Here is a 1,153,433-nt window from a genome sequence, read left to right on the forward strand (position 1 = left end):
CTGTGTGTGGTGTGGGTGAGAGACTCAGCTCAGGGAACTTGGCTGCTGTTTGTTTTCGTCTTCTCCAGAAAGCCACATAATCCTCTGATCACCATCCCACCACTGGAGCCCAGAGTGAGTGGCTGGCTGCGAACGAGATTTTATGCACTGGCTCTTTAAGAGAGTGCCTGGGTGTCTAGCAGATTCCTCTCTCTTTCTGGCAGATTGATCATTGAAAATCCTACTGATTTTCACAGCTAGATGTCCATGAGCTCCTCTTCTAGGCTCTGGTGCCCTGGGTGCCTCTGGCTTGGGGTTGAGACTCCTCACTCCTCAGGGAGAACTTTGTAGCTGAGATAGCCTTTGGATTCTCACGTGGGTGTGGGGCTAGCCCTTTATGTGTCTCCACCCTTCCTATGACTCTCGATTTGGCTTCTTCTGTAAATCCTTGGTGATAAGCCTTCAGTTGTTTTTTGAGGTTGATTGCTCTGTATTTCAGCTGTGATTCCAGCTTGGCTCTGGGAGGAGGAAGATATCAAAATTTTGTATGTGTTATTGCAGTTAGCAGCCTTCGGATTGAGACTCCTGGATTAGTTTTGGTGAAATAACATTATCAATTATTTAAATTACTGTTTCTAATTAATTATATTTTATTGGCTTAGTGAGTTTTTGAATTTTAACTTGGTTTTATTGTTGAATGATAACAATAGTTATAATTCATTTATATTGAGATTTTTGTGTACAGGTAACATAATTAATGTCAACACTGAATATAGATTTTACATAAATATAAATATAAATCACATTTTCTTTCTTTAACTGGAGTTATGAAGAGAAGTATATACAATCTTCTAAAGGTATTCTGGTTTAATGCAGATGCAATTCCATTTGTAAAATTTTAGACTCTCGAGAGGGAAACTGTAAAACTCACATCAGTTAATTGTATTCACTCAACCTGATAACTACTTTATGGGTCAAGTACTAAGGCAAATATTGCCAATATTTCTTTCTGTATCTGTTTCTCTTATAAGTTCTTGACTTTTCTTATCAGATATATATAGAGGGTTTGGTGATAAATTGTTGTCTCTCTTCCCAAACATTTATGATTGACTTTACTGAGGCCTTTTATACAACTAAGTATAATGTATGTATCAGAAGATAATAATTTTTTCCTTCATACATTCTCAGTTCCTAAACATTGAAAGGAAGTAAACTTCCTTCCAAACCTGGTCTAGTTTGCAGAAAGCCTGAATGAAAGGATCTTGTTGTCATGAAACCCTTTCTGAATTAACAATACTGAGACCTAACCCTGTACCAAGACTTAACCCTGTACAATTCCTCCAATTCTTCTATTATGTTGAAATCCTAAGTTTTATTGATGTATAAGCTATATTTATCTCCTTTCTTTCTTCAGGGATTTTTTTTCCTTGCAGCAGAATGTCAAGTTTCTGTCTTTTATTAACCAAAGTTAAAAGACAACAGAAATTGCAACAATTAAATATTTAAGGATGACATTAAGATAACATATAAATTTATGTTTATCTTTCTGCAGCTGAAAGTTTCAGCTGAGGAATCAAGATATAACAGATGGAAATTTCTAAAGTGAGTGGCAAAACCAAGGTGTAAACTTTCAAAGGATATAAATTAAAAAGTTTTCATAGTGCTAAGATACTTTCATCAAAAAAGGGGTAATACAAGAGTTAGGTTTTTGGAGGTTTTTCAGGATTTGGTGCAAAGGATTTCTTTGGTGGGAGCCGTGCTTGGATTTCTGCCCATGACCGGAGTTTGGAAACACATTTAGTGAAAAGCACTTCATCAGGACCATGGAGACTTCGGGATGGGATTCCTGTTGTTACTGTGAGAGGACTGGCATCTAATCACAGCTGCGTCGCCAGTGGAGTTTTTATGACTAGGTTTGTGTTGGTCTGAGTTTCTCTGGGTAAAGGGTGAATGAGCCTTATCTTTGGATCAGAGGATGGCCAAATGAGAGATCCCTTCTGGAGCCATTTGAAAGTCAGCCAAAAAGTCCTCCTGAAAGTTCTGTGGGCTCTCCAAGGAGAGTCTGTATGTGGTGAATGGCTAAATGTCGATGGGCTCAGTGGGAGCAGCAGGAAGAATGATCCCTTGGGTCTTGGGAAAGAACAGCAGAATGTTCCCAGTGGAGACGTCTCTGAAGAAGGCACAAAATTACTTACAGTGAATAAACAACTTTAAACATCTGCCAGGCTCAGAGCATGCAAAACTAGCTTAAAATGAGGCTAATTAAGTAAGAACATGCCTATTTCTCTTTTTTCCCCACTACCTAGACCCCCTCATTTGCAGAAACAGTGATGAGAGTCCAGGAAGTGGGCCTGTAGGAAGGGCTAGCTTAAGGAGAGGAGACAGGACAGCTGCGTCTGGATTATGATATGTGGTTGGACCTTTTTGCTGTGGAGTTGAGAGAATGCTTGGGACCCGAAGTGACCGAGGCTTTCATTTTCTCCAGGAGAAATCAAGGGTAAACTACACCAGCAGGTTGAAAGAACTGAAGAGTAGCTCCTATGGGCTTCCACCTGTGGGACGTGTTTGTTCAGTTTACTGGATATGTCCACGAAGGCTCACGTTTGAGTAAAGAATACAGCCTTCCTAGTCTCCCAGTGATGCTTTTCATTACTATATTTATTCGATTCTAAGTTTCACTAACTTTTCACAAATTTAAAATTGATGTGGATATTTAATGTGAAAATTTGTTTTCTAAAAATTTTTCCACAATAGTGATGCATCTTAGAATTGTGGGTCCTAGAATTTAGGAATTACATTATTGTAAAGAGACTATGTGCTATTTTATATAATAGTGTATATAGTTTTACATTAAATATTGTTTTGAGTCACTGAAGGAGACTAAAATATAAATTTGTGCAGCATCAATATAGATTACTTATCATTTAAACACTAGGATTTTGATTTGGGATTTCTGTATAATAATTGGCATAGTATTTTTTGAATGGTGCAATCATTAAGGAATTTGCTTTAAAAGAAAGGCCAACTGGTAATTTAAAACACTAAATTCTTTTGTTAATTGCAACTGTTATGATCTAAAATATTACCTACATTTCAAAGACCTTAAAGGTCATTTTATTTTCAACTTTGCTTACGTGTAAAATGAAGGGTCATTGTATGTGTTTTATATCACAAGAAATAAAAGTCCTGATATTGAGGCTAAGTTCTTGGCTTTAGATGTGAGTAGTTGAGGAGAGTGTCAAACTGAAATGCTACTCTTTTCAATTCCAGTCTAGTGTTGTTTTCTTTGTGTTGCTTAGAGAGACGTAAGATGCATCCAAAAAGTATAATAATGTTAGTGGTAAAAACTACATCCACACTAAATGCCCATGTCAGTTATAAGATACATTCATTTCCAGATGTGTAAAAAGTAATATTACTTAGAATCAAGAGAAGATAATACTTTATGCTGAAAGATATGAATAATTTAATAACAAGTGAGTCATGTTTGTTGAACCCTGCTCTCATTAAGGAAATCTTTGGTGTAGAGAGGAGTACACGAAAAAATATAAGATGCAATTGCTACTGTCCGGGAAATGAACGTTTTATCTGAAGAGAGAGAGGTCTGTGGAGTATGCGATGCACAGGGGAGCACACAGTCAGAGTGCAAGAGAGGCACAGGGGAGAAGTCTCATCCTTTCTCACAGCTACACGTACCACCTAGAGAGGGCTGATTCCTAAACCACTGTTTCCAGCCTTGAGTTCCTTAGTAAGTTTTGTTTTCATCTTTTCCATATTTTCAGTCACCACAGACATTTTTGTCTCACATCCTCGGGATGACTCTCATAAAGCATCATCTTGCCCCAGCATCCTTGCTCCTGCTTCCAAATGGGGTCTGGCAGAGGTAACGCCTGCTTCAGGGTGGTTGGTAGGGTGTTATTACATGGGTGTAATAATTTATAGTTTTAATTTGAACATTTCTCCTAAAATGTCATATGGTGTGCTTGAGTGTGATATTGTTATGTTACAGAATTACATGCTTATAATTTTGTAATAGAAAAGGGACATTATTTGTGCTGGACCCTGTGTTTCTATTTTGTAAGGTCTTTGCAGTTTCTCAACAGTGAAGAAAATGCTGGAAATCTCAGTTGTTTTAGAGGGACTGTTTGTCTTCACACCTCCACATCATCCAATGTATTTATCATAAAGACCGCTGGTTTTTGCTCTACATGTTTTCAAAAAGCTTAACACCTCTTTTTATCGTGTACTTCATTACTGGTTCGGGCTCCCATCAATTTTTGCCTTTGTTATTTATAGAACAACCTCTTAATTGGCTTTCTTCATCCATTTCTACTGCTCTGGCATCAAAATTATCCTTTTATAATGCAGAATTGCTCCTTTGAGTCTCTAATGAATTGTTCTTACTGAGTTTTCAAGTTTGACCACTGCAAATTGTTGACATGTGATTTTATATTTTCCCCCACCCTTAAACGGCACGGTACTGTAAAGATCCTGTTACAGTGGACACCACTTAGCAAGGCTTCCTGGCTTCACTCATATATTCAGTAGTTCATGGATTCACAAGTGAGCAACTACTGCATTCTCCGCAGAGAACTTAGCTTCTAGCAATAGTGCAAAAACCAATACAAAGTCCCTTAACTCAGAGGCTTACATTCTGTTGGAGAGAAAGAGACAATACATTTAAAAATAATTCTGTGTCAGAAGATATCTACACATATGTGTGCATGTGTATATGTAATCGCAGATATAATAAATGTTACAGAGAAAATGAAGGGGTAGGTTTAGGGGCTCTGCTCTAGTGCTGAAATAACATTTGAGACAAGAACGGAAGGAAATGAATAAGTCACATGGGATAGAGGAGTAGAACATTCTGGACATAGGGAAGCACGAGTGCAGAAGCCCAAGTTCACACATCACTTTTTCTGCTGTGTCAAACCTGCAGATAAGCCCATGGGATTGTTAATCCATGATGGCATATTTCTCATTTCTGAATCATGCTTTTTATAATTTTCTCTGCTGAAATTCTGCACTTGTTTATGCCCAGCGGTCATCTTTTCCGTTGTGTCCTCTAATGTACTCATCCTGGGTCAACCTGAGGGCTGCTTCTGTTGATCGTTTCCTGTCTTGGCCATGGGTCACATTACATTGCTTCGTCACATGTTTCGTACCTTTTTAAATTGGATGCTGCATATCTTGTGTAAAGTACAGCAGAGAACAAAATAAATGTTACCACTGCAAAAGGGCATACCTCCCTTGTCTTGTTTCTGACATGCTGAGTTAGTCTAATCTGTAGCTGATTTGGTGTTGAGCTTTATTTGAAATTTGGATGAGACGTAGCTCATCATCAATTTAATTGTTGTTCAAGTAGAGTCAGGATTTCCCCTCAGTAAGTTTTCAGATCTGAGCCCCAGTGAAACCCTGGAAATATTTGTGCTTTATAGCCAGGCTTGTGGGTTTGGGGAAAAGCTATTGCTCTCCATTCCCACTGTCAACTTTTGAAGCTTAAAAAAACCCCTCTGCCCTGGTGCTCTGCTGCACAACTTCAGAGGGATGCGCAGTGCCTCGGTGGAACCTCTTAGATTTCCTGCCTCAGCCCTAGCTGTTGGCTGCTGTTGCCTGACTCTTGTGTAATCCTGTTGTGCTCAGAGATTTGTCTCAACGCTCCTGCCAAGTCTTTAGCAGGCCTTTCTCTGCCTTGCACTTGGAGAAGGCCCTGTACACCTCAGAAGGATCTCTCGGCAATTCTACCCTTGTCCTTGGCATACCTACCCCAGTGTACTTGGTGATGAGCCAAGACAAAGAATGGCTGGATGGACGAGATTTACTCTGCTGCAGGGTTTCTGAAGCTCTGCCGTGCCGGTCCACACACAGCCTTTAAAACTTCCACTGGTTTCTTCTTACTCCTACCTCTGGTAGATTCCTTCTCCTCCTATTCCTCTATTGATAAAGGCAGTTGTGGCTCCCTTCTCTCCTCAGAAGGAATTTTTCTTTTCTTTTCTTTTTTTTTATTGTTGTTCAGGTACAGTTGTCTCCATTTCCCCTCCACCCCAGACATCCCCACCCTCAATCTTACCCCCATTGGCTTTGTCCATGTGTCCTTTATACATGTTCCTTGATGACCCTTCCCCCCTTTTCCCTTGTTATCTCCTCTCAACTCCCCTCTGGTTACTGTCAGTTTGTTCTTTATTTCAATGTCTCTGGTTCTATTTTGCTTGCTTGCTTGTTGATTAGGTTCCTCTTATGGTGAGATCATATGGTATGGAAAAATATATTTGCAAATGATACCTTGGGCAAGGGTTTGATTTCCAAAATATATAAAGAACTCACATGAGTCCACTCTAGGAAGACAAAGGACCCAATTAAAAAATGGGCAAAGGACCTGAACAGACACTTCTCCAAGGAGGACAGACAGAGGGCCCAGAGACATATGAAAAGAAGGAATTTTCCACTTCCTTAAATTTAGTTCCCTTTTGATTCTCTGGATCCTCAGTTCTTGGAAACTATGTTTTTGTAGGTTTTCTGGTTTGTTGTTGTTAGAATAGGGAGACTCTCTTGTCATTGTCTACATCCTAACTGGAAGTAGAAGACTTGCATCCAAATTTCTGAGACATCCAAAACTCTGACAAATTTTTCTAACTGGTAGGGAAAGGCTTAGGTGAATTTGGATTAAAGCCAAGAGGAAGCTAAATTATTCATCATTCTTTTTTCATTCTAGAAATAGTTTTGCACTTTCCTAGTATGTATCAGGGATTGTTCTAAGCATTGGGAAATATAGGGATGAACAAAATAAATGTTCCGAACTCATGAAACTTGCATATTTTAGGGAATGTTGACGAGAAGAAAATATGCTTAAACACTGAGTTCTAAATAATAGTAAATACATTGAACAAAATGAAGCAGGATAAATGGATATATTAGACCAAGTGTATGCACCATCTTGGATCTGCCTAGGCTTACCTACTTGTATAGTTACCCTGGGTGTTGATTTTATTGGCTGGATTGAGTCTAGTGATCACTTACATCATTTTTAGAGTCATAAAGCTACCATAGCTGCCACCACAGTCTTAGGAGATCCTGTGTATGGTGCCAACTGGGAAGCAGAGACCCCTGTCTGTAACTGAACACAGGTCTGGTTGCCTGTCACTACAAAAGCTGATACTTGAGAGGCAGGTGCTGATGCAAAGGAAAGTGGTTTATTTTCAGATGCTGGTCACCTGGAAGATGGGGGATTCATGACTCAAAGCCCATCTCCTGGGAAAATGGGGGACTCTTGTCTCAAACTAATCTCAGTGGAGGCAGAAGTTTTTGAGGAGGGAGAGGAGAACAGAACAGAACAAAGATGAAGGGAAGGGGGTTGAAAGTTCTCTATGTGCAGATGAGCACAGTCCATTCCCATGAGGTGAGTGATGGTCTGGTGCGCATCCTCCCAGCTCCACAGCATCCTGGCTCTATGGCTGAGTGTCAGCAAATCTCCCGCAGCTGGGATGCGTGAAGCTTGGGGTCTGTATCTTTTGAAATTAGTTCCGAGGATTCTTCTACAAATATGCTGTTGTTCCTCTATAAGCTACCTATTAGTAATAGTCAGCAGTTACAGAAACAATGTGAAAAGAATGGTGGGGTGGGCCACAATTTCCCACTATTATGATTTTCCACTGTTACACGTCCATTCAGGGCTTGGGATGGATGCTTGAAGTGTATGGCTTGTTCAGTGGCTTCCTGGAAGAGCCACTTTACATAATAGAGAAGTCAAACCCTTGTTGAACTTCATACCCTTTGGGATGGCTACTGTAAAATAAAAAACAAAACAGAAAATAAGTATTGGTGAAGATGCTGAAAAACCAGAAGCCCAATGTGTGGTTGGTGGGAATATAAGATGGTGGGAATATAAGATGGTGCAGCTGCTGAGTAAGCAGTGTGTCAGTTCCTTAAAAAATTAAAGCTAGAACTAGCATATGATTCCAGCTCTTCCACTTTTGGGTTTATACCCAAAAGAACTGAAAACAGGGTCCTGAAGAGGTGTTTGCACACCCATGTTATAGCAGCATTAATCACAATAGCTAAGAGATGGAAGCAACGTAAGGGTCCACAGATGAGTGGCTCAATACAATGTGGCTGTACACAGAACAGTATTGAGCGTTAAGAGGGAAAGAAATACTGTAACATGTACAACATGTACACAAAAGGGCAAGTACTATATGATTCCACTTATGTGAGGTACCTAGATAGTCAAATTCATGGAGACAGAAAGTAGAACGATAGGACCTAGAAACTGGGTGGCAGGAGAAATGGATTTAATGGCTACAGAGTTTCAGTTTTGCAAGAAGACAGGAGTGCTGGAGATTGGCTGTGCAACAGTGCAAATGTACTTACCACTGCAGAACCTTACGTCATTAAAAAAAATGGTTACCTTTTTTTAGGTTAACCTGGTTAACCTAACCAGGTTAACAAAATGGTTAACAAAAATGGTTAACAAACAAGCAAGCAAAATATAACTAAAGACACTGAAATTGAGAACAGGTTGACAGTGACCAGGGGGGACAGGGGAGGGAGTTTCAGGGGAAAAAGGGAAGGGTTTTCAGAAACAAGTATAAAGGACACATGGACAAAACCAAGTGTGGGGAGGGGCGTGGAAATGGGAGGGAGGAGGGGAGGGCTGGAAGGATAGGCTGGGATGGGAGTAAAAGGCAGAAAATTGTATTTGAACAACAATTAAAATAAAAACAAGGTTATGATGTTAAATTTTATTATGCATATTATCACTAAAAAGAAAAAGGAAAACAAAACCTTGCTAGGTAGACTTTCAATAATGACAGAAAGCTGGAAGATTAGAAGATAAATTCTGTACTCTTTGTCTCCCTGTTCCCTATGGTGGCAGACTGTTAGGTGACTCAGTGATTTCAAATAGCCCTTCTGGGGACTCTGTGAGACCGTGTTTTTTTTCTCCCCCTAGAGAAACTGAGCCAATTAAACAATGCACCCTTTGGCACACACTGTCTTTTATTCCACTATCTCACTTTCCTTTCATGCTCATTTTTATTTCTCTAAGATTTCAAAAACACCCACACTTCCCAATACATATTAGCACTCTTGAATCAAATCTTACTTCCTTGAGAACCCCCACTCAGGCAGTGGTTTTGTGCTGCTTTAGACGGCTGGTTCAGGGCAAACATTTTAGGAGAGATCCCATTGGAGCTGAGTCTTGAGTAAGGGAGTAGGATGTGCGTGCTGGAGGCAACGACAGGTGCAAAGACCCTGAGGTGGGAGCAAGCTTGGTGCTTTTGAGGTCTGATAAGAAAGATAAGAGAGAAGACAAGGGGTAGGAGATGGAATGAGGTGAGAGAGGGAGCCTCAGTCAGTTAGGGCTTGGAGGCATTGTACAGATTCTGAATTATAACCTAATGATGGAAGCCAGTGGAGGAGATTCCCATCATTTGACCTACAGCTATAAGATCTCTCTGGCTATAATAAAAAAAAAACAACACATACTGGCGAGAATGTGGAGACATTGGTACTCTTATTACTGATGGGAATGTAAAATGGTGCAGTTGCTGTGGAAAAGAGTTTGGCAGTTGCTCAGAAATTAAACCATATGACCCAGAAATTCCACTTCTGGGTCTATACCCAGAAGGCTTGGTATACACAATTCTAACAAAAAATGTTTCACAAATGTTTCTAGCCTTACTATTCATAATTACCAAGGGTGCAAATAACCTAGATGTCCATCCACTGAAGGATGGATGAGAAAAATGTGGTATATGCATACAATTATTCAGCCATATGAATGAAGTTCTGATACATACGGCAACATGGATGAACTTTGGTAACATGTAATGAAAGAAACGAGATACAAAAGGTAACACATTCTGTGATTCATTTATGTGAAATATGCAGACCAGGCCCATAGAGGCAGAAGGCATTAGTGGTGTCAGGGACTAGGGGAGGCGGAATGTGGGGTGATTGCTAATGGGTGCAGTTTCCTCTTGAGGTGAGGAGAGCGTTTAGGGAACTGATGGTTGTACAACATACAAATACTCTAAATGCCACTGAATTATACACTAAAATGGTTAATTTTTGTTTTACATACATCTCACCCCAATTTAAAAACAAAAGATCTTTCTGGCTTACCTGCAGAGAAAAGAGGACACAGTAAGGAGACTGTTTTTGCATTAGTGCAGGCAAGAGCTAATGGTGGCTTGGGCTCAGGTGCTAGAAATACAGATGTCATTTCTTAGGGACAAAAGGAATGTGGGAGGAGGCAGTTGAGGAGCCAGGTGGAAGCCAATGAGTGGCACCATTTCTCAACGGGAGCTTAAGAACATCAGAAACCCACTTAGCAACTTTTTTGTGCATCCTGGTACATTCCACCGGACTCAGGGCCACTTGGTTGGTCAGAATTTTGAATGACCTAAAAATAGACAGCTTTGGTTTCTTCTCCACTTTGAAAGTTGCCTATTTTGTTGCAAATTTATTTTCAGTGTGACTGTTAGAGGAAGAGGAAACCCAGGGCATGTAATAGTTCCATCACTTCTCCTGCTCTTTATGCATACAGTGGAAACAGTGGTTTAATCATCAGATGTTTCATTGCTGTCTGAAATGGGTAATACCCTTCTGAAATGTATCCTCTGATTTAGAAATTCACAAGGGGGGCATTGACTCTTTTGCAATGTCAAGATAATTCTGTTGACTTTTTTTCTTGTGCCTAGGGTTTTGCTAGAGGAGTCCTTACCTGTTGCCATCACTAACCACTTTACTTTTGATCTTGAACTAGCGCAGGACAGGTTATAGAATTCATTTTGGGCTTCTGGAAAGTGAAGTGTGGTTAAAACCTCAAGGAAACCTTCCTTGACTTTTTCATCATTTCTTTGATTCTTTTATAGCATAGAAGAAGTGTATACGCCCTGGCCTTTTCAAGACATCACATAATTTTGTGTAAAGGAACCAATACCAGAGAATTTGAATTCACTAGCTTTCCATTTTGATCACCTCATTTTTGTTACATGAGATCAATCTTACTCTCTTACCTCGGTCAGGATTGTAGAGCTTTTAGGCAGGGCACGATAAATGTGAGTGAGCTGGAGTAATAACTAGGACACTTAAAAAGAGCTGGAGTAATAATTGGAACACTTAAGAAGCCTGCTGGCCTCCTTTTCCTTAATATCTGAATGGGTAGTCTTGAATGGAATGCAGTGGGTGAATCACGCCCTGGAAAGGAGCGAAGGAAACAGTTCCTACAATAAGGCATTGAAAATGGTCCGCTCGCTCTTTCCTGAGCACTAAGGTTAGTAGCTTTGTTCAGTGTGTTTTGTTTTTTATAACTGACAAAATACTCTTCCCAAAAAAGAGAAAAAGTTAAGATCAGAGACCACGCACACACTGTAAGTAATTTCCAAGGGGACAGAATTTAAGGATCACTTCTGGGCTACAACGCCTGGGACTTTTTCCATCTCCACTTTCTGAAGATCAATCAGTTCCTTTGGACAGTGGAAACGATCCCATAAAAAGGAGACTGGGATGGAAATTTACTTGTAAAATGTATTTTATTGGAAAAGAACACACTCTGGCTCTTAAGTTAGCTGTTGAACTTTTCAGTGCTGAAATATAAAAATAGGTCAAGAGACGTATTAAAATAGATCATGGTGAGATGGTTTCCAGTGACTGTGGCAGATAAGCCAGCAGCAGCATAATGTAGATAATACGAGTTTTCTTCCTAGAAAGTTTCAGCTGTAACTCGATAGGCTCAAAGTGGCTGTCATTCATGAGCCCATAGGTGGTAATGGAGCTTTTTCTCTTTTTTAAATTCCAGTTCTTTTCTTGCTCTATCTAGTCTGCCACCCTCTTTATAGACCATTTTATTTAATAATCAACACTTGAGAGAAAGGTGATCACTCCTCTTAACTACCTGTACCGTTGCTTCCTGGGCAGAGTGCTGGCTACAAAAGCTTCTTTTCTATAGCTACTTTCCCGGCTGTGTTGAAGATTCTGGTATGAAACTAAGTACATACAGTCAAGTGGAGTGAACCTTAAAAGGTTAAATTAGAAACAGTGCATCCTCTATCCAGTGCACTATTTTTTAAAAATTACATCAATTACCAGTATTTTAAAACAGGAAGATTACACACACACACACACACACACACACACACACACACACACACAGACACACACACAGACACACACACAGACACACACACACAGACACACACACACACACACACACCCGGGTTTCAAACTCCCCTTTAAGAATTGGAACATTGTAATTTTGAAGTTGTGATCTCACATGACCAAACCCAGAGGGGCTAAATCTAGACATGGGCAAAATTTCCCCATAGTTGTTTGTTTCTTAGGCAAAGCAGAGCAGAAATGCTGATTATCTAGATTGTATTAGATACTTGAGTTGAGAACCCCAGATTAATGAATGCCTTTTTTTTGTAAAGTAGAAACAGCTGGTCAGAATTTGGTTACTGCTTTTCTAGCCCAGACGCCCTGAATATGCAGAGCCAAGCTCTCCAGGAGCTCTTCCTACACACCCAGCTCTGTTCTGTTTGCTTCTTTTAACGCTTGCTGCCACAGAGCGGTAATTCGGCTCACTCGAGAGGGGAGACGTGGAGAAGAGAACCGTGGGGAAGTATGTTTCCTGTGGCGTCTGTCCTGGGACATCTCTTAGGTGAAAGGTGACCCCATCAGAAGCAGAAGCCTGAGGCAGGAAAAAGTAATTATCCTGCTCTTCCAAACTGCTACAGCCTTTTGGGAGGGTAGCGTAGTAAGAAGTTTATAAAAAGTCTTAAAAGCTTGTATATCCTTTAGCCCAGTAATTTCATCCTTAGAAATATATTTTGAAGAAATAAGCAGACATGATCTCAAACATTTATTGCAATAATATTTATAATCACCAAAATATAGATATAAACTAAATACTTCTCATTAGAATAAATTCTGGTATATGCTTATGAACAGAAGTGATGCAGCCACTGGAAATAATGTTTAAAAGGATATTCATCATTGGTGTAAATGTACATGATTTATTATAAAACTTACTATAAAATTTGTAAGATTCCAATTCTCTGAAATGCACATTGTTTGCAGATATACAGAAAAAAAGGGAAGGCTCTCATAACAAAATATTAATAGTAATTATCTAGAATAGTGACATTTTCTCTATTCCATAATTTGAAATTTTTGTAATAAATGATTTTTATAATTGGGAAAGTATGCTTAATTTAAAATCATTTTCTCCTGTTACCCTTCTGGTTTTCCCTCCAGATATCACCCCCTCCCAACCTTCAGCAACTAGAGTCAAAAGAATGACTAAAAATGTCAGAATACCATCACCAAGTGACTGACATTAGAGAATCTTTATCAATATCTGGGATGCATGAGTTCAAATTTCAAATCAGAAATTTTTGGCTATATGAGTTCAGGCAAGTACTTAGCCTTTCCGTGCCTCAGTTTCCTCATCTGTAAACTGAGCGTATGATCATATTTACATCATAGGGTTGTTATGAAGATTGAGTAAGCTAATATTTTAAAGTTTAAAATAGAACCTCATATATTTTTTGTGCTTATTGAATAGATCAAGTATAGTCTGAGAGATTTAGGCCAGAGATGGCAATTGAACCTTTTAAAATGTAGGCTGTAAAAATTTTGAGGGAACCTTAGTTTCCTTTGGATTTTTGAAGTGACCCAAGATAATTTGTAGCCCATTGTGCTTTCTGAGTCAGGTCAGAATTATTGGTGAATGTGTATCAAAGATTCTAGAATCTTCTGGAGCTCCTCAAGGATGGCATGGGGCTCATGAGCATTGCTGGAACTTGTTTGACTTTTATAGTGAAGCTTTGACTAAGAATAATGTAACTTAATGGGCCATTAAAGAAAAGGAGGCCATAAGTACAGGTCAGACTGCTAGGATGCATATTTTGCCTGTCTCAGAAGAATCTGGAGACATTAGAATGTGGAAACCTTAGTTTAACAGTCAAGTGGCCGTGTACTGGGGCCAAAGTTAAAAAATTATCCTTAGAGGGTTTCTTAACCACACACTAAATAGAGATGAGATTGACTCATTCGCTTTAGTCTAGGGACTGTAGGAACAGGGACATTTTTATTTCACTGGAAAGTGTGCACTTTCTCACTTGGAAATGTCCATGGTTTGGAGGCTTCCTGCCTTTAAGGAGCCTCTGAGAGCCACCGTCCCTAGACTTTGCTGCTGGAGAGTGTTGTAAACATTCAGGGGTCATTGTTGTAAAATAGGAGAGATGAAGCAACTCGAGTTGATATTTTAGGTAAATACACAATCTGCATTTTAGAAATTCCAAGCCTAGAAGCTCTAGTTTCAGCATGTTGGGCCTTGTCTGATCTGCAAGCTTGGGACCATTTGACCAGCATCCCCTCCCTCCTAAACCTAGGCATGATTCTAACTTGAGGCAAATATGTCCTCCTATGTGCATACACACACACTCTCAATCACATAGGCACTGGTTTTATCTTGAACCTGTCTGTTTTCCTCTATAGCCTTTAAAATTTTCTAAAATGTTAAATGTTTACCTGTTCAGGTGTTTATTTTTAATCCCTTCCCATAGGAAGGAAAGCCTGATGAAGACAAGGACATCATCTGATTTGTGTTTTGCCAGAACTCAGTTCAGTGCCTGGGCACAAAGTGAGCACCAATTAATATTTGACAGTAAGTGGATGACCATTTATTGAGACACTCATGTGTCTTAGTGTGTTGTAATTATTGGGTTGGCCAAAAAGTCTGTTAATGTTTTTCTGTAATGTATAAAAGACAACATTTTTCATTTTCACCAATAACTATTGATTTGGATATTTTGAGTATGTCAGCTATCTCCCACTATTGGTTTCTAGTGGGTTAGAGGCCAGAGGTGCTAAACACCTTCCAATGCATAAGATAGCCCACAGCAAAGAATTATTTGGCCAAAATGTCAATAGTACCAAGAAACTTCGCAAACCATTTTTTACATGTTCTATCAGCCACAGCACCTTCTCCATACACTGCATAAATCTTTTTCTGTGTTTTAGTTGTGTTTTTACCTTTCTTGAAATAATAAAGCATAATATGCTAAAAATGTGTATTTTCTTCCATCTTTAATATTAAAATGGCTGCACACAAATTCAGCAATTGATTTTTTTTTTAAATGCACACTGGTATGACAGCTGTCACAATACAATCTAACAAAATTGTTCCAAATGAAGTTAAAAACAACTAAGCACTACTAGAGCCATCATATGGAAAAACAGATTCTTTGGCCAACCCAATATATATGAAACATTACCTCAGGTTATCTTCTAAATAGCCCTAATAGGTGAGAACTATTATTTCAGGTTTTTAGAGTTGAAACAGACCCAGACAGATGCAGCAATTTCCCAAGTTCACATAGCCAGTAAGCACTGAAGCTCTGGCTCTAGTCCACATCCAAGGGATGGCAAAGGCTATGCTAGTGCGGTTTGCTGGGCCCTGTTCTGGCTCAGTTCTCACGTTAGCCTCTGTCTTTGTCCTCTCAGCTGGAATCTCTGCCTTGGGAATTATTTAGCATCCTGATCTCTTTATGACTAGAACCATATTTTTGCTTCCACCAGTTACCCTTCTGAAGGGCTTGAGTCTCGTTCCTGCACCCTGTCTAGTGGGAGGGTCCTTTCTGTCTGAGCGGTTTCGCTATGTTGTCCTCACTAGACTTGAAGCATGCCTGCTCCAAGGAGAATCCTGTTGAAATTTCTACCACTGCAAGTCAGACCCCAAGTCAAAGAGAGGGCTCAACTGACTTACCTAAGGATCAGTTATTGGGAGTCCCTGTGATCCAAGATCCGGACTTAGAACTGGACGGTCAGTGGAAATAAGACAGACACAATCCCTACCCACAAGGACTCCACAGATCACTGTTTCACTGAGTGAATGATAAGCGTGATGAATGTTCTTCTTCTGGTTCTATTGCAGTCAACAAATTTGTTCTTGAAAGAGCCAGAAAGTAAATAGTTTAGGCTTTGAGGGCATTAAGGCCTAATTGCAGCTACTCAACTCTGCCAGTGTTAGGCAAAACAAGCCAAAGAACACACAGAAGTGAGAATGACTGTGTTTTAGTAAACTTAATTTTTACACAGATAGGCAGTGGAGTGGGCTGGATTTAGCCTGCAGGTCATACTTTGCTGACCTCTTTTGTGATCTATGCGGCTTTAGTGAGAACTACGTTTCTCACCACCCAGTCCCTGGATTGCGTCAGGCTAGGATTGGCGTGAGACTTTAGGAAACTGGATGAAACTCTGAAGGGCCTTGGTGGTTAGAGATGGTAAAAGATGGAGAGAATGCAGGTGGCTCCCATGGCACCCGGCTGGTGCCAGCTCTTCTCCTTACTACAGCCAGCTCTCTGTCTAGCCATGACCTTGGCCCACTTGGAGACACGTTGCTGGGAATTCACAGAAAACTGACTTTCTACAGAACAAGGCCCACTTACTTTCCCATTACAGCATGTAGACATGCCAAGCTTTCAAGTATCTCTGAAAACCAAACATTTAAAAATAAAGCCCAGAAGGATTCGAGGTTTTCTTACACTAGCCCTCAGCATTTGCTACTAAGCATTTCTCCCATCGAGTGCCTTTCTCTTTCTCCCTGTCTCCTCTAGCTTATTATTGCTTACTCTAACTCTGACCTTTATTTTAATTTACACTATTACTTTATAATTGATCTAAAGCTGAAGATGGGTAGGATATTTCAGATGAGCGACTTATATGTGGCTATTCATCAAGTAAGACAGGCACACTGTTGCAAGCAGCCACCCTGCGTTTGCATTTTTACTTCTCTTGTTGTGAGTCCCGAGGGAGGCCCTGGCTCGGGTGAGGTGCAAGCCTTGGGAACTGGTGGCACCTGATCTTGATTCAAATCCTTTTATTCTCTATGTAGGCCTGGGAAAGTTATTTATCATATTAGAATCATCATCAGCTGAAACCTTGTGAGGAAAACAATGCGAACTTGGCAAGCTGCTGGATGCTCAACTGCTGCGAGATTTTCTTTCACTACTCTTTGAACCCCCTTCTCCGCCATGGCCTCTTCAGCTTCATTCATTTCTCTGCTTGGTCCATTTTGTGTATTGTGACAGCAAGGTGTCCGCTCCTCTCAGGCCCAGCACACCTGGACATTTCTATCAACAATAGTAACTCAGTGTGTCGTGTGATTCTCAATGGGATGTTGTCCAGGCAGGAGAGAAGATGTGAAAGAATGGCCCCCAATTTATAAATGAACATCCAAAGTATAGATGGTTCTGATCCATACCCCTCAGAGAAAATGATGGCAATTTCTGTACCAGCGGAACATTTCTAAAGACACAGGCTGATATAATTGCTTCACCTGATGAATGATTTGAAGCCTCTTGTTCAAAGAATCAAAGCTTACCAGGATTACACACTCTTTTATCCTTGAATTATTTTCTGATCCTTTCAACTGAAAATTTCTCTTTTCTCTAAACTCACATGATGCTTGATTGTCCTCTGATGGTACAAATTATTGACACTGACATACTGTTTTTCCCTAGATGTAAAAACTTGGGAACAATTATTTCTTAGTCCTAGTTTCCTCATCTTTAAAATGAGGATAATAATAGTACCTACTTGCTTGACATTAGAAGCACTCACTATCCATTAGTCATTCTTGTTATATGCTTGGCTGTGTCCTTTCTTATATGTGAATTCTCTAGGACAAAGTCTGTATTTGATGTATCATACTGCTGGCTTTGATCTACATTGTAGATTCCTTGTTTGCTGAATGGATAAATATATGAATTTTCTTAGTGGATCAGATAAAAAGGATTCATCAGGGAAATAAAAATAGATCAGTATGCCGGGACATACTTACTTCCTATAGACATGTACAATATTTAGGGTTGAAAACACCTTAGTGTTTTCAATCCATATACCTTTAAATATTTAAGGCCCTAAATTGACCTCTTGCTGTGCTTTCTGCCTCCTGCTTCAGAACTTATTTTTTACCCATTGTGAGCTAACCCCTGCTGGCATCAGTCCCATAAAAGAAAATGAATGTACTTATTCCTAAATAAATAATGACACTGTTGCTAGTTTGCCCACAAAGGTTTTTCCCTATGTCTTACTGGAGCAGTGAGACACACATAGAAAGGACTTCTATACTCCTTTCTTGAAATGGAATGAGACATTTCAAAAGCAAGTATTTCACATTTGTTTGGGGTGCTACTGACACATGTCTCAATTTGCAGTTATGAGGGGAGCTCTAGGTCACAAAACTGATGTCTGAAGAAGATGCCTGCAATGGGAAAATTTGACAATCTGTCTTTTTCCATAACCCCGTGGATGATGGATAATTTCATAGCAATGACAGCTTGGGACATAGTTCTGGAAATCTATATGCATATATGTATTTTAATATTTTTTTCTCCTCTTTTTCTCTAAGTGTTAAAAAGAATCACTCTTCTCTGTTGGTATCTTGACATCTGTAAGACAGTTGGACCGTAGAAGAGCAATTTTCTCTTCAATTTAAGTCTGCACGAAAGAATACCTAGAGCTGGAGAGGGGGCGTAGATGTGAATTCTGTATCCATGACTGAGTTTTTTTCCTTACTCCTCTACTTTCTCCTCCTGTTGCTCACTGCCCTCCTTATTTTTATCCAGATTTTGTGGTCAGTTAATGAAAAAGAAATTGTGTAGCATACTAGCTCCTTTCAGTGAATAATCCATCTCGAGAGATTTTTAGTTATTATTAAAGTTTACTTGATTCTGACTTTCAGCTACTCACTGACAGCTTTCAGTAATTCTTCCTGGAAATCTCTCCAGTCTTACTTCTCTATTTAATCATAGTGTGCTCCATTAGGATGACAAAGTGGCATCTGATTCTAAGAGTGTAAATGCCACGCTGAACTTCACTACGTTTCATCCTTCACTTGTAGACTACAGCTTTATGGCTCATAAATAAAGCTCAGCACGGATAGTTAAAATCTAGGAAATATATGTACAGTGCATCACACAAAAGGTTCCCGTTTCCTAAGACAGCAAGCTTTCTATTAATACAATATATCTTTCATAGTATTCTTGTATATGGTCAAAACTGTATTTTAGCATCATGATTCATCAACATAGACTTACCACACTGATCCTTGATGACACAGAGTCATAGTGTGTGAGAGGTAAGGGGAGCTTTGGAGACGGTCTAGCAATTTTTGTTATTTTACACAGGGGGCTATCTAGGCTCAGCACCTGTGTCCTGGCCTGGGGTAGATTGATTACCAGTAGAAGCAGAAGAAAAATTCAAGTTAGCTTTTACTAGTAAGTACAAGTAATATCATTTTAAAAATAATTTTATTTTTCATATGGCTTATTTCTAGTGAAGGCTGTCAGAGCATCAAGAAGGTGTGGATTGCTAAATTGTGATGACTGCAAAATGGCAAAATGATAAATACGAGTGTGGGCTGAATTGTCAGATAGATTCATGTTCTAATTCCACACTTTCTAGCTGGGAATCTTGGGCACGTTGCTTCAGTGTCTCTGGGCTTTGACTTCTCCAACCATAAGAGAAAGGAATAAACAGATGGGGGTGGGGTGGACTGGAAGAGATTAGCCAAAGAAATATATGCATAGCCCATGGACACAGACAGCAATGTGGTGAAGGTGGGGGCAGGGAAAGGGGCAAAGACAGGGGAAAAGGGGGACATCTGTAATAGTGTCAACAATTTTAAAAAAGAATGAGAAAGTATAAAATGTTTTCCTAAGAAAAGGAATTAGGAAGTTCACTGTCAGATATTAAGTATGCAGTAAGTTTTAGTCGCACATTGTTATTATTTTCATTAGTAGTATCATTATTAGTGTTAGCATTATATTTGTTATTATGTTCTTACTGTAATAACTCTATTATTAATGTTATACTTCTTGTACCTAGACTAAGTGTTCCTGTGGTATTTAGGGCATGTGATATTCTGCACTGGAGTTTGTTTCCATTGAAGGTTAAGATTCAGTGGGTCCTTAAGACCCTGATGAAAATTCATGGACATGTGGGAGAGTATGGACACTACGGATTCAGCCCTGAGAAAGATCTTTGCTACCTCAAATGATTTTTAAATACTTTTAGGCTATTTACATGTCCATCCATTTATACATCCATCCATTCAGTAAGTTGTCACTGAGTTCTATGTGCCAAGCCCCAAATTCATGACAGAAAGAACTCTTTTAAAAGCTACAGAAATGCTTGTTACTTTCATCAGCATTTTTCATTGCTTGTTTGTCCCTCAAAGTGATGAAAAGGGTTATTGTTAGATATAGGAGGGTCCATGGAAGGACGTGTATTTGGGTTGAAGGTGAAGGGTTGTAACACTAGGCCTAGGGTAGGAAGAAGTATTTGGTCCTGTGACTTTCCACAATGCAGCCATGCCTCAATAGCACTATGCCACGGTCATTACCAACCAATGCAATCTGGCAGAAAATGGACAACATATTTGTATACATCTCGAAGGCATTCACCCTGACTTTGACGCTATCCAGAGTGGGGTTGTGGAGAATGCGGGCAAACATCTGCCATAGCCCTATAGAATGGTAAATTTTCATGAAGTGCAGCTTTATTTTTATTCCACTTCTCCTCCACCCCACCCTCCTTCCCTCCCTCCAAAATACATATACGTACTGTACCCCAAGGAAGAAACAAGGATCAGAATCTTCTCTTGTAAAAATCTGTCATTTATGGAACATCTGCTATGTGTCAGACACTATTCTGAGCTCCTTGCATGTCTCATCACCCATGGGGTAGACACTGCGATAGGAAACCATAATCGAGAGACGTTAAATAGAAAAGGGGAATTTGATCTTGAATCTACATCTGTGATGGTATTCACTATTTAAGAAGAAATGAAAGAGAAAAGTCAAAGAAGATGTATGGATGATTGCCCACATTATGGCCGAATAGTATTTCTTGAAAAAAGAGTGAATATTTTTGCACCCTGGGTCTGTTATAAGACTGTCTGAGGTTGTAGTTATCTTAAGTTTTGTTTTCTGATGAGAAAATATGTTACAGAAATGAGAGAGGGCCACTCAGTGGAGGCAGCAGTTTGTAGCATTCTGCCCATAAACCTGAAAGACGTGTTTTCTGTAGGACCCTGCAGACCCAGAAACTGGTTAAGGAGGCTTCCCGTGAGAAGAAAGTGGGAGGACATTTTAGAATATAAATTGCCAAAAGGCATTCCCCTTTGAAACAGTCGCCAGCATCCAAGTTACAGTCCCTGGTGTGCAGTGTCAGTTCACGAGAGTGATAACTCTGAGCGGGAGGTAAGGAAAAGAGAATAAAACTTGCAAGCACACTGTTCAAGTCCCCGGTGAGAGGTGTATCATGGAAAGGGATGTCTGTGATAGCGCCCATACTCGTTCAATCACTAGAGCATAGCAAAGTTGGTGAAGATTTTTGTTGTGTGAGAGGAAGAATAGTTTCTCTTATTCTTAAGTGAATAGTACATGAGTCAAATTTATGTTTGAGTTGAACGTGTAGACCTCAACTGAAAAATAAATAAGTAGAAAAGTGACACATGTTTCTCTGTATACCGTGTTGATGGAAGTTTTGTCAGACACCGTTTGGCCTTTGGAAAGGGATGTACATCTCCCCTTTAACATGCAGTGGACAGAGCCTTTATCAGCACCTGTTTTGACTCTCATCTACCTGAAGAGTGGCCCCTGGTCTGCACCTGTGCTGGATGCAAGCTACTGAGGGGAGTGAGCTATGACCATGTATTGGTACAGCCCTTCCAGGAGAGCATTTCCTGCAAGTGCCAAGCCCACAACCCTAGGCTCCACCTCAGGGTTTTCTATCTTTGGAGACTGTGTTCTTGAGAATATGCAAGAGCATAACGGCTGGTTGCAGGCTCAGAACTTGAGTATGTTTGTGTTGGAATGTAAACATGGACATCTATGCAGGGCCAATCTAAATTTTGTTTTTCTGTTTACTGCAGGCTTTTTTTAAAGTGGAGATAGCATCGAGTCTATAATTTTGGAGTTTGAACCTATACCTCCTAATATTGTAAAGATCATAAAAGATTAAAATATGGAAACAATATTTAGAAACATGAAGAAAAGGGCGGTATTCTGGGTAGATGGCATCTCCCTTCCTTTCAATCCTATTCCCAGTTTTTCTCAGGTGAACCAAATGCCCAGTGGGGCTGGGAGAAAGCTGGCTGCAAGGGAGACTGATTCTGTAGGAGTTAGGGCAGGTCAGAGGGGTATGGGGTTTTTGTTCCTTTATTAGTGGATGAGATTCTAAAGGTCAGTTTCAGAGGGGATTGCAGGGAGGATCAGAAATGTCATGTCTTGGGGAAACCATGGACCTCACTTATGTGTGGATCTCCTGATAGAAGGTCAACATTGGTCATATGTGTGTGATTTCTGTGGTGCCCATAAGGGGGTGGGGGAAGAAGAGAGAGAGAGAGATTGAGAGAGAGATTGAGATTGAGTGTATGAAATCCTCCTTGCCCCTGAAGCTGAGAGAGTGAAAGCAGGTCAGAGATCAGGCCAAGGATTCAGTGTGATGCCGTCAGAGACTTCTCAAGTACTCCAATCATCAAATCTTAGACTCCATGGAAAAACAGAATTTAAAGGCACCCAGAAGCTAGAAAATGAGGATCAGTCAGAAAAAACCAGAATCCAAATCCAGTGAAATAGAAACTGGAAGAGCCAAATGCCAACCTGAAAAACATAATGAGCATTCAAGGCAATGAGTAGATTTTTCTGGAGTTAAAAACAATTTCAGTGCAACAATCTTGGGTTTAATTAAAGAAGAGGTTGGTCAGAGTCGAGGCTACTGAATTTGTTTAGGAAATCAATTGAGATCAGTATCTTAAAGCATAAATCAAAAACATAAGGATAAATTAAGGAAAATATAAGAGACATGGAGGTCAGACCCTGGACATCAAAATGTACACACAACTTAAGGAAATTTCTCTGAGAAGACTGAGCCACAGAGTGAAAAGGCATAATGAGGGAATGCTGATGAGAAAAAGACGTGTGCATCAGCATACCTGAAAAATTCCCCACTCTAAGGATCATACATTCTGACATCTTTCCTGTTGGAAAGATCAAGTTACAGGTAGGGGGAAAGAGCCTGCCAGTCTGTTTCTCATCTGCAGTTCTGCAATCCAGGAAACAGAGTAGCTCCTAGAGACAACAGACCATCCAGTACTTCAGCCTGAGAATCTCTTACCCAGAAAACTATAGTTCACCTGGAAAGCCAAACAATTCAATTAAGGTTTTATGATAATTCAGAGAAGATATCTCTTAGGACCACATATGCAAAAAGAAAGTCTAAATGAACAAGTGAAAAAGAAGTAATGAAGCTAGGGAAATGTGAAATGCAGTGCAAATTGTAACAAATTTGAGGATAGATGAATTCTTGTTTGTGTGTTTACTTAGATCTAAATGGATAATGATAGACTGAAGATATGAGATATAAATGTAAAATCAATGTTAAGTATGATAAAATATAAATAAAAAGAAGAGACACAAAGCAATGGAAATGGAATTAATAGTTTAGAACTAAATTTACTAAAGTGTTAGTGAACCTTGGGATTTGAGCTGAGGCGAGGGAAGAGATAGGTAAAATCGTTCTTCCTCAGTTTTGATGGGAAGAGTTGGAGAGAAACGCATGCATGCTAAATGTATAATCTTAAGAGAAAATGACAGGAAATAGAATTTTATTTGGAAATTTTTTTTAAATTTCAAATAATTATGGAGACATAGGTTTCTGATGAACAAAAAAAAAGAAGCTGATCATTAGGAATTGAGAAAAAATCTATCGGTAAAATTTTCAAGCAAACATAGGAAAAAACAAGTGGCAATGATCAAACCAGAGAAATATGGCAGAAAAAATAATGTAAAATAATGGTGAATCTAAAGGATATGGAATAAAATGTGTCAATGATTTTACTACACATGAAATAATTATTTAGTTAAAGTTATCAAACTGGCTTAAAAATACAGCATCTGCTATTTATAAGGAAAACGCTTAAAATAGTTAAAGATAATGAATGATATGAAGAAAGCATAAGAGGCAAGAGGAACATCAGACAACATAGAATTCAAGGTTAAACACTAAGTCACGAGGGGCAGCATTCAAAGGCACAGTTTCTGTAAGACATATTCCAACTAGGAGCTGGCATGCATTGAACAACTCAATAGCTTTTAATAGAGATGAAGCAAAACTTAATGAGGAAAACTTGATAAAAAATACAAATGCAGTAGATTACTTCAATGCACCTCTTTTTGAATTGTGTGTATCTTGAATACACACAAAAGCAACAGTATGCACTTTTTTCTCTATATTCCTAAAATATTTACAAAAATTGATCATGTACTTGGCCCAAAGAAATTTTGCACATAAAGTATAAATTTTACAGTCCATCTTTTCTATCACTAGAAATTGATGTTTAAAATTGAGTGAAGTATTAGAAATCAGGAATAAATGATATGAAGGCAATCCCAAAATATTAAAAGTACAGGAACTAAGAATGCATTTCTGGATAACTAGTAAATGAAACTGGCAATCAAAAGAAAAGAGCAAACTATAGAAACCAATGCAAACTGAAAACTCTGAGACAGCCAAGCCATAGTCAAAGCAAATACACCTTTTTTATTAAAGAGGAAAGATGAAAGTTACATGGATTTAACTTACTACCAATTTTAAAAGATTAGAAAAAAATGAAAATATAAATCAGAAGGAAGAGGATATTAATAAAAGTAAAAAAAAGTAGAGGGGAAAAAGACTATGAAAAAGAATAAACAAATCAAATTTGTTTAGGTAAACAAACTAGCTAAACCAGTTAAGACTCCACAGAAAAAGATGGGAAGACAAAATTATAAAAATATGGAATGGAAAGGAATAACCATGCATAGAGCAACAGATAAAACCCTAAGAGATGACTACAAGAGGGGTCCCTGTAACAATTTTGAAAAACTAGACATTTTTTTCTAGAAAATTACAGATTACCAAATTATTCCAAGAAAAAGCAGACAACTGCATAATTGATTTAAAATGACAGGATGTGCTAGATTTAGCCTTTAAAAAGGGACATGCTCAAGGATAGCAACACATACAGACATACACTAAAGTATGCAATGATGTATACAAAGTATGCATATATGCAAACACACATAGACATAATTATACACATATATATTATACATAATATAATATGTATATGTATATATAATATGTAATATGTATAGTATATATAATATATGTAGGTGTATAATATACATATATAATATATATTATATATTAGTACATACACCAGATATACCAATAAGAAGGTAAACTATTTTGGCTACCAAGATATTAAAACATGCTATGAATTCACATTGATAGGATACTGGCTTAGGAATGGAAAGTAGATGACATGGAATAAAACAGAGATTCCAGAAATAGAACTTAGAGATTAAATACATGACAGAAGCAATATTTTAATTTAGAGGGAAAGGATGAATTATTTAACAAACTGTGTTGACCCTAGATCCTATGCGTATGGAAGAAATAATGACTTCCATCTGACATCATGTACAAAAATAAATTCCAGATGGATTAAAGATCTTTTTCCCCCCGAACCATTTGAGAGAAAGTTGCAGACATAATGTCCTCTTACTCCTAAACACTTCAGTATGTATTCTCTGAAACAATTATAGTACAATGAAAATCTGCCAAAACTAGGAAATTACAATTGATAGAATCTTATTATCTTATCTACAGTATTAGATAACCACCAGTTGGACTAACGTCTTTTTAAGCTAGATGGGAACAGTAATTTCCTTTTCTGGTCCAGTGTCCATTTCAGATATCATGTTGCACTTGGTGGTCATGTCCTGCTGGTCTCCTTTAGTCTGGGAGAGTTCTTCAGTCTTTGATATGTGAACCTTAACGTTTTTGAAGAGGATGGTCCAGTTTTCTTGTAGATCCTCAATTTGGCGTGCTTGATATCACTGGAAACATCCTTCACCGGGTTTTTGATTGCTTTATTTCTCTCTTTCCTTTCTAACAGTGGCCTATACCACTGATTTGAGGCTACTCAGTAGCAGAAAATGGATGGACCCCTGGTTCAGCCTCCCTTTCAGGCTAGTTGCTGACAACCAGGAGACCTGATATTAGCTACTGCCCATGGAAGAACACCTAGTATTTCCTTATTACCTGGAAATCTTAGATTCCCCATACTCCTCTTAGATTCACATTAGTTATGAATGAGTAGGAAAAATTTTGCCTGCTTGTTTGCCATAAAGGTAATTATTGTTGAGGCAACACCCTGGTGTAAACCTTAGTCAATCATGTAATCAAATTTCACATCCAGTTAAATCAAGACAAGTCTACCCAGAAAGGAAAAGTAATTTGCTTTATAATTCTACTTAATTTTGATCATTTTTCTTGAATTGGTGGGCAGTGATTGTCTTTGCTGTGAATATAAATAATTTCTGGCAGCTGCCAACAACATTTTATTTTACATAAATTCTATTGACTTTCTTCCCCTCTTTCAGTACCGCAGAGACTTAGGGGATCAGATCCTCAATGGCTCTAAACCAACCTTTCTTTTAATAGGTGCAATTGAATCTCTGTGCCTGTTTTTTTGCACAGATGCTGATGTTGTAACATTTATCAAAAGGCTTGGAAACTGGCTGCCTGGTGCTGTGGACTGGCTAAGTAAACTAAACAGTGCCCTAGGAAACCAGAGCCTGAGTTTTCCCAACTTTTAATTGGTGCACTTAGAGACCAGGACTTGATGCTTCTTGGGTGAGACCTTGGTTCCACTTCTTTACCACCCACCAGAGCTTGGGCAATTTAAATAACATTGCTATGTCTAAACTTTCTCAACCTATGAACAGTGACAATGATGCCATTTCATAGGTTTTAATGTAAGGAAGAAATTCAGTAAAGAAATTAAATGTGATACATGGTCCAGAGCATGCATATAACATCTGGTAAATGTTGTCTTTTGTTTTAACCAGTTATGTCACTTTGATAAGTCATGTAAATGAAGGTTCTGGGTCTCTATTGATGTGTAACAGACTACCCCAAACCATTTTATTCTCACAAAGTAAACCAAGATTTTGGGTGGGGCTTAGCTGGTTGTGGCATCCCCTGGTGTCACTTAATCATTTATCAGGCTCCACTAGTTTGGGTCTCCATTTTCTTGTGGTTTGGGGAAGGATAGCTGGAAGACTTGTCTCCATGGGATCTATCCCCTTATCCATATGCATCCAGGCCTTCCCATAGTCAGACCACTTGCATAGCAGCTCAGAACTCGAGAGTGAGAGTTCTAACAGACCAAAGAAGAGTGGCAAAGCTCCTTATAGCATAGTTCCAGATATTGCAAAGTGTCACATGTGCTGCATTCTTTTAATTTTACAGGACTAGCTCATATTCAGTGCGGAAAGGGGCTACATGGGTGCATGAATACTGGGAAGCATTGTTCATTGGGGGGCTATCTACCACATTGGGAAGCAAGCTACCACAATGAATAATTATGTTCCCCCTTCAAGGGTACTCATTTATACCTGTGCAAAGTAATGGTCATGTACTACTTGAGCATATGTCCAAGGTGTTTTATTGCAAGAATGTTTTTTAAAAAGGCCTATAGGCTCATGACATAAAGAGGCTCAAAATTTTCTGAGATTGCATTTTGAGAATGAGTTTGGCCTGGGAGATCCCAGAAAACTATAACTAGAACCATACTTCTCTTTAGACTTTATTTCCTACTGTTTTATTGCTCTGCACTATATTACATAAAATATCAGTGGCTTATGATAAACAGTTTTTTCCTATTCTCTGTAAGTCAGCGGTGGCTTTGCTGGGGTTACTTGGGATCATTTAAGGTCACATGGGCCACTAGGCTTTAGGCTGTGGGTGGGTCCAGGAATGTTTACATGTCCCCTAATTCTGGAACCATCCAGTTCCATTCTGAATGTAGGATGGAATTCAGGAGCTCTAGAAGCTAAAGCAAAACATCCAAGTACACACTTAAGACCTCTGCTCATGCCGATTCCATTAGCCAGATCAAACTATATGCGCAAACCCAAAGTCAGTAGATCTGGGAAGTCTATTCTACTTATAGGGAGGCCATGAGGGAAAGGAATAATTATGAACAAATAATATTCTCTGCCATAGACACAGTGGAATGAGAAGCCAGTTTTTGGCACTGGCCAGATAGCTCAGTTGGTTAGAGCACTGTGCCGATACACCAAGGTTGCAGGTTGGATCCCAAGTCAGGGAAAATGCAAGAATCAACCAATGAATGCATGAATAAGTGGAACAACATATTGATGTTTTTCTCTTTCTCTCGAAAAGTTAATACAAATATAAAGAAGTCAGTTTTTTTGGACACTCATATCATGTTCAATGGATCTGCAGTTCTCCATTTGTAAAACTATATTTCCTACAGAGTAGAATAGAGCAGCTACCTTCTGATAAAATTTTCAGGGAACCTCAGGGTTTAATTCAAAGCATATGATTTTAATTGTATAATATACAGAAATTACTGTCCTATTTTTAGGCTTTGTTATTTATATTCACACGGTGTTTATGAAGCACCAATGCTATATTCAGCTATTGACAATGCATAAGAAATTGGTCTTGTCCCTGAGGAGTTTATTTCAGAGCAATTTAAGCTGTTTAAATCAGTGTCAGGCTCTCAACTTTGAACAGGCAGCTGTGGAGAGGAGATAAGCTTTTGAAGATGCAGCAGAAATGGTGTTTATAGAAGAAATGAAAGTGGGAAAAATGATAGGCAACCAAGAAAGGGAGAGTTTATCCAAACCGGCAAAGCAAAGGGTCGGAGAGGGAAAATATAACAGTTCAGGTGATGAAACAGACAAAGGTGAGACTCCGGCTCAACTTTATCCTCAGCATTTTCAGAAATCCTAAGAAATTTAGACATCCTTAGCTGTGGTAAATTCCTCTCAGTCCCTGTGCGTATGTTATTAATAGAAAGATTGATACACCTTAGTGATTCTCCAACATAAGTTACCCCTGATCATAGGCTAAAACAGTAACTTCCTAGGATGTTGTAATTTGAGGCTTCCCATAGGCATCTATGACTTGAAAATATTTTCTACAGCTAAACTCGTCCTGTGCTTGATGATCCTATGGAAGTTACTCTGCACTATAGGGATTAAACAAGGAAGACTATGGCACCTCATAGACAGAGTGGCTCATTTGGATAGACACATGACAAGGGGATTTGATAGGCAGATTCAGGCTGGTGGAAGAGCCCCTTTGCCATCAGGAACTGTCCACTTCCTCTGTGCAATGCAGCCTCTGTAGGGGCATTTGCTTGTGCTGCCCAGAATCCACAGACTCTCCCTAGTCTCCTCCCGTCACTGTCCTTGCTGAGTCAATTCTCCCACATTGTGGTGACATCCGGTGAGTCTGTAAACCCAGATGCCCCATCCTGTTCATCTTCTGGGATGCTTTTTTGGTGTGTCAACTTGGCTACCCTACTGTCTTTAGTTATTTAATCAAATGCTAATCTAGGTACTGTGAATATATTTTGTTGATGTTATTAAAGCCCATAATCCATTGGATTTAAGAAGGAGATCTTCAATAATCTGGGTGCAGCTGAGTCAGTCAATACAAGGACTTGATTAGCAAAGATTAGGCTTCCCTCAGGAAGAAGAAATTCTACCTGTGGGCAGCAGCTTCAGGTCGTGAGAGAGTTTCATGCTGACCTCCTGATGCTCTTAGGAGTGAGGACTTACCCAGCCAGCCCCCTTGAGCATTTAAGTCAATTCTTTGCAATCAGTATCTTCATATACTTCTCTTATTGGTTCTATTACTCTAATTGAACCCTGGCTGGCACACCTTTCCACCTCTGCTTTCTCACAAACCAAGAAACTGAAGGGATTGCCTGCTAATCCTTAGTTTCCTCATCACCACGTCCCTCCCTTCACAGCCTCAGTAGAGCCAAGGGTGGACGTGAAGCTGAACTTGGCCAGCTGGTGACTTACACAGTCTTTCCCTTGAGAACAACATAAGAAATAAAAACAAAAACAAACAAAAACCCTGGCATTTTGCAGTTTTTCTTTCCAATACGTGTCCTCTAATAGTTCTTTCTTCTCTTGTTTTTGCTGTCTTCCCAATCCTGTTTCATAGTTCTAGTATTTTATTAGTAAATTTTTCCTGGTTCATAGCTATTGTATTCTTTCAGTGAATTTTCCTTACTTTTGCCTGGCCACAGCAAAACAAACAAAAACAATCCCTCCCTCCACACAAAACCACAACTACCAAGCCCATTTTTGTCACTTGCAACAGAACAAAAAACATTAACTGATGGAGCCCCTGAGCATTCTAACAGACTGAAACAAAACGTGTATCTCACTCAAATCTGATCTCCCAGAGGATGTTCACACAAATTGAGAAGCCCCTGAAAGGGGCTGCAATTAGATTGAATCTACTTATTTTGCATTGAGGCTTAGGGTGAGAACTCTAATAAAATGTCAGTGTTATCTGACAGGATTAATATGTTAAGCTATTATCCATCACATACATTTTAGTTCAACATAGTCTTTCCATTGAGCCAGGAGTATGTGGAAGTCCAAATGAATAAGGTCACCAACATGTGAAATGTGATGAATAAATCTATGAACTGTGTCAAAAGGCAGAATTTAACAGAGGATGAGGGTAAAGGAGTGATGCAGATCCCAGCTCATGGGGTCCGCCACATTGTGGATGAGATACAAGACATTCACACAGACTGAGTCCTGTGGAGGAAAAGGGTAAGCATGGCTTTTCTCTCAAGGAGAGCAAAAGCCATGGCCCTTGCTGTGACTGACCTTATTGGGTATCTCAGCACATTACATGCTGGTCCTCATTTACTATGCACAGGCTGGCTTTATGTGGTTACCTTATACAAAAAAACAAAGGAGCCCATGCTGCTAATCACATCACAAAAGAAGGATATTTGCAAATGAAAAGGGAAAAGTAGTTGAACCTGTTACACTCCATACTGCAGAGTTTTAGCTTGGATTTTAGGAAGTTACAGTAAGCACTTGCTGCCTCAATTCAAGGTGAGGGAGTTTTAGAAAAAGCAAGTCTCAAAGCAGCCTAGGTACATTGCAGACCTGATTCCCCATGGGAGAACCTATCCGTGGGTGTGGGTCCTGTACATCTCTGAGTGGGAACTGGGCCCACTCCACACAGAATGGTCTCCTACAAAGGAGTAGGTAGGATAAGGGATGGAGAGATAAAGAGGGATGCAGGAGGGGAGTTGGGATTGCCTGAATAGTGACTAGCCATGTTCACTTGTCATAGTATACTGGATAATGGCCCCCTACATTCTGATCCCAATAAACTTTGAATACATTATCTCAATGACCAGGAGAAATTCAGTATCAGATAGCATCAAGCTTGCTAATTGCTGACTTTAATATAGGGAGATTAGCGTATTGTCCAGGTCACTTAATGTAATAAATGGGCCTTTCAAAGTGGAAGAGGGAGGTGGAAGAGGAGCCGGTGTCAGAGGGCTGTGATGTGAGAGAGACTTGAGCCATCCCTGCCCGGTGTCTAAGATGAAAAGAGCCCCTAAGCAAAGGAACACAGTGCATTCTCTAGAAGCTGAAAAGCGAAGGAAACAGATTCTCCTTTAGAGGCTCCAGTGGAATGCAGCCATATGGACAGTTTGATTAAGCCCAGTGATACGGGCAGCAGATTTCTGACCTCCAGAACTATACGATAAAAATTTGTGGTGTGCTAAACAAGAGGCCTGTGGACAATTTGTTACAGTGGTAATAGAAAACTATTAGACCCTACACAGTGGAAAGAATAAAGGAGTTTCAGACCTGAAGGAGGTCTGTACAGTAGAACGGTGCAGATAATATCTTATCTCCGTCATTTATTGGCAAGGAAACCCTTAATCTGTCTAAACTTGAATATTATCATATCTGAAATAGGCAGAAAACACCTACCTGTTTTTCCTTGTAAATTAGAGTTAATACAGTGCTTAGCTCTAAATATCTGAACTCTCTTCTGGCTGTGGTTCAGAGGTGGCATTGGGAACCACCAAGGAACAAGGCAGTGGTTCTAGCAGGCTGGGGAAGGTAGAACAACGAGGAAACTGGTTGTCTGTAGGATGCCAGCCCAATAGGGGCTCGGAAGGACAATAGGTGATGAAATGCCCAAAATGGCTTTGAGCAGAGGGCTAGCAGCCTGGCGTGTTGGGACTGTAAGGATGCGTTCAGGAGTGTAGATGCTGGAGAGTCCCAGAGACCAGGGTAGCAGCAAGCCTCCAACAATCACCGAGGCTCCCTAAGGAGACCTGGATAGTTTAGACCCCTATGGTGGCTTGATGAGTGTAAATTACTAGCTTTCTTACATTGAATTTTGAGAGATTGCAGCCATTATTTCTTTGAATAAATTTTTTCTCCTTTGTCTTCTCTTACTCATTGTACTTCAGTTGGTTTGTACACATGGTATTCCATATACATAGTTTTGGAGATTCTGTTCTTTTTTTCTTTATACTTTTTTCTTTATTCTTCAGATAACATAATCACTATTTATCTTCAAGTTTATGGATTTGTTCTTTTGCCAGCTGATAGGCATTGCCAAGTTCCTCCAGAGAATTTTTAATTTTGGTTTTAGACTTTTCCATCTCCTCTATTTGGTTCTTTTTAATAATTTTTACTTTTTATTTTTATTTGAGGAGACATTGCTGTGATACCTTTATTTCCTTAACTCACAACTTCATTTAGTTATTTTTATTTAAGATAATATTAATTTTCTATTACAGCCGTCCAATTTTTCCCCTTTGCCCTCCTCCATCTGTCCACCCCGCCTCCTGCTCTCACAGTCAATTTCCACCCTGTTACCTATGTTCATGGGTTATTCATACATGCTCTTTAACTAGTCCCTTCCCCTTCTTTTCTCTATTATCCCCCTTACTCCTTCCCTCTGGTCACTGTCAGTCTGTTCCTTGTTTCCACGTCTCTGGTTCTATTTTATTGTTTATTTTGTTCATTAGATTCTTCTTATAGGTGAGATCATATGGTATTTGTCTTTTACTGACTGGCTTATTTCACTTAGTACAATATTCTCTAGTTTCATCCATGCTGTTGTAAGTGGTGGGAGTTCTTTCTTTCTACTGTGTAGTATTCTGCTGTGTAAATGTACCACAGTGTTTTTAATCCACTCATCTACTGATGGGCACTTAAGCTGTTTCTAGCACTTGGCTGTTGTAAATATCACTGCTATGAACATAAGGTACTGTTGAACTGGTGATTTGGGATTCATAAGGTATATTCCTAGCAGGAGAATTGCCAGGCCAAAAGGCAGTTCCATTTTTGTTTTTTTTGTTTTTTTTTTAGGAAATTCCATACTGTTTTCCACAGTGGCTGCATTAGTCTGCATTCTCACCAACAGTACACTAGGGTTCCCTTTTCTTTGCATCCTCACCAGCACTTATTGCTGGTATAAATGATGGCCATTCTGCCTGGTGTGAGTTGATATCTCATTGTGGTTTGAATTTGTATCTCTCTGATGATTAATGATGTTGAGCATCTTTTCATGTGTCTATGGTCCATCTGTATGTCCTCCTTGCAGAAGTGTCTATTCAGGCTAAAATCCTCAACAAAATATTGGCAATCTGGATTCACCAATACATTAAAAAGATCATACACCAGGTCAAGTGGGATTTATTCTAGGGATGCCAGAATGGTACAATATTTGCAAATCAATAAACATAATATACCACGTAAACAAAATGAAGGGCAAAAATCACATGATCATATCACTAGATGCTACAAAAGCATTTGATAAAATCCAGCACCCATTTATGATAAAAACATTCAGCAAAGTGGGAATAGAGTGAGCATACCTCAACATAACAAAGGCCATACACCAGAAACTTACAATCAAGATCATAGTCAATGGGTAAAAACTACAAGCTTTTCCTTTAAGATCAGTAACAAGACATGGGTACCTGTTTTCACCACTCTTTTTCTACATAGTACTGGAAATTCTGGTCACATTGATCACACAAGAAAAAAATAAAAGGCATCCAAATTGCAAAGGAGGAAGTAAAACTCATTGTTCACAGATGACATGAAAACCCTACAGTCTCCACCAAATAACTACTCAATCTAATAAGTGAATTTGGAAAAATAGTGGTATACAAAGTTAATATGCAGAAATTGATGGCATTTCTGTACACCAACAATGAAATATCAGAAATAGAAAATGGGAAAAAATCCCATTAGTATAGCAACAAGAAAAATAAAGTACTTAGGAATAAATTTAAGCAAGAAGGTGAAAGACCTGTAGTTGGAAAGCTATAGAACACTGAAGAAAGAAATTAAGGAAGATGCATCTGTGTTCATGGATTAGAAGAATTAACATCACTAAAATGTCCATATTACCCAAAGTAGGCTATAGATTCAGTGCAATTCCTATTAAAATACTAATGGCATATTTCACAGATGTAGAACAAATACTTTAAAAATTTATGTGAAACTGGAAAAAAACCCCCAGTAACTTCAGCAACCTTGAGAAAGAAGAACAAAGTATGTGGGATCACAATACCTGATGTATACCTATACTGCAAGGCTACTGTAATCAAAACAGTCTGGTACTGGCATAAGAACAGACATGTAGATCAATGGAACAGAACAGAGAGCCCAGAAATAAACCCATGTCTCTATAGTCAATTAATATTTGACAAGGGGACACAGGCATGCAATGGAGTAAAAAAAGCCTCTACAATAAATGGTGCTGGGAAAGATGGAATGGAACATGCAAAAAAATGAAATTAGACCACCAATTTACACCATACATCAGAATAAACTCAAAATGGATAAAAGCCTTAAATATAAGTCATGATACCATAAAAGTCCTAGAGGAAAACATAGGCAGTTAACTTTCAAATATCCCATGCAGCAATATTTTTTGCCAGTGTATCTCCTAGGGCAAGGAAAATAAAGGAAAAAATAAACAAATGGGACTACATCAAATTAAAAAGCTTCTGTATAGCAAAAAAACAAAACAAAACAATCATCAAAATGAAAAGGGAACCGACTATATGGGAGAACATATTTGCCTACATCTGACAAAGATTTGATCCCCCAAATATATAAAGGATTCATATAATTCAACACTAGGAAGACAAATAATCCAATTTAAAAGTGGTCATTTAGTCCTTTGAACATCTTTTAAACAGCTCCTTTGAAATCTTTGGCTGCTAATTTTACTATCTGGGCTTCTCTGAAGGCAGTTCTTATTGCTTGTTTTGTTTTGTTGGTTTTTTTTTCTATGTGCAGATCACAGTTTTCTGTTTCTTTGTATGTCTTAGAACTTTTGATTAAAAACTGAACATTTTAGATAGTGTAGCAATTCTGGATACAGATCCCCCTAGGAATTATTGTTTTGTTTGTTTGGTCATCTGTTTGTATAGTGACTTGGTTGAACTCACTCACCGATACCTCGGTTGTACCTGCCTGGACGGGAGTGTGGGGGGAGAGGGTTGCAGCTGGACAGGGAGGGGATGTGAGGGAGTGAGCGAGTGGTGACTGAAGTTCCACAGACTCTCACTATTCTTACTGAGACTTAGTAGATTATGAGTGAGTGTTTCATTTCTTTAGGACAATTTACAGACTTTAAAATGATTAAAAATAATCATCTTCGGCAGTTACATTTTTGTTTTGCTGGGATGAGTCTCCATTGAACTCCTTGTTAGGTCATTGTGGAAGTCCTGCCTCTCTTGTTTAATTATTTTTAGTCTGTTAATTTGAAGATATCCTATTGCCCTTTAGATAAATGAATGAAAATTATTTCTGTGACACTATTTAGCCTTGACTTTGATAAATGAGAAGTTCTGAAATGTGCCCCACTTGTGTATTGGGATCACTGACATCAACTCTGTTTATCTTCCAGCAAGAGTCCGTAGTATCTGAGAAGCAGCAGTTCCAAAGCTGGGCAGCTTCTATCTGAAGCGCTGATATCAATACAGTGATTGATTGTGGCTCAAGTGAGGTTATCTCTGGAAAAGTCTGACTGTAGAGCTGGAGATAGGCATGGTCGGCCCTCTCAGAAGTATCTGCAGGCACTTAGTAGAATTGCTTTTCATCTAGTAAGAAAAAAAGATAAATGAGCTAACAAATTGAACTTTCAGTTTTAAAGTAAAAGGCTTAAATGTCAACTACAGAAGCACAGATAAAGATCAGAGTACAATTGTAGTTAATAGTGTATACTAGTGAGTATGCTGAAAAAAATAGCTTGGCCCTGCAATACCTTGATTTTAGAGTTCCTGCATCCAGAACTATCAGAACTTATAACAACAATTACTGTTGTTATAAGCCTTAGTGTCTGGTAATTTGTTGTGGAAGCCTGAGGAAGCAAACATTTACTTTGACTCACACTCCCACTTTAGTGTGTTTAACGTGCATTTTTCCAATTCAGCGCCCATATGCTTCATGTGCATGTGGACATCCTTGATACATATCTAGGCTTATTAGCATTAAGAGGATTTAAGTTTCCAATGGCAGTAAAGCAATAAAATCTACCAGCCAAATGCCCTGAATGTGCCAGACCAATTCTGAGGGCAAATAATCTGTCCTAATTATCTCAGAATCTACTTGCAAATTACAACTCTGAGATTCCATGATGGCTGCAAAGTAGATGGAAGTTGTGTCCACTTGGTTCTGGCCCCAAACTGGATATATAGCTAAAACACGTCAAGGGGTATTGCAATCTAAGTATAGTCAATGTTAGGACCGGACTCACTCGGGTAAAGCTGCAGAAATGTAGTCAGTGTCAAGTGTGGTGAGCAGAGTCAATATAGCTGTTGGAACTGATGGATGGTGAGAGCTCTGGTGAGCCAGCCACTCTGTGGCTGGGCTTATCTATGAGATGTGCTTCTCTCCATGGCAACCAAATGATGCAGTGAGGGGAAGGGCTGGGGTCCTACAAGTTAACAATTAGAACCAAATATTAAAGTAAATGTCTTAGGACCTACAAGTTGCAGAGTTCAAAAGGACATTTTGGTCACGTATTTCATGTTGAGTAGAAATAAATAATTATGGTGTTACATTTTCCATATTATGGGAATAAATTATTCATTGCTCCCATTTCTTTTGATTATCGTTGTACATACGGACAGAACTTGTACGTCAGGGACTATGATCACAATTTCCAAGACAAAAGCTAAAAACTTCTCTGACAACAGTGTTGTGTCACTTTGGGCAGTGAATAGTAGTCAGGGAGATATCCTTTGGATGACAAAAGGCTGGAAATTTCAAATCATAGTGGGAATGGGCAATTCAACATAGTACATAAAATTGGCATTTCTTTCCAGAAAACCTAGACGGTAGAGGCAAGGAATTAGCAGCTTTATTTTCTTAGCTTTGGATAACTGAGACTAAAAAAATAATCAACAATGTATTTGTTTTTACCAAAATATAATTCTAGTCACAAAGGGTGCTATTAATTAAGTCTAATTAATGATACTCAGCTATACATTTCTGAGAAAGCACTGAGAAGGCACTGAGAAAGATTAAAGATGGCACACTAACCACACATGTTACATGGACGCACAGAGCATGATGAAGCTTAACAGAGCTTCGAGGGCCATATCATTGAATGCCTTCATTATGCAGATATGGAAATTGAGGCAGGAGAAGTTTTACTCTCTTACACAAGTCACCCTAGGAATGGGTGCCAGAGGCTGGAACAGAACCAGGACTGTTGAATTGCAGTCGGTGGCGCTTTTCACCCTGCCATAGTCATCCAGGATACTTATCTGAATACTGACTTCTCTCAGCTGACAGCATTGTCCTTGGCTACTTTTTGTAGCTTCTGGCTGCTTATCGTCGCCTTCAGCTTTTTCTAGCTGCTTATCAGAAGCTAAGCTTTAATTGCCTCCTTAACACACAGTCAATTCTACTTGAAAGACTAAGCTTGGCAGGGTACTCAATTTCTCAGTTTTCTCAGACATCGTGAGTTCTCTTCCTTAGAGCATCTCCAATTCAGCATGAGTCCCTTTAATTACAAACTTTTATTCCCTTAGACTCATGTATCTCAGACTTCATTTAAACACATTCTGGCAAAACAGATGAACAAACAAAACATGAATAAGGCTTTAAATAAAAGCCCACTTGTTCTTCTCACATACGACTAATATGCTTGCTACTAGGTAGGATCTACGTGAGTTTTCAGATACGTTGTGGAAGAAAGCATGGCACACATGGGGTATATAAGATTTTGAAAGCAAGATGTTAATTCAGATCCCAGATGGACCACTCAGTCTGAGCTCTGGGCCGCAGTGTCAGTAACCTGGGAAATGTTTTTTCCCTACAACAATGTAACCTGATGGAACTATTTATGGTGTTCATTTTCTGTGGATTCATCAAGACAGAATGAGAGGATGAGAGGAAGGCATGTTGGGTAGGAAAAAAACGTTGACCTGAAACTTCGGTTTCCATCTTTTTTCCTTCCCTGAAACTCCTAGGGTCATTAGGAACAGCAGAAATGCTAGTAGCCAGTGTGAAAAACTGGGGGGTGTTCGTCAAGATGACAATGGTCATAAACCAATGGTCTCTGGAATCCTGCTGCTTCATCTTTGGGGATGTATCATATTCTTCACTGCTCTGATTGGGCCAGATGCAGAAACTCGGTCCCAATGACTGCTCTAGGAAAGTAAATTTGGAACCAGAAGGGGTTACCAGTAGGTGCTAGATTCATAGACAATATTGAGCATTATAGTTACTGGAAAAATACAGCTGAAAAGAGAATGTTATGGGAGCCTACTTTGCACGATCAGAAGGATCTCATACTTTCCAGCATATACACAACTGTATCCATCTGGAAAAAGGATACAGTTGAAAGAGAGTGGCTGCAACAGCTAATAGCTGCTATTATCTTCCTTTCAAATTTTTCATGATCTTATATGAAGTCTATAAATGCTCCAAGTGGTTTATATTTTGGAATGCAGGTCATAGTTTCATCCTCCACTTCCTACCTATTAGTAATTTATTAAAAGTATATTTAATAGATACCTATGACATTCCAGGACATCCATACCATTCACATAGCTGACAGTGGTGTTTCTAATTACTGTCATGTTTCCTTACACGCTTTTGTCATCATCTTCTAACCTCTGCCCTGTATGTTCAGTTCCACTGATGAACACTTTTTTGGTTTCAGACTATGATTTTGTTCTCGACTCTGGGTCTCACTCCCTTGTCCAGCTTTACCTAGAGGTCTCGATTTCAGCTGGAGCCTGAACTGTCTCTATTTAATCGGTGAAGGAGCGATTTTATTATAACTCTGTATAGAGACATGCACCAAATACGTTAGATATTTCTGTGACCATTGGCTCTGACATGTATTCAGAGCAACTCAGGAATATTGCTTTCTCCTTCCCCATCATAAAACAAGCCTCAGCCCTCTAAATTTTCTCTTAATATCTTATTCCAGAACCCCCACCACTGCTCATAAGCAGGACATAGAGCAAGAACAACTACCACAGTGGGAACAACTATGCATTTACAAATTGTTTATTAAGGAATAACTTGTCTAAAAAGGTAAAACTATCTTTCCAGTCTAAAATAATTCCCTTTGGATAAGCTGCTTCTTCCAGTTTAGGAGCCATAATTTGGTAAGTGCAATTTCTTTTAACATCAGTCTTTCAAGAGCTTTCTCTCTCTCCCTTTTCTTACGTCATCAGAGTATAGGGGAAACTACCTGACTTCACATTGTTGGTGGTAGGGGGAGGCCCTGGATACCTGTGTTGACACTGTTGATGGCTTTTGGTTGAGCCATAGCATATTCCAACTCAGTGCTTGGGTGTTGATGTCTGTGACAAGGTTACACTCACCATGACGGCTGCCTGGCTCCTTAACCCAACCTCATCAGATGCTACTGGCCCTATGTGACTCAGGGACCCCACTTCTGTCCTGGTTTTGAGCTGTCCAGTCCTCGGCCTGCACTGTAGGAGACCCTTGCCCTATGCCACAGTGATCCTTCCGTAGGCACATAGGTTCTCAAATTTTCCGCTACCTTTGGCATCCTTTAAACAGTCATGTGAGGATTTCTGAATCTTTTCCATGCTATGAGCAGTAGGGAAAGAGGGAAACAACAATTCTGGATGGACATCTAGACACCTCACTCTAGAAATAATGCTCTACTGTTCTTGCAACACATTGGACACGATGGAGGGCAAGTGGAACGACAGCTTAGATGCTCTTGGATTCTCCTTCAAGCTGCATGGGATTGTTGTTGAGTTTCGATCAGCTTGCGGTTTCTATCGTCTAGTATCTATTGTCCTTCTGGGCCCAAGTTCAAGGAACAAGGGCACTGAGTTCCAGAGAATCAACAACCTTATCCTGATCTAATCACCTTGGAATTTCTTTCTAAAATCATATTGTCCTTCTGGGGGCAAGAGGGATTTTTCTTCCTTTGTGACATGATCTGCCCCTTCATCAAATTCTCTTTTTTATAGACTTGCACTCTGTGCTCTGACTTCCAAACATTCCTCTTGAAACAGAAAAGTAAGGCTTCAAAATTTAGTAAAACATTTTGTCTCTAAACAAAGTTTGGGCTTTCAAGATTATTATACTACAGACTCAAGAAAATATTTTTTGAAGTTTACAGCTGAACAATGACTTCTGGATTCTAGGCAGTATCTGACTTTCCTCAGAAATGAAGAAGCCATTGAATCAGAAGCCAGAGGCAACATGATTTATGGGGATGGAAGAATCATTGTTTCAAACATCTCAAAATAGAATGCTCTTTACAAGAGCAAGGATCTTGTTTCATTTCTGCATACTTAGTGCCTAGCTCAGCATGTGCTACACAGTATGCACTCAATAAGTGTGTCTTGGATGAAATGGTAGTCTCATTAGCTCTTATTGAGATCACACTTTATAGCATGCCCCTGGGTATTCTGGTTCATACAAAATCAACTGGAGGGTGTCTATGAGTGAATGAAGCATGTTTGTGCTGGATCTGATGGATGTGTCTCCCCATATTTACTCAGTTCTACCCCACCTAACCCCATGGGCCTAGGCTGCTGTCACCTCACTCCTAACACAATGATTCTTTCATTTGGATAAACAGTGTTAGCATCACCTGAGAGTCTGTAATAAATGCAAAATGTTATGCTTTACTCCAGACCTGCTGAATCGAAAACTCTGAACTGAGGCCCAGCAATATTTGTTTAAACAAGCCCTCTAGGTGACTTCTTTGTGTGCTAAAATTTGAGAACTACTTCTCTAACACCTCTGCCTAGCCCAGCCTTCCCCAGGGATGAGGGCCAGGATGCATTATGGCCTTCACTAGCCTATCTGAAAGAAGCCCCAGCTCTCCCACACCCAGATTCTGTTGGACCAGATGCTTAGAGAGTCCAGCTTTCCAGAAAGAACAGGTAACACAAACCAAGTGCCCACAGAGTTAATGCCTCATACAAACATACTGAGGTGAGGATGAACCTTTGTGAAAACTCAAGCCAATAAGCTTGATCTTCTTGTGTTTGCCGTTGAGATGAATTGAAGGCTATAAAAGGGTGAACGTATGGCTTGAGACCTACATCACAGTTTAGATCCCAATAAGACATCATTTTCTAATGGGGTCTGTGTATCTGGCCTTCTACCCTTGATGACTGAGTCTTATTGCTTTTGTCAGTGAAGTGAATAAAATTCTAAAATACATCATTAACATCTTAAATCAAGACTTTCTAAAGACAATAAGAGGGCTTTGAATATCTAAAATTTTATATAAAAGGTGTAAGGGAAAGTTCTCTTAGCAGTTCAAGGAAGCGTGATTGTAAATTACATACAATAAATCTCCCCCTCCCCCACCAAACAGTACGGTTCTAGTGTTAAATGTTTAGTGCATTTTCATTAAAGAACTGGTGAAAACCTTAGGGAAATATCTTTGCCCTGCCACTGTTTCTCTCTTGTTCTGGTTTTTAGTCATTCAATGAGTCCCTTCTAAGTCCCATCTGTTCCAAGTCCCACGATGTCCATGTTTGAATGGTTTCCTTCCTCATCCTAATTGCAGAGATGTTCCAGTGCTTTGTCAGTGGTGTTCAGAGTTCATGCCAACAATATGTTGCAGCTTCATCAACTGTATGTGCATAGCTTTCTCCTCTGATTAATATCTACTGTAAGTTTCAACTCACTTCTGGAACTTAAGGAAATTTGCTTTTCTAATGATTGCTCTCTGTTCCTCTGAGGCCTTTTCTCTCTGAGGGTTTTGTCATAGCTTGCTCACTCTCTTTGTTCTGAATGCTTGCATCTCTGAAACCTGTCCCTTTGTGTTATAAATAACAATGGTTATTCCTCTGAGAGAAAATGTTTTTTAATCTGACATGATTTGGAAAGGGCTCCTCTCTGCCTCCCACTCCCCAATAGAAATCATGTTCTGATCATTCATATGTTATCGTCAAATATCTCCCACCTCATGTCACCATATAAAGTATTTTTGTCTAACTCTGCTTATGTATGATGATTAAAATCACCAGGGGAGTAATTTCATAGGTAATACAGGAAGACATCTGCTGAAAGAGAACTGTGAAGAGGATTATGGACCTTTAGTGAGAAAAATAGTAGGTTTGGGTAGCAAGTCAAGGAGTCAGTGTGCACTTGCCTGGAAGATCTTTAGGAATTAAGACCAAGACAGGGGAGATCAGATGGTCTGGAGGACGACATAGAGACTGCTGAAGGTCATAGTGATGGAGTGGGTGCTGTTGGAACCAGGATTTTGCAGAAGTAAGAATAGTGAAGAGGAGATTTGTTGGGTAAAAGAGCTTATGTAGCAGAGGCCAAGTGAGGACTAAGAGTGAGTTCATATTACCATAAACATCTTCAAAACCCTTTGATGTCACTTTTGTGCTAAGTATAGGTTCTCAAACTTTAGAAAATCACTTTTGTTTAAAGTTCCTAGTCTGTGCCACAGAGATTCTGATTATTTCTAGGGTCAGGCCCAGGAATCTTATCTTTAGTAGCCCAAAGTGATTTCCCACATTTTCAGAACATTGCCCTCTAGGACAAAGTCTCAATTCCTGACCATATAAATGAGTGTTCTTTAAGATTTTTCAAGGCTGTTTAAGCATTTGTTATGCTCTGCCATAATTTTTAATACCACTGAGAGTGAACATTTCTTTTATATAACATTGTATTCCACAACATTATTATAGAGTTTTAAGAACATAAGAACAGCCACTTATGTTTTTGTCTTTTTACAGACAGTGAGCAATTTAAAGATAGGAACTGTCGGTTGTCTCTGATCTCCCAATGCTTAGCACAGTGGTTGGTAATGAACAAGTACTCAAAAATCAGTTCTGGTGTATCTATGAATGCAAACAAGTAAAAGTTATTTCCATCTCCTTGGTGGAATAGGTATTGCTAACTGATATTAAAAGATCAATTTCTCCCCCTTCCATCAAATTACACTATATTGTCACCACTGCTTTCTGTTCTTGTGATGTTGTCTGGCTTTAGTATTAGGATAATACTAGCCTCATAAATTGTGAGATTCTCATTCCTCCTCTCTTAGGTATTATTTTTCAGTTAAATGTTTGATGCAATTTAACAGTAAAGCCATCTAGACCTTGAGTTTTATTTTACTTTTTTTGTGGGGAGACTTTTCATTACTAATTCGTTTTCTTAATATATAGTTCCATTTAAATATTCTAGGTCTTCTTGAGTCAGTGTTAGTAATTCGTCTCTTTCTAGGATGGGCCATGAGGTATGTCAACTTGGCTAGGCTATGGTAGTCAAACACTAATGTAGGTATTGCTGTGAAGGTATTTTGTAGATGTGATTATTATCTATGGTCAGTTCATTTTTTAAAATCTTCATCCAAGGGTATGCTTATTGATTTTAGAGAGAATGGAAGTGGGGGGGAGAGAGAGAGAAATTGATCAGTTGCCTCAAAGCCCTGACCAGGGATTGAATTTACAACATTTTGGTGTATAGGATGATATTCCAATCAACTGAGCCACCCAGCCAGAGCTGCAGCTTGAAAGTTTTGATGAAACATAGTTAAAACTTTTTATAAGATAAAAGCATCTGATAAGGGGTTAATATCCAAAACTGAAAAAGAACTTACAAAACTCACAAGAAAAAACAACCCACTTGAAAAATGGGCAAAAGACCTGAACAGGGACTTTTCCAAAGAGGACAACAGATGGCCAATAGACATATGAAAAGATGATCAATGTCACCAATCACCAGAGAAATGCAAATTAAAACCACAATGATTTATCATCTCACACCTGTCACACTGGTTATCATCAATAAATCAACAACCAACAGTGCTGTCAAGGATGTGGAAAAAGGGGAACCCTTTTGCACTGTCGGTGGGAATGGAGATTGGTGCAGCCACCGTGGAAAGCAGTATGGAGATACCTCAAAAATTTAAAAATGGATCTGTATTTTGACTCAGTGATATCACTTCTGGGAATATATCCAAAGGAACTCAAAACACTAATTTGAAAGAACATAAGCACCCCTATGTTGATTGCAGCATTATTTACAATTGCCAAGATATGGAAGCAGCTTAAGTGTCCATCAGTAGATGAGTGGATAGAACAACTATGGGGCATTTACACAATGGAATACTACTTGGCCATAAGAAAGAAGAAAATTTTACCCTTTGCTACAGCATGGATGGACCTGGAGAATATTATGTTAAGTGAAATAAGCCAGTCAGACAAAGAAAAATACCATATGATTTCTCTCATGTAGAAACTAATGAACAAACCAAACTAACAAGAAAAGTAGAGACAGACTCATAGATGGGGAGCAGATGACAGCCAAGGTGTGGGAGGTTAAAGGGTAAAGGGTTTAAGCAATAAGGAAAAAGGACTCATGGACATGGACAACAGTGTTGTGATTGCAGGAAAGGGTAGGGGGTGTAAAGGGACTAAATGGTAATGGAAAAATACAATTAAAACAGAAATATTTACTAAACACTGAAAGTAAATTTTTTGGAAATTCATCTCTTAATCAGGCAGGATGTGGCTATTTAAAAAAATCAGTTAATGAATATTTCTTAGTTTTAGGCTGAGGTAGCATTTGACATCTATTTTATGTAATTTTTTATTTTTATTTTTATAGGTGCAGGTAATTAAAAACCTTGGGAATGGAAGGAGTTTTGTTACAATAATGTCACCCAATTCCTTAAATTCTTCCAAATTGACTGTTAAAAATCACACCGTTGTCTTTATTCCGAATGATCAATCAGCTGATGATTCCATTAGATTCTCCTAGAATTTTGTTTAAATGTCAGTTCACTGCACATAAAGGAGGTTGCCCTTGGTAGTGTGAGTGGCCCTCCTCCAATCAGTGGAAGGCCTTCAGGTCAGAGACTGGGGTTTCCCAGAGAACAAGGAATTTTACCTCAAGGCTGCAGCATCCACTTCTGCCTGAGTTGCTAGAATGCCAGCCTGCCCCACACATTTTAAACATGCTCACACCCACAACTGTGCGGGCCCACTTCTTAAAATAAATCTCTTTATATTAATGTATGTATTATATATAACATATGCTATGTGCATATATACACTCATATATAATCAATTCTGTTTCTCTGGAGAATCCTGACTGGTACATCTGGTCACTTTTTAATGCTTCAGTCCCATGGTGTTCTACCCGACCCTTAAAACAAATCTTGCCCTGGCTGGCGTAGCTCTGTGGATTGAGCACGGGCTGCGAACCAAAGTGTCACAGGTTTGATTCCCAGTCAGGCTACATACCTGGGATGTAGGCTATGGCCCCCAGCAACCACACATTGATGTTTCTCTCTCTCTCTCTTTCTCCCTCCCTTCCCTCTCTAAAAATAAATAGATAAAATCTTAAAAAAACACATCTTTATTGAGGTATAATTGTATTCAATGCACACATTTTAAGTGTGCAGGTCAGTGAATTTTTGATAAATTATATACCTGTGTAATTATACCTCAGTCAAGAAATGCATGCTTTATTCTTGAATGTGGCAGATCATTAAAATAATAAGAACACAGCATACCTGAATTTATGGGATGCAACTAAAACAGTGCTGATGGTGTGATACAGCAGTGCAAAGAGCAGTGCCACTCCTCCAGTTAACTGAGAAGAGTTTTTAGTCTATCATTTTCAGTCTAGGCTGGTCTTGAGTAGAGATGATACAAAAAAAAAAAGAAGTGATGAAAGTGATGTGTGACTTCTGAAGCATTTTACAACTTCTGCCTTCACACACTTGAAATCCTGAGACTATCATTTTCTGAGGAAGCCCAGTCTAGCCTATGAAAGGCCAAGGAGAAGAAAAGGGAGGCAGCCCAACCGATCACCAGACGACTGCCAGGCATGAGTGAAGCCATGTTGGACCTTTAGCCTAGCCAATGCTTTAATGCAAAGGTTGGCAAACTTTTTCTCTAAATTGACTAACAAATATTTTAGGTTAATGGTTCCTCCACCAAACCTAATACTACAATGTACACTAAGGGCCCCTCCTAGGTGCTCCTATAGACCCTGCACATATCAGTTTCCACTATGCGATGTAGGTACCCAGGAACTTTTTATATTTCCTAATTGGCTATGGGGTCCATGGGGTCAGTGATGACAGTTCTTGGGTTTATAGTTGAACTTGAGTGTCTAGCATACTTCCTGGTACATAGTAAACAAACAATAAATGTTTGTGAGTGTATGCATGAGTGCATGAATGAATCTTTCTTTAAAAAGCTAAAGATGCAGTACAGGGAGATTAATAATTTATATACTCACTTATTTCATGAGATATTTAGATGGCAATTTGAAAAGCTGGATACTTAACTTGGTCTCTTGTTAGCTTATATGATACAAACCCAAACCATTTCTGCCTTTCAGAATGTGAAAAAGTAGAAGACAGAGCTAGAAGCAGATATTGCTACTATTATTAGCAGTGACAGGAATAATAGGGACAACTGTCACAGTAATAATTGCTGAAATTGGTTTATTGAACAAATTTTGAATTAATGCAGATCCTGGCCAGCAGGGTCTGTGTGTTGTGGTTGCTATGAACAAATACACATGGATTACATAAGTCCTGTGGAGAAAAAGGGATGGCACGACCACTCTCTGAGAGAGAGAGAGAGATAAGCGACAAGAGAGAAGAGAGACCGCCCCAGTCCCTGCCTAGACAGGCTTTTATTGCTTCTCTGAGTACATTACATTGAGGATGGTCCTCATTTACTGTGCACAGGTTCACTGCAGATGATTACCTTTTACAGATAACAAAGGAAAGAATGTTGCTAATTACTTCAAAAAGAAGGATGTTGCAGACAAAGGGGAAAAGTGGTTGAACCTGTTACACTCCATATTTGGGAGGTTTAACACAGACTGTAGGAAGTTAGAGTAAGCACTTGCTGCCTCAATTCAGGGTGAGGGAGTTTTAGCAAAAGCAAGTCACATAGTAGCTTATGTACAATGCAGGCCTGATTCCCCACAGAAAAACCTCTCCCCGACTGGTTTTCCACATGGAGGCTGAGCTACATTTCCACGCCACGTGAAATGGCTCCCTATAGAATTTGAAATGACACAAGTAGAAAATGGCTTTGTTTTTCTCCAAAAAGGCCTTCAAACACATTTTGTTAAGTCATACATGCTGGTTCCTGGGTGATTTAATTTTTGGTAGGCCCCATAAATATTAAAAAGTGGAAGCCAGTCAGAATGAAGACCAATAGGGATTTAAACTGCTAGATGGGAGATTCTGACTATATTTTGTACTAGATGTCGATATTTCTAAAGTTTATTTTAACATAAATCTATTAGGCAATTAACGAGGGTATGAGTAAAAATAGAAGATGAATATGCTAACCTGTGGTCCAGAAAGTGAGAGTGCTACAGTATACACGTGTGTACATGTTGTTATGACAACAGACGAGAGATCACCCATCTGGACCTGGGGGTGTGGTTAGTTAGAAGGAATGCCTGTCTTAAGTCTTGAAGGTTATGAGGGGAGAAGTTTGGAGGAGACATTTCTAGTGTGAAAACAAAGGTGAAAGGATTGAAATGTGAAACATCAACTTCATGTATTGCTGCATTAGATTTTCATTATTTAAGAAAGTAGGAGAGAGTATCATGAAACTGTAGACTTGGGAGAGATCCTGGAGTTCATTTAGTATAATTTTCCCATTCAGTTCAAGAATTCTGACTCTGGACGCCCTAGCATATTACTCCATTCAGTGTTCTCCCTGTTATTTTTCTATGTGTAACTAAGTGTTACTGACATTCTAAAAACAAAAGAGAATCAAATATGAAAAGAGAAACTCCATTCCCAGAACATATTGCTCAGGGACAGTGCCTTCCTTTTTTGGATTACCCATGGTACACAGAACTCTCCCTGGGGTGTCGAATATATAGGAGCTTGCTGCAAAACTGGCACCCTGGAGCAGTTTAATATGAAAAGCAATCATTTCAGGGATGACATGGAAATCTTGCCTTCCTCATTTTTCTGACAATCGTTGAAGCTGAGGGACATGCTAGCTGAATACACAAGCAAGTTGAAGCCGTCAGGACCTTTCCAGCTTGTGCAACGTGAGGGAAAGCTGTAGAGTTTTTGTAAGGGTGGCTGCAGAATGACTGGCTTTTAGTGGAAATTACTTGTCAGTCCTTATTTATATCAGGGTAAAGAAAGGGTAATCTCAAAAGTTAGTAAATGATGAAGGGACAAGACACATTAGCCAATTACATAAAGAATCTTATTTTATATACACAGAAATGCTAGCAAGTAGCTTAGAAGTATGGAAATTTTAGAGCTAAAGGATCTTCATAAAGTACTTACTTCAATTCCTTTTTTATTGCCGGTGAGAAAACTATATCTCAATGTTTTTTTCTTCCCCGAAGTTGGCTTAACTGTTGGTCTACTTCATTAATTTTGGCAGAAAATCCTTCCAATGTGACTAAGCAAATAGGCCTAGCCAGTAACAGACTTATTTCTCAGCAAGTACTTCCGTACATGTGGAAAAGCCCATTTTCCTTTGTGAAAACCACAGAAAATGAATAAACTTTGAAGGGATTATTTTATCTGCTTTTTGAATATATGCCTGTATAATTTGTCTGCTTTACCTAAGAGATTTTATTGGTTTAACTCAAACTTTATATTTCATACTAAGAGGACTTAGGTATTTTGAAAATGGCACTAACATGTTTATAGAAAGATAAATGAAATAATGGAGGCATTATTGGTAGTTCCATAAAGAAGGATTTAATGTAAAGCTTTTTTCATTTTTGTTCCCTCATGAATCCATACCTCAAACTCAACAAAAAATGTTATTACCACATATGTTTGAATACAATGATATCCTGAGCATAAGGAAATTCATTCTTTTCCAGTGAGAGGATTAAAAGAGAGTTTTAAGCCAACTATGTGCATTCAATAAATAGTTATTGACTGCCTACCACGTGCCAATCAATGTCTGAGGCACATGTGATCCAACAGGAAATACAACACAAATATTTCTGCTTTTGTAGATATGTACCCTGTAAGTAGTGCAGATGGAATCATCACATTAGTGTAATATCTAATATACTTACTCACGTGTGCATATTTAATATTACATATACCAATAGCATCAGTTCTGAATATTTACTTTTTTAATTTCACATTTCAAGAACAATCTTATTTGAACTTTTATGTGCAATTTTTATAGCAATTTTATAGTTGTTATAATTTTTTGATTTACCTAGCAGTTATACAGAGTAAGAATATAATGTTCACCCTTAATCTAAATTGAGACAATGATGCCATGCTACAAGAATCCATATGTACAACAGTAGTAGTATTGTTTTGTCATTCTTCCCATGGATAGACAAAATGGTTTCTGCAAGGTAACTACTTATTATAATGGCTGCCTTTTTAAGTGATTGTTTGAAGGCTTCTTCACAATTCAATGATGCAATAGTGATATCTTATCTCTAGGAATAATTACCATATTTTTTGGACTATAAGATGCTCTAGGTTTTAGAGGAGGAAAATAGGAAAAAAATTTTTGAAGCAAAAAATGAGGAAAAATATTTAATAACATAAATAACATAATATTTCACCAATGTAAATACAAACAGAACTCAGCAGCAGCATTAACAACCATTATTCCTCCCAAATCTGTCGGGGGGTGGGGAGTACATTTTATAGTCTAAAAAATACAGTACTAAGTTAATGCGAAATTTTTAAATCTCTTTGAGATTCTGTCATGTGACCTCTGCAAACATTAAAACTCCCATTGGTGTTATGGTAATGTCTTTTCCCCAGACAGTTATGTTCTTTAAAAATAAAGCAATTACATGAGCCCTGACAGGTGTGGCTCAGTGGGTTGGCATTGTCCCACACACCAAAAGGTGGCTGGTTCCATTCCTGGTCAGGGCACATACCCGGGTTGCGGGTCAGGTCTCCTGTTGTGGGCCTGCGTGTGGGAGGCATCCTATCTGTGTATCTCTCCCTCTCTGTCTCCCTCCCTGCTCCCTCTCTAAAAATAAATAAAGCCACTGAGAAAGTTTCACCAAATATTACAACTTCATAAAGCCTTAAAAAATAACTCCTTTGCCAGGGGAGAATTTTTGAGAAAAAATAATTCGTTCTATCTTTAGGCTTATATGGTAGAACTACCTATACTCACGAGTGTACCTTCTCTGTAAGTTTCTATTTCTCCCAAACTCTTCCTTTGGGACCCCCTTTTCAGAGGCAATTAAAAAGGTAATGCCTTGTTGGTTTCTGTTTTTATAGTAATTTCATCTTTTCCTGGGGAAGTCCGAGGTTGTCTTTATCCCCGCATGGTGGGTAGTACCTTTAGAGGCCAATCACTGCTCATGTGCAGAGAGCTGGAGGGGTTTCTGCCTCACTACGCTTCCTTGTGCACTTGGCTGGGAGAAGGCCAGAGTCAGTGAGCCATGCATCAGAGTGAGGACCTGGCTTAGGTAAAGTTGCTGGAGGGACTGTTTGTTGCATAAAGTGTCTTGGGGCTGATTCACCCACAGATGTTTGTTGAGCATCTTCTGGGAATGACTAGAAGAATTTCTGAGTACATTAACCAGTGTGTTCTGAGCCTGAGTTTGCCCTCCTTTATGCTCCTCAACATTGGCAGGAGTTTTTGCCATATTTTTTTTAAGGATGTCAAAGCCATGTAAATTGTCTCTCACAATGATAAGCTGTCCTACGACTTAACTCCAAAGTCAGAGTATGAATGACATTGTTTGCAAACCCTCAGTATGATGGTTTATCCATCATAGTGTGAATGTGATGGAATCAGTTTTCACACTGTTATTTTTTTGACAGGGGACTTTGCTTGATTAACACATAGTTGTAGAAAAACCCCATGATTAACACTGTCAAAAATCAAACATAATTACCTGTCCATGATTTGGAACACTAAAGACGATGAATTTGCAAAGGGAATGGGACGTTGTTTTTAAAAAGGTGTGCCTTCCCTTTTGTCTCAGTGCACAGGTGAGCCACAAAGAACCATTGTCAAAATGTACCGTCATGTTGTCGAGAGGCCATGACACCTTTGTCTCAATACAAATTTTGCACACATTTTCTTTTGCAAATACATGTTGCTTCATGTACCAAGATATACACTTCTGCATTTCATAGAACTTTTAATGGCCCATTTTTAGAATTAGGCAAATTTAGGTGCATAATAGAGAATAAAACTGACATTTTTTTCCCTCCAAGTCATATAACTAGTATACTGTTTTATTATTTGTTCTTGCTATAATCGCTTCTTTTAAACTGATAGCCTATTTTCAAGGCCTATTCTGAAAGTAAAAACAGAAGTCAAAATGTTTTGCACAAACTAGATTTGTTTGGAATATTTTGAATTATGCTACAAATAATGTGATATTCTTTTCTCATCTTCTTTTGTTATAGAATCAAACATAATAATGCCATAATTCAGTAAAGCCATACAACGTGGCTGCAGCCCTCACGACTCTCTCACATCAATTTGCTAAACACAGGACTAAAAAAAACTTTAAAAGGCTTTAGGATTATAAAATATGTAATTAAAAATTGTATTTCTTGGTGAGGTGATGTCAACAGATGAAGACTGCATAGCAGAGAAGTGAATGTTAACAAACTGAAATCATATTCAGTCAATAACAATTCCCTCAGGGCATGTCTTAAAAGACATGCTTCTTAGCCTCAGGAGAAACTTAAGGTTTGTTTCCTAAACTCACAGCTGGGGCCGTGATTGCTAGGCTTAAACAAAACCTTTGCTGGCATCTCAGTTACCGGAGGACAAGGCCAGTGGCCTGTGGCTTTGACCATCCGGCCCCATTGCCTTCTCCAACGTGGTGATGATGAGTCAGGCACACCTGGGTTGAAGTCTCGTGACCTGCTCTGACCCTGCCATCAGAAAAAAATTTTCTCTTCTTTGATTTCTCATAGCCACTGTGCTGGAGTTTCAGTTACCCTGGTATAACATCCTACCTTGAATCAAGGTGTTCCAGTTCACATGTAGTTTCTCCTATTAGACTGCATCATCACTGAGGGGGAATAAGGGTTGTGCCTTGGTTTTTGCTGTGACTCCCAGCACTGTTCAGTCCAAGACCTTCCACATAGTAGGTACTCCATACACGTGGACTGAAGGAATCTAAAAAATAGAAAGTGCCCTTTGAGAATTGAACAGAAAGAACAAGAGAACCCAGCAATCAACCAGAGAAAACTACAAGGTTATATAGAAGATAAGAAGTGAAGTTATGGAAGGTTGAGTTAGAAAGAGGCTGGTCAGATTTTACTCACTTCTGCCATGACTGCCAAGGTGTATGAGGCAGCAACACAACAGGTTAAGAGACTCCTTCCTGCTGAGTCATGTTTTTTTTTTTTTTTAACACAACTCCTATACCTTGAATCCAAAGCGTTCAATCAAGCTCATGTCTGATGTTTTGTGAACCCATCCCTAGCCACTACTTCCCAGCCCTGTCTGGTAGTACAGTCGGCTGCGTGGTCCTTTCACCAGTAGCTTTGATGTGCCCTGGGAGCTCGCTAGAAATGCACACTTTCTGGTGCGACGACGTCACATCTGCTCAGCCACAATCTGCATTTCAACAGGTTCCCCACGTGATGAGTTTGTGTATTGTGAAGTATAGACCTCAGACATTTATTGAAAATACTGATTCATAGGCCCTTTGCAATAAATTCTGATGCACAAGAATGTTTCTGCAAATCTCATATTTTTTCAGCTGCAGTAATTTTTTTAAAATCATAAAGCAAACAGACTAAGTACCACAATACTTCAAGTAAGGACCGAATGTTTTAAATGATGGCCTAACTTTTCCTTAGGCATTGTCAGATGTTCTATAGGTAGAAGGGAAGGAAGCCAGAAAAGGGACAAATATTTGTCATGGGACTCTTGGGCCCACACTGACAATCTGCAATTGGGGTGCTCCGTGTTTCTAAACAGCAAGCAAACCTGTGCTTAGGAGAAACACTTTTTAATGAACCTTCAGCTCTTTTTGATGGAAATACTCTAACACTGCATTTCATGCTTCCTTCTCCTGGCAACATAATTCATTCTTTAAGGAGGATGTTATCAGCTGGATGTATACATTTGTTGTAGGGTGTTCCAATATGATGGAGCATCCTGGGATTCCCAGGTGTGTACTCAGGGCCATGCATGCAGGGAGTGGTCCACACAAGTAGGAAGTAGCTTGTATGTATAAAGTATGTGTGGAAATTAGTATATGCACATATGTTTTATTATATGCATATATTCATAAACCAAAATTCACATGCACACTTGCCTCGTGCGTCTGAATGTTTATCAATACAAAACAATATACTAAAGTGATTGTTTTATCTGGAGCCTTGGAGGAAAGAATGGCTTTAAAGTCAGATTCCTTTCTTTCAGATTCTACAATAAAATTATTTCAAAGCTACAATGATAGATTTATTTAGTGAGACCCATTGCCAAAACAATAAAGGATAGATCTGAATCTAATACATTATAAATGTTCTTTCAGCATGTGCTACAGTGAGAACAATTTGTTTCTAACCTATTCAGTGGCCCTGAGATAAATAGAGAGTTCTGGTGAATTGGAGACCTTCTTGGGAAGGATGTTTGGAACTAACATCAGTTGGCACAGAGAATATACTAGAAGATTTGCTTGTATAAAAATAATGACCTGACAAAAACACTTTGTGCTGAGAATGAATGCTGTTCAGCCCAGCAAGAAAAGCCAAATAGTGAAACAATAAGACAAATAGTGACAAATAAGAAACAGTGTCAAAAGTGACTGCAGACTAAGTATTCTCCTTCACAGCCTGTCCTGCACTTGTCCTACTACCAGAGCACCCTTCCTGTGATTTTAAGAGTGTTCTGTTTGAGTTTATAGTTTTGAATACTGATGATTTGAGGCTGTCACGGAATGCCTCAAACTATCTTGTCTCCTATAAAACACTTCCATGTTTAAAAAAATGTACATGCAGTAGCACTTGTTTAACATATTCTCTGCTTATATGCATGCTTTCATTATTCTGTAATTGTCATTTATATATAAATCTCAATACTTCAATTCCTTTAGGCAGGGGCAATATTTAAATATGTATAGTACTTACAGAGTATTTGGTGCTCAATACCCTTTCTCTAGATATAATGAGATGGAAATATACCATTTGACAGTTTAAAATTCATTCCACAAATATTTATTCAGTATCTACCATATGATGTGAAATGACTTAAGTGGTAGAGATTTAAGATAGATGTGATCCCTTCTATTAGAGAGCTGAATTTTAATGGTGGGGTAGCGAAGTAAATAGACTACAGAGATAAACATTCTGATGGAAGAAAAGGGCATCTTGGCAACCAGCCCAGAGCGTGGAATAAAGGGAAAATTTCCCAAAGAAGTGCTCTCTAACCAAGTGTTTCCAGGACAGCAGGAGTCGGAGACTAGAAGGTAGTGGAGATGCAGAGTCCCAGGCAAGGGAAAAAGCATGCACAGGTCTGTGCACTAGAGACAGGGCATGCTTAAAGGCCTGGCTGAAGTTCAATAAGCTGGAGTGTATGTCCTAGAGTAGCAACACCTGACCCTGCATTGCTCTTTAAATTTTACTAAGTGCTTTCTCATGCATACCTAGCTTATTACTTACAATAACCTCAGCTGACACATGGGTAAGTACGGTCAATAGGGATGAAGTAAGTTCCTGGCTCAAAATTACAATTGGGCCTCAACCTTCTTGGGCTGAGTTCACTTTCCCTTCTATCATTAATTTTATGCACTCCAGCACATTGACATTTAGGATACACACTTATTAGACCATCCTCAGAGTTTGGAGAAATCTAGTTCTTTCTTCAACAGATAGCTATTTAATCTGAAAGAAAAAAAATAAACACCTTTTCATTCATTTGTGTGTGTGTGTGTCAGAGACAGTTTCCAGGGATTTGGAGACACTGAAACCTCCAGGGAGGCTCCTAGAGAGGTTAATTAACTCAGATTTGACAATAATTAAAATCTAAATGATAAAAGGAATGCTTGACAGGCCCACGAATCTCACAAAAAAGTACAAATTCAATAGCATAAAAGCAGCTTCTTAGCAATTATTTAAGGGGGCACTCTCACCCTAATTATAATTTTAAAGAACTATAAATTATAGAGTTTTATTTAAATGCTTTTCAACTATGTTTCATGTTTTAAAAAAAATCATAGATTGACACTTAAACTATAAACAAATTTTAAATGAAAAACTTAATTCTCATGTTTAGAAAAATAATAGCTTAAGACTGAAGTCTAGTGGGAAAAACACGGGTGCTGAAACCTTGCTGCTCACTTGCCACAAGGAGATTACCTTCGTTGGGCCTCAGTTTCCTGGTCTGTAACAAAAAATCTATCTTCTAAGGTTTTTGTGGGGATTAAATAAAGGGTAATCATTTTCTATTCATATAAATCCAGTTACTGAATAATAATTTTTTTAATTTGGTCAATTCTTATAAAATTACCTTTTATCACCTTAAATACTAAAGAAAACTGAGATTACTGCTGTCAAGACACTCTGTGAAGTATGAACTGTCATTCACATGCATGGAGAATACAGCCTGGCCAATGGAAGATGCTGGAATATATTAGGTGAACAAGTTCATCGTTAATATAAGGGCAGAGTAAAGGTGCAGAAATTTAGCACATGGATTGGGAAAAAAAAATCTGGGCAATGAGTAATATTGGGTACCTGGAGGTTTCCCACCTAACTGTGATAAGAAAAATCACCAAACACTTGCAAATAAAAAAAAAAGATTGTATGTGGTCTCAATGTCATAACTGAACATTGACGACCCCACCCAAGGATTATTTCACTTTCTAGGATAATGTAGCTTTCTTTTACTATGTACTATTGGACATGGCTTAGACTCTGAAATTACATGTGAATGTGTGGATTTTTTATCCCAAAGAGAAGCAAGTGACTGACTTCCGGTACAGATGCAAACGCTTAGAAAACCCCAGTGGCTGTGGTGGTGTTGGGCGGCAGAAGGGTACCCCGCCTTTTCTCTTAGCAAAGCTATCTCCACAGATTTTCTCTGACAGGCAATACAGCCTAGTCAACCTCTGTTCCTCGAATGCTATTTGAAGCAGATTATCATCCTGCTGGTTCCCTCACTTGTGAAATAAATAAACCTTTGACATATCTATTATACAGTTGTAGAATGCTTTTAACATTTTGAAAATTAAGCTTGTCAATTTTAAAGAAAATCCACTTACACTTGTGGGTTTCTAAGGACAATGTGGGACGAAGAGAAAAGGATCTATTTAAAGGTTCAATTATTAGTCACTCTTTCTTCACAAACAGGGCGAGTAAAGACATAAGAGCGTCACCTTATTTGTGAGATGACTTTGGCCTTATACACCTAAATGAATAATGAAATAAAAATCTATTAAAAGAAAACAGGAAACAAACCCACAATTTGGAATAATAGCACAAATTAGGCAATTGGGGGGATATACGAGTTGGTGTTTAACACATGACCGTTCTTGTTGTTATGTGTAATGAGATACACTCTGGAGATTTACCTTCTGCTTTAATTTGACCATTTGTTTTCCTTTTTTCTAGGGACTGGGGCCAGAAAGTTCCTATCTGAAGGGAGTCGGGGAAGAGTGCAGAATCTTGGAAACATTTAGAATTCCTACTGTTAGAAGGTGGCCCAGAAATCGTTGTTTAGGAAGGATTATACGGTTTGAAGGAAACAGCCTCACTCTTTTAGGAGGAGATTGAGGGAAGGCATATGTGGTTCTAAGATCTGGTTTTGTGGCTACACCACTACTTAGCGCACTCTGGCTGAGTTCTGTAGGAGGCTGTAGCCGAGACTGGGTGGTGCGTGCAAGAGCTTCCAACATGCCGGACCTGGGTGAGTGGTGGTGTGTCGGAGCCCACCGTCCTAACAGGTGTCTCAGAACCAAAGCTCAGAACCACTTTGCTCCTAACTCCCTTTTAAAACAAGCACTATTCTGCAGATAGTTTTCCCCCTTGTGGTTGCATCAGGAGATGCGTTCTAATTCTTGTAATAGCCTTATTTTGTAATCTGGGGCCAGGAACTCATTCTCGGGTCAAACTCAGTACGACAAGAACTGGGGACGTGACAATGGGGAGGGGTGGGGAGGTTAGAAAAATGTACTTGCTGAATTTATTCTGTAAGAGTTCAGAATCCTGGGAATAAATGGAAACAGAATAATTTGTTCGAAAGATGAACAAATGATAAATGAAAGCTGTGTGTGCGTGCATACCATAGCTTTTCAGGTAAAATAACATTGGATAAAACAAAGGCTAACTCCTTTATCCAAGATACTGTTTTATGCTTGTATTTATGACGATAATGTACCAGGATTAATTAAAGAAAGAGCAAGTCCTTTACATTTAACTTTGAAATCATATGACCACATTAAGACCTATATTAGTTCTCAATTGCTACAAATTACTACCAATTTGGTGGCTTAAAATAGCACAAATTTATTTAAAATCTTACAGTGCTTGAGATAGGAAGTAGACCAAAATATGGTTCTAACATATAGAGATCATTCCAGTTGCATTTCCTTCGGAATATCCTTCTAGGTATTTTGATAAGCCTAAAAACAGATAGCAATATCTGTTTGTATACATAAATGGGATTATCCTTTTTCTATATCAATAAATATAGGTCTGCATCATGACATTTAATTGCTTTTTAGAATTCTTTTGTATAATGTATCATTTAAATCTTATTGATGGATACCTCAATGATTCCCATTTTTTAAAATATTGCAATTTAGAAGAAAAAATACTTCAATATTTCTGTACATAATCCTGTTGATTTCCTTAGGATATATTCTAGAAGTATATTAAATCAAAATAGGTATCAATTTATATTAGGTTTTTCCCCTGGAGGATATAAATAAATAAGAGTCAACACTCCTGGAGATGAGAGATCTTATTGTGATAACAGTAGTTAATTTAAAATATACTGTATTGAAAAAGAGTAAGAATGACTTTTGCACATAAAGTTTAAATTTTTATTATTTGCATAGTTGCAACCTACTATAGTACAAATTGATTTTATTAATATGTTTAAATCTCCTTTCATTCTCCTTGGGAGTTAATGGATCCTGAGACTAACAGGCAGTGGGATCCTGGCACAGGAAATAAAGATGAGCCACACAAGACAACTCCACTCTATTCCGAAACAGAAAAGACAGAACTCTAGCTAAGGCCCAGTTATACGGCTCAGTCATACAGGGCACCCCTCTGCGACTTGCTTGTCAAAGGCTGGGACTGGTGATTGTCTTCTTTCTGGCTGTAAAATTCTACCAATCTTCAGCTCTCAGCGCTAAATGACATTTTGATGTTGAAATTACTTACTGGTTTCCATTATTTATTTAAGTATCCTCTTTATTTCCAAAAAGGCTTGTAGCATCTTACCATAAAAACTTGAATATAGCAAGGCAAAGAATCACCATATAAAAAAAGCCAAGTTACTGAAATGCTGTGCATCGGTTTTATTGGTAGAAAAGGACACCAGACAGCTATATTACACAGCTGTTGAGCAGATTATATGGAATAAAGGATATAAAATTCCCTGCCCAGCTTATGGTTTATAGCTCCCATCCCTGTCCTCTCAAGCAAAAGAGGAAAAGCAGGGAAATATTGTAACAAAACTCTGGCTGATGAATACTGCATGAAAATAAGCTCATACTCCCTATCATCTAGGGCAAAGTGTGAAATACGGTGGCAGATAATTCAGACTCTGCCTGGTACCAAAATTCAGACAGCGCTTGCTGAGTTCTCATGCTCAGCTAAAAACTTGGCAGTGCCCATGGTACCAAGCCTGTTTGAATTGTCTTCTTTAGAGGAATATTAGTTCACATCATCTGATTATAATAAAAAGAAATAGAAATTTCCCATCAGTGAAACAGCTTTCTTATCAACACTGATAATACTGGCCTGGCACTCAACTTGCTTCACGTGTCTTTTTCCTTTCTTGCAGGAGGTGCTCACTCTGCAATAGGACAGTTTAATTTCAGAGAGCCGCAGAGGGTGGACAGGAAGAATCACTGTCTTTCGTTGATCCACATTGGCTCAAATCGTCAGGCATTAATTAAGAAATAAAAGATTTTATTGATTTTGGGGGGCAGTTTTAATTTTATGAGCCAAGCATTGTATTACCTAGTTCAAGTATAGTTAAGTGCAAAAGAAATTTGAACATTAAAGAAGACCTACGCCCTGGCTGGTGTGGCTCAGTGGATTGAGCACTGGCCTGCAAACCAAAGGGTCACCAGTTCGGTTCCCAGGCAGGGCATATGCTTGGCTTGCAAGCCAAGTTGTGCTCCCAGTAGGGGTGCATGAGAGGCAACCACACATTGATGTTTCTCTCCCTCTCTTTCTCCTTCCCTTCCCCTCTATCCAAAAATAAATAAATAAAAATATTTTTTAAAAAGACCTACAAAAGTAAGAGTAAATTATGAAACAAGTGTTTTCATGTTTGTATGTATGTACTGTAGAGAGGGGTCCCCGACCTCCGGGCTGTGGGCTGGTACCGGTCCAGGCCTATTAGGAACTGGGCTGCACAGCAAGAGGTGAGCTTAAATCACCCCAAAACCATCCCCCAACCCTGGTCAATGGGAAAATTGTCTTCCATAAAACTAGTCCCTGGTGCCAAAAAGTTGGGGACCACTGCCATGGATGAGCTTCTTATATCCTGATAATGGAACGTTGCTTAAGTAGCAATGTCTCAGCAATGGTAAATGTGAGCGTTGGTTGCCATTGCAATTTTAAGTTTAATTTAAAAAAGCTATAAATATAGAGTCACAAATCAAGCTGTCATAAAGCAGATACTCTGCATATTATATGTTATAAACATCGGTTTAAAAATATGTACACATAAAATATTTATAGTCTCAGATTCCTAATTGAAAAAGTGATATATTTTGGTTCTCCTCCAAACCAACATTGCTTCTTAAAGAAAACGCCTACCTCCTCATTTAAAAATTAAGAGCCATAAAGTAGCACAATTAGGAGGTGCAAATTAGAAATAAATATCCTTAGGTTCTAAATTATGTGGAAGTAGATTAAGAACATTATTGGAAAAACTAGTAACAGGGAGAAGGGACAATTTATCTGTTTCAAATTGAATACATGTTTTACCTTCATTGAAAGGAGAAAATATCAAGTTTTTTTTCTCCTGTGATTTTCTGCAGGTTGTAAAAAAAAAAACCAAACTACTAGAATATTGGAATTGAAAGGAACTATAGAGCCCATCTTCAAATTTCTCATTTCATAGATGGGAACATAGAGATTCCACCGTGAAATGACTTACCCAGGGTCACACGGCCAGCCTGACTTTCAGTTCGGAGTTCTTCTCCGGCCTACCCTTGCGGTCTGTGGGCTCACTTTTCCGCTGTGGGGCAGAGTTCAGCCTGGGCAGAGAGGGACTCATTCTTCCACTTTACAGCCCATTATGAGGAGGGTGGCGGTGGACATGGCTGTCTTTTTGGTGCCCTTTAGAACAGCTGTTTTCATTTGTTCTAAATGTCCTTTATTTTAAGGTAAAATGAATGGACACTTTTTAGCCTCTCTTACATGTTGGTTTTATATTATGTTTCTGCTAGTATACACAAATTATAATTATTCTCAATGAACCTGAAGCTGTCCTACTACAAAAATAAAAGCTGAGAGACAGTTTCGATATGTTTCTCTTTTTTTCTTTTTCCTTTTTGAACAACTTATTGCATTATAGTTCAATTGTCAGGAATATTTATTTACCTGAGGTTGTCTTTCTGAGTTGAGACAAAAAAAAAAAGGTTGATTGAAAAGTCAGTGCACGTGAATCCATCACTCTGCAATCAACGGGTTGATCAAAGTGTTTTTTTCCAGATCCAGGCTGTACTGCATTATGTCTGCGCACGTGATTGTCAGCTTTTGTAGTTTAAATGCTAGGGCTAAAAGGCCACATAAACATTACCTGAGCCTTGATTGCCACCAAATTGAAAGCAAAACAGCATGTCTAATGATTTGAGAGTCAGCCTTGACAGTTTTTTGTGGCTTCGAAGATTTTTAGAAGGTTTATGAGTGTTATTTATAAAACTTGGGACTCTCATTCAAAATCTTTTGAATGAATGAATATACATATACTGCTATACACATTTTATGGAAAAACTGGCTATGTCTTAATCTTAGAGAGCATAGCAGGTAAAACACAGGTGCATTGCAAGCCATAACTGAAGTCCAGGAACAGACTGTAATTCACTTTCTTACCTTTTCTGACCTTTTAGTTGAAGCGGGTTGATTGAGGTTGTTGGCCTGTGCACAGGCTTGCTTCCTCAGGCTACAGGACAGTAAAACTCAGTCATTGTCACCACCAAGATCTCCACTGCCACCCTGCCACCAAACAGGTGTTCGAGAACCTACTAAACTTGGGCAGAGCATAAGCAGCATGACTTGGTAGAAAGAGCTTATCTTTCATTAGATTCTACTGCCTGCACAACTGGCTAAATTACAATAGTCTGGTAACATGTTCCCATTAAACGACAGAACTCAACCCTCCCCCCAGGCTCCCTCAGCACACATGCTTATCATTTAACAAGAAAAATGTTTGAACACCTATTCATTGTCAAGTGCTTATGGGCACTGGGCCTATGTGCTGTTGAATGTTGTTATGATGGTCCCTGTTCTCACGGAGCTCAGAGGCTGTAAAGTAATGACATGACTTTAAAGTGAGAAGCACTTTGAGTTAGTGCAGTCTGGAAAAATGTCACCCAGGAGACGACATTTGAACTAAGTCTGCAGGGTCTAGGGAGCCATAATGTGAGTATTTGGGGGAAGTCTTGCCAGGCAAATGGAAGAGGAAGGGAAAAGCTCTATATGGGAATATGCTTGAAGTGTTTGAGAAACGTGAAGGCCAGAGTGGTGTGACTATTGGAAGCAAGGGCGTGGATGGAAGAAACTGAAGCCAGAAATGGAAGGGCATGGCGGGATGGGGCTGTGTAGAGCACAGTGGTGCTGGGACATCCCGGGGTTGCTGGGGGTGTGGTTCTGCAGGGGTTGAGACCAGATTTGTGTCTTGGAGAGATAAGGAATAGATTGATTATAAAGGGAGGGAGAGTGAGTGTTTCACAAGGGCAGATATTTGTGTGTTCCTCACCATATCCCTGCCTCTGAAAGAGTGCTTAGAAATAACAGGCACTCAATGTATATCGTTACGTACACAGATAGTTGTATGCATGCATGCTCCCACGCCTGGTAGATTTTGTTAAGTATCCTTTTGTCCCTTAGAGTTCCTTCATCTAATTATTAATTTTATCCCAAGAAGATAGATTTATATATTGGAAGTTTAATTTTTCACAGGGAAATTGATCATTTGATTTTTGGTAATTCATTTCCATATTTTATACGTGGAAATTGGACATCTCTGAAATACCAGGCTAGAGCCAGTACTGATTACACTCTTCATTCTGCTGTAAATTATTTTTATACCTGTATTTTTTTAAGTAAACTGTCTACCAAGTGACTTTTCCTTTATAAAATAAAGCTTGATTTTTCTTTTTTTAAATTTAATACTCTAGCCACTAGAAACTTCCTTATCAGTTCTTTACACATACAATTCTATTTTATTTGCTCATGTTCTCTTTTATTGTCTGAACTTGATTTTGTATTGGGATGTTTAAATTATGCTTCTTTGCCTTGTCTCACCTCTGGAGATGAATTTTAGATTTCTAAGGAGGGCTTTTTCTTCCTTTATTTATCTAACAAAGGTGCTTATTGCTTGAACTGCACGTTGTATGCCTGCCTGGGGCCATGACTACACACCTAATGGCGCAAATTAAACATTTATAGAGATGCCACCTGAGAACATTCCTAAATGCATGCCCTCGTCATGTTCCCTGGGAGTATTTATGTAGCTTTTCAACTGACCGCATTGTCTATAGTTTTCTCATTCCAACATCCTCCAGTTAATGTTTTGATTTCCTAAAACACTGGCTTGTCAATGTCCTTTCCTCATTTGAAAGCCTTTTCTAGTTCTGCTTTATCTGCAGAGTAAGTTCCCATCCCAATAACACACAATTTGAAGTCCCTCACCATGTGACACCCCCTACCATGTGACACCCCCTTCCATATCAGCTTCGTTCCTTGTTCCCCGAGACCCACGCCCCACCCAGGGTTTGCCCTTCCTCAGCTACGCCCCCTTTCCCGGCAGGCGCCATGCGGCCTCCCCACTGTGTTTGCATCTCTCTCTATTCACTGCTTTCTCATCTCCTCAGAGTCCTAATCCTACTTTAAATGTCTCTTCAACGCCACTCCCAAACTTCCTTGACAAAACTGATGCTCGTGGAACTTCTTCATGCTGCTCGTTTTGTTTTTAACCATCTCTATCACACTTCATTGGCTCCATGTCTATCCTTACTGGCCTATGAGCTGACGAAGGCTGAGGAAGAACCAGATTGTCATTTTATTATCAGCATTTAACCAACTAAGGTTAGAATTTAACCAACTAAGTGCTCAGCCAGTACTGGATGAACAAGTGACAGAGTGACCGAATGAATGATTGTATTGGTAAGCACGAGTTGAAGCTGGCCAGCATCACCTTTAAAGTGGCAAGACTTTTGTGTCATGTCAGGAACTCAGAGACACGACCGACTCTTGGTGAGACAAGCAGTGACAAATCAGGTCACCCTGCAACTTCAGCCAGAATAGCTGGGGGAGTGGTTTTGGTCTTCAGTGTAAAGCATCTCAGTTTTTATTCTTTTTTCTGGAATGGCACCATCTTCATTGCTCATATGTTTCCTATGAATGGTATTGAAGTAAACTTTTTAATTAAGGTGTAGCATATGTGCATAAGGAGCGCACGATGGGTTTTCACAGAAACAGCAATCCAGGCTGTAGCAGACAGATCACTGGTGCTCTGCATTCTCCCCTCCAGACCGTCTGGGTTCACCTGTGTGTAGGGGACACAGTGCTTCACATGCTGACAGTTGCTCTTGCACTGTGGGAGCTGGTCTGTGACAGAGGTGGTGGGTGGTTGCTGCCCCTGGGACAGCCCTAAGCAACGGGTGTGGGGGCTCTGCATGGTGCAGCCTCCCCATTGTCCAGTGGGAAAGTTCTGAGATGTGTTCACATGCGTTCTCACACTCTGGTTAGGTCATTCTACCTAACATATTTAGAACATAGTTCAAGGATTTTCCCACATGAAATTTTGTTACAGACATTGTGTTGAGTTTATGAACACAACTATAATTTTTATTCGATAGAAACATCACATAAAATCATTGTATTGAAAGTACAAATTTTGGATATTAAAAAAGATGAAATATGACAATGAGAAAATATCAGCTTTGGAAACAATTTATTGGTCTGCCTTATATACTGTAGGGGCCAAGCTACAACATCTATTTGGAGGCAGGGTCAAGGCCAGATATAGCAGTAGTGCTATAAAGGTAAAAGAATTAGATTTACCTGTTAAAACAATAGGAGTTTATATAAATTTAAAAAGAGCCAGCTAAATGCACTTAATAAGACTGACACCTAAAATCTAAGGCTGGAGTAATTTAGAAAATAAAGGACTAAAATATAAAGTACATATGAACCCAAAATGTAAAAGTGATTTAGAAGAAAAAAAAATCAGTTCATGTGAAAATAGTCTACTAAGAATATATAACTCTCAAGACTTTTATGCATTTAACAACCTAGGCAAGATTCATGAGCTATAAAATGAAAATAATTACACATGGAGGGAATTCAGCACAGTTCTTTCAGAAGTACAGGTAAAGGATGAAAATGTAGACAACAGTATTTGTAAGAATATAGCATGGTGGAAACACAGAATTAATAAGCTTAAACTAATACATGTCTACAAAAGATACTGCCATTTGGAAAATAGCCTCCCATTCCCAGCTGCCGTAAACTGCGTTCCCCCAACTCTGGGCTCTGAGAGTGGCAGGAGGCAGCTGCTGTTTGGGCTCCAGCTCAGGGACAGCCTTTTGTCTGTCCTTGTGTAGCTGTGGACCTGGGAGGTGATAGAAAGTGCCAAAGGCCTGAGAATGAATGGCTGCAATTTTCAGTGTTGTTCCTTGCAGGCACTTTGTTCCTGTAAGTTGCAGGAGCCAGGCCAGCTTGATACAGCTGCCTGATTTTTAATGTCCTTTTGCCTCTGCGTGGGCGGCTGCCTGCGAGTGTGGAAGGTGAAGCATTTGTGTTCAAATACAGGTGTAAGGGAATCAAATGTGTTGATCTCATAGAAGGGGCAAAGAGAATGTTTGAAAGGAGAGAAACTGAACCCCCACCCCATGGCCCACAGATGAAAAAGGCGTTGACTAACAACTAGCAAAGTTGGGGTAGACCAGAGAAAGAGAGGACAGTAGTAAAATACTATGTGTTATCTAGGCAGAGTGGGCATGCTGGATTGCTCTAGAACTTTTGGAAGAACAGGCTTTTTGGTAGGGATTTGGAAGTTTGTAACTTACCTAGGCAGATGCCAGTCAGCTATAAATAATGTCCATTTAAAATGTGGTGCAAGAAAGTGTGATTAAAATTCCAAGTGCAAGATCACAGTGCGAAGCACAGGTCTATAATTTATCTGAATCTCCTGGCTTGTTTTTAAGGGTTGGTGGTCACTGGTTTTGCTCCTTCCGCTAAAGCGATCAGTGTGTCTGGGCTTCCAAGGTTACAGTAGGAGATAGAGGCTGCCTGGGAGATGAAGGCTCTACTGAGGGAAAACAAATTTGTTTTGCTTGCCTCCCCCTCAGGTGCAAAAGTGCCCCAGCCCACCCACCAGGGGGCTGGCTTCAGTATTTTGTGCTCAAAGTGACACCTTCAGCTCTCGGTGAAACAAAGCATTCGTATTCTTCACAGCCCATACCTGCTGCATTTCTTTGTATTGATTTATTTTCTTTTATCCTCAGTATCACCTTTGCTAGGTAGATAAGAAAGCTGAGCCTTTAGTAGGTTAAGAGATTTACCCAAAGTCACAAATCTAGTAAGTGGCAGCTCATACATGGTTGTGTGCGTGCGTGTGTGTGTGTGTGTGTGTGTGTGTTGAGAAGATGCATCTATAGGGGTTAGTACACAGTATTTCCAAGAAATGATTAGAATTTATATTTTACTAATTGATTTGCATGAACTTGTGTGTGTGTTGACAGGATGTATTATTTTAGATCATTTTTCTTTAGACAGGTATGGTGCATATTTACAATCAGCTCATAGGAATTGTAGTGATCTCAGTATAAAGATTGTATAGGTGTTTGCACGAGGCTTTGATACTCTTTCATGTACTTTGTTATGATAGTTTGATTTTTAAGCCACAAGACGCTATTAGCACTCAGTTTTGGCTCCTTATTACCACTGGGTTTTGCTACACATCAGATAATGACCAAAAGATTAAAAATCTTTTAAAAATTCAAGGCTTCTATTATGTATTTACCAGCACACATATTTAAGTAACAGTTGTATGTTCAAATTACAGAGGATGCTTGGTGTCTTTTGCTTTCATTGTTTTTCTCTATGTTTTTAATTACACCAAGCATATTTATTTATTTATTTATTTATTTATTTATTTATTTATTTATTTATTTATTTCAGAGAGAGAGAGGAAGGGAGGGTGAAAGAGAGGGAGAGAAACATCAATGTGAGAGAGAAACATCAGTTGGCTGCCTCTTATATACCCCCAACCAGGGATCTGGCCCACAACCCAGGCTTGTGCACTGACTGGGGATTGAACCAGCAACCTTTCAGTTCACAGGCCAGCACTCAATCCACTCAGTCACACCAGCAAGGGTGCCCCAATATATCTTTAATAATACCTTTTAAAAGGTTGTTGCAAAGGCACAGAGAGCAGAATGGTAGAAAAGATAGGTAGAGAAAGGCACAGAGAGCAGAATGGTACAGAAGAATGGTAGAGAATGGTAGAGAAATAATGGCATTAATTTCAGTGTCCTTTTCATATGGCTCGTAACAGTTGCCAGGTTTAATCACAGCTTCCTATCTCCAAGGAACCATTGGTTTGAAACTGTTTTAGACATGAAAGTTCCTTGACCTGAATGCTTGGCAGCCTGGAATGGAGAAAAATGAGGGTTATAGGTAGAAATGGTGTCATCATATTTTTTCAATGAAAAAATGCGTATCTTGTGAAGCCACTAAAGAGCACATTCCTAAAGATTTAAATTTAGAGAGAGGGAGAGAGAGAGTGTGTAGGGATCTCTGTTGCTCTTTTTTCCCCTGAACAAGCGTGAAGACCATGCTTGGCCACTGGGAGCCTGGGCGATTCATTAATTTCTTCTCACTTCATGCAAGGGAGCTTTGTCTAACACCTGAGGTGCTCACACTCTGACCCATTCTAGCCTTATCTAGGCCCAGTGGAGCCATCCTCAAATAGCCAAAAAGAATATGGATAGATATTTCCCCTGGTGGGTTACGTGACTTCTAGCACTTCCATGTGTCAAAGGGCTAGATGCATTAAAAAGATCAGGGATTTATGTCCACACAAAGCTCCATGTGAGTCACAGGTCTACCCCTTAGTAGTTATGTTAAATTGGGAAAGGTATTTAACTAGCCAGTCTCATCTAGAAAATATGGTTCATACCGTGACATACACGGTATTTCCATGAAAGTCCACTCAATCTGAACTGTGGATGTCTCTTCACGGGAGGTGGAGCAAATAGCATCCAACTTGCTGGGGAATGTTGCTTCCAGAAGGAAAGCAGTGCATCTACTGCAGCACTTATATGAAACTATTTCGTTCTTCTTACCTTATCAAAAGAACCAAAGTTGTTTTTTGAGGTATAATGTATATAGAGTAAATAGCACACATCTTGAACATACAGCTCAGTCAATGTTTACATATGTCTGTGCCTCTGTAATTACCAGGTGATCAAAATATAGAGCATCCTGGAAAGATCCCTCATGCTTTTTTTTCCTAGTCAATGTCTTCTACCTGCTCAGAGGTAATCACTATTCTGACTTTTATAACCACAGATTAATTTTGTCTGTCCTTGGACATCACATGAAGAGAACCATGCAGTATGTCTTTCAGGTGGAACTTCTTTTGCTTAACATTGTGTTTTTCTTTCACTCATATGTTAGTACCTCATTTCTTTCACCTCTTAAAAGATATTTGGGTTCCTCCCAGTGCTTGACTGTTAGGAAAAAGTCTGTCAACAGTCCTTCAAGTCTTTTTGTGGATGTATCCTTTTGTTTCCCTTGGTTTATACCTAGAATTGCATGTTTAAAAGCATGTGTTTAAAACTATTAGAAACTACCAAACTGTTTTCTAAAGTGAGTGCTCCAGCTTCTGCCCCAACCAACAGTGCCCAGTCATCCTCCCTAAAACTTGCATTCTCAGTGTTTCTAATTTTAACCATTTTTTAAAATTTTGTGGTATGCTCTTACTGTGTATTCAATTTGCATCTCCCTGAGTACTCAGGAAGTTGAGGATCTTTTCACAGGCTTATCGGTCATTCAGGTGTCTTCTTTTGTGAGCCTATGGATAGAACCCAAGACTTGTTGGCCAATGGCACTTTTGGGGAGAGTCCTCATGTATTGAGGACAGGTAAGTGCTTCCCACAGAAGTCATTGATTTAAGAAAATCAAATCAATAAGAAATATACTTTCATTTCCTGGATCAAGGCTGATTTGGCTGGAAAGAACCGTGGCTTCCTTAATAAGACAAAATACATAGGAGTGTCCTTTAGCTGGTTTTCAAAAGATACTGTAATAAGCTGTGTCTACTGCTCCCAGCATGTTGGAACACAGACTTCACTGGAAAATGCTTTGAGCCTGGGGCTGGATGGCTGCTTGCATGTGGCAGATACGATCAGGTGTCTGTGCTCGGAAGGGAGCTCTCTGACAGCTTCCCTTGCATCTGCGGTTCCATGGAGATGTTCAGAGGCCTCGGGATGACAACCAGTGACAGGAGTGATTTAGGCAGAAGGTGTCTGGATGGCTATCATTTGGTGGCTGTTACTGAAAATGTACTTCAGGGAACAAAGTCATGAGCAGAAATAAACATGTAGCTCATAGAATTGTAGGATTTTAAAGTTAGAAGGAGCCCTAGAGATAAGCCAAACAAATATCTCATTGTATGAGTGAGGAGATCGAGGCTCAGTGACTTTCTGAAGTTTTCGGTGCTAATTAATGGAGGAGGTAGATCTTGAATGTTCTTGGTAAGAATTAGGTTAACTGGTGAGTAAAATTAAAGTGCAGGGGGATGGGGACATAGACTTTGCCTCATTTAAAAGGTGTTGATAACTCTAGTGAGTTCTGTTTATACACAAGTCAAAACAGGATTGTCTGTATGCCCCTGAGCTCCCTCAGATAGGAGTTTTTCTCGTTCTTCTTCTCTCCACCCCTCCACCCCTCAACACACATAAAGCCTGGTATGGGGCTGGAAGGAAACTGCAGAAAGCAGGCAGCATCTCTTAGTCTCAGCAGTACAATAGAAGAGAAAGTCATACATAGACTTCGGCCCAAAGAAAGAGTTCAGAGTCAGGCTTAAGTTTGTTTCCAAATCTGCAAAAGTTAAGAGCCTAGACATGAATTTCAACGTATAGAGTAATACCCTGCCTGCTGCACGTAATGACAATTTTAACAAAGTGTGACCCTGTGTGATCTCATCCCACAATAAGTCTAAAGGCAGGGACTTGCCAGGACTGGTTAACTGAGTGGGCCAATGGCATCAACAAGGATCTAGACATCTTCCACCATTCTGCACGAACCCCTCAGCCGACTGCTCCTACCCAGACCTCGCTTCAAGGAAGCTCTTGCTGTGAGGGGTGAAGTCAACAGGCAGCTTCCAATGGTCAGTTCCTTTGGAAACATTGTGCCTCAGCTAAAGAGAGCCGCCTCAGACCCTGCCTCAGATCTAGCCTGAGATGTCTGAGTGAAGTGGGGGTAAAGCTGCAGCCTTTTCAGCCTGAAGCAGGACAGCTTATATAGGTGGTATGGTTCAGAGCCCCCTGTAGGGTTGTTTGAAGACTTGCTGGGCCCTTGTACCAACCCTGGTTATAAGGTTATAATTAATATAAAATGAGTAAGTTCTAGAGATCTGCTATGCACCATATACCTATAGTTAACACAGTGATACATGTGTTAAGATTTGTTAAAAGGGTGAATCTCATGTTGACTGTGCTAACCACACACACACACACACACACACACACACAAACACACACACAGAGTAAGCTCAGGGACACAAGGAATATTTTGAGAGTGATGGATGTGTTTACTACCACAACTGTGGTGATGGTATCACAAGTGTATGCTTTTGTCCAAACTCATCAAAATGTGTGTATGTGTAATTTTATATATATATCAATTCTCAATAAAACTGTAAAAACAAAAAGAGCATTAAAATGGCATGCTCTTAAACCCAGTAATTTTACGTATGAAAATCTGTCCTAAGAAAATGATTAGTTCATAGAGACCCACAGGTACCGGAGAGACAGAGGTTGGAGTGCCATGCGTTCACCAGAGGTCCACTGTGGTGGAAACGTGGAGGCGTCAGTGCTGATTAGAGGAGTAACAAGTAGCAAGTTAGACCGAAATCTGTGTGCCATCCTCAAATAAATGACTATTTTATTCTTTTGTGCTATGGCCTTACAAAGTGGCTCACCCATAGTTTAGGCTGCCAATAATGCCTGCTCAGGTGTCTCAGTCACATCGGCTAGTCGTCACGGACCCAGCTTTTGAAGTGCGGTGATGACGATCGTTGGAAGAGGACAGGGATCATCCATCAGGACTGCTTGTCTTCTCTCGTCTGTGGCAGACATTCCTATAAGCGCACTAGTACTATTGGGAGGGAATCGTAGGTGTACCATGCGGTCAAGTCTCTCAGAGAGTTTCTGTTTATGTTGTGTTTTTATTCACACACAGTATAAATTTACTTGGAGCTCTGATCTCTGTTAAGTTCAAATGCTAGCCTTCCTGTGTTACATTTATTTAAAATCCTTGCAGTAAACCAAAGAAATATTTAAAAAATACTTGTGCATTTTCTGAAAAATTGACAATTACTCTGTGAAAAATGAGTGAAAAATGTAATTGGTTTGAAATCTTCACCAATTTAAGCTGAATACTAGAACACTCAAAATTTATCTTAAGAAAATGCAAGAGGAGAAGATTCTTCCAAAGATTCAAAACATTGACGACAAAGAAAATGACTTAAAATTTGAGGAAATAATTTTTAAAATAAAAAACCCATAAACTTTTATAAAACTAGGCAGAATAAACAAAGTGAAAAATATATGAGAATCAAGCATCCATTTAAAAAATTACACATGCTGGCTGGCGTAGCTCAGTGGATTGAGCTTGGGCTGCGAACCAAAGTGTTGCAGGTTCTATTCCCAGTCAAGGTACATGCCTGCATTGCAGACCATGACTCCCAGCAACCGCACATTGATGTTTCTCTCTCTCTCTCTCTCTATCTCCCTCCCTTCCCTCTCTAAAAATAAATAAAATCTTAAAAAAAATTACACATGAATGTGTAAATTGAAAGCTACCTGATATAAAATAGGCCCCGGCAGGAATAGGTATCTCACCCAAAAGGAAAAGATTTAATAAGCACAAGAAGCTCCAGATCACTAATAAACAAAGACATGCAAATCTAATCCAGAATAAGATAATTAGCACCATTTCAAACTGGTGGAATTGAAAAAGACTGAAATGTCAAATGTTGGAGAAGTAGGGAAATGTTAACTCTGATAGATGCTATGAGTTGTAATATAAGGTAGTTTAATCATGTCAGAAATCAATTTGACAATATCAAATATATTTAAATAGTTACATGCTCAGTTATTATTCTTGTGGCTATAATTCAGATAAGTAGAATACCGATCAACAGGAAACATACAAAAGCATGTGCATTCCAGAACTGGGAGCAACATCAATATCACAGAAAGAACTTAAATGTCAATCATGTGAGAGATGATAATATTCTGCTTCTAATTGTAGGGGAGATCGGGTACAAAGGGATTTCTGCTGAAATGATATTAGATAGATTATAATAAACACATCAGGGGAAGGACTTAGAGGAAAAAGTGGTCCAAATATTTATTATAGCCATAAATACTAATTAAACTGTTCAAGTAAAGCATAGTTATTACTAATTTGTATTTTAAAAAGTAGAGAAAGAAAACAAAATTATAAAATAAGTCAAATTCAGTTTTGTGCTATTTGTATGAACAATACTTTAAACGTAAAGATGTAGGAAGGTAGAAAATAATTTTTGGAAATTTTTATTTTGGGGGGTAGTGCTTACAGGATATCTTTTTCTATTTTTTTTTTACTTTCTACTTTTTAAAAAAAGTTAATTAGCAAGGGACAGATGGAAGAACATATTCTAGATTAACGATTTTTGACCCTTTTCATCTCATGGCACACGTAAATAATTACTAAAATTCTGAAGCACACCAAAATATATAATTTTTGCCAATCTGACAAAAACTAGGTATAATTCTGATTCATTCACACCAGATAGCTATTGTTGTGTTGGCTGTTGTCATTTTTTTAACAAACAATCTAGGGGAAAAGAGGTCAGTGCCCCTGACTAAATAGTCAGGTATTGCATGTTTTAGAAATTCCTCTGCATACCAGTTGAAAATCTCTGCCCTAGATACATATAGATCACAATGTACTTGTATCCAGAATATGTAAACAACTCTTACAAATGAATAAGAAAAAGAACTCAATAGAACAATAGGCAAGAGTCTTGAACTAACACTTCACAAAAGAGTACGTCCAAATAACCAACAAATACATGATGTTCAGTTAAAGCCACGCAAGAGCCCACTGAACACTTGCCAAAATGAAGAAAAAAATTCCACTATTACATATTGACAAGAATGTGATAGAACCAGTATTCTTATACATTATTTGTTGATGTAAAAATTGACACTACTATTTTGGAAAAACTATTGGGCAGTGTCTTCTAAGGCTTGACATAGGCCCATCCTGTGACCCAGCAATCCCACTTCCATAGACCCAAGAGAAATGTGCACATGTGTTCACCACAGAATGTGCACAAGAACATTCTGTGTGGTGTTATTCATAGCAGTTTACTGGACATAATTCAATGTACATTAACAGGACAATGAATAAAAGACTGTTACATTCATAACATGGAATAAGACATGGAAAAGAAAATAACCTATTGCTGTAGACAAGTATTCACTACTTGGACAAATTTCATTTATGCAATTTTGAGCAAGATAATCTAGGTCCCAAAACATGTATGATTTTCTTAATACAAATTTTAAAAACAAATCTATGCTATGAGAAGTCAGGGTAGGGACAGCCCTGGTGAAGGAATGGGTGGAAGTGAGTAATGGGTGGCTAGGGAGTACTTCTGGGTCAATGTGCTGTTTCTTGAGTTTGGAGGTGGTTACATGGGTATGTCCATTTTATGGGATGTCAACTACCTGTATGTTTTTTCTATCAAATATATTGGAGTGACCTCGGTCTGCAAAACCATCTAGGTGTCAAGTGCACAACTCAGTAAAACATCATGTGCACACCGCATCTTGTCCCCATCTCGCCAAGCAGTGTCTTTCTGTCCCCACTCACCTTTGCCCACCTCCCCCTGCCCCGCACCCACTTTTCCTCTGGTTATCACCACACTGTTGCCAGTGTCTATGTGTGTATATATATATATATATGTGTGTGTGTGTGTGTGTGTGTGTGTGTGTGTGTGTAAATATGTTAACATATATGCTGTTCTCTGTGTCTGTGTTTTATACAGATAAATATATATGCTTTTATTTTTGCTTAGTCCCTTCACCTTCTTCCATCCAGTCCTCCAACACCCTCCGCTATGACAGCTGTCTAATGCAATCTTCATTTTGTATGCTATGCTTCAGTAAAAGACTGTCTTAAATATGGTTAATTATGTTAACATTTGTTAAATATGTGTGCCTGATATATGGGTAGGTTGTATGCTTTTTTATTCTCTGCCATTTATCTCTAAAATAATTCTTAATATAAAAATCATTTAAAGAGTAAAGTAAAACCATTAATAAGCAATTACTCTCTTGAAAGGATGAAGCCTTAAAGCAAAGATAGTATTATCCTAGGTGTCAGTGATCAATTAATTTATGAAACCAATGAGTTAATTTAATAGTTTAACCTAATTCTCCATTTCCCGCCCTGCTCGCTCACTCTCTCTTGCCCTCTCCTCTGTTAAAAATATCCATCCCATTATTTTTTTAGTCTCTCTCTTTCTCTTTCCATTTCCCTCATAAAACGATAGTCTTTGTAATGCGTTTATGTTCGGTACTTTCTGGGAAATGTTCTCAGAGGTAAAGGAGAGTCAAAGCCTCTTAACCCCTGCCCCCACCCCCAGGAAGCTATCTATTAATGGGCTAAGAATTAAAAAGATAATGTCAGGCTGCAGGAAGATAACATTTATTGCTTCTCTTGAAGATCATAAAGGGTTTATATCCTTATTATATAAAAAGATAATCAGTCATCCATATTCCCAGATACTCTACCAACCCTGTTCACTTATATGCTACAATTTTTTAAAAAAGAAATATATAAATATCTAATTATAAAATACAGGGATATGTAAATAGTTGTATAACCTACTCTTTTCACTTAACATAGCATGGACATTTTCATAGAATTAAGTTATATGTGAAGATATTCCTCAACCCTAAAATGTTTAGGATTTTTAGAAATTATGATGGCTGTATAGAATACAAAGGGAATGTCATATTGGAATTCTTCTGTTGGAATTATTTACCTCACACTCACGAGCATTTGCCTGCTTCAGTAGCAATGTAGAGTGACTCCTGATAAACTCTGTATTTTTATTTTTCTTGTAAAATAGGCCCATCTTTACAGCAAAACTTGGGATGTCTGCTCCATTTTAAAGAAAAGCACTGTAACCTCTGAGACAGGGTGTGGACCTACTCATTCCAGAGTCCTGTGTCACTGCCAGGGTTGTCCCCATTTCTGTTTCCAAAACTTCCTTCTTTTCCTCCCGTCTCCTGAACTCAGAGTAGTATCCCTCTCCACCAGACTTTAACCCTTCAGTACATAACAGCATGATCAGATTTACTCTAAGATTTACTTACATGGGCTTGGGAAAACTAGGCTTATGTTCCAGATCTTACCATGAGAACAAACAGGATTCCAAAGTCATCCTTTGGCTGTCTTTCATTTAGCTTCTCTATTTACAATTGCAGTTTAATTTTAGAATTCTTTAGAAATGCTGATTACATTCTTTATGCTTAGCTTGGCAGAAGAATGGATAAACTGGTTTATTAATACCACATTATTTTACGGTTATAATAAACACATTTAAATTGTAATTTTAAGCCAGTTCATGAGTCAACCCAAAGATCTTAATGTGCTGCTTTAAAGTCTGTCATCTGCTTCAAATTAAACAATAATTTGGCAGTGCTCTCTGGTAAGTACACAAAAAATGCTAGTAGAGGGACTGTAACCAAGAAAATTTACAATGATTCAGCCACAAAGAAAATTATATATTGGCTTACGCTCTCCACTGATTTGATTCTTGATAGATTGAGTCCATAGGACCTCAACATGAAAATAATCAGAAATTAAATACATGTAGAGAAACTTCTGACCCAATGTATAGAATCTGTGGTAAGTCACTAGAGTTTACATATTAAATACTGTACACTGTTCTCTAGTTTATAGTATTTTTGTTGGAAATGACACGTTTCTAAGAAACTGGAAATTCACAATGGTCTATAAGGCCACTCTTCCTTCTTGGCAGGCATGAGACGTCTCAGTGAATTCTGCCAGTCGGCTTTGGAGACTTCAAAGCTTCATGTTGTCTGTGAAGCGCTTCACTATCAATTCCCTGTTACAGCTTGCAATGTTTAGTCTAATTGGGCTGAAATGGCTTATTGTAGAAAATTCTCATTTAAGGTTACTTTTGATAATGTGATTTGTTGAGAATTTCCAGAGAATCTTTGCCAGGAGACAAACATTTTCAGCAGAATAGCTGCATCTCATCATTATGTTTATGATTGGATAAATTAATCTAGTAACTTTATTAATAATAATGATCTTAATTTTCCCTAAGTATATACACATCAGAGAGACCTGGTTCACATTAGTTGTCCTGATGTAAGACGACATGTTAGCCTTGGGGTGGCAGTGGAGGGAAAGCCCTTTTAGGGCTGTTAGGAAGTTTACCTCTCTCGCTCTGGACAAGAAATCTCAATATCCTGGATCTTACCCCGCTGAGGCAAACAGAGAGGCGACTGCGGGAAAGCTTCGTATGATCAGGGCAGGATCACAGGGCTCCATAGCTCACCACTGTTCCTTACAAGGAGAAGTGAATGACTTCTGTCTAGGTCTGTCTGTCTGTCTATCCATCTATCTTGCGTGGAGTCACACTAGGAGCTAATCACAGTTTGAAGTCCTTGGACGTGTTCATTCTTGGATGAGAAAGGAGCATTTATAATGGGGTAAACTCTGTTTTTTATTTATGGCTTTAAAAAAGACCAGTGCTAATGTCATAAAACTAAACAAAACTTAACTGTAGTCACAGCAGCATGAGTTATGACAGGCAGGGAGACAAGGAAGTTCAGACATAGGGACAGAGTCCCTTCAGCTACTCTCAAAATAATTGGAAGATCTGGCTTTCTGCTGTGAGCATGATACATTGTTTGTATCTGCCCAAAGACAGCCTCTGGGAATAGCTGATCACCAACAACTAGAAAAGACAAAGGAATACATCAAACCCAAATTCTGCTATTTTGCTTTATGAATCAAAGCATCTAATAAGGGTACTGAGATTCATTGGTTACTTTGAACATTTCCTCTGGTGCTCAACAAAAGTCTACAGACTATCCATCCTTCACTTTTTAAAGAGAACACTATGGGTCCCAGTTTCAAAGAGGCCCTGAACTTACAGTCGGAATCAGTGATTATTTTATTGTCCCCAGATTTTTTTCCTCTCCAACCCTCTGACATGGTTTCATTTTCCTCCCTAATGGTCTGTCTTGATTGCCACCTCACAAGTCAATGAAGAGATGAGTCCTTTTAAACATTATGACACAGAGTTGAAGTGACTTCGGTGCGATGGCCAGTGATCATCTCTGAGACTAGGATGACGTCAGGCAGAACCTGGGGTTTTCCTTATGGACATCAATCCTGAAAGCTATCAGGTTTGGGGAAAACAATCTCATTAACAAATAATTATAATACTCATGACCAGAAATACTGGTTTTCTGCATTTTTATGAGATTTTATAAGTAATAGTAAAGATATAAAGAAAATAATTTTAAATGAATAAACAATAACTTATTTACAAAAAACATAAACATTACAAAAGGAAGAATGAATCCCAAAGTAGAACTATCTCATGAACCTGAAGACGTAATGTTAGTGCTGTCCCACAGGGCTTCCTGTGACGGTGGACATGTTCTGTTATCTCCAACATCATAGCCACTGGCCACAGGCGGCCCATCTTAGAGCACTTGATGTGTGGCTAATGAAGTGAAAAAACCTGAATTTTTAAATTTATTTAATATTGATCAACGTAAATGTAAGTATGAACGCCACATGTGCCAAGTACTTACTGTATTAGGGCAGTTCTACTAATTCCTCGTATGAAATTTTAACTCATAATTCATTTTATATCAATGATAAGAAAATATGGCATATTATAGATCATCATCATGATTTAAATATCACATATACATTTTCATATATTATAACAACTATAGGAAGAAAATGTTTGGTTAGATACACGCAATTCCAAAACTATATTTGACACTATGCCTTGGTATTTCAAATGCATTTCCCATTGACACTGAATTTTTAATTTCTTAAAAAAGAGTTTATTTATTTGTTTTTAGAAAGAGGGGAAGGGAGGGAGAGAGCAAAACATCGATGTGCCAGAGAGACATCCATCGGTAGCCTCTCACACGCCCCCAACCAGGGACCTGGCCTGCAACCCAGGCATGTGCCCTGACTGGGAATCCAACTGGTGACCTTTGGGTTTGCAGTACAACACCCATCCCACTGAACCACACCAGTTAGGGATTTAAAATTTTTTTTAAAGTTTAATTGTGATTTTTGCTAAAAATATGATAAATGTCATGATGGCAATTTCAAAACATTTTTAACTTGAAGTTTTGTTTACTTACTGAAAAGGGCCTATTTAAAAATAGTTTTATTAAGAGATTTACCTACCATAAAGTTAACCTACTTAGTATCTACTTTATTGTTTTTTAGTATATGTGTAGAGTTGTACAACCATCACAAAATCTATTAGAACACTTGCATCATCTGCAACAAAAAAGAAAGAAAGAAAACTTCTTCCCATTTGCAGTGACTTTCCATTTCCTCCCCAACCCCTGGCAACTCCCTGCTGTTTATAGATCTGGTGATTCAACGTATTTGATGCGAATGGCATTATACCTTATGTAGTAATTTGTGACTTTCACTAAGAGGCTAATTTCTACACCCCCAAAAAACTACCTGCAGCAAAGTAAGTAAATGTGGTAAAAAATGATAAATTTCACTGATAGGAATGTCCTGGAGAATAGTGTAGTAATTTGTAAAGCATCTATGAAACCAGTATCTAGAAATCTAGTCCATGAAATACTTACTCTTTCTTCTACCCAAAGTCACTGTACGTGTAAGATTCATGGTGCCGATGCCATGACATAAGAAATTGTCCCGGGAAACTGTGGTCTCTTTTCATATGGTTTCCTTCTCTCTTGGTTGCCCTGTGGAGTCTGTCCTGGTTTTAAGGTGCTGACTGTTCTGTCACGGGGGTTCAGAAAGATGGCGTGGAGCATTCAGTGTTCTGCTGTTGTTTCGGGAGAGGAGTCCCTACCTTTCTGGTGGCATTTACTCTTTGAGAGGACTACCAAGGCAGATCTGCTTCTGTCTCGGCACTTTGCAGAGTTTAAACTAGGTAACTTCTTTGAGCGTCTGTCTACTGCTTCCTTGAACCCTCTGGCTTTCCTTCCTCTTGCATTAATCTAGGTGTACATTAAGGGGCACTGGAGGACAAACACCTTCCCCAGAAATTATGACCTAATTGGAATTTCTCCTTTACTCTGAGGAATGAGGCCAGGCTACTGGGTCCATCTGGCTTATTGAGTCAGATTCTTTCTTTCCCATGATGAGCTTCTTTCTAGAAGTCGTGTCAGTCCCTCATGAAAAGTGGTTCTCAGCAGGTCAGATCCCCCCAGTATGTCCGACATGTACAGACATTTCGATACACCAGACACCCTTGTGGGTGTGCCAGAAGACCACTCAATGGAGAACAGGGAGTGGAAATATGTAAGTGGAGCCATCTGGTGGTAGGCCCATCTACATACACCTTCCCGCACACCAGATTTTGGTTACTATGGAATTACTATGGAATTATTGTATTACATAATTAGCTTTGTCCTTATCCTTACATGTAAGATGATAGTTCCCAATTTCCCAGTAATGCCAAAAAAGCCCCATTTTTTTCTCCAATAAGTTGACTTCTTAAAAATCTAGTTGACAAATGGCACTAAATATAGTCAAATGCTTATCTAGAAAGTTTATCTTGAAAGGGCCTGTTTGTCAGTGGTGGCAAGAAAACTAGTTGAAAAATTAAGCATTTCGTTATTTGGTCCTATGTGATCCCAAAAGAGGGTCAGGTTAACTGGTTTCTGCTTCCAAAAATCACTGAGTTCTCTCAAATGAGATACTTAGCTGTGTTAACAACACTATGAACTGAGTAAAACCCACTCGTTCCATCACTGATACCATAAAACAAGAGAAAGCTAAAGAGTTTGGAATTTCAAGGAAGCTATTTAAGTCAGTATTAAAAAACATTTTAAAGGTTCCATATAAATCCACATTTATGAAGGAAAACAAAAATCTCTTCTTTCAATGTGTATGGAAGATAGCAGAAACCATTTCTGACTTAAGGGTATTTTTAGACTTTTGGAATGTTAGATGTTAGATTTTAATCCATAATCCTTCAACTATAGGGCCTCTAACCCCGGTATATGGACAGGTAGGAGCATCATGCCCAAGGTGACCCTGTTCTGGAGGGAGGGCAGAGCAGAGTGAAGGCAGCTCTGGGCCGTGCCTCCATGGTGGGGGTGGGGGCGGGTAGCATGCTTATGGCAGGGCGGACGTGCTTATATGAAATTTAGTATTGCACAGACAAGTGTGTTACAAACACTATTCTTCTTGTTACTTCTTTTACTTCCTTTGTCCGCTAACTGTAAAGACTATACCAGGAGCAGAATTTACACAGATATTTTCTAACTACATACTCTCAAGATGCCCTGAGACTTAAGTCTTCCTGAGGTTTTTTTATTTGATTACTTATGTTTTCATTCTATGAAAATGTACCGAGTTTAGAAATTATTGCAAATAGAAGAAGAGTTAGTAAAACAGGTGAGAATAATAATGGATAATTTGACACTGAGGGAAAGAGAAGCAAAATGCTTCCAGATCTTGGAATCTTACACCTTGATCTTAGAGGGGAGACTTCAGATGTATTTACTCTTTTCTTTACAATAAAGCTTTTATTTACTTCTTTTTAGAGAGAGGGGAAGAGAGGCAGAAAGAGAGGGAGAGAAACATTAATGTGAGAGACAAACACTGATTGGTTGCCTGTCACACACACCTAGAGCAGGTCTGGACCTGCAACCCAGGTGTGTGTCCTGAGCGGGAATCAAACCAGCGACCTTTCGCTTTGTAGGATGATGCCCAACTAACTGAGCCATGCTGGTCAGGGCTTCACATGTTTTCAAGAGAAACATGCTGCTCTTGCAGGATGTGTGGGCTGGTATGCTGCCTAAGTCTCTGTTATAGTCTGTGACGTCGAAGCCACATTGTTTAACTTGGTGAATATGCTCTTCTCCCTGAGGCCCAGAGTGAATTTCATCTTCAAGCAAGACTGCATCAACTCTTAGTTTATTATTACTGATTTGGGAGCCCACATGGTATGCTGACAGGCCCTGGAGATGAAATAAGACACTCTCAGTGTTCTAAAGGGGGATCTTTCAGGTAGATAATCAAAACATAGTGTTATATGTTTCAATTGAGGAATGTGGATCCTGAAAGCAGCTTAGTGAAGAATGCTAGTAATTCAGTTTTGGGAGAACGAAAGGCATAATTCAACAGGTGACATCTGACTTGGATATGGAAAAGTGAGTAGGACTTTTCCAGGTAGCAGGAAGCAAAATGGGAATAAAATTGTTGAAATAACACCTTGGGAGAAAAGTTTGCCCATAGGCAAAAAGAGCTTTGCATTTTCATAATCCCGGGCTCCATTAGACCTTCAAACGTGAGTAAACGCCCTCGCTGGTTTCCTATTTTCTTTATGCTATTCTGGAAGTTGATGGATGTGCAGTGCTAAATGGAGTTTGTGCTCAAAATTTCCTAATCCATTCATCTTCAGGTGTTTTTCGCATTTTCCATTTGAGTGACTCCAGGAGACCCACTGACCTCTCAAAAGGTTGGTAAGCCAAAGAGAAAACAGCAGCAGACTCCCTAAATGGTATTTGTAGAAAAGACAGTCCACTTAGAGTAATTACTCAGAGAAATTAGGGGGAAAGGATGGCCTGAATGACCATCGTTTATTAGTTTAAAATAAAACCGAGTATAACCTATGGCAAATAGATAAAGATGACCTTTTAAATTTAAAGGAAAACCTTTCATCCCCGGGATGCAAACCTCTGCCACCAAGGCCTGCTCGTGGGCTGCATCCCTCACGCTGTGGCTCGATGCCCACCGCTCGATTTTCATTGTTCCGGGTCCCTTAACGCCTGTTCTCTTCGAGGCTCGGTCTGTGATGGGGGAACTTAGCCGTATTGAATTTTGCTTGATTCGTTCTTTCTATTGGGCCTGTTCTTTTCAGCATTTACTTCTTTCTGCTTTAAGAGAAGAGCTTCCTTAGTCCTCTTGGTTTGATTCCCCCCGTGGGGTTTTTTTCAGCGTGTTTCTGTATCCCAGAAGCCAGGTAGAATCACAGCCTCCTGAGTGGGTAACGGCAACCCTTGTTAACTAGCTGATGCTCCTAACCCTCATGCAGCCCTCACTGGTTGCCAGGCACTGTTCTAAATGCTTCTTACGAATTAGTTCAGTCATCTTTACAGGAATTAAGGCGTCGAGTATTACTGTTATTTCCACATTGTAGATAAGGAGAGGGAGGCACGGAGAGACTAAGGGGCTTACCAAGGCTCATGGACAAAACTCTCAGGTCTGTGTTTTATTAAAAGCCAGGGAGTTTATATAAGCACTATTAAAGATATACTTTCAATTTTCGTTTACATTTGGTATCATTTTGTATTAGTTTCAGATGTACAGTATAGTGGATAGACAATTGTATGCTTCATAAAGTACCTCCCTGATAAGTCTAGTACCCACCCGGTACCATGCATAGTTACTACAATGACATTGATTATATTCTTTATACTGTACATTACATCCCCACGACTAGTTTTGTAACTGCCAATCTTCTTAATCCCTTCGCCTTTTTACCCAGTCCCTGAAGTCTCCTCACCTCCAGCAACCATTAGTCTCTTCTCTGTATCTTTGAGTCTGTTTCAATTTTATTTATTTATTTTGTTGTTTAGATTCCATGTACAAGTGAAATCACATGGCATTTGTCTTTCTCGGACTGACTTGTTTTGTGTAATACTATCTAGGTCCATCCACGCTGTCACAAATAGTAAAATTCATTATTTTTTTATGGTCTAGTAAAATTTCATTGTTATATGTACCACAGCTTTTTAATTCACTTGTTTATTGGTGGAAACTTGGGTTGCTTCCATATGTTGGCTGTTGTAAATAATGCTGCAATGACATAGGGGTGCATATATTCTTTCAAATTAGTGGTTTTGTTTTCTTTGGATATAGTATGCCCAGAGGTGGAATTGTTGGGTCATAAGGCAGTTCCACTTTTTAATTTTTTTGAGGACCCTTCATAATCTTTTCCATAGTGTCTGTACTAATCTTCATTCCCACAGACAGTACAAAGAAAGGTTCCTTGTTTTCACATCCTTGTCAACCTTATTGTTTGTTGATTTATTGATGATAGCCATTCTGACAGATTTGAGGTGATATTTCATTGGGGTATTGACATACATTTCTCTGATTATTAGTGACATTGAGACTCTTGTCATATGACTGTTACCCATCTGTATGTTCTTTATGGAGAAGTGTCTGTCTATTCAGGTATTCTGCCCATTTTTTTATTGGATTTTTTTTTTGGTGTTGAGTTATAAGAGTTCTTCATAAATTTTGGACATTAACCCCTTATCATTGGTGAATTGAATGAACACTCATATTGTCCATGCCCCCCATGAAAGGCAGGTACTTTAATCTTAATTCATATATGAGAAAGCTGAAGTTCATAAAGTGTCTGTAACTAGCCCAAGTTACACACAACTCACAACTGGCCGAATGTGTTTCAGTTGCTCGTACTGCCAATGTCGAAGTCCTGGCTCTTCACTGCTGCCCTGAGCATCATTTTTCAAAGAAGCTGTGTTTCCCAGCTCTGACGTCTTCCCTGAGTTTCACATTCATGTATTTGGTGGTGGGTGTTGGGGGGACCAGGTCAGGAAATGCTTTCTATAAAGACTCAGCTAGTGAATATTTTAAGGTTGTGGTCCATGAGGTGTGTCTCCTATGGTACGAACAACTTGAGGGCAGAAATCGGGCTTTGTTCATCCTGCCACTCCAGGTGACTAGGACAGCAGCTGATGAATACATTCTCAGAATTCTTCATTAGATGAATTAATGAATGGATATAAACCATTGTCCTTGAAAGGATGAGGATGAAAATCCAATTTATAGAAACTTTTCCCTGATGAACTCCCAATGCACATGAACTGCTCAGTGCAAGGGATACATTTTTCTCAAAATCTTGATATCTCTGAAGGAAATGGGTTCTCTCTCCACATTCCTAAATATAATACTTTAAAACAATATAAAATTACAGGTGGGCATCCCTATTGTTGGTATTAATTTTGATGCACATAGTTCATTAGCATAGTATTTGGATCCAGACAAAGCTGGGATTAAATAACGACACTGTCCCTTACTGGTTTTATGAAAATATGTAAAGCGCTCAAATCCCCTCAGCCTCGGTTATAAAAGATGATGTAAAGTTAAAGTTTTACAGCACATGTGAAAGATGCATTGCATCATACATTATATAACATTGTGAAGATTAAAGAATATATTCAAAATAATGTAGTGTGGCACACTACTAGTTGCTTAATGGTAGCTATTGTTGTTGTTCTCTTGTTTAATTCACTAATTCATCATCTAGGTACAAGGAATCATAAACACCATACCAAGACATTGTCACTGGCCTCATAGTGTCTGTTCAAGTGGTCGCTTTGAATAGAATGTCTAACAGCAGGGTGGTCAATATTGACTCAGGCCAAAGGCAGGTTCCCAGCCCTCTTTCAAAGAGAAGCCAGTTCAGATCATCAATCAAAGGCACTTAGATGCTGCTGTACTAGCAACTAGGGCAAAGGCAGAGGGAGCCTCTGCTGTAAGGAGCATAGAGTCTAGTTAACAAGACAATATACCCAAAGTGGCTGTAAATTCTATGCCAGTTGCTCAGTTAAAAATACGTGGCCTAACATTTCAAAGGGCAAAAATAACCCAACTAGTAATGGGATCTTCAGAGGATCCCCTTTTTTGTGTTATAGTCCTCTTCCTAGAAAGCTGTCTATTGTTTTTTATATTAAACAGGGAAGGATGTCAGATGGTGCTGAGGAAAATACCCCTCCTATGTTCCCAGTTCCTAGCACAGTGCCTGACATGTGCTACATTTTGAGTAAAATAGGTTGAATGGATGCATGAATGCATAAGACAAATATTCAGTACAGAACCTGAAAGGGATACAGGATTGTGGTAATACTCTCTTCTGTCCTTTATATTATATATTCAACTTCATTATTTGCAACTAATCCAGGGGAAAGGAAAATCAACCACATCAGCATCACTTCTATCGTTATCATCACAGCATTAATCCCAAAGAGATATTGATGAGAGCTTAAGTAGATTACCTTGCCAACCTCACCCAGGAGCATAAGGGTAACTTACACATGTATCTTGTTAGAGACATCAACTCTTACTTGGACCCAAGTTTCATTTGGAAGCAGCATGATTTCTTTGTGGCCCTAATCCTAAAGGCTTATTCTGTATACCTGAACGCTGCTCAAATTTTAATGTACAAAAGAATCGCTTGGGAATCTTTTATTTATTTATTTATTATTTGTTAATTTTTCAACTGCAGTTGACATTCAATATTATATTAATTTCAGGTGTACAGCATAGGTGTCACATATTTACGTAGCTTACAAAGTGATGCCCCTGATAAATCCTCATCTCCACCTGACACCATACATAGTTATTACAATATTATTGACTGTATACCCTGTGCAATACTTGAAATCCACTTGGGGATTCTTTTAAAAAGCAAAGTCTGCTCCTGGAGCTCAGGGGTGGTATCCAAGATTATGCATTAATTACAAGCTCCCAGGTGATGTTGGTCCTGCTATTTCACCACATTTTGACATCGAGGGCTTGGCCACTTGCCAACCTATTTCAGAAACTTCTCTTTATAAAACTCACTGCTAGTATCACTATCCTCATCTCTTCTAATCTCAGAACGAACCCAGACTGAAGTTCATGTACATGTCACATATTAATTTCTCATGATGTCTAAGTCTGTGGAACTCAGTCTTTTTTTTTAATTTGGAAAGCACTGTGAAATGAATGCAACCCTCTGAGATTTCTGTGTCTGAGAAGGCTTTTGTGCCCTCCTCTGTAATATACACATATGCACAGGGTTTGACCACATAGATATCATGATTACTCATGACACCTCATAATCCTTATGGGGACCAAGAGGGATCACTTGAAAACAATAGTCTCAGAATTCTTACTGGAACTTACACAGCCAACGTAGCCAGAAAGAGGTCAAATATAATCCTTTAACATTCTCACATTACTTCAAGAATAAATGTTACATAAATAAATGAATGAGTGTTATAAAGAGATGACTGTTAAGTCAGTTCTGAGTTCATGCTTATTTACAACGCAATTTTCATAGAATGTATTTGGACAAATAGATCTATAGCTGTAAACTAAAAGACCTTTCTCCAAAGTTTTCTGTGAGTCTTAGAATATAAGTTAAAATGGATATATATTTAAAACATTAGCAAATCACAAAACTCAACATGCATTTTTAATGAAAAGAAATTCTATGTTGCATTTTTCTCAGTTTTATTCCAATATTTCACTTGGCATTTGCCTCACCATTGCAGATACACTGTGTTATTATTTTGACCATTTCATCAGTTGACAATGTGTTGATATTTTCTAGAAAATAATTCTAATGCACAACGCCAAACATTTTCTAGTGTTCGAAATAGCTAGTGAAATGAAGCACCTGAATATGGTTTAACTGTTACCTAAAGAGAAACGGGAAGTATTTGGGGGAATACATGGTCATGATGCTTTGAAGAGGATGAATATGGATCTTTGTGCCCGTGTCCACAGGCTATTTTACTGTCTAACAATAATGTGTTTTTTCCAAATGAGAATTTTAACATTTGTTGCCAGATTTAACTAGGACAATTAGCCTTAGAAAAAAATCTGAAACTTTGGCTTCTTTCAAACCCCGAAGATCTCAGGTCACTAATTGACCAAGGGAAAGACAAAAGCTGTTAAAAAAGCTACCAGGCCAAGCTTTGGACTTTAGTTTAAGGAAATTTGAAAAGAACCCATGAAAATAAGCTCTGTTTTTCTCTATTTCTCAGGTGTTAGTAGGTCAGATCCTGATCCTGGAAATATTTAACACTGTTCTCTGTCAGAAATGAGAGCTGTATAAAGAAAAATAGGGAAACACACTATATAGTGTTAAAAGCTTCATTGTTTGTAAAGATTTATCTAGGGCACTGCGAATGTGTGTGTTTATATACATATATGCATATATAATATACATGTGGACAGGTGTATATATAGACACACATATATTATCTACATATAATATACATTTGTGTGTATATTATATATGCACATATGCATATAACATACACACATTATACATGTGTACCTAATATATACATATATGTATATAATATGCACACTCATATGATATGTGTGTGTACACACATATACATACATACAGGGTCTGACACAAATAACCCTTTTTATTATAAAATATTTTATTATAAAATTATAAGCATGTAACTGTCATATAAGAATATCATACTCAAGCACACCATATGACATTTTAGGTAAAAGGTTCAAATTAAAACTACAGATTATTACACCCATATTATTACCCTACCAACCACACTCAAGCAGAAGTTACTTCTGCCAGACTCTGAACGTGTGTGTGTGTGTGTGTGTGTGTATCCAAGTTCCTGAGAAGAAACAGTCAATGACTGAGCAAATGAGAGAGAAGCTGGTGGTGGAGGGGGGTGTTGCTTATATTCCAGGTTATACTTTGCCAAGAAATACAATATTTTTTATAAAATTTGCATTAGACAGGTTAGGCTAGGTTATGCTGCAGAAACCATCCCTTTCCCTTAGCTCTCTCTTCCCCCAAAGGGTCTTAGACAGCATGTGATGTTCGATGTGATGCCTCTCCACAGGGCTTCTAATGGAAAGCGTTTCAGTGTTTCAGACTGCTGCAAACAATACCCACCTCAGAGGTTGGTGAGGGCAGAGAGGACATGGCAAACCTCTTGCCAGCTCTGAATGGTTTAAACTGGAACTAAAAAAAAATCATTTCCCCCCTCTCTTATTTAGTCGAAGCAGATCCTATGGCACATTTGCCTTCACAGGGTATTAAGTAAAACCATCTCGTGAGCCAGGAAGTAATGTCTATCACAATGTTTTCTGTATTCTTATCTCCTGATGAATGTATTCTCCCCCAATATGTCACTTTACTGGTTAAGCCTTTTTTACCCAGTCACCTAGACCACTGTTTTAACCTCATTGATAGACATTTTCTTCTTGTCTGCCAGAGTCACAAAATAAGTTTCTTTAAAACAAAAAGGCTCTTATGTAACCTCTGCCCCAATCATTCTGCCCCAGCTGGCTCACGTCCTAATGTGTCATGACACTGAAGGGTTATATGTGGTTGGGACCACATAGACATGCCACACAGGTGGGAAGTAGGCATCGCAAACACACCTCACCCATTTCTCCTGAGAGAACACTGGGGAGAGAGGTCCGGGAACAAGTTCAACCTATGCACGACCTGAGAGAGCGTAACGATAAAGCAGAACGTGTCACTCATCCAGGTAAGCAGTTAACATTGCAAAGCCCCATCCAAGAGAGAGATGGACCTCACTTCATTCAGACTGACCACGGGCATAGGAATTGAGGAGCACTGACTATGTACAGACTGACGCGGGCAGATAGCAGCAGGAAGCCAAGTCTCATAGAAAACTGGGCTCTAGGAATAGACTGCAGTCACTGAGCAATGCTACAGGGTAAGTGTCCATGTTGGATGGAGCATAGGTTATGGAGGCAGGCATTTATGCTTGCAAAGAAAGCTAGGACTCAAAGACACTGGCTTTTAAATCTTGTATTGCCGTTTCAAATGAAATATTCAAAACTCTCTCTCTGTCTAATATATATATATATGACATCAGATGACAGCAGAGCTAATGTAGTTGAAATCATCAAGGCCTCCACCTCTTTTCCCTGCAGAGTAGCAACCCCCAAAGTACTTTCTTAATATCTCTAAGGTAGCATATAAAGTCTTAGTTTAAAGGAACATGGCAGATGTACAGGTGCCAAAGCTGGGGTGGGTGGGGAAGAAGGGGGAGAGGCAGAAGGTCAGAGGACTGCTAGGGGCAAGAGGGTTGTGCTGAGACCCCTGTATGGTGATGCAGATCAGTCCCATCTTTTTAGTCCCATCTGCCTGATGCAGGTTGATCTTAGGTCTAGGAGCAGAGCGAGCCTCCAGAGAAGTGCTGAGTGACCATGAATGTGTCTTCCTCTTCCCATGCAAGAAGTGTCCCTGTTCTAATGAGGGACATTTGTTCTCTGGATCCCAGACCCTCACACGTTTTCAGAAACTTTGCTCCTGAAGTTCTCCCTCTCTCTTATCATGAACGTCTTTCTTGACATAGGACTATTTTCTGCAGTACAAATACATACTGGAGGCCAGAAGTTCTCAAAGTGTGGTCCCTGGATCAACAGTCTTGGTATTTCTTGGGAACTTGTTAGAAATGCAAATTCTCACATTCCACCCCAGCCCTGGTCAATCTCTGAGGCCCAGCAATTTTTTTTTTTAATGAGCCCACCAGGTAATTCTGATCAAGGCAAAGTCTGAGAACTACTGCTTTAGCACATCCCACTCAAGAAACAAAACAAAAAGCCAGAAACTCGACCTTAGCACCCCATTCTCCTATAACAACTGCCCATTTCCCCATTCTCATCCATGAGAAACCTCCTCAAACATGCTGTCTACGCTTGTCCTGATCTCCTGCACAGCTGTATGTGTGTGATTGATTGTAGATTTATGAGAATTCTTTGCATCCAAGGACAATGGGAATGACTCAAATTTCATTTTTACTACAAACTTTTTTAATGTGTGGCTGAATTAGCCCAAATGATCTTTATGCTTTGGAAGTGAAGCCTCATAGGAAGGAAACCAAATGTAACAGCCACACTGCTTCTTTGCCAAACCAATAAGTAAACAAAAAATCCAAATGAAGCATTACAACACTTCAACTTACATGAGAGAGAACCTCTGCAGAGTTAAAGCAGAAAATGGATATTTTCACCAAGGCTATCTTAACCGAAGCAGCTATTTCTTAAAAAATAAAATTAATGTAATTCTGGCTTAATTTAGTTTTGTTTTTATCAAGTCATCAGAGTTAATTCTATGTCAATAAAAAAAAGAAACTCAAGCTGTGCAAATCATTTTACACTTGCCGTGAATTTCTGGAGGAAATACTGAAAACGTTTAAATTGCACCACAGGAACTGTGAGTACATTTAATCTTACAAAAAAAAAGTGTCATCTATATTTCTTTGAGAATAAAAATGATCCAAACAAAACAAACCATTTCATAAATCAGTGTTTGGGACACACTGGGGTACCAATTGAAGAAATTCCCTCCCCGGCTGAAAAACAAACCCTGCCTAACATATTGTTCTCCACATCAATGCTAAACTTCGCAAGGCTGGGGCCCTGACAGCCACGCTGTCCCTCAGTTTTAAAGTGAGTATGCTCACTGTTTTATGAATGAAGAAGACTCGCTTCCTGGTGGGCCGGTAGCACAGAAGTTACTGTGCACAACTCAAAGTGGTATTTTTGATCCCCTGAGCAATGAATGTTATCTAGTCTCAGAGTTGAAGACATTCACCGTGAGCTTGTCCCTGTCGTTACATAGTAGCTGTTTCCAGAAGCCGTGAAAGAAAACAAATAAATCGGTTAAGCGATCTGCATACAGCTCTACTTCACCTCTTCACCTCTAAAAAGAAGAAAAAGCAATTAATGTTTATATGCTACACGCTTTAAGAAGCTAAAAGGAAAGCCAGTCATTTGCTTTATGAATGGTGTTTAACTGATTAAAATTTATTCTGGACTGTATGTCTGAGGAGCTCATGTGGCATGAGATTTAAAGACTGTTTACTCTGCCCATGGGAGCCCAGGTTTCCCCCTTATTTTGAGAAGAAACAGAATTGACCTTAGCCTTTCCAAGAAAGATACCTTCCTTGTTTTCTCCAAGATGAAAGATAGAACTGGTATAAAGCATCATTTTTGTCAGCAGAGGGGACTGCAACCTTGGCAGAAAAGTCTGTGTGAGTGCGTGTGTGTGTTCCTCAACACAGAGGCATGCCTGAGGCTTCACAAACATGGCTGACACTTCAGGACAGGTGCCACCTGACTGTGGGCAAGGAAAACAATCCTTCACATGCTCCTTCCTTGGGGTGTTTCTGTGTGTGGCACTTGTTCCTACAGCTTCAGAGGTCTTGTCATCTGATAGCACCTATTTTAAAGTCGTTTCCTCTGAAAGTATACGATTTGTTTGCTTAATTGAGGGTTACACAATGTCTTTGATATTAATTTTGCATTTTGAGTTTATTATCCATTCATGCATTGCATTTGTTAGGCATTTATTAAAGGACTACTATATCTAACAAAGTTAATATCTGATTTTTTGAATACTACCCAATTCTCCCTGTATTTCAACATCACTTTCACTAATAAAGGTGAAGTAAAACAAATATACATATATAACTGAATTTTTCACCTACCAAGCAAAAATATTATACCTTGTAGCTTAAATTCTGCTTTCTTTTTAAAACCTTAAGCATAAATAGAAACTTTAAGTGGTCGTGTGGAATGATAGCATTGAAGTTCCATTTCCTTGTCTTCAAAATCACTATGCTATTGTTGTTAATTTCGAATCTAGAGTTTAGATAAAGAAATCTGAGTGGAAGAAATGCACTATATCTGAAGTGTGTTTGGATGAATCCTAACTGCCAGGACTTACTCTTACAATGAACAAACGTAATTCAACCCACTTATGTTGGAAGCTATCTGAGATTTGTCCCAATTAACTTCCATGTCAAATGCAAGCCTTATTTAAAGATAATTTAAAACTGTGCTAATTTGAAGTATACATGCATATATATTTATATGTTATATAAATGTAATTACTACATAATTATATGTATGCTTTTATACAAACATCTATCCATCTATGTATCATCTAACTACTTAAATCTCAACAGTAATTGCAGCAAATTTTTAGATTGTTTTTATTTATTTTCAGTTGTCTTAACATTACTTGCAGAGTTGAACAGTATATTTCCTCCAGCATTCTGGGTTGTAAAGATATTCAAAGTCTTGGGATTTATCAGATCTAAGAATCCCAGGCAGTCACGATGATTTTCAATATTCTCAGTAGTCTCGACAGACAGTTATAATATTGCAGCAGGCTTTTAAACTTTGTACAAGGAAAGATTTTGGTTGGATGGAATATTTGCTGACATTTTTAAACTAGCTGGAGTGTGGTGATAATAAAAATAGCATTTTTCTTCTTTATCATGGCAAAATATGCATAAGAAAATTTACTGCCTTTACCATTTTAAGATTATAGTTCAGTGGTGCTAAGTGCGCCCACATTGTTATGCAGCTAACGCCATTACCCATTTCCAGACCTTGTTCCTCACCCTAAATGAGAACTCTGTTCCCATTAGACAATAACTTCCCGTGTCTTCCTTCCCCTATCCACTGGCAACCGCTCTCGGTATCTCAGATGAGTGGAACCATACAATAATTGTCATTTTGTGTCTGTCTTATTTCACTTAGCATAGTGTCTTTAAGTTGTATCCACATCATATATGTATGTATTAGCATTTAACTTCTTTTTAAGGCTAAGTAATATATTCTATTATATGTATATACCACAACTTGTTTATTCATCCAACCATTGATGAACATTTGGATTGTTTGTACCTTTGGCTGTTGGGAAAAAAAATGCTGAGAATATTGTTGTAGGAGCCATAAAGCAGACCAATTTTTAGTTGGCTTTGCTACCTTTAAGTCTCCACATGTCTCTTCTTTATCATCCTCACCTGCCCAGCTCCCTACCTTCGGTACCCCACTGTGCAGAGGGAAGAGGTCTGCTGTGGTAGGTAGGAGACTGAGTTTCTGCAGCAACTCCATGGCTGTGTGATCGAGGATGGCACAGCTGGGTCTCTATTTTCTTACCACTGGAATGAGGTTGTTTGACAAAATCTTATCCATTCCAGCTTACGATTCCATGAGTGCAGGCAGCAGCAGTAGAACACAGCTCTGTTTATAAAGTACTTTTTCCTTTAAGCATCTCTCAGTCTTCACTGCAATGCCATGAGGTAGGGTTTATGGCCATTCCCATTCTCAGAGGACAGCAATTCTTTTTCCATTTTTGTTTATTAATGCCTCCTAAGACTCTAGAACACTGACTGGCTCTTAGAAGGCTCATAATAAATGTTTGTTAAATGAGTGTATTCTTCAGCTGGAGTTTTGAGAAGCTGAATTACTTGCCTTCAATCCTTTACCCTGTTCTGGAACCTAGTCTTCCAATTCCAATTTCTATATAATTTTCACCACCCCATTTTGACATATTGTGCTTCCAGTTCTAGCATCAAGCCTTTATTAGTGATGTGCCTTGCTGAGGACTTCCATATTCATTACGTCATTAATCTTTACAACCCCATCTGAATTACATAAAATCATCAGTTTTATAGATGAAGAAACTGAGCTCAGAGAGTTGAAGTGACTTGTTGAAACTGACAAGTGACAAAGTTGGGATTTTGACCTCAGCCTTCCAGCTCCAGAGTGAGATCCTATAAACAAATAATCAGAATTAGCAGACTCTGCTACTTGAATAAAATAAATGTCAACTTAGCCACCAATGAATTGCAGGATAACTGTAGCCAAGTGATGAAAACAAAGAAGTAAGCAAGATTTGGGTAGGAAATGAATGAATCTTGCTGTGTGGTGAGGGGGATTCTCGGGAAATAGTAAGAGAGCAGACTAGAGCTTCTCCCAAAGTACAGACAGGGCTGACGCAGGGCTGAGAGAAGGGGATCAGGGTGAGAGTTTTTTTTTTCTTTATTGTATCGCTGTTTAGTTTTGCTGTCTTTTACTCAGATTACAGAATAAAGCTTCCAACTCTAGAAATTTGTGAAGACAGTCTCTGGCAAGCTGATTCATACTAGCCAAATCACAAGGGAATGACTCACAAGTCAGAGTTATTTTACAATAGGAAACTCACTTCACTTGGGACCTAGTAGGACCTGGTAGGCGATGAGAGTCCAGTGGGGTTGCGGTAAAGGTGTTGGCAAGCATCAACGCCAGAAGTTATTTTTGCTCAGGAGATAAAGTAAAGCAAAGGGTTTCTTCTCACACATTAAGTCTCATCCAAGAAAACTGATGTTTTTTTTTCTTGCTAAAGCAAGCTGATGAAGTGCTATCTGAACTATCTGTTAAAGATCTAAAATGAGTCAGTAAGAAAATACCTCTTATAGCAGCTATGGGAAAACACTCATCCTTACCCTCTGTTATCCTTTTAAATACCAGGATGACACTCTCATTGGAACATATTTTCTCACATTACAGTCTTGAAGTTTATGGTTGCAAAGAGCATCAGGTTTTGGGAGTCCAGGGGACCATGTGTAAATATCAGTTTTGTCAGTGGTTACAGAGCAGACTTGAGCAAGACACTTCCGTAGAGAGGCCTAAATATCCTCTCCTCCATACACAAGTATTGGAGTAGATGATAACACGTATCCTATTCTGCTCCACTGGGCTATAATATATTTAATACTGTTAATAGTACATATTTAAAGTATGTTTCCCATGGTGGATATCTGCTGCTTGTTCCCTGCTCAATGTCTATTCATCTTGTTTCATGGCTTAGTTGGGAGGAGAGGAGGGGAGACTTAGAAGAGTATATTGTGAATGTCTTTGTTGTGGACTGAATTTTTGTATCACCCATTCCTCCAAATTCATATGTTGAAATCCTAACCTCCCATTGTGAGGGTACTGGGAGGTGAGGCCTTTGGGAGGTGATTAGGTTATGAGAATGGAACCTTCATCAATGGGATTTGTGCCCTTATTAAAAGAGACCCCTAGAGAGCTGCTCTCTTGCCCATTCTAGCATTTCAGGACACAGGGAGAAGATAGTCATCTGTGCACTAGGAAGTGGGCCCTCACTGGACACAGAATCTGCCGCCTTGATCTTGGACTTCCCAGTCTCTAGCACTGTGAGAAATAAATGATGTTTAGGCTACTCCATCTATGGTATCTTTATTGTAGCGGCTCAGACTAAGAGTCCTCTTGTTTTCAACCCAATCACTCTTCTCTGTATTTTCCCTCTTCTTTGTGTTTCAAGTAAGGAAGCCTTTCTGGGATTCGGACTGGCACCTGTCTTTCACAGCCCTTGTGCTCACATTCAGTGCTCTGTCGTCAGATGCTGCCCAGCCTGCCCACACTGGAAGACATCTCTCCCTGGCCGTTTTTCTCCTCTTGTTCATTGTCCTTGCTAGTTACAGACTTTAAAATGTCTTTACTGTCATTTTTAATGGGGTTTCAGGAAGTAACAGAGGTAAACATGTGTATTCAATTTGCCAGGTTTAACCAGAGAAATCACCTCTGTAATATTTGATTAAAGAAATGAAATGGAAAATGTTGGGGGAAATTATTTTGGCAGCTCTGTGTGAATAATGGAGTGGAATAGGTCAGAAACCAGTGACAGGGAATCAAAGAAGGCAGTTTCTGTAAGTATAATGTAAGGAGATGAAATAAGGGCTTCCTGATGAGAATAGCTTGAATCAGAAAGTTATATTAGGAGGAAGAATAAAGTAGAGTTTAATAATTTTTAAGGTGCTGAAAAACCATGGTCAAAGGGGAGGGAAATTGAAGTAAACTGCGATTCAGGCTGGGTGAGTGCTGCTGATTGGAGTCTGGAGACCGAGTGAGCGATACAATGAAGCCAAGCTCACAAAACTTGCTGAAAAGTTTAACTCAGAAAGGAAAATGCCCTAAGGCAGGTTTAACGGCTTACAAATTTAGAGAAGGAGTTTGCTTTTATTTTCAGGTGGTTGACACCTGAACTGAGCAGGAAACCAATAAGGAGATAGTCATTTTCTCCCACATACCAAAATCTGTTTGGTAGGAGGTTGGTCTCCTGGTTAGACAACTCAGAGCTCTTCCCAAAGCATGGACTTTGGTGCCATGAGGGCATGTTTGCCTACAGGATGCTTTCTGATTCCAATGGCTGTATCCTAAAAAGGACCTCATTCGACACAAAGCTATTATAAATGCTTGGGGTCCTCTCACTTCTTTCTGCCTAGTCACCTTTGCGTTTGCCACAATTCCCTATTGTTAAAATGAGCAGAGCTACCCAATTAGTTGCCTACAAAAACTAGTTTACACATCATCTAACTTACATTTTCTTGCACATGGGCTCTACTCCCCTATGTATACTCTTGAGGGAACACTTATTGGTTGTCCGTAATTCTTCATGAACCCGAATTCAGTAACTGTGTAGTAGTATGCAGCATCTGCTAACTCCTCCCCAAACACATGGATTCCATGGGTAGGAGCTCCACCTGAGTCCCAGGTGCCCCCTCTCACCTTCTGGGGAGTTGACTGATTGCTCTCACAATCCCTGCTAGGTTTTTATGATTTAGGATCTATATACTTTTGACGCTTCTTTTTGTCTTTAGTTGTCATTCATATCTCAGGTCTTGCTTTATCATTTTGAAATGCACTTGAAAAGTTTTTCATAATGTTATAGAGTTTTCAATATGGTTATAGTTACCTTCTGGCTCCTTCCAGCTTCTGGAATTAATGCGTTTCCTGACGTCTGTGAAAGAATATCTTTCTCTTGACATCGACGTATCTAACTTGAGAGGTGAATTTTGTTTTCCTGTCTGTGTCTCACATGTTTCAGTGAGAATGAAGTGTTTCTGGTAGTGTCATTCTTATTATTTTAGGATTCTTCACACTGCAGAATCCTGCTTTGTCAGCTGCCACTATGTAGATATTCACAAGGGCAATGTATAAGCAGGGTCAGAAAATCGGCATAAAAATTAAGATATTCTAACTTCTGAGGTGACATTTGGGGGAAGTTGGTGCATACAAATAAGAAGTTACTTCTTATTGTGTTACTTCTTTTAAGAATAAAGACATACTATTAATTTTAGAGAGAAGAAATGAGTTCCAAGCACAGATTAGCAAAAGGTATTTATGCTGTTGATGGGCAAAACATCTATAGTTTGTGCTGAAGTGTTTGGAAAGAAGGACAGAAATGAAAGTACATTTCAGCCAAGGAACTGAATAGGAACAATAAATAAATAAAATGCAAGAAAATGTGTCTTGTGGTTGGAATGAAATAGAGTATTAATACACATAGGAACCAAGGAAGTAGCTGAGTCAGAGTACAACAGAATGGGGTGAAATAGCTTATTGATTCATGTACTGTTATTGTTGTTTTTTTCCTGGACTTTTTAAGAAGTGAATTTGTTTTTATTGATGGGTAGTCACAGCTGGGGGAATATTGAACTTTAGACTGTTTGCATAAGGGATAGAAAAAAGAGGTATTAATATATTAAAATCTTCTGAGTTTGAGGGAAAACTACCAATGGTATGGTTGGGAGCGAATCAAGAGACTTCTGGAACATGGTTTATACATATATAATTAAAGAATTTCAAAGTAGAGTTAAATGACCAACCCTAGGGGATTCATCATTTTCTAGGTTTTCTATTCGTGAAGAAGTCTTCAATTATGTATTTCGGAATGGACATGATATGTTGAGAATTAGTGCCCATGAAACAAAAAAAGTGTTATAAAGTAATAATTCATTTCTCTCCTCTGTGTTAAATCCACTGCTACATAAAATAGCATTCAGAGGTTCTAACGACCACAGGAAACTGAATAACTGCCCGGGGTTAAATTATACCATGTGGCAGTTGTAGTTAGTCTGTCCATCTTCAGTTTGGAAAAAGAACTGAGCTTTCCTTAAGTTCTCTGAAATATTAAAAATAAATTCTTAGACACCTCAGCTTTCTTTTAGAAGCATCTGGATATCTGAGCAGCCAGGCTTGGGTTCCCAGACTTTGCATGTTGCACTGGGTAAGGAAGGTGCTTTGAAAATGACATGGAGTTTAAAGATGAGAATGGAGAAACTGTCCTTCTGCATTTCTGCTCAGAAGTAGGTAGAGTTTCAAGTCTTTCAAACAGAAGATTGGAAGAAATTTGAGTTCTTGGCCGTATTGTTACCAAGACACAGTAGGTTTTATCATTTTCCTCTTAACCTAATTTTAAGAGTGTATCTACTCTGACAAGGTGTTTTGGAGCCCCTGGCTCTCCTTGAGACATTCATTTCTATAAAGTACCCTGCCATTTAAACTAGAAGTACCAAAGAAAAGAGGTGGAGAAATATTACTTTTGACTGATAATAAAATGCCGCTGTCGGATATATATTGAGTTGAAAAAAGTTATAGGAAACCTAGTGGATCATAGAAGAGAGACACGTGGAGAAACCAAGGGAAGGGAACTATCAAATGTAATTTTAAAGGAAATCAGATTTCCTATAAAAGTAAATACCCAGAAAGGATGTGACTAAAAAAAGACTTTCTGGTATAAGTAGATCCCTGGAATATCTTATTCTAGTCTTGCCATGACACTGTGAGTGTATAGGTGTGTGTGTGTGTGTGTGTGTGTGTGTGTGCTTAAAGTTGTAAAATAAATGGCTTAATTATATCCAAAGAAAATAAAATAGTAATAAATAATATCCTTCAAAGTGAAAAGTTATTTAAATTAGCAAATGGATAAAATAAATGCGCAAAAATTAGGCTTAATGTAAGAATTCCAAAAGAAAACTTGAAACACAATTGATTACATATCAGGAATGTAGAATGTCATGGTTCTTTTTAAGCTAAATTTTAATAGATAGTGTGAGCCAGTTAACACAATTGCTTATAACTTCCTCTTTCTAAAAATTGATATATAATTGACATAACATTATGTTATTTTCAGGTATACAACATCATGATTTGTTATTTGTATACTTTGGGAAATGATTATCACAGTCAGTTAACAACTGTCACCATGCATGGTTACAAAACATTTTTTTCTTGTGATGAGAACTTTTAAGATCTACTCTCTTAGCAACTTTGAAGTACATAATGCACTATTAACCATAGTCACCATGCTGTAGATCACATCCCCGTGACCTATTTATTTTATAATTGGGAGTTTGTATATTTTGACTCCCTCTACCCATTGCTCTCACCCTCCACCCCTCACCCTGGCAACTATTAACCTGTTCTCTGTATCTGTGAGCTTGTTGTATTATTTTTGTTTGTTTGGGTTTTAGATTCCACATGTAAGTGAGATTACCCATCATTTGTCTTTCTCTGTCTGACTTATTTTACTTAGCATAATGCCTTCAAGGTCCATCCGTGTTGTTATAAATGGCAAGATTTCATTCTTTTTATGTAGTTGAACCTCATATATATGTATATATATATTATTTTTTCTTTATCCATTCATCTGTCCATGAGCACTTAGGTTGTTTCTATTTCTTAGCTGCTGTAAATAATCCTGCAATGAACATGGGGTTCATATACCTTTTGGAATTACTGTTTTCATTTTCCTCAGATAAATACCCAGAAGTGGAAATTGTTGGGTCATATGGTCGTTCCATGTTTAATGTTTTCAGGAACCTCCATACTGTTTTCATATTGAATGCACTGATTTACTTTCCCACCAACAGTGTACAAGGAACCACTTCCTGCGCTGATGCGAAGGCTATAGGTTTCATTTCCTCCCTGGGACAGATAGCTACCACATAACGGGCTACTTAGTTAACAGTTTTGTATCATGGCTCCAAACCGTAGCCAGTAGTGAGCTCTGAATAACCAAGATGTAACTACCCTTTGCACAAGCAGCCTAGAATATCTGCCCTGCTGGTGTATCTTAGCACCACAATTGAAGGTGCAGAGTATAGAAAATGACCCTGCCATAAAGCAAAGAGCATAAGGTCCTGTCTTTAGATAGTGATGCAGCTAAAATTGCATTGCAATCTGTATATTGTTTTGTCAAGAAATTCTGTTCCACAGCGCATATATAACTTAAAGCAGAAGTAGACAGTGCTAACCCTCCTTAAAACCCTGTCCTGTAAGTGGTGCCGCTTGCTTATGCTTGCTTATCTGACTAGTCTGTTATTTCTATTTGTCAGCTGGAGTCCGAGTTATCCCCCTGTCTCTCTCTGTATCTCTCAACAACTCATGGTTTTATAAGGAGTCACTTCACTAAGGATCAAGGGCTATAGAAACTTCCCGTACATTCTGTGTAAACATGTACCAAGATGCTTTTCATCTGTACCAAAGAATCGTCAGTCTCTGAAAAGGCAAGTGTGAAATATGGAGTCCTCCCCAGTGGCATCTTTCCTGTTTCAGCTTACTGTGGAGGTATATATCGATAGAGTTTAAGGTTTTGCCCTCAACGTGCTTTCAACACGCCTGCCACAGTTGCCAACATCTTTATGAAAAGCCTCACTATTTGTGTGGCTCCTTAGTCCTTTGACCCTCTCGACTCCTGACAATATGTGTACTGTAATTCTCTGCTTTGAGGTAGGGAATAGTTTTGGAAAGCTTGGATGTGATGTAAGAAAAAAAAGCCTCAGATTAAACAAGATGAGAGACCTGATACCTCCCATCAACTGCTTGCCCATCCTCTTTCCCGAATGGAGTCCCGGGCCTGCATTCTCAGCCTGGAGTTCTAGGTGCCTTAGTCGACAATTGCACCCTGGGTGGCCTCCAGGTCTGTCAGGGCCATTCATTCAGTTGCCGTTGTCTTTTCGGCAGCAAGGGTGTCTCAGAGTCTTATGATGAAGCATCTTTATTTCTGGAAAAAAAAAAAAGGAAGGGGACAGAGGTAAAAAAATAACCATCTCTCATGTTTGTAGTATTATTACTTATATGTTTTACTTTGTGTGGTTCTCTTCACAGTCCTATGAACCAAACAGACAAAATAAAAATAAGCATTATTTATTGATAAAAGAACTAAGGCCCAGAGACTTGCCTGCATTACTAAGGAATGAAGGCGAGAATGTAAAAGTCACTTTCTCCTTCCACTCTATCCCTATAAATCATGTTTCCAGACGTTGCTTTCCTGGGAACCTTTTCCTGTGACTTTAAAAAGAACATCTGCCAGCACCAGTGATGGGAAAGTGTAATCACTTTGAAAGGGGAGAGGAGAATGGGTCCAGCAGCAGCCATTGCCCAGAATCTCCTGTTAGGGATCGTGCAAGGCTGCAAAGGTGAGGGCTGCAATTACACCTCTGCAGGGACTGTAACATTTCCAAGTGTTAATTACCTCAGGATTCCTGAGGCCCTGCGTTACTGCTCCACACAACCCGAGCTTGAGAGTGTGGAAAATAACGCTGCCAAAAATATAAGAGCATAGGATCCTATCTTTGGACAGTGGTACAAATAAAACCCCAGAGCAATTTGTACATTATTTAGGGTGCTAAGAAATTACTGTCTACCTAGTATAATCTTCTGTTTGTCTATTAGCAGCAGCAGAAAAATATCTATGATAACATCTTCGGCTCCCAACAGGGATGTGGTTTGGGTGAATGTAGGAGGGGTGTGGCAAGGAGGTATATGTTTAAGCAACTATATTAAATGAGTGCCTAGTAATAAATAAGACCTCGAATACAGGCAATGACAAAATGTCTCAGACTCAGTTTGCACTTGGATGTGACCCAGCATGTTAAATTTAAAATATTTCTGACTCTGTACTTGGCCTTCCAAGTACAGAGCTATCACATTAGTTGGGACATAAACATAGGCCCTTCCAATGAGACTTAGTGCAGCAGAGTGAAGCTTCCACTGACCTAGGGACAGATCACATAGAACAAAGATTTTCAACCTTTGTCATCTCATGGCACACATAAACTAATTACTAAAATTCTGTGGCACACCAAAAAACATGTATTATTTAGCCTGCCAATCGGACCAAAAACAAAAACAAAAACAAAAAAACACAGGTACAATATTGATTCTTTCACACTGGAAGGCTTTGTTGACACTTTTTAAAAATCTGACCATCTAAAAGAAAATAAGTCAACGCCCCTGACTCAATAGTCAGGTATGGCACATTTTAAAAATTCCAGTGGCACACGGGTTGAAAATCACTGATAAGAATGTATCCTAGGGAGAGGCCTATCCAGAGACACGGCGCTCATCAGGAACCTTAAAGTCCAGAGAACTTCACACTTCTCATTGCACTCTTTGATTTTTTTAATATTATGATCTTCCGTACTGAGTTTGTGTCCACCCCATATATTTAAGGTAAATCCTACTGCCCAATGTGATACTGTCAGGACACATGGGCTTTAGGAAGTAATTCGACAATTAGAGTGAAACCCTCATGAATGGGATTAGGGCCCTTGTGACGGAGAGTCCAGGGAGCTGCTTGCCCCTTCCATAATGTAAGCACACAGCCAGGAGGCGGTCACCTGCGAACCAGAAACAGGCCTTCACCAGGTGCTGGATCTGCTGGTGTCTTAATTGCATGCTTCCCAGCCTTCAGACTTATGAGGAATGAGTTTCTGCTCTTTGTAAGCCACCCATCTTCGGTCGTTTGTTAAAGCAGCCCAGATGGATTAATAGTATGGACTGAAGGCTCATCTCAGCCACATGAGCTTAGTATCCAAATAAGAAAAAAAAAGTCACTGAAACTATGATAAATGCACACTCAAAGAAGGTGCAATGCTAAAATAATACATTGGCCATATTTAGACATCAGCCATAATAATTATTTTCCATTTGTGGTGTTATGTCACAATTCTCCTCTAACTCCTCCTCCCTTATCTGGTACGTTTGGGTATAGTCAGTTAAACGAAGAGAGCATTCACAGGATGCAAAATGGACTTTAGGCAATTACGCCAGGTGCACACACATTGTCAGCAGGGTTATTAGCATTAGCAGAGTGAGTGCAACATTTAAATCAAATTGATTTTTTTGAAATCCCGAGTTATTCATTGGAAAATGGGAAAGGAAGATAACCAAAATGTTTATCTTTTATTGAGGTAGATAGCATGATTCTTTCCTAGAAATGGTTTGTTTGAAGATAACAACCCTGTCGTGGCTTAAAAACTATCTATTGGTTAGACAAACAGGTGGTAGCATCTTTATTATTGTTATCTCAGTAAAAGTAATTATTTGTGTTTGGCATGAGTGCTTTTTCTCCTCTGTTACTACTTTGCTTACACTTATATAACACTTAATGCTTTTCAAAATACTTCCTCTATGGTATTTTATTTGATCCAAAGGTATGTTTTGCAGCTGTCAAAAGAACAGCAACGGCAACAGAACCTTTTATAATAAAAAGATACATAAATAAATAGAACACTGTGGAAATTAAAGCATTCCTAATTGTAGCTGAAATGATTCAGGAATAAGGGCCATAAGTGCTCTGGTTCAGTTCTGCGATAAATTTACAACTAATGCTGTTTTAGGCACTAATTAAAACTGTTTTTAAGTCATTTAATCATCAAAACAATCACCAATTTTAAATCATTTTACGATCCCAACAACCCTAGGCAATATATGTTATTTTACGGATGAGGAACCTGAAGCACAGAGACGTTAAGGAATCTGCTCAGGTTGCATAGCTGGTAAGCTAGAATTCGAACTCAGGGAACCTGTCACTAGGGGCGGCATTTTTATGCAGAGTTAATCAACAGAATGTGGTTTGGTTAGAGGAAAAATCCTTCCTTTGAAAAGTCAACTCAAATACTGAAAATGTACTTGTTCTCATCTAACTTGAATCTTTCCTTCCTGTCTTCTCTGAGCAGCGCTGTTTAATGTTAATGAGCCTATGTTTTATTCAGCCTCATCCAGTCACTTGGGTGTAATTAATCTGAGTTTTACATATCCAGCCACTCTCTTAATGAATAAACTTTGAGTAAAGCGCGCTTCCACCACTGACTGGGTATTTGTCCCAGCAAATGAACAGCATGTATTGGGTTTCCGTGTTGCTGTCCTTGTTATTGAATTCGGTAGCAAAGGGAAATGGGGACATCGTTAATCAGAGTGTAACCATTCATTTAAGCAATGGGAACTCTAACACACACAGACGCCTGAATCCGTCAACGCAGGAGAAACAGGGCCTGCAGCACATAGGCACCGGTCACTCTACGACACGGTCAAGGTGCTCCAGCAGAAAACCGTCCTTAAGTCACATTTGCTCTTTCAGAAATGACCGATGTATTAAATATAAAAACAGAATGTGGTTGCTCTCCCCACCTCCATGAATTTTGCTCCCCTTGTTTCTTTTACCATCCTCCAGGATTTGGGGTATCCTTGAGTATTGTCTCATAATGTATCTGGTCATAGTCCCCCCAGATTCTGCAAGTCCCTGGGAGAGTTTCAAACTCTTGACGATCTTTAAAGGAGATGAATGTAGGGGGAATACACTGATCCAGAGTACAGAACCTAAAAAACTTGAGGCGCAGGGTTGTCTAAGGCTCCCCTATGACTTACGGGGCAACCCTTTGACTAAGCCTTCAGGGAAATTTACACGGGAGGGCTCAGCGTCTCCAACCCCTTTCGTGATACACTGTGTTTTGAGTCAGGGCGAACATTTCACGATACTCGAGAAGTTAATGTGTGTATGATACATACGTGGGCTGTGTGTGTGTGTACGCACTCAGCTCTGCCTCCAGCTTTCCTTGTTCAGCCTGCTCTTGGGGATGCCGCGGAAGGGCTGTGGGGAAGCGCTGAGGGAGCGGAGGGGCCGATTTGCCGTGACGCAGGCTTTTACATTCTTGCAATCTTTGCACATTACCCGTGAAGGAGTGTGACATGTTAGGAAGAAAGTGGCAAAAACTCTGGAGCCAGATCGCCAAGAGTGTCAGCCACAGCTCAGCTGTTCATTCTTTGTCTGTCATTGGGCCAGCTTTTCTTCCTGTTTGTGTCTCAGTTACTCTTTCGTGACATGGGAATAGCACCACACAACTTGCTCTACTGTTGTGGGGACTTAATCACATTGTGTATGTAAAGGGCCTAGTGAGTGGAAATACGTAGGAGAAATTTTTAACTAGACCTATTAAATATAAAAGCTTTACCAAATTGATTGCTTTGACAGGATTAACTTTATAATTAAGTCACAAGACTGAAACGTATTGATTTTTGACCAAATTTAGCTTATTTATCTCACCAAAGATTTAAATTGTATATTTGATTGGTGGTGACTTCTTTGGTTCCTTATTGTCTCAGCCTTAATAACGTGCAAATATCCTGACAGTCACCCAGTCACGGTGATTTGTCCTGGGCAGTATGTGAGTCGCTGTCAACAGCTAAAGACAGGGTGGACTCCGTTCCTCCCCATTGTTTATCCCTTCCAAAACAAACCAGCACAGGAGAATTGGAAAACATGATAGAGTGAAATGATTAGAAAAGGAGGATGAGTGGGCTTTTCTCCCCCGGGATTATTTGGAAATATTAACTGTGGTTCTCATTTGCAGCACGCATGCATTTTTTAATTATAAAGTAAATATAGAAGCATATGAAACACTCCAAGGAGCTAGTTTATGAGTAATTCAAAAGGATCAAACGGGATAGTGTATGAGTTACATGTAATTCACAGCACACGGAACGATCTCACTTAGTGTCAGCCCATTAAGAAACATCTGCCATTGCAACTGCCACCAGGCAAAATTATGTTTGTGCCTTAGAGGACAACTTCAGTGTAGATAAACTGTATATGTTAAGAAACTTTTATGGATTAACTTAAAATATGTTATTTTCCTCGAGTCTGTTGGAAATATTCATTGCTCAAGAGGATTTGATTCAATTTCAGTGTATTACAATTATCCTGTTTCTGATTTTCAATTCCCATTCATAAAACCGCTGAAGACCATTTTTATCGGCATGTCCTAAAAGTAATTATTTAAAAATAATAATATTCAACTTCCTCTAACTACATTTTTTCACAGCCTTTTAAAAGTCTCTACCCAAGGGTCTTTGAGAGCCATTTTTAATCTAAAGTTAGTGTGTTACTTATCAAAATTTGTAAAATACTTAGGGGAAGCATTTCCAAAAACCTGCTAGTTTATTGGTTGTGACTAGTGGGGGGTCCAAATTAACATTAAAATAGTGTTTTGTGAACAAGGCAAAATATTTTCTTTTATTCTTTTCTCCAAAAACTAATACATCTACAAATGAAGGAGATTATTTTAACTTCACTACATTTGTCTGTAACAGCAATTTTCAACTGGTGTGCTGCAAGATTTTTAAGAACCTGTAATACCTGACTATTTATTTAGTCAAGGGCATTATTCTCTTTTCCCTTAGATTGTCAAAATAAAAAATGGCAATGGCCAACACAACAATAGCCATATGGTGTGAATTAATCAAAATTTTATCTATTTTTTTTGTCAGATGGGCAAAACATATTTTTTGGTGTGCTGTAGAATTTTAGTGATTAGTGCCATGAAATGAAAAAGGATGAAGAATCACTGGCCTGTCACTTTGTTGCTGGTGGTACAAGTCGTGTTGAAACAAATGGATTTATTAAAAGCACACGAATATGTGTATTAGGATATCATATATTATTAATAACAGCTACAGTTATTTCAGTGATAAAAGAAAAAAAATGTATCTTTTGGAGAAATTCCTAAATGGAAATTTTATAAAGAAATGCCAGAGAAAAGACCTGCCTGGGCTCAGGCAGAGGGAGCTTGTGGGGGGTTGGAGTGAAACCGTGAGAAGACTCGAGAAGAGCTGGTTTTGAGTGGGGCTGTGTCTCTTGTTTGTTGTATGGCCATAGGCAAGTATTGGTGATTTCGTTTTACTGGCTTTAAGTTCCCTTATCAATAGAGCAAGAAGATCTGATATAATGATCTGCAATGCCTTATTCTGTGCTACAGTTGATATGATATTTTTCCAGTATCCACGCTATACCTGACTCTACCTCATTGTTCCTTAGGACAAAACCTGGGATTGTTTTTCAGGGCAACCTCTTTTTCAGTTGCAGTTGGCCATGCTGCCACTCTAGTTATTTGTTTCACACTACTACTGCTTTGCATAATTTATGAACCATTATTTTCAAGGGAAATTTTGGCATTTAAATGACCTTATTTCCCAGAAAATGTATTACCCAGATATTACCATTATCAAAATTAGGCAATCATGGAATACAAAAGTGTAAAAGGCCCTTAAAGGAAACTGTTGTTTAAGGGGATTTTATTTTTTAATTTTTGATCAACACTTATTTACTGTGATGAATGCTCCAGAATAGAAATAGCTACATAAACAATCACTGAGTTAAAATGGAAGTATCAATTTAGATACAATCTACTAATTAGGCTGATTGTTAGTGGAGAGTAACTAGTCACAATTGTCAGCAGTTCTTTTAACATACAAGATGCCCTACACAATTAGAGAACATAATTTAAGGAAGCAATTTCTATATATGTTTAAGATTGACTTTATCAAACCCAAACAGCAAAATTCATGTTTCTATCCCCCCTTCAGGTTCTAAACCATTATCATCATCAAAGCTAATATCGACTGAGCCTTTTCCAGGTAACGGTGTCGTGGGTCAGCTTTCCCCAGAAGAGACTCTAAGGTGGAAATTCCTGGGCCGGACGTTTATTGGGAAATGGCCTTGTGATTGACACTCGTAAGAGAATAAGGAACACAGGATTAGACAGAAGTTGGGCTTCAGTGTAGTCAGAGGTCTCTACCATACCTGTGTGCAGATCTGGACTTGGTCTTTCAGAAATTGTATTGAAATGACACACGGGGGCTGTGACTCTATACCATCTATCTCATTGACCAAGCATTAGATGTAGAACCCCTGCCCTTCCGGCTTCCTGAGCAGACAACTGTCTGGGGGAGGGTCATTCCCAGAGATCAACTACACGGAGTCATCGACTACCAGTATCAGTGGAGGAGAATTCTGTGCCTCAGTCCAGAAGAGGGGATCCCCATAATCAGACACTGGAATATGCCCTTACATGGTGTACCTTATACTATAATCATAGTAGTATCTCTCTAGTTAGCTAGTGTGATGATCCCATTATTACCATGGAGATGAGGCTTAGAGAATTAACTTGCTCAAGGTCACGCAGCAGTAAGTGGGCATGGCCAGATACTCAGCTCTCTCTGACCGAAGCCTGGCTCTACCTCCTCTGTTTGTTCTAAGGATTTGACCACCCAGATAATGTACACGTGAAATTATCATGTTACCTTGAACTTGGTAATGGCTTTGTAGTTTTGTTCCAAATGGAGGATCACACCATAGCAGATTGTACTAATATCAGATAAAATTCAATCCTCTTAAACTACTTCTTTCTATCCGTATCAGGGATCTGAAATAATATAGCACATTATTTACATTAAGTAGTTGTCTCGTCTTACAAGGTAAACTAGTCCACATGTAATATTTGGTTTGTGCTCACATTTTGCTAAACTATCCTATTGAACTCCATGCCCCTGGGATATCCAGGGGCATGGAGTTCAGGGATATCATTGACTGCAGTTACAGAATTTGGGAAGTTGTGCTTGGATGGAAGGGGGGTGGGGTTTGATATGGAGTAGAGGTAATATCCTTCTTCTATTTTTTTTAAAAAATAAATCTTAAAATAGTATATGTAAACATCTTGATAAGTACTAACTGGCCATGAGATGCATTATATTATTACCAAGTAAAAAAGGAATAATTACGAGAGAGCCAGTATTCAGAAAGCTGACACTAGCCCAAACTTTCTTTTGATTGTGGGTAAAATCTTTAAATAAAATGATATTTTGTAAGTTGTAATTTTTCTCTGAAGATGCTTTCATATGGTCTGTGTTGATGTGACTTCCACACAATTTGTTTTGATAACTCATATGTGTATATCTAACTGACACCACATAAATTAGCTTGCCTTTTAAATAAGTAATTAAAAAGACCTTTGGCTCAGAGATAAAAATTGTCAAAAGGAATAATATTTCAATGTAATTACATTACTTTCCATGTTCTCTACAGGTTGGTAATGGAGGATTTTGCCTAGGTTTTGTACATTACGGGAAGAAGTATATTTCTTGTGAATGCTCAGTCTCCCCATTCTAGTCTCATTTAACATACCACTTTGGTTAGTATTCATCCTGGTTATCTGTGGCAGACAACCCAACTCAAGCTGGCTTAAGCTAAAATGGAGTTTATTGATCTGGGGAATTAAAAAACCTGCAGTAGGGCATGCCTCAGGCCAGGAGCTCAGGCAACTCTCTTACTCCCTCTCCCCCTCTCACTTTTGCTTTCTCTGTCTCAGTTGAATTTTCAGATTTGCCTTTCCTCCTGATGACAGGCCATGCACTAAAGCAGCTCTAGCTTATATCCTCTCACGTTCAAGATCAGGAAAGAATACCTGCCTCTCTCCTTGGAGTCCTGCAGAAATTTCATAATTTTTTCTCAATGGTTTTTGGACCAAACACTATGGTCGGGTCAAGCAAGCCTGAACCAAATGTATGTTGGGGACCATTCAGTGTGGTTTCCAAGATTGTAGCCCCAGTAGAGCAAGCCCTGAAAGGGGCTTGTAAGTCTCCCTGGAAAAGCAGGTAAAAACACAAGTGGCAGACGTGACCCAACTCTAACACCCAGGGTTCCCATGGGAATCAGACCTGATAAATACATTGTATCCTTTGAAGCTTGCTCTGCTTTGTTTTGTATAGCCCTGGTGATATAAACCAGATGTTTAAATTCAAGGCCTAAGGAGTAATCTCCTTATCTCAGAACACACATTTTAAAGACCCTCTGGCATCAGCACTGACTAACAGACCCTTACTTATGACAAGTCTCTGTGTTCCTTCAAGTGTTATCTATAGATAATACCTGTTTTTGTATTGACTATATAGCTTTTTGACGCTGATTGATGATTTATGCATGTATGCTGTAGACACCTACACATACCATTCCCAATAAAAGCCATTTGGGAGAAGGGCTTGAGGCACTCCCCCACGAGAGGGAATTGCCACCCCCTTTCCCACTGGAACAGCAAGATTGTGTCCGGATGACTGACTTACCATCCGAGGTGGATGGGAGGATTCTGTGGGCCGGAGTTCCTCAAATGCAGAAGGCAGAAGGGTCAGCAGCAGCTGGGCTTCAAGAATGACACCATGGACAGGTGCAGAGGCAGCCCTTTCTCAGAGTGTAATTGGAATATTTTTTCCCCCAAAGAAGATAAGAAAATGAAAGCCGGCCAGCTAAAAGTGGTGAATATTTATCACGACTACTTAAATCTATAAAGTTTACTTCTTAGAAAGAACTTGCCAACAATCTTATGGCCTGGATTATGTATTTTGTGTTCCCTGAGGGTCTGAAATAAAAGTAAGGCAAGGAGAAAAACTAAGAAATAAACGCTAACAGTAAAATGAAGCTGCATGACAGGGAAAAAATACGCACAGAAGTCCTAAGTGCAGGTGTGAGTTCTATACAAAACACTGTAACTATTCATGAATGTTGAGTTTACAGGAACCTTAAGAGCTTCAGTTTCTGTTAGGATGGAAAACTTCCCTTCAAGTTCCATGTGAGTTGACACTTTTGCAAACTGCCCTCTCATGTTACAGGAGAGATGTGGAATACCCCACCAGTTTAGAAAGCACTGATGGGTGGCGGCTTGTCAAGGTTACCTCTGTCAAGTAGAAGAGTCATGTTTAAACAAGAGTGCTTTATTTTCAATGTTTGATGTTGTTGTGATTTTAATGGCTTTTGTGATTGTTCCTGGGGGGATGGAAAATCTATATATATAGCAGATGACTCTTTCCATTAACCTTGCCAAAATATAATCTTATAATCTAACTACAGTGAACAGAGCTGATGGGCTTTTTCCTAGCAAATTTTCAGAATTTATTCATCTAGCTCACTGGAAGTTACAAGGGTGATTATAATTGGTGGATTAGAAAAATAATCCTAAACCTTGTTCTACAGTTCTGCATAAAGTACTTTATGTCAGTTTCATCTTCATACATTGAAGACGGCTTTGAGGTAAGTCACCTGCTTAAGAATAAACGTATTACTGAATGTAGTATATGTACCTTGAATGGGGTTAAGTCTCTTCTTTCTCTTTTAATATTGAAATGGCTTCTCTTGCCACAGGTAGGTGTGAAGAGTGTTGGTGGGGAGGGACTCCAGGGAAGGGTATGGTGTGAAATTAACCACTGGGGCTGAGAAACACTGACGGGACAAACCCAGATGCAGGCAATTGGAAGGTGTCCCACTGGGCAGGTTCACACCATGCCAAGAGAGGACCAGAGCTGCTCCAAGTAAGCATTTGGACCCCAAATCTGCCTAAGGAAGGAGAGGAGCAGGTGGGGAGAACAAGGCAGGGGCAACACAGTAGAAGTGGATTTAGAAGCATGAATCCCTCAGGGATCCACAAAGTAAATCAGAGTCTGGGGCGTTGTTGCCGGAGAGATAACTTTCATTTCTAAGCTTATGACAAGATTTCAGATTCTGAGAGTAATTGTATCCCGGACCACAGTATTGGAAGAGTTAGAATTTTGGAGGAATTGTCTAGCCAGGGACTCAGAGCAAGAGAAAAAGGCAGAAATCTAACAATTGGAAGAGGGTACAATGGAAACTTAGTCTCAGAAAGAAAGCAGAGGTCAAGGCTCCCTTCACACCATGGAACGTGTGGCCCAGCAGGTGTAGCTGGAAGCTCGTTAGAAACGTAGCATCCTGGGCCTCTTCAAGAGCGTCTGAATTAGAATCTGCATTTTAACTAGGTCTTCTGGTGTTTTATGTGCTCTTTCAGGTCAGAGAAATTCTAGGACCTCAGGCCGAGGCTAGAGGATCAAAAGGCTGGTCTTCGGGCTGGGTCATCTGCAAAGGTCGGACTTCAGTGGCACTGCTGTCCATAGTGCGCCCTCCTCAACCTGACCCCGTGCCCAGTTCTTCTCCTCTGTCTTTTCTTTTAATCTTGGGAGGTGGGCTTTTCACTCATTTTAAATCAAGAAATTGGGATTCAGAATAGTTAAATAATTTACCCAAGATTAAACTATTTTTAAGTGATAGAACTGGATTTCTAAAAATCTTTTTATTTGGGAATTTTTCAAGGATCTACAGAAATAAAAAAAAATATCTAACCACTCTATGTCCCCATCACTCATCTTCAATAAATATTAACATTTTATGACTTTTATTTCATCTTAACCCTATCACAACACATATATACTTTATTTTCTTTTTTTCTCCTTAAAGCCTGGATTGATAGGGTCCTGGTTGACTCCAGAGACTGTTGTATCCACTATACCATACTAGTCACCTACTTGAATTGCTCTGATTATTAAAGGTATCGTCACGGATACTTGATATGGAACATAGCCCAGAGCCAGTATAAATGGAGCAAGTGGGAAACAGGGAGGGAGGGAGCTTATTGAGTCTGTGAATCAGACAAACCCAAAGACAATTACTGAAAAGAAGTTCTTTAACCAATGTATCTATGTGAGTAACAGGTCTCTTGCCTCCAGAAGTAGTTCATTCTTCAGTCGATAAACATGTGTGAGCACCTACAGTATGTTAGTTAGGCACTGTGCCAAGCAACCTGGTCTGCAAGGCCCGTGTGACATGCTGGCCTCTCCAGCTCCCCTCCCCCACTGTCCTCCCCATGGACCATGTCTCATTCACACTGACACTCAGTTATCTGAAGGCCATATGAAACATAAGCTAATTGCATACGGTGTTTCCTCTCTGGAGCAGTTTGCACCTTACTATCCAGTCCGAACTCTCTCTGTGATCCCAACATAAGTCTTACTCAGGACAGCTTTTCTTAGGCACATTCCTCATGCTCTTCCACCACCACACTCAAACATGGGCTAAACTATGTTTCATGCTATAAACTCACCATACCCAGTAATTATCATAGCCTGGAATCTAAGCTGTGATGGTTAGTGGCTGGGTTTGTCTTGGTTGGACCAGTCTCCCTGGCTTACGTAAGACCAGACTTCACAGGGCTATGACAGATAAAATGTATGGGTGCTTGGGCTCCCATTCTTTCCTTCATCCCTCTGCAAAAGAGGATCCTGGCATTGCTGGCTCTCTTTCTTCTTCTCCCTTGCTCTTCAAGAATGGGGCACTGCTATTGCCAGAGCAGCTCCTTGGACTGTTGTAATGTAGAATTTTGGGATAAATGGTGGTTCCACAGGGAAATGGAAGGAACTTTCACCTCATGTATGATTATCTTATGTAAATGTGCATGGGTAGAGATTTGTGGAGACCCTATAAGTTACTGCTGGTTTTGGTGAGTTTTTGAGACTTCTGAAAATTCTGAATAAATATTCCTATGTATGGAGCAGAGGGAACAAGCTTCAGTGTGACTTGAGAGACTCCATTCATTCCATTTAGACTGAAGTCTGCTTTAGAGATGGAGGAGGTGTAGCACAGAGCGAGTTACTGAATGCATCTTTTTGACTTTGGAGTCTATTATGCTCAAGTTGGCTGTACGCTTTACCCAGCTTCTCCAATCTCTCAGGAACATATTGGCATAAACTACATGGTAATACAGGCATGTAGTAATTAATGTCCTAGGATATTCTTAGTAACCAAATATGACCTTATCTTCTGGTATAATATACATTGCCATTCTGTCTTACAATTTTTAACAGAGAAAACTGTATATTGTTTGTTAATGATAGAAAGTCCTCACTTCCTTGGTCTTTTGCCCACCATACTAAAATTTTCCAACAGATTACTTTCAGGGCATTGTCTTTCTAACATGTGTATTTCTCAGACATGGATCATTTTTATGGGTTTCTAAACCATCTCCAAGTTTCCTCTTTCTTACTTCAAGTGGGAGCTCCCAGAACAGAGTATAATCTTCTTTCTAGGGATAATGATTCCTGAGTAAGAGCTATCATTGCTCACTGGAATTGGGATGTCTATGTGGAAGAGGTCTGGGTTTGGAGTTATATAATATGGTTTCCAGGGATAGTTCCCCTGTTGATTTGCTTGGCCTTGAGCCAATCCCTTAATAATCTCCATTGGAAGCAGTTTCCTCAATGTCCAATGGGAATTGTCATTCCCTCCATGGCCACCTAACAGGAACGGTACAAAGATACAATTAAGGGAGAGTTATAAAAATGCTCTGAAAAAGTTAAAAGGGCTACACAAATGGGAGCCATTATTAATGAAAAGAAGCTTTAAACACTCAGATCATTTGACCCACCTTCATTTCTCTAGGGTTAAGAATGCATTTTTAAATTACATTTGTACTTCATTTCATAGGATCTTTTTAATCATCACATTAAAGGATTTTATCAGGGCTGTCTCTATTCATTTTGTAACAGTCTGCTGGACCAGGTCAGCCTTTAAAATTTTGATTGCCTCCTTTGGACCAAAGGCTGGCAGAGAAGTTTACAGTTTCTTCTCCATATTTGTAAAGCGTAGACCAAAGCGTGTCAAGAAGATGCACACTTCATTAAAGACTGATGCTGGATCTAACATGTTCTTATTTAATTACTAGAAGAAATTATGTATGCATATTTTATTTGAGGAGTTATGCTTTTGTACATGTACTAAGTCTAGGTCATAGAGTCAAATAGTTGAAGATTTAAGATTCTTTGTCACTCAAAAATTTTAGTAAATAATTTGTGCCGACAAAAGTCTGTTATTATTATTATTTTAATATAAAAGACACATAATTTTAAACTATTTTCTCATGAACCCTTAACATAGATGGCTGATACCTTCTAACAGGTAACATTTTGGACAGAGGTACCAGATATTTTGGGATTTTAAGTACCAATTAGCTATGGAGATAATTAAGAGGTTTTTTTAATAAATAGGATAAAGAATACATTTTGAAAGTATAAATAAACTTGAAAATCTATATATTTTCATAATTTTCACTAAACATTTTTTTCTTAAGATTTTATTTATTTATTTTTAGAGAGGGAAGGAAGGGAGATAGAGAGAGAGAGAAATACCAATGTGCGGTTGCTGGGGGTCATGGCCTGCAACCCAGGCATGTACCCTGACTGGGAATCAAACCTGTGACACTTTGGTTCACAGCTCGCGCTCAATCCACTGAGCTACGCCAGCCAGGGCTCACTAAACATAATTAAGGCAGTGTTCTATATCATGAAGTTGAGAGCTCAAATTAGGTATAATGAAAAGGTATAAGAATAGCCATAGCAACCTTGAGAAAGAACAAAGTTGGAGAAATCAAGCTACCTGATAACAAACAATGCTATAAGGCCATAGTAATTGAAATGACCTGGAGATTATTATGCTAAGTGAAACAGACTCATAGATACAGAGAACAGACTGACATCTGCCAGAGGGGAAAGGGTTGGGGGCTGGGTGGAAAAGGTGAAGGGATTAAACAAAGGGGAAAAAACCCTCATAGACACAGACAACAGTGTGGTGATAACCAGAGGGAAAGGGGGGTAAGGGAAGGAAGAAGAAGATAAAGAGGGATAAATAGTGATGGAAGGAGACTGGACTTGGGGTGGTGAACACACAATACGATATACAGATGATGTACTAAGGATGTGTACACTTAAAACCTATTAAATTTTATTAACCTATGACACTGGAATAAATTCAGTAAAAATTTAAAAAATTAAAAAGAATTAAAAAATAATGCAATCTTCAAGAAAAGAAGAAAAAGCATGAGTTTTATTAGAATAATCTAATTTATTCTTCAGTGTCTTATAATTTTTCAAGTATAGGTCTTTTACATCCTTTGTTAAATTTATTCCTAGGTATTTTATTCTTTTTGAGGCAATCCTGAATGGTATTATTTCCTCAGTTTCCCTTTCTGCTGTTCATTATTGGTGTATAAACTGATTTCTGGATATTTATTTTGTATCTTGCTACTTTACTGGAATTCATTTATCAGTCTAGTAGTTTTTCGGTGAAATCTCTAGGGCTGTCCATACATGGTATCATTTCATCTGCAAACAATGACAGTTTTACTTCTTCCTTTTCAATTTGGAGGTTTTTTTATTTCTTCTTATCTAATTGCTGTAGCTAAAAATATGCTATGTCAAATAAGAGTAGTGAGAGAATACATCCCTGTCTTGTTCTTAATCTGAAGGGAAATGCTTGTAGTTGTTACCCACCATCATTCGACCCTATGTTCATTGCAGCGTTATTTACAATAGTCAAAATTTGAAAGCAGCTCAAGTCTCCATCAGTAGATGAGTGGATTAAAAAAGCTGTAGTACATTTACACAATGGATTAAATCTTGGCCATAAAAAAGAAGGAAATCTTACCCTTCATGACAACATGGATGGACCTGGAGACTATTAAGCTATGTGAAATCAGCCAATCAGAAAAAGAAAACTACCATATGATTTTTTGTTGTATGTGCAATCTAATGAACAAAATAAACTAACAATCAAAATAGAGACAGACTTATTGATAGAGAGCAGGCTGACAGCTGTTTGGGGAGCTTGGTACTAGGGGATAAGTGGAAGAATTGGACAAAAAAGAATTGTCTAATTCACATACCAAATATTTACATAAAGATAGATACTACAAAATTACAAAATACATTTGTTTTTTTCCTCTAAATTATTAACTTTAGAAAATTGCTTACTGGAATAATTATAAAATATAATTGCCAATTCTGAATTTTAATAAGGAAATACATATAGGAGCAATATGAGAAATTTAATCTGTCCTTCTAAGAAGCAATGGAATAGCATAACTGCCCCCTGGGGATTGTCGTAGTTTTCCTAGAACTCCTGCGGAGAAGGTACTTTTGTAAAACAGTGAGAATTAAAATGCATCCCTTCATCAGCACACAATTCTGTGAAAAGCTTTCTTTTCCAAACCTACAGATGCTCAGAACTCTTCACCTGTAGGTCACTGAACTGTTCTTAAATGTTCCCGTTCTCCATTTCCCCAAAAAGTCAGTGATGTTTTAAATTCCATTACGGCATGTATTCTTCTGATAACTAGCATTTACTTTATCTTAAGTTCCATCAAGCTTGCTTATGTGTCAAATGATTATTTCTTTAAACTCATGATAAAAATTTCATTCCAGTTGTCCTGGTGAAAAAAGTTACAATGGATTTTTTTTTCCTTTGGGACTGGTAGTAGTATTAAAATATTTCCCCTAATTTTTTTCTTTATCCACGCCCTTTCCTTAGCCTTTTTACCTATACATGAATGCAGTCAGATTCCTACTTCCTAGTGTCCAACCAATGAGCTGTTTCTCTACTTTTTATTGTGCATTTCACTGCCAATCATGGCTCTACCACAAAGAACCAGGAAGCAAACCCTGGGCTACTGTTTTGTCTCTTCCCTAGTGCAACCTCAAGAAAGGGGATTGATTTTCTATTCACTTACAGTTGGTTCCGATTAGTTCTTGACCTTCAGCAAAGATTTTAAACAGAATTAAACAGAATTGGTGCGGTTGTGGCATCTGTCTTTAACTGAATGAAACAATGTCAGAGGGTGGAGTTAGAGAGATGATCTATATTCTTGGCCATTTACAGAAATAGATTCTTTATCTCATATGTTCTGCTTCAAAACTATTCAGAGCTGAGAACTCGGAAGACTTGCTCTGATCTGTGCTATCCTAATATTTTCCTGAAGACTTTCTACTTTAAAATGCTTCATTCCCTAGCCATCACCAAGATCCCATAAGAGGCTTTAAAATAAGTCATTTAAATGAAAATGGTTAAGGCTCTCCATCCACCAGGATTCCTTATATTATGCTCTGGTCACCATCGACCCCAATATCTTAGCAGCCAAACATCAAAAATAAGGAAGCTTCTTTCTCACTTGTGCTATGTATCTGTGGTTGGTGATCTGCTCATTTTTATGTGCAGGAGCTGAGGGTGATGGAGTAGTCATCTCACCCGTGCCTCCATGATCACTGTGAAGGTTCAAGGGACCAAGACAATTCTATGCTGGCCTTTAACTTCTCAAAAATGACATGTTACTTTCACTTATATTTCATTGACCAAAAAGTCCCAGGGCCATGCCTAACCTCAAGGGGGTCAAGAAAATATATTCTCCATCATGTGTCTGGAAAGAAGATAAACTAGAAAAAAAATGTATAAAGAGCTCTCTTAGGAGGCATGATAAAAAATTAAGAATTAAAAAATATGCAGATAAATCATCAGCTTAAAATGTTAGCCACACATAATTATATGTTCATTGAATAATTCTCATATTTCAAAAATATAATAAAAATTACAGCCTTGTGTTTGGACAAGAAATACAATTGTCAAGTGATGCCAAGTACTATAGCGACTTTTTTCATGTTTTTCCTTGTCACATACTTTGCTTAGCCAAGAGTTTTTCTTGCCCTGTCCATATCGTTTCCTTTTAATTATGTGATGATGAAGCTACTTGTACTCTTAAGTTTTAGTTATTATTAGGTATGTTACACAGCTGTGTCTAGACTATGAAAGTGACAGACTGTTCTTAACTTACTTAACATATCTTTATTTTCTGATAGACTCGCTGGCAGCAGTGAGCCAGTAATAGCAATAGCAACGATAAGGACCATGGAGGTCCATCTGGAAGTGGCTCACATACACACACGGAATCACAAGGCAGCATCTTGAATGGAGAGGCAAAAAGACACCCTGGGCCCATTTGCCAGGGAGAGTGGGAGAAAGAACAATTATACAGAGAGCAGTATTTCATTATTCACAAAGTCCTGCTTTATTTAAAAGTATTAGAATGAGCTCTGGCCAGGTAGCTCAGCTGATTAGAGCATCGTCCTGATATGCCAAGGTTGTGGGTTTGATCCTGGGTCAGGGAACATACAAGAATCAGCCAATGAATGAGTAAGTAAGTGGAACAACAAACTTCTCTCTCTCTCTCTATTCCTCTTTCCCCTCTTTCCTCTCTCTTTTTCTCTAAAATCAATCAATGAAAAATATAATGAGCAATAGCTGGTGTTCATACAAACCTTTTCATCTCCAACAACTTCACCAAGCAGGTTAATGCCCTATGGCATCATGGAACCTAACCTTGGTGCAAGGAGAAGCTTTGGCTAGGACCGAGCATCATATTTCATTTCCTTTTGTTGACAGTTACAGGGCAAGTTTATATCTAGACACTGCAGCAAAGGAGCCCCTTTTGAAGTCTTATTTTAGAGACTTCCTTAAAGAGCCACTGTCATCCCAGAGAAGATGAGCAGACTCTCAAAGTCTAATCCTCTTTTATCTGCAGAGAACAAACTTCAGCTATTTATCAGGAAAATGCTTTCCTGTCAAATCTATTATAGTCACAATCTTTACCGACTCATTTTTGGGAGACATTTATTGAGCATCTACCTTGCATAATCAAACCTTATACCTCAATTTGTTTTATCAGTTTGTTAAATATTTATTAGACAGTTTTTATTTTACTGATTAAGAAATCTGGAGCCCTGATTTAGGGTTGCAGTGTATAAGCCTTCTATCTTTTATTAATCCAGGATTCCTATTGCTAGGTTCTGCTGCAGGATGTATGGCTCTGTCTCAGGAACCCTCTGGATCCACAAGAAGAGGAAAAGACAGGTAGACAAGTACTTATGAATGCAGAGTCCCATGTATGCAGAAGGCAATATTATTTACCATTTATTTATTTCTTAATGTAGCTAGGTATTACTTTATGTGCCATTTGAAAATGTTTTCCCTACTGCTCATAAAACCCATAAAATACTGATAAAAATTAAGGTTTGGGGATGTTAAATAACTTGCTTAGTTTATTAGGTCACAGCTAATAAATAGTGGGCCAAGGATTGGATCTTAGGTTTGACACCAAATTCAGGTGCTTAACTATTTGGTTAAACCACCTCAATAAAAATTTTAATAGAGAAATAAAAGAAGTAGGTACAAATCAGAACTGCAGGGTGCTGTGCGTTCCAGGGAAAGATGGGTCCATACAATCTGTGACAGTCTTTTAGGGTTCTTCTCCACTCTCCACTCCCCTGGTTATCCTGGTCATATACTGCATTATTTATTGATTTATCATTTCTACTGATTATACTTTTCCTCTGCCACTCTCCATTTTCATTCTCCCTAAATAGAAGATAAGCTCCATGCTGGGAAGGACCTTAGTTTTATCCATTGTGAACACCAAGTGTCTAGAATAATGCCTGGCACATAGCAAGAGCTCTATCAATCTTTGTCAAGTTTAATACATCAGTAACCTTAATTGGCAGAATGTTTCCTAGAGGCATGTTAGAATGTCCAGATAGTCGTGGGATTTTTATGTTCAAAATGGGGATGGTAGTTTTAAAAGTATGAGTACTCTGTCCAAGATAAATAATCTTCACAATCTGGGCACAGCCAAGAATGTTTGAAAAAATGGATGTTACTTACCTGTTGCTAGTGTTGAGAGATAGCTGGCAAAGGTATCCTTATGTGATGGAAGAGAACAGCTGTTCGACTTATGTTTTCTTTTAAATAACTTAGATTTTGAATAGCATTTTCTTTTTTAGGGAAAGCTGAAAGGCAATTTGAAAAGTTTTTGCTTTGCCCTTGATTCCCCAATCTGTCTTTCGAGCCACCTGGATCTGTTGACACATAATTGCCTCTGTCTTTATTTCCTGTTAACGGCAGAGTCCCCGGTGTCACTGTTGGTGACTGGATACTGTCAGTGAACTTCCTTCGCTGAATAAGTTTGGGCAAGGCGTTGTGGCTTTTCACCTGGCTTTCTGTGCAGATCAGCAAAGAAATTGGAGATTGGCCATAACCCTGCTTAGACTTCAGCAGCCTTGAACCAAAACGGCAGTGGAATTGTAAAAGAAGCGAATACAGACACCACCTGGGTCTACCAGTGGTAACAGATAAACCAGCTATGTGTTTCCTTTGGGCTGGAAACGGAAGTGTGGGGAGCCTCCTAGGCTTATGTGGATATGGTATTGAATCTCATGACTGTCAAAAGTTTCTAGTAGGTTTCCATTCTTTGTCTTATTTCTTTGTTTAAGATACTAGGAGGGAGGTTTAGATGGTTACTTTTTAGCTTGGGTTTTGGAAACTTTGTGCTTTGAGCTGTGAGAGAAGAAGAGGAATAATTTCCTGAAGGATGACAGTTGAAGTCAAAGTAGACAGCCCCAAACCAGATCATAATATCAAAGAGCTAGACAAGAAGTGGCAACCTAAGCACAGAGCCAAAACTAGGTGAACATTTAGTAAGCCAAGTATCAGTGAGGCTGGGTTAGGCAAACACGTTGGGCCAGGGAAGGAATGGCTGATACGGAGTTCTGAGGCAAAAGCAAAACACTTTTATGTGTTTCCTATATAATCCCTGTGTACACATCAAGCGCATATAAATTGACCTAAACAGAATAAATAGTATCTTGAGTAACAGAAAAAAAACTATTGTGATCACTGAAATGACAACCAAAACAAACATCCTTTTTGTCACTCCCCTTGGAAAAAACTCCAGGATGTCATATTTGAGCAAAGCCCAAATTTTTTCATTCACCCTCTTCTGTCTCTTTTCACTATTGACAGTAAAATTTGCATTGATGGGCTTGTGAGTTTAGACATGTAGGAAAAGAAATCCTAGCTCCTGTCCACCAAAGCTACATGTCTTAGTATCAGTAAATTTTTGTTAAATGCCAGTGAATCTACTAATAGGCTTTTCCCAGGATGATTTGGATGATAAGCACCTTCACAGAACCTAAAGAGTCTTTGCAATATTTAGGTTTTTGTACATAAAGCTCTACTTTTAGAAAAGGCCCTATTTAGCGGTGCCTAGTGGGTGTTAGTTGGTTCAACATAGAAGGAGCACACACTAATAGTTGGACACCATGGGAACCCAGGTGGCACAGGGGACTCCCTGAGGAAGTAGAGTCACTCTTCACTGGATGACGGGATAGATGGCGTAATATCGGGCTTCTCCAGTGTCTCATCCCAGGTCACTGACCTGGCGGGTAGAAGAGTTGATACGGTAGTCAAAGTCACATTCCTACATGCTCCCTGGCATAATCTTTGCTTGCAGCATTAAGCACCATGCTTGGCAAAGTGTGTCCACAGGCCATCTGCTTCCTCTGGAATGCCTGACCAATTTATTTGTAGTCTGGAGCTCTGTTCGCTTGGGGGAATGTGCTATGGTGGATGAGCAAGATTTGCCAAGGAGGTGGGTTGGCACGTAAGTATTCAGGAGCCCCCAAATTAACCCCTAAAGTTAAAGGACCACAGCAAAACATTCCCCTGAGCCTCGAACATAGTCTATTTGGCGCCTATCATTAATGAAGTTGCAAAACATTTCATGGAAAGAAAATGCAGAATTACAGATTTCTCAGCTATAGTATTGAATGCAATTTTAATAATTGACCATTAATGTTTTTTTAATTAAGTATTTAAAAGTGGTCTATAAACCAACTAACCTTGTGACTTCATGTTGCAGAGTGTAATATGTTCCCTATTTTAGAGGAAGCATTTGTTGTTTGTTTAGTGAAATTCCCTTTGAGTGTCAAGAGGATACACCTTTGTAATGCAGTGAAATATAACTAAGTCCATGCTGTTCTTACCCTCTCTCTTCAGAATCATAGAGACATATCAGTGGCCTCTTGGCCTCACTAATCCTTGGCTGGAATTAGGGCCACATTGACAGCTAGACTGACTGCTGTTTCCACAGGACAAATATGGCTATAGCTCCTGGATTCTGTTCCAGAATGGCACCTCTTAGCTTTCAGACTCTCCGTCTTTAAGTACAGTTTAGACTGTTGACCTAACTTATGGATCAGCAAACTATCACCTATGAGCCAAATTCTGCCCACTGCCCATCTTTGTATGGCCAAAAGCTAAGAGTGATCTTTGTGTTTTGATGATAGGAAATACTAAATTTGGATACAAACTAATTGATACTGTGTTTTGGCTCACAAAAATGAAAATATTTACACTCTGACCCTTTACATAAGAAGTTTACAAACTCTTCATTGAAATGAATGCTGAATTAAATAATATTTTTGTAATTTAAGGCACACCTAATTACTATTTTTATTCCCCATATAGCTAGCTCATGAGACTTAATGCATGTGAGAGGATTTTCTTTGTTTTGTTTTGTTTTTTAATAAATTAAGTCAGAGAATATCAAAGTCAAAATCAGGCTGGATAATTAATTGGCAGAGTAATTCTAAGAATTTCATACATAAAAAGTCATTTTTGTTTTAGATTATATCTGAGAGATTAATTCATCAATACAAACAGCACAGTTAAAACAACTTAGGATTCAGGTTGGTAGGGATCATCCTTGAGGTCCACCTGTAGCTTAGATCTGTTGGTATATATTATACACTTCAGGAAAACCTCTCTAATATGCTTTTCAAATTTTGTTTTTCTATTTTTTAAATTGTTCAAGTACAATTGTCTCCATTTTTACCCCACCACTCCTCCCAGCCCCACCCATCTGCACCTCCCACCCTCAATCCTACCCCCCTTTGGCTTTGTCCATGTGTCCTTTATACATATTCCTTGATGACCCTTCCCCTTTTCCTCCCTGTTACCCTCTTCCCCTCCCCTCTGGTTACTATCAGTCAGTTCTTTATTTCAATGTATCTGGTTCTGTTTTGCTTGCTTGTTTGTTTTGTTGATTAGGTTCCACTTATAGGTGAGATCATATGGTATTTTTCTTTCACCGTCTGGCTTATTTCACTTAGCATAATGCTCCCCAGATCCATCCATGCTGTCGTGAAGGGTGGGAACTCCTTCTTTCTTTCTGCCCTGTAATATTCCATTGTGTAAATGGACCACAGTTTTTTGATCCACTCATTCACCGATGGGCACTTAGGTTGCTTCCAACACTTGGCAATGGTAAATTGTGCTGCCATTCAAATTTTAAAGTGTGATACACCAGAATCCAGCAGGGGGGCATGGCTGTTGCTCTGTAGTTCATTAGTTGAGAAGGCTGTGGTTCTTGCCTATTGAGACTTCACCACTTTTCCCTTGAGCTATAATGAAGTCTGACTGCAAAACTAGTACTTTGCTCTTGAAATTCAAGATTAAGAAAAATCACAAAATGCCTGGGCCAAGTTTTTGTTTTACTGACAATGCTTTATAGTGTTGACATTCCATCTATCAAAGTTGGTATGTAAATGATAAACAACAATTGCCTCAAACTGTGTATGTCTATCTGGAGGCCAAAGTGACAGGCTGTACCTTTGAAATACAATGCCGTATATTAATCAGGCCACGCAAGCAGCAGACAAATGCTGATGAAGAAAAACAAAGAGCAATTCACAACAACTATAGGGAACTCACATTCCATAAGGTAAGCTAACCATTATTGGGGTTATACTAAAATCCACTCCATCGGTGCCTATAAGCACTGCAGTTCATTGACTTTCCATGGTGAGAGATTATGCAAAATCATAAGGCTCTGGGCTCTAATATTATTCTGACTTCTGATGTTTGCATGATTAGTAATAGAAATAATTTGTAATAAGCTAACAGATTGAATTAGTCACTTCCTGTTTTTGAGAATTAAGTCTTTGATGTACTTGCTTCTAATATCTCTTTTATAGATTTAGCTTTCTTTTTATAGAGGGTCTCTCTCCCTTTTCTCTCTCTCCCTCTCTTCTTTCCTTCCACTTTTTCTTTTATTTTTGGAATAGATTTCCTGGTATTTAAGACAAAAAGGCCTTGCTGTATAATATATTTATGTAATTCACAGTGACAGAGGGGAAAAATCAGTCTTCTTCAGTCATCGTCACTTTTTTTTCAGATCCACAGTCATATAAAGAAATGATTTGCAGAACCAAGAATATGTCTATAAAGCAAACCAAAAAAAAATTTGATGTTATTATTAATGAAGCAGGTGGCACATCTTTTCAAAGCCTCATTTTAGCTGGGCAGTGATTTGCAATGAAAGCTGACATGTTCATTTTTACCAGGCAAACAGATCCAAGGCCTACTGAAAGTCAGTGTGGGAAAAAGAAAGAAAGAAAAAAAAAGGATAAAAATTCTCTTTAATAGGTCAAAGTTATTGTTACAGAATTTTTGTCGCTTCCCTTTAGAAAGCTAATTTTCATCTCTGTCTGTTGCCATGAGCTTGCTAGTGTGATGGAGATCAAACAGACTATAGTTGTAAGAATCTCTACAATTAATGGCTAGTAATTACTCATCCAAGTGTGGGAAAGTTTGAGGCACTCTTCTCTCTATGCTTATTCTGTTTGACTTATTTTTTAGACAAAAATGTAATTGCTTGGAGTACTCTGTTTTCAAGATTTCTGGGTGAAGCTGTAAAATATTTAGCTGTCATAAAAATGCTGAACATATTTAGTCAATTAATTCTAAGTGTCCTATTACCTGGTCTCTCTACATTGATTAAACCACACAGCTAATCGAGGGAAAAGAGGAGGTAACTGACCTTTCAAAGTAGTCTCACAGTAGATCTGTCTGGGCTGTAATTCTTCCTCATTTTAACAGAACAGATTTTAAGACTTATGAATATTTTAGAGTTCTTAGACTTTTTTCCTCCTTCAGTGAGGGGCTGTCTTGACAGTGAATTTTTGTTTTTCTGTTGTAACAAGTATGGCCCATGCACCTGCTCGACTTTCTTTTCCTGCTAGAGACAGTTTGCTCAGTAACTAATCCTAATTCGCCTGTGGGTTGGAATTTTTATGGCATTAGATTCGTCAAGAGCATCCGAGGAATAAGGATTTCTGTCTAATTTTGGGCTAAGATGTTGAAACCTCATTTAACAGAACAATTTCTTCGAATAGTTCCCAAAAGTGAGGCTGATAGTTAAGTAGTATTCTGGTTTCCAAAGAAATGCCTAATTCTGTAAGGGAAATTGCTTCAGATCCATGTTTTAGAAAAAACTAAACAGCACTCTAGACCTTTATCAGTTCTTTTAAACTATATTAAAAAACTTGAGGCCTGGAATATACCAAGCACAAGAGTGTTAGCATCAGTTTGTGTCAATTTACCCTGCAGGGGTATCCAACCTGTGGCCCACGGGCTCCGTGTGGCCCAGGATGGCTATGAATGCAGCCCAACATAAAATTGTAAATTTACTTAAAACCTTTTTTTTTTCTCATCTCAACTTGTTTTTGTTAGTGTTTGTGTATTTAATGTGTGGCCCAAGACAACTCTTCTTTCAGTGTGGTCCAGAGACACCAAAAGGTTGGACACTGCTGTGTGTGTTTGACTCAAATAAAAGTCTGTTACCAAAATGAGCCAGTAAAATAGTTCTAGTAGTTTCTTTCTTTGTCATGGGGTTGTTTAGTTAGGTCAGCATGTTTGCTCCCATTTATATTTTTTATTTATCTTTCTGGACACTGAGAAGAAAGTAGAAAATTCAGATGGGCAAATAGATTTTTTCCCATGCTAAATTTTAATTTGGTCTCAAATGTAGAAAAGGAAGGTGACTGGAAGGCTGCAATAAAAAAGAGGAGGAGCCTTGGCTGGTGTGGCTCAATGGATTGAGGGCTGGTCTGTGAACCAAAGAGTTGCAGATTCAATTCCCAGTCAGGGTGCATGTGTGTGTTCGGGCCAGGTTCCCAGTAGAGGGCGCATGAGAGACGACTACACATTGATGTTTCTCTCCTCTTTCACTCTCCCTTCCCCTCTCTCTAAAAATAAATAAAATGTTAAACAAAACAGAGAGAGAGAAGGAGGGTTTTCAACTCTTAGCTGTCCAGGAGCTTGGAAGTCACAGTTAAGTCCCAAATGGCAAAATGAAATTTAGAGTGAGTAAAGGGTATACTCTTATTCAAACCAGGCAAAGCCAGAATTAGGTTAAAGCTGGAGAAGCATAGCCAGCCACTCAGTAGTATGTCACTTATAACTGGTAGATTTTCATTTTAAAAGGGAAAGTGTAACTAAGGATTCATATGTTAGAATATTTAAGTTAATACCTGGGTGGTGCCTATCTTGTTGGATTGCAAAACCATGTCCCCGGTGATGCTATCAACTGATGTCATTTGCATGAATTGCAAGGTATCTGAGTTCAGAAGCCTTGCAGAGCCCAACTCATAAAGTGAGAGCAAATTTAGGAGGTAAGTGGTTTCATCGTATCAATCATATGCCACCCTGTTTTCATCTTTAATGCCTTTTCTAGAAATGTTTCCATTCTCTACTTTGTTCTCTATTCTATTTGTTTTTCAGAAACAAATCTCCTTTGAAAAGGAAATTATGTGGCTGATACAAAATGCATAGACAGGACATTCATTTAAGGTTATATGTCTGGTAGTTCTAAGACCTACTTATTTAAACTTAAGGGTCATGGATTCGTCTGCTCATGAATGTACACATGGGCCTCAGCTTGTAGATCTCGGGTTCCAGACGAAATCTACAAGCTGAGATCTCATATGGTGCAAGGTGAATACCCAGTAGGCAAAAGTAGGTGTACAGTTGTGAGCATGCAAAACAGATTATACTTGTATTACTATGTATTAGCTATTATGTTATTTTCTATATGAACAACTATAAATCTAATTTTGACCCTCCATATTTGTGTAACTCCTAATGTGTCAGATTCTTGCCTGGTCTTTGATATTATCATCACATGTCCTCTCTATATTGTCACCTCCTGATTCTCTGTGAAAGGGTGGGAATAGTAGCGTTTTTGTAGTCTTAACTATATAGCTCTGAGCTTTGGCACAGATTGTTTCTCATGTTCTCGTAACTGTTTCTAAAAGTTAGCCCTGTCTCTTTAACTTAATCCTAAATTCCCCAAGGGTCTGACTTGCCTTATGCTCCTCTGTTTTCCTTATGTCACCCTAAAATATTTGCTAGATCATGTGGAATTATCCATGAATTTGTGTGCATCTTCTATCATGTCCCTCTCTCTCCTGAATACAACTGCTCCCAAATTACAGTAGTGTACAGAACAATCTAAAATTTGCATAGCAGATAGATTTGGCTCTAGTTGATTTCAACTCTATTATTTGCCATTTAGTTTTTTTGTGTGTGGAGTGAGTTTTTTTCAGTTTTCCCGATTTTGGCTTTATGGTATGTTATAGATGTTACCTCCTGAATATGAATCCTTGTAGACTTCTGGAATTTTGGCTGGTGAGTTTCACAGGTAACTATTATAAAGCGAATTCAATGCTTCAGAAGATAAATTGACTCTGGAATCAGAGTAGGCAAAGGGCTGCCATGTAGGGTCATCAGTTGCTCATTGGTTATCATAGCAAAGTTCTAATTAAAATCTACTCTTTATTAAAATATTAACACTGATTTAATAGAGTCATAATGCCTGAGGAAAATTAATTCACCTGTAGGGAACATTACTGACCCCTCGGCTCTTTCAGTGATTTAAAGGGCAGTAGTTGGAGAAATGTTGAGAAAACCTCATCTCCACTAAAAGAGCAATGGCCTGTGCCAATATTGTACCCTCATATTATCTTAGCATATTATAATTCCTAATACTGCATTAAGTATACTTTATCTAATTATGTTTTGAATCTAAAGATGGAATACTACTTATTCTTAATATCTATACAAACACCAAAAAGATATGCTACTCAACACATAAATCTTTTTTTTCTTTTTGCATTTGATGTGAAATGTGATGATTGTAATTCATAGTCTGGCAAAGTGCCATATTATTTTCTCCCAAAGATAGTCTTTTCTTTTTCTTCCAGTTCATGAAACTGATGTTTAAAAGAGTCAGTTTTGAAGTCCATTACTTTTGTAGCTTGTACTTACAGAGCTCATAAATTAAGCTTTTTTCTAGTTTGTATTCCTCTCGGGGCCGACCTCCACACACCTAAAGGAGTGTCATTCAATCCTGTGGCTCCGTGAACAAGTTTTCCCCCACTTGCTTGATGCTCAGAATAATAACAACATCTCTGTTAGAAAACTATCAGCAGTGTTTAAGATGCTATTAAATTGCAGGCACGTTGTCTATTGCAACTGAATGAAGAGAACTTCTAACTACAGACTAAACGTGAAGTGTATAAACAGTATTAAGCACCCAAACCCTGATGTTACAGAAAAGAAATAATTGTTTGAAAAACAAAGTAGTTCACACAAAATGTGAATGTGAGTGTGGCAATTACAGCAAGGAGGGGGGTATAAGGGGGCTAAATGGTAATGGAAAAATACAATAAAAACTAATAAAAATAGACTCTATATTGATGTAAAATATAGACAATGATACAAATGCATATGAACTGTTTCTCTGGACAATTCTCAAAGAAGAAAAATATTCCACTGCTAGCATTATATCCTAAGAACCCTGAAACACCAATCCAAAAGAATCTATGCACCCCAATGTTCATAGCAACACAATTTACAATAGCCAAGTGCTGGAAGCAACCCAAGTGTCCATCAGTAAATGAATGGATCAGAAGACTATGGTACATTTGCACAATGGAATTCTACACAGCAGAAAGAAAGAAGGAGCGCCTTTGCAACAGCATGGATGGAGCTGGAGAGCATTATGCTAAGTTAAATAAGCCAGGCAGTGAAAGACAAACATCATATGATCTCACCATTAACGGGAACCTAATCAACAAAACAAACAAGCAAGCAAAGTATAGCCAAAGACATTGAAATTGAGAACAGGGTGACAGTGACCAGAGGGGAGAGGGGAGGGGATAATGGGGCAAAAGGGCAAAGGGTTTATAGGAACAATTACAAAGGACATATGGACAATAACAAAGGGGCAGGTGGAAATGGGGGAGAGAGGCAGGGAGGGCTGAGGTGGAGAGGCGTAGGGGGAAAAGGCAGAAAACTGTACTTGAACAACAATTTAAAAAAAGAATAATTATGAATAGGTAATGAATTGGATAACTTGTGATCTATGAGTTTGCTTATTCTAGTTAAAAACTACAATTTCCATGTTCCTGTTTGGGTGGGAAAACTTTTTTCCCCCAAGGAAGGGTCCAACATCTTATGCTACATGACAGTTGCATTAGGATTCATGGTACAGTTCTTTGTCCACCAGCTGTTCTGAGAATAATGGACTCTTGTTTTAATGGATTGGTTTTGAATATTTCCAAGCCCTTGCCAATCAAGAATCATAATAGTGCCGCCAGCATGTCTTGCTTTGTCTGCCCTCTTCACCGAGTCTTCTCTCTGAGATATGTGTTTGTCTTCTGCATGTAGCCTTGTGATGCCACATGTGTTTGTCAGAATGAATTCTGGTAGAACCTCAACATTGTAATTTTTTTTTTGGCTGACCAGTACCTGAAACCTTTTCCTACATTTGGAGAAGCTACAGTAAGGTGTAGTATGGTGGGAAACAGAACTCTACCTCCCACTACCAGAGAGATAAAAAAGGCCAGATGCCTGCCCTCCCTGCCCTCTGAGATCTGTAGCTCAAACAGGTGCTCCTGCCTGGAATTTAACTCATGAGCAAGAACATAAAAAGTGGGATGGTCTAGAGCAGCAGTGCTCAAGTGTTGTCCACAGCCCTCTGTGGGTCCCTGGAACCCTGTCAGAGGGTTCACAATCAAAATGAATTTCACAATGACACTAGCAAATAATTTCCTGTTTCCCACTCCTTTTATCATGGGTGCACAGTAGAGTTTTCTAGAAGCCTCATGACACGGTATTTTGACAGATTGAATGTTGCAGAAGCTAGGAGCACCCAATGTTTTCACTGAGGTCAGACACTGAAGAGATTTTGCAAAAACAAAATAATAATATTCTCATTAAATTGTTTAATTTTAGAAAATACAATTATTTATTAAAATATTTATGTTAGCATACAATCATTATTTTTAAAGAAATAATGAGTTTTAAAATATTCTGTTTTAATATCTAATGCATTAAATATTGATAGACTTTGCCTGTAGTTTTGTCAGTATAAGCTCTCTTAGCTTTTATTCATTTTAGTTTGAATACAGTTTTCTTCCTTCACAGTTATACATACACATAGTTTAAAATGTCAAAGAGCCTACAAAACTTATTGCAAGCAGTGATCTCTTGCTTCTCCTCTGATTTTCAAAGGCAATTGTTCCCAATCTCTTATTAGCTTTTTCTTTTGATATTTACCTCTACATCTCTCCAATAAAACTCTCATTTTGCCATTTCTTCATGTAAGAGTTTTAGGCATACTTGCTTCCCACTGTGGGAAATAAAGACTTAGTCCTCTTTTATTTCCTGCCCCAAACAGCAAATGGGCACACTTCCTGTATCCCCATTTTCCAAATACAGTCATATTGTAATTTGCTTAGATTCATAATTTGTGTTGTTTGTGATGATGATTTTTTCTTTCTTGCTCAACTTGTCTCCTTTGTTGGTTACAGTTGCTTAATTTTCTTCTTTGCTTAAGTGTGTAAGTACTTAGTCCTAGACTCTTGCTCACTTGTGCAAACTCATCTCCATATTTCAGGTATTCTAATAATTGCCTTTCCTTAGAATCATCTCTTACTGGAATATTTTGAACATCTCCAATGCAGATTGTTTCTTTCTGTACTGATGCACAACGTCATCTTGGGGTCTCCCTTACCATCTTCCTAGAGTTTGTCTTCTTTTCTTTTTTGAGTTAAACTTCCCGTGTCTTATATCTTTCTCTTCTTTGAATTATCTCTGATCTTGCTAAAACATCTCTAATTTTTTTTTCTAAGAGGCATGCCTGGGATGGAAATTTCTTAAGAAGTTTTGATTGTCTGAAAATGTCTTTCAATTACCTGTACATTTGTGATAGTTTGGTTCAATTGAAAACAATTTTCATTTAGTATTTTGAAGTTATGTATCCACTCTTTTTCAGGTTTTAGTGTGTTGAACCAATATTTGTAATCTCTGTGTCTGATTTCCTACTGTTACTTCTTTAGTACAAAATATCTCCAGTTCTTTACTGGATTGTTACAATAGATTTCTGAATAGTTTTTCTCTTTGGTCTATTTTTTCATCTATGTAAATCCTCAGTCTAATGTTGTAGTGTCCATACTTACACTAGAGGTGGTTGGAGTTGGGGTTGGGAAAGCAGAGTCCAAGAGAAAAAGGTGGAGTTCACCTGTGGAGGGAGAAAAGAGATACTGCAAAGAACCCACGTGGAAAATGTACAGATCCAGAATTTTATTACTGCTCCAGAAATATGTAGTAAGCCCTCCTTTCCCCTGTACCGACAGATGCCATTAAGAAAAGGATAATGGACTGACTGGTGGAGCCTTGAGAATTGAAAGCATTTTCCTTAGTGATTTTTTTTTAAGCTAGGAGGACACTATTTAAGTGGAGTGAGATAGAGATATTGTTAATTGTCAGATTTGTTTCCCAAAGTCATAGTTAAGAAGAAAATAAAATTAGCTAAGAAAATGCAAAGAAACACACTTTATCTTCATTTTTAATATATTATGTATAAATTTGTAACCCCTAAATACAGACTTAAAGTGGTATCTCCTGGAATTAGTGTTCTTCTATTTTCTAGACAGTGGAACTTTAGTAAAAATCTCTTCTGGCCTATTGTTACTTCTTGGTAATCCTAACCTTTTACTCACTGTCCTATGAAAAATACATTATTTATAAATTTGGAGTATAGAAGCAAGACAAGTGTTTTTCCCTAATACTAGATACAAAATTTCATAAAAATATCCCATTAGAAAACAGAAATCTCTCTGGCCTTCATCTTCTCCAAACAAGAAGATAGTGATAAAATGCCTTCAAAATCCTTAAGGAAATGAAGTATGATATGTTGTAGAGCAGGGATGTCAAACTCACTTTCACCAGGGGCCACATCAGCCTCGTGGTTGCCTTCAAAGGGCCACATGTGATTTTTAGGACTGTATAAATGTAACTACTCCTTAACTGTTAAGTGAGAGTTTGGCGCTGCCGCCAGGGAGAAACAAGGTGCTGGGCCAGATAAAAAAAAGTGGAGGGCCGGATTCGGCCTGCAGGCCTTGTGTTTGCCACCTGTGATCTAGAGTTTCTAGTTAACCAAATGGAACTCAAGGATGAAGGCAACAGTTTTGATCGTGCAAAACCATCTCAAAGAAACTACCAGATATTAACTTCTTCCCAGCTTGAAAATGAATGAAGAAACATAACTAAATGACATGCTATGGCCAGTGGATCCATGTTATTAATGGTCAGAGATTAAATACAATGTGGGGCTTATGATAGGAGAAAAGAAGTGTAAGTGTTATAAAGTTGGCCCTGGCTTTAGCTCTCTTTCCTCCCTCTTCCTCATCACACTCAAGGCAGTTTTCATGCTAGAATTATTGAAATCCATTGTAATACTATTCCTGGAGCCTTTACAAACTCTTGGGACAAGCTCTCCCAAGGCTCATTATTTATCCAACCCTACCCAGTCTACACTCTTCTCTTCCCTTGCCCAATATCCTTCCTACTAAGGACTCAGCTTCTCATCATTTCCTTTAAGAAAGCTTTCCCATTACTTTCCTCATTTGTGCTCTGATACTCTGTCACTCCCTGCACTCAACCAAACTACATTAGGAATGTCCTGATTCTATGCACCCTTCCCAGTCCGTGTACTCTCTCAAAGACTGTTAGTTTTGTGTGTCCAGAAACAGGATCTGTTACGTTCATTTGTTTTCAAATCCCCAGCATTTTTCATGGGCCTAATAAATGGTAGACACTCAATAAATTAATGCACATCAAGGTGGGGGCATATCTGTAAGTTTTTCTTTTTGCTTCTTTTTATCTTGTAATTATACACACACACACATAAACATTATTGACATATTCTGAAAAATATTTTCATTGAAAACAACCTAGATTATTTTTTTAATGTCAGTAGCACAATTCACAATCTATTTTGAGTTGCCTACATCAAAATTTTAGGAAAAACTAATAAATACTTTTTGGTCATTAAACTATGTTACTTCAAGTGATGGTTTTATACCATTGAAAGATTGATTTTATCACTTACATTTGCAAAGTAAACCATTAACTTGATTTATTATAAAACAGCAAACTTACTTAATTTGACCAGACACCATGCTGTCAGTAATTTGACAGGAATGGTACTGTTTTCCCCCAGTGACTGAGATTAACAACACCAATTTGCTAAGTTAATGCTTGTCTGGATATTGTCAATAAATAATTGAGTAACTTGAATAAATTAAAAAGCAAATTCTGATACCAAGAATACTGAACTGAAGAAACCAGTTTGGTCAAATAAGCTATATTTCCAAACTACATGTGTGTGAAATATAGTTACTGATAGTGTTGTTAAAGTATATTTTATTGAATATTGAAAACACTACATATAAACAATCACATAGAAGAATAAAAGATGAAATCAAATGATAGAATATCATTATCTACATGACTCCTTCAGGAAACAGTAATTCTTTGTCTGTAGCAGTTGTTACAAAAGTTTTCACCTTAAACTCCTGGCATCATTATAACATCTTGATTTATTAAAATTTACATTACCAAGTTCTTTCTGAAACATGAAGTGATGGAATTAAACAAATGTTACATCTTTTGAAGCCTAGAGATATGATACAATTATTAGGAAACTAATATGTCTTTCAAGGGCACTTTATTGTCATTTTACTTCCTTTAAAATTAAAGATGAATTTAGAGATATGACTTATCTTTTCTACCTCTCCTGTCCAATTTTTCTCCTTTTAAAGATTTTATTTATTTATTTTTAGAGAGGGGAAGGGAGGGAGAGAGGGAGAGAAACATGTGTGGTTGCCTCTCAAACACCCCCTACTGGAGACCTGGCTGGCAAACCAGGCATGTGCCCTCACTGGGAATTGAACCAGCAACACTGTGGTTTGCAGGCCAGCTCCCAGGCCACTGAGTCACATGAGCCAGGGCCAATTTTTGTGTCTGTCTATCTATCTATCTATCTATCTATCTATCTATCTATCTATCTATCTATCTATAAGCTTAAATGTCATGTTAAAACTGAATAGATAACAATTCACTTCATATTAGAAGTATTATTTTTCAACTCAGTGCTCTTATAAATACCAACTGCTCTCAGATTTTGGACAAGAGCTTGTCTTTCTTCTTGGGGTTGTTTCTTTGTTGTATTTGGAAAGGGCCATTAGACAATCAGATATATTAGTCATTTAGTCAATATTTCCATAAAAGCAACATGTTATTAATTTAGTTTCATTTTGAGAAAAGGATACTGAAGATTGAAGAAATATTTCAACAGCAAAATGTATAGTTTTTTAAATTAAATATCCCCAGACTTTTCTCTCTTCTTTTGCAATTTGAACTGAGAATCAGAGGCTCCATCCATACTGAGAGCTATGTGAATCAAGATCCAAAAGGATACCCATCCTGGAAAGTAGCTCTCCCAGGGGGAGTACGGGTAGTGCAGAGACATTTGAGGCAGTACATAAAACTCCCATAAATCACACTCACTCAAAAATAGACTTTCTTTTAAGGAGAAAGAGGGACCCCATTGATCAGGGGGCTTCTGTTTTACAGATGGTATAAATGTAGTGTGGATGTGTAGGAGCAATTTGAGACCCAGAACACTAGAATGGCAGAAGAGTACTTCAGGTGGCAGAGTGTGGAAGAAGAAAACTCTGAGTGCCCGCCTTAGCTGATGATGACTACTGACGTGGGGGTGGTGTGGGGTGTGCTCTGTCTCAGTAAACTTTCTCCTATGTTTCCCTGTGAATCACTGATATCTTCTCTATTAGTAATGATTTTTTTAGTGGACTATCTGGAGGATTTGTGGAGAACCTCTTTAAGGTTGGTGATAAATGACAATAGAATACGAATGAAGAGTGTTGGGTATCGGGGTCTAATGTGTGAAGATTCTCTCCTTCGGCAACAAGATTGTTATTCATACAACTTATCTTAGAGGTGACTTGTTCTTGGGAAATAATTTTTCATCAGTAAGTCTATTTTGGGGGTATACTCTATTTTTATCTATTCTTGCTACTTGTGTGTTTGCCTAAATTGCTACAGAACACACATATGTATCGCACCTTGATTCTCTCATCTTTGACTAACATCACCCAAGGTCTGTGCAAGAAAAACCCATCCTTTAAGTCCTTCAGACTCATTCCTTTGGGTGGGCAAAGGAAGAAGAAACATAGCCCTCCTCTCTGCTTAGCATCTGAAAAACACATGCCCCATGGAACCAGGGTTTACACCATACAAATTCCAGACTTCACCTACATACTGTGGGCTTTTATTTTGTATTTTTTAAAAAGCATGTGCTGTGATTTTGATTGTGATTTCATCAAGTCTAAGGGTAGTTCAAGGACAACAGATTTCTTAACAAGACTGAGTCTTCTGACCCAGAACAGGTAAACTCTTTTATTACTTTGCCTATAAAGTCTCTCAGTAATGTTTGCCAGTTTTCAGCACATTGGTCTATCACATATTTTACCAGATTTATCCTTAAGTACTTCATATTTTTGAGGCTATTATAAGTGATATTGTTTCTGACTTCCTTTTTATTGTAGCATATTAAAAATACAGTTGACTTGTTTATATGTTGATCCTGTCCCTACTAGTTTTTATGTTAATACCATCAGTGTTCTATATAAATGATCTTGCTATCTGTGAAGAAGACTGGTTTACTTCTTTTCTAATCTTGATGACTACTCTTTTTTCTTTTTTTCTTCCCTTATTTTTTCACTTGCCTAAATAATGGCTAAAAAAACCTGTAGTACAATGTTGAATAGAAGCAGTGAGAACAGAAATTATTTTTTTGTGCCTAATCTTAGGGGGAAACCATACAATTGTGTAGAATTCATTTTCAAATTGAGAACGCTCTCTCCTATTTCTAGTTTTCTGAGAGTTCTTTTTTTTTCTCTAAATCATGAAGGAATTAATTTTTTTATTGTTGTTCAAGTACAGTTGTCTCCATTTTCTCCTCATAACTCCCTCCAACCCCACACATCACCGCCTCCCACCCTTGATCCTACTACCCTGCTTTGGCTTTGTCCATGGGTCCTTTATACCTGTTCCTTGATGACTCTTCCCCTTCTTTCCTCTGTTATCCTATCCTCTTCCCGTCTGGTTGCTATCAGCTTGTTCTTTATTTCAATGTTCCTGGTATATTTTGCTTGCTTGTTTGTTTTGTTGATTAGGTTCCACTTATAGGTGAGATCAATGGAACAAAGGAATTAGATTTTTGTCAAGTGCATTTTTCTATGTCTGTAGAGATGGTCATATGTTCATTTTGTTTTGATGCTTTGTTGTTTTTAAAATGGTTAATTACAGACATTGATTTCCAAATTTTGAACAATGTGCATTCTTGGAATAAGTACCACTGGGTTATGATATGTCATACTTTTTTGTATATTGTTGCATTCAACTTGTTAAGATTTTGTTTAGGATATTTTTGTCTATGTAATATTCATAATGTCTTTGATATTAGGACATGCTGGACTTATAGAATATATTTGGAATTTTTCTCTTTAATTTTCTGGAAGAATTTGCATAGACTTGGTAGTATTTTCTCATTAAAAATTTGGTAGACTATGTAAATAAGGACATAGAGGCCTGGAGTTCTCTTTTAGGAAAGGTTTTTAAAACTACAGACTGAATTTCTTTAGTAGATATAGGGCAATTCCAGTTATCTATTTCTCCTTGAGAGATCATTGGTACTGTGTGTCCTTCAAAGAATATATTTGTTTAGTCTAAGTTGTCAGATTTATAGGCATGGAGTTGATACTACTACATACTCACTTATTCTTTCAATGTCTTTGGAATTTGGTCTTGGTTCTCATTCCTGATAGTGGCAGTTTGCATCTTATCTTTTATTTTTTCCCCTAATTAATCTGTCCAGATGTTTGTCAATTTCACTGATCTTCTTAAAGAACCAGCTTTTGATTTCATTGATTTTGTTTATTTTTTTCTATTTTATTGATTTCCACTTTGATATTTATTAATACTATTCTTCTTACTTTGGGAAGCATTTGCTTTCTTAAAAATAGTATATTAAGATATAAAATGAAATCTCTGGTCTTAGATTTTTCTTCTTTACAAATATAAGTATTTATGGCTGTAAAATTTCCTCTACATATAGCTTTAGTGAGCTTCCACAAAGAGCTACATATTGTGATTTATTTCTATTCAATGCAAAATATTTTCTTTTTGTATTTGTTTTTGACCTATTGATTAATTATAAGTTACTTTGTTTTAAAATATTTGAATATTTTCCTGACATCTTTCAGTTATAAATACCTATTTTGTTCCATTTTTGTCAAAATATATGTTTGTATGACTTGAGTCATTTAAAATTTATTGAGATTTGCTCTATGATTCAGAATATGCTGGTAAATGATTCACGTCCACTTGAGGAGAATATGCATTCTACAGTTGTTGGGTAGAAAATGTATTTAAAGTCAATTAGGTTAAGTTGATTGATAATATTGTTTAAGTCTTGTCTATTCTGATTTTTTTTCTACTTGTTCTGTGATTATTGGGTAGGGGTATAGAAATACCAGACCATAATTGTGGATTTGTCTAATTTCTTCTTGCTGTTCAATTAATTTTGCTTTTGTATTTTAGGTACATAAGTATTCAGAATTGTTAAGACCTTTTGATGAATTGAACTTCTAATATCCCTAATAATATTGTCTGTTGCAAAATCTACTTTGACTGATACTAATATAGCAGTCTAGCTTTCTTTTGGTGAGTGTTAGCTTGGTGTTACAGGTTTATTATTTTTTTTTATTTTCATACTTGAAAGTTTCACCACTGCCATCTTACTTGCCTTGTTTCTGTCTACAAATCTGCTGTCATCTTTTTGTCTCTTTGTACATATCATCATTTTACTCTGGCAAGTTTGAGTGTTTCTCTTTCTCACTGATCTTGAGTAATTTGATTATGTGCTAGTTTAACATTTATTTTCCTTGGGATTTGTCAAGATCCTTAGACTTCATATCAATAATTTTTATAAATTTTAGAAAACTTTTATCCATTATTTTCTCTAATATTTCTTTCTGTCCTTCTGTAATGGGATACAGGACTGGCTGCTGGCTGTAATGAAAGCCAAACTTGTGAGACAGGGGCTGGTGAGAAGGAAAGTGGTTTGTTCAGATGCCTATGATCTGAGAAGGTGGGGAACTCATGTCTCAAAGTGCCTCTTAACATCTGAGTGCAGGAGGAGGTTTTTATAAAGAGGGAGAGGGAAAGCAGAACAAAGAGGTTAAGGGGCAGGGGTGGTAAAGCTCTCTGTGTACAGACCAGCATAGTCCATTCTGACAGGGAGCTCAAAACTGGTCAATCAGTGTGTTATCCTGATCTTCAATATCCTGGTTTTAGGGTTGAGGGTCAGCAGATCTTCCAAAACTGGGAGGACTGAAGTTGGAGTCTGTATCATTTGAAGTTATATGCTAGGATTCCCCTTATACAAACATGCTATTTATCGACAAGCTACATATTATTCAGAGTTAGCACTTACAGAAACAATGCCAAAAGAATGGTAGGGTGGGTTACAATTTCCTACTGTTACATTTCCATTTCTCTTCTCCTTTGAGGATTTTCAATTACACCCACATTAGCTTGCTTAGAGTTGTCCTATAGCTCACTGAAGTTGTGTTATTTTTTTAATTCTCTTATTTTTCCTCTAATCTATTAATAGATAGTTTTTATTATTACTTTTCAAGTTCACTATTGTTTTCTTCTGGAATGTTTAATCTGCTGTTAATTCTATCTAGCATATTTTTCACTCAAATATTACACCTTGAAAAGTTCAATCTGATTTTAAAAGGTATCTCCCATTTAACTATTTAATACTTTGTACATATGAAACACAATGAAATCTCATCTGTCAATTATAATATTTGTGATGATACTGAGCCATTTTTCTCGATTATTTTTTCACAATGGATCTTGTTTTTCTGCTTTTCATTTTTAGTATTCTTTTACTGAATGGCAGATATTGTGAGTTTTTACCTTGTTGAGTATTAAATATTTTTATAATCCTACAAGTATTCTTGTGCTTTTTCTGGGGTAAATTAAATTACATGGAAACAGTGTTATCCTTTTAGGTCGTGTATCTATGCCTTCTTATGTTAATCTGAAGAAATGCTCACTCTAGGGCTAGCTATTGCCCACCCCTGGGGCAACCCCTTCCTGAGTACCCTTCCAATGAATGACACATCCTTCCAATCCGCCTGGTGAGGCAGGCACTGTCCTTAGTTCTATGTGAGTAGCAGGCACTATTTCACTTAATGCTTTCAGGTAATTCTGTCCGAGGCTTTGGTAAATTTCCTCATATGCTTGTGTTGACAAGTACTCTGATCAATAGTCAAGACTCAGTGCAGTTCTCCAGAGCTCGTTTTCTGTGCTACTCCCTCCTCTCTGGAAGTCTGGTTGCCTTGGTTTCCTTAGACTCTCACTTCCATTTCCTTTACTTTGTGAGTCACCAGTGTCTGCCTGGTTTCCCTTGTGTGTGCCACTGCTTTGAAACTTCCTCAGGTTGGACATTACAGAACTCATCCTGTTTGTTTTTCATTTCTCAAGGATCATCTTCCTTTGCTGGAAGCAGAAGCCCACATTGATTTTATATTTCAGAACTTTTATAGGGGTAGCAATTGTCTACAAAGTAGACTTTACAGGATTGGCCAGGTGACATGAGGGCTCCTTACATTAATGGGAGCTAAGATTATAATTGGTTTTCCTACTAATCTTGAAAATCGGCTCTCTCCCTCTGAAATCACTATTACTTTGGATTATACCCAAACCCACCTGAGATTACCTGTGACATGATTTACTGATACCTTCAAAGGGATTAGAGTGGGGAGTTTTCTTTCTTAGTCTATGGCTTTAAAAGGTAGTTTAACTCCCTTAGTTTTTCCTGGGTAAATATTAGATACAATGCATTTCAATACTCCTTCATAATATACCACAAAGAATCTTGTGTAGATCAAATACACGTAAGGCTGGGTGGCTTCTCTTAGTTAAGTCCATTTCATCTTTCGGGTAGCTTTCATTTTCCTATTTGCCCTTGCTCCCTGGGGAAACAAGTGATAGATTGTTGATCTTTCCTTTTTGTGTAGCTGAGATGGTCCCATTCTAAGTATCCAGGCTTTAGTCATTAATAACTTAATGAACAGGAATTTATTAAGTGTTCTTCCTAAAATCAATGTCCTAATCTTCTCTCTTCCAGGTTTTACTCTTCACCATTACAGACAACGAAAAATAACACTGTGAAAAAAATTTTAACAGTTGTATCTGCATTACTTTGCAGGCCATTTCTAACCATGGTATTTTCTTGGTTATTCTTATTTCAGCAATGCATCTGTCCACTCTCGCCGAATGCATGTGCATGCCTAGGGAGCCAGGCCATTCGATACCCTCTGTCACCTGGTTCTCTATTGTCCCATTAAAATAATTTGGAGGATTTCCTACTTTTAAAATATAAAAGCCTTCCCATTATATGTTATAACCTAAATGTTTGAAACCTAATTTTCATGAATATTTTAATTTTCATTTTTTCCTAAGAGTAATTTAGGCTGCATAAAACTTTATTTCTTAGTATTTCAACTATTTGGGTTTATATCTTATCTGTGTGAAGAAAGCTATTTGCACAAGTTTAAATTACATTTTCTCAGTCTGGCTGGCGTAGCTCAGTGGATTGAGAGCGGGCTGGGAACCAAAGTGTCCCAGGTTCGATTCCCAGCCAGGGTACATGCCTGGGTTGCAGGCCATAACCCCCAGCAACCGCACAATTGATGTTTCTCTCTCTCTATCTCCCTTCCTTCCCTCTCTAAAAATAAATAAATAAAATCTTTAAAAAATTACACTTACTCTTCTATGTATCTAATTTAACAACCCCCAAACATTTATGCCACATTCAATAACCATATATTAGCTGTACTCTTAAAATGTATTTCATATTTTCATTGCTTTTTAATGTGTCCTATTTGCCTGTCAGTTTTATTCTGAATAAGTTGTGATTAAGCAATATATGTGTACAGTTTTTTCCTATAAATGTTAGTCAATTTAAAAAATGAGCTTATCATTGAGATTTTTAATATAATTACAAATCTTATATCAATAATAGGTATCTAAAAACATCTGTTCTTTATTTCATCAACATCATCTCTCCTTTAGAGCTTTTTATTTTCTCCCACAAAATCAAGTTCCCAGGAAGGCTACCAAAGACTTTTTAAAGAGAGGGAAGATTCAGATATTCTCAAAGGGGCAATGCAAGGCAGTTTTCACTGTTAGAAGATAATATCAACAAAAGCACAGTGCAGAACCTGGAAAATGGATCAATTAGGAATCTATTGTATCCTTGGGAGCAGGAGTACTTCAATTAAAAAATTGAGACCATGGCTATTAATACTATTAAATGAAGAAAACAAAAGCTGTGGTACATTTTCATGTACTATTGTAATATCCAAGAGCCAGTTGTAGCTGGTATACAAGGAAAAATATTCATTTTTGCATGACTACATGAATTCTGTAAAAGTAGCTTTGGTCACAAAAGAACTTCTCCTTTTGAAGAGTTTTCTTGATCTGTTTAAACTTTGACCTCCTTCCTGCATGGTATAGAGTATTTATTGATAATTTGCTGGAGAAGAATAGAGCAATCACTTCTAAATATCATAATTAGGATGTGATATCAGTGTATATATAATCAATATATATGTATGATGTATATGTGCATTTATACTTTTTCTAAGCCATTATTAGCTTACAATGAGACATTGTTGATATTTGACATCAGAAAATTCTGTTTTCCATCACATAGTACTGTTAATTCTATTTTCTAAGTAATGGGTAACCTGACCCCTTTTTAAATCAGATCTAATACCATACCAGTCTCAGCCCTTGCCATTTCTTCCCTGGATTACCCGAGTAGCATTCCAGCTGGTCTCCTTGCTTTGTCCCCTAATGCTTCACAGTCTATTCTCAATAAAGAAGCTGAGTGAGTCTTTAAAGATGTGTCCAGTAATGTTTTTCTTTGCTGAAACCCACAGTAGTGATCCATTTTAACCCAAGTAAAAGCTGAAGTTACTTACGACCTATAAGCCTTTACCTGACCTGGTCTTCTATTACACTTCTGGCTGCATCTAAACTCTCCTTCCCACGTGCATTTGGCACCAGCCACGCTGCTTCCTTGCTCTTCTTTAACAGACCATCATGCTCCATTTTTTGAGCCCTTGGCTCTGACTTTTCCTTCTTCCTGGAACACTCTTTTCCCAGGGATCCTCATGACTACCACCCTCACCTTTTGCATTTAAATCTTCGCTCAAATTCCCACCTTCAAAATGAGATTTTCTTTGTCACCGTATTTAAAATTGCCTCTGTCACAGAACTTTAAATTATGTCTCCTGTACAACCTTTTCTTAAAAATTTATCATTGCAAGTAATAGGTACTTGATTCATATTTATTAAATGAAGGAAGTAAATGAAATTATTTATCTCAGTGACATTTCAAATCAATGCTTAGTATATAAGAGAAGGACAAAATATTTACTTTGTAGTTACAGGACAGACATTTCTTTCTATAAGTCTAATTAACATAAATAGAAACTCCTTTATTTTCTTTCATTTGAATTGTTTTAACCAAATATATTTATAAATAATGAACATTTTGTTGTATATCTTAGCTCAGCTCATATATATACAGTATTGGTACTGGGTAAGTAATTTATTGAATTAACTGAGGTAGGTGTGGAGAAACTGACAAAAAAGTATATTCACACAGCTTGCAGCTGGTTCTAATTACTTATCTCCCCTAGGTGTGTACTCCAGTTCAGTATGCTTGAGTGATCTGTTCTTCCAGTTTGGATGAGCCATACAAATGCTTTATATTGTTAAGCATCAATAGCAACTGCATTGGGGTAGAAATGTTGGATACAGTACCTCTGAAAAAAAAAAGATGACATAAAGGTCTAGTACTAACATGTCTCCTTTAGCTTCCATGACCATGTTTTAATTGGACTGGAAACCAATATTAGGAACACATTTAAAGTTTAGTTTGAATATTATTGAATTGAATTGAATTTTCATTGCTCAAAATGAATTATTCCTAAAATGCTCTTTGATGTATGATGAAGCCAATGACTACATTTCCTTAAAAACAATGTTAAGTTTAATGCTATTTTCTTTGCATAAAATAATTTTTAAAAGAGAACAGTGTTTACTATAACACTCATGATATTTACCTAATCACCGAAGGTGAGTAAATTCTTAAAGTTTGTCTTTAAGGTCATTAATGCTCATGTTTATCTTTCATTGCCCTTATAAGGGAAGGAAAATAGGAAGAGCTGGAAGGCATTGCCAAGATGTTCCGGAAGACTATTTTGGAACTGCTTTATTTTTTTGTTCATTACAAAGTGTAATGGTGATTGCACTATGCAGTCATACACAATAAGAAAGCTATACATACGAGCAATTAAAAAAATCAAAGCGTAGTGGCATCTAATTCTAGCAATGGAAATGCAACTGTGTGTGAACAAATATAGTTTTACGCTGCCGTCACCATTATTGGTACTAGAACATCTGGATGTCATTACAGATGTAAGTCGGAACACTCCGGGCGTATACTTTCAGGGGCACCTCATCAGTAACAGTTCAATGCCTCACACTTCTTGTTTCCATTTGTTTGAACAGTGGGAATTCTGGTATTTTTGATGCCTTCTCCTCTTTCATTAATTCAACAATTATTTATTTAACACACACTCAATTTAGGCTTAAAACTCTTACATATTTAATGCAAGTGTTCTCTAGGCAGTAGTTTCTTGATTATCAGTAAGGTCCTTTCTAGATCAGTGCAGCTCAATAGAACTTTGGTGGTGATGGGTCTGTTCTACAGCTGCATTGCTCCACATGGTATTGGCCACTCATCACATGTGGCTATCAAGTATTTGATATGTGGCTGAACTTTTGTTTAAATGTAAATTATATCAAAATAGCCATAAATAGTGAGTTCCTACCATATTAAACATTTCAGTCCAGTACATTATTATTTCTCTAGGGTTAGAAGAACCTATAAGGAATTTGGACAAGAATGGCTGTTTTCTCTCCCCGTCAGCTCTTGACCTTGGTGGGATTTGGGCCATGTTCTGTCTCCTTTTAAGCTTCTGTACCACTGATCTCTGTGCTTTGGAGCATTGCTTACCCCATCATCAGTCAGCTCCTGAATCTCCTGGACTGCATGCACATTGTTGTTAATGTCCTTTTGACCCCTAGAGTAACCTTGGAGAATTTCAAGTCTGAATTCCCCTCCTCCATGACTTAGTATTTATTGATGTCTCCCCTAAACTGCAAGTTGATTTCGGTCCGCCTGGACCACTCAGTCTCCTACCACTGAGGCCAATTACATGGGCGTTTTAAAAGGCATCTGCCATTCCACCACTACGTCCGTAAAACCAATAGGAAAACCAGTTGGATGAGTTACATGCTGGGTTTATTTAAAAAAAAAGTCACAAAATTTATTGAAAAAACTCAGTATTGCCTGAAGCTTGCAGCCTTCCATGCTAATTCCTCAGCACTGGGCCACTCCCTTGCTGCAGGAGGGTGTGGTGTCTTTACCCCACTGGAGTCGGGTCTGGATGGAGGCCTGTCTCGACGGTGCATTTAAACACTCCTTGTTTACTTCCCCCTTTCCTCTGTCTTGCTTTAGGGATAACAATTACGTGTAGGGATAGAACATACATATATAGGTTTTGTGAGAGAGAAACTCACTAGATTTATGGTCTTGCGGACCTTAATTGTCTAGATAAACTTGGGCTTTCATGTCAAAACTTTTCAGGAGAGAATCAGTTCATGAAGCCTAAGTGTTTACCCCTTTTTCTAGACAATAAGAAAAATAAACAACAAAAAAGATAATTAAAAAAATATTTCCTTTCCTTGTGTCAACTTTCCATGGGTGGGTGGTACTGCTGTGCTCTTCTGTTGTTTCTGCCACAGTTTTTTCCTTTTCCAGGGTGCATGGGCATTCCGTGGTAAACGCCAGCTGCAGGCCTGGTAACACATACCCTCACAATGGAATCACTTCCCTCAAAAATGCCACAGAGTTGTCCTGTCAGATTTCTTCCTTGCTTGCCCACAGGGATCTACCTCTTCAAGGCCCCTTTTTTGCTCTTAGTAGCTGACATTGGTAATTAAACTTCCCAAATCCCCCATCAGTCTGCTTATGTGTTTCTGAATCTACGTTGTAGACAAAGTTCAAGATCTTTCTCACAGGACTTGTGGGCCCCTATAAATCATTATGTGTTAATGAGGGTTTAAAAATCCCTGAATAGGTACAGAGCCCTGTCTGCCTAATGTGTCCCTATAACTCTGATTGAAGTGTACTTAACTCTGCATGGTGGGTGACAGGCTCATTTGAGTCTCACATTGGACTGAGCCGAGATACTCTATCCTAAAAAAAATTTGCATAAAAAATGGAAGTCACACCGGATACTTGAAGTGAACCAGAAAAATGCATGTGGTATTCTGATTACATAAATATTCTATGAAGAAAGAGTATTTCTTCATATGATTGTGCACCTAATATATTTGCACTCTTTCCCAAAAAAGCAGTAAAGTGAAAGCTAAAGCATGTATATTTACAAGATGCTTTTACATACCTTGACTTATTTAATTCAAATGAAAACTGATTGAGGTACATAGGAATGAGGGAATTGGGATCCAGAGAGGTTAGGTAACTTGCTCAGTTAAATTATGTTAAAAATAAGTTTTCCTAATGCAGAGTATTCAAAAATTATTCACAAGAAAGGATACAACTTGAGATTTAGGGAACCCTTATTAACTTTTTACCCTGAACTTAAACTACATAATTGGATTTCTTTGCTATGCTATTGTTTAGTGTGTTCCTTCATTTGTCTCTAAGACCTCTTAGGAAACTTCTGATAATTTAGCTGGAAGTTTAGTTTTCTTTCAAAGAAATATTTTTTCCTTCATTTTATTGAGAATTTAAAATAAAAGTAACATTAAAGAGGTAACCCAATTCAACAATGTCACAGCTCAAATTATTAGTCAGAAAATGTGCCTAACAGTCCCTACCTCTATGGCATTAGAATGTCATTGTCACATTTGTTCTGCCACTTATTTTTAAAAAGATTTTATTTATTTTTGAGATAGGAAGGGAGGAAGAGAGAGAGAGAAATATCTATTGGTTGCCTCTCGCATGCCTCCAACTGGGAAGCTGGCTCACAACCCAGGCATGTGCCCGGACCTGGAATTGAACTGGTGACCCTTCAGTTTGTGGGATGACACCCAACCCACTGAGCCACAGCAGTCAGGACTACTTATTTCTTTGGGAGATATTAGTCTGACAGGACTGCAAGGGGCAAATCTAAATGTAGTTCTGTTAAATTGTCTTTGTTTATTTCCCTTTATAATCATTGTTAACATGAGTGTAATATGTGTCTGTGCTAGAGGCAGAGCTTTGCTCACCATTCTTGTCTAATTCTTCCCTGTTACACTTCTGAAGGACAATGATTCTTCCCCCTCTGCTCATTTACAAGCATGGTGGCTGATTGGAGCTATGCTGATTTGTTTTCTCACGCCCTAAAGTATATGTAATGGGGTGGAGAAAAGAGGTAATGAAGAGTGTCCTTACAACTGGCAGAAGAGTTCCTTTCCCTCCTCCCACTATTTCCATCACCCGGTCCAGCTGGGCATCATTAAATGCATATTTACCTTGGGAAAGTTGCTGCTGCAGTAGAAGAAATATATGCAGTAGAAGCAGGTGGTTTGTCTTGCCATAATTAGAGAGTTTGAAAACAACAACATTCCATTATCCTATGGCTAAACTATGTGTGAGGATGTAGGCTCATGTAGAGTATATAAAATCACAAAAAACTTTGATGGGAGAAAGGTATAGTGGGGTGTTGGAAATAGCACTGGGTTGGGTGCCAGATATGCCTTTGATTAGTGATGTGACCTTAATAAAATCTCTTGATTCCTCCACATCACTATTTTTACAGTGTCAGATAAAGTAAAAAAAATGCTGAGTCTGCTTGGCTCACAGTACCTGTCTGTAGAGCAAGTGTGGAACTACTTTAAAAATTGTAAATCAGCCCTGTAGTGTGGCTCAGTGGGTTGAGTGCTGGCCTGTGAACCAAAGGGTCGCCAGTTCAATTCCCAGTTCTTCGATTTAGTAAATTCAATTTAGGGCACATGCCTGGGTTGTGGGCCAGGTCCCTAGTAGGGGGCACGTGAAAGGCAACCACATATTAATGTTTCTCTCCCTCTCGTTCTCCCTTCCTTCTCCTCTCTCTAAAAATAAATGCATGAAATCTTAAAAGAAATAAAAATTGTAAATCACTGCAGAAAAAATATGAAACTAATTGTCACAATTGGGGTATCTTGTCTGAAGAACAAAGAGATATTGAGTGCACAACATCCTGTATTTTAAAACATTCTTTTAACTTGAAGGAACATAAACTTAGTAAGATAGATTATTTCAGGGAATAGATTCCATCCTGAGAATTAATCGGGCATTTTGGAGGCAACATAAATTTGAACAGTTATTTCCTAGATGAGATTCTGTTGTCCTACTCTACTTGCTGCAGCTCATGAACTGGTCAACTTACCAGCAAGCCGTAATTTATGGATGAGAAGATCTGATACAACAATTCAAACACACAGTCAGCCAAATGAATACAGTGCATTTTAGGTTTTGAAGACTATTAAGCACTAATGGGGCACAAAAGGGTAGAGTTTCTGTCTAATGGAAAAGACATTCTCTCAAGAGAAAGGCTTAAGTCATTAAAAAGTTTCAGAGAAGGAAAAGTCGACTAATTTAGTGTTGAGGATGTAGGAAAATACAGTAAAAATCAAGGTGAGCTGAGGCCTGTCCAAGAAAGCTTTAGAAGTGTGGCTTTTAAAAAATATATTATATCCTTTGATCTGTAGTATTACCAAAGAGCAAGTTTACTTGTACAGGAGAACTTTTTATAATTTATGTGATTTTTGAACCTCTATCCATTTTCAAACTATAAAATTGTTGAAAATAATCTAAGTCTGAAGTATATTAATTATGGATTCCTCAGTGAAATTTTTTTCCTCTGTTTTTTCCTTCCTCGATTAAAGGAGGTCCTGAATGGGTAATGTAAGTTGTATAAACTCCTTCCACAACAGAACCTGAGGGTCATATGCATAACACAAAAAGTGAGGTAGAAAAATACAACATTCCCAGTATAAAGTTACTCCCTAAAAGTAAGGTATTCTCTTTGAGCTCTAGTATACTTTAGTAATCCTGAGTATATGCATGTTGCCTACGCAGCTTTTATCTGAACTGAAGTATTGTTTTGTAGGAACTACCAAGGGCAGTGAGGCAGTCTGTCTGTCTTGCAGGCCTGGAGGAGTGCTGACTGTCCAGAGCATGAAACCCTGAGCATTAAGAAGGTAGCCAGGGTGTCAGGTCCCTTGGTCCATGATGGTAATTCTCTTGGTATCTTGTGTCTGATGTTAGCTGAGACCGAGTGCAAATCCTCACTCTCCTTGAGTCCCTCCACTCTGTAAAAGGGTTCACGATGACATTAACATGGACATTTTTGAAACTTACTGAGTTTTGCCGTATTCTAAATGTGTGTTGTAGTTGGTGTTTTAGAAATCTAAAATAACATAGAAGCTAGATAAAAAACTTTTTTAGGACTAAGTTTTGGGACAATTTGTTATGCAGCAATAGATAACTAATACTGATTTCAAGGAGCATCTCAAAATACCTCATTTTTTGCTTATAGGAGTGATAAAATTCAGGGTGAATTCTTGACTATTATTTTAGATGCCTTTCATGACTTATGCCAGATACATAAGGAGTGTGCTCTGCTCCTTGATAATCTTATCAATATCCAAATCAGGCACAACTTGAAGAGAATAATTTTATTTAATGATTTCTGAATGTGCTCTATAGAGTACAGCTAACGTGCAATAAATGCTCCCTTGAAAAACATCCAATTTTTTAAAATCATTTTTGAACAGATACCTTATATTGATTTTGTAAATAATTTTTACTGTGCCACCTGCTTCTGCATAGTATATACTTTATTTCCTCCAACCATGCTACCAAGCATGCTTACTTAGAAAATGATGTCCTGAGACTTAAGACTCTCAGCTAGTACAACTCATGTTACCATTAAAACAGCCCAAGTGAAGGACACCATCAATAGATTTCTTAAATTATTCTAAAAACAAAAACAAAAACAAAAACAAAAACTGAGGACTTCAGTTAGACAAGGAACCCAGGGTGATTCTATTTGGATCCAGCCTTTGTGCTAATTTATTTGAACTCTAATAATATGTGTGATGCTTGAAGGAATATAACTGAGGACTGCTTTGAACCTCTAATCCAAGAAGGAGGCCTTGAATCATCAGTTACATGGGGAAGTTCACTAGCATGACTTCTAAGATTCTCTGCACCTTGAATGCTTTATCTTTGAATGTTTTGCTAAGGTGGGCTTCGGGAAGGCCACTAACGTCTTTGAGCAGCATAGATAGTTTAGTAGGCTTTTTAGAACTAGTCATATCTGGGTTCAGATACTTACTCTGCTAAACACTAGTTAGGTGTGTGAATTTAAAGTGGCACTCATTTGTATACCACTTGCCAGGATGAGCGAAATCTTCCCTGTGAAAAGTTCTGCTTCCTGTTCGTATGACAACTCGCAGTGGTAGCATCATCTTGATCATGGGCACGCTCAAGAACACACAGGATGTCCTGTCCTTTTGGTAAGGGCCTTTTTTGAGAAAATATAGAAGTCGTGTTAAACACAGCATGGACAAATAACCATGTTATTTGTTAGATCTTAAATAACCATGTTGTTTGTTAGATCTTATATACTCTACAGTCTTTTATGTTCAGAATTTATAAATCTTCTGTTGCCATGTGAATGATCATATCATATGATGTGATGCAAATAACTTCTTTCCAATAATTTTGAATTAAGTTTCAAAGGGTTAGTATCTGAAATTATCCCTTCCTTCTACAGAATATATATACATATATACACACATATATATACAGAATACACACACACACACACACACATATATGTTTATATTTATAATTTGCCTCTTAGAAAGTGTAAGGGAGGTATGGGGCTGACATATCCAGTAGATTCTATAGAGGGCACATTGCCCATATTTTGATCTTGACTTCCCTCCCTTCAAATATAAGGCACATGTTAGATGATCTGTTTGTAAGCTTGTTTATTGTATGAGTGAAGTAGAAGCTATTTTTAAAATTTGTCTGGCATATAAAGACACAGCCTACTGCCTGCTACTTTTTATGGACCATTATAAATGTTTATATTCACTTTGGTCAATATGTATCACTGCAGTGCTACACTGTAAATTTCACGTGCCAGATGAGCCTGCAGCTTATCACTTATGGAGCCCCTAAATTTCATGGTTTATACAGATGGTATGATTAAGTAGTTGTGAGTTAAGATGAGCATTATGGGCACAGAACCCTAATCCTAAGGAGATCTTTATATTCAAACATAACTGAAAATCTGGAATGAACTGGAATAGACAGAGAGCTTAAGTCCACCCCTCCCCCATTCCATGATATTTTTTTGAAACAAAAGACTCTTTCTTACAAAATGAACTTTCTTACTTTTGTCTATAAGATAACCACTTTAAAATATGTGTTACTAACGTGACTATCCACTGATGTCTCATGAGGCAGATAAGAGAACTCTGTGTAATTTGGGTGAGGAGTTAAAAAATTCTAAGTAAACATGTTGTACATCTTTTTATTTTGGTATAAAATTTATAAAAGTATTTAGCTTTTTAAGATTTATATTAGAAATAGCAATATGACTTTATCACCATTAATATATTTTTTAGCTGTATTACTAAACCAGCCCACAAGAGGTGTCACTTTTTTAAAACTGTCATTAATCAAGTGAAACAACTTATTTTCATTCAGATGTTGGTTTTTAATACTGTCCTTTACCCAAAAGGAACCAGAATTCCTTGTCACAGGAATCTCACAATGATCCAGGACCTTCTTGTTGTTTCTAGACTAACACAGTATTTTTTTAAAGGAAAAAATTGTGTGTTGGAGGTGTGGTGGGTGAAAGGGATTTGTTGTTAACTTGACGGAGCTCGGTTAAAGTGGCAGTGGCTTCCACAGGTATAGATATCACACTTTCAACATCACAAAGAAAATAACAGCTCCTCAAAGATATGGGCAAATAATATGAGGTCTTTTTAAGGGAAGGGAGCCATAATTTCCAATAAGTTATCATGAAAAGGGTTTATATTAAGCAACTTGAACTGTGTGCATACCACATTTCAGTATTGCTAAATGTCTGAACTTAAAATCTTTTTGCAATTTTCCATAGCTTTCCATTGCACCTCATTGTTAAAAAAAAAAAAAAAATCTCATGTAAAAGACCATCCAGAGATACCATAAACTTCAATAGCCATGTCACCCAGGACCCTGTTCCTTTCCATGTGTTCACTTCCCTACAAGGTTGGTTATCCAGTGATCAGAAGGGATCATAGACGGCTCCCAGCAGTACGCAGGAGAACCTCTCAGCCATTTCTCCCTTTCAATATGCTGCAGACGACTTTATCCTCACACTTGCCTCTAGTTGGTCAATAAGAGCTTCCAGGTATATCTGTCTTCACTGTGATGGACTTAGATTCTTTTGGAAAAGCTCTTGAATCCAGGCATGGTGTCTGATTCCTCTGATTATGTGGAATGAATTCCTGAACAAAATCAGATTCTGTGAGGAATGAGGATGAGTGTAATGGATAGTTGATAGGCAACTAACTGTGCCCACTACCTGCTATAGAACGTAAACCAGGTGTGGAGTACAAAAGCCTTGGGAAGTCAGGATAAGAAACATTAAGTTGGGATAGAGGCTATACAATAAAGTTGTAAAATGGATCATAATAGATAGAGTAATGTTATTACAAAATGAAAAACTAAGAACATCCATAATATGTGATTAGAGGGAAAAACATGGTCTTGAAAAAACCTGTTATAAGGGAACTAGCCCTTATGTGGCATTCGTGCTCACATTATCCTGGGAAGCACCCAGGCTGCTGTGTCGGGGTTAGAGGTTCAGATTTAGAGCCCAAATCTGTCAATGTTTCCCAGTCTTGGATTTTCTACTGATAAGGCTTGGTTAAAATTGGTACCGTTGATTTCACTCTTCATGAGTGTGAAATTATTTTACAATCCCAGGGAAAGTGTGAAAGTAAGGATAAAGATGATGACTAAATGAGCCAAACAAATTCAATTCAATTACAATTATACCAACAGTATTTGTAAACATTTTATACTCTATGTGGATTATTTTCTTCCTTTTAAGGTATTTTTAATCCTTAGGAAAAGCCTGGTTTAGTTTGTAGGTGTTTTAATTGCTTAGGAAAGTTATGCTTAGTTTAAATTATTTAATGGAATTTAATAAACTAAATATGTTAATGGTTACAAAGCTTTAGGGAACACAAAACTGTCAGATTTATAAACTGATCAAAGGAAAATCTGAAAATTAGTGTTTTTAATTTTAATTATCTCAAATCACTAGATTTATAAGTAAAACACAAGATTTGTAAGTTGAACTAAGGAGATTTAAAAGAAAAAATCAGATTTATAATTTTAATAGAAAGCAAGCATAATGATTATAAAGATTACCATTTTCCACACACAAATTTCCCTTCGATTGTACCAAGGATCCACTTTGTTGTGCCGTGAGAAAGGATATGACTAGAAGGTGAAGAATATGTGCTCCCCCCAGCTGGTATATATAATGCCAAATATGTAACTAAGGACTTTGAATTTATGACCTGAGGTGATAAGGATTCTCGCTATGACTCCTTGGTGGTATAAATTATGGAAATCAAAGGACAAGATAAGGCCCATGAGTAAGATAAATATCTGAAACATCCCTTCTTCCCTCTTTGTTATGCATGTGGTGATAAGGTCAGAAAGAAGGAAGTGGGAGGGGCCTGAAGACTCTCTCAGAAAAATGGAGCTTAGGAAATCTTTAGTCTTCTTTCCTTTGCTTTGGACCAGGTTTGTGTTTAAGTTCACAGTGTTGGTAGATAATGTGTGGTGGAAAAATGAATCAAGTATCTGTGAGTCGCCTGACCTCTCTTTGTTCTAAATTGCCCCCTGAATCCTAAAGGACTCCAAGTCTGATTAGTGAGTACAGGGGGCTACAGTGGTCAGTCCTGATACAAATTTTTGATGACTTGTCTCTTTGTTATAAGCACCTATGTTCATAGCAGGTTATGGGTTTTCCTTGTGGCATTTAAAACTTACTCATAGCTGATGCTATAGGTTAGCAAATTATGTAGAATTTCACTAGTCTGCAAGACATCTTGTTTGCAGGTGAAATGTGGATGGCAAATATATTTTGAGGTTGATATGGCGGACAGAGATTTGAAGGATGTTCTCTAATTAAGGACGACCCTCTAAGCAACTCACGTGAACTTAGAGTGGTTCAAAGGCCTTGAAGTGGTACTTATAAAGGTTTTCTTATAGAGCTTGAGAAGGCTTTATACCACCTCCACCTACTTTTAGTTTAAATAGGATCCTTTTTTCTGTAGATGTGGATCATACTGCTAACCAGATTAACATGGGTTATTCAACCTTTCATTAAAACAGTGTTTTCTTGCTATAACAGCACCCTAGAATTAATTCCTTCCCCTGTCCCCAACCCCACCAACCATGACAAGACAATTTTCATTATTGAAAGAAAAAGAGACATTATCTACAAGAATGACAAAATTCAGAAAGGTTCAGTATGAGTCACTCTGGTTCTTAGTAAATCTGTCAGTGAGAAGACTCAGTATACTAAAGACAAATAAAAGTAGAATTTGAGGAGTAGACTCATTAGAACAGTACTTCTCAAAGTTGAATGTATGTACACAGCACCTGAGGAATCATCTCAAAATGCAGATACTGATGCAGTAGGCCTTGGAATCTGCATTTCCACCAAGCTCACAGGTGTTGCCAATATACAGTGTCTAAAGGATGTGGTGAATTAGAACTTGGCTGAGGCCATAAAGGACATGATTAGATGTTACCTTGCGAGTGGGTCATTGTAGCAGGAGACTGCAGGTATTGACATCAAGTGGGCTGACAGCTGGTTCAAGACATGGAATCTGGTCCCCTGATGGCATGGGCAGGTGTGGGCTGGACATGACACTGGGAATCACTTTTGGACATGGGACTAGAGGAGAAGATAAATTTAGTTAATGCACCTTATTTTAGACCTAATGTGGGGGTGGGGTAGGAGCCTAATGTCACCTTCTACCAGTCTATCTTTGCAAATGTGTTTCCAAAGCCCTTCTCCAAATTCAAGAATTCAAGATTAGTCACTTGTGAGTCATACCTGATAAATGCAGAGACTATTTCTTTATCTATTATTCATTTCTCTATTTAGGTACCCATCCACCCATCTGTCCATCCACCATCTGTCAGGAATTTTACACACGCTACTTTCTTTGGTTAGAATGCCCTGTCTTTCACTTTTTCCATAGCAGACTTCTGTAGCATTTAACCCTCACTTTAGATTTATTTCTCTGTTGTTTTTTCTCATAATGTCCTTTTAGTCTCCTTCTCAGTGCTTTGCCCCTTTCTGTGTTGCATGTTACTCAATCAATAAATATTTATTGCACTCCTACAAGATGCCAGGCCTATCCTCTGTGCTAAAAATACAGCAATGAAACAGAAACATGTTTGTTTTTGATTCCAGCAATTTTTGTCTTCATAGCTTTAAAGTTTTCATCAACTTATTTTGATTATTTAGTTGTTAACAGATTGTAAATGCCTTGAGTCTAAAAATCACGAATGTCCTAGTTACCCATGTATGTGCAACATTTGTTAAATAATTTATTGATGCAAGTGGAGTAATAGTAAACAATGAAGCTAAAATTTTTCTATGTGAGACAAATAATTACGCAAAGAAAAATGAGAAAGAATAAGGTCTTAAATAGATTTGTGATGGGCTAGAAGTAGTATTTCAGAGTCAAGACTAATTGATAACAGAAATCTTATGTAAACATAGCTCTGAAAAATAAGAGGATAAAGGAAGTTAAGAAGAAAAAGAATAGTGATCTAGATCTAGGGAACAGTGTGTTGAAAAGCATGTAGTAAAAAGAATGCATGGTGCGTTTGTCATTCTGGAAGAAAAAAAATCAATGTGGCTGGTGCATAGAGTCCAAGGAAGGGATCAGCACGGGATAAGCCTGGAAGGTAAAGAGGAGCTAAACGTTATAAATCATAGAGAAACTGAGGATTTACCCTAAGGTCAAGGGAGAGTGACTGCATACTTCTACATGGGGGCACTATAAATTCAGACATATTTTTTTTAAGCTCAGTGGATACTCTCTGAACAATAAATTGTACAGAAACAAAACTATAGAGTAGATCGAAAACTTATTGCAATAATCTATAGACCTTCTAAAATCTATGAGAACTAATAAATGAGTTTAGCAAAGTCGTAAGATATGTAATCAATACACAAAAATTAAGTGTATTTCTGTACACTAGCAATGGACACTTCAAAAGTGAAATTAAAATAATTCCATTCACAACAGCAATTTGGGGAGATAAAGATTTGAGCAACTTGAGAAAAATGATCAAACAGGTGATGACTGCAGGTGATGTGAGTACTATGACATTGACAAGCCCAGGACTAGGGTAGTGCAAGAATCCCCGGGGAGATGGGTCCTGAGCTTGAAGGAAATGAAGAGGTTGGTTAGGCAAAGATGGAGAAGCAAAGGCGCTCTAAACAGAAGCATCGTGCTCTGTGAAGCTGGGCAGGCAGCAGGGCACTGTGCTTCCAAGTCACTCTTAGTGATTTCTTCTGGTGGACGTGCATGTGGGAAGGTAGACAGAAGTGACACTGGAGAAGCAGGTGGTGCCAGGCTGCAGAGGGCTTCTAGTATGTTGCTAGGGTTTGGATTTGGAGTGATTACAGGTAGAAGCATGAAAAAGCATATGCACTTGAGAAGATTGCACTCGCATCGGTGTGGACATAGGTGTTACTGTGGGAAGCCAAAAAGGAACACCCTTAAGGGCCCAGGATTGCCAAAGATGATGATTAAAAAAACAAACTAAAACCTCTGTGAATCTGTATTTTTATGGGAATTCCCTAATTATGAAATTATGGCAAATAATTCAAATTAAAGTCACATACTCTTTCATTGGGAGTAGGGGGGCAATTTTCTCTGCCTTTCTCAATATGTCTTCTGACGGGATAAATCTGTACCTTGTCCCTCGCAGCCCCTGGAACCAGAAGCATTGCTAATGCTCTTGCTGTGATGGGAATTTGGCACCAACTCACTTTGTTTAAAACCCTCTTCATGAACAGAGTTAAATGTTACCCAATACGCTTTTCCCTCTTCTCTTCCTACCTCCCAGCAATCTACATGTTCACCTCCCCCTCAAGGATCATTTCACTGCAGGAATGCCTTTTTCTGAATTTCTGTTCCTTGCGTCTCCTACTACAGGGTTTGATGTATGCTTACGATTCTTCTGCTTCTAGTTGTCTTTCCATCTTCACTGTCTCTGGGACTCCTGATCTTTCACCTTACCACCTTTGCTACTTCTAGCCCTGCCCCTGCTTCAGCCTGTGCCTCTAACTTCTCCCATCTCGTGCTTTCATTTCTCTTTCCTCCTAGTCTCCCGAGTATCTGAGTTTCCATATTGAATACTCTGCAATGGGCAATGGCGATTGTTCAGAAACTGCCACAATTTCTACTTGGTGAATTAACCACTCATGTCATTTAATGAGATAATCTTCATATTTTATCAATCCACTTTTGTTTTGCAGGGATTAGAACATAGTGATTAAGAGCACACTCTTTGAAGTTAGATGGCTTAAATTCAAATTCCATATCTACCACATTCTAATTACTTAATTTGTACATTTTTGTTTAAATCCTCAAAGTGTCTACTTTCTTCATTTGCAGAACTAGGGATATTAATAATAATGACCTCATAGAGTTATGGTGAGGACCAAGGAGATTAATCTAAATAAAGTATATATTAAAATCCCTGGAATCAGGTCAAGATTCAATAGATGCCAGTTTGTGTTTTCATTATTAAATATTTTCTTCTTTTCTTCCAATTATTCTAGTGTCTTTTCTTCTTTTCTCATTGTCTACTTTATAGATTTAGAACCAATCCAGAAGTTTCAAGACACTAGAAAACTCTTTAGAATAAATACGATGTTCTTGCTCTATGTTTTTTTTTTTATTCTTTATGGGAAGGATGTTGGTGGGATTAATTTTACATAATATCTGTATGCATTTAATAGCAAGCTGTGTTATAAACAGGTTTCCAGGTAAAAACTGTAAGTAGAATCCGTAATTGCTGAATTGTAGCCACAAATCGAAATCTGTTAGGGTAAGGTGTGGTATAAAAGACAGAAAGAGGCTGAGAGTAAAGAAACAGAGAGCTTGTTTTAGAGTCACGCTTGTATCGTTGCTGGCTTTGGCTAAGTTCAACCTCACCCAGCTTGACCTGAGTAGAAATCAGACCAAATCAATGCCTTTTGCTAAGGGAATCCATATTCCAGAATTTGCAGTGCTGTGACGGCAAGAGTTTAAACAAATTCATAGCATTAGTATGTGCACACCTTCTAGAGCACATTTTTACTGAAAGATTTGGGAAAGACACCTTATCTGACTAATAAGAGTAAAATTAGTATGTTATCAGGTTTTACAACAAAAAATGTAACTTAAAGGAAATTTAGAATTAGTGTCTTGGCTCCTTTGGATTAGTTCCTCCGATATGCTGGAGTACGTGTGAAACCTTTAGATATAATTTGCTGGAAAAAATTTGAGAAGTCACCAACATCTAGGGCTGAACTTCATTGATGTGGCAATGCTTGTTTTTATTACTATCTGTCTTTATACATTCTCAGCAATGTCTTTTACTTAAGATTCTTGGTTATCAACAAATGAATGTGGTATTAGTTATTATCATTTATAAACTATAGTCTTTTAAAGTAGTTTAGTTTAAATTATAGAGTTTTAAAATAAAATATATATTTAGGATATATTTTATTTACCTGCCTTTGACATTCCAGGGCATTAAACATTGTATGTGTTGTGTCCTTTCTTAAAACCTTTTGTATTAGATTTTTTTAAAAAATGCAACTAAATAAAATATACCATTAAGGCATTAATTACCTTGAATATAGCATTATACACTTTTAATGATGAACTAGCATTCAATTTTAGTAATACTTGAGGGAAATGCTAGTATCACTATTTTTTTGTAATTGCAGCTTGAATTGTCGACTTTTGCTTAAAGCTATTAACAAGCCAAGATAGGTGAACAATTATAATTTTCTTTTTCATGGAATATTTAAATGTTTGTAGTCAGTTCTCATGAAAACTCATGCAGGTAAAATTCTGAGCTCTGACCTATCATCTGCATGGTTTTAATTATTATTGGGATCAAAAGAAATGTTTTCACAAACTCCCATACAATGAGTAACATTTTATATTACGTTATGTGTGAATGGCCACACTGAATTGAATCTGTGGTAAAGGGTTCAATGGTGGTGAGACATTAGTAAGAGATTAAACTTTTCCAGCAATGTTTACTCTGAAAATTTGCTTCCTTTTCAAGTAGAAAATATCAGGATAATGATGCTATTATTTAAAAAAAAAGCGAACAACAAAAAACCAACTATGCAAAAGTTGTTCAGATAACTCACTTGTTTTCAAACAGATAAATCTTTAGCCTGACTTATTTGGTTTATGAAAAAATATACAAATATAGAAAGATCAAAAATTTAAGTTCTTAAATTTGAGTTATATAACAGTAGTTACTTTTAATTTGGGAAAATGTTATTTTCTGACCACAAAACTTGTTAAACAATCATATAATTCTGTAAGTCATTTCCTTTCATTATTATTATACTAATGATATTTTGTACTCTGAAATACCATATGATACTTGGATTTTCATATGCAAAATGCAATTGAGATAATTATTAATACTTCAGTTCTAAGAAAATATCTTCTTAAATATGTGACTTATTGCTGCAATTTTTATTATGTTATTGCTGCAATTTTAACTGTTTGTTCTCTAGATTGACACCTACCAAAATATAATATATACCACTTAATATGTAAAGATGAGATGAAAAAATATATGTTAAGTAATTTTTAACTTTTTTTGAGAAAGAATATGGTTATCACTGTCATAACTTAGCCCTAGGTCTGTGGTCTTGCAGACTTAAACATCCAATTCCTAGAAATATTTTCTATAAAGCACATCAGTTTTATCTTTACAACATGCATGCTTAATTGCTAAAGAAATAGTGTATATCACAAAAGCTTTTCATGTAGAGAGTGTCTTCCTTTTCTGGTTAACAATTATATGCTTTATTTTAGAATGAGGATAATAAATGTTTTTAGCAATGGTACATTTTTCCGTGTGAACCGGACCATTAAAAATTGTTTTTCCTAAGTTGATATTCGAATGATTTGCCCATTTGTCTGCTAAATGTACCAGAGCATTTTATGGTTTTGCAAATATACTCATTCTTTTATATTTCCAACTAGGCTTTTTGATTGTTAAAAATGTCAAAGAGCTAATTTTCTGAACTGGAATTCATGGGAAAATATATGCATGCATGTCAACCTTTTAATAATTATGTTGATTACTGATAGGCTCTTGAATCAACTGTTCCAATCTAAAAAATATTGGAAGGTAAGAAGAACTAATTTTTACAAATAAGATAATATGCAGGCAGGCAGAACTTGATTGGAGATAAAGGTCAGTAGCCATCTGTTCTTCAGTCTTACTCAGAAGAGCAGAAGGTGCGGTGTGTCGAGCCCAAGCTGTTTTCAAATGCAGGATAACAAAAATGTGAAGTCACTTGGAAGGTAAATGTTACAAAATTTCACCTTGAAACAAAGTGCTTTCTAAAATAAACAAAATAATGTGTTAAGCTCCTGCTAAGAATTCTTTCTACAGAATTTGAACAACAGTTAAGCAGCACCCTAAGCTAAGTGAATGCACCCCTAGACTTAGGCTTGTGAAACAAATTACAGTAAACACAAATATTAGGGAATGGAGGTATGAACTGTGCACAGTGAACATTACATAGATTTTTTTTTCAATATTGACTGCTTTCTCCCATAGCAATTTTATCTACCTGTTCTTTAAATGGCTTAATCATTTCATCATCTTCATTTTCTTCTTCATCATCATCATCATCATCACCACATTTACTTACTCATTTACTGTAGGTATACATGCATCTTTATGGGATTTCTGTGATGACCCACATGGGCAATACTGTTGAGCTCTTATGTAAGCAGAGATGCCCAAGGTTCTAGGTGGGTGTGAGCCCTTAAGCAATAAAGTATGTAAACATGACAATTCCTTTTAGCTGCATCAACTCCTTTTGGTATTTCCACAGCCCATTTCAATTTTCTCTTTTTATAACAACTCAGTGAGGGGTTTTACCAGAGCAGACAAGCATGAAATTAATTTTCCATAGAAGTTTACTGATGCTGGGAAACTTGCTGGTCAGTAATATTGGTATAAGTCCTAATGCTGGCTTGGCCTTTCATTTTCTTCTCAAATTGTGGTGAATTTTATCAGCATCAATTCTACCAAGTACATACTATGCAAAATCTCAATTCTGAGCAAGGTTTATAGTAGCACAACACTCTGGTTTTTCTTGTTAATAGCAAGATCATTTAATGTTTGTCTTGGCACTTGCTGCATCTGACGTGTAGAGTGTCAGAAGGAAGAAGATGCCCCAGTGCTCCACAGAGTAAATAAAGACTGAGAACTCATTCTATGCTCCAGCAATGACAGGATTCTTTCTTAGAACTAGAAGAACTTGGGTATGTTAACTTTGATTCAGATAATTTTTGTTTTAAAGCCTAAAACACCTATGGTGTCTTGGCCAACTAATGGATATTTCTGTGATAATTGTTGCTTCAAATTCTTTAGGACTTATGTAGTATCTATTTTAAGATTACAGATTTTTGATGAATAGAAGTGATCATGCCTAATTTTATGGGACTAAGAATTTTCAGTGATTAGCTTTTCTCTGCTTTAAAAGGGAATGTTATGTGATCTGGGGTTTTAGGCTGAGAGAAGCTTGATAATTACCAGATCTGTCTTGGGTAGAAGTTTTTAAAGGCTGGTGGTCATCTGGATTACTCTTGCAGTGACTTGCTTTCCAGGTGACCTTCCTTATATAACCTTTGCTAAGTGCATCCCTTTTTTTTTTGGTCTTGAAAAGCTCATTTGGTTCTCCCTTTCATACTGGGCTCACCACCAGGGATACAAGCTTCTGCTGAGTTTCTCACTCCCTGCTGATAGCATTTAAGGGGGGGAAATGCTCCCTGAGTTTGAGACTAGTGTGTGCTTTGTAAATGGTGTTACTTTGTATATTCTGGAGAGTGAAGATTTTGCAGATGTACAAGATTTACTGCTTCTCTCTCCCCTGAGAGGTAAAAGGAGTATATTATTAGGGGTTTTTTTTTTGTCTATTTAAATGTATTTAGGAGCTGAGAGACTGGGTGTACAAGAATAGAAAGGTTCACTCTCCAAAATGTGACAGGTAGAAGGCGAGGTGAGAAGGCAGTGCTTCTTGACCTCCAACCTCCCTGGTTTATTCTGTCCAAGGGTTGGAATAGGTCTATACCTTTTAACAAAGATTTATAGAACATTTATTAGATGGAAGCAAAGTGTTAAATTAAAGGGCTGCTAAACAAAACAACAAAACAACACAATGATGATAAAAAAAAGCTTCAGCATCTATCCTCAAGGAGTTCAAGGACATACTAATGAAAACCTGCAGAGGTGGTTAAGCTAAAAATGTGAGTCAATATGCAGTTATACTCACAGATAGCGACTTATTATTGAATGCTTCATATGCATTAACTCCTTGAATACTGGCAACCATGAGGGAGAATGAAGTTTAGGGATGCTGAGTAACTTGCTCAAGGCTCAGAGGCCTGTTTTTGAACCAGTGAAAACCTGGCTCAATCATTAATATGCTTAAATGTCGCGCTGTACAACTGCTATTCCTCCCTGTATAATGAATGCAGAGCAGAAACTCTTATGTGTTCTTCAAGAAGATGCATTGATTAATTCTGTCTGATTGAGAGGTGGAAATGGATTCACAGTAGAGTGGGCAGTGCTTTGAAGAGGGAATATGAGAAGAAGATGAGAAAAACAAAGGTGGTGGTGGCAGTAGTGGTGGCGGCAGTGGTGGTGATGGTGGTGGTGGCATCTTCCAGGTAGAGAAGCAAAGGGATAAAAAAAGGAAGCAAATGAAGTTTGTCTTTTCTATATTACAAACTTTAAGGAAAATATCAGGGATAAAAATCAAACAAGAGAACAGGACTGAACTCTGAAGGGTAGACGATGTGAGAAAATTAGAATGTGGACTATGGGAAGAGCAACACTTGGGGCTGAAGCCAAGGAAATAGAATAGACTTCCAAGTATTTTTGTCAGGAGAATGTTAATCTGGACATTGGCCACACTGGTAGTGCAGGAGTTGAAAGCCAAATAAGAGATAATGAGTTAGTCTGGATGGTAACCACCATAGGAAGCCATGAGGCTCCTAGGTCAAAGGCACACACAAAAAAAAAAAATAAAAAGGCAGTGGCTTTGCTGGACCCCACAATCCAGAATTACTAATGGAAGTGGGATCCATTTGAGCCTGACCTCTCTGGGGAAATAATGTAGCTGTTGCCAGAAATGCTGCTGAGTCATTAGGACCAGGTTTGGGAGGTGGGAAACAGTCCTTCATTCTAGGGTCATTGTCTCCCAGTGGACAAACAACAGATGCCTGAGAAATGCTTATGAGGAGTCAGCCCCCACCCCTTACCAAACAGATCAAGCAGGGAAGGGAAGGCATGAATCTGAGGGAGCAAAGACCGAGGATCAGCAAGGTGGGAAGAGTTTCCACTGCAGGATTGCAACATGTTAGACATGCAGCTGGCTGCAATTTGGAATATAGATTTAGGAATAGAGAGTAATGGAGTGGCAGAGGTCAGTTGGAAAGCTGTTGCATTTGGTAGGGCTTAATAAAAGCTAGAATGAAATTAGGGTCTAGAAGAATGGATCAGTCCCTCTTCCTTGTGACTTCATTGTAGAGAAAGATTTCATAAATAAGACATAAAGTTCACTAAACATAAATGAAAACATGATAAATATGATTATATTAAAATTGAACATTTCATTTGTCAAAAGACTGCAAACAAACAAACCCTGCAACTGAAAGTTATAACCAAGAAGATATTCACAAGCAATGAATCATTAATTTTAAGCATAATATTTCTAAAAATCAGTAAAAAGAATGAAAAACAATAGAAAAATGGTCAAAAGGAATGCACTTGTATTTCGCAGAAGAGAAAAACTGAAAGGCCAATAAACATAAAAAGCTGCTCAATATCAGTAAACAGCAAAATGCAAATTAAAACCACACTGTGATACAATTCCAACTAACCAGATTGGTAACATTTAAAAAGACAGAATATATCAAGTGCATTGAGGATACTGAGAAATGGGAACTTGCTCTTATGGATTCTGAGAGCATTCATGGGTACAATCACTTAGGAAAGCATCGTGGTGTAATGCCTTGCACATGCCCAAAAGATAGTCTTATATAGGTGCAATAATAGGACCATTGTTTCTAATAGTAAAATTAAAAGCAGTAAAACAACAAAACTACTTAAAGACCTATTCTTAGGCAAATAAATTCATTGTGTCATATTCATAAAATGTAATTATATACCACAGAGAATATGAATGAGTTCTAAATCATTTGCAAGCATGGTTGAATTTTGAAAATGTAAAGTTGAATAAATATGCTAATCATAGAAGCACATGTATAGTATTGTACCATTTATAACGCCTACAATATATAAAATTTAACATACCATGCACATATATGTGCATATACATGTATAACTATGACAAAAAGTTATTCAAAGTCATGGGAAGGAAATGGAAGGGACTTTAAGCTTTGCTTACTCAAGGTGCATGGTGAAACCATCTTTGTTGTATGATTAATCGTTCCTTATTTTTAATTTATTACAATATTTTATAACAAAAGCAAGTTAAAAATAAAAAAAGTTAAAGAAGGAGATACAGTAAAATCAATGTCATAGAAGGCTATGAAAATGAGAGGAGACAATATTTTAGAGTATTCCACGTTGGCAACATTTTCCTTCCACCAAATTGTAAACTCCTCAATTAAAATTATACCTTTTACTCTGGCTGGCATAGCTCAGTGCATTGAGCACCGGCTGTGAACCAAAGTGTCGCAGGTTCAATTCCCAGTCAGGGTACATGCCTGGGTTGCAGGCCACGACCCCCAGCAACCGCACATTGATGCCTCTCTCTCTCTCTCTCTCTCCCCCCCTTCCCTCTCTAAAAATAAATAAATAAATAAAATCTAAAAAATAAAAAAAAGAAAAAAGAAAAACCCACCATCCAAATGTTAAAAACAATTATACCTTTTATCTTTTTATGTCCCCTGTGCTAGCAGAGCTCTAGTACGTGTGTATGGGTTAGAATGATGGTGGTGCTGAAGGAAAATTAATTAGTTCCTCTTCAACCTGCCTCTCTTCCCATTCTGTGATTGGGGAAAAAATATCCCTAATGGATAGGAAGCACATACTAGATGAATTGAACTGGAGCTCATTCTAACTTTGTCATTAATCAGATGGAGAAACTTAAATACTTTCACTTAGCTTCTCTGGATAGCCAGTTTTCTTAATGGCTGAATGAAGAGGTTGGACAGAAGGTCTCTTCTAGCTTTAGAATTCTAAGCTCGATGATGTCACTGTCGAGATGGATTTATTATTTTCAGACCTTTCCATTTTAAAAAATGGTTGTTTTATGTCTGAAATTCCCTAGTTACAACCTGTCTTTTTTGCATAAGCGACAGCAGAGAGTTTTTATTCTAAGTGCAACACTTTATTTCTGATTGCTGTGCATCAGAATGATGGGTCTGCCATAATTTCTCAACTGTTAACCTGAATGTTTTGGAGATGAGACCTGTTCTTGAAGTGCTTCATGTATGTTTGTGGTATTGCACACAGAATACAGCACATGGTTTTTGCTTAAGAGTTGAGGGCATTTGATTTTGGTTGGCATTTCAGCATCACCTTTTAAACCCCATCATCAGCTGGCAAATTTACTGTTTAAATGCAATTTGTTGAAGTTTTGCACAAATAACTGAAAAATACAGTGCATTGTCTGTTTCTGTCTGATGCTAAAAAGCAGAAGGATCCAACATTTTTATGACTTCACATTGGTATTTATTTCTAAATAACACTAACCATAATTTTTACTCTACCTATTTTAGGGACTTGAGTTTAACATCTATAATTGTCACTTGTAAGTCATGAGAATAATAGTCTTCTTGGAGAAATATATTTCTTTTCCAGCATATTTATTTTCAGAAATATTCCGATTTAATAGTGAAATATATGGTCCTAATTGGGACTTCAGCCGTAGTGTTAGAAGAGAGACATCTTTAGCACCAAATACAGATGAATTCAAGAGACTGATTGGGATGTTTTTGTTGTTTCTTCTTGTGGGAAGATGTCTCTTCTACATTTTGGTCCTGACAATCGGCTCCTCTCTTTTTTTAAGTTTAGGGGTTCTGTTCTTCATTGTCTTCATTTTAACCTTTACCATGTATTTAGGAATTGGTAAAACTATGTTCAGTTCTTAGTTTCTGAACATGGAGTTTCTTTTATGTTTGTAGCTGTGGTTCTGGAAGATTGGTTCTGATTTTCAGGTCAGTGTCGGTTTTCAGGTGTGCATGCTCACATAATCCCTGTAAGGTAATGCTGGTGTCATGTATTCCCTATTGATAGAATTAACCCTACTGTATGAAAACAAATAATGTTGTTTCTTTTTTATCAAACATGTCCAAATCATCTGCCATTACTTCTAGGTTAGCATACAGCATGAAAAAATAATCAGAAGATTTTATATGTGTGAGGCTGTATATTGTTTCAAAAAAGCTGTTGTGAGTTAAGATTTATAACTCCACTCCTTTATTCAACAAATCTTCAGTTAATATTTACCTTATGGGATTTGAAACTGGGAGTGGGAATAGACAAATTGCCAAATTATTCTCAGATTAGACTAGGAATAGGAAGTAAACATGCATTCTTCCCTGAAAGTATTTTAGCAGTCGGAATTTTTATGCCAAAATAAGTACACAGAAATAGTGAGGGACAATCACTCCCATGGGACAGTTTTCTAAAAGAAAAATATTTAGAAGCCAAGTCAGTTCAGCAAGACAGATTTTCTCATTGTTTGAACTGGGTTCTAGAAGAGCAATAATTTAAGCGGGGGCTTTGAAAATAAGGACATAGGAATATTAGCTTGCCATAATGGAGTTTTCAAAGACTTGACTTTGAGTAACTAGAGCGGAGTGAGATAAAAATACTGTACCTATAGTTAGATAAGGAATTCGCATTTGATTTCTTAAATTTTCCAAATTGTGGGATTGCTTTAAATCCAAGAAATAGTTGCAAGAATAAAGAGATGACTTCTGAAGCCATAATACTTTTCTATGTCTCAGTTTTTTCGAATGGGAATAATAAGAGCGCTTATCTCATGAGATTGTTATGATAAAAAATCAAGTAATGCATGTAAAGTGTTTAATACAGCATGGAGAATAAATATGTACCAAGTGTTAATAATTATCATCATCATAACATACTTTAATTTTAGTCAGTTAAAGCAATCTTAGACTTGGAAAAGAGTGTTGCAGGAATTTTCTCCAGTACATTTTTGAGAAATTGTTACAGAGTAATAGGTTGCTCACTACTGCATAAGCCTTCTATTTCCTTTCAAATATTTCTAATCATTAGAAAATTTTCTTGTTGAGCCAACATCTGCGATCTCTAGCTTCTGCCTATTGTTTCTGGTTTGTGGAGATGCATATAACATTGAACTTTCTTCCACATGTCAGCCTTTCAAACACAGTATTAAAAGAGATGTCTATCTCATTTTCTATGTTTTCTCATTTCTAGGTGATGCCTTCTAGATTGTTGGATTTATGTTATAAGCCTCCATTTATTTGAGGACATGGTTGGCTGGCTAACTCTATACCTACTCTCAAGTCCGTTCTTCTTTACCTGCCTCCAAAATAAAGTTTGAAAATCAACTAAGGGTAATGATGAGACTGATTTCTCACCAATGAGATGTAAGAACTTAGCTTGAGACTTCCTGGGAAAGAACTGAGTTTCTTAGTAAAAGTGATCTTCTCCATGGGCATTGCCCCTTCTCCTTTTATCTCTTTTCTTCCTATCTTGAGTGAGAGAACATGACTGCTGAGCATACAACAGCCATATTGCAACCTTGAGAGGATGAATTTGAGGGCAAAAAGTCAGCAAGCTAAGGCCACAATAGTGGAACAATCAAGAAGAGCCTGAGACTTATTGGCCATATTCAGCAACTGAACAAGTGCTAGCAACCAATTCTCTCAATCTTTTTGTAGATCAGATCATAAGTGTTTATATCATTGAAGCCAGTGATTCTCAACTTGAGCATGCATCAGAATTACCTGTAGGATTATTAAAACACAGGTTGCTGGACCCTAACTCTGATTTCTGATTCTGTAGGTCTGGAGAGGGGCTTGAGAATTTGCATTTCTACCAAATTGCCAGTTGACACTGATGTCGCGATACTAGTGGGAACACACTCTGAAAACTTCTAGTTTAAACCATTGTTAATCTAACTTTTTGCAGCTTATAACATTCTTTAATTAATATAAGCAAGCAGCTTTATTATTTTATTTTGAATTGCTCTTTTAAAGTATTTCATCAACATTCGAAAAAGGATTCTTAAAACTCTTCTTCCAAGGTACAGGGACTCTCACGCTAGAGAGTCCCTGTATCAGAGCATCTATACTTCTATACCAGCAGCTTTAGTATCTGAGTTGCTCTTTAGCAAGTCAATCTGTATCAGATATTATCGTTTCCAAAGAGTTTTCCAATATAGTAGCATAGTCAATATTTACGATAAAGTGAAGTAGACACATTACCACATATTTGCAGAAAAACTAAGGTCCAGTTGTTTAAATAATAAATTTAAAGAAAGCCAAAACTAATAGTAAAATCAGATCAAAGAATTTCAACTCCTAACTCAATGCATAACACATCAGACAAATATTTGTGTAACATTTATCATTTCCATCTTCACACTTTTCAAAACAATATAAAAATAAAATTAGCTTTGCTATTTTATTAATACTTTGCATTCATAAGTTGTCTCTCAATCAGCCTGAACAAAAAGAGACTATTTGAAAATTATGTCTAACAACCTATTTTTAAAAGTAATTCTTTCAGCTGATGAGATATGTTCAGGGCTGCTGTGTACCATTGTAATGTGCACAAAGGTTGCCAGCTTAGGTGACAAATAGGGACTGAAATCCAAGCCAGGTCCCCTGACATAGTGGTACCTTTATCTAGAAGGAGGGCATTTTTCATCAACTTCAGGGCAGAGGGAGTCAGTACCCACTATTTACTCATCTTTCACAGAACTGTGAAAATATCTAACTTTTCCTTGGAGGCAGATGCCACTTTGGAAGGAGTATGGAGAAAGGAAAAATTTTCAGAGGGGAAAGTCCTTTTAAAAAATTGATTATTGGGTTGACTGAATATCTACTTAAAAGACATTATTTGAAACTAGAAGAGACTGAGTTAATTTTGATTATAGATGTAAATCTGTCCTCTTTTGTTCTGTCTTCCCCAGCATCTTATCAGTAGGGATGGGGACACAATCGGAACTTGTTGTGTTTTTCCTTTTACAAGCTTAATTGTATATTGGATTTCGACCTTACCACATGTGTAAAATTTGTCACCTATTTGAAAAGGTAAGATTTAATCCTAATGGGAATTTCTATACAATACCACAGAACATATACACAATAAAGTGCAACTTCTTGGCCTGAAATTGCTTACAGTCTAAAACATAGAATACTAACAGTGGTATAAACATATCTGAATATAAGTAGAACACTTCTGAGTTCATCACACAAGCAGTGAATATTTTTCATTTGCACAGTAAAATTGTATGCAATCTTTTTCTTTTTTTTTAAAGATTTTATTTGTTTATTTTTAGAGAGGAAAGGGAGGGAGAGAGAGAGAGAGAGAAACATCAATGTGTGGTTGCTGCGGGCTGTGGCCTGCAACCCAGGCATATGCCCTGACTGGGAGTCAAATCTGCGACACTTTGGTTCGCAGCCCGCACTCAATCCACTGAGCTACGCCAGCCAGGGCTTGCAATCTTTTTCTTAATTCTCTTTGTCTATTTTAGGCATTTTAAAATTTCTGAGCTATAACCATAAATACAATAAAAACTTTCTGTTGCTGTTGAGAATGGCACCAGGTGTTAGATGGGTAGGATCAGATCGGACTTTGTTTCAGTAACCTTGGTACTTGGGTTGTAGCTAAGGAAGAATTTAGAGTCGAGACTCAAACTATGAAAGAAAGTTTATTTAGAAAGTCACAGAGTTAGAAGAAATGGGCTCAGGAAACAAAATACAGAGGCAAAGAAAGTACCTTTGGAGCTTAGGGGGAAGAGAGAGACAAGGAAAATGTGCCTGGGGGCAGGGGTGGGGAAAGGCACAGGAGTGCTCCATAGAGAGAGCCACACTGGCTCCTCCATCTTGAGGTATTTTTCTGGAGGATCCCAATAGAATATTCATCAGCTTTCCAGTTATGTCCTCTGGGGGCCATGGTCTCCACTGATTGGTCAGCACAAGGGGCTTCGTTTAGCTTCTTGGAGAGGGTGAATTGCTGTTTTCTTTAAACTGACCTATTGGGCCTATCCTGTCTGTCATCTCCTATTTCTGTATGGAGGTCAGATGGGGCTTTTCTCCATCAACTCTGTTCTTTTCTAAAGGTCAGGGGGTCTACCACATGACTGGCTATGTGCTAGGGGAGAAAAGATCAGGAAGCATCTGACCTACATGATCGGAGAAGATCTCGGGGAGGAAAGGGTACCTCACTGGCAAGGTTCTTATTAACAATATTGATTTCTTTTGTTGTTAGTATTTTTTAAATTGTTTTTCAAGTAGAGTTGTCTCCATCTTCCTTCCACTGCTCTCCCCAACTTCACCGACCCCCACCTCCCACCTCCCACCTCCTACCCTCAATCCTATCCCCCTTTGGTTTGTCCATGGGTCTTTTATACATGTTCCTTGACAAACCCTACCCTTCTTTCCCCCATTATCACACTCCCCTCTCGTTACTGTCAGTTTGTTCTTTATTTCAATGTCTCTGCTTCTATTTTGCTTGCTTGTTTGTTTTGTTGATTAGGTTCCACTTATAGGTGAGATCATACGGTGTTTGTCTTCTACTACCTGGTTTATTTCACTTAGCATAATGTTCTCCAGTTCCATCCATGCTGTTGCAAAGGAGCCCCTTCTTTCTTTCTGCTGCATAATATCCCTTTGTGTAAATGTACCATAGTTTTTGATCCACTCACTTACTGATGGGCACTTAGGTTGCTTCCAACACTTGGCTATTGTAAATTGTGCTGCTATGAGCATTGGGGTGCATAGGTTCTTTTGAATTGGTGTTTCAGGGTTCTTAAGGTGTAAGCCCAGTCATGGAAATGCTGGGTCAAAAGGCAGTTCCATTTTTAGTTTTCTGAGGAAATTCTATACTATCTTCTACAGTGGCTGCCTCAGTCTGCATTCTCACTAACAGTGTAGTCAGGATCCTTTTCCTCCACAACCTCATCAGCAGTTGTTGTTTGTTGATTTGGTTATGATGGACATTCTGACGGGTGTGAAGTGGTATCTCATTGTGGTTTTAATTTTCATCTCTCTGATGGCTAGTGATGCTGAGCATCCTTTCATATGTCTCTGAGACCTTTGTATGTCCTCCTTGGAGAAGTATCTGATCAGATCCTTTGCCCATTTTTTAATTGGGTTGTTTGTCTTCCTGGGGTGGAGTCGTGTGTGTTCTTTATATATTTTGCAGATCAGACCCTTTTCTGAAGTATCATTTGCAAATATATTTCCCCATATGATTGGTTCCCTTTTAATTTTGCTGTTTTCTTTAGTAGCCAAGCAGAAGATTTTTATTTTGATGAAGTCCTATTTGTTTTTATTTTCTTTATGTCCCTTGGTCTGGGGACATATCAGTGAAAATATTGCTGCAGGGGATATCTGAGATTTTCCTGCCTATGTTCTCCTCTAGGACTTTTATGGTGTCATGATTTATGTTTAAGTCTTTTATCCATCTTGAGTTTATTTTTGTGTATGATGTAAGTTGGTGGTCAAGTTTCACTTTTTGCATGTAGCTGTCCTGGTCTCCCAACACCATTTGTTGAAGAGGCTATTTTTACTCCATTTTATGCTTCTACCATCTTTGTTGAATATTAATTGACTATAGAGACTTGGGTTTATTTCTAGGCTTGCTATTTTATTCCACTGATCTATGTCTGTTTTATGCCAGTCCCAGAGTGTTTTGATTACAGTGGCCTTGTAATACAGTTTGATGTCAGGTATTGTGATCCCTCCTACTTTGTTCTTTTTTCTCAGAATTGCTGTGACTATTCTGGGTCATTCATTGTTCCATACAAATTTTCAAAATGTTTGTTCTGTATCTGTGAAATATTTCATTGGTATTCTAATAGGGATTGCATCGAATCTATAAATTGTCCTGGGTAGTATGGACATTTTGATGATGTTAATTTTTCTGATCCATGAACATGGTATATGATCCCATTTGTTTGTGTCTTCTTTAATTTCTTTCTTCAGTGTTTTGTAGTTTTCTGAGTACAGGTCTTTTACCTACTTGGCTACATTTATTCCTAGGTACTTTATTTTTCCTATTGCTATAGCAGATGGGATTTTTTTCCTGATTTGTGTTTCTGATATTTCATTTTTGGTGTATTAAAATGCCTTCAATTTCTGAATGTTGATTTTATATCCCACTGTTTTGCCAAATTCACATACTAAGTTGAGTAGTTTTTGGTGGAATCTATAGGATTTTTTCTATGTACACTATCATATCATCTGCAAACAATCACAATTTTACCTCCTTCTTTCCAATTTGGATGCCTTTTATTTTTTTTATCTTGTCTGATCACTGTGGCCAGAACCTCAAATACTATGTTGAGTGGAAGTACTAAGAGCAGACATCCTTGTCTTGTTCCTGATCTTAGTGGGAAAGCTTTTAATTTTTGCCCATTGAGTATGATGTTGGTTGTAAGTTTCTGGTATATGGCCTTTATTATGTTGAGGTATGCTCTTCCTACTTCCACTTTGCTGAGTGCTTTTATCATTAATGGGTGCTATACTTTATCAAATGCTTTTTTTGCATCTATTGATATGATCATATAGTTTTTATTTTTCCTTTAGTTTATGTGATATATTATGTTTATTGATTTGCAAATATTGTACCTTCCTTGCATCCCTGGGATGAATCCCACTTGAACATGGTATATGGTCTTTTTAGTGTGTTGCTGGATGAGGTTTGCCAATATTTTGTTGAGGATTTTAGCATCTATGTTCATCAGTGATGTGTAGTTTTCTTTCTTTGTTATGTCTTTATCTTGTCTTGGGATTAGGATGGTCTCATAAAAAGTTTTAGAGTCTTCCTTCTTCTTGGATTTTTTGGAATAGTCTGAGAAGGATTGGGGTTATCTCTTCCTGAAATGTTTTGTAAAATTCTCCTGTGAAGCCATCCAGTTCAGGGCTTTTGTGGTCAGGCTCTCTGCTTTTTCTTCATTCAGTTTTGGAAGATCATAATTTTCTAGAAATTTGTTCATTTCACCCAGGTTTTCAAAATTTTTGGCATATAGTTGTTCATAGTAATTTCTTACAGTCCTTTGTATTTCTGTGGCATCGCAATACTGATTTCTAATACTTGCTCTCCCAGTTCTGCCCTTTTCTAGGTATCTGTGCTAGGGCCTGGGACTTTCTGCTTGGTGGCATTCTGTACCAGTCTTGTTGTCCTACTCTGCACATGCCTGTCTGACTCTACTGTATTTCCAGTTGAAATAATTTTAGTTAGTATGCTATAGATAAGCATGGATTAAGAACCCTGCGGAGAAAGAAATGTAAATAGAAAATCTGCCTTTTTTTTTAGTATTTATTTTAGAAAAATAATTAAAATGTAAACTTAATTTCTGTTCAGGGCTGGAATTCTAATTAAAGTAGGCTATTGCTGTATGGTATAATTTGCATAGTAATTTTTTTCTCTATCTGATTATTGAAATTCAACCATTAGTGATTTATTCTCTAGGTGCAAGCATAGTGGTCTTTCTATAAGCCTTTTAAAATGCAAATGAACATGAAAGAGTGCAACCAAATTAAGTTCTTTATAATTTAGAGATGTTGCAAATATCAGATGGATTCTTTTCTTTCATAGCAACATAAATGTTTTTAAGTGTTTGGAATGAAGTACACCAAGAATGAACTTAAAAATTCTCAGAAAAGAGAGAAGAGACATATGCTGAAAACTAGTATCCTATATTTCACAATTATGGCTATAGCCATTCCTATTCTATTATCCTCTACATGTGTACTGACCACATCATCTCATGATCTTAACAAAAAACAACACATTTCCACAGGATGATGACTCTTGCAGACCCATGGAACTTGCAGTCCTTCATTGTTCTTCTGTTTCAAATCTACAGATGACAAGGGGAGAAAGAATGAGTGAACAGGTATCTAAGCAAAACTCCCAGGGAATTTGGGGGGCTAAGACAGTGCCAATGTTTTTTGTTGACATTCAGCCATAACTTATCATAAGGATTCTTCTAGGTGCCCAGCCAGTGGGAAAAAGTACTTTTTCCATGTTCCTAGCAAGGAAAGTAGATGGTTTGGTGAATGTACAGCACTTTTTGCCACTATTACTTTTCAAAACTATTAATAGGAATAATATTTTTTTTCCTTTCCATCATTATGCCCCTCCTCCCTTCCTTCTGGCCTTTGTTGGTCTGCCCCATGTTTCCATGTCTCTGGTTCTATTTTGCTCATTAGTTTATTTTTTTTTAAGTTAGATTCCTCTTATAGGTGAGATCATATGGTATTTGATTTCACCAACTGGCTTATTTCACTGAGCATAATATTCTCCAGTTCCGTCCATGCTGTTGCAAAAGATAGGTGTTCCTTCTTTCTTTCTGCTGCATAGTATTCCTTTGTGTAAATGTACCTCAGCTTTATCATCCACTCATTTATTGATGGGCACTTAGTCTGTTTCCAGTATTTGGCTATTGTGAATAGCACTACTATGAACATAGGGATGCATAAGGCCTTTTGAATTGGTGATTCAGGATTCTTGGGTTATATTCTCAGCAGTGGAGTTGCTGGGTCAAAAGGCAGTTCCATTTTTAGTTTTCTGAGGAAATTCCATACTGTTTTCCACAGTGGCTGTACCAGTCTGCATTCCTACCAACAGTGCACTAGGGTTCGTTTTTCTTTACATCCTCACCAGCACTTGTTGTTTTTTGATGGCCTTTTTCTCTGGTATGGGATGATATCTCAATGTGGTTTTAATTTTCATCTCTTTGATGGCTAGTGATGCTGAGCATCCTTTCATATGTCTGGACCCTCAGTGTGTCCTCCTTGCAGAAGTGTCTGTTCAGGTCCTTTGCCCATTTTTAATTGGATTGTTTGACTTCCTGGTGTTGAGTCACATGTGTTCATTATATATTTTGGAGATCAAACCCTTGTCTGAGGTATCACTGGCATATATGTTCTCCCATATGGTTGGTTCCTTTTTGATTTTGATAATAGTTTCTTTGACCATGCAGAAGCTTTTTAATTTGCTGTAGTCCCATTTTAAATGTTTTCTCTTATTTCCCTTGTCCTAGGAGATATCTCAACAAAAATATTGCTACATGGGATATCTAAAATTTTACTGCTTGTGTTTTCTGCTAGGACTTTTATGGTATCATGACTTACATTTAAGTCTTTTTATCCATTTTTGAGTTTATTCTGATGTGTGGTGTAAGTTGGTGGTCTAGTTTCATTTTATCATATACCAGTCCAGTTCTCCCAACACTATTTATTGGAGAGACTATTTTTATTCCATTGTATGCTCATGCCCACTGTGTCAAATATTAATTGACCACAGGGACATCAGATTATTTCTGGAGTCTCTATTGTATTTCATTGATCTTTATGTCTGTTAGGCCAGTACCAGGCTGTTTTCATTACAGTGGCCTTGTAGAATAGTTTTATTTCAGGTATTTGTGATCCCTCTAACTTTATTATTCTTTCTCAGGATTGGTGAGCTAATCAGGGTCATTTTTGGCTCCATATAAATTTTTGGAGTATTTGTTCTAGATCAGTGAAATATGGCATTGGTATTTTAATAGGGATTGCATTGAATCTATATATTGCTTTGGTTAGTATGGACATTTTAATGATGTTATTTCTTCCAATCCATGAACATGACATATGCTTTCATTTATTTATATCTTCCTTCATTTCTTTCTTCAGTGTTATATAGTTTTTTGAGTACAGGTCTTTTACTTTGTTGCTTAAATTTATTCTTGGTACTTTATTATTCTTGTTGCTAAAGTAAGTGGGATTTTCCCCCCAGTTTCTCTTTCTGATAGTTCATTGTTGGTGTACAAAAACGGCACTGATTTCTGAATATTGGCTTTGTATGCTGCTGCTTTCCAAATTCACTATTTAGGTTGAGTAGCTTTTAGGTAGAGACTAACAAGGGTGTCCAACCTGTGGCCTTTGGGCCTCATGCAGCTCAGGATGGCTATGAATGTGGTCCAATACAAAATAGTAAATTTACTTAAAACCTTTTTTTGCTCATCAGTTTTTGTTAGTGTTGGTGTATTTAATGTGTGACCCAAGACAACTCTTCTTCCAGTGTGTCCCAGAGACATCAAAAGTTTGGACACCCCTGTGAGTTCTCTATGTACACATTACGTTCTCTGTGCATAATGACAGTTTTACTTCCTCCTTTCTAGTTTGGATGCCTTTTATTTCTTTTTCAGTCAGATCACTGTTTCTAGAACTTCCAGGACTATATTGAATATGAGTGGTGAAAGTGAACATCCTTGTCTTGTTCCTGATCATAAGGGAAAAGCTTTTAGTTTTTGCCCATTGAGAATGATATTGGCAGTAGGTTTCCTGTATATTCCCTTTATTATATTGAGGTATTTGCTCTCTATTCCCACTTTGCTGAGTGTTTTTACCATAAATATGTGCTGGATTTTATCAAATGCTTTTTCAGCATCTATTGATATGATCATGTGAATTTTGCCCTTTGTTTTGTTTATGTGGTGTATTACACTTATTGATTTGAGAATATTGTACCATCCTTGCATCCATGGGAGAAATCCCACTTGATTGTGGTGTATAAACTTTTTAAACATATTGCTGGATCCAGATTGCCAGTTTTGTTGAGGATTTTAGCATCTATGTTCATCAGGGATATTGGCTTGTTGTGTCTTTACCTAGTTTTGGAATTAGGATAGTACTGGTCTCATAAAAAGAGTTTGGGAGTCTTCCTTCTTTTTGAATTTTTTAGAATAGTTTGAAAAGAATAGGAGTTAGTTCTTTGAATGTTTGGTAAAATTCAACTTGAAGCCATCCAGTCTACAGCTTTTGTGTGCTGGATGTTTTTTGATTACTTCTTTGATTTTGCTAGCTGTTATTGTCCTAGTCCAGTTTTCTGTTTCTTCTTGATTCAGTTTTGGAAGATGGTATATTTCCAGAAACTTATCGATTTTGCTCAGGTTGTCCAATTTTTTGACATATAGTTTTTCATAGTTATTTCTTACAATCCTCTTTATATCTGTGGTATTGGTTGTTGCTTCTCTTATTTCAGTTCTGATTATATTTATTTGGGTCCTCTCTCTGTTTTACTTGATGAATCTGTTTAAAGATTTGTCAATTTTGTTTATCTTTTCAAAGAACTAGCTCCTAGAATCATTGAGCCTTTGAGTTGTTTTTTTCTTTTTCTTTTAGTCTCTGTGTCATTTAATTCTGCTCTAATCTTGATTAGTTCCTTCCTTCTACTTGCTCTGGGCTTTCTTTGTTGTTGTTCCTCTTATTCTTTTAGATGTAAGGTTAGGTTGTTTATTTTAGATTTTTCTGCTTTCTTTAGGTAGGCATGTATTGCTATGAATTTCCCTTTCAGGACTATCTTCTCTCTGTCCCATAGGTTTTGGATTGTGTGTGTTCATTTTTGTTTGTTTCCAGGTACTTTTTGATTTCTTCCTTGATCTCATTGTTAACCCATTCATTATTTAATAGCATGTTATTCAGTTTCCATGTATTTGAATGTTTATGAGTTTTTTCCTTGAAGTTCATTTCTAGTTTCAAGCAATTGTGATCTGAGAAGATGCTTGATATAATTTTAATTTTCTTGAATTTGTTGAGGCTTGTTTTGTTTCCTACCATGTGGTATATCTGTGAAATTATCCATGCAAATTTAAAAGGAATGTATATTTAGCTTCTTTGGGATGAAATGTTCTGTAAATATCAATTAAGTTAATTTGATCTAGAGTGTCATTCAGTGCCACACTATCCTTGTTGATTTTTCAGTTGGACAATCTATCCATTGTTGATGGTGGGATGTTAAAATTCTCTACAATGACTGTATTGCTGTCCATCTCTTTTTTTAAAGTCCTCAAAGATTTCCCTTATGTATTTAGGTGCTCCTGTGTTGGGTGCACATATGTTTACAAGGTTTATATTGTCTTGTTGAACAACTGCCTTAAGTATTATGTACTGACTTTCCTTGTCTCTTGCTTTGGCCTTTGCTTTGAAATCTATTTTGTCTGATACAAGTACTGCAGCTGCAGCTTTTTTTCATGTCCATTTGCTTGTAATATTTTTTTTCTCTTCACTTTCAGCCTGTGTAGATCTATTGTTCTAAGGTGGGTCTCCTGTAGACAGCATATATGTGGGTCATGTTTTTTCATCCATTCAGCTATCCTATGTATTTAATTGGAGCATTTAGTCCATTCACACTTAAGGTTATTATTGGTAGATATTTATTGCCATTTTTCCCTTGTGCCTGTGTTCCTTTCTCTCTCTCTATCTCTCTATCTTCCTATCTCTCTATCTCTATCTCTTTTTCACTCTTTTTCTTCATCTTAATGCAGTCCCTTTAGCATCTCTTGCAATGCTGGTTTGGTGGAGATGTGTTCTTTTAGTTTTTTTTTTTTTTTTCTGGGAAGCTCCTTATTTGGCCTTCATTTTAAATGAGAGTCTTACTGGGTAAAGTAGTCTTGGTTGTAGACCTTTGCTTTTCATTACTGGGAATATTTCTTGCTAATCCCTTATGGTGTGTAGTGTTTCTGTTGAGTAATCAGATGATATCCTTAGTAGGGCTCCATTGTATGTTACTAGCTGTTTCTCCCTTGGTGCCTTTAAGATTCTCTCTTTGCCTTAAATTTTGCCATTTTAATTATGATGTGTGTTAAAGGGGGCCTGTTTGGGTTCATCTTGATTGGAGTCCTCTGTGCTTCCTGTACTTTCATGACTTTTCCCTCAAGTTAAAGAAGTTTTCTGTCATTAGTTTTTCAGATAGATTTTCTCTTCCTTGCTCCTTTTCTTCTCCTTCTGGAATGGTTACTATGTGAATATTGTTATGTTTCATGTTGTTCTTCAGCTCCCTTAAACTACCTTTATTCTTTTTGAGTCTTTTTTTATTTTGTTGCTCTATGTGGGTGTCTTTTCCTACTTTGTCTCCCAACTCACTGATTCTATCTTCTGCTTCATCTGGCCTGATTTTAATTCCTTCTAGGGTATTCTTCATAGCAGATATTGTATTCTTCATTTCTTCCTGGTTCTTATTCATAGTTTCTATGTCCTTTTTCATGCTGATGTAGTTCCCTCTAAATTCTTTGTAGTTCTCACTGAGTTCCTTTAGCATCCTTGTAACCATTACTTTGAACTCTATGTCTGAGAGATTACTTGCCTCAATTTTATATAGCACTTTTTCTGAAGATTCCTCCTTCCCTTTCAATGGGGGTGGTTTCTTTGTCTTCTCATTTTAGATGGCACTGGTTTTTTTTGTTTGTTTGTTTCCACATATTAGATTGATCTTCTTTGATTCCCTGTATTCTCAGGGTGGCCTTCTATGGTAGGAGTCCTGTGGGACTCAGTGGTACAATGTTCTTGAACTCCTGAGCTGTATCCTCTAGGGATGCCCTTTATGCAATTTATGTGGGCTTTCTTGTTGTAACTGGTTTTGGGTGGTTGTTGGCTTGTTCATTGGTGGGTTCTCCCCTCGAGCTGGTTGGCTGAATATCACAATCCCCACCACATCTTGTATGCTGTTGTACAGGAGCTGCCAGCAGAAAACAAAACAACCCAGCAAACAAAACCCACACCAACAAAAATATTCCTCAACCACTACTGTGTTATCAAAAAAATTAGATAGATTAATAAAGGTGGAAAAAGAATAAGAATATTATACAAAAGGAAAAAAGAACATGAGATGACTAATGGAAAGAAAAATGATTTTGAAAGGGTAGGGGGAGGAGAAATAATATGAGCAAGCAATAGAAATTAGGTGTAGAAAATTTACTACATAAATAAAATAGGAAGGGGATGGGTAAAATGGAGTAAGAAAAGGGAAAAGTACTGAAAAAATAGGAACCAAATTGAAGAAAAACAATCACTGCAGTGATATCCATGACAAATGAGCAAAGATTAATAAAGGTGGAAAGAGAATAATAATATATGAAAGAAAAAAGAAATAAAAGAAGAAAATTATGAGATGTCTAAAGAAAAGAAAAAATAACTTTGAGAGGATAGAGGGAGGAGAAATAATAAGTGTAACAGTTAGAAACTAGGCTAAAAAAGGGAGAAATACAATTTAAAATTAAAATAAGACAAGGCAGGAGCAAGGCAAAATGGAGTAGGACAGGGAAACAGTAAAATATGAAATTAAAGTAAAAAAAAGAGTGAACAGCTAGGGATAAATTGAAGAAATGCAACAACAACCCCAATATCAATGACAACTGAGCAAATATTAATTAAGATGAAATAACAATAAAAATGTTATGAGAGGGAAAAAGAACGTGAGGTTACTAATGTAAAGAAAGTTGTTTTTAGAGGATGGAGGGAGGATATATTAAGGGTGAGGGAGAGAATAAAGTGTAGAAAGGGAAAAAATTTAAACAAAAATAGAGAATAGAAGGATGAAGGCAAAATGGAGTAAGAGAAGGGGAAAGTCAAATATGAGATTTGAATTAAAACTAAATAAATATAATAATAAAAATAAATATGTATAAGTAAAATAAAATTAAAAATAGTGAAATAGGAACAAAATTGAAGACAAAGAAACATAGTTAGATAGTTAAAAAGCTATGCAGGAGAAAAAATAGTGCAAATATGAAAAAGAATGAGTTGGAATTCATCTCAGCAGAGTCTACTGTTTGTTGGCCTACTGTCTTCTCCTGTGGGATCTATCCCTGATGTCAGCTGGTGTGCCAGTCTAGCTTTAGGCAGCCTGTTTGAGGCTACAAGCAATCCACAGTCTGTGGCTGTCTCTTTCAGGCTTGGCTTGTCCTCACTGTTCTGCCCTGCTTGCTTTTTATCAGAACTAGGCCCAGGAGTTGGTAACCTAATGTCCAAAAGCACTTGCATGTACCACCTCCACCTTCCTCCAGGGGGGGCCTGTGGTGTGATCAGGAGGGTGAGTTCCCTGGATCACCCCCTGGGAGGCACTGTTCAGTCTTCAGAGAAAATAGTGGGTGTGTTCCCCTGTCCCTGCACCACTTATCATGGTGTGTCCCAGATTATTTACAACAATGTATAATTTCTGATGAATTAGCTCTCTATTTCAAGTGAAGGGCCAATCTGTATAAAAGGGTCAACTCTTTTTTTGCTTGGCACTGACGGCAGCTCTGTGTGAGAGCTGAGGCTGGGTGGGGCCCTGAATACCTCTTGCTGTGACAATTTCTAGCCTCTCTGGTCTGCTATTTTCAATGGCATAGGGACTGAGGAGGAGCCAGCATAAGATCTGATAAAAGTTCATTAAGGGCTTCTTAGTAGATTCTCTTTCTTTCCCCTGTGGAATGCACCCAGCAGGGGGTTCTTGAGCCTGGCCTTACTGTTATGTGGAGTTTAAAATGCTGCAAGAGGAAGATGGGCATGCCTTCCACTTCCCAGAGGTTTGTACTCCACAGTTTGAGTGGCCCTGCCTGGTGACAAAGAATCTCAGGCACTCTGCTCTTGCCAATTGTGTTCCTAGCTCCCTACTCTTGTAGGAGGCTCAAACCCAAGCTCCGCTCTGCATGCAGTCCTCTACTCACCAGCCATGCTGGTTGGGGCCCCACAATCCCTTCACCATGCAGCCTTCTGCTGTTCCTGGCCATCTGGGTTCAGTGAGTATGAACCTTGCTTTGAATGTGACCTCTTTGCTGGCAGCGCAGCTGTGCAAATGCATAAGGTCACTCCCAGCCACACCTCTGCTCCTCTCTTTAAAAGAGTCTCTATGTGGCAACCACACAGCAGCTCCAAGCCACTGCCTTGCTCTCTGTGCACTCAATCTCCCCAAAAGGCAAAAAGTCTTTCTTGGTCAAGGCTGGCTGCAGCTTGCCAGTTCCCCTGACAGTTTTAGGAGATAGAACTTCTCTCCTGCAATCTCCTAGTTGGCACTGCAGCTATGGACATGTGTTCACTGTATGTGTGCTGCTGAATTTCCCAGACTCTGTATATCCTCCCAAGTCCCTCCTGATTAGTGTTGGGGGTTCTCTTTGCAGGACTGGGACTGCCCACTCCAGAATTAGGACAACTACTAAGCCGCATTTTCTCTACTCTGTTCTCTCCTCTGCTGCAGACACCTCATGTAGGGTATTTCCCCTTCAACTCACAAAATCTCTTACCGGACAATGCAAATTTTCCTCTGTACTCCTTGGCTTCAAAAATTCATATCAGCTAAGATTCTGTTGATTGCTCAGATTACTTGTCAGAAAATCAGTGGAAAAATCCAAGCAGGGGGCATGAGCAAGTAGGCTCAGCTTCCACCTACTCAGCCACCATCTTCTCTCTGGAATAATCATCTTAAAGGCAGAAGTCTTAACATTTGAAGAACAGACATTTGCCTGACACTAGATATGGTTTCCCAGGTAGGGGCAAGCCACTTAATAGTCATATGTAACATTCCCTGCGGTGATAAATCAATAGGCATTGACTGAGTTCCTGTAGGACCAACTATGTAAAATCAACACTGTTGTTAACATCTATTGACTATGTAGTATGCTCTGTGCTACCTACTCAAAAATTAATGATGAAGTACAGTATGTATATTAGGAACTGATTCATCTGGTATGATCAGAATCAGCACAGCAGTAAAAATTAGTTAAAACCGGGCATACATAACTTAAACATTTTTAATACAAAGGAATGACTTAATACAAAGGAATGTGCATTCATTCACCAATTTTTTTAATGTAGGGCCTTTTAGTATGGGTGTTCACTGTCATCTTTTCTGATTAACCTGTGATAGATGATCTACGTGGAGCATGTTATCAGTTTCCTGTCCAACAGCTACTCCCCTCTTCCATGTTGCCAAGAACTTTTCTTTTTTCCTGATGTCCTCTACTTTCCCAAATGAACTTGGTGATTGTCTACTTGTTAGCAAATGCTGTTAGCTACCATTTTCTTGTTCCTGGCCAATGTGGCACAAAAGAATCGTGTGTAGTATCTTTAAAAATATGTCTTTGCTCTTAAAAGGCAATGCATGGTGGGGCCAAAGTTTCCATTTCAGCCTTCAGTTTTGATTTAGGAGGATAAAATGCCTTGAGCTGCTAAAGCCATCTTGGTTCTGTGAAAGGGGGTTTGTCAATAAACTGTGAATGGTTGGACAGAAAGGTAGAAATGAAGTAGATGACTTGATTAAGTTGGTGCATTAAACAACCCTGGAGCATTTCTTTCTTTATTTCTTTTTTTCTTAAGATTTATTTATAGAGAGAGGGCAAGGGAGGGAGAGAAACATCAATGTGCGTTTGCCTCTTGTGTACCTCCTATTGTGGACCTGGCCTGCAACCCAGGCATGTGCCCTGATTGGGAATCGAACCAGTGACCCTTTGGTTCACAGGCCAACACTCCATCCCCTGAGCCACACCAGCCAGGGCAAACCTAGAGCTTTTCTAGCTCAGGACTTTCAGATAACTGGAATGGTAATTCCATTTTCCTTTTGCCTTTCAAGTAGAATTTCTGTTATTTCCAGTCAAAAATATTGAGATTAAACACTACAATTCCTCCTCTTTTCTTTCCTGCTTCTCCCATTGTGTGGCTGGACTCTCCTAGAGAATGCCCTTAAAAAGTAACTTGCACAAAGTCTGTAACTTAAGGTGTGTTTCTGGGAACTATATGTATTGGAGGTTTTCAGAGGTAAGGGCTATCTCTTCCAACTGCAGTGACTGGAAAAGGCTTCAGCATATAGCAGAAACTGTTTTGTGGATATTTATTTTTTCAATAAATAATAATGGAGTGATGACAGTGTGCCAATTAAGAGTGATGGCAATGAAGGAGCCTGCTAGGCCAGTGGTCCTCACATTGTGAGCTCTGGATCAGCAGCATCATCATCACCTATGAATTTGTTAGAAATGCAAGTTCCCAGGTCCCACCCCAGACTTCTTCAGAAACTCTGGGGCCAAGCTCCAGTAGTCTGTGTTTTCACCACTCTGCCAGGCAAAGATCTGGTTTCAACCTTTGTTCTGCCAATCTGTAACTGTGAGCTCAAGAAACTCATTAATATTTATTTCTCTGATGTTCAGTATATGACATGTGTGGTGACAAATGTGATGATGCCTACCATTTGGGGGCCAAATATGTGTTCATATTTTGCCTTCATTTTCCTCTGTGTTGCTTTTCTTTCCTCCTATTTTCCCATCTATCTTTCTCTTCTTCCTTCTTTATCTCCTCCCACCTCATACACTTTCTTTACACCCTTCCTACCTGACTGCCTGATGTTTGTAACCTGGTTATGAAAGTTTGATTGAATAAAAAAGTACTCACAAAAATAGAAAGTTGGGTTGCATTTTACAAGGTGGGAAGGAGGACTACACTTCCCTGGCAGCAGCAACAGCTTTTGAAAGCATACCTGACTCACGGTGAGGTTTGGCTACAGGGGAGTCACGAGTGGCAGGATGGGAATGGCAAGTTGTAATGAAGACAATGGGAGCTTCCGATGCCAACTTGTGGTTTCAGCGAGGATCTGAAGACAGTGGTGAGGCATGTGATATGGAGGCCTCAGAGTAACACCATACAGAGAATGATTTGGGCAGGCTTTCCTGACACCGATCTACTTCAAGTAGGGGGAAAGATCAAGGTTTCAGGCTGGGGACTTGGTTAGTCAAGACTTACACTTGAATCCAAAGGAAAGCTGGAATCAGGGAACTGCTATTCTAATTATAAGGGAGAAGTAAAAAGAACCTGAGAACTTTTGAGAGGTGGAAATTCACTTGGCTGGAGGTTATGGTGGAAGACAGAAAGTGATTGTAAGTGGCTTTGAGATTTTAAGTGTGACCGCATGGGGATACCACTGTCAGCAAAGGGGAGTCAGTGGGAGGAGGTGTTGCTGAAGGAGGCACGCACAGTTTGAGGTGAGGTGGGATTTATTGGTTATCATATTATTCCCTCTAGACACCCAGAATAGCACTGTTCTGAAAAATCCTAAAATGAAAATTTCCATAAATCTCCCTGGGAAGACAGCTAGATGGGAGAGCTGAAATATGCTCACATATTTCAGACAAACTTTAGTCTCTGCTAACACATCTGACTACATAGCAATTAATACATTTAGTTTTGGGAGAGGTTTCCACTTGAATTGCAGAATAAAAATGTTTTGAAGCATGAATGGGTTATATATATAACACATTGTGCTTGTACGTGATTTTTGTGTGTGTCTGCAAAATGTGCAGTTTATTGTGAATTCATTGCAGCCGCACCACTGTGTGAGGTTGCTCTGTGTGGTTCAAATCATCCCTCCTATCCAGGCTGGATATGCCAAGTGCTGAATTGTTTGTTCACAACCTTGGGACTTCCCTGTGGTGAAATCTGAAGCTCCCCGCCCCATAGACAGAAGGCAAGAAGAAACCAAAGCAAGATGCAGAACACTCCAGGTTGGTAGGTGGCAGTTATAACAAGCAAGGGAACTCAGGAGGTTTGTCTGAGGCAGAGCTGCCAGACGAGCAGATCACTGCACCCACCTGCCAGAATGCTGAGTTTATACATAGGCCTGTACTGGGTTCAGTCACAGATATGATCCAGCTTTCTTCAACAACATATTATTCTCTTAAGGCTGCATCCTTGATGTGGTTCCCAGTGCAGAGAAAGTGGGCAGAACATACATTCTAAGGACAGGGGTGGGGGTGAGTAGCCTCCAATTGCCAGGGCCCAGCTTGGGGGTCAACAAGTGGTCACTGTCTTCCAACATAAGTTCACTCTTTTCCAGTTCATTTCCTTTTTTTTTTCCATCTCACTGATCCAAAAAGATCCAGGATCCCCAGAGACTCACATATATGTTCTATATTTAGCCATTATTGATCATTTTTATTTACCATGTACTCAGAAATTTTCTATCAACAATAGTCCCCTCCTCAATACCAAAGTTCTGATTATTTTGAACCATTCTTTTTTGCTGTACTTTTAAATATCTTTTCATTAGCCATTTCATAGCTTTACTAGTAATGGGAAAGAACTTTAGAATTTATTTGTTTGTTTTCATGAAAAAATATATTAATCAGTGGCTGGCCTGTTTCTGATGCCTGTGAGGTTGTTCTGTTTTGTTTTCCCTCATCATTTTCCCTTGTGTCTTACCTAGTAGAACAGACACACTTGTGCAGAGGTAGATTATATTCAAAACAAACAGAAGAAACTTTGTATTAAACATTTATTCTGAAAAACTGTTTAAAACCAATCTGGTCCATATATTAACATAGCATAGTTCAGTGCTGAGTCATTTGGTCAGAGACTGTCTGGAAAGATGTTAGTAAGACAGCAGTCATACTCTTTAGAGAGTTAGAGGAGAAAATTGCTTCAGGATATTCCAGAAGGTATTTGCTCCAGGAAAAAAATGTATTATAGGCACATTGCAGACCTGATTTTCAGACTTGAACATGTATCGGAATCACCTGAGGGCTTGTTAAAACAAAGATTGCTGAGACTCACACCCAGAGATTCTGCTTTGGATGGAGCCGAGGACCTGCATTTCTATTTGTCCCAGGCGATGCTCATGCTGGTCCAGTGACCACACTTTGAGAACCCCTGTCTTGGCAATAGCATCCTCCAGAAAGGGTAATGTTAGGTAGGAAAAAGAAACAGATTTTTTTTTGCTTTTAATTTCTTTCCATTTTAACGGTGCACAGGTTCATTTTCATCTAACACCACTTTGTTGTTCATACTTTTAATTTTCTCAAAATTGGCACTCTTCATTTTCTTTTAAGTAAAGCTACAATAATTCACCAGAAATTGAAAGTCATGAGCAGTATCCCTAACTTTTCACCTGTATTGTTCACATGCCAGTCCATTTGCTGGCCCTCAAACAACAACAACAACAACAACAACCAACAACAACAATAAAAACCCAACCAACCAACCGAACAAAAAAACCTTCTAAGCCTTAATGCCCTATATATTTTTCATTCCATTTATTCTCCCCAGAACACTGTCTTATCCTCACCACTGTGTTTGTCTTTTGAAGACAAGCACAATTCATTCTTGAAGACTCAACTAATTTTCCCTCTGTTAAATTTTCTCAGATAAAGGGAAAACATATTTTGAACTTGTTACATACCTGTGTGTACTCCATTATTCTTATTTTACAAAACCTTTCATTTCAACCTATTGTAGTGAGGGGGAAAAATCAAATACTTTTATAGCATTTATTTTTTGGCAGTTTTTTAATCCTCGGATCTACCCAGTGAAATAGATGCTATTCTTGTGTCCATTTTACAGACAATTTATTTCTGTATAGTTCATTTTACTTCTAAATTTAAGTTATATGACATCAAACATGTGATTTAAATACGTCATGTCTATGATGGATGAATTATCCATCATAGTGCCTTGCAAGTAATGATGCTTATTAAAATAATAGCTGCATTTGAAATAGCCATCATTGGGTTGCTATAAGGCAGTGAGTATAAAGTACTTAAGCAGGTTTGCTCCACAGGCTTCTCTGAAAACTAAACTTTGGCTATTCACACTAACATGTTGACACAAGGAGACAAAGATCTGGTTCTCCGTCCTCAGTTCAGGGTAAGTCTGATGGGCTAATTCAGCTCAGAGCTCTGGTGGGATTGGCTGCGGCTGTTTTGAGACTGTGCTGAAGTTCTGCATCTCCCTGCCCAGTCTCGATGCCTTTATTTGCTCATAGATATTGATCTCGAGGGCTCCCTCAAAAAACTTCCTGCACACAGATTTCCATGTGTACAGAGTCTGCTTCCTGGAGAACCCAATCTAAGACAAAAGGAGTATGGACTGAGCACATTGATTAACTTTATTTTACTTTTTTGCAGGCAGTACTTCAGAATGGAAATGTACTATGCTTTATAACTGGAGGATTTTGCTTATTAGGAATGATCTCAGGAAAGTTACTCCATCTCTCTGAGCTGGTTTCCTCATCTCAGAAGAGGGATCTTGCCGAGATTAAAGAAAGTCCACACAAAACACCTGCCACAGGTTTTGACACAGTACAGGTGCTCAGCACGAGGCATGTGAATAGGTAAAGTAGAATCCCTAGAAGGCAAAATATCCAGAGCATATCTTCTTAACCCCTCCCAGACATGCTTTTTGATTCATGTTGTAATACTATGCCTTGATGTGTGTTGAAAATTCCTCCTTAAAGAAGCCACATGAATTCCATCTTATGTTATGCAACAGAGGTGAGGTTTTTCTCTGAGTTGAGAGTAGGAAGTTTTTTTTTTTTTCCAGCGGGATACTGGGATTTACAAATCTTCCCTTCAGACAGTGACAGTTATGTAATGTCACCTGACTCCTGCTTTGCCGTGGCTTCTCAGGCCGAGAGCCTGGCTATGTGCTCAGTCACAGCAGTGGTGTTGGGTCACTTTTTTTCTCTCTTTTTGACAGGTTTGCTGTTTTCCCTTGACCCAGTTTCCTTTTTCTATGATCTGATTTTATTTTTATGGCCTTGGTTTTTATTATAAACCAACCCTTTTAGAAAGTGTTGGGCTAAACATAAATTGATCTCCCAGATTCTGAACTCTTGAATTCTCTTCCTGGCCAAAACCTCCTGATCTCAAGTCTTTCTCATCACTTCCCTTACACTAAATATGGTCTTCATTTTTATGACCTTCCATTCTCAGTCTCTCCTAATTGTCCCTGTCTGCCACTCACCTTCATTTATAACCTTTCTACCTTGAACTCTACCTTTAGCTGTCATATCATGAGTTGGCCACCAAACTAAACACTAGTCACCATATATTTAGTACTTATTATGTCCCAGGCATTATGTTAAATGATTTACAATGAGGGGCAGGGGATAAAGGGTGTTTGCAAAGTATGGTCCTCCTGAACAGCAGCATCAGCATTACCAGGAAACTTGCTAGAAACTCAGATTTCTGAGACCCATTCAAGACCTAATAGATCAACAGTTCTATGACCAGCAATCTATGGTTGCACAGGTCCTCCAGGTGATTCTGATGAAGGCTCTAATTTGGGAACACCTGTTTTATCAATATTACCTTATTTCATTATAAAAGCCTAATCTCACACACTAAATAGTCTTATCCCAGTTTTACAGATGAGGAAACTGAGACTCAGAGACGTTAAATCAATCATGTAAGATCTCAGAAACTACAAATGGCAGCATTACAAACTAACTCTGGGTCTGAAAGATTTTTTTGTCTTTTAACATATATTTAATATTTTTTCAATTTTTAAAAACCTTAAAAATTGTAGTTGACATAATAATATATTAGATTCAGGTGTATAACATAGTGATTAGACATTTCTATGACTTACAAAGAGATCACCCTGATAAGTCTAGTGCTTGCCTGACACTATGACAATATTATTGACTGTATTCCCTAGGCTGTACTTTGCATCTCAAAGCTCTTATTATAGGTGTGAGAGTTCATCCTCTCGAGTTCTCCATGAAATCCCTCACTTGTTTGTTCTCCCATAATTTCTACTTTGTTGATGACTAAACTTGGGAAGACCATGCTGAACGCTTTGTTTCTGCACTTAGGTCTTTGAACACTGCTGGGAGAATAACATAAAAATGCTGATTGTCTTCATGATAATAAATGTATCCTTTTTACCCCTAAGGTAGGTTCCCATCTGATGGGGTCACATGGTGATCTTTCTTCCCCTCTCTTATATTCACTGTATTAAAACTTGCTCCAAGTTTTCTCCCCATTTTTCTAGCCCACAACGGTATTTCCAGATCACAGGGTACCAGTAGAAGACCCGTCTTCCTGGCGATGCAGGGGAAAGACAATGTGAGCCTTTCTCACTTCCTGCCATTCCACTTCAGAATCTCAGCACATTTCCTTGTTCCTGCTCCTTTGTTCTTGCTTCTAAGGAGCGGGTGACCCTTTTCTCTGCTCAGATTGATTACTCACACTCTTGGCTCACTGGTTCCGTTTCTTTTTCCAGATATTGCTCAATCAATTCTGCCTTTCTCACCTGGAACTTCTCTTCCACACTTTTGGCCCCTTAACTTTATCAATAAACTATGTGTGGGCTTTCTGTTTACTAAAGAGAAATAACCTTCCACAGTTGTGCTACCAGCCCTCAAACCCCAATCTCTCTTTTTATCTTCAGTTCACTGTCAAATTTCTTTAAAAATAATCTAACATTCTTCCATAAATTCCTCTGTGACATAATAGTGGTTCCTTTTTGTGCAACAGTTGTCTTGACTGTAATCAATTAAATTTTCAACTAGATCTTTCTCCAAAACAAAACCAAATGCTTTCCCAATATATATTGATGTTTCCTTTTAATCTCTTAGTTCCATCTGTTACAAGTGTCCATCTCTGTAACAAAACAATTTTCCTGACTCGGTTTCCATGGCATTGGAATCACAGAACCCACTTAGCCATTTCTTGCCATCTTTTTGGTTATGCTTTGGTGTTTCTCCTTCCTCCCAAATCATTCATTTCATTCAGTGAACATTTTTAGAGCTTACTATGAGCTGAATACTAAGTTAGATGTTGGGGCTCCAACAGTGAATGTGATACATGTGTTTCCATCCTCTCAGGTAGACCCTATAAGTTAGTGCAAAGAATATAGATGAAAAAACAGAATATTATGCCACTTAATCCTCACAACTGTTGTATGCAGAAGATGTTGTTACTCATATTTTACAGATGCGGAGACTAAAGATCAGGGAGGTCACAAAGCTCCAATCTTCTTTGCAAAGCACTTTGCGTTTTTTGCTCTATTCGGCCTCACTGACCTCACCCTCTTCCAACCCTTTAACTCCATATATATGCCCAGGACTCTCAAACATGAGAGCAAACACGGGCTCTAACCCGAAAACCCATTTCCTCAAAGCAAGACTTGAATTGCTAACCATGTAAACATCCCTATCTGAACATCTCCCTTCAACTGCCTAAAATGTCTGAAAAGAACTCATTATCTAATAGCCAAATAAACATAAAAATAAACCTCAACCAATTATAAATTCTTGACTTCTCAGTTCGTAATGGTGTCAACATTTTTCTTGTCCTCCAAGCACGGAAACCTAGAGATATACTGAATAAATCCCTCTCCTCCACCTAAGTGTTGCATACTGTTATTTAGGTATGTCTCAGCAATGTCTCCTTTTAAACATCTTTATATTTCATTTCCTACAACTACCATTATTTTCACCTTTATGGTCCCTTACATACAGTTTCCACTGCCTCCATTATTTTCTGGTTCTAGGTCATCCTACTAACTTCTTATGTCAGATCAATCTTCTTGTTAGGTTCGTGATCATAGTGGTCCCCTGCTGAAGAGAAGTACACACTGCTGAAAGGAAGGACCAGCTGCTCAGGATAGCAATCACAGCCCCTGCCAGTTTTCTAAGCCACTTCTCCCACCTCCTTCCATATACTTTATTATCTGGGCGAAGGGGTCTAGTATTCCTCATGCTTTTCTGCCTTCACTGTTTCACCTTAAGTGTCTATCCTTCTTACCTCTGTCTGATGAAATCATATCACGTTTAAGGTTTATGTTAAATGATCTCCCTTCCATGAAGTCTCCCCAGGTCCCGCTGCCTTTTGAACTCTCTGTGGTAACGCAGAAGGTCTGACAGAAGCACCGCTGTTGAGTGTGGTTGGTAGGGTACATGAATGTCTTGCATAACATGGATAGCTATTTGAACATTTCACCTAAAATGTCATATGGTATGCTTGAGTGTGATATGGTTACGTTACACAATTACATGCTTATGATTTTGTAATAAAAGATTTTTATGTAATAATAAAGGGATGTTATTTGTGCTGGACCCTGCATTTGGTACTGGAGGTAGCACCAGTGGTTGCATAATATGGTGTTTATTGTCAAATTGCTCTTTCAAAGCAGGAACCATATTAGATGCTGTTCACTCCCAGGAAAGGCCTTTACCATGGTGAAAGCTTATTAACACTTGCTCATTTACAATAGCGGGATGAGTGTTTAAGTCCAGATGAAACCATGTAAAGAGAGAATTAAATCAAGCTAACATAGTCCTGTAAGCTGTGATACAACATACCTTTTGGTACATTGATTATATTTCTTTTTTATTTCTTTGTTCCTGGCATTTGCTTTTCTTGGCTTGCTTTATCTATTAGCCTGATAAGCAATTTAACTACTTGATATAATACACACTTGAACAGCGCTGCATATCAGCAAAAGTCAACAACTGGCTCACAGGAGGAATAGACTGCCCCTTAGAGGATGTTACTTTGCATCTCCTGTCTAAACAACGGTGTGTTGGTGGGCTGGTCACCCTGGATTATTTTTTTGATCTTCCCTTGAGATCACATACAGTGGCAAATTATCAATCTCTCTCTACATGTTCATCAGCATTAGCATTTCTTATGATTTTCTCAATAGTAATACTCAATGAAAATGATGATAGTCTAGTACCTGTAGGGTATTTTATCCTTTTGCCTTGTGTTTATAATTTATTTGGCTTCTGAAACTTCTTGTAAAACAGTCGCTTAGCCACTTGTTTTTTCAGATCATCTTACAAATAGGTAGTATCTCAGCTGGTCGTAGAAAGCAGGTTTATTTTCTTTGTTTGCAATTCAAAATGTGGCCCTTAGATCAGTGGCCATTAGAAATATTGATGATCTCAGTCTCTACTCCAGAACTATTGAATCAGAATCTAAACTTTAACAAGATCCCTAGGTCATTTTCTGTGCCCAGTGAAGTGTGAGACATGCCCCTTAAAGTCTAGAATGGGGCAACAGTGGGTATCATTTTCTTTGACTTTAATTTGTTGATGAGAGAGAGAGAGAGAGAGAGAGAGAGAGAGAGAGAGAGAGAGAGAGAGAGGAATGGGGAACAAGAGAGAGACATTGATTTGTTGTTCCACTCATTTATGCTTCCATTGGCTGATTCTTGTATGTGCCCTGTATAGGAAGATGTTCCAACCAACTGAGCTACCTGGCCAGGGTGAGGATATCTCTTTCATTCCCAGGGTACAGAGTACTGTACTGAGTGTGAGTGTGTGTGAGAGGAATGATGGAGGGAGGGAGGGACAGAGGGAGAGAGAGAATGGATGGATGAATCATATGAGAAAAGAAAAATCTCAGTAGGATATGGGTCCCTCAAAAGGGGTGAGCACTTTGGTTTTGTGGAGGAGGGACTTTGCATTCGCAATAGCACTTTGTATCTGTTCTCCAAGGTTATGAAGATGAACTGTTATTAAAAAAAAAAAAGGAGGGAGGTGGTTTTGTCAGGTGTTGTACTCAAACAAGGAGGATAAAGGACCTGAGCACCAAAGAAAAGCCCCTTTCCTGAGTCCTTTGAGGCAGCTCACTGGAACACATTTCCACTATTTCTAGTTTCTGGATGTATTATTTCTCCTCCTCGCGGTTTCCCTTAACACCCATGATCCATTTGCTCCAGTAAAGCTAGTTCCTCGCCTCCCGGTTTCTTTCCTCCTCAGCTCTCTGCCTCTCTCGTTGCACCCCTGAGCCCGGCCCCTCCCTCCCTGGCGAGGCTTGCACCGCTCCCCGGCGTTGCACCTGAGGCTGGCGCGGGGCTCTGGACGCGTGCGGAGCGCCATGGGCGCGGAGGAGGCAGAGGCGCACTGACTGCCAACTCCAGCCCGCCAAGAGACAGTGTGAGCAACGCCTCAGGGACCATTCTGGGCGGCCACAGCTCACGACTTGCTGTGACCACCGCCGCGGAAGCTGCGAGTGGGCAACTGTGTGCCCCCAGGGACAGCCAGTCCGGGCTGCAGCTCCTCCTGGATGCCAGGGCCAGGGCGCCAGGCGGCAGCCAGCAGGAGGATGAAGGGCTCGGTGGGAGGAAAGAAAGAAAAGCTACTGGGGGCACCGAAAGCTCAGCCCAGCCAAGGTAAGTTGAGTGCAAAATTGGTGTCTAGGCTCCGGCTAAGGCTGAGGGATTGGCTAGGGTGCTGGATAAGACTCTGGGGTTGCGCCTCTGTGGGATGGGAGGCGCGCGTGGAGCGGGCATTTGCACCATCCAGATCCGGGACCACCCCGACCCCTATACCCGCACCATCCGTCTGCACCCCTGCCCCTGTTGCTCAGGGAGAGAAGAGATGTGAGTGCTGGGGCCAGAGTACAGAGTGCAGAGCTTAGGTTCTCCGGATGCCAGACGCTGCAGAGGACCAACGGGGCAGCTGAGGCAGCAGCGGGGGAAGGCAGGCAGGCGACAGGGTCAGCCTGTCTCTGGCTGGAGTTGAGGGCTGGGCCACCGAGGACGGACGCCCTGCCGCCTGTTTCCTATTGGGTGTGTGCATGGTGCGCTCTTTCCTTGGGAAACCTGACGAAGTTATAGGGCTAAGAAAGCACAGTGGGCTAGCTCCTTCCCTCTTCTTATTTTCTTATTTAAAAAAATTTTTCGTAGGGGTGTACACAGTCAGAGGGCAGTGTGAGAAGCTACTGAGTTATAGGAAGCCTAGCTCCAGGAATCACACTGATATTTAGGGTGGGTTTGGGAGGCTGAGGATGAACCAGTGCCCCTGAATCCAGTTGCCCTCCAGGTCCGGAGACCCATTAACAGAGGGTGCAGAGGGTCTGCGTACCTTGTGACGTCTTGGATTTGGGGAGAAAAGTTTTATTGTAGGTGAGAACTGCAGTTACAGGAAACCCACTACTCCTAATATGGTGTCACCCCTCATGAAATGTCCAGTTCCCAGTCTGTCTCTCTTATAACTCAGACCTACAGCACCATGCATTTCTGGTGGCTTGCGTTTATGTGTGTTCTAGCCTGAGCTGTGGCTAAAATAACGCGTGATGTGGCATTCTGGGTGTTTGTGTCCAAATTCTGAAACCTTGAACTAAGAAAGAAGACTGCCCTACATTCTCTAGGTGTAACTAAGAACCCGTGAGCTGATGCTTTTCTGTGACATTCCCTGGTGCTTCTGGGATGTGATGGGGAAATTTCTCTCTCTTGTCTTGAGGCTGTTTGCTAGTTAGCCTGTTAAATGTGTCTTTCACGTGTCCACTCAGTTCTGGTTCACCATGTTCCCTGAAATAAACTGGAAAGGTGAATCTCCCTATGGGGTCCACACCGCCCTTGCCCTGCACTGAGTAATTCAGTGACTTCACTGAGGTCCCTAAGCATGAAAGGCAGATATGGGTCATTTCAAATTATGTAGATTGATGCAGCACAGCATGTCTGGGGTTTGCTGCAATTTCTTCCTATTTCCTCCAGATGTTCCTCCGAAAATTAACTTGAGCACTCTATTCATGGAGCTTACATATAGACTGGGGGAATGGGCAAGCATTTTGAGTAAATGTGTTACCCAAGATTAAAGTAAATGAAGTGTTGGAAGCACTCTGAGATAGGATAAAGAGGCCTATGCCGACATTTAGGGCTTCTGGACTATTTTAGCTCTATTACAGAGTGGCTCAAGGACTTTTGGGGTCATTTAATAATAATAGTAGTAATGGTAGTAGTAGTAATAATAATATCTAGCATTCATTTCCCTTTTGCTGTATATCATTCAGTGTGTTAATGGCTTTACGGCCCCTGCAAATGCCAAACAACCCCATGAAGGCAGCAACTTTACCATCTCCATTTAATGGATAAGGAAAAGGGAGCCTTAGAGATGTTAAATTAGAAAAAAAGTTGCAGAGTTAGAGTCCAAGATTGCTGGACTCCAAGGCAATTTCTTGAGCCACTATACAGCCTCTATGAGCCTCATTTGAAAAGTGAGAGGATGACCTCCCTAAGTTCTAAGTCTCATAAAAAATTAGTACAGAGATGATAATATACGCTGATTCCTCCACAACTATTTCAGATGTTTAATTTCACAGAAATGTAGAGCTTGAGACTTGAATTCAAATAAATTTGCATGGCATTCATGCAGTTTGGCTTGCTGGCTCTAGAGAGGGCTAGATGCTAAGCAAGGTCTTGGTGTTCCCCTTGACAGTGTCCCTTCCTTGAGCTTCTTTATTGTAAATCAATAGTATTATATTAGAGCCATGCTTTTAACAATGTGTGATTTATGACATCAAATATACCTGGTGCTAACATCACATTTGCATGACCCCAAAGAGTTCTCCTGAGGTCTACCTGGACACTTTCCTGTTTCAGTTAGCTAATAATTAATGCTCAGATCCTAAGATGTTGGATTTCTAGTAAAAGATACCAGCAGATTGTTTTAAAAGGTCCTTTCCATTTCAACAGCATTTTCAAAACAATTACACCCCCTGTTGTGATTTGCTATTTACTAGGTGTATCAAAAGTTCAATAATAAAAAATGTTTGCAATTCAACAAAATATAATGTTTCACCTATAATAACAACTCCAGCTAAAAGATTCATATCTAATTTAGGACTTATTTTATTCAAAATTTAATTAAGATGTTTCATATCTTTTTGTCAAGTGCATGTAGGTAGCTGAGTACACATCTTCCATTATTTCTTGTATTCTCCAACTCTATAAATCCATAACTTATTATTCTTGAGATAAGGTATAGTCATGCCTTTCTAAATACTTTGAGGTTTTTAAAACTAATAGCAAAAATGGAGAATAAGGTACACTTGTCATATTTCTTCACAAGCCATAATTGTGCTTGTTTTGGGAAGAGTGCTATACTTTAAGTCACAGATCTGGTTTGCCTGCGCATGAACGGAATTACCAAATAAAAGCATAGGCATTGACTGGGACACTAACAATATTAATATCTAAGATGTGGGAGCAGCTTTGGGAATACAGAGATACTTTGAGAAGTTAAAGGTATTTTACTAGGTTTCATTACAGTTACATACTGCCTTATTGTTTTCAAATCAAAGTACATTTTTTTGTTCCATTAAACTAGTATTGTTTGCCATGATTTCCCTTTTGTTTTAGGGTTAAATTGTGTTTTCTAGTAGTAACTTAGCATTGCATGAAGTAGAAATTTTGTGTCTTCTGTTGATATAGCTGAAGTGTTTTAAAAAATCATATTTTTGCCTAACTACCAGAAACAATACATTTTTGAATATGTAACGATTTCAGCAAAAATGTAAAAATAGCATAGTAATGACTTGCCTAGACATTTTGTTTATTTTTAGAAGTAGATAATTAAGTTTTTCTAGTGGCTAACCTTTCATTTTATTACTAAATTATTAAACTAATTGTAAACTTAAATTTTTGAAAAATGTTTTATGGCAGTAGGAGTCTTATAAGTGAGTTAACCTTATAATCATATGAAAATATTTTCTATGTTTTAGAAATTTTCTAAATTCCATATAATAATAATAATACTTTTTTTTGGATATCACTTGGTGATTTGAACAACCAGATTTTTGAAAAACAATTTAAATTTAATGTCTGGGTCACATTTACATCATAGATTGAAAAAATTGATATTGAAAAAGGATTTGTAATTTTGAATGTTTCAAGAGCTTAAAGTCAAGGTGGGTAACACTTCTTAGTTTTTTGACAAAGTTTACAAAATGAAAGTTCGAATAAATTAAAGCCTGTGGGTTGAAAATGAAGCAAGCACTTAAATAGCCTCTTAGGAAATGAATATCAGCTCAAATAGAGTACATGCCTAAAATTCATTAGTGGACTTTATCTTTGGAACAAGTGGTTAACACATTGTAGATTATTTTTACAAAGTTATGCTACATTAAAAATGTATTAATTTATATTTTCTAGGGCCTGTTAAAATTAGCAATAACTCCCCTTTCTGGAACAACCCAGCCTTAATTCTTTTTTTTTAAAATTGCAAAGAGAGGCGGAGATGATTCAAATTCCTTCACAATGACTTTATCCCATTGTAAATGTGATCCTAATCGTATCCAGACAGTTCTGTACCACTTGTAGTGTTTTGTCCAGATTAAGGATGGGTTTCCAAGAAACCAAACCAACTGACGAGCCTGTAGAAAATAACAGAATGCAGTTCTAGATTGGGAGAGGGACCTCTAGACTGTTTAATGACTTTATTACTCTGCCTATAGTGTCATACAACATGTATTTAATTTTTTGCCTATTAGGAACATAAACGGGTAGTTCTCCATGATCTATTTAAGAGACTATCTACCAAAACAAGCAAGCATGCATGCTTCCTAAATAGGTCTTTAAGTGAAAAGTTTGCAATAAAGGAGAATGTGTGCTTTTCTTCCATGCAATTATGTAGCCCATCTTCAAGCAAACAGTACTGATTTTGGCATATTTTGATTACCCATTAAACCTGTCTGTCTCTATGAGAGGAAAAAAAACATTACAATGAAGTTTTAGGTAGATCCATTTGAGGATTTTCCTAAGGGTTTTTCATAATGTGGGGTCACATGTTCTTTGTTTAGTTTTTTTTGTGTGTGTGTGTGTGTGTATGATCTTGTCATGTGTTCTGTTTTTATATCTAAGAAATTATTTGCTACTTTTATAATGTATTATTAAAAATTATTAGAGATCTTGTTTTCCTTTAACAATGCCTCATCTACCCTCAAATGAAATGAAAGAAAAATTAATGAAATGTATTTTACTCTATTTTTACTTAAACACATGAAACTCCAGAACACATTTTGAAAAATCTAGCTTTTAAAACTGCATTTGAGAACAACTTCTAGAAGTTAGTCTTAGTGTACTAAATCTAACGAGATCACTTAGAGTTTAAAGCATAAAGGTTACAGGTACTGGATTGATAACTCAGGTGGTTTCAGTTTTACATGCATTGTAAAATTTGACATTAAAGTCACAGAGACAAATAGTCATTTAACATGGGGTAGTGTTTAAGAGTGTGAACTAAGGAACTAGAATGCCTGGGTTTGAATCCTTGCTCTGTTCCTTATATGCTGTGAGGATTTAGTGAGCTTTTTGTATGTCTCTTTGCCTCAGTGTCCTCATCCATAAAATGGTGTTAATAAATAACCTCTCATGAGTTGATTGAAGACTCATGAAGATAATATCTATAAAGTGCTTCAAAAAGTGTCCAGTACAAAGTCAATATGCCTTAGATGTTAGCTATGCTTAATCATCATCATGTAGTACTTTCCTGTGACTACTGAGCCAAATTATCTCAAACTTGGTGTCTTAAAATCACAGAGATGTATTCTGACACAGGGCTGGAGATCAGAATTCTGGAGTCAGTGTCACTGGGCTAAAGCCAAGGTATCAGCAAGGCTGTGCTCCCTCAGGAGGTTCTGGGGGAGAATCTGTGCCCTGCTCTTGTTGTTTTGGGGGCTGTGGGCATTTTTTGGTGTGTAGTCACATCCCTCCAGTCTCTGCCTTTGTCTTTCCATTGTCTTCTCCTCTGTGAGTCTAATCTCCCTCTGCTTTTCTCTTATAAGGACATTTGTGATTACAGTGAGGTCCTACCCTGAAAATCCAGGGTGGTCTTCAATTTTAAGATCCTTAACTTAATTACATCTACAAACACTCTTTTCTCAAATAAGGTCACATTTATAGGTTCCAGGGATTAACATCTGATGTATGGGGGGCTGGGAGTGAGGGGAAAGGATGGGAAGGCTATGCAAATTATTTTGCCAACCACAATCATTATAATCATATTTTTAAACTCTGCTAGATGTATGAAAAGATAGAAAAACCAACATAAATAAATTGTGTAAAATGAAGAAAGGGCCAGAAATTTCACATATTTTTAAATTACATTGCCTTAGGTTCAACTTTTAACTGTATTTTGGATCAATGATATCAGCAGAATTAATTATTTTCCTTTCACTTTAACATAATTCGGTCAGTAAATATTTGAGGCGTGATTACTATGTGCTTAGAGAATGATAGTGCTAAGTATGTCAATGTTGTCAGGCAAAGTAAGGCCCTGGGCTCATGCAATGTTTGCATGCAAGTAACTGTACTACCCTAGACAACTACTTCCTTTTAACAAGTAGCTTTGTTGAGTATAGTTAGTTCTTTATGCATAACCTCAAAATTTTTGGAGCAAAGAATTGCTATTAAATTAACTTTAAAGATAAGAAACTGAATCAACTAATATGCATATACGTAGGAAGAGACCACTTTTGAACTCTGTTCCTTCTGGTTATATGTCATAAGCCTTGAAAGAAAACAAAGATTCAGGAGCAAATTTAACAAAATAAGTAAAAATTAATTTTCAGAAAGATAAACCACATGAAGTAATTAACTAGAAATATTAACTCATGAGATGTCCTGGTTAACTGGACTTTTGATTTAACAGATAAATTAAGAAACTTTCTTTGGAATTGTTAATTTTTATATATTTTTTTCTAAAATAGAATAAGTCAATTATTGGCTTTAAGGAATAGATTTTATGTTTTTATTTATTTTGAACTTATGTTCTCCAACTTTTAAATTGTAGTAAAATACACATAACATAAAATTTATCATCTTAACAGTTCAAAGTGTACAGTTCAGTAGCATTAAGTAAATTCATATAGTTGAGCAACCACCACCACCACATATCTCCAGGTGTTTTTTCTTATAGCCAAAGTAAAACTCTACCCTCATTAAATCACTCCCATTCCACTCCCCCAGCCGCTGGCAACCACCATTTTACCTTCTGTCTCTATGATGGACTATCTAGTGCCTTATCTAAGTGGATTCATACAGTATTTGCTTCCATATGACTGGCTTATTTCGCTTAGCATAGTATCCTCAAGGCTCATCCATTTGTAGCATATATCAGAATTCCCTTCCTTTCATGGAAGGAAACACTCAATTGCTTGTCTGTACTATATTTTGCTTATTAATTCATTCATCAATGGACACTTAGGTTGCTTTCCTTTTTTGGGTTTTTTTCCTGTTGCCAGTAATGCTGGTATGAACATGCATGTACAAATATCTCTTCGAGGCTACATTCAGTCCTTTTGGAATATATCCAGAAGTGAAATTGCTGGATCCTATGCTCATTCTATTTTCAGGTTTTTGAGGAACCACTGTGATGGTTTTCTCATGGCTGCACCATTTTCCATTCCCAAGCCACAAGGGCTCCTTTCTTCAGTGCACACCAACAGTTATTTTCCACTCATTGTTTTAAATAGTTTTCACTGTGAGAGGTAGTATCTCACAGTGATTTTGTTTTGTGTTTCCCTAGTGATTAGTGTGTTGAATATCTCTTAATGTGCTTATTGACCATTTATTTGTATCTTCTTTGTTCAAGTCCTTTGCTCATTTTTGAATTGGGTTGTTTGTTTATGTTGTTATTGTTGAGTTTCAGACATTCCCTGAATAGATTTGTAATTTGTGAGCATTTCCCCTCCTGTGGGTTGCCTTTTTACTCTGTTGAGGGTATCTTTTGATGTAGAAATTTAAAAATATTTTGAAATGTTTTATTTACCTATTTTATTCTTTTGTTGCCTGTCACATCTAAGAAATCATTGCCTTTTCTTTACCTTTTTTTGGTAACTGGTTTAAGATCTTTTAAAAACAATATCAAATATGCTAAATTAAATAAAGCACAAAGGACTAAAGAATGAATAAACTACAATTATAGATGAAAATATGAATAATTTCACAAATGTAATATTGACCAGAAAAGGCCAAAAAGTCCAAATAGCTTGATTCTGGTCAAATGGAATTCATAATTAAGCACAGCTATCTTATGAATACATCAGTTATTGGTAAGGAAGGAGGCAAGTTACAGGAAAATATCCTGTTTACTGATGCTGATGTCAATTACATTATCCGGTCACTTGTAAAAGTTTTTCAAGTTGTACATTTGATGTATTCACTTCTCTGTATTCGAATTATACTTCAAAAAAAATTTAAGACAAAGCAATTAGTCATTGAGAGCATATGACAAATAGAAATTTCTGGAAGAGTAAGAAAGGTAAATAAAGATGTAATTCAACATATGTTCTAAGGGAGTAGAAACATGAAAACTTGGTCCATAAATTTGGCCCTTGGTTTTTAAATAACCATCAGTACTTTCTTGTACACGAAAAAATAAAAACATTCCTTGTGCTGAGACTAAAGAGAATTTTCCCCATGAATCTTCATGATGAGGGAACTGAACGGTGCAGTGAGATATCCTTGTTAATGTAGCAGGGACTGTACAGGAATCATTTTTACAAAGGATAGAGCAGTTTACTTATTGGGATGACTTCTGGCCTGGTTAAATTCAAACATTTTGAAGTTTTTAGAAGGATGGGAGGGCTACATACCCCTTAGACCAGGGGTGTCAAACTTGTTTTCACCTGGAGCCACATCAACCTCAAGGTTGCCTTCAAAGGGCCGAAATAATTTTAGGACTGTATAAAAGTAATTACTCCTTATCTGTTAAGGAGTTGAAATTACATTCGGCCCTTGGAAAGCAACCGTGAGGTTGATATGGCCCCTGGTGAAAATGAATTTGACACCCCTGCGTCAGACAAAGCTTCATAAATATTACTCCCTTTAATGATACTTTTAGCCATGATTTTATGGCAGCTGGAGCCCACTCACTTTGACAAAGTCAGAGTGCCAATATTCTTTGTGATAAGTTAAAAGTTGGAGCCAGCTTGACTCTGGGGAATCTAAGAAAATGGATACCTTGTAGGAATGGTAGGGGTATCTCTGAGATGAGAACAGTGGGCATGTCCAGATTTGCCTTAAGAATTAATGAGTTGCATACAGTGACCCAACTTGGATTTCACTTGATATTTTAATTTCTCACAGGTCTCTCTGAGCATCGATGATCTAGAGGATAATAAGATATAATCCAAAGTAATAATCTCATTATAACAGGGATTGTAATTCATTCATCTTTCTACCTCCTGCAATGCTTGTCATTGCTTTGAACAATGTAAATGTCCCTAAACATTTGTTGAATGAATACGGGATTGAATTCTGCCATGTGGTAGACAACACTAGTAGAAAATTAAGCAAAATTGTTATCAGATTCTAAAGATACTCTGAAAATGGCCTTAAAAATAGTGTGATAATCTGTCAGATTTTGTTATACCTTTTCATTTGCCCTCCTAAGTAAAGTAGACACAGTTTAACTTACTGATTAATTTATGGCTTCTAGTAAGTTGAGTAAAAAATGTTAGCATGTTATAAAAAAGAATTTGACTTTAGGAAGTTGCTTTTAAAATACTATTTTCATTTCTTATAGATTTTGGTGAGCACTTTGTATTTGTAAAAATTCCTTTTTTAACATTACTGGTATAATTCTTAATTGTTTATTAATCATAAATCATAAATATAAATTGTCTGATGCCAATGCATTGTTCTCTGACTCTTCATAAATAAAATAACCAGAACAACTTAACCTGGTCACATGATACAGGGAAAAATAAAAATGTTTTCTTTTTTTAGATCATAAATTAGAATGTCGTTTCAATTTAAATTTTCAAAAGTTGAAGAGAAACCACTCAGGACTCTAGGGAAGTCGAACAAAGAATCTTTTATTGAAAGATTGCCTTTAACAAGTGTAAAAGTTTCGTTAATAAGGATTATTTTTAGCACGCATAAGAATTTGAGAAAAACCAAGTGATATTTAGGATAGAAAAGATTGCCATTACAGATGATGATATGCACATTTCTATGTCCATTTAGAACAAAACAATTTTTTTATCTTTTCCTTTTAATGCACTTACTTAAACCTTACATTGAAGTAGTTGTTCACAGAATTTTGAGAAATTATGTAATTTCTCATTTCTTCCCACTGATTAGGTGGGTAGGTGTTACTATTAGCCACATTTACTTTTTATTTATTTTTTTAAGATGAGGGAACAAAACTAAAAAAGGTCAAGTGATTTTGCAAAGCCAAGTAACTTTGAGGTGACACAGTTGGATCGTGAAGTAACCATGTCTGACTCAAAGCCTCAGCTTCTCTGTGCTACCCTGAATGGTTTCTGTTTTCTTTCCATGTACACAGGGAAATAGCTTCTGTTAAGTTTATAAGACACTGAAGTGATTTACCAGAGGGAAATGATAGTCTATGAATGGAATGGAGATGAGAACCATCAATAAACAACATTATTAAGGGACCACTGATGAGACATTCATCTGAAAATTACTCCAAACACTACTGTAATATAGGCTTTATAGCCATATTCAGATTTGCTGTGAAGATAAACTAATTTTATGCAAATACTAAAGTGACTGTAACAGGTATTTTGTATACCTTGCTGTGGTCCTTAAGGAAAATTGTTAGGACCATTAATAAGTTTCTAAACTGATTAAGCTAATTTGATGATCCAAAAGGAATCTTCCTATAAATTAATGCTGCCTATTACATGCTGATTATAGCACATTGCTTGCTTTCCATGCCCAAGTTTAAGTTTCCAGCCCCTGCATTTTTGTGCTTTCCCACTTGTTGGCTTTCCATTTGGTCTTGCCACATCAAAACAATGAATCATCTTGTCCATTAGCTGAATTTGGAAACTCTGTGCTATTCGATGAATTTGTTTCCCCCTCGTTCCTTTGATTATTTGAAACTTGACAACTTAACTACTTTCCCAAATGTGTTTGTGATGCAACATCAACTGGTTATATTTTGAGCAGCAAAAGGTGGCAGTGTGTTTTTTCATCCTTTTAAATCAAATGGAATATTTTAATAACCGCCATTTTGTATTTCAAAATAATAAAAGGCTTAAGGTAATAACAGTCAGTAATCTCTAGAGGGACAGCATAATCAAATAGTATTAGAAGGCTCTCAATTTTTATAACCTGAAGGAAACAAATATGTGTCAGCTGAATGATCACCTTGATTATCAGAGTCTCAGAGGAATACAAAGCTATTCATTTTTATTTCATGAATTCCCACTAAAGAAGACCCAAAACACTGAAGTTGAATTGTAGTTTCTTTGTTTCTAACAGCTAAAGCATGTGGTGAACAGAGGGACACACGGTGCGACAATGTAGGCCAGCTCAGTGTCTTTCCTGCTCCCTACAGCGAACAGGGGCATGCAAGAGCATTGGCATTTGTCCCATTTTGAAAGAATTTTTAAGACTTTATGTCATTGCTTTGTCATTTAAAATAAACATCAATAAGCCTTGGTGTTGGTTCACTTGGTTGGAGTGTCATCCCGTATACCAAAACTTGCGGGTTCAACTCCCTGTCAGGGCACACACTTAGGTTGCAGGTGACATCCAAGGTCAGGGCATGTATGGTAGGCAACCAATTGATTTTTCTCTCTCAGATTGTTATCTCTCTCTCTCTATTTCTCCCTCTCTCTCTCCCCCTATCTCTTCCCCTTCCCCTCTTCCCATCCCCGCTCTCTAAAATCAAACTTATCCTTGGGTGAGGATTTAAATAAACAGCAATGAATCTTGGAAGTTGGCTCTTACTTAAGTGTCAATAAATAATCTAATAAATGATGATAGTAATGAATCATTGAAATCTGGTTGAGTGTCATGTGTATAGACAACATGGGGAAGTATGTCCTTTAGGGAACTCCCATGCACCATGCAATACTTGCATTGCCTGGAATTACAACTATGGTGTTAGTTCCATGAGTATGGCTGTGTGTGTCTGGGAGTGTAATGTGTGTCTACAAACTAAAGTACTTTGGAAGTCATTGAGAAGTTAGTTTGAGGAAGGCTTGGCATACTTTTGTGGAAAATCATAAAAGTGGTCTAGTCTGTAAGAATAAAATTACCAGGCTTTTAGTCTAGTGAAGGCATATTTAGTTCTTGCTTTATTAGTTCCTGAATTTTTTTAGAAAATGAAAGAATTTCAACTGTGAATACTTTCCAAGATAACACTGGAAATGTCACCAAAGAGGATCTTCTTAAAGCCAGTTAAGTGGCTGTGACTCTTAACAATCACAGGAACCCCAACCTCATCGTGTCCTGTGGCTCACAACTCTGTTCTTCTTGCCATTCAAGTAAGAATGTTGCCCCACAAAGAAGTTTGAAAGCTTAGCTCATCATTATAATTACTTTTTTATTGAATATTATGCTAACACATATACCTAATTTTGTCTTATAACCTCTGTAAAATATTATTCGTATGTCCAAGCCATGTAAATGATATTACACAGGACATTTGTTCACTTGCATACAATTTGTAACTAGTTTCCTTGCCAATGAGACACTTATTCTCTCCATAGGCATCATTTCCTAGCATTGCTGCTGGTATTCCCATTGTCATCTTAGACTGGGTTCATCATTTTGTCCTAAATTCAGTGCTTCCTGACTAGATGCTTTCTTTCCACACCAGTGCTGTTTTAACTATTTCTGTACATTTCCACACAGCAGAAACTTACCTTGGACTTACCATATTTTGCAATGAATGCCTTGTTATCATTCAGACATTTCTAATCAATGGGAATTTAAAAGAGGTGCTGTGCTTAGTATCATGACATTTCATTTTCAGGTTTTACCATGGCTGGGAGACCATCTGGGGGACCGATACTAACTCCCATCAATATACACAAGTCAGCCCAGCATCTGCAAATAGCCAAGGAAGATTGAGCCACATTTCTGGCCAAGTGCAAAGCTGCCTATTTTGATTTTTAAAGGATAATACCCACTCATTTCAAAGGGGGTATTAGATCTATGAGACATAAAGATCTCTTAGAATTTGTACCATATATATATATAGTGTCTTCTAACACTATCCAATGATAGTAGATCTAAAATGGCCACTGGTAGAAGTCATTCACAACAATGTTTATACTTTGTTCTCAATAATTAAGTCAAAATGGTCAACCATAGTTTTATATATTTTTTTGTTGTAGGGAGTTAAGCATCACACTTTTTACTGGGTATCAGAAAGAGGTCATCTGCTTGCATTTTCTAGGTTCCTGACCTGGATAGGTTGCCAGATGGTTTGTGGGCTCATGATATTGCATCACAAAGTCATATAGATGGTTCTGATAACTGGGAATGAGTGTATTCTTTTGCCATTTAAAATTTCAGTTCCAAATGGACATCCATTCTCAATGCTTCTCAGTCATTCTTCTAATCCTCGGTAATGCCCTTCCTCTAGAGGCATTCTAAATTTTGTCATGCATTTCAAGTCTTTGTTCAATGCCTGCTCCTACATTCAGAATATTTTCTGGCTTCTGCTCTGCAGATGAAATAAGGACTGCTAGGCAGGCACATCTTCAGCTTTTCCTTCTTCCATTATCCGTCACAGCTTTATTTATAACCATCATAATTCACATCTCTATCTCTAAAGGATTGCTGTCCAAAATCCCACATCTATTTTATGATCCCATTCCTGGTGCCTCCTAAACATTTCATCAATTACTCATCCCCTGTCTTAAAACTTCACTCTTTCCTGCCATCTGTTTTCTCTCCAGACTTGCTGTACTCTCCTTCCTCTATAGAATAACTTAAGCTGCTGTCCTAAATCTCTCCCTAGAATCATTGTCAGTCTTTTGGAAAGGGCATTGTCCATACACGTCCTTCACTTTATCACCTCGATTTGCTGTATTTCTGAAATACTTTTGAGTGATTACACATAAACGTTATGTAAACTTCAAAAGTCTCTTTTCAGTATTTCCTCTTCTTGAACAGGCTAAAATATGTTATGCTGCTATATGTCCTTGCTACTCATTCAACAAATAATTACTGAGTTCCCAGTGTAAATTCTGAAAATACAGATAAGATTCAACATTTTCTTTCCAGGAACTCAAAGTGAACTGAGAAAGAAGGAAATAAATAACTTAAAATAGAACATATCAAATCCTTGTTGTGATTAAATCTGTTTATAATATTTCTTCTTTCCCTATTCTCAATTACTTGGAAAGATTGAAGTACTCTCTAGCCATCCCCCCAGCCCCCTGCTGACCCTGCCAAAGTAAGGTTATAACATGTTATTCACTGTGGTCATGAAAATGAGAAACTAAGTGCTGTGTCTTAGGTGATGGAGGCTCTGATAACTTGAGACCATGAGTGAGGAGGACTTAGAATGGAGGATCGCTGACCTGAATGAACATGTAGCATGAGTAAGGAGTAAGTCATTATTTAAGTCACTTACATTTTAGGATTTTGTTACTGCAGCAAAACCTAGCATATCCTGACTGACACAGTGCCAGAGGAAATGTAAATAAAGTATTTTGAAAATATAACTCTTCACTTTGAAGCATTTATATCCACATCTTCAAACTTTCTACTACAAATGTCACCTTAAATTTACCATATTAAAAACCTTAAAAATATGGAAGTAATTGCTAAACAATAAGTAATGTCTTGCATGTAACTGGTAAGCAGTACAGGATGTGTGAGAAAATCATTTCACAACCAACTATAATACATTTCTTTATGTACTTGATATTGTAATTCATGGCTACTCTGAAGTTTGTATTTTCTTTTCTACAAACTTCTGGAAACTTAAAAGCATTTCAAATTCGCATAGAGATTTGTGGATAATGGTATGCTTTGGTCTATTTTTCTTCCTATTTGAAGGCTTTATTGTGTTAAGTCTGGAAAAGTACTATGTAATTATGTGTATGAACTCCTTGATAATCTCAGTGATGGAATTTTCTTTTTATGTGCTAATGCTTATTCCTGCACTTCTCATATAATTAATATGCTCACAATAACATCAGTTCTATTATAACTTGCTCTCTAATTTCCTATACATATTGAAGGGAAGGCATTGTCTGGATAGTAAATGTTTTACTCACTTAATAATAGTCTGACTTTGTTACCACTCTTACCTCTCACTTTTGCTATTTTATATCATATTTTCCTCTCTTAAATATTTCACCAAAGACTTAGTTGGCAATATATTCAATTACACATCATTCAGGATAACTTTGAATGGACTAAACTCAGAAATATCCAAATAGAATGGCCTTATCTCTGTTATGTGCTCCTGGGTGTTGTATGTTCTTCTCTCTTCATCTCTTATAAGATTAAATTGTAACAATCCTGTTTATGTGTCTAATGTATCTAATTTTCATACTTAAAACCATATACTTACATTTCCTTGAGATCTTAGCTAAAAGGACAATCAGTTGAGAAACAGAATTCTAGCATAGAAAGTGTACTAGAATCTCGTAAAAATGGAATTTCTGTGGTCATGAGGAAAGGACCACGCTGTGTTTGGCCCCTTTGTTCCTCAGGCCCTCCCTCCCTGCCTGTGGCCCTGCCCCTGAAGCCTCCATTTAAAACTCTTTCCTTAGGAATGAATGTGATACTGAAAGAAAAATCACAGAAAGATAACACTCAAAACAACAGTGTACCAAAAATTTTACATTCCGTATGCATCAAGATATATCTCTTTTACAATTTGCTGTTTCTGGTGAGGACCATTTTACAAATGCTCAATAATAATGCAAATCAGGGTATGTGTGAGGTCTAAATGCAGATGTTTTCATTATATACCATTTGTGTGGTTTGGCGTCTTGATTTCCATCTCCAGCTACTATTGGAACCCAAAGTAATTGAATCCCAAGCTGCTTAAGACATGCATATGTGCTTACACAGACTCATATGCACATATGACTGGTTATTATTCCATGTGCTTCCTACATGTTTGTTTTTTGGAAGGAACTCAAAAGTATTTGTAACATACACAGAAAACAGAAATACTGCTTAAAGGATAACACAAGAATGTACTAATTATGTAACTGTTTTAATACAGTTTTTATGTGTTGTAGTTTCTCTATTTCATGATTCAAAAATATGTTGTTCTTTGTCAACAGATCTCCTTTTAAATTTGTGACATGGTTGCATACTGTGTGTGCTAAAAAATCCTTTATTTGTTCCTTGGGGCAAGGACAAATCAATATTCTTTTCCTACACTCTACAGATGAATCAAAGTCATAATACATTTTAACTCACTTCATATTTGATTATGATATTCTTGTGGGTTTAATATTGTTTTCCTGATAATCTTCTGTTTTTTTTCAAAGATTTTTTTTAAGATTTTATTTATTTATTTTTAGAGAGGGAAGGGAGAGAGAAAGAGAGAGGGAGAGAAACATCAAATTGCGGTTGCTGGGGGCCATGGCCTGCAACCCAGGTATGTGGCCTGACTGGGAATCGAACCTGTGACACTTTGGTTCGCAGCCCATGCTCAATCCACTGAGCTACACCAGCCAGGGCTTTTTTTTTCTTTTTAATAGGGGATCTTTGGTTCATCATCTTGCTAACATTGTTCAGCTTCTCCTTAATTTTGGGGGATCCATTAAAATTCTTTAAGTGTTCATAGAGTTCACTGGCTTCTTAGTCTCCACTGATTTCTAGACTTTTTTTCTTCCCTCTCTTTTTATTGTTGTTCAAGTACAGTTGTCTCCATTTTCCCCTCACCACTCCCACCCACCCCAGCCATCCCCACCTCCCACTCTCAATCTTACCCCACCTTTGGCTTTGTCTATGTGTCCTTTATACCTGTTCCTTGATGACCTTTCCCACCTCCCCTCCCTGTTATCCTTTCTTACCTTCCCTCTGGTCACTGTCAGTTTTCTCTTTATTTCAATGTCTCTGCTTCTATTTGGCTTGTTTGTTTGTTTTGTTGATTAGATTCCAAGTATAGGTGAGATCATATGGTATTTGTTTTTCACAGCCTGGCTTATTTCACTTAGCATAATGCTCTCCAGCTCCATCCATGCTGTTGCAAAAGGTAGGAGCTCTCTTTCTTTCTGCTGCATAGTATTCCATTGTGTAAATGTACCATAGTTTTTTGATCCACTTATTTACTGATGGGCACTTAGGTTGCTTCCAGCACTTGGCTATTGTAAATTGTGCTGCTATGAACATTGGGGTGCATAGGTTTGTTTTGAATTGGTGTTTCAGGCTTCTTAGGGTATAATCCCAGCAGTGGAATTGCCAGGTCAAAAGGCAGTTTCATTTTTAGTTTTCTGAGGAAATTCTATACTGTTTTCCACAGTGGTTGCACCAGCCTGCATTCCCATCAACAGTGCACTGGGATTACATTTTCTCTACAAATTCGCCAGCACTTGTTTGTTGATTTGATTATGATGACCATTCTGACCAGTGTGAAGCAGTATCTCATTGTGGTTGTAATTTGAATCTCTCTAATGGCTAGTGATGCTGAGCATCCTTTCATATGTCTTTGGGCCCTTCTTAAATAGCTGCCACTCTGAGATTTTATTTCACTTTTGTATGCTCCTATTTTCTATTTCTGATAGATACCATGGTTTTCCTATATCTTACTGTTATTTTACTGGAATATATAACAAGCAGCTATGTTAGAAGGGATATGAATTATGTAAAATATGTCTGAGTCTTTGTAAAAGGTGACAACATATGTCCAAATCTTTAAAAATATGTATACCATTTGATATAACAAACAAATGAGAATTTCTTCTAATATGCATTTATTTTATTATAATGTTACAACACCAATAAAGACTTAATGATATTTCATAGTTGCAACTTTTTTGCAAGACAATAGAGACTATATACATGAGATAGCCTAAATTACAGGTGGCAAACACAAGGCCCACGGGCCGAATCTGGCCCTCCACCTTGTTTTATCCAGCCTGACACCTTGTTTCTACCCAGTGGCAGCCCCGAGCTCCCACTTAACTGTTTAGGAGTGGTTATATTTATATAGTCCTAAAATCACATTCAGCCCTTTGAAGGCAACCTTAATACTGATGTGGTCCCTGGTGTAAATAAATTTGACACCCCTGACCTAAATACATCTATTGACATTGAATTATACTCACTGTATGTAAGTACATAAAAGGAGTTACAATCAAATATTGAATCAAATTTCTATTCAATTTTAAATTTATATGAATGTAATAAAGCTTATAGATGGTGCTGTTCAGTAGAACTTTCTGTGATGAGGGTAATGTTATTTACCTGTTTCCTCAGGTGAGGCTCCATGACCCTCCACATAGAACTCCAGAGCTTTAACCAAATATAAGTCTGAAGTTATACAACACAGATAAATGACTCCTAATAATACAAAAGGATTTGCAGATTATGGAATTAGACTGAAATGTTTCTAGGGGAGCCTATTACCTAATGGAAAAGGAACTTTCATAGAAAATATTCAGTAGCAGTTTCTAGAACTATGTATACCCCCCAATTTTTACTGACAATATTTGTGAAGTAGATGAAAAGCTCAAACTGTATTACACTTCAATATTGCATACTTAACACTTGAGGCAGTCATATAGAAATCGTTAGTGACAGGAAATTTTGGAGACCTGTATAGTGACTGCATCCTTATCGGGTCAAGATGAAGCCACTCCTCTAAAAATAGGTTAGGCAGCAAGTACATTGCAGGAATCAAAGATCCAAAGAAGTCTCTTAATTTGGAATCCAAGAATCTAAAGACAACTCTCCCATCTGGGCTGCGAATTACATTTCTCACCTCAGAAGGTACAAACCTCAGACACACCATGTCCTCCACAGGAATAGGGTCAAATGGGTTGTGAAAATGGGGCTCTGCTCTCCTCAGTGGACATAAACTTGACCACAAACCCTTTGCAATATACTTTGGTGAACTCTGCTCATGTCTGTATTTGAATATGTTTATCAGCTTATTAGATGAGGAATGGAAGGGACTCCATAGATTTCAAGCAGGAAATTGGTAACTTCTGTCTTTTTTCTTCTTCAGGTTTTATTTCATATGTGCCTAGAGAAGTAAGGGTGGTCAACTCCCTCCGATGGGAAGTCGTTACAGACTTAGCCTTGCAGGGAGGAAGAAAGCTGTGGAGTCCATTGTGCTGTGATGTCTTTTCTTTCTTGCCTCCTGGAAAGGTCTGTGGCCGAGCTCAGATAAGGAAACACCCACATATTCCTTTTATTTGGCTCCTGTGAAAAACACAAGATAATCATACAAAATATCTATGAAAGAAAACCCCACTTCAGGGTCAGTGAGAAGAGCAGGAGCGATTCTTTTCTTTTTCTTCAAGTTGGCACCATTTTCATTCCATATTTGGGAGGAAAATTAGCTTAAATCTCTCAAATCTCTCACACTTAACCTGATTTTTGAATTGCATTTTTTGGAGGAGGAACTTAAACCTTGAGGGTATGAATTCTGTGAACCCTACAATAGTACCATTACTTGAGACCTCTGTTGAAGATACAAACTAATCTTAAATGTGGTTTGTATTGATGGGTATTTATTTAGAATTAAACTAGTACAATTTTTTACTGTTGCTTTGTTTGCATTGGATTTTCAGCTTACTTTCATTATATAGAGTTTTTGGATGTATTTGTATTTGAAGCAGCTTAATTATGACAAGCATATAACTTACATTGCAGCTTGGCATATAAAAAGTCTGATTAAATTTTTCAAATGCAATATCCAGGAAATGACCCTTGTAGTATATTTAAGCCAGTTTGGCCAAATGAGTTAGCAATTATACTTGCTAATGTTTAGTAATTATATCTCTTGTGTCTTTGAAAAAGCTGCTCATTTCTGAAATATGGAGTCTTCCAGAATGTTCCAGAAAAGAGTGGTCTAAAGATAAACAATAGGTGAACATTTTGTGACTATGTTTTTTGTGGAAGAGTTTTGATAGAATCTCAGTGACTTTGGAATACAGTGTATTCATCTTGCTAAACTGAAGTTATTTTTGTGACAAACAGTTTTGGCTACTTTGTTGCCTATTTTATAAGCTGGGCAGTAATTTTATCAGATTAATTATTTTTTTAATTAAGCTTTTAATTTAAGATAATTGTAGATACACCTGCAGTTGTAAGAAATAATGCTAATTACTTTTTAAATGATAAGGTAGCATTGTGAATAAGAGTACTATGTAAGAGTCAAGGAGGAGCAGGTTTGTTTATTGAAACTGGTCTGACATGTCCTGTGAAGCTTCACTGAGGTCAAGTTTCTTCGTCAGTGAAATGCGTCCAGTAATTTAGACCTTTCAGGATGATGTTAGATGCACTCCGTGTACAGTAAGCTGGACAGTCATTAAGCAGTGGTTATTATTAACAGTTTCTTTAAAGTGTTGTGATGAATTTTAGCTATTTTTAATTAAAAAAATAGAAAAACATATTTCCCATATAACAAAACATGATGGAAACTACCCAATATTTTATACATTCAAATGAGGACTCTCTCCAGACATGGAACCATTGCATGATGGATGCTGCGGTTGTGTGTAGAAAACTCACAATGTTTATTTTATCTATAAGATGTGCTATGCCTTGGACTATTGTTATAGAAGTATACATGTCCTTTCTTTACAAAATGATAAGTTCTGTGGAGATAATGGCTACATAGTTTTCTGCATGCATTGTGACCTCAGCAGATGTTAGTTGAATTAAGGTCTTGCCAAGGGCTGCCACACCCCACATCAACAGCTTACTCAACTTGTCTTGTTTTGGGCTGGTGCTTGGAATACTCATAGTTTGGACCTTGATTTTTTATGAGAAATATTTTTCATAGTTAACATTTTATTGATATCATCCATACTTAGGTTCAAGGGTGAATACTTAAACACAAAATAATGCCAATCTAAAGCTATAGGTGTTCAAAGAAAATTGTACTGAGTTATTTCCCATGTATATACCTTTCTTTCCATTAAAAAAATATAATGCTGAATTTTCAGTGAAAAGACAAAGGAATGTGAAGTGGAGACAATTACAAATAACCATGTATATAACATCTTAGAGTTGTTTCCTCAGTCTAAACCATGAGTAAGGAAAATAATTTGCATATGAACAGCTTGGCCTAGAGCCACTGGAAGCAGTAAAGATGGTTTGGACAGCCAGACCCTTGAGCATTGTGACCTCTCCAGACAGGAAAGAATTTTATTAAATTCTGCTGTAAATTTTGTAGTTATAAACTGAGTAATTGAACTTACTTTAAATTTAATTAATTAAGTAACTGAATGTAAGTGTACACTTATACTGATAACCTAGCCAAGTTTTAGTTCACGCTCTATGTAATTGCATTATTACTTTTTTTGCTTCTGTTTGATAATCGTTTGCTTACATCTTATAATATGCATGGTTACAGCTTACATTGTTAATTGGTTTATACCTTACTCTCTACTATGTGCAGAAAATTAGGAGACAAATAATAGTGATGCAAGGAATTTGTAGAATTAATCATTCTCAGTGTACTTTAGAATCTTCTTCATTTTATTCTGACAATAAGTGTGCTTGGGCCCAGATTATAAATTTTATATTGAAAACAACATGAGAACTCAGGTGTCTTCTGATATATGGTCCCATGCATTTACTATCTTTCACTAATCCTTGATCATATATGGCTTCCATTTTTCAAAATGAGGGATGCCAGAAACAGTAAAACATTGGGTTTGGTCCCAGATATGTCAGAGCTCATAAAAGATGTTTTACAAAATATGTTCAGGTATATTATCTTGTTTATTTCTTCACCCTGGAGGAGTAAATGCACAGTGTGTGTGAGACAAGAAAGGCGTACATCACCAGTGTGCTGCCCAAGAAATGAGGAAGGTAAATGATTTACTCAGGGTAGGACACTGCCACTGGAACTCATAACTTCTAGCTTCACTTTGAGCAGTTTTTCTATTAAATCATTTTTGTTTTCAAAACAGGCCCCTTGTACCACTATTTATTTGCTCTGTGACAGTGAATATGGTGAATGGGCATCTCATGTTGTAATTATCTAGGTTCAAATTGATGTTCTGCTGCTGCTGTTGTTCAGTGAAAGAAGCATTTGTTCATTCACTACATCATGGACTTATTTCATTCCAAAAGCATTGAATGTGTATTAGGCTTGGTTCTAAGCACTTTGCCTATTAAGATTAAGAAATACTATTTTTTCTTTGAGAAATACACACTAACTTGGAATGTTAGGTAAATATTAACCAAGAAGATGACTAACTGGGTAAGTGAGATAGTAAGATGCATTAATTGCTTGAGTCATGAATGTAACAATTTGAGTATTTGCTCTGGTTATAATCATTGGCTGTCAGATACCTACAAGCATGAATAATTTTATATAGTTATGCCATTTGATAACTTGCTTTATCTGTATGCCTATAATAGTTTTCTAGGGCTACCATAGCAATGTACTGTGGACTGAGTGACTAAAACCAGAGAAACTAATTTTCTCACGGTGCTGGACACCAGAAGTCTGAGATCAGGGTGTTGGCAGGGTCACTTTCTATGAGGCCTCCTTCCCTGGTAGATGTCAGTATTCTCCCTGCCTTCACACGGTCTTCTTTCTGTCTGTCTTATTTCCTCTTCTTAAATATTGGGTTTAATATTGGGTTTGGATCGACCCTAATTACCCCAGTTTAACTTAATTACCTCCTCAAAGGTATATTTCTAATATAGTCACATTTTGAGGCATTGGAGTCAGGACTTCAACATAGGAATTTTGGGGAGACATAACCCATAACAATGGCTTTGTAATAATGCATTTATTTTATAAAAAGTTCATTAAACAACTAGTTGCCAAACCATTTTCTCCTACTGATGTAGGCTCCATGGCAGATATGAAGCAGGTAAAGAACAGATCATATTGTTAATGCACTAGGCATAAACCTTATTTAGATTTCATACATGTTGCAATTATCACTGAATTACAGAAGTGGATGTACTACAATTTCCTTTGGAATTTATCCATAGATCAGGTGACAGGCAACAAAGCCATCACACTGACACTGAAGACGAGATCTAGATTTGTAGATTCCATTTTATCCCATCTAGTTGAGTGGTGAGTGAATTCATAAAAATAAGAAAATTAGAATTTTCTTTATATGCAGAATTTAAGTTTATTATTTGACAGACTATGGACTCTGATATGAATGTGGTTTTATACAATTTTGTTTCTAAGATTTCATGATTGAGCATTTTCTTCATTCTCCTCCTTTTTTGAATTCTGTATTATTACCGCACACATAGATCTTATCATCATTTTATAAACTTACCGACCATTTAACCTAATCTTTCTAATGATACTACCAAATTGAAGAACCTATTTCCATCCCACTTCCAACTCAGATTTTGATCATGATGAGCAGTGAAGGGCCTGGGCTTCTGCTGCTTTGTCTGACTGGTGTGAAACTGGGCAGTTTTTCTGATGTTAACCAGTCTTTCCTAAATTGACTCGGCATCCACTCAGCTCTGTCTTCTTTAGTTTACTTTTATGATTCTAAAACTTTTTGACTTCAGTTCAGAGCCGTGTAGATCAAAACTCAGAGAGATACACTTTTCTTCCCTGCAGTGATTTGACCTGAAATGACTGTGTCCCAGTGCTACCAGTGATCCTACTTTCCTGCAGCACGCAGCTTTTTTCAAACCTATTTTTAAAAAGAATATCCATCATCAATGTAGTTAAATGCATTGTTTAATTATGAATGATTGAAATATGAATAGATATGTTGTGGATCAAACCATGTGATTAATCTCTAGGTCAAAATGAAATAGGGTTTGGAAAGGGTAATGAAAAAGCCTGTACAATACACAATGTACCCTGTCTCTCTTCCTTATGTCACTTCTCATTTATACTGTCTTACCCTGATACTTGAAAGTTTTATTCCTTGTTTCAACCCCATACTAGGTGGGATTAAAAGTCTCAAATGGTCCTTGCCTCACTTGGGTACTTGGTAAAGCATTGTCCCACTAGCATATTAATATAGGACTGATCATAAACCAGAACAACATGAAAGTGATCATCGTGATAGTGGAATATATCACTCTGGAGAAGAAAATAATTTTTTTTCTTTTTAAAGCAGGAAAAAAGGTCAGGTTATGTTTGAAATGTGCACATTTGAGTACTACCTGGTTGTCTTTATTTTCATGATTAGTGTAAAATGTACTGGGTTCCTTTTGGGATGTGGACAGAGAAGGGGGATTTCCAGCTGAGCACATGGAGTGGCACCTGACCCGAGGGGAGTTCCTCGGCGCTACGGAAGGCAACAGCAGGTGGTGGCTGAGGGTCAGATGTCCGGTGCCTGGCTTTAACTGAAAAAATGTATCACCTTTTGGATTTGGTCCACTAGATACATTTATTTACACCAATTAAACCCCAGTTTTTTTCTCAGTATAATGAGATAATAATAATTCATAACTCATAAAGATTTCCTTGGGCAAAATGAGATAATGAATATAAAAGCCCTTCCCGTATTTGATGCATAGAAAACGTTCTATAAATGTAACTTGCTGTGATTGTTTTTAAGACACTTGAAAATAGCACGTACATTTCCCAGTAGAGTGCTTCAAGTATTCCAGATTTTCTTTCTTCAAATAGATAATTCATTACTTGTATTTCAGATAAATATTTTTTGAGAAAGTAATGAGTTTCTCCTTGAGGCAAAAAGCCAATTTTATTTTTTTTTTAATTTTGAGCTGAAGAAATGGTAGACATGAATTTATAGAGAGTCTGGCTTATAAATTAAGTCATTATATGAGTGTAAAGGCTAATGGGAGCAGGAAATTTTCTATGTATTCTGGTATGCACGGGGTTGCCAAGAGAGTCAAGCAGACATTCCGTTTCCATTTCCAGCCCAGTGCAGTGTGGCTCCATGGGAAGCAGACTCTGGGAGGAGACTAGTGTGCAAGGCATTTATTGGGGATCAACATGTATGGGGGAAAGGAAGAGAGCAACACTGGACAAGGAGAAGTGGAGCAAACAGGGATGTAGTCACAAAAAGGATTCGGTCAAACGATGAGCTCTAGAACAGGGATGGTCCCTTAGAGTGGACCCAAGTTGGTGGAAGAGTTCAGCTTCTATATCCTCTTACTGGGCCAGGAGTTTCTCTATCTGAGTGACATTATTGGAGAGGTACGACAGGTGGGCGTCAGCCAACAGCATTCCTGGAGGCTGGGAGACTAAGCCCCTTCATCCTGCAGGCGCACCTGAGTAGTGCAGCACAGAACCAGCAGCGCAGCCACCGTCCCGTACCTGAATGGTTCATCTCCTCTATATGGATGTTCTACTAAGTATCTGTTTGTTTATCTGGTTATCATACATCTTTCCACCAGAATGAAAGCCCCACGGCAACAGGGACATGCCTGTCTTGTGTATCTCTATTGCCTAACATGGTGCTTGGGATATTGTGGTCACTTTTCATAAAAAGCAATTTAAAATGTTCAACCAACAAAAGAAGTTAAAGCCTCGGTGTTGTGAAAATAAGAATTCCCTTTCATGTGTAATGAGGTGAGTAATTACATGGGTTTTAGTCATTGGACAAGTAGCTGCATTTACTTTTGAAGTCCAAACCAAGAAATGTATTATTATAAGGCAAACTGAGAAATTGGGAACTTTCTATTCTGTTTCTATTGTGAGCTAGTAATGGAATAAAATAATTAGGTTAATAGAGAACTACCATAAATGCAATTCATAATAAGAACAATAAAGCAATTCATAATAAAACAATAAACCATTAATCATTATAAATATAGTTTGCATTTATTACTGTTATTATTGTTGTTATTAGTATAGCTAATACTATATCACATAGCTTGTATCTTTTGCATACCAATATGTGGGAAACATTATAGCTGGACCCATGGTGACCGTAAACAATCACTCCTTGTAGAAAGTCAGAGCTAATGCTTCTCGCAATAAGGTGCCCACACCATCGTGACTGAATCACACAGGAATTGTATACAAGCAGGGGTCATGGGCCCCACGCATCTCATCAGTACAGGGCTGGGCAGCTGCCTTTTTCAAACTCTCCCCAGGTCCCTCTCATGCACACTAACATTTTAGATCAATTGTTAGCAGAGAATTGATGCATAGACCAAGCAAGGAAAATATAAACAGCATTTGTTCATCACCTGCTTTGTACCAGGACTTCGTTAGGTGTTCTCTTCATTCATTTCATTTAATCCTAACCAGAAAAAGGATGAAAGGTAGATACTGTAATTTTTGCTTTCAAAATGAGGCTGAGCTCGGAGGTATTAGTAAGTACTGTAGTTCACAGTGAGTGGAGATTGGATTTTAAACCAGCGCTGACTCCAATGACCATTTCCTTTCTACTGGGGCTGCAAGGCTTCCCCATCCTCTCACTTAACAACATGCCCCACCCCCCACCACACTTGCATATAAACATTCAGCAAAACTCAATAGACAAAACAGAAGTTTGTGATTCATCTGGCAGGAATAATATTCAGTACACACAACAAGGTCACTGAGAAGAGAATTCTCTACCTTTTTGGAAGAGGTCACGAGGAAGGAAGATTGAGTTGGATATTAAATACGAGGTGGAAAGTGAACAAGAAGAGAGAAGAAAGAAGAATTTTCTCAGTTCAGCTTTAAAAAAAATTGAGGTTGTAAAATGTTACAAATGCCCGAAGTTTTGCTACTTAACATTGGGGTCCAGAGACCAGCAATATGAGTATCTCCTGTGAGCTGGTGAAGATGCAGACTCTCAGGTCCTGCCCCAGATCCGCTGAGTCCCATGATCTGCTTTTCTACAAGATCCTGGGTGAGTGGATGCACATGGAGAAGCACAGCTCGGAAGGGCCGTAGTGAACTGTTGTTGCTGGAACCAGGAGAGTCAGTGATTGAGTCAGCAATTACATATCTGAGCAGGATTATGAAATAACTCTGCTTCATCATGAAGGCCTTATGATTTCAACTGTCTGATGCCATATAAGAATTTCAATACATATAAGTTCAACAGAAAAGTGGGAAGTAAAATGACATTTATTGAGAAAACCATTAAAGGAAGCGACAGGAATAGTGATGACTAGGTCCCTGATTCTCCAAGTGTGATCCCAGGACCAGCAGCAGCAGCAGCAGCAGCAGCAGCAGCAGCAGCAGCGTCACCCTAGAGTTTGTTAAAATGAAGATTCCTGGACCTCACTCTGACTTATTGAGCCAGAACCTGTAGGGGTGGGACCCAGCCCTCTGTATTTTAACAAGTCCCCCAGGTGATCTTGGTCTACATTCAAGTGTGTGAGACCCACTGTACTAGGGGCAATGGGGGTGACATTGTTTTCCAATGAAAAGAAAAACAGTAAAGTGTCCTAGGTGCATTACTTAATATTTTTAAATGCAAGCATAGGAACTGACTTTAGCTGACCCAAGCAAGATGGGAATTTACTGGAAGAATATTAGGTAACTCGCAGAATCAATGAGAGAATGATATGGACAGTAGTGAGCTACACCAATAAAACCAAGAGTGGTTTCCAAACATTCTAGCTATGCACTTTGGCAATCTTAATTTCTTTAATTGTTCTGTTGTATCAAGCTTTTATAGTATTTAGTTATGGTGCTTCAGCAAAATCTACTGGACCTTATAAATGACCACAGAAGAAAATGGGGAGGGGAAGTTTCAAAGCAAAGCTACATACAGGACCACAGTTTAAAACATATATACATATATAACATGCCTGAATCTATGTAATGTTTAAACATCAACAATGTTTTCTTAAAAAAAAAGCCCAGGAAACATTGTTTTCCTGTATTACATTTTTTACCTTTACATTCCTTTTGTATTGCTTCAGAATGAATTTCAGGACCAAAAGTCTCGCTACATTGTATCCTCTGAAAATACCCTTCCAAGTAGAAGGGTCTGATGGCTACATTCACTTATATTAAACTTTTTTCCTTCGTCAACATTGATTTCCATCCATTCTACATTGGTAATTCTGTAATTTCTGTGTTTATTCTATATAAAAATCACACTTCTTGCCATATAGTAAAAGTGCAACCTATATCTATGCTGATCTTGAATTATCAAACTGGTGTGAAATTCTGGTATCAAAACTAAGATATTTTCTCTTATTTATTGATGCCCCTGAATTACTGATTTAGAAATTTATATAGAAATCATATATGAAATAAAGTTTCCCTCAGCAAATACTATTATTTGCTTGAATCAAATTTTATGCTGTATGTAAAATTAAGGATGACCTAAATAATAATTACTTAAGAAACTACTTAAAAGACACCTGGTGCCAATCTCTTTTTTATTGTCACCGGACTCCCATCTCTTCATATTTCTCAACTTATTAAAAATATCTCAAGCAAATTATAGTAAGTCAGGAGTTTCTATTCTTTCAACATTTTATTAGAGGCTCTGAGACAAATGTGGGAATGAGACTGAAAATCCTTACCCTGCAGTAAATAACTTCAACTCCAGGTAGGAACTAGGCACCATTTTTTCTTTCCCATCAGCACAGCGTGCAGAGAGTTAGGTGATGGGAAGTCAGAGGGTCCACTCTCTGCTGTCCATGAGGTTAGGGTATCTTCCCATCAACTCATGGCCAGATGCGAAAACAGTGATAGCTCTGGTCATTTTTAAGTCTTTCTGTCACCTTGGGGCTATAAAGCTAATGTGATGCCATTCCTCACTTGCTCTTTTTAAATTTTATGAATCCATAAAAATATAAATGGGAAAGAGGGGGGAGTAGAGAAAATAAAAGTATTAATTATTTAGGCTGCTTAATTTTTTTAAGTCTCATAATTTAAAAAAATTTATTTATTTTTAGAGAGAGGGGAAGAAAAGGAGAATGAGAGGGAGAGAAACATCAATGTGTGGTTTCCTCTCATGCAGCCCCTATTGGGGACCTGGCCAGCAACCCAGGGATGTGCCCTGACTGGGAATCGAACCAACGACCCTTTGGTTCACAAGCTGGCACTCAATCCACTGAGTCACACCAGCCAGGGCTGCTTAATTTTTAATGTATAATATGTGTTTATTATGTTTTAAGCTCCATGCTATGGACTTTTTATGCATTATCTCATTCATTTTTTATTTTTATTTTTGGTTTTATTTTAGTTTTTTTTTTAATTAAGGTTCTGCTGCTTGATTCTATTAGCATCAGTGTTGTCTTAAAATCAACAAGCATTTCTAAAGTCCATGTCAAGTTTGACTATCTTTCTGTGACCATTGAGCTAATTGGTCATTGGGTAGGTTGTAATTGCAAGTGAGTGTCTTTATTTGTTTTGATAAAATGTGGAACTATCCACTTGTATAATGAGCAGAGCATATGAGAAAGAAATGTCATGAACTAGTTAAGATTTTGCCCAAATGTTGAAGTTATTCATAAACTGTCAATAGAACGATTTACAGAAATTTACTAAATATATAATTCTTAATGACTTCCCACTCTTTAATGGCATATAAATGAATGGGCTTTTACAACGCATTAGTTGGATAGTTGTCAGTAAGGAACGCTGCTAGAGGTGTTCATTAAAGGTTCATAAAAAACGTCCTCCCTACTAACACTGAAGAATTTTTTCCATTGGGAAAAGGAAAGTGCTGTTTGCACTTGGGTCCCAGGGTATCACTCATGCCATTAAGTCTATAATAAACCATTTGAAGCTTAGGTTAGGTAGCATTCCCTGCAGCACTTTGGCCCTACACATTAAAACGTAGGGTTTCAAGAGTACTGTACTAAAATTTGGAGTCAAACATGGCTCTGCTTTTGGGAATGTTATAATAACAATATTGTTTTTTTTTCTATAATAGAAATTATACAGAAACAATTCAGTCTAGATAGGTATTTAATCTTGCCATTTATACATATGAGCATTTGATATGTAGTGAAATATTTTATAATGTAGAAAATGGTGATTGTATATGACAAGATAGAAATACATAATTTCCTCTGTAGGTGAACAGCTTAACTTTTGAAAATGATGACTTGATTTTTTTTTCAGTAAAAGTCACGTGGTATGAGTGTGTGTACATTAAGACAAAAAATGTAAAAAATCAGAATGTGTACAGTAATTTAGAGTTACTGCTGAATAAGTCAGTTCCATAAAACTATTTCTGATACAGTTGAATGGTTTTAGTGTTCCAGCAAATAAAAACACAATTAGTATTGAAAGTTGCATAACACCAAAACCTATTTCAATTACTCTAGGAGAACAGCTGTAGTCTAGATATTTTACTAAAGTTCCATACTACATTATAAAGTACAAAGACAGTATCTTTGCTTATATGTTTAAAATATCAGTATTATATAAATGTTAAAGGGTCTTCTTTAAGAAGAGGATAAAAGCATGAAAAATAAAATGGCAATAAATATGTATTTATCAATAATTGAATCTAAAAAAAAACAAAATAAACAAGCAGAACAGAAACCAACTCATAGATACAGAGAACATTTTGATGGTTGCCAGATGGAGGAGGGATTGGAGGGATGGGCAGAAGAGGTGAATGGATTAAGAAGTACAAGTTGATTGTTACAGAATAGTCATAGTGGTGTAAAGGACAGTGTAGGGAACATAGTAGCTGAAAGATATATATATGTGTGACCCATGGACATGGACAACAGTGTGAGGATTGCCTGAGGGAGTAGGGGGTGCTAAGTGGAGGGGGGGTAAAGGGGGAAAAATTGGGACAACTATACTATACACAAGAAAATATAATTAAATATAATTATTGAAACAAATACAATAAATATTATATTTATTATATTTTAATAAATATTTATTAAAATTTAATAAAACATAATTAAAATTTTTAAAATCTTGATTTTATCTTACTGTTGAATTCTGCCATTGCATTTTTTGGTTCCCTCATAATTTGTTCTTCTCTATTACTCTTCAGTTTTGAAATCTCACCCTCTTGTCTTTTAATATAAGCCTATTACCCCTGATTGTTTTCAACTCATAATCCACAGCAGCCATGCCTCTTCCTTTGACCAAGACTGAATAGTCTTCAACATATTTATATCTATAGAAATGATTTTCACACAGCATTTTTTATTAAATCTTCAGACAATATTTTCTGTGTGCAGAAAAAGTTCACTTCAGTTTATAATGCCATACTAGATGGAAATCTTTCAGTCTCTTGGAACTGAAATACCAGCCTCACAATCCAACTGCAGTTGTCCCTGTAGCTCTGAAATGGAACATGCCTTGTCCTCAGGTGGACTATAGTCATGAAGGCAGATGTCGGGGAGCGGGGTGAAAATACTCTACATACTCTGCATTTTGATATAACTATGTGTTGATGGATCTTCTTCATCAATAATGAATACATAGAATATTAAAGTTTTAGAGCAGGTGTATTTTACAAGTAGTGGATGGGACTTTTAGCCTGATGACAAGTAAAATGTTAACAACTGGCTCAAATTAGGTGAAGGTTTCATGAGTATTCATTGTACTATGGATTTATCTACAAGTTAAAATATTTCAAACTAATAAGTCAAATAAAAATCTAATAAGTGGTATTTAGAATGAGATAAAAATTTTAAAATCAATTTCATGTACCAGGAAGCTACATAAAAGGCTTTTTATAAATTTACTATAGAAGTTATCTAAACCCAATTGATATGAGTTTTGGATATGATAATGCACATTGAACCACTACATCATTATATTAATGATGCTCCCTTCTTTGTAGAATTTTGGAAAACTTAAGTGGATCAACAATGCTTCTCAAGTACCTCCTAGCAAATATATGGTCAAGATAATTTGATAGTCTATACCTGGTATAAATCTTATTATGGCTAAAATTACCCTGTGCGAAGTTTATTCATTATACATAAGTTCTGCAGTGTGTAGGACATCTTCTATTCTGGTTTGGAAATAATGTTGTCTGTTTTTTTTGTGACAACACTATGAGTATTAATGACAAAATTGTTGCTTTACAAGTATGTTTTAGATAATTTCATGAAATAATAGCAGTAAGCTGTCATTAACATTATAGTTATGTGTAGCTATTAAAGTAAATATCTAGGAAATCACGTAGAGGGGATGGTAGAGAAGAAATGGTTGAAGAGATTTTAGTGAAATTTTTCTACAGTTGGAGAAAAGAATAGTTATACTCACATCAAAATGGTACATTAGGTAATGTTTAGGAAAATAAAAACATACTTTTTAAAAGAAACTTTACAGTGAAACTGAATAAACTCAGACATAAAGAGAACAATTTTAAAATTATTGGACTGTACCAACTGGTTAGCTATAAAAAACTGACAGTGGTCTTCTCTAAAGGCTAAAGCTGATGGAGTAATATATTTAAATTGGCAAGCAAAAATGGCCTCAATAGAAATATGTTGTACCAAACTAAGTATTCAAGTATAAGGGGAAAATATGAAAAAATATGTTTCAAATAAACAACCTCTAGTTCATTTACCATCCATAGATCCTCATCAGGGATGTAGAACAGCAAGAAGAGTGGACCAGAGGTAGGCCTGGGGTATCAGAAACAGCAGTAAGGGAGCAAAGAGAGAAAAAAACTCATGGATGCAGATAAGAGTGTGGTGGTTTGGGTGGGGAGGTGAATGGGGAAAATGGAGGAGGGTAAAGGGGGATAAATGGTGATGGAGACTTGACTTTGGGTGGTGAACACGCTATTACAGTGTGCAGATGATGTGTTGTGGAATTGTGCACCTGAAACCTGTATAATTTTGTCAACCTGTATCACCCCAATAAATTCAATAAACAGAAAAAATAAAAAAGAAAAGGAAAAATTAAAAAAGAAACTGGCAATGAATCTAGAAAATGGTAAAATATTAATAACTTTCTCTTTTTCCATTTCAGAACAGTTGGGGAAAAGTAATAAAATGGGTCAGGCAGGTGTTCAATGTAGAAGTAGTTAGAGTACGCCAGTGCCAGGAGTACAGAAATACCCACTGGGAATCAAGATTGTGAGTTATGAAATTAATGATAATCTCTAAAAGAATGGAAATGTAATATATTTTCCAAAATAGAAAAGAAAAAGAAAGGACTCCATAAAGATGAATTAGTCCAACAGAAACATGAAGGCAGGGAGGGCAAATACAGAAGTAGGGAAAATAGATAGTAACCAAGAAACAGGAAATAAGATTTTTTAAAAGTCCAAATGGATCAGTAATCATATCATATGTTAAGTGGTTTGAATATTCTAATTAAAAGCCAGAAATTATTAGATGAAAAGAAATATAACCTAAATAAAAGGCATTTGTAAAAGACTCAGATAATGCAAAACAACGCCCCCAAAAGAGAAAAATATATCTGCTTAGAAGATGCTTACTACACACTAGAAATCAATAAAGATTACTTATCATTTCACAGTTTTCTTCCAGATGATATATGTTTTTATATTATAATAATTAGCTTTACTATTATATAACTCAGTGTTGAAACAGAGACAAAATCAGAGAAACAGCTGTAGAAATAGTCACCTTCTTTCACGTACAAGGTCAGCCTTTATAAAGCATAGGGACAAAGGTGATAAAGCACATCTACTCAGCATCACTTCATTATTGATAGACAGCTGCTTTACGCTGGCCTGGTGCAGGGTATATACACCTCAAGCTATTATCTGCCTAGCGCGTGCAATCTGCCATTGGGTGAGTGAAGTAAGACAATGCGGCACTACCTGCTCTGTGGAGATCGCAGTCTGGAGAAGAAATTCTTAGCTGGGTAGATGGGTGTAGATGGAGGTTCATGTGAGGCTTCAGGAAATCCTTTGGCTCTCTGAATTACTAGGCAAAAGTGTAACTACCTGCATTTTTTTCAGTGTGATAGGTCAATAACTCTCATTGCATCCTCAAGGGTTGGTGTCTTCCTCAAACTTTAATACCACGCCCCCAGGATGGGTTAGCTAACGTATGCCCATGGAAATTACTAGAGGAAATGAAACGTTGCTTTTCCATTTCCCCTACTTTTAATTTAACTGGGGAAATTAGACTTCTCATCCTACAACACTTGTTATCTGAAAGACACCGCCCCCCCCCCACACACACACTTTCTCTCTTTCCTGGTAAAGCTGTCCTTGCATTCATTATTCAACTTGTAAGGTTTACTGCTGCTGACAACCCGTTTTCAAATTGACTTTTGTGGCCCATTCTCGCTTATACTTGCAAATGAGTAAGGGTGATTGAGTGATAAAAAGAAACCTTCAGGAAATTTCCAAACCTCATTTGAGCCAATAATTTCTGCACTTATATGTTTTTTTTTTTCACAAGGACCTTAAATAGGTTTCAAAAATAAGTCATTTGAATTTCACTTCCATCTACTGTCCTTCTCTCCCCTGTAGTGAAGGTGTTAATGACCCGAAGAAAAAGACCTGGAACCTTGTAAATGGCTTAAGGAGTTTAAACATGAGGTAATTTCCTATTTTCTGGCACCCCAGCTGCTTTTATCAACTTGCTTTCAGTCTTTTAATAAATGTAGACACAGGTGTGAATAAATAACATGAAATACTTCATGTGTTTTGTTCTCATTATCTGGTTTATTTTCTCAGGCAAAATCAGAGTAAAAGTTCACATAATAAAAAACAAATATGTAATGTTTCATTAGAATTTTACCCTGTTATTTTTTCTGCAACGTGTCTGTGGTTGTCTTTATAATAAGCCAAAATCTCGAGTTAAGGAGGTCCTGTCGTATTTAGTAATCAAGCCACCCTAGATAGGGCTCAGAGATCAACCTACCCAATCAAGTTTAACTTTCGGTAACAATTTTATGTAATGTTTTAGAGTATAATACATTTTATTATGAGCAGAATATCTTTTAGTGAGGACTCTAAAAATGGGTTACCCCAATTTAAATCTCAGCTCTAATGTTACAGTCTGCAGCTCGCTAGGCTAGTTAGGCATTAGGAATGAGAAGAGAGCCAGACATCTACTTAAACCAGATTACCTAGGAAGGCATAGCTTCCCAGACACCGCAGGGAACACCCCCTTCCAAACTCAGGGAGATATAATCAACACTTAATAAAGGCCCTGGGTGCGCTCTCTCTCTGTAGAAGCCGTGGGGGCTGAAGCTCAGCGTGCCAAAAGCAGGCCCAACTAAGTCGTTCAGATGAGAACAGAAACTGTGCTGGACTATTGCAGCCTTGGATGCCAGGCTTATGCCATGGCAGCCATGGGCCCCGGCCCTCCTCCTGGACTTGCTGAGGACTCAGGTCTACTCCAAAGTCAGCATAAAGAGCACAGACAGGATTTCTGAACACAATGGGCATGCCTTCTTACATAAGACAGGGACACGATCAATGATTGAAGTGTGAGTAAGTCACGGCCTTTCCCCTTGTCACAAAATGAATGGAAATACAGGCTCAATCCAAATTCAAAGAGGCAAAACAGCCTGTACTTTAGGAAGTGACTGGAGGGGAAAACAGAAGAGAGGGAGAGGAGAATTGGCCTACCTGTGCAGCTGAGAAATGGAGAGTGAGAAGAAAGGGAGCCAACTGCCTATGAGGAAGGGGAGGCTGTAAAACTCTGAGGAATGGGGCTTACGGGAAAGAGATGGGTAACAATGATTGTTAGGAAATTTTGCTGTCCATTGTGTAGTGAAGTTCCTCTGTGTCACCCTTCAAGAGCATTTTCATCTAAAAACTATTAGCCTTTTAGAGAAGAAAATGTAATTCTTTTTGGCTCCCTCATGATACTGGGACTGGCATTAAAAGAGTGCAAGATGATGCAGCTTCATCACGCTGCATTACATGGAATGTATACATATGTAAAGATTTATAGTGCGGTTTCCCATAAACTGTCATTTAGGATTTTTTTATTTTTTTATAACTAAATGAGCAATTCAAGGGCTTCTCCTACCTGTTCCCTCTCCCCACTATAAGACGCTTTCAACAACCCCAATGCTTCTAACCACATTTAAAAGTGCTAAAGCTGGAATTTTCTAACTAGTTTATTTTTCATCACAAACTTTAAAAATTCCTGGGACAATTTACTAATACAACTGAAGGCCAGGACATGTGGCCTTTCTTTCCTTCAGTATTAATTATAATTAATAATTAGATAGCCCTCTATGGCATGTACTATATGAAGAACTTTACATTTTCATTTATGCTTCACAGCAAAACTACAAAGGGGGTACTATTCTTATAATTCTCATTTCTGTTTTACCAAAGAAGAAACTGATGCACAGAGAGTTTAAATGATGGGCTTAAGGTCACACAGCTGATAGGTGGTACAGCTCAGATTCAACCTCCAGCAGATCACCTGGTCCTGAATCTCTGCTTTCAATCACTGTGTGTGTTATTATCTCTGAAAGGCCACTTCAGCCACTTCATCAGTCCCCCGCCTTGTGCAGGTCATGGTGGTGATAAGTCGAAGGGGATGTTACAGAACAGACAAGGGGGGCCTGGGACGATATACTATTATTGAAAGAAGGCCCCGGGTCCGTTATGTCCGCCGCCCTAGGAAAGACGTCTCTCAATGCCAGAGATTGGTGAAAAGGAAAGGAAATGTTTATTTAATGCTATACTAACTTAAAGTAGTGACCTAATGTCTTTATCAAAAATCCTAAAGTCCCTAAAAACACCCACAAGCACACACAGTCCTTCTGTCTTTCCCCCCTTGCCCAGTCCAGAGTACCGTATCTCAGGAAAGGAAATAGAAGTCCATGGGTCAGGCAGTCCTCTGGTTCTTAGTTAGTCCTCCATCTTGACTGGGAGACCTCCCTGGGTTCCCAGCACCCTCGGCTGAGTTGCCAGGATCTCTGCTAAACTCAGGTGGTAGTTCCCCCTTCTAAAGCTGTGGGGGTCCCCACTCTGGCACAGGCACGTGGTCCTCTCTCCCAGGGCTACGGGAGTCTCCACTCTGTCAAGGCCGTGTGGTTCTCCCTCTCTGGGATGTGGAAAGGGAGAGTCCCCACTCTACCAAAGCCGCGTGGTTCCCCCTCCTCAGGGCTGTGGGAAGGGAGAGCCCTCACTCTGTCGAAAGCCGCGTGGCTCCCCCTCAATGGCTGCCGTGTCTGGGTTTAAATCCCCCACGCCAATCTTCTTCTGCAGCCCCATTTCTGACTCCTCCTCCACTTGGGCACACTTGCCCTCAATCTGCTGTCTTCTCCAGCTTTTCTGGTTGCCATCGTGGGTCTGGGCAGGTGTCACCCCATGTCATGGAGCCGATCTTCTCCCAGCTCCCACGCAGGTACTGTAACTCGGGGGACCTGCTGCCCAGTCACATCTTGAGGGGGGAGATCCCCTTTCCATCCCCCTGGCCTTGAGCATGGCCATAGCTATTTAGCATATCTAAGTGACCAGCCAAAGGCTATAGGTATGCTAAATGACCATGCCATGGATTAGCTGCAAAGCTGCCCTGCATGTTCTTGCTCTGTGTGCCCCTTCCCCCAACTCACACCTGTGGGGGAAGGGGTGAAGACACCTTAAAATCTCCTGGACACCTTGAGTTCTGGACCCCATTTCAAATGCCTATTTGGGGTCCCCCCTCTTGGCTGCACCCTGTAAGAGGGAGGCAGGATTGAGGAGGAAGCCCTTGTGGAGAGTGCAGGTCAAGGTGTGTAGGGGCAGTAAAAGTTCTCTTTCTCCAATGCTCTTGCTATATTTTCTCTTTCCTTTTCAAAGTGAACTTCAGAAATAGTGTGTAAAATTCCATTAAAAGTTCAGCTGGGATTTGGACAGGGGTTGCACTGACTATATAGATAATGTGATGAGAACTGAAGTTTCTAGAATACCAAAACTGCTCCTAGGATCATGAAATGATTTTTCCATTTCATTTTCTTATTTTGTATTAACAAATTTGCATATTTTTCCATCCAAATTGTACACATTTCTATTATTCATTTCTACTTTTATTTGCATTCTACTGTAAATGGAGTTCCATTATATTATAAATCCTATTATTGGTGTACAGAAGAGTCATTAAATTTGGTGTATTTATTTCACAAATGGATATCTTACAGAAACATCATTTTAGTGCTACATAGTTGGGGTCTGATTCATACTCATCATTGAGCCCATTGCCTTACTCATTGTAAATAATGAAGGTTTTCTATTACTTTTATTAACAAACAGATTTAATTATTTTTGTGTGGTTTTTACATCAGTACCATAAGTAAGATTATTGTGTAAACTTTTTGTTAGCTTTGTTTCTTCATATCTATTTTTAATCATCTTTAAGAATGAAATAGTATTCAGTACTCTCTCCCTTAAAAATAAGAAATTTAACCATCTTTTGCCTAAATCCAACACTCAATCTTCTTATTCCTCCTCTTAGTTTTATACTTTTGGGGTTTCACATCTGATGGTGATCAGAAGCCACGGAAGGCAGAAGAACCTTATGACCAAGCACTCTTCCCACTTTCCGCTCCATTCCCCACTCTCATTTACCTTTTGTCTTGAACCCTGTGGAGCCATATGAGAATCAGACACAATGGGAGATGTTTTCTCAGTTTTGAGCTAGACATATTCCTGTTAACCAGCAATCTAGAGCTCTGGGTAAGGACCAGAAAAGGATACATTCTAGGGAGAGCTTGACCCATAGAAACCTGTGGGCCCGGGGCATGGGATGATTGATATGGCGCAAACATTTGAGTTACTACCTTTCTGTGAGCCACAGAGAGTCTGGGCAAGTCCTTCCTTTCCCTCTAAGAGTTCAGGAAGACCAAAACTAAGAGGATCCCTCTGCAGAGGTCTTTTACACAGTTCCTGGCCGTGAGGGTGGAGACTGAGCACTTTCCACTGTCTTTAGGACCACAGTCACCTACAGTCCTGCAGATCCCAGGGAGAGAAAACAGAACATTAGAAGTCCATTTAAGGTGCCCTAGCAACAAGAAAGAAGGACAGAACAGAACAAAACAAAGAGAACATCTGGCCAGGCCTGACAGCAGAGAGAGGTGACAGCCTGATAAAGCATGATAAAAAGTACTATGCAAAGAATAGCAGCTTAGAACTTAACATATACTTTGGATCTTAATAATTTAGGAGAAGACTTGAAGGAGGAGAAAATCACTGAATGATTGGGCAAATGGAAAGGCAAAACATGAAGATGGATAGCATGTGAGGAAGTGTTTGTAAGAGAGTTGGGGAATATAGCCAATAGGTATTAATGCAAGTAACTGTATTTCTGTGAGATAGAACATACCAGATGTAGGAAGGACAAAAGTTAAATACTAGACTAATATATCCCAGAAATGAAAAAAAAATAGCAGATTGAGCAGATTGAAATGGAGAGTGGAAATAGCTAGAATAGACCAAAAACCTCCTAATGTTTAATGTTTAAGGGAAAACTTCTTCAAAACCCAGTCAAGTTTCCCAAAAAATAAAGTGAGACTTATTGTGCTTTTCCTTTGTAGTGCTGGGTGTATAATAGTGTCTAGATTTCAAAGAGAAAAGTACTGCAATGTAATATACATATGCTCAGTCAAGATATCCTTCCTCTGTTACATGAAACAAAAATAATTGAGAATATAAATAATTCGGAGTATATCCTATGTCCCTATCTGAAGAAAGCATTTAGAACAAAAGCCTGTTGTTTTTCCTCATAAGAAGGAAAGTGTGAATTATGGAAAGATGCAGAGGAGATAACATAGTGATGAAAAGTGATGTATGTGATACAGGTAAAGAAATATTGCCCAGGAATGCACAGCGTAGTAAGTGTGAACAAAGAACTCCAGAAAATACACACGCTAACCAAATTTAGTAATAGCTCAGACACAAATGAGCTAAACAATCTCAGGGGGAAAATGAGTTAGGGAAGGAAGGTTTTCTAAAGATTTGACTCTATTAGGGGACGTCAGGGGAATAGAAGTAGGGAAGTGAGGTGACGAGCAACAATGGGATGAGCAGTTTGCATAAGTAGGGCATATAATAATCTTAATAAATTTAATGTTAGTAGTGTTAAGACACTCAATCAGAGGAGTGTACCCAGTAGCAGAACATAGACCATTAAAGAAAGGAAAGCACAATAGACTCATAGTTAGCAGAGAGAAGAATGAAAAGAATATTCAATTGTTCAGCAAATGAAAGAAAAAGGAAAAAAAATTAGGATACAGCACTTGAAATAAGTAATAAAGCAAGTTAAAAGAAGTACAATAAAGAATGTCAGTCACTATACTAAATATGAATACCTGAATTCCTGCATTAAAATGTAAGAACTTATAAAAAGCATTAAAAGGGGGTATATATTATTTATATGGAACACACTTAAAATGATAATGAAAGGTTGATAATAAAGTAAAAAATATATACCAGAGAGTGGCAAAAAGTGAAGGAAGACCATCAGTGTTAGTATCAGAGAAGGTGAAATTTTGGGTTAAGAAATCCAAACAGGATGAAATGTGACATTAAATAATGAAAAAAAATACAATTTGTAAATAAAAACTAATTTACATAAGATCATTGCAGTTACTTTTCTTTAAAAGTATTTAAAGTTCCTCTATTAAAATTAAAGGGAAAAATAATATTCTTTAATGAAAACTGACACCTTAAAATGAATTTTTGAAAACTTAATTTCATTCTATTAAATGTTTTAGTAAACATAAAATTTCCTCCTTCTAGTGTTGTCTACTATTCTGTGAGTACTAGGGAAATGTTCCTTCAGGCAAGAATTTATTGTATTCATAACTGAAAGGAAGGATTTGGGACAAGTTAATTTGTCTTTTCCTTTCCAAGTACTAATCCCATTTAAATCCTCTTTGAGCTGTAAAGCAATGTTTATCTCTGGTCTGTGGCATTAGCTGCAGAACAACCCATAAACCTTGATGATGTTTGGAAAGAGTCACTTTTAGTTTTAAGGACATAGGTTAGGAGACACAAAGAGGTGTTTTCCTTGAGGCCTCATTAGTGTAAGTAACAAGAGTGGGTGCTGAGGATAAGCGAACCATCAGACTCCACGAGAAGCACACATACAATCTTCCAAAAAAAGTTGTGTGCTTATATTTTGTGATACAAAGCATCCACGGGCCGCTTTTTCCTGGGTCAAAGGCAGCTCCGATTATAAAATATCTTGGAATAATAAACATATGTTTCATATTAAAATCTGTGTGAAAGCAACAGCTGCTGTCAAAGAAAAATGCCTAGCTACAATGAAACCATTTAAAAAAAATGTGTCAGGTAATAAAATAATTTCAAGACTAACTCCTTTATGTCCAAATTCAGGAAAGTTGTCTAGAATATCAGGTTGGTGTTTATTTTTAGACTTTGGGTTCCCAATCTTCCCTTGTTCTTCTGAATTAGATAATTTTCTTGATATTTCCACAGGGTGTCATCCAGGTGTTTCCTGGGAGCGTAACTTTCCCCTGGAGGAGATTGTGTGTGCGCGTTCAGGATTTCGCAGACTAGAGCCAGTGAACTGTGGGAAGTCTGCAGGTTCCCCGGTATTGCAGGCATACATTTGCACTTGTTCTCATTGCATTTTCTACGTGAATTGGATCACCTGTGGCTTGTATCATCTTCTCAGAGATGGATGTGGTGAAATGCTGTGAATCTGTCTGCATTTTATTGAGACATCCCTTCTTCCTGGCACTCGAAAAACATCATTCCTAGTGTTCAGTACAGTCATTTTACAGCTCAGCCTGAAGGTTTTCAGTATTGGGTCCTTTATAAAAATTGATGTGTATTAAATTTGTCTGAATTTTAGAATGTGTGGCAAGTCTCTTCCATAGAAAGACTATTTTAATATTGCATATTATTTTATGTATTCTTTGTTGTGACATTTTCCAATATGACTATTCATTCAAAAGAAGTTTTGGAATTAAATAATGCTTATGAAACTATGTTAATTTAATTAATGTTTCAGATAATATTTGCCATAAGTTTGTAAAGGTCTTTGTATATAGTAAAGATTAGGCTAAAACTGGAATTTGGTCTTTTTTTCCTCCATATGCTTTTATGAACTATTTGCCATCTCTTGTTCTCTGTGGTGTTTATATTAAGCAGCTGCATGCTAGTTATAAATTTAGCTTTCCTTTTTGCTAATTTTTGGCCTATTTTTGGAAATAGAACACTTTCTAAAAGCAAGTGCTATAGTCATTTATGGTAAGCTCTTTGGTCATTTATAAGGAAAAGGTATATGTTTTTATAAAGCAAAGTTATTTAATTAAAAAAATATACTTTCTATCCTGGGAGTCCAGAGGTTGGGGCTATTGCGCCCCCCGCCCCCGCTGATGCCATATGAAGGGAAATGCCCCACCCCAGAAAGATGGTGGCTGTGATGTGGGAGAGGGACTCAGCCTAGGGATCCTGGCCGCTGTTCCGCCGCTGTTCCTTCAGCTCTCCCCCCAGAGCCACAAACCCCAGTCTCACCAGTCTCCTCAGGTGACTCTGGTCCCCTCTGCCCTCCCTCCGCTGGATCCCAGGGTGAGTGGCTGCAAACAATTTCTCATGTTGGCGGCACTCTAAGGGGCACCCATACCTCCAACAGATTCTCGTCTCCCCCTGGAGGACAGACTCCTCGCTGAATTTCACAGCCAGTTATAAGTTTCAGAACATTTATAATTTTTATTAAATCAGCCCTGGCTGGCGTAGCTCAGTGGATTGAGTGCGGGCTGGGAACCAAAGTGTCCCAGGTTCGATTCCCAGCCAGGGCACATGCCTGGGTTGCAGGCCATAACCCCCAGCAACCGCACATTGATGTTTCTCTCTCTCTCTATCTCCCTCCCTCCCCTCTCTAAAAATAAATAAATAAAATCTTTAAAAAAATTTTTATTAAATCATTATCACCCAAATAATTTAATTTTCAAAGGCAAAAAAGTACTTTCTAGAGAACGTAACCTTTGAATATTTATTCTCTGGCTAGAGCTACCAAACTTCCATTTTCCTAGTTTCTAATGATACTTGTATTTTTCCTCATCATGGCCTCCAGCTCCGTAACTGTGGTGTTTTTCATTGTTCATCTTCATTTCATACACAGTACGGCACTATTTCTACAGCGTTTGGTCCAATAGGCTTGCTTCCTTTCTCTCAAAAAATTTGAGATTTTCAGGGATTTAGAGGCCTTTTTTTTCTTTTCTTTTTTTTTTTTTTGTCTTATGTTGCTGTTACTCAGTCTTGGATAATCTTGCTACTTTGTAACTGTTTCCATGCTTGCTGCTTTCAGACTATTGCTGAAAAATGTCAGGCAGCTGGCCAGTTTGTTCGACCACCAGCTCACTTAGTGCTAATTCATCTTGGCTCCTCTTTCAATCAGACACACTTACGCTCATCTTTAAATCATCTCCCGGTTTATTATCCACATCTCTAGCTCCATGATTTTCCACTTAACCTCCAGCCTCTGCCCTAACTCTGTTCACTCTGGAGACAAACTTTCCTGATGCTTTATTGATTTATCAAGGTTTTCTGATGTTTGCGCTCTTCACGGTTTTCCTTTCCACATCAAATTTCCCCTGCATGCTCATCAGTTTTCTCAGTCTTGCCTTTTATCTTTGATAAGGAATCTTTTTTCATCCTACTTCAAGCTTGCAGTCCACTTGGGCACTCAGCGTAATCTTTGTCTGCTTCCGTGTGTGCCTTGCTGTGTCAGTTATGTGTTACCATTACCATTTTCAATATTGTAATATTCTCAAAATTCTTCCTTGCAGTTAAAAAATAAAAAATAATAGCCAAACCAAAATTCCATGGTATGTTTTAGATTAATTATTGCATTTGATCATTGAGATAATCCTGTGTAGCAAATATGATTGTTGTTCACATAAATAGATGAGCAAACTGAGTAGTCTTAGAGAATCTGAATAAATGTTAAAAATGGGACTGAAATCTAAGCATGTGTAACTCCCAAACAAATATTCTTTTTTATTTTATGTTCTAAAAATATATTTTATTGATTTTGTTATTCCATTTGTCCCATTTCCCACTTTATTCCCCTCTGCCCTATACACCCCCTCTCACCCACATTCCCCCCCCCCCCTTTAGTTCATGTCCATGGGTCATACGTATAAGTTCTTTGGCTTCTCCATTTCCTATACTATACTTAACCTCCCCCTGTCTATTTTGTACCTACCAATTATGCCTCTTATTCCCTGTACCTTTTCCCCCATTCTCCCCCTCCCCCTTCCTGCTGATAATGGTCCAAATAATCTCCATTTCTGTGATTTTATTACTGTTCTAGTTGTTTGCTTAGTTTGTTCTTTTTTTTTAGGTTCAGTTGTGGATAGTTGTGAGTTCATTGTCATTTTACTGTTCATGGTTTTAATCTTCTTTTTCTTAGATAAGTCCTTTTAACATTTCCTATAATGAGGGCTTGGTGATGATGAATTCCTTTAACTTTACCTTATCCGGGAAGCCCTTTATCTGCCCTTTCATTCTAAATGAAGCTTTGCTGGAGAGAGTAATCTTGGATGTAGGTCCATGACTTGGAATACTTCTTTCCAGCCCCTTCTTGCCTGTAAGATTTTTTTTTTTTAAATCAGCTGATAGTCTTATGGGAGCTCCTTTGTTGGTAACTGTCTCCTCTTTTTGCTGCTTTTAAGATTCTCTCCTTATCTTTCATCTTGGGTAATGTAATTATGATGTGCCTTGGTGTGTGCTTCCTTGAGTCCAACTTCTTTGGGACTCGCTGAGCTTCCTGGACTTCCTGGAAGTCTATTTTCTTTGCCAGATTGGGGAAGTTCTCCTTCATTATTTTTTCACATAAGTTTTCAATTTCTTGCTCTTCCTCTTTTCCTTATGGCACCCATATAATTCAGATGTTAGAATGTTTAAAGTTGTCCTGGAGGTTCCTAAGCTTCTCCTCATTTTTTTTCCTGAATTCTTGTTTCTTCATTCTGTTCTGATTGAATATTTATTTTTTACTTCTGGTCCAAATCATTTTTAGTCCCAGTTTTCTTCCCTTCACTATTGGTTCCCTGTACATTTTCCTTTATTTCACTTTGCATAGCCTTTACTTTTTCCTGTATTTTGTGACCATACTCAACCAATTCTGTGAGCATTCAATCCTGTGAGTAATCAATTCTGCTTACCATTGTTTGGAACTGTGCATCTGATAGGTTGGCTATCTCCTCGTTGTTTAGTTGTGTTTTTTTCTGGAGTTTTGATGTGTTCTTTCATTTGGGCCATTTTTTTTTTCTCAGTACAGCTGTTATGTAGTAAGGGGCGGAGACTTACATTCACCAGGGTGGGGCAACCCTTGTTACTGGGTTGTGATGCTGTTTGTGGGGGAGGGGTCAGAGAAGGAACAGTGCTGCTTGCTCTGCTCTCTGCCAGTTTTCAGTCACTTTCCCCGCAACCCACAATCAAATTGGGCCCTTCTGGTGCTGATTCCCAGGTTGGTGGGTTTGTGTACATTCTAGGACCCTGTGGGTCTCTCCAATGCACTCTCTTGTGAGACTGAGAGTTTCTCCCACTGCCACAACCCCCATGGATATTTTCACTCAGAGGCTTTGAGGTTTTATTTTCCTGTATTGGAACTCTGGGCTGTGCAATTTGTCTCACTCCCCATTTGTTCCTCTCAGTTTATCCGCACACAAATATGGGACTCTCGTTCCATCAGCTGTTGCCTTGCTTGCCCTGACCCTCCAGCCGCCACCTTGCTGGGAGTCCTCTCTGCTCTGACTGCTCATCTCTGTACCCCCCTACCAGTCTGGATGAATGTTTCTTCTTTAACTCCTTGGTTGTCGGACTTCCATGCAGTTTAATTTTCTGTCATTTCTGGTTGTTTTTATTTTTGAGTTTGTTGTTGTCCTTCCTTTGGTTGTGCGAGGAGGCACAGTGTATCTACCTATGCCTCAATCTTGGTTGGAAGAAAACAAATGTTCTTAAGCATCTAGTTTCAATACTGCTACTCTCCTTCCTTTTTAAATTATTAAATTCATTAGTGGGGAAATATACCTTTGGTTTTGTAAGGGTTTCATTCTTAGTTTACTACTTAATCAAGTTGATGTGCCCAGCACATTGACATAGGCCTGCTTCCTTAAAACCCTGCCATAGTTCACACTTCTGTGGTGTTGGACGTTGTTCTCAGTGAGACAGCTTCTTTCATTTTAAATCATTCTTCCCCTTGGAATCCTCTCATATTGCTGATACCACTCTTCTCATTCATCTGCCCTTAATCTCTCCCCAGATAGTGTTTTTCCCTAAGGTTCTGTCTTTGGATGTGTATGCTATGGAATCTATCTTCTGGGTATCTCATCTTCTTCCAAGGATTCAAATACCATTTACATAGGTCAGTGTCTCCCTAACGTAAACATTAACTTTGAAGTCTCTCTTACTAGCCAGACCTGAATTTCCAACTGCCTCATGGCTATCTCTTCTCAAAAGTCCTCATGGGAATCAAAATATCCAGAAAACAAGTCATTGTTTCCCTAGAACCTTCATTCCCTCTAACTGACTTGTCTTCATGAAAGGCATTGCCGTCCACTCAGTTGGCTGAGGTGTTTTGTCTTCTACTTTCCCTTTATGAATTTCAGTTCAAATTTTCTAGTATCAATCCCCTTTATCAGTAGTCAGTTTGCCACCACATCCAATTGATTCTGCTTTAGCCAGGTGCTGCTTCCTTTTTATCCTTTTGTTTTCTCTTGTCCGTACCCCTGATTTTTATCATCTCTCTTTGTTAATACCACCTATCACAAAAACCTAGTTGCTTGTCTCTAGTCATTCCCTTATTCAATTCATCTTTGCCATGGTGCCTTTGCCTAAACAGGTATTTCTTCAAAACCTAGATGTGATGATGGACCTGTATGTTTTCTTCTTGTGTTGAACTTTTACTCTATATCAGTTCACTTTCCTCTTGATCATAATACTATAGATTTCTTTTTATTGCATGATTCTTCCAACACCTGTTTTGTTCGTGTGGGGTTGGCTGTGTGTTCACCTTCAGAGTACCATGATCCAGGCCTGGCTGCTCAGCAACTGGCCGTGATGATTGGTTTGGAGTTAGAGCCACTCAGCTGTAGAGCCACTGCGATGTCAACTTGTCAACTGGAGTGTGCATTCTCAGTGGGGGCATATTTCCCCAAAAAGGGTAAAAATTAGTTCTGGTTCTTAGGGTAAGGGGATGGTAAAATCTTAAATATTACAGTGGCTACATGGCCCTCTGAAGCTCAACCCTACTGGTCAACCCTTCCTGACAAAATCCTATCCCATAATTTCCTGGGAGCAGGGCGATTAAGAAAAATTGTTTTGAAGTCTTTTTAGGGGAATGACAATGAGAAAGATTTGAGAAATACTGAGCTAGAGTGATTGAGAGAGAAGAATACTATTGTTTTCTGCAGAAGTAGAATCTGAAAAAGTCCAGGTTTGGACTTCTGCAACCCAAATGATAGTACGTCTGGGAGTACAGCCATAAAGAGAAAGCATACTCAAGGATGCATGGGAGGGGGTGAGTGCTTTGACATCCTCTGCAACTCTGAATCCAGCTATTTCTGAAGTGAGAACTAATGCTGGACTTTGTAATTACATAGGCAAAATCCTATTTTTGCTTAAGCCATTTTGGGTTATTATTTTTTAATCACCTTCCACAATAATAGCCCTTAAGGATATTCTGACACTGCCCATGTTTATATATACTTCCCTGCTATTCATCTTCTCTTTCAATTTTGTCATAAATTATACATTCATACCTCTTTGTCTTAGCTTAAGCTTTTTTCCTTAGTCATAATGTTCTTGAGTTTCAACCTTGTAAACTTCTCTTTTTAAGACATATGAAATAAAATATCTATGCCATAGTCTTCAGTGACTTTCTCCCACATGATACTATAATAGAAAATTTTCTATTAGTTAACTTTTGAATTCTTCATGTTGTACTTTTTTATTGTTATTTTTAATCCTCATCTGAGGATCTGTTCTCATTAATTTTAGAGAAAAAAGAAGGGAGAGAAAGAAGACCATTGATGTGAGACATTGATCAGTTGCCTCCTGTATGTGCCCCGACCTAGTATCAAACCCACTGCCTAGGTATGTGCCCTGACCAGGGGTTGAACCCACAACCTTCTGTTGTATGGATGATGCTTGAACCAGCTGAGCCACCTGGCCAGGGCCCATGTTATATATTTTTAAAATTATATATATATATATATATATATATATATATATATATATATCCCCTAATGAGAATGTGATTTATGTAAGTTTTTTTGTGGTGAAGACTTTTGATTTTTATATCTCCAGTTCTAGTAGAGTGCTTTAAAAAATCAGAGCTGCTCATGAAAATTGATTTAATTGCATTTTCACCAGCAAATTACTGTACATGTCTAATTTTTTCTCATTGTTTCTGAAGAGAAGAAGGAAGTTCATTATCAGAATATTATCTACACTAGTCAAAGAAACAAAACCTACCCGAAAGGAAAGAGACATAACATTTCATAAATGATGAATTAACTGGATCGCTACATACTTAGGCCACTTTGCCACATTCACTGAGCATAGTGTGAGTGCGTAGTGGAAGGACTTCCTGCACGGTGGTTGAAAGTGGTGGCTGGTACTGAGGAAAGGATAATTATAGAGCTCCAGTGTCCCCAAGTGATGTTGCATAATGTATAAATGGGGGATAATTTGCATCGGCATTAACATCCCTCATCAGACTGAAGACAAGTATGCCACTTGACAAAACCATGGGAGTGTGGCTGTGCTGTTGCTGGATATACTAATTTCATAGCCTGAGGGGGTTATAATAGTAAAAATGGGCACACTTGGTTGTAGCAATGTTGACTTTCTGAAGCTATAAAAAATACTAAACTTGTATCATATGATGAGACAGGAAAGCATCAATACTGATGTGTTTTCTTTTACTTATTTTGGCTCTTGTAATGTCTGTTCCTGCTGGGGATGTAAAATTCCACCTTTTTAGTAACTTTTCCTCTTGGATAGCAAGACTGGTTCTGAATAAAGTGCTAAGTAGGAAGAGTGGAAAGCTGATGTATGAAAAGAATTTTAAAAGACTAACAGATGAGTTGATTACAGAGAAGAGAAGAACAATGCTCTTTCTAAAAGAGAGAAATCTTTGGATTTAACAAAAACAGGCCATAATTCCAGAGTGAGTGTGGTCAGATAACTGTCACCAATGATACATAATTATTTTAAAGCACAAGAAAGCTATCTAGATGCATTTTATTTTTTTAATTTAATCTTTATTGTATTGTTTCCATTACCATTTAGTCCCCTCTTCCCCTCTTCCTCCCAGCACTCACCACAGTGTTGCCCACGTCCATGAGTCCTTTATCCTTTCTGCTCATTCCCTCCACCTCCTCACCTTCCTCCCCCACAAGCTGTCATCCTGCTCTCCATCTATGAGTCTGTCCCCATTTTCCTTGTTAGTGCAGTTAGTTCATTAGATTCCACACATTAGTGAAGTCATATGGTGTTTGTCTTTCTCTGACTGGCTTATTGCACTTAGCATAATGCTCTCCAGGTCCATCCATACTGTTTCAAAGGGTAAACTTTTCTTCTTTTTTATGACCAAGTAGTATTCCATTGTGTAAATGTCCCATAGTTGTTTTATCCACTCATCTACTGATGGACATGTGGGCTGCTTCCATATCTTGGTGATTGTAAATGACACATTTTAGTTTATTTTCTACCTGGACATGATTTATCCAGGAGCCTGTCTTTTAATTCTTGAACAGAATATATTTTTTGACTTTATAAGTATATGGATACTCTCTCTGTATTATATAACCTAGACCAAATAGTTCGATGTCTTAATTTTGACCTTTAAAAGTGAAAACCTGGGACGAAGTCATGTCCTCTTAAACCCAAGAAGTGTTTTATTTGTACTTGCTTCTCCCCTTTCCTGAATGCTATTTTATGAAAAGGATTACCACATGAATAATTAAAGTTTCAAATGTACAGGGCAAAGATAAGTAAATAATTACAAGCAAACTCTCATTTTTATTTAGAGTAAAAGCAGCTGCAGAGGAGAATTAAGATGGTGGGGACTTTCTTCAGAAAGGACAGGCACTTTCTTCCCCACCCCCACCCCCTCCCCACGCCCACCCCATTTTGGTGCACTTATTTGAAACCGTGAAAACTCTGAGATTAACACAAGGTCTGCTGATTTCTTTTTAGTTTCAGATCCATCAGTGGAATAACTTGTCACCCTTAGAGCTGCACAGTGTGACTTTCTGGGTTATTATTTCTTTTCTGGCAGTATTTTAATACAAATACAGAAAATGGAAAAATTATCTTTATAGCCTCCCATGTTATTGCAGGAGTGATGTAAGGATCAATTGGTTTGCAGTTAGAAAATATACTCTAAATTATTAAGCAAACATTGGAATATATTACTTTCTATTCTTCAGAAGGATTTTTGGCTGTATTCGTTTTCTCTGTTGCTCAGAGAAAATTGAAACCTTACATGAAAAATGTTTTGACTGCATGCTCAAAATCTGCATGGTAATATTTTTGTTAAGCCCTTGCTAAAATCTCCATGTTTTGATTCTCCAAAAGAGCGTCTTTTGGCCACTTTTTTCTCTTTTTGGGATATTTCAAGTCTGTCATGCGTTCTGTCAGTGAATTCGAATACCCATGCAGTCCAGTCTCCATGATGCCTTTCCCATGCTGCCGCTGGTGGGGCTCTTCGCCCATCTCTCTGCCACACCTGAACATGGCCCAGCGAGTGAGGATCACGTGATCGTTCCATCAGTAGGGAACTTTCTGCCTCTTCCATCAGTCAGTTTTTTCATTTTTTTACTGAAAATCATTTAACATAATTCAGGGAAATAATGCCATTTTCCTCTCTTAAAACGTAAAAGGCAAGTTGTAGTGTTCTTATCATTCTTTGTTATAAAACTATGGTTTTTTAAAAGTTTATTTAGCTCAGATGGTAAATGATGCTGTTAATGTTTTAGAATTGATAGGAAGAAGGTATGGAATTTATATAAAGGAAAGAAAAAATAATGATTTCTTTTTTAAATTATAAAATCTATTCAGACCCATGAGTAAATGATATGAAAGAATAAAATGTAATTGGAAGTGAATTATTTCTCAATATAGTAACTGGTTCACCGTTTTTGGCACCTAATAGTAGATTTTGTTTGTACTTTAAATAACGTGCACTCTTTTGAAAGGCGCAGTAACTCCTCAGATCACGGGAGGGCTCTTCAATGACTGTTTCAGTGCCTTCAACCGTGCTGCCTCCTGCTGTGTTCTCCTGACCTGAAAGTACATGGAGCTTTCCAGAGGCCTAAAATATACTATGGGGTTTGATTATACGTTCAAAAAAATCTGATTCAACTAGTTAAAAATTAAAGGTAATTTCAATTTTATTTGGCTTTAAAGAGCCTCATTGATCTTTTATCATTTCCCCTTAGAAACATATTTTGATTTCAGCGATGTTATTAACCTTCCCTGAAAATAAACAGCATTGTTTCTTTGCCTATGTGTGTCATGTATTTGCCTTAGATCTTGCCTAGTTTAAATTACCTTAAGAGAAGTTTTTTTAAAAAAAATAAAAACAAGGAAAATAAATTTTAGGTTGTGTTGAAAATATAATTTTTAAATAACAAACAAATGAATAAACCCCTACTTCTTACTGCTAGGGCAGCGCATGTGCACCCCCCCCCCCACATACACACTCTCCCCCACCACACACCCCTATTCCAGGGAGAGTTCATCACAGTCCATTTGTGTGCTATGAGTTCTCCCAAATACCACATGTTACATGCATGTGTTTGGATGAATGGAGTGCATATGCATGCACAGGGGTACACACACAGTACTTATATGTTCTCTACACAACCACATCTTTTCCCATACCTGTAATTCTCATTTCCAGATGGATGGCTTTCAGGTATTGCTATCAAAAAGGTTTCCAAAATCTACATCCTCAGTCCAATTGCACTCCCAAACTTCAGATCTGTGATCAAAACCTCTTTATTACCAGCATTATTGAGTTTAATATCTTCATTGTGGCATTGAAGGCTTTCTACATTATGACCCCAATCTATCATTACAGACTAATTTTTATTAATTTTCCTTCTCACTGTTTGATTTAAACTATCTTCTTCTCAAATACAACTCTGCAATGTAAGAGAACTTTTCACAGATAACTACTTTTGTCTGCCACTCACTTTCCTGTTCCTGCCACTATTCAAGATTTCACTCCCACGCTCAGAAACCGTAGGTCTATCCCCACAGTTTAAATCCTAGGTTTTAGAGGGAAAAGCGGCTTCATGTTATTTATAGGACTTTCAAATTAATTCCCTGCTGCAGAGCCACCAATGGGAGATCATCTTTACCTCCTGGGAGCACATTTATACAGAACCTCTGCAAACACTTCTAACTGCCTTGAGTTTATTTCTCGAGTTGTGTTTTCCCCTTGTCAAAGTGAAGAGGCCCTGAAGACATAGATAGTTCTTCTAAAATATAATTTCTAACATTTAGCTAATTATACCTATATCTTCTCTTTTCCATTTCTAAAATCAAGCAGGGCTAGCCTAGAAAGCTGAAATTCCTTCTCCCCTCATCAGTAAAACCAGTTAATCAGCAAATCCCATCTCTGATTATCTGAAATATCTCAGGCCCCTTCAGCTTACCAGTCTGCACTCACACCAGACTGAGGAGCATACTAAGGATTTCTCTCTTGCTAGAGCACCTTTCTGATCAACCCCAACATCAATGTCCTCCTCCTTCTTTCTCCATATAGACAACTCCTATTTCACTTGGTTAGGAAGACAGTTATTTACCCTAACCATATGCTCCTCCCCATCATCTTACAAATATTCATGGACGGACAAAACAAAATATGTGAAGGCAGACCAGCCTTGGTAAATATCAACTTAATAATTTGTCATTCCCCTGGAAGAAGTTTTACATATAGAGTGTGCTCCAGGCACAGAAACAGGACAACAGTTGCTGAAGAAAGACAGCACTTTCTTAACCACAAGAAGGAGAAAAGATTATCCCACTTTGTATTCATAGGTACAAGATTTAGAAGTGTCAGTTGCCAAAAACTGGAAAAGAAGACTTCTCTCTACCATCCCTATCAAATTCACTGTACATGACAATTGCTTTATGATTTCTAGATACAACACCAAAGGCACAATCTCTGAAAGAAATAATTAATAAACTGGGAGAATATATATGCAAAGGATGGTTATCCCAAAATGAAAAGTACTCTTCAAATCAACAATAAGGAAGAACAAACCTATTACAAAAAGAACCAAAGGCCTCAACAGACATCTCAAGAAAATACACAGATGGCAAATAACAATACAAAAAGAGATTTCACATCCTATGTCATCAGGGAAATGTATATTAAAACAGCAATGGGATACCACCTATTAGAAATTCAGACTATTAGAAATCCACCTATTAGAAATACCACCTATTCATAATCCAGAACACTGACACCACCCAATGCTTGGGAGGATGTGGAGCAACAGGAACTCTCATTTCTCGTGGGAAGACAAAATGGTGCATATCCTTTGGAAGGCAGTTTGACAGTGTCTCACAAAACTTAGCATGCTCATACCATATTATCTAGCAGTGATGCCCCTTGCTATCTGCCCAAAGGAGTTGAAAACTTAGTTTTTCACAAAGCCTGTGCACAGATGTTTATAGCAGTTTTATTTATAATTGCCCAAACTTCGAGGCAATCAAGACATCTTTTAGTAAGTTAATGGAGACACACACACACACACACACACACACACACACACACACTGTGGTGCATCTAGACAATGGGATATTATTCAGTGCTAAAAAGAAACAAGTCATTAAACCATGAAAATACATGAAGGAACCTTAAATGCATATTACTAAGTGAAAGAATATCTTAAAGGGTTATGTAATATATCATTTCAACTATATGCATGCTGAAAAAGATAAAACTAAAAACTATGAACACAGTGAAAAGGTCAGTGGTTGCTAGGTGTTCAAAGGGAGGAATGAGCAGGCAGAGCATGGAGGACTTTCCAGACAGTCACCATCCTGCAGGTGACACCATAATAATGGACACATGTCATTATGCATTTGTACAGCCCCACAGAATGCACAACCCCAAAATGAACCCTAAGGAAAACTTTGAACTTTGGGTAATTATGAAGTATTAATGTAGGTACATCAATTATAATAAGTGTATCATTCTGGTGGGAGTGGAGGGATCAAGCAAAAAGGAAAAAGGGCTCATGGACATGGACATGGACAACAGTGTGGCTATTGCTGGGGCGTGGGGGGAATAAGGAAGATAATTGGTAATGCAAAAATACAATTAAAATTTTTTAAAGTAGATGAAAAATTACACATCAATGTCAGCTTAAATATATGTTGAGCAAAGTACATAAAGGAATGAATAAACAAATGGGATCTCATCAAAATAAAAAGCTTTTGCACAGCTAAAGAAAACAGCATTAAAACGAAAAGAGAACCAACCATATGGGAAAACATATTTGCCAATGATACCTCAGACAAGGGTTTGATCTCCAAAATATACAAAGAACTCACACAACTCCACTCTAAAAAGACAAGCAACCCAATTAAAAAATGGGCAAAGGACTCGAACAGACACTTCTCCAAGGAGGACATACAGAGGGCCTATAGACATGTGAAAGGATGCTCAGCATCACTAGCCATCAGAGAGATGCAAATTAAAACCACAATGAGATGCCACTTCACACAGGTCAGTCAGAATGGCCATCATAAACAAATCAACAAACAACAAGTGACTTCCATTGGATGCAAAGATGAGGCTTGAGTTGAGGTTGAGGATTCAGCTCTATTTTTTACATTTCATTTCTTAAGCTTATTGGTAAATACATAGGATTTTTTTGTATGTCTAAACTTTTTTACACCAAACAATAATTTCTTTTTAATAGCATTTTTATAGAATGTTTTACCTCTGCTGTTTTTCAAATTTAGAATTGTTTAATATTACTCATGTATTCTATTGTCTGTCTGTAGTATAATCCTCCGCTGGGTAGCAAATGTTCCCGGGATCTGAGTTCTATAGTGACTTAAAGAGTTATTTTCAGAGTGGGCTTCTTAAATTTTGTTTTTCTTTTCTTTGTCAGTTATTGTAGATATATTCTAAATTATAATTGTCATACCAATATAGTCTTAAGAGAACAGTCATTTCTACAGCAAACCTGTGTGGATATTAGTCATTGTATTGGTTATGGGAGTCACCATTAGCCTCTTTAATTTCCATAGACCCAGTAAGCGATTTGAACCCTGAACCCATAGAACCCTGAAAGCGATTTGAGAAGAGATCCCAGTTCATTATTGATAGAAGCCTGTTCTCCTTCTGACACAAGCTCCCAGAATTTGAGTTATGGTGGAACCTGGTCTATGATGTTTTAATCATAGAAGAGCCTTGACTCTGACTTTGTCTCCTCCACCAAGTCATGTTTCCTTAGAATTAAGTAGAATCAGAAAAATGTTGCATGTTTTTTTCCTTTTCTAACAGAATACAGCTATAATTGCATGAGTTTGGTGGAAAAACAAAATGAAAGATCATAAACCCCTGCCCAAGTATGTTTAGGAAAGTTTTAAATAGAGTTAAAATTTATTTACTGTTTTTCAGAGCTATGTATTATTGTGATGCCATGGAAATTAAATCCCCCAAATTGAAATTAGATCATTTTCAATGTTTTGTTTTGTTTTGTAGTCATTTTTATTTTAAACATGCCCATTAACATTATTCATAGACACTGGCTTGAGAAGCACCCAGGAGGGTGATGGGTGGTAATAGTGTTCGTTTTGCTCACAATCTGCTTGCGTTTTAAGTCTGTCAACTTTCCACCTCCACCGCTCTGTTTAAATGACATTGTGCAGTGACCTTTGAGTCACTAAATCTGATGACCTTTCCTACGTTTTTATTCTCTTTAACTAGTGTGTGTCTTTTAGACACATCTTAGCAAACCCTTAACATTTTCCATCTTTAATAGCTTTCGTATTCTTTAAATTATTTGACTTAATTTTTGAGGCATGGCAAAGAATGCCTACTTTAATAAGTGAAGTTATAGATGTACATGTGAGAAGAAGCTCAGAAACTGCCTCTTTCCAGTCCTGCACCCTCTGCTGCTCCACGTCACCAACGTAGTGGCCAATGCTGATAGGCTGGTGACTGTCACTGCTGGATTCCCTCTCTGCTCAAGGGTATAGAAATGTATCCACAGATGCACAGATTATTTTTTGTTATTTTTCATATCTATGAATATACATTGCACATTTAAACATGCTTTTGAAATGCAACTCTATAGTGTGCTTCTACATCAATAGACATGTCCTGGCTATTCATTTCATCTTAATAGTTATATTTTTATATAGTTTATATATAAACTTTTCTGTATTGTGTAAGAAAGTGCCCAGTTGATCCCTCTCCTACATGCATTTCCTTGACTTGTTATGATGTTTCAATGAAGGATGTAAAAAGGGAAGGGGAATATCAAGTCTCACAGTACTCCACCCCTCTTAACAATTCCTTGTTTATTGGTCAGTGTTTCACGGATCAGGGAAACTTCTGTTCTGAGCTTTACACTTTGCAAAACCCTCCTCTGGCCCTGCCTCCAACCTCTCTGAGGCAAAAAAGTTTGCACTTCATGAAGCTTGCCCTTTCATAACTCATATCTGCCCTTCGGGTCTTTGCTCTAGGTACAGAGATCCTGGAATCCCTCTAAGATCTGCGTGAGCCTGTTCCCCAGGCCATCCTCCCTAGCAGACTGTGTCAGAAGTCTGGTCAGAAGACAGCATGGTTTTTTGTTTGTCTTGTTTTTTTGTTTTTGTTTTTGTTTTTTTAATGAAGGAAAGGTGCAGGGGATGAATGAGTCTGGGGTATGCTCTCTGGGGTGTGCAGACATATGTGTGATAGGACCTCTGGATGGGGCTGGGGCCGAGAATAAAGATGGATGAGTCCAGTGTGGGAGCCCAGGACTAGAAACCAGTTAGTCTTCCTATACTATGATAGTCTATTGTGAAAACCTGAGAAACATAAGAATTCTAAATTTGAACTTGGTCCTTCAGGTCTTTAGGAGATTACATTTGTCAAGATAGAAGAATACAATATATTTTATTAGTTTACTAGTTCAATATATAACATAAATACAGTCTATAACATAAGTAATTAGAGGGGATGGCTACCCAAATTAATGCTAATGCCTCAGAACCTGCAAAGGTGAGGATGGACCTGTTAGTGTTTCCAGTGTAAATGGTTACTTTATAGACCCTCAATGAACTGTGTGTTCTGCTATTTAGATCCTTGTGTAATCTCTTCCCCCTAAATCTGGGCTGGTCCTTTGACTTGCTCTTACCAACAGAAGGTAGGAGAAGTAGCACTTGGGAGAAGGCCATCACCTTGTCTGAGATGACTGTTCTGAGAAGAAGCTCAAGCTACCTCCCCTCAGGGGGCTACACAGAGGCTCCTGTGACAGCCCTAGGGGTAGGGGCACATCCTTTGAGAGGAACTTCCCATTCAGTCGGGAGGCAGGTAGCTGACAGCCACTAGCTGAAGCTTCTCCCTCAGTGTTCAAGGTGAGTCCATGATTATTGCAGTCAGCCCCCAGCCCGTGACTGAGCAGGGTGGGGATACAAGGGTCTGGCCATTTCTGCCCCACATGACAGTCTTTTCTGGGGAGTCCCGCACTGGGTTGATTGAGACTTGGGCCTGCATTGAATTCCTAACTCTGCCTGCCCAGTTCAGTTTCCTACCTTCTCTGTTTAACTTTCACAGGAATTTCCCTCTCCCCTTCCCCCTACAGATAGTCCCCAATTGAAAGTGGTCTGACTTAATGATTTTCAAGTTTATGATGTGCAAAAGCACTACACTTTTAGTGGAAGTTGTACTTTGAGTTTTGATCTTTTCCTTGGCTTTGTGATATGCGGCACAGTGCTCGAGATGCTGGGCAGCCAACTGATATTCATCAGCATGTTCATGGTGTTAGGTAGTTTTGGTCAACTGTAGGCTTATGTGAGTGTTCTGAACATGTTTAACGTAGGCTGGGCTAAGCTGTGATGGTTGGTAGTTTAGGTGCATTGAAAGCATTTCTGACTTAGGATGGGTTTATTGGGAAGTGACCCCATCGTAAGTCAAGGAGCATCTGTACTTGCAATCCTAACTCCTTCTCACCATCTTCTTCCTGGAGGACCCAGCTGACAAAGAATCTGAGGCACCAGCCGGCAGCAAAAACCTAGGACTCAAGTCAGTGTCACTAGTTGAGTAACTTCCTCAGCCATTCAAACCGCCCCAGCTGAAGCAATGGCAGGCTGTGTCCACCAATCCCAGCGCAAACTGCAAAAAACTTGGGCAAATAATAAACACAATGTTTTAAGGTCCCTAAGTTTCAGGAGTAGTTTGTAGCTGGAAATAACTAAATTGTTACCCAGAATTGGTGATATCATAAAAAAAGCCTAAAACATATGGCGGGGGCTTTATATGGAATTGTTGAATGTGTAGATATTTAAATATCTGATATGTGGAACTCAACTTGTATTTTCCCCCTAGGTCTGCAAATGTTGTAGCTGGGCCAGCCATTGGTTCCCATGAAACTTTGCTTTTTTTGAAACTTCTCCTCTCTGTAGCCTTGAGTATTCTTATGTACCTTGCCCTGTTTTGTTTTCCAGTTTCATCTTTGTGCCCCTTACTCAGAAACTCAATTGGGAGGGACCGTGGGACAGCAGATAGTAGGTTTCTCTGACCATATGGCTTTTGGTGGCTTCTGAGAGGGTGATGGAAAATGTTGCATGAAAAACTGTTAGAAATGAGCCCAACACATTAGAGGTCAGACTGTGTGATGTACAAAGTAATCAAAAAAGTGATTATTTTTCTTTTATGTTCATGTTTTTCTACAAAACAAAGGTTGAGTTCCACTTTCTTCACCTAGTTCAGCCCAGGATTTGGGTGGGGGGTTCATTCCACTGATGATAGAAATGTCCTTCATTAAGTTTAAGTGCTTTCTTATGAATGTTTTTACTATGACTTTTTGCTAATTGGTGACATACATGAATATATTTCCAATTTTACTTTGCAAAGATTTATTTATATTTTACTTATTTTATTTTATTTGAGGAATTTCTCTAATGAATCCTAGATAGCCTTTGGACACATGTAAGGTAGACTCGTTGCTTCCTCTTCTCAGTGTGTGAACACTGCTTAGCCTACTCTGTTTTTCATGTGTTTGTATTAAAATTCAAACTTTTTTACTAGAATATCACCTTCCTTTGTGCAAACATTATACCCAAATATATTGGGAATATTTTAAGTTCCATTTTTTACTATAATTTACCCAGCCTCTGAAAGACTGCTAAGTTTGCTTTAGGAATTTTTATGGTTTATTATTCAAGGGTAGAGAAAGAATTTATTGTTATCTATGGTATGTAATCCCAAACACATGTTATTGTTATTATCAGCATGATGACTTTTCCATTAATAGGAGCATTGGAGTTTTCCCACTAATAATAGGAGGAGTTAATATGCAAACATTTGGAAACCAGTCATTGTCCTGTAGTGAAAAACGTGTGTGTGTGTGTGTGTGTGTGTGTGTGTGTGTGTATAAGTAGATAAACAGGAGAAGACAGTTATTCCTCTGGTCCTATAATGGAAACCAAGTGTCTAATTTCTCACTTCTTTGGAATAATATGTTAAATGCTCCTTTTGATAATTAAAATCCTGTTCTATCTGACCCTGAATTTCATGTTTCCTCTTATTTGATTTATTTTAGCTTTCAAATTCAAAAAGAAATTCAATATACCTATTTAGCTAGTCACTCCAGGTCATAAAGGAATGGAAAAACATATATACAAACACTCTATAACAGAAATGAGGGACAGCACTGTGGACACAATTTTCCTATCAGGAGAGATCCTGGTGGAAAGTATAATAAAAGCATCACTTAATAATGGAGGCTTATCAATCATACAAAGAGGGACTAAAGGAGTGTTGAGTTATGGGGAAGCTAAACTGTGTTGACCTCCTACTAGAACCACTTTTCTGGGGTTTCCTGCCATTCTTTTGTTTCGTATACTACACACTAGAATTACACAATGTAGCATCAAGCTTATCCTCAGGGTGACCACAAGGGATCTTGAGTGCATGACTTCGACACTCATCCTCCAAATACCCAAGAGAATATAATAAATTGAGGGGCAAAGTATCAACAAGTGCTATAGTCTAGGAAAGGCAAGAATTACCAATGTCTAGGAAAAAAATTCATTGACCCAAATTTAACATCAGTGAAATGACAAATATGTAGAGAACTCAACCAAACCATTAGACCAGTGTTTGCAAACTCTAGTTTTCATCCTGTCATCTGGAACAGATTGCTGGGCCCCACCTCCGGGGTTTCTGATTTAGTAGTTCTGGTGTGGGGCTTGTCAATTTTCATTTGCAGAGAGGCCCCAGGTGATGCTGGCACAAGTTGCTTCTGCTGCTCCAGGGACCACATTCTGAGAATCACATCCAACATGAGGAAGTGAGGCTGTGGTACACTTGGGGAAAATCTCCCGGTAGCATTCATTTGGCAGAAAAGATAATGCATGGCATCAAAAACACACAGACCACTGTGGAACCTATTTCCAGCTTACCCAGAGCCTGGGTGTTGTTGTGCTGGGGACGTAACTGCAGACACTGCCGCAATTAGCTTGTCAGAACAACACTGAGAGGGCAGCACTGACCAAAGGGAAATCTATCATATCAGCTTAGGAAAAGGATTAGGTTTAGTTACTAAAAAGAGAATGTCTGAACTCTACATTAAAAGGAATATGGATAATTTTTAAAGTCTTGTCAAGAAAGAGGAATACTAAATTAGGAATTTATGTGACCACTAATTGAGGTGAGCCAAGGACATAATTGGAGTTTAATCAAAAGTAGAAAAGCGTTCAATATATTTCTAATGCCTGGTGGCCCAAACAATGGGGCCTGCTCCCCAAGGTAATGGAATTATAATGACAGATGCAAATGAAGACCATAATAACTAGGATCAGATTTGGAGGATTTCTGTAGAGACTTTTTGGATGGATTTATAATGTAAAAGGGATGATGAAATGATATTTGAGTTGTATATAAAAGAGTAAAGTTTAGCATACACATTTGAGAGACTTCCTTGGTACCACTAATTGTTTATCCACATAACTTCGAATCAATGAAGATAATAAATTATGTAATTGTATATATACATTATTCAATTCACTGGCATCATGTCTTGAAGAGAACAAAAACTGGAACTGGGGATACAGAAAGCACAAAAATAGAGAGCAGGTTGACAGCTCTGGGGGGTGAGGTTAAGAGGTGGAGGGATTGAGCAAAAGGAAAAAGGACTCAGGGACATGGGGACATGGACAGCAGTGTTGGGGGAAGGGGTATAAGGCGGATAAATGGAAATGGAAAAAATTAGTTTTCTTGGAGACCTGGAACTGGAGTAATTACAAGAGCTGTGACTTAGAATCATCTTTCAATTCTACTATTACTACAGAATTTTGACCCCAGATTGTAATGGAAGTAGAACAGGGAGACAACAGAAAAAAATCAAAACCTTCAAAAATGGGGCCTTAGCCCATCCTTTATAATTTCTAACCATCATTACAGAAAATAATGTTGGTTATGGAAGTAAAACTCTATGCAAATATTATAGTTGTATCTGACCCCTTATCTCTTCAAGCCTTTAGATCTTTACATTGGCCATAGGAAACTGCAGACAAATCTAAATTTTTCATTCTGGCCATTGTGTGGGCATGTCACTTTCAATTACAGCTCTACAGTATCTCTTGTGGAGTTCCTCATAATAGTCCCAGATAACAGTCCCAGTACTGGGCAATCAAATGCTATTCTCTATAAGAATAAACTTAAAAAAACAACAACAACCAACCAACCAACAAAAATGAAAGTATAGAATCTATTCAACCATAAAAATAAAATAGACATAAAACCTTTGACTTTTTTACAATACTTAATTCCAGACTACGTTGGAAAATATTTAAAGGAGTGTGAGATTAAAATACCACTATCTAAATATACAGCACTTTATATGTTGAAGCAACGATGACCAAAAATTCTACATATATGCCAGGTTTCAGAAGAGAGTCTCCATATTCCATTCTTGAAAAAGAGGGAAAAACTTCAAAGCATATGGTACATCACCAAGAGATAAAGTGAGAAAATAATGGAGGTGAGGGAAAGTATGTTAGATATTATAGAATTAGTCAATTAGAAATTGTCCTAATTGAGCTGCCATAACAGAAATATTGGGTAGCTTAAGAACAAATATTTATTTCTCAGTTCTGGAGACTGGGAAGCCCAAGATCAAGGCACTGTCCTATCTGGAGGCTAGCAGGAGCCATATTCCTGGGTTACAGATGGCTGCCTCTCCCTGTGACCTCACGTGGCTGAAGGGGCCAGAGGCTCTCTGAGTCCTTTGCGTAAGGGCATTAGTCTCATTCATAAGGACTTCATCCTCCTGACCTAATCACTTCCCCAAAACTCCACCTCCTAATACAACCATATTGGGGGTTAAAATTTCAACGTATGAATTTTGGAGGGACACAGATATTATAGCAGAAACCAACATTAGGAATTCATCTAATTCTTAAGAAAAAAATATAGAGATGGAAATTAAAATAAGAGAAGCTTCAAAATCCAATATCAAGGCAATTACAGAGCACATAGTACATGATTATTCTTTGCAAAAATTAACCACTTCACAATCAATTTTATGAATATAGTATGATACCAAAATCTGTGAAATATAATGAAGGAAAAAAAATTCCTGGTTAATTTCACATATGGAAATTGAAATAAATATGTAATTAAAGTGGGATTTTTACATATTGAAAGAGAAATAATGCATAAATAAGTGGGGTTAATACTAAGAAGGCAAAAATTTTTCAGTATTATAAAATCTGTTATAAAATATCACATCATTTAATAGAAAGCGTTCATAATGAAGTGAAAAAAAGAGCAAAGAGACCCATCATCCCAAACTCCACAATATTTAAAATAATGGAAGACGTTGTTTGTAATGCAATATGATAGTGAAGAGGTATAATAATTTTAACTATCATAATGAATAGTATAAAACTATCATTTTGTGAATAATATACTAATCAACTAAAATCTATTGGAAATGAAGTTCAGTAGAATACTCAATTATAAAAGCTATTAATGTTTACATATCATAGTATATAAAATTGAATAGAAAATTATTTGATTTAATAATTTACTATTCAGGTAATGTTTCTTGAAATAAGATTATCAATAAATACCATATTTTGCCATGTATAATGTATACTTTTTCCCAAAGTGTTTTAGGGAAAAATAAGGATGCACATTATACATGGGCAGTACTACTTCTGTGTCTGTATAAATGTTTTTAATTGTTTTATTTATGGTTATGCATTAAAAGTGTAATTCTAGAAAGCAATAGCAATATCTCTATGCAATGTAATACCCTGGAATATATAATCAATTTTGTTTCAAAATACAAATAAATAAAACATTGAGTTAAAAATTAAAAGAGTATTTTTTTCCTGAAAGTTTGGGCCCAAAATGTGGGTACATACACAGCAAAATATAGCGATTAAGCCTCAGGTGATTAAAAAAAATAAACAAAAAATTCAAAAGGGCAGAAAAAAATCCTTGATGATTATTTGTTGTGTAATAGCATGTGTAACCAAACCTTTTATCCTATCAATGTACATTTTTAGCATAATGACAATAAGTATTCAATTATTTTTTTTGAGGAGACATTGCAAAATTTAAGTTCAGTTAAAAAAGGAAATCATGCCCTGGCTGTTGTAGCTCAGTGGATTGAGCACAGGCTGCGAACCAAAGCATCTCAGGTTCTATTCCCAGTCAGGGCACATGCCTGGTTTGCAGGCCACAGCCCCCAGTAACCGCACATTGATGTTTCCCTCTCTCTCTCTTTCTCCTCCCCTTCCCTCTTTAAAAAATAAATAAATAAAATCTTTAAAAATTTTATTTTAAAAAAAAGGAAATCAGAAAATAGTAAAGACCATTTTGACAGAGTACGAATAAATAGGAGGGTAGTGTAAGTAAGGATTACATTAACAAATAATGTTTCTTTAAAGCTAAAATCATCAAAACACTGATAACCCTAAATTCAGTAACTAAGTATCTATTGAGTGTATAAAGAAGGTTAGATGGCAGAATTCATGCAACTTGTCATGGGTGTATATTTAATATGAGTGGATCCTTGTCACTAACAATCTTGTTTCCATTCTGCTTTTGTCCTTCTCCCCTTCCAAACTATTTTCTTCCATTAGGATTGATATGGGATCTTCAGTTTGGTGTAGCTGTCAGATGTGGTTCACGAGGCAGCAAAAGTCAATGTGCTTTGCCCAGATCTAGAACCTAAGGAGGAACACCAGGAACAACACCCAGAGTTACTAGCAGGTTTCTGGCAGAAATGTCAGAGGGGGAATAAAAGAAGGAGAAGAAAGATACAGTTGGGAAAGGAAAGCTCACAAAAAGTAAAGAAATGGAGAAGAGAAAAGGGGAAAAGGGAGGAAGGGAAAGAGGGAAGGGAGGGAGAAAGAGAAAAAAGCAGACAGATGGAAGGAAGAAAGGAGGATACGAAGAAAGAAAGGGAGGGAAGAAGGAGGAAAATGTAAAATGAACTATCAATATAGAGAGAACTGTGCAGATTCATCATAGAAAAACAGATCCTAGAAACTATTAGACTTTAGAATATTATAGAAAAGCTAGTTTGAAAAGGTCTTTAGAAAATGGAATATGGACAATTAATTAATATTGGAAGGGTAGAGTTGGCCCCCTATTCAAGTAACATAGTCAACACATAAAAACAAAAATTTTGCAAAAAATCAGAACAGTCAATGGAAAAAGTGGTCAACAGCCATTAGTGTTTGATTTATAAGGACAAATATTGTCAATATTCACATATATGAACAATATTTAGACTCAGTGATAAAGAAATGTAATGAAGTATGAGTCAGTGATTATTTATCAACTTAGATTTCAGTAGACATACACAAACATGACATTTTTGTGGAGATACTAGAAATAGGCTTTCATGCACTTTTACTCTTGATGTATTTTTCTGTAAGGCAATTGGGAAATAAGTGTGTATACTTTGACTTGATGTTCTTTCTATTTTCCTTTAGCCAAAGGACAAAATTCAAGGGCATATATTGGTTAGTGGAAAAATCTTAGCAAATCTCGGGAAATCCATGCTCTGGAATGCTATGTAATCATTAGAAACTATCAAAGATTTCAAGATATGAAATGCCCAGGACATATTGTAAAGCAGGGGTGTCAAACTCATTTTCATCGGGGGTCACATCAGCCTCATGGTTGCCTCCAAAGGTCGGAATGTAATTTTAGGGCTGTATAAATGTAACTACTCCTTAAATGGGGACAAGGAGCTTGGTGCTGCTGGGTAGAAATAAGGTGCTGGACCGGATAAAACAAGGTGGAGGGCCAGATTCAGCCCACGGGCCTTGTAGTTGTCACCTGTATTGTAAAGAAACTGGAAGTCGATTTTAAAACAGCATACATTGTTATGCAACATTTTCTTTACTTTTATTGTTGACACTACTGCAGATGTTTCCATCCCCCTTTTTGTCCCTCTCCTTCCAGTTCCCAGGCCCCCTCCCCCTTCCTTGTGTCCATCCCCGCACTGGTGTCTGTCCATGGGTTGTGCATATATGTTCTTTGGCTAATTCTGCATGTTGCTATTTGCTTTTAAGAATATACAGGGGTGGGCAAAAGTAGTTTACGATTGTGAGTAGTTTAGTCTTGTATTTTTATTCATTAATTATTGTATTATTTTCCATAGGAACAATTGCAAACTTACTTTTACCCCACCCCTGTATTTTAAAAGATTCATCATTAATGAAATGTTAACTAACTTTTCTTTTTAGTTTGATGCATCTTTGAACTCTCTTCTAAAAGCCAGTGTAGGCATTTGTCATGTGGGGCATATGGGGCCTACTGGTGACTGTGTGAGGCGAATAGAGGGATGTAGAAGGTGTGTGCAGGTTATGTAATTATATCATGTGGTAAAATGTAGTTAAATAAGTGTTTCTGCAAGGCTCCTGGTGACAAATTCTGTGTTTCTCTTCTATCTTGTTTTCACCTCTTCATTCCATACCAGTCCTCCTTTTTTTTAATCCTCACCCAAGAAGGATATGTAAATATGTTTATTGCTTTTGAGAGAGAGAGAGAGACTGACATGAGAGAAGAGAGAGGAACATCGATTGGTTATCTCCTGTATACATCCCAACCTCTGTCAGGGGTCAAACCTACAACCCAGGTATGTGTCCTGGCCAGGAATCAAACCCATAACCTTTTGGTGTACAAGATGACACTCCTGAACCACTTGGCTGGGGCTCTACCAGTCCTTCTTGCATTTATTGTAGCACTGAGAAGTGGTGCTTCGTCTGCTCTTGCACCTGGTAACAACTATGTGCTGATGAGACGCATGTCTTCCCTGAGCATCTGATTAGCTGTGTTACTTCTGGCCTTTCACAACTATCTGGGTGTGATTCCTGTTACACTTACTTTGCTAAGAATCTATAGGTTTGTAAAACTGCTTTCATTAGAGTCTTAGAACATAGTTCCAAAATTAGGAAGCCACTGTTGGGAATAGTTGGAAAGTTGTGAAATGCAATTTCAGGGCCAAACAAATGTATGCCATTAAGCATGAAAATTCTAAACAAGTGATTTTTAAAGATTTCTTAAAGAATTTTATTCAAATCCTAAAACTAGAAGCAACAAATATTCAAATTTTTAAAAAATTAATAAGAGTACATATTACCATTTTACAATTGCATGCTTTGCTTATGTGATGCAAACTGTATATTGTGTCAGAGATCATAATATGTTTGAAAAATATTTTCTGTGAATTGTTGAATAAATCATACTGTCAGAAAATGAAATAAAATGAAGGTCTCTCCCTTTTTAATTCCCTTAGATTAGAAGTTTGTCAGATATATTAGCCAGATGATTTCATTGTATATCTAAGTGTGAAAATTGTGCAACAGATATGCCTCTTAATCCTTCCTTCTAAGCTGCATTGCACTACTGAAAATTCAGTCGTGTTCCTGATGAAATTCCAAAGTTTTTGGAACCTCTAGTTAGTAAGAATTTTTCCACTCTTCCCTTTTACGAAAGAGGAAAATTATAAAAAATTAAGCACATGTTTAGGGTCACAGGCACTTGTACCTCCAAATATTTGCACGTGGGTGAGTATGCATGTGTGTGTGTGTACATGTAAAAATGAGCTTTCCAGGCATAGTTCTGGGATAGCAATTTGGTACAAAATTTCTATACATGTTACACCCACACTTCCGATGACCCTTGATGTTTACTGTTACGATACTGAGGGCGCTCAGACAATTTCGATCAACAGAACAATAACACTGACAGCAAACTTCATTTAGAGTCAATATACTCTTTTGGGGCATGATAATCTACCATTATGCTTTTAAATGACATTGATGGAGATGATTCAAACAAAATGATTATTTTCAGGAAATTCAATAATTCAGAGCTGCCCTTCCTATGACTATTTCTTTAGAAAACTGTTTATTCATTGTGCTTTGTGTAAGAGCCCACTCTTTATAAGACTTAAAACATTAGGTGTCTTGATGAGTATGTTCAGGATGTTATTAATAATGAATAATTTTTATAATTTTTATACCTGATTTTACATTGATTAATGTAATTATTATTACCTAAGGAAATATATTTTCCTTGCATTGAATCATTGTTTTTAAACATTCCACCTGATAACATATAATGGGATTCTTTCAAAAAAAATAAAAGAGTACATTACACATTACAGAAGAATTAGGAAAACGTCAATTAGCTGATCTTAAAGTAAACCTAAAACATGCTTGCCAGAATTTATATATAAGTTGATAAATAATAATGCTGAAAGTACCCTACCCATTATTTAAAAATCAATACATTGAATCAAGAGATGTTATAGTAAGTGCTATCCATACTTCACTGTAGTTTCTTATTTCAACCCTTCCCAGCTGAGTCCTTATTTCATCTGTTTACAAAGGAAATGCATTAAAAAATAAAGGCCCTGGGGAGGTAGGTATTAAGATCTGGTTGGTTCCTAGCTGATGACCAGACCACCTGAGTGCATGTGTAGCTTCTGTTTTCTTAGACTTTGGTTTGGCATAAGATTTCCAGCAAATGTTCTTCAAGAATTGTATGATAGCATTAATACTAGATATGCACTTTAAGGACCCTTTGTTGCTTGGATGAAAGCAGATTCCCAGATCACCAACTCTATCTCTGCATGAAAGTAAAACAAACTATCACTTTCCAATTAGAAAAGTTCCTCCTAATTCAGAGTCAATTCCTCAGTGCAGGGAAAATGATATTAAAAAAAAAACATTCAACTGTAAAATGCATGCAATGTTTTGAACCAAGTAAGTGAAAAATACGTATCAGGTGGTACTCTCAGAGATGAATACATAAAGAGTATGTTGGAGGGTGACAGTTGGGAGCCTCTTATCCCCCCAAGCAGTAGCATATTTAGAACACTTACAAGGTAATCTACTTAAAGATACCTTATCTAAAGATGCTAATCTTACTTTGTAACCAAATTAATAATTCAGCTCCTCTGTCAGGGAAACATCACCTTTAATCACTGTTGAGAAATTTCTTTTTCTCTTTTCAGTTGGTGCAAGGCCAGTTTCCAGTGGATTATTCAGCAACATCTATCTCATTATTCAGCAACCCAAACATATCTTGTAACTTTTTCTCTCCTCTTTGCTTACTTTCCTGTGCATCTCATTCCTTCCACATTTACTTCTTTGTGCCATTTTTGTCTACCTTTTTAAATGTAGTGAAATATATTTTTTAATATTTTATTTATTTATTTTTAGAGAGAGAGTAAGAGAGAAAGAAAGAGGGAGAGAAACATCAATGGGTGGTTGCCTCTCGTACACCCCCTGCTGGGGACCTGGCCTGCAACTCAGGCATGTGCCCCGACTGGGAATTGAACCAGCAACTTTTTGGTTTGCAGGTTAGCACTCAATCCACTACGCCACACCAGCCAAGGCTGAAAAAAAAATTTTTTTAACAAATGATTTTGGTCTGTTAGATAGAATAAACTCTCTCAAATAAGGATTTACTTTTTAAAGCATATCGGATTCATATTCTTCTCCTCTCCCCTAGCATTATTAAATTATGGCTTTGAATTTTCTTATTTCTTTCCACAAGAATGAATGATTCATGGAGTAAGAATGCTGACGTGGGAAGTAGCTGTGTTTGGATAGTGAGATTGGTTCACACTTGCTGTTTCTTCATTTCACATGCAATGGAAAGGTTTTTGAATTTTAGCTGTGCCTTTGAAATTAGCTGTAGTGTCTAATGGCTCTTGAAGCATCACTTTTCTCTGTGGTCAGCCATGCAATTTAGAATTGATATGTGACATGCAAAAGGTGCAGGGCATTTAAAATATATTTATACTTATAGATAATACTTAAGTTTTTAGAGAAAAGAATTCCTTCTCATTGGTAGGTATAGACTGGCAGCTGTATCTTATCACAAGAAAGTATAAAAGGACATTGGATGTTAATTTATCTGTTTTGGAATGATAGCCAAGTATCTATTTATAAGAAAGAGAGTCACCAGACACATTAAGGAGCATCTAATCCTGTAATGGGAGCCTGACCATCACTCCTCACCCTCTTTGTAAAGAACTAGAATAATTTGAATGTCAGAGGTCACTAGAAATTATTCCTGTTAAGAGATTGCTCTCTTTTTTTCTTGTGGGGTAAATGGATGGAAGATTATGCCTTCCCACTAATTATAGAGAACCCAAGAGAATAATAGTAGCTAACATTTATTATTTCCTCTGTGCCAGGGAGTGGGCCAATCATACCACTTACGATTAACTCCTCTGCTTCTCACAGCTGCTCTATGAAGTAGGAGCTGCTAGTACCCTGAATCTACAGATGAGAAAACTGAGGTAAAGACAAATGTCTTCTCAAAGTTACATACAACTATTACTTGTCAGAATCTGACTTAAAACCATATTTCCTGGATCTAGGTGCTTTCCTCATTAAACGTTATATCACTTCACACTGGGAGGCATTTTTGGATAATGGCAAGAAGGGTAGATTAGGATTATGTTCCCTGATTGGACATCTGCTTACACATGCGCCTTGCAAATCCAGGCTCTGTGTCTATTCAAAAATGGGGGAAAAAAGCATTTAGAAAGGAATTCAGAGTGGCTGGAGATAGCACTGTATTTCCCCTGTTTGCTTGGCAGGATGCACAGTGCTTTTGTATGTTCAGTGGGCACCAAAGAAAGTAGAAGGTCTATGTATTTCCAATAATCCACCCACAAGAGCTGCCTGTCAGGCACGGGGGCACAAAGAGTAAGAGCTGTAGGGATGCCAGAGCAGGAGGGAACCGTTGGAAAATCTGGGAGAGGTTGCACCACACCAATCTCATTTCCCATGCCTGCGGGAAGGCCAGCACCCAACAAGGCTCCCCAAAGGACCCAGGTTCCACAAGAGAGTCGGCATTTGGATTCCTGGTCAAGGGAGGGGATTATTGACCCAGAGAAGAGAACGATTATATCTTGAACTGAAAACAGATTTTGACGTTTTTCTCTGATCCTTTCCCAGCCCTCAACCCTGAAAGAACTGGAAGAGAAGCAGGAGGTCAGGGAGGAAAAATAAAAAGCACAGATTGGACTTCTCAAGGCTCTGCTCTTAGGCAGAGAATTGGCTGATGCAGAAGTACCAGGAGAGAGTTAGATACGAGATCTCATTTTAAACTGGATGAACTGAATTGTTCACTACTTCAATTATTGGGAAGTCATGGGACCTGCCTAAGGTAGTTTTAAGGTACAGAAAAAGGGAGAGAGTGAATAAAACATAATTACAGCAAGAAAAATATACTTTAAAAATAGGTAAATGCTTTCATATATCCCTAAGTTCAGATTGTTAAATAAATTAGCCACCTAAGCCTCTGATGAAACAATAATTGAGACAACTATTGATGAAACAATAGATGAAACAATACTGGTTTCAGGTTAGAAATATACTCACATGGTCACAATAATGATGTATACTCAGGACAGTGCAAAATGGGAAGTTTATTAATTCCCATGTGCCCATTTCTGTGACCATGTGCCCTTTGAATTCAACTGTTATAGTTATAACAGTTGACTACTGTTATAACTATATATCTTGATCTATTTAATAATAATTTATTAAGAGTCTATCTTCTTGAAATGGTTGTAGACCACATTGTATATGAACCAGAATAAGACATGTTCTCTACTTTCTAAGTAATTCAGCAATACCATGAAGAAAGCATAATTTAAGTAGATAATTATCTAGTAAGTAGTGGAGAAACATAAAACTTTAGAGCACAAAGAAGTCTCCACCCAACCAAGTCAGAAGAAATCAGGAAGGCTTCTTAGAGGAGGGCTGAATTAAGATATTAAGCCTATTTTAGAAATAATACTCCTCAGTTTTTTTTAACCTTCCCAAAGCTTTGAATATTCTCTATTTTCCAGCATTGATGCTTAGCTGTTTTTTAAGACTCAGCTGAAATGCCATTTTTTTCAAGGAAAGAGATTCATAACCTAATCTATAAATTTAAAATTTACTATTCTGTTTTTTTGACAGAGCTTGCTGTTTTCTTTCATATCCCTTCATAAGTAAAATCTGTGTTAACATCACTAATTCCCTTATATGTGAGGAAGTTATAGGCTTTGTGAGACTGAGAATCCTGTTTTCTTCATTCTTGTATTTCTAGCATCTTGTAGGTGCACAGTAAATATTTTCTGCATTAACTTGGCTACCATTATTTAGGAATAATTAATCAGTGTGTGAATACCTTGGCTTTAGGCACTCCCTTCTTCCCCCTGCTGTCTTGAATTTGATGATTTTATTGTTCATGAGCTAACTAGAGCAAGTCTGAATGCGCCTGTTGCCTTTAACTATAATTTTTAGGCTGTGGCACAGATCCTGGCTCTCTGTAAAAAGACTGCTTCCCCTGTATGGATCACATCCTGGGATTCTTCTAGGCTCAGCATCTGGAAACTACCTAAACCCTCTGCCCTCAGTCCTCGTCTTTACAGTCATTTATTTCCCCTCTGACCGCCTTGGGCCCACAGCCCTCTGTCCAGTCTCGCCGCTGCTCACATTGCTGTCTTCACACGCTGCCTTTCCTATTCTTCATCTTTATTGTATATTTTACTTCTTTTGGGAAAGTTTGAAGATAGTTTTGATGTGGAAAGAGTTAAATCTGTTGCTCAGAATTGGAATTTTGAGCTGTCTCATGCTTTGGAAGGATAGAAAGAAGTAAGCCCAAATAAATGTAGTGGAAGGAAATATGGTGTTATATTTAAATTATTCATGCTTACATTTTCCAGTTTTCATTACCAACCGTGTAAAGTAAGGTATTAACGTGTGCTTGAGATGGCTGGTCTCTTGTTATTTCTGATTGTTTTATTCGTATGATCTGATTTTAGGTGCGATCGTGTTAGAACAGAACGGAGGCTTACCCTCTGTTGTCTGGGTCCATCCTGTATTTCTTTCCCCTGACACCTTCAGACTGATAGCGTTTGGGTCCGTGGGAGTGCTGTCTGCAAAGAGCAAAGGCCAGTTCTCTGGCTTGATAAGCAAAAACATGAAGATGCAAATAAGCCGTGGCCACCTGTGTCACCAATAGTGAAATACATGGTAATGATTAGTAAAATCACATATTTTTACTGTGATTTTTGCCAACATTTCCTAAATGCATTTTTCCATTTAATCCACAAAGTAACACTATGATATAAATAGGGAGTGTATCATCATGATCAACCGTGAAATATAAAATTTGTCTTAGTGCCTTTAAGTACCTCGCCTGAGCTTCCGTGGTTAAAGAGTTGGTAGAACCAGATCTCTGATGTGGGTCTCTTGACTCTGGGCCCATGTCTCTGTGTGCTGAACTCTTTCACCTCTTCATGAGATTCCTAGGCTAAGAAGAACACTGCTGAAGCATTTACTGAGTATGTAAATAGAAGAGTGGCTATCAAAAGTTATACTGTTTAGTGGCAATTAAAGCATGTACATATGGGACCACGAGTCTTCCTAATTTAAATTCTAAACTCTCATGCAAAGGACTGGATCCAACTGCTTTCCCCACCAACATCCTGGAAGTATCGAAATGCACACGACAAGCAAAATTGAATTCATTCATGATAAAGAAGCAGTTTTCATTTTTGTGTCTGTGTCCTTCATGACTGCCATCATTTCAATTCTTGAAAGAACACAGATGTGCTAATTTATTAAAAGTTGTCCATTTTGGAGTGTGACATCACTGCATATAAGCCTGTGGGTTTTCTGTCATTTTTAAGGTGGCAAATAATGTCATGATTGCCTTTTCCCAGTTCCAAGCATTCCTGCTATCAAAGGTGAAATATAGTTTTTCACATAAGAAAATTAATCTGGCTTTTAACTCTTTGAAATGGAAAGCAAAGTCTGTAACCCCAGGATTAGTAATGACATGTATTTTTTAATCTTGGCGGCATAAGTAAACTCTGTCTTAAAAATACCTCTCTTACCTTGATAAATACAATATAACCCTTGAAGAACCATTGTACTTTGTAATTACCTTGATTAAAGAAGAATTAAGAAACTGTTTCACAGCAATCAAAGAGCTCTCAAACTCTCATGTGTTAAGATCCATTATCTCCCCACTCCCAGCGGGCACGTGTTGGTCAAAGTAGGGGACCAGCTCTGTCCTACTGACAGCCTTTGATTAATATATTTTTTCTCTTTCTGCAGAGAGCTAATCAGATTTTTAATTTGCTAATCAGGATTTCTTTTGATTAATGCCACAGTAGTCTTATGAGGAGGTAGGAGACAACAGAAATATGTCCCTCACTGAAAATATGCTCTCACTAGTGTAGCAAAAGCATTTATCTTTACTATCTATTGCCACTAGGTACTGTGAGATACAATATTCTTAAATAATTGAAAAATGACAATAGAATAATAACAGAGCCCAGCTGACAAATAGGGCACATTTGATTCTAATTTTCAAATTAGTGATGGATTAGTCTGAGTTCTGGCTCAGTAAAAGCACCTCTCATAAGCATGGTAGCTGTCAGTTGGGTTTGTCTTATCCTCTAATCAACTGACCTATGGTATACTTACTCTCCATTTACTCAGTCAAATTCAGAACGTAATTTAGTGTGTTGATCTTAGTTTTTATACACGTAATTGTTTTTTAAAATTTTGATTACAGTTTTGGTTGCATTGTCATTCTGAAGGCTAGTTAAAATATTCTTGAAGATTCCAATACTGTAATTAAAGAGAATAAGAAAGAAGACTTTTAATAAAATGAAGATTAACTTTGTTTGAATCCCAGGCACAATTTTTATTTCCACTATATAATTAAATAGAATAGATTATCTTAGGTGCAAAGTTTTAGACATCCATATTTTACTTTCATTTCCTTTTCAAATTTAGTGAAATGAAGGCATTTGATATCATTGACCGAAGACATTATTTTCATGTTCAATCAACCAAACTGTTAGAAAGCCAAAAGAATTTAACATCTTGCTTGCAATGCACTCTTGGCCAACCTTGGTAAAAACAATTCACACATAAATGAAGATGGCGAGCCACCATAAATCATAAGTGACTTACATGAAGATGAATTATCTATCCATGCTTCCTTAGGGGCCTATACTGGACATTCTAACTAGTCTCATTTAAACTTATTGTCTCAATCGTTATTTCCAGGCCTATGCTTTCCTATGAATCATTAATTTGTCCTTCATATAGGTTATTATGAGATATTATACTGTCTACATGGTTATATTAAAATGAAAAATGATATCTTTTTCCATAAGGTTCATTTAAGAAGACAAAACATTTGATTCTAGTTTTAGTAGCTAGGCCATAAAGAAAGTACAATATCACATATTCTTTTTTCTTTCTCATAATATGCTATATTCTGATGGAACTTAAGTTTTGTTAATGTGGAGGTGGAGAGTATAACATCTGATTAAAAATCCACTTTACATGTACACCTTCCAGGAGAAGGGGATACATCATTTTTGGCTTCCTCAAATGATGAAAAGGGGGCCAACTTGGGAAGATCTGGAGGAAGTCTTTTAGGTTGAAAGGACAAGAACATAATTTTGAGTTGTGAAGGAAGTTGTGTCTCAGAAAACACAAACCTAGAGTGTGGCTGGGATGACTGACACGTGGATGTGGACAGTGGCGGTGACTTTGGAGAAGAAGGCTGGGGCCAGAGGCAGTGGGGACCAGTAAGCCATGGTAAGAAATTTGAAGGGTAATTTCTTTTTCTCTATGCCATCAGGTTAGTTATTCTCATTCTGATCTTTAAATTATTTGAGATATGCATTGTAAAGTTTGTAGAGAATGAACCCAGATTCGTCTTTTATAAGATTTTTTTACTTCTTGCATTTTTCTTTTCATTTTTCCTCTCCCAGGGAGGCTGTTACTGTTTTTTCCTTTCTATAATAGCGCAAAAGACAATGTCCAATGTCTTACCAAGTGTGTTTCTAACACTTGATATTAATTGATATAAAGAAATGAAGGAACGGATGACTGAATAGATGGATGGGTGGCAGGATCTTTGGTTCAAGGCAAAATGTGCCCCCAAAATGTTTGCAGAGATGTGGTACTTGGGTAAATATAGCAAAGAGTGTTACATAAACAATATGAAGAATGAAGACTGTCAAGAGGCAGAACCAACAAAGGAAACACTTGGAGATTAACTGGGAAATGGGTCCAAGGTAAACACAGATGGTTTTGTGATATGAATTCTTGACTTCAGAATTTCAAAGAGCATTTCAGACTAGAGACAGAAAACAGAAAAATTTTGAGTGAAATTCAATAGATTTCTTAAAGGTGGATATATTTAAAATAATTTAAATCTTGGAAATATTGTACGTACTTAATTCAAGAGATATAATATATTATTGTACAATTCTATTAGTGAAAAATGAACAGTGTAGACTATTACCACAAATAATAAGTAATAAATGTAATTTTTATGTCATGTAGCTTTTTGTTTCTATATGCTTCCTTAAGAGAGGAATAGAAAATGCAAATTTTATTATATCTAGATAGATATTTATATCATGGTTGTTTACTCTATGTAATAATATAATTTAAAATGATAAATAGGCACTGCTTTTTAATTTACATATGGTTATATCCAACAAGGGATAAGCTCATGTAAATATTTTCAAGTGTCTTCAAAGAAAAAAGGGTAAGGAAAAATGTTGTGTGGTAGATTTTAACAGAGGAGAACCAAAACAGACTTCTCTGTGTCAAAATGAGGATCAAAGGCTGAGTATGAAAGCCCTGTTGGATAGCCTCCATTTCTGAAAACTCTAAGATCTCGTCCTAAATCCCTAACTGCAAAATCCATTCAGGCAATTGTGGGAAATTATAGATACATTCACAAAGTGAAGGCAGAAAGAGTAAGTGACCACTAATGTTCCATTTGTGCTGTGAACCAGAGAGGAATAAGCCTTTTTCCAGGGAAAAAAGAGCAACCTGATAATAGACACAAATGAGAATTAAGTGTTCTCTACACCTTTGCCCCTCAGAGTGGGGCTCATGAATAGCAGCTTGTTAGAGATACAGACTCTCAGGCTCCATCCCAGACCTCCTGAGTCAGCATCTGCAGTGACCAGGTGCCTAGATGTACCACGTGCACCTTCAGGTCTGAGGATCTCTACCACTCACTACTCAAGAGCATCCAAGGAAATATGGGTTGTCAGGACAGTATAAAATGGCCGAGCACCAGGTCTGAAGAAAGCGATACAAGTGAGAACAAGCTCAGATTTGCCACAGAAGGTTCATTTGGGTCTGGGGTTAGCATTGAAATTTAGACCCAAAGCAGGACTTAAGAACATGGAAAGATGACTGCAGCATGATGTTGGAGATCACACTGACAGTTTTATACCTCCCAAAAAAATGAAAGAAAGAAAGAAAAGAAAATATTCAACTGTATTTTCTTTTTGGAGATGTTGAAGAGCTGGGAAAACCTTTTTCCCCATGCTGTCATTTAATTCTGCTTTAACCTTGTTTCACCTTTTCTTGGAATACCCTTTATGTTTTGAATTGCTAGCTCTGTCTCCCTGTCACTCAAACTGCTCCTGACTTTCCATGCCCTCCAGACGGTCCTTCCAAAGATATTGCTGGGAACCTGAACTCCCCTGGCTATATTCTAGCTTTGACATTGAATTCCTTAGAAGACATGTATCTGTGCTTGCCCTCAAGACCTGTAATTGCTCTAATTTCTAAGATGTGTCTGATCTTAGCACCTCACTGTCTAAGTCAGGCCTTTGGACTTTAGCTAACTCTCAGAGGCCTGGTTATCTTCATAATCACTAGCCACCAGGGATATGTCTTTTAGTTCTTATATTCATAAATGTATTCAGAAACTTCTTCCCTCATTCATGTCACATTTTCCAATTGTGTGTTACAGTAGCTTAGTTCTGGGGATACAGGGATAAACAAGCCTTAGGCATGGCCCTTGGGTAGCTCAGAATGATTTCACACATGCAGACCTCTTATATCTTATATACTTGCAGTGCTCATGCATCTATTTGTTTTTTATTTATTTTCTGACAACAGGGAAATGCTGCAAAATATAAATGGGCCTCTTTATTTTCTGATAGGCTGTGGTGTTTGAAAATGAACTTTTATGATAACAAATAATATTACTTAGTTCTTGTTCTTTACAACCCCGTTCCTCACCCTAAACCCCCTTTTTTTCCCAGACAAGGAAGGTGGAAAGACAGAGTTAAGTAATGGGCGAGGGCCATAGAGCTGGCTAGTGAAAGAGGTAGAGATTCAAGTGGAGGTGGTCTGGCTCCAGAGTCCTCACCTTCTAAGACTTACTGTGAAGCACACTGTCACCTTAAAGTGCCTTTCAGTACCTTTTTGATAAATGAAAGTAACATCTTCCTCATTTTACATGTTAATACCTCTCTTCTATGCAAGAGGTCTATAAGCGATGGCCCATGCATGATTTATTTCGTATATAAAATGTTTTGGGACACAGCTATGCCCATTTGTTTACATCTTACCCATGAGATTTTGTGCTAAAAAGACGTGCAGTGAGTCACTGTGGAAGAGACCTTCTGGCCTGAAAACCCTACAAATGTCATTATCTGGCTCTTCAAAGTAAAATGTGCCAGCCCCTGTTCAAACAGAAGCACAAAATCAGTGTAGCTTGCATATTACATAAAAAAAGTAGGCAATATTGCTTTTATATACTGAATATAATATTTGTCACAAAATAGAAGAAAATAAACTACATATATTTCAGTCGTAGAATTTTCATGTGGTCTCTGTAAGAATCATCTGTGCCATTGCCAAGTGCCCCAGAAAATGACATTAGTGATGCGTATGCTGGGAACCTGGGGTTCCCATCCACAAAGCAGCAAGACTTACTGTTTCCTTTTATTGTTTCACAAGCTAAAAAAAATTTTTGTTGGTGATTATTTAGAACAATCCAAAACTGCAAAATAAATTTACATAACAATTTGTCTCTTGTAGTATATAATTATAGTGTAATTGGAAAAGAGGAAAAAGAGTATTTGCCTTATTTTAGTTACTGGAATGCTAAGAGTTGGAAAAAAAATACCCAAAATATTAACAAGTTAGGTTTTTATTTTTGGTATAAATGGGAATACATTCAATATTTATCCTGTTTCATTAATACTTTTATCACCTTTTATTTTACATAAAATAATGAAAAGTATTCTTTGAGTATACATTTTACTCTAACTTCTTAGAGCTTAATTTGTTTTAAATAATTTAATTGATGAAATGAAATAAAAAAGCATTTGATTGAATATGCATCATTCTAATCTGGGAGTGCATTTAGGGAAAGCAGTTAATCATTTGTGCAATTTTTTTAACATGACAAATAAATTAAAATGCAATTTAAATAAAAATATTTTAATAAAGTTAAAAGGATTTTTCTTAATCATTCTGTTATTGTGAATTTGTATTTTTTTACAGAGAAATATTGATTTGACTATTGATCTTATTTTCACTGAAACTATAATTTTTGGAAAGTAGGACACTCAAAACTTTTCAAAATAAAAAAGAATTATAATTAGTAACATATACAGACTATTCTTTACCTTCTGTTTCTTAAAAGAAAAGTCAGTATCTAAATATGCAGTTTTTAAAATCATATTCTTTGGCAAAATATAATGATAAACAGATTTTGGTTCAAATTAGGAATTAAGAGATTGATTCTTTTAAATTATCACAAGGAGTGAATCTGCAGTTTTAAATACATGTACATTTTATTTAGAGTTGTTTAGAACCCTCTATCCTTTGAAGTTTAACTGTATAGTTAATTTAGGCACATAGATAGCAGCTAGTTCTCAGTTTATTTTTTCTCATGGATAGTTGAGTTCTTCTTTCCAGAAAGCCATGACTTAGCACAATTCATTTATGAAAGTAAATTCATATGGAAGTAGTTTATTTGCATAAGTAAATTGATTTTTTTAAGGTTTTACAAATACTACTCAGAAGAGAATACATTAATTTATTTATGTTTTGCTTTAAATAATGCAGGTAAGCTTGGATATTGACAATAATGTGTCCAAGCACTGGTTACTCTGAGAATTGTCATTACATATCCTTGGTGGGAAGGTTTGTTTTGGTTTGCTCAATTTCGTGAATGGAATGAAAAAGATGGATGACGCTCCATTCCCAGAAGGAGAACCTGACTCCACTTGGGTATCTGTCCATCATCATATACTCAAAACTTACTCCCGATAATATTTGCAGCCTTATCAAATAATGGTAAAGTTGAAAGCAGTGGCCAAGGAATGTGCAGTTTGGGGGACATTAAATATAAATATACCGTATATCAAACTGTAGAAATAATAACTTGGCAGCCAGAATAGAAAATTTTCATTGCATACTCCTTATCTGCCCTTACTGTTCAATCTAGTCCTTCACTGGAAAACTTTCCTAAGACTGGAGCTCTTAAAATGACCTGTCCTTCTTCTAGATGTGCTTTTTCATGCTTCTCAGTTATTTTCCCAGGTATTATTAGTAATTAGAAGCATCTTAGTAGCCTCTTCAAGGTCATATAAGACAGCAGCCAGCCAGCCAATGTATGTGAACAAGAATTCTAATCCATCTACCTCTTCTTGCTGGTTTTAATTTAAACTCTACTTCTCAGGGAAAAAAGGAGTTAATTTTGCTTCCATGTTCTAATCAATAGGAGTGCATTAAGAAGTATTGTGAGCCTGAGTGAAAATGAGTGTCTTGCTTTTATTATTGTTTTTTTTTCCTATGGGCACCGTTTTTGGAGAAATGAGAATGTTAGTGGCAGTGTGTCTGCTATAAATTTCCAGGCCCAGTTCTCTTTCGAATAAGAGAAACTTTAAAATTGATTAGGAACCAAATTGACAGAGTATTTTTTAAATTGTACAATTATGAAGGTATCATAGTTGAGTGCAAACTCAGCCACTCACAGAAATCAGCGCTGTAAGAGCTGAGTGAATCTAAACTAGCACACTAATTTTATATGTGAAAAAGTGTATGCCAAGATGGGCTGCAGAGTAAGCTTGTTGTGGAACAGAGGAGACGGCTTATTAAAATCAGAAGATACAAGCTTTGGAGCTGCATAGAATGGGGTTCAAGTCATAACTTACTCATTGGTGATCTAATATCCAGGTGAACGGATTAACCTCTGTATCACTCTATTTCCACACCTGTAAAAATGGTGCCCACCACACACATGCCTAAATTGAGAAAGCAAAATGTTAAAACAGTGAGTTGCCCAACACATAGTAGGCATTGGATTAGTAACACTTTCTCTTCTTGGAACCACCCCTAGAACATTGATGATATTCAAGCCAGTCCTTGTTGATTGCACCTTTCTCTCCTGTCCCTGATTCTATCACTCAGTGAGTTTAGACAGCTGACTCACAGGCTCTGTGTCATCATCCTCCCGTGACAAAAATTGATTTGATAGCGTGTGTTAGGTTGATGGCAGGGAGGTCAGTTGAGTTCGATTTGCTTTTGTCTCCAAGTAATCAACTTTGTTCCTCTGGCCTGTGGAGATCTTAAAAGGTCTGGAGAGTTTTAAATGTTCCTACTCAACAAATGTTTGTTATTTAGACACAAAAGAGTTCATTTAACCTCATTAGCCAATAATGTTTCACAAAAACACTTTCTGATTTCATGATGAAAGCTTTTAGTGTTTTTATTCATTTAGAAATGATTCCAGTACTGGCTTTGTAATCCTTAAATAGTCTTCACTTAAAAATCGCCTCTTTTGAGAGGTTTTTGCTAATCACACTAACTGAGTAGACTGCCTTGTAATTCTCTCTTTCACTGTAGGTTTTGTTTATTTTTTTCATGGCTCCTACGACAATTTACAAATATATTTGTTCATATTTTCTTCTTTCACTAGTTATTGAATTCCATGAGAACTGGGACCAGGTCTGCTTTGCTTAGCATTCTGTCCCAAACAGCAAGTTCTAGTCACGGCACATAGAAGCTGTTTCATAAAATATATATTGAATAAGAAAAAAATTGTCCATTATCTGAGGAGTTCAGAGTACAAGATGACAAGGAAATCCTGAACCTATTATTACCAAACCTGACTTGGAAGGGGATTAATTTTGAATCCTTTTGTCTTATGTTGGGATGCAGAGTTGAACGTTAGAGACCCGAACATTTATTTTTCTTGTTTGTTTTGTTTTGCTTTTTTATTTAATCTTTATTATATTTTTCCCATTACCAGTTAGTCTCCTTATACCCCACCTTGCAATCACCACACAGCTGTCCATGTCCATGAGTCCTTTTTCCTTTTCGCTTAATCCCTCCACCCCTTGACCTTCATTTCCCTACTAGCTGTTATCCGGCTCTTCATCTATGAGTCTGTCCCCATTTTCCTTGTTAGTTCAGTTTGTTCATTAGATTCCACATGTTAGTGAAATCATATGGTATTTGTCTTTCTCTAACTGGCTTATTGCACTTAGCATAATGTTCTCCAGGTCCATCCATACTGTTGCAAAGGGTAAACGTTTCTTCTTTTTTATGACTGAGTAGTATTCCATTGTATAAATGCCCCATAGTTGTTTTATGCAGTCATCTGTGAATTTTTTTAATTGCAGTGTTGTTCATTGCTGGGTGTACTTTTGTTCATTAGTTCATCCAGCAAATATTCATCAGGCAGACCCTGTGTTCAAGCAGCACACAGATAGAGCTCTTTCTCCTATAGACTTTAGAATGAAATGGGGAGACCCACTTTAATCAAGTAAACATAAACATGAATATATCACTATATAGTAGAAAAGCTAATTTAAACAATGGGGAGAAAAGCCTCTCATATTCTTTCTAAGGAAGAGACATAAAGATCTTTGGCCCTACCATGTTACTGCAATTAACCACTCTGCTCTGACACTAGTGGTCTCGGCACTCTCTACCCATGCATTACTGGGTTCAGAGGAACCCCAGTCTTTGTCCTGTGAACACAGATCCATCACAGACAGATTGTCCTGGGTCCTAGTAAGCATTCACCTCTATCAGTGGGATTGGTGACCTGCCCTGAGAACTACCCCTTTTGCCTGGGACCCTGCCACCTTCCTCTATGCCAATCCTTTATACAGGGAGAAGCACGTTGTTTCCTGTATAGTAGCTGCTGGTTCATTTCCTGTTCTGGATGAACTGATGAGTACTTTAACTCTAATACTAGCCTCATGCTGTCACACACTTCCTGGACATGTCAGAACTTAGCCCAAATTCACCTTACATGCCACTTGGAATTTGATCAGAATCAAATTCTCCTAGTCTTCTCTTACTTCAAGTCTATTTTCTTTTATCTCTGCCTTCCTTACTCCATCCCATGGCCCTCTGGGTTCAATATTCATGTATTCACCTTGCTGATGACTGTAAACTATGGCAGCTGGACATATTTATTATATATTTTAAGCTTTTAATAAGACTTTCTCATCCTCAACACTATTGATATTTTATGTCAGATCATTCTGCATTGTGAGGGCTGGCCCTGTGCATTCTAGGCTGTTTAGCAGCACCCCTGGCCTATACCCACTGGATGCCAAAAGCGCCCCTCTTTCTGTTGCAACAACCAAATATATGTCCAGACATTGCCACATATCCCTGAAGTCAAAATTTCCCCATTTGAGAACAAAGTATGCTATCCAATAACCAAGGCATGTTTTACTCACTTATTTAGTCATTCCAGCACTCATTCGACAACTATTTATTGAGGACCAGCATGGAGTCAGAAACTATTCAAGGCATTGGAAATACAACTGTAATAAATACCGACAAAACCTTTGCCCTTTTAAAGGGCTTACATTTTTGTAGAAGGAAAATATGATAAGTAAAAAAGGAATGTAATGTCAGTTCATAAAAAGTACAATAAATTGAAAGCAAGGAGGCAGAACATATTTTAGACATATATTCAAAGACAGTGTCTCTGAGGAGATAATTTTTGAACAGGGGCATAAAGGAAGGAAAGTTGGGAGGGTTTTTTTTTTGTTTTTTTTTCTTTTGCAATGATCTTGGACAAAAGCATTGCAGAAAGAAGGAAGTAGAAAGTTGAAAATCCCTGAGTGGAAACAAATTTAATGTGATTGACACACAGCATGAGGGACAGCATGGCTGCAGTGAGGGAAGGACAACTGGGTCAAGGTGATAGGTCCTGGCTGTTGTGGGGAGTCATGGGAGAGCTTTGAGCTGGGTAGCAATGAAATCTGACTTTTAATCGACAAGGGGCATTCCAACTGCTCTGGATAGAATCGACAATAGTGAGAGAGCCAAGAATGGGATTGAAGAGACCCATTAGGAAGTCACTGTGAGAAAGTAAGCGAGGGAAGATGGTGGCTGGAACTAGGGCAATGATACTGCAGATGATGAGATGTTGAACTAAGAGATGCCATTTGAAGGAAGGCCTGGCTGTACCTGCTGATGGATTGGGTGTCAGATGTGAATAAAAGAAAGACCCTAGGTTGATCCGTAGGCATGAGGATGTAGGTGACTATTGATGTATTGCCTGAGATGGACAAGACTGGAGGAAGAACAGTCTGGGTGGCATTTAAGAGCTCAGGTTTTAATATTTTAAGTATTAAATGGTAATTGGTGAGGATATTAAGTATTAGCCTTTAGTTTTACTTCAATTACCTGTTTTGCTCAAGACAAAGTGTATAGGGGTATATGGTATGACTATGAGGAAACTACAGTGCAAATCTTGAGTGAACTGGGACTTGTACTCAAAGATTCAGGCTCTGAATTGAGACTCTGAAATAGTGCCCCAGTTATAGCTACCAAATAATGTTCTGATGTTTTCATGTTAAAACTCTGGAACAGAAAGCATTTGCTATTATACTTTGCAGCAAATAGAAAGTAAGTGTAAGTCCAAGCTTGCATGATTAGGTTTACCATGACATAATCAGATCAGCTTCCTTCAGAGACTGTTCTGGGGCCCTGGTCTTTTTTCTTACCCATTTATCAGTGCAAATTAACTCCATAAACCACTTGGAGGATTTCCCTAAATGTTCTCCTTATGGTTAATGCCTGCAGGTCTGGAGGCCTCAAGTAATGCAACGATTATTTGCATAATAGCAAAGATCTCTTTCCTCAAAGCACTGAATTATATTGCTGCTAAGTTCCAATGTTTTCTGCTTTTACAGGATCTCTAGGGGGAAAAAACGATGATCACATTGAGAAACAATATTTAGAAGATTTTTAACACTGAATAATCCAACATTTATGAAATGATTTCATAATCTTACTTTTCAATAATTTATATGATAATATTAGATTTTTTAATATAAAGTATATTAATGGATCAGTCAGTGTTCTTGTAGAAAACAGGTAATACAGTCAAATAGGAGAGTTTGTTGAGAGGAAACAGGTTAAGATAAATCAAGAGCGGGTGAAAGGCAACACAAGGCTAGAAGCAAATTGCCACATTTAGGCCTAATGGGGAGGTGGGGGGATGAGTTTCAGAAACAGAGAGAACCCCTGTTGAAATAGACGGACATATGGGAACTGTGGCCTCTGGTAGATATTCACAGCAAACTTGAGGCCACACGGCAGGGGCCCTGGCATAGTGTGGGCAAAGGTAAAGACTGGTTCTGGAGGGATAAATCTAGCACACTTACTGACGTCCTTTTTATTTTATTTTTTACATATATTACCTCCCGGAACACCTTTGATCAGACAACGTCAGCTGTTCCTCTGAAATTGTTCTTCATGCTCACTGCACAGGCTTTACCAAGCTAATTCAAACACCTCTTCCCAAACCAAATGCCACTCATTTCATTTGCATACCGCTTTGCATTGTAAATGCATGTCCTGAATTGTTTCCATGTTATTATACTGCACTATTTTTTACTTAGTCTTTATGATATGGCAGTCCCTCTGGCATGTTCTCTCTCTCTCTTCTTCAACTACTTAAATATATCCCAAGGTCTGGTCTTGCCCTTTACTGTACTCTGCAATTGGAGGGGTGTGGAAGAGCAGGGAGTCGGGGGCAACACAGGTATATGAATAGGAAGGTAAGTAGGTAGATAGACAGATGAATAAATAGATAATTCTGGAAGAAATACTGTTGGTTAAATTAATTTCAGTTTATTTCTTGTACATATTAGTCAAATAATTACATTTAAATAATAGTAAAACACTGCTTTTAATTTTTTCAAGCTTCTGAAAGATTCCATGATACATGTTTTAATGTAACTTTAAAATACTAACATAATAGCCAGGTTTATTAACATATTGCTTCCTAAAAATTATTTCCATTGAAAAATTGGTAAAAATACATTGCTTCAGAAGTGAAAATATGGTTATAATTTTTTAGTTTGATAAATAGTACGAATATCACATTTGATATTAAAATTAAAGCCATAACCAAAAATTTATAGTAGAATTCACATTTTTATATACAGTAAATAAGAAGATATTTATTATGTTAGGTAAAAATGCTCCCTTTTATGAGATCAGGCAGATTAAACCCATTTTACTAATGAAAACTTATTCTGTATTAAATAGAATTCCTAAAATATCTATCAAATATATACTTACTGTATTCTCCTTATGAAATTACAGAATGACTTATAACCTATCAAAATCAATTCTTAAGTAATTTTCATTTTTTGGATACAATAATCACAACTTTTAATTGGACTATAATTTTTATTTTTTCATTTTAAAAGATTTTATTTATTTTTAGGGGAATGGAGGGAGAAGAAGAGGGAAAGAAACATTGATGTGTGAGAGATACATCAATTGGTTGACTCTTGCATGCCCCCAACCGGACTCATGGCCCACAACCCAGGCATATGCTACTACTGGGAATCAAACCGGCAACCTTTCAGTTTGCAGGTTGGCACTCAATCCACTGAGTGACACCAGCCAGAGCTAATTTAATTTTTGTTTAAAGTCTAACCAGCATAGCAAGCCTGAAGTATATGAAGGAGATACATTTGAATAACTTAATACCTAGAGTGGAGCACATTGAAAATGTAATTAATTGTGTTTTTACATTATTAATTGTACATACATTGAATTTCTATGTTTTCTTTATTACATTTTCATGTCTCAACAACCCTTTTACATGTGGATTTTGGGGTCCTTGAAAGTAGAAAAGCACAAGGGTGATAAATATCTTTCAGAGAACCGGAGAAAGGAAAATTATTTTTATAGTAAAACCATTATTTTTATTTGCTTTTCTCCACTGCATTGATTGTCATATCCAGTCACAGGGAACAAAACAATGACAGTAAAAATGCCAGCGCTTCGCACAAAACAAGGCAGTGCCACCAATGGTACCTAATGGTCATTGAGTTCTGCACTCCACGTGAAAACAATTTTTAAAAAAATTATTAAGACTTCATTTTTTGAGCATTTCCAGGTTACCAGTAAAATTGAGAAGATACAGAAATTTCCAACATACCTCCTGACCCCCCCCCCATGCATCGCTTCCCTCATTATCAACATCTTCCTCCAGAGCTGTGCACTTGATAAGACTGGTGAACCTACACTGACACGTCATAACTACCCAAAGTCCGTATTTTTCATTCTGATTCACTCTTGGTGTTGCACATGTCTTGGATTCGGATAAATGTATAGTGACATGTATATATGCGACTACTATGGTAACATACAGGGTATTTTTACTGCTCTAAAATTCCCCCAGCTTTATTTAAGAATTTCTCCTACAAAGCAGTTAAACTTACTACTTTTATTAAATCTCCAACCTTAAGTATCCACAACTTTTTAAATAATCGAGTGACAAAAACAGAAAGCACATATAAAGTACCACTGCCACATACCAACACATGACAGCCCCCTGACAGTCCTCTCCAGGGAAAGCACCCGTGTGACTGTTTGAATTGCAGGCTAAACGGACAGCTTTTATCATGAAATGTCTGACAAACTCTGGTTTCTCAGACATTGGTAATTGGCAGAGTGAAGCAAGCTTAGCATTTCAAGGAAATCAAGTTTTAGTATTTTTTTTGCCAATGATAAAATGCAAGCTTTCAAGGAAAAACTAGAAGTTTGGAAACTTAAATTTGCCATCATGAGTTAGCTAGCTTCCCAATTTTTAATGACTTTTCAGATTAGCTCAGTGATCATTTCTACTCTATCTATCTACCTATCATCTATCATCTATCTATTTGAACTATTTATAAAACAATGGTTCACTGAGTTATACCGATCTTTCAAATGTGGATATATTTATATGTATATGAGTCTGAGGCAACATTTTTCAGAACTTCTGCGGTAAGTCAAAGTAGGCCAGATCTGTGCTTAGAGGCTTTTTAAGGGGAATATTTTCAGTTCAGGCAGGTTTTTATTGTCATTCTTTAAAAGACTAAATTTGGTTCCAAAACCCAAATATTTTTATGATACTACATGGGCAATGTGTGTCTCTTCCAAAATAACAAAAATTTTATTTGTTTTTTAGAATTTACTTTTGAATTAAGCTCCATTTAAATATTCATAATATCCTGACTTGAGAAAATAATGCACTATTCTTTCTTCTATTACTCTTGTTAATTGCAAGTTGTGTAAGTGTGGCTGCATGGACAATTTCTTTTCTTTTTTAATATCTCTCTCCCTTTTAGGGCATATCTTACCTCTAACCTTTACAGCTTGTACACAGTAGTAGACCTCAATCTTTCAAAACAAATTATTCTAATTAATTTTATTTGGTAAGATTTTCTCTAGAGAGACAAAAAGTGTAATATTCTCTAGTTGTAAAAAATAAACATTTCCTCTACCCCGAATTGCAAATTCATCAGTTTACTTCATATTCTTTGCACCTCTACAGAAACATTAAGTTCTGAGTCTGCCATTATAACACCTTTCCTGCATACAGCATAAGTATTTTACTATTAAATAGTGGTACATAACCTGAACTAACTAAAAAGAGTAAATGTAATAAGATATTTGTCGCATTTGTGGGCCTAATATTTCTGGTTTTTAAAGATTTTATTTATTTATTTATTTTTAAAGAGAGGGAAAGGGAATGAGAAAGAGAAGGAGAGAAACATCGATGTGTGAACGAAACATTGATTCTCATACATCCCCAACTGGGGACCTGGTCCACAACCCAGTCATTTCATTCCCTGGCCGGGAATCAACCAGTGACCTTTTGGTTTACAGAACAACGCCTAACCCACTGAGCCACATCAATCAGGACTAATATTTCTTTTGTGAACATCAGTAAAGAAGGACTTGGCACCAAAATGTGTGATGTTGAGGTAGTTACTGGGAATTTTTGAAATCTTTTTAGCATTTCAATCACCTGGTAAGAATCAGAGTCTGTATAATAACTGTACTACCCTCCACTTATTTATTATACTAAGAAATATATGTTTCAGTCTTTAAAGAATGAACTTTCAAGAGAGGAGACCAAGTTGTATAGTAATGGGATTATAATCATGCATGTACATAGGGATAAATTCAATATTTAAAATGTGTACAAAATTCAGATAAAGCACAAAGGAAAAGCAATTTATTCTTTTGGAGATTGGAGAAATATTTGGAATGCATTCATTGAAGAGGCTATATCTTAGCATGGTTTTGAAAGAGAAATAGAAATTTGGCGAAATACATATAGTACAAATATTTCAGTCAGAGAAATAACATTTGTATAGAACTTATAAATAAGAACCTTATCTTTATAAATTGATTCGCAGCTTCCTTTGTATTGATGAAGCATCAATTACTCAGGAAGGCTTAGAAGAGAAATGGGGCAGAGAAATAGGATAAAACCAGAGTAGGGAAGAATTTGACTTTATGCTGTAAGTAAGTACATGTGCATTATAGAAGAGCAATTGAGTGAGAAATTTGAAATTGGCACAACAACAAAAAAAGAAGACTGAAGGGGAACTTACTGCAGTAGTCCACAGTGAAAAGTATGAAATAGATTTAGAAAGGGTTTGGAGGGAATATTGACAGGACTCTGTCTTCACATTCTTTACTCAGGTGCTGAGCAGAGTGAAGGTGTTCTTGATTAATGTTCTCAATCTGCAACAGATCTGAGCCTCTTAAAATATACAGACTGCATCTGTGATCTTAGAAAAACTTACATTTAAAAATGAGAGCATAATAGAAAAATACCATATGATCTCAACTATAAGTGAAACCTAATCAACAAGGCAAACAAATGAGCAAAATAAAACCAGAGACATGGAAATAAAGAACAAACTGACAGTGACCAGAGGAGAGGGTAGAAGGGGATAATGGGGGGAATAAGGGGTAGGGGCAAGCAAAGGAACATGAATAGAGGACTTGTGGGCAAGGAAAATGGAGGGGATTGACTGTGGGAGTGGGGGCTGTGGGGTAGGGGTGAGCAATGGGGACAAATGTGGGACAACTGTAACTGAACAAGAATAAAAAAAGAAAAATAAAGAAAAAATTAAATAAAGCGAGAGCATAATAGAGGGATACAGAATATAGGATACAGAGGAGGAATCACCAGAAAAATAGGAGAAATAATGATACAATTGCAATTAAGGGACAAAAAAGTTTAAAGACATGATTGGGCCATCAAACAAAATATTGAGGGGTCTACTATGATGACTTAAAAATGTTGGTATCTTTATAGCATTTTTGAGAATGGTATGCATGATGGTGTTTAATTTGAGAAATGTAAAGGAAAATAAATTTATACTTTGAAGAATTGAAACATTCTATTAAAAAATAGCAGACTTGAGCACAGATGCAGGATGAGGTAAGGAGTTTATGAAAACGAGGTTGATCAGTTGCCTCTCGTATGTGTCCCATCTGGGGACAAACCCACAACCCAGGCACGTGCCCTGACGTGAATTGAACTGGCAATCTTTTGCTTTGTGGGATGATGCCCAACTAGCTGAGCCACACCAGTCAGGGCTTAAGTGTAAGTTGTGAAACCATAAAAATCCTAGAAGAAAACATAGGCAATAAAATCTCAGATACCCCACATAGCAACATTTTTGCTGATGTATCTCCAAAGGCGCTGGAAACAAAGGAGAAAATAAACACATGGAACTACATCAAATTAAGCTTTACACAGCTAAAGCAACCATCATCAAGATGAGTAGGGAACCAACTGTATGAGAGAATATTTTCACCAATGAAAGATCTGATAAGGGTTTAATCTCCAAAATATATAAAGAGCTCTTACAACTCAACACCAGGAAGACAAACAAGCCAATTAAGAAATGGGCCAAAGATCTGCACAGACCCTTCTCCAAAGGGGACATACAGATGGTGCATAGGTACATGAAAAAAATGCTCCACATCACTAATCAGAGACATGCAAATTAAAACGTCTATATCACCTTATACCTGTCAGAACGGTGACCATCAATTAATCAACAAACAAGTGTTGGAGAGAATGTGGAGAAAAGGGAACCCTAGTGCACTGTTAGTGGGAATACAGACTGGTGCAGTCACTGTGGAAAACAATATGGAGTATACTTAAAAAATTAAAAATGGAACTCCCTTTCGACCCAGCTATTCCATGTCTGGGAGTATATCCTAAGGATCACAAAACACCAAAACAAAAAAGAAATATGCACCCCTATGTTTAGAGCAGCAGCACTATTTACAATAGCCAAGATTTGGAAATAGCCTAAGTGCCCATCAGTAGATGAGTGGATAAAAAAGCTGTGGTACACTTATACAATGGAATACTACACAACAGTAAAAGGAAGAAGCTCTTTCATTTTGCAACAGCATGGATGGACCTGGAAAATATTATACGAAGTAATTAAGCCAGTCAGTAAAAGGCAAACACCACATGATCTCATTTATATGTGGAATCCAGTGAACACAATAAACAAATGAATAAAATAGAAACAGAAGTTTCTATCCATGAAACAGACTGACAGCTGCTGGAAAGAAGGGTGAGGGGTGGGGAAGGGATGAAAGATGGTGAAGGGATTAACCAAAGAACATTTGCGCACAAACCATGGACAGACAGCAATAGGGGGATTGACTTAGGGAAGGGAGAGGATGGAGCTGGGTGGAGGTAGGGAAAGGGAGGAAAAGCAGAGACAACTGTAGTGGTATAAACAATAAAAATAAATGAATTAGTAGAAGAAAAGTTTGAAAATATAGAGGCAGGTTTTCCTCTAGTGGGACTGAGAAGTCTATAGAGTGTCATCTGGAAGTTTCCTTGGGAAACTGGGAGAAAGCCTCCTGGGATCATGGCATTTCGGCCACATGAGTCTTCTGTGTGGTCTTGAAATGCATCACCTTCCTGTTTCTACAGGAATTTTATTCTTCCTTCTGACTGGAAAACACCTATTCATCTATGAGGTCTCAGGTCCTGAATAACATTTTCTCAAAGATGTCTTCCTTAGCTTGAAAAACATTCTCTGTCCTCTTGAACTCATTATTTTATCTTTATAAGATTACAAAATGTGCCATCACACATTGACTTGTGTTAGGTCTGTCTTCACTAAGGAAATGCAAACACCGTCAACATGAGAGTATTTTTGTTCATCACATATATCCAAGAATAGTGACAGGAACTGACCCACAGGAGACAGTTGCTAAATCATTAGTGGCAGCTGAAATTAAATAAAAGGTGACAACTGAAAATTTTGCTTTTAGAAATATAGTCTTGAAAGACAGTGGGTTAACCACTTAATCAAGACAAGAACTGATATAATAGAAACAGCAATAGTATCAACAAAGGTTATGTGACAGGCACTATAATTTATCACCATCTCATTTGTAGAAATAAGGAATTTATATGACATCTGTCCAGAAGGTATCCAACCATGTAATATAAAAATAGAGACATGTATTGAAGAAGATAAAAGATACAAGAAACATTGTACACAGGACTATAATGCCTCAGTCCCCTTCAAATGAGGCACCTTGGGACCTGACACAGTTCTCCTAATCACCATCAGCTGCCCCACCGTATTTTCCCTGAATCTCATTGATGGTCTGAAATCTCTTCCCCTCCAAAGGTGATTTTAGTTCTGAGAAAAGCCAGAAGTCGCAGGGTGCCAGATCTGGGCTGTAGTGGGACTGAGTTACCTGGGTGATTTGATGTTTTGCCAAAAAAAACCTGCACAAGACGTGATGCATGAATGGGTGTGTTGTTGTGATGAAGCTACCAATCACCAGTTGCCCATAGCTTTGGCCTTCTGAATCACCAAATAGCTTCCACAGAGGAATGTTCAAGCTTAATGCAAAATTTGATACACATTTGTTGCTCTACTCACTCAGTCATTTTGAGTGTGATGGTCACACAGTACACATGCTCACTCAATGGTGTCTACCACCCCCACTGACTGGTATAGTTAAGTCATCATTGTTCACACATGTGCATTCCAGTCCACTCTTCTTGGCTGCCAGGTTACATCAAAGTTGTACAAACCATTCTCATTATATTAACAATGGCTGGACTTTTTCCGGACAGACCTTACGTTTCTACATCATGATTTGTACTCACATAAATTCCAAATCAAAGAAAGTACCATATGATCTTACCTTTAACAGAAACCTAATCAACAAAACAAACAAACAAGCAAAATATAACCAAAGACACTGAAATTGAGAACAGGCTGACAGTTACCAGAGAGGAGAGGGGAGGGAATTTCAGCAGAAAAGGGTAAAGGGTTTGCAGGAACAATTATAAAGGACACATGGAGAATAACAAGGGGGGTGAAAATGGGAGGGAGGTGGAGAGGACTGGGTGGTTGGGCTGGGGTGGGGGGAAAAGGCAGAAAGCTATACTTGAACAATTTAAAAAATAATAAAAAATTTTAAAAAAATAAAGCACAGAAGTGTGTAGTCAAATTTGTAAAGAATTACCCTAAAGGATGATTCTGTAGGCAAAAACTCAAAGAAAAAAGATTGATAGATTAAAATTTTATGAATATCAATTATTATATGTGGTGATAATCAAAATCCTCCCCTGGTGACAAAGTCCAAATGTAAATGGCAAAGCAAAAAAGCCATTATGATATTTTGGGAAGACTTTTATTTTAATAAAATGATCATTCTTATAGATAAATGAGAAAAACATGAGTCCCAGTTTTTTAAAAAAATGAGTTAGGGATATGAAATTTAAACTCTAAAGAGAATAAATACAAATTATTAAATGTGCATATTCTCAAAGAAATGCACATTAAATGGTTAGGAAGTGCACATTAACTAGCAAATTTTGTTAGCAGAATTGTATTTTTTTTAACTGCAGCATGGTGTTCTTAAAGGCTGAGAAAGGCAGGTTGTGGTGTGAGGTGATGCATCACTTTTGGCAACTACTTGACAATATGCATCAAAAAGCTTTGACAAAAAAGTCTAATGCTAAGAATTTTTCTTACAGAAATAATTGGAAAGTTTTCAAAGAGATATACCCAACAATATTTATCTAGCCTTGTGAAGGATATAGAAAACAAGAAAAAATATCTTAAATGCTAAACCAAAGGAACTGTTTAGGTAAATTATTTCTATAAGATTAAATATACCCAGGAGTAAAATAATAATATACATGTCTATTTGTTAGTGTCCATATTACATAAAGAGAGGTGGAAATATAGGTTTAAAAATAATATTACAGTGTCCCACTCGTAGGAGAAAATCTTCCATGATGATAAAATCAGCATCAGTGTTGTTTGGCCTCAGGGTGTTGGTGATCACAAAATTTGTTTTTACTTAGTAATATTGTTTAAAATTTATAAAATTAATACATTTTTGTTTACTTTGGAAATGATACATATTTTATAATGAAATGTTAAAGAAATTGGAAAATAAATAACCTTAACATAAACACAGAAGAGACTGGCTGAGTCAAGGAAAATGCACAGATTAGTTACCCCTCACAGAGACTGTCAAAGCCTTCAAAATTTGGCTGTCAGTGGAGAGGGAAACCAGTCTCATATACATGTCTCCTCTGAGAAGTCAAATTACCTATGTATGCATACATTGGTCAGTTTAATAAATAAATGATCTTTAGCTTTTAACTTTGCATAATTATGATTGCTAGTAAGGCTCTAAAGTTTTGAAATATTATCCATTTTATTTCTTTTTTTATAAGTTGTTTATGTTTCTTGCTGAGTTTGCATTCATAAGAGACTCTCCTCTTTCTCCTCTTTCTCCTTTTTCTCTAAGCGATCATAAGGAAACTGTGTACATTAAGGTCATTTTGCTTTCTTAGGTTATATATTTTGCAAATTCTTTCCCCTGTTAATTATGTGCTTTTAATTTGTTCATGGTATTTAAAAAAATACTAACCTTGGCTACTATGGCTCAGTGGATTGAGTAGTGGCCTGAGAACCAAAGGGTCACTGGTTCAATCCCAGTCTGGGCACATGCCTGAGTGGCAGGCCAGGTCCCCTGCAGAGGATGCGTGAGGGACAACTGCACATTGATGTTTCTCTCCTTCCCTTTCTCCCTCCTTTCTCCTTTCTAAAGTAAATAAATAAAAGCTTTAACAAAAGTAAAAATAAAAAATAAAATGAAAAGTAATAAAAAATACATTTTAGGTAGGTATAACTACCAAAATACCTTTTTATTTTTGCTTAGGAAAACACAAAAAAATATTTGGTATGTTAAATGAGGGAGGAATCTAATTTTACTTTAACTACTTAATAATGTTTCTTTTCCTACTAATTCAAAATGCTTCTCTTGTCACCTTTATGCTTGTTTTTGGATTTTCTGTCTTGCTCTAGCAACCTGTTGGGCTATTCCTCTGCCCCTGATGCACTGGTTCAGTGATTATATTTTCCAATGTGTTCACTTCTGTGATGCTTTCTTGATTATTATTGTCTAGTTGTTCTTCTAGGTCAGACTTTGAATGACTAACAAAAATAACCTCATTGATATTTCAAGTTAAATTGCAGTAAATCTATAAAATTTAATACAAGGACATTGGAATCTTGTCATTGGTGAGCCTCCCTTATCATGGGAATGTGATGTATCTTTCCATAGGTGGTGTTTTACTTAATGTAGACAGCATTATTAAAAGGAAAACCAGTATTATTGTATAGGTTGAAAACTCTCAAATCATTATGACTGATATCACAGCTTTTATAATTTACAATTGCTAAGATGTTGATGTTGAAATTCAAAACCTGTGAACTGGTCAACTTAATTGATCTCTTGATTTCAACTAACTTAATGGTTTCAATTACAATCTACTGTACAAAAAGTTTTCCACCTGTATCTTAATACTTCCCACCCAACCACCAAGATTCCACAGTTATTTCTAATAACCTAATAGAGAGTCCTTTCAAGGTATCTCCCAAACACCAAAACTTATCATTTTCCTACCCTTAAATGTGATCTTTTAGTGTGTCTGTGCCTTATATTATTTATTGGTATCACAGTCTATCCATTCCCTTGGGGTGGAAGATGAACATTTGTCCATAACACTTTGTCTTCATCCTCCAACATCCTATCCATTACCAAATTCCTTTTCTCTTCAGTTCAGGTTCACACTATGCCAACACAATCATCTTCTTAAAAATAAATTTTATAACATCACACTTGGACTTAACACTATCATTTGTTACTTTCTGATGCCTATAGAATAAAAAACAAACTCTTTAAGCTAGAGTAAAAGACATTTTTACAGTCTTTTCCTCTGTGCCTCTTGGTTTTCATTTCTATTTTTACAAATCACAAATATGCTTATGCTTCAACCACACTAAACTTGTCAAACTTATTTAAACATGCCACACATTTTAGTGCCTGTGTGCAAATAGTATCTCTTTCTCCCGTAATGCTCTCCTTCATTATCCCATCTGTATTGGATGAACATGAATCGACTTTCAATACCCAGGGCCAGCAGAAGCTGCCTTGCTCAGCAACCCACATAGTGGCAGGTAAAATAGATGATATGTGAAGTACTCAGCACAATGTTTAGCACCTAATTATCCCTAAATAAATGGTAATTACCTTTATGAGCAATAGTTTTCTTACCTTTGCTCCCATTGATTGTTTATACCTTTATGATCTCACTTACTTTGTGACAATATTGGTATCATGCACCTATGCACATATACCCCACCTTCAGACAAGGATTTATAAGAAGGCATGATCTCCATTTTAAACGACTTTTGGTTCGTTTTATTTCTGTACAATGTAGTGACTACATACTTTTTTCTGATTAAATAAATATCAAACAATTTTCAAATTGCAGAAAATTGGTATGATAACTAATTATCAGTATTCTTCCCTTCAATTACCTCTACATGGATGACTTTAAACATGCTAAGATTTTGTTTGAAACATTCTAAATCATTTTTTTGAAATTCTGAAGCACATGTTACAATGTCCCAGTCTAGAGTTCACATCCAAAGGAAGGAAAACAAGTCTTTAGTTTTGTGAATGGATCACTCTCTCTTCATTCCCATAGGTCCTTATTCTCATTTTATTGATTTGAATTGTTTGCATTTCAACTGCAGTTTTTAAATAACATTTTGATATGTGCCAGGTGCTAAATTAAGCATTATTCATTTAGTCTTGACCACAGTCTTATGAGATAAATCTTACAAACCCTATTTTACAGAGAAGGAAATTGAACTTTAAAGAGGCCTGGTAGATTTCCCAGGTCCGTGCAACATCTGAGTGACAGACATGGAATTACAAATACTATTGGTGATCCCAAGCCCCAAATCTGAACCATTGTTCTATTCACTTCATCGTTTGTAGAGGTAGGCCTAAAGCAATGCTTCTTGATAGCGATGGTAGGTGATTTTGCCTCTTAGGGTATTGGGGGATGTCAGGACACATTTTTGGTTCTTACATTTGGAAGGGAGGATGCTACTAAATCAACTGGGTAGAGGCCAGAGATCCTGATCCAAGACAGCCCTTCATAAGAAATATTATTTGGTTCAAAATATCAGCGATGCTGAAGTTGAGAAATCCTGGTCTAAGGTAAAAACAGAAAAACTTCTAAAATTATAAGGACTCATTTAGGAGATTCCCAAATAGAGAAATGGGTGGGGAAGAGTGGCACAGTCAGGCCTTCTGATAAATATGGTGTTGTTTTGTTTATTTTTTTAGGGAAGACAAACATTATCATGAAAATACTGATGGTGGAGTGTTTATTTTCTTATAGATCTTAAATGAGTAAACCTCACCTTAAATTATTCAGTGAAAAAATCTGCAGTTGGCACCCATGTAAACATGATAGTTAAGTAGGAACACTTACTATATTTTTCCATGGATAATGCACACCCACATTTTGATGCTGCCCATGTATAATGCACATTCTTATTTTTCTCTCAACAATTTGGGCAGAAAATGTGCATTATACATGGCAAAACACAGTATTTTTTATGTTTCCACTTTAAATTATCTGGTTTTCAGGGCTTATTAATAATGGTCTTAATTATTTTAGTAAATGCGTATCAGCTAAATCTTTTAAATTTGGTGTCAAATTTTTCTCAACCTTGATGCTGGAGGGTACCTGCAGAGGCCAAGGGAGGCCTCAACCCCATAGTGAGACCTGGGTCATTGTCACTGCACAAGAAAGAATTTGAGGGTGAGACAAAGATTCAGCAAAGCACGGTAAATTTGTTATGGCAAAGGTAAGTATTCAAAAAAAGAAAAAGAAAAGAAAAAAGAAAAGAGAAGAAAAGAAAAGAAAGAGAAGAAAAGAGAAAAGAAAGAAAATAAACAAATAAAAACAAAAAATGAAAAATTAAAATAAAAACAAACAAAAACAAAATCAAAGCAGCAACAACAAAAGAAATGGGGGCTAACGAACTTGGAGAACAAGATGCCCCTATGGGATCCACATAGAGGATTTTTATTAAATGTAGGCAAAGTGCAGGATAGGGTGGTCCTTGGCTTCTGACACTGGTGGGGTGACTGCTGATGTGGCTCATCCTCATCCCTCTTCCCCAATAGTGATTTCTTCTTTGGTTTCCAACACCTGTCATAGCATTCCTGGGAGAGAGTGGTTCCAAAACAGTAATGCAAATTTGTGATATGATATTATAATGATCACTTTTGGTTCAATATGGCGGCTGACTCTGGTTGAGACTGGTTTCTGTTTGTCTTAACTACAGGAAATTGAGAGGGGAGAACAGGAAATAGGTGGTCCACAAAAATTGCCTTCACAAGAAATGTTCCAGCCAGGAAGGAAAAGGCAGGGAGCAAAGTGTGAGGCCTTTGCTCTCCATCCTAACTTTCCTGCCTCAACCTGAATCAATAGTGAAATTGCAAATAGCTCAGAAGTCTAATGCATTTTCGGACTGGATGTTTTCATGTGGCTGAGGCAAAAATGATTGCTTGGCCTTGCTCTCATCCCAAGACGTATACCATGAGGGTCTTTAGATGAGCAAACGCATGTGGAAACCCAGAGTGATAGATTCTAAAACCTTAACTAGTGAAGTTTTGAAGGGTTTGGAGATTAAGGTTTTCTTCACAAAGGATTCCATTTTCAAACCACTGAGTTGACACACAGATTCACGATGGAACTCTCAACTGATAGACTTTTTTGCCGTTTGCTCCCTCGGTCACTGCTCTGTTCGTGCAGTGGTCTTTAAATATTTTGTAGCCAGGGCTGGCTTTATGCATGCGCAATCCAGGCAGTGCACAGGGACCTGTACTTAGAAAGGCCCATGCTTTGTTTAATCACTCATCTTCTCTCACCACTTTGAAGTTCTTAACCACAGGCCCACATTTTCCTTTCACATGAGGTTTTCAGATTATGTCACTGGTTCACTCACAACAAGAACATGTTGCTTACATATTGTCAGTTTGAGCAAGCAGAATGTTGGGGGAGATATTCCCATGTACTCTTAATGGATCAGTTAATAGCAAAGTAATTCCAATCTAAATTAATGGCATTTATTTTTTTCCAAAAAAGTAAACAATAAAAGGAGAAAGGGATGCTCTAAGGAGGGCAATAACCAGGAATATACCTGCCTGCAAAAAATGTTCATTGCCAACAGTGTTTGTTAAAATCTAAATTGATAAATCTGTTTTAGTATCCTTATCAAAGTAGGAATTTAAAAAATTGAAAGGCCTTTAGTAATTTAAAAATACATGATACAGTCTATTCAGGGAATTCAAGAAATATTTTTGAAGTTATGTTCAATTACTTTTGTTTATTTTATGATTGTATAGCACTGTATTTTGCCATATAAAAATAAAATTTGGAAAAAATACCTTACATTTATTACAGCCTTGCTTTGTTCTTTCCCAAATTACAAATTCAAGAATGCATAACTATAAACACTTGGAAATAGCCTTCATTTAACTGTGCTATATGAAGGTTGAGATTTGTTTTTTGGCAGAAGTTTCCATTGGGTAATTTGTGTAACATCTGCCCGAGAGGAAATGTGCTGCCCAGTTAGTCTAGCAGGCATGATCAATATCCTGTAGGCCACGTGACGGAAATCTTCTCTGCAGAAGGGAAAGCTGACATGGCAATATCCATCACTCTCTTATTTATCAGGTATACTCTTGTGGACTTAAGTATAAACAGAGGCAACACTATTTTAGCTTCCAACATTTAAAAGTTGAAGCTCAGCATCATTTCAAATAATGCACATTTTGCAGAGCTTGGAAAGGGTTTGTCAAAAACGATTGCTCTTGCCCTTCAGGTACTTACGGATTTATCTGTAGTATTCAGTGTATCAATCTCTATCCTTAGTAACTTGCAGCATAACAAATCCCTTTGCAGCTGACTTCATCCCTTCCTAAAGAGTGGTGTGTGGTAGGATGTGCATTGCATTCTCCTTTTTATATACATTTAAAAAAATAATATTTGATATTACTAGGTTTCTTCAATACAGATCAGAATTATGACAGTGGGGTCACCTAAAGGTTGTAAAATTTTAGCTTCATGTTTGGGAAACCAAGCTGAAATTTAATTGTGTATGTATTGTTAGTTGTGTGATTTCCTTCACTGTTCTGCCTCCTCCCATAGCACTTCATGAATGATAAGGGCTATCTATGTTTATCTTCTTCCCTATATCTCCAAAGCAGATGTTAGTAGCTCAATAAATATTTGTGAAATGAATGAAAGTATAAACATTCAATTTCATCAAGTTTGAGTAAATCTTAGCTTATCTTCTCATACAACTGTCCAGGTAGGATGTGTGGTCATTATATTCTATGTATGAGACTGGCAATTGTTCGGTTTCCCTCCCATTAGTAAAAGGAGTGACCCACTCAAATAACCTTGATTACAATGTTATGCTAAATGTTGAGATTTTCTTGATTCAAGGAAACAGAATAGTCAGAGATCAAGTTTGTGTAGTTAATGAACCACTGCATCAGCTTGACAGAGGACTATCAATCAATGTTGTCATTTTTTTTGTAGACATAAAACTCTATTGTATAATTTTCCTGAACTTATTTGTATAGAATACACAGTAATATTCTTGCTGTTTCTTTTTACATATACTCTTGAATCCATGGGAATTATGACTTGAAAATTGTCATATTAGAAAGCTGAAAATTTTGGTATGTAAATAGCAATCCATTAAATATTAAAAAACAAATCAAAGTGAGTTAAAATTTCAAGAATAACATAGTTTCCAAAACATCTCTAAAAATCTTCATCAAAATATGCATTTTTAAGATCTCATATTTCTCATTGGTATAATTATTGATGTAGGGTACATGAAGTTTAAATTAGTATTAGGATGATTTTTCATAATTTAAAAATCTGATTTAAAGCTTGGTACATTTAGATGCTGAATATGCATATTTTTTTCTTCTACCACTTTCACTTAGGTTTTTAGACTTAATTTAAGAAAAAGTATTTTTACTTTGGTTTTACAATTAGCTCAAAGTATTTTTCCTACTAATCAGCCAGCTTAATATATTAAATATTCAGCACTATAAATGACATTATTAACAAAGAAAATGGAAAATAAAGCTGCATTTTTATGACCCAAGATAAGTGAATGAAGTGACCATTATAGCTCTACTTTCTGATACCCAGAAGTTTAAAATCTAACAGAAAATAAAGGACAAATGAAACTGTGTGTGTGTATACATACATATATATATATATATATAATAGTGTATAAATGAAGTGTATGTGCATATGTGAGGATAAACTGAACTGAATGTTTATATAAATTGAACAGCATGAGTGTTCTATATATGCTTATAATTGACAAAAAGATGCAGTGATATATGCTACAAATATATCTAAATAGAGAGTGTTAGTTCAGAAAAAAATATTTGAGGTGTTAAGCCTAATGATTTGAATCACAATATTTTTAAGTAAGCAAAACCATTGTTTATCAGAAAAATTGAAAAAAGGCTTAAGAATAGGAGTGTTTGAAACAGAAAGAGAGAATTAATTAGTAGAGTATTTCTCAAAGTCACTTCTAAATGGGTTTCCTTTTTTCCCTATCTTTATCATAGGATTAAAAAAATTGCAATACTCCCTCCCCATGTTTGATCATAGATTAAGAAAATGAAAACTACTCAAAGCTTTTTTGTTTGTTTGTTTGAATGAGTTAATATACACGTCAGGCCATTGAGATACTAATCTCAAACATTATAATATAAAGTTAACACCATTCTAGAGCATTGCAGTTAACTTTATAACAAAGTCAGTTCTAGGATTTGGAGTGAGAGAAACATATTTTTGAAGTTCATCAGTCTGGTTCAGCATATGATTTTTACTTGGTGGTTGAATTTCCTTTGGCAAATACATTCGAGTGGGTTTTGAGAGCCACCTACATGTAGTTACTTAATGCTTTCCGGTGTTGAGGAACGTGTTCACAATACATACAACAGATCATTTTGTCTGCAGCAGGCAAGATGCTTCAGAGTGGACAGAGTGGTCAGCCAAAAGGTAAATTTAGCCCTTCCATATGAAAATCAAGGACTGAAAAATGATTTTCCTATTAGCCATAGAAAAGCACGTATCTGATGGAGAAATATTCTAGAGAAAGACAGATTTGATTTGAACAGAGATATTTCTTCTTGTGTGAATTATTAAAACAACCAAGTGCTGGAATAAAGTTTACATTTAAAACATTCTTTCATTTTCAATGGTCTCTCATAGATCGGATCCTAGCATCTATTATGGTGTCCAACTTCCCTGGGCAAGGGATGTGTGTCAGGAAGTGAAAGTAGTGGCAGGCTGGCTTCCTGGCCCTGTCACTATCGATGAGATTGGTTGGGACTGAGGCTTCTCCCTTCCTAAGGAGCACAGACTGAGCTATGACAGTTAAGTCCAAACTACTCTGACGATTTTCCCGTAAAGGATTCAGGGTGATTGTGACTTGACCAGAGTGGTTCTTCATGCTGTCTTCAATAATGATTCTTCCTAACTGTGGCAGGTTCAGAAAGTTTATCATCCTCCTTGATAAGGCAGGTGGGACTAAATGTTTTCCACACAGGCTGAAAGAATTAAAAAAAAAAGAAAGAAAATGAACAATTTTCTGAACCACATTCCATCTCAAGTTTTCACTGAATTCACCATAGTTGCTATGCTGTGCATATCTGTCTATTGTCTATTGTAGCAAGCTATTAAATCTGAAAGAAATGTGCCATTTAAAAATTAAAATGCTTTTACCAGGTGATTTTAAAATGCTGATTAAGGACAACAGAAGAGGAAATGTGCTCTGTAATTTTTTTTCAGTTGCTTGTCCTGTCCTTGCAAAGTTAAATAGCTGAATCATATTGCACCACTTCTAAACATTTGGGAACGCGTTGTTTTATATGGAATTTGCTGCAGTGAGGCCAGCAGTCAGCTTCTCTTGGAAAGCAGAAATCCCAGCAGGACCGGCCCCCAGGACACTTAATGTTCTGTAGTAAGAAGGTTGAGGCCAGAATGGTGGTTAAAAAAAAATATATAAATCCCGTTTTTCTGTGACACCTCTTATAAATCCCTTACTGTGACACCTCTCTAATAAAAAAAATTATATCAAGACTAAACAAACTGAAAGCAAAAATAATAATGATGTCACTGAAATGTATCTATGATTTGAACTTTATCCTCAAACTGGAACTTCAGAGTTTCCTTAAATGAAATACACAGTATGCGTAAGTTCACGCAGGTGGCTATACAGAATACCAGAGACTGAGTGCCTTAAACAACAACTATTTATTTCTCACAATTCCGGAGACTGGAAGGTCCAAGATTAAGGTGCTGGCAGATTGAGCATCTGGGGAAACCTGCTCCTTATTTGAAGATGGCTTGCTTCTTGTGTCCTTTACGGGGACAACTGAATGAATGAGAACAAACCCTCTCTCTTCTTAATCCTGGCCATAAGAGCTTCACCCTCATGACCTAATTACCTTCCAAACCCCACCACCTATTACTGTTACAACTGGGGATTAGGATTTCAACAGATGAATTGTGGGGTTTGGGACACAAACATTTATTCTATGACACGGTATTTCTAGTTTGCCGTTGGGTTAAGACTGATAGAAACATAGGTCTTCTTTTACTCACTTGGAAATCACTTCCTCATTTTTTGGGCAATTTTGATGAAAGTGCAGAAAACTTCAAAAGAGTAAGTTAGGGTGTTTTGGATCTGGGATATGCCAAGGTCACAGTTCTTAGAGCATAAATTTTGAATATCACAGCTGATACTGAGGCTTTGGAAGATTCAGTGATCTGATGTTTATTCATCTGGGTACATGCCAGGCCAAGTTGTATAGCAGATGAGCTGAAAAATTAATCCAAAAATTACCCCCAAAATAATAGCTGCACCTAGAATGATTTCAGTACTTGCTATTACTTTTAAATGTACCTGTGAGGCAAGAAATGGCTGCATTTGGAAAGTTCCATGAAATAGTAATTTCAGGATAGAGTTAGAGACTGTGAAGTCGTTTGTATATAAGGGGATTAAACACACGTTGTAACCCATCCTGTATCAAACTTACCAGCCAAACTTTGGGAACTGCCGCTCCTGAAAGGGACATTAACTAATCCTTCTAAGCCTCTCATTTTAGATTTGATGATCTTGATTCAAAGTAGCTATGATTTCACTTTGAATGGGGTATTTGATAAGATGCGAAAAATAAAGAAGTTTCCTGAATTGATAATAAGGATATGTCTTCAGGTATTTATTATACTTTATTTTTCTGTTTTTGATATTTTCTACTTTATTCATGTTCAGTTGTGTAGCATCACTTTGCTTCAAAGCTAAGTAAGGAATCTCTCTTCAAACTCTCCAAAGACTAACACAATTTTAACGTAAATCACTTCTCAGATCTTAGGCATTTATAGCAAAGCAATACATTGTGGTAAATCACAGGTATTGTAAACTCTGCAAAAGAAGTTTAATAATGGATAATTAATTTTTTTCCCTTAGGAAGGTTCTGCACAGAGTGTTAATATGTCTTGGAACTGTAGATTTTGTAGAGGCTTGTTGGCTTTAAGGGGAAATAATACTATTTTAAGAGGTTTTTCAAAAACTTTCTTTGTTCTGGTGAAAGAATGCTTATTCAATGAATAGATTTACTAAATGAAAGATTGGATGTGTTATGGACTGTAAATTTTTACTCATCATTATCAGAAATAGGTAATGGATACATTTTGAAGGTGCTTTTGCCCATGTCCTGACCTTAAGTCCCATATTTTCAGCTATTGATCGAATGCTCCATTTGATGAAGTGCTGAGCTCCATCCATCTCCAAAGTCCTGAACATCTCTCAAACCCAGTCGGAGCTTTCCACCCCACTTGCCCATTTCTGATAACAGTGCCGTCCTTTTGCCAGGCTCAAAACCTAACAGTTTCCTTCCTCTCTTCCCTTTTAAATAATTCAATTAGCCACTGTGCTCTGCTCTTACCTTTCAAATACTCTGAAACCTAGTGCCATTTATTTTCTTTTTTAATTGTAGTTTATTGTTTATGCTATTACGGTTGTCCAGATTTTCCCCCTTTGCTCCCCTCCACCCAGACTCCATCCACTTTCTCAGGCAATCCCCTCACCATTGTCTATTGTTTTCATTGCCCCAGACTGATGGGGCAATGATTCATGTTATTTCTCCTGTAACAATAAAAGAATAATTTCTCTCTACATTTTCTAATTCAACCTACCTTTCAATACACATCTTTTAACCTCTAACTCTCTTGCAGAGAAATCTTTAATGGCTGGCTCCCCACTGCTTTAGGATATAATTATATATTTTTAGGGCTAGATTTCTTTTTTAAACAAATATGAAAATATTCAAATTTAACCCTGACAACCGCCTTCTCCTTCCTTCAAAATGCTCAGCTCAAGTCATTTGGCCAATATATAACATGGTCATAAGGTCTAGATGCATAGGTAATATTTGACATATTTGACCATGTTAAGTGACTATTTAATGCCTCCCCTTGATGGTCTTTGGAGGAGGGGAAAGTCACTTTGAATAACTTGAACAAGTTGACATAACACCCAGTATTTCCAATGATGAGGGACTCTTTGGATGATAATTTCCCAAGCTGGCTTAGATGATGTGGCCATGAGGAGTGGGTTGTTGGCTTGCCAGGTGTGATTACTGTGTTGATAACTTCCACACAGTAATGCTTTAGACCCAAGCTTATTTAGTGAAGAGCTATAAACAGCAAGTGCACATACATGCAGGGACTGGTAAAAATGTACATTACTGCAATTTTATGGCACAGCAATGAACTATGTATTGCTAATGAGAGATAAAACACTGAACATAGCATGTAATGCCGCTGAATTTATTACATTTCATCATATAATATAGAAAATGATTGTTTTATGTAACTTATCTAGTTTCCCATTTTGGCTATCATACTGAACACTTTTTCCTCCTTATATAATTATCAAGTTTCTTCTTTCTTTTCAAATTGTTTTCTTGTACAAAAATCTTTCTTGGTAACTCAGTCTGGCATAATTTGCTGAATTTGCATAGAAATTATTGTTTTGTTTGTAGTGGAATATTTCCAAGTATTAATTAAAAGTGAGGTTCTGTTATTTCCCCCCCCCCCCCACCCCTGGCAAACATCCCTTACTTTCGCACTATGCTTAGAGAATCAGACAAGTCTCTAGCACTTTTGTCAGATGATAGCCGTTGTGGAACACAGAATTTAAAGCAGTTAAGTATATTCTTAGCACTTAAGAATAAATGCTGACGACTTGAGTATGAGGCAGAAAGAAATGGGTAAGCATTGGAAATATGAATTCTCCTTTTCTGGTTAATATTCCATGGACTGGAGAAGGGAAAGACAGAGACCGTGCAGACAAGAGAGCAATTAAGAAGCTTCAGTGCAGTTTTATCTCACTAGCACCTGAGAGGGCCCTTCTGTAAAAGTAGTGGGCTTGTTACCTCCTGAGGCATGAGGTCCATTTGTAACTAGAGATTCTTCTCAAGAGTCTCGTCTTTGAGGACAACCTCTTTCAATGGTGAAGAACTTTGATAGGATGCTTCTTAAACCATCTGCAGTGAAAAATCGGTTATTTATATTTTTTAAAGTTTTTACTTCCATCTGAGTGCAGACTTGTACTTTAACAAAACGTAATACAAATGCATTACTGGGAAAATAGAATGAATAAAACAAAAGTGTTGGAAAATCAAGTTCAAATATCTTATAAGAATATCAGCCATAACATCATCCAGTCCAAATCACTATGGAAGTTTTGAAGTATTAACTTGCACTCTCTGAATTTAGTGTGTTGTAACAAATAGTGCCCCAACTAGCATTTACCTGTGGCCCACACTAGGAACACTGTTCTAGTTCGTCTTGCAGTCAGGTGTTTAGCTAAGACAATCAGAGGTGGTAGAAGACTGAGAAAGCTACCACATAGCGATGTCCATACCTACATATTTCTCTTGTGTCACTGTCCTTTGTTTTCAAAAGTTCTTTGCATTTCACTGTCACTTGATTTTGTCAATCTACAGATGATGTTTTAAAAGCTAGAACATATATGTGAAGAGGACTTCTTATACAAGATATATACATTTAGGTATAATCTGGGATATTTTTCACTCCTTTTAAATTGCATAGTCCCAGTGTGAGTTTCACCTTCCTTATATTCTAACTGGACTCTGTTCTAAATTGTGATAGCTCTTTTTCCCTCCAAAGCTTCCATTGGCTCCAAAACCACAAGCCAATTTCTTTAGATCCTACAACTCTATAACTTTCTTATTTCTGAACTTTAATTCAGAGCTATTGACTTCCAAAGTTTATAAATCTGTAGGTGTATTATTTGTTGGGTTTTTTTTGTTTTGTTTTGTTTTGTTTTTTGCTAAGTAGACCTTATTTATTCCCTTGGATGAGAAAGCAAGTCATTTTTCAGTTGAGGTTGGCAATGGTGGATACCTATATTTGTTAAGCCCTAAAACACATGAAAAGTAGTTTTAGAATAACTAACCCATTCAGTGTTTGTATGTAAAATTCACTTGGGTTTTTAGCCCAGCAGTATTCAGTCAAAATGCTATTTTCCCAGAGGTACTTAGATCTACTTTTCCCCTAACCTCTTCAATGTGATTAGGTTAAACATTTGCAATCCAGTTAGATTCATTTGTACCAATCTACATTCTTTTCTAGGATCTCCTACCATTAGTTGGTTTTGTTTTTTGAAAAATTGCACATGACAAAATTCACTCTTTGTGGTGTATAGTTCCACGTGGTTGAATGAATTTGTAGTCGTGTATCTGCCACCACAAGCACATAAGGAACATTTCCATCACTCTAAAAAGTACTTGTGTGGCCATTTTGTAGTTGACACCCCTTTTCTAATTCCTGGCAACTACTGATCTGTTTTCAGTATAATTTTACAGTTTTATTAGAATGTCATATAAAGGACTGCAACCTCCATCTTTTGGGGTCCACCTTCATTCATTCAGCAAAATGGTTTTAGGTTTCATCCATGTTGTTCCATGAATAAATAGGAGTAGCAGCTAGGTTATATTGTAAATGTACGTCTAACTATATAAAACGAAAACAAAAACACACACTGCTTTTGAAAGTGGCTGTACTATTTTGCATTTCCATCAGCAATGACTGAGAGGCCATGTTATTCATGTCACCTGTATTTCATATTGTCAGTTTTTTATTTTTTTTATGTATTCTAATAGGTTGGGCAGTTGGATGTCATTGTGGTTTTAATTTACATTTTCCTAATAACTAACATGCTTAGCAAATTTACATATTCTTATCTGTCATTAATATATCTTCTTTGGTGAAGTATTCTTTATATATTATGGATACATGCCCTTTACCTGGCTACTTAGCAAATATTTCCTTGTAGTCTGTAGCTTGTTTTTGTGTTCTCATAATAGTTACTTCCATAGAGCTGTCATAAAAAGTTTAATTTTGGCAAAGTCCAATTTATCATTTTTGCTCTTGAAATTGTGCTTTTAGAGTCTTATGTAACCCAAGGTCACTAAGATGTTCTGTTATTTCTCAAAGTCATATTTTTCCATTTCATACTTAAGTCTGTGATGAATTTTCAGTTAACTTTTTGTATAAATGCAAGTAATATAGTGGTGTCCATTTTCTTACCTGTATGTGTCCAGTTGTGCCAGGACTGTTTGTTGAAAGGACTATCTTTTCTCCATTGAATTCGTAGCTATGTTTTGATAACTGAGAAACAGTCTCTTAACTATAGAATAAATTGTTATGGTTTTCATCCTAAATTTAAACCTTTCCCCTAGTGTAATTCAACAACAATATTCTACTTTTCAGGATATGAATTTTTGGAATAGTCATCCATCTTGTTTAAAGTAGCTCTTTTGCAGAAAATATTATTGTGAAAAAAATGGAAATAAGTACTATATTCAGAATATGCAAAAGTTATCTGTACATTATAGCTAGGATTTCAAATGATGGGCCTTGTAAAATGTATTAACTACAATGTAGCCTTTTATTTTTCCTAGAGAAAAATAAAGCTTTCTTAAGTACTTTCCTCATCACCTACTACTAAGTTAATACAAGCATTGTTGCCCCCCTCCAGAAAAGAATGGATGTGGAAGGTAACATCATTTCTCAAGCCAAAAAAGCAGATTAATTCATTAAGGCCCAAAGGGCTACAGGCTTAGAAATAATAAATCTAAAACCTAAAGAAGACAAAACTCAATTGTGTAAAAGTGTCTAAAATATGTAAACAGAAACACAAAATACATCTTTCCATGATTTGAAAATGAGTCAAGTTGGGTCCACACCTAATCATCCAGGCAGGAGGTCAATCCACATGAAGGTGAATAGAGAGACTGTGAACACAGACTCAGCTGAGATCACAGCCCAGAGAGAACTGACAAGGAGACAGGATATAAGAGAAAAGGTGATTGGTCAGGGAGGATTTGTACACCCGGACAGTGCTTTCCAGATGTTTCTGTTTATGAAGATAAATTCTTGCCAACTTCACCACCATACTCAGCTTTCTTTTACTTTCAATATTATGATTGATTTTCTGAGATCATCATTGGACATTTATTTTAGGGAAAGAGGGTAAAAGTCTTAGAGCAGTTAGGCTAGTTGAGTTTCTTAGAGTATAATGAGGTAAGTTATTAATTTAATCCTCTTTCAAACATACATTGTACCTAATGTCTGCCTATGAGCTCCTCTTTGGGGGTTCAAGATTCAAAAATGCATAATTTTCCTTAACTGAACAGACATTCACAGATGGCTTAACTGAAGTGTGTATAGGCTTATGGAAGGTTTTCGTGGTGGAATAGAAACAATGGATACGGAAGCAAACTAATTATACTTCACTTTGATTGGAAAAGGGAAGCATACAGTTAAAATGGAGTTACTACAGAAGAGGAAATAATTAGACCTGTGGATGTAACATCAGGAGGTTTAGTCAAGGAAGGCTTCTGGGAGGAGATGGCATGTGTTCTGATTGTTGATAGAATCCCTTCCCTCATAGTCTGGAAACAGATAATCTAGTTTATTGTTTATTGTTCAAGTGTGGTACAATAGGGATCTTGGAAAACCAAGTGGAAATTCAGAGATGAGAGGAAGGGGAGAGAGGGAAAAAGGGAAAGAAAGAGAGAGGCAGGAAGAAGTAAAAGGGAACAGGAGTAACTGAAAGGAAATAGACTACGATTTTAAAGTTATTTTTCTGTGTTAAAGGATTGTTGAAAATTTTAAATCTGTTCTTTATTCTTTCCTTCATTTTTCTACTTTTCTGTTAATGTATATTGTTACTTTTTGAATTGGGGAAATATTAAAAGTCATTTCTTTAAATTTTTTCCTAAAAGTGGGAAAAGTCAGTTAAAAGCCTTTTAAGATAGCAGAGCTAAAGAGAATTCTAATTTTTAGGATAAGGAGCAATTTTTAGGATGGAGAATTTATGGAGCCTAACATCAAGAAGGCAATTAGCATTGGAATCTTTTCTTTAAAAATGTACGCCCACATGCACGGACCCTACTGCACTGATATATGCATGACTTCACTGCTGTGCCAACCTTCAGATGCATTCTCATGATGAGGGAGATTATAGAAAGAAAACTTTTAAGCTACTGAAATGTTTGATAGGTTAGACAATATAATTTAGACAGTTAAAGAAATAGAAATGGTGAAATCTGACTTAAAGGACCATTGAAATTCCTCTCTAAAGGAGTAGTGTTGACTGAGGAAATGAAGAGGCAAAAAATATTTCCATTTTGGGGTTTGGTGAACCAGCAGCCAGACAAGTTGGGTGGCATTCTGCAAATCACTTGGTAAATTTTGGAAATCAGGAAGTTTGCCAAATCCCTAAGCTGTGTACTTTGGACTAGACATCACTGTTTGTGCTCATTTTTAAATTGGATTAGTCTTCCGTGCGAACATTATCTAGCAAGCAAAAATTGAAACATCCCTAAAATAGTCTAGAGATTTGTGATTCTGGAAGGAAAAATATATAGAGTAGGGAACTCAAGTTTACCCTTTTGACTATTTTCTCTTGCTTTGATGCATTCCACTGTCTTTTTAATTTTTAAAAAGATTTTATTTATTTATTTTTAGAGAGAGAAGGGAGGGAGATAGAGAGAGAGAGAAACATCAGTGTGTGGTTGCTGGGGGTCATGGCCTGCAACCCAGGCATGTACCCTGACTGGGAATCGAACCTGTGACACTGGTTCGCAGCCCACGCTCAATCCACTGAGCTACGCCGGCCAGGCTGTCTTTTTAATTTTGTTTGTTTACTATAAGTAACTGTTAGTGATTTGTTGCTTTCCTTGAGTTGTTTTCTTCTCAGTATATGGAAAGGAATACTAATAGCTTTTTAACTCAGACAAAAGTAAAGGCATGTGAAATACATATAAAATTGAATATCATAAACTATGAAGTTGAGGCAAAGTGATGATTGCAACAGGAAAATAAACTTATTCAAGTAGCATAACCCAATATACTTCTTTTTTTAAGTTTTGTATTTTTTAAAGATTTTTAATTAATGTATTTATTTTTTAGAGAGGAAAGGGAGGGAGAACGAGAGAGAGAGAGAAACATCAACGTGCGGTTGCTGGGGGTCATGGCCTGCAATCCAGGCATGTACCCTGACTGGAAATCAAACCCGCGATGCTTTGGTTCGCAGCCTGCACTCTATCCACTGAGCTATGCCAGCCAGGGCTCCAATATACTTCTTGAATGTCTCAAAGACACTAGGAATTACTGTTTCCATCTTTTGGGGTCCAAGAGTTTTATCATTTGAAGTTAAAAGCCCTCAGTAAAATATAGATTTGTAGTGTTGTCATGATCCAAATAACATTAATTACTTATCATTTTGAAAAACTGGAAAATATAGACATCTATTGAGAAGAATGTAAAAATATGCCATCATTCTAACACCATTCTTAATGGTTCCACCTAATACTTATTAAACATTTATGTGCCAGGCACTGTTTAACTTACTCGCCATGCATTATTTCATTTAATTCTTCTAATAACCTCATGAATATAAAGGTAATATTATAAACCTCATTTATAGGTTAGAAACCTGAAAGAAGTCACTTGCTTAAAATGGCTCAACTGAACTGGCAAAAAACCCTTAAATTCCAGAAAACTAATTTCAGAGTTTCATTAATTAACCATTTTACTAGATGCCTTTCATAAGCAATACCTTTCATATTGTACATACCTCCTTGTTCTCTCATATGCTCCATTACCCCATTGGAATCCACTCACAAAACACAAGTTCAAAGATAGAACCATTAAATTTTAAGGTGGTGATAGAGGAGAACTGCAACAAGGGTAGGGTCCTTTAGAGCATGAAGTCCTCTGTCACTGAATGGGTCAAATGCCTGTGAAGTTGTCCCTGACCTGAAGGCCTGGGTGAGCAGGACACCCAAGGTGGCTCACTCAAAGAACTGGCAGTTGATGCTGGCAGACTACTGGGTGCTCTGTTAACAGCCGTGATAGTTAGTGTGTGGCCTTTGAAGTGCAGTGGTCACAGGATAATTAAACTTTTTACTTGGGTCTTGTTTGCCCCAGAGTAAGTATTCCCAGTGAACTAGACAGAAGTTTCCTGGCCTTAATGATCCTGTCTCAAAAGTTAAGCATTGTAACTCCCACCACACTCTGTCGATCAGAGCAGTCACGCCACTACCCAGATTCAAGGCAAAGAAGCAAAGACCTCCTGCCTCTTAACAGAAAAAGGGTCAAAGAATCTGCAGCCATATTTTAAAAGCTACTGTAAGAGGTGACATGACACACTCTTGAATATAACAATAGATACTATAGATAATAGATAATATTAGTAATAAAGCCTGATGAAATACCATTATGACTAAAAGTCTTCTTTCCTGATCAATTTTCTAGTGATAATAGTTCTCAATAATTTGAAATAATTTCATATATAAAAATATGATTATATATGTGTGTACATGTATATACACATATATCATATGTATATACACACATAAAGTTTTCTTTCCCAGATGATGTTATTGGTTAAATTATTTCTGCAACTTGTTTTATTTGTGCTTAAAATTTGTATTATTCTTTGTGCTTGCAGTATGTTATTCTTGATGCACAATGTCCCCTTTTGAAACTTATCCAAATTCTTTGCTATGATAATTAGTATGGCAATGATTTTTGATGTTGTATCTTGTGCTTTTGTGGGCTTCTCTCCAATGAAAATTTATAGAAGTGAAATTGTTAGATTAAAAAGCATGTGCAGGTTTAAATACTAATTTACCTAATATTTTTCACTTCTTATATGCCAGACATTAATCTAGGCACTTATTTTAATGCAGGGGTGTCAAACTCATTGTCACCAGGGGCCACGTCAGCCATGCAGTTGCCTTCAAAGGGCCTAATCTACTTTCAACTCCTTAACAGTTAAGCAGTAGTCACATTTATACAGTCCCAAAATATTTTTGGCCCTTTGAAGGTAACCCTGAGGCTGGTGTGGCACCCAGTGACAATGAGTTTGACACCCCTGTTTTAATGGCTATTTCCATACTACCATTGAAAGAGACTGTATCAGTTTGTACTCCCACCAGACTATGTGTGAAATATGTTTCTTCTTGCCTTTGCTAGCACAGTGTTATTAAGCATATTAATCTTTGATAAATGGATAACTGCAAATTGCTTTGATTTCTAATTTTGACTCTGAGTCTGATTGAACATGTTTTTATTTTTATTTTGTTACTTGGTTCTTCCTTTTTAAAGGAATTGCCTGCACATGTCACTTGGCCATTTTTCTTTGTGTTAACTGTGTTGTTTTGTAAGAGCTCTTTAAACATTAACAAAACTCTAACATAAGAATTTCTTATTTTGTCTCTAGTTGTCATTTTCACATTGTTTTGGGGATTTTGGGTGGGATGAAGAGTTTAAGATTTCAGTTTTATCTATCTTTAATTTTATGGCTTTGGAGTATTTGCCATGTTAAGTGAATGCCATTTTCTTTTCTTTTTTTCCTCTAGTAATGAGCCTTGTTTTACCTTCACGATTAGAGACAAATTAACACAGTGTCTTCCAGGTTTATTTGCCACATTTATGTCTTTATTCCAGTTTAAAATTAGCAAAAATCTTTAAAGTATTCACTACTTTTTAGAAGACATAGTACATGTATATAAAAATATGTGAAAGTCACAGATATAGGTCTGGTGGAACCTAAAATTCAGGGTTCTTACAGAAAAAGTTTGTTTTTATTTTTTGACACAATTACACACATGGGGACATGCACACACACTCAAAATCCCACTCTTTTACAAAAGCCAACTGGGCTCCAACCCTTCTTGACACTGTTTAAAATCCTCCTGTTAGATGGCTAAGTTTTGGTACACATTTGGTACACAATTTTGAAGAAAATTCATGTCTTCTTCTTTGGGGCACAAGCATGTTTACTTGGAGAAATTTTGCCTAAGTATCAAAAGTAGCCCTACATACAGTATTCCAGAATTAATAGGATTATAACACAATGCGGTTGGTGAAATATTGAGTTGCCATATTTATGGAACACCTACCGTTTACAGCTTTATGTTAGCACTCCATTTCAAAGCTATACTTCACAGCGTTTCCATTCTCTGCCAAAAAATGTTCATTTAAATCACTACAGTATAAAAGAATATTATACTTGCTAGATAGTGGCATAAAATAAATAATTGAGGAACATGTAGGAGATGTATCCCTTACACATTCATAAATAAAGTTACACTGAAGGAGTTGAGACCTGCTTTGTCAGCGAGGTATTACTAGTTGTCACAGGACTCCTGTAGGCTGGGACCATGGTGAGATAGATTTTTATCAAAGAGGAGAAGAAAACAGAAGTTTGGGAGTTAAAAAAGCTTAGGATAGTCTTTCTTGGGGAACGGTGATTCCTACAGACTGGATGAAATGTATGATTTGGATTTGAGGATAGAATTTCATAAGGCTACAGGAGGAAGCAATTGCCAAAGCTCAAGATTTGAGACTGTCTCCAAAGGGCATTGGGATGATCTTTGTGGTTTATTAGGCTGCTGGGTGGAACAACCGCCACAAGGTATTTTAGGCAATAAATCTGACGGAAGTCAATAGAATACATTGAGGAGATGATGTTTAAAAATAAGAGTTCCGCAGGCAAGGAGATACGTTGTACTGATAAGGCAGCAGATAAGGGCTTGATTTCAGATAGATATAATAGAAATGGGGAGGAAAATCTGAATTTGAAAGTCAATACAAATAACGCATTTGTATACTTGGTGGATGTTCGGTGTGAGTCGGTGCAGATAAATTACTTCGGCATTTTGAAGCTGAATGATCACAAAATTGTTGAGAAGTTAGGAGGAATGTCTGGTTTAAGATGGGAGAGTGGATTTGTTCTCAAATGTGTGAACTTCAAGGTGAAGCTGTGGGGAGCACAGTCGGAGACAAGAGAGCGGAGGCTTTGATCCCATCACACAGGAGAGGATGATTACAGCTTTAGGAAATCACGGTAATTCGTGAGCATGGTAATGGGATTTTTTAAAAGCTGCCTTTTTGTTTTTTATTTTATTTTTTAATATCTTTTTAAAAAGATTTTATTTATTTTTAGAGAGGGAAGGAGGGAGAAAGAGAGAAACATCAATGTGCGGTTGCTGGGGGTCATGGCCTGCAACCCAGGCATGTGCCCTGACGGGGAATTGAACCTGCAACACTTTGGTTCGCAGCCCGCGCTCAATCCACTGAGCTACACCAGCCAGGTTATCTTTTAATATCTTTATCGTCACCCAAGGGCATGCTTATTGACTTTACAAAGAGGGGAAGGGATGGAGAGAAAGAGAGAGAAAAACATGGATGTGAGAGAAACATTGACTGGCTGCCTCTGGTATACAACCTAACAGGGACCAAACCCACAACCCAGGCATGTGCTCTGACCAGGAATCAAACCTGTGATCTTTTGGTTTATGAGATGATGCCCAACCAACTGAGCTATACCAGCTAGGGCAAGGCAATGGAATTTTAATACAATTATTAAATTGCTTCCCAATGTCAGACTGAGAGTAGAGGAAAAAGATTTAGGGGAAGAGATGTAGAAGAAATATTTAAGTGAGTAGGAGGGTAAATAAGCTATTTACCCCAAGAAGTCAAAAGAAGAGAAAGTTTAAGAAGGTAAACTAGTAGGGCTATATTTGTGACATTGACTGAAACAGTTAAGTGAAGTGGTGTGAGCAGAAGCCAGATAACCTGGGGGTTAATAATCTAGTTTTGAAGTCATAGACAAAATGAGTGGGGAATATTTTAAAAACATCTTTATTGAAATATAAATGACATGCAATAAAGTACACCAATTTTAAGTGTGCATTTCAAGGTGCTTCAATAAAGTTATACAGATTACACAGTCAAGTTACAGAATATTTGTATTACTCCCGAAAGTGATTTTATGACCCTTCTCAATTCAGTCCCCTAACTTTTTGCCTCAGGCAACCACTGGTCTGCTTTTCCTCACTACAGATTAGATTTGTCTTTTCTAGAATTTCTTGTAAATGCAGTCATATAGTAGGTAATCTTTGTCTGGCTTTTGCATTCAGTATGATTTTGAGAATCATTCATATTGTTGTATATATCAGTAACTGATCTCTATTCTTGCTGAGTCTGTAGAATATGTTTTGTAAAGTTTTTTTTAGTGAGGTAAGGCATAGATAATAAGGGACAAATATTAATACAAATAACTTTCTTACATTTTTGAGATAACAAGAAAACTGGGATGTATATAAGGAGATGAAAGGTCTCAATAAAGAAACTACATTAAGAATATGAAAAGGAAATTATTTATTTAAAATATTCCCAAAGGTCCATGGGTTGTTTATAAGAGGTAAAGGCCATTAAATTATACTAAAAGTAAAGAATTTGGCCTTAGAATTAAAAAAAAAAACAAATGTGATGGTCAAACAAAAAAACAGGAAAAATATTTCTTTAACCAGAGGGAAGGAGATAAAATGAACTAAAAAGAAAGTCTGGTTAAAGTGAAATCTTCACGATCTAAAGAATGTGTCAGGAATTATGGCAGAGAGAAGATAGTGGGGAAAATATACCTTATTTTGTCATGTATAATAAGCACCCCCATTTTTGTGCACCTTATACATAGGATTATTATACCCCTTATCATACCCATGGTATGTAATCATTACACCCATGTATAATGAACATCTTTATTTTTCCTTCAAAAATGTGGGAAAAATATAGTACATCAACTGGTGTAGATTGTCCTTGCAAGAAAGTAGAAAGTGAAGCCATTCTCTGAGAGTGAGAAATACATAGTTAGTGTTGGAAATTCAAGAAAAAGGATAGGACTTGTATTAATATGAAACATGGAATCAGTTAATGGCTTCTTAGTATACTCAGTACATTTCTTATTTATTCCAGCAACATATTTTAACAGTAGGATGATATTAAACACAGACAATAGTATATGGGGCGTTGCGAAATGAGTAGGGTATGAGGTCAAGACATGAAGGTTGTGGTGTGTTATAGGAAGTATCATTTAAAACAGGAACTTTGGGATCTAGGTTGAGGGGAAGAGAAGTTCAGGAAGCTGATGAATGAAGAGAATAAGAGAAATGAAGTGAGGGAAAAGGAAAACAGTGAAGCATTTGATAACATCAGTCCATTGCATCTTGAGTATCTAATGATTCATCCGCTAGACACCAGTGTGTCCTCTTTTTAAGGATGGGTCCTTAGTCGATTGATGCTTTCCTGGGTTGTGTTGGAATTCTCTGCAACCTCTTTGAACTAAGTGGTAGAAACCACATGGACTTCCTCAGAAAAACTCAGTGCTATCTTGCATTCGGCTGACTTCCTTTTCTACAATTTGGAGCTCCCAGAATGCTCTATGGTCAATTAAGTGCTTCTCATTTCTTTGTGAAATCTTTGCACTTTCTGCCTTACCACTTAACCCTGATCCAGTAATGAATGCCTTTAGGATAGAAATTTAAAACAGCTGTAAATCATATTCATTGCCATCTACACTACTTATACTAAAGCTTGTGGAGCTTTAATGTACATATGAATAATCTGAGGCCTTATTAAATACAGATTCTGAGTCAGCAGGTCTGGGCTAGCCCCTGAGAACCTGCATTTCTAGCAAGGTACTACGATATATTGATGTGCTTGAATCACACTGTGAGTAGCAAGGATCTAGACTAGACTTCTCTGTGTTGGCCTTTGCAAGCAGAAGTGTGTCAAGGAAGGATGAGCTCAAAGACATGACTGAACATGAGGGAAAATTGAATGGAGAAAAAATTAAGGTCATTGAGGTTGTCAGCATTGTGATATTAGGTGGAAAATCAACACAGATGCTAACTAATGCCATATAATAAAATGACAGATGATGATTTAGACCACAGGTGGCAAACACAAGGTCCATGGGCCAAATCTGGCCCTCCACCTTGTTTTATCCAGTCCGGCGCCTTGTTTCTACCTGTTGGCAGCACCAAGCTCCTTGCCCCCTAGTTAAGGAGTAGTTACATTTACAGAGTCCTAAAATTACATTTGGCCCTTTAAACGGCCAAATGTGAGCGGCAACTGCGAGGCTGATGTGGCCCCCGGTGAAAATGAGTTTGACACCCTTGGTTTAGACGGAAAAGCAAGACAAGTGAAGAGAGTAAAAGATTGTGACGAACGTAAACACATGACTGACAAGCAGAGAGGATGCTGTGAAAGGATGACCGAGACTTCAAAAGAGGCAACTGTTGAAAGCTTGTCTAAGGAAAAAAAAAGTCACAGCACAACACATCATAAACGAATGACTTCATGTTCTGCTTGGTAACCTGAATCACAGATTCTTAAACAAAAACTCATTATTGCACACAGATCGCCAAAGGTCCTGCTTTCACAATTCAAGAGTGTTTTTCTCACCTGCAGGTAGGAGAACAAAGCAGTTACACTTTGGTAGGTAACTTAAAGTCTGTATAAAGCAATAACTTAGGAATCAGGGAATCCTCAGCTATTTTTTTTCCTGAGCTCTCTTTACCAGTACTGTGTAGCTCTTTCAAATGACAGTCCTTGCCATTGTCTGTTTATGATTCTAAGATTTCACTGGCCAGTCATGCTGATGCCCCGTGCTTCCAAGCACCTTTATTGCTGTTCAGAGCTTGCTTATAATTTTTGAGTCTAGCTGTGGTGAATGCTCTTTAAAAAAATTGAGGGTTCTTTTTTCCTTTTATAGGATCAAACTTGAAAAAGGGAACATTGACTTAGAATGAGCAGTATTTAGATATTTTTTTTCACTTCCATTTACTTTGGGGGAGATGATTTAAGATTTCCACTCGTACTTGCTTTTCATGTTGGACCCTGCAGTGAAAGTACAATAACTATGCATATGGAAGTAGTCAGTGGGGTTTTAACTTCAATGGGAATCAGAGGTGGGCTAAGGTAGAAGGAGTGGCTTAGAGAATCCTTCCTATGCTTTTTCAGATACAATATACACTACTGAAAAGAGGAGTATGTAAATGCCATTTAAGCTAACCTAAACACACTGAATGTGATAGCATTACAGGCAAAGATCATTTTGATAATTTGATAAATGTTAACAAGATCATGTTTGTGTAAGTCAAATAAATAAATGCTTCCTTCATCTAAATTTTGATATTACTCCATCTTAGTTTAGGATCCCTCAGAGCTAGACCTATGACGAGTTAAATATCAGTTTCTTTGGCTGCTGAATCCAGCAAATACTGGTAGAGGAATGGACAAGTGGGGACAGGGAGGAAAAGGCAGCCTGTAGAGCTGACACAAGGGCTGCGATGCTTGAGACCCTTGCAGAAACCTGGGGATACAGTGAAGAACACGTGGCCCCACTCTTGTAGCCCTGCACACAACCTCACTGAGGGCAAAGGGGCTGGGTATTTACATGAGTTGCAAGTTGCTTCCATTGGAAAGGGAGACCTAATTCTTTGGCACTCCTGGCCTGCTACATGGTGCAGGGTGGGCACAGTAGTGCATGTGCCAGCAGTTGGACATGAGGCTAGTGCACAGTGGAGGAGTAATGGGAGAATAAGGACAGGGCACCAATGGCACCTGCTATCTGTAATACTGAATTCCAGTTTTCACACTCCATCTTTTCCTATAAGAACATGCTACTCAATCAGAATTATTTTTGAACATAAGAAGGAAAGTAAATGGGGCAAATGATTTCTATATGAAGTTAAAATTTTGAGATGTGAAAAGTGTAAAAAAATCTTTTAGAATATGATATTAGTCATGACTGTAAATATACATTTTTTGTCAGTATAATTAGAAACCTATTGGACTTTTTTTCTTAAGAATCAGAACCACTAGAAACATGTTGGTGTGTTTTCAAGGGTCTAATTTTCTTATGATACATCTTAGTCTTTGAGAACAAAAGAAGACAGAAATGTGTAGCACTGTTTGGTAATGAACAAAGTTTGCAGGCAAACTGTAGTGATCACAAGTACACTGGTGGCCCTGAATGACATTCATGTTCTGCTTGGTAACTTGAATCACAAATTCTTAAACAAAAAGAATTATTACACATGCATTGCAAGGTTCCTACTTTCACAATTTAAGAATGTTTTTCCCACCTACAGATAGGAGGACCAAACAGTGACCCATCCTGGTGCCCCACAGCAGAGCTCCATCAGGTGGGCTGGGCGGGTGAGGTGGTAGGTCTTAAACCTATTGAAACCAGAGTGTCCACTAGACACTCTGAGTGTAAACACTATACACAGTAGCTCATAGTAGCTCAGTCTACCAGAAGCCATAACTACATGTAGGAAAATTATTCATAATTTCTACAAAAACAATATGGAGATAGGAAACATGAAAAAATAAGCATAGTATATCAAATTTCCTATTATTTGTCTTACCTGATTTTCATTGGCCCACTTTTATTTAAGTTGAGCTGAGACATTTTTGTTAAAGTCTAAATGTGTATTTCCTTCTGAAAATTGTAGTTGGGCTAATAAGAAACCAGAAACTAAAACATAATTATCATAGTTCTTATATTAAAAAAATTAAATAATATCATTCTAGGAATTATCAGTTGGTGACTCTAAACTCTTAATATCTAAAGACAGAAATAATAGCATACTTAACTGCACAGAGTTTGGAAAAGGAAGACTTCAGGGAAGTATCAGATGATTAAAACATAGCCACACAAGAAGGACAAAATATGTTATGTTAACTGAGTTATATAACATCAACCATGCCTGCTTAGATGAGCACCACCAACAGGAGAGGCTTTAACAGTCTTAGGATTTTCACTGTTATTTCAAACGATCTTCTGTGGTTCTTGTCTTGGTAGCAATAAAGAGCATCGTTGAATCTCTCTAAATTGTTCAGTACCCTAAGTTATTTAATAATAAACAAACACAATCTACTTAGAGTTTTGTAATTTGTAAAAGCACTTTTACATACATTCTTTCATTTGGTTTTCACAATAGCTCTGGAAGGTGGGTTGATCTCGCTCCCATTTTATGGATGAAGATCCTGAGGCTCAAAGCAGTAAGAGGCTTGTCCAAGTTCTTACTGCTAACCCACTCTCCTGCCAGTTAGGCAAGCCCAGTTCGATTCCAGCTGTACTAAGCAGGTTCAAACTGAAGTTCCCTGTCCCACTCCTTACTGCCATTGTCCTTATGGAGAAATAGACAGAATTAACCTTTACCCTTGATGACCCTTACTTTAAATATATTTGACCTCAGAATTTACTGAATGTTTATGGTGCCTTTAAATGAGTGGATGCGGATTTTGAGCATTCACCAGGCTGACATCCCAGGCTTTTTTCTTTTTTTCTCGTGGGGCTGGCTGTCGAAGACCACATAGCTTTTACAGTCAGCAGAATCAAGGGTGGTTAATGAAATCTTCTATATAAATAGTTTTGAAAAAGATCCTAGAAAACCTGCGGTTTCTCTGTGAGTTCATTGAGGGCATTCATGTCTGCTACTCAGTTGTGAGGATATTTCTTTTATGGATATCGTAGAGGCTTTGATGATAAAGAAAACAAAGCTTAAATGGAATCAATCAAACAAAGATGAATTTAAATTATATGTAAATTAAATTCATTTTTTTTCAATCTTTGCACCAGCTTTTTGTACAAATATGGGGTAATTTAGTTACTGTCAGCATTCAGACTATACACCATTAGGATGTCTATATTAACAAGTTAAAAAGAACAAATGAGTAGTCTTTTTAATTAAAAAGATCAAAAATACACAGCTACAAAGAAAACTATTTTCTCATAAGCCCTGAAGTGATTAGATATCTCTATAAAATAAAGCAAAGTGAAATTAAACCATCTTTTATCAAAATTGCCTCTGTGAATTTGAAAATTAGCGATGACTTTCAGTCTTAGCATCATCCTAAAGCAATGCTTGTCAAATGTTAATGTGCATATAGATTACCATATTTATGAATGAAATGTTATGATGTCTGGGATTTGCTTCAGAATAGAAGAGGTTGGGGTGAGGAATTGCATAGGGGTATAGATTCAATACGGTTGGCTGTGAATTGACAATGGTTGAAGCTGGGCAATGAATATGTGAAATTCATCATCCTAATTTCTCAGCTTCTGCAAGAAAAATGAAAAATAATAAAAGTTTATAATTCTAATATTCCACATATGCATTAAGTGCATATACATACGTTTTGTATTTATATGTGTGTATGTATGAGTCTATGTGTGGGCATGTACGCAGGTGTATTTTTCCGTGTTTGCATATGCACACACACACAAATATTGCTTCTAACTAGAGATCATGGTGAATAAATATTTTGGATCTGATTAAGTGCTATTGCTGCAATGTTCTGGAAGAAATTAGACTATCATGCAGAGACGAATAAAGATTTATTTTTCTGCTCTCTAGAGATTAGTTTAATTGTCTGTGTGACAATCAGTTTTTTCCTAAGGAAGAGTGGAAAGTAATTTCTATGTTGTCTGTGTCTATGAGTTTGAGCAAACCATTTCTTGAATTGATTCAAGACTATTCAAAAATTGTATTTATTCCACTTCATATAAATATACAAATATTTCATGCAGAAGTATTGTGTTTAATTGTGAGTCATTGCCTGAGAGAGAACTGAGAGTGCTATGTAATACATGATGCCCATACCTCATTATCTTTATAGAATCCAAAGTATCTTGAATTCCAAAATATATCTAGTTCTAAGGGATTCTGATAGGCATTATGGACTTATAGTACTATGTAATAAGATGTCACTTATTAATAAGATGCCACCAAGTCTCTTAAAAGGTAAAATAACTGCATTAAATCCAAGCATGACCTTTCTGTACATTACCTGCAGAATAGGTTGTAAAATGGTGTCAGAGAAAGAGGATCAAAGATTGACTTATATGTGGACTGAGAAGAGTATACTTTCAATTTTTCTTATAGATTTCTAGTGCTTGGCTTGTATATAGTCCCTTGACTAGAATACACATGAAAATTTGGAAGGGGTGTGGGGAGACTCTGAAGTAAAAAATAAACAGAGACTAAAATTATCAGAGACCTTGCTAGGAAAATATTGAAAGAGGAGTTTTCTGGTGAGCATAGTGTTTCTGATATAAAATTTTGACCAAATTTATTGCAAATATGAAAGCATCACATTTCTTCAATGTCAGTTCCAGGACATATGAAACAAATGAATATCTCTCTCAGCCAAAAAAACAAAACAAAACAAAACACACACGCAAAAAAAAAACCTGAAGAAAGTACCAGTTCATTACCATACATTTCAACTGAGTTACGTCAATTGATTTGCCTTGCTCATAGCGTAATATTTGAGTGTGCAATTGAAATATCCATCAAAAGAAGAATGACCAAATTATAATACATTTATATTACATAATTCTCCGTAGTGAGTAAAAAGAATGGGGTCAATTTTTATGTACTAATATGTGTCAAAGGATAATTGCACTGTGCAGAGTTAAACAGACAAGGAAGATTTTATTCAAGATTACTTTAATATAGGTCAAGATTATTGCAATAGGGGAAAGAAATGGAACTCAAATCTATTGAAACAAAAGTTGAGAGAGTTGTGAAACGCTGGTGTAAGTTAATAGAAATATACTGGACATGGGTGGTGAAGGGGAGGCTGGTCAATTAGCTTAAATCATCTGTGTGTGTTAATTAGCACTAGTCTAGGCCTCCTACCATCTCAGGGATACTTGGAGATGGGGGTGCTGTCTTTCTTGGTGATTACATTTCAAAGGAATGGCTCCATTCCTTGAGAAACCATTCCTGGGCTGTAAAACTGGCAAGAGGCTGGGAGATTTACATTTCAAAGGGGATATGCTCTACGAAAAGTGAGGTCAGGGCCCTTAGTTAAGAAGAACCTTGTCTAAAGTTTAGTCAAGCTGAAGGAAAGATTAGTTTTCTTGGTTACAGAGAACAATCTCCAAAACATATTTTAGATAATTCAGATGAGCCTTGAACCAAGGACAAATAGAAATTCTCGACAAATATCTATATTTAAAATTTCTTCTTGAAAACAATATAGGCCTGTCAAGCCAGTAAAAACTCACAACTTGAGTTTTTGTAACTGCTGAAAGCCAGCAACTAATATGGACATATAATTCCCTGATCAATTGAAGAGTTAGAACTGAAATAGGAGAAAATGGAAAAACTGGGAGAAAATATAAGCTAATATTAAATTTTGAGGTACATATAAATTTTTAACATAAAAGTGATCAAAGAAATTACAATAAGAAAGTATGTAAGGTTTGACTGCATAGATATAAACATTTTCTGTACTATAGTAATATAAAAAAGAGGCCAAATGACAACTCTGGGGAAATATTTAAATAAAAAGAATTGAATAAAAATATTGATGTTGTCTGAAAAGATCTTGGCAATAAATATGTACAAAATATTTCAATCAAATGAGAGGGCAAATAATGTGAACAGGCAATTCACAAAAGAAGAGCCACAAATTAGAGAAACAAGTCAGTTTCCCTTAAAATCAACTAATTGCACATGAAAGCTGGTATCACTTATTAAATTGCTGTCATATACTCAATATTGAAGAAATATTGGTAATGTTACCACATTTATACAGTAACTCAGCAGTGTAAATCGCTATACTATTTTGCAAAATAGTTCCATACAATCACTTTAGTCCTTGAACTAGTATTTCTTCTAAGACTGTATCCTTGAGAAATCCATATTTTCCCATGTATTGTGCTCACCTCTTTGCCCAAATTTTTGAGGGAAAAATAAGGATGTGCATTATGCATGGGCATAATGATTACATACCATGGGTATAATAATGAGTATAATGATACAGTGTATATTGCACACAAAAATGTGTGTGCGCATTATACATGGGAAAATACGGTAACAGCACTAGATGAATGTACGTTTAAAAATAACCTAAATGCTTAATAGGAAAGAATTAAAAAAAACAATTCAGGAATATTTGTATTGTTTGGCTGTTAAATGCTCAAAATATGGAATTATGTAAACTGATATAAAATTGCCCATGCAGTATGAATCTATGTATAAATTATAGGACAAGAACTAAGATACATTTTTTTAAGTTTTTTCTTACATAATTACTTATTTTTTAATTTTCTGCAATAGGCATAACATGCTAATTTAAAAAAATATATTCTACAAGCATTCATTCCCACACTCATTTCTTTTTTCTTTGAAAACTGCTAGAAATATGTAGAAATATAATTGAATGAATATATATAATGTACAATATGTGTATGTACATATGTATAATATACACACAAAGACATATGGACATTCACAGGCATACTTCTTTATATCGATATTGATGGGATTACGTTGCTTATTGAATTGTCATGATTTTATGGTGTAAATACAACTAGGCATTAACATTCAAATAACTGCTTACTTTTGTTTTTCTTTGAATTTGAAATGAAGACTCAGTAAATATTTGTCAATTGGTTAGTAGAAATTTGGGCTGGTTGTTTCATATTCCAAAGATTTATTCTCATATGACGATGCTCCAATTCATCTAGAAAAGGCAATCTAATCATCCCTTTTTTATGTCTATCTTATGCTTGTTTTCTTCACAAGCTAAAAGAATTATGGGATGCCTGGTTTCAGAGCGCTAAAGCCACACAAACAGGATTCTCCTCCTATCTGTCTCTGTCATGTAGTATAGTACATTAAGTTGCATCTTTCTGAAGCCAATGATATACCTGGGTTGTGGTGGAAAGTTGTTAAGCTCTCCATGGCAGAAGAGAATATAGAAAAAGGAAGGAACAGACAGATCTCTGGTTAACGCTACACATTTTCAAATAGTGTGTCTAATGGTATTTTGTACTACAGCATCTTCAGTGCTAATAGGGTAAGACCAGGTCTACTTTGTTAATCGCTTTACCTCAGTGCCTAGTACAATGTTTGGCAAACAACAGCCAATTAGTAAATACTGTTTTTCAATGGAAGAAATATTAAGCCTATAGAAAACAGGATAAAATTTAGCCTGTCATGAAAGTTTATATGAAACTTCTTGTGGTCTAGATGACACCTACCTCCATCTTTTTTAGGCTCTGGAGGTGGAGTTTCCCTCGGATGTCGCTTAATAGCCATAGTTACACCAAGATCACCGCTAGTTGCCTTAACTGCTACTTAAGGAGTTGTTCAAAGAAGGGTCTCCTCTTTGTTAAAGTTTCTGGGAGTTACGGTGGCACCTGCAGTGAGCCTGAAATGAAAACCAGTCTTCCATTTGGTGTGAGCCCATTTCCTTTGCACGTGAGAAGGGTTTTGTGCTGTCCTAAGACATTTCTTTTTTCCAGCCATGAGACGTACACATACAGCCATTTAATTAATCCAGCACTGGTGATACACAGATTGGAAACCCTGCCTGCTCTGGTGGTTACGTATTTGAAATGTTACTCTTTTGAATTATGAGCTGTTATTATTTAAAAGTTTCCATATTTGGTTGAGGATTTACTATGGACAAGACACTGTGCTAGGCCCTGTTCCACACCATTCCTCTGTTTCATTACACCCAGGCCCTGGATTTAACTATTTGTATCTATAAAATATGGAAGACCTAGAGCAAGTTTAGAGTTTTCCCAAAGCCACAGCACTAGAATATGGCCAAATCAAGACCAAGGGCCCTCTGGCTTCCTACCACGCTGTGCTGTACCCCAGGGTTTAGGCCACAGAGTGCTCTTGACCATCTGCAACCAGCATGTCAATGGATAGCCTCGGAAACTTCACAATGTATAGTGGTTCCTTCGGAACATTTTCTTAGGATTTGAAACTACTAACTCTACAATCACAGAAATAGGAGAAGAAATCAATTATTTCAGTCTCATGGCCATTATTTAGTACTTAAAATATATAATGGTTACATAGGCAGTCCTGTTTAATACTCTCCAGAGTAGAGGTCCAGAGATGCCTGTAACACATATTTAATTGGAAACTAGATGAGTTATATAAATAGCACAGCTAAGATCACAGTGTAACCATGAGGTTTTTCAACAAATCTACTAGAACCAATATTTCAGAAAACTTATATTACGGTACAAAAATGTGTTGGGAACCACCCTGCCTGGTATCAGAAGCTGTAACCCCTGCCAAGGCTAAGGCTGAGGGAATGACCTTGAATCGTAAGCCAGCAAGGAGACGAAAGCTTATCTCCCTGGCAGAGCACTGCTTCTGCTCCTTTTACTTCGCCCTTCCTGGCCCCCAATGCTTGGTTGGTTAGCCAATGACGGGTAAGATTCCCCAAGGGGGAAACAGTCTAAGACAGGCACGATCACATGGCAGGCCCCCAAGGAAGGACTTTGGGTAGCTACAGCAAAAGCTGGTGATGGACCCTCACCCCTCAGCGCTGACAAAGCCTGAGTCCTCATGTCTGTGAGAAAATCTAATCTCTTGGCTGCCTTACTTCCCTTGCTCCACCTAAGCCTGAAACAATGACAGGGTGGTGCTGCCCTGTGCTGGAAAGGGCAGGTTCCCCGGGTGATCAGGTGTAAGAAAGAATATGTAAAATCCTGTGAAACCTACTTTGTTTAGAATGCTCTCAATGAAATGATAAGGGTCCAAGGAAGAAGTAAGTTTGTTCCTTAAAGTTTTTTACAGCTCTTTAGCTATCTGACCCTGACTCAAAATAGGCCCTCAGAGTTTCTTGTTATTTGATCCTTACTTCCCGGCAATGAGTAATGAGCTTCACCTGAATTCTTATACAAACGAACCCAATAAAAAGCCTGCTCGGGTGGGAGAGGGGACGCTCTCCCCTAGGGAGGGTGGCCATGGGTCTCCCCACTAGAGAGAGTGGCTGTTCCATCCTTATTTCCCCACAAGACCTGGTTGTCTCTGTGTATGTTTTTCTCATGTTTCGACGAGCCATCTGCAGCGTTCTTGTTACAGAACAGAACAAGGGGGGGGCCTGGGACGATATACTATTATTTAAAAGGCCCCCAGGTCCATCATGTCCGCCGCCCGAGGAAAGACATCTCTCAATGCCAGAGATTCGTGAAAAGGAAAGGAAATATTTATTTAATGCTATACAACCTTCAAGTAGTGACCTAATGTCTTTATCAAAAACCCCAAAGTCCCCCCAAACACCCACAAACAGACACAGTCCTTCCTTCCTTCCCCCTTTGCCCAGTCCAGAGTACCGTATTTCAGGGAAGGAAAATGAAGTCCATGGCTCAGACAGTCCTCTGGTTCTTAGTCCTCCTTCTCGACTGGGAGACCTCCCTGGGTTCCCAGCACCCTCGGCTGAGTCACCAGGATCTTTGCTAAAACCAGGTGGTGGTTCCCCCTTCTAAAGCTGCGGGGGTCCCCACTCCGTCCAGGCCTCGTGGTTCTCTCTCTCTGGGATGCGGGAGTCTCCACTCTGCTAAAGACGCATAGTTCTCTCTCTCAGGGCTGCGGGAAGGGGAGAGCCCCCACTCTCCCAAAGCCGTGTGGTTCTCTTTCTCAGGGCTGCGGGAAGGGGAGAGTCCCCACTCTGCCAAAGCCGCGTGGTTCTCTTTTTTAATGGCCGCCAAGTCTGGGTTTTAAATCCCCGCAGCCAATCTTCCTCTGCAGCCTCATTTCCAGCTCCTCCCACACTCGGCTTCACTTGCCAGAATTCATATCCTTCCAGCTTTACTGGGCTGCCATCTTGAGTCTGGGCAGGCGTGGCCCCATGTCCTGGAGCCAATCTTCTCCGAGCTCCCACGCAGGCGCTGTAGCTTGGGGGGGGATCTGCCCCCAGTCACGTGTTGGTGGGGAAGTTACTTCCATTCCCCCCGGCTCAGAGATGATCACAGCTATTTAACATATCTAAGCGACCGGCCAAAGGCTATAGATATGTTAAATGACCACACCAGAGATTAGCTGCAAAAGAGCTCTCAATGGTCCTGTTCCATTTGTCCCTTCCCCCAACCCACACCCTGGGGGGGGGGGGAATCTCCTGGACACCTTAAGTTCTGGACCCCATTTCAAATGCCCATTTGGGGTCCCCCCTCTTGGCTGCACCCTGTAACATTCTGAGGTCACTGCCGGTCAGTGGCTGCAACAAAAATGCCTGTAAGAGGCTAGAATAATAATGTCTAATAAATACAGAAAGTGTTTTCTAGACTTTAGAGTGATCTAATTTGATTTCCCTGACTGTGCCGAAATGGTCATATCAATATCCCCAGGATTGCAAGTGAGGAAACTGAGGCTCGGAAATGTGAGTTTACTTCCCAGCAGTCACAGGCTTTGCTGCTCTCAACCTTGAACTTTGGTCACTTTATCTCGAGCTCTCTTCAATAAATGATTCCAGAGACATGGCCATTCTTTAAAACATTTTCAAGTTCAGTTTTTAAAATTGTTTCAGAACTGAAGTTCCTTAATTGCTTTTTAAATTGTACCTCACTTTGAACCAAACTAGCCATGTGTTTGATTTGATTATCTACACTAATGGAGACAATTTCTATAACACTTGTTCTTGCCGTCTCATAGATGCTGGGCCTGTCTCTCTCCTTACCCCTTCCAGATCGTAAATTTTCTGATGGCAGGACTCACTTGTTTCTCCTAAAACACCCTGCACAGTGTCTCCTTTGGATGGAGCAGGAATAAAATAAATGTTTGTTTGATGACAATGTAATAATGTGCAGACAATTGTATTTGTTTGCTAGGACTGATGTAACATAGTACCACAAACTGGTTGGTTAAACAGCAGAGATTTAGTGTCTCACATTTCTGGGGCCATTAGGGTATCTGCAGGGTGTTTTCTTTTGCCTGGCCTCTGGTGGTTTGCTAGCAATTGTTTGGCATGCCTGGCCTTGTAGAGGCATTCTCCAGACCTCTGCCTTTATCTTCACACTGTGTTCTGGTATGTGTGTGCCCGTGTTCAGATTCCTCCTTTGTAGAAGGACACCAGTGATATTCATTTAGAGGCTGCATTAATCATGCTTTATAATTTTTTTATATTTTATGATGGTTTGATATTTTTGGATATTGCTAATACTAGAGAAACTGCCCCTTCCAGAGTGAGCTAATTCCTAGAAATAGTAAAGGACGTGCCTCCCAGCACATCTCTGACAGGCAAACCAGCCAATCCAGAGGTCATATTCTGAACAACCTCCTTTGTCTGACTTTTCTTGTACATTCTGGAAGGCAGTGTTCCTCAGCCCTCCTTCCAGGGGCAGACATCAGCTCACTAGGAATAGTCTCTACTGTCTGGAGCCCACTAAAATATTCAAATTAGGCACCCCCAAACAGGGTCAGCCTATTCCACCTACCTTACCTATTGCTTCCTAGGAAAACCATAGTAAAAACTTTTTTCTACTTTTATGCAAATGTTTCCCTCACTCCTGTCTGTTGCCCAACCCAGGTTATTCTCCATGTGGCCTGCATGGTTTGCAGTTCCTCCAGGCAGAGCACTGAGAGCAAAAACCTCTTCCTTTGTGGCAGCAGTATTCTGATCTATCGGCCGCACCACACCTGATTCAGACAAATCCCAGCTATGTTCATACAGAGACCCACACTCTTCCAGCTTGACCTTACCTTAACCAAAGGCCTCTGCAATGACCCTATATCAAATAAAGTCACATTCTGTGGTGCTGGTAGTTGGGGCTTTGTTATGTGAACTTTCAGAGGCCACAATTCAATCCATAATAGAGATAGATTGCACTTTTCTTATTAGTAGATTTTTGAGTTAAAAGAAATCTGTAGACTTCATAACATACAACATTTTATAGTGTATCAGGTCATTGCAAGTATATAGAGTATGTACTGGAGAGAATGATAGGATTAGGAAGAGGGAGTAGAGAGTAACCTAAGCGTGGCAGAGAGCTGGAGAGATAATTTAAAACAATCTTTTAAGTGGTTGTTGACACATTTCTAAAGATATTAACCATGCAATATTTGGTGAATTTTTCCCACCTCTAACTTCACAATCTGTACTCTGATTTGTGGAGAGCAGGGCACACTCTCCTGGAGAATATTGGAACAGTTCTGTAAGTAGTCTCTTCTGCTCTTTCAAATGCATGGTTGTATAATACTTTTCTTTTACCTTTAGGATAACCCTCAAAGGTTAGGATCATGCTATTTGCTCCAGCAAACACAGAGCAAAATCCTAGTGGTTTAACACATTGAAGTTTAATTCTTGTTTATGAAAATTCAAGACAGATGCTTCTACTTGGCAGATACTTCTCTGCCCAGCGGTGATTTTGTGGCTCACCCATCTTCAACGCATAGCTTCCAAACTGGCCGCAGAAGGTGAAAGAGAAGGCAGAATCATGCATGGAAGGGTTTTATGGGTCAGGCTTAGAGTTGCCGTAGATCATTTCCAGTCATTCTTCATTAACTAGACTCGAGTGATCTGGCCACATCTAACTGCAAGGGAGACTGGGAGGTATCTTCCATCTGCTGCCTTAGATGCAGAAGAAATGGTTGGGTGAGCTGCAAGCAGTCTTAGTGCATATTCTTTAGTCTTTGCCATTGCACAGTCCAATCTACTTTCACATGCATTCCTTTTATGAACTACGATTAAGCCATAATGAGATATTGGTTATTTTCTACGTACCTCTCTTGCATTTTCACATCTGGGACAATACTAAAGATGTCCTTTTACCTAAAATCCCTGCCTTCTTACTCCTAGCTCTTGGTGAAGAATTGCACTTTCCACATCACTGCCATCAGAACTGTCCCCTGTGCCTTTCCTGACTTAAAATGAAAAGGCCTTTCCCTCTTTGGGATTCCTATGACAAATTTATCCACAAAGGTAGTGTTGTGTGCAAGATGGCTATAAAAGTCTGGGACATAAATTGGAAACTGAATGAATGTTTCTGTTTATGAGACTTTATTAAAATTGTATCAAATTTTTAAACTGGATAAATATTAAAAATGTTCCTTTAAGATGAGAAAAAATATTCTGACAACAAGGATGAAGGTGATTCTATTTAAAGTCAGATTCTACTTAAATATAAACCGTTTCAGAGGAAACTATCTAAACTTTAAAGGTTAAAGGGGAAACTGAGAACACAGTTTTGCCTGGGACACAGAATACAGCAAGAGAATAGAAGCAGAGCTTGCAACAAATCCTTAGCTCTGTCCTGGAGAAGTTGCTCTGATCCACAAAGCTGTCCAGCCTTTGCTACGGCAGACGTTATCTCATGTGCGAAAACTGGGTTCTGAATCATTCAAAAATGTGACTCAATAAACCACTGTATTTTGCCATGTATAATGTGCGCTTTGTTGCCCAAACTTTTGAGGGAAAATAAGGGTGCGCATTATACATGGGGAATATCTGAAATACCTTGTATCTGTTCTTTTGTTTTGTAATTATTTGTTACATAAAATGTCTTGTACCATAAGGTGTTCAAAAATAAATGCTAAAATTCCTTTATAATACAAAAACACATATCTAAATATAAATAAATGAACATTGGATTAAAAAATTAAAACGAAAGATTTTTTTCCCTGCAAGTTTGGGCCAAAAACATGGATGAAATTATATGCAGCAAAATATGGTAACTTCTCTTGCTCTAATTTCATAATAGCCATACAGCCTGTGCTTCATAAATTGGCTTCCCATGTATTTAAATCTGCCAAAGAAGGAGAAAATACACAGGCCACAAAGATATAAGTATTTGGCATTTGGACTTTAATCATTTTTTTATGATTTCACTTACCGTTAATCTCCCAGAGACTTCTCATCTTTTGTATGCTGGTAAGACTGTATTTCTTACTGATTATAAAAATCTGGCCCATGAAAAATTTGTCTTCTGAAACCTTTGGCGTTACAATAACCTAATGAATAATACGTGTCCAATATCAGTGGCCTGAGGCTTTCTTATGGCCTTCATCATATGTTACCTTGTGTTGTATTTTGAAGAGTAGGTTAAAATAGATTTGCCACACTAACTTTGAATGCTGGGTCTAAGAGTCATCCTGATATCTACAGTGCCTACCCAGTGCTATGAATTATTATTTGTTCAATTATGAATCAACATGAATATAAGATATTCACAGTATCCTATTTCGAGAGGGAAATCATATCTGGTTATGGGACAACTCCATCACCCTTTGTTTTAGTTCAGCGAACTTCAACCCATGGGATGATGCAGACCCCGGCTCCTGGGGTCCACATCATTATGGATGAAATGAGACATTCACATGGATTACCGAATCTGGTGGAGGAAAAAAGACGGTATGGGTTTTCTCTCAAGGGGAGCAAAAGCCTTGGCAGTTGCTCCAATGAGCCTTTATTGTCTTACTGGGCACATTACAAGAAGGTCCTCATTAACTATGCACAGGCTCACTTTAGGTGGTTACCTTATGTAGAAAACAAAGGAGAGGATGGTGGTAATCACATCACAGAAGAGAGATATTTGCAAATGAAGAGGCAAAAGTAGTTGGACCTGTTACACTCATCCTTAGAAGGTTTAGCATGTTTTTTATCAAGTTGTTTTGCAGTAAATGTCCTCAATTCAAGGTGAGGGAGTTTTAGCAAAAAGCAAGACTCATAGCGGCCTAGGTACATTGCAGGCCTGATTCCCCATGGGAAAACCTATCCGTGGGCATGGGTCCTGTGCACCTCCCACTGGGAGCTGGGCCTACGCCACACAGAGTGGCCTCCCACAATGGGGCAAATATGATCGGTGGCTGTTTTTGTACAACCAATGAGCAACAAGTCATTTTTAACATTGTTAAAAGTTTATAAATACAAAGAAACAAATAAAAATAACAAAAAATATGCCACAGAGATTGCATGTGGCCCAAAAAATCTAAAATATTTACTGCCTGGCCTTTTATGGAAAATATTTGTCAACCCCTGCCTTAGATTACCAAGGCAAACTAGGACACTATTATATTTGCTAATTATATGCTCATGTGAATAATTCCCTGTAATTTTATCTGCTCCTTGAGAAAAGTCTTTTTGATGTGGAAAAAGTTTTCTGAAAAGAATGTGATTTATAAACTTCTATAGATTTAACTTGAGTTTTATTCAGCAGAGGCTAAAAAAAAAGATTTTAGTTAACATTTTACTCATTACCTTTAAATAAATGCACTAGGACCACGATGTTTCTGCAATCTTTCATCGGTTTCAAATTAATAGATTTTATGTTCCTTTTACTTTAGTTATTATAATTAATTTGGTTGTGTATCTTAGCCCAGTATGTTGCAATTAAGTACTACTTAGTAATTTCTTCTCAGATAGGCTATAAATAAGAGAACAAGGGAATGATTTTAGTCTGAATAGTTCCATACTAACTATAGCTATACAATTAGCTTTGCCCTAATTTTACTTTTCTAATTATAAAAAGCATTCACACATTATATGTTACTTAACGCTAATAAAAGCTTTTATTTGCCTTTACATTTTCTTACCTAAATCATCATTAAGTTGACATTATAAATGGCTTTTTTTACTCATTTAAAATAGTCACTTGAAAGGAAAAACATTTTAAGACTGATTTCTTTAACGATGAGGGAATAAAGTCTGACATTTTGGAGACATATTAGTTCCAAGAAAAGAGAATTTCTTAAGTGAAATATCACTAATGTGCTCCCAAAAGGTCAACAATTTATTACCTTATAAAAGGTGGATCAGAGGCATTCGATCTGAGCTGACCAATTTTTTTTTCCTCCAAACTTCTTGCTTTAAAAATCATTACAGGAGGACATGTGTGCATGGAACTGTGGCAGGATGGCACGAAGAGAGGAAAGCCTTGGTGTTTTGTTGCTTTTGTCCTTTAGTGGAGCCGGGATTGATAGGCGGTTAGAATAGAGACTGAGCTGTGAGAAGCAGGGTGGGGGTGGGCAACGCAGCATCTCGCGGTCTGTGCCCTTCTTCTACCCATTTGTCTTCCTCTTCTGCCTTCTGCAATCCACTGGAAGTCCTGAGCGAGAGACTGTGAAGCCTTTCTTATATTTGCCATAGAATAGAGAGCTTTGTGGAAAAGAAAGCTAGGTATAATGATGTGCAAAAATACTATTTCTGTATTGTCACAACATCATGGAAACTACCATTTGTGCATCTGTAATGATCTCATGTCTAAAGAGTACAGACAGGGCTGAAAAAAATTGGAGAAGCCTTCTGAATGGAGCACATTGGTTAGGTATCTGTTGCCAAAGTCAGAGTAGTCAAACTAGATTTAGGAAGGAAAAAGGAATTGAAGGAATTTACTGGAAGTATATAGGGTGACCTTAACAGATGCTAGTATGAGAAATTCAGTAGAGTCTCCATAAAAATATACATAAGAAATATAAGACTTTGGAACCATCGGATCCTTTTTTGGCTCCTTTCCAGCTCTGCTCCACTGTCCTCCATCATCCTCTGTTTTTCTACCCCAAGGTCACATTCTACTTTCATACCCTGTACACTTGAGTTCGGGGTATTGTATACAGATAGGACACACACAGTTGCGCTGCCTCCTCTGCATCCCCTGCTAGTTCAACCACCCACATAAAATTCTAAGTCGTCTCTGAATTTAAATTCCAAGAGCTAAGATGAAAGAATCAGATTGTCCTTGTTTGGGCCAGCAGCCCACTGTGACGTGAAGGTACAGCAATCCCTTGGTGACATTAGGTGATCCATTGACTATGCAAATGGGTCCAAGGAGTCAGATTATCCGAAAAGGTGGGAACTCAGGGTGAGAAAACGTGACTACTGACATTTACATGCTTGGGACATTTATTTTATTTTCCAGTCATTGTAAATATTGAGAAATATTAATTCATTCATCAAATGCTTTATTGAGCATCTGCGGTGGGTTAGAGATATAATGATGAATAAGATACAGTCCTTTCTTTTAAGGAACTTTTACAAGTAACCTACTGAAACTGACAAACAACCCTGCAATCTCTTCCTTCTACTGAACTCAGTTCTTCACCTTGGAAAACACAGAGTGTTCATATGAAGAGTTTTGGGGGACTCAAAAGATTTCCTGGAAAAGCAAGTTAGGGATAAGCTGTCTATTAAAAGACGAGTAGAATTTAGCCAGAAGAAAGTTGAGGAAAACCAAATAGGGAGTGGGAAAGTTTAGGATTTCTCCATTTGATTAAGATCAATTTTCAAAAAGAACAATTTGTCAAAAAAACCAATATTCATAGCAGTGTTATTTACAATAGCTAAGTACAGGAAACATCCTAAGTGCCCATTAGTAAATGAATGGAACAAAAAAATGTGATACGTTTAAACAATGAAGCACTATGCAGCAGAAAGAAAGAAGGAGCTCCTACTCTTCCAGACAGCATGGATGAAACTGGAGAGCATTATGCTAAGTGAAATAAGCTAGGCAGCTGGGGACAAATACTGTATGATCACACCTGTAAGTGGAACCTAATCAACAAAACAAAAAAGCAAGCAAAATATAACCAGAGATAATGAAATAAAGAACAAATTGACAGTAACCAGAGGGAAGGGAGGGGGATAATGAGGGAAAGAAAGGGAAGGGTCAAGTCAAGGAACATGTATAAAGGACCATGGACAAGGACAACTAGGGGGAGGATTGAAAGTGGGAGGTGGGGCGTGGGTAGGGCAGGGGAGAGTAATGAGGGGAAAATGGGGATAACTGTAATTGAACAACAATAAAAAAAATCAATAAAGAAAAGAAAAGCCAATTCACCAAAAGATCAATTTGCCAAACTTGCCTATTATCAAAATTTGTTTTCAGGAATGACATCCTTTCAAGATGAATACAATCAGTGCATCCAATACATATTTAATATGAATACATTATGTTTATGGATACATAGCAAGTTTTTTGATCTTATTGAATTAATTATATGATGAAGCTGACATTTAGTAAGTTCATAATTCAGTGCATTGACTTTGGGTATTTCACTTGCTTTCAAGTGTATATATTCAGAGGTGTGAAGGCACATGTCCTTGTTTCTTATGGGCAGGGCATAAAATGTGAACTGGGCAGAGAAAGGTCAGGTGAGATTCAGGGAGGAAAGAGAAATGAATGACCTCTCAGAAGGCTTTTGTGTATCAATAAGAGTTAATTTCTGAAAATATGCATAACAAAATACAATGCAGATACATTACTTACATCGATTTTATACTTATCCATGTCCATTTAATTCCAGTGAATTATAGGCTTCTGCAGATCAAAGACATTTTTTTCTCTACCTAAATCATCTCTTGATATGACATTTTACACACACATTTTTTCTCTTACAGCTTTATGGGTTTTGGGGTGATCAGTGAATATATTTAACTGACTAAGACTTTATGCTCATTAATGTTCAGGGTCAATTAGACTTTTCTAATTCCCAGTTTCACCTACAGATGCCTCTATTAGTTCAGGGATGTAAGTATAGGATTACCATACAAATTTTATTATTTTTTCATGCTTTGTCAAATAGAAAAAAATTATCCTTGTTACAACATTAGTTATTTAAGGTATTAAACACTGTAAATGCATGCTATGTATTTTATGTTTGGAGATGCATGTTACTGATTACTAATGCAAGTGTCCAAATGAGTATCAAGCCCAGCAGAGCAATTGCCACTCACTGACTTCTTTTATTGCCTTCTGCAGAATTTTTTCCTAGTGGTTAGTTGGTACAAATAGTGTGAAATTAGCTCTTTTGTTTTCAATAGGTTTCTTTCATCCCAAACACCTTCTTACATAGGAAATTATGATCCACAAATGCTAATCTTAATTGAACATAACTAAATATAATTATGAATAAAGGAGTTTTCAAGATATCTAGACATTCAGATCAAGAATTGCCTATGTCCCATTACTATGGTAAACCACTGACTCTCTGAAATAGATATGCTTGCACTCTCTTAGTGATAAGGCTGAACAAATAATTGTCTTATAATTTCCACACTTATCCTTAGTTGACTCTTATGTGTGTTATTTGTACTATTGCTTAGTTAAATGGAAAAAAATTTATTCTATTAGAGATTCAATCACAAATGAAAGCCAAGTATGTGAAGTGTACTTAGGAGGGTGGTGGTAGGGTTAACAGTAACTATATTTGTCTAGCGTTCTCAAAAATAAATGTAAAGGAATAAAATGATTTCAGGAACACTTTTAATGGTCTTAGAAAAATACAAAAAATACTTACTAGAAAAAATAAATGGTTTGCTTATAGTTTATGTTTATACTTTTCTCCCCAAAGCAACTTTATTATAAAAATACACCAATATAAATAACAGATATAGAATAGAGGAATTTAAAAGTGTTACTAATGAAATATACACAATGTTTTTCCTAAATAGGAATGTCTTCAAAGTATTGCTATACTCTGCAGTTCAATCAACTCCTATTGTGTTCACCAGTCTCTTTAATTAGCTCCCACTTGGAAGTTTAATTTAACAGTTTATTTAATTTTGTATTTATAAGACCAGACATTAATGGGAGCATTTCTGACATGTCTATCAGAAGCTGTGCTGGTCAAGGGAATGTGTGATATCTGCCCTTTAACTCTTCCACTGTAATATATATATTATATATATATATATAATATATATATTACACATACACATGTATATATTACAGTGTTTTTGTTTATGGCGTGCGTTGAGTAAATATTATGAGCAGACTGAATGCATGTGAGAAACGGCATGTTTTTATGGCCTGTTGTTCTCCACTATGATACCTTTGTCAGGACTCCAGGGGGCCGTATCAAAGACTGAGACAACATTTATAGTCTCCTGAAGTGGGGATCACCTTGGAACCTGCAAGTGGGACAATAAACCGACAGAAATCATCACAAAACTGGCAACACAGATTCCCCGATATGTCATTACAAGGCCATCACCTGGTCCTCTAGGAGTCTTTTCAGCTTTAAGGACTGTGATTCCACTCTTTCTCCTTAGTTTTGTTAGCTTATAAATTCTGGAAAGTGCTGACTACTTAACATCTGATGTCTGGTAACACAGGTCAGAAAGCTGTCATACACAGTAAGATGAAGGTCCCAAAATCCTTGCTTGTCACCTCACCCAGGCACACTTTCCTGGGTGTCATCGGGAGATTTTGCTGCCATTTTCTGTCATTGCTTGCTTGTGAGATGAAGGAAGCATGGCCGAATCTGAACTCTCCCCAGAAAAGGTATTGCCAAGTTTTTCCAAAGACCTTTCACAAGATCAATATCAGAATCCAGGAACAACAGTTTCAATGAAGTTTATTGGCAGGCTCTGCCATAAGCTTTCTTATAGGCTGTGTTTTAAGTCAGTTTATCTTTACACCACCCCAGGAAAGCATCAGTAGTGAACTGTTATTGTATAGATTTAAAAAAGTAAAATAAAACTTAGAGAGAAAGTAAATCATCAGTTTGTAGTCCTCTGGGGTCCTAGTTTGCTGGTCTCAAGTAGAAAAAAGAAAAGACTGGTGCAAAAGCTACCAATAGAACATTTAAATAAATTTTGTACAGCCTCATTTAATACCTCAATTTGCCGATACACTGACTTTTTGTTATTTTTATTTTGCTCATTAACCACTGATTTTCTCTGTATATAAGTTCAAAGGGGAAATGCAAATAACTTGTTTGTCAAAATTATCAAATTATCATAATTTCCCTTTATTTTATCAGGATAGCCATCTCCACTTTTTCCTTTTACATTGTGAGTGGAAACTTTTTTTTATGGCTAGATGTGCAGAGAAATAGTGTTTGGATATTGTTTAAACTTTAGGAATTAAAACAAGAATGAAGCAAGATGCATGTTTTAAGTATCTTCTCTCAGTTGACGCTGACACTTCAATGATTAAGTTGAATAAAAGTAAATTGCCTTCTTTTTCTTCATTTCCTAATCAAATTTGTCTTACACAGAGTCTCCTAGGACTGTGTGTGGAACAGTCAGGGCCGGGCTTTGGGAGCTTCCGTGCTCTCTCTGACAGCTGTGAGTTGTGCATCTTCATCTTCCTGTGACCTCCTATGAGATCAGAAGATATACTGGTCTCCACCTGTAAATCAGAAAAATGTTAGTGCCTAGTCCATAGGGTTTCTTTGATGATTAGATACGTAAGGGCAGTCTTGAAAGAGTTTCTAGCACATAATAAACATTCATAATGTTAAATATTAATTGCTATGGTTATATTTTGAGTCTCTTTTCATAAAACTCCAACTTTATCCTTTTTCTTATTTAAAGTAAAACTCATAAATTCTGCCTATACTTCATATATATGCATATACTTAGTTCACTGTATATATATTAATTCTCTTTATTCCTTGACCTAGCAGTTAGACATGCCTCATTGAGGTCAGAACTCTGGCTTTAAAACGTGGTCTTACTTCAGAAAATTTACTTAAAATTTTCAGCTTCAGGTTTTCCACCAGAACAATGAAAGTGACGCATTGATGAGACACATCTTGCAGGATTAGCAGAGTGCCTTTCTGCTCCTGGGAATGTGTCTGTGGCACAGGGAATGTTCCCTTCTTTACTGTGCATCATGCACTTGTATAGTGATGTTAAACCTGAAGTCAGCAAGTCTAACTCTTAGGCTGTATGGAACATGCCAAGTGAGACTTTGAACTTTGAATATTTCCATAGCCTGGCATCTTGTTCTTTTGCAGGGATGAACACTCACTCCCTTTTTGGATAGCTCTTGCATTCAGCAGTGTTGACAGTATTGTTAATGATGCTGCCTATTTAAGTATGCATTGAATAAGACATTTGAATCATGTTATTTATAACTTATGAATTTCCCTGCACACATTCCCCTGATTTGAGATATAAAATGTGATCCACATTGGGCAATTAATTATAGGTTGGTGAAACAAAGAGACAGAAGACCAGGGAGGTGGGTACTTTATACCATAAAATTACAAAACTAATGTGGAGATGGGATTGTGGGGCCGTGTTTTTTGGTTGGGTTTCTGTCCATCCCCCTTCAATCAGAGCTAAGTTCTGGGATTTGCAGAAATTTGGAAACATAAGCAAGGAATGTGAGATTTAATCAATGAGATGTGATACATGTAATGTTCAATAATCATGAGATATATTGAGGAATGGTAGACAGTGCAGAATTTATATTTTTGCAGATGTTAAAGAAGATAGATTTAATATTTGCAGCAACAAGTAAGTTACTACTCTGTCTTTTCTTCAATTAATATACAGCATAAAGACAGCATGGTAAATTTCCCATTTAAAAATGGTGAAATCTAACTTATTGAAAGAAAGTTAATGATAGGGAAAGACCTCATAAATTAAGACTGAGGAACAGTTGTTAGGTGAATTATTTACTTTTATATTAAACATATGTTTTATTGCCATGCTTGTCTGCCATGTACATGTTTTAATAATAATAATAGGGATGAAAATATATGGCCATTTATTTATATTTGTGTTAGCATGAAACATAAGAAAGAAAAACAATATAAGAAGTCTAAAAGGAGAATTGAAACATGCCAAGGCAATGTTTTTGTTGAGAAATTCTTTTAAATTTCCTTGCTTTATGAACACTTGCAATTCAATCATTGAATGAAACAAAACCTAACTTCTCCCATATTTTATATATATGCATATACATATATTCCCTGAAAGCTCATTTACACAAACAAGAACTCATCAGTTATCTTCTATGTATAAAAGACTTAGCACTCTCTTTTACAATATGCTTAGTACCAGATCATTAATTATCCTGAAGCCAGCTTTCATTGAATGTCCTTTCACAAATCAAGTTTAATATGTCTTTGCTGCAAATATCAGTGGTTGCCTCAACACCATAAATTGAAGATATTATTGTCCTCTTCCTCCTAAATGTGAAAGTAGTAAGTCTTTTCTATGTCTTTCAACTTAATCTCACCTTTTAAACTTGATAGATGAACCTGCCAAATCCAAGCGTTAAGGATTCTTTATTCACTTTGTTCCTCTTTTCTGCATTATTGTTTAAATACTCTCATATCTTTATGACTGTGCACACACTTGCTGTGTCTGCTCCCTAGCTTTGTAATCTGGATTATTAAAACATTTGACTTCCAGCCCTGGCTAGGTTAGCTCAGTTGGTTAGAGCATCATCCTGATATGCCAGGGTTGCGGGTTTGATCCCTGGTCAGGTCACATACAAGACTCAACCAATGAATCCATAAAAAAGTGGAACACCAAGTCATTGTCTCTCTCTCTCTCTCCAAAAATCAATTAAAAATAAAAAAAACTTTGCTTTACAAATTGTATACAAATAGTTTAGAAATCCATACTTGTTGAAAAGTATGTATTATATATAATACAGAGTAAAGGATATCCATTTCTGACTGGGCATAATAAAGGAAGGCAGAAATATTGGAGGCCAGTTGCCAGAGAAAAAGAAACAGACAAAGAGAGATAGAGATTTCAAGCAGTTTTTGTTCATAAAAGCATTGATCTAACCCTAAATTCTATAAGGTCATGACTCCCAGAGACTGAACAAAAAAACAGGTACAGAGAAGCTGGAACCAAAGGATAGTGTCTGACATACTCACAGAATGGAGAGAGAAACATCGGAATTCATGGTCTAGAACAAAAGCTAAGGTAGCTTCCATGACTTTCATCTGAGATGCTGGAATTATAGCCTAGAAATAAAGGTCAAATACCCATATTCATATGATAAGAGTATGATAAGAGTATGTTCAGTTTTGTAAGGAACTGTCAAACTATCTTCCAAAGTGGCTGGGCCATTTAGTATTCCCAAAAGCATTGCATGAAAATTCCTGTTGCTCCATCTGCTCACTGGCATTTGGTGATATCATTGTTCTGGATTCTGGCCATTCTAACAGGTGCATAGTAATATCTTGTTGCTTTAAATTTGCATTTTCTTGATGATATTTGATGTGGAGCTTCTTTTCAATGCTTATTTGTCATCTTCTTTGTGAGGTGTGTGTTGAGGACTTTGCCCAGTTTTCAATCATATTATGTTCTTATTTTTGAGTTGAAGAGTTCTTTGTGTGTGTACATATATAATGTTTTTTCACTACTTTTTTGTTTAAGGAACAATTGGAGCATTTTCATGTAAACACCAGGGTTAGGGTTAATGATACCTGTCAGTATAAGTAATAAAGCTTATCATTCAGAAAACAATTTTCTATTTCTGTATAATTTAGATAATGGTCCTTTCTCAAAAACATTTTGCAAATAGTTTTTCCCAGAGTATGATTTGTCTTCTCATGCTGTTGACATTGTCTTTTGCTGAACAGAAGTTTTTAATTTTAATGACATTCAGTTGATCAATTATTTCTTTCATAGATCATGCCTTTGGTATTGTATCTAAAAATCATGAAGCAAATTTCACAAATAATGAATTCAATAGGGGTGGCAGAGAGAAGTCTTCTTTTTCAGTTTTCTGGCCAGTGACATTTCCAAATCTCTTATTTCTGGATATAAATGGAGTAACCTCTTCTCTCTTTCTTGTGGTAAAAGAATGTTGTCTTTCTTCAGTGCCTGTTATCCTCTTTTCACACCTGCAGACACTCTATACGTAAAAGTTCCTCCAGGAGAACGGCATCTTATTATGTAGATATTCTAATTCCCCAGGGCTGGCCTGTGTCCACATATTTTGTTTCATCTGTCCATTAATATTTCTAAGATAATGAATGAGAAGGAAACTATGTGTCCATTAATTAAGTGTCCTCATACCCAAGAAAAGAAGATTCCTGTCTCTGTGGAGCAAGGAGGAGGGCATCACTGGGCTGAGTAGGAAAAAGCTGCCTGGTCTGGGCTCAGCAGTTTAATTGGAGGTAAATCCTTGGTGTGTTCCTTAGCCTGGTACGGCTGCAATGCAAGGCGAATGGGCATAAACATGGGAGAAAAATCCTCTGTGCTCTACTATGACAGAGGGATGATGCGCAACAGATTGTAGCCTCTGCTGGGTGCCTGGATCAAGGCTATGTGAGACTCACACTTGTGCTGAGTCACTGAATGTGCTGTGACCATGGAAGCCAAGAGCAGGGATGGCCAGCGACATTGTCCACCCCAAGATGCAGCAGAGCATGTATACCCAACTCTGACCCTGTAGCCTGTGCGGAGCACTCCACCAGAGCTAGGGTGAAGAATGCATCCTTTCTCCTGCAGACACAATCCAGTTGCTGCTCTTGGCAGAGAGTGACAGCAGCTGCACTGTGATCCAGGGAGGGGATGCTCAGTGGTGCCTGGAACATGAGGGAGTGGGGAGTGGGCAGGCCTGTCCTGTGGAGTCAGACAGGTCATATGTAAGTCTAAGCCCTAAAGCTCCCAGTGCATGCTGTATTGTCCTATTGAAGTCCACTTGCAAAATAAAAAATAATAATAATGAAAGTAGAACTATTAAGAATTTCAAGACCGTGACTGCAGAGCATTAAACTCTGAAAACAGGGCCCTCTGAGCTTGAAGCCCCACATGACTGCACAGGTCAAATGCCCTTGACGTTGCATCTGCCAGCTCAAGACTTGTTCCCAGAATATATACATATACATGGTGGGCAAAAGTAGGTTTACTGCTGTGCGTGAAACAGATTTTATTCCTGTGTTATTTATTAATTGTTGTATTACTATCCATATGAACAGCTGTAAAGTTACTTTTGCCCCACCCTGTATGTGGTGTATGCATGTATATCTCTACATGTTAACTTCTAAAGCTCTTTTCTACAGTGTATCTGTTGTGAATATGATGGAAAAACAACATTTGGGTATAAATTGTTAAAATATATTTAAGAGAGGTGAACATTTTGTGCTTTGGTGATTATAACTGAACAGTTGTCAAAAGTTAGCATGGCTTTCACTTATTGGGAAGCTCAGTTGATTAGAGCATTGTCCCAATACATCAAAGCTGCAAGTTCGATCCCTGGTCCAGAGCACATATAAGAATCAACCAATGAATGCATCAATAAGTGGAACAACACATCAATCTCTCTCTCTCCATCCTTCTCTCTTCCTCTCTCTTTCTAAAATCAATTGATTGATCAATCAATCAATACATACATAAATAAATATATAAATAAAGTTAGCATAGCTTATCTGGTGCTGGTTGCCCCAGCCTACAGCGATGGAAAACAAAATACATTGATTCATGTGTAAATTGCATATTATTTTACACCCTTATGAAATCTACTATTCTATTTATCCAAACTCCTACTGAAGATTGGCCTCAAAGCTAATATGTTTTATCTAATTAAGTTGAGGGTAGTACTTTTTATAGCCTCTGTATAAAGATGGTATCTTCTACATTAAATAATATATCTCCTACATTAATATTATTTATGCACACGTTATATATAAATTAAATTTTAAAATACCAATAACTATGACCTAATAGTTAATATTTGTTGAACAAGAGGTTATAAAACCACTATTAAAAAAACAATTAAGGTTTTTAAGTCATTATGATACATGCAAGAAGTACAGAAATATATATTTCACAAAGAAGAAATTCTAATAAACACATGTAGAGAAATGTCCTACAGCCTAAAAAAACAAAAATATTCTATGTGTTAAAAATAGCTATGTGTTAAAATTTTCCACTCATTTCCCTACCAAAATTAAGGATAAAATATCATACCTCATACTGACAACTGTTTTATGAAACTGACATTTTCACACCTTCACTGTAGTAAAGAAATTTGTATAGTCGTTTTGAAAATCATTTAACAACATAGATATAAAATTTATGTTGTTTGTTATCTTTGAAAAATATTTACACATTTGAGAAACTAATTTTAGGACCTTTATCCAGATGTGTTGGAAATGTTAATGCCAAAGATTTTTAGGCTTTATTTTGTGAGAGAGAAAAAATCAAAAAGAGCCCAAATATGTAATAGAATATTTCACTCATTCCCAAAGTTTCATGAACCACTAGTCCAAAAACTTTGTAATAGAAAGGTTCTGTGGTCAAATAAATTAGCAAAATCCTGCATACTATATTCTTCATTTGTAAAGCCACAAGAATCTATATACTGAAGATTATAAGATTTCTGTACTACAGGAAAGAATTCTACCTAACTTTGTTTAACCTAGATTTTTCCAAACTAATTTGTCTTATGATCTCATATTTGTAATAACTGGTAACCTTACATAATGAGTTTTTGGAGCAGTTGTGCTAGAAAAATTGCATTAAGATTATAATGTTTTCCTTAATTTCAAAATTGGTATGACTGTATTATTTTATAATAGAAGAATACATAAAAAGAGACTAAGCTCAAATTACTTCCCCCCAAAAGTTTATAACCTACAGAAGAGAGAAAGTAATTTCTAATTAATAAAGGCTATGTGGTAAAAGGGTTATGTTAGCTTTATAAATGAACTTCTAAGTTAGCAAGGTGTTGGGGAAATGAATTCTGCCTGGAGGGTAAATGTTGGGAGAAGGGCTTAAGTAAAGGACTTCCTCAAGGTAGCTGAGATGGAAAATATCCATAAAGAAAAACTCTTAATTTTCTAAAATTAGAATTTAATTTTTAATAACTATGAATTTTCTATTAATGTAGAGTGATATAAACATTTACTTCAGATATATGGAAATATGAACTATAGGGTCATAGTGGAAAAAAACTGGGCTTTGGTATTAAAATAGGCCTATGTCTAAAACCCAGTTTCGTTTCTTGATCAGTGTACTTGAGTACTAAGTTTTGATTCGATCATAAAAAGGAGAGAAGCTGAGTGGCCCAAGGCTGAGGGAGAATAGTTAAGTCTTTCACAGTGCCCGGTTCTTTAGAGGTGTTACTGAAAGGCAGCTATTGTCATCATTATCAGCCCTATTCATGCTCTTTAATTAGCAAGTGACTTAACACCAAGTCAAATACCTGAGTAAGAAAAGCAATAGGAAATTATTGGGTTGACCAAAAAGTCTGTATGATTTTTTTCTGCAAAATAAAAGACATATTTTTCATCTTCACCAATAACTTTATTGATTTGGATATTTTGAGTATGTCAGCTATCTCCTGTATGGTAGAACATTGATTGTTCTCAGTTAATGTCTCAATTTGATCGCTATCAGCTTCAACTGGTGTGCCCAACCATTGCAGCATCATCCAGTGAGAAATCTCCAGCACGAAATCTTGCAAACCACTTTTGACACATTTGATCAGTCATAGCACCTTCTCCAAACATTGTACAAATCTTTCTTTACTTTCCAGTTCTGTTTTGACCTTTCCTGAAATAATAAAGCCCAATATGCCAAAAAAGTTGCTTATTTTCTTCCATGTTCAATATTAAAATGGCTACACAAAAATTCATCAATTCTGATTTTTTTTAATGCACATTAAAAAATGCACAGTGGCCACAATACAATCTAACAAAATCATTTCAAATAAAGTTAAAGAAATTAAGTGCTACTAGAACCACTGTACGATAAAAACCAGTGAACTTTTTGGCCAATGCAATAATTGATACATATAAATGAGAAGGATATTAGGTAACTTAAAGAGGGCTTGAGGTTGGACACTTCTGCCAGAATTCTATCTTTCCTTTTCTACTCCTCATTACTTCATGATTCTAATGAACTTCAATATTAATTATCAATTTCTTGCCAATATAAAACAATAAACATTTATTATCTCACACTTCTGTACATTGGGAATTTAGAGCAGCTTAGCCAGGTAGTTCTGGCTCAGGGTTTCTCATGAGGTTGTAGTCACGATGTTGGCCATCACATCAGCAATCTGTTGAAGCCCTGCCCGACTGGGGCTGGAGAATCCATCTGCAAGGTGGTTGATGTGCATGGCTGGTGAGTTGGGGTTTTCTCTTGACAGGAGGCCTCAGGACCTTGCGATGGCTACCTCTTCACAAAAGCTGTGTGAGAGTGCAAGGCAGAAGCCTTATGATCTAGCCTCGGGAGTCACACACCATCGTTTTTGTGAGATATCCTATTGGTTACATGTGTTAGCCTTATTTGTTATGGAAGGAAATAACACCACAGCACGAATACAGAGGTGAGGACTACTGGGAACAGTTTTGGAATCTGGCTAGCACCCCTAAATTTTCTTATGCTACAATAGAATTTATTTAATCAGGGAAAGCAATGGCTGTTGACCACTAACACTGGCATCACGGTTTATAATCTAGGAAAAAGAAAGTAACTCTATCTCAGAATCCAAGCATCAAATTGCACAGAAGTTCTCTGATTGGTCCAGTATGGGGTCTTACGTCCTCCTCTGGGAGAAGTCATCATGGTTTCTTAGCTCTGGGTTCATTCTCCTAACCCTGGGGTCTGGGGCAGGGTTAGTGTTGATAGACTCACTTGAATCATTTAAGTGGGATGCGAAAGAAAGGACCGAGTACAAGCTTTTAAGGGTAGCTGGGCAGCAGGAAATTACATCTTTATCGTTATCATCATACCAAAACCCGCAAAACAAATCTTGCATAATAATATGCATCTGGGTATTACCATTGAATTTTTAGAAACTGGCACTTCAGGATGATTCTATAAGCATCAGTTGTAAGATATTTATACATTTTCCTTGTGTTTCTCACAAAGCATAAATTTTAAAATGCTTGTGTTACTAATGTCTGGATCATTTTATCCTTCACTGAAATGCTTTTCATTATAGTCTTTATTTTAACTCTATTTCTTTAGACTAGGCATCAAAGAAATTTATTCATTGATTACTGCTTTGTAAGTTCTATACATTTTGATGGTATCTCTTGATTTTTGGAAAAAAAAAGACTATCTGCCTAAAGACTTATAAACAGTGCAGAGATGTATAAAACAGAAAGCTCAGGTTTTATGATAATATTCAAAAACTAGAATTAATTCTAGAAGAAGATTGTGCTCTGGGGACACTTAGTGATCACAAGAAGAAAAATAGTTTTTAGAAAGTCAATATACAACACTATTTAAAAGTATATTAACTAGACCAATAATAATTATCTAACCCAATTAATAACATAGAAAGCCATTTCTGCATTGCATTCCCTATGTTTATAGAGAAAATAATATGATGCTTAACTTAATTCACTATATAAATCAATTATAGATGAATAACAGGAGTCATGTAATCTGAGGGGGGGAACCTTGTTTGATTATGAATTTTAGGTATTTTTTTGGTAAGTTTTAGAAGTTTGCAGAATATCCTTTGTAAATAGTCATGGTAAAATTATAGGTCATATTATTGTTATTTTTAAAGAGCTTAAATTATACCCCAAATTGCAAGAATAGAAATCTATCCACGTAGAGGGAGAAAAAGTAATATCTCTGTCATATTGTAATTTCCTTTGGATGGATGTGTTTAAATGATTGAAATATCACCAAGCAATACTGGAGAAGCATAAAGTAATTTATAGAGATCAGTTTTATACACACAGGGTGCAGCAGAAGTAGTGCCCCCTTTTTATGACAAAATCTTTCATTACAAAATCATAAGCATGTAATTCTGTAACATAACAACATCACACTGAAGTAAACCATATGATGTTTTAGGTGAAATGTTCAAATTAAAACTATAATTTATTATACCCATATTATTACCCTACCAACCACACTCAAGCACGCATTACTTCTGCCAGACTCTCTATATTTAATTTTACCTCAATGCCAAGTTACTCCAGATAGTTCTAGTGGGTTTTTCCGTATCACTGGGTCACTATTTATGTAGCCTTGGCCCTTTAGAGCTTATGATAGTAGTGATGGCTTGATGAACCTGTGACCACTAGACATTATGCTCAACGACCACAGCAAAACCCTTAACACATATATTTGGAGAAACTACCTCTAGAGACTTCAAAAATAACTTTTTTCTCATTTAAAATGAATTCAAGGTTATCTACATATAAATTAAAAATGAATTAGTAACAGAAATGAGCTATCCTTAAAAAAGTCTATTTGCTGTACATCATAAATGCAGCTATTGTTACAGGGGGAACAAGTCAAAATAAAATTGATAGGGGCTGCGGGATCTGAGCCCAGGGGCTGTGCTGTGTCATGGAGAGAATGTCTGTCTCAACTTGAAATTTCCTATCCTGTAGATTTGCTTTCCAACTTGGACTATATTTGAATATTGTTAATATATTTGCCCACTAGTAATTGTTTTAGCAATTACTCCTCAGCAGCAATATAAAAATCGCAAACTGTGATGGCAACACTTACCAAACAATACTGTTTTTATTGCTTCATTACACCCACTGGGCCATTTTTATTGTTGAATTTAATCAGTTAAGTGTTCACTCTCCAAATAATGCCAACACATCAGGGCAAAAATGTGTTAGAGTTAGTAAAGAATGACAGATGGCATGTGAGGGTTAGCACATACATAGCTCTGTAAGTAGAGCTCACTTTCTAGGACATCCTAACATCATTTGGAAGGCAGTGTCTGTGCGTAATGAGCAACAGGACACCTTCAACAGGACACAAAGCAATATGGGACGGTCTACTTAGTTCTTCCCTTATTTAGGGGAGGATGCCAAGAAAAGCAACCCTGAGCTATTTAAATTTGACTTAGGATCATCACCCAAAGTGAGACCCACAAGACAAGTCTAAAAATGTAAAATTTCTGATGGTGAGGTAGAGAACAAAGACTTGTATTTGTAGAATAACTTTGTCCAGACAAGGAAATTTGCCCTTTTTTAAATCAAACTTTCTCCCTCCCTTGTTTCCTCTTTTTAGGTCCCGCTGCTTCTAATTCAAATCTCCCCTTGGTTATCTCTTCCCCCTTTAAAAGGAATTTTGAATGCTGTGGTTTGGCACAGGCCTATCAAATGAAACGTTTTTTTAAAAAGTATGCATATGTATGTGTGTGTGTACGGGAAGAGACAGAAGTTATTCACTGTAGGAGAACTTTCATATTTTATAACCTGAGTTTTATAAATCAAGGTCTTAAATAGTTTTAAACAACTCAAAATGCCATATTACTTAGCATGAGCTTGAAAAATAGGTATATGTTACCAGTTTACTGAAAAACACATGATGTTGTTAGTGCTTAGTGATCTTATTTTAGTTGATCTCAACTAAATAAATTACTACAGTGTATGCAGACTTTATGATGCCAATTAAAAGTTGCTGCTAGATAAAGGTATTGAAACAAAAAATGAAGAAATTTCAATAAAGAATGGCCATTCACTTTCTTTCAAGTTTACACATGCCTCTTTGTACGTGAGGAAATTTTAGATTGTACAATCCCCTCACTTGTTACAATCTAGACTGAAGAACGGTCTAGGCTCTGACTCCAGAGCCAGAGCCTAAGTGTAAAACCCAGCTCTGCTACTTATTGACTGTGCCTCAGTTTCTTCCTCTGTAGAATTTGGGTAAATTATAGAATTACCTCATTGGTGATGTTTTGAGGGTTAAATGAATTAATATTTATGAAATATTTCAATAGTATATGGCATCTCATAAATATTACACTTGTTTCTAAATTATTAGTTTTAAAAAGACATTAAAAAAACCCAGAATTTTCATTAGTGTTATTCATAAAATACCAATTAATTATAAACATGTGTCAAATTAGGTCTTGTTGCCAAGTACTCTAGACACGTGCTTTGAACAAGACTATTTCATGGATACTGGGCTATTTAGAGTCCACCCAGGAAGAACATGAACTGAATGAAGATACCAGGATTTCAAATAGGAGATTATTGCCACAGCACCAAAAACATATCACGTTCCTGTGATCAGCTCATTCTCCCCTTGTATACAATAAGGAGAGCCAAATGAAAGTCTAAAGGTTGCTTGGTGGTTCTGTACTCAGGACAGGCAAACTTAAATGTACGAAGAGTTTTATGGTATCAGGACATTGATGCTTGCAACATCTCTCATAACAGAAATGGTCATAACGATGGCCAGTTCTTGTTTAAAGGGACGGTCTCCCTAAGAGAGTGTTTTAGCAATAGATCCAGGTGACCTTTGTCACTCTGACTCTTTCATGTGTTTTCCTGGTTGATCAATCCCTGAAGTCAATATTACTCAATATATCTGAATGCCTTCTTCAGTTTGCATTATCTGAACTTGTGCTAGCCTGGGGGCATTCTTTATCTCCACTGTAACTTTGAAAATACCTTTTCTGACCCATGCATGATGTATTGAGTCCATAGGTTGATTCTTCAGAGAATTTTCTTATTTCCAAGAAGAAGCCTCACTTTCTAAATTTGATGCCCATTGGGTAAACTTGCTTAATTGAACAGTCGGAATGTAAAACTAAGTTGCATTTTGAAATATTTAGAAGAGGGTGACAGTCTGACCAGGAAGGTTCTGTGTTATGCCTATTTCCAATTTAGCCAAGTTATTATTTTTATGAGTTGCATTAAAATAAGCCAGCAGGAGCTTAGTTCAAATCTCCTTTATGCTAATTTCTGCCATTTCCCTGTCTTTTTGTAATATAGAGTTCCCAGGGGAACACATGGTTACATCTGGAGACAATCGGTAATCAATTCCCTTTCTCTTCTGGACAGGTTTCAGAGACAACAGGACAAACATTTTTCTTCCAGCCTTCTTTTCCAGGTGGAACAGGAATCTTTTCTAAAGATAAAATCTACATGAATGCTGTGGGTATATCTGTGTGTCTGTCTACACACATACATTCACACACAGAGAACTGATTGCACACCCACTGAGCTACCATTTGTGAGAGAGTCAGAACTCTCACAATGTCTGCAGTCTAGCATGGAGTGTCTGGGACCTGGATTCTAGCCTTGGCTGTGCCCGTTTGCTTTGACTGTGTATCTTCAGTTGTCTGCTTGTGACTCTGGAAGATTACGTCCCCTTTTATAAAGTGATTCAACTCAGCGTGTGCAAGTGCATTATGAACAAAGAAAAAGAGTAACTGATATTTCAGGAGGCAAGCTCTTCACTCTTTTTGTAAAAATGCAAGGGCACCATATTTTCATCCCAGACTTCTGTCAGAGTTCTGACCAATGGGGGGACAGCAGAGAAGCCTTGGGGGTGAGGCCCTAGAAATTGGTTTGAGAAAAAAAAGACTGCCACTATGCATGCTTTTTGCACACAGAATTGCAGTTTAGCTTTCACTAAGGCTTCAATAGAAGTTGTTTTACTGATAAGCATGATTGAAATAGAAATGAGTACAAGGCTGAGAATACGAGGTGAACATTCACCTGCTGTGCCATCTCATTTGGCTTAAATGCTCTCTTTGCATTCTATTTTTCTCCTTAGTCATTGTTGTCCTATACATTTATGTGCTGTCATTTTAAGGTTTCCACAGCCTTTTCCATTTGCATGACTGGGACTTTGGATCAGATAAAGTAGATCGCTCCCTCTCTCACTTGGTAAATTACAGCTGTAATGCACTGAAGTTGACAGTAGATAATATTTCATGCACAGCAACATTTTTGCTGATTTGAGGGTTTCTAGAAGAAAAGCCATGTTTACCTGAAACATTTTAATTTCAACATACCTCAAAAAATTAACACTGCAAAAAGATTTTTTAATACCCACATAGTACTGCCATAAATTTAAACATTAGAGATTAACGGAATGAGAAATCTATAAAATCTCTGAGGGTGAAGAGACTTCACAGCAATTTAGTGCATTTCCTCATTCTGGACTCTTAGGGCATAAAGACTTAAGTAGTTTAATTTTGAGAGTTGAATTCTGAGAGGCATCAATCAAAAGTCTTATAGATTAACATACAGGTTGCCAAAGATTTAAGATCTGGAATAATTAGAAGGAAATTAAGCAAGAAAGTACATGTGAAAATAGTTTATCAAGCCTTAAAATACAAATGAATATCAGCTTTAAAAAATTACTTGAAAAGCAAAACACCACATTGTACCGAGGTCAGTAATAGTAGCAGGAGTGTGAGCATTAAATATCACTTTCCCACACTGGGCTGCATGTTGTAGCATGAGAAGGGAGTAGAGATCACGTGTCTGCCCCCTTCATCTTACACATGTAAAGACAAGAATTAGAGGGGTGAAGGTTTTCTGAAGACGGCACACCTGGAAAATGTTATGATCAGCACATTTTGATGAGTTTTGCTCTTTATAAAACTACTGTAAATTCATGATCACAACTCCTTAAAGTGATTTTTAAATTCACCAGAGACTTGCAGTTGATATTTACATGAAAAGTTCTGATAAAGTGAAACTTGTGGTTTTGTACCCCACATCTCTTAAATAAAAATTTACCTAATTAAAAATGGGAACTTTAAAAAAATAACATTTTTTCAGATGATAAAAGTGAAATAGCAAAAATGTAAAACATGTGTATTATTGAAAATGGATCTAAGGAAAAAAACCTGAAGCTACAAAGAAGGTGAAAAAATAACATACGGTCCTATAACTCAATATTTTGCTAAATTCTATTTCAATTACAAAGCAGCATTCAAAGGGAGAATTATAGTTTATTTTCTTACTAAAATTAGTTTCTGAAATTAAAATGTGTTTAGCAGCAGTAGAATATAAATATACTTCCATAAGGGACTTTCATTTCATGAAGAATCTTTGTTAGTGAAACTTTATTCCCTGGAGATCAAAGCACTGAGAAAGAACAGAATCCATCATTTCCCCTTTAAAAGAATTTAATTTTAACTATACTAGATAAATGGAAATTTATTAAAGCAAGCAAACAAACAAAATCCAACCAAGGAACTTCCTTTCATAATAATACTGTGGATAGCCTAAATTATTTATGCCATAATTTAAACTCACTCATTATTTTTCTTTAATTAACAGAAATGGACAGACACTGAAAACCACCTTCAATTTAATAATATTTTAATATATTTAAGACTGTTATTAAGGTTCTTTTTAGTCTTTTTTAGATTTAAGAATCTAATTTTTTATCATTTAAATTTATAAATCTACTCTCTAATATTTTAGTGGTCTTTACATTTATCCATAGACTTTCATCCATATCTATAATGTCTTTATTTGGAATTTAAATCTCAATATAATGCATTTGAAATACATGACTATAATGAACTCTCTTTAAAAGTCTTCCCCATGTTAAAAAATTCTCTCTCACATTTGTGCAGCTATTTTGTCTCAAATATACCACACTGCATTACTTTTTTATTTGTAACTACTGCTGTAGTTTAACAAAGTTTTTTTCAATTTTGATTCTTTGTGCAGGGTCTAGTATTATGAAGTTCCTACAAAGTGAACCGACATTCTTCAAGCTTAAATAGATTATGAAAAAATATGATAATGGGACTCTAGTGAAAAATCATTACAACATAGTTTCATCCTTTTTAAACATGGGCTTATATTTCTCCTTAAGTCAGATTTGACAATTACATTTTAGTCAATGTATCCAGTAGAGCAAATAAGTTTTCATCTTATACGGCAAATCAGAACAATCTGTGGGTTTGCACACTGAGCTATCGAGAGTGTGAAACTGGATCTCGGTTCTGAAGGAGAGGGCGTCATAGTTGATTAGTGACGTCTGTCTTGGATATACATCAGGTGATGGGAACCTTCATGGGGGAGATTATTTATTTTTCCATCTGCTTTACTCAAAGATTCTTCCTATGTTTGGGAATAGGTATATAGCTGGGATATTTTAAAGCCTATAAATAAGGCAAAAATGACAAATCACTTTTATAAAGCTGAGGTGGTAAGTTGCTGTTGGGCTTTTTATTGGCAAATCAATGCATTTCCTTAGAAATTGGGGTTAATTTCTGATTTCATTGTTAGTTAATGCAGAAGCATTGGATGGTGTATCAGTTAACTTGCTGCATCATCACAGCAGACATAATGGCTTAAAACAATGCAGATTTATTGTCTCACAGCTGGGAGCATCAGGAGTTCGACATTGCTAGCTAGGTCCTCTGAGCCCTCTGCCAGTTTGCAGCTGAGGGGCAAAAACAGAAAAGTGAAACAAAGTATCAACTGAATGGCTAATTAAAATGCTCTGTCTCAGAGTCAGCTTATTCAGAGACACACAAGTTACTTTGGGTGGGCTTAAGGGTTTTGGAGCCAAATGGCTCCAAACAAAATGTATCACGTGAGGTCACAGGGTAAATATGCATATGAAATACTGATGAAGGGAGGTTGTGGCAGGCCTTTTGATTCTTTCAGGCTTCTAGAAGTTGGTTACCAAGGTATCAGCCGGGTCTGTGGTCTCATTTAAGGTATGACTGGGGAAGAAGCCACTTCCTTCTTACACTGCTGGTTGTTGAGTTAGGTAGGACAGGTAGTAGACAGGACAGGGAGGAAGAGGGAGACACATCTCACCCATTGACTCAGCAGTCCTGAGCCTGGTCTGATAAGATTGCTGGACATTCTGAATATCACAAGCAGGACGGGGGGAGTTCTTAAAACTGTGTGTGCTGGGAAAGGGAGTCCCTGTAGCAATTTCACTAGCTGAGACAAAGAGCCTTTACTAGCCTTTACAGTCAAAATCACAAAAATATCAAAATACATTTGAAGAAGATGGAGTCTATGGGAGAAAAAAAAAACAAACAAGAAAATCCTGGGCCTTGAAGCATTCATTATGAGTGAGGGAAGGCAAAGCTTTTTCCTCAATATAAACTAACAACAACAGCATCCAACTGCTGAATTTGCAAGCCCAAATCTTAATCACCACAAATACCATAGTTTTATTCTTCTTTAGCACGTAACTGATTATCAAAAGCCATCCTAAATTTCCTACAACCTACAGTTTCAGCCTCTCCTCAAACTCCACGCCAAACCAGGATGTTTGTGCCTGCGTGGTACTCTAACAGAGTGCTAGACACACAGGAGGTGCTTATATTTGTCAAGTCACATTTCAATGATCCTCAAAATCTTCTGGTTCCTTTCTTGACATAACTTTTCAACAGATAAAAGGCAAAACAATCTCAATTTCATTTAGGTCTCCCGAAGTTTTTCTGGGGCAAACAACTCTTAAGCTTTACATAAGCTGTTTTGGAAGCAAAGCAGGATACAGATGCACAATGATATCTGGTGCATTCTCAAGGGAACAAGGTTAATACTTAAGGTAGCTTCATAAAAAAAATATATGGCCTGAAAACTCAAGAGCCTCGCTCAGAATCCAGCCTCAGCGTCCCTGATAGGAGGGCAGAGGCCCCAGGAGGCATGGGTCCCGGTGTCCTGTTTTGTCAAAGAGGTCCTGGGGACATGACTGATTGAAGAAGAGATTCCTAAAATTTAAGAAATATGAAACAGGTCAAAATATTGAAAAATATTTGCACCTTGCTTGTAAAAAATAATATATATATATATATATATATATTTTCACTGGACTTTGAAACTTTAAGGGGTAACTTTAATTGCATTGAAATGTAAGATATATGTATCTGTAACCTATTATTGAATATGCATTCTAATTGAAAACTGAGTTGAAAAGTGACAGAATTGTCTTTATTTTAATTCTGAGGTTAAGCCATGAGCTCTTGTTTGGCCACAGAGATATTCAAGCTGTGATTTCGTGATGAGTCACTTAAAAAGTAAGGTGAGACTTTTTTAAATTTGAGTCTCAAAATAGAAACTTTGATTCAGAGATGATAATTTTTTAGCTTACTGCTTAAAAAAGAACAAGCAAAATATAACGAGAGATACTGAAATAACAAACTGACGGTAACCAGAGGGGAGGGGGGAAAGGGTAATGGGGGAAAAGAAGGGGAAAGGTCATCAAGAAACATGTATAAAGGACTCATGGACAAAGCCAAAGAGGGGTAGGATCCAGCGTGGGAGGTGGGGTGTGGTGAGGGGAAAATGGAGTCAACTGTACTAGAACAACAGTTTAAAAAAAATAATAAAAAAGGGGAAAGGAATATATTTAAAGTTTCAGTCTGTATCTTGTGCTTCCATTCTGAATTTAATTTTTACGTGAGAATCTATGAATATCCAGTAAGAGTTTCATCAACTTGTGAAACCATAATCTTATTGAAAATGACAACTTTAGTTTGATGCCACGATGTAATAAGAAACTATAATTGAAGTAACAATCCATTAACCTTGATCTGTCTCATGTAATCTTTTATAATATATTTTGTTTTAAAAGTAAGATATTGCAATTAAAATCTACTCATTTTTAATTTTCCCAAAGAATAATTAAATTAAAAGATTATACAAAGCAATTGCTGCTTATTAGTAAAAGTTAATAAAATATAATGATTGATTTATAGTATCTGCTTTTCTGACTTCCCTCTAATTTGTCTTTAATGTCTGATTATAATGGCTACATTTTAGTGAATTTATGTAAAATACATTAGATATTATATATGCCACTAAAGCTGAATATTGGACATATGAATATGTTCATTTGTATATTTACAAAATTACAGTAATGCTATTTTTATGCCTGCCTAGTATTATGGGTCTCTCCAGACACTGCAGCTTTAATTTTAAATTCATACTGCACTCTAGTGGGGAATGAAATCTATACAAAATAGTTTTCGTGTTGGTACTTCATAGCACTTATTACAGTTTTACAAGTGAAATGTAGAAGACTGGTGTGATATATAATTTTCTCAGTGGGGAAATTCTGTAAATATAATTTATATATTATTTATATAATATGTTTAATATTTAGCCATTATAGTACAATATGATTTTGTTTCTAAAGAACACTCACTACTGAAATAGTCTGTTGGATTTCTCATAGTATATTTGAAATGTATATACAAATGTGTATATGTAGATGTCCTTACATAGGGAAATATTGAATAAAATTTAAAGCCTCATTTTTCTACCAAGATGGAAGATTGACCAATTTTTCAGTGCAAATCTCAAGAGTGAGAATAAATTTTTAAATATTTACTTGTAATGTTTTAATTATGATCTTATTTTTATGAGGAAACTCTAATCTACACAAGCACTCTGACAGTAATGTCTTTGTCAATGTGAGAACCACTTTTCAAATACCTAATCATTTTTCCTAAGTTATTTTAAATTAAATGAATGCTTTTAAAATTTATTTATAATGTCATCCCTAGAAGTTTTATTACAAGTAACTGGCATCAAATTGCATAATAGTAATATAGTATTTTTTAAACCATTTCACTCTATAAATGCTTTTTCATGATCTCCACAAAACTTTACTAAATTTTAAGATGGCACTTAAAAGATTTTATCAAAATGACATTTGACAGTTGCAGTTGTGAGATCATACTCTTACAAATAATTGCTATTTTTTTGTTATATTTTCCACCTTCTTTTTCACTGAGCCAATCAAGAAAACTTGCATAAGAACTACAAACCCTATAAGAATTTGTACAGATTATACAAAGTACAACTTCCCTTTAGTGAAAGGGTCTAGATTGATGTGTTTTTCCCAAACAGAAGCTTTTAAAAAATAATAAAGCAATTAATTGATAAAGCCCTTCATGATATAATAGACTCCAGGGCTTTCAATATCAGTACAAAGACAAATACTGTATGATTTCACCTATTAATGGAACCTAATCAACAAAACAAACAAGCAAATGAAATATGATCAGAGATATTGAAATAAAGAACGAATTGACAGTAACCAGAAGAGAAAGGGGAAGGGGGATAATGAGGAAGAGAAGGGGAAGGGTCATCAAGGAATACGTGTAAAGGATACGTGGACAAAGCCAAAGGCGGGTAGGATGAAGAGTGGAAGGTAGCGGTGGGTGGGGCAGGGGATAAGTGGTGGCAGGAAAATGGAGACAGCCATACTTGAGGAACAATAATAAATAAATAAATAATATCATTATATTGTTTTTTCAGAAAGGATTTTTGAAAGCACACTGTCTTACCTTTGGTCAATATTTAGACTTTTACTATTATCTCAAAGGAATTTATTTTAAAAGAAATAGTAATAAGTTATCACCTGTTATCCTTTGTATAAATATTGTTAAAACTCAGAGTCTTAAAACATTATCAAATAAACATAAGATTTTTTTTTTTTACTAAGTAGCTGGTTCTCAGCCTTTCTAACTAGTCATTTAGCAATGGTATCACAAATATCCATAGATTATATTTTTTCTCTTTGATGGAAAATGATTGCTAGATACATTGTGAAACCAGAATTTTAGAAGTTTAGAAGTTTAAAATTTCAGAATTTTAGATTTTTTTCTGATTTATGGGAGCAAGTCTGCACTACGTGAGTTCTACGCTTAAAGCCCTTGTCTATGTAATTAAAAAAAAATCTATGGTGGAAGAAGCAATTGGAAAAACAAAAATATTTTGGTTTAGTTTACTTAAATCATTTACAGTTATAAGATTTTGTAGGTCACTTTTGAGATTCTTTAAAAGTTGGTTCATTGTACTCTAAACTTCATGTTAGCAGATGCCATCTACTGACATCTCATTGTTATTTCCAATTATAGGACCTTACTTTTCTTGGAGACTTTAGAGGATTGCCATTGTACACGGTAGCAGATCCAAGAGCAAGGGACAAAACCAGTCATGGGCAAAACCATGGAGCTGACTTTGAGACTTTGAAATAAAACACTGAAATTCTTTGTAGGGAAAGTGTTCTACTCAATAAAATTAGGCATTGCTGTCTCTTAGGTACTTTAATTTTTTATCAATGGTTGTGTGAGTTGTGACAGAGTTGAAATGCTAAATTAAAACTGAGTTGATCAATTCTTATGTGGAGATGGGTTGAATAGCATGTGGGTGTGTGAATGTCTGAATAGCGAAGTCTTCATCCTTGATTGGAACAAATTGTAAAAAGACACACGGACTCAGTTGATGTGTGTTAGAGTTTTTGTTGGTGGCTTGGTAGGTTAGTGATTTAATGGACAAAGCTGAATTAGAGACAATGGCTTGGAATCATGGTGCATATTAGATGCTTTCTGCCCTTTCCTTTCTGAATTGTCTTTACCTTGCCGTTATAAGGCAGCTAGAGAGTATTCTGGGCCTTTCATTCAGGGATGCTAAGCCATTACACTTTAGGTTCATACATGGCAACTGAGGAGACAACAGAATGTAATTCTAGGCTGATTTGGAAATACAGAGCCAAGGTGGTGGGCCACCCATGAGGCAGTGGTCCTTTCCCCCACCCTCCCAGTCACTCAACTTCCTTTTTCTGTTGTGGAAATGAAAGAGCAGGAGATGCAAGAAGAGAAGCTACTTAGTTTTGTCATCATTGTTGTTTTTCCCCAGAGTACTACACGAGTTTATAAAAGCAGGGAAATTCCTGATTTATGGCTCCAGGAGAGGAACAGAGGATGGTCCCTGGCCTATTCCCCAACTTTTTAAAAAATAAAATCTTTCATTTTAGATTTGCAGAAAAGTTGCCACACAAGTGGATTTCCTATATAACTCTACACCCAGTTTCTTCTATCATTGACATGTTGGATTAGCATGGGCAGTTTGTCACAATTAACAAATAATACACATTAATCTACTGGAGAGTTTTTGTTTAATGAGCCAAGACAGAAATTTGAGGCAAGGAAGAAAATGTTTTTCTATACATACATTTGGCAAAAAACGATGTGTCGCCAGGGCTCATGGGCTGGGATGACCATCTGTGTGCTGCAGCCTGGACCTGCCAAACCTAAACCTTTCATCCTACAGGATAAAGCTCAATTTAGGCTTCTTTCAAATACATGGATTTGTCTTTTTCATAATAAGTGCAATTCAATTTAAAGTGTTGAAAATATAGACAAAAAAGTCAACTCTAATCCCATTGTTAAACATCACCTCCTACTAACATTTTTCTGTCTTATTTGTATTTTATATATTTATAAACATATTGTGTGTAAATTCACATTTTGTGTTTGTTTTTTACATATTGTAGTGGTGAATTTCCCACATTATAAAATTTTCCAAATCTGCTTTTATTGGCTATATACAATATCACCTTAATTAAGTATATCATCACTTAATCTTTTTCATTATTTAATGGTATTTGAGATAAAAGACTAAAACCATAACTCACTCGAGAAAAAAGTTTTGAGACATTCTGAATGCAGCCTGGAATATAGGCTGAAATTCATTTGCTTACATGAAATAAGAGAAGCTAATATGTTTATATATTTTGCTTTAAAGTCATGTAATAATGACACAGTTTACAAATTTTCTTTTAAATATGACTATTTAAATTCACCTGACTAAGAAAGATAAAGTTTGCTTTTTAAAACAAGGTAAAGTTCTTTTAAATAAATTAGCTCACAAAAAGCATGAATTATATACTTAAAAATCTTGTACTTCTTTTAGAAATTAAATAGTCTCCTCAACATCCTTTGAGATAAAACTATTGTTTTTGGCTTACCTTCAGTTGTTAGGATTTTTTGTTTGTTTGTTTGTTTGTTTGTTTTAATTACCAGCAAACTAATTCTTGTATATTGCTAACATTATCTGGGTGTTTATCATCTCATTTGCCTGATCCCAAAGCCCACACCCTTTCCATCATTACCAGTTAGGTGTATAATGGCCAGGAAATCTTATCTTGCCCATCAGTTCATCTCCACCGCATAGAAAGTGCCTGCCACATTAACCTAATGATTGCTGCTCTGACTGGTGTGGCTCAGTGGGTTGGGTGTTGTCTTGCAAACAGAAAGGTTCCTTTCTAGGTCAGGGCACACGCCTGGGTTGGGGGCCAGTCCCTGGTTGGGGGCATGCGGGAAGCTACTGATCGATGTTCCTCTCCCTCTCTTTCTCGCTCCCTTCCCCTGTCTTTGAAAATAAATAAATTTTTAAAAATGATTGTTTTCCTTTCCCAATAATCACAAAGACTACAAAATAAATTCTTGAAGAATATGGCAAATTAGAATGGAGAAATCATGTCTGGACCTGGATAAAGGTTCTGCAAAGTCCTGTGTAGAGAAAGCACAGAAAAAAAATTTAGAAAGGACTCATTATTACTTTAAGTGATTTATAAATCAATAGTAAAATATGTATTGCAGCAATTACTTTAATTATTACCATTTTAAGCCCAGAGGTGTTACAAATATTAGTTGCTCTTTTCTCTTAGATTTGAGTATAAAAGCATGCATTTATCTAAAAATAATGTATGCAAATGTAATTTATGCATCAGTTACACATTTTTATACCTTGTTAGGCAGCTACCTTGAATATTAAAAACCTGTTTTGTGCTGCTGATATAAAATATACTATTTTAGAATTTGAAATAGTTTTAATATTTTTCTATGTTTAGGTAGTGTCCACCTAGATGTAAGTGACTTTACTTAATTGCAAGAAAAGCAAAAATAAGAGAATTATATTTAGTTAAATTATAAGGGAAATGCATAATATTACATTAAATGAATGCTAGAGAACAGGATGATGAACAACCTGGGATTTGGAGATCAATAAAACAATGCTTTTCCCAACTATACTGGTTCTTAGCCTGCCTGTGACCTTCGGCAACTTTCCCACCCACTCTGAACCTTAGTTTCCTCAGTTAAGAAACAGGGAAACTTAAATGCCTAATCTATTATCATAATAACTAAATGTGTGCTAAACACTTTCAGACATTTAACACAGTATTTGACATAGAAAAAATGATGCAAATTATTTGCCATTTGGGTTCCATTACAGACGCTATTCATTTCTGGTTAGGGCAAAAGCAACCTATCAAAGTGAGCCAAAGTGAAAATTTTGAGTTCTGAGTGTCTAGACTGTCTTTATTTGCTACTCAATTTAATTATATAAAGGAATCCAGAAATCTCGAGTGACGTATTCATAAATTTCTTTGCAACCCTAGATTTCACTTGTGCACAAGATGGGGAGAGTGAGGCTGAATTTTTACCTGATGACTTTGAAGAAAAACCGGAAAGAGAAAAGAAACACGCGAACTTCACCTTGTGCAGTGTGTGCAACATCCAGCTGAACTCGACCGCTCAGGCTCAGATCCACTACAACGGAAAATCGCATCAAAAAAGATTAAAGCAGCTCAGCAATGGGATGTTGAAAAACGACAATGGTAAGTTTTCCTAAAACTATGTCTTCTCAATTTCACACCATCAACTTAAACTATGTGCGGAAGTACAGATGTGAAGGTAAGAGAATGGATTGGTTTCTGCTTTTAAAACCTAGAAAAAAATCATTAAATGAAAGCTTTATTAGCACAGTACATTAAACTAAATAATTTCTCACAGTTTTTGGAGAAGAGGAAATTTTGTTTGTTGTGTATAATTGACTGCATTAAGGTGTGATCATTACCCTGGACATCTGTTATTATTTGAAAAAGTTGACATTAGAGTTCCTTGATGTTTGTTTGCCTTTAATATCATTATCCCCAAATAGGCATCCTTTTATATTTTACACAAAACAATGTGGTTTGTTTGTTTTTTGTGTTAAACAAACATAAAAAAACCTTTCATGGCTGACAACTTTTCTGAAAGAAAGTGTTTATGCGGCCGCATCGTGGGGCCCTCGGTCTGAACTTTCAACAGCAGGGCTAGCTGGAATAGACAAATATGTCCACTGTTCTGGCATTGATGGGCTTTTCCATGGACATGTTTTGGGGAAGAAAGATGTAGGTTGTTTTGAGAGATTTTTACATTGGCTGTGCACAGAGGAGGTGGGAGACGTTGAGGCGGCTAGTTCTGGGATAGGTGCCTAGTCCGTAAGGAACAAGTGTTTGCTCCATGGGATCGGTGTTGGGTGACAGTGTGGAAAATGCTTGTGTAAGCAGGAAGCAGAGGTGTCTGGTGGTCAGTGGCGCCTGGCTATTCTCTTTAGGAATCACAAAAATAGCCACCTGATGTTCAAAGTTTCAACATGCACTCCAGAATGTGAGCAGTCTTGGGCTGCGTTTGCCCTGCAGTTGTTAACTGATTAACTTCTCTTATCTCTTCCTTCCTTCCTCCCTCCCCCTGGCTTGCTGTAATTTAATTTATGACATCTCAGAATTTTATCCTCGTCATATGCATGTCAGAGGCTTCAATTGGTTGGTAAGATTGAAATTGATTTGAAAAAAATAGATATCTTTTAAAGTACTGTTTTAACCAATAAAATAGTATCTACTAATATATACAGATTGTTTAAATTTGCTAGTGAAAATTCAGTTAAAGTGATTTGTTTAATCATGTTAGACTATTATTTTAAAGCATGTGTTGATTTTAGGAATACATACATTTTAAAAATAGCAAAAAGATACCTGTGGAAACAAATGGAAGGTTATTAGAGAAAGCTGGAGAGGGAGGGGAGGGTGGGTTTCTGCACTGGGATGGTAGAGAGATAAAGCAGTAGCAACTCCAAAGCGTTACAATATTGTATTCTGGTGGTATGTTTCATCTTTGATAAGTAAAATACATTTTATCAACATTTTAATTATGTTTAAAAATGTGGCTAAATTTTGATCTGTTTGTATATTTGACATCAGGAAGATTTTAAGTATAACTTCATAGTTTGCTTCAAGGTTACCCAAATCATAAGAAAACAACAGTACATTTTTTCAAATGGAAATTATTTCTACCTTGCTTTGTGTTACTTAGAATAAGCTGCTTCATTCCCTCCATACTTCTCTTTCTGTTGCATGACAAATAGTTAATTGTGGATGTTACTGGTGAAAGAGACATAAAATTAAAAATGGTCATTGGAAAGTAAGTGAAAGCTGCTGAATTCTATAGACAAGGTGAATTAGAAAGGCAAATGTATGTATGTATGTGTGTATGTATTTATTTTTTTATTTGGAGTGGGACAATATGTCTTTATTTTTTAAGTATATTTTATTGATTATGTTATTACAGTTGTCCCATTTGCTTCCTTTCCTTAATTCCCCTCCACTCAGCATCCCCCCACAGGTATTGCACCTACTTAGTTCAAGTCCATGGGTCAAACATATGAGTTCTCTGGTTTCTCCATTTCTTATACTATTCTTAACCTCCCCTGTCTATTTTGTACCTACTATTTATGCTTCTTATTCCCTGTACCTTTTCCACCTCTCTCCCCAGCCCCGCCTCACTGATAACTCTCCATTTCTGTGATCCTCTTCCTGTTCTGTTTGCTTAGTTTGTTTTGGTTTTTGTGTTTTTTTTTTTATGTTCAGCTGTTGATAGTTGTGAGTTTGTTGTCATTTTACTGTTCATAGTTTTGATCATTTTCTTTTTCTTAGCTAAGTCCTTTTAATATTTCATATAATAAGGGCTTGGTGATGATGAACTCCTTTAACTTGACCTTATCTGGGAATCACTTAGTCTGCTCCTCCATTCTAAATGATAACTTTGCTGGATAGAGTAATCTTAGATGTAGGTCCTTGCCTTTCATGACTTTGAGTATTTCTTTCCAGCCCGTTCTTTCCTGCAAGTTTTCTTTTGAGAAATCAGCTGATAGTCTAATGGGAACTCCTTTGTAGTAAGTGTCTCCTTTTCTCTTGCTGCTTTTAAGATTCTCTCCTTATCTTTAATCTTGGGTAGTATAATCATGATGTGCCTTGGTGTGTGCTTCCTTGGTTCTTTGGGACTCTCTGGGCTTCCTGGACTTCCTGGAAATCTATTTCCTTTGCCAGACTGGAGAAGTTCTCCTTTGTAATTTTTTCAAATAAGTTTCAATTTCTTGCTCGTCTTCTTCTCCTTTTTGCATCTTATGATTCAGATGTTGGAATGTTTAAAGTTGTCCTGTAGGTTCCTCAGCCTCTCCTCATTTTTTTGAATTCTTGTTTCTTCATTCTGTTCTGGATGAATGTTTTTTTTTCCCCCTTCTGCTCCAAACCGTTGATTTGAGTCCCTGTTTCCTTCCCTTCACTGTTGGTTCCCTGTATATTTTCCTTTATTTCACTTTTCATAGCCTTCACTTCTTTCTCTAATTTGTGACCATACTCAACCATTTCTGTGAGCATCCTGATTACCAGTGTTTTGAACTCTACATCTGTTAGGTCAGCCATCTCTTCTTAGCTTAGTTCTATTTTTGGAGATTTGATCTGTCTGTTCTTTCATTTGGGTGCTACCTTTTTTTGGGGGGGGGGGTTCTTGGTGCACCTGTTATATAGTAAGGGGTGGAGCCTTAGGTATTCATCAGGGAGAAGCAACCTATGCCATTGTGTTGTGGCAATGCATGTGGGGAAGGGGTCCAAGAGGGAACAATGCCACTTGGTTGGCTCTCAACTGGATTTCAGTCACTTCCCCCACTACCCACAAGTAAATTTGGCCCTTCTGGTGCTGATTCCTGGGTGGGTGCTTTTGTGCACATTCTAGGACCCTGTGAGTCTCTCCAACAAACTCTCCTGAGAGGCTGGGAGTTTCTCCTACTGCTGCAACCTCCATAGGTTTTTACAGCCAGAGGTTTCGAGGCTTTATTTCCCTGCACTGGAACCCTGGGTTTCATGGTCTGTCTTACTCTCCAGTTGTTCCTCTTGGTTTATTCACACACCAATGTGGGGGCCAACTTTTCCTCCAGCTACTGCCTTGCTGCATGTCCTCTCTGCCCTGACTGCCAATCTCCACCCCTCCTACCAGTCTGGATGATTGTTTCTTCTTTAATTCCTTGGTTGTTGGACTACCATAAAGTTTGATTTTCTGGCCATTCTGGTTATTTTTTGTTTTTAAATTTGTTGTCATCCTTCTTTTGGTTGTGTGAGGAGGCAAAGTATATCTACCTACACCTCCATCTTAGATAGAAGTGCAAATGTATTTATTAATTCATATTTAAAAATATGTATTTTACAGCCTATATTTTGAAATTATTAAGGGAAACCTATCCTTATCATTGACATGTATGTAAAATTGTCTTAAGCACAGCATGATTCAATTTCAAGTTGTTTTTCTTAAGTTTGTATTATTGGAAGTCAGTAGTGTCAACTTTGTGGTTTTATTTCACCTACCTTGGTGTTTACTGATTTCTTTTGGAGTAGTAATGAACAATAACCTAGAAAGAAACTAGGACAAAAGACACATCTAGTTTAGAAACTCGTAACAGAGCTATCCCAGAAAAAACTTAGAATAGTCACCAACTTTCAAACCATAATCACAGGAATGAGTTTCCTAAGATCAATTATTTCAAAAATAATTCTATCAGTGCACTTATTATGGGCTAGCGTTGTGTTAAAGGCTTTATGTACATTTCTAATTCATGTTTTTCTTACAATCACAGAGATGTTGCCATTATCTTCCTTCTACTAATGTGGAAATTAAGGATACCATCAACTGAATTCCTGGGTGGGTGCTTTTGGGCTGGAGATCACTCAACTATTAAATAGTCAAACTAGCAAACTCAGGTCTTACTCATTTCAGTACTTTCTCTTCTAAACTCTAGTGTCTCTCCAAAATGAATTGTCTGTCCAAACTCTGTATTTATTCATTCAAAGAGAGAAATAATTTTAAGAGAACATAAAAAATGAAATTCTATCACAACCCCAACAACAAATTGATCAACATGCTACTTAACAAATTTTATTGCTATTTTTTGTATCCTTATATATTTTTCCCAAGGCACTTTACTTAGTAAAATCATTAAAAACACTCATGAATTAATCAGTACACTTGGTTTAGGTCATATTAGTTGGGACTGAAATCATACTTCAGAGGAGACCTCAACACCAGTCCTAGCTAGATCTGACTGCAGGTAGATCTAACAAGCTGACCTATTGTGTCAGCTTTATTTTATTCATACCATCTTTGTCATATTTGAGTTATTTTATTAAACCTGGTTTTCTATTTTTATTGGGCTGGAAATGCTATCAAATAATTCAGTTTTATCTAACACTATTCCAGAGTATTTTAGTGCTCATTGTTTTGTGGCACATAAATCTAAAGTATTTTCACTCTTATCTTTCACCTTAACATTAAATTTTCTTTTATTTAGCAGAGAAGCTAAATAAAATTTTATTTCTAGCTCTCACTGATTTCGTCTTTTTTCTCTTTGAATTGATTGTCCCAGATGCAGCTTAAAAATGTCAGGAGATTTTCAATTTATAAGATGTTTCTTCTTCTGTAACATTGGTAGTTATTAAAAACAAAATAGCTTGACAGAATTTCCTGCTACCTCAAAACTTGGTTTTATATATAACTTATTTATCTATAAATTTGTCTCATGTTTGATCTCCAAAGATTTGTGCTTTTATAGAGTATCAGTGGACTAATTAGAACTTGCCAGTAAATTTATGTATTCATGTTATTTCCTTTGGGGTTCATTTCATTTAATAATGATAATTGCTGTCTTAATTATATCTTGCCCAAATTAGTATATGGCATATTGTAGTGTGGCTGTAAGGAATATTTCTTTATTCACACTGCTTTCTCTATTATTGGCCTTTTCCTTTAGAAGGGTCAGCCAAGGTGAGGCAATGAAAAAAGCTGATACGACAATGCCCAACATTATGTAATAGCATTTTGTTCTTGTCTGAGCAATCTAAGTTTCGTATCATTGAAGGCTAAAAACGTGGGAGAAAGTGACAAATGCTAATTTTACCATGCTCAGATTTTAAGTAGGCCTCTGACTTTGGGTACTGATTTTTTTCTCCCTGAAGAGAAAATGCATTTGATTATTTCAAAAGAGGTAGACTATTAGCCACTAGCTACTTGCTTCACCTGGATTTAGTATTAATACCATTAGAGGATACCATCTTTTTCAATGCAGAGATTTCTTTAAAATCTAGTTTGTATCCCTGATAAACCCCTCTTCCATGGAATAATTGTGAGGTTCTACAATCTGAGGCTGCCTGACCCTTGTCTGGAGACCACCCCAGTGAGTTACTGCACTCAAGAAGTGAAGTCTAGTTCTTTGTGTCTGTTATCAGTGAAAAATTAGATTAAATGGCCATTAAAGGAAGCCTTAAGAGAAAAAAGAGTGAATTAAATACATGCCATTTAATTTGGGAATAGAATTTATTTGAGATACAAGAATAGAGTTTATTTGTGATTCTCTGTGTGTGTGTGTATGCTTGGGGAGATTTAAAGACTTAAAAGAATTGGGAACTTATAGCAATTGAAGGGCAGAACAATTGTTTTGTGCTGGACTTCATATCTGCTTGGCACAGTTAGAATTACCTCCTGTTTCCTTAGCTTTGCCTTTTCATGTTACCAATCACTTCCAGTCCTAGTGTTTCCCTACCCTTCAATCTTAGAAAAATAATCACATTTCTACTTTTCTAGGTTTAAAAGTATATTTTTTCAATTTTATTTTGTTCTCTTTATATTTCCTGTAGAAAATGATTTGCCCATGGTAACCGATCTAGTAGGTAGCACAGGTTGGATTCTTTTACATATAAATTTCCCTTTCCTGAACAAGATATTTTGCAGTCAGAGGCCAATCCCATCTAAATTGCCTTCCCAGTTTCCATAGCATCATCCCAGGCATGGTGTGCTTCTTTTTTGTGCACGTTTTCAAAAAATACTCAACAATGTTATGAGTGTGTGTGTGCTTAAGATGGTACTGAAGATTAATTTATTAGACTTTAAAATATTGATTTCATGTTTAAGTAAGAGATAAGTAACACAGATTTAAAAATGTCAGCCCAGATTCATCCATTTCCTTTTCTTGTTTCCAAAATTGCAATGCTGGGACATGGGAAATTTGAACATAAAAATAGATAATTCCATAGCAGCACTGCACACTTGAGAAGAGTAAAATAGTGAGGACTTTCTGGAAGATGTAAAGGGGATGGGCTGAAGATGAGGTAGGACACTGAATATAAATAAAAATTAAAAAACCCACAGAGGTAGGAATAAAGGGCATTATCACTTAGGTGTCCAGCAAAGCTTCAGAGTCTCTCTGGACGAATCTGAACTAACCTTAAGTGTGGGGCTCGCTGTTGGAGAAAAACTGGGATAAACTTACTTTTGTTGGTTTTCAGTTAGATGTGAGACATAACTGGCCTGCCCAACTTAATACTGGAAAAGTAAAGAGAAAATTGGTCTGAGGAACTAACAAACCAGAAAGGTCTGAGTGAATGCCCTACTGTGGTTAAGGATAAGAGGATAGAGAGAAAAGCTTTGTCTAATATGAATATTAAATTTGTTACCCTTGAAATGTGTGCTGTAATTCCCTCTTACATCTCACCTGTGTAATCTTTAGAAAGGCAGCCTTTACTGACATTTTATGTAAAATTAGATTCCTACTTGGGATCTACCAAGACTATTTAAGTTTAGGTTGACACAGTGCATGCAGGTAAAAAGACCAAGGATAGATTACATTGCATTTCCTATTTGGAATTACTTGTATGGTGTCAAAATCAAAGATACGAACAAGACATATTTACTATGCACATAAAATTGCCACCCTTGAGAGGATAGAAAGCATGAACATAAATTTCAATTTCATCATTACTTTAGAGAAAACACATGACCAAAAAACACGTATGATTTTACTTCAAGATTTTATTTCAGTGACTCAGAAGAAGTGTAGAAAAACAGAAGATGGTGTGAACTAATCAATGAATAAGAGGTAAAAAAAGGTTATGGTTTCAAAAGTATAAGAATAAAAGCAAAATTAATATAAGAATATTTAACTTTCTTAACACATATTAAACAAACACTTGTGTGTGCAATAGTAATTCTGATGAAGAATTCATATTCCCTGAATTCAAAGATTATGTACAATTTTCTAACAAAGACCACTGGTGCAAACTATTTAACAAGATTCTTGATTAGCACTCTGTATGATGTGTGGTAACTATTATGTTAGTTTAGAATAATATGGTTGATGTTGATAAACTGCACAGAGGAAAAGCTCATTGGAAGATAACAAAGATAATAACTTGACCTGTGTTTGTATTCAATTTGTACTACTAAGACATGAGTTTTAGCCTTGCTGTTACAATAACTAAAGCTGAAAAGGAAGTCATAAGATGGTCAAAAAATGAAGAAAGGGGAAGTGACCTTAAAATCTATTATTTATATGAGGAAAAGAAAGGGAATCTTAAGGAGATGATGAAGGTATCAGGAGCATGAACAATGGGTAACATTTGTTGTGCATTCACTTTGTCTCATATCATTCTAATAACTCTATATATTTGTTTAATCATATTTTATGAATTAGTATTGTTATTAGTATCCATTATGTATACCAACATAAAGGAAACCAACATAAAGTAAAGTAACTTGTCACCCTGGCTGGTGTAGCTCAGTGGATTGAGTGCAGGCCAGCAGACCAAAGGGTTGCAGGTTTAATTCCCAGTCAGGGCACCTGTCTGGGTTGTAGACCAGGTCCCCAGTAGGGGGCATGCAACGGGCAGCCACACATTGATGTTTCTCTCCCTCTTTCTCCTTCCCTTCCCCTCTCTCTAAAAAAATTAATAAACTCTTTTTTTTAAAAAAAAGAAAGAAAAGTAACTTGCCCAAGCTCAACTAGAAAGAGGTGAAGACGCTGAACTATGGCAAGCTGGCTCCAGAGTCACATCATCTGCATGATGCTATGACACCTGCCATACCTGAGAACAACTAGGATTGCTCCTGAGTGTAGAGGCCAAAGGAAAAGAGAGTTTCAGAAAAAGGCAGAGTTACCAGCAGGTGTTCAAAGCTTTTTCAGAGAGGTCAAGAAAGGCAACCTGTAATAGAGACCTGGAAATTGTAAAATGGCAGGTTATCTTTGAGAAGTTAACTCAGTGAAATGGGCAAAGCAGAATTAGATTTGAGAGCTTAAGACAATGTTTTCCTCACGAGGCTTTGGACCACCCATTTCAGTGTTAACACTGATTGCTGTCAAAAACTCAGATTCCTTAGGTATTCATTCCAAGATCCTTTCATTGGGATTCTCCAGTAACTTTGGAAGAAATAGATAATCAGTATGAGGGAAGGGACAGAGAAGAGGAATGGGATAGCTGTGGCTTATTTTACATACATATTCACAAAACAAAAGCTCTGCTGTACAGATATTTAAGTGGCCATCTGTCTTATTTTAATATATGCTGGGGAAAGACTAATTGTAAACCCAAGAGACTAATCAGAATGTGTTCTTCTTGTTATATTTTCCAGTGATGTTTTAGGGACTTTCATAGAGCTACAAATCATGAAACCAAATGACTCTCTATGTCTAAATCCAGCTCTGATGGTTGTGGGTGTGTCCCGAGGACTGCAGCTGTTCTGAGGAGCAGATAATCCTTCTGAGCAGCGGCAGGAGGGTTTTGCACACCACAGCTTGCTTCTGGCCTTGCTCTCTTGCGTAGCATTCTAACCATCACATTTCACATCTCCATCATAAAAGAGTGTCCAGGTGTGTATACTTTATCTCAAAATGCTTCCTTCGGCACTCTTTTGTATGTTTTTTCTTTTTTTCTTGATGCATCTTCACATCTTGAGAATGTTGTCTTCATTAGTTATTATTATCCTGGAAATAAGTTTACATCTTTAATCAGATACATACTCAGGGGATAATTATCAACCTATATGGATGCCCAATAGTCTGTCATTTCTCTTTTAATTGTTTTCTGTACCAGTCACAGATGTGCTAGAGTCCTTACCTCTCAGATGTTGTGTCTGAGAAAGTTATGGGGCAAGGGATCTTCAGTGTTTTTCTTTCATTTCATTTCTTATCTAAAATTCAAAGTTTACACTTGATACATTGATTTGAACCCTGGGGTATCTGAATACTCCTTTGAATACTGTTACTTTTCCTTATGTGTAATTCACCCTTTATTAAATGTAAAAGAGACTCAAATTGAAAAATGTTAACAACAGTTGAACGCGGGCTGCGAACCAAAGTGTCGCAGGTTTGATTCCCAGTCAGGGTACATGCCTGGGTTGCAGGCCATGGCCCCCAGCAACTGCACGTTGATGTTTCTCTCTCTCTCTCTTTCTCCCTCCCTTCCCTCTCTAAAAAATAAATAAATAAATAAAATCTTAAAAAAAAGAAAAATGTTAACAACAAATTATATTATTTTTAATTTATTTCAACAAAAGTTGAACTATTGCTTCCATCAGTTTTTTTTTTTTCAGGACAATAAGAGGTTCAGAATTATTCTTAGTCACTCTAATTTTAAATTCCATTTTTAAACACAGAAAAATGACAATTTTATGAAAGTGGGAACAATTTTTCTTTATTCTTTAATTATTTTAGTCAGGAGTGCCAAAGTTTGAGACAATAAATCAGAATAGTGTCAAAAAAACCCTAACACATCTTCTGGGTACTCAATAAATATTAATTTATGATTATGATCCTGTCAGGCGCATTTTATTTACTCAACTAGTCAAGGACCTATTTGTCAACTTGACTAATGAAACTGTCCCAAAGTTTATAATTCCTGTGATCAGGCTTTTATTCTTACTCCCATAAAATAGAATTTTATTTTAAATAAAATGCCCTTAAGAAAAATTTTAAATTCTATAAAACATCTTAACAATGTATAACATTCTCACAGATATGAGCATCAGAGCTTATTTTAATTCTACTGTATTTCTGAGATAGAAATAAAAAATGAAAGAGAAGACCCCAATAGCCCATGTGCCTGATCCTGAAATAATTTCTTTTCCAAACTATCAATAATGCTATCATTGTCCATCACATAATCAGATTGAATGATTCATTCCGTGATGCTTAAATATCTTTCTTGTCATTATACTGTTTACTAACTGCCTTTATTAACTCAACATAGAAAGCTACCACCAAATATTATGCTATCACATTAATTTTTGTGGTTCAATTTATAAACACATTTTATAAACCAAAGAACATGTTTCTTTTGACATCATTGGAAGAGGAGTGATCTATTTTCCCGTAGAGATAACAGTGTTAGTAATTCAGTAGTTGAAGAATTTTGAATTTAAAGCAGAATAAAGTGATCTAAAATACTCCTGAGTTATTTACTGTGATAAGTAATGCTGCATATTTGCTTAGCATATGTGATTTGGAGAGGTGTTAAAATTAAAAGAAGAGGGAAGCTGGAAGTGAGAGAAGTCCCAGAGAGGTAAGATATATTGGGTTAACCAAAGAGTCCGTTTAGTTTTTTCTGTAAAATAGAACACACATTTTTTATTTTCAGCAATAACTCCATTGATTTGGATATTTTGAGTATGTCAGCTATCTCCCGCTATTGACTTCTAGTGGGCAGAGGCCCGGGGTGCTGCTAAACACTCTCCAATGCATAAGACAGCCCCACAGCAAAGAATTACTTGGCCACAATGTCAATAGTACCAAGAAACTTCACAAAAACTTCTGACATGTTTGAGCATTCACAGCACTTTCTTCATACACTGCACAAATCTTTTTTTTTTTTTGCTTTTCAGTTGTATTTTTACCTTTCTTGAAATAATAAAGCATAATATACAGAAAATGCTGCATATTTTCTTCCACCTTCAATATTAAAATGACTGCGCAAAAGTTCACCAATTTTGATTAGTTTTTTAAAATATATGCTGATATGGCATTTGCCACAATAAAATCTAACAAAATTGCTTCAAATGAAGTTACACACAACAAAGCACTAGTTGAGCTGTCACATGAAAAAACTAAATAAACTTTTTGGCCAAGCCAATATTAGAGAGGTGTATAGAAATAGCAAGGCCTGGAAGAGTTCTTTGGCCCATACTTCATTTAGAACTCCAGAGTAATTCTGCTTTGCCTGGTGAGATTTGCCAAGTGAAATGATCAGGAAAAGAGAGTTAGGTTGCACACTAGAGTTTTGCTCACTTTCCTTCTGAGGGAGAAGAGGGACTCAGATACTTCCCTGCCCCTACATGGTGAAGCCCTATGTAAAATTGAGTTAAGTGGCTATGGAGTCCGGCATGGTGAGGACCAAGGACAGCCTGCATCCCAGACCTGGGCTAGGTTCGATAGTGTAGCAGGAACTCAGAGTGGTTTGCAGCGTTAATATGAGTCAATACAGGGTCCGGTTAACAGGCAGATATCCTGGTTCCTGATGTACCTAAAAATGAAGCGATCTTCAGTCATAGCACTATGACTTCAGCAGCAGACATTGCTAAATACCCTCAGAGGGGCACCCAACCAGCCACACCCGGGAGACATCAGCTCGCGTGTTCTCAAGGACCAGCATCCGGAGGCCAGAGATTACCCTTGCTTGCCGTTTGTTCATATAAACTTGCTCCATGTATCAAATCCTTCTCCAACAGGAGCTGAGGAAACAGAGATTAAGCTGAAAAAATATAAAAACTGAAAGTGACTGAATTATTCACAGGGGGGCATTTGAATCAGTAGGGAGAATTACTACGATGAACAACACATTTAGATATTAATTTGCAACTCTGCTATGTGCCCCCCATGGTGTGGAGGTAGAAGTTATCCGGAAGTTCCTGTTACTCTGTAGCTGAGGATGGCTGTGAGCAGGGCCAGACACATAGTCTGCAGGGCTCAGTGCGAAATGCCAATGTGTGGCCACTTCCTCAAATTCTATTAAGATATTCAAGATGCTGACACTAGAGCATTAAACCAGGCAGAGGGCTATTGTTGGTGTGGGGCTCTTTGTGCCTGCAGTGTTCTCAGAACCATGAAGCTGACCCGGCTGTGGGCTTATATGATGGGGTTAAGGCCTCAGGGAAGACTTGGTCCTGTGGGCAGAGGCTGCATGTCAGACCACTAGGACCAGCAGGTAATGGGAGGCTTCGTTTGACTCACATGGGACTATGGTGTGAAAGAGAAGAGTACTAGAACCCAATCAGCAGAACTGTAGTTTATTCTCAGTGGGAGCATTTCCAAAGCAAGAGAACCGAACATGAATTTACTGGCCACAGATTTGCACATTGCAGGTAAGCAGGGAGCCCAAAAATGGTTGTATGCAGTTGTATGTTAGTGAATATTTAACATCTCCCAAGAAAATAAAAGACATGACCTATAACGATACCTCTTTTCCATCGTGGCTGGTTTCAAGCTACTACCATGGCATTTCTGAACACAGAGTAGGGAACGAGTACGCACAGTTGGTTCTTGAGAGCCATTGCAAGGTTTTGCCAGGTCCCTGGTTGTAGGTATGACCAGTTGGTTCAGAGGATAGTGCAAGGACTCGTGTATGTAGAATGATATTGAAATATGGCAAATAATATTGCCTTAAAATTGTCCTAATTCCTGGGACTGGTGGCTACGCAAAAGGGACTTTGCAGAGGTGATTAAGTAAAGGATTTTGCAATGGGCAATTATCCTGTGTTATCTGGGCAGAACAAATGTATTCATAAGGCCCCTTTAAGAGGGAAGCAGGAAGGTCAGAGCCAGAGAAGGAGAGGCGATGACAGCTGCAGAGGTTGGCATGAGGCAGTGTGAGGGTGGGGGGGGGAGGGTTCATGGAGTGCAGATGGCTTTTAGAGGCCGGCAAGGCAAGAAGATGGACTTTCCTCTTAGAGCCTCCAGAGGGAGGGTGCTCTGTGGACACCTGGATTTTGGCCTGTAGGACCCATTTCAGGCTTCTGACCCCCAGAACTGTATGATGACTTTATTTCGTTTTAAGCCACCAAATTTGTGGTGGTTACAACAGCAATAGGAGCCAAATACACATGCCATTCTCTTCCTTAGGGCTTATTTCACTTTAGAAACACATCGCATGGAAGTATGAAACTAATAGATAACAACCATATATATATATAAGCAACAGAATGCTGCAATACCATAACAGTATTGGGTAATCACTTTTACTTCTAGTATAACAAAGTATTAAAAATAACTATAGCCAAATTATGTTAGTGAATACATAATAGAAATAGGTGTAAATCGAGACTCATGCTTTGCCTTTAGTACTCCCAGCAGGGTTGGCTTTTAGTCCCTTCTGAGATAAGCCTTCTACACAGGAGACTTAATGCTCAGTCAGATCATCCCCTGAGGGGCCCCTGCAGATGCACTTCACACATGGCCAGACAGCTCTAGATTTTCACATGCGTGTGGCTGAGATTAAGCTAAAGCCTCCACTTGTTATATTTATTTAAGTTTTATTTGGGATATTCTTCTTAAAATATTAAATTTAGTTAAAAAACTAATATGTGCATTCACAGTAAGCTTGCTAAGTCAGGTCTAAACCACTGGCCCATCCATCCTTCTACCATTTAATGCATTAACAGACTAATTGGGTTAGTAGCCTGAAGGAAGAATTTAAAGATACGTATCTTTTACTGAATACTCAATGCAATAGATATGCCTTCTATGTAAAGGATTCTTATTAAAAAACCTAGGAAAGGATAAAAGTCAGCATCAATTCAGTTATTGGTCCTAGAAAAACTTTTTTTGCCTATTTTCATATTTCTTGGGATGCTATTTTTATAAGCATCTAACACTTGGGTTCTTTAGGAGCAATATGGTATAAATACAACTCTGTTCTACTGAGAAATATTTATGTGAATAAAGCAGCAAAATTATGTACATGTAGAGTGTATAATATGTACACGTAAGAAAACATGGCAATATGACTTCTGAGATATGGATCTTTCTAAACCAAGACATGTTATACTGTTATTGCTTTGTTTCCAGTTTCTTCTAATTATCTGTGGCATTATAGTATTTACCCTGCCTATTTAATAAGATTCTTGAAAGAAGCCAGGGAGGTAATGTAGATGGAAGTTTCAACTATCTTTTTTAACGAAGAAGTGAATTTTAATGGGGCATTTCCTTTGACGTAACTGAGTTATTTGAACTTAAAAAACTCCAAGAATTTCATAGGGACTTAATTCCACATTAAAACCCGGAGTAAAAGACCCATGAATGAATTTGAGATTTGTGAGATTTCTGGCATGTTCCTTACACACAGAAACAAACCCTCACTCTGTAGTACCGAGCTCTGATAACACCAAAGCCCACAGATCTGAGCCTTATGGACAATAAAGAGGAAGAGTGATGGCGAATGTGCATTGTCTTTCACAGGTAGCCTGAGAAATAAGGGGGGAGTATGCAGTGACCGCTGTGGGAAGGAGAGGAGCACAAACAGAATCCCCAGGACTTGCCAGAAGGAACAAAAAAAAAAAGAGTATGAAAAACAAACAGCGGGCATCTGAAGTGTGGCCCAATTCGCAGACACTCACTCGTATTGAGGGCCTCTATATTCCTGGTACCAGTCAGAATCACCTGAGTACTTGATAAAACCCAGTTCTTGGGGGGGTCTACTTCAAATGTATTCAATCACAAACTTTGGGGGGTTGGCTGAACAATTTATGTCTTAGCCCTTCGGGCACTTCTGTTGCTGGGTCAAGTTTGAGAATCACTCCTCTACATAATAAATACCATCTCAGAAGCAATAATTTTAAGATTAAGTAGGTAATTTATGTGTGTTCAGTGCAAGCAGGCAGTTAAACCTCAATAAAATGAGTGTTAGCTCTCATTATGGTTAGCTCTTGTTCAATGCTGGAAAAGTTAAGAGCTGGGAAACTATACACACATACACGTATAGACTTTTATGACTTACAGTGCCCTTTAAAAATTGTTCAGGGACCCGTAACACTTTGACCTGCATACATATCATGTGGAGATTGAAAATGCAAATCTGTTTGCCCCTTCTACACTTGCCTGACAGTTCTTCACAGCCCCTAGAGTAGTCTGAGACAGAAGATTGAGTGCTCCTAGGGAAGTCAAAGGGTAAAAGGTCAGTAGTGAGTTGAAACTCTCTGGAGTTCATGCCATTCACCACTTTGATTTGTCACTTTTGTCCCTCTTCCTGAGGAAGCAATTGAACACTTCTGAGAAAAGAGAATTAGGAAACTATTCGTAAACTGCTAAAGTTTTATGGTCATGTCCCATTAATTACATAACTTTAGAAAGAGACAAATAGTACCGCTGGATGAATAAAACTTGATCCAGATGCCTTTAGGCAAGCTGTATGTAATGACTATTACATAGCTCTTTGCAAACCCATCTGGAAGAGTCCATGCTCCTCCTTTGCTGAGTAAAGCTTTCTTTCCATTTTTAATTTATTTTAAAGCCATGGAATTTGTCTCTTAATTCATTTTTCAATTATGATTTGCATTCAGTATTATTTTGTATTAGTTTTAGGTATACAGCATAGTAGTTATACAATCATACACTTTACAAAGTGTTCCCCCAATATTTTCAGTACCTACCTGGCCCCGTACAGTTATTAGAATATTATTGACTGTATTCCCTATACTGTACTTTTCATCTCTGTGAGTTTTTCACAACTACCAATTTGTACTTCTTAATTCCTTCACCTTTCTCACCCAGCCCCCACCCCAACCCCCTGCCCTCTGGCAACCATCTGTCTGATCTCTGCCTCTATGAATCTGTTTCTATTTTGTTTGTTCATTTATTTTGCTCTTTAGGTTCCACATATAAATGAATTTGTACTGGGTTTGCCTTTGCCAACTGAACCTTTCACATTTACTTTTTTTGAAGCCAAACTTAGTTTTAAGTAGTTATTTATGTACATAGATTCTTGGTGGGTAGCCACATGGATCCCACCAGGAGAAACTTTAAAATAATTAAATTATGTGTAATTGTGGTCAGTACATTCTTTGGCAGGTTCAAGGGTTTTCCAAGAAATGATTGAAAATACGGCCTATGCTGTAACAGAGGAAGCTGAGTGGCGGTAAGGGGTTCTGTCCTGTAGCCAGCGCAGTTAAGTGTTTAAAAGTGGGAGCATGACAGACTAGAAATGACAGGACTTACTTAGGGGGGACCCCCGTAAGTATGAGACTCTTCATTCCTTCTGGACTCTGCTCGTTTAGGTCTGGTAGGTTTGTAGTTAATTGAGTTTGACCTCACCATCATATGTGGCTGAGGACAGATTTATAAAGCACATTTTCCAGCTCAGTTGAGTTTCTTTGAGTTATGTGGTTTTACAGGGAGGTTGTTACACAAGTTTTACACACTTGGAATTCTAATCACGAAGCTTTTAGTCTAGAGTGTCTAGAATGGTGTTGAATACTAAGGATAAGCCATAACCAAACTACATTTTTATAATGAACTACATTTTTATGATTATAAAACAGTTACCACAAGAAGGCAATATTTACTCAATGGCAGCCTCAGAAACATTGTCTTAAAATCCCCATTAAGTAAATAAATAAATCCCCATCCCTCAGGTCAACTTCTGCGTTGAAGCCCACAGCTCTGGGCTCCTATCTTCCCAACACTGAGCTCAGCAAAAGATAATTTGGGAAGTATCTTTCCTGCTTATTACAGAAAAAAAAGTCTCATTTATCAATGAATTTCATGACAAATGAACTACTGAGGGAAATGGGTAGAAGGTTCTAGAGTCAACTCTATTTCATTGTGGAGGAAATATTTCCTGAATAAAGGTATCTGGAAAATTGCAAATTTGAAGGCCTTGTGAAAAATTACAGATATCTAAAGGATAATAAATAGCTCCTTTAAAGCTCTTGAATGGACCAATAGTAGAATTTTCTTTGCCAAACTTTTTTGGGGGACAATCACATGATCTCTGCAAACTCAAAAGGGCACTTTGGTGTGTAATGGCCTCTAAGAGTGCCTGTTAAAGCATTAGGTTGGAACTTCAGTTTTATATACCATGTGGGCAGAATTTGGCTGTTTATTTGGATTTTAAATTAATTTGAATCTTTGCTAAGAAAATTAATTTTTGAACAGGAAAACATCATTTTATTGCCTGCTGTCCTTTTATATGTTTAAATATTAATATTTGGCACTTAGGAGAATATTTTTTTCATCATAAATGAGTATTCAAAAGTAAGTATTCCCCCAAAAGGAAAAAAATATGTCTAATGAAGATCCCATTAAAAATTCCACCTAAGATGCTTACGAAGAGCACTTCACTAGCTAGTTTAGTTGCTATTAGTTAATATAAATACCAGTTTTCCCCGAGTAACAACCTTTACTGCAGTTTAATTGTCATTTAAAAGGGGAAACTTTTAAAAATCATATTTTTAAAAAAATAAAGTCAATTTTTTTCACAAGCTATCTTAACAGTGAAACTGAAACCTTTTAAAGGCTAATCATATATAAATAATTATTCCCTTTTTATTGATGAAAGAGACAGACAGACAGACATCGATTTGTTGTTCTGCTTATTTGTGCATTCATTGGTTGATTCTTGTATATGCCCTTACTGGGAATTGAACCTGTAACCTTGGCATATAGGGACAATGCTCTGATCAACTGAGCTATCCAGCCATGGCCACTGATTATTCTTTTTAAAGACTTGATAAGAAATATGGATTCCAAATAAAATTATATTACTTAGGAGAGTAATAGTTTTAAAGATGTTTTCTTTTGTTAAAACACAAACATACATATAGAGTCCATCCTATGTTAATTTTTTATTGGAGAAACAAATTATACAGTAGATTTTTATGTTATTTCAGCATACTTGATATTGTTCTTATTAACATGCTATAATATTATTCAGAACTGTTATTTTACAATGTGCCCCCAAATCAAACGGACTTATAAAAGAAGTTTATTGACTCAGTGAAAAGTCAAAGGTAGGGGGCTGAGAGAGTGGGACATGTGTGGCTTACAGGACAGCCATGTTCAATGTCATGACCACTGTTACTGTTACCAGAACTTACTGGCTCTATGTGACATGGCAGACATTCCTTCAAGTCTGTGAGCCTCAGATTCCTCCACTGTACGATGTGCATCATGTTATCTTTTTCAGAGTGGTGTTGTTTTAACACCTGAGGTGCTGAGAATGAGACCTGATACATAGAAAGCATACGGTATCACCAAAACTTTTTATTTCCAAATCCCCATTCCCCAGTTGAGCCTTCCTCAGTGTGGACACCATCCACACCAGCAGCTCCAGGCTTCCATTTTCCCAGCACTAAATTCAGCAAAAGAGAGTGTCTTTTTCCTAGTTATTACAGCAAAAGTTCCAGGATAATATTGCCTAAACTCTGATTTGAGTTGGGCCAATCCCTGTGGCAAGGAATTGAAAGCCCCACCCTTGTGCTCACATGCCCACCCCTGGGCCTGACATCGATCCCACCCAGTGTTGGAGGGAAAAAGGTGGTTTCCAACAGAAATTGAGTTCTCCTTACCAAAAGAGTAGGAAGTAGATTTGGGCAGAGAAGAACAAAGCTGTCTATTTTAAAAGTTCTTTGAACTTTTATCCCATCCCTTTGTCTATATCTTTGTGTTTATTCTTTGTTGTTCAGTCTCTCAAATTGCAAGCATTTATAAAATGGCAATGGGAATGTTCAGTGCTATATTTGTGGTTCACTCACCTAACTACAGTATCAGATTCACTAACAACTAGCATGGACCTTTTGAGTACCAAAATTGTTGTCACATTTGAAGAACTTACTCTATTATTTTTCTGTATTTTTACGTCTTATTGTCTATTAGTCATGAAAAGCAAAAATCTTCTGAAAACAAAGAAACCCTGCAAATAAAACAAAAATTGTGAAGTGCATAATATGCTTCACAGTTTAGAGGAAGTTGCAGACATACTAACTTACAAATTATCGTACTTTTTAATAAGATTATCATTACTGTGTATTATTTTGGTCTGCTCTGCAATATAGTGTCTTATTCATCTGAATTATTGTATAAAGATTTTTTAAAAAAAATCTTTATACAATAAAGAAGTTTATAGTCTAAGGAAAACCAGAACATTAGAGTTAACATTATCTATATGTAAGCATAAGCAAAAATATTTTAGATAATGTGCTTCCTCTTATTTCAACAAATATTGTTGAACCTCTTATTTTTTAGGCAAAAAACTTTATCTTCATTGACTTAATAATTTGTCAAGTTAGAGACAGCCAATAAAAAGTAAATTATATTGTAGTAATATAGTGCCAGTGTAGCATAATATTGTATGAGGACTATGTGAATGTTATTTTAGGCACTTAATGTGATTTATTTCAGTCTCCAGCTTTAAGACAAGACTTTTATTCTGCCCAACCCATTGTTATAGCCTTTTGGTTTATAATAGTTAATGATATTAATGGAGATCACCTATGGTGTGCTTATACTTATAGCCTCCTTAATTAGGTATTAGGAAATAAAATAATTCCAACTGGAGCTATTTATCAAATGTTATTACATATGTCTATTACATGAAACATTGTAGAAACATTATGTCAAATCCTATAAATAAAACTGGATCTCATCTCCTATTTTAGTAGACCGGATGATTCACCCTCAGGCTACTGAATCTTTTCCTTGAATGTTCACAAGACACCCTGTGTGGCTTTCTCACTGTGCTCCTTGCAGCCCACAGGTTGCTTTGTTTCTGAGTCCTGTGGGTGGGTCACGGTCATCAGTCCTGCAGGTCACGGCTCCATTCTCCCTTCAATGAAGAGCCTGCCTCTTCAGGTACAGGCTTTCCTCATTGCATTCCTCTTGCTCTAAGACCCACAGAAGGTCCACTTGTTGTTTACTGCAGCTGGGATGGGGAAAACATGGTACTATGTCTTCATTAGGGAAGGAAGCTCCCTTTTCTCTGATCTCCAGCTACCTGGTGGTCCTGTTCTATCTCCCATTTTCATTTGGACTAGTGGCCAGTATGGTGAGTAGCTACAACACAGGGCTCCTTGTTGAGGAGCCACTGGCTTCTAATTCCACTCCAGGCTTTCTAACACGCCGAGTCATTCTCTGATCTCAATGCACAACAACTGAATCTTTATTCTTATAAATGAGCTCTTTATGTCTGAATTCCTCTCTGCTGATGCCTTGACCCAATCAAGGCCAGTTTTTGAAACTTAAAACCCAGAAATTGTATTGATTTTTTTTCTTTTGGTCCTATTGATCTCTCTCTTTCCTTAGCCATAAATCTTGGGATACCACATGAGAGGAGAGCTAATAGTCAAAGAATATACCCAGAAAAGAAGCCTAGAATGATATTGCATTAACAGCACTCTGCCTTGTGTTTGTGACGAATTTCTCTACTAGAGACTGAGCTCCCTCCCTTCACAGGTGAAGAGTCTGGTGAGGAGAGAGGTCACAGGGAAGTCCCGAAAGCAGGGGCTGGGAAGACCAGGGCACTTGCATTCAAATAAAGGTCTGCCTGCCTGCTGTGTATGCTTGTGTTTTACAACTTTTCAGCCTCTGTACTTTCCACATTAGATTCCCAAAATGATAGCTATATTTCATGGTGGTTGTTAGGAATAAAAATACACATAATGAAATATAGTATTCATTCAATAAATACAGTATATTTTGGTTGCTAATGTTTAAACTAAATTCTGTAGTAATAGCTCAGGGTTCATATCTACACATTTACATCTATATATGTGTAAAACTTATCTCTCTATCTCCAGCTACCTATCTAGTTCACCAACACTGCATACTTAGAATCAGGTCTCTCAGTTGTGGTTGTTTTTTTAATAAGGGCATGTTAACATTACTAAATATTTTATATTTTCGGTCAAGTAGTCTAATTCAATCAAAATTTCAAAAACCAAAGCTGGAATAAAGTTACAAATGATATTTAAGATGATAATTTAATTTATTTTTAATTGAATTTATTGGGGTGACACTGGTTAATAAAATTACATAGGTTTGCAGTATACAATTCTATAATACATCATCTGTATATTATTGTTTACCACTCCAAGTCAAATTTCATTTCATCACCATTTATTCCCACTTTTTTTAAATTTAAAATAAAACCAATAGAATAACTGTATCTTATTAAATTTCACATTTTCTTCCTGTGAATATTAACTGGTTCCTTATTTACTTGAATGAAATACATATAATAAAAGCACAAAGTATTTTGAGTACATTCGATAGATAAGCTTGTCAGGTTGAAGATCAGGGTAAAGAAGGATGGAGAGAGTAGCTACCAGGTCAAAAATGCTATAAATAAATATTTAAACAAATAAATGTTTATATCCACACACACACACAGAATTAAATTAACTTCATGGGTGTGTTTTGGTCATAAGTTCAGGATAACTACCCATTTTGCAATTTGATTTGGTTTTCCACATTGAACTTTATTATACATCACTGATTTGGACTTGGGCCTTACTCAGACTTTAGGGAAAATTGGTATGAGGAGATAGATAAACAAAGAAAAGCAAGAGTTGACTTTGAAATGAGACCCAAATAATCAAATTCATTATACATATAAACTCCTAATAAAAATAACTAGTAAAGACAAAACTAGTAAAAACTCCTATTAAAAAAGAAAACATAGTTTTGTTTAGTAAAAAAAAACCCATGCTGAAAAAACATGCTTAGTATAAAAACAAAACAAACAACAACAAAAAGGAACCCATAATAATGATGTGGGCTAAATATTATACCCCAAATAGAGACATTTCCTCGGGTAGGCTTGGATGTTTGCCAAGCTTCCTTCAATCCCTGTCTTTTTGTGCCTGGCAATTGCAGTATTCTCATGTTTCAATTTCTCTGAATAAGCTGTCAACCTGATGATGCTTTCTAACTATATCTAAAACTGACTATCATTTAAACATGAGTTATGTGGATAAACGTTGAAATGCAGTCAGTCATTGTCTTACCATTTCTATATGTTTAAGAGGCAACAAAATGCCTCAAGGCAAAGAGTTCCACCTTTGGGCATAAAGAGACCTGACTTTGACTTGGTTAATTTTGTGTTATAGATCAAGGTATTCATTGTCCTAACCCTTAGTTTCCTCACCTGGAAAACTGAGAAATGAGTAACAATGTCTCCTCTTGGGCCAGAATAAACCCACTGAGATAACATGGAATAAATGTTGGTGGGTGTTTGTCCGACACAGGCAACTTCCCTAGGGCACCACTTTCAGTTCTTTATCTGATTCTTGTCTTCATGAGGTGAACAGCAGACCAGTAAACTATGGGTAGGTATCACCAAAGAGGCCCTGGAAGTATAAGATTCACCAGGCTTCCCTGGCCAGTGTGGTGTAGCTGGTTGGAGTGTCATCCCATAAACCAAAGGGTTGCGAGTTCGATTCCCAGTCAGGGTACATGGCTGGGTCATCCATGGTTTGGTCCCCAGTCTGGGCACATGAGAGAGGCAACAGATCAGTATTTCTCTCTCATATCACTATTCCCCTCATTCTCTCCCTCCCTTCCCTTTTCTTTAAAATCAATAAGCAGGTCTTCGAGTAAGGGTAAAAAAAAGATTCTCCAGGCTGACTTAGAAGCATTTTGTATTTTCCAGATCAGCATTTTCCTCCATTGCAGCACCTATTTGATAATGAGTGTCTTTAATCTCAGAAAATTCAGCAACTTGAAAAAAGTAACTAGAATTGCTACTTTGTCTTTGCCCAAAATGTAAAGAAATCAAAATTTAGAGCAAGGTACATGGTGAACTAGTTTGTATACTTTCAAGGTGTGTATTTTTAAATAATAAGGCTATTCTTTTTTTGGTGTCTTTTTGCCCCAATAGTGAGATGATTTCAAGACAAAGAAAACCTATTCTTTGAGAACAAGTTTTACCAGAGAGTTATTTTTTTAATGATAAAATACTGTTTTGGAATCATTATTGTACTACCCCATGAAGGGCTAATGACTCTTTTCATTTGTACATAAAGTGTACAATAAAATTTTTAATTTTCTTGTGAAGTGTTTTCTGATTTCTTTAGAAGATGTATAGACTTCTCTTATCTTTATAAATAAGGAAATATATTGCTCTTTAAGTTTTTGGCTTCTGAATGCACTGTAGTAAATCTTTTAATCTCATTACTCTAGACTTGAATTTCAGTGGCCTGTGTGTCCAATTTATATTTAAGTTCAGCAATTATGTGAGCTTCAATGTACCTTATTTCATGTAACCAAGCATAAGCAATCCCAAAATGTGAATGATTAAAGAAATAGAGCCCTGGCTGGTGTAGCTCAGTGGATTGAGTGCCGGCCTGTGAACCAAAGGGTCACTAGTTCAATTCCTAGTCAAGGCACAAGCCTGGCTTGCAGGCCGGGTCCCCAGTAGCGGGTGAGCAAAAAGCAATCACACACTAATGCTTCTCTCCGTCTCTCCCCGCCCCCCTTTTCTCCTCTGTCTATAAATAAATTAATAAAATCTTTTTTTAAAAAGGAATAGTCTATTGCCACGTTGGTCATTTGTCATTGAATAAAAATATATCCAACTCTTGCACAAGCACAACCTTCTCCTGCCCATGACCTTTAAGAAAATTTTAGAAATGGCAACTTGAGGTGCATATTGACTCAAACTTCCTATTGATTTATCAACTTTATTTTTCCATATGCATTTTAATTTTTCTGTTTCAAAATAATTTAAGACTAAGAGGCTGCCTAGTACAGAGAGATTTCACACACCGTCTACCCAGCTGTTCCAATGTTAACATCTGATGCAACCATAGTGCTATGTCAAACCAGGAAATTGGCATTGGGATAATACTCTTACACTGTAGACTTATTCAAGTTGTACCAGTTTTTACATACACTTTTTTTTGGCTTGGTTTTGTGTAGTTCTGTGAAATCTCATCACATGACTAGATTCATATAACCACCTTAAACCACATACAGAATTGTTCTGTCACCATAAAGCAATTCCCATCCTCCCTGTGACACAAACATCTGACTCCCCTTCCCCAGCCACTGATCCATTCTCCATGCTGCACTTTTTCATTTTAAGAATGTTATATAAATGGAATAATATAGTATATAGTTTTCATATAGCCTTTATTAATGTAGCATAATAAATTTTATATCCATCCAAGTTGTATATTTCAGTAACACATTTGTTTTTATTGCTCAGTAGCGTTCTATGGCATAGGTATTTAAATTTCTTTATTATCCGCAGAAAGACATTTGATTACTACAAATAAAGCCTCTGTGAACATTGATGTACAGATATTCATATGGGCATAAGTTTTTATTTCTTCAGGATAAATACCCAAAGTGCAATTATTGAGTTCTATAATAATACATGTTTAACTTTGTAAGAAACTGCTCTACATCCATTTTCACTATACCTTCCAACTAGCAACACATAAAAAACAGTTTCTCCACTTTCCCATCAGCACTTGATTTAGTGTTCTGGTATTTTTTTTTTCAATTTCGTTTACTCTAATTGAATATAAATGTATTTCACTGTGGCTTCAATATACATCCAAATAACAAATGATATTTAACTTCTTTTAGCATGCCTATTTTCTATATATTCCCTTTGTTCAAATATCTCTTCAAGTCTTTTGCCCATTTACAAATTATATTTTCCCCTTATTTAAAGAGGTCTGTATATAATTTAAAAACAGATCCTTTGTTGGATATGTCTTTGGAAATAGTTTCTCCCAATCTAGGACTTATCTTTTCAATAATGTATTTCACTGATAAAAATTTTTCTTCTGATGATGTCCAGGTTAACAGTATTTTTCTTTTAAGGACTATGCTGTTGGTGCCATCCCCAAGAACTCTTCACTCATCTTAGGTCAAAAAGTTTTTCTCCAATTTTTTTTCTTCTATTAGTTTTGTAATGTTATAGTTTGTATTAAGACCATTTGATGCAAACATTGATCCATTTTTAGTTAAATTTTGTTTAGGGTGTTAGGTTGAGGTTGAGGTTTTTTATTGTTGTTATTATTTGCCTATAGATATCCAACAGTTCAAACACTAGTTGTTGAAAAGTTAGCCTTTCTTCATTGAATCATTTCTGTACCTTTCTCCAATACCAACTGGCTGCACTTGTTTGGTTCTATTTATGGACTCTCTATTTTCTTTTACTGATCTACACATACTCTTTTGCCAGTATTATAGTGTCCCAATTACTGTAATTTTATTGTAAGTCTTAGTATACAGTAATGTGGCAAATTTTATTTTTTTAAATAATTTTAGTGATTATAGCTTCTTAGTTCCTTTTTCTTTGAGTTTTAGTTACTTTATTTTTATATGTTTTATTTTTAGCTATTATTACAGTTATCCCAACTTTCCCCCCTTTGTCCCCCTCTACCCAGCCCACCTCCCACTCCCACAGCGAATCCCCACATCCTTGTCCATGGGTTCTTCATATATGCTCTTTGACTAATCCCTTCACCTTCTTTCAAACGATCCCCACGTCCCTTCTCCCCTCTTACAGCTGTCAGTCTGTTCCATGATTCTGTGCCTCTGGTTCTCTTTTGCTCATTAGTTTATTTAATGGTAGATTCAACCTATCTATATGTGAAAAATGCTGGCATTTTGATAAGAATATATTAAATCTAGAAACCAGTTAGGAGAGATTTGACTTCATTATTACATTGAGTCTTCCATTCCATGAACACAGTGTGTCTCTCCATTTATTTATATTTTGGTATTTCGGCATATAATTTCTGTACATATTTGCTTAGACTTACTTTTCAGTGTTACATTTTGGAACTATAATAAATTGCATTTTTTATTTCTATTTCAATTGTTCATTGCTTATTTATAGAAATAAGGTTGAAGTATATGTGTGCATAACTTGTGCATGTGTACCTTACTAAACTCTTTAATTCTAGAAATTTTCTTTTGTATTCTTTGCACATTTCTTTGTAACTAATTATGTCATCAGCAAATAGGCTAGATTTTATCTCTTTCTTTTGAATCTGTACGTCTTCCATTTGTTTTTCTTGCTTTATTGCATTGGTTAAATTTACAATATGCTGTTGAATAGGAGTGGGAAGAGTAACTACCTAAATGTTTGGAAACTTTACTGTTTTCTTTATAAGATTTCAAATATCATTTCCTTATGATCAGAGAACATACTTTGTATAAGTTTTAATTATTTTCAATTTGTTGAGGTCTGTGTTATTAGCCAAGATATGAACTTTTGATGACAGTATGTATATTTGAAAAGAATGTATATTCTGCTGCTATTGTGTGGAATGTTCTGTAATTATCAGATTCTATGTGTTGATGGTGTTGTTTAGATCTTCTTTATCCTTGCTCGATTTCTATTTAGTGATTTTAGTGATTACTGAGAGAAGGGTTTTAAAGTCCCTATCAAAATATCTCAGGTTCTGCCATTTTGATTCTTCATGTATATTGAAGCTTTATTGTTGATAAATATCCATTTAGTGGGTTATCTCTACTTCGTGAATTAACCCTCAGTGATTTTCTTTGTTCTGAGTTTTAATTTGTCTAACATTAACATAACACTTTAGCTTTCTTTGATCAGTGTTTATAAGCAATTTTTCCTATTATTTTATTTTTCCCAGCTTTATGCAGATATAATTGACATGTAATATTATATAAGTTTAAGGTGTATAATGTGATGATCTGATTGATAATGTATATATTACAAAACGATTGCCACCAAAAGGTACGTGAAGTGATGGAGGCATCACTTCATATAATTATCTTTTTTTGTGGTGAGAACACTGAATAACTATTCTCTTAGCAGTTGTTATATATGCATTGTTAACTGCACTCATCATGGTATACATTAGATTCTCAGAACATTGTGCTTATTTTTTTTTTAATATACAGGCCACTCATGGATCTATTCAAGAGTTCACATACAGCTTAAAGAATCTTTTTCATTAGCAGTGTCATCTCCTATAATTCTCCTTTCACTCACAGTTGGGAGAGAGAAAAGTGCTACTCTCTACTATCATTTACTTAGTTTATGAGCATGGAGAGGGTCCTCAACCAGGCTTTTCCCAGCAGTCTCCATAATTGCTGTGTCTGAAGGGAGGAGTGTCAGTGCAGGTGGGAAGAGCTGTAAAAAATCATTTCCTTGAGTAATGAGATCTCTATCTAGTGCCTTCTTTTCTCTATCATTCAGTCTTTTGACGGCTGCCTTATGCATTTTGTCCAGGGTTGTTAGTTCCCTTAGTAGGGGGAATAGGGTAGGATATGTTTACTTGATCTTGCCTCAGACCAGAAATGTGATCTGTAAGACTTTCTTAACTATTATACTGTGCTCTAGTATAGCATAAAATACAATAATAGCACTAATTTTGATGGTCTGATTTTATATATAGTCTCTCTTTCTCTGTCTCTTTCATTCACACACATTCCACTCCTGTGCAGTCACACAGAGAGCCTGAGTTCAGGATTCTGCTCTATAGTCTGCTCAATAGGTTTTTTTAAACCTCAGAGTTTTCATATTATTGAGTAGGATATTAAGGGCATTTTATTTGTAGAGATGAAGAAAAAAAGATGTTGAAGGTGTGAAGTATTTTCCAAAGCCTCTCCCCTCAAATTTAATTTAAGAATCCAAATCCTTTGTTTATTCTTGCCAGGAATGAAATATTTGAGGGTATTTTAAAAAAATATAATTTATCTAAATATGGCTACTGTTTTATTAGAAAAGATAAGTTAACTGCACTATTAAGCCATTTCAGAAGTTCCATAAACATCTGGATTTTTAGTCCTTCGAGTGACTATAGTGATTTTCTGGTGTAACTTTTTTCATTTTAAAAAGGAACAGTTTTAGCCAACTTCATAATATATTTATACAGTCTGAATCTATTGTGTAATATTTTTGTAAGTTAACAGATTTTTAGTGAATAAGTTGGACTAGTTAATCTCTTCCTTAAATATTGAAATGTCTTTAACATCTTACACAAGGTACATTTTCTGGAATTTCAGAATAAGAAGAAATAACTATTTATATACTATTGATATACTTTTATTGCCTTTTAGATAAGTTACTATTAAACAAATGTTTACATCATTAAATTTTTAAGTATTAATTATATCCTAGACACTAAATGATTAGGCAGTTTCTACAATATTAATAAAGACCATCAATTGTTATTATTCTATAGTAACACTTCTATAATCCATCTACAGAAACTTTTTTACAAAATGCAGTTAAGGGAATGCTGGTTATGTAGTGTATTGAGGTGTATGTTAAAGTAAATTTGTGTTAAACAATCCCTTGCATTGCTTTTACCATCTCTCCACTGCAAGTTACCCTTATGTTCTCAGTTCTCTCCTTGTCTAGCTTAAATTACACTTTTTACGATTATAATCACTCCCTTGCATCTACCCTAAACTTTTTTTCCTCCTTTCTCACTTGGTGGACAAAACATCAGCTCCAGTTAAGCCATACCACTCTTTTTTTCCCTTTAGGCGTGCATCCATGCAGACAATCATATTGAACACATATGCATAAGATTCCCATGCTGACTTGTTTCATTTTAAATTCACGACCATTGACTTCCACTGGGCCCTTAGTCATGCTTGGTAATCATGCCAAACTCCCCTCAATCCACTGGATGACTCCTTCATATTTTCCTTTACTCCTCATACCTTCACAGATTTCATCCCTCTCTATTCTCAGCTGATGAATTTGCTGCCTATTTCACTATAAAAATAGAAGAGCTCAGCAAAGACTTCTATGAGTTCCCCTTATGGCATCTTGCTACCTGCCTCTGTGCCTGTATGTGGTGTTCCACTCTTATGCTGCAAACACGGCCATTCTCTTGGCAATGGCCTAGCCCACCACCTGGATCCTGTCCTCCTCCCTAGTCTCCATTGCTCCTGCAGCAGTTCTCCCCATTCTCTCCTGACATGCCAGTTTTTCATTCTCCGGTGGGTATTCCCTATCACTATTCAAACATCCTATTAATTTTTCATCCTGAACTTGTTCTCTTCACTTCATTTTCTTCTCTACTTTCCACTCCCATTTATCTGTTTCCCTTTATAGAAAAATTCCTTGGGAGAGCTATTTATATTATCCGTCTCTAATTTCTCTTTTGCAGTTTCTTCTTGAATCCACTCCAAACAAGTATTGTTTCTTTCACCGATTTTCTGAAACTATTCCTTTCAAGGTCAACAATGACTTCCTGCTGATAAATCCAAAGGTCATCTCTCAGTCCTCATTTCCCTAGAAGCAGGTCACTCTTTTCTCATTGAAAAATCATCATTTTTGTGCCTCTAATCTTTTGTTTTTTCTCCCAATTTCCTGAGCACATCCTGTCTGTCTATTGTTGCTTCCTCACCTCCCTGACCTTTGAATGTTGGAATACTGCAGGGTTTAGGCAGTGGAACTCATTTTTTGTTCTACCCATTTTATTGCCTTGGTGATTTCATCCAATCTCATGGCTTTAGGTACTCTCTAAACATTGGTGATTTCCAAACCATATTTCTAGCTTGCATCTCTCCCTTGAACTCATATAACTATATAAAACCTATACAGCCAATTGCTACTTAATGACTGGATTAATGTGTAATTAATCTCTCAAATGTAGCATGCATAAAACTGAGCTCCTGCTCTCCCCTCTTTAATATCTGCTCCTCTTACCTTTTTAACAGCATGATATTCTGTTTGATTCTATTCTATTCTATTCCATTCTATTCTATTCATTCTGTTCTATCTCATCCCATCCCATCTCATTCCATTTTATACCATCCTATACTGTTATAATAACTCCCAACAATATATCCTAAATGCATTAGACAGTATGTTCCTATCAAAACAGAAGCCAGATTTTGTTTCTCTTCTGTTCAGGATCGTCCAGTGCCTTTCCATTGCACATTGAATAAATGCAAGTCCTTGTAGAGGTCCTTATAGTGGCCTCCAAAGCCTCATATAATCTAATTCCCTTAATACTTTGCTTACATCATTTTTCACCACCACCCTTTTATGGTATACCAACCATACTAGACGATTGGTTCTTCTTCTGATGCAAACTGAGCTTGATTTTAGCTCAGGAACTTTGCCTTTGCTGTTGCCTCTATTTAAATTAATTTTTACCCAGAAAATTGAATGACTCATTCCCTTACCAACTTAGCTCTTTAGTGAGACATCACCATCTCTGTAGACCTCTCTTGACACTTTGTATATCCAAATTGTGACCCCTCCATAAACACATTTCCTTTTTTCTTTCCCTCCTTAAAATTTATGATTGGATAGATTGTATATTACACTTGTTTATTTTCTTTCTTTTCACTCTTGCACACTTGAAACTAAGTTCCATGAAGTGAAATGTTTTATCAATTTTGTTCTTTGTTCTATCATCAATACCTAGAAAAGACTCTGGCTTATATTGTATGCTCAATAATATTTGTAAAGTGATTAAAGTCAATGAATAAATTCTTCATGCAGAAAAAGAATCTATTTGATATAATTGTTATAACTCTATTTGAGAGAATAGTATTGGGAAATGACATCTACAACTACTTCTGTAAAATCCAGAATCATTTTAGTAAAAAAAAAAAAGAATTTTCTATGGTAAGAATCAAGTCATTTTTAGGTCTTATGGGATTATGTTTTGCAGCTTATCTATCTCATTTTTTATTATAATAAAGGTGACACCATTTAAAATTTCCTCCAAGTTTTTTTTTAAGTCCACGAACATGATGACCAGTCGGTATTTTTAAGGCTTGTTTTGCATCGGTGCGCTGGAAAGACTTTGAGCATTGTTCACACTGTTTATCTTGCCAAGCAGGCTCACCAACTCAAAGCATTTTCCTTTCTCATCGGAACAGGTTACCATTTTAAGATTCTTTAATCAATACCTTTTTCCATTTACATCATATTAAGAAGCAATTTAAAGGTTTAATCAAAGACTTCAGCAAATGTTGCTGATTATGCATGCTGAATTAAATCTGGGGGCTGCCAACTGTGAAATGATTGGTAGACGAGGTCCTCTGTGGTAGAGAAGAAAGGGAAGCAGGGTTCCTTTCTGAGCTCTGCGCACTTGCAGGAGGAGTATTGATCTATTTGCCTTTGTGCTTCAGTGCTTGCCTGGTCAATTATTTACAGATCATTGAGACAGTGAGTGATCAGGGGCAGGTGAAAAAAGGAGACAATTTTCTGTGCTTAGAGTTTGGCATTAATGAAGAAGTTGATGAAAAGAAAACACATTGTTTAAAAAAAAAACAGGTATGTCACAGTGGGCAACAGCCAAGTGGCTTAGTCGGGGTCTCTTCAAATAAAAATAATTTGGATATAAAACTCCCCTGCATTTCTATGTGATATTTCCAGTGGGCTTCCAGATATTGGATTAGACACAGTTGGAAGGAAAACACAAACTCGATGACTAATTTTGGTTTGTTGATGTAAAAAAGGATGGTCTCAAGGCTTCTTCTGCCTTTGAGTCCCTGCTTCTAACATTTTACTCATTTGTAACAAGTATTTTTTAAAGGTCTGTGTTTCAAATCCTGTGTAATATCCTAGGAATATAAGAAGTGAATAAGAAAGAATTTTAAAGCTTCTTTTTCTTTAGGAACCACCTCTAAGGTTGTTATGCGTTTCATGTGAGATAAACAATAGTACTATTCACAAGATTACATATTCACAAGACACCGATAGAGAAGTTAAGCTTAAATTTCCATGAAATGATCTGTGCAATGCCACACAGCTAGCAAGAGGTGGAGATGGAATTTAAACTATGGTGACCTGAATTTAATGCTGGAACATTTATGTGCCATGCTGCATGTTATGGACTGAAGCATGCCCCCAACCCAATTCATATGTCAAAATCCTTACTTGTAATATGACAGTATTTGGAGAGAGAGTTTAAAGAGGTAATCAATATTAAATGAAATCATAAGGGTGGTCCCTTATCTAACATGACAGGTGTCTTTAAAAGAGGAGGAAGTGATATCAGAGAAAAGGTCACGTGAGGGCATACTGAGAAGACGGCCGTCTGCAAGCCCAGGGGAGTTGCCGCAAGAGAAACCAAATCTCTAGCCCCTGAGTCTTGGCCTTCCAGCCTTCAGAACTGTGAGTTATGGATTTCTGTTGTGTAAGTCAGCCAGTCTGTGGTGATTTGTTATGGCAGTCCTAGTTGACTATACCAAGTATTTACCTGAAGTCCCTCCACATTTTAATTTGCCACAGTACCTACTATGGAGAAGCTGAATAGATATTCACTAATAAAGGCTCATCAAACACCTCCCAAAACAATTCAGCAGAGAGATGCCACCCAGTCCTGTGACAGCAAATTCTTTGAACTGATGATAAACAGCCTGTTTTCCAAGCTACCACCCCTTGAGAGGCCCCAGCCTCTGGACCTGCTTGGTGGCTGAAGGAGCTGGAAGTCCTTGGAAGCAGAAGAAATAATTAAAAGCCAGAGAGAGAGAGAGAGAGAGAGAGAGAGAGAGAGAGAGAGAGAGAGAGAGAGAGAGATTGAGAAACTGAGGCTCACAAGTGAGCAAGAACTCAGTATGGAAACAGAACCAAATGAATGAAAGAAACCGACCAGATCAATACAATGTGATGAGACATTAATGAAACACTATTTCAGCATGCACATACACAAACATACTTTCCCCTAAAATAAGTTCTAAATGTTTCACGAACGTTCTAAATCAAAGTAAATTACTTCAGAATAAGTTGTAATTCATGTGCCGAGGAAATGTGATTTTATAGATTTATTAACCTTTGACATAGGTCAATGCCTTCTTTTTTACATTTACTTGCTATTTCTTCTTAGTTAGTTTTAGGGCAATGAAGATGTTTACTTTCATCCTTAATCCATGTTGAATAGCTGACTGGGTATTTATTTTATACTAAGTTCCAAGCAAATCCCTTTTGAAGACAGAGCCAATGATAAGGTTCATCGGGCAGGTGGCATTCTTGGCAACCCCCACGGACATGTCATTAATGAGCTTTGTTGCTCATCTAGAACAGTTGATCTGGACTCGATTCCCTGGTGTATAAGTTAGTTAATGTTCTCTTCTTTTAGAATTAGATGATCCCCCAAGAAACAATACAAAGAGCAGGTGAAATTTTTTCATGTTTGAATCACATCATATTTTCAACAACTAAAAGCATTTTTAATTCATTTGACAATGTTGTGAGACTTGTAACTTTTTCTAAAAATATTTATCAAAAAAAATAGTAGTAGAAAGTACATGTGGAGTACTCATAGTTTTATGTTTGGAATGAACCAGAAAACCAAGTGACAATAGTGCTTAACATCATGTTCTTAAGGCCTGTGAAATTCTAAACCCGAGCTGCTCCTGTTACCCTAGGGTGTGCTGAGTTGGGTCAAGAATGTCGTGTTTCAGCGATGCCACACCTCTTACCTCTTTGCTTGTCCTAACAGTGCGCAGGCTGCACTTACACACTGGTACCAATGCATCTTTTTACCACCCAATGATTTCATTGGGGAAAATGTTTAATTTCTCTCTTCAAAGTATTAGAATGCCTAATGGTGTGATTTGCCTGTGTGTCATCATTTAAAAATATCTTATGGATACAACCCCCTTTGGAGAGGAAGTCTCCAACCCATACAACTGTATGCAGCTACCTCCCTCTCACTTCCTCCCTCAAGCCCTATAACCCTGAAACCTGTTACTGTTAATCACCTGTTACTCCGTGATTGTGTTTCTACTTAGATTGCTTTTTCCTAAGATTTCTTACCTCTTGCTTCATGAAGGATTTGTATTAATTATGGCAAAACAATTTATCATTTGGGATGATGACCACCATAATGTTATTTGCTCTCAGCCAGTCATCCAAGATCACCAGACTCATGGAAATAATAGCATACTTTAGAATCATGGGATTTTAGAAGGGAAAGGGACCTTAGGAATTCCATAGTTCATAATACTTTAAGTGAAGTGTACTACATTTATTTTACTTTACAGTTATTCGAAGCGTTTATGTCTAAGTATTGTGTGACATGTATTATAAACCTAGTATTCTTCATAAAGAAAACTGCACTGTTTCTCATTTTGTGGGGGTAGTGCTACTCGGCACAGGCTTCATGTGAACAAAATTCACTTTGTTGATCCCTCTTAAGGGGATGTATTTGGTCTTCATGCTACTTGTGCAAAATCCAGGAGAGGGCAGTAGAGTACCTGGTTCAGATATTAAGAAATTGTGCCACAGGAAATTGTTGTTTTTTTTAAAAAAAGAATTTCAACCTTCAAGTGACTATTCTGATCATATTAGGTTAAAGAGATTGAGACCTTGGTCAGCTAAGTGCTCTCATATAGAAAGGTGAACATATTTTTAATTTTTTTCTTTAACTGGCAATAGTGGAATCCTCTCATACAAATACTTTTTATTCACTACTAATAGTCAATGGTGATATCATCAGTAACATTCATCAAATTAGACATTTATGACCATTAAGGTTATTTAAGGATAAACACATAAAACATTAAATTTGGGTCTATTTTTTTAATTGAGAAAGTATCAAGCCATTGTAAAGAAATAATTGATGGTGTATATCAGTGTGAACTCAGACAACTATTCTATTTAACCTGTTACCTAGTTATTTAGTAATAATTTTGGTTGAGCAAGATGTCTGTACCTCATCTCTTCCTCCTGAAGCCAAGGAAATAAGCATTTTCTTAGTTTTAAAAACGATAATTTGTATAATCATACCCCATATTTGAGTTGGCTCTAAGCAAACATCCCCACATAGTTACTCAATTACAAGGAAACTGTTGTGCAACCTGTGTGTCTGAGAGGGAAAATTACAAAGCTGTATTGCTCCAAGGAAGGCTTGTGAGTGATTTAACAAGTTCTCATTTACTCTAATCCCCTAGGGAGCACAAGTATCAGGATGCCAAAGCATACTTCTACTTGTCGTAATTTAAGGTATTTCTATAAGCTCCATAATACTGGGTTTTCTGTTCATAAAGAAGGAAATATCTTGGTATTGGGCCTAACTAGTGGGAACTCGTACAGCCTGGCCCCTGGGAGCCTGGTTTGCAGTCATCAGTCAGAATCCTGTCTGGCCCTGCACTGTGGAGTAAGTGATCCTGACAATGGAGGTGACTTTCCTGAGCCATGTCTCTGATTGGTTGAAAAGGATAATAATTTTGCTTATTATGTAAGGTGATTATAATGGGTAAATGACCTAACACTTTATAAAGTGACTAGGATGTAGGAGCAACTTAATAAATGTTCATATTATTAGTTTTTAAAGTTATCCATATAGTTTTTATAAAGAGACTATTAGAAATAGCCTTATATTATAAAACCTATGGTTGTATTTAAGAAAAATATTTGTGAGGACATTGTCACCATATCACCAGGCCCCACAGTAGAAACATGTCTATAATTTTAGCACTGTCATGCTTTGAATTATGTTGCTAATTTATTTGACTTCATTTGATGATCACTTTGAATTAACTATCTGTCGTGATTCTGTCTTTGCATTAGTGGTTAGAAGAAAGCTTAATTCAAAATTTAGTCTCATTTATAGCAAATATTATATAATTGACACTCTCATTTCTGTATGTCTTCTTTATATGTATTTCTCCTTTTACTATTTTCTTAATTCACTTCTATTAAATTTTATTGTGCACATTTTTGCAAGAGGCCTACATTCCTTGTTGGACTGCTTATGCAGGCAAATGAGCAAAGTGAATCTGTATGGTTCCTGAGTAGCAAACTTACTGATTTATTGGAAAGGAATGTGGTGTATCTTAGCTGCTGAAGATTTTACTCTACGGGTTCTAGTAATTATGACCTCCATAAAAAGTATTGCTTAATATTAAATACCAAATTTAGATATACAATAAGCACATATGTAATTGATTTAGGATATAAGGCAAAGAAAACAATTTAAACATTTTCATTGTTTCCTCAAAGTTATCTCTTTGCTTCATATAATACCAACATAAAACCATTTAATATACAGATAAAGTCCTTTGTCACCGTAACTGAGAGGAGGAGAAATTGCATTATCCTTCATAGGTAGAAAGACCAGGATAGCTATTTTGCACAGATATTTATTGAGAGTTGATATTGAACTTGAGTTGAATTCAGTGCAAAAGAACAATGTATTACGGTATTGTCACTTTAAACTGTAAGCATAATAAATCAGATGTAATTGCTCTGATAAGAAGGGAAATCAGATACAAATGAAGGTAAAAAGATTGCATGTTATTTCCATATATGATGGATTTCATTACAGGCAAAATCCGAGTGGTACTGTTTCTGAATATTTTCTCTTTAAAAGGCATACACGATGATTGTACAGTTTATAGTCATATAAATCATGGAAAGCATTACTATTGCTGAATTAATATCCTTAGAAAACTCTATGTGATAATTTCATATAGCAGATTTCAATTGCTGTATGTTCACTGTGTATAACAATGAAAAATAACATCGTACTGTAAAAAAGACATTACACACCCTGCTGTAGTTTAAAATAACCTTTTAGCATTAAATTCTCAATCACCATAGCTGCCGAATAGTCTTAAACTTTAAGAACAACATGGAATTCAACAATTTAAAAGCCATCTCTCCAAGCATCTTAACAAGAGTTTACATTTCTAGAAAAATTTGCAACATAATTTTTGTAGACATTTTCTAATCTCTCAAGTACTGCAACTCTAATGACTATAGTATGCCCTAGAATTCTAGAAAATCTAGAGCTCTTGTGATTGTTTTATTACTTAACAGTTGTGTGTGACTATTCTAATGGTTATTATTGAAGTTTGTATTTCCTTAGGTATATGAGGGATGTTTTTTGCCCACTCATATTTTTGCCACTTTTTCAACTCATCTTTTTTTTACTCATTCTGGGTCTGAAAGATTGAAATGTTTTCCCAGTAATGGTTATGCCTACCCAGATACACAGAATAGGGATATCACACACACGAAATGAATATCAACATTGAGTTACTGTGCTTTAGCCTTCATCAGTAATCAGTCTGAGCATTCGTTCCTACCAAGAGTGCCAATATTCTTCAAATCTTTTGCAGTACATGTCCCTTATAAGCTCCTACCAATGAAACCAAGCTGACAAAAGAGATCAGTTCAATTCATCATTTCAAACATAGAAGTTACAAAATATAATTTGTTAAAATTGCATATTTTAACAAATTAAAATGTATATAAATTGTTTATATACCCACATGTGTGTACATATACAGCCTCTGTATCACATATAACTAGTCACATTTTATATATGCAAATGTAGTTTGAACAATGTAAATATTTAATGTTACATAAATCCTTATTAATACATATGATTTTTATAGAGAAATCAATATACAGCAAAGAGAAATAATTATTTTTACTTAGCTTCTAGGGATGATTTGAAATTTAGTCACTTATGTTTTCTTCAATTGCTATAAACATTCCGTTTTAAATGTTCATAAACAATGTTTTATGTTCTCTCACTTCCCTTGTTAAATATCTGTTAATACATTTTAACTGTTTATAATTATAACATGTATATAATCAAATGTATCATTATTCTCCCTTAGATTATATTAAGGGCGAATGAAAACAGCCAGTGCCGTGGCTGGGATTGCTGACTCTAGATCTCGTGAACAGACTCTAATACTTCCATTGAATTCTTCTGCTCTGGATTAGGAAGAGTAGAGCCATGCACTTTTATCCCAGGTGGTAGAAATGATCTCTTGATATATTTATTCTTGGAAAAGAGCCAATTTTTTTTCTTCCTTTAGCAGAACAGAGCACAGGCAACACTGTAGAAACAAATGAGCTTTCCTTTCTGTCGGGGTGTCATTTGTTCAGTCTCCCACCACACGCACAGGATCTGGCAACGAGATAAGCTTCACGGTCTCCTGGCTCCTGGATTTCCCACTGTGCATTTCCGTCTGCACTACCCTTACTGACGGTAATGTCCCACTTGTAAGGCCTTCCTCCTTTTTACTCATACAGACAAATGTATTTATCATATATTTCATATTTTCCAAGGTGTTCTATCATCCCAGTTTAGCTATACTGATCAATTAATTTGAGCCAAGGTGTTAATGATTAGTAACAGGTCTATTTAATAATAGCTGCCTTTATCACTTTAACCAAAGGGATGAACAACCAGAGCAATTTAAACACTGTGTAAGACAGTGAAATTGAAGGTGATATTTTTAAGTACTGGGACCTTTCCTAGAATCTGTTAGCAGATTGCCTGCTTCTATGTGTTTCAGCATTGCCTATTATCTTGATATTAAATTATAGAGTCAGGGAGATTTAAAACTAGAAATTACCCAGGGATAAACCAATTCAGGACTAGCAAATAAGCAGCACTTGAACTGTCACAGCCCCTACCCCATGCCCGTTCTTACTCAGTGAGCCACGACACAAGCTTGCAATCTATTTCAACACAGCACTAAGCAGCTATTTCCAACCCATCATTATTGGCACCGATGCTAAAATGATTTGTCATTGAGACCTAATCTAATTCATCATTTTTACACATGAGATGCAGAGAGATAATGGGGTTGACCAAAGCCACACAGCTAGTTAGTTGAAGAACAGAAATAAAAAGTTCATGCTCCCTGCCCTGGCTGGTGTGGCTCAGCTGGTTGGAGCACCATCGAAGCATCATGGGCTCAATTCCCAGTCAGGGCACATGCCTGGGTGCAGGTTTGGTCCTGATTGGGGTATGTGCAATTGATGTTTCTCTCTCACATCTGTTTCTCTTCCACTCTTTCTTCCTCCCTTCCGAAGTTCATGCTTGCTGGGCATGTTCATGGTCACTTCTGATATATGTTATATAACTCTCTCAACTTTTCATCTCTGGATTCACTAAAGAGAGCAGGAACTTGGCAGAAAATTTCTTCTCTATTTTTCCCCCATGGGAAAGGTGATAGTTCATCCCCTGTGTAAAACAGAGCCTTAACCCAGAATGGAACCTGTATTTCTTGACAGTCCATTCAAATTTTTTACCCCTTTCCAAGAATGGAAATCATGTTTATTCATTTTCTGTGTTTAGCTTTCTCAATATACCATTGAGGTTCATTGTTCCAAATTTAACCTACATGTATCCAGCCCTCATTTATTTATAAAGAGTAAAAATAAAGGTAAATCAGAAAGCATTCATGCTAAGTCCTAGTTATAATTGGTATAAATAGATAACTATAAAATACATTAATAAATGATAGATATGTGAAAATTGATAACATTGATCAATATAATTTTGTTTATAAATAAGAAATGAAGAATTAGTACTGTGATTAGTACTGTCATCACCCAGCACTATCATTCTATTTATAAAAATTCTAAGCTGTATAGGTTTTTTGCAGATTATTTTTTCTGGTTTCTAATGGTTACAGGAAATGATCAATCAGAAATTGTTAATTAATGAAAATATTTCTTATGGTTACTCATTAATTATTTTAATTTCCCAGACTATAAAATTCAGAAATTATTCTATGTATAATTGATGCATTTTCTTGCAGCTAAAGCTAATCAGATATAAGGGCAACAAATAATACTCTATTAAATAGTAGCCTTAACAGTTTCCAAGTTCAGGAAACTGCTACTTAATTGCATTCGCATGTTAATTTATAGCCTATTTATTGGTTTTGCTGCAGCACCTTGACTTTTCTTAATTAGTATCAAGTCAAGTAAATTGTGTTGCAAGCCCTTGAGATTAAGGTAAATGGGGGTAAAACATGGCTGACTAATTTAATATATTATTATATCCAGCTTTTCTATTTTGTAATGACAAGAGTGCATTTGATGGAGGTGGACAAGCCATTATGAAAACCGAACGTAGTGTCTTCTATGCTTTTTCACTGGTCGGTAGTTTGTTCTCTGTCCTGTAAAGCCAACCTGTGTCTCAACGTCCTGGGCAAAAGCGTTTGGTAAATGAGCAGAAGAAATGAAAGAGGGAATAAGCGTTTGATCTGATGTCTTCTACTTTCTACGGGTGTAAGCTCACCATCTACCAACACAGCCTAAGTCTAACAGCCAAACCGTTTATTCAATTCTTTGAGTCCTGAAAGGAAATATGTAAGGAATCAGCAGTCGTTGAACAAAATGCCAAGATCGTAAACTAGGAAAAGCAGCAAATAGTGCCTGTTACATCTGTTTTCAATCACTTTATTGTGGGTTTTTTCCAGGTCTGAACCCAAGGACATTTGATTGGGTCCTCACACCTGTTCCCCAGGAGTTTGCCTACCCCGCACTGGGGCCCTTTCCGCCATGTGTAACCCGGGGTCCTTGGCCCAAGTACAGACTCTTCCGCTTACATCTGTCTGGTTTTCCTGAATTGTGGCTCTCATACATGTTTACTAAACTTACGTTTATCAAATTCCCAGTCAGGTAGAGGTATAGTTTTTCAGATGGTCCTTGTCTTTTCTTGGATTATTCCTAAGTAAACAGAGCTGTTTACTGATGCCATTCCACATTTGGAAAGTACAAAACATCTCCTGAAAGTAAAGTCAACAGGGAACCCCATTATGTGACAGCCATAGTCTGAATACTCAGCTGTTTTAGGCTGAATTCTTATAATATTCTTAGTCCCCGTATCTGAATGTATACCCTTTTAATCTGCCTTAGAAATGATACCAGGGTGTCCTTTCTCAAACAACCTGATGACACCACATTCCACAGCTTAAAAGTCTTTAGTGCTGTACTCTTCAAAATCATTTACAGAATCCGTATCAAATTTTATTGTCCTTACATACAAGACTGTCAGATGAATCCCACTTCTCTTGATAGCTGTGTACCCTCTTCTAATCCCCTTACTATGCATTGGACTCTATGCTCTACTTGTAGTTTCCTTGCCATTTTATTCACCATTACTGCTTCCATTGAAAAAAAGAGCAACTATTATTCTGCTGGCAATTCCATCTACTTGACAAATCCCTATGCATTACCAAAACTTTTTTTCAAAACTCATTTGCTCTAAAAAGCTTTCCCTTCACTTCCCAGCAAGAAACCTTCCACAAATAACCCAGGCTTTACTGTGTACATACTTCTGAAACGGTAGCTCTGGCATGGTAGGGACTTATATTACATGTCTGTACACAGGGCAGTATCTTATATTTATTCTTTATGTCAGTATCCTTGTAATATCTGGTATGTACTAGGAAATCAATAAACCATTACTGAGTGAATGACTGTGACTCAACACATAAATGAGTGAATGAATAAATGAATGTGTAGGCTGGTCTTCAGGCTGAGCCATCTTTCCGTAATGACCTGCCATCAGTAAGAGTTGACTTTAGTTATCTGTAGATTGAAAGAGCAGAAATCAAGTTGCTTTCTTTCCTTGAGGAGTACCCTTCATGGATGTGGTGGTATTAATGTAGGTGACAAATTATAATACTTTGTGCAAGCATCAATGCTTAATGATTTTCATATTAATCTTATTTAGACCTTATAATAACTCTGGGAAGTGATTATAAATTATACCCATTCCACAGATGAGAGGACTGAGTTCAAATGAATTCAGTAACTTTTGTAAGGTCACTCTGATAATGAGTTGCAAAGCCTGAATTTGAGCTCCAGCTTGCCTAACTGCAAAAGCCTTAGTTTGCACATGGTGCACCAACTTGGAAATCATTTCATGGTCATGAGGATCAAAAATGTGTCAAGTCATTCGAATTGTCCTATCTCTGGCCCCGTCAAGCTATAGCTTCATTTCACACCCTAACTTCTCTCTTAAGGAATTTTATGCCTTAACAGACCATGCAAAAGATCCTCCATCTTCCTGCAGCTTCTGTGTTGGAAAATCACCTCTAGGGAGAAAATCACACACTTGACAGCTGTTCTGACCAGAAGTGGAGAAAATGAAAGGGAAATTGCCATTGAAAATAAAACAGGGTAGAAAAATGATATCTGATATGATATTAAGTTTGTGTATGTATGCAACATATGGATATTTTCATTTATTCTGTATATAAATACCTATATAAACCAACTATTAAAATTATACTATGTATAAAAAATAGCACATATTCATATAATTGACATCATCTATGACTTGCACAGAAAAAAAGGGTCTAGAAGGAGTTATATCAACCATTAGCAATTAGTTATTGATGAAATTACTCAATTTTAATGTATGTTATATGCTGGACATGCATTGTTTTTATAATTTAAATGAAGTTTTGGAATTATAGTTATTAAATAAGTCACCTCAAGCTATAGTTATTAAATAGTTTCCATTTACATATAAATCCATTAATTGATACCTGACCCCATTTTACTTCAGAAAAAATATAGATTAAAAAAAGTTTCGCAGTTTCTAAAATATGTTTCCATGTATAACCTCTGGTTTCTTCTCATATTTTTTTTTGATACGTCAATTCCTCTTACAATCTCCCCTCTCAGAAAGAATCGAGAAAGTTTAACATAACTTACCACTGAAAAGGACGCAGCCTTTTAAAAGCTGTAATTGCGATATTTTGCATAATTAGATAAGGTAGCTACATCAGGTAGAGAACTGCAGGGAACTGTTTGAAAGAGAGCAGCAAGCACCAGGATGGGCAGGAGTGGAAGAAGAGTTAGCGTCACCCCTCCAGCGACTACGGCGTCTGCCTATCACCACGTTAAGGCATTGAAGTGCCTCAGAGGTTAACCAAGTTGATACTGATCCAAAGTGGTCAGGCTTGTGGTGAGAGAGAGAGTAATAGATGAAGATGGGTCGTGTGAGACAATTTGAGGGGGCTCTGGAAGACATGTCTGACTGTCAGGATGAGGTCCAACAAGTGCTAGGTAAGTGGTGGTCAGGCCTTCAGCCAGCTGGACTGAGGTTCAAGGCTAGATTTGTGGGAACTGGTATTAAGCCAAAGAATCAGGGATTGGTGAGAGAAAGGCTTGGCAGATGAATAGAAGCCACAGCACAGATACCACCGAACTAAAGTCACCCCAGGATAGAGGGCGAGCAAACACTTCCAAACCCTCACAGAAATGTAAAGCAAAGGGCCCTAATATGCTGCCCATTCAGGTTCTCTCTGTCGTATGAGAGTAAGCCTGCAAGACACAGGTTTTTACTCCGTATAGCTGAACCCAGGAGGGCAGTCACTAAATGGCTGACTGTATCTCAGGCAACTCCTCTGTCATATGGGAGAAATAACTGCTCCCACCTCTTGCAAGTATTACATGGGATAATAATAGGTGTCAAGTGTTTAGCTTTGTTATTGGGAAAAAACTGGTTATTTTTGATGATCAGCTCCCTTATAACCAAATGTTTGTACCAGTGGCATTCAACTCAGCAAGTGAGAATAGCCTATGGAGCTTTTTTGTCACTGTGAATACCTTAAATCTATTCTAGTTCTACTGAATTACATTTCTCAGGCTCAGGTCTGAGGATCTTTAATACCCAGGGAGAATTCCAGGGCTAGTTTGTTCTCTGAAGAATGACTGCCTGTGTGATAGTGACACTGTTTTATTTACTAAAAATTATTTATGATTATTTAAAGTAATGCAACAGTAACAAATGCATACTATTTAATTAGATAAGTCACAGGCTTAGAGTTAAAATAGCTGCTAACCTAGTCCAAAAAAGAAAAAGCAATCTGTGTACACTGAGTTTGTCTTAGGTATGTTAAAATGCACTATTTGGTACTTGTATTCACAACACTGAAGCGTTGTGTTATGGGTGCTGTTTCATGATTCTGATATACAGAAGGTCAGAATTGCCACTGCCTCTCTCCCACAGCCCTTCGATGTACCAATGAATGAATGAATGAACAGTATCTAAGAATAGACTGTGAAAGTGAATACCTATCCTAGTTCCCAATCCTCTTCATAAAGAGAGTTCATGTTTTTCTTGCTGAAACAGTTCAATTTGAAACAGATGAGCAATTTTAACCTTCTGGCCCCTTTGATTCTCTAATACTCAGTTAGTGGACAGAGGTCCTGACAAGTAGCAACAGGCTTCAGTAAAACATTGACTACTCAGAATTCTCTTCAGTTGCAGAGGCGGTCACCTGATTCCCCAGGGAAAAAAATCTTTTCATTTCTCTCAAGTTCATAGCCTGTTTTTTTTTTTTGTAATTTTAGGCAATGTACTTTAAGGTAGCATGCCTTGTGACACAGAATATGATTCATACTTGCTAGATGGTTCTATTTATCTCCCACAACAATTCTTTATTTTCTAGTGCTTTTGATTGCAATATTTTTTTTCTTTCTAGTGTTGGTAAGAAGAGACTAAACACTTTGAGCTCATTTTTTATGCCACCATTTCATATTGTAGTTTTTATGTAGAATGCCCTAGAAATTTACAATTCTAAAAAACTGGAAAAAAATGAAAACATCACTAAGAAGTACACATCCCAACAGGAACCATCTACCAAAAAAGACTCAGGGCTGTAAAACATTGAATGAAACATTTACAGTCAGTGGAATAGAAGAAATTGCTCTGTTAAAAAAAAATGAGTCCAAGCATCATAACATTACCTGCAGAAGAACAGCATTATTCTTCCTCTAAAGCAGGGCAATGATAAAAATCAACAAAGTAGATTATAGTGGACAAGTAATAAAACATCGCCATTTTTCAAGCAGTCTTTGATAACAGGAAGCACGCATAGTGAATTTTAGTGCACTTGAAAGCCAAGATTGATGTCACTCCACAGAGGATGCCATCTGTAAGAAGAAAGGAGGTTTCCACAGATCCATCTACTGGAATCCGTCATGGAAGTGATGGCAATTGCATTGGCAGAATGCATTTTCTGTAAGAGCTGGATCAGTGTACTTCCAACTTGAAATATATACGGATACCTTTTAAAGGAAAAAAAGAAAACCTCTCACAGACCTCCTCCCTTCACCCAGGTGAGGATGTTATTTTTATAATATGATTTTTATATATTACATATAATGTATATGTATGACATATATATTATATATAACATATGATATACATTAATTGTAAGTGAAGAATAAATCCCTGGTTCTGCTAGCTTTTATACAACTAGTCAAAACTGGTTGCTTATTTAATTCAAATAAAATTTCAGCCCTCGCTGGTGTGGCTCAGTGGATTGAGTGCTGGCCTGCAAACTGAAGGGTCGCCAGTTTGATTCCCAGTCAGGGCACATGCTTGTGTTGTGGGCCAGGTTTCCTGGTGTGGGGCATGTGAGATGCAACTGCACATTGATGTTTCCTTCCCACTCTTCTTCCATTCCCCTCTGCCTAAAAATAAATAAATAAAAATTTAAAAGAAACTTTAAAGTCATACAATTCAAGTTAATTATGTTAATGTAATAGGAGGGATGTTAGTGTTTTTCTAAATATGAGATTATTCCTTTCCATATGAAATTGCCCCTCATGACTAAGCTAAAGCATAATTAGCTATTCCAAAATGAACCATGTGAGAACTTGATATTCCTACCACTTGTTTCCACTTGTACTACCTCATAAGATTTTCAGTTCACCAGTGATGTCACTGGACCTTCATGTGGCATTGATGTGACGACAAGCATCCACCCAAATGTGGGCACTGAAGTTACAAAACTCTAATTTTATTTTTGTAATTCAATCAGATAATTCATAAGATTACTGGTTTTCCAGATCATCAAAATAAAAGCAAGCTGTTTAAAAATAAATTTTGGTTTCTTCACCTTTCAAATGGTAATAAATATAACTGTACTGACTTCATATGGTAACTAGAAGAATGAAATGAAATCATGAATGTGAAGCACTTAGCACAACATCTGGCACCCATCACGTGCTATGATAGATATTGGCCAATGTGAGAGATGCTACCAGCATCAAGGACACAGCAGATAAAAGCTGTTCCTGTGGGGAGTGGGTAACAAATCAACTGTCCTGACCCCCAATCCTGGGCTTTCAAGTTCGAAAGGAGAACTTAACATGCTGGATGCTTTTCATTCATGTAAGGACTACACTTTCCCATGGAAACACTTTTTAAGTTTTTATTTTATTAAGAAAAAAAAAGCCTGGTGTCTTTAATGGAAAGGTAGCAGGAGTACTAACCCCCATAAAACTGGATCTCTATAAAATCCCAATTTGTCCACTAACTCATTCTGTTACTTGAAGTAAATCATATCGACTCTCTGGGCTTTCACTCACTCATTTGTAAAATGAGGTTTATTGTCACCAGGTGATTTAAAATGTGTCCTTGGTGTCATGCTAAGATTTCCAAGAAGTGTACATTTTTTATAATTAATTTCATCTTCTTTGGTCTACAATTTATAGGCACAAGAGCACTGCTGACTTGGTGTTATTTTTGCCAGAGAATCCTTTCTGTGGTTTGTATTTCAACTGGCACTTTACAAAGCTTATATATCCCTGTTTTTTAAGAAGCTGTAGTTGGCAAAATAAAGTGTGTCAGTTTCTATTTTGGTGTTTCCCGTCTTAGCATAGGATAAATGGAACTCATAAGGAAATAGTTCAGTGTGAAAGTAGTAATATGTTATTTTTCAGTCATTTCTATTAGTGCTTAAACCCCATTTCTACAGTTTGCTACCAGTATGACAGAATGTATTTCAGTTATTTCATTTCTTTTACAATATCTAGCACACAGGTGGATACATGGTGCCTGTTCGGCGAACTCACATCTCTTTGTTCTACCTTTTTGCCAGCATCTTATATATATATATATATATATATATATACTCATGATAATCTAGATAGATAGTAGATAGATAGATTTCTTTGTATATCTAATAGTTTCATACTTTGCTGTAAGTTAAGCATTTTTATTCATTACGTCATGGTCAGTTTTGGTGCTTTTTAACTCCCAAATGCAGTTCGAATACTACTAGAGACAGTGGCTAATCGGTTTTTATGAAAAGTTTAGTCCAAACAGAACCTTACTATTTATGAGCATTAGGATTCAACAAAATCTCATTTTCTCTAAACTTTTATTAATTTCAAGTGAATGCTCCCCAGAAACTATAACATTAGCAGTTTGTTAGATAGCCCATTTATAATAGGCCCGTGTACTACATTCTATACCTGAGTATTCGTAGTCAAGGAAATGTTGCCCAACTTTATACTTACCATTTATTTATTCCTGGAATCTCTAGCTCAACCTCGAAAGTCTTATTATTTCTGAAAATATCTCAAAAACTGACATGCAATTTTGAAAAAAATGTGATAAAGAACACTTAACAGAATCTCTGTTTTTTGGCCTAGTATTTTCAAGATTCTGTAACCAGGCTCCAATCAGTTTATTCTTATAGCGGCAGCTCCCACTCATCGCCAGTGTGACTAGTGGGCTTCTGGCCTTCCCAGGGGCCCCAGTCAGGACACGCTCGCCTTTATTGGTAAGGGATCTCCTTATACTCAGTCTCTGTTACTGTCCTTCCCATGTTTCAAGGTCCACTGCAAGTCCAATGTCTTCATGAAACCCAGGATGGCCACTCACTTTATTATTTATTCTGTGTGAACTCATGAGGCATGATTGCCATTTCCACTCAATTAGGTTGGTCATTTAAATTCTTTTGTCAGCCCTTAGGCACTTGTCCACCATTTACACTTTTCCTATGAATCCCCATCTCTCTAGGTAAATACTGTCCCCATTCTTAATTCATAATCAAGACTTTGAGACAAGCTGAAGAATATTGCTTATTTTGATTGACTGCTGTCACTCTAACATTCTGATCACTAATTACAACCCATATTTTTAAGTATATCAAGAAATTCTTTACATTATTCATACCTGATCTGCTTTATTTCCTATGGACCTCCTGTCTGTTCCAAACCATCAACACTTCTCTCGGGTCACCTACCCCACTCTCAGAGAGTATTTTCACCCAGATACGTATACATATGTATGTACACACAAAATGAAAACAATAGTATGACACCATGCCTACTACTTAGTAGTTTTCTGTTTCACTTAAAAAATTATCATGGACATATTCGCATGTCAACTGACATAGTAACAGAAATATTTTCATTATCTGGTAAGCATATTATTGTCTAGAAATATCATATTTAAACAGTCCCTCAACTTTGAACAAGCAGATTTTTCTTTTATTTTTCTATTGTTCTCTACTTCAAATAGCACTAATGATAAACATTTGTGAGAAGTTGTCCAAAACTCTAATTTTGTTTTTAGTATAAAGTAGTAGAATGGAAATTACTGTGTTACATAGTGTGCGAGTGTTAAAACTTCCAATAAATAGTGCAAATTTTCTTCCAGGAGTTATTGCCTAACTGAAATCTCAGTATTCTCCTATTTTTCTACTCTGTCACTAACACTGTAGGTGATCCTTTTATTTTTATCTTTGCTTATTTGCTAGTCTAAAAATATAATCTTGCTTTAGGGTATATTTCCTTAATTGCTAAGGCATTAAACAAATTTGCATATGCTTACTCAGCACATGACATTTCCTCTCTTGTGAATAGGCCCTGATATGATTGGCACCCATGGCTACATGACAAGTCCCTGATTCCCAGGTAGAAACTTCAAATGAAGGCTCTCCAGTTAGAAAAACAGAAGCCTTGAAACTTTCTATTTGGTGTTGATATGATGACCATTCTCAGAGAGACATCTGGAAGCTGGGTCAGCATCCCACACTTAAATCGATTTTGAGTTACCCTCACACATTTAGCATGTTTCTTCCAGTGAATTGGACACAAGTCTTACCTTGTCTGAAATGCTTCCTTCTCTTACACACTGAGTAGGTATTTGCAAAGACATTCTCTGTGACTTAGGTGACAATCCATGCACTGAAAGTTCTTTCCTAAAATATTTGACTTGTTCTCACTTCTCCCAGAACAACTGAGTCAACTTGAATGTTCACTTCTTCTCATACCATTGTCTTCTGGGACTTGTTGTCAATATACATTTTTGTCCATGGCACAAGACTGCAAGTCATTTCATATTTTATTGCCTGCCAACTTGGACCTCCTCTCCCTGCCTAGTTAGGAGGAAATTCTATTTTGGTTATATTGTGTGACCCTCTCCTCCCACAACTTCACCATTATTCACACATACACAGCATGGAGATATCCCTGTTCTCAGTGTTGCTAGCAGTTCAGAAAATTCTGGGGAAAGTCCTCTGGCTTTCAGCATCCATTGGTCAACATTGGCATGTTCCTCGTTCAAGCTCGCAAGAGTTACTGAAGGAGGGCAGCTCCACTATCTCTATGTGATTGTTGGCAAGGAATATCATTGCTCTTCCTGTTAAGGTCATTATTACTGTAGACACACTATCAAAGTCTTGATTTTCTGGGGGTATCTGTATGAAATTGAAGTTCCTCATGTCCAGAGTTTTTTCTCTGTCACAAGGGATACAGTACAAATTATTTCAAAAGTACCCACTTTCTTTTCTACTTCTCTAAGCACACATTTCCTTCAACTCAGAGATAATTTGGCATGATTTCTCACATGTGTCCCTATAAAATCACAAGGCTGGCTTTTATTTCCTTGAGGATAAGAGTGGAGATTTAAGCAAACCTTCTTTCTCTCATTTCACATTTTATCATGGAGAGAAGAAGCTGGGGAGAATATCTTTCAACCGAAGCACCAAGATGCAATAGAAGGTGCCATACAAATGAGATATCAGACAAAAATATAGTTATCAAATATATATATAGTTTCACTACTATTGTACCTCTGAAGTAATGACAATCCCATCTTTTTTCCAAAGGGAGTAGAGAGCACTGTGTCTCTTTATTTTAGATGCAGTGAATAAAGCAACAATTTTTGTAGACTTTCTCATTCACATGGTTTTTGTGATAAAAGTGATGAGAGAACTTTGTATTTTTTTAAAAATTAGCCAACAAGCAAAGGGACCTACTTACTGCATTTCAAGATTTCATCCCGAATGAAGAGAAAAATAGGATTCTCCTAGAGTTTAAAAGAATGTTGATAGAAGCTAATGACATTATATTTCAATTATATTCCATTCATTACATTTGTTTAATCTTTCCATTAAAATTACATATATAAAATATTTGCTGTTAATTTTAACAGAACTTTTCAAGATTTTGGCCTCACTAAATTCTTAATATACTTAATATTTTATCAGTAAATAGGACAAAATGGAATCTTCCACATGCTTCTTATACAAGTTTTGGTAATACTAAGTTTTGATAGGATTACTAATTTTAACTTTACTTAAGTAACATTCAAAATAATTATTTCATTACATCTAGTTGACTTTAGATAATTTTAAGGATAAGTTATACATGGTAAAGAACTAAAAATGAGTGATTTTGGGAGATCATGATTAAGTCAGATCTTAGTTTTAACACTTAACCTACATGAAATATTAAAATTTTAAGAGGTGTATTAGTCAGGATTCAGGAAAAGATGAACCCATACAGAAATCTGAACATCAAAAATTACTATCTATAACAGCACTAGCAATAAATAAAAAGAACTTTAAAGAATATAGTGATAGCAGATACAGGAATAGGACCACTCTCCCTGGGGCTTACATCATCTACGACAGATGGAACAAGAACCTGAAGCAGCTCCTACACCAGGTACCGAGATCCAGCTTCATTGGAGGGGCATAACCATGGCTGTCTAAATGGCATATTTTTCTGAGGCCGCAAAGCTGCTCAAGAGGATGCCAATGGAATACATTTACAAGGAGAAGCCATGGCAACCATAATCTGCCAACATGACCACCTGAGGGGCTCCAGAGTAACCACTTCTTGAATGCCAGCAGCTGGCCTTGCAAAAGCTGGTGAATGTGGCTGGAGCCAGAAATTGCAGAAGTTAGGCATGCTTCAGGAAGCTGCCTCAAGGAGCATACCAGAACCCAGAAGAGAACCCCATTCCTCCTTCATTTTCCCTTCAGCACTTTCTATTGAGATAGCTTAACATTGTGCCAACTTGTCAAGGAAGAAATGTTTATAGGTCTAGCTCCATTGTCATAGAGAAGGCTATGGATTGTGCATTTGCAACTATTGCTGTCATTTAGCAACTCACACGATTAAATATTGTGTCTGACTTCAGCCATATCAGCCCTGTGGTTACAATAAATAAAATATTCTTTCATGGTTGTCACAGTAGCTCGATGGTCCTCAAGCTGTGACTTGAGCTGAGAGCTTGTCATTTTTTTTTTCTCTGTTAAGTACTCAAGTAAACTCAGAAAAACCTCTCCTATACCACAATCCTTATAGTCATCATTATTTCCATAATGGTCAAGTGCAGCAGCCACTTGTGGGCTCTCAAGATGCTTGCTTCAGTTGGCGCTTTATTACAGTACACCACAGGTGGTATTTTGATTAATTGTGATGTCACTGCATGTCATGGATTCCTAGAACTCCATTTGCTATTAGCAAGAGCTCAGCACAACAATCAAGCTTAAGCGTAAAACCAGACCACTCTCCAAATCCCATTTACACAGGTCTACCACCTGGGGCCACTCCCAGGGCAGAAACCTCATAGTAAACTGAACAGGAAAAGTTTAATATAGAATTATTACTTATCACAGAGGATTGAGATAATGAGAAACAAGCTAGTAGTCATCAATGAGGACTCTAAAGAATAGAGGAAGAATACACAGAGGGAGCACCCATTACTGCTTGGGCTGATAGAGTGTAGCCAAGGAATCATTAGGAATGAGGCCACGATCCACCTGGGGGAGTGCCCAGAGAAGTGGCTCAGGGAGGTACTGTATGCTGCTAGCCACCACTAGAAGCACACCTGCAGAGCCCATGCACACTGTGGGGCCCAGGTGTTGTAGAAACCACTAGTCCTGCAGGAGCTGGGGGCTCCAGAGCTCACCAGAACCAGGAGACAAGACCCTTTCTTCCTCACGTGTCCCTTTAGCACCCTCAACTAACAAAGCCTAACATCATGCCAGCTAGCAAATTAGAAATATTTACAGGGTCCATCAACATTGTTATAGAATAGTCAATGAAGGGTGAATTTAGACTAGAAAGATAAAAATTAATGGCCATCGCAGAATACTGTTCAATTAAGATTATGTCTTCAGATAAATTTACACAGCAATTATGAACATATGCTCTAATATAATGTGGGGGATATAGGAGAGTGAGCTGTACGTCCTTTACTTTTCTGATAATAAATGGGTCAAAAAGTCTATGCATTGGTATTGAAGCCATGTAGGATCAAGATAATAATAACAAAAATGAAAACACAAGAAACAGAAGAAAGGATCTTTGAGAGAAACAGCCTAAAAATGCATTGGTGGCCCACCCAAAATGACATTTTAACAGATGTTTGTCAGAATAAAAGGAATGTTACCATTAGTATTTAGCTTGGAAAAGAAAGCAAGTAAACTGGACATCGAGCTTAATCAAGATGTCGAGCTTGAACTAGACATTGAGAAAGCACAGCTTTTCTCACTCCAGGGAATTATAGTTTTGCCTCACTGAGGGGATTAACACTCCTCCCTCCCCTACCTCTGGTACAGGATTGTTGGGAGGTGCTAGACCAAAGAGGCCTGTCTGTCTAATTAGGGGGTGTAAACCCATCCAAAGTTTGCAAATGCCTATGAAATTGATTGGTGATTTAGAAGAGGCATCTGGCTCCCCCCAAGACCAAGTTAATATAATCCCAGGGGAAGGAAAAAAAATGCTCTCTCTTGCCCACCTGGTAATGTGCTCACCCTACACACTTGCACATTCCTTCTCCATAGCCATGTGGCCATAGAAGCTGAATGGTAATCAGCCATATGGGCTCTGCCACCACAGCAGCTAAGAACAAGATAAGCTACCTGGACGGGGGCCAAGGCCACTTAGCAGCCACCAGTGTGCTTCAAATGGCTAAACTTTAAAGATGCTGGCCCTTGTCTTGGCCTAGCTGAGGACATGGTTGGACTTTTTCTAAGGCAGGAGGACAGAGGGTGATGGGACATTGGAAACTCAGGGGGCAGTTACTATTTCTACACGAGTAAACCATGTCACACCACAATCTCCCATGTGTGGGTCATTGGAATGCTTTCCATGTGATCCCATGGAAAAGCCTAATTCCCACCTACAACAGGAAGACATGGATAATATGAACTTGGACTAAGTTGATAGATTTGTCTCTGAAGTTATGTAAAGGAAGCTTGCAATAATTTATTCAGCTTCACCTGTTTCATGTTGATATAGCTCTTTTACTCTTTTCCACGTCTCAGAAGTAATCAGAGATACACACATAATTTATTTTAGTCTTTTAAGAAATATTCTGTTCTAAAGCTCTTTGGTATCATTTTTTAAAAAAGCAGTGTCTGGCATGCCTTTACTTTGAACATGGTAAATATAGTGATCTAGCTAATTAACTGACAACACTTAGATGTGTAAAGAAAATGTACATCCTTATTGGTTCTTTCAGCTTATCTAATCTTTCTTATGATCTCTACCCAGTAAGAAAAAGTACAGTGTAAATTTTATAATTTATAATCTTCAATGAAGCTTATGCAAAATTTTAAAAAATAAACTCAGCCCTTTTAAATATAATGCTCAGTCTTTTTTGATTTCTTCCCCTTTCCTTTGGTCTTCTTTTGATGGTGTCTATGCTTACAGGCAAGACAAATGAGTTGCAGTAGGGAAAGATGAATCTCAGTTCTCACTGGTCACTGTTTACTGAATTCTCATTGGATCTTGCTGGAATGTTGTCTGATTTTCTCCTTTTACTACTAAGGTCTCATCTTGGGTTTTCTTGGTGGGATCATGGCTTCCACCACCAGAGATGATGTTCCCAGTCAAAGCCTGCACCTGAGGTTCCCATACATTTCAAGTCACTGCTCTGCCTCTGCCCTGAGCCATGCCACCAGCTCTCTTCATTGGTGTCCCTACTCACGCCCAAGGGTATTTTTAAGTCTCTCATCCAATAATTTCAGACCACAGGAAACTAGCAGTCTGACCTCAGATTCGTTGATACACACCTTTGCGCTAACCATGCCAACCATGGCAACCACACCAACCATGTTGGATGGTTCAAAGCTGAACCTGGACCTAAAGGTTGCCCAATGCCACATCAGAGGAAGGGCTTCACCAGGCTGTGATGTCAGGTCCCTTCACATTGATTGAAATGTTTCTAATGCCATTGCCTATACAGAGGAAGATGGGAAGGAGGCTATTCAGAGCTCTACCATGTGTTATGTGACAGTTTGTCTTCCTTCTTCTTCTCACAATATGTTGGATTTTGGATTTTGTCTTTCTCTATAGCATGTGTACATTGTACTTATATTTACATGTCTTGTGGCCTCGGATCATAGGAAAAATGGTATCTCTAACTGCATGGAAGAAAAATCTATGATTCCTGCCCTCCCTTCTATGCTTGATTCTCATTCATTGAGTTAATAATTGAATTTGTAAAATCCTCTTGTTCCAGACAAAGCTCAGCTTCAGTACTAGCTATGGGTCCTATTTCAGGCATCAGAAACTTGTAAGTAACATTCTCTTTCTTTACCTTGCTTCTCTTTGGGGAGCTAGGTCTTAAGTTAAAACATGAATGGTAAAAAAAAAGGAGTCATCCAAAAGAATAGTCAAATAGTCAATATGGAAAAAAATGATGAACACAGATAACTGAAAGAAAACCAGAGAAACGGGACCTCAGTGACCAAGTTTGGGGGCAGAATGTGACATGAGAAGTTGAAGAAATGAATGGAGAGCAGAGTACAGACAACTCAGGAAGAAGTGTGATTTTATTGTGAATGAAATGAGAAAATGATAAGGAGCTTGAACTGGAGGCACAGCAACATGGAACAGTCTGACGGCGACCAGAGGGAAGGGGTGTGGGAGATAATGGTGGTAAGAAGGGGAAGGGACTAGTCAAAGAACATGCATGAATGACCCATGGACATGAACGATAGTGTGGGGACTGACTAGGAGCGAGGGTTGGACTGGGCAGAGAAGGGCAAAGGGGGAAAAATTGGGACAACTATAAAAGAACAATAATAAAATATTTAAACTTCCAGAAAACAATAAACAAGGGAGAGTTAAGTGATCTGATTTAGGTATTAAACTTATTCTTCTAGAAGCTCTATGGACAATAGAGCAGAACAAGCTTAACCTAGAAGCAGGAAGTGAGATTAAAAGACAAAAGTCTAGAAGGTTTGCAGTGAGTTGGTAATAAAAAAGATGAAAGGTGGATCCATTTTAAACATTTTAGATATATGTCACAGTTTGAATCTGTAGGACTTGCTGTTTTTGTTTGTTTGTTTGTTTGTTTAGTCATGGGGAATTAAAGAAGGAAAAAGTGTTCATGAAGCATTCAGAACTTAACATTCAGCTCCAGGATTGGGTGGATAATTGATGGTATTTACTCAGTTGAGGGAGACCAGGAGAGTTACAAATAGCTGTGAGACTTGCAAAAGTATACAGTTAGATATTTGAATCTGAAGTTCAGAGAAAAAAAAATGAGGGATAGATTTGAGTTTTTTACTTAGGTGATAGTCAAAGCCAGGAGAATGGGTGAAAACTTCTTTGGAAAGGATATCCCAGAAAGAAAAGAAAACCCAGGAATAAGGCTCGAGGATCTCCAAGCTTCAGCAGTTGGACAGAGAAGGGCTGTCTCTCAGATAACACTAGGAAGGAGGGGCCGTTCTGGAGGAGGAAATCCAGGGCCATGGAGTGATATAAATCCAACACCTAGGAGTTGTTAAGAAGAACAAGGGAAAGTGAAAGGAGATGATAAAAGTAGAGGAGCATCATTTGTATTTGGCAACATGGAGTTCATTGGCAGATTTTGCAAGAACATTTTCAATGGGGTGCTAGAGTAGAATTCAGATTGGAGTACGTTGAAGAGTGAAGGGGAAATTGGGAATAAGAGGTCACTGTGTATGGCTTTGATTCATAGTATGTGGAGGGGAAATTTTTTAAGTTAAATGATTAGGGGGTACATATATGTTTATGGGAATAATCCACTGGTAGAAATGAGATTAACAACGTAGAAGAGAGAAAGACTACTAACATCAGTGGTTTGAACACTGGCATCAGAGTAGAATCCCTTGGGAAGGTTTTACAATAATGGTTGGGTCAGTCCCAGGCCAGTGAATCAGAATCTCTGGGAGTGGGCTTTAGAGTTGGCCTTTCAAAAAATTACCCACAAGCTTAAACTATGTAGTTAGTGTTGAGGACCATTGGACTAACTCAAGGGTTTCTCAAACTTCAGAGACCATCAAAATCACTCTTCAGAGCTTCTTATCCAAGTAATCCTAATTTCTTACCTAAGCGATGCTCATATTACTTGTCTGAGGACCGTTTTGAAACCACTGAACAGAATGAAGCTACCCCACCCCAAGGTGTGAGAGGGAAAGGGTCGAGAGTACCCCAGCACCCTTGACAGACAGTAATCAAATGAGAGTGGGGTGGGAACGGGAGTACAAAAAGTTCAAAGGAAGAGGGAGGTTATTTCCTAACATTAAGCAAATTCTGAAAATATAGTAGGAATATAAGGCAGCCTGCAATTGATATTTGAAACAGGAAATTAAAAGGAAATTAAAAGGGGGGAGACAGCCAGCTGCTTGTATAATTTTCTTTTAAAACAATGAAAAGTGACCAACATATAGGATTCTTGTTCAATTGCCATTTATCAGTAATCTAGTTTGAGGCAGCCGACTGACTAGATGCTTTTGCTTAGATTCATCCATTAAAAAATTGAGAGTAGGTTTCTCTGCCAAGAGCTAGATGATAGCAATGGATGGAATTGTAGCTATTGAAACACTTCAAAGGCTATTTATGGTAACGGCGTATCCAATTATTCTTGCATTGACATAATCAATGCCTTCGCTCCAGCCCATCATTGTGGGATCAGCTTGTCATTGCCTTTTCTCTTCAGAGCAAATGAGCTGGCACAGGCAAGCCAAGCACACAGCTGCCGATGCTTGTTTCTGCAAAACCCTTTGGGGACTTCACTGTAGATGTCTTCATCTTATAGGTACACAGCCCCAGGGAAAAACATACCTTAGCAAAATATTAATGTCGACTGAGAGTTACTTAGGGTACCAGAATACTCAGGAACCAAATTTGAAGATCCCTGGAAATGTGCAGAGAATCAAATACATCAAATCAATATACAGGCAGAAAAAAATGAAAGTAACACATATTTTATAATAATGTTCCTTTTGATATACTAGGATAACCTGCCCTTTTAAGGGATGTAAAACCATTCATGAATTATATAAAAGAATCTTGTTCATAAAAAGTTGCCTTACAAAAGAGAAATCTTTCTCTTGCTATAAATGAGTATATTTGGGAATGGCAGTTAACCTCTTTCTGCATATTTTTAAAATAATACTAAAAATAGTATGCTTTTACTATTCAGAGAGCTTCCAAATGAATTCTTCAATTCAGAAAATAGTTCTGATTCCTATGGTGCAGACTCCCCATGCCTTTAACTTCCACTAGGTATAGACTTTGTAAGAGAGGGAAGCGAATATTATACTTTTTCTTACAAGTGGAGGAAAATAGAGAGCCTAATTATTTGCACAGTTTTGCCATGGGTGCCCGCAGCGGGTCTGGGACCTATGCTTTTTTATTTCTTGCCTATGCTTTTCTCCCTAAGAAAGATTGTTTAGTGGGACTTTTTATACTTTTTAAAAATAAAGCAATTATTAAATTTCAGGAAAGGTTGAGGCCTTTGAAACTTGAACTCCTTTTACCCTAAAGAATAAAGCATTAACAATGGCAAAATGATGGCCTGTTATTCTTCTCACCCCATTCCCTTCAGAGGAAATTACTCTCATTTCCCTTTCTCTCACTGCCAATTCTTCTACATAAAACTAACTTAAAGGAATTTAGAAAATAAAAAGCAGAGCCCTAAAAGGCAAATATTATTGGATTTGTCTCCAAATTATGACTTTAGTTAATAATTCGGGACTTAAAGATGAGTAAAGGTCTGGATTTTGACCAGAACCCTGCTTTGTTGCCAGTAGGTCCATGCCAAGGGCTTTCCCAAGTCTGCCTGTGTCTACTCTCAGGGAAGCTGGTTGGGTTTTTTTTTGTTTGTTTGTGTTTGTTTTCTTTTTAATGACTGAAGCGATCTCTAGCTCAATGTTGATTTGAAATGCTTGGAGCTAAAAGTCCAAACTGCTGAAAATAATGAAAGTGCCTGGAACCAGTCTGAGAGACAAACCAGTCATGGCTACTCTTCGTGTTCTGAGAGCAGGGGCTTCTAACTTGGCCTGAGCCTCCAGAGAAGCTCAACGTAAAGTCCAACAGCACAGCTTCAGGGAAGCATATGGAATCCAGGGCACTAAGAACCAACTGCGGACACTTACTTTTATTCCTGGTTTCCTTAGTGCTTTTTCTCTGTTCCCTCCTTCCCCCAGTGTTTAATATTTTCTCTGTGTTTTCTTTGTCTGAGTCGTCTCCTTTCCCCTTCTCTTTCCTCCCGCCCCCTCCCCTTCCTTCATGTAGATCTAACTTCCATCCCATTGCTTCTTTTGTTCACTTTTGCTTACTTTATATAACAATATATTTTAGATTTAAAAATCACTTTGCTGAAAAATTTTAACAGTGTGACCTAAGCCGTGAAGAAAATTTCATAAGTATAATACTTCTTTTTATGCCAGCTCTTCAGCAAATATCTGTTGTCCTCGAGTCCAGGTTTATCCTTGATGGCATTCTTTAGGGAGCACTTGATTCTGTTGGAAGGAACTGTTTGGTCTCTGATGTAACCAAAATCTTTAGTAGTGTAATGTGCTGGTCATGCTTGCTATCTTTCAGCCACCAAGTAACTTCCAGGGAATATATAGTGTGAACATTTAGTCCTCAGTGCCTGATGCACACAGCTTTTGCCCATGTCTAGTTAAGGAATTTTCCATGTCCAGTGAAGAAATTCTACCCTGATGCAGACATTTGCACCACAGGACAGCTTCAGTTACCAAAAGAAAAGAGTCCAACTTACGATTCCATGACTCAGTTCCCTCAATGCTTAAATTCATCATTGTCATTAAGATGTGGAAATGAAAATAATAATATTATAATTTACCTACCATGGGCTTTATAGGTGTAAATCACTGTCCTTCTCAAGAAAAGAATTATACATCATATTTTCTTTCTTCCGAATTTGGTAGCTTACTAGAGATACCCTGGCAAACAGAATCAGCTACTAAAGGAAGGCATCACAGGGCCAGTGCATTAATGGTCTTTGATTTCCTCCAAGGGAGTCGGTGGTGAGGTTTTCTTCGAATGCATCGCTTATAAATGGCAGGGTGGACAGAGCCTGACATGTACATGTCAGGAGGCCTTTAACTATACACCCAGAGAGGGAAACTTAAATTGCAGACTTTTCCTGACCTTCTTTGGGTTCCAGGAGAAGAGACCGGGTTCTGCACTTCAGCTTCCACATCTGCCAACCCAAGAAACTGCAGGCTAACTCTAAAATATTCAGGGGTATTTTCTGAGCACATTCAAATGCAGACTAATGTTTATATTCTGGGAAGTGAAAGGCATATGGAGGAAGGAGTACAATGAACTGCAAAGGATGCTCCAGAAGAGTGGAGAGGGGACCAGTGACGGTGGGCTTGTAATGGCTTTTGTAATCCAAGGCACAGTTGGGGGGGAAATGCCAGCAGTTGCTCTTCAGTTACCCAGTGACCTCCAGCAGGAAGGTAGAGGAAATCTTCTCCCTCAGGTTTGTGTCAAACTCCTGCGTCCTACTTTGAGAGAAATATTAGCCTTCCCATTGTTTACATAGGGTGCCATCTACCATGAATATCAGTGGGACTACTGTATTGGGGAGAAGCTTGATTAGGATGATCAAGAGGTAAAGAAGAATGGGATGAGAATTTTGAAATATTATTCATCTGTAAAATATTAACTTAATTCTTAGAGTAAGAGAAGAAGGTAAGTTGCTAGGCAGACATATGCATTCTTTAACCTTGTGCAAAGCCAGCACGGGACCATGCCGTTCAACAGCCATCATTGAGCTACGTCATAAATATCCTGTTACCTTTCTGTTTCACAGTATTCAGTCCACAGACACTTCTTATTCTATTCATAGATTCGCTAAATGAATAGCTAGGGAATTTTAACTTTTGGCAAACTATGGAGAATGCTGGATTCAATGTTTTTTTCTTAATATAGGGTTTTTTCCTATATTACTCATATAACAATTTCTTAAATATTTCTAGGTAGTAAATGCTTTCTGAAGATGAATAAAAGAGAACTTCATAAAAGTGAGTGAACTGAATCTAGTTGAAATTGTAAGTTGTTACAAATAATATAATTAGGCACAACCTTGTCCATTAATTTTAATGCCTTCTGTGATTTCATAATTTACCTGGAGATGCTTCAGAGGTTTGCTTTGGCAATACCATTTATCCAGATTCCTCTGACTCTTAACAAATTTTCAACATTATATATATATTCCTATTTTATTTGAAAGGTTTATTTATTCCATCAGTACTTTTATTCTGTATTTTCTCATGCCCTTTCTCCTTGAGTGACTTATAGGATTTCCTGTGATTAGCTGTTACAGTTTTTGGAAATAGGTCCATTCTTTTATGTTCCCTCATCATAAAAGTACCCAAGAGTGAGAAGAGCTCTCACAGAAACCCATCTTACTTTTTTAAGTGTAAATTGGAGATAATGAGCAGAGAACACAATATCTAACAAAAATAATCAACAATGAATGTGCCAGCCAATGCTGTTTAATGTAAAGTTTTCAAGTTTAGGAACAGTGTATCTGGGGAGCCGTTTCTTTACAGGCATCCACTTTTCTGCAGTGTATATTGATCGTCTTGTGTTTCTTGGAAAATAATTTCAGATAATGCCATTTAAAATAAGTATGCCTGTTTCTTTATCCAGGTCTTAAATTGTGCTTGAAATTGACGGGACCACTGATTTTTTTTGTCAAATGTGTGAATACCGTTTCCAAAAAATAAGCTTGCTTATTTTGAAAGTTCTAAGTGAGATATTTGTGGAAAATTATTAAATCATAAAAGAATTTAATGTGTTTCCAATCGTAGGAAAGTACCATCATCAAAATGAGGACAAAATACAGAGCTCAGCTAATGTATGACAAAAATAAAGCAATAAGAACAGCACAACAAAAAAGGCTCATTTGACCTCAGTTTCTCTTCCTGTGGGTACAGCTGAGAGGTTAGCACTCTCAAACCCATCCTGCACCAGGTGCCATGGGGGGAGCAAGGAAGGTGCTCTCCTTCAGCTGAGGTTACCTTGGCTGCTGGCTTGGTCCTGGCTGTTTCATGGGACAGAAGAGGGAAAAAAAGGCCATTCGGAGGAGTCCCAGTTGACTTTGCACTATGACACAACTGCTCCCTTCAGGCTGGGAAAAGGGGTCCAGAATCCTGGAGTTTCTCCTTGACTCCTCCTCCTTAGGGAAGGATCCTAAAAAGAGGGAGTCATTGTGGATATATTTTATTTTTCCTTAGAGTCCAAAAAATTCTACTTGATACCATTCTAAAATACTGATATGTTTGTACATTTTTTTGTTTCAAACTTTTCTAGTATTTTAAATTATCTAAAGAGTGAAGTCCAAAAATTTGAGCATGCCATTGTTGCTGTTTATTTTACTTTCATTTCACCAATGTAACTATATAATCCAGCCCCTTTGGGTTCTTGCCATATCCTGGATATATCCTGTTCCCCTTCCCCTGCCCACTCCAAGGCTCACACTGTTGACTGCCTACCCAAAAAGCATCCTGCTTCCCCCTCATGGATTCCTTTCCTACTATCAGAATTTCTATTTCTTGGCCAGCAGCAGGAGATCTTTTGCTGTGAGAGTATGTAGACCCTCTTCCAGTTCCAAGTGATTATCCATACTAGCCTGCGCCAGACACCGTGATCTCATTTTTCCACTGACTCAATGCTGACCAATGAGATATAAGGAGAGATGAGTTAGGGGGGAATGCACTATAACATTGGATTTTCTTATGCAAGCAACACCTGCAGCTAATCCTGCACGTTATACTCTTTTACTGATTGAAAAGAGATGTAATTCCTGGAGACATGGCAGCCGTCTATGCCAATGAAACACCCAGCATAAAAACAAAAGATTAGAGCTGAGGGTGGTGGAAAGTAAAGGTGGAGCCTGGAAACTAAATGTCTATATCAATTCCGAGAGACCTTCTTCCACATTTATCATTCAGTTAGCTCTGCTCACCACCGTGATCTGTTAGACCCTCTGTTACTTGCAGCTGGAAGCATTTCCTTGTGGTTGTTCGTTCACCAACACTTTTGTAGCATCCTCCTAACACATCAGCTGTAGACATTCGATGATCCTTTGTATGAAAGTTCAACTAGAAGTATGTAAAATAAACATTTTATTATAGGAATCAGGCTTCACACACACATGGGAAGATATGGGGAAAAGAAGACCAAAGATGGGTCAAAGAAAAACCACTAACTAGACAGTGTGAGTGAATGGCATTGAACTTGTAGGAAACTGAACACATCCACATCCTAGAGTAGATCGTCAAAATAATATAATAAAATGAATAGACCTCAAGTGGAAGGGAAAGAAGGAGGGAGGGATAGAGATAGAAAAAGAAAGACAAAGAGATGGTGGGAAGGGGTAGGGAGGGAGGGAGAGAGGAAATAGGGACATAGCTCTTACATCCATACTTATGGATACAGGCCCTAAGGGTGACATCTTAAGTTTTACTGCCCAGGAGGGAACAGGAATTATAATGCTTCTAAAAGTGTTGAGCTGAACCTAAAACTGCCATAGAGTATCTGTTCCTATGAAGAAGCAGTGTTATTAAGTGCAACAAAGGGTAGAACTAGCGCCACGATATCTAGAAATAATTTAACTCTATGAAAGTGTCTCTAAAGAAACTATGTTTAAACTAAAAAATTGATAGAGGAGATAATCCATAATAAAAAAATTGACCTTGTTAAAGTTACTAAATTTTAAATTATATTTAATTATAATTTCAATAGTCACGGGTAGCCCGGTGACTGCATTGGACAGATGTTTTAGATATTTTTGTATTTCTGAATAGTTCATGCATAATTGCTTTTTTTTTGCTTTTTTCATGTATGCAACTTGAAGCTCTGAGAGAAAGACATTTTCCCCATTAAAATTTAATTTGTTTGCATGATAATATACATCAACTTCGGGAAATTGAAGTGCACCATCTCTGAGGTTAACTTTAGTGTTATGAATCATTAGAAAGAGAAAATGGGAAATGTGCTTCTGTTTTGTTATAGCTCAAAGGAAGATTTCTAAGGCTTTTCTGAAACGGTTGCCAACTCTGAAACTATATTATACAAATCTATAGTGACTTTGTTATCTGTTACCTGTTATTGCCCTGTTGAACTAAAACAAACTGTTGTATTATGTGACCTATAAAATGGTATTAGGCATTTTATTACTTGCTTGCTGTCAACTTGAACATAAGACAGTTATTAAAGATTACACTGAGAAGATTCAGAGCACTACAAATGTTATTTTACAGAGCTGACAGGTTGCCTTTAATGTCTTCAGTCATAAAAGAATAGAACTGGGTAAATCTGAAGCCAGGGATAGAAACTCAACAGGCAGTGTGATAAATAAAACAGACATAAGCAATCTTCCTTTCCATATTCCCTTTATTTTTCTAATGCCTATGCTATTACTTTAACAGCTTCTAACTGATGTAAATTGGAAAGGAAGAACATTAAAAGAGTAATTCCACGGAGGAAGAGAATGCTTCTTTATAGTCATATTAGGTGCCCGAGTGTGATCTACACTTTCATAATCCATTGCTGAATTTATGGGTGTTAGAAAGTAGGGGAATCAAACAGGAATGGGGCACTTCTGATTACAGGCATCATTGATTTTGATGAAGCATCCACTGGAGGTGAAACTTATTTAGCAACCGGAATTATGTTTCCGAAGAAATATATTTTCAATTTCTTTCCCTTTTTTTGTGTGGCTTACTCTCATCCTAGAATAGACACATCTCAGGTCATAAACAGTCAGCTAGGTAACATCACCTAAAGATTAACAGCTAAGTGTACACCACTTAACCTGAGCAGTCTCTCTAAGTCCATTTCCTCTTCTGGCCTGGTGACTACTACACCAAATCTTCCCTGGTTTATGGCACCCCCTGGTGCACAGAAAAGGAACCATCTCACCCAACATTTTTTCACCTCTTTTTTGTTCTCCTCCTAAGCAACAAGGAAGAGTATATCATTTTTTCCCCTTTCCTTCATCTTTGATCTTTCAAAACTACATTTGTTGTCTCATAAGCAGTATGTATTTTTTCTTTTACCTGGAAATATTTTTAACTCTAAATCCATTATTAAATGGGCCGGACATAATATACCACTAGAAAAGACTTAAATTTTTTCTCCCATTATTCCTTTCAACATTTCTCTTGGCTATTCCTTCTCAGCTCACTGGATACATCTCTGGAAGACACAGTATCTCTCTTATAACTTTCAATTATCAGAACTCTTATTTTTTATAATTCTCACTTTCAGGAATGAACAATCTTTAGGTGACCCAATTTCAAAATTGAACCTAGATACTATTCATGTTCCCCCATTCTACCTAGCTTGTGCCATTTTAGATGAGACTGTGATCTGTGCTTTCATTATAGCTATCCTTTTCCCTTTTGACTTTTCCAAAATCCACATGGAGAGAGTAGAGAAGAGAAGAAAAAGCACAAAACATCTTTTATGACCAGAACAATTTGTGGCTACTGGTGCCCTCAGCTGTACAGGAATTTATATGCTGGTTCTCTTAGGCAGTGTGTTTTATGTTCTTTGGGAACACCTCCTTTCCACCCCTCCTCCCCCTGAGTTGGAGTCCATAAAGTTGCCTCACATTTAGATGCCATTGAACACCCACCAGGCCCAGGAAAACCTCACTGATCCCTGCCACACCAACACAGGACGGTGGCCATAAACTCTTATTGCCCCTACTCTTTACTGTTCCATTGTAAACTGATGGTCCAGTTGCCTCCCACCTCCAGAACTTTCTGGAAAAGCAGGTACCAGTTTTTATAGTTAAGCAGAGAGACAAACTCTCCTGAGCACTCCCTTTGGATGTCTGAATCCTGGTGTAGGTTTGAGTGTCTGCAAGTTTCCCAGCATTTAGGTGGGAGGTAGAATGATCATCTCCTCCTCTCTCAGGCCCTTACTCTCTGCTCCTGCTTCTCCTGGCACATCCCTAGCAGTTCTGTGAGGAGCGCCAGCCCATAGCCAAAGTTCCTCTTTGCATCTAAGTCTTATTAGCCATGTAACTTGCTAAATATGTGCCTCTTTCATATATTGTTAAAATTAATGTGTTTGTTTCTATTTATGTTTACTCTTACTTTATATTTATCTTATGTTTATATTTGTATTCTTTGAATAAAGGTAGGTTAAGGGCAGAAGGTCCAGTCTGGTCACTTCTTAGAGAATCTTGTTGGGTTTACCTAGAATATGGAGGTACTTATTTCCATTGATCTCATGTCTGGGGGCTTCAACCAAATTTCTGAGACATGAGGAATTTCCCTAGTGTAAAACACTGTCATATTTCGTCTTTGCTCTTCTCTTTTAAGATGACCCAGTGCAATCATTAGAAAAACCTTTCAGTAGTTTTACTTCCTGCATTTGTAATCAAAATCAAAATAATCACCAAGGATTGAGGTTTTAAGATATGTGTAACATATAGCTAAGTGTTTTACAAGTATAATCTCATTTAGTGATCACAATAATTTTCAGACCCATCAAACAGATATGTAAATCAAAGCTAGGAAAGGTTAACTAATTTATGGACTCAGAACTGGTAGTGTGACTTGGATTTGAATTCACTTTTCTAAGATTCTAAAGGCTGTAATCTTCATGGTGGTACTATTCTGTCTAAACATGATTTGCACCTGCCTAAGTGAATCATGCTATTGATACAAGAGCGTTACAGAAACAAAATCCTTAAAGAAATACCTATAATAAGCAACAAATGCTCTACTTTTTTTTTTTACTATTCTTGAAATTGTTCTTGAGTTACCGTGCAAATGATCACAAAAATTCCTATCCCTCTATGCTCTTCTAATTAAATTTCCTATTCCTTAAACAATAGCACTTCGTTTGCCGAACCATCTCTTTCCACTCCCTCTTAGGGGACCAATCCTACATTGCCTGAGGAATCTGTAAATGGCTCCCTTAAGGCATTTACCAGGCAAGACGATGCTGAGTCTTCTCAGTACCTACCCCCACCACCCATCTGTGCTTCCAGACCTATAACTACACTCAGGGGTCAGCAGGCCCCTAAAGACGAGGTCAAAGTGAGACCCATGAGGAGGTACACTACACTTCAAAATGTCATAATCTGGGTTCCCCAAGAAGTGGATTCTGAGGTGGAGATTTGCCTGCAGGAAGTTTACTGGGTGGGGCGAGCTCTCAGGATTGAGAACTATCTCTTACAGGAAAGGAAGACAGTGAAGGCAGAGGGAAAGTTGGGCTGTCTGACTGTAGCCTTAGCCAGCCCCAAGGGGAGTCCTGGAGAGGGATGCCTTTTTTAAACGGTACTGAGTTGGAGCAAGGGAGCTGCACATTTACAGTCCACATGAACCAAGCATTGGATAATGGCTGCCCCAGGAGAAGGGGTGTGGCTTGGGTAAGGCAGCTATCCTCAGCTGAGTCTGAGTCCTGGAGAAGGTGGAGAGCAGAGAGCTGTCAGCAGGCAGCCTCCCAGCAGCTGGACATAAATTGTTCAGTCTCAAAGGGGCATCAGAGCAAAGAACGCTCTATAAATACATTATCATTCCATTGTTGTTTTCCATGTGACTACTGTGGGAAGTTTATAAGTTGTAATAGGTTTCAGTGGGCTTTCCAGTTGCTATATTATTTTTACCTAGAAGTTTTTATTAGAAAATCCATTTCAAAGAAACTATTTATGTGCTTGATTTTGTATAATGTTGCTTTTAGAAATTAGGCTCTCTCTAACTCCAAGGCTTCACTCCATTTTAATCAGTCTTTTAAGACAAAAGTAAAAAAAAAGATATAGTATGTTTGCTGGCTCCTTGTTGATGAAAAAGTAACTAAATTGAAATTTGTGGGGGGCTCCACTTGCAGAACCCCCCTGTCTGCCACGAATGAGAATAAATCTACTAAGACATGATCTGCTTGGGGAGGAAAGATGGCTGATCTCTCAAAGGAGAAGGGCCTTGAGCCTGTTCCTCAATGGGCTTTTATTGGGTTTAATTTGCATAGGAATATAAGGCATATGGGTAAACCTCATCAATCATTGTCAGGCAGTAATGATCGAACAATAGATAACAGTCAAAGAACTGTGGGGGGCTTATTCTGAGTCAGGGTCAGACAGCCAAAGGGCCATAAAAATTTGGGAAACAAACTCATTTCATACTTGGACCTTTATCATTTTAATTGAGGATATTCTTAGCAAAGCATGTTTCACAGGATTTTATGCATTCTTTCTTAGGCCTGATTGCCCTGGGGAACCACCCGTTCCTGCCCAGGGCTGCACCACCTTCTGGCACTGTTTCAGGCTTAAGTCAGGCAGGGGAAGTAAGTCAGCCAAGAAATTAGGAGACTTCTTACAGATAGAATGAGTACTTAGTTTATGTTAAAGCTGAGGGGTGAGGGTCCATTACCCTCTTCTTATATAGTCCCCCAAGTCTTTCCCTGATGGTCCCTTTGCCATGATGCCTGTCTGAAGTTGTTCCTCCCTTGAGGAATCTTACCCGTCATTGGCTAACCAGTCATCTACCTGGGGCCAAGCAGGGTGAAGTAAAGGGGGGCAGAGGTGACTCCCCTGCTGGGAAGATAAGCTTTGTCTCACTAGTGGCTTATGGTCTCAAGATCTTTTACTTAGCCTTAGCCATGGAGGGTTTCAGCTTCTGAAACCAGACAAGGTAGTTCCCAACAGAAATTAATTAGACAAGGTTCTAGGAATTGTGCACAGATAAAAATTATTTAATGTTCACAGCAAAGCAGTGTGATAGATAATATCCCATTATTCAGATGAAGACACCGAGGTTCAGAGAGGTTAAATAAATTAGCCAAAATTATATATCAAGTGGTTGCTTCAGGAATTCTCAGTGAAAACGGTATGTTATATGTCTGGATCAGTGATACAAGGCTGCAGGACAAATTTCCACAACATTAGTGGTTAGATAATAAGCAGTTATTATCTCCCATAATTTCTGTAGGTCATGGGAGTGGCTAAGTAGGATGAGTCTGCTGGCTCAGGGTTTCTCATGAGGCCGTGGTTGAAAGGCCAGTCCAGGCTGCAGGGTCTGAAAGGCTTAGCTGGGGCTGGAGGGTCCAGTTCCAAGCTGGCTCACTCAAAAGGCTGTTGGTTGGGGGCCTCCCTTAGTTGCCCCATGGATGATTGTATGTGGCTGCTTGTGTGTCCTTGCAACATGGCCGCTGGCACCCTCCAGAGACAGAGCAAGGAAATTTCAATGTCGTTAGTGGCCTAATCTCACAAGACATACTCAGTTCGGCCACACTGTCTTCCTGAAAAGTGAATCATCAGTCTGGGCCGCACTTACAGGGAGTGGAGATGGGCAGCACTTTTGACGTAGGGAGGCAGGTGAGTCATCTAAGAATGTGTAGAGGTATTTTAAAACCAATACAATATTAAATGTGCTAACGTAGTGTATACTTAATTTTAAAAAATTTTATTACAGGTCAGGCCCATAATAATTGAACCAACTGTCTTGATTGCTGCAAGAAAATGGGTCCTTTCTTTATATGGCAATATTCATTTAGTTATGAATATAGATTTGTTTATGTAAAGTGTTATGAGGTGGAATGATTGTTAACTATTTTTGGAAATTTTTCATATTCTAAGTAAAATATTATTTTAATGCGTTAGTAAATATTTGCATGTTTTAAATTATTTTCATTATGAATTTATTCAGTGAGTAGTTATTGAGTTCATGCTATTCATCAGTACTACTGTAGGTGGTGGAGATAAAGCAACAAAGAAAACAGGGATTACAATATGTTTTTATTCATCTTACATTTTAATTGCAGTGACCAATAATAACCAAATGAGTAAAATAAAAGTATGAATCAGGATAAGGCAATAGCAGGTGAAGTGAATGTGTGCAGGGACAGTGGTGGAAGGTGTGGGGGAGGAAGAAAGGGCATGTTTTTGATATGAGGGTCGTGGAAGACCTCTCTGACAACGAAACAACTGATATGTGCAAGGAACAAGATGGAGGCTCGTCTGGCTGAAATGTTGGAAGGGAGTGAAAAGAAATGAGGTTGGAAATGGAGCCAGGGCCCAGATTTGTTGTAAGTGGGTTTTGCTTCAAGTGTCATATAAGCCAAGGGAGGCTTGAAAATACGAGAGTGACATCAAACACATTCAAAAGCAAGGCGCTAGCTGCTCTTTGAAGAGAAACTCCAGTGTGGTAAACTTTCAAGCAGGACTCCTGGCTGGGAGATGACTGCAGTAGTCCACAGACGACAATGTCTGAGACCAAGAGGCAGCAGGAAAGGGGGAAGCAGTGGTCAGGCTCAGACACATTTGGCCAGGAGAGAAAAAAGGAGTAAAGGGGAACCCAAAGGCTCCTGGCCATTAGACCTTATTCAGTTAATATATAAATGGCTACTTTTCTTTGTGATGCTCACAGCTGAAATGCTTTCAGACTTTGTTTTTCCCCTTGAAGAAATATCAGGAAACAGACTTAGGGAGTCCTGCTTGAAAATGCATATTGATATACTAAATGCTCTATTTTTAGTTCTTTACAGCTCTCAAGTGATTAACATTTTCCTTGTTACCCAAGCTATAGCCACATTAATATTGCCCTCAGAAATGAGGAAATCAATAAAGCTTTTAAATATCCATGGTTACCAGTTCATTATACAGTTATATAGAGGTTATTTAGTAAAATTGTCATTACTTAATTTGATATGAAATTAACTTTATTATCAATTTACTTCCTTTTGGTAGCATTTTTTATATTTTACTATAAGAGCCAAAATATTCTCTGTCTGGTTATTGAATAAAGAAGCAATCAAAACTAGAGCTCAGCATGCTCTTATTTAATTAATAGTCACTGTTTTCATAAAAACCACTCGTGGCTTTTTTTTATTAGATTTTCTCTTATTTTCTAACTGAGCAGTGCTAGCCTAATATTAATCTACTATGTTATGTTATGTTAGTATCAACATTTATTTCCTCATGCTCTAAGATTACTGGTTTCCATGAATGTTTACAGGTTTTAAATGAGAATTAAAAAGGATTGATTGTTCAAATACATTTTGGAAATATAAACAAAGTTCAACAAAAACAACAACAATAACAACCCTCCTCAGGATTTTATGGGGCATTTAATGTGCATTATCAATTTTCAAAGAGGACATATAATTTATAAAATTAGAAATTGACCAGTAATGGTTGATTCCCGTCTTTTCTTTAAAAAATAAAAGCTTTGTACTCTAGTTCCTTCATTAATATTACTCTATTCACTTAATTATGAAAAATAGAGTATATATTGATTATTGATAGAAATTCAATTTGAATTTTGTCACTATCATTAATTTTTCAATAACTATTTATTGAGCATCTCTTATGGGTGCTTAGGACCAAAGACGTAGCAGAGAACTAAACTGACATAATTCCTGCCTTTAGGAAGGTACATGTGGTCTTCAAAGTGGGTTTCACATACCTTGTAGAGACCCAAAAAGATTCCAAGATACTGATGAATAGTTTTTAGGAATACACTTCCAGATTTTCATCTCTGTGAATAGTCTTTCCTAAAATAAATGCACCTGAAAAAGCCCTGGCAAATGATTTCTGTCCACCCTCTTCCCCTCTTCTCCACCAACCCTATCACAAAGGATATTCCTTAGCTTCACAAAAGAAAGGGAGACATGTCATCCATCACTTACCTTACTTATGTCACTGCATTGCTTCATGGAAGAAAATCTAAAGACAACCATGGTTGGTGACAATGTTAAGAAAGCAAATCATCCTAGTTCATACCCCCACCCCCACACTCAACCACAGTCTTTGTTATTCTGTCTCCCTCTCCCTCCAGCTTTCTGGCCCTGCTCCCCTCTCTCTTAACACACACACACACACACACACACACACACACCTGTCACTTAAATAAAAAATTATTATTATTTTATTAACACTCAGTGCTGACCAGAAGGGCAGTTACCTCCTGTTATTAATTAGCTATGGTTAGTTAAATTCTTCATTTTACTATTTCATTTCTCAGTGTTTCACTTCACATCTCTGTCACAGCTTCACAGTAACTAGAGAGGTGTATATTTCAATCTCCTGACTTCAGCCAGCCATGTGATTTACTTAGGTCAATATAGTTTTGGCAGAAATGATCAGAGCAGAGATTCATGTGTGCACACAGTTGCCTTCTTGTTCTGAGTGAGCATTGCCCATTTGGCCTGGGTTCTACATGAGACAGACACATGGATACGATTTGAGTAGAGCCTGCATTCACAGCTAAGCAGAGCAAAACCAGTTGAGACCAACTAATTTCAAGCTACCCTCAAACCTGCGAGCCTGAGAACGAAGGGGAGTTGTTTTAATTCATTGAGATTTGCTGTGGTTTGTTACACAGCATTCTGGCAACAGGTAACACATGCTGAAGAACAGAAATTAGAATTAAAACTGTAAAAATGTACCAATTGAATTTGGTCTGTAGACTTGTTTTTTGTTTACTTTTTTGTTTCTTAGTCAAACTTTTGAAACAATTAATTTGAATGGCTTCAGGAGGATATGTACTCTCCAGTGTGCCATGGTTCTCAAAACCGGAGCTAGGTCTACCTGGGGTCCCTGACTCCCAGTTCCGTTTTCACATGCCTGGCCCTCGATGGCATTTGAGTGTCGGTCTTTGCCAGAGCCTATGATAGAGAGTCTGCAAGCTTACACATGGTTTATTTTATTTCCTTTTTTCTTTAAATTTACTCTCTAGAGTTCTCTATTTACATATTAAACTTTTAGAGTCAGAAATGTAATGATTGAGTGTGAATATCAGGCAGCAATATTCACTGTTTGGGGATGTTTAGACTTAGTTTATAAAAACACACAATTTTCATATAAATATATAATATAATGGATTAATAGGGTTTTAAATGACATAAGACCTGAGAAGCTCATTCTAACTGTTTAGTTTACATGAAAAAATGATGTGGCTTATATCTATTTAATGATTTAATCAAAAGTCAGAAACATTTACTATTGACATAAATCAGATAAACTGTTCATTTATAGTCCATTTACTCATATGATTTATCATTCAAATTCTTCAATGTTGATCACATGAAAATTAATATAAATCTTAGTAACTGTTCTTTGTTTATTCAAAGTAGATGTTGCATGTATGGACATATATTTTCCACTTACCTCTTGTATTTTATGCTATATAATCTGTTTTAAAGATTTTCTGTTTCAACTCTTCCTTTCTTCTTATTAGAAAAGCTTTAAAATTATTCCATAAACTACATCTCCCAATACAATTTGACTTAGAAAAGAACCTTTTGTTGACTCTTTTACAATTTGCTCCAAATAAAACAATGAGCTGAGGACAAGAAGACACTGAACTCTACAATCCCTGCTGAAATATAACTTGTCTTGAATGAATTAGTAAGCAGATGTTGAATTTCATAGGTATTAAAAGTAACCTATTAAGCAAATCTCAAGATTTTTGCCATTGCTTATTTGAATGAAAATGAAAGGATGAAAGAAAAAAAAAACATCAGTGGGAGGAGAAAAGGAAATTTCCTTTAATGCCAGTTTCCAAAATATTTCAGCAGACATGGAAAAAAATGGCAAGTGGATTGTCCATTTTTAATAATTATCAACAAACTATTAAACCTTAAAAGAAATTTTAGTCAATCGACAATGTCTTTTTCATATGAACGCAGGATGTATTGGACTGCTGAGGCATTGCTTTTTTCTTTTTTTAAGAACATCTTCTATTGAGTATTCTGGAACAGTGCTACAGGTAGTGAGAAACAATAGATCTGAACACATATGCTTAATGAACTTGCAACAAAAGTGAGCAGTTTTAGAAAAGGGAAGTTTATCTGGTTTGCAAAAATATGTGTATTGGGGCTTTGAATTGAAACCCTGAATATTTTCCTTCGACTTTTCTTCTCAGTGGCCATTTGTTTATTCCACTTAGCACATCCCCTGCTGCCCACTCCGCTGTCATCTTGGCTGAAACAGTTGTGCTGAGCCACTGTCATCAATTTTCCTCCCAGTTGAATCTGCCAAGGCTGACAATTATTATACTAACAAGTGCTTGTTCAGTAATGTTCAGTCATTCAGATTGCCTCCCTCATTATTTTTCCTCCCTGGAGGCAATTGATATGAGCAATTCCTAGCTCTACACCTGGGGCTTAGAGACAGAGAAATGTGTCTATTTCTCAGTTATCTCTGATTAATAGCAAAGAGATTTGGGTCTTATTTTTTTTTCAGGAGCCCTAGGGTACCAAGTAACCACATAGAGATAGCCTGGTCATGACCCCAGGGTCTCCAAGCATCATTGCATGAGGGAAAGATCTGGAAAACCAAAATAAAAAGAAAAAAATCAAAAAAGCTAGATATTGTGAATAATCTTCAAAAGTGATTACAGCCTTTTGTGCATAAGATATTTTAAAATATCACCTTACCTCAGAATTAGAAATGATAATGAAACATGTAAAGAAATTCCCACATTTGGGGTGGTGGTAGAATTAAAAGTTGTACGTGAAGAACTCATATCTTTGAATCTCTAAATAACCTGACAGTAACTAGAAATGAAGTGGAAATTAGAGAATATAGGAGCTCATAGCATTCTCTTCCCAGCTTGACACTGAAGAAGAGTTCCAAGTGCTGTGGAAGACTAAATTCTGTTTCATGTCCTGGATTGCATATTTCTTCCCATTTCTCATTGAATTCTCTCTTTTTACTGGGAGATTTCTGTGTGTGTGTGTGTGTGTGTGTGTGTCTGTCTGTCTGTGTGTATATATACTATATTAAATCACACTGAACAAAAAGAATCCTTTTTTGCACCATCTTTCTCACCATCCTTCTAACTTCACTTACAGTCACACTTCAGTTTATTGTGCTTCACTTTATTGCACTTGGCAGATAGTGCATGTGTTACAAATCGAAAGTTGTGGCAGCCCTGTGTCGAGGAAGCCTATTGGTGCTATTTTTCCAACAGCATTTGCTCACTTCCTGTCTTTGTGTCACATTGTGATAATTTTTGCAGTATATCACAATTTTTCATTATTATTATATTTTTATGGTGTTATGTGATTATTGAGCTTCAGTGTTACTCTTGTAATTGTTTTTGGGGCACCACAAACACACTTATCTATAAGCCAGCAAACAATGGAGAAATGTTATGTGTGCTCTGACTGTACCATGGACCTTATGCCCCCCTCCTCTCTCTGGATCTTTCTATTCCTTGAGTCGCAGAGACGTTGAAATTAGGCCACTTAATAATGCTACAGTGGCCTCAGCATTCTAGTGAAAGGAAGAAACACACAGCTCTCACTTTACATGAAAAGCTAGAAATAATCAAGCTTAGTGATAAAGGCATGCTGGAAGCTGAGAGAGGCCAAAATCTAGGCCTTTTTTGCCATATAGTTCGCTGAGTTGTGAATGACAAGGGAACGTTCTGGAAGGAAATGACAAGTGCTATTCCAGTAAAGACACAAATGATAAGGAAGTTACAGTCTTATCATTGATATGGAGAATATTTTAGTGGTCTGGATAGAAGATCAAACCAGCTACAACATTCCTTTAAACCAAATTCTAATTTATAGGAAGACCCTAACTTTCGTCAATTCACTGAAAGCTAAGAGAGGTAAGGAAGCCCCAGAAGAAATTTTGAAGCCAGAAAGGTTGGTTCATGAAATTTAAGGGGGGAGGGACAAAAAAATCAAACCAAAACACCTCTAGGAGATAACATGAAAGTACAAAGTGGAGCAGGAAGCGCTGATATAGAAGCTCCAGCTAAGATAATGAAGGTGGCTACAAAAAAAAAAACAACAATAGATTTTCAATGTAGATGAAACTGCCTTAATCTGGGAGAAGATATCCCATAGGACTTTTATAGCTAGAGAGCAATCAATGCCTAGTTTCAACATTTCAAAGGACTGGCTGACTTTCTCATTAGGGGCTAATGCAGCTGGTGACTTTGTGTTGAGGTCAGTGGTTGTTTACCATTCTGAAAATCCTAGGGCCTTAAGAATTATGCTAAATCTTCTCTGCCTGTGTCTATAAATGGAACAACAATAAAGCCTGGAAGACAGCACATCCATTTACAGTATGTTTACTAAATATTTTAAGCCCACTATTGAGACCTACTGCTCAGAAAAAAAGATCTTTTCAAAATATGAGCGCTCATTGACAATGCACCTAATCACCCAGGAGCTCTGATGGAGATGTGCAATGAGATTAATGTTGTTTTCATCCCTGCTAACACAGCATCCTTTCTGCCCATGAACCAATATTGACTTTCATGTCTTATTATTTAAGAAATACATTCCTAAGGCTATGGCTGCCATAGATACTGATCCTTTCAATGGATTTGGGCAAAGTTAAGTGAATGCCTTCTGGAAAGGATTCACCATTCTTAATGCCATTAAGAACAAGCATGCTTCATTGGAAGAAGTTAAAATACTAACATTAAAAGGAGTTTGGGAAAAGTTGACGCTAATCTTCTTGGATGACTTTGAAGGGTTCAAGGCTTCAGCAGAGAAAGTTAACTGCAGACATGAAAGAAATAGGAAGAGAACTAAAATTAGAAGTAAAACCTGAAGATGTGACTGAATTACTGAAATCTCATAATACAACTTTAATGGAATAATGAGTTGCTTCTTATGGGTGAGCAAAGAAAGAGGTTTCTTGAGATGGAAACTACTCCAGATGAAAATGGTTTGAAGATCATTGAAATGACAGCAAAGGATTTAGACTACTTCATCATTTAGTTGATAAAGCAGTGGTAGGGTTTGAGAGGTTTACCTCACATTTTAGAAGAATTCTTTGTGGGTAAAATGCTATCCCACAGCATTGCATGGTAGAGAGAATTGTTTGTGAAAGGAAGAGTCAGTGAGGGCTGTGAACTTCAGGGTTGCCTTACTTTAAGGAACTGCCACAGCCACACACTTTCAGCAGCTACCATCCTGTCCAAGTCAGCAGCCATCAACATCAAGGCAAGACTTTCCAAAGAGATTATGATTCACTGAAGGCTCAGATGATGGTTAGCAATTTGTAGCAAGAAAGTATTTTTTAATTAAAATATGTACATATGTTTAGGTCGCTATTGCCAAATTTATAGACTATGGAATAATATAAATATAATTTTTTATATACAGAAACACCAATTGATTGTGATATTCAGTTTATAGAACTAGTTTGGAATCAAACGCACAAGATCTCCAAGGAATGCCTGTACAGTAAATCATTATAATAAATTTTATATATTCATCATCTCTGTCATCAAGAAGACTAGTTCATTTTAATAAATCCTTGTCTTTTTAATATTTAAAAATTTCAATTGGCTTAAAAATTATTTTTTACAGTACTTTTAGGTTCATAGCAAAATTGAGTAAAGGCTACAGAGATTTCCCATTTAATCCCTGATTCTATACCTCTATTTGAATACACTCAAAGCTTTTTGCTTTGTTCCTTCTAAACCAAATGAGAGTGGCTTCTGTTCTCTTGAGTGGCAATGGTGTAAGGAGAGAATTGTGTAGCAAAATCAGCCTCAATGGATTTCTCAGTTTGGAGCCTAATTCAGCTCTGCAACATTGCAAACTCTTGCCTTGTTCACAGGATTTAGAAAATTAAAGGACCACAACCTATTCCAGATGTGAAAATTAGAATTTTAGTTTAGTCCCTTGATTTGGTGATGTCAAAGCTCAGACAGCGTAACACAGACAGTGTAACACAGCGTAAAATACAAAGAGGCTGGAGTTAGTATTTGACACATGTCTTGGGCATGAAGTTTGTTTTGATTTTGAGGATATAGTATAAAGACCTAGTCGTTCTTTCTTAAATTGGTTCTTCACAATATTGGATGTATTTCTTGATTTCTGGACAATGCTTTTTTTTTAGTGACATTTAGGCTTTTGCTTTTTAGAGAAGTGAAATATTGGAAGACAAGCTGTGGTTCTTTCATGGGCTTTCCCAGCCCAGAAACAAATCACCAGGACTTCATAGGATTGTCAAGAATTGGACCTGAATGACTGCAAGCTCAAGGAGATGGCTTGTTTAGCAAGGATTACATGAATGCCTTATAGTGTCTTTTATTGCAGAACAATAATTGAAGACTCTCAACTAACCATATCTTTAGTAACACAGAAGAAGGCTTTTAAAAAATCTATCACAACTAGATATAGCAACCCAACTACCTAGCAAAGAAAGTTGTGAATCCGTGATCAACTATGTAGTAATCATAAAATTGAACACAGCATGGTTCATATACTATTTTAAGTGCCCTGTGGATTTTAATAACTTACTACAGCATCTCCAAGAGGGATAGAGACTATTATCCTCATTCTACAGATGGAGAAAAGAGGTTTGTAGAGCATAAGTGAATTGCCCACAGTCTCATAACTTTTAAAATTTCTGATTCCATTCGTCTTCTACCCCAGCTTTGTATAATCAGCATAATTGGTTTGTCTTTGTGTTTTCTTCACACAGCAATTTTGTTGACAAGATCCTGAATGATCAAATGGCAAGTCTCCCAAATTCTAATGAAGACCTTGTTCTCATAATTCTTTACCATGTTTAAAATGTTGTTTTAGAGAAAGCACCTTTTTTGTGGATGTTCTGATGTGCTGTGGGTTTAAATGATAAAAGATTTGTTTTTAATTAAGAGGATATTATGCTTGGCTGCAGTGCAGCATTTTGCTTAACATTCAAAATATAGTTCACAAAAAAAGAAGTAGGAGGAAGGATTTGACTAGCCAAATACAGGGAAAAGGCTGTCCGTCTCTGTGTTCATAATAATTTAAATGGACCAATGAGGACAGGGTTGGAAAGCTTCATCTGCCCTTCTAGTATTTCTTCTTACTCCACCGGTTGCTTGAACCTGATTACTTTTTAATGGAAATCAAACTAAATGATATAAGTAATTTAACACACTTCATCCAGAACATTTTATGTTCACTATACAGTTCATTGACACCCAGATGTAGGCTAACATTATACTACTCAGTGTTCAGTGATTTTCTTGCACAGGCAGCAGTATATAAATCTGCAGTGTTGACTTTATGTGCAACTCTTTTGGGTAACCTAAAAACAATATAAAATGATTAAATGGAGCCATTTTATGAATTGTCCAATTAAACATATGTTTAAAAGTATTTTATATCTAAACCTTGAAATACTACAATACATACTAAAGAAGAAATTCTACACATCTGTGGGCCGATTTTAGATATTTTTTTCAGTTGTTATATACATTGTTGCAATGTACAATATTGTATTTTTCTGATTATTGCTTTTACCACATTTAATGTTACTTATTTTTAATATTTGCTTATTCTTGAATTCAAACACTTGTGATAATTAGAATTTTCTTGAAAGGAGTGTGTCTGTGGGAAAGCTGGTATGAAATAGCATTTCATGAGATCATTTATGAGATCATTTGGTAGCTCCAATACCTATTTATTTTTGTTGTGCTGTGTTTTAAATCTATGGTCCATATTTTTATGATTTACTGTGTTTAAGTTGATGTCTTTCTTCCTCATTTTAAATGTCTTTCTGTTAATAATTTTTAACCAGGTGAGCTCCCCCTTTTGAGATCCAATTCATAATAATTATGATGAGACTTTAACATAATATATTTCCCTGATAAGTCAACCAAATGTCTGCTTTGCGCAGGACTGATGGGGTTCTCTAGGAGCCAAACTTACCAGAACTATCCTGGGCAAACCGCCCCAGTTTCCCTAGGGACAGAGGGGTTTCCCAGGATGCAGGACTTTTAGTGTTAAAACAAGAAAAGTTTTAGGTGAACCAGGATGATTGGTGACACTAGTTCTTAATTATTATTATGGTTTTTAACTTAGAGCATTTGCAGTCATAATGCTTAGTACTGAAGTAAATATTACAGAAAATCTGATGTGAGTTAATACACTCAGTTTAAATGTTGTTTCCTTGAAAATTGTTTTTATATGATTTTAATTTGTACTTAATCACAAATTGTTCAAGAACAATTGTGGACTTTTTTCCTGATAGAATCACCTTAATTTCTATAATAATAATAGCCCAAAATGATGGCAGTTTTCGTTTTACTTTCAGGATGCATTCCTCCTACTGTTACAGAACAGACAAGGGGGGCCTGGGACAATATACTATTATTGAAAGAAGGCCCCGGGTCCGTTATGTCCGCCGCCCTAGGAAAGACGTCTCTCAATGCCAGAGATTCATGAAAAGGAAAGGAAATGTTTATTTAATGCTATACAAACTTAAAGTAGTGACTTAATGTCTTTATCAAAAATCTTAAAGTCCCTTAAAACACCCACAAACAGACACAGTCCTTCCTTCCTTCCCCCTTTGCCCAGTCCAGAGTACTGTATCTCAGGAAAGGAAACAGAAGTCCATGGCTCAGGCAGTCCTCTGGTTCTTAGTTAGTCCTCCATCTCGACTGGGAGACCTCCCTGGGTTCCCGGCACCCTCGGCTGAGTCACCGGGATCTCTGCTAAAACCAAGTGGTGGTTCCCCCTTCTAAAGCTGTGCATGGCTCTCCTTCTCAGGGCTGTGGGAAGGGGAGAGTCCCCACTCTGTCAAAGCCGCGTGGTTCTCTTTCTCAGGGCTGCGGGAAGGGGAGAGTCCCCACTCTGCCAAAGCCGCATGTTTCTCCCTCCTAATGGCCGCCAAGTCTGGGTTTTAAATCCCCGCAGCCAATCTTCCTCTGCAGCCTCATTTCCGACTCCTCCCACATTCGGCTTCACTTGCCAGAATTCATATCCTTCCAGCTTTACTGGGCTGCCATCTTGAGTCTGGGCAGGTGTGGCCCCATGTCCTGGAGCCAATCTTCTCCAAGCTCCCACGCAGGCGCTGTAGCTTGGGGGATCTGCCCCCAGTCACGTGTTGGTGGGGAAGTTACTTCCATTCCCCTGGCTCAGAGATGATCACAGCTATTTAACATATCCATGCAACCAGCCAAAGGCTATGGATATGTTAAATGACCATGCCAGAGGGTAGCTGCAAGGCTGTTGCTATGCAAAACAGATCTCAATGGCCCTGCTCCATTTGTCCCTTCCCTCAACCCACACCCTGGGTGGGGGGTTGGAAACATCTTAAATCTCCTGGACACCTTAAGTTCTGGACCCCATTTCAAATGCCCATTTGGGGTCCCCCCTCTTGGCTGCACCCTGTAACACTACTAGACTTGGTTATGCTCTGAATACCAACAGGTAACATCTCCTTCTGGTCTGTACTCATAACTGCAGTGAAACTTGAAGTCTTTAAAAAAATACATCATTCCCTTTTCTCTCAAATTTTCTCTGGTCCCATCAACTTCTATCTTCATACGCCACACTGTTCATCTATTCTTGGACATCCATACCATGCATTTAAATGTTTTGGATAAGAACCGAATCTCTGAGTTTCAGCCCAGTCTTCCTCCTGTTGGCCTACAGAATGGTATGGTAGCTAAGAACAAAAACTTCCTAATTAGATGGTGTAGCTTGAATATCAGCTCTACTGCTTGCCAGCTGAGGGTCTTGGCCTGTTCCCACACCTCTGTCTCAGTACTCTCAACTGCTCAATGAGGGCAACAAGAGGATCTCTACCTCTTTAAGGGATTTTGTGAAGATTGAAAATGATACACTTAAAACACGCCTGTCCATAATGTACAGTGTTTGATGAGTGTTAATGTTATGAATATTGCTTATTTTTTATCAGACCATTTCAATAAATCACCACTACCGCCATTCTGATTTTACTTAACTGGTTAGTAGTTATCAGTAAGTTCATTTGAAAGATCTCTGTTAAAATCTAAGCATCCAGAATGAAGAAAGTCATCTCTATTATCAACTTTAAACAGTGCTTGGACTTTATGTATACTGAGTTTGTTAAGGAACCCAACATCACTGGCCTCATCCTCCAGCACCATGCCAACTACAGGGCATTCTTCGAAGTTCTTGCATTCAGTCTCTGTCTATAACAAATTGCACCTTTTAGCAACATGAGATGTGAGCATCTTCACCTGCAGTATATGAGGATCCATAATAGGATAAAGTAATTTCTATTGAAATTCACTAAATCGTCAATTTGATATAAAATGTATTTCCCTGCCTTCTAAGCATGTTTAGAATGTCTTTTTATTTGTTTTGATCAACATCTCTTGATTTGCTCTCAGCCTGAATCAGCTTTGTAATTTATTTAAATGAGCAGAAAGAAAAAATATTGTTAAAATGACTCCGTTGTTTTCTCAGTGAGGATGAGGTTTGATATAAAACTTTAATTTGAAAGGAGAAATCAGATTTACTTTCTCCGTGTGATCTTTAGTGTTCTACACCACTGGGCTTTCAAGTGTTAATCTAAAGGTGATATGTGCATAATAATAACATTATGAGGACACTGCCTCAGTCCTAGTCCTTGAGTTTAAAGTATATGGCCTCTAAATAGACTGAGCTAATTGGTGACACGAGGCTTAAGTGAGAGTTGGGGTGATTCCTACCTGGGCTCAGTTGCTACCTTGATTCCTCTTGTGCTCACGTTTGTTTTACTTCTAAAAATATCTTTCTGCTACTCCTTTACCATTATTATTGCAATGTAACCCAATTATAATATGAAAGCTTCATGATACTGTGTCCTCGACAAGGATGGGGAGGGAAGATGAAAGTAAGGAAAGAACTCAGTGTGGGAGAAACACTTGGAAAGAGGAGCCTGAAATACACCTTGTTTTTAAGGTACAGAGAGAACTGGGCACTTTTATTTTATTTGCCTCCTCCAGACTCCCCATTTTTATTCTCAGTCCTTTGCTTCTTCCCTGATCTCCCCAGTGTGAATCTTTGCTACCTTCTGTGCTAAATAAATAAACAAACCACAGTGCCCTTGTCTCTTAAAAAATATTTACTTTCTTTTCCTGGTAAATATTCTGTGTATGTTATTAGAGAAAGTGTATGCTATTTATAAATGTAATTAAAAACACTTTAAATGTTCTCCTTGAAATTTTTCTTCTCTTTTTGTTTTCTATTCTTTTCCATTGTTAAATTTACATGTTTTTATACATGTATTTAAAACTATATAAATATATATAAATGAACTTATATATGTTTAAAATATAAATCTAAATATATAATATAGAACATTTTGTGTTTGCTTAGGACTAATATTATTTTCTTTCTAGACTGTGGTATTTTGATAAGACCCAGGGTAAACTATTACAATGTACCTGGTGTTTATTTGCCAGTCTTAGGAATTTTTGACATGTCATTTTTTAAATTGATTTTCTTTTGGGCGAAATTGTTATAGATAAAAAATAGCTGAACTAGGATCATAGAGTGGTGTGTTGCTTCTTGATACTATTACTTTTTTCAGGTTTTGAAGAGCCAAGAGTAGAAAGTTCATAGAGTAACTCCAAGTTCAGAAGGTCAGAGTTTAGAAAGCGTCTTTTCATATAATATCCATGTTAAAGTCAACAAATCAATACAGAAACTGGAGGGAAAATTGGCAGTTCAATAATATGTGAAATGCTTATGTGTTACAAATGACGACGACGATGATGATGATGATGATGACGGCAATGATAATAATCATAGCCAATGTTCTTTAAGAGTTTACCCATATGTTAGTCATTGTACTTTACATACTTTATATGGGTTATCTCATTTAGTTTTTATAATAACCTTCTGAGGTTTATAGTTGTAGGTGCCTTATTTATAGACAAGAAAACTGAAGTACAAAAAAAATATGTTGCCTAACACTGCAGAGCTAGACAGTGACTAAAATCTTACCCATATTCGGTTGGTTCTGGTTTCCACTCTGGTGCTGGCAACAGAAGTCATTATGCTATACCCTCTCTGCCCCACTCATGTCTCATATAAAGGAGCCGAGGCTCAGCGAGACTTCATGAGGCCCACCACCTCACAGAACAAATTAGAGCAGGGTTCCCAGACTTGTCTGTGTGTTAGAGCCAGTGGAGGATTCTTTTAACTACTGCAAAGCCAGTTCACACCTTAGGGTAATTAAATCATAGTCTCAGAGAAAAGGGCACAAAACATCCATTATTTCTGAAGCTCCCCATAGACTTCCAATATGTGGACAAGTTTGGGAACCACTGAGTTAAAAGAAATGCATTTAAAAAGTTGGCCTCTTCTCATTCCTAAGCCATTTTTCATTATGCTAGGCACCCTGAGTTGTTTGGGCATTGCCAAATGTATCTTTGTGCTGCAGCTGGTATTGAGCACTTGTTATGGACCTGGCATGGAATTGAGAACCTTACTTGGGTTGTCTGACTCAGTCCTCCCACGAGTACAGAAAATGCTGAGGCTGAGAGAATGAAAGCAAATGGCTCAAAGTCACACTCCTAGTGAGTGGTCAACACAGCATTTGAAACGCAAGTGGGCTTAACTCAGAACCCAGAGCGGGGGACTCTGGGAATCACATTAATTGTCTCTCTTTCGAGTTCACTTTTCTTTGTTCTTATATTGCCTGGGAGCCTGTTTGTGCTGTGGGTGTCTGACGTTTGTTTGCTAACCCTGACTCCTCCCAAGGCTTCCAGGTTTGGAGCATCCGGATTTAGCGTAACACTGGTTGCTTCCTAGGTTGAGATTCTTAATTGTCCTAACTGCTGTGTTTAGAGCCCTATCTGTATTTAGGTTCCAGCTGGTGAAACTGCTAGAGAACATAAACTATCTCCACCTTGTGTTTTTTGGGGGCAGAAGGAAGGGAGAAAAGAAAGAGAAAGAAAGTGCTTCTACAACATCCTTAAAATCTATGTGTCCGGCTTTGCCCCTGCCACCTGGTTCTTCTTTCAGGAGAGATCGTCCTGGCTGTCACTTTTTTATGCTCTTCACTCCCCATCACAGCTCTGTGATTCCACACCACTTTAAGTACACCTTATCATGTGTTTTGTGGCAAATCGTGGCATCGTTTCTTGGAATCCCAAAGTTCCTAGCCATCCATTAGTGAAAGATTCTTATTAGAGAAGAATACAAATAAAATATTTATTACATTTTGAAAGTTTATTCATTTTGATTTTAAAATAAGAGTTGCTAATTTTAATTTGATTAGTAAAAGTTATAAACTATGTATGCAGTAACTCAATTACAAGTTGTTATTTTCTTTGTTCATTTTATATCACAGCATTGGGGACATAGAAAATTAATAAAAACACACTGAGGAAATGAATGAATTAGGGTTATAGGGTCTAGAAGGAGAACCCACCGAAGTAAAGCTGCTTCGTGGGCCTGCGACTTGCGCACTCCGCTCAGGGCTCCGTGCTCAGAAGGCAGGTCAATACTCTGCTCTTGCAACCTTGAACTTTTTAATAATTTGTGAAGGAGGATCCCATATCTCCAATTTCACCAGATTCCACAAATGGTGTATGGCAGTGTAGGCTCCTGTAGCTGGTCCTACATAAAGGGTATGTATTTATACGTAAACTTGGAGTCCACAAAATGGTTAGGTAGAACTTTAGGGGGTATTTCTGTTCTTAGCACTGAACATACTAGTCAGAGACACCTAAGAAATATTTTGGTTGTTTCTTTAAGTATAGAAATTAATACAGAAATAAAAGGGTTTTCTTTAGAATTAGACTGAATAATCATGTTTTGTACATACACGCTCACATTTTTCTTGTATGTAGTTATAATTAATCAGGTACAACTTCATTTAGTATCATTTACTGAATTCCTAATTGTTAGACATTTAACTGTTACTAGGTGAGGGGGGTTAAACACATATTTGCCATTAAAGCTGTCCTTGACGTAAATGATGTCCTGTTCTGAACCTATCTGTATGAACTAAAATGGACTGTCCTATCTCTGACCACAGAAATGAAAATATATGCAAATGTAATAATAATAATAATTTTAAAACAATACATATTTGAGCATAAAGAAATTCTCGTATTCCACAAACAAAGTGAGAATGCTTTGCTCTGGAGCATTTTAGATCACATATAGGCCCCTAGCCCTAGGGCCTCAGTGCATTACCTAATCCACATTCTCTGGGTGTAGAGTCAGTGCTTTGCACATGTAAACTCAAAAATTGACATTTAAACTCCTCTAAATTCTGTACAACAGCGGGGCCACTCTTCAAAAGCAAAAGTAACTCTATAGAAACAGATTTCACACAAATTTTTTTAGAAAATGAAAAGTTGAAGGCTACATATGAATCCAAAAACTGTTTACAGGTTAAAGTGACTCTTACAAAAGGTTGGGGAGTGGATTTGAGGCAGAAAAAGAGAGAATTCCCATTCTTTATACATGTCTTTATTATTTGAATCATTTATAATAATTATATATTATTCCTTTTCTCAAAAAATTAAACATCACTGTGGCCATAGAATATTTGCTATTTACCTAAGCAAACAATTTATAGATTAAGATACTAAAGAATTACTTCCTTGAAAATTACAGGATTTAATTTAAAGCAAATAGGCTTAGTGTCAAGCTTTAAACAAGATGCCAGTGAATCAATTTTATGGCACTACTTTATCAATTTATTATACTATGAATTAGCACATAAATATTCATAATAGCTAAATAGATTGAAAACACACATTGCATTATAATTTTCACTTCCCTGTGTTCCACAATGTGTCGTGGAAGGGTCCGAATGCTTCTGTATCATTAATACCTAAGGGAACTTGAAAGAAAGTATCCAGGCTTGTCCTGACTTTGAACTGATTAGCTCCTTTCTCTTTCCTTAGCAATGTTGCCAAGGACTTTGTCTCTGCCCTCCTTAGGCAGCCTCCCTGCTCACTAGAATTCGTTTCCAATCCTTTGGTTTATTAACATAATGGATGGTGACTCTCGGTCCCATTCTTCTCCATTCATCCGGTGGGGCACCGTTGTGCTTCTTCCCTCAGCCCAGAAATTTGAGCTGTGAACACGCATCTATGAGCGAACACAAACATCAACACTTCTTGTTCATTCCTGGCAACAACTGCTTTATTACAGAAACCATCTGGTCCCTGGCTGTTGGTGTTTTCTTGTTTTCACTGTCCTAGTACGTTCTCTCAGCATTGTATCTCTGGCAACTGGTCTCCACCTCCAGGTTTCCCCGTGAAGACTGCCCTGAACTCACCCTTGATGCTTTTGATGTTTGAGTCACCACGCCAGGGTTTTAGAGAAACATCCCAAGGCCATGCACTTTCTGGCTGGAATATTATTTATGTGCCCATATTTTTTGTCAAAAAGACACATTTTTTCCACTGGCATAGGAAACAATTGGCATTCTATAGGAGCATATGATTGCCATCATTTTTTGGAGCAAACAGAAATGGAAAAGTTTCACATATAGTTAGGAAGGACTTTGTAAAGGTTAGGGGTGAACAGATATAAATTTGGAGATAACTTATTTATATTCTCAGCACTTGCTACTTTTTATTATAAAATCTCACAGATTTATAATCTATTCTATAAAACAGGGTTTTTTTTGACCGAAGTTTCTCAGCCTGAAACAGCGTTCCCCCCTAGGGAATGTGGCAACATCTGAAGGTATTTGGGGCTGCCACAGTTGGGAGTTACCACTGGCATTTAGTAAAACCAAACTTTTAGAACTGTCCCCTACAACAAAGAATTCTCCAGTCTAAATGTCAATAGTGCTGAAGTTCAGGAATCTTTGTCTAGATTCTGTAGTCAATTGCTAGTTCCACGAAGCAGGGAGTGCTGTGTTTTTGCAGAGCAACCTAATACTGCTAGTTCCGCTTCCCTTCCCATCACTTCACTTACTCTTTGAGGTTACACGAGCTCATCTGACTTTCTTTCATGAATAAAATACAAGGGAGTGAGAACCTTCAAGGGTGAAACATTTAAGAATTGGCATATGATTCTTTTATCTTTTCATCTTACCAGAAGTTTGTGCTCCAAAAGTTGTGGGAGCTTCCTCAGCCCACATGAACCTAAGAAGAATAGCTCTAAAAACTTATCTGAATTGCAATGGACTTGGCACTACTTTGACAGAAACCTTTGTGTTAAACCATTGGAGTTGTTGAGGTTATTAATTTCTGCAGCATAATGTAGCCCAGCTCCCAGCTTGCTTTCATGACTGGAAAGTTGTAAGCATTGAACAACTCTTTACTGAATGTTCATGAATTTATACATATATAAATATATATGATTTAAATGTGCATACATACAAATCCATAAAACTCTGGCTTAGTTTCCCAATTTTTAACATGCTAAAACCGCAACTTTTTAATCATCATTATAAAATATTTCAAACATAAAAAATACAAATAAAAATATAAAAGACACCAGTGTACCTACGACTCAAATTTAATGTAGGTTTACATTTTGTTACACATTTTACAGGTATTATTGTCTCAGAAATAACATATTACAGATAAAACTGAAGCTCATTTTCTTCTCAGTTTTTGCTTTATACATATTTTAGGCTCATTTATTAAGTGCACATCTGTTTGGGATTACATGAAAACAGAGGGAATTAATACTTTTTTCAAAATAAAATAACTCTCTTTATTCTAGGTAATACTTTAAGTCCATTTTTATGCTATATTAGTATTGCTATACAAGTGGTCTTTCAGTTAAATCTCTTTCCAGCTTTACCTTGAACTTCTTTATGCTATTACCTTTTATCTATATCTCTTCTAAAAAATTGAAGTTCTATTATTTTTGGTTTCAATTCTGTCAATAATTTTTGGATGACTAAGAATTTGTAAGTTTAGAATTACTCTGACTGATTTGGATTTATTCTATCATTTATATATATGTTGCCATTGTTTCTTTTCCTATTTCGCCCAACCTGATAATCTATTAGATCTATAGATTTTCATTTATCTTCTTTCCCTACTCATTTGCAGTAAATGAATTCACTATATTTATTGCCTTTTAGCAATGATATTTAATTGTTAAGTTGTGCACTTGACAGCAGAGTCTGAAGTTAATAACGTATTTCTCTTCCCATTTTTATTTTTATGAATTTTCAGCATTTTAGCACTCCTTGTTTATAACACCTTGCCCAAAGAAATATTTTATTACTATCTTACCATCTATACTTTTTTGGGTTTATTAATATGTTTTCCTATGTATTCAAACTGAATTGCTCCTTATATCTAACTTATTTATTACAAATTCGATTTGTTGCCTACTGACCTACAACTTTGGTATTTCTCTCAGTAGAGTTCTATGAGTAGAAAACAAACTCTATTTTGTCTTCATTTCACAATTAGTATTGAGTAATATTTAGCTGGGAAAAGTACTTTACAATAGTTCTTTCCCATAAACACTCTGAAGACAAGAACTCATTAATTTCTGGTTCATAAGAATTTAAGTCAAATTATTTTTTATTTGTAGATAAACTATTTTTTCTGGTTTCTTTAAGATGTTTTGCACTTTTAATTACTCTACTTAGAACTACATGTAATTATTGTCTGTGAAGAATATATATCTTTAAACAATTTCAGAAAATCATTGGTTATATATTTTTTCATTATCACTTTTTTATTCTTCCTGTTTCACTTTGGATATTCTATTAACATGGAGATTGTGCCTTATCATTCTAAACTTCATTTCTATTAACTTCTCATTTATAATTATCTTGTTTTCACATCTTTGTAACATTTTCTAGTAATTTTCTCATGTGTACTTTCCAACACACTAATAATTCCCTCTTCAGAATTGTCAAATCTGCCTATTAGTATATCTATTGAGTTTTAAATATCTCTACTAAATTTTTCATTTATAATTGTGTTTGACTAGTTTCTAGTTCTGTTTTTCATTTCATCTTCCATTATATACTGTGGTTTTTCTCCAACACTTTAATAAATTTAGAAATTATTTAGATTTTTTAAAAATCTTTTTTTTTAAGATTTTATTTATTTATTTTTAGAGAGGGAAGGAAGGGAGATAGAGAGAGAGAAACATCAATGTGCGGTTGCTGGGGGTTATGGCCTGCAACCCAGGCATGTACCCTGGCTGGGAATCGAACCTGGGACACTTTGGTTCCCAACCCACGCTCAATCCACTGAGCTATGCCAGCCAGGGCTAGATTTTTTTAAGCATCCATTTTAATCTAGATTTCAAGGGTGAATCCTTCTATTTCTTGTATTCTTTTTCTCTTCCAAATGAAGATCTATTCACATTTGGCCCTGGCCAGTGTAGCTCAGTTGGTTGGAGTGACATCTCATAAATCTAAAGGTCATGGATTTAATCCTGGGTCAGGGCACCTGCCTGGGTTGTGGGTTCGATCCCTAGTCAACATGTGTGGGGAGGTGGCTGGTTGATGCTTCTCTTTCACATCAGTGTTGTTCTCTCTGTTTCTCTCCCTTCCTCCATCTTCTTTATTTTTTAAATAGTTTAATGTATTTTCATAGCAACTTTACAGGAACAACATAGACAACAGACAGCATTAAAAATATGTACTTGTATGTAGGACAACTCAATTAGAAAACTATAGTGAATGTATGGAATCTACTGTACGATAAAAATGCTACAAATACCATTTAGTTGCCATCAATAAGAAATGTACTTGTTTTAAAAATATTCAAATGCTGGCATTGCCCAGAAAAATTTAACAGATTTATTTATATTATTATAAAGTTGAGCTGCTGAAACTTGTTCACTGAAACATCTTGATGTGCATTAATGCTTTATGTCCCTGTATTTATATTAAAAAATTAACACACAAGTGAAAATGGAAAAACTGCCAATGCCTGATCTCTGTCCCCTATTTTCCACTTGCAATCATATGCTTAGGTACCTTTTGACCCAATGGAAAAAAAATATAATGTTTTGTGCTACCAATAACAGGAAAAAGAATTTTTTTAGAGAATGAAATGTTTCCATCATAGTGGATTCTTAAGCACATTCTCCACATATGTATCATGCTAGCTGGATGTCTTTTGGAGTAATTGTTATGGTTGGCATGGATAGCACACAGATTGGTATCTTCAAAAAGGCCAACCAGATAGGCTTCATTTATTTCCTGCAAAGCACCAATAGCTACACTCTGGAAGCACAGATTTGTTTTGAAGTCCTGAGCAATTTCTTACACCTGGCACTGGAAGGAAAGTTAGCGAATTAGAATTTCAGTGAACTTCCAATAATGTCTAACTTCACAAAGTGCCACAGTATGAGGCCTGCAACAATGAAGTTTCTTACTCCTCCAGTAGAGGGCGAACTCTTGTGAGAGGCTTTGGTAGCCAGTTGCTTCCTCTGTGCTTTACCACCAGTTGATATGTGGGCAGTCTACTTTGTATGAGCCATGGTACAGAGACCTCTTTATTTATCTGCCACCTCCCTCAGCTGGAACTCTGTGAGCTGCAGGAGATGCTGGTGTTGGAGAGCAGTGATGGCTGCAAACACACCTATTGTTTATGTTATTACAGTGGTTACACTTTTTCCCCTTTCACCCCCTTCCACCCAACCCACCCCCACTTCCATGATCAGTCCCTTCACCATTGTCCCCATCTATGGGTCCTTTGTATATGCTCTTTGACTAATCCCTTCACCTTCTTTCAATGAGTCCCCACCTCCCTCCTCCTCTCTTATGGCTGTCAGTCTGTTCCATGAACTGTGCTTCTGGTTCTGTTTTACTCATTAGTTTATTTTGTCCATTAGCTTCCTTTTATAAATGAGATCATATGGTATTTGTCTTTCATCGACTGGCTTATTTCACTTAGCATAATAGTCACTAGTTCCAAACCTGCTGTTGCGAAAAGTATGAATTCCTTCTTTCCTTCTGCTGCACAGTATTCAACTGTCTAGGTATATCACAGTTTGCTTTGTTTTTATCCACTCATCAACTGATGAGTATACTACAAGGCCACTGTAACCAAACCAGTCTAGTACTGGTATAAGAACAGACACACATATCAATGGAACAAAATAGAGAACCAATAGATAAACCCATGTCTTTACGTCAGTTAATATTTGGCAAGGGAGGCAAGAGCATACAATGGAGTAAAGATACTCTCTTGAATAAATGGTGTTGGGAGAACTGGACTGGTACGTGCAAAAAAATGAAACAACATCTTACACCCTACACTAGAATAAACTCAAACTGGCTAAAAGGCTTAAATATAAGTCGTGATACCATAAAACTCCTAGAGGAAAACATGCAGTAAAATTTCAGATATCTCATGAAGCAATATTTTTGCCAATATATCTCCTAAGGCAGGGGAAATAAAGAAAAAAATAAACACATGGGACTATATCACATAGCAAAGCTTCTGCACAGCTAAAGAAAACATCATCAAAATGAAAAGGAGACCAACTGTATGGGAGAACATGTTTGCCAACAATACACTGGACAAGGGTTTAGTCTCCAAAATATATAAGGAACTCATATGACTCAACACCAGGAAGACAATCCAATTTAAAAAATGGTTGAGTCACCTCAATAGACACTGCTCCAAGGAGGGCACACAGATGGCCTGTAGACATATGAAAAAATGCTCAGCATCACTAGCCATCAGAGAGATACAAATTAAAAATCATCATGAGCTATCACCTCACACCTGCCAGAATGGCTATCATTAAAAAATCAACAAAAAGCAAGTGCTGACAAAGATGTGGAGAAAAGGGAACCCTAGTGCATTGTTGGCGGGAATGCAGACTGGTGCAGCCACTGTGGAAAACAGTATGGAATTTCCTCAAAAAACTAAAAATGGAACTGTGTGTTGACCCAGAGATGCCACTGCTGGGAATATGCCTTAAGAATTCTGAAACACCAATTCAAAAGAGTTTATATACCTTCCTCTCCCTTTAAAAGCAGTGAAAAAAATGTACTTAGGTGAGGATAAAAAAAGAACTATTCACCTTTATCTTTCACGTGTTTACTTTGGATTGGATTGTACTGGACTCCAAAATTTTCCTCTGATTATCCACAACTTTATTTTATGCATCAAAATTATAGACTTCCTGAGGAATATCATGCTGTATCATTGTGTGCTTCTCTTTTCCATGTGTCTGTTAAATCCCATGATAGTTAGAGTTGTTCTGTTCTTGCCTTGAGCTGAGTCTGCCAAGCTCATCAGTGTGAATAAATGAAGTCAGGTGGATACAAACCTAATATTGCATTCATACTTGGGTGGTTTGCATCTGTTTTCAAGATAGCTATATTTGGAACCGGATAAGAAGGTCTTGATGAAATACAGACATACCTTTTTTTCTAAGGATAATACTGTTCTTTGGTATTATAGATGTTTTAAAATAACTATCCAGCAACATTTTATATTTATTTCCATGAAAAGATTTCTTAGTGGAGACCATTTTTGCTTACATGTACTATTTTAGAAATAATCAACACAGTGCACTTTATTCATAAATTACTAAAGATATATGCAGAAATAAATCAAGCTCTAAGTAACTATTTATTATGCTTTTGGGAATAATTTAGGGATGATTTATTAACAAAACTTGTAGAAATCCATGTATCATGTCTTCAATGAATTATATTGGTCATGAAATCTTTTCAATTATGATCTGTTGAAATATTCTTTCCAGGAATTTATCATGTACATTTAGTTAGGAATAGATGATATTTTCACTGGGGGCGGGAAGGGACAAGAAAAAAAGAGAGAGAGAAAATCGACAAGATTTATTAAAATAGCTCTCCTGCCATTATTTTTCCTGTTCAAAATATAAACAACCCACCACCATCTATCAAAATAGTCATTCATACAGAAGTGCTAAAATCACTAAATTATTATGAGAAATAGTGATATACCTAGAACGAATTCCAGCAGGTTTTCTTTTGTCTGTGGGTTGAGGTGAATTTTTGAAATCCAGTTTGACCCTGAGATGTTTTATAGTATTGAATTAGTGGGAGCCTTTTGTCTATATAGAACCAATTAGAGTCTTAGATGGTAGATTTCTAGGCTTAAAGATGTGGTTATTTCAACTCTATTATATTGGACATTATATAGACTGGATAGGATTCAGATCTGAGCCTGAACTGAGCAAACTCAATACATGTCTATGGAAATAAATAATTGTTCTTAGAGCTAATAATTTCTTTCCTTGCCAAGGCAGAAAAGATTCTGTTGGCAAATCTTGTGTATAGAACTCATAGCATTTATGGTCACAGCTTCTAAAATGGCTCTGGATCTTTCCAGATTTATTGTTTTGCCTTCTATGTTCACCCTGTTTTTGCATACAAGTTGCTTTTTAAAACAAGTTACATAAAGAAAAACAGTATAGGAAATGGAGTAGCCAAAAAAATAAAAAATAAAATAAGTAATATATTTTCTTCATATTTTGTTAATTGTAATCTTCTAGTTTTGATTTCTCTTAGAGTTTTATTTTTGATTTTGTTTTTCTTACAACAGACTATTAAGGGTAAATACAGTCAAATATATTATTGGTTTAACTGTAAGACTTTGATAATAGTTCAGACGGGGATATATTCATCTCTTTTCCTCCTTTTCATTCATGCCTTCTTTATCTCTATTTACTGTTGCTGTCCTACTGTTATTTCTACTTGTATCTTTCTCTGCTTCCATTTCTCTTTTATTTTGAAATATTTTGTTATCATAATATTAAAAAAACATAGACTGAATATAAAGACCTATTTACCCATAACCAAACTTAAAAACAAAACATGGCAGCTTATTGTTTAGGCATTATCCTGCAAAGCAAAAGGTCACCAGTTCAATTCCCAGTCAGGGTACATGCCTGGGTTGCGGGTTCAGTCCCTGGTCGGGCACATACAAGAACCAATCAATCATTGTTTCTCTCCCTCCATTCCTCACTTCCTCTCACTCTAAAAACAAATAAAGTCTTAAAAAAATTAAAACATGGCAACACCATGGAGAACCCCTGAATATCACTTTAAATTCCCTGACTCTTCTTCAGCCAGAAATAACTATTGTCCTCCAGATTTTTGCATTTAAAAAGTCCATAATTTAGTATTAATTTGCATATTTAAAACTTTATAAAGCTTTTATATTTGACTTAACCTTTTACAACTTCTCACTGACTTTTTAAATAGATTTTTTCATATTTTGTAATGCTCCATAACACAGATGTAACACAATTTATTTGTTCATTTTCTTGTTGATCAATATGGATATTATGTAAAATTTTTCCATATTCCTAACATTACTGGAATCAATATTTTCACATATATTTTAACAGACTATATATACCTAACAATAGGATTCCTGAGGATTGCTGGTTCCGGGTATATTGAATTTTTAAATGATCTAGGTATTACAAAGTGCTCTCCAAAGTGATTTGACCAAGAGGACCTCTGTTTATTGTCAGTGTCTGAGAAGTCCGTTCCTCCACATCTCTCCTAATTCTGGGATTTCTACAACTTTGTGAAGTTTTGATTTCTTTAATTCCTGTTTTTCAAAAATTATTTCTTTCCTTCCAACTTCTTTTGATTAATTTTGTGGTTTAACTCTGCCTTCTTCTTATGTTAGGCATGCCTCTCATTCATTTCAGAGCATCTTTTCTAATACAAGAATGTAAGTCTACAACTTTTATTATGCATACTGACTGAGCTAGTTACTACCTGTCTTGATTTGCACTAGTTTTATAATTGTTTGGTTTTAAGCATTTCCTGGTTTTAATTCCTGTTACTTGAAGGGTGTGTAAAAATTTCCATGCACCTTCCAATTGTGTTAGGTTGAACTTTTTTGTGTATTGTTCTTGACTTCCAATGTGATTGCACTGTGGTTAGAAAAACGAAGTCTGTATGAAAGTGACTGTATTTGTTGAACTTTTCCTTATGGTTTGGGAAGCATTTTCTCCAAAACCTATGCCAATAAAAGAAAGTTTCCTTGTCATCTCCCTTTGCTTCCAAGTAGATATATTCCCAGTCTACCTTATTTGGAAAGTATAACATTTTGAAGGTCTGAATTTTATTAGGAGTCTCAGTTCTAATGTCCATCTAGATAAAGGTACTTTAAAAAAAATAATGATAGATAACTAGATAATCATGAAGATTAATGTGGACACTACTGCTTACCAAACATCAGAATAAAGTCCAAATGCATTGAACATCCAATTGTAGAGATAAACAAGGAGTAGAAGAAAAGATGGCTCAGTTTCTTTCTAACCTGGATGTGGGGAAGCCCAAACAAGACTCAAAATTAGGACAAAGACAAGATTGATACATTTGACACTATAAAATTATAAAAAGGAAGCCTTTATATATATATTTAAAAAATCCCTGCCCTGGCTGGTGTAACTCAATGGATTGAGCATGGGCTGTGAACCAAAGGGTCACCCATTCAATTCCCACTCAGGACACATGTCTGGGTTGTGGGCCAGGTCCCCAGTAGGGGGCATGTGGGAGGCAACCACACATTGATGTTTCTGTTCCTGCCTTTCTCCTTCCCTTCCCCTCTGTTTAAAAATAAAATAAATGAAATCTTAAAAATAAAAAATAAAATTAAAAATCCTTAAACAAAGACAAATAAAATAAATGATGAGAGCACATCTAATGTGCTCTCTTGCCAATTGCTATATTGCCAAAAGTACAAGATATTCTTTTTTCTTTTTTTTTTTTAGTTTTTATTTATTTATTTTTAGAGAGGGAAGGGAGGGAGAAAGAGAGAGAGAGAGGAACATCAATGTGTGGTTGCTGGGGGTCGTGGCCTGCAACCCAGGCATGTGCCCTGACTGGGAATCGAACCTGCGATGCTTTGGTTCGCAGCTCGCACTCAATCCACTGAGCTATGGCAGCCAGGTTCTTTCTTTTTTCTAACTTTTTCTTTCCCTTTCTTCCCCCTTACTTCTAGAATAGCCTGTTGAATTCTTATCGATACTTTATTATTCAGTTTTTAATCTGTGATTCAACTTCCTTTCAGGACTATCCCCGTTCTCTGTGTTACTGTAGCCAAAAGGAGTTAACTATCCAAAACTCTTTGTATATAATCATGAAAGCTCACTTTAAAAAGTCCTCTCTGGAAATACCTGTATTTTTTCACAGTTGTAAATTTAAAATACTGTATTACAAATATTTCTAATTTTATAAGAATTTTATTAAGTTAAAAAGAAAAAAGAAACATGACTGACCCAAATACCCAGATATTTTTTTGACTAAGAAAACTCCAAATACTTCACCATTGACTGTGTTTGTGTAATGGGCATTGACTAAGATAACATTTAGACTTTTCACAGATGCCCTAGATCATTAAGTTGCTTTTCCTCCTCTTCTAAAAAGGTGGAGCTGGACATAAATTTATCTAAAACTGTTCATTAGGCCTCTGGTGTTACATATACATGTATTGAAGAATTATGCAAGCCCACACTGTCATGTGAAATTAAACCAGAAGGTATGTCTCTTGGGCTGTATTAAATACATAAAAGTGGGATTCTTTCCCTTTACATTTGCAGTCAGAGCTCAAAAAGGCACATTTAAAATGGGGAGAAAGCTTTTAAAACTTTAAATACCAGCAATTTAGTCATTAGAGATGGAGACAGACACCAAAATAATGGCCTTTTTGTCTATTTTTGCTTCTGCTTTTAAATACTCTAAAGCTCATTCCTGTTTCTACAAATGCCTGTTGAAATGAAGGCATGAGCATTTTTAGAAAAATAGTAGTACTTTGATATCTTACACTGAGTGGTCTAAAAATTGTCTAATGGATACTCTTTCCATTTGGTGAGATTTTCAGAGGGGCTCATAGAGCATGTTTCCTTACGTGGGAAAATGAAAGCAGGAGGAGGGGGGACACTGGCTGTTGGCTTGCGACGAAACTCACATTCTATGCAGATAATCTGTCATTTTCAAATCTAAGCGATTGTGTTAATGAGTGGGCACCCATTGGCACAGATTTATTTCCCAAGGGTGTTTTTAGTTCGTATTAGCATCGCCATGCACTTCCATCGATTCCCTCAGAATTAGTCTTATGTACATCTTTAGAAAGTCACTTCTCATGCAAAAGTATTCTTTCTATCTTAGAAGATGTAATTTTCTTTGACAAGCATAGAAAACTTCCTAAAATTTTTAAATATCCTTTTAACCTTAGTTACAAGGGTGTCTATTCAATATAAGAGTAAGGAGTATTGGCAGGTTCATATATGTCTCTTTGGGAGAAAAAAAAGATGACTTCATTGGTTCGCTATCTTGTGTGTTTCTGTTTGAAAAAGTAAATGATGAATTCATTGCTTCTCTGTCTCAGTAATTAACCAAGACATAAATTCTGGCATCACTGTCCATGAATAGCATTGGGGTTTGCTGCCAAGCCACAGATCTAAATTTTGATTTCTTGAGACATTAAAGCAAATGTTATTTAAAGTTTATCCTTTCATAAGACCATCAAAGGGATAGCATTTTTGAAACTGTGATTATTGTTAATCCAAAGATTTTCTTTATGTGTAACAATCCCTGTAGAAGAAACACTATAAAAAGGAGAGGTGGTAGGGAGGGAGAGAATGTGACTCTGGCAGGCAAAAGGGAAAAAATGGTACATAGTGTGATGTTCTTGGCAAAATGTTGTAAAATTTAAAACTCTACAACAAAACAATACTAGCTTCATTAAACTTATGCTAGACTCGAAAGAGCAAAGAAAAGTGATGAATTTACTAGATGAGTGATTTTCAACCAGTTTGCCCCAAGAATTTTTAAGACAAGCAATATCCGACTATTTAGTCAGGGGCACTAACCTCTTTTCCCTTAGACTGTCAAACACAAAAATAACAATAGCCAACACAATAGTGGGCCAGTGTGAATGAATCAAAATTATACATATTTTTTGTCACATCAACAAAAATATATTTTTTGGCATGCCACAGAGTTCTAGTAATTAACTTATGTGTGCCATGAGATGAAAAAGATTGAAAATTGCTCTCCTAGATATGTTAACTGTTTAATTTCAAGTTTGATTCTAAGCATACAAGCGTGTTTTCTGTGTTTGTATATTACAGTTAATTTCTCTTGTAGCATTTCTGTCTTTCAAGTAGTCCAAGTTTTCTTTACTTAAAATACCAGTAGCATAATTTAACTTCCTTTACCTTTTGAAGGAAATGCCAAATTGTAGTATAAAGTAGAAACACATTAATACAGAAGTTCTTAACTCGAGGTCTGTGTATGGATGCCCATGCTTTTTGTTGGTGGGGGTGGTGGTTGGTGTGTGTGGATGTGTAATTAGAAAAAAAAATCACATCTATATTTTAGCACCTCTATGGGAAATACTGCATTTTTTTCAACTTTGAACCCAGGGGACAAACCCCAGTACTATTGGCAATTCCTGTGACTTTGTCACTAACAGTGTTGCCGATCTCTTGACCCATGGCTTATGCTTATCATTACCTTGAAATGACAATTATTTTTAGACCCACCAAGAAATCTGCTATTTAATGTGTTAATAAACAAGAACATATATGACCATATCAAATTTTAAAGTATTTTGACAGTGGTATTTTAATGTATTAGTTTACTTTGTAATGGTTTGTATTTCAATGCTTTATGTTATGCATTTTAAACCCTCATCATCAGAAGGCTTAAACCAACTGCCATTGCATGCATTATCATACACATTCTGAGGAGTTCTTGCCTTAATGTATACCATTAGAGTAAAGCAGAAAATTTCTTTTGCAACACATATCACTTGGAAAAGAATGATACAGAATTGGTTCTCTGGATTTAGCTTTTTAAAAGGTTTTGTCATACCTCCTAACTCCTGTCTGCTCTTAACAAACATACTCATTTCAAGTTTTATTTTAGCAAGGTAGAAGTCCAGCCAAACATGTCAGTCAGGCTCACTGAGCTGCAGCATTTCCCTTGTGGTTTTGTTGTTGTTTTTATCAACAAGAAGCCAAGGTCATTACACTGCATTAAAATGCCACATATAGCAAACATATTTTCTCAGGTTTTCACTGACAAACAATTTCTATGAAGTTAGCTTGATAGCTTAACTTTACTGTTGTTTTCATCTGAAATGTCTCCTAAGACAGAACAAACTTGTTTTCCCTTCTTCTTGACATATCTGAAGTTAACATGGACAAGTTTTCATACAATCTAAGCATGTGAAATGAAATGAGAATATTTATTATTGCCAGTTTGATTACAATACCTTGTGAGTGTAATTCTCCAAAATGAAAAGATCAGCCATGATCAATGTCTTCAGATCTCATATCTTCTACAAATTTTCTTATTTAACTTCATTGTGTTATTGGAAAGCAGAGCAGAATCTATGAAGTAAGCCTGGTTAATATTCAAATATAATTCTATTGGGCTGGCCAAAAAGTCCATTTATTTTTTTCCATAAAATTAAAGACACATTTTTCATTTTCAGCAATAATTTTGTTGATTTGGATATTTTGACTATGTTGGCAGTGTCTCGTGTGGTAAATGTTGATTGTTCTCAATTAATGTCTCAGTTTGATCACTATCACCTTCAGCTGGTCTGCCCAACTGTGGAACATCGTAAAGCCAGAAATCTCCAGCACAAACCTTCACAAACCACTTTTGACACATTCTATCAGTCACGGTACCTTCCCTATACATTGCACAAATCTCATTTTGCATTTCAGTTGAGTTTTTAAGTTTCTTGAAATAATAAAATATAATATGCCAAAATGTTGCATGTTTCACCCATCTTTAATATTAATATGACTACACAAAAATTTACCAATTTTAATAAGTTTTTTTTAAATGAACACTGATATGACAGCTGTCACAATACAATCTAATAATTGTCTTGAAGTTTAGGGCAATTAAATGCTACTAGAGCTATCTTACAGAAAAAAAAAACAAACTTACTTTTTGGCCAACTCACTATCATTACTTTTTGACCTTTAGCCTATTAACTAATGTCTCTAACAGTTTTCATGTTTATAAATAAAAAATAAAACAGCTCTATCACATGGTTGTTGAAGAAATAAATGCATAATATCTATTTGTGTATATTTATGTATGTATGCATTTGTGCATAGGGATATACATACATCTAAACACACACACACACAGCTGGTGTCTTGCAGCGAGTCTGGCATATAGTACGTTGACACAGTAAGTGCAAGATAAGGAACAGTGATTACTTTCATATTACTATTGAAATTAGTATCATATTACTATCATATTACATATGATACAAATTAGTATCATGATTACTATCATATTACATATGATCCTCAGCATTGACTCCAACCTACCTCTCCCTCATGAACTAGAGTGCTGTATCTCCAACCACCCACTGCACAGAAGAGTGAAAAAGTCTTAGTGGTACTCAAACAAAGTAAATCTAACTCCAAACTCTTTTTTCTCTCAAAAGCACCTCTCGTACTTACTTCCCCATTTATAATAAGACATGAGCATTTTGACAAGGTTTTCAGGTTTAAAAGTTGGGAATAATCTCAATGTATCAATTTCCTTTCATCTTGTATCTATTCAGTTGGTGAATGCTGTTGAATATGAACACTATGTAGGTCTATACTCATGAAGTGACCTAACAAACACCAAAGCTCACCAGCTGAAGATACACTGGAACACATCTCCAATCAAAACTGGGTTTGCTTAGCTTACTGCAGCAGGAGAAACCATACCATAGGAAGTGATCTTCGGAGAGAGTAAGACGCTGTGTGGAGGCACTTTGAAGGGGTTTGGCCTTGTGCTGAATGATTCTTCAGAGGGTCTAAGAAAACAGCGACCAACTCTAGATTGGGTACTTTCAAGATGTAGGGAAGCTCAGCAGTCGGATATTGCACTATTTTAACTTCCTAGAAAGGTAAAGATGAATAAAATGAAACTGCATTAGGCCTTGGTAAAAAGCAGTAATTACCACAAAAGAAGGCGCTGATAGCTATTTTGAAGCTGTGATATGACCTGGGGAGAAACATCAAACATTTTATATGTGGGCTTCCCGATGTCTCATTGGTGATATTATCCTTATTTTCATAGGAACGTCACATTCTGATGATGATGAGCAAGGCTAATTTTTACTTTTTCATAATACAGTTCTTTTAGAACAAAATTATTTCACATCTTTATTCATTTTTAGAACTGTTCCATAGCACCAATCAAGTACATCACTGATTAACAAGGAGTAAATCCATGATTTACTCAAATAATGAAAAAGAGAAGATTGAAATCCAGAGTCAGTATATTTTTGTGGGAAGTACTAATTAATTTTTTAGAAGACTTTTCACTATGTGTTGGGTCCTGGGGATCCAAGATATCTTATGAGCATATGTTCTCAAGTTGTTCCTAATCTAGAAGAGACTGGAGAATGGTAAACAGTAATTTCACCACAGTGGAATAAACGATAACATCATGCAAATGTACAGATCAGAGAAGGTAACAAACTTTATCTAGACGAGTTGGGCAAACTTTTCAAACATTGTCCATCCAATTGTGACTCGGAGTTTTACAAAATTCTGTTAGGGAAAAGCAAAGATTGAATGCAACGAGCAAGCTGAGGAGTAGAGATAGATAACAATTAAAAGTGTTGTCCATATGCTTTGTTTTTTAATAATGATACTTTTTGCTCTAAGTACTCCAGTGGATGTAAGAATACAAATTAAATCAATACACCCTTTTTATAATCTGGCATATTGATTAAAAACCTTTTAGAAAAGATATATTGGTACTATTTAGGATAGGCAGAGATGCAGTGAAATGAGCAAGTTTAAAAATTGCGGGAGAGAGAGCAACTTGCTATAAATAACATTCTTGGTGGGTAATTTGCATTAAGAGTTTTAGACACATATCAAATCCTTTGTTCTGGTGACTCCACTTCTAGGAATGTATACTAAGAAACTAATCAACTATGTATACAAAGACTTATACATGAAGATTTTAATTTCAAATAATCTGCAATAGCAAAGGGACTAGAAACAGCTTAACCATTCTACAGAGCACAAAGGGGTAAATTAATTGTGGAGTCACAGACCAGGATGCTTTGCAGCCCTGAGAAAATGTTTTGTGAAGAACATTTAATGATGTAGCAATATGCTGATAATATTGCATGGGTTTCAGTAGAGTATAACCATATGCACTTTAGCCTTAGAGAGACTTGAGTTCTTGTCATCATCTTGCCTAATTATCCAGACAGCCTGGGAAAAGTTAATTAAGTCATCTATACCAGGGATAAAATAATAGTACTTGTTCCATAGAGTTGCTGTGACAGCTGATTTGGATGACATTTAAAGAGGTTAGTGCCTGGCTCCATAGTAGGGGCTGAATAAATGATATAATAGTTATGATGGATGATAATTATATAATTTCAAACTGCTGTTTTTCTTCTGTCTCATAGAAATGGTTCTACCACCTCCTGTTGCTGACTGCTGTTAGTTGTAGGTCTTCTATTGTGTTTAACATGGACTTGTTTGGGTAAAGTCTAAGGGTATCCTTATGCTTTACATGCAGAGTAAATAGTAAAGGCTTTCAAACACCCACAGCAATGAGGTATCCTCTAGGGATTTTTCTGATCTTTGACTTTCATTGGATATCTGTCTTCTGTAAAATTAAGTACTATATTATCTAGTAGGCAGTATTTATAGCAATGCTAGATTGGAGTGGAGGTAAAAAGGACAACAAATAACCTATATAATACTGCATGCCAAGAATTATACAGTTACACATAGGTTTACTCAAATCTCAGAGCAGCTTCATGAGGCAGGACTGTTACTGTTTTCATTCCACAGACGAGCACACTGAAGAGAGAAGTTGACGTGTCCAACATCCCACAGATACTTAGTGGACAAGTCAGGATGTAAGCCTATGTGGTCTGGCGCTGGAGTCCTTAATTCCATTCTCACACTGAACTGCCTTGTAAGAGACTGGACAGCCAGGCAGGCAGGCAGGCACCATGTTAGACTCACAGACCACTGAAACTTCCCGGCACTGTGATTGGTGCAAAGTAGCAACTCAGTAAATCTTGCTCAAAGCTTGGCTGACCAAAAAGCAAAGAGAATGGATGTCTCACATTCCAAATGCAGTGAGTTGCTGCAGCGCTCCTGATAATCACTGCACACCTGCCTTTTACCTCTTAGGTTCTCAAGTCAAGTACCTGCTATTGAGGCTGTTCCATAATCCATCTGTCCATCTTAGAAGTGGACATGCTAGAGCATTCCTGTTGATGGCAGAAACATTATTTGCCAGCCATTTGGCCAATCATGTCTAAATCATGGAAACAGTCAACCTAAAAAAAAATAAGATGAATTCCAAATTGTTTTCTTAAATTTCAGCTGTATAAATAATACAGTTTTATGCCCTGTTGCCCCAAATGTTTGCTAACTAAACAAATGTGTTTTCTGTCCCACTTTATACTTAGAAAATTTGTGGCTTTGTGCTAGCATCAACATGTGGCTACAGATCTCAAAGCTGGGAGTATGATTTTGGCTCTTGTTTCCAGTTTTCTTGACTGAATAGTTTGTTATCACTACAATTTAAAAATTCCACAGAAACGCAAAACAGCCTTTTCCAGGAAGACAACTGGTTTCCATCTAAAATGCCAGCATTTCAGTATATGTTGCAATATTTTAATTAGTATGCCTATGGATCCAAATGCAAGCATGCAATACAGAAGGCAAAGAGAAGTCTCCCTCATCATAATTATTTTGCCAAGGATTACTTACTGTTTCATAATTATTCAAATGTTTTTGTACAGGGAATTTTACATTTTAAACAGAACATTATACTTCTGTAAGAGCTGCTGCAAGTTAATCAGTTTGAAATAGCATTTTCAGTCTCAATGCAGCTTACTATTGATGCTGCCATTGGATCACACGCAGGTTATTTTGAAAAATAGATTTACTGCAACAACCTATGAGAGTTATTGCCAGAAAGTTCCATTGCCCTTTAATGTAGCATTCTGTTTTCAAAGGAAGTCCAACCACCCTGTTCTCAATAATTTCAGAAGCTCAGAATTTCCCCGAGTGGGTAGCGGTAGGTGTTTCAGCTTATCATCTTTCTCCATAAAGAATCTAGAGATAAGATGAGCTTTACAAAAATAAAATAAGGAAAAACTTAAGACTTCTGTACCTATATTTGATTCAGTTGATGCCTTTATGTATTTTTTCTGGTATTAGCATGTCAGAGTTATGCAAAGATATAATTCATTATATATAAATTACATACAAAGTGTAAATATGATTACTAATAATTATATATTTATGTAATGGAATACAAATATTTATTTACTCTTAAAGTTAATGTCAATGAATAGAAATGAACAGATAAAAATAAAGGTCAATTCTAATCTCACTACCCAGAAAAAGGCACGGTGAGCATTTTGCACTCTTATGAGGAAGTTAAGGAAGTTCGTGCTCTGGCAGCATACAAAATGGAACATGTTTTCTAACTCTGAATTTGTAGAGTCCCTTGTTGCTTCCAGCTCAGTTCTTGTGTTGACCAAACCTTTGCCGGATGTAGTCATGAGTGTAATTGTTCCACTGTCAGTAGGTCTTTAAGATGACAGAGTAATTTCATTAGCAAGTCAAAATGTTTAGCGTAGGGATTTTTTTTTAAAGAAAATGAGTACCCCATAGCAGTTATTTACATATGATACTTCCCACAAATTCTTAAGAAAGGTAATTGATAGAAGCCCTAGCAGAATCTTGCATTTGGGGTCAGGGTAAAATGTACCAACTTTTGATAACAAAGTAAAGGTTTGTCTTCAATTAAACCTGAAAATGATAAAGGTAAGTGACAAAATGTGGTAATCTGGTGTTGAAAAGATTACACATGAAGCTTTGCATTAAATCAAACACATACACGAAACTTCCAGGGAGGCTAGAAGCAGATAAATTCTCACTCATCAGCTTTACATATACCATCGATAGAGATGTGTAAGTGGCAAAGGTCATGCCAAAAGAAGATAGTAAGTTATCAAGAGGTTAATTTTGTGTTCCCTGGGCTGGCTGAGGCATCTTAATGGAACTAAAATGAGGAGAGCACTCAAAGGTAATTACATATGTACAGACCAGATGGTCTGTCTGGTTTGTTTGTTTTTTTTGTTTTGTTGTTTGTTTTTTTCAATACAGAGAAACTATGTTCTAAGAACATCTACCAGTACATCTCAGCATCAGAAACAAATAGGTTCTTGTACTTATGATTGTGTAAGATACTGGAAGCACACTCATTATTTATTCAAATATTTGTTACAAATCTAAAACTCAAAATACCTTTTCATGAACAGAATGATCATCATGTGCTAATAATTATCTTTTGCATGTCTAAATCCAGAGGTAATCCACAAATAATTGATTTTCAACTGTTGCATCAGAACACTGTGTCAGAAAATCATGGCTGCACTTCCATGTGATTGTAATTTGGAAAATGACAAACATATGGAACAAAAGCATCTTGAGAGACCAAAGGTCAGTTGAAATCAGGAATGAAACCATTTTGTCAGGCTCCTGTACAGGAGGGTGCCTCACACAGAACGGCTATTTGGGAGCTAGGCTCATCCTGACCACAAGCAGTTGTGTATAAAGTTCTGTGACACTGTTCTTCACCTCAACATGCACAGTATTCGTTATCTGTTGTTATGTAAAAGTCAGTCCCAAATTTAGTGGTTTAAAATAATAAGCCTTTATTATTTCACACTTTCTAAGAGTCAAGAATCCAAAAGCGGGTTAGTTGAGTGGCTCTAGTTAAACTCTCTTGTGTGTTTATAGTCAGGACACCAGCTGCAGTTATCTGAAGGCTTGGCTGGACTGTTGGGTCTGTTTCCAGGACAGCTCCCTGACACGCCTGGCAAAGAGTGTCAGCTGTGGCCTGAAAGTCCGAGTTCCTTGTCACAAGGGTCTCTCTAAAAGACTGCTTTAGTGTCTCTACAGTATGGCAGCAGGCTTAACCTAGACCTAGAGCAAGAGATCTAAGACAGAAAAGTCACAATGCCTTCTATGACCCGGCCTTGGAAGTCAGGCACCATCATTTCTATCATATTTTATTTATTAGAAATGAGTCACTAAGTCCAGCCCAAAACCAAGAAGAGGGATTAGGTTCTGCTCTTTGAAGAGAGGAGTATCAGAAAACCTTTCGACATATCTAAAAACCATGCTAGCAATGGTTTTCTCCATGAAAACATATATGATTGATCATCTTATGATATTGTCAACATAAGTCCCTGTTAGCCTTTTCTACCCTGGTGTTTTCTTTCTCTGAATACTTACCTCCTTTTCGTCTTGAATGTTCCTGCAAAGACTTTGTTGTTTTCTCTTCCACCTCTCAATATTTCTGTTGACAGGGAACATAAGAAAAGTAAAAGTTGTTTCAGGGATCTAAGAGACAATTATGGAACATTTGCTGTTACAAAGTAAAAGTTCTACTGGAGTGGGCAAGAGTTTTATTCCTTCCCTATTTATTTCAGACATCAGTATACACAGTTTAAAAAGAGCTACCCCGCAATTTTTTAGGGAAAGCCTCTTTATCCTTGGCCAGAGGAACTAAATTGTGGTTCAGCTTAGTTACTAATTAACTGTCAAGTCTTGAACAAGAAGCTCAATCTCTAGGCCTCAGTGTTCCTTATCTCTACAATAGAGCTGCCTCTCAGATTTTATTTAATATAAAATATATGATTATGATTAATAGTGATGTGTAGAATGAAATGTACATAATATAAGGGCACAGAATTTTGTTTTGTGTTTTTCTGCTTGCTACAGTTATACAAGGAAGTGACAAAATACCTGTTGTAATGTTTTTTTGTCTGTTTGGGCCTAGCCAAGAAAATGCTGTAGGCAAATGAATCATCGGCTATGTACCATTTGGTCAAAGTGACCACTGAAAAAGAACATTGGCATTACCAGAGAGAGTCACAATTACTTTCTCTTGCTCTCAGTGTCACCATGTCCGATGGCAGGAAATAATTGGAGTGGGTGAACCTGGATTCTTGGAAGCTGTGCCCAGAGCAAGTAAACTCTTAAATATGATGTTCTGATTTCAATATTAGCATAAAACAAGTGCATTTTGTCTTTTCACAGATTTCAAATTGTCCTAGAGTACATTTGTGAGTGAGTATTTTTTATAGAGCTGAGGTCAGCGACGCAGGAAACATTTGTGGTAATGCTGAGTGCCTTAATCTAGCTTTCCCATGCCGTCGAGCCTCCCTGCCCAGGAAGACTTTTTAAAGTGTCAATTTGCCAATTTGTGATGCTCTTACTGATTACATTTGTGGGGAGCCATCTAGAGACATCATTAGTGGAAATGCCTTGTACTCACAAAGAGTAATCAGAGAAAAGTTACATGGAAAATTTTACTAATATCCAGTCTGGTCTGGAGGCAAAGGCAAAATCTGATCATAAACATATGTCAGATCACAACCAAAACCTTTAATCTTAGAGAAAATCTAGCAAGAGTTTAAGTCACACCAGGACAAACCCATTCTAATCCATGTTTGCCAATGGTGGCATAGTTCCTGGGTTATTTTCCTCCCTCTTCCAGGGGAAAAAATGAAGAAATAAATTGAAAACAAAAGCAAAACATGTATGTATCTAAAATACTACAGTATTAGTTCTCATTTAAATCCTGGGTTTAGATAGTGCTAGTAGCAGGCAACACACGTTTTTTCAGTACTTCCTCTTTGACAGGTGCCTTGTTAGAGAAGGTAGATACTCAACGAAGAAACAGACCCTGCTCTCAAGGAGCTCAGAGTCCATACTCTGAGACCCTAGTCAGAACAGTCTAGAGCTGTGAAAGAGCCTCCAAATAAGTTTGGAATGTCACCTCTGGAAATAGTAAAAGCTATTAAGCAAACAAACAAACAAACAAACAAAAAACACAGAGGGAAAATAGTGTGTCTTTATGTGCGAAAGATAACTAGAAATAGTTCATTATTTGTTTATACATTCTATATAGTGTTATTATTAATATTTGGTGTTTCCTTTTCTTGCCTTTGACCACATCAAGTGTCCCTGGCTCTGCCGAATGACTGGTGGAGGAAGGAATTGGTGGGGCCATTTGCTTGTTCTTAATCTGTCTCCATTCTGCTCATTCTGTAAGGATACACAGGGCTGCTGAGTAGTCTTTCAGGCATACACACACACACCCCCTACTCAACCTCCTGTTACTACTTTTATTTTTTTTTTACATTTCCTCTCCTGATTAATTCTTCACATTTCTTAAAATCCAAAATCAATCCATGTGGGAGAATGACAATGACTGATATTACTCTACAAAACTTTATCCTGGCAGACCAAAAAAGAGACATAGCCCCTAAATCCAGTCACACCTTGAACTAACTTGATGTTCGTTTGCAGTCTTGGCAAGGTTCCATCTACCTTTGGTTTACTCCCACACCTATGGGTGTTCCTCCAGGCATCTCAGTTAGAGCTTGGAGTATTTTCTAGTGCCCCCTTGGCCTTGGAGGACTGGAAGTGCAATTTTGGTCTTCCTAGCACTGTAGCAATGCTGAAGACTCCACACAACTCTTTAGTCCTGGTTGGCTTCATTTCACACTTTCTACGTGGCTCCTATCAATCTTTTTCTACATAGCTTCATCAGGTAATGCCTTAATGGCCTACATACAGGTATGTCTCACCAAAGTGAGACAGTCTCTCTTCTGTGAGCCTCATTCCTCATTGCAATTTTGGTTCATCGATTTCTGAATCCAATGTAATACCTGAATTCCAGTTTTAGTTTCCCCAACTTTGTGAAATCATCAAAGGCTCTTTTGTGTTTTAAGACACTTAGCAGCATCTCTACCCAGCTTAGTTTTGTCCTGGGATACATCAAGAAACAGTAAATGTCCCAGGGAGAAAGCCAGTGTGCAGAAAATTAGCTTACCTAAATAAGAGTTCCTTTCCTCCAGGATCTGGCCCTTCAAAACGGGCTATCCAGCAACTCTCTCATGCTTTGAAATCCATTGTTTAAAATGTCATTGTGGTCGTGCTCACCTTTGTGGCTCAGTTGGTTGGGCATTGTGCCACGAAGTGAGAGATCACTGGTTGGATTCCGGATCACATGCCTGGGTTGTGGGGTTTGGTCGCCCTTACGAGATATGATTGATGTTTCTCACATTGGATGTTTCTCTTCCTTTCTTTCTCCTTCCCTCCCCTCTCTCTAAATATAGATAAATAAAATCTTTTAAAATTTCATTGTGATATCTGTTATTCTTAGCAGGATTATAGATCTGCTCTCATGTACTCCAACATAACTGGAAGTGTGAGTTTCAGGCTTGAATTTTTATGTATCTTTTCTTTTAGAGTACATACTTCGATGGTAATAAGATTAAGCAGGTGCCAACTTATACAGTAGTAAATTTGAGAGAAATAACATTTTTTTCATGTTACTACCATTGCAGTCCTTCTAGATGCCATATTTTCACAAGTACCCACTTTTCACAATTTAAAGGTAGAAATTTTCTCTGTAGAACATATAATGCATAGTATTTTCACAATCTTTGACCTTATTTATCTCATACTGTAAACACTTTTATCTATTATATGCATTCTGTTGTATCTGCAGCTATCTGCTCTAAAACACACACAGACTCATACATTCATTTGTATGTGCATGTACAATTATTCTAAAAATCAGAAGCAAATCTGGTAGTTGATGTGTGTGATGCTATTAATTAGAATAATCAGGAAATGCATATAATGATGATCAGTTCTGATTATAGAGCCTGGGCCATGTTATCGATTTGAACCAGTTCAAGAAATGCTACAGTAATTAAACTGAAAACCACAGATGCATCTTTAAGAACCTAAAGTTCTTCATTTATTCCACTTGTTATGGGAAATAAAGGTGAGGTCAGTTCCATAGTCTTGAAATGTCGATATGTTTTTCATCTTTGCTGCACACTGTTCGTTTTCCAAATAAAACAAACCAGCTTTGGAATCTATGCTGTGTCTCTGGGGATGTTTTTCTACACATTCATGTCAGTAACATAATTCTACCTAAAGTCCTGTACAATAAATTATTGATTTCATCAAATCCATTGAGGTAGAACTGTACAACTCAATACAGAGGGCCGGAAAAAGTATAAGTCTCTCTTTCTACTGCTGAAATTCAAAATAAGATTAGCAAAATTTACTGCAGAAAGGCACAAATTGCAAAAGGAGGGAAAAAGGAAATGATACTTGTCGAATAACTGTGTACCTTCCTTCAAAGTACATTTTTATTTTTATGTAATTTCAAACTTCTGAAAGTCTTGCAAGAACAGTACAACTTTTATATAGACTTTACCCAGATTCACCAATTGTTCACATTTTGACCATTTGCTTTACTGTCCTTTCTCCTCTTTGCACCCTCCCTCTCTTCCTCTTGCTGCAGCTTTGAGCCTTTGAGGATTGTGGGAAGCATGTTGCCGCTTTACCCCTAAATTTGTCAGTGTGTCTTCCTAAAAGCAAGGACATCCTCTAACACAGAACAGTTCTCCAAATCAGGAAATTTAACACTGCTGTAATGTTACCCAACCAAAGCCCATTTTCAAACTCATCAGTTATTCCGGTACTGGACTCTGTAGCCATTTATTCCCTGGCCAGAATCCAATCTGGGCTCATGCACTGCATTTAGTTTTCATGTTCTTTAGACTTTTCCTGTGGAACTGTTCTTAAACATTTCATTATCTTTCTTTCTTTGACATTTTGTGAATAGTATGTGCCAGTTATTCTGAAGAATGGTCCTAAATTTGTATTTCTGACATTATGTTTTTAAAACACATTTGTTTATGTGGTTACTTTCTGTATATCTTGGTAGGCTACTTCTAGGAAATGTATCTATTTTATTTACTTGTGTTTCCTTATCATCAGGACTGTTCTGTGGTTGATAAGAGGTGCTCAATAATTGATTTTTAATAAATGAGTGCTTATATGTGGCAGACAATTTATGCATATTACTTCATTTTGAACCCTTGCTCCAACTTTTGTATCTAATCACCCTTAAATCCATTTTGCAGATAAGGAAGCTTAAATTCAGAATCTACTAATCACCAAGTTACACAAGCTGTTAAGTTTCAGTACTGTGATTGGAAGCCACATCTCTCCTAGTTAAATATCTCTTCACAGTCTTGTAAAAACTTATTTCAATTAAATTTATTGGGAGTGAAATTGGTTAATGAAATTATATAGGTTTCAAGTGTACAATTCTATCATACGTCATCTGTACATTGTATTGTGTGTTTACCACCCAATGTCAAACTGTCACCAAATATTTGACCCCTTTTACCCTTTGCTTCCTCCCCACCACTCCTCCTTCCTTCTGGTAACCTCCATGCTGTTGTCTGTGCCTGTGAGTTCTCTTGTTTTTCTGTCCTGATTGTTCATTTGTTGCTCTCTGTTTCGTATCCCACTTATGAGTGAGATCATATGCTTCTCTACTTTTTCCATCTGACATCCATCAGTTAGCATGATAGTCTCCAGACACATCCATATTGTCACAAATGGCAGTATTTCATCTTTTCTTATGGGTGAGTTGGTGCAGACTTTTTTCATCTTCTGAGTATCGTACTTATGAAATCTAGGGCCATCTCTGGAATTGATTATGCTGGAAAACTGTAGCTGACTGGAATGAAATAAACCTAAGGGCTAACGTTATTTTTATCTGTTTAGAACATGAACACATACATCTCCCTAAGTTCAGTGGCTTCTAAGGACGTTTCACAGACTCATATTACTAGTATCCAAATATAGTCTATAAGAATAGAAATTACCTTTGAATGTAAAATAAGATATTCTGTTGTTTCAAAATCTTGGAAATTGGAGATTCTTCTCATTTTCATTTTTTGAAGGACCAACAAGGGAACAAGTTAAGAAGAATTCTCTGAAGCGAGAGTTTTGGAAGAGCCCTAGGGATTTTTTTAAGCTATTTGTAAAATGTTTTCACTTTGTTAAACATATAGTGATGCCAACTCCAGGTTTCAGTGGGTGAAAAGAGGTAGAAAAGGATAAAACTTACATTTCATATTTGAAGAGTTTAAACTTATTAATCTTGATTTTTTTATCCTGTTAAATTCAGTTCATTATTTACTCAAGATTATAAATTGAATTGTGGGCCAAATAGACTATTGTACAAAATTAAATTAGAAAGGTTCAAGAGACATGATGATGTGACTAGCATTTATATACCAGTTATTATATTCCAGGCACTGAACCAAACACTTTGCCTGAAATTTATTGAGTATGGATTGTTTACTTAAAATATTTCAGCGAATATTTAGTCCCATTTGCATTAATGTCTTCACAATGCTTTGTACCCAGAGTAGTATGTATTAATAGTCATACTAAAATTGCTTTGATTTCTGCTCTGAATTTGTCCTTTTTTGCCAGTATCATTGCCAGAACCATCATTTTTATTTAGGCTTTGTTGCTTTTAATGAATATCTCTGGAATTCTGTATCTATATAGCTGTATATATATATATATATATCTGTGTGTGTGTGTATATATATATATATATATATATATATGTATATACACACACACATTTTTAATTACCAAAGAGAAGAAATACATAAAGCTCTCATTAAGAGTTCTCCTGCATATCCATTGTATTGTATCTTAAAGGCAGAGGGGTGGGGAATTTATTTGACCACTAGAGGTAGCAAATTATAAAAATAATAATGTTTTTGAAAGTGGTGTTCTGTGTTTTGACAGACACAGATATTCAAAATGCAGATTCAATTTAGATACTTTGTCAGATTCTTAGGCAATAGAGATGTTAATTTGGATAAGGATGGGAAACAGCACATAGGAGCAATGGGAACTCTTTCCCCTCTCTATCCTTAACTACTTTTCTGCAAACTACCATGGCTAGATCATTGACAATAATCTGAAAAACTACAGTAAACTCCTCCTGACCTCCTGCCTCCACCCTACCTCCAAACACACCCAACACAGAGTCAATGCCACCAGGAGAGTGAAGATGACCTGCTAAACTGGTGATAAACTTCTCCCAAATGGTCGCTGTGGCAGAGTTATAAGTGGCAGATCTGAGTTTGTCCAAGTTCTAACAGCCTGAAAAGCAAATAAACATTTTAAAATATTTCCAGACAAGACCTATTGACTCTCTTGGAAAAAAGATCATTTGTTGCTATTGTGGGTCTTAAAACCAGGATGGGATTATTGAGTAAAAGACCCTACTCAGAGTAAGAGACTACTGTTTTTTTTTTTAAGATTTTATTTATTTATTTTTAGAGAGGGAAGGGAGGGAGAAAGAGAGAGAGAGAGAAACACCAATGTGCAGTTGGTGAGGGCCGTGGCCTGCAACCCAGGCATGTGCCCTGACTGGGAATCAAACCTGCAATGTTTTGGTTCACAGCCCACTCTCAATCCACTGAGCTATGCCAGCCAGGGCTGAGACCACTGTTTAACAAAGAGCTGCTCAAAAGTCATCCATAAAACAACAGTTGTAAGAGAGGATCTTGGAAAAAGTGTTCCATGTTCGAAAAATTAGGGACTTTCTCATTCCTGTGTTTCCTTCACACAATAGACTAATAGTGACTCTAAGTTGTCTTTCAAGATCAAAATCAATTTAACTTTGTTTAATAACATTTCCCAAATACATGTAGATATTCCCTTATCAGGAAACGCAGTTTCAAAATCACAAATCTATGAGATTATAGGCTGACAAAAGAAGTTATAACACAGAAAAAAATATATGATCATCTGATATGGAATATATAAGTTCCCATAGCTGGACACCTCCCCAGCTAGCAAAAATGACCAGCAGCCAGCTGTGAATATTATACCAAATATTCCTTCCAGGGACTGAATTACTAAATTATATTTGAGAGATATCAGCACTTCCAAGTTTTATGTTCTCAAACAAGAAGAAACAAACCCAATTTTCTCTACTAAATCTTTAAAATCCAGACAAAACCTCCATCTGAATTTTTGGAATTCTTGTTTATCTGCTTCTCCTTATGTCCAATTGAGTACATAGTCATCTCTTCTCAGCAATGACTGCTGTAACATTTTCTGCTTGATTCTGAGTTGCAAATCATTTCTTCTCCACACTTCAGTGAGAAGTACCTTCAGATGACAATCATATGACCATGTCTCATCACTGCTTTACATTCTTCAGTGTCTTCCTTTTGCTTTCAGATTAAGGCTGAATTCCTTAAACTAGTCCACAAGACCTTGTATGACTTTCCAACAACTCAACTTCCCCACCATGAGGTGACCCACCTTCCTCTTACTTTGTTCCTTTTAGTTGGTCTTCTTTCAATGGCTCATACCTTCTACGGTTCTTTTCATTTCAGAGGTCTACAAATATTCCTTCTCTTTTCAAAATTATTTCCCAAGCTCTTCCACTAAATAATAGAATGTATATCTGTCCTTCAGAACCAATGTCTTCAAGAAAGCCTTTTCTGAACCCCAAATAATTTCAGAAACACCTGAGATAAGCAGTCATAGCACCTTACACTTCTACTCTTGTAATATTTATCAAAATTTCAATTTAATATTTTATTGGTTAATTATTTACTGAATGTATATCTTTCTAGTATTAAAGAAAGACAAGGGTAATATTATTTTTTTACTACTAAATCCACAAGGCTTAGAACTTAGTAGTTGAATGAGTGAACAAAATCTTGTATAGATGGATGGATAGATTGGTGGGTTGGGAGGTAGATGGAAAGATAGATGGACAGACAAAGGGATGGTTGGGTAGATGTATGAATAAATTAAAAAAAATGGATGTTTACATGCATGAGTCCTCATTCTGTAAATATATGACTATGCTTGCACTTTACAAGATAAGCTAAGTTCTCACTACAATTGCTATTCAACAATAATTTCAAAAATGAGTTCTATTTGCCTCTCTTTATTCAAGTAAATTTAAAGGAGAAATAGACTTTGGGGCTGCAACCTGAGGAACTTCTTTCTTTTACTATTTTTACATGTATTTTAGTTTGTATTCTAATTTAAGGAGGCGTTACCTTCCATTTCTATTTCATGGTTTAACTTTCCATATCAAAGTGAATTTGGGCGTTTTGGGGGAGGTCATGGTATGATTGCTTTTTATTAATATTAAATATTAATAATTAAATAAATAATTGTCAGGGGCTACAATTCATTCACTTATAAAATAATAGGGAATCAATTATTCACCAGTTAAAATATAACCATGTTATGTGTAATGTGTATAGCACTTCTTTACAAATTTTATATTTCTAGGCAAATGAAAGGTATTGTAATTAAAATGCAAAATAAATTAATTTAATTTACCATTGCAGTTTGTTCTAAAGACATTTTTCTGCCTTGCATAATTTGTTTCACTGTGCAATTCAACCGATTCCACAATTGCTTAGAATGTATAATTAAACTGTCTTCTTTTCAACAGAGATTTTTTTGGCAAAATACCTATTGTAAACAAAAAAGAGAAGAAGATGAAAGAAAAATTAAGTTAAAAGTTTTTTAGGTTCAGTTTTGTCAATTGTGACGTGAAATTGGCCAAATTGGCCAAATTGGTGACAGAAAAAAAATTCCTTAAGTAGGTTCCTGTTTATTCTTTCATTCATTGAACAACTAGTAGCTAAGCCACTTTGTATCCTGGGTAGTCTTCTAGACTCTGGTCTCCCAGAACCAAATAAGACAGAGAAGGCTTCTGCCCCTTGTGGAGCTCATGCCCAACCTGTGCAAGTCATTTTCTCTTTCTGGGTCAGGTTCTCTCTTTTGTCTCTGCTTAAGGAAAGTGGTGCCTTCCAGGATCCCCCTGGTTCAGGCAGTCACCCTGGCCCAAGGGTCCTTTTTCCTTTGCCCACCATGGGACCAGCCCGTCCTCCTTGGAAGAAGACTTGGTGACGGGTCCCCTGCATCACAGTCCTGGGCTTTGAGTACTTCAACTCCTCTGACTGAAGTGAGGGCATGAACCTCAAATGGTTGTTTCCAGGGCTCTGAAAATATTAGATCAAAATGAACGCCTTAATTGCCTTTATTCTCATCTAGAAAGGAAAGAAAGAGATTCATTTTTACTTTCATTGGAGTCACTGTGATATTTCACAACTTAATGAATTATTTTCTTATCATTTTGGCCTCACAGATGGAAAATAAATCTTGAAAGACAAATTGCATTTCTTTAATTGCATTCAGAATGTTCTTTTATTTTGACTATGCATTTTGTCCTATTTGAGGTATGTTCTTCCAGCCTATTAAAAGCACTAATCTTCATTCTGATTAGCTAGTTAAAATAGGTCTCTGAATAATGAAAAGCAAAGAAATCTCAAATTGTGAAAATTAGATTTTTGACCTGGATAACATGTTATTTGTGATATGAGCAAAGGCATTTATATAGCCAAAATGTTGGTTGTAGAAATACTTTAAATATAACTTTATTAACCACTGGAATAAAAACCAAATACTAGAAACCTATATTTTAGCTGCAATAGCATTAGGTGTTATCTCATAATGTTGCATTATATCTCAGGATTTTAAAGAGAGAATATTATGGTTTGTATTTTCCCCTAATAGAAAATGTAACAAAATGTTGCATTCAATTGTTTGTTTTCCTTGGATTATTATAGTAAAAAAATACTGGCACCTTGCTTTACTAAGAGATAAAAATTATAGGTAAACATTCATGGTTTATATTTAGCAAGTTTTCTGATTAATAAACCCCAAATCATCCCTCTGCAGCTTAATATTTCTTTGAATATTTAATTCAATTTTAAAACTTTCTGCCATAATTTGGAAAAATAGTTTATCTAGTTAGTGATTATATAAATTGGCAACAGAATCTACTTCTACCCTGGGATCATGTTATAGGTGAAAATGTTTATTTTCACTGACTAAGAGCATTTTTTAATTAGGTGTACAGCTTCTTGTCAGTAACAGTAATAACAGCAATAAAATAAAATAAGAACTACTGTTTATCAATTACATAACGAGTTCCCAGCAAGGCGGCACTGTATCAATATTGTCTCATTTGTTCTCGTAGCAAGCCTATGGGTAAGCATTGCTATTCTCATTTTACTTTTTAATATTATTTTTGTTATTACTTCAATTGTAGAGATGAAGGAACTGAGGTTTTGAGATAGAAACTTACACAAACTCCTGCAACTGGAGGAATAAAGTTGGAATTCCAGTCTGCCTGAGAGCAAAGCCCATGTTCCCGTCCTCCGTTGTCACTATCTACATCCCTACTACAAAATATACATCTTCTTATTGTGATCAGCCAACAAAATGATGCTGCTGATCATTTGCATAAGTCAGTAATCTTAGAAAGGGAAGATGCAGTATGAACTATAAGGCTTACTTTCATTAATTTTGAAAACCACTAAGGAGACAAGGATTTTTCAGGGAGGAGAGAGGTAAGCCCGTGCGTGTTCACTCCAATAAATTATGACAGGTTTGTTAGAGGAGGATGTCTCCATAGTTACCTCACTTTCATCACCTCCCTGTCTGTAATGTGTGCAAGTATGCCTGTGTGCAAAGTGTGTGGAGTAGCACTCGGGTGGAGTAGCCCTGGGACACACCAGGGGTGGTTAGGACAGTCAGAGTGCTCATGTAAATGGAATTGTTCCATCAACTACTGCCTGCTGCCTGCACCCCCACATTGGCTATCAGTACACTGAAGGCAACTAGTGTGTTTACGGCTGGGACATCTTATGTATCAGTAGAGTGATGGCGAGAGGAGGGCCTGTGAGCTACAGAATGGATAATTGAAGGGGGAAGAGCCAAAGTGAAATTATGGGCAGGCAACTAAAATGCATTAGCAGCTTCTAAGCCATGAGGGAAAATCCACATAGGAGGAAATGGGATGGAAACGAGGGGTGGCCAGATGGTGACGCTCAGAAGCAGACAGTTGGAGACAAAGCCGGCAGTAATCCCCCATGCCACACATCCTGCCATTCCAGCCACATCTCGTGGGTATCCTCTGGGGCCTGGGCAGGCTTCTGCCAGGCGAGTTTATGATGGTAGAAAAGAGCAAAATTTTAGTTCTAAGACTGTTTAGTAGAATTGCAACAGAGAGCTCTTTCTCTAGGTGAATGTCTGCTCTCTCAGGTGTGGATGAAAACTATGATAACCCCCAAGGATGTCATTGTTCATAAGGTAGGAAGTTTCCTAAAACTTAGTAATGGGACGAGACCTGGGGCTTTAAAACCAGGAAGAAATTAACTTGCCGTGGAACCAGAACAAAGTTGTGAAATAGCTGTGGAATTTTAAGGGAAAAGTGTAGTTGTGTACTGCTGTTACTGAATAAAATCACTTGCATTAAGGAGCACAACCTTAATGCAAGAAGCAATGAGTACTAAGTCCGGGTTAAACTGGATGATCACCTGTTAAGGAGTGACTGCAGAGCACAGGAGAAAATGTATACAGTGCTTTCTACTTGAGGTGTGCTTTCAACAAAGGTTTGGATTTGGCTGCTGAGGCTGTGCATACTTTCTGAGAGCAGGCTCATTTCATGATTCTTTTCAGAGAGCAGGCTTAGCATAACACTTCCTCAAATTACCAGAATCCTGAATCACTCTTTCCCATTGCACATGTGTATCCAAAGGCAGAGGGTTCATTTATCGCTGTGAACAGGTTTCTCTGACATATTAATTGCTTTGTGGATGTCACTCTCTTGGCCAGGAACTTCCTCCCAATGATTGAAAAGCTAAGTAAAATGGAAAGCATTGAGTTTCCCTGGGACATCATTTTAGTTGCTTCTCCCTTTGAAATGTTTACAATTTGAATACTGTAGAGGGTCAATCCTTTCTCACCTCCCTTCAAACAAACTTTATCATTTGTCAAGTTGCCTCCATTTTTGTTACTGTAATGACTGTACTTCTAAAACTTCTGTATAAGTTTAACAGTGACCAAGAATATCGCATTTGTTAAATAAACCCCAAGTGATAGGATTGAGCGGAACCACTGTAAACTTCTACTACCTCTTATGGTAAAAGTTTAAATTTTTAACTTTATACAATATAGAAGCAGTTTTCCTGTCCAGTAAGTTAATTACTAGGAAATTAAATAAATTGACAATAACATGAATTGGCTAGAACTTTCTGAATAATTTTAAATGATATTGCTGATAGAGGTTAAGTTTAAACTGTTCCTGACTATAATGGAAATCCTTCAAGCATGGTAGTAATAAATATATTTCTGGTAGCATATGCCAATTTAAAATTTATGGAATAGATATTAATTCTAATTTCCCTTTCATATAACATTTCCATTTCATATAACATATAATAATTTATGACATTTAAATGTCATGTAAATATACATTTTTTGTTAGATGACTATGTCTAAACAGGTTAATTTTTCATTAAACTATATTTCATTACATTAAAAATGTGTAATACAACAGGACATACATTCTATTAATAATGCTCTGTTGTTTTCATTAAAACAAAATGGTAATAATAATGTTAGACAAATGGCATTCCTCAAGATCTCTCTATGTATGTATTACTTTTTATTTTTCTAACACCCAACTTTTGAATTTATGGCCTAGTACTGACTAGTTATAGCCAAAAGTCAAACTTGAACCATTGAAACATATTTGAATGAGCCCATTAAAAAAAATCAGCACTAATGCTGTGGTAACGAGAAGTATTAGACACTTTAAGTTTAATATTTTTCTTTTCTTATCTGTTGAAATGAAAGCAAGTCACAAACAGGGGAAAACGCAGACACTGAAGCTCTGATAACCTACCAGATGGTGGGCGGGCTCCAAAACACAGATAAGACTCAATTCATTTAATTTTGCAACTTGTCAGCTGTGCTGATAATATAAGGGGTGGCAGAAACTGTTTAAAGGAGGTGATGAAGTATCCCATTTATTTAAATGATACAGTCCTTTATTAGTGCCTATTTATCATAGATAAAGTGAATGGTGGGAATATTTTATAGTCGTAGTTAAATAGCAGATTGCTAGGGCTCAAGAAAAATATTATAGCAGCTCTTAAAAGATCAATGGGTCTGAGAGAGTTAGGTCTTTTAATAAATAATGTTGTACATATTCAGAAGCATTCAGGCCTCATGCAGAATATTTTTCTTGAGTATTTTTTCTCCGTGTGCCCAGAAATTTGTGTTTCTTTTTTGTGATATTTATACCTCTTATTCAACAATAATGTGATAACTAATACACTACTAAAAACATTAAAAATTCAATAAAATGACTGGTGGTAAAATAAATATGGAAAATCTGTACCTACTCCAAGCAGGTTCACTTATATTTTAGAGTGGTAGGGTACACCTTTTACTTTTGGTGCAGTCCTGTCTCCAGGCATGACTGGAAGATTTCACCAAGGTTCCTGAGTTCTTCAGAGTCTGGACCTAACAGCAGAAGTTCAGATGCCTCGTCTTTGGTGCCATATTGGAACTGGGCACAAGGATCTGTCTCATGGCCAGATTTTGGATGAATAAACTCCAGTTCTTATCTACCTGTGAGAAACCTGCAAATACATCCTGTTCTCTGAATTGTGGAGGAGTTAATTACCTGTATCACTCTTGGAGCTCTACCATGTGCCAGTACAGAACTGACTTCCAGCAGATAATCAGGGGTATCCTACCTGTGGCCCATGGGCTGCAAACGGCCCAGGAAGGCTATGAGTGCGGCCCAACACAAAATCGTAAATTTACTTAAAACTTTTTGTTTTGCTCATAAGCTTTCATTAGTGTTTGCATAGTTAATGTGTGGCCCAAGACAACTCTTCTTCTTCCAGTGTGGCCCAGAGATGCCAAAAGCTTGGACACCCAAAGTTAACCCTCCTACCACCATAACTCAGGAAGTGGATGCACAGTATGGAATTCTGTAAACTGTGAGTTAATGAAATGGCCAGGACAGACCCATGCATCTGGCTGGCTAGGAATTTGAGAACAGATTTAAAAGTTTAGACAAATCCAAGTTCTTGTTTGTCCTGGCACCACCTCATGGGGTTTGCTTGCCCTAACTTAAGTAGGAATAGAGATGATTCTGGGTGCAGTGGCCAGCTGGGGCTTCCTACAGACTACCAAGGCCTCAAAGAATCACCTATTTAGTTGATACATGTTGGCCAGGCATGAGGTGATGAGTACAGGAGAATATTGGAGATTAGACGGCCTATCTTCCCCCTGTCCAGTTCTTGAGGTGGAGTTATCTACATTTGCCATTCCACCGTGTTCTCCCTCTTATGTTCTATTTCACACACCATAAGAAATTAGGAACTTTAGCTGCCACCTCCTATACCAACCCCTCCCCACAGCCACTTTGAGATCAGGGCCAGGAAGAAGGATAAGAATCCAGTCATCAATAGCAATACATCAGATTTGTATTATTGTTCTGGGTGTTATGGGGGGTGGGGGGCGGAAGGATGTCATTTGGTTGGTTTTCATTGTTTGGGAAAAGACCTTGTCATAGCTTTCCACAATGACACTGTGCTTGTAGTAGAACAGAAAAACCTTTGTCAATGATAGTGAAATACCTTGAATTTCCACTATATAAAAACAATCAAGGTTATGGTTCCCAACTTGTGTGCAAAGGTGGTCCAAAAAAACTGCTGTAAATTCAGAGGGACATCAGTAGATACTTTAGTTTTTTCGAAGACAGCACAGATGGTCAGATTTATGTCCTTCGATAGGACAAGCATAATACAGACCATTCTACTTCTAGAGCTTGAGAACCTGGCCTTCATTCCTCAACAGAATACTCTGTTTTTTCCCACTACTCTGAGTCTGCTTGCCTGGCAGCTCCCCGACCCTCAAGACCTGGTGGTCTTTGCTTTACTCTCCAACATCCCTTTTTTATTCTAAGACACCCCTAACTAAGACAGTTTCTGCCCCCCCTTATACTGTTCAAGTGGTTCATATACTTCACAAACCACTTGATTGAGGCTGTTCACAGTTTCAACATTAGATGACGTACATTACTTTTCGTGATGTTATATTTTTGTCGAAGTTTAGTTTTTGGTAGCTGTTGTGATAAAAGAACAAGTAAAACATAGAAGTCAAGGAAGAACAGGAAGTGGTAAAGAAGGAGTTCAATCTTATTCTAGTGTTTGAGAAATTGTGTCAGGCTGAACAGGTCTGTGCATCCCATAATTAAATAATTGTGGTAATTTAAGAATGAAATAAAACTAATGCTTTACTTTTATTAATATATGTCATTAAATCATCGGGTTACTAAGTCGTTAGGAAATGCATATTTATTAAGTTGTTTGGATCCAGCTGCTTAATAAATAGGACTCACATATTTCTTTTGACCTGAGAGTATTATGAAAAAATTTCTAAGATGATAAAAGTGCCACAGAATAAAAGGTTTGGAAGCCTCTGAATTGAGTAGTTTTTCTACTTGTTCTTTAGATTCCTGCCAGTCTATGAATACATTGAAAAATTCTCATTTTGAGAATGTATCAAAAACTTCAGTTTTGAGCAAATTGATCCGTATTAGGTTATTTGAAAGAAAAAAAAATACTGAGATGGATTATTTAGAGATAAATTTCATCTATTGATATTATGGATCAAACATCACCCATTAGAAGTTGCCATTATTATTATAAGACCCTTGTCAGAGCAACAACAAACAAACAAAAAAAACCCTGAAGCACAAAGAGTTTTATTTATATGACAAAATAATGGGAAGACTGTGACTCAAAATTGTACTTTTTGATGATATATCTTGTGTGTTTATCTTCTAAATGGGGAGGGACAGTATCTCATATCTTGTAATTAAATAAACTCAAACTGGACATTTTACCTTAAGGAATTCAATTGGAAATGCTTTAAGAATACCCATCTCTCCTTGCTTTGTGTTTGCAGACAACTCATACTTGTTCACAATATTGTAAATATAGCTTAGCAAAGCCAGTTGGAAGGGGTCTCATCATTTAGCAAATCTCTGGCAATGTTTTCTTGCAGACTATGTGTGCCTGTACTCTGTGTGTGTGTTTACTATTCAAATTAGAAATCTGTTCTTATTTTCTCTAATTTCCAAATATTGCAGGGATATCTTTATGTAAGCCTAAATAAATTGTTCTCTAAGCCCCCATATTCATTTTAGTTATGAACATTAAAATAATGAATGGCTAGGAATATATCTGTTAAAATTAAATGAAGGTACCAAAACTGCTCTCTGTATTCCCTGGACATTTAGAAACTATAGGATGTATGTGAAACCAAAAAAAAAAAAAGTTAATATCATTTTCCTGGAAGCTACATTATTTGAAAATATTCACTGATAACCAAAGCTTTTCTAATATTATGTTTTAACCACCTGGTGAAACATTTTAGAAAATTTTACTTGGGCCTTGCTGGTGTGGTTCAGTGGATTGAGCACCACCCTGCGAACCAAAGGGTCACCGGTTCGATTCCCAGTCAGGGCACATGCCTGGGTTGCAGGCCAAATACCCTGTGGGGGGCATGCAAACAACACATTGGTGTTTCTCTCCCCCTCTTTCTCCCTCCCATATCCTGTCTAAAAAAAGAGTTTTACTTGGCAGTATCTATTTAAACTTAAGCTATTTTTATCCAGGAGATTTCAAGTGTGATATATCATAATAAATAGAATCATGAAAGGCATGTCAAAGTACAGTAATATAATGATATCAGGAAAAATCAGAGTGGAACTCAAAGAGCCAGTCAATTCCACTTTTTTCCAGATGTTTTACTGCCACTTGAAAACTAAATAGTTACCCATTGAACTTCATGTGACTTTTGAAAGAAGAAAAATTATGTGTTTGGAGCCTGTAGTTTGTAAGTGCTCCTGCTTGAAATGTGTGCTTTCCAGATGACCTTTACAAATGTTTTATTACATTTCATTTTATAGAAGCAAGAAGGTAAGGAGACACTAGAGGAAAATCCAGACAGCAGAGGAGATAATATTGTAGAGTATTCAGGTTTGATAATCGTGGTAGTTTGTAACCCAATGAAGAACATAAAGTGAGAAAATGCAGAAGCCTGCCACCTGTAATCTTGATTTTGCACATGCTGAATGTGTTCAGGAAGGGGCGAGGAAGAGAATGTGTTTAAGGCACCATGGGGAACCTCTCTGGAAGTCTCAGAAATGAGCTCATAGATCATCAGAATGTCCCATGTACCCAGCGATTCTACCTTCAGCATCTAAATGTCTTTCTTTTGAGTTTGGTTTAATCGGTGAAAATCCAAGGTAAATGGACGTGCTTACTTTTCAAACTTCTTTGAAAGCATCAAAGAAGATAAGATCAGGAACATGTTTTTAGACCATTGTGTAGCAAAACTTTGATATCTGTCCTCAGGAGTTAATTTATATTTATGTTAACCAACACATGCTGAGTCATTCTTATTAAACCAAACTCTGAATTAGGAGCTTATTTTAAATTATTTTGTTTAATCATCATAACCACTCTCTGAGTTGGGTTCTATTATTACCTCCCTTTTGAGGATGACAAAACTGAGGCCTAGGGAAATTCCAAGATCGTGGGACTGTAAGTCCTGGTATCAGGGTTTGAACTCATTCGACCTTGGAGCCTGTGTTTATTTTCCCCCACATTTCAAGAATTCTGAAATCAAATTTTGGTGTAAAATTAATATGAATAATGTCATGTCATGCTTAGGTTTATTGATGCTTTAATTCGATAAAGATGTATTAAATCTGTGATGTGTCTTAAAAATGTATGGTATCTTAGAATCGAGGAAATGGGGTGTTAGAGAATAAAGCAAAGACTACCAGGTCTTGAGGGTGGGGAAGCTATGAAGCAAGGGAGTGCAGGTCAGTGGGAAAAAATCAGAGTATTCTGCTGAGGAGTGAAGACAGGGTGTGTAAGCCCCAGAAGGGGAAGGCTCTCCATTATGATTATTCTGTCTAAGGATTGAAGCTGAATTCTAGATAGAAAGGTATGAGGTCACTGGTATATGGTTGGTTAAAATAAGTCCCATGGTTCTTTGATCAAAAAAGTCTTCAGTTCAGTCCAGTGAGGGGCTGATGTACTGAGGTCCCTCAAAGTACCTGATTCTTTAACAATCTCAGCTGACTTGAACTAGTTTGAGGAAAACATAACATTCAGCACATACTAATGAAGTGGAAAGTTTTTCTTTCCTCTTTTAAACAATAGTTAAATAGAAAAAAATAAACCTGAGAGGTAAGAAACTATATAAACCAAGAATTTTGAAAAGGCATCATATACAAAAAACAAATTAAAAATTACTATGATTTCTTTTAATATATAATAAAAACAGAACCAGAATAAAGACTGCCTGGATGCACCCACAGCCCCCTTTGTAAAGAAAAGCATGTTTTGAAAAAATGTTATGAATTCGTTAGGGAGTAGCTAATGTAATGTAAATTTGTTAACATTGCTAATCAACCACTTTAAAAATTTATGTAAATTATACATTTATTACTTTTATCTACCAATTTGATATTGTACATAGAGTTATAAATAAAGTATTCAGGCATTCTTATACACAGAGTGGTATATGAATTAATACAAAATTTCATGAGGGCAAGCAGAAATATTCATATCACCTTTGGCCCGAAACTTCCATTTTGAAATATTTAAATTAAGAAATAAACCATAAAGATTTTTAAAGATATTTCTTAGGAATGCTCAAACTGATATATTGTCAGAAGGGTCAAGTGGCATTAATCCAGTTACCCAAGACTAGGGGTTATTCAAAGAATCCTGACAGATCTACCCATTATGACACTGTATGGCCTCTTAAAATTGCCCTCATAGAGGACTCTTTAAAATGTTAGAAAATCATTCTTGATACAGTGTGAGTTAAAAAAAATAACTTTTAGAAAATTCTATTTAAATATATGTAAGAGAAAATAATGAAAAGCTGAAAGTAAGTGTTCAATAACTCTATCTTTAGAATATAATAAAATGCAGTTTCAACTTCAGAATACCTGTACAGGTATAGGTGACAGTATAGACTGATATATGAGTTGGTTTTCTTTGTACATAATACAAAGCATTGAATAGATATAAAAACATTTTTGCAAAAATAATATAAATTAATAAACTTTTATTATTCACTTTCTCTAATTGTTTTATATAAATAAAGGATGGAAATGGTTAAGTTAAAAGAGGGAAGTTGGAAAACCAAGGAACCAATGCACCCTCAGAAGAAGAGATCCTAATTTTGTGGTTCACCGGTGCATGACTTTGGAGAAATATATAAATACACTTGGTGAGCTGATCCATAAAGTGAGCAGGGGTCGGCTAAGTCAGCTAATTTGCCATCTGAATGTACACACTGCATTAAGTAAAATTAAGAAATGATTACCAGGTTCAGCATAAATTCACATTACTGTGAACTTATTTCTTAATTTTTAGAGCCCTGAAATTGAGCAGCATAATGCAGAATGTTAAATTTATCCTTATTAGTGTATATTGCTTAAAGAAGAAATGAAGCAGAGTTACTAATATTTCTGGAATGAATGCATGGTACCAGGTCATAAACTTGATATATCAGAGCACATATTTAAATATCTTCTAAGATATTTTCACAAAGTTTAGCAATATGGTGATATAGGTTAATATGAGAATTTTAGTTCAGGGTATGACTAAGATGGTACATCAATTAAGCATGGGCCCATTGAGCAAAGGTACCTTCTCATACAGGTACAAAATATGTTTTTGAAGATAAATTTTCACCATTATGTAAAATTCTGAGTCTTGCAAAGCCAGCTTTAGTCCAACCTACTTCATGTCATAGTCTTTGACATCAGCAAAATCATTTAATCTTGACAGCCCTGTAATTAGATATTATGGTTTGTTTTATGGAAGTTAAAAATAAGTTTTTAAATGAGGCAGCAAAGTTCAGACAGCTAATAAATAAAAGAACCAGCCTTAAATTTTTTGCTCTTCTATGCATAAAACATATAACTAACATGAATGCTACTATAAACATTCATTCTATATGCCTAAATATCCATATAGGTTAAAAAATTCTTTTGAAGTCTGGACAATATTGAAGGTTAGAAATATATTCATAAACTCCATTACATTGGATACCATTTTCCTGTTCCAACCAATGCTTGCTTGACATGGGAAAATCTCTCTCCTCTTTCCCAACCCGCTCTGTTCATCTACTCTCCATACATATGCATTTGTATATAGAGTCAGTGAATGTATGCAGTCAGCACTTGAGAAATCTCAACATTATGACATATATTTTCTAAGAGTCAACCTATGTGTAAATTTAAAATAGCAATAAGTTTAAATTATTCATATGGATAGTATGATATGGATAGTATGATATGGATATTATTTTTATAAGATTTGTAATATTTGTAATAATATAAATATTTGAAAGTATTTGTAATTTTTCTAAACTATTATAAAATAGTAATCTGACTTTGACTTTCAAATAATTTCCTAGAGGTAGCTTGGAAGCCATCCCTCCCTCTCACCCCATACATCTTAATGAACATTTTCTTGTCAAAGATAGGAGTTCAGAAATTACACATTTCTAAATGATTCTCCAAAGCCAGTTGCTCTCTCACCCTGCAGCTGAACAGCTTTAAAACTACAATGTGCAAAGCTGCAGATTAACAGTGCTTAGATGTCCTGGTTTGATGTAATTTCTGGCTGCTTGAATGAACTCTCTCCAACAAGCCCTTTCTTGCAAACCACCAGCAGCAGCAAACAGCCTTTTTGTCTACAGTTACAAGTCAGGCTCCAGTCTCTGGGAGTTTTCATATTGCTTCTAATATATTGGTGCTTGGACAAAGTCAAATCATCCCCTCTGAAAGCCTGACTGCCCAAAGGGTATAAGCCCAATTGCCAGTGGTTTATTCGGCTTTGACAGTTCTCAGTGTGATCTTAACAGCCTTTGGTAAAACAAGAAGGCAGGGGAAAAGCTCCAGAGACTTCCTTCTATTCATTTCTGTAATAATTTTCTTGCCACGGGAGACTTAAGAAGATTTGTACAGCCTGCTCTCCTTTCATTAGCAGCAAGTGCAATGCTGTTGGGTAAGTTAACGTGAAAGAATATAAAAAAGCAGAGTCCTTACATATGTGAATATCTATTTATATCTATTTCATTTTTAAAAACAGTCCTTTTACTTAAGTACAAAGCAGCTGAAACATAAAGAAATAATAAATATACTTTTTCATTTTTTAAACTATAGACTTAGTGTCTGGCTTTGTTCTGTTTATTGAATGCAATACCATGGTTCACTGTTTGTTGTTGTGTTTTTTTGTATGAACATGTTAAAATTATTGTTCTCGGACTAGCCTGGGAACCTGATTGAATTTTCAGCACAATCATAGTTCTTGTCATGAAATGTAACAATGTTTAATGATTTCTTTGTATTTCCACGTACAACAAAATGACAAAATGAATCAGAATCTTCAGGCTTAGTTTGACCATTGCATCAAACTGCCAGAACTACATTACTGTGCATATGACATTCTTCTTCCCTTCTTTGCTAGAAAAAGTATATCTGGTTAGAAAAATCTCTAGCTCTTGCTGGGAAAATTATGCATATTTATATTGGTATAATACAGTAACTTGTGAAATGCATTTATATTATCAATATATGAGAGCAAGCTATCTCCCAGATAAAGAGATTTCATCTGCTATACACAGTATAATTTTGGTTACATGTTATTTTTAATTATCTTTTTAGAATGTATTATACATTTGAGCATGTGGACTAGTTCCTGAATTAAAGGATTGATGAAATATACTGAATATATTATAAATAGTCAGTAGATGTATCATTTGTTTATTTGAAGTCATTACTGCAGAAGTCATTAATACTTTAAAGTTCAATATTTGATAAATTGGAGCATAGATAAAGAAACTAGAAAATCAGGTTTTGTCAAATAAGGAATAGCTATTTGAAACAGTTACTTTTTTAATATACATTTTTTTTTTACCTGTAGGTTAGACAGAAATAAAATGTGGAATGTGCAAGCTAAATTAAGTCTTCAGGTAAAAAATAGCTAAATTCAGCATAATGTTAAGACTTTTTGTGGCTTCCCTGGTGGAGTTTTTATTATTAAAGGTATGTTTTTATGTGAAGTAATATAATAGTTATTAGTTCTAGGTATTGTCCAGAAGATTCTAGTATGGACCTACAAGGGTTAAGTTGTAATGTGTTATGAGGCAAAATAAACGATGAAATAAATGATGAATTTGACATTCAGCTTTTGGTGAAATCCTCATTTTTTTAGAGAAGTAGCAGAACTGCTTGTATTATATACCTGTGATTAGGGACATCTCAGACAACGACTTGATTAAGGAACTGCTGATAGAAATGCTCTTTCCTCTCCCACATCTTTACATTTCCCCCCATGATGGTTTGTGATGGTGCATTGACATTTTGAAATATCAGAGCAGAGAATAACCATTGATACAGCTGTCTGCCTTACTGTGGTTCCTTATTATAGCAATCATGTTACCACGGGCCATACTTCTGTCAACAGCACTTCATCACGGATGCCCCAATTGCCCATATATGCATGGAAGCTTGGAGCATTGCCTGCCAAAGATGTAATAAATCAAGAACCAAATTACGTGGCTGCTTTTGCAGAGCTTAGATTTTCTTGTATCCTCATGACCATGTGCTCTTATCCAAAGTTAGTAAGACTCTAAACAATGCATTCACTGCAGGATAAGTCTCTGCATTCTGGTTGTATCATATTTTACAGGACAGAAGGATGACTCACTAGAAATTAGAATTTGAGGATAATCTTAAAGAGCCCTTTACTATTGTACACTTTTAGCAAATGAACTGGAAATAACTATTACTTGCTTATTCTCTTCTTACTGATCCAAAAAAAAAGTCATTATATCTCAAATACAAGCTACCTGAGTACCAAGTGGATGTGGTTTCTCTAAAAATAAGGATTCTTTACTTTTTCAGAACTTTTAAAAATGATCACATAAGATCATGGGTAAATTATCTGGTTCTTGAAATAACACTGATGTCAATCTACAGTGTTACTGTTTATTGGCATGCCCTGTTCCCAGCTATAATGTACACCTGTCTACATATGTGTGTATTGTATACATTTCTCTTACTCAGCTAAGACAAAGTAAAGTGGCATTTCCCAAAGTCAAAGAATGTAATTGTATATAACCTGCTAGCATATAGTTATCCTACTTTTTTAAAAAAAGTCTATTGAAGAAAAAGAACAAGCACAATAATTATTTCATTTTTCTTTCCAGTCATAGAGCTTAAAAATTTAGTTGCCTCTAATTAATTGTGATATGTGTCACCTACAATATAGGGAAATTAAAGAGTCATGGAGTTAAAATTAGAAAAGACCATAGAAAATATATAACCTAATCACTGTAGTTGTAGAGATCATTATTTTCTTCACTAGTGTTAGTTAAGCAAGGAATTTTATTACAGCTGACATTTGACTTGGCTTAGTACATATACATAATACTGATCTGCTTCCAAAGAGATCACATTTTTGTCATGGGGTATATTGGCCTTTTTATAAAAATGAAATTTCCACACAATTGGCACCATCGACAAAGTAACATACAGTTGGTATAAATTATGTCACGTAGCTAAGGAAACTCAGGCCTTGAGAATGGAGATGTTTTGTTTCCAGAAGCTTCTCTTTTGACCACCACACAACAGAGACAGCACTCGACCCGTTTTGTTTAATAGTTTGTTCTTGAAAGAACATAAACAAGTAAAATGTATCATATTTTCCCCTGGCTGAATCACTCTTTCAAAATGTTTTTGCTTCTCATCGATCTTCATCAGTCATTGGTTTCAAACATTTTAGACTTAATGTTGTCTGTCTTGCAGTCATTGATTAGATCTTCTGTGATCTATCTCTATTTGATGTTAATTTTTGTAAAGTTAATAATATTTTTGTAGCAGCAGAACTATTTCTGAATAATCTTGGTGTATCAATAAATATTTTATATACCATATTTTTACCTATGGTGTTTTCTTCATTAAGAACAAATTTGTGTATTGGGACATCCCTGACCGCTCTTTCTGAAACATCCATACTCCTGTCTGTACTCATACCCTCTTAGCGTATCTTAATTTTCTTCCCAGCACTTCAGTCTGGCTAAAATGATATTTCATGTTTACTCTCTGAATGTTTTTCTATCTCCCTAACTAGACTGTAAGTTTGTTGACAGCATGTACTTCTGTTTTGTTTTTATTTCTGCACTACAGTAAGAGAGTTTCCATGGTTGTCAAGGAACATGTATAAAGGACTCATGGACAAAGATAAGGGCGGTGGGAGAACTGAAGGTGGAGAGTGGGGGTGGGTGGGGCAGGGGGAGTAGTGGGGGGAAGATGGGGACAACTGTAATTGAACAATAAAAAAAGGAGAGTTTCTGGTATAAAAGGTAAATTTTTGACATAAATGTTGAATGAATTGATAATACCCAGAGCTAATATTGTATTTACTGTGTTGTAAAACTGGTGATTTGCATATATGATTTCCAGTTTGAATTTGTCAAGTAGTCACTTTCACCATTTTGTAATGAAGCATGGGAGGTAAATAGAGAGTGAGCAACTTGTCACCAATGTCTGCACTGCAGTCAGATCCAGCTCTGTCTGCCTGCACAACCTCTGCGTATCTTTTTGCTGCATCACGTTGTCTGGTAATATATTGGACTTTCAAAAATTTTTCCTTTCACATGTTGGAAAAGAAAAGGAAATGGTAAAGCAGGACAGAGAAATACTGGTAAACACTGTCATTGCTCATGACTGGCCAGAAACTTACAAAACAGCATAAACAAAACAAGAGTCTACAAAGACCTCTAAAAGAGAAGGGCCTGGGGAAAAAAAGAGGAAAATTTTGGGAAAAAAGTGAAGCATGCATTGAGAACATTCTTTTAGTTCCAACTATTTCTCCTGCACTAGTCCAGAAGGTCTTGTCTTTCTCTTTCCTTGGGACAATTTTCCAGCTTCCACCCATCATTTCCTATGTGGACTCTCTCCTTTGCCAAATGAGTTGACTCAGCATCATCTGGACCGGACACTGTGCTTTACTTGAGCAGATCTCCTCCCAACTCCGAGGTTTTCTCTTATGATAGAAATAGAAATGCTTTCCATTCATTTCCCCAGGTCTTTCTCCTAGCCCATCTTGTTCATGAAGCCTTTAGCCTGCAATGACAGTTATCCCCATGAAAACTCGGGGCGCCATTTATTGGACATATCACATATGGCTTTTAAGACATTTATCATTTTGCCATATTTTATGTAACCCTTGATTTCTTGCCATTCATCTAAATTTTATTCTTAATTATGAGTAGTATATTTTAATTCCTTGTATATTTTATAATATCTAGGCACTCAAAAAGGCTTAATTGAAGGATTATTGCTTTTAAATATTGTATAACTAATAAGTTCCTTGAAGGTAATTTTAAGAGGTTGAGGTTTTCCTAGAGTTCTGTGGTAAAACTTTAGCATAAGGCCAAGGTAAGTTTCTAATTTTCACTACTCCTTAATGGTCTTTGAGTTCCATACTCTTAAGACTCCTTTTCCTCATCTGTGAAATGGAGATAGGAGTATCTGCTTGATACTGCTCCTGTTCATCAGTATTTCAGTCGTCAGGTGTGGGGGTTTCACCACTCTTCCTGCCGTAGCAACGACAGCACAAAGTTTCCTTCCACTTGTCTTTACTGAGTGGATTTCTACTTCCTGTTCAGCTGCCACGGTGGGAAAATCAGTCCAGTAAAAAATGTGCCCCTTCAGTGTGACAGCCAGCACTGCTGGTCACCAAATTGCAGGTACCAAGATGCATGAGACACAGACTCTGACTTGGGAGACCACACAGGTCAGTGAGATGGTGACTGACTACTCAATGGGGCTGAAGCACTGAATAATCTCATGTACACAGTTTTAAAGTAACGATTAAAATTAGAATGAAAATAATCAGCATGGACTGAAATTGGACAAGGAAAAGCAAAAGTGAACTTGATTTTGGCTTTGAGGGCTGATGAACTTTACACTGAGTAAAGGTAGAAAGACAAACATTTCTGGTTGGCGTGCTGGGATGAGAAAGCATACTTTACATAGTGAGGAATAAAAGAGTTAAGTAGGGGGAGTGGGTGATAAGCAACAAGTGACTGACATGGCAGGTGTCTACGCAGCTGAAGAGGAAGAACGTGGCCAAATTCTAGACCTACTTAAATGTACACAGTCGTTCACAGTGAGGGAGTAGAGAATGGATTTAAAAAATCATGCTAATGTCATCTGGGAAGTATGTGGTGAATGACTGCCTGACAAAGGGCCAATTCATGCAGGAGAGGTGAGTAGGCAATCATTGACTAGAAATATTCTACCTACTTTCATTCTTCACTGCCCTCCTCACACTGGCAGTCCACACACCTTTGCAGCAGGTCCATGCAGGCTTGGACTGGGTGCACTGCAACACCGACAGGCTGCCTGAGGCACTCTCCCTGGCCAGGCTCCCCAGGCTCCCCACTGTCAGTGCACAAAGCTTTCCTGGTTGTTGTCATTCAGATCTTGGCTTGATTGGGAGAAAGTCCTTGCAGCTATATGGTCACAACCTACTTAGCCATTAGAGGGAGTGTTTCAACTTAATTTGGTACCTTTAAAAATCTTTTTGAATGGATAAATAAAAATTACATTGAAAAATGAAGCTGTTCACAACAGTGTCTATACATTGGCATTTTGCTGTGTTGAGAATTCCTTGAAGCATACAAAGCATGGGCATTCTTTTTTTGGATAGAGATTGAGCACTGTGTTGATATTTCTGAAAATTACATGTCTGGCAATTGAAAAAGTTTGGACACTTGTTGCAAGGCAGAGAGATATTTTTTGGAAAAGTATTATTTCACACATGGTCTTTTTGGTTGCTGTGATTGAAAAATATGCTTATTTGTAGTGACTATTTTGAGCTGCATACAATATGTTAATATTGAATATACTTTAAGAAAATGTTGAGATGATAATAACTTTGAGAATGTATGAAATAATTAAAATTGCCAATGCATATTTTATTCATCATCAAAATGAAAACACTAATAGTTCTCTTGTTAAGACCAAACTGCAAGGACACTTATGTAGGGACAATTTTTCCTTTTATCCCAAGGCAAAAGAACATAATAAAGTACAAATGTCCTTTGTGGTTTTATTTCTAAATAAATGTGACAATAAATACATTTTTTAAAAATTAAAACAATAGTGAGACATTCAAGATATTTCAGGATGCTTCGTCACTAATAGCACAAAACTTCTCTTAACTTTCTTGATTGGATTTTACAAAGACTTATTAGTGTGGCTAAAAGGCCTCTTTCACAAACAATTATTAATACAATATCAAACAGGTCCTTAGGTGAACTCAATTACAAAGGCACAATGGGGCAAATAACTGTAAAAGTAATTGGCATGATTGTTCTCCGAAGGTCAAAGGCACTGGAGTGGAGAATGGTGAAATTAGATGACAGAGCAGAATAAGAGGCTGTGATTGAAGATGTTCTGGATCACAGACCTTTATTGTACTTTGATTTTTTTAAAGCTTGCTTTATTTGGGTCTTTCATCTGTGGAAAAATATTAGTGGATGCTGTACTACACTTTGAAGTATTTGAACTTTTATGAACTCATTTTTTTTCTTATCTCAAGAAGTACTTTTTCTTTCCTGTAGCACCAGCTGTTAGGCTAGCTTGTATTAGTTATAATGTAAATCTCCGATCTAGGGTAGTTCTTTTCTCTCTGCTTATCATAATGTTACATTACGACCTTTTGTATTCATAAATATTTTATATCCAAGAACCTGAACAGTTGAAATGTTTAGAGAGAGTTTAAACACTTGGAAGAAGAATGCTTAAATTTGGCATTCACTGCTAACCTAGTTGCAACTATTCCTACTCTTTGATTTCTCATAAAAGCCCAGGATATTTATAGACTTACATTTTATTTTTTTTTAGCACAGTGAAATGAATAGTATCTTCTAGTTATTACCTCAGTTATTTTTCATGTCTGTAAGATTGTTTAAATGTCAGCTTTTAATAAGGAGAAGAAAGTTGGATCATTTATTTATTTATCTTATACCATAAAATATGTTAATAACTGGATACACACTGCTATAAATAAAGTGCGTGATTTCATGAAGATTTCAGTCTAGTGAAGGAAATGGACATATAACAAGTAAATACATAAGTGAGTGTATAATTACAAATTATGTTAAATGGATGTATAGCAAGTAAATACATAAGTGAGTGTATAATTACAAATTACAGTAAGTGCTATGAAGGAAAACTTATGCGCTTCATGAGAAAGTTATAGGGACTAACAATTTAGATAGATTACCACACAGTGTAGGGCCAATTACAGTGAGGAAATTAGAATATTGGTAAAAATTTTCTTTTCATGGACCCATGCTGACATAGCCAAAAAAGGATACATCTTTTTCTTTCATTCCTTATTTATTTATTCATTTATTATCTAACCTTTTATTTGTTATTCTGTGACAGTTGTCCCAATTTTTCCCGTCTTTGCCTTCCTTCACCCAGTGCACCCCTGCCCCCACAGTAAATTCCCACACTGTTGTCCATGTCTGTGGGTCATTCATACATGTTCTTTGTCTCATATAAACAGACTCAGAGAGAGAGAGAGAGAGGGGAAAGGAATGGCTATCAGAACGGGGCGGGGGGAGGCAATGGGTGGAAAGGGGAAGGGGAGGGGATCCAGTCAATAACATTGTGATAAGTTTACACAGTGACAGATGATTACTAGAATTAGTGGAGTGATCACATCTAAAGCAGGGGTGTCAGGCTCATTTTCACTGGGGGCCACATCAGCCTAGCAGTTGCCTTCAAAGGGCCTAATGTAATTTTAGGACTGTATAAATGTAACTACTCCTTAACTATTAAGGAGTTGACATTACATTTGACCGTTTGGAGGCAACCATGAGGCTGATGTGGCCCCCCAGGGAATATGAGTTTGACATCCCTGCTAAGGTATGAACATGTCCAGTCACTATATTATACACCTGAATCTAATATAACCAGTATAAGGTTATATACAAACTAAACTTGAATACAAAAATAAGTTTAACATTTTTTAAAGTTCTACCTTTGTAAAACTTGAACATTTTTAACCTCATTATGCTAAACAATGGTGACAATAAGTATGCTATTCAAAAGCCTCATTCACATCTTTTCTCTTCCCACTCTGTGCCACCCTCCCTGTCTCTCTCATCTCCTCCCAGGCAAGATCTTCCCCTTCCAGGGATGTGAAGAAATGACATGTGTATAGTTACCCACACTTGAAGTTCTGAAATCACTGTGGCCCTCTCTCTTTATCTTACTCTCCCTCCCTGGCATCCCCACCCCAGTCACCTGTATACATTGTCTCTCTGTCCATAGTCATGCCCTAATTCCAATTACCCTCTCAATTCTCAACTCAAGAACCTTCCCTGTTCCCCTTTCTCTTGCAATTTAGACAAAACACCTCAAACTCAAACTTTGAGATATTTTAGAACCTGTCTCTACTCAAATAAACCAAATTCTGTTTATACTGTGGTGTGAAAAATTCCAAAACATCACATGGTGTGGGCTCCTAGGACACTTATTTGCCAAAGGCCAGCAAGATACAATACTCCTATGAGGTGTGCCCAACTGAAAATAAGGTAGCTTAGACTCAGGTCCAGTGTCTGTTCAAACCACTGGAGCTTTGCTCTCCTCGAGCTGATCTTTTTCCGAAACCGAGTCTGCCCATATAGTCTTTGTTCTATGTACTAAGAAAAAATCACTTCCAAACAGGCAAGCCATTTTTAGTCTGCCCAAGAAAGTAGATTTGTAGAAAATTATATTTGGTAAAAGAAACTCTAAAGTGTACAATTTTGAAATGAACTCTAAGGAGACAGCATTGAAAATACTAATAGATTCCCCCCTCTCTCTTTCATTCTCTCTCTCCCTAAAATCAATAAAGTAAATGCTTTGTCTGGGTAACTCAGTTGGTTAGAGTGTCATCCCAATGTACCAAGTTTGCAGGGTTGATCCTCAGTCAGGGCATATACAAGAATCAACCAAAGAATGCATAAATAATTGATCTCTCTCTCTCTCTCTCCCTCCCTCCCTCTGCCCTCCTTCTTCCCTTCTCCCTCTCTCAAATAATTAAATTAAAAAAAAAATTAATGCCTTTGTTGGATAACTCAGTTGGTTAGAGTGTCCCTAATATACCAAATTTGTGGGTTTGATCCCCAGTCAGGGCACATGCAAGAAGCAATCAATGAATGCATAAATAATCTATGTTTCTCCTTCTCGCTCTCCCTTTCGCTCCCTCTCTCTCTCTCACTTTCTCTCTCTCTAAGTCAATAAACTAAAAAAAAAGCTATGCCATGTGACCTACCTCCCTATGTTCAAGCCTACACATTAGCTTTGTCACCTCAGTGAATTACTTCACTTCATGTCCTTGCCCTTCATCTTTTGGGATAATACCTAATCCTGTGGTTGTTTTGAGGAATAAGTGAGTTAATAAAGCACTTAGCACAATGTATGTTGCTTAGTAAGTTCTATATGTTTGTTATATAGAGTAAACAAATCAGTGTTTTATTGAAAGGATGTTCTCATGAAATTATTTTAAGGATTTTAAGGCATGCATAAGACTGAGACTTGACTTGTTAATCACAAATACCAACAGTGTGAACTCTTCATGATCAGAGGACAAATACTCCTCCACTGTCTTCTCCTTCTATACAATGATTACTAGATCATTGCACACTTAAATAGAGAAATCATCTACAAAGGGAACTTATTAGACAAGTCAGGTAAATTAATTTTTGTTTAATTTTAAGAAGCATTCTCAATATCACAATACAAATAAGATTACACAGTGCACCAAGTACCACAGGAGTAAAAACAGTTTTTGCTCAATGTCTTATTTTTGTCATTTAAGCTGTAGCTAATATTTGTAAAATCAGCCCTTCATGTATAAGTGGAGGTGAGAATTATTTGGTAAATAAAAAGTGGAGGAACAATGTGAAAAACCAAATTAATTATATTTAACAGATTGTTTACTCATTTGCTTGCAAAACAAGTTCATCTGTTAGTACAGTCAAGCTGCCAGCCAAAGCAGCCTTCCCCAGGGCAGAGATTGTTTAATTATCCCATAACTGGAGTAATTTGGTCCCAAAATCTGAGCTCCTTTACATCACCAGGATTTTCTCATGCTGTGTTATCAATCTGTAGCCAACTTTTGATTGATAATATATTTTGATATCTCTATGATGTAGTCAATAAGTAGTTTGAGTCTTAGACGTTAAAGTTACATCGATTTTTTTTTTTTGCCTGCATAATTGTAAGAAGGGGTGATCTGGTAGAAAGCCAAGATCTCCATTACGAATCTTAGAATAAATAATTGATGATGGATGCTAGTAATTTAAAAAGCAGCAACATAGATTTTTGTGGAACTCAGATAATATATGAACAGTTATTTCTAGCAAACTCTTCTGAGGTGGAGAGAATACACAGAGCACAGAGCATATTTCAACCAAATACAGCCAGCCCCTGGTATTCCGGCTTTTATAGACTTCCCCTCGCTCAACGTATTTCCAACCAAACAAGAGAAATACAATGCAACTAGAGTTGTTTTCAGATGATTTTCCAAATAATATTTACCAAAACTAGTAATATTTGCTTCTCAGAGCTAAGGAGATATTGAATATTGTTTCTTTTGCCTTGTCTGAAATAGGTTTCTTAAATACCAAAAACAGAGTTCTCACTAAATTTTTCTAATGCTTTTTCTGCCAAAATTGGTTTTATTATTATCAATGAATTACTATGTAAATAATAATAACTAATGAATTGAGAGACAGCAATACACTTGTCAACTTTGCTAATACCTTGCGTGTGTTATCTCCTTCAAAATTCTTGGAAATCCTATGATCTAAGTTGAACTGAAGTGAAGTCCTTTGCTAGACTTGAGGAAATAGAGACTAAAAAAGTTCATTGTAGAAATATATACTTGAAACCTATATAACTGTATTAACCAATGCCACCTCAATAAATTTAATTAAAAAATGAAAGTTTAAATGCTATATTTTAGAAAACAGGAGATATGAAAGTCATACAAATTTTATTGCTTGTAGACTTCTTTGAAGTGACCCAGATATATTTTGACTTTCTCAAAAAGATTTAATTTATACAAAAACTCACTGGTAGAGTCATATTGAGATAGGACCCATTTATTGCTATTTGTTGTGTTATACAGAAATTAATAAAGGTTCTCCCCCTTCCCCCAGATAAGTAAATGCTATCTTTTTGTTTTCTGTGTCAATGACTATTACCATTAGGTTATACAAAACAGATATAACAGATCTATGAAGCATGGGTAAAAATTCTGTATATTAATATCTATTTTAATTGCTATCATCAATCCCATTGTATATTTATGACCCAGCTCACAGTTACAAGATTTCAAATGTGCTATGAATGAAGGCATGCATGTTAAGTAGCAAGATCTACACATCAGAGAAACTCCTTTTGGGGACAGAGAAATAAAAGAAGCTGTGATGAACATTTGATGTTTTAGGCCTCAGATCTGGAGATTAAGGTATGGTGGTAAAGGAAGAAATGCGACATAAAATATTCTTTGGAAACAGAGAATTGATACAAGCATATTTTATTGGTTTTTAAATATGTAAGTTCCCAGGTTGAAGTGGGTGTCAATATTGTAAGAGAGTGTCAATAGCACGTGGGGAAATGGTACAGAGAAATCAGTCCAGAGCTTCAAAATTCAGAAAGTTTCCCTGTACTAGACTGTCATTCCTTAGGGGAAACTTGTCCAGCCTGGTTTGGAGAAAGCCATGTGTTTGCTCTAGCCCTATGGCCTTCTGTCCCTGTCACCAACTTCAGTACATACTTCAAACAAGTCTGGGTAATAATCCATAAGTAATTATTATTGCTATAGTTAATATAAAATTGTATCTTAATCATGGCCATGAAAAAGAACAAGCATGGTTGTGAATTGTTTTACATGCAGCTCTTATGCGGTGGTGTTTTCTGGTGCCAATATGAGCTGATGTGTCTGATTTTTCAGAAGTTACTTATATTGTTTGAGAAAGTCAAGAAATAAGGTGGGTGGCTTTCTATTCCAGAATGTTTTTGCAAGCTGCTTGACTTTCTCAAGAAGAGAGTAATCCTGGCACCAGCTCAATTGACTGTTAAAGTTGATGGTTCCCCACCTAATCAGCCACATTGAATAACTGCACTCCAGATACTTGTCAAGGATTATAACCTCAAATTCACTGCTATTCAATATTTAATCAAAAGCTGGGCAGTGAGATATAGTACTTATGGCAGATAGCCTGAAGGGGATGCTGCCCATCACTACACGTAAAAAATCTATGCCTGTATTAAGCCACTGAGTGAGGTATTATGTACTGAAAAACGGTTTTCACTTAATTTCATTTTCACATTCTTTTCACAGGTCTAGATTTAGGAACATTAAGAAAGCAGCTAAATATTGTGTTATTATAAGGATGACATTTAAAGTATGTTTTCTGTACTAAAAAGGTCCAGTTCTCTTTTATCTGCCTTAACCCACATTTTTTAAACACCTTTATTGAGGTGTGATTTACACACCACAAATACACCCATATAAGTATACAATCCAGTGACATTTAGCACATTTACAGAATTGTGCAAACATTACCATAATACAGTTTGAACACTTCTATCATCCCCAAATGTCACACGTTTGCTGTTGTGAAGTCCTGCCCTCATGCCCAGCCCATGATAATCATTCATCTGTTTTCTGTCTCTGTAGATTTTCATATAAATGAAGTCATACAGTGTGTGTGTGCCTATTCATGTGGCATCATGCGCAGTATCTGGTGGGTTCATCCATGTTGTAGAATGTTCCTATTTATTGTTGAATCACATTGTTCTCATGGATAACATTAAAATATCCATTCACCAATTGATGAAAATGTTGGATTGACTGAACTTTTTATTATAAACATTTGCATGCACATCTTTCTGTGGACATATGTTTTTCATTTCTCTTAGCTAGATATCTAGGAATGAAATTCTGTGTCATCTGATAACTTTAACTTTTAAAGCTGCCAAATTGTTTTCTGAAGTGACTATATTATTTTACACTCCCACTGGCTGTACCTTTGGGTTCTGGTGTCTCCACAATCTCTCCAACACTTGTTGCTGTCTGTCTTTTCTTTTATTATTGCTGTCCTTTGGGTGAAAAACTGTACCTGATTGTAATTTTAATTTGCATTTCTATGGTTACTCATGATATGGATATTCTTCATGTGCTTATTCATTAACAGTTTGTATATATTCTTTTGATATTCAGGTCATTTGCCCTTTTTAAAACTGAGTTATCTTTTATAACTTAGTTATAAAAGTTCTTTATATATTCTTTTAATATCCCTTATGAAATATAATTTGTGTATATTTTCTCCCATTCTGTAGTTTGGCTTTTCATTTTCCTACTGTGGTCTTTTAAAGCACAAATGATTTACATTTTGATGAAATAAAAATTGTAATTTTTTAATGGCTTGTGCTTCTGGTTTTCATATCCTAGAAATTTTTGCCTAGCCAAAGTCCCGAATATTTTCTCCTACATCTTCTCATATGTTTTATAGTTCATTTCTTACATTTAAGCCTATAATAAATTTTGAGGGGTTTTTGTGTATGTGTTGTGAAGTAAGGGTTGAAATTTATGTCTTGCATATGGAGATCTAATTTTCCTAGCATAACTTGTTGGAAAGACTATCCTTGTCATACTAAGCTGCCTTTGCATCACTGCCAAAAATCAATGGGCTACAAATGTAAGGATTAATTTCTGGTCTCAGTTCTCTCCATTGCCTCTCCTTAGGCCAGCCTCCCACTTCTGTAGTAGCAAAGCTAATCTCAAGTCTTCCTGCAGCACTCATCAGACTTTCGTATTCAGGTGCACTGTGCAGTCTCCAAGATAGTAGATGGGTGTGGGAAGAAACAGTTCCCAAACCTCTTTGGCCAGGCTCCCCCACCTCACCATAATACCACTTTATTTTTTTTTCATTGAGAACCTTTTTATTGAGATATAATTTATATATAATGGATTCAATGGATCTTAAACGTGCAGTTCAGTAAGTATTGCCAATCCTGTAGTCCACAGTGGTAGGAAGATGTAGAATATTCATTCTAGAAATCCTAGGGTCAGAATCCTAGGCAGAATCCTAGAGTCATTTTATTGGCCATATGGTAAGCCCAATGCCACTTGACTCGGAGAATATTCTGATGCAAACCTGACTCTTCAGACTTGGCAGGCTCTCGTAGTCTCCATGAGGATAATAACTCCTCTCAACCATAATTATATAATTTATTACTTGCAGCTGTATGAGGAAAGAGGGAGATAGGCTTTTTTAAAAAAAGGTAACCAGTATTTTACTGAAAGGAGGAACTACTGGAACTGAGAACTTTGAGCTGATCCTTGACATTTGAGTTAAGAAATGAGGGATCATTACAGCTTCTGCAGTGAATGCCACTTATGCATTCTTTTACAGTTTAGTCAAGAACTTCAAGTACTCTTTACTGAAAGAATGCCATAGCATCAAAGGCCATAGCACCTGGAATCATGGAGTATCTGTAATCTTGGGATTGAGTCATAAACAATGCAACCAGACTGACTTCTGTTAATATTGCATTCTTTCTGATTGGCCAAAATGTAGATTAAGAACCATTTGTCAGACCCCAGCTAATTTATTTTATATTTTGTACTATGAGAAAATATGTAAGAAAGTAGAAAGAATTCATATCTTTGTATTGTGTTATATAGAGAGTCTAATAATGTTATCCTAGATGAATTATTGAATAGATCCTTTTAAAGAACTAATCAACCTAAGTATATTTCTGGGCTCTCCATTCTGTTCCACAAATTATGAATCTAATCTCTTTTGTACTAAAACCGACACCATATGCTCTGAATTACCATAACTTTATAGTAATTCTTGTTATCTGATAGGGTCAACTCTGTTCTTTTTGTTCATTTGCAAAATTGTCTTGGCTTTTTCTTGTCCTTTCCTCTCCCATAAAGTTTTTTGCCATCATTTGCTCGAACACAACAGAATACCTTTTGAGATTTAGATTGAAATTGAATTAAATTTGTACTTCAATTTTGAGGGGGTTAATAATTTATGACATAGATTGCCCTTCATTTATTGAGGTCTTCTCTGATGTCTTTCAATACTCTTTTCTCTAAAAATATTCTGCACAGTTTTTGTTATAATTTTATAGATAGGTACTTTATATCTAAGTTGCTATTCTAATAGTATTTTTCTTTTCTGGTTTTATTTTAAATTCCTTACTGTTGTTATATAGCAGTAAGGAATTGACTGATTTTATACTGACCCTGAATCCATCTACACTGGTGAATATTTCTATTATTTTAATAACATATAGATTTATGTGGGTTTCTGGAGTATATCGGCAATCAAAGACACTTATATTTTTTCTTTTGCACACCTTTGGGCTATTGAAGGTTTTGGTGTTATTGTTGTTGCACCAAATGGGGTGTTCATGATGACTACAAGTATGATAGTTGGGATACTTGTCTCATTCTTGACTTAAAGGGAATGTTTCCGCATTATATATGGTGCCTTTCTCTCAGCGTTATCTTCAATGTCTCAAAATGATTACATCAATGTCTAGACTGTAGTTGAGATTTAGTAAGTATTTGTGAATGAATGAGTCTGAAATTCGTTATGTTTTTCAGAAAGTACTGTATTTCATTTTGAATGACTGTTTCTGAGGAGTTTATTTATTTGTCGGTTTGAGGGGGGATTTAAGGTAGGATAAGCAAAATCATTTCCTCCCAAATTTTATGGTTACTTAAAAGCCTGATCCTTCTTCCTCATATTTTCTTTGGGCTCCCATTCAGCAGCATCCACCCCTCCCCTCATGAGATGTCAGTAATGTCCAGGACTGATCGCTATTGTCCAATGTTCCTTTCCCAGAATGACTATGTGTACCAGAAAGGTGAAACTAGAAAAGGTAGGAAGTGCTAAATATTAACAGATTTTATGTATGTTAAGCTCTCCAATTCTTTTCTGACCAATTTTCTACTCTATGCAGGTTAAAATTGTAAAAGCAATTGTAAAAGCAATATAAATTGTGATCTCTATTTTATTTTGATTTTGAACATTTAAATTTTATTTCAAATGAATATATTCTAAAATTACATTGAATGACTTATCAATGAACAACTTTGTTGCATATTAATATATACAAGCTATATTTTCTAATTTTAAAATTAATTCATGCTCAGCTTAGAATTTTGGAAAGAGTAAAACCTGTAACCACTATAGTGCAATATAATCTATAACACTGAGAATAAACTACTTTTAACACTTTGGTACATTTTTGTCTCAGGATTTTTATTTTCTCAGTCTTTGTGCTTAGGATTAATAAGCAGGCACACTTTGGTGTACTACTATATATTCTTCTAAATCAATACTTTATTTTAAATGCTGCATATTTCATTATACAGACTAAATATTGACAAACTATGGTCTGGAATCTAAATTCAGTCCACAGCCTGTTCTGTATAGCCCATGAGCAATTAATGCATTTTACACTTTTAGCTTGTTGAAAATATAAAATTAGTAACAATAGTAGTATTTGTGGCACATGAAAATTATATGAAATTTAATTTGAGTTTCTGTAAATAAAGTTCTATTGAATCATAGCCATTCTCCTTGGTTTATACACAATATGGGGCAAAAGTAGGTTCATGGCTGTGAGTGCACAGAACAAGGTTTACTCTTGTGTTATTATGTATTAATTAGTATATTATTTTGCATACAAACAAGTGTAAGCCTACTTTGGCTCCCTCCCCCCACATATCGCTATGGTGGTTTTCCAAAGCCCACAGCAGAGTTGAGAAGTTGTGATGGAAACACCTTCATTCCCTCAAAATGAAATATTTACTATCTCCTCTTTTTCATAAAGTATGAATGCTGCCCACCTCTGCTACAGGCTCACAGTAATTTACATAACCATCAACATTTTGTTAAGCAGCAGTTTGTGTCCTGTTTTTGATTGTTCATAGGTGACCACATCATACACTCTTACCTCTTCATGCTTTTGTTCTAGCTGTGCCCCGTGTGGACCCCCTTTCCCTGCTTCTCTAATTTAAGGTAAACTCCTACTTATCCCCAAAGTCACAGCTCAGCTAGGTCCGTCTCTGCACAACCTTCCCCACCTCTACAGGCAGCGTAAGCGCCTCATGGTCCAATGATTCACGAAACTGTTTATTCCATTTTCTCATAAAAGGTGGCAGTATTAGTAATCACAATAATTTACAGTTGTTGAATGTTTACCGTGTGCCAGAATTAGTGCTAAATTCTTTACATAAGAATGTCATTCAACTATCTCACCAATTCCATGGGTTATGCAGAGTTATAAGGTTCACTTTACGTATTTGGCCACTGACTTAGGTAAATTAATACACCCTATATTACACAGCCAGTAAACAGAGGAAGAGGTCTTGAATGGCCAGTTGCAGCCACCATGGGATTATAAAACAATTTGCAAAGTGCCTTAAAATTGTCATTGTGTCTACAGCTGGAATGTCAAAATCCTTGATGACAGGTAACACAGAGTCATGCACTGCATATTAATGTTTTGGTCAATATATGACCTCATATAATGGTGATCCCATAAGATTATAAAGTTATAGTGACCTAAGGTTAATTTGCTATTTACAGAGAAAAGGTGTTTTATAAATTTATTGTGGCCTAAGAGTACAGTGTTCATAAAGTCTACAGCAGTGTACAGTAATGTGGTAGTAGGCCTCCACATTGACACCCCACCTACTCCCTGACTCACCCAGAGCAACTTCTAGTCCTGCAAGCTCCATTCATGTAAGTGCCCCATTCAGGTGTGACATTTTTACCTTTTATGTCATAGTTTTTCTGTATCTCTTCCATGTTTTAGTTATGTTTAAGTACACAAATGCTAATCATTATGTTACAGTTGTCTGTAGTGTTCAGAACAGTAGCATGCTATAGAGATTTATAGACTAGGGTCAATAGGGTATACCAGCCAGTCCAGCTGTTTAGTAGGCTATAGAGGAGGCCAACACAAGGCCCGTGGGCCGAATCCAGCCCTCCACCTTGTTTTATCCAGCTAGGCAACTTGTTTCTACTCAGTGGCCATGCTGAGCTCTCACTTAACTGTTAAGGAGTAGTTACATTTATACAGTCCTAAAATTACATTTGGCCCTTTGAAGACAACTGCAAGGCTGATGTGGCCCCCGGTGAAAATGAATTTGACACCCCTACGCATCTAGGTGTGTGTAACTCTATGATGTTCACATTATAAAATTGCCTAACAACACATTTATTTTTTTTTAATTTAAATTATTTTGTTGTTCAATTACAGTTTTCTTAAAATGTAACCCTTTCCTTAACCAGCACATAACTGAACATTACATCTTTGAACTCAGTGCCAAACTTGGTTCCTCATACATGATTGACGATAATACATCCTTGTTGATACGTGAATAAATGAGGACTAAATTCTGACATTATTCTTCAATGTTCTCTGAGTCTCTTGGCAATATTATAATAAAATATCAAAGGCAAGATATGAGGAGCAACTATTTAAACGAATGTTATTAGAGAATGCCATGTTCTGGTACTATTTAATACATTATGAAAGCATCTGATAGCAAGTGAAGAGATTTTAAATTAAGGCTGTCTTTATTTAATAGGAGTAGGAAGGATTTGAATGTTTTCTCTCAGATGTTGGGATCTAGGGCAAGCATTTGAAATAACCTTGGAGCTAATAAATAACAAAGGCTGAGCTAGCGATAAAGACATTGATTAATATCACAAGATCTCTATGTCAAAAAGTCATTTCAAGCTGCCAATTTAACTGAAGTGATTAAATATTAAAAGAAGGTAAAATGATTTAACCACTGCACCTTCAGCCAACAAAGATAAATACAATGTAGTGCAGAATTGTAAAGTGATATTAGAATAAAGAGGAAGAGTGGGACCGTGTTAAAGGAAATTAATAGGTTTTTTAACCACAGACCATGTAATCCCCTTTCTTGTCATTTTACTTTTTATATCAGATATGCTGATCACTAGAACTACTGACATTATTATCAAAATGACAGTTATGAGGGTGTTTACATATTCAGGCCAACCACCTACAATTTTCTAAAATATCAAGGAAGACAATTTTAGAGTTACAAACTCCACTGAAAAAGTCATTGATTCTGCTCACTGCATTCTTGAATACACGAACCAAAGTAACCACAACAACATCAATAGTAGCTTCTTTCAATACCTAAATATCCAACACTAAGGGTAGCTACATTGTGATAGATTTTTACAAAATAATTCATTATAATTGCTTTTGAGCCTTGGCTGGTGTGACTCAGTGGACCGAGTGCTGACCTGTGAAGAAAGTGTCACCGGTTTGGTTCCCAGTCAGGACATATGCCTGGGTTGCAGGCCAGATCCCCAGGAGGGGGTGCACGAGAGGCAACCACACATTGATGTTTCTCTCCCTCTCTTTCTCCCTCTCTAAAAATAAATAAATAAACTCTTTAAAAAATTATTTTAGTAGAAATTGCTTTTGAATTGGATGTTTAATTACTTGAAAAGACTAACAGTGGAGTATTAAAATTAAAAGTAAAGTTATAAAGCAGTATACATGCTAATTGGAAAAATCTATGGCAAATAGCATACAACTGACTTATAAAATTATTACTTTTGAGCATAAAAATCTAGGTCATTTTGTTACTCCTTTTGCTTATTCTATTCTCTAAAGTCTATAATAGGTATTATTTGTGTAAAGATCACATTTTAAATATGAATTTACCATTAAAAATCTGTATCAGAAGCAACCAGGTATAAAACCAACTTAATAGAAAATCAACTAAATAATGTGGGAGATCAGCTTGAGGAACTAATAAAAAGTAAAATCAGAAATAAGCTTCAAATATACAAAAAAGTATACAAAATATCCATTACTTAAGTTAATTATCTGGGAAACATATTACTTTTCAGAATTGTAAATGTCTTTTTCTTTTATTATAAATTTCAAGTGTTATTGCCTTCTGGTAGAGGAACCTGACCTACATAGAGTTTTACCTTTTGATACATGCACATTAAGCTTTCGATGTGGCTAACGTACCTCTGATGTTCATGAACATTTAGGAAAACAAGGAATCATTTCTGATATTAAAGAAAGAAGTTTGAAACTTACCTGTGAAAACAAAGTCTAGTACACAACTTGGTTGTTACTGGTCATCTTTTCTGCTTTTCAGCTAGAATTTTATGGAACCAGTTCAGCTTTTAAGCTGTCCCAGGCCATTTTAATAAGAGCCATAGCTACAGTAGTTTCAGCAGGAAAAACTCATTTCTGAGTCATGTTTTGATGTGTGTGGTGAAACTCATTCACTAGGGGCAAAAATTTTCCAGTTCCTCTGTTTAACCTGAGTTCCATAAAAGGTATGAGGTGTGAAGATTACCTTTGCTGTCTGCCTACTTTCTAAACAAGTCCCTAACTGCTAACCTACTTTTGACCCCTTGTTGTTTGTGTATAGAGAAAAATACCACTTTTGTTGTTTTTTTTCTTTTGTTTTGTTTTCTTTTGGGGGTTGAAGAGGGGAGTAGTTTCATGTTTCTTGTTTCTTGAGTGAACTGGTTGGTTGCTTTACTGTAACTACTAATCTAAACCATCTATACAGACAGTATTTTGAAACTCTTATTCATTTTACCTGATAAGAGAAACATAATTATTAAAACAAAAACATCAAAGAATAAAATTAGAAGAGAGACACTTACATTAAAAACATAGTGTTTCTAAAGTTACACAATGCCATTATGCTTTATACTTACCATTATATTTGCATTGTCATGAATAGCAAATACCTGCAATTATAATAAAATTCCAATCTAAAAAACAAACAAAAAAAAAGGAAAAACAACTTGAACCCAAAAGTGTCTTTTGGGAAATGAAAAGCAGAGTGTCAGCAGTTCTATAGTGAGTTGAATTTTAATAAACTGTAAACCTTTTCTCTGAGATTCTGAAAGTATTTATCTTATTCTCAGATAACCACAGTACCATCACAGCATACACCCAATAGGTAGTGAGAAAAATATACCGTATAAATGGAATAGCAGAGAAATATGCAGGGTGTTAAGAGATACAAAATTCTCTTTTTAAATTGTGTTTTTCGGTAATTTTTAAAGTAATTTTTTATACTCTGACTTTCTACTGGTGACTCATTAACAATATCTTGCAGTTCTCCCTTTGGTTGCAGTACATGTACACATACTAATTTTTGATACATTGTTATTGAAATATTTTGCCATGCTTTTTTATGTGAAAAGCTGTCTTGCTGAACATGAGGGTAATTTATCACAATATTATTAGATTTGTTCTGAACTCTTCATAAAGAAAGGCCTTATCTTTTAGTTAAATTGCTTTTAAATACAAATGAACCAAAGGGCATTTAAGGTATTTTAAAGAAAACATTTTTGTTTTAAAAATGTTATATATTCATATTGTTACATTTCACTTTCCTTTTAGCAGGAGTACATCGTATTTGTTTTATTGTAACTTCCAACACAATGATATAATGTAAATAGATACCTTTTATCATAATTTTCTGTTTCTAGAAATATTCATAATTTAAGTAATTATGTAGCTTGACTTCATGCCAATTAAATTTGCTCATCTAGGGGCTGAACTTTAATGAGGTATTTGAATGAGTTTTATTCACTGATATGATCTTTTTGCAAGGACACAATCAAACAAGAGAAGGTTTAATCTCATATTTTCATTTCTTCAGTATTTGAAAAAAGACAGATAAGACACCCCTCCTCAAAAACAAGTGAAATAGAAATAGTGAAAAAAAAAAAGGATGGGTTAGAAGCTGAATAGTTTAAGGACATTCGAAGATCATTTACATAGTAACACATGAAATCAGTGTGATTTATCTTAAATAGAATATGAAGTGTTAATCCACCTCCTTCAAGAAAATTAAGAAACACAATGGCCAAGTTTTGTCATGCTTGAATTAGTTAGCTAGTTTTAGAGAACCCCTCCACCAAAATTCTGGAGCTGGCTTCATTTAAAAAAAAGTGATTTAAAATGCTTCCAGTGTAGGACTGTAGGCTACATGAGTCTCCCTGTCAATGGACAAAGCACAGTTCCCTGGAGGAAGAGGATTTTATTAACTAAATGCCTAACAGCTGCCTCACAAGCATGAGCCTAGATAAACCAAACAAGCTGCAAATCTGTGCACTCTGCATGAAAGGCCACATAATATAAGCTGATTACTTTAGGGCACATTAATGTGGTTGTGAGTAAAAATAACTAACCAACAAATCCTTGCCTAATTTTAACAACTACTGAAGAGGAATCTAGACAGATGGTTCATTACGAGGAATGGGCTTACAATGAATTAGCATTGTGATCAAAGGTTGGGAGGATGGCCTCGGAGTGAGTGGTGAGGGAAGTGGAATCACTAATCCCCACCAAGTAAGAGTTCTAATCTCTTTCAGAAAGCCAAGCACTTGATACTTTCATCGCAAATGGATAGAAACACAATGACCTTTGTAGGAACAAAAGGAACAGCAAATGACCTTTTTAAAAAAAATCCTCACCAGAGGACATGCTTAGTGATTTTAGAGAGAAGGGAAGAGAGGGGGAGAGAGAGGGAGAGAGACAGTGATGAGAGAGAGAAACGTTGCACACGCTCTGACCAGGGACTGAACCTAACCCACAACTTAAGCATGTGCCCTGACCGGGAATTGAACCAGTGACCTTTTGGTCTATGGGATGACACTTCAACCAACAGAGCCACACAGGCCAGGGCAGCAAGTGACTTTTGACATACAGCTTAATAAAGACAAGGTTTTTGATATAGAAGCTTGCCCCAAATAAACAAAATCATATGAATACCTATTTATAAAAGTCATCACTTTAAGGATGAAGGTGATACCTAGAATATATTAGTCATTTAGTAAATATTTTTGAATGAATTAGCAACACAAAACTCGGAAAATTCATGTAGGTATTCTTATTTTGACATCAACTTTGGGAAGTGAAATGTGCTCAATTTTTCTAATTGGTTATTTCACACAATAGCAGATATAAACCCCGGGGAACAGTTTTATAGGAAGAAGCTAAAGCCACAAGAATTTTATTTTTTCAGTGAAGGTGTAATGGTTGTATGAAGGTCATATTGCAGCCCTTTGTGATCTCACTGTCCTCCCCACCCCCGTCATCCTCCCCCCACTGTCCCTACACCCTATGCCCACAAGGACCCATTCTCCTGGTGAGAAGGTAGCAAATTACTCACGTTTGGAGGAACACTGCCTCTTCAGCCAGAAGACTCCATTTGGATCAGTCATTCCTCCAGAGGACTTTTCCACAGCCCTCGTCCAGGGTGATTAGCCGCTGGTCCGCAAAAGTGAAAAAGAACCCCATCCAGAACGTGAACAGTTTACTCTTTCCTCATTGTCATTGCAATTCTATTTCCATTCTTATCAAACTACGATAAGATTGTCAGTACTATTCCATTTTTTTCTATGTGGAAGCCAGGATAATTTAAGATTTTCCTGTATATTCTAGATAGGAGCCAAATGCTATTTCTGAAAAGTATTCAAGAGTAAAAGGGCCCATAATAGAACAGGAATGCCATTCTTTCTTAACAGATTTTTCTGTAGATGCCCAATGTAGCATAAATTATCGTCAGTCTATTGTAGAATATAATATAATTAATTGGATTTTCTCCTTGTTTAAGTCCAGAAGTGTGGGGCCAGTTCTAATGGCATGTGCTCCCTAATGATGCACAGCTGGGGGTGTCTCCTACTTGCATGCCCAGAGAAGAACCCACTGGGTTGCTTTGAATGGCACACAGCTCCCAGATCAAAGAACGATTGTGTTTATTTAGCTTCCTCTGCACATATTCAGATGTATCTGCATACCCATAAAAAGAACACTTTGCCTTTCACCAAAATGAGGGTAGAAAAGATTCAATATCTCTCTAGACACGGTAAATGACATCTTAAAAATTGTGTCAGCTGTCAACTTCTTGAAAGTCTACTAGAAAAATTTGTTGATGAAGTAAAGCTAAGTTTATTAGACCTACTGCAGCAAGGGGGTATACCACTGAGAGTTAATAATGTCTCAAATAGGAACTTAGACCAGAGTATTTAACCAGTGTTAGGGACTGGGCTGAGTGATTTAAGACAGGTCTATAAGGTAGAGAAACAGATGAGATTGAGCAGAGTTCAGTTTTGGGTTGATGTGAGCAGCACAAGTGTCTTGAAATGAGTTAGTAAGAAAATGGTTAGTCTTGATGAGTGTACTCTTTAGTTGGTTCACCGTCTTGGATTCCAGGAGCAAGTATTTCTTGGAGCAAGAAACTAAGTTAATTTTGTTTGGTTTCAGTATTATTTAACACAGAGCTAGGACCTTATCTTGGTTTTAATTCTAATTTTAGTTTCAAAGTCCTAAATCACTCTCAAGTTTACTTTTAGTTTGATGTACTGATAAATGTCCATATAACTATCATTTATTACTTCAGAGAAACTTCACACAAGTGGTCATAGATGTCTCTGTCTTTTGAAATCCAAGTCCCTCTCAACCATGATAAATACCCACATATATATACACGGTAAATCCTTCCTATCACTCCAATTTAATAAAATAACTTATAGAGAAATTATTTAATGTCTTTTAATGGCAATAAAAATGGTACAATGCTAAAAGTAGACCATGAATGTTATTTTCACTGAAAAAGAAGTGTAAGTATTTGAGGTAGTAGAAGTATTAACTAATTAACCCTTTTGTGGTTATCATTTGAAAAATGTACTCTTGTATCAACTCATCATGTTGTACACCTTAAACTTATACAATCTGATATGTCAATTATATCTCAATGAAACTAAAAATAAATAAATAAAATTCAGTTAAAATGTTTAGAAAAAAACTACAACTTCTGCAATGTAGCTCTTCTTGTTCATTAAGAGTGTTGAAATGCAGGGTCTGGCACAAATAACGCCCCCTCTTCATTACAAAAACTTTATTACAAAATCATAAGCATGCAATTCTGTAACATAACAATATCACACTCAAACACATCATATGGCACTTTAGGTGAAATGTTCAAATTAAAACCATACATTGTTACACCATACATTGTTACAACACCATTGTTAGGGCCATATTATGACTCTGCCAGCCACACCCTGTGGGCGTTAATTCTGTCGGACCCTGTATGTTGAGTATTACCAGTTTGTCGTCATGAATGATTTATGATTACCATCTCAGATCATTTGGTTTTCAAAACAGCTTTGTGAGCTGAGTATTAAGAACATGGCCATATTACAAACACAAGGCCTTATGAACTTATGTAACTGGCCTTCAGCCACACAGCTCATAGATGGCAGAAAGAGAATGTGAACTGAAATCTTCAGCCTCTTCTCAGCATGGCCTTGTCATGGCGGGCATACTGAGTTCATGAAACTGGAGATTTAAAAAAACACTTATGTTCTTTTACCTTGTTAGAGACTTAATAATAAGCTTTATTAATATGTCTTATAACCAGTATTAAATATAGTAATGACAGATAATGATGTGTCATAAAATCTTTTTAGTTTCTTTTAAAATAGCAGTTGCTTCTGTTGAGTTTGTTACCCAACCGTTTCCAGGTTTAGTTGTCAACAGTATTTACAAATTCATTTGGAGCTTTAGAAGCTCCGGTATTATGTAAGAGATTGTCCAGCTCTGTCATCTTGAAAACACAGAGATAGACCCTTTCTCCTCATCAGCACCCTCCCCCAGCATGCAGTACATGTAGAACATACACATTTCAGCCTTAGGAACTTTACCAAATGCCATGTAGTTTTCCAAATATTAACTCTATGTTTATTTCTTACTTCAAACAACTGTATATAAATATATATACATCAAATATAAAATTTTACAACTAAATTTAACTTTAAAACTCATATACTTTACATATTGAAATTATGGGTCATGTAGGGTGGGGCAAAAGTCAGTCTACAGTTGTTTGTATGGAAAATACTAGAGGAGTTAATAAATAATAATACAAGAATAGGAGGTGGGAATGGCTAGGGTGGGGGGAATGGTAGAGGGAAACAGCAGACAACTGTACTTGAACAATAATAAAATAAAAATAATTAAAATAATAATACAAGAACAAAACGTTTTGTGTACTCACAACTGCAAACCTACTTTTGCCCCTCCTCCCATATTTATTTTGTTTCTCAAATGCCATCATTTTATTTTCAGGGAGTTTATGCAGTGTTCTTACTTTTTCCAACAAATGCCTCCTCTCGTTCCCCTCCCTTAGTGAATGTCACATCTCACATTTCCCCATTTATTTATTGACCTGTCAATCATATCTATTCATTCACATATGAATATTTTAAACATGAGATGCAATCACTACCAGTCCCTGAATGTGTTTTCAGATTGCTGGGTAGACTTCCAAAGACTTTTAACTCATTGCACTGGAAGAGTTATATCATGTTTTAAATAAAAATGTAATAATTTCCTGATAGTAGTAAATTCCATTTCTAGTGTTTGTATTTTTAGTAGTAACAGAGGAAACAATATTTAAAAGAGTTTAAAGTGTGAAAGCTCTTCATATATTGACATTTTGAAAGGTTACTTTTTGAGCTGAGAAATTGCAAGATTATCATCTTAACAGCTTTTATTTTTATTTTTATTTTTAAAATATATTCTTGTTCAGTTACAGTTGTCCCGCCTTTTCCCTCATTGCTCACCCCTACCCTGCCTCCCCTCACTGCCACAGTCCGTCCCCCACATTGTCCGTGCCCATAAGTGCTCTGTTTATGTTTCTTTGTTTGCCCCTTCCCCTGTCCCCTCCTCCTCTCTCTCCTCTGGTCATATAACACTGTCTTTTCTCTATTTCAAAGAGTTAGAAACTACATGGAACATATGGAATCTGTATAATAAACACACAAAAGAGGGATGATGCCTGGCAGATGTTATCATTTCCAATTACAGTGAACTAAATGGCTGAATGAAACCCCAGAGCCACATAACTATTGGATGGCAGAGCAATCCTGTGGGGCAGTGCAGTAGGAGAATGATGGTTAATGAAGAACGAAGACAATAGGCTGTGTGTGTGTGTGTGTGTGTGTGTGTGTTGTGTGTGGGGGTTGTGTGTGAAATAATGCATAGCTGCTTGGGTCTATACACATTTTGAAATGCTATAGTAAGCTAAATAGTATTTTTGTCTAAAAAGCCATTTATACCTTTTCTATAGCTACCTTTAGTTGTATGCCAATTATCAAAGTCATAAAAGCAATTTGTTGTAAATTCTTCTTCCATATAATGATGCATTATTCATAAATATAGGCTTATAATGTGCCCTTATTGCTTTGTGACTCATCCCATGTATAGTCTCACTTTCCCTTTTGCAGGATATAGTCTCATTATTAACCTCATTTTTTATTCAAGAACCCTAAAACCCATTAATTGTAACCAATCTCTGTTAGAGTGTTCTCAGAATTATATATCTGGAATTGGTCTTCCTGCTGCACGTACATTGCTTTTCTCTCCCACAATAACTCTCAGGCCTGTGCTATTCCTGCTGTGTTTGTCCATGCGAAACAGGACATTGACTTTGGAGCATTTCATTCAGAGACTTGAACTAAAGAGTCTCAGGATGAAGGAGAATTTGTATGCCCATCTATTAACCTTCTCCCTTTGCACATTTAACCATGAAACTCAATGTTTAACTGTGTTTAGAGATGAAATGATAGTTCCAATGATTTTGTTACCAATGATGAGTCCCACATGCACATAATCTGAGGGATTTTTAATGTTATTATCAGTAATGTTTGGTCCTTTTTTATTCCCTCCTGACATAACGGAAAACAAAATGTCACCGTGTTCTCAGAGCATCAGAGTTATTTTGTGTTGCCAAACTGATTACTTGATGCTTAAAGAAAAAAGTTGGGGGTGGAGGGGTAGGAGGTTGTATTTTGTGCAGTGACAGAGTTCTGTCAAGTGGTTCCAAAAATAGAATGGGATTGCTTCCATATGTGATCCATATTATATTTGCATGAATTATATTTCACAGGACATAGCCATTCTGTAGCAAGAGAAGTTATTTAAAGAAACAGAACATCTGTGTTTTCATCACTTGAAGTATCAATGAGTGATTAACTTTTTATTTAGACTCTGAGACCTTTAGAGAAAAAGTAATTTAAAAAGTGGGAATTGTACTTCTACTTTGTTTCATCATATTTAAAAAAATACTAATGTAAATTTTCTTGTAACTTTTTCATAGGCAGACCACTTGTGATTATTTAACAGGCAAAACAGAGCTGCGTCCTGGGGAAAAAAACAACTCACATTCTGTAGTCATACAAACACTTTTTTAACAGCTGAAATTGTCATAACATTGACACATGGGTGTGCATATTCATAATTTTTGTGTTTCTTAGGCAAAAGGTTTTTAAGGAGCTAAAATGACCCCTCACAATGTTAAGGACCTGTATACGAAGGGTAATTCAATCTAGATGGAAATGGGTTTGAGGATGTTACCTGTATTTACCTTTCCTGGAACTCCTCCCATCGCTCCAGAGCTGGGCCAAATCTGCCTCATTCTCCAAGCCCTAATTTAGAGGCCACATCCGCTGCACAGAACTTCCTCACTCTGTGTATGGTTATTCCTCCCTTTCGTTGTGCTCCTGCAGCCGTCTGCCCAGCCTCCTTTGAGAACTCAGCCTCTTAGACAGTGCTTCCAGTTGGCCTCGCCCTCTACAGGTGAGTTCTTTGCCAATTGGATTTTCAGCATTTATCCTCAAATGTTGACATGCACAGTAGGTAGCCAGGATTGTTTGTTAGAATAAGTGAATGATTTACAAGATAACACTACTCTCAGTAGAAAAGAGATGTCTCAGGAATATCCATCAAGCTCTTTCCTCTCGGATACAGCTTGGCATCCTACGATTGCATTTTTCTTTTCCTTACCATAATTATTCACCCATCTAATTTTCAAATCATCCACTGGCATCTTGGTTTCATCTTCCTTTTCCTGTTTCTGAGAGCCCTTGCTTTTTAAAAAACATATTAAGAAAGTAAACAAATGAATTTTGTCCAGTGTCAGTAATGTTTTAAATATACTGTCTTCATGCTCATGTTGAGTATAACATCTTCGTCTTCTGTTCTGTAAATGTTTCATCCTTTCACAGGCCCCTTGTTCTGTTTACATGGTTTTCTCATTCTTCCATGAGAAAAGGTCTGTCTGGGCCTGTATTTCCAGGGGGCAAGTTCACCAATTCCTCAAGGCCTCCCTCATCGTTCACCTGGGTCCTGTTAGGATTCTGGTCTTAGAGTCTAAGCTCCAGGGAACACTGATGTGCAGCACCTGTAGCAAGGTTTGTGTTAATGACATGATAGTTCTCTCTTGTATTTTAATATCAAACTTTGTAAAAGGTGGATAGTATTAAAGTTTGATGAGAGCATAACGACATGCTGGTGGTAGAATAAACCAGAAAAACCTCTGTGAAAGGTAATGTGTATCAGAGTGTTATACTGCATCCCCTTTAAACTGATCCCATCCCTAGGAATGTGTCCTAACCTGACTAATGCATATGTATGATCCAAATGTCCATTGCAGTAGTATTTACAGTGGAAAAAAAAGAAATTACCTAAATTTCAACCACAAGGCATCAATCATGTGAAAATTGGTTATCTGTAAAATGAAATGCAGTTTAGCTGTTTAAAATTATACACAATTGACATGGAAATGGGTCTTCTAATATGACAACAAAGGAAACTGCATAAGATAATAAAATGTCATTTTTCATAGTAACAATGTATATTTATGTATGATCGAGGTAAAAGTATGAAGTTAATATACCATGACTTTAGCAGTGTTTGTCTCTGGATAACAGAGTTATGACTATGCTTTTAAAAAATCCTATTAAATACATATATATTTTTAAAATTCTGTTAGAGTGGGCTTCATTATAGATTTAATGAAAAGTAAAAGAGAAGCTAAGGTTAAGATTAAAAGAACATTTGGTTGCCTATGGAGGAGGTATAAATTCTGACAAACATTCTTGATGAGCAGGTGGTGGATGTATTTTGAAATTGTCTGGCACAAGGAGCCAAATTAGCAGCACTGGAGACTGATACCAGCATGAATCCTGGGTAGATACAGCATGATCTCCAGGGCACTCTGAAGAGAATGACCACATTGCTAGCTCTCAAGAAGTGGGAAACAGGGCAAGACAGAATTGCAGAATCATGACAAAGTCCAAGTGAACCGGCCAAATTAACTTCGAAGGGAGCAGAGGCGAAGGCTGAAGACTGTGAATGCAGGAACTTGGGGTGTGTCCTTTGATCACATGATAAAGTCTTTCAGCTGTTCATACCAGCTCCAGCTGGGGGACATATAAATTAGTATGGTGACAGGCAAGAGTCCCGGATGTGAGAACATTAATAGCTTCCAGAAGCCAAATACCTGGGAATAACTTTTAAACAGCTTGAGTCTCTGGCCAAATCTGTGGTTTTGGAGCCAAGGCAGGGCATAGGATTAGAGTGGTGCTGGCCCAAAGCTGTGGAAAAGGAGCCCAGAGAAACCAAACAGAGCATACTGGGGGAAGGCAAGGTCAGACACAAAATCATTCAGTGAAGCGAGAACTGGACCCTCCTGAAGCCCTACAATCTGTGTTCTTCAGGTCACAAGAAGGTGGCGAAGCCCAGAGAGGTTCTTTAGGTGACCATTTGTTGAGGCTTTGACCTCCCAAAAGGGCAGAGCTTAAACCACAGGTGGCAAACACAAGGTCAGAGGGCCGAATCCAGCCCTCCAGCTTGCTTTATCCAGCCAGGCACCTTGTTTCTGCCTAGCAGCAGCGGTGAGCTCTCGCTTCACTGTTAAGGAGTAGTTATGTTTATACAGTCCTAAAATTTCATTCAGCCCTTTGAAGGCAACTGCGAGGCTGATGTGGCCCCCGGTGAAAATGTGTTTGACACTCCTGGCTTAAGCTATCCAAGATAAAGCTCCCATGGGACTCCACCATCTAAGAATCTGTAAGTCAAGGAGCAATTTTTGTACATCTTTTATGTTCTTCTGGCAACCTGGGCCAGTCAATGCTGGGCCTGCATTTCAAAAGACTCTGAGCATTAAGCTGAAAGGGAGCCAGTAGTGACATTTAACAGATTAGTTACAAAACAAAATAATACGTGCTTTAAAGAAGGGTGACCTAAATGATTTGAAGGAAATTCAGTTCTTGGGGAAATACTGACAGCTTTGCAAAAAAAAAAACAACAGTAAGTTGGCTGGGGCTGGGTGTTAAGAGATGAGTATGTGGAGATACAGTTCTTCCCAAGTAGAGGGAGCTGCATGTCCAGCACTGCATCCTTTTGATTGGGCCACTTTTAAGATGATTCTTTGTAAGTTTTTCTCCCAGGCACTCATGATTCGTATATCCTCCAGTTATGTGCTTCAGAGTTCAGCCCTTTAATCATAACCTTCTTCAAAAAATACAGCAATTAACAGTTCCCATTTAACATCTCATCCTCTTATAAATATATAACTTTCAAAAAGTAAACGCATAACTGTCAGGCTACTATAAAGTGAAATGTGAAACCTTTTATTTCATTTAACTCATCAGTTAATAAGACAGAGTGAGATGTTACAATCAATTCAGAGAGTATTTTAGAAATTAGGTATATATAGACCATTTAACAAGGAAATGTTGCTAAAATAGCTATAAAAAATACTGGTAAGCATGATGCTAAGTGAAATAAGCCAGGTGGTAAAAGACAAATACCATATGATCTCATCTCTAAGTGGAACCTCATCAACAAAACAAACAAGCAAGCAAAATATAACCAGAGACACTAAAATAGAGAACAAATTGACAGTAACCAGAGGGAATGGGAGGGAGGGATAAGCGGGGGAAATAGGGAAGGGCCATCAAAGAACACGTATATGGGACACGTGGACAAAGCCAAAGGGGGTAGGTTCGAGGGTGGGGGGCATGGCAGGGTGAAAATGGAGACAACTGTAGTTGAACAACAATAAAAAAATAAATATGGGTAAATATCCAAACTACCATGCACTTTGGAGTTATCTGTTTTAGTAATAAATAAAAAAATGAAGAATTACTTGCATGTCTATCAGACAAAAATCATTGAGTTAACAAATAAACAAGTAACTATACTAAGTTTGAGATCTTTAATCAAAAGTAAATAATACTTTGAGTTGGGTATATTCTTGTAGATAATCCTTGGGTGGCTTTTGCCCCCAAATGACATTTTAAAAAATGTGCCACAACCTTTGAACGTTAAGGCCTTCCTTTATATTTTATTCTTTGTATCTAAAGAATAGATATTTCCTTTGTATCTAAGTCTTTTGGAGTCTGGAGGAATATTTATCCCTAAAATATTCATCACAGGTTGGCTTAAACATGCCAAGGGGCAGTTGTGTGTAGTTGTTTGCAGGCCCCCTTTTTTTAAACAAAAGTAAAATAAGGCAGGTTTACTTATCTTTGAATTTTTTGTTAAAATGCTGGGGTGCCATCAGAGTGAGAAACTGGTTGGTATTGATGAGTATTCACATTCCCTTGTAAATCCAACACGCTGGATTGGCAGAGTGTCTACGGCATAAAGGTATTTTCACCAAAGTCAAAGGTGTGTTCAACTTGTTTCAAAGAAAGGCGCTATTCTCATATAGGTCTTTTGTTAAAATATTAGTAAGAGGAATCACAGCTTCATTTCTTTTATATTTTTTCTCATCAATAATATATGCTTTTTTCTTTCTAATATTTTCCTGACAACCCCAACTTATAGAACATTTCTCCTATCTCATGCAGTCTGCTGAAAAGAAATCAGTGTTTTTAGAGTGTTTGCTGTGTCTCAAAGAAATAACTAAAACCTTTTTTTCTCATTCTCTCATCAGCACCATCCCTTCTTCAAATCTCATATGACAAAAGAAGAGAAAGTGTTAGGTGATGAAAAGAGAGAATTTCTAGTTAGTAAAAATAGAGTTTCTAATCCATGGGATAAGTGTGATTTACAATGTTCTGTGTCATAGGGCTTTATCTGGTCTCATCCGTTTATTTTACAGAAGCAACAATAGAGATAGAGCCAGGGAAATGATATGACTTTGCCAAGGTCACACAGTTGAAGGAGTTGAAGGTAGCTTCTGGAACTGCATGTTTATTCTCAGTGTGTGCAGTGTTATATATTTAGGAAATTAGCATCCATGAACATATTTCTTAGATATGTTTTCAATAATCACAGAGAACTATGCTGTTTTATTTTATTTTTTTAAAGATTTTATTCATTTATTTTTAGAGAGGGAAGGGAGGGAGAAAGAGAGAGAGAAACATCAATGTGCGGTTGCTGGGGGTCGTGGCCTGCAACCCAGGCATGTGCCCTGACTGGGAACCGAACCTGCAATGCTTTGGTTTGCAGCCCACGCTCAATCCACTGAGCTATGCCAGCCAGGGCATGCTGTTTTATTTTCTTGAAGCAAGAAGATGTACTCTGTATCATTACAACACACTTTGAGCTTCAACTTCACCTACGCTAACGATGAGTTGTGTGCATAGATGGGGACACAAACCTTTGGAAAGCCGCTGCACATGCTGGCACGCTCTTTGGTTGGTCTGAGACAGGAAAAGGCAAATTCCAGAGGCTCATGTTGAGTATATTTGTCTTTGAGAGTAAGATAAGGTTCCCAGAAGATCTTTAATTATACCGCTGGTTTCTCACAGGAAGCCCTACTGTTCATGACGGCACAATGTCTTAAATGCTATATTTAATCTTTATTAGGGTGCACCCTGAGCCGACTTGATGGTTTCTATTGCTTTTGCCAGAGGGGCATGTGTTCATGGTCGACATGGACAGCTGTCATTTTTTTAAATCAACTTTATTGAAGTATAATTTCCACACAATGAAACACACCATTTTAAATGCATGGTTCAATGAATTTTGAGAAATGTTTACCCCAACATAACCACCACCACAATCAAAATTCAGAACAATTTTATCAACCAATAAAGTCCTGTGACAGCCATCGATTTTGATTTTCATAGAACGCTTGCTTAGGTACTTGGCCTTTTGCCTGCCTGAGATGGGGCTGTTAAGCCAGCCTTGCAGACTCCAAGGAGCTTTTTAAAACAGAGCACAGGTGTGAGTGTGAAACAATAGAGCTCAGGTCCTATTTTAAATGACTGAATCATTACATCAAATACTGCGATTTGCCCTGGGCAGTGGTTCTTAATTTGAAGTGAGTCTCCTCACACACACATTTAATTCTGTGTTTGAAAGAGGAGGAAATAGCTTCCCAAATCCATCTAATGATTAGTTTCTGTCCTGAGAGGGAAAAGCTAATGCATATTTGTAGTTGTTGAAATGGGTCATCCCTTTTTAGAAAGATGACTGGGTGGTTTGGTTTATCTTATGGTATCAACACTGCATGTCATGGTGTGACAGGTGCAATCGTTTTATAGGTGCGGTGCAGTGCAAAGATAGCACTGTGAAGGTTGTTTACTTATAAATCACCATGCCAGTAACTAAGTTGTCTTTCTGCTATGCCAATGGTGAAGTTTAAGGCCTGGTCTGAAAGACTGAAGAAAGAGGTTTATATTGATGAGGCGAATTAAAGGACAAAGACGGTTAAATTCTACAAAAGTAAATACAGCAGCTACTCCTTTTCATTAAATAGCTGCATCACAAATGTTTAAATGTCACTTTCTTTGAGTTATCTTTGTCTTGCTTCCTAGAAAAATAAAATTAAAATCTTAAAAAGAAATATAAATGATAATCCAAGGAAAAATAACTTTCAGCGATACTCAGTTATTGGAAAAGCTCCATTATTTCCTATTCTCAAACTCCATTAATTTCTGCTTCCTTCTTCTTTCTTTCTTTTTTATTGAAAACAATTTCATTTTATGAAAGGAAGGAGGAACAGAACATAAAATCAGATTGTTACCAGAAGGTGGACCAGCCCTAAGTGGGCCTGCCTAGGTAGCATGTGGGTTCTTGACTTTGCATAGGAAAGATTTCACAACACAAGTCCAGGTAATCTTGAGAGAATGTTTATCAAAGCTGTGGACACTGAAACAAAGAAGGGCTTAGGATAGAAGAAGCAACAGTAAAGAGCCTAAGCGGGCTGTTTTGGCTCTTTGGAAATGGTATAGGAAAGAAATGAGGCTAGGCAGAGCTGCTTTGGCTCACTGAGAAGTCAGAGAATAGGGAGCCTTGGAGACAGGTTCAGGAGGCTGGGCTGGGCTGAGCTGCCACTGCCCATTGCTCCCGATTGCAAGTCTCCTGGGGTGCCTTAGAGTTTAGAAGATATGTGCCTGTGGGGGAAGAAAAGACGGAAGAAAAAGGTGAAGGTGTACTCACAGGAGGGAGAGGTTGCCCTGGGAGCTTCATTTTAAGGGTTTTTAAAGGCTGGGAATTAGGGGAGATCCTAAGGGATGATCTCAATAGAATATTCATCAGCTTTTCCAGGTGTATACTTTCAGGGTTGTGGTCTCCACTGGTTGGTCGATGCCAGAGCAGAGGGTCATTGGTCCTGGAGTCACCCACCTGGTTTTGCAGCTTTTCTGTTCCTGGGGCTGAAAAACCCTAGGTTTAGATGTTACCTGTGTCTGGCTGTAAATTGCTTGGCCATTTTGTTCAGCTATTTGTCTCAGTTTCCCCATTTTACTTGCCAAGGAATTTTCCTAGCTTCTTATTTTCCTACTTCAATATAAGCTCATCTATTCCCATCACATTTTAAGATATGTCATATGGACTGATCAATAGTTTGGGGCCTCTATGATTCATTGAGTTTTTTATGCAAAAAAAAATTGTGCATCCTTGAAAGTTTGCCAGTCAGTATAAAGCTAACTGGGAATAAATAAAGTTCTAAATTCAGATAGGTAATATATATTTCTACAAATATTTTGACATGGAGAAAATCAGCTTTTGACCTAGTTACGTAAGTTCAACATTGGATTTTACTTGTGCATACTTCATTAATAAGTGGAACTTGAAGTTTAGTGTCATGTGTCAAGTGACACCAAAAGAACAAAGTGGAGACTATGAACATCCCTGCCAGTCTAATAACCTTGACACTGGCATCAAATGATCTACTATACATGGCGTTTTTAATACCAGACTGTAGGCTCATCTCTGTTCTCCTTACTTTTGCCAAAATCCTTTACCTATTATCAAAGTCTTCCTGATAGAAATGATTTTAGCTTCAGTTATAGTTGATAGGCTTAAGTTATTAATGCATATGGAAAGCTGTTATTCCTGAACAAGAAGTCATGACCTGAGGCCTGCATGACTCTAGGAGGTCAACAAGCAATTCAGTGTTTGGGCCCCAGGGGTTCTGCAAGTGATGGAGATGGTATCTGAGCTGTTGTGTTCCAGGAAGGGAACATCCACGACACAGACAGACAAAGAAATACTGGGAAAATCCCCATAGGACTGTACCTCTTATCTGATTAACCTTTTTTCCTAAACCACATACCTACCCCTTCCTTCTTGCTATAAAAAGGTCAGCTTGAGATGAGATGTTAAGACAGTTTGGTGGCACATAAGCCTCCACCTTTTCACATCACTAGCATCTGAATAAAGTGCCATAAAGTTTCAATCCTTGTCTCTACTTATTGGTTCTGGTAGTGACAGGCCGTGCAAATGCTGACTTTCCGGTTTCATTCCTTCCTTCACTCTGGCCAGGTGGATCCCACTGTTGGAACATTATCCCATGCACCAAAAGATTGGAGTTTCCATTCCTCATCAGCACACTTACCTAGGTCATGAGTTTAATTCCCGGTTGAGGCATGTACAAGAGGCAACCAATCAATGTTTCTCTCACATTGATGTCTCTCTCTTTCTTTTTCTTTCTCTCTCTCTCATATCAATGAAACATATCCTTGAGTAAGCATTTTTTAAAAAAAGTCTTTGTATCTTCCTTTCTTCCTTTTTTCCCTGAAAATAACCTATCAGTCTGGGTCTTTCTGTAGTTACTTGGGTCCTAATAATCCTCATCCTCATAGCTGCTTGTTTCCCAATTTAGCATACTGGTTGAGTACTGTTTTGAGCTAAGTAGTTAGGGATTAAATCCTAACTCAGCTGGTCCACAGTTTACATTACCATTCTAAGTTATCCTATCAGGTAACTATTATTTCCCTTATCTGTGAGATGGAGAAACTGATCTGCCTTAGAGGGCTGTTCTGAGGCTTAAATGGAAATATGTTTTTAAAAAATATAGCATAAAGCCTGGCATCCAGTATGCATATGATGCATGCCAGCCATCTGTATTATTCTTATAATTATCCTACCCTTACATTATCTTACATCCACTGTTACCTAATGTATATATCTGAGGTTTTTGGTGTACTTTTTGAGAGAGACAGGCAGATTTTAAATCTATTTTATTTCCCACATTTTCACACTCTTTCAAACTTTGGAGACTTGGAAACCATTTTTAAGTTTGGTGATGAAAATTTTGTTTTAAACCAGAGATTAGGGCTGGGAGGTGAGGATGTAAATTAAAAGATAAATCAAGGCAGATAAGACTTTCCCATTTGTTTCATAACCCTGAACAGAGTGACAAATGCCTTTTTCAAGTTGGTAGGTGACCATCAGTGGGAAATTTATTTCTCTGGATATTTTTCTTTTTCTTTTCTTTCTCTTGTTTTAAAAAATACTAATTTAAAGAGCAAAATAGAAGAACGTGTTTTAAGTGTGGTCTTTGGAATCTTGCAAACCTGGCTTTAACAGTTCTATGTATGACCTTGAACATATCCTCTTAATGTTATCTTTAGAAATGGGAGTAGATAACAGGATTATATTGAGAATTAAATGGGATGATGCAGGCAATTTGCTTAGCACAGCACTTGCTGCTCAATAAATGTTAGTTATTAGTATTATGATGTTTATTATCACTATCCAAGGACAATACTGAAATTGTGGTAGACAGAACACAGGCTTTGATGCCAGGGAGAACTGGGCTGGTCACTTCACCTCTTTGAACTTCAGTGTCTTCTTCTGTAAAATGGAGACGATAATGCTTTCTTAAGAGGGCTGTTGTTGATGAGGTACCACTTATAGGTGAGATCATATAGTATTTGTCTTTCACCGCCTGGCTTATTTCACTTAGCATCATGCTCTGCAGCTCTTCTAATCAACAAAACAAACAAATGTGCAAAATAGAACCAGAGACTTGGACATACAGAAGAAACTGACAGTGACCAGAGGGGAAGTGGGAGGGAAATAACTAGGTAAAGATAGAAAAGCAGCAAGCAAAGGAACAAGAATAGAGGACTCATGGGCATGGACAAGGGGGCAAATTGACTGTGGCAGTGAGGGGGGTCAGAGTAGGGGTGAGCAATGGGGAAAAAGGCAGGACAACTATAACTGAACAACAATAAATTAAAAAAAAATAAAAAATAGTTTATTCTGAGAAAAAAGAGGGCTGTTGTATGCACCAAATTACATGATGTCCATAAGAAACACCAGGCACGGGACTTTGGTAATCAACAGCTTTTATCCTAGTCCAAGGACAACGTCAGTCATTACAGATCTTTCACCAGGGCCTACCTACTAAACAACTGAATTGTTTTCCTTTTCACATGTTTGTATATATGTACATAAATTTGTCAACTATAATGATCTCCCCCAATATCACTATTTTATTTTTTCAATTTACCTTCTTGGCTTATTTCCATATTATATTTTATCTTGTGTGACTCATCAGGTATTATTTTTCTACCTACTGTTTTATTATTTTTTTTCTTTACAGTTAAATGAGCACTTATATGGTATGCAAAATACTCAGTTTCCTGATATATTTAAATAAATATTTTTCTAATATCTTTTTCTTTTAGTAGGTTCACAAGCAAAGGTATATTATCATCATCATAATGAAATAGCCATATGTTGTTCTCTTGTTTTGAAGCTGGTTATTATTCTTCCATAGAGCCGGTAAACACCCCATTTTACTTCTTTTGATTTTTTCCCATCATTTTGTCTGTCTTATTTGATTCTGTCTCCTTCTAGAGTGAAATTTGCTAAACAGTGTCAGGTGTGGCTCTAATTGTTTTCCCCTGATTACCAGCATTCAGTACTTTTCTTGTTTGCTTGTATCTCTTTCAAAACATAGAAAGTGTTTCATGGTTGTTTTAATTGGCCTTTCTTTGTTGCTTAGGTTGAACATTTTATTATTCTCTCATTAAAATTTGCATTCCTTGGAATGAGGCACACAATTTGCTTAGCACAATTAGCTTAGATTGTTCCTTTAGTGCAACATATTGTTTATTTTACCAATGAGGAAGCAGAAGCCTTGAGAAGTCAAGTTGCCCAATGTCGCAGTCCGATGAATGCTTATTCACAATCTCCTGGGCACGCTCAAATAAAATGGTTTTCAACAGTGTGGGGTACGGGCCAACAGCATACGCATCACCTGGAAACTTGTTAGAAATGGAAAAGTTTGAGCCTCTACCCCAGAACTACTGAATCACAATGTCTGGAAATGGGGCCCAATGGTCGGTTTAGCAAGCTCCCCGGTGATGCTCATGTTCTAAAGTTTGAAAGCCACTGATTTAATAGATTCTTTTTCCTCTGTGGGAGAGATTATTGATTTCTTGCTAATAAACCTTGGTTTTGTTCACTTATCAAAAGGCGATCAAACAGGGAAGGTGAGTGAAAATTTAGGACAGGGTTTCTCAACCTTAGTGCGATTGATATCTTGGGCCAGATAATTTTTATGTTGTAGGAGGCTGTCCTGTGAATTACAGAATGATTCCTCTTTAGACACTAGATTCTCGAATGTCATGTCACCCCTAAGCTGTGACAACCACAATTATTCCCTGAGACCTACACCCCTCTTCTAAGGGTGGGAATCACTACAACTCACATCTATTGTAATCTGAGCCTCTTAATCTCTCCTCCTGATTGCCTGTGATAAGATTAGGCATGTGACCTAGATCTGGCCAAGAAGACCTGAGGAGAAATCCTTTGAGAAATCCTCAGAAAAGCTTTCTTTCATATAAATTGTATATGCACAGGATGAAATGTCTTCTTTCTTCCTTCTCTTTGGACATTATCTTGCATATGTAATGCTTGGAGTTGTGGCATCCTTGTGTCATCAGGGGAATGCCTATAGGGTCAGAGAGAACTTGTCATCATTGAGATACTACATCAATCAGTCCAGAAAGCAGCCACCATCAGACATTCTATTATTTCAGAAAATGACCTCTTCTTTCTATAACCTTTACTTTGTTTGCACAACTTGGAGCTAGAACATCCTGATATATGCACTATAACTGGAGATACTGAGTTTACAAAATCTGGCAACGGGCAGTTATAATATGCATATGTCTTAGTCCTTTCCAAATAACGGAATTGCAGTAAACTACAAATATAAATTATATAAAACAACACTAAACTGTTTCTGTAAAGATAATATGCAAGTAGTTTATGCATGAACACCATTTTTTATGTGTTTATGTATGAAGTTTGTCTTCCAATAGCATTGAAAATGCAACTCTCCAGAAATCACATTCGCGATATCTGTATTAGGAAAATTCCATTACAATGAGCTATTCTGGTATAGAGCAGGGCCATTATGCTAGATCTCAGGGGGCATTTATTAGTGAATATGTGCCCAGGTGTCTTTGCTTGGTGATAATGAAATTTTTTTGTGACATTCAACATCACTAAAATGTAATTTTATCTCTTCATTGCACATTGTTCCTTTTCTTGTTTTAAAATAATTGGCCTCAAAAGTAATACTTAAATGCTAGAGGAATGAAATATTGTACATTTTGATTCACGTATTTCATAGTCTAACATTTGAATGAACAAAAATACAACCACAGTGCTCATGATTTATTCATCTATAGTCACAAAGAAACTTGAGATGGGTAGAAATGAGGAATAAGTTCTGGTTGATATAAAGATGGAAGCTAGATGTTACAGCTTATTAAAAACTAACAAATAATAACAAAAATTAATATTGGGTTGGCCAAAAAGTTTGTTTTTTGCATATGATGGCTCTAGTAGTGCTTAGATGTCTTTAACTTTATTTGAAACAATTCATGTTAGACTGCATTGTGACAGCTGTCATATCAGCATGCATTAAAAAATCTTATCAAAATTGGTAAATTTATGTGGAGCCATTTTAATATTGAAGATGGAAGAAAATATGCAACATTTTTGGTGTATTATGCTTTATTATTACAAGAAAGGTAAAAACACAACTGAAACATAAAGATTTGTGTAGTATGTGGAGAAGGTGTTGTGACTGATTACATATGTCAGAAGTGGTTTGCAATGTTTCTCTGTACTATTGACATTTTGACCAAATAATTCTTTGCTGTGGGGCTGGCTTATGCATTGGAAGATGTTTAGCTGCACGCCTGGCCTCTGCCCACTAGAAGCCCACAGCAGAAGATAGCTGACATCCTCAAAATATCCAAATCAATAAAGTTAACAGTGAAAATGAAAAATGAGTCTTTTAACGTACAGAAAAACTAAATGGACTTTTGGCCAACCCAATAAGTTCATGTTGGATATTGATGAGAATTTAGCGAGTTTGTCTCCTAGAGGCATAGCGGTAGAATTACACTCTCAGACCCAGTTAAATTAACATGATGGCCACACAAGCGCACCTACATGAGGTCACCTACACTAAATCCAAAACAAGAACCTCTGCTTGATTGTCACTTCTCCTCTTGCTTAGTCACCATCCTCTCTCCATGTCCTGAAATCTAGGAAATAAGTTATTAAATTAATGATAGCCAGCCTACCCTCTATAAAATAGGAAAAGGGAGGTAGGAGAAAGGAGAATGAGCTAGCATATGTAAATAAATACAAGACACAGTAGGGAGGGAAGAAAATAAGAATAGCTAATATAGTTCTGATTTTTGCAGCCAGTCATGAGGCTATAAATATGCAAAATAATTTTTTGATTTCTTGGATTCAATATATCTTCCTTCCAAAATATTGTGAAGCAATCTATTTTCACTTGATAATCAAGGTCAATCACGCAGGCAGTGTATTAATCCCCTTTTGCTTGTTTTTAGCATGATTAGTCTGAAATAACCAGGTGGAAGTCTCAAGAGAACCATTATTGTATTTACTAGTCTATGCATTCTTATTCAGGTATTCAGAGCCCAAAGTGGCAAGTCTGCATGATCATAGACTCTGCATCCCATGGCCCTTGCTGTTTCATGACTGCTTTTTATGGACTACCAATGTTCCATCTTCTCATGATAACTAGTTCCTCACTGCCTACAAAAACATAGCTATCAGAAGACCAGTCCAACTTTCTTATTTTTTTAATGAGAGAAAATTTATATAGAAAGTCACAGAGGTAGAAGTGAGCTATAGAAGGAATGGGCTCAGAAAACAAGTTACAGAGGCAAAAGAAGGGCCCCTGGAGCTGGGAAGAATGAAAGAGGCAAGGAAAACATGCCAGGGGGAGGAGGAGAGGGAGAGGGGAAAGGCTCTGTGGGACCCAAAACAAACAAAAAAGGGATACACCAAGCCCTTCCTTATTGTCCCCACATAATTGATTGCAAGTCAAAGTCTTCCACAGATATATCTAATGTGGAACCAAACTCATATGTATGTGCCTCAGTATTAGAGGGGGCTCTGCTCTGGGAAGTTGGTAGATACACTGGGGGAAATCATCAAATTATTGAGTTTGGGGCAGCCAGGAATGACATCTCTCCAAAGCATCAGTGCTGCCCCAGCACCTATTGCCCGCTCAAACTTAACATATTTGTGGGCTAACCTGTTCAGGTACATAAGTTATAGGTTTCCCAAATTTCTTTTTTTTTTCCATTAACATTCCTGCCAGAAAAAAACACAGTGACATAAAATTTCTTTTATTGACATGGGAGCAGAGACATCTCAAGAACAGCACTATTCCCAATATCAAAGTAAGGGATCCCTTGCTCATACCCCAAATTTAATTTTACTATGGTCCAAATAACTTTCCCACTCACCAAACATAACTGGCATTAAAGACATTACATACATCTTCGATGACATCATTTTAAATTGTTAAAATTCTGCAAATTAGACAGTTGTTTGAATGTAATGTAAACCGGACTTCTAGGAGGCATCATAGACACACTTTCCTTAATCTGCCTTATATCTAATGTGTTATCATCACCTGACACTCTCTGTTTACTTCCATCTCTCCATCTCTGGCATTCACTTCCTGCTGATCATTTAATTCTTTCCTCAGAATCACCTACCTGAACCCCCTGAACTTGGTTTCCCTCCCTGCTCCAACATGGCCTGCATATCATCACCCCAATTTCCTTCTCCCAAGTGGAAAATTGTCCATGCCATTTCCTTTTGAAAAATGCTTTAGTGGTTCATCCACGCCAGGCTGCTATCTTCTAGCTATCAGTCGGACTCTGAGTCCTGCACATTCTGATTCCTGTCCTTTTGAACGTCCTTAGCTCTTACCACTTACCCGGGTGAACGCCAAGTCAGTGCAACAGAAATACTTAATTTTCCATATTTGCCCAACAATTTTTTAAACTGGGGCCTTTGGGCATGCTGATCTCCTTGCTTAGAATGTCCTTTCTACCAAACTACATGTTTTTATTTTATGATCTATTGAGAAGCCTTTCCCGGTCTGTTTAGGATTATTTACTTAATACATGGGGTCTCTACTCCAATTTGTACACACCGCTGTAATATGCTCACCTCACTGTGTTTTGACTGGTAACGTTTGTCATTGTTTATAAACATCTGTGTCACTTCTTCAAAGTGAGCGCTGGGAAGAGGTGGCCGCAGATCTTGAATCTCAAGATTGGTGTGGTGCCTTGCATTACGTATTAAGCCCTACCATTTCTTGTTAAGTAAGTAAAAAGATAAATGGTTTAGAGCTGCATGCACAGCTGGTACTTATTCTTTCTTGTAAGATTTAAACTCAGAAATTTTGAAACCCTGGGTTGTCATTGCTGAAATAAGCTTAGTATTTTACAATGGCCATTTCAGGAGATTTGTGGACGGTAAATTAGCCACTGGAGGGAGCCCACAAACCATGAACTTAGAGAATTGTACCACTCACAAAGTTCATCAATTTAAAATAATTGTAAAGTAGATCTTCATATTTAAAATAAGGCGACTTATGCTGCTAAAATGGTTTCTAAACTAGACTGTAACTTGAAAGGAAATCAGATAAAACTCTGAGCTTGTGTTTTTATCAGAACGACAAGTCATGTCACAGAAGACAAGGAAGAGAGCAAATAGGAAAAAAATAACGAATTCAAAATGCAGGGGTAGTTTCGGCTTGAAATATTGGTTTGACAGTTTTTCTCTGCGTGTATGACAATATAATATTTAAACTTTTTTTAAAGCATGTTTTCAAAATGGTGCTATTAGATGAATAGACCAATTATAATGTGCTGGTTCTTAAGATAGTATTTGTGATATTTGGAATGGTTTGTTATTAACTTAGTGGCCTAAATTTCTTTCATTTTAATTAATTATGATAAAGATAATTCTGTTGTCTCTATTGTATATTGTTAAAAAGTCAGAAATCTTCTAGAATAAGAAAATTTTAAAATGGTTAAGTATACATGATTATGCAAGTTCAAAAATTTGAGATTTTAAGAAAAGTAAACACATATATATAAAATGGCTTAGAGACACATATACAAATATTTTATCATTGGATCTTTCCAAACTGGCTAAATAAATTAGGTAAAGTCTTTGAATATATAAAAAAGTTGCTTTTGTAAATTATCTAAGGCAGTGATTATCTTTAGGTTGATCTATAGCCTATATAATCAAAATAATTTTTCTTTGCATGATAAAATCAAAAAACTAAATTCCTCAAGTGATAGTTGTTATTGAAAGTCTGCACGGAGTAGAAACTGATGGTTGCCTAACTCAGGTAGTAGAATCTATAACAGTAGCATTGGTAAGATGTGGAATGTATTACTAATGACTAATTTCCTAAGTTCTGAGACAGCTAGACCTAACAGCAGGGGAATTCTAATTGCTGTCAACTCTCAATTTCAAATTTCTCTGTAAAGCGACTTTCACCCTTCAGGACACTATTGTTACTCTCTCTCTCAACAGTTAAAATTTCAGGAGTACTTCAAGATAATTAATTTTTTAAATCATGTTTATTGTTGTTCTATCACAGTTGTCCTAATTTTTCCCCCTTTGCCCTCCTCCGCCCATCCCCCCCCACCCCCCCACTCCCATAGTCAATTCCCACACTGATGTCCAGTTCCATGGGTCATTCATACATGCACTTTTTCTAGTCCCTTCCCCTTCTTTCCACCATCATTCCCTTCCCCTCTCCCCTCTGGTCACTTTCAGTTTGTTCCATGTTTCCATGACTGCGGTTCTATTTTGTTTGTTAGTTTCTTTTCCTAATGATCAAGATAATTAATTTGAATGAGCTCAGTGGAAAGCATTTAGTGAGGTAAATTATTTGAGGACACATTAAAACATTTAACAGGTTTCATATTTCACATAAATGCGAAGTTACCGTTATTGTTTAGTCTTTAAAAATGTTATCCCTGGAGGTCACGACTCATTTTTGCATATCGCACGGGCTTGCTCCCAGACCGCAGTCAGCAGAGTAAAACACACTGGTGACTTGGGTGCCCGTTGAGACTCAGCTGGCTGGTTGCAGCGTGGAAGGCACTTTTTCTGTTTGTTGATATTTTGACTCATGTTTTAAACTTTGTGCCAGATCTCATATTTACTTCCGTAAATATGCAATTCATATTTAGAATGGGCTCTATCTATGATAACAGCAGATGTGGATGAGATATAATGTTAATCTAGTCTGTTCTGTCTCATTTTCAAAGTGGCCCTAATCTACCGATCTCCTTCCAGTGTACCTCATAGAATTATCACCACCACTTTGGATGAGTCATTTGAGGATCCGGAGGTTACTTCCTGAGTGTCACGTAGAGCAAGTAAGAGTCAGCGTTCAGGCTGGGTCTGTGTGCCTCTAAAGTCCATTCTCTTCTCTGCCCCTGTGTTTTTCAAACATTTCTGATTGAAATTTATTCTTTTTTTAAAATTGTTTTCTGTTTCCTATTGATTTGGAGGTAATGTTTTTATTATTTTTAGAGAGGGAAGGAGGGAGAAAAAGAGAGAGAGAAATATCAATGTGCAGTTGCTGGGGGTTGTGGCCTGCAACCCAGGCATGTGCCCTGACTGGGAATTGAACCTGCGACACTTTGGTTTGCAGCCCGCTCTCAATCCACTGACCTACGCCAGCCAGGGCTGAAATTTATTCTTAAAAAAATGTTTTACATGAGACCAAATGCAGATATACACAAGAAAAGCATTGTTAGAAATACTTATCTTTACAACATGCAATTTACTCTGATACTTTGCATTCTATTCTACTCTATTTCATTTTGTAAGACATAAAACAATATGGTGATTTCACACCTCATGAATTGGTCACAACCCATGGTTAGAAAAACACTGATCTTCCCTTTAATTGTGGACTTTATCTTTCCGTGTGAATAAACCATTTTTGGAAATAAACTTCAGAGAGTCATTGAGCAGTAGAGATAGAAGGAGCAGAAAAGTTGATGGAGAGAGCCAGTGTCTTTAAATTTAATTACATTTAATTTAATTTTAAAATCCATTAAAGAACTATGTTTAGCTCCCTTGAATATAAATAGGACTTGTTTGGCAGATAACCAATAAATCTTAGTCTTGATATTTCTTCAAGTATATTTTGAGAGAAGTCATGATAGCATTAACAAGAGTTTTACCAAGTTAAATCGGTAGGGCCAATAATAGTTTTAAATCTAATGAGAACAAAGCACAACCAAGTCTATTTGGAGAAGCAAACTGAGGTAAAGACAAGAGTGTATTTTGAGAATGCCTTTTCTGGATCATTACATCCTTAGAGGTTTCTTGAGAAATTTATTTGGACAAACCCAAGGCAATCATTTATGATAGTTTTTCCCTTGAGGTCTCTGTGCCAAACCAGTGTATCTCTGACACTGCAGGCCTTTCAGACTGTAAACTAAAACATAGGAGAAATCCAGGCAAGCATCTCTCTCATTCTCTAAAAATTTGGATTCTTCCATTTCGGTGATTAAAGTTGCGTTCGAGGTGTTTTCATTTCCACTGCTCTTAGTGATATTTTCATTCAGAAAACCTCCTACCCCATGGAGAAAGTATCAGAACTTAATTTTTAAAGTAAATTTTAGTTTCCCTTGAAATGAATAGCTATCATATCAGCTACAATGGAATTAAAATGGATATTTTGCACGCACGAAGCAGAAACCAATATATTTGTTGTTTTTGATAATATTCTTTTGATTTAGTCATTTTTGATCAGCTTGGTTCTCTATTTCAAAGACTACTAAGCAGACAGAGTGGAACTTTTCTAAATCACATCAATGCCAGGTAACCTTTCTGTGAATTACTGAATTTGGAGAGTTAGTATAGATTTTAAAATAACAGAAACATACTGTATCTTCAGAATTTTAGATATCGACCACGTAGTAATAATAATAGTAGGATATGACCCGGTTAATTCATATCTCAGATGATTAGGACATTTCAAGGCCTCTGAGCCTGACCTCAGATGGATAGAAGCCCTTGGTAGAACCCTGGCTGGATACTGGCTGCTGCAGTGAAGTCACGGCATTCATTCTTCAGTGAATATTTTCAGCTTCCTGTGTGCTTGCCTCTGTTCTAAGCACTAGATAGATAGTACAGGTGAAACAGACAAAGCCTATGTGTTATATCCTTTATCAATACATTCTCATTAGGAAAAAACATAATTAATAATGACACAATATAGCATCAGCTAGTGAATAGGATTTTCAGGAAAAACCAAGAAGAGAAGGAGTTGAAAGGTGAAAGGTGAGGAGGTATTTGAATCAAGACAATAGGGGAAAGCCCACTGATGAAAGGATATTTGAACCCATCAAGCCCTTTCTTGAAAGCTGTGCTTCAAGTTTTCAAAGCTGATTTCCTGTCCTTTCCTACCTCCGTCTCTAGTTCATTGTCCCTTGAGCATGGTTGCAGGAGAATTCGAATGCCATGTACATCGATGCTGGTACATGGCTTGCCAGTAGACACTCCTGCTTGGCAAGATTTCCGTTTAATGTCTGTTGTTGCCTGTGAGCAGTGTTGAAGAGCTTTCTCTGGAATCTGTCTAAGATAGCACGGTTATCCTCGTATAACAGAACACTAATCTTTAGCAAATTTCTATTTTATTGACATATTGGATGCACTGATGCCTAATTGTGATTCTTTTTAAGATAATTAGATTTTTTGTGTTGAGAAGGGCTTTGTTTTTTTTTTTATTTGACTTAAAAGTATACCTTGTAGATTGTTTTGTGTTTGGTTATTTTGGGTTTTATTTTTCATAGGAGGTTGCAACAAGTTCCATTTAAATCAGTGTGTGTGAGTGTGTGTGTATGTGTGTGTGTGTTTCCTACCCACCCTGAAGAGCAGAACCACTTAGGGAAGGAGAGAACAGACCTATCAGGTCAATTAGTTTTGTGAACTGATTACTCACTGAGGACGTCCTCATGCAGCTACAGCAGACAGATCCTACAGGGACACCCAACTACTCCTACCTCCTGGTGTTTGTACCTTTGTGTAAACCTTCCCCCTGGTGTGTGTGTAAGACCTGAGACTTGCTCCTTACTGTGGAATGTGACTGAGGGAATGAGATGTCACTTTCTTTAACATATTACATTATACAAGACTCTGTCTTTGCAGACTGGAGCTAGAGATTATCCTTACCAGCTTGACGAAGTAAGTGGCCATGTTGGAGAGACTTATGTGGCAAGGAGCACTGAATGGTCTCTAGGAACTATGGGTGCCAGTGGGCTCTGGGCTAGCTTCCAGCTGGTAGCCAATAATAAGCCAGAGCCCTATGTCAGACTCCCTTGAGGAAATGAATACTGCCATCAAGTTTATTGAGCTTGGAAGGGGAGTTTTCCCCAGTTTAGCCTCCAGATGACAAAGCAGCCCAAGAGCTTAATTACAGCCTTATGAGACCCTGGATGGAGGGCTAAGCTGAGCATGGCTGAAGTCCTGACCTATGGAAATATTGAGAAATTAAATGTGTGTTGCTTTAAGCAGCTAAGTTTTTGATAATTCGTTACACAGCAATAACAAAAATGTCTAATAAAAGCACACTGAAATCCTTCAAAACCACCAAACCTGAAAGACGATAATGATGAGAATCTCAACACTGAAAACATAACAATAGCAATCATGTGTCTTTTAATTGATGACCTGCTGTGTGCCAACCAATGTATTAGATGAACCCTTTCCCTCTATCATTTTATTTTTCATCACATCATTGTAAAGAAAGGGTTACTTTAACTACTGTGTATGAATAGGAACATAACATTCTGGAAAGTCTATAAACTAGCTCTACAATGAGGGTCAGAGACAAAATTCAAACCCATACTTGGAGTTAGCTTCCTGCTCTGCCACGGTGCTTCAAAAATTCACTTTCTTGCCTGCTGCTACCAAACACTAAAGTGCTTCTGGGGACAGAAAAGAAATCCAAAAACAGAAAAAAAAAATCATACAACCAATGTGGTTTGAGGCCACTGCAAGTCCATGATTTTTGTGTTCTTTGGTCTCAGTACCACAAGTCAATGTTTACTTTGATCACTTTTATTACTCCTTTTATTAGTGACTCTGATGTTGCCCCCTTGAATACTTGAGCTAATTGCTTTCCTATCCTTCTTATTCTCAGAGAGGACACAGTTCAGCAAACTGTTTCCGTTTACTCACCTATACCCGACTCCCCATAATTTTTCTTACACCTACCTGATCCTAGCACCATGCTTTCTTTTCTACTTCTTTTTGGCCTTAAAAACTTTTTTCCCCTAAGTTTGAGGCTTCTGTATTAACTTTAAATCCTCTCCTTCTTTATACAGTGATTGTTTCATTTCTTGCTTATGTAATCTGCATATTCAAATACTAGGACTTGTCCCATATAATGGGTTGAATTGTACCCCCATCACAAAAAATATATTGGAATTCTAACCCCTAGTATGTCAGAATGTGACCTTATTTGAAGATAGGGTCTTGAAAGAGGTAATTAATTTAAAATTAGGTCATTAGGTAGACCCTAATTCGATAAGACTTATGTCTTTATTAAAGAGGGAGAATTTGGACACAGACTGACAAACATGGAGGGAGATGCCAGTTCCTGATAGCCTGGCAGACATTAAAAGCCTTCTCTTGCTTTTTGAGAGGGCACTAAGGATCTGTTCTGATAAATTTCCACCATCTGATTGGACAGGATTCTGATTCAGGCCAGGTTACCTGGCACCTCACCTCCACTGTATCGCTGCCAAGGTCTCCTCCCCCTTCCTGGTGGGCCTTTAGGCAGCGTCTACAGCCATTCCTGGACTGCTCTGTACCTCATGTGTGTCACACCTGATCTGTGGCAAACACATACTTTTCGCCTGATCTCAAAGGGGTTGTTGGTATTCTGTTCCCCTGTCTCAAGCAGCCTCAGCTAATTGCTTCTCTACAGGCTGCTTTCAATTTCAGATGCTTGTCTACCATGTCCCCTAAACTGCTGTTATTGAGGTCTCTGAGAAGTTTCCTTCCTCTGCCTCTCACAAGATGTCAAGGGGATTCACACTGTCTACTCTCTTCCAAAAAAAAATCACTCGTAGTCTTCTAAGTAACTCAAGACCTCCAGTCTATTTAATTGGCCTGGGGAGTGATGGGGAGAGTAAAGTGATTTTTCTAATTTCATCCTGCAAGTCCTGCTTTCTAAACAGGTAATTGCCTGGATGCGGGTGATCAGAGAAGAGCCACAGATGTGGTCCTCTGACACCTCCTTTGTTCCCTGAACTTACATGAACTGGCATCTCACTGTGGAAAAACTCACCACTTATTATTTTGCCATCAACTTGAGGTCTTATATGAAATGCCAAAGAGGTTCACTTTTAACATTCTCTTACCATCTATATCCATCCACTACCTGTCTACCTGCCCCTACACCTTATTTCTGTTTCCTTTCAGCTAACTTTGCTAAAAAATGTAGCTAGACTTCTTGCTTCCTTCCCCGCCCCCTCCCCACTTATTCCTCAATCCACAGCTCTTTCTTTTGGTCTTACAGCACCACTAAAAACTTACCTGAAAGAAATTACTTATGAACCCTTGATGGCTCCATCTATTCAATTCTCAGTGCTGATTACTGTCTGGCATTTTTTAACCTTCGTGAATCACTGTGAACTTGGTTCTTCTTAAAAAAACATGCCCACTGTGTTCTGTGACAGTCCTCTCCCTTCTCTATCTTTTCCACCTTGTTTCAAAGTCTTTATTCCTCTAAACTTCATTAAATGCAAGTGGTCTTCAGGTTTATCCTTGGAAACTTTTTTTGGTTTCTTTGCAATTTAACACAATATAATAGTTTAATCTCTATTCATGTCAAAATCAGAAGGTCCATACTAGCTCATTTTCCTAAACTCCAGATGATTACTTAACCATCTATTTAAACAACCAGTGAACATTTTTGAAGCTACATAATTTTGAACTATTAGTCTTCATACAAAAATTTTGCAATCTAGACAATTGAGAAAGAATTACCTGGAATTGAAAACACTGAGACGATTGTCTCTCAGAAAAAAGGATGAGCAATTATTGAGTTTGAATAAAAGGGAAATATGAAAAGGAAATGAATTCTTAATCGTTTAATCACTATCACTTTATTTTAAAAGAAATATTATTCATTGTGATGTAATTTTCTTGCATAAATGCTCAGGTTACTTTATAATATATTAATATATTTTAAGTTGAAATATTTTACCCATTTGGAAACTGTTTTAATTTTTAAAGCAATATTTTAAATTACTAATTTATTAACAATACTTTTTTTTCTTTTCAATTTCTTATATCATTTCTAGTGATATAAGAAAAGATAGTTGGGCCCTGGCTGGTGTGGCTCAGTGGATTGAGCGTGGGCCTAAGAACCAAAGGGTCACTTGTTCAATTCCCAGTCAGGGCACATGCCTGAGTTTCTCCGGCCAGGTCCCCAGTGGGGAGCATGTGAGAGGCAACCACACATTGATGTTTCTCTCCTTTCTCCCTCCCTTCCCCTCTCTCTAAAAGTAAATAAATAAAATCTTTTTAAAAAAAGATAGTTGGCATCTTAGAAGTATGTTTTCTATGCATTCTTTATTTAAAAATCATCAGAGGCTAGGCCACGTCTTAACACTTTGTTGGATGATTTTAAATTTAACATTTCCCTGTTCTTTTTACTGAATAATTGTTATTCATGTGATTTATCTTATTTTTGCTTTTATTATACTGTTTTACCCCTAAACAACTTACACTCTTTTGTGAGCGAATACACTCTGTGTTGTTAATTTTTGCCTCCCCAACATGCAGGCAGTGATATATAATTGTTATAAAAAACTCCATTAAAATAGTAAAAAAAAAATTTTTATTTATTCCAACACTGTTTTTATTTTTTATTGTTGTTCACGTACAGTTGTCTCTATTTTCCTGCCACCCCCCACCCTCAATCCTTCCCCTCTTTGGCTTTGTCCATGGGTCCTTTATACAGGTTCCTACATCATTTATTAACCTACTAGACTTAAGAAACTTTCAGGTTTTAGTTGTTGGTGTTTTTTACTCTTCTAAATTCTTCATGCACAAGTATTCTCTCTTCATTCCATAACTTCACTTTTATAAACTACGCCATTGAGCAGTACAGTTATGTTTCTTTAAATGATTTCCAAAATATTAAAATCAATCATTGGTAGTAGAAAACTAAAAGAGCACGCTCAGAAACAAACTCTGGAATTTAAGACTAAATTCACAAAACTGAAACATCTTTTATAACGTTTCAATATGTGAAAGAAATTGTGACTCAATAACTGAGAATCTGCAAACTACAAAAACCCAAATTAGAGTCTTTTCATCAGTGTTTCCCAAAGGTAAAATTTTTATGCACTCCTCTCCCCTAGAGGGCAGAGACCATTTCTTTTCTCCAGTGAGGTATACAATGGAACAACTCGAACCAGCCATAAGAAATATAGTAAATGCTGCTTCCACAGGGACATCCATGGGGAGGCGAGGAAGAGAAGAAACAGATGCCAAGTCTCCTGAAAGTCTGGCATCAAATGGGGTAACAGACGTTCTAGCCAGGTGGTCCACACATATGAATGAAAAGATATGCTGAAAGGGACCCACGGGGACACTGGAGATCCAATAATGACTACAGATAAAGATGAACTTAATGCCATTATGTAGGAAAAACTATTTAAAAAATGGACAACTCATTTTAAATTTGCTTATGCAGGGCCAATGCTAATCATGTGTTTAAATTCAGATCTCATCAACTTATGTTCTTTGACAAATATAAACCAGAGGAAATTCTATAAATATATATTAGCTGCCTGTGCCTCTATTTCTTTATAGATGCTCACCAATTCAATATGGACAAGGAAGCATTCTAAGATTTAAGAAGACACATAATTACAAAATTTGCTGGGGTTTGGTTTTTTGTTTGTTTTTTTTTTTGAGTCATCCATTCCACATTCACCTGAGACCTATTTCTTCAGAAAGGTTAAGGACCACTGGGACATCAGTGAGGGAGGGTGACGCTCAGAGAAGAGCATGAAAGGATGCCAAATACAGACAGAGCTCACTACAAGAGGCCACCAGTTCTAAACCAAGAAGGGGAGAGAAAGCTCTTTCTCCTCCACCTCTCCACTCCATTCATCAGCTGTACCCAGATCCAGCTATTCCATCCATAATCACTGTGCAGTAAATTGAGTGTAAGACCTCATCTGTACCATGACGCATAGAAGGGAGGAGCTTCTTCCATCCTCCAGGCATAACGTGGAGGTCAGGGAGCAGAACAGCATGCATGAAATAGGCAGACCACTAGAGGAATGCAGAGTGGGGCATCAGTGTGTGCTTGTCAATGTTTAAATGACACATCTAGGAAAAATGTACATGCATATATGTGTGTGATGGTTAATTTTATGTGTCAACTTGTCTGGGCAATGGCACCCAAATATTTGGTCAACATTATTCTGGATGTTTCTGTGAAGGACTTTTTCTTTTTTTTTGGATGAGAGTAATATGTAAATCAGCGAACTTTTGAGCAAAACTATGCCCTATAATCTGAATAGGCCTCATCCAGTTTAGCTGAAGGTCTTAAGAGAACAAAGAATGACCTCCTCTGAGCAAGGGGGAATTCTACCAACCAGTTTCCTTCAGACTGTTCCCTGGGTCGTCAGGCCTCCGTCCCACTCTGTAGACTTTGAACTTACTAAGCCTGCACGATTATGTGAGTCAAATCCTTTAAAAGATTAAATAGATAGATAGATAGATCTATACATACATCTCTATCAATTTCTCCACATATTTTCATATACATATACAAACACATATAAAAAAACCTGTTGGTTCTTTTTTCCCTGGACAACTGTGATTAATATAATACACATAAGTTTATTATAAATTTTATAATATAAAAATATAAAATATAAATTTGATATTTTAGCACCCAATATAATAATAATAATACATTTTTTAGTATTTTAAAATTTATTTTCATGTTGCATTTCTCTATACCAATCTTTGTTTCCTCCTTGTTAACATTTTAACTTTTTTTCATGTTCTTTTTTTTTTAGTCATTGTTCAAGTACAGTTTTCTCCCTTTACTCCCATAATAATAAATTTTTAAAAAACTCTTCACTCTAATTTCCTTATAGCAAATTAAGTCTGAACTGCTTTCTTGGTTTTGACAAACCGTTGAATCCATTGTGATCTTATGTTTTCAATTTAATCATGATTTGACAAATGGAGCTATATCCCAAACTTTCCACTCTTTTTCCAGTAAACATAGTGTTATAAAATCTAGTATGCGAACTTGTGAAATATACTATCCTTTTTATGAATTCTATTACTAACAAGTCATTCATGAAATCAGACTAAAAATAAGTGTTTGATTTAGCAAAGAAGTTACTTCATTGTGAACATGTATAGTTTGACAAGTATTAGTTGGTATTTTAATTTATATTAATAAATTAGGCAAAGTGGAAGACCAAAAATGTAATTTTGAAGTTCACTGGACTTTTTCAGTGAAATAGATAATAGTTTTAGAGTAATGGAAAAAATGCCTGTGCTATTATTCTCAATGTAACAGGCAGGAACAGACATGACACACTCTTGAGTTTGGTCTTAATTATCTGTATTTTCTGTTTCACATTCTTAAATCTAGAATAAAAGTTGGAAAACGTTTTGTTCAAATGGCCAGATACAGAGTAACTATTTTAGGCTCTGTGGGCCATGTAGTCTCTGAGTCTCAACTACTCAGTTCTGTCCCTGGAGTGTGACAGTAGCCATGACAGTGTGTAAATGCATGAGCATGGCTGTATTTCATTAAACTACATTAACAAAAACGAGCAGAAGGTCAATTTTGGTTCAAGCTACCAACATAATGTCAGTGAATGTAGAGTCAGAAAGAGATGTGCAGTACCACAACATTGCATAGTATTTTTAATATGCAATACACACAAATTACCTCAAGAGAATAGGTAATAGTAAAAGGTAGTAAAATAATTAAGAACTGATGAGTTTTGACCGTTGAGTGCCTTTGTTTCAATATAATTTAATTGTAAGCGTATATAATCTCATTTTTAATATTGGCTGTATTGAACAGATGGCTTGCAAAATTTCTGAAAATTTAATAATTATCTCTAGTGAGCCAGTGAGAGCTGGCTCCAACATACCACTAGCCAGGGTCAAGAACCAACTTAATATCTAGGTCAAGGCCATAAAACTGTCTCAGGGGATAACTACAGAGGAGAAACTTAGATACAAAAGTAAAGACATCAGGAGGGACACTCAGCAATAAAAATCAATGAAGGCAAAACTACTTGCAGCGCTGTTCACCAATTTTCAAAGCACAGTCTGTAATATATGCCTTCACAATATCAATTTAGCAACATTGAAAAGGTTTTTCTGAATTGACCAGAGAACACAATTATTATTTGAAGCTCTGTATCAGTGGAAAATAAATCGCAGCTTCCAACCAACCAATTGAAAAAGGAACTTTTTACAGCACTGTGTTCATAACTTGTAGACTGCTTTTATGTATATACAAACCACAGGGTCATTTTTGCATGGGTAAATTATATTTTGCCAAAATAGTATTAAAGAGAAGTTATGGTAATGGTTTTACTAAATGTTTAATATTTTCTTGCAAAGTGGTAACAACAATCGGATGACAAACCCTCAGTCTTCCTTACCCCTCTGCAGGTCACCTGCATCGTGATGGTGTGTCTTGTGTTACACATCAAATCGAAATGTCGAAGCATGCCTCGTTAGCATGCATTAAGGATACTAGAAAATGCTGCACAAACGGCTCCCCTAGGAAAGACAAGAAGTTTGACTTAGTAGCTATGATAAGATGAATGACATGGTATAGCATGTCACAATCTGAGACCAGTTGTTCTGACCTGTGGCTTAACCTACATTTCCTGCTGATAGAACCTCATAGATGGTGACATAAATGCATTGCTTTCATAAACAATCTTGTTTTCCATAAATATAAATTCTGTCTTTACAAGTGCAACAATTTGATGAAATATATGAAAGTGAAATGGTCTTTGTTTCTGTATTTAATATACTTTATTTTGCCATGCAGAAAACTTTGTGTATCACCAAAATCCAAGTCTCATTATTTCTAGTAAATTTATTTAAACTCCTGCCATTTCAAGCTTCTGGAATCTTGGAAAAATCTGCCAAACTGTATGTGTTATTCATATAATAAAATAGCATGACCAAAAATAAATGGTAGATTTACAAAAATAAATTTTTATATCTGAGTGTATGTCATAGAATCTTATGATCACGTAAAACTTTATTTTACAAATGTGGAAAACAAAGGCCCAGAATATGTGACTGACATAGTCACTTTGTCTAGCCACTTATCTTATTAGAAAAATCATTTTTACTTATGATTCATTTCTATGGGAGGAAAAAGGAGTTTTTGGCTTATTTTCAAAAATAAGGAAATTATTTCAAATGATACTAATGCATGTTTCTAACTTTGAAATCAATTAGATTTTCCCCCATGGACTAATAGAACAAATTATTATAAAATAAAACAATGGAGTTCCTGATAAGAAGATAAACTAAAAGTCATTGTCATAAATCTAGACAAAATAATAAGATAATGATCTTATTTACATACAAACTAACCCATAGATGATACATGGTATTTTCTTATATAAACCTGTCACCTCCAAATAACCATAAATACTATTTTTTTCAGAATAGTCTATACATGACAGTTTTGTTCAACAGTGAGAAGTGTTACCTTTTACTCCATTCTCCAGAGTAAATATTCTAAATGTAAATGCTATTAGTATAAATTCCGTATTCATCTATCTTCATTTAAAGTTCTTGCACACTTGTTGAGGACACCACTCACTCAGGCAATCCCCACACTGTTATTCATGTCCATGGGTCATGTGTAGGTTCTCTGGCTACTCCACTTCCTACACTAAAATGGAGAAACTGGAAAAATTTCTAGGTAGATGTGCTCTTTAAAACAAAGTCTGCCTAATTAGCTAAGCAAATTTAGCTATGCAAAATAAGGTGTTGCAACTGCTAATGTGTATAGTCTAATGAAAATGAAAAACAAAATTATTATTGATGGTATGATACAGAGCACTGTTCCCAAACTTAGAAGCTATTTGCATACCCATATTATTATTACATTTCAAAAAATTATTTAGTCTATTAGCTTTATCTTTTTCTTGCAGAGTGAAATCATGGCCAATAACTCATTTGGTGGACTGACTTAACAGTTCAAGAGCATCACAGTAGAAGTGTATGTGCTCATACTTGCACATTAAGAAGGAAAAATGAATGTTTTCTGTGGTCCCCTATTTCCACTCTAAGATTAAAGAAATAGCATGATGAAACCAAGTAAAGTTTTGCCTTTGATGCTGAAGTTTGTAAGCAACTTTCCAAATGAGAACATGTGCCCTTTCCAATATAGCACCCAGTGGCTCAGAGACAGCTTTTTTTTTTATTATGGTATTATTCCTAAACCACTTATTTTTAATTGCAGTGCTATTGTGTGTTATAGTAGTTTTGAGAAAAGGGTTGTATTTAGAGAGTGTGTGAAGGACTTGATACTTAAGTTAATAAATTTATCTTAATACCTTCCTGACTTTGAAGAAAGGTTGGTTTATAGCAGATGAGCTAATAAGCAAAAACCCAACACCATTTCAAGATTACAGCCCTGCTATTCTTATTAGTTGTTATGATGACATGACTATTTCAATGCTAAACAACTATATTAAGAACACAGACAAGAAGCATCTGTAAAGGTAGCTGAGAGCCAGCATTTTAATCCCAGATGATAAACAGAACCCAGTGTCTTCTCCTGAGCAGGCGTTCTCTCATTTAGACAGGGCTGCAAGTTTGTCAGAGGTGATTTATGAAAACAAACACTTGGAGTTAAGAAGACTAAACTCATTGTGCTGAAAGAATATGACAAACAGGATTTTTCTTTCTCATTCAAAATTTTTGGATCCAATAACAGAGAAATGATCATTTTTGATTTCTTGTTAGTGCTGTTTATGTCAAGCAAAATGTTACTGTCTTGATGTGTTTTACAAATTTGAGAGGCATTTGAAAAATGAAAAATAACAAGGGCACTTGCATTTTTTCTGGTAGTGTATCACAGCAGAACTCCTATTGGCAACGTCTTGTTCTAGCCCTTTGCCCTCCACAGGAACACAGTTCTTTAAATAAAATATCTGTGTGTATGAACCTCAATTAAAAATGTGTTATAAAGGATCCTCTGCTAATACAGAAAAGCAATTCAAATGAGTTTGGGAAATAACTTTCCATTTTTTAATTATATTTTATTGATTAAACTACTACAGTTATCCCAATTTTTTTCTCTTTGCCCCCCTCCACCCAACATCCACCACGCACTCAGGCAATCCCCACACTGTTATTCATGTCCATGGGTCATGTGTAGGTTCTCTGGCTACTCCATTTCCTATACTATACTTTACAGCCCTGTGACTGTTCTGAAAATACTTGTCTGTACTTCTTAATTCCTTCACTCCTTCACCCACTCCCCCATGCCCTCCTCTCACCTGGCAACCATCAAAATGCTCTCCATATCTATGGTTCAGTCTCTGTTCTTCTTGTTTGCTTAGTTTTTTAGAGTCAACTATTGATAGATATGTATTTATTGCCATTTTATTGTTCATAGTTTTGGTCTTCTTTTTCTTAAAAAAAACTTCCTTTAACATTTCATATATAAATGGTTTGGTGATGATAACTCCTATAGTTGTTTTTTTCTTGTCTGGGAAGCTCTTTATCTGCCCTTCGATTCTAAATGATAGCTTTACTGGGTAGAGCAATCTTGGCTGTAGGTCACTGTTTATCATGACTTTGAATATTTCTTGCCATTCCTTTCTGGCCTGCAAAGTGTCTTTTGAGAAAATGGTTGACAGTCTCATTGGCTTTCTCCTGTAGGTAGCTAACTGCCTTTCTCTCGCTCCTTTTAAGGATCTCTCTTTATCTTTAACCTTTAGCATTTTAATTATAATTAAGTTATAATTACAGTGTCTTGAAGTGGGCTTCTTTGCATCCATCTTGCCTCCTTGCTTGCCATCTTGCTTTGGTACTCTGTGCTTTCTGGACTTGCATGTCTCTATTTCCTTCACCAAATTAGGGAAGTTTTCTTTTATTATTTTTTCAAATAGATTTCCAATTTCTTGCACTTTCTTTTCTTCTGGTACCCCTGTAATGCAGGTGTTGGACCTCTTGAAGTTGTCCCAGAAGCTGTTTATACTATACACATTTTTTTGGATTCTTGTTTCTTCTTCTTGTTCTACACAGTTGTTTTTTGCTTCCTTATGTTTCAAATCATTTATTTGATTCTTAGCTTTATGCACTCTACTGTTCTTTCTCTATAAATTGTTCTTTGTTTTAATTAGTGTATCCTTAATTTCTGACTGGATCTTTTTTATGCTGTTGAGGTACTCACTAAGTTCCTTGAGTATCCTTATTACCAGTGTTTTGAGCATTGCATCTGATAGGTTGTTTATCTCCATTTTGTTTAGTTCTTTTTCCAGAGCTTAGGTCTGTTCTTTCATTTGGACCAAGTCTCTTTGTCTCTTTATTTTGGCAGCCTCCCTTGTTTATTTCTAAGTATTAGGTAGAGCTGCTATGACTCCCTGTCTTGTTAGTATGGCCTAATGTAGATGTCTTTTAGGGCCCAATGGCACAGCCTTTCCTATCACCCAAGCTGAGTACCCTAGGTGTGCCCTTCAAGTGGGATGAATACAGCCTCCTCTTGTGGTTGAGCCTTGATTGCATTGGAAGATCAATGAGAGGAATTTACCCAAGCCAGTCAGCTGCAAGGACTGGCTCTGACCACTAACCACAAACCTCCACCCTCTGTTAAGGATCCACTGTGCGGGATCAGGGTGGTGGTGATCGAATGTGGTCTGCATCTGTCCCATAGGTACACAGGCTCAGGGATTCTCCTGGGTGGTACAGGCCAAGGTCAGCCCCCACCTGTGTTTTGCCTGGGGCCATCCTGCCTGAGATGTAGAGCAATCTGGGATGGCTGCTACTTGTGGTGGGCTTGGAGATTCCCAGGAGAAGACAAACTGTGAATCTAGGCTGGTTGCTTCTGGTGCTGGGTTAGGGGCCACTTAGCAAGCGGTATGGAGGCTGCAGACTCACTGTGGCTTGCTGTTGTTTATTTGAAAGGATTTAGAAAGTTGTGAAGCATGTGCCAAGACAAGGCATTCATATGGAAAAGCAGCTAGGGTGGGCCCATATGTCAGGTGGGAAGGAGTCTCAGGGGAATCCAGGGTGGGACAGATAGTGTTACCAGGTTGTCAGAGTCTCAGATATGGCACCTGCCTTTTGGCTCTCTGGCTCTGTGGGGGGAGGGCTCAAAAAAGGGACAATGGCCTTGCTGCCTCTCTGTCTGGGAGAAAGCTGTTCCCCAGCCCTCGCCTTAATGCCAGACACTTCAATTCCTCCCTGCATGTCACTGATGCCTTTCAAGCTGGAGCACAGAGGGAGTGAGTCTGAGCAAGTCCATGTGTGGATTTCTTAAGAGGAACTTCTTGGGACTCTAGAATATTCTTCCACTGACTCAATTCCCACTGGTTTTTGCAGCCAGAAGTTATGGAGACGTATCTTCCTGGCACTGGAACCCTGGACTAGGGAGACTGATGTAGGCCTGGGATTCCTCACTCCTGAGATAGCTCTCCTGAATTTTTATCCACCACACATGGATGTAGGATCACTCCCTTCCATGTCTCCACACCTCCTACCAGTCTGGATGGATGTGGTTTCTTTAATTCCATCACTGCGAGACTTGCATGCAACTCAATTTCTGACAGTTGTGACTGATGGTTGTTGTATATCGTAGCTGCAATTTTGATGTGTTTGTGTGATGGAGGCAAGCTATGTTTACCTACACTGCCATTTGACCAGAAGTCTTGTGAGCTGTCTTCACTTTTCTAACATATAGCATTAAATAACTTGCTCATTGTAGGAACAAAATGCAGTGTAATAGGCTTGGTGCATTATAGTTAAAATAGTTAAATCTTCTAAATGCAAATAGAAACACATCCATGACTCAGAAATTCTAAGTCTTTATATCTACCTAGAGAATAGTTTGTCTGAGAACATTTGAGAACATTTAAACATGTTTCATTGTAGCACTGTTTCATATGAACATGAAAATCTTTCACATGCCTATTCATATAATGGAATACACTGCAGCAGTTAAGGTAAACATTAAAATGTTATAAGGACTTCATGCAAAAATTATTATCGAGTGATGAAAACAAAATAGATTTTCACAGTATGATGCACTTAGTAAACACACAGAATACTATGCATTTTTATTTTATACATATCAATGCCATCTTCATACTAATGGAAAATATCAGTGCTAGGTGCTTATGAGAAGGTCTTGTTCAGATGGCACTTGAGTCATATCTAAATGTGTCACTGAGACACTATCTCATAGTAATTAAGAGTTTGATTCTGGACCCCGATTGCTTATATTTAAATCTCAGCTGTGCAGTTTACTGGATATATCACTTTGGCTGTTACTCTCTGTGATTCAGTTTCCTCATCTTTAAGATGGGAACAAAAGCAGTATCTTCTTTAGAAGGTGCTTAGATGATTGTATCAGTTGCCATACTTTACTGAACATAAAATGCACTATTATGATACATCATCAACTTCAAAGATGGCAAAATATATGTGAAGCATTTCTAAGGGGCACTTAATATAAGTTGCTTGTCATTATATTCTGAAATATTCATTTATTGCTGCTGTAATTAATAGCAATAAAATATCAAAGCACAAAATAAAAAATGAGGTGATAGACTCTACTGAGTTCATCTGTGACGTCAATAGTGGATTTACTTTGGGAAACCATGGAGTAGGCTGTAACTACCTCCAGTAGCATCTCCACAAGTGGGCACTCCAGCGCCTCAGCTCTGAAAACCAGGCAGCACTGGTGGAGTTAATTTTCGTAGATTCATCCATTGCAAATCCAAATTCTAACAGCATGGCCTGGCAGTTCATGCATTCCACTGCAGGCCCCTTAAGAAAATCACCTTTATTAACTAAGTACTAAAAATAGTTTATAATCCAGAACAAACCAGAACTGTCACACAGCACAGCTGTGTTTGTCTTGAACCATTTCAGAGGCTGTATAGAATCAATTATCACTAGTAGTCCACTGTGCCTTACGGTTATAGGAAAGGGTCAGGTTTAATTAATTAACTTTAAGTAAACTACCGAAGCCTGTGTGACACCACTGTCATCTTTCTAACCTAACACGTTTCTGGGAATGTGTGTGCTACCTGGAATCACAGGCTCAGCGAATGGATCATATGCTGAGGGCATTTGCTCTTGAATGGATTTTCCTAGTGGATCAAAATTCCAGGCCACTGTGCTTTTGAGACTTCATTTCAGGCTGCAATCAGGTTTGAATACAGTGTTTGCTGGGTTGATTCTCAGCTTCATAGAGAGTCAAAACACAGTCATTATAAAGCTTCTTCCTATGAAAACAGAGTGTCCAAATGACCTTGCTTAGGGAATCTGAGTGTTTTGGTGTTCCACATAAAAAGTGCTGTCTTCTTACTATACAGGTCACTTAGAGTAGCAGAACAAACCTGATCTTATGGTACTTAAAACCCTCCAGGAGTCCAGAGTCATGGTGTTTTACTGCAAATGGATCATAGAAATTAAACTGAGCTTTAATTGTGTTAACAGTTGCTCTTAATTCTTCCTGGGAGTGGGTAAAGGGTAAAAAGAAATGACTTGGTGGTTAATGGGCGAAGGCATAATGTAAACAATGACTCTCTGGAAGATTAGCGATCCTAAAGAAAGCAATTACAGAAAGAAAGAACATTTAGACAGAAGCTAATACTTAGTAGCTTGCAGCAGGGTGAAGCTATGCGGAATTTTATGTCCACATTAGATAGAATTCTTTCAAAGCTTTTGTACTTACAAAACAGGAAAATTGAGTTTCCAATGACTCCAAATGATACACAAAATTACATAAAATATGAGAAAGGTTATCCAAATCCCTGTTATTTTCTACTATGAGCACATTGTAGAAAAGCTGTTTTGTTCTTCATATAGACCTGGCACTGAGCCCGATGCCTAGGATAGGGTGGATGCTCAGTTAATATAATAAATGTTAGTTGATTGAAAACATAAATGAATGAATGAGTAAATCACTCTTTAGAGTAATTCTTAGTAGAAAGAATAAATATATATATTTTACTTATTTTTGTGAAATAATTAGTCGTACAAATGTTTGATTAATTTGTCTCGATGGGTGATGCTTATTGAGGTATCCGGTGGCTCTTTAATGGTCTGAGGCATGGGACTTTGTCCCATTTTGGTTAGGCACATGGGGGCATCACTGTGCTCACTGTGCAGCTCCCCTAGCAGAGAAGTACCAGGACCAAGAGGAAAAATCACTCAGTTTGGATTAAAAAGTCCTATCACTAACAAGAAATGTATTTTGGCAAATCACATTTTCTATCCCCTAGTTTTCTTTTTATTTTTGTAAGATGCAAACAGTATCTATTGTTGATATGTCAGCATACATGGAGCATTACTTGTGAAAATGTTTTGGAAAACTATTAAGCAATACTTTTCAAATCATCTTTGATGAGGGACCGGCTTTTTCTTCTTGGTTTTTAATTTCTAATCCACTAAAATCTTCACAAGTCAATCTTCACATGTCAATGCCACGACAATATTAAAAGGAAATCAAGGTTTCTAAATGCTTTCTCCCATTTTCTGTCCTTACTTTCTTATAGAGCGGAGGAAATAGTTGGCTGACTGGATGGGGTCTCCCAGGGTGCACTCTTTGAATCAAGATGTTTTCAATGTCTGACAAACAGAAGGATGATGGTGATGGTAATAATGATGGTGGTGATGGTGATGATGATGGTGATGATGGCAACAGTGATAATGACACTGTTGCTGATGGGGCCAGAGTTGGATATGGAAGGCTGGACTAAATTGGAGCTGGCTTAAGGGGAGCAAGGGAACGTTGCATGCGAAGGAAAGCCTTGGCAGAGGTGACGTGAGCATCACAGGGTGGTATCAGGATCATTTCACAGGGAGGCAGATCACGTTTCTCCAGAAAATCAGATTGGAGTGTGAGATCTTGAAGGACATGGGGATTTTAGCAAGTGAGTCACAGGCTTAAAATGGTGTTTAGAGAGATTACATTTGGCAACTTCAGGAGGGATACATTGAAGCAGATATAGTCCAGTATTCAACATATGAGTTGAAAAAAAGTCTCAAGTAAGAGTGACCAAAATGGGGTCCAAAAGGAATGGATGTGAGAAATGTAATAAAGGAAGGAAAGATGAAATTGTGATCTGTCGAAGGGAAGAGGAAGAGAGAAGAGTGAAAGATTATGCAGCCGTGAAAACATAGTTATAAATAGAAGTGTAGGGAGCAGTGTAATATATCTGAAATCAGGCAAAGAGTTGAATGATACCATATCTCTGCTACCTGCTAGCTGTGTGTTTAACTGACAGTTTGACTTTAGATTACTTTATCTATAAACTAACTTAAAAAATATATGTAGATGCACTCACTGCAATTTTAAGCACATAAGTAATATGCATAACATATGTAAGGTGTTTACTAGCACATGTGCCTGTTATATGAACACACATATATACGTACATATATGTGTCCCTGTTTCTAAACCATAGCCTTATCTTTTTGTCATGTGGTATATACTTTTTCATTCCAAAGCATATTTAAAGTTATCATATCCGCTTGATACAAATACAGATAAGCTTTAAAAGAGGGAATTAGACTAACTTGTGTGATGCAGTGACCTTGACTTGACCTGGGTGTATAGTGTCCTTTTACACAAATCAACTGGTAGAAAACAGTGGTAGCAATTGTGTCATCCTGCCTGGGATGCACACAATAGCCATTTACCTGTGAATAGAAGTCAAAACTGTTTTATGGGCATCCTCTGTTATTAATACTGGCATTATCAGCTTTATACCCTTAATACTCCAAATTATACAGTTCCAATTACATCTTTAGAGGGAAGGTGTTATCAAGGCCAAATGGTAGTGGCTGCAAAATTTGCTGAAGATAGACGGTTATGTTTTGTGATGCTCCTGTCCCTTTATAATTTAGATTTGCAAGCTCTGTACTCTCTCTCAGGCCATTTTACCACCAGTAAATAGCAACCACTTCATCATGGTCTCCAGGTCTGAATAGTAAGGCTTCCCTAAGGCTGGGGAACTATTTTAAGTGTACAAGAGTGGTATGTAAAACCATGTAATTAGAAGACTTCTACTACATTAAGTGCTGTGACTTTTAAAATTCTTCCCCTAAGGATGTGTTATTCCATGAGACCAAATATATCCTTATTTGGTTATCTGGAATGCCTTCAGTATTTTCAATTCAGATGATTTTCATTCTTTCAAAAACATATCTATTGATATCCAGTTATGTATAGTGTTAGGAATATACACATAATACAAAAATTATTGTTGCTATCAGAGAGTTTACAACCTAGTACATCATATACTATGGGAAAAGGAAACTGCAGACATACTCAGATAGAAATTAATCTTCTAAGGCTGTATTTATTGATAAGGGCAGTTATTTACAAATACATTTAATCATGTATCAATAACAGAACATTTCTATATTATTTTATTGTGTATATATCTACATATTTATAAATTATAAATGATCTCCTACTCCATAGAAATGTACATAAACATCTTCAAATGTAGGCATTAAATAAGATTATATAAAAATTTTAATATATGTCTTGTATATGTTATTTAAGAAAAATATTTTATCAAAAATTGCCACTAATCAAACTGACAGAATATTTTCAAAGTTTGTTTCCAAGTTTGGTTTTAAAATATATTTGGTGGAAATTGATACTTTAAACAAATTTTTGGCAAAGATACGTAGACCTAATAGTAGATGTCACCATTTACTAGATTGCCAATTATAATACTCATGCATTTTGTCACACATGCATTTATTCAACACGTATTTGTTGAGTACCTACAACATGCCAGACACTGTTTAAAACTATGTGGACAGAGCAATGAACACAACAAAGGTATTGCTGTCAAGGATGGAAATGAAAGAACAGACACAGGACTACTCTAAGTAATAGTGTGCTGGCAAAAGTTAACATCCAGCTCATGGGGGGGAAATTGTGCAGGTATACATATGTATTCACAGTAAGCATGTATATTCATATGAGATATACATAGTGATATATATATTAATATGTGTATATATTAAGCTGAAATGTTTTATCATCAGGATTATTAGCTGGTATTTCAGGCCTTGCAGTATTTACCAATTAAAAAGGAGTTGTGAATGGGACATACCTGCCTTGTTCCTCATTTTAGTGGGAAAGCTGCCCTTTGAGCTTTCCCATCCTTCCTCACCTTTAAGCTGGTTGCTGTCTGTAGTGTTTTGCAGATATTTTTTATCAAGTTGAGGAAGTTCCTCTGTATTTCTGGTTTGATGAGTTTTTATGAATGCTTTTTCTGGATCTATTGATGTAATCATGTGATTTTTCTTCAGTAGTCTGTTGATATAATGAATCACATTCACTGATTTTAAATATTAAACCAGTCTTGCCCATACCTGTAATGAATCTAGTTTGGTCATGGTGTATATTTTTTTTTTTTACAAATCATTGGATTCAATTTGCTAAATTTTTTAATGATTTTCACATGTAAATTTATAAGCACTATCTATCTATAGTTTTCTTATACTGTCTTTGTCTGGTATTGGCATTAGGGTAATAGTGATCTCATAGAATGAGTTAGGGTGTTTTCCCTTTTTTCAATTTTCCAGAAGAAATTATAGAAAATTTGTATCATTTCTTTTTTAGTCATTTCTTCCTTATATATTTGATAAACTTCACCAATGAACCAGTGAGCACAGTGATTTCTTTTTTGAAAGGTTATTTATCTATTTTTTTAAATTATTAATATATAGGTTGGTTTAGCTGACCCATTTCTTTTTGTGAGAATTTTGGCCATACATGTCTTTAAATAAATTGGCCTAGTTCATCTAAGTTATCAAATTTGGATATATCTCTGCATTAATTTCCTTTATCATCATATTAATATCTATGGGATCTGTAGTGAGAGCCCGTTTTTATTTTTGATACTAATATATGCATCTTTTTTTCTTAGTTATCCTGGCTACCAGAGGTTAATCAACTGTATTAATATTTTCAAACAAAAACAAGTTTTGGTTTTGTTGATTTTCCATATTGATTTCTTATTTTCAATTTTATTGAGTTTCTTTTAATTTAAATTAAAATTTTTCCTGCTTGCTCTTCCTACTTCCCTAAAATGGGAGCACAGATAAACAAATTCAGATTTTTTCATATTTTCTAATGTATGCATTCTATGCTATAAGTTACCATCTGAGCACTACTCTTACTATATCTCACAAGTTGCGACCAATTTATTTTTATCTATTTCAAAATTTTTTTCTTTCTCAAAACATTTTGTTTGTTGACCCATAAGTGTGGAACTTAATCTTCAAATATTTTGGGATATTTCAGCTATTTTTTTGTTACTAATTTCAAGCCTGATCCCACTGTAGCCTGAAAGCCTGCTTTGCATGACACCTGTTCCTTTGAGTTTGGTAAGTTGTGTTTTATGGCCCAAATTTGGTCTCTTGGTGACTATTCCATGTGAATTGAGAAGAATGTGTATTCACCTGCTTTAGGATGAAGTATCCTCTAAATATCAATTAGATTCCTCTGGTCGATGGTGCTGTTCTATATACTACTGATTTTCTGCCTGTTGTATCTGTCCTTTACAGCAGAGTGTTGAAGTCTCCAACTCCAATAGTGAATTATTCTATTACTCCTAGAATTCTATCAGTTTTTGTTTTGTATATTTTGATACTCTGTTGTTAGTCATGGAAATGTTAAGGATTGCAGTTTGTTCTTGAAGGATTGACCCCTTTATCATTATGTAATGACTCTCTTTATCACTGAAGATCTTCCTTGCTCTGGAGTCAGCTTTGTCTGAAAATAAGGTAGCTACTTCAGCTTTCTTTTGATTAGGGTTAGCATGATATATCTTTCTTTATCCCTTTATACTTTATCTGTGTCCTTACATTTAAATTGGCCTTATATTTGGGTCTTCTTTTTAATCACTTGACAGTCTTTGTCTTTAATTTTATGTATTTAAAGCATTCAAAGTGACTATTTGATATAGTTTATTAATGTACTTGCAGTAATACCCGCTATATTTGTAACTGTCTTCTATTCATTACCTTTGTTTTTTTTTTTATTTTGTGGCTACCACTGTTTTTCTGTCTACTTTGGTATTAATTGAGCATTCCATGTGATACTATGTCATGTCCTTTCTTTGCCTCTCTTATACTTTTTAGAACAAATTCTTGGTTTAGTATACATACACATTTATAACTAATCCAAGTGTAATTTAAGTAGCTTTATGTCCCTTCATGAGACTTCAAATACTTTATAACAGACTATTTCTAAGTCCTTATTCTCATCTCTTATAAAACTGCTGTCATCCATTTCAGTTATCCTTAAGCCTAAATCTCCAAAGACATTGCTACTGCTATTACTCTACACAAACTATCTGTTAGAGTAAGGTGGCGGCGAATGAGACAATCTTTTTTTGTTTTTCTAGTTAAAGCTAGGAAGTTTGTAATAACATATCTTTAAGTTTGTGTCCAGTTTATTAACAATCCCCATAAAAGTACAGTCAAGTGTCACTTAATGATGGAGATACATTCTGAGAAATGCATATTTAGGCAATTTCTTCATTGTGTAAACATCAGAAAGTTCATTCACATAAACCTAAATATTGGATTGGCCAAAAAGTATGTTTAGTTTTTTTTTTTCATAAAATTTCAGAAGACACATTTTTCATTTCCACCAGTAACTTTATTGATTTGGATATTTTGAGTATGTCTGCTATCTCCCACTATTGGCCCCTAGTGGGTAGAGGCCAGGGGTGCTGCTAAACATCTTCCAATACATAACACAGCCCCACAGCAAAGAATTGTTTGGCCACAATGTCAATAGTATCAAGAAACTTTACAAACCATTTTTAAGCATGTTTTATTGATTATGCTATTACAATTTTCTGAATTTTTTCTCCCCTTTGTTCCTCCTCTTCCCTGCACCCCTCCACCCTCCAGCCACTTTTGACACACTCAATCAGTCACAGCACCTTCTCCATACACTGCACAAATCTTTTCAGCATTTCAGTTGCATTTTTACCTTTCCTGAAATTATAAAGCATAATATGCCAAAAAGTTTGCATATTTTCCTCCATCTTCAATATTACAATGGCTGCACAAAAATTCAACATTTTTACAAGTTTTTAAAATGCACGCTGATATGACAACTGTCACAATACAATGTAACAAAATTGTTTTGATTGAAGTTAAAGACAACTAATCACTACTAGAGCCATTGTACAGAAAAAAAATGAATTTTTTGGACAACCTAATAGTATAGCCTAATACACACCTAAGCTGTATGGTATAGCCTTTGGGTCCTAGGCTACAAACATGCACAGCATGTTCTGTTACTCAAAGTGTGTTCTATGGAGCAGCAACAGCAGCATCACTTGGACCTATTAGATGGAAATGCAGGCTAAGGGCCCTCTGTCAGACCCATGAGTCACAATGTCCAGGTGTGTGGCTCAAGTTTGTTTCTTCCCAAATGTTCCAAGTAATTCTCATGCACACTAGAGTTTGATACCAGAAACATGTGGCAGACAGTGCCCTCCAAAATCAGGCATCACAGAAAAGGATATTAGTGATTATAACTGTGAGCCCCAAATGGCAAGTTACAAAGCCAGAAATCAGATTCAACAATAGTGCTTCTTTTTACCTCACACATAAGTACCTGCTATAGATTTATCTAGCCGTGCTAGTGGTATGAATGTATTTGTTTAATAGTTAACCTATTCAGTTACTGGATATAAAGGCATCCGTATCTTGGATCCAGTCTTAGTGTTACCATGATGAAACCAGGACTAGAACCTACCCTTTACTTCAGGGCAACATCTCAATAAAAAGACATGTCAAGAATGAACTGCTCAGTCTCTGCATAACCTGCTTTCATGCACGGACAGTTTAATTTATAGCTGAGGAGAAGGGGTCATAGTGTCCAGCGATGCTTTTGAAATTTGGGATCTTATTCAAGAAGAATATAAATTTTCTGTGTTGAAGGAATTATTACTAAAATATTTAATTAGGTGCCACTGATTTTTTTTAATTTGCGGCTATAATTTATTTAGTAGATATTTTTGGATACCCTATTCAAATTTAGAACTGGGAATGTGTGTTCTGTGTATATGGGAGACTTCTTTATAGACTTCCGCAAGAGTATATAAAAGCACCTCACCTTTTTTTTTGTCTTATCATCTTACTTAAAACTCTCTTTTACCAATTGTGGGCTTATTAGTGTTCATCTAATTTAAAGAAAAGTTTGCCTTAATGCTAAGTTGAAATTCTCTTTTTAAGGGATGCACAACTATTTCATTGAACTGCTTTTAATACTGCTCTGGTAAGAACACTATTTAAATAATATCTTAGATTGGCTCTGGGGTTCATTTTCTGGCTTTTGGTGCAACAATCGAATGTGCACCCAAACAGGTGACACTAACAAATTGCTATAATACATGAACTATTTTTTTCTTCTTACATAGCATTACAAGCTAAGAATATTATGCATTTTTTCACTAAGAGTACATCTGAACTGCATCATTTAAAACATGTAATACTTTGTAAGCCTGCATTTAACTTGTCAATTATTCTTTATTGATTGATCCCTCAGAATATAGTTTAATGGTGATTATTCAATTTACTGGATGTTGCTGACCTTCACCCTGATAGTATCAGGTTGCTCTCAAATGTGATATATATTCCCGCATTAGGAAACCTCTGTTTATGGGAAGTGGGGATATCACATGTTGAAGAGATCTTTGATTCTAAGGTTCATGATAGCTTATATGGTCATTATAGTTAAAACAATAAATATAATAATAAAAAAATATCTTGATGGCTACATGTTAGGATAAAATGTGTGCCTGCCCCCTCCAAAGAGTGTTTCGAGTCTCATCTGAATGTTACACTGTTTGACATTATACCTCTGCCCTGTCACCAGATACCGAACTATTAGCACTGGAATGATACTCCTTAAGTGAGACAATAATCTCTTTCTGTTGGCTTAATCTATGTGCTAATGAGTTTGTATAATGTTGTTGCTGGGTCCCTCAAAGCATTGGTATGCAGCACACTACTTTTGTAGGAGGGAAAACAGGCACTTTAAACTTAAAATAAAAATAAAAACCTCCAACTAAAATGGAGATAAAACGAGTCTTGTCTTTTCCACAATTTTTGCCAGCTGATGTAACATTTTAATATTTCTTGTTTTAGGCAACCTATAGAATATGAGAGCCTAAAATTTTACCTCTGAAAATAGGGTCTTATTCAGGAAGGTGCCAATTGCCTCAAACATCCATGTAACAGATGGATAACATGTCCACAGTGAAGTAAGAATGCAGTTAAAGAAAGTATCACTGTAATTGAGAATGCTATGTTCTGTTCCAATGAAAGCTTGCTATCTTGTACTAACCTATTTAGATGCTCAGCAAATAGTTTTTACTTCCCATCTGATTTACATATGTGTAATAATGTGCTTTCCCTCACCATAATACTGTCAAATATACATTTTTGGATTAATGGCAATATAGCTAGAATTCACTTAAACAATAACAACAAAAGGGTTGCCAAGCAATCCCTGAAAATGGTAACATATTTTATTTATAAGACTTGGTAAGAAGAAGAAAAGTAAGAAAGAGGTAGGGTGGGGGAGAAACAAGGAATATGTATATTGTTAATATGGTGAAATAACAAAAAAATACTGAAAGCCTTTTTTAAAAAATGTGGATAAAAAGATTAGTGGGTGTACTAAGGGATCCATTACTATTCATAGTTTGTTTCTACTCTGTTGAATCCTATGTGCCTTAGAACAGAAATGTGCCATATTGGCTTCTGTCCCAGTAATAATTACTTACTGAAGACTTTACCATCATCCTTCATCCATTCAGTTACCACAAAAGTCTTCAGCTCATGCATCACACAGCTCTACTGCAAGAGATAAAAAAATATTTTGTTGACTGTAAACATTTTGACATAGTTTGTTTTGGATTTTGCAATGGAAAGACTTGAAGGTCTTTGATCCTAGTGATTTTTTATTGCAAAATGGGATATCACACAATAATAAATTATGTCATTGCTTCTTATGTAGGTATGAACTTTTTGGCCCCATACACTGGTTCTTTCATAGGATATGTATCTTCAAAAGCTAATTACATTTTGCAGTGGTCTTCCTGATGGTTGATTTTCTTGAGTAGCTATGGCATGTAGTTTATACAATACTTTTGAAACTAACCACCTGGATTTTCTTTCAGTTGTTTTAGGAATGTATCTATGTTTTTCCTATTTCATACTATCTTAAATTAAAGACACAAGAAACTAATGTTTTTATTCTTTTGTTTTCTGTCCCTATCCCAGAAAAATGACTGGGAAAGTAAACATTTGGTAGGTGAACATTAATTGAATTGAATTCGGTTCTAGTGAAAAGTGATCCTTGGCTTCTCTGCAAATCGACTGAAGAGAGGTAGAGGCTAAGTACAGTATTTTGCCATGTACAATACACATATTTTTGGCCCAAATTTTTAAGGGGGGAGAAAAGGATGCACATTATACATGGTACTAATTCTGTATCTATATAAATGTTTTAAATTATTTCATTTATGCTTATGTGTTAAAAGTATAACTCTACAAAGCAACAATATCCATATGCAAAATCACACCTTGGAATACAATAATTGGTTTTGTTTCTAAATATAAATAAATAAATAATTGAATTAAAAAATTAAACAAAAGATTTTTTTCCTGAAGTTTTGAGCCAAAAACATGGGTGCACATTATACACAGCAAAATACGGTACTTAGCCTCTACCTCCCTTAAGTCTACTTGCACTACGGTGACTTATGTACATTGCATCTCCCTACTTAGACTCTAGGTTCCCTGGGAAGAATCATGACCTTGAACATAATTGGCATTTAATTACTGTTAGGTGAATTAATTTTATGTGGCAGATCAGCTTCTTATACCTGTATTGAACAATAATATGCAGACATTCACATAATGTTTAACCGCTGTGTAATCACTCCCCTTCCTGTCTAGCAGTTGGAACCATGAATTGCACGATAATATCCTGGCTTACAAGCACATTATAATAGTGTGCCTGATACCAGTTTAAGGACATTTGTCTCTGAACAGATGACCATGTAGAAAACTGGAGGAAAACATTCCTTATTATGGATAATTTGGGTCAAGTAATTGCCTCTTACATCTCCAAAAGATACTAATCAGAAGTAGGAAGGTGAATTTTCGAAGCAAATGTTTGTAGTAGAAACGAGACCCTTGCTTGGACTGGCTGTCCATTCACTTTCTGCTACTATTTCCTTATCAATAAAATTATACAATTATCATGAATAGAGGCCTACAAATTATTCTCCATGGGCCAAATCTTTCCCAGTGCCTATTTTATAAATAGTTATTGGTACACAGCCACACCCATTTACACTATATTGATTGCGTATGAGTGCTTTCACAAGAGTTGAGAAGTTGTATCAAAGATTACAAGGCCTAAAAGCTTAAAATACTTAATCTTTGGCTCTACAGAAAAAATTTACCAGCTGTTATCATAAGAACCAAATTAAATAATGTATCTCATTTCTTAATATACAGCCTAGCACATATAAAATCTTCTAGAATCATCCTATATATTGCACATATGTATGTATTATTAAAAGTTTATAAAATATTTACTACTGCTTGTTGCAGGCCAGTTTAGTGCTAGATTAAGCTTATTATTTAAGGCTGTATGTACAGTATGGTGGCCACTAGCCAGATGTGACTATTTAAATATAAATTAATTCAAGTTAAACAAAATGTAAAGTTTAATTTCTCAGGTATACTAGCTATATTTTAAGTGTTCAAAAGTCACATGTGTCTAGTGGCTACTGTATTAAACAGAACAGATATAGAAAATTTCCATCCACTCAGAAAGTTCTGTTGGACAGCTCAGGTGTAAGTTCTCAAAATGGACTAAAAAGTCTGTTGGGCTTTTTCCTACTAAATATATATTTCCTCTTGGCATTAAGTGAGAGATTGAAAGGCATTAAAATAGGTTAATAAAATAGCATGTTTTATTTTAAAACAGGCATTGAAGTATAGTATTTCCATTAGAACAGTTATAAAAATGGGCCTCATTTATAAAAACCTAAAAATTGGAGATTTAACTGTAGTAAACACAGTGATTACAGATACCAAGATGCAGTTTGACAGAGAGAGAGAGACTGATTTTTGTGATTATTGTCATCCTCATAGAGAGAGAGCAGTAGAGGACACTTGGGAATACAGACTCCTAACACAGTGTTTCTCAAGCATGCAGGTTGGTTCTCAACTTTGGCTGCACATTGGAATCGCACAGAGACTTAGTGAGGCCCAAATCCCACCCTCAGAAATGCTGACTTGATTGGTATGGGGTACAGCCTGGGCCTCATGATTTTGAAAAGCTCCCTAGTAAATTCTGATAGGGAGCCAAGTTTGAGAATTTCTGGCCTCACCTTACACCTAAAGATGGGAGGCCTGGGTATTTGTATATTTTTAAATACTCAGATGATTCTAATAATTGATAGAAAGAATATGATGATAAAAACATACTAACAAATTCTGAATACTTTTGCTCTAATGGGGAAAAGTAAGTGTCAAAAGAGAATGAGCTACTGTGTATGCCAAATTAAAATAATATCCTCTAGAGCAGTGGCACTCAGGGTGTGGCTGCCAGGACTGGCAGCCTCAGCGTCAGCTGGGGATCTTGTTAGAAATGCAAGTTCTTGGGTTCTCCACCCCAGGCCTACTGGATCAGAAACTCCTCCTGGTCAAACCTGATGCAAACTCACATTTGGGAAGCAAACCTTGGATGCATAGTGATGCACCTGTGAAACCTGGGGAGCATTTATTTTTAATTCCAGATTTATAAAATTAAAGTAAAACTGTTTTCTCTATTTTCTTACTATTTTAAATTACCAATGTATATATTTAACTGTATGTGTATTAATGTTATAAGCAGATGTATATTGAAGTGTGTCAGCATATTTATAATTCTAAATGATGATATAATTTAGTATTATTTTCCCCCTAGTGTTTAGTCACTTAAAGCTTCAGGATGTAAATTTCGTGAGCGTCCTTTGCACTGTCACAGCATAAATTGTAGCTTTACATTAATGTTATAAACAGATATATACTGAAGTTTGCTAGCATATTTATCATTCTATGTGATGATATAATTTAGTATTATTTTTCCCACTAATGTTCAGTCACTTAAAGCCCTGTGACATAAATTTCGTGAGCATCCTTTGCACTGTCACAGAATAAATTATAGCTCTAGGCTACATATAAAATATTTATATTTGCACATAAAATCTCTTGTTTGTTTTGCAGTAGTGAACTTTACACATGTGAATAAAATGACTAGATCAGTTATGCAGTACTGTACTTGAATTTCAGATACCTCGGTATTGAACAAGGTAAATGTAATGTGAAAGACATTCAGTCTGTGTAACTGATAGCTCAAGTTCTTTTACAAAAGTTCCTCAAGCTGTAAGACTTTGTAATTTGACGCATAACCCAGCAGTGTTCAGATTTCTACCTTAGCATGTTTTCAATAAAGACATTAGAAAATATTTCTAAAAATTTATTTTGCGATATTCAAGAAGGCATACAAGGTCTGTCTGGAAAAAGTCCAGCCATGGTTAGAATAATGAGAATGGTTTGCATGATGACATGCAAGTAACCTGGCAGTCAAGGAGAGTGGGCTGGAATGCGCATGTACAATGATGACCTCACTGTACTAGCCAGTGGGGGTGGTAGACACCACTGAGTGAGCATGAGTACCATGTGGCCATTGCATTCAAAATGACTGAGCCAATAAAGCCACAAATCTCCTTCAAATTTTGTGTTAAATAAACTTGAACATTCCTCTGCAGAAACCGTTCTGATGATTCAGAAGGCACAGCTATAGGCAACTGGTGACTGGCAGCTTCAATCACACAATACCCCCGTTTGTGCGTCACATCTCATGCAGAGGTTTTTGGAGAAACATCAAATTGCCCAGGTGACTCAGTCCCCCTGCAGCTCATATTTAGTGCCCTGCAACTTCTGGCTTTTCCAAAAATTAAAATCCCCTTTGAATGGGAAAAGATTTCAGACCACTGATGAGATTCAAGAAAATACGATGTGGGAGCTGATGGTGATTTTAAGGTGCCTCCTTTGAAGGGGACTGAGTCATCATTGTCTTATGTACAATGTTTCATGTATTTTGTATCTTCTTCAACAGCTGTCTCTATTTTTCATAGTGCATGGCTGGATATTTTCTGGACGGACCTCAATTAATATTTTCAATGATCTGCAGACTCTGCTTTAATAAACTGAAAACAATGTTATTTATCATACTATTTACCTCCTTGGGCCAGTTAAAATGCCTTAATAATAATGTACAGTCATGCATCACTTAATTATGGGTATGTGTTCTGCAAAATGAATGATGGGGAAATTGTATCATTGTGTGAACATCACAGAGTGCACCTACACAAACCTAGATGGTAGAACCCACTACACACCTAGGCTATCTGGTATAGTCTATTGACCCTAGGCTCCAAGCCTGTGTAGCATGTTACTGCACTAAATATTGTCAGAATTATAATGTGATATTAGGTATTTTTATATCTAAACATAGAAAAGTTACAATAAAAATACAGTATAAAATGGTACACCTGTAGAGGGCACTTATTAGCATGAATGGAGCTTCCAGGACTGTTAGTTTCTCTGGGTGAGTCAGTGGGTGAGCTGTGAGTGAATGTGATGTCCTAGGACATTACTGTAGACTGTATGAACACTGTAAATGTGGGCTCCACAAAACTTATAAAACAACATGAGATAAAATCAAGCACAAAAGAAAATGATGCAATCAGGAGAGACGGTAAACGTAATATATATGAGGCTACTGTAGGCATAATGCGGCACACTATTTTACAGAGAGAGGCATCTATAGGTTGCTTTCTTGTACGCACCCCAACCAAGGACTGGACCTGCCACCTGGGCATGTACCCTGACCAGGCATTGGATCCATGACCCTTTGGTCCACAGGACAACATTCCAACCAACTTGGCCATACCAGTCAGAGCAGTCAGACCTACGTTTGATAAATCACAAATTGTACACTAGCATGGTGTAAGGTTTTTGAGGTTTCACTGTGTATTGATTCCATCTATTTATAAATTTGTAGGGCACATTCATGGTATTACTTAAGGGCTCTAGAGACCCATAATGTGTAGTAAACATTCTCATTATTGATAATTGCACTGCTATCGTAGGCTACTATTTGATGGCGACTTGAGGAAAGACAACTGTATTACAACAAATGAAACTAAATGTGGCAAGTGGTGGGCTCCTCTAAAAATAAAGTCTTCTCCCCACCCCCACCCCCCCCACGTATTTGCTGTAAGAGAGGAGGGAGGCACAGTTCTGAAGGTAGGTTGGCTCCTCCAGGCCATCGTAGTCACACCAACAACATTGGACTGCTTCGTCAGCAGCACTATTAACTCCGAAGGCTGCATTTCACACACCACTTGTATTTACTTGACCTACATTTCTGAGCTATCAGCATAATAACAAAATGCTATTTTATGAGGACATTTTTAGGCTTGAATACTGTTTCTTTGCAAAAAGAGACAAGGAATAGGATTAAACAAGTTGACAAAAATGGAATGGAAAGCAAAGTTCTCTTCAGGCACACCCAGAGCCAAAAGGCTAATTATAGAGTCCTAATAATAATAATAATAAACCTGCATAGTCCTTTGTAAAATACATAACAGTATTATATTATTTTACTAGTATTTATAATACTGTCATTTAATGAGAAATCATGATTTACCAAGGATAAGCTAAACATTTTAAATTTATTAGCCTATTTGATCTTCAAGAATATAGATTTTATCAGCCCTGGCTGGTGTGGCTCAGTGGATTGAGTGCTGGCCTGCAAACCAAAAGGTCGCTGGTTTGATTCTCAGTCAGGGAACATGCCTGGGTTGTGGGCCAGGTCCCCAGTTGAGAGCAGGTAAGAGGCAATTGGTCAATGTGTCTCTCACACATAGATGTTTCTCTCCCTCTATTTCTCCCTCCCTTCCCCTCACTCTAAAAGTAAATAAATACAGTCTTTATGAAAAGTAATGTAGATTTTATCAATAATTTAGAAATAGGGAAACTGAGGCTCTTAAGGATCAGGTCACTTCTCTAGTCACCCAGCTAGAATTAGAGAAGCAGGGACTCAGATAGGCAAGGCAAATGTCCCAAATGATAGATGATACAGTCAGTGTTAAGAGAATTTGTAACTTCCCTAAGTTATGAAAAGGATGCTTACCTGGCTAACCAATGAAACTTCAGAATAAGGAGCAAATATCTAGTAGCTTTAAATGATCTGGGTTGTTGCATTCAGGTTTTAGAATGGTAGCAACTGGAGTAGTTAAGCATTAAACTCTGAAATGAACTCTGTGTGTGTGCACTTAAGCGAATTATATGCACAACATATATGTTGTGAGGTGTAAACATCTCCTAGACTTTTATTCATTTTGAGGATGTTTCCTTCCTTTGAAATAGAGGGTCCAAGAACCAACAACATGGGCGTCACCTGGAAGCTTGTTGGAAATGTAGACCTTTTCCCAGACTTAGTGAAGTGGAATCTGCATTTTGAACAAAATTCCCAGGTGGTTCATATGCATATTAATGTTTGAGAAATACTGTTAACTCACTATGTTCATATTCTATAATGTCTGGATTCTGCTGGCCACTTCCTATGTCTGCACAGATAATCTAGTAGCTCCTTGTTTCTCTGCTGGCAGCATGAGTCCCATCCTTAAAATTTTGCCCCCTCTGCATCAATTATACTGACACATATTGACTGTCTCTCTTTCCAGGTCCTTGTCCTTTGCTCTTCCAATAATCAGTAGATCCTTTGTAGCTTGTTATCTTACCTCTACTAAAAAAATTTCCCCAACTCTTCCATTAAATGCTATTTGGTTAAATATCAGTTTATTCTGGGAAACATAGGTTCAAAGCTTACAATTTGATGACTATTATATCAGTACTTTCATTTTTAACAGCTAAGAAGCTTGCTCAATAAATAAAGACAAATGTTTAATATGAGCATTTTGACATTTATTAATTTATTCATCCATCCATGCCCTCAAATAACCTATAATAACATAGAAAAGCAAAGATATATGACAAAATATAATCAGATGCTGACATTTATTTCAAAAAGAAAGTCAACATTTTTGAACATTTAGGTTGACAAAATTGAAGTTAATGAGGTAAATGATCGAATACAGAAAGAAGTTAAACTATTAGTACATAGTTTTAGTTTTTAAGTGATACTTCTATACTAATATCAGTAAGTTATTTTGCTTCAATATGAGCTCTAATATGGTTTTCCAACATGATTTCATGCTACTGGCCTCTGGGATTTTGAGGACAGTGGACTCTATGAATATTTATGTGTGTATTTTCAAATATCTATACCCCTCTGCAAGCATATTATTTGCATATATTTTCACATATTTGAGCACAAATTGAGGTAAAGTCAGGAAGGAAGGGAAAGCAAATTTTTCAGACTAAACTAAGTGGAGAGGGATGTAGGATGACCCCGTGTACTTCCATTAGGCTCCAGAAATTCTGGACACAGCCGAGACCAGTTGTAATAGAGCTAATAGTTCAATTTGACTTAAAACTAGGCATGTCTTAGGTCATTAGAGCTCCTGGCACAGCATTCTGAGAATGTAATGGCAGGTAAATAGGGCCCGTGCAAACAAGAAGAGGGCCTTTATAAGGAGTCACAACTGTTTGCCTGGACAGGTCTATCTGGGCTGCAGAATGATGGTCTCCAAGGTTGTTCCATTCCTTCTAATTCAATTAGCTCTCTTTAGTGTAGGACCTTATGCTGGAATTCCATACATACCACATAATGAGGATCTGGAGAGAAGTCTTCACTCAATGTGCCATGTGATATGGCAATGGTGGAAGTCACCTGTGGTCTCCTTATCAAAATATTGGCATATCTTTGATCAGGAATGATAAAGGAAAATATTTTGTTTGTTTCTGTTGCTCATTTCCATTCTTATAATCCTAGTGTGATACAAAATCTCAAGTTAACATATATTTCATCCTAATTCATAACACTTGGATCACCTTTTCATGACCAAAGCTATCATACTTACTGCATTTATTTTAGGCTTTTAACCTTAACTCGCTAAACAGTAAAGGTATCCTGCCTCTAGTGCACAGAATTGGTTCATCAGTAATGCTTCCATGGTAGTGCTCTTCCTATTCCTAACTACTTGAGTGCAGAACTATGAGTTATAACATTCTACAGCATTTTAAATACTTTTTAAAGAAGAATTTGATATCAATAACGTGTTGGCATTTCCTAATATAAATAAAGGACTTGTGTATTTGTCCCAGTGTTTACTTGATTTTCTGTATATTTTAAATACTTGCATTTTCAAAATGTAGTATACCTATACAATTGTAAAGGGATTATTTAGATCATATGACAAGATGGTCTACCTTTAGGCTTGGTTTGATAAAACTGCAATGCCATCTTCAAGGCTTGGTATGGCTTTTCTGATGTGAGAATAACAGTTTCCCATGTTACTCTTAGAACTTTCCTTCCTGTAGCACTGTCCCTAATTATGTGGGCAAAGGGCTGAGGGAATGCTATTTGCTAATTGGCATAGACCAGGTTACCTCAACCCACTACTGGGGCAAGGAGATTAGATTACCTTGATTGAGTTAGACACAGTAGATTCTACCCACCAATTTACACATTTAATAAAATGAGAGGAGGAAAGGCTCTTGGGAAGACAACCACAGTATTCCCCTCACTCTTCTCTTTCTTTCATGCCACATCCACATAGGACTATTTGAAGGTTTCTTCCACCATGTGTCATCTGGTTTTTCCCAACTGGAGTTTGCAAAATAACACTGCTTGGTAAAAGGTTTTAGTGTTAAGCTGTTTCAGCTCAATTATATAGTGGTCCAATTCTCACCATAGTCATTTTAATTAATTGCAGTTATCTAAATTTTCACCTTGCAGACACAGAGAGTTTACCTGTTTTCAAGGTCATATTAGAAACAGCATCAAGTACAGCACATTAAGTGATATGAGTGAGTAGAGGTAATTAGATAAATAAGTGCATTTTCATGAGCAGCAAATGATGCCCCTAAATGAAAATTTCCACTTACTTCTGAACACAGAAAAATTGTAATTATTCTGAATTTTCCAGCTTATGATGACAGGCTGTACTGATACAGTTGAAACACCTGTGCTGAGGCGTGACAGAAAAAAAAAGAGGGAGACAGAGAGAGCTTGTTTGAAAGCAGCCTGTTTTCCTGGGTTTGCCAGATGCACCAAAGATGAAGAGATGAATCTGTGAATAGACTAGTGAGGTGGCCAACCTCACTGGTTTGGCTGAGTGGACCAAAACGTTTTAGTTTGACCTTGAACTGGCAGTTTAAACTCTCCTCTTTGCCTGATGCATGCTGCATATTAAGAATGCAAGATGTGGAGGCATCTTAAGCATTGCAAGATAGGGAGGTATCTTAATCAAACATTTACCGTAAATCAGCCATAAAAATAAACACGGGCAGATGTGCCTGGAGACTGAAAGAAATCAGGACAAGTAAATGAGAACCAGGCGGTGAATCTAAAAGGATGTTATTGCATTCTTCCCCTTTGTATTGGGTTTGACAGGAATCCCCGAATAGACACTGAGTGGAGTGGAGTAGCTTCGAACACATGTTCAGGTTTCCTTAGCCCGCTCTTCCCCAGAGGAACGGAACACCACTGTGATGGAACTGCCATGGGTACCCATGGCTGAAGTTAATACATGATTTTGAGTCAGAAGTTAGAGAAAATGTTTGCGGGCCTGATGAGAAAATGTTTTACTAAACCTGATGATGGAGATGTTAAAACTAATACAGAAGGGATGCTCGACCTGCTTCCAGGAGCACTTTGATGTGGGCAATGAAAATGTCTCCGTTCTTAACTGATGTTGATGTGGGAGAATTTGTTACTTGCCCAGCTCATAAAGGACACTAGGGATCTATAAGGGAATGATCACCTTATAAAAGTAGGCCATATTGTATGCTTTTAAACATTTAACTTGCCTAGTAAAACTATTAATTCATTTGTAAAAGTATATATTTTACCTCAGGGGTTGTCCAACTATAGCCTACAGGCCAAATCTGTGTGGCCACGTGCCCTTGTAAACACTGTCACATTGGAACACAGTCCCATTTGCTTACCTCTGTCTGCCTTTGCACTTCCGTGACCCATTAAGTATTTATGGTGGGGATCCTGTCACCACAAAGCCTGAAATACTTAGTGTCTGGCCCTTTACAGAAAACGTGTGCTGAACCTTGTTCAATAACAACCTCTTTCAGAAATATTTTTTGGGCATAAAAGGATGTACTTCTGTGGCTGTTACTGTGCCATTTCAACATTCGTCTTAATTGCATAATTTGTTTTTTATTTTGTATGTGTTTATGTATGTATGTATGTATTTTACTGAAGAGAGACACTCTATATTAGTCAAGTTTCTGACTCCTTAAAACTGGGTTCCAGAGTTTTTTCCCTTCCTTTTCTCTTTTAAGTTTTGATATTTTTGCGGTCAAACTCTGTCTGAAATTATTTCCTCATTTCAGCAGGACGCAGAGCGTGACATCCTTCGTGTCCCAGGGAAGTGCGGCATACATAATACATGAATCTGGGGGAAGATCTGAGCCTTTGAATACACAATTGTACTTTGGGCTTAAAATAGAAAGTGCCACGTTTGGAAGCAACTTGAAGTTTCCCAAAATATTTGTTTGCAGTTGTAATTTCAATAATTAACCTACGGATTAAAACATCTTTCTTATCTTCGAATTCCAGCAGTGAGGTCAGCACCTCATAGCTCCAGGGGGAAAAAAAAAATGTGTTTAGAGCTTCTCCAGTCAAAGGCAGCAATAATGCTGCGGCAGGCAGCGCAGGCCCTTTGCAGGGAGACAGCTCTGCAGGCTGCTGGATGGAGGTGCTGCACCTTGACATGGCATGAAACACGCTGTTTTGTCTCTTTTATTCCCTGAATGCCCTATTTTGTGGGCCTCTGATGAGAGCAAAGGGACGGAGAGCAGAATGCTCTTTTCATCCACCTGACCATAAAAATAGGCCAGTATATTTCTCCTTTTACTGTTTTCTGTCTTTTTCTATGTGTTTTTCCCCCAAACCCAACTACTTAAGAGGAAGGATAAATCCACACACGCGTAACCTCCAACTCTCCAACTTCTGGGCTCTCCAGAGTCAGTTTTTGCTTCAAGCCTTCTCCCGGAAGCAGAAGTAAATCTGCAGACAGTAGAAAGTGACTTTCCGCTGAGCAAGGCTCTTTGAACTTCTGGGATCCCTCAGAGCAGAAAGGCTCAGTAGCTGTTTTGTGATTTTCATCTCTTACCTGTGTTTTCTCACTATTTACAGAAATAATAAATTCTAGCTCTGGGTGGCATTGCTACTTAAAAGAATCCCTTCCTCAAACCTCAGATATGAAAGTTGAGTGCTACGTTTTCTTCCCTTTTGTATGGAGGGGTTGATAACTGTGATGTCTGCTATTCTGGCTTCCTGTTGTCAAATCAGTTCCTAGATCTCTTGACATGAAGAAAAGCTCTTCAAAAGTGGGGTATACAATCAAAGAAAACGGGTACCACATGGTGTTCTCAGATTGGCTCTGTTATCTGATCAGCTGTCACTGTGAAGCCGTTATACCGTGACTGCATGCCAGGTGAGCAGCAGAGAGCTGCACAGGCCAGGACACGGGATTAACGCTACCATCCAGGAGTGCTACCTAGTTAAACAGAAGAGTTAGAGGTAGAACTTACACCGGACTAGGGAGTTTAGGGACTGGTGTATCTACTCATTCATATGAGCATTTTAATTTGACCAAAGAGTCCACTGTGCAAATGACCCTTCCTAAGCAGCTCATGTCAGAATCTCTTTACTTTAACCCCTCTCAGAACTGCCTCTTCTGAGTTTCATTTCAATTTCATGTTCTTGACATTTTTAAGGTCTCTGAGATAAAGTCATTTGGATTCAATTTCTGTGTCCTTTGAAACCGTATTTTAAGGACATTGACTTGCATTTGTTCCATGGCTGTGTGTTTAGTGCACATTAGCTGTTTGTTCTCTGATTATCCCTAAGATCTATTTCCATCCTTCTCTGCCTGACCCCTACCCCAAGTTTCTAGGCTCCACTGACCTTGGCCTTCCATTGGGTTTGGCCAGTGGCAAGCACCAGCAGGAGATTCAGTTAGGAGACAACAGATCAGGGCATATATCCCCTGTTCCCTTGCTGCTTTAGACTGTGTGACTGGAGCCATTCACTTTCCCGCTAGGACTGCCACTCCCGCCAGGCGACCCCCACCAGACCTTCAGCTCTCACTGAACGCCAGTTCCTCTTTAGCCTCCCCACTTCCTCCTGAGGCCTCAGGATTAAGGACTTCCCCCATCCTCTAATTTTTGGGTATTTCAAATCCCTTGTGGTTTTCTTACGCACCTCCCCACATACCTTCTAAAAAACAAACAAGTAAACAAACAAACCACTCATACTACGTGAAAAGAATTCCATTTTATTCTGGTATCTAAACAATTCACTGCATTGAAGCTGGGAATAGCATGTGAAGAATATATCCAAAAAAACATCTACCCTGTGTCATTATACTTCAATAGGGGAAACCAACAATTAAAAACTTAGAAGTAAAAAAAAAACCAGCTGAGTATATACTATCTCAATTGTACTATGAAGTAACATAAAAAAAACATCAAAGGGATACAAAGAACTAATGAGGGGTGAGATAAGTTTGTTACCATTTGTTACTTAGAGCCAATGAGCTAGATGAGACTGGGGCTGGGGAATGTATGTGGAGGAGAGGGCCCGTGGAAATAATGCTGGATCTTCCAATGTCTAAGCTTCAGCTCTTAAAGCATACCCACGAAAGGGCTATGAAGAAATGATTAACGAGTGAGGAAGAAAACTAGGAAAGTTCCATGTCAACTGAAGGCATAAAATATATCATGGAATTAATTCCCTTGGAGGTTATAGCAAGATAAAGCTTCTCTTGTTAGATAATAAGCATTTTGTAATTCACGCTCTTCTACTTATTCTCAATGGGTAGAACTCAGAGACCCTGATAATGTACACACAATACACACATTATATATTTACATATATAAACATATATACACACACACATACTGTACTCACACAATATATGTATATTTTGGGAAGAGAGATGATAGATTTCCTGCAGTCCTGTGTTTGCTATATAAATAAACTAAGTTAGCATCACAGTATGTTAAAGTTATTACCATCATTATGAAGATTCAACCATGATCTGGGTAAGCTCATAGATCTTAAAGCATACATGGGTTTACATGAGTGATTAAATTAACTTTAAAAACAAGTTGTCATTCTCTACTTCTTAGCACAGAAAGTTAAGGAAAACCTTAGGATGGACTTAATGACGATTCCACAAGTTAAAAGGCTCTGGGTCTTTAATAGCCTATGAGTGATCTGGACAATGTTTTCTAATATGTGTAGGAAGGATGAAGGCTAGAAGGTGTTCTCAATAATTGTGTTTCTAATTTCCTGTGGAATAGGACAAAGATGAAATCCAGACTCATAGGATTAAAGCACTAGAAAGACAAAGAAGGTCTTAGCTCCACAGAGAAGAAATGACATGGAACCTATAGTATCTTCACTTCACGAAGCAATGCAACTCTGGGCAGTCTGTGGAGACTGTGCACTTGAGTGGGCCATCTGAGATGCCAAAGAGTGCAATTTATTTTTAATCCTCACCCGAGGGTATGCTTATTGATTTTAGGGAGAGAGGAAGGGAGAGAGAGAGAATGACAAGAATGGAAGAGGAGAAAGAGAAACATCAGTGTGAGAGAGAAACATCAATCAGTTGCCTCCTATAGGCATCCCAACTGGGGATCGAACCTGCAACCTAGGTATGTGCCCTGACCTGGGATCGAACTTACAACTATTTGGTGTGTGGGACGATATGGTGTGTGGCTCAGCTAACTGAGCCAACCATCTAGGGCAAGAGTACAATTTTTATCAACTGAAACATTTTTATGGGGAAAGAAACAAATTATTTTGAGACAATATATAAGGCCTAGATTGCAAGCAAATTCCTAGAGAAAAGACCGCTATGCTAAGTTACTTTGGGGAATGGTTATGGAAATAGACTTGGGAATGGTAATGTCGTTTGGATAACATTGCCTGTTTATTAAAAGACTCAGAACCCACAAAGGCTCAATGAGAATTCTGGTGGAGTTTGGACATGTTAAAAATCATGGTGTCTTCAACAACTGCCTTCTAGAGGGCTTGTATCTAAAAAAAAAAACCCAGATATTGCAAAGTCTCCATACCACTCCCCTAGCCATTTTCTCCTGTCCTCTGTATCTCACTTGATTGACAGGGAGTAAATTGCCTAGGGATTTGCTGAAGAGTGATTTTACAAGGATAACAAATGAGTGGTGTTTAAAAAAAATTAAAAAGTAAGCTTGAGAACAATATGGCAGCATGCCTACAGCTCACTGACTCGGCCCAGCTTTACGTTCAGCTCTTGCCATGGTCTTCAGGGACGAACATGCTGCATCAGCAGTGTTCTCTGCTGTGCCCGCCCAGGCATGGGGAGAGGAGGGCAGGCAGATAAGGCTGTCAAGGACAGAGAATGATAGATGTGTTGGCCTGCTAATCCAGTCTTCTGGCTCAGAGTAGGTACTTAATATCCATTGAATGAATGTACAGATCTGATTAACAAGTGATTGTAGTTTTCAGTTTACTATTCGACTCTGATATATTTCTTAGCTTATCATATCACTCTCTTACCCAATAATGTTAATTAACTTTCTCTGTTTTTAATTAATTAATCCAATTAGTGGGTCAGTTAGTTCATCTATCAATCAACAAATACTTATTCACTGCCAATTAAATTCTCAGAGATACACTAGATTCTGGGAATACACATGGAAAAGCGATAGTCATAATTAAAGAGATTCTTGGTAAGTCACTAAGTCAGAGGAGTAAATAATACATCCTAACTAATACATCCTGTACAGCACCAGGGTGCTGGTACAGATACAGTGAAAAGTCAGAAAAGCAGAACCCAGTGCAGAAAGCAAGTGTGTGTGCCCCTGTTAAAAACTTCAGAATGTCACAGTGACTAAGCAGAGCATTAACCCAGTACAAGGCCTTTGTAAGCATAGGACTCTCAACTATGGCCTAGGTTTCATGTGCATAAAGCTAGTAGCCCTGCAAGGGTGGATTATCTGATTATCTCTATCTGTGTAGAATATTTCTGGAAAGGTTTATGGAGTAAGCGGCATTGACTTGAGGGGAAACTTGGAGTTTGGTAGGTAAGGTTAAATTAGGATATAAGTAAGCAAAGAGGTGGACCTGTTAAAATTTCTTTTCAACTGTAGAAATGCGAAGTTGTGGCCAGGAAATAATAATTAGTTCAAAAGTTGATTGAAAAAGGAGAAGGGAAGTGGCCAGACTTGAAAATTGAAAAGGAAATAAGGAGCAGGTCACGGCTGGCTTTGTGGCCCCACTAAGGCATGTGGTGTTCTAATTCTGTCTTTCTCCTCTGTTTAATGAGGTTTAATTTACCACAAAATGCACAAATCTTCAGTGCACATCCCCATGACTTTTTATATTGTTTATAATATTTTCACTACCATGTAAGTAAAAGTATAGAATAATTTGTCACCCTAGAATGTTCCCTTGTGTTCCTTTCCGGCAAACAGCCTAATCCCCCATAATCACTGGTCAGATTTCGGTTGCTATGCATTTGCTTTGCCGTTCTTAAACTTCGTGTAAGTGGGATAATCCAGTATATATTCTTTCTTTTGTTTTGTGCTTTAGTTTTTAAGGAATGACTTCACAGCCATGTTTTCAGTTAATCCTTATAGTAATACTGTGAGGAAATGATGTTTTGTCCTTTCTACAATGAAGAAATTAACATTCATAAGAATGAAATAGCATGTCACATCATATGGTTAACAAGTAATAAAATCAAGGCTCAAAATCCAGTCTTCCAACTCTAAGTTCAATTTCTCTTTCATTTTTTCCCCAATAAATGCCTACTCAGGAACTTTTACTCTGTCACAGAGACACTGCAGAACAAAAAAAGAAACAGGAGTGCAAATTTTGAAATATTAAATTTTAAAACATGTAAAAACTTCAGCATTTTCATTACTAATTATAATGACCTTTACTATCATCATGCTATAAAATGAAAGTGGATTGATTTATGACACATTATTTCTGAGCTAAAAAAGACAATCACCCTTTTTTCTTCAATACAGTGTTTTCTTCAAAACAACATTTAAAATCTGCCAGACAGGAAAATAGACAGCTGAAAGAAAAGTCAGATTTATTTTTCTAGGCATTTTACTCTCCTTTCACTGAAAATAACTGTAGGAACTTCTTACCAACAATAAGAAAAAGTGTATGTCCTTACATGTAGGTGAAAATATGTAACTTCAATCACACCTAATTTTAACATATATTTTTTAAAAAATGACTCAGAATGTTATCTTTTTGTTGTTTAATTTTATAACAAACCACTTTAATTTCTTTGGAAATTTCATTTTTGAAATGTATGCAGAACTGTAACTGGCTTTTACCACTGGGTAAGGAAATCTTAAAAAGATATGCAAGTAGATTTTGCATTAATGTGTATAAGAAACAAGTAGAAGAAATTAAAACTGAATTCAGGTGGCCCACAATGCTTGTGAACATGGATACTTAACTTACTTTTTTTCCATGGGCTAATTCTGTTATTTCATGGTAACCTTATCAGGGGCTTGAGGAAGAACATTTTCTTTTTGTGTGTAATTTCCCTCAGGTCCCAGCACTTTTCAATATCCTAACCCCTGTTCTATTTAAGGTTCAATTATTCCATACTGAACTTTAACCCTTGAAATGGTTCCTCAATTCATAATTTCTCATCTTGCCCACCATTTTATTCATGGCCAATTCTTAGTAATTACAGTGTCATCTGGTTCTAAATACTATTGCAGAAATAATAGAATTTAACTGCTCAGCTCAGGACAGTAATTACTGTCTAATCATCCTTTTTTTAGAATCACAACATTTCTTCAAAGTTCTTCAGAGAAAATAATCCCCTTTACAATCAACCACTTAGCATCGTATTTGCTTTATTTCTGACTTTGATGCCTGAAAGTAGAAGCAATGTAGAAATCAATAAAGACGCGGGTCTGGAGGTGACAGTTTTCAAACGAGAGCTGTCTATTACAGTCACTTACGGAGGCTCTTTTATGAATAAGACCTAGGAACACCATTGGAAATGTCCTAAGGGAAACAACCATGCAATTAATTGAATGTGTTGAAATTTCTACCTTCTCTAAATCACCTCACACTCAAAGATCACTTAGAGATGTACGGCCAGACAAGAGATACCTCGTGCATCCTGTAGCTTTAGAAAATGATAAATTCACATAAAAAATAAAGCATTTTAAAAATTGTTCAACATCAAAATGTCTTCGGAAAACTAATGCCTATTAAAACTGCTTGGTATTAATTCATTGGCTAATTTACCTTTTGGAAAAATATGTTTTGAGGACCCACAAGGCACAGTTCTAGGTACTGGAGAGGTGGGGAAAAGACAGGAAGGTTTTGATCTTGCTGTCACAAAGCACAGTTAGGAGAGGGAAATGAGCAGTATCAGATGCTGATAGATACTGGGAAGGTGAAACAGCCATGAGACAGGTGTCTACAGGGACTGTATAGGTTGAGTGACCAGGAGCAAAGGCTGAGGGAGGTGTGAACTTGATATGCCTGAGAGACAGAAAGATGTATGTAACTGGAACCGGAAATGGAGGAGAACAGTACAAAACGAGAAAGTAGGAATGGCTGCAGAGTCGAGGATCAGACACTTCACTCTAATTGCAGTCAGCAACCTGGGGCAGGAGGGAATGACTAGCAATGAAGGATAATTTTTTAAAATTTTATTTTGATTGCCAAAAATATCACTTAGGCTGCTGCTGTCAAGAGAATGGGCTGCAGGAGGCAAGAGGTAAGACTGGAAGTGTATTAGAGCAGTGGTCTCCGGCCCAGGGATGTCACCCTGAGGGTCATCATTCCCAAGGGCATTCTCTGGCATGAATTCTTTTAAGGGAATCAATCTGCAACTCCTCAACTTTCATACATACTCTTTTCTAAAACTGGCCTTCCTGAAAATATTCTACACATCTTCTATTTTCTCACTTCCCCTTTCTTAATTTACAAAGAAATGTTTACCTCCTACTCACCCAAAATCTATAACGGTATATTGTCCCAGTAAAGCCATCTGAAACATCAAACAAAGGGACAATTAGAAAGAATGGTTTCGTTACTGGAAAACTGAATGGCTCTTGTTATTGGGATAACAGATAATTTTACAAACCAATTAATTTTCTGTTCATCACTTTAATAATTCAAAAACATATTTTGGTAGATCACAATGTGATTGCTAGCATATAAAGAGACCAATAATTCATTAATAATGTCATCATATAACTTCCGTTGTCCATCTACTTATGCAAGTTAATAGAATACTGATTGCTTATAGCTATAAACATGCAAAAAAGAAAGATAATTGATGCTGAAGGCCATGCCATTGTTAATATCTTGTAAAAATTATCTTACATTCTTTTAATCACCTATTATTATTAATAATCACAAGACAATTCTAACCCATGGAGTCTTATGATCATAAGAGGTTTTCTTTGCTACTTGTTTTTTGTGCTGTTCAGCATTCTTTATGAGTATATGCCACCGTATTTTTAGCCATTAGCTCTTTAAGAACGTTTGAAAGATTTCTAGTTTTTAGTATTTTTATTAAAGGTTTTGTGAACATTCATGTGAAGATATGTTTTCATTTCTCCATAAATAGGAGTAGAATTGCTGAGTCATATGTTAAGTGTATATTTAACCTGACCAGAAGCTGCCGAAACAAAGTGGTTGTACATTTCACACTCACAGCATAGTGTAGTAGTTCTCGTTGGTCCTTAGTCTGATACTTGGTATGTTTAGAAGTCTTCATTTTAGCCATTCTACCAGAGGATGCTAGTGTCTCGCTGTAGTTTTAATTTGTGTTTCCTTGAGTAGTCACAGAATAAAGGCTGAAGCAAGTGTGAATCTCTTCCTATGGTCATTTTTATACCTTCTCTTATGAAGTACATGTTAAAATTGTTTGTCATTTTAAAGACTGGGTCATTGTTTTTTATTATTGAGTTGTAAGTTTCTTTATAAAGTTCTTTTATGTTCCTTTATGTACATGTATTAGAAATAGTTTCTTCCCCCCTGCGGTTTACTATATATTTTCTTAAAGAGAAATTTTAAAAACCAGAATATTTAAACTTAAACAAAATCCAACTTATTATTTTGTTCTTTTATAATTAATGTCTTCTGTGAACAGTAATGAGTATACAGTAATGAACAGTATACCACCCTATTCCATAAGGGTGGTATATCTCCCCATTTATTTTTTTCTTTATATTTTCTGAGCAATATCTTCTTCTTTTCAATATATAGGTACTATAGATCTTTTGTAAAGTTACCCCTGTATTTTTTAAGCCTTTAAATGCCTTAAAATGGTGTTTCTAAAATACAGTTTGACCATATGTAGAAATATAATTACTTTTTATATCATCTTATACCCTATAATATTGCAAAGCTGCTTGTTTCTTTTAGCTTCTACAAATTCATTAGATTATTTTTTTGGCACATGATTGTGTCATATGCTAATAGATTGTTTTACTTCTTTCAACTTTGCATTATTTTATTTTTTATTTTATTTGTTGTATTGCACTCTTCTTATCTTTTACACTGTGACTTAACTATTATTTTGTTGTGAATTAACCATTTTTTAAAATTTCAAGATTTGTTTTATGACCCAGAATATTGTCAATCATGGTGAATATTTCTTTTTTATGAAATGTGCATACAGTCTACAAATATAGTCTACATTTGTTAAGAGTTCTACAAATGTCACTAAGTAATTTGAGTTGTTTTAGTTTTATATATATAATGTTTATCATCATTAATATTATTCTTTATCTCTTATAGCATTTCTTGTCAGACATACTTTATCTGATATTAATATAATCACTCCAACTGTTTTTATGTTTATTGATCTTCTTCAGTCTTTACATTTAAAGTGCATTTCTTGAAGACATTATAAAGTTGATTCATGTTTTTACAAACTCTATTCTTATAGTATCTGCATTTTATTTAGGATATTTGGACAATTTTCATTTAATGTAATGATCAATGTATCTGGGTTTAAGTTCACTACTTTGGTATTGGTATTTTCTTTGTCTCATCTATTCTTTGTTTTTTTCTATTTTTATTTCTGTATTTTTGGAATTATTTGATAATATTTTACTTTATCTTTTTTGCTTGATGTTAGTGTAAAGAAAGCAAATGAGTTGTGTATGTTGTTTTTACATCCTGCCCCTTTACTGAATTCTGTTATTACTTCTAACACCGATGAGGGGGGGAAGTCTTTAGGGATTTCTAGATAAAAGAGCCTGTCACCTGCAAATGCGAGCACTTTTATTTCTTCCCTTCTGATTTGGTTGCCTTTTTTACTTTTCTTGCCTAATTGATGTGATAGGAATTCACAGTATATTGAATAGAAGTGGCAGCAGTGGGTATCCTTGTGCTGTTCCTCAAAATAGAACAATAGAGGAAAGGCTTTCAGCTTTTCAGTATTAAGTAAAATACTAGCTGTGGGCTTTTCACAGATGGCCTTTGTTACACTGAAATAATTTTCCTCCATCTGTAGTTTGTTGAGAGGCTTTATCATAAGAGGATGCTAAATTTTATCAATTTTCTGCATCTGCTGAAATGATCATGTGGTTTTCTTATCTTTACATTTTTCTACTCTATTTATTTTCTACCGTATACTTCATTAATTCCACTTCTGTGTATTTATTCAAAAGCATGAAAATTAGGATCGCAAAGGGATATTAGCACTGTCACGTTCGCTGAAGCACTATTCACAATAGCCAGGATGTAGAAACAAGTAAAGGCCCATCAACAGATTAATAGGTAAAGAAAAGGTGTTACATGCATGCAATTAAATATTATTCAGCCTTCATAAAAGGAAATCCTGCAACATGTAGCAGCATGGGTGAACCTTGCAGACATTATTTTCAGTGATTTGAAAGGACAGACACTGCAAAATTCCACTTATATGAGATACATAAAAGAGTCAAATCCATAGAAGTAGAGAATATAATAATGGCTGCTGGGCTGGGAGCAGGGAAAACAGGAAGTTGCTAATCCCTGGACATGAAGTTTGAGATAAGATGAATAAGAGGTCTGCTACACAGCATTGTGCTTAACAGTTTGTAGTACTGTTTTATACACAAAAAATATGCTGAGGATATTTCTTAAGTTAAGTGTTCTTATCAAAATAAAAGGAAAGTAAGGAAAAGAAAAATAATCACTGGCTGTCAAAAGCCATGCGTAGGAGAAGAAATTGACTTCAAAGAAACAAGAGGGAGTTTTCTGCAGGTGATAGAAATAGCCTATATTGCCACTGTAGTGGTACTTAAAACACTCTATGCATGTATCTAAAGTCATAACATTACACAAATAAAATAAGTGAATTTTATCGTATGAAAATCACACCTCAGTGGAGTTGACATGCGGTTTCCCAGATGAGGGGGAAACTACAAAAGCATTATTATACAAATCATATTAATTATGTAATTATTTAATTTTTTTCTAGTAACCTAAAACATGTTATAAGAGGTGAGGGTGGGAGGGGTGGGGGAGAGTGGTGAGGAAAAAATGGGAAAAACTGTAGTTGAACAACAATAAGAGAGAGAGGGAGAGGAAAGAAAGAAAGAAAGAAAGAAAGAAAGAAAGAAAGAAAGAAAGAAAGAAAGAAAGAAAGAAAGAAAGAAAGAAAGAAAGAAAGAAAGAAAGAAAGAAAGAAGGGGAGAAAGAAGGGGAGAAAGAAAGAAAGAAAAAGAGAGAGAGAGGGGGAGGGAGAGAGAAAGGGAGAGAGAGGGAGAGAGAGAGAAAGAAAGACAGAGACAGAGAGAGGAAGGAAAGAAAGAGAAAAAGAAAGAGGGAGGGAGGGAGGGAGGGAGAAAGGAGGGAAGGAAGGAAGGGGAAAAGAAAGAATGATTCTTTATTCTATTCTCAACACCACTGAAGCAAAGGAACCTCAGCAACAACTGCTTTGAACATAGGTGATGGGATGCTTCCAAACAACTAAAAATATCCTTTGCTTATACAGCTTTTTATTCCTTCAGAGTCTCTTGGAAATCAGTCATAAAAATATAAATTCTCCCATGTTCCTACTAGTGAGAAATAGCTTTAGCAGCTGGATTTCCAAAGATAAATTATTTTGCAGCTGATGTGAAATTAGAATTTAGAATTTGCCTGCACTGAAAAGTCGAGGTTGGAGCCCTGCCACAAGCAGGAGTCTGAATGGGGCGTGGGAACATCTGGGTCCTTGCTTTTGCTTGACCTTTAACTAGTCATATGATCTTTGTTAAGTCATAAATCCATAGGGTTGTGAAAATCAAGTACAGCAATCATAGACTATTATTGCTTATTGTTTTCTGCCAGAACAGCCACTATCTCAACCTACAAGGTTCCCTCAGACCCCAAGCACCTGTGGCTTTGGAGTGTGATTTGTGCAAGTTTCAAACTTCTTCAAGTGTACCACCAAGCCACTCCTTCGAACCTTTCCCCTTCTCACTTTCCACACTTAGGGTGTGTGTTGAGGATATGGGCAATGCCTAGTAGCCAGACTCAGGCACTCAGAGAAATCAAAGTCACTTTCCATTCTCGTTGATGTCCTCACATCACAAGGGTACTCGGATGCCTCTGCCCTTTCAGCAACATGCCATAGTCTTCTCAGCAAATCCCTGTTTTTTCATATGCTGGAGGAAAACCCCTAAAACCATGCCCTGCTTGAATGTAAAGACAAAATTTAAAAATCGAGAGTATAGACAATTTACTGTCAGTAGTTTTCTTAGCATACTAATTTATTGTAAAGTGCATTTTTAATATATATTATTGATTATGCTATTACATTTGTCCCAATTTTCCCCCTTTGCCCCCCTCTGTCTGGCAACCCCTTCCATCCAGCAATCCCCACATTAGTTCATGCCCATGGATCATGCATATAAGTTATTTGTCTTCTTCATTTCCTATACTATTCTTAATATCACCCTATCTATTTTGTACCTACCAATTATGCTTCTTATTCCCTGTACCTTTCCCCCCATTATCCCCCACTCCTTCCCAACTGATAACTCTCCAAATGATCTCAATAACTGTGGTTCTGTTTCTGTTCTGGTTGTTTGCTTAGTTTTTTCAGATTCAGTTGTTGATGGTTGTGAATTTGTTGCCATTTTAGTGTTTAAAATTTTGTTCTTCTTTTTCTTAAATAAGTCCCTTTAACATTTCATATAATAATGGCTTGGTGGTGATGAACTACTTTAGCTTTACCTTGTCTGAGAAACAATTGAGCTGCCCTTCCATTCTAAATGACAGCTTTGCTGGATAGAGTAATCTAGGTTGTAGGTCCTTGCTTTTCAACACTGTGAATACTTCTTGCCAGTCCTTTCTTGCCTGCAAAGTTTCTTTTGAGAAATCAGCTGACAGTCTTATGGGAACTCTTTTGTAGGTAACTCTCTGCTTTTCTTGTAATACTTTTAAGATTCTCTATCTTTAACCTTTGGCATTTTAATTATGTGTCTTGGTGATGTCCTCTTTGGCTCCAACTTGTCTGGAGCTCCAACTCTGTGCTTCCTGTACTTGTATATCTATTTCCTTCACCAAATTAGGGAAGTCTTGTTTTGTTATTTTTTTCAAATAAGTTTTCAATGTCTTGCTCCTCATCTTCTCCTTCTGGCACCCCTAGGATTCAGATATTGGTGCATTTGGAGATGTCCCAGAAGCACCTTATATTATCCTCATTTTTTTAAATTATTTTTTCTTCTTTCTGTTCTGGTTGAATGCTTATTTCTTCCTTACCTTCCAAATTGTTAATTTGAACCCCACTTTATCCCCTCTGCTGTTGTTTCCGTGTAGATTTTTCTTTATTTCACTTAGTGTAACCTACATTTCTTCCTGGGTCTTTTTTATTTTGTTGTCGTACTCAATGAGTTCTTTGAGCCTCCTCATCACCAGTGCTTTGAACTCTGCATCTGATAGATTGGTTATCTCCATTTTGTTTAGTTATTTTTCTGTAGTTTTGTTCTGTTCTTTCATTTGGGCCATATTTTTTGTCTCCTGAATTTGGCAGCCTCCCTGTGTTTGTTTCTGTGTATTAGGCACAGCTGCTCTGGCTCCCTGGAGAAGGCACCTGTAAACTGTGTGGGGTAGAGCCTTGGGTAATTACCAGAGTGAGGCAACCTGCTTAACCGCTTTGTGGCTCTGTGTGTGTGTTTGGAGGTGGCTCAGAGAGGGGACTGTGCGGCTGCTTGGGTTCTGAAGGTTTGCCTGGCACTCCCCGCACTTCCAGTCACTTCACCCACTTCCCGTATGTGACTGTCACCCTTCCAGCTTTTGCTCTGGTGCTGAATCCCAGAGTGGGTGGTTTGGAGCTTGTTTCAAGTCCATGTGGACCCTTTAAATCGAGTCTCCTAAAAATCCAGCAGTTACTTCTGCCTCTCCAACACCCACTGGTTTCTTCAGCCAGAAGTTACGGAGATTTAACTTCCCGGTGCTGAAACAGTGGGCTGTGAGGTCTGACCTGGGGCTCGGATCTTTCACTCACAAAATATCCCTTCTGATTTTTATCCACAATACAGACTATGGGACCACCCATTCCTCTCCCACTCCACGCCACACCACATCTTCCCTGCCTCTCCACCATTGTCCACTTTTCCAGCCCTCCTACTAACCTGGATGAATGTGGCTTCTTTAGATCCTTGGCTTTTGGACTTCCATTCAGCTTGATTTTCTGATGGTTCTGGGAATTGTTTGTTTTGAGATCTAGTTGTAATTCTTTCTGTGGTTGTGCAAGGAGGTGAAGCATGTCTACCTACGCTTCCATCTTGACTGAAGTCTCTAGAAAGTGCTTTCTAAATCTGTAAAACTCTGCCCCAACATTAAAAGACTTCTGAATTACTTGATTATTACCTGTTCTGGCATTGAGCAGAGATGGAAGAATGAAAATGTGAAAGGCTACAGTATATATTAATTAGATTTAAGCACCTAGAGAACACAACTGAGAATTACCTCTCAAATACACTTTTCAAATCTGCCAATCTACTAACTCAGTTTCCCTTGTGCTACAGTTGTAACTAGGAAGGCTTTCCACAGCAAAGACTAATGTGTGGTTTTTTTCCCAACTCCCATAGCCTGTGTTGATATAATACATGTTCTTTCTGGCTTTGGAGCAGAAGTTGTTGTTGTTTTTTTTACTCTATGTAACTAGCAGACCCCCCAGCAATTGAAACTGTGGTATAGTTTTCAGCTCTAGCATGATTTAGGTACTACATATATACTGTGTGAAGTTATTTCTTGGCCATTATCAATAAGATTAATTTATTTTCACTCTAGGACATCTCTTTGTGTGAATTTCTAAATAATTTCCTATACTCAGGTGTATTTTCTTAACCTGATACTGATGTAGAAATTGCACTAGCTCTCTTCTTTAAAAGCCAAAGATGTTGATGTTTAGGAGCTCTCATTAACCACAAAAATCCCATCTCTAATAATCAAGTCTTTTAAGTCCTTTCAGTGAACATCCTGATATTATAATCTGGCAAATGTGGCTGAGGTTATTTGGATGTCTTTGCAAGGGCACATTTATACATCAGAAAGCACTTACAGAACTAGAGAAATATTGCCTTCCTGGGAGAGATGGTAACATTGAAAGGTTTTCTGAATTAATGTAAACTGGCATGGTTTTTTCAGCTCATCTTTCTAAAATTTAACACTGAACAAAATTTATTTTTGCTTAGAAAGATCTTCATATCAGTTCAGAAATAGGTCTTCTAACTAAAAAGGGGTTTAGTAAAGAAAGAGGAAAAGATGGAGAAAGAGGAGAATCTGTAATAGCTCTAGTTGTAAGAACTACTGTGTACCTTTATTTGTGAATTCATGCCACAACCCAAATTATTCTCATTATTATATTCCCTTACACTAGAAGTCCCATTTGTGTAGAAAAATATTGTTACTAGGCCAATTTAAATCTACGCATTTTTTTTCTCTTAATTTTTTATCTCAGGAAGCCCTCTCTATTCTATTACAGACTGCAAATTTGCAGCACAGCTGTGGGACCTGTGATTTAACATTCATCAAACTAGACTGGGGAGTAAATGAGTAATGATAGTTCCCACCATTTTTTCGCTAAGTGATTCTCAGGAATAAAGTTACAAAGTAACCTTAAGACTTGTGTGTCAGAGATTAGCAAATGCAGTTTCTTTGATGTGTTTTTTTTTGCCTCTGTTCATGGTTTAGCAGTACATCAACAGATGTTTTAAAATGTCAGAAGTACTGTAATACTACTGTATGCAAAACCAATATATATAAAACCAATTCTAAAGTCCACCAGGATCTCTTCAATTATCTCAATGTAGTCACAGTGGCGCTGTCTACTGATGTTTATCAGTTTGTAGGACTGAACAAGCAGCTCTGTGAAATTATAGGAACATTGATCTCTTTTGCCTTTCAAAGCTAAATAAAAATATTAGCTCCAAGTAGAACGTGAACAATTTACTGGTTGTGCAATATTACTGATTGTGACAAATTCTGCATAGATCTCAATATTCAGATTTTAGGCGTCTTTAACTGAAATGAATTTTATAAGCCTGGTCATGACACTGACATTGGACTGAATGTTCACCAAGCAATAGTTCACACCTTCCCTTTGTGTGGTGATTTATCTCCTGTTTAATTTCTGTAAGTAGGGCAAGCTTTATCACCCCCACTTGACAAAGGGGGAAATGGTGCTTCAGACAACTTCAGCATTCAGGAAAGCACCATCCATAATGTCAATCAGTTGATTAGCTAGAATAAAGCAACTGGTTCTCTGGCCCCAACTCAGGATGAAATCTCTTTAGCAAAAAGACTTGTGAAACTAGCTTGACCCTTGAACAATGCTGGGCGCTAGAGGCACTGACCGCCTCCCTCTGCAGTCAAAAATCCTCGTATAATTTAAGTTGGTCCTTAGCATATGCCAATTTCCAATTATCAGCTGATGAACAGCACAAATTTGACCTGCACAGGTCAGCTGAACTACAGACAATTGAAAGAAAAAAATCCACATGTAAGTGGACCTGTGCAGCTCAAACCTGCCTTGTTCTGGGGTCAATTGTACATGTTGAGGCATGAAACAAAACTATAACAAGAAAGAATAGCAAAAACCCTCCTCTTCTGACCTGAGTACCCTCATCTGTCAAACAGGCATAATAAATCTTAACCTGCCCTGTATTGTCCACCTCTCACCAGTTCTTTAAAGACTAAAATTAGATAAGATAGTGAAAATGCTATAAGATATGTGTGCCTCCAAATCTTCGCTTCTGGCCTCCTGTCCTGCTGAGTATCATCTCTCCAAATTCCAACATGCTTCCAAGAACAAGGATCTATACTTCCCCATAATGCATTACTTTCTAATCTTGTACCGTGTTTATTTATGAATGTATTTTGTCTGCCTACTCGAGTTCCTTCTTGCACACCCATGCGTCATTCAGATTTGTTCCCCAGTGGGAAACATGCTGCTTTGAATGGAGCTGATGGTCACACAGCGAAAGTTAGAATGGATGCTCTATTCTCACTGTGGAAGGACCAGCCCTCCTATGTCCACCTGGGACCCTTGGAACTCTTTCTACCTGTCATAGTTCAACCAAATAACTTTTTCATTAAGAATTCACCATCCATTGAGTTTTTTTCAAAATTGGTAATGTCTCGATTATTCTTTTTTATCACATTGTGACTTTCATGTATGCCCACTAACAATAATTCCTTCATTTTTCTGCAATGTCTAGTACAGTGTCCTATATATTTTAAAAGCTCAATAAATTTTAGTTGAATTAACAAAAAAAATGTTCTCAATTTTATCACCCTTCAATCAGGGTCTACCTCTCATTTGCTTGGGCTATATAACCTGAGGAATAAAACTGGCTTTGTATCCCTAGGGCCCACTTTCCTAGAATAGGCAGCAGGATTACACTTCTGGGCTGACATATAGCCTCAAAGATAACCCAGATGGCCAGGATAAGTGCTAGGCCACTAACACCACCCTGGGTACCTTTTTAACCAGACCGGTTTTTAAGATCCCCAGCAAAGAGCAAAGTGATACAGAACTAAGATAAATCTTCTGGATCTTCTACTAGCTGGGTCTGAAATCCTCTTCCCCATACCTAAGAGTTCAATGTCCTTACACCATCTTCAGAGCTCTGCACACGGGGGCCGTGGTGGGGGGTGGTGTCCTGTTCAGCTTGCCCTGAAAAAGGGACGACATCATTCTCTAGCAATTATTCAGGAACTACTCTCTAGGATAAACCACAGTTTCCAATAAAAGCCTAACCAGCTTCTAAAGAAAGTCTTCTTAAAAGCTTTTACCCTGACCTATTTCAAATAAGGACTAAGCGTTCTTCAGAAAAGAAAATGCAGTGCAATTTGAAAGAAAACAGATTTTCAGAAGTGCGCCCCTACAGTGTCTGGCAGAATACCACACATTTGATATTAATGGGGGGAGGCCAGAATGTTCTTGTTTTGAGTTCTGTCTTTAGAAATGGTCTTATCAAAATAATCCTCCTGCATCAGCTTAACTGCTATTTGACAGCAGCTGAAATGTGGAGGTAACCAGAGCTGTAAAGTACTGTATTTCTGCACCATTTTGGCATTTGAAAGATGATGGGATGACTGCAAAGCTGAGTTAAGCAAGAAAAGACTTTCATTCCACTTACAAAGTTATATAACTGGAAAGCAGCCCTTTGGATATGAATTAATGTTCTCAGAACGATATATAAGCAACCATGCCCAAAATCTAATTATAGCATCAACATAAGGAAACATCACCATGAGCATCTACCATGACCCCAAAGAACCTCTGGTCAGCCAAGTTGAGTTTGAAGTTATCTTTCATGTCTACCAGCCACTGCCTGGCCATTGGAAAATGGGTTCAATTCAATCCATTACTGCTGGAAATAAGTGGGGGAAATTCACCTAAGCAATACAATTCAGATCTGATACAAATCAGATTTTAGGCAAAAATCTTTTCTCTTTCCTACCTTGATCCTTTTCCTCCCAACCCCCTCTTATCACAACCATCCAAACTGAGAGATTATATTCCTGTTGTTCCGGAGGGTAGCTGTTCTGTGAGCCTGGGCCTGGGGACAGAGCAGTGTTAAGTCTCAGCTGACCTGCACTAATGAAAAGAGGTTGTATACTTAATTACTATTTATAGCAAAACCAGGTTTTCTTCATTGGTTTTATAACTGAAGAAGAAAGTAACCTTAAAATGATCTGTAGTTTAAAGGTAAACAAAAGATCTAAATTTTAGAAATGGTAAAAGTATTGGAATAAAATTTAAGTTAATCTTTGTAAATTTCAAGGTATGGGAAACCTTGGAAAGGAAGAACAGAAACTGAAAAATTTAGAAAAGCAAAGAAAATGCATATACATTTATAAAAATTAAAAATGACAACAAAGTGCATCACAAAAGAAGTTAACAAAGTCAAAGTCATTATAAAAATGTTAAGACAAGTAATAGGGTAAGTATGTATAATTTGGAAGAAAATGGTTAATAATCTAAACATTTAGAAGAAACCCTAAAAATGACAAGGACAAGACAATGAGGAAATGCCCAATGGATATAAACTAGCTAATCAGAGGAAAAGAAACATTTTCAACCTCATGGTGGTCAGGATACCACAAATTACAATGAAGAGCTGTTACTGTTGTGCTCTTAAAATAAGCACAATTTAATAAGATTTGCGACCTACCCTTTTAGGTGAGAAGGTAGATTGATCCAGTGGCCTGTAATTTTTTAAAAAATGAAATATCCTTGGACTCAAAATGTCAAATTTGGAAACTGATCATAGGAGAAATAAAAGCACATAAATATACCGTTATACATAAAAGAATGTTTATGGCAACAGTGTAGTAGCAAAACCCTGGAAATATTCTGAATGTCCACCAAGAGAGGAACAGGTGAATGAAGACAGTGAATCTAGCCTTGAGGTGACTATGTAGCTACTAAAAACAGTGAGTTACCTGTAGACCTGTTATCACTGCTCAGTAGGCATGCTCATGAGATGCTATTTAGTGAAAAACACTAGTGCAGAGTAATATGAATAGTCTTTAATGTACGTGCTCTTGAGTGTCCTTGCCTCTTTGTTTTTGAGTTGCTCTTCCCCTCATACTTGCAAACTAGTTCTCACCATCTAACTTGTTTAAATTTTACACATTCTTAAATACTCAGCAGGAGCCTCACCTTATCAGGGAAGCTAAACTGATGAATCTAGGTGGGCTGCATGTCCATTACCTGTGCTACCAAGCTATTGGGAGCAGACCTCAGTCATGGCCACTTATTTGATTCTTGGCTTCTTGTAGACCTCGAACTCTTTGAAGCCAGGAGCTGCATATTGTATCTCAGCATCCCCAGCACAGTATTTAGATATACTACCTGACTATGTTGAATGGATAAAAAAAGCAATGGTTCAGCCACATTTCAAAAGTTAATATTTAAATTGGTAATTCTAGAATATTAGATGGAACATCACCAAATGCTGAAGAATGATGTGTGCTAGGGACTTTCACAATAGTATCTAGCTTAAGGGTTATGAAATCCCCAAATATATTCATGCACCAACATCAGCTAAAGACAAAACTTTTTGAGACTTCCCATAAAATACATGCTTTTAGGGTTGTACATACAGCAATTCTTACGCTTGTTGAAGTTTGAGGGCTACTGGATTACACAAAAGGAATGAAGAAATGTCTACATGAAGGTATTTGGGAAGAGGAAGCAGGCTGCCTTTTATGTGATAGTAGAATTCCTCACACTACCCTGTGATGGGTGGAAAGTGAAAACGATACCACTTCCCTACAGCTTTTCTCCATTCTGTTTTAATTTTAGGTCTTGGAAGTCTTAATTATTTTAACTTGTTTTGTGAGGGTTCATTGCATCCTATCTTGATCCCTGTCTACGACCAATGTGCAGAAAAAGCTATAGAACTTAGTGATGAAGAATTCAAACTGGATTTGGAGTTAGAAAGACCAAGGATAGAATCTTGACTTTGCATTTACTAGCTATGTGAACTTAAACAGCTGATATAATCTCTTTAGCCTCATTGCCTTATTTGTACAATAGGAATAATAATAATAGAAATTCCCTGATAGACCCTTATACTGATAAAAATATGAAAAATGCTTAGCATGATCCTATGATTATTTAGTTCACATTGTTATTGTTATTACCAGGAAGTTTCATCACCTCTAAAAAGCATGTTTTTCTCAGCTTATCTCTGAAACTAATCAGGATGCATGTTATAATTGATGTCACTTTACAAATGTAGTTGAATGGTACATATATCAGGATGCATCTTAGGGTAGAAGACATCTTATATTTAAAGAAATAGGTTAGTGTGTTATAAGTACCATTAACAAGATCTGGGCAGAGCTGACTTGAGCATTAAATCAGGATGGATGGGTCAGTCTGGGGTCCCGTAGCAGTGTCATAACCTTGTTGCACCTCTCCTTCCCATCACTGCAACTGTTAGAACTGAGAGCTCCAGTTGTTTCCTTGAGACCTTTGGAAATGTGTGTTCCAGTGTCATAACAAGCTAGGCTAACGAGATTGTAAGTCTAAACTAAAAGCTCTCTAACAAGAAAGGCTGGTCACCTTATTGCTGACTTCTGCCTAGGTTCACCATGACAACTTCTGGGAGCTCTTCCTTATCCACCATCTGACTGTGACCCTGATCAAAGTGTTCCATTACCTTTGTCTCTCTACTCTATACCATCCATGGCTTCCTTTTGCCCAACTCCTTCAAGAACCTGTGCTGAAGCCCCTCCCTGACATATTTGCGGTGCTCAATAGCATTTTGCTCACGCTCACCCTCTGAATCGTGTCCAAGGGCAATCTCCTTGAATGTATCACATTACCAAAATGAAAAGAGGCAACGCAAACTGATTTACAACAACATCTAGTCTTACAAATGGTGTTCATCTGTGTTGTTCTGAAATTTTATCATTCAGCTTTGTAACCATGCCACTTAGGTTGTTTTTCTTAATATGCAGTCATGAAAATCTAAATGCTTACACATAAAATGGATAATTTGGGTGCATAGACTCTACAAGCCCTGAGATAAGTGTAGTATAGTAGGTTATTTGGTTACCTCAAATTCTCTGTTGAATCTGGGCTGGTATTATGACTTGCGTTGAACAATCAATGCAACAAACAATGGCATGTGGAAGTAATGATGCCAAGCAAATTCTGGAACCTGATCATTAAGAGGCTTTGCAACTCCTACCTGTGTTCACTTGGAAGGCTGCCCTGAGCTCACCATACCATGAAGAAGCCTGGGATATGAGGAGAGAGGCCTACCTATTCCAACTGTCCCTGATGAATCCTGACACCTACCTACATACCGGCTGAACACAGGTACACAAGTGAGTCTTGGTGAGACCAGCAGAAGAACCCTGGAGCCAACCCATCACATGGCTAGGCATAATCAGTTGTCATTGTTTGAAGACATTATCTGGAGTGGTTTATATGGGCTAAAAGGTTCCTGAAAGAAGCCAAAGGCTTTCAGTAGCTGGAAGGCATTTCTCTAAATTAGAGATGGGAAGAAGGGAACCTGTAGGAAAACATCAGACAATGAACATGAGAAAAAGTTTCACACAATGCTTTCAACTTTTGTTTCTGCCACTTGGATGTTTGTGGCATACAAAAGACTTCTTTATATTTTATAGAGCTATGGAGATAAACAGTTTGAACTTTTTACAAACCTTTCATAACATCATCACAAAACCTCTCGGAACAAATTGCATGTTCCTACTTAACGATGTCTCATGCTGCAACAAATAACAGTGAGATGATCAGCTCAAGGAGTGCGAAGAGGAAGATGTCTAGGACAAGCTGCATGATGCTTCCGATTTTCATCATTCTCAGGTATTTAAGACAGGGTAGATCTAGAGCACAGCCTGCGCACTATGGCTGAGTGGCCAAATCTGCCCACCAGATGCTCTTGTATGCCTGTGAGCTATGAATAGTTTTTTAAATGGTGGAAAGAGAAAATCAAAAGAACTATGATAATACTTCACAGCATGAGGAAATTATTTGAATTCAAACTGCAGCATGTGTAAGTGCTGTGGGAGCACAACAATGCCCCTTCGTTCATTTACCTGTCGTCTGTGGCTACTTTTTCACACCAACAGCAGAATTGAATAGTTGTGATAGAGATGTATATGCAAAACCTAAAATAGTTACTATCTGGCTGTTTAGAGAAAACTTTTGCCAATTTTTGGTCTCTAATTCAGACCTGATTGTTTTCTTTGGTGTAATGTGTTATATCCCACAGCTGTATTTGTGAACCTGTAATAAACACACCCAGCTGGCTTTCCCCACCCACAGTTCTCACACCTTGTAGATCAAATGGAGAGAAGTGTGCATGTGTTTAAGTCCCGAATTTTGTTCAGGGAGGAGGTGAGGGAGAGAGAGCAAGAGGGCAGTAGGTCACCAAGTAAGTGTTTGATCACAATCGAAGAAGTGACTCTAAAAACCCCATGTTTCTCTTGATGCCTCTTCAGAATGATATTTTTGTTCATAGATCAAAACTGTTTTTTTAAGAGCTAGCATAGCAAACAACCAATGGCATTAGCCCCCCACCACCAAAATAACATTTTTTTCTGTCTGCTTTCATCAGCAGCAATTAAAAGTTCTCCAAAAGAATCTTTGTGTGACAGTGTCATTCACAATAGATAAACAAATATATCAACAAGCTGAATGCATGTTTCTTACCTGTCTTTCAAGTTCTCAGGCACCTGTAGACTCTGCCGCCTTTTCACCATCACTCAGAGATGTGCTCCTAGGCCCTGGCCAAGTAGCTCAGTTGGTTAGAGCTTAGTCCTGATGCATCAGGGTTGTGGGTTCAGTCCTGGTCAGGGCATGCAAGAATCAACCAATGAGTACATGAATGGGTGGAACAATGAACTGATGTTTCTCTACCCCTCACCCCCATTCCTCTCTCTAAAAATCAACAAAAATAAATAAAAAATTTTAAAAGGTGCTCCTAAAGGACACCATGATTTCTTTTAAAATAGTAAAGCCCATTAATATAGTTTGTTTATACAATAAAGGTGGATTATGGGATAGAATTTCAGGAACAATAATTGTTAAGCCTAGAAAAATTTAAAATTTTTTTTGGAAATGACACATCATTACTTATGAATAAAAGAAGGAAAAATAAGTGTTCTTTCTCTGTAACAATTTAGTTGCAAGTATAATTTCTGGTTTACCAAGAACCTTTCCAAATAATATACAAACTTTTCCTCATTTAGGCTGCGTGCCTCTTTCCGCATACATTTACCTGTTCCTATTAGTCTGTACACTCGTGTCTTTTACCTTAGTGAACATATGGATTTGGTATTTATTACTATTTATTACTTGTGTTTTTTACCTTAGTGAACATATGGATTTGGTTTAGATATTTTAAAAAATAATCTCACATTGCTCCTCCTTCCAAATCACATTCGCCTGCCACATTCCTGGGAGGGCTAAAAGTATTTCAGCCTGGAACATTATCCTACTAGAGAATTTTGGAGGCAACATATGCTATTATCACAACTTCCTGGAGGGAAAACTTGTTCTAAGCATGTTTTACAATGGAAAGATTATGAGCCATTTGCTATATAGTCACACAGGATCTATTTAATACAAAGAACAACATATTTTTTCCCAAACCTAACAAAAGTATATACAAACTATAAATATTCTCACTAATTTTTATCTTTCTTCCCTAACTATTGAGAACCCCTTGTTAGAGCTCACATATGACACTACCTTCATTAGACTTGAATTTCAATAATAACTAAATTGCAGTAATTAAATTTTTATTTAGGGTCATAATTATATGCCAGTGAATAAGCGGATTTATTTAGGGCCAGAATTGTGCCTAGCATTTGCCAGGCCAGCCTAACACTCAGGATGTGTGCAAATAGAAGATACAGAAGATATCTTCTATAGAAGATACAATACAAAATTGCCTTTAAAAATGAAACTTTTATTGGTTTTGCTTAAATGGGAATGCAAATATAGGGGTAAAGCTGGATGTTGGCTGATTCAAAACTCAATGATTAAACTAATCAACCCTCTCTCCACTCTGCAATCTGAAGTGCCACCTTCATCCTAAAATGTCATAGGAAGGCAACAGTAGCCATCCTGTGGCTACAAATGACCACACTTCTGAGACAACAAATGGCCATCCTGTGGCAACAAATGATCACACTTGTGAGACCCTGACAGCTTCCACTTGAATATCCTGGTGCGGACAGTTGCACCGTCTGACTCTCAGCCCATTTTGTTACTGGGCTAATCCAGAAGGGTGAGGGTGAATAACACAAAGCTTCAAAGGTATGTGGCCATTTACAAAGGAAATTCTCTGGGGCTGCTATAATTGAATTTCTAGGAGAGTATCAGAGTGAAGGGAAAACAAATTCCCATATTGCAAAGTTCTATAATTATGAGAGGCTACTTGCTTTTCAGATCTTTAAGAATTCAAGACAATCTATGAACTTCAATTAATTCCTACTCAGAAGAAGGGACTGAGCACCAGTGATTTTCAGATTATTTGTTGAAAACAATGTTTATTATTTATTATAAAACACTGGAAGAATGTGAATGAGTGTAATATATAAATTTTTAAAAGGCAGGTAACATTATAGAGATGAGTGGATTTGCTGTAAGACTTGTTACATTAAGGAAAAATTTTGTAATTACTTTTCATGTTTTTATTGAATCATTTTAAAATGAAAGTGGATGTGAAGAATAAACAATCAAACAAGGCATGTGGTTTATTAACATTTGCAGTATTGTCAAATTTAATAAAGAGAAAAATTTCAAATATATGGGCTTGGCGGAAAAGATAAGACAGGAATAAGCAAAAGATAAATTATTTAACAACACTGTCTAAAAATACAGTTGGTAAAAAGGATATTGCATTTTAATGTCATAATGTTTATATCTTAAAAGCACATTTATTACCCATTTCTCATAAGATGTTTAAGTATAAACATGTGGATATGAGCTTCTTTTAATATTTTCAAACTCTCGGTTATTTTGGTATGAGCACAGAGTTATGCAATATTAAATGCTTTACTGAGATAACATAGTTGAAATTCTGTGCGGGGAAGCCCACGGTACAAACCCAGGTTGGATCAGAGTCGGTCGCCTGACTCCAGGGTTGGCTCTCTGGGCTGTGAAGGAGTCACGTGCGTGCTCCCCTCACACAGAGCGGGAAGCTGTCTGCCTTCCCGATGGTTGGAACAGGAGAGCTCCCACTGTCTTTGTTCCCAAAGCTTGTGTTCCTGGATAGAGTGGGGTTAACTTGAACCAGATGGAAGCTCAGTAAATATTTACTGAATAAATTAGTAGCCAAGTGGGATGGATGACCTCTGACTTGAGTGCAGAAAGGTCTAAGTTTAAGTCCAAGCACTGCCGCTAGCATGGGACAAACCTGCAGTTTTCTTAGTCCCAGCCCAGGGCTCACCATCAAGAACAATTTGCCCATGAATCAGTTAGCTATAAAAGTGCTAAAGGAATAGATTTTTAAGTGAAATACATGACATTTTTGAGTGCCTACTATGTCTCTGTCACATGACTTTGTATATATTTTGTTTTCTCACAGAATTCTGTGAAGTAAATAGCTTTTCAACGCCTCCCCACCACAGGTGAGCGTAATCTTAAGCTAGTCCTGGAACAGTTATATTTTGCAGGAAATGATAGAACCTAACAGAAAGGGCATTCTGGGTTGCAAAAGAGAGGACATTTTTAAACAAAATGTTTTTACACAGTTACTGTGCCTCTAAAAACAACCTTGAGTGTTGATTTGTTTTGAAAAGAAATGTCAGAAAACATTTTCTCTCATACTTGGATTCAGTCTCCGGTCTCACTCTATACATAAATTCTGAAGTCCTGGAATCTGACTTGTTCATTTTTATAAAACTTTACTCTTCATACTCAAATCCTAGTATTTTTAACAAAATATCTTATACACTAGCTTTTAAAGCCAATCTATGGCATGACATCCTTCAAATGAACTTGGGTGAATAAATAAGACCAATTGAATAAATATTTTCCTTCAGACATTCCAGGGTTTCTGTCTATCCCAAGGCAGTAGTGAACATGCACATGCTTATTTTTTCCCCCAGAAGTACAAGGTTTCTTTGTACACTGCAAGCAAAATTTCCAGACACAAATATTTGCCTAGGTTAAGAAATCGCAAACATGGAACACCTACTTAAAAATTTCCAGCATATTCCACAACCTGAGCAATAAGATACTTTGAGCAAGATGTTGGCCAGAACTGACCTCATCTTGGACAGGCAGGGGCAGAGCAGTGAAGAAAGGAAATGATCAAATACCAGGTGAGAATGGCTAAGCAAATACAGTTCTAGCTGCAGAACCGATCGGATGCCCAACAGCCATCAATACACGTGATATGTAGAGGCTTTTTCCAATGTAGCCAAAAGGACATCAGCGAAGACGATTATAAGTAGCTAATGGAAGGAATGTAAGTGTAGAGGTACCCTAGAAACGGTGACAGCTACGTCAACACTGCTAAAATAACAGATCAATCCAATCCATTCAGCCAAGCAGCTGGTCAACTCAGTTAAACAAATATTAGTCAAATCAACTGCCAGATCAAATTAACTGGGAAACAATCCCAAAATACTCATGCCTGTTATGTGTTTACATTGGAGAGACGGTTTCCATTTGATGGATATAGCGATGGCATTTTTGCTAGATTAATTAGAGGCTTACAAGAAAATCTTTCTGAAGCTGTTGTAAAACATATTCCCATAACTTCTCGGCATCTCCCCCATGAAAACCCTAATCTGGGAAAACCATCATATCTTGCCTGGGCTCCTGCAACTGCTCCTTCCGACCTAATTTATGTCCCCCAGTTTGACCCTCTGTAATCCACACTGTTAATCAACAGCCAAAGTGACCTTCTCAAAGGATAAACTATATCATGTCTTCTCACTACTTAAAATTCTCCTCTACTTTCCCTTTTACTTTAGATAAAGGACTGACAGAGACCTTTCTGGTCAGGGCACAACCTTGCTCTCTGACTGTGTCTCCTTTCACTCTCGCTCAAAGCTGCGGAATGGCCTTTTTCTGCCCCAAAACACCCAAGCTTGTTCCTAATGCTGGGCCTTTGTACTTGCTGTTCCCTCCATCTGAACAGTTCCTTTCCTCCTCCTCATATTTAAATCTCAAATCTCATATCTCAGAGGTTTTCTATAACCACCTCAGACAAAAGAGCCACTCCCCCCATATCCAGTTGCTTACTCTCCTATGTCCCTTCCAAGTTGTTTTTGTAGTGCATATCCATTCCTGGAAATCTGTTTTATTGATTCATTTCCATGTTTGTTCTCTATCTCTAGAAGGTCAACTTCATGAGAGAAGATACTTGTGGTAGTCAGAATACACTCCCACAGATGCTGATATCCTAATCCTCAAAAATAGTAAATATGTGCCCTTACAAGGCAAAAGGGGCATTGATGATATGCTTAAGTTATGGACCCTGAAAGGGTATGATTTTTCTGGATAATCCAGGTATACCCAGTATAATCACAAGGGCCCTTCTCACAGGGATGTAACAGGGTCAAAGTCAGTAAACGGAAATGTAAGGTGAGAACCAGAGATTGGAGTAATGTGCTTGGAAGATGAGAAAGGGACAGTGGACTGTAGGATGCAGGTAGCCTCGAAGCTGCGATAAGGCAAGGAAATGATATTCTCCTAGAGTCTCTAAAAGGAGTCCACCTTGGCAACCCCTTGAAGCTAGCCCAGTGAATGTAATTTTGGACTTCTGACTTCCATACCTGCAAGATAATAAATTTGTGTTGTTATGAGCCACTAAGTTTGTGGTAATTTGTTCAGCAGCAACAGGAAACTAACACTTATGTTTGCATTGCTCCCTGCTGACTCTATCCTGTCCATACCTGCCTAATAGTAACTGTCAGTAAATATTTGTAAAGCAAGCATATGGTAAACCATGTGCCCAAGTATGCTTCTGGGAGGTCATGAATGCCGATGTTATTTAGATTGTATATGATTAAGATCATTTATTTTAAAAAGCTATAAAATTCACCCCATTCTCGCTTGCTTATTTCTCTAAATAAGTGCAAAACACAACCTAGTAAAACATATATTGATCCTATCATTCAGAAGATGTTTAAGACATGACCCCTGCCAATGTCAAGGTTTCCTGAAAGCTGCCAATGAACTCCTATCTGACTGGGTTTTTTTGGAAATGACGTTCAGAGGTAGCACATGCAGGATGCATAGATGTGAACATAAAGCCACAAAACTTCTCAACACACAGGAACATATTGGCTTAAAAGGAATATTTTGTGTAGGAAATATGGCTCTGGATTTGAGAAATTATAACCAACCCTGGTATGCATAGATTTTGTTCCTTTGTAAAATACACAGTTTTTATTTATGGATTATTTCTGATTAGTTTATTGACATAATATTCCCATGGGCTCAGTTGTAAGTGTAGAATAGGAAAGAAAATAGAAAGTAATCAAAAGAAAATACATAAACTGTAAGTCAAATTTTCCTTAATATTCAATACTACTTACTCATAATGGCATTTATGCAGGTAAATAAGCAGATTAATTGCTCTCAATATGTTCAGCCCTTGACCAATATTTTCTGAATGTAAAGAGAAACATATGCTACAAACTCAGCATGTTTCTTCCTACACTATATATTTAGCTAGTGAGAAGCAGACTTCAAAAGGATCAGAAATTGCATTTGAACAAAGAGCCAAATGTCATGCACATTTTGAAGACTTCTTTCCTAGAGTTGTAACTCCTGGGAGAATTAACTTTTTTTGTAATTTGTCATCTTTCAACATTCTAAGAATAGTTATAATGCTTCAAAATTGAGGTACTCCAGTATATTAATATAAGGAGGTTGTTGGTATGATTTCTGATCTCCTTCCCATATGAAATCTGAATGAACTATAAATTACTCAGTATGTGAATTTAATTCAAGTGATTTTACTAATCTAGGATAGCAGGTAGCATCTTGAGGCAGGAGTAAACTTAAACCAGTCTCCTATTTTAAGGGGTGCTGCTTGCCCACAAGTGCCAACCAATGTCTTAAAAACTATTTGGAGAAATCCTTATAAGTACTGTAAGAGGATTGCAATGATCCAATTAAATATATTTTATATACATTATATATGTACATACACACATGTGTAGATATGCATGCATGCATAAGCTTATGCAGTTTGCCTAACAGCTGATTTACAAACACATTGGTAGAAACTGAATAATATTCAGAGAGGTTGTGGCATTGACTTCAAGTCTCTTCATGAAGGACAGCCAATCCCTGCCTCAGATGTGCCTTAAGAGTATGAATGGTGATGGCGGAAACCAACACGGGTCGGGTACTTACAGTGAGTCAATGTTTGGAGGATGTTACATATACTACCTAATTTCATCCTCACAATAACTCTCTGAGAGGAGTGTTATTTGAATCCCCACTTCAGGGATACTGAAACAGAGGCACAAAGAGGTTGAACTGATAAAAGCTCTACAGTTGAACAGGTGGCAGAGCCAAGTTCAGCTTGCACTTTGACCTTAAAGCCTCTCCTGGTCACCGTTTCATTCAGGTACATGTGGTGGAGAACCCTATGTCCATTTCCTGATTCCTAATAATCCTCCCATCTCAACTCTGATTATTCTGATTTCAGAGAATCGTCTAGCTTTCTTTCTGCAGTTGTTCAACAATCAACAGTCTCCATTACACTATGAAACTTCCATCTGTTTGTCAAGTTCCGGAATGTAAGGAATATAGCTCTCACCCCCATATATAGTTCATGTTCAGCAAAATAGGTGTGTCTCACGCCAACCTTGCTTATTTTTCTTTCTCATTGACCAGTGACAGAAGTTACCTAATCACCTAACACTTTCGGAAGAAAGGGAATAACTTCCACGTGAACTGCTGAAGTTCTCCTATCCCCGCCCCCCCCCGCCACTGTTTAGACACCAATAACGACATGGCTCCCTGTGTGCTCCGTTAACTGTTTCTTCTGACCAGTGCTACTAGGCAGAGTTGTAGCTGGGGTGTAAAGCTCCCAGCACAGAACAGACCACTCTTTTGGAAACATAAGTAATATATTACCCAACCCAGTCTTCGGGTAACTCACAATCAGGTCGGCGACTGTAGTCGACAGTTTTGGTTTCCTACCCTTCCCAGGTTCCCAGGCGTTCTCCCTTCCCACGTTCTTATTGGTAGAGACTACAAAGGCCAGATATATATATTTCCCCAGCTTCATTTACCCCTAGAAATGATCATGTGACCAAATTCTGGTCAAAGAAACAGAAGGGAAATTCTGCTGGAGAGTTTTCTTATTGACAAACAATACAAAATGTTTAGCCAGTTCTAGTTTCCTATTTTATTTCTTGAAACTAAAAGCGGTTTGACTGATATGATGAGACAAGCCACAAACACTGTAAATAATTTGAGAGGAATAGAAAACAGTGTGTACTCAAGTGGCAAAACCGTTCTGGCAACACAGGCAGAAGGTAAGAGAGGCAATGCTGCGCGGGCCTGACGCAGGCTCCACGAGCTCACGCAGTTCCGCTGGGGCCTCACGCTCCTGTGGACGTTCCCCTTTGGAGTGCTTGTCATTTCAGAGCAGTTTTCAGGGGGAAAGATTGTGTTCCTTTTCTTGTTTGCTTTGATGTACGTATTTATTAAAAACTGGTAGGGGGAAGCCGATGTAGATCCTAGAAGAAATGTTTTCTTTTGTGAATGACCTGTGTGGTGCTGATGATCCTCACAAACCTTGGAACATCTCAGAGACAATGGAATCGATATTTAAGTGATACGGCAGTCTCTTTTACCTCCAGTAATCTGAATATATTAATTTTCTAAAAAGCACTTACACATAACATTGTTAATGAAAGCGGTTTTGTCTGAAATGTCACATTATCATATTATGGTTATAATCAGCATCATGACACAAAAGGGGCCAGCCCGCGTTTCTCCGCCTTTTTCCTACAGTATAAGAACAGTCCTCTTGTCAGCCGGAAATTTTAGAACGATGTCTGCTTTTTCCTTAAATTATTTTATAAGATAATACACTATTCTATTGTCATTCATAGCTAATATTTTTCACTTTAGAACTTGCACGTTGATATCACCACCAAGTGGAATATCCGTTTCTACTCAGTTTTACCACTGTTCTGTATCAAGCTCTTTTAAAAAATCAGGGATATGCATACAACTACACAACTATACATGTATTTATAGTTATACAGAGGTGATATAAAACTATATGTAGTTATATGTGTATATATACTTGTATACACATGATTCAGATATATAAAGTACATAACATTAGGTGAAGCATATATAGATATATGTATATGAATGTATGTTATATACAAACATATACATATGTGTGTATGGCCTTTGGGCTTAAAGAAGAAAATTTTTGTTTTTATTGATTTTTATATACTAATAATTTTCCCAATTATATATATTCTTACTTTGTTGTATTACTTACTCACTCATGTATTTGTGCTTCAACAGTTGTTTTTTTAAAGGCAACATTGTTACATAGTCTTTTTAATAAAAATTCTGAAAGGCATAGATATTTTGTTTTAAATATAAAGTTAATCTAAACAATGTGAGGAGTGTGCCTTCGCTGTTTAGCTCAGTAGTCTCACGGCCGCGGGTGGTGCACTGTGCTGTGATATGATGAATTTTGAAAGAAGTCGTGTTTTAATTAGTCACCTTGTGTCATCCCTTTTCAGTTTTAGGTTTGCACAGATGGCCATGATGTGTTTGGGGAACTGACAGGAATGCACCATTTTACATTACTAAAATGCATAGTCTATACCCAAAATGCTTTCCTTCACAATTACATTTTATTTTCATGCATCATTAAATAGTGTAATAATTCAATGATTTCTCAATAAAGCCACAACTTCAGGTTTGATGTACATCTCTGCAATCCATTAACATAAATTGACTCTCGGTAAACCTATGCAGTGGAGGCCCCTTGGGAGTTGCAGAGGCTGAATTACTATTTTTTTTTCTGTTGCAACCTTATCTGACAATGTGGCACAATCAGCTTGCATCCTATGTAGGTATTATGTGCTCCATTTGCATTTACCGGTGTATTCTTTAGAAAACATACCCTCTGTGGTTAAGGAATTTTCTGCTCTGATATTACTATTGAATTTTGTTTCACTGGTTGAGTTTTCTCGTTCACTTCTGGGATATTGCTATTGACCGCGCAAAATTATCTCCTTGGGCCAGAAAATTCATCTGAACATAGCAACGCTTGACTTCATCCCCAGAGAGAGCCTGAATGTCTGATGAAAAGAGAAGTGAATCAAAACACAATGTGTTTATACACAATCCATGCATAGTCTTATGTTTGGGGAGCCTACAAGGAGATACATAGATGTCAGACATGTAATGAGTGCCAAGTCCAGTAAATCAATGTTTAGTATATAAGTAGGAATTGCCAACACCCACAAAGTTATCACAGTGAAGATTTGGCTACAATGACAGAAGCCCAAAGTTGCCCAAATTGTATGTTACTAGTTGTACAACATCGGGTTTGGTATGAGTCAGCAACTGCATAAACTAATGATGTGGACATTTCTACCTACTTCCTAATTCTAGACTTTGAAGTTTCTCATGCAGCATATCATGTATGCAGTATAAGTATGACAGTGTATGGCTTGAAAAGAAGATCATTACACTGTCTTTGAAGTCTTTTGTACTACTTTGTTGATTGCGAATTCCTTCTCTTGCTCCCTTCCCAGGTAGCTGCTATCCTGAATTTTAAGCAATCCATACATTTCCCTTCTTTTGTTTATAGCTTGATAATATATGTACATATCTCAACAATAATTTATGTAATTTTGTCTGCTTCCTTTTCATCTTTCTGTGAGATCCCACATGCATTCTTTTGTCATTCACTTTCTTTTTCCATGCAGTGTTACATTTTGGGGATGAATCTGTGTAGATGTGAGTCGTCATGGTTCCTTTCCTTTCCTGCTCTTTTCCAATCTACAGGTACACCATGATTCATTAAGCCATTTTACTAGAGCTGGAATTTGGCCTTTGCTCTGTTAATAATGCCAGTGTCAAATTTCTCATTCAGGTCATTTGTTGTTACTTTTCACAACTTAATATGTTGTATGCCTAGGAATAGTATCACTGGGGTACAGGATACATGCATCTATAACTTTCCTTCATAGTGACAAATTGTTTTGCAAATGGTTGTACAAATTTATGTGCCCACTAGCAAAGGATGAGTGTATCTGTTAATTCACCAACACTTATGTTCAGCCAGCTTTTTGATTTTGGACAACCTGGTGAGTGTGCAATGGCATCGACTTGTCATTTTAATTTACATCTTCCTGATTACCGGTGAGGCTGAACATCTTTTCCCAAGCATGATGATGAATTTTATTTGCTTCTTTGAGATGCTCATTAAAATGTTCAGTCACTTTTTTTAATTGGGTTTATCAGAATTCTTAACATATTTCTGATTTTAAAGTGAATAGATTTGACCTTTCATTGTTAAATATGATGTTTGATGCAGATCTTTAAAATTCTAAGTACCCTCTACCGGTTAAAAGAGTTCCCTTCAACTTTTAGTAGCTTAGAGATTTTTGTTCGTTTTATCATAAAACACTTTTTTAAAAAATTGTCTAATGCTAATAGTTTTCCAGTATTAGGATGATCGTATGTATTTTTTACTTGAGCCAGCCTTGCACTATTGAAATAAAAACAATTTATTTATGATAGTTTACACTTTTAAGTACCCTACTGAATTTGACTTCTTCATTCCTTGTTGGAGCTTTTCCATCTAAGCTTATGGGTGAGATTGTCCTGTAACATAATTGCCTTCTACTATCCTTGTTTCACAAAATTACTCAGAGTTTTTTCCTGTAAAATTCTATGTAAGAATAGAATTTTTAAAAGATTAGAATTATCTGTTCATTGAAGTTTTGTAAAACATCTTTGAGAAACCATCTGTGCCTATTGAAATATTTTAAATTAGTAATTCAGTTGAGTTCATTATTGTGAGTTTACTGAAGTTTTTAATGTTTTCTTGATTTATTCCTAATACTGCTCATTTTTATTATGCTTAAAAAGAACATATATTCTATAAATATATATTTATATAAAATAACAGGTATTTATATATTCTATAAATATATGTTCTTTTTAAGCATAATAAAAATGTTATATATTCTATAAATATATGTTTTTTAAGCATAATAAAAATGAGCAATATTAGAAATAAATCAAGAAAACATGAAATGAATTATTTTAAATGTGTTCACTAGAAAAAGCATATTAAATGTTATTCATATACTCTATTTTCTACTGTATTATGTATGACTAATCTGTCATTACTAAAAGGTACATTTATATAACATAGCCCTGTATTAAAGTAATTCATTGATTTCTTCTTGTAGTTGTTTCAAAATTCACTTTCTAATTTTGAAATAATGTTATTTTATATAATTTATTTCTTTCTGGGGAATTGAGTCTATTATCATTATATTGAACATTTTACTCTCTATTAATTTTTTTTGTCAAGCATAATTTTTCTTATGTTAACATAACAACCCCAACTCTTAGGAGTTTGCTATTATGTATTTTCCTATTGTTTTACTTTCAGACTTTTTGAGTATTTTGTCTTAGGTATGAGCCTTCGTTAAAGAACACATGTCTCACCTGACAATTATTTTTTTAATTCTACAGGTTAGTCTATTAACATTGATTGTGATTATTGATATATTTGAATTTATTTCTAACACCTTATTGTATGCTTTTCATTTATTCTGAAACCCTTATGATTTTCTTCCCTTTTTGCTGTTTTTCTTATTAATTTAAAATTTTTTATTTCTCTCTTTAGTAAATACAATTGACATCATATTTATTATGTCCAAGTATAAATTTAAATATCTTTTTCATTCCTGAAAAATATAAGCCCCTAGAACCTGTTAACCTCAATCACCTCCTAATGGTTTATATGTAGTTCTCTATCATAATTTCAGTTTTATTTTAATTTTCAATATAAAAATTACATTGATTTGTTATTGCTTGGTATAATAATGGCTTAAATTCATTCTGATGTTCCTAATTATTTTGTTTACTATGCTATCTTTAATCTCCTTTCTTCCTTCTTGCATTTTCTTCAACCTAAAGTTACTTTTTCTATTAATATAGAAAATTTTAAAATGTACACAGCCTTGACTGGTGTGGCTTAGTGGGTTGCGCATCCTACTGCAGACTGAAAGTTCACTGATTCGATTCCTGCTCAGGGTACATGCCTGGGTCCTCCCTACCTCTATGCCCCACACCCTCCCTCCCTTGTTGGTTGGGGGCATATGGGAGGCAGCTATGGGTGTTTCCTTCACACTTTGATGCTTCTCTTTCCTCCTGTCTTTCTCCCTCCTTTCCTTTCTCTCTATAAATAAAGAAATACAACTTTTATATACATAGAAGAGAACTGTGTAATAAATGCTCATCTCCCAGCTTCTGCAACTATAAACATACTGCCTGATAGAAGCCATATACTGTATCTCATTTTAGTGTCTCTCTTCTCTCATTTCCTCACTACATCCTATACCCTAATGAATTATTTAAAGCAGGTCCTAGTTATATTTTAATCTCTGACTGATATGGCTCAGTTGATTGAGCAACATCCCGCAAAGTGAAAGGATGCCAGTCCGAATCCCATCAGGGCACGGGCCTGGGATGCAGCCGGGTCCCTGGTTGGGTCGCATGTGAAAGGCAGCTAATGGATGTTTCTCTCACACATCAATGTTTCTCTCCCTCTCTGTCTCCCTTTCTTCCTCTCTCTAAAAATAAGTAAATAAAATTTTTTATTTTTTCTCTTTTTATGTTTTTATTATTATAAATAAAATCTTTTAAAAAGGAGAGAGAAACAGGGATATCTTTATTTAAAAATTAACACATGATCATGATCACACCTAAATATAAAGCTTCTCACTATCATCTGGTATCTAGTTATTATTTAAATTTCCCCCAATTGTGCTATTAATATATTTTGTATTTGAATATTTAAATCAAGTTTCAAAAAAAGTCAAAACAGGGCATTTGGTTGATCAGTCTCTTAGTATCTTTTAAAGGACTTTTGAATCTACAATAGTTTTCTCTGCCTATGTTTTATTAAAGAAAGCAGATAATTTATTCTGTGAAATTTTCCATGTTCTGAATTTGACTGATTGCAGCCCTTTGGTGGCATCTAATGTGTTCTTTTGCTCCTTGTGTTTTCTATAAACTAGTAGCTACATATACACTTGAAGTTTAGAATAGTTTTTTTCCCACAAAAATATTATAGGTAGTTCTGTATAATTTCTACTACATTCTATCAGAAGATACAAAATGTTTTATTGTTTCCCTTTCTGTGGTTTTAAAGTTGATCAGTGGGTTCAGGTTTTGTTAACCTCATTTATTCTTATACAGTTCACCATCAATCAGCCTTTCATTAAATACTTTAGCAACAGTTGCTAATCACTGCGTAAGTACATAATTTCATTAGAGTTTGCAAAATGGTGATATTCTAACTCTTTCTGCATTAAATAGCTGGAATTCTTTTATAGAGGTACCATTCCACATCAGTTTGGTTTCCTGAGATACAGTTTGCACAGCAAAGACAAAATAAATGCCAGATGCTTTCCTTTCTTCATGAGTTTTCAGAATAACTCTTTGGTGCCTTATATTAGCAACCTCTGAATATGTTTGGTTTCCATTCTGTCTCATTGTTTTTGGTTGAGTTCTTACATTTTAATGTATTTTATATATTCAATAAATTACATGTATTATTCTTTTTGTTATTAAAACCATCCCATCTTTAGAAGTGGGGGCCTCTTCTATCAACTCTTGGTTCCTTTGAAGTGACCACCATAGTCTTTGATAGCTTTCTTCTTCTTTAATACAAAAATATATTCTGGTCTTATCTTGAATATTTCCTGCCCCAGTCCTGATGATCTACACTTTTCTCAAGCAGTCCTGGTACATCCAAGTAGGAAACGTTATCTGGAGACCTCAGTCTCAGTGACTAAGGTGATCTCCACTACTGCCCTTGTCGCTGCTTTCAAGATTTTTCATGGTGTAAGCTAAGATATAGAATTTAGGGTAAACAGAGTAAAATAAGTATCTACTGCTAGTTCCAATTCAAATTTAATATTTCAGGTTATTTTTATGCACTTTGACTATTTTGATTTTCACCTTTGTACCCATGTTCTATCTCCTTGCTGCTACATGAAAAATGCGGTCACTGAAGACCTTGATGTACTGACTTATTTCATGCAAGTATGTATGATGATATGATTTCCACTTATGTTATCTTTATAACTTATTTTATCCTCTAGATACATTCACCAGGAATGTATACTCAAAACCCCTTGTTTAAATTCACTCCAAACGATTCTTACCTGTGTACATAAGTTTCCAAATGGATATATAGCTAGTCTTATTTTATCTTTTTTGTTTAATTATTATGTGAAACACTTATAAAGATCCAAAGCCCAAGTGTAAAGCAAGGCATATTCCAATAATCTAGCTTCAGTCTCTTTTCTCTCCACGTGTTCCATTCCTTCCCCATAAGTAACCGGCTTCTTTAGTTTTGCTTAATATTTTTATTTTTTTTTTATTTTTTTTAAGATTTTTATTTATTTATTTGTAGAGAGGGAAGGGAGGGAGATAGAGACAGAGAGAGAGAGATAGAGAGAGGGAGAGAGGGAGAGAGAAACATCAATGTGTGGTTGCTGGGGGTTATGCCTGCAACCCAGGAATGTACCCTGGCTGGGAATCGAACCTGGGACACTTTGGTTCCCAGCCCGCGCTCAATCCACTGAGCTATGCCAGCCAGGAATATTTTTATTTTTTAACATAAATATATGTGTGTGCATATATACATACAAAAAATAAAAGCTGGCATCTTTTTTATTATGAATGGTAAATACTTTTCCACATCAAATGATACAATCATATAGTTTCCCTTTTTAAATTATTTAGAATAATTATTTAGTTTGATTTATTATTAAGTTTTGTACCTGACTTGCATTTTTGGAATACACCTCACCATGGTGTATTTTTCTTTGTAAACACTGCTGAATTTGATTTGCTAATATTTTATTGATGATTTTTCTGTCAATGTTCATGGGATATAATGGTCTGTAATATTTTTGTTCTGTCTTTGTCCAGTTCTGGTATCAGGATAATGATGGTCTCGTAAAATGAATTGAGAAATGTTGGTATCCTCTCTTCTATTTTCTGGAAAAAAAAATGTGTAAAATGAGTGTTATTTTTCCTGAAATATTTGGGAGAATTCTCCAATGAAACAATCTGTGCCTAGATATTTTGTTTCGGAAGGCATTTTTTTTTTTTACTATGAATATACTTTCCTTTTTAGTTATAGCTCTATTCAGGTTATCTATTGGCTTTCTTTGTATTCTCTCTGTGTTTTTGGTTCTTCCTTGCCTTCTTGTTCATTTTTCAGTACTCAATTTATCTACAATGTTTTTGAGTATATATCTTAGCATAGTGATTTCAGTGGGTACTCTAGGGGCTTCATACATTCCTCAGTTATCCCTATTTATTATCTTGTTTCAATATTTTATGACTTCCAGGGAAATTTAATAATCTAACCACTCTTTACATACCTCTTTCTCCCCACCTTTATAATTATCTTAAATATTACATGTACATTCATTGAAAAACATCAGACAATGTTTGGAGTTTTGCTTTCAATCACCAAACTTAATTTTAAAAACTCAAGAGTATAAGAATAGCTTATTATATACAGTCAGATATTTCCCATTTCTGATGCTCATTTATACTGTTACCATATTTTGCCGTGTATAGTGGGCACTTTTTTGCCCAATTTTTGAGGGAAAAATAAGGGTACACATTATACATGGGTAGTACCTGAAATACTTTGTATGGGTTCTTGTGTTTTGTAATTATTTGTTACATAAAATTTTCTGTACCATAATATGTTCAAAAATAAATGCTAAAATTCCTTTATAATACAAAAAGTATCTAAATATAAATAAATAAATTAATTAATTAAAAACTTAAGATGAAAGATTTTTTTCCTGAAAGTTTGGGTCAGAAATGTGAGTGCGCATTATTCATGACAAAATATGGTACTTTGAGTAGATGAGCATTTTGTCTTTTTCAGATGAAGAATTAAACTCCTTAAACTCTCAGTGAGATAAACTTCCAGAGAAATAGTTAGTCTCAAGAGGTGTTCACGGTTTCTAGCATTTTGTTATGCTTTACATATATTTTTTTAAGATTTTATTTATTTATTTTTAGAGAGGGAAGGGAGGGAGAAAGAGAGAGAGAGAGAGACATCAATGTGTGGTTGCTGGGGGCTGTGACCTGCAACCTGGGCATGTGCCCTGACTGGGAATCGAACCTGCGATGCTTTGGTTTGCAGCCCGCACTCAATCCACTGAGCTACGCCAACCAGGGCGCTTTACATATTTTTAAAGATTAATACTAATGATTACATATACATGACATTTTATGTAGATCACATACATATTAATCTACTCACATTTAAATAAATGTATTAAAATATACATCCACTCCCTTATCTTTAACCACTGGAATATTCAAGTTTTCATAAATCATATTTTTGCATATATCATATAAATGTTATATATTTTAATAAATTATACATTTTTCACACCAAATGTGTTTATTTTCTTTAACTCCTTACTTGTTTTTCATTTTTAAAACTCTTACTTTTCTGCAAGTATGTTCCCTCATACATAACAATAATCTATAGCATGAATTGCTTATTTTGGAAAGAAAACTTGTAGGTTGTTGCAAAGTCTACTTCAGAAAGTGCGTATTGAAATCCATGACTGACAACATCTCTCATCTTCCTTGTGAAATCCAATATCTGATAAATTATTGCATCTAAAGCAGATGGACAATCTTATGTTTTCTTATAAGTCCAGGAAAGCCAGGACTATGCGCTTGGCATGCAATAGCCATCACAATTGACTTTTGAGGCAATGAGAATATCAGAATGAGTTATGGAATAGACAATTTGGAAAGAGCAGATTTAAAAATCAATTTAAAGAGTTTATATATTATATGTAAGAAATTACTTTCTATTTCTTATCAGCAAAATGCAGCTCCTGTCTGTGGATGCTGTAGGAAGTTTCTGACAGCTTTTAGAGACATTTTGAGTCAAAGTGAACTGCTTTCTGGTTTTCTCAACTCAGTACCTTAGCAAAGTCAAGATGACCCTATTAATATGTTTAATCCCCTTGAGCAAATCTTTCAAAACTTCCTTCCCAATCACTGATTTCTACCCATAATTTCATTATGTCATGTGTTAATGAGACTCAGGCCAATGTCCATAGGTAAAATTATACTGGTGAAAGATACAGAAAATTAGGGGACATTTTTAGTATTTCAACTATTTGAGGCAACTGTCATGATGAGAAGAGAATATCATTAACATTGAGTTACCTCTTCCTTCTGAAAAATGATAAGATTACTAATAAATTCAGAGGAGTTCCTTAGTGTTTCCCAAGACTTTCTTCCTATTTTCAGGAAAAGTTACTAATTAGTGGACTAATTTCAGCTGTAGGTAAAAGAAGGCTGGTACAGGAACAGTAACCCATGATGTCACTAGGCTCTTAAGATTATTTTGTTTGCTCCACCATTGTTAGGGCGAGCCACCATCCTCATACCACTTCACCTGCATATCAGTGGGCTAATTTATCTCCAGATATCAACTCTACACTCTAGGAGTAAAAGGCAATGAGAAAGGACAAACTAACCAGGTATTTTCTATTGTAAACGGCTTCACTAAATGTCCCAAACAGAACTTTTGTTTAATTGATTGTCACATGGACAGTCTTAACACCAAGGTAGGCTGGAAAATATTGACACCCAACTTGACTGGAGTTCTATACTAATAAAGGGAACTCGAAGTCTAGAGAGTGAGTAACTAGCCAATATATATGCCACTGTGTTCAATATGATATATTTGAGTTTGGGATCTCAGGAGATTTGTAGCTATTTTTCATTATTACAAAATGTGTGTAAGAATGTGTTTGTTGTACACATAAGAAAAAGTAAGAAGCACATGTATGCAATAACACATATTGCAATGGCAACAAAAAGGAAAATATTAAGCACTGCTATTAGGCATAGAAATTTTTGATTGACAAATTATTTTTTGCCCTTTTCTCCCTAATCACCTACTTTTTTGACTGCCTATCAATCCATCATTTCATTGCAGTGTCAGGGAACAATGATAAAAATAAAATCCATACTGAGCTATTCTGTCTTCAAACACATTTGGCCAAACATAATGTTGAAGTTAATACAAAATTAAGATTTGAATTATTGGCACAGTGCCAATGTCCAAGAAATACATTTATTCTGTAAGTTTAATTTATATCCTAAAAATAATGCAAATTTTGAATTTAGGGTGCCCAGCTAGGTAACTTTGACATTATAATGTTTATTAACACTTTGTCCATTTCAGGGAGCAAATTTGTCTCTACATATTATCAGAGGAAAATGGATTGACCTTGAAGTCCCTGTCCTGATGTTTGACTTAGTTTATATTCTTATTTTATTTTAATAAAATAGCCATGAAAAATTTATCTGGGCCATATTTTCAGGGATTACTTATGAGAATTGAGTAGGAGCTTCTCTGTGAAGAACTGAGCAACTCAGAGCCTTTCTTCTAACCTTACTCAGAAGTGGGGTCTTTTCCAAAACCAATGTATTTATAGATGCCCTTCACAAACAGAGGTTGGTATTCTGAAAAACTTAAGAAATAATATAAACAAAGCTCTTATTTTGTTAAAGGTGAAAAGAAGTAACTGAAAGGTTATAGGAAACATTTTCCACATGATTCCATTCCACTAATACTAAACTTAATTATTTAAATATTTAAAAAATAGAATGTATTATTGGCATGGTAAGAAATAACTCTTAAGCCCTGGCTGGGTGGCTTAGTTAGTTGGAGCATTATCCTGAATGCCAAAAGGTTGTGGGTTTCATTCCTAGTTGGGTACAGACAGGAGGAACTCTCAATCAAGTTTCTCTCTCTCATGGATATTTCTTTCTTTCTCTGTCTCTCTCTCCCTCCTTGATCTCTCTCTAAATCAACATATCCTTGGGTAAGGATTAAAAAAGTTAATACTTAACACCTACTAATGATTGTTAGAATATATTTTCTATTTTATTTCTTAACTCAATAGTATTTTTATAAGATTTTATGTATTTTTAGAGAGAGGATGGGAAGGAGAAAGAGAGAGAGAGAAACATCAGTGTGTGGTTGTCTCTTGCATGCCCCCCACTGGGGACCTGGCTTACAACCCAGCCATGTGCCCTCACTGGGAATCAAACCAGCAACCCTTGGGTTCACATGCCCATGCTCAATCCACTGAGCTACACCAGCCAGGGCTCAATACTATTTTTTTTATACAATGAAAATATTATCTACATGAAACTCCAAAGTCAAGCCACATTATTTTTATAATCTGTGTCCCCAGGCATAAATGCTCTAGGTGTAAATTATACTTCAAAGACTTTGTTCTAAAAAGAAAAACAAAATAACTATAATTTTGTATTAGTCACATATTGAAATAATGCTTTAGGTATATTGTTATATGAAATACATGATTAAAATTAGCATCAACTATTTCTTTATTTATGAAAATGTGACTTCTAGAAAATTGAAAGGTACACATGTGAATGGCACTGTATTTTTATTGGCCAGTGCTAATCTAAATCCTTTTTCCTTTCTTGTTCTTCTGGTTTTCCACAGTAGTGTGGACTACGCAGTGGGCTAGATTTACATCAGAGAAATAGGAGGGAGGTTGGCATTGATTTCAGAAAAAGCACATAGGCAATGAAATGTCCATTCTGAATATAAATTAATAGTTTCCAGTCTTGGTTTCCATGGTAAGAATTACTGTTGATGCCTTGAGAACATACAGATACTCAAGTTTCTATCGTTACGATTCGTCTTCAGGTCAAGGGGAACCTTATGCTAAGGTTTGTATATATTTTTAGCAAGAGGCTTAGCTAAGTTTTCCAATAGAAAGTTGACAAACCACTAATAGAGGAAGATAAAGATTCTTATGAGTTGATTTAAAAATGATAGCTCTCTCTAGTCCATATAATTTCTTTTTGTCCTAATTAACTAGTACAAAATGATAGAATTATATTTAATAGAGGAAGTTGACTTTAAAAGTCAAATGGAGGGTACAGAGCACTTGGTAAACAGGAATTCTTGAAGGGGGTTTCTGGTGATTTTGATAGTATTTTATACAGGGAATGAGCAAAAGTCTTGATAAAATTGTGTTGGATTTGGTATCAACATGAGTGTTACTGAACACCTGTGTCATAACATTCTCTTTCCAGGTACTGAGTGCAGAAGGAGTTTAGATTGGTATAAAAAATAAATAAATAAAAAAGGAAGAAGGGTAGGGAGCAGAACAGAAGAATGAAGGAAGCAAGGAAGAATAGAAGGCCCCTCTGAGTATTAGACAAATAAGCATGCTTTGCTGTTTGGCCTGCATATTAATTGTGCAGGGCAAATTTGCTGTTTGGCCTGCATATTAATTGTGCAGGGCAAATGAGAGCAAGGGTATATGCAAGACTGTGTATTCAAATGCTGTCTACTTATAGACATTATATTTTTATGGTTTCCAAAACACTGAAAGTAATCTCTTCCAGATTCCCATCTGTGGTGTATGAGAGGTAAATAGAAGGGACATGTAGCAGGCATTTTAGCCAAATAAAAATTATCCAGAAAAAAAAAGTTTAATTTTCTATGAGGTCCCAAGCTCCAAGCAGCTGCCCATTCTTTCCCCATTTCTGCATATGGTCACTTCATTGCTCCTTAGCATCACCACTTGACAGATGGGAGAGGAAAAGGTTAAGTCCAGTCTTGTGGCCTTATAGCTCTTACTGTATTCCTCCCGACTCTGAGGAAGTTATGTTAGGGAGAGGAATCTGAGTGTCAGAGGTGGGGTGGCCCAAGGTTGCTCAGCTTGCTCAATTCATAAATGAAAAAACTGTTCTTCATGGGGGAGTCACATGCTTGGAGACAAATCTCTGTTTCACAGAATGGTCTTTTGTTATTTCTCCTAATCAAAAGCAGGCTGTTTGACTTGGACTGAGCAGGCAATATTCATTTATGGATTTGTCACCTATGACCAGAAATCAGTGAGAATCAGCAATATTTTTATTTTAGTCCACACAGTGAAAACTGCCAGTGACCTATTTCCATACCTAAACACCCATGTTTACACCCAAATTTACACTAAATTTACACACATCACTTATACAGGCATGCAGGTGCTCTTGCTCTCTCTCCCCCCCACCCACCCCGCACATGCACATACATACACACACAGCCCTAATTAGAATTAATTTAATTTAGATATGATCATCAAAATTTTTAATGCCATTCAACGGAAAACCTTCTCTTACGTTATCTGCACCTGGTACTGTTTCCCCACATCCTTCATACACATGGGTGGAGATGGTCCAAGGAGCAAAAGGCTGTTGAGGATAGTCTCTCTCTGAGCTTGGAAATAGACACCCGCTATGCGGTATGAGCAACCCTCATGATGATCACATCCGTCTTTTCCACTCTACCTCCAAGTATCAATGAGAATCAAATTGTTTCTGTTTAAGGTGGCACTTGCTTGGGCTACACGTATTTCCCTTAATGTAAAAACAAATAAACAAACAAATGGCAGGAAAACTAGTAGTCACGGAGTGTCTTAATAAGTGGTGTCTCATTCACTTGATTTCTTGTCCATAGAAGACTCTGCGCTGTGCCTTGTCTGAAGTTTGAGTTTTAGCACTGTCTTCCAAGCTTCTCAAACAATGAGAGACAATGTCTTGTTTTGAAACCCCTTGGCTTATCTGTTATTTTGTGATATGATTTTTATGCTGCCACATACCTGACAAAATACTTAAAGATGAACACTGCTATATCTTGTTATAAAAGTAAGCCAAAATACCATGCCCAGGAGTAAGAAAAAGAACACAGATAAAACATTAGTGACTATAAAATACAATGTAGGCAGTCCTGGATTTAGAATTTAACCAACATTTTCCAATAGAATTGTCTGTGATGACAAAAATATTCTTTATTTGTGCTTTCAATTGTGGTAGCCAGGAGCCATATGTGGCTATTGAGAACTTGAAATGTGACTCTTGAAACTGAGGAATTTGTAGTTTGGGGTTTTTTGGATTTACTTCAATTGAAATGCCACATGTGACTAGTTATTATAGTGGATGGCATATTCTAGTATAAGCTCTTCTGGAGTTTTCTTGTTTAAACTTTAATTTCTCAAAAAAGAAATAATGGTAACCATTAAATTTTATTATTAAGATTGATTCTTCAAGTAATTTTTTTCTAGCAACAAAGGGATAGGAGTCAAAAGGGTAAGACAGTGAAAAACAACACAAATAGGATAGTGAACTGCAGTAGACCCACCTTCATCATTTATGACATTGGGCAAATTATTTAACCTCTCTGATGCTGTTTAATCATCTGTAAAATTAAGAAGCTAATATAAATAAAGAATTAAAAACAGTTTAAATTAAGTCAGTGATGAAGACTCTGAAGGCAGATGATACTAAAATGAATTGCCCAGGGATGAACAGCTCTGAAGCGGGAGGGATGTGAACTCTGGACTTCAGGTTGGACCCGGGCACTTCCACACACTAGGGGGCTCCACTTGGGAAAGGCGTGGCAAATGAACAATATCACTTCCTCTACTTTGAATCATCTCTTAATCATAGTCAGTCTGCATTTCCTGGAGAAGCTGAAGTACTTCCTGGGAATAGATTTGCTTAATTTTTCATCTGATTGATTTTTTAAAAACCTTACCCTCCGCTGGTAACCATTGCTATCACCAAATGTGAGTTCATTTAAATTATAGCCTGAAAATAGAGACCTATTTTGCTTTTTCAATTCAGGATGGCAGTGACATTTCATCATGTAAGAAAACAAGTTAAAAATTCATAGAGGACAATCATTGTGAACAACAGGCATGTGGTATAAAAAACAGTTTTTGTTTACTGAAACAACCTCATCAAACACATCTTAATTTAGTCATGTATCCAAATGGTTCATTGTGGGTAAAACTGTACAGCAGGTTTAATTTGCCCTGTGACAGTACACATTCTCAACTACAATAATTTACGCCTTTATAAAACTCCTTAACTCTGTTTTTCAATGAGTTGAAATACCTCTAGCAGAGATCCCTTCATTGTCGAAACATGAAACGAAACTCTATAGAACTTGACAATACTCCTGTTGAGGCTGAAGAACACTGAATTTTTTATTCTCAAGTGACAGTGCCACAGATGCTGAGTGCAGTTCCAAAATGAGCTGTGATTAATTATCCCATGGGGCCTGTTAAGACATTTCCCCAGCCTCCAGTTTGCTCTCGAAGACTCTTGGTATAAATGATTCTGTGCAAACTGTGTCTCATATGGAGATATGCAAAAATTACTTGAATCTGTCCAATAACAAGAAGCCTGAGAAATGGTGAAGCCCATGAAAAATGCTTTTGTTTCTTGATGTGCTGTCTGGAGAAGTTACATTTTATTTGAATTATGACAGGTACTACATGTATCTTTTATGTACTAGAACAAACATGGACATTTTCTCAAAAATTTTCACATCTATTCTCTAAGATTTTAAAGAAAAAATGTTATTTTAAAAATGAAGCGGAAAATTAAAATATTTGGATAGGCTATTTTTAATAGAATATTTATGCTTTATGCTGAGTTCTGGAACCATAACTGATTTGCACAGTTTTTAAAGCATCTTGATTTTAAATAGTAGTGACTCTATCTCCTCTTACATGGAGAAAAAATGCTCTGTCTAGACAAATGTCTTTTAAAAAACTACTAAAAATGAAAATCTGGGAAGGAAACTAAATGTTAAGAAATATGGTTATAGTAGACGCTCTCGGTCCACCCAGATCCTGGCAGATGAGTTACACCATTTAAGCACTCATTCCTCTCTCCCTCACATTTGGCGCTGTGCTTCTGGGATTCCATCTGTATCTGTACCTCTCTTCGGAGGACTGTCTTTAAGTTTCCAGAATTGCTTTGCTCACATATACAGAGAACTTGAGTGTCTACAGAGTTTTTATATCACAAGGTGGTCCTTAACAATGGCCTGTAGCATGTCTTGAAGGGAGGCAAACTCGGACATAATTGGAACTCCTGCCCAGCAGGATCAAGATTGCCTAAATCCCCACCCTTCCCTCTCTTCTGCCCCTTTCCTGTCCTGCTTCCCTGGCTCCCTTGTTTCGCTTGGGAGTAATTGCCAATCAATCACTTGCACACAGATCCTTCAAAACTTACCTTTGCTTCAGTCTGCTGGCTTACAAAGCATTTCATAGGCATTATGTTATTAATCTGCCCAATGGGCAGGTGAGCACTCTTACCCTAATATCAGAGGTAAGAAAATTAAGGCTCAGAGATTGAGTGATCCACCCATGTTTAACACAGATGTATAGAGGGACAGTGTTCTACTGAGTATGTTCCTGCTTCCAGAGTAGGATCACCATCATCATCGTCGTCATCATTGTTGTCAAAGTCATCTGCTGATGCAGTTGGCCCCTGCAAACTGCCTAATTGTCACCCATGCACACATAGTTTATGTTGCACCTACCACCCTTTATAAACTGAGGGCATCCTCCAAAAATAAGTTCATATTCTGTACGATAAGGTTCTGGTTCAAGTGTTATGTATCACTTATTGGAAGATATCTATTATATAAACATTATTTTGACTCTGTGTTTGAAGGGGCTCAGAACCTTCTGCTTCGGGGTATTAAGCAAAACAAACAAACAAAAAGTTATTTTGGAAACAGTAATGGAAAATCCTTTCAAAGGAGTGAGCCCATTTTTTTTCTATGGAAACAATAATTGGGTTTATCAAAGAAATTACTCTGTCTACATAACCTACACTAAAAGCTTCTCTTACTCTATACTCTGGAAATAGTATTTAATATATGCTACCCCCCTCACGAGTATAAATTCTGGGACAATATTATAATTGCAATATATATTAGCTAATGCATATCATTTTCATAAGAAGTTAATACATTCATAAATTAGATTTTTATGCACAATTTCTTTGTCTTTAAGGAATGTATTAATTAGACATTTCTGATTGACCCATGTATATGACCTATTTTAAGAAAATTGTCCATTTTTTCACAACTTAATTGTTTATGTTTTCCTTTTAGTGTTATGACAAAGATATCAATTCCTTATAGATGATTTTTCTTCTAATCACCCAAATTTTAATACCTTTAAGGTAATAATTTTTTTGTACCTCCCAATTTTTAGATAGCAAATGACCAGTTTTCCCTCTTCAAGACACATGAGGCTGGAGCTGCATGAACTGTTAGTTCCTATTTCACTCCCGTGTGCTTTCCTGTTTGATGGCTTACTTTAATAGATTCATAAGGCAAGGGTGTTGGCAACAGAGAGAAAAGTGCCTCTGTTAAGTGCCAGATACGCTATATAGAAGCTTATCATTAAAAATGGATAGATAAAAAGGTAAAGAGGGTGAATTGATAATTAAAGATCTTGCAACAAAGAAAAGTCTATGTAGTTTCACTGGTCAATTTTACCAAACATTTAAAAATAAATTAATACCAACCCTTCTAAACCTTTTCAGAAAAATCAAGGAGGGCATACTTCCTAACTCAATCTATAAGACCAGCATTAACCTGATACCCCAGCCAGATAAAGAATGAAAGAAAACTGTAACCAAAAAAGCATTTTTAATCTTGATAGAAAAATCCTAAGTATGGAATAGCAAACAAAACCCAGCGGCCTATTCAGAGTATTGTACACCGGCATCAAGTGGGACTTATTCCAAGAATGCAAGGGCAATTCAACGTATGAAACCAATCAACGTAATATACAACACTAATAGAATGAATGGGAATAAAAATGCATGGTCATTTCAATTGATGCAGAAAAATCATTTGACAAAATCCAATAGTTGTTCGTGATTAAATGCAAAAACAAAACACTCAGACCAGGAATAAATGCCAACTTTCTTAATGTAGTGAAGGGCATTTATGAAAACCCACAGCTAACAGTATACTCAAGAGTGAAAGAAAAAGCATTCCCTTTGCGATGACACATGAGGCCTGTCCAGAAAGTATCCAGCCATGTGCTGTGAAAATTAAGACATTTATTGAAGAAGATACAAGATATAAGACACATTGTACATAAGACAATGATGCCATAGTCCTCTTCAAAGTAGGCACCTTGGGGCCTCACATAGTTCTTCCAATCACCATCAGCTGCACTGTTGTATTTTTCTGAATCTCATCAACAGTCTGAAATCTCATACCTTTCAAAGGTGATTTTAGTTTTGGGAGAAGCCAGAAGTCACATGGTGCCAAGTCTGGGCTGTAGGGGGCTTGAGTCACCTGGGATTTGGTGTTTCACCAAAATCTCTGCCCAATACGTGATGCATGTGCAGGAGTGTTTTGGTGATGAAGCTGCCAATCACCAGTTGCCCATAGCTTCGGCCTTCTGAATTATCCATTAATTTCTGTGGAGGAAAGTTCAAGCTTAATGCAAAATTTGATGAGGATTTGTTACTCTACTAGCTCAGTCATTTTAAGTGCAATAGCCACACAGTACACATGCTCACTCAACAGCGTCTACTGCTCCCATTGACTTTTACAGTGAAGTAATCATTTTGCATGTATGCACATTCCAGTCCATGCCCCTTGGATGTAAGGTTACATCGATGTCTCACAGATTGTTCTCATTATATTAACAATGGCTGGACTTTTTCTGGACAGACCTCATATATGACAAGGATGCTGTTACTAGAGATTCTAGGCTGCTATTAGGCAAAAAGAAGAGATAAAAGACTTACAAATTGGAAATAACATAGTAAAATTATCTCTATTTGCAGATGACATAATCTTATACATAGACATACTAAGGGATCTATTAAAAACTATTAGAGTTAATAGATGAATTAAGCAAAGTTGCAGGATACAAGATCAACAGACCAAAACTCAATTATATTTCTGTGAATTAGTAATGAGTGAGCGATTTGAAAAGTGAAGGTAAGAAAAACAAGTTGATTTACAATAGTACAAAAATACAAATAAATGAAACCAAGGAGGTGTTTAACTTATATAGTGAAAACTACTAAACATTACTGATCAATATTAAAAACACCTAAATAAATTAATGGAGAGACAGCCCATGTTCATGGATTGGAAGACAATATTATTAAAGTGACCAGACTACAGAAAGCAACCTAAAGATTGATTGCAGTCCCTATCAAACTTTAATGGACATTTTTGCATAAATAGACAAGTTGATCCTGAAATTCACATGGAATTGCAGAGCACCTCAAATAGCCAACACAATCTTGTAAAAGGAAAATAAATGTAGACTACTCACATTTCTCAATCTACAAATCTACATTAATAAAATCACTATGATATTCACAAAAGAATAGACATATAGATAAGTGGATTAGAATTGAGAGTCTAGAGATAAACCAATAAATCTTTGATCATTTGATTTTCATCAAAGGTATTGTTCCAATTCATAAGAATAGTCTCTCCAACAAATATTTCTGGGACAACTGATAAGCGTCTGGTATACTGAATATATAAAGAGCCCTTACAACTCAATTAAAAAAAGACAACCTACTTAAGAAATGAGTAGTGGACTTGTTTTTCAGATATTTTCCTAAAGAAGATATAAAATGGGCCAAAAGTCATGTAAAAAGATGTCAACATTGCTAATCATTAGGGAAATGTACATTAAAACCACAGTGAGATGTCACTTTACACCCACTGGAATGACTATAATTTAAAAAAAAAACTGAAATAAGTGTTGGTGAGGATATAAAGAAAGTGAAACATTCACATGTTGCTGGTAGGAATGTAAAATGGTGCAGCCCCTGTGGAAAATATTTTGCCATTTCCTATATGACCCAGAAATTCCACTTCTGGGTACATACCCAAAAGAATTGGTAACAGATGTGCAAAAACTTGTATGGGAATGTTTATAGCAGCACTATTCTCTATCGCCAAAAAATGGAAATAACCCAAAGGTCCAGCAGCTGTTAGAAGCCAGGCACAAAAGATCACATATTTTATGATTCTACTGATACAAAAATATCCAGGATAAGTAAATCCACCAAGACAGAAAGCGGATTAGTGTTTGCCAGCAGCCCAGGAGAGAGGGTAATGGGGAGTGACTACTTAATGGGTATGAGGTTCCCTTAGGGGTGATGAAAACACTTTGGAACTAGCTAGAGATGATTGTTGCACAACATTGTGAATGTACTAAATTCCACTGAATTGTCTACTTTTAACTAGTTTATTTTGTTATACAAATTTTGCTTCGATTAAAAACCATAATGCATCACACTGAATTCAAAAATAGCCCCCAAGGTTCTCGCCCCCTCATGTGATCCATTTCCCTTGAGGGGTACCAGATCCTGTGACAATGATGAGATTAACACCCACAAGTGGGCTGCCTTATGTGGCAAAGTTGAGTTCTACAGATATAACTGAGATCCCTAATCAGTGGATTTGAATCAATCCAAAAGGAGATTATCCTGGGTGGGCCTGACCTAATTAGTTGAGCCATTCAAAAAGTCAAGCTTCTGTAGCAGATGCTCTCCTGCTGCCCTTGAAGAAGTAAGTGACCTTGTTGTAAGAGGAATGGGCCATGTAACAAGCACCTGAGGATGGCCTCTATGGGCTGAGAATGACCCCTGATCTGGAAGTAGCAAGAAAATGGGGAACTTGGTTGTACAGACCTAAGCTTAGGAGGATCCAGAGCCTCAGAGGAGATAACAGGCCTAGGCAATGTCTTGATTGCAGCCTAGTGAGCCCATAAGGAGGGAAAAACAGCTCACCTGTGCCTGGAGTCCTACCCCTGTAACTGTGAGATAATGAACCTGTGTTGTTTTAAGCTGCTTATTGTGTGGTACTTTGTCACCCAGCAACAGAAAATGAAGATGGATAGAGAGATTTCACTGCAGTGAAGGTCTCTAATACACTCTGACTTTGAAAGCTCCAAAGAGCCAGGGAAATCTACCAGAACTTGATTAAAAAAATAAAAAACAGACAAACAAAAAAACAAAGCAAAACAGCTGGTGACAGTATCTCCATCCAGATGCCAAATACAGGAAAAAACTGAGTACTATCTGAGCTTTGCAATGATGCTATTCCTGCAAGTCTACTTCTGCTCGAGGGGATAACCCTACACCCCTCAATCTTTTACATCCTTTCATACTTGTGCCCCTAGCTAACTACCAGCTTTTGCTTTCCTGGTCTTAAATATTTATATTCCTTTGTTTGGGTTAAAAGGAATATTGTGTGTTGGCCATTGAGAAGGGAGCGTGTCTTTCCTATTGCGTGGTGTCTGACTGCTGTCTCTTCGCCATAGCTGAGTGCCTCTCATTGTGGAAAGTGGTAGATGGAGAAGAATTTTGTTTTGTTGTGTTTTCAATTTGTTTGCCAACTAGCCAGAGTCTGAATCTCTTCCCACAGATTTACTGAGCGTGAGGCAGTTTGTGGACATCTTTTTCCCTGCTTTTATTTTTCCCCCGCTAGGAGACATCCCGACCTTCTTCCTCTTCCATGGAAATAACACAACTATTCAGGCTTATCCTTTCTGTTTTAAAAGCTCAAGGAAAGGACTTTTCTTCCCCCCACAGTTTGTTTTCTCCCCAATTGACACCAAGAGCATGTTGTCTGCCTCACTGTCAATTATTTTTGGACCCAGCTTTCCTTGTGCGCACAGCTATTCTCCACCAAAGTGGAACAGACGCTAATGGCATGTGCTCCGCCCTCAGCCAAGTGTCTGGCCGTGGCCACTAATAAAACCATCTGTTACCAGGGTGAGTCCACAGCCTGCCACTGCTGAGTCCGGGGAGGCACAGACTTTCCAGACTCCTTCGTTATTAGAGGGCCGATGGGGCCCCGGAGGTCTACAGCAACTGTGTGCATGATTACATGAAAGATTTGGATGGCTTTTCCATTCACGCTGGGTGATCTTCGAGCGGGCTGATACTGTTGTTAGGTAACTCAGCCTGAAGGGTGAGCTGAGGACAACTGGGGCTGGAGCACTCACACTTAAGCATTATTTTTTTCTTAACCTTGTCATTCTGATTTTTTTAAATTAAATTTATTGGGGTGACAATGGTTCATAATATTATATAGGTTTCAAGTGTACCAGGTGTGGACTTTCCATGCCAGATGACGTCTTGTGATAGTAGGTATTAATGTGGCCTGAAAATCACCAGAGGCAATAAGGAAATAGGTGGGGCTGTGTTCTTATAAAATGCTATCTACAGAAACAGTGGCTGGCCAGATTTGGCTGGAGGACTGAAATATGCCTAACCTTTGCCTAGACAAACCTTTGCCTACCTAGAGGCAGTGAGCAGTTGCCATGACTTCATAAATCCCTGTGCTCTCTTCATGGCGGGGGGGGCGGGTGCAAAGGGCTCTCCAGGGAAAAGCCAGTCTCGTCATTGAATATCAAAGTCAGGAGGGTCGTCAGAGTTTATTTGCCCCGTCACTTTATTTTCCAGATATGAAAATTTAAGGCCAAGAAAAGTTAACCACTCAAAACAATATAATTTACAAATTCATTTTAAAGCTTTGACCTGCTTTTGATGATGAAATATCTTTTTGCAGAAAAGGAGAGATTATGAAAATGATTAAAGCCAGTCCCATTACGCAAGCTGTTAAGTTGTTCAACTTTCTCAAGTTTGCTTCAGTTATCATTCAGATACATAACGTTAGAAATCGTTAAATAATGAAGACCATTAGAGTTGCTAATGTTTTGTAAAATATCCCCAGGGGGACCCTGAGCCCTGGCAGAGCCGCAGATTTCTGTCCCCCAAGCAGGATGGGAAGTTGAAGGGGCCAGATTTCTTCCTTGGGGAAGGGCATTTCTCCCACAGCTTTCAGCTGCAAGCCGTAAACGTAAAGGAGCCAGTTACCTGTGGTGAAGACATTTCTGCAACACCTTTGGCATCCGTCACTGTTTCATCCGTGTGAATGTTTGTCGTTCTCTCCTGTCTGTCTCACATGCCACTGCACACCTCATGTCCGTTTCTTAGTTTGAGCCTCTTGAAGGTATATTTGTTCAGTGTTAAAAATCGACCTACAACTTAGCTGAACAACTTAGGTGGAAGGGAAGCAATTGCTCTATCTAGTCATGTTGCAAAAAAGAGATTAAAAAAGAACTTCTATTGTGTTTCTTTTACACACCCAAAGAAAGGAAAGAAAACATGCGATAAAGTTGATAAATTTTGCTTTGACCTTTATAAAGCCATTTACTTTCCATGAAAAGTGCTTATAACCTCTGATAAACCGAGAATGAAGTTGTTTGTTATTCTGAATGGGTGCTATGCCTGCTTGGTTCTCTGAATATCTTCATTTTGGCTTATAGTGTTTTCTTGTGTTTTGTTTTCCTTTGCCCTTGTTTTAACATATTTGGCATCTTAAGGAGCAGAAAGAAAAATAAATAACCCTAAAGGACAAGTTAAAAAATGATTCCCCTCAGCCATCTAAGCTATCAAAATTTCACATTCTGTAACTTACAATATTTACAAAGAAGAAAAATAATTTCAATAGTGGGGGAACTCTTTAAGAAAATCGGAGCAGATGCCTGATTCACATACTGGAAAGAAAAAAAAAGTCAAGCATAAAAAAGACCTAGTCTGCCAAGGTTTAAATAGCAACTTGTGCCTCTACAGCAACAATTTTCCTTGAGAAAATCCACCATATGCTTTGTATGAAGTCCATCTGCAAATGTAATATCCAGATGCTCACTCTCTGCTTCCAGAAAAGCTACGCTCTGACTGCACATCCTCTGTGCCCTAGAGAACAGATTAAGACATGGCATTTTCTCTGCTTTCTTCTTTTTCTTTTGAATAGTATCTTTTTTTATTTTAAATAGAAATATAACTATAGAAAATTTGTAAACTTCAAAAAATACTATAAAAGAGAAACAGCGATCACTCTAAATCGTATAACCAACAGATAACTCTGTGTTAGTTTTATATAAATATCATAATTCCTTTTCCCCTTTAACTAACTTAATTGATTTTTCCATTCTTCATCAAAACCATCTACTTCATTGGCAGCATGAAATCAGCATTTTATTTATCTTTATGAATGGCTTTTTAATTGAAAATAAAATGCATAACGTTAACAAAATCAGAGTGTTAAAGAGCCTACAATGAAATACGAATCTTTCCCCTGAGATTTCTCCCTGAGAGGCCAATACTGTTAGCAATGTAAGTGTCCTCCCAAAATTAGGCTGTGCATCCACAAGCATAAATGCTCATGCGTACCTGGCTGGCATAGCTCAGTGGATTGGGCACGGGCTGCAAACCAAAGTGTTGCAGGTTCGATTCCCAGTCAGGGTACATGCCTGGGTTGCAGGCCATGACCCCCAGCAACCGCACATTGTTGTTTCTCTCTCTCTCTTTCTCCCTCCTTTCCCTCTCTAAAAATAAATAAATAAAATCTTTAAAAAAATACTCGTGTGTGTGTTGTATGTACAAAACGAATCACAGAATACATGCTGTTCTTTACATCTTTATCCTTTTACTTAATATTTGCTGGAGATCTTTTCATATAGATCTAATTCAGTCTAGGAACAGCTTCAAAATGTTTCATTTTAAGGTCTGAATATCCTTAATCAATTTCCCTGGCTGAGCTTTGAGTGCCTTTACTCCGTCCTTTCGACACACTCTGACAACACTGACAAATTGAAGGAAGCCCAGAAGTCATACACGTGAAGGTCATAGAATATTCCTTAATTGTGTTCAAAAATTTGTGACAGTACCCATAAAAAATGTAATAATCCTGCTAAATACTTGAAGCATTCTGGGTCTTTGTTTAGTTCTTAATTTCCTATTGTGCTTTATTCTTTTGTTTTTATATAAACAAGTAAATTCAACATTCTTCAAAGACTGGTGAATAAGGCTGTTTTCTGACCTTGTAAATCAGTGACGTCTACCTTTATTTTTCAGGAAAATTTATTTGCAGAAATGCAGTAAAAAGGAATCTATTAACATTTTGACTTTGTACTACCTTACATACTTAAGAAATAAACACATGTGCATACTCTAAAGGTCAAAATGTTCTTTAAGATTTAGATGAACAGCAAGACCAGCATTCTGCCTCAACTGCCCCAAGTCCTGTTCACCTGCACCTACCCCTTTCCGTTCTCCTGAATACTTCTTCCGGGTTTTATTTTATGATTTTATTCCATTCTTTTATCTTATGAGTAACAGAATTTTATTGCTTTTCTTTGATTTATAATTTTACACAGTATATAGGGAATTCCAATGTGTGCAGCGTACACACCCTCCCATCCTCCAAAGATAATTACATTATGTTTTTAATTAAATCAGTGTTTTGGGTTTTATTTATTATGCCCATGGACATACTGTTCATGGTGAAGCCAATTTATGGACTTATAATTACTTTTGCTTTATTGTATAATTTCTTTTTGTTTCTCTAGAACATCATTTTCATTTTTTTCACTTGCTCAGGGCTTTATGGATATTGTTTCCCACACCTTTCAAGAGCATACAGTCTAGTCTCTAGGATTCTCTATCTCATTTATTCTTTTTCTTATTACTCTTTTCTAATACTCTATGGCTTCCTGCCCTAGTCTAGATCAACAGCCCTGTAAGCCTCCTTTGTGACTGTTTTATCACACATCGCATCAACCAACACCTTGGAAATTTCCACACTTCTAACAGGTATTGAATCCCATGATACCTGTTCCCTGGATTCCCTGCTTCCTCTTAGCATGATTATTGCCTCTTGAGAATGAAGCTCCTCCTCCAATGGATAGAAAGAGTAGAGAAGAGGTTATTTTTGGAAAACGTAATGTCTCAAAATGTTTTTATTCTAACTGCATACTTATACTCTGTGCTTTATTGAGGATCCCATTTCCTCTTTTCGAATTGTATTTGGGCCTGATCTACCCAAGCACAGGTCCTTCTATTTGTGTGTTATTTATTTACTTATTTGTAATTTGCTTTTCTTAATTTTATTTCTGGATCTCTTGTTAGGCAAATATCAAAATTGGGTAGCTCAATTCTCTAATTTTGTTATCATTTCTCTGTCACTTCCCATCTAATTGTCTTTTTACTTCTACTGTTTGGAAGGCATCCTTCACTTTACCTTTTAATACTGCTGTTGAATATTTGATTACTCCTATCATAATATTAATTTCTTAGAGTTTTTATCTGATTGCTTCTTTTCATGGCATCCTCTTTTTTTTAGTCACACAATGTTAACTCCTACTTCTCTGAGGTTATTAACCACTGGTTATTTAAAGAAAAAAAAATAGCTCTTCTGCTCCTAGTGTTGATTGCCTCTCTTTCTTTGAGTTTTATCCTCAATTACCCTGGTTTCTGGTTTTCATGAAGGAGACCTTCCTCAAATATGTGGTGATCTTTCCGTTCATTGTTTTGAAAAAATGAGGTGTTAAAAAGTGGTGATTGCTGAGGGGAGAGAGGGTGTAGGGAGAATAAATTGTAATGGAAAAAATACAATAAAGATTTAATTTTTTAAAAAGTTGATGGCAGAGATTGTGGGGCTGGTCATCTTCATTATAAGGTGATTGGGCGGAAAGCTGTTTTGTTTTTCTTAGCACTTTCCAAAATGTTGGCATCTGAATGGCATTTTTCTGGGATCTTTCTGTTTCCCTTGAGGTGCAGCGTCTAATGCCCCGCAGAGCAGCAGGTGTGTTCAGCCGGGAGCTAGATGCCAGTGTCTGAACCGTGACAGGCGCAGAGGGCTCGGGGGTGGGGTGTACGTTCCCACTTAGTTTTCAGACTTTCACTAAATATTTCCATTTTTATTTTAGCCGTATACTCCTTGCCTTCTCTGTGCCTTGTGTTCCTGTCTGTGACAGGAACATCTCCTTTCTTCTGCAAAAGTTAGAGGAGGAGTGCTCTCCAGTTGCACCCATGCCTTCAAAGGAGATACCACATGCTTCCAGTTCCTGGGCATTCTGGGAGTTCAACAAGTTGATTTCTCATGAATAACTCCTCTGAATACTTACTTAGTTTCAGCTTCTACTACTTTGCTTAATTACATATTTTCCTTTCATTCTCTGTCTTTCAAAAGTGAATTAACATTACTTCTGTATTATTGTTCATTTGTCTTTGTGGATTAATGCATTTCGTATTTCATGCTGTCATTTAGGAGTGGTTTCAGGCAAGAATAAAGATAAACACATGTGTTTAATCCACTATGTTGAATCATTAGGCTTAAATAAATGTAAAACTCTCTTTTTCTTTTCTTCTTCGTTTATTTTGGTAGCTTAATTCCTAAAATAACATGATGATTTACTTCGCATGGGCTTAGGAAAATATATTTGGAGATTTAGCTTGGAAATTTGTTTCTGGTTTAAAAGATAAGATTCATTTATACAAAAAAATCTGTTCATTTCATTTATTAGCATATGTCCACAGACATGGCAAAGCTTAATGTTAAAAAAATTACTTACATGCAACTTGGTTTTATGAATCACCAAACAGAAAAGTATAAATGACCTTATTATCCTGTCACCACTGATGCTGTGCTGTTCCAGATCAGAGTGTCTGCACAACGGGAGGTATTTGAAAGTTGTTTTTCTCGCTGATGGCCCAGCATAGACTGAGTCAGAGATAATGTACTGAGGATATGTGGTTTCAGGGCACTGGGAATGAGAGCAAAATTTCTGATTAAAGTCTTTTGAATAATTATTGCCAGAGGCGCTATATCCCATTTGCTGTGAATTTGTATATGTTTAAAATCTGAAATATGCTAAAGCAAACAATGAAGACTTAAAAAAAAAACCCACTTACTCCCCTAGAGACATACTGTACTCTCCAGCAGTTCTTGGCTTTTTTGGATTGAGACTATCGAAAACGTTTTTGGTCAGGCCAGTGACTAGCACATTGTACTCAGGACACAGTGCCCTGTCCTTGCCCAGGACAGTGAGTAGGGCCACATTTAACATTCGGAGTAGCTTGTGCATTTCTTTGGGAGGAATCTCGGCAAAAGAGAGTTAGAGCCGAGTTTTGGTCTCAGTTTTATCGCATATGTTTGTGATGTTTAGCAGATTCTGAACCTTTGTGAACCTCTTTGTTAGAATAATAAAGCCATCAGTAACACAGAATTTTATGAAGGCGAAATAAAGTCACATGTAAAAAAATCCTAATTACCAGCACTTGGGATAAATAGCATGCTCAGTGTTTCTTGCCTTTTTTTCCTCTTTCTCACACCAATGGTGTGACTCTATGGAAATGAAGCATTCCACACAGTGTGCTTTATAATTGTCACTTTTAGTGCAATTCAGTAGGTTTATGTGTGCCTCAGTCGGTCACAGTGACACTGAAGGACCAGTGTTCTGTTAGTTTTCAAGTGTCTAGCAAAGTGCCACAAAGTATGGAGTGGGGACTTGGGACTCACTAGGTATTTGTTGAATTGAAGTTGTTATTTGTGATAACCCTGAACAGACAGGGAGAAACAGTAGAGCAGAGAGGTTAGCTGTGGAGCTCAGGTGTGACACAGACCAGGGTTCACGTGCCAGCTGCTCTCCTTGTAGTCAGGTGATTCAGGGGAAGTTACTGAAGAGCTCTAATGCTCACTTTTCGCCACTTTCCTCTCCGGGGCTGTGATGTCACGAGTGACTGCTGAAACCGGAGCTCAGGTGCACATCTCTCTCGGCCCGACCAGGGTGAGACAAGTGAGACCCACGCCTCAGTCACAAAATGTAAGGGGCTGCCTGGATGACAGTAAAGAAGATAAATAATACTTTAATGCAATTTTTAAAAATAAAATGCAGAAGCATCCATGATGAACAGAAAATGAAAGTTTTAAATAAAAGTCACAATCAGTAACAGTACATTGTGGAGCGATATCGGAGCCTAAACCAGGAGGAGAAATCAGCAAGACTGATTCTGCCTTTATTCAAAATGTTTAAATTTTCTTCATTATGCTCTTTTGCATTACTTTAGTCATTTAAGAAAATATATATTAAAATACCTTTATGTTGATTATTGAAATGTTTGGAGCCCTCTTAAATTTCACCCCCATGGTGGTTACTCATTCCCTTACCCTTGTTCCTTCCCCGATTCCCTATCTATATGAACGTGTGCACATTTACTTAGTCCTGCAAAGGAGACTGGTTGAAACTTCTTAATAGCTTCCATGGGTCTGAAATCTATATGTTAATAACCATATTTAAGCCATGCAGAATAGAGGTATCATCTACCTTCGAAACTCTTGGTGCCAATAAAATGGTTAATGTGATTATGCTGGTATCTTGAAAAGTAACATTGCAAGATTTTTTTTAAGTCAATCATTTTAATTTTTCAATTTCAGTTGACATGCAATATTATATTAGTTTCAGGTGTACATCCCAGCGATTAGATATATAACTTACTAAGTGATCATCCCAATAAACATTGCACCCATCTAACACCATATGTATTAGAATATTATTGACTATATTCTGTATGCTGCACTCTGCATTCTAATGAGTATTCTATAACAACTAATTTGTAGTTCTTAATCCCTTCACCTTTTCACCCATCTCATCAATAGAAGGAGAATTCAGCAAGACTGATTCTGCCTTTATTCAAAATGTTTAAATTTTCTTCATTATGCCCTCTCATCTGACAACTGTCAAAATGTACTCTGTATCTATGAGTTTGTTTAAAGAAGAGCCTTTAACCCTTTATGTAATAGTGGCTTGGTGATGATGAACTCCTTTAGCTTTTCCTTGTCTGTGAAGCTCTTTATATGTCCTTTGATTATAAATGACAACTTTGCTGGGTAGAGTAATCTTGGTTATAGGTATTGCTGTTCATCACTTTGAATATTTCTTGCCAATTTATCTTCTGGCCTGCAAAGTTTCTGTTGAGAAATTAGCCGACAGTCTTATGGGAGCTCCCTGGTAGGTAACAACTGCTTTTCTCATGCTGCTTTTAAGGTTTTCTCTTTGTCTTTAATCTTTCATTTTAATTGTGATGCGTCTTGGTGTGGGCCTCTTTGGGTTCATAATTTTGGGGACACGTTGTATTTCCTTGACTTGTATTGTATGTCTATTTCCTTTGCCAGGTTAGGGAAGTTTTCTATCATTATTTCAGCCTGGTGTGGGGCTGAAACCCATCACTTCTCAGGGGGGACCTCTGCAGCTAACATATCCCTCCCCAATTTTTATCCACCACACACAGGTGTGGGACCAGCCCATTCCTCATTTCCACCCCTCTTACCAGTCTGGATATTGGTTCTTCTGGAAATTTCTAATTGTAGAATTTCTATTCAGCTAGATTTAAAGCCTTTCTGGATGGTGGTTTTTCTGTAGTTTAGTTATAATTTGATACGGTTGTGGGAGAAAGAGAGTACTGCATTTATCAATGCTGTCATCTTGACCGGAAGTTCAAAACCCAACTGGCCCATATGAGAACAAACCTGAAAAAGCTTTGTTTTTTTTTTAATCAATATTCAGAAAGAGAAAGGAAGAGAGAGGGAAAGAGAAGTATTAATCTTTTTTGTTTCACTTTATGTGTTCATTGATTGATTTTTGTATTTGCCCTGACTAGGGATGGAACCCATAACCTTGGCATATCAGGACCTGCTTGGGGCTAAGATAGATCTTTAGGTGAGTAAATAAGTATCTCACACAGACAGCTTGGCAGTAAGAGACAATTTCCTTTTTAAGAATACCCATCTAATGGCTGAGTACAGTTTCCTTTTATATATGTGGGGTTTGAAGCCATAATAACATTCTTCTTCTTTATTGGCTGACTTTTATTAAAGTTTTATTCTTGGCAGAATATGCTCCCAGTGATTTATTCCTAATACCCACAGTGCACTAAATGACAAACTTTCTACAGGAGACCGATAAGCACGTGTATGAGAGAACCCGACTACCCGCTGAATTAGTCTGGCAGCGCTGATAACAGCGTGCTGTGATCTATGAGGTCTGATAGAAAAATAAAAGAGGAAAAAAATCCCTGCCACAACTTTCTGGGAGACTTGCTTTCATGCTGTATTTTTAGTCTTGTCATGGGAAGTGGGTGTCCATCATAATATTTTAGGAAAAGCTTAACTTTCTCCAGCTGTCATGTAAGCTCGTGAATGTTTCCTTATTCAAATAAACATCCCCGCCTTTGTAAGGGAAAAGATCAGTTGGCTTTTTTTCCAGGGCTGCTATTTTATTGTATTTATTTATTTTTGTGAAGAGTATCTTTTAGCTGGTACCCTTGCATTTCTGTCCTGGAGCTCCTCTTGAATGCAGAAAGGCCAGGTAAGGATCTTGACACTGTGGGAACAGAGATGAAAACATTATTAGTTAATTATAAAATGAGACAGATGGGTTTTCCAAGGGCTGAGTGCTTATACACTAAACTGTGCTGTTAGAGTGTCTGAGAAGCTTGCAGATGATATTTTAGATTCATGCTCTGTACGGACTGTCTATGCGCAATTAGGACTGTGAAAATGTCTTTGCCAGAGGGTAACAGGTATAACATCTAATCGTCTTCCCAAGAGAAGGTACTATTTCCCTTCTACCTGGAAGATTTTCATGGTGAGTGTCTTTTCTCTCCACTATTCTGATGTAATATTTGAGACTCTGGGAGAGTTAAATTTTGAATGTAATTTTTAAGAAAGATTTTATTTATTTATTTTTAGAGAATGGAGCAGGGAAAGAGAAAGAGAAGGAGAGAAACAACAATGTGTGGTTGCCTTTTACACACCCTCTATGGGTCCAAAACCCAGACATGTGCCCTGACTGGAAATTGAACCAGCAACCCTTTGGTTCACAGGTTGGCACTCAATCCACTGAGCCACACCAGCCAGGGCAAATTTTGAATGTAATTTAATAGAAGCCCTGATCAGACTAAATCCTTTTCCCTTATAACTTTGTCCAAATTGATGGTTGTTTATTACCCATCTGGGTCATCCATATATCAGGTTCTTTCAGGTATCTCTCTACTTAAAACACCAGAAAATCACAGTGCATGAGGGTTCCTAAATACAATTTATAAAAGGTATACAGTCTTCTTCTATGATGATCTTGAAATATTGAGCCATAGAACAGTGATAATAGTGATCAGTTACTAATCATGAAGGACAAGCAAAACAGCAAGACTCAGAATAGGAAATGCAGGTGAAATGTGAATATTTTAGCAGCGTTGTGTTTTTCCAAGTCTGAATGCAATTATAATTGCATAACAAATTTTCAGGGAGGTAAGCCTAATTATGCAGGATGTGAAATGACCAGGCTAAATTAAGTTCCTGCTCCACTTTCCCTATCAGCCTCTGTTCATACACATCAGAACCTACATATTCATTATTTTAATGCATGTATTGCCCTTACCCAATGAGTAATGGGAGGGAACTAATATTTATCTTTGATAAATATACTTACTATATAAGTGACAGATGATGTATTCCAAAAGTGTTATCTAATTTAATTCTCCAAATAATCATAAAAATAATCATTGTATTAGTCATGTATAGTATGTGCATTTTTACTTATAAAGAAATAATATCAGAGAAGCTAAGCAACCTTCTCAGAGTTACACAGATAGCAAATCTCAAGAGGCTTTAAGTAACAGCAAGCTGGAAAAGGAGACATAAGTTAAACTGACGACCTACCCAAAGTATGAAAATTAAAATGATCAAGGTCTGGGTGAAGAGTCTATAAATTAGAGGCTCATTTGTCTTGAGTCAATGGGTGAACTTGAACAAACCTCTTAATCTCTCTGAGCCTCAGTTTCCTCATGTTAAAAAGATGCAATTACATTCTTTGATCCTTAGATTCCCTCCAGGTGACTGATCATTTCTCTCAGTTCCAAGCTTGGAAAATTTTTGTTGGTGTCTCATAAAAACAATCGCTCCTATTTTGCCCTCCACTTGGCAAGCACCACTAAATATTGCCCAGGACTGAATACCGTCAATAGGCATACAGGCACAGCTCTCACAGGAGTAGCTATTGACTTCATAAAAAGCAGGGCGGCATCTCCTCTGAATAAATTATGCTAATGGTGCATTCAATGATGAGAAAGCTTCACTTTTGGATCCAAGTTATAAAATGCATGCTTTATCATCAAAGAGAAGGAGCGGAGAATGTAGGGCGAATGGTGGGGTTGAGTCTTCCCCCTGGCGGAGAAGAGAGAAAGCCAGAAAAGTGAGGAGACTATTTTATCGAGAGAGGCAATTTTCATCAGTTTGAGGAGTGATGAAAGTTTCTGGTTGTTCCATCACCATTTCGCCTTTTCAGCTTTCATTTTATTGCTATTGCTAAAGCATTTTTCTTGGTCACATGACATTGCTGGGGATGTCGATTATTTGATTCATCTTGACCTATGGGCTAGAAGTTTTCTTGTAAGAACTTTTCTCTGTAAGTCTGATAAAGAGATCAACCTCAAAAACCCATGTTGCTTAGATATTTATTACCTTTGATATTATGACTTTAGGAATCATAATAGTAACAAGACTTAAGTGTTTGTTCCAGGTGCCTGACTTATGTCATTAACACAACAAGGAACCCTTAGTCATTCTCTGGCCTGAATTTATATGAGGTACTATTAGAACTGAGACTCATGAAATACTTGTCCCAAATGACTGGTAAAGGAACCATGATTTAAAGAGGTTTCCTACAAAAAAATATTTGTTTTCTCAAAATATTGCATATTGTATGAGAACTCAAGACTTGACACTCCTTGGTGGAGTTTTCAAAATATATAATATCTGTTATACATGATTTGCTTTCAGATGAAGTCTAGAGGGAGTTAAAATAAATTAGGAATCTGGGGCATATTTTATGCAATGTCTCCTTTTTAGATGTAAACAGGCAGCCCATCTTATATGGGCAAAAGAACATTAGACGTCTACCTCCCATTCCTCCTGACAATATTTATCTGAAAACGCTCAGTTATTTTATTTTTACTCTTGTTAAAGATCATTTGTTTCCCTCTTCACTCTTTATTTTTCAAAGAAAGCGATAGCTACCCTTTTCCTAGACTTCATATTTATCTTGTACCCTTTAATTTTCTGAAAGATTAATATGGCCGACCTTACCTCCCTCTTCTGAGTTGCCTGTCTGTTATCATCTCCTGCCATCTCTATTCAACTTGGGGAAATCCAATCAAATCATTGCCTCAGAATTTCTCTAGTATGATGGGTCTAAAACTGATTGTTCCAAGGGCTCCTGTATTAAGTAACTGCTGTGACAGCTGTGGAAATACACAACCAGAATGCGTGGTAGACCTCACAGGAAATCCTTGTTTTTGTTTTTGTTAATATGTGAGTGTTGTTATTAGCCACCTGATAGATATGGCAACAGAAAATGTTTCCTAAGGTGAAAGTAAAGAAAAATGGGTGTGTTTAGGACAATGCAGTAGTTTCCTGAGGTGATGTGGGTTACTCCAGAATGTCGCCAGAGGCACTAACACTGCACCTGTGGGCTTTCAAAAGATAGTGTCTTTGCAGCCACTTTCATGTGTATACTACTATTGGTCCCTAACATGTCTTAGGTATTTATTTATTTTTTTAAAGAGTTTATTTATTTTTAGACAGAGGGGAAAGGAGGGAGAAAGAAAGGGAGAGAAACATCAATGTGTGGTTGTACTTGCACACCTCCCACTGGGGACCTGACCCACAACCTAGGCATGTGCCCTAACTGAGAATTGAACCAGAGACCCTTTGGTTCATAGGCTGGTGCTCAATCCACTGAGCTACACCAGCCAGGGCCATATATCTTAGGTATTTAGGAAGAAAGGAAAAGTAAATAGTCAATAAATCCACTCTTAATGTGAAGAAAAAGGACATGTTCCTATTTTTCAGTAAATAAGCCATAACAATATAGAGTATAAGTATATATTTATAACAGAAAATGTTGAGACAGAAGAATACATGGACTGAGTAGTAGAAATGAAAGCAGGTAAAGAAGAGAGGGAAATGTCAGAGACAAACTCTGATCAACTGCGACATGACTCCCTCGATAGAAGTTGTGATGATTTTATGCCCTTCATCTCGTACTCACGTTGGCTGTTAGCACTCTGTGAAGCTGTTACTTCCGTGTGAAATGTGTGAAGCTTGCCTCATAGGATTGTTAGGAAAATTAAAATAGTTAATAGAAGCATGTAGAACAGTGCCTGACACATGGTAAGAGAAATGTGTTTGTGGTTATTACTGTTGTTGTTGGCTCTCCAGAAGTGTTTATTTCCTATATAGATGCCTGTGCGTGTTTCTGTGTGTCTGTGTGCTATCAAGTGGTGTACTTGTGAGAACACAAAAGCCACTTCCATATAGCGCAAGAGGTAAGCTCATCTTTCTTTATCCCCCTCAGTGAGCAAGACCGCCTCGTAAGACAAGGCCTGGAAATTACATTTGGAGCCAGAGTTTCTTCTGAGTCTGTTTTTAAAAAATGTAAATTTAATCATTGGACAATGTTGAAGAAAATATGCAGTGAGGCCAGAAAGAAAAATAAAACGTTATTTTGAATAATTGAGTTAGTAGATTCTTGTACTTTTCAATAGGTTATAGGGTTTGCTGAATCTAAGGCCGTGCCCAGAAATTAATATAAACATGTCCAGACGGCTGAGCCCTCGAGTTCGAAACGGGCATGTGCACCCCACGCTCCGTACTCTTTCACTGCAGATCCTTTTACTGCACCACAGTGTATGGCCTTGCCCTTGTAAAGCTGGTGTCATGCAGAAAAGAGTCAGTGGTAGTTCCCAAACCCTTTGTTTTCCTCCAAGCTAGAAATGAAAGTCAGAAAAAGAATTTTTCTTTCTAATGTTCCAAACTTGCTATCGTAGAAACTCGCCATGCTAACCTCACTAATTACAATCAGTATTTAATGGCCTTTTTATTATATTTATTATACAATAAACTAAATATTATGCTTCCAGTCATGTGTTTTATGGACAGGCAACAATAATCTGTTCTTAATGTTTTCTTTCCTCTCCTGTTTACAAAGCAGGGGGAAACGTAAATATATTTCTTCATGTGAGCTATTTAGACATGTCCCTGAATACAAACGTTTGTGCCATTTGGGGCTTATGATCATTGAGATAGAAATCAATTTGACTCGCATCATCTGCTCACTTGTGTTTCACTGAGCATGAAGTATTTGGAATGTTTCCATCCCAAAACGCCTAGTGCTGTTTAATGACACTGATGCTCTTGCCTTTGTCACTGGCGCGGAGAAAGGAATGTGTAAGGTGGGTAATCGCCAGGCAGCTGTCTGTGTTCCAGCCATGACGGTGGTCAATTTTTTTTTCTGCTTCCAACTAAAAGTGGTATGCCTCTGTCCACGCCAGCCACCTGACCACCACTTTGTGAGTGTTGCTGAAAGAATATCTCCTTGTCCAACCTGGTTTTCTGTGGGAAGCTTTAGTTCTGTCTAAAGGAGCAGACTAGGTTTGTTGTGCTTAGAAAAGCAGGGGTATTAATAGGAGCTGGCCCACATATAATTATGTTCCAGACTATGTGCCGGATGGAGATTTTGCTTTATTAAAATCATCTTTTAATCACAGTATTTTCCCTTCATTTTGCTTCCTGTTTATAAAACACTTAGCCACAAGTGGCTTATTGATTTTGGTAAAACTGAGTCACAACATGATCAATGGAGAGTTTGGACTGGGGTTTTCTAATTCATTTTAATGAGATTATAAAGCAAAAATGCTCCTCTTTTTCTTTTATGAGAAATCAGAAAAGATATAAAGATGTGGGAGGTGATTTTTCTGCCTTCTTTGAGACAGGTGTGCGTGTATTTTTTTTTTCCGTGATGGTAGATTTTGTTTTTCATGAGCCATGCCCTGAATCAGAATTATTTCTCCGCATCTTTCAAGAGCTGGCAGTGAGAGCTTGCCTGATTGACTAGGAGTGCTTCAGTGTTTCGATTACCCCTGTGAGATGAATAGGAAATGGAAAGGCTTACTTTATTTCTGAATTCAACCATCACCACCCTTCACTGGGGCTCTCTTCATCTCTGTGGGTGGGAAAAGCCTAGAGTATTTGGGAGGAGCTTTGAAGAGAGGTGGCTAGGCATGTTGAGGAGGGGGAAAAGGGTGTTGTGAGAAATGTTACTTTATGCCAATAAATGTATATGCTTCCAGGGGGAGGCACATCTCAGGAGCCGTAAACAGGAACCTGAGAAAGCCAACCATCACCACTCCCAATTGAGGGACACTGACTGGCTTTCTTCCTGAGGAATTTTTAATTTTTCCAGTGTTTGCATTGAACATCTAAGTTGTACATTGCAAAACTTCCAGGATATTATGTTAGTTTATTTTTGGTATTTAACGAACCATCCCAGAACTCACTGACTGAAAACAGCAATTACTTACAGTCTGGTCTTTCTCCTTGGACTCTCACTGCATACAGGCCATGGTTTGGCCGATCTATGCTTGGCTCAGCTGCATGGGTTTGCTTCAGGCTGTGATCCCTGGGCAGCTCTGCTTCTCACTGCAGGGTTTAAGCTAGCTGGATTGTCATGTTTCTCATTCTCCTTGGAACTGCATGCTTGCCGAGGGAGGTTCTTCTCATAGTGATACTGGAGGTGCAAGAGAGCTGGGCTCCAACATGGCACAGCTCATTCTGTTACTCAACAGTGGTCACAAAGCCAAGCTCAAAATAAGGCAGGGGTTGAAATATATGCCCACTACAGGAAGGAACTACAAAGTTACCTGGCAAACAGTCTAGTTAGGGGCAAACATTTGGGGCCAGTGGTGCATTCTACAGTAGGAGACCTGCATGAGCCATTTTATGTTATATAGTCCCAAGTGTAGAGTCCATTCAGTATTTCAAATGATTCCTCTTTCCAGTTTGAGCATTTGGAAAGCCTTTCTTCCCTTTGCACTAAGAACACTTTATTCAGAACTTGATCACTATTTGTCAACTGCCATGGTGCCAGAACAACCTGTAAAATGATGCTTTGTCCATCCCCTGTCACCATCCTGCCCCAGCCAGGTAAAGAGACAGATATTTAGAAAGGATATAGGGTTATAGGAAAGGAACTTAGCAAAGTTTTTAATCAACTTTATCAACTAATCGTATTTGCACTTTAATCAAGTACAAATATGTACATCTTAAAAAAAATTGGTTCAGGCAGATGTGATGAAAATGAGTTCCTGACAAAAATCAAAAAAGTGTTTGGTGTCAGAGTGGATTTATCAATACAAACATTTTAAACAAAATGGGACATTGCAGTTGCCTACAGAAGCTACTCCCTCAAAGCCTACTGGGGACATATTCTAGTTTATATACTATAATTAAATTCAAGCCTGATGAATTCAAGTTTATCCCAAAGACACTACTGGCAACATGATCCCATGTGGTGAAAAGGCTGAGGAAGGAGCATGTTTGGGGGCCCTGGGAAAATTAGAAAATCATATCTAAAGTCCACAGCAAATGTCCACAAGGGGTACTCTGCAGCACAGTGCAGCAGTGATGGGAAGGAAACTGGGAACCCTTCTGAATCTAATCTCCGCTCTAAAATCCAACTGCATCCAGGGACAGAGGAAAACACCTTCACTATCTGACTGAAGGGGTAGCAGATGTGCCTTTCTTGTGGGATCCCAATAGCTCTAAAGGATAATGTTTCTTTTGCTTAGTGTAATTATGATTAGTAAACATCACTTTCATAGTTTGGCTTTATTTTCCATGTTACGGTAATTGCTAATGTTCCATTTAGAAATTATATTTCCAGCAACTCAAATAAAGTTTATTATTTTAGTTACTTTTAAATTTCATCAAATTCCTTGGGTGAAGTAAAACATTAAACATCAATGGAAAAAGAATGATCAAGGGGTATGAAGAGAAATTCACACAAACACAAAAATTTCTCCTATAAAAATGTTAACCTATCAAGAAAAGAAAAAAATGCAAGTGACAGTGAAATGCCAGTTATTGATTATCAAATGGGATGCACACACACACACTCCTTTTCTTAATGGCAATATTCAGTGCTAGTGATGGAGGCAAAGTAGACATTGACAGGTAATGCCAATGTGATTGTAAATTGGTGCAATCAGGTTGAGAGAACTACTGAGCACTGTACCAAAATTCTTTGCAGCAATTTTACCCTTTAACCCAGTAATTGACTTTGTAGGACATTATCCAAGGAAGCAATGGGTAATAAGCACAAAAAGTAATGGAAGAAGATGTCCATTGCTATTCCATTTACACTGATGAAAACTTGGAAACCACCTAAAGTGTCCAAAAGTAGAAAAATGTTTAAATACACATGGTACACTCAGAGGATATCGTTCAACAATTAAGAGTATATTTTGTAGATTTTTAATGATATGAGGAAGATGATCGCATAATATTAAAATTTTATAACACAAAAAATACTGTAAAATACTAACTATGTAAGCAATATATGTCATTGTGGGTATATAGTTTACTGTCTGAAACAAAATACTATTAAGATGTTTGTGTATGGGATTACGGGTTCTCATTTTCTTGCTTACTTTGCTTGGGAATTTTCCAAATCCTTTAATAGGAACGTTTCATAATTTTACATTTAGTGAAAAGTGCTATTTAAAAAAATTAGCTTTAGAAAGAAATGTATAGTATTTCTAAGCTATTTATTTAGCTTAGATAATCCAAAACATACTCTAGAATCATATCATTCTATCATTAAGAAAATAATGATTTTCCTGTCATTAAAAACCACAAGTTTTTCAGTATAAAAAATTAATTTCTGGGGATATAAAAACAGCAACTGTATATGGGGGGTGTGTATGGAGGAGAACCGACATACAAATAACAAAAAGTCATGATAAAATTATAGAAAATTTAAACTTAGTAATTAGGTAACACAAGGCCCTATTTGCTGAAGGAGATAGCCAGAGAGAGTTCAATTGCAGATAGATACACTTGGGTTCATTTAGAGTTTAGGCTGCTATTGGGAAAATAAAGCAGTTTTTATTGCTCTTTTTCTGTGCCTACCTCCCACCCCCAACCCCCACCCTCCACCCTTTTTAAGTAAGGAGAAGCTATTCTTTATTGACCTTAACCTTCAGATGACCTTGGGAAAGTAGCAAGTGTTGTAGGTGTGGACAATGAAAGCTCTAAGGTTATTTAAGGAGCAAATGCCAGTTCTTCCTGTAAATATTATGTAACCTTGAGTGAAAGAGTTAATAAATAAAAGAAACATGTGAAACAGAAGGAAAAGATAGGCAAAAAACAACCTTCATCCAGAGGAATTTACTCAACCTCCCATGAATATTTTACACTTTTGACAATGTCCTGCTTCTTAAATCACCCCTTATGTGATGGAGCTGGGTTGCACTGCTTTGCAAGAGCTATCAGCATACGTCTCTTCCAAAGCTATGCTGGTTGAATTTATAATGTGTAGCAAAAGCTACAAACCAGGGCTTTGTTTCCCTGAAGAACCACTTGTTAAGCATTTACCAGAATGGGCATACCACTAGCCTAGATCTGCTTTCTCAGTTTCAGACCCTTTGTTCAACTGCCTAGGTCATTTCCATTTCCTTGTTTCCAAGATACCACAAAGATCTGATCCAAATTTGTTGACTACCCCCTTCCCCACCCCCCCACACACTCTTTAAAGGTATCTTTAGAGTTCCCCAAGTTCCCGTATCAATGACAGGCACTGATTTGGGAAAGTGAAAACCCTAAGTTATTCTTAGTCACATTCACTCTTTCATCAGACCCCAGCACTACCCATAATAATCTATCCAGTTAGTCAACAAAATCTCTTCAATATTTCCCGAATCAATCCATCCCTGTTCCTACCCTAACATCCTTCCTGGGAATCGTTTTCTCTTTAACCAGTCTTTGAGCTTGGCGAGACCGTGGAATTGAGGCTCTTCCTCCCATTTCCCCCTTTCTGCTTCCCACAGAGTGTGGCCTCTCTTTTAAAGGTGTTCCTTCTGTGAGACCCCTAATTTTAACAGAGAAACCCACATCAGGAAGGAGACTATTAATGAAGCTTGAAGCCACCAGACACGAAAGCACAAAATGGTAAATTTCTTTTTAATATTACAATAACTGTTTAAAATGTACACATATTAACATTATGTTACCAAGTGATGGATAATAATGATGATAGCAGCTAATTATTAAACACTCATATGAACCAATGGTTCAACCCCGGCAAAACAAAGTAGGGATTATTATCCCTGTTTTTACAGATGATGAAATGGAATCTCAAAAGCTTAGGTAAATTTCACAGGTCACATAGCTTCTGAGTGTTAGTGCTTAAATTCAGTCCTAGGTCAGAATCTCTTTACACTTACACTCTTTCTGCTAGAACATTTTGCCTGCCTGCAAACCCAGGGAGCCCTTTGTTTCTGATGTAGCAAAATTCATTCAAACCTGTTAGACATTTAAGATTTATTTTGACTTTTAAAAAATTTTCTGACCATACCGTGTCTCTATCTCCAACTTTCAACTTTATGTTTACCCAGTTCAGTTCTTTTGTGTGTATCTGTGTGTGTTTTTAACATTTATTTTTCCATCTCTCTTTTTAAAATATATTTACAGTTAATAAAAAGCACAGTTCTTATGTGTAAAGTTTGATTAGTTTGACAAATGTACCCTATGTAACCATGACCATAATTAAGGTATATAGAATTTCTTCCGCGGAGCCCTGTAAAACCAGGCTTGGGAATAAAGTGGTTTCATAGGTCTTTTGTGGTTAAATAATCATAAATAAGTGCCTCAAACTTGGCAATATCTGTTCAATACCGTCCAGTCCGTGGGATGCTAAACTCTAACGACATAAGCATTAAGAATATAAGATAGGCATTTTGCTGAGTACTTCCCCACGCCTGGATAAACCCTTGTCTTTCTATCTGCCTTTGGTCTGGTGTTATGTTTCCTAAGAAAAACCAATCATTTAGCTAATATTTCTATTCTTCAGATTAAGTGATATTAGGGAAGGGAGAAATTCTTAGATAAGGAATAGTGGCATATGCCATTGGAAAAAGAACTTTCCTATCTTAAAACAATAAATAATTATTGTTGTGTAAACAAAACAAAACAACAAAACAAATTCTCATGGCCAAATTCAATTCTAAAAAAATATTTCATTACCATCTTTTCCAGAGATTAATCAGAGAAAATATATATATTCTCAGTCATATGGTCAATGTTAACTCTTATTCCTCTTGTGTTCATTCATTCATTCACTCCTCATACATACGTTTATTCACTCATCTAACAAACACCTATTGAGAGTTCACTGTGTATCAGACACTATTGTGGGTGCCAGAAGCACAGATATGAGTAAGATAAATACAGAGATAAATACTCTGCCCACAGGGAATGCACGGTCTAGTGAAGGAAAAGGACATACATGCCTCAGCCCGCGAGGCAGTCAACGGGGTCCGCCGAAGTACCTGTAACGGATGAAAAGGGATGGGACAGGAGGCGCGAAAGAACGACAGCAAGTCAAAAGGTTCTGATCAAGCTGCCAATTTTATTTTAAAATGGAGGGAGTTATATAGAGGAGGGTAGAGGAAAGCAGATAGGGGAAGTAGCTCTGATTGGTAGCTTTGGGGCGTGCTCTTAACTGGGATAGGCTAGGGGGCGCATGATAGGCGCGTGATCAAGGCACTGATTGGTGTGCCGCCCGTGTGCTCAGGCTAGGCACCTACAATGTTTCTAATCGCAGATATCCTGTTGTGCAGGAAACTTCTGACCACAGATGTCCTGTTATGTACGCGCAATTTCCATCTCTGGCTGCATCAGCCTGCTTTAGGCTTATCCCTGCCCCCAACACATACAAACCAAGATGGACCACACACTTCAAAGTTTCAAGAGAATTGTGTTTAGATTAAAATTAGTGGAGAAAGATGCAAGGATTTACTTGTTCCTTGAGGAAAAAATAGTCAAGGAAGACTTTCTTTAGAGTTTCATTTCTTAAGGTAACCTTTCCTGGCATGGGAAAACCTGTTGATTGCAGCTTGATTCTGATTCATTTCTTTAAATATACTTTATTGATTATGCTATTACAGTTGTCCCATTTTTTCTCCCTTTTATTCCCCTCCACCCTACACACCACCTCCCACCAGCATACAAATAAAGAGGAAATAGAATCTAGCAAAATATCATATTTAAGTTTAAGAATATATTCTTATTATCAACTTCCTTTTTGTAGATTTAATTATAGTGTATCACTCCTTTTTAAATACTCTATTCCAGTTATAAAATGAGTCATTACTCTGACTTCAAGGAGATCCTTCCTCTTTGCCTATACGAGAATGCAGGCCCAGGCTGCATGCCATGAGTGACCTTGAGATTCTCTCATTTTTTCACATTCATCTCTCTCCATATCCCACTAAAATTTCTCCCTTTACATGAAAGACAAGTACATGTTTGTAAAATCCCCTCAGACTTAGAATGTAATTATGTGGATAGTGACAACACATTGTAATAATGTAGAAATATGACTACTCTTAATTGCTGGCTAGCACTGAGTATGCAATGGCTATTCATAATAATATAAAACTATCATATGCATTTTTGTGTTTTAGCCTAGCATTATAAAGAGTCCACTTCTTTAATTACCAAAATACTCCAAAACAAAGGTCACATTTGTCTGTTATCAAAATATTTACAATTGTCACTTTATATATGCTGGTCCTCCTCTCTCTCCCCCATCCCACACTCCACCCAACTCTCTTTCCATTCATCATCCATCCATTTAACAAGTATTTATTGGGTTCTTACTGTGGATTGCACACTAGACCCTGGAGATATAGTGGTACATTCACCATGACATCTGCCTTCAAGAGTCGTACAGACTTGTGAAAGAACAGACAAGTGTCAAGGCACTTACAACAAATGTATGTGCCTTCCTTGAGGAAGCACAAGGAGGTTTATCAGCACAGTTATGAAATACTCTGGAAGAAATGGTATCTAAATTTGGAGGTAAAAAATGGTAACATTTGTCAGATGCAAGAGGGAATTGAGCTAAAAAGAGAAATATATTTTGTAGGCTAATAATACAAATGTAAAAAACACGTGAAGGTTCAGTCTTGTTTAAAGGTGGCTGCCTCGTGCTGTCTTAGTATTTCTCTAAGAACTGTGCTTTCTCTAAGGCTCTCAACTGATAATCTTTGCTACCAAACTCTATTTCAATTAGGCTTAGACAGATCTAGCTGCAGTGTGCAGGTGTGTATAAGGGGATGGTACACACTTTCTTTAGCCACTTTTCATGAGCAAAAGAAAAGATGGGGATGAAAAAGATCTTATATTTGCTAGTTACGTTATATATGGTCATTGAGCCCACAACTTGAATCAACTATTGGATTAGGTAAGATTTATATTAATAGAACCTCATATGGCTGCCCTCTTTACCTGAACCACAAATCCTTTCAAGTACATCGGCTCAACTGTGAATGATTTTTCTAGCACATACAATTTTAACTATGTGCTCTTGACTTCAAGGGTCTCTACTTCTTTACCCTGTCTTCTAATTCGTTATATCCTTTCATCCTACTTTACTCCATTTAATATACCTTCCTTTACATTTCATCTGTTCTAACTTACTCTTGTCCTTACTGCGATTTCTCTGTTATCCTCCATCCCATAACTGACTCTCTATAATGGTTTAATAAAACTTTCCCTATTGCAGGGACTTTCCTGTCCTGCAAGATCTCTCCTGAAATTTGCATCTTATAGAAGATCTGTTGTGAACTACCAGAAATTGTGATAAAGGAGAGAATCAATGAATCCATGTTACTTATGGCCAATAATAGGCCACACTCCTACTCCTCACTAAAACACAATCTCACCTCTTAAAAGTATGCTAATGAGCCTCAATACATGGACTGAAGTTATGGTTTGGGATTCTAACTCTTCAATAATCATTCCCTTCACCCATAACAGATAGGAAATCACCTAGTTGACAAAAGTTAATGCTCTTCATCAGTCTATTAATAAAAGAGCTTTGGTTATTAGGAAAATAATACTTAAAAATAATGAATACAGGCTGCATATCTACACTAAGAGTCAAAAATATTTTTATTGCTTACATGCACAAAATGTTAGTGAAAAATAAAGGTCAGAAAAGAGTAAGTTTTGGATCTGGAGAGCTAGAAATGATTATTTTTACTGGTAGAAACCATTATTATTTATCCAGTAACCACTCTTAGGTCACTTCCTGAATGACCTGGGTGTCCCCCCACCCCCACCCCAACACGACTGACTCTTCTTCCCCTTTCCCTAGACTTCCATCTTTCCCTCCATCCCAATGCTGCCACCTGGTGTTCTCTTGTTTAGAAGGAGTCCGAAGCCTGGTACACAATACTTGGTCATGACCCCTTCTAGTGTACCCAACTCTTCCATTTAGCTGAGGGTGTAATGAAAGATATTATTGAAGGCCTAGAGACTAATTAAGTTTGCTTAAAGGGGAAACATGAGATTATTGGAAAGGTGCATGAGAAAAGAAACCACTGAATAACCAAAGCCTACCTATCAAAGTGTGCCTCTCTCTTCATCCGGCATCCAGTGTGTACCCTCTTTCCTTGTCTCTGCCTTTTCCCTTCTTTTCTACTTTCCTGGGTGTGTCCATGTTGTTTATGAATCCGTATGACTTGAGCCTATACGGCCTCCTAGTTCCACGGCCCATCGTCAATTGACAAGTTCCTTCCCCATCTCTTATTTAATGTCTTCGAGAACAAACATGATTGTCTCAGTTCATCTTTTCAGGCTAGGTTATACAAGCCATAGGCCTCAGAAAATTCTATTCAGAGGCCACCCTAATCAAATCAGCCATGTCAAGGGGAGAGTAAGGCCTGCATATTTCATTTGGAAAATGAATTTCCCCAGAGAGGAGGATGGCTTGGCAGTCACCCTGAAAAATGTTGAAGTTTCCTATATTTCCCAGTGAGCGTGATGCACTTATATTTCTAGAAAAGTAAGAGTGAAATCCCACATACATTATATATATAGTGTGTGCACGTTAAACATAAACACAGGCTTTTGGAAATGTTTGCTTTTAATGTGATAGCCAACTTATTTTGTGAAAATATTACTGAGATTAGAAAGACATTTATTTTTTTGAAACTTTAGAGAAGAAACAAGACATTTTTAGCCACTGAAAATATGTAGGACTTTGTTTCCTTAAGGCAACTAAAGGTAATGGCAGTCTAAGAATACTCTTCAGTGCTTGAGGATCTTCAAAAACAGGGCCACTCATAATGTGACAGAAGTTATTTAGGACATTGGTAGGCAGGGGAGAAATAAAGAAATTTTTAAAATGGGCTTGGAAGCCAGAAATGTAAAATTATACCACAACTTGCATATGAACCTACAAACTTGTGGTATATGACTCAGTGGGGTCATTTACCCTATTGTGTGATTCGTATATAGAAATAGATAATGTATATTATCTATCTATCAATATTTCTGTGCCAATATGTGGGTGGCACAGAATTCAGTCTAGCTGGCATACTGATCCCTCATTTGAAGGCTAATCTAGGTCATTGTCAAACAATCAACTGTTCAGTTTTCATTCTTGTATTCTATGTTCAGCTCCCATGACAGCTACAAAAGCTGTTTTACCCAGAAACTGGTTGAATTGGCAATTCCCAACTAGACAAGCCCAGCCGTGCAAGACATTTTTTTTTCTTTGCCTGCTATGTTTTACTGAATGGCAGAGAGACAGAAAACCTGAGCCAGAAAAACTGTGGCTTATACCAGATATTTACAACATTACTGCCTATGCTTATCTCAAAGTTACATGGTCATATAAGAGCTTTATTTTCACAGAATACTTAGTAGTTAACTATTCTGTTACCCTTTAAATCGGTAATCATGAAGTCCATCACTTTTCTGATTAAGCTTTTTTAGTTTTCCAAATCCTTGTTGCAGGTTCATGAATGACTCCAAGCTACCTGTCCTTCCTCATCTATACCACCCTCCCCTGCCCCTCCTGACTGAGCATCTCTTAGCTCTTGTCTCGTACTCCTTTTTCTTCTGGGCCTTTGCCCATGATGTTAACTATGCCTGGGATACTTTTCCCTCACACGTATCTGTTTAATTTCAAATTGTACTCACCTGTGCACTTACATGTCACATCCTCAAAAACCCTTATCTAACCTCCCCCACTGCCCATCTTTTTCTTCCTTTCTGCATCTCAATGGATTATTGCAGCCATTAAACCACCTTTAATCATAATCCTCCATTCTCTGAAAAGCTGTACATTCCATAAAGACAAGAGCAATATCTGTCTTGATTGCTCACATATCCCTGGCCCCAAGAAGAATGTTTGACAAATGGGTGCTCAGTAAATATTTGTTAAATTAGGGGAAAATGAAAAATGACTTCCAGATTAAGCTTTGATTTGAAAAATATGGGATAAACCGCTTGGTTTTAGTTCATGCTCTAACGTTGGTAACATGTAGTTGGAGATTAAGAGGAGATTAGTGTTGGTAGTTTATTTAGGGTAGACTCCTTGCACATATCTCTGCATCACAGACATTTCCAAAGCAAAATTTGTTAGTTTTTCTTTCCTCCAGAGGGAATGGTTGGGTTATGTAACACTAGCCATCGGAGAGATGTAAATTAAAACTACAATGAGATACCACTTCACACTGGTTAAAATGGCCAACATAAACAAATCAACAAACAAGTGTTGGAGAGGATTTGGACAAAAGGGAACCCTAGTGCATTGTTGGTGGGAATGCAGACTGGTGCAGTCACTGTGGAAAACAGTATGGGATTTCCTCAGAAAACTAAAAATGAAACTGCTTTTTGACCCAGCAATTCCACTACTGGAATTATATCCCAGGAATCCTGAAACACCAATTCAAAAGAACCTATTCACCCCAATGTTCATAGCAGCACAATTTACAATAGCCAAGTGCTAGAAGCAATCTAAGCCCATCAGTAAATGAGTGGATCAAAAAATTGTGGTACATTTACACAATGGAATTCTATGCAGCAGAAAGAAGGTACTCCTACATTTTGTGACAGCATGGATGGAACTAGAAATCATTATGCTAAGTGAAATAAGACACGCAGTGAAAGACAAATACCATATGATCTCACCTATAAGTGGAACCTAATTAACAAAACAAACAAGCAAGCAAAATACAAGCAGAGACATTGAAATAAAGAATGAACTAATAGTAACCATAGGGGATAACAGGGGAAGGACCATCAAGAAACAAGTATAAAGGACATGTGCACAAAGCCAAAGGGGTAGGTTCGAGGGTGGAAGGCAGGGATGGGGAGCAGGGGGCCATGGTGGGGTGAAAATGGAGACAACTTTACTTGAACAACAATAAAAAAATAAAAAAATAAAAAAATACATAGTATAGGCACTAAAGAGCATATCAATTACTCAATTTCAAGGATTTCCCAGGAAATTTAATTTTTATTTTTTATTTATTCTTTTCACCTTTTCTTTTTTATTCTTATTTTTTAAATTTTTATTGAATTTATTAGGGTGACATTAATAAAATACTTAGGTTTCAGGTGTATAATTCTATAATACATCATCTGTATATGGTATTATTTGTTCACCACCCCAAGTCAAGTCCCCTTCCATCACCACTTATTCTTTCTTTACCCTCTCTGACCTCCCCCAGCCCTCTTTTCCTCTGGTAATCACCATAGTGTTGTCTGTGTCTACAAGGGTTTCATTTTTCTTCGCTTAATAGGATTTCTCAAGAAATTTTATACTTGAAAAGTATTGGAGTTCCTCAAAGTTAATGTATTTCTTCAGGCTCAAATTAATTAGGGTTTTTTCTTCTTTAGCTTTTTCCTTGAAGGTGAAGAGAAAGCATTCCACTACATAGAAACTCTTGTTAGACTTTTATTGTCTTTTCAAAGCAATGACACCTTCTAGAAAAGATAAAATGCTGAGTGATTACCTTTGTTGAAGAGAAAGAGGAGTGCATCATGATTGAGTATCTCCTGACAGACCTGACAGTTTTGAACCATCTCCATTACTCAGATAGAGTACGAGAAACAAGATATTTATTTAAATTCCGAGCTTTCCTTTCCTTAAATTAATTCCTACATCAACAAGTCTCTGGAGAATAAATGGACTTTCTTTCTATGTTACCCAGCAATTTCAAGGACTTCTGGGGGAGAAACCATACTCTCTCTTTTGGGAAATCAGTCTTGTTTGTCAGTACATTCTTGGGACCTAAATTTATACCACAAAGCATTTATTGAGAACTTACTCAATGACAGTGTCACTGGATGGGTTGTTCAAAAAACAGACCCAGATGAAGTTGGCGTGCAGGACATGTGTCAGGAAACCCTCTGGGTCAGCCCTGTGAAGGGAAGAAGAGGAAGTGGAGTGGGGAGAAAAAGCTGAGCTGTGCTGCAGGTCCAAAGGCAGCCAACATTGGATACCCTAGAGCTTGAGTGGCCCATTTTTCTTACTCCTACATTGGTCATTTGATATGGTCTGCCACAAAGGCCAGGAACCTTGGCAAGGCAGCTTCCGGCAGCTGAAACAATAACTAAAGGGCCTGACAGTTGAAAGCTGTCTGTTTACAGCACTCCTAGAAGCTGAGCAACACACCTGTCATTTTAGGGAGATTGGGCAGAGCATTGCAGGCAGGCATTGTTTGTGTAATTCTGATTCTTGTCTCTAACCATGGGCAGTAAAATAAATGAGACATATTGATTTTGCCTAATGAAATTTCACATTCAAAACAGGGAGATAGACCTAGGAGGACATATGGGATAAAGAAATCCTGAGACATAAGGAAAGTAGTAGTTACTGCTTATGACCATGGCAAGAAAGAAATGTCTCCTAGAGGAAGTGCCATGTAAGAAGACCATTAAGAGAGGAATGCTTGTTGGAAGACCAATGGCAGAAGTTTGATAGTGACCTACAGAGAGCGGGTACACTTAGTGATGGAAGGTAAGAGTGGATGGAGCTGCTGGATACGGTAACAGAAATCATCGAGTGAAATCTTGAAGAGATTGGGAAAATGCAAAAAAAAAGAAAAAAGCAAAAAAAATAAACCAAAATGTTTCAAACATAACGTTAAAGCACCATGACTTTAAATTGATGCTCTATAGAAGTTTTATCAAATGGGTAATGTTTTAGTCATAGAAAGTGAAAGCTAAGAAAAAAATGGAAGAATCTGACAGCTTTGGCTCTGATTTCCTCAGGGTGTACTATGAATTGAAGCTAAGTAACGGGCATGCTCTTGAAACATGACACACTCCTTAAACCCCAAAACCTCTATAAACCTCATGCATCTGTGTTCCTTCTTTGACATTTACAGGCTCTTGCACAGGTGACCACACTCATTTCCACACCATCATTTCATGGATTAAGAAACCAAGACCCTAAGGGATATATGACATCCTTGAGGCTTTATGTCTATCTCACCTGAACTCTAGCTCATATTTTGATAATTTTAATTAATATTGTACAGATGTCTTATTGTTACAACTAGGCTGTGAAGTTCCATAGTGTATTAGTTATCTATGGATGTGCTTTAAAAAAACTATCCCAAACTTAGAAGCTTAAAACAACAATAAATGTTTAGCTTCTTACACAGTTGTGAATCTGAAACTTGGGAGTTGCTCAGTAAGTTGATTCCAACTTGAGGTCTCTCAGGATTTTTATGCATTGAATAAAATGTTGGTCATGGCTACAGGTATCTGAAGGTTTGACCCAAGTTGAAGGACAAACTTCCAAGGGGGCTTACTCACATGCCTGGGAATTTGATGCTGGCTGTTGACTGGGGAGGTCTCAGTTCCTCCCCATGTGTGCTTCTTCGTAGGGTTTCTCGACTTTCCTCAGAGCATGGAGTATGTGATCCAAGACAGAAGAAGCCACTTGACCTTTTAAGACCTAATCCTGAAAGTCACACTTGGTCATTTCAACATTATCCTGTCAGTCACATAGGTTGTCCCTCTTCAAAGTGGGAAGGGACTACAAAGTGTGAGCATTGGGAAGCAGGAACCACTGGGAACAATTGAGGAAGCTGGCTTCCACACATGAGGAAAGGGGCCATATTGCTTTCTTGTATTTCTCCATCAGAGCCCACCACAGAGTTGGACTATCAGTGAGTTCCTTTTCTAGTTCTCCATGGATGGCTCTCCGGTAGGTGTAAATTGATTTTTGTATCCAGTTCCCCCTTAAACAACATGGGTTTGAACTGTTTAGGTCCACTTGTACACAGATTTTTCCCCCAAAATACTGTATATGTATTTTCTCTTCCTTATGATTATCTTAATAACATTTTATTTTCTCTAGCTTACTTTATTTTAAGAACATAGTATATAATATAATACATATACAAAAGATGTGTTAATTGACACTTATGTTATTGGTAAAGCTCCCAGTCAACAATGGACTATTAGTAGTTAAGTTTTGGGGGAGTTAAAAGTTATACAGTACATGGATTTTCCTCTCTGCAGGGGGTTGGCACCTCTAACCCCTGCATTGTCTAAGAGTCAACTGTCACCAAAATGTGATAAAATTTTGTAAAATATTTTGAATTTTAAGTGAATTAAACTATGGTCAGCATTGAAAAACAAGGCAAAAGAAAATGCATATAAATAAAATTATACTTACATTAAGCAGTTTTTTTAAAAATGTGACTCAAAGAAGGATGATACTATCATTGAATTATCATTTGCTTTATTCTATCAGTTCAATCCACCTTTTACCTAATTTCTTTCCCAGTGGTCAGTGAGGAAGTCTAGATTTCTTATGAATTATATTTAGTCAGTCTAGTTCCTGATAGTATACTAAACATCAGTATTCATGAAAAACAAAATATAAAGAAAAGTGTGACCTTTTACTGCAAATACATAATCTGTGTACAGATTTTAAAGCATTTTCTTCATTGGGGACAGAGTAAATATTTATGTTTTTTTATAATTTTTGTAATCTTAAATATGAAATGGGAAGGTTATCTCCATATTAGGGTAGCAGTGATAATGTCCATTTGCATAAAAGCTCCCTACCACGAAGGTGAGTCTTTGTTTAACTTTTGAAAATGCTTTTACAAGAGGCTGTGGGTAGCATTTCCCATACGAGGAAGGCCAGTTGATCAGATAGCAGCAAAACTAATGAAAATCATCATGAAAGTGACAGCAAGATTAATTAAGTTCCTCCGGTTGTATTCACGTGTGTCTGTGCAGCGTTCCTTTGGGGACTGCTTCAGTTAAATGGTATTCATGGTGACAAATACTGTAGATTTCCAGAACTGACATTTTTGAGTCAAGGGTAAAAAATCACATTCGGTCATTTTATCCACCAAAAGGATCAGGGATGAGCCCTTAGGATTATTAATATGTTTGAGCAAAGCCAAGATAGAAATTGAAAGATAATTAAAAGAATGTTGAAACTGTGGTGTTTTGTTTTTCACTTACACATTTCCTTTATGTGTTTTAGACATTTTTGACAGAGGAAGTCAAACAAACTTCCATCTACTGTATTTGACTGCAGGCACAGAATTATGCACACTTGGAAACACTTTCAATTACTTTGTGAATTCTCACAACATTGGGGCAGAGATGCATTATCTCTCTGCTCACTCTATATAGCTATTATCACAGTATATATAAAAATGGAATGCCCATGACCTAAAGCATCCAAATTTACTAGAGCTGTACTCAATTTATCTTGAAGGATCTTTTTTTATTTTAAAGCAAAAGAAGAAATTCAATATGTTTCTGTTTTCTTCTTCCATTTTGTTTGCAAGCACATTTATAGTGAGGCTGGGTGGGGAAAAGGCTGATTTTCAAACTGCTGCCCAGAAACCATAAATGAATTTTATTTTAAGAAACATTGGAAATCTCTGGAGTGTGTAAGATCTTTCAACCTGCTATACAAGATGTATTAACTCATGTTATTCTGTCACCAAATATCTTTGGAGCCGTATTATTACACTTCTGTCTTTTGGAAGCACTTTGAGGTTCATTTAGGGATTCATTTAGCAAATGCTTCCTATATTATCTGTTAAATAAAATTCAAGTCCTTTAAGCTGGAATGTGAGACTGCATCCAACATGGCTTCCGTGTTCCCCGTTCTAACCTTACTTTGTATGAAAATTACTCTCAAATACTATAATTTGTTCTTGGTCTCCCAGAGATGTCATTCATAATCCCACCTTTGTTTTATGTTGTTTGACAACTTTTTCTGCATTTTTTCATTCTGGGCAAGTGTTAAAAGACCAAGCTTGAGTTCTAGTTCTTTGCTGCTGTTTTCTGAGCTTGCCGGAAAGTCATCATACTTTTCATTTTTTACCAAACCTTTATATACATTTCCTAGATTTCACTTGTCACTTACTTTATATTGCCTTTGTTTTTCCTTATATTTTTGGGTTTGTGCTTCATGTCCTTAAATATAGTACAGATGCTTTGAGGAGCAGAGTGAGGGCTTAGGGAGAGTTCAGTGCCTTTTTATGTAGCATCACCTTCTCTTCTCACCCTCCTCCCTCACTCCCTCTTCCTCCAGCTCTTCCTCCTTGTTATTTCTGCCAGTAATGATAATAGTTATAATAATTTAACTTCCTACGACAAGTGAGGCACCAAACTAGGTGGTCTAGAACTACTAACAATAGGTCAGAGTTGACTTTATAAAACACTAGATAAAATATAAACAACTTCTGGAAGGACTTTGGGGAAAAAAAGAAAAGAAAGGGAGGCAAGGCAGGGAGATCATATGAAAGGCTTCAGAAAGGAAGCTTGTGCTGCTTCTGGTTATAAGGTCATCAGTACTATCAACCAGGGCAAACGCACTAATGAATGCCACCTATAAGAGAAGCTAGGGGGTTGATTAGCTTCCCCTGAATCACTTTCCACCTAAACTTTCTGTTCTTGACTCTGGTGCTTGGCTTCCATATTGACCTCCTGACTTGTTCCACCTGCAAAATTTCTGAGCTGTCTCTTGCCTAATGGCTAATGAGCCCTCTGGCTCCTGGCTGGTCTTTCCTCAGAACTTTGGGATTTCTTTCTCTATCCTAAGATTACTCTTGACATCTCTTCCTTGTCCATGTAATTCTGATTCTTGTCTCCAACCAAAGCAAACGTTGCTGCTTCCTAAATCATGGACAATGTCTGATGTTAATGGCATATTCTAGTCACTAACCCAATATGCTATGTTCTTGGTTCTTGGCATGCATTTCTGCAGTGTTCTGGGATATATTAAAACATTCAAGGGATTAACATTTATATAACTTGTACCATGACTCTGAAGGACCTTTATTCTACTTTGGGGATATTGAGAATTTGAACTTGTCATTGAAATGCAACCTGATAAATATTGTGATAGAGTTATACAAAGAATGTTTGGCAGGTTATTAAAGGAACCCATGAGCCATATATAAGCCCTGGGAAGACTTAATAGAAAACTAAATAGCTGAGTAGTTTGAGGTGATATATATGTAACTATTTAGGCTAATAAAGGGGAATATTTCACATTAATTCTATTGGGGGAAAAGAAGCATTAAACTGTAACTCATGAATGAATGAGACAAAGGATGTTTTAGGCCATTTTCTCTGCATTAGAGAAAGGTGAAAAAGGTTCCAAATCCTACTGGACAAGTAGGAATATGGAAATCCCTAGAATGAAGCTCCATGTAGACAGAGATTTCTATAATATTATTGATGTTCCTTCAGCGCCTAGATTAGTACTTCACAATACTATTGAGTATCTAATAACTATTTTTTCAATGAAGAAACATGCCTAGTCTTAGGTCACAGCCAGCTTTAAGGTAAGAAATTCTAAGCAGGCTCTCAATGCTAGTTATTAAATATTTTTAAAGAGCCCCTATTAACTATCATAACAGATAGAACCCTGTAGAGAAGGGAATTATTAGATGTCTTTAAAGTCATGGAAATTTAGATAGAACTTTGGAATATTTTAGAATTTTTAGGGTTTTATTTTTATCAAGATATTAGCATATTTTGAGGGGCACTTAATTTTTTTAGACTAAAGTCCCTAGGCATTAATTTCAATGTAAGCTTCAAGTGAGAATCTGGAAATGAAAAATTTATGAGTTTATAGCAGTGTCTACACAATCTAAAAACAATTCTGATCCAAACACTACACAGATCAATGGAATTAGGCATTTGTTCTCATATAAGACAAATTATCTCCACTTGTATCTCCACTTTTCAAACTGTTTTTATAATGGATGGTGGTATATCAGACAGAGGCAAACTCAGGCCTAAAATAAATAGGGTTTCATAAAATGCCATTCATATGTCAACAAATATTTATTCAACAAATTATTATGCTTTCAACAAATATTTAATCACCAAATACCCATATACTTGGCCTCTTGCTTATAATGTTCCAGGGCTCAGTGTTAACTCTCTTGCTTCTCCATTTCCGTCTATACCTCCTGAAAGATATCATCTGACCTCATCAATTTAATTACCATCTATAAATTGATGACTTCAAACTTTAAATATAAAACCCAAAATTCTCCCCTGAATTTCAAACCCGTATAATCAATCTGCTATGGAACATGTCCACCTGAATATGTAATAGGTATCTCAAATTAAATATACCCCACATTGACTTCCTCTTTAAAAAAAAAGATTTTATTTATTTATTTTTATGTAGGGGAAAGGAGGAAGAAAGAGAGGGAAACATCAATGTGTGGTTGCCTCTCGAGCGCCCCCTACTGGGGACCTGGCCTGTGACACAGGTGTATGCCCTAGACTGAGTTGAACTGGTGACCCTTTGGCAACCCTTTGATTCATAGGCCGACACTCAATCCAGTGAGCCACACCAGCCAGGGCACACTGACTACTTCTTAATCCCCAACCAGGCATGTTCTTCCACTGTCTTCTCCATATCAGTTAGAGGAAATCTCTTCCTTTGCTCTTCTTTATTCTTCAGAATAAAATTTACCCATCAGAAATCTTATTGACCTATTCTGACCTGTGTATAGACCCCAACCACTTTTTACCACCTTTACTGTTCCTACCTTGTCCAAGCCACCAAGTCTTTTTTAGATGATTACAAAGGCTACCTAAACAGTCACCTTGTCTCTGCCCTTGTTCCCTATAGTCCATTCTCCATACATTAGTCATAGTGAAGCTATTAAAATATGCAAAATCATGCTACTTCAAAGCCATCCGATATGAGTCAGAATAAAAGTCAAAGTCCTTACACTATGGCCTACAAAATCCCACTCAGTTAGGCTCCATGTGACCCATTTGACTTCAACTCTTATAAACTCTTTAGTACTGACTTTGCCCTAGCACACTGGCCTTTCAGCTCGTCCTGGTATCCCCCAGGCATGTCTCTCATTGCCCTTTGTGCAGTGCTCTTTATCCAGCACCTAGGACAATGGATGACGCAAAGTGGGCATTCAAAAGATATTGAACTTATTCAGTAAATATTGAATGAATAGGTGAATAATGGATTCATTCCTTAAATACCAATTTGTATTAGGTCATGGAGATAAAAGAGCATTGTCTTTTATTTAGGAGACAAGCAAGTACAGAAAAATTCCCACACTACATCTAAGTGCTAGAGTAGGAATTAGTGTTGGTTGCTATACAAAAATTTTTGTTTGCCATATTAAAAAATAGAAGCAGCACCTCATTCAACCTCAAGGTTAGGAAAGTGCCTCAGAGAGGTAATACTTGAACAGAGAACCAAGGTTGAACAGAAACTGTCCAGGTAATGAGAGCAGGTAAGAGGAAGTACGGTCTTTAGGAGAACTGTAGTCATGTAATAGGATTGTAGTGAAGAGTGTGAAGGATGGAGAATTCACAACTGGAGGCGTAATCAGGGACCTACTTGTGAAAGGTCATCTATACCCTGGTAGGTAAAATAGAGTGATACTGGTGATTACTAAGGGATGACTTGATCATCTCTGCTTTAAAGAGATAATGATGGATCTGATATAGAGAATAGGTTGGCCTTGAGCAAGCCTGGAGTCAGGAACATTGGGTAACATTTTATTGCTGTGATGCAGGTAAGAGATGAATCTAAGGCTTGGAGAAGGCAATGCAAGACAACTGGGCTGTGCTAACTCAAGTTCAGTTACTGCTGCATACAGCTATGAAAACTGGAAAGGGCAGCAATTTCACAGACTGTGGCCTGCTGTCGCACCTGGCCTCTCTCTGTATGGCATGGAATTTAGGCACAGCTACTGCTAAGTGTGGCAGATATTGGCCTGCAGTATCCTCGGCCACTGCAAATGCTTGAGATAGGAGAGAAATACACATAGACTACCGAGTCCTGTGGAGGAATAGGGATGGCACAGCCACTCGCTCGAGGGAAGAGCACCATGAGCTGCTGCCTGAGTAGGCTTTTTATTAGGTAGTATTGGGTAGGAACATGGATACAGTTTATTAACCATTGTCTAGCAGTGAAGATCAAACAGATAACATTCAAAGGGTTCACACTGAGTTGGGGACTTATCACCTAAAAAACTACGGAACTTAAGAGGCTAAATTCATTTCCTGCCCGGGCCTTCATAATCTAATTAAGAGCATCCTCAGCAAGCACTTCTCACAGGATTTTACATATTCCTTTTTCAGGTCTGATCATTCTGAGAAGTCCCCAGTCCCCAGTGTGGATTGCACCACCCCTTGTTATTGTCACAAGCTTGAGTTGGGCAGAGGAGACAAAGGCAGCCGGGAGATTTGGATGTCTCTCAGGCAGAATGAGGACTCAGGCTTCGTCAAAGTCGAGGGGCAGGGGTTGATCACCCCTTCTTTTCCACAGTCCCCTGAGTCTTTCCCTGAGGGCCTTCCCATGTGATCATAACTGGCTTAGGTCTATCCTCCTCTGAGGAATGTTACCTGTCATTGGCTAACCGACCAAGCAATGGGGGCCAGGCAAGGAGCAAGCAGTGCTCCTGCCAGGGAGATAAGCTTGTCCCCTTAGTGTCTCTGGGTCTGGAGGTCTCCCACTCAGCTGTAGCCAGCGGGGGGCTGGGAGGTTTTGGGGAGTGTTACAGCTCCTGAAACCAGGCAGGGCAGTTCCCAACAGCTAAGCACGGACAAATTCAATTCTTGTAAACACTTTGCATAAGACATCACCAACCTCAAAGAATTGAAGGCAGGCACACAGAAAAGTGTGATGTTTTACATACAATCCAGTTGTACTCAGTATGTTCATTCATTCTTTCTCAAATATTTATTGAGTAGCAACAAGTGCCAGATACTTTTCTAAGAACTGTGGATACAACAGTGAACAACAAACAAAAATCTCTGCCCTCGTGGAGAATATATTCCAGGGAAGAGTGACTGAAGTAAATAGATATCTGTAGTAGTGTGTCAGATGGTGGTAACTGTGACGGAGCATCCTAAGGGAGGAGAGGAGGTTAGGAGATGCCAGTGGAGGGACCAAGGCAGTCTGAAACTGTGAAAAGAAAGAGCTCAAACCTTTGAGCAAGACTTGAAGGAGATGAAGGATCCAGAAGGGGGGCTATCTGGATATTTGAGCAGAGGGGAAATTCTCCTGTTACCACAACTCCTTTCTTATCACTTAGACTTTTTATTTTATATTTATTGAAGTTTTAATCCCAAATTTATAACTGGTTTTAGGGCATCCTTTGTTTTAATAGTGAAAAATATCGTTTTATCTAGACAGAATGACCTGATTCCTCCTCAGAATCTCCCCCCATTCTAAAACCTTCTTAGTGACAGATAAAGGTCAGGAGTGTTGTAGTTAAAGGTCCTTCCCTGGAAGCTGCTGGGGCCTGTCCTTCAGCTGACGTACAGGGGCATCTCTCAGGCACAGACGCCACATCTGTAACCGCGTGTCTAGCTCTGCCATCATTTGGTTGCTGTTCTCTTTCAAAATAAAAATAGTTGCATTTAAAAATTTCTTAAATATAAGGTGTACGAATAATTTTAGTGAAATAATAGAGACTGTGAAACTAAAATCAAAATCATTTGTTTTCTGTTCAGAGATAAGCAATGTTTGTATCTGAGGCCTTGACATTCCAGATAATCCTTCCGTGGAGGGTGGGGGAGGGGCACCCATCCTTAAATAAAGAAGATACTTCCCTTTTTTTTGGTTGAACAGAATTCCATTGTTCAGATGTAACACTCATTGCCCCTTGGATGCCCTGTTCTTTCAGAGGCTACATGCTGCTCTTTCAGGCATGCTCCCCTATCGACCAGCCAGGGGTTGGAATTGTCAATCACCAGACACTCTCAGCCTGTGTACTTGTGACCATATAGATATTTTTTTTCTGAAACATGTATTGACATAATTTCATTGGGGAAATTTACCCTAGCTATTGTAAATGGGGAATTTATAATTTGTTTCTTTGAGTAAAGAAACCTGCTCAGGACTGCAACACAAATTCAACATATGAATAGTAAGACAACTGTTCTATCCTGACCACATCATTGAAAAAGTTGCTAAAGTCTCAGAGCCTCACGTTCATCTGTGACATTGATAATATCTGCATTTCTATACCTCGGTTTGTGAGAGAGATGACATAGTGAGTGTACCTTATAACTGCAAATGCCATGCAAATGCAAGGGTGTTATTAATTATTAAGACAATGCTTTAGTGTCTCAAATCTCCTGTTTTAAACTCCACTCTAAATGCCTTCATCTCCTAACTACAGGAACTCAAAAGGACCAAAAATTCTAACATTAAACTGCAGTGCCCCCTAGCCCAAGTAGGAGGTCAAGGCAGCTGATGAGTTTCACGAATAAGCTCCACCACAGATGGTTCTTCTGCCTGAGGGAAGGGCCATTAATTGGGCTTTTGGATGATTTCCATCTGTCCAAAAGGAAAAACACTTAAGTGTTTCTTCAATATTTTCCTGTGACATTATTTTTATTTTTAACTTTATACAAGGAGTAAAAAAGTAACTATTCTTTACTATTTAAATTTTCTTCCTCCAAATGGTTTTACATGAAGAATCTCATTTCTAAAACAACATCACCAAGACTCACTGTAATGTTTCTGATTTATACATGATTACCTATTCATATTCACCAAACTCTAACTCATTACAAGAGAGGCTACTGGTCACAGTGTTCCTTTCACGAAGAGGGAATTGAGGGGTGAGCTTTTTTGTAAGAATATGCAGCAAGCTGTTATTGCTAGGAACTTCAGCCCCCTAGTTCCAATAATATGCTTTAAATCCACCAACAGATATAGAATTGTTGAAGGAAAGACCCTTAGATATTTTAATAATAAAATGTAGAAATATTTGCTAACAGGGCTTATAAACACTCATATTAAAAATACATAGGTGGAAGAAGGTATAGGGGGAATAGATAGAGGCTAGATAGATAGGGTGATGGACAGAGGCTTGATTGGGGTGAACACACAATACAATGTACAGATGATGTGTTGTGGAATGGTACACTTGAAATCTGTATAATTTTGTTAACCAGTGTCCCCTCAATACATTCATAAAAAGGAAAAAATATATATCAATTGCTTCCTTTTATAGGCTACAGTTCTTTATCTTCATTTCTTCCTTTCATAAATTTTTGTAGAAATTTTTAAGTTTAAATGGTCCGGTAGGTAAGTTGGGTTGAAAAAGTGAGGAGTCCTTAGGAAACTGAACTTGCTCTGTGGGCTTATTTTCCATGCTGAGCATTTAAGTATTAATCAGCAAGCTTTCAGGGATTTCTTTCTAACATCCTTTTCTATGTAAGAGAAAAACTGCAATTCATTAGACCATTGGAGGAGCCAGAGGCTTTGCTAAGCTTTGCCTTTCTCGACTGTTCATCGCAAATTTAATGGGAGTGTGTGTGTGTGCGTTTTTCTATATTATACTGGTGATTAGACTGCATTTTGACACAATCTTGGTTGCCTTTCAGGTTAAATACCTCTTCCATTTAGGGGCCAAAGATCATTTCAGCTTCCGTGTCCTTTCTACTACCTACTAAGGGAGGCAGCAAATGTGATCCTGTGAAACTGGGAGGAGACTTTTATTACCAGTTATTTCTCTTTACATTTGTTTAATCCACCTAGCTCAGAATAATAGGAAATGAAAATAACTCTTCACCAACTTTGGCTCTCGAGGATTTGAGCACTCCTACGTGAAAACACCTATTTCCCTAGCAATGATCCCGTGAGTCTTTATTCCTCTTGGGTGTAAACATCACAAACAAGAAAACCTCCAGCCCATGGCAAAGAGAATGCAGGCACACGAGACAGCATTCCTCTACCCACTGCCTTTTTAACTTGGTAGGGGAGGCTAAATTTTGGCGAGGATGATGACATTCACGGGAGGGGCGGGATAAAAGTGTGTCTAATTACACGTTAATGGCAGACCTCCTCTTAGCCACGTCCCTTCCCTCACACCGGTGAATATCCCCTGTGTGCATCCAGAGACCCTTCTCTCTTTAAGAGCCTCCCGCTCCCCTCACTCCGCCCCCTCCGGGTCTCTGGGCTCGTCAAAGCTTCCCGAGAGCCATGGTTGGTCCAGGCCGGCCATCGGAGCACCTCATGGAGCCGCTGCTCACCACGGGTGGGGTGTGGCGGGGTGGGGGGGTCTGTTTGTAGTACTCTCAGTCCTGATGTCACAGGCGCGGCAAGGACATCGCAAGGAGGAGTCGGATTACAGTAAGGATGGGCAGTGCTGCAGGCAGCCGGAGCGCACGCTCCAGCCGCCCGCGATCGTAGCCCGGGAACCGCAGCCTGCGAGGCGCTCATCCCGCCGAGGACGCACGCTCGGCGCTCGCTGCTCTCCACGCCGGGGACGTTTCCTCCGCGACTGTAGCATGAAACGGCTCTGCTCTGCGTGTCAGCCTTGGGTGCGAGCTGATGCTGAAGACGCTGCGGTGGGGTTCCAGCTGTCCGATTAATGAGAAACATAATGTATTTTGGTGAGTGTTAACTCTGATGGTGTAATGCTGGGGCTGCCCAGCGCTTCATCGGTACAGGCAAGCCCTTAAAAAAAATCTTTAAACCACGAGATTATATTTACATTAAACCTGCCTCCAGTTGGCTCCTGGAGGACCAGGCTGGTGCAGCCTTAAAAGCTTCCTTTGTGCCACTGTTGTGGCTTTTTATTAGTCGTGGATGAGTTTGAGTTGGAAAAGAAGAGAGACAGGGGTGGGGGTGGATAAACTTTGCCTTGATTTGTCTGCATGAAGTTGGCTTTTTTAAGCTAAGTGAAGGAGAAATGGTGCGGCGTGGGAAGTCATGGGCTAACTTAATGGAATGTAAAACAAAGTTCCTATACTACTGATGCTGTGAAAGCTCAGTCTATATCAGTGTTTCATTAAGCATTTCTGGTTTTCCCTAAGTCTGAGGCAGAAAGGGGAACCACTCTTTGGTGTGCAGTGGTTACAGAGCTGAGAACACTCCTCCATACCATCCCCAGTTTTCCGTCTAGCTAGAGCAGCCTAGCACAAGATGCATATTATTTTAAACCTTCAGAGGTCTCGGAGCTGTTAAATCTTTGTGCTGAGTAGTGGGGCACCACGGTGGAAACCTCCCTTAGGTTTTCAGCTGAGCTGCCTGCATTGCCAGAAAACATGTTGAGGCTTATATCTGGGCTCTTAGTGGAGCACTGTAAGCAGGCGGGGAGCTGTACGTTTTCACTGTAACGCTGCAACTTACTGCTAGGGGAAAAAGGCAAAATCCCTTCACTACATAAGAAGCCACGGATTGGGGCTGAATATCCTTTCCTCCCTGAAGTTATGCTTTCCTTCTGTGAGTTCCATCCGGTGTCATCGTCTAAGAGCATCTATCTGATATTAAAAGGTTTGTGACAGCAACTGGAGAGGGACTAGGGAAGGATTCCAAGAGGCAAATGGTCTGGGTGATTTCTTGGTTAGCTTTAAATATGAAGTCTAGAGTCATTTTTCAGATTGAAGAAATATGTAGATAAATGTATTTGGGACAGCGTTAGTTTCTTGGGTATTTATTTCTGTGTGTACTGTTTGCTTTGCTTTGTTTTCTTGAGCCTTTGAAACATTTGTGAAAGTATGGAAAAAGCACAAGTTAAAAAAGCCGAATGCCTTTAGTTGTCTTGACAGCAGTGTGATCTCCCTATAATTTGTGTCTTATTAGAAAAGAGGTCTTAAAATAACTAAAATTGACTTGGAAAAGACAATCTTCATTTCATAGCCCAATTTAAGCAATGTCCAAAGTTAAACAACACCCTTTTCCAGGGGTTAACGATGGGGATATTTAGCTTGTTTATCGGCAATTATTAAAATAGCAAGTGATTATTGCTTATCACAAATCTCTTTTTGAGAAATGGAAAAGCTTGTGAAGATAATATGTTTTTTGGACAAAAGAAAATTTTGGAATCTGTAATGACATTTGAAGGGTGGAAAGTAGATTGTAATTTTACCTAAAGTTTTCAGCCTCTCGCAACAATTTCTTACGTGGCTGCGGTGAGGAGGTAGCATTCACTAGAGTGGTGGGATAGTCTATAAGCGCTGGTCAAAGCCCATCCCCGCTGTACTGAATTGTCATGTGTGTATGGGAGGGATGTTCATGGGGGTGGCTCATGTTATCAACTGTATGGTAGTCCAGCCGTCTTGTAAAGCAGGGTGATTCACAAGGCAGTTAGTTTCGCGGTGCAATGCAAGTTTTTAATAGTGCACATTGAAATGTGATGTCCTACTTCAAATGAAATGATATTCTTTTAAAGGCAAGACTAAAGTTGCCCTCTGTGTCGTGAGCATGGTTCAGTCGTGCCATCATTCCAGCATGAGAGATGTTTTTCTATTCCCGGAGGAAATCGTGTGGGCTCAGGAATGCCGTTTCTTTCAGGTTATGCTATGCAGCCCCTTGCTCAGGCATCCAGAACTCGGAGACCCCACCTGTCTCTAATAAAATGTATGGTACGAGAGTAAGGGCAAGAAGCAGTAAGCAACGCAACCCAGGCACGTGAAGATTTAACAGCATTCTAGTGTTTGCACATCCCCAAGACCATGCCAATATGTACAGATATGTGTGTACTTATGCGTTTATTTATGTGTGTGTCCAGAATTTTCACTGTTTCAGGTAATTTTTCAGAACCATGCTTTTACTTTGCCTATTACTTTCCCTTCATTTTTGAACTGCAAGTGATTTATCAAGTCAGGGAGAACAGGGACAAAAGGAAAGCCAGGCTGCCTTTTTGGGCTGTTCTGGTGCTTTGTGAGAATGGGGTAGAGGAGTCAGAATTCTTTTATTTGTGTCCTGAGCAGGGAGTGATGAAGAGTGTGATGATACTATAATATGTGATGAATGGAGGGATATTTACTTCGCTTATAAATAATCCAGTTTGTCCATGTTGCACCACCCCCCCCTGCCCCCCAAATGTAACCGAAGAGTCATTGCCTGAACAGGCTGGCCCAGCCTCTCTGCCTCTCCGTGCGCCTTCTCACCCTAGGGACTGGACAGTTGGACCCTGTCCTTGCTCAGTGGGAGTCAACTGTTTGCAGGGAAGTTGGTGGAATAGGTAATATTTCCAGTTCTCAAGAATAGCTCATGTTTTGAGTGTGCTGTCTCAGACTCACATGACTAATGGACTCTTTTAATGGCGTAAGCCTCACTCTTATCTCCTATTGAGAATTCAATGCAGTGTTTTCGATAATTGTTCATTCGTACTTACTGTGCAGTGATTTAGGAGTTTGCTATTCAGTCACCCTGGATACTTTTGTTACTTCTTCTATTGATCTTGCATTCATTACTTAGAGTTAAAAATAAGGTTCATGTGAGAGAAAGAAGGAAGGAAAATCCCAGTCAGCAGCAAACTGATTGGGATTTACTGTAAATGCAAGGGAGAGTAATATATGCTCATGAAGTTATCCTCTCCACCCCCATAAATATTTTACATAGTTAAAAATTACATGTGCCAAGGATGACTAGCCATTAAAGATTTATCCAGGCATAAAAGCAAAGCAGTTGGGAGACTTCTCCCCAGATGAGGGAAGAATGGCCGTGGGTGGTTGTCAGTACAACAGACAGGAGCTGCCGGGTTACAGTTTGGTTCACAGGAGCGTGCTGGTATGAAGGGCAGGTGCTTTGCTTGAGTGCAGCCTGGGTATTTCTCAGAGCTTGGCAGAAGGTTGTGCCCGGGTACTGTCTCCAGCTCTAAGCACCTTCTGTCTCAATCATCTCCCCCTTTGCATCTGGCCCAGCACTTTTCTCCACTGCTGGAGCCGTGAGTGGTGGCCACTGGTCATGTCAACCTCAGAAACTGTGTGTGATTGGCCAGAGAGGTGCCATGTCCCAGCCCTCTGCCATCAGGAGAGAACATGGGAGGCTGATTGCTCTGAGTAAGTTCTTGGTGGCTAAAATTCAGGGCATTATCAGACCCTGAGTCAACCATATGAAGAAAGAAATGATAGGCCTTAAACAAATGAGCAGATCCGAGATACAAATATTAGAGCTCACACTGAATGCTCCTATTAATGGCATATTGATTAAACCTGGAGAAAAGGGTGGGCAGAATTTAGAAGGTGTGAGTGAGCCCGTCAAGTTCAGCTTGGTGTTAATTGTGGATTCTCTGTCTTCCTTAAAATGCCTAAGAAAAATAGGAAAATAGGAAAAATACTTAGTAGTGTGCCTATCGTAACAAGAAATACTTAATTGAGGAGGCATTTAATACAACAGCTAGGACAAATTTAGTAGGACAATTCTGGACCAGAAACCTATTCCCCTGCCTATAATAAGCATGCCTGTATGTTGTTATAAGAAGGACTTTTGTTTTTCCCTTGGGTTGTTTGGAACATTCTTAAGTCAGCATTTACACTTTTGGTTTTGGCTGGACCATCAAGTTTCACCTCTAAAGCGGTGTGTTAGAAAAACAGGTAAGCGGCAAGGTTATGAGGAAGGAAACGAGCAGAAATCAGCAGGCGGTAGAGGAGAACATTCTTATTTCTTGGTGTTTTCAGTGGAAACATTTCACTTGTCTTAATTAGTACGTACTGACTGACCTGTTATGGGGAATTAGGCCCACTGGAGTCTTCTAAACACTCTGGAGGTGTTTCTATCTTCCTGAGGCTGACCCGGGGACAGAATAATTCAGGAAGAAACATTTTAGTCCAGATTCCCCTGTTTTAAAGTTTGAAGTTATTGCCATGATGTTTTATTACAAATGATTCTAAACAACATACAATAAATTACTATATAACAGGTGTGGAGAATGTGACAGGTGAATACTGTCAGAAAGGAAACTATTCAGGAACCCGAAATCAAAAAGTATTTCAAAAACCGTAAAGATTCCTCCCTTAAGACCATTCTCCGTTAAACTTATATGAAGTTCTTATTTTAAGGAACCAAATTCTAAGTTCATCACTAAGCCAATAATATGGATTCCTTATTAATTCACATCCTTAAATTTTGAGCTAAACTTTTCCTGTTTTTTTTTCTTTAAAGAGCCTTCTTAGTTGCTTTAATTATATGGAAATGAGATAGGTTTATTTAAGGAATAAGTTCCAAAATTCATGAGATAATGACAACTTGCGAACTTACCCTTTTGTGGGTGGTATAATTGTTCCAAAAAACAAATGAAAAAATCAAATTAGTGGTTTCTGATTCCCATTCCAGAAGCTGTGGTCACAGCTGCTTTTGACCGAACCTCCCTGGATGAGACGTGTTGGCCTGCGTGTGTGTTTAACACTGGATTGTTGAGTGGTACCTTGCTGTATAAATCCTCAACTGTTATTCCTCATTCACTTCTTTTGTATATTCCTAAATCTTTTCACATCATATGAAAGGTAAAACATTAAGTATTGAGTTAATAAGAGGGAAATTAAACTATTTTTTGAGCACAGCTGGCTTTTAAGTTTAACAACCATTACATACTTTAGAGGTTTTTAAAATCACGTCGTAAGAATAATTTTCAAGGCTTTACCTGCTTAAGAAAGGGTGATGTTTGTATGAGTGGAAACCTATTTCTATTTTGACCTTAAGAAAAAGATGTTTCCATTTGTTTTACACTATGAAAACATGTCAAAAAACAACAAAGGTCATAGTCACTGCCCTCTCTCTCTTTCTTTCAAGAAGCCATTACATATCATTTCCCACAAAGATTAGTTTTGCAACAGAATTTCACACATGATTGGTGGCATTAAGAGAAAATACAGCATAAGAAGTGGCTAGAAATATCAAAGCTTAAAGTGGTTGAGATCATGCTTGAACCAAATTGCTAGGGTTGAAAATAGGAAGACGCTTTGCTCTGTTGCAGCGTTGAAATCGTTATGAAGCAGCTGGAAGTCGGTCTTCATTGAATGTGAACTCCAGGTTTGCACTGCCTTTAAAATTTGAAGGTATTACCATGAAACTCTCTCTCTGTTCCAAAGCCTGAAATGCATATGAGTCTCCACTGGAGCACTGAGTGGAATTCACTGAACCTCTTCTCCTTATCAACCTTTTAGTTTTCTCTTTTTTCGCCCACTTGCAATATCACATTTCTGTAAGTCGGGAGGAAAGCAAAAAGTAACCTGGCCAAGGTCAGGAGGGAAGTCAGCCTCAGTGTCACGACTGGTGCTCCGAAGACAGGCTGTCTGACCCAAAGCACCACTGTACTTGGTGGGAGATGGGGGCCATGGGTGGGATGGGGTTGGTCCGCCCAGATCTTTAATGCGTGAATGTGTTTAGTTTGTGTCCTCAGCTGCCTGCTCAGCTCAGCGCCAGGCACATAGGCACGGAGAAATAGGCACTGAATGTATACGACAGAAGGCTTTTGGAGGTCAGTGAGCAGGGGTTTCCACTTCTTCAGCAGACCCTTTAAGGCTGATGTTCCCTATGAAAGCTGGGTTTTGTGTGCTGATAAGGGATATACTCCTCCTGCTCCTGAAACCAGCTCTGCTTTTTTAACCTGTAAAAGTAAGGACTAGTTGCTTAGAAATTAGATCTTACTATAAATGTAAGGAATTTCACAATAGCGAAAACTATTTCACATTAGTTTTCTACTTCCATTTACTTTCTTCTTCACAGGACTCCTCACAGGGACACATCTACGAGAATATTAAGACCAATGTACATAAATGTCTGAAGAATACCTAAAGTCATCATATAAAATGGTAGAATCATACCTTGTATCTATTCACCTAGTCATAACTTCAGTTTTCAGCATCATGTGGTTTCAGTGACATTACTTCAGGCTGGGACAGGCAGGAAAACCGCTTGTGTGTAAATACCTGAAAATGCCCAGGAAGGCCACCAATTTCAAAGACTGCCATTTGTTAAGGCTGAAAAAAAAAGTGGAGATAATTTTGACACTATTTGCAATGCTTTTGTAAAATTGTTCTTCACACTTAACCTTTTTCATATTCATGCTTTTGGCTGATGAGGGAAAGTACTTGTGGCAGATTGCTCTGAGGATAAAGATGCAATAATGAATGTAAACGTACTTTAATAAACATGATCCTTTACACTTTTATAGCAATTTGTATTTTTTTCAAAATGCTTCAACATTCTGCTTTTTTTATTCTCAAAATGACCCATTGCAGGTGGTAGACAAAATATAATTATTCCTATTTTTAGATGAGGAATCTGAGCCTCAGATGACTAAAACAACTTTCTCAAGGTCACACAGCTAGTCAGTGTTAAGGCCGGGACTCTAATTCCGTACCTCCGAGGCTTACTTCAGTGCTCTTTACTCTTTACAGCAGAGCACAGGGGGATACTCAATGAAGGGGAGATTATCTGCAATCACAATGCTAGAAAAGTATTCTAGATAATAGGTAAATAAATGAATACAAATGATTAGGAACCAAGTTGTGTTTGTGTTTGACTGTGGAGTTCTCATCGATCAGAAGTCCGAACATAATTCATACTCTTATTCATTCTGCCTTGTCTTTTTACATCAAAAAGTTAATAATAATCAGAAGGAATACTAATTAGAAGGCACGAAGCTGCCTCAAGCAGGACCTAGGCTTTCTCTGCTGCCTCAGTTTGTCAAAGGCAGTGTCAGATATTAAAGCTTGTACTAATCATATGTTGTATTTTCCTGCTGTCTCACTATTTAACTCAATGCTTGTAAAAAAACAACAAAATAAATAACTAACCTAAGTCATTTGTGCTACAAACGCTGATATCTGCAGTAGTACCCACTCCAGTATTTTTTCAAGACAGAGTCCCAGGCTGGTCTTTATTCCATGACTGATGGAGAGGAAGAAATGGCCTACATTAGAAGTTTAGCTATTCCACTTACTGGCTTTGTACCTTTGGGCAAGCCACCACATATTTTTGATATCCAGATTTTTCTTTTCTTTTTTTTTTTGTAAAAGGAGAATAATGATAATACGTTTCCCACGGTTCTATTTTGAGGACCAAACTATACAAGCCATATAAAAGTGCCAAGCCTCAGGAAGTACATGTTGAGCCATCAGTAAAATTTGATTCTTTTTTGCTCATTCCCTTTATATCCAACCCAATATACAAATGTATAAAAGTTGAAAAACAAGTGGTTATTTCTGTTGGGGCATCCAGAAAACAGGAACCATGCCAACTAATTCACAAAGAATGACTTCAATACAGATGATTTACTGTATGGGTGATGGAAGAGCTTTGCAGCTACGTGAAGGATGGTGAGGCAACCAGAGATTAGCAGTAGCAAGAATCTGGTAGTTAAAAGATGGATAAACAGATGTCGTCCTGGAGGCCAGGGCCCAGGGCCTTGTGGGAGGAGCTAGAATCCTGGTAGGACTAACACAGATGGGAGGAAGGAATGATTCAGCCTTAAGCATAGAGGCAGAGAAATACAATGGCTTCTTCCTTTTACCACCCACCCTCCAATGAACTGCTTCCTGCCCTCATGCATGGACCATGCCCATGGCCAACTGACAAGGCAGCCTGGGCAACTCAGCTCTAGGGCCGTCTGGCGGAAGTTCAGGAAACAGATCAGCAGGCAAACTGGCCAAGGATCTGCAAGGAGATTATATGCCTGATTTATGTAGCGCTCTACATAAGACAGTGTCTCTGCTAAAACATCTCAATTTATTAGACAGGGGTTTGCTTTGGGGGAGACAGAGTAAGAGGGAAGGGAGTATATGGCTAAAGAGCTTTCAGCAACGCCTCACCAGTCTTCCCAGTTCAAGTATATACTCTGTCACTTTCTGGTAGTGTGACATTGGACACATGAGTGACTCTCTGTGTCAACTATTCCCTTTAGACAATGGGCTAAAAAGTCTGCCTGACAGCAAGGGGCAATGAGAAGTTGAATGCGAGCTTTATAATCTGCAAAGCACTATATGAAAGGGCCTTGTTATTTGGACGTGAAAAATCCAAGTGATTTAGAGGAGTGGATTTTGAAAAAATATAATGGCAATTTGGAAATAATATGTTCAGCTATTCAGCTTAGCATTCCAGCAGAAATTTCTAATGCACTGAGGAGAGAGCATTCGGTACTTCCTCCAATAGCCCCTTGTATCATGGGGTTAGATGTACTTTTGAGGCCACTTCTAATCTGTTCTTTGTCATTGTTCTATACCAAAGGGAAACTGCAGAAGCAGAGACTCTGGAGAGAAAGCCTCCACAAAGATTCCATGCTCCATATTCCTTCTGTTCCAAGACTCTAACAGGGACAGACACCTTGAAAGCTGTGGGAGTTTATTAATAGTTGTTTGCAAGGAAAGAGGGATTTGGTATTGATTTTTATCTATCCTTCCTTGTGTTGCTAGACTTTTAAGCACTGATTTCTTTGGCTGACTGGCCTGCCTATTAAAAAAAATTAAGACAAAACATTCTGCCCTTTCTGTACGGAGTGATTAGCATCCCTCTCAAAGCCTGCTGGTAAAGCTCTGCGACGGTTCATAACTTATGGTGCCCTCGTTTTGAGGCAGTGCCGCGGTAACTGCTGGGGAGCATTGCCCTCACCGAGTACAATATGGAAGGTGCTGATTACCACCAGGTGTTTTAATTAGCTGCCCCGAGGAATGGCAGGCTATAACTTAGAGGACTATGGGGATTTTTAAGAGTCACATTTTAAGGCAGCTTTATCCGTTAAAAGGTGCATTAGAATTAGATTGTTTTCTTTTTTCTTTCCTTTGAAAAAGTATGTTGTGTAAGATCCTAAACACTGATTCTGATAAATAACTTCTTTTTTTGGCATTGTTGTCTGCTTTTTCCTCCCGTTAACATGTTTAATCAGTAAGACAATTAGAGTGTGAAGCTGAAGGCATGGCCTGTATGGATTTCTTAGTGTCCTTAGAGAATTCTTCTACTCTGGTTGGCGGAAGCAGTCCTGGTGCTGACAGGTGATGTGGTCACCACTGACAGAGAAGGGGAACTTAACAAAGTCTGAACGCCTGCCTTGTGCCAGGTGCATTGGCACCTTACCACCATCCTTAAGAGGCCTTTCTGTGGGTCTAAATCCTGGCCACACAAAGGAATCCCCTGGGGAACTTGGAAATGATGCTATTGTCAAGGCCGCTCCATAAACTGATTGAATTAATGTCTCTGGGGTTGGAGCCCAGGCATCTGCATTTTCTTTTACAATGCATCAGCTTTGATTCTGAAGAATGGCCAAAATGGAGAACCCTAAAGATGGGTCATGTAACTACTTCACAAAGTGCATCCTAAATGCTCTAGGGTTCCCGGCTCATCCCCCGGTCACCCAGGCAGCAGGATTAGGATTCGCACCCAGGTCAGTCTGAATTTAAAGCTTGTGTTCTTTCCTCCCCAACACACTCTCTCCTCTTAGGGCAATCTGTCCCTGGCATGAAGTCTGGGCCTGATTACAAGCTGCCTTGTGCTGGCCCCCAGCTTTCCAGAGTTGAAGTCCCTAGCTGTGGCCTCCCCTCCCCTGCACTTGGGATCCTTCATAGAGTTGGCACCAAAAAGACGTTAATGCTAGTTGATTCAGGATCACAGTGATATGGTTCTGGAAAGGAGTTTAGAATCTTTCACAAAATTTAGCGTTGGTACAAGTCACCCAAGAATCATATTCAAATGCAAGTCTTGATTCAGTAAGTCTCAGGTGTGGCCTGGAACTCTGCCTTTGGAACAGCTCCCAGGTGGTATTAGTGCTGCTGGCCTGCTGACCACACTTTAAGTAGTAAGGCTTTAGACTCTTACTATGCACCTGCATGCATCCCAGGATGGCTATGAATGCGGCCCAACACAAAATTGCAAATTTACTTAAAACATTATGAGATTTTTCTGTGATGACGTTTCACAGTGTATTTAATGTGTAGCTCAAGACAACTCTTCTTCTTTCAGTGTGGCCCACAGATCCCAAAAGGTTGGACCCACCTGCTTTAGAGATTGCTTAGCCGAGTTCTGCTTCCTGCTTTCTGTAGGTAGGGGATAGCAGGTCCAAGTGTCCAATGTAAATTGCTCTGTTTATATTCTGCATCACTCTGAATGGTCTGTGGTTAGAGTTCTACTTAGGGTGACCAACTACCCCTTTTTGCCTGAGACCAAAGGGGTTCCCAGGACACGGGACTTTTGGTGCTGAATTGAAGGAAGTCTCATGCAGCCTGGGATGAACTGGAACCCTAGTTTCAATAGATCAAGTCTGAATCCTAGGTTCAACATTCAAGACCAAGTTCCCCATGGAGAGCTTGGGCAGGTAACTTGATTTCTTTGAGCCGTGGTTTCCCTACCTATGAAGCAGGAATAATAAATGCAATTTCCTAGGATAATTGCAGTGATTAAGTTGATGGCATATACAAAGCATTCAACATGCTGTCACAACGTTCTTTCACACTTAATGTTGGCAGTGGCTATTGCCACAAATTTATAGACCTGACTCTGCATTCTTCTTCATGACGGAAAAGAAGAAATACCCCAAAGATCAAGTGTAAGTGCTCATGGATCATCTTTATTGCAGCATCACTGTACAGAGACAGCAGCTTGTAAATCACCTCCTGCCCTGAGATATGATGGGAGAGCCGGGGTGAACTCATTCTTGGTTCACCGAACAGTTTGCCTAACCCGAATGTCAATACTAATGGTTTTTGTTTGCTGTTTAGGGAAAGAAAGGCCTGGCTAAGGCTTAGCCACCTTGGGACATTTTGAACTGACCCCTCATGTTCCTGTCGACCTTGTTTATCCATTAGTGTTTCTCTGAGCTCTGTAACAACTTATGAGGGCAGCTGTAGCTAATGACTGTGCCTTCCATCTCCTACCTGCCATTGCGTTAACGGTCGATATCCTTAAAACAACATGCACAGGAATAGACAAGGTAGCACCTACACTGAAGCTTCCACTAAATGCTTACGAATGGGGAAACAGAAGGCTTTTTAACTCACATACTTCCTAGCACGGAGCCTGGCGCATGGGCACTGGCATCATAAGTGTTTATTGAGTATAGTGCCCGGCTGTGGGCATCTCTCTGATGAACTTCCAGTAGAGACCTGAAATTCCACTTCCTCATGCTCAGTTGGCTGGTGTTGAATGAATGAAGCTGGCTTTGCCAGTCCTTACCTAGCAAAGCCAATTCACCCACCTTTTGTCAAAGGCCACCCACTCATCAGGGCCTTTCGTCTGCCAAATATGTGACTTGATTGTATGAAGCAAAGTGCATCTTTTGTGTTTTTACTATGACTAGTAAGTAAGGCTGCTGTGGGCAGCTGATTTTTCCACAGTAGGTGTTACTGGGCCTGAATTGCTGCTGACTAGGCAGTTTTGACAAGAAAGCAAATGAACAATAAAGCGGAGCTCCTCATGCTTTTCTTGAACATAAAATGCAGTAGCAGAGAGGGCCCAACACAGTTGCATTTTCACTGGTGATGTCCATTTTAGTGGCAAAATTGGGGGGTTTTCGTCTCTTCCCATCTCTGATTGCTGTTTTCATAGCCTATGCCATCCACCATTAAACATATGAAGTCAGAGTCTCTATTTCATAGACAGGAAAATGGAGGCCCCGTAAATGCGTGTACTATCTGGCTAGTACCAACACTCGGACTGAAAACCAAGTCTTGATCTAGTGCTGTAAATTTGGATATATTGCCCCTTGAGCCTCAGCTTCCAAATCAATAAATTGAGATAATGGGAACTCATCCTACCTCTCAAGGCAGAGCTATGACTACTAAAAATAGCTAAGGTGTATTAAGTACTTAGTTCTTGCCAGCCACTGTTCTAAGTATATCACCTCAACCAGTCCTCATAACAGCCCTGTGATGGAGGAATGATCACTATGCCTGTTTCACAGATGAGGAAACGTGGTGCAGAGAGGTTAGGCAATGAGACTACAGGGAGCAGCCGTGCTTGGTCATAGCTCCCTAGCACAGACACCCCCACCACATCGTTTTGCATGACCTTCAGTAAATCTCAGCCTCTGAAAGTCAAAGCCCAGGAGGCTATTCTCATTATCCAGAAAGAGCAGCGGGGTTTTGAAGCAGGCAACAAACTGAAAAGCGACTCAACACACAAACCAAACTCCTTTTTGTTTGCATGCCAAGCAGCCACCTAATGCTGAGACCTGAAGCTGAGATCAGGGAAAGATTCCAGTTTCCTCCCAGAAAGGCTGCACAAGGGCTCATGGAACCAGGGCAGCACTGATTCCAGTAATGCTCCAAAATCCTGGCTTACAAATGATGCTAATCATAGTGATACTGACTTCTCTGTGCCAGGAGGTGTGCTGGGCGTGCTGTGGCCTTTCCTGCGTGTTTGTGCCTGTTATTGGGACCCCGTTCTTCCAGATGGATTTCTTTTCTCACTGAGTTCTTCCTGGACGTGACAGGCAATATGCCACATGTGGGGTGAGGGGGTGATACTTCTTATCTGATAATAATTTGAACTTCTTTTAGGCCCATGGAACACCAAGAACTGAGAGAGACCATGAAATCTTTTTATACCCTCAATAGAATTCTTTCTATATATCAGAAAGATAATGTATTGGGAATTTTTAAAAATTGAGTATTCTAAGTGGGTAAATGGTGAAAACTAAACCTCCTACTCGAAACCTAATGCACTTTGTTTTATTTGAGATACTAAATTCTGTGGGAGGCAGGGGAAGAAGGGTGGGAGAAATGGTTGATATGTGTGGTCAAGAGCTACAGACTTTCAATTATAAAATAAATAAGCCTGGCAGTGTACTGAACAGTATGGTGACTGTAGTTATAATACTGTACTGTATATTTGAAAGTTGCTAAGAGAGTAGATCTTAAAAGCTCTCCTCACAAGGAAAAAGAATTGAAACTATGTAAGATGATGGGTGTAAATTAAACTTACTATAGTGATCATTTCTCTCTCTCTCTCTCTATATATATATATATATATCTCAAATCATTACACTATACACCTAAAACTTCTACAACACTGTATGTCAATTACATCTCAATAAATTGGAAGATATAAATTCTATGGAAGAGTATATGCATCCATCCTCTCTCTTTCTTACATGGAATGGGAACATCTCATGTACCCTGCTTTGCATATTACTTTATTTAGCATATATTGATGTTTCTCATTCTTTTTCCTTCATGGCTATGTAGTATTCTAATGCAGGAACATATTTTGATTTGTTTTACTGGGTCTTTTAAAAGGAAAATAAGTTCTTTCTTTTCTTTTACTAATAAAAACGATCACTATCACTGCACACACAATCCTTTGTGCACATGGGCACCCATACCTATCGGATAATTCTTAGATGTGGAATTTGTGGGGCAAGACATATTTAATTCTCATGGCTATTTCCAAAGTCCCCCATGGAAACTGTTTATTGATAAATTTCTCTGTGTATTTCTGTCATTAAAAAAATAATAGAGTGGCTTTCAAACTTTTACCTGTTTATGGGAACTCTGCTGGCAGCCTTCTCAGAGCCTGGATTCTCAAAGTGGAACAAAGTGCAAAGTGAAGCAGCTTCTTGCTTTTTTGTCTTTTTTCTCCCCTTCCCCATCTGTTTCTATATGTCTCTTTCATTTTGCTAATTCTATATGGATATTAGTTTCAATATTCAAAAAAGCAATTAGGCTATAAAGTGGAAAGACTTCCTATGCTTTAGAGTGGGAATAAATACAATATAAAGAATGCATCTTGTAAGTGACATTGTGCCCTCTTGTCCCCAAACCAGAATGTTGATCCTTGAAATATCTCTAAATTAATTATGTCTAAGGCCAAATATGGTTGCCAGTTTCATTTTGTTTTGAGCCAGTGGGAATTAAGAGGTAAAAGCACATTTGCACAATTATGTATTTCAGTGTTTTCCCCTTTTATTCCTAACTGTATTCTTCTGTTAGTCTTTCAGCATCTCTCTTTAGAACACAGTAGGCTTAGGCGTGATCTGGAATGTTTATAGCAGGTCTCTATGGTACAACTGCCACATTTATTAAAGAAAAAAAAATCCCCAACTGGTGATAATAGTCACCATTTATTGAGCCCTCGAGCCCTTTACAAACGTCAACTCATTTATTCCCTAAATGGGTGATATTGTGTTAATGAACTAGATGTCATTCTCTCTACTTTACAGGAAAGGAAAGATGTGAGTAAAGGTTGAATTTCTTGCCCAAGATCACATAGATTGAAAATGGCAGGCACAGGATTCAGGCCCAAGACGTACTGATTGGATGTCTTGTGGGCCAAGATATTGATACCTTTGGTATCTTCCATCTAGCACACTACTCTTGGGCCACATCTGTGGAATTTTGGTAGTGGGGGACATTTATGTAAAGTGGAAGTGCTCACTTTTCTGGTCATTACTGTTGAAGGGTCTTAAGGACAATCCCAGCGATCTCTGTTAAGGTGTAAATAGTACTAAGAGCCCTTCCCTACATCAGGAGCTCTGAGGAGGGAGGGATGACCAGTCATCTGTTCTCTCTTCTGTTGGAGAGAGGGTCTCCCATGTTAACTGCTGTGTCTTTTGACCATGTCAGCAGGCCCCAGTGCTTACAAAGCACAGCACTTAGGTGAATGAAATTAAATCACTGCACTTATCACTGCACTTAATAATATGCTAATTAGGGATGCTGTGTCCAACTCACCATCTAGGGTCCTAATCTACATCCCTTATGTAGACTGAGCCATTGAAAGTTCTCCGCCCCCCTGGCCACGCCTCCCTCCTCCCCCCATTGAACATACAGGCCTTGTGTAGTATGCAGTAAAAGGATTTCATACCTGGATGCTAGCTTAGGGTCTTATCCAACATCTGACATCCTTATATTTACAGGTGAGAAAATGAAAGATAATAGTTTAACTATTGAACCTAAAAAAAAACAGTCAGTAGTGAGTGGGAGAGCTGGGCTCTCAGGTCTGTTGACTCCTTCCCAGTTCCATTTTCCTTCCCTGGGAGGCAAGAAGGATGTGCCTTGGCTCATTCTTTCTTCACAACAAATCTAAGAAATAAATATTATTCTTCCCATTTTATAGATAAGGAAACTGACATTAAGTTACTTCCCCAAGGTTATACAGAAGGTGTGGGAGCCAGGAATTGAATTCATGTTCCTAAGTTATCTCTTCCTCCTCTTTGCCTCCTGGATTCAAGGCTCCAGTCTGCGTTAGGCTTTAAAGGGGGTGGATCCCTGTACTTCTCAGGATTGAAATGAATTCAAAGATCCCTCCCAGCTCTAAAAATCACTAATCTAACAACAGCTGTGGGGTCAAAGGGGTGGAACTCATTGGAGCAATAAATCACTGCAGTGCACATAGTCCCAAAAGCATGATCAAATGTCCCTCCTTCGACTCCTCACTGTCAGCGGTGTGCATCGTTTATCTCTTGTGTGAACTGCTCTAATGGTCTCTAATGAGTTTCCTGACTTCATCTCTCATGCTTCCAATTCAGCCGGCACTTTGCTGTCCCAAGGCGTAGCCACAGACATGATTCCCACCTGCCAACACACACACATGCTCAGATACCTCCAGTAGCCCTTATTTCCTGACACAGGCTTCCGAACTCGTTATCCACGTGGTCAGTACAGTCCAGGTGCTGGTCCTAATTCACCTACAGTTTTATTTTTTTTTACAAAAGTCTCCTTATTTCATCCTAAGCTCTGCAAAACTGCTCCCTGTTTCCTAACCCTTCTGAAACTTGGCTCACATTGTTCTCCTTACCTGATGTGTAGTTCGTTTTGGCCTCTGCATTTCCAAAAATCTAAGCATTCCGTTTTTTCCACTCTTATTCTTTTCTGTCCTTTCAATGTTTTGTGTATAAACAGAATCATACAAATTCTTCAAGAAGGTCAATTGCAAATGCCCCCTCTTTAGAAAGACCGTCTAATTCTGTATAAAAGGAATAAATCCCTCCTCTCTGAATTCCCATGTATGGTATTGTCAAAACCTGTCTTAGAAAAAACCCAGGGTGTTTCAAAAGCTCTGTGTTTTGTATTTCCTACTCTAGATGTACTGAGGCAGAATCTGCAGGGCTGGAGCCCAGGAATCAGCATTTTCAACCCCCCAACTTAGTATCACAAGATTCTCAGTTCTCCACAAATAAGTGTACAAATATAATGCTATTGCACTTAAAAGACTAATGGGACTTAATTGTGAACTAGACAAAATTATACTATAATTTATCTGAAAGAAGAAACATAAGCAAACTCTCCAGGAAATTATGAAGAATGAGTATTTTGACAGCAGAGACTTATCCTGAATTATATCATGAAACCATAATAATTGAACCATTTGGTCCTGAATGATATGTGATAAAAAAAACAGATTAGAACATCTAGAAGTAAACTTTAATACTTACGTGTATGGGATTTAGGCTGTGGTAAAAATACTTCAGTCTATTGTTGGAACAAGGAAGTAGTAAATGAACAGTTTAGGTACAACTAGATAAACATTTAGACAAATAAATAAATACAATGTATTCCTATTTCAGTTCTTACACCAGAATAAATTATAGATTGGACAAAGATTCAAATATAAAAACTGAAGCCATAAATTTATAGAAGGAAGCCCGGGTGAATACATTTATACTTTTTCAATGGAAAGGCCTTTGTAATCAGGATGCAAACCCAGCACTGTAAAGGGGACAAATAATAAATCTAACTGCATACAATTAATAACTTGTGTTAGGGAAAAAATATTTGAAAAACTTAGTAATAAAAGAACAAATGGCACATTTCAAAAATAGTATTTAAACATCAATGTCAGAGAAATGCCTAATTTCTTTAATTAGCAAAGTGGTCACAAGAATCAATAAGACAAATGGCTCAAAATAAAAATGAAAACTATGAGCAAACACATTATAAATAAAGGCATATTTTCCCATGAAAATATAAAACTACACTTGATTTCACTCATAATTTACACATTATAAATGAGAATAATGGATATATATATATATATATATATATATATATATATATATATTCCACTTAGCAGATTGATAAATAATTAAAAGTTGGAATAAATTTTAAGAGCTGATTGTGGTAGAGGCCAGTCTTACACAGAGTCATATGTGAGAGAATACACTTTCGCAAGCTCTGCACAGGGGATTTGATAATACTTATATATGCATAATGTTTATAACAAGTACTTTTTGCCCTAGCAAGCTTGTTACTAGGAACATAGTGTATATCCCCAAAAGGTCATGCATATGATTATGGATGTTAAATGCAGGGTTGGTTTTTCAAGTGCAAAGTAGAAGCAACAAAAGTGAACCTCAGTAGGGGACACATTAAATAAAATTATGGTACATTAAAAATGTTTGAATAGTGTGCAGCCATGAAAAACTAAGCATAGATTTATGTTGTGATGAGGAAAAAAGTAGAATGTAACAGCAGTAAAAGCACAGCTTAGAAGAATGAAGAGAAATCCCCAAAGAAATTTCCTTGGTAGTAAAAATTGCAGAAGGTTTTTGATAGCTGTACTGATATATCCATTTCCAAAAAGAAACATAAGAAACTGTTAGCAGCGTTAGAATTGGGTGGGCCTTATGCTGTTCACGTCATCCTGTGCAGATGGAACATTCCACTGGGCCCAGGGGTTCGTGTCTCCTATGTTCAGCGCTCCACGCCCAGAACGAGAAGGGTGCCTGGCATATCACAGGCGCTCAGGCACTCACTGTGAGTGCAATCTGTCCTTGGGATGTGAGCCCTCTTTTTTTTATATATTACCCTGCATTAACGAAGATATGTACATTAGTTGAAAATGATTATGAAATATAAGTAAAAGCTTCCCAGGTGGTTCTGATGCTCAGCCAGAATTAGAGAGCGTTGTCAGTGCACCAGCTCTTTGTCTTTGGGGAGCTGTCTTGTTCAGGCAGCAGGGCACGGTGGTGGTGTGGCAGCATCTGTGTCTGTTTCTCCGTGGTGGGCTTTTGCAGACAGCGGCATTTCCTGCCTAGTGCTGAGAAGTAGTTTAGGTCCCCTGTGTTGTTGTCAGGTTGTCCAGTTTTAGTCCCACTTCTTGTACCTCTTGGCCGAGTGCCCCTGGCCAAATCCCCCGAAATTTGACGTTTGTGTTTCAGTTTCCTCATGGGTTTTTTTCTGGAATGAGAAAATGCATAATAAAATTTCCTTAGTGTTAGATGGTAGCAGTTTGTTATCTAACCTGAAGTCAGTAAATGACTACTGAATGAATGGAGAATGGTTTAATGGAAGAATGAAGCTCATGCATTGTAATGCAAGGCCTCAGTTAGCTACCTCTGTATCCCTTAGCTCTGGCAGAATTTTAATAAAAAAAAAAATCATCTGGTGATTGCCCTGGACAGATAGCTCAGTTGGCTAGAATATCATCCCAATATGCCAAGGTTGCAGGTTTGATCCCCGGTTAGGACACATACAAGAATCAATCAATGAATGCATAAGTAAGTGGAACAACTAATCAATCATGTCCCTCTCTTGCTCTCAAAATTAAAGAAAATCATCTGGTGATTTATTCCCAACTGGATATATAGTTAATCCTCTTCAATCTACACAGAGACCCTAGTGTCTATTTCTTATTCCTTAGCCAACTCACTGACTATTGTATGTCTGTTTTCTAGCAGGTGTCCTGGGTGGTGTCATCTCATGGGTTATTAAAGCATGTCTTCCTTATCGCCCTGGCTTTCTGGGCTATTGCTCTCTTTCTAAACCTTCCTTGGTTTCATTTTATGCCAGATTTCCTACTCAGTCAGTTGACAGCGCAGTTTAGGACTGGGTCCTGAGAGATTACAGAAGCCTGGCAAAGCGCTGGGACAGCCAAAGACCTTATCTTGAAAATAACTTTGTGGGGAGAACGAAGGCTCCGTCCCTCCAGAGTTTCGCAGAGTTGACAAGATTGCCAAGGTCCTTGAGTCACACCATCTTCCACAGCTTGTGGAAATAACAGCTTTATCTTCAAAGACAGTGGAGTGGGAAGATAATCCATTTTCTCTGTGGGTTATAAAAGAAGTGTTGCTCTTCTTAAAATGTCTTAAAATAGCTCGAAGGAGGGCCTTTTAGCTAATGACTAGCAAACCCATATTTATATAAATATGCCCTGAGGAGCAGTTTGTTTTTAGGGTTTTATTGCTTTTAAATTCTCATTGTTTATAAAGTTTTATACCTCTAGGTGTAAGGCAGACTTGAATACTTACAACTTTAATTTTTGCCACCAGTGAGACTAGAAGGGTAGAAGGCCTCCTGTTCATCCTTCCTGAATTATCAGCAAAGGGAGTAGCTCAGCCTGGAATGAAGTAGGCTTGCTGTTTCCGAGCTCAGAGCAGAGGCAGTAAAGGTGTCCAGCCATTTTATTAGCAGGTCCCTCACATCTCAGCTGAGTTCTGCCACGTCCCAGGCGCTGTTCTAGATACTGCGGATACATCAGTGATCAAAACACAGATTCTTGCCCTTGAAGAATTTGCATTTTCTTGGGAAGAGACAGATATCAAACAACAAACATGATTTATAAATAAATATATAGTATGTTAGAATATAAGAAGCGCTATGGGTGGGAAATGCAGTTCAGGAGAGACCTGGCAAATCACAGGAGAGCTGGGCGGCTGCCTGCAGGGGCCTCGTCATGAAGGTCAGATTCCATCCCAGATCTGAATGAGCCGAGTCCCTCCTCTGCCACTAACCAGCTGAGGGAGTTGGGCAGAACTTCTGACTGCATTGTTGTCTCACCTGTGAAGAGGCAAAAATATGTAACTTGTGCTATGGTGGGAATTCAATGGGCAACCTCTGTAATGCATCTGACCTGTTGTAGATCCTCAGAAAACTGTAGGGCCTTTCTTGCTTATTTTATTCTATATGCAGGTGGTCTTAACTTTTGTTTAAAAAAGGTAAATAAAATTGTTTTTAATTAAATGTATTTTTCTTAACTGGATACATGTCCTGTTGATGGTGTCAAACAGGTGTTGAGCTTCTATGACCTGGAAAAAGTGTGGTTTTTTTGTTTTGTTTTTCTGTAAACTAATGCTGGGAAAGAAAATGTTGTTATACTGGTTGGGTGGGAATCTGAACTTTTCTTCCTTTTACTTTTTATAATATTGTGGAAACCATCTGAGTCCTAACCTGAATAGGCTAGATGTGAGGAATCAAGACCAGAAGGCATCACATGGCTGGGTAGGCACAAGGGTGAGCTGGGACCTGGGAAACTAACCGAGGGCAGCCAGGCTCGAGACCCACTATGCAAAAGGTGTGCAAGCTTGCAAAGGCATGTGGAACGGCAGAGGAAAACAGGAGACTCTGGTGAATGGGACCAATTCCACTGTAGATTTGCAGATAGTTGGGGTTACTTGCAGGTTTTAGGACCTTTGTTCAGTTCAGCAGTCTTCAAAATGGTTTGAAACCTGGAGTAAAAGATCTAGTCTCTTTAGCATGGACGGACATTGGCAAGAGAATTTTGGTCACGTCAGGGGACAGGAGGTAGATGGAGTGTGACGTATGAGGCATGGAACCCTAATGGGCCCCATGAGGGCGTGGGATGAGGAAAATCAAAGCTACATCTCCCGGGTCACTGTCACCTCCTTGCCTTAGAGGTAGACAGAATCCTAAGTTCCTCCAGCAGGAGGGACCCAGGATCCTGAGAATTCAGGCTCTGGTCTGTCAGGCAGTCCTGGGCCTGCTGAATGGAAGAAACCATGGCATTTCCTAATGCAGGGCAACAGGAAGGGCAATGTAAATAGGTAAGACCTAAGCACCAGATGGCTAAAAATGTTGTTTTTCAAAGATAAAGGGGAGAGAGAGAAAAGAAGAGGAAGAGGGTTACCTACACATACTGTATAAAATATCTATTGTACACACACACTGTGGTGTCTAAGGAGAAGTTTTTATTTAGAGCTGGTTGCTGGTTTGTACCGCCATAGGGGAAGGAACTACTGTTGGACCTCACAACTGCAAGAAACAGCAGCTCACGTTACTTGTCCCTTTTGGAGACCAGGCGCCATGCCTGCTGCCCCATTTGTTTGCAGATATCTCCAGAAGATGGGACACTATTACATTCAGACGTAAAATGTCAGACTAAATTTCAGATTCCATGCTGATCTTTGTAAAATACAGTCCAGAGGCTTTGTGTATTTATAAACACATCTTTTCCATAAAGTGTAACATTACACTTGCATAATTTAAAAGAGTCTGAATTAATATTACTGTCATTGCTGAGGGATTTAAGGATCCAAAGCATTTTAAAATAAATTAGGTACTCTCCAAAACAGGATGGTCTTGTCCTGATTTTTATTATAAAACCTCAGAGAAATTCAAAGCACAAGAAAATTATTTCTTCGTATTTAATGAGAGGGATTTTTCTGTTTCTGCGGAATCCTTTTTAGGAGATGACAACTTTTGGTACTCTGTGCTCTGGATTATTTCTTTGTATAACCATGGCAAGAATGTTTCAGACCATTGAAAGACAGAGTTTGTCCAAAGGGTTTTACTCACCCTTCTTTTCAGTGCAGTGAACTATCCAACCAGTTCAGATCTCTCCCACCCTGCCTCAACTCTCTGCCTGAGGGTGGGAATCTTAACTTCTTTGACTTGTCCTGGGTGTTGGAATAGTCAGAATAAGGACCAACACCCACTGAGACCTTATGGGGGACTTCCAGGCAACCATTCTATCAATGGAGAAGAGAGATGGATATGCCCCTTTCCAGGAATACAGATCACGGGGTCATATTTACAGTTAAACTCAACTCATTGGAGACAACTCTATTACAGTTTTTCTCATGATAATGAGGGATATGTTAAAAAAAATAAAAGAAGAACTTCTAGGCAAAGCGTGTTATTTAGCATATAGGCATATGTTATTCACGCCCCCTTAATTATGAAGTTCATCTTACAGGAAAAAGGTAAAAATGATTGCATGGTTGCTATCTGGGGTCGTTTTCGTCACCAGTTGGAAATCTGCCTGAGGCTCTCCTCTTTCTTTTCCACCATGCCCCCAAATAGAAGGTCTTCAAATTAGATATCATGTGACTCATTGGGCAAACATATTCTTAACATTTGCAATCAGAAATATGTGCTAAAATGATGATGGCTTTACAGAATGAAAGGGACCTTCAGGTCAGTGTTTTCAAACTGGAATGCTCAGCAGAACCACCCAGAGGGTTTGTTAGACACAGATTGCTGGGCCCCCCTTCCAGAGCTTCTAATTCAGTAGGTCTGAAGCAGGACCTGAGCATTTGCATCTCTCAGGAGCTCCCCAGTGATGCTGATGCCGCTGGTTTAAGGAAAGCACTTTAAGAAACACTCTTCTAGGCCAATGGTTCTCCACTTTGGCTACACATTTGGATCTCTGGGGCAGGTTTTTTATGCCCAGGCCACATCCCTGACTATTTAAAATTAGATTCTCCAGAAGTGATAACTAGGCATTTCTGTGTGTGTGTGTGTGTGTGTGTGTTTAAAATTCCCCAGATGATCCCAATGTGCAACTAAGTTTGAAAACCACTGTTCTAGGTCCATCTTTCTCCTTATCTTTCAATGAAGAAATCCAACCCAGAGAACTGAAAGCATTCAGGTCATACAGCTGGTTATAGAGATAGATCTTCTGATGTTTGGACCAGGCACTTTTACTACATAACAGTTCTTTACTAGAATGCTGAGATTTAAAATTTAGCAGCAATTGCATACTGTGACCTCTGCCTGAGAGTTGCCTGAGGTCTTGTTCAATGTGGATTCTGTCCCAGAAGGTTGAGGGTAAGGCCTGAGAGTCTGCATTTCCAACACGCTTCCAGGTTTGAGCCATACACTGGCTCATGGAACACACTTTCTGTAGTGAGGTTGAAATGTACCTTTACCTGGGCCTTATCAGTATTTTAAATGAAAATACAAGCTAAGAGCTACTACAAGGAAAATTGGCACATCTTATGCAACTATATTGGACCAATTCTTAGCCATTTACAATTTTAGAAGCCTTTGACTAATTTTTCCTTTACTTTTTAAGAATTTTAATAATTTTAACTTTTAAAAATTTCTGCTGAAAATACATTTTGAAGGTAAGAAAAAAAGTAAAAATTGGGTGTCTTGCAGACAAACTCCACAGTGCTAATTTTTTTCAAGTTGTTTCAATTGAGTTTTTCAGTTCTGTCTGAACATTCTTAAATCATGTTGGGAAGTAAGTGCTTTAATTGTTTTAGTTTTTCCTTCCTGATTTCATGTTTAGGAGAATGTGTTATAGCATCCTGAATCAGGACTGCAGATAGATCCAGGGGGTTATCACAAGGGATTTGAAAATTTTACATGGTTCCAAATATTATCTGCAAGTTAGAAAATTCCAGAGGGGCTCAGAACTTCCTCTTGTACATACCGATTCTACCTCTCCTTGAATGTGTCAAGTGATTTTATGATTTATAAGAGTGAGTCCATTTAAATGCATAATTGTATTTATAAAAATATTTTCACTGTATATTTTCTGAATCAACTGAGAGATAGAAGTAAAGCATTTATTCATTCAATATTTATTAAGGATTTCTATGTGCCAGAAACTTTTCTTGTCATTGAAGACAGAACAATGAAAAAAAAAGAATACAATTTCTTTCACTGATTGAACTTACATTCTCATGGGGATATAGAGATATGCCATGATAAATAAATAAAACATTTTCTGTGCTATACAGAAATACATTTTTAAATGCAAAAAATGAAAGGGAGGGTAAAGAGAAATGTTGGGGATTCAGAGAAGGTTTCAATGAAAAAGTGACTTTTGAGTAATACATTGCAGAAGCTCAGAAATCAAGCCAAGCATATATACAGGCAGAAATTGTCCTGTGCACAGGGGACAGCAAATGTGAAAGACCAAGGGAGAACTGTCCCTCACATGTTGGAGGAATGACGTGGAAGCCAGTGTGGCTGGTGTGGTGGCAGAGGGTTCACAGTTGCAGGTGAACAACTTCAAGTAGTTGAGGCTGGTAGTGGTGAAAATCAAATAGGGAGATAATAGAGTGATTATATAAGGACCTTAGGATATTAGAAGGCCTTTGAACTTGGCTCAGAGTAAGATGGAAAGTTTCTGAGAAGAGGACAAAAATGATCTGACATACGTAAATACTATTGTTCTGGCTGCTGCATTGAGAATAGTTTGAACATGGACAAAGGTGGAAGCGAGGGAACCCATTAAGAAGCTATCATACTATTTTCGTTATGGCTTGACAGCACCCTGGATCAGGGTGGTAATGGCAGAGGAGGTGAGAAATATCTATTTTGTGGGTAGAGTTGATAGGATTTGCTGAGGAGTTGGGTGTGAGATATATTGAGGATTACTCAAAAAAGCTTTCTTGGGGGGTTGCTTGGGTACTTAGAAGGATGGAGCTCCCATATCTTGAGTTCCAGACAAGGCTGAGAGGAGCAGATTTGAAGGGTGAATAGCAGGAGTTTGATTTTGAACATGAAAGTCTTCAAATATCTGTTAGATATTCATGTGGAAAATACTGAGTAGGCAAAGTGACAGCAGTTGGGCATGCTGAGTCCGAAGCCTAGGGGGAAAATCTGTACTAGATGTGTAAATGGGATATTCAACACGTGAGGCTGGAAGAATTTGCCAAAGAAATTAGTAAGAATGAGATACAGATAGAAATTAAGTTAGAAGGACCCAACTCTGTTTATTTATTTTAACATTTAGAGGCCATAGGAATGAGGTAGAACCAGAAAAGGAAAATAAGAAAGAGCAGCTAGCCCCGACTGGTGTAGCCCAGTGGATTGAGTGCCTGCGGGGCCTGTGAACCAAAGGGTCCTGGGTTTGCTTCCCAGTTAGGGCACAAGCCTGGGTTGTAGGCCTGGTCCCCAGTAGGGGGTGCTCAATAGGCAACCACACATTGATGTTTCTCTTCCTCTCTTTCTCCTTCCCTTCCCTTCTCTCTAAAAGTAAATAAATACAATCTTAAAAGAAAGAGCAGCTAGAGCTGGAGAAGGAAAACCAAAACTTATAATCTAAAGAAAAAGATTGAGTCAGTTTGGTAAAATGAATACTGGCCACTGTCTTCAGTGATCTCTTCAGTGATCTTAGTAAGAGAAGTTTCCATGGTGTGGTGTGAGCAGTGGCTTGGTTTGAGCGGGATTAAGCAAGCATAGGAATGGAGATAATGGGAACAGCTGCTGTAGATAACCTGTAGCCCTCTCATGCCACTCTCAGGCAGCTTATTGTAAAGGAAGAGAATTAAGTGTCAGCTGGAAAAGTATCTGGGATCAGGAAAAATGTTTGCATGTTTTTGAATAGAGGAGAAACAATGAAATGTTTGGAGGTTAATAGGAGTGATCCAGTAGGGAGGCAGAGGGGAGAGTGAAAGAGTGAAGTTTGTGTTCAGATTTCAGGACAGGGATCAAGAGCAGGGGTTGGTCTTACCTAGGGATACTGGTCATTCATAGAAGGTAGGGGTTACAGTATGGTTATTGCTGGGGAAGAAAGGTGCATAAGGGGACTAAATGTAATGGGGAAAATACAATAAAGGTTAAATAAAAATTTAAAAATTGTCAAGCTGTTTAAGATTTTTAAAAAAGCTGGGGTGGTGGAGGATTGTAGGCACAGATGTGATTATGGGAACTTTTGTATTTGCCTGTTTTGCTTCCGTTTTCTCAGTGAGATGTGAAGCAGGGGCATTGACTCTGAGTTGGGTTAGGGAAGATGTTGGAAGTTTCAAGAGAAAGGAGAAAAATAAAACACTCATTTAGGGAGCAAGGAAAATGAGTAAACAGACTGGGCAATAGTATAATAGGCTCTTTACTGGGCAGCACAAAGGGCCCACTTGGTGTTAACACGGGTTTAAGCTAAGAACAATCAGTAGGGCACGTTTAATTTCCTCTGCTCCCAAATTCAGCTGAAGAGTACAGGCACAAGTCAGCAAAGATTAAAATTTAAGCATGGTTGCACTGGCTGGTGTAGCTCAGTAGACTAAGCGCAGGCCTGAGAAGCAAAGTGTTGCCGGTTCGATTCCCAGTCAGGGCACATGCCTGGGTTGCAGACCAGGTCCCCAGTGAAGGGTGCAGGAGAGGCAACCACACACTGATGTTTCTCTTTCTCTCTTTGTCCCTCCCTTCCTCTCTTTCTATAAAAATAAATAAAATATTTAAAAATAAAAAAGAAATGTAAGTATGGTTGCATTTAGTCAAGGGAATGAAAAAGCAAGAAACCATATGGGAGCTGAGGATGAATACAAGAGTGTTATTATGATTAATGAAAGATTTAAGCTGAGTGAAGAGAGAAAAGCATGAACAGGGTGAAGGGCTGAAAAGGTGGTACAATCAGAAGATTGTAGGTACCCATGGGATGAAAGATTGTTTGAATTGGTACAATAAGAGTGATCTGTAAATAAACTTGGTGGTGTTTGGAGGACAGGATGCTTGAAACTGAGATTATAGTGAGATTAGAGTAATTATGAATGGCAAATTCTAATCTATGACTGTGGGAAAGAGTGGGGGAGGCAGAGTAGAAGGCAAAGTCAGAGAAGAGGGAGACAAACAGCAGAAACTCCAGTGAACTAGAAGTATTGGCAATGGGTATATTGAAATCATTGTAGGGTATATGTCATGGACAGTGTAGGAGACGGTGGTAGAGAAACAAGTGCTAACACCATGAAGAAAAGAAGGGGAGGGTCCTGGGTCAAGTGGTGATAGTGGCAATGGCTTACAATGTGCAAAATTTGAAGCTGGCTGTGGGGAGGGAGTATTCCTGGGGATGGCGATGAGAGTCAAGGAGAACATACACTCGGACTCCATGCCCAGTGGTACAAGGAGGGTGGAAGAGAAACAGCCACACATGGGAGGACTAAAGGAGAGGCAGTGTCTTCAGGGAAGACCTTGAAAGGAAAATCACGGAAGAAGTTTGAGGGAACACAGAGTTTGGAGGCTGCCACTTGACAAGTGGAGATTTAGAAAACGGGCATCTTTTCTCTAGAATGGGTCTTGACTTATACTCACCTGGTGGGGGCTTTGGGGCCTTTGCAAAGGGGTTCTTATGTATAGATTTACCCTCAGCTTCTGACCATGGAAATAGAGGAGCCATCTTAATTTAATTTACTTTGTTGGCCCTCTCTCTGTTGGAGTCTCCATGGTTGGTCAAGTTGTCATGTTAGGGAAGGAAAAGAAAATAAGTTTTGCATCGAAAAGTGATCCTTATACAGTTGACCCTTGAACAACATGGGGTTAGGGGTGCAGACCCTCACAGAGTCAAAAATACCTGTGTAACTTTTGACTACCCCAAAACCTTACTATGGTCAAAGCCCTTCCTATTTATAGATTCAGCCAACAGGGGATCACAAACAGTATTTTCCATTTAGACTGGGAATCCCTGGCTGGGAATCTGCAGTTGTGAAACTGCTATTGTGAAATGTGAAAATACTGTTTTCCATTTGGGATTGGTTGAATCTGAGGAGGCAAAACCTGCCAATAGGAAGGACTGACTGTGTTTATTGAAAAAAAAAACATGTGCGTATAAGTGGACCTGCACAGTTCAAACTCCTGTTGTTCTAGAGTCAACTATTTAAAGAAAAGATCTGGCACCATTGGTAAGGTGAAAAGAGAGAGTGCACATGTATGTGCATTTGTGTGTGTGGGGTCAGACTTAAAGCATCAAAGCCATTGAGGAGCTTGTTGAAGTATTTCAGGAGAAAAGTGCAGAATGAATTAATTCACTGCCAGAAAAGGCTGAAAGGATGTGATGGATTCAAGAAATAATGTGCTCTTGATTGAGTAGAGAAAACTATATTTGCACAGAGTTGGTAAAGGGAGCCAGTAGGTCTTGGGTATTTAGCCAACAGTAAAATCTATGTTTTCAAGAGCTTGCATATTTGCAAAACTGAATAATCTCTCTATGAACTATTCTCATTTCATTCAGCATGTGATTTTTCACATGGGATCCCAATGTATACATTTTGAAATGTCTCAAAATCAGAGTTTTATTTAATCAAATTTTGCAAGCATGTACAAATTATTGAGAAATATTTTTCTTACATCTATATGTTTCTATTATTTAAAATATTATTTAATGATGATTTAAAACAAACAAGTATAAAAATGCTATATAGGTTTTAAAACATTACATGTTGAATTGTGGGGGTGACATATGACATAAAGAAGTAAGACAAGAGACCATCAGCTCAGCTAGGATGGGTGGGTGAGGTGCTCCCTGGAGAGTGAGGAACAGAGGACACCTGGCCTTAAGGGACAGAGATCCTGGTTCGTAATGGGCATCACATTCCTGCAGGGATGCCTTAGAAGCAGGGATGTCCAATGGACGAGGGGAGCATTGAGGACATCTGCAGTGGTTTTGAAGAGGGAAAGATATTTTAGGGCAGAGTGACCATTGTAAACAGAGGTACAGGTTATGAAAGAACACATCAAGTTCAAAGAATCATGACTTGTCCATTGCTGTAAAGAGTAGGGATCATGGTGGTAGGTAGTGGCAGAGGAGACCAGAAGTGGTGGTGGGGCCTTGAGAAAAGTCTTCAAATGCTCCACCCAGTAAAGGTTTAGTTATTATTGTCATAATAGGCTACAGGGAATGTGGGAGGTTTTAATTAGCAAAATGGCACTCATATCATTGTATGTTTTTAAGACAGTAAGTAGTTATTTGGTCTATAATTGTACATGTTCATTGTCATGCCCAGTGATATGGGAAAGGTAGAAAAATGGGTTTTCTAGGTGGTGTCCCAGCCCCTGTGCTGTGGTCTGTCCTCCTGAGTCTCAGAACCCTCTCACCCACACTGCGGGGAGGTAGGATTTGGCCTTGGATGTTGTTGTTTGTTTTTCTCCTGATGTCTTTGGAAATGCATATGTCAGTAAAGCTAAATATAAATCCCAACTTACAAAATCTCAGATATTGTAACATTGATGCAACAACATTTTTACTGATATGTCCCCTAGAGCAAGGGACATAAAGGAAAGAGTAAACAAATGGGATCTCATCAAAATAAAGAGCTTCTGCATGGCTAAAGAAAACAGTATTAAAATAAAAAGAGAACCAACTGTATGGGAAAACATATTTGCCAATGACGCCTCAGACAAGGGTTTAATCTCCAAAATATATGAAGAACTTACACAACTCCACTCTAAGAAGACAAGCAACGCAATTAAAAAATGCGCAAAGGACTTGAACAGACACTTCTCCAAGGAGGACACACAGAGGATCCAGAAACACATGAAAAGATGGTCAATATTGCTAGCTATCAGAAAGATGCAAATTAAAATCACAATGAGATACCACTTCACACCAGTCAGAATGGCCATCATAAACAAAGCAACAAACAACAAGTGTTGGAGAGGTTGTGGAGAAAAGGGAACCCTAGTGCATTGTTGGTGGGATTGCAGACTGGTACAACTACTATGGAAAACAGTATGGAATTTTCTCAGGAAACTAAAAATGGATCTGCCTTTTGACCCAGCAATTCCACTGTTGTGATTATATCCTAAGAACCCTGAAACACCAATCCAAAAGAACCTAAGCACCCCAATGTTCATAGCAGCACAATTTACAATAGCCAAGTGCTGGAAGCAACCTAGGTGCCCATCAGTAAATGAATGGATCAAAAAACTATGGTACATTTACACAATAGAATACTACACAGCAGAAAGAAAGAAGGAGCCCCTACCCTTTGCGACAGCATGGATGGAACTGGAAAGCATTATGCTAAGCAAAATAAGCCAGGCGGTGAAAGACAAATACCATATGATCTTACCTTTAACAGGAACCTAAACAACAAAACAAACAAACAAGCAAAATATAATGTAAGACACTGAAATAGAGAACAGGCTGACAATGACCAGAGGGAAGAGGGGAGGGAATTTCAGGGGAAAAGGGGAAGGGTTTACAAGAACAAATATAAAGGACACATGGACAAAAACTAGGGTGGGGTGGAAATGGGAGGGAGGTAGAGAGGGATGTGTGGGTGGGCTGGAATGGGAGTAAAGGACAGAAAACTGTACTTGAACAATGATTAAAATAAAAAAAACAACTTACTTGGCTGTATTTTAAAATTTGAAAAGGCCATATGAATGAGTGTGTTTCAGGACTATTCTGTCTATTTTCTCTATTGAATAGCTGCATACTGCCTGCCCATGGTGTAAAGGCTGTGTGGCTGTCAGCACTAGATTACTTATAGCAGAACTGTCCCATAATGAGCGTTGTAAAAAGGAAAGTATGCAAATGAGGTAGAGGTGAATCCTTTGCAAATTATCCTAATTGTTTCTCCCATCTTGACAAATTTACTAATAGAATATAGAACTTCTGAAATCATTATAGGATCAGCACATAGTTTGCCCAGCCTGGTGCCTAGTGCTGAAAGCGAAGCCAATGCCAGGGAACATGTAGGAATGTGAATTTGACGACCTGAGATGAGGCACTGGAGGCACCCAGTGCAAGGTGGGGTAAAACTAGGTTTACGGTTGTTCCTATGAAAAACAACGCAATACTTAATAAATAATAATGCAAGGATACACTCTGTATTTTGCATGCTTACAACTGTAAACTTACTTTTGTGCTACCCTGCTTATTTTATTTCTAGAAAACCTTTGGGGGGATGGCAAAGTTAGCCCCAGAGAGGTTTAAATTGCTCAAGGAACAAGGTTGCATAACTATGGTAGAAGAAGGAGGAAGGGAAAATCAGAGAGGCTTTAGACTAGCAAAAATAATTTGAGTATTTTGCTTCATGAGGAATGACTGAATTTTAGAAAGAACTTCTTAACATCAGGGCTGTGAAAGAATTAATCAGCCTAGCGCATGTAGCAATGGGTTTCTCCACCCTACAGGTGTTCAAGTACAGGCTGGATAACTCGGAGGAAATGTTACAGAGGAGATATTCAAGCATCCATGGTTCTGAAACCTTATGTGGTTTCCAGCACTGAGAGTCTGCAGAATTAGCCCAGATGCCTTCTTTTTTTCTAGCTGTAACTTAACGAGTCCTGTCTCAGACCTATCTGAGTGTAGGTAAAAATGACTGAGGAACAAAATTGGGAAAATCTGAGAACTGTGAAGTACTAACTTAAAAATTCAGTGCAGGTTAGGCACTGCCCACAGACAGGCATTGCGGAGTTGAACGATCTGATCTTAGATAAGGGAGGCTTGTGATGAAGATTCGGAGACAGAGGTTAGAGCGCCTCAGAGGAACTCACAAAAAGTCATACGGCGGGACCTTGAGAAGACAAAGTGGGTTTCAGGAGTTGGGCAGGTGGCCTTGATGTCTCCGCGGCAGCAGTTTGCTGGGCCTCATTCCAGCCCGTCTCCCACGACTGGACTCGGCTACTGCTGCTCCTCTCAGGATGTCTTCCCTCTCCACTACCCAAGTATTTCTCTTTTCCAGGGTAAATTGTCCAAAGCTGCTCAGACTGCCCAGGCTAATGCCTACATAGTTTTCTTTGTCCTTGCAGTGTACATCACAAAAACTTCAAAGAGTTGTCCTGGCCTTGACTGCCACCCTGGGCCCATGCTACTATGGCCAGGGAGAAACAAGGCCAACTCATGAGACACAGAACATGCCACTCCTTCCTTAGTCTTTTCCTTTAGAAGGAGACTGTCATTTCTAAGAGTTTTCTCCTTGCAGTCCTGTGTCTGACATTTTATCACCTGTATCATCGTACACCTGTTTCACCAGATCATTGGGTTTGGCAGATCCACGTTGCTTTTGAGAAGTATTATTGTGCATTTTTATTAATGTAGAATTTATCCCTTTGTTCTATAGATCTGCCAGTTGTGGCAGGTGTGTATAGTCTCATAACTACCATACCATCATAATTTAAATGCAGAACTGTTCCTTTTTTTATCCCAAAATTTCTCTGTGCTGTCTAATCATGAATGCCTACTTCCATCGTCAGATTCTGGAAGCACTTATGGACTCCTGTGTCTGTAGTTTTGTCTTTTCCAGAATATCCTGAATAAAATCACAGAATATATAGTCTTTTAGAGGCAGGCTCCTTTCACTCAGCCTACAGCCTTTGCTATTCATCCGTGTTGTTATGTGTCAATAATTTCTTCTGATTTATTTTGTTTTATTTATTTACTACTTTAAGTATAGTATCCCACATATGGGTGCACGATAGACAGTGTGTCAGTCTCTCCACTTGCTGAAGCACAGTCCCCTCATTTCCAGTTTTTGGTGATTACAAATAACTCCACGGTACCCACTCAGACATAGAGAGAGAACACCTAGGAGGAATCAAGCTGGGCCAGCAGTTCGGTATCCATCACCGCTAACGTGAGATGTGTAATGAGTATCTGAGATGCATTCTATTTGCAGTCTGTACACTTTTTATTTTAAGAACTATGAAAGAAAGTATTGGGCCTACAAGAGCTTTAGTCACAACTTTAATCCCAGTCTTCCCATGTATTCTCAAGTCTCTGTGCATTCTTCTACCACAGAAGCTTGGGAAGCAAACCTTGCCTTCAAGGCAAAATTGCTCTATGATTTTTAAGTCCTGGTAAATACCAATATATTGTTATGTGTGTGTATGTGTGTGTGTGTGTAACATACTCAGATGTTTTAAGCATTGGCTCAAGTAAACAATCTGATGGTGAAAAGAGCCTATGAAAGCTATTGACACAAATCAGTTGAAACTGTTAGACAATTAAATGTATTGTTTTTTTATTTTTATTGTATGTCTCTTTTATTTACTTTTCCTCTTTTTTATCGAATTTCTTGGGGTGACACTGGTTAACAAATATGATACAGGTTTCAGGTGCACAATTCTACAACACATCATCTGTCCTCTGTATTGCGTGTTTACCACCCCAAGTCAAGTCTCCCTCCATCACCATTTATCTCCCCTTACCCCCTTCCATCTGCTTCTCCTCAGCTATCACCACACTGTTGCTTAGTTAGTAATGAAATATAAATAATGGGATCAAAGCACTCAAACCATACTTTAATAAAATAGTTTTTAACATCTAATACCAAAAACAATGAAAAACAAAAATGAAATTAAAAGAAATGAATAAAAGCATCTTTTTCAATCTAAGTATTGTGGAATTAATATTGAACTAATTTCTGCACTATGGGACTTGGAACAAACAGTTTCTGAAAGAAAATGGGTAAAATAGGAAGGTGGGGTAAATGTCCATGGGAGAGAGGCAACTGTGAGATTGGCTGGAATATTCTGGACTCCCATATTACATGAGGAGGGGGTAACGGTTAAGAGCAGTGGTACTGAGCCAGAGTAACCTGAGTTTAAATGCTACTTTTTCACTTCTGAGCTGTGCCGTCTTGGGAAAGTCATGTTACCTTTCTTCTAGGAAACAACAGCTTCCTCCTAAGGTGTTGGAAGCATGACATGATGTTGCAAATTTCTTAGCTCGGCACCAAGGACATAGTGTTGTATCGTTACTGCTGCTGCCCATGGTAGTAATAGTAACCACAGTGAACCCAAAGTGACTTTTTTATTGTTCTTTTTTGCTCATAATCACCAACAAGTCTAAGCTGATACTCAGGAGCTTTGACTTAATATTAAAACTCACCTTGTCATAAGTTTAGGAGCTAAGAGGAAGTCCAGGTATGATTTCCAGCTGCTCCTTTGACAGATGAAGAAACTGAGTCACAAAGGGGTTCTTACTTTCCCAGGGTTTTACTCTTGGCTTTAGTTCCAGAGCCGTCACTAAAGCCCAACTGCCTGTTTCCACCCCAAAGCTCCTCCGCTTCACCATGAAATAAACTGCCTTCAGGTTACTAAGCGCAGGCGCACACATGTAATCCTGTTTGCTCACTCCCTGTCTGTTTAAAAGAGCTAATGTGTCATATTTTATAATTTGTATTTTCCGATCTCTGAGGGCTGATTAGAGACCAGATATTACTAACTGGAAACATTAAGCAAGACACAGTTAAAGGGACTAGTGCATTCTCAAATGAGCTCACCTTCAGAAGAAATCGGCCAGGCCCTCCCCAGACGCTGCTGTCCCAGGAGAGCCTGTTCCAGCTTTTGCCCATATTAGCATGCACTTGTCTAATCCACAGTCTTCTTTCTCCTTAGAGCCTTTAGGGGTTTAAATGTTTTCTGTATGTAGTGAACTTTCCCTTTCAAGGTTCTAACGAAGAAGCACTTGCAGTGTCTGAAGGAGAGACCTTGATGATGGTTGAGCCTTAAAGTTGATCTGCACGAACAATGGCTTCACATTTTAAGCCTCCTTGTAATGATCCTAGCATTTCAGAGTTAAACGCTACTTACTGCACCATGAAATATAAATGAAATCTCGAGTTCCCACTGTACCAAAGGACTGTAAATAATCCCACACCTGCGCACAATTTATATAGTAAATCATTTGGAATTTCATTTCATGTTGAATATTTTAAGTGTCTCTAATAAAGATGATGTGATTTGTAAGTCACATAATAAAGCCAATCTAAATAGGAGTTATTTAAAAAGAATAATAAGTATTTAAATTAAGCATCTCTTTCCCTGAGCAGTACGACTGAGATTATCAGCTCACTCAATTTTTCTTTAAATAACAAATACTCTTGGCAAGTAAGACCCACTCAAGTTTGAATCCCATCTGGGTTTTATTAAAGGTAAGCTACTGAAAGCCTTTGAACTTCAGCTTCATCAAGCTTTTCAAATTGTCTCTGTGGATATGTCTACATGTGCAGATGAATGCAAGCTAAGGCGGGCACTTGGAGGAGGAAGGGAGTAATACGCTGTCAGCTCTATAAACCTGATTTTTATCTCTGCTGTTAGAATCTATCTATCTATCTATCATCCATATATCTACCTACCTACCTACCTACCTACCATCAGCCATCCATTTATCTAAATACCCTTCCCCCAGAAATGAATTATTGGGGGATGAGGCACTGTTACCCCAACTGCTGCTGCCTTCATGGTGCATGTAAAGCAATAGATTTCTGAGTGTTGGTCTTAATTATAATCAACTCTTTAGCACCTAAGAAGATTAATAACTAGAGTAAACCCTCCCGGCTCATGGTCACTTCTGATCATAAGTTTATAAAACTAATATCGATGTGAATTTGAACACATATCTCTGGAGCCCCAATTTCTGCCTCTACTCAGATATAGCTTAGTTAAAGTCAGAAAATCTTCTCTATTTTATCAAGTCATTAATATGCTGTAACTAAGGTAACATTAAGTACTGGACTCATTGCAGTTTCTACCAAAATATGCACTTTTTTGTAGAGATATATGATTTTTCATTGACACCAGTGTAAGAAGTTAGAGGTGCACTATCAAAAGTTTATTGGTTTTTCAAAAGTTTTTTTTTATTACAGTTTACATTCAATATTATTCTCTATTGGTTTCAGCTATACAGCATAGTGGGTAAAAAATCATGTACTTTACAGAGTGATCCCCCTAATGTTTCAAGTACCCATCTGGCCCCATATATAGTTATTGCAAAAAGGGTAAATCATGTAATATGTGAACAATATCTTAATCAAACAGAAAAATATTTTGAAAGCTGACAAAATTCTCAATAAGAGCTTTGTGCTAAGTCAATGTGTAATCATGTAATGCTGTATGGCCTTGTTAAAGTCTCTTCTGTTCTGGTCCTGGAGGAAAGTAAGATGATTTTTTTTAGTCATTGTTAGTCTTGTGACCGATGAGTAATTATTTTAAGGACAAGTCGTTATGTGGAAGTGAGTTAGACCCTGGGAGGAGGCAAAGCAGCACATCAGATGTTCCGCGGTGTCTGAGAATGGTAAATTTCCACCGCCCATCCCCACCTCCACCATCGTTAGTCAGGTTGTGCTTTCTCCCTGGTGACTGAGCTCATCTGGGCACATGTCCCAGGCTGAGGCTTTGGCAACCAGGGCTTGATGTGGGAGTGGCAGGAACTGAGGGACTGAGTACTTCTGGGCAGGAAGCAGAGGACAGTCTAGAAAGTCAAACCCAAACCTGTGAGGTGAACAGCAAGGTCTGCATCTAATGCAAAAGGTCTGAACCACAGGAGAGGCGCAGGAGCAGGTGGATGGGGGGCGTGGTAGAAGGAGGCAGTGGGACACTAAGTGGGCTCTCTTGTCAGCTGTGCCATCACATAGTGAAGTGAGTGTTGAAGAACTCTTGTTACTCTCGTATTCTGTGCCCTCCCATGCCCATTGAGAAAGAAGAACCACTTTACAAATGAATGGAAGGTCATGGGATCCATTGAGTTTTTATCCCAGTAGAATTCACTTCAGATGAAGTTTCAAATTAAGTTCTAACTTAATTAGTAGTTTTGTTTCATACTCTTTGGACTTCCATGAGAGAATTTCACTGTATATGTGTGTGTGTGTGTGTGTGTGTGTGTGTGTGTGTGTGTGTGTTTATTGCTCCTTAATCTATATTAAGAAATTCCTCTTGATGTTTTCAAAGGTTCTTACTAGTCCAGGGTGCTAATATTTATTAAAACTTGCCTTCTTCAATGTATGCATTTTTATAGGACTGTGGTGTGGGGCAGAGTTCTTATACTCATAGCCCACTGGCTGCTTTATACTTGTGGATATTTCATTTCAGTCAGGTAATATGTAATAGTATTTTTAATTAATTACCATTTTTTTAAATGGAGAAATTTTAATGTAGAAACATCAAGAATTTTGACTTTCTCAAAATATGAGAAGATCTAGCAGCACCAAGCGTACATTCAGAATGATAAAAAGTGCCTGGTGTGGATCCCAGCTGCCCCTGCTAGGTGGTTTGGGCTCTCTCTGGGTCACCATGGTTATTAGATCTCTTCTTGGAGATATAAGAAGTAGTCAGTGTGCCACTGTAGTGGGATATTGGAGGGAAACTACTCAACATTCAAACAAACACTTATTAGGAACCTTCTCTATACGGCACTGCATGAGAAATGTGAGATTATTTGTTTATTCATTAATATAATGGCTATTAGTTGAGGGCCTACTTATTACGTGTCAGGTACTGTTCTCAGTACTGGGGATAGTGCAATGAACCAAACATGATTTTGTGGCGCTTATACTTTTGTGAAAGGAAATAATCATGAATATAGAAGCAAATAAACAATATCAGATGTTGATAGAGATGACAAAATAAAATACAGTAGGGGAAGAAGATAAAGAATGAAGAATAGCTCTTCGAAGGGAGACAGGTAACATAGTGACGGCAGTAAGGTATGCTCAGGACTCGGCTGGAGGAATGTACTGTGTGTCTCAGGTATACATGGAGTTGGGCCCTTCATTGAGAATCAAGGATTTACTGATGGCATTTGGCAGGAAATTGCACCTGACTAGAATCTTGAAGAACAGAGGGGAGCACCGATAGGTTACCGAAACATCAAGTGGACCACAAACTAAGTGTAAAACAGACATACAGTGTCCTCTCAAAAATGGAAAAAATATATTGGTCTCATGTAACTTAAATTGGATTAAAAGCCCTAGGAAACTCTGTTTTAATTTCTAAATACGTGCATTTGGTCTTTTATGGTTGAGTATTGTTTTTGTTTTAACTGTATATGAAAGAGGGGTGCACAGTTTCTTTTCAGTGTTTGTGGTTGGTCAAGGAGCTGAGCAAGTAGAGCCACACAGAGAGCAGGTGTGGGCGCCTCTAACGGAGGGCATAGTTGTCAACACACAGACTCCGATGGAGGTGTGGCCTTCTCAGTGACCAGAAAGGGGTGCCTTCATAGCACTAGAGTGTATGGTTTCTGGAGGGAAGTGCTGAGAGGTGGCTGTGCAGGAGTATTTGCTGTTTAAATGTCTGTGCTCAATTTGAATCCAAAGGTCGGGAAGAAGAGGAACCACAAATAACTTGGCCAACTCACCAGCCTAGTGGTCAGGCTCACGGACCAATGTGAAAAAGAACTGTCTTCAGTAGTATCTTTACACAGGAGGATTCATGTCCATGATTTTTTTTTATAATATACACAGCATACTCTACTTTTATAATATTGGGATAAGTGCTTTCTCATTTAAATAGTTTATTTTTTACAAATAGCCATGGGAAGTCAGGGATCCAGCAAGAAAGAGAGGGCACACTGAAACTGTGTCCTTGTGAATAACTTCTTCATAAAGGGGCTGTTTGCAGAGGTTGAGTAGGATGTAAGGAAACCGACAGGGATTGTGTGCTGCCCTGGGGAAGGAGAAGTGTGGCCGCCTTTGGGTGGTGTGGAGAGGGCTGCCTCACAGGAGGCTTGGTGGAGGGACACAGTACCGGTGGAGACCCATCAGAGACGTAAACCTTCAGACTTACACTCACTCCACCTTCAGGTCACAGCACACGCTGAAGAAAGTTTGACAGTACACACGGATGAGCAAAAAGCACAAGTCCAGTTATTGAAAATGCGCTCTTTTCTTTAAATAGGAAGGAAATTCTTTTCAGTGTTGTCTTCCAGGCTGTTGCAACACAGCTGAATTAGAACTGTTTTGGTCAGCTTTCCGGTACATTTCAATTATAAAATTGACATGTGCATATCACTGAGCATTCAAATATGATTTTTCTTGAATTAGATAATCTCAACAACTCACTAAAATATCACAACAATTCTCTACAGAAGGCAGAACAGATATCCTTATTTCCCCTCCTCCGTTTTACATGGCAGCGAATGAGGCTCAGAAAGGCCGGGTGAGTTACTGAATGTCGCAAGGTCACAGAACCTGTCAGAGCCAAGAACGCTCAGGCCTTCGGGTCTTGTGTCCCATCCAGCTGCTTTTGCTTTTCCATAATCCCTAGTGATAGTTAATCCAGGCTGTCTCTTTCTCAGAAAAAAGAAAATTCAAAACTAATTTTTAAATTCATCATGTGGTATAAATGCAGATCTGTAAATATTATCCAGACCTTTGGGCCTGAATAATCATTAGAATTCAAGTTTACCCCTTAACTGCGTGTCAGGTCCCCTTTCAGTTGTGTAGGATAAAGTACTTCACTTATTTCTGACTATTCCCTCAACCAGAAAGGCTTCTTCCCCAGAAACCCATGTGACTTACTGCCTCACTTTTCCCTGGTCCCTGCCCCAGTGCCATGGTGTTGAGAGAGGCCTTCCCCCACCACTCTATGCTCCAGCCTTCACCAAACCTGGCTGCCCGTGGACACAGAGATATGACACGAGCCACAATTGCAAGTCACATGGGTGATTTAAAATTTTGGGGTGTTTACATTTTTAAAAAGCAAAATGATGAAACAAGTAAAACTTAATTTAAATAATGTACTTTATTTAAATTAATACACCCAAAATATTATCATTGAATGGATAATTAATATAGGACATTTTTTAGCTATTTTGCATTCTCTTTTTTATACTGAAGTCCTCAATACTTGGCACTTGCATTTAGGGCACATCTGACTCATACACTGTATTTACACCTGGGGCACATCTCCGTTTGGAGCAGCCATGTTTAACTGCTCATTAGCCACATGGGAGGAGTGGTGCCACAGTGGACAGTGTGGCTCTCTGACCTTTACCCCACTTTACTTTTTTATTTTATTATGAGGCTCAGCAAGGCCAAATGAGTTGATCAGAACAGGTCGCAAAACTTCAATTACTATTGGAGCTACTGACAGAGCTCAGCTTATCCCTTTCACATGTATGAGGTCAAGAAGGTATGTAGCCATGTAACATGAAAAACAGAGACATTTATTGAAGAAGATACAAGAGACAAGAAACATTATTCATAGGACAATGATGCCTCAGTCCCCTTCAAAGTAGGCACCTTGGGACCTCACACAGTTCTCCCAGTCACCAATAGCTGCCCCATCGTATTTTCCTGAATCTCATCGACAGTCTGAAATCTCTTCCCTTTCAAAAGTGATTTCAGTTTTGGAAAAAGCCAGAAGTCTCAAGGCACCAAATCTGGGCTGTAGAGGGCCTGAGTCACTTGGGTGATTTGATGTTTCACCAAAGAACTCTGCATGAGATGAGACATGATGTATGAGTGGACGCATTTTCCTGATGAAGCTGCCAATCACCAGTTTCCCACAGCTGCGGCCTTCTGGATCATCTGAACAGTTTCTACAGAGGAATGTTCAAGCTTAACGCAAAATTTGATGCAGATTTGTTGCTCTACTTGCTCAGTCATTTTGAGTGCAACAGCCACACAGTATATGTGCTCACTCAATGGCATCTACCACCCCCACTGACTAGTACAGTGAAGTTGTCATCATTCATGCACGTGCATTCCAGTCCACTCTCTTTGGCTGCCAGGTTACACGGATGTCTCGTAAACCATTCTCATTGGATTAACAATGGTTAGGCTTTTTCTGGATAGACCTTGTATAGTGATTTATTGTGATTATAAACTTTTTAATGGTAGTAAAATTATTCACTATTGTATCTGCATTATGTGGAATAGTATCTTGCTGAAAGTAAGCACTCAAATCTTTGTTGAATGAATAGTGATCTTATGAAAAATGCTCAGCTTTGATGCCCACACACTGCATTGTAAGAGGAGGAGGCAGTAAGTCACACAGGAAGACAAGTACCTCTCCTCAGGCCACACAACAATTAATGGGTTGCCACCCAGGCAGCCTGCTTTTTGAGAGCACGTACTTAAACTAAGCTGTTCTGCTGAGCTAAGGCACTAATACATTGATGGGAATGATGAACTCATTTTCTAATGGCTTTCTCATAATCTTCCTGTTTTAAATAATATTAAAACAAAGACATATTAACAAGATACAAACTGATAAAATAATAGCATCAGGTCCTTTCTAGCTATCCAGAGAGGACTGATTCAGTAGTAATGCCCTTCCTTCGGGTCCCAGTAATTGCAGGCTTCACCAGTTTATAGGGAAGTTGGCTCCCCTTGGGAGCAGATTTTTCCCCACAATTAAGCATTGTTTTGTAGAAGCTAAGTTCTCATTATTTTGTTGGATAATTCCCTGGAAATGCATTATATGATTCTGATAGGTGATGATAAATTGTTTAAAGGGCTGTAGTTTGATGGATGTAGTAGGTTATGTGGACACAGGGTTATGCTGATTAATTCAGAAAGCCTATTATTCGTTGATCAAGTAGTTTAAGAGAAAAATGTTTAAATGCTCTGGATGGTGGCTTAACATAATGTCTTGGTTTCACACTTGTGGGCCAGCTTCTACATGAATGTATATAATGGTCATATGCTGTCACAATACAATAGCTATCATAACAACAGCTGATATTCGATGTGTGTTTTCTTCATGCGAGTATGTAAGGGGCCAGAGGTTATTGCCTCAAACAGTTTTAGGAGTCTCCATTCCAGAGGAAGTATCTGAGCATGGAAAGATTAAACAAAGTCCCTGAGGTCACACACCTGCTGAGTGTCAGAGCTCTGACTTGAATGATTTGATTCTGAAGTCCATGTTCAACCTTCCTATGCACCCCCTTTACATTTTAAATATCTTAACTCACCAGGCCTCTGCCTCTTTCTACTCTCTGAAGGCACTTCAAAGGAAATACACTCCGGTGGCCTTGGAGCCGGTGAAAATGGGTTCCCATCCAACTCTGATGCTTAGTAATAGTAGGAAATTGGGCAAAATGATATACCACTGAGAGCCTCACTTCTCTAATTTGTAGAATGGGGCTGTAATACCACTAGCACACTTACGATGAGAAGTGCTGTATGAAAGTTGCTTAGCACAGGGTCTGGCATTGAGGGAACACCATCGTGGAAATTATCTCTGTAATTGTACTCTAGGAGAATCAAATGCTGTTCTTATTTAAACTACATCTTTTCACCCTAACAAGAGGTAGTAGCAATTAGAATTAAAAGGGAGGGCATTTTAAAGGAATACAATGAACTATCTCCATGGACTCTATATGTGTATAAATAGTCGTAATAGCATGTGCAGCCTGACTGCGAGGCTAGAATTATTAGGAGGGCTGTAAGATCTCATGCTCCCGGGCATGGCTGTGTGACTTGCTGAGGTCAAGATTGTATTCTTTGATGGTGCTGTAGAGCATGGTGAGGAATATTGATGCATTTTGTGCTTTTTATTGAAGCATCTGGTATTATTTGAGGAGGAGGCCTGGTGTTAGCTGGATGGGCTATAAGTAAATTTTACTTAAGGTGTTATTAATACATATTGTGTCCTGCAGTGATTTTGCTTAAAATCACATGTGGCTGCAACCTTTGAACTAAAATGTGCTGCACAGGGTGGTATCTTGCTGATGATACACATTCTGCAAAGCAGACTGTATCCCCTAGGTATTACCAACGCTGTGGATTGGCTTCACTTTGCTCAGCTCTTGAAAATTACCTGTCTCTAGGGGCACCTCAAGATTAATTTTAAAGAGAAAAGAAAGGTAATTTCTGAAAGCTGCTTTAGAGGAGAAAAATAACTCCATTACACTGCTCTTCTTTTGATGTCCTTTGGATGCCTGACTTTCGGCTTTTTGCATTGCACTTTTGTATTCTGGGAGGTGGTGTAATTGGGATGATGATGATGACGGTGGCGAAGATGACGTCCATTTATGCACAATTCCTCTGTTTCAGGGACTTTGTAGTCCCCATATCTAATTTCTGAGATAACGCTCTCATTTTACAGAGAAGTTAAATGATGTATTAAATCGCAAAGGCAGTTCTGTGGTGGAGCTAGGATCCAAGCCTAGGTTGGACCTCACTTCAGAAGCCAAGCTTATTCTTTTATTTCCCTTCCTCCTTTTTTCTCTTCTTCCCTTTCTATTTTCTTTCTTTTTCCTTCCCTCCCCCTTTTTTTCCTTTTAAAGATTCTCTCTTTTTTGTTGTTTTAATTAGACTCAGTGAGCTTAAATAACTGGCTTGATCCTGAACAATTAATAAGAGGTGGATCGTAATTGGAATCACAAGATTGATTAATTGAAATCCATCATAAGAAGCTTTCTAAGTTAACTTGTTCATTGTCATACATGCAAGCACCAGGATCCATTTTATGTCTAGATGTACACAAAAGTCCTTAAGTTACTGTCCTGAGAATTAGTTCACCATGGTTCAGATTTTTCTTATTTTCCCCGTATTGTCTTCCTCTGCCAAGTGTGAGATAGTCCAAGACCCAAGAATCCTCCCAGAGTGTCTATATCTGGCTGTAGGACCAGTTAGTATTTTGAAAGGGCTAAGAGAAAGCACTTTCAGACCACATGGAGAAGTGACACCTTCTAATCTGTGCCACTTCCACTTTGTTAGGATGCTCTTGAATCTGATTCCAAGGTGCAGGGTTTTCTCCATGAGCCTTTATTATATCAGATGGCATGCTATAAATCACTGTACTGAAAGGTTTCCTTAAGTTTAACAGTATAAATAATTTTTACTATAATTTCTACTCTTCTTTGGTTAGGTGATACATCATTTTTTCATATTTTTAATTCATAAACTGCTTATTGGATTTTTTTATTTGCATAAATCTTTGGGAAATTTTTTAAAACTTGAAAAATATCAATATGGAGATAATTCTAATATTTCTAAAACCTGTTATACTTTACAAAGGACATATACTTCTTTAGCTTATTATCTTTAGCACAGTTCTTGCTTAGCATCTCAATGAATCACAGGGAGGTCAGGTGACTTGCCTAAGGTTACACAGCTTATAAATGGAAAAGCCATGTTCAAGATTTAGTATTCTGTTTGTAAGACTGAGATCCCCCCAAAAAGCAGAGCTTGAGAAAAGGGTCTGCATTGCAAGTACACTTGATGCTTGAACAATGGGGGAAGGGAGCACTGTCAAAAATCCATGCATAGATTCTGATTCTACATTGGACCTTTCACATTCTGCAGATTCAGACAACCATGAATTGAAATCAATGTTTTCCAACTGGGTTGGGAATCTGTAGTTGGGAATGTGAAAATACTGTTTTCCAGCAGATTTGAAACCCACCCATAGGAAAGGCTGATTGTATTTATTTAAGAAAAATCTGCATTTACTTGGACCCATGCAGTACAAACATGTATTGTTCAAAGGTCAACTGTAGCTTATTTTTGAAGGCATCACAAGGATCAGGAGTAGAGAACTGGAAAGAGTAGAGGAAAGATATATTATCAAGCTGATCATTGGTATGGACAACAAGGCTCAGCCTGACAGGGATCCCTGCCTGAGTCTCTGTATTCAATAGCCTGTATGATTTCCACTCAAGAGGTAGAAGAAGGAGGCAGTCCACCAGCTTCCATTTCCCTTTGGTTATGTGTGGCAACATGGGATAACTCCTGCATAAATTCAAATCCGTGTGTAAACAGCTTCCCTTAGGTATGTCTCATTGAGGTATCAGAAAAGCTCTGGGGAGATACCCATTGTTACTGAAGCAAGAAGTTGCCTGGTTACAGCTATGTGAAGCTAGTTGCCACAGCTATAGCTGGAGAAAAAATGGCTACGAGGTTTTGAGAAGGTCACAAGTAACATCCAATCTATAACTTTTGTACTCTATTTAAAAATAGTAACTGCATTCAAGGAGTTCACACTCTACTGGAGGAGAATGACAGATGTTCAGATAATGGTAAGAAAATGCTGAGCAGTAGGGTAAGTAATGGTAGTTCAAAGGAAGATGTGGTTACTGTGCCTGAGATAGGTAGGACTTAGGAGGACCTGGAGTCTCTACACAGGTAACTTATATCCTGGGCATGAATAAGAGATTATCAGAAGAAGGAATCTAGGGAGACGTGCACTGTTTGGGAAGGACAGGTATCCTGCATGCCTGTGGCATTCTGTTAGAGTGCAGTGAGGGTGTCATTGGCAGATGGGGCTTGAAAGGCACATTGGTGGTAGAGTGTGAAGGCACAAAATTGACTGGCATTAAGTAGGACGAGAAGAGAGAAGAGACACAGGCTATCATTAGTTGATGGCCAAATTTGGGAGAGTTTGGGAAGTAAATTGAAAGTGACTCAATTATTTATAGGGTTGGACAGAATTGAGTATAATTTTAGAAAGAGTGGGTAGTGAGGGAGGAAGTCAGCTTGACTGAGGATGAAAAACTGATCAAGTACAATCATCAGAGACTGCAAGTGTTTGAGATAGAGTCTCTGGGATATAGTGCAAAAAAGCCAGAGATATATCGTTAGAGGTTTTTAGATCTGCTTACTACACTTGATTAACAGTTGTGTGGATGTAAACAATTTAGTTAACCTCTCTAAACCTCATGATCTTCATCTAAAATGAGGTTAAAAATAAACACCACACAAAAGTTTTGTAGACGAAACAACTCAAATATGCATTGATGGGTGAATGGATAAATAAAATGTGGTATAAACATACAATGGAATGTTATTTGGCCTTAAGAAGGAATGAAATTCTGATACATGTACAACATGGATAAACCTTGAAAAGATTATGCTAAGTGGAGTAAACTGGACACAAAAGTACAAACTTTGTATGATTGGACTTGGGTAAGGTAACTAGAATAGTCAAATAGAATTTGGGATGATGAAGTTTTGAAGATGGACAGTGGTGATGAGTGATAGCAGTTCCAATATACTTAATGCCACTGGACTAATTCTTCAAGATACTTAAGATAGTAATTTTTATGTTATATATATTTTACTACCATAAACATAAAGTGTTGTGAGAATTAAGGTGGGTAGTGCATACAGATAACATAGCTTCATAGCAATGATCAGAATTATCGATAGAAAGGCATCAGATCTCGGCAAATGTGGAATAGAAGAAAAGGGAGATGATGGGTGGGATGGCTTAGGAAAGGAGATCAAAGTATCTCTTCTTAGAGGAAAGAATGGAGGAAAGGATGGGCATGGGTATTTGAGTCCTTTTTGATGTAGATGGGATGGAGGTGTAAGGAAATCCTGCCTGGTGACTTTCTTCTCTTTGAGAAGTGTGAAGGTTGAAGGTAAAGTTGGGGGCATGCGGAAAGTTACAAAGCTGTGGAAGGGAAAGGAAACAGGGGAAGAATAAGACAACTGCCAAGTAGCAGAGAGGAACCAGCTGAGGTTGCATATGATAAATTTGCAACAAAGCTGGTGAGTATGGTTATGTCATTTTCCTACAGTAGTATCTGGCCACACAGAAACAACCTGAAAAAAAGAGGCAGTTGTATTGATTTAAGGTATGGCATTGATAAATCTGTTGCAGGTGAAAGTTTAAGAGCTGAGGAAATTAAGGGTACTCATGAGACTACATTGACCTTGTGGTCCAGGCTGGAGAGGAAAGAAAGCAAATCAGGAAGGACTGAGAGACTGAGAGGAGACCTAGAAGCTTTCAAGGGACCAGAGATTTAAATGAAGGGAATATACAGTAAACATGGATTGTGATGAGGGGTTAGAACAGCAGGGTTAAAGATTTTGGAGGAGCAGTTCTGGATACTGATCAGGTAAGTGCTCGGGCTGAAGGCAGCTGGGTGGTGAATGATGTGGAGCTGTGGTTCTCAAGCTTTAGGTCCACCAGAATTACTTGAGGTTCTTTAAAATATGGTTTGTAGGGCACTCAGAGTTTCTGATTCCATTGCTCTGGAGTGCACCAGAGAATTTGCATTCCTAAGAAGTTTCCATTTGATGCTAATGCTGCTGGCCTGGGACACCATATTTTGAGAACCACTGTAGTAGAGCATAGAGAAAAGTCTGTGGGTAGAGGGTAGGGTGGGTCTTCAGTATAGGTGTTATACAGGGCAGAAGATAAAGAAAGAGGGCTCTGTTCCAGTGCCAATATTTTCAAAGAACCTGAGGAAATGACCTGGGCGGGGGGGTGTCTGAAGAAGATAAGGAGGGTATGGCATAAGCATGAGAGTTCTGCTAGGTTGACCAGTTGGCCCTCCAATCAAAGCTTTACATCATGTTCAAACTTTGGTGTGGTAGTCACTGAGTCTGCAGATCCAGATTCCCTAAGGCCCCCTAGATTGTCTATATTGAGTTCTGTATGCATCCCAGATGGTTTAATGATTTACTGCACCATTAAAATCATTTTTGTTATATGGCTGTATATGTTTATGCATATATATTTTATTCTATATTAAAATTATAGTTATTTAGTGAAGAAAAGAAAAATAGATCTTTCTAATAGAAATAAATATTTTATGTGAATAAAAATTTTTATACAAAGTTTATGTCTAGAACAAAGGATTTTTTACATGTACTTCATACATTTGATACATTTAATTTTCAGTCTCCCCATCACTCAGAAATGTTTATTGGATCCAACTCCTCAGGAAAGTTGTAAAGTCTCATTCAAATATGTTTAAAAGTCCTCATTCTATCTTACTGGGTAATGTTTTCCACTTTAAAACACTTCCTTTTTTCGTCTTCATTTTTTTGACCCAGCCAACATTTCAGAAGACACATTAAAGAGTTTTACATTTATATTTTCAAAATAATGAAAATCACCTCCTTGTCCCCCATAAGCAGCACTGCAGCACACACTATTCAGCCTTAGAATTTCAGCGGATGTCTAGCATTTTCAGGAAACTGTGAGCTCATTGATCTCAGAGTTGGTAGCAGAATCTGTCATTTCAGTGTTGGATGGGGCTTATGTCACCCCATTTATTGGAGATAAGTGGGTGAAAATGAGCTAGCATTTTCAATTTCTACAGGCATTAGACAGATTTTATGGATTTACTGAGAAATTCTCTGAACCCCATTTTCTAGACCTCTGCTTCTTGCTCTGCATCACTCACCATCAAAGTTAAGAAACTGCCTCAGTGCTCACAGTTCTCCCACTTGGCTCAGTGCAGTAGCTAGTCTGGGAGAGCCAGTCCCTTCTTCTAGGTGGCTGCTAAAAGGCTAGTATAGTCAGCACTAAGATCTGTGTTTCTGTTTTCTCCTGAAACTTTCAGACTTGGATGAGATGCCACACCCTTTGAAAAATGGAAGGTGGTTTTCTCTCAAGGTGGTTAAATGATGCAACCCGGAAGGGGAGGGCATTAACTTCCTGGGGAGCTCACTTCATACAAAGGAGAAGAAACACAGCTGAATTTCCTCCCCACCCCTCTCTCTTGTGGACTGCTCCAAAGTGCCGTTTCCCTGAATAACATGTCTGGAGATGTCACATGAGGCTCAGCAGAATTGGCTGCATCTCATTGCAGATGGTCGGGAAGCTATGGCCAGTGCGGCAATGCATTACCTTGACTTGTTTGCTATTCTTCCCTGCCTCACATCACTTTTCCTCACTTACTTTTCTGGCCTTGCAGTTCCCAAATAAAGCATGAACAGTTAAATCTTGTCTTAGGCTCTTTTACCTAAGGAACCAGGTCTGAGACATCACTACAGGGCACTATCTACATTGGCAAGAACAGAAGCTCTTATATTTCACTGGATGTGTAGAGTCATATTTAGGAACCAGTATAAACCTCCTTAACATTGCCAGTGTAATCCAAGGATATTTTAGGTAAGTGGTTCTCAAGGCCACCCAGTCAGCAACATCATCATTACCTGGGATATTCTTAGAAATGCAAATTCTCAGGTGGTGGGGCCCAGAAATCTACTTTTTAAAGCTCTCTGGTTGCTTTGGAGCTCCTTATAGATCAATGTCCCTGACAGCTACTTGACTAACCTCTATAATCTGTTATTACCACAAAAACTAGCTAGTAGGTTTTCAAAGATTGACACCTGTGAATGGAATATACATGAAATCTCAGCCTAAGTGTGTCTAATTACTCATATGTAGTTGAGTCTTCTCTGAATTTTCAGTGACTATTTTATATATAGGTGCTTTTCAAGTCCACCCTTTCCAGGTTGCCGCAAAGACCCTATCAATATACAGGTTTCTTGGTGAACATGGCAGAAAAGGAAGGTAGATCATTTTGAGTGACAGTTCATCTAGACATTGTAATTCAAATAGCGCTTATGTTACCCCACAACAGAACACACCTCTCCAGTGATTGAATTCTAGTGGTTCATATATTTGGTGGTATTCTCCTCTGGACAATACTAGATAAACACAGCAAAATACTCTCTCTCTCTGCCCTCTACTTTCATAGTATTGTATTAAAACATAGTCAGCTTAGCAAAACCGCTCTGAGATTTCACTGTTCAATCTTTAAATATGATAGCAACTTTGTGCTTCAAGAAGGTAGGGAAGGGCAAATGCTTCTAAATATTTGGACATCAGAAAATTCCCTGGATGTTGAGATTGCACAGTCTTAGCTGTGGGAGTGTATAGGATTCGTATATCCCAGTTACCTTACATTTTTTTAAGCTTGCTTGTTTAACTAGAGACAACCTTCTTGGCTCAAGACTGTCTCTCTATAAATATTGAAGTATGTTGGGAGCACAAGCACAGTATAACAATGTCATAGTATTCACTTACCATTTTCAGATACTCTGGCGTGCTGTTAATGATTTTTTAAACATATGGTATAGTACAAAGCTGTAGTGTGGGAACTGAGAAATTTCTGTTGTTTTTAACACTGGGCCTAGATATTGAGTTTTTATGTTGTATTTCTAGAATTATTAAGTGAATATTGAAATATGAATTGACTACTAAAATTTCATTAGATTATGATGGTTATGACAGAATTCATGAATTTTAAAAAGTTTAGTGATATACACTGTAGGAGTAGAGAAATTAGTAAAAACACTTAAAGGAGCTGAGACTTAGAAAAAAACACAATTAACATCTAGCTGTGATAAAGACTTGTGCAACTTTTATTATAAAAAGATTAGTGAATAATGCCCTTATGTGTTTCATGGTACACCTTATTGTCTCTCCCTCATTTATTGATTGCCTCATTTTGTTTCATTTGAAATAACTTATTTATGATTGTAAAATTATTATATATCAATTTTTATTTAATAATGGCAAAATCAGACATATCTTAAATTTCCAATGATGGTTAAATCAGTTATGGTATATCACTAAAATAAAGTACTTTTCATAATTTAAAATGATGTTTTAGAAGTATATTTACTCAGATGAGCAATTATGCTCAACAGGACAAAAGCAGAACTTGTAAGCTAATATGTTACTCCCCGGAAATATATATTTTAGAAAGGAGCAAAGCAGGAGAGTGCCAAAAATAACAGATGTAACTTCTAGCAGTAAGACTATAGTGTTTAGAAGATTTTTCTATTCTTTGCTTATATTTTCTAACTTTTCTACAATAACCATAGAGTTTCATTTATCCATTTAGCTATTTCTCAAGTGGAACAAATGAAAATTAAACTTGATCATCATTGATAAATCATTGATTTTCCTTTCTCTGTTTAATGCCTGTGAATTTAGATGCACGTTTTGCTTTATTTAAAAAAAAACATATCATGGGTGATGGGTAATAGTTTTGTTAGCTATTGCTTCATAACATACCAACTCCAAAAAGGAACTGGTTTACGACATTAACAGTATATTCTTTCTCATGATATTTTGGGCTTGGGCATTTCTTCTGTTTGCTCTGCCTGGCTCACTCATGTGCAGCATTTATTTGGAGGGTCTTCTGGGCTGTCAGGTCCAAGGTGACTTTACTCCCCTTTCTGGAGGTTGGTGCTGGCTGTGGACCCTAGCTCCCCTTGTTCTGACTTCTCGTGCCTGAGTAGGAAGCTAGACCTGTTTCCTTACCTCATGCTCTCCAGGCTGTATGGCCACAAGCAGGGGGAGGAGGGCAAAGCACTTAAGACCCAGGCTCTGGATCGCACATGGCATCACTTCCGCCATATTCCATTGGGAAAGCAGGTGACGAGTCCAGTGGGGTGAGAAAACAGGCTTTGCTTTAAAATGGGAGAATCAGCAAAGTATTAGTGGCCATATTTAATATTACAGAAGGGATGACCAAACTGTTAAAAGCAGAATTCCATAGTTATGAGCAAGAGATGTTTTCTAGCTCTCACATCTTGAAACTATAAGTAATTCCAAGGTGCTATTAAAATATTACTAAAATTAAAAAGAATTGCATATTGAGCAAATGTCAAGTCAGTATTTCTGTTATTTAATGTGAATTGTCTCATTAAATCAAAGAATAACACTAAGGATAGGTAATTTTTTTTTCATTTTAGAGATAAGTGAAATAAGATTAAGAAATATTAACTATGCTGCCTAGGACCCAGCTAGTTAATGGTGGAGGCAGGATTTAAATTCAAAGTCTGAATGCAAAAAAAGATATGCAATCTTCCTTCTGTGCCTTCACTCTCAACTACAGTAGCCACTAGCCACATGTGGCTGTTGCAGACTTAAAGCTAGCCAGTGACAGCTGAGGTGCACCGTGAGTGTCAAATACATGGTGGTTTATGAAAACTTAATGCAGAAAAGGGGGCATAAAATGCATTGTGGTAGATTTCTTCTATGTAGAAATGCTGTTTTATGTATATTGAGTTAAATATGACATATCATTGCCCTGTTTGGGTACTTAGTTGGTTGGAGTGTTGTCCTAATGTGCCAGAGGTGTGGGTTCAATCCCAAGTCAGGGAATAGGTAAGACTCAATCAATGAATGCATAGATGAGTGGAACAATACCTTGGATGGTCTCTCTCTCTCTCTCTCTCTCTCTCTCTCTCTCTCTCCCCCCTCCCTTTCTCTCTCTCTCTAAAAATCAATTTAAACTTTTTGAATACAACATATTATTAAATTAATTTCACCTGTTTCTTTGCCAAAATCATAGCAACCTTAAAATCCAAACAAATAATTATTTGATATTACATGAGTGAGGAAAACTAGGAATAAACTATAGCAAATTGATACACACTTTTGCTCACTACTAATTTACAAGTAGCAGGTGGCTTGACATTCAGAAAACTACTTTCTTAATTTTCATTGTGTTTGCATATGTTTTTTTCTGTATTATTTATCTTGAATTATTCTTATGTGGGTCACATGAAAGGCTAGAATGTTTCAGTCTGCCTTTGTCCTCTATCCATGTGAATACTCAGAATGGCGATCTGTGGCAGCCCACGATGCCCGCCTGCCAGTCTTCACCATTGTTCTCCTTCTGCTTTATTGGTTGACCCATCCTCCCTGCTCTGATCATCTCAGTTGAGGAGTTACTGTCCGGGGGATTCACCTGTCTTGGTGTTACTCTTGGCGTATTGCTTTACTCGTCCCCTGGCCAAAACCTCAGGGTGGCTGATCATTTGTATCTCTAGCACTTCATTTCTTTTTGAACTAAGAAAGGCAGATGTGTTCTTCCATACGAGAATGGTTTTCCAGAAATCTCATGCCATTAATAATTTAGCAATGCCAATGACTAATTTTATCATTTTCTAATGGGTTTTTATGTCTTTTATGCACTGTATTATTTGGAGCCCTTGTAATCTGGCCAGAGCCTTTGGTTTAACCACCCCTCAGGTGAAGCAGCACTTTGGAACGAATTCTTCCTCTTATTGGAGCAAAGTTGCACATGCTAGGTTGTCTGTTTGGTTTGTAAAGTTCATCACACACAAGGTTAGAAAAACTCACATGGAGAAATTGAGAAATGCAGAAATTTGAAAATCAGATGCTTAACAGTTGCAGTTTCTGCTTTCATGAACTGTGAGGCTGTGCCATATTTTTTTCCTGTTAAGTTTAAGTATTTTGAAAGTGTGCTTATATTTTAAGGGTTTGTTGAAGTCTTGTCACCAAGGGAAATAATGTTTCCAAAAAAATAGTAGCCAAAGTATCTTTAGGTTGCTCCTCTTCTTGGCACTTCTTGAATATTATAAATAAAAAGTATATTTTTTACATTGCCACAAGAAGGAATCTATTTACTATCTCTCTTGCTAAGACAAAATGGGAAGGCAATTGTTTAAACAATAAAATTTAACACCTGTATGGACCAGGATTTTGCAGCATTTCTTAGCATGTCACGCAGCATACAAATTAGAAAGTGTATTGCCAATGTGATACCCAGTGAATTCCTTATGAAGTTTACAGATCCCATCCATTTCCTTGCTTACTGGCAATGTACCTGTTCTAAAGCATTAGCTTAACAATTAGAATTTTTTCAAATTGCCGAGCAAGTTTGCTGAGCTAGCGGAATACATGTGTGTCATTTATTTTCTTAAGCTGTACTCCCACTTCATTTAAAATGAAGACATCCCTTTGAACAAAATTAACCGTTAATTTTTTCCAAGTAAGCTCTTGAAAAATATGACATTCTTAAGTAGCTAATATGTTCGGAATAAAAATGGGAAATTCTTTGGAAAACTGTTTGCAACCTAGCTTTGCTCTGATTAATAACCCTTGCAAATGTGCGCTTATTATACCATAAACATGACCTTTATAAGAACATTAGGAAAATCAAACTATGGATATGCCATGTCAGAGACTTTTTAAATGTCAGAAAATGTAATGCTTTTAAATTAATGTGATTTTATAATACTTAACTGCTGAGGGTATTTTTGAACTTTTTATAAATGTGGGGCTTTTTAAAAGATCCTTAAAGGGGTTCAGTCACTGAAATAGCAGAATTGGTTTGAATTAGATGCTAGAAAATGGAAAGCTACTTGGAAAAAAAAAGAACAGGTGACTATATTTTAGGATTAGTGTCATTAAGTTTGTCAAACATGTAGGTTATTTATTACCTAAATTCTTTGAGCCCCTGACTGGAAGAACAGTTGGAAGATGTTTTAATCCAAAGAGATGTTTCCTAAACACAGAGATTTGGGGCGGCTGTGTGTAAGGGGGCAGTAGGTAGAACAGAGCACACCTGGAAGTTGTTGGAGTTGATAATGACATCTGGCTGTGGATATGTAACTGCTTCCACTAGGGAGGCTTAGGGCTGAGGTGGGACACATGCCACACACAACGTTAGGTTTCTATTACTGACTAATACGTTTACCAGAACCTCAGTGGCTTAAAACAACACCCATTTATTGGTTCAGAGTTCTGTTGGTCTAATGTCCAGTACTAATGTGGCTGTGTTTTCTGCTCAGGGAATCACAAAACTGAAATCAAGATACTGGTTGGACTGAGTTCTGATCTGGAGACTCTGGGGGGAAAAATCTGTTTTCCAGCTTATTCTTGCTGGCAGAATTCCATAGTTCCTGTGGTTGTAGGACTGAGGTCTCTGTTTCCTTGCTCCTGGCAGCCTGGGGGTTACTGTTAGCCCCTTAACACATAGCCTTCCTCTTCAAGCCAGCAACGGTACATTGAATTTTAAGTGCTCTTGTGACCAGCAGGAAGATGTTTGCTTTAAAGGTGACCTGTGATTAACTCAGGTCTATTTTGATAATCTTCCAATTTTGAGGTCATGTTATATAGCATAACCTTATGACAGGAGTGATGTCAACAGAAACTCCCAGTCTTGGGGGTGATGCAGAGTGCACACCAAGAGGCAGGAACTCTTAGGAGCCATTTTAGAAATCCGCTCACACTGTCACCTGGTCGTTGGACTTATCATTTCTATTCTCTGGCCTCAGGGTTCTCAGTGTATAGTCCCTACTATACACTGCATCATCATTTCCCAGCAATTAGTAAGAAGTGCAAATTAGCAGACCTTACCCAAGGCCCAACCAGAAACTCTAGGCAGACACTGTCCCCAGCAGTTTGTGTTTTCATGCGTCCTCCAGGTGTCTCTGATGCTCACCCAAATCTGAGAAGCAGCCTTTTAGACTGTCGTTAGCAAACTAAGGCTGGTGCAAGAGAGCCGAATCTGGCATGATGATTGTCCTGGTAAATAAAATTTCATTGGAACACAGTCATGTCCATTTGTTCACATAGAGCCCCACGTGCCCTCACACTGCAATGATGGACTTGTAATATAGACCCTATGGCCCAGGTAGCCTAAAATACTTATTATTTGACCCTTAAAAAGAGTTTGCTACTCCTGCTTGGCAGGTAGATTACTGGACTGCTTAAGTCCCATCCAATTCTAACTTGTTCTGATTTTGCACGTCTTCCCACATGAATCTTATAGAATTGCACAGGAGACTTAGAAACTTATTCTCTAAAAGGATTAACCCTTGACAATCTTTCCTATTAGAGGCCCTGAAAGTGCGTCATTTTCTCTAGACCTGTTTGCAACTACAATAACTTCTTTGTCCCTCTTCTGCACTTCCAGTGTGTGCTGCCTGCTTTCTCTGGGTTGGGTGGAAATGGAGACATGTGTGCACCGTCCTTCCTATGTTACTTTACAAATAGTTGAAGGCTATTCAGTCACGATGGGTCTCTTCTCTTCAGGCAGACATTGCCAGTACAGTACCTTCAACTTTTCTTCATTCTTTTTCTTTTTCTACTTGCATACCATTTAATCATATCTTCTTTTCTGTTTTTGATATTTTATAGGTCATGTACATTTTCCCCAAGTTATTAGACTCTGGACATACCTGGGTATTCTTTCTGGCTTGTGCATTAAAACAAAGCAAAATAACAAACAAATCTTCTGATAGTCCAGGTTTCAGCTCTTTATTTTGTTGAGTTCTATGTAAAAGTATATCTATTCTGAGCTTACCTTTGTTTGAAGTTCACAAAATGTGACCTGCATCCCTTCCTTTATATCCTTTCTCCCCAAAGCAAGTCCAGCAATCTGACTTATTTATGGTTAAGCCTTACTTTCTGAGGTTGGATGCAATGATGTCAAACATTTGACAGTCCTTTCCCCGTTTTCGTCTATGTTTTTAACACTTGGCGAATCAATCAATCAGTAAATGAAATCAATGAAATCTGTTTTCTGTTCTTTTCCTTTCATCTCATTAAGTTTGATTCTTAGTCTCGATATTTTCTGATTTGTGGCACTAAAAATACATATGAGTGTTGTTTCAACATGTTTTTGGTATTCTTTTATTATTCTTAATCTGGATTCTTCCAGAAAACATGTTTGTATATGTGTGTGTGTGTTTTAAATATATGCAGAGCTGTTGTTTTGTTCCTTTTGGTTTCCCTCCTACCACCTTTATCTGTGATGTACATTTGTGCTCTTGGTATTACAGATTTCTTTGAGGGACAGCCAGCTCTCCTAAGCTTGCCCCTTGAGGTATATCCTGCCATTTATTTTAGCAGATTAAAACTGGCTTGTTTGAAATATCTCATTACTGAAATAATCACTTTTAATTTACCAATTGTATATAGCCTTTACCTTTTCAGAAACATAATGAATAACATAATTTTCTGCATGCCAATCAAATTTGTATCCCATGTGCCAAAAATTTAGATTTTTTATTCATAGAATATATTGACGGAGGCTTTCTGAACATGAGTTATTTAAAATAAAAAATAATGTTTCCTAAGATATACCCTACCACTTTTTTTAATCAGGGAAGGGCTTCAGATATTTTGTAACAGTAATTAATCGTGATGGGGGTCATAGAATATATTGACGGAGGCTTTCTGAACATGAGTTATTTAAAATAAAAAATAATGTTTCCTAAGATATACCCTACCACTTTTTTTAATCAGGGAAGGGCTTCAGATATTTTGTAACAGTAATTAATCGTGATGGGAGAGTCTAAGTTCTTTGCAAACAGCTCTAGTATGCTTATTTCTATAATTGGCATTTATCAATCAGTTGAGACCCAACCCAAACTAGCCAAATGAGAGCATAGCCAAGGGCAATTCAAACTGGAACGCAAAATTAAAAACAATACTACAAAACAATCCAAAATGTCTGCCTGGCTTTGTGACAGTGGCCACTGAAAAAAGATTGTATGTACAGCCGTTTTGATGGTAAGAGGGAATGTAAAATCATGAGCTTGTGTATAAGGGTAGACAAGAAAGGATATTTCTGTGTAGAACCGTGTAGCACTTAGATTTGGCGAGGAGTAGTTGAAAACAGGAGCCAACTGAAATTTTGGCTAGGCTAATCAAATTCTCCAGCTACAGGCAAGACTGGCGTAAAAGAATTATTATCAAGATTTCCCCAGTGCCGACACGGCGTTTAAACTGAGCCTGAAAGAGTGGGTGAAAATGTAGCAAGTGGATAAGAAAGCCACTCCTAAAACTTAGTGGCCTTGATTCCAGTGCATGTGAATGTTAGAACATGTCACATTCTGGTGACAAAAAAGTATCAGTCATCATATCTGATACTGTTGATTAAACAGCACATATGGCTCTTTGCTAAAGAAGTGGATTTTATACTATTTGAAAATATGGAGGAAAGGCCAAACTCATACCAACCAGTGTCCAAAAGCAGTTAGACTTCTTTTGTTAATATATGCTGATATTAACAAATTGTGTTTGTTTTACTTGATGGTTCAAGAAATGATTCCATTTTATTAAGAAGAAGAAAACTATTTTCCAAAAGGAAAGCTGGAGAGATTAGAGGTGGGGGAAAAATGTAAAAAAATTACGGATTGAATGTTATTTGTCATTTCCTTTTATTTTCTTCAAATACTCTTTCAAATGAGCACTGTCTTATTTATTTATGTATTAATTTCTTCACTCAAGAACACTCAAATGCCTATAATCTTCAAAGCACTTTGTTAGACATCATGGAAAAAAAATAAGGTAGTGCAGACATGGACACTCCTCTTCAAAAACTTCTAAGCCAGAACCACATGACTAGACCACTAAACAAAAAGTAAGACGTGTAAGAGATATGATGTTTCATGATTTAAATAATAACATTAATAAAATCAAACTTACTAAAATATATTTATTTTATCACTTAAAAATAATCATTAAAACTCAATGAGAATAGTAACTATGATTTAGCATTTGCTCTGTTAAGCATCTCTCTATGGAATCCTTAAAGAATGCCTGTGACTTAGGCATCGCTTTCCTTAACTGAGAGAAGAAGGAACCAAACAGCTGCCAAGTTCCTGAGGACATGAAAACATTGAAATTTGGATTCAGGTTTCTGATGACAAAGCCTGTTCTCAAAACCACTTAAAATAGTCTGTGGAAATTTACAAGAGGGAAAGTTGATTATGGTGCTAAATGGACAGGGGGAGGCATTTCAGCCAAGGCTTGAAGGGCACAGAGGTGTTAAGTAAATTACACAAATTTTTAAAAAAACTAAAAAGAAGTATTTTTCTTACCTTAGTTAGATGAGGAGGCCACTAAATATTAAGACTAGGCAAAAAAGGGTCATGATGACATTGATAACATGGGAGACAGATAGTTAGTACTTAGAAGGCATAATGACTTTTGAAAATGATATGCAGGACCGATCGGAATCATTCAGGGAAATGTGGGGCCAATTTCAGAAGAGACATTTCTCACAGAATTTCTCTCCTCTCTCAGCAGGCATTCCTGTTCAAAGCAATTTGACTCATTCTGCTTTATTCTTCCTTTGGGATTAATGTTCTTCAAAAGCACAAAGTAATCTTTACAATATAAGGCAAATAGGCCCATGAATTTGGAAGGAGTAACTCCAATTCCTGGGGCCTGTGAGCAGAGCCCCTTCTCAGGTTTCTTTTTAGGGTGAGTAGCCATTTTTTTCCACAGGATTTTGGGGGCGTACACTGATCGGGTCAATCCGCAGAATTTCTACTACCTTAAAATAGATCAATAAGGAAGAATAACAATGAGGGAGCTCTATATTCTCAAGATGTTCAGTACATCTGAGTCATGAGGGGCCTCAGGAAATATGTTTGCTATGTCAACACCCACTGTTGCACAAAGCCAAAGGATGGCAGTCACCCACTCATTGAGGAGGAAATGCCAGCCTCCAGTTATCCTATCAGCGGGGTGAGCTTGTCAGAAAAGTCCAATGCTCTTCTTAGTTTTCTCCCCAGATTCTAACCAAAGGAATGCTGAGCACTTTGCCAAATGGCTTAGTATAAGAAAACCATTTGGATTATTTCACTATCCATCTTCCGTTGGTTACAAAGGAATTCTCTGTCTCCTAAACTGATTGATGAGCATGTGCGTAGAGTTCAGGATGTCCTGCTGTTGCCACGTTTTGATCCTCTATGTTGGGGATAGCGAGCTCTGATCAACTGGATTAGATACTGGTGTGTTGTATTAGAAAGATTCGGAGGCCAGCGAGACATAGGGCTGATTGCTAACACATGTCCTGAGTACTAGAACGGAAAGCGGTATCATGGATTTCTGTCCTCCTTGGCTTGTGGAGACGACGGATAGAATCTGATTTTTCAAAAAGTATTGAAATCAGTCAACTATGTTTGCATCCCTACTTTGAATTAGCTGCCATACAGTACTTATTCTCATACATCTTTTTTCCACTGCTAAAAAACTAAATTTTCAAGAACTAATGGGATTTTTGTGAAAATTAAAATAATATATATATAATTGAGGTTATAATTATTATTTTAGTGGTTATCATTATTTTTTGAAATTGGGACTGCTTTGAGTAATTCGGTTTATATGGTTCACCACATGCCAGCATAGTACAATTTTATTACTGGAATATTTTACTCTTATTGCTAAATGAAAATTTTTTCTTAGAAATTCATTTAGGCCTGTGCTATTCTGAACACCCAAATTCTAAGCAATAATAAGAAGATGAGTTCCTTGTAAACTTGCATTTAATGAAATATCAGAGACAATTTCTCTGGCTTTCCTACATCAGCCAGTTAATCCTGGCTCAGTATGAGTTGAGAATTAGTAGCACAAGTCAAGATATGTATGTGCCTCACACCAGGCGAAAAACTGTCTATCTTAGGCTACAATTCACAGGAAGGTGAGAGTTTGGTGATGGCAACCAGAACCTGTGTTCTCTTGTTACCTTGGTCTCTTGTCTTGGACTTCGGTCAATGCCTGGTATTCTGAGCTCAGGGCCTCTCCAGATTTAACCTTCTCACCAGATTTAAACTTGAATGCTCATCATCTCTACCAACAGGGCTCCCAGGAGTGACAGCTCCCACTGATTATCTGCTTCCCTTTCATTCTAGGTTAGCTTTAATCCTCTGTTTAACTGCACTGTTTTATGGTGTCGTTTAATTTATCCCAATATAGATGTCCCATATCATTTGTGTGTGGCATCTTGGTGATGGCTGCGTAACCTTGGTGTGAGGACTTTCTCCTCCCTGAGGCTATAAGCAATTTCTGTTTGCTTGTTTTTTCCCCCCCTCTGGGTTTGTGAATCCTGTATCTGCTGCCTGCTGGCTATTTGAATGTGAAAATTTAGGGTTTTTTTCCTCAGAGGCAATTTTTGCTTCCATCAATTACTCTTTTAAATTGGTGGGACTCACAGCTTAGTAGGTACTTGAGAGGGAGAAGGATATAATATAATCAAAGAATATGGGCTCTGGCTTCTAATTTTTCTTAGCTCTACCATTTAACAAGGTGGTTTATCTTCAGTAAAACAATCTCACTAAGCCTCCATTCCTTCACCAGTGAAATGAGAACAAGGATATCTTCATTGTTTACGTAAATAATGTATGTAAACCCATCTAGCACAGGCCTAGAATAGAGTCAGTGCTCAAAGCGACAGGACTCCTTCTAAAAATGAAATACGGTTGTGTGAATCTTCTTGCTTGCAATCACTTACAAGCGTTTTATTTCTCTTCCATTTAAAGCCAGTCATTGTGAGGATACCACAGTGGCTACAATTCCATTAGTAAGTGGTTTTCCATCTTTTCTGAGGACCAAATGTTTCAGAATTAAGAGAAAATACAGAGTTAGGTTTGTGCTAAGCAAAACCTGCCAGAAGAAACAACCCCATGCAGGCTGAGACCAAACAGAGCACATGTCAGCTCCACAGGGAATGTTCCTGAGGAAACTGAAATCAGAGTTTCTTTTTGCTGTTGCAGAGTTTGTAAGGATGTTCACCAAAGTGGAAACCAGAACTAACAGTTCCTAAACCTTGGAAGCTAATGGATGCTTCAAATAGGATGTGCTAAGTATAGTCCCTTCTAGATAGCAAAAAAAATGTGATCTTTGCTGTTCTCAATACATTGTGTTTAATTTGATGATGTTGACAGAGACATAATCTCTTCCTCCATGGCTCTTTCTAAATGTCACCCAGTGCTAACTCCAGCAGCATTTTCTAGGAATTTTGTGCCATGGTTTTGAAAGAACGCTCAATCGAAATGTAGGAAAAAAAGTATAGTGAAACATTGAATGAAAACACTCACAACCAAGCAAAAGCTCTAGGTCCAAAATAATTTTAGGACTGTATAAATATAACTGTCCCTTAACTGTTAAGGAGTTAAAATTGCATTTGGCCCTTTGAAGGCAACCGTGAGGCTGATGTGGCCCCCGGTGAAAATGAGTTTGACACCTCTGTTCTAGGAGATATTATCATTAAGTTCAATAAAATTAATTATGCTCTTCTGTATCATGTAGACAAAGTGAAAGGTAGAGCTGAACCAAAATTAAGTTAATTCAAATAGATTAAAAATCCAATACTTGTTGGTGAACATACTTGTTTCTATTCATATCAGTCTATTTGGGCTGCTATAACAGAATATCATAGTCTAGGTGGCTTATAATCAAGAGGCACTCATTTCTCATCGTTTCAGAGATTTGGAAGCCTAAGATCAAGGTGTCAGCAAATATGGTGTCCAGTAAGAACCCACTTTCTGGTTCACTGATGGACCCCTAACATGATAGAAGGGATAAGGGATCTCTCCGGAGCCTTTTTAACCCTGCTTGGTGTAGTTCAGTGGATTGAGTGCTGACCTGTGAACCAAAGGGTTGCTGGTTTGATTCTCAGTCAGGGCACATGCCTTGGTTGCAGGCCAGGTCCCCAGGAAGGGCCTTAGTAAGGGTACTACTAATCCTATTCTTGAGGGCTCTGCCCTTAGAACTTATTCAGCTCCCAAAGACTTCACCTCTGAATACTATCACATTGGGGATTAGGTTTTTCCATATTAATTTGGGGGGGGGCAACATTGAGTCTATAGGTTTATGGTGTCTGGTAGACAAAATATATGCATAATCGTGATTATATATACAGTATTATAAGCCTCAGTGAAGGCCAGAAACAGGCAAAATTGCTTGAAGAGTCACCTTGGTCTATATTGGTTTTATTTGCTTTGGCAAAGTGTAATTAAAGCTTTATGTTTATAGAATCATTTTTCTCTACCACCTGCTATTGACAAAAAGCAATCTAGGAATAAAATGTAGATATAAGAGCTTAGACTGTGGAAGCTGAGTATTTGGTGTTGAATTCTGGCTCTACAACTTACTAGGTGTATGGCCTTGAGCAATTGTCTCACCCTCACCGTTGCTCGATGTTCTTATTCATGAGGCTATGGAAGGTCGAAGAAGACATTTCACAGAGCACCCAGCACAGCACCCGGTGTTTGGGGGCTGAAACAGCATTGCTTTTGTGCCCGTGAGGGAAAGGGAGTGCCTACAAAGATAGAATAAATTTATGCCTGAAAATAAATCAATGTTTAAGTAACATATATAGAGAAAAATGTTAATAAAATTTTCATATAAAAACAGAGCTTTTTATGTGTGGATCGTTTGTTGTTTTGTTTTTCAGGAAAAAATCAACAATGGAAGCTTAATTGAACTCAAAGTCTATGATAAGTTGTGTCTCACCTTTTATCAATGTACTCCAATAAACTCTCTGATTATTTAGTACCAGTTTCTTTTCTAGTTCTTCAAGGAAGCTGCTAGTTTCTGAAATGGACAAAAATTGTTAATCTGGCATAATAGAAGAGAGGGTACAATATCTCAGAAGGCTGTAATTTACTTTAATTCAGTCATTTGTTTGCTGATCCAACTATTCATTCATCCATCCAAACCACTCAGTAGGTATCAAGAACTTCCTAATACATTGAAATCAAGGAGGAATGCAATAGACATACTTGTCAAGACCCAGCATCCTTATATGGATGCTCTAAGTCCAGCAGTTAATGTTCAGATAGCAGACAGACTAGGGTACCGATAGAGTGATCCTTCTGCAGTGATGTCTAGAAGATGCTACCTAGAGGACATTTGATTTAAGCTGCATCCTGAACCAGGAATAGATGACTGGTTATTTGCCACACTTTGATGTAGATTTAGAGAATATGTAAGGATGGATGTACTGAGATAAATACAAATTACAATACTTATTATACTGTCATGGGTTCACATTTTCTGGGCTCAATTGCTCATTGAAATTTAGCATTGCAGAAATGAGTTATATTCGATATCCTGGATTGAATCAGTTCCTTTCCATACCTTCAAAATGTATTTACCCATATCTATGGTGACTTACTCTACTTTTCCTTCCCAGTCAAGTTTTTCAAAATAATTTCTCCCCTAGCCTCCACTTTGAATCCTGATCCATCCCTGATCCCTCTCAAAAGAGGCTCCTCTTTGATGTTATCAACTTAAATGATTGCACATAGATGACTCATAAAAGTCACCAAAAATCTCCAAGACTTTACATCTAGCAGATGTTTCTTCCCTACTCGGTCCCTCAGCAGGCAGCCTTAGACAGTGTTGAGCGCTCCTTCCTTTTCTGAACAGTCTGTCCCTCTTTCCACTGGGTGATCACATTCTCCCCACCCCCTCCATCCCCTTTGTGCCCTTTTGCCAGTTCTCAATCTTCATCACCAGCTACAGGTCCTCAAGACTTAGGCCCTGGTCTCTTTGTTCTGCACTTTGCCAAGGAAATCTTTTTTTCTGTCCATGATGTCAGTGCCTACCAGAAGACTCTCCTCCAGTGTTTACTCTGAATGAAGTCTGCCTAGAACTGTCTTCTAAGCTCTAGTCCCACCGATCCAATGGCCACATTTCCACTTGCACCAAACTCATTATGTCAAAAACTTAGCTTGTCTTTTTTCTCTTAGATCTGGTCTTTCTATGGTGTTCTCTATCTCAACCAATAGCCTTACCATCTACACAATAAGGGCAAATTAAGTGAAATAAATGAAGGCATTCCCTAATTTGTGTCTTTTAACATACTTTTAATGGACTGGGAAAACCATGCTCAACCACTTATGCTTAGGAAATGTTTTATGAATACCTTAGATCACATTTAGTGCCTGCCCAGATTGGTAAGTGCTTAGAGATGAAGCAAAGAATACAACACAGTTATCACTGGTGAGAAAACATGGGAAAGGAAGATATTTATCAGGTTGTAGAGGAACCGCATGACTTGCTCCACGGGCATAGAGATGGTTGTGCAGGCCAGTCCCAATCGAAAGGCAGAGGTCACCGAAGAACAAGACCATCTAACAAGAAATCAGGATCATTTTTTTCCCTTTAATGACTGATGTGACTAAAGCCTAGAAATTATAGCAGAATTACCCTGAGAGGCAGACATAGCGAGGCAGGTTTAACTGCCTGTATTAGCTGGATTTAAACATGCAGCTATTAGAGAAACTAGGTTGTGACACTCTTTGGTGAAATCAGAGCTTTGTGATAGCACTGTCAAGGATTATCAGATATCAACAAACATCCATTTGCTCCATGACTACCCCTTTTTGCATCCTTCATTTGAAGATGTGGTATCATTTTTATCCAAAATACTCATTGATTCCAACACTGACAGTTTTTAAAATTAGGTTGCCCTTTGAGTATTATTGTTTTTGATTGCTCATGAAGATTCGGAGGTTGGCCATCGTCTTCTCTAGGAATGAATGACTGATCCTTTCTGGCACGATCCCAGCAGTGTGTGGTGGTGTCCGTGTGTGGCTCTGAGAAAGCTTTCCTCTTCGGTCCCAAAAGGAGAAGGACCCCAGAGAAAGCAAGACTTCCTCTCCTGTCTGCACTGCATTCTGAAGCAGACTGTATCAGGCACCTTATCTGTAAATTACTTGTCATTTGAGGATGTTGGTTTTTCACTGGAGCTGCAGTGTCCAATAGAAGTTTCTGCAATGACAGAAATGTTTCTTTTTTTTTTTAAATTGCAGTGTTAACATGGTAGCTTCTAGCCACATGTGGCTATTGAGCATTTGAAACATGGCTGGTGTGACTCAGAAACTGAATTTTAAAATGTATTCAATTCTATCTTAAAATAGCTACCTGTGGCTGATGACTACCATATTGGACAGCTCAGCACTAGAGTACATTTCATATTACTTATAATTGATGTGATCAATTAAATAATTAAATCATGGGAAATTCCTCTTGAGGGCAGTGTTACATTTTTACATTCACGGGTGCTGACTTGAGAGGATGCTTCCAGGTGAAATCTTTCCACTTCCTCTGAGGAGGTACTTGTCTTGATTCCTGCACTATTTGACAGAGGGCTGAAGTACAGAGGAATATTTAAGGTTAAATGACTAAAACTCTTTACTCTGGCATTCCTAACAGAAACTTCTCCAGTGTCTCTGAGGCACCAGAAATTGTCTTGAGGCTTGGTTAAATAAGTGAGAGACTCCACTTTTCTCCTAGTGAAGACTTGACTCAGGAGATTGGCAACTAGATAATAGCAATATTTTGATTTTGGTCATGACATTCAATGACTGCCACAGAGTAAACACTCTTAGTCTAACTTTCTTAGCTGCCTTTCAAAATGAGTTTTGAGGTGGCTGAAATATATATCAACACCACAACTTAAAATGAATAAATAAAAAATCTAGACAGTGAAAAGGTGGAGCACTGACATGCATTTTTTTCTTTTTCCCCATGGGGGTAAAGATCGAGTCACTGACCATTAATTCTGGCAAATGGTTTTGAATCAGTGTTTCCAGAATGATACTCCAGTTGCCCTGACTCATACTTCCATTCTTACCTCATTCTTCTCTCTGGTCAAGTATAGGGTATGTGAGACAGCAGTTACCACCCTGTGTGACTTAATGCGACTAACTGCCCCTGGTGAGAGACCTTGTGTTAAATCAGGGATTGACCAGCCAAGGGCAAGTCACTGTAGGTCGATAGGGCCCTTCCACCTCAGGCAGAAACTGCTGGATCAACTTTTCAAAACCTAGCAGGCGAATCAACACTCCAAAACAGAGAGGAAAGCTGAAAGCAAAAACCTTGTGACCAATTCACACAGAATTCAAGTTTTACCTCCAAGTATGTTTCTAGTTTGATCATTTAGTTGGGAACACCATTTAAACAAGGATGGAAACTGGATGGAAGTTTGGATCACTGAGGGGTAAGGAAAGGTGAGAAACATATGGTTTCCTAGTCAAGGAGTATGACATAACAACAGACTGCCCATTGTAATTGCCAGCCAGCGACCTTGCACATTGGAGAGGCAGCCACAGAAAGGAACACAGCGAACACACATTTGTGTTTCTCATTTGTCCAGTAGATGTTAAAGGATGTAAAGTCAAGGGCCTTTGAATCGTGTTTGATAGGATACGTGTGTCTTTCTGGATTCTTTCTCAAACGTAGGGGGGTGCCAGCATGTTCCCATGGTAGATAAATATTGGTGATAAATATAGAATATTCTTTTATTATCGCCTTTAGAATTAATGTGTCTTCTTTTTTGAACCATGTTAAAAATTTCTCACAAGGTTTATGATTTTAATGTATTATATTCTGAGTTCAAGAGAGCCAGCTTGCTTAATAGGACAAATCTGACTTTGTAGAGTGTTCTTTTTGTTGTTATATTGTTTGTTTGTTCCTGTTTTAATTTGCAAAAGCTATTTGCATTAATGTATTGAAAATTGTTACATTCACTCAGGTTGACATTAAATGCCATTTATTACCTATGTGATTTTAGGCAACATATTTTACTTCCTACAGCCTTGACTTTGAGTTTGTAAACAGGGATGCAAACAGTTACCTGGCAGAGTTATTGCACATTTAAAGGAATTAAAGGGAGAGCAGTCCTACCTCACATCAGTGAGTGAATAGATTCATAAAATTTGGCTATGTTCTTTACAGTCACTCCTACCCACCCTGGTTAGCCAGTTTTACTCTCTACAGTATCCTATGGCCCATGTTTTGTGTCAAAGCAAGTTTTGCCTTCATGGTCCTAAGTCCATCATTTTGTTTCTATTTTGTATTTGTAGTATCAGATCTAAAGTTCTCATCCCCACTCTCACATAGACCCCAGAACTCCTAGTGTTCCCTTCCCTCCTACAGCGGGCATGGCAAATTCGAACTGAAAAAGTCAGAACTGGATGTCAGTAGTCTTCCTGTGTATGAAATAAGCTGCTTTGCAAGTAAGTGTCTGAAATTAGTTGCTTTGCAAGTAACTACATAGGACTCCATGTTATATAAATGCTCTAATGTTTTCCTGTTATGTGTGAATACTCTGAGAAGTTTTGTCATTTAATGATAGTTTGCTATTTAAATAAATATATATTTATATATTTATTGTTATATATCATAAACTATATTTATATATTAATTATATATATATATAATTGATGATGAAGGAAGGAGATACTATAGAAATTATTTATCCCATCAGGAAAAATGTAAAATTATTTTTATATATAGAGATATGTATATATGTGTAAAATTATTCTATCTATCTATCTTCTATATTCACAGTTCTAAAGCACACACTGGCATCATGAATATTTAACAGTGGCACCCCCTGATTATTTTGAACTTTGGTTTTGTCATTTTTGAAAATGAAAGATTAAGCAGTAGGTTAAGCTGTCAGACAGGAAGTCGGTGACGATGTGACTATTTGATGAACTCTGAATGAATCAAGTGCAGAAAGCAAGGTCAAAAGTGCTGTGCTATGGAAAGGACACTATTCCACTCCCAAAGTACATTTCAAAAGACTGATTTACAAAGTAGCCTCTTATTGCAAAGAGTCTCCTTGTGCAGGATTCCAAATAAAGTGAATGACTTGAAGTTTCTTTTAAAATTACCTTGATTGACTACTTTCAGACAGCCTGAATATGAGTCTGGACCAACCTAAACAGCTTCTTTGGAGTTTATTAGGTTCATTAAAAAGATATGCCTAACTTAGCATCAATTGGCTAGACCCTATACTAGGCACTTTATGTGCATTATCTCTTATACAATAAGCTTTATCTGACAACCACTGGCTTAGAATTCCTACTTCTCTGTATAAATTGTTAAATATTTTCAAGTTTACATTTTAATTTATTGAAATCCAAACATCTGAAGCCATTGTATATCACTTTCTCATGGTCTCAATAAACAAATACTCTGTTAACAAATAGGTTACTCCAGTATATTTTTCAAATTCATAACTTTGTGCTTATGAATACACAGCTATCTTGTAAATAGAGCAAAGTAATATTTAATGTTTGCTCTATAGTTCAATTCTAATTTCTAAATATAAATGAATAGAAAGGAACATAAAAAGGGAGAGTTTTGTGAGCTTTAATGATCATTTTATCTCATTTATGTTATCTTCATTATTTAATCCCTACTCAGTATATAATAACTATTCTATACTCAATGTTTTTAATTTGATTTTAATGACATATAATAAATGTGGTGTGGAGAAATACAGTTGCTCTGAAATCAAAATAATTTGTTAAAATTTAACTTGTTAAAATTGCATAGGCTGTGAAGTATGTGGTATTAGATATAGGCAGAGTTATATACAAAGGGCATGAATTTATATCACTTTCAGTTCCCACCCCATGAAACTGGCATTGCATTCAAAATGCTATGCTCAAATTAAAAATAGCAGTATTTCCAGAAATGTGACATGCTAATGGATGAAGCAACACTATTCATAAGCAGTAATAACAAAATAACTCATTTAACTTAGAGAAATGGCTACAAATTTTCTATGCATTTTGATGTTTATTACTTTCACCATAATTTTATAATAAGGAAAGTAGTGATAAACATTTATTCATATTTTATATAATAGTTTCTATTAAGAAATGAAGGAATGAAACAGCTATTTCCTCAAGAAGCATATTTTAATTTGCTTTATAGATGAAAAATGTTGTATTTGCTGTTTTTGATTCTGCACTATTTGCAAATAATATTCTCACTGCTGAGCATATATAGAGCAGTACAATTTGTATATTTCAAGACATATCTAGATTTTAAAATCAGAAATGTTAGTAACAGATGAATGAGTTGTTATACCCTGGAGTCATTGGTCATGTTCATCTGGAAATGGACTCAGGCTTTATTGGGTGTGCTCTTGGGAACATCTGTGAGGAGAGAGGGATCCAGAACTGGGCAGAAGGAGAAGTTGACCTGTGGTAATCTTAAGAAACCCCAGTCTATTATTATCAATCCTATGAGGAGCTTCAATGATGAAATACAGCTTCAGAGTTGTTGAGCCAGCTGTAAGGCAAGAGAGAAGCCATGAAACCTTTGTATTAATGTCATTGCATGGGGCCACCGACCCCTGCCCTTGGGAGGCAGTTTGACCTTGGGCAAGGGGGTTCATTTTGGCCCAGGGCAATTTGTAAAGAGCATCTCTGGTGTCAGTCCTCAGCTACCAGCATTCCAAGCAGTGGGGAGAATTTGTCCTGAGCCCTGAAGAGGACTGTGGGAAGCCATATCACAATACCCACTACACCTGTATTTGCATAACAAATGGCTAAAGAATAGGTAGTCAGGTGTCCTTTCCTTTCCAATGATCTTTTAGGTTTCACTCATCAAACAGGTGGGAAGAGATGAACTCAAATAGTTTCTCCAGCTTCGCAAAGTTTGATGACTCTTCCTTGATTTTTTTTTTGTCCCCAGGAAGGAAACTCCAGTTGCAATATTGAGAAAGGGCCATAAACTGTACATAGAAGTGTAAATGAAATTCATATCCTGGAGGAAGAGAGGAAGTGGAAATCAACTTTACCTAACAATCAAATCAATATGCATTCGTTCTTTGTGCCAGGCATTGTGCTGGATGAAAAAAATAAATGAGCAATCTTTTAATCTCTTTCAAGTTCCTGAACCAGAGGGGCTTTCTAAATGAAATAACTACTGAGTATCTTCCTGCTAAACTGCGTTCTGTAATTATAAGAATGGAATGCTTCTTGAAGCAACAAACTCAACTTATTTTTCTCTTCATGATGTTATGTTAGCCTTTACCTAACTTCTGAGATTTTAGGATAAAATAAGACAGACAATACATGTGACACAAATAAAAATAATTTTAAACAATTTCTAAAATCTTATTACTTGGGGACATATTAACCATACCACTGATTTCAACCAAAACTTACTTTTAAACTTTGTTTTAACATCTGCCCTCTGCTTTCTGACTTGCACTACTTTTTATTTTAAGTGGTTTGCTGGTTCAAACTTGCTATTGTTGTTCTTGCTGTTGCTGAGAAACATTTCAAGAGGGAAGTTAGAGGAGTGGGATAAATACTGTTTTTGTTAATTTGGCTCCAGCTGAGTTTATACCTGGAAGCGGAAGAGCTGATGATTTTTTGGTATGGTTAATTAAATCTGGTGCTGAAGGCTTCTGTTATAGGTATTAAGTTACCTTGTTAGCAGATCCTCTGGTCCAGCAGCGTTGGAGTCACCACTGGGGAATCATTTTAAAAATGTTTACTTTGTGTTCAGGTAACTGATGGAGGCCAGTGACGGTCCGTGTGCAGTTGGCAGAGTTAATTGTGAGATTCTTCACAGTAATTCAGTAGGGTCTCACTCTACTTTGTTTTACAAACAAGATGATAGATGAGTACGTGGAACAGGCATGAACCTCTCCTTTCTCTGGTCTGTCTCTTAGAATTCTTTTCTGTGAGAAAGAAAAAAAAATCTCACTGCATTTTGTTTTCCTAATACTTTTTGGATTCTCACCAGCAGGTTGTTCCAGTCTGTTGCTTGCCTCTCAGATTAGAAGAATGCTCGCATATTTTAAGTTTCCTAGGATTCAACAGCTTTTAATTAACAGCAAATGGATGTTTTAGAGTGTTATCAAACTATGGGAGCTGGAATGCTGACATGGGCTTTCATCCTTCCAGCCTTTGAGTTGAGTGGAGTTCCATGGCTGGGGTGTGTGATCCGTTGCAAACAGCTGGTTGTCTGCCTACTGTACACAAAGGGGGTGTCTGTTGGCATAATATTCCACTACTTGCTCGCTGGTGACCTTCTAAAGTCCACCTACTCATGACTGGGAGGAAGGCAGGTAGTCGCTGACTGCTCAAAACTATGGCTTCCTGAACAGTACAGGGATTGCTGTGTTTGTAGGTGGGTCTGCTGGTTTTACTCCTCCGGTCGCCCAGGCAGTAAGGTACGCCCTCCTGAATTTGTGGTTAAGTTGCCTTTCCATGCCAGATTCATGCCGTCTTGCTGCCAGAGTTTTGGATGTGATGGAAGAGAGCAGTTTTATAAAATAATCAATCAGACTGGATGTATATTCAGAGCATAAGATAGTGTGCAGAGAGGGGTAGGGTACAGTAGAAGGGTTTTCCTTTTGAAGGGAGGAATTTTGGTGGCAGATTTACTGCTGACCCAATCCAGAGTTCTAGGCAGGAAAAGAAGGATAGCTTGGGGCGTAGGAAATGTTCGACGTGTCAACTGTTACTTACATAACCAGATAGTTATAATCCAACAAGGAAAAGAAGCAGTTCAACCAGCTTCCTCTGGCTAATGGCAAATGTGCTCATTGGCCATTTCTCAACTGAGGTCAGTATACTCCATGTCTTATTTTTTCCAGTGACCCACAAAACTGGCCTTTTGATCTCAAAAGAGACCTTGGTGTTTTTCTGTGTGTGTGTTTTTTTAAGTGTGCTGGATACCCCTGATTGCTCCCTTTGCTCTCCTCTCTGTAGGTGGTACATGCCAGAGCCCTGCTCTCCCAGCCCTGGTCCGTCCACCAGCGCCCCCTCTGCAACCATCGCTGGATATTAAACCATTTCTTCCCTTTCCTCTGGACACTGCGGCTGCAGTCAACCTCTTCCCCAATTTTAACGCGGTAAGTTCCACTGTCAAATTTGCATATGCCAGAAAGGTAAATGCTGGAAAACCTTCGAGGCCAGAGGTGAGTTGGTCATTACCTCTGTTTTGCTATGTTTTTCATTCCATGATTGTCTGAAAACCACGGCGAGGTTGGTTGTGCGCCTGGTTATGTAAGGTCCCTGGAGCCCGGCTCCTTCAAGGGAAAATGAGAATAGATTCAATCGAATGGGTTGATCATGAGTTTATGTTTCCCCTTTAGTGTCTTTTGGGTACCACTAACACTTTTCTTATTTTGTTGGAATATATCGAAATTGAAATTGAATGAATTTGTTAGAGGGAACATTAGAATTCAGCTAGATGTCTAAAAACATGAATGTGTTTTTTGTGTGTGGACCCTCTATTTTCATTTTAAAATCTGTCACTTCTTAATCTAATTTAATAAAAAAGACACTGATCATCACAAATAGTGACACATTCCATGTATAGAGCACTTTCTGCCTCCTTAACATAAATCAACTTAGGGTTCTGGTAGCAAGAGTTTCTGTTGTTTTCTTTTCCTGCTTGGCTACCGTTGTTCAAGTTGTCTTTCTTAAATTACCCTGTTTTGAGGAACCTGTGTCAACAGCCTTCTCAACACAAGTTCAATTACTTTCTTGCCTCTATTTCCATTCTTAAGCATGCCTTTATAATTTGGCAGATTCCTCATATTCATCAACATCTTTTTGTGTGTGCAGTGAGCATGTTCTTAGGATAGAAATAGAAAGAAGAGTTGAAAAGGTAAGAAATCAGTAAGTGACATTTTTTGGTAATACCGTCTGATTCAGCTTTCAGCACTTGTGGTAATATAGGTCTGAGCTTATCAATGACAGACAGGACCTGTTGACACAAGAAGTAAAGAGAGGATTACCATGGGAGGGCACCGAAGTCCCAGTGGCCTAAATAACACAGATTTCTTGTTGCAATATTTTGTACCCATGATGAATTTTTTTAAAATCTTACCCAAATGAGATCATTCTCCTTCAGAAGACAGCGGTGGGTCCTATATTCTTTAATAAAACTTCACCGTGGGCACTGTGGACATTCCCATGAGCTGTTACCCTTATGTGCCAGTGCTTACTTAAGGGCAAGGGAGAATCACAATGGTTGCTTTGCTTTTTTGTGGGGGAAGAGGGGGAGGGAAATTTTCCCATGGGGAGAGATTTTCCCATGGGAATCTTATTTTGAAATCGATGGAGTATAAATAGAGCAGCATGAAAAGATCACATTTCCAAGGTAGAATTTCTAATTCGAGGTATTTCAGTGAAAGTAGAGAACGCATTGCTCAGCATCTAATTCCCTGATTCTTAAATGACCGCACTGAAGTGCCCCGGGTTCCCTTGCTCTGAGTTCCTTGTCTGCTCCTCTGTTGTGCGGGTTCCTGTTACAGTCTCGCTTCCCAGTCCCCTGGAGACGGTCACCAAGGTGCTTTGGCTGGCCTCGGGGACCACTTGGCTTCCCATCACTCTCATCTCCTGTGAGCTTCAGAGCAGCTGAAGTGAAATTCCTGGAAGGCTGTGAAAGGCTGGGTTATAAACTTCTGATTTGCCCTTTGAGAAACATTAAAAGCAAAATGATTAATTTGACTAAATACCGTTTGTCATAAAACAGAAATGAGTGATATGCTGAATTATATGACACTGAGTGGATCTTTTTACCTTCTTTGCTGTTGTCTCCTCCCTTGTCTTTAAAATAAAGGGAGTGGGCCTGATGACCCCTCCCTTTGGCAGTTACACCATTCAAATATGTGAGGTTTTGTGGGCAAAGGCAGTGTTGTGTGGTGATCAAGCTGGATTCGTTAGCTACACTGACGAGGTTCAAATCTCAGAGCTGCATTTACCATCGCCATGACCTTGGGTAGGTCACACAATCCCCATGACCTCAATATCTTTATCTGTAAAGTGGGGCCGATAATTAACCTACTTTATAGATGTGTGATAATGCTTATGTAGGTTAAGTCACTTAGAACAGGGCTCAGCATATAACAAGCACTATTTAAGTGATAGGTATCATAGCCTGTACATCCTTTTTGTTTTGAATGTGCAAGTTCATTGACTAATTGATTGCAAAAATTTGACTTGATTCTTTTTCTTTTCTATAATGGATTGCGACTGACTTGTGTTGGCATTTGTTCTATTTAAATGGAGAGACCCTCTGTTGCTGTATCTATTGGTTATTTCCTTCCTGTGCTAGTCAGGGTGCAGCCAGCCATAGGTCCCGCCACTCCTTGCTTCCAGCTGAGGGGGATGGTTGCAAAGCCATGCTTGAGTGGCTTCACACTCAGGATCAGGGCAGAGAGCATCTCTGTAAGTGACAGCCTGAGTTCTTATATGAATCTCAGTCTGCAAATTTAGGGTATATGCAACATAATTTTCTATTTCTATGAGTAGAGTTTATTTCTGGTGCAAGAGCTCATTCCATCACACTGGAGGGAAATGCCATTTAATTCTGTTTCAGGATCGGCTAAGGTTCAAGAACCCATAGGTTGTTCCTCCAGCTTTTGGTAGGAGACTTCCTCTGGTTGTCAGGTTACTCATCCACACAGACATTCATACGATGGTCACCACCTAATTATCATGGACTTTCCGGTACCCAAGTTCTCGACGTGGGCACACGACCTCTGTGAGGCTGTCCATGGTCTTTCCTGCCTAGCCGTGCCATACTGCTTGACTTCTTTGCCAAGAGAATGACGAACCACTCTGCCACCCAACAACCTCGCCCTAGCTGACCTTTTTGAAACAATGTCCATGACAGTCAGAGACTGTCTGTTATAGCCCTCCCCTGAGGATATGAGTATGGAATCACCTGTCCATTTGAGAGAGGGTGAAGCAGAATGCTGAAGGAAATTTTAACATATACACATGGAAAATAAAATATGTGAAAACTTAAGTGGGTGTTTCTGAGTATCGTCCTTCCACAGAAAATAATCCATTGGGTTTGGATGTGACTCGGGAAGAAGAACAAAACATCTGTAAAAATAAGCTCCGTTGGGGGGAAAGGAAAACAGATGTGGGATCTGAGCTTTGATGTGATGTAACAAGTGGACATTTGATAAAAGCATTAGGATCCCTTAGTTCACCAGCTTTTTAAGGAAGAGCAACAGAAGCTGTTCTGTTGACCTAGGGATACTGTATCGCTGGATGTGCTAGTAGCTTTCAGAGCAGAGACAGCTTTTCCTGAATTCCTAATGTACCCCCATCCTGCTCCTTGACCTCATGAGACGTGGGAGTTTCAGTGCTCAAGACAATTCCGATCCCAGTGGCCCTATTCTGAGCCTGCATTTCTTCCCAGCAATCAATTCTCTAAGTAAATAGGTGATGTTTAGGAAACAAATGTTAGGAAATAAGTAGATGAGGTTTAGGGAAAAAGGTTAAGAAATGGTGTGAGTAATAGGAAGAACTAGAGTAGAGGAGAACTTGCTCCATTCAGGTAATAACTATTTATTAAGCACCTTCTATTTGAGAGGAATAGAGATAACCAGAAAGTTATGTTAGGACCTCTGCCACAAAATAATTCAGTGTGTAGAGGGTACGTTGGACAAATAAAGACCGATTTGCAAATATGGGTGCTGTTATAGGAAAAGACACATAGAGGACAGGATGGCAGCTTAGGGGCGGTAGTGGGAGGCTGTGTGTAATTTTCTCAGGGAGGGCTTGGTGAGGAAAATAGAAGCTATTTTATGTATGCAAATAAGAAAGGTCTTTATTTAAGGGTTTAGATACTTAGAAAACCTTTTAGGTGTTGGGTGAGCCAAGGTTGGAGAAGGCTGTTGCTGGCTCTCTTTTTTTGCTTGCTTTCACAGAGTCACTAAGTTGCAAGTACAGGCTACCCAGTAATTCCAGTTACTTTCGTCCAAACCCCATGAAATGCCTCTCCTTAGTGGAATCTAACCTGGGTGCTGCTGGCGGAGATATGGGAGCCTCAGGCTTCCAGCCCTTGTGATGGGAGGGAGGACCCAGAAGAGGTGTGCAGACTGAGTTCCCAACAGGAGACTTGACATGAAGGCAGAATGCAAACGGCTACGTGGAATAAGAAAACCCCGAATGTGCCTGTAATCATGGGCAAGAGGCTGGATCCACTGGCACTGCCGTGTCTGGCCTATAAAATGAGAGTAACTAAATATGTCTTAGGGTTGTTACCTGAGGGGTGGCTGAGTTTTAAAATGCCAGAGACAGAAGCTGAGAATGGGCTTCAGTAAGAAAGACCTTGGGATATTTAGAATGGTAGCTAATCATTAAAAAGTGGCTATACAGCATGATGGTTTTTCCCTAGAGTCTCACAGTATCCGTTTTGTTTTTTATTTCTCTAACCTCTTTTCTTCATATTCTTAGCAGTAGGTATGACAATGATGAACTTTCAAAATGTTGCCAGGAGGTACAACTTTTGGGGAACATCCTCTTGGGGACTGACTGTGAACCTGATTTCCCCTTTCCTTTTCCATGGCTGTATTTCCTGTCGATATCAAAATTAAAGGACTAAACTGCCCAAATGCACCCGCATGCATCCGATAGTCAGTAAATATTGAGTCCTCCCTTCCAGGAGGTGCACAAGGATGAGTGAGGAGGTTGCACGCAGAGGCAGAAAGGCGGGCAATTCCCTGAGAGTGGCTCTCGTGCTTTCAGTTAGCTTTGGCTAATATTCTGTAACACCAAAAATGTAAATTAGCATAGAACTTTGACTCTGTGCTGCTAAATGTTAAATATAATCACATTTCATTATGAGAGAAGGAGCAAAGGACAGAAGGGGAAGAAAAAAGGCCAAGAGAGAAGGATATCAAATCCTAGTATGTGACTCTACTTTAGTTCTTTCTATTTCTCAAAAACACCAGTTTTCCTAAAAAAAATTAGTGTGTGGTGTTAGTTTGGGTTCAAAAGTTGTATCAGTTGGGGGTCAGGAAAGTGAATTGTATGTGAGCTGTAGAAGTGATCTCAGACTCTGGGGTGCGTATGAATCACCAGGGAAATTCTGTGAAAATGTGGATTCTGATTTGGTAGTTCAGGGGTGGGGCCTGAGGTTTTGAACATATGTGGGTGGAGGGAGGGGAAGCCAGGAGAATGATTTAATACCTTGGACTCTGTTAAAAGCATCTGTTAAAAGGGTAGCACTAACAAATAAAATGGAGAATATGAGGTGGGAAAGGCAATTAATCTGATACCCCATGAATCACTCACTGGGCATTTATTGAGCACTGACTATATGCCTGACATTATGGTAGACACTAGAAATACAAAATCCACAAACAGAAGGAGAAGGAGGGGGATGGGAAAGAGCAGGAGGAAGAGGTGGTGGAGGAGAGGAATCGTTCTTGTATCTATGGCATTGACATGGTTGATTATTCACTCCTTAAAGCTCTTGTGTCTGCCACTAGTAAAACATCTAGCTGCCAATAAGACAATAAGCTCTCAGCAAGTAGGAACCCTATCTATATAGTTTGCTTCATTTATTAAAAAATGGGGTGGGGCAGGTAAATCATTCTGTAAAGAACTTTGTAATTAAATGCTTAAATATATTCCTTTGAAAATAAGTGCTGCGTGAGATTAAGAGAAGAAAAGTTCCCTTGGAGGTGTCCAAAGGAGCCTTTGTGGTAAAGATTAAGATTCATTTGGGAGCCAATATCATATTTATCTCATTTGTTAGGTAACCATCATACAGAGACAGAAACATCTCAAAGACTTAACATGAATTTATTCAATGAGTGAGTGGAGGATAGATGGATCCATGGATACATACATAGATAGACTGGTAGATGATAGATAAGTAGATCCACAGGAAAAATGCACGACAGATAATTAATAGAAGAGAAATAGTCATGACAGTTATACCATAAGAAACATAATTGGTAGAAATATCGTAGCAAAAAAATCTAAGTCCTCACCTGTTTTATACATTAGATTATTTACATCTAACCAAAAGTATTAATTTAAGCAATTATTAGAAAACATAAGCAAGCATAGCATCAAGTCATCCCCTTAATTTGCATCCATGATTTTATGTTGGCTCATGTGTCTCTTTATTCTGGTTGCATAAAAGACCAGTGACGTAAAAATCCTAGTGGGTTGCCTACAGGATGTACTCTAAAATCTGTTCTTTGTAATATTTATTTCATGTGAGTCCCGAAGGTCTGTCATTGTAAAATATTTGTGAGGCACTTTAGGACTCTAAAAGAATGGCATTAAATATGTATATGCTTAACATATAGAGATTATTCTGAACCGTAGCTTAAGTATGCATTTATAACATAGGTGAATGCTAAAAATGTAAATCCCCAAATAGGAAATGTTAAATTCAAGTTTATGTTATCCTTGGATATCTATCCTTCAGGATCTTCATTTTCTCCATTAAAATGGAAATACTGTCATATTTATTGTCATACCTTGCCTCCTTTTCTTTCCAAAATTGTTCTTGACATTGTTCTTTTCTGTGGCACCGTACTTTGTTCCCTGCTCCAGATATGGAGAGCTCTCCCTAGCTCAGCCAGTGACGGAGGTACACTAGCAGGGATTTAAGACACTTCCATTTGTTTGGTTCCAAAGATACTCAATTCAGTTTATACATCACTAACTTCTCTAAGTTTTTACAGCTGCTGCTCTCACTAAAATAGGTGGGCAGTCCAGATTGAAGTTTTGGGTTGGAAAATAAGCCTGTCTTTATTAGTCACAACTGTTAGAGGGTGTGGGAATTTCAGGTAAAAAAAATGCCACGGTAAATATGGTATTGATTGCTAAGTATTTTGTTCTTTGAATACAGATGCAGCAGATTGCTAGCTGGTTCTGTGCGTTGAGTGTATCATATTGGTAGTACAGAAGCCTCTTCAAAAACACCTGCTTATGAAGTTTTCTTTCATTATGTGCTTTCACACTGAAACAAATGTGTAAGTGTATTGGTTTTGCCCTGCAGCTGCCTGTGAAACCAAAGGTTTGTAGAAGTGATGGCTACTCATAATGACCCCCAAAACACAAAATGACTTAAATACAGATTATCTAGGCTTAAAAATAAAAGGTTAGCCAAGTGCTTGATACATGAATATTTTTCTCTTTTGATGCTCGTTTGCTCTGACCAGGTAACACATTTTCCTATGATTCAGATGTAAAGAGCACAAAAATTTTCCCTTTCTGCTCTTCCCCTGCCACTCAGTTATCCTCTTGTAAGTGGATAAGTGGTAAGTTGCATTTGTACCTATCCCTCCAGATATATTTTGATGTATGAATATCTTTTTCTCACTAAGATTGAGGCATAATACATGTTATACATATTTTTTAATCAGTCTGTCTAATCATAATGAGCTGAGGCTTTGCTCTTGAAAAGAATCTATTTGAACTGTTTCCTAGTCTGACTTTCTTAACTGTGACTTTGGTCAAATAAGGGAACTTGATAAGAGAATGTCTAAATTCATAGCTCATTTTGTGATCCAGCAGATTTTTTTGGAGATCCCTGCTAACACTAAGATGTGGAGATTTTAGAAGCAAAAGGAGCTTTTGAGGGTTAATTTGTGTCTATTTCAACACACTTATTTTACTCATAAGCCTAAAATGATCTAGAGATTTCCAGGTGCATAGCTAGTACACATAGAAATATGAGAAAACTGACTCCTGACTTCTGTTTCTCATAAAAATGCTAATCATTGAACCATAGTGTTACTGGTTCAATTGTGTCTCTTCAAAACTAATAACCCGTAGTACCTTAGAATGTGACCTTATTTAGAAATAGGGTCATTGAAAATGTAATCAGTTAAGATGAGATCGTTAGAGTGAGTCCTAATCCTTTATGAATGGTATACTTAGGAAAAGGGGAAATTCAGACGTAGAGACACATATACAGGGGAGATGATGTTAAAAAGACTCAGGGAGGACACCATCTATAAGCCAAGGAGTGAGGTCTGGAACAGATCCTTCCTCCCAGGCATCAGAAGGAGCCAACTCTGCTGACACTTTGACTTTGGACTCCTGGCCTCCATAACTGTGAGAAGATAAATTTCTGTTGCTTCAGCCACGCAGTTTGTAGTACTAAGTTATAGCCGCCATAACAACACAGGAGTCTTAGAACCATCAGACCTACCTGCCTACACTTGCCAGACTCCACAATGTCTCGGACAACTTGCATTCCAGCTTTAACCTATCTTCAGTGATGATGATAAGCCAACTCAGGGGAAGAAAGGTTCTCCACCCTGCACTGCCTGCACTGTAGAGAAGTTCTTTATCTGGAGCTGCTGCAGGTTCCCTGGAACCAACTGTAAGCCAAGGAAGAAGACAATATAACATACATTCTTTTTTTTTTCTAAAAAATCGTTGATCACAAACTAAGTGACCTGGGCTATTAAGGAAGGCAATTTTACTCTCACTATTTCTAAGATCTAATTTCTAAGATCTGTAAGGTCTTTGTATGTTATAGGTATTATCTGAGTGGCATGGGTAAGGAAACCTTACTTCAGGTGAGACCTGAAATAACTTGTCCCAAATCACACACATGGTGAATCGCTGAGTCATGACTTCATTCAGATTCAGTGATCAAGTCCAGTGTGATTTCATCTAAATGTAGGTAGCGGAGCTGCTGCCTGCACATAGCTGTACTTTTTTATTTGGCTCTCACAGCCTTGGTATATTGGAATAGCTTAATAATTAAATAGTCTGTGATTCCTTAGAAGACTTAACTCCAGAAAGTAAGCTCTTTCTTGAATTACATCCTGGCCGTGATTAGACAGCTATGAAGAGGAACATCTTGAGCATCAGTGGACTGTAGGGCTGGTCACTTTCAGAAACATTTGTATTGTATGTGGGCCATCAGTGTCAAGGGGAATAAATGACTTTAGGTGGTAGTAAACGAAAAAAAAAATCCATTTCTACCCCAGTAACAGTTTAGGCTTCTTAAGACTCAAGACACATTTATACCCATAAGGTTAAAAACATAGTACACTTCGAATCTAAAAGGTTTAAATTCTATGTTTAATACTTTACGGAAAACCCAGAGTCCACATTCCTTTATTTGTTAAACTGGGAATAATCATATTGACCACAAAGGAGTGTCTAAAGGTGTTTAAAGATTGAAAGTACTACAGAAATAGTAGGCATTAAGGGGGTCTATTGAATGGGTGTGTCTGGTGTCGAGACCCAAACGAGCATATTTTTACAACCTTCCCGAGGTGATTTCTTTGCCTCCTAAATGTTGATATTCACTGCATCCCCCTGTGGCAGAAACTGGTGGGAAAGTCCATTTCCACAGTTAAGTCCAGATGAAAGAATACCCTTCTCAGACTTTTTTTTTTTTTTGAAGAAAGGTGTCTTTTCCACACTCCCCTTTCGGTACAAATGTAAGAAACAATGTTAATGCTATTTCTCATTACTCTTGGTCAAAGGAATGAGAACTTTCTGTCAGCAGGACTGTTTTGTTTCATGACTCAGTGCTTCTCAAAATGTGGTTTCTAGAGCCATATTGGTCTAGGAGTTGTTTATGTGTCTGCAGTGAGATAAGGACAGAAATTGAGAGGGAGTAGCATTTAGAAATTTTTGTAGCAACTTAAGAGAGCAATTTTACATCTGTTGAAGCTAATAAAGAATCGTGGCTTATATTATATGGCTCTTTCATTCTATTTTTCCTAGTAATTCATTTTTATTATATTTTATGAAAGTACTGGTCTATGATTGATGGGGGGAGGGCTGGACCTTCAGCAAAAAGCTGAGAAGCACTGTGCTGTTACTGGTAATAGTTCCATCTCTACTTAGAAAGTGAAGGAGACTTTGAAGCAGTAATTCAGGTAATTCGTACAATGTATGGTTGAGAAAGCTGCAAATACAATTTGATTCAGATTACTTTAGCTCTATCCAATTTCCCTTATCCTGGTGAGGTGTGGCAATGGCAAATGGCTCTCTCTGAAACTCATAAATCAAGGCAATAGTAGAATCCAAAGTAAGACAATTTGCATTTTGCCTCTCTCTGAAGCATAACCCCTTATGCCACTTTTGTCTTGAGTGTGGGCACATAATAAAGTGGTAAAGTTAGCAGTTAATTCTTGAGCTTCTCTTCTTGAACATTGTTAAATGGAATTGACTTCTAAGACCTTTCTGAGGAATTTTAAGAAATGAAAAAAAAAAGGAAATTTTAGGTGACTATATATAGGGATAACAAACATTATTATTTTTTATTTCTAATCCAAATTATTTTTAAAGATAGAAACGAGAACAAATTATGGTCTAGTAGCACAATAGGTTGGGAATGTTTTTTAAGGAGTTTATCCAAGGAAAATAATTAGTTTTACCAAAATACCCTTGTGCTCTTGAGAACATTGGTGCATACCTGCTGGTTTAGTGCTTATTTGGCTTTTATCACTGACTACACTGAGATGCCACTGACTCTGTTTCCCTAAGAACTCAAAGTAGGAAAGAGAAACAAAAGAGGTTACCAGCACTTTCTACGTATGTAGAATGTATATGTCCCCACCTTTCCTCCAGGTAATCCTTGTTTTTTTAAATTTTTCAATATCAGTTGACTTTCAATATTATATTAGTTTCAACTATGTCAGCTTATTTTTTAAGTAAAAGTAGTTTAGGAAATACTAATTTGATTTGCAGAATCAACCTCATTAGCCCTTAGACTATGTATAAAGTCTTATTGACTTACTTGGTTTTGAGGTCCTGGTCCTGGTTTGGAATGAAGCAGAGAAATAAAGTAGAATGATTTTGAGCTTAGAGTTTATTTTTAATTCTACTTACCTAAAATTATAGTGAAAGTTTAGAAGTTTGAAGAAGGAATAAATATAGATATATATATACACACGTATATATGTATGCTCAAGTATGTATATATGCTTCCCTACTGTGGATCATGGTTTAAAACACTGAACCCAAGTATGTAGACATACTCTTACATATGTGTGCCAAGAGGCTTAGATCAAAGACGGTTATTGCAGTCCTGTTCTTATTAGCAAAAAAGAAAAAATATGTAACAACCAATATGATTATCAATGGAGGAATGGATATATAGATTGAGAATTATTTATGAAATGTACCTTAAGAGGCATTTGAAATGAAATAATTTTTAACATGGACATATCATAAAAGCATAATGTTGGGTGAAGAGGAAATGGTTTCAGAATGTGCACAATATCGAATGTGTGTGTCTGTGGGTATTTTAAAATCACGTCAATGACAGAGAGAAAGAGAGAGCGAGATGGATGGAGGTTGATTTACAGTGGGTGACCATGCAGACTGGAACAGTACACATCAAACCCTCAGCGCAGTGCTTCTGAGGAAGAATAAAAAGTCCATGGGACTGGGCAGGGGAACAGAGTAGACTTCAACATGTGTACAATGTTCAAGTTTTGTTACTTTAAAAAGGAAATAACTAATAAAATTAGAGTTGTCGATATTTAGTGTTTTAATCCAGCTTATCAGTCCGTGGTGATTTATAATAGTCTTAACAATTAGTCTAAACTTTAGCAATTTGCAAATGTCTTCATCAGCCAAATATTTAATTGCAACATGTACTACCTGTATTATGTTATTAGTTATGGGCCTGGCTGATATTAATACTTAGATGAGCCAGCTTCAGTTACTAATTTGTATTTTCTGATTAACATGCCCTCCACTCTGAGAATCCTATGATACACATGATTTCACTTGCTCACAGGCCTTCTAGGAGAACTGTTTTAGATTAATATCCAGGTAGAAAGGTTAATGTATCGATTCATGTAACCCACTATTTAGTCAAGATTGCAAAATCAATCAGAAAATGTGTTGACCAAGCTTGGCGAGTTACTCCTAAAATCCAATTCAAAATTACTTATTAAAAGCATTCTTATTTAAACACTTGCACATTCAGAGAAAGTCAAAGAGGTTAGCAACATTTCTGGGTTTTATTATTATCAGTTGTAATGGAATTTGATTGAGATGGTGATCAAGTTTACATCAAGTTTCATAGTGCAGTAAGAATGGTAATTTAGAATCTTGGGCAAACTAGCATCATCATTCAAACACTGCCTTTACATTATGTCTCAGGAGTGGTCAACTTTATTTACCCTTCCCTCAAAACAAGTTGGTCCAGCCAGTAAATTTAAATTGTCGAGTTGATGCTTAATTTTCTGTTGCACAGTCTGTATTTTTTAAAGAATTGCTATGATTTTTAGATAACTACTGGGTTTGAGTATTAGGGAGGCTTTCACTTTGGAAGCAAGGATCATTGAGCCCATGGTAACATATCCATCATGGCATCCCTGAATGAGGTTAAACAGCCCAATTTAAGTTTCAAGTTGGTTGACCAGATTTGTCTATGCATTCAGCTTGCCATGTAAATACCATTTTATAAATAGTTTTAGTAATAACTGCAACCTCTTCTTACCACCAAAAGAAAAAAATCAGAATGCTATGCTTACTAACCCAAAGAGAACCACAGAACCATTTCTCCCACATAATAGAATTTAATGATCATAGATATACTTTGTGGTACATCTGATGAATATACTCTATTTTAGCTGAATGAACATAATGAAAATAATATGAGCCAGAACATAAATGAGATAATATTTTACAGGCCTTTGCCCCAGAATTTTCCTCATTTTTTCTTCTTTAAAAAATTAAAATTGTTAAGATAACGTTAAGAGCCTGAAAAACATATTTCTGGCAAAAATAAGAATGTGAAAGCTAATATACACCTTCAAAAGGAAAACAACTCACATCAACAAACTTCCAATCAGGTGACTAGGTCTTTAAGTGTTGCCTGGTGACTTTCACTTTATTCAAAGCCAAATGCACTCTTGCAAGAAACTTTAAGTCCAAAACGAGGAGGAAAAATCTCAATGCTTTGTGTTTGCAATCACTGATTTCCAACTTCACCAGAAAGCTTTGGGAATCTGTGAGAGGAGAACATGCACAGTTGGAGAGCCCAGGTTGCTCTCAGATTTCCTTTCAAAGTGTGACACATTGTATATGTTATCTTTGTAGATGCCTGTGAGCTGTTTGGAGGAATTTTTAAAAATTCATGTTTTAAAGACTTTCATGGCTAATAAGGAAACATAATCCACTTCTTTCTCATCTACACATTGGGCCGCCTATTCTAAACTAGTTAAGAAGGTCCTTCCTATAGGGGCCAAGAGGGGATGTTAGCCTTACCTCTAATAGATCCAAGCCAAGCTTTAAGAACATCCCAAAGAAAACGATTCACCCCAGGAGTAAAGAAGAAGTTGGAAATCAGCTATTGTAAACATGGCATTGACTTTTTCCTTCTCACTCCAAGTTGAGTTTTGACTCCTAAAATCACTCGAGGATTTAAAGTTAACAAACCCTAAAATGTGTTTATATTTCATATATAATTTCATAAGTTTTTAGAGATATGGATTACATAAGTAATTCCTCCTTGTAGTCTGCTTTTATTTCAGTCCTCTTTCCCACACTTTCGGATTTTGAAATACTTGTACTCCAGGATGCTTCCCTTATCATACCTATGAATCTTCTTGCCAAGTTCAGTGTTTGACTGTGGCTATGGATATTAGCTCTGTGATTACTGTCTGATTCCGCAGTTAGTGCATTTACCTGCATTGATTGCTATGGAGGTATTGGCTGGTTGGTAGCCATTATTTTTAACTGACATTGCCATCTTGTGTTTTGAGTAGGTAACGTGGAAGATGAAATGGATCTAGATTTCTCTCCTGTCCTCAACATATCTGCATTATTTTCTTCTTTTTCTTATTTTTTTAAAGAATGGCAAAAATCTTATGGAGGTAAAGTGCTCTCAAAAAACACCTCTTATGATAAAAACCTATATTTTATCTACACATTTTTTAAAAATTGTCATTCTGTGGAGCATTGATGTTTAAAAAAGACCAGACTTAAGGAATTCTGCTATTAAAATCATTATTGTATGTTTCATAATTGTGAGGTTTGCTTTCATGAATTTTGGCTCTTGACAATGTGAGTATTAAGTAGAAGTTACCTTTAGAAATAAAAGAAACATTTGTAAATATATAAATTATTTATCAGCTTGATTTCTAGCAGATGATATTGAACCACAAATTATAGGGACTCAGAAAATGAATATAAACTGAAAACTTTGACAATTGCTAGTCTTATTTCATTGAACTGATAGGCCTTTAAGACATGGGGTTCCTCTGATAATTTCAATTTTGAAATATAAGATATTGAAATTATAGCTATCAGAATGGGCATTATTTATTAGAATTAACATATTTCATGGGATCCGTCAAGAGCATGGTAACTTCCTACTTCTCTCCAACCATTTACCCAATAACTATAACTCTGTTACTGTCAAAGTTCTAATCATGGGAGATTTACCAGTGACTAAGATCTAGTCCTTTCTTTCAAGGAACTTAGAGTCTTGATCCAGGTGATTTGAATAAATTTTATTTTAATTCACAAATCAATAAGCATTTATTTATTGTGTGACTGATATAACTCCCTACTATACTAGACATTCTCAGAGTTGCAACTATCAAGACAGTTCTTAAGTATTTGTGGAATGTTGTTAGAATAAATGAAGAATAAAGCTTATAATTTAGCTTGGAGACAGGCACAAGAAATCAACACATTTAAAATAATTTTAGTAGTAAATTTGATACTACTAATTTGACAGATTGATTTCCTTTAATGAATTGGCTTTTATTTGGACAAAGTCAGAGAATTGGAAAAATAAATCTATCCTATCCCATAATTTTTTAGCTAACTTGCATTTCTGATGAAAGAAGTATGTTCAGTTTTGCATTCAATATAATTTAATTAAATGTGTTTTTTGAAATATTTAAAGTGCTCAATTACACAGACTAGAGCTTTAAATACTTTCTGGTGGTGAAGAGTTTCTTGGCCAAGATTTCTTGTTGTATAAATGGAAACCCTAGTAAATGGGATTTCTTTCATTATATTCTCAGAAAAGACATTTCATGATACTTTTGGTAAGATAGCTTTTCGATGTGATGGGAGAACCCTTTCTGGGCAAATCTGGCAAGTCTCCATGATGTCAGCCCACTGAGTAGTTTCTTGGGACATGAGTCCATGCCTACTGCCTTCATAATTATGCAAGAGTACAGCACGTCCATGTTGTCTTATAAACGTCAGGACAAAACAGCAGCTGGTGACATCCAAATAGACTCTTTTTCTTCCAGAACATTCTTCCTATTTACCTTTTAGCCTTGTCTCACCCACAGGCAAGTAGTGTCTGTGCACATACTTTTAAGTTATGAAGAAATCTATAATGCAATCTATGTTATTATTATTTATATTATTGTTATAGTATAGAGCAATGCTCCCAAACATCAGTATGCAATTAAATCGGAGCATGTACTCATGATAAAGCCACAGAGAAACTGATGTTGCCTGTCCATGGACCACACATTGAGGATCAAGTCTGTAGCGCTGAGGATGATGAGTTTTGTAATGAGTCTAAGGTTTAGAGTCTAGATTCACTACTTACTACATATGCAGTGTTGGGGAGGTTACTTGGTCTCCCATAGCCCAGTTTTCTCACCTGCAAAGTGGAAGTAATACTATGAACTGACCCATGGGTTATTTTTGGATTAAATGTGATATCACATATGTCTTATTTCCTGGAACACAACTAACCTCAAAAATATTGTACATGCTGAGTGTAGTTTTGAGAATGTCAATAACGATCGCATTTTTATTATTTATTGGTAGACCTATTATGGGCTATACTATTCAAGGAAGCGTAAGAGGTATGTAAGAATCACAGATTCTGAGTGGCAGTTGCTCCCTTCAACATTTGTTATGGATGTTTATGGAAAACTGAGCCTACAAACAAGATTTTGATTGCCTGCTCTTTCTTCCCATCATGATTTGTATAAAAAGCATTTTGCACAGCTGATCTGCAAGAAATAACTGCCTACGGGTCTGAGTAACTGTAGACTGCCCAAGTTTCTGGAATCTCACAGTCCTTCAGCATGCAAAACATCCTCATAAAGTAGATTAAATGAAGTGCTCTTCAAATTTGTCAAGTCTTAGTGAGAAAAATCACTTTAAAATAAATTTTAATAAAGCATCTTAAGTAACATTTTAATCAGTTGGAGTTTACACTGTTTCTTAATAGCATTCATATGAAAAAGATCAATGATTATCTCACTCTGCTAAGCCTATGAAATTGGTAACAGATAACATATAATATTATGTCATATAAAATCTACAGTGAAATGTAGACAGTTGTTAGCCTGTTTTTTAAAACTACATTTAAAATGAAAAGCGATATACTTTAAGAAATTATCGATTAAACTAGTCAGAATGTAAAGGGAGAAGCATAAAAGGAGAAGCAGATTTTACCTCCAAAATCAATTCAGTGGGCAAAAGAAACAGACTTACAGATAATGAAATTTGAACAAAATCATTATTTTAGGAATTGAGCTGTGTTAATGGGCATTATTTAGTTAGCTGTATTGCCTGATATTCTTCGGAACATAAAGCACTGTTGGAAAATAAGCACAGTTGTATTTGTGGTGGTAAATAATGGAAGAATGAAGGGATAGAGGGAGGAAAGGGATCAAGGAAGGATTGATCCATCACTGTCACTCTAAAATATTCTGCCAAAAAAATGTAGGTCTGGAGATGATTTACAGCAAGATGGTAAGGAAACTGTAATATTCTGGTTTCGTGATGTTTCTATTACATGTTACTTAGGCAGTCCCTTTCAAACATTAGTACTTAGAAAATAACGGATTTACTTTAAGCTACCTCAGAATTTGGCTAACAAGAATTATTCTGGACATTTAGATTGTCTGTAAATATAATATTGGAAATCTTAGATCTGTCTATACCTGCTGTTTTCCTTGAGTACTCTGTTTTGCTTAGAAATGAGAAACTACTTATGTCACTAAGAAATTGATTACCAATAAAAAGATCACTGGTAGCATAGTGTAAATGACAGATTGCAGAATCACTTTGGACTGGCTCTCAATTCTCTCTGGCCTTGATTTCAGCAAGCCATAGAATCAGACAAAGTGTGGCTGGGTCATGCTACCACCAAGATAACAATCAGTGCTCTCAATTGCTTTCTATTTGTGAACCACCACACTGAAGCCGCTGGCTCTGAATGCTGGGTGAAAACATTCCCAGGTGATATGAGGAAGAAAAGTAAATGGAGTAGTCTTCCCTCTGATGGTAGAAAAAGGAAGAAAGGTTCATTTCAAGGTTACTTTCTTTCTGCATAGCTGCCTCTGAAGTAGGTAGAGAGTGTAGAGTTGTCAAAAGTCAGATTTTTCTCTAGGTTTGATGTTCCCAAAATTCACTATTGGCCATTTTCCTATAGCAGTGATTAACACACAGTAGACGCTCACTTAATATTGGCTGAATGAATTAGTCTCAGTTACTGCTGAAAACAGTCTGTGGCTAATATGTCTCCTTTCAAATTTGTAGCTTCCTTTGAAGAGAAAGATCTGGGTTCAAGTTCAAGCATTGCCAGTCAGTAGGTTTGGCTCTTGGTCCATCTGCATCACCTGCCTGAGTGACTAATTCCTCATCTATAAAATAAGGAGGATGACACGCAACACCAAGCATGCAAAACCTCCAACCTAAAAATTTTACATAGTATAAGCAAGTCCTGGTTAGTAGGTGCTCAACAAATGACATTTTCTTCCTTTCTTTATTTTCTTAAACATGACCAAATCCACGATTTCATTTACTTCCACAGCTTATTTCCATACTCCCTAAATTATATACCCCTATTTCTCAATTTTTGAAAAGAAAAACCATGTGTAAGAATTTCCCTGAATTTTTCCATCCTAAGAAAAGTAATTTTGCCCTGTGGCCTCTGGCAGCCACTTTCCTTTTAGGTCGCAGTCCCTGTAAACTAGGGTGATGCTTCTCTGAGATTTGCAAGGTGCTCTTTTAAACTCGCTTCTTGGTTTTGGCTGCCCTTTCAGGTGGAAGACAGATTTGAGGTCTGCCCATATTGAAGTATAAATCAAAGGCAAAAACTGATATCTTTCCTGGTGAGACATTTGCTAAGTTTTATTAATGTACAGTTTGTCTCTGTATCCAATACTGAACATGGACCCAGAGAAGCTAAATTTAAAACAAACCCCAGCAGCTGTGACTCGGTAACTCTTGTTCAGTTGCCCTTTTTTCTATCTATTCTTCCCCCACATATTAAACTTACCTGAGATTGAGGGTCAGTGGCTGCCTGGGGAGTAGGTGGGTTCTGCAAGGAACTTCAGCTTTTCCAGAAACTCTTAGGTTGCACACACTTCTATAGCAGTTGTACCAACTGCTAATATAATAGCTCATTTAATAGCTCTGTTTTTCTCCACTCCCAGCTTAAATCCCCAGTTTGGCCTGCCACAGGATTCTGAGACTTTTTATTTATTTCTAAGCCCTGCTCTCACACTCAGGAGTAACACCCCTGAGGTTTGTTGGTCTATGTATACATTCTTTCTCTGTCGGTTCCAACTGTAGTTAAGATCCCCACCGTTCGGAAGGTTAGAGACAAAAGGACGAGGAGGTTAGCTTTACCAGAGTCTGCAGATGTGGAGGTCGCAGGGGTCTCAACTGGCCTCCTACTTCCTGTGCGTCTTCATTCCCTGCCTGCCTCCTCGCCCCCCAGGTCCCCGCTGCTGGTATGATCTCACCAGCTTGCAGCATCTCCTTCTCAACATCTGTTTATTTTATCAGCCACTCTAACAACCTTGGGTGCCATTGGATTTGGACAACTGTTCACGGACGGTGAATTTGAGAGCACAGCTGTCTTCAATTCGTGCTGCCAATGGGGACAAGAACCTGGTATCTCCTGCAAGTGGGAATTCACAAAACTCTCGGGGACCATTATATCAGAGACGCGCTGAGTTTTCTGACTTAGAAGACTTCAGGGTCTCTTGGCTCTTATTGGCAGTTTATCCTCCAGGGTAGTTTTGTCGTTTTTAGACATTGAGGTTTTGCTTCTTCTCAGATAGGTACCTGCATTTTGTGTGTTTGTAACAAGATGTGTTTAGTGAGTAATAATCAGAAAAACTGCCATTTTTAAGTGGTATCTATAAACTAGGCTTATAAATGGGACACTGCACCAGGCATTTCATGTAGGGGCGGGGGCAGGAACATAATTTTGTCTTGAAAAGCTGCTGCAGTCACTTTCACACTGTAGCGTGGTCCACTTCATCTCAGGGAAACATGATTTATGTGAGACGAGGTATAAAATTTAATCCATGAGGCTACTTGTGCAGAAAATTTTACTTTTTCCCCCTAAAACTGAACTTAGTATCTATTTTGAACTTCCATATCTTTCTATGTGTAGTGAGAATACTCTTTTAGTTAATTCAGAGACTTCGTCTTTACTTTCCTGGATTACATGTACATTCTGCATGCTTTAAAAATGGCAGGGGGCAGGGGATGTCAGTCCTTTGTCCTTTTCTGTCTGTGTTGGCAAGAGGCGGCAAGCACTCTGGTCCGTTCCGTGTGATTCTTGGTTGTCCAGCCACCTGAGTTGCTATTGTAGCTTTTTGTTCTAAACCAGCATTATCCAATGGAACTTTCTGTGGTGTTGGAGATGTTCTCTATCTGCTGTAACTGGGTAACCGCCAGCCACATGTGGCTATTGAGCACTTGACATGTGGCTAATGTAGCTGAGTATCTGAACATTTAAATTTAATTTATTTAGGCTTAAAGAGCCATTCATGGCTAGTGGCCATTGTATTGGACAGCACAGCTCTTCTAAACCAGAGGGTCTCTAGCCATTTCCACACATTGTAAAGGACCTTAACATAAATTCAGTCATTTCTCCAGGACACCCTAGACCCTTGGGAAATTGAAGGGGCTCTCTAAGGCCATGAAAGGTTCAGGGCTGCTCTGGTGTGCTTGAGAAGTCATTCTGCTCAATTTGACATCAGTGGAACATTCTGGAATTCTATGAGATCAACTCACTCATTTGTGTAGATCTTGTCTACCCACCCTACAGACATATATTTTGCTTCTGAATTATGGTGGGCATAAGGATTTTCTGGGCTCTTGCTGTGCTCCTGGACCTTCTTGGTATTGGGGGTGCAGCTGGGGAATAAAGCTGAAACAGGTCTCTTTTCTCTTGATAGTACTCAGCTTGACTCTTATTTACGAACCAGCTCTTAAGTTTTTGTCTTCTCTGACTCTGCTGCCTTCCCTACCACAGAGAATGATATTATCTTTTGAAAAGAGAAAAATAGTTCTTAATGAGCATGCATTTTTCTGAATCTGTCTTTTTATGGTGGAAACTCTATATACTGTGGCCTTTAGAGCTTTTGCTTTTAAACTCAAAAGCCCAGCTCTTAGAGTTCAAAAACATTGGCTTTTGAAAATCAAAAGCATTTTCTTTGCTTTGTCTTCTTTTACCATGCTAAAATATATGTAATTTAAAATTTACCATTTTAACTATTCCTAAGTATATACAGTTCACTGGCAGTAGGTACATTCACACGGTTGTGCCAGCATCACCACCATCCACTGCCAGAACTTTTTGATTTTGCAAATCTGAAATTCCGTTCCTATTCAATAACATATCCCCATTCCTCCCTCCCCCAGCCCCCAGCAACCACCGTTCTGCTATTTGTCTCTGACTATGAGTACTCTGGGTGCCTCATAGAAATGAAATCATACAATGTTTATCCTTTTGTGTATGACTTTTTTCAGTTAGGATATCTTCAGGGTTCATCTGTGCTGTAACATGTATCAGAAATGCTTTCCTTTTAAAGGTCTAATATTTCATTGCATGTATATACCACACTGTGTTCATTCATTCCCCCTTCAATGGATATTTAGGCTATTTCCACTTTTGGGACATTGCGAATACTGCTACTATGAACATAGCTGTACAAATACCTGTTCAAATCCCTGCTTTTGAATTTTTTGAATATTTTCAAATTTTTGAGTCTCTGCTGTCTCTTTATTAGTGACTGCTGCTGACTAAATGGGGTTAGAGTAAAAATATATCAAAGTGCATCTTGACTTATAAGGAGGTTTTAATGATACGGCTTCAAAGGGGATCTGATATTTTCTAGTAAATACTAAATATCTTCTTACTTTCATAGTAAAGTGTGAAAAATTTTATATCATCTACTTAGAGAAAGTAGGAATAGAGACAATGGAAAGAATGATTTAACAAGAAAGAGGAGCCTGGGTTCATGGCTTGAGGACTAGGTAATTGAAGGATGAAACCCATGAAATTCCCAGTGGTGCTGATGATGGTGATTATAATTCTTCTTTTTTCTCTGCCTTCTCCCCATCTTCTCTTTTATTCTTTATCCTCCTCACCTTTTCCTTCTATTCCTGTTTGTGTGGTACCATGCATCCTTCCTCATGCTAAAATTTACACTAGATACCCTCAATGGTTTATAATAATCTACTAAACACAAAAGCTCTAGGGGAAAGTGAGGGGTAATCTGCAGTGTGGGCAAAAGCAGACCGATGAGAAAGGATGCTCACTGCAGGGGGGAGTGGGAAGTAGTTATAGCAAAGGCACACATAGAAAGCTATAACTCTATTTCCAACTTTTGGAGATATTGCTGAGAATTTAGGGCATTCTACCACATTAAAATAGACATCAAGACACTCTTGCTTATGAATGGGTAGACTGAAAGATTGAATGGCTTGGGTCATCAAGATTTGAACATCTTGATTCCCTTTATAGCTGGAACAATTGTGTATAGTTATATTATCCCCATTTTATAAAAGGATATGAGACATAACATTAATAATTAATTTACCTATGTTCGCAAAGCTAGAAATTGACAGATCCATGCTGTAGATGTTTTTCTGATTTAATATTCAGAAGGTACCTTGCGAGGAACTGAAGCTCAGATGTCAACTATGGCATTTTATCAAATCCATGTGTACATGAGTATTTATAGCAAAGGTATTTGCAGGTCCATGTGTGATTGTCTTTTTGTGTGTGGACACACATGCCAGTACATTAGGACTCCAGAATTCAATGAATAGTTTTATAGGTGATGCTTTTAAGGGCCAAAGAAATTAGGTAATTTACCTGTGCTTAGTCACCGTACCAGAATACAAGCTGAGAATCCAATAAGATAGGCCACCTATGTTTTCTACCAGAGTTCTACCAGAGTTCTGACACTGTGACTTTGTATAAAATTAGGGTTAGGGTTAGGGTTAGGGTTAGGGGTTAGGGTTAGGGTTTTTTTATTTAATCTTTATTGTATTTTTATTACCATTTCATCCCCTTGTACCCTGGGCCACCTATATTTGTAAATAAAGTTTTATTGGGACAGAGTCATACTCATTAGTTTACATATTGTCTATGGCTACATTTATGCTACACCAGCAGAGTTGAGTTGCCGAGGCAAAGACCCTATGGCCCACAAATGACCTAAAATATTTACTGTCTGACTCTTTACAGAAAATGTTTGTGATCTCTGATCTAGACTCAGTCCCATTCCAGTTCTCTTTGTATTGTAAGAGCATATCAGGTAGGGCTTTCCACAGTGCTCAGCTCTCCACAGATCCAGTGTACAGACCGCTGAATAGAGCTAGCACTGGAAGGAAACACTTACATTCACTGTGTCTGAGTGTCTTTGACTCTTTGACCAGAAAAACAGAAGGGCCATCCCACAACGGCCTTTGCCACAGAGAAGCTGTATCTTCCTGTAAGGGCTCTTCTCAGACTTGGTAAGAAAGCAGTGAAATTTTTTAACTGTTAGAGTTATCATACCATCCCACCCCTTTATCCAGGTTTCCTAAGAAACAAAAGTTATAGGTTCTTCCATGTGCTGTCACACATACCAAAGGACACATTCCAAAAATTTCTGGGCCATTATTATAGGCATTTAGTTGGTAGCTCCCAATTACAGAGGCACTTTCACCTTTTAAAGCCATTGTACTTATTGCCCAGAAAAAATATATAATACACATGGAAAATAGTGAACATCTGAGTTTCAAGCGTGATGAACCTAAGATGGTCCATTATACGAAGATAGACATTAGGAGCATGTTTTGTACAGAGTGGGACACTCACATCTTTTTATCTTTTTTATTATTATTTTTTTTTGCCAATGCCATAGCTCAATCATAAAGTGCAAAAGAACCAGAGAGGCGAAACTTTGATGATGAACTACTATGATAATCTCAATTTGTATGTGTGTGTGTGTGTGTGTGTGTGTATTTCAACTGGAAGGCCCACTTTCCACCACATTAACTGCGGCATAATGTGTGATTTAGAAACACTGGAAGGAACAGTATAAGATCTGTAAAACTCCCATACAGAGTACATTTCAGGCTTCTTTCTTTCTCTTAGATTTGGAAAAAAAGAAAATAAGTTAAAACTAAACAAGGGTGGGGGAAGAACTTAATTTCTTTAATTCAAGATAATTTTGAGTTAATTATTTAAATATTTCATTACTTAAACTGTTGGGAAAGAGAAATAATGCAGAAAGATCATTTGAAAGCCTTAAAGTATATTTGAACTATGCATTATAAAATAAAATTATGTCTAAGATGTTTTATTGCAATTTTTTCCAAGCTGTAGTAGTGTGGTGAATTTGTTCTTAGGAGACTCATATGATGACCACTGTTTTAAAATTAAAAAAAAATCTGTAACAAATACAAATAATTATACTTTATCCCAAATTTTTTAAAGTGGGGAAGTGCTGTAGCACAATTGATTTTTATGTAAAATCGTATATAAAGAGTTTACTGAAATGAGAATATCATCTATTAGCAGTGTTAATATAGCCAAAGATTAATATTCATAGTATCAAATTATTAATATTTATAATATCAAAATACTGGACAAATGCCAAGTGCCTACTAATGAGGAAATATTTAAATTACATTAGATTGCTAAAATGGAATTTTATATTGCCATAAAAAGTAATGGTTTGAAAGAATATATAATGACATAGAGGCTTATAATGATCTAATTTATAAAACAGAATGTAAAACTTTTTTAGTAGTTTCCTAATCTTGTAAAGATAAAGATATTAGTTAGCATATCTATTTATTTAATGCATTTAGTAATTCATTCAGCAAACATTTATTGTATACCTCCTATGTGTCAAATTCTGTTATAGCCCTGGGGATCATACTGCTTGCATTTTAGTGCAGAGAGGCAGATAATCAGCTAATGGACTAGTGATATATAAAATATGCCACATTGTGCTAAGTCCTATAGAAAAAAAGCAGAGGAGATCTAGGGAATGAGGAAGTGTCGAGTATATACTGCTTTGTTATTGAAAGATTTTGGTATGAAAATGTTATGTATAACAGTTGTCTTAAGTGTTCTTGAGTAAGTTGAAAATTGTAACTGACTGCTGTCCATGTTCTGAAATCCTGATAAGTCACTGAGGAGTAGTTTGATTAGATGAAAATATGAAGTTAACTCTTTTTGAGGTTGGAGGATGCATGAACATGGACGTGTGTGTGGATTATGTATCTTTATCTGCTGAATCTGACAAACTACCTTTTTTAATCTATCCTAACTACCATTTCCTTGTGGTGTTATTTCAATGAATATGTGTATATTCTTCAGCAATTGAGGCATTTCTCTGTGTATAAAAGTTCATATTTGATTGCCATTGGATCACTTGTTGTCAAGTTCAAGTTTATATTTCACTGTGTATTCTTCTAGAAATCTGAAGATTATAAGAGGTAGATTAAGGTTTACGTAAAATATAACTAAAATAGCTTTCTATACACAAAACCAGTATACCTCTTATTGAATAGGATATCTCAAGAATAGTGAAGGATTTGAAACTTTATACTACTTGCAAGCTAACAAATAAGATATGACAGTTATATAGATGCTGACAGAAGACATGAGACTCCTAGGTCAGAGACAAATGACTTGATTACTTCCAGCATCTCAGGCACCAGGAGCTTCACGTTCACATTTCCTGCCAAGTTCACAGGGTGATGCAAGGGTGGACTCAGGTTGATGCTGCACATGTACTACCTTTGTGTCACAGCTGAGGAACCCTGAACTTAGCACAACCACAATCTTCTAAAGGAAACTCCTAGCAAACCTGCCCAACCTGTGCCCAAGAGAAAGGCATTATCTCTATCGAACTGGTCAAGAAATAAATTTGTCCTCTTTTTAAAGGGAGATACAATCTAACTTCCAAGGCTGTTTGCTACACAAACATCCTTCAAAAGGTAGTCCAGAATAAATCCATCAACGCCCTTTGCTCAAAAGTGCAAAAACATAAAACCCAGGGAGAATTTTTTTCCCAATTGAATTTTGCTTATTAAATTTCCTGGTCAGTTATTTGTCTTGTCTTAAATGTTGTGTGTGCTTGAGTTTGTTCATGTTTGTTAGTACATTTAAGAAAAATACAGGCTAAAATTCTTCTCTAAATATGTACACAGTATAATGTAATGACCAGTATTTTGTTTTTATTGCTATATAATTTTTAAACTTCCTCTGATGATTATTTGAAACTTTTGCAGATGATCCAAATGTTCAATAACAGATAAGAATAGTTAAGTACAGAGACAAATATTAGGATTAAGTTTTACATTCAACTTAGATCCGCAGTCAGCAGTAGAGATTTTGGATTTGTGGAAATAGTTAAATTTTATTACCTCCTTTAACAAAGAAGCAATTTCTCCTGAGGATCACCCATTGAAGTCATCTAAAATCTAGGGTCTAAATTTTGTGGGGAAAGATATTAGGGAAGAAAAACAGAAAAATTTGAAGAGAAAACCAGATCTCTTGTAGATAATACATTCATTCCATACACGCCACATTGTAAGTTACTTTGTGAAAAAGAACTGGTGGTGGGCTACTCAGAGTCAGTCATGAAGTCTATGCAGTGTTGAAGAGGGAGGACTCTGGAGCAAGACTCCTGATTAGCATCCCATCCCAGCCACCCTCGCTGCTGCACTGGAGACAAGTCAGTTACATTCATTGTGCCTTGATTTCCTCATCTATGTAGAAGGGATACTAATGAAATGTAACTTGTAGGATAGCTGCAATGATTAAATTAGTTAATGCATTTTAAGTGCTTTGAACAGAGCCAGGTGTACGATCGGCACTCAGTGCATTTCAGTCATTTGATATCATCTGATCATTTCTTAATATTTGTCTTAGAAAATAGTGACATTTCTAAATCCAATTGAATCTACAATTCAGCTTGATCACCATTATGCTTTTAGGCAATCACACACAGTGCCTCATACAAAGCAGATGCTTAATCAATATTTATTAAATAAAGGAATAAAAGAAGTCTATTTATTAAAATTCTGAAACAGAACTTCAGGCATGTAAAAGTGGCTGTGATAGTGTTCTGTACATATGTGTAGGTGTTGACAGGTTTCTATTTGCATAAGGATGGGCTTTGACTTTTAGGGAAGAGCCTCTTGATACTAAATTTAGACCCAAAGAACAAAAGCATGGTTTGTTCCCTTTGAAATCACAATCCGGTTGACACAGGTTACCCTGATGTGTATGAATAAATTCATTTTCTTGCTTCACATGTTAAATTACATTTCTTCCAAGTGACAGTCTTCTTCCTTCTGCAAAATGAAATCTGAAAGAAAAAATATTGCAATCCAAGAAAAGAATAAGGCTTATATTATAGAACATACTGAAGGAAAGTATCAGGATTGAAAACATTGATTTATTTATAAATAATTTTATTAGATGGATATTTGTGTACTTAAGAAGCCATCACATTGACATAGCGGGCATGCAGTTCACCCAAAATGTGATTATGTAGTTGAAAAGCTAGAAGGATGTGACTTAACCTGTATGTCCTTCTTAACTAAGTGTATAATATAGTCACCTTTTTATTGACTGGAAAATGAGAATAAAATTTTGATAAGTATTTCTCAAATTTAACACTAAAAGTATGCTAATTTTTTAAATACAGAAATACATATCATCCAAGGCTATTTAGAGCTAGAAAATCATGGATTTCCTTTATGGCTGATTTTTTGGTTTATTTCATTATGAAAAAGGAAAATCACATTTTCCTTTTATTTGCTTTGTTTAGCCACCAATACCACTGTTTTAAAACATTAACAAAGATATTATTTAAGTATATGCTCACTGATTCATTAGGTTTGTCAATGTTATGAATAATGCAATATATACATTATTGAAAGGTTAACATTGAAATAAATATGCAATTTTATAAAATGTTTATCACTTGGTTATGAATTTTTTGTTTACTAGAGTCATAAGAACACAATACTGAGAGCTCCACCTTTTAGAATCATTGTGGATTTATGGATTATCTAAATAACTGAAGATGTACTTTGAACATTCCTCAGTGGAGTAAGGACACCCAGAACTAATGTTCAGGATGGCCTGAAAATACTAATTTAGCGCATTAGCTGAACACAGAAAAATATATTAAAGTTTTGTTTGTTCTCTCTCTTTACCTTTTATTTCTTGTTTTGTTGATTTGTTATGTTTTTCTACATTTGCATACCTACTCCAATTTAAAGATCCATCATTTTGACATACACACTCACATGGCTTTGTATAATTCAAGTGCTGTAGCGAGCTCTTTTTTATTCATGGTAGTTGAATAACCATGAATAGTGGAGGAAAATAAAGGTAAAATAATAAGATTAAAAATTCTTTGCTTCTAATGGTTTATTTTCAATATCACTCTTATATAAGAGACCAAAATGAGTGAGTTTATATTTTTTCACTCTGTGCCTTTGAATACCAACTTATGATAGCTAGGACACTGATAATTTTTCTATTAAATCTCAAAATATGATGCATTTTCAATTTTAGTGTGTTCAAATTTTATACAAGTTAAAATAGTTATACTCTAATGACATCATTGAATTTCTCATAACAAATAAATTAGAATAAACATATAAGAATAACTTTCTTATAAATTGGTTCATCAAATAAAGAAAACAGATATAATACAGTTGCCCTGTTGAGATTAAATTTGACTAAGACACATGAAAAAGAAATTTTTCAAGACTTCAAAATGCTTGATGGCAACTTGATTCCAATTTTCACACAAAACTATGGTGTCTATGCTGTTTCCCCAAATTTTGTCACATCCAATCCAACAGAGATAATGTATATTCCACTACAAATTAGAGAGAAGCAACAGTCCATGTTAACTGAATCTGAAAATAGATTTATTATGTCTCTTTGCTCTGGTTTCTTTTATTAAAGAATACACTCCATGGTCTAATTCATATCACACATTATTGTTCAGTCTCCCAGAGCAAAATGCTATTATATTGCCTCCCCCCCACCCCCACAACTACATTCTTTTGGAAATTAACTTAATGTGTTTCATGTAGAACTGTTTTGAACTGACAACAATCAGCATGAGAAGTAAGTAAAAATTTAATGTATTTCCCAAGGGTTTAAACTGATGGTATAAACACAGTAAATGATCAAATTAAGAAAAGTAGTTTCAATTTGGTCACTTTTAATTGAAATTTATCAGCTTCCATTACCTCACCAGTATAACCTGCCTCCTTCCCATCACCGTTTTTCTACACGATACTTACCAATGCCTGACATCACTTCACATATTTGTTTGTTTAGTATTCATCTCCCTCCATTACATATAAGCTCTCTGAGGGTAGGAATGCTGTCGTTTTCCCCCATTTAAAATTTTATTGTATTTTTATTGAGGTATAATGGACATATCACATTATATTAATTTCAGATGTACAACATGATGACCCAATATTTGCATATATCACAAAAATATCACCACTGTTTATCTAGGTAATTTTGTATTTTAATTTTTTTATTCCTACCACGGGATTGTATCCTCTGTGACAGTGAGGGTTTTGTTTTTCTTCACTACCATGTCACCATAGCCTTAGTATAGTACCTGGCACATGTTAGGTTCAAAAAAAGAAAAAAACAACAACCTTGGTTCAATGAGGGAAATCTGTACTAGAAGTCCATAGTCATACACAACTGTCAATACAGTTAAATACATTTGTGTTTTACATAAGCCCCCAGTGGACAAGCTGCCATCTCTGGGGACCTGATGCCTTAAAGGAAAGGCTTCTGTTTTTAGTAAACTGATGAGAGTAAACATCGTTACCTTAGTGCTTACCAGGAATGCCTGCTGACTTTTTACTCAAATTCTCGCATTAGGAAGCTTCTCATCCCTACCTCAAATCTTGCCTTAGTTTTAAAAAAGAAATGACAAATTCAAAGATTTTGCAAGCTCAGAATGCCTTTTGGTGCCTAACACTGAAGAAACTGAGGTTCAGAAAGGCTTTTAGATTGCCCAAGTCACCACAGATATTTTGAAAAATATATGCAAATACATTTCAAAAAAGTGAGGGTAAGGACAGACTTGTGGCCACAAAGAAAGAAGAAAAATATAATCATGTCAATCGCCTTGGTATTAAAGGAGGTGTTTTCTTCAAAGAAAGGGATTTTTAAAACTCTTTCTGTGCTTGGTGCCAAATTTATCAACACCCCATCTGCAGGGGTGCTTGGGTGGGGAGAAAGGGTGACAGATGCAGGATGGGTCTGCTGTTGAGGTAATACAGAACACAGGAAGTTCCACAGATGTGGCCTGGAAACACTGACTGTCACAAGGGTAGTTGAAGGTCCACCCACCTATCCTGGGGTAGTAGGACAGAAGAACTTTGGACCTATGTGGCCTAGTCCTGAGAGGGCAGGTGTTGGAACCAGGAGCTACTGCTGCCCAACCTTCCACTGAGGTCCGGCGTGGAAAAGGGAATAGGCACAAGAAAATTGTGATGTTTCCATGTGAGTGCGTCTGTGAGATATAATGTCACACTGGCATATCTCACTCTCCCCACAAACCAAAAGGACACAAACTCACTCATGGCAAGTTTGTACGTTCTTGGTACCAACATGAAACATAAATATCCTTTAAAGTATTCCTTTGCACGAGTCAAACATCTATCTATCTGTGAAGCTCCATAGATTATTTGGAGTTTTACCTTACCCTCATCACCTATCAATTACTTGGACTTGGAAACATACTTCATTCAAATGAAAATACAATTATTTTAATTCCCTCTTACTTCATCTTTCAAATAGAGAAACCAATAATACCCAGATCATGGGATGTGTTAGAGGAGTAGAACCCTACATGGTGATGAACGCATAATGTGTGCCCAGTAGATATTGGTGATGGAGATTGTTATGATGATGAAGGTGATGGTGATGAAGAGGAACTTGGGTTTCACATTTCTGATAACAATGATCCCAAAGTCATCATAACATCCAAAATCAAGTGCCCTTTTGAGTTTGTTTTACCACAGCTTCCTTTTTTGTAGACAAGCAAAGTGAGGCTTTAACGAGTGTACATAGTGTGTTAGTGATGCTGGAATATGGCTGGTGTTTTAGAAATCCAGTTCAACCTGAAAGTAAAGGTTGCAGATTTAGAAAATTTTGATTTTGAACATTGGTTCCTCCATTCACTAGCTAAATAATTATGAGAAAATTTCTTATATTTCATAATCTCCCATTTTCCTGTCAAATGGTGATGATACTAAAACCTCTTCATCGGATGTTTGGATAGATTCAGTGAAGAAATATATATGAGGGGGATCCCCCAAATAGAATTTTTTTATAAAAAATTGTGTGTTTATTCTTATATGTTTAACCTCCAGTCACCTTCAAAGTACTCTCCACTTGATGCACCACTCATGCAACACACCTATCGAGACATTATTTTCATTGCTCAAAACAGTTTTTGAACTCATTGATTTTGATGCCTCTTAATGCTTCTACTGTTTTTTGTTTCATCTCTTCCACATGGGCAAAATGTTTCCCTTTGAGGACTTTCTTCATCCAAGGAAACAAAATAAAGCCACCCAGGGTGAGATCAGGTGAATAGGGAGGGTTAGGCATGGGGTCATGCTATTTTGGGTCAAAAAGTGCTGAACACACAGCACAATATAGGCAGGTGCACTTGTAAATCACTCGTCAGGAAATGGGCAAATGCATTGAAAGACTCTTCAAAAAGAATTCCCTGAAGCCAAATGAAGCTTCTCACAACAATGTCAGCTGGTACACTGATACAGATGGATTCCTAGAACACTCACCTAGCTGGGGAAGCCTGTAGTAGAAGGGGTTCACACTCCAGGAGATAATTCTGGGGCTTTTTTGAGTCCTCCTATCATACAGAGACACTTTCCTCATGGGTCCTCCCCAAGAAAACACCATAAATATGATGAATATTTAATTATATCCTTGCAGCAAATGCTGTGGTGGGTTTCCTCACTTTTATTGGCAGAGACTCATGAAATGATGTCAGAATACAATTCCATCAAAGCAATTTTAGGGTAAGTCAGTGTATTTCAGTTTTGCATCTTTCTGTTGAATCCATGACTAGACTTTCAAAGCTAGATGAGTTTGTGTTACATATGGCATCTTAGGTTCTCCTCTCTGTTAAATACTGAACACAAGTTGCCTGTAGAGCTTGAAATAACTCATATGAAAAGCTGTCTATTTCCCTGGCTGGGTCAGTTGGTTAGAGTGATGTTTAGATATTCCGAGGTTGAGGGTTTGATCCCGAGTCAGGGCACATACAGGAAGCAATGGGATGCATTTGTAAGTAAGTGGAACAATAGCCCTGGCTGGTGTCTGAGTTGGTGGGAGCACCATCCTGTAAACCAGAAGGTTGTGGGTTTAATTCCCAGTAGGGCACATGCCTAGGTTGTGGGTTCGATTCCCTGGTCAAGGTATGTATGGGTGGCAACCGTATGTTGTTTTTCTCTCACATTGTTTCTCTCACTTTCCCTTCCTCTCTCTCTAGAATCAATAAAAACATATCTTCAGATGAGAATTAAAAAATAAGTGGAGAAACATATCAATGTCTCTCTCCCTTCCTTTCCCTCTCCCTCTCTCTCTAAAACAAATAAATAAAAGTTTTTAAAAAAAAAAGAAATGCTGCTCATCTTCTGGTGGAATTTGAAGCCACTTTTCCTAGAAGGAAGTCTGAACAAAATTTTGGCAGTGGGCAACATGAAATAAAAAATTCCACATGAACAGATAGAAATGTGTGCTTGAATAAGGAGTCATTGACAGTGGTTCCCGTCACTGGGTCTGGTGGTCATTTTTCCTGTGTTTAATCCTTTCATTTTCAAAGTGAACAAGGGAGCATGGGGTATGGAATATATACATGCTCTTATTTTTTCTTGTGTTTTTGAGAATGAGCCTTCATACCTGCTAAGAGAAGAATAGACCTGGAAAAGAACAGATGGAAATCAGGAGTAGATTTTCATAGGATATTGTGTGGGGTAGAACCATCAACATGAGCTTCTTAGGGGCCCCGCCTTCCAGCCCAGGCTGAGGTTGACCTGGCCAGAAGTGGCCCTAGGAAGAACCCTGCATGCACTGTGGTTCTCCTGACCATAGCAAATAGCTTTGGCAGACCACTACTGTTAGCGAATCTCCAGGAAAAGAGGAAATGCAAGTCCCCAATATGGCAGACTCATTCTCCCCAGGTTGACTAGGAATAGATCACAAGAAAAAGAGACTTTAGTTTGATCTTCTGAGTTTTAGACAACACTTACTGTCTGTTAATTACATGGTACAGTGCTGGCTGGGTGACTTTTTAAAAAAATTACTGGTTTTGCCCTTACTAAAAATTTCCTAGGCAAAATATGAGTGGGAAGGTACATGGAATCATAAAATCATGGAGTCGGAAAGGATATAATAGGTCATATTTGAGGAGATATAGGTGTATATTATTTTAATAGTCTCTTGTACGTAGTAACTGCTATGAAGTTTAGCTATTTTTATTTTTATTATTATTACTTATGACCACTTCCACTTAGGATTATGTGCTTATAAGCACCTGGAGTGCTTATAGCAATTCAGATCCATGGCTTCTCCCATATTTACTAGGTGAAAACTGCAGGAGTGTTCCCAGGGAATCTGCATAATGAGTGAGTTCCCAGGTTACTCCAAGGCTGGCAGCCAGACACTAAGCTGTGGAACAGAGTTCATCCACTTTCAGAGTCACCTGCCTTTTACACAAAACAATAAAGAAGAACTTGGAGAAGTTAATCAACTTCCTTTTTTTCTTATTTTATTGACTATTTTCTTTTATCCAGGTTGTTCATAAAAGCTACCTTACATCGTTTCTATCCAAGAGTATCCTTTAGGATGTGAATAAAAGTGACTTGCCTCAGGTGACATAGCCAGTTGGCAGCAGATGTGGGAATAAATCCCCACAGTCTTCCTCAGTTAATGTCACTTCCCCCTTACAGCAAAGCTGTAACTTGTGAGCAATTAACCTGGATCCCATCTGACAATGAAATGCCACTTAAAGCGCATGGTGTCAGCATGAAGACTTTTTGCAACAGCCTTTTACTCATCTCCAGCCTCAGGTTTCCTAAGTTCATTACCACCCTACATGCTTCTCATACTGCTGAACAGTAGCATTCAGTAAAGCAGTGTCCACAGTGGTAGGGCGGAAATGGGAAAGCACTACTTGGTGGAAAGAGTGAAGTCTTTTAGATCACTGCTGAATTTTGTCTTGCAAATCACAAAGGGATTATTAATATACCTACTCCTTATTTTAGAATATATTTGAAAAGAAATAAAACACTTAGTATTTTTGGTCCACTCTGCTTGTTGTCTGTACAACAAATTGATAATAAACTCTTTAGATCAGATACATCAAAATCTATCAATATTGTTGCTTCACTCAAAGACAGTTAGATGACTAGCAGACCTCTTTCCACAGAAGCAACAGGGTCAATACTTTAACAGAGAATTTCCTTCCGCTCCAAAACAGTAGATACTTCATGGGGTGATGCTCTCTGCAACAACACACATTTTAAAAATTATATTAATACATTTAATTTATGCCATAGTGAACAGCTTTCCTCAATACATCTATAGACATCTATAACCACATCACCTACATTTTTTCATTCTTGCATACTGAATGGATTGTGGAAGTCAAGCCTTATAATAGTGAATAGCACTTGATAGAGACTTCCCTAACCGCACATTTTGATGCATTGTTTAATGTGAAAATCGCATCTGCCTCATACTACTGTTCATTGCCTCAGGCAGTTGTTTTTAACTTGTTTTGTATTTTCACTTTTATCTAAATTTATTCTGTTGTTTGTGATTTGCACAGCTTAGACATCCCAGTAAGCAAAGGAGGGGTGTAGAATTCCAGTACTTGAGATGAGGTTGGATGGTGAGAAAAAGACACTCGATCTACCACCTGTAAACTCTCAGATTTCCCCATAAAACATGACATACTGATAAAAGGGTCATTCTTAAAATTATTCAGAACCCAGTGTAAATTGGAATATGTGAAGGACCTTCAAGTAGGCAGGCTGGGCTTCGTTTAGCTCCATACTAGTTGCTCCATTGCCCAATGGTTCCTAGACGCGGCCTTCACAAACCAGTAATCATTCATTCTCTCTGTCTTTCTGTCTCTCTGTCTGCCTCTCTCTCTGTGTCACACACACATTATTTTCATTTTGCCAACAAAGGGCATTAAAACAAAGAACATAGCATATGCTATTAGTGTCATTTCATTTTTTAAAAAAGATATTTTAACACCAAAAGAGATAACTTCAAAAAAAGATAATCCTGTAATTGTAGTCATTTAGTTTTATGAAAAAAAAAGTCCCTAAACTGTCCTAATTTTTAAATTGTATTTTACTGCAAATCACCGTAAAACTCATCATTGATAGGCACCAGATCCCTAATTGATATTTGCTTTTTCCCCCCTAAGCCCCTGAATACCCAAATCCTTTCAAAGTGCCTGTCAGGGCCACATTCGCGTGCCCTGAAGCATGTAAATAGCCCACCAGCCTTGGCCCCTGGGTCTAAGATCTATCTGGATCACTGCCCATTTACAAATTGTAACACACTTGTCTGCCTATCCTGCTCCCAGGTGCTCCATTCTGCTTCCAGATCTTTGCCTTAGGTTTTCCTGTATTGGCACTCAGCTTGGGTTCACTTTTCAGGTTCCATCTTGACACTTCCCATTACATCCGAGCCCCCCAACCAAAGGTGAGAGGTGTTTCTGCTACCTACCTAGCCTTCCCTTGAGGGGAAGGAGTATCAGCAGTGGCCAAGGTCGCCACAAGGTGGTGGTAGTGATAAATCTCCTCAGTACTTCTTTATCCAGCCTTAGCCACTGGGAGTCTGATTCAAACCAAATGGGAACATCCCACAAGGAGAGGAAGGCAATGCCACAGATCAGAACCAGTTCTGACCTCATGAGATGACATTTCATCCACTTCAATAAATAAGCCATTTTGTTATTTAAGCTCAACGATCATCACTTTGCCTGTCTGTGCTATGTGAATAATTATATAGGCTGTGTGTGTGTGTGTGTGTGTGTGTGTGTGTGTGTGTGTGAAAATTGAGACATTTCTAGCATAGTTTCTGTCACAGGTGGCTCTTTGACTACATTAATTCCTTTTTTACTTCTTCACTGGGTCATGTTTTCACACAAAGAACACAAAAGGAGGACATTTGGGTGGGTTTGTTCTCCTTGGCTGTGTGTCTGAAATATTTTGGACCAGTGAATAGAAACTCCAGAAGCCTCAGAGCATCGTCCATGGAGCAGGAGCTCTGAGCTGGGTAGACCTGGGGTTCAGTATGTGACCTTAGCAATGTGCTTATCCTCCTTCAATTCCAAGGTTCCTCATCTGTAAAATTGGAATTGTATCATTTGTTTCATAGGGCAGCTATGAGAATAAAACAGATAAAATGTGCAAAATACCCGACCAATCATATGATTTAAAGAAAATGGAAACTTTAGAAATCTGCAAGGAAACAGGGCTTGAATGACAGCCTCAGATGCTCTGACTTCCTCAGCAGCTCTGTCCTTTAGGACCTTCTGTGATTATGAAAGTGCTTTATTTCTGTTCTGTGTGGTAGCCACTTACTACATGTGACTGTTGAACATGGGGAGTGTGGCTAGTGAGATCGAGGCACTGAATTTTTACTTTTAGTTAATTTAAATGTAAGTAGTCACATTTAACTGTGTTCATGGTATTGGACAGCACAAGAAGTAAAAGCTCCATTGAAACAAGAAAAGTCAGTGTTCATGCTGCCTGTCACCACCAGAACCAGTGAGCAGAGACAGGGGTTGAATCTTTATGGGCTCTTTATTCAGATGGCCGGCCATCTGAGAAGACCACAAGTTTGTACCCCAACAGACCATCTTACATATCCTTTCAAGCCGGCCTTTTTTATAAAGAGGAAAAAGTGTAGGGAAGGGGTTTGGACTTCGGGAAAGAGGTTGATCAGACAAAAGCTGCAGTCAAGGAATTTCCTTAACATCCTTTCATCCGCTGACCGGTGATTTTCTGTCTGGGTCCTGTGTCCTGCATGACTGTCTTCATCTCTGTCCCAGGTGGTGGGGTGTCATCCCTGGATCACAGTGGCTCGGCTACCACCTTGATTGCTTATGGCCTCTTCTGGAGCACAAAGGTCAAATTGCTTGTGGTCTCCCAGAGTCAGGGTGGGCCATATCATACCTTCAGGTCCTGACACAATAGCTTTTCACATGTGTTAACTATTAGGCTTCTTAACTCTTACCTAAAACTAAACTTTTCCAATTCTTGAGTTCCCCTGTCACTATGATTTTGTATCTCAGCCACTTAGTCATCAAAATGGACAAAAATGAGATCTTAATATTTTGCTGTACTCTAGGGTCTAAATATGGGATCTAATACTGTCAAATAACATTGTTCTTTTTGCATTATTCAAATTACTGAATATGTGTTTTATAGCCAATAGTGAAGGAAGAAAAAATGTTAAGTATTCATGTTCAAGGGGACTAGATTCAGAAAAAACTTTTTCTTTTTCGTCCCCGAAGTCCTGAAAGCTTTACTCCACAGCTGGTTTAGAATCTTTCCATTGGAGCATGCCCTACAAAATTCTCAGGTAGTCTTTTCTGATTACTCTTCATTTGGATCAGCTTATACTTTGTCCACAGGAGGAGCCAAAACATGTAAAATGCCTGCAAGTACATGAATCTTGGGAAGACTTAGAAAGTTCCCTGTAATGAATTTGGAATCATTAGAAAATGTTTTCTTTTTCTTTCTTTTCTTTTTTTTTCCTTCTTATTTACAAATCTAATTCTTAGGTTAGATCTTGACTACTTTGACTACTGGTGTCTACCATCAAAATATTTCAAGTATTTTCTAAAAATCAATTCTGTTCTATCTTATTGCATTTTAATTTTAGCTTATTTATCCTTCAAATTGGGTTAAAGACAGTATTCAAGAGATACAGGTAAGAGGCAGATGATGACAATATTTATGAATGAATAGATTATTACAAAGTCCAATTCATATAGGATCTTCATCCTTCCTTTCAAAGCCTCGTGTTTGCAAGTTGGAAGGGGTGGGTTTGGCAGGTCACTTAAGGAGAAGGAGATTTTTACCTCTAGTCTTAATAGATTGAAACTTGGCTTCAACTCAGAAGTAGGAGAGAGTCTGGACACCGCAATGTGACTGCAGTTGAAAGGAGATGCTCTTATCTCACCATCCGGGTTTCAGATTGCAGCTGGCTCACAGTTTTCCTGGAACACGCAGCATCAATAACCCTGCATGATGCTTGAGTTGGGTCTTCTCAGGCTGGTGGGAGAGAGCTGGGGAGCGATGCTCTCCTTCCTGAGTTCCATGTAGGTGCTCTAGGTTTCCTGGTGATGTTGTGGAGCCAGCTTTTTCCCAGCGCCTGGATTCCCACCCATCCAGTTCTTGCCAGTAGTCATTGTAAGTCCTCAGAGTATGATTATTTTCCAGATTTCTGTTTTTATTTTTAAATAAACTACATCTTTTTCAATTAGGTAATATCATTGCTATTTTTACTGCAGAACTTTTTGAAAACAAATTACTTCCTTTAATGCCACTTTAAAATTTGGGGCTAATTTTGTAGGTCACCCAGAAAGCAGACATATGACAGGGCAGTCCTCCATGCAGGGGAAAGCAGGCCTTCCTTTTACGGTTTGTGGCCAACCTGGGGAGCTCCAAAGGGAGACCAAATTGTAATTCGCAAAACTGTGTTGTGATGGCAATAAAAAGCACTTTCATGAGTAGAGACATCTCTTAAAATAGTGCTGTTGGTTTCCATCAAGTAAGTAATGTTAACTGGTTGCTGGTGAAGTGGGAATAAAAAGCTGAACTGAATACATGTAACATCTTCTTTGCTGCTAATTAAGAATTTCTTCTTGACTAGATACCTGGTTCTAGACCCCAAATCTATTTATGTCTCTGAGAAAACAAACACACAAAGAAACCACCATGAAACATCTTTAGGGTCATTTCTCCCCTTTTCTCAATAGACCCTGATGATTTTTACATATTTCAGCTCTTCACTTCAAACATTGACATGCATAATTCAGCACTAATTTTTGTCAAAATTTTATTGCTTTGCTTTTGCAAGAAAAAGAATCTGTAGCTCAAATCATCATGACCAACGGAAATAGAGAAAAAGTGGTTTAAAATCAGTATTATCAGGCTGTGTGTAATAAAATAAAGCAGAGCAAAACTGCTGTGGTCCTTATAAATATCCACACACTGTAGTGATATTTTAAGGATCATATGCAAAGTCACTTTTTCTGAAATTCATTATTAATGTGTAGTAAAAGTTTTGTTATTAAGGCAGAAAATCATTTTATGACCCATGAGAAAATAATAGAGACCTGAATTTCTTAAACACATTCTAAGTTTGAAGGACCAGACGTAAGTGCTTGACCTACGTCATTTCTTTGGATGCTTACAGCAGCAACGTGGAGTGGGTGCTGTGTCATCTCCACACACAGACCAGAGAACTGGGAGCCACATGCACGCAAATCACACAGCTAATTAAGACGGGAACTCTCCTGGGGGTGACAGCAGTGGAAAGTCAGGGCCCCTCTTCTCAAACACCACTTGCACTGCTTCCGACTCTAAAAGTGGTAGTTCTTCTAGTCAGGGTCATTATTTTATCATTGCTTCATTTCGGTGATAAATTGAGAAAGAAAGGCTAATAAACATTTTCATTTAGGGGCAAGATTCTTAAATAATTTCCCTTTACATTTTGCTTCGAGCATCCACATAAGTCATTTTGAAAGAATAGATGAATTATTTTAAAGGCACGGGTCTTACTTAAAATGAGCCTACCTATGGAAGTATTATAGCCATCATCAATTAAAGTGAGGGCTAGGCAAACAAAAATATCTAGTTTACATGAAAAGACAAAACAATCATGTCCAAGAGAAATTAAAGTTAAGACCTCTTGAGTTATATACAGAACAACTGAATTTAACATAGAAAATGAATTTGACCATACAGCTATGTATTTTTATATACATATAAAGAGATAGATATATAAGTATATAGATATATATCTTTTTGAAAAAATAAACAAAAGAGGATGCCCCCTAGAATTGCCCTTAGCATCTGCAGAGGCTGTGCAAATGTTCTGTGGTGGGGCCTGTCTACAGAACAAGTTGATTATAAAATGTATAACAAAATTCATGGGCCCATATGAGGTATAGCAATTCACTGAGGAAAAACGAGAATAGAGAAGATAGAGAAGAGCTACTTATATGTTTACCTGTTGTCCAGTCAGTGCACGTGAGTTTTTGTCGGGTCCTGATACTATCTCTTTCTGTTCTTTATTGCCCAATGCATGATTCCTAGTTGATTTTATATGTTTCACTGTAGGAAGGAGGAAACCGCATTGCATTAAAATGCCAGGACTCTTCAGAGCTGGTTTGTGTTAAAACAGAATAGATCTTGCTTCTGCTTTTTCCTAACACGTTGATTTCAGGGTTGTTGCATTGTTATTCACTAGCTGCCTCATCCATCAGCTCCAGGGGAAGATTGACAGCCAACGGCCCCACCCCCCAGATGATGACAGGAAATGCCAGTCTTGTAGAGTATGTAAGAAAGTGCGAAGGATAATTCTTTTTTGGTAACGTTAAATTTACTGTTTAAATTTTTTTAGCATACATGCAGGCTTTCTCTTACTGTGTTCTGAATAGTTGAGGTGACAGTCATTGCTTTTCTAGAATGTGCTTTCTTTCAATGGGGACCACATTCCTGCCACCAAAACAAGACCTCTGGCCAGCAGGAAGAGAGAGCAAGGCGGTTCCATTCTGGTACAAAATGTCCACACTCATCAGACATGGCCTAATGGGACAGGGACAGCATGAGGTGAGAGATGTCAGTAGGAGACAAGAAAGGACAATGAACAGAAGTATTTGTTGGCTTAAGGAGGAACAGCCTGCAAAGCCACCTAGGAAGACAGTGGAGCTGGTGGTGAGGGTGGAGAGCTCTCTTGGGAGTCGACCATGGAGTGCCCAGGGTGAAGGTCTTCTGTCTGTGCTAGGAACCTGAATGGTCAGAAAAGGACAGACAAGAACCATGCAGGGCTTACATGTGTGACTTACGCAGGGTCCATGGTGGGCAGTGAGTAGACAAGAGCCCCATACAAGCCTTGTTTTGGATGGATGTGAGTGGTTGCCCCAGATGAGACGTCAGCAGCTTGGTGGCCTGACTTGCAGTCAAAGTGCCCCAGGTCATGTTCCTGGGACTATGTTGGCCACAGGTGTCATGTTGACCTCAAAGGTGCAAGTCACTGAGCTCTGTGGGCACCTGGTCCCTACTCAGGGCACCGCAGGGGATGACCTGACAGCCACTGCAGTCCAGGCACCCATGCAGGACTTAGAAAATGTGGAGGAAAGCACCTCGAAGCACAGGAAGGGGTAGACAGGGTTCCCCTTCCCAAGTCTAAGGGCCATATTAATGCCTGTGCCCCAGACCTGGGGATTCTGATGGACAGCCTGCACTAAAGCTGTATCTATCTTTTGATAGCTATGTAGATGGACTAAATTTAACACAGAAAATTAATTTATATTTATGAACACTTCTATTTGTAAGCTCACATGAAGTCTTTAATATCTTAATACCTCCTTAGAAGGAACGAAGGTCATCTGCTTCATCCCCTTTCAATGGATGAAAAATCTAACTTTCAGGCTTTTGCTTCTCATAAGTGACGAAAGTACAATTTCAACCTTGATCTTCCACTCAAAATTCAGGACTCAATTTATTCCATCACTTGACTTCTCAAAACGTTTGCCTTGCCTTTGCTTTGGGAGGTTTGGCATGAATCTAACTGAAAGAATCAAGGCTGGCACTTCTGGAAAGTTTACAAACAAATGATCTCCTCAAACTCGGTGTCAACTGTTTGGTGTCAAGGCAAACCGGGGATATTGAAAATCTGAGGGCAAATGGCCTTGACCTTATTTCAGTTTTAAAGTGTTGTTTTGCAATGCCTTCCTCCTCTGTCACTTTTTTCCTGTTAAAATAGATTCATCATTTTTGATCTATGATAAAGCCTAAGGGAGATTTTCTTGCACTGGAGTCTCAATTTGTGAGTAATAAAAAAATGAGTGGAAACTCTGTGTCTCCTGAAAAAAGAAACTGCATCCTTTATTAGCAAAATGAGTCTCACCTGGACTGTTTCTGGCCAAGGAAATAAAAGCAAAACAAAAATACAAAAGAATTCAAGTCCAGAAGAGTAATATATTTCCCATTGTGTACTAAGGACCAAACACACACACACACACATATGCACACACACAGTGCTAAAGGGTGGGAAGGAAGAGACACTTTAAATTAGTACAAGGACGGAAACCAACTTAAAATTAGCAATCACACTGGGAGCTTTGTTTGTGATGAGAGCAGCAACTGTGCTTGAATATCTCCGAAGTTAACAGGCTGCATCCTTTTGTCCTCGGTAACTAATTTAGCTCTCCTGTTTCACAGCCCGGCTGCCTCTATCCTTGCATTATTAGCTGAAGTCGACATTTCCCACTGAAAGGTCATCCTCAGTAGTGATCATTTGCCGCTGTGCAAAACAAACAACTTTACACACATGCACACACATACTTCTTTTTTGAAACTGATGACATGAGGAATCGGCAGCCTCTTGTTCATGGCGCCGTGAACACCCTGCCTTGCCATCCCAACCAGCCCCTGCTCTGGCCTGTCTTTAATGACTCTACTGAAGCTCTGCTGGAGCTGATACTAAGGTATGCTTTATTTTTTCCCCACCACAAACTATTCTTTACAGAAGAATGTTAATTAGTAACTGATAGATATAAAGATTGCCAGCGACAGCCCATTAATTCCATTTACTTTAATAGGACCTAGAACTTAGCTTGCAGTACAGCTGTATTCAGACTGGATTATAAATGTAATTTTTTGCATCATTAACTTCTCTGATTAATCTTAGACAGCAAATGCATAATTATCAAGGGAAAAAGCCACCCAGTATTTGCAGCGAGGAGTCCAGCTTTCCAAGCTGTGCTTTTGCAGGCCTCTTATTAGCGTCATTGTAAGTAGTGCAGGTTGTTATAAGGAAATGATTGCTTTCCGTTGCTTAAAGGTTAACCCATACTAGGTATTTAATGCTTTGGAAAATATTTAATGTGTGCATGGTTGTGTGTGTGCCCACACATGTGTGGGACAGCCAAGGCACACACAGCTTTGCTACCTACTGTGTTTGATTTGTGATGAGTTCACCAACAGGGATTTGCATAACAATACCACACTATTAGTTCCCATCTGTAGCTTTTCAGTTTTGGACTTGTGTCTCTTGCCACTTATGCCTCTTGAGGCCTTTGTGGAAAACTGCCTCCTCCTACTGGGACATTTCTATACTGGCAAGCATTACACACAGGCACTGTGTTTCTATTGGCTGTATGACTCAGGATTCTGCATATTGGGCGAAACCAAAACAGAGAATCAAATAGGCAAAGGGCATTCAAATGAAAAAAAAATCAGAGGGCTGAAGTTAAAATACATTTGCTTGCCATTCTGTGCTACCCTAGGTACACTAGCACAAAAGTTCTGACTTAGGGGTAGCCGGAATCCAAGCCTGTCCTTAGTGACTGCTTTGAATGAGACTAATTATTGTCTTGTTGTTATAAAATGGCACTTCATTAGCACAAAGCTTCCTGCTAAGGAAGCTAGAAAAAGTCTCACCCCATTGTATGACTAGTCACCAAAATAGAGCCACTAAGTAGGGACTGAGGAGATGGGTGGAGAGGGAGTGAAGATTTTAAAAAGTTGCAAAAAGAGAATTCTTCTGTAATGAGTTATAATTATTTATGTGAATAGCAAACAGCCCCATTTTAGCTAGTGTTCTGTTATGAACCCTGGAAGACCCAGTGCCGAGATCTTCTGGCCTCAGTTTAAAACAGAATATCCAGAGATCTCTGACTACATTTGCTTCTAACATAAACTGCCCCAGGTAATTTTCCCTTCCACTGAATTATGGGCAAATGTTGTGCTCTCAGGCTCTTGGGTACTTATAATGCTAATTCTGATGGGCTTCCACTCAAGTGACACATACCTTTGCATCACGTTTGTTATCATCATGCATTGAAGAGAGTGCCGGTTTGGTGCCCAGGACAGGGTGCTGTCTTAAGGCACATGAAGTAGTCAGCCCTCCCTTGTTCTTTCTCGGGTACAATGTGGGCAAATTACTAGGGATCACAATTAGTGGAGTTCCAGTCCTTTCTTTATCTGATGGAGTGCCCAGAATTGCCCATCACTTAGATCTAGAAGGTAGCGGGGTGTTCCCCATCATTCCTTCAGCAAGTCTGGGCTGAGCACGCTAAAGCTGCTTCAAGTTCCACAGCTCTTACCTCCATTCTCCAGGCGGACTTCAAGGAATTTTTAATGGAATAGAGTCTGTCTTTTATAACATTATTAGTGTTAAGCAAATCACTGTGGTCATCAGATTTGTGATTTATTGATGCTGTTTGGCTGGATAATGGAGTATGAATTCAGAAAAGAAAAACTACAGGCATACCTGGTTGAATCTAAGTATGTGTGTGCTGGTACATTTATACTCACACACACATAATGGTTGAGGCGAGAAGACGGTAAGTCTCAATTCCAAGTCTTCCCAACTATATTGCTTTACATTAGGTAGACTTCTGCTCTTTTTCTCATGGGCTTTTCCTTTATTTAAGAATACCAACCCTTGCTAGTGTTTCCCAGTTTATACTTAACGGACCTACAAATTTCTATGGCATGATTGGATATTTAAGAGAATATATTCCTCGCTTATTTATTATGCGATCACTGGGTGTAAATATATTGCAGATCCTACTCCCATTTTACCCAGTTCATTCTGAATAGGGTGCCATATTAGATTAATAGGGCTGTTGGAACAAATCATCATGTAATGAGTGTCTTAAAACAACAGAAATTTATGTTCTCACAGTTCTGGTGGTTAGCAATTAAAATAAGGGTCAGGCAGGGTTGGTTCCTTCAGAAGGATCTAGGAAAGAATTGTTCCTTGCCTCTTCCTCGCTTCTCCTGGCTCCCAAAAACCCTTGCTTTCCTCAGTTTACAGCTGCATCTCTTCCATCCCTGCCTCTGTCCTCACGTGTCCCTCTCCGTGGGCCCTTGTGTGAAATCTCCCGCTGCCTCTGTCTTACAACTGTGCTCACATGAGCTGTTTTCAGCTTGCTTTATGGTGAAGAAAAATGGTTAGCTTTACAGGATAGCAAAGCATTTGTGGTTTGTAGGATTTTCTCTCTCTCTCTCTCTCTCTCTCTCTCTCTCTCTCTTTCTCTTTCTCTCTCTCTTTCTCTCTTTCTCTCTTTCTTTCTCTCTCTCTCTCTCTCTCTCTCTCTCTTTCTCTCTCTCTCTCTCTCTCTCTCTCTCTTTCTTTCTTTCTTTCTTTTCTTTCGTAGTTTTAGGAATGAATGTGTGTTTTGCAAGAACATTTTAGGAATGAAAGTCTGTTTTGCCATGGCTGGTTATTTAGCATTTAAGGCTCACCTGGAAAATTCAGGAAAATCCATCTCAAAATCCTTAACTAAATCATGTAACAAAGGCCCTTTTCCCAAATAAGGTAACATTTTCTCTGTTGGCACATGCAGAAATATTCACGGGTTCCAGGGATTAGGACCGGGCCATATCTCGTGGGAGGCCACTGTCCAGCTCCCTACAGGGGAGGAAAGAACGCATTGTACCAGCAATCTCAGTGTCTCTTCACGAGGATCAGTGCACTCTTTGTTAATATAGAATTAAAATCCCACAAATGGAGGAACAGAAAGGACCCAAAGGATTTGTGAGGCACAGAAAGCTCATTGGCAACCTGCTTGGCTACACACAACTTCTTAAGAATGCAAGAGGCAGAGAAGGTCAGTTGCCTGGTTCTTGCCTGGCCCAGGTCCTTTGTCTTCTGTCGTGTTGTCTCACACAGCTTACCGAGGATACTAGGTCTATGTGCTTTGTAGAAGAGGCTGATGTATGTATCAGAGAGTATCGGTGCTAGAGAAGACCTTGGCCGTGTGGTGGGGTGGCTAAGAGCATTTACTCCTGCTTCATATGAAGCAGTCAGTCCTCAAACCTGCTTCATATTCATTTGTTATCTTGATCTCGAGCAGGATCCTTAACTTCCTCAGGTTTGGGTTTGTACGTGTACAGAGTCAAGGTTATAAAAGAGCTTTTCTCTTGGGGTTGTTCTGAGGATGTAGTGACCCAATACATGCAAAACACAGACATAATGGAGCCACAAGAGCCTCTGTAACTTGAGCTATCACTAGGGAATATTTCGTACAAACACCCTGCTTTATAGGTGTATATAGGATGTCCTAAGGGTTGTGACTTGTTCAAGGTCACACAGCTATTTAATCAGAGAGCTGGAGTAAAACCCATCTCTCTGGAACCTAGCACCCATATTTTACCCCTGGTTCTTTGCAGAAATCTCTCATGAAGAACTTTGCTGTTGTTCTGGGCGCGTGGGAGTTGAGACACCTTGATCTCAACTGTATTAAATAGAAAAGTTGGTATCCTTAGTGGCTAGAGAAGCCAAAATTTTCTATTACTCAACACATTAAAGCTTATAATTGTAGAAATTATTATTGATGACAGAGGTTTCAAGGACAGAGAGGAGATTGCTGAAATTCAGTGTCTTGCAAAAAAAAAAAAGAAAATATCGTTTGTATTTTTAAAATATGTGGTAGGGGCAAAAATCAATGTGCTGTAGTGATTTAGTCAGATGTGGTGTCTTCTGACTTTTTTGAGGCCTTTCAAAAAATAATCAGCAAAGAGGAAGTAATAAGTTGGGTATTTGCTGCAATAAAGAACTCTATTTCAGATTCATAAGTGATGATAATGTACATATTCTTTTTACAACAAATTCCAGCTTCAAGTGCCAGCTTCAAAGTGACCTGTGTTGGTCATTTCTGTCTTAGTTATCAAAAGCATACAAATGCCATGAAAAGTATTTTGTCCTGTGCATTTAGATAGCAGATACTATAGTTCCTGAGTGAGCTTCCCTCATACACATCTCTGTAGTTGTTCAGTATTGTTTGGAGATGTCTTAACAAACCACTTACTAAGTGTAACAAGCAATAAAAAATTAGCAGGAGAACATGAGTTGTTCCTTTTTTTAAATGGCAAAACTAGTTGGATTTAAAGGATAGGAAAACATTTGTGATTTTGCAAAACTGAATGTGCCCTTTTTTGTAGAGGTCACTTAAGGCATGAAAGTGTATTTTGCTGTGATTAGTTATACAAAGTCCCCAGGCCTCCTTCAAAAACTCTCCTGCAAGGAAATTGATTTTTTGATGGAAGGTGTTGAAGGGTGTCTTTAACATCAGTGGAGAAGCAAGTCATTTTGCACCATCAATGAGTCAGATATCTGGATATTGCCAACAGTAAACAGGAATGAAGGCATTCCTTACCCTTTTTCTGTCATCCAGATTTCTCTGTAAGGAAACGTGAACTGCAGCCACCCCAGATTCTCTAAGTGTGTGCTGTTGTGTGCTCTTGCCCCTTCAGTGGGCCTTTATGTTCATCACACTGTGCACATTTTATGATTACTATTAGATTTCCTTTTCTTTTCTCTCTGTTATTGCATTCATTTATTCTTTTAATATTTAGGGGGAGAGAAGCCTTTTTTTGCAACAAATCATAACAATTTTTATTTTTTTTTGTTTTTTTCTTTTTAAATTGAGATCTACCGCCTATACAAAACAGTTTACTACCTTAAGTGTTCCGTCAATTTTTACATATACAAACACTTACTTTAACTACAACCAGATACAATTATAGAGTATTTTAGCAACCCACAAGGTTACATGAGGTCTGTTCCCAGTAAATACCATCATGCAAAGGTAACTAATATTTATTTTTTTATCTTAATGTAGACTGGACAATGTATTGTTCCCTGGTGTGGGCTATTTATGAGTAAAGTTACTGTCCAAATGCTTGTGCATGTTTTGGTCACCTGCTGTCTCTTTTTGCTTTAGTTTTTAACTCTACCAAGAGCCTTTCAAAGGTGGTTTTTACCAAGGAGAGGGAGGTCTTAAGGTAGTTTTATTTTGTAAATTCTAATAGATTTCAGCTTATTTAAATAGAGCCAACTTGATACCTGATTACAATTTTTCTTTTCCTGTTTTCTATGCATTAATTCTATTCCTTAATTTTTCTATTCATTAATTCTGATTAGCTTTTCAGAAATTTATCTGTTCATATCCCAGGTAAATGAAACTGCTCAGATTCCTGAAGCTTCACTTAGATGAGCTTTCATGCCTTTTCCCCTTTTCCACTGAATAATGATGAGGTCTTTACAAAAATGTGCTGGGTTCCTTTTTATTATTATTTTTTTTACCATTCTCCTAGTACACACAAACACACATTTTTTCCCCACTTTCTATACACGTATTCTCCCCAGAGATGAGCTAGAGGAAACTTTATAAAAATGGTTTGGCCACCTGCAGCCCTGACCTTGGAATGATCTTTAAATAGAATACGAAAGATAAAGCAGAAGGACAGCAGCAGCAACAACATAACTCTCGTTTGATGCAGTTGGAAAAAATGGGTCAAGAACATGACTAGAGGGCAAGATCAGGAATGTTAGGGAAGGAGGGAAGGGGAGCAGGAAATAGAAGTTCAATAAAATAAAATCATATTTGTTGAGTTCTTGCTATGTGAGACTCTGTGCCTCATTTTAATAAAGAACTTACAGATTTGAATACAGTTCTGTACAGAGATGCCTACCTGTCCACCCAAAATGTGTCCTGCCTTCCATTGTTGGGAGGTGCCAACCCCAGGGGTACTAACTTTCCCAGCTTTCCTTGTGAGTACAGCCCTGTGTCTGAGTTCTAGCTGAAGGAATGGAACTGGAAGCAAAAATCCTGTAATTCAGGCCTGGCTGGAAAAAAAAAGTCATACTATGCCATTTTCTTCCATATTCCTTTACTGTAACTGGAATCAAGAGAATCTCCAGGGTAACTATTATGGAGTGTCTTTTGTACTTCCCCTCAAATTTATATGTTAAAGCCTTAACACTTAGCACCTGTGTGTTTGGAGCAAGGCCCTTTAAAGAGATAGAGTCGTCATTGAGTACTTCTTGCCAGTCCCTTCTGGCCTGCAAGGTTTCTTTTGAGAAATCAGCTGAGCGTCTTATGGGAACTCCTTTATAGGTAACTCTCTTCTTTTCTCTTGCTGCTTTGAAGATTCTCTCTTTATCTTTAACCTTTGGCTTTTTAATTATGATGTGTCTTGGTGTGGCCCTTTTTGGGTCCAACTTCTTTGGGATTCTTTGAGCTTCCTGGAGTTGTATGTCTATTTCCTTCACCAAAGTGGGGGAGTTTTCTTCATTATTTTTTCAAATAAGTTTTCAGTTTCTTGCTCTTCCTCTTCTCCTTCTGGCATGCCTATGATTTGGATGTTGGTACATTTAAAGTTGTCTCAGAGGTTCCTAAACCTCTGCTCATTTTTTTGAATTCTTGTTTCTTCTTTCTGTTCCAGTTGAATGTTTTTTTCTTCCTTTTGTTCCAAATCATTGATTTGAACCCCAGCTTCCTTCCTTTCACCTTTGGTTCCCTGTATATTTTTCGTCGTTTCAATTTGTATAGCCTTCATTTCTTCCTTTATTTTGTGGTCGTACTCAATCATTTCTCTGAGCATCATGGTCCCCAGTGTTTTGAACTCTGCATCTGATAGGTTGGCTATCTCTGTGTCACTTAGTTCTTTTACTGGAGTTTTGGTCTGTTCTTTCATTTAGAACATATTTCTTTATCTCCTCAGTTTGGCAGCCTCCCTGTGTTTCTGTGTATTAGATAGAGCTGCTTTGACTCCCTGGGTTGGTGCATCTGTTACATTGTAAGAGGCAGAGCCTTAGGTATTGGCCAGCACAGTGCAACCTGCTTTGCCATTTTGTGGTGTTGTATGTGGGGGAGGGGTCAGAGAGGGAACAATGCCGCTTGATTGGCTTTCATCCCATTTCCATTCACTTCCCTCATTTCCTGTAGGTATCTGGCACCCTTCTAGTGCTGATTCCCAGTGTGGATGGGATTGCATACATTCTGGACCCTGTGGGCCCTTTAAACAGACTCTCCTAAGAGACCAGCAGTTAATTCTGCCACCCCAGCCTCCACTGGCTTTTACAGCCAAAAGTTATGAGATTTTATTTTGCTAGGTGCTGGAACCCTGGGCTATGTGGTCTGGCCTGGGGCTGGGATTGCTGGCCATGCAGTTGTTCCTCCAGTTTTTATGCATTGCATGTGAATGTGGGACCACCAGTTCAGCTGGCTGCTGCCGCTGCCTCAGCACCACCTCAATGCCACCACCACTACCACCGCCTCCCAGTGCTGCACCACGTCCTCTCCACCCCTCCTACCCATCTGGATGAATGTTTCTTCTTTAAATCCTTGGCTGTTGGACTTCCATACAATTCTATTTTCCAGCAGTTTTGGTTGTTTTTTGTTTTTAGATTCATTGTTATCCTTCTGGTTATGCAAGGAAGCAAAGAGAGTCTACCTATGGCCCCATCTTGGCTTAAGTCCTGTAAACTTCAACTTGAGACCACACAAAACTTGAATCTAGCCAAGTAATCAGCCTTTACTTGAACTTGTCTAGTGACAAGAGCAGCTCACCCCAACTGAAGGGCTTTCCTTTCAATATGGACAGTCCTAATTATGAAAATGTTAGTATGTTGTTAAGTGTTCTTGTTTCCTTGTTTGTTTGATTCCGTTGAACTGAATCAGTTTCAATGAATAACCCTGGCTCTTCCAGGGACTGGGAGAGGAAGTTCCATTTCTCTTCCATGTATTCACAGAAGAACACTGATAGTATGGGGAAGAGGGTGTGTGAAACATAGTATGTTTTCTAGATTGGCTTTATTAAAACCCATTATGTTTTAAAATGAAACATGAAAGATTTAGAGGAAAATATGTCTCTGTAAATAGAATGCCTGTACCTCTTTGTAGCTCGTAAAATTCTATCGTCATTTTCTGAAATAGTCCATTGTGGTTAGGTGATGATTAAAAGCCAGAGTTATTTAATTTAGTTCTGTCTTGTACACATTTTAAATTTACTATTAAATTTGAGAGGCTTAAAAGCTGTTATCTTGAATAGAGTGAAAGTACTCTGGTGAAAGGAGATGTTGAATGAGGGTGTTTTTTTTTGACCATTATTCAAAGCTAAATGTGTCTAAGATTGGATTTGTTTAGCCATGACTATAAGTTTTTACACATACAGAACTTTATTTTATAGACATATCAATTAATATAATTCCAATTGCTGCTTTGTAAGAAAAAAAAGATAGAGAAGAGGGAATTGGCACATATTTACAGAGGAAAACTGAGGCTTGGACTATACTATCTAAATCAGTTGACTTGAACACATGGCTAGTTAGAAATACAGCCAGATATAAGATAAATGCCTTTTGAGTTCCAAGTGAATGGTTTCTCTTTCAAAATGCTGTGACACAAATCTGACTTCTCATTGCTTTTATATATTGTGACTGATAAGAGTTTAATTACTCCTCATGATTTGACAGCTGAATAAATGAATAAATTCCACCATGATATGCTATATATAAAATATAAGTATTTGAATATATATTTCTCCCTTTTGTCCAACTTGAGGAAGTCTCGGGTTTGAGTTTTACCTTGAAAAAGTTATCTGACCTCCCTGCTTCTTAGTTTCTTAGTATGAATATAGAATTGATAACTATTTCACAGAGCTTCCTAACATTTAAATGAGATAACATCTATAACCTGCCTGAAACAGTGGTAACTTTTCACAGATACTCACTTGTGAATTTCCTTCATTTTCCTACCCATGTACTGAAGGCATCTCTCTAAGCCTTGTCTTTACAGAAGTAGTGTGGGGTGTGAGAAGCAAAAGAATATGGCTTACTATGCAAACCCACCTTTCTTTCTAGTCAAGGTTTTCCTGTCTTGACGATGGCGAAGCATCATGCCATCTTCAGAGACTTTTATGTTTGTCTCCCATCTGCCTAATAAGACTGAACTCATCAATGCTGATGCCTGTTAGTGCTTCTGCTGTTTTTTGTTTCACCTCTTCCACATAAGCAAAGTGTTTCCTTTGAGGATTTTTTTGTTAAGGGAAACAAACAAACAAACAAGTCACTTGTGAATAGGAAAGGTGAGGCATGGGGGTCATGTCATTTTTGGTCAAAAACTGCTGAACACTCAGCGCTGCGTGGGCAGGTGCACTAGTAAATCTCCCATCAGGAAGTGGGAAAACATGCTGAAAGTGTCTTCAAAAAAAATTTGCTAAAGCTGAAGGCAGCCTCTTATAACACTGCCGGCTGGTACACTGATAGAACACTCACCTAGTGGGGAAGCCTATACTATACTACAAGGGGCCTGTCCTCCAGAAGATAATTCCACTTTCTTTTGGGTCCCCCTCCTATATGTATATGATTTTGTTAATGTGATTGAAACACTAGTTTTGCAAAGAGATTCTCTCTCTCACTGGCTTTGGAGAGGCAGGTTACCATGTTGTGAGTTGCTTACAGGTTGATTTCCCAAGACAAAAAACTGGGGGCAGCCTCAGGCTAACAGCCAACAAGAAAATGAGTTCCCATTTAACAGCCGACTAGGAGCTGACTTCAGCCTACAACCGAGTGAGTGAAGAAGCAGATCCTTCCCCACTAAGCCTTAGATGAGATTGCATCCCAGGCTGGCACCTTGATTACAAGCTCGTAGAGGACCCAACTAAACTGTCTAAACTTCCAATCTACAGGAACTGTGGGATAATAAATGCACATTGTTTGTAATCACTGAATTTGTAGTCAGATTGCCATATATAAGTAGATAATAATTCACACTAAAAGAATGATTGTGGGGTTAAATCCAATAATAGATGTAAAGTGCTTCTATCTATGTCAGGCACATTATAATAACTCAATAAAAGTTAGTATCATCATTATGCTTTACTCTTAACTCCAGTAATGTAATGAGAGTTTTAGAGTCATATCCTGATAGACTGGTATTCTTGTGTAGTTGACTCCATGATGCCTCTCCTTTGTTATAATACAATCTCTAAAAAGCTTACTATGAGGCCTTTATAAAGACATATTCCTACATTTATGCATATCTATATATGCATATATTTTTGTATATATGACTACTGTCTAAATTGTCTCTGTAATTCCGGAGTCTTTGTTATGAAGCAAGTGTCAAAATATTTCAAGAAAGTCATCCTGGTTTAGTGGATTAGTTTAAGAAAAAGGAGAGATTTTATCAGCCTGTATAATTGGGAATGGTAAGAGCAAAGCTAGGGACAGATGGAAGGCGTATTCAAATCCCATCAGGCCTCTCCTTTCATCTTTCTCTGCATCTTGTCTCTGTTTCTCTCTGCATATGGGTTTTATTTGTCCTTATGTAGCTTTGGAAATGGTTGCAAGCCAATCTAGCTTATATATTAACAGTTCTAAGACTAACATAGTGTCAAGAAACATCCTCTCTTAGTTTCTTTTAGAAAAGAATCCCAAAGATGGAATAGCATTACCTCCCTTTAGGTTCTCTACCGAAACTTATGACCAATGAGTGTGACCACTATGGCACAAGTTACTCTAAGATGCTCAGAATAATTCATGAGTGGAAATAATCTCAGAAAGAGTGGGAAGATATGTTAACAAGACAAAACAGTGGTGTCTCGAATTTATTTAGTAACATTTTTCTCAAGTGCCTTGAATTTAAATATTTACTACTGGAAAACCTGATTTGGATGGCATTCTCCATAAATGAGCCATTTGGCTTGCTAATAGATGATTATGAAACATAAATTGAATCCACACTTCTGAGCACTTTTTTCTTCCTTCTTTTAATTAGTAATTCTGGAATGAAAGGCCCAGAGATTGAAATCTGGAAATAATTAGTGGTAATTCTATCTATAGCTGACCCTAATTATTTAGCTCAATTGGCTAGAGCTGTATGTTAATGAGCCTGATGTGGTGGATAAATCCCTATGTGGACTACCAGTAGGTTTTACTTGTTCTAGAATATGAACTCTACTCTTGCTCTAACCTCCTTCTTCCGAAAAGACTTGCTTTGGGTTGTAGGACAGAGCCAGCAAAATTATTTAGCACAATTCTATGTAGCACAGCTGGGACAACTCCAGGATGACTCCTCACAAAAGTGCTTGGCAGTCATTTACATTTATGAGTGATGGCACAATTATTTTCATATTAGGTACCTGATTATGTCCCAAGGTTGTCTGACTTGTCATTGACAAGATGTTTAAAACGGATTTTCCTCCCTGTCTCAGCAAAGTTTCATCATCCCAACTCATTCTTATGGGAGTGAATGAAATTTATTGGAAATTTAAACAAGGATAAAAGAAGAACTATAAATGTTAATGCTAATGAGCATAGCAGAGCTTGATCTTATTTCACAGTTGAATTTGAAACTGCTCTCACTTGTGGATGGCATTTGGACACTTCTACCTGAACCCCAAAATGAAGATTTATGTAGTGAGTAAGACAGGGAAAAGTAACGGTGGGAAGCATCAGACTGAAAATAACAACAAAAACAGCTGATGTTTTGAACTGTTCTTTGGGTCTGTTACTGTGGTAGCTCTTTCCATATATGACTTTATTCTCATAACAGGTAAATTCTTTTTTTTTCTGTATTCTAAAGCAGAGAAAGCAGAAGTGTAATAGGTAAAAATAACTTTTGTTTTGTTATTCTGATGCAAAGGTTTGAGCCTCGGGAATCTGAATCCAGAGCTCACACTTTTAACCACTATTGGTAATTCTACCTTTTTAGTGACCTGATATTTCATTAATGCTTGTGGTTTAAAAACCAACAACACTCAGAATTTATGTTCTTAATCACATCCCTTGAAGACATACATAATTATTTTTAAAAAGTATATATCTGTATTGTGGGTCACTTGGTTATAAGTAACACAAAATATTTAAACTTGTTTGTGTAGATTAAAAGCAGAGGCAGATTACTAAAAGGACAAAGGGACATCTCGTGGAACTCAAAGGCAAGACCCAACAATGAAGCCTCTTGCAGGGACAAGACCAGAAAGCCATCTGGGACCCAGATACTTTCTCCCTTTCTCCAGACAGAAACATCGTAGATATTTCTCTTTGAAGATACGCATTTCTGCTCTGTCTTTACAGCTAGTTCTCCCTGGTCGAACGTGACAACAATAACAAATACCGTCTCCAATTATTGGAATAGCCCATTAAGTCATGAATGCAAATGTAAACAATAAACTAAACAATAAATATCCATTATTCTTTATTTTACATTAAATGAATTAAATTTATATTAGTTTCTTCAAGACTATATTTGTGTGTCTATGTCTGCATATACTACTGTGTATATATGTGTATATATCTCTATGTGTATGTTTGTGTGTGTGTATATTTAAGATGCCATCAATTATTGTGCATACCATCAATTATAAGGATAATTTGGGGAGGACAAAACACAGCTAGGAAATTCATTTAGATTAATGTAAATAAATGCTCTGCTCTGCGATGCCTCAGGATTGAGGGATTGTTTTAATTAAAGAGTGTATCCCTCAACTTCGCCTAATGATACATGATTTGCTGCAAGTGTGCGAGAGAGGCAGGGAGAACAGTTACCCCGCCGCTCCCCAGGCAAGAAGCCCATAGAAGAACTTCATCCATTTGCAGCAGAATTGATCAGAAGAAAATAGTTTTGACCCTTCTGTAACATCTCTTCCTGAAAGCTAGCAGCATTCTGTCTCCAACATGGAGGTTAAATCCTAATTATCTCCACCGAGAGAGATGGTAGGATGGCTCTGACGGTGGGGTGGAAAGGTCTGACAGTAGAATTCGTTTAACAGAAGCCACGGTCACTGTCTTGCAGCTGCTTCCCATAATCAGAACCTTTTGCTTTGCAGCTCAGGTCCCTCTGTGAGGGAGACGGCATGATGGAGCACAAATCCTGTGTCCCGGCAGTCAGCAGACCTGGCCCCTCTTCACTTTGCTCTTTACTAGCTCAGCCTGGGAGCCAGTTGCTGTCCGTGAGCCAGTTGCCTTCCATGAGCCTCAGTTTCTTCATCTATTTCAAGTGCATTTTCAAGTCACCTAGAATTTATTATTGGTGCTCCATTGTGTACATAAAATGTATGGTACTTCTTTATACTCTGTGGATCAGTCAGGGTACTGATGGGGAAAAAAAGTCTCAAAAGGTTTCATAGAAAAGAAGCAAAAGGACACTGTCCAGAAGTGAGGCAATGCTACAGGAGCCCACGAGCTGAGTCCAGAAACCCAGAGGTGGCAGCATGAGCACCCCAGGGCCTGAAGGGGTGCAGGGAAGAAATAATCTGCTGGAGTCCAGGAGAGCTGAGCGCTGTGCTGGGGGCTGCAGGGCTGAAGCTGTGGTCTTGAAGAAAAGCAGTAACTGTCAGGGTGGTGTGTGCTCTAAGAGGGCGCTGGGGTAGTTGTGCTCTGACCTCTCTCACCTCCATCCCTCAGTTCTCCTGTTGGTGCCTCTCCTGTCCAAACATGACCTGAAGTCTGCTGGAAGGGGTCTGGGTGGTGGGGATCTGCAGGGTGAGCCCCCTCAGAGAACAGAGGCAACATCAGGAATGGGATGGAGACAGTGAAAAGAGGATAGCGAGTCCGGGCTGCACGTTCTAAAGTGTGCAGCGTGTGGTTTTTCTATAGGCAGTGGAGGTGAATCACCTTGCATGTTACATCTGGTGGTGGATAGTGTTGAATAGAGCAGGCTGTTATTATGACATGTTCATGTTCAAATATTTTAAAGAATTATTCAAGGTCAGAGTAGGAATCTTTTGGTTTCTTCATCTATAACTTTGTAATTAATGATAATACCTAACTCACCAGATGGTAGTAATGATTAACTGAGGCAAAAATAAGAACTAACCTTCATGTTAACCCTGCATGTGCTTGCTGTTACTACATGCATCTTAAAGATGAAGAAACTGAGGCATGGGGAGGTTATAAATGCCATGGGAGTGGGTCAGACCAAAGTGTTGCAAGATGTCTGGAGAGGAATAATCTCTTATTTTTAGTGTGACCAGAAAAAGATTCATTAACTAGGGTGTCTATTGCTGCCATTCTGTTTGGCCCGCCACCTCTGGTCAACACACGCATAGCGCCCTACCCAGGCCTCAGATGTGAGCCATTGAATATGGAAAGTGCTGTGATAGACATGCTATGAGTCACATTTGCCTCACTCTTCTCACCTCAATTTAAGCCCAGCATCACCCCAATTCTGCCTTCTCTCTGTCCCCAGACCTCTGTACCTAACAGGAGACATTAACCAAACATCTGTGTTAGGTCCAATTCATCTCTTTCCCTGTGTACCTGAGTTCTCAGTGGGGCTCAGATAGCCTTAGCTTTTGCCCCCGCTAACTCCCTATCTGTTTCTGAAAACTACCTGTCTCCATCGCCAACCCCCCACACACCCCACAATGATCTCACTTCTGTAAAATCTATTTCAGCCTCCAGACTCGGATGGAAAGAGTATGGCTTCTGTTTCTTTTACTGATAAGAATTAGGACTAAGTTTGTTTTCCACTTACGTTCCCTCTTCTGCACTTCAAATCTTTCAGTGGGTTTGCCTGTTTTCTCTCACTTGTTGCTCATGCCAGAAGTATGATCAAGGCTACTCCCTACACCTGTGCATTTGATTTCACCCATTACTGACATGCATGGGCCAGGACATGCCGTCACTCACCAGGCTTTAGCGTTCTTTCTGTTCTCCTAACGGGAGTCTTCTTCACCCACAAATATTTCATTGTCCTCTCTCTCTAAACAAATAGCTAAATAAATAAACAACCTCTCTTTAACTTTTTAAAAAAAATTCTCAAACTGTTTCCACTTCTCTTCATCTTTTTGTACATTTCTTTAGCGAGTTTCCTACACTAAGTGACCCATTTCCTTACCCACCTACTCACTGCTTCAGCTCTTACAACCTACTTTCTTTTCACCTTACTGGACTAATTACTTTCTCTAAGTTTGTCTGTTAATCACCAGAACCACTTAATTCTCAGGCCTTACTTTCTTTTAATCCCTTGGGTTTCACCTTGCAAACCACCTACTCCTTTCTTTGTCCTTGGATTCTAGATTATAAAATACTTTTACTTTTCTCTGACTCTGCGCTTTTCAGCTGAGTATTCCTTTTCCATTCCCAAAACTGGATATCCCTCTTAGCACAGCCCCACCAGACTCATCTTCCCAAGTACCTGATATTCCTAAACTTCAGTCATGTCACTTCTTAGCTTAAAATGCAAACAAACAAACAAACAAACAAAAATATGCAAACAGTAATGAAAAATGAACAACAAAAACACTAATCCCTAATCCAACTTCCTACAGACAGTTTTCACTACTTGTGCTCTTCCAACTCCACCTTGATACTTGTAATGCCTGTAAAGTCATACATGTCTAGATATTTTTTTAACATATTGAATCATATTAGACATATTGTTGTATACTTCTGTTTTTGCTTCTTCTGTTGAAGGTTATTTTCTATATTAGCTCATAGAGAACTAGCGCATTCATTTTTACAGGTATAATGTTATCACTATAGATATAACACAATTTATGCTACCAGAATCCTATAAATGGACACTTATTTTATCATTTTGGCCTGTTAGAAAGACTGCTGCAGTCATCATTAGTGTAAAAAGAAGTAAACACGTATCTTCCTAAGTGGTTACTAGAACCGAACTGCTGAGGGGACGTGGACTTGCATTTGGAAGGACATTGTCAAATCCTCTCCTTCCAGAGGAAACGCAGACAGAACCCTGGCACTGCGCTGCATCCCCACCGATACTGTGCACACATTGTGCAGGGGGGTCTTTTTCTCACCCTCGTATCGACTCTGGGTATTGTCAATCTCTTAATCATCTAATTAAATCGTATGCTCCTTTAAGAGAGGCCATTTATTCATCTTTTTTTTTCCCACTTGCTTGTTATGTAGAAACTATTCAGTGCTTTGTTTTATATTCAGTTCTTTTTATTTTTTGTAACTGAACATGTTGGTGTTGATAGCTAAAGATGCAGGCAGGAAACTCCTGGTGTCAACAGCTGCATGGGAGAAGGCAGTGGGAGGGAGTAGGCGTCTTTGTCACAACCCTCAACAGACCTTTGTGCCGGAAGCTTCCAGGGTAGTAGAGGGGAATGTGATGGAGGAGAAGGTTGCAGTCACATTTTCATGAATCTTTTTAATGTTTTTACTTTGTTTAAGTTTACAAAGTACATGATCATAGAAAATTAAAATGTTACAAAGCCGTATGACGCTGATCCTGGAAGTCTCTCATAATTCCACTCCCTCACAATGCCACTGATAATGTGGTGTTTCTTCTCCGTTATTTTTAAAAGCATCAACAAATTACTTTACCAAAAATGAAGTTCTTGCATAACTTGTTTTAAAATTTATTTTTCAGTTATTGTTGACATATTATATTAGTTCAGCCAGTCGTGCCTCTTAAATATGGGCTAACGTTCTATTTTCATACTTTAATATACACATAATTTAGCGTTAAATTAATTTCAATGCTTTAAAAAAACAATAAGCAGGGGAACAAAAGACTTAAGTTCTGCTCCTGCTTTTTCTACTAACTGACCCTGGGCTGGTATTTGCTTCCCTAACACTGCATTTCCTCATCCTAAAGTGAAGAGTTCCATTTATTTATCCATTTTTCCCCATTAATATTTGTATACCTGCCAAGGTGTGCTACACAGTTCATTAGTTGTTATGGGTACAACAGTGGATAAGAGAGCCTGGGTCCTATTCTTTCTGAACAGAAAGTGTCCTGGAGAATAGGGACCAAATTAAGAGACCACTGTGATATCTTGAGAAGTGCTGCAAATGGAGACATATATGGAGGGGTGCGGACCATTAGCTGGAGCACCTCACCCACCACAGTATGAGCTGGTCTGTTTTTCCTGGAGGAGGAGGCTGTTACAGCCGCTTCAGGGGTCCAATGTATCTTCCGGATAATTAATGAAATGCAGTTCTGAGTGACTTGGAAAGGAGCAGGGCACCTTTGAATCCTTGTGAGTCAAAGTGATGTGATCATTTGTTTGTAAAATAATGGTAACATTTTACAAATAAGTGCATTAAATTTTGCTTTCCTTAACTGATTTCACACTTCGTAACCTTGTGAAAGTGAAGGGATTGTTCCAATCCAGTCTTATAAGCACTAGTAGATGTTGCTTTTCATGAGACTTTCATTTGCAAAGGAGGCTAGATGCTTTTCTTACCTCCCCAATGTTTCATCCCCTGGGGTTTTCTCTGTCTTGGGAGAGCAGCCTGCAATTGTCTGTTACTTTTTACTCTTGAGGTTTCCTTGTAACACTGTGCTAATCAATTGGAAGTATTCATGCTAATGAAATTGCACAAATGGCCTCATTAGCCGGAGTTTTTATCTTTCCTGAGGTTTTGAATGTTTTACTACATTCATGAAAATGAGTCAGCAGTAAGAATTCAGATTTGTCTTGGCCTATGGTTTATCTTCTGCTTTCTAAAGTGACAAATCTTAACTGATCTGAATACACATTTTATAAATAACTTGGTCCTCCATCTAGTGGAATATATGGATTCAACTGGTTTTGTAAAATTGCTTGTGGGTTCTCAAATAATAATTATGTTCATTGTTATCAACAAAAATAATATATATATTTCCTGAGCTTTACTACAACTTTCTATGCAGAGTTTCTCAGGATTTTATTTTTGAACTCTCACTAGTTAGATGTTCAATCTCTAGGATTAATCTTTGTATTTCTTGTTTTTCCTAAGTGGTTACTAGAATCAAATTGTTGAGGAGGCATGTACTTTTTCACTTATAAGGACATTGCCAAATCCTTCTGTTATGTATACCTTTATCTTATTTTTGTTTTTATTTTTAATTATGAAGATACTTTCTCAAGTTTATCTTTAAGATTTTCTACTAATTTTTGCATATATGCTTTTGTATTTATAATTTCTCTGGGCTTTGTTTATATTTAAGTATTTCTTCTTAACAGCACCTTCTCCTTTTATTCAAAAATACATTCTCCATTATCTGCTGTGGGAAAAATTTTTTCCCAGTTCTTTGTACTGCTTATGTTTCCTCTGCATTCCCTCTGTGTGTGTGTGTGTGTGTGTGTGTGTGTGTGTGTGTGTGTGTGAGGGTGTTTTGTTTTTGTCTTTGTTTTTTACTCTCTGTCTTCCATGTTGGAAGGTTTTCTCAGCTGTCTCATGATCCACAGCTTTAAATCTGTTTTTGAGTAAAAAGCTAATTTTCATGAAAAAGCTAATTTGATGCCCTATGTGAATGGTAGTAGTATCAGCAATGTAGAGATAGATATGTAAGTAGCAGCTATTTTTTTTATTAGAAGACTTTAACATTATGGATTATAGGCCTTATTCTTGGGCTTTCAGATGTTATTTAGAGACATTATTTAATCTTCTCTCTGGTGGCTCTAACACAGATTGCTTATTTCTTCAGGACTGTCCAACAGAACTGTCTGTTTTATGATGATGGGCATGTTCGATGCCTGTGCTGTCTAGGGCAGTAACCACTAGCCACATGTATCTATTAAGTGCTTGGAAGGTAGCTTGGAAGGTAGCTAATGCAATTGATTAAGTAGATTTTAATTTAATTTAATTTCAGTAGGCAGCTATACTAGACAGCACAGTCCTAGATGTTGGAAGGAAGAAGGTGCCTAGGAAATTTCACCATCTATTCTAGTGATCTTTAGTAAACTCCCATTCAGTCAATTACTGTACCTCTACAGTGTTTGGTATCTTTTGTTTTTTTTTTTAATATTTTACTTATTCTTTTTAGAGGGGAAGGGAGGGAGAAAGAGCGGGAGAGAAACCAATGCGTGGTTGACTCTTATGTGTCCCCCACTGGGGACCTGGCCCGCAACCCAGGCATGTGCCCTGACTGGAAATCGAACAGTAACCCTTTGGTTCCCAGACCTGTGCTCAATCCACTGAGCTACACCAGCCAGGGCATGATATCTTTTGGTCTTTAACATTTTCAGAGAACATATATCTTGATTCCCAAATGATGGATCAACAGTAAGCACGAAATAGGAAATGGCGGTGGGACCTGCCTGTCCAACCACTTCTCACAGAGCACCCACTACTTTTATAGCCCTGAATGTTGTCCCCACGATATCTGGTGTTGCAAATCCCTGATGCTCGCTGTGACTCTGAGGGGTAACTCTGATTTTTTATCAGTTGCTGTTCTCTTTCTTTCTCTCTAAGTCGTTAGGACCTCATCTTTAATCACTTTGTTTCATACGTGTGGTGCAGGGACATGTTTCTTGCTGCTTCATCTCCCATCTTAAGACGGAGTTGCTTCACTTTCCTTTTGGATTTGTTTTGATTCCATAAAATAATGCTTTGTTATTTGATTTTCTTCAGATTTTCTTCCATTTAGAACTTGTGCTAAGCACCTTAGAAAAGCAAATTTTCTTAAGAATTTAGTATCTTGAGTATTAAGCATATATTACATAGAAATTCATAGTGTGTGTCTAGACCTGTCTCAAACAGTAATTCATATATGGTTTGAAAATTTATTTGATTAACAAGTTCTTATTTTTTCTTTAAAAAAGCAATCAACTAAGTGTAAAATAAAATACATCTTTATAATATGTTTTATGAGTAAATGTAATTTAGTTCATTATTAAATTGATATTTAAACATTTTACATTAAAAACAAACATAAGGCATATTAGATGCAATCATTTGCTCTTTAAAAAATGGTATTTTATATCAATATGATTGGTTTTATATCAACTGACTTTATATTGGGTTAGCCAATGAGTTTGTTTAGTTTTTCGGTACGATGGCTCTAGTAGTGCTTAGTTGACTTTAACTTCATTTGAAATAATTGTGTTAGATCGTATTATGACAGCTGTCATATCAGCATGCATTTAAAAAAAGCTTATCAAAATTGAAGAATTTTTGCAACCATTTTAATACTGAAGATAGAAGAAAATACATGTTTTTGGTGTATAATACAAAAAAAAAGATTTATGCAGTCTATGGAGAAGGTGCTGTGACTGATCAAATATTTTAAGAGCGGTTTGCAAAATTTCTTGATACTGTCAACATTTTGGCCAAAAAATTCTTTGCTATGGGCTGTCTTGTGCATTGGAGGGTGTTCAGCAGCACCCCTGGCCTCTGCTCACTAGAAGCCAGGAGCAAGAGATAGCCGACATACTCAAAATATCCAAATCAATAAAGGTATTGGTAAAATGAAAAATGTGTCTTTAAAGCCACAGAAAAAACTAAACAGACTTTTAAACCAACCTAATATAACTGATATTAATCAAAATATTTGATTATATCATCTTGAGGAAATAATAAATATCAGGTTAGAAGGCCTTACTTGGAAATTTTGTAAAAGGAAAAAAAGGATTTGACATATCAAAGTAGAAATGCCTTATTACTGTTAGAAATCAAAAATCCTCAGACTCCTATTTCTTTTCAACCAAAGTACTTTGTGGTCAACTTCAAATATTGTTCTACATACTTTTACATAACTTTATGTAAATAACTCATTTATTTCCTCATCTGTAAAACAAGAATAACAACACCAAATTTCAAATGTATGCAATAGCTCAGCATTAGAGTCAGCAAAATGCTTAGCCTATGGCGGATCTTCAATACATAGTAGCTATTCCAGTTCACCTAGAGAAAACATCTCTTAGGTAAACCATGGTGCTTAACCCCTGGTGCATAAAACCCCTAGGCTTTGCAACTTAGAAAAAAAAAACTTTGGTCTTTAAAAATAAGCATAAAATGAAAACTCTTCTTGGTTAATGATTGTATCTTTTGAAACCACACAGCTCACCCATTCAATAGGTATCTGTTCAGGATATGGTTATTTGCAAGCACTGTGCTTATCTCTTAAAAATCCTTTCCAACACCCTGCTCAACTTTCTCATCCTCACATAGGCGGACAGTATTTCAACCAAATCTATAAAATGGCTTGCCCTGCATTTGCTGCAAGTAGGCTGTCTGTCTCTGTCTGTAAACAATGGAGCCCGTCTGCAAGGGGAGCCAGCATTTACTTTTCACTGACCTTTCACAGAAAACTTTACATGTGACCCCAGATTCACGTTAAAAATAGGTGAAGTGTATTCAGAAAGCGCTACCTTGTTTAGTGAAATTCTCTCCAACCATTTTTACAAATACAACATTGGAAAAAGTTTTAAACTTGGTGAATAGACCCAGAATGCCTTGTTCCATTGAGGTCAGCCTTTGTAGATAATCCCTAGTTAAGATATTTATGAACATTAGAAAACATTGAGAACTTGCTGGACTCATTAAAGAAGTTGAATGAATAATATAGCTTTGAAATTGAGCAGATCTGTGTTTGCCTGAGAGCCCAGGAGCAACTCCGGTGGCCCTGGGAGTTTTATGTTAAAAATTCATTTCAAGACCCTAAATGTTCATTTACTTAACCTAAGTCACAGTTCCTAATTTGTGCTGTAAAATAAAGCACATGAATTCATAAGAGTCTTGATTCACTAAAAGCATAAATTGATGCTTTTTTTTCAGGATTCAAGTAAACAGAAATTATTTAATACCCTAGTCTCTTGTCCATTGGGCGGAAAGCCCACTTTGAATTTTGAGCAATGGCTTTGCTCCACTGCCATTCAATCCAACTGTAGTATTTGGTCCAATTATGTTGTTTATTCATTTATAAATGATCCAGTTGGGAATATGTTATGTAGTGCTTGCCAGTTCTTTCTCCTAAATTTCCTTCTTACTGACCAAGCCTTAAATTCTTCTATGTTTTTATTAATTATTATTGTGGATTTTTCTCCCCTGAAACTGAAAATTATGTGTATGCAGTTCTCTACTGTATTTATTCTCACCCTTGTGAAACACTATTTTAAATCTAGAATTCTTTGAAAATAATTTAGAAGTGGGATGTGTATATATAATTTAGCTGTATAAATATTAAGCTAATACATCCTTATAGATATGAAGTTTAAAAATGAGAAAATATCAGCATTTATTTCCAAGACTGCTTTCTCTAAGAGTGGCATGGTTATCTTCTGTCATAAGTCATATAGTCCTTTATGAATTGTTGTAAATGCATTTGCTAATAGGGGTGCTATAAAGTAGTAGTTTTTTTGTTTTTAATAAGGTGAGATGTGAACCAGCTCATTTCCTTTTAGCAAAGGCCAGTCATCCTTGTGGTGCACCTTCTGTTTTCCATCGCTCATTAAAGGTTGCCTGGATCATTTTCAGACCACTCTTCGTTTTTGGTGTCTTCTCTTTCCTTTCCTATTTGGCCTTCTCTTCACATGAATGTTGGATTAAACTTTCTAAAGTCGGTCTGTGATGCCACTTACCAGCCATTCAAAAACACACTCCAGGTCTTTGGGAAGTTCATCTTAGCACAGCCTTTCTAGGTGTATCACCCGCCTCTGCTCGGTACTGCAGATAAAACATGGTCCTCTCAGCAGGCTGAGAGGGCTGTGCTGCCTCTCTGCCTTCTCCTGTGTAGCTGCCCTGTCTGACATACCTCTCCCCATTGCTTCCATTCTCACGGCCCTCCCCAACTCTCAGTTCTAAGCTGTGTCTGAAATCTGAAGATAAAGAAGACCCTGAAATCTGTCTTTGGTCCTGTCAGAAATCACTACCATTTTCTCTCTTCCTCCCAAACTCCTGTGTCGTTTGATTCGCATGTGGTGTGTTTATGTATGCATTCTGTTTGTAAGTTTTGTGAGAGTAGAAATAAAGTCTCATTTTTCTTTAGATCCTTTTTTAATAACACAATTTCTACTTCACATTAGGTGAATATAGCTGTAGGAATTTTGCTTATTCCATTTAGTAAATATTAAGTACAGTGTAAATTGCAGGACTTCTTGAGTCACATGATTACACTACTTGAAAATAATCTCTGAGTGTTCCCATTAAAAAAAAGAAAATGAAGCCACTAATTAATTAGGTCATAAATTACAACTAGCTTATTAAAACTTGAACTGAAACTAGCTTCATTTTTAAAGCAAACCCTATTTAATTAAAATGCCTTGTTTTTAGGTCATTTGTCAATATTTTTTTCAAATCTACAAATACACCAACTATTGCCTATAACATTATTTAGCATGAAGGTTGCTGGTATATTTGATACCCAGAAAAGCATATGGCAAATCAACATACCTATTGTAAAATAAAAGTTTCAATTTCTCAGGGTACATTAGTGGAGGGATGCATTCATAGACTGAATTTTTCACATCTGGAAGTAGGGAGAAAGTATGTCATAAAGTATTATTTGCTTTTTTCCTACACCGTTAATCCTCTTTGTATCTCTTACCTATGAGGCAAAGAAATGATGACTTCAGCAAGGGTGCAACTTCTCAGGAGCACAGAGGGCAAGTAAAATGTGCAGAAGCACCTCTGTTTATACTGTACCCCAGGCTTCCATTTCCTTATAAGCCTCACCTCCCAAAATCAGAGGATGTTTGACAGATGAGAATTTGCCTTCTGACTGTGCCACATAACATGTAGACTGTTTGAAAAGGAGAAGGGGGATCTCCGAAGAATATGTTTCCACTCTTACATGGCTCCCCAGCTTCGTGAACTGAATAGCATGGTTTGTGGCTTTCATCTTATCTTTGCTCTGCACTTGGTTTATCTCAAATTCGTTAATAAAATTATCTTTTCTTGAGAAGATGATAGAGTCTGTGCAGACTTTTGCAGTCAAATGTTCATTATGTTTCAGTCACAGCTGTCAAATGGCTGGTTCTTAAGACCTGAAAAATACAAGCGCCTGTGCATCGTGAAATTGCATTGATACCTGGGCCTCTGGATTAATGCTGTTAGAGGAGATTCATCCACGTAGTGTGCACGTCTTTGGTGGAGACCATGAGAGAAGGCTTGGAGGCTGATTTGATGTATGCTAGTGCTCATGAGAGATCACTCCAAAACTTTCACGCATATCTTCTTTTCTTTCTCTTTCTTGGTCTAGACGGTTTACATCTGAAGACAGTTTTATTTTGCTTCACTGAGAGAGCTTTCTCGTTATATCTGCTGCCCAAACATCCCTCAGTTGTTACAACAGTATTCAGCTGAGAACAGTGTGTCCCTCTGTAGTGAGGAAAGGTGTGTCATGTTGGACAGAGTCCAGGAGAGAAGAGAAAACTAATGAAATTGGAAACTGAGTATTAGTTCATTTCAATTCCTAGAGGTGGTCTGGTGTGCAACATTGCTTTTATAGTAGGTACCCGATTTTCCTGTTTTATGTATATTGGGTTCCTGTCTCTAGCAATGCTCATGTGAAAGCTTGTACACGAATAACAGGACTTGGGGGAGGAAGTAAAGAACTGAACAAGGGTGAGAAGTTTCATGGCTAAGAGGGGGCTGCAAAGGCTGACTGCTATGGGTGTTTACAGGGCGTGGAGCAACAAAGAACCAAGCTTCTGGAGATGCTGTATTCTTGTCCTTGGGAGAAATATTGGGTGGGATCCAAGTACATGGTTGTCTGTTGGAACTTGCAATAGACCCCTGATGCGTATGAGCTGTGATCAGCATACTTTCCAGGGTTCCTTCTTCTGGTGTGAGCATTATTAAGATAAATGTATCTTCTTCATCTGGGCAAGAGAGTGTCACAACTACTTAACTATTTAAACTGGCTATAAGATATTAAGACATTTAATTAACTGTTGGCTTTACTTATGGTAGCAAATAAGCAATTTAATTTTGTGCTTTATGGATTGACTAGATGATACATGGGTATGTATATATGCCCATGCCTTTACAAAAATGTGTATATATGAAAATCAATTGATTCTAACTTCCAGGGCTTAAAGACAGTTTTGTTATTATGTGTTTGTTTTCAATCCTGTACAATTAATTCTAAGCAATAAACTCCTATCACACTGAAATATTCACCTCATATCCTGAGTACCTGCTGAGGAATAATAGCCAGGGGCCTGTCCTAAGAGCAGGTAAATGACCCATGAAGGAAGTGACTATCTTATGTTGGATCTGAAAGCTAACTCATAAATATGTATCTGTTATTGCTGGTAAAATATATGTACATAATTATGATTATGGTTCAAGAGCTAATTGTGAAGGGAGGTTGTGTCCTAGGTCATGGGTTTATTTTGTATCTTTTTTCTAGGGGTTTGGCTAGAAGATTGAAATTGCATTATAAATGAACATAGGATTAAACAAATTCAAAAGTTTAAAAACAATTTTTAGGTTATAATTAACTTTATTGTCCTCTTAGCTTTGTTGAATTCCTTTACTTTTAAGTCTTTGCCAAGCATCTTTATTATTGTATTATATTTATTGGCATGACACTGGTTAATAAAATTACATAGATTTCAAGTGCACAATTCTATGATGCATCATCTCTATATTGCATTGTGTCTTTACTGCCCAAAGTGAAATCTCCTTCTGTAAGGCAAGATGGAGGGAATCCTTCAGTTTGGGGCTGGATTATGTTTTTCTCTAATTCCCATTCCTGTCAGAGTGATCCCTAAGCTTAACATGTACGGTCACTAGCTCATGGTTACTTAAAGGGCCTGTTGTAGTGGATACTGTCCGTTATCCACCCAGATCCCCTCGGTCTCCTTGACTGTAGCTGTGTCCCTTCCTGGCTTTGGCATGCTTCTATTTCCAACACTGTCCTAGTCTCTTCATAACATAGCCATTGGGCTACTAAGCCACATCACCAAATCAGGCAGAGAACCAGGAATCTCTGGCAGTGTAACATGCCTTTGGTTGGTTCTTAGCAATGATTGACAGATGTGGGGATATGCAAGCTCGAGGGCCTTAGCTCAAGTCAGGGCAAACTGCGTCATAGCCTACACTCTATAGATACCCCTATGGGACCAGACTGAAATCACTTTCCATGGGCAGAAATCACACCCTTTATTATCTTCTTCCTTCTCTCTGTCCTTCTTCCCCAGCATATTTATCTGTCTCCCTTAGGAGCATGTCATTTCAAACCACTTGCACAGTGTAATCTGTATGTCAGAGTCTGTTTCTGGAAAACCAGACTAAGACAGGACTGTTCTAAAACAAAGGTACACAGACCTCGTCCATTGGCTAGCTCTGTTCCTATCTGTCATTCTACACTTCCATGAAGATGCTACAATCTACAATCATGGGAAATCTAGAGGAGAAATGCGCATTGCAAAGTAACTGAGTGATCTTGGCAGTTCTGGTGTGAAGTATTACATAGAAACCCCTGTGGTTTTCATCGATAAAAGAACAACTTTTGAGCATTGCCTGAACGAATCCACTCCATAATGCAAAAGCCCTACCTGCTGGAGCTGCTTCTCATCTTCCATTACCAGTGTTCTTCTGGGACAGGAACTCTAGTGAAAAGCTATCTGTTTTCTGTCTTTTTGGAGATGCACTACCTTAACTCCCTGCAAGTAAAGCTCTAAACTGGGAAGCCAGGATTTAGAGAGTAAGCAGCAGGGGGATAGGTCTTCATGGCAGAATAAACCCATCAGAAATCCTCTCGGCTCTGACCAGTGCCCTGGCACTTGTATTTTCTCCTTTTAAAACCTCGTCTTTCCTTTTTTTCCTGAAGTTTTCTGGGACTGGCCTATCCTTTGGCCTCTTTCTTTCCATTGCCAATAGTTTCAGGTCACATTTTCTTTTCTGTTGTCTGTATGTTTGAACAAAGTTTATATTATTTGCCTAGGGACCTAGAAGCAAAATAAGGTCTGCTTAAGTTTTTGCATTGTGTGGACATGTGTGTGTGCACGTGCGTGCATGCATTTTTGTGTTTAGAAAGAAAGAGGATTGTGTTTATAAAGAAAGATTTATTGCTCATACTAAAAGTAAGAGATGGTCAAAGACTCTGTCCTACTTAGGTATCCCTTTCCCATCCTCAGTTAAACTCACAGAGAAAAGATGGAAGTTTGTCCACAAAAGATGGAATAAGAAAGTCATTTACATTTCAGAAGTTGTTTTGACCCAGACCTGGGTCTAGTCTAGTGGTGAAGAGAGTAGACAAAAGATTTGTGTGGAAAAGAGGTGATGAAAGAGGACCCAGAAACATGGCCCAAATCCCTGCCATTGGGATCAGGGTCACCACACCCCCATCACTGGCCCACCAGCCCTTCCTTTAAAGAGAGATAACCAGAGTCCCATTGCAAAATGAGAAGTGGAATTGTGTTGACAGATCTCAAGCAGGAGGAGTTGGGAGTAACCAGAAAAGAGACAAGAGCAGCAGGGAGAAAAGGCATTCTGTGACCCGAGGCTATCATTCTCGGGTGGCTGTAGCTGTGGGAGGACACTCTGAGGTCACGCAAGAATCTGTCATGCAGGGTGTCATTTCACTGTCAGTAGCTTGCTGTGCAGGCCATATTTCAGCCCTTGGGGTCCCTTAGCCAGTGGAGGGAATAGAGCATGCGAAGGAAAGGGCTTGGCTAAGAGATCCGTTTGATTTAGAGAAAGGAATGGCTTTGTGTTCTGGAATGCTTTTTCCTTGTGGACGTTTTGGACTATGATTGACAGATTCTAACTGCTTTCTACTAAAAGAAATGGAATAGGTTTTATTCTTGAAAGGCACCTGTTGGTGGAATTCGAAATCTTAAAATAGAAGCTGCCATTCCTTTCACATTCAAAAGATCTGATTCAAGAACAGGAGTTTGAGCAAACCAAAAACCTCACTGCTAATACATTTTTTTCAGGGGTTTTTTTTTCACAGAGCAGAAAATTATACATACTGCAGTCATTGTTTTTGCCATGATATGATGTTATGAAAGAGACAAGACTTCAGGAGAAAATGTAAATAGAGGACACCGTGAGAAGAGGGAAATATAAGACACATCGATATATTGCCACCTATTGAAGCCATTAACTTGTTTCTCTTAGTGTTTGTTTACAATTTTAACAATAGTGTCCTTTTACAAGGACACTAAATGGTATTATGTAAATAAGTCACAAGATTGGAATACAGATGGAATACGGGAGAATGGTATTATTTAAGATATGGGCAGAGGAAGGGGATCTTGTAATAGAATTTGTGGAGAAGCAGCAAGAGTGTGGGAAACAAGCAGGGAATCAACACAAGGGTTTTATTTGTCTCAGATAAGTCATGAACACTACTAATAATCATAAGTGATAACTGTGAGAATTTCTTACATGTCAGGAAATACACTAATTAAGTCCTCTGCAAACATACTCTCACTTGATCTCCCACAACATACATACTCTACGTCACGTTATTATCTTAATTATAAATACGCAGGCTGAAAGAGGTTAATTAATTTGTCTAATATCTCACCACTCGTAAGAGTTAGGAGTTGATCTTGAAGCGGTATCAGACTAGAGCAGCTGGTAATGAATAAACAGTAACAAAGGAGCTAGGAATTCAAGTGTTTGGTTGATTTGTGAGGGGCGTATTAAAGTAAAATGTAATGGAAATATCGTCGAACAACGAAGCATGAAAGGTGTGGGTGTGACATTTCTAGGCTAGAAATTGGATAAAGACTTTTAGCTAGAAAGAAATAGTGTTCTGAAGAAAGATAAAAACAGGATACAGTGAGATAAAATGGAGTAGAACTTGAAGAAGCTAGTGGACAGAGTGAACAATGTATTTAAGATTTCAGAGGCAGGGAAGTTCCTGGTTAATAAAAGTTTGAGGTGTGACCTTAACGATAGGTTAATACATACTAAATTAATTACAACTGTGTGTTTTCTCTGTCTGAGGATAACATAATAAACACTTATGAGTACCTAGTAAGTTAATTTCTGTTTATATTGGACTTAATATTGTTGGCTTTTAAAATTAAACATTGCTTATCATAATATTTAATCATGTAATCAACTCATTAAAGGTAAGTAAGTGTGGGTGAATAATGGTTCTGGGAATCTATTAAATTTCTTTCATTTCCTTTTATTTCCATGACCATTCAAATGTTCCCTCACCCCCCAGGAGGCATTTAGGTAATATAGCAATGAATAGACTTTTTTTGGTTAGGTAAAAGAGAATATTGTAAATATTTTCTTTATTGAGGAATAAAAGAGTCACTTGCAAAAACAGAGAAATTTATGATGTAGAATTTCAGTTTATTACAATTTAATTCAAAGAGTATGTTAAGAAATTCAAGGAACATGTTTCATACTTATTTTTCTGAGTACTTTTCTGAGTTGCCATGTCTAACGTGATTTTAAGATACTGTACACATACTTAAAATGTTCATTTATTTCCTAAAAAGTATAATGGAGTTGGGATTCTTTTGAATGCCTTCGCTCCTTGATGAGATGGAGAGTGGTAACCACTGTGGAGTGCTGGGGGGCGCTAGCCCACCACCACAGCCACACCCCTTTTGCTCCCTATTCCTCAACACCCAATGAAGAAAACAGGTGTTATAAACCATGATATGATGTAAACCTCATGAACCTCTTATCTATCTGAAAAAATTGAACAGTATCTTTAACTTTTAAAATAATTTCTTGGCCCAGCTGGAATGGTTTGGTGGATTTGAGCACAGCCTGCAAACCAAAAGGCCACAGGTTCGGTTCCCACGGGGCATGTGCCTGAGTCCCCAGTGGGGGACAAGCAAGAGGCAACTGATCAAGTTTTATCACACATCAGTGTTTCTCTTCCTCTCTTTCTCCCTCCTTTCCTCTCTCTCTAAAAGTAAACAAATAAAATCTTTAAAATAATTTGTTATTTTTCTCCCTCCTGATTATATCTTCTTGCCTGCCAATCAGAGATAACCACTATCCAAAACATTTTATTCCTCATTCCTATGTTTTTCTTTATTGTTTTAGCTCCTAAGGATATAATCTTAAAAAAGGATCATTTACATCTGCTTGTTTTTTGGCATCCCAGAAATATTATATATACAAATATCTTTTCTGTCACCTATTTTGCCAACCAAAAACCATGTGTCTGAGATTCTCCGAAGTTGTCACACTTAACTGTACTTCATTTCTTACCATGCTGCATGGCTGATCTGCTCTATGAATAGACCACAGGGTATAGGTCTATTCTACAGATGGGGACCTGGATCCAGCTTTCGGCTCTTACAAGAACTGCTACTGTTAATGCTTTTGCATATGCCTATTTGTGTACAACCACATGAGTTTCTCTAGTCTGTTGCCTGGGAATGGGACTGCTGGGTCTCAGTAGTACCAAGAACTCAACTTCAGTTGAGTTCAGTAGGTAGTACCAAAAAAAGGTACCTGTTTCTATTCTCACCTGGGTGGGTAAGAACTCTTTTCATTCCATGTCCTTACCAGTTGTCTGGGCTATTATAAATTTTTAAACATTTATGTCAATTTGTTGGACGAAAATGGCATCCTAAACCTATATTATATTTTCAAAAATTTCCCAGAGTATTAACAGTGTTGATCAATTTTTCATATGTTTATTGGTTATTTATTTTTCCTGTTTCTGAAATGTATATTTTCTATTGAGTTATGATTTTTTTCTGACTGAATTATTGAAGTCCTTTATATATTAAGGATATTAATACTTTGTCAAATTGATGACTTGTCTTTTTGTCGTCTTTACAGTGACTTTTGATGAACAATTGTTCTGAGTTTGACAGGTGTTTGAACCTTTTTTGTCATAAGTAAAAATTCTTTTTCTACCATAACACCATTAAAATATTCTCCTTGTCTTCTAAAAGACAAAGTTTTGCTTTCACATTTAAATCTATAATCTACTGGGAATTAGTTTTGTGTAGAGTATGAGTTATAAATCCAATTTCACTTTTTTGTCACAAGGGTAAACAAATGTCCCACCTCATTCATTGATTTGTCATTTCTGTCTCCACCACATGACAATGACATATTTGCTCAGGTATGCTCTCCTTCAGGGTGATAGCATTGCTTTGCCCTCTACCTGAAGTGCTTTTCCCTCAGGTGGGTACATGCTCCCTCCCTCACCTCCTTTGGGCTTTTTCTCTAAAGTCACCTTCCCAAATTTATTCAGTTTTTTTTCCCTGCTTTATTTTTCTCCCTCACCCTTATGGCTATTTGAATTTGTATATGCTTGTCTTGTTTATTGTATGGCGTACCTCCCCTACTCTAACAGCATAAGCTCGATGAAGAGAAAGTATTTTGTGTATGTGTTTTATTTACTCCTGGAAGCCCAGTACCCAGAACATTCCTGCACTTAATCAGCACTCAGTAATACATATTGAATGACTGGATGAATAAGCATATTTCATTTTGAAAATGGATCTATTCATAAGCTTCAGGTCTATTTCCTTTTCTCTGAGTGAATACCATTGTCTTAATCCATAGCTTTACAATAAGGTTTGATATTGGGTAAGATATGGTCTCTTCATGTTCTCATTCTTTAAGGGCGATTTGTTTATTCTTTTTTTTTTTTTTCAAAGATTTTTTTAGAGAGAGGGGAAAGGAGGGAAAAAGAGAGTGTCAGAAACATTGACATGTGAGAGAAACATCGATTGGTTGCCTCTCCTACATGCTCCAACCACGTACTGAACCTGCAGCCTAGGCATGTGTCCTGACTGGGTGTGGAACCTGCAGCCTTTTGCTTTATGTCATGACATCCAACCTACTGAACCACACTGGTCAGGGCAGTTTGCTTGTTCTTGATAATTTCTTCTCCCTTGTCAATTTTAGAATTAGCCTGTCAAGTCCTATGAAAGACCTCATGCCTATTTGATTCACATTTCATTGACTCTTTATTTAGTTGGATTTGGAAAAAACAGAGGCTTTTTAAAATTATTTTTTATCTTTCTATCCATAATAGGATATATCTCTCATTTATTTAGTTCTTCTTTACTGTATTTCAGTATATTTTAAAAATTACCTCTATCAGGTTCTGCAGTGTGATACATTCTTATTACTCTTGCAAACATAGTTAAATTATTTGTATATTCTCCAATTAAATCTGGATGTCTTTTAATGAAATATTGACACTATACATTCTAAAATTTAAATCATAAAATTTCATGGATTTTTAAATAAAGATACATTTTTGAAAGAGGGTAGTGATTAGAAGTCCTCAGAAGATTTTCATTTAGCTCATATATGAGAATCTACAAAGAAGAACCCAATTAAATCTACTGAAAAGGCTTACGGGGGGAAAAAAGCCACTTTACTCTTTACTTGCATCTTTTCTCCCACTGTGAAGCCTTATATGATCCATCCCCAACAAAATTCATTAGTCTCTCACTTGTGTTTCTATTTATCATCCTGTTTTACAGCAATTACAATAATAGTGTCTTGTGCTGTAATTATCTCTACATACATTTATCTTCCCCACTGGACTGCACACTTACTGAGACCTGGGGCTTTATCTTGTCTCTGTACCTCACCAGGCTCAGTCACAGTGCCTACCATGTAGAATATAGGCAGTCTAAGCTTTTAGGCACTGAAATTGGGCATCCAAAGGATGCTAGAATCCTCCCTCAATAAAGTCTTCAGAGATTGTACAGAAATTGGCCTGTATGGTAATTCCTTCCTTCCAGTTTCTCTGTCCCCCTAGATTCAATTGTTCCATTCTCTCCTACTTCTCTTCTAGCTCTCTTCTCTTTAGCTCTCTTATTGTGTCTTTACCTTTGACATCCCCCAAAATATCAGAGCTCCCCCAGGAATCTCTTTGGAGTCCCCTCTCTTCTCATTTTACTCCAAAATCTATACCATATCACTCATTCATCAGTTACACCAAGAACTAGAAAGTTTGTAACTTCAACACTGAACATACTTTTAAATTCTAGAGACTTATTTCTAATTTCCTACAACTCTACTATATTTCTCAGATAAAGACTGCCATTAGCACATAAGATTTAATATTTTCCCGATAATGAACCCATTAATCCCCATCCCCACGCATACACCTTCAAACATACCTTTCTGAAATTTGCCATTCTTCCTATATTTATGTGATGGTTAATGTGGTCACTATGCATTCAGTTACCCAAAGAGAAGAATCAGTCTTCCTTGGGCCCTAATTCAAAAAGATAATGCTGACTTAAATGCCTGTCTCCTACAAATCTCCCCAGTCTCTCCCTCCATCTTCCAGTTGCTCCTGGCTGAGTTATGATCTGTGGTTTTTAGCTGGGCTGCTGCACTGGCTTCCTGATTTGTCTTCCTGACTCCAGATTGATTTTCTCCCTTCAGATTCTTGTTTCAATTATTTTTCTAAAAATACAAATGCTGTTACATATACTTTTGAGCTGAGTGGGGTTTTTTTTAAACCTTAACATTGCTCAAGGACAAAAGTCCAAGTTCATTGACATAGCACGTGTGATATGCACAAGCCCCAAATGACTTGGTCACTTTCAGATTTTTTCATTCATACTGTTCTTTGTTCATACCTCAGTTTTCAATGTTTACCGAAAACCTTACATTCTTTTATTCTTTTAAATATGTGGTTTCTGTTATAATTGTCATTTCCTCTTTGTTACCTAAATAATTCCCACTCATTCAACCCAAATAAGGTTCTTTATTGGATGTTTTCCTGAACCACCTGACTCCCCCTCCCCACTTCAAACTAAGTAACTGCCTCCTTGCCTCTGTTTCTATGGCACTTTGTTCATATCTTTCTTCCAACATTTGCAAATTTGAACTAAAATTTCCATGTTTTTCTAACTTTTATTATTCTAACTTCCTTCCTGGGGATCAGAACCATGTGTTTTGCATTACCGTATCTGCCCCAGCAGTTAGATACATGTCCTTCCTCAGACAGGAGTGCACAGAGTTCCCGTCTTCTGTCTACTTCACAAGCTCCCTTCCCTCCCATCAACACTAATCAAAGGCCATCCTTCTTGCAAGCTTATGCTTGGTCTATGTGTTCAGGTTCTTCCTTAAAGCCATGTTAAACTGATCAACCCTCCCAATTTGTCTTTAATTCATCACTCTCAATTTGTTATCATCTTAAGTAATCTCTCAACAATCATTACAGGATATTTTTTCATGATTGTATATTTCAGGCATGATCTTAAGCACAGGAAAAACAGCATGTGACTTTTTGTCTCCCACTTACCTGACCCTCAGCATTTGAAGGATGGTATCTGAAAACCACACAGTGCTGTTATGGGTTCTGAACATGCCCGGCTCTGTTTCAAGTGCTTCCATGTATTTCCTCATTTAATCCTCTCAGTACTTTTTCCCAAGGTCAAAAGAAAAAATAGTAGGTGACCATTCCTAGATATAAATTCAAGACTATCCACCACACGATTTGTATTGCAGGATCCCTTATTTTTTAGAACCTATTTTGTCTCTCCAATATCCAATTCTCAGCTACCCTCCTTACCACCTTTTCAATCCCTATATTGTCTTCTTTTTATTGCTGTGTGCACTTACATGATAAAGTGCAAATGGTCGGAGGAACTGTTGTCTAGCCATGCCAGCCAGTGTGTGGTCTTTTCGTTTTTCATATCTTGGAATTGTTTGAAATTCAGTTTAGCAGCCTGGCACTTGATCTGTGATGTGTTTTCCTTAAGAGTTCACATGGACATCCCAGAGGTCCTCAGGCAGCCAGATTATTTCGCCAGGTAATTAGCAGGAGTCTTTAGTACTAGTACATTTCCTTCACTGGAATTGCCTTTTTAATATTTGCTCTTCTTTAGCCAAGGAATTTTTTTTCTTTACAAAATGCAAATTGTTATCAAGAAATATCTGGAGAATTGCTTTGGAAATTTCACTTCAAACATAGAATAAACTTAGCAACAGAGGAAGGAGGAAACTGTAGTTATTAGCTGTCATGTATTATTTTCCTGATGGAAGAAAATACATATTCTAAGAGTGGGGGAAATCAGCTTTCATTAAGAGTTCTCAGGAGATTTCAGATGAAGTGACATGATCCTAAATCATGTTCTTGTTGTTAAAATGTTATTTAGAATGGTGATTATTTAAATGGAGTAGCTTTTCTGATCAAATGCGAGCAATAATAACTCTTCACCTGAAAACTATAATTTATTCATACCAAATATTGGGTATTTTGGACTAGTGTGCATTTTTAGTATGCATGCTTTTCTTCAGATTTTTTGTTAAAACACATTTAGAAATAACCTGTAGTTTTCTTCAGAAATGAGGTAAAGATCATACAAATACTAGATTTACTTAAAATAAACCTGAAGAAATACAGAAAGGAGACACAGCTGCAAGGGAACAAAGGTGTTCTAAGCAGCCACCAGGTGAAGGATTATACATTCCTGGAAACCAGACAGATGGACAGAAGCACATGAAAAAAGAAAGTGGAGAAAAGTCTGGAATTAGGGTCTACAGGTGTAATGGTGGGTGAGTGAAATAGATTGCTGAAAACATGGGGATTGATGGAGAAGACATTTTGTTTTAAGATAACATACTATTTATATAAAATGGGAGGCAAAAACAGAAAATCATAATATATATGTCAAAATAGGGCTGAATTTTGAGCAACAAATTAGTCATAAAAAAGTATAAGATCCTTTGCTCAAAGCTAAAAAAAAAATCTATCCAAACAGGCCAAGGTCTACTGCTTTGGAGTCATAGTAACAGAAAGGGAATCCTGTCACGTAACACAAAAATTTTAATAAAGTCAAAACAATGGTAATTTTGTGTATTAGCTTTTACATTTTGGGTCATCCTCAAACAAAGCCAAGGAGAGTGAATTGTAGGTAGAGGAAAAATATTTTAGTTAGAAAATTTTGAACATTTAAAAGGGCAAGTGTAGTTGAGCGAATTCAGAAGTTGGGAAGTAAGGGGAGACAATATGTAAGAAAACAAATAATTTCAAGCAGGGAATTTGATATTCTGACTCAAGTTCATGAAAACAAATATAAAAGTAGAAACATTAATGTAGTGTTATGAAATAATAAGAATGTTGAAGATAATAAAACTTTGAAAGGTATGCGAAGGGGGATGGAAAGAAACACAAACTGTGATATGTGCATGTTACATCCTCACCTTTATTAGAGTTTAGAGATATAAATATGTTAGCATGTTGTTGAGAGCAATGATATCAACTAGAAGAAAAATAATGAATGCATCAAGCATTTACTTATGGCCTGGGAGAGTTTTCCTTATTATCTGAAGCTCTTTTCTACTCCTTGGCTTGTTAGCATATGTGTATTATTTGATAAAAATAAAGAAAAGTAGAAAAGAAATTATAAAACAATATATTCCAAGAGTCCCTAAATGAGAAGATTTGAAGCACTTGGGAAATACAAAATGTACTAGATAGGGTACCAGCTAACGAGATAACTTCTTACATCAGTGGTTCTCAGTGTGCTTGCTCGTGGGCATCCATTCAAGGTTCTCAAACCCCTCTGGACCATGTGAAGAGTGGTTTGAGGGGGTACAGTTTATATTTTTTATGCAATTTAGGATGTAGTTTATACAGTGAGCTGCCAGTAGTGCAATGGCACTGCACTGTTTTTAGTTTCGTTTGCTTTTTCAAAAAAAAAAAGTTGCATGAGTTTCTGTATGGTAGATACCAAAAGTAGGCAGATACAGAGAACAGCCTGATGGTTGCCATAGGAGAGGTCAGTTGGGGGACTGGGAAAAAAGGTGAAGGCAGTGGGAACCACAGTTTGGAAGTTCTGAAGTGGTCAATAATATTGTAATAACTGTGTGCCCTTGGGTACTGGAGATATGGGAACACTTTGTAAAGTGTACCACTGACTAAATACTATGCTGTACAATTGAAACTAATTCAAAATAATAATGTATAAACTGTGGTTAATGTTTTTTAATTAAAAAATATGTTTAAAATACAACCAACATGTAACCGTGCCTTGATGGCTGAGAGAAGCTCTTAGGTTTTAGGTTACTTCTCCATGGGTTCAGGTGGATTTGGCCTTTCGGATTTCTGAGAGCACCCAATAGCCTTGGCTCCATCCTTCTTTAATCTCCGCAGTTAAAAACATCTTGCCGAGCTCTTCTAACCACAGTTCAACTTTACATGAGTTTCTTTAAGTTCTTTAAAAAGGTCAGGAAGTACAAACCAGGCAGAGGAGAAAAAAGATATAGGCAGAAGTGAAACAGTGATTTAGCAATACTTTGGGGATTAAAAATAGCCTGCAATGTAATAAAAGCAAGTCAATTGTTGGAAATACTTTAAAATAGCCTTTTTTTTCCAAGTTGTTCTGGTTTCGTTTTCTTCATAGTTCTTTCTTTTCTAAAATGTATATGTGGTCCTGCCTGAGGTTTGCCAATTCCCAAGAACCCCAAATTCAGATCTGGTTCTTAAATTGAGTTCAGAAGTTTATTGAACTTCTACACATATTTGAAGGTCAGTTGATATATAGGAAGAACAGTGGGTTTTAATAAACCTGGATTTAAATCTTGGAGCTGCCCGATAAGACACAGGTTGCCATGGCAAATCACCAATCCTGGCTCTGCCTAGGATTCCCTTTCTGTAAAACAAGGATAATATCCCATCTTTTTAAGGATTGTTTGTCTAAAATTACTTATTAGTGGAAAAGAACACATTGGTTTCCTGGAAACATCCTATGAAAACATTTTAATCACAAGAAGTTGATTTTAATACCAAGTTTTAACCAGTACTTCTCAGGCATTCCCTTGGAGCCTTTTACTTATTTACTTTTCCTTTTTATAAATTTATTGGGGTGACACTGGTTAACAAAATTATACAGACTTCAGGTGCAGAATTCTGCAACACATAATCCGTACACTGTATCACCCTGCCAAGATGCAGTCCACCATTTATCCCCCCAATACCGTTCTCCACCTCCCCCCTGCCCTCCCCACTCCTAGCAGTCACCACTGTTGAACACGTCCATGAGCTGTCTCTTGCTCGCTCTCATTTTTTTCTGTTCAATCCCTCCATCCCCCTCCACACACCCTCATTCCCTTACAACTGTCAGCCTGCTCTCTATCCATGAGTCTGTCTCTATTTCCTATGGAACATTTTAAACATTGAACACATTTGCCGTGTGTTGGGGCTCTGGCCCTGTACCTTTAACAAGCTCCCTGGACGATTCCCAGTGTACAGACAGGGTTGAGAAGGATTGCCTTCAATATGTGGCAAGCATATTAAGAGGCAGATTATTATTTTGTACTTTAAAACATGCAGTTCATTTGGCATATTTACATCAAGGCCCCAAAACACAATCAGCTTCAGATGACAATGCAATTTAATGAGAATGCAATTTTTCTACAAAGTTGAACACAGTAGTTTCAATCAAGAATTATATCTTGGTGATATTTTTCTCCTTAAAATGATTGACAGTTGGCAAGAGAGGCTGCTTTTACATCTAATTACTTTCTTATACAGTAAACCTTTCTTGAGCATTTTTTGCTCAGACACTTGGTTTTCTTAGACAAATAAAACCTGCAATACCTTTTGCAATTTGGGGAGGAGACAACTATAAGCAGAGTATTTGAGTGATGGATGTTTATTATAACTTGTTGCTGGCACGTATAGGGTGTTGTGGGGACTTGGGGGCGGAGTATTCATCCTTACCTACCGAAAGACTAGAGGCGATCCTTTTGGAAAAATAGTATTTTGAAGGATAGACAGGAATGATACATGTAATATGTAAGTAATAAATATTGAAAAATTAAAGAGCCTTACAAAGATAAAGAGACAATAAACCACAGTGGATTATGCAAAGAATTGTCAACAGATCTGTATTACAGAAGCAAAATATCAGAGGCAAGGAGGAATGGAAATGAATCCAGAGATGTGGGCTGGGCAAGTTCATGGATGGCGGTGAGTGTTTGTCAGCACCAAATGCTCCCTGTGTCTTGAATTCCACATTACCAGCTAAGAGAAAGAGGTGTAAGGCCCACCCCATAAGGGGTAGGGGAAAATGTATGTGTGAATTAGTGATTGAATGCTTCAGTGCAAGGAGAAGTAGAATATTTTAAGAAATCATTAGGTCTAGCCCAAAACAGAAATTGAATTAAGCCCATTTCCCAGCAGTGAGAGTTTTTATGTAGGGAATTGATGGATGAACACTGCCACATACATCGGTACATCAATGATCCGTGTGCATGTGTACACACATGCATGCACACATATGCACAGACATGTACGTTTGTTTGCCAGCCACACCAGCCAGGGGTCTATTTGCATTTTTGAACAAAGCATAAAAAGTAAAGATATCCTTCTGTGCCTAATTCCATGTACATGTGTTATCTTGGAATTTTCATGCTAGAAGAGATCATATGGGTTACGTACAGAGATGGGATTTGTATAAAAAGAGCCATTTCACTCATCGTACTTTCTCAAATGCATTAAGTTGTGGTTTGAACAAAGAAACAGGCAAACTATGGAGCCTTAAATTTTCCTTTTCTTTTCCAATTTAACCAAATAATTAAAATTAGAATAACCACTCTCATAGCTCATACCAATGTGCCATTGTTTAATCTCTCTGTAGACTTTATAACTTTGATCTTGTGACATTCCAAAAATACCTCATCTAAATTATTTGCAGGCTCACTAGAAATGGCCTGCGCTACTTCTTTCTGTTCCATTACCCTCATCTCCTTGTACATTTCAATTCCTTGAACTGATTTCTTCTTCCTGGACCCTTGGGGATCACAACACTCTTTGAGGCTAAAATTGATCATGTTAAGGAGAAGGTGGGCAAGGAATGGGCTCAGTGATACATTGATTGTTGAAACTTTCCCTTTTAGTTTTTAACCAAGACAAGAAAACTTATTTTAATTTGTATTTGTTTTCCTCAAACCAAGAAATCCTAGAATTAGTGCCTGCATAACATTTCACAGTGCTTTCTAGATTTTTGTATTGTCCATTCCATTTATTATGGCTTGAATTGTGTCTCCCCCAAAGGTATGTGGTAGTCCTAACCTCATACATCAGAAAGAGACCTTATTTGCAAGTAGGCTCTTTATAGAGATTATGAAGTTAAAATGAGTTCAGGAGAGTGGTCCATAATCCAGTATGAGTGGTGTCCTGATAAAAAGGAGGAATTTGGACACAGAGACCAACATACATAGGAAGAATGCAACATAAAGATAGAAGATTGGGTGATGTGTATCCTTAAACCAAGGATTGCTAAAGATTGCTGGTAAAACACCAGAAGCTAAGAATGTGCAGAAATAGTTCTTATAGGAGTCAGACCACTGGGTTGCCAGCACCTGGATTTCAAACTTCTAACCTCCTAAACTGTGAGAGAATGATTTTTTTGTTGTTGTTTTAAGCCACTAAGTTTACAATACTATTTTTATAGCAATCTTGGAAAACTGATTCAACATTAATGTATTAAAAAGGAGATATTAAGCCCTGACTGGTGTGGCTCAGTGGATTAAGTGCTAACTTGCGAACCAAGAGGTCCCTGGTTCGATTCCCAGTCAGGGTACATGCCTGGGTTGCTGGCCAGGTCCCCGTTGGGAGTGTGAGAGAGTCAACCAATTGATGTATCTCTTGCATATTGATGTTTCTCTTGCACATTGATGTTCTTCTTCCTCTCTTTCTACCTCCCTTGACTAAAAATAAATAAATAAAATATAAAGAAAATAAAAAGGAAATATCAAAAGGTGAGTTATCATAGTACTTTTACATTTTAATTGTTTTAATCAATCAACTCATCTAATAACACCATGATTTTCAAAAAGAAAGGAGTTTAACAAGATAAAATACATGAAACTTAATTTTTGCCTTGGCTGGTGTGGCTCAGTGGATTGAGTGCTGGCCTGAAAACTAAAGGGTCGCTGGGTCGCCGGCCAGCGACTCCCAGTCAGAGCACATACCTGGGTTACAGGCCAGGTCCCCTGTGGGGGGCACACGAGATGCAACCACACATTGAGGTTTTTCTCCCTCTCTTTCTCTCTCCCTCTCTTCTCTCTAAAAATAAATAAATAAAATCTTTTTTAAAAAAGAAAGATTTTTGGGGGGGCTAGAAAAAATATTGTTGCAGAAAAAGGAAGCCCATCAATAGAATGAAGTCATCTTCTATCCTTTTTCCCCCCAGACTTTTACTTCTCTCTGGGGGTATGGATTTTTTTATTTATAAAAATAATAGATTTCAATAAAATCTAGATGTGTATTGAATGCTCACTGGATCAGGGAAAGGAATGAGAACCATTGGGGATATGAGCGCAGGGGAAACATAGCCCCTCCCCACTGAAAAGACCACAAATAGAGAATGTCTAACAGTGTGCCCACAGTTAAATTTCCATGACTGAGAAACTGTGTAACAATTCTGTACATCCACTTAAAAATCTTGGAGTGAAGGCAGCTCTGGATGTCCTGTGATAGGGCCACAATACATCGGTTAAATGCAATTTGCTTGAGCACATAAATCATTCTAAGAAAAATAATGCCTTACGATCCCCTCAAGCTTATCCATCTTTTACTTTGAACTTTCTGTGTTGCACTTGATTATTCAACTCAGAGGACATTAGGCACAGCATTATTTTAGTCCTGGCAGAAAGCTACCAACAATGAAATGTCTGTTACACGGGGACATGTCCTGACTACTTGGACAGAATCCAAATGGCTCTCCTCACTTAAGTTCAAGCATTGGTTTTCTGAATAAAATCAACTTCTCCTTAACTGATCAGGGACCAGTATGTCTGTTCGTCTTCATCTGGGAAGGTGCCTGGCGGGGAAAAGGTCTGCTGTTGGCACATACAGTGGAAAGAGAGCCTGTCGATGATTTGCTGTTGCTTAGATGACAATAGATGGTACGAAATTTAGAAAATTCTGCTTGGTGGCTTGCAGTTGTAGATTTCACTCCCAGCATCTATATCCTTTACTCCACGTTGTCATTTCCCACTTGTCTTTGCTTCTAATTAGCTCTCTTCACCCCGCATGCCTCAGGTTTCCATGGGAAGCCAGGTTTTCCCACTGCTATTGTTAATACAGTTTCGATACTGTTATGTTTTGATTTTGGTCTTTGATTTACTTAGCAGCTCAACAGACAGGTGTTAAGGCTTTGATAAGTGTGGGCCACTCTGCTAATTGCTGGGTACAGAGAACAGTGGGACCCAGGCCTGCCTTGACTTTACTCTGTGTTGGGAGATAAAAAGGTCCAGAGATGTCTTCAGATGGTGTGATGGAGTGGTATGAAGGATGACTGGGAGCACCTAGCCCATTTGAAGGCGGTCAGCTACAAATTCTGGAAAACGAGATGAGTCCCGATTGGAGTCCTAAAAAAGTGGCTAGGTATTAGCCAGGGGAAGATGAACTAGAAAGCATGGCAGAAAGAGTTTTCAAGGCAGAGGAAGTGAAATGGACAACAGACTTAAAGCTAAAAGAGAGCTTGGTGCATTGCAAAATTGGTTGCCCCTTGATGTATTTATGTGACTTATATGTGTTATATTTTTTATTTGGCTTAACTTTGCAGATCTGGGCTTGACCTGATGAAAGAGATGGATGGAAATAAATCTACCTCTAGTTGCATACATTTGTTTATCCAGTGACCTCATGCATATCCTTTGCTATTTGTGTACCTGCATTCAGCAGCTCTCCTCCGCCCCCGCCCCCGCCACACACATAGACACATCCCCCACTCAGCGCTGTCTTGAATTTAGGGGATTGGTGTTCCTGTTAAACCCCCTACCCATCCAAATCTCATAGGAAGGAAAATAAAAACATTATCCCTCAAATGGATTTTATTCATGTATTTTCTATTGAATGATTTGCACATGAACTTTTATTTTAGATGTATAAACAGTATGATATCATAACAAAACCCATATTCACTGAGAATTTTACAGCTGCTACTATGTTGTCATTTTCATTTCCATTTTTATATTTTAAATAAATGAAACATGATGGATGGAGCACTAGTCTTCCTTAGCCACAGTGGTAGTCCTGTCCTTAGATTCCAAAAGACAATTCCTATGAGTTCGGTATGTGCTCTTCCTTCCATTCTAGTTTGCATACTTTTATATGCAAATATGTGCACCTCAAACAATATATAATTTTATGTGTGCTTATTGTAAATTTTGTTATGGAATATTTCAAACATGTAGAAGAATAGAGCAGTATAGTAAAAACTCATCTAGTCATCCTCTAGCTTCAGCAATTCGGGACCAGTCCTGCATTGGAGGGGAAGGGGGCTAAAGACTGAGTTCAGTCATGTGGCCAATTAGTCAATCAATCTTGCCTGTATAATGAAACCCCAATAAAAACTCTGGATGGCAAGGCCTGGTCAAACTCCTTGGTTGGGAGGGTGCCAGGATAGCAATGCATCCTGGTATGGTGTCCTGATTCCATGGAGAGGACATAGAAGCTTCACGTTCCAGATTCTTAGAGACCTTGCCCTATGGGTCTCTCCACTTGGCCAATTCTGGTTTATAGCCTTTATACTAAAACTGTACTCATAAGTATAGTGCCTTCTTATATTTGGTTATTCATTTTAGCAAGTTATTGAACCCTCTGGGGTCATGGTAACCCTCAAATTGGTAGTTTATCAGAAGTACAGATAACCTGGGGACTCTGAACTTGCAGCTAGATTCTAAAGTGAGGACAGTCCTGTTGGGGACTGTAGTCTTAATCCACTGGGACTACACTAACTCCAGGTAGTTGGTGCCAGAATTGCACTGCAGTATTGTAACAACCACTTTGAAAACTCACTGGCAGTATCTATTAAAGCTTAACCTATGCATATCCTACTTAGAAATTTAATTCCTTGTTATATACCTCAGAGAAGTGACTGCCATATCTAACAAATATGTAGTCACAAATATTTATAGGAACTTTATTCAGAATAGATTCAAACTGAGACCTCCGTCAACTATAGAGCTGGCACACAATTGTGGTATAGTCACACAGTAGAATAAGGGAAAGCACTGAAAAGGGACAAAATACTCACAAGGCTGAATGAAGGAAGCCATACACCCAAGAATACATATTGCACGATTATATTTTGTGATGTACAAAAACATACAGAAATAATCTAACTCGATAATCTCATAATGGTAATGATCACTGGAGGGTATTTACTGGGTAAGAACAGAACTAGGAAAGGAAACTTCTAGATTATGGAACATGTTCTCTGTATCTTTATTGGGATGATGATAAGAGTATGTACACATTAAAAAACCAACTGATATACTTAAGGTGCATATATGTTTTTGTATGTTACATATCCATTTTGTATGCTATACATTCATTTGAAAAAATTGAAGAAAAGGACGCGTGGTCAAGACGGCAGCACAGATAAACACAGCTCACTTCCTCTCACAACCACATCAAAATTACAAGTAAGTTACAGAACGGCCATCACTCAGAACTGGCAGAAATTGAGTTGCATGGATCTGACAACAATGAAACTAAAGAAACCACACCCATGCAGGCTGGTAGGAGGGGTGGAGATGCAGAGCGGATGGTCCCACATCTATGTGTGGTGGATAAAAATTTGGGAGGGATATCTCAGGAGTGAGGAGTCCCAGCTCCACACCAGGCTCCTCAGCCCAGGGTTCCAGTGCCAGGAAGATAAATCCCCATAACTTCTGGCTGCAAAATCCAGCAGGGATTGAATCAGTAAATGAAACTTCCGGAGTCCCAAGCAGTTCCCTTTAAAGAACCCACACATGGACTTATCTAGACTCACTCCCTCTGAGTTCCAGCACTGGGGTAGCAGCTTGAAAGGCACCAGTGGTATACATAGAGAAACTGAAGTGGCTGGCATTAAGACAAGAGCTGGGAGGCAGCTTTCTCCTAGATAGAAAGGCTGGCAGAGCCACACAGCTAGCAGGTGGGTGCTGTATCTGAGACTCCAACCACCTGGGTAACACTGTTTGCCCCACCCTGGAGATCCCCTGAGGCTCTATCCCACCCAATTTACAGCTGTTAACTGTAGCTTTTCCATATGAATGGCTGGTTTTGGCTCATGTTTCCCAACTTCCTAAATCCTTTCAAATAAGCAACAACTGACCTCAGTGAGCCTCCAGCCCCCTTACCTCTTGCTAGGTGGCCCCAGGCAGGACACTAGCAGCAGCCAGCCTAGATTCTTAGCTTGTTTTTGTCTGGGAATCTCCAGGCCAGCAAAAGTAGCAGCCATTTCCAATTGCTCTATAGCTTAGGCAGGTGGCCCCAGGCAAAACACAGAGGGGGCTGACCTTGGCCTGCACCACCCAGGAAACCCCAGGGCCTATGCCCACAATGGACATTAGAGCATCACCACCCTGCCCCTGCACAGCTGATCCTCCATGGAGGGTGGAGGTTGGTGATCAGTGGGCACAGCTAATCCTTGCAAATAATTGGCCTGGGTAAATCCCTTCCATTGACCTGCCAATGTCAACCAAGGTTCAACTATAAGAGGAGGGTGTACTCAGTCCACACAAAGGGTACACCTTGAGAACCCAAATTGAGTGATAGGGGAGGCTGTGTTACTGGACACTGAGGGATACCTACTACAGTAGGTCATGCTACCAAGACAGGGAGTCATAGCAGCTCTACCTAATACATAGAAACAAACACAGGGAGGCTGCCAAAATGAGAAGAGACATGGCTCAAAGGAAATAACACATCAAAACTCCAGAAAAAGATCTAAATGAGTGGAGATAAGCAGTCTATCAGATGCAGAGTTCAAAACACTGGTTATTAGGATGCTCAAGGAATTTAGTTAGGACCTCAAAAACATAAAAATGACCCAGTCAAAACAAATGATACACTAATTGAAATAAAGAACAATTTACAGGGAAACAGTAGAATGGATTAAGCTGAGAATCAAATCAATGACTTGAAACATAAGGAAGCAAAAAACAACCAATCAGAATAGGAAGAAGAAAACAGATTCCCCCGCCCCCCCCCAAAAAAAAAAGTAAGGATAGTGTAAGCAGCCTCTGGGACAACTTCAAGAGGTCCAACATTTACATCATAAGGATACCAGAAGGAGAAGAAAAAGAACAAGAGATTGAAACTCTATTTGAAAAAAATAATGAAAGAAAACTTCCCTAATTTAGTGAAGGAAATAGACATGCAAGTGCAGGAAACACAGAGAGTCCCAATCAAGATGGATGCAAAGAGGCCCACACCAAGACTCATCATAATTAAAATGCCAAATGTTAAAGCTGAAGAGAGAATCTTAAAAGCAGCAAGAGAAAGGCAGAGAGTTACTTACAAAGGAGTTCCCTTAAGACTGTCAGCTGATTTCTCAAAGGAAACTTTGCAGGCTAGAAGAGATGGGCAAGAAATATGTCAATATAAATAACTTAAATACAAATTTTACTAATTCATAGTTGATATAATAATTGTACCTGGTTCTCTATTGAATGTCACTTAATACCACAAGTCACAAATATTAAGGACAATGGCTATCACAAGGCTTATTAGTTTTATGATTTTCAGCAAGGGACAATGAGGGCTCCTCAGCAAGTTGCTAAGATGGGAATAATGCTATAAACAAAAAAACACACTGCAAGTGCCCTTAAGTGTGACCTTTAGAGTTAATGTTACTTGCCATTGTTACTTAGAAATGCCATCTGGAAGAGACAACCTTTGTATTTTGCGACTTCTAAACTTCCTGGCATTTAAGTTCTTATTCTTTAAATGTAAAACTTGAAAGCCACAAAAGTGATAGGAACAGCAAGAGAAGAGGTCTCTTAGAGCCAGAAATGTGAACTCAGGTATAAGCCCACATTCTCTCTAAAAATACAACAGACATCCTAGGGAGCCTGGAGCCATGGCTGCTCCACCTGAGGCTGTGCCTTGCACACTTATTTACAAATCAATTTTTCAGAATGCCCAGAGGGCCCAGAGGGAGAGGCATGGCCTGAGATAGAAATGCAAGATCCTTAGACCCTAAATGGAAAAAAAAAATACTTGTTTGACTTTAAATAAGGCCATAGGCTGAGTTTGAAATTGAATTTTTGTCTATAGTTTGGGTAAGCATATTAATAGCTACAGGATCATTCTTTAATTTTGTTTGTTTTGAGAGATTGGATATTATATTTAGAAAAATTTAACTTTCAAAATACCCCACTTTAGAAATTAGATAAGTATGGCTTAAAATACCATGTGTATCTTACCATTTCTATCAGTTTTTAGTTCAGTGCCATGTGGGAAAGTGAAGTGTGTCAAAGATTTTGTGGATCTGGTTTCTATGTATCACAGCTTTAGTTTAGTGTCTTTACTTTTGTACTGAAGACTTTACATTTTATTCTTATTTTTATAATCATTTTATGTGTCAGATTACTGTTTTCTAAACTGCATGCATTGAAACAGGGATGCTAAATTTAAACACCAACAAAACAACTAAAGCTTTAGTTATATTATACTAGAAATAATTTAATTAAAACATGTCTATGGTTCAGAATCCCAGAGAATTGAATATTTTTGTGTACTGTGAATGCCAAGATTGTTATACCTACGTTTCCTACAGCTTACTTGACCCAAGAAGCCCCCTTTTTCTCTTGCCTACACATATTGGCATCTCTAGAGCCTGATTTTGTAGAAAAACTCCTAATGATGGTGTGCAATGCACAGTAAGCTATGATTGTTTTGACAGATCAGACCTATTTGTTCATGGGGTGGGGGAGGAACCAACGTATATGACTCATCTTTTTGAACAAAATGTTTGATCAAAATGGTAAATAATGGTATGTTTAAACAAAATGATCAGTGGCTGTGTGTGTGTGTGTGCATGTGTGTGTGCCCCAGAGCTGATAGTAGATGCTACTTTTAATAAAGTTACATACCATCTAGATTCATTTAATTAACTATTTAACAACAGAATCAGTTTTTATATTTTGCTCTTCATAATTCCTTGTTATAAATGGTTTTGCATATATTTATAAACATATATATTAAGAGAGTTGAGTATGACCTGTGTTCATTAATGAAGACATTAAACTTACTTTGTTGTACTAGATTCCTAAAGGATAAAAGATAGATACTTGTTGTGTAACTATTGTTTGTGAAATTCATCTTTAAAATATAATTTAGTTGCCTTTTTTTAAGTATACTGGGAAATAAAATTGTCTCTGGAGAAGAATATACAACTTTGCATTGTGATACTTGATTTTATAGCCACAGTGATCAGAACATCATTCAATTCAAATGAAAGAATTAAATCTAGAGAATATGCCACTTTTACTTATGTGGTTTCTAGTTCCAAAATACCTCCTGCACAAATATGGATTGAATGTGGTCACTGCTTCCCTAATGTTACTGAAAGATCAAAACAATATGCTACTCACCAACATGAGATAAAAACTCAGCATTGCATTTCAGAGAGCATATTTAATATAAAGGTGGAGTTCATTTTTATTGCATAGTATTATTATAAGAGGACTTCAGTGTTCCTAAATGGGTTTTAGACATAACTCACTTTATCCCCTGATAGAAACGAGCCCCATTTATGCCAAGAACAGAGTGGTACATACCATGATGAGACAAGTACCTCTAAGTCCATGACCTTCTTCTGCTTTGAATTTTCTTTAGCCATTAGCTAAAAGGGAAATTATCCCCCAGTGTTCTCTGCGATTGTTGTCATACAAGCATTGGGATGATATGTTTAAAGTCATGTAAGAATGATCCCAGAAAGTAGAATGAAGGCTGTTGAAGCAGCCAGATTCACACATTTGTGTGGTGGTTGACTTTCTCAAGCTGTGTGCATTGCCCATCTGCGGAAATAGGAATGGTATGGGGTGACAAAGGTTTGGAAGCTTAGCTGGGGTGGGGGACTTGGAGAAGGGTGTGTGTGTGTGTGTGTGTGTGTGTGTGAGTGAGAGAGAGAGAGTCCTGTAACATTCCTTATACCCTTCCAAACTACTTTGTGTTAGTAGGGTCAACCTAAAATAAAAAGACTGTAATTCAAAGTTAATTTTAATATCTTTTTTAATTATTCAAATAATTTTAATGTTTTGATTAAATCAGTGAACTGAATTTAAGAGTGAGTTTTAGATGTGTAATGAGACTTGAAAAGATTGTAGAATTCACTAGAAACAATTCCTATGTTCATCAGCTGAAAATGAATAACCGTATTTTGGCATTTCCATGTAGAAGAATACCACTCAACAATAAAAAAGAATAAGCTACTGATACATGCAACCACATGGTTGATTCTTAAAAGCATTATTTTTAATGAAAGATGACATATAAAAGACCACATATTGTACAATTCCCTTTATATGAACTTTGAGAAGAGTCAAGATTACATCAACAGAAAGCAAACCAGTGGATTCACACACTTGGGGTGGGAGGAAGGGATTGACCACAGAGGGGCAGAAGGGAACTTTTTCAGGTAATTCAGATGTTCTGTATGATAATTAGTATCACTGTGTGTATAGGTCAGATCTCAACCAATTCTACAGTTAACACTGGTGAATTTTATTGTGTGTAAATTATACCTAAATAAAACCAGTTAAAAGCAAAACATGTTAGAATTCACTAATAAGGGAGGAAGGGATACTAGAATTTGTTAATATCTGGAAGTGACCAGAAAAATCACATTGCTGAAATTTATCCAGAATCTGGGTAAGGATTAACATCGGATAAATAAAATTTAAAGTGATGGTAGAAGATTAAAATTGTTACACCAATAATTTTCTTTCTCTACCATTTTAACTGTTAAACCTATAAACCATGATGCTTAGTGCATAGGAGGGCACTTAACAAATGTTGAGTGCTATTATTTTTCTAGTTGTTATTTAGAATGGCACATTAAAAGTACTGAGAAAACTTAATAGAAGTTGTGAATATGGACAGGAACATCCTCCCACCTACCAGTGAGGAGAGCCTATGAGTTAACTGGTTCTGATGATTTGAAATACACAAAAGGTGGTGGGATTTATCACCTAAATAGGGTCATTAACAAGCTACAGTGTATCAGTGAAGGTGGCTTTTAGCTATTTCACGGACACATTCTTAGCTTTGGTGTGTCTGTCAGATCATATCTCAAATATTTCAACCCACCGTGAGCACTTGCAGTAAGAACTTTGTCTGACAAGAGTTTGGAGTTCCAAAGTCCGTAGGCCTTCACCAGAAGTCACGACTGTGTACATAATATTTAAATCATTCTGAATTTTCGAGGCCATGTGAGGAATGGGCAGCATGACAACAAGGACTAGAGGAGTGTGAGGCTCCTGTTAACTTTGATCTCACGTGTACTGCAATAGAGAAAGCGTGCTGTGTCTTTCTGTGCATAATACGCATTTTTTGTACATTGTACATGAGATTATTATGCCCTTTATTATACCCACGGTATGCATTCATTATACTCATGTGTAATGTGCATGCTTATTTTCCCCTAAAAAATATGGGCAAAAAAGTGCACATTATACATGGCAAAATGCAGTAATAGCCAACATTTATTGGCTCCTTAATGTGCCCAGCACCGACTGTGCTAAATAAATTTCATGATTATCACTTTTAAGCCCCATCCTAACCTTAAAAGAAGCAGATAAGCAAAGAGGTTGCACACATACTAAGAAGCAGATCAAAGTTTTTATCTGCCTCACACAGTCGAGAAACACTGATGTGGGCGGTAGGGCAAAGCTCGGTAAGGAGACATGAAGTTTCATTACATCCTGATTATTGACATGTTTTTGGTGTCTCTTGTCCTGTCCTGGGAAACTGGGATGGAGAAAGATAACTGATTTGTGGCCCAAACTCCCTGAACTTCAAATAATAAACCCATAGGACACCAGTGTGTATTAGAGGGTCACGAACTTGCTGTTGACTGCATCGATGGCTCCATATGTTTGAATTCTTAGAGAGAAGGAATTGTATGCTATGTTCTTAAGGTAGGAAAGATACCAAACATAACATAAGGTTTATGTTGGATAATGGTCCATAATTTGTTTTCAGAGCTGACCCCCTGACCAAGTCTATTTTGAAAACCATCTGGGACAATGATGTAGACGCACTTCTGCATACGATTGCTGGGCTTTATAATAACTTGAGTTTTGATAAACCTTTAATTATATTTTAGGATTATCAAACTGAGAAAATTGTTGATTCTAAATGAGAAAAACAGTATGCAGACTCTAATGGGTACATTTATTATTTCCTCATAATAGTGAGCTTCAGGCTTATTGTTTTCTATTTTTTGACAAAGTAGGCATGCCATTTCCTAGAATAAAAATGTTTTTATAATGTGCGCAGTAGATTGAAGCTGTACAGATTGACTCTTTAATGAAATAGGCAATATTCCAATGGAACTGACAAGCTTTATTTCTATTTGTTGTATTTTTTTTCTCATTACAGATGGACCCGATTCAGAAAGCTGTAATAAATCATACATTCGGGGTTCCTCTTCCTCATCGGAGAAAGCAAATCATATCATGCAACATTTGCCAGTTGAGATTTAATTCCGATGTAAGTTTATCATTTAGTATATGATAAAAAATGTGCTATGCTGTTCTAATCTTACAGAAGAGATTTCTTAAACATGTTTCTCCAATAATGGAGCATGTCAAAATTCAGAGATAATATTTTAACTCCTTCTGTGCTTTAATTTTGGAGTTTATTATGTTTGGTTGTTTACTATGAAAAAATCTCGCATATATAACCTTATGTACTTGCTGTTTAATGGCATGTTTTAGTTCCTTGAGAATACTAAATTTAGGTTATATGCTTTCCCTTTGGGGAATAGTCAAATATAGGACTGTTAGGTTTTCAGTAAGTTACACTTCTGAAATAAGATAGGTCCCAAATTGTATTTCAAGGTCAAGATTTTGGCTTTGTAAATTTTTTTTGCCTGCCTTAGTGGTGCCCAATTCCAGATCAGCCCTGTGTCCTTAATTATATTTGTGTTAGAGCTCTCAACTTACTGTCCTAGAAATAATAACATTTTAACAGGGGTCCTTAAGCCCTCGAAGCACTCAAACCTTTAATGAATAAAACTGAAGTGGAGAACATTACAGAAGGCAGACAATTGTGAAGCTGACCAGGGCTTTGCAAATCATTCACCAAGAGTTATTCAAACCTTTCATACCTTTCCTAGCGATCCAAGAAGACTATTGGTGAGAAGCTAATTTTGGCTTTTGGCCAATGTGAAAAATACTGCTCCCCACAACCTTCTTTGGTGTGAAGTTGGTCCTGAGAAATACAGAAAAGAGAGGGAATGCTGGTTTGGAAGAAATAGAAATCAAACACCTTGTTGACACGCTAGGCAAAAAAAGGACCCCATCCTCTCAAAATGCCTCCTCCAAGGTGCCATTACCTTGCCCCCAGTTGAGTTGGATTGTGGAGATGACCAAAGAGATCTGAATTCTGGAGAATGTTAGGTTTGCCAGTATTTAATCTCTGTGTGGAAGTAGGATCCTTAGATGCCCTCTGGTGCGGATAGCATATGAGATAATCAGGCACAGGAAATAGATGGGCGTAAATAAAGTGTTTTTTTCTTCTGTGAGAACATTTTATTTTGTATAAGATTGCTGCTATCCTATGAATTCATACCTCCTAGTACAGTATAATCATTGGGTCATTTTATAACATCCCTTCTGTTGGCTTCAAAAAGAGAAGAGAGATTACCTGCACAGCATCTGAAAAGTATTTGTTGCTATAAAAAAGAATACACTAAACATAGAGCATTTTATTTGGAGGGATTTTTTGTTGTTATTTTTTGTTTTGTTTTGTTTTCTTGTTTGTTTCTTCAAACAAACAAGATGTAAATTGTGTGAACTTTTAAAATTTATGAAATTTACCATAGTTGAATGTATTAACTAATATTTTCAAATGATCAATATGACACAGCAACCTCTTCCAGCTGTTGTGGAAAAGAAAGACAGAGGAGCCTGATGTGTCAGTAAGAGTTCTGAACTCAATACAATGGACCCTTGAACAGCATGGGTTTGAACCATGTGGGTCGACTTAAACATGGATTTTTTTCAATAAATGCATATAGCACTCTAGGTGTATTTTCCCTTCCTTATGATTTTCTTAATAACACTTTTGTCTAGCTGACTTTCTTATAAGAATCCAGTATATCATACATACAACATAGAAAATATACATTAATTGACTGTGTGTGTTTTCATGAGACTTCCAGTCATCAGTAGGCTATTAGTAACTAAGTTTCGGGGGGGAATCAAAGTTATACATGAATTTCAGCTGTGCAGGGCATTGGGGCCCCTAACCCTGTGTTGTTCAAGGTCAACTATCACTGCAAATTTGATCATTTCTGACCACTCACTGAAGAATCATATAGTTCTCTTATTGTTTCTCATTCTGTAGATAGAACTCAAAGTCATATTTAAGGACTTTAGAAATATTGTCAGGTATGTTTTAGGAAATACATATATATTTATGTACATGATTATTAACATTAAAATAAAGAACCTAATATAATATAAAGAAAATTTACATACTTTTTCTAAAATGTAATTTTATTTTATTTCCTTGGTAAGAGAGAATAACACTTTATTTTGCCAATGAAGTTTTAAGGCAATATAAGAATCAATGTGTATTTATTAGAAGCAATTGCTTCTCAATCTCACAACTTTGTTTTCAGGTTAGTCTGGCATGTGGTAAAAGGAAAATAGTCAGGGTATTTGGGGAATTTAGATTAATCTGTGTGTCATAATTAAACAATTGCAAGCATGACCAGTTCACTGTGATTCCTGTGTAAATCTTCTATTGCTGATGTGAGAAGTTACTCTAAAACCTAGTGGTTTAAAACAACACACATATTATTTTACAGCTCTGGAGGTGGGAAGTCAGAAATGGCCTCACTGGATTATGTTTCTCCTTCAGACTGGAGGGGAGAATTCAGTGTCTCGCCTTTCTTTTCTGGGTCCTAGAGGCCGCCCTCTTCCCTTGGCCTGTGACTCCCTTCCATCTTCAGAGCCCACTGGATGATCGAATCCTTTCTCTATTACTGATTGTCAATCTTCTTTTCCATGACTGTGGACCTTGTAATCAGTGTGGACTCACCTGTATAATCCAGGATAATTTGTCTATTTTAAACCCATCTGATTAGAAACCAAATTTCATCTGCTACCTAATCCCCATTTATCATGTAATGTAACATATTCATTGTTGAAAGGGATTTGGAGTTAAATATCCTTGTCCTGCCCACCACAGATATTCATTTGGATGCCTGATAGAGGTCTGAATTGGATTTCCTGGCCACCTGAATTTATCAGATAGTTACTCAGTCCTGTCTCATGGGTCTATATAAACTGAACACAAGGGAATTCACTGCCCTCCCCCTTTTTTTTATCTTGAACTTGAATATAAATACACTTTGCAGTGCTAATTTTTAATATTGACGTTTTTTTAAAAATAGAAAGGCCCCCAAAATTGAGTTTATAAATGACATAACAACATTTTAACTATGACTTACAAACAAAATGTAATTACTGTGGAACTGAAATACAGGAGTAGAGACTCCATTAGAGACTTTAAAAATATCTCCATAATATTATTATGTCAATAAAGGGAATTAGTGTGCTGGAAATATTAGTTTTGTTTACTTATTGACTGGTCATAGCCATAAATCTTAATTTTATGTAATATTCAAAACTGAACACTGAGATCAATTGAATTTGTTATAGGTTTTCACATATAAGAAAATAATCTCTAAGTAAAGAGAAAATACAGATGTATATCCCATTAGATCTTTTAATCCCAAGGCAAGGTTTTGTAATCTAAATACAACTGCCTTTTTGCTCTTTCCTGGTAAATCTGGAATTTATCTTCCTCTTTCCATTCTTAAACGTAGAAACCTTTTGGAAAAATACACTGCAATTCACTTGTATGCTTGGTTGAATCCTCTATCACATAGGAAAGTATTTTTTGCCTTATGAACCTTTTTACATTTCAAAGCTTCTTCCCTTTCCAATGAAAGTAATAGTTTGTAGCTCTTTTCATCTCTGCATCATGAAAATTCAATTTCCTTTTCCTCTAAGCTTTTATTTATTTTCTGACCCTTTACATTATAAACTCTGTATTTGGTATTATGCCATACCTGTTTCCTGGGTAGTTCATTTTTGGCCCTGTAGATATCTTTTTAATGCCACATTGTATTTTATGTACTTTAAATCAGATCGCCTTCTCCTGGTGTAGGCCATTCTTTAGGGCAGGGCGGAGGGGAAGAAAAACTGTTCTCAAGACTTATATGAAATACACATGGAGTTATGCAAAAAGCTTCTAATTAAAGACTGAAAGGCTATAATTCACCCAATTATTTTTTATCAGCATTCTAAGATAAGCATAAATTACCATTGGCCTGGGCAAGTTATTAAGTGTTCCTTTGAAAGACAACTTAGAGCAGGGCCAGCATGGATGTAAGATTATTAAGTGATGTAGAGAATGATTGCTCAATGACTGTTTATAGAATGGAAAATAAGATCTCGGGCCCCCAGCTAAGGAATTACAACATTGTAGCATGTATGCCTCACTGTGGTTAATCTCCTAACAATAGCAATTAATAATATATTACACATAGAAGGAAAATTCTGCTAATTTCATGTGTGGACACTGAGGAGCCAAGAGTGTGTGAGATTGTACCAGGCTACCTGGCCAGTAGCTGGCCTCACAGGGTCAGTGGGCACCTCTCAGATGTTGCTGCCTCATCTGGTCCAGGAGGGCCAGCAGGTCTGTCCCAAAGTTCCAGCGGATCCTACAATAATAGCATGGACGGAAATCTGTGTGTTTCCTGTTCATGTAACTAAGTACAGTGGGTTCAAGTATTGTACCCAAAGCCAACGTTGCTTCTGTTCACGAATCCATTTACAGCAAAAGAAGTGAGTTCATATGCTGGTGCCCCGGGATTTTCTCTGGTCTTACCATGTTCCTATAACCCAGAGTAGCTGATCTTTTGGGTGGTAGAATGAATGGCCGATTAAAGGAGGAGGCATGGCACCAACTTGGAGGTACCACCTGGTGACAGTGGAGTTCTCACCCGTAGGATGTAGTGTGTGCTCTGAGCCAGTGGTTGTGTTGCCAGAATTCATGGGTCCAGGCTCCTGGGGATAGAAGTGAGGCATCTCTGGCTGCTACACCTAATAACCCCTCACCCATTGTTCACTTTCCTTCTCTGCAACATTGAGCCAAATCCACTTCAGCTTCAAGTGGCAAGAATGACTTCAGTCGTCTGCAACGGAAGCCCTCCTGGTATGCTTACCGAATCAGCCTGTCCTGGGAGATGCCTATGCATCAGCTTCTTTTTTCCTTTTTTTTTGGGGGGGGGGTGGTAAACAAACAAACTCTCCAATGAATCTTAAGTTTGCAAAATTTGAAATTCACTGATAAATGTTTTTTGTAGTAACTACGAGGTAGGTTACCTTGGTGAGTAGCTTCAAAGGACGCTTCCCCCAGACAGTGAGGAAGCTGGATGCCCCCCTCCTGTCCCACAGAAGAGACACCTCTTTGGAGACAGGGATTTGATTATGGAATGTGGGGGGATTGGGAACTGGGTCAAAGGAATCATGGCACATGGCCCTAGAGGGGATTACCTGGATTCAAATTCTGCCTCACTAGGAATGTGGCTTTGGGCAAGTTACTTTAACTCACTATGCCTTGGTTTCCCCTTTGGAACAGGGGGAGAATAATAATAGTGTCTACTTTATATTCTTGTCTGGGGCATTAAATGAGTTAATACACTTAAAGCACTTAGCAGGGCTCTTTGGTATATAGTATATGAGGCACACACCAAGTGTAAGCTATTTAAAACACTTTACCATTCATAACATGAAAACTTATCTTACACATGCACACACAATCTCACTGGAATTCTTTTAAAATAACTCTCATTAGGCAACCAAGGCCCAGAGAGGGTGAGTGATTTCCCCAAGGTCACACAGCAAGTAACTAACAAAAGCACATCTGTAATGGAGGCTAAGGACTCAAACCTAATTGTTCCTGTATTCTGAGTGCAAGGACTAGGTCCCACCTGACCCCAAGAAAGTCACACATAGCTCTGCATCCTGTGGGCCTTGAGGAGAAAGTGACTCATCTGTCTGTCTCCCATGGTTCTAGAAATGGTTTGTGCTAGAACAGTGTGATTGCATTAACATTTTGCCCCTCAATGTATTTCCAATGTTCTTTCTCGAAATTGCTCTAAAACTCCAGGTCCCCATGGAAACCTCAGGAAAGATCGCCAATTTTACTCTAAGTGAAAGTCTGCTACGACTGCTCCCTTGATAACAAATAGGTATTAAATGCCTGGCTCCCAGACTTCGGCTATAGCCCCTGGGCAAAGCCACCTTCTGAAACTGAGAGGGCGAGAGAGACAGTTCCATCTCCAGGGCCAGGCTGTGGTCAGCTTGGAGGAAAGGGGGAAGAAAGTCACCTGAACCCCACCTGTGTCCATCAGACTCTGGACAAGGTACTTTACGACAGGAGGCTGGAGTGAGTTGCTTGCTGAGAGTATGAGAGTGGCACTAATTAAATCAACTTGGGATTAAAAAATAAAATGAAATAAAATAAAATGACTTGCCATTCTTTACAACCATGCTGTAAGGACTATAAAACATAACATGTAGGCAATTGGATTATAAATTGTAGAGTGAATGCAACGGGAAGATCATTTTTATTTTATGAGATAATCAATGCAGTTACAATTGTTTTTTTTTTCCCTGAATGTTAAATTATTTCTTAAGAAATACAAATATTTGAAAAATTGTTTATATCTTTAAGTTTTTAAAGGAATCTATTCAATTTAAAGTGTCCACATTCCATGCATGTTTGTGTTGATTTGAGGTTCTCATTCCTGGTAAATCTTAACCTTTTACCTTTGAAAAGCTGAGGGGCAACTTTTCCCTGGCAAACCTGCGTTTATTAAAAACTCTCAGCCTCTTTAAGTGTGTTGCTGCTGTTGCTGAGTCTCAAAGGCTCTGGGGGACCCAGTTATAAATTAAACTTTCAGGCAGCTTTGAAACATCGCTTTCATGAGAGAATGTCCCCTGTTCATCTGCAGGGCTCACAGAGCTATTTGAGCTCTGGCCTGTGCACCGCGGCTGTCCTGTGGGGGGCTTTTCTTCTTCAAAAGCAGCTCTATGAGAGGGCCATTCAGCTTCTGTGAGAGGAGAAACACATCTGGAACCAGATGAGGTTCAGCGGGGCCATCAGGTCACCTTTGTGGGAGGAACTAGCTCTGGAGTACGTGGTGATGACTGCAGGTTGTCACTGATTTTGAAACAAATGATGAGGACATCTCTGTGGAAGGGATTGTACCCTGAGTGTGCATTTGGACACTATGTCACCCCTCAGCTTCACTGGCCCTTACTTCTGAAATGGAGCTCACCTCTCTGTCGGAATTCTCAGGTAACAAAAGCAGCAGAAAGAACAAGCGAGAAATATTGGGTCCAGCTACTAGATATTTTAGGACAAAATGAGCCAGTCAGGAGCACAGGGATCTGTTTAAGCACCGTACTTTCTTTGGCAGTCTTTTTAAAATGAAACTTCAACATTGGGACATGTTAGGACTCTCTGAGTCATCAATATTGCAGAGTTTCATCTGTAGATGAAATGAAGAGAAAGGACAGGGAAAAGAGAAATCTTTATGAAACAGTCCTTATTTCTCTGGGCTTCTTATCTCTGTAAGCAAAGAAAAATAAAATAGTAAAATTCACTTTTCTATAGAATTCTCCTAGACATGGAGAATTTGACCTTGAATGCCTAGAAAGAGAAAGTCGATTTTAGATATGACAAGTAGATGCATACATAACCTCCAGTAATCAAAGAAATATTTGTTTTTCTATGCAGTACTGTGAGCACCTCAGAGAATTTTTGTACAATGTTAGGACTTAGAGATGTCTAGGAAACCATCCTGTCCATTTATAGATGATACAAATGGAAAAATCAAAGGCCAGAATATTTAGTCGGCTTTTTTCAAGCCCCTTAAGCTATTGAAAAAGCTGGATTTATCATCTCAAGTGACATACCCTAAGGGAAATTTATTTTGAGACTTGCATTGTTCTCACCTGACAGTTTTCAGCTAAGACAATTGATCACTTAAGTCCCACACACAATACAGAAGTTAATCAAGGTTAATAGCAGTTGTACATTCATAGCTAGACTGCTGGTAGCACAGATAGCTAAAATAAAGAAACACATTTCAGAACTGAGAACCACTAAAAGGGCAATAATAATTGCAGTAAGTGTTCAAGGGGACAAAAGAAAACCTGTTGAGTCTATTTCATCCAATGCCACCTATTGAATGCAGGGAATTTGTGAAGAGGGTCAAACATCAGCAAAGCGTAAAAGGAAAGAATGTGTTGGGTGGGTACAATTTGTTGAAGCAAGAGATATGTTTGCAATGAACTGAACTAAGCTTTGTCTACGTGTCCCCAAAAGATGAGGCAAGAAACCTGTTAATGTTGGGGAAGCTCTGCAAGTCTTAAGATAGCGCTTAATAAATGTGGAGTGAGTGAATGAGTGAAGTGCTCAAAACCGGAAACCTTTTCATGTAACAAGAAAATGAATGTAGAAACAGGAATCTCTGAGATGGTCTAAGTTTCAGCTTTGCGGCCATTCAGAGTAATTGCCACATTTTAATAAAAATGGAATTGTAGGTTGCCATTTCCCCAGTGCCTGCTTCCTCTGCAATGCAGTGTATACCCTAAGCAACTGGTTCCCGAAAACCTAAGAAAGGAAATTCACGTGACTCGAAAGGGAAATGAGGAAGTGGAATTAGATTTGAGTGCAGCCTAGAAACTGAACCTTACAATTTTGAAAGTTTGCCATGTAGTCACCTCTAAATTATTTTTAAAAAATCAGTTTAGTCAAAATTCCCAATTTTAACTTTATGATTATACCCTGAAGATTTCGGAGCACATCAGCAATCTTATCACTGTCTGATTAATGAGGTCTTTATTATCCGTGGAATAAAACCTTTGATATAATAATCCAGTTGCCCAGAAATGCTTGTAATACATATCCAATATAAATGCCATCAATTGTCTTGTATTTCTTTTCACATCTGTATACATTTCTCAAGGTATGACTAGGCACTAGAAATCTTAGAAACCTGGATTAATAATCAATAATTGAAAGTGTGAAAACAGTGTGTTCATCTTTTCATTCATTGTAGTCACCATCAGACCCCTCTTGTCCTTTTGTTCTGTTTCATTACAGTTTATTTCAGCAGTTAATAAATCATCAGTTTCACTACAGCACTAGTAATTAGGACTAAATAGAGTGGTTTGTTCCTCAGCAGAGGAGCAAGAAAACTTGAGAAAAAGGTAATTCGTATTAGTGGCTGTTGTTGGGTCATTTTGGCTTTTATAGCCCTTTGTACCCTCCCTTTCTTAAGGGTTACTAGTTGATATCATATCTCTGCTGAGCCCTATTCTATTAATTAACTAGGATAATTATGATGAAATACATTTACCTTTCTCAAGTGTCCACCTGCCCAAAGATCTCTGTACAGATGAAGTGAACTTATCCAATCATTTTACCTTCTTCACACCCAAAGTTTCTTATGATGCCTATATTAGGAGTGGTTGTTTGGTTTCATGATGAGCGTAAGGAGAACGAAGTTGTACTTTGCATGCTGTAAATCACATACTACACATACATTATATTGCTGGGATTTCTTTGAGGACATTAGAACCAGAACTTGAAAAAATGGATGCACTCCTTCATATTCTGGGATTCTCTGCACAGTCAAGCTACTGTGTTAGAGCACTGCACTTACTCCCAAGATTCTGGCCCCCATTCCCCTTTTCCAAGCTGGCTAAACCTCATATAAATGCAGAATACTGCCTCTGGGATCTGTTTTCTCGGTCCAAATCTATGTTTTGATGTAAATTGAATCTGATAGTGGTAAAGGTTGCAGTCCTTTGGGGAACTCCTTCTCGGTGAGGAGGGAGGGAGCTGAGGAGGGCATATGGAGGCATGATATGCTATGAAAGTTTAATTTTCTGTGTCCATGTGTGATTTTCAGTAGTGCTTTGAGAAGTGGAGAGATCACTTCTAAGAATCATGCGTGTAATTGATCATTATGTGGTTTACCTTTTATTGGGCCTAAGTGAGCTTTTAAATTCCTGACATCAGATGGACCTGATATTCCAATAAACCTGATAAGAATAAATTTGATGTATGGCAAATTTGATGTACAGCAAGTTTATTCTTATCAGGTTTATTGGAGTATCAGGTTCATCTGTATGACTATGAACCTTTTCTTAAATTCCTTATAAATAAGGTTTCAGAAGGTAGTCTCTGCACAGGTTTCATCCATTTCCCAGACAGAGCTTATTTTCTCTGCATCAGTGAACTTGTCATGATAATCAACTTTTTTGTCCCAACCATCAATCACTCTTGATTACAGCTGGGTAGAAGTTCTGTTCTGTTGATCAGCTCATCAGTGCACATAATATTACACCTGGAGGCCAGTACAAATCATCCCTCAATGGGAAAAGTGTTTTCCTTCAAGGCTTTTGTCGATGGTTCTATCATTTACATTTGGGTCTCATGGAGTTTTCATGTCTCTCTTTGACTCTAGCTGCTCTCATTGCAAATATTCCCCAGAAATAGCTTTCAAAGTCCGGTTGATAATTTGTACTATGTTATTATTATGCTGCTTTTGCCTTCTTAATGCAAAAGAATAGCTATGATCGATTGTTTTCTTATCTTCATATTAACTTTTCCCCTTTCTTAATGTTGTTACTGTAGAAATTAAAATTATATGAGTTATAATTCAATGAATATTCATTATTTCTGTAAGAAACAGTTTAGCATATGTTTTACTAGAATGTTTGCAAGTCTAATTTTGTTGATTTTCAATGGTTTTCTAAGTTAGACTTTTTGTTTTATATTTTAACTTGGGCTAGGGAATATTTATCTTTAATTTTCATCTTATTTTAAGTAACACTAACCAGCTCTTCTCATGGTTTAAAAAGACATTGAGAAGTAAATGTTTCAAAATTCGTTGCTCAAAGTCAGTATTACTCTTAGCTGTGTCTACAGTACATGTTATATGCAATAAAAGTATTTCTTTTCTCTCTAAGCCGAGTCATATTTCTCAAAACAGTAACATTTTCAGAGCAGTACTAGATTAATGATAGAATGTTATCATAGTAAAATAGTTATTAACTTCATAGAGTATTTAAAATAAATATGTATATTTAAATAAACATTTAATATGTTCTTTGTATAATCCACAGACACTCTTTTTCTTGTATTTTGTAGTATTTTTATTACTTGATAAAATACAGAACAATAATTTAGAGACATATAAAACATATTTTAACATTTCAATTGCAAAGTATAAAGAAAACTGAGAAAAATATGAAATTATAAGATAACATGGATTTTATTATAAATCATGCCTCACTATTAAAAGAATTAATTACAAAACTTAAAATTTATTCTATAAATGGACTTCCTGTGTTAATGGTATGTTTGTATTTTTGAGTGATGAAGTAGGACAATAAAGAAAAATTAATGTTTTCATTTGATACCAACATATAGACACTATTACTTCTTACCTTAATCTATGAAACAAAACAAGGACAAATGGCATCAATTGATGAGAAAGTGATCCACAGAGAAACATAAACCACACAATACTGAATGGGTTTGGAAAAGTTGATCTAGGAGCTCAAGCTGGTTCACTGATGCATGTGTGGTCCTGGGTCTTCTCAGTACAGTAGCTTTGACCAGTTTTATCAAGGGGTACTTTGTCATCATGCAGGTTTAATAATTAATGTGAATATTATGCTGCAGCCACTCTTGTCTCATTTACTAAGCAGTCAGCAGACTGAATCTTGTCATGAAAAGTAGGTCAAAATAGTTTACCTCTTCTTAGCCCAGAGAGGCTAGTCAAATGGTTTGCTGCAAGGAACTTCTCATCTTTAGATTTGCTGTATGGCTTTTATACATTCTTTACATTTTACTTTATTTTTTTAATCCTCACCTGAGGATATATTTACTGATTTTAGAGAGAGGGGAGGAAGGAGAGAGAGAGCGAGAGAGAGAGAAACATGAATATCAGAGAGAAATACTGACCAGTTGCTTCCCATATGTGCCCCAAGTGGGGATCAAATCCTCAGCCTAGGTGTGTGCCCTGAGCAGGAACCAAACTCACGACATTTTGGTGTATGGAACGACACTCCAACTCACTGAACTGGCCAGGGCTGATCTTTCTACTTTTAAATAATAGCCACAGTGTATGACCTAATGCCTAAATTTGGAAATCAGACTAAGTGGCTATGTTTGTATATTTAATAAAATACTAAGATTGGCTGAAAATGTATTACAATTTATTGGAGACTGGTATGCAATTACAGGTATTTATTTTAAATGAATAATTCAGGAAAGAGTTTCCCTTTTCTATTTTTTTTATGGTGAAGATGTTTAGTTATATTTTAATTATATTAGCGCCTTACATGCTGGCAGAAAATTTGATGCAGATTTTGGGAAGTGACCCATTTGTCATGGGATCAGGTTACTAAAAGTTTGACCACGTTATCTCCTCTAACTTGAAACATGTTGCCAATGTTTTAAATTGAAAAAAAAGCTAAAAAATAAAACCTCAGTGGAAATGAAAAGTCTTGAAGAGTGCATCTTAGCATAGTCCTGTCTCATGAAGAGATGTATTTTCTCTGAAAGGCATCTCAATTCTAGTTCACATAAGAATGGCTTCAGTATCCGGAGGTGGAAGAAAGAAATGTTATCTATATAAATTTCAGGATGACGTCTGTATTTATATCTCTAGCTGAAGTCAATTCCTCAGCTTCCTACTTGAGTACCAACTGCTCACTGAATATCTTCTACTTGTTTAACTAGCAGATATCCTCAATCCCTGTCATTCCCTTCATTTGTTTTCTTTTTTCTCCACCCTTCTTACCTGCTGGTTCTTCTCCTAAGAACTGGTTACCTTCTAATATACTATATGATTTATTGATTTATTATGTCATTATCCACTGCTAATTAGTATGTAATCTCTCTCAGGCCAAAGACTGTGGCCTGCGTGGCTCACTGTTTTGTCCAAGTACTTGGAGCACTGTGTTTCCAGATAAGTTGCCACAGCTACCAAGGGTGAGAGGGAGGGGATAGGGTCAAGGAAATGCAGGACCACCATCAGGCGTGGTTAGTGGCCCCATTTCAGTTTTTCCTTCATGCATGTTGGCTCATTTGGGACAGTGAACACATGTGAAAGTGACTAGTTAGAGGCAGATCATGGGTTATGAGAGTTTCTAGTCTAATAGTCAGCTATGTGTTTCTCCATTTCTCCAATGCAAAGCAGAAAATAAAATTAAAGTGGTTGTGTGTTCACCTTGCTAATTATTTACTCATTATAACAAATTTCCCTTTATTCTTCTAATAATTCTTTGAATTGTTTAAAGTTCTACAATAAGCATTCTCCATGCCTAACAAATGGGAGAACAGATAGAGATGTGCCTTTTTTTGTTGTTGTTGCATTAACTCTGACAGTTGCCAAGACATGAGATCTTCATACGTATTGCACAATCCCAGATTTCTTTAGTAACTTAATGGAATAATAAGAAATGTCCTAGTAACTAGGACTGAGTATTTTCTAAGATATGGTTCGACTGAAGAGAGGAGAATCAAAGCTGCGTAATGACTCAGTAAACTCCATGTTTTAAGTATTCTAGAAGGTCACTGTTAGCTAGCAGTTAAATGAATAAAAATAAGACTATCAAGTGTAACTGATAATTCATACTTAGAGTAAGAGGACTTTTAGAGGCAGGATCAATAACAGGTATAATTTTTGTACTTTCTTGACATCACAAAAAAATTCTGGACAAATTGTTACATCCCAGTTGCCTTGTCCTTTAGATGATTTAGTCTAAAGTAGTGAAGTCCTAGGTACTAAGAAGACATTGTCTGAAATTATGCCATGTATCTATCTTTGGACCTCAGTGTTCCTTATGTGGAAAAGAGAGCTGAGGTTGATTTTAAATACCTGGACCTTCTTTCCATGGGACTCCAGTTCCCCCTATGGGGCAATTGCTCAAAAGTACACTATTGGCACCTAAATATTTCTCCTTCCATAACATGAAGGTCATCAGAGGTGTCTTTCGTGAACTGTGGCTTCAAAAATCATCCATCACTGCAACAATCTCCCCATAGATTAAGGACTAGATTTGCATTCTAAATTAGTTCTTCTAGCAGCTGCCTAAGGTAACTTGGCTGTAAGTTAAGAGTTTGCATTTGATCATCTGCCAGTAAAGATCATAAAATTCAACTTGGCAGCAGAATTTAGGAAAAGCGGTCTCCGCAGCCCAGCTGTGCTTATCGCGGTGAGCGGCCTGTAAAAGCACTGTTCCAGCTCTCTCTCTCCTCCCCGTCAGCACCGGAGTGACTTGCTGCTAAGCCGAGTTCCAGTTTCTTTGTGGCAGAGAGTTGAACCACGTTTGCTGGATATGGAAGGGCAGGAAAAGGAAGATTATGTTAAGCCTACTACAGTAAACATTTTAGAGTGTGGAGAGAGCAGTCTGTTCAAATTTTGGATGATCCCTTGCTAAAATCACCAAGACCATTGTTTGGGCTTGCACCTAATCCACAATGCAGGTTCCGATGAGAAAGGAGTTATTTTCTGGATTACTATTTGTTCTGGGTCATGATATGGAAAAACGTAGATCAGGGTAATCCTGTCTCAACACTTACTAGTGGTGTGGTATTGAGCAAATTCAACTTCTGAGAATCTCAGATTCTTATACAGTGAAAATGATAACACTACCACATTAGATACTGTGAGGATTAAAGGGAATATTGTAAGCAAAGCAGTGGATTCACAGTGGGTATTACACTAATTTGTTTTCAAACTTGGTATCTTTGCAGAGTCACAAATTACAAACCCATGATAAGGATTGCTAGATATCCAATACTTCTGTCTTTCTCAGTTAGATAATTGACTGTTAATTTGGCACTGCCAATGTATTCTGTCCTTTTGGCCATTTCTTTCAGTAAATCTTTAAACATGCCTAGTCATTGTTATTTTTTAAAAATATAGGTAGGTAATATAGCCCTGGGTGGCGTAGCTCAGTGGATTGAGCACGGGCTGCACACCAAAGTGTCGCAGGTTCTATTCCCAGTCAGGGCACATGCCTGGGTTGCCGGCCATGACCCCCAGCAACCGCACATTGATGTTTCTCTCTCTCTCTCTTTCTCCCTCCCTTCCCTTTCTAAAAATAAATGAATAAAATCTTAAAAAATATACAGGTAGGTAATATAAATTAATCCTGGAAGCAATTTATAGCTTGACTTGGCAACTGACAGGTTGATTCTGGTTCCCTCTCTTTTGCTTTTTATTCAAAGCCACAAGATCTTGTGTAATAAATGCACATTTGACCTAACATTTTTCTGAAAATGGTATCCAGTGAATTGCTGTTCAAGTATCAGACAGTTGGCATTTGGAGTTGTATAGATACATTATGGAGGCACAGGTATGGTTATAAATAAGTTCATATACCATGGACAGATGCACAGAAGTTTTACCTCTATAAGCTTAGACTGGAGTTCAGAGGCTTAGTGCACTGAAATGTTTCTCAAAGAGAACTGCCCTTTAGTCTCACATAGGAGACAGATAGCATGGGCAAAAAAACAGGTATTTTCCAACTGATAAGCACTCACATGGTCCTTGCGTGGTTTCCTACGAGGGGAAAAGTTTCTTGTGTCAGCAGTCCATGCGACAGGCCTGTGATGAACGGCTTCCTCTGCCTCCAGTTAAATGGTGAAGTGCTTATTTGCCAGTCCATTGGGAAGATTTAGAGCTGCAGCGTCCTGGGTGAGGGCCACTGGAGGTTGGGTAGTACATCAGTAATTTCAGGGACCTGTGATGTCTTGTGGCCTTGTTTGTCACTGTAGCTTTATGCATAACTTATCAATTTATGGCAGTGATTATATCCATCTTCACGGTGCAGACTCAGGCTGAGAGTCACAAGATCTTTAACCCTCATGTCTCTGGGAGGCCGTTGCACAGCCTTTCCAAAATCAGAGATTAGTGACATTTTGGAGTGCCAGGGAATGAATTTTATAGGCTCTTTGTCTCTGTGAAATGCTTTGATTGACTCTCTTAAGTGTATTCTTAAATGCACAGTACCTAGAATAGTGTCCGGCCAACACCGGCATTCAACAAGCGTGGCATGAACTCAATATAGGCTGCAATGACTATGCTGAAATGAATATATGCTTGGGAAGGATAAGCAGAAAGGTGAAACAGAAAATGACCCTGGAAGTTGCTGGATATATTTCTATTTGGGGGATTTACTCAGAATAATATACTACTATGAACAACCAACAGAGAAACACTGTACAAATGCTGCCTGCATTTGTTTCAGATGTGGGGTGTAGATGATTTCATTTTAAAAGTATTTTTCATTAGGCTTTCAGAATTCGTATGGGAGCTATAGCCAAAATGGTCCATTTTTAAGAATATCTTAAAATCTAATTATCCAAAATCTAATTATCCAAAATCTATATTTAGTGAAATACGATGTTGAGTACACTGAAATTTTTGCAACACGTACTATTTATCACTCTGTTCTTCCCACACATATCTTTCATGCAGCCCCTCTTCCACCGCAGACTAGTAAGATGGGCATATGAAATTGCTGGTTTTAAGTTCAAAAAGTGGTCAAACGGTGGCTATTTAACATGATTCATTCGTAGGTGTATACAAGTACACTTTAGTTATTCCAACAGCAGTCCTGTGGGAGAAATACATTTCATCTGAAAGCAAATTGCCCTTTTTTGCTGTATTTTTTCATGTACGTCTTGAAATTGCCTAAAAACCCCATAACCTGCACCAAGATTGGTTTATGTGTCATAATAATAACAGTGTCCTGAGCAATTGTAGATATAACTGTTGCATGTTGAGAACTTAATGTGTTTAAATTCACTGCCTCCTATGCCCCTTATAATGCCAAGTTCACCAGGACAGGGACTGAGATTTTTTCCAGCAGGATAACCCTAGCGTCTAGCACAGAGTTTAGTAGATGCATGGATTTTAACCTTTGATTCAAGAATGAATGGACAGGCAATCATGCATTGTTGCTTCTACTTTGCCAATGAGAAGCTCGAACTCTAAAAGCCTATGTAAGTCCCTCTTACCAGCAGGTGGTGGGGCTCGCAGGATTGAAACCATGTCTTCTGACCACAAAGTCCATGCATTTCACTAAATACAGTGCTTTTCTGTAGCCACCATAAAAGGGAAAATACATCTTTTGGCAGTTTGAACTGTGAATTTGTTTCCTGTTTTCTTGAAAGATCTTGGGAATATGTGACATAGACTTGGATGACGGAGAAAATAAGAGAGTGAGAGTCGAAACTGTGATGGCAGCCAAGCCAGCATTTAATTAACAAACTCAATCAATAAAAAAGCTCATTTATTGTCTCACCAAAAATCAAAAGAAGAAATAAATCTCAAACGTGTCTTTTCAAGTAATTTTAACAAGAATTAAAATATTCAGTGTCCCAGGTTCGATTCCCAGCCAGGGTACATGCCTGGGTTGCAGGCCGTAACCCCCAGCAACCGCACATTGATGTTTCTCTCTCTCTCTCTCTCTCTCTCTCCCTTCCCTCTCTAAAAATAAGTAAATAAAATCTTTAAAAATATATATTAAAAAAAAGAATTAAAATATTCAAGCAAGAAAAAGGAATGTTTCTGGAACACAGCATGTCTTGCTTCCTGTTTCTTTAAAATGTACTGTGTTGAATATGATGTTTTAACTGAAAGGTACCTCTGAGGGCATCCCTTCCCCTTGAATCTTAAGCATCCCAAAGCAAGTTCCCAGGAACCATCTTGGAGAAGCAGCAACTAGCACCTGTGGAGAGGAATACCAGGAAGTGGAGGAATGAGAGATTTTCTCACCAGCGTCCACTCCTAGCTTGTAGCAGAGCAGCACCTCTTTAGTCTGTACTTACATACAGGTGAGAATGATCTCACAGCAAAAACTTTTAAGGACACAGCTATGTCCGTAATATTACGTTGGGGTGACCTAGTTCCTTGCCAGTAAAGAAATCAGCCCTGACTGGCATGGCTCAGTGGATTAAGCACTGGACTGTGAAGCAAAGGGTCACAGGTCCAATTCCCAGTCAGGGCACATGCCTGGGTTGCAGGTCAGGTACCCAGTGTGTGGCATACAAGGGACAACCACACACTGATGTTGCCCTCCTTTTCTTTCTCCCTCCCTTCCCCTCTCTCTATAAATAAGTAAGTAAGTAAGTAAGTAAATATCTTTTAAAAAAGAAATCCTATGTTAGATGACTGTGCATGTTCACAAATTTATTTCTCTCTCCTATCTAATTTCCTGTGAGTCCACAAGGTCATCCATTAGTCCAGTTGGATGGAATCAGGGATTTCTTCCTTTTTAATCCACTCTTCATCTTCATTACCTGTGTTACTGTCCTTTGGGTCTGCAGAGCCCCTGGCAAGTTATTCTCCCTGCTGTTCCCCCACAGCTGACTCTCAGTCATCTGCTTCTCCTTACAGTTTGTTTTCTTGCAGATGTAACTGCAGTAGAGCTGGGCGTCTTTCGACCATGCACCCTCTGCTCTCTGGAGGGGGGACTTAGGCTTTCTAAGATCCTTAGAATGAAATACCCAGAAAACAAACACCCCCCCCCCCACCTGCTGAGGGTCTGTTTTAGCACAACTCTTGCAAGTTATTCTGAAAGCATTCTTAACATTGTTTTTCTGTCTTACCAGAACTACTACTGTTTTCTCTTCCCATTAGTGTAAGTGAGACCTGATTAGGGTGCAGTTAGTTGAAGTTCTTGAAAGCAGATGAGTCCAGTAGTTGGATAGAGAAAATGCTATTTCTTCTGCAAGAGGGTTCTAATGTGATAAAAAGTGAGGAAATCAAAGACCAGGATGGAGATGCCCCGAATTTCTCACTCAAATTTAGTCTTTGTTCAAGGTACTATAATTTTGCTTCTCTAATTTGGTCCTGACAAAGTAAAAACTAGTGTGTCATGTAATAATTTTGCAAATGGAAACACTTAGGTTTGGAAAGTAGTAATTTGCTCAAGGTCATGCTGTCCATGTTTGGAAAGCCAACATTTAAACTCAGGACCATTAAATTCAAACTTAGTTTCATTTGATTTAACTTAGAATAAGACTTATACCTGTTGCTTAGCTCATAGACATGGTTCTATGATCTCCTTGGATGTATTAAAATTTGTACAATGATTTATTCATTTTCTGCATTTACACACCTATTGCAACATAATGTTTCTTCTTCACTTGAAGGTAGTGACAAAGGAATGCTTTCAAAAAGATATGAGATGTATAGATGAAATTCATGTAAGATTAAAAAGAGTATCATAAGATTATCTCTCTGTCTCCTGAAAAGATTTTTTTAAAAAGATGGAAGTAATTTATTTTATTTTTTTAAGCTTTCTAAGTGTGTGATAAGAAATAACAGCCAGGAAAAATGAAGAAACATAAGAAGCTGTAGGTTCAAAGGTTCCTAGAATAAAAGTAGTGCTTATTTTTGAAGTTCATGGTGTTAAAGTCATGGGGAGTTTCACCAGTTATTTGTGGGTCTGTGTAGGAAGGAGCAGGGCTTTTTGATCGATTCTGTCCAAGTCAATAGGAGGTCAGAAACAAAATTCCATTGCATGTTGTCAGGAGGTAGGACCTGGCTGTGATGTAAGACAGGGAAAACCTTCTAGTCGTGGTCTCGCCTTTGGTTTCAGGTAGAGTGAGCATTGGGGAAAACTGAGCATGCCAGTCATACTGGTTTGTGAAAAACTGACAAGGAATCGTGTAGAAAGGGTAATTTGGGTCTATCCAGATCTGTGGTCCATACCCCTCCTAGGTATTTCTTTACTCCAGGCTCGCCAAACAAACACCCAAAGAAGCCTGAAGAAAGATATGTTATATTCTTGCTTCTCTTAAAATCATGGAACATGTAGATTTTCAGAGCACTTTGGTGCTTCCTTTAAGCAAAGATTAGCTGAAAAATAAATCACGCAGACTTCAGTGTGCCTGTCTGCTCACACACCCTCTCACCCTCTCTCCTTTCCCTTGGCTGGGAACTGTGTGTTCATCTAGATGTAAAGCATAATAAGAAGGTAGATGCCTTCATTAGGTTAATGTAACTCTGGCTGTTGTGTAAACCAATCAAAAGATGTATCATGGCTCTAATAATAGATATTTAAATTCTGCTTGGGGAATGTCCAAAATATGTGCCCTTCATTCATTGGCACATCTCTTCCAAGTAGTGATTCAGCAATCTTGGCCCTTTCATCCTGTGGTTTTAACATCTTTGACGTGTAGCTTCCAAGCGGCTGCGTGTATCTGCATCCAACAGGCAGAAGTGTAAAGAGCCTGGAAAATTGTGCTTGGGAAGTCTTAGTGGACCAAGGCTGGCCATATAGCAGATCACATCCACTCATCCTCATTGTCTGTAACTCAGTCATGTAACCTTTAAGTATAAGAGTAGTATAGTCAGGTTGTGTGCCAAGGAAGAAAAACTAACTTTCTTCTGTGAGTTCCTCTCAGTGTGCCCTATAAACTAGCTAGAATATTTCAAAAAATATTGTTTTCTTTTTGTGGTTAAAGATAGAAGGTTATAGAAGAAAGATTATGAGGAATCGGCTGTCAGAAATATACTTCTATTTTTTAATGTTTTCTTGCCCTGGCTGGTGTGGCTCAGTGGTTGAGTGCTGGCCTGCAAATCAGAGGGTCACCGGTTCGATTCCCAGTCAGGGCACATGCCTGGGTTGCGAACTAGGGGCATGTGAGAGGCAGCCACACATTGATAATTCTTACCCTCTCTTTCTTTCTCCCTTTACCTCTCTAAAAAATAAATAAAATCTTTAAGAAAGTAAGTTTTGAAATTTCTTTATGATATGATGAAAGTATTATAAGCTTTGGAGATAGGAAAACCTAGTTTCAAATCTTTCCTCGTGGACACTGAGCAAGTCACTTAAACACTATGAACCTCAGTTTTCTCATCTGTGAAATGGATATACTAAAATCTAATTTTGAGGGAAACTATGAACTCTTCATAAAATCCTTTGTATGTACAGATAGGATAAAACAGTATATAGGGTTTGATAATATTCATGGCTTCAGGGATCTACTGGGGGTCTTGGAGCATATCTTCTGTGGATAAGGGGGCTACTATATCATGATTAGGGCAATCTGAATTCTTTGTTTCTTATCTAAAAAAAATCTATGGACAGCTTTAGTATTAGTTGTGTTAACTCTAAGGAGCTGTAAAAAATAGACCTTACATTTAGCAAACATACACATTTATTTCTCTTATACATAATCTTTCTGCAGTAAGCGTTTCTGATTGACAGGCAGCTATGTTCCCTGCTGTTTTAGTGACTTAGCAAGTCATGACCATTGCAGATGTTGAGGCTATTGAAGACAGAGGGTGGCCAATTAAAAAAACTGATCTGTGGAGGAAAGCCTTAAGTTCGTATTTCTATGAATAATTAAGATCAGGGCTATCCAACCTTTTGGCATCTTTGGGCCACACCGGAAGAAGAAGAGTTGTCTTGGGCCACACACTAAATACACAAACACTAATGAAAACTGATGAGCAAATAAAGGGTTTTAAGTAAATCTATGATTTTGTGTTGGACCACATTCATACATTCATAGCCATCCTGGGCTGCAAGTCTTGACCTAGAAATTTACTTTCAAAGTCACAAATGATTTCCCTTATTAACCTGCTTCTAACCTTTTGTAACAGTGCTCTATTTTAGGGATGGGGGAAATTTCACACTGGAGGTGAAAAGATTTATGTTGCATATACGAATAGAGTCAGGAGACTAGCTGGAAGCTCCGCCTTCCCATTTCTTGTTACTTACTGTACCAAGTGACATCACCATTCCCTAAGGGTGGCAGTCACCATGAGGCTGTGATCCAAAAAATCTCAATCAAATGAAGGAATGTCTAATATATATTGATAAGTAAATTAAATACTTCATGTGGCAGCAGAGTGTAGTTTCATTTTTGGCACAATAATACACAATTCTTCAACAAATAGATATTGAGCACCTACCATGCACCTACTGACAGAATAAAATCAATGAAAAGTCTGCAGGGATTAATATTGGGTAATTTTTCTATAGTTTATTTTATGTTATTTCCTCTCTTAAACTTTTAAAATTTCCTACTCAATAGACTTTCTTTATAAAAGTGAAAGTACCTAAAAATAACTCATTGCTGTTGTTACAAATATAAACTCTCCTGTGTGCTTTTACAAATGATAGAATCAAAGTGCAGGTCTGTTTCCAGATGTCCACTTGTAACGTGGAAACCTAAAGTGGCCAAATGAAATAAGACAATGGTGCTCAGCTCAGAGTGACAGTGTCAGACGAATGAAGGGTATGTCTGAAGGCCACCTGGGTGGGCAACCATGACCAAGCATTCAGATCTCTCATTTATTCGCCTTTCCAGATACCCATTGTTCCAATTAATGGATTGATCCTGAGGGTCTGCTGTCCTGTTTCACAGTCACCAGAAATACACATGTTGTAAAGCCCAGTGGACATCCCATGCACTACCGACGTGCCACAGCAGTCAGTAGTGAAAACCATTCCCTTCCACAAGCTGTTAATTCTCCTGGCTTTCCTAATGCCGGATTCTTCAGGTTTTTCATCTTATTTCACATGTTCCTCATCTCCTTTTCTAGTTCTGCTTCCTGTAATGCCTGTCTATATGTTGGAATGCCCCACAGCATAAGTGTTTGTTGAATACATCAATATTTTAAGGAACAGATTAAGCAAATAAATCTGATTTTTAACCTAAAGGAATGGCGCTAATAGTGGGAGGTTCAGGAAACAGGAGCGGGATGAGCAGAGGAAGTGGGGGAACCTCTCCACTTGGAAAGTTGTTTTCAGGACTTGCCCTGAGAAGGTGAGAACACAACTTTGAATAAACAGCCTCAAAGGACACGGGCTCTACAATTCCCTATTGAAAATTAAATATTGGGATTATGTTGCAAACTTCGTCCTTGATTTTTCTCTTGGTTTCTGTGAAGTTTGAATCACTGTACCATTCTCGAAGTTCTTTTGTTGCTTTAACACATTAAATTAGCTCATTACCACTGAATGTGTAGTGGAAAATAGCATCTGTTTACACTGTAATAATATAAAAATTACTTACCAGTAACAGAATAAAGAGCAATTTGCAAAAGCTAATCATATTTGTGTACTTGTCTGCAAAAAGTAAATTGTTAATATATGCCCAAGGGGGGGAATCTCTTGCTGGTTTAAGCAATGGAAGCAGTGATATAAACAAGCATCGCTTAGACAGGTCCTATGTTTAAGTCTGGATTCAAAATATCGCAACTTGCCATGAGAATATAGCTGTTCTTTAATTTTGTTAACTTACTTCAACCCTGGTAAATTCAAACAATTTGGGAATTCAGATAATATGCAAAATCCTATAGTTAGAAATTTCTTAGTATTTACAAAGTTTTCATAGTTCTTGCTTAGAGAAAACTTTTTTTTTTTTACTTTTTATGGTGTTAATCACAAAAGAACTATTGGGAAAAAAATGTGTCAAATGAAGCCCCTGTTTTGACACTGTCCCCCAAAGTATTGAATTTAAAGGTCTATTTTAAAATGGAAAACTAACATTTGAAAATATTAAAAAATAATATGGACTAGAATTTCAGTAACCTCACTGCGTTGCAGCTTTTCACTTCTTCAGATATGAAAGCCAGAGAGTGCTGAAATGTTATGGTTACTTAAGACTTTTAAATGTTACACTCACACAATTTTTAAATATGTGATTTACAAGAGTAACCCTTTCTCCTTTGGTCTTCATCCTGAATAGACAGGGGCAGGTGACATTAGTTCTGTTTTGTTTTTACTGCATTTATCAAGGGGAAAGAAATTTATATGATGTTAATCTTTAAATTTCCGCCGCCTCCTCCTCCTCCTTCTTCTTCTTTCTTCTTCTTTCTTCTTCTTGTTCTTCTTGTTCTTCTTGTTCTTCTTCTTCTTCTGCTTTTGGATGCCAGGATGTAACCTATTCAACTCAGACAGTCTTACTTCAGACATGTTAATAACACTCATTAAGCCCAGCTCTCTTTTCTATTTAGTCCACCCTTAATTACCACTCTCATCCTGCCTTGTTGGTTTCAACCTTCCCTTTAATACATTTCTGTAAATGGCTAATTCTGTCCACTACAATTTTAACCGAGACAACAACCTCCTCCTAGGTTGAAGTCCACCTCATTGTAGCCTCCTGTCCTCAGACTTTACCAATCTTGGTGTAGCAGCTCTAGTGATAAAACGTTTATCCTTATGAAATCAGCCTCTGGGGACCAAATGCTAAGATATGCTCTTATATATATCAGAAAAAATGAATCCTTTCTAGTTAACTGACTTTGATATAAGGATAAAAAGGGGATGGATAAAAATGATTCATTCTCTGGCTAACCTTGAAGATTTTTAAGCACTTTAAGACTCTTTTTTTAAAAGCTAAGCAACGAAAATATACTTTAGCTTAATGGAGACTTTGGAAATATGTTGTCTCCTGCACTGTCAGTTAGAGTCTTACTTCATTCATTCAGATGTTGCAGCTGATTAAGGACTGTGTTTCAGTGGTTAAACAGGAAAAACTATTTTATTTGCCTTTCAAATGGGATTTCCCAGTGGCTTGGGTTGCCATCTGTTGCTGATAACTCCCTAATTTAGCAACAGCCTAGACGTCCTCTCTAAGCTCCAGACCACATAATTAATTACAGAACCCATATTTTACTTCAGTGCTTTAAAGTTGCAGGAGTGTCCAACCATTTGGCATCTCTGGGTCACACTAGAAGAAAAAGAGTTGCCTTGGGTCACACATTAAATACACAAACATTAACAAAAACAAAAACAGAATCCTGTAATGTTCTAAGTAAATTTGTGATTTCATGTTGGGCCACATTCATAGCCCTCTTGGGCTGCCTGCAGCCCAGGTGGGTTAGACACCCCTGTTTTAGAGTCCTCAAACTCAACATACCCTAAGCCACCTCATGTTCTTCTCCCCCCAAAATCTGGGACCCCTTCAAATATCAACACCTCTTAGGAAATGGAACCTCGAAATATGCCTTTGCAAGAAGCAGAAACCTGTGAGGCATCTTTGAGACCAGCCCTCAAAGTCCACCATCAATTCTTGACATTTTTACCTCACCTATTAATCAAATGTGGGTACCCCTCTCTCTCTGCTTGTACTGTCATCGTCACACTCTTAGCTGTGGTCATCTCTTCTTTGGACCACTAAGTGTAGTGATCATGGATAATAATCCAACTCTCTGCTCCTTCCCCCTTCTTGCCACCCTGCTCCCATCCAGCCTCGTTGTTCCTGCCAGAGTGACCTCATAAAAATGCAAACATGTTTATGAGTCTGCATGTCCTAAAAACCTTTGAGTAGCCTTGCATGTGAGCAGACAGTAAAGAGCATAATCCTTAACAGAGTCTACGAGGCTCTCAGCAAGAGCTGACTGGTGCCCAGGGATACTTCTGATGCCTGAAGGCTTCACGTTTGGAGATATGAAGAGGCATCACATAGTTTTCCACACTTTTGTGTAGCACATCAGCATTAAGTTATTGGAGCTTGTATTAAAATAACTGCAATGGGTGAATCCTCAAATAGAAAGATGCTAAGAATGGTATCTAAGGGCTGGGCCTAAGCTAGAGTGAAATTAAGAATGTGAAATTTAACCCCTTTGCATTGGGACTTGCAAATATTTCTTTAGTCTTTTTTCAAACCCTTTTTATTTTGTTTATGGTATGTTTTAATAGAGCAGACTTGTAAATTTAGAGTGATGTATCAGTCTGATGTGTTCATTTTCTCTTTATCCCCATAACTACAGTAGCGTCTGGCCACAGGTCAGTGAGTTCTTCGTGAGCGACTGAATAGCAAAGGGCCTGGAATAAGTATGAGTTCTTCCTGTAGGTCTAGGTTCTTGAGATTACTTGTGTTCTTATACTCCCAGTGCACCCAAAGTGCTTCAGAAAATTGTTATGGTGCTTAAGACTGATGAAACATCTGGCTCAAATATCAACCATTATTTTGTAGACCTGAAGAATCTCCTTAACAATTGTGCAATTTAGAGGTGATCTGTGGGGCAACTTCATTAAGGGAACAATTGTAAGAGTTCTCAGATTTATGAGTTAGAAATGCTACAAACCTATAGAAAGAAGTCCTTCCTTGAGTTATGGAGAAATAGGAAAATTAATGGTTTTACCCTAATGGAAGATGTTCTTCTTCAGCAAATGCAGGATATGTGTTATTATGTAGATTTGTAGGGAGGAAAATAGGTTAATAATGTCAAGATTAGTTCCTCTATATTGTTTTAGAGCATAAAATATTCCTCTGTGAGAGTTTAAAATGGTGTCAACAGAGAAATAGCATTCTCACACTAAAAATTTTTATGTATTTAAAAGAATTTGGTCTTTTAAATAAATCTTAAACTGCAGAGTCATCTCTGGAATTACTCATTGAATTTCCCAGGTTTAAAAGCATGTTAGTTATTCATCAGAATTTAAAAAAGTGAAATAATCTCAATATTAGTCCTTTGCAAAGAGAGCTCCCATAAATAGCACAATTTGCAGTTGGTGATAAGCTTCTCCCGTAGAAAAAAATAACAGTTTGTGTTTGTGCCAGATGCTTTTACAACATTAAGTGCCATAAAAATTCCCTGAAGTGTGTTCAGCAGATAAGGCAAAGTGCCAGAGAATGGCAGAGAATTAAGTTGAACCCTGTTCACATATAAAATCCATTGAGACACCATATGCATATTTCCATTTTGAAATCAAAACACGAAGCTAACTCAAAGTGCATTGAATAGGCGCCTATTTAGATATCTAGACTGGGATCTAGGGACAAATGACAAAGAACATCATGTCTTTCCCGGTCTATTGAGAGATTCTCTATGAGAAGGAAAAGACATTTAACCCTTCTTATGTCAGTGCTATAATGCAGGCAAACCCAGGACTACATGAAGGAGGTAACAGGTGACGAATAGCCATCTGTCAGCAAGATAAGGTGCTCTGTGCAAAGGGAACTAGTCATACAAAGGCTTGCAAATGATTTCTTTGCATGGTATTTCTTAAGAGAATAAAAGGGAGGTATATCCCTCACTTATCTTCACTACAAGCAGTTATCCTTGCTGAAGAACAGATATAGTAATAGGGAGGCGGGGTTGAGGGGGGTGTAAGTAGGGGGTTGGGCGGGGCTGGGGCAAGTAGGGTGCCTGGAGGTTAAGCTAAGGGTTACTTAGAGGAAGCATGCATGTCATGCCAGGAAATAAAGATGTTTTTCTGTGCTGATGATACCAACACCTACAATAGCTTGACCCACAGACATATTTAGAGTCAACATTTCTAATTGCCTCCAAACTTTAAATGGTACGTGACACTCACAAATGGAGTGAAGTATTAGCTAAGGACATTGCAAAGGGATATTGAACACTGATGAACTAGTCAGAGAACATTGTTTCACATATTACAGTTCCACAGAAGACATTTTTGTGATTATATCACTGGGGTTAAAACTCACTTCAGGTTTCTGGCTCCCAAAAAGCTCCCCAAAATATTGAGCTAACCAAGCCAGAGTCAGATGTCCCTTTCAGCTCAACTAGACCAGAGCCCATTGTTAGCCTGTCCTCCAGTTGAGGCTCCAACATGAGAGGTCGGTGAGGCAGCTGCCTGGATCCCAAATACACAAAAAAGATGGTTTCACAACGGGAGCCAGGCAGAACCATTCACAGTGGCTTTTCTCACTCAAATCAGTACGTACTCTCTGCTTTCCCATTCACATCAGATACTTGAAAACATTAAAAGCTTAGTGTTGAAGCATCACAATGTTGTAGATGAGTTGAAGAGCTTTGAAAAAGAGTCCATCTAAATTATTTTTTTACAATCACAGAAGTATTTGATGACAGGGTATTTTTGTTTCTTATAAAATAAAAATTAGAGTTACCTAATGTATCTCAGAAATTATAACATGCCTCCTTTCTTTTTCATTTAGACTTTTCCCAGTGAGTAGTGGTGGTGTATAAAAATCACTTTACTCTTGTGGGATTATTTTTTTTTGTATTTTTTTATTCCTGTGACTATTACTGTCAATTTCTGTATTGAAGAGTATAGAAGACAGGAACACATTTAAAGTAAGGCATCAATCACTTGAGCTCAAAGAAAATACCCTTAATTGAATCATGTTTTTTACTTTGAGATTCAATGCCAGTAAATTTTCCATTTTATTCGTACTGTAGTCATCTACTTACACATTAACTACACAATCACAAGTAAAAATAAATTAGTAAATACTGTTAATGGGACATATAATTAAGAAATAAAAATGTCTACATCGGATAGCTTCCCCTATTATGTAAGAGAATTTAAAGGTACATGTATTCACAACAGTAAGGAAAATGTAAAACAATGAACTCTTCTGCCTTTAAATTTCTCCTTCAAATAGTTTAAGTGGAACAACAGAAGAGGCACTCTACTTGGTTTTCCCCAGTGGTTTTTATTTGCCTGCTGGCGAGAAGCTTTCCTCAATAAAGCCCTAAGTACATAAAGAAAGAACCAGGACAAGACTAAACTACATTAGTTTAATGCAAATAAAATAGTGAATTAGGTACTTGGAATAGTAAAGTTTTAACAGTTGTGATACAGGTCTTGGCTTTGCTTATTTTCTCATGGCACTGGGGATTCCTGCAGCCCCCACAAAATGGACTATGGCAAAGCACTTCGTATGGAGGTAAAAATAATGGGGTCAGAGGGTCATGCTGCAATAATAATTAGCTTGGAGAGAAAAAGTAGGAACTGGAAAGAGAAAGTCACAAGGACTTGGAAAGCACTTACATAGGGTTTTAGAATTGTACGGAGATTTTCAGGGTGGATTTGCTTTTTTGCCTTCATCCACCTTGGATAGAAGTCCTCCAATTACGTATGTATCTGAGTTATTTTTTTTATGACTTGTTTTTAAGGAAAGAAACTTTTGATAATTTTTCTTGGGTAATATATATTTCTGACATTTAGACATATATAAATGTTCAATCTTCAAATGATTATGCATTGATCTTAAAAATGTAGACTGGTTATGTATAGAAGAAGGAGTCATCTTTGGAGAAAATGCACTAATGTTTAAGATGAGTGGTTCTGAGACTTTAATATGCACCAGAATCACCTGGAGAGCTTGTAAAACACAGATTGCTGATTCTGTGGGACTGGAATGGAGGTTGAGAATTTGCCTTTCAAGCAGGCTCCCAGCTCCTGTTGCTGCTACTGGTCTGGAGACCACACTTTGTTCCAATTGCTTCCTGTGGATGTTAAATTAAGCTGAGGGTTGGTTGATGAAAAGGGGATTCAGATAGAATAAGGACTTGGAAATCTTTGATTGGTATACACAAAAGGGAGGTCCAACACATTGAACAAGGCCCTGACCGGGGTATAAAGGGCACTGCTCTTAATCCGCATGGCTGAGCCTGCGCCCCCTGCCTCAGAGTTTCACGTGAGTGAGTGTATGCTGCATAAAACCAACTGTACTTATATTAAGTAAAATAGTTAACATTTTTCGTGGATTAATTTTTAATGGCTCTCAAAATATAAATCTAGAGTGTTTTAGAGTTTAGCATACTATATCATGTTTTAGCATTTCGTCTTCATCTTCAAACAGTAATCTAAGCTAAAATTTTCAATATCAGATCATTAAAAAAATAAAAAAGCATTCCTCTGGCTCAAGTGTTATCCCTGCCCTCCCCTAAGAGCAGCTTCAATAACTACTCTTTATTATTTTATATTGTATTTAATGTTATAATGTTCAATTTATTTTGTTAAATTCAATATGTCATAAAATTACATGATCTCCACCAACAAAGACCACATTGTTCCTTTTGAAATAATGTGTTCATGAAAATTAATTGGTTACGGTAACCAGATATATGTACTTACAATACACTTCCTAGTTTAAGAAAACAACATTTTAAGACACATTTATATAAGGGATGTAGAGTAAAAGTATACAAGGTATTGGTGCTAAAGGAATAACATGATACACAAATACTAAATATTTTGTGAGTTTCACAGGATAATAGCGATTTACAACGAAGCCTCTTACGTAGATGAGTAAGATAAGTAAGCCTCTTAGATAAATGTGCGTGTCTGTTTCAGAAGGATGAAACTCTTCTCCCAAATGTTGGCCACCTAACAGTTATTTTTACCTACTTTGGAACTTGCGTTGTTTTTGAACTGGAAGCCATTTTGAAATGCCAAAGATGAGATTTGACGACTGACCAGTCTGACTGGCCACTCATGTCTACGATGTGGTGATGACATTTAAAGTGGCATCATCCTTTTCTGCTGGAATGCGTGCCCTTATCTTTAATGTCAGCACTAGCCTGTGCTATGACACTTGTTAGATTCATTGGTGCCAGGTGCTATTTCAAGGTTAGTAATAGGGATATTTCTTACACAATACCCCAACATTCCACTTATTATTTAAAAGTTAGGTTGTCAAAGTCCAATTTTTACTGTTCTGCTCACTTCAGCATGTACTGTGACCATCTGATTCTGCTCTAGTTTTAAAATACACAATTCTGAAATGTGTCCTCAGGAAGTAGTCCTCCTCTTTAACCTTGGAATCATTCCTGTGAAAAATAAGTGTTTGCTTGTGTCTGACAGTGCCCAGACTTGACTCAGAGACGGGCTGATAAATAACAGGAAACAACCGGGGAGGGACTGTGGTGCGCTATGTTACATCCAGCATCCAGGGTGTCTCTGCCCAGACCGAGCCCAAAGAGGCATCTCTGGCCAACTGCTGTTTTTTGAAAATCTCCCAGCAGGATTCTTTCTTAGGCTACAGTCACAGGAAGATTGGATGTAGCTGAATAATCTATCCAGTCCAGTGAAATGACAAAAAGGGGTAGTAAGTAAAGAATGCTGAGTTGTTTTTTTCTTTTTTCTTTTTTCACAAGCAACACGCTTTTTTCAACACACCTCTATCAAGTTAGACCAAGAGTTATGGAGCTCAAATACATAGATTGGAAAATTAATACTAGTATAACCCAAGAGCAATTCAATAAATTCTACAAACATTAAATAACAGTCAATGATAATGAAAATTTATAATCTCCCAAAGGGTTATCTGTCTACATCCGGTTTCCAACTGTTATGTCCACTTGCACTCCGTCACAATCACATCGATCTTCTCTGGTGCTGTGTCCCCTCTGTGTGCCATCCTTCCCCTAAATTCTGCTCTCCATGCCGTGGGTTCCCCGTAGCCGTCTGGACCTTCATATCATGGGATTTGTTTTTCAAATTTATGAGAGGCTTAGTTGGCTTTCTCTTAACCGAATAATTTTTAATTAAATGATTATTATCAGGGTGCTTTGGGACTATTGTTCAATTAACAAGTGAGTGTGCACTTTTTGTTTTCTTTTCTTTTGATTTTTAATGTATCAGGTGTCTCATTTGGGGCACCCTGACTATTGGTCACTTTATGAGCCCCTCCGCCCCACAGCTCCCTGAGCTATTTCACTTGTTGGAAGCATTGACTCAGTTGTACCAGTTTGGAGAGTATTTTGGGGATATAAATATTCTCTTTACTTGTTGGGTTCTTTTGGAGTAAGTTTCTTAATTTCCAAAATAGTGATACTTTCCTGGTCCTGTGGTGTTCTAAAACAAAGTCTTGTCTGGTTTGAAATACCACTGAAAAGGCAGATTTGCTAGAAACCTTATAATGTATAATTTGGATATATTAATGTTAATTTAAACACTGTCTTTTAATATGTATTATATATAAAACATCCAGCTCTATACCAGGGTAGGAATGCTGACAGAGGAAAAAGAACTTTGCTTTAAGGGAAAGTATGTAGGCATTTGGCTGAAGATGATAACCAACTACTTTGTGGATTTAAATGACTATAGCATATTGCCCTACAGAGCTATGTTCAAAGGACTTGGTTTATTAAGAAGGAGAACTAGACAGGAAATCAAAAGGGACACACCTCTCTGTCCATCAAAGTAGCATTCTCCATGTAGAGTCAAGCCTACTCAATCTAGTTCTGGTTCTTCAATTAACTATAGCAAATCTTAACTCCATATTTTGGCTCACACTATGTGTTTTGATGTTATGTGTTGTTGGAAAACTTGTAACTGATGCATGAGTGTCCTCTCTGTTCAAACTGTTTCTAATATATAATTTCCTTGTCCAGTGTTCTTTCAATAAGGGTACCTAGTCCTTTCAGGATGCTTGTTAGAATGATGCAAATGAAGGTGTGGGTTATTTATCATTTATAAAAAGATATATCGCAACACCCTACCTACCACAGTGGCTGTAATGAAAAGAACAATGTGATTATTATTTTTCTTGCAAAATGGAACATTGGGTTTAAGCCAGCCTTTGGAGTAATGGGTAGTCTGACAGGCATAGGCCTCCATTGAGACCCCTTCTTTGTCAGGTGACATTTTTAAAGGTTTTGAGCTGGAAAACCTGATCTAAGAATCTCCCTGCCCACTCCAGCCCACCCCAAGCCACAAAGGTTTTAATCTGCGTAAATAAACGTTAATACATATAGATTTCTTTATGATGATTTTCTGTCTCCGTAAATGTCTCTGCAGTACCAAAACGATAGTGTGAAGCAAAAAGGAACTTGGGAAAATATATATTACTATTTTTAAAAAATCTCAGAAGACACAGACAAAAGAATTGCATCGGTCCCATTAGGTAGTCAAAACACAGTGGAGCCTCCTGACAGCAGATCTGGGCACGAAAGACCCACATGTTGAAAGACTGTCACTGCCTTGAATTTCTCAGACTACTGTCTGTGGGAAGCAAGGAGAAAAGAAAGCATGGGAGAATTCCCCATCTTCCGTGTACTCCATTTGGACTTAGGCAATACATTTGCCTCTGAACTTTTGAGCTTCAATCTCAGTCCCCAGGGTGCCAACTTCCCTTGTTATAGGTGAACTTCTTGCTGTAGACACCTATTGGGGACTGTATTAATAAGGTGCATTGTGGAAAGAAAAAACACATTTCCCAAGCCAAGAAGGTGAGAGCTATTTTTTTTTCCCAGGGCCCTTGTTAATCTTTGGGAGCCCAGCATCTTCCATGGCAGAACAAAGACGATACAGGTGTAAATTCTGATTTTTTTCCACTCCACAAAGAAAATGTTGTTGATGTGTTAGTGCGCAGCTACACTTCTCCTAAGAAAAGCAATAAAATATTTCTTCCTTCCATCCAGAGGTTTTAGAACTCGATTCCCATTGCTTTCCAGCATCATTCTAAATAGAACCCCACTGTTTGGCCACAGCCAAAATTAGCTTGAATGGTACCTATTATTGAAAGGGAGTCTGTATTTGCAGTAATACAGAGAATGCTAGTTTAGAAATGAGCCTGATTGCATGGTTCATTTTGTTCTCCTTTGTAGAGCCAGGCTGCGGCCCACTACAAAGGCACGAAACATGCCAAGAAGCTCAAAGCACTGGAAGCTGTGAAAAATAAGCAGAAATCTGTCACTGCCAAGGACAGCGCAAAGACTACCTTCACCTCCATCACTACCAATACCATCAATACCAGCTCTGACAAAACAGGTTAAGCAACGATCTTTGTTGTTGTTGTTGTTGTTGTTGTTGTTGTTGTTGTTGCTGTCATCATCGTTGTTCTTTGGGGTTTCTTCCCTTGTCTGACCCGGTGTCTGTTTGTTTATGTTTCTGCCACATTGATTCATGCTTGATCCATCTTTCTATGTGATGGTAATTGTTTCCCCTCATTTTTCTAATACCCTGAAGACACAAAGGTAATCACAAGTTATAATGCAGAGTTTGCATGTGACACAGTCCTTTGACTGTTTTAAAAGCCATATAGGAGTCATAAAGGCCTTTGAAGCCTTGTCCCCAACAACCCTGTTTGAGAAGTGAACCTTTCCCAGTGTGCATCGCTTGGACCTAGCATGCAGCACCAGAGCCCGAGACTGCATGGCAGATTTGATTTAACTATGAGTGCACAGCAGCGTATGCCAAATGAATCGAGAAGGCCCTGATAAGGGCATTATTACTGACAGGACTTATTCTCATAAATCCCAAACATTGCAGAGTTTTAAGTAGTAGCTGTGTTATTCTGGGCTTGTTACAGCTGGGTAACCTTTCCTCTGCATACACAGGTAAGTGTTATTGATACCAATTACTCTTTTTAACAGAGTCTTCACAGTGACATAATGGCCTCTGAAAGGCCCCTTGGGATAGCTCCTGCAAACAGCCAGTTTATTTGCAGTAGGGGATGCCCACGGGGTTTCCCTAGGCCAACATTTTAAAACATGAGAACACTGGTCCTCAAAATGTACATGAAAGGAAATCCTCTGTGATTCATAGATACATCTTTAATAAATCACTATCTGAAATAGAAGGGCTGGTACATGTTTCCCAGTCACTACGAATGGCAGTAGTCAGGAAGCATTCGTATTATTATAGATAGTAATGTCTTACCTGGAAGAGGCTCTTCTGGCCATGACTGATGAAAACATAAAATGCTACAGTGAACAAATAGAACAGATTATAGTGACTTTATTATACCTCGTTACACCCATTAGACATGTATATGCTACTCAGAGGATCTGGGGAGATGCTTGCTCATCTGTGAATCTGTAAGGGATAATGATGTTCTCCCCAAGTTCCCATGACAACATGGTTGTCACTCACCCAGGTATTAGTGGTAGATGCATTATGTAGTCCTCCCTGAGAACGGTGTGTACTCTCTGAAGCTGAGTGCTGCTGTCATCTCTGTACCCTGTCACCAAGTGTAGGTGCTGAGTAAAATGTCTTTTGGACAGCTGAATTTTCTCTCGCCCCCTTGAATCCCTGATCCATTCAATTTTGTGTCACAATGTACGAAAGTTACCAAAGAAGTGCTTGTCACCTTTAGTTCTTTAGTATCCGGAGTAAAAGCTGGATTACGTGATTTTATTAATTTACATGTAAAACTTACAGGGAAAGCGTTAATCTTTGCTCTATTAATTTAAAACTTACTCCCCTCCCTTGGGAGCCATAGGGGATGAGCAATAATGATGCAGGCGAGTGTAGTCTTATTTCCCAGATATTTAGGGAACAAACTGGCATCCCTAAAGCCACACTTTCCAAAAAGAAACATCTTTCATTTGCAAACAGGAAGTTGGTAGGGAAAACAAAGAGATAGATTTCATGTAATGGGTTTGATTTAAACAGGTGAGTTTTCTGTGAAGAGTTTGATATAAAGAGTTTGCTTGCCCCCAAGTATTTCTGCTCTTGGATATTTTCATCAGTAATGGCTGTTTGGGTTATCTTGACTCTTCTTTAAAATGCAAAAGTCCCTGTTAGATTGAGGATGCACATCATTTAAAAATATACATGTACATGGCAGGTAGAGCTGCTCACCTGGGTTAGAAAAGGCACCTACGTGTGTTGTCTCTGTTACGAATGCCTTCTTCCATTCATCATCTTAAAGAGTGAAATGTGAAGGTGGCAGTCATCAAGGCTCTGTTGTTCTGGAAGTCGAGTAGAAACAAGTTTTGGATTGGGCTATGGGTGGCGACCTACAATTAACTGGTTCCCAGTGGAGTTGCCAGGCCTTACCTAATGGTCAGAATCATGTTGAAATGGTGAAACCCACTTTCAGGTTGGAGCTAGAGAAAATTCCAGAAAGGCAGAAAGGATAGTAAAATTTATAAGGTTGACACAAGTATTCTAAAGTCGAAGGATGTGATGGGCATCAAGAAGGACATTGTTATCCTAATCTGTGGGGATCTATATATCTATACTAAAAATGTTTTTTAAATAAAAAAATCCCCACCACTTTCATAGTTTGAAAGGCCGAAAACTGTAGCACACTTACCAGATGTTTTAAGTCAAATTTTATCAAACTGGGATTTCCACAAAACTGTCTATAAAAATTAGTCCAAGAAAGCTCCTGTCATTTTATAGATTCCTTTCCCATTTGTATTACAATATAAATCAGAGGCACCTGTGCTAACCAGTTGGAATGTTCTTAAAACAATTGTTGTGGTTCCTCATACTGACTAGGAAGGAGAATAACCCTGAAAACAAAATAGGTCCCTGAGCTATTTTCCCAGAAGTGTTAAATACTTGGAGGCAGACAGAGAGAGAGAGGACTCTAGAATTAAAGATCATGTATTCTTTAATAACAAAAATATGAACCATTTTGCTTAATGCACAGTATTATTTTGTGATAATAGGCTTCTAGGCTTCTAGCCTTCTAGGCTTTGGCATACCTAAAAGGTGTTAAGTGTACTAAATCACATTTTGCTAGTTTTACCAAATTATTCTTAATAAAAATAATCCAACTATATTAAAAACTAATTGCTTTTAAAAAGGCAAAATACACAATGATTTGGTAGACAAGAGCCTTACGAGAAGGCTGGGTAACAACAGTTGTGAAAAGAGCAAGAAGTAATGTGGACTTGAATTAGGAAATTGGCTTGGAAGTTTTCCTCGGTTTCTCAAGCATACCAGAACCGGAATACTCATAAACAACAAACTTTCATCACAGATCTACTTGATAAAAAGAGAATTGTGACAAACAATTCCTCTTAAATTTCTAAATCATGCATTATAACTTTTAATTGCTGCCTTAGGCTAACAAATATGTCTAAATGACACTTTGGGTAGGCTTTTGTTCACTAACTTTATGACCTTGGAATGCTCTTTTGTTACTCATGTCAGTCTACATGCTGGAGGGGTGAGTAAGAGACAGTGCTCGGAGATCAGCCCCCAGATGCTCGCAGAAAGCCTAGTTCCTCTATCTCTAAACAGTAAAGATACTCCCTAACTTTAAAACGTAACTTTATTCCATGTGATCTAATAAGAAGTATTAGTTGGTAAACATTCACAAAGAAAAATTTGCAAGCATAAGTAATATTTTTAAAAATATTTTTTAAACACTTTATTTATTTATTTTTAGACAGAGAAGGGAGGGAGAGAGAGAGAAACATCAATGTGCGGTTGCTGGGGGCTGTGGCCTGCAGCCCAGGCATGTGCCCTGACTGAGAATCGAATCTGCGATGCTTTGATTTGCAGCCTGAGCTCAGTCCACTGAGCTACGCCAGCGAGGGCTTGAAAAATATTTTGAACACTCAAAATTGTTGGTGTATAGGATGGTTGCTATTTGTCACAAGAATATTTCATAGAGTAAACATTTTCAGATTAGAACAGAATAACTTTATATGATCTGGCAGGGTTTTTTTTTTAAATATAAGAGTTTTCTACAGAGAAAATAATGGCAAAAATTAAGAAATTATGCTCAAAGGAACTTGGCAATCTAACTCAGTTGTTTTCTTTTCCAATGAAATGGCCAATTCGGAGTTGTTGGTTTTAGTCTTATGCTAGGCTGTCCTCTAATTTTTCTTTGCTTTCCCTGTTTGGGAAATCTTATTTGTTCCCATCGTCTATCAGTTCGGTTAGGCTAGATTATACGGCAGTAATCACAACTTCTAACTCCCAGTAGCCAGCAACTAATTATTTCTCACTCACTCAACACATCAGCTGTGGTTTTCCTTCCATGTTAATTTAACTCCAGGGCCAGGCTAATGAAGCAGTCAGTAGCTAAATATTACCAGGTCTATGGAAGAGGGAAAACAGAGTCATGAATCAATAGGCTTTTAAGCTTTTTGGCGGAAGGGACAGATAACGTACCCCTCACTTCCACTGGCACATCATGTGGCCAAGCCTGATTATAATGGGCAAGAACGAATAATCTCCTCCAGGGAGGGGAAGCAGTGTTAGTGAACAATCATGTACACTATTCCACCACGGCTTCAACTGTCATTGGTGCTTAGGTGTCTCAGCGTTCCACACTTCTAAACTTGAAGCCTCCTAGTTGTCTTTGCCCCTTCGCACTATCTCAGTTCAATTCACACATTGATTCAGCTGTTGGAATCCGCTCACCTCACAGTCCCAGGAAACATCTTTTCACATGTGGTTAGAGCCCAGTTCCTGGCATTGCGGTCTGTGTCTCACCCGTACGCTTGCCCTAGCCTCAGTTCTTCCCCCCAGACCATCATCTCCCTGCCCCACAGTGTGTTTAGACTGGCCCATGCATGGGTCCCAGCACTTAACCACTCAGAGACCTTCAGTGTGTCTGTGTGCTGAACTAACTCCATGGCCCTCTGTGATTTGACCACAACTACCTTTCCCGACTTTTCTTCCATTGCTCACCTGCAGTATGTTCTACTAGAGACACACTTTTTGGGGTCTTTGTTTCTTATAAACTGTTCTTTTAAATGTCTTAAAAATCTATCACTTTTCTCTTTTTCTTTTTGCCTATGAATTCCTAAAAGAACCCATACTTTCCTAACTACCATATTGTATTCTTCGTAAAATATAATTTTTATGTCTTTACCTTTTTTTATTGCTCAGTAATGACATGTTTGTTGAGAGTACATACTTGAGTAACCATTTTGTTTTTTTTTTCTTTATGGGGTACTTTTTATGTAAAGGAGAATATGTAGTTTTCAAACTTGAAGCAGTGAGTTTTGTGTTTTTGTTCTTGAACTGAAGCATAGCAAAGCTTTAGACTTTATTTGTGAGTGATGTTTCCATGAAAGAACAATGCCCCCCATTAATCTAAGGAATTCTGAGATGTGGCTCATCAGGTTTTAGAGGTGCAGATTTTCACAGGGGTCAAATCTAAGCCCTAAAGTTTGTTTGGTTTTTCTTTGAGATTCTCTAGTTGCACAGGTAAAGAACATTTAACATTTCTAATGCCTCTTAGGGCTTAGCAATCAGGAATTAATTAACCTATTAAATATGTAGATTTACCCTAGTCATCTATCTGGCAAGATCTGAGAACATTTCTCCTGGATTCTATTACATAATTCTCTATCAAGTTCCAGTGAATTACCAATGTATTCATTAGATAAAGGTACTATGTTACAATGTAAATTTGCACTTTTCACTTAAGATTTAGTCATTTTTTGGTATCCATTTTCCCTCCCTTTTTTAAAAAAATATAATCCAAGGATGTGGTACTCCCCTCTCAAGAGTGCAGTGCTTTCGAATCTATTGCTGAGAAAGTCTTTTGAATGCAAAGGAGCATTATTTGCTCTGGATTAATAATTGAGTCTAAATGTTTATTGGAATTCACGTTATTTGTTCAGGGACTTAAAGCGATAAAGAGACTTATCTAATGATGGGGGGATAACTGATGTAAAATGAAGGCCAGCAACTGCAAACAAATACATCAGGAAGCAAAGCCACTTGGGGAAAGTCAGTCAATGAGAAGGTCGCCAAGTCTGGGTTCTTTCCTTTCCGGAGCATTAACTTGTTTATATCAGGCTCAGTGCCATACAAAACTAAGGACACACATTTTTTCTTTTTCCATTTAGCTAGGAGGTAAATCATTAGAATGATGCTCTGGAAATGAAGGTGGTAGATGAATTGTTTGTAAGGAAAAGCCAAACTCAATGTCATTTAGAAACCAGACACACAATTTTCAGCGGAAGACAAATAGGAATTAGTTTTGTTTCTGTTTTCAAAATGAAGATGGGAAAAGTTTGCTTTTCTTGACATAGGCTTTAAGCAAATGTCCCAAATGATAACAAAGTACAAGCTGGCCTTGATATCAGAAAGACATGTATCTTCAATGTTGCATTACGCATATACGTGCAGATGCTATAGTATAGTATATATTATATATAAATATTTATGCACATATTTATATGCAAGATTCTGTCTATAATACCTGTCCTTAAAATATCCCACTATACCAGGTCTTTATAATCAGCATTATACATTTTCTTTAAGAAGAAAAGTTTTGTGGCTTATGAATCTATAGCTCTGTTGTACTTGGAGGCAATAGAAAGTGATTTGAAAAGGGGCACATTTCTATCAGCACTTATAGATCTGGTGCAGTGGTGGATGAATGCCTCCTTGGCGTAGTGGAAATTGTGCAAGCTCCTGGGTCTTTCTTTTCTGACCCACTGTCCCAAACAAAGCCTCCCTGGTACAATCACTACTATGATGAAGAACACAATTGCCAGCATCTTGGCACAGTAGTTGAAGAACCATTGTGAGATCTTTTATTTTAAAAGATAGTGCTTTTTTTTTCTTAGCACTGGCTCATGGCATGCTTCAGATTGGTCAACGAAAGAGACTTTATCAAGTGTTCCCTTCTCAAGATGTGGGATAAGTGCTAGAAGAGTGTGGTGGTAGCAGACAGCTAGAAAGACTGAAAACAAGAAGGGAAATTCAGAAGGGGGAAGAAAAAAACACCTAAAGCTCATTGAAATATTGTGGTTCCAGGATCTTTGTACATGAATCAGTGATAACAAATTGTGTAGTAGGGGTGATATGGAATAACAAAAATATCCTAGCATGTTCTTTCCATGCATAAAGAAATCCAGATTAATGTTATTTGGCTTGTTCCATTTGGCTGATAAAAATTTTGACCCAGATATATAACATGTGTCTGGACAGGAACATGTTGTCTTCTCAACTCGATGAGTGAAGGAGTGAGGACCTAAACCGCTTAACTCATCACACGGCTCTGTTCAGTTAACCCGTCACACGGTTCTGTTCAGTTGCTGGTGGGTGGTGTGCGAGATAAGAGGGTAATTCAAACTAAATTGACAAGCTAGTGATAATTTTGTGATATAGCCCAAAGCAACTGGGTCTCCTTTGTGTGTGTGTATGTCTGTGTATGTGACTGTTTTTCTTTACTTTAAATATCAAATCTATAACATAAATAATAAGCTAAACACCTAATTAGTATCCATGAAATAGTATACATCTGGAGGAATTAAATTAAATTCTCAGTGGCTTTGTCTATGGATGTCATGCTTATTGAAACATCTGTATCTATGTGTGCATTTGTATGTGTGTTTTTTTAAATTTCTGAAAGGGTGGTATTTTGCTATTTTTATGCTTAGGAATTGAGTAGACATTACCTTATACAATGAAAAAATTATTCAACTGCAAAATAATCCCTAAAGGTAGAATTTTAACTATAATAAAAATTAGACATTAACCAAGTATGACTGGATGTGAAAAGAGTACCTATAAAACCATGTGAACACTTAGAGAACTCTGTTCCCAAAGTGGAAAGGTGAAGAGCTTGATAACTAATAGTAATAGACATGAAATGTGAAACAAAATATGTTAACAGCAAATTTCTTGTAGTTAGAGACATAAACTTATACTGCATTCATCATAAAACCCAAACTGAAACAGATATTTAAATTAAGAATTGCAATTGCATGTATGTTCTGTGAGCTCCAGACTCTAAACGTGGCATCTGAACTTTTTCATGATCTGACCTTTGTCTACCATTCTGGCAAGCCCCCACATCTCTCCGTAACTACAGCCCAACAAAAACATTCCAGTACTGAAAGCAACGTGCTCTTGTGCCTGGCAATGCCCTCCTTTATACCTCACCCCATCCCATGTATTGTGCACTTGTGCACAGAGGATGCACTTGTTGTGGGCTAGGGCAACGTGCAAGGATGCACACAAACATGTGCACATGCATTCACACTCTTTGCCTGGCTGATTTCAACTTCCAACCTTCTGTAGAAGCTCTGAGTTCCAGTGCCTGCTGGAACGGCCTATGTCCCGACTTGTCAGCCCTGTCAATTATCCCCTCCTTGATGGAGTGTACACCTCTGTCCTCTATATCTTTGTCCCAGCAACTAGCAGTTTTACATTATAACCAATGAATAATGATATATTTCTTTTTTTAAGATTTTATTTATTTTACTTTTTAGAAAGGGGAAGGGAGAGAGAAAGAGAGGGAGAGAAGCATCAATGAGTGGTTGGCTCTCACATGCCCCCACCTGGGGACCTGGCCTGCAACCCAAACAAGTACCCTAGACTGGGAATTGAAACTATGACCCTTTGATTTGCAGGCTGGCACTCAGCCACTGAGCCACCCCAGCCAGGACATAATGATGTTATTACTTTTATTTTATGGAAGACCATCCTAAGAATTCCTTTTTTGAATTGAGTTTTTTAAATATATTTTATTGATTATGTTATTACAGTTGTCCCATTTTCTCCCCTTTATGCCCCTCTACCCTGCACACCCCCTCCCATCCACATTCCCCACCACCTTAGTTCATATCCATGGGTTGTATATATAAGTTCTTTGGCTTCTATATTTCCTATACTATTCTTAACCTCCCCCTGTCTATTTTCTACCTGCCATTTGTTGCTACTAAGAATTCCTTTAACAGTGAAAACTAACACATGCTAAAATCTATAGTAATGGTTTGAATGCATATAGTCAAGTTTGACTAATTGACCTTTATTACGTTTACCACTTGATAATACTCATCAAAGGCATTAACCAGTGTAACTCAGACTTGGAATATGCCACCCTTGGGTTGAACATTTCTCAGAGACAGCATAAAATTAAGTTGCTATTTTAATTATCATAATTGCATTCAGGTTCATTATTAAATTACTGTGCTACTTCAGTTCCTAATGAAAGCTAAGGACATTTTTAAAAGCTCTACTGAGTCAGATTGACAATGTACTAACTTCACCTTGTGACATTGGTATCGACTTAAACTTGAGGGCAGAGAGCATATTTAACTCCGTGGGGGAGAGTCATGCCACTCAGCCACGCACAGCCAGTGCTCTGGTTTGCTTTTGTTGTGACTCAGTTTGGGGGCAGCCTTGACAATGCTTTACACTTCCGTGATTGCTCAAATCAATCACCCTCAGACTAACAGTGGGACTAACAGTCGGTGCCTGGCCAAACTCCAAGGTGAAGGTCAAGATGCAGAATATGTAGCAGTAATGATACCCATTTGGACCTTAGTTTATTTTTTGTCCAGTTTTCTGTTTTCCTGTGAGTCCTCTAGTAGAATTAAGTAAAGCCAGAAGAAAACAAAATAATGCATTCCTTTCATGCTGCCCAGGAAGTAGAAGAACTTGTGGAAAAGAAAATCTTTTTCATCCTTCACTGACATGGTCAGAGATTTTAAGTCCAAATCATGAACTTTAGGTTATTTATTTGCTCTTTTATTTATCTATTCAATCACTCATTTATCTATAAACTCACTCATTTATCCATTCACTCATTTATCTGTAAATATTTTTGCAACATATAAGATGCTGCAGAGATGAAAACTAAGATGCAGATCACAAGTTCTATCATCGGGGTTGGTAAAAAAGAAATAAACCCAAAATACATTCCAGGGTAGGAAATGATTTTTCTGGAGATACTAGCAGGTATGATGCATGTAAGCCTTGAGCAATTGGAGTGACCCTTCCATATGAAGAAGGTGGAAGGAGACACAAGTATTATTAACTGGCATGTGCCAAGCTTAACGCCAAGGGTATGGAACCCTAAAACAACTCCTTAGATGAGATGTTCTTTATACAACATTTAGCGAGTACTCAGTATGTGTGTGTTTTTAGATATGGTCCTGTCGTCCAGTAACTCACTTTAGAGAACAAAAGGCTGTAACAATGTGCTTTAGAAAATCTCTACTGGAGGCCTGTGAAGGTTATGGGAGTACCTAACTCTTGGAAGTAGACCTTCTTAGTTTGCAGATAAGGAAACCAGGTTCTGAGTTAAATTACTTGATTGAGGTCAACACATTTGTCAGAGGCAGAGCTAGGATGTGAACTGGGCTCTGATTCCTCCCACAGCTCTGCCTCTCTGCCTCCTCTTAGGCAGCAAAATGCTTGATCCTCCCATAGTCCTGATTAGCACTAGCCCTAGTTTTGGCTGTTAATTAATATCACCTTGTCTCTTTGATTATTTTGCAAAAGCCACTGACACCCATAAGGTGTTGCTGTAAATAGTTGCTTTTGCATATCTGCCCTTGGACCTGTTAAGTGTGTGTGTCTGCCCACATTTATACTCCTCATGTCTTTATTGTGCTTTTCACCTGCGTGGAAGCTGGTAAGAGAAAATAAGTTAAGGGTCAAAGCTTTTTGCTATTCTACATTGTGTTAATGAACACTATCCCATTATTTTTATTACTTTATCATACAGAAGAGCGTCATGTGTTTTGGAAAGTAACATCTTTGATCTCTCTATATAAAATTTATAGCAGATAATTTAGGAGTTGCTTGTGAGGCCACTTCAACCTTAGCTTTCCTATGTATGCTTATTTTGTAATACTCTCTAGACAATGGCAGAATTCTCTGGAGAAACAAAACTCAGGTCTTAAATACAAAAGAAAAAGAAAAGTCTGGCTTTTATTTTTTCCATTAAATATTAATTTTTCTAAATGACTATACAAAATTATCAAATAAAGATACAAGATTACCTACATTGGAAGAGATTAAAGTCTTGCAGAATGTATAACAGTTCAGAAATTTCTTCTTTGGAAAAATGCTTTTATTCTTTCGGGCAACTAAGGTGATATTTAGTGCACTAATTTCAGTAATTGAAAATCCAGTAACCTAGAAGAGATTGGTTCAGGACTCATAAATGCAAGCTTATGCTTGTGTTAATAAGACATTTTAGATCAGTGTATATAATGATATTTAAATATAAGGTGATGGAATACTGAGTTCAAGGTTATAAATAGTTTTCCCTATAAGGCTGATAATTTCCTAAACAGGGAAATAGTGTGGTTTTTATTTATGTAGCTTATAAAATTTCAGTATGTCATCATATAAATTATTGCATTTTAACCTCATAAAGAAACATTTTAATAGTAAAGAATTATTTCTAAGTTATTGATACCCCCATTTGAAAGAATTTATCTTGCAGAAGACTGAGTATCAGAAGTTGGACAGAAATTATAGTATTCTCCCTATTTGTAGAAACCTTACATAAATCTCTCATTTGGAAATATTATGGAAAAATACATTTGTGATGTAATATATGTCTTTTAGTCATTTCCAGGAATCAATATGTGTTAACTTTTGAGTCATAAAAAAGAGGGGAATTATTTATCACCCTGACAAAAAATGGATCTTGAGAAGGTTTTTGAAGCAGTAGGTGAAGACCGTTATCTTCAAAATAATGGAGGGTTCTAATCAGGTTATGTGTCTCTATGTTAAAACCACTGATTCAATAGCTCTGCAGAAATAGCAGTAGAATAATTTACTTGTCATGGCTGTCCAACCATTAGGTATTTCTGTCCACTATTATTCCCTTTATTCAAAAAGGTAGAGGTAGCATCTTTCATCACACTTGCAATTAATGGGGAAGGATAAGTAGGTTTTCCTATGTTTTATCCTGCAGAATTTTTCTATAGTACAAAAGGGAATGAAGGAGAGAAGTGGGCCTTGATTGAGAGCGTTGTTTTGTTTGTTTGTTTGTTTGTTTGTTTTTTCACAGAGAACACACTTAGAATCCATATCACAAGCCTATTTAATTTGTAGGTATACTATGTGATCAGGTTAATGCAGTTGAGATGTTACTTTTTTTAGAATAGTTGTCTTTACTTAAAAACATGAGAAATCTGCCTTTATTTTATAGTCCAAAATCCCACCCACCTAAATTTCTGAATGGTCAGAGGTTTCTGGTTTTATCAGCTTCTTATTCCAGAAGGAAAAATGAATCATTTATTCCAACGTGTCACATTCCGTGGTTTGGACAATGAGCATATCTGTGTCGGGACACTTCAACTCACTCAATTCAGCATTAACATTGTGAGAATCACAGATAGGGCTATTTAGAATCACTGTGGTGTGTTTCAGTTTAATGAAAGTTTTACTCAAATACATGAGTGTGTGCATGTTGCTTTACCTTTGGTGTGCAAAATAAAATAAGACTTTACATAGCTGGGTAGGATGTAACTATTTTAGGTGGCCATATGGTAAATATACACTGTCCAAAGTTACAAAAGAAAAGTCAGCCATTTTTCTAGATTGTGGTTCAGAAAAGTTTTTTTGTGTTTTTTTTTTCCCTGTCAGGGGCCTAGGTATTAAATGCTTTAGCCTTTGTGCATCATGCTGTTTCTGTCACAAGTACTCAACCCTGACAATGTCACATGAAGACAGCCATTGGCAATATGTTAACAAATGAACTGAGTTCCAACAAAACTTTATTAAAACACGCAGCAGGCTGGATTTGGCCCAAGGGCCATACTTTGCCTATAACCTGGTCTAGAGGCCTCCAAATATTCAACTATTTAATTTTTTTCAGTTTCTGCATATGCAAAAACAAACCACCACAAGCTTGCCAGTATGGAAAAAGACATTTATTTTAATATCTGTCTTAATTATTAGTATCTTAGTATGATTATTACTATATTAATGCCTCTCATGATAGTGAGATTAAGTAGGGGACTTCTGCTTGGGTGAGAGAGGAAAAGGACTGTCTTCCGTGTAGTTATGGTGAAACAGTAGCTTGCTCTGGAATTGTTGCATAGCCTTCCTCTCTCATGTGTCAGGCTGTTGATGGCACCTGTTGTCCGCAACCTCAGTGGGACTGTCTGCTAGAGCACCTGCTGGTGGCCGCTCTATGTCCTGGGCTTCTCACAACATGGCATCTGGGTTTCAAAAAGACAGCCAGGCTGATGCTTTACTTCCTCTTGACCTAGTTTCTAAAGTCATAATATCCTTTTGCCATATCTTACTGGTGAGACAGGCGCAAGAGGGGAGCACCTAGATTCCACCCAATGATGGCACGGTGTCAAAATTACAAGTAAGATGGTGCTATGAGATGAGAACTATTGCTGTGATCATCTTTGTAAAATAAAATCTGCCACAGTGGTCTTCTGTCCTATCCTATCCTATCCTATCCTATCCTATCCTATCCTATCCTAATAGATAAGGCAGGATGACATGGTTTGGAGAGCAGGGGGCAATCTAGGTCAGTAACAGGGAAAAACATCGACCCTGGTGACTAAGGCAAGAAAGAGTGAATCCAGGTTGGTGTAAGGTTCATCACAGCAGAGCCATACATTGAAGCAAAAGAATTTTAGGGATACTGTATACATAAAAGATGAATGGATAGTCTCAACTTTCTAGAGGAAGGTTGTGAGTCCAAATTCCAAGACAGAAAATCAGAAAGAAGCCTCCATAACCAGAAGAATGAGGTGTCCTTGACTTTGAAGCCACATTCTTAATAAGAACTTCAAAATCTTCTGGAGGTCTGAAACCCGCCACAAGTCAAGGACAGCCCACAGAATGGAGTGGGATAGACGGAAGAACGTCCCTAGCCAGAAAGGAAGAACCAAGTGTTGACTGTGATGCTGGACCCTGACAAGTGTCACAACAGCAAAAAGCTCACTGCCATAGCTGTGCCAACTGGTCAGTTTGACATCATGAATCCAAAAATAGATGAAACAGCCCATCTGGGAACTTAAGACTAAGGAAAGTCTTTAAAACTCCATCCCCTAACTTCTCTTGTTTTTGCGCTCGATAAGCCATTCTCTGCATTAGAGCCCCCGAAAGAGCTCTTCTGAATGCGTACCTTGCTGCGAGGGCCCTGAGACATCTGTTGTGCTGTTTCAGTCCTCTCTCTGCTGTACCCAGCTCTCCCTGTCTATGGACCAAATGTGCCTATTTTTTTGCTCCACTGATTTAATAGCCCCAGGAAAAGTTGATAATGTAATCATAGAGTTCTTTCGGAGTGAAATGTCTTGGGTTTTATCTCTAGTCTTTCTGGGGGGCTCCTTGGACCCTCTAGACTCTATGTTTCCCTCCATTCCAGCCGCTTTTTCAGACTGAGCCTATTGAAATTAATCTCTCAGTTGTGTGTGTGTATGTGTGTCCTTGTCCCTCTATCAACTGCGAGAAAAATTTGCCTTATTATTTAGTAGTGTTTTAACAGGTTTTGGTCCATTGAAGGCAAAAGAGAGCATTAAATAGCATTCTCCAGATTTAACTGGTGAGCTTTCATCAGTTTATTAATAGGCTTTAACTGCAAATGTGCTGTTACCTGCGAGGGTTGTAGGCCAATTCAAGCAGCAACAGCGGTGTCCTCTGGGACTAGAAATCCAATTCTAAGTTCTACCTTCAGGTAATGCTTTTGGACTGCTTGGAGAGATTAAACAAATAAATGTTGCAACTTTCCATCCAGAGAGCTGGATTTATTCATCCTCTAAAATTCCTGGCCTAAAAACAACCAAGACTTAAGTAGCAAACTGCCCAGTGGGCCCAAGTCTATTCCGATGGCAGACTCCTTAATATCATTTCTGTCCTGTTTCTAAAGATCTATGACACTGAATGGACAGAAGGTTGAGAACCAGGTAAACTGGAGCAATGCATTTCATTTCTTCTGCAGAGAGTCAGATGCACTAGAATAAGATCACAAGCTTCACCTTGGTCATAGCACTGTGAAAGATTCAGTCCTAGATATGGAGATGCGTGCAGGCAACAGGAAAGCTAACTGATACCAGCCCTCTGTAGGAGAGGCATGCTTTCTCCTTTACCCTAATTGTCTTGTTCTTTTTGCCTCAATTGACAGGAAGATTAGGACAAATGTTATGAACAACTGAAATTCTCCTGAAGTTAATGGAAGGGGAGAGGGAGCGGTCACCATGGCCAGGCATCCCTTTCTCACGATGCCCGTCCTGCACATCTCTCCTATTTGGCCTGTTTGACAAATAGGCCTCCTCATAAGTAACGTAATTAGCATGAAGAAACTGTTACTAAGAGAAATCAAAAGGTCATACATCACTTTAAAAACAGAAAAAAACAAATTTTATCTCTGTGCTATAGAGTTAAAAAATAATCCAAAAGAGACTCTTCAATCTGGAAAGATTGTGAAGATGTTAATAAATTCAATGTGAAAGTGCCTTCCCACCCACTTCCAACTTAGCATGGTTGAAGCTCTTACGGAAGGATGACTTGGTTTTAGCAAATAAAAAAATTATATTTTTCTTGCACACATAATTGTAGTAACAATAGTGTATATCTGTATCAAGCATGTAATATTTTACATGTATTGATTTATTTGATCCATACTACAGGTCTACAAAGGTATGAATATATTACTACAATTTGTGAATGAAGATACAAAGGAACAGAGAGGTTAAGTACTTGCCCAGAGTCACAAAGCAGGTAATGCTGGAACCAGGAATGGAATCCAGCCAGTCTAACTCCAGAAGCCTGATCCTTGGCAACAGGCTGGTTGCCTCTGTGATGCAAGGTTGGGATCCTGCTACATGAGTTACAATTTCAGGAAGCATATTATTTGATTATCTTTCCTCAATCAAGTTTTAATCATTCTAATACTATAACTTGTATTAATACCATTATATCTGTACATATTATTTTGCATGTGTGTGTGATTATAGTTGGAAGTACTGTAGAAAAGATATAGTATTGACAGTGAGGAAGATGGTAGTGTTGCTAGAGGTACTCTCAGGATGTTAGGTGTGAAATGTTGCATGTACAGTGCTCACTAAGTATCCATGTACTCCCCTCCATGTTCAAGCCCTTCTCATATTTATGTTGGGGCTTTATAATTAATTGTAGCAAATGTGATGATGAGCAAATGTGATAGACTGTGAACCACTGCATGTATAGAAAACAACAACACTTAGCATGTAAGACCAGAGTTATGAATTAAGGGCCACAATTTTTTGTTAAATGTGAAAGAATTTTAAAAATTCTGGAGGCATTTGTCCTGCACAAGTTTTGAAAGTATGATGCTAGCTGTCCTCAAATATGTGGCATGTCACCATGTAGGAGAATGAATAATACCTTATTCTGCATGGCATGAAAGTATACAACCTGGACTGTTTGGTGAAAAATACAGAGGAGCCCACTAGGTTTAATGTAAAAAAACTTTTTGATACCACATATGGTCTCTCCATTACACTTGTGCATAATTTATTTCTTGCACAGTTTTGTTTGTCTGCCACCTCCAGTGAGTAGAGAAGTTCCGTAAGAGCAGAAATATGTCATCTTATGCATAGCTATTTTTGCACTGCCTTGCCTACTCTTGGGTTATTAAAAAAAAAGCATAATTCAAGTAGTCATCATTGAATGAATAAATGAATGAGTGAATGAGCCAACAAATAGAGCAAATAAAGCGTTCCAGGTATTTTGCTACCTGTGGTGGAATTCTGGTATATGCCATGTGACTAGTCGTTAAGAAATTTTGGAGCAAATTCCAGCTCAGAATTGTGGTTATACTAGATGTGTAATGTCTATCCCAATACCCAGATCCTCTGATTTTTATCTCTTTACATTTGAGCTTTTCTAATAGTTGAAGCCTTTTACTCTTTATTCCCCAGCATATAGAAAATTCAGTCAAGACGTTTGTTGTTGCAAAACCTCAGAGAAATATTGCAGGTATTTTTTAGCTCTACCTGTTTGTGAGGACATTTATCATCCTTTGATAACATGTCATCATGTTCAGAGAAATGGACAGCATGTACTTTGTAAGCAGGACGGGAGGCTGTGGCATGACTGATGTGAGCCTTCATCAGGCATCATCATAAAACACGTGTCTCTGAAATGTGTGTGTTTGAAAAGCTTGTACTTGCATTTATGACAGTTGGCTCCATTTCTTTGTATGTAGCTATAAATTCACACACACGGTAACTCCTCATCTCAAGTTGGGCGCTCATATGTATGCATGGTCAAATTTTGATCATCGGTCAGATTAGCCTCATTAATCACTGAGCATCCCTTCCATCCCTTCCACTCAGCAGCTCATTGAATGGATTTGTGACTCTCTTGATAAATTCTTTTAATCTCTCTCCTAAGTCAGTTTCCAGAGAGGCACAGCCTCTAAATTAGCAGCTATGAAAGTCAGTAGCCACCCAGTGCCAAAAATAGGATTCTGCATTCAGCTTGCTGGGTTTTTTTTAAATGTTTTTTTTTTAAGATTTTATTTATTTATTTTTAGAGAGGGAAGGGAGGGAGGGAGAGAGAGGGTGGGGTGGGGGAGAGAGAGAGAGAGAGAGAGAGAGAATGTGCGGTTGCTGGGGGTTATGGCCTGCAACCCAGGCATGTACCCTGTCTGGGAATCGAACCTGGGACACTTTGGTTCCCAGCCCGCGCTCAATCCACTGAGCTATGCCAGCCAGGGCTTAGCTTGCTGTTTTAAGAGCTATGATCACGTACTGCCCATTGGGGAGCTTTCATTTTTATTTAATAGATAAAACCCAAATATGAATATTGTGATGTATGCCTAAAGGTACACACAAAAAGGGCAGTACAGATGTGGGTGTGTGTAAGGGGGGTAAAGGTGAGGGATTATATTGGGGAAAGTAGATGAGATTTGGAATCAGACTCTACGTTTCTCTACGTTTCTAATCTCCGCTATACCATTTCATTTTCTTCCTGTGTCTAATAATAAATTGTAGTGAGGATGTAGTGAAGGCATCTATCTGAGTGACTGGCACATAGTAGGTACTATGAAATAGTAAAAGAGCATTATCACTATGTATTGTTTTGTCATTATTATCGCAACTATTAAATTTATGTGTAATTGTGAGATAGAAGTAGAATTTTCCATTCTTCTGTGGTCTACACAAATGGGGGGAAAAGATGTGGGGAGAGGATTGAAAAGATGTCATCTGTAAAAAGAAATCCCATAGAGGGAGCTGATACTTAGCAAGGTCAGAAATGGCGGTCTAGTCGAAAGAGTGCCAAGGCCTTCCAGGACCTTTGATGTGCCACAAAAATGAGACTCAGTGATGCCAAATGAACATTTGTCATCCCCAGATGGCAGTTTAGGCCAATTTCAATTTTTCCCAGATCTGCTCCAGTATTCAGTAGGGCTTGCCCCTCCTGTTGACGAGGGTGTCTCTTTACTGCCTCTATTATGGCCCATCTCCAGTTTTAGCAAATAAGGAACCCTTAAGGATCAGGATAAGCATTTTCAGAGGGAATCTCCCTGAGCCAGGCTTGGAAACACCTACATGTGGAACAAGCCTTGGCATGTGGTCTTAGGAAATAAATCAGTGTAAGGATGGGCTTTGGGGGGATAGTGGGGGAGGGGTTCTCTGGTTCCAGAGAAGATGGAGAAAGCTCATTTCAACCTATCCTCCTCCAAATTTGCTTGGTATACTGGTTGTTACAAGTATAAACCGTGAGCAAAATATATAAGGCAGCTATCAGAAGACTTTGAAGGGTGGAGATGCTAAGGACCTCAGGATGGCCCAGTAGGAAGTTCCCTGTTTTCTGTTTGTTTCTTTGGTTTTGTTTTTTGTTTTGCCTCCTGGATATCCCAGCCTGAGGGCCAGAGCAGCCTGTAACCTGGAACTGGAAATGGTTATAGACACAACAGCCGCAAGAAAGTCTGCTGTTTTGGGCCCTCTTCTAGACTTAGAAGACAGTAATCCTGTACATAGAAACCCTTTGACCATACACTCTTCTCCAGGTGAACATGGTGGAGAAGCCACACCTCTCCCCCTTCCCACTGGACACTTAAAAATCTAAGGGGGTCCTAGCTGGTGTGGCTCAGTGGGTTGGAGCATCATCTTGTAAACCAAAAGGCCACGGGTTCGATTCCTGGTCAGGGCACATGTCTACGTTGGGAGTTCAGTCCCTCGTCAGGACACATGTGTGAGGCAACTGATGGATGTGTGTCTCTCACATTGATGCTTCCTTCTCCCTCTCCTTCCCTTCCCCCTCTGAAATCAATAAGCATGTCCTCAGGTGAGAAAAAACTGGGGGGGGGGGAAGGGTCCTGTGGACCATCATGCTCAGCACTGAGGCAGGCAGAAGCAGTGTCCCTCTCCCCCAGGCACTATGAAAATTGCGGGGCAGAGCCTGTGGACCAGCCCTAGCCTGGGAAAATGTATCCTGTTAATACCCTTCCTTTACCAACTGGCATGATTTTAAGCTTCATCAGTAGAGGGCACTGGAGAGACATTGCAGGAGGATGAAGGGGGTCTTTTTGGTCTCACTGGCCAGACTCCTCCAGTACCATTAGTTTCTTCCATAGATACCCAGCTCCTAGTGTGAAAAGAGGCACCCACAGGCCAGTGCTGCTCCCAACACACCTGTATGGCAGTGTGCTAACTTTGTACCTCCAGTGAGATACCTGCCCATGGACAGCTTTCCCTGGTACCTGGAGGACAGATTTCCAGCAAGGTCCACCATCAAGGCCCCACAGCAACCCATCAGGCCATTCTGGGAGCCGTGGCCACGCTCTCTACCAGAGGTCTGGAGCTCAGCCCTGGGAGGGGTGGGCTCTTCCTTAGTCACAGGACCTCAGCCCTAGGGGTGCTGGCTGCTCCTGTTATCAGCTAGTCCTGTATTATCTTAGGGACCTCTTTACTTCTTAGTAGCCAATCACCATTAAGCAACCCCCTATTACAGTTAATAGTAACCTTTCCCTATTCAGATTACTGTGCAGTTTCTCACTCCTGATTAGACACTGGCTGATAAAGAATGACACCAAAAGCACAATCCATAAAAAAAAATTGATAAATTGGACTTCATCAAAATTAAAACTTTTGATCTGCCCCAGCACGGGAGAAACTATTTTTAGTTCCTACATCCGACAAAGATCTTGTATCCAGAAGATATAAAGAACACATTAAATTCAGGACTAGAAAATGGGCAAAAGCCTAGAACAGGTATTTTACCAAAGAATGCACCTATGAGCAAAGTAAAGTTCCCGTGGTAAATAAGCACATGAGAAGATAGTGAACATTATGAACTATTAGGGAAATACAAATTAAAGCCATGATAAGGTTCTACTGCACACCGGCTGGAATGGCTAAAATAAAATAAATAAATCCAATGCCAAGCACTGTGAGGATGTGGAACAGCTGGAACACACTGCTGGTGGGAGTGGAAACTGATACAGACACGGAGGAAAACACTCGGCAGTTTCTTGTACAGGCAAATTCAGAGTCCCGCAGCAGTAACACCTGCTTGAGTGTGGTTGGTAGGGTAATAACATGGGTGTAATAATTTATAGTTTTAATTTGAACATTTTACCTCAAATGTCATATGGTGGGCTTGTGTGTGATATTGTTATATCACAGAATTACATGCTTATGATTTTGTAATAAAAAGGGGCATTATTTGTGCCGGGCCCTGTATATACTTGCAATGTGATCCAGCAATCTTACTCCTGGGGATTTACCCAAGAGAACTGAAAACTTATGTTCATTCGAAATCCTGGATATAGATTTTCATAGCAGTTCAGTTAATACTTAGTAAATATTGAAAATAACCCAAATATCCTTTGCTGGGCAAATAGATGAACAAACTGGGGTACATGAATGCAATGCTACTCAACAATAAAAAGGAATAAACTGTTGTTACGTGTAACTACTTGGGCAGATCTCAAGGGCATTGTGGTAAGGGAACAGAAGCCATCCCCAAAGGTTCCATACTTTATTGTCCCATTTGTGCACAGTTCTCCCCATTATACTGTGCACTGTTTAAGCTTTAGGGTTGGAGGGAGGCCACGGAGGGCAGGTAGCTGGAGCAAGTTTCTCAGCAGTCTATTTCCTGGTTGTGGTGGCGATTACAATAATCTCTACATGTGATATCATTTCAAAGAAGTGTACATTTTAAAAGATGGCACAATTAAAACTAGTAAAAGCTGAATAAAATCTGGAGTTTAGTTAATGGTACTATCTGACATCAGTTTTCTGATTTGGGTCATTTTGCTTTATATATAAGATGTATATAAGATGTTATCATGGAAGGAATCTGGGTGAAGACTACACTAAAATGCTTTGTGTACTATTTCTATAACTTCTCTGTGAGTCTAAAATGATTTCTGAGTAATAATAAGCAAACAAACAGCCACAATAATAACAACAAAGACAGAAGTAAGCTGAAGGGCACCCTGGTAGAAAGGTAAGACTAGGGTAGGCTGCTGATGTCAGGGATTAGTTAAAGCCACACCTTTGAGTTTCTGAGGCAGTTGACCTAGTTAGAGACCCAGGAATTGGCACTTTAAAAAGTTTCAAGGATAATTCTACCAATGACAGAGATTAGAAAAATGCTGGTTTATAGGAATTCTAAGGCTGAAGTTAGCTTTGCCTTGGAGGCAGTATTTCCTAGGTTCCCCGGGTTTATGGTTCAGTAGCACTACTTATCTTGGCTTGAACTTTAATTGATTCTGGGCAAGAGTGATTTAGAGATGGGCTGGAAATTTTTTTCCTGTAAAGAACCAAATGAGTATATTTTAGGCTTTGGAGGATGTATAGTCCCTGCCATGCCTACTCAGCTCTGCCATTTTAATGTGGAAGCAGCCAGAGATAATGCATAAATAAGTGGATGTAGCTGTATCTCAATAAAACTTTGCTTATAAAAACAGACATTGAAACAAAATTGGCCTGCAAGCCACAATTCACTGACCACTGATTTAAAGGATTGAGTGCAGTGTGTACTTAGTGGGAATCAGCTATACAATGATCCTAGTCCATGATTATTGCAATACTGCTCAGAATCAATTAACACATGAGTTCAGACTTATAAAACCAATGGCTATACTTACTCTGCTCTTGTCGACTGTGCTTAGTTCATTGAGCTTAGTTCTGGTCTCCTCACGTCAAAACCGTTAATGAAATTGCTCAAGGCTAGAACAAACTATCAAGACAGTGAAGGGTCTGGAAACCACACTGTAGAGAAAGTGCTTGAAGCAGCTGTGACACTGAACCTGAAGAAAATGTTAAGAACAGTGGCCAGATACTTTGTTATTTGGAAAAAAGATTATGAATGTTAGGACTTAAAAAAAAGAAGAAGAAGAGTGTTGTTTATTCTCTCATTTACCCAGCAACTCTATTGGACACGTAACTACATTCACATGCTGTCCTGGGCCCCAGAGACATACTAGTGGTGAGAGGAAGTTGCAGAAACGTGGACGTAGATTTCAGTACCATAAGAAAGGCTTCTCTGAAAGCTAAAATCAATCTGGAAGTGGACTGGGCTACCTTGGAAGGCACTGAGCTCTGTTTTTGAAGTTGTGCAAAGACCATCGAACAAATACAATCAGCTGGCCTAGGGAACTTCAGTGGGGTATGTGTGGGGCCGAGGTTCATAGTCCACTCTCTGGACTCCAGGGCTCTCACTGAGCTCCACAGAGGACCATAGTGTGGAGTTTAGAACTCTGGATCTCTCACACCAGTTGTGATCTCTCCGTTTATCTGTTAACATTGCACTTCTGCATCATCTTTTTCCCTTGGCTAGAAATACATTTTAAAACCACTGAGCTAAAGGCTTTAATCAAATGCCCTGTGATAAATGTCCCTTCTAAATTTGAGTTTTTATTATTTTATTAAAGTGGACAGTAGTGAGCGGAACACTTCAAAATTATGATACATGATCAGAAACTATAGATTTGAAGAAAATTTATAGAAATCCCAAAGGTTGCATTTTCTGTTGGAAATAATACCTACTTTTGATGATATCTTATTTTTTGCTTCTTTTTTGGGCCTTGCCTTTTATTTCTGAATAAGTGATTTTTCTCATTTATTGCATCACATTCCTTTTGTGTTTAATTTTTTTAGTCTATACATTTTGATATATAACATGTTAGTTATGTTCCTATAATTTAACACTTTCTGTCTAAAATCCCATTTTTATGATAGTAGGAATCTTAACTGTATCCCCTCCAGGTGACTCAGACCCTCGATGATTTATTTCTCAGCCAGTGCCTTAGGCAGCTTTGGGCTTCCTGTCTCCGCTTCCTCTGCCTAGCATGGAGTCATCCTCCATAAATCCATGCACAAATCTGGAAAAGCTAGATGATTAAATAAATAGTTAAGGATTCCCTTATATGATAAGCAAACTTGAAATGTGCTTTCAGAAAATAACATTTAGTGATTTATGTAACTGAGGAAATGACAGTTAATGATACTGCTATTTGGTTAAAATCATTGAGAACACCATATATATCCAAATATCCATCTGCATATATATTTGGATCATAAGATAGCTTTAAATTACTTGCTACTTTGAAATGATCCATAACTCCTGAAATAAGCTGAATTATTGGGAGATGACTACATCTGTGAGCTGATCTCTAAAAACTGAACAAGTCAAATATCACATACCACCAGTCAAATAACTTACTAGTGACTCAAGCCACATGTGCTATGCCTCTCAGTATTGTTAAAGTGAAAAAGAAATCCCTCTTCATCTTCTGGGTCTTTGCAGATTGGAAGGAGCTGGTGATCTGGCTGTTTGTGATGAGTACAGGGGAATGGTTAAAGCAGGGCCTTCTGGGGGATGATCTGATATTGCGTGACAAAAGCCTTAACCTTACTGTCATATCAAGTAACTCATCCTTCTGAGATCCCTTTATTCCCCACACAAGGGAGAAGTCTATTCCTTTTTATCTTCTTCTTTTCTACAAATAAATACATGAGTCTACCATGATTATGATATACCACCACCTCTTGATATGGCTGTTTTAGGAGAAGGATATTAATATAAAGTGCATTTTAAAAATATATATTTCTAGTCTGTATGACTGTAGATTTTATTTCCATTTCTTAAAGAAGACCAGAAGGAATAATCCATGTGTTTAAATAGCAATAATTACCATAAATTCTACTTGCCTTAATACTGAGTACATTATGAAGCATTTGTCATAGCTAATGCATTTCTGTCAAATCAAGTAATATTAGAAGGCGGCTTTTGTGATGAATATTAATGTAAGAGACAGCCCTAAGTAAAGCAAATTATAGAGGCAGGTAAATGTAGAATAAGCTGCAACTGCAAAGTAGCCTTTCATCACAAATTAAGTCCTTATGATGTTAATAAGAGTGTAAGTTTATAGGTAGTCATCAGGGGCTTGCTGAACAGTGACAGGAGATAGGAAATACTTTTTGGTACTCTTAATTCTAAATCAAATGTTTTAAATAGTCATGTAAAAGAATATTTGCATGTCTTAATTTTTAATTCTTGCCTTTAAATAAATCTTTTTTTTTACAGAAATCTACTCTTTAGAGGAGTTAATTTATTTTAAGTCCAAAGTTAGTTCCAGATGCATATGTTTAGAGAATACATTAAGTAAATAGAGTACTTTGTGTTCATTGAAGCTAGATGCTGTATAAATAAGAGATCATTAACACATCATTACATGTGTTAATTACACATGCTAAATTATGGATCAGATCTGAGAAGAAAAATTTCCACAAAAGTTACATAAAGCAAAGATAAATTTCTCAAGTGGTATCCTAGATGAAATTATACAGAGAGATATTCATTTCCTGCCTGAATATTCAACTAAATTAACTTACACGTCTGGAATCTTCTGAAATTTTCCATACAGGGAATAATATCAATAATTCTAGCCTACCAATTCACGTATAAAAACATTAACTTGGTAATTTATGTTTTAGATCTGAAAGAGTTAATATCTGTATTCACAAAAACGTATGTACCCAGTGCTTATAAGAAACTTATGGTCTTCACTTTATCCTGTCATCTACTTTCTTTTTTATCACTACTTCTTAAGTTGTATATAATATAAACTCTCTTCTTTTTATTTATTATTGTTTGGTGACAGTTGTTCCGCCTTTTTCCCCAGGCTCACCCGAAACCCATTCCCCCATGCCCACAGTCAGCCCCTCCCCGTCATCCCTGCCCATGAGTCCTCTATTCGTTTTCCTTTACTTGCCCCTTCCCCTTACTTCTCCTGTCATGCCCCCTCCCTTTGGTCATCGTCAGTTTGTTTTTTATTTCCAAGTCTCTGGTTCTGTTTTGCTTATTTGCTTGTTTTGTTGACTAGGTTCTACTTATAGGCAAGATCACATGGTATTTGTCCCTCACTGCATGGGACAGAGGGGAGTCCCACTTAGCATAATGACCTCAGTTCCATCCATGCTGTTGCAAACGGTAGGAGCTCCTTCTTTCTTTCTGCTGCATAGAATTCCATTGTGTAAATGTACCATGGTTTTTTGATCTACTCATTTCCTGATGGCACTTAGGCTGTTTCCATCACTTGGCTATTGTAAATAATGCTGCTGTGAACATTGGGGTGCATAGGTTCTTTTGAATTGGTGATTTGGGATTCTTAGGGTATAGTCCCAGCAGTGAGATCACTGGATCGAAAGGCAGTTCCATCTTTAGTTTTTTTGAGGAAATTCCATACTGTTTTCCACAGTGGCTGCACCAGTCTGCATTCCCACCAACAGTGTATTAGGGTTCCCTTTTCTCCACAACTTTGCCAGCACTTTTTTGTTAACTTATTAATGATAGCCATTCTGACCGATGTAAAGTGATATCTTATTGTGATTTTAATTTTCATCTTTCTAATGGCCAGAAATATTGAGGATTTTTTCATGTGTCTATGGGTCCTCTGTATGTCCTCCTTGGAGAAGTATCTCTTCAGGTCCTTTGCCCATTTTTTTATTGGATTGCTTGTCTTCCTGGTGTGGTTAATATTCTAACCTATTTTAGGAGCTGAGTGAATGACTGAATTAAGAGTGGCCTTCCTTAATGGAGACAACATTTAATTTCAGCCTCTGACCACAGCTGAAGTGGATTGACTTCTGTGTTTAAATAATGTGGTTTAAAAGAGTAAAGATGTCACACACACTATCATAGCTTGCAGCTTCTCTGCCCAAACAAACTTCAACTGTTTAAATGTCTAACACTTCAGTTCAGAGTTTAGGAATATTTACAGAGCTGTGGTCAAATAATCAGGAATACTTAACTGTGCTCTATCTCTTAATACAGATGATCAGCGATTGCTGAGAAAACAATAAGCTTTTCCATCTGTTGTTGATTAACAGGTTATACAAAATGCATATACACATAAGCAGTATCAAAAAGATGAGGATTTTTCCCATATATAGCACACTGGAAATGATTTTATACCAAGCTGCAAAAACCAAGAGAAAAGAAATAGATTTTTCTAAGAGTGCCAGTGGATCCTACATTAAACTCAAAATTTAAATGTCTATAAAATGCCATCTTTGTCTTCTTTTAAACTTGTTTTTTACTAACATAAGTATGCATTGATTATTTCTTTGAGGGACTGAAAGAGTTAATGGGCCTGAAATTTTAAATATGTGTGTCTTTTAGGCAGAAGGGGGCTCTTTGGCTCATAAAAAATAAAGATACATCCAAATTTTATGCAATTTCAGAATGTTGGATCTTCAAAGGTCTTCCCCCTTGAATCTTTTTTTATATTAATGACATCAGCCTAAATAATTATTTAAGAAAAGAGAAACCTTTTGTTTTAGCAGCTATGGAAGATGTAAAAATGTGTATTAAATCCCTAATTTCCTGAAGATTAAAGTTGAATAAAAGTGCCATTAGATATTTTAAATTATACTCTTATTTTACATGTCATTATTTACCTAAACATCAAAACCAAGAGTTGGGTGCTTCATTTGAAATAGATGCCTGCAGACATGTTGTTAGAGAATATATATATATATTTTTAAAGAGTTTATTTATCTATTTTTAGAGAGAGGGAAAGGAAGGCAGAAAGAACAGGAGAGAAACATCAATGTGAGAGATAAATATTGTTCAGTTGCCTCTCGTACATGCCCCAAATAGGGACTACCTGCAACCCAGGCATGTGCCTTGACCAGGAATCAAACTGGTGACCTTTGGCTTTGTAGGATGATGCCCAACCAAATGAGCCACACTCATTGTGGTGAGAATACCTATATATTTTAATAAAAATACTTAGTTTAATCACATTGTCTAATAAAAATATTCAATTATTCATAATGATAAATGGAATAACACAAAACAATTATTGAGACCCCCAACCAAGTTTTTTATTTTTTCTTCTAAATTTCTAACTGTTCTAACTAGCATTTTATCACTCTCTATGCCATATAAGTGATAAATAATATTTCTGAGATTTTGCTGCAAATTTTTTTTCTTAATTTATTCTGTATTTTCTATATCAACTAATAGAGAAGTGGATCCTTATCAATTATACCAAATATATTTTAGTCATAATGAAAATATGAAACTATTTAAGAAAACATGTCATGAGGAATGTAACCATTAGTATGAGGACTATATTATTTATGTATGATTTTATTAGCAAGAGACTATATCGGGGATTCAAGCAGTATAAAATCATTTTGGATTTTGAGAACAACAAAACTTGTGAGAGGGCTTAGTTGGAAAATATCCTGTAGATTTTAAAGTATGAGTATCCAAAATGGTTATTCAATTTTGCCTTTTTTAGGGCTTAAAATAAATGAAATATACTTCTAATCTCATGAGTAAAATATGAGAGGCTTCAGAGGTGTGACAGCTGGACCTGTAAGAGAATGGCGTGAGAAAGGATGATTTCTGTGTATCTGATGGTGCTGGGGCTAGAGTCACCTCCAAACAACATACTTGACCTTGAGAGAGGGATGAGACCTTCCCTGACTTTGCATTGTTCTCAGATGGGAGGACTGAATGAGCCCAGTTTATTTACCAAACATTTACTTCTCAAGCACCTACGCAGAGTCCAGAGGCCTTGCTGGGTGCCAGGGAAGTAGGACACAGCCCCCACACCTGTGATCCTCACCATCGCTGACAGTTGCACTGTGGTTTGCCTTGATGCTGTGGTCTGAGGAAACGTCCCCAGCTGCTTTGGGTAGAGACCTCCCTCTTGATTTCACTGGCTAAGCCATGGTCAGTGAAAAGCAATGAGAGAAGAATGGGCTGGTTGAAAAGCTGGTAAATTCCTGGAAGCAGCATAGATTCATTCTAAAAATAGTTGTGCCAAGCAGTCTCCAAGGTACCAGGTATACATTGATGAGAAGTGGCAGAACTTACAATTTAGTGTCTGAACATGATAAACAAGGTTATATACAAGGGTGGGCAAAAGTAGGTTTATAGTTGTGAGTATACAAAACACAACTTTATTCTTGTATTATTATTGTATTATTTTCCATATGAATCACTGTAAACCTACTTTTGCCCACATCTGTAGGTAGATAGAAAGACATATCTCATATATAGGATGCAAAATGTCTGACATTTTATGTTTATACACTGTAGCTTATATATATAACTAGTGTTAAATTACAAAGCAGAGTATTTAATAGGAGAAAATTGGGGAGTATTTCTGTTGGGTTCACTGGCCAAGGAAAATATCTCTGAAATGCTAAAGTTCACATTAAGAGTTGAGATATGAGAAGGAGCCCAGAGAAGGCTAACCCAATCAAGGAAGAAAGTATGTGCCAAGACCCTAAAACAGTAGCAAAACTACTTCGGTATATTAGTGAAACTGAAAACACATAAACATATCCTTTAGGGTTGAGGAGCAGGATTTAGAATTCATCTGAGCTAGTTTTAGTAGAAAGGATGAAATGGATTACAGATGCATTAAGAAAAGAATAGAAACAAAGTCTACACCAAGCTAGAACTGGGCCAGCACAGGGCCACATCCAGAGCCAGGGAGACACTACTCAGGAAATAGCCACACATAGGAAATATCCCCAGGAAAACCAGCCTCTTCCTTCACACTACTTGGCAGAAAAGGAGAAAAAAAGAGACAAAAATGCAATCCAAATCCCTCCTTCCAATCTCATGAAAGCAAATTGGTAAAAACTAAATTATAGCCTGAACATATGTAGGAGTGAATCTGGGACATAGAGCTTTTCACTCTCCAACCTGTGGCATGGAGGCTGAGCAGGGCTACCAGCTCCTCTACAAAAGCAAGGGGGAGGCTGTGTAGTCAGGCAGGAACTGAGTCATGCTAAGGTCTTGAAAGCTATGACAAGCAGCTGGACTTACAAGAGCTATGAGAAGCCATCAAAGGGTTTTAAGTGGGCATCAAAGGGTTTTAAAGGGCATCATCTTTTTGATGTTTCAGAAATGATTACTTGCATTGTAGGGCAGGGAATGGATTAGAAATTAGGAGTCAGTTCAATGAGACTGATTGAAGGTGACTGCAGTGTAGGCAAGAAGTGATGGTGCCCTGACTGGTGTGGCCCAGTGGATTGGGTGTCATCCTATAAACCGAAAGGTTGCTGGTTTGATTCCTAGTCAGGGCACATGCTTGGGTTGCAAGCCCAGATCCCCAGATGATGGTGTGAGAGAGGCAACCAGTTGATGTTTCTCTCCCACACTGCTATTTCTCTCCCTTTCTTTCTCCCTCCCTTCCCTTCTCTCTAAAAAATAAATAAATCTTAAAATGAAAAAAAAGAAGTAATGGTGAGTGGAAACAGTATGGCCACACAAGTGATGGATGGGTTGAAAGTACATTTTGATATAAAAACAAGAGGACTTGTTGATGGATTGGAGGTGAGAGGTAAAGGACAGGACAGACAGGGTTCAGGCTTAAGCAGTTGACAGCATGGTGCTGCCATTTGTGGCTGAGGATCATAGCTTCTATGTAAAAGGGAGTCATCACTTCCTCTTTGGGGTTCTTGGGCTGCATCCCTCCCTGTATGTCCCCTTGAAGTGTCATTGGGTGAAGTTCTTGTCTGCTCTCTTTCCTTAGTTTTAAGCTCTTCAATAGTAGAGATTTCTTGCCATATTTTTAAAAACTTATTTTCATAGCCCCCTGAAGTGCCTAGCACAGTTTCATATGTCAAGCAATGTTAAAATAGAATTAAATGTTTCTGCCTTTGTCACCTGCCAACCTCTGGCAACATGGCTTTATTATAACATAAGGAATTATTACCTTAAAAGCTTATGGAGCCATGGCTGGTATGGCTGTGGATTGAATGCCAGCCTGAGAACTGAAGGGTCACTGGTTCGATTCCCAGTCAGGGCACATACCTGGGTTGTGGGCCAGGTCCCTAGTTGGAGGCATGTGAGTGGCAACTGATCTGTGTATCTCTCACACATTAATGTTTCTCTCCCTCTTTTTCTCCCTCCCTTTCCCTCTCTCTAAAAATAAATAAATAAAATATTAAAATTTTTAAAAAGCTTATGGAAAAAGTTGAATCCTAAGAATTCATCAAAGACTATGATGTAAGATAGTTTAAACACTCAGGTCAGGCTGTCTTGAACACATTTCAAGATGACAGTAGTACTAACCTGTCCTCATATAAACACATTTTCTCCCTAAATTAAGCCAAGTAACTTAGCATGCTTAGCATTTTGTTTTCTGAACCTATATATGTAATGAAATGGGAAGAAAACATTTTCTATGTTTTCCTCCAACAAGAAGGGGAAAAAAACTTAACCAGCAAACTTGTTTCTCTGAGTTTTTTATGCATGAAGATATTCAGAGAGACCTTGTAAGTATACTCAGGAAGAAATCATTTTTCAGTTGTGTCAAAACTAAAGCATCTTCAGGGAAACATAACCCTACACAGTGCAGGCTATTTCGAATAAGGCAAAACTGATTATAATAAAAACATTTTATGTTCTAACTTGAGAGGTAAGAAGTATTCTCTGTATTCCATCCTCTGGGAGCTTTTGATCGTTAGAAGACTTGATACAATAGATTAATTAATGGAAAAGTATTTTCACCACAAATAGAAGAGGCTGACACTTTATTAAAGAGAAATGAGTTTGCTTATTTGCTCTGGGCTCTTTAGTGAGAGTTTCCAGAGAAACTCTCTGGAATGAATTAGTGGAACTTTCACAGGAGTTCATCAGGATTATGAATTAGTGGGACTTTTGGACTATCAGCAGGTCATGGCTTTGAACTTTGTTCATGAAAATAAAGTCCTTGTATGAATAGATCCTACCATGTAATGGCAAAGAAACAATCCAGAAAGTGGTGCTGTGGAAAAACTCGAACTCAGGACTCAGGAGACTTTGAGATTGGCCCTGGCCATGGAGTGAAGTATATGCGTTCTCTTGGGCAAGTCATTCATCTTATTCAGGCCCCATTTCTTCCCATATTAAATGGAGACAGTTATAACATGAGACCTACCATCTAACTCTAAAATTCAATAATTTAATGAATCACTAGCTTACACTGTCTTTAAGAACTAGACGTGAATTTAGAGTCCTGGTACTTGCTTTGGTTTCCCGTCGGACTCAGACGGCCGCATGGTGTTGGAATGGAATTGCACACCTTCCCACACTGTGCTCCATGGCGATGCCGTGTCTTGGGTCCAGTGGTGGCTGAAGGTTGTGAACAATCACTCAAAAATAGTTGTGTCACAAGAAGGCAGTTGTCTCCAGACCCTTGTCTTAGCATTTTGCTGCGTCCTGTATTTTTTCATCTCCACGGTCAGTCTCAGAGGACATGTCTTCTGTCTGCAGGATCGATTATGATCTGTGATATGACAGTAAAGAACTATCGCCGCTTGAATGTTAGGAAAACCATTTAATTTTGCTTTCCACCAAAATCTAAAGGTAGAAATCATATTAGGTACATACTACACTTAATTTGGCCCATTTATTTTGAAGGATGTCTTTTGGTGCTAATTCTAGAAACAATATTTTAAATGTTTTAAAAAGTTTACATGGAAATTTGTATGGTATTCTCTGTCATTTTATGCTCTGACAGCTTTATAGAAATTTGAGGGTAATGTGGGCAGGACTCACCCACACCCATCACATTTCAGAGCAATACTAGCAACTCTGTGCTGAGAATCCTAAAGCTGGGCAGCTGCCTCCTTTCCTCATGCTGCCTTGATAACAACTTAGTATCCAGGCCATTTTTAAAGGCCTTTTACAATGTGCTCTTAATTCTCTCCAATTCTATCAGCACGCATTTGTTAGAGAGCTGGTATGGAAAACACTGTACTAGGAAGAGTAAGAAGATGGAAAAGAAGTACACAAATGTTTCCTTGCCACGATTGTGTAATGAACTTGTATTTTCAAGGGGGAAAATGTGCTATAAGTGCCTAATGTGACATGCGGCAAGTAAAGTGCTGAGAGAAAAGCAGTTATACTTCGTTGATATAACTTACATTTTACTCAGCTTTAAAATCAACACATTCCATTAGTAGCTACATTCATAGTCCTCTTACCCATCAATTTTTTCTTAATGCACATGCTTTGTGAAGTACTTTTCAAGAGATGAGAGATTGCTTTGGATATCCAGTGTTAAACTTCTAGACCACAAAACAATTACTAACTTTCTCTCTCTTTAAGTCTTCTTTGTGTGGTTGTTTAATGCCGTAAGTTCCATTTGAATAATTCTTTCTTGAGCTTTAAGTGGCCATGCCTGTGCCAAACTATTTGATACAATAAAATAAGGAAAAGAAAAGTTTAAAACTTTTCTCAGGTAATTGAACTCCTATTGGTCTATGTAGTCATTTTTTAAAAGATAGAAAGCAACTTGAACAGCATGGAGTAACTTGCAATAAAAACAAACTAACACATTTTCCCATAATGTAAACCAAAGTCTACTTTTTCTGATATGTGTCTAATGTGTATTATTACAGTTGAAAAATTCCACTCATTTTGAAACACCCTACATTTCTTAAATTTCCTTGGGAAAAACCTGTTTAAAAAGGACTAGTATAATGTGCTTATTTTTGTCCTCAAAAACAAAGCAACATATACTAAAATGTGTTCTGTGAAGCATGACAGGGTCAGCTGGAGGTGAACTTGGTTTATGAGGAGGGCAGAGGGTGACATTTTCCTGGGTGAAATCACAGTGTGACTGTGATTATTTTCCAAGTTCATGGCACAGAAGTCTGTGGCCTCCTCCTGTGGTCTGTTTACAATACTGTAAGAACCAGTATGGGTGAACAAATTTCAGTTACTTTACTGTTTGACTGAGGCATACTTCATATTACAATCAAATGCACAGATTTTAAATGAGTTTAGACCATCTTGTTCACCAGTACCTCCATCACCCTAGGCAACAAAGAGCACCTTTCCATCACCCCGGAAAGTCAGTTATCTCATACCCCATCCCAGTCCATCCCCTCCCGGCTCAGAGGCAAGTGCCTATCTCTCCATCATGGTTGGCTACTTTTGCCTTTTATAGAACGTGATATAGTGGAATCATACGGGTACTCTTACGAGTTTAGTGTCACTTGCACAACAGGGATTTTGAAGTTCATCCATGTTGTTTTTATATCAACTAATTTGTTCATTTTGCTGAATGATACCACATTTTATAAATATACCACACATTATCCTTTTACCTGGCAATGGCTCTTTGAGTTGCTGTGGCGTTTTATGGGCAAAGCTGCTCTGTACATTTGTGTATACTTTTCTTGGGACACATTTTAATTTTTCTTTGTAAATACCCAGAAAGTAGAATCACTGTATCCTAACATAGCAGCACGTTTCACTTTATGTAAAACAAAAACTGTCAAACTTTTAGCCAAAGAGACTGCTAATTTGCATTTCACAGAAAATAGGTAAGTCTTGTTTGTCCTACACCCTTGCCAACATCTGGAGTTGTTAGCCTTTTAAACTTTAGCCTAAGCAGGTGTGGTATAATGGATATTACATTGTGATTAGTACTTGTACTCTATAGATGCTGAAACTGTTGTTTATAAATGTTACCTTGTTCAAATTCATACCATGCACAAATAGCAGAATCAGCATTTCCAATGTGCTCTTCAATGCTGTGGGTATTCTCACAAGTAGGATTTCTAAGTCCTGAGGAATGTGGTACCCAGGAAAGCCTCAAATTGTCGTTGAGGGGAAGCATGGATTTGCTGGGACAGAACTAGGGTATTGTGAATTACCAGGGAAATCCCACAAAAAGACACCACTGACACCAGGTGTCTAAGGCCAGGACAGAGGTCCAGCAGTGGAAGTGAGCTGAAATGAGCATGTTTGCCAGGATTGCCCTTTGCTGTTGTTACCCTGATTAGACCCAATGGGAGATGCTTACCATTAGCAAAAAAAAAAAAGAAAGAAAGAAAGAAAAAAATGCCTTAAACTATTTGTAAAACTGTTCTGTTCCTGAAATACCATAAAGTCTGCATGTATGCATAATAATGTCTCAAAGAAACTGTCTTACTTAATCTTTCCATGTATGTTCATTTAGAATCAGATTACTCTTTTAGAAAAAAATATATAATATCTATGGCACAAAAACCATGACACCCCCAGAAAACTCTCATTGGTTTTCATATTTTGAAAAAGCTGAAAAATTTATGCAATATGAAAATAAGTGTAATATGTTCAAGTTTTGACACAGAATTTCATTGTTTCTGTTACAGAAAAATGGGGGGTGGTGGGGGCCAAGGGGGCCGAAGCAATATACTATCACCCAAAAGGAACCTCCCAGGTTCATTATGTCTGCTCCCTTATAGGAAAGAATCTCTCAATGCCAGAGATTCATGAAAAGGAAAGGAAATGTTTATTTAATGCTATACAGACTTAAAGTAGTGACCTAATGTCTTCATCAAAATCCCAAACTCCCCTAAAACACCCACAAACACACACAGTCCTTCCTTCCCTCCTTTGCCCAGTCTGGGGTACCGCATCTCAGGAAAAACAAATAGAAGTCCATGGCTCAGGCAGCCCCCGATTCTTCCCAGTAATCCATCTCGGCTGGTAGGCCGCCCTCGGTTCCCGGCACCATCAGCTGTGTTGCTGGGATCTCTGCTAAAGCTGGGTGGTGGTTCCCCCTTCTAAAGCTACAGGGGTCCCCACTCTGGCAAAGCCACTCGGCTCTCTTACATGTCCACAGCCACATGGTCCTCTCGGCACAATGGCTGCAGGAGTCTCCACTCAGCCAAAACCACGTGGTTCTCCCTCCAATGGCTGCCAGGTCTCGGTTTAAATCCCTGCACCAATCTTCCTCTGAAGCCCCATTTCCGACTCCTCCCACAATTGGCTACACTTGCCAGCACTCTCATATCCTTTCAGCTTTACTGGGCTGCCATCGTGAGTCTGGGCAGGCGTGGCCCCGTGTCTGGGGCCACTCTTTTCCAAGCTCCCACGCAGGTGCTGTAACTTGGGGGGACCTTCCCCAGTTACATCTTGGCGGGGAAGTTACTTCCATTCCCCTGGCTCAGAGCATGGCCACAGGTATTTAACATATCTATGCAACCAGTTAAAGGTTATAAATATGTTAAATGACCATACCAGAGGTCAGCTGCAAAGCTGTTGCTGTGTAAAACACCTCTCAATGGCCCTGCCCTATTTGTCACTTCCCCCAACTCACACCTGTGATGGGAAGGGGTGAGGACATCCTAATATTTCCTGGACACCTTTAGTTCTGGACCCCATTCCAAATCCCTATTTGGGGTCCCCCCTCTTGGCTGCACCCTGTTACATTTCCTTCTTAATTTTACTTTCACATGATACTGATGAACACAATGGAAAGAAACATTAATGGAATGAGCTACCAGTCCCCCACAGTATTTGGCATGAATGAGAGTGTAAATGCTAGGACTGACGGCACAGGAACCTGTTGGAGGGAGTTACTGAGAAATTCTTGATTATTGTAAGTGCAGTCGAGAGACCATAAACCAGGGATTTAGAAGATTTGGATTCAGATCCTGAGCCTGCTTCTCTCCAGCTCTGTGTCTTGGGCAGGCTTTCTTAACTTTCTGTGTTCATATGCCCTCATTTTTCAAATGGTGGGACAGTAATAGACACTCTCCTAAGTTTGCAGTGTCCTGACTTTTTCTGTGTTTGCTTACCAAGGCCAATAAACTCATGGAGACCGAAGGCAAGGAGAAAGAGGGCACATGTAATTGGAAAAGAGCATGGAGTTCAAGAAACTGGAACCAGACTTTCATTAGTTTAACAATTTTTCTGCCTAATACATGCCTTAAGGAAGAATCACAGGACATAATGGAGAACAAGATGAATATATTACTATTTCTTATAGAGCTTTCAGACTAGTGAGGAACGCAACTAGGAGGCGGGAACATGAGATATAAAAGTTGAATGCCACGCTTGTTAGTAACAGTATGCAGGAGGGGATCCTTGAGGGCTTCCTGGAAAAAGAACTGTCTTAGCTGAGAGATAAATGGGCACTTCTCAGGTGAGGAGGAGGAATGATGTTACAGGCACAGGTGATATAATATTTGAAGTATTAGGGTAAGAATGATTTTCTAGGAAGCAAGAGAAGTGTAATATGACGAGGGTGGATATATGGAGGACCAGGCAAGGTGAAAGATGGGTCTAGAAAGTGAAGCAGGGACCAGGTCTTAAAAGAACTTATAAGTGATGCTAAGTTCAGGTTGTTGGATTTTGATCCCCAAAATGTTGAGCAAATGAATATAGTATAAGGTAAAAATGATAGTAGACTCGCCTACTAGAATGCATTGGGGTGGTGTGGTAGAGGATGTGCAGACATTGTTTACAGAGCTATTTCACTGGTGTAGGTGAGAATTAATATTACTCTGAATTTTGTTATCAAAACACAGACAACAACTCTCCACGATCCTTGCAAACAGTAGCAGAGGTGCCTTGCACAAATGCATGTAGAAGAACACCTCTCTTCACGCTCACAGCAGCTCCTGTGTCCTGAAGCGTGATGGAGCCTGGGTGTTGTACAGCCTGAGAGAGCGGGTCGGCCTGCAGGCAGTCAGTCCGTTTATGTGCCAAATCCTATCCCCACTGCAGTGCTTAAGTCTGCTGTGCGATTAATCACAAACATAAAACGGGTGATAAAGAAACGGATTATGGAAATGTTATAAAATCTGCACAGGTGGACGCTGAATGGCTTACTCGTCACAGTAGAAGAAGAGGCAGAGTCAGAACAGAAAACAAGATGCGTGTGCAGAGAGATTCACGCAGATGTGGGACTAGTGTGGCAAGAAAACGGAATAACTCTAGTGCGTTCCTGGAGGAATTACTTGAGAATTTAGGCTTAAGTCCTGGTGATCATGGACAGGTTTGGTTCTGATTCATTCATTCTTTTATGGATTTTCCTGGACTTGAAAATGTTTTGCCTTGTGCTGTCTGCCCTTGCCAGGCGATGCGAGGGTATAGCCCTCTTGTCGCGGCGGGGTGTGGGGGCGAGCGGGCCTGCAAACGTACGGATAGGACCGGAGAGCCATTAGATCTCAGCTCTGCATGAACTATTTCAATATGTCATTCTTCCCACTGAAAAGAAAGTACTTCAAATTAACTGAGATTATATAATATTGGCATCGGCAGACCAATTTATAGCACCTATAGAACCATGGTTCTGAATAAAAAATTTCAGTAAAGAGAACAATCTTTAAAAAGTAGTGTGTCGCGCATGGTTTTACTATACCCGGAGATGATTGTGTGATTATACATCATTCATTTTCTTCTTATCATTTAGGTATCCTTTCCTGTGCATCCGTGTGAGAGCACTGACAAATTTTTTTCATAGAAAAATAAAAAGAGGTGTGTTGGTAGTTCACCGTGTTATAGTTAACTTTTAGATTTATGTGATTAGATCTGTGAAGTTCTAGTTACTCCCTGTCCCAAATATAAGGTACCCAAAAGGAAAAAAAAAAATAGTGTGTTTTTCATTAAACATTTAAAGGGTTGTGTGAAAACATAACCTAAAAGCAAAAGAAATTGGAAAGACTCTAGACAGAGTAAATGTAGTTGCCTATATGAAAATAAAATTTAGGTTTTCCAAGTGGTCAGGGGAACAGTAAAAACATGCACGCAAAGAAATATTTCACAGACAAGTTCCTGTACAGAGAGAGAGGGATGGAAATCTGTTAACCACAGGGAATATAGTACTTGGATCTAAAACCTTCCTGTGAAGATGACTAAGTATTTAATGAGAAAGAAATTTATAGCATCTTACTTTGAAGCCTATTCTTTGGCCAGCAGTGGCATCACAGGACAGCCTCATAAATTTGCCTGGACCCCTCTGCCTGCACCCCATGGAGAAAGAGTAGCAAGTCATGTGTGGTGAGCAGAGGTACTCTCTCGTTTTCACATGGGTTACATTGCGGTGAACATTTTAATACGTTACACATCTGCTGTGATTATCTGTCCTTCTAATTCAGAAGTTATTGCGGAAATGCAGTCCGTGGGTTGTGTGCGTGTGTGTGTGTGTGTGTGTGTGTGCGTGTGTGTGTTATTTCCCAGCAGCTGTAGATACTTGAGTATGTGGGTCTATGTTTTCCAAAAAAAGGGGGGAGGATTTTTGGAGATTATGAGTCGAAAACATGGCATTAACATATTAACTTTGGACAGCTTCTAACAGCTGTGGTTTTGAAACTGTAGTTCTACATAGAGCCTACGCTATTTGGAGAAGAGTGGACTGCTGATGTTTCTGAGGCTAATACGACGTTCCAGAGAGAACAAAAGCAATCAGCATGTGAGTGGATTTGTCTGGGCAGGCGTGCCTATGCGGCGCAGGGTGCGCCTGCACCGCAGCGAGGGAGGGATGGGCAGGAAGAGAGAGAGACAGCATGGGGATACATTCTTGGTTTTCTTTTGAATATAAACATAAATGGATTAGCATTAAGCTGTATTTGCCTCCAACAAGTAGACCCATTGAAAAGAAGGCTTTTGGTGTTTCATTCAAGAACTTGAGATGACAGTTAACAAAAAATCGTATGTATACGATGTGTTATTTTAACATTAAACTTCCAGTCAGCGACTATAAACTTTGAAATTTCCATAATTGCTTTCTCAAAAGTCTGCTTTATATGTTTGAAGCTTTGCTTTATTAAATACCCTGAGGATATGGTAATCTAAAATATCTGCTTTAGGTAGAGATTTAAATGGGTATGAATCTTATTATAACCCTTGCGTCCTTTGGTTAAACCAAAAATTGTGTAAAGCATTTACTTCAGCAGACCTCACTTCAGTTCTTTGCTTTGCTTTCAACTGTTTCCATATATGGGTGCTATCACTTACCATCAATAAGATAGCATGGAACTTAACTCCTTTTGCATGTGAAGAAGTTGAGGCTGAGTGGGTCTCCCATGAGAGCACTATCTGATAGTTCCAAACTAGGAAGAAAAAAGTGCATCTCTAAAACTATAAACATTTAACCCTATGCATAATTTTGGATGTTCTCAAGTCTGTCACTGAAAAACAAAATGAGGGACCTCAGCTCTGAAGAGATGGTTGGGCTGTAGTGGCACCACTTGGAAATGGCATTTTTCATAGCTGTAGACACTGGTGGAGAAGGCTGGGGAGTCTGGAGCCATGGGTGAGAGAACGCTAATGGGCTGCTCTAGAGAGCTGTCTTTAAGGCCGATGTGAAGGGGCTTAGCTGCTCTCCCCGCCACGCCTATGGCTCAGTGATGAAGATACCTCCTAGGCTGCCCAGGCTCCCCATGTGTTTCTGCCTGGGTCGCATCTGCTGGCCTTGTGGGTTGGCCTTGCAGTGCCCCTGCCTGTGTTCTCTATCTCTGTATTGTTTTAAGTAATTAGTGTTCTTGCTAACTGTGGAAACAATACATTGTGTATGTATTTAACTTTAATTTTTATTGTATTTTTTCCATTACCATTTAACCCCCTTATAGTCCCTCCCTGCAGCAATCACCTCATTGTTGTCCATGCCCATGAGTTCTTTTTGTTCAATCCGTCCACCCCCTAACCTCCCCACAAATAGCTGTCATCCTGCTCCCTGAGTCTGTCTCTATTTTGCTTGTTCAGTTTGTTCATAAGATTCCACATATGAGTGAAATCACATGGTATTTGTCTTTCTCTGACTGGCTTATTTCACTTAGCATAATGTTCTCTACCTCCATCCATGCTGCCACAAAAGGTAAAAATTTCTTCTTTTACATGGCTGAGTGGAATTCCATTATATAAATGTCTCATAGTTGTTTTTATCCACTCATGTACTGATGGACACTTGAGCTGCTTCCATATCTTGGCGATTGTAAATAACACTGCAATGAACATAGGGGTGCTTATGTTCTTTCAAATTAGGGTTTTGGGTTTCTTCGGATATATTCTCAGAAGTGGGATCAGGATTGCTGGGTCAAAAGTCAGATCCATTTTTAATTTTTTGAGGTGTCTCCATACTGCTTTCCACAGTGGCTGCACCAATCTGCATTCCCACCAACAGTACACTAGGGTTCTCCTTTTCTCCACCTCCTCGCCAGTACTTGTTGTTTGTTGTTTATTGATGGTAGCCATTCTGACAGGTGTGAGGTGTTATCTGCTCATGGTTATAATTTGCATTTCTCTGATGATTAGTGAAGTTGAGCATCTTTTCCTATGTCTATTGAGCATCCGTATGTTCTCTTTGAAGAAGGGTCTATTCAGGTCCTTTGCCCATTTTTTAATTGGATTGCTTATTTTTTTGGTGCTGAGTTTTGTAAGTTCTTTATAAATTTTGGATATTAACCCCGTATCATATGTATTGGCAAATATGTTCTCCCATTCCATGGATTGTCTATTTATTTTGTTGATGGTCTCCTTTGCTGTGCAAAGACTTTTCAGTTTGATGTAGTCCCATTGGTTTATTTTTTTCTTTTCTTTCCCTTGCCTGGGGATACATATCAGATAAAATATTACTACTAGCAAGGTCCAAGATTTTACTGCCTGTTTTCTTCTAGGATTTTTATGGTTTCAGGTCTAATATTTAAGTCTTTAATCCATCTCAAATTTATTCTTGTGTGTGGTATAAGAAGGTGGTCTAGTTTCATTTTTTGCATATATCTGTCCAATTTTCCCCACACCACTTATTGAATGAACTACCTTTATCCCATTTTATGTGCTTGCTTCCTCTGTCAACTATCAGTTACATTTTTATATGCCAATAGTGAACTAACAGAAAGGAAAATTAAGAAAACAATCCCATTCATAATTGCTACAAAAAGAGTAAAATACATAGGACTAAATCTAACCAAGGTGTAATAGACCTGTATGCATGAAATTATAAGACACTGAAGAAGATACAAATTAGTGCAAGTATATAACTGTGTTCATGGGTAGAAGAATTACCATCAATAAACTGTCCATGCTACCCAATGTGATGTATAGATCCAACCAATTCCTATCAAGATTCCAATGTCATACTTCACAGAACCAAAACAAATATTTCAAAAATGTGTATGGAACCACAAAAGGCCCTGCATAGCAACAACAATCTTGAGAAAGAAAAACAAAGTTGGAAGAATCACACTACCTAATATCAAGCATGATTACAAGCCCACTACAAGCCCATAGTAATCAATGGAACAGAAAAGAGAGCTCAGAAATAAACATGTACCTTTATAGTCAATTAACATGTATGTATTTTAAAACAGAAAAAAATAGATTCTGTTGGTCACATATATATCCTTTTAGTCTCCCTTTAAAAATATCTGGGACATATTTTTTTATAAAAATGAGATCACATTACACATAATGTTTTGTAATCTTATTGAATATTTTCTGTTCTGCTTTATATTTTTCTTTTAATCTATGTTATTTTCGGACATTTACTATTTTAATTACCTATACTAATAATGTACATATTATCCTTAATATCACTGTAGCTATTTGTAATACTTTTTAAAAGATTTTATTTATTTATTTATTTTAGAGAGGCAGAGGAAGGGGGAAAGAGAGGGAGAGAAACATCAATGTGCAGTTGCCTCTCAGGCACCCCTTGTTGGGGACCCGGCTTACAATCGAGGCATGTGCCCTGACTGGGAATTGAACTAGCAACCCCTTGGTTCACAGGTCAGCACTCAGTCCACTGAACCACACTAGCCAGAGCTATTTGTAATACTTTTTAAATCTTTCAAGTCTATATACTATTTTTCATCGAACAATATTAAAGATTGTTTTACTTGTGTTGCTAGCTTGGCTTTTTAAAAACTTACTATGTATAGCATTATATAATAATTATTATACATAATTATATATTGCCTATATAATTATATGTAGTTATATATATATGATATAAATTACATAATTATAATATGTAGTTATTCTAATTATATAAGGTACCCTTATATAATTTAAACTGCATAGCATTTAAAATTATTTGACTTTGTTTTGTCTCTTATCTCCATTATGTTTTTATCCTTAGCCTCCTAAAAATTGCTGTTTACTTCTAGCATAATGTTACACATATTTTAATGTCTACTTTTACCATTAATGTAATATTTAGCTATTTGTCTATCCACCTATCCCTCTCTGCTTATAGTTTATATTTCTTCTCTACGTAATTGCAAGCAAGCATCATAGGTATTAGGATCAGTTCTGAAGTAAATGTCTTTTCCAAGTAATGCCATGGCTGTTGCTCTAAGTACTCATTATATAGCTTTTCCTCTAGAGAGAAAACCCTGGCTCACAACATTATACTCTGAGAGATCTCAGGTATCTGAAAATTCTTGCATCCTGTCTCTGGGGGGTGGGGGATAGAAGGATATTAAATCAAAAGTAGAAAAGGCTGCATTCAGATTCAAATATAACAATTCCAACCACCCAGCCACTAGGAGGCACCTGGAGTTTGTCATCAAGGGGATGTGCTGTTGGTTGTGGCTGCCACAGCACATGCAAACTGTGCGCAAGACAAATCTGAGCTAAGAAATGTTACAAGGACTCAAAAAACTAGCTCCATCAAATATTTATTAAGCAACTACTATATGCCTGCTACTACTACATACCTCCTATTTTTATCTACTATGCTAAGAACTAGAAAGTCACAGGGAGTAATCTAAGCCAGATATTTAGTGCTCAGAAGTCAAAAGTACTTTATTATGGCTGCACATGTGTTTTTTGCCCCAGTCTGCACCAGCTAGCAGCTTACTGGACACTTGCAGCTATTCGGGGAGCATGCTATCAAAAGTGTATCGGACTCCTTTCCCTGAACATTTGAGAGGCACAGTTACAAGTCGATGCTGTGTGATTTCCACTGGCTAGAGGCCCAATTAGTTGCTGTGCAAATTTGAAGGCAATTAAGTTACTATTTAACATTTGGCTCAACACAAATAATTTGAATTTATAACATCTGTACTAGAATTGCTCTCCTAAATTTCCTTCTTGAAAATTAAAACTTGATTTCAAAGAGGAATTTTAAATTAAAAAAATACATCACATATCATTTAAAATGTGAAGACCAAAGAGGAAAAACTATACAGTGAAAATGATTTTTGAACATGAAAGGCAGCGTCTTCTTTCATTTTACATCGTTCCCTCTCCTTAGCTCCCTAAGGCGCCATATGTGATGGGAGAGCTAGGCTGTGGTCTGGGGGCTCTGTACAGTCTCTGTCTTTGACCTAGTTCAAGTCTCCCCACTTGTGTTTCTGCTCTTATTTGTTTTTATTTCAGTTTTATTGAGATATAATTGGCATATGAAATTATAAGATAATTAAAATGTACATGGTGGTGCTTTGGTATGTGTACATTGTGAAGAGGCCCCCCATCTACTTAACTAACTTATCCATCTTTGATTGGTTGATTGATTGATTGATTGATTGACTTTGGTGAGAACACTTAAGTTCTACTCTTTTACCAAATTTAAATTGTGCAATACAGTGTTATCCACTGGAGCCACATTTTAAAAGTAAGAAAAGTAGCTCCGACTCTGATTTTCAAGAATTCTGTGAGAAAGAATGGGTATAAAAGCATTTAGCAAATTGTGCTAAACAAATTCTAGATGTTATTAAGGCCATCAACTTAATATTTTTTCATGACAGAAAAGTGAGTCTTGAGTCTTTCAGAAACTAGATCAGAAATCCAGGTTGCCCTAATTAATTGCTCTTTTTTAAAAATTCTACATCATGACTGTATATCAAATTAGAAAACTATCAATTTTAGAGATTACAATTGCTGTAGTAAGTAACTTTGTAGTCAATAGAATATATTTTCTACACATGCAGCACAAAGACCACCCCTGTAAACACTTATGTGCATATTAAAAGACCACTTTGTTGTGTAGCTTCGCTACAAGATTGCATACAAAGATTTAATTTCTAAGTTAAGTGAGAGATTGTATTTAAAGGAAGTTGATTGCTTTATTCCTTTTGTCCCCTTTTAAGTACACAACTTCCAAGTGTGTTGCTAAAGCTTTATACTGGGAACCATCTGACATAGTCAGAGTTCAATGATAAAGACCCGACATCCGCCAACCGCTTCCTGGCGCCCCACACTATTTCTCACGTGATCTGATACCTGTGAGGTAGTTACACAGAGCATTAGGCCGAGGCATCCGAATTTCAGGCAGATAGGGAAACTGAAAGCATTATGCTCCAAATCTACATCATGCAAGCCGGTGCATACAACACTAAACTATATTTGAATTCTATTTTGTCTTGCACCGGAAAGCAAAGAGATGATGTGACTGAGAGAGCACCAGAGCATGAAACTGAGGTCAAGCCTGAGTCTCTGAGGAATGCTCATGTAAACAGCATCAACAGAAATATGGACACAAAAGATCAAGCTTAACAGCTCGAGTAAATTGACTGAGAATTCAGAATATTTGGCAGGTGGGTTAGCAGCAGCCAGCAGTACTTGTGATGAGGGTCCATGCTGGCTGCAGCCTGGACTGGGAAGCACCACTGCAGGGGGCTGTATGTGGTCAGCCTGGGACCTGGAACATATTGTGTGTTCCTGGACTTAGACTTCTATCTTCCATGGGAGGTGGGCACTAGTCCTCACCTGAGGTGAAAATCGGGTCTTATCATACTTCTATTTGAACAAACTTCAGAAGAATGGCAGTTCGATGTAGACGTTTATCTTTATTGAATGAGCACTAAAGGAGGTAGTTGGCTTGTGTTTAGGGCCATGTTGTTTAAAAATATAAATATATGTAGCACAATGGAATGCTTTTATGCCGGGGATTGAGAATTTATTCGAAGTAAAACATCCTAACTGTAAATCTTGTGCTTATTCCACACTGTTGTCCACCTGTTTAATTTGTGATTGCTCACACCATTTAAATAATTTTAAACTTACATTGTAAAGTATTTTTTTACTCCACCCTCCCCTCCTTCCCTGTAGAACAGAGATGTAAGGCAGAAATGGTTAAATGCAACACTAGATTCAATCATCCAGCCAGCCAGCCAAGTAATAACTATTTTATTTAAGTACTTACCACGTGCCAGATTTTGGCCTTGGGATACTCATAGTCTGGGGAAAAGGTTACTAATTTTAAAAGATTACTAATTTAATTACAGTAAAATGATCAGTACCCAAACAGGAATTCAGATAAAGTGTTACAAGCATGTGGAGAAGGAGTCACAAACAAAGCTTCCAAACAAAGTTAGGAAAGGCACAGCGTTTGGGGCAACTAGGATAGTTTGAGATTAAAATGTCGCGTGTGGCTGAGGAGCTGGAACTGAAGCTTGAAAACTCTCAAGAGCCAGACTGGTGTATTAGACACAGTAGTTTAGATTTTGTTCCACAAGGTTTTTAGAAAAGGAGTGATTATAGCTGTCTTTTAGGAGGATCTACTACTTTGGTCTGAGATGTACGATAACTACCATCCCATCTGCATGTATTAGTTTATAAGGCTCAACCTCCCAACAGCACAACCTGAAATCACATGGAGCCCCCTCTATATGTCTGAAGTCTGCCCGTGCACAGACATAACAGCATACCCTGCTCTGCCCTCTTGTCTTCCCTGGTGGCAAGACGGTCAGCAGCTGGTCCTGTCTCCCCATAATAAAGATGTGTTTTCACAGCTTATTACTTATTTAAAACAACTGCTTTATTGAGATATAATTCACATACCACATGATGTGCCTGTTTAAATATACAGTTCAGTGGTGTGTGGTATATTCACATCATTGTGCACTCATCACCACGATCAATGTTAGAACCCCCCAAAAGAAACCTCATACCCATTAGTGGTCCCTCTCCCCTCTGCCTGAAACCCCTTCTTCCCTGTCAACCACTAATACACTTTCTATAGATTTGCCTATGCTGGGTATTGCATAAAAATAGAATCACATAATACCTGGTATTTTGTGATCGATTTCTTTTACTTAATATAATGGTTTCCAAGTTCATTCACAATGTCATGTATCATGACTTCATTTCTCTTTAGGGCAGAATATTCATTGTTTGGATACATCAGATTTTATTTTTCTTTTTGTCAGTTGATGGACGTTTGGATTTTCCACTTCTGAGATACTATAAACAATGCTGATGTGGACATTTGTGTGCAAGTTTTTGTGTGGATGTATGTTTCCCTTTCTCTTAGGTACACGTGGAATTGGGTAGATATGAGAATTGCTGGGGCCTATGGGAACTCCGTGTTTAACCTGTCCAGGATCTGTGTCAAAATGTTTTCTAAAGTGGCTGTCCCAACTTATTGGCTATTAGGGTTGAGAATATATTATTCTCAGTTACCATGTCAAAAATTGCTTGTAAAGTTTCCAGAGGTTGATACTCTTAGCACATAGCCTTCTCATAGAATTAAGTAACTAAAAAAAGTATCAGTGTGCGTTTATACTCAATGATGGTGTTCCTGTTTGAAAAAATGAAATGGATAAACATAAAGTATAACCATTTACTCACCTAATAACATTAAGGAAATTTATTAGGTTTAGAACAGGATTGGGAGAACCATTATATTTAGTAAAAGTAAACCTTTTTCATATTTTGAAGAGAGAACCTAAATCTTTTTTTTTAATGTTGAGTCACATTTCCTTGGTGTTACACAGCTACTTGATGCTTGAGCGTTTAAATTTACCTACAGCCTTTCATCTTGCATCACTAGCATTTAGCTGAATCTTTTTTCAGCTGCTTAAAGTTTAGTTGTTTGGGGTTTAGTCGTGGTGATGAGCACACAATGATGTGAATATACCACACACCACTGAACTATATACTTTAAACAGGCACATCGTGTGGTATGTGAATCATAGCTCAATAAAGCAGTTATTTTAAATAAGTAATAAGCTGTGAAAACATCTCTTTATTATGAGGATACATGACCACCTGCTGACCATCCTGCCACCAGGGAAGAAACTTTTTTTTTCTGAACTGTATCATCCCTTTCTTCCTGACCTAGCTGAATGGGGACATAAAAAAAGCATAACAAAAATGCCATGATATGATTTTTGGCATAATTTCCTAAATACAGAAAATAATTTTCTATATACACCCTGTCTAATTTACCTATTGGCCTTTGGTAATAGAAGGGCTTATGAAGAATTATACCTGTGAATAGTTGTCAAATGAACTTATTAATCGCTTTTTAAGAAACTCTGTGGATCTTACAGCTGAGTTTTTATAAGCATTTTCATTTTCAAAGCATCTGTTTACTTTAGAAGTTGGAGGGACTTTAGAAATCATGTAACATGATTTCTCATTGAAAAAATCATAATTACTCTTCTTAAATCACATTTGAACAAAAGAAGACACTTTTAAAGAGAAAAATGATTTCTATATAAATGCAGTCATCTTGATGTTGGGTCTTTGTCTTCTATTCCTTCTTCCTTACAAGCGTCACTTTAGTTTGGGATTGTTTTTATTAATTCATTCACGTCGTATTTATTGGGAATCTGTTGTGTTTCAGAAACAATCCTAGATGTTAAGGATTAGCACAGAACAAAACAGATAAAAAAACCTGCCCTTGCAGAGTTTATATTTCACTGGGTAGGAGACTGGTAATGAACAGTCCTTAGGTTGTTTATAAATTCTATGGAGCAAAAGAAAGCAGAGGAGAGAGAGAGGAATCACAGGCATGGGCAGAGGGATGAAGTTGTATCCAGAGTGGTAAGATAAAGCCTCATTGCAAGGTGACTGCAGACTTACAGGTGGAGAGGAGGTGGGTAATGTGACTGTTTGGGGGAGAGGACTCTGGATAAATGGTACAGCAACTCAGAGTTTCTAAGCTGGGAGCATGATTGGAGGTTTGCAGAAGAGCAGGAAGAAGGCCAGTGCAGTGTGGTTGTTACAGGGGGAATGAAAGGGAGGGAAGAACAAGATGAAGTCAGACAGATAATGGCGAACCAGACCACAGAAAGCCTCTGGCCATTGCACAGTATCAGCTTCAAACAAAATTATTTTTAGGCAGATAAAATCACAAAATCCCCTATAAACCATTTTAAAGTGTACAATTAGAGGTTTCAGTATGTTCATAGTGTTGTGCCACAATCTAATTTCAGAATATTTTCATCACCACCAGAACAAACCCTGTACCTCCTAACTTCCCCTTTCCCCATTAATCTCCAACCACTAATCTCCTTTCTGTAACTATGAATTTGGCTGTTCTAGTAAATGAAATAATGCACTATGTGTTTTTTTCGTGACTTTTTTCAAAGAGCATAACATTTTTAAGATTCATCCATGTTGTAATGTATTGTGTTTCATTTTTTATGCGGTTGAAGAAGATTCAGCTGTCTGGACATAACACATTTGTGTGTCCTTTCATTAGCTGAGGGACATTCGGGTTGTTTCCGGTGTGAGGCGGTCACAAAGTGCTGCAATGAACATTCATTAGAACTTGTGTCTAAAACTGTTTTTTCATTTATCTTGGGTATGTCCTTAGAAGTGGAATTGTTGAGTCATGTGTTAACTCTATATTTAACTGCTTGAGAAACTACCAAACTTTTCCACGGTCACTACATCATTTTATATTCCAGCAGTGTATGAGGATTCTATGGTCTCCACAATCTTCTTAACACTTGTTATTTTCTGTTCTTCTGAAATTTAATTTGTCATCGTCATTATGGACATTCCAGCAGGTGTGAAATTGTCTCTCATTGTGGTTTCGATCTATATTTCTCTGATGACTAACGGTATTGAACATCTTCTTATATCTTTATTGGCTCTTTGTTATATCTTATTTTGATAACTGCCTATTCACATCTTTAGTCTACATTTGTATTGGGTTGTTTGTCTGTTTATTGTTGAATTGTTGGGGTTTATTTTATATATATATATATATATATATATATTCTGGGCACCAGACCCTTATCAGATATATGATTTGCAAATATTTGTCCCATTCTACAGGTAGTTTTTATCACTTTTGGTACACAAATATGTTTTTTTTTTATTTTGATGAAATCCAGCTTGTTTTTTTTCTTTTGTTTCTTCTGTATCATTTTTTTAAAAACATTTCTTAATCCAAAGTCACATATATTTTTTCTAAGGCTTTTTATAATTTTAATTCTCCCATAGGTTGTTGGAAGGTAATATATTGGTAATATTGGAAGGTACATCATATGAGACCGAGGTCCAACTTCATCTGTTGCACGTGTACATCCATTTATTCTGGCACCATTTGTCAAAGACACTATTCTTCCGCCATTGAATTGTCTTGTCGCCCTGGTCAAAAATCAATTGGCCATCGATGTATGGGTTTATGTCTGCATTCTCAGTTTTATTTCCTTGATCTATATATGTCTGTTTTTCCTATGCCATACTGTTTTGATTATTGTAGTATTTCATAACTTTGAAAACAGGAAGTTTTCCAAGTTTGAGTACTCCAGCGTTATTTTTCTTTCTCAACGTAGTTTTGACTGTCAAGGATCCCTTCATTTCTGTATGCACTTTAGGTCAGCTTGTTCACTTCTGCAAAAAAAAAAAAAATGGCCATTAGGAATTTGATAGGTTTTGCATTTAAGCTATAGATCACTTCTGTAAGATGTTAATAAGAGCAAAATTATCCTACAATTCACGAGTAAGGAATATCTTTTCATTTATTTAGGTGTTTTAAAACTTCTGTCAGCATTGCTTTGTAGTTTTTAGTTTATAACACAGGTGGCAAAGCCCTCCACCTTGTTTTATCTGGCCCAGACCTTGTTTCAACCCGTCTGCAGCACCAAGCTCATTGCCTCTAGTTAAAGAATAGTTACATTTATACAGTCCTAAAATTACATTGGTCGCTTTGAAGGCAACCATGAGGCTGATGTGGCCCCCGGTGAGAGTGAGTTTGATGCCCCTGGTTTACAGTCTTACATTTCATCGGTTACATATACTCCTAAGTATTTTATTCTTTTTACACTGTGGTAAATCAAATTGTTGTCATAATTTTATTTTTGATTGCTAGTTGCTAGTGTATAGATAGATATGCAGCCTATTCTTGTACAGTGATATTGTGTATTATGACATGGCTAAACTTGTCTACGAGCTCATTTTTTGTAAGATTCTTTAGATTCCAATTTGTATACTTTTTTCTCACTTAATAATCCCAGAACTGAAAGTTTTTGAGTAACTTTTGAGAATAGCAATGATGAGAGAGACATCCTCTTCTTGTTCCTGATTTAAGGGGGGAAGCTCTCAGTTGGACGTTGCCTTTCACTTGGAGTGAAATAGGGAGAGAAATAGTTTGAGAAGAGTGATGTTACCTTATCCCTATTTTAAAAAGATCCCTTTATTTTTTTGTTTTTTTTAATTATTACAATTTCAAAAAGAAAGGCTAGAAACCTTAGTAGATATTAAGTGTGCATTAAAAATCTGCCATGTTTTTAAAATTTAAATAATATAGTAATATCACACAAAAATGTTTAATATATGGCTTTATTCTAAGTACGATAAAATTACTTCAAAACTAAATATATAATGTGTTCTAGTCATATACATTGTCTTTTCAATAATATAGGATGTGACAAAAGTAGGTTTATAGTTCTGAGAACATGAAACACAGAATTTATTCTTGTATTATTGTTTATTAATTATTGTATTATTTGTCATATGAACAACTGTAAACCTACTTTTCCCCACTCTGTATTTTGTAGAAACAAAAATTAATATATGGTTCTGCAAATTCCTTTTGATATTATATAACTTTGTTCACACTGAGCTCTTAATGATTAAATATTTTCTACCAGGCAGCAACAATAAACTCTAAGAAATCTTAGATAATGGCTTTTCCTAATTAATAGCCATATGGTTCCAGCAAGTGATTTTATATCAATAAGCCAGTTTTCTCTTTCATAAAACAAGGATAACAGTGTGGTGATGGCTGGGGGTGGGGGGTAAAATAACAGGACTAAAAGGTAATAAAAATACAATAAAGATTAAATAAAATTTAAAAAATAAAAAAAGAAAAAGAATCTAAAAATGAGGATAGTATAAGGAGCCTCTGTGAAGACTTCAAGTGTATCAACATTCACATCATAGGGATGCCAGGAGAAGAGGGAGATCAAGGAAATGAAAACCTATGTGAAAAAATAATGATGGAAAACTGCCCTAAACTGGCAAAGGAAATAGACATACAAGCCCAGGAAGCACAGAGAGTCCCAAACAAAATGAACTCAATGAGGCCCACACCACGACACATCATAAATAAAATACCAAAGATTGAAGACAAGAGTGAATCATAAAAACAGCAAGAGAAAAGCAGTTAAATTACCTGCAAGTGAAGTTCCATAAGACTGTCAGCTGATTTCTCAACAGAAACTTTGCAGGCCAGAAGGGATTGGCAAGAAATATTCAAGGTGATGAAAAGCAGGGACCTACAACCAAGATTACTCTACTCAGCAAAGCTATCATGTACAGTCAAAGGACAGATGAAAAGCTTCCCAAAGGAGAAAAAGCTAAAGGAGGTCATCACCACCAAACCAGTATTACAAGAAATGTTAAAGGGTCTTTAAGATGGGAGGGGGTTGGGGAATGGGTAAAAATGGGGAAGGGATTAAGAAATACAAATTGGTAGTTACCAAATAGTCAAAGGGATGTACAGCATAGGAAACATAGTCAATAATATTGTCATAACTATGTATGGTGTCAGGTACGAGATTTATCTAGTTGATAACTTAATAAGTTATATAATGTGTAATCATTGGGTTGCATACCTGAAACTAATATAATATTTTATGTCAACTCTAATTGAAAAATAAAAATTATTTCAGGTAAAAAAATAAGAACTCTAATATCTATCTCACAGTATGGTTTTAAAAATAAAAAGACAGAAATATCTACAAAATTTATTTGAAAACTAAAAAAGGGACTGAAAACGATGTTGGATATTACTGTCACTTGCATCTTTTAAATTTTATTACACATTTGTTTAATATTATAATTATTTATGTTTTCTTTTAAAGGGAGTGCACTGTTATCTCCAATAGCTGATTCATGTAACATTATTGACAATTAGAATAAGAACTTATAAAACTAGACAGCAGCTACATTGTTGGATTAACTAGAGAGAACTGCTTTGTATCATGCAAAATTTAAAATAAAAATAATGGGACAGAGAAGCAGTTTAGAAGCAGTCTTTGTCTCATTTCGATGGGTGCATTATCTATCATTCTGAGTATATTGTATACCATACATCTTGCAAAATCAGCTGCAGACTCCTTTGGCATTTACTTTGGTGTGTCAGTGATATTCACATCAGAATTCATAAATCATCGTATCCAGCGGCACCTTTTCCATTAGCATCTCAGAAAGCTCAACAAGCCATATCCTTCAATAGAAGCAGAGCATCTGTGATGATGGGATCTTCGAAGATCGAAAGAGAAGAAATTTATCCAAATTCTACGGATTGGTTCATCACATTGATCCATCTGGGCTGACTGATAAAAATATGCTTTAAGAGGAGAAGCTCACTAAGGTTCTTTTCCTATGAAGTCTATAATTTAGAAGGACAAATACAACACATTTCTAACTCTTGCTTCTTTTCTTTCTAATTCTCTCTTATCTTGCAAAAAGCAGAGCTAATAAGCAAAAACAAATAATTTCTATCTCACTTAGATCCTTTCAACTTAATTAGACTTCAAGTCTGAGGAAGCATTGATTAGCCCTGATGGACAAGTCAGGCAGAGAAGAGACTTTTGCTGACTTTGGGATTATATTTTGAAGGTTAAGTCACAATGGCCTTTTTCTGGAGTGTGAAGTAAGAGCAAATGACTGTTAAAACTATGGCATCACAATGCTAAAGATGCACATACCACGTGTTAAGTGAAAATAAAGTGTGAAAATAAAATATTTTGTTTAATATTTTATTTATTTATTTTTAGAAAGGGGAAGAGAGGGAGAAAGAGAGAGAGAGAAACATCAATGTGTGGTTGCCTCTCACGTGGCCCCCACTGGGGACGTGGCCTGCAACCCAAGCATGTGTCCTGACTGGGAATTGAACCTGCTATGCTTTGGTTTGCAGCCCGCGCTCAATCCACTGTACTACGCCAGCCAGGGCTTAAAATATTTTTTAAAATCAATTTCTAAGCATGTATCAAGAATTTAACACTTAGAACTATCTGTGCATTTAAATCATCCCAATGAATTTATTTTTGGCTTCCATTTTGGTAAAAAGCATTGTGTTTTTACAGAGCTAGGCCTAAGCAGCAATGTTCTCTGGATGCACTTCTGAGAAAAATGATTTCACTGAACCAGATCATACATCCGAACTCGATGAGCTGGCCTGCCCAATCTTTGGTCACTTGTCTTGTGTTTTTTTTTCCCCAGCCAGTCTCAAAAGTTTAATTTTTTTTTCCCCCTCTAGAAATGTCCTCAATGAGTGGCAGCTTATGGGAGCACACTGAAACCTCAAAAGGAGAAAGACATCTGTACATATATTATTTATTTATTTATTTATTTATTTATTTATTTATTTATTTATACTGTGATTTCATTGTTGGTGGGCTAGGCAGCAGGCCAGTTGAACAGAAGAGGAGGAGAAAAGACCGCTTGAGCCCTGTGCTCGCCTCTCTTGCCTCTTTGCCCTAGTTTTCTGCGGTGGGAACAAGGGACATGAAGCCCAAAGTCTCTAGGCACACAGTGACCATCTCTTCATTTGCTCCCTCTCCCCTTCTGTGGGAGGGGCAGGGGCAGGTGGTGGTCATGAATACTTTTTTCTCCATTAAACCATGACAGCTCTGTCCAAGAAGTAAGGCATCATGCTACAACGAAGCCAGCAAGGTCACCGCCTTGTCTGCCAGCTGTGTCCTCAAATCCTCCAGGGCTGTTCCTTCTCACCCAGCTTGCCTGCTGGCTCTGACTTCTCTCCCCAGCCCTGTGAATTGTCTGTCATGATCTGGTTGTGATCTTGACTGCTTGGCAACAGGCTCGCAAGTGCCAGGCTTGGATGTGGTCTGCCTTGCACACGCCCAATGCACTCAGATGATTCACTACACACACCCAGCCCTGCACTGCCAGCGTTCTTGGCCAGGCTTCCTCCCGGAGCAGGGGAGCCTGCCAGGAAGGATGTGAAGAACTAGGCACATGTTGCACCGAGGCATTTCCATTTCTGGAGAAGCATCATCAAAAGGACCTAATGATTTAGCAAAGGTTTACAGAAAACAGGATACATGAAACAGAATCTCTTCCAACCCGATTTTTAAAAAGTGGTCTATAAAGCAAAGTGGTTTACCCAAGCACTGGCTTATAATTTTAATTTCACAGTTGGTTAAAAGTAGAAATAGTGATAATTAAAAACAGCTATACAAATATGTATCCTAAGTTTAAAAAATGATTATTTTCTAAGGCTTAACTACAAGTTATTTTTAAGTTATTGTATCTAAGTTAGTGATGAAATTTCAGAACTTGTATTCATCTCAAGTGGTCTCTAATATAGTGTTATGATTTGACTCATGAAATGGTATCTCAAAGGGGAATAGAAATGCCATCATCCTTTGATAGGTCAGGTCATGAGACTAGATAGCTATCCTTTTGTAGCTGTGAAAATATTTGGCATTCTACAGGATCGGAATGGTCAGAACTAACCATCAGAGATAATACAACTTTATTTTGAAATTAATTCTCAGGTGGTTTATTCTTTAGCATAGCTCTTCCTTAAAATATATTTATCTTAAAGTATTGAGTTAAATCTTGGTTGATAGTGCTACCCAGGAAGTCTTTTTTTCTTCCTTCAATATATACACAAAATAAGTAATTAGATTTGAAGCTATTTAAATAATGGCAAAATAACTAGTCTCTGAAATGAGGCCTAGGAAAATAAAAATGCTTATTTTGCATCATTTAGACAAAAGAGAGTTTGACTTTTTTTTTTTTTTGGTGTTTCAGTTACTGTTTTGGTGAAATGGTGATATTATCACAATGAATATATTCTCAAAAACAAAGAGAAGAATATACAGTGTGGTGAACTATTGTGCAGGGGGCACTTTGCTGTACCTTGAAATTTCTAGAAATGTGATAGTTATGGAAATAATAGGAAAGATAATTTTCTATCTGCAACTCATGAAAACATGGTTTACATGGTTTCTGTGGATAAAAAAGGGAATCTTATCATTGTAGAAAAATAGTTCTGTTGGTTTTGCTGAGAGGCATCTGCTCCAGAATTTTATTAGTCTCTAAGCAGTTCTATTAATTTTTTAGCAATCGACCTTTCAGTAAATAATGAGTAGAATTCTGATTTTTCCTGTTCTATTTGATAGGCATATTTTTTCTAATTTTTGTGTGTCCTCCAACTCTTAAAAATCAGCTTGGTTGAAGTACATTAACATTCCATGGAAACAACTACTTTGAGGACAGACATTTTATCAAATATGATTGTATGATGACACCCTCTTGTTCTCCATTCTGCAGAGGAAAAAGATAATAATAAATTTTTGCTTGGGGTGAAATGACTAGTAGTTTGATTTTTGAGACAACATAGTTTGTATTCTAAGTAGAATACCTAGAAGTTGTTGAAGTTGTCACTTAAAATGTATAATATTTTTCTCAGTATTTTAAGGGCCCTCTCTTTTACTTTATTTCTCTTGTCTTTGCCAAGTATTTCCCATAGTTTTTCCTGTGGAACCAATTCCCTGAAAACCCTTTCCTGGTCTGAAATTTGGAGAAAAAAAAAATTATAATGTGGATTTCTGAATGGCCCATCAGTTACATCATGGTATCCTTGTAGTGATTTAAATGTTCCCTGCATAGTCAATCTGTGAAACACTAACATTGTAATGAAAATTGCTAAGCAACTCTTACACATAGAAGAAAATGCCTGAGGCCAGATGGAATAATGTTCTATATTATATCCACACTAAATAGTTTATCATTGTGTCATTGTGTCATCCATTGTGAGAGTTTGTTTTCTTATCTTCAAGACAGCTCTAAGAGACAAAACAAATGATGAGCTGACAATTATAACTTTCTTTTTATTATGTGGGCTGCTGCACAGGATACTGTAACGAGGATTTATATCCTAAATGGCTTGGCATGACTATCTCTACATTCTCAATTCTCGGCACATTCTAAATTCACCTTCAGAAGGCACGTCCTCTTTCACTTTGTGTTCTATTTCAATTAGTAAATCTTTCAAGATTCATGATCTATTTCAGCATAAACCTCAGTAGTCAGGTATTATGAAGTTAAGGGTACAAGGGAGACACTTACGTTTAGCCCAAGCACGTAGGCAGCAGGAAGAAGACATTTACTATCAACAGGTAAACCAGCCAAGGTGGCCACTGAGGAACCATGCCATGACTCCCTGCTGGCTTGCAAATGGAGTTTTTCAATTCACAGGCCTGTTCATTAATAGAAGGGCAACAGCTACTGTGGCATCCAGAACTTCTTTTTCTCCGAAAGCTCCCGAGACAGTGGAACAACCATTTACAGACCCGAAAAAATGTTTTTTCTTCTGCCTTACTGTGGAAAAAAAATCTCTATTAGAAGTCTAAAAAGGCAGTTTTCTAATCTGGTAGCATCTAAATCACTTAAAGTAGCTTTGGAATACATTGATTTTCTTTTCTTTTTTGTCTTCCCCTTTCTTTCCCTCTTGTACTATTTATCAGAAAGGTTCACAAGTTCTGACAAAACTAACCCCTTGGTGCTTCTCAATTGTATGTCCAGTGGCCAGAACCACTCAATTAACTCTCAAAGCCTAGTGGTCTTGCCTTCTGATTCACTTAGTTTCAAATTAACTTGCTTTGAATTAATTTACATTCAGTAGGGATAAAGCATACATTCTATGAGCAGTGTAAGAAATGAATTCCCATAGGAGCAAGACTCTAAGTTACTGAGAGAAAACTATATTCTTATAAAAGAGCTCCTGGTTTAACTGCTCAATAGAACATTAAATAAGTATTTTATTTTGGCTTCAAGGGTCTGAATGTGGTCTACATCCTCATTTATTATTACATATATCTCAAACGATGCATCTTTCAGTAGAAAGTGCTCCTTGCCTGCATTTAAAACATTTTTTAAAAAACCTTGTTTCCAATTTATTCCAAACTCTCATTTAGCGTAATCGACTTGTCCTGGCCTGCTGCACACGTCCCGTTTGAATACTGAAAGTCCCCTGTCACTGGACCTCCCCCAGTTGCAGGAAGGACAGTGGTCATCCAGTCCCTCACTTCCCATTTTGACTTTCAAGACTTTAAGTGACATTATTGCTCTACACCTGAGACCAGTTCGTGTCAACCAGAAACAAACGGTCAGTGGTGCTTCTCGAAGTGTGGTCCACAGCCCAGCGGCAGCAGCACCACCTGGGTACTTGGCGGGTGTGTGCACGTTTTGTCCCCAACCCGGACCTGGGAATCCTAAGCTCTTCGGGCGGGAATCATCCATCTGTGTTCTGTGAAACCCCCAGGGGACCGTGGTGTGTACGGAAGTTTTAGAAACCACCAGTCCACAGTGACAGGATTATTTCTGATTCACAGAAGTTTGCAACATCTTGGCCCCATCAATGGTGGATAGTGTGAAAGGCCAAAAGAGCACAGGGAGAACGGAGCGAAAGAAGCAGAGTTTTACAAAGTATAACTCAAAAATGAATTAATGATGAAAGCTTACATTGGCAGGTCAGAGATTTGCTATTTGTATTGTGATGCCAATTTTTATTTTAATGTTTTAAGGGGATACAGTCTGAACTTTTCAAAGAAAGGTAAATGCCTAACAGCACAAATTTGTTGACAACAGCTGCTATATTTATCAATTACCAAACATCTAGCAAGCTCTGTTCTAGCTGTGTTGTGGAGTACATATATGCTGTAGCAGTAGGGAATATGATCCCCGCTGGATTTCAGGAACTCAAGCTCCAGTGTGGTGAGATACTAGAGTTTGCTGAGGCAACTGTTACCAACCAGGAACACCCCTGGGATACAAATATGAACTCTTACACATAGCTGACCACACATGCCAAGGCTTCTCCCCTAGCGCAAGTCTCTTCTTGTGGACTTGAAGAAACAAGGGCCAATTATCTGGTAAAGGAAAAAATAAGACATGCCGTAATCATCATGTCTCTCCTTAAAATAGAAACCTTGCCTTCTGAGGGAGAACCAGAGTCTCTGAACCGTTCCTTGTGCAAGCGAGCAGTGCTTGGGAGCACAGGCAGTGTCCCTAGAGAACCTTTCAAAACTGGCAGCCCACACAGCACCAGCAGAGCGCAGAGAAGATTTCACCCCACACAGGATTTTACACACACACGCGCGCGCGTACACACACACACACACACACGCACACGCAGCTGCTAAAACTTAAAATTTGGAGATTTTACATAAAACTTGTTGGCTTTCCTTAAACTGATAATTCAAACATCTGGTAAAACCTGACCTGCAAACCTAAGAGGACAAGAGCTGATTGGAGTGGTGTGATGAACCCCGCTTTTTCTTGGTGAGGCTGTGTGGTCTCCAATTTCCCATGGTCCCTGATACTATCGTGGGCAGTTACCCAAATCCATTCATTTACATCTTCTGTCTTTTCCTGTTGCCATGTGTGTATGTGTGAGTGTGTGTGTGTGTGTGTGTGTGTGTGTGTGTGTGTGTGAATGTGTTTGAGTATTGCCTAGCTTTATGCCTGCTTTTATACTCGGTGAAATCTCAGTTCAAACTAGAGAAGTCCCCTTTGAGGTCAAGGACATTTCAGAGTTACAAGCTTTGAAGATAGAAAGTAGATGTCAGCTTTGGTTGACCAATTGTTGGATCATGCCTAACTCCGCAGGGAGCTGGACAGTTCCTTTGAGCCCTCTGTGCTTCAGGAGCCTCTGATCTCCCTCCGGCTTGGCCTGATCCTCCTGCTCCTGTTCTTCCTCATTCGCTCCACTCTCTGTTCATTGCCTGACCCAAGTCCAGCCTTCTTTAATCTGGTCCTGATCACCACGTTCGTTTGAGAGTTTCTGCAACCATATGCTAACCTGGCAACTGTATTCTCTAGCCTTCTTACCCCAAAATATTAGTCACTGATAGTAATACCCTAACTTGCTGATAAATTTTCCTATGAAATGAAAGTTAGTCTAATAATACCCTCAAATCACACAATCCTCCTAAAAATGGCCAACCCCAAAGAAACTACTTGGTCCCGGCTTCTAGAGGGAAATCCGAAAGTTGAGTCACCTTTTTTAAAACAGTAGGCTCTGTCTCAAATACTTGCCATCACAATAATTTGTGTTTTAATCTGCAGGCAGGGTACATGGCACAAAGTGAGTTCAGTAGATGACCATATAAGCCATTCTCACTGTGTATGAACCTGCACCTGGTGTCATTGCCTCAAACAGATCGCCAACTGGGCAGCTTCAGGAAGCGTCTCAAAAGTTGCAGTTTGATATTTTTGTTTTCTAAATTTTTGAAATCCCTTGCCTTTCTATAATTTCTAATATACACAAGACATAGGCAATGTAGTTCAAATGGTGTAAAAGCAGGAGAATTACACACCTGACCCCTTAGAACATTAACAGTTTTACCCAGGTCACTATAGGACAGAATATGCCTCTTTATCAAAAAGGTACAGTGGATCACTTTTTGCATGGCATGAAGTATTGCAAATGTGATAAATCAGTTTGAAGTATATTATTTTTCTGATATTTTCTAGTGGCACCTCCTGTTGCTCATTCTCCTCGAAGAGAGCAAATCCGTATTCCCTCCATTCTCATCGTATCAGAGCCCTATCACTCCTCAGTGTACAAATTACACCATGTTTATTTCTTCACCTCCAGGGATTAGCACAGGATCTGATGCATGAGGGTGCCATCAGGACCACCCCCAAAGTTTCAGGGCCCAGAAAAGAGTACAAATGAGTACCACATGCCATATAGCTAAATATTTACAAATTACACTTCAAGTTTCTCATAGAAACCCCAGAGCCTAGGGATTGCCCTCATGACCTGGAAGATGAGGAATCTACTCGCCCAAGTCAGCCCTGAGTCCTACAAAGTGGTAACACAGGTCTGCAGGGACAGGCAAGAACCTGTTCACAAAGCCGGGCATTTGTGTGGTAACTGGTCCCAGCAAAATTGAGTAGCCTGCTGGGGGAGGTATTCATTCTCCCCGACCTCAGCTGGTGGGTTCAGGATTACCAGGCAGTTTGAAGTACTTCCCACACCACCAGAGCAGAGGGGCAGGAGGGAATATATCGGGGTACTCTGTCCTCTTAAACATACCACAGTTGTGATATGCAACTACCTTTGAACAAACCAACCCATTTCTCCAGTTTCAAAATAGAGGCTGTGATCTCCTCCCACCTCTCAGCACACGCAAAGCCAGACATGCACCCAAATAGGTATACACACAGAGACACACACTATCACAAACACACACACAAACTTGTGAACTCTGGCCTTTAGGGCACCCAGTTCAGCTCCTACTTTCCTTCCCCATAATTCCCATTTGCTCGGTTAGTTATTGAACTCTAAAAACTTTCTACAAGATCAGAAAACACATTAGACTTTTGTTTCAGTGGTTTGTGGTATGTGGAACCGTCGGAAGTACAGAGCTCAATGCAGGGGTCATTTCTACCGCAGCCTGCAAGTATGGTACTGTGCTAAATAAATGTCGGCTACATTAAATAAAATCTGTAGGAAAGAAACCACCATTAGTAATTTCTAAAAACTTAAGATATTTTTTTGTCATAAAGCACCTTTTCATTCTTTAAAATGTCCACATACTTGAGAGGAAGCAGCTGTTCTGGTCACTTTCTTGTAAGCCTGGGTGAGACTTAAATTCACGCAGAGAAGAAGAAATAAATTGTATATAATCCTGAGTCTTTAATCTGCAGGAAAACATGATCAGCACCTTTGGGTCATAATATTAATTCCTGTTGTTATCAAGCAGACAGGGGCCCATCCATGTGGCACTGTGGTGAATGACCCAACAATTAATGACAGAAGGAGCAGGCTTTTATTCACAACATTCCAACCTTGGGAGAGCTTAGAGCCCCTCAGCCCAAGATCCCTCTTTTTCTCACAAGACTGAGCACTTCCCATGCTCCCCACCACAAACATCCCCCAAAGTTTCCCATGCCCTTGTCTGTGCAGGATCTGGAATACATTGCTGTCAGCCTCCATATAATAGTCCAGAAAAGCATAAATCCTGGTGTAGCAGATCAGGACCTTGCAAGGAAGGCCTTTGCAGCTCCAGAGTCAGCTAGAGCAGGCACAATCACAGCAGCAGCATCTCCTTTCTTAGTCTAGGCCGCATGGCCCCCTCCCTTACTGTAAATTACACGCTGCTTACTTACTTACTTCTCCCTTCTCACTGCTCTCTTTCAAACCAGGTGGCAAAGAGCCCTTCTCCTTCCCAAGCCAAAGGGGGGGTGGGGAGAGAAGGAGAGAGAGAGAGAGAGCATGCCTCATGGCTGCTACATCATCCCTTCTTCATGACTCTTCTACTCCCTTCCAAGCCGCATAGCCAAGAGCAGAGCGAGAATGGCTGCCACACCTAGTTTGAATCCCAGCGCCTTCTCTGTAACCCCATTTTTGACTCCTCCCACAGTCAGCTACATCTGCCCATTCTGTATCTTCTGCCTTTCTCCAGCTGCGTGTTTAGTCCAGGCAGGTGTGGTGCTGTGAGACAGAGCAAACCACCTCCAAGCTTCTGGCACCAGCACTGCAAGCCCCTTACGTCACAGGTTAAAGTCAGGCTCATCTCCCAGACTGACAGAGCTATTTAGCATAACTACGAAGCCAGCCAAGTTGTCAAAGATATGCAAATTAACTTTCAATGGCCTACCTTTACTTCTCTGATCCACCAGGATAGGTTAGTGAGGATTTTTCCTAGATCCTCAGGCTCCCTGAGTGCTGACCCCATTACACTGGTTACTAAGGAGAAAACTTAACTCACCTTTGGTTCTCCCACTTGGGTTTTGAGTTCTGTAACTAGAAGAATAATTTCTCATCCAGACCATGTCACTTGGCTGCTCTCTTTTATTATCTGGAATTCAAGTTGTTGGTATTTTCTGGAATCCTTTCTTATGCTTTGAGGATTTTTTTCAAAAGTATTTACAATGCTCTCATACAAGGATGAGAACCACAAATGGGCTACTCTGCATACTGCCCAGTTTCCTTTCATTCTCAACAAAAACCGTGTTCCACGAAGTATTAGCAGTGTGTTTGGACGCCAAAGCCAAATTGTTGGCAATAATGAGTATTTACTACAGGCCACTGGCAGGAAAATGGCCCAGAAATGCAGATCCAGATCATCTCCAACCTCTTTTTCTCCCCACAGAACTGACCCATTATTTTCAACTCCTTGCCACATAGATTGCCCCTGGAGAGTCATTAGTTGAATAGTGTAAAGAAGTCTGAATCTGTCTTTGGGAAACATGAAGATAAGTGAACTACTTTTCTACTTTCTTGAGAGAGAGAGAGAGGGAGAGAGAGAGAGAGAGAGGGAAAGAGAGAAAAAGGGAAGGAGGGAGGGAAGGAAGGAAGGGAAGGAAGGAAGGAAGGAAGGAAGGAAGGAAGGAAGGAAGGAAGGAAGGAAGGAAGGAAGGAAGGAAGGAAGGAAGGAGAGAAAAAGAAAGAGAGAAAGAAAGAGCGAGTGAACAATAAGGAAGGCCTGTGGTTTAGACTTTATCATTTTGTGTAAGAGGTTATTTGAAAGCTGTACATTTTCCTTTTCTTTCCTCCTCCTAAATGGATTCCAGCAACTTGAATTTGACATAAGTGAATGTGTGGACGTACATGATTGAGTCTAGCTTGGGACACATTTAGTTTCTTTTCAAGTCAAGATTTTAAGATGCTATCTTCAAACATGCATAATAAATCCCTAGCAATGTGAATTAATTGGTGGGGAGGTAGTTTATTCTTTTATGAAAAAAATTAAAATGCTGGCAGTACACAGTAAATGAAGAACGTGCGGTTCTGAGCCAGACTGTCTGAGTTCAGATCGCTGTGGCACAGCTGGCAGCTCTGGCATCGGACGCGTTCCCAGGTCTCTCTGACCTCCACGTCTCCTCTCAGATGAGCACAAAACAGCATGCCCCTCTCAGGTTTCCCTGAAGCTTGAATGAGTTAATACTTGTCAGTGCTTTAAAAGTGCTTGCACAATCATTCTCTGTAACTGTTGTTTATTCGGTCATTCATTGTTTTCTTTCAATAAATGTTTATTGAGTTCTTTGTATGCTGATTAAGGATTAGTTTTATATTGTTAACATTTAAAGACATGATGAAATGCCTCATAAACCCCTTTAGTACAGGATAGGTATTTTTTGGCCTTCTCATTCTTAGTGACTTAATATAAAACCAAGCACAAGATAGCTGTTGAATAAATGTCGATGGAGTGAAGCTTGAATACGTCAGTCGTTCCAGTGTAGGGTAACAAGCACTGGATTTGGGATGGAGAGATGCAGCGTCAAGTCCCCGTGCCTCCCCCTGAGCACGATGTGACCTTGAGAAACTTACTAAAATGTTCTAATCCAAAAACCAGGAAAGCTATAATGTAGCTTCTCACTTTGATCTAAGATCCCTTGTGACTGTGATTCTGCAAAGTAACAGTGATACTCTGTTGACTGCTTATAGTTCTGTTTTCTTAAATTTAATAAACTTTGAATAGTTTCAGATTCATAGAAAAAGATGCAAGAATATTACAGAGGGGTCCAGTATACCCTGCACCCAGGTTCCTTTATTGTTAATATGTCACATTACCATGGTGAATTTCTCAAAACTAATGAACCAATATTGATATATTGTTATTAACTGCAATTTATACTTTATTCAGATTTCTTAACTTTTCATGCAATGTGCTTTTGGGTATTTTCTCTCTCTCTCTCTTTTTTTTTTTTTTGCCTCAGGGTTGCAGTCAGGATACCATATTATTTTGAGTCATTGTGTCTCCCGAAACTCTTCTGGACTGGTGCAGTTTCTCAGTCTTCCTTGCTGTGATGACCTAGCCATTTTTTCAGGACAATTAGTCAGGAATTTTGTAGAATGTCCTTACACTTGGGCTTGTTTTATGCTTTTCTCATGGCGAGACAGGAGTAATGAGTTTTGGGGAGGAAGTTCACAGGCATAATTCTCATCCCATCATATTAAGAGTAGATGCTTTTAACATGATTACTGATTTAAGATTCTATTTAATGAATGGATAAAACTTGTGTATAATTGTTCATTTTACATACCATGTCTCCTTGCTATATGTAATTTTTAATTCAATTTTTAAATAGTTGGTTCTCTTTGAATTCAGCATAATGTTAAAATATATTTACCTTAATTTCTGGTTAAAAAGGCCCCCTTCATCACTTATAAATGAAAAGTAGAAAATCTGCCTTGTTATAAATTAATAGTAGTCCTACCTTTATAGATCTACCTATTAAACTTAAAATGAAAAATACAGCTTTGTATTTCTTTCAAACTTACTGACAATAACCGATCTGTGCACAGCTATGTGTTATAAAGGAGACAACGTAGAAGTGCCAGAAATTAAATGTGTTGATACACCAGTTCCCCTAAGCCTGTCTCATGCAATAGACTTGCCTTAAGAAACAGCAGTGCTTCACTACGTCCTAGACATCGAGAATCTGGCATCTGGATCTTATGATGTCTTCGGTATAAATGTACATTATCCTCTGGGCTTAGGAAAGACACTAATGTAGCTGTCGCAGGGACTGAAAGATCCATTGGTTTTGTTTATTCTATACTTTTATTATGAACTTCACTGTAAATCGGGAAGTTGGCTTAGGGTTGCTGTGATCTATGCTATGTCCAATTTTCAGATCAAGACATAAAATAAACATGGTCAACCCAGAGAAAAATTTGTTGGAAGTAGGCCATTACTAGGAATAGCTTGATTTAGATTTAAATGAAATAAATAAAAATAGTATTGCTCTCTGGCTCCAACGTGCAGCCACTGTAACTTTAAACATCTGTCTATTTACTGGTATCACTCACTGTACAGCTGATCATGAGAAAAAAAATTGGTGTTTGTCACCTTACTAGGAGAATCACTATCATGGCCAAGAATATCTTTCACAATTTTTTTTTTTAAATCTCTGATTTCTTTGTTTCTTGAAATGCTTTGCTCTCATTCACTACATAGTGCTGTGTGACCTTGGGAGATTTCCGTAACTTCCAGCAGTTCCATATTTGTACATGTTTCTTTGAAGATTAAATGAAATTATGTGTATAAAACAGCAAATTAACTGGCCATTTGTTATTTATTTACAGACATGGACATATGTTTTCAAACCATCATTTCTGGTTTATTGGAAGGAATGAAAAGCTACTCAGCTATCTTAAAGTAGTCATTGTATTTTATGCAATATGTAGGTTCTCAGAATTCTTTTCTGGCTGGTACCTGATGTTGTAGTTTTAAGCAGGTACCTTATAGGGCAAGTAAAAATGAATCAGGAAATGCGCCTCTCCATGTTCAAAGGAATACATGAACTCTGGTGGCAAAATTGGGGTAATAGTAATTTCATTTACTTTCCTCTGGCCATGAGAGGCTGATTTTTTAAAACATGGGTGGAGGATAATCTCCATGACACTGAAGGATGCTTACTTGATGATCTTAGCAGCTAAAATAAGTGGTTAAAAGTATGTGGAGTGTCGGGCAAAGGAAATAAGATCCAGATTAATTGTTTTATACAACAGCCCTCAATAAGACCTCATTTATCTTCTTAGTGAATAGTGTTTCTGACCACATATTTGGGAAAGAAGCTATAATTAATCTCAGCTATATTTCCACCTTTGTATCTGTTTCAAAGGGGTATCCAAGGTAAAATGCATCCTGTAACTGTGATCAACTCTTAATCGTATGAGCTAAAAAGCTGATGAGTGGGTCACCGGCCAGCAGTGATCACGGAACACTGTGGATGGCTTGTCGAAAAATGCGAGAAAAAACATACACAGAGACAACCAGGTCCTGTGGGGGAATAGGAACAGCAGGGCCACTCCTCACGTGGGGAGCGCTTGGCCACCCTCTCCCCTGGAGGGCGCCATGGCCACCCTCCCTGGTGGGGAGAGCACACCATTCCCCCTCCGGAGAGGCTTTTTATTGGTTTTGTTTGCATAAGAATTCAGGTAAAATCTCATTACTCACTGCTAGGAAGTAAGGATCAAACAATAGATAACAAGGAAGTCTGAGGGCCTATTTTGAGTCAGGGTCAAAGAGCCGTAAGACTTTAAGGAACAAACTAACTTCCTCCTTGGACCCTTCTCATTCAACTGAGAGCATTCTAAACAAAGAAGGTTTCACAGTAATTTAATGTTCTTTCTTAGGCTTGATCACCAGGGAATCCGCCCTTTTCAGCATAGAGCTGCACCACCCTGTCATTGTTTCAGGCTTAGGTGGAGCAAGGGAAGTAAGGCAACCAAGAGATAAGGAGATTTTCTCCCAGACAATGAGGACTCAGGCTATGTCAAAGCCAAGGAGTGAGGGTCCATCACCCCCTTTTGCTGTAGCCCCCAAAGTCCTTCTTTTGGGGGCCTCCCAGGTGATTGTGCCTGTCTTAGGTCGTTCCCCCCTTGGGGAATCTTACCCATCCTTGGCTAACCGACCAAGCTTTGGGGTTCAGTTATGAATGAAGCAGCAGAAGCAGCGCTCCTGCCAGGGAGATAAGCTTTTGTCTCCTTGCTGGTTTACGGTTCCAAGGGCGTTCCCTTAGCCTTAGCCTAGGCGGGGGTTACAGCTTCTGATACCAGGCAGGGCGGTTCCCAACCACAACAAGAAGCATTTACGAGGGCAGCACTTCATTGCAGGCCGACCACTGCTCTTGATAGCCACCGCCCAATCCATTTATCATGGACTTTTCAGTGTGGCATTAGGTAGTGACCACAGGAGCATATGGAATGAGAAACAATTGCAAGAACAGCTTAGAAGGAGAGACAGCCTGGGAAAATGGGAATATTTTGAATAGGAGTTTAGGATCCAGCCAGTGGGGAGGCAGAGTAAGCTATAAAAGAGCAGAAAGGATGTGAGTATGGAGCTCACTCACAGTTTGTTGTTGGATGTGCAGACATTGCTAACAACGATGGTAACTGGCATATTTGGAATGAGAGCTGTGTACACTCAATGGAAGTTAGGACAAGGTAGTTTCACTTAGAACAGGGGTGTCAAACTCATTTTCACCGAGGGCCACATCAACCTCAAGGTTGCCTTCAAAGGGCTGAATGTGATCTTAGGACTGTGTAAATGTAACTACTCCTTAACAGTTAAGCAAGAACACAAGGTGTCAGGCCAGACAAAGCCAGGTGAAGGTCAGCCCACGAGCCTTGTGTTTGCCGCCTGTGACTTAATCAGGTTGACCTCTGGGGATTTAGAATCAGACTACTAAGTTAGAGTTGTAGGGTTACAATGTATCAACACTTCAGGTGTGAAACTCTTAAAATTCTTTGACATTAACATGGTGTGACCAGTCTGAATTTTTCGTAAACAGTGGCCTAATGTTTGAATACTATATCACAAACTCCCAAAACACAGCCTGGAACAGAGCATGCATTTAATAAATACATCATACTAGAATCCCTCTTATTTGTATACTGATGATGTTTGTACTTGGTGTTAAATACACACACTATGATTTTCTAAACTATTGATCTGGACAAAGCAGTCATCATCAAGGTTCCCTTTTTCTTTTCTTTCTTTCTTTTTTTTTTTTTTGTACAAGCATATACAAAAGGATCCATACATATTTTTTAATTAAAGAAAGAAGTAGGAAAATATAACAAGTAGTAAATAAAAATAAAAATACTTTAAAAGTATCCTGTTTATTTTAAAGGCCATATTTATACAAAGTACAATACATTGTAAACATTATTTTACTAAGGGACAGAAAATTGTGGAAATATTTATTTACTCCATAGAACAAAATGAAGTGTGTTTGTGTATTTTCAAGAATCATCTGAATGTTTTCTACCAATATACGAAGGTGCCTGTGGTCACCTGTGTCAGTTTCCTCAGGACACGGCCGACTCACAGTTGACAGGCAGCAATTGGTAGCTGCTCTTATCATTATTAACAGAATCTAAAGTTAGTGATATGTTTCCAAATAGGGAAAGATAACACCACTGTTTTCCCTCTCTTTTTTTCCCCCCTATGCTATTTTGAATGCAGACAGTACCGCAGGGACACCAGCAATATCAACAACAACAACTGTGGAAATTCGAAAAAGCAGTGTTACAACAACTGAGATCACCTCTAACGTGGAGAAGAGCCCCACGACGGCCACTGGCAATAGCTCGTGTCCTTCCACGGAGACGGAGGAAGAAAAGGCAAAAAGGCTTCTCTACTGTTCCCTATGCAAGGTCGCTGTCAACTCCGCCTCACAGCTGGAGGCGCACAACAGTGGTGAGATGCAGCAATTTCTTTTCTGTCTCAACAGCTCCACAGTTATCTTCCTCTGAATAGATTAGATCTTTTGCAGCAGGGGACGAAGAGGTGCCAGAAGACTGGCAATTATTATGTGCAATTCATTAGCCACGAAAAAATAAAAATGACACACAAAGAAGGGTCATTGACGTGGGGTCAAGGGAGGGTTTCCAGGGCTCCTGAGACATGCTGTACATGTGTTTGTGTGGATGTCGTAGGTGTGTGTGTTATTAAATATGAGCAGGGTGTCCAACCCCTGGCCCATAAGCCGCATGGTGCCCAGGATGGCTACGAATGCGGCCCAACACGAAATTGTAAATTTACTTAAAATCCTCTTTTTGCTCTTCAGTTTCATTAGTGTTTGTATATTTAATTTGTGGCCCAAGACAATTCTTCTTCTTCCACTGTGGCCCAGAGACACCAAAAGGTTGGACACCCTTGCTAGGGGATAAAGTAAAAAATAATTCTAAAATAGAAGCTTTGTATTCACTTGACTTCTAGGTTGTTAAGTACTTCCAGGCATTTGCTTCTAAATGAAATTTCTAAAGTTGTGCCAACAACAGAATTGCAAAATTTCGTTGCCTAAACTCCATGTACTTTTGGTTTTTAAGTTTCATAGCAAATAATGTTGTTTGGGCTAAATTTTTATGATCTGGGCAATTAAACTTAAGAAAGGGTCTGTTCTGGGCAGTCATTGAGGCATGACCTGTACATATAATAGTTTATTTACTCTTTCTGACAACCCAAAGATACTCATCATCTTCTTTGAGGCTCAGAGGAGGTACACGACAAATTAAGTGACTGACTGATGATTTAAATCCACGTCTTGTGAACATAAACTCTAACCTCTGATATATCATAACCGAAAATATGTCAGGATGAAATGCTTTCTTAATATATTTTGATTTCATCTATCTGTTCTATAACCATATCAAGATATTATATATCTATGCTTATTTATTTAGATCTGTATATATCGGGTATATCTATCTAAAAATACATAGATAATAGTGTTTGCTTAGTTAGTTAGTTAGTTATGCCCTGCCTGAGATTTTAGCCAGCCCTTTGGTCCAAGATCAACTTTTCTCTGAAAGACTGGGTTCATTGCCAGAACTCTGTCAGCAATTGTAGTAGAAAAAGAATCATGTGTGAGTTGTACCCTGAGTTAATATTGCAGCTCTGTCATTGACCAGTCATGGTGCTGCACTGGTAATGTTCAAGTACTGACTTCAAGACTCTAAGGGAGTAGTTGCAGATGAAGAGCAATTCCTCCAGCACACCCCTTTCTCCTGCTTCCAACATTAGCTGTAGTCAGGGGGAGTCCATGAGCCTAAGGGCTGAGCAACCCAGAAAAGCGTCTGTCCCCAAGTCAGACTCTATACCATACAGATTGGTTTCGTGTTTACTGGTACAAATACATTCTTCCTGGTGCAAGATAATTGGGAGAGCATAAACATCATTGGAAGACCATGGACTTTCCAAGAATTCTTGATTATTTTGCATAGTAACAAAGAAACATTCATGAGGGGAAGGTGCACAAACCAGATTCTTTGAGGCTGGAGTTAATTTGTCAAGAATTTGGCTTTCCTTTCTGAATTCTTATCAGAAACATCTGATTAAGAAGTGAAAAGGAATTACTTAAAAGATTATATCACATAAGGTCAGCATTTTTCACATTACATTGCTATGGTCCTCATCTCTGCTCCGTGTGTCAGAATTATTCATGGAGCTTTTAAAACATACTCCCTCATTTATATTTAAAATATATTTTCTATATCCAGGAATTCTGATTTATTATGTATCTGGGGCCTATAAGGTATAATGCTTGGGAAAAGAAAAAAATGTAAAATGTTTTGCAGCCAAAGCTGAGAAGTACTAAAACCATACCACCTGAAAATGCAAGGTGGGTTGTCACCCTTGCCTGAATCCCTTTATTGGGATGTCCCCTGCAAACCTGCAGCCCAGTCAGGGCACTACAGCCACGCCCCTTCCCTCCAGGGCCCCTGTATTTCCCTTTCTACACCAGGGATCTCCTCCCAGGGTCCAGGCCTAATGCACCTGTTAGGCCTCACCCTAGGCTTGGATGAGCTGACTGTGCCAGGACTGGAGGGGCAAACGAAGAAGAAGGGACATACCTTGAGATGCTTTTCGACCCTGTTTGGGGACCATTTTTGAGCCCCAGGATCAGCTCTTGTTATTTGTGCCTGCGAGAGGATTGGGAGGCTCGTTGGGTCTGGGACTTCCTCTGAATGAAGATGAAGGTGACTGGCCCCAGACAAGGGCCATCTGCACCCTGGAGCCCTGCATCTTCCCATAGGGTTTGATATGGGGAAACCCACTGGGTGCGTGGAAAGAAGAGAGGCTCTATGTGTGCCCTCTCCTGTCAGGAGTGGGAGGAGGAGTTGCAGGATATACTACAGGATTATTGCGGTGTGTTTCAGTGTGGAGTCCCTCAGAAGCAGACTCGGAGACAAGGATTTGAGGGCAGATAGTTTTCAGGGGGGTGAGGGGCATGGGAAAAGGAACCAGGGAAGGGAAGGTGGCCGGTGCAGGGTGCATCACCTAGGCAGCTACCCACGTGGGCACCTGGAACTCACCAGCCAACACCCGCACACTGCACGGCTGTTCTAAATGCAACCACTTCAGCTGGTCACATAGAATGACAGAATTAAATTAATTCAAATATTGTTTTTTTCACCTTCACAATCACTGTGCTATCCTTGTTTATTTATAATCTGTTCTTTTCATAAAAACATATAGTGCCACAGGGTTTGAATGAACTGCAGCCTTCATGAGCTCAAAAGGTTTCAAACTGTTATAACTTACTGATGAAACAAAAGCTTCCAGATGAATTCCTGGGTGTCTGAGGCTGACTATATAATGGAGAGTTCTTTCAATTAATTTCCATGTATCATATGATGTTTGTTGTAGAAAAAGTAATAAAATGTGCAAATTGAATCTATATGAAATCTTAACACCAACCACATCAATTATTCTGATTATAGACCAACAAAATATTTTTAGGAAATTGTTCTTTTCTCACTGACATTGGTTTTTTTAAAGATAATAATTTTTAATTGTTGAAGAAAAGTGATGCAGACATTTCAGCTTTGTCATTCCGTTTCGAAGGGTTCTTTTTAAATTTTTTTTCATTTATTGTACTTTTCCCATTACCATTTTTATCCATCTCATACCCACCTCCACCCACTCCCTCCCTCACAATCACCTCACTGTGGCCACGAGTCCTATTTCTTTTTTGCTCGATCCCTCCACCCCCTAACCTCCCCACCACTGACATTAGCTGGAGTTGCCAGTTCATGGTGCTAGGGACAGCATAGTACCTTTTTTACCCATTTAATTACTGTTTTCTAATTCTCTCTAATGTGCACCCTTACGACCTGCACTCCTGGCAGACCGCAGTCAGCACCCCGCCCCCAGTGCCCTCCTGCCTCCCACTCTCGTCCCTGCCCGTTCAGTGTAATTCTGAGGGATTCTCTGCTGGCTTCTAGGGCTGCATATTAGGAAAGCATCGTTAAGGCTGAACTGTGTTTTTTAGGGAACCAGATTTAAATGCCAGTTTTGATCAGAAGCAACCAAATATAGGGCAGGGGGATGTGTTTCTTGCATCCAAATTGTAATTCAAAGTGTTTTCCCTTTTCGTTTTTCCTGTATAAACACATTACATACATACAATGAAGGCCTGTAGCACTGAGTAGTGTTATGCACTTATGATCTGCTCACAGGAAGCAGTGACCTTTCAAAATGTGTTTTCCTTTTAATCTTTGCAAAATGTATTCTTAATCATAAACAAATTTTGCAAGTATAACCTCCATCAAACATTGCCTGTGGTACAGTTTGGTAGAATGGGCTAGAAGAGACTAGAAGTGATCAGACTTAATTTTTACCTCAGATCTGCAGGTAATTTTTGTAGGTGAACTTGGGCAAGTTAACTGTCCTCTTTGGGTCCCACTCATTCCCATCCACTCATGCATATTCTCTCTCTCTCTCTCTCTTTCTCTCTCTCATTAACAAACTATATGGCACTTTTTAAGGATCAAATACAGTGGCATGATTATTGGCATAACCACAGCAGCTAGTTGCTTTGTTCAGGGACCAATTGTGTTATCACATCTTCTCTCTCTTTTTGTTTTTCACAAATGTAGAACCCTTCAAGGCTGAAGCTAATTGGTTTACATTCCATAACATTAGAATATGGGATGTGAATAGGGGCATCCCTGCTTTGCTTTGTTTATGTGGTAATTCGGAAAGAGAGGTAGCCCTCCAGAGCTTACTAGCAGGATTCACAAAGCCGTCTAAGAATGCTTAAGACTCCTCTTCCAGAGATCTGGAAGTCTCTTTTGCATATGTTACAGACACAAATATTACAAAATATGTTTTGTCTTTTTCTTTTAAAAAAATCCTCCCCCCAAAAGAATCCTACTAGGTAATGCTATGTTTAGCTAATTTTGATGATTTTTAATATAATTTTTAAAAAGCTTTGAAATATTTTTCAGGTAACACTCATTACTAATTTGGGCAGATTTTCCTGGTAATGACTTGAAGTGGTAACATTTGATAATTGTCACTAAGCTCATTCCAGACTTCCTGCCCCTAGGCAAAGTTCATTCTACCCCTCACTGAGTTTTAATAAACAGAAAAGACAGTTTTCCAAGGATGGGCTTTACTGTATTTTAAAATGCTTAGAGATTTCTAAACTTTTTGTCCAAACAAAACAACAATGTTAAAAAAGAGAAAGAGAACATCGACTAAAATCTATTGAGCAGATACAAGTGCCTACCATAGTCTTTAAAACTAGAAATTCATTTGACACAACTCTTCAGTAGGGCATATAATTTTTTTTTTCATAGCTGAGCACATTAAGCACAAAGAAACCTGAACCACACAGCTACCAGGGGTGTCCAACCCACGGCCCACAGGCCGCATGTGGCCCAGGAGGGCTATGAATGCGGCCCAAAATAAAACTGTAAATTTACTTTAAACATTATGAAACTTTTTGTGTGATTACATGTCACCATGTATTTAATATGTGGCCCAAGACAACTCTTCTTCTTCCAGTGAGGCCCAGAGACACAAAAAGGTTGGATACCCCAGAGCCTGAGCTCCCAAGTCTCTTTACAAATATTTGTTTATGAACGTTCATTGTCTAATACTTCAGCCAATCTTCACTGATCATTTACTATGTGCTAGGCACTGAGAATAAAAATCTGAGTAAAGCCAGGCCTTCAGGAAGCCCATGCCTAGTTTGTGGCTCGGTATTCAGGACTAAAATATGTAAAGACTTTCATCAGGACATCTGTCATTTCATGTTTCAAGTGAAAAGCTCATTTAAGCCAGTCAGCTGTGGCCAATGTGCATGTCCTTCTTATTATTGAGGCCCAAAGATTATCTGCCAATCCTGTTCAGCATCTTCTACAAAAATGGTAAGACTTTATTTAGTTTGATTGAAAATAAAGATAGAAATTCCCCTATCACAATTCTGCTATTATGCTTTCTTTAAACTTTATATGAATGATTTAAAAAGCATTCAGTCTCACAGCTCCTCTGTGTTCCACTATGTATAGAATATTTCAGGAAGTTTATACCTGAAAATGGGTCACAGCTGAGGGCATGCAGCTTCAAGGGGGAGAAGTGGGCAGGTTTTTGCTTTTCACTTCAAATGTCCTTCAAATTTTCTACTAAGGGAACATTTTACTTTCATCAAAAATAATTTTAAAACCTAAAAATAAAATTAGTTTACACAAAAAGGAAACAAAAACACTACTTTTAGAAATAACTAATGCAACATTACACTATGAAAGCATGTCTAATTTGTCCATTATTGAGGGATTAGAGTTCATTGCATAAAGATCCTTTTTCTAGACTCTCCTGGGTAATGAATGTAAGAACCATGTGGCACTCTCTCCATGCTCTTAAGGGCATTGTTTTAAGGGGATGGGACCGATGTACATAAAGTGCACAGATGCATGTGTAAGGAAGCAGGGGAAAGCCTCAGTGGTCCTGTAGTCAATGATGATGGACGAAAGAGGGTTTCTGGAGGCCTGACATTTCTCCTCACATGCTGAGATCTCAAGGATGGCTGCTGTATCAACCCCATGCATCTATCTTCTCACCAGGCCCAGCCAGGGCTCTGCGCACCAGGTCCCTGAGCCTGCAGAGGTCTTCCCTGGGCTTTCTGTGTTCACAGCATACATCCCCGCAGGGAGTGCTGCGTGTGGCCTGTCTCCCATCCCATCCTGATTTCTCAGCTCTTCACCGGAGGAGGCCTTTTCTGATGCTAATAGCAAAGTTCTCCTCTCCTCTGCTTTAGACCCTCTGTTTTTTTTGTCTCTTCTTTCACCTCTGCATATTGGACTTCAGATACATTACTGGTGAATCAGCAGATTGCTTTCATCCAGGAAGCTAACAGAAATGATACGATTTTTCACTCATTTGGGACATTACTTGGTTACCTGATACCATGGATGTCATCGTTTGGGGTGCTTAACGTTAGTTCATATGCTGATAAAGTAAACCAAAGTTTTCATCCCCAAGACAAAATGGAAATATGATTAACTTGGAAAATACATATCATATAGGAGGTCAGGGTCATGAAAGGCTAATTTGAAATTTAGAAGAAAAAGAGAAACAGAACATGGAGGGTTTTGAAGCCAATTATACACTTTCAGTGTGTAGATTCAACAGAACTTTTCTTTCTTAGGACACACTAGAGTTCAAATATAATGCCATTATTCCAAATGTCATAAATAAACACATCCCAAAACACCTTTGCATTTGCTGTTTGTGTGGAGATCGGGCAGTTTTCTGCCTGTTTATCTAGAAGCTGGATCATCTGAATTTGTCAAAGAGAAGGTAACAAATCATCACTGGCAGTTGCATGGGCTTGTTAAGGGTCTAGTCCAATGACGTTCAGCTAGTGTTCCACAAGAATTTTTAAAACATGCAATACCTGACTATTTAGTCAGGCACACTGACCTCTTTTCCCTTAGGTTGTCAAATTAAAAAATGACAACAGCCAACACAGCAATAGCTGGCCAGTGTGAATGAATCAAAATTATACCTATTTTTTTTGTCAGACCAGCAAAAAATATATTTTTTGGTGTGCCGCAGAATTTTAGTAATTATTTCATGTGTGGCATGAGATGAAAAAAGGTTGAAAATGACTGGCCTAACATTACTAAATATCATTTCATGGGCATTCTAGAAAATCGAATTGTATGATATTGAAATTTATTTTATAGAGGGGCATGTTTTGCAAACTATACCAAGATACATTTTTTCTATAAAATGAATCATTCTGAAACATCTTTTATGATGTTTAGAAAGTTGTTTGGCAGCTTGAATCAAGACTTAAAAATAGTCATATTCTTTGTCCCTGTAATATCCCACGTGAAAATCTATTCATAGGAAACAACCAAATGTGGGATAAAAGGTTTAGCAAGTAGGATATTCATTGCAACCTAATTATAGGGAAAAAGGGAACAATACCAATGTCTCAAATTAGTGGTTAAATATACCACATCCTTGTATCGTAAGTCTGTGTTGTCATTAAAAATCATGTGAACTTCTAAAAATATGTATAATTCCATGGGGAATTCTATACACAATCACATTAAATAAGTTATCTAAATGTTTTTAGATATGCATATACAAATAAAAAATAAAAGACTAGAACTTGATAAACATTATTAATATTTTGGTATACCTCACCTTGGTAGAATTATGTTTCTCATTTTTAAAAATTTTTCTGAATTTTTCTAATGACCTCATGAATGATTTATTGAATTTTAAAACGTCATTTGCTCACCTGCCTCTCCTTTGTACCTAACTGGAGAGCCACCTATAAAAGGGTAGTTGTAAGGATGTGGGCAATAGAAGGGATGCCTAGCGTCTTTTCACCTCCTCCCACATACTACTTTGATGTTTGCAGATATAAGATAAGTAAATATCTTGACCCAAGGTCACCAAAAACAAACTAGCAAACAAAAACAGTATTTATGGGAGCATTACGACCTGCTGAATTTAAACTATGGCTGGAGTACCATTTCACATTTGAGGAATCATGACATTTCCAGTGAAGGTCGCAGCCAGTGTCAGCGTTTTAAAGCGATAGGAAGAAAATGGTCCCTTTAGCGTCTGGCAGATTCTGTCCTCTGGGGAAGAAGGAGTACAACACAGTAGCAGACTTGTGATGCAGCTACTGTGCGATCACACAGGAAGGCACATGTCTTGCAGGATGTTTGCACAATGTGGAACCGCAGTGATCGAAGAGGTGACCAGACTGGCCATCACAGAGCCACAGCCTTTCGAAGCATCATGTTTTCTGATACTGGGCTGAGCAGAAAGGAGCATTGCAAGGTGGAGCAGGGTGGGGAGTAGGGGGCAGAATGAAGCTGGGGAATGAGGATTGGAAAGACTCAAATTAAAATCCAACTTTAGAAAAGACTTCATTAACAAAGGAGAAAATTGAAGGTGCTATGAGGGATTCACATGTAACTGGAATTCAGCAGGCTCATAAATTCTTAGTGGGTTTCTAGCTAAGTCCTCATAGCTGTAGGGACTTAGAAAACCACTTTCTACCTGCCGCAAACTTCAAGTAGTGCTTGCTGTGGGAGCCAGGCAAACAGCTTATCCTTTCTGCGTTGCAGACTGGTATCTCTAAAATGGGCATAATAATAGTACCTAGCTCATAGGGCAGCTGTGAGCAGGTAAATAATTTAGCATAATACTTGCAGTGTTTATCAGAAACCAAATGAGTAGAAGTTCTCCCAATAGTCAGTGTTTTATATTAATGCATATTCAATCTCTCAAAAACGTAAATGCTTTAAAGTTAGGGGAGGACGTATTTCCTTAATTTTAGCTCTACTTGGAGAAAAGACAGCTATCCTTATGGCTTATTCAAGCATTAAGATCTTATAAAACTATATAATAGCTATTTAATTATGACTGACATTCTCCTGCAAAATGAAGGAGGTTGCATGGTTCAAAAGTTCCACTCTCCTAATGATGAATAGTAAGCCCAGAGTCAAAGCTATTAGTTGAAGCATTTCACTCCATCTTGCCACATTTTTAACCACTATACACTATATATATACATGTGCTATATGTATATGTATGTGCATGTGTGCAGGCAATCATGCCTGTAGGAAGGTATGCATGAGTAGGTCTAGTCAGTTTTCTTATCTGCTAGTTTCTGTGGAGAGACTAACACTAAAAATTAATGCCAAAAATCCAATGATTTTCTGAGAGGAGGGATGTTTCTCAAATGTACACACATATCCCAGTTCTCCTCTTCCCCAAGGACATGATACAGGTAGGGCATAACTTGCCAAGGATAATATGAGGGGAATTTCATTTTTGGGAACTTTACTTGCTGTTTCTAATCCCCTGCAACGGAGGCCAAATCTGTTGCATTTCCCCTCATCTCTCTGACTCACCTGACACTCCGTCCTGAGGCAAGCCACATACATCTGGCTTTTTTCCTTTCTCTGGCAAGATAAATTACTTAACTGTTGTTTGAATAGATTAAAACGCTTTTCGGATCCATTTAGGTTCCACCCACGAAACACTAACTCCCACCACAAGTGAATCAAGAGTCAGAAAATCAGGGAGAGAATTAATCTGACTACTTATAGGTATTCATAAGCCAAACCAGCCCCAGAAATGCTTCTCAGTTTGACCAAAGAAGCCACCTGGGAAAGAAATTTTTTGATAAAATTACCTGTTTGGGTAAAAAAGGTTGAACACCCAGCACTGACACACAAAGCATATATTTCATATATGTTTCACGTGTGTGTGTGTGTGTGTGTGTATCTTGCTTCCTGGGAGAACACTCTTTTTCCCTGCTCTCACCTGTGTTGTCTTCATGCAAACTGGGGAGAGTTTGTGTTCCTGCCTTGCCAGGGAGACAAGGGAAAGCGGCCTCCATGAGGCCCCACCGTCACTGCCGCCGCCTCGCGGTTCTGTGGCTCCATATTTCAGCTCATCCCGTCCTCTCACTAGATGTTGACGTCTTTCTCTTTTCTTACAGGTTGAGATATGAACGTTTTCATAGCTATGCAGAGCAATATTAAGTGCAAAGTAGGAAATCTAAGTTATAAAGATATACATTTTTATATGAAACTCGATAAAGTCGTAATCATTTTGCAAAAGAGAAACATGTGGCTGTAAACCTGTTTCTGTATTCCACGCCCCTTATTTAAGACGATGGTGATCAACACTGACCCAGAGCGCCCCCAGCAAGTTTTTCTCATTCATATTTGATGGTTCTGGGAGGCTGGCTGCCCCAAGAATCACAAGTTAAGAATTTTCTGTGTATGCTTGCAGAACTGATAACAATGTAATAAATGCAATTAGGAAGGAGAAACCACTTTTTAAAAAAAAAGGATTTAAAAAGCCAGAATGGCAGAAAGGACATAAATGGTTACAAGGGAAAATTTTATAGCAAAAAACATATGACTAAGGGGAAAAAATAAAGAATTCTTAACAATGCTAAGAGAAAGGATCTTGTGAGCCAAATTTTGAGAGAAAACTCCCATGTGAACTTTAGTGATTTTTTTCAAAGGAAATGTTGACTGACATGAGTTATATGTGACCATCCAGTGATGTTGCTGGTTTATTTAAAAGATGCACTTATTCACATTGTATCTGCGTAGCCTGTGATTCCAGCCTCATATTCCTGGTCATTTATTTACCTTTGAAATCACATCACCAATCAGTGTGGGATTTACTATCCTAATGAGTTTGTTTTGGGGTTTTGTTTTGTTTGTTTGTTTGTTTTTTGCATAGTCATTAAGATCTTGATGCTATTACTCTTCCTCTCCGAACCTAAAACACATAGCCAGGAAAGCCTGTCTGTACTCTATTTAGAAAGCGGGTGTTTAATTAGTGCCACTTCTATAAATGCGCCATGTTTAAAGCGATTGCATTTGTTACCCATCACCTTCAACTGTACCGTTAGCAACTCAATCACTCTTCCACATCAGCTATCATTTATGTCCTATTAGCATCAAGAGGAAATGAAATGAAGTCACACCCATCTAATTTCTTCTTAGGACTCTCACGTGTAGCTGTTATATTGATGTTGCTTATTTGTCATGTGGGGCATTATTAAAAAAAGAACAAACGATTAAGTCATGTTGTATAAGGTGGTCCAGACACATCCTTCCAGTCTTCTATGTCACACCCATACTTCACCACAGCCTCTGGAAGAACTGCACTAAACCTAGGCATCGCATTTTATAATTGTGTTGCTTCTTGGACGCATTTGCCAGCTAAGATTTTTCTCCTCTTTTTTCTTTTTCATTTTTTTCTTGAATATCCTTGGCAGGTACAAAGCACAAAACTATGCTAGAAGCCCGGAATGGAAGTGGGACTATCAAAGCCTTTCCGAGGGCAGGTGTGAAAGGCAAAGGACCAGTTAATAAGGGAAACACAGGCCTGCAAAACAAAACATTTCACTGTGAAATCTGTGATGTGCACGTCAACTCCGAAACACAACTTAAACAGGTAGGCCGCATATTCTAGAAATGAAAATGGAGGGGTTCATCTTCCTCAGCGAGATGTCTGTGCTTTCCTTAGTCCCTTTCCTTCTATATTTTTCTCTCATCTCTCCATCCCTTTATCCATTCATCCATCCGTCTGCATCCAACCATTCACTTATCTTCTGTTCATTGTGCTTGTTTATGTATGTTTATGTTATTTAGTTGCTCAGGAATACTAAAATGTGATGGCTTCTCAGACCTGTTAGACATTATCTGAAGTTGAGTTCGCACCACTTGTATATATGAAAGGTGGCAGGAAACATACATTAGATCTTTTTCCACCAGGTTTCCCACTCAAAAGTGTTGCTTTTATTTAAAGTACAAGTCACAATCTTCCATTATTACTTGTTTAGATATTTACATGCTAACTTTACCCTGTGCTATCCTTTTATTTTATGTCCTTGATTATATGGTGTTATACTCTATTTCTAAATTGTGCAGCCACCTGTTGAAAAGACGACCGATCCTGCTGTATTTACTTTTACTCTGAGTAGTGTTACAAAGAGATCAGTTCTGTTTCCACTTGAAGGCCCAGCCCTCATATTGTGTTGTGTTTTATATGCCTATGGACAATATTCTGCTGATTTTGTGCAGCTTAGCTATTTATCTTTAGAATTTAAGGGGTTGACACTTGGCTGTACAAATAAGAGGATAAATATTAGTGTGGAGATCAATTCATGTCTGCCTGGGCATCTTTGTTTATCTGCACATAAAAATCTTTCCTACTTTCCTATCTTTATAAACTTCTAAGAAAAAAAGGAATTCTGTGCAATGATAAGGAGAAAGGCTAGGGAAAAAAAACCTCCTCTATTAGAATATATACTAAAGTGGAGATCATAAAAATACGTATTCTCGAGGCCTGAGAATCCAAGGACAAAAGTGCATGCTTTTGTATATTTGTCTTTCTGAAACTTGCATGAAATAATTCATATTCTTCCCCAGATTAAAGCAAGATTTGTGAGGACTTTTTTGGTGTGAATTTTCTTAAGCTGTTGTTTCTCATTGCTTTTCACAGCACATTAGCAGTAGAAGGCACAAAGACAGAGCTGCTGGGAAGCCCCCCAAACCCAAGTACAGTCCTTACAACAAACTCCAGAAGGCAGCACATCCGCTGGGGGTGAGTGTGGTCTTTGCTTCCCACAGTCTGCTGAGCCTGGACTTTTGTCACTTACTAAATGACATAAATGCGAGGTACCTAAGTAATGACAGACAATTGATTTGAGAGTCCGACCTCCACATCACCAACAGAATTAATAGTTTAATGAGCTGGGCGGGGGTGGGGGGTGTTTTGCCGCCTGTAACCACATCCCAGGAGCTTCTCCTCTTGAGTTGAGCTCAGGTTTATGACAGAGCATGGGGAAGGGAGAAGGGAAGGGAGAAGAGCCAAAATCTTTTGAGTCAGGTAAGTAATCACCTAAAATCTGGTCTTGAAGTTAGTGGATATTTTTAAGAAGGAACATCCATGAAAATCAAGTTTTGTTTATCTCTTTTTTTACTATCTTCAAGAGACAAAGCATTGGTGTTATTGTTACCCTCAAAAATATTTTGGATTTGAGTAATACAGCCTCAAAGGCATGGCTTACTTTATTTAATGATTCACCCACGGTCACTGTATAATGCCTGGGAAGCACTCCCTGGGAAATGCTCTTTTCCCATTACTTTATATGTGCTTTTAGATTACTAAACATCCTAGTACTTTTAGATTAGTAAACATACTAACTTGGAATTTTTGTAAGATTTTAGGGGAGATCTGTGAACCCCTTGACATCTTAAGCTAATATTTATAAGCATGCAGTCTTTTTTTCTGGTTAATTGTACCCTGGTCTCTTTCATCAGAGATCCAGACACAATGAAAAGTTAAGAACAACTGATACACAATATGTCCTGAATTGTGCATTTCGAAGTGTTTTCGTCAACATAGACCTTATTTATAGAGTTGACCCTTCAACAACATTGATTTGAACTGTGCAGGCCCACTTCTAGGTGAATTTCAATAAATACAGTTGGCCCTCCGTATCCACAGGTTTTGCATTCATGGATTCAATCAACCTCAGTTCAAAAAGAATATTTTCAATCCACAGTTGGGTGTCTTCTTCAGAAGGGGCGGGCAGGGCCAACTGTAGTCAAGTTTTGGGGCAGTTAAAAGTTACACAGGGATTTTCAGCGGCACCTGGGACAGTTGGCAGCCCTAACCACCTCCTAGCATTGTTCAGTGGTCAACTGTAATTGGTGCTATTGTGTGCTGCTGACACAGGAAAATACAGTTAAGGGAAAACTTCAATCATCTCTTAATGAGGACTAAGTATGAGTTGACCCAATTTTATGCAAATGAAATCACTTTACTCAAAAGCAATTTTACCTGCGTTCAGAGACTGTGAATTCCGCTCAGAGCTGATGTTTCGGCATCTCTAGTCATACCTTGAGCGCTGTCTCTGACCAGTAGAGATGCTGCCTTCCACAGTCAACGGAGTGGTTGTCAAATAGACATACAAGTCAACTTATGATAGTGTTAGCGCCCAAAACCTCCTTAACTATAAATGTGTCACTGTTTCTGTAAATGGGAACATCTGCATGCAAACAGCCATCTTACTGTGCTACTAGCCAGAGAGAACTGGTTTTGTCAGTAGGCTTGACCTAATGTTGTTACCATTCAACAAAGATGAAGCAGGACACGTCAGACTTTTTGGAGCAATAAGTTTACTTCTTTATTGAAAGTGGAATTTTGTTTTTATTTTTCTTAATTAGTTCCACACACCTCTCCATTCTACTCAGTCACACACTTGCAAAGCCTACAATAACTGATAGCATTAATGAATCTCTCTTTAAAAATATTGGTTTTGTGGTGGAGTAAAAATTCCCAGTTTTTTTCTGAAGATGAATACTTTCCTCAGGAAGTATATGTATCAAGAAAAATAAAATAAGGTTGCTGAGTGCTTTTCTAAAGAACTTTTCAAAACCCTAACTCGGCCATTTTCAGGAATCTTCCAAGCCTCCCGAAAGAAAGATGTTCTCTACAGGTCCTATTATTTCTATTGTCAGTTCACAGTCAGGACCTTATCTTCATAGTTGTTTACTGCTCTATTGAAAAAGCTACCCTACCATTTTGCATTCTAAGTGTAGACTCCAAAACGTTTGTCCTTGTAACTCTTTCTTTCCCCTCCCTTGCAGGTAAAATTAGTCTTTTCAAAAGAACCTTCAAAGCCATTGGCTCCACGAATTCTACCAAACCCGCTGGCCGCTGCAGCAGCCGCTGCAGCCGTGGCCGTGAACTCCCCCTTCAGTCTCCGAACTGCGCCCGCGGCCACTCTGTTCCAGACGTCCGCACTCCCACCCGCGCTCCTGCGGCCAGCCCCAGGACCCATGCGGACCGCCCACACTCCTGTGCTGTTTGCTCCTTACTGAATTCCACGTGGAGTCGTTGTACTGCAATAATTTTTCAAAAAACAAAAAACAAAACAAACAAAAGAGAACTATGCAGTGTTTATTTATAGTTTAAAGTATATCTGAAGAGCCAGGACTTTTGATAGTGAATTGAAAAAAATTATTAAAAAAAAAAGGAGGGAGGTCGGGGGAGGGTGGGGAGGGATGGTATTTTCTCCAAATTAAAGCATTCCTCTGGAACATTGGTTGTTTTAGAAGTGATCTCCAGCATTGACTCGTAGTGGTATCTAGAACTTCTGAAGCCTTTGTGACTGTGCTTTTGGGGCACCTGTTTCCCTCTGCATTGTCTTTCCTGCTTTATGAAACAATTATATATTGTCTAAGGGCATTAACTGGTTCTAATGTGTATATAATAATTCACCCTGTAGGTTAAAATAATACAAAAAAAAAGAGAAAAAAACAAAACAAAAAACAAAGCAACACTGTGAATAGTAGTATCCGTGCTGGTCCTCTCGCTGTGACAGCAGTTAGTGGGCGTTTATCCCAACAGAAGTAGATGCAGTAGATGTCTTGTCAAACAATAGTGCTGTGTCTCAATCTATGCCACTAGGTTTTAAAGAATTGCAAAAGGTAGAACGAACAACTATTTCATGCCAGTAAGCAGTCAAAAAATGAGCAAACACGTAATGGTTTTGCAGAGGTCTCCCTGGTCCATGTTCTCCCCCGCCTGGGCAGCTCGGAGGTGACTTCAAGTTCAGAGCAATAGAACAGGACCAAGCAGAGAGGTTGGGGAGATATTAATAAAGATGATTTCTTACAAAGTACCATCTTATCACCCTAAAACAGTATTGTCAGAAATAGGGAAGTGTTTGTAGTGAACCTATATCTGAAAACAGGTAAAACCATGCATCATTGGTGTTTAAAAAGAAATTAGTACAACTCTTCAGTTTCATGGATAAGGGACAATCATAAGCTAGGATGATAATGCAAAGAAAAGATTTTTCATGTTAGTTAATATCCAGTAAAAACAGAATATTGAACCTCTGCAATATCCCTTTATATCATACCAGTAGGGTTGTCTCTTAGGCAAAGGTTTCTGCTTTATGATGATAGGCATTAGCTATTGTTGTGGGTTTTCTTTTCTTTTTTTTTTTTTGCTTTCCTACTGACATGATATAAACAATTAATATATATTTAAATGTTAACTCAGAAAAATAATTCTGGGTTCATTGCAGACCAAGGATATATTGTTAAGAAAAAATACTGGTAAGATGCACTTGACCGTCATTGCTCTAGTGGAGTTGTAAAATACCGACAGCCTTTGATGTCCACCATAAGGTGGAAAGGAGTTGATGTTTTACCTTTACAACAAGATTTATCAGGGGTATATATAAATATATGTATATTGTATATATGTTAGAAAGATTAAGAGAATAACTTATAAAAAGAAAATCTATATAAAATAATTATATAACCATCCCATGTTACATGTTATCATTAAGTTGGTAACAAATGGCATAAAAATAGCTGTGCCTTTAATTTGTGATAAAGGCTATTTGCTTTTTCCCCCAGAAAGCAAACCTGTACCTGTCACTATGATGGGGTTTGATGCAGCCAATCTGTCGCGTTAATAAGAACAATGGCAGTCAAACGTAGAAAAATGATAAGAACATGTACAAATCAACCCTACATGATTTAGGTTTAAAGAAAAAAAATATTTTTGAAAAGGTTTTGTAAAGACTATTTAAAAACGTAGGGAAGGGCTGGGTATGGCCTTCCTGAAACTGCTCTTATCTAAACTGTAGTAACTTTTGAGAGATATAAAGAGGCAAGATGAAACCATTGGAGAGAGAGGTATTTAGCATATGTCATTTTATATTTAAGAAACACCCATAGCGTGCTTGGTGCTCAACATGAAACATGGTCTTTGGAGTTCTTGTCTACCATCTAGCTATAGACCTTTGTCATATAAACATATCTTTAAAGCAGTTGGCTTTGTATATCTTTTGTTAGACAAACAACCAAAAAATAAAGACGGGGAAGAAGGGAGGAGGGCAGGCAGGCAGGAAGAAAAAGAAAAACTATTAATATTTTATCAGTCTTTGCTAAAAAGAATTTTAAACTATAGACACCGTGCTTACACAGGTGGGTTAGCATTAACATTTGTATTTGAGAGTATCTGGTGACTTTGCATTTACCAATGTCTCTCCTCTTTGGTCTTAGCAAGTGTGTCCTGTGTTTGCACCATGGACTCTGCTAGTACATCAGGTAGAGAGTTCCTTGAGAGATTGTTGTCTGGGGTTCTGTCTATATCTCGTGCATCCATCTTCAGACCGTTTTGAACTTGAGTTTCCTCCTTCTGCTTTGTCAACTTTTATCTTTCACTATACGTCAGCCTGAATTCTTATCCAGCCACCTACACCTGATAAAACCTCTCTTTCTGTTGGGGAACTTAGTGTTAATCGATGCAGTCTCACTACAGTGTGCTTTTGCTGTTCCTCCCCGTTTTCGCCACCGTGAACGAGCCAGGCCCCTAGAAGTCAGGGCCTGTGGGTTACAAGAATCCTGGATCACAAGGCGTTACTAACTTTAATGATTTTCTGGGAACAAACAAATCAGCCATATTTTCTCCATCAGCCATATGAGAAAACTCAGAAATACGTCAATCCCTTCTGCCTCACTTCACTATGGAACCATTTTTGTTGAAATGGTCTCTTAAATTGGAGTTGTAATCATCAGTTGTCTTTTACTCACTACCTAATAAAGGATGAAGCCTAACCTTAGAACTTACAATGGATTCTCTGTGAATTGTTTCCCCTCACTCCACATATCTATCAACACCAGATCAGCATCTACTGGAGTTCAGACAGGTATAAAGCTATATTCTTTCCCTGAGGGAACTTCCTTCGTGAAAAAAGATGAATAATTCGGATTGGTCAGCAGTGGTGCTCTGAAAATCCCCAAGGGTGGTCTGACTTTATGGATATACATGTATATACATCCCTTCCCATGCATCACACCCAATGACAAGGAAGTGATAGAGAAAACATCTCTGATTTCATTTGGAACAAATATAAATGCATTGCAAGAGTCAAATGCCTCTGGAAAAAGCATTGTTGCACCTCATCCAGATCATCCAGACAAATGGGAAACAGTTGTTGGGGAGGTGCTGTATTGCTCTTTAGAGAAAACAGGTGATTACAGATGACAAATTGCTCCTCTCACTGGTCCTAAATTTTGAAGAGTGGTTGTTTTATGCATATAAGCAAACACAGGTGGCCTTTGGCAATTTATACTATCACTGCCTCATCCAATAGGATCGTGATCTTTGGGTATTCTTGGGTTTTCTGTCATCTATTGTAATAATTCGCTTCTGTTATCATATATGTGTATGTGTGCAGACACACACACACGTTTTTTAAAGGTGCTACATATTTTTCTGCCAAGAAACTATTTAGCCAAGAGAGTGTTTATACTCAAAAGAGCAGTAAATCACTAAGCAAAGGATTGAAAATTAAAATACAATGAAGTTTTAAAAATAGGATCAAAGTTTATTGTAGGTATGCCCATGTAAGTTTCTAAGGAATAGAACCAATACATAGCAAACATGAGCATTAAATTTCACTTACAATTAAATTTTAAACTCATATTTGTCTCAGTACACATGTAATATTTCAGCTTTCCTGAAGAAATCAGATTACAAAGCTAAAAGATGACTCAAGTGATGGAGAGACCTCTTCCTTCGTCTGAATTGGTGTATAGAACTACCTTTCAGTTCATAAACCTGGATAACATCGTATTAATAACTAATTATATACAGGAAACATTATAAAGCAGTAGGGAAAACAGTGAGCTTGAAAGAAGTCAAAGTCTGTTGTTAGACTTTGTCTCTGACCAGCAGGGTAACTATTAAAGAGTCATCTAAAGCGTTGTCCTTAATTGCTTCATGAGTAATACAGATGACAGTGAATAAAAGCTGAGCTGGTTTACTATGTCTGCATTTAGAGGACCACTTCTCTCATCCTCTCAGGAATAAAACTGCTCCCTTGTAGTGAACCATGCAGCTCTTCACATATTTGGCATGTGTCCTGAAAAGTGTTGTGTATTCCTTTTCATCCTGAGTATATACCACACAGTAGGCTATTCTGACTAATCGTAGATTTCACCACCAATTACAATTACCATAGAAGGTGCTATTTCATGATGGACTTACAACAAAGTCATGAAGGATACACTGTATCTCTTTTCTCAGTCTTAGAACACAATGAACTCTGAACAAAACAAACCACAATGAAAGCAATAGAAATTTGGCCATGTGGGTGTGGAAGGGAGCAACAAATTTAAATGCTGCCCTCTTATTCCTTTGGTTGAGCTTTCCCCCTACGGTACTAGTGGGCCCCTTCATTAATTATGCCCTGGTTTTGCAGTTGTTTTAGCTAATGGCCACATATTAAGACCATGCGCCCCACAGCCAAAGGATAATTAGTTATATCCTCTCTCCATTGTTAATAGCAAGAATTCAGGCATGCCTCAGTTGACTGCACTTCACTTTATTGAGTTTCACAGGTGTTGAGGGGGGTGTTGTGTTTTGTTTTTGTTTTGGATATTTTTTTTTAACAAATTGAAGCAAGACCCTCCACCAGAAAAGGATTAGGGTTTGCTTTATCTCCAGACTTGCTTTTATGGTGGTCTGGAACCAAACAGCCGTACCACCGTATCTCGGAGATGTTCCTGCACCTGCTTTGTTGCCGCCATCTGGAAGCACACCTGCCCTGTCTCTAAGGTATGCGTATCCTGGAATGCAGTACTGACAGTGAATGTTTTACATATCGATTGCTATTGGTTTTCATTAAAAGGACAGGCATTTTTGGAGTGTCTCAGCTGTTCTTTGTAAGGTATTCGTCAGTAACTACAGAGGCTGCCACTATCAGACACTGAAATGGATCATTTATATGGCAAGTCTCCATTGTCTACTTACTGTATCTGAGAATGATATCAGGGCTTCCAGTGAAAGACAGATATGTGGAGATATCCTCCTCAAGAGGCCCATAAGGTTTTTATTTCCGGAAATGGATTTATACCTTACCAGAACTATGAATGGTGAAGGGAGGCAAGTCTGCACTGGAGAAACCTATATGCAACTTGATTAGATGTTCACGTGGGTTACAAAGGGTCACAGAGTTTGAAGAATTCTCTGGCTCACACGTGAGACACAAAGTTCTTGAGATTATGGAAAATTTAGTTTTCATTTAAGGATCAAGAAGAATTTCATGGGATGATATGTGTTTTTTAAAAGGAATTATGAAAAATGTGTGGAAGTGTTAAGTATTGGGGAAGAGCGTTGTGGCCAAAGGATGTGGGCAAAAGACTGATTGATGGCCACAGAACAATGGGTGTGGTTTCTGGCTTTAACACAAGTTATCTGTGAGGAACCCAGGGCATTCACTCGTCATTTTGATGATTCTTTTCTGAAAAGTATGGGGGAGGTAGGCAATAATGAGGTTACTTTATAAAGATATACTTTTTAACAGGCTGAATTAGTAAAAATAAATAAATGAGATGCTTGTATTGAGAAACTGGTTCCAAAACCTTAAGTCTAATTCCTATAAATTTCAATAAAATTGTTCTAAAATGCATCTTATACTTACAGTATGCATATCCCCACATATTTGAAATTAGGTTGACCTGATACCAAAGCACGGCCATAAGCAGCTATATTAGACAGTCAGTTTTTTTTCCAGTAAATATGTGATTTTTTTAAAGACACATTTCCTTATACACATGGTGCTGTATGCTCAGAACTTTTTTCCCCTTGGGAAATTTGTTTAGTCATTTTTTAATTCATTTTATCACTTGAAATCTCATGTCAATTCAACTAAGGTTTTATTATGTATTTATAACAATCATGTCTGCCAGTAGTATTGAATTTACTGGCATTTTACAATTAATGTTAGATTGCCTCCTAAGAGTGGTCACTGGAACGTGCCGTATTGCCCAATGTGTGATGAAATACTCAACTGGCATGAACACTGGAGTGCTGGCTAGTTTTAAATGGTTACTCTTAACAATAGAACTACAAACGAACCATATCCAGTGAGCTGAGTGACGGCTGTGCTTGTTTACTGACAGGAGCCAATTTGAGCCTTAGTCCCGTGGCTAAAAATAGCTTAATCCCAAAGCATTTAGTGATTACAAATTGAAGACAGTTGCTGTTTTTGACAACCAGGCTTCTGATCGGAAACTTTGGCCTTAACATTCAAAAACATTGAATCATATTTCAAATTAAAAACAATAGACTATGTTTTGTCCACATTTGTTGTAACCCTGCAAAAACAAAAAATCTTAAGGGGAAAATGTGGTTTCTTTTTTTTCTCTCCTTGAAATCCCACAGCTTAGAAAATACTATCAGGGCTTTGTTCAATATCAACTGCTTGGCAAAAGGTTTTATAAGGTTTTTCCTGACAACAATAATACCTCTTATTTGACGGAGCATTACCACAAACATTGAAGAGGTACAACAGACATGACTTTCTTGATTTAAAATAAGGACTAAAGACACCAAGGATGAGAGAAATTGACTTGCCTGTAGCCACCCAGATGCGGGTGTCTGATTCATCAGTCAGCTGCAGTGATGCCACGTTGTGGGAGAACTAGCATTTTCTGCCCTCATCTGCACATTTGGGAGCCTGCCTTGAGCAGTGGAAGCTGAAATGCTCAGGATGCAAATTTGTGCTGCTTTTACAGCCCATGTTTTCAGTAGCGGACTTCGCTCTTTTCATCTCAGCAAATCAGGCTGAATAACCTTTAGCCAGAGGTGTTAGAGGTGCCCAGGTAGACGTGGACCATTGAGATGGAATTTTTGTTTTACATTTTGATACTTGAAATATGATTCTGTTGTTGTTATGTATTTAATCGCATACCCAAAGAAGTATCCTTCGTATGCCAGTAAAGCTCTAAATTTAAAATAATAATCAGGGCAATCTGCAAGATTCGTATCATTCAATTCTTCTGTTTTAAGTCATACAATGAAATTCTCCCCTATGCCAGTAATTTCCCTAATATGAAATGAAGCTGCTATCAATTTCATTGGCTCAAGCATATAAAGTATAGCAAGTTCTACCCTGTCTCTGGTTGTGTACTAAGTTAAACTTACAGCTGTAAACAAATTAATCTTTATTTTTCTCAGGAATTCTTTAAGAAGAGCTTTTCAGTTTCACTAAAAGAAAGACACTCGTGCTATTTCCACGTGACAGAAGCTACCTGGGTCCTTCAGCAGCTCTAGAAACGCCTGTAGCCATCATCTCCTTTCTTTTGGACACGATCAAAACTGTCCAGGCAAATGTAACATTACTGATAGTTTTGGGAAATTTGTATATATACATTCTTATTCTTCACATGGTTCATGAAATAAAGATGGTTGCTTGTTTTCCTCTTACTCATAAATAATCCATAGACAATGTATCCATTTGGGGGAAGCATTCTCCTTCTTAGTTTAAGTTTTAAGGCTCTCTGGGAAGGGGATATTATAACAAATTGTGTATTCTGTATGTTCTACTCTTGTTATAGATTACTATTTAGAAAAGGACAGAAAATCAACACGACATGATAGTTGCAGGTGCCAGCTAAGATTTCCAGTGACTCACAGAACATGTTTCTCATGATTGTTTCTCAAAAGAAATGTGTTTGCAGGGAAGAACGATAAAATACTTGGTTTTTATCTCGGAATGGTGCCTATTCCATTGTCCCTTCTTTCTCCGTTGTTAGACAAGAGTTCTCATCCTTGTACTGACCACTTCATACATTTCAATTAATTGTAAAGCAGAACAGTTACTTTATTTATATCAACTTTAAAACTTTGTGGTTGGTCTTGGCTGAAATAAAATTTCAGTGCCAATAACAGGTATTAGATCATAGTCCATGTTTTCATAGGACTAAAAAAAGGTATTTCTGCCTGAACAGTGTTTTTTCAACACATTTTTATCATCCCCCAAAAGTCACAAATATGGAAGAATTCTTTTTTAATTGGAAATTCTGATTTCTCTTGAAAAATGAGAGTCCTAGAGTAGCATTCCTACTAATCAGCCATTAGCTGCAGGTGAACCCTGACTGCCCCCTTTGGACAAGGCAACACTTTGCAATTTATTATGATCTATGCTCTGGCCCCAGTTACTGTTTCAGGCCTGTGTGATCACTGGTTTGCAAACCCCAGCATGAAATACTGGTTCTCAACCACCACGTCCTCCTTTTCCAGTTAGTTTTCAGGGCCCCCTTTCTCCCTTCCCCTCCTCCCCCTGATTCATTATTGCTAGGTTTATCTTGTAATGCTTTTTGATTTTCATTTTCATTTTGGACAGGCAGTTTATAAGGCACAATGTTTTGCAAACATCAATTTCATTAAGGCTCCCTTCACCAGAATATGACCTGTGACAAATTAATGACTAGAATGTGTGTGGGATTTCTTAGAGTTGACATCCAGGAAAGATTTGATTCAGGCAGTGGGTGACTAAATTCAAAAAAGGGATTCTGGCATTTTCCCAGTGTTTCGCTACAGAAGAATTTGGCTTCAGCTATTAGCAGAAATAGAATTTTAGGAAGAAACACCACACATATTTCATATGAAAATAAGCCCTTATCTCTTCTTCCTTTAAGTAAAATATGAAGAAAAATTCAGAAATAATGTTTCTGACATGCCATTGCTGAAAACATTTTGTTCTGTTTTCAGGGCCACAGACAACTTTCCTGCAAATACATGTCAGTCGCTAGATCATTAATTTGAAAAAAAAAATCCATGTGAAAGTACTTTTATTAGGTTGGCCAAAAAGTCTGTATGGTGTTTTCCATAAATTAAAATAAACGTTTTTCATTTTCATTGATTGCATTATTGATTTGGATATTTTCAGTGCATCAGCTATCTCCCATGTAGTATAACACAAATAGTTCTCAGTTAATGTCTAGATTGGATTGCTACCAACTTCACCTGGTCTACCTGACCACGGAGCATCCTCTCATGAGAAATCTCCAGCAGGGAACCTCACAAACCACTTTGACACATTCAATCAGTTACAGCACCTTCTCCATATACTGCACAGATCTTTTTTTGCATTTCAGTTGAGTTTCTACCTTTCTTGAAATAATGAAGCATAATATGCTAAAAGTGTTGCTTATTTTCTTCCATCTTCAGTATTAAAAAGGCTACACAAAAATTCACCAATTTTGATTTTTTTAAATGCACGCTGATATGACAGCTGTGACAATGCAATCTAACAAAGTCCTTTTGAATTAAGTTAAAGACAACTAAGTGCTACTAGAGCCATCATACAGAAAAAAACAAATGGACTTTTTTGGCCAACCCAATATTAACTTTTGAAATAATTTTCTTCCCATGTATAGGAACAAAATTTAAAATATAGAATTAGCCATAGGATGCAAAATAGGTATCCTTACCTACCTGGGCAATAAATGGACACATGGACATTGATATTAACATCTATGATTTTTAAATTGCTAATTGTCTACTAGAAAATATCTTGTTTATGTTGTTTTGCCTGGGAATTAAAAGAGAAAAAAACTAAGTGGATCATAAGTTTCTGTTGAACATCCCAAGCCAGGAGCATAAGCCAAAACCAGACTTAAAACCTGGACTAACAAACAGTTTCACATTTTTCAAAGTGCATAATCCAGCCATTGTGAATAATTTCTGGCCAAGTCCTAGGAAATGGTGCATGGTCTTTCTGATCATAGCCTGGGAACTGTTATGCTGAAGCTAAAACCAAACGTCAGCTAAGGTCTGATGCCGGGGAAAACAATTAGAACATTACTGAATTACCCTCCCATTAAAGAGTTCACCTTCAAAAGCCAGTTGTCGGTTTATCCTGCTTAATTCATTACTTGGAATTATTTTCAAGAATGTCAAAGCATTTTAGGTGAATCAGCCTATGATGGGCAAGACAACATAAACATACCCTCTGCAAGTTTGTGATTTATAGCCAAAAATACAGAACTTAATGGAAGCAGAATGCTGTACAGGGTAGGAGAAAAATAAAGTCTATTTTGGACACTGTTTCCTTTTCTCTAGCTCCCTTTAGATGAGAAGTTGGAGAGACAGGGGCACAATTTCAAGCAACCCCTGGTAAAACACAAAAAAATATGATTCTGCCAGATTTATGAAGAAAAGCCCAGTTTATATTAACTCATTGCCATTGTATACTGTTATATTCATTTCCTAGGGCTGCTAAAAGACTAACCATACACTTTGATGGCTGAAAACAACAGAAATTCATTCTCTCTTTTCTAGAAAATGAAAGTCCTAAAGTCAGCATGTTGGCTCAGGGAAAATCTGTTCCGTGGCTTCTCCTCGTTTCCAGAGGTTGCCAGCAGTCCTTGATTTGTGCATACACACTCCTAATTCTACTTTTGTTTCCACTCTGGGTTTCTCCCTGTGTGTTTTCACATCACCTCCCTCCAGGATGGCATCTCTTCTCCTTTTGTTATATGAACTCCAGTGACGTGGCCACTGGCTGGCAGTGACTGCGGAATGCTGCCGATGGCTCGTCGAAACACGAGAAAAACATATACAGAGACAACCAGGTCCTGTGGGGAAGTAGGAACGAAACGGCCACTCTCTCTAGTGGGGAACGCCATGGCCACCCTCCCTAGGGGAGAGGCCCCCTAAGGGAGAGTGACTCGTTCTCCCACCCGAGCAGGCTTTTATTGGGTTCGTTTGCATAAGAATTCAGGTAAAGCTCATTACTCATTGCCAGGAAGTAAGGACTGAACAATTGATAACAAGAAACTCAGAGAGCCTATTTTGAGTCAGGGTCAAAGAACTGTAAAACTCTGAGGAACAAACTTACTTCTTTCCCCGACCCTTATCATTCAACTGACAGCATTCTAAACAAAGCAGATTTCACAGGATTTTGCATATTCTTTCTTAGGCCTGATCACCCGGGGAACCTGCCCTTTCCAGCAGAGCTGTACCACCCTCTGTCATTGTTTCAGGCTTAGGAGCAAGGGAAGTAAAACAGCCAAGAGAGTAGGAGATTTTCTCAAAGACAATGAGAACCCAGGCTATGTCAAAGCTGAGGGGTGAGGGTCCATCATCCCCTTTTGCTGTAGCCCCCAAAGTCCTCCTTGGGGGCCTCTCACGTGATCGTGCCTGTCTTAGGTCATTTCCCCCTTGGGGAATCTTACCCATCATTGGCTAACTGACCAAGCACTGAGGGCTAGTTATGGATGAAGTAAAAGGAGCAGAAGTGGTGCTCCTGCCAAGGAAATAAGCTTTTGTCTCCTTGCTGGCTTATGGTTCAAGATCATTCCCTCAGCCCTAGCCTTGGTGGGGGTTACAGCTTCTGATACCAGGCAGGGCGGTTCTCAACACTCGAGTCATAATAGATGTAGAACTTACCCTCCTCTCGTGTGACCTCATCTTAAGTAACTATATCTGCAAAGATCCTATTTTCAAATAAGATTGCATTCTCACATTCCGAGCTAGGACATCAACATATCTTTTTAAGGGAGATAGGTAACCACTTTGGGCTTATTTCAGTTTTCCCAGAGAACTAATACCAACAATCTGTACCCTCCCCCTTACGGGGTTATTTACAATCTTAGGATTTGCCTCATTCTTGAGCCAGATCAGTACCACCATGGCCTCCACCTTTGTCTTGAAATTGGAGGTGGCAGGCAAGCAAAATGGGACCCTGACAATTGTCTGTTCCTCTTTTTTTTTTTTAATTTCTCAAACACTCTGTTCCCTACTATCCACAATCAATCCTGTTGTCTTAGGTTGGTCCCCTAGAAGCAGAACCCCAATTCGGATACTAATGAAAGTAGGTGTTTGTTGGAGGGAAGGAGTAAGGAAAGCAGGACAGAGCCAGAGAAGATAGCTAAGGACTAGCTTCAGACTGGTCTCAGAGGTAGCTGTGACGGTTTTCAATATTCTTTTAATATATTATTTGATCATTGATCTAACCCAAGCATAAGGTATGAAAAGAGACATGTGGTCAGAAAAAGTGCTGAACTGAGGAAAACAAAGGGATGGCTAAAAGGACTATTGGCAAGGCATGGACTGGCTTTGGGTAAGCCGATTAGTCATCCTGCTTTGCCTGGTATAGTTTCCATTTATACATGTTGCACTGGTGTAAAAGTTAACGGTGCTTCATTTTAAGCTCATAAATGTCCTAGTTGGGTTAACAAATTGTATGGAGAGTTTATTTTTAACTCTCCTTTTCCAAAATCATGAAATAAGTGGGTTGAAACTGATGATATATAAGGACCTTTCTAATAATAATAGTTTCTGCATACTATTTTGTACTTAATAAAACATGTTGCTTTTTGAGGGAATCTCCTTGGGAAAGAGAGAGAATGTGTCTCCTAGAGAATTATGATAAATTGTAAGTGAAGTTACTGAATTTCCTCTTTGTCCATCCTTCCATCCCCCATCTACCCCTTCACGCATCTTTTGATACTGTGCGGTTACAACATGCACTCTACTTTATTGGCGAAGTGAGGGGAAAATAACTAAAACATATTCAGTGCCAGGTTCTATACCACATCCTATGCTTCTGTTATTTTAAATATCATTTTTTCAATGATCACAGGGACAAATATTATCTTTCCCATATTAAAAATGTAAAATAAGATCAGAGAAGTCAAGCAGCTGCCCCAAGATAAATAGTAAGTGAGCTTTGGAGACAATATTTAGATCAAGAACTCTAATGCCTAATTTGTTTCTACTGTACATTGCAAAATTTTTAATCAGGCTCTTTCATCAAGAGAATAACAAAATGTCATAGACACTAGCTGGAGAATAGATAACGAGAAACCATTTGTAGTCCAGGCTAAAGGACATACGTTTTAATTAAACCTGTTAGGGAATAATGTCGGCAATGATCACAATGATGATGATGATGATGATGATGGTGCTGATGACTCTGAGCTCATTTCAGATTCAGACCACTGCGCTTTTGCTGTCTTTGCTTTTGCACTAGAGAGATCTAAGACACTCAGACCAAAGTGTGAATTCTGTGTTCAGTCATCAGCCCTCACTGCTCTTGGCAATATCTGTTATATTCCATTTCAAATGTATTTTATGTTGTCTTCCATGTGTTGTAGTCCCTTTAACACAATAATAAGATTGACGTGAGAGGGGTCATCAATTCCACAGCAGCAAGGAGAGGTCCTGCTGAACCTAATGAATTCTTTAACAGCGCTCAGAAATCACAGAACCCCGAGACTTCCGGTCATGGCCTCATGTCTGCACCCGCTGTCTCTGAGCAAGGGCACCAACCAGGGCAGGTGAGATGTGTGACAGGAAATGGACATCTTAAATCAGGTAGAAAAATTACAAGGTCAAATTTGCCTTCCTGAGGGCAGTCTGAAAGCTCTGAGGACTAAAATATCTCCATCACTTAATGGAGGATCTTGTTATGATCTATGATACGCCTGAGACTAATTGCCTTCCATTTCTGGTATAAAAAATGCTTGTATATCTTAGGATCTGGGGTAATGACATAAGGGTCAAGGAAAATCTTTGCAATTCTCTACAGTTTCTGAAGGATGTAAAACCAATGGCATTAATGATTAAACAACTAAAGCTGCCCTCTCAGAATCACCAGGAAAGCTTGTTATGCAAATTCTCAGGTCCTGACTAAGAGAGAGTCAGAATCTTTGAGGGTGAAGCCCTTCCTGTTTGCAGCTCTTTTGGTGATTCTAATGTGCACTATACCTCACTATCTAAAGAGCTACTCGTTCTGACAGTCTTTAGTGGCCTTTCTGCATCATCTGGAGCATGATACACAACACTGACATACTGCCACCACTGTGAGCAGGCTTTTTCCCCCAAAGACATTTTTCCACATTAGCATACATCTTCTGTAGCGGACAGATACATTATTTAGGTGAAAAGAACATTATTTTGAGATTTGGTATTAATTTATAGCACACCTCTTCCACAGGTAAAACAAACACCTTGGAAATATATAGAGAGGGCAGGGCAAAGACAGGTTTATTTCTTTTCTGTAATTACTCCATCAGACTCGATAATGAAGGGCAGGTAATTTGTGTTTCATAGATATAAGCGTCATGCAGACAGACCAGAATAAAATGGAGGGTTTCAATGACAACATAGCTGAACAGCTTCTAGAGAGTTGACACACCCCAGATATCACTATACTTACTCCCCTGCAGGGACACACCACACACAAGCTGTTATCACAAGCTCCAAATTCAAATGGCACCATAGGCACCTACCTTGAGAACGCATGCCTGCCACCCACCACGCCTAGGAGTCTCAAAACTTTAGGGGCCAGTAGACAACAAACAATAAAAGGGTGCCATTCATTTGGATGAGAATCTGAACCTCTGTTCCAACAATTCATATGAGCGGAGACCCCCCCCAAAAACCAGACATTTATTTATGAAATATATGTACCTAGTCTTACATGTTTAAACTTCAGTCATCTTCAAAGTCCTCTCCATCCAATATAATGCACCTATTGAGATGTTTTTCCACTGCTCAAAACAGTTTTCGAACTTGTCAATTTTGATGCCTTTTATTGCTTCTGCCATTTTTTTGTTTTACCTCTTTCACATCAGCAAAATATTTTTCTTTGAGGACTTTTTTCCATCCAAGAAACAAAAAAAAATTTGCTTGGGGGCAAGATCAGGTGAATAGGGAGGGTGGGGTCAAGGGGTCATGTCGTTTTTGGTCAAAAGTTGCTGAATACCCAGTGTAGTGTGGGCAAGTGCAGTTGTAAATTAGCCACTATGAAGTGGGAAAACATGTTGAAAGAGTCTTCAAAAAAATTCAGTGAAGCCAAACACAGCCTCTCACAACAATGCCAGCTGGTACTCTGATCCAGATGGGTTCCTAGAATACTCACCTAGTGGAGGAAGCATGTACTACAAGGGGTTCACCCTCCAGAAGATAATTCTGGTTTTAGAGGGGTTCATAATTCACTCTTCCTTTCCATGATGTTTAGCATAAGGTTGGATACATTCTGTTCTACAAACATTTAGTAGCTTTTGTCCAGCCACCTGTCTTATAATGGGGTATCTTCATGTCATTGCTGCCTGAATAAACTTGCCCAACTCCTATGCTATTCACAGTCTGTATGAGCTTGGGCCAGTTATTTAATTACTCTGGGCTTAAGTTTCCCCATCTGTTAAATGGGAATACTGATAGTACACCTACATTATAGTGTTTTTGTGTCCATTAGCTAACATAAAATATGTGCAGTGCTTAAAATAGCACCTGACACCTAGTAAGTGCTGTATAAATGTTATTGTGATTTATTATTCCTCCACTGCCTTTTAGAAACAAACAAGTTTCTAAGCCAACGGGTAGTTTTCAAAAACAACAGATGTTTTGTATCCATGATTGTCTTGAGTGGGTGTGCACACACGTGCAAGCACACTCATGCTCCTGTACATGTCGGTAAATCGTCTGTTGGTTGGAACATCAGTGTTAAGGAAGGGATGTCTGTGCATGTGATTGTGCGTGCTGGGAGGTCTTCACTAATTTCTATTCAGGAACAAAAGTATGTTTGAAAGTGCAGAGGAATCCTTAGGTTGACAAGTAGTAATAGTTATCGTTTATTGAGCACTTCAAATTGACCAGACCCTCTATAATTTTATTTAATTTTTATAAAAAGCCTTTGAGGTAAGCTTTATCAGGCATAATTTATGAAAGAGCGAGTTCATAGTCTAAGTTAAGCAATCGGAGCAAGAGCAAATAGCAGTAAGTACCCTAGTAGTTATTTAAACCCAAGTGTTGTTGCTTCAAATTACCCCTCTTACTCTATTTAGTCATGTCCTAAATTAATGAGTGTTTAACTAGTGAGCCTGAAAAGTAGTGATGTCAAAATTTCCACTATGAGGTCTTATCAATTAATTGATCCATCCAGTCATCCAACAAACATTTCTCGAAGGAACAATTTACTAAGCAATTGGGATATATTTTTTTAAGCCTAAGATGTGGCATTTGTTTTGAGAATTTCACACTTTAGGAAGTGGATGGACAGGCAGACAAATACGTGTAGATTACACTGGGGTGATACATGAAATGTATGAGAACCAAAAGAGAGTACGTAACTTCTAGGTGGAAGAGGAGAAGGGAGGTCAGGGAAGGCTTCCAGGTGAGAGAGCATTTCAGCTAAGATGAGCCGAAATTTATTGAGAGTTACACAGGAAGGGATGCCGTGGTCTTTCTCAGTGATGACGTTCTGGTCTATAAAGACTGGTCAAGTGTTTCTCAGACAGCTGGAGGCATTTGTACAGGCGGAGACTTTGGCCTATTTAGATGCACTTACCATAGACCATGGAAAACAGAAGTGGGTCAGATGAGATGTGAGTGAAAGGAGAGATAATTGGCACTTCCACAGGGATTACTTGAAACGTCGCCCAGTGTCACTGGTTCAGTTGCACAGTTCCTTGCATAATTATGTGTTAAAATTTGTTCAGTGTTCTATCTGGTGTCGTATGTTTTATCTGTCCTTCCACTCCACCATCCCTCTCTCCCACTAAACTTCAAGATCCTTGAGAGGAGACTCAAAGTGCAAGTTGACTGGAAATGAAATCAGACTGTCTCCTTAGCCAAGGCAGATCCAGAGATGACATCTGACAAAGATTCATCTTTTTAAATCAAACTCATCCCCAACATTGTTTCTGTAATCACTCCAGAGAATTTCTGAAAAACAATGTTTTACCATCCCCTGCAAACCAGGGCATTTTCCATTTGTGATAATAATTTACAGAGGGGAAGGAGGTTTGTGTGGTTTTTAGATTCAACACAGGAAGAACAGAACATCAAGTGCTACTCAGACTGAGAGACATGAACCTAAAATCTCTCCTCAGTGAATAAAGTTATTTGGAGAACGATTTATTTATTAAAATTGTGCATGTTGCTATGATACAAATTTTCATCAGGCACATAACTTCTCTAAAGTTACTGATTTCCGAAAGGCAGTGGTTGCACACTGTAGGGGGGTGGTAACCTGGCTGCCCAGCAGAACCCTGTGTCCCCTCCGGGGCCGAGTGGAATCTGGCCATGTGTGTCCCTCTCCTGGTGGTGAGGAAGGACACACGACTGACTCCCAGAGAACTGGCTGAGAAATTCTCAGATCCAAAGGACTGCCTCTGTTATTTTCCATCATAGGAAAAGCACTGATGCCTGAATAAATTCGCATTTAAGACAGGGTTTTGGTCAAACGCATGAAAATTCAGTTTGGGTTACACGTATTTGTAATATTTGCCCATTTCCTTAGAATATCCTTATCAAATTGCTTGTGACAGAGAGTTAGTGAAGCCAGCATGGTCGGGGTGGGGTAAGTGAACAGGGATGTGGAGCATCAGACAACAGGAAGGAGAAAAGTTTCTCATGTATGTAAACTAATAACAAAAACTAAGATCAAGGGGTTAAACTTTTATGGACATGGTTTGGCTTCAAATAGCATCATGTTTTCTAACTGAGAGTATATTCCAATGGTAAAGAGTCAGGTACCAGCTATTGAGAAGGTGGGCTTGGAGATAATTCGTGAACTTGGAACCCTGGCTGAGCCTCTACTTGCTGTGTATCCTTAGGAATAGTACATAAATCCTCTGCGCCTTGTCTTTCTTAATTGTAAAATATGGATAACCATAGTGCATAATTCATAGAATTTATAAGAGAAACAGGTGCAATAATATATATAAATTGCTAAGCACATTGCTACAATAAAACAACTTACAATCCAGTTAACTTACTAAATGTTTCCTAAATTCGGTCACCGTCCCAGGAGTTATATGTGTATTATCTCATCTAATTAGTGTGATAACTCCGTACTAATGGAAACTTTCATTATTCTCCACTTCAAAAATGAGAAAACTGAGGCATTAAGTAAGATACAGAAGCCCAAGGTCTCACATGCTGGAGTAAAGATTCAACCCAGACAGCCTAACCCCAGAGTCCACGGTCATAATCAGTGATCATGTTTTGGGTTAGGAATGTTCCTGGCATATTTAAAGCATTACATAATTAGTAGCCATTCCTCCTCTTATTATTAATAATGGAGGAGATGCCTTGGACAGCAGGGACCTGAAACTATTCAGGGTTTGGTTAATCACCCTCTAAGAATTCTGCATGAAGGATGACTACAATTTGTAAAAAATTATCCATTGGCCTTAAATGACCCTTTCACCTCTGCATTGGCTTTGGACACAAGTGGGTGTAGATTAAATGCTGACTCTGCCAGTTTCTTGTTATGTAACCCTGGACAAGATGTTTAACCAAACAGATGTTCCATATCTGTAGAAGCCCAAGTTGCTTGTATAATTAGGGTAGGAATATCCACATGGTAAGGAGTCTATAGAAATAACATACATAGAATTTAGCTCACTGATTAACACATGTATTTGGCAGATGATAGAAATAATTTCTAATAGTATCATTATATTTATGTTTATTTAGGTTTTTACTTCCTTAATCAGTTGTTTTCTTTAGCTTTGCCTTTTAATGTTGGGTTATTTCATGCCCTAGAGGAGACATATCTTTTTAAGATGACTCTGTTACTCTGTAAAGGGAAAAGACATAAATGAGTACCCTAGTTAAGGGAAGATGGAAAAGACTAGAAGGAACCATTGGAAGTGGCGGAAGTAGAACTAACGTAAAAAATGGAAGAGATGCAGGAGACCTGTGTGACTGGCCCCTCATTTTGGCCTAAATTTAGTGCCACAGTTAATTCTTAGGGTGCATTAAACTAATGACTGTCCAGTGGTCACTGAAAAATGCCCATCTATGCCCAGCAAGTACGAGGAGAGGAAAAGGCACCCCATGGGTCAAGTGGAGTCACAGTACCTAGTTACACTTTCAAAAGCAGGGACTCAAGCCCACCCCAGCTGTCCCTGGCCCCACGGTAAAAGAACCATGGTGAGTTCTGCACCGTGCCTTATTACAGAGCTGAGGTACTTAATCAGAGAGAAGAGAGACTATCCTAATGGAGATTAATGACCTTGACTGCAACAAACCAAGGTGAACACTGCAAAATGTGACCTATTTAGATAAACATATTGGGTTCAAACTGCACATTTAACTCTTTAAGGATGACCTCAAAGTCATATTTTTAATAAAAATATTTAGTAGGATTCAGATAAATTTAGCATCCTATCTGATGGGAGAAAAAAATATTAACAAGCGTATTTTAGTTTTGAAGGGCTTTCATCTCGTTATAGGTTTGTGGCTATGTAAAGGAAGGCAGAGAATGAGGGAGGAAGGGTGGAAGGAGGGCATTCAGGGAGAATTGAGTATCACAAAGAGAATGAAACGGAAGCTGAAAATTCAGGCTCCATGTGCTTCTCGCACTGTAGTTAGGCTGTCACTAATGTGGCTATTAACTTTTCATGTTCAGATTTATTACACTGTCATTACAGCACTTTTCTTTGCTGATGTATCAAACCACTATTACATATTTGTTGGCATCTCATCTATTTAAGGGAAACAAGTGATTACCCGTTGCCACGGAGACTAATAAGGAGTGTGCAAGCAAAAGACTGCAGAGTTCTTGTTGGAAGATAACAAGTCACTGGTATTTTGCTGTGATTCAATCGTAAACTATCTCATTGTTTGAAGAAAAATCATCTCCTCCCTCCTATAAAAAACTAGGGCACTTATTCAAGGGATAAGCCTACAGACGTTTTAGAGACAAGATAAATGCACATGACAGACTGAAAATATTTTGGAAAATAGTAAATTCTACTAAGTTTTTGTAGAATATGTAGTTACTTCTGGGATTTTTGAAAGAGTTCATCTCCAACAGAGAACTGCAGAACCAAATACAGCCAAAGGGTTTCCAAGAAAGATAAGATACAAGATTATGGTTATGATTCAGGTTTCCACAGACTCTGTGACACGTTTCAAGAAAATAATGTGGGCTTTAGAGTTAGGCAGATCTGGGCATCATTTCTCCTTCTCAGGGTGTTGATCGTCAACTTTATCCAAATCACTTGTCTTCTCATATCCCCTTCCTTGCTTAGAATATAGAGAAAATGATAATATACCTCAAGCAATGTTGAGATAATTAAATAAAAGAACTTTTACAAATTCCTAAAACATGTAATGTCCAAGAATGTGGAACTTCAGATCATTGTTCATTGAATTCAAGCATTCATTGAATATTTGCATTTACTCAGGCATACAAATATGAATAAGACATGGTACAGCTTCTAAACTCTGAATTTCTACAATCTAACAAGAAATTCAGATATATAGTATAATTCTAATACAGTGTTTTCAGCATGAATGCAAAGTGGATTGGTTTGGGCTAATGCTAACTAGTAACAGATAAATCCCTTAACACTTTTTTAAAATTATGTTTTGTTGATTGTGCTATTACACTTGTCCCAATTTTTCTCCATTGCCCTCTTCCACCCAGCACCACCCACTCACCCAGGCAATCCCCACACCATTGTTCATGTCCATGGGTCATGTGTATATGTTCTGTGGCTACCCCATTTCCTATACTGTACTTTACATCCCCATGGCTATTCTGTACCTACCAATCCGCGCTTCTTAAACCCCTCACCTCTTCACCCATTCCCCAAACCCACCTCTCATCTGGCAACCATCAAAATGCTCTCTGTATCCATAATTGTCTCCATTCTTCTTGTTTAGTTTGTTTTTTTAGATTCAATTGTTGATATGTGTTTATTGCCATTTTATTTTTCCTAGTTTCAATCTTCTTTTTCTTAAATAAGTCCCTTTAACATTTCATATATAATGGTTTAGTGATAATAAACTGCTTTAGTTTTTTCTTGTTTGGGAAGCTCTTTATCTGCCTTTTGATTCTAAATGATACCTTTTCTGGATAGAGCAATCTTGGCTGTAGGTCCCTGTTCTTCATGATTTTGAATATTTCTTGCTGGATCAGCTAAGAGTTTTATGGGAACTCCCCTGTAGGTAACTAACTAACTGCTTTTCTCTTGTTGATTTTAAGATATTTTCTTTATCTTTAACCTTTGACATTTTAATTATGACGTGTCTTGGAGTGAGCCTGTTTATATCCATCTTGTTTGGGACTCTCTGTGCTTCCTGGACTTGCATGTCTGTTTCCTTCACCAAATTAGGGTTTTCTTTCATTATTTTTTCAAATAGAGTTTCAATTTCTTCCTCTTTCTCTTCTCCTTTTGGCACCCCTATGATGAGAATGTTGGAATGCTTAAAGTTGTCCCGGGGGCTGCTTACACTATCTTTGTTTTTGGATTTTTCTTCTTGTTGTTCTGATTGGTCATTTTTTTGCTTCCTTATGTTCCAAATCATTGATTTGATTCTTGGCTTCATCAACTTTACTGTTATTTCCCTGTAAATTTTTCATTATTTTAGTTAATGTATCCCTGGTTTCTGACTGGATTTTTTTATGTTGTTGAGGTCCTCACTAAGTTCCTTGAGCATCCTGATAGCCAGTGTTTTGAACTCTGCATCTGTTAGGTTGGTTATCTCCATTTCATTTAATTATTTTCCTGGAGTTTTGTTTTGTTTTCATTTGGGCCATATTTCTTTGTCTACTCGTTATGGAAGCCTCCCTGTGTTTGTTTCTATGTATTAGGTAGCACTTCTATGACTCCGTATCTTGGCCTAATGTAGTAGGTGTTCTGTAGGGTCCAGTGGCATAGCCTCCCTTATCACCCAAGCTTGGTTCTTGAGGTGTGCCTTTCATGTGGGCTAACTATATCCTCCTCTTGTAGTTGAGCTTTGATGGCTGTTGGAAGATCAATGGGAGGGATTTACCCATACTAGTCAGCTGCAAGGACTGGCTGTGCCCACTGACCACCAACCTCTGCCCTCCAAGGAGGATCAGCTGTGCAGGGGCAGGGTGGTGGTTCTCCAATGTGGTCTATAGCTTTCAAGTGAGTGTGCAGCCTCTGGTGTTTTCTGGGTGTTTCAGACCAAGATCAGCCCTACCTGTGTTTTGCCCAGGGCAACCCTGCATGCACTATAAAGCAATCCAATATGACTGCTACTTGTGTTCTGCTTGGAAGGTCCCAAGTAAAGCCAAGCTGTGAACCTAGTCTGGCTGCTGCTACTGCAGTGCCTGGAGCCACTTAGCAAGAGGTATGGGGCGGTGGGTCACTGAGGCCAGCTGTTGCTTGTTTGATAGGATTTAGGAAGTTGGGAAGCATGAGCTCTGACCAGCCATTCATATGGGAAAGTCTCTGCTAACAGTTTGGTTGGGCCATAAATTAGTTGGGACAGAGCCTCAGGGAATCTCCAGAGCGGGGCGAGCAATGTTAGCTGGACTGATGGAATCTCCGGTATGGCACCAGACTGCCAGTTCTGTGTCTGTGCCTTTGTTGGGGGAAGGGCTCAGAAAAAGGACAATAGTCTCTGCCTACCTTCCTGTCTGGGAAAAAACTGTCCTCCAGCTCCTGCCTTGATTGCAGAAATTTCAGTTCCTCCCTATATGCCACTGGTACCTTTCAAGCTGCTACACTAACGCTGGAGCTCAGAGGGAGTGAATCTGAGTCTGTGTGTGTTTTCTTTAAGGGGTACTGTTTGGGACTCTAGAAGTTTCTTCCACTTCAATTCCCACTGGTTTTTGCAGATAGAAGTTATGGGGACTTATCTTCCTGGCACTGGAACCCTGGGCTGGGGGCCTGGTGAGGGGCTGGAACTCCTTGCTCCCCAGATATCCCCCTGAATTTTTATCCACGACATGTGGATGTGGGATCAGCCCATTCTGCATCTCTCCCCCTCCTACCAGTCTGGATAGATGTGATTTTTTTTCAATTACATAGTCATCAGACTTCCATTTAACTCAATATCTGACAGTTCTGAGTGATGGTTCTATATTTAGTTATAAGTTTGATATGGTTATGAGGAGCTGAGCCATGTTTACCTGTGCCATCATCTTGACCAGAAGTCTCCCTTAACACTTTGCATTAATAATTTCAACTTGAGTTTCTAATGGTTAGGTCAGTGGCCTTCCCAAGTTCACTTATCATCAAGAATCCTTTCATTTGATGACTCCATCCTTTTCTGAAAACATTACTTAATCTTCAGTGTAGTGGACAGAGAGGATGGAGGATTGCACTAGAGAAGTCCTTCAAGGCCAGAACTGAAAGTTACATGTCACTTCCACTTGAGGTCCAATGGCTACAAATCAATTTCATAGTTGCACTTGACTGCAAGGGAGACTGGGAAATGTCTTTTAGCTATGAGCCCAGGGAAGCAGAAGTGGTTTGTGAGCATCTGAAAGTGTCTACAACCCGTAGTGAAGCATAAATATGAAAGAGACACAAGGCAGGACCACAGACTTCAGCCTGGAGTGGTTGGTGAAGAGGGTATGAGAGAAAACTTTCTGGAAGAAATGGTAATTGAATTTTGTTGAAAAAAATGAATAACCATTATGTAGGTAACAAAGAACATGACAGGACATTTGAGGCAGTAAGTAATTTTTTAAAAAAATTTCTGGACCGTCTTTTATTGTTTGGGCCTTGGCATACCATAGGTTGTTTCTTCATTCATCTGTTGATGGACTTTTGAGTTGCTACCAGTTTTTGGCCAGCACCAATAAAGCGAGTGAGAATATTTTTGTACAGGTCATAGTATTGATGTGTGGTTTCATTTCTCTTGGGTAACTACCTACGAGTGAAATGGCTAAGTCATATGCTGGGTATATGATTTACTTTGTAAGAAATATACCAGATTGTTTTCAAAGTAATTGTACCACCAGCAGTTTATGAGAGTTTCCAATTGCTCCATATTTTTACCACTGCATGCTCAGTCCTTTTAATTCTGGCCATTGTAATAGATGTGGCATCTTATTCTGGTTTAATTGCCTGTTCTAAAGACTAATGATATAAGAATTTTGTGTACTTATATTTCACCCATATATCTTCTTTAGCGAAGTGTGTTTTCAAACATTTTGCCCCATCTCCTTCTTTTAACTGTGTTGTTTATTTTCTTATTATTGAAGTCTAAAGAATATTTATAAATTCTTGAATCAAGCCCTTTATCAGATACATACTTTGCAAAGATTGTTTTTTTCCCTCCAATCTGTGGCCTTTCCCAGTCTCTGGGTCTATTTCTGGGCTACATATTCTGTTCCATTGCTCTATTCATCTGTCTTGGTGTTAAAATAGAGTTTTCAATTGCTGTAGTTTTATAATGTCTTAAATAGGGCAGTTTTAGTTCTCTAATTTTGAACTTTTTAAAAAGGCTCTTTGCATTTCTATATAGATTTTCAATTCAGCTTGCCAATTTCCATCAGGACAGTCTTTTGGAGTTTTGATTGAAATGATGTGGAATCTTTATGTAAATTTGGGGAGAATTTACATGAAACTGGTGTTATTACCCCATTTATTTTGGTTTCCTTTAATTTTTCTCAGCAACTTTTGAAGTTTTCAGCTATAGTTTTTCACATATTTGTCAAGTTTATCCTCATGCACAAATTTCATATTTTATGATACTCTAAATGGTATCTTTAAATTCCAATATCTAATCATTTCTTATGAATATATAGAAATGAAACTGATTGTTATATACTCATATCTTAACATCTTGATAAGATCAGTTACTAATTTCAGTATTATTTTGTGTAGCTATCATCAGATTTCCTACATTGACAATCATGCCACTTGTGAATTTTGACCATTTTGCCTCTATCTCTCCTGTCTGAATATTTTCTTTCCTTGCATCATTCACTAGCAAAAACTCCAGTGAATGCTAAATAGAAGGGTTGCTTCAAGTTCTGGGGTATTACAAATAAAACTTTCTTTTTTTTTCTTAAGATTTTATTTATTTATTTTTAAAGAGAGGGAAAGGGAAGAAGAAACATCAGTGTGTGGTTGCCTCTCATGAGCCCCCTACTGGGGACCTGTCCTACAACCCAGGCATGTGCCCTGACTGGGAATCAAATCGGTGATGCTTTGATTCACAGGCCGGCGCTCAATCCACTGAGTCACACCCCCAGAGCACAAATAAAGCCTTTTTATTTCTCATCTTGTAAGAAAATAATTTAGTATTTCATCATTAAGTATGTTAGCTGAAGGTTTTTCATAGATGCCTTTTGTTAGGCTGAGGAAGTTACCTTCTCTCCCAGTTTGTGTGGAGCTTTTACAATGAATAGAAGTTGGATTTTGTCAGAAGCTTTTCCTGAATCTATTGAAATGATAATATGGTTTTTCTTTTATAGTATGGCAATATGATGAATTACATTTATTGATTTTTGAATGTTAAGTCATTTTTGCATTTCTGAGATAAACCTTATTTGGTAATAATATATCATCCTCTTAATGTGTTGTTTGACTTGCTAAAATTTTGTTAAGAAGTTTTGTATATATGTTAATAGAGTTTTGGGACTGTTGACTTTTTCTGCAACAGTCTCTCTCTCTCTCTCTCTCTCTGTATCACACTAACTCTTGCCTCATAGACTGCAGTGGAGAGTATGCTCTCCAGTTACCTGGACATTTTGTGTAAAATTGGTATTGTTTATTCTTCAAGTGTTTGATAGAATTTTCAAGTGAAACCATTTTGTCCTGGAGTTTTCTTTGTGCAGCAAATTTCAACTACAAGTGCAATTTTAATTTTATTATTAGATACAGGATTGTAACATATTATCTAATTCTTTTTCAATGAGTTTTAGAAGTTTGAATGTTTAAAGAATTTGCTCATTTCTCCTAATTACCCAAAATACTTACATAAAATTATTTTTAATATTCCTTTATCGTGTTAATGTCTGGCAATCTGTATTCATGTTATCTCATACTTGATATTTGTAATCTGTGTTTTGCTTTTTTATGAACAATCTGGCCAGTATTTATCAATGTTATTGGTCTCAAAGAACCCACTTTTAATTTATTTAGTGTTTCTTTATTTTTTATATGATTCCTATTAATTTCTGCTCTTTTATTATTTCCCTCTTTTGTTTACTTTGTTATTTCTTCTTATTTCTAAATGTGGAAACTGAACTCTTTGCTTTCAGATCTTTTTGTCTTTTTTTTTCTTTCTTCCTTTCTTCTAATACAAGGATTTAGCACTTGCTCTCGCTTGCTCTATCTCCCTTTCTCTTTCTCTCCATATTCCATTAAGCTGCATCCTACAAATTATAATACATAGAGTTTGTATTTTTACACAGTTCTAAACACTTTCTAATTTACCTTGTGATTTCTTGTTAGACCCATATATTATTTAGAAGTCTGATTTTTAATCACCAATCATATATGGATTCCCCAAATACCCTGTTATTGATATCTAAATGAGCTCTATTTTGATTAGAGAATATAATTTGCATTATTAAAAATGCATTTATATTTGTTTTATGGCCAAAAATAGTGTCTTCTTTGGTGAAAGTCATATGTGCAATTGAAAAGAGTATATATCCTGCTGGATTTAATTGGAGCATTCAATAAATGTCAATCAGGGAAAGCTGACTGATAGTCTTACTCAAGTATTCTACATCTTTACTGAGTTTCTGTTTACTTTCTTCTGTTCATTACTGAGAGAGGTTTGTTAAAACATCTGATGATAATGATGGATGTGCCTACTTCTTTTTTCAGTTCTATCACTTGTGCTTCATCTATTTGTAAGCTCTTTTACAATGTGAAAGGCATGTAGGACTGTTATGTCCCGTTGGAGAATGGACCTCTTTGTCATTATGAAATGGCTCTCTTTATCCATGGTAGTATTGTTTATTCTAAGGGTCTACTTAGTTTGTTATTAATATAGCCACTCACTTTTTTATTATCATAGTACCTTTTTTCTATCCTTCATTTTTTTCTCTACGTGTGTTTTTATTTTCAAAGTGAGTTGACTCTAGGCAGCATATAGTTGTCTTGCTCTTTTACCCAGTCTCAGATTTGCTGCTTTTTGATTGAGTGTTTGGACTACTTACATTTAATGTGATTATAATATTGTTTTGTTTACATTTATTCTTTGTATTTGTTTTCTACTTGTTTATTTTTTAATCCTAACCTGAGGATATGTTTTTATCGATTTTAGAGACAGAAACATCAATGTGAGAGAGAAACATTGATTGGTTGACCCCATATGCATCCCGACTGGGGATCAACCTGAAACGTAGGTGTGTGTCCTGTGCAGGAATTGGACCTGCAACCTTTTTGGTGTATGGGACGATGCTCCAACCAATTGAGCCACCCGTCCAAGGCTGTTTCATTTTTTTTCTCTTTTGCCCTCTGTATCTGCCTTGTGAAACTTGAACTCAAAGGGATATTTGATGATATTAAGGAATACAATTTGTTATCAGGAGAGATAGTATAATTGTGATTATATTACAAAGATTTGTCAGTTTTTAAAGATACATAGTGAAATATTGTGGTTAAAATAATAGAACATTTGAAAGTTCTTTAAAACAATCTGTGAAGTTTAACTGTGTGCGTCTATGCATGAAAAAAAAAGTTGGCTATAAGACAATAAAAGTAATGAGTACCTGGGGGAGGGGGGTCATTACACTAACTTATATACATTTGACATTTTCCATAATGAAAAGTAATATTTCTAAAGAAAGTATACTTTAAGACTTAGGACTTGGGGGAAATGTTGGGATAAAAACAGGTTGTCAATCCTTTTCCTAACTACCTCCTTCCAGTAACTGGCAAAAGAATTAAAAAATAAAAAGTTGGGGAGAATTCATTTAATAATTACTCTGCCTAAAGAATGGTGCAAACTTCTTATCACAAATCTAGAGAAACTTCTACTATATACAGTAATAATCAGATTGTTTTGAAGTAGATATCAAGGGCCAAGTCATGGTTTTTTCTCCAAGAGAATGATGTTCTTACCATAATTGCATGGCTTGAGACAAACACAATAAGATTTCATCATATAAACACAAGTGCTGGAAGATTTTAGGGAAAGAAGAAGGCAACTATTATGAATCCTCTTTCTGGTCACCAGCTGACAAACACTTAGATGCCTTTGCTGAGTCAGACACTGTTTGAAGGTGTTGCTGTATCTTAATGATTAAGACAGAGCCCAGCTCTAACAGATCTTACATTCTGAAGGGGAGACAGAAAAAAGGAGAATTAAACAAATAGATTTATGCCCTGGCTGGTGTGGCTCAGTGGACTGAGTGCTGACCTGTTAACCAAAAGGTCACCAGTTCGATTCCCAGCCAGGGTACATGCCTGAGTTGGGGGTCAGGTCCCCAGATGGGGGCCCATGAGAGGTAACCACACATTGATGTTTTTCTCTCTCTTTCTCCTTCCCTTCCCAATTCTCCAAAATAAATAAATAAAATCTTTTAAAACTAAATGAATAAACAAATAGATGTATAAGCTAGAATTCTAGGTAGTGATTAGTGCAACGAATAAAAGTGAAATAGTCCAAGAAGGTAAAAAAGGGAGAGAAAATCTTACAAAAGAAGATACTGAGAAAGGGGTCTCTGAGGAAGTGACATTTCAGCATGATTCTGAATAAAATCGGTGAATAAGTCATGTGAAAAGGAAGAAAATTCCAGGTAGTAGGCACAGCTAGTGCAAAGGCCCTGGTGCTGAAATAAGATTGACATAATTACAGAGAGATAATTAGAATTTCTGAAATCAGATTTGAATGTTAAAATTGGCTTTCCTTTTCTATAAACATAATTTTGGATCCTGGAGCTGTCTCATTTCCAAAATATGAGTCATGTTTTTTACTGTATGAGTTTTTGTTGCGACCTGCACATGGTATTAAATAAATAATTCAGGCCATCAGTTCATCCTTTTCTTGACTCATGATGGCCCTTCAAATATCTTCAAAGAGTTTTGGAGAAACAGCATATAAATTTCTGTTAAGTAATCCTTTTCCTATTTCTCATCTTGAAAGTATTTCTGAATTGGAAAGCATTCTTCTTGTCCCAATCTTTGAAAATATGGTTTTGTAATAGGCCAACATTTTAATATCTTTCCTTTGGCTGAAATCAATGAGACCCAACCTGTAGAAATATACATGAGAGCCTATCTCTTTTTTATTTCAATAAAGTCTAAAATACCATTAAGTGTTTCTGCACATTTCGAGGAAACTGTAAAGTGATAAAATTTTTCATTACAAAAATCCTCAATACCACAGATAAGCAAATCACGTCTGGGTTTAGCACTGCATTAATGAGGTCTGCAGGAAATGTAATAGATTGAATCTTTTTTATTTACTTTTGTAAGATGTTTATAAACTGAATAGAATGTTCCAACATTGACCTTTGCCCTTATTGGCCAAATATGCATATTTATAAGCATAGTCTAGAGGGCATTAGGACAAGATATCAACACTCATTTATTTTTATTTTTACTGATGTTTCCATGAAAATATCCTTTTTTTTTAAACAGATCAGAAACTGTATTTTTTTTAAGATTTTTTATTTATTTTTAGAAAGGGAAGGGGGAGAGAGAGAGAGAGAGAAGCATCAATGTGCGGTTGCTGGGGACCATGGCCCGCAACCTAAGCATGTGCCCTGACTGGGAATCGAACCTGAGATGCCTGGTTCTCAGCCCGCACTCAATCCACTGAGCTATGCCAGCCAGTGTGAAAATATTCTTAGAATTTTAGAAAATGATGTCAAACTACATTTTTTAAAATCAAAGAACTGAGTGGATATAGATAACATTTTCTGGGTTTTTTTTTTTTTTTTGCTGTGATTTAGTTCATCACTTGATATACTGTAGAAAGTATAATCAATTGATAGGGTCTGACAGAAAAGGCTGTACACTGAACGAGCCAATGTATCTATTTTCAGAATTTCTCCTCTTGTTTACTCACATGACATTTTAGTTGTAGTCCCTGAACCAAGAAATGTAACTGCTCATATTCACAGAGCGATAAAGGGAACTGTATGATATTGTCAAGAGTGTAGCCAAGTTACTGCTTGTCATCGTTGTCTTGGCATCTGTTTTGTTTGGTCAGGCGGAGACCGTAAACTCTCAGTAGCCCTGCATGCAAATGTACTCCCTTGTTCACCCTAAAGAGATAAATTGAGGCAAGCTCAAATTACCAGAAATTAGACTTATTCAGGGATAGCAGAGGAATTGCAGTTCAGGAAGAGCAAACTGCAGAAAGCTGCAGGTGAGTCAGTCACTGAAGGTTTGGGTTGGGCTGTATATATGGGCAAGAAGTGCAAAGCAGGGGACAGGGGAGGAGTCCAGCCCAAGTTCAAGCAATAAACTCATTGTCCTGAGGATGGGGAGAGATTCTTGTTGGGTATTCATTGGTCAGGGGGTAAGTACCAGTTTTTGGAAAGGCAGACATTTATGGAAAATAAATCTCTCAGTTCTTAAGTTTTGTTCTTCTGAGGGCTCCTAAGTGAAATTCTACACTTCATATTTTCTGTTTCCATTTTAGACTGAAATCCTTTCATATGCTAGATAACAGTCTATCCAGTCACAGGAAATACAAGTGTCCTGATGGCCCTCCTGATAAAACTCTCCCCAGCCTCCCAGCGCCCTCCTTAGTGTGAGCTTAGATAAGAACCCATGGAGACTACTAAAACCCTGTTCTTTACATTTTGAATTGTCCAATCCAGCCTTAGACTGGGACCCCCCTAAGCATCCAGCCCATTAATCCTAAGAAGTGCGTGTGCCCCAGGTTCTGTGTCTCTCTCTGCCTTGACCTCCCTGTATGGCCCCTTGAGGTCTGCCATGTACTCCTTCCAGGCCCTGTGGGTGTTAAACGTCTCTGTTTCAATTTCCCTTGGGGGTCTTTTGTTGAACTGAGGCTCCCCATCCAACACCCCAGGGCTCTACTTACCAAATGTCAATTTCACAAGGCCACATTAGATAAGTGTGTTCCTCGGTGAGGAATGCCTATGCAAATTAAGTGCCTGCTATTTTTGATTGAGCACTGATATCTTTTCGGCAGATGAAAAAACTTCTAATTAATTTAGAAGTGCTTGTCTATCTCATCACAAACTTGTAAGATTAAGTCTCCATGTGTGCTTTCATAGCTCCTCTTCCACTCTGCCCATTCCCAAATTCGTATTATTTAGTATACTCTTTTTTGATCATTTACCGGAAGCTAGTCCAGTTGTTCTTCCCTTTGTTATTGAAATAATAGGCATTTAGCCTTCCTTTTTAAGTGATGACTGGGTCATGTTTGCATTAGAATCACTTATTTTCATTGTCTAAACTCTTAGAAAACATCATCACAATATTTACAGTGTTAAAAACTTTATTTGCATTATCTCAATACACAGCCTAACAGTTAATGCACAGGCAAACTCAAAGATGGACTCTTAGAACTCGTGATTACGACACACAGAAGTTGTATTTTGTCATCCCATTATTTAGGCCTTACAGCCACTACTACCCTAATATTTGAGTCTATATTGTGGACTCTGCTTTATGTTTGCATAAACAAATGGCTCATTCAGGAGCTTTTGTAATATCTGGTAAACTACGTGTATAAAGCTGTCTTCAAATCTTCAACACGTGCAAAATGAAGTCAGCTTGCCCTTTGGAATGTCAGTTTTTTCAGGCTCTGCAATGCCAGAGAATAGGTCCAATTTTCAGTCAAGGCTGAGGCCCCCAATTCTTTACTACTCTGCAAACTAAAACTACACCTGAAAATCCTGTAGGTAGCAAACTATTATATATAGCAGCAATTTTCAACCAGTGTGCCACGGTGCACTGATGTGCTCTAAGAATTGTTAGAATATGCAGTACCTGACTACTTAGTCAGGGGCAGTGACCTCTTTTTTTACCAATTTCTTGATTGTTAAACAAGAAATTGACAATAGCCAACAAACACAACAATAGTGATCCAGTGTGAATACATCAAACTTATACCTACTTTTGTCAAATTGGCAAAAATATATATATTTTTCAGGCGTGGCTGAATTTCAGTAATTATTTATGCGTGCCACAAGATGAAAAAGGTTGAAAACTGTATCAAGCTGATCATACCTAATGCATTTAAAATCACATGATGGCACAACAAAACGGGAACACAGGACCCAAAGGCATTAATGAGATGTCATAACTGTGGGATAATTTCATGTCAATTAATCAGATGGTAAGAAAAAGAGACAAACAGTTAGATTCAGATTAAATAATTAAATTGCAGAGGATCTAAGACAACTCTGAGTCTGTATAAGCAGGAATAAGTTTATAATTTTTCCTCATGGAATAGTAATGAGAATTTCAAAGGCTCCTCCTGGCTAAATGTATTTTACATAAATACATAATGCAAAAGCTGAAGTCAAAGACAGGTACATTTTAGCGATATTCAAATGCCAAATCATGTTGCATTTGAAATTCTATAAATATATACAAGGTGTTCTCTCTCTGTTTTCTTTTCTCCTTTCCTTTTTTATTTTTTATCTTTCATACTCTCCTTTCCTTTCTTCTTTCTTCCTTTCGTATTTTCTCCTTTTTTTTTTTTTTTTAGTGCTTTAATAAAAGATTTCTTGCTCCTGTGTCTGCAGGGAAAATGTCCCTGCATTCGCCTACTGGGCATCTAGAGAAAGCCAATCCGGTCTGTGCAAGTCAAGCCAGGGTTCCCTTATGGATCCATGTCGGACAGTCCTGGAGACTGTTGTGTGCCTGCCTCACCTACCTCCACATACCAGTGTTTAAATGCCCTCCAGACCAATTTGCAGGTAAGTAATCACTGTCAGACTATTCAGGAGTATGAGAACTCCATCAGCTAAGGAGATGGGAAACACAGGCCTGCCTGTGAGGTCATTGACAATGGAGATTCTCTTGTGTTGGTATCTGCAGCCCCAGCAGCACTGAGTGTGCAGTGTAACAGTCCCTTGGTAAAGATTTGTGAAATTAAAATACACCACAATACAGGAAAGTGGACCATATATGCCCAGTGCATAGTAAGATTCAACAAACACATGCTGATGCCAAAGGAGGAGAAAGCAGCGGGTTTTGACAAAAGCTGGGTGAACTTTTGTCACCTATTTCTCTACCTGCTTATGACGGGAGACTACGGGAGACCTCTTTAGGCAACTCCCAGCCAAAATGTGCTTCCGTTGTCTTGGAAATCCAAAAGGGCCAACAAGTTCTTAGTTTTAAATGATGTATAAAAATTATATGTACTCATGTATAATATGTACATTTTAATTTTTAAATTAAATGTATTGGGGTGACAGTGGTTGGCAGGATCATATAGGGTTCAAGCGAACATTCCTATGATACATGATGTTTATTACATTGTGTGCCCACCCCCAGTCATCTATTTGACCTCTTTTACCCTTTACTGCCACCCCACCACCTACCCTCTGGTAACCACCATCCTGGTGTCTGTGTCTGTTTTTGTTTGTTTTTCTTGTTTATTCATTTGTTGTTTTCATTTTTAATATCTCACATACGATTGAAATCATATGGTTCTTAACTTTTTCTCTCTGACTTGTTTTACTTTGCATGATATTCTCCAGGTCCATCCACATGGTCACAAATGGCAGTATTTCATCTTTTCGTATAGCTCAGTAATATTCCATTGTATATATCTACCGTATCTTTATCCAGTCATCTAGTGAGGGACACTTTGGTTGTTTCCATGTCTTGGCCACCACGAATAATTCTTCAATGAACACAGGGGTGCATATATAAATGATATATATATCTTTAATCTAGGGGAGAACTTAAAGCTATTCTGGATGTAGAAGCCAGTAGAGCATGTATATAATACTTAGCATTAAAACATTGGGTTGGTGATAGAAATTGTTTCCCCGTTGTTTAAACCTTGATTCTATTCACTACAAAAGGCAAGTACCCTCAGTGTGGTAAATTTATTATTACCGATTTACATGTGAGGAAATTGAGGTTCAGGGTAATGAATTTGCCAAAGATCTCAATATTATAGAAAGAACTAGAAGTAGAACTCAATGCTGTTTTTCTCCCAAGCATGTACTCTTAGCATTATACTACTTTTTAATCTCATCTAATGCCTTTTTAGGGGTTTGAATTTGACTTTATCTGGCTATCAGAATTGTGGTCACTGCTTTCATATCTTTTATTTGCCTTTGTCATTCCCTTTATTTTTAGCTTTTTGAATCACTGTATTTTACTTATTCTCTGGTTTACACATAGAGGCAGATTTTGCTTTATGAGCCAATTCAAAAGTATCTTTTTTTAACAAATAAATTAAACCTAAAAACTTTTGATGTGATTGATAAGTTTGCTCTTAACTGTGCACTATCATTTAATAATTACAATGTGAGTTATATTTACTGTTTCTTTCTGCATTTGATGTGTGTTTACTGCTTTAAATACAATCTTTTGGTGTCACGTTGGCCAAAAAGTCTGTTTGGTTTTTTCAATATGATGGCTCTAGTAGCACTTAGTTGTCTTTAATTTCATTCAGAAGAATTTTGTTAGATTGTACTGTGACAGCTGTATCATCAGTGTGTATTAAAAAAAACTTGTCAAAATTGGTGAATTTTTGTGTAGCCATTTTAGTATTGAAAATGGTAGAAAATATGCAACATTTTGGGCATATTATGATTTGTTATTTCAAGAAAGGTTAAATGCAAATGAAATGCAAAAAATGATCTGTGAAGTATATGGAAAAGGTGCTGTGACTGATTGAATGTGTCAAAAGTGGTTTGTAAAGATTCATGCTTTAGGTTTGTCACTGGATGATGCTCCACGGTCAGGTAGACCACTTGAAGTTATAACAATCAAATTGAGACATTAGTTGGGAACAATCAATGTTATAGCATTCAGGAAATAGCTGACATACTCAAAATATTCAAATCAATAAAGTTATTGGTGAAAGTGAAAAATGCATCTTTTATTTTGTGGGAAAAAAACTAAACCAACTTTTTGTCCAGCTCAATATTTATGAAAATTTGGGTTTTTGTACTTGTTTGTTTTAGAGATACCTTTATATTTATACCATTTAATGTGCCCTTAACTCCCCTTTCTCTTACTTTTATTATCTGGTTGGCCACTCTTAATTGGTATTCCCACACAACAGTCTGTGGCTTATTCAACTTTCTTTTTCTTTCTCATATCTCCCATTTTTTTAGTTTCTTTTTATTTTATCAGAGCATATAATGTATACACATTATTTTTCCTTTTTTAGACTCAGTACTATAATTAAATATATGAAACACCCACTGTTGGTCTGTTTGACAACATTTTCCTAGCCATCTCTTGATAGGGTAAAGTTTACCTCTAGTAGATTGCTCAGGGAGAATACACAATGACAGCATTCTCTCGTTAAGAGAGACTCTCCCACATGTTAAAATTGATTTCCAAAAGCCTTAATACTTAATAGGAAATCTTTTGTTCACACTTTCATTGTCTTTAGAAAATGCTGCTCCACTGTGCCTTGATTTATATGTTGTTTTGAAAACTCTGATGCCAGTAATTACTTTGTCCTTCTCAATTATTTCATTTTTTTGACTGGGCACACTGAGGATATCATGTTTACCTTTGAATTCACATCGTTTTACTAGCATATGTCTCAGAATTGATTCTTGCCCATCAATATGTCCAGTAGGTTGGTAGACACTTTCAGGTTTTCTATTACATTTAGAAATGTATGTTATGGTTTATGCATTTGTTCTGTTCCAATGTCTTCATTTTTTAAAAATATGTATCATGGTGACTCTTTTCCTTTTTTTCTATTACAATAACTTTCTCTCTGACTCTTTTTTACTTTTTCTTTATCTCATTTTTAGTCTCTTGCCTGTTTTTATTAACTTCTTTATTTAATTTTCTTTTCACATTTATTCTTCCTTGGGTATCTTATAATTTTATCTTCATTTCTGGTATGATTCTGTATTTTCTTCTACATCTTTTTAAATATATTCAACACATTTGACTTCTTCCTGGTTTTATTATTTATAGATTCAAATTGTTTTGCATATCCCACAGGTATGTATTCAGATTATTTGATTTAGTTTAGAGAGTGACTATAATAATAGTCTCCAAGAACATACCCATCCTAATTCCTGGAACTTGAGAAGTTGTTACAGATGTCATACCAAATTAATACAGTGTTGTTATAGGTTTCTCATACTTGTGGTTGATTGTGAGAGAAAAAGTTATGTTACCTAAAATATTTTGTTTCATATTTTTTGTTCTATCTTTAAATTTGTTTTGTTCAGTTGTGATCTGCACTTTTTTTTCTAGGATTAATCATTTGTGAATGGGGTTCAGTGCTTAAATTTTAAAATACTTAATTTATGAAGTTTGATTCACTGTTTTGATTTTATTTTTTAGAGACTTTAATTACAATAAATATATATTACTTTCTAGAGTAAAAATATCCTACAGTTATCTTAACATGGGTTCCATACACAACAATAATCATTGTGCATCTTGCCATTTAGAAAATAATGTTGTCACTCATTTTGTTTTCTTCTTGCTCTCATGTTCTTCCTCCTACTTTACATCTTCTTTCATCAGCTTCCCAAGTTACTTTCTTTTTATCAATGTGTAATATTATGATTGTGCTTATCTAAGAATAGGATTTCATGAGACATAGAGGAAAGTCATTACTTGACAAATACAAATTGGTTTCACTGAGAGCTGGCAGATGATTTCTCTTAAATTTACTAAATACTCAGTTTGGAACTTCAACACAGACCAGTTATTCTAAAATGTCTGTGTACTTATTTCCACCCAAATTATGCCATTTGGTGGAACACGAAGTCAGACAGGGCTGAGTTGGAAGTTGATGTCCAACAATTGCTACCTTTCTTAATGTCAGTTTTCTCATTTCCAAAGAAAGAGGATAATGGTATCTGTAAGGTTTGTTGTGAGAATTCAATGTGATAATGCTTATAAAGCACTTAACTACAAAATGGCAACAGCGTTGCCTTAAAATTTGTGAAGATGAAGTGAGATAATATAGGTAAAGCTCTTAGAAAAGCACCTGCAACACTGATATCTGATTCTACACAATTTACAATCATCAATCTTAAACAAAAGCTTGTCATCCATACACAATCTGATCTCAATCCAATTTTAAAACTCGGTCCATTACTGAGTATAGTAGGTGCCATTTGATACAAATGACTGCCATTAATTATAGCCTAAGCAAAGAACTTGCTGACAGTGAGGAATTCTCTTCTTGAAATTATATCCCAGACTAACAGACAATGGTGCATTTTCACACTGAGTACATACTCATGTGTACAGGGTGGGCCAAAAGTAGGTTTATAGTTGTTTGTATGAAAAATAATAAAATAGTTAATAATGCACAAATAAACTGTGTTTTATGTATTCACAACTATAAACCTGCTTTTCCCCCACCCTGTATATATTATGTTTTCATTATCATAGACATAAAATTATAGAAATATTTGCTATCACATGCATTTTGTCTCATTAACTTTGTGACTTGCCTCTGTGGCATGAATATGAAAGTACATTTACAAAAGTGCATTTTAAAAGGAAACATTCAGCCCTACAATACAATCAAAATATGGAATACAAACACCAGAGAGACAAACATATGTATACCTACTGCAGGCTGTCAGTATATTGGGGTTTGGAGATGACAGTTAAAAGCCATTAGTCCCTTTTTTCTTGTTACAATAATATATAGTCATTGACACCCTGTGAAGATGCTCTTCAGGCATACAGAGTAAAACATTTTTATCTCATTCTGGTATTCACAACAACCTAGGGCTAAAGGCATTGCTATTCCCCTTTACGCAGAGCAGGAGTAGAGGTTCAGAAAGGTTAAGTGGCCTGTACAAATGTACCTTGAAGGAGTGGGAGAGAGCCTGTCTTCTGGGATTTAGTTCAGTGCATTTTTCATTACACAGCAGGGTTCACTATTGGAGTTTCCCTTGACTCCTAGAAAACTTTTAAGGTTCTTATAATCAGGGCCCTTCCTAGCACATGAAAATCATATCAAAACACTCATGTGTGTTGTTACACACACTTGCAAAAACAAATAGCAATAAGGCACAGCAGGGCGTTAGGAAGGGGGAAGGCAGTTAGGTGATAGCAGAAGGAATTAGGGATATTAAATTGACACAAGCACAGAATTTCCTCAGTTGCTTCCCATCCTATCACCCACATGCCCAATCATTTTCCTCCTGTACGCACGCTGTCCTGGTCCCACCTCTGTCTCCTCACACTGCCCCAGGTGTCCATTTAAATTGAAATGGCATGGTGGTTTCTAGCTTCTCATTTTAAGATTTTCCATGGCAGCTCGCAAGTATGGCTACATTTTTCCATATATGTTTTTCTCTTCTACAGAACCCAGAAATATCTGAAATGTGATAACTTCGTATTGGATTGGGTCATGGTTGAAGAAATCAGGGAAATAGGTTTACACAATGAGTGTGTAGTTGAAAATAAAACAAAAACAAGTCTTTTAAATTTATTCTGTAAGGACACTATATGAAAGCTTGAGGCTAAAATAATTTAGCTGCTTAAACATACTTTTTTGAGATGTAGCCATTTGTACATATTTTAGTTTGTCTTGGAAATTAATTTTATGGTAAGAGAAACTTAAAATTCACTTTAAACATTTTCTTGTCAAAGAAATTGGAAAGCTACCCAATACCTACCAATAATAATAGTTTTAAAAACTCCTGCACCTTTCCTAGATTTTTTACATATTCAGTTTTTCACTCTGGGTCTTATCCCATACCCATCCCTCCCCCAGCACCACACACATTACTGTCATCAGCATTAGCAGTACATTTTATTTCATTATTGAAATATATTCATCTACTAGTCTATTCTTAAAGCAAAATCAATTTTGATCTAAATATTAACATTTTATTATATTATTGCTATTCATTTATTTAAAAAGGAAGAATTTTTGAGGATTGAATTAGTCAATGTTCTTTCACTTACAAACAAGAGAAACTCTACTGGAACTACTTAAACACAACAGAAATTTATTGATATTTCTTTTTTGGATGGATATCACACATTTTGCCCCTAAAAAGTCCTATTTCTCATTTTCTTATTTCAGAAAAATTCCTGAAAAAAAATATTACTAATATCCACCTTGGCTTCGGTTTCCTCATCTACGAAATGAAAGTCTGGATCCCCAAGATTCTTCCACTTCTGTCTGTAATGCTGTGACCGACACCTTCTCCCTCCTCTTCAACTGTGGGGGGGGAAGGTCGTGCACTTGTTGAAGTGTGTGTGTTCTATGGGAAGGTAGTTAAGGGAAGTATTTCGAAGGGTTGTAAGAAACTCCCGATTTTCTGGAAAAAGGAAAATAAAAAAGACAGACCACGAAGACATCTGGCTGTTCCTTCTCTGGCCTAGAGCAGATTTTGTTCAAGTCCTGAGGCAGGCTGTGTTTTCAGAAAGACTTCCTATCTTTCATTATCATGGTGATAATGGATCCCCTCTTTGTCCTATTTAATTATTGCATTATTCAAAATGCCAGACACTTCCCCTCATTCATCACACCAAGGGCCATAAACGTCATGTAGAACCTGGTGTGTATTAATTATTGTTTCCTTTATTTGTGTTAATTAGGTTAAACATCAGAGCTCAAACAAATTATAGACATTATTTTGGGAGTCTTCTGCATTTCATGATCAGGATGCGATAATAAATTCTTTATATTGAAAGCCAAAGACAAAACTAATCATTACCTATTTCTGCTTCATTCTTCTAACTTAATTTTTCAAGGCATTTGTTTTAAATACTGTTTGGTGTGTACCCACTTATTTCCGTAAACATTTATTCTGCTTAAAACAGATATATGTATTTGAGGTGTATTTGAAATAAATAAGAATTAAACTTTAAAAACATATAGAGAACAGCCCTGGCTGGCGTAGCTCAGTGGATTGAGCACAGGCTGCGAACCCAAGTGTCACAGGTTCGATTCCCAGCCAGGGCACATGCCTGGGTTGCAGGCCATAACCCCCAGCAACCGCACATTGATGTCTCTCTCTCTCTCTCCCTCCCTTCCCTCTCTAAAAATAAATAAATAAAATCTTTTTAAAAATTCTCTAAAAAAACATATAGAGAATATGCATTTGGTTTAGGACAATTTGGACAACATGTAATTTTTTACAAAGCCATGGCTTTTTATTGAGATTTTCCTACTTTTCAATTATCTTTGCAGCAGTATGTACATCTCATAGTTTGTTGATAACTTTTTAAAGTTTTTATTTATTTTTAGAGAGAGGAGAAGGGAGAGAGAAAGAGAGGAAGAGAAATATTAATGTGTGGTTGCTTCTCACACAGCCCCCCTGCCCCGCCCCCGGGACCTGGTCCACAGCCCAGGCCTGTGCCCTGGCTGGGAATCGAACCAGTGACCCTTTGGTTCACAGGCCAGTGCTCAATCCACTGAGCCACACGAGTCAGGGCTGTTGTTCATTTTATAATGGCCTCATCTCCCATGAATGCCAACATGCCACAGATATGAGACAAATATTCCTCATTGATATTTCTCTCTTCTCAGTAACCCAGTCAAGTCATAGATCTCCAGAGGCAAAAGCACTTCTGTTTGGCACCAAATAGTTGACTCTCACCAATATTTACTTTCAGATATCTCTACTAGTTTTCTTTTTTATTTAAATCCTATTATGATTTCAGCTTTCATGTAAGTAAAAATTCTCTATAGATAAGGAGCTAACTCCTACAACATATTAAGAGATGATATTCAAAGCCAGGTGAACCCCTAATAAGACATAGTTTTTGACCAGAATATTGTAGAACTCATGGTAATAGAGCAGTCAGACTGTGTCAGAGAGTTCCAGACCCAGGGAGTACCTGCTGTGCACACCCCTATTATGATGTGCTGGCAGTCTTGCAGACATTAAAATTTTTCATTGAAAATTCTACAAAACTAGTATTGTTTTAAAGCTGAAGGAAAGGGAGCACAGAGAGAGATAGGGTCTCACCAAGATCACACATTTTATTGATTAGGAGTTGTTATTTAACAATTAACTTAAACACAATAAAAATTAATTTCACTCACATATTAAACTATTTAAAAGTAGGCAGTTTATGATTTGTACGGAGCCTCAGATAAGTCATCATAGACCCATTTATGCTCTTTTCTCTTCATGTGCTGCCCACCTATGGACTTGACATTCATTCTCAAGTTTTCCTCAAGTGGCTGTTGGAGTTATGGAAATCACACTTATATTCCACTCAAGAAACGGGAAAAACTATGGGGAGAACAGAACACGTTCACTAAAGCTGTGTGTCCCCCTCGCATGGACTTTTCTTGGACCATCTCCCCGCACCCCTGACCCTTCAACCCTACACACAGAAACAACAACTCTCTCTTAAGTGCAGTTGGTCCATCGCAGCATCACTGCTGGTGGGGAAGGAGGAGGAATCGAAAGTTTGCTTCTCAAGCAAAGTCACAGATGGATCTGGGACAGACAACTAATAATCCCTATCACGCATAGCTAAAAAGTGGCATAGTCAGAATCTCAACCCAGATCTCACAGATTTACTTATTCCTAAGTCATGCAGCCTATCAAGTGTGGTATAAGCACCTAGAATTCAGAGACCAAATTATGTATCTATTTCTTTTTGCACAGATCACAGTTTCAGGATAATATTGGGAATGATGAACGTTTGTTAAATGGAAGAATGAATGAATGCCTGAGTGCAAGAAAAGTGAGAAGGATGGATGAGTGGAAGTTGTACCTGCCAGTAGGTGAGGTGGTATGTATTCCTATATCCTACTGTTTTTATAAATAATCATGGTAGAGTGGTGCTGGGTGAGCAATGAAGATACCAACTGATTCTCAAATTTGAATTTTGTCTGATTATTAACAATTATTACCTAAATCACATGTGGAAAACTCTTTGAAATTCAGAGGACACTGAATAGCTAGCAGCTTCATTTATTTACAGTCATTTTAAAATTTTATTCATTTTTTAGAAATTAATCTCATAGGCAGAAATCAATTTCTCCATTCAATGAATGTGATTTGATATGTTTTTGAAAGCTGGGGCCTCAAAATCTCTATTTTGAAGTACAACATGAGATGGATAAGTAAAGCAACATTTTTGTCTCCATTGCAATTATCAAGATACTTCCCTTGATTTCCATCTCAGACTCTGTGTTTGTCAATGATGTCGCATCAACCCTTCAGCTCTTGATTATTTTGAATTCTCTTTTTAAGTTAAACACACACACTGCCATGTTGTTAACCTAATAAAAAGCTATTCCATGAACTTTTTGTTATCTAGTGAGTTCAATTACTTTTAATGAAGATGCTGAATTTGGCTTCATTGGCAGACAATCATTAGATGTGGTGAATCTGTACTTTTTCTTTGGAGCGAATTGCTTATGTGTGAAAGTACACCTAAATTTGGCACAGGGGAGAAAGCAATAAACTATTTTGAGCATACTCAGCTCTAACTGGCTTGCACTTGAAGCAAAGTTTTCAGAGTAAACCAAACCTTCTTTACTTAGTTAAATCACAGTGAGCCACACCATAAGGCTGTCTGCATGCCTTTGATGCGGTAATGGTATGTTGTGTCAAATATTGATGAAAACAGATGAAATGCTGATTAGGCATTGGAAAACTTTATAATGTGGAACCTCAAGTCACAGTGACATTTGGGGGGTAACAATCTGCCTTCTCGATTTGTTGGCAATCTTTGCACAAAGATTCAGGTTTTGTTCATAGCTGTATATGCCATGCAAGTTATTAGGCCAGTTTGAGAAGTTCAAGTTGGTTCAAAATAGCAACCAAAACTAAACGTAGATATACAAAGGTAGAAATGAACTACCAAAAGCAAGACAATAGTATGTATTTTCATTTCTGATAGCAAATGTCACATACCTCATTTTCTATTTGCTGGAGAAAATTGATTTTGCTGGGTGAGAACATAAACAGAGCGATGAACAAAAGGAGTGGAATGCATGGGGCTGTTTCTGGGTAGCACGACACTCGCAGAAATCGTGAGTTTTCAGAACTGTATAACAGGAGTGGGATTTACCTCCAAAATGCACAGCCATCTCGTCTTAAAATGGTAACAAGAATAGAAAGCTCATTAATGCCTCCGTCTCGCTGCTGCTGTTACAGCTGTGTTGCTGTATCCTCATTCTTAGGACCCCAGCTGGATATTTTAATCCTCTTCTTTCCTTGCTCCATTTAACAACAGCTGGCAGTAGGTGCCTATTTGGGTTACCCGGGCCTGTCAGCCTGGATCAGGCGCCAGTGCCAGCACTCAGAAGGCAATCACTTAACCGGACATCGCATCAGCCAGTCATTCAAAATAAAGGATCTTTCCAATTTAGCAGAGACCAGCTCCTGAGGGAATTGGTTGTTAGAGAAGACAGCACCTTGCTCCTTACACATACACACACACACACACACACCACCCCTCTGCTTCAGCTGCCTCTATTGCTCTGCAAGGTTAAATAGCAGTGTTGGAAGAGTGAGAGGGGATAATACATTTATCAGGAGGGAAATGACTCATGAGGAGGCTGCGGGTAGCACAAAGGACTGTAACTTGAAATTGGAAACTAGATAGCATCCCTGGAAACCATCTTTAGAATGTCTGTGTCCTAATGGCCAGTGAGTTGATGCCTGGGGATCAGATGCTTTCTCACAGTCCGGGAACAGCAGCCTGAGCACAGCCTCATCTCAGCATCTGAGATGCTGAGCGCTGTGAGGTGCAGTGTGTACCCCTCACTGTCTTGTCCTAAAGCAAGACAAGTCAGAGTTAAGCTGGGAAGCTCTCATAGAGGGGGTACATTTGAAAATAACAATTAGTCAATAGTCATTTCAAAGGAAGGCAGAAAATGTAGCCTACCATCAAAAATTACTACACTGGCTAAAACGAAGAAGCCTGTAGCTCCCATAAAATGATAAATGAAGTCATCCTAGTTATGTGTGAAAATTATATTGACACCAAAATTTCGTAAAATGTACACTGCTATCAGACGAAGCATTGAAATGCCAACTAAAATAGTTGTTTGTAGTTGAAAAGCAATGCATATTAAATATGGAGTGTTAAGAAACACAGAAAAACATGAAGGTAAAAATCACAATTTTTCTTAAGTCTAGATAACCTATATAAACAACTTGGGGCATTTTCTTTCATATCTCTTTCTCTCTCCCTTTGCTACTCTAACATGTTTTCATAATTATATCCTTTACCTTGCTTCTTTTCCACTCAATATTATATTATAAACTTTTATATGCATTATCAAATATTATCCAAGACCATGATGGTATACAAGGGGATATCCCCCCAAAACTGGAGTTATCTTCTGGTGGGTCTCTTGTAGTACAGGCTTCCCCCACTAGGTGAGTGTTCTAGGAACCCATCTGTATTAGCGTGCCACTCGGCATTATTGTGAGAGGCTGCATGTGGCTTCAGTGGATTTTTTTAAGACTCTTTCAGTGTGTTTGACCATTTCATAATGGGTGATTTACAAGCACACCTGCCCTTACCACTCTGAGTGTTCACAGTTTTTTTTTACCAAAAATGGCATGACCCCCCACGCCCCACCCTCCCTATTCACCCAATCTGGCCCCAAGTGAGTTTTTTTGTTTGTTTCCCTAGATGAAAACAGTTCTCAAAAGGAAACATTTTGCTGATATAAAAGAGGTGAAAAAAATGGCAGAAGCACTAAAAGGCATTGAAATCAATGAATTCAAAAACAGTTTTGAGCAGTGGAGAAAAGGTCTCAATAGGTGTATTATATCAAATGGAGAGTACTTTGAAGGTAACTGAAGTTTTGACATGAAAAAATAAACACACAATTTTTTATAAATAAATTCTGGGGATTTTTGGGTCCCCACCTTGTATGGTTATATCCATTTCATCTTGAATGGTGGGCACTGCTCAGTTAATTATCTCCTAGTTTTGAACATTGTTGCAGATCGAATTCCCGAGGAAACAACCCTGAGATAGAGATTAGTATTTGGGTAGTTTGGAGATGCTCTCTGGGTTTACACTATGTAGGAAGAAAAATGAAGGACGATGGGCAGAGCAAAAGGTTGGTTCCTGATGCAATCACAGCAAAGGGACCCCATGGAGTACTGTGAAGTTAGGGTTGCACTTCATTAGTTACCCCAAGGTTAGCCATAGGGGCCAGGTCTTTATAACCATATTTCATCAGATGCAGGCTACCCCAAAAGTGGTAAGGTTTTAGGAAAAACAACTCTCCAGCTGAGGGCAACTAGATAACATCTGCACAACAAATGCTACAAATGTGACATGTTATAATGCCCAGATAGATCACGCCTTTTAATTCGATGTTTTGCCAGAGACCATACCGCCTATCAGCCAGCAGTGCTCTCACCAGCAAGGGAAACAGGCTAGTCCATTCCAAAGAGGTATGCAAGAGACACACTTCTAAGTCCACCCCTTGTTTTGTTCAGATTCACTTCTTTGTTGAAGCCCCGAAAGCCCCTCTGCCAGGACTATGGTGGTCTCACTTTCCTGAAGTAAATTTATAGAGGAAGATCCATGGGATAAATGGTAGTTCCTGCTGTTGAAGCTGGCCTCCAAAAACTAATATTCATGATTTCCTGTTGGGGGCAGGGATAAGCCTAAAGCAGGCTGATGCAGCCAGAGATGGAAATTGCGCGTACATAACAGGACATCTGTGGTCAGAAGTTTCCTGCACAACAGGATATCTGCAATTAGAAACATTGTAGGTGCCTAGCCTGAGCACACGGGCGGCACACCAATCAGTGCCTTGATCACGCGCCTATCATGCGCCCCCTAACCTATCCCAGTTAAGAGCACGCCCCAAAGCTACCAACCAGAGCTACTTCCCTTATCTGCCTTCCTCTACCCTCCTCTATATAACTCCCCCATTTTCAAAAATAAATCGGCAGCTTGATCAGAATCCTTTGTCTTGCTGTCGTTCTTTCGCGCCTCCTGTCCCATCCCTTTTCATCCGTTGCAGGTATATCGGTGGACCCTGTTGACTGCCTCGCGGGCCGAGGCAATTTCCCTCTTCTATTAATCGCTACAGTCTCCTCTCATCCTTACCTACCTCCTCTGCTGGTTTGACTCAGATCTTCATTTTTAAAGTATCTCTGTCTCTCGTCACCATGCCTGTCTCATCTCTTGGTTGTTGTGTTTTTCCATTTGCTGTCAAAATTGGTCAAAAGAGGAGCAAGAGTTGCCTGAGGGCTTTCTCTGGATGCTGAACATACTCAGCCATACTTCCCTTGGATAAGAAGAGCCCTACTTTCTCTTGTTGACTAGGGTCAGTTACCCCTGTTACTTCCCACTGGTCCCTTGGCACCTAAAGGGGCTGAACTACCTAGTGGCAGTCACACCTTAAAATTCTATGGGACTCTTTCAGTGTCCCCTTGTGAAATAATTATTATTTTGGAACTGGAAACCGTTAACCCCTGGAACCTGAATTTGTGGGGATTGAAAGCAAAAATTGCCCATGTGGTATACTCAAAGCAATAGTTCATGAAGCTACCCCTATCTTCACCCTTTGGTTTATAGACCATGTAATCTGCTTTTGGGAGCAAAGCATGATAGAGTACATATTGGTTTAGAGTGTATTCTGCATAAAATCTCATCCTTATAGGGCATTATCTTTAAGCTGTTGCTCCAGCCATGCTTTCAGCATGGGGTAAGGAAAGGAGGCATCTGTGTGAAAAGCTGAAGGAGCAAGATTGCCCAGGAGGAGATGATAAGCTGCAGTGTCATCACAGCAAAGTTCTAACAAAGACTTCAGAGGATCCCATGGGGAGGCTCTAAAACCCAGCTGTTCGTTCAGTGCTGTCTCAAAGAGATTGAGCCTTTATCCCCTCACTTCAACCATTCCGTTGATGCTGGCTCCTTTAGAGAAGGGAGTGTGGTCTTGAGCAAGGCGATTCTGTTCAAAAGAGGGGAGCAGTCAGCTGACAGTACTCTAAGTAGCTGAGGGCATAGGGCCTTCTGTCCTGCGTAGATCATCTGGGTGGTGCAGTGTCCACTACGTATAACTAAGCTGTGTCCAAACTGGGTAAATATTTTGATAAATATTCATACATAGATAACCTAGTGACATGGCTTTTATTTACACGGCTTTTCTTTGCCAATTTTCCATTAAAAACTACTGTTATCTCTTTATAAATGAAATATAGCCATCAGGAAACTCATATTTAGACCTACCCTTCAATCAAGTGTTTGAATTATCTAATTTCAAGTGTGTCTCACCTGCTTCCACCTGGAATGGCATTTTGGTGGGCTCCTATCCTAAAAGAAAACAAATTCCTAAAAAAGAAATGAATTGCTTCAGAAAGTCACTTATAGTACCTCTCTTGTGGCACCAGGCTATCCCTCTGGTTCTGGATTCACTAGTTGCTGACCAGTAACATGTGTTTGGTTACTTACTGTTGTCTAGCCTACCTTGTCCATTGACTTATCTTGATGTCTTGATATGTAGACTTCTTGGTTTCACGCTTTTAAATAGGTTCTTATCATATTCCACTCACCCTGTATTAGTCAGCATTCTCCAGAGAAAGAGAATCAATAGGATAGATATATATGTATGTATGAGTGTGTGTGTGTATGTGTGTATCTTCTGGTCTGTCCAGAAGATACCCAGCTACACACTATGGAAAATATAGACATTTATTGGAGAAGATACAAGAAACATTGTGCATAGGTCAATGACACCTCAGTCCCCTTCAAAGTAGGCATCTTGGGACCTCACACAGTTCTCTGAATCACCATCAGCTGCCCTGTTGTATTTTCCTGAATTTCACTGATGGTCTGAAATCTCTTCCATTTCAAAGGTGATTTTAGTTTCGAGAAAACTCTTAAGTTGCCAGGCGCCAAATCTAGGCTATAAGGGGGTTGAGTCTGCATGAGATGTGATGCATGAGCAACATGTTGTCGTGATGAAGCTGCCAGTCACCAGTTGCCCATAGTTACAGCCTGCTGAACCATCTGGATAGTTTCCATGGAGGGAATGTTCAAGCTTAAAGCAAAATGATGCAGATTTGTTGATCTGCTTGCTCAGTCATTTTGAATGTGATGGCCACACAGTACACATGCTCACTCAATGGCATCTACCACCCTCACTGACTAATACAGTGAGGCTGTCATTATTCACACATGCACATTCCAGCCCATGCTCCTTGGCTGCCACATTACATGGATGTTGCACTAACCATTCTTGTCATATTAACAATGGCTGGGCTTTTTCTGGACAGGCCTCTTATATTACAGATGGTGCTTTCCTCCCTTTCCCCCATTTTTCTTCCACATTTCTGCAATCAGAAAGTCTGTGTAATTTAAAATCCTATATAATTTCCATCATGAGACAGAATTTCACCCAATGAATGTTTTACCGACTTTTTAAATAATTTTTTCTTTCGTCCATTGTGAAATAAACTTTAACAAAATGACTCTGAGGTCTTCAGAAAACCATAATGACACAATCTTTATCACCAATGAATACAAATTATCCTCATAGTATTTTAGTGACAATGATTAACCCATCTCTTTTGCAGAGTAGCCTCGAAGCTGGAACATGTAATGGGAGACTCTCCTCCAAATCATAATTCTAAAATGCTCGTACCGCTACGATCATGATTACGTGCAATAAAACGCATTGTGTATCAGGGAAAGCAGCGCTTTCCAGCCATCAGGCGGTGCTTGCAAAATGTGATCGCATATCTCTTTGGAACATACCACGTCCTGTGTGCTTTGGGCTGCAATTGCAGGTGTGAATATCAATCTGGCCTTGCAATTTGGCGTCTGAAACATGCAGTTTTCCATTTTATGATTCTGCCTGTGTTGGTGTTCAGGTGCAGTTGCAAATGTGCCTCCAGGAGGTAGGCGCTCTGCGTCTCATCATGTTTTCACAACCCACGAGACAGGAGCTTCAAATTCAGAGAGTGTGGGCAGCCAACCAAGTTGAAAAATATGCATTTTCATATTAAAGAGGTATTAAATTTACTGCTGTTGATTATTTAAAGATCAAACATGATGCATCTGTATATTAAAACTATTTATAGCTTAGTGACTTGTTTTTAATGTGTCGTTAAAAATTAATCTGGTGAATAAGCTTGTTCTTTTTAAGAGAAAGCAGTTTGTGTCTAGTTCATACTTCTCAGAACAAAAATGTAAGCTCTAAACAGAAAAGTGAGAAATAATTAAGATAGTTTACATCTCTCTAAAGACAAGTCAGAGAGCTTTAACAAGGCAAATTTGGAAATAACCAATTTTAATGATAATAACAGAGGGTTCTATATTATTTATATTGCTGTGAACATACGTACTCGTTATATATTATAGGTACAGAGATCGGTAAGGAGAAAAACGAGGTGTAGAAGGGTAAGTGAAAAGTGAGGTTTTTTGTATAAATGACATTCCAGCAATGGATAGACAATTTGTACCTTGGAATCATAAGAATTTGACATGTGTTAAACACTTTATGCAAGATTTTAACATCAACTTTTTATTTTAGAATAGTTCTAGATTTACAAAAAATTACAAGGAAAGTACATAACTTTATATATACTTTATTCAGTTTCTCCTCTAATGAACATCTTACGTACTTTCTAGTATGCTCTCTTTGTCACAATGAATAAACCAGTGTTGATATTCTATTATTAACTAAAGTCAACACTTTATTCAGATTTCCTTAGTTTTTACATAATGCCCTTTTTCTGTTCCAGGTTCTCAAGTAGGATATCACGTAATTTTTAGGTATCATTCCTTTTTAGGCTCTTCTTGGCTGTGACAGTGTCTCAAGACTTCCCTTGTTTTTCATAATCTTGAAAGTTTTGAGGAGTGGTAGTGAGATATTTTGTAACACAGTCTTCAGGTGGGAATTGTCTGGTGTCTTTTCATGATGAGACTGGATAGGTGGGACTTGGGAAGGAAAACCACAGTGGTAAAGTCTATTGTAACCCACCTCATGTCAAGGGCACGCAAAAGTAGCATGATATCACTCTTGATATTCACTTCAATTACCTGGCTGAGGTCATGGTCACCAGACTTCCTTCCTGTAAGTTACTTTTCTTTCCTGCTGTCTGCACTGCACTTTTTGGAAGGTCTCAGTGTGCTGCTTACACCGAGAGTGGGGAGTTATGTGTCAGCACCTGGTGAGTGGAGTATCTGCTGGGAGGGAGTTTAGTCTATTATTTATTATTTATTCAATCAGTTTGTATATCAGTATGAACTCCTATATATTTAGTTTGTACCGTGGTTATAATCCAATACTACTTTATTCATTTTGTTGCTCAAATGGCTCCAACTTTGGCTGTTGGGAGTTTTTTCCATTTGACTTCCATATCCCTTTGACGTATCTCATCACTGCGTTTTTGTTTGTCCGTCCCTCACTCTCCCTCCCTACCAAACACTCCAGGCTCATTTAAATACTGCCAGCTCACTTCTGTGAAGCCTCTGGTTTCTTTCATTGTAGAGTGGTATAAGAAACCAAAATCTAGGTACTACGTGTGCACATGTCTAATGGGGTGTCATTGGTTCTAGACCCTCTCAGCTGACAGAGAAGAAAATACATGTTTACGCATATTAACTTACATATATACACACAAATATTTTTAGCCTGAGTCAGTTTATCCATATTAAGCTAGACCAGAATGCATACTGATGTCTCTAAGGGACATCTTTTGCCTCATTGATCATCCTGGTCTCCTCCCATTTCTAATGAGGAACCTCACATTCCAACAGTAAAAAACCTGCCTCCCATCATCCACACTCATTTATTTACTTGCTCAATGCCAGTGTCCATGCAAAGTAATTTCAGAGTTGTTTACCTGCATCCCCATGATAAACAGCTTTATCAATTACAGTACAGTGATTTTGACTTTGACTTTCAGCTGTGTGGACTCCATTCCCAAGGTCACTTAGGGCAGCACTTTACAGCCCTGCCCTCTTCAGGGAGATTTTTTTTTCATACATTTGTAATGCAGTTATATTGTTTTGACACATTCTGCTTTCCACAATGGAATATCTCAACCTCCTAAATGATTTTCAAAATGTGTACACATTAAGCATCATTTTTTAAAGTTCTATGCAGTTGGCAAGTTCAATGTTATGTATCCACCATTACGGAATCTTACAGAATAGTAAACACGCCCTAAGAAAGCCCCTGTGCTTCACCTATTCAATCCCACACCCAATCTGAATGGCTGATCTCTTTACTATCTCTATAACTTTTCCCTTTGCAGATTGTCCCAGAATTAGAATCATAAATGTGTAGCTTTTTCAGGCTGACTTCTTTCCCTTAGAAACATCATTTAATAGCCATCTGCATCTTTGTGCCTCTAAAAACAAGTGCAGGGTTCATTCTTTTTTATTGCTGAAGAGTCTTCTGTTGTGTGGAAGTACTGCAACTTTTTACCCAGCCATCTACTGAACAACATCTTGCACTTCCAGGTTTTGGCGATTATTAAGAAGGTGGCTGTAAATATTTGCATAGAAGTATTTTTGTGCATATAAGTTTTCAGATCAGTTGAGTAAATACTTAGAAGGATGACTGCTGTGTTCGTGTTTGTAAGAAACTGCCAAACTGCTTACAGGCAACAAATCTGAGTCCCTGTTGCTCCACATTTTCATCAGAAATGAGTCTTGTCAGTTTCTATTGACATGTCTTACTGCTTATTGATTCTTTCCTCAGTAGGCCCAACCTACTAATAAACCTTTCAAACACATTGTTTCCATTTCCTTTAGAGTCCTTTTGATTTTTACCACTTACTTTTTATTCTTCCTTAGAATTTCCATCTCTCTGCTTGCATTACCCATCCATTCTTACATATTTTCTACTTTTTTGTTTATCTTTTTTTATTGTTGGTCAAGTACAGTTGTCTTCATTTCCCCCCACCACCACTCCCCCTACCCCATCTATGTTTTTAAGGAGATTTATTTATTTAGTTTTAGAGAGAATGGAAGGGAGGGAGAAAGAGAGGAAGAGAAACATCAATGTGTGCTTGCCTCTTACACACCCGCTACCGGGGACCTGTCCCACAACCCAGGCATGTGCCATGACTGGGAATTGAACCAGTGACCCTATGGTTCACAGGCCCGTGCTCAATCCACTGAGCTACACCAGCCGGGGCTATTTTCTACTTTTTATCTTAGAGCTCTTAACATATTAATCATAGTTATTTTAAATTTCCTGTCTGATACTTCTAACATCTCTTGCATCTGAGTCTGGCTCTGATCATTGCCTTGTCTCTTCAGACTGTGGTTTTGTTTTTTGTTTTTCCTCTCATCATGCTTTGTAATTTTCTTGTTGAAAGCCAGACATGTTGCTTTGGGTAATTGGACCTGATGTAATGAGGTCCTATTTAGTGTGAGGATTTATGGTACTCTATCTAGGAGTGGGACTGCATTTAACATTTGTGCACCTAGGTCTTCGTGCTAGAGGTTTCAAATTCCCCTGGTGTTTAATATTTGTCTCCCCTCATGACTTCATGTTCCTTAAGCACTCCTCCTCATAGACAGTCATTTTCTTGCAGCTCTTTCAAGTCTGTAACTCACTGTTACCACACTGGAGCCCTGTTGGTGTGGCGGTAAGGTGTTGGGTGGGAAGCGTTCTACAATCTAATTACATCTCAGTGTTTTAGTGGGTCTGTGACTAGGGGCTGTAAACTTCACAGATGCTTTTCAATGGTAGAGTCCTTCTTTCCCTGCTTCCCTGCACACCTCTTTGTCTATAGTATTCCTAATATATTTCCTTAAATCTTGACCCTTGCTGATTATGTTTTCTCCTCCTTCAGTGATACAGAAGGGCTAGAAGGGCTATGATGGCAGGGATTCTCTTCTTCCAGCTGGAATAAAATTCTGGCAAAGTCTTTTCCTCTGGAGACAAGGCCTTTGTTATATAGAAGGTTCTGGGTATATTTTACATTGATTTCTCTACCCCTCTGCTGGGCATAGCCACAAGAGAATCTTTCTTAGATTTTTCACTGTGAAACTCTAGTGGGGTTCCTATACCTGGGAGATCCCCTAAGACTGTGGTCCCCAGGCATTTCTCATTTCCCCATTGCACCTCCAGCCATTCATTACAATTACCATGGAAGCCTTCTTATGAGTGCATGTCTCCAGTCGCTCCTCAGTAAACAGATCCATTGCTGTCTCTCTGATGTGCTTGTCTTTCTAGATTTGAGTGGAGTTTGCCCTGCAACATTAATTCTCTGATGGGTCCAAGAATAGTCCTTGATTTTCAGCTGTCTGACTTTCTTGTAAGGAATCAAGTGACAAGCTTCCAAGCTCTTACAGGTAAGAGCTGAAACTAGAAGTCATCTATGTGCTATTTTAATTCTGAGCTCTGAAAGTTTAAACCTTCCCAGTGAATTCTGGGGTATATCAAACAATAAAGTTTGTGACAGCTTAGCATGATTTGAGAATATATCTTAAAATGGGTATAATAACCATGTAAAACTAAATTCAATAAGTGATACTAGTTAAGGATCAGTGAGGAAGAAATCAAATACAACCAGAATGTCTATTAAAACTGATTTGGAGAATTCTCTTAACTCATTTAACTTTCAGCTCTTATGAGAAGAGTCCTTGATTTGCTTGTTTTTAAGATAATTGAGTGATATATATATTTTTTTGTTTATATTATTAATTCTACCAAACGTAGCTGTTAGCTACTCTGTTAAAAGTTATTAGTAGTCAGATAATTATAGTTCTGGATTAAAAGTATTGGCAAAAACCCTAAAGAGGAAATGAGCAAATCTCTTAAATCTGAAGTTATGTACATACAGAGTGATAGAGAAATAGCAGGCTCTGTCACTCTTGAAACAAGAAAAGTTTGCATTAAAAATTAATGATGTCACTTAAAGTCCCCTTACCTGAAATGACTCTATTGAAATGGATTACTTTGTATCAGTTGAATTCTTATATTCATTTGATTGAGCATAGTTCTTATCTGGGTCTGAGAGTCTGTGAATTTCTCAAAATTTTATTTAAAATGCTGTGATGATGAGCAGTTTTTCCATAGAGAACTTCTATAGTTTTTATTAGTTTCTCTACGGGGTGTATAACACAAAAATATTTCAGAATCACTATATAGTGTTAAGTACTTATTTCATGATCTTACTTTCTAAATTCTGATCGTTAGAAATAACATAAAGGACAAACAGATGTCTCAGAATTCTAACATTCTTTTTTAATTATTTTTTTATTGTTGTTCAAGTATAGTTGTCTCCTTCCCCCTCAATCCTCCCACCCTAGCCATCCTCACCTCCCACCCTCGATTCTACCCACCTTTGGGTTTGTCCATCTGTCCTTCATACATGTTCATTGGCAACCCTTTCCACTAATACCTCCCATTATCCCCTCCCACCTTCCCTCTGGTTACTGTCAGTTTGTTCTTAATTTCCATGTCTCTGGTTGTATTTTGGTTGCTTGTTTGTTTTGTTGATTACATTCCACTTACAGGGGAGATCATATGGTATTTGTCTTTCACTGCCATTCTATGACAACATATTTATCAAAATATTTTCATGCTTTTAGAAGTAGATGTTAAATATGACTTTTACAAATCATTAAATTATTACTTACAGACATATTTTTGCAACTGAGTGTATCAACCAACAAAGAATGTTTCTTTCTTTTATGTATCTTTAATTGAATTAAAATTAATTCTTACATAACATAATTACCAAATGCCATATTTCAAAATTGTTTACCTGACAACAATAGCATTTCACAATAGGTGTTCTAACTGTATAGGAGTATTTCCTCAAAATCCTTTCCTATTTAAATGTGTTCCCTCCTAGTACTTGGTTGGTTACTGGCTCTGATTTTAATGTAAAAAAAATTCAATTTCAGTTAGCTACTCCTTGGGAAAACTAAGGTTCTAAGAGGCTTTGTAAGGGATCCCTCTGCCAGAGAAAGGACATGCTAGTTTAGATTGAGGAAACACGCTTTGACTTTGTTTCTGCTGTTTTGTAGAGGAGTAGCCTTGGGCGAGTCACTTCATATCTCAAAAACTTACTTTCCTTTTCTGTAAAATGGGGGTAGTAATTGTTTTCTATCCCATTTTATTGTTTTTGTGAATATGACAAGAGTACATGTATAATTATATATGTATGGAATATATATAATACATACCTTGCATTTATATATTACATATCATGTTAAATATTACCTTCTGAATTAAACATTGGTAATACCATTTCAATAATCTCACTTCTATTAACTTAGATAATCACTTAAATGATTTTTTAAAAGAAAGAGTAAAGTTTAAAACTTAAGCTTTATCAAAGGTCCTTCATGGACTTGTTTTAATTATTTTTTTAAAGATTTTATTTGTTTATTTTTAGAGAGAGGGGAAGGGAGGGAGAAAGAGAGGGAGAGAAACAACAATGTGTGGTTGCCTCTCACATGCCCCCAACTGGGGACCTGGCCCACAACCCAGGCATGTGCCCTGACTGGGAATGAAACCAGCGACCCTTTGTTTTGCAGGCCCATGCTCAATCCACTGAGCCACACCAGCCAGGGCCCTTCATGTTTATCTCCCCCAGCTTTATTGAGATGTAATAGATATATAACACTACGTAAGGTTAAGGTATGCAATGTGAGGACTTAATATATGTATGCATTGCAAAATGTTTACAATAAATTTAATTAACACATCCTTCACCTCACATACCATATTTTTTGGACTATAAGATGTACTCCCCCCGCCCCAGATTTGGGAGGAAAAGGGAGGTGTGTCTTATAGTCTGAACGTAGCTTACCTGGCTTGCCATGGGGGTTGGAGGGCAGTGGCCTATTTTATTTATGTTATTAAATATTTTACCACATATTTTGCTTCAAATTTTTTTTCCTATTTCCCTTCTCTAAAACCTAGGTGTGTCTTATGGTTCCATGCATCTTGTAGTCCCCAAAATATGGTAATTATCATTTTTTTTGTGGTGGTGGTGGGAACATTTAAGATTTACTCTTTTAGTAATTTTCAGTATATAAAATATAGTATGACTAACTATAGTTACCATGCTGTATACTAGATTCCTCAGAACTTATTCCTGTTATAACTGGACATTCATATACTATGACCTTCATGGTTTGAATGTTCTTATGTAAACAGTTTCTTTGAGAGGAGTATTGCAAGCTAAAGGATAACTTGTTGCTGATATTCGAAATTTATTTAATTTTATCAGCTGAATGAGTCATCAAATATTTCCAACAACTCCCAGTTGAACTTTTGTTTCTAAACGTGAAAATGTGATTTCAATGACACTTGAATACAGAGTCCAGTACAAATAACACTCCTTTTTTATTACAAAATCTTTTATTACAAAATTATAAGCATGTAATTCTGTAACATAACAGTATCACACTCAAGCACACCATGTGACAGAAGGTGAGATGTTCAAATTAAAACTATAAATTCTTACACCCACATTATTTATCACCCTACCAACCACACTCAGGCAGGCATTATTTCAGGCAGGCCCTGTATGTTAACATCCTGATGCAGAAAGACAAGCTGTGGGTCCTCTTCACCCTTTAATGGTAAGAGAGATTTCCCAAAGCAAACACCAATTTAATCCCAAATGGCTGCATTTATGGACAGATGAACATGATTGAGAACCAGGGTTCTGAATTCTGCTTGCCCATTGCAATCCTCTTGGGAACTTTTACATATCCTGATAACCAAGCCAAAACCCAGGACATTTATATCTGAATCTCTGGGACAGTGTAACAGTATGTTTTAAAGCTCCAAGGTCATGCCAGTAGGTAGCAGAGTCCGAGAACCATCGTGTTCAACCCAGAAACAGGAACTGATCATTACCTAGTCAACTGGAAACACGGCTTCAAAGACCTTTCTGACACTTTCTAAATTTCTCCTTTCATCCTCAGCAACCTAACCAACAGGCACACCACAATTGGCTTACATGATCAACCAAGCAACTGTAAGGCTGTAAAATATATCTGACTCTTCTGTTCTTAATTCACCCTTCAACTTTGCCTTCTAATATCATACTGTCTTCTGGGATGGGTTTGTTTGTTTGTTTGTTTTTGAACCAGTGTTGGCAGAACAACCTTTGAACAAAAAGCCTATCATGTATATTTGAATAACTAGGTGTTTATTATTGAGTACAGAATTTTCTCTTCCTTTAGCATGTTTTCTTGTTAAACATTTGCTCTGTAGGACAGTAGAAGCACCCTTAATCAATATCTCTCTTTGAAGCTAATAGTATAATTTTTTAAAAAGTCACATACTCAAAGACAGATAATAGTAATGGTGCCAGACCCTAAAGAATCCTCCATCTTACCATCACATAGTACGTTATATTCAAGCATTGATGAATGACAGATTTAGATGAGTATCTCTTTTTCCTTCAAGCTACTAGGACTCCCAACAGCCATTGTAGGGAAGCACAAAGCCCAGAATCCCTCACACAGGAGGCGAGTATGAATGTTTGGCAACTGCCCTGAGCAGGTGCCATCTCATCTTTGGGACAGACGCGGAGACAGACGAGCTGAGCTCTTTATATTTTGTTCACTTATCCCACATTGAGAGCAAATTTATGTTTCTATCCATTACAAGGGAGAGATGATAAACCACCTCCATTTTTTTCTTCTTTTTAAATTGAGAGTGATAAAATGGCTACAACAGAATCAATTGCTTTGAAAGTAATGGGGTGAGGCTGTCCACACCATTACTTTCAGCTCCGGCTCCTTGCCAATTCCATCCAACAGACATTGTAACTGAGTTCAGTGATTTGCACATTCTGTATTTGCAAGTTTACAAAGTTGTTGGATTCTTCTCTTTTCAGTCCCAATGCACACACACACAAACACACACCAGGGAAATAAGGGCTGGATTTCAGCAGGACCCAGAAGGAAATTCAGGCTCAACTCTACCTTTTGAAGTTCCTTGGTGTCACTTCTAATCTTACCCATTCCTTGTGCCTTTGCACCAAAATCCTCATTTTACAAACTACTGCCTATTAGGCTGGTTGAGAGCTGTGTCCTGGAAAATGGCTTTCCTATGGTGCTGGTAGGTCACTTATCATGGATGAGACCTAATTGCCACTCCATAAAAACTGGCACCAATGGAAAAAAATTAACACCCTACTAGTTGGATTTAATCAGGATTGGATCTGAAGAATGCAGATAAGGATAGTGTCTAATTATTTTTCCATGTTTATCTCTATCAAAGCACATTCATGCTAAACAGTATTTTAAAAGACAAACACTGAATTTCAAACTGGGCCCTGAGATGGGCATGAGGGTTTTTTTTTCTTTTCTCAGGAAAAGGGAGCTATTGTATTGTGGGAAGACAGGTGTTCATGCTCTTGTCTAATTTAAATGTATATCTAAGTCTAATTTTATCTACATTTAAAAAACAAATAGACTATAACAACATAAAATGCTTACAGTCATTTATCCATTTAAAGGAAAACTGTCCAGTGTGGCAAAATTTTCAGAGACACAGAAATTGCAGGGTGGTGGGGAACCCCTGGTTCAGGAAAGCCGCGTGACACAGTGTCACCGCCAGTTGTTTGTGACGGACCAGGTTCAGAAAGCAACATTTCGCAGGAGAAAATGTGGATTGGCCTAGAGCTTATTGCAAAGTGACTTCAAAACTTATTTAGGTTCATTCGATGAAAAGCCAAAGGCAATGCCTATATTTCACGTCTATTTTTGAATTTCTTTTCATTCCCCAGAGCTTAAAGTTTTCACATCCTTAAAATCTGCTAAGAGTTAAGCTCTGGGGCAATCAACATTTTTCCTCTTTCTTCTCGTTCTAAGAATATCTTTGCGAAAAATAAATAAATAAACATCAACAGAGCAATGAAAAGGTGAGCGAAGCAAAGGAAACGCTGCTCTCGGAGAGTGTCAGACAAAAATAGACCAGTGCCGCTCAGTCAGGGCACACAGGCGGGAGCCCTTGAAGGAAGCTCTTTCAAAGGATACTTCGAAGGCCAGGAGAAACCCTTACACTGCTAACCTGGTCGGCAGAAAGTCAGCGGAGCCAGGATTTCTCTCCTTTTCTGCCTTTGGAAGAAGGTCTTCACACTTTTCACACGTGGGATTCATTTTTTTCATCTTTGCCAGAGGATATGTTTGTTGATTTTTGGTCAGAGAGGAAGGGGGACTGAGCAAGGCAGGAAGAGAGGCAGAGATGGAGACAGAGAGAAACGTTGATGTGAGAGAGAAACATTCATGGGTTGTATCCCATATGTCCTGACCGAGGATCAAACCCGCAGGCTTTTGTCGTGTGGGACTACACTCCAACCAACTAAGCCACCCAGCTGGGGCTGGAATTCAGTTTTAAAAGAATTGATCAAATTGCATTCAACAATGAGTAATAATTCATTATGATGATTAACTTTATGTGTCAACTTGGCTAGGCCACAGCAACCAGAAATTTGGTTAAACACTAGTTTGGAGAAGAACTTCAGGTAATACATGCATTTTATTATTTTTGTTCATCAAATGACATAAATTAGTATTCATGAAAGATATGTATGTGAGGAGGTGGAGAAAATGTACTTGTCAGAATGGGAAAAAAACTTAAATAAGCTATATTGGGTAGAAAATGAGAACTTAAGGACATAAAATTTTAAAAAGTGATAGCTGAATGGCAAATGGCTTTAAGTCAGTGAGGGGGGGAGGCAGAGGGAGAAGGAGAAGGAGGGGCAGAGGGAGAGGGAGAGAGGGAGGGGGAGAGAGAGAGAGGGAGGGGCAGAGGGCGAGGGATGGGGAGAGGCAGAGGGAGAGGGAGGGGGAGAGGCAGAGGGAGAGGGTGGGGGAGAGGGAGGGGGAGAGGGAGAGAAACAAAAGTTGGGGAAGGGAAGGATGAGAAAGAGCTGCCAAGAGATGGTAGAAGTTTGGCCAATATGTTATCGACATTCATAAACCATTTGGTATGAAGGAATTATGAATCATGTAAAATCATATTTAACATGATGGGAAGGTCATAGGGGTGTGGGACCGCCCCAGTTTTGGGAGGACACAGGCTAGATGGGGCTGCTTTTTCACAGATCTCAGTAAGTCAGAGGACTTCAAGCTGACCTTGCCTTCTCACCAAGCAAGAATTACCACATTCACCTTTTAGAATAGATTTAAATCCAGCTAAAGGCAAAGAAAGGATGATTAGCAGATGGGCATCTGTATTACAGACATAAGGACAATCTTCATTAGGCCTTGGAGACAGGGTATATCCCTGGAAATTTAGAGGGTAGAGTGTGGGAACCAGTTGTCCAGTCCGCACCTCTCCTCCTACGCATGAGGACGTGAAGGCCCCGGAGAAGGGCCACGTCTTTCCCTGGACTGAGTCGCAGAGTCCCTGAACAATTCTGAGATCAATTTTCAGGCTTTAGTCTGTATTCTTAGGGTGAAGGATTTTTTTTTAACTTTATGAAATTTTAATATTCCTTTCTAAGGGAAGTCTCAGTTCCTAAGAAGTGGATGCAGGTACACATGTTTCAGATTTGACTTGCTCCCAGCTTCTCCACTCACTTTATCATGAATGCTTAAGAAATTTTTTAAATGGGAGGTGCATTTCATGTTAAAGTAAGTCCCCTGACAGTATAAACTTGAGTAAAATTACGTCCGTGGCTAGTATAGACCCTTACGTCACTGGCACCTTCCACATCCGCTAGCGTGATGTATTGGTCCTCCCTTTCTCTGACCCTCCTGTCTGTCCCACGTGGGAATTGCTAACATGAAATGATTCTCAGGAAGGAGGTGTGAGGATGCACCACATCTTGCACCTTGCAACCAAAACAAGGAAATGGCAGCCCCAGAGTGTGCAATTTTTCCCTGAGATCAAAAGCAAAAAAAAAAAAAAAAAGTTAATTATCTCAAAATTCTTTTTCTTTTTCTTCTTTCCTCCTCTTGCAAAACATCTAAAACAACACATTCGTTTGGGAACTAGAAGCCAAGCTGTGACTGAGACAATGGGTTAACCATGTGGCGAAGGATGGCCAGAACATCTATTTGTGTTCAATGAGCTGAGATAATTTTACCCTCTTTCTAGATCTCCCAGAAAAAGATTTTTTAAGGGCCATTCAAAAATGGAATGTCTTTAACACTCACCCTTTATTTTAAGAACCTACAAGGAAAGTTTGAGTCATCCTCATTTCACAGAAGTTTTCCTGAAAGGGGAGGAATGTGTCTCTTCGCCTCGCATGTCCTTGGCCTTAAATGTACTGAGTGGCTGAGGGGGTTTGACAGCTTTTGTTCTAAAGTTAGCTTCATTCTCTATTTCAGACTCAATAGGGGAAGGACTGAGCTTTGTAATTAATACTCAGGAAATTAGCAATCGGCAATGGCAAAGAGATATGGGCATGTGGATGGATGTCAGCTGCCCCTGGCGGGCAAAGGCCACTGGGGGCTCCCAACAGCAGCGGCAGAACCTCTGAGAGCTGGTTCCGGTTCTTTTAGGTGCACTTTATTCAGTATCCCTGAAGTGTAAAAGCCCATCTTATTGGAGTTTGGTTTTTTTTTTTCAAAGTGATTGTTATTTCTACTGTATTTAAAAGTACTCTGAGAAGTACTCTTCTTTAGAATTCAAGAATATTTTTCTTTGTCCGCTTGCATAAAAATAAGAGTGTCTGAGAACTGGCTTTTGATCCAACTGATCTTGAGAGTGCAAGCAGTTTATTTCTGTAATAAGGGGACATGGAAAATTAAAATGACAGTCTCTTGAGAGGTACTCTGTTGGAGTGTCCTGGACGGGGTCAGCAGAGATGCTGCTCCTTGGGGACCACTGATGTTGACCTTCTGAAGAACTTCTACCTCTTGGGGAAAACAGAGTCTTGATTGATTCCAGTATCTACAGAAGTGACAAAGAGTGTTCATAGAATTATAAATAGTAAAGTAATTGTTTCTGTGTAATCAAGGTTATAAAAGCTTTTATTGGTGTAGGCCAGTGATTTTCAACCTTTTTCACCTCATGGCACACATAGTCTAATTACCAAAATTCTGCAGCACACCGAAAATATATATTTTGCTGATCTGACAAAAAATAGGTATAATTTTGATTCATTCACACTGGAAGTCTATTGTTGTGCTGGCTGGTGCCATTGTTTTCTTTGACAATTGTTTTCTTTCTAAGGGGAAAGAGATCAGTGCCCCTGGCTAAATAGGGTTGCATGTTTTAAAAATTCTTGTAGCACACCAGTGTGCTGTGGCACACCAGTTGAAAATCACCGGTATAAACATGCATGTGTGATTATATGAATGTGTATGTGTGTGTGTGTACTTGAGGGAACAAACTGGATGTTCACCCAACTTAAAATTTAAGGCAAACCAATCAGTGTGTATCACTTGCTCAGTTTCAGCTCCTTCCTGGAGGCCTCCAACTCTGACTTCTCTGACCCGATCCTACCTTCTATTCAATAAATATTCAGCAAACACCCTTGCCCACCAAGGGTGAGGAGGCACTGAGCCATCTTTGGGCCAAAGACATCGTAGGACCTCATGTGGGAGCTTTCATTTCTCTGTCACTGTGTTACCTTTTTATTGTATTGGCCATCATCTTCACCCTCTTTCCCAGGCCAAGCAACCTGGGTCTGGAATAAATCCTTATGATCCCCGGGGTTTTTGATCATTCACACTTTTTCTACTTCATGACCTTTCCCTTGCTTCCTGTTTTATTTTGTCTTATATCAGGTTTGCCACAGTCATTTGTACCACCTCCTTGCCTGGTAGGATTTTGAGTTTGCAGTGTTCTTCCCTGAACGTACTCTTTGTTGCCTTTATGACAGCGATCGTAAAGAGCCTGGTCCTCAATAATTCAACAGTCACCCACTCCTGGAGTGAGGCTGAAAGTAACATATTCCACTCTGTGTCCTTAGAGAAGTCTTTTAACTTCTCTAGTTCTTATTTTCTTTTTCTTCCAAATAAGCGAGTTGGGATAGATTACTGGTTCTCAAATTTGGGGATGCACAAAACTCACCCAGATCACTTGTTAAAAGGGTGTATTCCTAGGCCATGATCTCAAAGTTTTAAATTACATACTTCTTTTAACAGGTAATATCTATGAATCACTACATGTCCATCAGGTAGTTTAGATGGCCTTTATATAGAGACCAAACACTGAGAAACAATATTACAGATAGTTTCTATGGTAGGTTGTATTTTTTAATATTCTGTCTCAACTGCTCTCTTTATAATGTGGTGTTGAAGCACCTCCCACTGAGAGGTAGGATTTATGTAACTCCCCTTTGCGTCTGGGTGGGGTGGGACTAAACTTCGGAACTGTTGGTGTTGGGTTATAAAGGATGATACAGCTTCCACCTGGTACTTCTGGGAGGCTTGCTTTTGGAACCCAGCTGCTGCATGCGTGAGGAAACCACACCCACCCTACGCAGAAAGGCCACTTGAAGAGGCTGTAGGTAGAGATTTCAGCCAACAATGCTAGCTAAGCTCTCAGCTGACAGCTAGAACCAATTTGCTGGCCACATGAAGGAGCCATTTTAAAAGCGGATCAGCCTCAGTCAAACCGCCATGCCTGGTGCTGAAGCCGAAAGCCTTCCCTGCTACCACTGCCCAAACTAACAGTAGGCTTGTGAGTTAACTGATTGTTATTATTTTAGGTAACCAAGTTGGGGGGTGGTCTGTTACACAATAACGGGCAATGCAAATAACTTATAAAATTTATCCTATGGGTGAGCCAATTGTAATGATCAGATTATGTCCCTTGGAATCAGACCTGGGCTTATGTCAGGGGTGTGAAACTCATTTCCACGGGAGATGAAGGCAACCTCCATCCGCCTGGAGGTTGCCTTCAAAGGGCCGAAATAGTTTTAGGACTGTATAAACGTAACTACCCCTTAACTGTTAAGGCGTTGAAATTACGTTCAGCCCTTTGAAGGCAACTGCGTGGCAGATGTGGCCCCCAGTGGAAATGAGTTTGACACCCAAGTTTGACAGCCCTGGCTTAGGTAGTATGTCCAAAATTAGTTACTGCTGTCAAGTTTTTAACATTCTGATTCTTAAAGACTCAATTTAGGAAGTGGAACCTAATCAACAAAACAAACAAGCAAGCAAAATATAGCCGGAGACACTGAAATAAAGAACAAACCGACAGTAACCAATGGGGAGGAAGAAGGGGGATACTGGGGAAAAGAAGGGGAAGGGTCATCAAGGAACATGTATAAATACTTTTCAACATTGTCCAAATTATGAGGTTTTATTCTTTTGATATCTAATAAGAAATAGAACTAGATCAAATTTTGCTCATGGAAGGAGTTTCTGAATCTCTTGGCACTCAGCATAAATCATACTTTTTTTTTAATAGCGGAGCTGTGGTGAGCAAATCTAATACAGGCATAGGGACTGGAAAAGTAAATTTCTCTATTTGCTGATGATATGATATGGCATACCCAGACAATCCATGAAAGAGGTAACACAAATAATAAGACAGTTAGAAAGGGAGAAAATGTAAAATTAAAACAACCAAATTCACAGCCTTCTTATACCTAAACAATAACTAGTTAAAATATCATACTTATATATACTTTCTCTAGGACTTAAATGTATCTTTTTCTTCTGTCTTATGCATTAGTAATTCATTCTGGTAATAATATATACGATGAAAGACGTAGAGATGGAGGTAAAACCACTCTATGAACCATACATGTCAGTATTTTTTTTATTTTTTAGCCATGAATTTAATTTTACTTAGTTTTAACAGCTTTATTAATGTGTAATTGAAATTAAATAGATCACACATATTTAATGTACAACTAGATGTTTTGACTCTCACTATAGATTAGTTTGCAATTTGTAGAGTTACATATAAATGGAATAATACAATATATACTTTTATGGCTTACTTCACTCAGCATAATTATGGGGAAATTTGTCCATGTTTTTGTATGTGTTCATAGTTCATATTTTTATTGCAGATTATGTATGTATGTACAACAATTTATTTATCCATTCGACTGTTAACTACATTTGCTTCTGTTTTTTGACCATAACAAATCATGCTGCTACGAAAACTCATGTATAAGGCTTTTATGAATATGTGCACCTATTTCTCTAGGAGTGGAGTTGATAGATTACATGGGAAGTATATGTTTAAATTTTTAAGAAACTGCCAAACTTTCACAAAATGAACGTGTCAACAGCAGTTTATGAGTGTTCCGACTGCTCCACATTCTTGCCCATGGTTGGTATGGTCAGTCTTCTACATTTCCCCAGTATCATTCCATTATTCACCTCTAATTTAATTCAGCTGTTGTCCAAGAAGTATTTTGTAATACCTTCATCTTTTTCAATTGCTTGAGCATTGATTTATGACCCAGAATATAAGCTATCTGCACATGTTCCAAGAATACTTTTTAAAAACCTGTTCTATTGTTGGAGGGAGTATTCTATAAATGTAAGTTAGGTCATGTAAGTAATAGGATTTTTCAAGTTTGCTATGCTGCTGATGACTGTCTCCCCACTGTTCTGTCATTTATTGAGGGAGCCACGGGCAATTTGTAACCGTAATTGTGCATTTGTCCTGGCAGTTCTATCAGTTCTTGCCTTATGTGTTTCAAAATAGTTATTTTCATAAATATTTAGGATTGCTCTATTCTGTCATTAAGTTGATCCCTTTATAATTATGAATTTTTCTTTACCCCACTAATATTCTGTACTATGAAATCTACTTTGCCTGATATTAATATAGCCATTCCTATATTCTTTTGATTACTGTTGGCACTGTATACTTTTCCCATCCTTTTATGTTTAGCTTATTTGTCTTTATATTTGAAATTTGAATTTATTCAGTGTGACACTCTCTGTCAATTAGGCGGTGATGTTTATATTATTTATGTTAAATTCAATCACTGATGTGATTAGGTTTAAATCCGTCAGGCATACAACATAGTGATGGAATGTTTCTATGCATTGTGAAATCATCACCACGATAAATCTAGTTAACACCGGTCACCATACATAGTTACAATTTCTTTCCTTGTGATGAAGACTTTAAAAATCTATTCTCTCAGCAACTTTCAAATATGAGATAATGTATTATTAATGACAGTCACCATGTTGTGCATTACATTCCCATGCCTTATTTATTTTGTAACTGGAAGTTTGTATCTCTGACCTCTTTCACCCATTTCCCTCACCCCACGCCCCTGCCTCTGGCAGCTGCCAGTCAGTTCTGTCTGTGACCTTGGTTTTTGGTTCTTGATGTTGTTTAGATTTCACATGTAAGTAAGATCATATGGTATTCGTCTTCCTCTTTCTGACTCACTTCACTCAGCATTATGCTCTAAAGGTCTGGTCTATACACATTGTCTGCAAATGGCAAGATTTCTTTCTTTTCTTTGGCTGAATAATATTCCATTTTATATGTAAACACCATATTTTATTTTATTTTTATCCATCAAAGGACTTGTTGTCTTCATTTCTTGGCTATTTCAAATAATGCTGTAGTGAACATGGGGCATGCATATATTTTTTTTTAATTAGTGTTTTTCCCCCCCTGGATAAACTTGCACTTTTTTAGAGAACCTCCCTAGTATTTTCCATAGTGGCCAAATCTATTTACATTCCCACCAACAGTGCACAATGCATCTTTTCTCCTCATCTTTGCTAACCCTTGTTATTCCTTGTCTTCTCTGCAGTAGCCATTCTGACAGGTATGAGGCAACATCACATCATGGTTTTGATTTGCATTTCCTTGATGACTGGTGATGCTGACCATCTTTTCATGCGCCCATTCGCCATTTGTTTATCTTCTTTAGAAAAATGTTGCCCTGGCTGGTGTAGCTCAGTGGATTGAGCGCGGGCTGTGAACCAGTGTCGCAGGTTCGATTCCCAGTCAGGGCACATGCCTGGGTTGCAGGCCATGACTCCCAGCAACCGCACATTGATGTTTCTCTCTCTCTCTCTTTCTCCCTCCCTTCCCTCTCTGAAAATAAAAATAAATAAAATCTTAAAAAAAAGAAAAATGTCTATCAGTTCCTATGTCCAGCTTTTAAATTATATTGTTTGTGTTGTTTTCACTGAGTTGTATGAGTTCTTATAATTTGGCTATTAACCCTTTACCAAATATGTGATTTGCAAATATTTTCTCCTAGGGAGCAGGTTGCCTTTTCACTTTGTTCATGGTTTCCTTTGCTCTGCAGAAGTTTTTTACTTTGACGTAGTCCCTTCTTTTGTTTTTGCCTTTGTTGCCTTTGGCATCAAACCAAAAAAAAAATCATCGCTGAAGCCAATGTCAAGGAGTTTACTGCTTACTTTCTCTTCTAATATTTAGTGGATTCAGGTCTTACATTCAAGACTCTACTTCATTTTTATTTAGTTTTGTATATGGTGTAAGACAGTGGTCTAGTTTCATCATTTTGAATGTGACTGTCTGGTTTTCTCAATCATATTTGTTTAAGATACTGACCTTCCCCGACTGTATGTTTTTGCCTCTTTTGTCATAAATTAATTGCATTTCTGGAATGATACCACTTGATCATGATGTGTGTTTTTTCAAAGTTTCAAATTTAGTTTGCTAATTTTTTGTTGGGAGTTTTTGAATCTATGCTTATCAGGGATATTGGCTTATACTTTTTGTGTGTGTGTATGGTATACTTGTTTGGTTTTGGTATCAGAGCAGTGTTGATCTTTTAAAATGAGTTTGAAAGAATTTCCTCCTCTTTTATTGTTGAATTTGAAGAAAACAATATTAATTCTTTTTGAATGTTTGGTATAATTCGCCAGCGCAGCTTTGCAGCATGGATTTCTGTTTGTTGGCACGTTTTTGATTATTGATTCAATTTTCTTACTTGCAATTGTTCTGTCTCTTCATGATTCACTCTTGGAATGTTGTACATTTCCCAAAATGTATCCATTTTGTCTAAGTTGTCCTATTTGTTGGCATATAATTGCTCATAGTAGTCTCTTATTATCATAGTATGCTCCTATTTTTGTGCTATCAATGGAAACATCTCCTCTTTCCTTTCTGATTTTATGTATTTGAGCCCTTTCTGGGTTTTCCCCCTCTTTAGGGAGTCTAAAGGTTTATCAAGTTGATTTGTCTTTTCAAAGAACCAGCCCTTAGTTTCATTTATCTATCCTATTGTCCTTTTGGTCTCTAGTTATTTCCATTCTGACCTGAGTTATTCCTTTCTCCTGATAAATCTGGGGTTTCCTCTTCTCTTTTTAGTTCTTTGAGTTGTAAAACTAGGTTACTTATTTGAGGATTTTCTCCTTATTTTTTGAAGTAAGTATTTATGTCTATGAACTTCCTGCTTAGAGCTGCTTTTGTGGCACTGAATGAATTTTGGTATGTTGTATTTCCATTTTCATTTGTCTCAGCTATTTTTTAATTTCTCCTGTGATTTTTGCATTGACCCATTGGTTGTTCAGAAGCATGTTGTTTCATTTCCACGTACTTGTCAATTTTCCACTTTTCTTGTCATTGATTTCTAGTTTCACAATATTGATGCTGGATATGATTTCAATCTCAAGTTTATTAAGACTCGCTTTGTGGCTTACCATATGGTCTATCCTAAAGAATGCTATACGTGCACTTGAGAAGAATGTGTGTACTGCTGCTTTTGGATGGATCCAGATGTAAAACCCAGGGCACCAGACATGTGTCAAAGCTCTGTATCCAAAAGACACTGGCACTCAGGAGCACAACAGGGGAAGTGCACAAAGATGGCACTCATATTCCTAGGTCTCTGGAAAGGTTCCTAGTCAATCCTTAGCTGTATGGTTAACTGAAAGGCTGCTCCTCAGTCTGCTGCTATGATGATAAACCCATGGACCTTTTTCACAGAAAAACTGAGCTCCTGGGTCTTTTGCCACTTGCTGTGCCCAGAGGGTGGTAGCTGCTTAAGAACTTTTTCTCCATGGGCCACCTGAGCCAGAGGATGTAGAGGTGTCCTCTGGAAGCTATGCAAAAAGTAGGGCACAAGACAAGGGTATAAACACCTTTCTGGGATTACCAGCAAGCTGGAATGAGGCAGAGAGTAAGCACAAAGATTACATCCACTGGCCCTCAGTCGCCGAGAGCACCTCTGTAGGCCCAACCAGAAGCCACAGCTCCTAGACACACAAATTGGCCTCTTTCTGAGAAGAACCAGGAGTGTGTTTCAGTCTGCTCTCTGTGTCCCGGAGATGGTAGTCTGCCAAGAGCTGTCTCTCTAAATGTCCCAGTCCCATGAGACCCAGAAATGCAATCCCCTCTGGCCTCCAAAGGCAGGTGACCAAGGGATGTTTCCTGGGCTGCATCTGCAAAATCCTGGGCTGCATCAGGCATCTGTAAAAGCTCTTCCATAAATACTGACACCCTGGAATATGGTTGAGGAGGCAGAGCACAAATATGGTACCTACCCAGGATTTGGGGGAGGGGGTGGTGCTCACCAACATTAGCAGTGCAGAGGGAAGGTGCAAAGACAGTACCACTGGTCAGAGAGGAAGAATGGTACCCACCAAGAAAAAGACATGACAGCCACCCATTTCAGCGAGGTTGAAGAAACATGCAAAAATGGTACCCAGCCGTGGTGCCTCTGCCCCTGGAGAGTATCTCAGTGTGCCCCTGCCCTTCCAGCAGATGCTTTAAGATTAGCAAATGAATCTCCTACACATCAAGTCTGGCAGCTTTTCAAACTGCTGCTTTTGCTCAGGCTTCTGGGGTGAGCGAGTCCCTGCACAAGCCCTTTAAGAGCAGTTTCTCCATTTGCTTCAGCCCTTTGGGTCTCATAGATGCAAACACTGTTAGTTTCCAAAGCCAGGTGGTTTGGGGACCTGTCTCTCAGGTGCAGGTCTTTAAAGTTGGGGTGCCTCATGTTGGGTATAAACCCTTGGCTCCTCAGAGAGAAGCTCTGGAATTGTGAGTCCCCTCCCGGTTGTGGGCGGCTGTGCCAGGAGTGGTTTATGGTGATGCTGCCTCTCAGCCTCTCCTGTCTGCCTCAGCTTGGCCCGTTCCTCCTTTCCCGGTCTGAAGGAGCTGTTCAGCTGTTTTTCTGGGGAACTTGCTCCATATGCAGCTGTAGGTTGGGCATGGCTGTGTGAGAATGTGAGTTCAGGATTTTCCTATGTTGCCATCTGGATTCACTGCCAATATTTTGTGTTTTTTTTTTCCTTTTTGTATGCCTTCTTCTGGATTAACCAATTTTTAAAGTATGACTTTAATTTAATTCCCCTTTTTTTGCCTTTTAGCTGTATTTTTTATATTGTTATTTTAGTGGCCATGTTAGGATCCGTTGTGTAAACACCTACGCCACAACTGTGGTGATTATTCAATGAGAAAGTACATGTAACGTACCTACGTACCTACGTATAAAGTGACTAATACATAGCAGGTATTTAATCAATAGTAGTGTGGGGTGCAAAAAATAATTTTCTTCCCTCCCTTAGAAGTTCTTCTGGCTGCATTAATAATCAAATTAACATTCAACAAATTAACAAGAGAAAACATCCAAATTTATTACATTGGTACATTTGAAGCCTCCATAAGAATATGAGGTCTCAGGATACATTGGGCAGCTGAGGCTTATATGCCATTCTGGACAAAAAAGAGAGAGGTAGGGGTCTGGAATTTCAAGGGAAAAATAAGCAATTTGCATGTAGATGAAAAAGAAAAAACACATTGTTAACCAATTCTTGCTGGGGTTCCCAGAGACAATGGGACCCAGGGAAGGGTTTATCAAACAGGCTTTGCTAGATTTCCCTCTGCCACACTTAATACAAATATGCAAAGGTGAATATGCAAACAGGTTCTTTTATCTGCATTTCTTAGGCAAGCAAAGGGGGAAGGTTAAAGGTTATTTCTGAGTATTTTGTATCTTAAAAATAACCAGTATAAAGTCAATATCCCAAGAGGCATATTTCAGCATGGCAAAACTTGGATTCACCTCGCTAGTTTCCTGTCCCCTGGACACTTCAGGTCCAGGTTTAGATCCATATGGATACAGCACCCTCTCTGGACACTGCAATACTCATTAATCAACATGAAGCCTGACTCACTTCTTTACCAAACATGAACTTCTAATCCAGTTCCCTGCCTCCACTGGGTTCCTTACATAGGCCATGTACACATATATCAAGAGCACAAAAGATTTGGTATGTGTTTGAAGCTTATCCATCACTGTAGTATTCACAGTGCATAGTTCAGTGTCTTTTGGTTAGTAAGTGCTCAATGAATATTTTAGGCTATAAGGAGGATGAAGTCTGGGGAAGTCTGTCAGCATCTTACCTTTCCCAAAACTATTAGGTCTGTACTGGGAATACCTAAAAGTGCCCTGGTTTTTACTCTATAATGAGCCTCTCCTGAAGCCTAGAAAATCTTCTGACCTCAAGCATAGACCATGAAAGGAAATGAAAAGGAAAGCAAAGAAAAGAATGTCATTTATCAATACACTTGTCATCTTTTTCTGGGCCTTAATTAAAATTAATCTCTGTTTTGGGCTAACTTTTAGGTTTATTTTTTTTTCTAACCATTTTCTCTTTGATGAAGAAAAATGTGCTCCTGGATGTTCCACGGTAATATTTCATTTCTTTTCCCCAACTCTGTCTTGAAAATTTTGTTTCATATTTGAAGCCTTGCCACAGAAAACAGTTATCATCTTTAGCTTAGCACTGTGTCTACAGAAACTTCACCATTTCATTACTAAGTAAGGCAAAAGTAAATGAACAAAAAAAAGAGAGAAGGCAAAATGAAAACCCAAGCTTACATGCTTTCTCTTTCGTTTTTGCAGAATAAGAATAAGAGTCCACAGACCTCTACAGAAGTCTCCAACGTCAGGCTGAAGTTGTTTAAGAAACATATATACCAGCAGAAACATAAGTTGCATGGAAGACATAAAAAAATCTAAATATCTATGCAGTCCTTTCAAGGTTGAATCTTCAGCAATGGAACTACTTCCAGGAAAAAAAAATCATAGCTTTATATTGTAGACACAACTGTAATAACTACATTTCAACTATTTTTTCTATATATTTTGGCTTTAAGTAGCTTCAATAAATTTAATTACACCACATTGAATTCAAACATAGTTTTATCTTTCTAAATAGAGGTTGAACTTCTGAGTACCTTTAGACTTGATCTCAAGTTTTCAAAAAAGTGGCAATGATTAAGGGCTTGCTTCCTGCCATTACTAGTACAAAGGTCAAAAGTAATAGTGATGAAGAAGTCCACTTATCCCATGTTCCCTAAGTGGGAATAAGAGTGCCAAGGGTAGCCATCCTAGAACTGCCAAAAAACACCACGCATAAGTGACATTCCCATTTCACCAGGGATTCAGGGCTGTATCAAGTAAGGTTCAATACCATAATTTATAAACTTAATATCAACACCCTTGAACTGGCGGAATTTATGCCTGAGGAGAACTTGAAGTAGTGAGTTATTATCTCCTTCATTAGACCTGGATTATCCATGCAATGTCACTGCTCTGTGTGTGTGGTCTTCTTTAACAGAGGAATTTAGAGGTAAGTAGTGTACACAACCACCTTCAAAGTCTGGTTGGCCTGCATCCTGCTACCTAATAGGTCTCACACAGGCTGCTATTACTCCCTTCTTTTTCTGGCTGAAACATGAATTACCAGAGCAGATACTTCTTACTTGAATTTACCTTATGATGGCTGTGTCACCTCGCAGCACACCAACTCCATGAATAAGGGTATGATTTCTAGTTCTTTCAGACTGATTTTTTTACAGTTCTTCATTATGTCAGAAAGAATCAAGATACAGCCCAGAGAGGAATCACATTAGCTATTTTGCCTCCCAAATTATGAAATTAAGCTGTATTTTGTGAGCAGATTATTTTTTAATGTCAGAGTTGAAAGTTGCATGCATAGGCACCTTTGCGTGTCTTACCAAATACGGAGTTTTGGTTCAATAACATGAAGTATTCCTGGGATTCACCTTGTGAATACAATTTGGAATTGATGTGAGCTGTGAGAAGCCAAGAGAAAAAAAGCTGTCATATTGCAAACAAAATTCTTCAGTGATTTATGTGTGTGGCTTCACCTTTGGATATCATTATTAAAATATTTGAGCTACAGTGAGATAGCTAAACCTTCATGCCTTATCAAAGAACTGAAATTATTAAACTTTGAGCTAACTGGCCCAGTCACAAAATATTATCTGTGAAAAATGGGTTAGGTAGTAGAGGAATCTTTGAATCACTAGATCACATTTTCAAAGAGGATATTGATATAAATATATTATTATCTTTGAGAAATAGACTGTATAATAGGCTCAATGCATCCCCCATATTGCCTTATGCAAGCCAGAAATGTGACTGAGAAATTTTGGTGGTACAAAACCCTGCAGATGAAACTTTAAAAAAATCAGAAAATAGGGGTTTAAGTAACCTGATTCTAAAGAACATGCACAGCTTGAAAATGCCCCAGTCGATAATATAGTTTCTATTTATTTACATATGTACAGACATATGTAAAACTGGAATACATGAAGCATAGGAAAACTGTCCTACCCCTCAGTGGTAGGAAAGTAGAGCTTTATTTTTGGTAGAAAAGACACATACATAAAGGAGAAACAAGAAAGCATGTGTACCAAGTAAATATTACGGAGGCAACAGATTTCACTGTGGGTGGTTAGTGAGGAAGAAAAAAAAAAGATCAGAAAGAAGTCCTTCAAAGAGGAATAACTTAAGCTATTTTATAAAATCAGCGAGAAAAGAAAAACGGTATGGGGGTAGGCAGTTCAGAGACAAGATTATAGATGACGTTCATTTAATTAAATGAACAGTCCGACTTGAAAAATATAGGAGAGTTGTACACATTACTCACAATTTGAATTTTGAGTAGATTAATGTGTATGTGTGTGAGAAATAAAGAGTTGTATACACATACAAATACATTTAGACATAAAATAGTTTAATATGTGATCACTTACCCAGGGAAAATAAGGAATTAGGAGCAATTGGAAACAACTCTAAATATTGGGTATCTAATTATTTTTCCCAGTTGTTACAGACATACATCATGGTGTAAGTGTAAAGTGTATAGCATGAAGGTTTGATTTATATTTATTGTGAAATGATTACCACCATAAGTTAACATCCATCATCTCATGTAGATACAATGAAAAGAAAATTTCTCCTTGTGACGAGAGCTCTTAGGACGTCCTCTCTTAACAACTTCCCCATTTTTCACACAGCAGCGTTAACTACAGTCATCAGGTTGTAATTACATTTCTAGTGTTTATTTTATAGCTGGAAGTTTCTACCTGTTGACCACCTCCAAGTTCCCTTCCTCCCATCCCCCAACTGCACTAACAGCAAATTTGATTTTTTTCTGAGTTCAGTGTTTGTTTTGTTTTTCTTTCTTTTAGATTCCACCTATAAGTGATGGCATGCAGTGTTTCTCTTCTGTCTGACCTATTAACTTAGCAAAATGCCTGAAACATCCATCGTGTTGTTGCAAATGGTGGAATTCCATCTTTTTTTATGGCTGAATAACACATAATACACACACAGCAACAACAACTTCTTTATCCATTCACCCATTGATAGACACTTGGATTGTTTCCATCTCCTAGCTATTGCAAATAGTGCTGCAATGAACATGGGGGTGTGGATATTTTTTCCAGTTAGTGTTTTCATTTCCTTTGGCTATATTCCTGGAAATTGAATTGCTGGCTCATAAGGTATTTTTAAATTTATATTTTGAGGAACCTCCATACTGTTTTCCACAGTGGCTGTACCAATTTACAATCCCACCAACAGTGCACAAGGGTTCTTTTTTCTCCACATCCATGCCAGCATTTGTTATTCATGTCTGTTTGATGATGGCCATTCTAACAGTGAGGTGGCATCTCATTGTGGTTTTGATGTGCATTTCCCTAATGACTAGAGGCAGAGAATCTTTTCATGTACTTGTGACTGCTCCTATAACTTTTTCGGCAAAAAATATATAATGAGGTCCTTTGTCCATTTTAAAAATTGGATTGTCTGTTTTGCTATTGAATTTTGTGAATCTATGTATTTTGGATATTATATCCTTATCAGATATATGACTTGCAGATTTTTTTCCCATTCCACAGGTTTTGTTCCCACATCTTGATGGTTTCTTTGGCTATGCAGAAACTTTTTAGTTTGATGTCATTCCCTTTTTTTTTCTTGGGTGGGGGGGGGGGAGAGAGAGAGAATGAATGGGGGAAGGGAAGGAGAAAGAGGGAGGGAAACATTGATATGAAAGGAAAACATTGATTGGTTTCCTTCCATGCATCCCTCATCTGGAGACCTAATATGCAACCCAGGCCTGTGCCCTGACCAGAATGGAACCAGTGAACTTTTGGTTTGTAAGATGACTCCCAACCAGCTGAGCCACATGGGAGAGGGAATCATTTGTTAATTTTTATTTTGTTGCTTGTGCTTTAGGTGTGATTTCCAAGTCATTACCAAGGCCCACATCAAGGAGCTTTATTTCTATGATTTCTTCTAGAAGTTTCATGACTTCAGGTTAGGTTTCAATTCTCATATTTAAGTCTTTAATCTATTTTGAGTTAATTTCTGTGAGTAGTGTAAGATAAGGGTCAAATTTCAGTCTCTTACATGGGAATATCCAATTTTACCAGCACCATTTATTGAAGAGACTACCTTCATTGACTATTTTTGGCTTTCTTTTTAAATATTAGTTGACTATATATACATTGGTTTATTTCTGGGCTCTCTATTATTCCACTGGTCTACGTCTCTTAGTACTAGTACTGTGCTAGTACTATAGAAAAAGCTGTGATTACTATAGACTGATAGTATAGCCTGAAATCAGAAAGCATGATGCCTCCTACTTTGTTCTTCCTTCTCAGGATTCCCCTGTTTACTCAGAATCTTTTGTGGTTCCATAAAAATTTCAGGAGTGTTCTTTTCTATTTCTGTAACAAACATGATTAGAATCTTGTTGGGGATTGCATTGAGTCTCTTGCTGGTTTTTAGTACAGAAACTTTAAAATCATAATTTTTCCAGTCCATGAACACAGGATTCCTTTCCATTTATTTGTGTTTTCTTTGATTTCTTTCATGAATGTAGTATAGCATTTAGAGTAGAGATCTTTTACCTTTTTGGTTATATTTATTTCTATTTTATTGTCTTTGATGATATTATAAACAAAATCAATTTCCTTATTTCTTTTTCAGAAAATTTGTTTTACTGTATAGAAACACTACTTATTTTTGTATGTTAATTTTGTGTTCTCCACAAAATGTTTTGTTCGTGCATTGTTCTCCTAATTTATTTAGCTGTTTTCTGTGTGTTCTTATAGATCCCTCAACTTCCTTAAGAAGAATTATTCAGAATTCTTTGTCTGAGAGTTCATAGATATCTATTTCTTTAAGGTCATTTTTGGAGCTTTATTAATTTCTTCTGATGGTGTCATATTTACCTATTTTTTTGACCAACATAAAGTTTAATCTTTTAAAAGATAATCAAATATAGACTTATTTTGTCCTACAAAGTTGTAATTTAAATAGATCCATTAAAAATAAAGAATATTTAGGGACGGTCATTATTAAAAGTATTGATCACTCTACCCAAAATAATGTTAGGTATAGGAGTATACAGCATTTTATTTCTAGTGTTTTAAATCTCTGAAAAACAAGTTTAAATACTTGTTACTTAAACTTAAAACAGTTTCTTAAACTCTAGAAAACCCATTACAGTATCAAAGACTGATCATAAGTATACATGAAATACCTTTAAAATATATATAATTTTTCAAATGTGAATTTATCTATTTCTCTTTGCAGTTCTGTCTTTGCCTGGCTTATTTCACTTAGCATAATGTTCCCCAGTTTCATCCATGCTGTTGTGAAGAATAGGAGTTCCTTCTTTCTTCTTGCTGCGTTGTATTCCATTGTGTAAATGTGCCACAGTTTTTTGATCCACTTATTTACTGATGGGCACTTAGGTTGTTTCCAGCACTTGGCAATTGCAACTAATGCTGCTATGAACATTGGGGTACATAGGCCCTTTTGAATTGGTTGTTCAGTATTCTTAGTGTATAATCCCAGCTGTATAATTGCTGGGTCAAAAGGCTGTTCCATTTTTAGTTTTCTGAGGAAATTCCATAGTGTTTTCCACAGTGGCTGCACCAGTCTGCATCCCCACCAACAGTGTACTAGGGTTTCCTTTTCTCTACAACCTCGCCAGCACTTGTTGTTTGTTGATTTGGTTGTGATGGCCATTCTCACCAGCATGAAATGGTATCTCATTGTGGTTTTAATTTGCATCTCTCTGATGGCTAATGATGCTAAGCATCCTTTCATATGTCTACAAGCCCTCTGTATGTCCTCCTTGGAGAAATGCCTGTTTAGGTCTTTTGCCCATTTTTTTTATTGGATTGTTTGTTTCACAGATATAGAACAAATATTTCAAAAATTTATATGGAACAATAAAAGACCAAAATAGCCACAGCAATTTTGAGAAGGAAGAACAAAGTAGGAGGGATCACAATACCTGATATCAAACTGTATTATAAGGCCACTATCATCCAAACAGTCTAGTACTGGCATAAGAACAGACACATAGATCAATGGAACAGAATAGAGAGCCCAGAAATAAACCCAAGTCTCTATGGTCAATTAATATTTGACAAAGGGGACAGGAGCATAAAATAGAGTAAAAATAGCACCTTCAGCAAATGGTGTTGGGAGATCTGGATAGCTACATGGAAAAAAATGAAACTCAACCACCAACTAACACCATACACAAAAAATCTCAAGCTAGATAAAAGACTTAGTTAAATACAAATCTCAACACCATAAAAGTCCTAGAGTAGGACATAGACAGGAAAACTTTAGATATTCCACACAGCTATATTTTCACCAATATGTCCCCTAGAGCAAGGGACATAAAGGAAAAAATAAACAAATATGATCTCATCAAATTAAAAATCTTCTGCACAGCTAAAGGAACCCTCATCAAAATGAAAAGGTAATCAATGGTATGGGAAAATATATTTGCCAATGATACCTTGGACAAGGACCTGATCTCCAAAATATTTAAAGAACTCTCACAACTCCACACTAGGATTGATTTATGTCTCATTTGTTGAGTGTTCTGTTAGGTGTATACAGTATACACATTAAGGATTAAGTCTTCTTAGAGAACTGACCCTTTTGTTATTATGGAATGCCTCTTCTTGTTGCTGATAACATTCCTTGATCAGAAATTTGCTCTATCTGAAAATAACATAATTTTTCCTGTGTTTTTATTAGTGTTAGGGTGGTACATCTTTTTCTGTCCATTTAAATTTTGATCTATATGTGTTTTTATATTTGTTTGATTATTTATTTCTCTCTGTGTTTTTTTTGGTTTTGTTGTTTTTTTGGTTTTTTTACATTTAAAGTGGGTTATTTTTATTTCTTGATCCACTCTGGCAATCTGTTTCAGCTGACGCATTTGGACAATTGAGTTACTTTTTTAAAAATTTTTTTTTGTTCAAATACAGTTGTCTCCATTTTCCCACACTACTTTCCCCCACCCCACCCACTTCCACCTCCCACCCTCAATCCTTCCCCCATTTGGCTTTGCTCATGCATCCTTTATACACATTCCTTGATGGCCCTTCATTATTCTTTTCTATGTGTTGCCATTGTTTTAATGCCTACTTTTATCTCCCATTCCTTATTTACCTTTTGCGGTTTCAATTCAGTATTTTATGTAACTTGGTTCTCCTTTATTAATATGTCAGTTGTACTTTTTAAAGACATTTTTAGTTGTTGCTTTAGCAGGGGTAGGTCCAACCTGCAGCCCATGGGCCGCATGTAGCCCAGGACAAATGAGGCCCAACACAAAATCCTAAATTGAAAATTATGAGATTTTTTTGTGTGTGATTACGTGTCACAATGTATTTAATGTGTGGCCCAAGACAACTGTTCTTCTTCCAGTGTGCTGCAGAGGCACCAAAAGTTTGGACACCCCTGCTTAGAGTCTGCAATATACATGTACAACTAATTCAAAACCACTTTAAACAACACTTACCACTTTGCAGGCAGGTTGAGTACCTCCTAATAACAAAATAATTCTAATTCCACCCTCTTGTTCTTATATCAATGCTGCCATTTATTTCATGCATGCATATGTACCTAAGCATGCATAATCAAACATGATGTTGCTGTTATTTTGAACAAACTATGCTAGATCAATTTAGAATAAGAAAAACTAAGTTTTTCTTTGTTCTTTACTTATTCCTTCCCTAGTGCTTTCTTTTTCCCCTCTATGTAGATCCGAGTTTCTGATATTTATCCTTCTCTTATATTCCTTCTCTCTGATCATATTTGTTTCTGATCATATTCCTTCTCTCTAAAGAATTTACTCTAGCATTTCTTGCATGGCAGGTATACTCGCTACAAATTTCCACAATTTTTGATTGTCCTAGAAAGTCTATTTCTCTTTCACTTTTAGGAGATAATTTTGCAGTGCACAGAATTCTAGGTCAGAATTAGGCTTTCAACAATTTAAATATTTTATTACACTCTCTTCTTGCTGCGATGTAAAAAGTTAGATGAAAGGCTTATCTTTGCTCTTTTATAAGTGAGGTGCTTTTTTTCTTCTCTCATGGGCTTTCTGAACTTTTTTATTTATCTTTGATTTTCTGTAGTGTAAAATGTATGCCTAGCTGTAGGGTTATTTCGTTCTATTTCCTGGTTTTTGTTTTGCATTTATCCTTTTTGAACTTCTTGGATCTGTGGCTTAGTGTCTGAAATTAATTTTGGGAAATAGTCATTATTTTTTCAAATATTTTTCTGGCCTGTTCTCTCCTTCTCCTTCTAGAACTCCCATTACATGTATGTTTTACCTTTTGCAGTGGTCCCACAGTTACTGACTATTTTGTTTGGGGTTTTTTCTTCAGTCTTCTTTTTCTTATGCATTTAAGTTTTGGAAGTTTTTACTGAGATATGCTCAAGCTCAGAGGTTCTTTCTTCAGCCATGTCTAGTCTACTCAGAAACCCTTCCAAGTCATGATTCTAGTATTTGGTTTTTGGTTCTTTCCTAGAATTCCTAGCTCTCTACTTACATTGTCCATCTGTTCTTGCATGCTGTCTACTTTGTACTTCGGAAACTTTAGCATCTTAACCATAGGTGTTTTAAATTCCTGGTCTGATAATTCCAACATCCCTGCCATGTGTCTGAGTCTAGTTCTGATGCTCACTTTGTTTCTTCACATCGTGTTTTTTTGACTTTTAGTATACCTTATAATTTGTTCTCGACAGCTGGAACTGAAGTACTCAGCAAGTGGAGCTGCTGTAGATAGATGTTTGGTAATGCCCTGGTGAGGTGTGGGGGGCGGAGAGAAGCATTCTGCAGTTCTATGAGTTGGTCTGAGCATCTCAGCAGTCTTTTAGTGTGGCTGTGCCTCTGGACTGTGAACTTCACACATGCTTCTCAGTCTTCTCTCCCTTATCCCATTCAGTGCCACAGGATGGTGGGAGAGGGCTAGAATGGGGTATTTCCTTGCCCTGAGGTCAATTAGTTTCTAATGAAAACCCCCGCAGGTTTGGCTCTGCTCAAATAGCTTCTCCTGAGGGCAGACCTTGTTAAGAAAGGCTGCTCTGGCCTATTTCAAAATGGTTTCTTTTTCCCTCCCTCTTCTGAAAGCAGATGGAGGGTTTTGTTTTTGTTTTTTGTTTTCCTATTTAACTTGATTGAGCTCTTGGAGGTAAAATGTACACCTTTGGGGGGGCTCCAGATGACTGCATCCCTTGCAAGTTTTTATCTCTCAGATGTGTCCACACTGAGCTACCAGCAATTTGTCAGTGAAGCTCAGGGTTGCCTCTCCTGGCACTGCTTTCCGAGGAAGTGTGTGCTTGTAGTAAGTCACGATTCTCTCTATTGGCCTGTTAGCCTGCAATTTGTTGGGCAGCGCTTTTCCTGGTGACCTCATTCCTCTCATGTGTTCAAGAAGAATTGCTATTTTTTAGTTTAGCTTTTTACTTTTTTTTAGGATAGAATATCGACTTCCAGTTTCCCATACATTGGACTAGAAACTGAAAGTCCATTCAAGGTTTTTAATCTCTTGTTTACATGTGTATATTACCCATTAACTGGACTCTGGCTGCTGTCACCTCACCTTCTAAAGCACTTGGTCAAATCAATGTTTCTACAGTTTCATACAATTCGCTATCGGTCCTTAGTGAACCACAATGGACATTAAATGAAATCAAACACTTTTATCTCATAATTCAAGTTCCTTGCTCCTGGGCTTTATCTTAGCAATCTACCTATATCTCAGAGTACTTTGTCTCTATCACTCATACCACACCCCCGTGTATAATGTCTCCTTCCTCCCAGTAAAGTGTACCTTATTTTGTATTTGGTCAGGATAGAAGATATACCAGGAGTTTGTAGAGTAGTAGGATTTAAAAAACTTCTCTATCTTATAAAAATAACCTTTTTATGCAGTGACACTATATGGCTTGTCACTCTGCCTCCTGCCCCATCACAGTCCAAAATTGTTCTAAATAGCTCTTCAGGATTAAATGTTATAAAGCACAGTTCTGAGCACTTAACTTTCCTAATTAAAAACCTTCAGTAGTTCTCTATATCATGATGACTGAGAAATAATGCCAGCAAGTTCTCAACACCATATTCCTAACTTGCCTTTCCAGGCCTTTCTCTATGGATGGTGAATTTCCAGGCATATTTCCGTAGGCTGTGGGTTCAGTGAGGAAAGCAATTATATCACACACACATTTTTTAAAAATCCTACTTGGCTGGTGACTAACTGCTTCCTTTTTTTTTTTCTACACATACTCTGGTTTCTGATCTAACGCTGCTTCCTCTGATTAAAATGCCTCCTTTGTCAGGTGTCAAGTTCTATCTCAGGTGTCATCCCCTCTCTATATCACGGTTGGTCCCTACATGCAACCAAAGTAATCCTTTTCTCATCCAAATCCCCGTAATAGTTCTGTGTGTTGCCATGTACCTCAGTTTCCAGTTCACAGCCTTGCTTCGTGAAGACCTATAGAGTCGTCACAGTGACTAGTAAATGGCCCAAAGCAAATAAATGTAACATTGTTTGTCAGAATGGCAATAAAATAAAATTCTATGAGTGCTTTCATACATGTTTGATGAAAATTTTATTTCCCTGACCTTTTAAGCTATCTACAGTTGAAACAGAACAAAAAATTATTGGTGGTTCCAAGGTAATTTGAATCTAATTCTGAAGCACATTATCAGGTCTAATTTCCCACGAGTTTAGTGACAAATTAGCATGAGCAAGTGCTCTGAAATGGCTCTTAATTGAAATGACTAATTAGAAAATACTCTGTAGAAACACACCTTTACAATGACCCAGAAAAAGACACCCAGAAAAGATGGAAATATGCCATCTATTATGTACATTAAGGCTTTCATGGAAAAGGCTAAAGTAAATCTTGCTCACCCATTCATTCATCCATTCATCCATTCATTCATCATTAATAAGCTTTAGTACTTTTGATGGAATGTCAGGAAAGTAAGACCTGGAGGAACACTTCAATCCAATGATGACAGTAGAGGACTATCCCGTAGAAAAGTCCCATACTCCCTCCTGCAAGCCTCTCCCCCCATCCCCACACAGGGTTCCTGGTTCCCAACCAGCGACATCTCAGTGCTCCCCAAGGCTTCAGTCCATAAACTTCAAGTGGAGTCGCGCTCCCAGTAATATGTTAATGGGCCGATTTCCTTTCATGCCTTTCTTCTCATATTTAGAAGAACTACTTGGCACAAATCAGGATCTGATAAATATTTGTCAAATTCATAAATGAAATAAGACAAACTAAAGATATGTAAATCAGGAACCGGAGAGAAAGGGACACTTGGTTTGTTGCAAAAGCTTGGCGGTGGAGTGAGAAGAACATCCCATGAGAAAACATATACTGTCTTTTCAGTGCCTAACAGACCGTTTATATTAATAGCTGGCTTCCAAAACAGAAACAGGGCTTGGGGAAGAGTATCAAAAAACAGGAGTTCTAAATCTAGTTCTACTCTGATGTTACTGGATAGGCAGATTAAAACCTAGAGTTTGCATTTTGTTTATAAACCTAAATAAGATTCTATAGATAAAGGTACTTGGTCAGTAAAATTACTGTTGGAATGAAGTCGTGAAATGCTTCAAGTCACAACATGTCTAAAGAGATCTGGCTGGTGATAAATGAGAGACTTATGTGTACACACATTGGCTATAATAGCTTATTGGGCTACAGAAAGTCATTGGAAGTTGGAACTGGCTAAATGAGTTATTTCTTCCCTTGGCATCTGTTATGCACCTGGCTTGTAGTCATAGTTAAAAACAGTTTCTCAAGGAATTGAAGTCCATCCGACCCTGAAGCAAATCTCCTTACCAAATGGAAAGTATTTTAGGACACACTAAAATGGCCAAGAAATCTCTTGTTTGTACAAATAAAGGAGCAAGACATATTTAGAAGGAGTTACTGCGTTCCTGAAGGAGAAAAATATTATCATTTAATTAAGCACACAGAGATTATTTGTCCCTTGGTAGTTCTTTGCTAAATGCCACCACTTAGCTTAAAAAGACACTGCCTCAAAATAACTGCCTCAGACAAAGTGCACAAACCCTTATCGGTGAGAAGAATGTTGTAAAGAAGTTTTGTTTCACTTTGAGACTTCTAAAGTTTTAATTCTGTGATATTTTTAGAGTTGCAGAAGTGTTATAAAAATAGTACAGAGCGTTTTCCTATTCCCTTCATCCTGGCTCTGCTAATGTGACATTTTATACAACTATGACAATTACCCAAACTACCATATTAGCATTGCTTCGCTGCCTGTACTAACCACATTATAAACTTTTCCCATGTCTCACTTTGTTCTAGAGCCTTGCCCAGGATCTAATCTGGTGTCAAACATTGCTTTTCGTCTTCGTTGTCACATTTTTCTCCTCCAATCATGAAAGTTTCTTAGATTCTCCTTGTCTTTTAGGACCCTGATATTTTTGAAGAGTACTGAATGTTTATTTTTTTTAACGTTCCTTGTAAGTTTGTCTGGTGTTTTCTCATGACTACATGGGGGTTGTCACTGTAAGAAACAAGCCAAACCTGTAGGTAATCTTTGTGAATGTATTTGAGCCAAACTGACGACAACGGCTAGGAAGCAAAATCTCAAGCGGCTGAGGAATGCTCCAGAGAGTGACAGTCCAGCACCTTATTTTATGCATTCCAATCAAGAGTAGGTGTAATGGACTTACAAGAAATCCATTGGTGATAGATCGGGGGGGGGGGGGGAAGCAAAGCAGGAAAACCTCTGGGACTGCATAAAAAGTAAAATGATAGAAGATTTTTTGAAGATTTACTTCTACACATGTAGGAGACCATTCTGCGTGGTGTGGGCCCAGCTCCCACTCAGAGATGCACAGGACCCATGCCCATGGATAGGTTCTCCCATGGGGAATCAGGTCTGCAATGTGCCTAGGCTGCTTTGAGTCTTGCTCTTGCTAAAAAAAACTCCCTCACCCTGAATAGAGGACATTTACTGCAAAGTAACTTCCTAAAATTCATGCTAAACCTTCCAAGGATGAGTGTAATTGGTTCAACCACTTTTGCCTTTTCATTTGCAAATATCCCTCTTCTGTGATGTGATTAGCAGCATTGGCTGCTTTGTTTTCTGTAAAAGGTAACCACCTAAAGCGAACCTGTGCATAGCAAATGAGGGCCATCATGTAATATGCCGAGATATAGAAATAAAGGCCTGTTATGGCAGAAGCTGTGGCTTTTGCTCCCCTTGAGAGAAAAGCCATGCTGTCCCTTTTCCTCCACCAGACTTGGTAGTCCGTGTGATTATCTCATTTCATCCATAATGATGTGGACACTGCGGGCCAGTGTCCGCATCATACACAGGTGGGTACAGGATAGTTAATAGTCGATAATTAATATGACAACAATAACAATGAGGGGATTTGTGTTGGAGCAGTACCTGTGCTTTGAGGGTCCAGGAAAAGGAAACTTGACATCCTGAAGGTATGTTATTAGAGATACAAAGAAACAACACACAGGCTCAGTTAAGGTAAAGATTGATCCTTTTGGGGAAAAACACCAGCCTGGAACATGACTGCTAGCCATGAACTGCTTTTAGTAGAAAGTTTTAATTTCAGACCATCCTGTGGTTACTTTAGGTCTCCGTGTTTGTAAGGCTGCCACACAGGCCTCCCCTGAGCTTGTCAGGTTTCGTATGTGGCCCTTTATCTTCCACAGGGTTATGCGTTATTGGGAGGACAACCACGAGGTGATGGGTTTTTTTTTCACAATATGTTATCAAGGGTACAGGAGGTCAAAATGTCTAGTTATCGGTGATGTTAACCTTTATCCTTGGTGAAAGTGGTGTCTGCCAAATTTTCTCCACTGTTAAGTTGCTGTTTTTCCCTTTGCTGTTACTTATAGAGTAGATGCTTTGAGATGTCCAGGTAAAAGGGAGGACCCCCTCCAAAACAGAACTATCTACTGGAGGGTGGGCCCCTTGTAGTACAGGCTTCCCCCACTTGGTGAGTGTTCTAGGAACCCATCTGAATCAGTGTACCAGCTAGTGTTTTTGTGAGAGGCTATGTTTAGCTTCAGTGAATTTTTTTTTGAAGACTCTTTTCACGCGTTTGCCCGTTTCATGATGGGTGATTTACGAGTGCACCTGCCCGCACTGTGCTGAGTGTTCAGTGGTTTTTAACCAAAAATAGCATGACCCCCATGTCCCACCCTCCCTATTCACCCCATCTCTCCCTAAGTGAGAGGGATTTCCTCAAAGGGAAACCTTTTACCAATGTGGAAGAGGTGAAAAAAATGGCAGAAGCACTAGAAGGCATCAAAATTGATGAGTTCAAAAACTGTTCTGAGCAATGGAAAAACACCTTGATAGCTATATTGCATTAAATGGTGAGTACTTTGAAGGTGACTGAAGCTGAAACATGTAGGAATAAATACACAATTTTTTATAAATAAATTCCAGGTTGTGGGGGTCTTCTCTTGTATTCTGCTTCCCTTAAACTGTTTTTCACTAGTTTCAACATCAGTGGTTCATGCCTGCAACAACTATTACTGTGGTGTTCGGATGAGAACTTTCTATTTTCACCATCGCTACATTTATATTCCTGTTTATTTTCATGGGTATGGACTCAAGAATATCTATTTTAGTTTTAGGATTATAATCTAATGCTATTGTTTATTTTGTTGCTAAAACTGTTTAAGCTAAAGTCACTATGTGCTTTGGTTTTTGTTGTTGTGTTTTAAATAAGTTTTATTCTTTAGAATAGTTTCAGATTTACAGAAACATGAAGAAAATAGTACAAGTACTGCTCATATATTCCCAGCTTTCCCTGTTATTAACATTCTATATTATACAATACAGTTGTTATAATTAACGAGTTAGTACTGATGCACCATTTACTAATATCTATCATTCACTCAGATTTTTTTTAGTTTTTACCTCGGGTCCCTTTTCTGTTCCAGGATCCCCTTCAGGACACCACCTTACAGTCATTTGTTGCGTCTTCTCAGGCTCCTCTTGGCCGTGATAGTTTCTCAGACTTGGCTTCATTTTGCAGACCCTGACACCTTTTGAGGAGTACTTGTCAGACACTGAGAGGGACAAAGGACACACTGGAATTTTTCTGATGTGTTTCTCCTAATTAAAGTGTGATTATGAGATCTGGGGAGATATCGGCGACCCTTTTCATCACCTCAGGAGCACACGTGATCAGCGTGGTTTATCGCTGTGGGTGTCAACCTTTATTACCTGGCTGAGGTAGAGGCTGTCAGCTTTCTTCATTGTATATCTCTCTTTTTTCTCCTCCCTTTCCCTACTTCACTTTTTGGAAGGAAGCAATTATACACAGTACACACTTAAGGAAATAGGCACTTCCTCTTCTTCTCCTCACGAGCAGAGAATTTACAAATTTTGTTCGGAATTCTTCTGCGTAGTAGATTTGTCCATCAACTACCATTTATTTATCTATTTGAGCACTTATTTATATCAAAGAATCATGGGTATTTTATATTTTGACATATAGGAATGCTACCTTATTGGGCTCAAATTTTGTCTCTGACCATTTAAAGGTTGCGAAGAGTTGAAACTAAAAGCTGGCACTTGTGTGCCTTTAACATATTCCCTCAATGTTAGCTTGTTACATTTTAGCACTTTCTTTCTGGCATAATAAGATGTGCTACAGTCCTATATTCCCTGTCCCAGTCTGAGAGTCAGTCATGTCCCCAAGGAGTAGACTTGGGTCTTTTTAGAAGAAACCGTGATCTGGGTTAAATGTGCTCATTGCTCCTAGAATGTCATTGCTTTTAGACCCTTTTATCTAACAGAGCAGGAACACGTTGCTCTCTGGGTGAGAGCTAAGCAGATACACACATCTGTACATGTTTCTGTATGTAGCCCTCTGTATCTATTCTAAGATAAACATAAATTCATGTGGATGTTTTGAACTCTGACCTATTTCCACATGGGTTATTTTAGCTTCCTCCACTTGCTTAACAGCAATTACACACTCCTATAGGGAGAAATCTGGCTCCCAGCATTTCTCATCCATTCACTTTAACTGTTCAACTCCAAAATACATTAGAGTTTTTAATCCACGCCTCCACTAAAACAAGTCTATCAGTGAGAATGCAGTGCTCTTATTTTATAGACTAAACTAGTTTCCAAAAGTCCTTAGGTTACCACATTTCCACTACACCTTCCAGTAATGTTGTTTCATATTACATTTTCTTAGCTGAGGTATAATTTACATGTAACATTAGGTGTACAACATAATAATTTGACAATTGTATATATTGCAAAATGATCACCAAAATATGTCCTGTTAACATCCATTAACACCTAATTAACATATATTCAGCATAGTTTGATTCTCTTTTTGTAATTTTTATTCCTTCTTGGATTTCCTAACACCCAAGGTTTTTTTAAAAAAATTTGAGTATATTAAGGCTTACTTTTTAGGATAAAGTTCCATGAGTTTTAACAAATGCATGTGTTGTATGCACATTCAGGCATCATGCAGAGCAGAGTCACTGCCTAAAAAATTCCCAGTGCTTCACCTGTTTAACTCCTCATTCGTCTCTTCTCCTCCTGGCAGCCACTCATCTTTACACCACCTCTGTAGTTTTGCCTTTCCTGCAATGTCATATAATTGAAGACATACCCTATGCAGCTTTTTTTCAGGATGGCTTCTTTTATTTAGCCATATGAATTTAAGATTTATCCATATCTTTCTGTGATTTGACATCTCACTTTCTTTCATGACTAAATAACATTTCGTTGTATGGGTGCACCATACTTTGTTATCATTAACCTATTGAAAAGGCATTTGGGTTGCTTCCATTTGGGGTGATTATTAGTAAAATTGCTACAGATATTTACATGTAGGTTTGCGTGTGGACATCATTTTAAAATTGGCTGGCTAACTACTTGAAGAAGGTGGATGCATTGCCTGGTATGACTACGTTAGCTTTGTAAGAAAATGCCAAATTGTCTTCTGACATGACTGAGAGAGGCATTTTGCATTCCCAGTGGCGATGAATAAGTGTTCCGGATGTATTGTCTTCTCACCAACATTATGTAGTGTCTCTGTCTAGGATTTTAACCTTTTTATTATAGTAGCTATCCAGCAGGATCCCATTGTTACTTTAATGTGCAATTTCCTAATGGCAAACCACATGAGCATCTTTTTATATGCATATTTTCCATGTGCTGATTTTCTGTTCAGTTCTTGTGCCCATTTCTTAATTGGTTTCTGGTTCTGTTTTATTGTTTCTTCTTTGTAGATTTTGAATGCCAGGCTTTTATCAGATACATGTTTTGCAAATATTCTCTCCAAGTCTGTGGCTTGTCTTTTTATTCCATTAACAGTATTTCTTTCAGGATATAGTTTCGTTTTAGTAAAGTCCAACTTATCAGGTTTTCTGTGCTTTAGTTGTCGTATCTAAGAACATATTCCAAAAACAAGGCCCCTTAGAGTTTCTCCTGTGTTTTTTTTCTAGAATATAATTTCTCCATTTATATTTATGTCTATAATTTGCTTTGAGTTCATTTGTGTGAAAGATGTAAGTTCTGTGTTTTGTTTCATATTTTTTGCATATGGAAATGCAATTTATCCAGCACCCTTTGGGAAAAGGCTATTCTTCCTGTGTTAGATTGCCTTTGCTCCTTTGTGAAAGGCCACTTAACTATGTTTGTGTGAGTTTATTTCTGGGCTCTCTATTTTGTTGCATTGATCTGTGTGTCTATATTTTCACCAGCACTACATTGTCTTGATGACTCTAGTTTTATACTAAGTCTTGAAGTTGATTAATGCCAGTCCTCTAACTTTATTCTTTTTCTTCAGTATCACTGATTATTCTATTTTTTACTTTCCATATAAATTTCAGAATCCATTTATTGAAATCTACAAGATAGCTTGCTAGAATTTTGATTGAGAGTGATTGCCTCTACAGACAAAGTTTGGAAAAACTGACATACTAAAAAGGTTAAGCCTTTCAATTAATGAACATCCAACATTTCTATATTTATTTAGATGCTATTTGATTTCTTTCATCAGAGTTTTACAGTTTTCTGCAGGATGATTTTGTACATATTTTGTTAGGTTTACACTTATTTTATTTTTGGTGCTATTATAAATGGCACTGTGTTTTTAATTTCAAATTCCAATTGTTAGTTGTTGGCATATAGGAAAGCAATTGACTTTTGCATACTAATCTAGTGTTCTGCAACCTTGTTATAATTGCTTTTTAGTGCTAGGTATATTTTTATTGATTCTTTGGGCTGTTCTACATAGACAATTGTGTCAACTATGAAAAAAGATAGTTTTGTTTCTTTATTTCCAGTCTGTCTTCCTTTTATTTCCTTTTTCTTACTGCACTAGTGAAGACTTTCTGCACACTGGTGAATAGCGGTGGTATTCCCATTACCTTACTCCCCCCCAGTCTGAAGGAGAAACGATCTGGTTCATAACATTTGATATAATGCTGACTGTAGGTTTTCTGTAGATGATCTTTATCAAGTTGAGGAAGTTTTTCTTTAGGTGCTTTATGGGTTATTTGAGCTTTTTTTAAGTGATACATAGTCATTTCTAAAAATAAACAACTATGGGACATTTCTCAGAAGAACATTAGTGGGATGTAACTCTATTCTTATGAGAAAGTAAAAAATTCTGGAAATACATGTATCCCTTAGAACCTAGTTCATCGCCCTCTTTCTCCATAAGGCTCTTATAAAACGATGGGCTGACTGGAGGACCGCTCCTCCAGTTTCTGTTAGGTCCAATTTCCTCATTTCCTCATCCGTTGCAGTCGAGTTTGCTTCTCACTTTTCTGGTAGCCCCATGCAAGCAGCTCCCTTTTAGCCTCTCGAGTGTCCCTTGCAAAGTCCAGAACCTTTGTACAGCATCTGGTAGGTCCAACCCTATTTCAGTACCATGCTCCTTACGTATATTTTCTTTCTCTCCCTTCCTTCTGAGTGCCCAATAGTGAAACTTGGCACAAAATCCTGGTTTTAAAATCTAATATTTACTAGCCATGTGGCTGGGGTTATTTATTCTCTTTGATCTTTAGTTTCCCACAGGATCCTAATTCTTTCTTTGCCATTTTCATCTTTTTTGACCCATTACTAGTTTTGAATATTAAAATTAAACTGATGTAAAATATCTGATATGGAGTAAGCTTTCAATAAATGTAAGTTTTCTCTTCTTTTTTAAAGCATTTTAATCTGCCTAAATTTAATTAACCAGAAGTATAATGATGGAAATTTTAGATTTCATGGCAACTTTATAGGTAAGTTATTTTTAAGATATTTCACCTCTCATCATTCACTGACTAATTCACTGAAATAGATATGAGTAGATATGTTTTAAAAATAAGGTCATATTGCTCTGAAAACATATACAGAAATAACTATAATACAGTTTAATAAATATATATTAAAGCAATGAGGTCAGTGTATGGGGCAGAAAATTTTTCATAGAGAAATTGAAAACCAAAACTCTCCTCTTTGAACTTGAAAATAAACACACTATATGTTAATGCACAGGTCTGTAAAATCATCTTGATTATATTGGCTCTCAGTTCAGTGATACTAAAGTGTAGTGTGAATGAATGAAAGAGTAACTTGGCTAAAGAGAGAATGTGTTGGTCAGCTCTGGAAGTGAGAGACATGTGAATTTAAGGAGGACTTGCCAGAGCTCCTGGGATCTGTCCCCAAGAGGAGAAGTTGAGACAAAGGCTTCCTCTGTGACTTCCTGTTATGATGGGGGATAAATCTGGCTGAGTTGACCTGGGAACATTAAACTCATGAATGTCCTAACCCCTGTTCTAATCTCACACTGCCTAAATCACCTTCTGATAGCAGGCTTTCCAGAGATTCTGCATACAGAGATAATGTTTGATAAATTGGAGAAGTGAATTAGGAGTTTCTTTAAAAGGAAAAAAAAAGATTTTGGCATTCAGAGTTTATTTATTAGTAAGATGAGTTATTAATACGAATCTGCTCTGAAGTGGTAGAGATGATTTTAGAATGTCAAGAAACCGGACTTTTAAGCTCTCAAAAAGTAAGGAAATTTTTATGGTAAAGCTATTCTTTGAGTTATTTTGATGATGTTTTTGGAAGAGCTGAACCAATACTTTTCAGACAGAAGGAATGGATAAACAGTGGGAGACAGGTTCAGGGGTGTTGGTATTCCTGGATTCCTGGAATAAGAAGTGTGAGAGTTTAATTGCACTGAGGTGAGTAGGAAGCAGGAATAGAAAAGTAAAACATTGAGAGAAAATAAGGCCAGAAAGGTAGGTTAGGGCCAGAGAATGAATGAACTTACCCATCAGGTAAAGGACTATGGACAGTATGGAGTTTTTCCAGGGCAGTCTATAGTAAGGAATGATATGACTAATGTTTTAATTCTGTATCTCTCATGATAGCAACATTAAAATGTATTGGCTTTAAACAACCATGAAAACTGAGAGATATGATTCATTGGGACCATCAGTCTGTCAGTATGCTAGACTATCAGCATGCTGTGACCAGTCCTCTTTGGAAAAAGTCTGGGGGCAGGTTGGACAATGTGCTGGATCAGAGAGAGACCTGGGAATGGAAGACCAATTTGAAGACACACTTGGCATAGGCAGGAATGTGCACAAATTCTAAACCTGGATGTACAACAATAGTCCTCAAAGTACCTTATCAGAGGAGGAGAGAAAAAATAGGAGTATATTTCTTTTGACCTATAGTAACAAAATATCTTTTCTTTCTATCCCTTAGAAGTATAGGGGATCACAATTTGAAAGAACTGGATAAAATTGAACGATACGTTTTCCATAAAAATGCTCAAATTTCTCCAGAATATTATTGGCATTGTTTATTACTTGATTGTTGCTTTGCTTTACCTTTGGCACATTTTTGTTTGTCTTCCTAGTCTAACCCAGTAATTTTCCACCTTTTTCATCTCATGGCACATATAAACTAATCACTAAAATTCTAAGGCACACCCCAAAAATGTTATATTTTTTGCTGATCTGACAAAAGTAGGTATAATTTTCATTCATTCACATCAGATACCTGTTGTTGTCTCGACAATCTAAAAGAAAAGAGGTCAGTGCCCCTGACTGAATAGTCAGGTACTGTATGTTTTGAAAATGCTGATGGGACACCAGTGTGTCTTGGCACACCTGTGAAAATCACTGGTCTAACCCACTAAGTTGTTTCTCACTGCCACCTGGGCCAAGAGGTCACATATTAACCTCAAATCTAAGACAGTCTTTAAGAGTAGACAGGACATATGAAGATGATCCAATGGTAGTGTCTTCAACACTTTCACAGCCATTGTGATATACGAATCTTCCTTAGAAATCAATCAGTAGCCTAAGTTAAAATAAATTTATAGTCCTGGAACATTTTATGCAAATGTTCTAAGCTCATGTGAGTAAGCAGAAAGTGCTCAGGATTGAACAAATTTAAACCCAACTCTGCTAATAAGTAGCTTGGTAATTTGTGGCCAGTTACCTAGCCTCTCTAGCTAAACAGTAACTCTCTTCACCCACTGAATGAATGGGTTTGACCTGGTGATGTTTAAAATCTCTTCCAGCTTTTATAGTATATCTTTTATAAGCCCTGACACCCCTTGGAAACTTAAGTGATCTTTTTTCCATATGTTCGTATCATGTATTTTGGTTTTCTTGGTATTAGAATCAACAAAATCCAGATTTCACAGGCTACTCAGGCCAGAAACCAGAAATCGAGAAGAACTGAAAATCTCTTAAAATGCTCAAATTAATGTCAAAGATGTTGTGGTTACCCACAATCAGGGAAGGTTTTGGAGGAATGCCCAAGGGACAAATACAGAATTTTGGAATCTCTACTATTATTCCAAATAAATTTTTCCATAATAAATCTGTTGTATTAAACAGTGGTAATACTCTGCATTTGTATCACATGTAACACTTTGTAAATGTTTTCTTATTTTAGAAGTGTGAAATGTATCTTATTTGTATTTACATATACTAGAAAAAAACACTCATAAGAGGTCTTAATACAGGTGTGACCAGAACCAAATCTTAACACGGGTGACTATAGGATACGCAATAAGGGATATATGAATTCATATATTTATTCATTCCTTTAGTCATCACAAATTTTGTGAAGGTTTACTCTGTGCCAGACAATGTACTAATTGCCATGAATAGAAAAATAATTAAATTCTTGCTCTCAAAGTAATAACATTTTAGGAGAAGATAGAACAATACAAAATAATATGATTAACAGGCATTATGGAGTATGTGGAAAGAGAATATCTGATTGGAACCTACTATGTTGAGAGGGCTGCTTGGAGAAGCTACATTCTAGCCGAGGCAAATTGGAAGTTAACAGAGTACTCCACACTGAGAGGAAATCATACAGAAGTCTGAAGACCAAGAGATGATGCTGGGAAATGGGACAGATTTCAGCCTAAGCTGAGTACAGAGTAGAATGTGGGGAGTGATGTTGAATTAGACTGGAGATGTCAGCAAAGGAGACCCTGAAGGATAGGTTTAGCCATGATAAGAACACGTAATTTAATTCTGAAGACAATGGGAAGTCGCTAGACATCTTTTAGATGACTAGAGTGTTTACCATGGCTGAAGTGAAGAGTACAGAATAGAAATGGAATAATACTTGAAAGAGTCACAGGCAACATATTTAGAAAGGAAGACATACAACAAGTTGATGTGTATTGCTCTATAGGGTTGTGGACAAGTGACATTCAAGTGACATGAAGGAATTTGAGTTATTAGTAGACATTGAATCAACAGTATTTGGTGATAGATGTGATGTGGAGAGATTTAGAAACTTAACAGGTTTGATGCTCACCTTCCCATCATAAGTACCTGGATTAGTGGAAGTTGAGCTACGGATTTCAAAAAAAAATATATATAAGGCTCAAACTGTGACTGGTAGATGAGAGCAGGGATTCAGTTTTAGGAGAGTTATGTCTTTGGAGTTTATGTGATCTCTGAGTGGAAATGTCAGGTGGGCTGTCAGATATGGTAATTTAGGATGTAGGAGAGAGGTTTGAGCAGAAGGAATAAAGTATCAGGTCACTGACATAAACACAATGATGATAAGAACACTAAGTGCTTATTTAGAGTTCCCTATATCCTAATTACTATTAAAATACTCATAATAGTTTCTTAAACCCTTACAAAAATCCCTTTGCTATAGGTACTACTTTTATTCCCATTTTATAGCTGAGAAAATAAAAGCACAGCGAGATTAGTAAGTGACAGAGCAGGGGCGTGAGTCCAGACCACCTGGCCCCGGGGTCGGTGCCTTTACTCACCAACATACAATAATGGAAGCCATAGGCAGATTAATATATGAGCCAAGGAAGATATGTGGAGTGACAATAAAAGCAGCCTCAGAGAGGACACAGGACTCTCCAAAAGAACCAAGATTTCAGAGGCTAGAACAAAAAGAAAAACAGACTTAAGAAAAGAGAGAGGAAAATAATTGTCTATATTTCCATAACGCAAAGGGAAAAACATATTCTAAGTCAATGCTATCATATTCTGCCCAGAAGTCAGTGAAGATAACTCCTAAAATGTGTTCATTGGGCCTGAAACATAATGAGCCAAGCTGTGAAGTCTCATACTTCCTGCTGAAGGGTTTGGCTCTTGTTGTATGGTCCAGTGATTGTCTGCCTGGGTTTTGTGCATCAGAATCGCCTGGATTCTTTTTAGATACGCAGATGCCTATGGCTCCAACCCAGACCCCAATGACCTAGAAATTTTGGGGTAGAGAGGAGCATACAAACACGTTAAACTCTGCAGGAGATCTTGATGCCCATCCATATTCATAATCAGCACTCTTGGTCACTGGGAGTCACTTAGCACATGGGGGCACTGGCTTTGTTACATCCATGTTTTAGAGAGATTTCTTCAATGGTTGTGCACCAGCGTGGAGAGTAATAGGGCCTAAACGATAGCTAAGAGGTCTGGATAGTCCAATAGTTTGGATAAACTGCTAAACCTGGACTGTGAGCTGTAGCTACTGTTTAATTTTCTCACACCTTTTATTGTCTCAAGGAGGACTGTACCTTGTATACCTAGTCCCTGGCACAGTATTGTATTTGCAACATGAAAAAGCTTTCATATTGAGTTCGAAATGACTGAGTTTGGTAGTTAAGTTCAAAAAGGAGCTAACGTAGTCCCAGACATAGATGGAAATAAAGGGCTTCCCTACACTAAGTTGTTTAGTTAGAAATGGGCTATTTTTTTTCTATTATTTAGAGATGATACCTTAATGTGTCATAATTCTAAGAGCATTGGGGGAGGGGCTCTATTTGGTAAAAGGTGAAAGATTTGTGCATTCTGAAGAGAAACCAGAGTATAGAAGTTTTATTTAGAAGTGCTGAGTTTATTTATTTATTTATTTATTACAAAGAATTACAAAGAATAGAGGGGAAAAAGGCATTGTTTTCTTTCCTGTCTGCTGCTTTTCAAAAAGCCTTAATTGAGCACAGCTGTGATATGGCACAGACCTAAAACAGGAAATGAGTGTTTCGATAATTCTGCATTTCCAAAGCACTTCTTAAATGTCATGGTGAAAATACCAATGGCAATACCTACCTTTTGAGACTAGCTGTGAAGGAATGGATTTAACTCGCTAAACTATTTCAGAAGACCTCAGTTTCAAAACGACTCTGAAAAAAAAAACACCCCTTTTCTCTAATCTATCAGAGTACACCAAACTTAAAAGTCAAAAATGAGAGAAAAGAAGAAAAAATGAGTGTACAAAATAGAGGAAAAGGCTGTTGTTCCAAGCAGGACTTTTCTTCCCTGCATTGTGACTGCCAAGTACAACTTCACATTTTTTGATTTAAGGACAATCTTCTCATTATAATTTCTTCAGTGGGAATGTGGCCAGTGATGAAGTGCTTGGGTTCTTGGATCAGGCTCCTAAGCACTTTGCAATGGTGCAGTTCGGGAAGAGGTGTTTTTAGTTTTTTATTTTTTGAAGACCTACAATATCAACAAATGTTAAAGCTAATAGCAGGCCTATGTCACATGCATCCTTTCCCTCCACCCCTATTTTCTCCCACCATTTACTGGGATTACTAACAGATAGCTCTGACCCAGTAAGTGGCCTTGTAGCTGGCAGCATAAGGAAATCTTTGCTTTAGATCACTTGACTATATATGGTAGTCCCCCCGCTTATCCCTGGTTTTGCTTTCTGCATTTTCATTTACCTAGGTCAACAGTGGTCCCAAAATATTAAATGGAAAATTCCGAAAATAAAGCATTCCTAAGGTGTAAATTGAGTGCCATTCCCCATTGCATGGTGAAATCTTGCTCTTCCCCACCCAGGGAGGCAATCGCCCCTTTGTCTAGCACACCCACACATGAACATTCCCCGCTCCTTAGTCACTTAGCTGCCCTCTGGGTTATCAGATCAGTTGTCGTGGTGTCACAGTGCTTGGGTTCAAGCAACCATATTTTACGTAACAGTGGCCCCAAAGTGCAAGAGTAGGGGTGCTGGCAATTCAGATATGCCAAAGAGAAGCTGTGAGGTGTTCCTTTATGTGAACAGGTGAGTCCAGTACAATAGGGTATTTTGAGAGAGAAACAGAGGCTACATTCACATAACTTTTATTACAGTATGTTGTTATAATTGGTCTACTTTATTATTAATTGTTATTGATAATTTTTTACTGTGCCTAACTTATAAACTTTATCAGAAGTATGTATGTACAGGAATAGGGTATATGAGGTATATGTGATTGGGGGCTGTCCATGATTTTAGGCAACCACTAGAGAGGGGTCTTGGAAGCATCCCCTGTGATAAGGTGGCGGGGGGCAGGGGTCAACTACTGTAATGTACTCAGTCACAGATTCTTGGGTTCAGGTAAACTGCAAGGTGTTGCAAGGTGTGCTCAAAATAGTAGCATTTGTGTTTCCTATTTTTCAAACAGGCTTCACTGAGAAAACAAAAAAAAATCAAGACCATTTTCATCATATGTTTTTTCTTAGGAAATTCATCAGTCATTTAGTTCAGTTGGAAAAGCATTCATCGAGCACCTAAAGAGTCGCAGGCACTGTGCTATTATGTTGATGACACAAAGATCTACCCCCAGTTGGTTAATGCTGCAGTGAAAGAGTCTGCACACATCTATGAACAATCCAGATATAAATGTTTTAGGCTGCTTTGGCCACATACAGTGTCAGCCACTTATTTTTTCTCATTATTTTATAACTAAAGTGCAAAAACCATTCTAAGATCATGGGCATACAAAAACAGATCCCTGGCTTAATGTATAAATAAACAATATATAAAAGACAGTTTTGTTTGCAAATGAAAAGGCAATAGTTTGAGCCATATAAAATTACCAATAGTTGACTATTTTTTTTCATGGTAATTTCATAGGATCCAACCTATGTGTCAAGCCCAGTCTACTACATAATGAAATTCTGGGTGATTATATACTCGTTATAATGTGAAATATAAATGCATTGGTGAAGAAAATTAATCAATGCTCCCTGAGAGTTTCTCATCTGAAAGACAGACTTTGAGTTAGATTTGGTAAGCAGACAAAGAGAGGGAATGGGATGGAGAGAATCCAAGTAAGTAAAACAAAGAGAGTTGGGGCACCGAATCCTCCCAGTGGGGCTACAGCACAGGATGAATGTGAACAACGTGCTTCAGTAGAGTTGGGCCAGAGTGGCCAGGGCCTTGTGCAACTTGCTGAGAAGTTTAAAGTCTGTCATACAAGCAGCAGGACGGCAGACCAGACCAGAGAGTGCCAAGAAAGCCACCTTTACTCCAGGCTAAGCTATTCCACATGGTACCTGGGTTCAAAGCAGTAAACGATACCCATTCCTTTCCTAAGTCACTTTCCTTTCACACATCAGAAAAATTGTTTTAATATACTGATAGTATCATCTGCTGGGAATTTGCCATAATGTAAAAATCTATACAGTCTGCCATGTAAATGGTGCTTGGGAGGTGTAGCAATTTTTTTGTACAAATTTTATGCAGGATAGGGGAAAAGTAGGTTTATAGTTCTTCATATGCAAAATAATACAATAATTAATAAATAATAATACAAGAATTAACTCTGTGTTTCACCTACTCATGTCTGAAAACCTACTTTTGCCCCACCCTGTATGTGGCAGCCATGACTCCGGAAGCAATGTAATGTTACTAATAGTAAAAAGTCACACTGAAACAAGTTAGGAATTGCTTTTTAATAATTCAGAGTCCAGGCAAGAGATGATTAAGTACTAAGCAGTTGGGCTGATGAACGTGACAAACACAGAAGCTACATGAGGTGTTGTGTGTAAAGATTAGAAAGAGAATTTATATGTGACTCTAAGAACTGTTTCTCAGACAACTGGCTAAAGAGCTCTTTGCCTTTAACTGTGAGACGACATGCAGGAGGAGTGGCAGGTGTGGAGACAATTTGGACAGTTAAATTTTAGAGATGTTACGTGTGAAGTAAGTGTGAAACCTCCAGACAATTTGCAGTCGGCGTCTGGAACTCACGACAATGGCATACAGGCAATTGCTCAGAGTGTAAAAAGATGAGAAAATCTGAAAGCAAAAATAGGCCTCTAGATGACAAACAGAAATCAGCAGAGAACCAAATACACAAAGTTTAAATAAAAATTCCAGAGGAAAAACAAATGGAAGTAATATCATAGATTTAAAAAGGAGGAGGAACATTCCAGAAGGTGTAAGCATAAAAATAATACCCACCTTTCTGAGGGTTTGATGGCTAAGGAGTTAGAAGGATATTGGTTACCTTTGCTAAGGGCAGTTTGAAAGTATGGCAGAATAGATTTCAGATTTCTGGATGCTGAGGCAAGATGCAATTGAAGATTTGAAGGCAGTGACTGTCAGATACATTTTCTCTTTACCTCAAAAAGTCTGATAGCTGAGTCAAGGAGAGATAAATAAATGTCAGCATGAAAAGAAAACTTTGTTTTTGTAAGGATCAGAGGGAAATGACAATAAAAGAGGACTGAATATGCAGGAAGTAATTATATGCATGCATCATACAAAAAGACATGCAAAAAAGAGAGAAAGATACTGACCTAACTTTAAAAGTTTAATGATCAACCAAGAATGTGAGAATATATGACCAACTGCCAAATGGGCAGCCTGGACAGGAGTTGTTACAGATTTATAAGTATTTTTAGAACTTGCCTCAGTTTCTACATCTGTAGCCCTCTTGCCACTTTTGGAAAGTTAGAGGCTGAGACATTCTCCACAGGGTGAATGGTTGAACCGAGGGCTTACTGCAGTTCAACCTTTCTAAGCTACCTCTGTAGGAGGAGAAAATAACTGTGCTTCTGTTCACCCAGCTTACCTTTGGTCTGAGGGTTAAAAACAAACCTGTAAATAAAGTCACTTGGCCTAAATGTAAAAGCTTACTCCACCCATGAATTTGGGAAGTCAGTGTATTAATGTCTTTTTTAAAATTGTTGTTAGTCCTCCCTGCCTCCCTCTCCGCTCTAATCCCCCCATTAACATTGCAGTCATCAGGATCAATTTGGTATGTTTAGATTTTCCAAGGCAGTGGATTGATTCTGAGGACAGGTGTGTATGCACATTTCTGTCTATGATTAAATGGAACCAGCATTCCTTCTGACGCCCAAGAACACAGGCTTTCTCCTTCTGAGATGGATCGATAAGAATAATCTTCTGCTTTGAGTATCATTCCTGGCTACTCCTTATTTGTGTACAGACGACAATCTCTCTCTGAATCTCAAAGTGGACAACTTCATATATTGTTCTCAGCAAACAGAGAGAGCAGAATCATTTAGAGTTCACCTTGGCTCTGATTAGACACAATGATACATTCAGAAGGAGCACACTGGGGACCAGATCACATATATCATCACAGGGCGATTGAATAGACCCTTAGAAGTAAATAATGTAGTCTCTGAATCTTACCACTGAAAGGCTCTTTGCTCTTCTCTGTTGGTAATGAACCTGGCAGGAATATAGAAAAGTCAAGGTATCCAGGGTGGAAATTCCTAAGATTTAATCAGGCAGGATGAATGGGAGAAATGCATTTGTTTTATTTTGGTGAATAAACACTGAAGGGGTTGAAACCGCAGCTTGAAATTTCCAAAATCTATCTACCTGATTGAAGCTAGGAGCTAAGGTTCACTGGGGTTTGAATCATCTGTCATCAACAAGGGAACTGGGGAATTCATCATTTCATAATTATGACATGATCACAAAAACACGTTGAACATAAAAAGCAAGTAGTGTGGGAATTAATTGGTAGCCTGCTCAAAATTTGAGGGAGCAAAGATGATGAACTTGTAGTTTTCAGCCAATGCAGTGTTTTTGTCTTAGAAACCTTTAAAACTGCAAATGTTTCACAAAGGTAAACATTTTGCAAATTTCTTAATCCAGCAAGTCAGGTTATCTGATATTGTGAGAAACTATGTACTTGCCTGGCTCTCTGCTTAGAAGGAACTAGAGAAGTTGGGAGAGTTCATTTTTTCACATGGTTGAGAGGTTTGTGAAATCTGAATTGGGATAACATTCCTGCACTCATTCATTCATTCATTCATTCATTCATTTTGTTAACCTACTGCAATTACTTCAATCTTTTAGAAACAGATTAACAAGAGAATTAAAAAAAAAAAACTTTGCAGGAGGCTCAGATGACCCCAGTACACTGAAAACCCTCCCTACTACCTCAGATCCCTAGTTTACCTCTAACTCTCTAACACACTGAGGTTGTCTGTGAAAGAGTGCAAGGGCTAACAGTTTTCCTGCTTAGGCAATTTCTGATTTTTCAGAACAACTCTTGTTTAGGGATTCCCCCCAGGCTTCCTCAAGTCCCTCTTCCTGTCTGTCTTGGCTTCAATTAAACTATTTGCTCAATTGCATTCTTATAATAAGCGCAAAGGAAGGAGAAAGGAGACAAAACTCTCTTTAGGTTGCATGACGTCAGATCCGGAACCAGGTTTGGCAAGGATGGACTTTGAAAATGGTCCATTAAGCTGAGTGCCAAGGCTCATGTTTGGATTTCATTTCCTATCATGTTAAAAGATTAGAGTTGGCTTTGTTATGGAGATAAAAGGGACAGATCTGAGTAAATTTATTTATGCATATGAACAGGTAAGTGGTCTTACTTTGTGGGTGGTGACAATTCTGTTAAGTCCTCAACTTGAAAACTTGTGTAATTCAATTGCTTATAAGTGGCAGTGGAGCAAGGAAGAAGTAAAATGATGTATCAAGAATTGTGAGTTTTCACCCAGCTGGTGTGGCTCAGTGGATTGAGTGCCATCCTGTAAACCAAAGGGCTGTCAGTTCAATTCCCAGTCAGGGCATATGCCTGGGTTGCGGGCCAGGTCCCCAGTAGGGGGTGTACAAGAGGCAACCAAACATTGATGTTTCTCTCCCCACCTTTCTTCCTCCCTTCCCCTTTTTATAAAAATAAATAAATAAAATCTTTTTTAAAAAAAGAATTGTGAGTTTTGACCTGCCTGATTTCACTGATGGGTTTTGAGGGGCAGCAATAAATACTGAGTCAAAACTACGAAGTGGCTTAAATGATTGCAGTGCCTGTTCTCTGAAAAGAAATTTCAAAATATTATCATTTAGAAATATGAAAATGAGGAAAGGTTTTAAATAATGGAACTACAGCAAAGATGCAGTCTTGGCAATGAACATTGATATCCCCCAACTGACTTAAATTTGATCTTGCCAAGTGACTAATGCTCATGTATTAATGTAAATTATTTATAGAACTTCTCATGCACCCCCTTCAGCTGCCCCTTGTCAGAGAAGAATGGGTCCCTATAGAACTCTGCCCTGAGCTTTCTGTCAGGAACATTTTAAATTACTCATAATATTGCTTATGCATCTCCTGGTAGGAACAATTGGAGCCTCCCATACCCCCTAGTGAATAAATGCCATTGTTTACCTCTTCCCTTTGAGTGACTCATGCCTGATTGGACATTTTCCCTGGAAGGCAGGGAGTGCAGCATTTAGGGTGGGAGGGGTACGTTTCTGACCAGTTATATGATTTTCTTTTTGACTCTCACCATCTTGCTCTTCCTCCAGGGTTTAAGAGGTTGACATCATGACTGACTGATTTTCTCAAGGTGTCTCCATCATTGATGGTTTAAGCTAGCTCTGAAGGTCTTCCTAACTTTTTTATTACTTATTTTCAGCATCAACTGATTAATGCTAGCTACTATTTGGTGTGACATGAAGGAGTTTTTGCATTGAGACTGTAAAAAAAGCAAGTTAAAGAACACAAAGATATACACTTTGAAATTACTGATCAATCTTTTAAATACTGATATTTCAAATGATGAAAAAAAATTGTGAAATATAACTTTTTAAAAAGTCTGTATTGCAAAATCCAAACAGAACAAAGTACAAAAAGAACAATAAAATTTTTAAAAAATCCAAATATAATGAACCCATTTCCCATTTAGAAAAAAATGTGCAGCTTGCTGCCACCATGGAAAACAGAGTGCTATGAATAGAATGACATCATTTGTTTCCAAAGATTATCAATGTACTAGAGCCACGAGAAAATAATCATGAAAGTGAGATATGGCATGGGGAAGGTGAGGACCCTGCTCCCCGAGCTGTCTCGGGGTGAACACTGCAACTGCAAGTGCCGCAGGCGAGTGCTCTCAGGGCACATGGGGAATGGGTTAATGAAGTGCATGTTCTCTTATTTCAGTAAATCCTACACTGCTGTAAGTAAATTCTTCCTTCTTCAAAACTCTAGTCCCATTTATCAGTTTATTCTCCTGTCTTAAATTGTCAATCTCAGCTTTAACAGCCATATGGCCATAATATTACTATTTTTTTTCTGATGAGTTGCTAGAGCAAACATACTGGCTGTTGCCCATTTAATACTTGGTCAGAGTGTTGTCTTTTGAAAGGTCCCTTAGCTTATGTTTCCCCTGCTAAAAAGTCTCACCACATTCAGAGACAACCTTCTCTCATGGTAGAAGTGGATGACTGCATGGTGTCTGTTCCAGACGCTCCTCATTGCTTGCTGTTGACTTTCTCTGAGCCAAAGACTCCACTTGACTCAGCAGCTTGACTTGTCAGAGTCAGGTTACCTGTAAAACAGATTCCTTTATATTCACAGTGTTGTATACGTTTCTTCTTTAAGGGGCTGAGAACCAAATGGGATACACATACTGAGAAATATTTATTCTTTTTTTCCTCTCTCCACTTTCAACTTCTGTTGGTGTTAGAAATAGTTAATTCCAAACAAGAAAGATGTTGGAAGCAAATGAGGTCCATGAATAGCAGTATTTACTTCACATTTATTAGAGATGAAATGAGGATAAACAACTAATTACATATACTTGAAGTGTTAAGTGCATTGCTGTATTGTATATATAACATATAACTATGTATTCATGGAATTTGAGAAGCATTTTCAGTATAGTAGAAACTGGATGGAACTTTGAGTCAGAAAACAAATGTTACAATCTTGATTCTAGTGCAAGGTAGCTTCACAAACTTGGAAGACCCTTTGATCCTCTGAGTTTCAGTGGCTTTATATCCAAAGAAAAGAGATAAAAATAATATGTTCCACAAGTTGCTGGAAACATTTCGTGAGAGCAGCATGTAGTGTGTCTGACACCTAATAAATGTTCAATGAACATCACTCAATTAAAATTTTAGAAATTTATTGCTGAAACACTTTCTGAATTGCCTTTAAATGATAAAACATATTATAAAATACTAACTTATATGATGCATGTTTATCAATTAGTCTTCTTTCCCTGGGACCTTCAGTTTGTTCTTGGCAAGAATGATGGACAGGTGAGAGGAGTTGAGAGACAGAGAGTGAACTGAGGAATTAGATACATTCATTTTAAAAGTTAACATTTGTCTAGTCCTTCTGTGCCATTATTTTAAGTACTATTTACAGAAAAACATGACGTATTATTTTATTTATTCTCATAACAATTCCAAGAGTGTGTGATGACTTCTTTATAAACAGACACGAACTTCAAGACAACTCGATATTACAAAAAGCTTTGCTTCCCCTCAATATCTGATAAGCTGGTGTGCATCTCTCTCTCTCTCTCTCTCTTTAAATATTTATTGTAATGTGAATCATTGAATTGATTGGGAATTTTTTTCCCCTCTTAGGATTAATTTAAAAATATATTGAGTGGACACAAGGCCTGGCTGCCGGGATTAAGGAAATCCATTTCAGGAGATGTGATCACATCCAGGAAATGCGATAAGTGCCCTCCAGAGCTGGACCTGCCTTCTGCTGCGGCCTCGGCATGTAACTGACTTGTGATGATTCTGGGCCAGTTGTGAGGTAAGTAAGATATTCATGTCTGGAGACATTTGTCTTTTTGTAGTCATGCATTTCAGAGGGTCGCTTGTCTTTTTAATAACATAAGCATATAAGGTTAAATATTTACCAAAAGATGAAACCACATTTTCAAAATTGTTATGAGGTATGCTGGTTTTATTACATAGCTGAGCTTCAAATTCCTGTCTAAATAATTGAAAATGTGTGAGTGAATTCCCTCCACGGAAAGCGGAACCGAACTGAGGAATGCCAAGTAAAACATGTTACGGAGACTGGCCCCGTCTCGCTCACCATCTCTGTAGGTGGGTGAGTTTAAATACGGGAAATCTCTATTTCCATTTTCTTAACACTCCATATGGAGAGTCCCTCAGCTTGTTGATTAGAGAGGTCAGAAACCATCCCCCTAAGCACCTCCCTGAGACTGCCTCTCTCTTTTCATAGAAGCTGGACAGACAGCTCTTAGTGTTTCTACTTGCTGTTTTGTAGTAGGGCTATAGTCGGAATCCAACCGCCCAGCTGGCCATGTGCAAAAGAAGGGAAAGATGCAGGAGGTGGAATTAATGTTAAGGATTCCTGAATGCTAAGGTAGACAGATAGAGCAGGAAAGGAAGGGGGCTTGTTTTAAAATTAATATTAATGGATGTAAAACTGCTAGACTGCCCAGCTACACTCGAGCAGTGTTCAAGGTAAAGCATGAAATGGCACGACACCAAATGTTCCAGGGACAATATTTAAAACCAGCCTATGGATGTTTCAGGGTCCCATGTGTGTTAATGCTTATGTCATTGAATTTGAAAAAAAAGTGAATTGACATAATTTCTCCTTGCCTAGTGCTTTTTACCGGACCGTGGTTTCTTAATTACAATAACTACAGCTAAGCAAACTTTCTATAACCAAGAGTTATGGTATTTTTAAAAGGGACAGAAAGATGTCATGTGGAGTACTAAAAGAAAAATGTTAAGGAGTGGTCGTGCAAGCAAAGGCACAGCTGCAGCATTGCTGGGGGGAAAATTGGAAGAAACTGAGTTCAATTCCCACCATGCCCCTGTCTCACTGAGAGCATGTGAGCAAGTCATTTAACCTTCTAGATCAGTGCTGTCCAGTCAATTAAAATTCAAGTTACTTAAATACATTTCAAAGAAATAAGTGGTTCATTTTAGACATATATTTTACTTATGTTGACATGTAATCAATTTAAACATTTTAATGAGATATTTTACCTTTTTTCACATTAAGCCTGCAAAATTCAGTATGTATGTTGCCCTTACAACACATTTCCATTAAAGCTAGTGTTAATGGGAGAAACCTGGTTCTTCTCGTTGATGCAGTAAAGAATTACAGATGAGCAAGTCTATTAGCATACAAACAGGGTTTATTAGTTATATGTTGTCATGGGAGAGAATGGGCCTTGACACAGTGGAGGTCAGGGCATGGTAGGGGTGGCAAGAGCATCAGGTCCTTGGTTCTGAGGACTTACATAGTTGGTGGGATGGGGGTGAAGAAGTTATGTACTGATTGACAGGTAAAGGATGGTGCCAGCTTTCCTCGGGGGACATGACAACCTTAACTTAGGTATGTGTGGGGGTCTGGTTTCAGAATCCTTACCTCACTCCAGACTCCACTTGTTTATCTTGTAAAACACATACATGACAGGAGGTAGTTAATTAAAGTTGGCACAGTTACCAAAGTTATTTATGGGCTCTTTCTGAAAGCATTAGGGACTGCCTCATAAAACAGATAGTGACCAGAGGTAGGCAATGAACCAAAGTTGTTTTATGGGCTGCTTCTTTGGGCACCGTGGATCCTCTCCTTTCCCCCTTCCAGGCCTTGGGATGAACACATAATTCCAAAGGCTTTCTTTCCCAGATAGTGGAGACAATACATAGAATTTCAAGAACTGCCCTCTTCTAGTGTTAGCATGGTGTTTCTTGTGATGTTGGAACACCCAGCAATATTATCAGAGCAGGCTGTTAGTGGGTGAGACATGTCTCCCTCCTCCTCCCTGCCATGGTTTACTATCCATCCTACTTAAGCTAGAGGCGTTTCCTGGCAACCAGGGTGCTAGACCCTGGCCAGCAACAGCAGCACAGTCTCAGAGTTCTTCCTATCCTATCTCCTGCCTCACTAGCCAATGCAAGGGCTCAATGCCACATGTGGCCCAGGGCCACTGGGCTAGGCACTTTTAGACTCTCAGAGCCTCATTTGTAAAACACAGAAATTTAATAGGCCCTCTCATCTGTGCCTAAGAATATTTAACTCTATGGTGCTGCTCTTTGCATTAAAATGGCCTTAAATGCAGTAACTTCAAACATGGACTAGATCCTTCTTTCTTTTAAAGTCAACATGTTACATAAATATGCAGAGATGCAGCTGTCACGTAGTCTATTAAAAATATAATGCCTCTCTCAAAAATTTTCTGTAAGTCTTAAATGATACAGTGTACATCAAAGCACCTAACATGATGACTGCTCGTTATATATCTTTAGTACTTAGAATTAAAATACACTAAGTATGAAGGACAGGAGAATGAAGATGTCTTTCTAGTGGAGTAAATCTGTAACTATGGAATATGGATGGCATTTATTATGCTTGCTAGTTTGTGAAAACTGACTTTTTAAAAAATATATATTTTATTGATTATGCTATTACAGTTGTCCCATTCTCCCCACCCCCTTTATTCACACTCATTGCACACTCATTATTGAGCTAAGAGAGTTGTCCAAAGAGTATATGTCACTTTCTGGGTCAACTCCACTGATTGCAGAAACAACATCAGAACTAACACAGGTCTCCTGACATCCCAATCCAACCAGCTGTTCTCTGTTGAAGTAGGTGTGCTCAGGGCATCTACCTAAAAATCAGTTCTAGAGCATTATCTTCAGTTATTCAAATCAGAGTTTTCCTAAACTCAGCTCTCCCCACCTACTATGAAACAAACCATTCTCAAACTGCCCATTCACACGTGGGCTCTAAAGTGGGGTGGATCTGGGCTTCTTAATGAGCAAGGATGGAGGAAGTCAGCCCCCGGAGTTACACAACTAAGACTGACCCTGAATCAGCTCAGTTGCATGCCCTCAAATTTGCAAGTCCTTATCCATTTTCCCAAGCAGCTAGGGAAATTCCATCATGTTTTTTCAGGAGCATTTTGTTCAGGTAAGGATCTTCAGAGCTAAAATAATGTGTTGAATAACACGAAAATTATATAAATATATGAAATTATTTGTGATGTATATTTCTATCCAGAACCAGAGAAGGCATTTCCAATTATTTTATGAAAGGTTTATGTGAGGGAGAGTGAATTGTCAAGCATGTAAACATGTATTAAGTTAGGTCAGTTTCCAAGAATCATAGTCATGCCTATTCAAGTGAATATATACTTTTGTCCTCAGGACCTAAATCTGCCAGGAGTTGAGTTCCAGGACTTACTCAGGACAGTCTTAAACTTTACATTTCCTTAAGAGGTTTAGTATGGGCTTGGCCAAAGTCTCCCTGCCTGCTTGCCAAGTCTCCCTGTCTGCTACACATGTGATGGTTTCCTTCTGCGGGCTGCTGGGCCTTGCTGTCTGACAAACAAATTAACAACAGGACATCGTCTGAGTGCTTCTGAGATAATTAATGTATAGTTGACATTTTAGGGAGTTCATACATTGAAAGACATTTGCTTTTAATCTAGACTCCTATCCTCCGCTTTGCTTGGAATTTTTTTTTCAGCTACTCTTTACAACCTTTTTGAAAAATAATCATGTTTTCTCTCCCAGTCTAAATCAAATTCCATGCACTTTGCTTACCTTCTTTCACAATTCCTTTTCTCCTTTCTCCACGCTTTCATTGATTCTAAACTGTATCCTCACGGGTCTTAATGCCCACCGGCCCACTCAATTTCATACATCCTTTCACTTCCCATGACTAGGTGAAGGCGGGGCTCTGTACAGGGAGTGGTCGGCAAGGGCAGGGAGGGGGAGTCATTCCATGTCCGAGGCGCAGATCTGAAGTTTAAGAGAAAGACATATTATTAGGGATAATTCACTTTCTGAGGAATAATGCTTAACTCTTCTGATTCTGTTCACCACCTCTTCTCAAGGAAAGCCAATCTAACAAAAGTAAAAACTTACATATTTCCATACCCACCCTTTTTAATTCACCTCTACATGTGTTTTTTTTAAAAATGGACATATTTATGACCCTGGACCTCAAGCATGGGTTTTGAGACATTTCTTAACAATCATCCTTACGATCTATTATTTAGTCTGGTTGCATCAGTCTTTTTATTGCTTTAAAATAAGACTTCTTCTGCAAGTCCTTGGTATACACTTGATATAGCAGAAGAGTAGAAACTGGTGTTTAGAAGCTCAGAATATTAGTTTAGATTTCTTAGATTCGAATCCTACTTGTTATTTTCTGATTTAGTTTCATCTATAAAATAGGAATAATAATAGTATATACATTATAGAATATTATAATTATAAAGGAAATATAAAGGGCTTATAAATGATCATTATTTTATTATTATGAAACATGATGATAATTTATCATAAGTGTGATGTCTATCCTTGGTAGCCACATTTAGTAGCCTAAGATAATTGAGGAAAATTGTTTTTGTCTTCCTAGGACCAAAGAGTTCAGGAGGAGGAAGACGTCTGCTAGGGCTGGGGCTGGGAAACCTAGAGAAGTCCATTTGCAGCTCTTTACCTGGTTGAAGACAAGAAGGTGATTGAGGTGACATATGTGTTTCTAGCAGCTCAAACTTATAAGCATATGCAAATCTATTCTGATTTTTTAGAATACTGGATAAGTAGCCAACACAAAGTCCCAGATAAAAATGGTTCAAAGGAGATTCATTTCTCTCTTCACTAACATTCCAGTCACAAGGAGTCCGGGTTTGGTGTGGTTGCACTACTCAGTTCTCACTGTCACAAGCACAGTCTAGCTGCAGAAAAAAAGAGAGAAAGACCAGGGAAGACAGACTCATTTTCCTATGAGGGCATAAACTGAAAGTCGAACTCATCATTTCTGTTCACATACCTTTAGTCAGAACTTACATGGCCATACCCCTCTGCGAAAGAGGTTTGGAAATGCTTTTAGCTAAAGCCACACTCTATCAAAACTTAGGGGTTTTGCTACTAAAGGCAGAAGACTGGGAGAATGGAAGGAGAATATATATATGGAAAACTCTCTTCCCCAGTCCACCTTTCTCATACTTACTGCAGCTTCTAAAGGGATAGAAGCACTCACTGCTCCCCAAAGGATTACAAGTCTCATCTAGTTATTGCCTTCAGCTCAAGATCTAAGGGCTTTGGTTTGTAGGAAGCACTATCCTTCAGCTCTGAGTGTGTCCCTTTACTGTCTTGCTAAGTACTAAAATATAAGTATTTACTCTGAACTCAATTCCCAATATGTCCAATACAGAATGTTAGAGAATGGAGTAGGCACATAATGTCTACAATAAGAACTCCTCCATAACAATTATTAAATCTTGCTGGGCAAGGACTTGGAATGTGCTCAGTCCTGCCCACGAATTAAGTTCCTGGTTTAGCACAGCTAGTTGTGGTTAATTTGTTTTGGGGTTGATTTTCTTCTGTGGTTGAAGGCTTTTGCTTATATTTTATCCTCTGTGGCTACTTCTGAAATGGGCATTGGAGAAAATTCCCTTTTTGAGGCCCACGTAATCCTGGGTCGGCTTTAGGCTTGTGGTTTCTCGAACAGATTAACCTCAATAACCTGATAGACTTCTAGTTTATTTGCTTTCAGGCAATTCCGTATACCGGAAACATAGCCAAATATATAAAACATATATTATAAAGTTCTGATTCTTTGTATCTGAGCCTCAATGGTATATCCATTTCCATCTTTTTCAACTTGCTGGAGGAAGAAGGGAACCCTATTAAAATAATGAGCTTGGATGACATCTTCACTTGGACTCCCAGGAGGCAGAATCTGAGACAAGTGTTTTTCTGAAAATGATTCATTAGCAAGTGTGATCAAGGAAAACCAATAAAGGGGTGGGAAAGTGTGTGTGTGTGGGGGGGGACATTACGGATGGCAAGCAGTGCCAGTGGTGGCTAATGCTGCCTTGACTACTCTGGGAAGCCCCGGATATGGTAAACAGAGGAAGTCACAGTTTTAATGTTCTAATCAAGTAACAAGGCAGCTGCAGTATTTGTACTTCTGCACCCGCTGGTCATTGTTTTGGGGTTCTCCCAGGTTAAATGAAGGAATTTACATTCATAGGCTCTTCTGGCTCTAACAGTTTGAGGCAAAGCAGATCCAGCCGCCTAAGGGCAGCCTGCCAAAAAAAAAAAAAAAAGATGCAGGTGTTGGCTGGAGAGAGAGGAAGCATCCTGGAGCTGGTGTGCACTAAAACAGTAAAGGGATCACAGTAAGGATTGGCAGAGTATTGGCTCCACTAGGAATGGGAAGGCAGAATCCTTAATTCAGTGATTGAATAACTCAACAGGAGGCAATGGGTAGAGGCACAGTCCCCTGGATTGCCTCTCTAGAGGCATCTTTTGTAACTAGAATATGAGTTAAACTCTTGTCTCCTGTAGTAATTTGATTAAAAAAGAAAACTACGATTCCCAGCCAGGGTACATGCTTGCGTTATACACCATAACCCCCAGCAACCGCACATTGATGTTTCTCTCTCTCTCTCTCTCTCCCTCCCCCCCCTTCCCTCTCTAAAAGTGAATAAATTTTAAAAAAAAACTACAAGAATTAGGCCACTTATACCTACATTTAAAATTTTTCAACCCATTTCACTAACGTTGTCTAAGTTCCGAAATATAACAAATGACCATTGGACCCAAAGCCTTGTCCTGAAATCACAAGGTTAGTTTTCCAGTCTGCAGTGTTGACGTGCTCACCAGGCACTGGCACCTAAGGCAAAGCCAAAGTAGCAGCACCTGGCTTCTAACTATCAAAGTCTGGATTAGTTATTATATAAGATCAGATGTAGAAATAAAGACAAAATTAACAATGGTTTAAAAGATGGGAAGACAGAAGATTCACCTTAACCTAATACAGTTAATCATTGTTTTTTTATTGTATTGAATCAGGGTGCATAAAAACTAGATATAATATGGGGGCTTGCACCCCATATTGGCTTTGACAAACAACCTGTAATGGACATTTGGGGGATAATTGAATATAAATTTTTTAATTAAAGAGATTAAAATTTTCTGGAGTAGAGGCATGGAGATGATTGGATGACAAAAACAGATTATAAATACCTATTAAAATGGATATATTAAATTGAAAAATTCAGAAACATATGAACCACATCTTATCAGTGGTTACCAAGGTTATAAAAATATGTTGTTTCTATATGTAGTTTGATTGTTTTTATACTTTGATTCCTTAATTTTTTTTTATCCTCACCCACGGACATTTTTTTTTCATTGCTTTTAGACAGGAAGGAAGAGAAAGACAGAAACATTGATGAGAGAGAGAAGCACTGATTGGTTGCTTCCTGTATGTGTCTGGACCTGGGATTGTTGGCATCTGGAGTGGGGGTCACACACACCTGTGCCCAAACCATGAATTGGACCTACAACTTAGGTATGTGCCCAAACTAGGAATCAAACCTGCAACCTTTCGGTTTCAAGGTGACGCTCCAACCAACCCAAACTGGCCAGGGCTTAATACCTTAATTTTTTAAAAGGTACCTGAGCTGCTTCTGTAATGAGTTATTTTTTAATACAGATATTTTTTCTGTTATTTACAAATACAAAATGTAAATATCAAGCCTCAAGTATGACAAAATATTACAATATTTAATAAAGGATAACTTCCCCAATCTGGCAAAGGAAATAGACCTCCAGGAAATCCAGGAAGCTCAGAGAGTTCCAAAGAACTTGGACCCAAGGAGGAACACACCAAGGCACATCATAATTACATTACCCAAGATTAAAATGAAGGAGAGAATTCTAGAAGCAGCAAGAGATAAGAGGACAGTCACCAACAAAGGAGTTCCCATCAGAATGTTGGCTGATTTCTCAAAAGAGACCTTACAGGCAAGAAGGGGCTGGAAAGAAGTATTCCATCCAAGTCATGAGAGGCAAGGACCTATATCCAAGATTGCTCTATCCAGCAAAGCTTGCATTTAGAATGGAAAGGCAGATAAAGTGCTTCTCAGATAAGGCCAAATTAAAGGAGTTCATCATCACCAAGCCCTTATTATATGAAATGTTAAAGGGACTTCTCTAAGAAAAAAAGAAGATAAAAAATGTGAACAGTAAAAACACAGAAAACTCACAGTTATTAACAACCACACCTAAAACAAAAGCAAACTAAACAAACAAATAGAACAGGAACAGAACCACAGAAATGCAGATCACATGGAGGGTTAGCAACAGGGGAGTGGAAGGAGAAGAGAGGGGGGAAAGGTATAGAGAATAAGTAGCATAGACAGTAAGTAGAAAATAGGGGGAGGGCAAGAATAGTATGGGAAATGTAGAAGCTAAAGAACTTATGACACATGGACATGAACTAAAGGTGGGGGAATGTGGGTGGGAGGTGGTGGGCAGGGTGGAGGGGAGTGAAGGGGGAAAATGGGACAACTGCATAATAGCATAATCAATAAAAAAAGAAAAATTTTAAAAATTTAAAAAGATGATAATATTTATTATTTAAAAGGGGGTTAAAACCAACATAAAATAACCCATTTAAAACAAACAAATAAAAATAGTCCAATAGTTTAAAACAAAGAAGTTTTAATCTCATTTCCACAAAAATTATTTATCTGTAAAAGTAATTAAAAGATTCATATCCTTCAACCCAGTAAGCCCACATTTGGAAATTCGTTTTAGGGAGGTAATCAAAGATACAATGGAAAATTTCTGCATGAAGATGAAAGTGAGCAGAACATACCTCTTTGGCATAAGGATCATTTTCAACAGGTTATTTTTTAAGAAATAGAAGACATAGGAAAAGCTCCAAAAACCAAGTAGAGGTTAGCTTTTTGTAAGAGACTTACACATCTCTAAGGGAAATCTCTGTGTGTAAGGGTGTCTCCCTCACTCTACCAGGAAGAGAAGCGTGACCAACAACCTAGAAATGCTTATCGGTGAAAAGTCATCGACTTCAATCTTTGTAATTATCGTGCCCTCATTTACGGGGCTTTGCCTGATAACTTCCCATAGCTGACTCCCCCAACCTCAACATCTTCCGTCTTTCACTGAAGGTGATATTTCAGGTGGTGGCATGGGCTATTTCAGGGAGTCAAATCAGTTTTCCTGGGTATTTCTCATGTGTATGGGAGCTATACCTGCTATTAAACTTACGTTTGTTTTTCTCCTGCTAATCTGCCTTTTATTATGGGGTGTGGGGTCTCAGCCAGGAACCTATAAATTATTTTTTCATCCTTACAGTTTGGCAACTTAGGATGGGACCTGCTGAAAACACTACACTTATCCAGAGACTAAAGATGGGATTCTGGAATACTGGCAGAAAACAACGAAGGGTAAGAATTTTTACCAAAGTCAGCTCTCCCAGACTAGAAGGGTAGAAGAAAAATTTGTTTTTCTCCACTACAAAGATCTTTGCCACAGTGTTGTTTATAATAACATTATATTGGTGATAACTTAATTTGTTACTATATGGGCTTCATTAGATAAATGTGTCACCATGTTATACAAAGATTAAGCTTTTGAGTTATTTATGTTTTTAGTTTGAAAAATACATATATTTACATAATGGCCATCCTTTATTAGCCCGATTTCAAAATGCCCCATCCATCCAACTCCAAAGTTATAGTTGTTTATTTTTCAGAGCTTTTGAGATGCCCATGCAATCACACAAGTAGAGTCTCTATTTTTCTCCATTTCATGTATAATATGTGGCATACTACTTGCATCTTTTACACTGTGTTTTTATTACTTAATGATCTATCTTTACGTTGTTTTCATATAATTACATGGAAAGCTTCCTCATTTTTTTTATTTTACATGTCATATTTTTATTGTAAATTTACCAGATTCCTGATGCGGATCCTGGCTGGCAGGATCTGTGTGTGTTGTGGCTGCTATGAACAAATTCACACGGACTACAGAAGTCCTGTGGGGAAAAGGGACGGCATGGCCACTCTCTGAGAGAGAGAGAGGACCCCGAGCCCTGCCTGGACAGGCTTTCATTGCTTCTCTGGGTATATTACACGGAGGATGGTCCTCATTTACTATGCACAGGTTCACTGCAGGGGACTACCTTTTATAGATAACAAAGGAAAAAATGCTGCTAATTACTTCTTTTTTTAATAAAGTTTTTAACACTATAATTTTCTTTCTTTTTAAAAATATTTTATTTATTTTTAGAGAGGGAAGGGAGGGAGAAAGAGAGAGAGAGAGAAACATCAATGTGCGGTTGCTGGGGGCTGTGGCTTGCAACCCAGGCATGTGCCTTAACTGGAAATCAAACCTGCGACACTTTGGTTCATAGCCCGCGTTCAATCCACTGAGCTACATCAGCCAGGAGAATGCTGCTAATTACTTCAAAGAGAAGGATATTGCAGACCAAGGGGAAAAGTGGTTGGACTGGTTACACTCCATACTTGGGAGGTTTAGCACAGACTTTAAAAAGTTATAGTAAGCACTTGCTGCTTCAATTCAGGGGGAGGGAGTTTTAGCAGAAGCAAGTCTCATAGCAGCTTATGTACAATTCAGGCCTGATTCCCCACAGAAAGACCTTTCTGTGGGCATGATCCTGTGTGCCTACTTGCTTCCCACTGGTTTTCCACATGGGGACTGAGCTACATTTCCACGCCATGTGAAATGGTTCCCTACAGACTCCTATTTAATAATCATTTGGGTTATTTTTATCTTTTGATGCTACATAAAGTGCTGCACAAATACATTTGTACATACATAATTCTGCACCAGTGTACATATATCTGTAGAATAATTCCCTGGAAATGTGATTGTCAGGTAGAAAAGAATAAGCTTTTGAAATGTTAGTAGATATTGCCAAAGTACCTTCTATAGGGCATTGTATCAGTATATGCTCCCACCAGCAGTGTATGACAGTGTGTTTTCCCCACAGCTACCACCAATGTGAATTGTGAAATATGTGGAATTCTATTAAATCCATAAGTGAGAACAGTATCTTAGTGTAATGGTTATCTATTGGTATGTGACATTTTCCTCCAACCACTAGTCATCAAAACAAACAAACAAACATACTGACTTTAAAAAAGATTAAAAAGCACAGGACTTACCATTTCTCACCAGTCTGTGGGTTGGATGGCAGTTGCATTGGTTTTTCCCAGGTTTATCCACTGGGAGAGTCAGACTGCTGGGGCAGCCTCAACCACAGATCATGTCTCTCTCGGTGTGACCTTTAATCCTCAAGAAGGTCATACTGTGCACTCTCTCCAGGGGCAGCAGCGTTCCAAGAGGTAAAACCAAAAGCATCTCACATTTTCAGATGTCCTAATAGCAAAGCAAGTCATGGGTACTAGCCCATCGTCAAAATGGAGGGGACTTCACAAGAGCATTACACCTGGAGGCATGGTTCACTGAGGGGGACATTGTGGTAAGTCTACCAAACTTAATGTGGTTTTATTTGACTTTCTTTTGTTATTAATGAGTTTGAGGGATTTGAATGTATTTTCACATGTTTAGCAGCACATTTATTTCCTTTTGTAGCAAATGTCCAACATGTCTTTAGCCAATCTTAATTCTTCATAGATTTATTCGTCTTTTACTTCTAGATTTTCAGGATTTTATTTTTTTTGCTTTTTAGTTATAGATGACCTAGTATTATATTAGTTTCTGGTGTACAAGATTTAAATACCTTATGACGTGGTCACCGCAATTACCTTAGTAACCATTTGTCACCATAGAGAGTTATTACAATATGATTGACTAGATTCCCTGCACTGTGTATTATACACCTGTGACTTATTTTATAACTGGAAGTTTGTCCTTCTTAATCCCCTTTCCCTTTTCCACTCATCCCTCATCCCCCTCCCCTCTGGCAACCATGTTTTTATATCTATGACTTTCTCTTTCATTCTATTTGTTTTGTTTTATTGATTCCACATGTAACGGAAATCATATGGCATTTGTCTTTCTCTGTCTGACTTACTTCACTTAGCATAATACTTGCTAGGTCCATCCAGGTGTTGCAAATGGCAAGAGTTTATTCTATTTTATGGTCCAATAATATTCCATTGCAATAGATATACCACAACTTCTTTATCTGTTCATCTGTTCATGGGCACCTAGGTTGTTGCTCTGTCTTCACTATTGTGAACATCGAGGTGCATATATCTTTTCAAATTAATAGTTTTGTTTTCTTTAGAAAAATACCCAGAAGTGAAACTGCTGGGTCATATGACAGCTCCTTAAACCTCTTTTGAGGAATATCCATTTTGTTTTTTTCATAGTAGTTACACTAGTTTACAATCTCACCAAAAGTTCATAAAGATTCCATTCACTCCAGTCTCACATGCACTTGTTCTTCATTGTCTTTTTGAGAAGAGCCATTCTGATAGGTGTGAAGTGCTATCTCATGGCAGCTGTGATTTGTATATCCTGCTGATTAGGGATGGTTAGCCTCTTTTCATGTGTCTGTTGGCTCTCTGTATGTCCTCTATGGAACAATATCTAATCAGGTCACTTGCCCATTTTTTAATGACATTGTTTATTTTTTTGATGTTGATCTGAATGAGTTTTTTTATATATTGTGACTATCAGCCCCTTCTCAGATATATCACTGATATATCTGATATATAGCAGATTGCTTCTCTTATTCAGTAGTTTGCCTTTTCATTCTGTCAATGGTTTCCTTCACTGTTCAGAAACTATTTCGTGTCATGTCTTCCCACATGCTTATTTTTAATTTGCTAAGTGGTTTTTTTTTTAAATCATGAGCAGATGTTGAATTTTGTCAAAAGCTTTTTTGGCATCTACTGAAAGGATCATATGATTCTTTTATTCTATTAATGTGATGTATCTCTTTGAGTATGTTGAACCCTGCCTTTTCATCCCAAGGATAAATCACACTTGATTACGATACATAAACTTGTGCTACTGAAATTTGTTTGCTAGTATTTTGATGAGAATAATTATATCTATGTTCAGCAGGGATATTGGAGAGTAGTTGTTTTCTTTTCTTGTGGTTTTTTTTTTTATTTTTTTTAGTACTGTCCTTCTCTGGCTTTGTTCTCAGGATAATGCTGGCCTCATAAAATGTGTTTGGGAGTCTTCCCTCTTCTTCAACTTTTTGCAATCGTTTGAGAAGGATTTAAGTTAGTTCCTCTTGAAATGTTTGGAAAAATTTGCCAGTGAAGTCTTCTGGCCCTGGGCTATTCTTTGTTGAGAATTTTTGATTACCATTCACATTCCTTATTAGTAATTTTTTAATTCAGATTTTCTAATCTTCCTAATTCAGTCTTGGTAAGTTGTTTATTTCTAAGAATTGTTCCCTGACTTCTAGTTGTTAATTGTAGCCACTTGTGTTCCTTTCTACTTCTATGATATCAGTTGTAAAGTCTTCATTTTCATTTATAATTTTGATCATTTGGGTTTTCTCTCTTTTTGATTTGGTTAGCCTACCTAAGGGTTGGTCAATGTTGTTGAACTTTTCAAAGAACCCACTCTTAGTTGGTTAATCTTCTCTGTTTTCTGTTCTCTAATCTTTTTTGTTTCCTTCCTCTGCTACATTAGAGCTCAGTTGGTTCCCCTTTCTCCAGTTCCTTAAACTGTAGAATTAAATTGTTTACTTGGGATCCTTCTTGCTTCTGAATGTAGTTGTGTATTGCTATGAACTTCCCCCTTAGAACTGCTGGTGCTGCATCCCAATCTTGTGGTATCCTGTATTCCCATTTCCATTTGTCTAAAGAAACATCATAAATATATAAATTTTTATGTTTTGATGTGACAACTCCCATATCATTGTATAATCTTTCTTTTTTAAACATTTTTAATTTAAGGTTCATTTTATGTGATATAAGTATAGCTTTCTCAGATTTTTTTATTATCATTTGTTGAAATGTGTTTTCCATCCCTTCACTCTCAGTTTATGTGGGTCTTTGAGGTTAATGTTAGTATCGTCTAGAGAGTATATTATTGAATTTTTAAAAGTTTCATTCAGCCCTGGCAGGTGTGGCTCAGTGGGTTAAATGCTATTATAGACAAAAAGGTTGCCAGTTCAATTCCCAGTCAGGGCACATGGCTGGGTTGTGGGCCAGCTTCCTGGTTGGGGGTGTGGGAGAGACAACAGATTGATATATCTCTCACACATTGATTTTTTCTCCCTCCCCCCTCTCTAAAAATATATAAATAAAATATTTTAAAATTTTCATTTAGTCATTTTATGTCTTTTAATTAATTGATTTAATCTGTTTATAGTTTTAAAGTATTTATTAATAAGTGTCAATATTGCCATTTTGTTGATTTATATCTGGTTGTCTTGTAGAAGAAATTCTGTCCCTGAATTCTTATCCTGCTGTCTTTTTTAGTGATTTGATGTCTTTGTCAGTTGCTTTGATTTGTCATATTCTTTTGTATAATTGCTACAGTTTTTTCCCTTGTGTTTACCACAGACTTGCATAAAATATCTTAAAATGATATAACCCCAATTAAACTGATAACAACTTAGCTTCAACAGAGTTTCTAAACTTTTTACTTTTAACTCTCCTCTCCTTCACACCTGAGGTTATTGCTGTTACAATTTCCATATCTTTAAATGCTGTCTAGGGAATAACAGATTATTGTAGTTACGGTTATTTGTACTTTGCTCATTTTTTTAACTTTTTAACTAGAGTTGTAAGTGAATTATATAGCATTATTACCATGTTACAGATTAAACTTAGGTACATATTTACCATTTCCAGTAAGTTTTACACAGTTTATGTTTTTATGTTATAAACTAGCATCTTCTAATTTCCATTCAAAGAACTCCTTAATTAGCTTTTCTTGGAAAGTGATTCTGGTGGTTATGAACCCCTCAGCTTTTCTCTTTCTTTTCTCTCTCTCTCTTTTTTTTTTTTGAGCGTCTTTATCATTCCTATATTCCTGAAAGGCAGCTTCTCCAGGTATATAGAGTTCTTCTTGGTGAATAGTTTTGAATATGTCATCCCATGAACCCGTTGCTTGAAAAGTTGCAATGGAGCAATCTGCCAATACGCTTGTGGAGGTTCTCATGTGTGTAATTTCTTTTCTCTTGCTGCTTTTGAATCATTTTCTTGGACTTTTGACAATGATAATGTGTTTCAATGTAAATCTATAAGGGCTCAATTTTTGGAGGGTCCTTTGGACCTCATGGATATAAATAATCATTTCTCTTCCCAGGTTTGTGAGGTTTCAGTCATTATTGCTTTAAATAGACTTTCTGTCCCTTTCTCTAGCGCATCTCCTTTGGAACTTCCATAATGTGAGTATTGCATCCTATAAGTCCTGAAGGATTTCTTCACTCTTTTTCTTCCTTTGGTTGGATCATGTCAAATGTTCTGTCCTCCAGGTTGCTGATATTTCTTTCTGTATGGTGAAGTCTGCTTTTGAAACACTATTGATAAATAATATAATTGGAACAGAGGAATTCAACTCTAAGATTTCTGTTATTTATTTATTTATTCATTCATTCATTCATTCATTTATTTATTTATTTTGGTGATTTCTCCTTTTGGTCAAACTTGTTGTTTGTTCATACATTGTTTTTTTTCAGTGTGTTTAGTTGCCTGTCTGTGTGCCCTTGCTGTTTGCTAAACTTACTGATGAGGATTATTCTGACATCTTTGAAAGTTCATAGACCTTCATTTATTCCAGGTCATTTACAAGAGCTTTAGTAGTTTCCTCTGTTGCTTCTGTCTGATGTACCTGATTTTTTGTGGTCTTTGACACTTTATTCCAGGATCTGCACATTTGAGTAATCGGGCTCCTCTTAAGGAATGTGCAGGTTTGCTTTGGCAAAGACAGGTCTTTACCACAGTTTGGGTTTCTGAGTAGGTGGGGCCTGTTATTACCATCATTTTCGGGGCAAGACAGATTTTCAGACTCTGAGGTCAAGAATGGAGGTGGGTGTGCCACTGGCTGAGCACAGCTAAGTAGAACCACTGGTTTCATTCCCTACTCAACTGAGGCTTTGAGACAGGCACTGCAGCTGACCGGATTCCTGGTCTGCACAGAGTAGGATGTTTCAGTAGTAAGTGGGGTGTCTCAGAGTAGAATTAGCCACTCTGCCCTGGCAGGACAGGGTTTATATGGCTTGGTTTGGGGGGAACCTACATCATGCAATAGTGCATAAAACTCCCTGGTCAGGTGAGTTCACTGGTCTTGCTCTGCAGATGGGAAAGCTAAAGGCTGTACTCCCCATTCTTGACCACTGTAGCAGGACTGTTAGATATGCTACACAGTGTCCATTATGTTCTTGTTCCTTTTCCTGCATTTAGCAATGAGTGGGGCTACAAATTAGTTTTCCTCTTGGGCAAAGTGGGAGAAACGGCTCTAAAGTTGGTAAAGCTCTCCCTTGTTCTAATTCAGGTCAATCTAAAATCCAAATGTCATGGCCAAACAGAGCCATTGGCTTTGATCTTCAGACTGTCAGCTCTACCTGCCCTTCTCTCAGCTTGTGCATTGCTGGCTAATGTAGCTTCAGGTGTTCTTGCCCATCTTTCTGGATAGATGGGGCTTGGAGTTTCAGCTCATTTACCTGAGTGGTTGGGACACTCTAGGCAGCTCTCAAATTTTTTTTTTCAAGCAGGCTTTTTGGCTGAAAGTCCACAACTACCCTCAGCCTTTGCTATGAATCACCTTCCTTCCTGGGTGTAGCATTGGGACCAACCAAGCCAGGTACTGGCTTTGCTCTGGGAGCAATCGGCTTCACTCACCAATCTCTCAGCTTAAGCATTGCTTGCCTACATGGCTTCCAGGTGCTCTTGCAAGCCCCTCTGGCCAGATAGGACAGTAGGTACTCTCCCCAGTGGGTAGTGCTCTGACTCAGCCCCTTGCCTGGGTATGTGCAAACCAGGTCTAAGGTCAGCAAGCCTTTAGGAGGACACAAATCAGGTAGATCTGTACATCACCATTTTCCCTGGTCAGACTGCATCACTGACTTCGTTCTGCACAAAAGTAAAGCCACTTCCCAGAACTACTTGTGCACTGCAGGTAGGAATTCAGGCTGCCAAGATCCCATCGTTAGAAACCCCTGCCCACTTCTCTATCACAATCAGATTCACACTGGTTGTGCCTGTAGGTTTCTCTGTAGTCACTGCAGGGTGAAACCAGAGCAAGGATTCCTATAAAGCAACCCCCGTCTTGGGCAGCTGCTTGTACTTTTTTCCTGCTGGAGAAACCAGAGGCTGAGGGGACACCTCTTTGCATGGAGCTGTGTTGGCCTGGGGTGAGGCAGTGTGATCAGTGTGTAGCTGCTTCCCTTACCTTCTGATGAACTCTCCCTTGGTTTCTGTGGTACAGTGGTGTGCTTCAGCCTCACCTCTGTGTTCTAGCATTTTCTCAGTGTTGTCCATGAATAGTTGTTGTGCTTGTGAGGAGAAGCAAAGTCCGGGATGTCCCGTGTGTCCTCTTGGTGACATCACTCCCAAGATTAACACTTAAAGCAGCAGATTTTGAGTAAAGGAGATTCTCCTCTGTAATGTCTGTGGTCCTCAACCCATCAGTTAGCCCCTTCCCACAAACCTGAGGGGCCTACTGAGGAAGCAATTCTACCTTCAGACTGCAATATAGAAATTTTGCCAATGTTTCCAATTTTTAGACGCAGATTGCAATATTATGGGGAGTAAAAATAATTTTCCTCTACCCTTCCAGGTTTTGGGATAAGATCCTCCTGTAATAAAAGGCAGATTGAGAGGAGAAAAATACTCAGATGTTTAATAACATGTATACCTCTTATATCCACAGAGATGCCCCAGGAAAGTAAGTCCCTGAAATGGCCCAGAGAGTCACCTTGAATACCATTTTTCAGCGACATATGTTGGGGTTTGGGAGAAGCACTTATGGGAAGTTATCAGGCAAAGCTCAGTAAATGCGGGTGTGGTTGTTACTCAGATTTAAGTCAGTGCCTTTTCCATTGATAAGGATTTCTAGATATTTTGTCACCCTTTTCTTCCTGGTAGAGTGAGGGAGACACTCTTACACACACATTTTCCTTGTAAATTTGTTTTACTCAAGTATAGCTTCTTGAATTTTGGAATTTTTATATGTCTGCTGTTTTCTAAGAATAACCAGCTGAAAATTATTCTTATGCCAAAGAGGCATATTTTAAGATGGTTTACTCTTTTATAACATGGAAACTGAGTTGATACTTGCTCCTTGTCTCATCTTACACATCTCTCAATTCTGAGAATGGGTCCGTCTAGTTCAACAGTGTCAGTCTCTTTTCAGGACTCTTTTCAAATTTAGGCTATGTGGCGTGGAAAATTAGCTACTTAATAATAAGGGGCATTTCTATCCAAACAAAAGCAAAAGAAAGGTTCATGTTGGAAGAGACTATAAACCTAGTCTGAGTCCTGAGGGTAGCCACTCTAGACTTCTAGATGCTGGGCAGTTTGGACGTCTCTGATTGATGTCTCCAGTTGTTGAGGTGTTACATGCAGCTGAGTGGCTGCATGTAATAGTCATGAGGAGTGTCCCCATCAGTTTGCAGCACTTCGGGAAAAACAAAACTTTTTGTTCTCAGTGATTCCAACTCAAAAGTTTGGGAGAAAAGGGAAACTTTGGAAATTATAGCCAGATATTTGAGAAAACCAGAGGAATTCAGGATCCAGTCCTGTTTCCAGTAGAAAATGAAACCACAGGAACAATTAACAGCCCTAGGAACTAACCTAAAAAATACAAACATAACTCTTCTCCCTATGATCACCCCATTTCTACCATGGATATACTGCCGTAAAACTGATTTGTTCCCAAGATTAAGTCTAGTTTTAATAAACTTATCTTAAATACTATTTGTATAATTGCAGGAAGAATAACTCTTGACCATATAGTTCATTTAAATTTGCTGTATGGAAACTTTTCATAAGAAATCTCAGGTTGGACTCTTGAAAGACTCTCAGGACTAGCAAGCCAAATACCATTAGCCTTTCCCTGCAGTACATACAGATTTGGATTAATTCCTCTCTTCAAGATCCCCAGGAATGCCAGGAAGTGATTGTTCCTTATTCACCTGGTAAGGTTGCTGGAATTCGTGTAAGCAAGGTACCAGGCTGTTTTTTCCAAGGGGCATTATTGACTCCATAAAGTCGACTTTAGTTCCTTAAAGCTATCTGGTCATATCAGAGTCTGTGCACATAATTCTCAAATATAGCATACCAGTCAATGCCTTGGTAGTAACCAACATTTCCAATTGTGTCCTATTATTTGAAGAACTGATTCTTAGTGAACTTATGCAATAGCTCTATTATCATAAAAATTGGGATCAAGGTTTCTGAATTTTTGATGGATCAGTTAGGTACAAAAAGTAATTGTTTCATCTTGGTTCACAAAGATACACTTTACCAAATTTCTACTAAGTCAGAGCTTAAAGTGTCTTTAAAATTTGGAAAAACAGAACAACCACCAGCAATGTATCAAACAAAAAATTGTAAAATTATAATCATCCTTACCAGTTCATTCAATCTCATGTAATTCTTGTTGATTGTGATTTTTAGTTAGTTTTATGAGTACAGTTTCTCTACTAGAGTTCTGTAAATTCTTACCCAGTTCAATGTTGTGATCTTGAAGTTATCAGAAACCTGTCCTCTAGAGTACTTGTCAGAGTCCTTTCTGTGAATCTCTCTGAAAATGAAACACTGTTGTAAAAGCATTAAAATAAGTGCCTATAAATGACAAACACTTAAAATTGTTGTGGTTTACTATCTATTATAGTTCATTACAATTCAATTGACAAGGAAATTTGGTTATTTCTGTGGTGCATTAGAACTGTGACTGATACTTTTTTTAAGATTTTATTTATTTATTTTTAGAGAGGGAAGGGAGGGAGAAAGAGAGAGAGAGAGAGAAACATTAATGTGCGGTTGCTGGGGGCCGTGGCCTGCAACCCAGGCATGTGCCATGACTGGGAATTGAACCTGTGACACTTTGGTTTGAAGCCTGTGCTCAATCCACTGAGCTACACCAGCCAGAGCTGTTACTGATACTTTATATCAGAATTTTTTACCATTTTTGGAACGCTAATATTATATCAAATGAGCCTTATTAGTTTGTGTCTCTTTTTATAAGAGAAGAGAAAGCTTCAGAGACATTCTATGTGTGTTCTATAAAATCCCAAAGTTAATTCAAGGTCAAGCAAACTGCATTTTAAAAATCTGATTTGGGGAAGTTATATATCAAAATTTTTGGACACAAAAAAGAACAAAACTAAAAAAGAACATAGATCAATGTGAAATGATACTTAATTATCCTTTTACCCAAAGTGAAAATAAAATTTCATAAAGCAAATACAAAAGGCTACATAGTTGTGAGCAAAACTTAGCTGTTAATATTCAGTTTTCCTAAGTAATCTAAGCCCTGATAATAAAGGCAGCACAGGAAACTGTTTTGATAAAGCACAAATCTTTACCTTTTAAATAATCTACTTGGAATGCCAAGAAAAACCTTTTATAATCTCTTATGAAGAGCCTACCAATAGTCCTCTAAAACTTTGTCCTTTTAGCATATGAAAGAATATTCTTTCTGTTTTACATAAGTACAATATAGCTATTAAAGGTTATTTTTAAAATGCTTACACTAATTCATTCAGTTTCAGCCAAATATGTCAAACAAGGCAGGGTTTCCTCCCTCTAACTTTCTATACCTATTTAGTTCCTTCTCTTTTCTCCTTTTCCCATTCTGAAATAACCAGTTTTACTTTAGAACAAAATTACTTTCACTTCCCTGGACAAAGATACATTTCCCCATCTCGTTTTCTTACTGCAAACTCATCCTGCTTTCCTCCCACCAAGTTGTCTCTCATATTGTTTCCAGTCTTAATCACCTAGATTAGTTAGAATTATCAACCCTTAAAATCTTTAATTTTAGTGAAAATTAAGTAAGCAATTGTTACACCAGCATCCTTTATACTGGCATATTTACTAATATAGTTCATAATTTCCAAAAACATACTTATTTCCAGTTCAATCTTTCAGTGTGGTGAAAGGTATATTTACAAACAGAGCCAAGTATCTTTAGTTCCTCACTAATGAAAAGTGAAAAATCAAATCCAATCTTCAGTAATTAATTGTCAGTATTTTATCTTATTTGGAAATGATCTAGATATCCAATGAATTTCTATCATTTAACTTATAGTTTTAAAACTCTAAAGCTGCAAGTTACCAAAGAAATTTGGCAAAATGACTTTTAAGTGGACATACCATAAAAATGATCAGCCCTGAAAAGTTCACGTAAAAACTCATGCCATTTATGCATCTAAATCACCCTCTCGACCATTACATTTCCACACAAAAATTCTGAGACGTCAGACCAAGTCAGCAATCATCCCAAGCTATTTTTTCTTGGCTGACAACTTTTGTAACACAGATAATATCAATTTACTTGACTAGAAAACCCAGACAGAATAAAAGATGTATATCTGTGTTATATTTAATTCTAATAATGCATAGATGCCCATTTTTATTAAACCAAAAACTTAAGCTTTAATTACCAAAGATTATGTGAGATCATGTTAACTTGAAACACATTTGAGTTAGTTTATATTTTCTGAGTTTAGAAATACCTAATTTGATAAGCCCTTAATTTTAAGACAAGTAGCACTCTTTTACAAATTAATTTTGGCAATAACATCCAGAGGTAGAAAAACAGTGCCTATATATAAAATACTTACACAAACATGCAGCAGATGCAAAGAGACTTCATATCTATTATTATAAAATTTTAGCCATGAACCAGGTACAATGACACAAAGCCCACTGGTTTTTAAACAAAAGTTGAAACCAAATTGTGTTTCTAGCAACTTACTCACTTTGATAGCTAAAGCTTTTCTTCTAATATTTATGCAGAAGACAAGAGATTTTTGTTCGCTCAATTTCCAAACATTGTTTCCTAATGAGGATCATTTTCCTAAAGTGTGAATTTGAAAGAAATGTCTCTTAGGTCCTAGAAAAGGTGGGGTGGGAAATCTGCATCATGATGACACAGAGAAAATATCCAAGTATTCTAGGTATTTTGGGTTATATTGCTTATTGTCAGAGAGCTAGAGTAACTTAAATTTTGAATTTTGTCCTTTTCCTCAAGTGCAAAATCATTCCGTTTCCACTGTTCTGATCCTGTACAATATCTACAAGCGCTGAGAGGAGTAGGGTGGGTCTGGAATTGGTAAGAGATAGGTGGGTTGGAATTTCTCATAGAGCCACACTTCTAGTTTTGTTAAAATTTGTAATGCAGGTGCTTGTAATTCCTCAAATAATTGGATTGTACCCTGAATGACATCAAGAAACTGACTTGTCCATCCAATTACATTATCTCAATTTGTTGTTTTTCCTTTTTTATATATATCAAGTAGAAGACTTCCAACTAAAATGGAAATCAGTATTCTAGATCTTCAAAGATTAATGCAGTACAGCTCTGTAAGGTCTATATTAAGCAATCAGCAAAGGACTTCAAATCCTCTCCTTTCTCTGAGTGCACAAGCCAACCTAAGACCTTGGGTGGTAAAAGCCTCTACTTTGGCTGCTATCAGCCCCTGAATATAGGCTCTAGATGATCCATTTATTGATTATTTGTAAGTAGGCCTAGGAGAAACTCAGGTCTTGTGTTCCCTCTCTGAGGCCATCTGTCTTGTCAGACAACTACAGTGTAATTGTGAGTAGGAAGAATTCTCCTTAGTGGACAATCAAGGTGCCTATGAGGTAGCTGTTAATGACCACTAATCATCTCTTTTCTAAGTGGAGAAGAAAAAAAAGACTTTCTAATTTTATTCTGTTAAGGGAGTACCTGAGGCTATACTCTTGTGTCCCATTTTCAGTTTAGTCTTTCCATAGGTACCAATAAGACAGTTGTTTAGGATAGTACTCTCTAAATTTTTCTCAACTACAGAAATGTTTCCAGTGCAAAGGATCCTCATCTGGCCATTTACAAATATAGGATCTTATATTAATCTCAGTAGTGACTCAAACCCATTAAGCCCTTTTTTTTATTGCTTAACCATGGATGCAAGAGGCATCTCAAAAGAGGGTGCAAAAGGTGGAGCCCCCTCACAAGATCCAGAGACTTTACTTCCAGACTCAAGAAGGCAAAGACCTTCCTGTTCACAGGCAGTAAGAAGGTGTTGCTGAAAATGGCGTCTCTGTTTTCCCCATGAGAACATAAGACATCTCCAGTCACAGTTACTCTGTGACTCCAGAGAGGCATTCCTGGAATGGAACTTTTCCAGCGTTAACAAGATAATGAAGGTGGAGATGACAAAGTCCTCTATGGACTGGGACCTCTTATGACAAACTCCCTTGAGCAATGGCATGATGAAATGAAGAAAATGCTGCTTCCAAGATCCACTGCCTGTTCGGCTTCCCACCAGGTGAATGCATCTGGCTGGCAGAGATCAGAGAGAGAATCCTCATCAGTCACAAAGTGAAACTTTCAAGGTATAAAATAAGATAAAAAGAAAACACCTTCTGGGCAATGGTTCTCCTCTTTATGTCCAATGACAATCTCTGGGAGAAAAAAAATCAGTATGTGGATTTTTTTTTAAAAGGTAGTTTCTGTGGAAAGTAATCTTGCAGTGTGATCCGATCATAAATTCCTATCTGGACAGGTCCTGTTGGGTAGTCATACCTCAGGCATAAATCTCTTAGTAAAAGGTTTGTCTTTGATATAAGCAAGCCCCATCTATTATTTCTGCAACGTCTAAGTTAGCACACCTTTGAAACAAGCTGTAAAAGTTACCACCCTAAGGAAAACATGTAATCCCTTGCTTTTCCCCCACTTCTATGTAATCTTCCTTACCTTCGCTCCTTGATTTTAAATGCATAGAAGAAGTTGTAAAACTGTTATTCTTTAGAGCATTTGAGATCTTGCTTCCTGGTATATATCAGCAATTTGGTTCATATAACCTCCTATAAAAATTCTCCACAGGTTTGGGCATTTTTTACATCAACAAATAGAAAATATGAGTATTAATAACATGTCTTCACCAGGGTAGCTATACACATGGAACTAGCTTACACAAATATTTTCTCTTGCTAATTTCAATTTGGAAAGGAAGGACAAAGATTAAATTTAGATTTTTTTCCTTCCTCATACCCTTTCTCAGTTGGTAAAAATTCTTACCTTTTGTTGGCTTCTTCCAGTTTTCCAGGATCCCAGCAGCAGGCTCTGGAGTGACTAGGTTGTCTCAGCAGGTCTCATTATTAGTCACCAAACAGTAGGGAAGAAAAAATAATTTTACCTCTACCCTTCCTGGTTCTTAGCTGAGACTCTTCCTCACCCCTCCCTCATAATAAAACATTAACAAAAGAAAAATGGAAGTTTAATAATAGGTGTACCTCTTATACACTTGGGAGATAACCCAGGAAAATATAGTAACACACCCACAAGGCCCAAGCCACCACCTGAAATACTATCTTCAGCTAAAGACAAAGGAAGAGATGGGGTGGGGGAAGCCAGCTATGGGAGTCTATCAGGCAAAGCACAGTACATGGGGGTATCGTTTAAGTTGATGCCTCCTCCATTGATCAGAGTCTCTGGGATTTGGTCATCTTCTTCCTGGTACAGGGAGGGAGACATCTATATTTGCATAAGCCAAATCCTCAAAATCAACCTCTCTTAGAACATATACATGTTCCTTTTCTCTGGAGAGCCCTGACTAATGCAGATGGAAATTCAAATATTAAAAAAAAGAAATCAGCCCATGGAAGGAGACTCATCACTGAAAACATAATTTAGGGAGAAGGTATGTCAACAAAAATGGGATGACTAGTCATAAAAGCCATACACAAGCTTTAAAAAGCATATAGACACATTTCACTTATAAATTAAGGCATCTGTAGTTCCCTGCATCTCCCCACAAATAAAATAAATTGGCAAAACCACATTGAAATCTAATTATTAGAAATATGACAAACAGAAGACAATATTTTATTATGTAAACTATTTAAAATATCGATGTGTACAAAAAACGGGACACATACCAACCCTAAAAAGCTCATGGGGACCTGAATGCAGGCTTACACACTCAGTGGCCATAAGTAACAGCAGTGATTGTCTGAACATCAAGATTCCTAGCTAAGCGGGTCATGACGGGCAGTCACAACATGGGCTTGTAGTTTCCATGATAAAGGTCCACCTTTAAGTGAGTTCTGTCTGTTTTCTTTGTATATCTAGGATAACATAGCTTTGAAATGCCAAAGTAGTTTTTTCCCAGACCCCTTGAAGACACAACTCCCAGCACCAGAGCACAAGACCACAGAACAGCTCATTGTCATTGCCCATGCTGTCTCTATGTACTGTAAATATTGACTGTTCTGTACCCACCAAGGTACAAGTACATTTCACCATTTTGCTTTTTATCCCATCTTAGAGATTTTTCTCCTTTGCTTTCTCTTGCCTCCTTAATCTACAACCAATGAATTTCAAGTAATGCATAAAAGCTGCAAAACTGCCATTCTCCAGAACATTTTCTCTGTCTATTAAAATTTTGCTTCTGAGCATGTCAACAAAATTTTGGCTCAGATAAACTCTTATAAAACTTTGTTATATTCTGGAAATTCTTTCACCAATATTAGTAAAACATTAAACTCTCAATCAGTGAAAATAAGAACATGACTAGATAAGTATTAAAACGTTAAGTACCAGTAACTAGTAAAGCATTGAATAAAAAAAAGGAAAATCTAATGATGAAGGAACTGATCAAAACAATTAGACATTTTTATCTGTTAAAGATTAGAATATTGTTAATATTAGCTTGTATTTGATATATGGTATCTGAAATAGGAATATGGTAGCATTGAACAAGAGAATGATCTTTTCCTTATGATATTATAATGGCCTACAGCTTGGTTTCTTAAGCTATTTGATAATGTATAGCAAGTGTTATAAAAATGTTTATATCTTCCAGTCCTGTAGTAAAACTCTGGATGCTAAGAAGATAATTCAAATATTAAAAAGATCATTATATGAAAACTTTATTTTTGTGTTGTAATAGTGAAAAATTGGAAATATACACATTTAATTTTGGATGAATAATTAATTATGATACCATCATCTACTGAGACATAATATAGAAATTAAAATTATGACTGTGAAGATATATAATTCAAGAATATCAAATTTTTAGGTTAAGAATAAAATGGAAGAGATAACTTTTACATATAGTCTTATTGCCAGATATATAAAACTTATACATGTGATAAAAGACTAAGGATCTTAGTGGTGGTGTAGGAAATTCAGAGGAGCTTGTATATTTTCACTTTTGTCACTCCTTTGTAAATTTTCTTTATGATAATTATATTCATTTTTCTGTTTAAAATCATAACACAAACAAGCATTTTTCTTTCAACACATTTTCCTTTAATGTCCATTTATTTTAGTTGAGTTCTATATTTGTGAAAAATATGCAAAAATTATGTCATTTTCAAAAAATACTTCTATAATTTATGTCTGCTTTTTAACACACAGAGCTATAATCAAGCTACTTAATGGGAACCACAAAATCATGAAAATTATAACTGTAAATTAAATATAAACACATAAATAAAACTGGTAGAGTATTTCAAGCAGTTAAATTATGCATTCAAAAAGCTAATGAAAAATATATACCATATGATCAACTATATAGATAGCAAAGGCAATTTCCTCCACGTATATAACCTTGAGTTTTTTCAATCTACTTCTTGGAAAGTTTGCAATGTAAGCACATCCTAATCAACATCACTTTAGATGATGGTGTTCCCTAAGTGGGCAACAATCATAGTCAATTAATGCAAAAGAGATAAAGTCTAGAGCAAGGTCAGAAATATATGAATCTCCATAGTGCAACCTACATGTAAGCTGCTGAGGAGTTAATTGTACCTGAATTTGAGAAGGTGAAGGTCAATCACTATTTTAGTTATTTAACCTCAGAGAATTATCTCTGTTTCAGATAATTCTGGGACTCATTAAGACTTAGTGGATTAGTCTCTCTTCTGAAAGTTAGGCTGGAAATAATGGACTAACAGGCAGAAGTTGTGACATGGCAAGCCTAATTTAAAAAATTATTTCTATGATGAGGACCAGAGAATTGATTTTGAAACTGTTTGGGTTTGTTAACATGAGGAGGTGATGAAGCCTTTTTATTCTCTCCTCCATGGGGAACTAGGAGATAATATTCTGGGACGTTTTCAATGTCTCTGACAAGGGTGGATTCTAAGATCAAAGTACACCCTTCCTTTTGCAAAATCAATGAGCTTAAAAGGAAATGGAGCTGCTTATTAACACATTATATTAAACTGAAACAGCAATGTGATTTTGTGTACAGATACTTATATTTTGGATAACTGTAGTTTCCTTAATAATCTCCACTTAAGAGGTAGAACCAGTGATGCATGAATTCTAGGATTAAACTTTCTTCTTTATAAAGAACAAAAACTGAGGTCCAAAAAAAAATTCTGTTATTTTTCCAGTCAAAACACTAAGAATCTGGATAAGGTAGAACCAGAACCAGTTCTGGGTGTAGCCCTCCCAGCATTGAACCCTGTGCCATGACAGTCACTTCCCCTCCACATGTGGTACCATATTGTTAAGGACCCTCCATGGTCATAAAGACGTCTCACTAAGAGAATGTTTTATCAAGTACACAACAAGTATACAATCACTGGAAGCCTTTTCTGTGTTATTGACAATATATGGTTATATATTTGCTGCAAAATTCTTACTGTCATAGATGGGTACATATACATCTCTGGTTCTGTTAACAATGACAAAGAAGACACAGTTTCTGGCACAAGAGGGCCATTCCGAAAGCAGCAGTCTTTCTAATAGTGACATTCATGCTGAGAGTGGCCGACTTCAGTCTTGGAAGATAAGAAATATGTGACTAGGGAGAAAGTAGAAAAGGCAGGCACTGTGAAATGAGAGGAACATGTTTCATGGGCAGAATTTATGAGGAAGCAAAAGGAAGACATTTGTGAACCTTTAATGCTAATACTAAAAATTTGTGTTTAAGTGCAGTAATTGAAAAAGTATTAAGGAACTAGATTGTGAAAGTTATTGAATAGCATGCCACTAATTTATACTTATCTGTTAGACTGTAGACAATGGAAACTGATAATTCTGAAAGAAGAGATTCATAAGGAAAACTTTGGCTAGAATTATCTTGTCTTTATGTGGACTATACTGAGCAAGGAAAAGATTGGCTACTAAATCCATTATATATGGGTCATGTTCACTCAATATTCGTGTTCTTCCACATCTTCCTTCTAAATCTGAGAGACCACATGACAAGTTCTGGCCAACTGTGATTGGGAATGTGTTACTTCTAGTTGATTGATGAATAGGCTAACTCGCGAGCTCTCTCGTCATTTGTATTGGTGATCCTGGAGGCCTCATGTTGAAATGATAAAAGCCACATAATGAAAACAGTTTGAATTTCTGAATCACTATTTGGAAAGGCACTCCACTGAAGAGGTCCCCCTAACAGACTTTATGTAAATGATTACAAAAATATATGGTAGGTTATGCCTCTGAGATTTAGGAGGTTATTACTATAACATAAACCAGTTTGGTGGTTCTCAAACTCGGGCATGCCTCAAACTTGGATCTCCCATGGAACTGGAAAGAATACAGTTCCATTACGTTCTTAGGAGATGGCTGATCCTGCTATTCAGGGCAATACACTTTGAAAATATTGGGTTGGTCAAAAGGTCTGCTTAGTTTTTTCAGTAAAATAAAAGATATTCTTTTCATTTTCACCAATATCTTTATTGATTTGGATATTTGCAGATGTCGGCTATCTCCTGTGTAGTATAACATCGATTGTTCTCAGTTAATGTCTCAATTTGATTGCTATCAGCTTCAACTGGTGTACTCAACCGTGGAGCATCCTCTAGTACAGGGGTGTCAAACTCATTTTCACTGGGGGCCACATCAGCCTCGCAGTTGCCTTCAAAGGGCCAAATGTGACTTAGGATTGTATAAACGTAACTACCCCTTAACTAGGTGCAAGGAGCTTGGTGCTGCCGCTGGGTAGAAACAAGGTGCCAGGCTGGATAAAACAAGGTGGAGGGCCCGATTTGGCCCATGGGCCTTGCTTTTGCCACCTGTGCTCTAGTGAGAAATCTCCAGGACAAAACTTTGCAAACTGCTTTTGACATATTCCATTAGTCACAGTGCCTTCTCCATATACTGCTCAGGTATTTTTTTGTGTTTCAGTTGCATTTTTACCATTCTTGAAATAATAAAGCATAATATGCTGAAAATATTGCATATTTTCTTCCATCTTCAATATTAAAATGGCTACACAAAACATCACTGATTTTGGTAAATTTCTTTTAAATGAATGCTGATATGACAGCTGTCACAATTCAATCTAACAGAATTGTTTTGAATGAAGTTAAAGTGTTACTAGAGCCATCTTATGGGGAAAAAACAAAGTTTTTGGCTGGCTCAATACAATAGAAAGAATAGGGGAGGAAGGAAGGAGGGAAGGAGGGAAGGAAGGAAGGAAGGAAGGAAGGAAGGAAAGGAAGGAAGGAAGGAAGGAAAACTAACTGACCTAGGGAAACTAGAAAGCTCAAGCACCTCCTACAAAATACAGTGTATCTCTGCATTAGGATAATAAGAATGCACAATTTTTTAAAAGGTGGAATATAAGAAATGTTTTAAAAAGTTACATGTTTTATCCAAAATTTATATAATTTGGGGGATAATTGCAGAAAAACACTCTTGATGACATATTTTGAACATAGGTAACAATGGATATTTTTTCTCTTTTTGACTTAGTGACAAGTATACACCTTTTTTTTTCTTTCCATTTTTGGAAACTCATTTTCCTGTTTCCAGTATTTCCCCATAGCTACATAGCTACAACCTATGTAGCCACTGATATTAATCATCTTCCTAAACCACAGTGACGTTATCATGTTGAGCTTATTCCACGTTTGTTCAAAATATTGTTTAATGTCAGGAAAAAACAAATATATATCTTGTTGGTCAGATTGTTCTAAATGGCATTCTTGCCTCTTTTACCTTTAATATCTTATACCTAGCAAAGGGGATATGAAGAAATAGTCACTTCTGCAGAAGATTTGAGCATTCCGGGTCTCTCACGCTTTCTGCCAGAAATTGAGATGTAGCTGCTGCCTGCCCTAGAAGCAGTGCAGAGCCAGTGGGCTCTAGTTTCTGCCTAACTGTGCTGCTTTCTCAACACATGAGTGAGTCAGTCCCCTCGGGCAGCCACTCTTGATGTGTGAAGATGCACTGATTTTCCATCATTAATTATGATCACAGCTATCTACATGGCTGATGCCTTGGATTAGAAGGTTGGAGGTGGGAAACTGTGATGAGGGTTAATGGCTAAGACAGGAGAAGTCACTCAAGATATGATCTTAATACTGGGATGAATGCTGTAGCCCCTTTTAAGCAGAGCGGCTCCAGCTGTAGGGAAAGTCTTACTTTGGTATATGGTAAGTAACCCTCTAAAGCAGCATCTTTTTGGCCTCTGCTTGTAACATGCCCTTACATGTGTGTGGAACCACAAGCAATAGACCCTGTCTTCCAGCACTACAGACCACTGTGGAGGACACGAGCCTTTCCTATAAATGGATGAGCATCATTCTGCAATCAAACAGACACAGATTAGACCTGGACTCAGAGAGTTGATGGGCTGCTTCCTCCAGAGTTTCCTATAAGCTGTCTTCATTGAAATTAACCCCATGGGAATTTCTGGGTTGGTGAATATGTGAAAACTTGGATAGAGTGCCTGCTTGGAGAAGGCATGCCAGTTCCATGTTCTTTCCCACATACCTTGCCCTATGCATCTCTTCCATCTGTCTACTTCTGAGCTATATCTCTTTATTATACACTCATCTATCCTCTAAATAAAAATGTAACATCATAAATGTGACATCTAGCCTCTAAATTAAAAAAAGGTGACACCATAAAGATGGTGATCTCAATCATTTCTGACTTTGCTTCCCCTCATAAGAACAACTGACAACTATTCATGAATAAGACACCACTGAAAGAATCCTAGAACATGGAGGTGAGGCTGAAGCCCCACCCCCTCTCCTGCCTGTGTACCACAGAGAAGACAGACTGCATTTGAAGGGTAAGAGAAGTGGCAACACACTGACCTGAGGTGCCCAAGTAATAACCTCAATCAGTAGCTTTGCTCATCTGTGGAACCAAACTGGTGGCACATCATGACCAGGTTAGTCATCGGGGTGCATCCTAATCTGACTCAGGTCCTCAAACCCATTGTTTTGTCATTCCTAGAGATTGTTTTGCCCATGGCCAGGCAAGTGGCTGAGTCATAGACCCATCCACTGGGGAGAGTGTCTCCTAGCCCCACCTTGCCAGAGGGGCTGGCAGGAGCAGCTGAGGCTGTTCAAAGAGCAACACTTGAGCTAAGAGGTATGTGGGAGAGCTGACTGTCCTAAGAGCAAAGTCAGTCCTGGGCATGGAAAGTTCTTATGCAGGCAGAGGTATTAATTCCTACCCAGGCAGGGGGATTAATTCATAGCCACTATGGAAGGTAAGCTGTTGGCCCCTTCCAACCTGAAAAATATTAGGAGTTGGCTAGAGTGGCTCTTACCCATCCTACCCCAGGAGGTGAACTGAAACATAACTCCAACCACTGTAACTCCTGGGCACCATCAGACTAGAAGGACTTATAAAAGGCTCACAAAATCATCTGGCAGCTGTGTAATGACTAAAGCTCAGGCTGAGAGTCCATTCAGCAGAGCTAATAACCCCAGAGAAAAATCAGTATCAAGTCATAATCAAGTGGAATTCATTCTGAGGATGCAAGGTTAGCTTAATACCTGCAGATCAATTAACATGATACATGACATAAACAAAATGAAGGATAAATATTATATGATCATATCAATAGATGCAGAAAAAGCATTTAACAGAATCCAGCACCCATTTATAATAAAAACTATCAGCAAAGTGCAAATAGAGAAAATATATCTCAACAAAATAAAGGCCATATATGACAAATTTGCAATTAACATCATGCTCAAGGTAAAAAGCAAAGCATGTTTTCCTTAAGATCAAGAACAAGACAAGATGTCCAGTCTTACCACTTTTATTCAATATAGTATTGGAAGTTCTAGCCACAGCAATTAGATAAAAATAAAAGTCATCCAAATTAGAAAGAAATAGGTAAAACTCATTATGTGCAGATGACAAGATTTTATATAGAGACAACCCTAAAGAGTCCACCAAAACACTGTTAGAACTTAAAAATGAATTCAGTAATGTAGCAGGATATAAAAATTAATATTTAGGAATTGGTTGCATTTTTATACATCAATAATAAATTACCAGAAAGAGAAATTAAGAAAATAATCCCATTTACAATTACATAAAAAAAATAAAATACCTAGGAGTAAATTTAAAGAGGGGTTAAAAAAACTTGTACTCAAAAAATTATACAACATTGGAGAAAGAAACTGAAGATACAAATAAATGGAAGCATACATATCACATTCATAGATAGGAAGAATTAACATCATTAAAATGTCCACATTATGCAAAGCCATCTATAGAGTCAATGCAATCCCCTTCAAAATACTAGTGGTGTTTTTCACAGAACTAGAATAATCCTGAAATTTATATGGAACAACAAAAGACTCCAAACAGCCATAGTATTTGTGAAAGAGAAGACTAAAGTTGGAGGAATCATGCTACCTGATATCAAACTATACTACCAGGCTATAGTAGTCAAAACAGCATGGGAAAGGCATAAAAAAAGACACATAGATATATCAAACAGAACCCAGAGCCCAGAAATAAACCCACATTTATATGGCCAATTATTCTATGACAAAGGAAGCGAGAATACACACTGGAGTGAAGACAATCTCTTAAATCTTAAATAAATGGTGTTGGGGAAACTGGAGAGGTATATGCAAGAAAAATGAAACTACACCACTTTCTTACACCACACACAAGAATAAACTCAAAATGAATTAAACACTTGAATGTAAGACCTGGAGCCATAAAATCTTTAAGAAGAATACATAGGCATTAAACTCTTTGACATGGTTCTTGGTAAGTTTTTTGGATCTATCTCCTCAGGCAAGGAGAAAAAATAAACAAGTAGGACTACATGAAACCCAAAAGTTTTTGTACAGCAAAGGAAACCAACAAAATTAAATGACAGCTTACTTAATGGGAGAAACTATTTGCCAATGATACATCTATAAAAGGTTAATGTCCCATAGTGGGTACACCAATGTGCAATTCCTCATTATATAAGGGAAAACATTATGGATGTTCTTCAAAAAATTAAAAGTAAAACTACCATATGCCTCAGCAATCCTACTTCCTGTTAATTTAACAGAAAGAATCCGAATCACTGATTCAAAAAGATATCTGCACCCTAACATTCATATCATAGTTATTTACAACAGGGAAAACATGGAAACAACCTAAATATCTATTAACAGGTGAATGGATAAAAATTATGTGATTTATATAATGGAATATTGGTAATAAAATATTAGGAAACCCTACCATTTGTGACAACATAGATATACCTTGAAGGTGTTAGGCTAAGTGAAATGTCAGACAGAGAAAGATCCAAGTTATATGTAGAATCTAAAACACACACACAGTAAAACTTTAAAAAAGCAGACTCATTGAAAAATAAATCAGATTTTTGGTTATCACAAGTAGGGTGGTGGGGGTGAGAGGTAGATGCATACAATTAAAGGAAGGTTGTTAAAATGTACAAAAAACTTCAGTTATGAGATAAATAAGTACTAGGGACATAAGGGACATCATGATGACTGTAGTTAACCATGCTGTATATAGGAGGGTTGTCAATATTGTATCAATATGAGGTAATGAATGTTAACTAAATCTATTGTGTTAACCATTTAATATATGTAAATGAAACTATCATGCTATACTTCTTAAACTTATATAGTGATGTATGGCAATTATTTCTCAGTGTAAAGGAAAAAATGTTTTAAAGTGTAACCGAATGGCATCTCCACCTGTGCATGCAACAGTCTGCCAATTGCGGTATTTCTGGAGGAAGATGTTCCCTTATGTGATGTAGGATGAAGTTCTGCCAAACCTTAGTAGCTTTTATTGTCAAAGGAAGAACCATTCATCCATAGCTAGCAGTTTTCAAAAGAGTATTTTTTATAAACAAAGTAATCACCAATGGCTCTTTAAAGAGGTGTGAGACTGGATTACTGGCATTCTTAATAAAATAAATAGAAGACTAACTCATCTGCTCTAGGATCTTCCAGGTATGTATATAGCCACAGAAAAGCATTCCTTCTTCCACAGCTCTACCCTTAAGTAGGTGACCCTCCAGTTAAAGTCTTATCATCGTCTTAGATTGTGAATGTGAGTGGTAGGTGATTATCAAAAATATCTGGGGGATGTTTTTGGAACTGTAGGTTATTGATAAGCACCCTGAGAAAGTCTTATCCATGAAATCTCAAGTGGAGATTTAGAAAACACACATTTGAAGGAAAATGCCCCCCTTAGACGTATTTTAATATCATCAATGAAGGAGATACAGGAAGGAAGCAATAGGACAAATCATGCCAGAAGCCTAACTTTATAAGGCTCTCAGTCTGGAAAACAGTCTCTTCTACCCCAAAGCTGTCATTGGCAGACCTCTCCTTGTACTGCCATCAAATTTCCAGATTTTCAAAACTTGACAGGCAGAGATACTTGCCTAGTTAGTCTTTGACTGTTTCCCCCTGCAGAGATGAGCACAACCCCAGCTCTGAATAGCAGGCTATGTGCTTATTTCATTCATCCTGTATGTGAGTAAGACATAAGCATTTTGGGGGGGGGCGGGGATATTAGGGGAGAAAGCCAATTGGTAGGAAACTACAAAATTAATTCTCTTTGAGCTGTGCAGCTTCCTGCCTGCGATATTTTACCCTTCATCAGCCAGCTGAAATTACTTTTGATACTCCCTTTTTGGCAATGAAAACCCAGAAGGAAAGTTTTCCCCTTTCCTTTTTCCATTCTCCCTTTTGCCTGATTTAAAAAGAAAATCCTCACCTGAGGATGTGTTTCCTGATTTTTAGTGTACCATGATGGTACAGGGAGAAGGCTCAACTTCAAGTCAAAAGAAACTAAAAATAATTCTCTTGACGTCCCTTCTCTACTGCCCCAAACACCCTAAGTTCTGCCCCATAGAACAGTATTCAGACAGTCTTACAATTCCTTCCTGGCCAGTAGCATCTTGGAAGGAGAACTTTATCAACCATTGAGAAAAATGTACCAACAGACCTAAAATCATATTATATGAAGCTAATACTTGACTAAGTGTCAGTGTGATTGACATGCCCAGGAGAAAAAAAAATACTAATGTTAGGCACTGTTAGTTGATATAGTGGGTTTGTACTTTAGAATTCCTGGCATAGTACTGGAGAGAAAAGGCGTCAATACAATGTTCACTGAATGAAGGAAGATGTTTGCATTGAAACTGATGTCCTCCTGAAACAGTGTGTTGCTTCTGGAGAGTAACTGGTTATTCTTGAGGTTTTCATTTGACTCTGATTCAAATATGACTTCTCACACTGCTTGTGCATGAGATGGTTTTAAGAACTAGAACTGGAATAGAAAGTGCATTTTCAGTGAAGTGGCAGGATATAGTTAAATTTTATCTCCATATACCATAGCATCCATGGAAGAAAATCATGCCTAAAATGAAAGCAGGTGTAGAAAAAAGTAGAGAATGAACACCAAAATACATCCAAGAAGATCAGAAATTAGGGCCATATTCACTGCAACTTTAGAAAACTTTCCACACATTTCAACCTCAAGGAGATGATGAGAGAATCCATGAGACAAATATGTTTTTATGGTCTTAAAAACAAATTCAAAGATATTCTAGGGCAGGGTTCCCCACCCCTGGGCCATGGACTGGTACCAAGCCTGGTTAGGAAGCAGGCCACACAGTGGGAGGAGAGCGGGAGGAGAGCAAGTGAAGCTTCGTCTATATTTACAGCTGCTCCCCATCACTCGTATTCCCACCTGAGCTCCACCTCCTGTCAGATCAGCGGGGGCATTCGATTCTCATAGCAGAGTGAACCCTACTGTGAACTGCACATGCAAGGGATCTAGGCTGGGAGCTCCTTATGCAAATCTAATGCCTGGTGATCTGAGGTAGGGCTGAAGTGGTGATGCTAGTCCTGGGGAGCAGCTGCAAATACAGATTATCATTAGCAGACTGGTTTGACTGCACAGAGACCATAATAAATCAACTGCTTGCATACTCATGTCAAAACCCTACCAGTGAGTGGCAAGTGACAACTAAGTTGCATCTGATGGCAGGCTTTAAGTCAGAATCCAACACTTATTTTAGTCTGTGTGTGGCCCGCCCATTATTTTATTTACTACTTCCATCCACACCTCTTTCTTGCACTGAGTACTTGTCTCAGTCACAGTTTTGGTAAGCCCACATGCTAATCTTAGCCAAAATGAGTAAACTCCAAACATCACTGGGGAGCTTTGGAAAGGGGGAAAGACCCTATGATGAGACAGTAGAAGACTCCAAGACCACCAACAAAAAGAAAACTGCATTTAAAATACGAAGAGTGCCACTTAAATTATGGGTTCATTGCAACAGATGATTCACATTCTCCAAGCCCACTTTGTGTAATATATAGCCAATGAAGCCATGAAACCCTCAAAACTTCTTCACCACATGGAGGCCAAGCACCCTGCATTAAAAGACAAGCCTTTGGAGTTTTTCAAAAGAAAAAAATGTGAACACAAAGGACAGAAGCAATTATTGAAGGCCACCACTATGTCCAAATGTGTCTGCACTGACAGCATCATCCTTAGTGGCTAACCACATTGCTGAAGCTAAGAAGCCCTTTACTATTGGTGAAGAATGGATCCTGCCTGCTGCTAAGGACATTTGTTGTGGACTTGTAGGAGAGGCTGCAGTTCAAAAAGTGGCACGTGTTCCTCTTTTGGCTAACACCATAACTAGATGAATTGATGAAATAGCAGAGAATACTGAGGCACAGTCATTAGAGAGGATTAATGGGTAATTGTGGTATGCAATCCAGGTTGACAAGTCTACCAATGCTGATAAGGCAACAGCGCTTGTTTTTGTGTAATGTATTTTTCAGGAGGCTGTGTGTGAGGATATGTCATGTGCACTCCTCTTGCCAACTGACACAACAGTTTCAGAACTATTCAAGTCTTTAAATGATTACATATCGGGAAACTGAACTGGTCCTTGTATGTCAGTATATGCATGGATGGAGGGGCTGCCATGACTGGACGGCTTTCTGGTTTCACTATTTGGGTCAGAAAGGTCACTGCTGAATGTGAGTCTACCCACTGTGTCATCCATAGAGAAGTGCTGGCTAGTCGAAAAATGTCACCTGAACTTAACAACATTTTGCAGGATGTGATTAAAATTATCAACCACATTAAACTGCATGCCCTTAACTCACATCTGTTCACACAGCTCTGTGAGGAGATGGATGCAGAGCACACACGTCTTCTCTAAGACACAGAAGTGAGGTGGCTTTGTAAAAGGAGATCCCTGGCCAGAGTTTCTGAGTTACAAGAGCTGCTCCAGAGATTTCTTTTGGAAAAACGGTCACCCCAGGCAGCACATTTCAGTGATACAGAATGGGTGATACAGAACTTGCTTACTTGCATGACACAATCAAACTGCTCAGAAAACTCAATCTGCCACTTCGGGGGGAATGATAACTGCATCCAAATCAGCAGATGAAGTGGCTGCATTCAAACCCATGCTGGAATGATGGGGGCAATAAGTAAACACTGGGATTTTTGACATGTTTCAAACATTAGCAGAGATTTTGTAAAAGGTGAAAGATTCATACGATCTGAAGAGAAACCAGAGTATGCATTAGCAGAGATTTTGAAAGAGACTGAGCCAGGGCCTTCTTTCTCCCAACTGGTGCATAATCACCTATCTCAGCTTTCAAAAGAGCTTGAGCATTACTTCCCAACCACCAAAGACCCCTGAACTGGGAAAGAATGGATCCGTGACCCATTTGTGAATAAGCCAAGTGGATGAACTTCGTTCATGCTAGAAGAGGATCAACTGCTGGAGATCACAAATGACAATGGTGGTGACCTTTAAAGTGTGTTTGAGACGTCAGGTCTCCATACATTCTGGACTAAAGCCACGTTGTAATATCCTGAGATTGCCAAATGCACTGAAAAGCCTGCTTCCATTTCCAATGTCCTATCTTTGTGTAGAAGGTTTTTCTGCAGTGACAGCAACCAAAATAAGATTACAGAGTAGACTGGACATAGGCAATACTCTTCAGGTGTCACTGTCTCCCATCACCCCCAGAGGGGACCATCTAGTTGCAGGAAAACAAGCTCAGGGCTCCCAGTGATTCTGTACTATGGTGAGTTGCATAATTATTTCATTATATATTACATGTCGTAATAGCAGAGATAAAGTGCACAATAAATGTATTGCACTTAAATCACCCCAAAACTATAGCCCCACCCCAGTCCATATAAAAATTATCATCCACAAAACTGGTCCCTGGTGCCAAAAAGTTTGGGGACCACCATTCTAGAGTAATTCTTTCTAAAATAATAATTTTAAAGCACTCAGCTACTGGAGAACATACCTGCCTTGCCTTCTTTTGAACATGCCCACACTACCCACCCAGCACTATCTCCGTGACTTACTGATGAAGTAGTAGTCTTCACACAATGCTGTTTTCCACCTTCCTAAGCCCAATTTATTGGGTTGGACAAAAAGTTCAGTTGTTTTTTTCTGTAGGATGGCTCTAGTAGTGCTTGGTTGTCTTTAGCTTCATTCAAAACAGTTTTATTAGATTGTATTGTGACAGCTGTCATGTCAGCGTGCATTTAAAATAAACTTACCAAAATTGGTGAATTTGGGGGTAGCCATTTTAATATCAAAGACAGAAGAAAATATGCAACATTTTTGGCATATTATGCTTTATTTCAAGAAAGGTAAAAACACAACTGAAATGCAAAAGAAAAAATTTGTACAGTGTATGGGAAAAGTGCTGTGACTGATTGGACACGTAAAAAGTGATTTGTGAAGTTTTGTGCTAGAGATTTCTCGCTACACCATGCTCCACAGTTGGGTAGACCAGTTGAAGCTCTTAGTGATGAAATCGAGACATTAATTGAGAATAATCAGTGTTATACCATGTGGGAGATAGCTGACCTACTCAAAATATCTGAATCAATAAAGTTATTTGTGAAAATGAAAAATGTGTCTTTTATTTTACAATACTTTACTTCATCCACTGAATCTCTCCCTCCTTTTTCCCACTTATGAGTTCATTCATTCTTCAAGATCCCAGTCCTATTCTTTTTCTAAATAAAGCCATAATGATTTCATAATGATTCAGGCTGTCTTATGTTACTTATTTACTTATTTTGTTATGTTTACCTCCTGGCTTTGTACACTCCTTGTCTTTACCTCTTATGACAATATCATATTGTTTTGTAACTATGTCAAGTGCATTTTAAATTATTAAATAAGCTAAGAAACTTTTTGAGGGCAAGATTCCTGTCTCACTTATTACTGTAGATAGCAAAGGAACATAATTGATGCTTAATATTTGTGGAAGTGAGCACTATCAAATTGATCATTCAGATCAAAAACTGCATGGTTATTAAAATCATCACAACACTAATAGATTGGGGCCATTCAGGGAGCTTGACCAAGAAACATCCTTAACAGGTCCCCACCTTTGGGCTGATGGGATCAAATCATTTTCTGAGATTCCAGCAGCTCCAGAGGACAATCATGAACCCACAAAAAAATTACTTTTCCAGCTTTAATTCTGTAGGGTTTATAGTTGAGGTGACTGCTAGGCCAAATAGATTCAGTCAAGTTTCTATTGTTGAAGGGAATTTATATATTTTGAACATTTAGAATTCTCCCAAGGGGCCTTTTGTTAACAAATAAAGGTTTGTCAATTATTTAATCAATGTGGCCAAATAATACATGCTGAACTATTTTTCCTAGAAGATGTTATCTCTTTCAAGTGGACAATACATAGTATTTTGACTATTATCCTCTATAATTACTCAAATGTTAGCAAAATACAAGTTGTCGGATCTATAAACTACTTCTTGTTATCAGAAAATGAGAAGTGTTTGAAATCTGAGTACTTTATATAAATATTCTAGCTTCTCTGCCACGGTCAAATTAACCCCACTACCACCCTCAGTTGCGTTTGCCTGAGTTTTGGAAATGCTTGTGATTCTTGATGACCTCCAAGGCTTTTCTTGGAAGAAGAGCGAGCTTTGCATCTTCTCTCCATCCATCATAATTAGAGAGGGTGAATTAGAACCAGGGATTTTGGTTCCATGTGATTGCAGGCTGTCAGCTGCACTTCATAAGGGGATGCATTCACCTTCCTAGGAGAGTTCAGGGCTGGTAGCTTTGCCATAGAATCCTGGCTTCCTGCTCAGCATCTATTAACCCTTTCCTGGGACTGAGAAGCCCATGCCGAAAGCCAGCATCTCTCCTCAGAAAGCTGGCTGAATGTAGGGACTCAGGGGTTTCAGCCCAAGTTTTGCCTTTGTCAGCAGGGTGCAGATGGAGGGTTGGGCAGGGAGAAAGGTGGGTGTTTTCATGTGACTGTTTTGGATGGCAGTAAAGGGAGATGCTAATAAACACATTTGTTCCTGGCTTCACCGCAGATCTGTGGCTGACCAACTGACAGCTGAGCACCTGGTGAAACACTGTGTGGGTTAGCTGTCCTAGCCCCTATAGAATCAATGGCTAGAAACAGAGCTGGAATACATATAACCACTTCATTGGGCACTGTTGTTGCTGTGCACCCAACTACAAATGTATTATCCTAAGTCACCTCTTTTAATACATTGTTTCAAATTTTAGTCCAAAGCAACTGCTTGATTTCAAGACCCTCCTCAATGCCCACCTTGTTTTTCCCCTTGGCAGGCATGCAGGGAAAACACTGCCTTAGGATTCTAAGAATAAGGAGACAAGGTAGCTCTGGCAGTTTGTTTTACACCCTATTTTTAGTTTACCCTTTTTACTTCAATCTCATAACTAAAAGCAGTGCTCAGTATCTGCCTGGTATATGCCAGTAATACTTGGCAGAAAGTTAGGTTAAATTCAGTCTTTGTACGAATAATTACATCTGTTGAAAGGAGGCCCAACGCTAAAATGCTTAGCTACTTCCAAATGCACAGTAAGTGCTCTGTTTGGGTAGTCGTTGCTCTTATTTTGTTCATGGAAATGTAATTTGAAGTCCTAGTAGAGTCACAGGAACTGTGTGGCTTTGGGAAAATCACTTGGTTTTTCTGGACACCAATTTGCTTATTTATAATATAAAACCACAGTTTTGGGGCAAGGTGAACAAGGTTCCTTTCCCATTTCACATTTTATGCTTTTATGGAGACAGAGACATCTTAAGGAATGCCTACTTGTGTCTGTTTATAGTTCCAAACTAAGTTCAAAATTAAAATAAATATTAGCAGTAGAGCTCTTACATAGTGTCCTTTTTCCTTGTTAATTGTTTGGTTTAAGTGTCCAAGCCACAGAAAGTGAATAGTTTGCTGAGTTTATGAACATTTGCAAAGAATCATTGGTTTTACAGGGCAACTGCGTCAGCCCAGGGCTCTCATGCTTTCATGGAGCAATTGCAACAGCTCCCAAACCCAATGGCTTGCTTTTGCAAGTTGATATTGGTCTACTTTCCATTCAGAGATGATTCCTGAGCACCATTCACACTAAGTATTACACCTTAGAACACAAACTTTCATTCATTATGCATTCATGTATTATTTCCTTCACCAAACAGCCATGACACACCAGCGAGGTCCTGGGTACTGTGCAAACTGCAGAAGTGAACAAAATCTCCTCCAGGTCACCAGGAATGTTGATGAAACCCAGAACCACATGCTGGGAGGTACAGTGATCAAGGATATCATAAATCTCTCATTGGCTTTTTATATCACCTTTTAATTAGTCACCCAGAAAAAAGCTACAGAGAAAATAACTTGAAAATTGAATATGCCCTTTTACAATTTGGCCCAGGAAGAGAGGATAAGCTGAAATGTGGTGAGCAATTTGTGTTGAAGCAATAGATCAGAGTGAAAAGAGCAAATACTTTAGAAGATGCTAGGGAATTCATCCATGTCTCCATCTAGCCACATGCTTCCATTCATCCATGTCCATTCATTCACTTAAAATATTTATTAAACATCTGCTATGGGCCAAATAGTGTGCTAAGAAAGAACATCGACAAGAGCTCACATTTTAGCATGGGATGATGAGAGCAGGTCCTTATGATAGAGTGCTTTATCTTGTGATAGATTGAGATGTGGAAGTACCAAGAATCAAGGGTGTCTTCTTGGATGAAGAAACATACATTCTAAGATCTGGAATATGAGTAGTATTCAAGTAAGGAGCAAAGGAAGGAGTAAATACAAGGAGAGGAGGAGAAGTGTTTGCCACCCAAAAGGAAAAGCAAGCACCAAGGTCAAGGGAAAAGAAAAAGCAGAAAATGGAATCAATTCTGTTTTATCCAAGCAGTGGCCTCCAAAGAGAGAATGAAATGGCAATAAATAGAACTAGAAACAGAATCAAGAGAAGATCTCCCAGGACCCAGGAGGGTTGAGTCAGAAATAATGTGATCTGTTCTGCATATTAGAGCAATCACTCAAACTGATGTGTGAAAAATGTATTGAACAGAGTGAGACCAACTAGGAGACTGATGCAGTAACCCCAACAAGAGAAGCTGGTGACCTGCTCTAGGAAAACATCAGTGGTTTCTGAAAAGGGGCAATTTTGAGAACTATTCAATCAGCAGAATAGACATGACTTGCTGATTGGAGGCTGGGGTGAAAAAGAGCTTTGATGAGATTCTGCCTGGATTATAATTCATAGTTTTCCCATTCATTGGTCAAGATGGGATAAACTGGGATAGAGGATGAAGAGAGTCATTTGGAGAGAGGGTAGGATGGCTTTTATTTCAACATTCTGAATTGTATATGCATATGGTATTAGCTAGGAGGTGTGGACTGTTTAGAGCCAAAAATTCTCAAGCAGTGGTTTGAAAAACAGCCGCATTTACTTCCATCAGTGTCAACTGTTAATGTGCTCCTGAATTATGGCAGAACTACTTCTTGTCCTATTTGCCCTTCCCTAGGGATAAAGCTTCCCAGAGTAACTTCCTGTACTAACTTGCCTTCTGTCCTTGTTCCCTCAGCCTGCCAAACACTCCAATTCCTAAACGTAGCTTGCAAGACTCAGCTTTATTTTTCTCTCAATAATTTTCCAGCTTCACTTTGCATCATTCTATTTCCTCTTTTAAAATATTCCGAACAGATTTGAGGTTATTTTGATTCTTCCATTTTTGTTATAGCTTTCTTGTATTAAATCCTCTTCATCTGAAGCACCTGGTATCATTGGTATGTTTCTGGTTGACTTTAATTGATTTTGAGCTCCTGCTGAAGAGATAGGACTGGTATTACATGTGGCGACACGAAAGTTGTTGGGGACTTCAGCAAGAATCATTTCAGCTTGGAAGTATGGTGAAAGTCAGACTTCTGGGGTTGAAAATATTGAATGGTGGTCAAGTTCAGAGAATGAGGACAGACACTTTGTAGAAATTTGGCCATTAAAGGCAAAAAAGAGAAGGCAGGTAGGACAAGGAGTTCCAGGGCTGTGCTGTCAAATGTGGAAGCCGATAGTCACATGGAGTTATTAAACACTTGAGTTCTGGTGAGTTTGAATTGAGTCGTGCTGTCAGTAAATAATAAACTTACTGGATTTCAGATACTTAGTCTTAACAAAGGAAATATGTCATTAATAATTTTTGTGTTGATTATATATTGAAATAGAAATATAGTAGATATATTAGGTTTAGAAAAAGTACTATCAAAATTAATTTAATGAATTTCTTTTCAATTTTGTTTAATGTAGTTACTAGAACATTTTTGATTACGTATGTGGCTTGCACAGTGCTGTTCTAGTCTAAGGCTGAAATAACCAGTCATGTCCTAAGCCCTTTTTCTGTGTAGAGCCTACATGTACCTGGTTTAAAGAGTTGGATAAGACTTAAAACATATGATACATACAGAAAGCAATTTTGCATCAAAATAAGCATAGGTAAGATGGGAAAAATGCCTGATCCCATAGTTAGAAAAAATCCATATAATTTCCTGTGCTTGAAAGACTCTTGAGAACAAATGGGATTTGTAGGAGATACGATCAGATTTTCACTAAGAAGATAACTATCATGTCAGCGTGCAAGGTGTAATTAAGAGACGAGAGACTGGAGGCAAGAAGATCAGTTAGAGGACTTTAACCAGAGTCTGGAGAGAGGTGATGGAGGCCCGAGGTAAGGCAGTATAGGTGGGGTAGGGAGGGGAGAGAGTGGTATAACGGATATCATGGGAATGGAATTGTCAGGATTTGAGGAATGAACAAATGGTGGGGTTCAGGGAGAACCCACACCACCCATCTGCTATGAAGTACACCATGGGGTTAGATTGAGTACTCAGGTTTGGGGCAGGTTTGTTTAGAAAGAGGACCTGTCATCCATCACCTCTGAAGGAAAGTTTACTTGTATTGCTTGTTAGCCAAGGACCAGAGATCACTGCATGCCCTGATGATGCAGCCAAATCTCCATATACCAAACATTCTTCCAAATTCCAGAAATGGCAGGTGTGGTGGTGATGATGTTGAACACAACTATCCCAGCTGACAGCCCCAATCAATCACTTAATCCAAATACCAACTGTTTTCTAAGATGATACTACTCTGGAATAATGCTAAATGGTCACACGCAGTGGAAACCACCCTGGAAGTGGAGGCAGCAGGTAAGAGTTCAAGGCCTGATTCCATCAAAACTTACCCTGAAAGTGACTTGACCTAGTGGAAGCTCCATTCCTTCACCTACACAATAAAGATGAAAATATCTGCTTCCAGATTACTTTCAAATTATACAAGGTTGTAAAAGTGAATGTACTTTAAAAACAAGAAGGCTTTGTGTGAATATACTTATAGTACCTTTTTGATGGCCTTTGTTTCAAATTTACACACAGGTTTCTTTAAAAAAAAGATTTTATTTTTATTTATTTTTAGGGAGGGGAAAGGAGGGAGAGAGAGAGGGAGAGAAACAACAATGTGTGGTTTCCTCTCTCATGTCCCCTAATGGGGACCTGGCCTGCAATCCAGGTATGTGCCCTGACTGGGAATCGAACTGGCGACCCTTTGGTCTATAGGCCAGCACTCAGTCCACTGAGCCACACCAGCCAGGCCCAGATTTTTCTTTTTCAGTGTAAATGTGAATATTTCCAGAAGTAAACTATTAATGATTAGTCTCCTACACTGTGGAGAAAGGAAACACTGATCTAAAGAATCTATAGACATTGAAATTAAGAACAAACTGACAGTAACCAGAGGGGAGGTGGGAGGGAAGAATGGGGAGGAAAGGGGGAAGAATCTTCAGGAACATCTATAAAGGACACATGCACAAAACCAAGGGGAGTGGGATCAGGGGTGGGGGGGGGATGGCTGGGGTGGGGGAGTGGTGGAAGGTAAATGGAGACAACCGTACTTGAACAATTTTAAAAAAGTAAAAAAAAAAAAGAATCTATTAATAGCACTTCTACTACTCGCCCCACCCCCAGCGTAAATATGCGTTGGCGAATGAGGGCTTGTGTGGAGAGGGGAGGGTGAGTGTGTGTATTTCAGAGGGGAAGTACAGAAGGGAGCAGCACAGCTTGAAAAGGCTATACTTACTTGACTGTTTTTACAAAAATAGTTTCTACAATTTACCCTGCTGATCTGTTTACAAACCCAAACTAGTGTAAACATTCACAGTTGTTCGCATCAATTTTTGATAAGCAATAAGACTTACAAAATTTTTACTTCCAAGCATATGTTATCTGCATTTGGCTTCAGTGACAGGCATATGCTGTGACATATGATAGTCCCATCTTGTAGCAAATGCACGCCTCCTATCTCTAACAATAGCTGAACTGCATGTGGACATCTCATTGGCTGAGGATTTGGCTCACTTATATTTGGAGTTCTTGCAGTAAGATTTTAAGTATGTGAAACAAACAAATACATAAATTTGAGACTTTAACATTTCTTAAAGTATATTACCCTATACATTCTTAAAACAGTAATAAAAAATAATAGGTTGGGTGTCTACAAAGTATAAGGAGAGGTTGTGAAATTATCCCCCTACAATACACTTTTGTCCTAAAATAACCCCACAACAACCCAACATCCTGGATCATTTCCTGACAATATAACTTTCAAAGTCCTTGTTTCGTTTTAAGCAGCCCATCAAAATTAAATACCTTATACATGTTTAGCATGATACTTGCCACAATATTGTTTAAGAGCTATCAAAGATCCAAACTGTAACCCAGCAGCTGGAGAGTCAGTATTTACACATAAAACAATTAACAGTATTATATCTGAATACAGAGTTCTATATTATTCAGGAAAAACTAGTAGATTCTACCATCAATCACTGTGAAAGTATGGATCCTGAAGTACTGGAGAAGTTAAAGGGCGTGATAAGGGAAGACATAATGAGGAAATAATAACTGACCTTCTAGCCAGGAAATGTGAGGTGCTAGGGGCTTGAGTTAAGACAAAACAAAACAAAACAAAACAAACAAACAAAAAACACCACAGAGCTTTACCAGCTTTAGAGCAGCTTCTCCTGCTCTGTACACTTGGGCTAGGAAACTAATTCATACCCCACGCATTGCTGAATCCAACCTTCAGCCTACCAGGCCAGGAAACCTAACCAGAGCACATGGGAATCTGTGGAGCTCATCCAGAGGCACTTGACAGAGAGTACAGCTTGTGGCTCTCACCATCAACACACACACACACAAAAATCAAACAGCCTTGCACTTCCAGGAAATTCAGTGAATACTATTGCCTGATTCAAGTCACCAAACAATGAGCCGTACATACCCTGGGATCCCATCCCGATGCCCTGGCAGGATAGGGAAGCTAATTCATATCCACGCTGACTACTGAGTCTAGTACCCAGTCCCAACCACCTGGTAAGCCTGACCGGAGAATCGAGGCAAACATAAAGGGAATTCTACGGCCTCACTTGCATGGGAAACCTGGCCAGCAGCTCTATTCAGCTGTTCTCAGCTAATGGCACATACTCTGACCAACAACTTCACAGCTCAGACAATTGCCTTGCCCCCAAATAGACCCTTAATCAGGCGCAGGCTTTTCAAGAACATTACCAGCAGACATGCCTAGTAACCCAAACTGAATTGACTGGTGAAAAACTGTCTCTGCCAGAGCAAACCTGCAAAATCTGGAAGAGTAGACCACTTACTCAAATGTGCAGATACTAATGTAAGGAATCAAGGATTATAAACAGCCAGATAAACAACATACCACCAAAAGAAACCAATAAAGCTCTAATAACTGATCCTAAAGAAATGGAGATGTGTGAACTGTCAGGCAAAAAATTCTTCTCTTAAACCAGTTTAAGGAACTACAGACAATGAAAATAAATAAACAATGCATGAAAAAATTGAGAAGTTTAACAAAAGAAATGGAAACCATTAAAAAAATCCTGAAGTTGAACAATAACTGAATAACTGAACTAAAGAATTCAATGGAGAGCTTCAAAACCAGACTCAATAATAAAGGAGAAAAAAAAAACAGTCACCTAGAGGATAAGGTATTTGAAATTACCCAGTCAGAGAAACAAAAAGAGAAAAGAATAAAAAGAGTGAAGGTACCCACCTTGCCTCTCCTATTCGACATCATGCAGGAAATCTTCACCAGATCAATCTAACAAGAACAAAAAGCATCAGTATTGGAAAGGAAGAGGCAAAATTGTTTCTGTTTGCAGAGACGAATTTTTTACATAGTCACACAATGCAAAAGGGCACTTCAATCAATAGTGCACTGCGTGTATGATGGTGGCCCTATACAATTATATTGGAACTGAAAACTTTCTATTGCCTAGTGATGGTGTAGCCATTGTAACAATGTAGTGCAATACATTACTCACATGTTTCTGGGGATGCTAATGTAAACAAACTTACTGCACTGCCAGCTGTATAGAAGTATAGTAAATACAGCTATATACCGTAATACTTGATAATTATAGTTGATGATCAAATGAGCAAAATCTACTTGCTAATGATAATAAACAACCATGTTATTGACTTATGTATTTACTATACTATACTTTTTAATTTCAGAGTGCATTCTTGCTACTTATAAAAATGAAAGTTTGCTGTAAACCAGCAGCATCCTTATACATTTTGTGTCTACCATATATCTTGATTGAATTATTTTCTCTTGTGTTTGATTTAATTTCATGCTGTTTTGTTCATCATGGCCTCTAAGAGTTCACACAACAACATAATCTCCTAATGACACATATCTCAGAATGTATCCTTATGGTTAAGCAGCACATGACCATGTAGAAAATGCTAAAAACTTCACCAAAAACAGATCTAAACAAAAATAAGTCAATAAAATTCAATAAAGTTGCAGGAAAGAAAATTAATCTACAAAAAACCATGATCATTTCTATATACTAACAGATTACCTTAAAAAAAGAAAACAGTATTATTTACAATGCCATCAAAACAGTAAAATACTTATGAATAAATTTAACCAAGAAGGTGAAAGATATCTACTCTAGAAACTAAAAATCAAGAAAAACATAAATGGGGACATAGTCTGTGTTCATGTATCAGAAGAATTATGAAGAGTATGGGCACTTTAATATTACTTTAATGCAATTCCAATGGCAGCTTTTACAGAAGCAACAAAATGGGAAACAAACAAATTAGAAAACATGAAAGCAAATGCTTCTGCCAGCAAAACATGAACAAAATGAAAAGATGAACCACAGATCAAAAAAATTATTGGCAAACCATAGATCTGATAAGGTGTTAATATCCAAAATATAGAAAGAGCTGACACAACCCAATAGGAAAATATCAAATAATCTAATTACAAATTGGAGCATATATATATATATATATATATATATATATATATATATATATATATTAAAGGCCAATAGGTACATGAAAAGAAGCTTAACATCACATTTAAAAAATGCAAAGCACAATCTCAATGAGATATCATATCACCTCCCACCTGTTAGAATAACTATCATTTTTTAAAAAAGATTACAAATGCTGGTGAGAATATGAGAAAAGGAAACTGTTGTGTATGGTTGATGAGATTTTAAACTGGTATAGCCACTATGGAAAACAGCATGGAGGATCCTCAAGAAATTAAAAATAGAAGTACCACACGATCCAGCAATTCCATTTCTGGGAATATATCCAAAGGAATCAAATCACTAACTTGAAAGCTGTCCACACCCTCATGTTCATAGCAGCACTATTTACAATGGCTAAGACACAGAAAAAAACATGCCTCCATCAATGTATGAATAAATGAGGATGTGAACTATATATTACATACACATATACATACACATGCACCCCACAAGAGAATATTATCCAGCCATAAAAATTGAGAAAGATAAATAATAGGGATTCACTATATAGCATGATGACTATAGTTAACAGTGCTGTATGACATATAAGTTGTTAGAGTAAGTCCTAAGAGATCTTTTAAAAAGAAAATTTTTTATTTTCTTTCTCCTTTTATTGTATCTGTATGAGATGATGGGTGCTAACTAAACTTATTGCAGTCATCATTTCACCCATATGTAAATCAAAACATTATATTGTACACTTTAAACTTATACACTGATGTATGTCAAGTACATCTCAATAAAACTAGAAAAAAAAAGAATTAAAAGCAAGAAAAAAGATTAGAGGCAGGAAGAAAAGGTAAATGCCAGTATTTGAAGAGCATGGTATTTAGTGCTTGATCTAACATAACGACAGTGCAAAGGAGGAATGGAATAAAAAACCCATTCTTCATATTAGGAAAAATGGCCATTGCTCCTGACTTATGTTCTAGCCTTTCTCCTCATCTACTGCTTCTTCCTCTACTTCTTTGCAGTAATTGAGCACTTACTCTACACCAGGCACTTTGCTAGCCTCTTTGCATATTAAGAGCCGATAGTGATTCAAGCACTGATATTACAAACACCTATAAAATAAGACTATAATCTTCCAGAGGTTCATAGTCTGGAAAGGGAAACAAACATATGAAGAAATGAATACAATGAGTGGAGTGAACACATGCATAATAAAGGTCCTGTGAAACCAGATAAATAGTTATTCTACAATAGTTGTCTATATATAATAGGCCACTTCAAAACACAGTGGCTTCAAACAAGTTATCATTATCTACTATGATTTCAAGGGTTGACAGGGCTCAGCTGGGCATTTCTTACTTGGAGTCTTCCATTTGGTTTGTCACAAAACAGCTGCAGCTGAAGTCATCTCCAGGCTCAACTAGGTCAGATATCAAAGAAGGCTTCCTCACTCTTGTGTTTGGCCCCTCAGTCCCTTCCTGGCTGCATCTCTGTCCACCAGAGCAGCCTGGGTTTTAGCTGGTGGTTCAAAGCTGTGAGAGGCAAGAAGTTGGACCGCAAGGCCAGTTAGGGTTGTGCCTATCAGAGGAATAGCATCACTTCTGCTGTGTTGTATTGGCCAAAGCAATCAGAGGGCCTGATGGGATTTGAGTGAGTGGGAAACTATATCTCACCTCTTGATGGGGGAGTAACAAGGGCAATATCCAAATGCAGAATTGCATATGGTGGTAGGTAGTGTTGCAGTCATTTCTGGAAAATAGAGTCTGCTACAAGCAGGCTGTAAAGGGAATGGATTAGGTGTTTGGGGAGGAGACAAAAATGGCAAAAGCTGAGCCAAATGTTAAAGAACAAATCACAGTTCCAAAGGTAGAAAATATGAAAAACAGGTTAAGTGAAGCATATTCCAGACAGAGAGATGTCCAAACACAGAGGGTTAAGTTGCAGGCTCAGTGTTGGGGATAGTATCAAGGTGTGTGGGTGTGTGAACATACACAGGATTATAAAATACCAGGCCAGAGTTTTAGCAAATGGGACTGGATAGTTAGACACACATGGAATAATAGTACAATAAATAGGGTCTTGTCAACTATATTCAACTGGTGGAGAGTTTTGAAGGGTTCCAAGTAACTAAACAATGCGATCAGATTTTCTGTTAAGAAAGGTTAAGCTAGTGGTAAAATGAATTAAGAAAAAAAAGAGAAAAAGCAAACAGAGAGGCAGGTAAACCAGTGGTGTGCTATTTCACCAAGAGGCAGAATGCCTTCACTGGGTTTGAAGTTGGCCTACTGGGGACTGAGCAATGGTATTGACATTTATTAACTTTGTGAGCTTGTGAAGGTTACTTGGCTTCTTTGTGCCTCATATTCTTTATATTGAAAATAGGTTCATATACCAGGGTTGTTAAAATGATTACATGAGCAAATATACAGCATCTGGCACAAACAACACCCCCCTTTTTTTGCAAAATCTTTTATTACAAAATCATAAGCATGTAATTCTGTAGCATAACTACATCACACTCAAGCACACCATGCGACATTTTAGGTGACGTGTTCAAATTAAAACTATAAATTATTATACCCATATTACCCATATTATTACCCTACCAACCACACTCAAGCAGGCATTACTTTTGCTGGACCATGTATATTAAGCATTTAGAATAGTGTCTGGCATATAGAAAGCTACTACTTTGTGGGATTATTTTAAACTCATTTTTCATTAGGTTATTGCAAGTGGGGCTCACCATGTACCTGCCACAGTGTCTCATCTAATACTTTTAACTACCCAATGTGGTGAGTACCATTGTCAGGCCCTTTGACAGGTGAGGATATGGAGATCTAGAGGGACTTTGTAACTTTCCCAAGTTCAACCATTTGTAATGGGGAACAAATTTGACGAAGACAATAAAGTCAGAAAAATGTAGCAGCAGAATGAGAATTTTCCACTTTATATTCTACATTTTTAAAAGAGAAAATATATATATTTCTACTTCAGGAACCAAAACATTCCTTTGCCATGTATGTAATTGTTACTTTTTAAAGTATTATCGTTCAACCAAGTTATTTTAATTTTTGTCAAGAAGGCTCACTGGTTGCTAAAAATTACTTATTCAGCGCCACCAATCGCCATTTGCTTAGACAGAGACCAATTAAGTTTCTCATCTGTCGGAGGGAAACAGCTGACAAATCAAATTTGTGGGAAGCCTCAGAGCTCAAGCTTGTCTTTTCTTAGCAGCCTTACAAAACACTTTGGTGATTTGGCCTTGTAGCTTCTCCTATTGAACTTGCTCAGATCTACATGTAACTAACTATCTGGAGGAGCCTGCAGAAGGTGAATGAGACTTCCAGCCCTGTGTATGGAGTAGCAGGAGACCTGAGAATATGACTTCCTTCAAGGCGATGCATTATTATTTTTTATTCCCTTTCTCTAATCGTTATTTTGAATCCTGCCACAATACAGAAGGCACTTTAGTGAAAGCAGGAATAAAAAACTTCAGGAGACATCTGTAGTAAAAAAAAAAATGGAAGAACGGGGGAAGAAAAAGAAGAGAAAAAATACAGCTCTGGCCTAACAACTAGCATTTATGAAATACTTCTCTTTCTCTCTATGTTAGATGTGTTTTGTGGGACACATTGAAATGGCATGATCAAAAACCTTTCATGCTCACAACAGCCAGCCCTTGGCTAGAGAGGGAACCCTTGTGCACTTGGGCAGGCATGGTTTGAGAGAGAGGTCCCCTTAAATGCCTTGTTGCTTCTCAGTGAACACACACCCATTATCCACTTGGTGAAGGAGTATGTGGGAAACTTGTCACATTCTTTTCACTGGGCCGCCAACCAACTGTTTCATGAGCTCTTTTATTTGACCAGTATTGCACCCATAAGAGTTAGCTGGAAGGCTGGTTTTCATTCAAAGCAGTTTGGAAATCATGGAAATAAAATGGGATAAAATTCCTTCACTGGACTAAAAGAAAACAAAAAAAAAACCTTATTTTTTTTTTAAATTCTTGTCCCTTTTCCCCTGGTTTTCCTCTAACCAGACAGATTCTGTGACCAGAATCTAAAGAACTATAAAGTAAAACTGTACCTTTCTTCATTATGATAAATTTATTGCTGGAGGCATGACAGAAGAGATATACCTTTGCTCCAATATTTGGGGTTCCAACTGGCCCCTGGGGAAAAAGCAGTCCTGCCTTCATCAGGAGTAGCCCCCTGAGCAATATGGAGGGCAGGGTGCAGGATGAAATGCCAAAGGCTTTCTTTGGCCACATTCCCTTTCTTTTAAAAGATTGATTTTGTATAAATGACTCATGTTAGGCCATATAAAGGAAACAAAATCCCACTCCTTCCCTGTAGTCAAGAAAATTAAGTTATTTTAGAATTACTTAGAATTATTATCCTCACTTCTGTGGCCACTCAAATCAGGAACCTGTGTTTTTAGCAGTGGAATCAAATTTTCAGTTCTATTCAATTTTACATTGTGCTTCCCAAACCATGCACAACTATGTAAGCTACAGAATGATCTAAACTCTGCACTACATGCTGAAGTCACCAATTCAAATAAGTCTCTGATTTTAAGAGCCTCACAATCTAAAGTGTTTTATTAGAAATGGTCTTGCTGCTGAAAACCAAACTCTTATTTCCTTCTTGATTAGTCATTTATCTTCACAAGGGCAGGGATATTTTTGTATCCATCCCTGAAACTCCATTTTGAACACATAGTAGATGCTCATTATATATTTTGCTAAGTTTGTCTGAACATATCAAGGCCAAGCAGAGAGCCACTGGACCAATATATCAGAAACATAAGGTAGGACTTCTGCTTCCCAGGAGCATAAACTATAAGCAAGGCAACAAAATAACATTCTTAAAATCTGAAATTTGAGAGAGCATATAAGTGCTAAGTGCTAAATATATATAGATAAAATGTTTTAGGGTATGAGCAAAAGGAAAGATACCAGCTGGCCAATAGTTGAGCAAGTTGCATTGTTCTCTCTCAGATCCCTCCCCTACATACAGTGCCCCAATGCATTGACATGAGTTGCTCAGTCCTGGCAGATACCTAAGGCTCCACCTCATACAATATAACAGGCAAGCCAAGACCAAAAAATATGGCCCAAATGAAAGAACAGATCAAAGCTCCAAAAATAGAATAAGCAATGAAGAGATAGCCAACCTATCAGATTGAGAGTTCAAAACACTGGTAATCAGGATGCTCACAAAAATGGTTGAGCATGGTCACAAAATAGAGGAAAAAGCTAAGGCTATGCAAAGTGAAATAAAGGAAAATATACAGGGAACCAATAGTGAAAGGAAGGAAACTGGGACTCAAATCAATGATTTGGAGCAGATGGAAGATATAAACATTCAACCAGAACAGAATGAAGAAATAAGAATTCAGAAAAAATGAGGAGAGGCTTAGGAACCTCTGGGACAACTTTAAACATTCCAATACATCCAAATCATAGGGGTGCAGGAGAAGAGGAAGAGCAAAAAATTGAAAATTTACTTGAAAAAATAATGAAGAAGAACTTCCCCAGTCTGGTGAAGGAAATAGACTTCCAGGCAGTCCAGGAAGCTCAGAGAGCCCCAAAGAAATTGGACACCAATGCACATCATAATTACATTTTCCATGATTGAAGATAAGGAGAGAATCTTAAAAGCAGTAAGAGAAAAGGAGACAGTTACCTACAAAGGAGTTCGCATAAGACTATCAGCTGATTTCTTAAAAGAAACCTTACAGGTAAGAAGGGACTAGAAAGGAGTATTTGAAGGCATGAAAGATAAGGACCTACATCCCAGATTACTCTATCCAGCAAAGCTATCATTTAGAATGCAAGAGTTGATTAAGTGCTTCCCAGATAAGGTCAAGTTGAAGGAGTTCATCAACAAGCCCTTATTATATGAAATGTTAAAGGGACTTAGCTAAGAAAAAGAAGAAGATCAAAGAGATAAGTGGTGGGTGAGTGAGCGAAGCTTGCCCCGAATTATCACCTGAGCTCTGCCTCCTGTCTCCTTCACCCTCCCCTCCCACCGTGTTCCTGGTGCCAAAAAGGTTGGGGACAGCTGCTTTAAGAGACATCGGTTGATGGTTTTAACATATCCAACCTAAAATGGATAAGTAGGGTCCTGAAAACTGAGAACGATGTTAGAGGAGGTGGCCAAAGAACTTGCAAGCTCCATTTTATTCTGGGATTAATCACTTGCTTCTTTTCCTCTGAGTTTTAGAAACACATTCTCTCACAATCAGAGAAAAATTCTCTTTTATAAAAAACACCATATGACTATCCAAATAATGTCCATGTTGTATTGTAAAAAGAATATATTTCTATCATTTCATTTGTTTTTAAGGCATTTAGGAAAAGACTAAGAAACAAAGAACACATTCCTTCCTGCACCAGAAAAAGCCTGAGTTTCCCTGGACATTGACTGTCCATGGCAGAACGCTGGGTGCTCTTCCCTTTCCCTGGAGTAAGACTTCTCTTATACATTATCCTGTCACTACTTCCCTTTTTCTTCCACATCTCCTCCCTAGAGTCTCTGGCATGAATTTTTTTAATATTCACCAAGGGAACTTGCTGACTTGCTCTTCACACCTGAAATGTCAGAACAAAAGCAAGAGAGCTTTTTGAATATAAAACTGGAGGTACATGATAAATCAGCTGCCAGCCACCTCTTGTCCCCTGAAGTCATCCATTGCACATGCCCCACAGCTACCATACGATTGATCAAGCTCTCCTAGTTCTGTGCTGATATAAAAACAGCAAGCTGTCTAATGGAGAACTCACTCAAAAAGGATAAAAAATTGAGGACCTGGGCACCCAAAAAGTGGCCTCTAATAAGAATATTGGAAGAAGTATCAATGTTTGCTGTTAATTTTCTTGAGGTTTGGCCCTTTCACAGAATAGTCTAGCTACACTAAGCTACTTTATGTGAATGCTGACCCCCACCTTCAGTACAATTGACATGAATACTTACCTTTCCCCCTCTGTTCGGCAAAGATATCAAGCGTTTATTTTGTCAGTTCACCTTAGTTGGGACTGTAGTGTAAGCACCAGATGGTTGTTTTTTATTGTAACGCAAAGGCGTAAGCTTTTGTGGACTGCCAAGGCAATCTTCAAAGACAGCTATCTCAAATAAACATATTGCCGGCCACATGACTGGATAAAAAGCCAGGTCGTCCCCTACCAAAGATTCCTTTGTTTTAGAGAACTCTGGTTGACTTAGATAACTGACCATTTGGCTGCTTTCTTCAGCCTTTCCATGCTGTAATATCTGCTCTTGTGTTTTAAATTCAACAGGAAAGAGTGAATCTGTAAAATCCTAGGTCCTTACACTTTAACCCAATACAAGCAATACTTGAACCCCATTCTCTCTATCTCATCACCACCCCCTGACTCTGCTATGCGGCCCCAGGTAGGCTCTGTACCCTCCAGACTTTAGAGTAATAAATCTGTGTGTGTGTGTGTGTGTGTGTGTGTGTGTGTGTGTGTGAAGATTTCCTGGCGACGATTGCTGATAATGTCTTGTAATTATAATAAGAAACATAAGGAATGGTCCAGCCACAATGTTGATTTTCAAGGGGGAGAGGCCTGTCAAAAGAAGTGGGAAGTTGTACTCAAAGTGCTGGGGGGAAATACACTGCCAACCAAGAATACTATGTCCACCAAAGCTGTTCTTCAAAGATCCACAAGACATTAAGACTTTCCTAGATAAACAAAAGCTGAAGAAACTCATCAGCACTAGACTTGCCCTACAAAAAAATATGCTAAAGGAATGTCTTCAAATTGAAAGAAAAGGATGCTTGACAGGAAAAGGAATACATAAAATAGATAAAGTTCCCTGGTAAAGGTAGATATATAGACAAATATGGGATCCTATGACATTGAAATGTTGGTATATAAGTCAATTTTAAGAAAAGCATAAAATAACTATAAAACTATCTGAATTGATACACAATATTTTTAAAAATGTAGTTTGTGACATCAGTAACAAAGTGGAGGGGTGTGGAGATGTGCAGGAGTAGAGTTTGCATATGTAATGGAGTTAAGCTGTTACCAGTTAAAAGTAGATTACTATGACTTTAAGATATTTTATAGAAACCTCTTAAAAATTCCCTATACAAAGATATGCAAAAGAAAATGAGAAAGGAATCAAAGGATGTTACTCCCCCCAAAAGAAGCACAAAGTAACAAGACATAGAGAAAACTATTATCACAAAATGGCAATAGAAATTCTTTCCTATCAGCAATTACTTTAAATATGAGTGGGTTAAACTCCCCAATCAAAAGAGAGATTGACTGAATAAAATAGCACCACCAATTTATATGCTATATATAAAAGACTTGCTTTAGCTCTAAGGGTATGCATAGACTGACAGTGAAAGAATAAAAAAAGATATTCCATTCAAATAGTAACCAAAAGAGAGCATGGGTGGCCATATGTATCGACAAAAATTGACATATCGGTCAATAATTTGTCACAAGAGATGATTAAGGACATTATATAATTATAACACTGCTAATTGCTGGAAATACATAACAATTATAAATATATATGCATTTAACATTAGAACTCCCATACATATGAAGTAAACATTGGCAAAATTGAAGGGACAAATAGATAGCAGTAATACACTATTTTCAATAATGGATGCAATAACCAGACATAAGATCAATAAAAAACAAAGAACTTGAATAACTACATCGAGTACTAAAACCTAAGAGACATATACAGAACTTGCGAAGCAGTAATAGAATATACATTCTCAAATAGCAGACAGAATATTCTCCAAGATAGACTCCGTGTAAGGCTAAAAAATAAGTCTTAACAATTTTAACATGATTAAAAGCATGCTAAATGTGTTCTCCAACAAAAATGGTATGAAACTAGAAATAAATAGCAGAACAAAAACTATAAAATGCACAAATATGTGGAATTAAGCAATCTTAAAAAACCAGTGGGCCAAAGAAAAAATCACAAAGGATGTTAGAAAGTATCTTGAGACAAAAACACGAATATAGTACACCAAAACTTAGGGCATCAGTGAAACAGTATTAAGAGAAGTTTATAGTTAAAAAGGAAAACCTCGAATAAACAATCTAACATTACACATACCTCAAGGAACTAGAAAAAGAGGAGCAAACTAAACCCACAGCTAGCAGAAGAAAGGAAATACAGATTAGAGCAGAAAACAAAATGGAGAATAGAAAACATAAAAAAAGGTTTTTTAATCCCAAAATTGACACACTCTTAGCTAGATTCTAAGAACAAAAGCAAGAAGTTTTAATTAAAATCAGAAATGAAAGAGAAGGCATTACAGATGATGCCACAGAAATAAAAAAAACTCACAGACCACTAAGAATAATTATGTGACCAAATTGATAGCAAAGAAGAAATGAATAAATTATCTTAAACATACAACCTACCAAGACTAAATCATAAGATACAATGTATCTAAACAGAGTTATAATTAGTAAGGGGATTGAATGAATAATCAGAAAACTCCTAACAAAGAAAAGCCTAAGACTAGATGGCTTAACTGGAAAATTCTACCAAATATTTAAAGAAGAATTAACACCATTTTTCCTCAAACACTCCCAAAAGCTTTAGAAGGAACACTTCCTAACACATTACCTTGATACTAAAGCCAGAAAAATATACTATAAGAAAATTACAGACAAATATCCCTGAGAAATATTGATGCAAAAATTCTCAACTCAAATACTAGTGAACCAAATTCAACAGCACATCAAAAAGTATTACAGGTAGGACTTCCAGTCAAGATGGCTGAGTAAGTAAACTGTGAGACCACTTCTTCCAATAATCACATAAAAATTACAGAACAGCCATCACTGAGAACCACCAGAGGATTATCTAAGTTCTATAACTAAGGATATAAAGAAGAAACCACATAGGTGTGGGGTGGCATCTCATTGTGTTTTAAATTTGCATTTCTCTGATGATTAGTGACATTAAGCATCTGTTCATATGTCTATTGGCCATCTGTATGTCCTCTTTGGAGAAGTGTCTATTCAGGCCCTTTGCCCATTTTGAAATTGGATTGTTTGTTTTTTTGGTGTTGAGTTTTCTAAGTTCTTTATAAATTTTGGCTATTAGCCCCTTATCAGATATACTAGTGAACATGTTCTCCCATTCCATGGGTTGCCTTTTTATTCTGTTGAAGGTCCCCTCAGAGGTACACTCTAATAAGTGTAAAAACTTATTAGACATAGTACAGGGTGACAGTATTAGGGATGGGGAAACTGGGGGTGGAGGGATCAAGTGAAAAGGAAAAAGGCCTCATGGACATAGATGACACTGTGGTGACTACACTGGGGAGGAGAGTATAAGGGGAGTAAATGGTAATGGAAAAATACAATGCTTTTTTTCTAAAAAAGAAAAAATAGAATAAAAAGTATTTTTTAGAGATATATTTTTTTAAGATTTTGTTTTTATTTATTTATTTATTTATTTATCTATTTATTTATTTATTTATTTATCTAGAGAGGGAAGGGAGGGAGAAAAAGAGAGAGAGAAACATCAATGTGCGGTTGCTGGGAGTCATAGCCTGCAACCCAGGCATGTACCCTGACTGGGAATTGAACCTGCAACACTTCGGTTCGCAGCCCACGCTCAATCCACTGAGCTACACCAGCCAGAGAATAAAAAGTATTTTTAAAAAGAAACCATGTAGAGACTGGTAGGACGGATCCAAATGTAGACCCAGCAGGTCTCACACTCGCAGTGTGGTGTAAAATGTATTTCACAGATACTATGGACTATTCACCAAGATAAACTATATTTTGAATCATAAAGTAGCCCTTAGCAAATTTAAATTAATAAAATCATACAGTGTCTCTCTGACCACTAGACTGGTAAACTATTTAGAAATCAATGAGAAAAAGATTGGCAGAAGATTTCTAACCTCATGGGAATTTTGTTTTAAGTGCTCTTTCAAATAATCTGTGAGGCAAGAAAGCAACCTCAAATCCTTATCCCAATATCAAATTACTTATAGCCCTTGGCTTATGGACATAGACACAGGGCAAATGGCACAACAGAAGGTGCCCACTTTTGTAGAATGGGAGAAGGAAGCTTCTCCTGGGGATGCACCAGCCAGAGTAGTAAGATGACTCCAGTTGGGGAAAGAAGCAAGGGGAGCCACCATCCATTCAAAGGCAGTTTTGGGTGACTTCCATGCAGCATCTCATATCCACCTCACCATAGGTTAGGTAAGTCCTAATTTGCCTTATTTTATGGTGCCGGGAGACTTTGTCATTTTATTAATTGGAAAGGTCTTATTTGTCTTCATCTGCAAAATAAAGAAATTGAGACAAGTAGCCAACAAATTAACATACTCCAGGTGCCCCCAATCTGACTTTAGATCAGAATGCATTTTGAGTAAAATTTTTTCTCAGAACTAAGTAGTAGAAGAAACCCTTTTAAATAAAAAGTTCTGGTGAACCTTTAAAATACTTATTTATATACTAAAGGATGCACCAACTCCCACTTGAGAAACACTGACTTGAACAAGGAATATCTATGAAAGCATCTTTCAACTGCAACTAATGACCACAAAGAAAGTGAATCTTTCCAACTGGTATGCCACTTTTAAAGACTAGGATATTTCTAATAAATTTAAATGAATTTAAATTCTCATAGATATCAAAATTCCAAGTACTTTCCACCTAGTTCTACATATATCTCAGTGTAAGAAGTAGTTTACTAGAAAATATTTTCAGACCCCAGTTCTACCTACATTGCTTTTGAAGTGATTATCACAGAGGAACAGAGAATCTACTCCTTAAAATGCTGCATAGAAAAAAGGTGAGAGCACTTTAAAGCAACTGACTATGTTTCCCCTTTTGACAGAGCTGACGTTGACACCCACTCCAGCCTCGATTTACGCAGGTGAACTTGAAGTGTTTTGATTGCTTTCAGGTTCTGAGGGATAGCTGCCAAAATTCTAGAACCACTGCTTACTTTTCTAATTAGTTCTTAGCGTGGGATGCTATTATGTTGCTCCTTAAAATGCAAAGAAGTCTGTTGTAGCTAAAAAGGTATGTGCTCACCATTCCAACCCTTTCTGGCCTGAAAAGATAATAAACTCTTCAGTGCTCTCCCTGAACAGAGTGGTTGGTGGTTTCCTGTTTGTAGTCTATTGTGCTGTTGGTAAATCCTAGGTTTTTCTTTTAGGCACCAGAGTCAGAGATGGAGGAATTGGCTTCTGATTCAAGTCAGTATTTCTTCTGGAAGGTGGAAGGGGGCCCTGGAGGGTTATTAATCCAGTCTGCTCCGGTGTGCATAGCGCAAGCAGAGAAGCAGGCTGCTAAAACAATAGCCCTGAGTGGTGGGACCCCATGATATATGGACTTCACCTGCTCTGGAGGTGAAGCCTATAATAAAGTTTACAGTTTATAAAACACAGTCTTAAAATATTTATGTGGCTCTGTAGGTGAATTGGATCTGTTTTTCAGCTTTGTATGCAATCATGCTGTACAAAAAGCACTGACCTTTGTAAAGCAAAATATAGAGCTTCTCCTAAGCTCTTCAGTGGACTCATGTTCTACTGTACTTGAATGGAGATTTTGTGTTTTGGAGAGGCATGAGAGGGTGGAGGGGTACAGGAAAAAAAGGGATTTGGCTCATTTAATATGTACAGAGCAATGGACCTTTTCCATTTCTTTAAAATGTTGATGTCCTCTAATTTAGCACTGTGTGGTAAAACTTTCTGCAATAGGACGTAGTTTCTATTGGAACTATTCAATATATGGGGTTGGCACAAGTAGGTTTACAGTTGTAATACAAATAAATATGAGAATAAACTCTGTGTTGCATACTCAACTATAAACCTATTTTGCTCACCCCTATGAAAGCCATCAGCCACAAGCGTTGGCTGAGCACTTGAAATGTAACTCGTATAACTAAGGAACTGAATTTTGAATTTTTAAAAATTTAAATTTAAGTAGCCACATGTGACCAGTGGAGACAATATTAAACAATTTAGTTTCAAGCATTAATTTTGACATTGGGTTGGCCAAAAAGTTCTTTTGTTTTTTTTCCATATGATGGCTATAGTAGTGCTTAGATGTCTTTAACTTCATTTGAAACAATTTTGTTAGGTTGTATTGTGACAGCTGTGTGCATATCAGTGTGTATTTAAAAAAAACTTATTAAAACTGGTGTCTTTGTGTAGCCATCTTAATATTGAAGATGGAATATGCAACATTTTCAGCATATTTTGCTTTATTATTTCAAGAAAGGTAAAAATGCAACTGAAGTACAAAAAAAAAAGACTTGTGTAGTGTATAGAGAAGGTGCTGTGACTGATAGAACATGTCAAAAGTGGTTTTCAAAGTGTTAGGCTATAGACTTCTCACTGGATGATGCCCCATGGTCGGATAAACCAGTTGAAGTTGACAGAGATCAAATCGAGACATTGAGAACAATCAACATTCTACCATGTGGGAGATAGCTGACATAAAATATTCATATTGATGAAGTTATTGATGAAAATGAAAACTGTGTATTTTATTTTGTGGAAAAAAATAAACACACTTTTTGGCTAACCCAATATTTGAGCTTATAGAATTTATAACTGTGTTGAAAACTATAGACCCCTGTCTACCTAGAAAAATGTTTAATGCAAACACAAACTTTTCGGGTTTTCACAGATGCTATGAGTCACTTCCCTGGATCTGTAGGTGTCTGGGTACACTGAGGACTTGAATTCTAGAGACACATGGGGCATGAGTCATGGCCACAAGCTGTGCAGATCAAATTAGATAATATTCTTAAAGTGTGTTCTCTCACCTGAGCCTATTAATACTATCTACTCCATATTCTTGCTGTGAGGATTAAGTGAAAACATACATTATCACTCTTAGCTTAATGGTCGAGTCTGTGACATAATTATAGTAACATTTCACATGGTAAGTGGAAGGGACTTTATGAATCCTGGTCTATGTCAGTCTAGGTTCAATCAGTAGAATGGAACCACTTGCACGTATTTTGGGAACAGGGTATATATGACAGAAATTAGATCTTACATGAAGGTGGGAGAAAGTGGAGATCCAAAAAGCAGTCACTAACCATGTTGTCCTGAGGCCCTGGACCACATGGACAAGTTAGAGCTTGCAGGAAAATTCTAGAAGCAAAGGACCTCCAATGTCTAAGCGGAGCTGTGAAGGGAAAACTAGTGGGGGAGCCCATAGTAATTATCCGTTCAAGGATGATGGTGTGCTTTCCTGGGCTTGTAGTTAAGGGTCTGGGTGTGGGCTTGGGGTCACTGAAGGTTGACAGGATCAGCAATTAGAAAGGCAAGATGGACTAAGACTGGGAGGAGAGTGCAGATGAACCAGATTTCATTGGACAGTTCTGGTCTGTTGTTCTAGCATTTAACTGCCAAATTCCTTCCAAGAGTAATGGCTTTGGCTTCATTCCTGCCCTCCAATCTTGTACAAGCTCTTATCTTGGCCAGCTCTACTTTGGAACCAGACAGGGAAGGGAATTCTGTGGAATGTAGCTTCCAATCTCAGCCAAGTTGATAATACACATTCAAGCACACAGTCTAGTCTCCTTATTTTATAAATGATTTTGATTCTATCATTTATAAGTGATATGATTTTAAAATCACTTATAAGTGATTTTATAAATACATATATCTGATCTGTCTTTGATAAATGGTTTTCAGGATGCTGTCAGTGATTGGCACAAAAATGGTCAATAGGAGATCATGATAAGAACACAGGTTGCTTCATCCTCAAAACATGGAGGCCCCTGTCTACCGAGCCGCAGTCTGCCCAACATGCCCTGAGTGAGTTCTGTTTCTTTACTCTCATGCTGGTAACAGAGAATAAAAGGCTATGTCACTTCTAAGGAGAGTTCACATTTCCATTCAAAGACAGTGACTCGGGTGGAACTAGCAAATGATCACTGGAGTACACAGAAAAATCTCAAGGCCAGATTCCTCACAGGGCTTTTTATGTGTGTGTGTTTCATTAGCCTTTGACTAAAATTCAAGTATATTTTTGTAAAATGAAAAATTAGTATTATTTTCCCAGCAAGCAGAACTAAAGAATGTATTGTGCTCACATTTATCTATTGTGCCAGCTAAGAAGATAAATCGATCTCCATTCTTTTTGTGACAAACTTATAGAAATAATGGTGTGTAAGCAAATGAAATGCAAGGGAATTATTTATGTAATGGAGACATTTGTTCTCATAAATTGTCAAATTATAAATAGCAGCAGACCTGTTGGGTTTTCCTAAGGCTGTGCTCTTCGCTTTTATCAAATTTATTTATGATTTATGTAGGCAGATGCATCAGATTGAAGAATGATAAAGAAAATGTGACTTGCTTAAAAACAAAATCTAGAGATAAGCTTCCAAGTTTAAAATGTACTGAATCAGAATAGAGAATTTCACTGTGGTGATGATATTATATCTATATTCACCAAAAAAATATAAAAATAGCCACAGAAAATACCTTATACTTGCCCATTCATCACAAAAAACTTTGTGAAGTTGGTAATACAATGCCCATTTATGCATAAGGAAAAATTAAATTCTCAAGGTAATGTAGCGACTTGCTCACATCATTGTCCAAGTCGATGGTGAAGATGGAGGATGGTTTGCTTTTGCCCCAATGTATAAATCTATTTAGTGTTAAGTTAGTTTAAATATGTATCTAGCCTTAAACTAGCCTACAGTTTAGGAAATGCAAGTCTTGCCTCAATTATGTACTGCAAAGCTCCATGTTCACTTCTATATAAAAATGTGAGTAAAAAGAACTCAAATTGCAATGAAACTGGCTAAAGAAAGATCTAGTGAAGAACCACATGCCTCCAGGAGCACACACCATGGGACAAAGCATCATGATCACTTGCTCAGGCTCATGAGCAAGTCGAGTCCCTCTATTATCAATACTTTTTATCTCTGTGATATCAGGCATATCACATCTGTTCTGAAAAAGTCCAGCCATTGTTAATATAATGAGAATGGTTTTCGCAACATCGATGTAACCTGGCAGCCAAGGAGAGTGGACTGGAATGCACATACGTGAACAGCGACGACTTCACTATTCTAGTCAGTGGGAGTGGTAGACACCTTTGAGTGAGCATGTGTACTGTGTGGCTGTTCCATTCAAAATGACTGAGTAAATAGAGCAATGAATCTGCATTAAATTTTGTGTTAAGCTTGAACATTCCTCCCAGAAACTATTTGGTTGATTGATTCAGAAGGCCGCAGATATGGGCAACTGGTGATTGGCAGCTAAATCATGACACACAACTGCTTATGCATCATGTTCTGTGCAGAATTTTTTGGTGAAACATAAAATCACCCAGGTGACTCAGCCCCCTACAGCACACATTTGGAGACTGGCAACTTCTGCCTTTTTCTAAAACTAAAACCACCTTTGAAAGGGAAGAGATTTCAGACCGTTGATGAATTTCAGGAAAATATGACAGGACAGCTGGTAGCAATTGGGAGAACTGTGTGAGGTCCCAAGGTGCCTACTTTGAAGGGAACTGAGGCATTATTGTCCTGTGTACAATACTTCTTGTATCTTGTACCTTCTTCAGTGAATGTCTCTAATTTTCATAGCACATGGCTGTATCATTTCCGGACAGACCTCTGTTCCCCTGTTCCCGGCACAGAGTTCCTAAAACTCTCTTATAATTTAAGTGATAAGAGTACTAGGATCATCTGTTATTCTAATACTCTGTCTTTGACCCCAATTTCTGACAGAGTTTTTAAATCCCTTGGAATTTCCCAGGTCATAGCAGTGTCTTTCATTCTAATGAGGTGACTATCGGTGGGTTTCTGGATGGGGGCTGGTCACCAGAAAGACCAAGTAATGATTAGAAAGTTAGAATTTTCAGGTCCAGGCCCCATGTTCCAGAGAGGGGCTGGGAAGGGAATTCCCGATTGATCATGCCTACATGATGATGCCTCTATGAAACTCCCAAAGGCACAGGACTCAGGGAGCTTCTGGGCTGTTGAACATATGAAGATGCTGGGAGAGAGGTACAGAGAAGGCCCAGGTGCTTCATGGCCCATCCAACACACCTTGCCCTGTGCGTCTCTTCCACCTAGATGTTCACCTGCATTCTTTATCGTATCCTTTGGTAACAAACTGGTAAATAGTAAGTAATTGCTTTCCCAAGTTCTGTGAGCTGCTCTAGCAAATTAATCAAACCCAAGCGGGGGTCGTGGGAACCTCTGACCTGACAGTCAGAAGCACAGGTGACAACCTGGACTTGAGATGACAACTGAAGGAGGAGTAGGGGAGTCTCGTGGGACTAAGCCATTAACCAGTGTGATATGACCCCTCACTCCAGGTGGACAGTATCAGAATTGAAGTGAATTGTAGGAGACCCATCTGGTGTCACAGAATTGCTTGGTGTGGGAAAAACTGCCACACATCTGGGGCCAGAAGTGTTGAGAATGCTGCAGCAGCATGAGAGTAAAAGAGAAATGCAGGAGTAGTACAGGTTTTCTACACAGTATCCCTGGAGACAATCTACATAAGCAGGAACTGTATCACCACCATAACTTATTTCTTTAGCCCAAACTGTCTCTTGCACAAAGGCTTAATAAATACCTGGTCTTATTTAAAAACACAAAATCAAAACGAACCTCTTCTCAGCTTTAGACTCATGTTACCAACTAACTCATCAACAATCTGCCTTTGGAGTGGTTCTGGACATAGCACATATGGAGAGTCCCAAGCTGCATTTATCACCAATCCTTCCTGCAAACTGTCCAAGAGTCCTCATCTTAGTTAACCCACCCCCAACTACCCAGTAACCCAAATCGGAAATCTGGGACATCGTATGGTGCATCAATGGCCAGACAGGGACTGAGGGAACTTTGCCTTTCCGTGCCTCCGTTTTCTCACATGTAAAGTGAGACTATAATAGTACGTACCTTCCATGATCCCAGTGCAGATTAAAGAAGCTCATGCATATACAGTATTTAGAACTCAATAAATCCATAACTTTCATTTCTTCTCTTTTATGACTCATGCTTCATTTATAACCAGATCATTTCTTTCCAGGTTATAAAAAATTTCCTGGCTCATTATTTCTATTGCCTTTATCCAAGCCCTTACAGCCTTTTGTGTTTTAATTGGTTAACCTCTATTCATTGTCTACAGACCATCTTAACCTTCCATTTCCACTGCTCCCCTTTGACATGAGAAAGCATGTCCCCTATTCTCCCAACAATTCACATGTACAGGATCAAGCCACTCTTTTCTTAAAAAAAAAAATGCTATCTCCTCAGTACTTAAAAAGTTAACTCCCACCCTTTTGAATAAAGCCCTTTAATGTCCAATGAAATATACTTTTACTGATCATCTCCCATTTCATCCCAACTGAGAATCAGAACTGTCTATGCACACACAGCATGCTGTCTACATTAACATTATTTTATTATTCCACTCTTCATTAATGCAACCTTGTAATTCCAGGCGGCTTTTGTCAGGCAAGGTAAAAGTTTCAAATAACTATAAAATATAAGATGAATTTCCTGAAAGATCCATCAGCTCTTCAATGGAAAGTGTGAAATGATAGTGAACACCCCGAGACTCTTTGACCCTCTCTCTGGCTTCAAAACCCTTGCCTTGCTGCTGGGTACCAATGCTAATCACATTATCATTGTTACCACCCTCCCACTTACAGACCAGCCTTAAACTTGATTTTGGTCTCAATAAACACTCTAACTTTGCCCTTCCCTCTCTCAATCACTACTGCTATGGGGGTAGATCTCTTACTGAGGTAGACAATGAACCCAGTTTCGTCTTACTGACTTACATTTTGGGCAGCCTGTACTTGACACAACCCAGCCAGTATCAGAGAATTCACAGTTTCCTGAATGCCCCATTCTCAATCACACACACTGTGTCTTTTCACAAATCTGTTTCCACAAGTGTGGATTGCTTCCCACCGCCTCATCAACCCCCACTGTCCCCATCCGACAAACTTAAACTTTCAGATTAATTCGATATGTTATGTGAACTCTCCTTCAACACTTACAGTTGGAGACAATTATTTCCCACTTGGGGCTACTAAAACAGAGCATATATCTCAATTGTTATATATCCCATGCTACATTATAAATGCATGCATGCTTTTCATGCTCCACTGGTAGTGTTTGAGCTCCCTGAAATCAAATAATTCTGTTTCTTTCACTTCAGCATCTCAAACAATCTGTCTAATGATGGACACATTATAGCAATTTATTCATTCTTTGTTGAGGAAGTCAACAAGCACCTTAATATTAGTATTCATAAACTGTTATATTTTAAGATATAAAATAAATCCATAACTCAGCAAGTAGAAATGAAATAAAATGTACAACATGACACTCTATCCCTCATTACAAACATTTTCCCCTTTTGGAAAATGATAAGCCCAGGAGAGTGGAAGCAGCAAAGTGTGTCTCGGGTGTCCAACCTTCTGGCGTCTCTGCACCACACTGGAAGAAGAGTTGTCTTGGGCCACACATTAAATACACTGCGACATGTAATCACACACACAAAAGAATCTCATAGTGTTTTAAGTAAATTTACGATTTTGTATTGCGCTATGTTCACACCAACCCTGGGTGGCATGCAGCCTGCGGGCCACAGGTTGGACACCCCTGGAAACCTCTCAGTCTTTGGTAAAGTTTCTCACCCTCTCTTTCAAGTTGGATTAATGCTCTCTGCTTATTTTGTAACACGTTGCTACCTCATTAGAAAACCATGTTTTGTTTTACGTTAGGTCAGGAATTTCAGGGGTGACTCTCAGATGTAGAAAGCAGATACTGTGGCAAATGGAAGTGAATTCTAAACAGAGCAGGAGTTGGACAACTTCATTCACCACAGTAGGTGTATTTCTCTTACATTCCCCTGTTCACTGTAATTTTAAGTTCATATTTCTCTTCCATTCAGTAAAGAAAACTTGTACATAAGCAAAGTATACAGTTTTCTAGGATTGGAAAGAATAAAATTTGAAACCAGAGGACCTATATTTTTAGTACTACATATGCTGTTCTACATATAATTTCTTAATAACTTCCTCTTACTGACCTGAGATTTAAGACTGAGTTAAAATTCATCCTCAATTCACAGAATTATGTAGCAATTTTAACTTGATAATGTAAACAAAAAGTGTTCTAGGGATGATTAAGATTAGGGCAAACACTGGCTATTACTACTCCATTCAGAATTTGTTTAAAAGGGGATTATTTTCTCTAGGCTAATTATGTATGTGTTATGATGATTTCTGCAACAATATCCCGAGACATGGCCCATCTGCGGAAGCTCCACTGGATAGAGTATATGCAATATTCAGTAACTGTGTATAGTTCCACATCTGCATAATGATTACTTCAAGGTCCCATTAGTCCTTTTATACACGATCTCAAACACAATTCTCTTTTTTGGAACGAATTTTTACTACAACTGTCAGTTTAATCACAAACAAGAAATCAAATGGCATGTTGGCAAGCAAATGACTTCTCAGTGAATCTGTGAAAATCGGGACTATTTGTTCTATACCTCTCTCTGGTTATCTCAGCCTTTTCTTCAAAGAGCTGATTCTAGAATGCATTCGACTACCCGCCTTGGACCAGACACAAGTAGAGGAGCAAAGTTGCAACCAGGACATTTTTTTTTTCAGACTGCAAGCAGTGGGAAAGGAGTAAAATCCAATAGTAATCAGAAAAGGATGGATGAACACAGAGAGAAGGATTCATCTGCAAACAGAGAAGGGTATAAGTGAGCTTCATTCTCTTTCAAAATTATCTAATTCCACAGTGTGGATGAAGAATAATTGGGTATGAGGGAAGCAGTAGACTAAAAAGAAGGATAAAAAAAGCAGAGGTTGTATCAATCAGAGGGTTGTATGGAATTTGGGATGAGGGCAAGAAGACATTTGGTCCAGGTAGGCCTTTTGAACTTCTGGGGCTTTCGGCTGCTCTTTCAGGTAAAGGTCATGTTCATCATTAACAAGCACTCTTCTGCATAGAACTTCCTGTGTTGTGTCTGCTGAGTCTTTCAGGAGCAGGCTGGGAATAACTACATGGATTTTAGGAATGTGAGAAGAAGCCCCTCTCAAGGTTTGCCTCAATGCCATCCTAACTTACATAAGTATCTTCCCCTCTGCTCTCACCCCGGGTACCCTCCAGGGTGCTGTAAAGCTGCTCCTGAAGTGAGGTGCACACAGCTCCCTGACATCGCTGTCAGTTCAGCTCCTGAGATTCGTTCCTGAGAAAAATGTAAGGGATGGATAAGAGCACTGGGCTGGCTCTCTGGATTGCAGCCAACGGAGAAGTCATAATGTCTTTGCGACTCGGAACAAGTCAGAAATAAACTTGCTTTTCTGGATTGTTGGACAGAACACAATAATAAGTGTATAAGAACTTTGTCTGTAAACTGATCGGTAACCTTTACAAATTAACACTTTCCCTCACCAAGTTCTCAATAAATTCTTGGCATTCCTAGTATATAGGTCAGTGTTTATTTACAGAAGGTACAACATGCATACATATAAAATATATACAAATGTCATGCACAGACAGACACATTTCGTGCAGTTCAAAGTCTGCAGGCTATAAAGAAACACACTCCTGTTTTTATTCTCTACTCATACACGGTACCTCTGATACTAGATGTGTGGGTTTCCCACATAGCAAGCCAATTCTCTGGGACCGGCTGAGTATCCTATCCACACTGTAAATTAATTCTAATACTAAAATACATAAATAAATAAATACAATAAAAAATTAACTCTAATACTATCTACCTGGAGATAACATCACACCCCACAAGTTAAGGACTCAGTCCCACAAGATTGCTCCCCTTCCCCCACTTCAGATGCCCATCACAATTATCACTTTTACTTTTGATTGACCAGTTATACATTGGGGTTCCCATGGACCCCCTCCTTGGGTCTGAACACTTGCTAGAATGGCTTGCAGAACTCAGGGCAAGACATGAACCAGTTTATTACTTAATAAGGGATATGAACAAGGATACACACTGGTAGCCAGATGAAGACATACACAGGTGAGATCCAGAAGGGTCCTCAGGGCAGGAGCTTCTGTCCCTGGGAAGTTGGGGTGTGCCACCCTCCTGGGACATGCAGATGTCTGCACCAACCCAGAAGCTCCCCAACACCTGTACCTTTGGGATTTTTATGGAGGCTTCATCACTTAGGCCGATCAATCACTGTCTCAACTTCCAGCCCCTCCCCCTTCTCTGGAGAAAGGGGCCTGGGCCTGAAGATTCCAAGCATCTAATCATGGCTTGTTCTTTCTGGTGACTGGCCTCCATCTGGGAGCCCCACAAGGGTCACCTCACAGGAACAAAAGACACTCTTATCACCCAGGAAATTCTAAGGGATTGGACAATTCTGTGTTAGAGACTGAAAGATTAGAAGCAAAGATGATCCTAGAACACACTACTTTGTAAATTACAGACTTCAGGAGCTCTGTGCCAGCAACTGTTGAGGGGTTTTATAGATATAGAAAAAGATAGTATATACTATATATTCTATTGTTTCACACAGACAAGCAACACAAGAGCTCACTGGACAGAACATACACTCACAGGGGGTCTAACAGCAGGTTAGGTTTGCTCATGAACCCCCAGAATCAGTTCAATCCAGCAGCACAGGGCAGCCCCCAAGCCACCTGCTACTCATTTCACAAGGAAAAAACATGCTCTAATATTCTCTCTTGAGATCCTTAGGCTTTCCTACCTACCAGCATGTCCTGGGCCACGGAGTCAGCAAAATGCCTACCAGATATTACTTTACTGGTAATTATTTCAATTCCTTTTGAAGCTACCTTTTTTCTTTTTAGCTGATGAACTTTCATGTTTTTCTTGGTCTCTGTCCTGCCAAAGCAACTCCATCTAAGGCCCAGAACCAGTCTTCTTTCCTGGAAATGTCAGCTGTATTCTTAGTGCCCATTAATTCTGAGAAAGTTAGTTAAGCCTATTAACCTGTACAAAAACAGATGGCAACATCTGGACCACACCAAATAGATGCATCTAGGTCCACCCTAACCCAAGTTACCATTGACTGATTCTTGTGTTCAGATTGCAAAGTGAGTACTAAATTCAAACTTATATTATTAGCTGATTTTGACAATAATATCCTGAAGAAATGATTCATAATGTGGCTAAAAAAAGAAAATATAGCCCTCATAATTATAAATATGTCCCCAAATCACCTCTTTAATGTGTAATGTTTCAATGTAAATAATGCATGTGCCTTTTTGTAAATACCAATTGTTTAAACCTATCTGCAATCAACTTGCAGGTTGAATTACAGTTGAACTTTGAACAATGCACCGATTAGGGGCACTCCCCAATAACCGAGCCGGGAACTCTATGTTTATCTTTTTTAATCCATTCAAGGACCCCTTACACCATCAGCACTATCATCACTTGCAGGTCGTACATAAACCTGAGACTTTAGTACATTATGTCCCTTGCCTAAGGTTTGGAACTCAGAACCAGGACTAGCTGACTTTAATTAAAACCTGACAGGCAAGGAAACACATCCCTTGGTATCATGCTAGTGGAGTCGCACCCCAAACAAATTAGAAGAAAAGGATTTGATATCAAAGAGAGCAAGCTTGTATAGTTGATACTTTCTTTTAACTAGGTATATACTTTCACCCTTTTTATATGAGGCACATATATACCATCCCTGTGCTTTCTGTACTAAACTTATAGTACAAAGAAAGTCTTATAGAATCAGCCAGAAACATTGTATTTCCTGTTGATAAAATGCAGATATCCCCACTAAAATTCAATGACTTCCTTTCTAAAGGTTAAATTTAATGGTTCTCACAGCATAATTTTAGCTAGTAAATATAGGAAACTGATAGTCATTCAATAAAAGTATAATCTGAGGGGAACCTTCTTTACTTTCTACCTTTATCAAAGTGAGCTCTACTCAAGAAAACCTTATAAGCTAATGAATAAAAGAAAAAAACATAAAATAACAATGAAAAAGGAACACAGAGTAAGATTCACTTGTGTAGCACCAATGGTATGTATTAATAGAAAACAACTTCTAAGGGGGAAAATTAATGAATATAGAAAAAAATTTGGTATTCACAGACATAGCCCCAATGTAGGTGTACCTAAATTTAAAAAGCCAGACAAGTCTGAGCTGCTTACTTGTGAATGTGAGTGCAGAGTTGCATGGATTTCCAAAGGCGGCTGTAAAAGATTCCCGCAGATTGGGTGGCTGGCAACAACAGAAATGCACTCTTTCACAGTCCTGGAGGCCAGAATCAGGGTCTTGCTCACTCTGGGTGTTCTAAGAGAGAATCCATTCCTGTTCCTTCCACCTTCTGTTTATTTATGGCCATGTTACCCTACCTCCAGCGTTTCGTGTAAACATTGCCATCCATCTCCCTCTTATAAGGATGCACATGTTTGCGGTAAGGACCCACCTGGACAATACTGGCTTTTCTCCCCATCTCAAGATTCTTAATCATACCTGCAAAGGTCCATTATTGGTTGTTGTTGTTGTTTTTTTCCATTTAAGATAACATTCCCAGTTTCAAAGGATTAGGACATAGATATCCTTTTTTTTTTTTTAACTTTTGGTGAGGAGGCATTTTTCAACCTACAAGTGTCTTCTTGGCAAATCATTGAAGAACAGTGTAAATGGAAAGAAAAGTTTGGACCTACAGTATATTCTGTTGCTTCATTACTCAGAGCCCTTAACCAGCCCAGCAAACCACCCAGCTAATCTGAGGGTTGGGTGCTAACTGCTCACAGCTGCCTTCTTCTCTGCAGAATTGTCTGCTAATGGAAGATGCCTCGCCTGCAGCCTGCAACCAATGACTGAAAAGCATAGGGGTACAAAAGACCAGCTCTGCTGCCCCAGTAATAGTTAAAAATGTCAGCTTACATATATAAGCCTGATTTAGCAAAATGTTTTTCATAGAAACACAAAATCTCCATTCAGCAAATGAAAATATTGTAGCCCACCTTTTTTGACTGAAATTTTAAACACAAAATGCTAAATGGTCACAATGAAGTATGTAATGGAAATAGCCAAAGTTTTCGTTCTTTGTCTTTGCTATCACTGTGCTATTGTCTATTTCAAATGTACTATTTAAATGCAAGACTATTTAGACCCACAGTGATTTAAATGTCACCCAAAGTGAATCCAAACAATTCTATCCATTACCAGCTGGTTCTCAAATACACACGTGCAGCTGAGCCTGCATATATAGTTGGGATCCACTATATAAATGGGAGAATCTTACATTAGTTTCCAGGTGTAATAGAATACCTATTAAATAATAATTAATAAACTATATAAATTTGAAGCTTTAATATATATTACAAAGACTGAACAGAATCTGAAACAATTCTTTCAGCTTAGAACTCAGATGAACCAAAGATTTTTGGAGTGACAACTGCAAGTGCGGAGAGGCAAGGGACTGCTCTTTGGATGACTTTGTTACCGCTTTTTCAGTGTGTTCAGACGAAGTACCCCCTCATGGTCTAACCCAAGACGGGACACCGCCCCACCCTCGGTACTTCCTTAGCTGGGTAAATAGGACAAATAGTTTTTCTTTAATTGATGGCTGATGTTCAATGAAAAATGAATTCTAATTAACGTCTGAAGGATAATACTTAGGAACACACAGCTATAGTGGAATTCCACTCAGTTTTTAAATAATAAAATAAGATTTGTTGGTGACATTGCTTTTTAACCTTTTTCTTTCCTGGAGGTCCTAGTCAAAATGAGAGAGAGAGAGAGAGGTAATAAAAGTCAAAACTAGTGAAAAAAATGAAACAAGAAGATTGCAATGATGGCACCATATTTATTTTTAAACACATCTAAAGGATTAACTGTAATAGAATTAGTAATAGAATCCAGTAAAATGGCTGAATTAAAAAAAATAAGTTTTCTATGTATTAGTGAAGCCAGTTAGAATATATAACATATTAAAGTTTCCTCTAATAAAAAATGTAAATAGCTATAGTGCTTTCTAAGAGCTATGAAAATTTAAGTAAATTAAAAAACAAAATTTCCCTGGATGAAAAAATTGAATAATTAAAAAGATGTGTAGCCACAATACTTCTTACATTGGCTGAAATCTTATTAGATGTCCCCATGGAAAATTATTTGATATTTGGCAAGATACTTTTAAGTTATTTGGAAATATTTAGAGAAACTCTTTTGAAAAAGTAAAGTAAGGAACTTCATCATATATGTATAAAATACATCTATTACTTAAGTACAATAATTAAATGAGTGATTTATAGGTGTAACATGGGATAGATAGATCTGTGAGCTAACATAAGTAGTTCTGAAACAGACCAGAGAACACTAAGAATATGATATGATATGGGGTAATATTTATATGATGTGTGATATGATACAATAAGCATTACAAATCAACCCAAGGGAGGCATAGAGATATTCCAGTAAGTGCTGGAATCCTTGTTTGCCTATAAATTCTGACAAGCAGATATTTATATAATTATATAGTTATATCTCTATATATGTATGCTATAAATTATGTAAGAGAGGCTTATCATTAAGGTATTGTAAATATCTTATTGAGAAGGCAGAGAAGGATATTCATGTATTAAAGCATGCATAAAGTAGCTATTTGTAACAGCACAAAAACTTTATTTCTTTAATACAACCTTTCCCCTCCCCTCCCCTCCCCTCCCCTCTCCTTCCCTCCCTTTCCCTCCCCTTCCCTTCCCTTTCCTTTCCTTTTGATTCAAACTGGCCTCACCCAGCACTTGGACTCACCTGCCTCCTTCTCCCTTGCAAGTCCACTCCCTTTATCACTGAACCCTCAGGACAAGGAGGTTCTGATCTGCATCAAAACACCTTAGGAACAAAGCCTCAGAGACCACAGAGACAGAGTTTTAACCAAACCAGAGACAACATCTAGGCCTCAGCTGTGATTCAGCTCCAGACCCAGGAAAGTGAAAGACCCCACTGACCACACCCACACACGCTTGCAAAACCAGGCAGAACAATGCCATGGCTGACATCTGGAACAGATGCACTGATCAACTACTTTTACCCTAGCATCAACCCATCAATAGAGACCATGGCCCTGACCATGACCTAACTCCCTTAGTAGCATGACTAAGATTTTCCCCTTATATAGCCCATCCCCTAGAAGCCATTGGGCAGTGAGAGTTTGGAACAACAATTCACCTGTGCTTCTGGGTTTGGTGCTATTTCCCTAACCAATAAACCTTTACTTGGCTGCAAACATGTGTTCACATTTGATTGAGCTTTGACGCATGTAGTTTGGTAAGTTTACAGACTCAAAAGTTCTCTTATATATTCTTTCTCCCCAACAACTTTGGAAAGCACAACACACATACACACATGCACAAAATGTTGATCAAATAAAATACATCAAAATAAACCCAGAGATTAAAGAATTAGCTATAAAAATGAATGAAAACAATAACTAAAAGGAAATAGAAACATTTAAATGATGACATCATGGGTAAAGATTTTTAAGAATTAATAAGTTCTTGCCCTGGCTGGCATAGCTCAGTGGCTTGAGTGTGGGCCACAAACCAAAGTGTTGCAGGTTCAATTCCCAGTTAGGGTACATGCCTGGGTTGCAGGCCATGACCCCCAGCAACTGCACATTGATGTTTCTCTCTCTCTCTCTCCCCCTCCCTCCCTCCCTCCCTTCCCTCTCTAAAAATAAATAAATAAAATCTTAAAAAAAAGAATTAATAAGTTTAAGAATTTGCACTTGCTACAGAATAATAAAAAGATTTAAGGACAAAAGTAAAGTAAAACTGAAAAGATCTTAGAATATGTATCTCTAAAAATATACCACTATAAATCAGCATCTTGAAAACAATGATATGCAAAGATGTTAGAAAGTCATTTCACAGGAGGAAGAATGTGAATGGCCATTTAACATGAAAAAAATGGCCATTCCCTTTTATAGAGAAATTAAACTAGCATGATATATACAATAATCCCGTTTTTCATCTATCGAATTAACACAGGTTAGAAACGGTAGTGGTGATCAAAGCCGACTGGCCAAGGTAACAGTCACTGATGGGAGTGTAAGTTGCCCCAGGTGATGTGGAAGGCAATTCAGCAATATGCATCCAGTGACTTCCAAAGGGTTTCTGTACTGTGTGCCTTAATGCAGAGATTTCATCTCTAGAAATCTCTGGTAAAAATATAACATGTACAGACAGAGATATATTACAAGGAAACATATCCAGGTAGGAGGGTTCCTCCTTTGTGTGTGTGTGTTTTATTTACAATAGCAAAATTTGGAAACAGTCCATATGTTCAGAAGGAAAGAATGTATTAAAAAATATGTGACACATCTAAGTTATGGGTCACTGTGCTGCTATGCAGTCATATTGTCCAATGATACTTTTGACATAGAATCACACAATAAAACATTACAGAAAAAAGCACACCAGATTTATCTGTGCATAAAGAAAAAGAACAAAAACACATAACTATACTGAAAAATACTTAAATGTTTTTATACTTTCTTATAACTCAAGTTTTATAGATGAACATATACTTTTACAATTAGAAAAATAAACATTTTTATACTAAATATAAATGCAAATTTTAGTCATATAAAGGAGTTTAAAAATCTAAGAACTGAAATCATTTCATGGATGTTACATTATATCTTTTATCATCAAGCTTCCTAACAGTGGAGTAAACAGAAGACAAAAATCCCACCTCGCCTCCAAAGCAAAAACAATAACTAGTAAATAACACACACACATGTGCACACACACACTTCATTAACATGTGGCTGAAAAATAGATTATGCTCAATTTATATATGAAATGTTTAATAGAAAACTATTATGATGTAGCAATTTGAACATCTCAGAGATACCGTTTCACATTTGGGGGTTATATTACAAATAGAAGCTTTGGGTTGTGTCAATCTGAATTTAAAATGTCATCCTCATTACCATCAGCCAAAAAAAACGTGTCATTTATCCCTGTCAAGGTTAGTAATGATATGCTAAACACTAAACAAGAAATATGATTGATGCCTTTTTTGTTGTTTTAATCCCAACTGGCTTAAGGCAGTTAGGTGTATGCATAAGCTTCTTTTCACATTTTAGCAGTTTACCTTTTTTCTATATATTTTACACAAGTAAGATACCTCCTCACTAGAGCATTAGGTTATTTGGAAACAAACAAACAAAACAAATTCCAAGAGGCACAATGCTTCATTGCCTAAAAGTTCCTGATTTATTTGCATTTCAATATCTGAATCCTTCTTTATTCATAACCGTAATTACCACAATCACTCATTCTTTAACAGCTCTCATTTCTTTGACTTCTCCTCTCCTAGACTCCAATTTGTAACGTCACCTCCATGAAGATTCATTACATGGCATTCTACAGGGCGGCAGAGGGGATTTCTCTCAAGCTCCACTCTTCATGCATTTATAAGTCTCTAGGTGCTCTTGCCTGAAACATCTTGTAAATTGTGCCAGTCCTGTCTTTAGGAGGTGGCTAGCATCCATATGAAAAAAGAACTAATTTCTAAAAAGAAGAGTTAAACCAAATATATTTCTTTTTACAATGGATATAGATTTTCCATTAAAAAAGAAGAATCTTTTATTTCAAATGATCCAATAGGGTGATCCAGAACACAGTCACCACTAATCATTATATTTTGGGTGCTCCAAATTTAATATGCATGCTTACTGTACCATGAATTTTATTGACTATAATTTATATTAATTTTTAACTTGCCACTCGTATTTTAAAACCTGGGAGCCATCTAGACTTATCCCTAATAAGCTAGCAGCAATTCCTATAGGATGGACCATCCAAATGTTGCCCAAAGCTATCTTCTCTCCTTTCACTGTGAAAGTCAAGACAGAAGTCCTCACCTTTGAGTAGTGATTGAAGCCTTTGAATACCATGATTTTTCTGCCGACACTGATATGTCTTCCTTCTTCAAATATATAGATTTGATTGTCATACCTATATAAAAAATTCTCCAATGGCCCCTTGTATTAATTAGGGTAGAGCTAGCTGTAGTGACCAAGAAAATAAAAAACATCAGTACCATGACAGAATAAAAGTTGATTTTTCACTTGTGTCCAATGTAGGTGTTCTTGGTTAGCAGGGTGGGGGTGGTGATTCAACCAGTCATTCAAGAACCCAGGTTGCTGGAGACTCTGCCATCTTGCCCCCTGTAGCTTCCAAGGTCACCCTGAGTATCATTATTCAAGCAGGAGATGGCAGACAATGAGGAAGACTAATAATTGTTTCACCACCTTGACCTAGGAGTGTCATATAACCCTGCTGCTTACATTTAACTAATGGACATTAGTCACCAGCCATATTTAACAGAGACTAGAACATGTTGTCATAGTCCAGGGAACCATGTTAGCAAAAAGTCTATATTACCGAAGGAGACCCCACATTTGGGGGTCAGTTCGCTTTCTCTGATATTATTTCCATCCCCAGACTTTAGGGTAGAAATGCAAGGGGGTGATCTAGCTCTTTACTAACGTACCCCTTGGCTAGACATGCTTCTTTCCCCATGTTTTCCCTTTGCAGATCATACATGCCTCAGTGCCCCCAAAAATCCCGTTTCAGGATTTCACCATTAAGCCCCTAGATCTCTGCACAACTTGTTTCCTTGCCTGGGTTTCTCTCTACTTTTGTTGATAGTTTCCTGAATCCCAAAAGTAGGATTGGGAAGCTCTCAAATCCATTTTTGTGCAGCAACTAATACATAGAACACATTTGATACATGACTGCCCTTTGTCTGAGTTTCCTACTTCATAGTCAACTCTTGAAAGGAGGGATCACTTTATGCCATTGCAGGGGTTCAGAATGTGCCATCCCCAAATATGCTACTTTGGCAATATGGGTTATCATGAACTGAGAGTCTCTCTGACCTCCTCCTTTCTACTGAAGGACAAGTCATAAAATTTCCCAAGAGAAAAGTGCCCTCCCTGTACTGGGAAGAACATTTTATCACCTGACTGGGAATCAATGATGAAACGGTTCTGTACAAACCAACCTCCTAAAATAACCTTTACTTTCCATTAGTTTCCTCCCCATATATTTCCCAGTCACTGTCTCACATTTACTACCCTTAGCCTAAGCCCCTTTGCTTTGCCACATGCCCATAATTTATTGTTCTTCATTTACTGAGGTATATAAGCTTTTGGGTCTAACAGCTTCTTTGGGTCTTTATTTTCTGCTTAAAGACACATGAAAATATAATATAAAAATTGCCTTTTTCCAGTTAATTTGTCTTATGTCAGTTTATATAAGACAGATTATGTAAACTGTAGGCTCAACCATAGATCCTAGGAGGGTAGAAGGAAGTGTTTTTCCTCCCCTACATTATTAAGTTCCTTTAGGGAAGGGAAATGCCTTCTTGGCTAACAAATATGTCCTAAATTTCTTACACATAATAGATATTCAATAAATATTTGTTGGATGAGCAAATGCACCTATCTTTGTATTATTAGTATCTATCAATATTGACAATAGACTCAAGGACTACAAAGGCAAGAAAGAAATTAAAAAATGGGAAGAAAAGGATCAGGTGGCAGGGAAAGAAACTTGCTTATTGGTTTGAAGTCATAATACTATTATTGAAGTAAAATGAATGAAAAAGCAAATGGATTCATATTACAATCAGATACTTCTCCATGAACAGAGAGGGCAACAACTTTCCTTAATGCCTGTTATCAGAGACTTCTTATTTATATACATCTCTGAGTAATCTTAAGTTTCTAAACCTCAGTAAACAGTATTTGAGGGGGTCAGGGAAGACCAGAGAGTATTATGATTTAATTCAACCAGAAAGACATGACAAAAAATGTTGAAATACAGAAATGTCCTGAATGAAACTGAAAATACTCAGAAAAAAAAATAAGAATCTTTCATAGCTAGTTTGAAAAATATAGATAGTGTGTGATATCTTATCTTGGTTAGAAACATAAATAAGAGCTCATAGAGACCTCCTAGTTGCAGAACTGTTAAGAAAGTACCTGAATGCCAAAATAAAGCTCCTTATAAATATCTATTTATAGTTTTTTCAAATGTTTGAAAAGTTTCTGTGAAGTATCTCCAAATATGTTATTGATAGAAAAGTTTTGTTCTCCTTTTGGCTCCATGCATGGTGTCCTGAGATGTGTTCAGCCAAAAGGCACCTAAGAAGTTGGGGGAATGACTTCATCACACACGGAGGGTAACGAGCTGGAGCATTCTACTCAGGTGACATCTCCGAGAGAAATTTCCTCACTTGCCTAATCCCCTTTCCCTGTAGAAAACTCGATGTCTTTGCTCCCATATTCATCTGATGATTGAAGCTTCTAAGGCAAAACATACTTTCCTCTGGGACCTGTACCTAATTATCTAACACTGAAGATTACAAAGGGAAATGTTCCCTCATTTTTTTTCAGATAATCACTTAAATTCATATCCCTGATTTCTAATTAATGTATTCAAGATCTGATTCTAATTATCTCTCATTGTAAAATCCCCTCATTTATCTAATGCCCCTTAAGATTACGGCCTCCTTAAATTCTGTAAACTCAACCTCTTTTATTAACCCTATCATCTAGATTCATCTATTATTTTCATTTATTTAAGCCATTCAGGAATTGTGTATTTAGAATGAAAATACAAAATAGTGTGGATATGGAATTAACTCTATGATCTCCACAAAATGGCAAATCCAAGATCTGGAAGCAGCACAAAGCTTCTGCAATTGGTTTCTCTGGGAAGCTGACTCTGAGATGGACTTTAACGTGCAAAAGGTTTATCAGGGAGTGAATTGGAAGGAATGGCAAAAAGTAAGATTGGGCAAAATGTGAACTTGAACTTCAATGTGATCTCAATGGAAGTCACAGATGACCCTGCAGAGAGTTGGGAAGATAGGATACTTCTTCAAATTTTTCCCCATTTCAGGGTTGGACGAGTGATGGGCTCATTTGACTTTTGATTAGTCATTGGCTGCAGGCTGTCCTGGAAGTGGACATGACTTTGGGTGTGGCAGATACAATACCTGAAGGGGGCTGAAGGCTAAAGCTCTGGCAGCTGAGAGATTAAATCCTTTATTCTCAAAGGATGATTTGGACCTTAAATTATAGCATGTGCTACAAGACTGTAACTGCACTTAGGTAAAGTGTGAAGAGAGCCTAAACCACAGAAGGTAAGATACAAAGAAGTGGTTGAAATTTGTATCAAGAGCAATAGTTGAGATCATCAATATCAAACAATCACAAAGGAAATGCAACCAGCATGGCTCACTTGGAAAGTTTGGGAATGTCAGGCACTGCACATTTTAGACCTGCACTTTTGTGTCCTCATTTGAAAAGTTGAAACTTTAATATATTTCTCACAATGTTATTGGAAACCTGTTTAAGACCCTTTCCTTGGCCAAAAGAACCATACCTCCTCAAGCACTGAGAGAAAAAAAGAGGGAATCTTTCCAACCAATAGCATAGGCACTCTTTGCAGAAGACTCTCAGCAAGATAGCTGCTATTTCAAGCTGAATTGATTAACAGCTTGTTGATATGATTTCTCATTAGTGTCTATGTAGCATTTTTCGGTGGGCACACACTGGGCTCATGAACTACTGGGGCCCTGCTAAGACCCTGAATCAACAGAGCAGTGAAATTTCTCTTCTCCAAATGGCAGCTGGCTAGGAGGGTAGTTTACCTGCCAAAGGGAAGACCTGGCCTGACTTCACACATTTTAATAGTACTATCTCATCACACTTTATGTAGTTACCTTTTCATGAAAAAAACAGAATCACCCCTTATATCCTTACCCTTTTTCAAACATGGGAAATATTTGCCAAATTGGTATGGTGGTCTGATGAAATAAAATCCCAGTGCACAAAAATTGTGACATATTACAGTGCCTAGTGGACTTATTGTCATATTCACGTCCAAAATCCATGATAATTATGTTTTCTTATATTAGAGAAATAGCTGTAAAGACAATATTGATTTAAGCATACATATAGAAAGTCATTTGTAGCACAAAGTGGTTGCCAAAAAAAATCCCGATGGAGTATATTATATCATTAAAATTATGCTGTGAATGACTTTAAGAGTAATAAAAGTTTACTTTGTACACTGGATTTTATTAACAATAAATGCCCAGTTACACAATTGCACTTTTACTAATCCATTAAACTGATGTTTTAGAATTACTTATAAGGAGATGTTACTATGGGATACAGTAAAATACCATACTGGTAGCTATAACATAGTAAATTTTAATTACTATTCTTATAAAATATAAATTAACATGGTGGCAATTCACTTGAAATTTAATTAACTTGCCTTGGTCATCTTGTTCAATGCCTGCAATAGGCAAATAATCTTGACAAAGTTAACATATTAATAAGAATATTATTGTGCATTTTCCCCAATTTAATTACTATTTAATTATATTACTATACTTGGCTTATCTACCAGCAAAGTATCAATTTTGTAGATAGTATCTGTAACATCACTTGATCATAGGTCTTAAAAACAACCCAGTACCTTCTTAATTCTGTGTAAATTATTAAATGTATCTAGGCTTAATGTCCAGTGCCCCAATTTTCTGTCAGTCTATACCAGTGGGGCTCTGGCTTTTTCACAGATTTCTTATGAAGGAACACACACACACACACACAGACACACACACACACACACACAATGTGGAATTGCAATTTCCACGCTCTAGACAGCTGCCCTGATAAATAGACAGACATAGGAAATATAGAAGACTGGCCGGAGAAAGAGATTCCAGAGCAAGAGTAAGGTACCAAGGTCAACTTAGAGGTTGTGGATAAAACAGTATTATTATTTGTAAAACTTGACATTGCATACTTGTAGAAATACTCATAATATATTGAGTTTCATTTATTTTTAAAAAGTATTTATGTAAAGCAGCTCCAATTTTCCTAATATAAGGGAAAATCTATTATGTAGTAGAGAATTGAAAATCTAGTGTATTTTCAGAGGCCCCTTCCAGCTCCCTAGTTCCTTAAGAAGGGAACTGGCTGGTGCGAGCTCAGGGCCTTGATGTTGTCCTTGTGGGACATCACACACTATGGGAACTACCAGTTCCTTATTCTATCCAATTCTGAGAGATTTTCTTGAGACCCCAATTACAATAACTTCTCCAGCCTCTTTGATCAGCTTCTTCCCAATCATTTGCATGTTGAGGAAAGGGAGTGGGTGCAAGAAGGTCACAAGGAAACTTCCCAGGTGAATTGATCTGCAAGGGCTGCTTTTGCCCTTTATCCTGAGAGATTTCTGATGCAATCCTGTGAGTGTGAAGTCCTGGCATTTTATGATCTTTAGCATCTGCCCGAAGGAGCTGTGCTAATGCTCCAAGCCAAACTTCAAAAGATGTCAATTTCTATTCCTTCCTATAGCCTTATTTATAGAGACAGCTGGAAACAGTCCAAGATATGGAGATAGGTTCTTTTTAACAAATTTTCACTCCATTAGCTAAAAAGGAAAGAGAATGCAAATGTGGAGTCCTGCCATCCAAATCCATCTAGCCTTGAAAGTATTTGGCAGATGCTAAGGGGGAAATGGAAGTGTGTTTTTGGGTATCTGAGACATTTTAAAAATTAATATCAAGCCTCTGAGTACTTATAACTCAATAGCACTACCTTTTCTAATTGATTGAGATCATGATATGAGATAGATAGGTAGGCTGATAGAAGAAAAATTTGTAATCAGAAAACCATCCCACAGTAATTAAAAAAGTTCAGAGACTAAAAAGTGGGTGAAACTTGCTAGAGATAATAATAGTCTTTTAAATATATGCCCTGGCTAGTGTGGCTTATTTAGTTGGAGTGTTGTCCCATAAACCAAAGGTCATGGGTTCAATTCCCAGTCAGAGCACATGCCTGGATTTTGGGTTTGCTCCCCTGTTTGGGGTATGTATGAGAGGCAGCAAATCAATGTTTTGCTCTTGCATCAATGTTTCTCTCTCTCTCTCTCTCTCCTTCCCTTCCCCTGTCTCTTAAAAAAAATCAATAGTCATAACCTCAGGTGAGAATAAAATTTTTTTAATTTTTTTTTAAATTAAATTTCACAGGGAACCTTAGTCTATAGTGAATATCCTTACCAATACATCAATACTAACTCATTTGAGCCCAGCAAAATAGACATCATAACATCTATTTTATAGATTAGAAAACCTTTGCTTGATGAGACTGAGTGATTTCCCCAAGTTTACCTGCCTAGTAAGTGATATTCCTATGATTTGAACTCAAAACTTTGAACTCCAAGCTCAGGAAATGTTTCCACTCTCCCTCACAGGTGGGTCTTAAAAACAAATTTAGAGACACTATCACCGACATCATAACTCTTTTCCCCCTCAGATGTTTCTTCTGTTAGGAAACAGTTTCCTTAGAATGTGTGTCCTAACCTCTAGTTTTATAACTTTCAGGGCATTTGGGCCAACAATATGAAAAAAAAAAAAAAGAACATCTGACCTTCCACACAGATCTGGGCCCATCCCAAACCAAAGGAACTTCTGTGGTTCCTTGTTCAGAACGTAATATTGACGACAACCCTAAGAGACCTTAGGGCTGCACTGCTGGTGAGAAAATAAGTATTAGGGTCTAGAGGGACACAGAATTAAGGCTTGTGACAGAGAAGTTTGTCTAGTTCTAGCTCCTTACCTTCCCATTAAGAAAGTCTGGGTTTTGGGGGCTGTAAGATAGGCCATGTAAGGATAAGAACATCAACACCAAAGGCAATCAGAATATTTATCATGAACTATATTGGCAATGTGTAAAACCACAAATAATGCTATACCACAGGTTCTGATATATCCATTTATAGATTAAAAAAGAAAAAAAGCTCTTAGGTCTAGCAAGGGTGTCCAGCCTGCAGCCTGCAAGCTGCATGCATCCCAGGATGGCTATGAATGCAGCCCAACACAAAATTTGTAAATTTACTTAAAACATTATGAGATTATTTGTGATTATGTGTCGCAATGTATTTAATGTATGGCCCAAGACAACTCTTCTTCTTCCAAAGTGGCCCAGAGACACCAAAAGTTTGGACACTGCTGGTTGGGGGGGTCTAAATACTAGTGCAAAATCAAAGCTCTCTCCTAATGAGGGGGTAGTATTTGCAAGCATGTTATTTGATTCCATATTTTTGCTCTGAATCATTAAGTTATGCTGCCTTCATAGTATTGACAGAGAAATGTGCAAAATGGGGTGAGGGCCCATGATTCCTAATGGCTCCTGAGAAAAAATTTATTACTCAATAAAATATGGTAGAACTATCATAAGTACACAAAATCAGCTATATAATTTCTGGAAATTCTACATCAATTTCTTCTTTATTCTGCTAAATTCAAATCATGCTTTCTCAAGGGGAGTGATATCACCTCTAAGGGTGTAAAAACTGGTTCTTGGGGGGCAAAAAACCCCTGTGGTTTTTGTATGTAAAGCCCACATCTGCAAATGGCATGTAAACAGACACCTAGTATACCTGTAGTATTAATAGGCTCTGTAAAATGGCTCCCCGGAGAGCGATAGTTAAAAAATTGAAAAAAATATTATTCTAGCTAAAAATGTTAAACATTTAAAACAAAGAGCACTTTGGTAGACTTCAAAGGAGACTACCTTTTAAATGTCACATGAAAGTGATCGGTGCACTGTCCCCCTCCCCCCACAGTCTTTTTTGTCACGTCACTTTGGTGAAACTGTCCACATTTTAGTCTTGTTCTGAAAAACCATTTTATTGACCCTAAGACTGACTGAGTTTGTAGTAGCAAAGTAGGATGTAAAGACTGGGTAAAATCTTTTACTGTAGAATTTTGGTGAAATCCTGCAATAATGTTCATCGTGTGTCCCACCACCTTAGTCCCTTCCCAGTTAAGTGGGGCCAGATGAGTAGTGCAGGCCCATGGGCTCAAAGCAGAAGCTAACGAGAGTCACTTCTAGGGCAAAGCATTTAAAGCGTGTTCCAGGAGGTGTGGCTCTACGGAAACTGGCAGAGCCTCCAACAGCTTGATTCCCTGTGGGACAATGTGGGGCATGGTCTGTGTCCATCTGTATTAGAAATGTAGGCTGCATGAGAAATCTTTTCTCCTGTGTTAAATCACTGGAATTCTGGGGTTCATTTGTTACAGTCTCATAGACTAGCCTGTCCTGAAAAACGCAAAGGGGATTGTTAGTTTTGAAATATGGAGTTGATATTGGGGTTCCAAATTTATTAATCCCTGAAGTGACTTTATAGCGGTAGTTTCCACAAAATATACTGTCTTATAAAGGCCTGACTTTATGCATCAAATATAAATGTTTCATACACTTCCTAATGGAAAACCCATAGGTCTTCCCCGGAAGCAACATGTTCTCTTCCAATAGTTATTTCTTGAAGAACTCATTCCAGTGAACTCAGTGGTGAATGTTAATAATAGTCAATTCTCATGGAAGAGTTCACAGGATTAAAAAGGAAAACATCATAAAGCAAATATTACCAGTGCTTTGGGAATTATTATTATTTTTTATTTTTCTTAACATATCCTTCCCTTCAGCATTCCTTTTAAGACTAGCCTTATTTCTTTTAAGCTCTAGGCCTGTAAGTCAGTGTTTATTTGCATGCTAATTACCAGCTAAAGGCAATTTATGCTGATCCAAGGTCTTTAACCAATTAATGAACCAAGGGGAAAGATGATCTTTCCCTAGAGGAGAATTGCTTACTTTCATCATCATTACCCTTGAATCGCGTTCATTCTACCCATTGCCTCACACTTGAGGCTCTTTCCTCAGTATGTAAGGAGAAAATTAAGCAGGTTGGATGCCACTGGATATCTCATTGCATATAGCTGTACTTAAGAAATATGCCCAGCACTGTAGATATACAACTGACATGAAATAGGCAAAAGGAAAGTCTAAAAAGGTATTCTTGCCATGCTGCAATCTTCTTAGAAGTAGTAGTTGTATTCTACCAAAGCTCTTGGATCTTTAGATGAGGCACTATATACTCCCTTGATTATAGAACTGGTAATGGTGTATTAGTGAGAGTAAAAATAAGTACAACAATGTCAAACACTAAATTGATGTATAGCAAGGATGAAGACTAAGATGTGGCTCCTGATGAGTAAGCAGAAGACCTAAGCTATTTGTTTTTCATTTTCTGTAGGAAGGTTCCACATAATCATGAGAGTTTTTAAAAATCTATCGTAGTCACACAAATTAATTTAAGCAGGGCATTTCCTATATTCAATGATGAAACCAGGTTATGTATCCTGCTCTTTTTCCTAGGAAGCTGCTCTTTGTAACCAGGGACACAATTCTCATTTTCATCATAAAGGGTTTTAGAAAATGCATTAGCCCAAATAAACAAAAATAGTGTATGGTTTCTCCGTATCATTTATTTCTTGATGCTCATGACTCTGAGACCTCCTGGGTTCACCAGTGTTGGCAACGAGCAATGATAACACTCTATCCCATGCATTTCCTATTACTAGGTATTCTGCAGACTTACTCTGTCCCCTTGTTTCCTAATAGGGTAGAGTTGCAAAATTACTAACACATGTGGTGAGAAAAATGGCTTTGTTTGTTTTTTTTTTAGAAATAATTAATATGCTATGTTCAACAACACTGCCTCTGGGAGAAGGGAACCCACATTTTTTGTCTGTTTAGTTCAGCAATCTCAGACCAGCTTGATTGTTTCGACTCTTTGAATAACTCAGTCTCTGAGTAATTCAATAGATACATCTTTCCTTCAGATTTAAGTCAATGATTTAACAATGCTCCTTTCTCTGTCATCAGCCCTGCATGGGAACTGAGTGGGACTTAAGACTGCAAATCAGACCTGCCTCAGCAAGCTCTGAGGCCCTCCACATTGCAGGGACTTTGGTTTGTTTTGTTTGCCTCTGTCTCTGTCACTTAGAACAGTAACCAGCACACAGCTGGTACTCAATAAATATTATTGAATGAGTAGATGAATAAATTTGCATCATTCTCCTTCAAAAGCTCCAACTAGGGTAGAAGCAGTTGAGCTTCTCTTCAGTTTTTCACAATCTATCAAAGCTCTGAAGCAGGGATACTGGAGTATAGCCTAAGGCCTTCTGTTACCATTTTTTGGTCCCTTTTCTCCATTCTTAGCAACCAAAAGAGGTCTTCCTCAAACTTTCTCTTTCTACTTGGGTCACCTTTATCTAAAACTTTGCTACTCCACTTACCAAGTATAGCTCTCCATCAGCTAAAGAAGGGATGGTGGAATTCAGTGAATTTCCTCTCTCCTCCCTTTTGTTTCCTAATCTGGTGTCAGGTCAATATCAGACCATTTCATCTTTTGTTTTGGGAGGTAAGCCTTTAGACTCAGTCTCAGAGAAAGATGGCTGATTAAAAAGAGTAGTGAGGTCAGAGTAAAGGCATAGACTTGGTATTTAAAAAAACATTCTTTCTGTTTCACTTGGAACTGTAGGAGCATTTAGAATGACTGATAAAATAAAGGTCAGGGCCATTTTGAATTTCACATTTCAGTAGTCACTGACCTCAAGAAAAAGAAAGTAGTTGATATAAATTTGGTCAGGAACTGTTTGCACCTTTCTCTTGAGTACGTGTCAAGGCTAATGTCAATGACTGTTTGAATGAGAGGAAGGGATGATACACATGGCAATGGCAATAGTGAAACTTGAATACTCAACAGAGCCACCTAGTTAGGACCTTCTCTTTGTTTGCTTTATATGCTCTTCCTGCTGTCCCAAAGGTGTAGTTATTAGTATTAAATATCCCCGTGTTTTCATCATATCTTTACTGCTAATGACAAATCCTGAAACATTTGCTGAAGGAGAATGGGCAAAGAAAAATGGCAAGCCAGATGTTTTGTGTTTAGCCTGCCTAACGACACAAGACATTGAGTTGATTAAATAATCTATGCTCCAGTATTAGCTATGCTACAGGAAGCTATTCAGATTAGTGCAGATGTGATTGACAGCACATCAAATCTCCCAGGAATTTCTAGAAAATACTGATTCTTGGACTCTACCCTCAGACATTCTGATTTAATTTTTCTTGGATGGGGCCGGGGCATTAATTTTTTTTCAAAACTCCCCAGGTGCTTGCAAGCTGTGGGGGCAGGATTTGGAAATTCGGGTGCAGTAAAAAGAACATTGGATTTAGAGCACCTGTTACCAATTGTCTGATCCTCCGCAAGCTGCATCACTCTCTACCTCAGATCCTCATTTTAAAAGTGAAGTAAAATAATGCTAACTTAATTAGGATTATTATTTATTAGGGTTATTTTGAAGAATATATTTGACAGTGCACAACTAATGTTTGGAAACTTCAAAGTTTTATAGAAATGTTCATTATAATATTATTACTCAGATTGAACTAAATGATTTGAAATAGAATAACATAAAGTAAAATATTAATAATAATTCACTCTGCCAATCTTAGGAGATCTTAGCAAATCTTATAGAGGATATGTTTTTTTGTAATCTTGGTGAAGCACTACAGTGATGGAGTTCTTTTCTTTAGAATTCCATAAATTTTTCTCTGGGGTCCATACCTAATAAAAGTGATTTTTATTACATTTTTTACCTAGGTAGTTCTTATTTCTGTGTCTTCCCCATCATATGTATGCCCCTTGTTCAAAGTGGAGTTTTAAAGTGCTGTGGATCCTCAGAGAGGAGCCTGTATATGCAATGTAAAATCTACGTGTTTTCTATACCCACTGCTTGATCATGAAGCTAAAGGGCAGTAGGGAGCCATTTGAATGTGCTCTTGTTTGCCATGATAAACTGTGGGAACATGAAGAGGGAGAGAAATTACCTAAAAGTGGGGGAGGGCCAGAGGATAGGATATCTTTGTTGCACAGCCTTCCAATAAAAATACCCTAAGTAGATTGCTGGAACTATTCCTGGGTGGAAGGAATGATATGACTGGCAAAAACAGAAATAAAGAACAAGCTGAGCAAATGAAGAGCCTATTTGAATGTCATCAAGAAGATAATTTGATTTCTCAGTGAGGGGTTGATACATAGGCTAGAAATATACAATCTTTTTAACAGCGGCCTAGGAAACACCTGCATCCTATGGAATGATTTCTGGCTACTACCTTTCTGATTGGCTTTGCCTTCAAATCAAGGAGTTACTCAAATTTTTACCCAAAGCCACAGAAATAAAGTTGGACCTTGGGTATATCCCACACATACCACCACAGAGAATTCCTAAGCATATTTCTGCCAGAGAACAAGAACGGAAGACTTCCTGTGGTTGAACCATGGATGATGGGTTTAATTCTCCATGTGGTTGAAAGATGTTCTTAAAATACCCATCCTTTCCAATGAAGCTTTGTCTTGGAGAGTTGTGTTCCACTAACCATCTGACTCAAATCAACAATCCAGGACCAAAAATCATCACCTTTGATGACCTTACATTAAAAACATGACTCATTACTATGATAATCTTAGCATGTTTGAAACTTGACATTGCATGCTTTGGAGATGAACTCTCCTCCACCTGTTTTTTGGTTTTTTTTTTTTGAGGAAATGTCACGCTACTTTTAGGGCCAGTAAAATATCTTTATGTACAAACAATAATAGAAGAAAATAGATACATGATCTTGAAACTATGTATGCAATAAGCAGCCTCTTTAAATGAATCATCTCAGGAAATAGAGTGTTATTTCAGGCCTTCGCTGATCTACTTTTGCTTTAAGCCACATATTTCAACATCACTGTCATCTAGAAATGCAGTGCATAAGCTACAGCTCTTACATCTGTCTCATCTCACTTTCTGCTTTTGCTTCCACTCTAAAGCATACCATACATTTCCCCCCAAATGTTTCCCAGGTTCTTATGATTATCTTATGGTCAGTGATGACCATTTTTGGTATCAGAGAAGGCACTTCAGAAAACTCAATAAATAGGCTTTCACAAAGAATGCCAATGTTAGAAAATAATGAAGTAAAGACGTGACTTCCCCAAAAGCTCCTGAGAGATGAAATCCTTTCTGAAAAGATGATGAAGAGCAGGTCTGTCCTTCTGTCTCTCTCTGGGTTGCTCTAATGCCAACCAGATACTCAGTGGAGCCCGGCTGTTAGCATGTGCCTTGCCAGGGAACTTCAGAGAGAAACATGAGAAACAGCACATCGAGATTTTGTTCCAAAATGATGTTCTTTGGGAGAAAAAATTTAGCAAAATACTCCTGACGCTCGAATAGCACGTGTTTTACACACAGGCTAGATTAATAAAAAGATGGCAATAAAACCAGATTTCTCTGTTTATACCCTAAGTGTTTCAGAATGTTTTTAAAAGTAATTGTTCAAAAAGATCTAGGGTACCAGCCTTTCACTGATTTACTGACATGAGAATGGAGACAGTGTTGATCATTAAATCCACGTACAGGGTCAGATGCAGGAAAAGCTAAAAATAAGTGATGTTTGTTCTCAACAGTTTTTCTGTACCCACGAAGATTTGGGTTTTAGACCCAACTCTGTCACTACCTAAACAAATGGTCCTTCCTGGTCAAAGGGTTAGACTCACATATTAGTTATTCTCTCCAACCCCTCTACTCAGTAATATTCAATGACTTCTTTCTCTCCCCCTCCTTTTTTTTTTCTGCCCTTTCCTTGAATCCTTTCTTTTGAGTTCACTTTTTGCCAAAAACATTTGGAAAAGAATCTCACCCCAACTCAGGCTTTCTATTCTCTAGGCCAGTGGCTCTGAAAATATGGTCCGGCAGCGTCAGACTCACCTGGGTACTTGAATAAATGCAGATTCTCAAGCCCCACCCCAGGCATAGTGAATCAGAAACTCTGGGGGTGGGGCCTGGCACTCTGCATTTTATCAGGGGGTTATGATACACACTAAAATTTGAGAACCATGGCTTTAAGCCACACATTTTCATTTCCTCATGACCTTCATTTAGTAAAGCTCTTTGAGACCAGGTGTAAATATTTGAGAATTAATTACTTGTAAAATTAACAGAGAGTCAAGGTAGAACCTAGCACCAGGGGAATCTGGAAGGGAACATTGGCTTTGCCTCTCTGTTTGGTCAAAGCTGTGTGAGTTAACCCAAGCCACTATCCTCCCCTTCTTCATTGGTAAAATGGTAATGAAATTAATGCCTACTTAATGGAGCTATTGTGAGAATCATGTGATACTATTTGTATCTAAAAAATAATAAGCATGCAGTAAATAGGAGCTAATTACTCTTGGGTTACTTATGTATTATGGTAGTCTTATTTATTATTATACCTAGAAAAATTATAGCAATATATGAACATTTAGAATTCACTGAGTGTGACAGGCAGACTGAGGACCCCTCAAAGATTGCATGCCCTGATTGCTGGGAATCTGTGACTATCCTTCTTCACATGGCAAAGAGGACTTTGCACATTCAATTTACAGTACAGTCCTTGAGATGAGAGTATTCTAAATATTTGGGTGGGCCAATTTAACACGTGAGTTTTTAAAAGTGGAGATCTCCTCCCAGCTGTGTTCAAAGTGAGATGTATCACCGGAGGGAAGGTCAGAGATGCACTATATTGCTGTCTTTGAGAAGAGAGGGAGGAGGTCAAGAGCCCAGGGATGTGGGTAGTATCTAGTAGCTGAAGAAGTCAAGAAAATGGACTCTTCCCTACAACTCCAGACAGGAATGCAGACATGCTTACACCTTGATTTTAGGTCAGTGAGACCCAGATTTGACTTCCAACCTATGGAACTATAAGATACTAAGTTTCTGTTGTTTAAGTCCTATGTTTGTGGTGATTCATCAAGGTAATAAAAACAAATACATTGGGTCACTAAAACTATATTTGGGCAGGTTCCCTTTAATTTACCCCATATGAATAGCTGCCTAAAATGCTTCAACTGTATGTTCTCGTTCCCAGATCATTTCAAAATTCTTCTTTGCTAACAGTTTTAATTTACTCCCACACCAAAATACATCCAAGGCTACTTTGTGCTGTAGCTCCTCAATCTTTCCCCATCTATTGGAAGAAAGAGGAACTAATGAGCCTTGAATTAATGACAAGAGGAGCAAAGGACTTGGGTAATCCATAAAATGGATAAGCAGCCACTGAATAATTAATTGCAATTTTACTGTGGTTACAGCTTCTTATCTAGAACAAAGATATAGTATATTCTAGGATTTAAGTTTATAACTTAAAACTGTAAAACAGTAAGCTCTTCCTCTAAATTCTTCATGGAAGTCTTTGTGAAAGAATCCCAGGGTACGTTATACTATAATTTAGAGGATATTATTAAGTTGTAGAATGTAAAACATGACTGCTGATAAGGAGTATCATCATGATGAGTACATTCATCATAAAATAGTAGTTTTTTAATAGTTCTGATGGAGAACTAAAGAGGAAATCAAGGTAGAGAAAAATTTAGGTAGAGAAATTAACTTTTTCAACTGTTCTTTAAAAGTGAGAAACAGTGCACTGGGATTAAATACATATAAATATACATTGTGCTTAGTAATGTTTCCTGTGATGCTGTTTAGTTGAAAAAGGAAGAAAAAGGTTTGGGAAGTATCTTTAATTTATACATTTCTGAATATAATTCTCTACAAAAACAAAACCCAATAGGAGTTAATATACACATAAATTTAAACAAATGATTAGTGCATATTCTAATGGAGTACTACACAGTGGAAAGAAAGAAGGAGCTCAGACCCTTCACAACAGCATAGGTGGAACTGGAGAGCATTGTCCTGAGTGAAATAAGCCAGGCAATAAAAGACAAATACCATATAATTCACCTATAAGTGGAACCTAATCAACAAAACAAACAAGAAAGAAAAATATAACCAGAGACACTGAATTTAAGAACAAACTGACAGTAATGAGAAGGGTGGGAGGTGGGAGATAACAGGAAAGAAGGGGAAGAGTTGTCAAGGAACATGCATAAAGGACACATGGACAAACCCAAATGAGGTTAGGATTGAGGGCAGGAGGTGGGGGTGGGTGGGGCAGGGGAAAATGGTGGTGGGAAAATGGAGACAACTGTACTTGAACAACAATATAAAAAAGAGGGAGAAAGAGGAAAAAAAAAAAGATTTTATGACCTGAGTGTAGTCCCCTCCTGTAAAATTCAGTATGTCTAATTTAAAATTTTTAGAAAAATTTATCTCATTTTTGTTTAATGAAGAGCTCTATTGACTTAATGATTAACTTAGACAAAAGCAAACAAATGATAAGAACTCACAACCAAAGTGGATTCCGTTCATCCAGTCTGTTAATTGATACACTGGTAATCATTTTTCCTCTCTGTAGTGTCTACATATTTTATTGGGTGGTTGTTTAGTTTATACTTTTCAGATCCCTATTTTACATGACTTACTTCTGTATTATCATATTGTCTCCAAACCATGTGCCACACCAAGTTATGGGTGAGGGATGGAAGCAGCTGATGATGCTTCTCATCCTGGTATTATACTCAAACTTATTGAACACATTTAGAATGCATATATTTTAAGTACACAATGGATGCTATCATGTGATAAAAATAAATAGATAAAAAAATACTGGCACTACCATATCTTCATTTCCAGCAAACTTCACTCGGGTCATTTTGATTGACCATAGTGAATTCCTGGAGCCACAAAACACCACATTCCTCATCTAATACACAGGGTTACTTTGACCTTGAATCCACACAAAATGTGAATTGAGCTAAAAAGTAATGGTCTGTACATTCAAGCAAAAGTACTCTGTTTTTCAGCCAACCATTTTTTAAAATTTTTTGAGGATTTTGAAAATGTTTACTTACATTTATCAGATAATTGGTTTTACTTTATTCTTTGTGTCTAAATCCGGTTTCTGCTTGCAGGATGTCATTGTAGAGAAACTGGAGATTTCTTGGGTAGCATATAGTTGACTTAAGGATATTTCTTTTTAGAGAGGGTTTTAAAAGTGATATATTTAGGAACAAATTAAACATTGTACATATTTAATTTTGAAAGCATCCTGAAGTTTTAAACAACCTACATCCTCTTAATTTTCTGGCTAATTATCCAACATACAGTGGGTGGTTGCTGACACCTAGTCACAGAGTCATATGCTCCCAGCCAATTTGAAATGTAGAGGAAGGAGTTTTCAAGCTTGAAATAGAAACAGAGAAGGCCAAAACAACCAGCTTGAGCAGGAATCCTAAAAAAAAGAATCCACACATTGGTTTCAGGTTTACTTATTCAGATCTGGTGTTATTTCTACAAAATGGCTCAAAGAGTCATAAGAAATACAATGTCCTATAAGTATGTATACGAGGTCTGTCCAGGAAAAGCCCAGCCATTGTTAATATAATGAGAATGGTTTGCTCAACATTGATATAACCTGGGAGCCAAGGAGAGTGGACTGGAATGTGCATGCATGAACAATGATGACTTCATTGTGCTAGTCAGTGGTAGCAGTAAATGTTATTAAGTGAGCATGTGTACAGTGTGGCCATCACATTCAAAATGACTGAGTGAGTAGAGCAATGAATCTGCATCAAATTTTGCATTAAACTTAAACATTCCTCTGGGGAAACTATTTGGATGGTTCAGAAGGCCACAGCTGTGGGCAACTGGTAGCTGGCAGCTTCATCACGAGGATGTACCCATTCATGCATCATATCTCATGCAGAGTTTTCTAGCAAAACATCAAATCACCCAGGTGACTCAGCCCCACTACAACCCAAATTTGATGCCCTGTGACTTCTGTCTTTTCCCAAAACTAAAATCACCTTTGAAGGGAAGAGATTTCAGACCATTAATTTGATTCATGAAAATACAACAGGGCAGCTGATGGCGATAGGGAGAACTGTGTGAGGTCCTAAGGTGCCTACTCTGAAGGGGACTGAAGCATCATTGTCCTGTGTACAATGTTTCTTGTATCTTGTATCTTCTTCAGTAAATATCTCTACATTTCATATTATATGGATGGATACCTTCTGGGCAGACCTAGTATTCCAAATGGTAGGCAATTTAAAACTTATGAGTTATTTATTTCTGGAATTTTCTATGAAATATTTTTGGATTGTGGTTGACTAAGACCACAGAAAGTGAAAACACAGATGGCAAGCTAGGTAGTACTATATGTAGTAATACAATAATAGATCACATTCATCAAAAAAGAAATGATGTGCTCTTGAATTTTTTGAGTTCTCCTTAAAGACATGAAAGTAGGCAAGGTTGGTAAGGGAAATAATAAGTAATGAATTATCATTCAATTGAGAAATAAACTGTTGAACTGCTTTTCAGTAGGAACTCCAGGACAATGGAATCATGTGTAGGAGGTCCCCAATGGTCCACAAAATGCAATCATTTTGCCTGTGCAAATGACAAACAGAACAAAGGGCTAAATAGAACACCACATTGAATTTTTTCTTATTTCTTTCGGTTTTTTAAATTTTACCTTTATTTTAGTTATCTCTTGGCATACTTCATTGACAGACACAGAATCCAACCACTGCGTCCCACCTCCATGGCTGCTACCCTCATCTAAGCCACCATCATTTCTTGTCTGGGTTACTATAATAACCCCTGGAACTCTCGTCCTCCTTCTACCTGTGGTTCTCTGTAGTCTATTCTGAACATAGTAAACACGGGAAATATGACAAATTATAAAATTTCTCTAAAAACTTTTGCAATGTTTTCAATTTCCATTAGAGTAGACATAACAGTGTCCCAACCAGTCCCATGGACCTGGCCCCTGTATCTCTCATACTTCACCTTCTACCGTTCCTGATTTTCACCCAGTCCCAGACACCCTGGCCTCATTGATGGGCTTTGAACAAACTGGCAAACTCCACTCAAGGATTCTTCACACTGGCTATTCACTCTTTCTAAAAAGCTTCTCCTAAATATCTGCATGGTTCCTTTCTCACTTCCCTCAACTATTTGCTTACTTTCACTTTTTCAATGAAGTCTATTCTGATCACCACGTTTTAATTTGCAACCCAGCTTTATCTCTACTCCAGCATTTTATCTCTATCCCAGCTTTATCTCTATCTCTATCTCTATCTCCAGCATTCCTAATCCCTCTTTCTTCTATCTCTCTCCCTCAAGACTTATCATATTCTAACATACTGCATAATTTATAATGTACTTATTGATTATGTCACTTTCATTTTCTGCTGTCAGACATTAGAATGTAAACTCCACCAGGGTAAGGATTTTTGTTTTCTTTTAGCATTGCCTTCTAGTTAATAAATGAGTTTTGATATATATGCTTTTACATGATAAAAATATTAGATGTTAGCCTTTATTCCTCACATTTCCTTTTCCTTTATCCTGCTTTATGCTTGGCATTTATCATTTGCAACCCTCTTTAACAAGCTGTATATTTATTAGCCATTTTGGTTAATGTTCCTCATCCCCAGTAGAATATGTATAACCTAAGAGCAGGGAATTTGTTTGTTTTGTTCACTGTTACATCCCCATACCTAATATAATGAAAAAGTGCCATGCTATACATTCAATATATACTCATTATATATACAAATGAATTAGAGGCCAAGACCCTTACATTTTATTGAGCTATCTGGCGCACTTATACTGTGTATTAATGTGAAGAGAACTTTTACTGTGAAAAATTCTGAATATTTGTACTTCATCATGGCCTATTCTATATCATTCATTATATTCTTGCCAATGAGTAGTATTTAACCTTTCATTGTGACTCCATGTACACAAACTTGGCAATGAATAGTAAGAAAAAATAACTCAACTTGGCATTTTGATTAATGATCCAAAGATGTTTTCATTCAGGCACAATTCACCAGGCCACATAAAACCAAAGCCACTTCACTAAATTGTTAAGATAGTCTATAAAAATGGAAGAAATACAAATATGATAAGGTAAGGATTAGCAAAGGAGAAAGTAATCATTTATAAAAAAGAATCCTTTTCTTAAAACCTCCTTGGATTATGTCTTACCAGCACTAACTGTATTATTCAGTTTGTTAGGTAACTAACTGGCAGTAATTGATGAGTATTTAAAGCCAAGGCTCTCTAGCAAGATGTGAGGTTTCAGCACATCTGGCTAATGGCTTGAATGAGGCTTCTCCACCATATGAGTGTATAGGGCTTGGTCAATCTGTGTGTCAGGTATTGAGTAGGGGCCTTGGAATATATCCTGCACAGATAAGGGGGACTGCTATACTGTAAAACTGTTGCAAACAGTTGCAGTTTGTTCTTGATTTTCCACACAATTACAGGCAATTTTTAGTTCACAAAAGAGAAATAAAGACCTGATGAAGGAATAAACCAACCTTAAATATGCAATTGTATTGTACTATTAAGTGTCCATTCTAATCTACAGATTAATATAGCAGCATAAATATATGAAGAAGACTGTAGGCACACCAGATATATACAGGGTGGAGCAAATGTGGGATTACAGTTGTTCATATGAAAATTAATGCAATAACTAGTAAATAATAATATAAGAATAAACTCTGTGTTTCACATAACCACAACATTAATTATACTTTTCCCCACCCTGTATTGTGGCTGTGATCAGTAAATAAAATCTTGAATAAAGAATACATTTGCTACTACTTATCCTCCAGGCTATACTGTCAAACATGACAGCCACAAGGCAGTGAATATTGAGAACTTGGAATTTGGCTAGTCTGAAATGGATTAGTTACAAATATAAAATACACACCAGATTTCAAAGACTTAATACAAGAAAATAATGTAAAATATCGCACTAATTTTTATGTTGAGTATATGTTGAAATAATAATTCCTTGGATTATTATATTAAGTAAAGTCCGTGATTACTATTAATTTAATCTAGTTCTTTTCAATTTTAAATACAGCTACTAGAAGTTTAAAATTGCATATGTGGTTTATGTCTGTGCATCACATTGTATTTCTACTGGACATCTCTAAGGTAAAAAGTAAGGCGGATAGTTTTCAAATATTTTCTTTTTTCTCCAATGTCCCCCTTTTAATAATCTACGTGATTTTAAAGTGAAGAAAAAGAACCCATTTCTGTTAAGTGGATAGAATTCCATAGCAACATGCACGATGTGTTTTTAAGAATGTATCTCCATCACTCCCTTTCTTAGGGCATATAATTTCCAAAAATAATGAAACAAAATTCCACATCTCAGAATGTATTCATGTGACCACTTAAGTTCTAACTAAAGCCTCCTGCCTCAGACTTAGAAAAATGTAGTTTTGTTTTATTTTTCATTTACTCATCACTGACATTTGATAAAAATAATAAAAAATACTGTTCACTAAGTTTCTGTGCCTGAATAGAGAGCACAATGTCAGTTACACTATTTTAGGTGAATCCAAAAGAGAATTTTAAATTGTCTAATCATTACTCTCTAAATTTTAAATAAACAATAAATTTTAAATCAATTATGTAAAACATAATGTAACTTAACCTGATTATTGTGTCTTGTATTTGTTGTACATTTATCTGAATTAAATATTCTTTATATAGTTATTACTTTTGGATGAGCAAATCCCTATGTAACCCAGGACTAAAAATGTAATTAAAATATTTATAATACCCTCCATTATTCCATAGGTAGTTTTCTGTTTTACATTTATGCTCATGATTCATTTTGGTTAATTTTTTTGTATAAGGTGTGAGACTTAGATCAGATTCATTTTTAAATTTTTTTTTGGCCTGTGGGTGTTCATTTTTTGACAAGACCTCCATTCTTTTATCATTCTTTCATTGCATCACTTCTACAACTTTATCAATTATACACACACATGCATATACATATATATAGTCCAAGATTTTTAATGGGAGGAATAGGGAAAAGAATGTATCTATTCCATCTTCTCTTCCATCTTCTCAGAATCAGTAATCCTTACATACAGGTTTTGTTACTCTTCCCCACCTAACTTGGCAAGGACAAAGGTACCTTAAAGTTTATGTCTCACCCTAAGTTCTGTTTATAGAAAAAACATATATAGAGATGCTTTCACATGCAGAGTCAAGGGCAGATGTGGAATTCAAGGCATTTCTAATTTTTCTAGCTGCTCTCTGTATGACTACTTTGCCATTTTGAAACATATCATCTTCCAAATGAGCTGCTCTAGATACTTGGTTAGAGGGGCACAGAGAAATACAAGTACATAAGGCCTGTTTCCCTACAGCACCTATCACTTGGAGGGAGTTATTTAGCTTTTTGCTTCTAGGGACTTCTAATGTGGAACCACAAATTACCATGAATCATTTGAGATACAGGGTCAGCCAGCCCATCTACCTGTCCTGTGGGAGGCCTGATTTTATTAGCGCTAACCAGGCTTGATAGATGTATGTCAAGGCAGTCTTGAATTTCCTTACAGAAGAAGGTCTGTAATGTTACTTAGCAGGTTACTCAATTATTCTGGCTGACATCACTGGACTTGATTTTCGCTGAAGCAGGCTAATAGAACAGCAAAAAGGTAAAGAAAAAAGAAGGGGACAAAGGGGCTGTCATTGAGAGAGGACATGAGGGAGAAATGGTGCCCTACTCTTTAAATCAGAGGAAATTGCCAGTAGGGGAATGTAAGCATGGGAAGGAATGGATAGATCAGGCAACATCCCGCAAGCACTCCACAGCTAGTGTCCCCATTCTTTAGCATTCTCTAAATTGCAATGATAATTTTTACCCTCCTTATTCTTAGAGTTTTCATGAGGATGAATTGAGGTACGCCATCTACTCCTCCAGTAAATGAGTACAAAGCCCTCAGAATTGTCAAATTGTCCTTTGTCAATGCTTCCTCTGTGTCTTTTTTGCTTTCCCATCTTCTTCCCCCTTCACACTTCCATTCAGGGCATTAAGAAGAAAGTGGAGAGAGAAAGAAATTTCAGGATCAGTGAATTGCAATGGAATAGGCCTTGCGGTGCCAGTTTTATTTTTTTATCATCAGCCCTAGGGGCATGGGTACAGAAGAGGAAGGGGAAGATACAAATGGAAAAGAGGAATGGAGGTTAAGAGAGGAACATGCATCCATTCACGAACTATGTGTTGATCACTTACTACATGCCAGGGTCCATGCCAGACTTTGGAATAAAAAGTGTACGTGGCTTGGACTCCTGTGTAGAAGGTTAGACCATGAAACAAATAATTTCTATGCATGTAAGTATTATCAAAGAGAGTTATGCAAGTGTCTTTGTAAACCTACCACTCTTAATTCTACCTAGATGTTCAGGGAAGGAAAATTTCACTGAGATGACCCTGTTCAAGCTAAGTCTCATAAAGGATGAGCAAGAGTTAAAGAAAAGAAACAGGGAATAGATGAGGAAAAGGTGAGGAGAATGGTCTACAGCATCAAAGGACTGAAGGAACAATGGAAGGGCTATTGAGCAATGACAAGGCAACTGTTACAAAAGAGAGACCAAACAGATACAAGCAAATACAATTTGAAAGCAAGGTAAAGCTTAAAATTATAAGTTATAAGCAAATTCAGTCTCCATGGATTTCTTTCTTTTTTAAAGATTTTATTTATTTAATTTTAGGAAGAGGGGAAGGGAGGGAGAAAGAGAGGGAGAGGAACATCAAAATGTGGTTGCCTCTTGTGTGCCCCCTACTGGGGGCTTGGCCTGCAACCCAGGCATGTGCCCTATACTGGTAATTGAACCGGTGACCCTTTGATTCATAGGCTGGCACTCAATCCACTGAGCCGCACCAGCCAGGGCTCCATGGGTTTCTTTTCAAGTTAGTAACATTTTATTTAAGAACCAGAATTCAACTTGCCTTTGTTCTTAAAACATCAGAAGCTTTATGTCTTGAAAGAGAAGAATGAAACTTTTTGTCTCTTGGTACTTTCACACAAACAGACCAAGCAAGGCACATGATGCCATGTTGACTTGCCCCGTTTCTTATTGCATTTGATAGGCCATGAGCCCTCAAATGTTTTCAGGGGTACAGAAGAGCAGAACAGGAGAAGACTGAAAAGTCAGTGTTGAAAGTGGACATCGTCAAAGGACTGGCTTTTATTCTTGCATTTGCACATGTTTAACTCCACTGGTATCCTTGTTTGAATCTCTAATCACTGATCACAGATTGTTGTTAAACATGTACCAGCATCTCACCAGCAATAGCTATATTAAATATGTCACGATGTAGTAGAATTAAAACCCTAAATATTCTTTCCTTTTTACCTTGACTGAGATTCCACTTCACAAGAATAATTCCACATGGTTTCCTCTAAAATAGAAAATAGCACTCATTTACTTTTTGAACATCAAGCGAGCCTTCCCTTCCTCTACTTGTCATATTTGGTTTTCAAAAAAAAAAACCTACATATTTTTATATCAGCATTTTATTGTCTCCCTAGTCTGAAGGCTCAAGAAAAGAAATTATATTGGGAAGCAAAATTGTGTTTTGCTATGACAAAATTGTGCATGTCATTGAAATAATAACACCCTGCTGTGTTAGCATGCTATCTCTAGATGCTGTAATAGATTTAAAGTTTATCTGTCAATGAATGAAATGTGGCCCATTCAACCTATCAAAAGGGTGAGGGTCAGTTTAGATGTCTGAATTCTAATATTATGTGTGCAATTCACCTTTGAATTTCAGGGCAGGAAAATAATCTCTTTCCTACAGCCTAATTCAACAAATGAATAGGTAGCATTGCCCCCTGCTTACTACAAGGAAAGAGATATTCATAGCAGAATAACACCATTAAGGCAATTTGAGTTTTTGAAAAGAAAGGTGCTTTATAAATAGTAAGCATTATTTTTCATATTCAGGAATTTTGCCCACACCCACAACTTTCTTTGTGATTATCTTCAGTTTCCAGTAAGTAACATTTTAACATTTGCTGTTATCATGTAATCATAATAGAGGAATATTAATCTAGAAAAAAACCCCAAACATGTGAAAGTGTCTATATACTGTATTCTATCATTTCAGTAATTTAAAATTCAGAAAGTCTACAGGATTGGTATAATTTTACCCCATTTAAGGATACTCTGTCATTTTGGGGTAAACATTGTTTCTCATAAACACTAGATATTTTATTTAAGAAGGTGTGACATTTTAAATAAAAAAAAAACTTGTTCAAAAGATAAAAGAAAGTTAATGTTTCTTTCTCTGACAGCTAGGTGGTACCAGCCATCAGAGATGCCTTCCTGAAACTGGGTGTACTCACTCTATTGAAAGCTCTGGGATTTGAATGGCGGGGGAGGGGTAAGAGCAAGGATAGTAGAGAACCCTAATTTGTCCGCTAGCAAAAAGTGGGTGGTGGGGACAGAGTGAGATTTTGCTTTGACTTGGATCCTTGGACTAACTTGTCTTAACTCAGAAAACTAAACAAGCCCTGACTGGTGTGGCTCAGTTGGTTGGATGCTGTACTGTTAACTGAAAGGTCATGGGTTCAATACCCAGTCAGGACACATAACTGGGTTGTGGGTTTGGTCCCCAGTTAGGGGTCGTGTGAGAGGCAGCCGATCGATGTTTGTCTCTCACATTGATGTTTCTCTCCTTCTCTTCACCTCTCTCTGTACAATCAATATATATATTTTTTTAAAAATAAACATGAATTGCATCAATGCAGAAACCTGTGTTTATAATCCTAGCCTATAGGTCTATTGGGAAGATGAGACGATCTCTCAGTCCTCAAAATGACATCCTATCACTTCCTCATTAGAGCTTTATTATGTTGGATCTTTAAGATTCTTTATATCTTTATGAGTTTTTCTTTTACATTAAATGTATCCTTGAGTTAGGACCGTTCTTTCAGAAGTCATCAGTAAACATTGTATTGATAATGAGCACCTCACAAATAGAAAATCAGAGCATCTTTGGTAGCCCTTTGGGCCACAGAGGACATATCTTGGGGTGGGGATAAGAGTACCAAGGGAGTGGAGAGGCTTAAATAAAAACTAAATGAAATAGGGGAGGGGAACCTACCATTTGGTTTGGTGCTTCTCAAGTTATGTCATGCAAGCAGATTTGCTGATTTCTGGGTTAAACCAGCTTTCTTTGCACACAATGGAAATTCTGTCTTCATAACTATCTGTTTCTATCTGTTAATTTCTGCACACACACACACACACACACACAGAAATGTGTTTCCTGTGTGACAAGAAATATACAAAACATAACATATATGGTATCTCATTTCATTTTGATAGTGTTTCTATGTGGTATGTATAATTAACTCCATTTGACAGATAATTATAGCTCAGAGGTGTTAAGTTTCTTACCCTATGTGAGATATTGGAACACAGAAGTGCCAGACACCAAAACCCTTTCTTAACCATTATGCTACATTAACTTGCTCTTAGCAAATTGTTTAGTGAGACAATTTATGAAGAAA

General features: G+C 37.7%; 1 protein-coding gene across 2 annotated transcripts; it reads left to right on the forward strand.

Annotated features, from left to right (window-relative positions):
- The first annotated feature begins 193,833 nt into the window (after positions 1 to 193,833).
- On the forward strand, positions 193,834 to 943,731 carry ZNF385D (zinc finger protein 385D). Of its 2 annotated transcripts, XM_045857166.1 has the most exons (9): positions 193,834 to 194,044; positions 357,425 to 357,643; positions 733,877 to 734,019; positions 827,215 to 827,325; positions 860,258 to 860,420; positions 928,406 to 928,639; positions 940,008 to 940,186; positions 941,237 to 941,338; positions 943,390 to 943,731. In XM_045857166.1, the coding sequence occupies exons 1-9, from the start codon at positions 193,939 to 193,941 to the stop codon at positions 943,621 to 943,623; spliced, it is 1,491 nt and encodes a 496-aa protein (XP_045713122.1). In that variant the 5' UTR covers positions 193,834 to 193,938; the 3' UTR covers positions 943,624 to 943,731. The 2 variants fall into 2 exon arrangements, with proteins under 2 accessions (XP_045713122.1, XP_045713123.1); XM_045857167.1 differs by lacking the exons at positions 193,834 to 194,044; positions 357,425 to 357,643 and adding an exon at positions 662,191 to 662,468.
- Positions 943,732 to 1,153,433: the final 209,702 nt, after the last annotated feature.

This window comes from Phyllostomus hastatus, unplaced genomic scaffold (genome assembly GCF_019186645.2).
Source record: "Phyllostomus hastatus isolate PE091 unplaced genomic scaffold, TTU_PhHast_1.1 phas_scaffold_129, whole genome shotgun sequence".
In the NCBI taxonomy this organism is placed as follows: Eukaryota; Metazoa; Chordata; class Mammalia; order Chiroptera; family Phyllostomidae; genus Phyllostomus; species Phyllostomus hastatus.

Coding starts and splice junctions, on each gene's coding strand:
- ZNF385D (XM_045857166.1), top strand. CDS start 193,939: ATGCCAGGGCCAGGGCGCCAGGCGGCAGCCAGCAGGAGGATGAAGGGC. Junction 860,421..928,405: donor TACCAGCTCTGACAAAACAG/GTTAAGCAACGA, acceptor TTTTGAATGCAG/ACAGTACCGCAGGGACACCA. Junction 940,187..941,236: donor CCGAAACACAACTTAAACAG/GTAGGCCGCATA, acceptor TGCTTTTCACAG/CACATTAGCAGTAGAAGGCA.